The sequence below is a fragment of the Lissotriton vulgaris genome, chromosome 6 (assembly GCF_964263255.1).
Source record: "Lissotriton vulgaris chromosome 6, aLisVul1.2, whole genome shotgun sequence".
In the NCBI taxonomy this organism is placed as follows: Eukaryota; Metazoa; Chordata; class Amphibia; order Caudata; family Salamandridae; genus Lissotriton; species Lissotriton vulgaris.
Genome location: NC_141694.1, coordinates 435,863,478 through 436,788,434, shown reverse-complemented (window position 1 = coordinate 436,788,434; position 924,957 = coordinate 435,863,478). Strand labels below are relative to the sequence as shown.

The window sequence follows — 924,957 nt, the reverse complement described above, 5'->3', positions numbered from 1 at the left end:
CTTGGTGACCTTACCAAATCTAGAGGAGCCAAATAGTCAGGTAATACAGAACACCACTTACTAGAAGGTCCATGAGGGCGATAAATAAGAGCCCCCGAGAGGGTAAATTTATGAGAAAAGAAAGTAGAAAAGAGTAAAGCTTCACAATTAGGAATCTGTAGGTCCTTAATATTACATTTGTAATCCTTTTTTTATAAATAATAGCAATGCCTCCTCCTATTCTATGTGGTCTGTTTATCCCTAGAAGGGCAAAGTTGGAAGGAAGCACAGAAATTATTTCAGGCGAAGAGGTAGTAGTCAAAGTAGTGAATGAAAGTAAAATTGACTAGAGGAGATCAGTGTTGAGCCAGTTTAATAGGTGGATACCTCTGTCAAAGATAAAAAAGAATAGAACGCTTGGGCTGCTGAAGGGTTATAATGACCCTTGGAAGCCAGGAGTAGATATGTGTGGTATTAGTTTTATAATTATTGGGTCAACAGGTTTCGTGCCCCTGATGGTCTCAGGCCGAGATCCTAGTTGATTCTTCAGGACCAGAAAAGGAAATAGGTGAGTATAAATATATAGGGGGCCCTCCCTCTAGTAGAGTAGAGCCACCTGTCAGATCCTAACTTTAGTAATCCAACTTTGAACAATAAGAATAAATAGAAGAGGGGAGGTAGACAAAAAAAGAAAACAGAACAATGTTATGATGTTTCTGGAGTAGGATTTCCCTAATATCCAGAAGGTCCCAGAGTCGTAGACCACTTTGTTTGTCTGGCATTGGACTGGCCGGTAGACGTAACGGAGAAGATGTGGCGAGAAATGCATCATCATCACCCAATATAAATTACAAACGTGTCAAGGTTAAAAAAAGAAATGGTTAAGCATATGGATATTGAAGTGAGAAAATCTCACCATCTTAGGATGATGCAGTTTAGATGAAGATATTTTAGCAGTTAACATAGTTAGGTCGTCATAAAAAGTAGTGGGTATGAAGTAAGCATGATTATGTCACAGGCATACAGTATTCAGCTCAATAAGTAAGACACAAATGGCTACGTTCAGATAATAAGGATAACAGTGGAGGAAGGGTTGGCGTTTGTGGTATCGTTTAATCATGCCCCATAAATGGTAAACCTTGGTAGTTTTAAATGCCAAGTCAAAGTGTCAGTTAACTGCACACGCAGGTCCTGCATCTTGCAAGGGAGGCAATTTGTGCTTAAGAGGAGTAAAATACTCTTGACCCCCCCCCCTCACCTCTTAGACAAGAATTCACATTTGATTTGGCAACAAACACACCTGGTCTTTCTTCCAGACCTTACCATCGTTTAGGATGACAGCGCCTCCTTCACACTGATAACTTATTTAGGTGCACTAAAACGAGAAATGGGCTTTTCTTATGAGTCTACCTTCTTACGACCTACCGGTTCCTTTTTCATGCTTGGTCCAGCTACCCCTACTCTCAACAACATAAATGAAGAAACTGGTCACATGTGTTGTATTTTTAACAGCCCATAGCGTTTATTTCAATACTTTTTTCTTACTTAATCAATGCACCAATACTAACTGCAATTGGTCCTTAAGTATCCTACTAAGACATTCTACAAGACCATTTCTTCTCGAATGGTACAGCAAAGTATCGATATGTTTGACTCTGAATAATCTTCGGTGCTCCTTTATGCGGGAAGAGGTCAACTGCGTACCTCGGTTAGTGATCAGCTCTTCTAGATAGCCCTCCCTACCGAAGACAATCGTCAAGAATGCTATCTCTGTCCTCCTGTAGATTATCCAAAGGCATCTGGACAAATAATCAATCATCACCAATGTTCACTAGGGAGCCTGCCCTGAGACTCCAAAAGACGCTGAAATGCCCATGGCCAACTTGTTCCATGGCAGCATGGGCACTTCTACTGGCCTCATTGTTTGTTTTTTATATAAATCTTTTTATTTACAAAAGAAATAAACTAGGTGGTCATCACATACAGGGAGTACATTTGTCGAATAGTGGTCATTGGAAAATACAATTTATACAGATCTTGCCTGATACATCAGTTCTCTAAATGGTGTCAATGCTGCAGCAGTTCACAATGTAGTCAGCTCGTCAATGGGTGTAATTAGGGGGGGGTTTACATAGGTTACCACGATACTCATTCCAACTGGACCACACAGCCACCCACTTCTGGGGGCAGCCCCGGGCCACATAAACTGTCTTTTCTTGCATCATACACCAGTCCATATCCTTCTTCCAGGAACTGAGCGTTGGAGGTGTTACTGCCCCCCACAATCTTGCTATATTCCTTTTTGCGATTGCCAATATTAACGTTACCCATATTTTGCCCTTCGATGATAGGTTTGTGGGCTCCCAGATGTTCAGAAGGCACCTCTTAACTTCCAGACGCAATTCCACCCCCCCATACCTCTCGCATACAGTTGAGTACCCGTTTCCAGTAAGTTTACAGCACAGGGCACTCCCACAGTATGTGAAAGAAGGTTCCTACCTCCCCACATCTCCTCCTGCAGAGCCCATCTTCACTCCGGCCCATCAAAATCAGCCTATGTGCCAGAGATATAGACTTGCTGGAGGATTTTCAATTGGATCAGTCTCAGTTTGGCTGATATTGCTATTTACTTGGGGGATGCAAGTGCTTCTCTCCACTCGTCGTCGTCAATTTCGAGTCAGTCTGCCTCCCATTTTTCCCTAAGAGCTAGCAATGGGTCTGGAGTGTGGTTAATAAGCTTCTTGTATGTGAGGGAAATAGCTCGCTCTGGAAGGTGTCCATCCAGCAGCCTGTCTTCGAGAGGGGAGGACTCTGGGAGCTGAGTCCCTGGAGTGATGTTTGCCTGAAGGGAATGCCTAACCTGCAGGTATCGAAAGTGTTCTGTCTGCGCCAGGACATAGGTGTGTTGGAGCAAAGCAAATGGCACAACTCCGTCTGGGCCCCACAGGTCTTTGATCTGAGAGATCCCGATCAAGTCCCAATTGGGGACCCCTTTGGTGCAACTCAGTGTGCCCAATCTTTCCGAGACCCATAGTGGGATAGCCAGTGTAAGTTTGTCTGCCCATCCCAGTTTTCGGTGAACAATGTGCCATGGTTGGACAGAGTGTTTCGTAGGTCCTGTGAGGGGGTACCTGCCAGGCTTGGAGTAAAGTGCGGCCTCAAAGTTCCCGCCCAGGAGGAGCCATCTGTCCATCCCATATCCCGGGTCGTTTCCGTCACAGTAAGAGCCCTTATTTAAGGCAGAGAGATGCGCCGCCCAATAGTATTTCCGGATGTCTGGAAGCGCTATACCCCCCATCAAACCATCCTAATGTGAGTTTCTGTAGGGATATGCAGGGCATCCCGGTCCACAAAAGATCTCTGTGTGGCCTCGATGGCAGCCAAGTATTTCTGCGGAACTAAGTCTGGGTAGTTTTGGAGAGCGCAGAGAAACCGTGGCAGCGCCATCATTTTAAAGAGCGCTGCCCGACCCAGTAGGGACAGTGGGTACTGGCCTTATTGTTAATGGTTCAGAAAAGGGGGTGATTCAGAAAAGGGGGTGGTGATAGCCAAGTTCTGAGCTGGGATGGTGCAGTGAGCTAAAAAACGGTGATGGATCAAGCCCTGATCTTTGGACTGGGTAAGAGTGGTCTGCTTAATTCAGACACTCTGTTCATCACCACCCCCTTTTCTGAATCATTTTTGTCCACCATAAGCGTGGAAGGGTATACTCAGATGTGAGTCCCTGGCTCATTGCACCATCAGGATTCAAGCAAGCCGGGCCGAAGACGGCTGAAATGCCAGAAACCGGTCCCCGGTAGCTTGTTTCCTTCCCAGTATAAGAATTGGCTTGGTAGTTTGGTCTGCCCTGTTACCATGATGCACTGGGCCAGGGTCAGACTAATTTGCATATAGCCAAGTTCTGAGCTGGGATGGTACAGTGAGCTAAAAAACGGTGATGGATCAAGCCCTGATCTTTGGACTGGGTAAGAGTGGTCTGCTTAATTCAGACACTCTGTTCATCACCACCCCCTTTTCTGAATCATTTTTGTCCACCATAAGCGTGGAAGGGTATACTCAGATGTGAGTCCATGGCTCATTGCACCATCAGGATTCAAGCAAGCCGGGCCGAAGACGGCTGAAATGCCAGAAACCGGTCCCCGGTAGCTTGTTTCCTTCCCAGTATAAGAATTGGCTTGGTAGTTTGGTCTGCCCTGTTCCCATGATGCACTGGGCCAGGGTCAGACTAATTTGCATATAGCCAAGTTCTGAGCTGGGATGGTGCAGTGAGCTAAAAAACGGTGATGGATCAAGCCCTGATCTTTGGACTGGGTAAGAGTGGTCTGCTTAATTCAGACACGCTGTTCATCACCACCCCCTTTTCTGAATCATTTTTGTCCACCATAAGCGTGGAAGGGTATACTCAGATGTGAGTCCCTGGCTCATTGCACCATCAGGATTCAAGCAAGCCGGGCCGAAGACGGCTGAAATGCCAGAAACCGGTCCCCGGTAGCTTGTTTCCTTCCCAGTATAAGAATTGGCTTGGTAGTTTGGTCTGCCCTGTTCCCATGATGCACTGGGCCAGGGTCAGACTAATTTGCATATAGCCAAGTTCTGAGCTGGGATGGTGCAGTGAGCTAAAAAACAGTGATGGATCAAGCCCTGATCTTTGGACTGGGTAAGAGTGGTCTGCTTAATTCAGACACTCTGTTCATCACCACCCCCTTTTCTGAATCATTTTTGTCCACCATAAGCGTGGAAGGGTATACTCAGATGAGAGTCCCTGGCTCATTGCACCATCAGGATTCAAGCAAGCCGGGCCGAAGACGGCTGAAATGCCAGAAACCGGTCCCCGGTAGCTTGTTTCCTTCCCAGTATAAGAATTGGCTTGGTAGTTTGGTCTGCCCTGTTCCCATGATGCTCTGGGCCAGGGTCAGACTAATTTGCATATAGCCAAGTTTTGAGCTGGGATGGTGCAGTGAGCTAAAAAACGGTGATGGATCAAGCCCTGATCTTTGGACTGGGTAAGAGTGGTCTGCTTAATTCAGACACTCTGTTCATCACCACCCCCTTTTCTGAATCATTTTTGTTTACCATAAGCGTGGAAGGGTATACTCAGATGTGAGTCCCTGGCTCATTGCACCATCAGGATTCAAGCAAGCCGGGCCGAAGACGGCTGAAATGCCAGAAACCGGTCCCCGGTAGCTTGTTTCCTTCCCAGTATAAGAATTGGCTTGGTAGTTTGGTCTGCCCTGTTCCCATGATGCACTGGGCCAGGGTCAGACTAATTTGCATATAGCCAAGTTCTGAGCTGGGATGGTGCAGTGAACTAAAAAACGGTGATGGATCAAGCCCTGATCTTTAGACTGGGTAGGAGTGGTCTGCTTAATTCAGACACTGTGTTCATCACCACCCCCTTTTCTGAATCTTATTGTTAATGGAGCATTCTTCGTTGTGTTATAGATGTTGAAAGCAAAATTGCGTCAGTAGCATCCCTAAGCCATTGATGCACAACAATTTGATTAGCATGAAGATTGACACTTCGGGTCGGGATAGTGTTAAGGAGTCTATTATTGAGCTCAGGCATATCCAGTTTGGCCCAGTGTCTATTCATAAGTTGCGGTGACAGCCAAGTAGCTAGAAAGCGAGGGACCAGGAAAATAATTGGTACTGCATAACGATCAGTCCAACAAAGTTGGAGCGGGAGATCAACGAGAAGGTTGGAGAAGAAGGGGTCTAGGAGGTGGCCCGCAATGTGGGTGGCAGCAGAGCTAACAAGAAAAAGATTCAATGAGCTCAAATCATCTATGAAGGTCAAAGCTGGTTTATTCTTGGGATCCTCAAGATGTAGGTTAAGGTCACCAAGCAAGGTAAAATTGGCTGCCTGCGAAACAAGAGGAGCCAAATAGTCTGGTAATACAGAACACCACTTATAGATGGGGGGGAATCTGTAGGTGCTTAATATTACATTCGTAATCCTTTTTTATAAATAATAGCAATGCCTCCTCCTATTCTATGTGGTCTGTTTATCCCTATAAGGGCAGTGCATCCATAAGAGTTTAGAGCATCATCGGACATCATTCTCAATGGCAACTTATCTGAGATGCATCACTTGACCTCCAAAAAATCTATTCCATTATTCTTCACTCAAGCCCCACCGATAACATTATCAATCTGATTCACAGCACATTTCACTTCTTAAGCCTCAAAGTCATTATGTGTCTTCACATTGGCAAAAGGCATGTGAGACAATCTGCGGCAAAGTCCTCAAACTAGGAATGTACTCTATAGTAATACTCTTGGAACCTGCATTGCCACTTAGTTATATATAGCATGGCATGATCCCACCTTGTGTGATTAACAAATCCGCAAGTGGTTTGTTGTCAGTGCACATTGAAAACTCTACTCCCCATATGTAGGCCTTAAAATACTGTGTTTGACACTACATAGTTACGCTCCTTCCTGGTTGACCGCACCCAGGCCGTCCACCTGGCCGAATTCTCTGCCCCGCCTCGCAGGGTGCAATGCGGCGTCCCTCAGGGCTCTTCTCTCTCTCCCCTTTTATTTAACCTTTACATTTTCCCTCTTATTTTTGCATTGCAACAAATGGAGGTCACAGTTTACAACTATGCTGATGACGTCCAACTTATTTTTAATTTCTCCTCCCCCTCATTAGGTATCACTGCCTTCCAGTCTGTCATGCTGTTTATCCGGGATTGGATGAATGCGAACCACCTTAAACTCAACCCGGATAAAACAGAGCCGATTCTGACTGGTGGCAGTGGTAATCCTTGGTCTCCTTCATTTTGGCCCCCCTCTCTTGGTGCACCTCCCACTCCCTCTCATGCAGTTAAGACCCTCGGTATCACACTCAATCATCATTTGCCATTTCACTCCCACTTTAGTTCTGTTGTTTCTTCCTGTTTCTTTACCCTACGTATTATTAGGAAAGTATCCTGGTTTTTCTCTCCCTCTGCACTCAAACTGATTGTAATGGCCATGGTCTTATCTTAGATCGACTATGGGAACATTATTTATAATGGGGCTCCCGCCTATGCACTTCAACGCCTTCAGCTGGTACAGAACCAGGCAGCCCGATTGGTACATGGCCTATCTAAATTTCACCACTCGTCACCCCTCCTCATTGCTCTTCATTGGCTCCCCATCAAACAACGGGCCCTTTTCAAACTTGGTTGCCTTACTTTTCAAGCCCGGGCGGGCATGGCTCCTGCTTTTATCAACTCTGCCATTACCAACTACTGCCCTTCTAGAGATCTACGCTCATCCACTAAATCCCTATTAGTCATTCCCCGCTTCAAGAAACAAAGATCGGGAGGCCAGAAATTCTCGGCCCTTGCGCCCACCTTCTGGAACACTCTCCCGTCCCCTGTCAGACTCTCCCCCTCCTATATGGAGTTCCGTAGGGCCCTTAAGACTTTCTTGTTCCAGCAGGCTTTTAGTCTATAGTCCTCTGTATTCTCCCTTGCCCAGGAATCCCTCTAGCACCATGAAACTGCATAGTGAACGTGCGCTCTATAAATCTTTAAAAATTCAAATTCAAATACATAGCAAGTGCCTCTATTTAGAGGACAGAGTACAGGTACTATCAAACCCGGGATCAAGTTCTTGAGGCTGAATATAGAGCAAGCATTAACCATATGTACTTTAGTCTGGGAAAGAAGTATAAGTGGTGAGGAAGGAAAGCACGTCTGGAAAAAATACTAAAAATGCAAAAAGACCATTAGCCAGGAATAAAGAACACCTAGGATATTATCCAAGCATGATAGAGCTCTGCCTTTGCAGACCAGACAATGATATCTACCCCAGAAACACCCTAACATCCTCATCTATAAATGAGGAACCACAACAGAAGAAGACAGGTAGAAAAACCTAAAATGATAGGAAGACATCCTCAAGCGACCTCTGGATTCGAGATTTCCTGAAGGAACACATTTAAAATTCACCCTGGAGGCAAATAACCTTTTATTCCGGGTTCCCCAATGGGCATAGACAATTTCTGAAGCTTCAGCTTTCATCTGTGGGGTAGCACAGTAATCATGACGACCTTTGCTTGTGAGGACACCAACATAATCTAGGTATCCTTTTAAAAGCACAGTATTGCTTGCTGCTAATGTAACAGTAGTAGGGATGACTAAGCCTGCTGTAATTTGCATGCTTGGTGTTAACACACACACACAGTTCTGCCCCCCTCTCTGGCTGGTTCTTCAATATGGTGGATATCCACTGATGACCTATCCACTTGCATCTAAACTGAGATGGTTCTACACACACATGGGATCAAACACCTCTCTAAGGTAACAAACACAATTATACACCTTAGATGCACTAATATAACTCCTTCATGCAAACACCAAATCACCAAAAGTCATTCAGATGGCAATGTGTTGCTCTTCAAAAATACAAACTGCAGATTGTTCAGAGGTGTGCCATGCTACACATAAGAGCCCAGTAACCACTGTGATCTGAAAGTCAATGGATGTGCCCTCTATTGCTACATAACTATCATCAATATGTTACGTTGGCAACGTGTTGCTGCATCTACAGCACACGTTATTATTCACATAATCATCCACAGAAACAAAGGAACATATTATGCTGTCCACAGCACACATGAAACATAGTGCCAAAGCTGTACTATAACCGCACGTCGGTGGTCATCACATACAGAATTTAAACACTCTCCACAAAGGAACAAAACAAAGACATGACACTTCCAACCATACCCTACCTGTTGTAGCGTGCAATCGATGTAGCCAATAGCCTCAGTGCCCCACATAGGCATAGTAAGTGCTATGTAAATGTTACAACACCATACAGTTGCCAATGTGCGGTCTCACCAACAGCACATGTTTCTCACACATCTCACAACATCATTCTGTGACTAGGTAATAAGCAAACAATGCCATTCTACAGCACCAACACTGAAGGGGAGACGAGGGATACCCATTCAACCTCACAGCACAAATAAATGAGAAAATGCTACAGCACAAGCACTAATACAGACATTTAACTATCTATAAACACTACATCAAAAAAAGATCTTTTCAATGACAAAAAATACTTCATATTATTTTAACTCCATACAAGAATAGGGTGACAAATCATCCCTTTTTCTGAGGAATTATCCCGCTTTGTAGCTGTCTCATCCATGTCTCGTAGCCATTTATTGGGGGATACCAAATGTCCTGATTTCTGCTACACACTGTTGACAAAGAAGGATTTAGGAGCAGGGGGACAGGTTGTCGGGATTGGGGTGTGGGAAGCATCAAACAACCTGGATTGGTCTTCCCTTTGTGGTCTTTCAGTTCCAAACGCTCTAAATATGTAAAGAGGTGCCTTTCGTTATTCAGCATTATTTTTACGGGATGACTAGGATGAAGGAGTTGCAGCAGGGCGAGGTCTTGCACAAGTTTGATAAGGTGAAATGTGAACGCTTGCAGGAAAGTGGACCTGCACCATTGGGTACTGGAGGGTACAGTCTACACCGTTAAGGAAGCCAAAGCACTGAATTAGCCAGATTGAATTAATAGTCAGCCAGCCTCTGAAGATGAAATCCTGAGACCGCAGTCATAAGCAATGACTGACACATTTGACAGTATGTGGAAAAGAAAAATACACGTTTATGAGTTCATTTTTAACAAACAGTGCATTACAGGAGGAAAAAGTGACAAGCGTGCAGGTTACAAGAGAAAACAAAGTACAATTAGAGGTATAATACTGCAATATATGCTAGACACTCAGGCACAAGAACAAACGTTACGTAGACAATGGTGGCACTTGTGCAAGTATCAAAAGCAAAGTGTGAGAGGTAGCAAACAGTGTGTTACAAGAGAAAAGTGGCGTGTGCATGTTACAAAAGAGTACCAAACACAGGTACAAGTGTAACACTGCAATAAATGGCAAACACTCCAACCACAAGAACACACTGGGAAGGCACTTCCATAGTCATGGAGAATAGAATTTTCAGTAATGGGAAGTCTTCCTTCTGATAATGGAGAGGGTGTGAATTACTTTTGGAGGTGTCTTTGGAGGAGGAGAACTTTGAGAACCGTTTTGAAGGCCTGGGAGGAGGTGGTGGTCCGGAGCTGAGGCGGAAGGGAGTTCCAGATTCTCACTGCATTGCCTGAAAAGGATTGGGCAATCGATCTCTCCTTCTTAAAAGTGGGAGGTTCAAGCAGTAGATTTTCCGCATTACTTGACGGTATAGAGCCTCCAAAGAGTTTCAGTTTATTCGCCAGGTAGCGAGGAGAGGAGGAGTGCAAGGCTTTGTGGGTGATACAGGCAGTCTTGTAGATAGCTCTAGCCTCGATGGGAAGCCAGCGGAGGGTGGATAACATTGGTGTGATGTAGTTGCTTCTTTAGGCCCCATAAATGAAACGAGCTGCTGAATGCAGAACAGATTTAGGGGGGACAAGTGGGATTTGGGGAGGCCAGTAAGAAGAGAATTGCAGTAGTCCAGTCTGGAGAGGACCAGCGATTGCACCAGGGTTTTAAGGTCCTGCTCCGGGAAGAAGCGACAAATTCCCCAAAGAAGGCGCAGTTGGTATCGAGCAGACTTTGCAATGGAATTGCTGTGGGAGATTAGATTGAGTTTTTTGTCGAGTATGACACCAAGAGATTTTGCGCTGTCAACAATGATGGGTTTATTGTTAAGTAGACTGATCCATCCATGATTGAACCGGGGGAGGAGAGAGTGAGGAGGAGAGGAGGAGGAGGAGGAATTCCGTTTTGGAGGGATTCAGAATCCGACCCTCTGCCCGAATGGAAGGGCCATGGCTGGTCGTTATGGAATGAAATGCTAATTACGTACTCAAATCATTGTCCACCCTCGTCAAACATTTTATTCAGGTGTCCGTGCACCCCCGACAAGTGCAAAGTACTGCGAAACAATCTTGGAAAGTTTGCATTCATGACAATGCGATATCACACAAACAAGGATTGCATGCTCAGTTGTCACAAGTGCTACACCACGCCACAAACAGTTGAAAAGATCTATCCAGCCTACTGTAAACCTTGTCCACGTAGCAAGATTTCCTGTAATTGCAATTGTGCTGCAATCCTAATAAAAACAGCATATCCTTGATACAAGTACTAGGAGTTCACATTCAGGGGAAACAGGATATCCAAATTCAGTCCTTCAGATTTCAACTTTATATGCTTATGATTGAAGTAAGTAATAGCTATAATTCGCTCACAAAATAGCTCAGGAAAACGTACAGTTTAACCTATGTTCGGTCTGCTTGTATAGCTTTTTATTTGTAGGCCACTGAGAGTCCCAATCTGAAACTTTTCAAAATGTTTTTAGACTAAAACATAGCTAACTGGGCTTATCTGAGCCTGATGCAATCTTGGTCCGTTGCTTGGTTTTTACACAATTCGTGCAGCCTGACCTTCACACAAACAGAGCTCAGATTTCAGCCCTCTGCAAGTGTGGTTTTTGAGATAAGTGCAATACCGCCGGGATCTTTGGGGTTTAATTAAATCAAGTGGTTTTGCGATGACAGATGATAATGAAGCAGTTCACATTACACATGAAGCCATACAGAACAGTTTTCATAGTGCTGCGGTTAGTGGTATCAATTAGCGTGGGCCACATTCAGACTTCCCTCTCGGTGAGCTTTTGTGGAGGACACGGGAAAGGCACCTACAGTACAGTAAGAAGCTCCGATCTCCTCCAAAGAAACACCATAATGTAAAGGGATACCAAAGAATACAATTTATCGAGTGACTCCTCTTACCCTTTTCTCGTGGGAAACGTACTCAATCAAATACACATTATTTCTTCTGCAGTCTGACCTTCAGCGCATTGGAGTTTACAAAAAATTTAAATATTCAGTGGATTTGCTTTTTCCAAAATGGTGTTGTTCATAAAACATCTATAGTCTGCTAATCGCCAAAGAAAATGAAATATACAAAAATTGTTCAATAATTTTACTGATTCACTCCAGTGCAGTAAGATTTAAACTGCATTAAAGTACCTGGAACTCCCTCCCGACCGACCTGCGCCTGACCCAAGACCACCTCTCCTTCAGGAAGAAGCTGCAGACCTGGCTGTTCGAGCAGTAGCGGCACCCCCCCCCCACCCCCCCCCAGCGCCTTGAGACCCTACGGGTAGGTAGCGCGCTATATAAGTGTCACTGATTGATTGATTGATTATTGAAGTTCAAAATACCTGGAAGTTATCAAGAGTCCCTTGTGTTCCTGGAAGATACTCACCTATAGACAACAGCGATATTCGTTTTGAAGCCAGGGTAAATTAGCTACCAGTTTGTGCTGAATTCATTAAAATAGAGGGAAGTTGGCTTCCCTGGTCTTTTATCATTGAGCAGCCTACTGTATAACTAGAGTCTGCCATACTATGCTTCATAGATTTAACTATACTAAGACTTTGCAGGCTCTTTTCGGATGCATTCGACACACTCATTTCAATTCATTCAAAAGCTAAATAATGTGGTTGAACTTCGCAAACATGTTACTTATCTTTGGTAATTCTCTTTGTGGTGGGCAGGCTATCTGAAAGCATATTCCTCAACTTTACAATATTGCCCAGCCAGACGCCAGAGTGGATCTGGAAACTTTCCATAGCAGTGCTCCCATGCGTCGCTTAGTGGCACTTTGTTTTGTTTATTTTATTCCAACCCAGAAGTGATGGAGGGAAGCTGCATGTAAGTGCCATACCTGTACGTGGACATCACTTTCTTGCTTCCTTCTGAAGTGGTTTTATCGGAGTGCAGATACTCATCAATTCAGAACCACTAAAATGACTTGGGCCTCATCATTTCTGATCTTCAGAATACTGGGCAGGAGAGGCAGAATACTGGGCAGGAGCGACAGAAAGGCATACAGGAGTCCCGTGTTCCACTCCAGCCAAAATGCATCCCATAGCGAGGAACTTCCATGTGCAAATTTTTTGGACACTGCATTCAATGGTGGCGAAGAGTTCTACCGAGAGTTCTCTCCATTGTCAGAGGGGTGCTCTGAGCCACTTCAGGTGCAAATGCCATTTGTGATCTGCCAGGGCCACCAGATGAGCTATTCTGTCTTGTTCTTCAAGGATCCCACAAGGTAGTTTGTAATCAGGGAATGCCCTGACATTCCACCCACCTCCAAAGGCGAAGAGCCTCCAGGCACAGGACCCAGTATGTAAATGTGTAAATGTATTTGAGCTTATATAGCGCACAGCTACCCACAAAGGGTTTCCCGGCGCTTGCTTAGGGAACCCGTCCTGGTATTCCCCTGTGAGATAACCCCGGCAGGGTATCCACAAGGTGAAAGCCAGGCATCCCGCCGCGAGGGGCCGTTGTGGAGATTAAGCAAGCTATTGCCCAGAGTCGCAGAGTGTGAACCCGTGAGTTGAGAAGGTACCGGAGCGAGAATTATCGAGTCCATGGAATTTTTGAGCCCAAGACCCTCCGAGGCGGGGAATTGAACCCTGGTCCAGGGCCGATCTCAGCTTCCGGGTCTGCCGCCTCTAACCCCTGAGCCACACTTCTCCACCTCAGTCCTGCTTGTGCAGCACCACATGACAGTAGTGTTGTCAGTGAACCTGCACCAATCTCCCCTGGATGGAAGGAAGCTATTCAGCACCAGATGAATTGCCTGCAACCCAAAACACTAATATAAAGCCTGCTTTCAGAAGGAGACCAGAGTCCTCTGGGGACCACCTCTCCCTGATGGCCTTCACATCTCAACAGTGACACTCAAACCACTATTAGCTCTGGGTGGGGAAGGGAGAGGTGCCTGTGTCTGGTCAGATTGCGGTCGAGATGCCACCACTGCAGACCTTCTGCAGTCTTTCTAATCCTGGATTGCTGCTGATTGGTTTCTGTGGTCTCCAAGTGTGATCCACCCATGAGAATGTTGGGTTCATCACTAGAACCGTAGGGGGACCTATCAACAGCAGACAAAGAAGTGAGAACAGATCCTGTGCACACGCACGTATGGTTAATAGTCCCAGTATAGTGCCTGGGTTTTTTTCCTCATAAAGAGTGAAATGTTTCGAGGAAAGGAAGCGAGGAATGTCAATGATTCGTGTGAATAAAGTTTTTATAAGTCAAACAATGGACAGTACAGTAAGGTGGTAGCCAGCCGACACGTGTTACATCACACCGTGAAGGAGGTGTAACTCATCAGGGCTGTAGGGCTACAATGGGTGGAATTTAGTATATTGGACGCGGTGGAGAAACGACTGACCGCAAATGCTCAGGCGGTGAAACCGCCAAGGAGAGGTAGCTCGGGTCGGCAAGGGTAGCAGGGCCAGTGGCGTCCTGAAAACCGACTGGAAATGGAAGAGAGCGCACGCGATAAGTGCGACTGGCGGAGTGAGGAAAGGATTCACACGAATCATTGACATTCTCGCTTTCTTTTCTTGAAACATTTCACTCTTTATGAGGAAAAAACCCAGGCACTATACTGGGACTATTAACCATACGTGCATGTGCACAGGATCTGTTCTCACTCCAGTTGGTCTTGGCCTGCCTAGATCGTTTCAGGGGCCTTTTTCACGCAGGGTTTGTGTTCCCCTGTCCTGTTTTGCACCGCGTGCCTACTGCACAACGATCCTAACCACAACATCATACTGTGTAGAGTGCCACCACTTCCTACTCCTCAACATAAACCTATTCTCCTACCAGCAGACAAAGAAGCGTTGTGCTGGCTTTACCTCCGGGTGGGTGTTAATAAACACTATTTCTTCTACAAACCATGTGTCTACCTTATTTTATCTCTGGCAACGCGTTGAAGACATGGTTAGCACCCACCAGAGCAAGAAGCATGCTTATCACAATGGATATCACCCCAAGTAAGACAATCACAGGATTTATTAAGTGAGGTCAGTGTGGTCTTGTATTCAAAAGGATGCAAACAGATGACGTCTCAGTGTGAGTGAAGTTTGAGAGATACGCAGAGGAAAAGTGTGCAACTGTATGACGCTCAACGTGTGTGTATTTGAATATTTGACAAGTGCCGTTGGAAACATAACGGATAAGGCACGAGGCACAGCTCGTGCAAACCAGTCGACATGTTTTGTTTTAAGAGTTCCAGGAAGCGCATTCACGCCGACAATCGCGTGTGACCAGAGGCTACTATGCAGCCTGGTATCTTGGGAGTGACGTTGCATGACAATGTGATGGCTGCACAATAATGACTAGAGCGTTTTAGAATCACCACGGTTATATGGGAGATTAAACATTTCCTCAACGAACCAACATTATGGCATGATTTCCTGTATATTGTGTAAGTCCTGCGTTACGGGTGGAAGCCTTGATTTACCTGCATAATAATTTATTTTTAAAAGGGAATAATTGGAATTCACATACAGAGGTTGCGGATTACAAGAGTCACCGCAAAATTTTCCACGGTGACAGTTAGGACCAGCCGGAAAATCCCTTCTTGGAATCGTGGTTTTGTAAAATGCACAGCAGCAGCTGATGGTAACAGCCACAGCCCTGTGTGATAGGAAATCACAGTGAGGATTTATTTTAGTCCTTTATTTTAATCTTTTATGTTAGATTATTATTTTGTAGTTATTGTGTTAATCGATTTTACTAGCTTGTTTTGTTAGTTTGTGAAGTCAAATTTCATTACAGGATGTCGTCAAGTGGAATGAGTCAACCACCCCAATTTCTGTCAGAATGCGGTGAGCCAGCACTTCCATGGAAGAAATGGAAGCCCCTATTTGACTCTGATCTCATAGCAATGCGGGTGAAAAGTTCTCTGCGGCAAGGAATAAAGCAGTCTTGCTTCCCAATCTTGGTATTGAAGGGTGGAATATCTATGATAGTTTAGACCCCATACCAATTGGAAGAGATGTCGGTGAACCCAACGATGTTTATGAGATGTCGGTCCTACTTTTACAGACACATTTTGGTCCCCGTCTGAAAGTAGTGATGGAGAGGCACAAATTCTTTATGCGTGTGCAAGTCAATGGGGAGAGAGTTGGAAACTATGCGGCGGCTCTTAAATCTAGACATGTGTGGCACCGTTGCACAGCATGAAGGAATTGCAGCCTTAAAGAATAGTGAATTAGAAGGTCTCAAAAAAAATTCCCAGTCTACTACAATTCAAAAAGTTGCTTGCAAACAGGGAAAATCTGTTGGGAGAATTGACAAGCAGAAATAGAACAGCAATCGGGACACAACAGCGAGATGTTAAAGTGTGGGAGTCAGAACCACGGTCCTAACTATCCTAACTGTTTTGAACAAGGTGTGAGTTGCAGGATTTGTGGAAAGAAGGGACATTTTGTGCAGATGTGTAAAAATGCCAAGATAAATTTTGTGGATGAGGAGGTAACACACCCAACAGATTATCCTTCACCTAACAGAAACTCAGGAGAGTAGTGTGCAAGATGTAAAAGGTATAGACTCTGATGTTTTAACCATGACAATGTGTGATATCCTTATTGGAAGTAGATCATGTTTTATTTTAGCGCGCTCAGGATCCACATTCACCCCAATAAGTGAAAAGATTTAGGATGACATTTTTGGGAAAGAGAACTTTTCAATACAACCGCCCGATATTAATCCAGTGGGTTATGGAAGACAAAGCATTGACTTAGTAGTGTACACGGTTCAAACTATTACGTTGAAAGAAAGAGAAACTGTTGGGAAGGTATATGTAGCCAGGTCTCCTCAATGGTTTTAAAAATAGGATAATTTTAAAGGCACAAGCACAAGCGGTGGTGCAAAAGGTCAGAAAGGTGCAAGAACTCATGATAGGATCTCTTAAGGAGGAATTTAACAGATTAATAAAGTCCAGTGTACTTGAAGAAATAGAGTCATCCGAGTGACTGGCTCCGATTGTTTTGGCACCAAAGGACAAAGATCAGGATTTGTGAGGACTTAAAGAGCCTAAACCATTGGATTTGGGAGGACAGACAGCCACTACCCGATATTAACGAAGCATTGGCAAAACTGAGTAGGGCGTGTATGTTTAGCGTGATGGGCCTGACATAGGCCTATCACCAGGTCATGATTCACGAGGAATCCAGGGCCTTAACCTTATTTGTCACACTGTTGGCACCTTACAGGTTCATCCGGATGCCATTTGGTCTGGCATCTGCTGCTGAGTGCTTCCAGAGACTGATGAAAGAAGTTTTAGTGGGAATTGACTCAGTGTTGTTCTTGCAGGATGACATTCTGGTTTATGGAAAAGACAAATCCAGTCATAATGATGTGCTCAACAGTGTCCTCTCGAGGTTATAAGAACGCGCCTCACTCTCAAAAGTGAAAAGTGTCATTTTAGAGTAGGAGCCGTGTCTTACCTTGGACACACTATTCTGAGTGATGACATCAGTCCTAAGACTGATTTGGCAGAAGCGATCTTACAAGCACCAGCACCAGTTCACAAAGACCAAGTTAAATCTTTTCTTGCCTTATCCGAATATTATTCAAAGTTTGTTTGCAATTTTGCTAGTGTGTACAACCCTTAAGGTGACTAATAAAGAAGGAGGCACATTTTGTGTGGTCGGAAGACTGTGCAAATGCTTTTGACAGAGTCAAGTCTGAAATTGCTCGGATGCCAACCCTAGGACATTAAAAAAAAAAAATGTGCCCACAGGTGCAAGTATGAAAGGTCTGGGTGCAGTTCTTTCCCAAATGATTGTTGGGAAGGAGAGAGTAATTGGATTTGCCTCATGCTCACTCCGAGGAGATGAAGAGCATTACTGTGTGATAGAGCGTGAGGCACTAGCATGAATGTGGGGCATCAATCTTTTTAGATTTTATCTTTGGGTCTGCCATTCTTGGTCAGAACAGACCATAAACCGTTAGTTCATATATTTGCCTGTACAAATGCTGAAAGTATCACACCTAGGATCAAAAGGTGGATTGAGGAACTGTGGGAGTATAATTTAACTACAGAATACTTACCTGTACTGAAGAATGTTCCCACAGATTTTCTGTCAAGAATGCCTCTCTTTAAACCTGTAGGTTCATCTGTGTCTTGGGTCAAAGAAACTGCACTCAATAAACCTAATTTGGAGGCTAGTGCTACCAGGGATAGCACCAGAAAGACTGTAATGGCTATGGTAATCAAGAGTTGGCCTAATTTCGGTAAAGTTCTTCTGGATGCCAAAGGTTTTAGTAATGTAAGAGATGAGCTGTGCATTGTAGCAAACAAACTGTACAGAGGGGAAAGATTAGTTCCTCCTGATGAGATGCATGAAAAGGTCATCAATTTAGCCCGTGAATGCAATCTGGGGCGTAGTTTGACAAAGTCCAGAGTGAGAGAGTCCTATTGCTGGCCCAAAGTGGACCACCAAGTAGAAATGACAGTTAAATATTGTATTTGCTGTGCAGGGAATGACAAATACTGGAAGGTTAGGTCTGCCCCTTTATCACCAGTGGAACTACCTGAACAGCCTTGGTCCAAGCTAGCCATGGACATTGTAGGCCCATTTGATGTACTACCGTCCAATGAGAAGTTTGTGGTGGTTTTGGTGGATTGTACTTATAAACGGGTCTCTGCCTGTTGTATGGGTTCTTTTGTCGCAAGGAATATCACAGAGTTTATCAAAAATGTGTTTGCTTGGGAAGGCTTTCCTGATGTAATTGTTATGGATAATGGGGTGCAATTCACTTCACTAGGGATGGTAGAGTTTTTAAAGGATCGTTCAATAACTCGTCACCGTACTGCTCTTTATGCACCACAAGCCAATGGTTTAGTGGAAAGTATGAATAGATTGATTAGGGCTTGTGCACAAATGGCAGTGGATACAAAGTTGCATTTGAAAGGCATTTAGTGTGAAACGCTGTGGGCACACAGAAACATAGTAACTGGATCTTCTCAATTTAAGAGACTCATAGGAAGGTTGGGTGGTTCCAAGCTTACCCCATTGTGGTTAAGTGGGAAGAACAGAAGTACTTGTGGTGTTGATGCGTAAGTCTAGAGTTATCAAGAAAAGTACAAGCAGAGGTTTGATAATATGAAGGGTGTGTGGCGATGTGATTGGAAGATTGGTGACATGGTATTTACAAAAATGGAGGATGGTCTCCCAAAGGTGAAACAAAATTTATGGGACCCAAACGTATTGTGGAGGTCAAGAGGAAAGTGGTAGCGTTAAGTGATGGTGAAGGTTGGAGTATGTCTTGATTGGCCAGAGGTGTTGATGGGTGTGGCACCTGTTATGGTAGGCGAGGGATGATGGGAGTCAAAGTGATAAGCAATATTTTGACAGAAGAGTAAGGAGACCACCACTGTGCCTTCAGGATTATGTTTTGGAATAATCGCTTTGTTTTCTTTTCTTACCATTCTTACATTGGCAGTTTGGTGATGTTTTGTTTTCCTCATTTCGCTCTAGTTCTTTCTTACTTTTCCTTGTTCGTTCAATTCTTATATTTCTGCACAAAATGAGTAAGGGAGAGATGTGTTGTACCTTGTCTCCAAGTGTGATGCACTCATAAGAATGTTGGGTGCATCATGAGAACCAGAGGGGGACCTAGTAACAGCAGACGGAGAAGCACTGTACTGGCTGCTGGCTGTAGCTCCAGGTGGGTGCCAATAAACAACAGTTCTTCCACAAACCATGTGTCTTCCTTATTTTATCAGTTTCCTTGGTGCCCACAGACTTCAGATTCCTCGGCAGAACCTGCAAATTGCACCTAGGACAGCTGACAAAAGCCTCAGAGCTGCTCTGACTGAGATCCAGGACAGAGGCTGAAACGTCAGGATCATCACTTGACTCATTGCAACTGTGGGAAGGCCTTGTACTCTACTGTGTCTTAAGACAGCTGCTATATAAAGGAAGCCTCTGGGAAAAAGTCAGTTGTAATTTCAGCTGGTTGATCAAGGAACCCAAATATGTCAAGTTTGCCATTGTCTGACTGATTGTAGCAAGCCCACCTTCAACAGCCAGTCGGTGAGGTAGGGGGAAACCGGTATTCCCAACTTCCAAAGATGAGCGGTAACCAGTGTCATTACATTCGTGAACACTCAAGCGGTGCAGAGGAGGTAGACGGGGAGCACGGCAAACTGAACTGCAGGTAACATTTGTGGGACTGTAAGATGGGTATATGAAAAAACATCCAAGGCTACCATCCAGTCATCCAGATCCATGGCAGCTGGAACCTGGGTCAGCATGCGCATTTTCCACGTGTCATTTAACAGAAAGGCATTCTACGAGCATAAGACTAAAATAGGCTGACGACCTCCATCCTTCTTCAGCATGAGGAAAGAGTAACAACCCATCCCTATTTCAGACTCCTGAAATAGCCTCTGAATGGCCTTTTGAAAAGTAGAGCTTGCATCTCCGGCAGTAAGATGACCAGGTGCTCCGCTTAGAGCCACTTGGACATAAAAGAAAGCGCCACAGCCCAACTTTCCTGAAATCGTTCTGAGGACTCAGGTTTTTCAATGAATAGGCAGGATCCATCAAAAACAATGTCTGCAAACCTTTTAAGAAACATACATGGATCGCATCCACACATGGCAATGGAGTACCACACTATTGTTGACTTGACGTCCCAAGCAACCAGGAAAATCCAGGACAGCAAAAATCACTTTATCAGAATTAGACTGTATTGGAACCAGGTGCCCTGCCTGGACAGGAGACCGAGCATGAAATTTGTTGGGGTAGTCATAGATTTGGCTTGGGTTCAGACACTGGAATCTGCACTGGATCCCTCTCCGGTTCCAACAATGTCAGTACTGGTGTCGACAAAAGAGGGATTAGTACAGGTCTTGAAGCCGAAGTGGAACTTGACACCCGAGTCAGTTCTGAATCCAAGACTTGTTCCAAAGAGTCATACGGTGGCTCAGGACAGATTCACTGGCTATAACCCTACTTGAGGCTAGTGTGGTTCCTTGAATTCTAAAGCACATCAGAGGGAGATAGAAGAGTACCAAAAATACCCAGAATGGACTCCTTAACCCCTTCACTGCTGGCCAGTTTCCGCCCCTGTGCGGTAAACAAATGAACAGGGGCGGGCCATGACGAACCCCAGCCGTCATCAGCACACGAGCACCGTAGTGCATGACGGCTAGGGTTCGTCATTAGCATGCAAGGGGTTAAAAGGCTCCAACTACTGCAGAGCCGCCGATGGCCTAGAGGACTCGGTGCATCAAGATCAATAGCAGAAAGCAGCTACTCAATCAGGGATCAAGAGCAAAAATCAAGTTGCGCTTTTATACCCTTGCAACTTCATGTTAGACAGAGAGAGGTAGGCTGGCGTTGAGTCCCAATTCATCTTACTATGTTTCCGCTCCAATTTTCATTGCAAAGATTACTGGCTTTACTTGGGAGCGTGTTAGAGCCCTCGATTTGGAAGTGGACTTAAGTGAGATATGTGACTTTTTCCTATTTTCAGCGACAGACAGCTTGGCGTCATGGTCCTTTATCGCCTTCGGGCGCATAATGGTGTACTTGTATGAGTTTGAGTCATGCCCGAGCTCAAATACCAAAGACACACCTCTTGCAGGCCCATTTGTGTTTTCTACAGGCACTGTTTTAACTCTGTCGATTTCGCTGGAGACAAAACCGAAGAAAGACTAGTAGCTCTCCGGATCCGCAATCAAAGGAGTGGAAAGAAAGGAACTGGTGTCAGAACAGGGGTGGTGCATATACGCAATTCCGCTTCTAGGGCAGAATGATGCTAAAGTTAATCCAAATGGCGCTACCAAGTGGCGCACGAGACAAATGCTATAAAAAGTTTCTGCAACCAATCTGGAAAAGGGGGAATATTTTAAAAGTGAGGAATCTGGGATTAGAAGCATCCATTAGAAACATGTGCACTAGTGATGACAAACTTACAGGATTACCCTTGCTCCCTTTTGTCTGACACCAAAGCAGTAGTTTTAGTCTGATTACTTTTTTGCAACATATAGTTTTCCCCAATTGTAATGACCTAAATATGGAGGCACACATATGGGCTATATTGTGCATATACCTATAGCTTGTCAAAAGAATAAGTCTTAAGTCCAGTGCATAAATTTAAATTGAATATCAGCATTAATGCAAACTTTACACACTACATACGTTTCTATTTGTAATTAATTTGTACACTACACAGAGTGATCTGACAATTTCATACACCTCTTTATTTCAAAATATGTCAGCAAAGGATTGGGCAAGCTTTAAATACGTGAATCTACTCAAAATTATTCTAACAGTTTAGAGCCTCATTACAATGTCGGTCAGAGTTGCCTCCAACTGACACCACAATCACAACACAACACACATGGTGCGATTGCATACTCCCATTTCTCCATGGGGACGTGGGCTACGGCCGTAAACCGGCGCTAGCACAAGCTCCCATAGAGAAATAGGAAAATCTGTTCATCCCTGCACCGCGTGGCAGGCACCTCAAGGTGCCTGCCACGTGGTGCAGGGATTAACAGGGGGGAACCATAGGTACCCCCTTTGCCCCCAACCGGAGGCCGCAGGCCCCCAATGTCACTTTCCAAAAGGCTTTCCATGTCGGAAAGCCTGCCATGGAAAGCCTGTTGGAAACAGATATCGTAATTCCTACGGCAGAAATGCAGTCCATAGGGATTATGGGCAGGCGTCCGACTGGCCGACAGGCTCCTTGAGCCAGTCAGAATCCAGCCGGAATTACCAGCTGGTTTCACTTTTGACCACCTGCATGGTAATGCGGCGGTGGAAGGAGAAACCTGCGTTGAGACTCGGAAAGCCTCCGACTGGCGGTCGGAGGCTTTCCAAGTCTCGTAATTGAGGCCCTAATGTTCTCAATAGTGTGCTAAAAAAAATAAAAGGTTTTTCTTGGATTATCAGAACACACAGCTGGTTTGTTGAATCGATTCACATATAATCAATAAAAAAAATGATAAACATTTCATTAATAGCAGCACATAATGTAAACATTTACAGCTATAAAATTATCCAGTAGAAAAGAAATACCTACAACCAGTCAGCTAAAAAGTCGAGTTTCAAATTGAAGAATTAAGCAGCACATTTAAATTAAATCCATTTAATTACAGTATACGATTTAGCCATATAATTATTCATATGGCCAATAACAATTGAGCAATGCGCCAATTTATATGCAAAAAGTAAAAAGTTCAGAGCACTGCACTTTTTTGTCTCGATCTCCACATACCCAACATAAAATGAGAGACAGCAATTACAATCTGTTGTGCTGTATTAGATCTAAAGATTCTGGAGGCAATCATGAAATCTCTAACCCCCATATTTCGGTAAAGAGGCAATATCCATTTCTTCTTGAGGACATGATAGTTATGGTAAAAAAAAAACATGATCAATGCATTCCTTTACCTGGGGGCAAAAAGGGAAAGTCGTATCAGCATCCGTTGGGGATGGCTGCCATTTGGCAGTAAAGGTACTCAGTGGAAAAGTCCGAATATGAAATGTAATATACAAAGTTTTTGCTAGTGAGGGCTCAATAGCATCCATACATTTCTCTAGGTAGTAAACGTCTTTAAACTATAGGACAGCTAGAATCAGAGTGCCCACCCTCCTGCTCCTACACATTTCTCCACCTACATCTCTCCAATAGATCCCCATAAAAATAGTCGTTTTCACTCTGACAGCTGTTTCTGGTTTTGATTGTATAGTATGCATATGTTAAACAATGCCATGACCCTTGCAGATGTTCTGGTGAAAAGGTTAGGAATTTGGAACATTTTGCCCTATAGGAAAACTGCACTTCTCCATTCACCCCTCTTGAGAGCAAAAAAAATCTGAACTGGAGTTTCACATTCGAAAAATCATTTAAAAGGAATTTTTGAGTAGAGAGGGGTCGAATAATGAAAAAAGACTTCAGTTCTTTTAACCAACACAAAAAAACAATGCAGGAGTAAGAGCCTTGGTTCAAGAAGCATGGCTTGATAATTCCCAGGTACCAAAGCGTTTGAATATCCAGGAATTTTCCAGAGGATAGCAGAAAAGAAGATTGCAAAGGTAAAGGCTGATCCCTAATACACCAATCAGGAACACACAAGCCATATTGGTGTGTATCAAAGTGTGACGCTGAATAAAAACTCTTCTTGACATTGAAGACAAAGTTTACCTCTACAGATAATCAATTCTGCTGAGGCTAGGCCAGTAGCAAAGGCATTATTGGAGAACTTGTGGTTTTTCAGCCTCTAATAGCAGTTTATAAAGCCCAAGAACAGACCTCCTATCACAAGGAAAAGGCAACAACCTGAAACAGCTCTCCTGCCTTATTTTACCTAAAAATAACCAAAATACAGACACACTGAAAATCCATAAATGTAGGTCCCCTTTACAGAATCATAGCCCTACGCAAGATACATACAAAAGCAAGATTATCAGTCACTTCATTCAAGGTAGCCTTAAGACATGTCTATTCAAGTGCTTAAATATGGCATCTGCCCTCTCCTTTAGACCATTTACAAAATGATCACATCAGACCATCAAGTGTCGTTCAAGTCTACTAACTGGTGGTGTAATGAAACATCATAAATGCAAAGACCTAATTGGCATGGAGATTAATTAAGTAAAATTAAAATGAAAACAGAGATCATTTAACGGATCGGTTCTTATGCATTTTGCTGATTGTGCCTCACTGCAGGAACCACAGACCTTGGCCTAAGCTTTTTCTATGGCATCACAAAATAAAGAAACAAGTCTAACTCAAACAAATAAACTGTGAAATATTGTATTTAACCACACACCAAAAGTATACACAAAAAACAAAATTGTAATGGGAAGGTTGGAGCTTTTCTAAATGCAGTTTTATTTCTAAAAGATTAAGCGATGTGCTAGACTCGAGCACATTACTTCATATATTTTGCTCCTAGCATGCTCTCTTTGTCCGCACATACCAATGCTTCAATTAAGGTCACCAATCATCCTTGCCTGATTCCGTTTGCTGTACTTCCTCTATTCTCACAAATCAAGCAAAGGACAGCCACTTAATTTTTAAACTCCAATTTCAAATTCCTTAACATTTATAGAGCACTGTAAAATTGTCAATGTTATAGTGTGCATGTCATACATGCTTTATTATTCTGATAATTTACTTTTGTTTCTAAATAGATAAGGATCCCCTGATTAGGCACTGTGGACCCCCTGTGGTCTGTAGACAAAATGTTAAGAACCGCTGACGCGTGGCACCGAACCCTACTTCTCAGCTATCAATACAGGGCAGTTAATAGCAAACTTTTTAACTGCAGATGACCTCTAAATTGCTATACTGGATTTCCAGGCTTCCTTCAAGAGGCAGGCAAAAACATTTCTGTTGACTACAATAAAAAGATCAAATATTTGTACTCACATTGTGTATTAGCTCAAAGTACTTCTGGCAGGCAAGTTGGTAATGCATACCCTTAACCAGCTCCAAAATCTGGAAAAAGAAAGGAAAGGACTTACTGGTTATAACATCATTATATTAAATATAAAGCAACTTAAATGCTCAAACAGTACTTCAGATTGGGCTTCTCTGTGCTTCAATCAAGCTCAATGGTTTGATTATTTGTAGTCTATAAAAACTATGTGCCAAATGCATTTTTCTCAGACTCAACAAGTAAAGAGTGACATGCTTGCACCCCTTTTCACATACTTCTCTTAAAGTGAACATTTGGACAATACAAAATTATAACAATATTATGAGGAAGAGGATATTCCAGGTAGTAATTGAGCACAGGCATTGTTAATAACTTCTAAATGAGAACCCCTCCATAGTCCAACTTAGTACTACTACAATGCAGCCCTTATGTATTCTCCCCAGTGAGCAATTGCTTGGGAAATACAATGCCTGTCAAGTTCTTTCTCCAGCAATTTTTGGACCCATCAGACAAATTATTACTCCATGAGGGACTAAAAGAATATCTTGCAGGTATTATCAACAATTCTGCTCAAGCACAAATGGAGGCTCTAAAGTAAACTAGGATGACGCCACCTCTACTTATTTGTTAATAAGTAATTATCACAGTTACTTCACATAAATGGGAAAGAACTCACTGACATTTTACTTAAGTATTCATAATGTACTTAAACACAAAGGTAACGTCTATTGCTACCATCAAAAGGTTTATGTTGGTTAAAAGGCACAAACATACATAAAATATCCTACTACATCACATCCACGATAGTTCCAGGTAGTCTAAAATAATGCACAGTAGACCCAGACTGCTTTGTGCAAACTTTCCGAATCATCAGTTACAGAGCAAAAGCTGCAATCCTATTACTCAATTCAAGAGGGAAAATCATAACATACAAGTTAAAAGACTAAAACAAGGGCTTACATACACAATCACACTCTTTTGTAAATCTGCCTTTTCTGAATGGTCCTCCCAGTTTTGTTTTTGTCTTTTTCTAGTCTTTATTTTTGCTGGCTTTAGGACTGTGCACTTTACCACTGGTACACAGTAGTAACGTCATTGAGCTTCCTCTATAAATCATGCTGTACAGTGGAACTCTGTAGATGGACTATTTACCTATCCTATAAGTCCATTGAAAAGGGTGTGTAAAGTGCACCTATGCCATATGTAGGCTGCAGTGGGTAATTACACACCCACATATGACAAAAATATATTTATGCCAGGAACATGACCACTCTGTCTAGGCTGCAGTTTAAAAGCATGGGAAGGAAACTGCCTTTGGCATGTATGAAATCCTATTTTCATAAATGTAAAGGAGACCCCTAAAATTACCTTGTAAGCCCACATGGCAAGGTGATACAATGCAAAAACAGGACACACAGTGCCCTTACAATGCAATAAATACAAAATCTACTGTAGTAAGTATGGCAAGCTAGACATTTTGCTAACAGGCCAAGGTGGGCATACAATAATTATTTTCAGCTCAACTTAGGAAAAGGCTAGAATATTGCTTCAAAGTTATTTACTGCTCAGTGTTTAAAATGTGACTTATAAATAAGATTTTTGATTGTTTAAAAAGAATAATAACTTTTTTAAACTGTATTTTAGGCTGCCTGAACCAGATAGGGCTTAACAAGCAGTTCTACCGCCTATAACATTTGGCAGTGCTGGAATACACATCTTTGGCTGGGAGAGTTAACAACTCTGTCTCGTAGAACAATGGTTTGCCTCTGGGCCCTATAAAGGACAATGCATGTTAACCGCTGATTACTTAGCACTGATTAGCTACATGACAGTGGACAGGACCTGCTGGCAAAACAAAAGGCAGCTTTAGCACTATCTCTTTTACCTTGAAGAGACCAAGAAGGGCTTCTTCTATGTATTCCCAGGACCCTCAGACTGAAGCCACCACAGCAGCAGGGAAACCAGTTTTGACTCTGTCAAATAGTGGAGTGGTTGAGAAGCTCAAGACAGGCATGCCTGGTGGCAGCTGGTTCCTGGGTAATTTTACAGTAAGGCAAACATGAAGTGCTGCAAAATGAGATGGGGTACTGCAAGAAAATTGTAAGGATTGGGGGCAGGATTCCTCCAACTACTGGTTAGTACTAATTACTTGTTAGTGCACAGGATAAATAAGGCACCTCCACCACCACCTTCTCAAAACATTCCTAGTCCTGAGAAGATTCCGTCTGTAGAAGGCAGACCAGATGAAATAAGAAATCAGACTCCTGCTGGAAAAAGAGCAGTCACTCAAGGGCCCCTGAATCCTGATGGCACCCACAGACTGGAGCTGCTCTATAAGGACCAAGTGGTTTACCTCTTGGTTGCTTGCTTAAGGGACACAAAAAAGCAGAAGGACTCCTGACTCCAAAAGGGCAGAGCTAACTAAAGTGGACTATGATGGTTTAGAGCAGTGGTTCACAAACTTTAAAAAAAACATAGCCCACTTTTTAGAACAACAAACTTTTGCGAGCCACCTAGCTTTAAAGGACATGAGGTGAGGAGATTTATTATGTAACTAAATCATGTGTGGTAGTGTCATTTACAGACTGCGCATTTTCCACATTGAAATGGGCAATACATTTGCACAGACATACAGTTTCACTGATAAAACTATATAACACACAAATCATAATGTGTGGAAATCCGGTTTCTGAGAATATGTATCATTTGTGCAACACCAAGTAAGTGCCTTGATAATATTATAATCTCTTTCCAGCACTTCAGAATTACAAAAAAAATTCTTCCCTTTTGCTTTCCTCACTGTTGGATGCATACAGTTCATGTACTGGTATCTATATTGTGTTGTGTATTACAAAAAATAACTTCCAACATTGCGACACAACTCTTTTTAAAAATCCCTCTCACTTTGTAGTCTGAGAAAGCAAAGTAAACCCCAAGCTTCATGTTAAAAAAATAAAGCAGCCTGACATGACCTCTGACTTGAATCAGCAGCAAATGCCAGGAGTTAAACACAGAAATTAAAGGCATCTTTATTTATTATGATTTTTGCGACTCACCAAAAATCAGTTTGTAACCCACACTTTGGGAAACACTGCTTTAGAGACCTGATGTCTAGAGGACTAAGGCCTACCAGACTGACCAGTAGCTTTCCCAGTAGTTGGAGACTAAGTATTAAGGAAAAACCTTTAAATGAGTGAACCTTCTTGGTGCATTCGACCTACGCCTCATCTTGGTTAACATAAAATTGTGCAAACAGATGTATGAACAAATAGATGTGGGGTGAGGGTCTGAGGGACTAGTTTAACGACCAGCCTATGCTATTATCCCAAATAACATGTATCATAACAAAGTATAGCTAGGGGTCAGAACAAATGATGCATCCTGAGTGAAACCTCCTGTGGTGTGAGTGAAAAAGAGATGAAACTAAGCTAATCGTGTGTTGTGAGCAATCACACAACTAGTCCCACAATGCTGTGAGGAAAGTTCCCATCAGTCACCACACGGATCCGCCCTTCATCATCTGGGAGTCCCTACTCACAGGGATGATCGTGAGACCCGCTATGGATTGGCCAGATGTCTAAGCCTAATCCTATATGCCCCCCTCGCATCCTGAAAGAATGCTTCTCCGCCTATCCTACTCCTGTTCTTGCTATCCTTAATGACTCTCTATTGTCGGGCATAGTCCTGTCTGCTTTCAAAGAAGCAACGGTCATACCCCTATTGAAAAAACCTGGGGCTGACCGGGCATGTAAGGCAAACTACAGGGCCATCTCGTTGTTGCCTTACCTAGCAAAAATCTTAGAGGCACACGTGGCGAAAATCCTTTCCAACTTTTCGGAGGAGTCCTCCTGCTTTGACCCCCATCACACTGGATTTCGCCCTGCGCACTCTACGGAGGCAGTAATCACTGCCTTGTTGGACACTCTCCGAGACTGCGCAGACAGACGCTCTCCCCAGGCACTGGTGCTCCTAGATCTGTCGGCCGCGTTCGACACGGTCGACCACAATATCTTGATCGACCGTGTCGGACAGGCCGGCATACAGGGCACAGCGGCCTGCTGGTTGAGATCCTTCTTGGAGGACCGCTCACAAGCGGTACGCCTGGGGGATCTAACTGGCGTTAAACAGCTTACCTCATGCGGAGTGCCACAGGGTTCCTCCTTGTCACCTCACCTTTTCAATATATATATACTCCCCCTGATACAAACGCTGAAGGACAAACAGGTGAAAGTTTTTAACTACGCAGATGATCTGCAATTACTCTTCACCATTGATAACTCTGAAAAATCCGTCAGTCACTTCCAGTCAACCATGAGGTTCATTAAATCCTGGATGGACAAAAATCAATTGAAATTGAACCCGGGGAAAACAGAACTGGTATTGACTGGGGACAGCGCTAAGCACTGGGGCCCTCAATACTGGCCCTTAGACCTGGGTCAAGCTCCACAACCATCACCATCGGCTAAAACGCTGGGAGTCATCGTGGACAGTGACCTTTCATTAAAGGCACAAGTGGGCCAAGTGGTTTCTAAGTGTTTCTATCAGCTAAAAAAAATTAGGAAGGTTCGGCGATTATTAACGCTAGAGGCCACTACCCAGGTTGTGATCGCCACTGTTCTGTCCCATCTGGATTATGCGAACGCCATTTATTTGGGTCTTCCAGTCTTTCTACTCAAGCGTCTCCAGATGGTACAGAACTATGCTGCCAGGATGATACTGAAGCAACCAAGGTGGCAAGCAGCGACCCCCCTTCTTACTAAACTGCACTGGCTCCCGATTACACAACGCTGTGCCTTTAAGGCAGGCTGCATGATTTTTAAATCACTGCATGGCAAAAGCCCCAAGTTCATTAACCAAATAATCACCAGATATGTTCCCCCCCCGCAACCTTCGCTCACTCCATTTGGGCCTTCTCCAGATCCCCCCCGTTCAAGCTTAAACGTTCTGGTGGACGTAGGTTTGCAGCACTTGCCCCCCGCCTATGGAATACCTTGCCACTAGAAATTCGGCTCTGTCAAGATCTTCTACCTTTTCGGAAAGCACTGAAGACTTGGCTTTTCAGACAAGCTTTTTAAATCCTACTTTTTTACCTGTTGTGTTACTGTCAAATTCAGCGCCAAGAAACTAATCAGTGTTAGTGCGCTTAATAAATAATTTAATAACATAACATAACATATATGTGGTACTCACTGTGAGCGGAATACCAAATATGTATTGTAGTGACTGAAAAGCAGTGCTAAAAAGTGAAGTGCAAAGTGAATTAAGTGCAAACAGAGATATAAAATTAGGTAAAGAAGAGGGAACTACTTTATTCCAATCCTCTTCAGTCCTAAGAATAAGAGAGTGCGTAGTGGACTCAACAAATAACCACTATACTAGATGAAAGGTCGACATGTTTCTGCAAAATAGATCCACGTGGTATCCAGCTGCTTCGTCAGGACCATTATCGCTACTGCTTTTTATTAAAAAATGGTGAGTTCATAACAAAGGTGAAGGAATAAGATACCACCACAAACTTGGTGATTAAAGAATCTCTCCTACCAATTTGGCAGGAGAGAAAAACCCACCTCACCTGGCTACAGCGCAGGTAAAACAGGGCACCGCTCTATCCGTCAGTACCCTGCACATCCCTCTGGGCTGACGTGGGAGGTGCCAGAGGGACGCGCAGGGTACCGACGGATAGAACTCACCATTTTTTAATAAAAAGCAGTAGCGATAATGGTCCTGACGAAGCAGCTGGATACCACATGGATCTATTTTGCAGAAACATGTCGACCTTTCATCTAGTATAGTGGTTATTTGTTGAGTCCACTACGCACTCTCTTATTCTTAGGACTAAAGAGGATTGGAATAAAGTAGTTCCCTCTTCTTTACCTAATTTTATATCTCTGTTTGCACTTAATTCACTTTGCACTTCACTTTTTAGCACTGCTTTTCAGTCACTACAATACATATTTGGTATTCCGCTCACAGTGAGTACCACATATAGGATTAGGCTTAGACATCTGGCCAATCCATAGCGGGTCTCACGATCATCCCTGTGAGTAGGGACTCCCAGATGATGAAGGGCGGATCCGTGTGGTGACGGATGGGAACTTTCCTCACAGCATTGTGGGACTAGTTGTGTGATTGCTCACAACACACGATTAGCTTAGTTTCATCCCTTTTTCACTCACACCACAGGAGGTTTCACTCAGGATGCATCATTTGTTCTGACCCCTAGCTATACTTTGTTATGATGCAAACAAATGTATACCATCAAACTTTCCCACTCAATAACACCCACCGTGACACTTTTTGGGACAAATTTTATGCAGATTGGTCAAACAACGCCAAAGTTGTATCCAAGTAAAAAAAAAAAAAAAAATTCCTTGGAAACTAGGTCCTAACTAGAACTACTTACTGGTGACTGCCAATGGGATGGAGATATATATATATATATATATATATATATATATATACACATACATACATATATGCTGCAGAAGGTCCATTTGGAATCACCAATGTCTCGGCGATCACACACAGAAAGACCAACGAATCCCAAATGATGGCAAAAGGTAATTTATTTCCGTGAGAGGTACAGCAGCGTGGCAGACGACGCGTTTCGGGCAGTTGCCCTTGTTCACATCAGAAGTATTTCCCATAATGCCCTCTTTTTAACTGAATTTGTGTGCACCATGTGACAAATGAAAACAAACAAAATACTAGTAGGTCAGAGTCACAATGAAAACATCCGAGGTTATTGCTTGCCATTTCCTTCATATTTGTAAATACATTGTTCACATTTGTCTTGGATTGACAATAATTGTTTGATACCTGCATAAATGCATGCTTATATAGATTGTTCTGAATTAGTATCTGTAAAGTGCGTTCTGATTGTGCAATTGCGCATATGCAAAATACAAATAAATACATTGCAATTCCGAAGTTAAACCACCTTAAATATACACATAAATATAAAAAATTCAATAAATATGTATATAAAAAATCTCTCCAAATCAATTCTTGGTTAAAAAGTAATCATGTGCATACTTAAAAACCCCTATACAAGTATAAAATTATTTCATAAGATTTCATCATTGTGGTAATACCATTGTTAAGGTGCAATGCAATAATACTGTAAACCTCACTCTCAAAGGTGCAACATAGCGCAAACAATTATTAAAGTGCTTTCCAGAACCCAGTCTATAATTATAGCCCAAGCATTGTAATTTCATTTATTTACAAAATACCCAAAAATGGGGACATCTATTTTAATGGCAACGCCTTCTAAAATAACTGATGTGACCTACGAGTAGTGTATATTTAAAGTGCAACTAATATCATGCAGGAGAATCATCGATTCATCACTGCCCCAATGATTTAAAAAAAAAAAAAGAACAAAAAAAGATCAATTCTGGGTGTAGGACTGAGACCGATTATATATTCAGCAAATAAATGGAAGGCTTAAGTTAAAGCATTAAACCAAATTTTGCTTGCAGTCAGGAAAGTGCTTGCAAAAGACTAACTACGGTGCCTGTATTGAAAGAAAAATAATCGTTTTACAAAACATAATACAGGTCTTCCGTAGTATTCAGCCCATTAGGTACCTTGGAATCTAGTTCTAATATCATTTTAGATTCCAATTGCCGTAACATCCTGTCCCGGTCCCAAGCTTCATGTTCAAAAAATAAAGCAGCCTGACATATGACCTCTGACTTGAATCAGCAGCAAATGCCAGGAGTTAAACACAGAATTTAAAGGCATCTTTATTTATTATGATTTTTGCGACCCACCAAAAATCAGTTTGTGACCCACAGTTTGGGAAACACTGCTTTAGAGACCTGATGTCTAGAGGACTAAGGCCTACCAGACTGACCAGTAGCTTTCCCAGTAGTTGGAGATTAAGTATTAAGGAAAAACCTTTAAATGAGTGAACCTTCTTGGTGCATTCAAACTACGCCTCATCTTGGTTAACATAAAATTGTGCAAACAAATGTATACCTTCAAACTTTCCCACTCAATAACACCCACCGTGACATTTTTTGGGACAAATTTTATGCAGATTGGTCAAACAACGCCAAAGTTGTAGCCAAGTTAAAAAAAAAAAAAAAAAAACGAATTCCTTGGAAACTAGGTCCTAACTAGAACTACTCACTGGTGACTGCCAATGGGATATATATATATATATATATATATATATATATATATATATATATATATATATATATATATATATATATATATCCGTAACAATTCAGGTCAACAGCATAAAAAGACATGAAGGCAGACCCAGATATAATGCAGATAATGGGTTTATTCAGAGAATGCCCGCACCACCGCCATAACGCGTTTCAGCCTCCTCCGAGGCTTTGATCACATGATGCATTTCAGAAGCATTTTTTTAGTTTTTAAAGTGACAGTGCAATCAACGTACGTGGAAAGTGCAATAGACATAGAAGTTACACTGTGAGCTTGTGTGATGAACTCGATGATGTACAGCCTGTAATTAGTAGTACATGAGTGCAAAATACGCCATAAATATTCATGTAATCATAAATATTTAAAATATTCAAAACCATTCAAATACTTAAAACGTTCAAAAGATACAAAATATCTAAAATGTCTGAAGTATATAAAAATATTTTGAGGAACATTTAAAATCGGCATGACAACTTAAATATATTATTAAATAAGTTCAGGTTTTGTTATTCATGACAGTATAAAAAGATCTGTTATAGAATTGTTACACAATAAGTTATACAACAATATATACATGATCTCCTATTAATTAGTGGACAATGTATATCCTACTTAGGAGTCTGTCATAAAACCAGATGAATGACCATGTGGTACATCTAGTCATGCTGACACAAATTCTACTGAAAAAGGCTGAATTGCACACTAGCTCTGACAGTACTAGTTCATAGGTTCAAAAAGGATCCTGCCCAAGTGGGCCAATAATCAAGCGTAACATTTGAAAGTGCAAAGTGCTATTGCATAATGGAAATCGTGCTCTAACCATAATTGATTTACAGCCATAAATCAAAAAAAAGTAACTACATAAAAGAATAAAGATCCAATTTCATTACATTTAAATTCAATGAGGGTGCAGCTGATGCCAGCTAAAAAGGTACTGGGTGTGAGAACAGTGTAGTTTAAAGACAGGTGAAAAAGTCCTCACTGATATCAAGACCATGGGGTGTTTTACAGTTAGGCTCCAGGATTTATTTGGTTTCCAGTTTTCTAAGGAGGTACTCCCGATTGCCACCCCTTCTGAGCGGCAAGACAGTGTCCACAGCAAAATATTTCAAATGTTGTGTGTTGCTGTTGTGGTGTTTCTGGAAATGTCTTGCCACCTGATAATTGGCATCCTTGTTAGTGATAGCCCTCATGTGCTGGAGTACCCTTTTGTGGACCTGCAGCTTGGTCCTCCCCACCTAGCGCAGGACACTCGGGTACTCCTGCACATATACTGCAAACTCTATTTTGCAGTTTAGAGCCTTGGTGATTGCAACAGGTCTAGGTTTAGAGTGCGTGCTGTATGTATTAGTATTCACTCCCTGTTTACAGGCTTTACAAGTAGCACACTTGTAAAAACCTCTCCTGCTGCTGAGCCAATTTTTAGTCACTGACACCTCGGGGCTACTCTTTACCAAATCGCTGCTCATAGAGCGCGCTTTCCGGTAGGAAACACTTGGAGTTGCTGTCTAACACCTTCCTAACATTGGATCATAGAGTACCAGTGGCCAGTTTTTATTGACAATTTTACGAAGGGTTTTATGTTGACGATTAAATGATCACACTAGTCTAGTTTAGTCTTGTCCCGTACATATGATGGGAGCTTCTGGACATGTTCCTGAAGGAAAAAATCCACATACTTGGATGTATTTTCAAATTGACTACCCTGGGCCGATATAATTGGCCTCCCCGAAGGTTTATACATGCCTTTTGTGTTTCTTGGGGATGAAAAATATAGCTGATATAACCGGGTAGTCTACTTTCAAAACCTTGAATTCCTGTGCACTTATTAGGCCTGCAGATTTCCATTCCAAAAGTGTGTTATTAAAGTCACCCCATGCACATTTGACTGCTTGGATGGTACTACTTTTGTAACAATTTCTGTCGTTGAGATGCTACAGGGCCTCATCCATATCCACATTACCGCCTTTTTGTCAGACTCAGGGTCAAGCGACTCTTGACCCTGTCACCCGGCAGGAAGGTCGCTCCCCTCACCGCCACGCAGCCCCTGCGCCTGTGTGTGTCCTGATCCTCGCCGCTACTGTTGTCCCAACTGCCTAACCCGTGTGCCATTTATTTCTGTATCCCTGTGCCACTCTGTCTGTTCCCCCGCTCGCTCCTGGTCTCCCATTCTTGTTGTTCTGCTGTTAGCCCCGGTTCCTGACGCTTTCCCTTCCCGCCGCTGCGTCCCTGCGGCCCCGCCCCCACTTTTTCCATTGGCCACCGCGCTCCCACCTCCCAGCTGCTCCTCCCTCCCTTTGCCCTCATATGGAGGCCACACAGCAGACGCGCCGATTGTGCGCCAAAGGCACGACAAAGGCAAGCCCGTCCGCGCCCAGCGCCAGTACCCCTGGCCCCCGTTGTCGCCAAGCCACACGACGGACCTACGACGCCGCCACCCTCAACGCACTCAAACCCGACCGGAACCCAACTTGCTACCGAGCCACCCCGAAACGCACCCACGGACCCTTCACCTGCCAAGCCTGCAAGTACACCTGCCTCCGGACCTGCAACGAACCTGCCAAGCCAAGCACCAGCAAAAACCACCTCAAGTGCATCCTGCTCAACACCCGCTCCGTCCACAGACACGCCGTCGAACTCTGGAACCTGCTTGACACAACATCACCAGACGTCGCCTTTCTCACGGAAACCTGGATGAACGCCTCCTCAGCGCCAGATATCGCCATCGCCATCCCGGACGGATACAAGATCACCTGGAGGGACCGCGTCAACCAGACTGGAGGAGGCATCACCATCGTACACAAGAACAACATCCGCATCACGACCAACCCCGACGACACCTTCACCGCCGCCGAACACCTGCACTTCCAGATACACACTGACCCCAAGACCACACTCAGAGGCACCCTCATCTACAGACCCCCGGGACCACGCACTCAATTCAGCGAAGACATCGCAGACTTCAGCCCGCACGCCCTCCCCTCCGCTGACTACATACTCCATGGGGACCTCAACTTCCACCTGGAGAACAACAAGGACAGCAACACTACCACCCTGCTGGACAGCCTCGCCAACCTCGGACTCAAGCAACTGGTGAACACCCCCACCCACTACGCCGGCCACACGCTTGACCCAGTCTTCTCCTCCAGCAAGTACATCTCCTTTAGCCACTCCACCGGACTTCATTGGACCGACCACAGCTGCGTCCACTTCAGCTTCGGAAGAATCACGACCCACCACCACCCGCAACAGGCTCCTTGCAGGAGCTGGAACAAGATCACCGCCGACCAGCTCACCACCTCCCTCAGCCAGAACCCTCCCGCCAGCACAACGGACCCCAACGAAGCAGCCCGCAACCTCACACAGTGGATCACCAACTGCGCAGACTACCTCGCACCACTGAAGACCCCTCTCAGCAGACCCAGCAGCAAGAAAGCCTCCTGGTTCACCGACGAACTTAAGAACTCATAGAAGAACTGCTGCACCCTCGAGAAAGCCTGGCACACCAACCAGACCACAGACAACATGACTGCCCTCAAGCTCGCCACCCGCAAATACAACTAGCTGATCCGCACCACCAAGAAGACAGCATTCAAAGAACGACTGGACATCAACACCCACAACAGCAAGGAACTCTTCAGCATCGTCAAAGAGCTCTCCAACCCCAGCGCCGGAAACAACGACATCACTCCCTCGCAAGACCTCTGCGACTCACTCGCCTCGTTCTTCCACCGCAAGATCGCCAATATTCCGAACAGCTTCGGTGCACCCACCACGCACCCAACTACTGAACCAACGCACCCCACCACCATCCTCTGCACCTGGACCCCGGTCAGTACCGAAGACACCACCTGCACGATGAACACCATCCACTCCGGATCCCCAACCGACCCCTGCCCCCACCACGTCTATAACAAGGCTGACTCCATCATCACACCCGAACTCCGTGACATCATTAACACCTCGTTCAAAACCGCCACCTTCCCGGAGAGCTGGAAGCACGCCGAGCTCAGCGCACTCCTGAAGAAACCAACAGCGGACCCCACCGACCTCAAGAACTTCCGCCCCATCTCGCTCTTCCCTTTTCCTGCCAAAGTCATTGAGAAAACCGTCAACAGACAGCTTCCCGCCTTCCTCCAGACTAACGGATCCCTCGACCAGTCGCAGTCCGGTTTCCGAGCCAACCACAGCACCGAGACCGCCCTCATCGCAGCCACTGACGACATCAGATCCCTGCTCGAAAACGGGGAAACAGCGGCCCTCATCCTCCTGGACCTCTCCACAGCGTTCGACAGTGTCTGCCACCGCACCCTAGTGCAAAGCCTCAGCAACATCGGAATCCGAGAGAAGGCACTGTAGTGGATCATCTTGTGCTTTGCCGGAAGAACCCAGAGAGTCCGCCTCCCCCCGTTCAGCTCCGAGGCCACCGAAGTCATCTGCGGCGTACCACAAGGATCATCACTCAACCCCACCCTCTTCAACGTCTACATGAGCCCCCTCGCAGCCATCGCACGGCAACAAAACCTCAACATCATCTCCTATGCCGACGACACCCAGCCGATCCTCTCCCTCACCTACGACCTCGCCACGGCCAAAACCAGCCTTCACTAAGGGATGAAAGACGTCGCAGAGTGGATGAAGAACAGCTGCCTGAAACTGAACTCAGACAAGATGGAAGTCCTCATCCTGGGATCATCGCCCTCTGCCTGGGACGACTCCTGGTGGCCCCCTGCTCTGGGCACCACTCCCAAGCCAACGGACCACGCACGCAACCTGGGCTTCATCCTGGACTCCTCCCTCTCGATGACCAGACAAGTCAACGCAGTCTCATCATCATGCTTCAACACCCTGCGCATGCTCCGAAAGATCTTCCGATGGATCCCCACGAAACCAGGAAGACGGTCACCCAGGCACTAGTCACCAGCCGACTGGACTATGGAAACACCCTCTACGCCGGGACCACAGCAAAACTCCAGAAAAGACTCCAACGCATCCAGAACGCCTCCGCACAACTCTTCCTGGACATCCCCCGACACAGCCACATATCCTGACACCTGAGAAACCTACACTGGCTCCCCGTCAGCAAGAGGATCATGTTCAGACTCCTCACCCACGCACCCAAGGCTCTCCACGACCTGGGACCCAAGTACCTCAACAACCGCCTAACCTTCTACATGCCCACCCGCCAGCTACGATCGACCAGCCATGCCCTCGCCGCCGTTCCACGCATCCGCAGAACCACCACCGGAGGAAGATCCCTCTCCTACCTGGCTGCCAAGACATGGAACTCCCTCCCCATCCACCTTCGACTAACCCAGGACCATCTCTCCTTCAGGAAGCAACTCAAGACCTGGCTTTTCGAGCAGTAACGTACCGCCCTCCCCCAGCGCCTTGAGACCCTTCCGGGGGAGTAGCGCGCTATACAAATGCACTGATTGATTGATTGATTGAGACTGTCTGATTATAACATGGTCATCCCCTTGAAGTTTCTTAATCAGTGGGGAGTAGGTGTGGTCTTGTTTGGTGCATTTCTTTTGGACCGCATGCAGGAGCAATAAAGTTTTTTCAATTCATAGACCACTTTCATGGAAAATATCCACATTATCTCGGAGCAAAATTGGACAAAACGTAGATTTGGGTCTGAAATTAGTTCGTACAGTTGTCACACTTTGAAATTGAACCAGCTTGGTTTCATCCATTGATTGATCTGTGTATTGTTCATCAAGCAATAGTTGCAAGTCTCTCAACAAGGCTCCATCACCAACTGCGGTACAAAAGGGGGTGGTGATGGACGGAGCATCTGAATCAATCAAACACTCACACCAAGTCAAAAGATCTGGGTTTCATCCATCACCGTTCTTTAGCCCACTCTGCCACCCCAGTTCAGACATGGCTATATGCAAATCAGCCTGACCCTGTGCCTCATGGGAACAGTCCAGCCCGAACTGCCAAGCCAAGTCTTCCCTGGACCGGAAACAACTGACTTCGTCGGGCTAACATTGCCTGTATTTTGCATGTAATTTTCCACTACTCGGTTGTCTGTTCCTCGGGTCAAATGGTATTTCCTTAATTTGATTTTGCGCACAAATTTATATAAATCCACCCTGGTTTGTGCATAGTCCATGTCTCGTACAGGGCTGAAAGAAAGCCCCAATGCCAAGGTTCTTCTATCTTTTTCACTCAGCGACATGGTTGTTAAATTAATGACTGTGTTTGCATTCGTACAGTTATTTACCGTCTGTTCCATCTCCTGTTTGCCGTTTTTTTGTTGCCTGGCTTATTTCTGTTTTCTGTGCTGTCTTCTTGCCCATCTTTTTTGGTGGTTTCGTTTCTTTCTTTCAGGGCAGTGGCAGTCTGGCCTCGTGGGTGCAGAGTTTGTATCCTGTCCCTCCTGATGTAATCCATTTCTTGGCCCAATGAGGGTTTGGTAAACCCCAATCCCCTACTGGACGACATTGTCTGAGCTACTATCTATGGCTGAGCTCAGATCAGAGGCAGAAGTTGAAGCTGGCATGTCACAGATTGTACAGGGATGTGATATGCCCTGGGCCCCTACAGGTTTAGCCAGTTTCACAGCATCATATTTCTTGGCGAAAATATATACATTACCTACTGGCGGTCGCCACTAGGTAGTTATAGTTAGGACCTATTATCTATAGGAAATCCGCAACATTCCATTTGTAATAACTTTGGAGCCGGTTGACGAATCTACGCGAAATATTCAAAACTGGTGAGGCGTTAGGGTCCGCTCCTATCCTGAAAGTCTCGGGGTGATTAGTGGAGGGGGGCCGAGAAAAAAGGGGGGGTCCCAAAACGTGTTTTCCCCATGCAATTTTCCATAGGAACCGTTCATCGCGGCTACAGCCCGAACTGCTAAACGGAATTACACCAAAATTGGCAAAGAGGTAGTCCTTAGTTTAGACTTGTGCCTTTTGTTTAAATGGTGTAAATCCATTCAGTATTTTCTGAGCAACTCATAATTATAAGTACATATATATCTATGACCGTGCAGGATCCGCGCACCCTCCCGATCACAAGCTGCATGCTAATGGGCTGTCAACAATCCAAATCAGGAAGTTTTGGCAGCCATCTTGTGCCTCGGTAGGACCGAGGCACAAGAAACCTAAATTAAAAACGCGAAAAGGGGCAGGGTAAAAACACTCTGACCCCCTAGGCCGGCTCAGGGGGTACCACAAGGACCCCCAGGGCCCCAATTTTCTTTTTTTAAATGAACAAAATCCGGGGGCATGTTCATAAAAATAAAGTGTGGGGGGGACCCAATCCCCTCCACACTGCCCAGGGGACCGCCACCCCCGGGGCTAAAGCATGTATAATTGCGGGGGGCACACAGCCCCCCGCAGACCAGGGGACCGCCACCCCCGGGGCTTAATAGTATACTTTTGGGGGGTCTCTAAGGCCCCCTGAACCCCAGGGACCGCCAACCCCTGGGGCTCCACATAATTGAGGGGCTTACTATTATAATGTTGAGGGGGCCTCTCAGGACCCCCCGGGTACCGCCACCCCCGGGGCTGTGCAATAGGTGGGAGGGGGGCCGCGCAGCCCCCGTCCTGGAGCCCTTGATGGCTCTGGGGACAGCCACCCCTCAAGACCGGCTCCTGCAGTGTCTCTGGGTGCCCACCCCCGGGACACTGCTGTTTGCAATGACATGGCGGGAGCCTTGCGGCTCCCACCCTGTCATTGCAAACTGCTTTGCTTCATTGAAGCGAGAGCAGGTTTCCCTGCTCTCGCTTCAATAAAGCAAAGCAGATTGCTTTTCCACATGGGGAGCAGCATGTTAGCTACTCCCCATGTGGAAAAGCAATGCTGGCTCCCGCAGGAGGCGGGGAGACGGTGGGACCGTGGGGGGATTGGGGACCCCCCTGACGGTTCCCAACAAAGAGGGCCAGCCCCAGGAAATGGGGGTCTCCTGGGCTACAAGTGGCCCGGGAGGGGGCCATGCGGCCCCCCTCCCCAAATAATAAAAAAAAAGAGGCAGGCCGGTCCCAGGGGATGGGGTCCCTGGGGCCATAATAGGCCCCCCCCTCCAAAATGATTTATTAAAAAAGACAATGGCCAGGCCCGGGGTCCTCAGGGCCAGAAGTGGCCCAGGAGGGTTGGGGGCCCTCCCAAATTATAAAAAACAACATTTAAAAAAAAAAAGATAAAGGCCGGCCCGAGGGATGGGGTCCCCGGGCCATAAACTGCCGGAGGAGGGGGGCCACACAGCCCCCCTCCAAATTTGAGATTTGAAAAAAAAATTAGGGGGGGAAGGCCCTGGGGGATGGGGTCCCTAGGACCAAAAAATGAGAAAAATAAGGGGGGCTACACAGTCCCCCTTCTTAAAAAACCAAAAAGAAAAGACAGGCCACGTCCCCTCCTTTCATCACTCTGCAAACGCGCCCCCCTGGCATGTTTGCAGAGGGGGAACAAATTGCCCTTGAATACTGGGGGTCCCTGGGGGCCAACTAGCCCACCAGGAACCTCCAGGATGCGCCAGGGGGCTGCGTTGCAGAGAGCTGTTTTGAGGCCACGCCCCTTTTTACACTTCTCTGCAACACAGCTCTGTGGCGCTTACTGGGGGTAGCTGGTAGAATAGAATAGCAAGCCTCACCTTATCCCCCTGCGGGCAAAGGAAAAAGAACGGCAAATTAACCAACCAGCTCAGATAACTAAACTTGGACAGATATCTCACTTTACGAATAGAGTCCTCAAGGAGGCCTGGCCTACTTGAGTATCCGCCCTGGAATTGGATTCTAGACTATAATGCCTTGTGAAAGTGTGAACCGATCTCCAGGTTGATGCCTTGCAAATCTCTGCCATTGGAACATCATGCAAGAAAGCTATTGTGGCCGCCTTTGCCCAAGTGGTGTGTGCTTTAGGACACAACAAAAGGGGTTTATTTGCCAATTGGTAGGCCAATTTTATACAGGACACTATCCATCTTGAAATGGATCTCTTGGAGGCTGGAAAGCCTGTTCTCATGGCACCATAACTCAAAAACAATTGATCCCATTTCCTTATACCCTTTGTCCCCTCCAAATAGAATTTGAGCACTCTTTTTTTAAGGTCTAAGGAGTGGAGAGATATCTCTGCATGAGTTGCGGGACTGGGAAAAAAGGACTGTAGGGAGATTGACTGATTAATATGAAAATCAGATACAACCATTGGCAAAAAAGCAAGGTGAGCCCTTAACTCTACATTGTTGTGGTGAAACACAGTACATTCCTATTTAGCACACAGCGCTCTCACTTACTCTGCGTGCTGACGCTATTGCCACAAGGAAAGCGGTCTTCCATGTAAGGTGCTGCAATGTGGCTTTATGAATGGACTCAAAAGGAGGACCCATCAATCTAGACAGCAACAGATTCAATTACCAAGGAGGAGAAGGAGTTCGAACGGGGGATACACTTTCTTCAACCCCTGTAGGAAATCCTGAACCACCTGCAATTGGAACAAAGAAGGTTGGTTGAGGGATTTTCTGTACGTCGTAATGGCTGACAAGTGAACCCTGATCGAGGAATATTTTAAACCCGCTTTGGATAAATAAAGGAGGTAAGGAAGAATGACCTCCTCCTGACCTTTTGTAGGATCATAATGATTATGGCCACAGCATAGGTAGAATCTCTTCCACTTAAAAGCGTACAACGCTCTCGTGGAAGGCCTCTTTCAGGATGTGCATGCAGTCCTGCGGCAGATTCAAGTGTCCATATTGCAGGACCTCAGGAGCCATGCTGCCAAGTTCACTTAAGGAAGGCTGGGATGGAGATTCCTCCTGTCTATTTTGATCAGCAGGTCCGCTCTGTAAGGCAGTCTCTTGTGGGGGAGAACCGACAACTGTAGAAGGTCCGGGTACCACCACTGACGCGGCCAGTCTAGAGCTATCAGAATCATCTTCATGTTGGATCTGATGAGCTTGGACACCACCTTCGGGATCAGAGGCAGAGGAGGAAAGGCATATGCAAATGTCTCTGACCAATCCATCAAAAGTGCATTCCCCTTGTCCCCGTACGGTGGAATCGGGATGCAAAGGCGTGTCATTTTTTGGTTTGGCCGTTTGCAAATAAATCTATTGACGGATGACCCCACTGCTGGAAAATATCTGCCACCACCTCGTCGTGCAGCACCCAGTATGGCAGATCTTCGATGTGCCAACTGAGCGCGTCTGCTCGCAGGTTTTGCTCCCCTGAAAGGTGCACTGCCACAATGGAGAGGTTCAGAGCCAGAAGTCAGTGTTGCTTGAGCCTCCAAGGATAGAGGGCGAGGGCACATACCACCCTGTTTGTTTAGATAATACATGGTGGGCGTGTTGTCTGTTTGGATCAAGATCGAGTTGGAAGTGATCGATAGCCAAAAACCTTTCAGAGCAAGATGGACTGCTCGTAGCTCCAACATGTTTATATAGTAGGACTGCTCTTTGGTGGACCACCGGCCCTGCCTCTGAAGGGACCTGTGTGCCCACCATCCCTGCAGAGATGCATCTGTTATCAATGACTGCACGGGAACTGGTTGATGAAAAGGGACTCCCACCAATAGGTTCTGCGGCTGAGTCCACCATATGATGGACGACTTTGTTGCTTGGGAGAGCAGAATTCTGTCCTCCCAGCGACCCGTTGCTTGGCCCCACTTGTCCTCTAGATCTTGCTTCAACCGTCTTTTTCTCAGCCTGGCGTTGGGAATGACAAATATGCAAGAGGCAATTGATCCCAGCAGAGATGCCACTTGCCGGACTGCTAGGCGATTTGTCTGGAGCAGAGTTTTAGCACTTCTGTTGCATTGAAGAAAGTCTCTCCTCCGAAGGAAACGCTCTTCCTTTGTTTGAATCCAGAGTTGAGCCTAAATAATGGATTGTCTGGGTGGGCCGGTTAACCGATTTATCCATGTTCACATGAAGCCCTAGTCTGCAGAGCAGATTCAGACAAACTTGAAAATAGTTTCTTACTTTTTGAGGAGATGGCCCTTTGAGGAGCCAATCGTCTAAGTAAGGGTAGACAAACAGACCTTTTCTGTGTAGAGCCGCAGCCACCACTGCCATGCACTTGGTAAAGACTTGTGGAGCAGATTTCAGTCATAAGGGTAAGACTGAACTGATAATGCTTTCTGCAGACCACGACTCGAAGGTATTTGCGATGGCGTGGAATGATCGGTATATGGAAGTACGCATCTTGGAGGTCCACCGAACACATCCAATCCCCTGCTTGTAGATGTGGACATATTTGATGAAGGGCCAACATGCGAAACTTCTCCTTCACAATGACTTTGTTTAGCTAGCAAAGGTCCAGGATAGGTATGAATGTGTGCTCCTGATCTCTTTTGGGCACAAGAAAGTACCTGGAATAAACTTCCTTCCCTCGCTGCGCGGAAGGTACCACTTCTATGGCCTTTTTCGCAGAAGGGTTATCACTTCCTGCCGAAGCAACTTTAACTGGTGAGGACGAGTTCTTTTCGGAGCAATGTTCTTTGGAGGTACACAAAAACGTACTGCGTATCCATTGCGCAGTATACTGAGCACCCAACGATCATTTGTTATGCTGCACCACTCTTCCAGATGATGTGAAGCACTTCCTCCCACTGGAGTGGGCAACAGCGCCAGAGGAAGCTCCTGCTCATTGCTTCCCTGTTGATGTGGCCGTGTTAGAGGACTGTTGCTGATGACCTCCTCTAACTCTGTTGGACTCAGGGCCTTGATACTGTGATTTACCTTGGTTTTTGTTCTGGGACCATTGAGAGGTTTGAACCCTGTGTTTGTAGACCTTGCGTTGGTTGGGTCTGTATCGTCGTTTGAACTCTTTTTTCTTCTCCAATCCAACTTCTTAGAGGTTATCGAGCTCGGCTTTCATCCTACCCATTTCCTCATCTGTATGGGTGCCAAACAGGGAGGAGCTGGAAAAAGGTAGATTTAGGATCCTCTGTTGAGCTGAGGTAATTGAAATTTTTATGGTCAAGTATGTCCCCTAACGTGTACCCCAACGTTTCCATGTACGTGCTTAAAGTACATGTAATTTCCCTCCATGACCGAATATGAAGACGCAAATACATTTGCGTCCAACGTTAACATGTCCTCTACCAGATCCACCTTGAATGGATCGATAATTCAGTTTCTAAACATGCCATGCCAATGTCTTTACATGGTACACTTTTTGTTTTTCCTGGCTCTGCCGAGCTAGGCCCTGATTTCGGACTTCGAACCACTTCTGTCTCTGCTTCTGAAAGCTGCAGCATGGAGATGCATCCCTGACCTCTGCCTTACTTCCTGTCAGCGCAGCGGTGCCCGGCTCGGCCTGGACTGCCTGCCAAATTCATGTTTTGCCTTCAAATTATCTGTTCATCCTCCTCGAAAACACATTCCAGTCTAGTGAAATAGTTAAACATATTCCCGGCTGCAGAGCAAAGGGCCCGGCCTTTTCTGTCTTCCTCGCAAGTGATTTACTGGCTCTGTTACCATGGTAGGCCCATGGCTCCGCACGTTGCACCCAGAAACGTATGCACGCATTAGCTTTTAGTATGGGATGGCCCCTGCCCGAGAGACCTTTTACTTCAGACACTACATCCCCCAAACATAAGATACCAGATATGCTATAGGTACAGGTTGCCCTGACACTCCAGACACCAGTCTCCTCCACTAGTGCTAAAGTCAAAGCCCCCAGTTTCACGTCATGCTAGTTGCGCGCGCATCCGGGTTAAGGGTTTCTGCTGATTCTGCAACTTTTCTCTATGCACCCACCCACATGTGACGATTCTTGTGACGTTTCTCTGACATGAACAGTGCACGCCCATGTGTACGCCTCTTTTTCACGCCTCCTCTTACGCACATGTGTTCTTATCTCGCTCTTTTCACCTGTTACGCCTACTGTATTGGATTCAATTATGCTACTTTACTATATATAATGTGTAATGTTAATAAAACGTTGACTGTCCCTTCCCGAACCCTAGTGGTGACGGAACATGATATCCAACCTCGAGGTTCATTGTCCATTAAAGCCCGTATGACTCAGATACCACAGACTCTGCCTCTCATTTTAATGAGCTGTCTTGTAATGTTAATTATGCGGAAAAATGATTAGGTAAATTTATTTACCACATAATTTGGCGCCCGAATAGGAACCCCCCCCCCCCCCCCCCCCCCCCTTCCCCACTCGCCGGTGAAGTCACACGGCTTTCGACCCCTTCCACAACCCCCACGGAAACTGTGCACGTTTGCGGGGTTTCCCGCTATCTTCCCTCGGGTCCACGAGGGAGACGGAGACTGCGGTCCAGCGTCCAGACGAGGCGGTGAGGAATGCGGAGGATCCCGACCAGAGCCCTAGTCGAGAGAGCAAGGTCCGAGGTGTCCGGAGGCCCACCTGTTCCGAAGCTCCGAGGCGCATGCGTGGTAGCGTGATGTGTCCCAGTCCGATGTCGTAGCAGTCCAGTCCAGTCCAGTCCAGAGTCCAGTCCAGTTTCCGAGGCTTTCAGTTTCTTGCTTCCCGGTGAGTACCGTTGTTGGGGACGCATCTAGACAGGTTCATCAGTTTGTGCCTGGTAGAGACAGAGTTGGGTACACAATTCTGGTCCTGACGTGTTCACTTAGGTGGATACGGTCTGACGTGTCTCTTTATGAGACCGGTCTGTACTGTTTTAGCAGTGCATCTAGTTATTCAGTTTTAACTCGAGAGTTTTTCTGTGCTTTCTGTGTTCCAGGTAATTCCAGTCGTTTTAATGTGTTTTGATATTGTGGTATGAGTGATTGTTTACTGTTTATTACTGTGGTTATTGTATTCACGTCCGAATCATTCCAGAAATGCCGTTGTTTTCAAAGTTACGTCAGATAGGTACTAGGAAAGGGATACTTGAAGAAGCAGTTCCCGTCCCGCCTAGGGACACTCCAGGATATTTTATGTACCATAAACATGGCTTAGATGCTGTGTTGTATTTAGATTTATGGGTGGACTACACCAAGACACTGGAAGAGAAGTTTAGATGGCCTGCCTCAGGGACATGGGATGCCGAATGCATCATGAGAGTAGAAGATGCGTTATGGAAAAAGAAAGCCAGACAATCTCAAATGATGCCATAGAATTGTGGCGCAAAGAATCGCATAGAAGAACAGAAAAAGCAATCAGGAAAGCAGAGAAAAGCAGAGAAGAATCCGAAAAAGCCAAAGAAAAAGTTACTAGAAGAAGGAGAACAGGTCAGATCAGAACAATTAGACCGCCAAAGAAATGCACTCATTACAGGCATGTATCCAGTTCTTGCCGAGGGCCTGCCCAAGGCGACCCCGGAAGTACCCCGTAACTTGCCACCACCATTGGTTCCGACTAAACTCCATCATAAAAAGACCGCAGCAGATATTTTCCTTTCTTCCTATTTAGATGACGTAGCTCCCGCATATACCAATGTACTCGTACAACCTGCTAATAATAATTTGCCACAGCATATTCCGGCTGATCAAGCCACGACCCCTCCACGCCGAGATTCACTTCCCGCACCTGCTGTCACTTCCCCTTCTACTGCTGCCGCTACTGGTCCCCCTACTAACCCTTTTGCTACAGATGAGACTCAGAGTCAGTCGTCCCCGTTACATGTACCTTTCCCACACGCAACGACGTCAAGTCATGCTCATGGTTCTGCTTCAGGAGGTGCTTCAGGAGGTCACTCTCACACCCCGCCACAGTTACATCGAATGACAATGAGAGAATTAGCTACACAGCGCACTCCGAAAGCGATGTCCCATGAAAAACTTAAACAGTATCTTACGGATTGTAGATATGATCCAGTACCTGGCAAGACAGGAGACATGATGTTAGCCTCGTTGCGTCTACGACGTGTTACAGATTATCTGATGTTATTACCAGAAATGCCAGAACATCTAGACAACATATATCATTTTATTAGAACAGGGTAGAGGCCAGAATGTGTTCGTGAGGCCATGGCATATCAGAAAGTTGAGACACAAGGTTTACTATTACGATTCTTGATTAATTGTTTGATAAGGGAACAAGATCAGACAGGTGTTGTTAAGGAAGAGATGAATGTACTGACAAAATGGAGTCAAAATATTGCAGAAGGTAAACATGATAAACAGAATTGTATAGATGCTATGTCCAGAAAGATCCGTAAGGAAATAGTAGCGATACATACCAGACAGAAAGCCGAAAAGGAAGCCGAGTCAGACAAGAATGACTCCTCGGAGGAGGAGGAGGTAGAAGCAGAGACTACAGCAGAGATGGAGGATAGAATAGCGTACGTAGGTAGAGTAAAACTCCCTAAACAGTATTCTCTTGATAGACCTTTCGACAGACCCATTCGTCCAGAAAGCAAGAAACGTTACCTTTCCCCGATACCAGAGCAATGTTCCCTTGAACATATATTCCAAGTCACTGATAAAATACTGAAAGAAAGAATAGGTTATCATGAACTCACTACCTTACGTGATCAGGAACTAGCCCGGTCAGCAGTCCAATGGGCCGGGGATGACAGTATATATAAAGATGATTTAGTAGTACAAACGTTTTTAAGTCTTACTCCAGAAGAACAGCGATTAGCTGGTATATACATGACCCAACATCTCATTACACAGTATGAAAATCAACAATCTGATCCAGGTCCATTGTATAATCTATTGCAAGACTTACTCCTGAGAAGATGGAGAGGTCTAGGTACCGATTTAATTGACATCATTCTAGAACAGCGTCATAAATATAGAACTTTCCTGACTCCACGTCTTGTTTCCGTTCCACCCCCAGTAAGACAACCATATCACCTAGAAAGACAGAATCCCTTACGAGAAGTACATCCAATCCGAAAGCCAGATGATACGCTTGAACGTGTGTTTGTGTATACTCCTTTGACTAAAATGGAATTATTGGAAATGAAGAAAATTGTACCTTGTCATGGTAAAGATCCTGCAGGTTTCCACCGTGAATTAAAAGACATGTTACTTATGGGTGATTACACATATTCAGACATTCTTAAAATGCTAAAGGTATTGTTGCCAGCAGGGATTTACGAGAAACTGAAAGAAAAGGAATGGGAGGTGGGAGATAAAAAGATTATTTGGGCTGAATTAGAAGACTTAGAGAAGGGACGTACCCCAGGTTTAGGTCTTGGTGACAAAACTAAAGCGTTACCAGGATTATTAGTACAGGTTTTGCCTAGATTATTGACAGTTAAAAAGGAAGACTGGGATGCAATCTCAGCCTGCAAACAGAAACAAGACGAAGACAATAGTGATTTTTATTCAAGATTCGAGAAATGTTTTATTATTAATAGTGGCCTGAAAACAAGTAGCGAATCTTATCCACATCTTTTCGTGACCAAATTAGTATAGAATTCCTTACCCCAGGTTAAGAACCGAGTATTGAAAGTCGAAAGTACATGGCAAGCTAACACGCCTTCCCAAATGTTACAGTACCACCAGAATAGAATCAGAGAGGAACACGATCATGAACAGAGACGCATGAAAGACACTAAAATGAAAGTACTAGTTGCCCAGTCTGTTCCAGCAGATGGTCAGAAGAGGGGTAACACTCAGAACACACAGATTAGTCATCCTACAGGTCCTGTTAAAGGAAATTGCAATTATTGCAAGCAGCCAGGTCACTTTATAAGTGATTGTGCCGTTCTCAGACACAATATTGCTACAGGCAAAACGAAAGAAAGACCACGTCAGCCTAGACCAGAATATGTTCAACAGAATATTCAACAGAATCCGCAACCTCCTCCACAACATGCACAGCAACAGACAGTAGCTGTACCCCCAACCTCAACCCATTGCCGCAACACAACACGTCACACAACAGATGTATCAGTATGCACAATCCGAGTATCCAGATTATCAGCAGTACACATGAAACAGCCTAGAGAGGGAGGTTGGCTTGCCCCTTATCGAGGTTCCTGTAGATCAAGATGGTCCCTATGTACATAGTCAGGTGTTAGGGAAAGACAGAAAATTTTTGATTGACACAGGGGCGAGCAGAACTACCATCAGTCATGACGAGGTCCCAGGGGCACCCCTCTCAGGCTCACAGAATGTTTCCCTTGGTTTTTCGGGAAAGCCTATTGTTAACGAAGTATCACAGCCAGTTCCCCTTACAGTTGGTCCATTGTCCCGTACTACAGATTTATTGCTAACGAAATCATGTCCTGAAAACTTACTTGGTATTAAAACACTGAAAGCTCTAGGAGCTGTTATATGTTGTTCCCCGGAAGGAGTGAGATTGTTCCGTCGTGATTTCAAGGGCCATTATGTGTTGAGAGATTTTGATGTCAGATTGAAAGATGTTCCACAGCATTTATGGGCGCAAGGTCCAACTGATGTAGGTTGTATGCATATTACTCCCCATTGTGTCACACTCAAGCAAGGTGTTGTACTGCCCTGAATCCGACAATACAAATTGCCCCCCGAGGCTGTAGCAGCCTTATTGAAAATTATTGATGAACTAATTGTCCAAGGAGTAGTTGTAGAAACCGACTCCAATGTATGTAATTCTCCTATCATTCCGATTCTCAAACGAACTGACCAAAATGCCCCTCCAGTTTATCGTTTGGTGATCGATCTTCGAGAGCTCAATAAATGCATTGTACCACAGTATCCAGTGGTTCCAGACATTTCATCCCTATTGACTGCCATTGATTCCGAAGCAGCGTTCTTTACTGTAATTGACCTCAAGAACGCCTTCTTTAGCGTCCCCATTCATCCTGACAGCCAATACTTATTCGGATTCTGTTTAAATGGCCGAAGCTTTAAATTTGCACGTGCACCTCAAGGGTTCACGGAAAGCCCTAGCATTTACAGCCAAGCATTGAAAAGACAACTAGACAGTATTCACATGCCTACTGACACTGCTCTACTACAGTATGTCGATGATCTACTGATCACAGCATGGACCGAACGTGACTGCGAGCGCGCGTCACTGACTGTCTTGTATTTCCTTGCCGAAAAGGGGCACAAAGTATCCCCTTCGAAGCTCCAATTCTGTGCCCAGCAAGTGGTGTACCTTGGGCACTTGCTGTCCAAGAGGGGTAGACAGTTAACACCAGATCGTATTCAGTTAATTGCACATCTACCACAACCCAAGACTCAAAAGGAGGTACGGGCCTTTATTGGCCTCACTTCGTACTGCAGACAATGGATTCCCCAGTATGCATTGCTAGCCAAGCCACTCATACAGTTGACAACACAGGAGGCAGCGACTTCGACTGTCCTCCCTTGGACTCAGGAACATACACAAGCTTTTAATGACTTGAAGAAAGCATTATGCCAAGCACCAGTTTTAGCGACACCATGTTACGGCAAACCTTTTACACTTTTTGTCACTGAACGCGATGGCACAGCATTGTCCGTTCTCACACAAGATCAGGCAGGACACCACAAGCCTTGTGCTTATTTTTCTAGTACACTGGATCCAGTAGCCCAGGCTCTGCCTGCGTGCTTGAAATCAGTTGCAACAACAGCTCTAGCTATCAGACAAAGCGATTCAATAGTATTAGGACATCCTCTGACTGTACAGGTTCCACATTCTGTAGAAGTCCTTCTGAACCGTACACAGACTCAACACTTGACCATAGCACGACTGACAGGCTATGAATTGACACTGTTCCAGCCACACATTGAAATCAGACGCTGCAACATACTCAATCCTGCCACATTGTTACCCTCGGGTACCCCAGATCCAACACCACATGACTGTGTTGAAGTCATTAATACAGTGACGAAGCCCCGACAAGACTTGACAGACATTGCATTGACCGACCCAGACCTGACACTTTATGTGGATGGTTCATGTATGAGAACAAGTACAGGAGAGTTAGTGGCCGCCTATGCAGTGACCACTGAATCTGAAGTCATAGAGACACACCGTATTGACACACTATCTGCTCAAGCTGCAGAGCTCATTGCTCTGACCCAAGCCTGTATAATAGCCAAGAACAAGAAAGTTAACATATACACAGACTCACAGTATGCATTCGGAGTCGTTCACGACTTCGGAGTTCTTTGGGAAGAGAGAGGTTTCTTAACTTCTCACGGTACCAAGATCCAGCATGGTCCCCTTATTCAGGCTCTGCTAGAAGCCATACACTTGCCTACAGCCATCATGAAGTGCAAAGCACATACTAAAGTCACCGACACTATTTCCCAGGGTAACGACCTGGCAGATCGTACAGCCAAATACACTGCTCAGACAGATATTCCGACTGACATGACAAAGATTGATCCGACTACACTGACACATTGCCTGACAGTGAAAGATCCCATTCTAGATGTACTCGACATACAGACACATGCCACACCAGATGAAATTAAGAAATGGACTGAACAAGGAGGGATCCGAACAGATCAGGGATGGATGACGAAGGGACGAGCCACATGGTTCCTCCCCGACTCTATGGTTCAAGTCATAGTTAATACAGCACATAGTCCAGCACACTTAGAAGAGAAAGCGATGTTAGACAGTTTACAGAATCTTTGGTACAACAAACATTTACGAGAAGCCGCAAAACAGAAAGTGCGTACTTGCATGATCTGTTGTCAGTTCAATCCAGGAAAAGGTGTCCCCGTGGAACAGGGTGGATTTCATCCTCCTGACCATCCTTTTGAAGTCCTCCAGATGGATTATATCCAGATGGACAGATGTCGAGGATTTAAGTATGTCCTCGTAGTCGTATGTGCTCTTTCCCGATGGACAGAAGCATATCCAGTCCCCGATTACACTGCTGTAACCACTGCCAAACAGCTGGTACGTGAGTTTTTCCCGCGGTACGGTTTGCCCCGTGTCGTGTACTCTGATAATGGACAGCCATTCTCGTCCGAGCTCATGAAGCAGGTGTCACTCCTGTTAGGTTACCAGTGGAAGTTCCATTGTGTCCGACATCCTGAAGCCGCAGGTCTCGTAGAGAGACATAATCAGACCCTGAAAACACGCCTAGCCAAAATATGTGCCGAGAATGGTGTAGATTGGATAGTTGCCTTGCCAGTTGCACTCTCCTACATGCGAATGGTAGCTCATTCTAGGACAGGGCTATCCCCGTATGAGGTGGTCTTTGGAAGGCCTCCTAATATGTGGGGGACGCCTATGCCCCGTAAAATAACAGATGTCGACAGTACTATGCTGACAGATTACTTGGCTGCATTGATGTCTGCACTACAATCTTGTCGTTCACAGGTCGCGGCTGCCTTTCCGGACAACACCCAAGTAAAGCCACATGAAGTCCGCCCAGGAGACCTGATCCTCGTGAGGAATTTCGACCGGAAGAGTCCGCTGGAACCCAGATGGACGCAGCCGAAATTGGTTTTGTTATCTACAAGGACTGCAGTTAAAGTGGAGGGGAGGAAGGGATGGCTGCATTCGAGCCATGTTAAAAAAATTCACGGACTATTGCCAGACTCTCCCTTTAAGGACTGCCCACTTCCAGAGACTGATTCTAAACTCCCCCTGCTAGAGTTAACTCCGCAGCAAGAGTACAAGTTATAGTTGAGGTCTAGAAAGTCAGACAGTTTATTGTTTAAGTCCCCTCATGGGTGAAGCGGTTAGACAGGTTTCTGACATGTATAAGATAGACCCCACTAGTGAGAGAGATAGACAGGAGATCAAGAAACGAAAATATTGTAAGGATCTCCGAAGCCGTTATGTTCTGACATTACTTATTATGTTTTTTCTGAGTCTTACGATAATCTGCACGAGTTGGATGTTACATATGTTCTTTCCTATTGCACATTCTTCTTCTACTAATGACACTGCAGAGCACACGTTTAGTGAACTGCCCCCACATGAGCTTTCCTATCGTTTAGCGATGCGCAACAATACATTCATCCGTATGTTACATCATTCTCACCAGACCAGCAATGCCACTAATTGCTGGATATGTGGCCGACTCCCTCCCTATCAGAACTACAAGGGAGCTCTGCCTCTCTTTCCTTACCGTTCACACATAATGGTTCGTGTGGTGCATGGTTTACTTTGATGTCTTCCCTAGATAGTGTGTCCCAGGTTTCCCAAGGCAATTGGATATGGGGGAACATGAATTCAGTCATGAATAGAATATGTTTCCCAGACCAGGAAGGTCTTCCCCAAAGGACAGGGACCGATCTAGAAAATGAAGTGTATGGATTAGGTAATTTTACACTTAACCTCATGATCCTGAACGTGCAGTCTGAGACTAATTCGGACTTGCCGTCTATTACAGTTTTACCAGTAAAAGGTGAATTATGTGTCAGAAAGAATGGTTCAGTACATCTAGGACACAGTGATTGTGATACTGTTGTCGAATTCCCGCCTCACTCACGTTAGACAGAAGAGGGATCTCCCAATAGTCGATCAAACTGAAACCACATGGGAACAATACACGGACTTCAACAAGGGATTCTTCCCTTATTTAGGCACTGTCTCCAATAGTAAACTTATACGCAAATTGACCAGAATCCTTGAAGCAGTAGTGAACAAAACTACTTCTGCCCTAGGTAACTTAACAGAAGAGCAGTCTGCTATGAGACTTGTTGTTCTTCAGAACCGCCTTGTCCTTGACGTCATCCTGGCCGATAGGGGCAGGGGCTTGTAGAGTCATCGGATCCAGTTGTTGCGTGTTTATTCCAAATAACACGCCATCCGTGTATAAGGCCATAACTCGGCTTCATGAAATAGCTCACCTGATACACCAGAATCCAGGCTCCTGGACTTGGTCCGGTTGGTTCTGGAATGTAGTATCTGCCTGGGGATGGAAGTTATTGTCATTCCTAGGAATCGCACTGCTCATAGTATTCAGTTGTTGTCTTTGTCTGCAATGTGGGCCAGCGATTTGCGGTTTGTGCGCCACAGCTTGTATTCCCCATCCAAGTACACGTTCCTGTTCCTGAATAAAGAAAGATGAGCAGATGATGCTATATGAACAGATAGATGGTCTCATGAAGATAGATATATCCTGAAGGGAACGTAGGGGACAAGGAGGGAATGAGGTAATTGAAATTTTTATGGTCAAGTATGTCCCCTAACGTGTACCCCAACGTTTCCATGTACGTGCTTAAAGTACATGTAATTTCCCTCCATGACCGAATATGAAGAAGCAAATACATTTGCGTCCAACGTTAACATGTCCTCTACCAGATCCACCTTGAATGGATCGATAATTCAGTTTCTAAACATGCCATGCCAATGTCTTTACATGGTACACTTTTTGTTTTTCCTGGCTCTGCCGAGCTAGGCCCTGATTTCTGACTTCGAACCACTTCTGTCTCTGCTTCTGAAAGCTGCAGCATGGAGATGCATCCCTGACCTCTGCCTTACTTCCTGTCAGCGCAGCGGTGCCCGGCTCGGCCTGGACTGCCTGCCAAATTCATGTTTTGCCTTCAAATTATCTGTTCATCCTCCTCGAAAACACATTCCAGTCTAGTGAAATAGTTAAACATATTCCCGGCTGCAGAGCAAAGGGCCCGGCCTTTTCTGTCTTCCTCGCAAGTGATTTACTGGCTCTATTACCATGGTAGGCCCATGGCTCCGCACGTTGCACCCAGACACGTATGCACGCATTAGCTTTTAGTATGGGATGGCCCCTGCCCGAGAGACCTTTTACTTCAGACACTACATCCCCCAAACATAAGATACCAGATATGCTATAGGTACAGGTTGCCCTGACACTCCAGACACCAGTCTCCTCCACTAGTGCTAAAGTCAAAGCCCCCAGTTTCACGTCATGCTAGTTGCGCGCGCATCCGGGTTAAGGGTTTCTGCTGATTCTGCAACTTTTCTCTATGCACCCACCCACATGTGACGATTCTTGTGACGTTTCTCTGACATGAACAGTGCACGCCCATGTGTACGCCTCTTTTTCACGCCTCCTCTTACGCACATGTGTTCTTATCTCGCTCTTTTCACCTGTTACGCCTACTGTATTGGATTCAATTATGCTACTTTACTATATATAATGTGTAATGTTAATAAAACGTTGACTGTCCCTTCCCGAACCCTAGTGGTGACGGAACATGATATCCAACCTCGAGGTTCATTGTCCATTAAAGCCCGTATGACTCAGATACCACGGACTCTGCCTCTCATTTTAATGAGCTGTCTTGTAATGTTAATTATGCGGAAAAATGATTAGGTAAATTTATTTACCACAGAGCATCTGGCTTGAGATCTGTTAGTCTCAACCAGGAGGACCTCCTGGAACAAATCCCATGCGCATATGTGTGCGCCGACAGCGTGGCACCATCCACTACTGTGCTAATCACTTTGTTTGCAACAAGCGACCCTTCCTTGATGACCTCCTCAAAATCCCTTTGATCTTCCTTTGGCAATTTCTCCTTGAAGCGGTCTAAGGAGTCCCATAAGGCTCTGTCGTAGCGACCCAATGAGGCTGCTGCACTAGAGACTTTGAGCGAAGATACTGCAGACCCGCACACCTTCCGTCCCCAAGAGTCCTGGGACCTACTTTCTTTATCCGGCGGGACTGACGAAGACGCAGCTACTGCATGAGCTTTCCTCGCTGCCGCAGTTATAACAGAGTCCGCAGATGGATCTGATTTTAAGAAGGCACGGTCTATTCCTGCAGGTTTGTATTTCTTTTGAATCCTCTCCGGTGCAGCTTTAATCGCAGCTGGTGTGAGGAAAATGTCCATCACCGGTTCCAGAAGACCGGGAACCAGAGGAAGCAACGGATGAGATGATGCTCTCTGATGTAGAGTCTCAAAAATAACTGATGTTGCCACCTGAGTAGACATTTCGATGTTCAGCTTCTGAGCCCCTCTCTGAAGCACATCATGATAGGTGTTAATGTCATCTATCCGTGATACCCTCACCAACGGGTTATCTGATAGAGTAGGTGAACAGTCCCTCACGGAGGATCGGGTGGAAGAGTTAGACCACGTAGGTGACCTTCTCCTTTTGCGATGGAAACTAAGTCTGCGCTCCCATGACCTGCCCACATGTTCCCACGTCTGGGAGAGGGCGATCTATCCACTTCCTGCACCAAACTTTGCAGAGGTGACCTGTGAAGAGGACTGGTATATTCTTCCTCCCATCGGGATGCTCCTGTATCTTTATTCCAGTGATGGAGGGGAAGCAGCCATCTCGGTGACAAATGAACAGCAGGGGAAGCCTCCCTGTGATGTGAAGGAGACCTATGACGTGGTCTGTCCGAGTGCCTTTCTGGCGAGGCAGATGGTGAATGCTCTGTTGAAGGGTGTCTCGAGAAGTGAGACAAAGAATGTTGTGACGCTGATTCTGTCACTAGAACCACAGACCCTTCTCCAGACCTCACTGATGTGGGCCTCGACGTCGGGCGTGTGACCTGCTGTGACTGAGCCTTTCTCAACGTCGATCCGAACCTCCTTCTCGACGTCGATTTCCAGCCTGGTGTTGGAACAGGTCTCGACGTCACTCTCTGTTCCTCGACGTCGAGTGCCCAGACGAAGGCAGAGGAGTTCTGCTCCTCGACGCTGAACGTCTTCGTGTCGACGACGGCGGAGGGCTTCCAATCCTCGACGGGTTGACGATGGCAGAGGACTCCTGCCCCTCGACGCGATGGACCGACGACGACTGAGGGGTACCCGCCCTTGACACCAAACATTGAGCTGACAACGGCGTGGGACTTCTGCTCCTCGACGCCGATCGTCGCCGGGTTGACGACGGCTGAGGTCTTTTACTTCGACGCTGATCGTCGCCGAGTTGATGATAGCAGAGGGCTTCTGCTCCTCGATGCCGATCGTCGGCGGGTTGACTACTGCGGAGGATCACGATTCTTCGACGTCAACGGTGAAAGGAAAGACGTACCTGAATGACTGTGCTCTTTGACGGCGAGCCCGCCGTCAATGGTCTTTTCTTGGACAAATGGCCCACCAGGTGGTTGTTTTTTGGGCTCCAAGCCCGACGCTGAAGCATAAGAGCGAGGGACTTTGCTTCTGGATGCAGATCTCGCCCTCTAAGAGCCCTTCCTCACTGGTGACCTGCCTCTGGAAGATGCCTTTTCTGCCAGCCCATAAAGACGGATCCTTTCTATGTCTTTTAGAGTCTTTGTGGAATGAGGGCAAGTCTTGGGGACATGGTCCTTAGGCAAACAAAGAATACAGACCTCATGAGAGTCTGACCTGCCCTGTTTTTCCACAAGAAGGGCAGGGGTCAAAAAGAGATGGCCTGTTGAGTGGAAAAATTGCCCTAAACTGTCCAAAAAAATGACAGAACCTTACTTCAATAGATGAAAGACGTCGAAGCAAGTCAAAATTTTCCAAAAACCTGAATATATATATATATATATATATATTCAGGTCCACATCCTTCGCAACGCCAGGACACCAAGACAGCGGTGCAGTTCAGGGGCAAAGGTAACCCTGTGTAAATATTTTGGGTCCACAATGTGTAGCAACGCTACGCTTTTGCACTCTCCTCGAGAAACCAGGGATCACAATTCAATCCAAAGTGCGCTTTTCCAAATTAATTTATTCATTCAAATGCAGCATCGTGATGAAACCCGGAAAACAACCCAACGCGTTTCGGTGAGGAAACTCGCCTTGGTCACGGCGTTTCAATTCCCTTTTTTTGTTTCTCTCCCTATAAAAATACAAAAAAAATATAAAACTGTTTTGAAAAGCCAAAAAAAGTACAAAATGTTCAAAAAACACAAAAAAATATAAAACAACAAAAAGAAGAAAAAAAAAAGTTCTTTTTAGAACTACCTCCAATTTCTAAATAAAGGCTTCATTTTTTAAAAACTCTGTCATCTTTTTTCCTCATAGTACGCTCCCCGGGCCGCTCCCCGGTGCGTGTACCGGGCGCTCCCCCCGCGCAAAACGAAAAAAAAAATATTTTAAATGCCCCGCGGGGCCCTTTTATAGCCCCCACATCAAACCTAGGGGGTCAAAGGGGGTCTATCCCTGACACCTTATGGTCATTTCCCCCTTTGTTTTAGCCACCTCTTGTGTCTAGATTTGACCGAGACACAAGATGGCGGCCGCTCCGGACTGTTTCGAATGTTTACAGACACCCGAGAGCCAATCAGCTTTCCGTGCGCACCTCGCGTGGCACGCCCGGAGCGCTCCCCGGCTGCTATAGATATATATATTTTTTTGAACCTTAATTTCTCAAAATCCACTGGAACACATATCTTGAGACATAGCAAAGGCACATCGGGCTACCAGTCCCTACAATTTTGCCAAATTTGGTGGAAATCCATTCAGCCGTTCGGGCTAAAAGTGAAATCGACCGCCCTATGGAAATTAACATGGGGAAAATGCGTTTTGGGACCCCCGTTTTATCTCTGCCCCTGCGTGACGAATCCCCCCCAAACTTTCAGGGAAGGACCGGAGCACCGCGAGGCCATTTTGAGGAAATTTTCAGTCAGATTTATCAACCGGCGCCAAAGTTATTCCAAATAGAATTTTGAGATTTAACATTGAAAAAAATATCCTAACTATAACTACCTACTGGCGACCGCCAGTAGGATATATATATATATATATATATATATATATATATATATATATATATATATATATATATATATATTTATTCGACAATCCTCTACATGAAAGCACAGGAAGACAACGCCATGTTCTGCTTTTCAAAGATTTTATTACACAAGTCGGCTTCTGGGACGCGTTTCGCCTGTTCACCAGGCTTGTTCACCACAGTGGAAAAGTTTGCTGTATTTAAAGCCCATTAACGCTGAATCACGTGAGTGAAACTACAACAGCATTGCTATGGAAAATAGACTTGTAGTTTTCACGAGACGTAAATTAAGAAGCAGCTTTACATTCCTCATAAAATGCATTTTGGTCAACATTTTCAACATAATTCATCTTTGCCAACCAATTTGATTATTAAAAAATATATATCTTTTCTTAAATGCATTTCATTTTGAATAGCATCTAATAAAGTGACATAGTGCCATACATTTCATCATCTGAAGGCCTATTTTGAGCAAGTGCTCGTATAAACCATTACATTGCATTTTGTTGATTTTATGCCGCTGAATGTTTACGTATATAGCCCAAGTGGGCTTTTCCTTTAAGCAACATACATTTCATGTCTATCATTCTTTTCTGGACTTTAAACATTTAAACTAATGTGACCCTTCAAATGAGAAGAATATAAAATTATATTAAAAACATCTGCAAACATTGGAGAGTTGTTTTGCTGCTAAATAATTACAAATGTCTATGAAGATCTTCCATATTAAGACCTCCCGGGTACTTGCTGTTTAGTTTAATTATGTACATTGACTCCAGTTTACGCAACTTTTTTCATAGTTCCCACCTCTAACATTTTGCTTGACAGCATCTACCACAAAATAAGACAATCCTGCAATATTTCTTTCATGTTTTTTGTCAAAGTGTCTTGCGACAGGATATGCCTTATCTCAATTTTTTATGGCACAAAGATTCTCATGTGTACAGGGAGAGTAGTGCTGCCTACGTACTTCAAGCCACATGGACTTTGGAGCATGTAGACAGCATGGTCAATTTTGCAGTGGAAATGTCCTTTGATTTTGAATTTTCTACCTGAAAGGTTAGACGTGTAAGTTGAGGTGTTTGTGCCGTGGATGCACGCCTTACACTTCTGGCACTTAACAAAACCCTCTTTTTTAGTGAGCCACAATTTCGCTGGTATTTTAGGAAGAGGAGTTTTTAAGAGTATTGCTGACCATCATCTGCTTAAAGCACCTGGCTTTATGAAATGTTAATTGGGGTTTTTTGGTGACAATTTTGCCCAAAATAGGATCACTTCGTATTAGGTGCCAATGCTTGGTAAAATACCTCTGACCTGATTGTGTTGGGTATTATATGTGGTAATCATTCTGCAAAGACTTTTATTCTCATTCTCCTTTCTTTTCATACTATTACTTTTCCCAAAAAGAATTTCCTCTAGGTTTTTTCTTAGCTTTTGTGACTGCTGAGGTAACACACTCTGTGGTGTATCCTCTAGCTTTGAAACGTCTACTCAGGTAGTCAAGGGCATCATTGCATTTGTTTTTGTTACTGCAATTGCGTATGGTTCGTAAACCCTCCCCATAAGGGATACTGCGAATCAGGTTCTGTGGATGGAAACTTTTCGCGTGCAACAACGTGTTGCCAGCTGTTGGCTTCCGATAGAGTGATGTTTCTAGTTTACCATCTTGAATATAGACAGTTAGGTCCAAAAAATTTACCTCAGTTTTACTTATGTTACTGGTAAACTTTAGATTTAACTCATTGTGCTGCAGATCCTTAATGAAGTTGACCAATTGTATTTCTGTGCCTTTCCATACAATGAAGAGGTAATCAATAAACCTACTCCAATGCATGATGTTTGTCTGCCAAATGTCTGGGTATTGCTTCCGGACCACCTGATCCTCCCACCAGCCCATATGCAAATTAGCAAAGCTGGGGGCGAAGCAGGTGCCCATCGCAGTACCACAGACTTGATGGAATAGTTCCCCATTGAAAAGGAAGTAATTATTTTGTAAACATATCGTGGTCATTTCAACAAGCATTTGTGTGTGTGCCCAATATTTTACTGGTCTACTACCTAAGAAGTAACTAACCGCATTAAGACCATCTTGGTGTCTTATGCTTGTATACAAGCTAGTTACATAGATGGTTGCCAATAGGTAGTCCTCTTCCCATGGGAGATCATAAACTCTTTTTAAAAAATCCCCAGTATCTTGGATGTATGAGGGCAGGGATTTAGTGAGTGGGCATAGAAATGAATCGATATATTTCGACGTGTTAGAAAAAGCACTTTGTATCGCGGAGATCATTGGGTGACCAGGTGGATTATTTTTTATCTTTATGTACTTTCGGTATTAAGTACATTACTGGTGTGACAGGCTTGTCTATCTTGAGAAATGACATTTCATCTTTTTTCAGGAGGCCCTGCATATACCATTCTGATAGTTTACAATTGTATATCAAGTGACTGTTAATCATGACCGACTCTTCTATTTTTACATAGTTTTGTCGGTTATTCAATTGTTTATACGCTTCCGTAAGGTATTGTTGCCTTCCCCACAGTACTACGTTTCCACCCTTGTCAGCGTTACATACAATACAGTTAGAATTATTCGCTAACTTATTGACCAATGCATGATAGTCTTTTTGCTGCTGTGAAAATTTATTATTTTTAGAGTGAATTTTCGTGCACAAATCTTTCAAGTCATTTACCACCAATTCATTGTAAATATCAATCGAGTCTCTACTGGTGATTGGGGTGAATCTTGAGGTTGGTCTAAATGATGTAGGGTCATTACTCATGATGTTCAAGTTTTCTTCTGCTGCTATATTCGCTGCCTGTCAAATGTTCTCTCTCTGTGATACAATCTCATTTTGCGTGCCCTGTTGCATTTGGTAAACTTCCAGCATGAGATTCATGTCATCTACTCTCAGTTCATTGTCTTCCACAACCTCTGTAGGATTCCCAGTCAGATTGGTTGAATTGGCACTGTTTACAAAGTGTTTTTTTAGTTTCAAATTTCTTACAAATTTGAATGTATCAATTCTTGTGGAGACGTAAAGTTATCCTCAGGACAAAACGATAAGCCCAATTTAAGTATTGGGCTTATCGTTTTGTCCTGACCACACCGTCCACATGTTTCCCAAGGAATATGCTACTTACCAGTATGCATCTGTTCTTGGCATAGAGGGCTGCAGAGTGGTACATTATGAATAGATCGCCATCTGGTGTTGGGCTCGGATGATTGCACTTTGTTTTTCTCTTGGAGAGTCTTTTCTATGTTGGTGACTCCTCCCTTAGTTGGTAGTGCGCATGGGCATCTGCTCCATCCTTAGATTGTTTTGCCATAGTAGGGTTAGATGGAGTAGTATAGTAGAATACAGATAAGAGTGCCCATGTAAGTGTATCTAAATAAGATAATGTTGGAACAGACACAGGTTTCCGGGGAGGCTGGGAGGGCATGTACCACTCTGCAGCCCTCTATGCCAAGAACAGATGCATACTGGTAAGTAGCATATTCCGTTCGAGGCATATGGGCTGCAGATGGTACATTATGAATAGATCGCCATCTGGTGTTGGGCTCGGATGATTGCACTTTGTTTTTCTCTTGGAGAGTCTTTTGTATGTTGGTGACTCCTCCCTTAGTTGGTAGTGCGCATGGGCATCTGCTCCATCCTTAGATTGTTTTTTTCCGCCATCGGGTTCGGATGAAGATCGAGACGCTCCAGATCAACTTCAGAAGAAAGTGATTTTTCGGCGCGTATTCCCTTTCCAATTCGACGGTATTGTTAGCGAACGCGTTCTTTTCCATTCCGACGCGTTACAAATTCAAAATAGAAGAGAAAAACTTGGATCTACGTCGAGGAACAGGAGACCTTTCTCGACGCAGACAAGCCCGGAGTCCATGGAAAGGACTCCATTCAAAAAATGTCCATCGTGTGGTGCTAAGTTCCCACACAAGGACCTACACGAGGTGTGCAACCTCTGTCTATCGCCTGAACACGAATCCAGGGACTGCGAAGCCTGCGCAGCATTCTCCTCCAAGCTAACGATTAGAAATCGTCGAGCTCGAAGACACGAGGCTTCCAGAATGCAGGCGGAGGCAATCCCGGAGCTGTTCGGAGACGAACAAATCGAGGAAGAAGAGGACCAGTCGGGGTCGGAAGGGGACCAGTCGGAGGTTGAAGAACTCTTCGAGCAACAAACCGTGAGTGACGACGTCCCCTTACCGAAAAACCGACCCCGTGCGGTAACGACCCCGCCCTCGGGCCCGGTCAAACCGCTGAAAAAAGTTTCCGACGCCCCGCCTTCGGGCCCGGCAACGAAACCGAAACTGAAACCGAAACACTCGGAATCCCACCACGTCGGATCCGAGAAAAGGGCGTCATCGACTTCGACACCGAGGCTGCATACAAAGGAGAGCTCGGTATCGAAACATTCCATGTCGAAAAAGAAATATGATGTATCGCCCAAAAGACACTCGATACCCAAAAAGTCGGAATCGAGCAGACATTCGGTGTCGAAAACAGAAAGATCTGAAGATCGAAAACAAAAACAGCTCTCGGAACCAGGACCCTCGGTACCGATTCAAGAGCAACAAACAGATCCCAAGCAAAAGATCTTGTTTATTGACCCACAAACTGGGAAAGTGGTCACGAAGAAGAGAAAGAGTGAACAGTCAGAAGATAAACCTCTTCCTTCAAAAAAGAGAACAATGGGGACGAACATAACTCCTCCTGCTTCTCCTCGTCCTAGAGACACACCCTCTTCTCCTATTCCTCACAATAGGCCACATATTCCTACACCCTCCACACCAAGACCAGCTACACCTCAGTCAGATGTAGACAGTGATATAGGGGAGGGAGAACCTCAAGGGGATGACGAATCTATCCCAGATGAGGAAGATCCATGGGAAAATTACGATGTAGGGTCAGATGAGGACAACGACCCAGAGCTATACCCCTCAAAGCCTTCACCACCTGATGATAACACAGGTTTTGTGCAGCTCATTAATAGGGCAGCAAAATATCACAAACTAGATATGCACACAGAACCTCAGATAGAGGATTTCTTGTTAGAGACTCTACCTAGTGCACAGAGAACATCAGGTACTCTTCCTATGCTAAAGGGTCTTCTCAATCACACAGAAGAAATATTCGAAAACCCAGTGAGAGCCAGGGTGTTAAACCCAAGAATCGATAAAAAATACAAAGCGGCTCCAAAGGACCCAATATTTATTAGAGGGCATGTACCTCTAGACTCGCTGGTGGTCTCAAACGCTCGTAAAAGAGCAAACTCATTATCTACAGGAGAGGCTCCTCCACCAGATAAAGAGTCGAAGTTAATAGATGCATCAGGCAAGAGAGTAGCATCACAGGCAGCGAATAGCTGGCGTATAGCTAATACATAAGCACTACTAGCACGTTACGACAGGGCACATTACGATGAGTTAGAAAAACTTCTCACACATCTTCCAAAAGAACATCAGAAGAAGGCAGACCAATTAATACAGGAAGGTAAAATAATAACCAATACTTCCATTAAGTGTGCATTAGACGCAGCAGACACTGCAGCAAGGTCTATTAACACTAGTGTCATGCTAAGAAGGCACGCATGGCTCAGAATCTCAGGATTCAAACAAGAAGTTCAAACAGCCCTACTGAACAGACCATTTGATCAGAAGACATTGTTTGGTTCAAGTACAGACGAGACATTAGAAAAGATGAAGAAAGATACAGAAACGGCTAAGTCAATGGGAGCATTGCAACAGCCAACGCACAGAGGTTCCTTTCGTAGATCCACCTATAGAGGGGGCTCAAAAAACACAGGAACAAATCAGCAATCCACATCTTTCACACCAACATCACCCAGAGGTAATTCAAGAGGTAATTACAGAGGTAACAACAATAAGGGTGGAGGCCGCGGAAATAATAACAACCGCAACGCCTCAACACCAAAACAGTGACTTCATAGATCTCCCCCCAGACCACATAACACCGGTCGGGGGACGTCTATCACAGTTCCTACCTGTCTGGGAAAACATCACGTCAGACAAGTGGGTGAGACAAATTATCCAACATGGTTATTGCCTAGAACTCACAGCTACCCCACCAAACATCCCCCCCAAACAGCGCCCAATGAGTCAGGATCATCTGACATTGTTAAGAGAAGAAGTGCTAGCACTTCTACAAAAGCATGCAATAGAGAAGGTCCCAAAGGATCAACAAGGAACAGGAGTATACTCTCTATACTTCCTGATCCCCAAAAAGGACGGGTCCCTACGACCAATATTAGACCTCAGACCTCTCAATGCTTACATAAATTCGGAACACTTCCACATGGTCACGCTCCAACAAGTACTCCCTTTACTGAAGAAAGGGGACTTTCTTTCTACACTGGATCTAAAAGACGCTTACTTTCATATCCCAATTCACAAAGCCCACAGAAAATACCTAAGGTTTGTGTTAGAAGGACAACACTACCAGTTCAAGGTCCTTCCGTTCGGTGTCACAACAGCACCGAGAGTTTTCACAAAATGCCTAGCTGTGGTGGCAGCACACCTAAGAAGACAACAAATACATGTCTTCCCATACTTGGACGATTGGCTAATAAAGGCCAAATCAAAGGAAGAATGTCTTCACAACACACAGAAGACAATTCAACTGCTGCACCACCAAGGGTTTACGGTGAACTACAAAAAATCACACCTGCAACCAAACCAGATCCAGCAATACCTGGGGGCTACAGTAGACACAGAAAAGGCAATAGCATACCCCAACCCAATCAGAGTACAGACAATGGTCGGGTTAATACAAAGATTTCAACCACAACACTCACTACCAGCACGAGTGTTTATGCAACTATTAGGCATGATGTCCTCTTGCATACTGCTAATACCACATGCCAGACTACAAATGCGCCCACTACAAGAGTGTCTAGCGACACAGTGGAATCAGGCTCAAGGTCAGATTACAGATCTGGTGTTGGTAAACGACCGGACGTATCGCTCTCTGAAGTGGTGGAACACAGAAAACATTTCCAAAGGACGGTCGTTCCTAGAGCCAGTTCCACAAGTAATAATAACAGCGGACGCATCGCTCTCCGGATGGGGAGCGCATATGGACAAATACACAGTACAGGGGAAGTGGAGTGCGCAGCAAAAGAAACTGCACATCAACTACCTAGAACTATTAGCAATATTTCTAGCACTAAAAGCTTTCCAAATGCAAATAACAAACAAGGCAGTCCTGATCAGAACAGACATGACTGCAATGTATTATATTCAAAAACAGGGGGGGACACACTCTCTCCAACTGTCCAAACTAGCACAGGACATATGGAGATGGGCCATTCCTCAAAAAATCTACCTGTTAGCGGAACACCTACCAGGAATTCAAAATCAAATAGCAGACATCCTAAGCAGACAGTCAGAACAAGTTCACGAATGGGAACTGCACGACCAAATACTACAGCCATTCTTCCAAAAATGGGGGCAACCAGAGATAGATCTGTTTGCAAATCATCAGAACGCAAAATGCAAACAATTCGCATCCAGGTACCCACACCAAAGGTCCCAGGGCAATGCACTGTGGATAAATTGGTCCAACAAATTTGCTTACGCGTTCCCTCCTCTACCACTAATTCCATTACTGGTGAGGAAACTGCAGCAACACTCAATGACAATGATACTAGTGGCACCCACGGGGGCAAGACAGCCGTGGTTCACCACGCTGCTACAACTCTCACAAGTACCACATCAAAAGCTAAGGTTATTACCCATGCATCTTACACAGAACCATGGAGAAATAATGCACCCAGATCCCAAACAACTGAACCTAGCGATCTGGCTCCTGAGGTCATAGAGTTTGGGTATTTAGATTTACCACCAGAATGCATGGAAATCATTAAACAGGCAAGATGTCCTACCACCAGAGCATGCTATGCAGCAAAATGGAAGAGGTTTTCTATACACTGTAACAGTAAGCACATCAACCCTCTGGACGCATCCACTAAACAAATCATTTGCTATTTATTACACTTACAGCAATGTAATCTAGCATATACCTCTATTAGGGTTCATCTAGCAGCCATAGCGGCGTACCTACAAAACAGGCAACACCTGTCACTGTTTAAAGTACCAGCAATTAAAGCTTTCATGGAAGGACTCAAAAGAGTCATTCCACCAAGAAGACCACCTTCCCCAGTCTGGAATCTCAACATAGTGCTTACCAGACTAATGGGGCCACCCTTTGAACCTATGCATAGGTGTGAAATACAATTCCTCACATGGAAGGTGGCCTTCCTCATAGCTATCACGTCACTTAGAAGAGTAAGTGAACTGCAGGCTTTTACGATTCAAGAACCATTTATGCAGCTACACCAAAATAAAGTGGTTCTTAGAACAAACCCAAAATTCTTACCAAAGGTTATCTCAGCATTCCACATCAATCAGTCAGTGGAATTACCGGTTTTCTTTCCAAAACCACAAACAGTAGCGGAAAGAGCCCTACATACACTGGATGTTAGGAGGGCCATATTGTACTATATAGAGAGAACACAAACTTTCAGAAAGACAAAACAGCTATTTGTTGCGTTTTCTCCCACACATAAAGGCAATCCCATCTCCAAAGCGGGCATTGCCAGATGGATTGTAAAATGCATTCAAATATGCTACTTAAAGGCAAAGAGAACATTAACTGTTCCTCCTAGAGCTCACTCTACACGTAAACTAGGAGCATCTATGGCATTTCTGGGAAACATTCCACTAGATGACATATGCAAAGCGGCTACCTGGGTTACACCGCACACTTTCACAAAACACTATTGTGTAGATGTGCACACAACACAACAAGCTAGAGTGGGACAAGCAGTATTAAAAACATTGTTTCAGACAGTTGCAACAGACACGGGCGACCACCGCTAGGGAGAGAACTGCTGTATAGTCTATTCATAATGTACCATCTGCAGCCCATATGCCTCGAACGGAATATGCTACTTACCAGTATGCATCTGTTCTTGGCATAGAGGGCTGCAGAGTGGTACATGCCCTCCCAGCCTCCCCGGAAACCTGTGTCTGTTCCAACATTATCTTATTTAGATACACTTACATGGGCACTCTTATCTGTATTCTACTATACTACTCCATCTAACCCTACTATGGCAAAACAATCTAAGGATGGAGCAGATGCCCATGCGCACTACCAACTAAGGGAGGAGTCACCAACATACAAAAGACTCTCCAAGAGAAAAACAAAGTGCAATCATCCGAGCCCAACACCAGATGGCGATCTATTCATAATGTACCACTCTGCAGCCCTCTATGCCAAGAACAGATGCATACTGGAAGACTTCCCCCATCGAAGGGAAGATCCAAGATCTTATTCTGGACCTCCGGTCTATAGGCTGTTGCTCTCAGCCATCCTTGACAGCGCAACACCGCCGCCCCTCCAAGCAATCTGAAAGCTGTGGTAGCGATGTCCATCGTACAATCAATGACTTCAGCCGAAGCCCTTTCTCCCTCCTGAAGGATCTTTCTTACTTCCCGTCTACCGTCCTCAGATCTATATAAGGCGTCAGGTTACACCACATCTGCCTATCATATCTGCCCAGAATGGCAAGGGCATTTGCAGCTCTGACCAGAAGAGCTGACAAGGAAGAAAATCTTTTGCCTGCACTATCCAAGCGTCTACCCTCTCTGTCAGGAGGCGTTGTAATAGGAGCTGACGGATTTTTGGACTTCTGCTGAACAGCCTGGGAAATGACAGAGTCCGGTTTGGGATGGCCCACAAGACTAGCTGAAGCGTCCCCTAAAGCTTTATACTTCTTCTCCAGTCTGGCGAATACCGGTGTGATTGTCACAGGTGTCCTCATGACCTTAAGGCCTTCCTCCCAAACATAGCTAATGATAGGGATAGCTCTAACTGATTTCCTGTATGGCTCTTTGAAATCCTATAAGAAACACTCAATCTGGGTAGTTGACATCGGAAGTTCAAATCTCTTCGCTGCTCTTTCCATCAAATTATGGAATCCGCCTATGTCCTCTGGCGGTAAATCAATCGGCACTGGAGAGGGAGAAGAAGGTGAAGGAATACGGTAGTCATCCCACTCCTTGTTAGGGTCCGTTATCTCTCCCTCCTCTTGGTCATCATCCGTGGTGACTGGATCCTGTTGAGGCATTGGCTGAGGTGATCTTGGCAAGTGCTCTGGCAGTAATTCCCCGCTTCTAACTGGAGTAGCTGGAATGGAGTTTGGGCGCGGAGCAGCTAATGGCACCTCCTGAGATGCTAGAGTTGGTGGGAACCTTCTTCTGTAGTCCACCAGCATAAACTGCAGCTCCATCAATAAGGAAGATGGCCTGCCAACCATCTCTTCCTGGTAACCCTGGCGATATTGTTGTTGGGGAGGGTATTGATGCTCCCCGTATTCCTCCTCAAAGTCATCCTCCTGACACTTCACATGTAATTGTGAAGGGCTACTCGCATAGCCAAAAGGGCCCCCATCCAGCTCCTCTGAATCCTGCTCCTCCAGCAGGTGGGATTGCATAAGAGGTTTAACTTTGCTTGGTTCGGTGATTTCCGGTGTAATCCTCCTCTTCCTGGCCACTTCCAACTTCTCCAGTGATTTTTCCCTCGTCGACGAGCCCATCGACTAGATCAGACACCGTAGCCACCAACAGAAGTGCCTTATCCTTTATGTCTGTCATTCCTCTGAGATCCCCTTCTAGATTGTGAGAGCCTAGGTTTCTCTATCTCCTTCTCGCCGACCTATACCTTTTCAGGCATTTTGGTCTATAGGCCCCCTGGAGATCATCATGGCTTCTGTAATAACCTGGTGGATAAGATCATTCTTCCCATCAGTAGCCACTCTAATTACTCCATCTTGGGGGACCTCAATATACAGCTTGCCGACACAGAGACATCACCAGCGCAGTGTTTGCTGGACACTTTGAGGGTAGTACAACTGGAACAAATAGTGTCAGGCCCTACGCACATAGAGGGCCATCTACTATATCACTTTTTCACCAGTCTGGGTAATATTACTTGCAATCCACCCAGCTTTGTCCCCTGGTCAGACCATGCATTGCTCTCATTTGTCTGGTCCCCTCTGGATCAAAGCTATACAGTTAACCTCTCAAAGAAAGTTAGTCAGACATGGTCAAGGTTACCTGCGGAGGATTGGGAGGCCGCCTTGAGGAGGTCCCCTCTGGTTCATTATGACGATCCTGTACAGGCCAATGAGGCCTTTAACAAGTGGCTGGGCTCCACCCTAGACCCTATTCTTCTCCAAAAAGCTTTCTGCCATCGGTCCTGCCCGAATAAGAAACCCTGGTACACGGGGGATCTTAAAGAACTTAAACAACGTTGTAAACGGGCAGAAAGAAAATGGAGGAAAGATTTCTCCACCCCGGCTAAAGAGGAATATAGGGTATTGCTTAGATCTTACAAAAAACAGTTGAAATCGGCATACTTCCAGGATAAAATCTCGGAAGCGGCCAATAGGCCAAGAGAAAAATTTAAAATATTTCAAGAACTGGTTACCCCCCTCTGGCTACTAGAGCCCCTACCAATACTTTGAAACAATGTGAGGACTTTGCAACGTTTTTTGTAGCCACGGTTAATAACATCTATGCTGGTTTTACGCCAATAGACCAGTCCACCAGCATTAAGGAGAGCGAGGGTACATTGGAAGAGGTCAGTCCTGACCCCCACAGACTTCTTGAGGCGTTCCCGTTGCTGGATTTAGCCACAGTTGAACGACTCCTCAATAACCTTAAGTCAGGTTCCACTTGGATGTTGCACCACCATCCGCTCATAAACAGGTTTCGGGGACAGTGTGTCTGGCCATAATGCATGTCATCAATACCTCTTTGAAGACGGGAGTAGTGCCCCCCACCTGGAAGCTGGCTAAAGTCAAGGCCCTACTAAAAAAATCTAACCTGGACCCTGACGATCTAGCCAACTACAGGACTATCTCCTTGCTTCCGGGACTCAGTAAGATGGCTGAAAAACATGTGAATCATGTTCTATCCTCATTTATAGAGATCACTGGAGCTCTACAGACCTCCCAGACAAGATTTAGAGGCAAGCAGGGGACAGAGACTGCGTTAGTGGCAGTGGTGGAAGCGACTAGGAGTATTGCGGATGCCGGAGGCTGCGCTGCTGTGATCCTGTTGGTGCGCAGCCTTCGACACGGTCAACCATCCCCTCCTGCTTCACCGGCTCCGCCTCGCTGGGATCTCGGGAATGGCCTTCAAATGGCTTCATTCCTTCTTGTCGGAAAGATTTTTCTCAGTTTTTGTAGAGGAGGTATCATCGGACCAACTTCAACTGCATCACGGCGTCCCCCAGGGATCATCACTCAGCCCTACCATGTTTAACATCGACATGAGACCATTGACTGAAGTGGTGCTTCCCTGGGGAATCCAGCTCATCACCTACGCCGATGATACACAGTTGATCGTCTCCTTGGCAAGGGATGAGGCCATAGATCAAGCGATCGGTAACCTTACCACCTGTCTCACCAAGGTGATGGAGTGGATAACCTCCTCTTTCCTAAAACTCAACGGGTCGAAAACTGACATTATGCTTTTGGGCTATAAAGCCCCCCTCAACCTTGGTGGCCTAACTGTCTCGGCCCCCACCTCCCTAGAACCCAATTAAAGAGCTTAGGGGTGTGGCTTGATTCAACGCTGGGATTCCAAGTTCAGGCAAAGAAGTTGGCCGCGACCTGTTTTGAATTGATCAGGGTCCTCAGGAAGGTCTTGACCCTCCTCCCCTTTGAGGCTAGACGTATGCTGGTCCAGTCGTTGATTCTTTCACGGCTGGACCATGCAAATGCGGTCTACTTCGGGGCCCCAGCAAGCTCCATCCAAACTCTGCAGTCAGTGCAGAATTGTGCAGCTCAGCTGCTGATGAACATACCTAAACGCAGCTCGGCTAAAGCCTCAATGCGGCTTCTTCATTGGCTGATGATTCATGAGATTGTGACGTTTAAGGTCATGTGCATGGCACATAAGTTCATCTGGAATGGCGGTCCGACTATCCTACATCTCTTGTTTTGTCGTCATATACCCTGCAGATCTTTAAGATCCAATCAGCGAAATCTGCTGTTAATACCAAGGGTGAAGCGAGCCCGAATGGGAGGCCGCCAGCTCTCCTTCCTGGCAGCTAAGTGCTGGAACAACCTACCAGACAACATCAGGCTTGAAAGAGACCATCTCGCCTTTAGGAAGCAACTGAAGACACATTTATTCCATTGAGTGTCAAAGGGTACTCCACTGGTCTTATAGCGCTGGGATGCCTAAGGGTAGCCATGCCCTCTATAAAAGTGTATTCATTCATTATCCGTCGTTGACGACATAGTTACTGTCGTTATTGTAGTCGTTGATGATCCAGTTGACGGAGCAGACCTCGCCGTGGATAAAGTAGTTGTCGTTGAGGATACCGGTGTCAAAACCATTGTCGATAGTGGCATAGTCGACGGAGAACCATCAGTCACAGGCAGTGAAGGCTTCTTTGGGATCAACTTAACCTCAATCTTAGTCATCGTCGACGAAGTCCTCTTCGTCGACGATCCGTTGACGATGCAGATTTCGTTGATTTTACGTTAGGACGCATTAAGGAAGGCTTCTTGAAGGACTGTCTGACCTGAGGGATGATGTAGACGGCTCAGAACCCGTCTTTTTTTGTAGCCTTATCCCCCGAACCATGCCCCTTACTCTCCTTTTCTTTAGTCGGAGGAGATTTTGAGCAACTGTGCACAGAAGACCCATGAGTAGCCTTGTCGAGGGCCTTCTCAGGACGCTCCTCTGATTAATGAGTATGATGTAATTTCTTTCTTTTCTGAGACCTCCTAGATGAAGAAGATGATGCCTTATCACCATCACTGGAGATCACCTCCTTTCTGGCTTTAAGCTTTTGAAGCCATATCAAAAGGCCCCTTTCACAGTCCGTTATGGCTTTACTCGAAAAGTACGACATACCTTACAGTCTTTAGCTTGATGGTCCGGATAAAGACAGTAAATGCAATCAGAATGAGGGTCATCGGTGTAGAACCTCTTCTTGAAACAAATGGCACAGGCTCTAAACAAACTTTGTTTCTCCTTTTCAGACATTCTCAGGTAGAATTAATTAGTAGTCAGTAATAAAGATGAGAATAAAAAAAAAAAACAGCAGATGAAATTCACAGTAAAAACTAAAAATCTCAAGTAGCAAGAGAAAGTTTGAGCAGAGCTTAAAGGAGACTTCCTAGCACCACGTGCGGTAGAAAATCTTAAAGGCTAAGGTTCTCTCAGGAGTGTTCTAGAGGGTGAGAGGTCCTGATTGGTTCAGGGGAAAATGTAGGCTCTTTTACATAATGACTGTTATGGGCTACAAAACGGAAATGGGTCTAGACCTTTTTTCTGTTTTGTATTTATCTAAGCTTTGCTTTTTTATATACTGGGGACTCCCATCTCGACAATGGGGAATAATTCAAGCATGTGAATCTATGAAAGTTCCAATACTGGAGTAACGGTAGATACACATGTGAGAAAGGGTTGAGAGTGGTCCTGTCCCAGATTGACGGCAAGCAAAAGGAGGACATGGGTTTTGTGTCTCAAGTTCTCAGGTAAAAGGAGAAATCATACTTTGAGATTGAAAGATAACTTTAGGCTGTGCATGGGTTGTAAGAAAATGTTGTTCCTTTGTTAGGGCTCTGGAGTTTATTCTCCAAATGACAATCGTTCCCACGTGACTATTGTTCTTTGGTTAATTTTTAATTGGGCTAGCTAGGAACAAACCCTCAGAAACAATAAGCAGATTCTCCACAAAACATGAGACATACAGATTTAGATCCCGGAGGTAAGACATGTGAAGGCTGATTTCCTTTCAAGATCCTGTGTTACATTGTGAAGTATAGGAGGAGATTGAGAGAGATGAAAGCTGCATTGTTGCTGCTGTCGCTTTGTGTGAACATTTAAAAAATGGAAGTGTCTTGCATCCTGATTCAGGTGAAGTGCAGTGGCAGGGAACAAAGTATTGAAATCTGAGATCCAGTTTTGTTCAAGTGAATGGCCCAGAGGGAAGAGTCCGACTGATTTTATAGGTCCCTTTTTAAGGGAGAAGATTACTCCTTCTGTTACCATAGTACAAAATATCGTGAACATTGCTCACGCTGCCCACCTAAGTGCAATTATTAGTAAGTATAAATTTAGAAAGGGCTATTGCTGGCTGTCGACAGGTAGGGATGTCAATGTCAAACACAAACCTCACTTCCAGTGTCTTTTCCTTATAAACTGTGGTGCAGACAGTAAAGGGTCATTTCACATGTATCAATTTTCTTATACGCTTGTCAAAGGGTTAGAAGTTTAAATGTTATCAGCCCAACCCGTGCTGATTAAATGTAAAGCACAAGTTACTACTTGTGTAACGATATATCTGTAAGAGACATTAGTTAGTGATAGATTCCTTACCTTAGAATATCCCCAGGCGTCAGACTGGATCCGGAAAATTTTGCGTAGCAGTACCCTTGCGCGTCGGCAGGCGTCGTCTGCGGCTCCGCGTCCGTCGTAGGCGTCGTGGGCGCCGTGATGACGTCGTCGGAGTACTTAGACGCCACCTCCGCGTGCTGACGTCAGTTCTTAGCCACAGCTTTTCCGCGCCAGAAGCGCAGAGCCATGACAAAAACCGACACTGGTGCCAAGAAACTAGGGCCCTGAAAGGGGATGACCTTAACCCTAGATATCGGTTCGCAGAACGGGGAGGATGGGTGGGTCGGTAAGGAATCTATCACTAACTAATGTCTCTTACAGATATATCGTTACACAAGTAGTAACTTGTGCATCTGAAAGAGACACGTTAGTGATAGATTCCTTACCTTAGAATAGATACCCCAGCAATACCATCCCCGTGGTGGTGGGTCTGCGAACCAATATTTACACCAGAAAGTCCCGGAGAACGGAGCGGCCAAAGTAGCCGTCTCTCCGGACTGGACTGTCCAGGCAGTAGTGCCTAGCAAACGTGTGCAACGAGGCCCACGTAGCTACCTGCCAAATGTCCTGCAAGGGCACACCTCGGCCCAAGGAAGTTGTAGTGGCCGTGGCTCGAGTGGAATGAGCCCGTAGCCCAACAGGTGGTTCCTTCTTAGCCAAGGAGTAACACGCCTGAATGCACATGATAATCCATCGAGAGATGGTCCTCTTGTGCACCGCTTTCCCTTTCTTAGCGCCCGCGTACCCAACAAAGAGTTGATCATCCACCCGGAACTGGTGTGTGAGATCCACATAGAACGAGAGCGCACGTTTTGGGTCCAGACGGTGGAGCCTCTCCTCCTCTCTCGAGGGGTGCGGAGGCAGAAAGAAGGTGGGCAATGTGATGGACTGCCCAATGTGGAAGGCCGTGACCACCTTTGGCAAGAAGGAGGGCCTAGTCCTCAAAACAACCTTGTCCGGATGGACTGAAAGGAAAGGAGGCTTACAAGAGAGGGCCTGGAGCTCACTCACTCTCCTGGCAGAGGTGATGGCTACCAGGAAGGCAGTCTTCAAAGAAAGAAGGCGAAGTGGACAGTTGTGAAGTGGCTCAAAGGGAGCGCACATCAGAAATGTCAGAACCAGGTTCAAGTCCCACTGAGGCATCACGAAAGGAACAGGAGGAAAGGTATGAGTGATGCCTTTCAGAAATCTGTTTACAATAGGGGACTTGAACAAAGAAGGTTGGTCAGGCAGCCTCAGAAAGGCTGAAAGAGCCGAAAGATAGCCCTTGATAGTGCCCAGAGCAGAGCCCTGCTGGGCAAGAGAAAGAAAGAAGAGAAGAACCTGAGAGAGGGGCATTGAGGGGATCCACAGCCTTTGCTGTGCACCATGCCACAAATCTGTTCCACCTGCAGGCGTATACCGTTTTTGTGGAGGGACGCCTGGCTGCCAGAATGATGTTGCAAACTTCAGGAGGCAAGTCAAATGGCCTCAACTGTCGCCGCTCAATCTCCAAGCATTGAGGTGGAGACTGGACAGGTTCGGGTGGAGGACCGTCCCCTGCTGCTGCGACAGAAGGTCCTCCTGAAGAGGCAGACGAATCGGGGGCTGAGTAGCTCGGGATAAAAGTACCTTCGAGCCCAGTCCGGAGCCACTAGGATGACTTGTGCCCGGTCGTGCTTGATCTTCTTCAGCACTCTGGGAAGAAGAGGTATAGGCTGAAAGGCGTACAACAGACCGCAGCTCCACTCGCGGCGAAAAGCGTCGCCGAGCGAGTGCCGCCTTGGAAATTCCAACGCGCAGAACTGATGACATTGCGCGTTCTCTTTGGTGGCAAATAGATCTAACCAAGGCTCTCCCCATCGCAGAAAGAGGCCTTGCGCCACGTCCGAGTTCAGACGCCATTCGTGATCCATCGAGCACCGACGGCTGAGTTCGTCCGCCCTGGCGTTCAGGGAACCTGCCAGGTGTTGAACCACCAGAGTCACGCCCTGATGTTCCAGCCATTGCCAGAGATGCAGAGCCTCCTGGCAAAGGGTCCACGACCCCACTCCGCCTTGTTTGTTGCAGTACCACATGGCGGTGGTGTTGTCGGTGAACACCTGCACTGCACTCCCTCGGACAGACGGGAGGAATGCTTTCAGTGGCAGACGAATCGCCCGTAGCTCCAACAGGTTGATATGGAGCCGGGACTCCGCCGGAGACCAGAGTCCTCTGATCTCCGCCTCTCCCAAGTGGCCTTCCCAGCCCTGGAGGGACGCGTCCGTCACAAGTACGTGCTCCGGTTGGGGAAGGGAGAGGGATCTGCCGTTGACCCAATCGTGGTCCGTGAGCCACCACTGCAGCTGTCTCGCAGTGCCCTCCGAGATCAGGACATGGTCGGACAGGTTGCCCCAGTGCTGGGCCCACTGAAACTTCAGGTCCCACTGCAGAGCCCGCATCCGCCACAGTGCGTGATGCACCAGAAGGATGCAGGAGGCCATCAGCCCCAGAAGCCGCAGCCTCAACCTGACTGAAACCCGGGATAACGGCCGAAAGACCGGAATCAGAGCCTGTACATCCCGGACCCGCTGTTCGGGCGGGTAAACCCGAAACTGCGCCGAGTCGAGAACCGCTCCGATGAAAAGGAGCTTCTGAGAGGGGCACAGGTGTGACTTCGGCACATTGATGGAAAATCCCAGCTGGTGCAGGAGATCCGCCGTAGTCTGGAGGTGGCTGACGACTGCCTGGGGCGAGCCCGCCTTCAACAACCAGTCGTCTAGGTAGGGGAAGACTGAGACCCCCAACCTGAGCAGATGAGCTGCGACCACCGCCATCGCTTTTGTGAACACCCGTGGGGCGCTGGTAAGGCCGAAGGGGAGCACGGTAAACTGAAAGTGCTCGAGGCCTACCGTGAACCGCAGGTAACGCCGGTGGGCCAGCAGGACGGGGATGTGGAAATATGCGTCCTGCAAGTCCAACGGTACCATCCAGTCTCCTGGGTCTAGGGCAGCCAAGACCTGAGCCAGTGTCAGCATTTTGAACTTCTCCTTCCGGAGGAAGCCGTTGACGTTCCTCAGATCCAAGATAGGGCGTAGGCCCCCTTTGCCCTTCTTGGGTACCAGGAAGTAGTGGGAGTAGCAACCACGTCCTACTTCTGGCCCAGGAACGCGCTCGATGGCCCCCTTGGCCAAGAGGGCCGAAACCTCCTCCTGCAGGAGCCGCAAATGATCCCCCGATACGCGGTGGTGTTGCGGTGGCATGGCTTGAGGGGTCGTCTCGAAGGGGAGGGAGTAGCCCCTTCGGACGATCTGCAGCACCCACCTGTCCGAAGTGACTGTGCGCCAGTGAGAGTGGTGATGGCGAACCCTGCCTCCCACTGGCGTCACATGGGCCGAAAAGCACGGACTAGGAGGATTTAGAGGCGGATGCTGCGGGGGCAGGTGTGGACTGGCTCCGCTTGTTTCCCCGACCGCCTCCACAGCGGTTTCCACGGCCGCCGCCGCGCTGGACGATAGTTTGCGGCGAGTGGCTGGCGGCACGTGTGGGGACGCCCCTTCCTTGGCCACGAAAGGAGCGAAAGGCACCCACTTGCTGGCGCGGGCCGAGAGGCCCAAGGACTTGGCCGTAGCCCTTGAGTCCTTAAAGCGCTCAAGCGCGTGGTCTGCCTTGTCGCCAAAGAGGCGACGGCCATCGAACGGCATGTCCATGAGTGTATTCTGGACGTCTGCCGAGAAGTTGGCGGATCTCAGCCAGGCGTGGCGTCGTATCGCCACCGTCGTAGCCATCGCTCTGCCTAGCCAGTCAGTAGTATCCAGTCCGCACCTGATTGAATACTTTGCTGCGTCCCGGCCTTCCACTAGGGCTTGGCCGAGTTTGGCCCGTACCTCCAACGGGCACTCTGGCAGTACTTCCGCCACCGTATCCCATATAGAATGGGTGTAACGGCCCAAGAGGCATGCGGTGTTAGAAGACCGCAGTCCCAAGCTAAGGGACGAGAACACCTTCTTGCCAAAGGCCTCGTACCTCTTGGATTCCCGATCGGGGGGAGCCGACTGGAAGGTGGTCTGGGAGTTAGAGGCCTGGATAACCAGACTCTCGGGGTGGGGTGGGTGGACAGGAAACATGGGTCGCCCGGGGCCGGGCCGTGGCGTCTGGCCACGTTCCTATCTACAGGCGAACCTGTAGCAGGCCTGGACCAAGTGCCCAAGAGAACGTCCGTCAAGGCCTCATTAAACGGCAGCAGAGGCTCCATGGAGCATGACTGCGGCTTAAGGACCTCAGTGAGGAGGTTAGTCCTCACGGCCGCGACGGGGAGCTCAAGGCCCAAGGCCTTAGCAGCCCTCGTCAACACCACACCATATGTCGCGCCCTCCTCCGAAGCCACGGTAGGAGGAGAGACGAATCCAGTGTCCGGAGAGGTGTCCAGGCCACTGGCCTCCCCAAGGTCTCCTGTCCAGTCCATGTTAGACTGACAATCCCTTGTCAGAGGGTCCTCAGACCCCTCCCAATACTCCTCTTCCCCCATCTCCTGAGACTCAGGGTCATAAGCGAATGAGGACGGTTCATAGAGATGAAAATCTCCGACCGGCGTCGAGACCGGCGCCGATAGGCGTCGTCCCGACGTCAGAACCGACTGAGAGGAGGCATCGGGGGCGGCGCCGGCCGAGGCCGAAGGGGACACCACACGGACCGACGCCGGGGGGGTCGTAAGGTCCACCGGTGACGATCCATCGCCCGACGAGGGCCCAGCGGTGCCCTGCGGCGCCGGGCCCGAAGGCACCGACTATACTGGGGCCGCTGTACCCTGCGGCGCCGAGCCCGAGGGCAGCGGCGGCGTCGGGATCGTGGAGCCCTGCGGCGCCGGGCCCGAAGGCGCCGGCGGCGTCGAGGCCGAAGCACCCGACGGCGTCGGGGTCGTAGCCCCCGACCCACTAGGGCCCCCAGATGGGTTCACTGGGGCCGAAGGCGCCGCGGAACCCGTCGGAGGAGAAAGGGACCTCATGACCATGAGGAAGCGCTCGATCTCCTCCGGCGTCGCGTGCAGCCCAGGGACCGGGGGGTATGGGGCCGAACGCGGCGCCCGCGACTCACGAGGAGCCGCGTGGGCGGTGTCACCCGAACTCCCGGCCGCGTCGTGCGAGCGTCGGGGGGAGCCAGAAGAGCGATGATGTCTCTTTGACTTCTTATGCTTCTTACCTGACGACTTGGACCCGGAGGAGTGGTGCCGACTCCCGGAGCTGTGACGGCTCCATCCCCGCGACCTGTCCCTCGACCTCCCGTGGGACCGGGACCTCACACGGCGCGGGGCCGACTGGCCGATCTCGAGTCGCCTGCGGGACCGCTTCCGCCTGGCCTTCGAGAGGGCCCGACAGTCTGAGCAGGCCTCGTCGTCATGGTCGACGCCCAAACACATCAGTCACAAGCGGTGGGGATCCGTGACCGACATGGTACGGTCGCACTCGTCGCAATGCTTGAATCCGGGCATCCCTAACGGCACCGTCGGAGTCGTTAAGACTTCGAATGGATCAAAAAGATCAAAAAGGTTAGTCAAAAAGTGACTAGGGAACTGCTCTTTCCAGATCTGCGCTGGCTGGCGCGGAAAAAAGAAGAACGGACGTCAGCACGCGGAGGCGGCGTCTAAGTACTCCGACGACGTCATCACGGCGCCCACGACGGAAGCGGAGCTGCAGACGACGCCTGCCGACACGCAAGGGTACTGCTACGCAAAACTTTACGGATCCAGTCTGACGCCTGGGGATATTCTAAGGTAAGGAATCTATCACTAACGTGTCTCTTTCAGATATTATTTCTAGGGATATCCTTCTGGAAGGGATATCCTTCTGAACCAGTGCCAGATAGCAAGGTTTAGCTTACTTCGGATAATATGATGGTCCATCCCAAAAGTTATAGGATTAAACACAGACAAACTATCTTTTAGTCCAATGGGCTGTCAGAGAGGGTAAATAGATTAGTTTGTGTGCGTGTCATGGGGTTGCTGAGTGTAACCAGTACTTTCTACAGTCTGTGAAGTCCATGCAGTGGTCATATAAGAATACATCACATAGGGCCACAGGTTACTCACCTTCTTCATGCTGACAGGGACAAACGAGATTTCTGAATTATACCTTGCTTATTTGAGGTAGAGGACAATAGGGAGAATAAGGACTGAATAGCAGGGAATGTTAAAACCTTCAAGAACACTGTAAGGTTTTCAGATTATGACCACAGCTCATTTTGGCTCTCGTTGCTCAGAGCAGGGAGGGAGGGGGGGGGGGGGGGGCGGTTAATACTGGTGAATATTAAATGAGTTAAAACACGAAAAGTGCAAGAAGGAATGTCTAACTTCGGTTCCATTGGGCAAGTGAAAACATTGAATGGACAGGCTGTTAAAGGGGTGACAGATCAGCCTAATGATGCTTGCTCCTTCACTTTCTCCTGCAGGCTCTACATGTTCTAGTGCACCATTAGAAGGAGAAATGGACACTGCAGCTGCACATATGTCAAAGAGTGTGTGGAGGAGTGAAGGAGTGCACGCCGAAACAAACTTGCGTTATGTTAAATGTTAGTAGTTCAGAAATCTATGTGGATTATGATATTTGTGGAACAAATTTGGATGATGAACTATTTCAAATAATAACATTTTTCTAGGAAATTCATTATTTTTGTTTCCTTCATAGTTTCAATTTAGGCATGGTATCTTGTTATGTTATGCAGATTTGTAGAGCACATGATCACCCGGGAGGTTATGCTGGTGCTCATCAGATGTTACACTTTTTTTGCATGTTTGTCCTCGAATTTTCCTGCTTGTGTTTTAGGTTTTATTTGCTGTCATTTTTATCTATTGTTATGTATGAAAGAAGATTTGTTTTAACTTGCTACGTCATAACATGAGGCCACTGAAGAATGTTCGGCTTGTGCTGCAACTGGTGAATCAGCTATTTTTTGTGAAGAGCTGATGATGGCTAGAATCAGAATAAAGATCTCCAAATAGCTTATCTGCAATCTGTGTTCTTATTCTCGAGCCTGCAGCACAACAGGCAGTAGATTTGCATCAAACTCAAGATCTATGTTCATTACGATCACAGTTGTAGTAGCAGTTGTGCACAGCAAGTTCGCTTTTATCCAGGGGAACACATAATCCAGTCACAAAGAAATTATTTACTGGATTCGCTAGTAAACTTTCAAGGTGAAAATGGAGTTCAGTATTGTGGCCGTACATGTTGAAATTTACATGATACGGCTCCAGGGAGACTATCAAGAGGAGAGCACAGATATTGAAGAGGAGACATAAGATCCTTTGTTACATGTCACAGAGGTAGATAAATTTACTCATACAATTCTGACTCTTTGGCTGCAGCTGTGGACGAATGATTTGATCTTCTGCAACGTAACTCGGAATGAGCATGTCAAGAGCTTCATCCTCGGCCACAAACAAACTGAGGAGAATCAGTGTGGTTTTCTTAGCCTCATCCAAAGAGAGAAGAAGCTCACCCTCTATCTGGGCTTACGCCAATGAGAATGCTGACTGGTGGTAGTAGAGATGTTGCCTTAGTTCCACCTACTCTTGATGCTGCTTCGTCGTTATTTATGATCAGAGTGATATTCCACACATAAGCTATCAGAAATACACATTAGATCATCACCTCAATAATTGCAGATATCAATATGGCACCGTGAGGGGCTGAAGCAGGATGACTGGAGCCCTTTTACGTTTTTACTCCCTGTACTTACAAGATGGTACAGGAAATATGTGATCATCATGTCAATTTAATACAAGTCCCATAGCTCTACTCGCTAAAGGCATATGTTTTCGTCTTTGACATGTAGTTCTAGCTGCGTCTGATAGGAATAAGAAAGAAGAAAAACTTTTATTAGATACAGCTTGCTTAATACAAACTTTCTTCTAAGCATTGTAGGCCGCCATTAATGTGTCTTACAAAGGTGCATTGCTGTCTTAAGAGTGCACTGTGTGCTGCAGTTTAATCGCCTTTTCACCCCCTCTCAATCATCCAAACTGACTCCTCAACAGCCCATCAGCTGAGAGAAATTGCTGGAATGAAGAGATAACCTCCACAGGGGGACAATAGATTCTGCACATCTCTCCCTTAATTTGGGGGCATCAAAGGCTGGCCTTTATCTATCAAAGACAGCAAAGAACTTTGCCTTAAATCCCAGCAGTCCTGCTATTGAAAATACTGCCTTAGAGCTTCTGACAAATGTACAAAAACATTACATTTATAGAGTGGGTTAGATCACAAAACGTTACCAAGAAAAAGTGCTCAGCGACGCTTCATGCTGCTTCCCCCAGGGACTGGATTTCCACGCTTGGTGTTTTAAATGCCAGCCCTTAAACCAAGGGATCCACTACTGTGCATGTCTAGCCTGGCTTTGTTCAATACACTGGAAACCACGAGAACATAAAAACGTAATTCAAAGTCGCGAACAAGTAGGTGCAATTGTTTTCGAAGAGCTCCAAGCTACGTTTTCCCTTTTTCAACCAAAGCTTATTTTAGCAAAATAATACAAATAGTGCAGTATTTTGGCGCTCTAGGCAATGCACTTTGCAACCCCCCCCCCCCCCCATTCGATTCCATGTGCCAAAGCTTGCACTGCTAACGTCAATAAGCACCTCAGACCCGACAACTTAATAAAACACAGTTTGACTGGGAGGGAGGGATGCTGTTCATACCAAGAAAGGCACTTCTGACCGACTCCTCCTTCACAAAGCTTGCTGAGGCAGATGCCTAAATCCTCAGACACTGTCACACCTCTTAATGGACATCGGCCGCTTACTGCCTACAAGGACGAATCCGAGACTCCTTCAGTGCAGGAAGTTCCCAGCTTCCCTTTGCTGCCGGGTAACCATGTGCAGGGAGCCAATATCCTCGGACACACGGAGGCACCGCGTGAGTGCCTCCGCCCACGCCTCGTCAGGTGCAGATTGACGAGATACGATAGTTGTGGCTGCATGTGCTCATTTCAGGTAGTTCACGAAAACCTGGTAAACCGCGTTTGTATCTAATCTGAATCTGCACAACTACTACTGATCATCTTCAAGCATTTCTAACACAAACAGGCATCACAGTGCTCAGAAACAGAGCGAGATGAGAATCCAAGGGGAAGGGTTTTATTTGGTCAGGCCATTATAATCCATCGAATCCCGTGCAGCTCCACAGGACAGGTGACGTGTTTCGTAGTTTATCTATATGCAGCTCACCTGCCTTGGTATTCTCAGGTCAAATCAAAAGTGGCAAAGTGTTAAAGGTGGCTCAACTATCCGGACAGGCAGGATTTGACACTGTGGCATCTACAAAATGTCCACAAGCCCCACACTGCATATTCTATTGAGCTCAGAGGAGTAATTTCTGCTTAACAATGCCAGTCTATATCACACCTCTTCCCACTCTGAGCACAGGTTGGAGAGTTATTGAAAATTAGACCCCAGGAACTTCAGGCAGGGAAAATGCAACTTTTTATACACTTGTTTTTCTTAGTATTAAAAATATAACTTAATCATTGAAGTGCATTTTTAATAACTATAAAACAATGGTTTCATTATTTGTCTAGCTGACACCTTTTTATTGAGTTTTCAGTATTTCTTTTTTAACCTGCGCTCTGGAGAGGACAGCTAGGCTTGCCACAGTGAAATTAGCTTTTTGGCCTTGTCACTGTACAGACATGGTAGTATTAATTTTCTCGAAGTCCCACTTTCAAATACCAGGCACTCTGCTTTGAGGGCTATGAGGCCTACATAGGGATGATTTATTAATATTGGTAGGTAGTCCTTTGCCTGTCAAAAAAGTTATTTGGACAGATCGCACCGCAGTTTTACAACTAAGCAGCCAGGCTACACAGGACAGGACTGTTGCCATATTTGCAATGCCACTGTAGTGGACGGCACAATAGTTGCAGCAATATACAAGTGACATTTTTCTTTCCAGCCCTAGGTGCGCTTTCTACACCATATACTGATGATATTCAGGCAAGTTAAATGTGTCAATTATGAATAAGCCAATTTAATCATGTTTAAAGGGGGAACATAGGCACTCACTCCTGATTATCAGAGATAAAATGAACACATTTGTTAACCCAGTAAACAATAGGGTTCAGCAAAAGGCAAAACATCTGGGGTGACCAATCAGTAAAGGATGATTTCCTGCAGCTAAGTTCTGAAATTGTACAGGCAGGACACCATCTGAAACAAAAGTGTGTTAATGTAGAACATATATGATAATCAGACCTGCCCTCAGAAATGACGGATTTCGATGCAAACAGAGACTGCTAATGAGAATGAACGCTTAGGATGCAACAGAGGATCGCAGCCAGATTCTAAAGTTCTGCTGATAATCAATAGCTGCAAGCAGCCAGGAGCTAGGCATGAGTTAAAGTTGAATGATCCTGGCTGCATGGGCTGAACTTTGCCAGGCCGAGGATTTGCCAGCCCTGTGTGCATAACCTCCTCAACCTGGCAAAAGTGCCTCAGGCCCTCCCCTCATGACCAGGGGTGAGTCACTGATTGGCTTGGACCTGGGCATTTCAGTTTTAAGTCCTGAATGGCCCAGGGCTGAGTGTCAATCAGTGCCCCATTATCACAGAGCGGGGTGGGGTCAGCAGTCTCACTGACCCAGGTCCATTCTGTGACAAGTGAGGGACTGCTGACTTCCTACAATAAGGAAGGCTGCAGTCTGAACCCTCCTGGGACCTCTAAGGCTTTCCTCTTTACAGTGAAGCTAAGTTTGATTTTGTTTTTTTATGCTTGGTGCACGTGTACATGTATGTATGAATGCATGTGCATTTTGTTAGTGAGTGTTGTGAGTTGTGTGTGTGTGTGTGTGTGAATGTATGGGTGTGTGTGGCTCATCCCTAGTAAAATTACCAGCACCCACTGGTACAAGGGATATTGGGCCACATGTATGCAAGGTAAACAATAATGCCTTTGAATAAATGAGCTAAAATGTGTAACAGCATTTACTATCCAAGCTCGGTCAGTTAAGATGTTCACATATGAACCAACAAAAATATGGTAGAAGGCAGACAGAGAAAAATAACCCTCATCATAAAAGAAGAGGAGTGTGTATAATGGGGCTTGAGAAGCTAATTTCAAGTATTTACAAAAGCTGGAAAAACGAGGCAAGTCGGCGAAGGAAAACCGAAGTGGTGACCAGGAAACAAAATTGCGCTGTTTGTAGGTACAAATATCAAAAGCGTAATGAACGCCACGTTGTCAACTACAATTAGGAAAGGTTCAACTTGTAAATAATCACACTGAATAGCAAAGTGTTCCAAAATTAAAGTAAATAATCCATCTGATGAAACCTGGAACGTTAAGAATTATGATTAAAGTCTGCAGTTCTGAAATGTAAACAAAAATATGCTAACAACTTTGTAAAGCATTGTTTTGCCAGCAGCGATAATTTAATCTACACCAAAAGAAATTGCCGATTTAACTGCCAAATAAATAGTTATTTTCGGATACTTTCTACCAAAAACAACTTATTTACAGAACTCTACTTTGTCACTTTTCTGTGGTCTTCTGCAAGCTTTAAAGTTCTAAACCATAACCTACTTTTTAAAATTGAGATTACCATTTAATCCGTAGCCAGTTCAAATTTTCAAACATTTAAACAGGGAAAGCTTCGATTATAGTGTTACAATCCAGTTAGTGCAGTTGGAGCAGCAAAACGTACTTCTGTCCTCTGGATATTTTCGGTTTATTTTGTACAGTACTTGATGTCAGTTTTAAGGCCCCATAATATTGAGCAATGGTGACCAGAACAAAGCAACAATCCCTTTGCTCTTTACGGGCACTCGAAGAAGCGCAAAGCGTTAGATGTAAAGATATATATTTGTTTGGGACAGTAGACGTCCATGTAATAACCATCCATGTTGATTTAGTATAACAGCATGGCTTTTCCTGGGGCTAACTGAAGGAAAAATAATAATATTCCATCAGCTTTTATTTTCGTTCCTGTAATTATTCCCGCAGGAGGCTTTAATATTAAGATGCCCTTTGTTCACTTTCAAGTATGTTAAGGTAATTGTTCAGCCTTGGTTTAAGATTACTGGTAATGCCTTGCGAACTGTGCTGTTCATAACAAGCCTGGTGCTACTGCCATTAAAGGCCCTCTGGGGTGCACACATACGTCACATCTGTGGCCCCTTTTTCGTCACATCTTTATTTCTAATATTATATCTCATAAGAATATACAACAAAAACAAAATGATTTAAAAAATGACTGTGCCAAACACAGCTCCATGTTTTCTGTACCACATAAGTCCACTCCTTATTATCATTATCACTTGTATCCATGGTCCAGAAAGTATACATTTTTTGACCAACAGAAAAAAAAGCTTTTAGAAGCAGCACTAGAGAAGCTTAGGCTTGTCCGCATGTTGTTGTCCCCCTGTACTGGTTTTGACTTGGTAGGTGGGTGTTTCTACAGAAAACATTGTTTCTATTGCAATATGTTAGGCCAGGGATGGCTAAGGTGATAAGTCAATGATGAAGGCTGATGGCCTGATTGGTTCATCGGGAAAAGTTATGACATATGCCATAGGTCCGATCAGTATATTATGAAAATGTATGACAAAGGCAGTAGGCCTGAATAATTTATAGAAAAAAGCATATGTTCAATTTAATAAGCTTTTATAGCCCTTCTTGCCAAAAAAGTAGGTTTCATTGTGAACTCTGACAAAAACAAAAGGAGGAGGGCTTATATTGTGACCTCAGACAAAAGCAATCAGAAGGGGTTTTACATTATGGATTCATTTACCAAACACCAGAAGCTGGGGCTTATGTTATGCAACTTCTGACAATATGTAATTTCGCCTGAAACCTTTTAATCAGTTTTCATTTTGCTCATATTATGTAGTTGTGTGTACATTAGATTGAACAAAAAACACTGGTTGGAGTTTGATTTACTGACCATTAATGCAGTGTGTTGCTGTGGTCTGAGTTTCTAACCCAGAACACCTCCATGTCAGTCTAGCACTATTCTGCCTAGTTACCCTTGGAGATCAGAGTTTGAACCCCAGTTGGAGGGTTTGGGGTACAAAGACCCCAGGACACTAGAGGTGCAAAAAACCCATTTGACACAAATGGGATTTGTAACCTGAGGCGTTGCCTGGCTAACAGCCCCCAAGGTAGAGGAGCCAGAAGCCACGCAGGAGTGATGAGCCTCGAGGCCGAGCCTAGATGTAGGCAGGGCCAGAAGTCCACCTGGAGCAGTTTGGTGAAGTCGGGAGCCCATTGATAGCTCCGGACCCTGAGTGCCACGGCGCCAGGAGGAGTCCCCAATGGGAAGGCTCGTCAGGAGGCTTGATTTCTACAACGGAGCTGCCCGACGAGGAGGCGGCGGCGGCTACCAAGGAGAGAGGTGAGTCAATCCTTGCGGCTCCCGTGCATCGTAGAGGCTGGTCTGACTGTGAGCTCTCCTAGGCCCATGAAGATTTGCGGTGCCGTGGGGGTATTTCTTGGGGATTCAAATATCCCAGCCAGCAGCAGCTGCCAAGTGTGGGCAGCTGCCCTTGGTGCCAGTTGTGGATGCTGGGGACCACGCAAGGTCTTTCTGCCAACGGGCGGATCTGTGCCTTTAGAAATTACCTAGATTGCCCCTAACAGGAGTGTGGGGGTCCTGCACTCCTCATTTCCTGATGCTGGGAGCTCGCATTAGCAGATCATACTGCAGCAGCTGTACTGAGATTGAATCTGTGTCTACCTACTATGCAGCGAAATTTAGGCACAACAATGCATGCTTTGGGAGCACCAAGAGGTGCCTGTCATACATGCCTTAAGGGCACAGGGACCTATGCAATGTTTTGGGACAAGTGCCTAGTGGCATCGTGACTTATGTGATGGTGGCCTAAAATGTGCTTACAGATTACATGCAGGTGATCCTCATATTTCTGTGCCTGCTTGTGATTCATGTGTCAACTTTGCAGCTTTTGCCCTGATGTGAATATATATGCAGTGTTCTTTTGCTAGCAATGATTCTACTATGATGAGTGTACTCTGTAAGTATAAAACAAGTTACTTACCTGTGCACTGTGGTTCTCCAGTATTGATATCTTTTACACATTCACATGCTTGAATCATCCCTGTCGTCATGGTAGAAGTCCCACGGTAACAGTAAAATAGCAGTATAACAGCGTAAAGGATAATCTCCCTTGAAAGTCAATAGCATTTAGTAACCAGTTAACCTCATTAAAGAACATTCAAACTCCAGCGAATCACATCACAGACCCAGAGTATCTATCCCCTGCAGGGCCACCATACCTAATATTTCGAGCACAAGTGTAGTTAGTAAAAAAATAGAGGTATGTAAGGTACACCTGTAAGGGGAGGACGGAGGGCCGCATGAGATTCTATAAAAGATGTCACTACTGGAGAACCAGAGTGTACAGGTAAGTAACTTCTTTTTTTCCAGCATTGTATAAATTCACATGCTCGAATCATAATGGATAAAGGAGGTGGGAAAAACAGGTGAACCGTCCCACCATGCGACCATAGTATTATAACTGGAATCACAAACAAATAACTTAACCTCTGCATACATTATAATATATATATATTCACTGAAAAAACCATAGGTTTCACACCAGTTATAGTTAGGAATTAGCATTTAAAAAACCTATCAAAAAATGCGCCTCGTTGCGCTATATTTAAAAAGTGACGCATCTAGGTACATGGGTAACTTTTTAAAACCCTGCGCCACATTATATCTGCGTCAGGTATAATGTATGCAGAGGGGGCGTTCCCCCGCAAAAAGCTTGGTAATAACGACGCAGTGAAATCTATGAGATTTCACTGCGTCACTTTTAGGATGCTGTTGCGTCAAAATCTTGCACCTGCCTCACAGCAGGTGTAAGACTGACGCAAGACCTTTCACATGGTGCTTTCCCCATGTGAAAGGACGCATTACTGGAGTTGCGTCACTTTTGTGACGCACTCCAGCAACGCGTCACTTTTATGTTTACAGATATGTCAGAAATACTGACGTATCTGTAACTCCTTGCAACATGATTCGTCATACATTAAATATGACACATCTGGAATGTCGTAAGGAGTGCGCACAGAAAAGTGACGCATCGCACCAGCGGTGTAAAAAAATGCGCCTCGTTGCGCTATATTTAAAAAGTGACGCATCTAGGTAGATGCGTCACTTTTTAAATATAGCGTAACAAGGTGCATTTGTTTACACCGCTGGTGCGTCACAAAACTGGCAGCGCAAGGCCTTCATACATATGGTCCTGGATTTTCCCCATGCTTCGCTCCCCGGTGCGCTTCCCGGTGCGCGTACCGGGCGCTCCCCCCGCGCAAATCGATTTTTTTTTTAAATGCCCCGCAGGACCCTATTTTAGCCCCCACATTAAACCTAGGGAGTCAGGAGGGGGTCTACCCTGCCCCCTTATGGTCAATTCCCCCCTTTGTTTTTGCCACCTCTTGTGTCTCGATTTTACCGAGACACAAGATGGCGGCCGCTCCGGACTGTTTAGAATCTTTACCGACACCCAAGAGCCAATCAGCTTTCTGCGCGCAAGTCGCGTGGCGCGCTCCCCGAAGCGTACCGGGGCCCGCCTATAGATATATATATTTTTTTGAACCTAAATTACTCAAAATCCACTGGAGCACATATCTTGAGACATAGCAAAGGCACATCGGGCTACTAGTCCCTACATGAGTGATGTAATATGTGACGTCATCAGCAGTGCATTGCACGCGCAAGTTATAGTGAGTCCAACTAACAATAACGTGGGAATTTCAATGGTTTTATGCGAGTAAAATTTCCAGCTAACTATAACTGGTGTGAAACTTGTGGTTTTTTCAGTGTATTTAATAGGTTTTTTTAATGCGAATTCCTAACCATAACTGGTGTGAAACCTATGTTTTTTTCAGTGAATTTCAATGGTTTTTTAATAGCAAATATTTATAGGTATAAAAAGTGTAAAATTTTAAAACGAATTTTATATTGTATAAATGTTAATTTTAAAATTTTTTTTTTATTTTTGACCCCGAGGTGCTCCCGGGGCGTGTACCGGTGAACGCACCGGTAAGCGCAATGTTACGGCGCGCCCCGGGGCGCGTACCGGTGAGCGTCCGGATAGCGCTATTGCCGCGAACGGAAACCCGAGCGTATACGATCACGCAACATAAGTGCCCCGACGCGCTTACGCTACGCGACCCGGAACGCGCCCAAGGGCGCGTAGCGTAAGCGCGTCAAGCCATGTGACTTTAAAATATCACTTTTCATTGGTTCAGAACTTTTTTTTCCTCAAAATTTTGAGAAACCCACCCATTTCTCTCACTATTGATTTGCACTTGGAGAGAGCAAGAGGTGTTCTGTGTATTATCTTCTCATACTTTTCCTGATCTACAGCAATGGCTGCAAGGGAGTCATCCAGCAGTGATTCAGATGGTTTTTTGCCTGAGGACCCTCCTCTCCAGTAATAAAAAACGCCCACTTCATTTGGAACTTTTATGACATCCCTGAAGGACAAAAAAAAGTTAATGCTGGTAAAGTAACCTGCAAAATATGTGGCAGTATTTTATCCAGAGGCAATCCTAAAAAAATATATAGCTTTGTAAATGCCAATTTAATTAGGCATGTCAAAAGAAGACACCCAAAAAATTATTCCAGGGAGAGTGTTAGGGAGCTGGCACGGAATTTACCAAGAGATGGAGGCAGCACCTCCACTGGTGGAGCAACACCTTCAGTAACAACACGTGGAAGAATGGTCCCTAACGTGCAGCCGATCTTTGCAGGCATTAAATTTCTATGCGTGGACTGTGACGAACTGCTCTGTTATGGGGAGCAGAGCGTTGAACTCATTGCTATAAAGAGACAGGAACACCGCTGCTCTCCCAGTCCCTAAATTTTCTTGCTCCCGTTGAGCAGTTTTTGAATCCCTGTTTTTGTTTTTCCCCTGAAAAAAATCCCCCAAAATTACAAAATCGTTTTAAAAAGTATAAAAAAATATAAAACAAAAAAAACAAAAATAAAAGTTCTTTTCAGAACTACCTCCAATTTATAAAAAAATGCTATTTTTTTTTTAAAAAAGTGTAATTCTTTTTTCTCCATGGTACGCTCCCCGGTACGCGTACCGGGCGCTCCCCCCGCGAAAATCGAAATTTTTGTTTTTTATTTGTCCTACGGGACCCTTTTATGGCCCCCACATCAAACCTAGGGGGTCAGGGGGGGTGTACCCTGCCCCCTTTTTGGTCATTTTTCCCTTTGATTTTTGCCACCTCTTGTGTCTCAATCCTACCGAGACACAAGATGGCGGCCGCTCCGGACTGTTTCGAATGTTTACAGACACCCGTGAGCCAATCAGCTTTCCGCGCGCAAGTCCCGTGTCGCGCCCGGTGCGCGCACCGAAGCGCGCCTATAGATATATATATTTTTTTGAACCTAAATTACTCAAAATCCACTGGAGCACATATCTTGAGACATAGCAAAGGCACATCGGGCTACCAGTCCCTACAATTTTGCCAAATTTGGTGGAAATCCATTCAGCCCTTCGAGCTAAAAGTGAAATCGACCGCCCTATGGAAATTAACATGGGGAAAACGCGTTTTGGGACCCCCCTTTTATCTCGGCCCCCGCTTGACAAATCCCCCCCAAACTTTCAGGGAAGGACCGGAGCTCGACGAGGCCATTTTGAGGAAATTTTCAGGCAGATTCGTCAACCGGCGCCAAAGTTATTCCAAATAGAATTTTGAGATTTAACATTGAAAAAAATCCTAACTAGAACTACCTACTGGCTATATAGAAGTGTTGGTGAATGAGTGGATGTGTATATAAATGGTGGAATTACTGAATTGGTTGTTGTAACTGGTATAGGTATCTCCACTTTTTTGAAAATGTTAGTTTCTATTTTTCAATATGTGTTTCAAGGGTTACTTTACAGTGAAAGGAAGTCAGTCTCTCTGTCACAAGGATGGTGTCATGAGTGATGTCATGAGTGATGTCACTGACCATGTCATGAGTGATGTAATATGTGATGTCATCAGCAGTGCATTACACACGCAAGTTATAGTGAGTCCAACTAACTATAACGTGGGAATTTCAATGGTTTTATGTCAGTAAAATTTCCAGGTAACTATAACTGGTGTGAAACCTATGGTTTTTTCAGTGAATTTGATAGGAATTAGCATTTAAAAAACCTAACTATAACTGGAGTGAAAACCTATGGTTTTTTCAGTGAATATATATATATATATATATATATATATATATATATATATATATATATATATATATATATATTACCTACTGGCGGTCGCCAGTAGGTATATATAGTTAGGATTTTTTCCCTATGGGATTTCTGAAAATTCTATGTCTAATAACTTTGGCGTTTGTGGACGGAATCGGCTGAAATTTTCAGGAAAATGGCACATTTTGTTTCTGAGCAGCTCCTGGAAATTTGGGGGGGTTTCGTCAAGGGGGGGCTGAGAAAAAAGGGGGGTCCCAAAACGCGTTTTTAACATTGAGTTTTCCATTGGGCGGTTGGACTCACTTTTAGCTCGAACGGCTGAATGGATTTGCACGAAACTTGGCAAAATTGTAGGGACTGTTAGCCCGATGTGCCTTTGCTAGGTCTCAATATATGTGCTTCAGTGGATTTTGAGAAATTAACGTTTAAATCAAGATATATATCTGTAACAGCGCTCCGGGCAGCGATCCGGTTCGCGTACTTTTCGCTTATCGGAACTTTGCGAAGCGAAGCTGATTGGCTCTCCGGTGTCTGTCAACATTCTAAACAGTCCGGTGCGGCCGCCATCTTGTCTCTCGGTAGGATCGAGAGACAAGAGGAGGCCAAAACAAAGGAGGAAATGAAGGAAAGGGGGCAAGGTAGACCCCTTCTGACCCCCTAGGATTGATGAGGGGATATTATAGAGCCACGCTGGGCCCAAAAAAAAAAAAAAAAAAAAAATTCCGTTTTTTTCGCCGTAGAGACGCGTCTTGGTACGCGAACCGGGCAGCTAACCGGGAAGCTAACCGGCAGTGTAACGGGAGTCTGACGAGTAGCTGATTGGCTGTCAACATTGTAAACAGTTCGGAGCGGCCGCCATCTTGTCTCTCGGTAGGATCGAGAGACAAGAGGAAACCAAAACAAAGGGGGAAATGAAGGAAAGGGGCAAGGTAGACCCCTTCTGACCCCCTAGGATTGATGAGGGGATATTATAGAGCCACGCTGGGCCCAAAAAAAAAAAAAAAAATTCCGATTTTTTCGCCGTAGAGACGCGTCTTGGTACGCGAACCGGGCAGCTAACCGGCAGTGTAACGGGAGTCTGAGGAGAAGCTGATTGGCTGTTATCTTTGTAAACAGTCTGGAGCGGCCGCCATCTTGTCTCTCTGTGGGATCGAGAGACAAGAGGTGGAAAAAAGGTGTAAATGAATGAAAGGGGTAAGGCAGACCCCTCCTGAACCCCTAGGATTGATGAGGGGGCTATTAAAGTTCCCTGGGGGGTGAAAAAAAAAAATGCGATTTTTCGCGGTAAAGGTGCTTCCTGGTACGTTAACCGGGCAGCTAACCGGCAGCGTAACGGGAGTCCGACATATTGTGTTTTTTGAACGTTTGTGATATGTGCACGTGTGGATTTTGTCTAATTAAGGTTAAAAAAATATATATATATCTTTAAGCGTGTTTTGGCGCGCTTACGTTTTGGGTTTGGTTTGCGCTGCAGAGACGATACGTCACGGTTATGCGATGCATCATGAGGCGTCTCAGGGGATACGTCACTTAATAAAGAATATATTTTACAGCTATAGATATTAGCTTTTAAAAAACCAATGAAATTCACAGAAAAAACCATAGGTTATAGACCATATATAGTTAGGAATTTGCATTTACAAAACCTTGAAAATTCACTGAAAAAACCATAGGTTATAGACCATATATAGTTAGGGATTAGCATTTAAAAAACCTTATTTTATTTGCACAAAACCATTGAAATTCCATATATAGTTAGTTGCACTAACTATATATCGCGGACCCGCAATCCACTGCTAATGATGTCACATATTACATCATTCATGACATGGTCAGTGACATCACTGATGACATCACTGATGACATCTCAAATGACATCACTGATGACATCACTGATGAGATCTCAAATGACATCACTGATGACATCACTGACATCTCATTTGACATTACTGATTACATCACTGATGATATCATTTATGTGATAATACATCTTCAGACTCTAATATAACCTTAGATACACTCAGTGTAAACAGGCACTCACAGACTGTCACACATCCATGGAGTTACTCACACACCTAGTCAGTCATGCAAAGAATCAATCACACTCTCATATACTAACACATATTTACTCTCTTATACAATCACTGATACAAGTTCACAATGATTCATACAGCCACTCTCACATTCACTGGCTCTTATGTTCAGTTATTTATATATGTCAACTCTCACATGGAGTGTGTTTTACATATGTACTTACTTTGACATGTAGAACTGAGATATCCATTCACTCACCAATATACTCATGCACACAGTCAACTGTCCATACAGCTGTTTCTACATGCACTTTGAAGCCATACACCTAGGAAATCAACTGCTCACACATCTATGCACAGAGTTATACACCTCCCAGCCACCCACACACATACTCAGTCTCCCATACAAATACTTGGGCAACCATTCAATAACCCATATAGTTACTGATATAGCTACTGATTTAAACATGCAGCAGTTTACAGAAGAACATAAATAATGATTGCCAAATTAAGACACTTTAATCACTAACCCATGCACTCAGTGAGACACATTTAATCATTCTCTCATACAGTCAGTCATGCACCTACTAAATCCTTCATCCAGACACTTATACATCCACTCATTCTTCAATATGTAAGACATATTTTAACTTTACAGAAACATACAGTCACTGGGTGTTGTCATCAGTGATGTCATCAGTGATGTCATTTGAGATGTCATCAGTGATGTCATCAGTGATGTCACTGACCATGTCATGAATGATGTAATATGTGACATCATTAGCAGTGGATTGCGGGTCCGCGATATATAGTTAGTGCAACTAACTATATATGGAATTTCAATGGTTTTGTGCAAATAAAATAAGGTTTTTTAAATGCTAATCCCTAACTATATATGGTCTATAACTTATGGTTTTTTCAGTGAATATATATATATATATGTGCAGCGCAAGAAGACGGGTAACGAAGCATCAGCAGCAATTATCACAGCTGGACTACAAGTTCCATGAGGCATCAGTGCATCCAGTACCGCCCAACCAGGGGCGTGCCATATAAGTGGAACTGCTTCCGGCCTCCCTGTAATCTACTCGTCGTCCGCTGAGGAAGAGGGACTACACCCTCGAAACGCGTCAGGACTTTGACGAAACAGGACTCATCATTTCCCCGTCCTTGTACAGCTATCCAAGCACTCTGCTCATTAAAGCTACTCTGAACCATCCCCGCGAGTGTGCAGTGATCTTTTCACGTGAGCGCCATATGTTGAATGGTTCCATCACCATTCCATGCAGCACCCGCCGCAAGAGTGCAAACAGCGCTTTGATGGAACTTTGAGCCCCGCAGCAAAACTGCACGCGCTGAGCACCGCCACGCGGCAACTTGGGAGGAGTTAGCAAACATCCAGTTTGCTGGGTTCACGGACATTATTCCGTCCCCTGCCCCATCCCCGAGACGTCGCCTGGCTGGCGAGGGGATGCCCAGAGGATGCCCTTGATGTGCAGCGCAAGAAGACGGGTAACGAAGCATCAGCAGCAATTATCACAGCTGGACTACAAGTTCCATGAGGCATCAGTGCATCCAGTACCGCCCAACCAGGGGCGTGCCATATAAGTGGAACTGCTTCCGGCCTCCCTGTAATCTACTCGTCGTCCTCTGAGGAAGAGGGACTACACCCTCGAAACGCGTCAGGACTTTGACGAAACAGGACTCATCATTTCCCCGTCCTTGTACAGCTATCCAAGCACTCTGCTCATTAAAGCTACTCTGAACCATCCCCGCGAGTGTGCAGTGATCTTTTCACGTGAGCGGCATATGTTGAATGGTTCCATCACCATTCCATGCAGCACCCGCCGCAAGAGTGCAAACAGCGCTTTGATGGAACTTTGAGCCCCGCAGCAAAACTGCACGCGCTGAGCACCGCCACGCGGCAACTTGGGAGGAGTTAGCAAACATCCAGTTTGCTGGGTTCACGGACATTATTCCGTCCCCTGCCCCATCCCCGAGACGTCGCCTGGCTGGCGAGGGGATGCCCAGAGGATGCCCTTGATGTGCAGCGCAAGAAGACGGGTAACGAAGCATCAGCAGCAATTATCACAGCTGGACTACAAGTTCCATGAGGCATCAGTGCATCCAGTACCGCCCAACCAGGGGCGTGCCATATAAGTGGAACTGCTTCCGGCCTCCCTGTAATCTACTCGTCGTCCTCTGAGGAAGAGGGACTACACCCTCGAAACGCGTCAGGACTTTGACGAAACAGGACTCATCATTTCCCCGTCCTTGTACAGCTATCCAAGCACTCTGCTCATTAAAGCTACTCTGAACCATCCCCGCGAGTGTGCAGTGATCTTTTCACGTGAGCGGCATATATATATATATATATAAATATATATATAAAACATTTGTCAAAACCCCAAGAGAAGATCCAGGCAGTAGTGCCTTGTGAAGGTATGGACGTTCGTCCATGTTGCCACCCTGCAGATGTCGGGTAGACACACTCCAGAAGACTGGGCTGAGGACGTTGCCATCTTCCTAGTGGAATGAGCAGTTACTTTAGATGCTAGCGGGCGTCCCACTCTTTCAATACATTACACAAGTCAAAGCTAGGGCAGAGAAGGCGATGAGGTTTTGGGTAGATTTACGAAAAGGTCTCATCCTTTGAAGGTAAAACTTAACCCCTTCGATGCTCATGACGGAACGGTTCCGTCATGAGCGTCGGTTGGCCTGTGCTCATGACGGAACCGCTCCGTCATGAGCCCGTTGGCTCATTAGAACCTTCAGCACAGCGCGAAAATTCGCGCCGCGCTGAAGGTGTTAAAGCATCATTTGATGCCCAACGAATGGAGAGCGCTCTCTATGCCGGTGTAGACGGAGAAGGGAAAAAAAATGAAGGCAGTAGTACAGGTTAATTCAAGTGGAACGTGGTAGGTACCTTAGGGATGAACAAAATATTAGTGCGTAGCACCACCACTCTGTCCTGCTGAAATTGTAGGTAAGGTTCAGTTGACGTGAAAGCCTGAATTTCGCTAATACGTCTAGCAGATGCGATGGCTAAGAGAAAAGCCACCTTCCAAGAGAGGTATTTCAAAACACACTTTTGAATTGGTTTAAGAGGTGATTTCATGAGATGAGACAAAACAATGTTCAATTGCCAGAGCACTGGAGGAGGTCGAACTGGCCGATAGGCTCTAAAAAGACCTTTCATAAATTCTTTCACTAGACTGCAGGACCATAGGGACAACTGATTTGAACGTCTCCTAAAACTCGAAATTGCAGCAAAATGAACTTTCATCAAAGAGTGGGGAAGGCCAGCCTTGGCCAGAGATGAGAGATACGGCAAAACGTCCTCCTTCGGAGAGGAGAGTGGATGCCAACAGTGTTTTGCACACCTGGAGCAGTATATTTTCCATTTGGCTGAGTCGCACTTGACAGTGGAGGGAGCACAGGCCTTGTTAAGTATGTAACAGCACATCTCGGAGATAGCCAAGTCACTAAACTCAGCATGGTAAGGAGCCAGGCCGACAAGTAAAGAGAGTGAATCTGTGGATGAACCACTTGGCCTTGGTCTATGGAAAGCAGACGTTCCGAAGGATGAAGACATATTGGAGAAGCCTCTAATAGGCGAAACAGCTCTGTGAACCATAATTGCCTTGCCCACGCCGAATGATGTGGCAAGTCTCCTGTTTCATCTTCTGTAGAACTTTTGGTATTAGTGGGAATGGAGGGAACACGTAAGCAAGCGCCCCTTCCCAGGAAAAGTGGAAGGCGTTCCCCAGAGAACCTGGCTGAAGAAATCTGCTGCCATTTTTTGTTGAGTGATGTAGCGAACAGATCCAGGGCTGGAAATCCCCAACACTGAAATATTTTCCACAGCTGAACGGCATCCAACTCCCATTTCATGACACTGCTTGATGAGTCTCTGCTGAGCGCATCGGCCCATTTGTTTAACACCCCTGGAACGTGCTGGACTTATAACAAAATTTTGTGGTGAATTAGCTAGTTTCAAATTTGCTGCACCAGACTTGAGAGCCGGAGATCTCGTCCCCCCCTTGTTTCTGCAGATAGAACATGGTGGTTGTGTTGTCCATGCGGACGAGAATCGATTAACCCCTTATCCTTGGTAGGAAGGAATGGAGCCATAGGAAGACTGCTTTCAGCTCCAACAGGTTTATGTGGCATAAAGACCCCTGGTCCGACCACCACCCTTGGACCTGAAGTTCCTGGAGGTGAGCTCCCCCATCCTTCCATGGAAGCATCCGTTGTCATTATCATCAAAGGTTTCGCTGGGAGGAAGAATAGGCCTTGTGAGAGATTGCTTTTTAATGTCAACCCGGACTTCGCCCTGATCATCTCTGGCGAGATTGACACGGTGTCATCAAAGGAGCCTCGAGCTTGGATCCATTGGGAATCGAGCTGCTCCTAAAGAGATCTCATCCGCAATCGACAGTGAGAAATCAACGGGTGCAAGATGACATCATCCCCAACATTGATTTGTAAATCCTCACAGAAACAAAGTTCTTGAGGAAAGGGACTGAACCATCCTTTGAAGAAGAGAAATTCTTTCCTCTGTGGGAAAAGCTATTGAGCGGCTGGTATCTAACATTGCTCCAGAAACACCAGAAACTTGGAGGGGGGAAATGAAAATTTTCTCTGTTGAGATTAAGACCCAGAGAGTGAAAAAGGCAAAGACAGGCGCTCGTGGACGCCCTTGCACCCTGAAAGGATGGGACCATAACCAACCAGACATTCAGGTAGGGAAAAACCTGGTGGCTCGAATGCCGGAGATAGGCTGCCATTGGCGCCAAAACCCTGAGTGCTGACATTCGCCTGAAAGGTAGCACCGTGAACTGGTAGTGGCACCCTGCCACTTGGATCCTGAGGAAACAACAATGCTTTGGATGAATGGGAATATGGAAGTACGCGTCCAGAAGATCCAGGGAAGTCATGTAATCTCCCGTATCCAAGAGAAGGAGAATCTCCTGGAGCGACAACATCCCGAATGGCTGACTTTTCAACTTGTTCAACAACCTGAGGTCCATAACCTGCCTCCATTTTCCAGTCTTTTTCTTTATAAGAAAAAAAGTGAGAGTAGAAGTCTAGGTTGCGCTGACTGCGTGGCACTACTTCGATTGCCTGTTTGTCGAGAAGGAGCTTTATCTACTTTTTGAGAAGCGGCAGATGACAGTGAGCAATCTTTCTTGGGGGAAATTCAGAGGTTGTTGAAGAAATTCCAGGGTGTGACCATGGTTGAAAACGTCTTAACAACCGTCTGTCGTACGAAATGGAGCTCCATTGAACGAAGAATTTGGAGCACTTTTGAGCCAATTGGAGGGGGACTGGGGTGACGGGTGCCTGAAAATTCTCAATGCCTACAGCCTGTATCATGGGATTTTCCTCCAGATGTAGGGCGCCTTCGTGCCGGAGCCCTCCTGTAAGCTGGTGCGGACGTCTGACGAAAGGACTGTGCAGAATATGGAGTCTGGAATCGCTGTTGGTAGTAGGGCTAAAAACACAGCTGGAGCAGGGGCCGAGATGTAAATTGGCCCCCTCCCCTTCCTCGAAAAAAAGACAACTTTGTCTGTTGCAGATTGGCTAAACATTTCTCGTCAGATTTGATAGCTTGAAGTGCCTCATCCACATGTTTACCGAAAAGGTAATCCTTGTCGAATGGCATGTCAAGCACCTTAGCTTGGACTTCTGGGAGAAATGTCATCGCCTTCAGCCAACCCTGTCTGAGCAACACAGCAGCGCCTGCCATCTGCCTAAAGGCGGTAGAAGAGATGTCCGGCGCTACATCGATGTCTTCTGATACGGCTCTCTCTCCCTCCGAGTGTATTTCTTTTGCCTCTTGTCCTCAGGCAGGAATTCCAGAAAAGAAGCAATGTCCAGCCACATCTACCTATCGTACATCCCAAGGATGGCCATGGCATTGTAGGCTCTGATGGCCGTTGCCACCAGCGCGGAAGGTCTTTTCCCAATATTGTCTAACTTGCGTCCTTCCTTGTCTGATGGAGTGGTACATGGTGAAGCAGGGCTCTTAGATCAGCTTTGAGCAGCCTGCATCATTACAGAATCAGGCTTTGTCCTTAGGCGCCCAGTACATTTTGTCTGGTTGTGGAATAACTGCCTGCACAGAAGCTGGATTTTTAATTAACTTAATGCCTTCTAGCCACAAGAAGTCAACAATAGGGACTGCCCTAACAGAGCGCTGTGTGGCAGCCTTGAAATCTTACAAGAAGCATTTTACTTGCTTGACTGGCATGGGGAGGTCAAAGCGTGTTTACGCCCTCTCGAGAAGATCATGGAAGCCGCCGATATCTGCTGGAGGAGAAACAGCCACTGGCAGCCAGGGAGAAATCTGCCACATTCCATCCATTCATAATGGACATCAGAATACACTTGTAGCTCCCCTTCTTTCAATTGTTGGTCGCCACTGTCTGATGCTCGAGCAGGAATCTGCAGGGGAGGTAAGGACTTCTGTTTTGGTGGAGCAGGTGGGGTTTCCTGATCTGGTATAATGACAGGATCCTCCTGTCGAGGAACTGGCTTTTGAGCTACATTAGCATCAGGGAAACATTTATAGTAGTCGCTGAGTAGCATATGAAAGTCCATGACCAGTGACATCGGAATGTTAATGGAGGGTTCCTGTTGACAGCCCTCTTCTTCCTGCTCATAATAGAGGTAATGCTCTTGAAAAGTGTCCAAGCGCTGCTTGCCTGAACGTCTGTCTGAGAAGGAATATTCATCTTCCAAGTACGCAGAAGGGTCATCTGGTTGGTCTTCTTCCTCTGATTCCTGGCACTTTACTCTAAGTTGAGAGGGACTGTAAGCGGGGCCATGAGGACATTCTGCCTACGATTGCTGGAAAACCAGGAGGCAGAGCAGAAATATTGTAAAGGTTCTGCAACAATGAAGGAATTGTTTTAGAGACTGGCATGTCCATTTTCCTCGTCGACAGGATTGTCGGTGTGAAAATGTCCGTCTACGAGGCGGAGATTCTCGTAGACTACGCAGCTCCCAACTGAACCGTCGACGGCGAACTCCTCACAGAAGCCGCCATCACTACAGCCGTCGTCGCCTTGACCATCGATGTCGTAGATGTCGCTGAAGAAAAAGTCGACAGAGCCCTCGTTTCAACAGTCATAGGCGGAGAATGCCTAGTCGACGAGCCTGTCGACGGGAGCATTTTCTGAGAGGGAGTATGTGGCGCAGAAGGAGGAGCAGAACCAGATCTTTTTTGGGCTTGAGGAAAGCCAGGTTGCTCCTTTTTTCCACAGAAGAGTCCTTGCTCTGAGATCTGGACTTTTTAGGATCACTCTGGACAGGAGGATATTCTTCTTAGAGGAGTTATGAGGCCTCTCCTCACTCTGAGTCAGAATATTTAACAGATTTTCTCTTTTGAAGCCTTCCCTCACGATCCTTGAGGGTTTTTGAAGAAAAAGTCTGGTAGTGCTTACAGTCTCTAGGCTTGTGATCTGGATAAAGGCAGCATAAGCACTCTTTATGAGGATCTTCAGAGAAGAGCCTGGACTTTTCACAAATCTTGAAGGCCTAAACAACCTTTTTTAGACTGACATTCTGCAGAAAATACAGAAAGAAAATGATAAACTCACTTTCTAGCAGCACCTCAGTTGAAGAGAAGGTTAAGGAAAAGGAACTGCTAGCTCAAAGTTAAAATGCTCAAGGTAGAAACACTGTGACTGAGCAGAGCTCAGGGAGACTCCCATACACACAATGTAAGAAATCTGAGGTATGGAGGCCCTGCAGGGGATGGATACTCTGGGTCTGTGTTTGGCTGGGGTTTGGATGTTCTTTAATGAGGTTAACTGGTTACTAAATGCTATTGATTTTTAAGGGAGATTATCCTTTCAGCTGTTATACTACTATTTTACTGTTACTGTGGAACTCCCACCATGACGACGGGGAAGATTCAAGCATGTGAATCTATAACAGATACAATACTGGAGAATTACTGTAGTGCACTGATGGTGTGTTTATGACAGTGGCCCGATTGGCCAGTGATATATGTAAATCCCTTTGAAGTTATGACAAGTGCCTGGTAGCACAGTATAATACATGTGACTGTGATCTAAAGTGTTTTATGGATAATACAAAGGTTATTTTTCTATACCCTTGTGTGGAGTTTCTTTTGTGGTGTGCCTAGTGTGTCACTGATGTGTGAGTGTGCTGCGCAAACACTTTACACATTGACTCTGGGATAAGCCTGACTGCTCTGCCGAGCTACCAAAGGGGAAAGCCGGGGCTATCTTGGGTGTGTAACTCCCTTACCCTGACTAGAGTGGTGGGTTCGGCTTGGCTTAGGTGTATACCCTACATTGTGTATATTGCCATTAAGAAATAGGAAAACAAGGCGCAAAAGTGAATTAAATGCATAATATACTCAAGCTAAGGACCACAACGATAACCATTTTAACCTTTGTTTTTTAAACCACTAAGGGCCAGATGTACGACCCTTTCATTTAGCGCCTCGCAATTTGAGACACATTGCGGGTCGCAAATTGTGAGGTGCTAAATGAAATGTACAACAGTGTCTTTACACTGTTTTGCGATTCCCAATTGGGTGGCAAATTGAGAGGCTCATTAATATTAATTAGCCGCTAGCAATTTGCGAGCCCATTGTGAATGACAGCCCTCCCAGGCATGGTGGCCTGCTGGGCTCAGCAGACCACCACATCAGGGACTGCTTTTTAATAAAGCAGCTTTTTAAAATAAAAATGCAGCCCGTGAGGGGCGTGGCCACGATGGCTCCTCATAGGACCTGCCTTGCGATCGCTCCAGCCCGGCGAGAACTAAAGCCTTTTTATAATACACCATGAAGAGCTGTGGCGAGCGGCTAACCCTGGCTATGGCCGGCTAACCTGCGGTGGCTGCCGTTGGCGGATCAGGCTAGCTGCTACACTCCTGTTGTACGCTGTGAGGAGCAGCTGCGAACCTGTCGACCACGAGGTGCGGCCTAGAGACTATAGCCTCCCCGCTGAACATACTGGACTGTCGGCGTGCTTGCTGGCGGGTTCTCCGCCCTTCGTGGGCTCCAGGTACCTGCTGCTGCGCTGTCTCTCTGGGGCGCTCCCCCTGTGGCTTCCCTGCCGTTGCTTCCAGTCACCGCCACTTTGCTTCCACCGGGGGGCCTTGGATGCTCTCGAGCCCCACCGGGGTGGGGGAGACGCGGGCGGCTTTGGTGGCACCCAGATTGGAGCTGAGCCCCTCTGTCGTCCGGTGACTCTCCCGGCATGGGTCCGCAAAGGGGCGGGGATCGTCACCCACAGCCCGCGCCTCGCGTTTCACTGGGAGGCGGAAGTGCCCGCCATTTTGCAGCAGGTTTGCCCAGGGCTCATTCAGAGCCCACATTCAGAGCCCAGGCACATCTCTAGACGGCCCAACTCATCTGCCAAACCACCAGAAGCGCATTCTCCTTGGGGTGGGTCCACTTCGGGCCGGGATCCCGTGGACCTACAATATGTGAAGAAGTGGGGGCGCCCGCCTCCCATAGTGGTTTTGACTGGTGTGAGATGTGCTCCCAGGCCCCCCACTTGACGGCGGGGGCCTTCCCAATCTGGGGCTTTCCCTCTGGTGCATTGCTGTTGCCTCTGCCCTGAAATTGCTCCTGATTACGATTCAGTGCCTTTACTCTCCTGGCACCTCTGTGTCAGTGGCGGAGGGGACCCTAACAGCACCAGGAGGCTCTTTCTTTCAGCAGCTGTACAGGCGTTAATGTTACCAGCAGGGGGCGAGGCACATACTTATATGTCCCGTTTACCCAGTTAACGGCCGCTGCATACTCTTATTCTGGCACTGCTGCGCCTGGGCTTGTGCGGAGAACCGAGCCCCACCCTGAGGTACACCTGGCTGCTGGCCCTCCTGCAGGGATGAACCCAGCACCTGAGAACGCACTCTACCTACAGTGCAGGCACTGTCCAATCCATCCCGGTGCCTACCCCACCTGCGCCTGGTATCGGAGGACGGCCTGTTTCTCCACTCAGTGATAGAGTCCTCTTACTTCAGGCCTTATGGATTCCGACCTATAATGGCGTCGGGACGGCCTAGAAAGGATCGTTCGGTCAGAGAAATGCTACTACCCAGAGCTCAGAGCGGGCTACGAGGACAGTGGAGGGCGCGGATGCGCCAGCCACAAAAGCCTTTATGACCTCGCTCTTTTCAGCCCACAAGGAGGACCTCCAGGAGGTTAAAGACCAACTGGCGGTGGCTCTTCGCGAGGTCCGTCAAGACGTCTCTGAAATAGGTGATAAGAGTTGCGATCTTGAAGGAGCACGAAACCAGGCAGGATGAGGAACTGGAGTTGTTACAACAGGAAGTTATTCTCCTTAAAGGACAGCACGTTGAACTGCAGGGGCAGGCGGAGGACCTCGAGAACCGCTCCCGCCACAACAATGGTCGCATACGTGCAGTGAAACAGGGAGCGGAGGAAGGCGACATAGGTGGATTTGTGCAAGCCCTTTTTAGTCATATTTTAGGCCCGGAGCACACCACCGAGGTCCAGATTGACAGAGTGCATCGAGTGGGCCTCCCCTGCCGAGCTCCAGCACCACCTCCAGGCATACTGGCGTGTGTCCACAGATTCCAACTGAAGGAACTTATTCTCCGTAAAGCTAAAGACTCACACCCTCTGCAGTTCCGTGGCCTTGCTCCGACACTTTACCAGGACCTCACTGCGGTCACCTTGTTCAAACGGCGAGAATTCAAGCCCATAACACAACACCAGAGGGAGAAAGGGATCCCTTATGCCTGGGGTCATCCCTTCTGTATCATCTTTAAATTTGATGGGAAACTGCGCCAGCTGCGATGTCTTCAGGAAGCCTCAGAGCTTTTGGGTCTCCCACCTCCAGCCGCGTCTCGCTCACTAAAGTCTCCTACGCCCCGCGTCAACAGGCCGGATTGGTGGCACACCGTGGGCAAGCCTTCCTCACCGTCACATGGGCCAGAGGCAGCCACTCGAGCGAAAGAGAGGGAAAATGCTCTGGCCTCGTTGGCCAAAAGTGCGGCTGATATCTCCCCTGCCTGACTCTCTGATATAGCATGATGATGGGACTCTCCTCTCAACATAGCCGAAGGATCGGCTCCTGTCCCTTTACATGGACTTGGTTCGTCACCACACCCTCGAAATGTGCCCCTTTGATGGACATGAGTCAGCCACACACTGCTGAGGGTTTCTCCTTTCTCTACAGTGAGCGTCCGACCCAGGTGCGGCCGAATCCAGACGTTGATTTTACAGCTGTTTTGTTTTTGGTGTTGTGTTATTCATTTTGGGGCAGGGGGGTCGTCTCCTCGGTGAGTTACTTTGTCAACTATGCACAAGGTACCTGTGCACATGAGTGGGGAATTAGATCGTTCTGGTTCTCGATCGGGTGGAGCGAATGCCCTCTCGACAGTGGGCGGGGATTGGCTGCGCGACGCGGAGATTAGGGATGTTTGGCGCTGTTTGCACCCCGCTGAAAGGAACTTTTCTTACTATTCGGCTGCACACAAGACGTATGCTTGGCTGGACCATTTCCTAGTTACCCCAGCTGCTTGGCCCTTAGTTACGGGTTCCACTATCGTGGCACGGGCTCTATCAAAACACGCGCATATTACCCTATCCCTACAATTCCCTACTGTATGTTCTGCTACTGCACCGCGCTGGCACATGTGAGACTCACTGCTTAGATCTCCTGACGTAGTTGCCGACATTAGGCGATGCATCATAGACTATATAGCGATTAATGATCCAGAAGATACACCACTCTCCGCGGTTTGGAAGGCTTTTAAACTGGTGGCGCGAGGGGTTCTCATAGCCAAGGGAGCCTTTGAAAATAAAACCCGACAGACGAAACGCGCTGACCTAGAGGCATCAGTAAAGGAACTTGAGGCCATACACAAGTTAACGCCCCCCCGCCAGAGTCTGGCAGTAATTGGAGAAGGTGAGACTCCAGCTTTGATGCCTAGACCTCGACCGAGCAAAACATGCGGTAGTTCGCCTAAAGTACAAATACTTTGCGGGCTCCAACAAAGGTGACCGCATGCTAGCGCATTGCCTTCGTAGCCAGCAGGAGGCCCACTCGGTAACGACGCTTCACGACAGTTGTGGCCGATCTATCTCCGATAATGCCAACAGTCTGTACTTTCCGATCTTTTTATAGTTCCCTCTAAGTAGCTGATCCTTCTCTACGCCCTGATCTCTCTGTCTACCTTGTCAGTGCTGCGGTGATGCGTCTGCCGGTGGGCGAGTCCGATGCCCTGAACTCACCCATCCGCATAGAGGAAGTGATTTCTGCAATTGGGCAGCTGAAGTTGCAGAAGGCCCTAGGGCCTGTTGGCTTTAGTGCCCTTTTTATAAAACGTATTGCGTTGAACTCGCACTGTTGCTAACCCACTTGTTCAATTAGTTTGCGGACACCGGTTCCCTCACCCCATCCATGCTGCAAGCTTCTATTTCGGTCATGCTTAAACCGGGCAAAGATCCGGAACTTTGCAGTTCCTACCGCCCCATCTCATTATTAAATATAGATGCAAAACTTTTTTCTAGCAGTTTGGCGCACAGACTTAAACCCATATGCCGGGTCTTGTAGAACCGGACCAATCAGGTTTCATAATGGGACGGCAATGTGGGGACAATACCAAACGTATCTGTCACCTAATAGACAAAGTACACCTGTCAAAAGAAGAAGCCCTTCTGTTAGCAATTGACGCGGAGAAGGCATTTGACCGTGTGCATTGGCCGTATCTCTTCGCAACACTTGAGCACTTTGGCCTGGGACCACGGTTCTGGAAATGGATCATGAGTATCTATAGTGCGCCCCAGGCAACGGTGAGGGTCAATGGTGTTCTTTCTGACCATTTTGACGTAGGGCGCTGTACAAGAGAGGGGCGCCCCCTCTCTCCCCTACTTTTCGCCCTATATATGGAGCCATTAGACCAACGTCTTCGGGATTATCCCCTTGCACGTGGTATTCCCTTTGGCCTAGATCACCAGCTTATTAGCTTATACGTAGACAACCTAATTTTCTCGGTGGCACATCCTTTGACCTCTCTACCGGCAATAGTGGACGATCTTCAGACGTTTAGTCAGTTCTCCAGCATTAAAATCAACATGACAAAATCACAAGTACTTAATCTCACTGTCACTCCGCCGATGGAGAGAATACTCCCCAACAGCTTTCCCTTTGAGTGGGTGACAGAAGGCATTACATACCTGGGGCTGGTCCTCCATAGAAGCTTGGTGCAGACAGCAGAGCGGAATTCCTCGTCCCTCTTGAAACTGATCCATATAGATATGAATCGTTGGCGCTGCCTTCCTCTGACCTGGTTTGGGAGACTGTCTGCGGTTAAAATGAACTCATTGCCGCAGGTTTTGCATTTATGCAAAACACTTCTGTTAGAACCCCCTCCTGCATTCCCTCCAACAGATGCAATCAGCGATTGAGGGATTTGTCTGGGGCCCGACTGCATCACGCCTATTGAAAACTCAGCTTCAACGCCCTAAGAAATTTGGTGGGCGAACCTTTCCTAATTTTATGCAATATTTCCAAGCTTCGCAGCTATGTTTCTTGCTAGAGTGGAACCGTCCCATGACGGAGAAATATTTTGTCTTTATGGACCAGACGGTTGCGGCTCACCACATTTGGAGCGATGTATGGATGCAGAGACCGGATCGTGCCTGGGGCCTCTACTCCTCCCCGGGGCCTCTACTCCTCCCCAGTGACGAACCCCACATTGCTTGCTTGGGAGAACGTCGCCCGTAAGGCAAACTTGATCACATTTCCTTCTCCCATGACACCGCTTTTCATGAACCCTGCCTTTCAGCCGGGGTAAATATTGGCGCTGCTTTGCGTTGGATTGAGGGGGGCTGCAAACGGTTGGGACACCTTTTCGACCTCAAAGACCTTATTCCCTTCCGGGAACTTCAATCGGACTACAACTTGTCTTCGTCAGATCTGTATTTACACTCGCAGATGACTCACTGGATCTCTGGCTCCGCGACGTGCCCCTTAGCCTTTCGCCCGCTGTTACCATTTGAGAAGTGGCTAATGTCCAAGAAAGACGACAAGCACCTCATCTACGAAATGTACTTCTTCCTCTCCTCTGCCCTCCCTCGCCATTGCACTGTAGGTCAGAAACAATGGGAGGTAGAAGTCGGACGCGGGCTATCGGACAAGGAGTGGGAGGATGTTTTTTATCACGAGCACCACACTACGTTTTCCTCGAGCCACACGGAAACTGCCTTGAAGATCGCGACATATTGGTATTATCCCCTGATAGACTCTTTCCACTTCCTGCAGTGTTAGGCCTAGAACACCATCCAGTACCAAGCGTTGACAATTCCCCTTTCCCTTTTTGGTTAGCTCACTGAGGAGACGGGGTGGGGGGTGGGGTAGGGTTTCTATGTTTTTTTTGTTTTTTTCTATATAGTTTCCTTGTGTTATTTGTTCTGATTACAGTTTAAATGCAGCCCAATCCGAAGTGCATGCAATCCTTACCGGATTGCCTAGCAGCCCCAGAGCCGCCTTGTCTATCAACTGCTTTATAGTCAGCCATTTACATCGGTTTGTTTGATTGCTACATTCCACAGGCGCGGCTGGCCCTGTGGGGTTGTGGGCGGCTTGCTGTTTATAACATTCGGAATTCATATTCTCTTCATAACTTGATTTGTATATCCTGACTATGCTTGGCTTGCCCATTGGGTTGTATGTATGCACTTCAACTTTGTTCTTTGCATTATACGCAGTCAATAAAACGATTTAATGCTAAAAATGCAGCCTGTTTACCTTAAAGGAAAACGGGATGCAATTAAAAAAATTGAAAAATTAAACGTTTTCGGTTAATTTTTTAAGGGCGGGCAGTGGTCCCTGGGACCAATGCCTGCCCATAAAAAATTATTTTGCACGCATTTGCAAAGGGAAGGGGTCCCCTGGACTTGAAGTAGGTGGTAATTGAGCTTGTTTTGAGACCGCAAATGTGGTTGCTGATCATTAGTACATTGTTTTGAGACTCGCTATTTGGAAGGGAACGCAAAAAAGTTATGACTCGCTGAATACGAAATGTACGGGGTCCAATATGTTTTTGCATGCACAAACTGGTTTGCAAACCCGGTTGCACAAGCAAAAACGGGTCGTACATCTGGCCCTCGGTACTTAAACTCAATTTCTTTTTATGCTGGCACTTTTAAACTATTTGCAAATTATATGCGAAATTGTGTTTATCTTGTATATTGTACCAATAATTATAAGTTGATACAATAAAGATTACCTACCATTTGTATGTATCTGAATGTTAGTAGATGATGAAAAGTGACATCACCAAACTGTCAGCCTTCCACACCAGTAATCTGAGAAAAATCATGTGCATTTTCTGACAGCAAACCATCTTCAACAAACAACGGCTCACAAGATGCAAGCAAGAGAGCATGGACACAATCATTATGAGAAAAAGATGGAGATGACTAGGACACACCATCATAAGAGAACAAGACTATCACAAGAACAGTTCTCCATTGGACTCCAGAAGGCAAATTGAAGAGAGGCTGGCAAAACACCACCTGAAAGAAGTGAATGGAAACCCCCCCCCCCACAAAAAACAGGAAGACTAGGAACCACAGCCGCAATACCGTACAGAAACTTGCCTAAGACCGACAGAAGTGGAGGTCCTGAATTGCTGCCCTACATCCCGGTCATCATAACAGGTAGTAAGGTAGGTCTATAATGTTTTGCTTCAGGAAGGTGGAGGGAGGGCATCAGCAGTATACAAAGCAGGCTTTGAGTTTCCTTGACCGTTGGATTTCAAAGCACGGTCTAGACATAGTGCTACCTAATCCTCTGCTTCCAAAATATGTCAATTTTGATTGATATTACAATACCAATAGCTTCTGAAATTTTGGGCATATGAGGAATCTTACTTGTATTCAACAGGGTGACTTCTTTAAATATCTGAAAATGTCGGCACGTTTGTCTACATGCGGTAAACATTTGTACAAATACTTGCCCCATTTATACATGCTATTAGAATTTGGTTGACAACTCAAATGCAGACGTAAATAGTTAGGTGAGTTTCCATCTGATGTTAAATATAAAGCATATGCGTTGTACATTTCCTTTATTATCAATTATTTAAAACCAGAAAACATAGATTTGCAGCATTCCATTAACAATTTAAAGCTGTATCTTAATTCTGAAACATCTTGGTGTATCATGGGATACTAGGTGCTGATTGCTTAAGACCAATTTGGTTCAACAAGCTTTGCAGTCATATCAATAATAGTACCACCTGTCCGATCCGGCGTTGCCCCTGTAGAAGTTAATTCATATTATATTTTAGGATTTTTACCCTGGTAGTTGTTACTTTAACAATCAAGATTAGGATGCAAAATACTCCATCTACTTCAGACTGGACACGCTACAGTTCATGGCAGCAAAATAACTCAATACCAGACAAAATGAGAACCACTTGGTAATACCTATTCGACCAAGCGAACTGAGGGATGAGTAGGGGTTGTGTTCTACTCACCACAGACATGTGTGTTTCCCACACCAAGGAGAAGCATTTCTAAATCACTGGCGTTGCCTTTATTAAAGGCATCACTTGACACGTTTATAACATAATAGTTGGATCGAACCTGGAGGACTCGCGTACTGGGCACATTACAACTAGACGAAAGTCTGAAGTTGAAATGTACATTTTTGTAAAGGCTTTGGGTGTGCGCTGCAATTGCCTTGATGTAAACTTTTATGTCTCGCAATGAAGGACTGAAACTTCCAGAGATCATTGGAAGGGAACCTGCTCTACATCTTAATCCACAGCGAGCATTCCCATAAATGCATTTCCAGAAAGAGAACGACAACTCTTCTGTAACAAGGGCACATTTAAGTCAGTATTCATGTAAGTATTTCAAACCTACGGCAGTGCAAAGCAGTCTCTCGTATCAAGCTTTTATACAAGAGCCATTTAACTCCTAAGTCTCATCTTTAAATCTTGCTGATAACAGGTATTGTACAATAAAGAGATGCCACAGGGGAAATAATCTGTCAGCGAGAATGCCATCTACCTTCTTTATAAAGAAAAAGGTTCCGAGGTTTGTTGAGCAGCGATTACCATACAAAGAAGGGCAGGAGAAGGCAAGCACTGGCATCTCTAGTGCCCACTTACCATCGGAAAGTAAATAGTTACACAGAGCCTACCCCTTCACTAACCTGTCTAACATGTGGATGTGTCCAAAGATGCAATATTAACAGACACACTTAAGGGATCATCTGGAACAAAGGTCTTTCCTTCGACTGGATAGAAAAGTAGATGATCCTGGTGCTACAAAACACCCAGAATATAAATGCATGAACGTTAAACAGTTTAAATGTAACCACTTATCACGCACAGGTCACTAGCTGTGCATGACACACAGCGCCTCCAAAACTCCACAACCTCTTTAAAGTGAATGGAGTATGCATCACTTAAGAGCTTATGAATACGGACAGAAAGAGAGCTCTAGGGCTTCTGTGAAAGCTCCAAGAAGGTAGGACTACCAGCGCATGAGTAGCTGACTTTAGGAACCGTCTTAATCACTCTTTAGGTTAAGTGGATAATCTGGCAGTAAACAGCTACTTCATTTTGGGCTGCCCAGAGTAACAAAACCAGAAATGGGTAATGCACAGAACTGTAAAAACAAAATAAGCGAATGCTACCAAAGATAAGGTCCTGAATGACGCTATAAAGTGATCATATTTCCTGAAACCACTTACAAGTATTTTTGCCAAGTTTTGAAAGCTCTAAAGATTACTCTTCGAATTAGACAGGTTACCTTATCACCGTGAGTTGCTGTCAGAAAATGAGTTATTATTTTGGGAGGATGGGACCCCATCAACTCAATAAACCCCCTCTGGTTAGGTCAAACACAGTTCTGAGAGAATTTCAGGTCAACCCCTGGTAGCTATGGCCGAAGCAGCTGACAGTCCTCTGAGAAGTGCGTGCTAAAGTCAAGCAGTACCAATACTCCTAAAGTAAAGAACACAATAAAATGTCCAAGACAATTTAGAAAAAGGGAAGAAACATTTAATTAACAACAAGACACCAAAGTCATCAAAATACATAAAGGAGAACCAGAGACATGAACATTTAAAGTTATAGAACAAAAACAAACCTTGGAAAATCGAGCACTATGGAAAAACAATAGTTCCCAGTGGATAGGGACCTAGGCACAATTTCAGGTCGACTGCAATGGAGCAGAAATCGGATACACCAAGGGTGTTGTCCCGGTCAAAGGTTTGACCTTCAGTCTTAGTCTCCAACTGCAGGGAAAGCTTTTTCTGATCAGTCCTACAGCACTCTAACTCCTAACGTCAGGCATCTGACCACAAGGGCTTTCTCCAGCCAGGTCCCACATGGGGTATAGTCCTCTTTAGTCAGCTAGGCATTTTTGGAATCAGTAGTCCTTCTGTTTTCAGGAGGACAAGCACATGTCCCTTGGAGAGCTGTTCTAGACCACAGAAGACAGCAAGATTCAAAGAGTCATTGAGTACTTATGTGAGCCCTCTTTACCCACCAGGATTCACAGGTCAGGAATCGTCTTCCAATAGGGCCTTCTTTAGATGGATTCTTCCAAGAGCGAGGAATATTCTGTGAGCCAGTGATTGGGGAAACACTACCACCCAATACCAACTATTCTCTTAAAGTCTACCACCTCCTTTTGCAGCACTTCCTCTTTGCCTTACTGCCAAATTACCCAAGACCCCCTGTTTCCACATGGCAGGAGCCAGCTGCCACCAGGCAGGCCTGTCTATCTTCTTGACTACTCTCCTACCTGACAAGGTCAAAACTTTTTTCCCTCTGTGACTGGAGCGTGGCTGTCTGGGAGTGTCCTGTGCATGAACAAGAGAAGCCCCCCTGGGCATCTAGTCAAAAGAGCTAGTGCTAATACTACCTTATGTTCTGCCAACTGTTCTTGTGCCTCAGCTGTGTTAAAGTCAAAACATTTTCTTTTTCAAAACCACATTTTCAAAGTGGGAGTTTATTTTTGAAACACAAATAACTAATGACACCCACATCCTTGGAGTTATTTCCTTGGGTGTGAGGATTAACATTGTAATTCTTGTATTTATCACTACCAGATTTTCCTTGGTGGTAAGAGATAGGAAAAAACGTACATCAGACCATTAGCACTAAATAGGGCAGGTGGTATCATGCCCTTACTCCAAAAGTCAGCTCTGTCAGGCTCCTCCAGTAAGCTTTCCATCGCTAGGAGGGCGTGGCCCAGGACATGGCCAAAAACAAACTCTGAGCTCCGCTCCGGTAGCCTCTTCTCCCTAATCCTCTATAAGAAAACAAGTTACTTACCTGTAACTACAGTTATCCAGTATTGGTATCTTTCATAGATTCACATGCCTGAATCATTCCCCGTCGTCGAGGCGGGAGTCCCACGTTAAATTATATATATATATAGCAGTGCCTAAAAAACCATTAGTAGTAGGCTAGAAAAGGATATAGGCCCAACTAGGCCCAAAACTTAGCAGCCTATCTACCTCATTATGTAAAAAGAACTGAAAATGTAGCCTCAGCCAATCAGCTAACCTCACCCTCTAGAACCTTCCCAGCCCAGGCAGTTCTCCTCAGATTTTCCCAGCACAAGTGAGAAGTAGTATCCTATATAAGAACTGCCTAGCCGGGGAGGAGGGTGGGTGCATGTGAATCTATGAAAGATACCAATACTGGATAACTGTAGTTACAGGTAAGTAACTTGTTTTCTTATCCAGTATTGGGGTATCTTTCATAGATTCACATGCCTGAATCAGAGTAGCAAGCAGTAACAACCATAACTGTCGGTAGAGGAAGGTGGGAGACAATCCAAACCATATATCCCCACACAACCTGGAAGGTACTAGAGCAATAACATATCTCAATACATATGCAAAATCATGTTAATACCTTCATATAATATGTAACTATATATAGAACATTAAAAAAAGAAACAGTATATTAGTAAACATGTAGCAATAGAAAAAGAAAACCATAACAGTCTGACCTCAGTGAAGAAGATGCTGCAACACTGCTTCTCCCACTGACGTATCTCCATGTAGTACCGGCTGCAGGCAATAGTGCTTCGTAAAAGTATGCACACTTTTCCATGTAGCAGCACGGCAGATGTTTTCCAGGGACACCCCTGCAAATAGGGCTGTAGACGCTGACATCATCCTGGTGGAATGCGCCTTAACCGTTCTTGTCAGGGGCTTGTTCGCTTTCTCATGACAGAAGACGATGACAGAGGAAAGCCATCTGGCTATAGTTGCCTTCGTCACTGCCTGACCACGTGTAGCTTGTCCATAAGCCACAAACAGTTGGGTAGATTTGCGTAAATCTTTTGTCTTTTGTAAATAGAATTTGAGGCATCTTTGGACATCCAAGGAATGCAGCATCCTTTCAGCTGGAGTCTTGGGGTCTGGAAAAAAGGTCTTGAGTTTCACCGGTTGGTTGATGTGAAACTGGGTCGGAACTTTGGGAATAAACTTAGGATGAGTTCTAAGTGTCACACAATCTTTTGAAAAATGTAGGAAAGGTTCTGATATAGTGAACGCTTGTATCTCACTTACTCTCCGGGTTGAAGTGAGGGCTAACAGAATAGCCACTTTCCAAGTCAAGAATTTAAGTTCCGATTTATGAATTGGTTCAAAAGGCCTTTTCAGCAACTGAGATAACACAATATTGAGATCCCACTCAGGAGGAGGAGGCCGCACTGGAGGGAAAACTCGAAACAATCCTTTAAGGAACTGTTTGATTAAAGAAGAAGAGCACAAAGATGGTTTGTTGTAACTCTTCCTGAATCTGGATATGGCAGCAAGGTGAACTTTGATAGAAGAAAAAGCGAGACCTGATCTGGCTAGAGACAGCAGATAAGGCAGAATCTTCTCTGGAGGAGCCTGTAGTGGATGGAAGTCATGCTCTCCGCACCATAAACAGAATCTCTTCCATTTGAAGCGATAGGTTCTGATGGTAGACTGTGCACGAGCCTGAGATAGAACAGCTCTACAGTCTGGAGAAATCTCTAGGTCCTTAAACTCTAAGAAATCAGGAGCCAGGCGTGCAAGTGTAGCGACTGAGGATCTGGATGAAGTATTTGTCCTTCCTCCCTTGTCAGCATTGAAAGTGTCGGCTTGAGGCGCAGTGGAGGTTGATGGGAGAGTATCAGAAGCTCCTGGAACCAATACTGTCTCGGCCAGCGAGGAGCAATTAGGATTAGAGAGCAACGCTCTCTCTTCATTTTCTGTAGAACCTTTGGGATGAGAGGAATCGGCGGGAAGGCATATGCAAAGATTCCGGTCCACCTCATCAACAGGGCATTTCCTCTCGATCCTTGCCGGTGGAACCTGCTGGCAAAGTATATGCATTTGCTGTTCTGTTGCGTGGCAAACAGGTCCAGCGTTGGTGTGCCCCAGAGCTGGAAAATTGTTTCCACTTGGCGTTGTTCGAGTTCCCACTCGTGACATCCTGTGAACGATCTGCTGAGATCGTCGGCCAGAGAATTCTGAATTCCCTGAACATGTTCCGCTCTGAGGGAAATTTTGTGGTGGAGTAACCATTCCCACATTTCCTGCGCTTGAAGAGACAGGGCCAGAGATTTTGTGCCCCCTTGCTTGTTTACGTAAAACATGCTGGTGGTGTTGTCCGTGCGCACCAGTACTGCAGAGCCTGCAATTCTTGGCAGGAAGGCTCGCAAGGACAGGAAAATTGCCCTCAACTCGAGGCAGTTGATGTGTTTGTGCTTGTACTGATGGGACCACCTTCCCTGCACCTGAAGGTCCTGGAGATGACCTCCCCAACCCTCCATGGAGGCATCTGTCGTTAGAGTAAATTCCGGTAGAGTCTGAAGAAAAGTGAGCCCCGGAGACAAATTGTTCTTTGCCGCCCACCACAGAAGAGCTTGTTTTATCTTGGGCGTGACCTTGATACGGTCCTCGAAAGATCCGTCTATCTGCCGCCACTGTCGATGCAATTCCTCCTGGAGAGGCCTCATTCTGAGTCGAGCCAGTGGAACTAGATGGAGTGCGGAGGAACACATCCCTAGCAGGGAAACAAACTGTCGGACCGAAAGAGACTTTTTTGACCGTATTTGACTTGCCAGCTTTGTGATCTTGTCCTGACGAATTTGGGTTAAGAAGGCCTTGCACTGAGAAGTGTCTAGTACTGCTCCCAGGAACGTCAGAATTTGTTTGGGTTGAAGTTGAGATTTTTTGGCGTTGAGGGTCAAACCCAGATTCGAGAACATTGACAGAGCACTCTTGACCGATTGCCTTGTTGAAGCCCTCGTCGGACTCTTTATTAACCAATCGTCGAGGTACGGGAATACTTGGATTCCCTGTGACCTCAACGCAGCTGCAACTGGGACTAGAGTCTTGGTAAAGATTCTTGGTGCAGACTTCAGGCCGAAAAGGAAGCACCTTGAATTGAAAATGGACACCAGCCACTGTGAATCTCAGATACTTGCGGTGGTTTGGATGAATTGGAATGTGGAAGTAAGCGTCTTCCATATCCAGGGAAGCCATGAAATCTCCCTCCATGAGGCAATTGAGGACATCCGTGAGTGTCACCATGCGGAAACTCTGCTTTTTCAGATATGTGTTTAAGTTTCGTAGATCCAGAATTGGACGCCACTCTCCTGAAGCCTTTTCCACAAGGAAGAAGCGAGAATAAAACCCCTGATTTTTCTGGGATGTTGGGACTTTCTCTATCGCATTTTTGTGCAGCATTTTCATGGCTTCCATGTATAACAAATGAAGACGAGGAGGGGAGGGACCCCTGGGCGGTAATGTTGGAGGTTTCTGCAAGAACTCCAGAGTGTGTCCGTGTTTGACTATGTCCAGAACCCACTGATCTGAAGTTATCTTCCGCCACTGTTGATAAAAGGCGGAAATCTTGGCGCCCACGGGGAGGGAGGGAAGGGAGGATGGTGTCCGGCAAAACTCACTGGCGTTTATTTGAATCACGTCCCTGGTAGTTAGAACGTCGTTTCCCTCCTTGACGAGAGAAACCCGCTGACGATGACTGCCGATAGGACTGCTGGTAGTACGGTTTATTTTGAGGTTGATACTGGCGGTTTTGCTGATTTTGATAATGTCCTCTTGATGAAAAACCACGGCCTCTTGCTCCTCTGAAAAAACCTCGCTTATACTGTAGTGCACCAAGCGATTTGGCCGTATCAGTATCCGTTTTTATCGCAAGCAATGCTTCATCTATGTGCTTGCCAAACAATAACTCGCCATTATAGGCCATGTCCAGTATTTTGGTCTGGACCTCAGGTCTGAAAGAAGTCGCCTTGAGCCATCCTTGCCGTCTGAGAACTGCCGCTCCGGCCAATTGTCTAAAGGCTGTATTAGATACATCGAGGGCGCAATCGATAATTTCAGAAGCTGCCCGCTCGCCTTCCAAGACAACCTTCCTGACCTCTTCAACACGGTCATCGGGAACCAAATTGATGAACTCCGACAGATCTGACCACATTTGTCTGTCGTACCGTGCTAAAATTGCCAAAGAATTAGCAATCTTGACAGTAGCAGCGGCATTAGCCGAGAACTTCTTTCCAATTGCATCCAATCTCCTGCCCTCTTTGTCTGGAGGCGTTGAAAGAGGTGCAACCGGATTCTTGGATCGTTGTTGAGCCGCTTGTCAAATCACTGAGTCAGGACGCGGATGACCAAACATGAAGGAGTGTCCGGTGGTGCTCGGTACTTCTTGTCGACTCTTGGAAGAACCGCCGGGATGGAAGCTGGCGTCTTCATAATATCAATCCCTTCTTTCCAGATATAATCAATGATAGGGATAGATCTGGACACCCTTCTATACCCTTCTTTGAAATCATGAAGAAAACAGTCGGTTTGTTCAACCGAAACTGTGATTGCAAATCGAGCAGCTGCCCGGTGCATGATGTTATGAAAACCTCCTATGTCTTCTGGCGGAGAATCTGAAGGTTTTGGCAGATTAGGAGAGGGCATAGGAATGACGTAATCATTCCATGGTTCCGTAGGCGTGGAATCCGGAAGTTCCCCATCCTCCCTTTCATCCTCATCTGGAGATGAGATGTCAACATCCTGACCTCCAGTCCTGGGGTCAACATCCTGCCTTGGAGAGTGTGAAGGATGTGGCGGTGGATTTACTGGCATGTCCTCTGGCACAGTATTTGGAGTAGGCAGAGTTGGTGGAAACCTCTGACGATAATCGGCCAGCATGGCCTGCAAATCCTGTACTAGAACAGACGGAAGATGAGTCGTGTCTTCTGTGTGTTGTTGCTCCTGATGATAAGGAGTAGCTAAATTTTCCTGATAGTAATGAACCTCATCATCATCCTCATCCTCTTGATATTTTATGTGCAACTGGGAAGGGTGATGGGCCACTCCAAAAGGATCATCATCATCATCATCTTCTTCATTATCCGAATCTGCTTCCACGTAATTTTCCAAGATATGCGAAGGCAAGAGGGGAGACAAATGAGAGTAACTCTGTCTCTGAAAAGATTTCATCTGAAAATGGGTATACTGCACCCTAACCGGAGATGTGGGCAACAAATGCGTAGACGGCACATTCAAAGATGCCAGCGCTGCTGTCGATGGCAAAAGTGAAACAGATGTGTGAGTTGCCGATATTGTCGTCGACGGTATCGTCACAGGTACTGTAATCATGGATGAAGACTTCTTGGAAGGCGTCCTAGTAGACGGATCCGTCGACGGACTCCTCGTCGTCGAGCTAGTCGTCGACAGAGCTGAAACCTTCGTCGACGTGTTTGTCGTCGACGGGCCTGTCGTCGACGGGGTCTTCGTCGACGAGCCTTTCGTCGACGGGCCTTTCGTCAACGGGCCCTCCGTCGACGGGGTCTTCGTCGACGGGGTCTTCGTCGACGGGGTCTTCGTCGACGGGATCTTCGTCGACGGGATCTTCGTCGACTGGGTCTTCGTCGACGGGATAGTGGAAGTCTTCGTCGACGGGGGAGCCGTCGACGAGAGCGTCGACGGAAGCGATGACGAGCGCTTCAAAGATGGTGATTTGGTCGTCGACGGTAGACTCGTCGACGACGCGCTTTTCTTTGACGATCTTGTCTCAGAAGAAGAGGCCATGACGGACATCACAGGAGAAGTAACTGCTGAGGTGGTAACAGTATTTGAAGAAGTAGAAGACGTAGAATAGGTGGTAACAGTGAGAGAGGACACTAAAGTGACAGCTTTAGTGCGGACTGTACTCACAGTAGAAGACTCTGTTGACGCAGCACTCCTTGTGGATTCAGAGGGTTTATGAGAGAACTTAGATTTTTTCAATCTCTCAGGGGAACACCTCTCTTTGGAACTGGCTCTCTTACTTGAAGTAGAGGCTCTGTCCTCGTCATCTCTGACAGACGACTTCAACCACAAAAGAACTCTCGCCTCTCTATCCCTTTTGGTCTTAGGAGGGAAGGTTCGACATATCCTGCAATCCTTCACAACATGTGAAGGATGCAAACAATAAATACAGTCCGAGTGCTCGTCGTCCACGTGAACTCTCTTCTTGAAGCATGAAGCACAGGCCTTGAATAAAGCCTTCTTTTCCGACATCTTGAAAGAATTGAAGAAATTTCTGAAGAAAACTGAGTAGGCACTAGGGAGACTCCCTTACACACGAAGTGCGGTGAAAATCTGAGGAGAACTGCCTGGGCTGGGAAGGTTCTAGAGGGTGAGGTTAGCTGATTGGCTGAGGCTACATTTTCAGTTCTTTTTACATAATGAGGTAAATAGGCTGCTAAGTTTTGGGCCTAGTTGGGCCTATATCCTTTTCTAGCCTACTACTAATGGTTTTTTAGGCACTGCTATATATATATATAATTTACCGTGGGACTCCCGCCTCGACGACGGGGAATGATTCAGGCATGTGAATCTATGAAAGATACCCCAATACAGGATAACACTGAGTTTTCTGTGCTCCTAAAGCCCTTTTACCCCCTCCCAACACCAAGTCGAAGATGGTGAACACAGGCTAGTCGAGTGATTCTGAATGAAACGTTGAGTTGGGAGGAGCTGAGGCTGCAGACTCCACCGGCATGCAAAACGTTAAGATGGTGGCTCACACAGGCATTATCAGAGGTGTAATCGGCCCGTTCAGGCCTGCCTAGCCTGGTTCCCTTCTGTGGCACTGCACAGGTTCCTGTGATGCTACAGGGGGGCGCTTTGACCTTTGCTCTTCTTGGCAAGCACTCGGACCTCGAGGAGAGTGTGCTAGCTTTTAGTGGGTCCCACAGAGACCAGGTACATAGAGGACTATCAGAGAGACTGAGCATACTGGAGTGCTGCAGCAGAGCAGACTACTAGAGAGCAGCTTGACCTCTCATGCCTGCGACACACTCCCTGGCAGCCAGGGCTCCTAGGTGAGAAGTGTAGCTGCACTCCACTCTCATTGCCTGTGCTGGGGATCTGAGCCCTGCGACATCGGCTAATCAAGCCAACTAGCTGTGATCTCCTAGAGAGGTTGTGCATGTTAGAGCTACACAACTGCTTGTTGCCTGATGGCAGATCTGCCTCCCAGGATTGTAATACACTACCCAGAAGTTAAATACCCTGCAAACTCAGTAAAAATGTGGCACTGATGGGTGCTAATCCTCTTCTCCAGGCTGACGTGAGGCCTATATGTGGGCACACAAGAGATTTTTGTAAGTGATGGGGAATTACAGCCTAGATTGTGGCCTTCAATAGAGACATTGTGCGACCCCGTTGGACCTCGTCCTCCCTTCTCCTGGATAGTAATTGGCTCCACAGAGAGAATGGATTACTGCAACAGAGGAATCCCTCCTCCTATCCTTACACTGGTCTATTGATCATCCTAGTGTGGGGGTTAGTATTGAGGCGGGTTGGCTCATGACATTTTGGCACTGATTGTAGGGACCCGAATTTGCAATATAGACACTTGAGCGAGGTCTCCAATTTCTTCCCCCGTACACAGAATTCCCACTGGGAGGGCTAGGCTGATTAAAGCTGCATAGCATATCTATATGGAGTGTGGACCAGTACACTGGGGGTTCCAGAAGAGGGGAAATGAGAGAAAATGTGTAAAGTGGTCAGGAGATATCTGCCTTCTTGAAGCCCACAGGAGCACAGATTTTAGTAGCAATAGAATGGTCCAAGCTTACACTCAAGAACAAAATTGCCAACATAGCGCTAGAGATTAATTTGATGTGTGAGCTGATCTGAGTAAAGTAAATGAGAGATCGATAGCAGCAGAGAAAGACGTACACTGCCTGACAACTGAAGTGGCTGATCTGACGAAGATGACTCGCAATCGTACAGAGAGCACTACTACCTTGAGGACAAACTTGAAGACAGGGAGGGCAGACCACGAATGAGAACCTTCGCTTTGTGAGATTTCTGGAGCAATCGGAGGAGACGGCCCCAGAATTATTCCTGGAACTTTGGATCAGAGACACGGTTCAACCAGAAGGACTCTCCAGATCTGTGATAGAGTGAGCACATAGGACCCTAACCTTAATGCCGGCCCCCAAGGTGCTCCCCCCTACAGACCATTATTGCAAAAATCCAGAATTATAGGGACAGAGACAAGATCCTGTACATTGCCACGCTAAAGGTGACCAGCAATACAAGCAAGCATCACACACATTTTCTCATCTGGACTCCTTCTTGCTCAAATCGTTTGCATATGGAAAACCAGACCCAGCCGCCGAGCCTTCTCCTACATCACTCCTAACGCATGAAACGACCTGCCACTACACATAACAGCCTCCTAATCACTTCTCCTCAAGTAGGTGAGCCTAGGCTTACACCTACTCGGCAACAGGATAACCTCCTGGGTAATAGTGCACTCTACAACGATGCATAACATAACCTGAGACCCAAGAATGAAAGGAAAGAAGAGGGAGACCACCAGCATAGAATAAAAACAGAAACTAAACATTCCCAGCAGAGACAAATTGGCACTGCATAGCCAAGAGTGGTGCCACCAGATGATAATTAGAAAATGCATTTTTTGTGTGGTCATCCCCTCTTTTTACTGGATTTCTTTGTTAGCTTTCAGATTCTGCGCACGTGTGAACTGCAGCTCCGTGTATATGCACCAACCCCTAACCCTGATTAGCATAATTAACTCTCTATTAAGGCCGTAGCATGTTGTGTAGAAACTACACCCATGTCATAGGAAGTTAACTAGCACCTATGGACTTCATCACTTGTGCAATCCAGTAGTGTGCCAGGAGAAAACGTGCCTTCAGGTCTACCACTGTAGCCTTACTGTTGCAGATTAAACCAATAATCCAACCTCTTACAAAAGCCCTTTTTACAGGAGAAAACAACTTCTTTTACATATTTCAACTCCCCTTTGCAGGCATTTTATCCCACATGTATGGTGCATGATATTTAAAAGTAGGACATGTAGAAAGCTAAAGTTACCATATACCTTCTGTGAAAAGCCTCCCAAAAATATTTTCACTGGTGAGAAAACTAAAACTAAAGTGCAGATCAAAATATCAATTCTGCTGCATCAGGTTTGGGACCAGTTACAAAATATTATTCAAATACTATTTTTAATATTTACCAAAAATCTAATCTAATAGAATAAATATTTAGGAAACATAACCTTTAGAAATTTGCCTTTTTTCTGCCGGAAGTCTGTGGGATTGTTTGCATGCAGGAAAACAGGAACTCCTGAAAAAGTGTGTAGGAGTGCCCTTGCAGATTTTTACCCCACTGGTTGGAGAGGAGTCATACACACCCAATGGCTTGTGGCACCTCAAAACACCCTCCCCAGAACATTTTCATGACCTGTGGAATAACAGAAGAGGGACTACACATATTGTTTGAGACCAATGAGGAGACCTGAAGGGAGGAACTTGCTCCGACCTGTACCCGGGACACAGAAGAGGAATCCAAGGGTCTGCTGGCTGACCTCTTGTGTGGCTACAGAGACACAAGTGGAAGAGGTTTTTTTTTCCTGATGTGCTACCTGATTAGTTTCAACTGGGCATGGACTGGACCCTGCTAGTAACATTTCCTGGAGTAAATTCCGACCAGTAAGTGCTCCGCCAATGTCCTGGGTCCATTGACTGTGTCCAACTGGATGTCTACAATTTTTTAAAAGCTTTGGGACTTGAAAAAAAATATATATCTGACTTCCAACTGCTGGTGGTTCAGACCCCCTGTTCATCCTCCAAACTGACCCACCCAAGTTGCAACTTTGCTGGGCTGAAGAAACAGGTTTCTACTACATGGAGTAGCGTTGAACTGCCTGGAAGCGGTCGCAGAGTGGATGGATGCATCCCACCTGAAACTGAACGGGGGAAAAAATGAGCTGATGCTGCTTGGAAGGAAGGCCACTTTTAACAACATCTCAATGTGGCCTCCTTGCATGGGGCCGGGGCCCATCCCAAAATCTGAGATAAAAAGCCTCGGATTTTGGCTTGATATGGAACTGTCTTTCAAAATCCAGGCAAGAAAGACAGTGGCTACTTGCTTTGGTTTAATGAAAACAATCCGCAAAATTCTCCCCCAGCTACCTGAAACTGCTAGGAAAACCATAGTCCAGTCCCTCATCCTGTCAAGGCTGGACTATGGGAATGCACTCTACCTAGGAGCTCCCACTTCAGTCACCCGACAACTTCAGATTGCCCAAAATTCCGCAGCAAGGCTACTCACTGGTGCCAGCCATCGTACTTCAGCGGCACCTTCGTTAAGGACCCTGATCCAATAAAGGAGCGGATCCATTTCAAGACCCTCTGTTTGGTCCATAAAACTCTTTATGGGAATGGCCCTCCCATCTTAAACGATATGGTTAGACCATACAAACCATCTAGGGATCTTCGTTCAAAACAGCAAAACCTTCTCATAATCCCTAGGACCAACAGAGCTCGATCAGGGGACTGTCTCTTTTCGCGAAATGCGGCCAGGCTGTGGAATGCTCTCCCTCTTCCACTCCGTCAAGAACCCAGCCTGCCCGCATTCAGAAAAAAACTAAAAACAGCACTGTTCCCCAAGACATAGATAAGCTGGCTCCTATACATTAGCTTCCTTGCTAACTTCTTCTGTTTAATATCAAGCGCTGGGATGCTTCCGAGTAGCCATGCGCTATAGAAGAACCTTTTCAATTCAATGGAGCTTCTCCACAGCAGCAAAACTGTTTCAGTGAACACTCAAGCAAGAAGGTATCAAGCCTTAAGGAACTCCTCATTGGATACCGACTGTATGTAGCCTTGCCAAGCTGGAGGATTCGGAGGTCTGAAATAAAGATTAAGTCTAAACGAATATAGAAATCTTAATTGGGTGAAGGCACAAAAAGTATCTAGCTAATGAGAGAAATTCCTGGGAGCAAAATTTGAACTTTGCCAGCCCTGTGCTTTCCTTCCAAAAACAACACCTTCAGTAGGACCTCATTCAACAGTTATCTGGCTTCAAGAGAAACAGCCAGCAGTCTTGCCCACCTGGAGGATTTTGACTTCCATTTCAGAGACTAGGCACTATTGCAAAGTCTTTGGCATCTACAAACCTGCTTGGCATATCCGACCTATATTCCAGCACGTTCGGCTTGAAATCACACACAGGTCCCGGCCACTCGCGTGCAGGCAGTAAGGATTGGCGCTTCTTTTTTGGGCACTTTCTACTAAATCTTTTGTAATTCATCTCTCTGGCTGCCCTTATGGAATTTTTACTGTTTTGATGTCATTTTGATAATTAACTTTCACCCCATTTTTATAAATTGGGGAGGGATTTTTATTGTGCTTTGTTTTCAATGTTTTAACTGTTTTGTTACTTCTAATTCTTTACACATGTACACGTGTTTCTTTTTAAGTTAAGCCGGTCTGCTCTATCCCATAGCTATCAGAGGTAGAGCCAAGGTTTAAATTAATGAAACATTAGCCTGGGTCTAATAGGTTGGTTACTTGTGGGGTACTACCATCCACATCAACTGATAATTCACTTTCTTACATATGGTTTAAGGGACCATCCCTTTCCCCCTTGCAAGCAGCAAAAATAGCTCAAGTACACCCAATATCAGACATGTCACCTTAGAGATAAAGACAGTCAATCTGTGAGTGGGACAGAGTGCAAACCTCACAGGGATACACTAGTTAATTTACTGAATATTTATATGAATCTGGACATAATAACGTATTAATCCTCTCTTATAGTTTGTCGATCATGTAAATCATAGTAAATCAAATGTATTTATTTATAAACTTTTATATAGCGCGAACAAGATCCTGAGGGTATCAGAGCGCTTTACAGTAAGATGGGAGGAAGGACAAAATACAATATTCATATCAAATGCTTTGTTATGAAGATTTGTGAATAATTTGAGGTCTGTGGTAATTTACACTGCTCTTGAACTATGAAATCAAATAGATTTTTTCAAAAAAGGATAGTTTCAAACGAACCATAATTAAACGCCTAGATATCCCTGGAGATGCAATTCATATTCAGTTACTAAAGCAGTATTAACTGATTGAATATAGGTATTGGGATAAAAAAGGATTCATGACGAACACCACAAGAGTTATGACCAAGAAGGATAAAGAGAAAAATATCTTAGGTTTCATTTTCCAAAAAGTAGTATAACCATTCAAGGGTGGTTACCGAGACTCATGTGGAAGACTAAATGGTCACTCAAGATAGTAAGATCAACAACCACAAATGTAGCTGCAAGATTCTGAATCCTGGATGACCTCGCACTATTTAAGTCTATTTAAGTCCCTTAGTACAACTTGCAGATAAATCATTCCATCAGGCAAGCCAAGCACTAAGCCAACACCATGACTCTCCTATGCAACACTACAGACAAATGCAAACTTTCTCTATTTCAATAAAACAGAAAACTAAAGTTCCAAATGTACATTAACAACAACATTACGGCTACCACCCTATCGCCCTTCTATCCGTGCAGTATCCCAGAATGGTCATCTGTAAAACTCCGGTCTCTTGCAGACCTCTCTTACATCCTCAACTCCCTCAAAGCCACCTTTAATGCAGAGTATCTGTCCTTCCATGAAGCCCTCCGCAGAGAAGCATTCTCACCTCTACTCACCACTGTCAAAACCTCCAACACTCACACAAGGTATCTTCTAGGAAACTCGCAATACAGGCCAGATCCTTAAACTGTTGAAGAAACCTATACTAATCACTGAACTAACTACTGACCCATCATTCACCTGCCCGTAACCGGTAAAAGCATCTAAAAAGTAGTCAACGCTAATGTTTGCCCTTTATGTGATTTTGGACATGTCCTTTATGACCATCAATCTGGCTTCAGATAACGCTGTAACATGGAGAGAGCTACTTTATAAATTGTGGATTAAGCCGCCAGACTACAAATAAATATGATCCTCTGCCTCCTGTTATTCCTGGACATCTCAGCAACCTTCAACACTGTCTACCATACAACTCTCAACCAAACCCTAAAGTCTAGACTAGGATTCAGTGGCAACATCCTTCCCCGATTCTTCTCATGAGGGCAACTCAATGTCCCAAAAGCTCTCTTAGGGTTCTACCTTGTCCCCAGTCATCTTCAACCTCTACATGGAGCCCCTTGAAACTCCAAGCCACTGCAGCATCAACAAATATAAAAAATGAATCTCCAATGATACTAAATCTTACTTGAATATCTCCTCTGCTGCATTTAATGCCTCAAAAACTGTATTAATCTCACCTACACCTGGATGTAGAGCAACTACATGAACCTTAACCTCACCACACAGAACGCCTGCGATTTGCCAAGAACAACACAAAACTAGTCTCCACCTGCTTAACGACACGAGCCAGGACGGCTTTAAAGCACAACTCTCACCCAATGTAAAGTCACTTGGATTCCCCCTGGACATTGACCTACCTCACCTGTAAGATACGCATTTCCAAGAAAATAAAGATGGCCTGGTAGAAGCTCTCTCCAATAAAGAAAGTGAAATCCTTCTATACAAAAGCAACTTCCGATCTGCTGTGCAAGTCCTCCTATTGCTGCATTTGGATGGCGACAACAATGTACTCAATGTCTTCTCAGATTCCACATTGGCCCTATTTAAGGGAATCCACATGCCACAGCATCTTTCATCATTGCCTGAAGAAATACAACCAAATTACCCTCACCATGATGAACGCCAATAACACCCCTAGCTGGCCTGCGTCAATGTCAGAATCAGCTGCCTCCAATGCCAGCACCAGCATTTATTTGGGTGACTAGTTCATCATTTTTTGTGACTTTTGGCACACCCACAGCCAGGACTCAAAAACACTGGAAACAAAAAAATTGCAAGACAGAAAAAACAGGAAAACGATCCTCCATTTATACCCTGGGGTTCAGGAACAGCATTTCTGAACCATTTCTTCATATTTACCAGCCTGTTCAGATAAAAAAAAATGTTTCAAGCTGGTAGAATAACCGGTTTGACACAGTTTCCACTGCAAACGTAGTTGCTGCATGAAATAATGAGCTGGGCATAACATAATAGGATCACTAGGATCCACAAAAGGGTTCTTTTTTCATGGATGCACTGCAATCACATTTCATTGCCTGTGGGTGGGTGTTTTTTTTTTACTGAAAATACCACTGTTGGACTGTCAGCCAACTTTCATGTTACTTTCTCAAGGTTTTCTCGGTAAGTTCGAATTCATCACATCCGTAAGAAAGGCTAGGTGTGCTAGTAAAGGAAAATGGCAGGAATGCCCCTTCAGAACGTATGGATTTGGTGCCAAATTATGTCTATAGTGGGCCGTGAAATCCTTAATGTGGCTTTGCTTTTTCATAAGATTTTCAGACGTTTTTGCTCCACCACTTTCAAAGTTCATCAGCCACCAATGAGCGTCTGTGTGAGCACTACACATAAGGATCATATCTCGAAAGGCTTTAGGATGATCAATGTTATTCTCGAGATTACTTTAACTGCCTTTACTTTTGCTCCAAGTAAACAGTGGCGGATTCTCCATGGGGGCGTTTGGGCGCCGCCCTACTGCTTTCTCGCCGTGCGAGAAGGCAGAAACAAATAGTAGAATAACTACCATCTGTTTCTGCCTTCTCGCACGGCGAGAAAGCAGAAGTTCCTGTTTGGGAGAGTGGGTAGCGTTACTCGAGGGCAGGGGGAGTGGCTTTCCCACTGTTGTTAATACTGTCTGTTTGGGCAGCCTGAGAGGCTGCCAAACAGACAGTATTAACAACAGTAGGCAAGCCGCTCCCCCTGCCCTCGAGTAACACCTCCCACTCTCCCTGTTCTCTGTTTGCTGCAGCATACAGAGAAAATGACGTGGTTGGGGCAGCCGGCCGCACCAATCACAGCGCTGTGCTGTGGTGGAGGGGAGGATAGGGAGGCTGCCTGCAGCCTTCCTGCGTGACGACGAGTCGAGCACCATGGGAATTCAAACAGGAGGACGGCGCCGCGGGAGTCGGGACTTGAAGGCGGGAAGGTTAGTTAAGTTTGACTTTTATAGTTTTATTATTGTGATTCTTTCATGGCTGAATGTTTTTCTCACGATATTCTTTCACCTTGGCAGAACCTCCTGTTGCTAGTCTGCTTTCCTTCAAAGCCCCCCGAAAATACTCCATTATTAGAAGCAATTTGCTTTATCCAAAGTGCGCCACGCTGACCTGTTCTTTGTAAATGACTAAAATGCTCCCTTCATTGACGATAGCCTGCCAGGTAATGCCACCTATTTCGAGAAGTATGCTTTGAATGAATGCTTTCCATTTCTCTTTTTATTGATACGAATAAGATAATTAAATATAATTTTCCTATTCTTATTTCACAACGCAGACACAAAGTCTGCTCCCACAACTTGCTACAATCTCTTCCTTATTTACCTGTACCCAAATGTGGCGGTCATGCTCTGCTGTGCCGCTCATTTGCATTGATTTGTACTGCTGTGGGATGACGCAGGAAAATTAAAGCACGTGCCAGTATTAGGCAGGCGCCTGCTTTGCATGATAGAGGGAAGGCTGGAGTATGCCTTACAGATGTAACTGTGCATGCCAAAATAGCAATGAAATCATCTGTATCGGCTGGGTCTTGGATGTGTGTGCCAGGCAACGATACGTAAGCAGAGCACTCTAGTCCGATAAATGCAGTTTGTTTTCTTTAGTACTGACTCAACGTTTTTAAGCGTGTTAAAGTAGCTGAAACGTTAATCTGTTTAGGGGAAATATTTCTTTACTGTGTAATGGAGATATTTGTTGAGGTTGCCGTGGGGCTCCTTGTCGAGTAAACTTGACGAGCTAAAACTCCTCATATAAATGCACTGCCATCTCCTATCTGAATTCAAACCATGAGGGGTTAAGTATCATCAACCCCTGAATCTGGTGCTGCACGTCTTGAAATAGTTTTTGGGATTTAAATGTATAATAGTCCTGTCAAAGGCAATTGGAAAAGAATTGTCAAGCAACTAAACACTTGTTGGTTAGTGCTGTGCAAGAACCTGTACACCAAGAACTGCAAATTCTGATTTACGAGAAGCAATATATGTTAATTAATCAATTTTAAATTGTTCAACTACCGGTAATTACAGAATTAAGGGGATTGTGGAGTGCTTTAGGATTAGTGTGTTTTATATTGACATTTGTCTCCTTTGAGGAATTTTTTGTGGAATTTCCTCACCAAGAAGCATCCGCCCACCATAATTATATCTTCTTAACTGATCACTTTGACCTGCAAGCAGATTGCACTACTTGACACGTGTAAAATGTGGGCCAGTGTGCACCATAATACCCAGCTACAGATCTAGGTTTGTCAGATAAAAACATAGCTGATCATATTCTGTACTAAGAGCCTGCCCCTGCATAACTACCCCTGCATAACTCTGGAGTTTGGCTGGTTCACACGTTTTCATTCTGCCTACAGTTTCCACCCTACCATATATAAAATCCACCAGCCGCCACTGCAAGTAAATCGATGTTTTTATTATGATGTAGGCCAGAAGAATGGCTATTTGGTTTGCTTTGGGATTGCTGTGTCATATATATATATATATATATATATATATATATATATATATATATATATATATATATATATACATACACATATATATATATATATATATACATACACATATATATATATATATATATCACAGGTCCAAATGTTTAACCATTTCCAAAAATAGAACACTGATGGCTTGAGCTAGCTAACTTTGGAGAGTCGGGCGCACATAGAGCAGCTCTACCTTGGATCAAAGAACGCCAGTGTTAAATGACAGCCCCCTCAATAGATACCTAGCCAGTAACCAATGGATGTTACAGAACCCAAAGAAAAAAAAACTCACAGCATGTGCACTCTACTTTCAATTCAGCAAGATGCACTCCTTCAGATTCATTATGTTAAACCATTTACAAAGCATGCCATGATTCTTGCTTCTAAATACTAAATTACACTTAGATCCTATCTGTAGTAAACTGAATGGATCTGTATGGCATTAGATGTGCTTAATGTGTGATTCTCTTATCATGGGGAGCATAATTGCCTCTAAAATGCAAAATAGTAGTAAGCTGCTCTCTATCAAGTTTTACAGCAAAATCAAATACCAATCTATGCCTCCAGCATGTTATGCCGGAGGGGAGAAAGGGATGCGGTTTGTGCTGCAAATATACAATAGACTATAATAGGAAAAGGTCTTATGGTACATGTGGTGAATCGTAGGCGAAGTAGTTATAGGCATTTTTTTTTTTACAAATAGTCTCAGATTCCAGGTAGAATTAAATTGGGTTTTATCTTTAAACTGCTGTGATTCTCTCAATGACTTTTTCATTGAGAAAATCATAACTATCAAGGCCAATATACCTTCACCTTCCTCCACATTCTCCGATCCCCAACCTCCGCCCAATACTTTCCAACTGGATCGCATACCGCCTCTGACTAGCCAATCCCTCTCCCCCCTATTGGCCCGAGTGAAGTCAGGCTCCCCCTCTGACATTTGTCCCGCATATGTTCTAAGAGCGATCTTCTCTGCTTGTCCCCAGCCCCCTATACTTTTTTGAACGACTCTCTTAAATTGGGCCTTGTTCCCAACTTCCATAAGTCGGCAACAATAATCCCCATCCTAAAAAAGCCCAGCACTGATCCGTCCTCCCCCTCCAACTACCGCCCTATCTCCCTTGGTAAAGTCCTTGAGTCCCACGTCACCAAAGTCCTCAGCACATTTGTGGAAGAGAGCGGCTGCTTAGCCTCATGTCAGGCAGGCTTCCGCCCTTCACATTCCACCGAGAGGTTTGTCATTTCCGTCCTGGACAAGCTTAGAGAGGGGATGGACACCAACTTGCCCCAGGCCCTTGTCCTCCTTGATTTGTCCGTCGCCTTTGACACGGTCGATCATTCCATTCTTCTTACCCGTGTCAAGGCGGCGGGCATCGTGGGTCGGCCCTGTCCTGGTTTGACTCCTTTCTTAGCGATCGTACTCAGGTTGTCCATCTCGGTGACTTCTCTGCTCCCTCACGCAAGGTTCAGTGTGGTGTCCCTCAAGGTTCCTCCCTTTCCCCTCTTTTGTTTAACTTGTACATCTTCCCTCTGATTTTTGCTTTACAGCATATGGAGGTCATGGTCTTTAACTATGCTGATGACCTCCAACTTATTTTCAATCTTTCACACTCCCCTAGTTCTATTCACAATTTCCAATCAGTCATGACTTTCATCAGGGACTGGATGAACTACAACCATCTCAAAGTGAACCCGGATAAAACCGAGCTAGTACTCACCGGAGGTCATCGCTGTGCCTGGACCACCACCTTTTGGCCCCTTTCTCTTGGCTCCCCCCAGTCAACCTCCCTTTCAGCTAAGACATTAGGGATTACACTGAACCAACACCTCACACTGCACTCCCATATTAGCACTGTAGTTTCTTCTTGCTTTTTCACCCTACGTACTATTCGGAAGATCTCCCGGTTTTTTTCTTTCCCGCCCCTGAAACTCATTCTCATGCCGCTGGTTCTATCGCGCCTGGACTACGGCAACATCCTGTACAACGGCAGTCCTGCCTATGCCCTCCGACGACTCCAACTGGTCCAAAATCAGGCTGCCCGCCTTGTCTATGGTCTTCCCAAATCTCATCATGTGACCCCTCTGCTTAAGGCCCTGCACTGGCTTCCCATCAAGCGCCCTCTTTAAGTTGGGTTGCACCACCTTTCAAGCCCGTGATGGGACTGCCCCCACTTTTATTAATTCCGAAATCAAGGCGTATACTCCCTGCAGAGAGCTACGCTCATCTTCTCAGTCCCTTCTGTCTGTGCCACGGTTCAAGAAGAACAAACTGGGCGGGATGAAATTTGCTGTTCTTGCCCCTACCTTCTGGAACACCCCCCCCCCCCCCCCCCGAAGATCTGCAGTTTGCTATATCAAGTTCCGCAGGGAACTAAAAACTTATCTCTTCTTGCAAGCCTTCTCCCCTTAGCATCAGCTTCTCTGCTTCCCAGGGTCTGCGTCCTTCAGCGCCAAGAAACCGCCTGGTAATCGTGCGCTCTATAAATACTTTTAAATTCAAATTCAAATTCAAACCGACATTGGGAAGAAAGTATATCCTCACGAGGAAATTTCTACTACTCGTTTAGAAAGAGATAAATGAAAATATAGTTCCTCTCTTTGCCATTTATAGTTTATGCAACAGAACCTTGTCGGCCTGAAAGGGCGTGCATCACTTGCACAGGTGGGGTTTCAAAACAGGAAAATGCCAGTGTGGACTTAAGGGAGAGGTTCCTGGAAAAAGACCAAGATTTGAACCCGAGAAATTGCACAATATTTGTTTTGAATTCATTTTTAAAGTTGACACCATGTTGACTAATTTACTATCATTGATTTTTGCCCGTTCCATGTATGGTCTACACTCTCTCTAGTCCCTAACGGATTCAGCCTCACTTTCGTGCTTGACACTACTAAGTGATGATTAACATAAGACTAGACCAGCGGCCCCCCACCTCTGGGAGCGGTCTGGAATTGTAACCAAGGGATGGAACTTGAGGACACGCAATGGAAGAGGATGAATGCATTGGGGGAATCTGATTGCCAGGTTTAAACTTACTCATTTCCATTTCTTGCACCACATGTACATAATAGCTGTGTTGTTCCATAAAATAGATCAGAACTATTGTTCCCATTGCTAGCACCAGCTGGCCTCTTTTTTTGCATTTGGTGTGGGACTTTCCGCCAGTTCAGATGTTCTGGGCGAGTGCGATGGCTAGGGGGCCGGAGGTGTAATCCATCCTATGTTCGCTAGAGCCCATCATCTGTCTGTTGGACAACATTCGTAAGCCAAAAGGCAGAAAATGCCAGTCAAGTTTTTACATTTGCTGCTGCTGCAAGATAAGTCAAGTGTAGCAATCACATGGATGGGGCTGGAAGGTCCTAGTTAGGAGCGCTGGGTTGAGGATGTGGCTGATTAGGCGCATGTGGCAGAATAGGCGCATGTGGCGGAAGAGGTGCGGCTGAGAAAGTGCAGGCAGAATGATAAGGTGGGAGATGACCTTGGGGAATGGGGGGGGGGGGAGATTTCTGAGTTTTTAGACCCTGTGGGTCCCAGGTAGTCCTCTTCAGATAGGGAGGGGGACTCTTCCGATCCCAATGACGATTAAAAGTCTTACAGGGCCTAACCCTTCAGAGCTTGGAATAGTTGAGTTGACTGGGCTCATGTACCTGGGTATTGTTGATTAATGTCTTACCTGCATTATTCCTATGCAGATATGCTTGTGACTTAGATGCTTGATCTCTCTGTGGCGTGGTTACCGATGGCTGTTGTTGACGTATGTCTTGTTCTTAAGTCTCTTCATTACATCTACTCGATAAAGAATGTCTTAAAAAAAACACTCTGCAGGCGTTAAAACATCCCACATCTGCAACTACAACATACAATTCCACCAGGGCTGAAATGGTTCAGCTTTCCTGTGGATCCCTTATATTTGGAGTAGCTGAAGCTGGTTTACTATTTCTGTATTGCCCGAATTTAACTTCATCCGGTTTTCTTCTGTTCACAGAGCTATACCCGCCATACATGTCAGTGTAGACAGAATATGTGTCCCAGAAATGTTAGAAAGATCACCATAAACATAAGTGTGATGAAGATACTGTTCACACTGCGGCAAACCGTTGGGCCTTTCAGGAATTAAGTACACTGCAACCAATAAGGTCACTGCAGGGAGGAAAGTTTGTTCAATCCAAGAGGCATTGGAAATTGTGCCGCTTAGAGCACTGCCAACCCGTACGCACTTATTTAAAAGTCATTTTAAATGTACACTTTAAATGAAAGCTCCAGACTTTTTTTATGTTTAGAGTGCAAAGGTGCTTGTGCTGTCCATGGCAAAATACTGTAACCAATCCATCTGCACAGGAGCGGCGTCAGTCGTTGGATATGTGGTGGGTCATCGTCATTTAGGATCAGCCGCTTGGGCAGCATGTAGAGCGGGCAGGGGATCGGACCTCATCAGTCATTGACTCTTGCCAGCGTCAGTCATGACTCTGAAGCAGTCCAAAGGGAAGACATTGTGTTTCTCATACCGTGAGTGATGGCATTTTGCCTAATTACATGTGACTCAAAGCAGAAAGGAGTTCCACTTGGTGAAGCTCTACTGCTCGTGCATGTTACTACTACCTTGGCTTAGCTGCCTTACAGTGCGCGCTGTGTAGGACCAGCAAATTAGGAAAGTGCACAAGGGGGATTTGCAACATTCATTGTTCCTAAAGAAAGCCCGCTGCATTCTGCTATGTACTGTAGTAGCCGGTTTCTCCTTGTTCGCACTGTAGTGACGCTGTCTCCAGGCACATGCTCAATTGAGCAGTATCTACTCCAGGCGCCAGGAGAACAGACTCTTCAACACATCAGGTGCAGGGGCTTCGGAAATGTCCTTGTTCTGCATAAAGATGCTGTCGCAGGCTCCACCCAAGCACGTCATTGCTATTTAAAGCTTTCCCAATGAAAGTAACAGGGCTCTTTCAACTACCTCAGTGCAGATGAACCTCACTGATTATGTTCTTTCTTCTAGGTGCGTCATCATGCCTCATGATTAGGACCCTTCCTACTCCCTAGTGCTAGTTCTCCGCTTCCCGCCTTGGCCCATGAAGCCATGGTCCAGTTCACCTTGAGAGCTGTCCCTTTATCTCCCCCCAATCTGTATGTGGTGCCGCCCCTCCGCCTCCCCCCCCCCTCGTGCTCTGTTCCCTTTCATCTCGCACAGCTCTGATGCTGTGTGCTATTGGACGACCCATCAACGATCCTTGCACAGGTTTAGGCTCTACACAGAAGAGGCTTTAATACATCGGCTTAAAGAAAAGAATTTGTCACTTGTCCTCTTTTGTTGCTTTGTTATGCCAACAACCCCAGGACAATTTGGATTACAATAAAACATGTGCCACCTTAACATGTACGCCACTCATATTCATTTCATATTTCCCTATACGAATATCCTCACTAATCCTATTTGTGTTCTAGAGTAGCATGCTACCCGCCAAAAAGCGCTTCAACACCTAATCTGGTGTAGCAAGCGGTGTATACATGGGAAACCTTCCCTCCTCTATCTCTCTACTATCCTTTTCAATCCAAATATCAGACTAACATGTACACCGCTAAAAATGTATTTAATATTTTTAATACTAATTCACCACTAATCCTTTTTGGATTCCAGAGTATCATGCTACTCGCCGAAAAAGCACTTCGACGCATTGTGGGGGGTAGTTAGCGCTATATTAATGCACTTAAAATTAACGGTTCTCCCTCCGTGCTCTGAAAAAGGTCACAGGGCAACATAACTTGTCCACAATCAAGTTCACTTACCTCCTGTTTCTCTCGTTTTAACCGCACCCTTCCCCGCAGCGCTTTGAATGTGCTTCAGGCTGACATCATGACTCCAGGATCACATAACATGGCATATCTTTGATTTTATTAGTGCTCAGAACTTAATTCCCTCCCACTTAACTGAAAGAGCTTTCGGAGAGGTTCTATAATTGGTTTGTCACCGAGCTCTGGAGGCTCTGGCTCCCCCCACTTCCCCCTGTGATGCGGTACCCCTCGCTCTGTACACTGCTGTTCCCATTCATCGTGTGCTGTTCTGGCTGCGCATGCTCATCTGACCGACCGACAATCCCTGTAAACTTTAGCGTAGAGAGAAAGGAGTTACATTACATTCGTAACATAATTAGGCCCGATTACATGCAAAGCTAATTTTCAGCAAGAACCATAGTATTTTTTAAGGGGCATAACTAATTTGATATGCTTTGCCTACAAGTGGTGTTTAGTGTGTGTGTACGAGGTCATTTGAATCAATCCCCACACTATGCATTTTTATGCAACTGTATAGACCAGTCCTCTTGAATTCTGTGATGATGCTCTTCCGCTCTGATTTAAGACGTACTACTGCCCCAGAAGGAGGATAGCAAATCATTCAAACTCTGTGGATATAGTGTATTCTACTGTGCCCGGTTACTGCCTCGGACTATTCTAAACTGAATTTGGGAATCTAAAATAGAGGAAGTGTGAATGACTGTTATTTTTCTGAATTCGTGCGATATACCCGCATTATTAGGGCGCGAACTTGCAGTGAGACGCGCAACGATAAGGAATATGCTACTTACCAGTATGCATCTGTTCTTAGCATGTAGGGCCGCTAACATTCATATCTTGTGCATAGATCGCCGCCTTGTGTTGGGTCCAGATGATTGCACCTTGTTGTCCTGGAAGAGTCTTCGAAGTATCACGAGATAGGTGGCTCCTTCCCTGGACTACAGTGCGCATGGGCATCATCTCCATCCTCAGATTGTTTTTCGCCATTGTGGCAGAGATGGAGTCCAACAAGATACCTGATGACCATGCTAGAAATAATTCTGACTGCTTCAGCTGCGACAGGCACTGGGGAGGATGGGTGGGCGATATGAATGTTAGCGGCCCTACATGCCAAGAACAGATGCATACTGGTAAGTAGCATATTCCGTTCGAGGCATGTGGGCCGCTAAATTCATATCTTGTGCATAGACTAAATAGCAGTTTCTCCCTTAGCGGTGGTTGCCCGAGCCAGCTGCAGCAGCCTGAAAGAGGGACTTTAGAACAGCCTGACCTACAGCAGCCTGCTGCTTAGAATGTACATCAACACAGTAGTGTTTGGTGAATGTATGTATGTTATTCCATGTGGCTGCTCTACAAATGTCCTCCAATGGAATGTTACCCAAGAAAGCCATGGATGCCCCTAGCTTGCGTGTGGAATGCGCTCTTGGGGGGACCGTTAGTGTGCGTTTAGCCTTCTGATAACAAATCTGAATACACTTAACAATCCACCTGGCTATACCTGATTTTGAAATGGGTTTGCCTTTGTGCTGTGGTGAGAAAGCAACAAAGAGTTGTTTAGTCTTCCTGAAATTCTTTGTCCTGTCTATATCGTACAGGAGGGCTCTTTTGACGTCCAATGTGTGCAGTGACCTTTCTGCCACTGAGTCAGGATTAGGAAAGAAAACTGGCAGTTCAATAGTTTGATTAACGTGGAACTGAGAAACCACCTTGGGCATGAATTTAGGGTTAGTGCGTAGTACTACCCTATTTGCGTGGACCTGTATAAAAGGTTCTTGAATGGTTAGGGCTTGTAGCTCGCTAACCCGTCTCAGCGACGTGATCGCTACTAAGAAGGCGACCTTCCACGTTAGGATCTGTATCTCACATGAGTGGAGAGGCTCGAAAGGAGGTCCCATCAGTCGGGTCGAAACCACATTAAGATTCCAGACAGGTGAAGGTGGCCTTCTGGGTGGAATGACTCGTTTGAGTCCCTCCATAAAAGCTTTTATCGCTGGCACTCTGAACAGTGAAAGGCATTGCCTGTTCTGTAAGTAAGCCGCCATTGCCGCCAAATGAATACGTATAGAACTGTATGCCAGATTGCATTTGTATAAATGGAACAGGTAGCAAATAATGTCCTGTGTCGATGCATCTAGCGGGGTTATGTCACGGCTGGAACAGTAAATGACAAAACGCTTCCATTTGGCAGCATAGCAGGCCCTAGTGGTAGGCCGTCGTGCCTCCTTAATGATGTCCATACAATCAGGAGGCAGATTCAGATACCCAAATTCTATGACTTCAGGAGCCATATCGCAAGGTTTAACTGTTGCGGATCTGGGTGCTGAACGTCGCCATGGCTCTGAGTGAGAAGACTGGGTGTAAGGCGCAGTCTTTGATGAGGCACCACGTAAAGTTCTAGGAACGTGGTGTACCATGCTTGCCTCGCCCACATTGGAGCAACCAGGATGAGAGTCATCGAGTGCTGTCTGAGTTTCCATGCCACCAGAGGTATGAGTGGGGCTGGCGGAAAAGCGTACGCAAATCTGCCTGACCAGTTCATCCATATCGCATTGCCCTGAGACCGCGGGTGTGGGAACCTGGCGGCGAAGTTTGGGCATTTTGCGTTCTCGTTTGTGGCGAGCAGGTCAATGTCTGGATGCCCCCACTGCTGGAAGTACGGTTGCCCATCACCACCCCCTTTTCTGAATCGTTTTGTCCACTATAAGCGTGGAAGGGTATGCTCAGACATGAGTCCCTTGCTCACTGCACCATCAGGATTCAAGCAAGCCGGGCCGAAGACAGCTGTAATGCCAGAAACCGGTCCCCGGAAGCTTGTTTCCTTTCCAGTATAGGAATTGGCTTTGTAGTTTGGTCTGCCCTGTTCCCATGATGCACTGGGCCAGGGACAGACTAATTTGCATGTAGCCAGGTTCTGAGCTGGGATGGTGCAGTGAGCTAAAAAACGGTGATGGATCAAGCCCTGATCTGTTGACTGGGTAGGAGTGTTCTGCATAATTCAAATACTCTGTCCATCCCCACCCCCTTTTCTGCATCGGACGTACGGTTGCAGCACCGATGGATGAATCTCCCACTCGTGCACCTGATGACTGAGCAGATCCGCCATCTGGTTGTCCTGGCCCGGGAGGTGCTCCGCCATGAGGAAAATGTTCCCCTGAATGGCCCACTTCCACATACTCTGTGCCAAGTGGGACAACTGTGGAGAGTGAGTACCTCCCTGCTTCTGGATGTAATACATGGCCGTCATGTTGTCCGTCCGGATCAACAGGACCTTGTTTCACAGATGTATCTTGAAAGCCTTCATTGCCATGAAGATCGCCATCAATTCCAGCAGATTGATGTGCATCTTCTTCTGTTGATCTGACCATAGTCCCTGCACAGTGTAATGAAGGAGATGCGCCCCCCACCCCAGGAGGGATGCGTCCGTCGTGAGCACTATTTGTGGGACAGGCTCTTGGAAGGTCGTCCCTTGCAAAGGTTGCATGGATTCCACCAATGCAGAGATTTGTACGCACGACCGGTCACCAACACTAGGTCTTTCAATTGTCCTTGAGCCTGATTCCACTGTCGTGCCAAACATTCTTGGAGCGGACGCATGTGCAGTCTCGCATGCGGGACTATGAATATGCAGGAGGCCATCATGCCTATCAACTGCAGAAACACTTGCGCTTGTAGTGAGTGTTGTGGTCTGAATCTGCGAATCAGCAGCTGCATGCAGTCGATTTGCACAGAGTTTGGCTGGGCTGTGGCTGTCACAGTGTCCAACGTCGCTCCCAGGTACTGTTGTACCTGAGCGGGTTGAAGATGCGACTTGGGATAGTTCAGAGAGAATCCCAAACTGTGCAGGAGATGAATTGTGCGGGACACGTGGCTGGCGCACTGCTGGGCCGACTTTGCTTGCACAAGCCAGTCGTCCAGGTAGGGGTAGACATGAATGTGTTGTCTCTGAAGGTGTGCCGCCACTGTAGCCAAGCATTTGGTGAACACTCTGGGAGCGGTGGTCACCCCAAAAGGTAGCACCTTGAACTGGTAGTGCTTGTTTTGCATGGTATGGTGAACCTGAGGTATTTCCTGTGTGCCTGATGTATGGGTATATGGAAATAGGCATCCTTCAAATCCAGAGTTGCCAGAAAATCCCCCTGACTGAGCAATGGCAGGACCTGCTGCAGAGTCAGCATGTGGAAATGTTCTGAAAGGATGTATAGGTTCAAGGGCCTCAGATCTAGAATGGGTCTGAGAGACCCGTCCTTCTTTGGGACTAAGAAATAGAGAGAGTACACCCCTGTTCCGTGCTCCTCTAGAGGCACCAGTTCTATGGCCCCTTTTTGCAGCAAGCTGGCCACTTCCTGCTGCAATAAGTTTATGTGCTCTGCGGACATAGGACGGTGTCTTGGGGGTATGTCGGTGGAGTGGATGTCAGTTCTAAACAATACCCGTACTGGATAAGTTGCCTCACCCACCGGTCTGTGGTAATGCCTTCCCAGACCGGCAGGAACTGCTGGAGTCATCCCCCGACCGGTGTTACATGGTCCGGGGGCAGAGACAAGACGTCACTGTTTGGTATTTGCTGAGGACCTGGTGTTATTATTTCCACGTCCTCTGCCTTTGGCGCTGTTACCACGGTATCCACCTCTATTGTTCTTGTTAAAGGTGGTCTGCGCACCACCTTTATTGTATTGTGTTTGCTGGGATGCTTGCCCTCTTGACGGCCCTCTGCTACCTGAGCGACGAAAAGAACCCCCTCTGAACTGTTGAGACTGCAAGGCCCCCATGGATTTAGCCGTCTCGGTGTCTTTCTTGATCTTTTCAAGAATTGTGTCAACGTCAGGCCCAAACAAAAAATCAGGGTTAACGGGGTGATTGAGCAAACTTGTTTGTATTTCAGGCTTAAACCCTGAAATTCGTAACCATGCCTGCCTCCTTAGCATTACACTAGTGTTAATGGCCCTGAGTGCACACTTAATAGAAGCGTTTGATATCATTTTCCCCTCCTGAATCAACATGTTCGCCCCCTCTCTATATTAATTAGGCAGGTGTTGCAACAATTGCTCTAGGGTGTCGCAGTGAGCCCTATCGTATCTAGCCAGTAGAGCCTGTGTATTGGCTATTCTCCAAATATTCGCTGCCTGTGCAGCAACCCACTTCCCAGAAGCTTCTAACACTTTAGATTCTTTGTCTGGGGGAGGAGCATCACCACTTGTTTGTGAGTTCGCCCTCTTCCGGGCATTGGAGACCACCAAAGAGTCCAATGGCAATGGACCCCTTATATACGTAGGGTCCACAGGAGCAGGCCGGTATTTCTTCTCAATACGCTGGTTCACCACCCGTGCTCTGGTTGTGTCCTTGAAAATGTCATTGGCGTGTTTTAGGACACCCTTCAGCATCGGCAGCGTCTTCACTGACCTGTCCGACGTAGAGAAGGTATCAAACAGAAAGTCCTCCTCAACTGGTTCTGCATGCATGACCACATCGTGGTTCAACGCCGCCCTTTCAATCAGAGCGTTGAAGGCTGCGGTATCCTCTGCGGGGGCTGTCTTTACTTGGTAAGACTGGGTGTCCGCCGTGCCTTGATCGTCCAGCACATCCTGCGAATCGTCCTGGTTAGATGCATCAGGATAATTAAATTGTTTGTCATTGTGGTCATCCCACCCACCATCCTCAGTGCGTGTGGGTGAATGTGTAAATGCTTGTCCATAAGGCCTGATGGGCTCGAGAAGAACCGGCGAGGAAGCAGAGTCTCTTTTCCTTTCAAGTGGAATTTGATAGGATTCCATAGGATTCTCCGGCAAGATCTTCCGTTTGAAAAGGGTGAGTCTTCCGGTCGAAGTGTCAATGTACAACTTCTTTGATTTTTCAGAAGAAGGTGGAGTGGAACCGACGCCTTCAGGAGTGGCGGTCGTTCCCTTAATTTTTGACATCAGTTTCCCAGGGTCGGTGCCCTGTGCCGGCTTAGAAGTTTTAGGTCGTGCAGTCGGAGGCAGTCCAAAAACTATAGGGAGGTCCCGATGGCTGTTTGGCCTTTTTCTTGGCCATCGCCAACTTTGAGCGAGGACTTGCACTGGGATTCCCAAAATGGCCGCGGCTCGATGCGTCACGTTCCAAAGCGGCCATTTTGTGCTTGTCTTCGAGAACCTTCACCAGCATCAACTTGTATGAATTCAGGCTGAGGGGCGGCTGCGACTCAAGTCAGTCTTCATTGTCCACGCCCCCGAGGGCAGCCTTAGATGACGCCGTTCCGTCTTCTTGGGCCTTGGGCACCTTTTTGGATGTGCCCATCTTTGGGTTGGCACCCATTTGTGACCCCGAAGGGACGATAACACTCCGAGCCTTCCTATGATCCGATGGAGCAAGGCTTTGCGAAACGAATCCTGGTTTGACCAGTTTCAGTTTCGATTTGTCTTTAGTCAGTTTCGTTTTCGTTTTCGAAGGCGTACCCACCGAAGGCTCTGAAATATTCTTAGCCGGGCCAGTTTGCGGGGCTGTAGAATAAGCAGAAAGATCTTGGCTAAGGCCTTCCGGCGATGCTTCGACCTGAGCCTTTGACAAGACCGTGTCACTTTCGACCCCCGAGGGTTCGGCCGGGTCGTGCTCATCGCTGGAGCCGCCCTCTGCGGCTCCCATTACCATAACGTTGTCTCTTACCTCGACGGCCCCATCGTCTTTGATGCACTGATCGTCTACCTCTTCTCCGTAGTAAGATTCTTGACCGGAGGCCGGGTCGGAGAAGTGCTCCGGTTCCTCCTCTAGAAGGCCCTCGTCGTCCCCAGCATCGAAGATATCCTCGACATCCGACGTTCTCCGCGCCGGTAGCCTCGCCTCACGTCGAAGAGCGAGCGCCTCTTCCGACCTGAATCTCGAACAGGCCAAGCAACTCCCCTCGTCGTGGTCTGGAGACAGACATTTGTTGCACACTGGGTGCACGTCAGAGAGGATACTTCACGTTACAGACTGGGCAACGTTTAAACGGGGCCTGGAATTCCATCGTCTATGTCAATCTTCGAACGGGCCTAAAAAGCTGGGAGCACAAGTGCTCAAGTATCCGGGAACCAGATAAGTCAACTCAGAACCGAACGAAGTACAATACCGACGCTTAAAAAGGCCTTTTGGCCTGAAGAAAACAAGTTTTTCCTATAGGTTCCGAACTAGAGTCTCAGAACACATCCGAACCCAATGGCGGAAAAAAACAATCTGAGGATGGAGATGTTGCCCATGCGCACTGTAGTCCAGGGGAGGAGCCACCTATCTCGTGATACTTCGAAGACTCTTCCAGGACAACAAGGTGCAATCATCCGGACCCAACACTAGGCGGCGACCTATGCACAAGATATGAATTTAGCGGCCCACATGCCTCGAACCGGTTAGTTCTTTGTGTCAATGGATAGGTGTATTACTGCACCCATGTCGTAACATCAAGCGATCTTTAACATGGTACGTCATCGGTTCTACTACCCCTTACAGTGAGTGACTTGAAAATCAAGAGGTTGCCTGCAAAGCTTTCCAGTGTATCATGTGTCTGTGCCAGTCACAGCCTGGCTTATATTTCCGGAATTGTCTATTCTCTCTTTTCTGTTGTTCAACAAGTGTTTGAAAATGCACTTGTACAGTGTTTGCGCTTATTAGAAAATACTTCTTAGTAAGGATTTGAAAGTGCCTTAAATGAATTTGATAAATAGTCTAAGTATCTTGAACTTCCTATTATATTTATCTCTATTAATTCCGTGCAATTTACCTATGGAAACTAAGGTCAAGGGACCTGCTGTACACCAGGGTGCTTTCTGTTCCTAAAAGGTCCCAGTGGCACATTGAAATGTATCTATAATGTTACCTCAATACAGTTATGTCATATTAATGCGCGTTTCAACTCTGCACAAGTTTATTCCGCAAAGTACGTTGCCTCTATCCGCTAGGGAGCATCTAATGCCAACCTCTCCAATTCTGCATGATTTTTGTAGGGTTTACTTGTAAATACTTAGAGAGAGAGAGAATGAAGGACTAAAACCAACGCTTTCATGTGAGAACAATGAAAAGGAATATGCTACTTACCAGTATGCATCTGTTCTTGGCATGTAGGGCTGCTGACATTCATATCTGTGCATAGATCGCCGCCTAGTGTTGGGTCCGGATGATTGCACATTGTTGTCCTGGAAGAGTCTTCGAAGTATAACGAGATAGGTGGCTCCTTCCCCGGACTACAGTGCGCATGGGCATCCTCTCCATCCTCAGATTGTTTTTCGCCATTGTGGCAGGGATGGAGTATGATTCAGTAAGTGATGACCATGCTAAGAATAATTCTGAGTGCTACAGGTGCGACAGGCACAAGGGAGGAGGGAGGGTGATATGAATGTCAGCAGCCCTACATGCCAAGAACAGATGAATACTGGTAAGTAGCATATTCCGTTCGAGGCATGTGGGCTGCTGAATTCATATCTGTGCATAGAATGTATAGCATTCTCCCCTTAGCGGTGGTTGCCCGTGCCAGCTGCAGCAGCCTGAAAAAGAGTCCTGAGTACAGCCTGTCCTACAGCTGCTTGCTGTTTGGAGTGTACATCTACGCAGTAGTGTTTGGTAAATGTATGTATGGTAGTCCATGTGGCTGCTCTACATATGTCTTCTAGAGGAATGTTTCCCAGGAAAGCCATGGATGCCCCTAACTTGCGTGTGGAATGCGCTCTTGGGGAAACTGTTAACGTGCGTTTAGCTTTTTGATAACAAATTTGTATGCACTTAACAATCCATCTGGCTACACCTGATTTTGAAATGGGGTTGCCTTTATGCTGTGGTGAAAAGGCAACAAACAGTTGTTTAGTTTTTCTGAAAGGTTTTGTCCTGTCTATATAGTACAGGAGAGCTCTTTTAACGTCCAGTGTATGTAGAGCTCTTTCTGCCACTGAATCTGGATTTGGGAAGAACACTGGCAGTTTGATAGTTTGGTTAATCTGAAACTGGGATACCACATTTGGCATAAATTTAGGGTTTGTACGCAGTACTACTCTATTTGCATGAATTTGTATGAATGGCTCTTGAATAGTTAGGGCTTGTAGCTCACTAACCCTTCTAAGTGATGTAATCGCCACTAGAAAAGCCACTTTCCACATTAGGAACTGTATCTCGCACGAGTGTAGAGGTTCAAAGGTGGGACCCACCAGTCTGGTTAGAACACGTTCAGGTTCCAGACAGGTGAAGGTGGGTGTCTTGGAGGAATCACTCGTTTGAGTCCCTCCATAAAAGCTTTAATAGCAGGAACTCGAAAGAGTGAAAGGTGTTGCCTGTTCTGAAGATAAGCCGCCACCGCAGCTAAGTTTATACGTATGGAGCTATACGCTAGATTGCATCTATGTAAATGTAACAGGTAACATATGATGTTTTGAGTAGACGCATCTAACGGATTTATGTCATTATTGGTACAATAGATGACAAAACGTTTCCACTTCGCCGCATAGCCAGCTCTGGTTGTAGGTCTTCTTGCCTCCTTGATAATGTTCATACAGTCAGGAGACAGTTCAGGTAACCAAACTCAATGACTTCAGGAGCCAGATAGCAAGGTTCAACTGTTGCGGATCTGGGTGCTGAATGTCTCCATGGCTCTGCGTTAAAAGCCTGGGTGTTAAGCGCAGCCTTTGATGAGGCACCACAGAAAGTTCTAGGAACGTGGTGTACCACGGTTGCCTCGCCCACGTTGGAGCAACTAGGATGAGTGTCAAGGAGTGTTGTCGCAGTTTGCGTGCCACTAGTGGTATGAGCGGGGCTGGGGGAAAAGCGTACGCAAACGTGCCTGACCAGTTCATCCATATCGCATTGCCCTGAGACTGTGGATGTGGAAACCTGGCGGCGAAGCTTTGGCATTTTTCGTTTTCCCTTGTGGCGAACAGGTGTATCTCTGGGTGACCCCACTGCTAGAAGTACGGTTGTAGCACTGAGGGATGCATCACCCACTCGTGCATTTGGTGGCTGTGTCTGCTGAGCAGATCCGCCATCTGGTTGTCCCTGCCCGGAAGGTGTTCCGCCATGAGGCCATGAGGAAGATGTTCCTCTGAATGGCCCACTTCCACATGCTTTGCGCTAGATGTGACAACTGTAGAGAGTGTGTCCCTCCCTGCTTCTGTATGTAGTACATGGCAGTCATGTTGTCCGTCCGGATCAACACGACTTTGTTGCACAAATGTACCTTGAACGCCTTCATCGCCATAAAGATTGCCATCAGTTCCAGCAGTTTGATGTGCATCTTCTTTTGCTGTGTCGTCCATAGTCCCTGCACTGTGTAATGGAGGACATGCGCTCCGCATCCCAGGAGAGATGCGTCCGTTGTCAGCACGATTTGTGGTACAGGCTCTTGGAACGGTCGTCCCTTGCAAAGGTTTTGTGGGTTCCAGCAATGCAAAGAGTGGTATGCACGACCGGTCACCAACACTAGGTCTTTTAACTGTCCTTGAGCCTGGTTCCACTGCTGTGCTAAGCATTCTTGAAGCGGACGCATGTGTAACCCCGCGTGAGGGACTATGAAGATGCAGGAGGCCATCATGTCTATCAACTGCATAAACACCCGTGCTGGGAGCGAGTATTGGGGTCTGAATTTCTGAATCAGCAACTGAATACTGCTGATTCTTGCTGAGTTTGGCTGTGCTTTTGCTACCAGAGTGTCTATTGTCGCTCCTAGGTACTGTTGTACGTGAGCGGGTTGGAGATGAGACTTTGTGTAGTTTAATGAGAATCCGAGGCTGTGCAGGAGGTGAATAATGCGCGACATGTGGCTGGCACATTGCTGGACCGACTTTGCCTGGATGAGCCAGTCGTCCAGATAGGGGTAGACGTGGACATGGTTTCTCCTTAGGTGCGCCACTACTGTCGCTAGGCACTTGGTAAACACCCTGGGGGCTGTTGTCATCCCGAAAGTCAGTACTTTGAACTGGTAGTGCCGATTTTGTATGGTGAACCTGAGATACTTCCTGTGTGCAGGATGCATTGTCAAACAGGAAGTCCTCTTCAACTGGGTCAGCATGCATGTCCACATTATGATTTAGTGCTGCCCTTTCAAGTAAAGCATTGAACGCAGCTGATCTTCCGTTGGTGAAGTTTTCACAGGATAAGAGGGAGTATCAGGAATAGTCTGTGATTCCCCCTGGTCAGCAGGGTCTGTCCAGGCTTTAGTTTGGTCATCCTGATCATTGTCCATAGGGTAACTATATTGTTCCTCATCATCATACCCCATATACTCAGCAGTGGGTGTCGGTGAATATGCCGAAGTGTCCTGGCCATAGTACCTCACAGTCTCAAAAAGGACAGGTGATGTTGCAGAATCCTTTTTCTTTTTGAGTGGAATTTTGTATGATTCCAAAGTATTTTCTGATCTGATTTTTCTTCGATAAATAGTAAGTTTACCAGATTCTGAGTCAATATGCAACTTGGACTGGTCATCATATGAGGGCTCCTGGTACATAACGTCCTCTTCAAGAGAATGACTCCTTTTTCCCAATGACACCTGTTCGGGGGTTTCGACCCCACGTCTCGGATCGAGGGCCTTGGGGCGTGCAGTAGGTGGTAGTCCGAATTTTATCGGTGGCATAGTGTCTTTAGACAGACCGACCTTTTTCGGCGCCGACGTCGATGTAGGCCCGACCGACTTTGCCTTTTCGCCCATAACTTCTTGGGCGTGCGCTGACTTCGGTGCTTGTGGCGTCGGAGGCGCACTCTTCTGCCTCGACGGACTTCGAGGCGCTCTTGGCTTTCAACTTGAGGCCTTTGACAAGCTTTGGTCTGTCGACCTGACGCTTCGGATCGAGACCTTTGCGAGACTAGAGTCCCTTGTTTGTGTCGCTGTCCATCGACGTTTTCGGTTCGACGTGCTTGGCTTTAATGGCGGACTTTAGCGCCCCGATCTTCTGTTCGACACGCTTTACTTTCGACCCCGCAGGGTCGTCGACACCTGATGTCTTCTTCGACTCCGATGGGTTCGTGGTCTTCGACCCGAAGACTGTTTTCAACACTTTCGGTTTCGTTATGGACTCGATTGCTTTCGGTTTGAGTAGTGGAACCGATGGCTCATGTGATGTTTTCTTAGCCGGGCCTTGACACGGGGCTATAGAATGTTGTTCATGATCTCGGCAAAGGCCTTCTGGCGATGCCTCGACCGGAGCCTTGGAAAGTGTTTGAGTGTCCGTTTCGGGCCCTGTACCCATAATTGGGCCTGTTTCATCGCTCAAGTCGTCATCAACGGCTCCGATGGGGGTTACGTCGTCCCTTACCTCGAAGATGTTTTCATATTCGACGTTGTCTTAGTCTTCCTCATAATAGTCGGAGCCATGCTCCGAACCGGGATCCGACAGCTGTTCTGGATCCTCTGTGTAGACGACCTCATTGTCGTCTTCATTGAAGATGTTCACCGGGTCGGGCGATGGCTTCGACATAGTTTGCCTCGCTGCGCGTCGGAGTCTAAGCGTCTTCTTCGACCTGAATCGAGCACAAGCTAGACAGTTGTTCTCGTCGTGCTCCGGTGATAAGCACTTATTGCACACCGGGTGTACATCGATGCGCGGGTACTTAGAGTTACAAAGGGGGCATCGTTTGAACGGGCTCCGTTCCATCGACGATCAGGCCTCCGGTGTCGAGAAGGCCACGTGGCTCTCTTAGACGTCCTGCTCAAGAAAACTGGAACAAGAACTCGGCACCGATCGAAACAATACCGACGACCCAGAAGGCCTTTTGGCCTGTAGAAAGTTTCCGAACTTGAGTAAAGAAAAGTACATCCGAACCCAATGGCGGAAAAAACAATCTGATGATGGAGAGGATGCCCATGCGCATTGTAGTCCGGGGGAGGAGCCACCTATCTCATGATACTTCGAAGACTCTTCCAGGACAACAATGTGCAATCATCCGGATCCAACACTAGGCGGCGATCTATGCACAGATATGAATTCAGCAGCCCACATGCCTCTAACAGCAATTTAGCTTTAGCAGAAAGACTGGCTTGCCCAGCCCCCACAGCAAAACTACCCTGTGCGTCGTCACCCAGGGTCTCACATCCACCCTCCTTCCAACCTGTCATGTCCGTGGAATCTGCCAGCAGGGCCGGTTCTAGCATTTGTGGGGACCCGGGCGAAAGAGAATTTGCGAGCCCCCTCGAATTTGCAAAAGTGACACATTCAAGGCTCTAGAAGCTGCTTTGTGCAGACACCTCCTGGGACACAGCTCCTCCTCTCAGCCCCCTACAAGCACCTCTTTCGCAGGTCATATTGGGCTGAAGGTGTGAGATGTGGGCTGAGAGTTAAAACTATGGGGCATTAAAGTGCTGGACAATGGCAGTGCCTCTGAATGGGCAGCAGGGCAGGAAGCCTAATTGCAGCACAAACCTGCAAAATGTGTTTCGTTGCTTTCCCCTAGGCCTTCCCACACCATCCATGAGAGGACCAGGGAGGGGGGGGGGGGCCTCCAATGGATCCAATTTTTACAAGACACCTTTCTTTCAATTGAATAGGCCGGGGTACATGAGGACCAGTGGGGTGTTGCATTTGTGCGGTGCCCCATGCTGGTAGGCTGAATGCCAGGTCCTGGGCATCTGCCCTCACTGTCCATGCTTTGTGCCAGCCCTGGCTGCCAGCACTCTAGAGGTAGAGGCCGGTAGTTCACAGAACGTAAAGTCCCTATCAAAGGGGGCCCTTTCAAAACCACTTCGAACTGCATGTTCCCATACAGAAGCAGTGTTTTTAGCGAGGTATGACACATGGCTGACGTCTCGCCCCCCCACAGCCCCCGAGCATCAGTATCGGAGGGTGGGCAGTTACCAGTTGCGCCCCGCAACAGCCTTTTCTTCCAGATGACTCCCTCCATAAGTCAAAGTGCAGCGTGCTATATCTGGGAGGCCGGATAGTATTGTTCCAAGTTTAGGACTGCCGGTCCCCCTTCCTCCAGTGGCAGGAATAGAAAGTTCCTTACCACCCTACTTCGATCCCCTGCCCATATCAAGGAAGTAACGTAAATACTGCAATATTTCTGGTTCCTAGTTTAAGGAAGAAACAATTGTGATTTCAAATGATTCATTTAAAGAATCCCATCCGAAAAGCACAAGTTACTTACCTTCAGTAATGATATATCTGTAAGAAACATTAGTGGTTATAGATACTTTACCTTAGAATTACCCCCAGGCGTCAAGACTGGATCCGGAAAGTTTTTTCGTCAGCAGAACCTCTGCGCGTCGGAAGGTGGCGTTGGTCGGCTCCGCGTCTGTAATCTGCATCGTGGCCGCCAGGATGACGTCGCAGCAGTTACTTAGACGTCACCCTCGCGTGCCGGCGTCAGTTCTGTACATGACTTTCTGTGGCAGAAACGCAGGGCCATGCAAGACACTGACCATTGCTGCAGAAAACTAGGGCGCTGAAAGGATATCCTTAACCCTAGAAATCAGTTCGCAGAACGGGGAGAATGGGTGTGGCGGTAAGGAATCTTTAACTAACTAATGTTTCTTACAGATATATCGTTACTGAAGGGAAGTAACTTGTGCATCTGAAAGAAACATGTTAGTTATAGATTCCTTATCTTTAAATAGATACCCCAGCAATACCAACCCCGGTGGTGGGTCTGCGAATTAAGATCACACCAAAAACCCTGGAGAACAGAACGGCCAAAGAAGCGTTCTCTCCGAACTTGGATGTCCAGGTGGTAGTGTTTGGTGAATGTGTGCAGTGATGCCCACGTGGCTGCCTGACAGATGTCATTAGGAGGCACTCCTCTTCCCAAGGCAGTAGTGGCTGCAGTCGCCCTGGTAAGGTAAGTGCATAGCCTGACTGGAGGCTCCTTTTTAGCCAGAGAGTAACAAGCCTTAATACACAACACAACCCATCAAGAAATGGTGCGTTTGTGTACGGCCGACCTTTCTTTGCGCCCACGTAACAAACAAAAATTGATCATCCACCAGGAACTGCTTTGTGCAATCCATATGGAAGGAGAGCGCACCTTTTGGGTGCGGACAGTGGAACCTTTCTTCCTCCTTTGAAGGATGCGGAGGCGGAAATAAAGTGGGCAAAGTAATGATCAGCCCGATGTGGAAGGCAGCGACCACCTTAGGAAGGTAGGATGGACGGGTTCTGAGAACCACCTTGTACGGATGAACAGACAGGAAAGGAGGCTTTGAAGGAAGAGCCTGGAGCTCACTCACCCTTCTAGCAGAAGTGATGTCTACCAGGAAAGAAGTCTTAAGAGTTAAGAGAATTAAAGGACCGTTATGAAGCAGCTCAAAGGAAGCGCACATTAAATAAGTTAGGACGAGATTCAAGTCCCACTGAGGCATAACGAAGGGGACTGGAGTAAAAAGATGTGTTAAGCCTTTTAGGAAATGGATAACTACTTGGAACTTGAAAAGAGAAAGCTGAACTGGCAGCCGAAGGAAGGCAGGGATGGCTGAAAGATAGCCCTTGATAGTGCCCAGAGTAGAGCCCTGCTGGGCTAAAGATAGAAGGATCAAGAGTACTTCAGAAAGAGGGGCAGAAAGGGGATCCACAGCCTTTGCTGTGCACCATGCCACAAATTTGTTCCACCGGCAGGCGCATTGCGTCTTAGTGGAAGGACGCCTGGCTGCCAAGATTACGTCACAGACTTCAGGAGACAGGTCGAAAGACGTCAACGGCCACAGCTCAATCTCCACGCAAGGAGGTGGAGAGTGGACAGGTTCGGATGGAGGACCATCCCCTGCTGCTGCAACTTTAGATCCTCCCGAAGAGGCAGTCTGATCTGAGGATCAATGGTCATGTTGAGCAGCTAGGGATACCAGAGTCTTCATGCCAAATCCGGAGCAACAAGAATGACTTGGGTCCGGTCGCGCCTGATCTTCTTCAGCACTCTGGGCAGAAGTGGTATAGGCGGAAAGGTGTACAACAGACCGCAACTCCACTCGCGACAAAAAGCAGCGCAGAGTGAGGGCCGCTTTGGAAATTCCAATGCGCAGAATTGCTGGCATTGCGCGTTCTCTTCGGTGGCGAATAGATCTAACTAAGGCTCTCCCCACTGTTGAAAGAGACCTTGCACCACCTCAGAGTGAAGACGGCATTCGTGATCCATAATGCACCTGCTGCTGAGTTAGTCGGCCCTGGCGTCCAGGGAACCTGCCAGGTGTTGAACCACCAGGGAAATGCCCTGATGTTCCAGCCATGCCCAGAGGCGGTGAGCCTCCTAATATAGGGTCCACGACCCCACCTGCCCTGTTCATGCAGTACCACATGGCAGTGGTGTTGTCCGTAAACACCTGCACTACTCTTTCCCGGACAGAGGGAAGGAATGCCTTCAGTGCAAGACGAATAGCCCGCAGCTCCAGAAGGTTGATGTGAAGCCCAGACTCCACCCGAGACCAGAAGCTTCTGATCCCCGCTGCCCCATCCCAGAAGCAATGCATCTGTCACCACAGTGTGGTCTGGTTGGGGAAGGGAGAGGGATCTGCCATTGACCCAAGCCCGAGCCACAACTGCAGTTGTTGTGCAGTGCTCTCCGAGAGTTGGACGCAATCAGACAGGTTCCCCATATGCTGCACCCAATGGAACTTCAGGTCCCACTGCAGAGCCCGCATATGCCACCTGGCATGATCGACCCGCAGGATGCAGAAGGCCATGATGTCCAGCAGCCTCAGTGTCATTGTGACCGAAACCCGGGATAGAGGCTGAAAGATCGGAATCATAACCCGCATATCCCGGACCTGCGGTTCGGGAGAATAGACCCGAAACAGCGTCGTGTCCAGAACCGCTCCGATGAAGAGGAGCTTCAGAGAGGGAACCAGGTGTGACTTTGGCACGTTGATGGAGAACCCCTGCGAATGCAGGAGGTCGGCCGTAGTCTGGAGGTGGGAGACTACTGCATGGGGTGAGCCCGCTTTCAACAGCCAGTCATCGCGATAAGGGAAGACTGAAGCCCCTGATCTGCGCAGATGAGCTGTGACCACCGCCGTCACTATCGTGAACACCCGAGGGGCGCTGGTATGACCAAAGGGGAGAACGGTAAACTGAAAGTGCTTGTGGCCTACCGTGAACCGTAGGTAACTCCGGTGGGCCGACAGGACAGGGATGTGAAAATAAGCGTCCTGCAAGTCCTACTCTACAATCCAGTCTTGCGGGTCTAGGGCAGACAAGACCTGAGCAAGTGCCAGCATCTTTAACTTCTCCTTCCGGAGGTAGCGATTGACGTCCCTGAGTCCAAGATAGGATGTAGGCCCTTGTCCTTCTTGGGAGCTAGAAAGTCGTGGGAGTAACAACCACGACCTACTTCTGGGACAGGGACGCGCTCGATGACTCCCTTGGTCAAGAGAGCCGTAACTTCCTGCTGGAGAAGGGCCAGATGACCCGCCGACATGCGGTGGTATCGCGGTGGCATGGCTGGAGGGGTAGTCTTGAAGGGGAGGGAGTAGCCCCTTCAGACTATTTGCAAAACCCACCTGTCCGACGTGATGGTGTGCCAGTGGGGGAGGTGATGGCGAATTCTGCCGCCCACTGGCGTTTGATGGGCCTGAAAGGGCGGACTAGGAGGGTTTGGAGGCAACTGCAGAGGGGGGGTTGGTGGACTGGCCCCCCCGCTGGCCCTCGGAACCATGACTTTTGTTTCCACGTCTCGGCCACGCGAAGGTTGGGTAACTTGCTGCGGCCTATGGCCCTGGGTGGAACGCAGCGGGGCAAACCGTCCGAAAAGCAGACCAAGGACCTGGCTGTAGCCCGCGAGTCCTTGAAGCGCTCTAGGGCCTTGTCTGCTTTGTCGACAAAAAGGCGACGGCCATTAAAGGGCATGCCCATCAAGGTGTTCTGTACATCCCCTGAAAAGCCAGTGAACCTCATCCAGCAGTAGCGACAAAGCGCTACCTACGTTCAAATGGTCCTGCCCAGAGAGTCGGTGATGTCCAGCTCACAACGTATCATAAACTTTGCTGCATCTCTCCCGGCAGCAATAGCCTGGGAGAGCACTGTCCGGGCCTCCTCTGGACAGTGAGGCAGCACTTGTGCAACCGTATCCCACACTGTGAGCGAATAACTGCCCAAAAGACATGCAGTGTTTACGGATCGCAGTCCTAAGCTGGCGGCAGAATTTTTTTTCTTGCCAAGGTGGTCCAGCTTCTTGGATTCCCTTTTTGGTGGAGCGTTAAGGAAGGCGCTTTTGGAGGTGGAAGCTTGAACTAACAAGCTCTCAGGGGTGGGATGTTGAGAGAGGAAAGTGGGGTCGCCCAGAGCCGGGCGGTGGCGTCGGGCAATCATCCTGTCCACGGGAGCCCCTGTGTTGGGCCTAGACCACGTGCCCAAAAGGACATCTGTGAGGGCCTCATTGAACGGCAGCAGGGGCTCCGAAGAGCTCACAGCCGGTTAAAGCACATCAGTCAGGAAGTTAGTCCTGACCACCACTGTAGGAAGCTCGAGGTTGAGAGCCTTGGCTGCCCTACGTAACTCCACTGCGTATGACGCTCCCTCCTCCGTAGTCACAGTAGGAGACGGCAACATGCCAAAGTCGGGGAAGGTGTCCAAACCACTGGCATCCCCCAGTTCCTCTCTCCAGCCTGCTCAGTGTCCAAATGAGCAGTCGAAGGGTCACCTGACGCCTCGCAGTCCTCCTCATCATCCTCTGGGTGATATGGTTTTTGAAAAGGGACCCCAGGAGTGAACAGGGGCTCCGTGTACATGTCGGGATGGAGGCCAGGGATGACGCCGGCCGGGGAGCCGACCGGCGCTGAACGAGGTAGTGGTGCTGTGAGGAGCGGAGTCGGTGGAGGCGTAACCAGGTCAAGCGGCACCAATCTGGATCCAGACCCAACCGAGTCCACGGTGCCCGAAGGAGCGCCAGCGGGGTTGGTCCGCCCAAAGATGGCATGTATCGCCTCGTAGAACGTACAAAGCTGGGCGGGAGTCGCTCCGGGTCCCGGAAAGAGAGGAAGAGGGAAACTGAGTTGACCTTTAGGGCACCGCACACGGAGCCAAGGGAGTGGCACCACCCGCGTGCCTCGAGGGATCGGCCGACCGACGAGGAGAAGTCAAAAAGCAATGATGCTTCTTTGACTTCTTCTTATGCTTCGACTTACCCGACCCAGAGTGCGAACACTGAGCCGGAATAGTGGTGGCTCTGCGACCGGTCCCTCGACCTCCCTCTCGACCAGCACCTTGAATGGCACAGAGCCGAATGCCGGCGTTCAAGCAGCTTTCAGGACCGCTCCTGCAAAGCCTTTGGCGCCATCGACTGGCAGTCGGAGCATGACTTGGGTTTGTGGTCGCTCTCCAGGCAGAAGAGGCACACGCGGTGGGGATCCGTCACCGAGATCAGTCGGTTACAGGAACCGCAGGCTTTGAAACAACGGTACAAAAAGGGTTGGTGATGGACGGAGCATCTGAATCAATCAAACACTCACACCCAGTCAAAAGATCTGGGTTTAATCCATCACCGTTCTTTAGCCCACTCTGCCACCCCAGTTGAAACAAGGCATCCCTTGTGCACCTATTCGGAGTTCGAGACTCGAAACAAGAAGTAGACAAAATGTTGAGAAAAAGGTAGTCAAAAATTGATTGAGGTACCGCTCTTCCTGGATCTGCTCTGGCTAGCGCGTGCCTAATAACGACTATTATGGTTCTACATGAGCCATTTTTAATGTGGGAAAGCTTACAGCAAGGAATAAAAGTTATTTGACGCAAGTAAGCTTTACCAATTTTTAATTGGTGAGAATTAACCCTTTATATTCTAACGGGGTCCTGGTATATTGGCACTATTTTGGCATATTTTTAGAAAGTAGAATCACATCTTGGTTCTCTTTCACTGTTTTTCATTGGGTTGAGGTCTTGATTGGACGCCTACTTTTCTTTTCTTTTTGAAAAAAAGGTAACCTATGATGAGAAGTGGGGTTCACTGGCGAGTACCAGTCAGTTGTCCCCCCTTGGTGTTTCAACCGTGAGGTGCCTTTTTTCCTTTCCACACTTTTTCAGTTTATGGGTGGATGGTCGATGGTAGTTTTTAGGTTGAATTGAGATACACTATAGCGAGATAACCATATAACAATAATTGTAATTGTAGGTGAGGTCTGAAAAGATACAAACCTTCCTTACATCAAAAATTGAAGATTACTTTGTGTATCTGAGTAAGGACAGCCACTTACTGATTTGACACTTGTTGAGGGGTAGTAGCGGAAAAAGAAAGAACTGATGTCAGCGCCCGAGGGTGGCGTCTAAGTAGCTGCCTCAACGTCACCCAGGCGACCACGACGACTGACGCAGAGCCAACAGACGCCACTTTCCGACACGCAGAGGTACTGGTGATGAAAAAACTTTCTGGATCCAGTATGACCCCTGGGGTAATTCTAAGATAAGGAATCTACATCGAACGTGTTTCTTTCAGATTCGTGAAATAATTCAGTACCCTTAAGAAATTATCAAACTGAATACTTTTCATACGTAGAAAATTCAAATATACAGTAATACAGAAGGTGATCATAGGGTTAAACAAACATATGTCAATAACAAAGGACAAAGTAAAGTGTAAACATAAATAATAATAATAGCAAAAATGATTACTATAGTACAACATATCAAGGAAGTAAGCATGGAAGGAAACTGCCTAAACACTAACCCCGGGTGTAGTACTACACTACGCTGCAGATCATGCATAGTTTGTGCTACTACGAGCTACGCAAATTGTACGTAGCACTGTGCAAAAATGCGTAGTGTAGCGGGCATTTTTTACTTGCTCGCGGTCCTCAACGTCAAGTTGGCGACCGCGAGCGAGCAAAATCAACATCCCGGCAATACTTTTCCCTCATTCGCGATCAGCAACATCAAGTTGCCAATCGCGAGTGTGGAAAATAAACCTCCTGGTGAGATTCTCAACGCGGGGAGGTCAGGTTTCTCATTGCGAGTGGTCACGAATGCTCGCGACCGTTCGCAATGAGACACTACCTGTCCGCGTTGAGAAAGCTGCCGCTCGAGAACAAATCTACTCGAGCGGCAGAAAATGACCGCTTGCACTGTGCAAGATGACTTTTGCAATGATTGTACAGTGCGGACAAGCCTCCGGCACTGTGCAATCAGTGCAAACAGCATTTTCCCTATCCCACTACGCAGTTCGCGTAGCTATGCATAGTGCTACTACTCAAACTACGCCCAGGGTTACTGCCCAGCATTACTGCCAGAGGAAGACATTCAAATGAATTTTGGATGGATTAGAAACCAGCGTGGCCCGTGCAGGTAAGAGTGGTGGAGCAGGCTGGGTGGGGGCATTTTGACCGACGATGAGTGAAAATTAAATTAATAATTTTCCCTCGTCATCGTCCGTCAAAATCCCCCCTTCCCCACTGCTCTTACCTGCAGGGGCCACGGCAGTTAGAGACACTGGGGCAAAAAAAACATTTTCGAGATGGCCACACGTCCCTTGAGAGGAAGGGGAAGGGTATCAGGAATTTATTGTAAAACGGGAGTCCCTCAATGGCCCTGCTGATATTGTACTGTAGGCGCTTATGCCGCGTGCACGTCACCACCATTCCCAGGTAACAAAAGCCATCAGTTTCCCACCGGAGGGGCAATTTCAGTAGGGTCTTTGGGTCTCGAAGAGATGCGTCCCAAAGGGAAACACCAAAAGATTATTTGTAATTGATCCAGAGGCCAGACATCTCTACAAATGTATCAAGATGCCCCAGTGGAATTGAGCGTCTCAGAGCGATGTGACAAAAAAGGGTGTTGTCTGAACCCTGGTTAAGTGACAAACGTAGGCTTTCAAAGCAAGGCTGTCGTAGACAGGAAAGAAACTGGAGGAGAAGCTAAGATTGGATGGAGAAAGAGAAATATAAACAATGTCTTGCAGAATATAAAAACCTTTTTTGGTCTGAAAAATCTGCTTACTACACAGAACAAATTCAAGTAGCTAGTAATTCTAGTAGAGTACTGTTTCAATCAGTCGTGAGCTTACTGCACAGCAACGAGAAATACAATAGGAAGCAGTCAGGCTTTCTGCGATTCCCTCGTAAATTATTTTTAAGAGAAAGTCGAATCAATCTTTAGCAGATTTTCCTCTAGCAACCTGGTATCCAAGAATAACAATACTTTACCACTGCTGAATTTTGGAAGGACTGCATTCAGCTAATTCGATCACCTCACTGATAAATAAGTAAAACTGGCAATTTTGAATACTAAATCTGGATCACCAACTGATCTGTGCTTGCCTATTCATTGGCCATTCCCTTGACTAAAAGTTTTAATGCCATGTTTAGCTAAGGGTATTTTCCAAGACAGTGGAAATCAGCCACAGTTCTTCAAATGTTAAAGAAAACAAATCTAAATGAGCTGGATCCCAACAGCTACCAGCCTATTTCCAGGCTTCCCTTTCCTGCTAAGTTGGTGGGGAATTCTATGAATGTACAATTGGCCGCGTTTATAGAGAATAACCATCTTTTAGATGACACATGGTTTGGCTTCTGAAGTGGCCACAGCACTGAATCAGCACTAATTTTGTCCACTGAGGAAATCAGGGCTACTTTAGATAAGGGTGGTAATGCAGCCCTTATATTACTCAATTTGTCGCAGCATTTGATACGGTCAATTAGCACCTTTTGATTGACCAGTTATAGAGCTTAGGGAATGAAGGTCCAGCTTTATCCCAGCTGCTTTCATTTCTTGCAGACTGTGATCAATAGGTCTCCTTCAAAGGCTATACATCAAAGCCTTTTCCACAGGGTTGGTCATCTTGATGTTACACACTTGGCAAACCTGATTAAGGACTTTGAGATGTTGTTAGTATCTTATGCGGATGACAACCAGATTGTGGTTTCACTCTCGAATAATGGGCCCAACATGAGTGATACCTTAGAGAATTGTATGAGCGCAGTTAGTAAATGGTTGGACAACAATTAACTCAAATTGAGTTCTTGAAATACGGAAGTGATTTTATTTGGTTATAAGACCTCCTTCTAGATCCCTCTTGGTGGTCAGATGAGCTGGGGGCACCTCCAGCGCTTGTCAAGGTTATAAATCTTGGCGTCCTGGTTGACGACAGATTAAAACCTTGGTAAAACAAGTAAACCGGTCTTCTACATATTTTTATGCCCTTCGAAATCAACAGGAAAAGTGCTCAATTTCTATCATCCGATTTTGTTAAGACAGTTGCCGTTGCGTTGGTCTTATCTAGATTAGACTGTTGCAACAGGATATACCAAAACTTACCTTAAAGAGCCTTCCATAAGCTGCAAATGCTTTAAAACTCTGCAGCTTGGCGGCTGTTGAAGGTCTCCAGATTCCATTTGGCCTCTCAAGCCATCAACAGATAGACCCTACAATCAACCTACCCCTACCCTCGGTCTGTCTCTGAAGAACTTTCACTGCTTTCAGTGACCCACCAGCAACCAGGTGTGCAGGTCTCCGCCACAGTCAATGACGAGTCTTGGAGGCAGAGGCACGCCAACGGACCATGGAAGTCAGGAGTGAGGGGATGGGGGCCCGCAGATGGAAAACAGAGGGCAGGCACAGCAAGCTAACCATGCAGGCAGGAAGGATGGGCAATGGAAGTATAACACACCATTGCGGGCAACAGGGACACTATAATGTTATACACCAAGACCCCGGAGGGAAGGTGGGAGGAGGTCAGGGGCAGGAAGGTGGGAGGAGGTCAGGGGCAGCAAGCTGACCAATCAGAGAAGGTGTGATTGGCAGTACAAAAGACCATGCATTGCAAGCAGGAGGATTTATGGCAGTACAATGGTCACCTAGCGTAAGAGGGAAGGGACAGGGCCATGCACAAAGGACCATGGAGGGCAGAAGGGAGAGGGAGGAACTGGGCACACACAACATAGAGCCTAGTAAAGGGGCAGCGGTTTCACAACAGACCACGCAGGAAAGGAGGAGCAGTTGCAGCATAACAGAGTATGGAGGCCTGAAGGGGGTGGCAGCAAAATGGACCATGGATGACAGGAGGGAGGGAGGGGATAGGGCCAAGGAACTTTGACAATAGAAGGCAGGGTAGAGGGAACAGGTGGCAGTCATCTGACCATGCTGGACAAGGCAGGCTGGCCAGTGACAGCTCAACAGAACACTCAAAGTAGAGAGGGCGGCAGTGGCAGATCTATAGAACATCAGAGGGTAGGGGAAGGAGGGTAGGGGCAGCAAGCTAAGTATGATGGAGGATTTTTCTTTTTAGTATTTCTATTAATTGTCCACTGTCCTGATGATGGTCTTGAAGAGTCACCCATGAAGACCGAAACGTCGACTCCCAGCTTTATCCAAAAGAAAATTCTTTAACACCTTTATTTTGGATAGGCCACTCACAGGCTTTACAGAGATTCTTGATTTGTTTCGTGATATTTATCCTGTATTCCTGTTTTGCAGATTATCTATGCTTTGTATTTTTCCCTTCATGATTTAATTCTGATAAAATTTACTTTTTTGCCTATACACATGTCCATTTGTTTTTGTCTTAATGTTAATTATTGTTATGTTTAGTTAGGTATACCGGTATGTATGTTGAAGTTTTTATAATTAATTTTATGCAGGATAATTAAGTTGCCTGTACTCAATTCAGTTACATAACTAAGTTAACTTCTTTAGTACAACAAACTCCTTTGGAGGCAATCTTACCCATCCTACTACATATTTACCCAAGCCCCCAAAGGTTTACTGGGTTGCTCACTTTATCTACCATAACCGTATAAAAGGCAGCAGAGAGATCAAGCAGAATAAGGGCTGCTTCTTTTCCTTGATCTAAGGTCTGCATGTTCTCTTCGGTTGCCTGGATCAACGCTTTCTCAGTGCTATGGCCTTTCCGAAAGCCGAATTGAGTTGTGCCCAGCAATTTGTTTGACTCAATGAATGTTATCAGCTGATTATCCAGGAATTTTTCAGCTATTGTGGGAGGGAGTGGAAGACAGGAGGTTGGACGATAGTTTGTTGGATTGTTTTGGTCCAGTGAGGCTTTTTTTAGTAAGGGGATCAATACGGCTTTCTTCTAAATACTTGGGAAAATGCTTTTTTTTTGCACATGGCTTGAAATATAGGCGTTAGTTTGGGTACGGTGACTTGTGCTACCAATTTAAGTATATTAGGTGGGCAGCGGTCGTATGGGGATCCTGAGATAGCATTTTTCAGAATGGTTATTATATCCTCATTTCATGTAAATTCTGTAAGAATTTTAGTTGCCTCTAAAGGCTGACTGCTTATATTGCTAGGTGATATAATAGATAATAAATTTAGAGAATTTATTATAGATGGTTTCCCCCTTTTCAGAAAAGTGCTTTGCCAAATCATCACAAAGAGACTGATTGGCAGCCAAGGATTTTTTTTTGCCACGCTGGTTAATTCAGTGATTGTCCTAAAGAGCTCCTTCGTGGAGCCTTTAGCTTCCTCAATCTTAGTAAAATATAATGCCTTGGTTTTCAGAATAAGATCTTTGTAGGCGGCTATAGATTGTTTATATTTTGTCTTTTATACCTCTTTAAAGGCCGTTCTCCATTTTCTTTCTTGCTTTCTTCATTCTTGCTTACATTTCCCGAGTTCCCTTGAAAACCATGGGGACTTTGTTGTTTTATTTTAACTGTTTTGACAGGAGCTACTATAGTTGATGTGGTCTCCAACCATTTGTTATATTGTATAGCTGCTACCTCAGCATCTTTTGCAAAAACTGGAGATATATTCTCCAGTGCTTATTTAGGTGTTCAGGCTGGACATTTCGCCTAACTCTTGACAGAAAGGTAGATTACATTTTATTTACAATAGTGTTAATTTGTGAAAGGAGTAGTTATAAAAACTGCTAAATGATCAAACCATACAACTTGAGATCTCTTAATTATATCGGGATTATTAGAAAAAATCCCATCCAGAGTATGACCCGCCTGATGTGCTAGCTTTCGAACTATTTGATGCAATCCTAATGCCCAAAAAGATTGCAGTAGTACTGCTGTCTCAGGGTTCATAATCTCCTCTAGGTGTAGTTAAAATTGCCCAAACTGAGTAATTAGAATCTGAGATAAAATTCTCCAAGAAACTACTTAAGATAACTATAACTGGCGAATTTCTGTGGTTTTTAGAGTTTAAAATGTTAAGTTGTTACTGAACATTTCATCTAACTACAACATTACTATAACCTTAGTTTTTTTCTGTGATGTATAGGGGTGTATGCCTGCTACTAAAACTTTAAGGGTCATGCGTATATATGCATGTGTAAGTAAATGTTCGTTATTTGTAAAAAACATTTTCATACTTTACCACAAGTTGAATGTGTAATATTGCAACTTCTCTGTACATATGTGTGTATGTGTATACGTGTATGTTTGTGTGCATGTATGTGTGCATGTATATGTGTATGTGTATAAAAATACATAAATAAATAAAAAAACAAAGGTTACAGGGACGTAAGAGTTCGATTTAGATTTCACTCGTACAAAACCATTGAAATTTAATAGTTAGCTGAGCTAACTATAATTCGTGCCACTCGCAATGCACTGCTTATGTCCTTACATATTATATCACTCATGACATGGTTAGTGACATCACTGATGACATAACGTTCCTGTTCATTTGGCTTTTTCTGTGAAGTTCTAAAGTTTTTTAAATGCTAATTCCCAACTATGAAGTCCCTATAGCCTTTGTTTTTTTTGTGTGAATTTCTATGTTTTTTTAAGTAGTAGTCGCGTTTGCAGAGTGGTGGAGAAGGGAGCTGGGCCTCCGACCTGCTCTCAGGAATCCCACTGTGTATGATTTACAGGGGGTACCAGGAGTGCTTTTTAGCCCCCAAGGCCCCCCAGGAGTAAAGTGGAATTCATCGTCCAACCAGTAGTGGCCAGTAAGAGCATTTGCAGAGTGGTGGAGAAAGGGGGCGAGGCCTCCACAGACCTCTTAGCAATCACACTGTGTGGAACTTACTGGAGGTAACAGGATGTTTAAAAAAACAATTTAGGGATCGGGGCTGCGTAGCCCCAGTTTCCAGGGCTGATTTTTGCCCCAGGGTCCCCACCCCCCTGGGTCTGCCCAGTAAACATAATATAAAGTGCCCCGGGATATGGCGGTCCCCAGGGCTTTTTATAAGCCCTAGGAGGGGGACCTGTGCACCCCCTCCTATATTTAAGATCTGCCCCCGGGACCTGGCCCATCAAGGGGTTATTTAAAAGTAAGCACAGGAGCCTGAGCTTGGTGTTATTAAAAACAAATTTTGTTGCTAGTATCACAATTTTGCATCAATTATTTTCCCTAAAAAATGCTTTATGAAGTGGACGGGTACCAGGGGGAACCTAAGACCATGGCTTGATGGTCAGGGTATTACTACACTGCCCGCTTTTCTTTATTTTAACTTTTTTTTTCCTCTGGACTTGGTGAAGCGGAGTCCCAAGATGGCTGGCAACACTTCCTGGTTGAAATCTTGCCAGCCACTCAAAGCTGTGCATTTCTCTGCACAAGCTCTTCTTTTTTGCGAAATATCAGCAGCCAGAGTTATCACTAACTTTTTCTTCTTAAATTTCCTAACTACTGAAGGGAGTTGCACAAAAGGAATGATCTGCGTAACACCTACCTTCTGCACCATAATGGCCTTACTGAAACCTGGGAAGTTAGGTATCAAATGATGTCAGTGGGGGATTTAATGAAAAATGCACTCGGAGGGCATCTTAGAGAAGCCTCCTGAAAGATGACCTAACTCTAGTACCCTGGCTGTGTGGACGCTCGCCAGCTCACACCGAAAGACATGTTTCTGAACCCCTGGGTCGAGAGCCTGCCGCTCTCGGGCCTGAAACAAAGCACATTCTGGTGCAAGCCTCCTCCCCCAGGATGGTCAGCATCCACGACGGGGAAGCTCCAAAGGCTTGCCCCATTTGTGAGCTACCCCAGCAACTGGTGCCCACTGGTTCTGACCCCCAGTTTGGGGGGGAGAATCGGTGGGAAAACCAAGTGAGGAGAGGTGTGCCTACCTTTGCCAAACCCACCCCTCAGGTGGGAGAGGCGAGGTGAAGCACAACTCTGAGTCCCTGCCATCTTGCAGGGGGACCTAGCCAACCAGAGTGAAGTGTATTCCCCCCATCCACAGGAGAGTGGCATAATATGGGGTGTACCCACCCTAAAGACTCTGTCTCCCAGAGAACCGGACTTGCTCAAAACCAACCGACTCGGACTCCAGTCGATTCCATGAGTCTCCAACAATCTCCCAATAACCTCAGGAGGTCCCCCCCGGCGATCCTAGCCTGGATCCCAGTGTCCCCTGGACCGCTCCAAGACCAAATCAGCAGCAAAAAGTTGAAAGGTTCCCCTCTACCATAACTGAAGTCGACACCCTGACTGACTCTGTAACTAAAGCTGTCCAGAAAAACTACCCGCGACCATCTGACCGACTCCGAACACTTGCGGTCACAAAATGATGACTTCCAAAGACCCAATTCACCTCACCAGCCGCTGACCGACTATGAGGGATGCTCAACCGAATCTGCAGCTACAGCCAAGACCACATCCTACACCCGCCCACCTCTGTGCAGTTGCCGGTGTAGTTCTTGTGATGGTCATGGGGCCCTTCTGTGTTGACCTCGACCCCAGGAGCTTTTGTTCCCCAATCTGGTGACCTGCTTGCCGCAGTCCCCAAGCCCACAACTGTGCTCATCCCTGTGGCTAACATGTGGTCCCTGCACTCTGCAACCTCTGTGCCGCTGGTGGTGTGACTAGAGTGCCCATCTGACCAAATCCTACCCATAGACCCCTAAATCCAGCTCTGTCTTCTCAGGACTAAGTGTGTCTTGTGAGTAATACTGTAAACCGTACTGAATTTACAAAATGCATTATCTCCTTTTTCCTTTCCTCAGGAAATGCACCAGCCTAGCATCTAGAGATACCTGACTGTGTAGGAAATATAACTGAAAAGTAATTCTGACTATTTGCGAATACAAAGTAATCATTCTGTAACCAATTCACTGCATTCAAACTGTATATAAACAGCATATGATTGCAAAGTATTTTTATACTTGCATATACCAGGCCTGGGTTGGGTCTAGAAAATAAATAGAACTAAATTATATTTTTATACAAACAAATTGGTCAGAGTACAGTCCTTGAGTGTGTGAAATAATTTCTTGCCGGAGTGTGCACAAATTCTTAGCACTACCTTCTGAGAAGGCCTTACTCCTCGCCCACACTACCATAAACAGAGTGTAAGGTATTATCTACTTTAACCTCTGCCTACCTTTGGGGATCCAGTGGACTCTGTGCACACTATAACTCACTTTGGTATGATAAATTCAGAGCCACCTTCTTACACTTACTTCTTGCATTCACGGAGGGTGTGATGGAGAGGACAGTTTTCCGGAATACCAAGACACATTTCCAACATTTGAGGAGTAGGATTTAGTATAACAGAACACTCTGTAGATTTGTGGATATGGCATTGCGCCGGGCCAAAATACATCTTGCCATGCGTTTGAAGGAGTATAGTGGGCACTGTGGGCAGTGGGGAAAGGAACAAACTAAGGGGGCAGAGGAGGAGGGTGTGGGCCTGACCTCACTGAAAGAGAGAATAGGTGGATAGGTTATGGTTACTGGTTTACTTTACATACACTAAGACTAATGAACAAGTTACTTGCCTTCGGTAACGATATATCTTTAGGAAACATAGGTTAGTTATAGATTCCTTACCTTAGAATTACCCCAGGCGTCAGACTGGATCCGGAAAGTTTTTTCATCAGCAGTACCTCTGCATGTCAGAAGGTGGCGTTGGATTGCTCTGCGTCCGTCATTGGGTCGTGGTCCCCAGGATGACGTTGCGGCAGCTACTTAGACGCCGCCCTCGCGCACTGAAGTCAGTTCTGTACACGTCTTTCGGCGTCAGAAACGCAGAGTCTTGCAAGACACTAACCACTGATGCACAAAACCAGGGCCCTAAAAAGATATCCTTAACCCTATAAGTCATTTCGCAGAACGTGGAGGATGGGTGGGGCGGTAAGGAATCTATAACTAACCTATGTTTCTTACAGATATACCATTACAAAAGGTAAGTAACTTGTTCACTTGAAAGAAAGATGTTAGTTATAGATTCCTTATCTTAGAATAGATACCCCAGCAATACCAACCCTGGAGGTGGGTCTGCGAACCAAGATCACACCAGAAAGTCCTGGAGAACAGAACGGCCAAAGAAGCCATCTTTCTGGACCTGATTGTCAAAGCAGGAGTGTTTGGTAAAGGTGTGCAGCGAAGTCCACGTAGCTGCCTGACAAATGTCATTTAGATGAACTCCACATCCCAAAGCAGTAGTTGCTGCAGTCACCCTGGTGGAATGGGCGCGCAGCCCCACTGGAGGCTACTTCTTTGCCAGAGAATAACAGGCTTTAATACACAAAACGACCCATCAGAAGATAGTTCGCTTGTGTACGGCCCGACCTTTTTTGGCGCCCACGTAGCCAACAAAGAGCTGGTCATCCAACAGGAACTATTTTGTGCGATCCAGATAAAAGGAAAGCTCACGTTTTGGGTCCAGACGGTGGAGCCTCTCCTCCTCTTTCTAAGGATGCGGAGGCGGAAAGAAGGTGGGCAAAGTGATGGACTGCCCGATGTGAAAAGCAGTGACAACCTTGGGCAGGAAGGATGTACGAGTCCTGAGAACCACCTTATCCGGATGGACAGCCAGGAAAGGAGGCTTGGGGGAAAGGGCCTGGCGCTCACTCACCCATCTGGTAGATGTTATGGAAACCAGGAAAGAAGTTTTAAGGGTCAGAAGCCTTAAAGGACAGTTGTGAAGCGGCTCAAAGGGAGTGCACATTAAAAAGGTTAAAACTAGATTCAAGTCCACTGAGGCAAAACAAAGGAGATCGAGGGAAAGAAATTAGTTATGCCTTTCAAGAAACGATTAACAACCGGGGACTTGAAAAGAGAAGGCTGATCGGGTAGCTGAAGGAAGGCAGAGATAGCAGAAAGATAGCCTTTGTAAGTGCCCAGAGCAGAGCCTTGTTGGGCTAAATAAAGAAGGAACAAGAGAACTCCAGAGAGAGGGGCCTTTGATTTGCGCCATGCCACAAACTTGTTCTACCAGCAGGCATATACATTCTTAGTGGAGGGACACCTGGCTGCCAAGATTACATCACAGACTTCGGGAGGCAGGTCGAAAGACGTCAACTGCCACTGCTCAATCTCCACGCAAGGAGGTGGAGAGTAGACCGATTCGGGTGGAAGACCGTCCCCTGTTGCTGCGACAGAAGATTCTCCGAAGAGACAGACGTGTCGGAGGATAAATGGCCATGTTGAGCAGCTCGGGATACCAAATTCTTCGTGCACAATCCGGAGCCACAAGGATGACTTGGGCCCGGTTGCGTCTGATCATCTTCGGCACTCTGGGCAGAAGTAGTATAGGCGGAAAGGCATACAACAGACCACAACTCCACTTGCGACGAAAAGAGAGGCCTAGCGAGTGCAGAATTGCTGACATTGCGAATAGATCTAAGCAAGGCTCTCCCCACTGTCGGAAGAGACCTTGCGCCACCTCCAAGAAAAGACGCCATTCGTAATACATCGTGCACCTGCGGTTCAGTTCGTCCGCCCTGGTGTTCAGAGAACCTGCTAGGTGTTGAACCACCGGGGATATTCCCTGATGTTCCAGCCATGTCCAGAGGCAGAGGGCCCCCTGACATGGGGCCCCCGACTCCACCCTGCCCTGTTTGTTGCAGTACTACATGGCGGTGTTGTCCATGAAAACCTGTACTACTTTTCCTGGGACAGAGTAAAGGAATGCCTTGAGTTCAAGACGAATCACCCGATGCTCCAGAAGGTTGGTGTGGAGCCCAGACTCCGCCGGAGACAAGAGGGCTCTGTACTCCCCCATCCCAGAAGGGATGCAGCCGAAGGGTCACCCTGACCGAAACCCGGGAAAGAGGCTGAAAGATGGTTATCATAGCCGCAATGACCCGGACCCGCTGTTCGGGAAGATAAACACGAAACCGCGCAGAGTCCAGAACCGCTCCGATGAAAAGGAGCTTCTGCGAGGAAATCAGGTGCGACTTTGGCACATTGATGGAGAACACCAGCAAATGCAGGTGGTCGGCCGTAGTCTGGAGGTGGGAGACAACTGCCTGGGGTGAGCCCGCCTGCAACAGCCAGTCGTTGAGATAGGGGGAAGACAAACCCCTGATATGCGCAGATGAGCTGTGACCACCACCATCACTTTCGTGAACACCCGAGGGGCGCTGGTAAGGCCAAAGGGGAGCACAGAGGACTGAAAATGCTTTTGGCCTACCGTGAATCGCAGGTAGCATCTGTGGGCAGGCAGGACAGGGATATCGAAATAGGCATCCTGCAAGTACAACACCACCATCCAGTCTTGCGGGTCTAAGGTAGACAAGATCTGAGCAAGCGTGAGCATCTAGAACTTTTCCTTCCGGAGAAAGCAATTGACGTTCCTAAGGTCTAAGATAGGACCCAGACCCCTGTCCTTCTTTGGAACCAGAAAGTAGTGGGAATAACAACCACAACCTACTTCTGGCATTGGAACGCGCTTAATTGTGCTCTTGCCCAAGAGGGCCGCCACTTCCTGCTGGAGAAGCGCTAAGTGATCCCTCGACATGCTGTGGTACTGAGCTGGCATGGCTGAAGGGGTTGTCTCGAAGGGGAGGGAGTAGACCTTTCGGACAATTTGCAGCACCCACTTGTCCGAAGTGATGTTGCCCCAGTGGTGGAGACGATAGCGTATTCGTCAACCCACTGGCGTCTGATGGGCCTGAAAGGTCGTACTAGGAAGGCTTGGAAGCGGATGCTGTGGGAGTGGAGGTGGACTGGCCTGCCCGCTGGCCCCCTGAACCGCCTCAACGGTTCGCACGTCTGCGGCCACGCTGAGGTTGTTGCTGCTGTGGCCTGTGGCTTTGCTAACACTGTGGGGCACCCCTTCCGTGGCCAAGAAAGGAAGGAAACGCAGAAGGCGGAGGAGGCCGAGTGGCCGACAAGCCCAAGGACTTGGCCGTAGCCCTGGAGTCCTTGAAGCGCTTGTTGCCAGAAAAGCGAATTCCATCAAAGGGCATGTCCATCAAGGTGTTCTGGACAACCCCTCAGAAGCCAGTCTTCCTCAACCAGGCGTGGCGCTGAAGTGCCACCGTCGTGGAAATCGACCTGCCCAGTGAGTCGGCGGTATCCAGCCCACAATGTATGGTAAGCTTCGCTGCATCTCTCCCGGCCGCAATCGCCTGGGAGAGAACTGCCTGGGCCTCCTCCAGGCAGTTGGGCAGCACCTGCGCAACCGTGTCCCACAGAGAGTGGGCATGACGGCCCAAGAGGCATGCGGTGTTCACCGACTGCATCCCCAAGCTGGCAGATGAAAACAGCTTCTTGCCAAGCTGATCCACCCTCCCAGTCCTCCCCTTCCTCCCAAGTCTGTAAAAAAGGCTCAAAATAAGGAGGACGGACATAGGGCACAAAAGGCCCCATTGGCTTCGGGCAATGTTGATCCGGCACAGTGTCCGGGTCAGGGCTGAACCTACGTCGGAAGCGGTGCCGGGGAGATCGGCGTCAGTGGAGGTGTCACAAGGTTAACCGGCGTCGACTGGGGTCCAATCACGGATCCCTGGGGGGCCTGCGGCGTTGGGGCCGGAGCCGCCGGAGATGGTAAAGCAGGACCCCCCCCCACCCAGTCGGGCCCGCAAGCTCACCGGCGGGGCCAGACGGCCCAAAGAGGGCCATGGAAGCAAAAAAACTCTTGCACCTGAGCAGGCGTCGCCCCCGCACCCGGAAAGGGGGGGTAGACTGGAGGCGACTTCGCAGACTCCGCCAGAGCCGCGGGGTGGCACCGCCCACACCCTCAGCTGCGAGGGGCGAGGGACAGTCGAAGAGCGACAATGCTTCTTGGACTTCTTCTTGGAATTCTTGGACTTACCTGACCCAGAGTGAGAAGATTTAGATACAGAAGAATGGTGATAACGACTCTGCGACCGGTCCCTCGACCTCCCACGGGACCGGGACCAAGAGCGGCGCGGAGCAGACTGCTAGACTTCAATCAACTTTCGGGACCCCTCCCACAAAGACTTTGGCGCTATGGCGGGGCACGACTTGGGGTCGTGGTCGCGCCGCAGGCAGTAGAGACGCATGCGGTGGGGTCCGTCACCGACATCATGCGATGACAGTCCCCACAGTTCTTGAAACCGGGCATCCCTACGACACCAGGAGATGATCGACTCAAAAGGATGAGGTAAAAGGCCTTGAAAAAGTCAGTAAAAATTGACTGGGGGTACTTGTTCTTCCCGGCGCAGAAAAAGAAAGAACTGATGTCAGCGCGCGTCGGCGCATCTCAGTAGCTCCAACAACGTCATCCCGGCACCAACGACGCACGCGGAGCCGCACGACGACACCTACTGATGCGCAGGGGTACTGCTGATGAAAAACTTTCCGGATCCAGTCTGACGCCTGGGGGTAATTCTAAGGTAAGGAATCTATCACTATGTGTTTCTTTCAGATACCTTAATTATACATGTGACTTATTCCATCCCACCTATAGCTCCCATTAAAATAAACCCGGATTTTATAAAATACTATTTCTTAGTGTACTTAAAAAACATTCTTTTTTGGGCTTACACCCTATGTGCTCTGATTATTGCCACAGCCCCAAGCCTTTTAGTACACCATGCCTTTTTTGTAAGTTAATAATCTGAAAGAACCTACTACAAAATACAAACTAGCATTCATCATTGCGTCTTAAGGCGCGTTTATGTTCCAGCACTCTTTTCTTTACCTTGTAGCTCATACTAACAATTTAGTATTTCCCACAAGGGCAAATGAGACAGTAAACACATAAGTCCGTGTTACAGTCAAAGCTCCTTTTGATTTTAAATTTTCTATTGCTGTTGTGGACTTTGATTTTTGTGCAATGAGAGCAGTTTACATAAGCCTTGCATCTCATGTAACACGTGAGGCTCTTTCTGTCTGTGTTTGACTTTTCTCTAGCGATACCGAACGTAAACATGTCATGGCTCAGGTCATCCTTTAAGTATCTGCTCCTCCTGAAAGTTATCTGGTGTGCGTCATGTAATTACTTATTCAGGACCTGGCCAGTTCTTATTAAAGTACTTCTTGATTTTAAATGACGGGTTAGAGTATGTGGTAATGATACGAACATGGTCCTTCCCTTCAACCTCGCCGTTTTGCGCCTCTCTCCTAATACCGAACATGTCTACAGTCCTACGGTGATTGTAATGACAATGCTTATGTAAAAGAGTATTGTGGATCTTGCACCACACTGTAAACAAGGCGAAATCCGAAACGCATCGGTACGTGGCAACATTGCACGAATAAACCAATAATGAAGCATCTCGGAGTGCCCTGGTAAACTCTTGATTGTGGGAGTTGTTGGTGGATGTTTAGGGCTGCCGGAGCCCGACCAGGAACGCCATTAAGATCAGCCACGGTCTCCGGATCATGCTTGGGAGACATATGAGATGATCTGTATATAGAGATATGAATATCTTGCAGCCGAGTGGTTTCTGGTGCTTCATATAAATAACACTTAGAACTCTGAAGCAGTCAGAATTGTCAATTCAGTTAATGGTGAGGGAAGAACAGCTGACACGTCTCAATTCCATACTTATATGGTAAATGTTGCAGTCTAAGCCACCTAAATTCACTGATGGTTTGTTTTATTATTCAAGAAAGGTGAACAAATCCTACACATTTTCATTTCAATCAGTGACAATTGTTAGTTGTACTTTGAAGAAAACAGCTTTCTAAGAGAATGACACCAAAATAGATACAATAATGTAATACAAAAATTAGATAACTGGTACCATGCGTAATATGGTCCTCTATTGCCATAACTGAAAGAATTTATCAAGGAAAAATTAGACAAGGGAGGAAAAGCAGTTTTGATCCTACTCATTTTGTCGGCGGCCTTTGATATGGTCCCACGCGACAGACTTCTTGGTAGACTACTGAACATTGCATTGGGTGGGACCTCTCTAACTTGGATGTCCTCCTTTTTGGAAAACAGATCACAAGACATTTGTTTACCCACTTTTTCCTCTCCCATTCCCACTAAGAATGTGGGTGTCCCCCAGGGCTCTATCTTTACTACCACTCTTTTCAATATTTATCACCCCTTGCACCTTTGGTAGAGGTTGAAGGTGCCAAAATTGTCTCATATGCGGATGACACACAGCTGATTTTCACTTGTGACGAAGGAACTGACTTTGACTGAGCAAATATCAGATCTGGTCTCACAAAGGTATTCAATTGGCTCAAGATAAAATCAGTTGAAGTGTAATCCAGATAAAACAGAAGTCGTTTTTTTTTTTGGACAACCTGAAACTTATCATTGGAGCACTTGGTGGCCTAAGGATGTGTCACCTCGGCTCTCAGCAAAGGAGAAAATACAAAAAACTGAGCATTGTCATCAACAATGCTCTTTCCATACGTTCACAGAGCCAATCTTTAACAGGCACCTGTTTAGGCACACTCCGCATGCTAAAAAAATTGCGGCCAAAACTATAACTGGACAGTAGGAAGATTGTGGTCCAAGCCCTGGTGAAATCAAAACTAGACTATGTCAACAGCTTGTACCTTGGCTTGCCTGGCCATCTTGCCCAGTGCCTGCAAGTGGTGCAAAATACGGCAGCCAGAGAAATTGTGAGACCCAAACCCAGGCCTAATATGACCCCCATCTTAAGATCCTTGCACTGGCTGTGCATCAAGGAAAGGATGAAATTCAAAGCTATGGGGCTCCTTTTCAAAGCCTATCATGGCATAGGAGCCAGCTATCTAAACAAAAGAGTAATCCCCTATAATCTAACTAGATCCCCAAGATCTTCAAAAGCAAATCTTTCCCTCATACCCAAAAAAGGCTTAGCACATATAGGGGCGGGGGGGCGGAGGGGGGGGAGAGATCCTATGGCTTGCTGTGAGCAGGGATGTGGAACAGCCTGCAAGAAACTCTGAGAACAACTACAGACTTGCTAACTTTCAGGAAGAATCTTAAAACCTGGCTTTATACAAACTAGCTCTTCCTCAGCGATCCGCCATCTGCCTGCCTCTTAGCGCCAGGACACTCTAGTTTGAGTAGTTGTGCGCTATATCAAATGCGATCATTTCATTTCATTTAGGAGTTCCAGTGAGATACACAAACATGACCTTTGCTCTTGTGGGTTATGACGTTGCGAGAGCCCCTCAATGGCAACACTAGGCCACATAAGAGTGTAATGTGCTATTTAGTAAAAACCTACCTGCACCCTGTGATGGCTCCTCCATACCTTCAGGGCACCATGTGCTGGCACTGTTCGCTTGGGAGGCTCACTGATGTAGCAAGGGTGTTATGGGTCCTACTGCAGGCAATGAATATTTGACCACCATCCACAGGTTGGATAGCAAAAGACAGCCAGAGTTTGGGCACGGTTGGCTCCAAAGCCTCTTGGTCCTGGTGACACTGCAACTGCTGCACTATGGACTGCTACACCTTTGGAGGAGCTTCCTTCACTTCCACACCCACTGAGGATTTCCTGCACTGCAACCAAATCTTTCTTCCTGCTGAGAGTGAAATTAGAAAGAAGAAGTGAGGTGCAGTCTCACACTGTCCTTTTACTCGGGGACAACTTCAGCACAGTGCAGTCCAGCACGACACCGTTTCAGGTTGTTCTTTTACCGGATGCCCAGTCTAGTGTGACACAGTCTCAGGATGCCCCTTTCGTCAGAGGCTCTGTCCAGTGTGGGGCAGTCTCAGGCTGTCCTTTCGTCTGAGGCTCTGTCCGGCTAGGGCAGTTTCAGGCTGTCCTTTAACCAGATGCCCAGTCTAGTGTGTAACAATCTCAGTCTGTCCTTTAACCAGATGCCCAGTCTAGAATGGCACAGTCTCAGGCTGTCCTTTCGCCAGAGGCTCTGTTCGGTGTGGCACAGTCTCAGGTTGTCCTTTTGTCAGAGGCTCTGTCCGGTGTGGCACAGTCTCAGGCTGTCCTTTTGTCAGAGGCTCTGTCCGGTGTGGCACAGTCTCAGGCTGTCCTTCGGGTGCTCCACATATTAACTCTGATCCAGGCCACATTCATACCAGTCTGACAGCATAAATTGTGATGTATTGTAATTCTGAAACACAAATAAATAATTTCCCAAATTTGTCACTCCATGTTGTTACTTGTGTGTGACCAAATTAATTGCTTGCATCTCAAATGTAAAATAGAAATAATTATTATCCTGATGCTACCATGAACTAGACAAGGGGCGCCTCAGAACAACAAAGGAAGCCAGGGTGCTCTTCAGGCTTGTATTTTATCTTCAACAAAGGAAGCTAGAGGGGCCCGGACCCCTTTCCCACTAACTCATTAGCGCTGTCACTGTGCTCAAAGAGGTAGCGGAGGGACACTGTTTCTGGCTCAGAGTTTACAGTTATGCGTGTCATCTCTCTGGATTGGAATGTCAGAGGGATAAGGGCAAAAGTGGCTTTTCAGTGGGTAGCTCACAGAGGGGGTTATTCGATCACATCTTCTGTCTGTCTTTACATGTCTCCCATCCTCCCCCATGTTTGTTCCCTCTGTGTGGCGCATTAGGTCTTATAGCTTTTCACTGTAGGGTTGGAAGTTCTATAGTGAATTTAATTTTGAATTGTCAATGGCAGTATGTTTCCAGACAATGTACTAAGGAGGGATGATGCAGAGATTTCGGAAAGACATGGGCTTGTTGTCATTTTATGCTTTTTGTGTACTATATATAAACATGCTTTTTATGTGGTTTATTAGACCGGTTTTGAAGACGAAGAAAGTACAATTTGTCCTTTTTTTATATTTCAAAAGGATACTGTTGCAATATGTAAACAGAAGCTGATGCAAATCTCATCTATCTGTTACCCATTCACAACTGAACAGCTGAGTATCCTATGACACTGCAGCAAGACAAAACATGCAAGCTCTCAGAAGGTAATAGTTAAGAGTCACAGACAGTGAATGGGCACTGGGCAAACACAAGGAGAAGATGGACAGAGCTGAAACTTTTCAGACACTCAACCCAGTCACAGGTTTGGATTGAATCTATCATTGTTTGTTGGCTCACTTCGCCACCCCAGTTCAGACACAGCTATATGCAAATCAGTCTTGACCCTGTGCCTCTCCAAGCCACTGGAGTTAAGCTATCCTGGCTGATGAGGGCTGAAACCTCGAAACCGCTCCTAGGATGTTTGTTTCCAGTCCAGGGAAGACCTGGCCTGGCAGTTCGAGCAGGGACTGTTCCCATTGGGCACAGGGTCAACTGATTTGCATATGACTGGGTCCAAACTGGAATGGCATGGTGAGCAAAATAACTATGGATTTAGGCCCAGATCTCTGTACTGGAGTGAATGTAGGACATTGTTCTGCATTCTTTCCATCAATTGTTCTTTTAGTAAAAAGGAACTGGGCATGGTAAGCATTCATGCGCATTGCACCCAAGAAGAGTAACTATTTCTTTTTAGATCTGTCTTTATTAGGCAGATGTTGCTAGGGTCAAGATCTGTTCTCCCAAAACCCTCTGTTTATTTCAGCGCACTTCTACTATGCGCCTTCATGGCCCACCAAGGCGTTGTAATAGCTCTCCCAGATCAAGAATCCTAGAACAGGCTCAGATTCCAGTACATTATAACTCTAGACCTTATTGATGACCAATGCAGGAAGGGAATGTTGCATGCGGGTTGTGGACTGGTGACTAGACTCTGTAATGAACATGGCTTCTCACCAATAAGCCACACCCAACCCTGCACTCCCATCTGGGAGGCAAATATACCACTGCACCTTTAAATAATATACACTTTTGAGCATGTAATGACTGTCTTACCACCCCTGGCGCAACAAAGACTTCAACAAATAACAAACAGCACCTTTTGAAACGGGTTTTATTTAACAAAATGCAAGGACTCTCTCTCTTTTAGAATACGGATTTGGGTTTATTACATAATGCTCTCTAAACAAAGGCTGTCTCAGATGCCAAATGCAAAAGATTCAAATATATGTATCAAACTATGATCTAAATCCATGAACAATACTGATTAATACTCATCAAATCTATGAATAATACTGAGATAAGACTCAAGCAAATATACTGAATCTCTTGCAAGAGATCAGAAAGATATATACACACAGCAGAGGATTACTCTGGATGTGCACCCCCCACACCACAAAGAAAACACCTCAAATGATCAAAGCCACTGGCTAAACATCACAATGGCAATAACTACAAAACTCAATACATCTCCTGGTGCAAACACTACATCTGCATCTCAGCCCATTTCTGGCAGGGGGAGTCTTCACAGCCGGGGTTCAGAGCTCAGCAACCAGGGTCCACACTCCTAGATAGACGCGTCCGCCCTCGCTCGGATTCTAAACTCCCAGTTTCTCAGTCTGCAACCCTCAGCTTTAAACACACTAGAAGATTTGCGAAAGACCTCTTCTCAACGCCAGAGGAATTTTACCAGAACTGGCCATGTTCCAAGCAAGCATCCCCATGGCAGTAAGGAGCTTTCACGTCCCTTCCTCCATTCTCACATCTTCCAGCCTCTATCTTAACGAAGCTCCCACAAGGCCTTCCAGAGTACATTAAATAAAAGCAATCGCTAGAAAAACAGAAAGACCTTGAATGTGAATAACCCAACCAACTTGCAAGCACTGCTGTGCACGCAGCAGCAAGGCAGAGTCAGACAACGAGATGACATGAGGCCATGTCAAAGCCAATAGTAAAAACTTAATAATTCTCATCAATGCACAATACAATACACATTTCTGCACAACTGCTTATAGCATCACATACTTCATTCCTCAATGTACAACATAGAGAACATGTGTGCACCACCGCCCACAACACTGCTCTTCGAGACCAAAAAGTACATTCGACACCTGCCACGCCTTCAAATGCACATCCCACACGCTCTGCTCTTTGCAAGACTGTTCCACTACATGACAGCTCCCACTGAAAGACAGAAAGATTACAGAAGAGAAGCAGGCATATGCAGGACCGTCCTACATTAAGGCTAGGGTAAAATACCACACTAAAGTCAGTTAAAATGGTGGTGGTTGAGGGTCATCATAGGGTGCCAAAATCACAAGAGTTGCTCTTTTATTACAGACTTGCATACTATATGGTGGGCTTAAAGAGTGATGCATTAATTGCAGCTGATGTGAACCTATCCTCCTCCATGCATGGGCAGAACATAGTAACCAGTGTTTCGCAGGGGGCCTTGAGCTCCAAATGCAATGGAATGGAGGTGGCGGCCGGGCTTGCGCCTTAAAAAGAGATTAGGCACCTTGAGGAAGGTGAAGTACAGGCACTCGCCAGCCACTCCACTGTTTGTACAGGCATTTGTATAGAGGTTGCTGTTACTGTGCCGGCTCTGTGGTCCTGTTTAGGCCTTGTCCAATTAGGTGCATACCTCTGTTGCACGATAGGTTGTCATGGCCAGTACAATTCACATCAAGTGGCGTAGCTTCAGTTGGTACAGCAGTTGCAGTAGCATTGGGGCCCACTGAACACTAATTATTGGTGTATCATATAATTCAAACAGCAGTCGGGATGCCATGTCCTCGTTTGCACTAGGATCCAAGACACACTGGTTACACTATTGTTCAGACCACAGCTTGTGTGCGGCAGGTTGCTCTGGTCAAAGTCGGTGCAGCTGAAGCTGTTGATAAAGTGGGTGATGGTTGAAGTGTGTCCTGTGTGGGAAGTATTCGGTTTATGTGTAAGGCTCTGAGTGGAGCTCGAAACTTGCTACTCCGCTCTCACGCTGCATAAATGCATACTTGTGTCGCAGAAAGGAGCGGCGAGGATAGAACTGGGCTCTTCTTTGTTATAAACTTACATGGGACGTGGCACTGTGTAGCGCGAAAACCAACTAGATGCCCTCCACTCCCGTGCACTAACTAAAGGTGATTGTGTCATCATCAACTCTCTCAGTTCCATTTGTAAGAAGGCATACCCCTCCCACCCAAACCATTTCACTCGATGCTCTCTTTCAAACAAAACAACCCAAAAAAGAAAAAACAATACTGGCAAATAAATTAAATAGGTCTCGTATTCATGATCAGCCTTTTGGATTTGCCAATTGGAAGTGGGCAAGCCAACAAATTAACGGGGAGAGACGAGCCAATGGTCTAGGTTGGATCTTAAAGCCTGTGCACGAGCCGAGCCATGGAAATGTTTGCTGTGCAAACCATAGACCAAACCTCACTTAAAATATGCTCCACTGTGGAGCAGACGGAATGCTGACTTGTGGCCTATTTGACAAACTATGCTTCCACATACCTGATGGACTTACAATGGTAATTATTGTGTTGCTAATGAGAAATACGGAAAATAATATATTTAAAAATCCTCATTACCTTACTAAATATTTTAAAAATGACGGAGGAGCCTTTTTGCAGCAGGTGCTTAATGCACCACCATTTTAGTTTTTCGGGACTGCAGATGGGGACTTCTAGCTGGCCCCATTATTTCGTCATCAATTAAAGTCGATTCAAACTCGATCCAGATACATTTGAGGGGTGCTAGATTTCCTCCTCTATAATGACAAGTTTCTCTACACCTAGGCAAATGCCCACACCCCCATTAGCTGCCAAATTAGGGCTGTCACAATGAGCGCGTAAGCGTAGTTTCTTGATCAACGGGCTGAATCTATAGCATGCTCTTCTATCTTCATTTGAAGCGGGGCTTTCTCAGAGTCAAAATCAAGGGTTCTACCAAAATGCGTGTCACTAAATTTGATACATATTCTGCATTGATGTAAGACTGAAAAGCTACTAAATCATCTCCAGATGTTATTCAGAGCGAATAAGAGAAAGAATTAAAACCAGGATCACGAACAGAAGAAAGGCGAGGCGAAGCACCAGAGATGCCCTGCTTGCAGATGGAGGCATGGCCTGCCCCCACTGACAGTTCATTACTGTTAAAAAACCTAAATTGCTAGTTTGGATTTATACCAACATTCTGCAGTGTCACTTACATTCATCTTTGCCATAAAGTCTTCCTGACAGCGTGTTACATTTAAACTGTCCGCCTTGAAAGATTTGATCATTAGAAAGGCATTTACAGTTGTAAAGCATAATATGGGACAATAATTGCTGGAGGATTTCGGACAGTGAACAATGAGCTTAACACGTCTCCCGAGGAGCCCGAATGATCCGCAGTTTGTAGAGCGTGGAAGATAATGTTTTCAAATTCTTAAAGCTTGGTATTACTGTATGTAACAATGGTTTCTACTAACTTCGTCCAAGCCAAAATATTTCAAATCAAAATCTTAACCGACAACGTCCTCAAACTTTCTTAGCACTTCAGAATTCGGTTTAGCATAACTAAAGGCGTAACTAGAGCCAAATATCGGGGGGGGGGGGGGGGGGGGGGGGAGCAGAACCTTTAATCAGTAGGCAGAGTGGAGCCGAAGCGCCTCCAACAAGGGGTGAAACAACAGCAAGGCCTAATTAACATTCAAATGGTCTTTTAAAGACCCGTGAAACGTTCGGGTGCGGCTGTGTGTGCCCGGGATCTGTCTCATCCCGGACTGCCACAAACGACGGGGGGGGGGGGGGGGGGGGGGGGTAGGGGGTCGGGTCCAATGGGTGTTGCGCGCCTGAGCATAACCGTATCAAAACGGGGGGGGGGGGGGGGGGGGGGGGGGGGGTCGGGTCCAATGGGTGTTGCGCGCCTGAGCATAACCGTATCAAAAACGCAGGGTTCGCATAGCGTTTCCAAATACATGCATCGTGGGCGTGCTGCACTGGGAATGAGGTGCTCTTAAAGAGGTGTGTATCAAATCTTCATTAAATCGAAGAGGTCCTCATGGGTACGAGAATCTTTTTCCAGATCCTGGGTGCATAGAAAGCAAAGGCTTGCTTTTTTGTTTGTTTTGCTTTCTTGCACTTCTTAGTATCCAGTCTGATCGAGTCCTGGCTGCAGGTATGCATCTGAGCTTGACTGCACGGTAAGCAGGAGTGCCAATCATGATAGCTTCGAAAATGCGGAAACTAGTTTTAGAGAAGGCGCAGGACAATGGAGTCCCACCAGATTGGGGGAAATGTGCAGGGACTAAGGATTCGGGTGGCAGGTACATGGTGGCCGTCTGACGCCTGGTCGTGGAACAGTGCCAAGGAGGTAATGGGGAAATGACCGAACAAGAGCCCAACAGTGGAAAAGAGGGATATGTGTAGTATTGTGGAAATTGAGATTTTTTTTCTTTTAATTAAGGACAGCGGAGTATCTCTTATACCAATATGCAGACGCTTGCGAGGAATGTAGATTTACTGTCACACAGGAGCAGTGTGGCCTTCCTGCCAGGGAGATCTTTTACATGGATCAATGCCGGGCACTGGAGCGGCAGAGCCATCACAAGATGGGAGAAGGTGCTGTGTGCATACTAAGCAAAGACCTCAATTAATCTCTTCAGCACCTCCATCTGCCAAGTGAAATCTTGGGGCGGTCAGGGGTACAGAGCAGAATACGAAGCAGAGGTCCGAGAAGAGGTGTGTGGGGGGCCGTTCCATTTGTACGGATTCAGTGGACTCCTTTTGAGGGGGAAAGGAAGTCATAAAACTGAAGGTGGACAAAAGGGTTACTCCCTGCGATCTTGGGTTTCGGGGTACTCACCCTCAAACGACAAGTTAGGAGCCAGGCGAAAATAATTTATTAATTTATGTCTCACATTCTCGGGTGGAGGGTTCTAGACCTCCTGAGCAGCTGAAGTCCACTCTTGATTCTGAAGTTTCAGAAGCCCTTTCAAAAGAGGCCTAAAGAGGGTGTGGGGGAACCAGGGGCAAGAAGGATAAGTTACTTACCTGTAATCCTAGTTCAGTTCCAGGGGTTTAAACATTAAAGCCATAGGCACTGAATAGTCCCGCCAAAGCGCAGGGACCCCGGAGCATATACAAACATACCTGCACACACACACACACATATATATATATATATATATATATATATATATATATATATATATATATATACATACACACACACACACACACACACAAACACGCACATAAATGCATGTTTAACCAACAATTAAGGAATAGTGCTATAAAACATACGTCAATATATATTATACATATATACATATATAAATATATACACACACACATATATATATATATATATATATATATATATATATATATATATATATACACACACACATATATATACATATACACACACACACACACACACACACACACACACACACACACACACACACACACACATATGCAGCCCAAATATCAAATTAGGCTACAATATGCCAATATTGCATTGTATTGTATTTTTTCATTTAAAATAAAACATGTATTGCAACATTTCCAGGACAGAGAAATGTACTCTTAACATGTTTGAACACATCCTTTATTTTTCAGGAAAAAGGTTAGGTAACAGCAGGCAGATTGGTCCAGAAGGCTGCCTATAGACAACACCTAAAAAAACTGGTGCTGTATCTTTACCTTCAGGACCTCAAGGCTCCCATCATGCCCCACAGGTGACAGTTAGGTCAGATCTTTGAATGGCGTATTACATTGTATAGTGATCATCTGGAAATAGAGTGCCGCTATTACAATGTATTTGTCCGGGGAGGAAGTAGGTTTCTTATGACTTTGAGGAGTATACCCCTGGAAGATAACTTGGATTACAGGTAAGTAATTTATCCTTCTCTTCCAGGGGATACTCATCAATAGTCATAAGCACAGAAAAGAGTATCAAGCCCCCTAAATTGGGGGCTACAAGGAAAATTATAAAAAGGAATACAAAGCTGGCCTAGCACTATATAAACAACTACTTAAAAACACAAAACAAGTTGTTTAGCAACAAAATAAAATGAGCCAAACACTTCCCTTAAGAGCTTTTTAAAATAGTCAACTATTTAGCCCATCCTCACACTCCTCCCATGGTAGCCAGTCAAGAGCTTTGTAATAAAATTGCTCAATTTCTCTATGAAAAAGTTAATAGTATCAGTGAAGGGGTGCGGCACTGCGGCCAGGGGCTCATGGTTCGATCCCTGGCACAGGCACCAGGTCAGCCCAGCACCATGTGACTGGGCAATAGCTTGCTTAATCTTCCAGATGGCCTCCAGTGCCGGGATGCCTCCGGGTAGCTGTGCGCTTTACAAATACTGGATTTACATTTAACATTTTCAGACCCCTCTTCCCTCCATAATATCGGTTTGACAATGTCAGCAGGTAACTAAACCGGATACGCCGACTTTTCAATCTTTTTTCCAGCTTAAATGTATCTGATGCCCACAAACTATTGGAGAAAGTTAAATCAGGCTCTCCCACTGGCCCCTGTTCGTGCTCAATTTTAAAACTGGCAGCCGAGCCTGTCGCACAACAACTGACCTATATTATTAACAACATGTACCTAGAAGGATACTTCCTCAAAGAATGGAAACATGCCTCCATTTTGCCTCTTCTTAAAAAACCTAACCTAGATGCTAGTGATCCCAATAACTTTAGCCCTATTTCCAGGCTACCCCTCCCTGCCAAGCTCATAGAAAGTAATTTGAACTCCCAACTCAACAAATTTTTGCAGGACTCACAGGCCCTTGATCCAACTCAGTGTGGGTTTAGAGAGGCCCATAGCATAGAAGCGGCGCTACTAAAGTCCACAGAAGAAATTAGGACCATTCTGGATCAAGGGGGAAAGGCCGTACTGATTATGTTAGACCTATCTGCGGCCTTCGACAAGGTCCATCACGCTTTGTTGATGGACCGACTGGACGAGTTAGGGATCAAAGACACTGCGTGGAAGCTTCTCCAATCGTTCCTCACTGATAAAAGTCAAACAGTGACAGATGAATTTGAAGCCAAATCTTTCTCCCTGCCCTGTGGGGTACCGCAGGGTTCGTTGTTGAACCCAACATTGTTTAATGTTTACGTGTCATCACTAGCTCCCCTAATTCAGAGCTATGGGCTTACCCTAACGTCCTATGCTGATGACCCCCAAATTATGGTGACATTATTACCAGAGGATATAGAGGAAACTGCGATAAGGCTGCAGGATTGTATGAAAGCAGTGGGAGTCTGGTTGTCCCAGAACTGCTTAATTCCGGTAAAACCGAGGTAGTACTTTTTGGAAATAACCCCACTTTTTGGACCACTACCCCTAGTTGCTGGCCAGAAGTGATGGGATATTTACCCACGCCAAATAAGAAGGTCAAGAACCTAGGAGTCTTGATTGAAAACAAATTGAGTTTTAGGGACCAAGTTAACCATGTTGCCTCCATTACCTCATACATCTTTAAATCCTGCAAAAAAAGAATGCCCCTTCTGCCGAAAGAAGCACAACAAACCGTAGTCTTTGCCCTTATAATGTCTAGACTAGACAATTGTAATAGTCTTTATCTTACGATCCACAAAGGGTCGATGAAAAAACTACAAATGTTGCAGAATGCTGCAGCCAGACTTATAACAGCTACACCTAAATACAAGTCTATCTCAGCACAGCAAACATAAAAAAACTTCAATGGCTCACTGTCAGTAAACGTACTCAATTTAAGTCCCTATGTCTAGAATTTAAAGTCCTTCATAGTATTGGACCAGAATTTCTAAAAGGATCTTTTAACTGGTATCTGCCAAAGAGAGCATTACGGTCAGCCGACCAAAAACTCATCAACATCCCTTGGGTAAAATAAGCTCAAGGGGCGGCAGGAGTTTTTCGTTCAATGCGGCCAAGTCATTGAACGCTCTACCGTTAACCCGTAGAAATATACCAAACCTCTTGCCTTTTAGAAAGGCGTTAAAAACATGGCTTTTCGAAAATTAATTACATGTCTCTGCCTTCCAGCCTAAAGTAGGTCTTCTCACAGCACCAGGACACCTTCGGGTATCAGTTCGCGCTCTAAAAGTACAAGTAACATTGACATTAACATCCCCAGAATCCTGCGGATGAACACTAGTATAGCAGATATACTCTAAAACAATAGTTTTACCAAACAAATTCTTCAAGGAAGCTTGCCCAAACAGGGCGTCCGCCTGGGTATCCGAATCTAGGCAGTAATAGTGAGAAAAAGTGTGAACTTAACGCCATGTAGCCACTTCACATATCTCTGTAATGGGTACATTCCTGAGAAGGTGGCTTTACCTCTTTGGAATGAGCCTTCGGCTTGCCAGGGAGCTGTTTGTTAGCTAACTGATAAGAAATTGTGATACAAGATACTATCCATCTAGCGATGGACTGCTTAGAAGAATGGAAACCAGTGTGCATTGGACAACAGTTCACAAAGATACGGTCTAATTTTAGAACCCTTTTTAGATCAAGTGATTTTAACGACCTTTCAGGGGGAGTGGTAGGATTTGGAAAGAAAGTGAGTAGAGTGATTGACTGCTTGATATGAAAATCCGAGATCACCTTGGGTAGGAAACTCTGGTGTGTTCTCAGACCACTCGGTTAGCATGGAAAACGAGATAAGGTTCTGTAGAACATAGAGCCTGAATCTCGCTTACCTTGCGAGCAGAGGTAATTGACACCAGAAAAGCAGTCTTCCAAGAGAATTGCTGCAGAGATGCCTGGTGACTGGGTGGGGGGGGAAGAGGGGGGGGCTGGCATTAATTTTGAGATGACCACATTAAACTGCCAGGGAGGGGAAGGTGATCGAATTGGAGGGAATACCTTTCTTAGCCCTTACAGGAAGTCTTTAACAACTGGTATTTGAAAGACAAAAGCCAGAGTAGGCGGCCTTCTTGTTTCCTTTAAAATCTGCATACAGTCCTGCGGGAGGCCTAGATCACCATGTTGGAGGAACTCAGGAGCCAAGCTTTGAATCTCAGTGATGGAAGGTTGGGATGACAGACCTTCCCTCTGAACTTGGTTAACAAATCAGGATGGCATGGCAACCTCCTGTGTGGCATCTTGGAAAGGTGTAGCGATCCGGATATCACCAATGGCGAGGCCACTCTGGCACGATCAGGATTATCTTGGTCCTGGATCTGTAGAGTTTGTTGATCACCAGTGGTATGAGCGGGACTGGTGGAAAAAAGTAAAGTAATTTCTCTGACCAATCGATCAAAAGAGCATTCCCTCTGGAGCCTGGTTGAGGGTACCTGGATGCGCCCTTCTGAAGAAACCTACAGCGGACCCCACCGACCTCAAAAACATCCGCCCCATCTCGCTCCTCCCTTTTCCTGCTAAAGTCATCGAGAAGATCGTCAACAGACAGCTTACCACCTTCCTCAAGACAAACGGATCCCTCGACCCCTCGCAGTCCTGTTTCAGAGCCAACCACAGCACCGAGACCGCCGTCATCGCAGCCACCGACGACATCCGAGCCCTGCTCGACAACGGGGAAACAGCGGCACTCATCCTCCTGGACCTCTCTGCAGCGTTCGACACTGTCTGCCACCGCACCCTAGTTCAACGCCTCAAAAACATCGGCATCCAAGAGAAGGCACTGCAGTGGATCACATCGTTCCTCGACGGAAGAACACAGAATCCGCCTCCCCCCGTTTCGATCCGAGGCTACCGAAGTCATCTGCGGCGTTCCGCAAGGATCTTCACTCGGCTCCACCCTACTCAACGTCTACATGAGACCTCTTGCAGCCATCGCACGCCAACACAACCTCAACATCATCTCGTACGCCGACGACACCCAGCTGGTCCTCTCCCTCACCAGAGACCCCGACACCGCCAGAATCTGCCTACGCGAAGGGATGAAAGACGTCGCTGAGTGGATGAAGAACAGCCGCCTGAAACTGAACTCAGACAAGACGGAAGTCCTCATCCTGGGACCATCGCCCTCCGCCTGGGACGACTCCTGGTGGCCCCCGCCCTGGGCACCGCACCCAAACCAACCGACCACGCACGCAACCTGGGTTTCATCCTGGACTCCTCCCTCTCGATGACCAGACAAGTCAACGCCGTCTCCTCATCGTGCTTCAACACCCTGCGCATGCTCTGAAAGATCTTCCGATGGATCCCGACCGAAACCAGGAAGACGGTCACCCAAGCACTCGTCACCAGCCGACTAGACTACGGAAACACCCTCTACGCCGGAACCACAGCCAAGCTACAGAAAAAACTCCAACGCATCCAGAACGCCTCCGCACGACTCATCCTGGACATCCCCCGACGCAGCCACATCTCCGGCCACCTGAAAGACCTGCACTGGCTCCCCGTCAACAAAAGGATCACGTTCCGGCTCCTCACCCACGCACACAAGTCTCTCTGCGACCTGGGCCCCAAGTACCTCAACGACCGCCTGACCTTCTACACGCCCACCCGCCAGCTACTGTCCACTAGCCTCGCCCTTGCCGCCGTACCACACATCCGAAGAGCCACCGCCGGAGGAAGATCCTTCTCCTACCTGGCTGCCAAGACATGGAACTCCCTCCCCATCCACCTTCGGGTGACCCAGGACCATCTCGCCTTCAGGAGACAACTCAAGACCTGGTTGTTCGAGCAGTAGCATACCCCTTCCCCCAAGCACCTTGAGACCCTCCCGGATGAGTAGTGCGCTATACAAGTGCCATGATTGATTGATTGATTGATTGATTGATTGAAGGTGCAGCATTTTGCGTTTGCCACATCCGCAAATAGATCGATATCTGGGTAACCCCATCTCCGAAAAATGTTGTGTGTTACCTCATCTTTTAGAACCCAGTTGTGGCCTTCGACAAAGTTGCAGCTTAGATTGTCCGTGTGCACGTTGAAGGTACCTGTGAGGTGAACTGCTGATATGGACAGGTTCCTCACCAATAGCCCTTTCCAAATCGCTTGAGCCTCCAGGGATAGGGGTCTGGGTCTGGTCCCTCCCAGTTTGTTCAGGTAGTACATAGTTGTGGTATTATCAGTCTGAAACAACAGGGAATGTGACCATATGGAGGGAAAGAATGCTTTGAGAGCCAGATGTACAGCTCTTAGTTCCAACATGTTAATGTGGTATGTTTTCTCCTTTTATGACCTCAGCCCTTAAACTGCAAAGGTCCCATGTGACCTCCCCAGCCTTGGAGGGACGTATCTGTGACAAGTGTTTGTTTGGGGAGTTCCTGGTGGAACGGGACTCCTTTCAACAAAAGAGGACTCTGCATCCAACATCGTTGTTAGGCTTTGACTGTGTGAAGAATGATGGTGTCCTCCCAGCAGTTGGAGACTTGAGACCACTGATTCTCTAATGCCTGTTGTAACCGTCTCATCTGTAGTCTGGCATTGGGAACAATTAATATGCAAGACGCCATCGAGCCCAGCAGAGGGGATACCTGTCTGGTCGTAGGACGAAGTGTGTGGAGGAGAGTGCAACATTTGTGGAGAATTGAGGATAGTCTCTCCTCCGAAGGACACGCTCTTGCGGAGTCTAGGGTCACGCCCAAGTAGTGGATTCTCTCAGTTGGATTGAGGATAGACTTCTTGTAGTGGACCCACCTGGTTTAAAACTTGAATGCAGTATTGCAGATGTTCTTGCAGAAGATTGGGAGAGGCACTCTTGAGCAGCCAGTCGTCTAGATAAGGATAGACAAAAATCTTTTTTGTTTTCACATGAAAGCCGCTACATCTGCAATGCATTTTGAAAAGGTGCGGGGGCTGATTTGAGTCCAAAAGGAACGGCCTTGAACAGTAAGTGCTCTGACTCTATATTGAATCGTAGAAATGTCAGAGAAATTGGGATGTGAAAATAAGCGTCCTGAAGGTCCATGGAGCACATCCAGTCTCCTTGATGGATTTGTGGAACAATTTGGTGTAGTGCCAACATCCTGAATCTTTGCTTGAGAACCAATTTGCTTAAGAGTCTGAGATCGAACACAGACCTGTACTCCTTGTTTGGACCTTTCTTTGGAACCAAGAAGTAACCAGAATAAATCCCCTGTCGATGTTGTGGCCAGGGAAATTTTACGATGTCGTGTTTTTGTAACAAGATGGAGACCTCTGCTCGAAGCAGCTTCAGCTGATGTACTGAAGATCTCCAAGGGGGTATAACAGGTGGTGGGGATCTGAAACTGATTGAGTACCCATTCCTCACAATATTGACCACCCAATTGTCCTTTGTTATTTTGTGCCATTCGTCCAAGTGAAACATTATACTTCTGCCCACCGGAATGGGTAACAGAGTTGGGGGTAGCAAGCACTTACTGTTTCTGCTGCTGTTTAACCGAAGGGGTTGTTGGCCTGGAGGCCCCCCGCCCAAGTGGGCGCTGGTTGAATTTATGTTGCTGCGATGACCAGTGAGGTGCTTGAACCCTCTGTTGGTATTGGCGGCAATCATAAGGACGATATCGACGTCTGAAGCCCTTCCTTTTCTCCAGACATACTGCCTTCAAGTTGTCAAGTTCTGACTTCATTCTGGACATCTCATCGTCCGCATGAGTGCCAAAAAAAGAGAAGTTCAGTTGAAGGGAAGGTTGAGAAATCTTTGTTGGGCCTCCAGTTTTAGGCCCGTGAGCCTTAGCCGTGAAGATCGCTTAGCGCAAATGCCATGCGCATAGCCATGAGCTGATGAGCTGTCATATCTGATGCATCGCCTGCTGTGCTTATGATCTGATTTGCTATAAGCCCTCCTTCATGCAGGATCTCTTGAAAATCCTGCTGATTATCTTTTGGCAATTTGTCAGCAAACCTTGAGAGCAAGTCCCATAATGAACTGTAATATTATCCCAAGAGAGCGGAAGCGCTAGCAACTTTCAAGTAGGAGGCTGAGGTGTTACACATCCTCTTTCAGATAGAGTCCATGGATTTCCTGTCTTTATCAGGAGGGACTGTAGAGGAGGAAGCCCCTATGTGCGCTTTCCTTGCTGCTGATACTATGACCGAGTTCAGTGGAGGGTCGGACCTCAGGTACAGTGGATCCTGTTCTGGGGCTCTGTATTTCTTGATTATGCATGGCGGTGCTACTCCAATAGACGCAGGAGTGAGAAATGTGTGAAGCGCTGGTTCTAGCCGTCCAGGAACCAAAGGGAGCAGAGGTCTAGTGGACGACCTGTGATAGAGGATTTCGAATATAACAGAAGCGAGGGAGTCTTGGAAAGCATCTCAATGTTGAGTTTTGCAGCCCCCCTACAAAGGACCTCGTTGATCGTCATGATGTCATCCACTGGTGATACTTTGGTGGGAGGAATGGACAACAATGTACAAGAATAGTCTGCCACTGAAGATCTGGAGGAGTTAGTAGGACATGATGAGGAGACCTGCATCTACGCTACCGAAGTCTTAGTGAATGAGACTGTCGAGATCTAGACTGGGAGCGTCTAAGAAGAGATCGTGATCGATGTCCCCTTGTAGTTGGAGATTGTTGTCTCCGAGGAGACCTTGTGGCTGGTGTCGGTGGGCTCACTTCAGAAGTACGCGAGGGAGAATATATATTGAGAGTAGTCAGATTCTGGACTACGTCTTGGCACTCTCCATTCCTTCACACCCCTCAGCCATCTCTGGGATAGGTTGATTGGAGGTGAATGCTGCTCTCTAACCGGGGAACCCTCTGGCGTAATTTGAACAAGTCTAAGGGCCCCGGGAAGGGTGAAACACTTCTCGATGTCAACCTTTTTGACGTTGGATCCTGAGGTTCCATCTCCTGAATCTCTCTCAACGTCGGTACTGGTGATCGAGTCGTTCTCTGCCTATTAGCTGGTGGGGACGATTGGGAGGACAGAGGTCTCGACGTCGATCTTCTCAATGTCTATCTCGTTGGCGATGTCCTCGACAAACTCGCCCTGCCATGGTGCAGGTGAGCGTCGGAGGGCAAAACTTGCAGTCGACAGAGTTCTTTGACCTCGGAGCTGTCCTCTACGTTTAGGTGCCCACAAGGGACCTCAACGACGATCGCCCATGTCTGTATTGGCGGTGTGTCTTCGACATCAAGCGTCCCCGCACTGCCGTCGTAGGTGAAGTGGACCTAGACCGTCGACGAGGAAGAGACTACGTCGGCCAGTGAATAGCTTGAACCTGTCCAGGCTTACACTTACACTTACATGCCAATCCTGTAGTTGTGCACTTCAACAGCGATTGGTCTTTGGGCGTCGACTGTGATAAAGGTCTTCCTGTCGGAGGAAATGATACATTCGAGAATTTTTTGAGACTAAGCAAGGATTCCTTAAACAAGATTACATGTTGACCAAGGCCCACTTGGGCAGAATGGTTTGCGATTATATGGAATAGAGGATGATTCATTTTTGTATAAGGGGTGGTATACCTATTGTAGGAGTGAATGATGCATTAGTCACTTTTTTGAAAGAAGTGCACACATGTATGGTGTATCATTTTGAAGAAGTGCAATACCTCCAACAATTCATTTTGAATCTTGTGATGAATTGGACTATTATATAATTATCATCAATTCGAATTATGATGAATCATGGAATGTATTTTACATAAGGATAATTGACTGTTATATAAATCATGTTGTGCTTGTACAAAAAATTCGAAGATGATTGAATTTAATTTATTAAGTGTCCATCCGGTTCAGAAATATAATTATAATTATATATTATAATATTTGTTGTTCCAATACTTTTTGTCTCATTGTTAAGAAATGGTCTCAGACATGTGGAGTGTGATACCAAATAGTTCCATCTCAAGATGTCTGCCACACTGGAGAACACAAAGCTTTGTTTTGAAGTCTGTTTTTTATGTCATTGTTCACATACACTTAAATATGGCCAAATAGGTGGTTCTGTACCCGTGACCAAGGTATGTTGACGCCGAAACACGTTGGGTGTGTTGGCCATGAGAAATATTCACCACTAAAAGGAACTATGTTGCAGTAATTTATTTCTATCTGGATGGAGTGGGTGTTATGCGGTGTTCTGCAAACTGGTGAATTGGATAACGTGGTGGTTCCCCTCTAACCCCAACATGCACCGGGCTGCTGGTCGCCGGCGTATTTGAGGATGGTGAAACACATATATATATGATATATACAAGGTGAGTCCACTCGTGAACCCCTCCGCAGTATATACTGCTTCCTCCCTCCCCTTTGCAGAAAAATAAGCACTCTGTGGTTTTTGACTGCTAGGGGGTGCTCTGCGTAGTATTTTCGTACTCCACTCCAAGAAAAATTGCCATCTAACGCGGTGCAACTGAACGGAAGGGCGTACTGATAACAGTGATAGCGTACGGTTAAAACATCAAGTCCAATATATATTTGACAAATTTGTACAAAACTTTCATAAAATAATCTAATCCAATTTGTGTTCAGCATGGCAGGTTTTATGCAGATCTGCCAGGGTGAGGTGATGGGTGGGAAGTAATTAAAGGATAAAAAAAAAAAATTCTAAAAGTTCCGAGCTCTGCATTTGATGCATGAAGCGGCAAAGCAATATTTTGGGAGGCTCACCAGGAATGAAATTTCACATGGTTTTCAGTTTTATTTCTTTTTGTTCTGTTCATTTTAAGCCAGGGTGTCAACTGCATCTATGTCTTTATTTTAGTCTCAGTTTAATCAGAAAGAAATCGTAGTTACCGGAATGGCCCTCTTGGCTTGTTATCTGTATTGGTCCATAGAACTAATCATTTTCATCTGCAGACAAATATGGGGATGCAGAAATACTAAGAGATCCCACATCTTCAACAAATCTAACCATGATGCTCCCCCAACTATCCAAATCCTCTTTGACCCCTCAGCATTCAGATATTTTGATTTTGACCTCTCCAGCCAATGTTCATTCCATCGTATCCTTTACCCAAACATCAATATTCAGGCCTCTCGAGGCCATCCAGCTAACAGCTATGCGCCGTTTTGCAGATACTAATGCTAGATGTATAAATGTCATACGCAGACGTCCAATCTAATAAGCCTCTCCCATGTGACCTGTCACCCATGCCTGCCAGCTCTGCAACAAAAGACCATTTTTATCCCTTTCAACGCTCTATACATCCAAGGTCACAAGATGTCACCCATTTCCCAATTGTAATACAGCCTTGGAATGTTGGTGGATGTGGGAGCATCAGTTAAATCTATCAATTGTAAATGTAAATGTAAATGTAAAGGTATTTATATAGCGCAAATCACCAACCGGTCTCTAAGCGCTTGCTTTTGTTCTGTCTGTAGCGGCCTCTGTGTCATTATGGTTAGGTCAGAATTTCCATTGAAGCCATTTCAACTTTTAATATATTACAGTGTTACCACACACAAATCTTTCCAAAGAAATGGTCATCCAATTTAGGTTTGGCATGGCAAGATTCAATCAGATGAACAAGTTCGATACCTTTTGTAAAAACATTCTAGTGGATTCTGTATCTATCTGTTGATCCCTCACATTTTCAATAACCCCAATGCCAGGCTAGATCAAAAAAAATGCAATAGCTTTATTAAGCCAGTAGGTAGCATTTTAATCGATTTCAGCACCTCTAGTTGCAGATGGCATATGTGGTTGGCAAGGCGGCGCAAACTCAAACTGTCAACCCTAATATTAAGGAGCTTGCCAGATGTCTGGTAACTAGCCAGATGCCATAGGCCTGAACAAAATTCCACAGCCAGCACAGCAGGTGAGAGTCCACAGCTTGACAACAAATTGAGGGCCAAGGATACAGACTGCAGTTTGAGCAGGTTGATGTGAAAACCCTGCTCCCCTCAAAAACAAAGTCTTTTAATCTACAAATCCTTTTGATGCGCACACCCACAGCTTGTAGCTGGCAGAAGGGTGTTCCACAGCTGAAATGCCTCCCCACTGACCACCAGTTGCTATTTCAAGGTCAATATTGCTATCTGTCAGGCTCCCATGTTGGATCCAGTGCAGGCAAAGGCACTACTGGAGGCCCGCATGGGATTTGCAGCGCTTTACAAATCTTCGATTGATTGATTGATGTGCCTGCATTCTTGAGTGACCAGGGGAATACAGCAAACTAGTAGAGCTAGTTAAAGGACTGTCAGGGCTGGAATCGGAGATCCTTCCCAAAATGTCAGAGTGACAATCCGAATGTCCAGAAACCTATAAGGAGGAAGGAAGGGTTTTAGAGATGTATCCAACACTGCCTCCATTAACTGAAGGCGCTGAGGGCTCTAGGTGCAACCTGGATTCGTTGATGTAAAATCCAAAGCTGAACAGCAGGGATGATATGGCATTCAGATGGCTCAACACCAGCTGCAAAACAACAAAATAGTATCCCCCACGTTGCTCCGATATTATTTTCCTAACTACCAACTTCTTCAAACTACTAATCCACAAACTCCAATTCTGAACTCTACAACATGTGACCAAGTTAGCTGTGTTTATACTCCAAATCCACAGCACTATTCCTAAGTTTCCACAGAAAACTCTTTGCAGGAAACGGACCAGCCACAAGGAGAACCCTCAACAAATCAAACCAAAAGGGACAATCCTTTGTCATAACTGCAACAATTGCCATAACATCATTCAATGTTCCACTATGACAACCTAGAAAAGGCACCAAGAACAATTTGAAAGTTTCAGCAACTTGTGACACCATGAATGTGGTCTATCTGTTAAAATGCACGGGTGGCAAAGTATACTTCATAAAAACTAAGAGAAAAATTAAAACTAGGATCAGCGAACATTAAAGCAATATTAGAACCAAGAATATGAACTCTTTTGTAATCATCACTGTAGTGGGGCTTCATGTCGCCCCAGTCAATCGCACTGCTAAATATGCCAATTGCGCGATTGTAAGTTAATTATATTCAACGTTCATCCATGTATTCCATAGTCTTATAAGTTTATCATAGTTTTCCACCAACTTTAATATGAGTCCGCACGCTAAGTGTATATGCTGTTTCCGATTTTTTACTGCTCCAACCATGTCTATCCAGACCTTCAGTATGAACAGGACTGACTCATAAATTCATTTCAGGCAGCATTTATTTAAAAAAGTACCCAATGCATTTCGGGCTCAACGCCCTTCTTCGGGGGTCACTGTGAATGAATAATAAATCACAATCACTAATCATGTTCATCATTTAAATATAACATTTTACAGTTTTAACTCAATTGTCAATGTATTGAGCGAAACCAAAAACATTTTTCTCCCCCTTTAAAGCTTGAACTGAATATGTTACAAAGCTACCTAAATGCCAATCAACCGGACTACCACATTCCTACTTCATTGGTCTTTTTAAATTGACTTTAGGACATTTAAACCAGTGCCTTGCTCTGTGTCGTGCATGTGAGTTTCTGACACAACTTTCTACAACAGTTAGTCTAATACTCGTCTTTCATTTCTGAACCCCTCCGTATTCCCATCACACTGCAATCTCCTCTCTCCGAGTGGCAAGCAGCGCAAACACGCCGCGACCCTTTATCCCTGACACTTTCCCTACATTCGTTCTCAAGACCGTTTCTGTCTCCCTGTCTCTCCTCTCTCTATATAACCCCCTCCCCCTTTGGTATATTGCAGAGTAAACCGGACCCTTTCAATCCATTCTATTTAGCACGTACCTGCCGTGTGTTAATAAAAACAATCCTTCGTTCCTCCGTACTGCCTCCCATCAAGCTTACTCCAATGCACGCTCTCTTATTTAACCCTTAATCCTAACCAATTGGGCTCCGTGTTTCAAATCTCCCGCCTTCGTGGTTTTACATATTAGGTACTTCTTCGTGTTCACTACATCTCCCAACATTCAGTTCAAAACAAGTTAAAACAACCGGCTCATTCCGTAATTATGTAAATGAGTGACAAACAATGATAAATTGCGCATTACGAACAAGAGTGTGTATTCATACAATGTAATTTGCATTTAAACGAGAACTATTAGAGCGCCTCCAACACTGTCTTAAATGAACCACGTTGTTAATCCAGGTGTGCTGACTCGTGTTATGTGCAACAATTTAATCACTTTTCTTCTTTTTCATCTCTGGGTGCTATCCAGGTGTAGGGCATCTGTAATAAACTGCACTGTAAGGGGGGACCGGATGCACACCTCTTATTCTTAGTTTCTCGAACTTGTCTCCATTGTCTCTAAATGGTGCGTGCTGATTGGATCAAGTGCCAAAAAATCGGAAACAGCATATACACTTAGCGTGCGGACTCATATTAAAGTTGGTGGAAAACTATGATAAACTTATAAGACTATGGAATACATGGATGAACGTTGAATATAATTAACTTACAATCGCGCAATTGGCATATTTAGCAGTGCGATTGACTGGGGCGACATGAAGCCCTACTACAGTGATGTATACAATTGAAGTGCCGACAGGGCATGGCACTTGATCCAATCAGCACGCACCATTTAGAGACAATGGAGACAAGTTCGAGAAACTAAGAATAAGAGGTGTGCATCCGGTCCCCCCTTACAGTGCTCTTTTGTAATCAGCCATTTCCTTGAACAAAACCACAACATCAGCCTATGAAAATTTCTAGTCTTAGAAGTTGTAGCTAAAACTGAGGGTAGAGCCTATAAAAATTACCTATTACATAGAGAACTTTTGGATTAGACATCTTGACGCATTGAAACCACATGGAATGAATGACAGTATGGAATTTCAATGTTATTTGTGATATTTTATCTCTGTTGATTGATTGCTAACTTTTTGTTCCATTTGTCATTTATGTTCTCATTGTTATTTTCCCATTTCACTGGAACTCGTTTTGCTACTTCAAATCTGGTGATCTTGTTTGGATCACCACCCTTTCTAAGTTACTTTTCGTGTATTTTGGTGTTATTCAGGGGGTTTGTATTTGTTTATTTTCCCACAAGCCTCTGCATGTTTCTCATTTCCAGGCTTTCACTGAGTGTTTTCTCTACACTCCAAAATGGCCAACGTGAAAGGCACAAACCTAGAACCAACACGCAAGTCTTTCTTTCCCTTTTGTTCACATTGGTCTTAATAGTCCTCTTTCACTGGTTTTCTTTCTAATGGGCATACAGATCGCGCTCATCCAACCTCTGGTTCGTCTCTGCAGGGAGGAAGACACTACATGCACGCTTTACGAGGTGGTATTAAGCTTGCAAGCCTGTTTTAAATTGTGCTGGTTACTTTGCGTTTTAAATCGGTTACTGACCTTGGGGCTGACAGCGTTGCTAATCCACAGTAGGATGAAATCACATGCGTCATGACTAACATGAGCATTCACTTACGGTCACGTTTAAAAAAAAATGTTTTAAACACATCAGAAGGGTAACATTCTGTGTCACGACAGCCGTGTTGTGACCACCAAGGGAGCTTAATGGTTGTTTTAGCACATTTTATTTTATTTGCTGCATTTCTTGGAACCGCACACTTGCTCTTCTTGTGTTTTAGTTCAACCGCACTTTGAATAGCAGATTATCTTCATTTGTGGTCCACATTAAAGTATGATTGATGGAGTATCACGACAGCTGGTTCTTTTAGCCACGCTACACTAACGGATGTTTACCTTGCACAATACGGAATCATCACGCGGTATCTTTACATCAGGGATTGCGAGCAGGATGGTTTCCTCATTATTTTATATTCGAAGGGCTGAGTGCCGGAAATGCACTGGGATGGGCATGAATTGAGAGGCGGGTAATTGAGATGTACAACTGTTTATTTGAATTCATGGTTACCATTTCAATTATAAGAGCATATATAATTTCCTTCATGAATATTGGATAAACCCATTAAATATCCAACTATAAACTGTGGATGATCTTTTTTGTTGAAATACTAAGTGTTGAATATCCTTCACAGGGTTCCAGGTTGCGCCTAGGGTGACTAATCCTATTCAGGGTGCGATACCTCATGCTTTGAACATTTGACACTCTAGATCAGAGAGCGAAACCCCAGGAGCACACCGCAAATAAGAAAACCTGAGTTTTTATTTACCAGATACACAGGTTGTGCGTTTCATCATAATTCTTATATCAGTTTAAGGGCATTTGGCCACACTGTTCGCACGAATATGAATTGTGCTTAGGCCCCGTGCAACACTGACATACCTCATGAGGGTCCAAAAAAGACAATTGTCCATGGCAGGAATAACATGTTTTGAAGCCTGATGTTTTAGGTGGAGCCAACCTGCCTAGCACAGTAAAAGCTAACTTTCATAGAAATTGCTCCACAGAGAGCTGCTCTGTATACATATTGAGAGGCGTAGAAAATAGGGAACTGATGTGAAGGTGCTGCTATAGGGCTATGGTGATGTCATGTCTATGGTGGTACAAGACAGGCAAACGCCACCTACCGGCAAAGAAGAGTTACTGCAATTTTTCAGGACGAGTCATGCATATGGGAATATTAAAAAGGTTAGGAATCTCCAGGAAGACTTAGCCATCCGAATTGGTATATCTGGTGGGGGAAGGTGTTTTTAATCCTACACTAAACCACTGATGCAGCTATGGAAAGACACTGCTGATTAGAATTACACCAAACTTGACTAGAAAGAACTGTATTCAAGAAAATTCCATTGCCTGGTTTGGTGTAAACTCATTCAGTAGTTTAAGAAATTAGTGTTAGAAAATTGGTGTTTGCAGGACCCTACAACTGAGCCAACCAGTTGACTAAGACAGAGAAATCTGGACCGTTAATCTGTAGATGGTTCTCAAACACTAATAAATCATATTCAACAAGGTAGATTTTTCTCAAGTCATCCCTTCTGGTCCTGCATTCTATAAATGGAGGCCGCAGACCGCAACGCTCTTATATTTACTTACTATTACCACTGCAGAACGCGGGGCACGATTCCCACAAACTAAACATTTTTATGAAAGGCCAATAAGGGGCACCGTGAGGACACCCTAACTCTTTCTAAGTGAGGGAAGCCCCACATATGCTTTGAAAAAGTAAAAGTTCCAAGTCACGAGGTCCATGAAACTCAACAGGCTTGGACCTCCTTAGTCTACAAACTTGTCGCTGAGGCCATGGACAATGGCACCATCTTGGGATCTTAATGTGCAGTCTAGTTGTAGAGGACAATGGGTGCCATTTTAAAAGTACACAGTCCGCAGCCTTGATAATTAGGATGCGGAATATTGGCACTCTCGTATTATGAGCTGTGGCACATTGTTGAGCCTAAGAACTCAGCACATCCAAAATGGTACCGATATCTGGGCCCTCAGCTGCCAGACAACAGACACCTTTGAGGACTGTAAAAAAATTAATAAAACATACAATTTTTTCTATATATAAATACCCCCGTAGGTGTACACAGGCATCAGTTAGAATTTCAAAGGATTCTTTCAAACTGAAGGTAACTTTTTTTTCAGTACACCGAACCTGCGGCATCTCGTAAGACAGCTGGCTACCCAATATACTGTATATTTCGATGATTGCCACACACTGTTAGTAAGTGCCTAACAAGACCTGATGTCTATTATTTGATAGGAAGCTGTCAATTGCAACAAACTATGTCAATGTAAACATTAGTATGAGTAAGATAATGCTCATCTCTTCAATCGTATTCTACATTCACTCATGCATTTTCTATCTCGTGGTTAGGTAGAGCTGCCCAGTTTAACTTAAAGCTCGTGTTTGGGTCGTAGAACAGGCTCATGAGATACGATCATATTGCGCCTTTACAGCAGAAATGGAAAAAAAGAAGTGCAGGTACTCTGTACCAGAGTCCCTGCTTGTTTCTGAGAAGTGCCGGTACTCTCCAATTAAAAGTATTACATATCTCTTGAGAAGTACCGGTACTCTCCCTCTCAAAATAAAAGAGTGCCGGTAGTCAGTACCGGACTATTTAAAGCACTGTTTTACAGTATAGTAAATTCCCAGGACTCAAAGCATACACTAATTCTGCCACTGTTCACCGGTGAGTGTTGGGTAGAGTTCTTCCACTCAAAGAAATTCACCACAATAATGTAACATTACTGTAAAAGTTTCACAAAGTAGCACAGACACTTTCATCTGGAGTGGAAGAATAAAGTGCGGTGACAAGAGAATTACGAAAAAGGGTGCTATTTATCCCACATTAAGCAAATTGCTGCAGTGAAACGAACATCTTCAAGACACTGTTTTAGGGAACATGGATGATATTAAGGACAGGCAGCCTTGATTCAGCACAAATTAAGAAATGAATTCATCTCACCTGAGTTACCCCTGCTGATGGGATCTTGTAGGACTGCAGCTTCTGCTTCAGCAGTTCAGGATCGCTGTGGCGGAACGGGCAGCCTGAAAGCGAAAGGGAAACAGACAAGCAGGGTCATTAGATCACGTGGCCACCTGCTGAAGGGCATCGGTGTCCCTCTAGGACTGCGCTGGCCTGAGAGAAGCCACAATGTTATCATTTCTTCTTTCTCAAATGCTCAGAACATCTTCACTCGCAGCACCTCATAATTAGAGACTAAACTACTGTCGCCGAGAGAACACTTCTTACTGTACATACAGCTGAGAAATTATTTATTATTTTCAGTTCAAGCACTAACTGTTTTGCATATTGGGTAAATGAGCATGAAGTCCCTCTCAATGCCTGGTGAGTTTGGAGTTTTCATAATGTTTGTTTTTGACATGCCATCGCAACCTGCCGGATTACCCAAATAATGCCTGGCACAACCAAATAAGATTGGCTTTTTAGATCGCAGCACTTTCCATGCTGGGATTTTTACGTCCTTCCTGTATTTGTTCAAAACAGAGCCATCGGTCCAAATATGCAAAACGGAGATGGCTGAAAGTCGATGACTGACTGACGACATTGCGCATAACATAGGGCAATTGCGCATAACATAGGGCAATGTGTACTAAAATACTATATGAGTTTTCATAAAGTTGGAGATACCAAACCATTTCTCTCAAAGTGTTAGGATCAACTAACAGAAATGCTGGGTCATTTTAATGTTTCACTGAAATGAACTGCTCTGAATAACAACGAAGAATCTCTGTAGCTAAGATCTGTGCACTCTCAAGGTCACACGTTCCAACAGCAGTAAGAAAGAAGATTGTGTTTGGATGGGTTGAATGTATGTGTTTGAGCCTTAGGATGTCAGTGAAGTTTAATTAATACAGTATGCAAAATGCCAGTCTTCACAACTTTACACACCCCAGTGGATCAGTCCCGACTGCAAAGACCCCGAAGTAAGATAATTCGTCAATCGTGTAAACAACTACGAGAACGGCCAACCACCACAAAAGGAACGTACTTATCAATACCGCTACCTTACAGAACCCTGAAGAAAGTAGCCCAAACCAAGTTAGTAACTCATTAATCTAATGGTGGTCCTTATCTCTTCCAAGCACCAATCTGGACTGGCTACTGAAGACCATGAACAAATTATTTATCCAGTGGCCCAGACTTGTCAGCAATATGCCAGCAAAGAATGCTTTAAGATGTTACTTAAATGGTTGAAGTAGCAACAAGTCAACACTAAGATGAGTGGATGAAACCCTCAAAGAAAGCTGGAAAAATCTATGGGCACAGAGAACATACTCTAGTTCAAATTCCAAAAGTATGTAGATAATGATAAAATGCCAATCCTTCCACATGTATAATTGAGTTAAAAACCAAGAAAGGTTTTAAAAAATCTACTGCAAACTTACAAAGTTAGTCTCTTAAGAATAGATCTTGAACAAAAGTAAAATATTGGAAAGACCTACCCAGCTTCTTCAAATTAAAGCTAAAAAAGCCTCACTCAATGATTTAGCATTGCATTATCACTTAACCCAATTTGCTAGTTAAAATCCAGGTAGCAGCAGTCGCATTCCCTCCTAGGAGAACCAGTCAATGCTGCATAGGGTAAAACCTTAACATCTCATAAAAGGAAGAAAATGTCCAGGCCATGTCGCATCTGGGGTCTCAATCCCCTCCCCACTCCCAATCCAACACCCTACCCGGCTGGTGACCAGTGGAGTGGGACAGGGCTTTACAGCCTGGAGAAGCACTGCCTTGGCCTGTTGCTACTGCAAGGATAGGACAGCTTACTTGTATGCACGTGGTTGCCCCCAGACAACTGCCTGAGGACAAGTGAGCCTGAGGGGGAGTGATTAGCTGATCCACCTTCCAGATTCGGAGGCCCTACTGTTGGAGGGCCAAAATCTCGACTTGGGGTGACCCCCTGCACTGCAGACTTCAGGTGGGTCCTTGGTTGGTGTAGAGAGGAGGGCTCCCCCTTACTGCCTTGCCTTGGAGGTGCTTTTGAAAATCCCCAGGTGGGGGGCTCTTGGTGGCAGTCCGGATGGTATTGTTTGCGACAAACCCCCAGGGGCTTCACACAACCCTTACCCCCTGCACTCTTAACAGTTCATTGTCCAAAGAGTTTGGACTGATCAAGGCTGCTTGTGCTGCCCCCACCCCCTTCAGTCTGCAAAGGGGTGGGGTGCTATGTGGGACAGTGGGGTGTGCTTGAGAAAGTCTGTTGTGTGGCATTCCCCTCACCCTTGCCTTGGAGCTAGAGAATGTACTCCACTGCAACACTCTCGCCGGAAAGAACGTTCACACTGGGGGACCACTGACAGCTGTGGAATTCCAATACCAAGAACTAGTGCCCTTGGAAGCCATGGAAATAGACAAGTGTCCTAGGGCACAAACCAAGATGTACAAATACACAGGCCCATCCTCGGGAATGATGGGAACACTGCCACTAGTACAGAGCTCCACAGATTCTGGGAACCTGGCAACCCTCGTATAGGCCATCCAGATCTCACGAGAAGTGGTAAAGACCAAATCGGGGAAGTGCGAGTTGCTGCCTCTCTCCTACATCAAGATCTCTGCAGCACTGCAGCCAGAGTGTCCGAGGAGGAGGCCCAATTTTAGACTTTGGAAGATGAGTTTGTGGTCCTGAAAAATACGGAGTCCAAACTACCTTCTTCATCCATTACTACCCTTGGTGCCCGAGAATAAGATGTGGAGAACAGATCTCGGCGCAACAAACTTCCCTTCATTGGATTCAAGGAATCTTTTGAGGAATTTAAACAAACGCAGTGTGCTTTCTGGATATAGTCCTTGAATGCATGGGGTTTGGCTTGTAATTCTGTAATTATGTAGGGCTCCTTTACTCCCGACAGTCGGCATGCGTCCAGGTGATTGGTGTCCTCTCAGAATCCTTCCCCATTCAGAGAGGGACCCCATCAGCGCTGCCAGCTGTCTCTGCTCTGTTTTGTGCTGGCTATCAAACCCCTTGCTAGACCAGCGTGCTGTGACACGCATGTCTCTGGCTGGAGCTGGGATGGTGGAGTTGAAGACAAAATTGCACTCTACACAGATGATTTCCCCCTGTTCTTAACTAACCCGCAACTCTCTGGGCCAGGAGGCCTCTGTCATCTAGACCTATATGAAGGGGCCTCAGGGTGAACATATGCAAGACCCTGCAGGTCCATATACGAGGTGACTCCAAAACAACATTATGCCAGGGCACCATCCCCATTAGATGCCTCAGCTTCCAGTATCTGGACAATAATAAAGCCCTTGAGCCAGACGTCACACAGAACACCTTAATGTCAACCCACTCCTTTCTGAGACGAAAGGAACTCCTACAATGGACGCCTCTGTTGCTTAATTTCCTCAGCAGGATCACCCTTTTCAAAATGGCAATGCTTTCTCAAACACTTGCTTTACCAAACTTGCATCCATCATCCGTCCCTTCCTTTGGCCTATCAGAGTTCGCCATACCTCCACTGAGTACTACTATGACTAAATGCTGACTTCTGGTATATGATGGAAGAATGGAAATGGCCGAAGTACAACTATACTTTTGAGCCGCACATGTACTGGTCGTTAATGACTAGCAGTGTGGAGAATGGAACGACCTGGCATTCCGAGCCAAACTATCTCTACTTGATGATAATAATTTGATGGAACTGCTCTATGCAGACCCTATCCCTTAGACCTGAACTGGTGGGTGGCATTGTGCTCCAACAAGTGGGATGGTAAGTTGACCCAGCTGATGTCACTCTGGCATTACCATTATCTCCATCACACAGCAAGACTGGAATGTTGAGCCAAGTAGGCTAACTTTGGGATCACAACCTTGGGAGAGGTCTGGTTGGGTAGTTATTTATTTTCCTTTCAAGACCTGCAGTCGTACTTCCAGCTCCTCTGCAGCAAATTCTACAAATACCTACAGCTCAACATGCCCTCTCAGAGTACAAGACCAAGCTGGTTAATCTTCTTGAGCCCAACCTCCTCGTGGAAAGCATTGGAAAGAGGGGGATATCCCAATCGAATGCATGCTGGTGCTCCATGCACCTGACCTCCTCATACCCCTCAGGCAGAAATGGGGTGGTTATGTCAAGAATGTTGACTTGCATGATGCTTGCACGGCCCCCTAGAAACTGCCCAGATCCTCACACCTCCAGTTAGTCCAGTTGCACTATCTATAGGCAATGTACCTTACTCTCCGACACCTGTGGCAAGCTGGCTGGGCTCCGAACCCTGCAATCCAAAAGATTCCCAAAACCCGGGACCGGTGTTAGAAAATGTCTAGCAGGCATGCGACTTTAATCCACCTAAATTCTCAGGAAGTAGAATTTGGAAAAACACCCGGTATTGTTTCTACATTAAGGTGTTAATTGTCTCTAATGCCTTACCGTCCTGAAACAGACAATCTAGTCTGACGTTACCGCTAATTGTGGGGGGGTTCATAAATTTTCAACTCGGTGCAACCCAAAAAAATGTCAGCCCTGTTTAGGACCATACATAGAACCACACATATACCAAAATAATAAGTGAAAAAATATGTGGCGGAGAGGAAGGCACCTCACGGGCGAACACCCTCGGGGCTATCTGGTCAGATATTTACCAGAGACTTGGCCCCTTTCTCATCATAGGCGGCCTTCCTATTCCAGAGATTTGGTGAATAAGTGAAAGGAAGAAAAAGTGAGAAGGTGCATGTTAAGGAGGTTTAGAACGTGACTCCTTGAACAAACAAAACAGAGTGAAGAGTAAAATCAACAGCCACACCACTCGTACTGCTTTTATTTATGAATCGGGTGTGCGAAGTTGAAATAAAAAGGAGGGTAGCTTAAAATTGCATACCACTACCTGTGACCAACAGGTTTCACTGCCCAGAAACCTTTATGGCAGATTCATCAGGGTTAATACTCTGTTACTGCACCCTCTTCCAACATCTTTTAGACAGGAAGCTGCCGAGTTGAAAAGATAGACAGAAGAGAGAACTAAAATTACGACCTGTTTGTAGTCTAGACCAACCTAATGTTTGTGCTTTTCATAGTAAAGAATATACAATGTTAATTTACATTTTCAAACTCATTTACCCTTATTCAGCTATGCTCCCTCGTACCAGCTGAAAAAAGGGGACGGCACTCCGCCGGACAGTCGGTTGTCACATCAACCTGTAAGGTCTTTGTATGTAATCAGAATCACGAGTATATAATGGCCAGCTCTTAAAAATTGCCATTCAATGCATGGGCTGCCACCCCATTAGAGCAAGCAAGTCAGCCCACTGCATACATATACCCACCCCAATCAAGAGCATCCACAGAGAATGATGGAAAGCCTCTATATTTATTTATTTTACCATGACAATGCTGTCTTGCTAAATGCTGGCATTCATAGGTGTCTGTGCGCGAGATGACCGACTAACTGGGCTTTATTAAAGTTTGTTATTGTGTTTGCATAGGGTCAACACGTTGGTATTTGTATTTCTTATATTTTATGTTTTTCTGGCCCAGTATCAATACATGCAAGGCAAACAACTGGCTATTGCTAAAACGGTCCCACAGATCAAACTGCATATAACCTGTGGGGGGGGAAGTGGTAGAATAGCTACCCGCCTAAAAGACTCGCTCACGGCGTGTACAAGAAACCCTTGCCAAACATGAAGCAGTTGTGTGAGATAAGCCAAGATCTTCCTGGCGAGTCTTAAGGTACCTCCTTAATGCATGAAAAACGGGGCGCATACCTCGGGCTTGCAGCAGTGCCAGTGACCCAAAGCACTTTTCTTACCGTACAGACGCGGAACATGGGCGTTATCTCATCCCAGGAACACCTAGCGGGAGCCGAAGTGCGCTATTTAAACATCCCCGCCGGATAATGGCGCGTCGCGCACCACGGTCACGTGATCGGCGGATCCCCCCGTCACGTGATACGGGCTACCGAATGTGTAGGACATCAACACCAAAACGGGCGCCATAATAGAGAGGCCAAATGAAACGGAAAAGGTGAGATGGAGTCAGTGGGAGTTATCGAGAGACCTTCACAGAAACCTCGAGTAAGAGATGTGGTGGAGCTGAAAAGTATCCTCCTCATTTATCACGGAGTTCTCGCCCTCATACATCAATTCCCCTACGCTATATATATACTAATGAGGCTGAAGGGAAAAGCCATGAATACAATGGGCGCCATTGCAGAGTGGTCAACGAACATCATGAGGTTGTGTCTAACTAACCTGAGGACACCAAAAGAGTTGTTAATGCACTAGACAGGGGATAGGGGCACCAGTAATGTAGCATTGTATGTATATGAAGTATAGCGCAGGATTTGCTAATATCCAATAATGGCAGCTGTTAGTATACATGCAGAGCAGTTATATTATAAAAGCTGCACTGGCTATGGGGAGCCAAATCAGGACGTAGGAACATTATAGGTGGTAGGCCAGTTATTTAACCTTATTCCACTCTATAATCTCATTAAGGCCCTGTTTATCACTGCTCTCTCTGAAAATCCATTTCGCTTCTTTTGTGATCAGGATTGACTCAACATTAGTAGGATTACCCTTTACAGTCTCTAACACTGTCCATGTGAAGCTGTGTTTCTCTTTATAACAGTGTTGGACTAGTTTGGTGGTCAGCTTCCCAGCCCTGATGGTACTTAGGTGTTCCTGTATGCGTACTTTTACTTTCCTTGTGGTAAGTCCAATGTATTGTAAACCACAACTGCATGTCAGCCTATAAACCACATTGGTGGTGTTACAGTTGCTGAATTGGTTTAGGAACCATTCTCTTCCAGTGGATAGCATAACACTACTGCATTTGCTGGTAAGTGGACATACTGAACATGTACCACATGGGTAGTGTCCCTTAGGTATCGTCGTAGTATCACTTCTCAAAGGTACTCGGTCCCGAGTGTGGACAAGCCAGTCCTTTAGATTCCCTGACCTTTTGAAGGCAAATCTTGGGGGAGGGGGGGGGGGAGGGGGGGGGGGCATGGTAAACTCTTTATTACTCAACAGACCCCAGTGTTTTCGAATTGACTGCCTAATCTTCGTGGCCATAGGTTCGAAAGTCATAACCACCGGTAAGCAGTCTTTTCTCTCCCTGGTGTTATGCTCAAGTAAGGTATCCCTGGGGGTGTTGAGCGCCCTCTTTCTTGCATTATTCACAACCTTACGTGGATAGTTACGCTGTTCTAGTTTTTTCGTAAGGTCCATGGACTGTGCCACAAACGTTTTGGTCTCAGAACAATTTCTCCGATAACGAAGAAATTGGCCCACCGGAAGATTGTCACGTAGGGCCCTGGGATGGTATGAGTTATACAATAATAGGGAATTCCTATCCGTGAGTTTTTGGTGGACCTGAGTACTCAAAGTGCCGACCTCGTTGGCCTCAATGTCCAGGTCTAGATAGGTGGCCCTAGTATGACTGTATGACCAAGTAAATTTAAGGCTCTGGTCCTGTGAATTTAACCAAGTACAGAATTCAAGCAGCGACTCCTCTGAGCCGGACCAGATGCAGAGCACGTCGTCTATATATCTTTTCCAGAGGCAAATCTGCCTCTGGAAGGGGTTGGTATCCGGATAGACGACGTACTCCTCAAACTGGCCAACGTATATGCATGCCAGGCTGGGGGCCATAGTGGCCCCCATGGAGGTCCCAGAGGTCTGTAAGTACAGTTGGTTCTTGTACATGAAGTAGTTACGAGTCAGTGCCACTTCAACGCATTCCATGACAAATGATTGTGGGACATCATAGAACCACTCGAGGTCCCTCAGGGCGCGTGCTGCTGCCACCAGCGTGGCGTCCTGAGGGATACTCGTGTACAGAGATTCTACGTCGATGGTTACCAACCATTGTACGTCAGAGTCAAAGGGAACATTCTCCAAAATGTTCAGAATATCGGTGGTGTCTTTTATGAAGGAGGGTTGGTTCACCACTGCCTCCCGCAAAAAATAATCCGCATATTGTGAAAGGGGTTCAAGGATAGATTGTATCCCCGATACAATAGGCCTACCGGGGGGTGGGCGAATAGGTTTGTGTATCTTCGGTAAGATATATAGAGCTGGAGTCCTGGGAGTGTCATTAACTAGAAACTCCGCTTCTTTTACCGAGATCCATTTGTTGGTCTTAGCCCTACTCACCATTGTTTTAATCACTCCAGACAACTCCTCAACAGGGTCCTTATTAAGAGGACGGTAGTTGGTACGTACACTTAATAGACGTTGCACCTCTGCATCGTAATCTTTAGTATTTAGTACAACGACCGCACCACCCTTATCTGCTGATTTTATAGTCAGCAGACTATTCTGTTCAAGGGATCTGACTGCATTCCAATCATCTTTAGTCATGTTTGAATATCTAAAGTGTTCCTGGGATTTTTCAAAGTTTTCTATGTCCTGTAATACTCGTTCCTCGAAGACAGCCACCTCCGGACCCATGGTCACCATAGGAGGACAACAATTGGAAGGTTTTTTGAGAGTAGTCCCTCGAAATGAGTCAGTATCTTTTTCTCTATTGGCAATTCTCCTCATTGTTTCATGGAATTCAGTGCGGCATTTAAAGGGATCGTGTCTGGGTGTAGGAACAAACCCTAAACCTTTGTTCAAGTCTCTCTCTTCATCTGGTGTTAAAGTGTAGTCGGATAAATTCACAACAATGCTTGCTTCTAGTTCTGTGTGCGGCCTCTGCTGCGAGTTACCCTGGGTGAGTGAGAACTTTTTGCAGCAGACGCCATGATTCAACAGGAATTAAACAGATACAATCACTGGAAAAGAGTAGGCGGAAAACTAGCCTATTTTGGAAAGCCAGATTAAAGTGAAAGATCACACAAGAAGTCACAAAGAAAAATATAAAAATTAAGCAGTGAAACACATCTACAAGAACCAAAAATTATTATTGTTGTTTAGGGGGGCGTGGCAAGCAGCATGGTCGAGTAAGTCGCAAGTCGCCGCTGCTCCGGCGAGCCGACTTGATCAGTCGTATTTTACCCCATCCAGAGAACGATTACAGATCCTTACCACCTTGCGGAAGGTCCTGCAGCACGGGAGGAGGGTCTGGAGCTGAGGTGGACGAGCTGAAAGGTGCTGGAGCCGAGAAACACGACGAGCGCTTGGGAGACGGAGGCGGCCACAAGATGGCGGCGCCCTGATCCCCGAGGACATAGGAGCGAGTGAAGAGACCGCGGCTCGGTTGACGAGCTGGGAGGCATGGAGCAGCGAGACGACGCGGCGGAGAGCTGGTGAGGAGCCAGGAAATCGCCGGGACACCCCACGGGAGGTCGGCGGAGTAACGCTGATAGCAAGCGCCACAACGAGGATCTGGCCGCAAACCGAAGCCGAGGCCGCAAGGAGAGGCGACGCGGACGGCAACAGAAGCGCTTCGCCCCGCAACCCCCCCCCCCCCACAGAGAGACGGTACGCCCCGCCAGCCCCGGAGCACCCAGAGCAGTAAGGGGCAGAATCCAAGATCGAGAAGTCACCTCCACCGCCCCCCTCCCCCGCAGCACCCCATAAGCACTGAAGCTCACGCGGATACTCAGAGGTGACACGAAGAAGTAGACCTGGCCTTCCCCTAGCCCCGTAATTCAACTGAAGTTGGGGAAAGCTAAGCAACGGGCCGGGAGGCCTGAACACCGCAGGTGGCCAGAGAGAGGGTGCAAACCGGAGGAACACGGAGAGGGGCGAAGTGGCCAGAATGGATCTCCCAAGGATAATTGGCCGCACAGGCTACGGGCTCACGGCCTATAGCCGGATACTCACACCCCGAGACTACCCTCCACTGCTGTAGATAACAACATGCACATTGGCAGGCGCAAAAGGGACGAGTGGCATACGGCATGTATCTGGGATTGTTGACACTAAAGTACAGGAACGCATAAGAGGGACTGTAATTAGCCCTACCAACCGGACAGGGCCACCTGCACAGCTGAAAAGAAGAGGGAAGAAACAGATCAAGAAACGCACAACAGAAGGTGAGACCCCAATGGTCAGGCCAACTTTAGCCTCCAAGGGACTAGTACGACATGGGTAAAAAGGAAGCGGTCCCCAAGGCAAGGTACAATAGACAGATTTGTGACAGCGCCACAGGTAACCGAAGCGGAGGGCGAGCTCAGACACGGCTCTCCTGATGGGGGCTATACAGGCGTCCAGAGAAGACATTCAAGCCTCATGTGCGGCCCTGGAAGTCAAGATAGGGGAAATGGGTACGGAAGTCACGCTGCTGCACCAAGATTTCCGCAATCTCACAGAGAGGGTGACCACAGCAGAAACGAGACTGAGTGAAGCGGAAGATGTCATACACTCTCTCCAGAAGGACAAGAAAGAACTCAGGGACTAGCACAAGCAGCTGCTATGGAAGGTGGACAACGCAGAAAATAGGGCAAGACGCAATAACCTGCGCTTTGTTGGATTTAGAGAAGGAATTAAAGGGTCCAATATGGTGGAGATCCTGCGCACATGGATAATTAAAACACTGCCTCAGGCGGTATTCTCCAACTGCTTTGTTATAGAAAGAGCACACAGGGCACTCCTTGCAAAGCCGCTGGTGGGGGTACGAACCAGACCAGTCATTGCGCGATTTTTGAACTTTGCAGACCGAGACGTTATTCTACGCAAAGCCAGGAAGCTGGGGGAGATCCGGATGGAAAACTCACAGATAATGGTCTTCCCCGACTATAGCCAAGAGATACAGAAGATGAGACGCTCCTTCGATGCAGTGAAAGCGAAGTTGAGAGATCTAAAGATCCAATACATGCTGCTCTTTCCGGCTAAGCTTAAAGCTATCTATAAAGAACAAGCATTGGAAATGCAATAGGTCGCGCATCATTAGAGTTAGTGCTTTTAGAATTGTTTATGGTTTTTTTTTTTGTAAATCTTTAGCATTTTTGTTTCCTGTAGCCAATGCTAAAGAATTACAAATAAAATAAGTTCTATGGCACTTGAAGTACTTCTCTGTGTCTATTTCATTTCTACTGTTGTCGATTAAATTTGGGAACACCACTCGGGTTACTTTTATAAACAACATATTTACAGCCTTCCGTGGCTGATCTGGTCTACACAATACCGGATTCTACTGAAAAACGCAAAATAATCAGTATACGATCTCAATATTTATAGTTACAACACAAAATAAATAACGCAAAATGTGGTGCATGATCCAGTTGAAAAACGAACATCTTGAAGTAGTCAAATTTTAACTGTTTGCAACTGAGAGTATTCTGAAAATAAGTATTTAGTTTGGAATTCTAAAAATAAGGAGTTCTTAAAAGCGCTGAATGACGACCACATCGGCAATTCTAAACGAATGAAATATGCAACTTACCAGCTGGATATCTGAATGACGGAAAGGCACCACGATACGTGAGTGGGAAACTTTCAGTCTACTACCGCTGGGGTTGGTCATGGGGGAGAGGGTGCAAAGACTATACATTCGCCGCATGTACAGTCCATTTATAATTAAGTGGTACTCTCGGGTTATAATTTAACGCATTGTTGCAAAGGGAACCTATGGGATGCGAGTCTGAAACACAGGCAAAACAAACACGCCAATTTCATTTAAGAAAATGTAAACGTGGGCTCAAAAACTAAGCAAACTATTTGTAGTTGCCTCTGTCCGAATTGGCATAAAAGGTCCCACACACTGTGACTCCTTGGGACCTTGTGAATCTCACAGTCTACCAGTAGGCACAATATGATCCACAACCCCGCATCCACTTTAGGCAGACCATGTGTGTAGCAATTAGAAAACTTTCAAATGCAAATGATCCACGTATAGAGAACTACGAGGAGTTACCCGTTCAACGTGCCAAACGCTTGGTATCATCATCCAAAACTCGCCCCTCCAACTGAGCAGCTATAAAATAACAAGCTTCTGTGTTCTGCGACACGGCGGGCAGGGGAGGGGGCGGAGCGGGGAGAGGTGCGACACGGCAGGCAGGGGAGGAGAGTAGGAGGAGGAGGGGGGAGGAGAGTAGGAGGAGGAGGGGGGAGGAGAGTAGGGGAGGCACGGCCTAGCGGCCGTGCAACCAAGAAGTGAGGGGGCGGAGCTGGGGGAGGCTGTGAGAGAGAGAGTGGGCAAGGCAGGCGGCTGGGGGCATGTGCACGCGCTTTTAAGCTCAATGCGCATGCGCATTGAGCTTAAATTTCACGGGCACTGCAAGGAATCGCCACGGTTCCTTGCAAGTTGGTTAAAGAGTGTTTAAGCCCCCATAGTCTCGCAAGCTCGATGCGCATGCGCATCAACAGGCGAGACCTAAAAAACGTACTTCTTCACGTACCCCGAAGCATCCTGGACCAGGGGGGCTCGGCCACAATTCGGCTCCTGGATTTAAGTGCGCCGTTTGACACTGTAGACCACTGCATTCTGTTAAGAAGGCTCAGGGAAGTCGGGATTCAAGGCAAAGTCCTAGAGTGGCTCACCTCCGTTTTCATGGACAGATCGCTTCAGAGCATGGAAACTGTCCGTCTCCCTGACATTATGCCAACCAAATGTGGAGTCCCACAGGGCTCGTCTCTCAGTCCCACTTTGTTCAACGTGTAAATGCATCCACTGGCGAAAATGGGCTGCGGATGACACACAGCTGGTAGTCTCCTTTGTGAATTACCTGAACTCAAAATATCATCAATTAGTGCCCTGTCTGGATAAGGTATCGAATTGGATGGCCAACTGTTGCCAACAATTAAATGGCAATAAAACATAACTGATGATGCAGGGGAATAACCTTTGTCCCAGGCCTGTGATTAGCTGGCCTAAGTACATGGGACATCCTCTTATCCCCAAGTCCTCCAAAAATGACCTGGGTATGTGGCTGGACAAAGCACTAACAATGGACAATCAAGCTAGAAAACTAGTGGCAACATGCTTTGTTTTTTTTAGAATGATCTGGAAAATCATAGGACTAATTCTGGAACAACTAAAAAGAATGGTGATTCAATCCATGGTGGTGTCCGGCCTCGATTATGGCAATTCCCTCTATTTGGGCTCATCAAAATATGTTGCACAAAATGCGGCGGCCAGGTTACTGCTCAAACTCCCAAGACACAAATCAGTAAAAGTGTCCCTAAAACGGCTCCACTGGCTACCCATTGATGCTAGGATCAAGTTCAAATAACTTTGCCTGGCTGAAAACGCAATGAATGGCAGATGCCCTAAAAAAATCAGAGACCTCCTTTCCCCATATATACCGACAATATGTCTTAGGTCTGCACAAGACCGTCTTATTAGAACCTCAAGAACTAAGAGATCAAGATGGGGAGGCAGATCTTTTTCACTACTGGTCCCTAAGTTGTGCCCCAGGAGATCAGACTGCTCGAAGAGGAGCCCAGCTTCAGGAAGAAGCTTAAGGCTTGGCTGTTCCCATTGTAACCTCCGATTGCCCATCCTCTCTTATAGCACTCTCATCCAGGTCTAGGATTCCCTTGGGCAACCATGGGCTTTACAAAAAGCGAAACAAACTTCTTGTGGTTTCTGCGCTTACCCGATGACTTGGAGCGCGACGAAAGACTGACCTCTGAAGCGACTGAGATAGCTCCAGGAACGGGACAGAGGGCAAGATTTAGACACAGAGTGGGACGTGGAACTGTCCCCACCACTGAGTATTTTTATGCTTTGTGACATAGTTTCCCTTCTCCTTCCCTGATGGCCTTCGGCTTCATTTACACCCAGTCGCTGCCGGCTTTGGAGTTGTGGCTTGACTCCAGACAACAGGCACACCGGATAGGAAATAAGCCACACACACTTGTTTGCAACAGCCCCAACAGGGCTTAAAATATTTCATTTTAGGGGGCAACATCCCTTACAGACTGCACAATTTTGGCTGCCAAACATTTCGGTAAACGTCTCCGAGGGACCTCTGGATTAGAATCTGAAGGTGCAGATAGAAAAGAACAGATAGTACAGTACGCAGCAGTGGTGCCTATATAGGCCCTTCACATAATTTCTGAAATGGAATGAGTAAGAGCTGAGCACCAAGGAGCCACCTTCTGGCGCACAGAGGTACCGGTGAAAAGTTTTGAAATCCAGTCTAGTGCCTAGGAAATATAAAAAAAGGTGAGGAATCTACAACTAGAAGTCTCTATTAGAAGTGTATATACCTGGGGATCTTGTATCATAAGCATAAGATAGCTTCTTAACTTTTTCTCTAACACACTTAATCATTCACGAGAGTTAAATAGAGGACAGCCTCCCCCCCTCCCCCCATAACTACTATCTACTGTTTTCAATTCAGGTACCGGTGGACCTTTGCCATCAGAGATGACTTGCTCCCACAAGACTTATTACACCTTCCAAAGAGGATGTCGCAACTATTGACATCTTTGTCAACATTTAAATCTTAATGTCAGTTGTGGTGAAATTATGCAAACGGGCATTTTCGCCAAAGGTTTTTATTCAATGCCCTGAAATTGAGGAATACCTTTTGGCACCGATAGTCTAAAACCATTAAATACTAATTAAATCTCTCACCAAATGTACACTTCACTAAGCCTCTGATCTGATTTGGCAGTGCATTAGTGACTGGCTTTACAGTTTAGCATTGCATTGCCCAAACGTCGCGTTTGGGTTTGAAATCATTTTATTTTCAATTAAGAAAACTCTGACTGCTTCTAAAATCATTTTCCCTATTAGGCCACAGCACCTTAGTTGATTTTAGATTATCAGACTAACATTTGAAGTCTAAGTCTACTGCGTCCCCTTTGGTGGGTATATGCTCTAGGTTTCTTAATTAACCTACTCAATTTTTTCCTTCTAGTCCTCTTACCATCACCCAACCACGTCATTCAAAACCCTACGTTTAGCATGGTGATACTGCAGAAGCTGGGCTAATGATTTCATAATTGGTGAGTTGACCTAAAATGTACAAACCTGCATTTCTCTACTTTATTTTATAGTTGCAAAAACATATATTAGAGTTATTTCGCTAAGCAACCCTCTAATCTTCCAGGAAACAGAACGATGCAAATATACCACTTCACCAAGAACTCACCATGAAAGTCTCCCTGGCCTGGGGCGTTGGTGAGAATAATTTTCATACAGCTGTATGGTGTATAATCTGTCCTCTTGCCTTCCTTTCCGTAGTTGTGGCGAATAGAGTAGGAATAGGTTTTATCAAACTGAAAAAAATAGCAAAATGTAAAGTTAGTGCAACAAGGTCAAGATTGAAATTCACAAACGTGAAAAAATATTAAGACTTGCCTGGCTTCCTCAACGATTAAATAGAAGTGAAACAAAGGCAGATTTAGCAAACATTACTTTTAAACAAGTATACCCATTTTTACTTTACTTATACAATTAGTTACACTTAAATTAGTACTGTTGACAGTAACTCTGTAGTGGCTGCTCCTTCCATGCTAGTGGAGGTTGCACCTCGAAGACCATTAGTACACAATAGAAAATAACGACTTAGTAAACAATTCACATTTATATTTAACAACTGAAAATTAGATGTTCTACAAACAACGAGCACCGTATACAGTTTTTTCATTCATAAGTGTGAACTCAAGTTTAAATTAAGGTGTTAACAAACTTGCTCTATGCAACATAAAAATGCAAGTGCAAGAAACAGTCATCCGTGGATAGATAGTGAGTAAGATTAACTCTCAGCACATGCATGCTAGAATGCTCAAGGACATAAAATACTTCCAACTCAACAGCTAAAGCACCTGGACTCTGACCAATGAAAGTCTTTCCCTACCAAGTGCTGCCAATCCAGCCCTGGGCCCCTGGAAGTGGGCATAAAGTGCTGCAACTACCAAAATCCACACATTGCCATTGCTATGTGACTCAGACTTGGAGCATCTACCTCGTCGCCAAAGTATCACTGCTGCCGCAAGGACCGAAGACATCCCATCACTGAATGTGCAGCACATTTCTTCCAGTTCCTGACGCATCCTCGACTTGCAAGTGTCGATGACAACTCATCGCTTGCATTATGAGTTTCGACGACGACTCATTTCCGACTTGCGTGGTTCGGAACCAACGCATCGCCTACATCGTAAGGGATCAGCTACGAGGCATTGTGTCGTCTGCTCCACGCATCGGTTCTTTATCGATGACGCAATAAGGTGCTTTTCAGCGGGACAAGATTGGTCCTTGTATCCCACCTACGCTTCATCATGGTCAGCCTGAACTTTTGAATTTGACCCGGTCTAGCACGACCAGATTGTCCTGGTTGACACTGTATGCTTTTAAGCACTACATTTCAATTTAACCTTTATAAATTCACAACTACGATTATACTTATGGGATTTTCCTATTGTGGTCTTGTTTTGTTCATCAAATTGTGCTCTATTGTTATGGGTATCTTTTTAAGTGGTGTTTTTACTTTTTCGCAGTTTGAAATGATGCAAATGCTTTACACATTGCCTCTTAAATTAGGCCTGATTGCTCTGTGCCAAGTTACCAGAGGGATAATTTAGGGTGTGTATCTGTCTAACCCCGACTGCAATTGTAGTTCCAGCTTGGACAGGGTGCATAACTCTGCCCATCAGACACCCAATTCCTAACAGGTGACAATTACGGAAAACTACTGTCTACAGTGTATCACGGTTTTTCCATTCCAAGAAGGACAACACCTTGGTTCTAAACGTAGCAGCCACACTGGAAATTTAAAATAGACTATGTACACTACAGCTGCAAGACAGACACATGATGCTGTGTTTAGTTTCTTTATTGTGTGAATATGCCAAATAGCAGCAGGTTTTCTTGTTCTACTTGTATCCTTTTACTTTACCTTGCATATGTTGTTGAGTTTGTGGGCATTATACTGTGGTTATGTCAGAGGGTGAAGGCAAAAATGCTTAAGTGCACTGATTAATGAATGCATGAGTACAAGTTGTGTGAGAGTGCATGAATGACTACTTACTGAGTACTTAGGTACTTTCATTTATAAGCCAGACTTATTGGCATTACCAATGTTTGTTTATTTTGTGGTGTACGAGTTATCATACCAAAGGAAAACGTCAGTTTAATTATACTAAATATGAGACTGATACCAAAACATGAACTTTACAACTTTAATTAACTGTATGCCTCAATAAAACAATCATTTTTAAAACAAAAAACCTAGCCATCATTTAGAATGCTGCTTTTGCTTAGACAGACTCAGGCCATTCTATGATTTAAATGGTCTGTAGTTTTTAGGTCGAGGACCAAAGGCTGGCTTGCCAGCGGGAAGTCGGAGATTTAATGATCTTCAGTAGGGCAGTTTAACCCGCCTCTCTCCTCTGTCTCTCCTCCATTGGCTGGCTTCCTAAACGGAAGCCAGCTATTGGAGGAGAGGCGTCCCTCGAAAGAAGCTCAGTCTCTTTCGGATTCGGGGGTGTGTTGGTTCTGTTCTTGCCACTTTTAAGCCCCGCCCCTTTTGGGGACAGCAAAACACGGAGCTTTGCGCCGCCATTTCTGCCCGACCGCCTGACACAACAGACCGTTTCCCTGCCCCTGCTCTCTCCCTCTGTTGTTTAATCCTCGCTCTCTCTGCCTCCCTCCCCGCTCGAGTGGTGACGCGCCCCCTTTGCCTGCTCTGTCCCTGCTCCGGCTCAGTGTGCTCGGCTTGGGGTTTGGGCATCTCCCTGCTCTGTCGGGATCTCCGCTCCGAGCGTGCCTCCTCCCCAGAGCCTGGAGAGATGAGGCGCTGGAAGCCCCGTGCAGTGGCTGTCCATGTGAAAGCACGCAAATGAACGAGTGATTAACCCGTACTGGATCCCGGGCCGCAGCCTAGCCGACGAAGACTTGCCGGAAACATATAGAGCCGAAGGAGAGTGCAAAATAAAATAAAACTGTGATTGTTAGTTTGACAAACGCAGACCTTGTAGGCGTGTGCTGTGTGTATCAGATCGGATGAGCTTGCTGGAGGAGGGGCCAACAGGCAGGGACACAGATCGGCTGTTTGTTGGAGGGCGGTGATTCTAGGGTGGAGGGACGGGGCAAAGATGCAAGTTACAGAACATCCAGTGTTGTTTTCTTTTCAGTTCCGATCAGCTGAACTCTTGTACCGTAAGGTGCACCCCACTGACAGAGTAGGCAGTTCGGGCACATGAAAACGCCCATTCCGTACTGAAAGACCCATGATGCCTGTGACAGGCGGGATGATGCTGCTCCACGAGTGGTGAGACTGCACTCCTTCTGGCGGCCCCTGCTCTCCGCGGCTGCACCCATGCTTCTGGCCGGTTTCTCCGCTTGCGCGGCGGTGCTGCTGGCCCTGTACCTCGTGCTGCGGCTCTTCTTTTCTTACTTCGGGCTGGACCTGGGCTACTTGCTAAAGGTGCTCCACAGCGGGTTGCGCATGGAGCTCTACAAGCGCAGAGGTTGAGTGGAGACGGTCCGGACCGCTTTCTGACCGTGGCAGAGAGCGTGCCCGACAAGACGTTCCTGATTTTCGAAGGGCAAAGCCACACCTATCGACAAGTGGACTGCAGGAGCAGCCGGGTGGCCCAGGTCTTTCTCCGCCATGCATCGTTCAAGAAAGGGGAAACGGTGGCCCTGCTCATGAGCAATGAGCCCGACTTTGTGCACGTCTGGCTGGGGCTGGCCAAACTGGGCTGCCGGGTGGCCTTCCTCAATGTAAACGTTTGCTCCAGGTCACTGCTGCATTGTTTCAACAGCTGTGGTGCCTTTGCGCTTGTGGCGGGGGCAGGTACGTATGATGTAACTTCCGCAAGTGACTTCAAAGCGATAAAGCTAGTTTAAGAAATCTGAGGTTTCTTTATACAAAGTAATAGAGATGTTAAGTAACTTTAATGCCATGTGAAACCGTCAGTTAGCCCAGACGCTTTGGCAACACACTTCGCACCCCCCATTCCCTCCGCCCGCAGCTCTCCTTCGTCTCGCACCCCCTCACTCCGCCCGCAGCTCTCCTTCCCGCTCTCGCCCCATCTCCCGTCCCCCCTTCCCTCCGCCCGCAGCTCTCCTTCGTCTGTCTTCATCCCAACAAAAGCACATCTGTAAACACTGCCTTTCCTCTGATGCACCACGTGAAACTAGGCAACAACGACCACTCACCCCCAACTTTCGGGGCAGAGTCTACTTGGTTTTATTGTCCCCTAAAAATGTTCATCTGACCTGTACTTTCCTCTCAGCTAACTGTTTCACATCTCCCCCTTGGCACCGTACTCGCCCCCATCCTCTCCGGTTCCTCCCACCCCTCAGCTCTCGCTCCCCCTGGCTTCACTCCCTCTCCATGGCTCACTCGACGGATGCATATCTCTCCGCACGCGGACCCAGCAAACAACATCAGGAACTGGGGCTCACACAGTGTGGGGACCCATGCCTCGTGCCAACCAACACCAGTCACATGGGTGGGATGGGAGGGGAGCAGGGCGGGAAAGACAAGGGAACCACGGAGCCTGTGCCAGGAACCGTCACACAGTCAGTCAAATAGTTTATTGCGATAACTTAATATCATATAAAGACAATGGCAAAATACAGATTGTTTAAAATACATATACAATAAATACATACGTTAAAAACAGTTAAAATACAATAAGAATAAAAATCATACAGCATATCACATGTCATGTCGATATAAAGTGCAAGATGCAAAGTACTAAAAGCCCCAGAAAAACAGACATATCTGAAACCAGATATGTCCCTGTTTACAAGACCTATTATAATTACAAAGTGCCTTTTATAGTGCTCAATTTGTGCTACTAAGGGGGGATTGCCATATTTTTTTTATCTAATATTCCTGCTCCTAATAGCACTCACTAGGACACTAGCCACATGGAACATAATCCTAGGAGTCTGTAGCAGCTGTAAATAGATAAGAGCAGGTTTAACTTTAATAAATCCGGCCTCCTTAAGATTGGGCACAAGGAACTTCCTCCTTGCCTCTACGTAATGACCACAGAACATCACTAGATGCATAGTATTTTGTTCGGAGAAATGATCACAGGAACATGGTAACGCCTTTTCTGGGGTACTCCATACAGGATAAATACCAAGATTAAAATGTATCAAATTAAAACGAAAACGAGTTAAGATAAACCTGTAGTAAGGGCGAGTCACCTTGTTCAAGTAACTTTCTGGGCCGTCAGGTATAGATAATATTAGACTGGCCCTAACACTTGGTTTTTTCAACTCACACTCTTCTCTCTCCAAAGATAGGAGCTCTCTCATTGCACACTTTGTGAGCGCAATATCTTTGGGTGTTATAGACTCTATTGCAGAGTATAACTCTGGCCTCCCCAACTTGGAAAAGTTTTCCTTGATGTAAGTCAACCACTTAATGTTGTTAACTTTGTCCAAACACAGACAATCTCTCATGATGGTATGGTTTAAAGGAATTTCTTTATTAAGCCACATCCTCAGCCATGCTACTAAAGGTGCTGTTTTTATCAAGTCTGTGATGTAGCCTTCCCCAAGTTCCAAGTGAACTGTGTAGGACGGAGTCGATTGTGGGACACCAAGAACAGATCTAAAGAATTTATTTTCCATGATCTGTAGGGAATCCAGTCCCCTATAACCCCAAATTGAGCTGCCATAAGATGCAACTGAAATGCATTTACCCTTATAAATTTTCATTATGGCTGCAATTGGCCTGGCCCCCAGTTTCTTAGAGAACCCCTGGAGAGCTGAAGATGTTCTTGCTAACGAGGTTACTCTGTTCTTTACCTGGGGGCCCCAATTACCCTTTTCATCGAATGTGATCCCTAAATAGGGAAAGGAAGTTACTCGAGCAAGCTTCTCCTGTCCACAAAAAAGGTTTTGCGACAAATTTTCCTTGCTGCGCTGCCCATATGCATGATTTGGGATTTCTTCGCATTTATTTTTAGATCAAGTGAGCCCATTAAGGTTTCAAAGGCGTCTAGAAGGCGTTGGAGCCCCACCCCGGTACGTGTGAGGAGTACCGCGGCATCCGCGTAAAGGAGAACAGGGATCCCCTGCTCCCCTGCACGCGGAATGTCGAGGGTCACGTCCCTAAGGGCAGGTTCCAAAGCATTCACATATAATGTGAACAGTAGGGGTGCCAGAATGCACCCCTGTCTGAACCCTTTTTCTGAAGCAAAGACCTCCGTACACCTTCCACCCGTGGTAACTCTAATTTTAGCTGTAAGGCCCGAGTGTAAGTCAGCCAGTAGGTTAACTATTGTCCTATCCAAGCCCATTTCCAGCAATATTGACCAAAGCTTTGATCTGTTAACCAGGTCAAAAGCAGAGGAGAGGTCCATGAAACCGAGGTACATGGACCCCTCCTTGGCCTTGGTGTATTTCTCTAACAACAAGTGCAGATTTAGACATTGGTCCTGGGTACTTCTTTTGGGTCTAAATCCATATTGCACATTGGTCAGAATACTTTTCTCAGTTGCCCACTCATTTAATTTTGCTAGTATGACTCTTCCTAAAATCTTAACTGATGAGTCAATCAATGAGATTGGTCTATAACATGCAGGATCCTGCCTGTTTCCCTTTTTAAACACAGGGATGATTATTGAGGTTTTCCATGACTCTGGTATATTATCATGGCTTAATGCATTAAAGACCCTGCAAAGAAGTCTAGACCAAAAATTAGGGAAACATTTAAAGGCGTCTGCAGGGACACCATCAGGTCCTGGCGCCTTTTTCTTCAGAGTACAGTCTATTGCTTGTAAAACGTCTGTTACCTCAAAGTGCAATTGGTTTCCATTGGCTATACTGCCAACCTGACCCCCAGGGCCTCCACTACTGTGGTTCGAATAAATATCACTAAAGTGTTTTATCCAACCGTCATCAGATATGTTAGTTTTGAGGGGAGAATTCTCCTCTCCTGTAAATAAAGGTTGGTTAACAATCTTCCAAAATTCTCCACTATTTTTCAATATTGCTGGATCTGATAGCTTGGTCCAGGCTTCATCTTTAATCTCTTTTTTCCTATCTGCTATGGCTTTTTTATACCGGGCTCTACAAGTAGTGATAAGTGCAGGGACTTTCGGAACGGTCTTCAGGGCATTTAATAGTGCAGAGTGTGCTTTTGAGCATCTGCGATCAAACCATCTTTTGATGGGCAATGTCTTCAATTTAGGGCCAACAAGCAGTCTTTGATTAATCTTACTGCAGATGCTACGAAAGGCAAGTATCACTTCCCTATTGTGAGCCTCACTAGATAAGCACACACCAACCTCGTCCTCAGCATCGGAGAGTACCTCTTGTACAAAGGATTCTGGAGCTATGCTATCCCATTTCAATCTGCGACCCTGGTCCTTGACTTTAAGTGCTGACCTATTGTTGCAAGGACCATCTTTTCGCCCTATGAGATCAGTAATTACTAAATCCAAGGAGACAGGATTATGATCGCTAAAAAGAGAAACTACAGTTTTATACATTAAAACCTTACCTAATAAACACAATGAAATGAATATATAATCAATAATAGAGCCATTGTCTGTTCCCTTGAAACTAGGGACCCTATCCCCTCCCTCCCCGCACCCAGACTCATAAGTTCCATCTTGCTAAAAAGTTTCCTAAACATTCCCCCTGTTTATTATGTTCAAGGTGGATGGGCGAACAGTTAGGAGGGGATTCTTCTTCATCACAAACGCACATTAATGTACAGGGGTGGATATTGAAATCCCCCAAGAAAATGATTTCAAAAGAATTTACATTTTCACTGTAGACTGACAAAAACTGATCCTATCTGTCTAGACTATATAAAGTACAGTCAGATGCATTGGCATTGTAAAAATGTATAAATAAAATATTGGGATGTTCTACTGAGGAAAGTTCAACAATTAGACAGTGGTCGGAGCCAGAATCACATTTCTTCAGGCGACCTTTAATATCTAGTTTAAAAAGACTTAACAGACCTCCCTTGGCTCTTACTGCAACACTGGGCACTGCTGGGATACAAAAATGACTATAGCCATCCAATGAAAAACTATTTTTTTTGTCCCAAGTTTCTTGTAATGCAATAATGTCAAACTTACATATAAAATCTGACCATGCCGGGTTTCCTATTTTTGCCTTAATTCCTGCGATGTTCCAAGTAAGCATACTTAGTACAGGTACATATTTCCCTTCATGGCTATTTTGTTTGGGCAAAAGTCAATCATTTTGGTCCAGAAAGGATAAAGGAGTATAACGATTAGACAACAAAAGAGGTTGTGCAAAAGGATTTTGATAGACTGAATGAGCTGGATGATTTGCAATACTACAACTTCGGTCTTGGCCCCATCTGTTGTTCATGTCCCAATCATTGTCCCACCCGGGTGCAGGGGTCCTAGGGTAGGTGACATTCTGTTGTTCTCCATAGAAAAATTTTAGGGTTAATGGGACAACGGTACCCTGTCTACGTTGGGGCGCAAGTAAGTTAGTGAGGATGTTTGGCAGAACGCCCGGATGTGAAAAGCTCACTGCCACACAATCCCCTTTAAATTTTTTGGGACGATTTCCTAACCAAGGAACCCTTTTTGCAGTCTTGATCTCCCGAGCCAGTTACTGCCCCCCCCCCCCCCCCGGGGCTAACTTCATGTTGTTTGTGAGCCATTGTAATGCCTTATTTGACAAAGAGGTGGATGTTTCAACTATACCACCTTCTAGGGGGGGAACGTTGGCTAATACTAATACTACAGGTGAAGCTTCAACTATAAATTGTAAAGGGTCCGTTGTCTGGGCTTGTGCTGGGGGGATATTGACTGTTAATAAACCATCACCTTTACCAACTATCTGATTAGCATTCGTTACCGGTAACTGCACTGGGGGATTAGTGTGCAATAGTTCATCTGCTCCCTCACCAGCAGCATTGCCTCTAGTATTATTGCCCAAATTAGCAACCAACGTGGTAATATTTTCAACCCCTTCCACTACCTTATTCTGCTGTCCTCCCAGCTTTTTAACCTCAGCTTGTAGTTTATCTATTTTAGCTACTAGGGGTTTAATGATGGCTTTGATTTTACATTCAAACAACTCAGCAATTTTTAAAAACAAATCATCATCAGCAGTGTATTTTGCTTTACCCTCTCCATTGTCCTTTAGTTTTGCCTTTGGGGTAATTGCCCTCTTCCTCCTTGTCCCCGACCGCAACCCTCCCCGCTTTGGTTGATTTTTTACACTAGAACTTTCTGGCCGAAGGGCATGGTCTGAGGTGGGCTGATCTTCATCTGAAAGACACACCTGTACCTCCTGTTCAGAGTCAGTGTCTATATCATTCTCAGGGTCCGCAATAAGTACCTCGGGGGCAGGCACTACATTCTCAGATAAATCGCTCCTGCCGTGATTAGTAGGAAGGCCAGGACGGTCCTCAGAATCAGTCTCCAAAGGTGTAATATCATCAGTGAGAGAAAGTATAGTAGGGCTCAGGCATCGTAAGTCTGGAGATTGACTCAGCCCCAGAGATTCTCTCCTTTGTATATTTATTTTTTGCACAGTTTGGACCAAGAAATTTTCCATAGTGTTAGTTGTAGTAACAACGCCTTTTTTCGGCATCCTGCCACTATGCCCAGAAGACTACCACCTCAGATTAGGTATAAGAACTATATCAAAAAACAACAGTGTCTTACTTGGTTGTTAAGGCTTTTTTCGTATGTCCGGCAGCGTTTCTGGCCCTGTCCCTGTCGATTCCTGCCGATGAGGGCCGTAGAGGGCCCGCCCTTTGCCCGGGCTTAGCCCGCATGCGTCCCGCGGCGCGGACGAAGCCTTCGCCCTTTGAAGCGCCTCTGGGCGCGCTGGCAGGCGGAAGTGGGCGGAAGTGCTGGCCGAGCACTCTGGGAGCTGTAGTCTCCCCGCGGCGTCCACAGGCTTTACTGGACTACTGCGGCGGGAGAGAACTGCAGCGGGAGCACCCCAGAGGCAGCGAGGCAACAAGCTGGTAAGTGCCCCCAAAACTGGCGTTTGCTGTCCTGCTCCTGCTCCGTTTTTTAGAAAATGACCCCGCTCCTCCGATGGAGCCTTCGCCCTTTGAAGCGCCTCCGGGCGCGCTGGCAGGCGGAAGTGGGCGGAAGTGCTGGCCGAGCACTCTGGGAGCTGTAGTCTCCCCGCGGCGTCCACAGGCTTTACTGGACTACTGCGGCGGGAGAGAACTGCAGCGTGAGCACCCTAGAGGCGGCGAGGCAACGAGCTGGTAAGTGCCCCCAAAACCGGCGTTTGCTGTCCTGCTCCTGCTCCGTTTTTTAGAAAATGAACCGTCACACCTCAGGACAGGCAGGCTTGCGTCTCACGCGAGATGCGTGGGAGTTGGTAGGACCGTTGCCGATAGCCGTACAAAGGCGCTCCAGAGGGCTGTGCTTGCTCCCCTGCCCCCTGACTGTTTGCTCCCCTTCTCCCTGGCTGTGCTTGCTCTCCTGCCCCCTGGCTGTACTTGCTCCCCTGCCCCCTGGCTGTACTTGCTCCCCTGCCCCCTGGCTGTGCTTGCTCCCCTGCCCCCTGGCTGTGCTTGTTCCCCTGCCCGTGCTTGCTTCCCTCCCCCCTGGCTGTGCTTGCTTCCCTGCCCCCTGGCTGTGCTTGCTTCCCTGCCCCCTGGCTGTGCTTGCTTCCCTGCCCCCTGGCTGTGCTTGCTTCCCTGCCCCCTGGCTGTTCTTGCTTCCCTGCCCCCTGGCTGTGCTTGCTCTCCTGTGTGTGTATGTGGCTTTGGGCGTGTGTGTGTGTGGCTCTGGGCGTGTGTGTGTGGCTCTGGGTGTGTGTGTGTGTGTGGCTCTGGGTGTGTGTGTGTGGGGCTCTGGGTGTGTGTGTGGGGGGCTCTGGGTGTGTGTGGGGGGGGCTCTGGGGGAGTGTGTGGGGCTCTGGGGGAGTGTGTGGGGCTCTGGGGGAGTGTGTGGGGCTCTGGGGGTGTGTGTGTGTGGGGCTCTGGGGGTGTGTGTGTGTGGGGCTCTGGGGGTGTGTGTGGGGCTCTGGGGGTGTGTGTGGGGCTCTGGGGGTGTGTGTGGGGCTCTGGGGGTGTGTGGGGCTCTGGGAGGGTGTGGGGCTCTGGGGGTGTGTGGGGCTCTGGGGGTGTGTGTGGGGCTCTGGGGGTGTGTGTGGGGCTCTGGGTGTGTGTGTGTGGGGCTCTGGGGTGTGTGGCTCGGGGTGTGTGTGGCTCTGGGTGTGTGTGGCTCTGGGTGTGTGTGTGACTGTGTGTGGCTCTGGGTGTGTGTGTGACTGTGTGTGGCTCTGGGTGTGTGTGGCTCTGGGTGTGTGTGTGACTGTGTGTGGCTCTGGGTGTGTGTGTGGCTCTGGGTGTGTGTGTGGGAGTGTGTGTGTGTAGGTGTGTGGCTCTGGGTGGGTGTGTGTGTGTGTGTGGCTCTGGGTGGGTGGGTGTGTGTGTGTGTGTGGCTCTGGGTGGGTGTGTGCGTGGCTCTGGGTGGGTGTGTGCGTGGCTCTGGGTGGGTGTGTGCGTGGCTCTGGGTGGGTGTGTGCGTGGCTCTGGGTGGGTGTGTGCGTGGCTCTGGGTGGGTGTGTGCGTGGCTCTGGGTGGGTGTGTGCGTGGCTCTGGGTGGGTGTGTGCGTGGCTCTGGGTGGGTGTGTGCGTGGCTCTGGGTGGGTGTGTGCGTGGCTCTGGGTGGGTGTGTGCGTGGCTCTGGGTGGGTGTGTGCGTGGCTCTGGGTGTGTGTGTGCGTGGCTCTGGGTGTGTGTGTGCGTGGCTCTGGGTGTGTGTGTGCGTGGCTCTGGGTGGGTGTGTGCGTGGCTCTGGGTGTGTGTGTGCGTGGCTCTGGGTGTGTGTGTGCGTGGCTCTGGGTGTGTGTGTGCGTGGCTCTGGGTGTGTGTGTGCGTGGCTCTGGGTGTGTGTGTGCGTGGCTCTGGGTGTGTGTGTGCGTGGCTCTGGGTGTGTGTGTGCGTGGCTCTGGGTGTGTGTGTGCGTGGCTCTGGGTGTGTGTGTGCGTGGCTCTGGGTGTGTGTGTGCGTGGCTCTGGGTGTGTGTGTGCGTGGCTCTGGGTGTGTGTGCGTGGCTCTGGGTGTGTGTGTGCGTGGCTCTGGGTGTGTGTGTGCGTGGCTCTGGGTGGGTGTGTGCGTGGCTCTGGGTGGGTGTGTGTGTGTGTGGCTCTGGGTGTGTGTTTGCATGTGTGGCTCTGGGTGTGTGTGTGTCTGTGGCTCTGGGTGTGTGTGTGTGGCTCTGGGTGTGTGTGTGTGGCTCTGGGTGTGTGTGTGTGGCTCTGGGTGTGTGTGTGTGGCTCTGTATGTGTGTGTGTGGCTCTGGGTGTGTGTGTGTGGCTCTGTGTGTGTGTGGCTGTGTGTATGTGTGGCTCTGTGTGTATGTGTGGCTCTGTGTGTATGTGTGGCTCTGTGTGTGTGTGGGGCTGTGTGTGTGTGGGGCTGTGTGTGTGTGTGGGGCTGTGTGTGTGTGGGGCTGTGTGTGTGTGGGGCTGTGTGTGTGTGGGGCTGTGTGTGTGTGGGGCTGTGTGTGTGTGGGGCTGTGTGTGTGTGGGGCTGTGTGTGTGTGGGGCTGTGTGTGTGGGGCTCTGTGTGTGTGGGGCTCTGTGTGTGTGGGGCTCTGTGTGTGTGGGGCTGTGTGTGTGTGTGGGGCTGTGTGTGTGTGTGGGGCTCTGTGTGTGTGTGGGGCTCTGTGTGTGTGTGGGGCTCTGTGTGTGTGTGGGGCTCTGTGTGTGTGTGGGGCTCTGTGTGTGTGTGCGGCTCTGTGTGTGGGGCTCTGTGTGAGTGTGTGGCTGTGTGTGTGTGTGTGTGTGTGGCTCTGTGTGTGTGGCTCTGTGTGGGTGGCTCTGTATGTGTGTGGGTGGCTTTGTGTGTGTGGCTCTGTGTGGGTGGCTCTGTATGTGTGTGGGTGGCTTTGTGTGTGTGGCTCTGTGTGGGTGTAAATGCAATAGGTCATGCATTTGCGAGCTATTAAGCTATTGGCATTGTAAATGGCAATGCCATTTATTTAACTATTAAGCTATTGGCAATGTAAGTGACAATGCCATTTATTTATGATTTTAAAAAAAATGTCATGAGCAATGCCAATAGCTCTACCTTTAATAATGCCGAGACTATTGCATTGTAAATGCTTGTTTAACTTCTCATTAGATCTTTTAGATGTTTACATCTTCCTTTAAACATGTCATACTGAAAGACAGATCTCGGGCTTCCATTAATAAACATACATGTAAATCAAACTTTTACAAAAAACATAAAATTCACAATATAATACATATAATGCATAATGAAGGGGATTACAATCACAGTGAATCCAGTCAATATTAAAAAATAAACAGCAGCAGTTATCTTAATTGATTTGTCAGATAATCATTATTTTGTATACGAGGCTGATAGCCACAAGGGACACCTTTACCCCCCCATCGGGGAAGAATTTTGCACCAAACTAATGTGGCCCAGTTTGTGTGTTTCCCCTTTGGTAATTATTACTGATGCGTTTGGAGCCTCATGGCGATTATCGGGGTTCTCTTCAGAGCTTAGACTGGTTAAGATCTGCAATGAAAGGCCAAGAAATGTTTAAATGTTACTTTCTATCCTCTCCTAATTTGTTTTGTAAAGCTCTACAATATCTAATTCAGGGTATAGTAAATAGGGTACCTGTTGCGGTTTAGTATATGCCTTAGTGTCCTGTGTTTTTATAAGGAAAAGGGACTTTATAAATAAATAAATATTCCTTTAGTGTTCAGGGTCTCCATCTAAAAACAAGAAGGAAAAGGAATTTAATTTGAATTGCAAGGTTGGATGCTAATTGGACGGCATTGGATGTTGAAGTTTGCCGGTGCATGACTTACTTTCTCTTCTTTTGAAGTGTTGTCGACATTGTGACAAATGCTCGTTATCGTTAGTTGCACCATTTACATATGGGTTGCTGCTGTCTCCTTAATGGGCGTTGAACATCAATCCAAGCCAGACAGATTAAGGGGCACATATTTTTGTATAGGTTTCTGAAATGAATTGAGCACACAATATCTTTGTTTCAAAGTTCCACCATTGACTAAAACTATTCACACAGCACTCACTGTAAAGTTTCACCGCCCCGCCTCCCAGCTGAGCCGCCCTCCCACTACCAATATAGAGCGTCCCCTGACCTCGCAGCGCCGTGATCCACTCCTCGCTCCTGCCTTGAGTGGTCGCTCCCCTGCCTCAGCGCTGTAACGTTGTATCGTATTGGGAAACTGCACTGTGACAAAGTTTTGCTTTGCTTTTTATAGCGCCAGAATTACAATAGCGTTTACATTGCTTGGCTTGCTCTGTTATTGACCTGCGCATTGTTTCTGTGATATCCCCCGGCGCCCTGCTCTGCCCTCCCCTCCATTTTGATTCTGTTGTTGTTGTGCTCCGTTCCCTTGAGCCCGCCCCGCCTCCCAGCTGAGCCGCCCTCGCCCCTCCCCCTCCACTATCCATATATGACAGTTGTTCCCGCGCGCAGCGTTCACGCGCAGCGATCGCGCCCCAGTCGCGCCGAAGGTGCGCCAAAGGTAAGCCCGTCTACGCCCGTCCGCGCCTGGACCGCGCCCAGTGCCATACCCCCTGGCCCTCGCATTGCCCGGCCCTCCCGCACTACCTACGATGCCCCCACCCTCCTAGCCCTTAACCCCGGCCGCTCCCCCAACTGTGTCCAAGCCGCTCCTGGACACACCCATGGACCTTTCTCATGCTACTCCTGCAAATTCAGCGGCACCCACATCTACTCCGCTACGATCACCCCACAGACTCCCGATCCCAACAACCTACAATGCATCTTGCTCAACACCCGTTCGGTCCACAGGCACGCCATTGACCTATGGAATCTACTAGACACCATCTCTCCGGACGTCGCCTTCCTAACAGAAACATGGATGAACGCCTCTTCCGCCCCAGACATCACCATTGCCATCCCAGAAGACTATAAGATCATACGCAAGGACCGTACCGGCCACACAGGAGGAGGAATCGCTATCGTCCATAAGAAATCCATCCACATCTCAACCAGCTCTGACGTCAATCTCGCCAACTCTGAACACCTTCATTTCCAGATCCACACCGACCCCAAAACCACACTCAGAGGCACCCTCCTTTACAGACCTCCAGGACCCCGCGCACAATTCAGTGAGGACATCACGGATTTCATCACTCCACACGCCCTCCTATCCAAAGATTACATCCTTCTGGGAGACCTCAATTTTCACCTTGAAAAGAGCAACGACCATAACTCCACCACCCTTTTGGACAACCTCGCCAACCTCGGACTTAAACAACTGGTCACTTCCCCCACCCACATCGCAGGTCACACACTCGACCCTATCTTCACCTCCAGCAACCATGTCTCCTTCAGCCACACTACGGCTCTCCTCTGGACTGACCACAGCTGTGTCCACTTTACCTACAACAAGCCCAAACCAAACAACCACCCCCAACCAACTCTGCAAAGAAACTGGAACAAAATCACCATCGACCAGATCTCTTCATCGCTTCTTCAAAAGCCCCCCGCCCACTCCTCAAACTCCGACCAAGCCGCCACCAACCTCACCCTATGGTTATCCAACAGCGCCGACATCCTAGCACCACTGAAAAAACGACAAATCAAACTTGGCAGCAAGAAAGCCTCCTGGTTCAACGATGATCTTAAGAAATCCAAGAAACTCTGCCGTTCCCTGGAGAAGGCCTGGAAAAAAGACCCAACCACCAGCACCAAGGAAGCCTTCAAAAACGCCACTCGCACACACCACCAACTGATCCGAAAAGCCAAGAAAACCGCCTTCAAGGACCGACTAGATAGCAACGCCCACAACAGCAAGGAACTTTTCAACATCGTCAAGGAATTCACCAATCCCTCGGCCAACTCCAACGACATCATCCCCTCTCAAGCCCTCTGCGACTCCCTAGCCTCATTCTTCCACAACAAAATTGCAGACATCCACAACAGCTTCGACAACCAACCCGGAGACCAACCCACCCAACCATCTGCTGGACCTTCACCACCCTCGAACATCCTTAATGACTGGAACCCAATCTCCACTGAGGACACTATCCGCCTGATGAACTCCATTCACTCAGGATCCCCCACAGACCCATGCCCTCACCACATCTTCAACAAAGCAGACTCCATCATAGCACCGCACCTCAGAGACGTCATCAACTGCTCCCTCAACTCCGCCACCTTCCCGGAAAGCTGGAAACACGCAGAACTCAGCGCCCTTCTGAAAAAACCCACAGCGGACCCCACCGAACTCAAAAACTACCGTCCCATTTCGCTCCTTCCATTCCCGGCCAAAGTCATCGAGAAAGCTGTCAACAACCAGCTCGCCGCCTTCCTCGAAGCCAACAACTCCCTCGACTCCTCACAGTCCGGCTTCCGAGCCAAACACAGCACTGAAACCGCCCTCATCGCAGCAACAGACGACATTCGAACCCTACTGGACAATGGAGACACAGTCGCCCTCATCCTCCTCGACCTCTCCGCAGCCTTCGACACAGTCTGCCATAACACCCTTCTACAGCGCCTCAGAAACATTGGAATCCAAGGAAAAGCACTAGAATGGATCACCTCATTCCTCACCGGAAGAACCCAGAGAGTCCGCCTTCCACCATTCAAGTCAGAGGCCACTGAAGTCATCTGCGGCGTTCCACAAGGATCTTCACTCAGCCCCACCCTTTTCAACGTATACATGAGCCCCCTCGCGACCATCGCACGCCAACACAACCTCAACATCATCTCCTACGCGGATGACACTCAACTGATCCTATCACTCACCAATGACCCTCGCACCGCCAAAACTAACCTACACGAAGGAATGAAAGAAGTTGCCGAATGGATGAAACATAGCCGTCTGAAACTGAACTCTGATAAAACAGAAGTCCTTATCTTAGGTACCTCCCCCTCTGCATGGGACGATTCTTGGTGGCCAGAAGCCCTTGGAAAAGCACCCACCCCGACAGACCATGCACGGAACCTGGGCGTCATCCTGGATTCCTCACTTTCGATGTACAAACAAGTCAACGCCGTCTCTTCATCCTGCTTCAACAGTCTTCGCATGCTCAAAAAAACATTTCGTTGGATCCCCACCGAAACTAGGAAAACGGTCACCCACGCCCTGGTCACGAGCCGACTGGACTACGGAAACACCCTCTACGCCGGTACTACCGCTAAACTCCAGAAAAAACTCCAACGAATTCAAAACGCCTCAGCCAGGCTCATATTAGACATCCCGCGTAAAGAACATATCTCTGGTCACCTGAAAAACCTCCACTGGCTTCCCGTCAATAAGAGGATCACCTTCCGGCTCCTAACCCACGCACACAAAGCACTCTACGAAATCGGACCAGAACGCCTCAACACACGACTGTCCTTCTACTCCCCCTCCCGCCAGCTACGATCATCCAACCAAGCCCTTGCCACTGTACCTCGCATCAACAAAACCACCATGGGAGGTAGATCCTTCTCCTACCTGGCAGCTAAAACCTGGAACTCCCTTCCCACTCACCTTCGCCTTACTCAGAATCACCTAGCATTCAGAAAGCAACTTAAAACGTGGATATTTGACAAGTAATTCCCCTCCCCATCTCAAGCGCCTTGAGACCCTCTGGGTATGTAGAGCGCTATATAAATTCTTTGACTTGACTTGACTTGCTTTCTCGAGCTATTTCGCGACTCGTCGTGTTGGATACTTCCGAACCGCTGAATACAGGGTTCCCAGTTTCAGTTTAACTTGACCTCTAGTCTCCTTAATTTGTCTGCGAGTTGTGGTTTCCAGGATGTGAAGATTGATTTTTAGCCTTCTGCACAGTACAGCACGGTTGCTCGAGGTACAGTCTTTTGTGCTTTAGGGAAGTAGGGAACTACGTTATGCCTATTTCAGACATCTCGTTCAGGCCATTCACGATGCTGTCGAATTTGAGTATTAAACACGCTTCTTTCCTCAACAATGCTGTCTCAGTGACTCCTTCTCTTGGATTTGTTTTGATCTGACACACACCATTTAAAATCCTTTTCACTGTGATTCTTTTCGATGAAATGACTCACCATTGGGGAAGTGGCTACTTTTGTTTTTATCCTTGATCGATGTTGCACAAGTCGTGGTCTTATTTCTTGGTTTGTCTTCCCGATGTATATAACTGCATATATCAAAATTTTTGTTTTGCAATTCAAAAATTCTTCCTGCATCCACTTGAAGTTGTGGTGTACAAATTATGTGCCCTCTATCGTTGTGGGGTCCAAATGTGGAGACGTAAACCAATTTGTCATCCTGTTTGACTTTTTTTCCTCAGTTGGTATTCTCTGAATGTGTAACACCCTCTTTTCATTGCGTGTTTCAGCAACTTCCTCATGTATCCTCAATCTTTCAATGGGTCATGGAAGGCTCCTGCATGTATTGTGTAGTCTTCCTTCCGGGTACAGTTCCGTCTGATCCTAAGTAGTTATCCATGAGGTAGATTATCTTTGAGACTTCTAGGGTGAAATCTCCTATAGTGTAGTGAAGTGTTCCTGTCCGTGGTTTTCTTGTGCAAGTTAGTTATCAATTCCTTTTGGATCGGTTTTACTTCAACGTCAAGGAATGTTAAGCTGTTTTTGCTTTTAGTGACAGTGAATTGAATGTCAGAATGTCTGCAATTCATCCATTCGTAGAAGCTGTCCAAATCATTTGCTGTACCGTTCCAAATGCACCAGATGCCATCTATGTAACGGTACCACTGTTTCAAATGTTCTGAGTGGGGGTTGGTATTGAAAATGTATTTGTCTTCGAATTGTGCCATGTACAGTATGGCCATCTCTGGTGCGAAGGGACAACCAATCGCAGTCCTGTTTGTTTTTACATAAAAGGTTTATTCAAATTTGAAATAATTCTTCTGGAGTGCCACTGCTGCCAGTTTTAAAATGAACTCAGTAGGTACACGGTGGGGGCGAATTTTGGAATCCAAATAGTATTCCATTGCCTCTAGTGCTTCATCCTGTGGAATTTATTTGTACAGAGAAATCACATCCAGGGATACCAGCCATTGCTGTGAGTGATCAAAATGTGTTCTGTTTTGTTTATGAAGTCCACAGTGTCTCTCAAGTAAGATGGTACTTCCTGGAATGGTTTTAGGAAAGTATAAACATATTTCGAAATTAGCTCCATTAGTGAATCGCATCCAGATACAATTGGTCTTACCCGTAGCTCTTTAAGTTGTTTATGAATTTTAGGTAGGAATTAGATGATTGGAATTCTGGGGGGTTTTCTGGTTAAATATTCAAATTCCTTCTTACCAAGGATTCCTGATGCCAAACCGTCCTTCATGATTCCATTTAGTACTCTTTGAAATTCTGGTGTGGGATCTTCTTTGATTGGTCTATACCAAATGGGGTTGAGAACTTGCTTTCTGCCTTCTTTCAAATACATTTCTTTAGGCTAAATTACGACTGCTGTGCCTTTATCGGCCGCCTTGATGACTAAAGAATCATCTTTTCTGAGTTCTTGAATGGCCTTTTGTTGTCCCATGTGAGATTGTTTTTAATCTAGGGCTTTTCCTTCTCCAGTTATGAATGGATGTTAGTACCACTCAGTGCTTAATTTGTAAAATATGAAGTAAAGGTGCTCAAATTATTTTTAGGAGGCCACACCCACTACCCTAAGCTCCACCCACTTACTCTAATTGCGCCACCCACCTCCTCAACTGGCACTGCTGCCTACTTGGGAGGTAATTTTCTTCTCCGGATTATGGCATGGAAGGCCCAGGCTACTCTCTCCAGCTCCTCTTAACCCTTTTTTTTCCTTCAGATTATCATAACGGTTTACATGAGCACCAGTTACGTTACACTAGGACACATTCAATTGCTTGAGAGGCATAGGCGGATGACGTGATTTGCCCAGAATCACAGGATGTTGAGCCAACCCAGAGACTCGAAGCTGGACCTGCTTCCCACATTCCAAAGTGGGCAGATGTGACACTTAGCCAATTCCTCTTCCCTTGACATGGAATCCGCAATGCTCATTTCTGTCCCCCTGCACTACCAGTCTACATTACATGGCATTATACGTTTTGATCTCACCCTCTTCCCAGCTTCTGACTGGATGTCCCAGAGCCCTTCTCAGGTGCACTCGTCTCTCTCCATAATATAAGAAGCAACTAAAATCCTCAGGCAGGACTATTCTGCAAATACCACACTGGACAGTGTTAGGCCATAACCACGGCACACACCCTAAACAACAAATACCATAAAATGTATCAGAACTGCACAACAAAAACAGAAGTAGATGAAAAATGCCTCTCTGCCACTATTAAACATAGATGGGACACTGGCCCTTTCTAGCGTCCAGTTAATTAGAGATGCACTTGGGCAAATACCATGTCACAAACAAAACGTTCCTTACAGCTTGCCGGGTTTCATTTTGTAAGTTTTTTGTGCGTTTCCTATCATAACATTAATTGCTGTTTTTGAGTGCAAATTTTAGGCCAGTCACGCATTGCAATCCTAAGGCCAATCGATGCAAAAATGCAGAGCCAACCTTTTAGGGTGATTAAAGATATTTTTGCTGCACGAGGTTCTGCAGATGTTAAGCTTTTAAACATTTCTGCTGACAGGATTAACGTCGATCAAGATTATGTACCGCCTCACCTTGTCTGAAAAGTTAAAGTGGTTTCTCAAGGCAGACTCTTAAATTTAGATGGCACATGCAATATTTTAAGAATACCTGTTTTAAAGTCAGCTAGCAGTGTCAAAGGGCGGCAGTGGAGCAAAGGGCTCCATTATCTGTTCAGGTCTAATGTTTAAACTGTGTTAAACAATTAAGTAAATAAAACATATTCACAAGCAGCCTTGTAGGGTGGTGAGGACACAGAGGAAAATTCAACTAGGAAGCTAGATATGCTCTGCAATAAGTGTCGCCCAGGAGTTACCAGCCCATTCCAATACCACGCAGATCTTGCATACATTCTGACACTTTCCTAAGCTACCCAAGATGATCTGTGTTTGTCTCATACCAAACTGATCTGTTGTTTTTAATCCTTACTACTCCTTGGCCGTCTACTCTATGAACTTGTTCAGCATCTGTGCATCACCTAAAGATGAAAAACACTGTGCTATTGTCCAGTGCCCACTGGACACAATAATTAGGTAATATCTCCTCAAACAACAAGAGACGTGGAGCGGGAAAGTATCAAGCATGCTGCCATGGTAAGGGACAAACCCTCATGGGTCAGCTGAGTCAAGGGGTGTAATGTTGCCTTCTTTAGGAGAAGTGTTTTAAAAGAAGGATGCCCTCTATTCTCCCAGACCTATGCACAGTGCCTTTTACAGCATACATAGTGTGAGCAGCTATTGTCACATTCCGGCATTGACTTTCTTACTCATCTGTGTTCCATCCTTCAAGAGTTGAAATGCAGACCATTGGTAACATGCTGACGCCGACTAGGTTTAAATCACCTAGAAAATCATCCTTTAATGCTAGAAATTGCAGGAGTCTAAACCCTTTGCAGCTGCTATTCCGTTGAAGTTCATTGTTCGGCTTAAGAAAGTGGTACAATACTAGGATGTTTGGACAACAGTACTCCTATATGTTCTGAAATACGAGATACAGGCTTTAGTTATAATTGAGAACATTGGATTCGTACACATTATCTATGGGTTAGATAGCAGCATCTTGGCAGGCAGGTTAATTCACAAGTTTATGCCATGGTCTTGGAAAAAAAAGATAATTTTTTTTTAAATAGCTTAAGATAAAATTGTCGAATTTTTATTAGATACAGAGTGACCGGAAACTGATTTTCTACCTGCAGAAGAGATAGAAAGATGAACTGAATGAACAACTGAGACCTAATATCCTTAAAGTGTTGAATGTGACACCTTGCGTTCACCAATCATCTTGATTTGAACTATCTGAGTCTGTGCTGAAGTACAGCAATTTTAACAACATCAATAGTTTTTCAGTCTTCTCGATGCTCCATAACTAAAAGTGATATGGTCAACTACAGCTGCTTGAATATAATCCATACTTACTTATATTAATGACGTATAGTTATCAAGGACCCCCTGATTACATAGAGTTTGTGATTCCTAGGTCAGGGATAGATAAACAATTGGCAAGAAACAACCTAGGCAATCATAACTAGACTATAATAATAAACACGGAAATATTAAAGGAAAAAGAGCTACCAATAAAATCAGATTCTGATATTTATTAACACGTATATTAAAAAGGACATGAATTACATATGCATAAAAATCTCGTATCCCGCCTGCCGATTACAGCCGCCAGAACTTCGCTTCTCGCCGTCGGACCATCAGAGTTCTTCAGCGCAATGCTGGGAGGTACCTAAAAAAGAAGAAATTTCCCCACATCAGGAGGAATCTTCCTAGACCAGAGGATACATTTATATCCATGCAGTGATTTATTAGTCTTTCACCCAGAGAAATATCAGTCCTTCGGTAACGCAGACTGCGAGAAGTTTAAGCCCGTCTCATCTGTCATATCAGACCCGGCCTTTTTTAATCAAACATCACAGATCTATATATAACCCCGTGTACAAATCGAACTCTACACCATGTTTTGAGACCTGATAAGCTGTTCATCATTTGGGTGTTTCTTGTTAATTAGAAGAGAATTAAGAAGAAAGAAAGAATTGGAGCCATTCATGCTCCTACCTTAAACATATCATTTTTATATAAAACACGTGGCTCCTCCAGAAGAAGGCGCTAGTCGCCGAAACGCGCGTCGAGAATTATTGTGCCACCTCTTATTTATGAATTCTTTTCATGATTGGTTAATAATTGTGTATTGTACTGTTTTTTTTTTAAAAAAAATCTGTTTTATGTACAGTGATTAATTGTCTTGGATATTTTTTTATGCATATGTAATTCATGTCCTTTTTAATATACGTGTTAATAAATATCAGAATCTGATTTTATTGATAGCTCTTTTTCCTTTAATATTTCCGTGTTTATTATTATACTCTAGTTATGATTGCCTAGGTTGTTTCTTGCCAATTACTTATATTAATGACACATGGGGTATTTTTGATATAAGCAATTAAGGGGAGTGTCTGCCGAAATAACTGAAGAGACAATTCAATGTGTATTTCGTCTTATTATTAAAGAGTTCACTGATGAAAAACAGTTTTTTGAAACACGTGCGAAGAACATGTTATAAACCTCTGAAAAGCATGAAAGGACTACAAGAAATCAGCCTCACGTGGAAAGACAATACATAGAGCCGTCAAACCCAGGATCAAAGAACAGCAGACTTAAGAAGTCAGTTGTTAAAGGACATTTCTCCAAATTGGCAGCCAAATGGTGAGCTGCATTAAGGTGGATACACAAAGGTTATGAAGAATGGTAGCCTACAGGGACCAGTGGTGATCTCAGCTCCACACTATGTGGGCACAGCTTACCCTCAGGAGGCTATCTCATGTGCTGGCATGAGTTTAACAAACAAAAAGGATACGCTCAGCACTGGAATACCACAGTTTACCTCTATGGGCAAGTGTTCTTAGATTCGGGCTCATGAGAGACGTACAAGCATTTTTCACTATTTGTGGGAACCCAAAATCAAGACTTATGACCAGACCCTAAAAAGTAAAGGCTAATATTAAAACAGCATAATCGTGTCATTATACACAAACCTAGAAGAAAACAACATCTAGCTAGCTACATATTACAGGCATGCTTCATTAGGCTGCTCTGGCCGTGGTGTCAACTGAAGACATTATGGAAAATGTGGGGCTCACATCTAGAGGACCTGAAAGACAAGAGGCTTGGAGAATGTCATCCCTGTCAGTGTAAAAGATGTGACTCCAACCAGACCCACTGCAGATGTTAGTAACCAAGAGGTCCATTGGAAAGAACTACCATCACTTCTATGCACCTTGAGCATTAAGACAAATATCAATCATCACAGCGAAAACAGACAAATATCAATCATCACGGCGAAAATACCGACCAGAGCAGTGAAAGATTTTTAAACTAGATGCCATTATCTTAGCACAAGGAATTCAAATCACTATGCAATTTAACAATTGTCTCAGAGGTCACAAATTTGATGGCTTTTACATGGCATAGAAATCATACCTCCATGATGGCCTCAAGCCAATAGGACGGCAGAACGCTTTGTGCTCAGACTCAAAAAGGTGATACTACGGGATCACATGCAGCAGCCCTCAGTTCCACAGGTACTATGGCAAGCTCAATAGGCATACATGAATATATCCAATGCTCATACAGCAAAGTGATCAATCATAGTAATGTTGGGACGGCTAGTCCTCCCATGTCAACCCCAGTGGTATGCTGCCAGAGAGAGACAGAACTCAAGAGAAGAAGACCGCCACAGAAGCAAAGGGTGCTGGTGCAATGAAGAGGATGGGGTCCAAAAAAGATGTCAAAGTCACACAGTTTTAGACAAACAGTTGGAAGCTATGAAAACGTAGAAGCTCCCCCGGACACTGGACACCAGTTCCGGTCTCCTGGAAACACAGGTTATGGACATTGGAGAGATGATCAAATAACTTAGTGTATGGTCAGCATGCTGGGGAATGAGCTCCATCAGAAGCAGAATCAGAGAAAGAGTGTCTTTAAAAAACATAATTAAATTAGCATACCTGGAATTGTCCCTTCATTTACCTACCTCACAGCTTAAGGGTTTAGAAAAAATAGTCTATGTAGTTTTTTCCCCCTATACAATTCCAGCTATTACTTCTCTACTTTAAAGTCAGAGATTAAACCTGAAGCGGTAAACATCACAATGGAAGTACGAAGTGACAGCTCCAATTCAGAAGCCATGAATTTACACTTTTCAGAAAACAAGATTAGAATAATGTTTCTCAAAACCACCCAGAGAGCAGATCTAATGACCAATAAAGTAGAATAGTGTTCTGTAAGGTAGCAGTATGACAAATATGATGAAAAAGAAGTTTGAATGTCGGACATAAATCATACCATGTATAGGAGACTTCACCATTTTGGTATTGCAAAATGGTTAAACATCTTTGTCTTACGGATTTGACTAACCGATCGCTCCTGCTTTATAGTGCAGACATGCTGAAACCTCAGCGCTCACCATTGGTAGCCGCCCTCTCGCACCACAGGCTGCAGGGTAAGGAAGCAGCACCTGGCTTGGGGATGTTCAGCACAGAAGCCCGCCAGTGCCAGGAAGAGTAGTGGGAGCAATAAGTTACAGAGGATGCCAGCAATGAGCGATGTGGAGTGCTCCGTGGTGGGGCCATGATGCTCTCAGTGACGACACACAGAGCCCAGGGGCCCCTCAGTCACCAAGAAAAGCAGCCACGCCAACTGCTCTGCCTCAACCCTTGCTTATTACAGTGGTTGATTCAGGGGCTTGTAAAGGCCGTCCTGTGGCACCGTGGCAGGAGCAGTACGGAGCCACTGTATTTTTTATATTTTTCAAATGTTCCCTCCATAAAAGAAAATACACGCCGTTTGCCGCTATTGAAGTGACAAATGCAAAAACCACAGTTGATGGACAGGTTTTTGCATTTGTCACCCGAGTGGGATGGGTATGCTCAGATGTGAGTCCCATGCTCTCCACACCACTGGATTCAAGCAAGCCGGGCTGAAGATGGCTGGAATGCCAGAAACCGGTCCTCGAAGCTTGTTTCCGGGCAAGGGAAGGCATGGCTTGGCAGTTCGGGCTGGACTGTTCCCATGAGGCACAGGGTCAGACTGATTTGCATATGGCCATGTCTAAACTGGGGTGGTGTGGAGTGCAAAAAACGATGGAGTTGGGCCCAGATCTCTGTACTGGGATGAATGTATGACATTGTTCTGCATTCTGTCCATCAACTGTGGTTTTTGCTATTGAAGTGACGTCATAACAATGGCAGGGGCAGGAAGCGGAGAGGCGGGCGGAATTTAGAGAGTGGGGGAGGTGCAGTCTCGAGAAGGCTGATCTTCCCAGGAGGCTGTGTTGCTTCTTTTAGGAAGTAGGGACAGGACCTGATTACAGGCGGAGAAAACGGTGTATGTTGCCTTAGGCAGGAGCATGGGCTGGCACTGCTCCCCTGTGTGCTCTCGGGCAGTCCCTCCCCAGAGAGGCAGAATGTGCCTCATAATAAAGCATGCGTCCATACAGCATCCAATTTGAAATATTTTATGGCGTTCACTGGGAGGACCCGTGTGAACTTAAGTGAGTCAATATTGAGTGTAGACCCGGCCCTGAGAAATAAGTGCTGGTGCTAAGCACTGGAAAGCACCGACACAAATTAAGCACTGGTACCACTTGCTCAAATGATAGTATCTCTTTTGGAATCATATGTGACGGAGGAATGAATTGAAATTTGTTGCACACACCTGAAGGTTCTCTGGGCATACTTCTGTGGAAAGGAAAACTTTCAACATGATTTTTCGAAAAAATTTGATTGCTTCGATTTTTAATCTTGCAAAATCTGTCCGTTTGTTAGGTACAAATTTCAAACCTAATGCAAGTATTGACATCTCATCCAAAGTTAGAATTTTACTGGACACGTTGACAACTGATGACGAAGTTAAGTTTTGTAGAATTGGAGTTTCGTGCGTATTTCCCATGGTTGTGGCTTGAAGCGTACTTTGTTCTTCTGCTGGCCTTTCTCTATGAAGATGTTGTTTCCGCAAGCGTATTAGTTTCTCGGATTCATTTTGTTGCTTGGCTGTGGTACTCAAAGAAGTTGTAGAGAAAGGAGAGAGTGTGGAAATGTAATTCTGTACATGCTCCTCTGTGAAAGAGAGTGTGCCCTTCTCTGACATGATACTCAAGTGGTGACAGCTCCCTGTGGGCTGTGCCACGAGATTCAATAAATGCGTACATTTTAACAAATAATTAACTTAGTCAGAGCTCCCTCGTGAGTGGCTACCAGCTCTTAAATAATATTGGAAAATGGGGTATGGCAATCAGCATTATGAGACTAGTTGGCAAGGAAAAAACGAATCGGATTGATTTAATTTAAATAATGAACAGAAGAATAAAAAAATAGCCAAGGTTACTGAATATAATTAAAACATTCAAGAAATAATTTAAATTTAAAATAAAGTTTAAGTAATTCAACAGTGATGCCCCCAAAATTATCTCTTTGCTCTGGATTGTACAAAAGCATGAACCGTGGTGGCTGCACTGCCCAAATGACAATTCGACAGAAGTTGCTTTCAATTAGTCTACTAGATGGCTACCTGGCTAGGGATAAGGAAAGCATCGGGGGCTGTATTAGTCAATACACCCTGTTCTGGGGAAGCAACAATCGTGTGCACCCGCTTTGTGCGTCTCCACACTTTGGCTTTCCAGAAGGGGCCGCAGACAATTGTGCAGCCCCTTCTGTAACAAAAGCACTGGCACACATATACTCCAGTGCCATCTCAAGAGGGTGTTCTCTCATTTGCAAGGGGACGTGGCACCACACAAAAGAGGGAATCTCTTTGCCTCTGTGTTGTGCCGTATTATGCCACAGGTGTAAAGGCAAAGAAGCTGTCTGGAGGAGCATTCACCATGACAGGGCATACTTTCCCTGGTTCAGCCTGGTGCACCTTCACTAAGGTGTGCTGCGGCGCCAACAGAGAAAGTGCACCCGGTGAGTAACCCAGACCCTTGTCCTATAACTATTATTTCAAGAACTTCCAAATTTACTTAAACCTGTGGCGGTTTTCTTGTTCACCAGATTTATGTTGTGTAGACGGTTTCATAAGTTAAGGCTTGACCCTACAATTATTCACAATCGCCTACACAATAAATTCTAAATGACCAGGCCAACATCTCCTTTAGAAATAATTGGTATCTGGTCTAGTTTATCATTATTTAATAAATGTAAATGAAGTACGGAATGTAAATGTGAGATCTGTGTGTGTGGTAACACAAAGACTTTTAAGTCAGCCAAGTTTAGACCGAACACAGAAGGCCTTTTAACTGAAGTCATCTCATACTTTCAACACAGTGTGAGGGTTATGCAAATGACTTCAGAAATAGCTGCTTCCTAACATTAAAGTCCGATAACTTTTCTACTGCAGGCCAACCTTGTAAATGATAAAATGAAAAGGTAAATGTAAGCAAGGGACAACCTTTAACATCGAACATGCTGCAAGTATATGGAATGAATATAAATGTGCTGGGAGATTATCCTCGGAGCACGCGGCGATGTCATTTGCATTGCAGACACAGCTGGTGTGTGAAGATGTGCTTTCCACCTCAGCTCGGCTGCGCCGCCCGCCAGCATTAGTGATGCAGCAGCAGAAACAGAGGCGTTCTTGTCAGCACGCCAGCCGCGGCCAGCTCTGACCGCGGCATTATCCTCATGCCCGGGCCAGTGCACAGCCGCTGCACGCTCTGTTCAGACTGGAAGGGGCGGGACTGCTCCTTTGGGAGAACAAATGGGATCTCGCAAGTTTAACTTGGCAGTTAAATGATAGTGTTGGTATCTAAGGGGAGAACAGGGGTCCAAGAGGCGCCCTGCAAGCCTGTTGCGTATATCGCATCTCACACTTGTCACTATGTGCAAATACATCTATAAATCAACACCTCTGCTAAAGCTGTACTCCTCGCCACGTCATCATCTGTGTAGGCGGCCTAGTGTAAGTTATTATTTCTCGGACTTGCTAAACTAGTCTTTGTCAGCGTATAAAGTTAAGAGGCAGGCAGGCCAGTACCAGATTTGGCATAAAGGCTTCTAAGTATGCCACGAATCCGGAATCTATGGAAAGCACTTCAACGCCCCTTGAGATTTCTAGATACATTTCTACACCATGACAGACATATGTCTAGCAGGATAGCAACGGTATACCTTGCTTCACACTGTACACTGTTGGGCTGGAGAATTACAAATCAACCAAGGAAACAAAAAGTTGTGTGAGGAAATACTAATTAGAGATTGGTGCCTCCTCTAGGTTACTCATCGCATTGGTGTTCTTGTTACCATGCATTCTGTAGCCACACATCCAGGGTCAGTATGGCCTATAGAACAGTCAGGCAGTGGGCCGGTTTATGGTCTGCTGAGCCAGTTTTTACTGTTTATTTACCTGATATTAAAAAACATTGCCTGCAGCAAAGCTGAAATCCATGCACTATTCCATATCTTGCAAAACATTTATACAGGTTGACTTAAGAAGTTAAAAAATTTCCCAATCTGCAAATATGGGCCCCTTTTTTTGTTTTTTTGTAGATAGCTAATTCACTAATGGGGAGCATTTTTATGTTGGCGCCCAGGCCAGTCTTCTATCTCCGTCTGACCCTACACACATCTGAATTCCCACAGCCATACTTTTTTCGGGACTATTGATGATTTCTAGAACACTATTTACACAGTGCCATTGCAAAGGGCACAGTCCGGTATGCTAATTTGCACTCATATTTTGCCTTCTTTGATTAGTCATTAGACAGAAGAAGTTGACTCTTGGCATGCAGTCTATTGCTGTTAGTTCATGTCACAATTGTATCCCAGGTTCCTCAAAAACTGGTTCTTAGGGGAATGGAAGCAGGACGCCTCGTAAACATTGGCCCCTGATTCTAGGAAGAGGCTCCACCCGGAAGGATGAGACATGACCCAGGACACGAGTCGGGGGTGCACGCAGGTGGATGGCGTCGCCCCACTTCTTTTTTGATTTCAAAAGTTTTTATTGGTTGTTATAAAACATAACATACAGAAGTGGGACAGTAGAGAATATGTAAAATACAAAATCCATAATAAATGATATAAGTCATTGTAAAGACGGGTTGTTGCATAGAAGGGATAAATAAACAATAGATGAAGTAAGGGTAAAATAACAGGGAGATAGGGTGAAAGTGATGGGTAATCATTGCAGACCAGTATAATAAATAGACTTCATCCAGTGGCCACAGTGATTGATAGTGAGCACGTTTTACAGCCGTAACCAATGCATACTAAAGATGCAAATCCCTACAAGTAGAGTGGCCAGAGCTTAGAGAAGTATATAGGAGATGCTGGATTCAAGAGGGCGTATGTGCACTGAAGTAGTTATCGAGAGTAGCCCACATTTGTCTGTGGGGAGGGCGCCAGGGAGTGTTTTGAAGGGAGATATTATCAGCACCTCTTAAGTTGGTAAGCCAGTTTAACCAACATTTGAAAGAGACTTTCCTAGTGTCTTTCCAGTTGCATAGAACGGATTTTACGGCGGCCGTGAGTAATAAGTCTAAGAGGGCCTTGTTGTTGTCTGTGAGGGCAGGGTCTCTGAGGAAACCAAATGCTAAGGTGGATAGCTCTCTGGTGAGAGAGAGGTGGAAGAGTTTGGAAAGGAAGGTGAATATTTGATCCCAGAAGGGTACGACACACTCGCAATGTAATAAGAGGTGTTTGTCTCTGCAGTTCCAGCATGTAGCGTTGTCTCTAATATTATGTGAGAAGAGGCGCGCCGGGGTCCAAAAGGATTTGTGGAGAAGCCAAAATTTTGTCTGGGAGAGTGCAGAGCTTATTATGTGTCTCGTGGTTGATTCCCAGGTCTTGGACCAGTCCAGGTCTGAAATAGGCACAGAGGATCGAGAGACCCAAAATTGAGTGATGTGTTTAATAAGGGCCGAATGTTGTGGGCGAAGAGTCTTGTAGAGCCTGGAAACCTGGTGACCCAGTTTGTTTAGAGTCGCTAGGTATTTCGGAAAGGATGGGGATTTAGAGGATAACTTAGCCTTAGATATTTCTGCTTTGATACTTAGAAAGTTATAAAACTCCATTTGGTCAAGATTGTATTTGTTTTGTAACTCTTTGAACTTGAGGGGATACTTTTCGCCGAGGAGCTGGTAGGGGAAGAAGATGCCTTTTTTGATCCATGTTTCATTAGAAAGTGGTTTCCCTTTGCATAGCAGCGCGCAGTTTTACCATAGAAATCCCCATTGTGAATGTCTTATTCAATGATCTAGGGGCCTATCTATTTTGAGTAGTGCCATTCTTGTGTTTTGAAAAATGGGTTTCGAACAGGTGGTCGTATTAAGGATAGCCGCTAGCGCGGCTGCAGGAGTGAGATTTTTGAAGAGCGCCTTCTCAATGGCTAGCCGCACCGGGAAGTAATCAAGGGGGGGAGGGGGAGAGCCAGTATGAACCTTGTTTAGCAAGGAAGGCCGTCTGATAAGATTTAAAGTCCGCTAAATTGACTCCTCCAAGGGATCTATCGAGACGCAGCTTGTTCAGACTAATTCTAGCCCTCTTGCCTTTCCACAGGAATTTGTTCAGTAGCGCGTCTAGTTTGTGATGAAAGTCCTGGGAGAGGATGAGAGGGAGCCTAGTAATAAGATAATTTACAAGGGGGGAGATCATCATTTTTATGGTCTCGATCCTTCCCCACCAGGTAATAAAACGGGGGGACCATCCATCGAGCTGTGATTTATTTTTTTCTAAGGTGAGGGACTAGTTGCGTTGCAGTGTTTGTAGGAGGGTGCTTGCAAATTCATTGCCAAGGTACTTGATGAAACCGGTCTGCCATGACGGGCCAGAGTTACTGAGCATGTCTTTGGTGCCATGGATGTTTAGGGGTTTGACCTCCGACTTATCCCTATTTAATTTATAGCCAGAGTGTGTTGAATATTCCTCTATCGTGGACATGAGTGCCATGATTGATGTTTCAGGGTTTTCTGTGACCACCAGAATATCGTCGGCGTAAGCCGCCAACCTCACCTGTGTGTCCCCGAAGAGCACTCCTGTAATGGCTTTGTTTAGTTTAATGTCAGTTATGAGTGGTTCAAGAGCCAGGAGAAACAATGCTGGCGAGAGGGGGTATCCCAGTCTCGTACCCGGTTCTAGTCTGAACAAGTTTGACAGTGCACCATTTATGGAGATCCTGGCAGATGGGGCGGAGTATAGAGCCATGACCATGTCAATATAGGAATCACCCAGGTTGAAGGCTGACATGCAATGTCTTAAAAAGGACCAAAACACCCTATCGAACGCCTTTTCCGCTTTAAGGGTTATGGCAACAGTAGGGGTGGGATTAATCTTGGCTTTTTCTAGAATATGGCAGAGGAGTCTGGTATTGTCGTTGGACATACGGTATTTGAGAAATCCAACCTGAGAGTTGCTGATCAGTTTGGGGAGAATGTTATTGAGCCTGTTGGCCAAAATTTTCGCGTAGATTTTACAGTCCAGATTTATAAGCGAAATGGGGCGGTAGTTTTTTGTGAGGAGGGGATCTTTACCGTCTTTCGGGATAACTATGATGGTGGCTTCATCCATTGAGTCGGAAACGCTCCCAGTGGAGGTGAATGAGTTAAATAATTTCGGTAGAGTGGGGTTAAGAGCCGGGTCAAATGTCTTGTAGAAGCTTGTCGAGAAGCAGTCAGGCCCTGGAGCTTTGCCACATTTGAGAGCTTTGATGGAGACAGGGATTTATTTGGCAGTAAAGGACGAGCTTAGGGAGGAGCATTCCTCCTTAGAGAGTTTAGGGAGTCCAAATATTTAGTACAGACTGCCGGGTCACATGCTAGTTTGTTCTTGTATAGGGCTTCATAGAAGGACTGAAAGGAGGCCAGTATTTTGTCGTGTTTGGTGTGAATGTTATTAGCAGAGTCCCTAATCGCAGGAATGGCGAATTGTTTTTGCTTATGCTTGAGGTATGAAGCGAGCAGTTTCCCCGCCTTATTACCCTTGCATAACTTTAGAGCTTTAAATGTATTTATCCAGACACCAGCGCGCTTACTCACAATCTTTTTATATTCATATTTTTTATTGGTAAGTTGGTCTAGGAGGTGGTTACTATTTAAGTTAGCTGAAGGAGCGATTTCTAGGGCTTTAATCTCGGTCTCGAGTGTGACGAGATCTGCGTTTAGTTTTTTCATAGTGCGTGCCCTGATACCTATGATGACTCCTCTGATTGGGGCCTTGAGCGCGTCCCAAAGCACGGCCGTGTTTGTATCTGGGGCGTCTATTAGTGTGATGTATTCCCTGTTCGCTTCCTCAAACAGTCTTTTATTCTCAGGGTCGGATAACATTTCATCGTTAAAACGCCAGCGTTTGGGGGGGGGGGGTGGAGTATGGAGCGGGAGCCAGCGAGTTTAGTGCCAATGTCTGTCTCGACCATAAGATGAGTGAAGGGACTGGAAATTGGAATATATTAGATTCTGGAATATGAGTTGTGGTGCGCAGAGAAAAAAGTGTAGTCCCTCCCATCTGAGTTTTGGAGGCGCCAGGAATCTCTGAGGTGAAATTTGGTGCACAAGCGTTTAAGTGCCTCATGGGAACGGGATAGTTGGTAAGTGCATTTGGACTGTCTGTCAATAAAGGTGATCTAGCGGAAGGTTGAATTTGCCCCCGACTATTAAGAGTTCGTCCTGTGGTTTGGACCCCATAGAGGTTGCGATCGAGTCCCAGAAATCTGGTTCATCAGAGTTAGGACCGTATATATTCACGACATAGATGGGATCTTCTACTCTTAGGAAATGTGTAATAACTAATCTGCCCTCTGGATCATGAGTATGAGAGGTGACAGATATTTGATTTTTTCGAGATTATCACCCCTCTTTTCTTGTGGATGGCCGGGGAGCATAGAGTGTGTGAAGCCCAGTTGAGGTTTAAAAAGCTCAGGTCTTCCTCTGATAGTTTGGTTTCTAGGAGTAAGATGACATTACTTTTTGATTTCATGAGGTAGTCAAAGACAGTGACTTTGAGAATTTTAGATTCCGAAGAGGTCTTGTGATCCTATATGAGTCAATGATAAAGGCTTTAACTGCAAATTGCTAAACATTTAAGAAACAGTACAGTGGTTTCAAGCTGCATTGAAGGAGGAACATACATGCAGTGGTACAGCCATGGTAGGGCGGCTAAACAATGAACTCAATCGGAAATTGGACCATGGTTAGCAGAACATGCGTCTTACTAGGACACAGAAGTTCAAACACCTATCAGGAGATAAAACATTAGACAAGTAAACCAGGAGAGGGTCTATGATTAGCCCCTGCAAAGGCAAATAGTACCGAAAACAGGTGTTAGCTGGTATCAAAACCGACAACATAATCAATAAACAGAGCATATAACGGATCAGGCAATAGAGTAGAGCTAGGTCGCCATTGACAGTTACATGAAGAAATCAAGGACATGACCAGGTGGTGACGTGAACAGGTAACAACAGCATCCAACACTGGCGGCAGTACTAATTAGAGGTTCACCAACCGGTCAGGCGATATGGGAGTCCTGGATTTCAGTTTTTTCTCTTGTTAGATGAACCGCTGGACAGGTCCATACTTTGCAAGGGAGAGATTTCTAGATGATTTGCGAATTCTTGAGGGGAAGAGTAGATGCAAGGCCTGCCATTTTCGATGATTTTAAATTTCGAAGGACCTAAAAAGGAGAATTGAATACCTTTCGCCTTCAGTTTGTCTCTCAGGAGTAGGAAGCCTTTCCTCGTTTCGACCGTTTCCTTGGAGTAGTCTTGGATAAAAATGATACGTTGACCTTCCCATTTGACCTGGTGATTCTTCCTGGCAAATTGTAGAATTGCTTCTACATGTTGATATCGTAGAGGCTTGCAAATCAAGAAGCGAGGACCCCCTTCTCCCTTGGCTATTGAACGTAGGGATTCTGTGAGCTCTATCCAGCTCTAGACCATGTTGGAAGGTGATCCCTGTGATCATTGGAATCCACGCTTCGAGAAAGGCAACACATGAGCCCGCATCCTTCTCCGAGTTCTCTGGAACGCCAAAGATGCGTATGTTCCCTCTCCTGTTGCGGTCCTCCAATTTGGCATTTTGTTTTAGAAGGGCACTAGTAGTTGTTTGGAGACATTTTATGGACTTGGCAGATTGGGATGTTTAATCTTCCACATCACTTATGCGCTGTTCCGCATCGCTGATGCACTTGTTCATGGAGCTCATGTCTGCACAGATCGCTGTTAGTTCAAGCTGCATGGTGTCTGTGTTACTTTTGGTCGACTTAGCTAGGTCATGGACCTCCGCAAGCTTTTTCAAAATCATGTCCATAGTTCTCGTTAGGTCCGATTTGGCCTTTATCGGGGACTCTGACGGAAAGGGTTCCGGCCGAGCGTTTTTTTGTTGTTTGTCCTGCTCTCCCTGTCCGCCATGGTGGAATGGGATGAGAAGTCGTGCAGAGTGGTTGACCTTATTGAAATTGAACAGCGTAGGAAGCTGGGATGAGATCAACAACTATAAGGTTAGTGCCCAGTGTTTATCGAGTAACCGAGAACAGACATGGCAGGTTTGTCTTAAAGGTTGGAGGGCACTGTGGGCGCTGACTCATGGATAAGGAACGAATATTGAATTACCTTGCCGATTAGAAATAGATATGTTTGCCTTCAGATTGTTCCATTGTGAAATCCGATCGGTGACCTGGGTGTTGAGCCCCAGGGGGGTACGCTCAGCTTGCTTCCAGTTTGCACGCCTTGCTGGTATTCGGAAACAGCCTTGAAGTGACTCATTCCTGTGCAGCAGAGGCTTGGTTATGGGCTGAGAAAAGGATTGTGAGTGGGCACACTGGTGGAGGGGGTCCTCAGTGAGGATGTTTCCGGCACTGGGGATCAACAACAGGCAGGTCACGAAAAGCACCGCTGTTTGCCGCCATTTTGGAAGTGCACAGAGGAGCACCAGCAAAGAATGAGTCTTGGTCACGCTGGAAGTCGATATACAGACGGCTTAAACCAGGGGTACTGGGCGGGCCAACCAGGTCGAGATTTGAGGCGCTGAGCTGTTCTGACCGCAGGATGTGTGTTCCGGAAGTTCAGCAAGAGAATCAGATATGGGCCGCTGCAAGACTCAAGCCGCCATTTTGGGATTGTTAGTCACGGGGAATTTTCAGGTCTTGCTGATTATCCTAGAATTAGCTATGGTGCGAGAGGGGCAGGAATGACACCTTAAGCAGAGGAAGGTCAGCGTGGGCAACCGTTGATCGTATCACAGGCGGTGGGACAAGTGGAGTGAGACAGCATTAGGAATGTCCGCAAAGGTCTGCCATTTTGTAGTGAGGCAGCGTGGAACGGAGGCATAGAGTCCAGCGTTATTAATGATGGGCATCCACCTTCTGAGGCACCGGAGCACACCTCACCCCAATTTTGCGAGGATCGTTGTGTGTGCGACGAGCAGCGGTAAGCAGCGCCGCCACAGGGAGGGTACGGCTCACCTCGGTTCACCCCTCGTGTCTCGCCGCCATCTTGGGCTCTATGCCTCGGGTCCCAGGTTTGCGAAAAACAGCTCGCTAACTGCTATCTTGAGTCTCTCAGCCAGGGTTCATGGTGTCCTCATGGGCAGCTTGGTTAGCTGGAGCGATGCCCGATGGTTTTTGTGCCGATATGGCGCTTTTTCTCCCGAAAGCAGACTTAAACTCTCCCCTTTCTGCTGAGCGACGCGTTCAGGCAGCCATCCCCGCTGCTGTGCAAGCCACGCCCCCCGCGTCTCCCACTTCTTTCACAGGGTGTACGCCGTCCAGCCTCCCAAGAAGTTGGGCCCCACTCAAAAAGGATGCTGAATTTGTCCCGGTGCAATTTACAAACACCTGGACACATTCAGCAGCGCCTGCATGTTGTTGTCTGCTTTTGATCACAGCAACGTTAGGCGGGGACAGGGCTCTCCTATTTCTGACTCCTGCTGGGATACTCTGCCATAACAAAGGCCGAGTCTCAGGGGTCATCAGGCCCCTTTTTGCTGGAGTTTCATGGCTGGCAGCAGTCAGGAGCCTCACACCTGATGCAAATGCAGCAGAGGGTAAACAAAGGATCGCACCTGGCTAGCACTTCACACATACTCCGGAGAGGCAGCTTTTCACTTTGTTCAGGCGTTGTTTAGGAGATATACATGCACTGTTAGAAAGTCAGATGATTGATCTTTCCAAGTATTTGCACAAAATAAATTTCATTTATATACACTTATTACCCTTCTGGAGGCGTTGTAATAATTTAAATATCACTATTTCTTTTAAAGCACTATGGCTATAGAAAGCTTAATGCTGACAAAAGGTAATCTTGTTTTATATGTAGCGTACAAAAGTGTGAATCTTCTGCCTAAAACAGGAGGGTTTGCAAGTATACTCGAAATGTGCTCAAATGTAATCATGATTGACCTGCTAAACATATGTGAGGGCTTAAGATCTGATATCACTTCTTGTGATGCCAGTTCCTGTGATGTCATGCGCTGTGATGTCACACGCTGCGAGTCCACTTTCATACTGATTAACTAGGTTAGTCCCCCCACTTCTTTTTTTTAGGACTTGTGCCCTGACAAGACCCACTGAGTAATGGTAAGAGCTCCCTGTTACCGTAGTGTAGCAGCCAATAGAAGAAAGAGGAGAATTGAGAAACTACTGGATTTTTGTGCTCCTGGTTTTGAACGTGCAAGCCTCTGGACTCAATCCCTTGGGGCAGCAGTAGTAATTCTGTGGCTACATTGTAATGAGAATGTAAACCTTTCCTTTATAGGAGAGTTACTGGAAGCATTAAGAAGGCTACAAAATGTCTTATTGCACGTGTTGCCACCCTTCAGAAGCTCTCCCTGGTGAGGGGAACTGGGGCTGCGAGCTGCTGATGTTTTTAACGAACGTGATATTTTGAAACCTAATTTTAGCATTGTGATTGCTGCACTTGGAGCGTCATTTTAACCATTTCAGAAATCGCGTGATGTTCATCTTTGGGGGCTTTTAATATAAGGGGAATTGATATTTTAGGCATTCTGACACCTGAACACCTCCCATTCTCCTTCAATCCGCCCAGCCGCTTCTCAGCCGACACTCGGCGGCGGTGGGCGCCATCTTGAGTGAGGCAGGCGGGGAGAGCGCTCTAGTCGCGCCGTCCTCCCACCCTCTTATTGCCCTACTTAATGTGCAAAGCGGCCAGACGGCGCAGCGGGCTGGCGCAGCGGGCGCGCCGGATACGCGCCGAAGCCGCGCCTAAGCCAAGCCCGTCTGCGCCCGTCCGCGCTAAGACCGCGCCGAGCGCAGGGCACGCTGCCTATTCTCCTCCTACCATCAGGTATGACTTTGATGAGCTGCGTGCACTGCAAGGCGTAGCGGGAGTTCACCAATGTAAGGGCTGTGCCCCTACTGACCTCTTGTGGGGCCCATTCTCATGCCGACACTGTAAGTGGACGTCCTCGGACACCACCCCTGGAGTACCCAAATCATTGCCCACATCAAAGAATAAGCCCAAAACCTTTAAGGGAGGACTTATTAATGCCAGGTCCCTAGCGTGCCATGGTCAAGACATTCATGACCTAATTTTATACCATGGCTTGGATGCTCTTTTTATAACCGAAACCTGGCTCAATGATTCATCTAACCCAGACCTAGCAACTGCCCTCCCCCCAGACTTTACCATTTTCAGGCGGGATAGATCCATCGGGAGAGGAGGGGGGGTCGCTTTAGTTATTAAGAAATCTTTCACGTGCCATACTTTTGATCTAGGTCATCTTAAGGACAGTGAGGGCATGGGTTTTTCGATCAAAATTAATGCCTCCACCTCCTTTTCAGGGGGACTTATCTACCGCCCTCCGGGTAATGCCACCCCTTTCCTGGACTCCCTTGATGAGGCTCTTGGGTCATTTATGACTCACTATCCCACTTTTACTCTTCTAGGCGACATGAATCTCTATCTGGAATCCTGCACGGACCCCCATAATATTAGCTTTCAACAGTCGCTAAGCATCTTTGGTCTCTCCCAACTCGTTACTACCTCGACTCATCAGGCTGGCCATACACTAGACGGTATCTGCTCTAACTTGACAACTTTAATTACGTCCCCCCCGATCCCTCAAATTTGGACCGACCACTATTTCATCCCTTTTGACATAAAGGAAAAACCCTCCACGTCTTCTAGCGCCAAACACTCCCTCCCTTCTTTCTCCACCAATTGGAAGAAAGTGGCTGAACGTATCAAGTCAGACCCTCAGCCCCTGGCCCCGACCCCCACATTAGTCGGAGATGTAACGTCCGACTCCCGCAATTTCCACATCTGGATTGACCAAATTGTCTCTGACAACTCCGGTCCAAACGCCCATCATCCAGACCGCCTTCAAAGAAAGCCCAATGCTCCCTGGTACACCCAGTCCCTCACTGAAATCCATCTCCTTTGCAGAATTCAAGAAAGGAAATGGAGAAAAACCTATGATGAAGCCTCAAGACTACTTTACATACAGCAGAGGAAATCATACCTCTCTAGCATCAAGGCCGCCAAAAAGGAATACTTCACCAAAGCCATAGATGATGCCCAACGAAAACAGCAAACCGTCTTTTCCATAGTTAAGTCCTTTACCCATCCTAAAGCCCTCGTACCCGAAATTCCCCCTTCCCAAATCTTATGCAATCAAACTGCTGACTTTTTCATAGATAAAATTGCCAACATCCAGAAGGATTTCCCCCAACCTATAATCACTACCCATGAAGCCGTTACAAATCCATTCACCTTGGGTAGTTTTTCATAAGTCTCCCTTCAACAAGCTCAGAAGGCAATCCTTGCCTGTAAATCGGGAGCTCCCACGGACTCATGCCCCCCTAGCATTCTTCACCATCTCATCGAAGCTGTAAACCCCACAATTAATGCCATCATTAACGAATCTCTCGGCTCAGGTATTGTACCCGATGATTGGAAAAAGGCCATTGTAAAGCCCCTAATGAAGAAGCAGAACAAATCCCCCACTGATCTCACTAATATGCGCCCAATCTCGTTATTACCCGCCCTAGGTAAAATCACCGAGCAATTAGTGTACGGGGAGCTAAAAACCTTTGTAGAGAACAATCATATTCTGCACCCACAACAATCAGGTTTCCGCCCCGGCCACTCCACCGAGACTGCCCTGATAGAATTATCGGACTCCATTAAGTTCTTGCAGGATGAGGGTAGACAGGTTGTACTCATCCTGCTTGACCTAACAGCTGCATTCGACACCATCTCGCACGCCATTCTTATTAACAGAATGCGCGAGATCGGTGTGGCAGACACTGTGTTGGCATGGATAGTTTTGTTCTTATCCAACAGATCTCAAACGATATCATTAGGCCCTTACCTATCCAGCGAAAGATCTATCACATCAGGAGTCCCCCAGGGGTCCATACTTAGTCCTCTCTTTTTCAACATTTATATGGCCCCCCTCCTTGCAGTGATTGAATCTCACGGAATCCTCGTTACATCGTACGCTGACGACACTCAGCTGGTCGTCACCATTGATAAAAAATGTACTGATGCCGAACTTAGATTCCAGAATTGTCTCTCTGAGGTCTTTCTATGGCTGAACAAAAATCATCTCAGATGCAACAGTGCTAAGACTGAAATAATACCTCTAGGGAAAGACTTGTCCTTCTGCCCAAAAGACTGGTGGCCTAAAAATTCAGAAGCCCCCCCCCCCCAGCGCTGTCTCCTCTGCACGTAACCTTGGCATTCAATTTGACACATCCCTTTCCTTCGATGACCATGTCCGTATCACTGCCGGGTGCTGTTTTAGTCTCATTAGATCACTGAAGAAATTCTTTGACTTCCTCCCCATTGCAGCCAGAAAATCAGTCGCGGTTGCTTTAATTCTCTCCCGACTTGATTATTGCAATGGACTAATGGCAGGAGTAAAGAAGTCTACCCTAAGGAAACTCCAAAGCGCCAACACGCCGCGGCCAGACTCGTGCTTAAACTCCCCAGAAGGTCCTCTGCCTCAGCAGCCCTTAACGCCCTTCATTGGCTACCACTCCACAAAAGAATTTTGTTTAAACTTCTGCTCACTATATTCAAAGCCACTAGGAAAACAGGCCCCCTCTACTTCACCAAGCGTTTCACGTATTACAACCCTACACGCTGCTTAAGATCTTCAGGAACTAATCTTGTCATAATTCCAAGATTCAAGCTAAAAACCAGGGGGGGGGAAACCTTCTCCTTCCTAGCTGCCAGAGCCTGGAACAGCCTTCCTGTTAATCTCAGGCTAGTTGAAACTGAGTCCCATTTCAGGAAACTTCTGAAAACCTGGGTGTTCCAGCAATCTGATACCTTCGTCCTAGCAGCCATATGATCCTTCTTATCACCACGTTTCTACCCTCTGCACGCTCAGCGCCAAGATGCTCCTTCCGGAGCGATAGCCACGCTTTACAAATTTCCATAAATATCAAAAATATCAAAGGCGTGTCAACGTGACGGTGTGCTGGGGCTAGGCCAGCGTGTGGAATCTGAAGCGACCATCCTGCAGACCCTGTAGAGTGCTTGAGCCGGGGAAACCCAGAGGAGTCTGGTGACTTTAATCTGAGGTGGTCAAGCAGCAGGCACAGGTCATGGTTTTTACCATTCTGAGGATATCTGTTTGTCGGCTTTAGGGTGTGTGGTAGAACCGACTAATCAGATCTGTTGGAGAGAAAGTTAACATGGACTCTGTGAAATTGGTCAGTGAGGGGCCTTCAAGGCTAGACAAGCGTTGTGACAAGAAAAACAACAGATGGGAATATATTTAATATTCTACTTCAGCTGAATGTATGCATATTAACTAAGACCTAGGTCCTCAAATCCTAATTGCATAAGGGAGAGTCCGTTAATGTTTGGTAGGGGCATGTAGTGTGTACCATACTTAAATAGGCAAAGAACAAAACGAGTGCTAAAATATTATGGACCAAATGGGTTAATTATTTACCAATAAAACCACAACATTTTCTTTACACAAGTGGGATGGAAACAGTCATCAGGTTTCCTCCTTTGAGTCTCTAGTGGCAGAGTCCTAGTAGGCGGTAAAATTCTAGGCGATGAAGGGGCAACATCAACACTTGAAAAAAAAAACCTAAAGGGGCACGCCAAAGCAACCCGAGTAACACCTCTCAGAATATATGGAAATTATGCAATATCAGTAAGAGCATGTGACAAATTATTTTTGACTGTTTGAATTTAAGTGACATACATCGAATGTATGCTTTACATTCTGAATATTGTGTGAAATTATTTGGGCCCAGGTTCTAGTAAACAGTAGGGTTGTCCTTTTTATAGAAAACCGACTGTATGCTTAGGTTCTGATTCTGAAGTTAACTGAAATGATCATTTTGCTGAATTTGCAGAGTAGAACCCAAAGATTAGCATTATGCTTTTGTCTCTGGATCGGATTTGAGAGGAACCATGGTGTCTAACACCAAAAAGATGTAGAATGATGCTAATAATAATGTCAATTGTATTAGTTAAATTAATGATTGGCCTGTTAGTGGGTCTTAATTCTTTTGTTAAGCATGTTTTTACCTAATCCTAATTTAGCAAATGTAGAAGAGCAACAAAGATTTAACTTGAAGATATCGTATAGAGATGGGTCTGAGGAAATTGTGTTTTGAGAAAGTGTTCTTTCAGCTATTGAGTACTCAAATGCAAAGGGATTCTATATGTGAACCAATTTACCCGCCTTAACAGCTTCTCGTGTGACTCATCATTTGTCATTGACCTATGCTGTGACCTGCCCATATTAATGATTTTCTTCTATTGTCATGTGCACTTTGAGAATTATTTTTCAAACTATGATCTGGCTATAGATAATTTACCAATGATTAGGGGTTCAAACTGTCGAAAAGGAGCAGTCTGTGGTTCGAATGTTGCCTTACATGAAAACCAATCGCACAAACCTACTAACGCATCCAGTTCCCATGCTTCATGTAAATTGAGCAAGGATAAGAAGGATTTTATAGAAGAATTAAATAAGAGGAGAAAAAAGTTTAAAGAAAAAGGAATGGAGAAAAAAAAGGTTAGAAAAAGAAGCAAGTGGCTAATAAGAATGTAGGTGTACATCCAAAATGGAGTTTGAACTGGAAGAATAAACAAACATTTGTATTGTGAGAGAGAAAGATGAAGTTCAAATCCAGAATTTGCAGGATGGAGTGATTGTGCATAAATATAAGCCGAAGAGAGTTGAGCTTTTGATGGGAAAGGGGCTATTATTATAGGAGTTTATTAAGTATGCAGAAGGAAGAAATGCGTTACTTACCTGTAACAGCAGTTATCCAGTATTGGTGTCTTTCATAGATTCACATGCCTGAATCATTCCCCGTCGCCGAGACGGGAGCCTCCGGTACATAAAAAAGTAATGTCCTAAGGACATACATAGAGAATATAGGCCGAAGGGCCTCCCCTTTGGGGCCTTTCCACGTCCTTATGTAAAAAGGACCGAACTCTCATCGTTAGCCAATCAGCTCCGACCTCCCTCTAGAACCTTCCCGGGAGGAGCCTCAGTCCCTCAGATTTTCGTACGCACCCAGATAGGGTGTCGCAATGTAGACATAGAGGTACGTGAGTCCTTACCGGGGAGGCGGGAGGGTTGCATGTGAATCTATGAAAGACACCAATACTGGATAACTGCTGTTACAGGTAAGTAACGCATTTCTTATCCAGTATTTGGGTGTCTTTCATAGATTCACATGCCTGAATCAGAGTAGCCAGCAGTTATACATGCATAGTGGTAAAGCACATTCTCACAACCCGCAGGCCTGCATAAATTACAGACAACGTGAGAAAAACATGGCAATATACAGTCATGCATATAGCAGAAAAAACCCATGAAGAATGTGCATACCTGGATGGCGGGACGAGGTAAGGCTCACCTTATTGGAAGAGATGGCGCAGCACCGCTTGTCCCACTGCAGCGTCCTTCTGCAGTTCGATGTCCAGGCAGTAGTGCCTGGAAAAGGTGTGCGGGGACTTCCAGGTCGCCGCTCGGCAGATGTCCAGGATCGTCACTCCAGCGAAGAGCGCCGCTGACGTTGACATCGCTCTGGTAGAGTGGGCAGCCACTCGGTCCGTCAAAGGCCGTCCGGCCTGATCATGGCAGAAAGCAATCGCTGAAGAAATCCAGCGGGAGATGCTCTGTTTTGTCAAGGGCAAACCCCTGCGCGGGTTGCTGTAGGCTACAAAGAGTTGAGAAGACTTCCTGACCTCTTTGGTCCTGTCCAAGTAGAATTTGAGACACCTTTTAAGGTCCAAGGAATGCAGCGCCCTTTCTGCCGCTGTGGAAGGGTTCGCAAAAAATGACTTGAGTACAATTGGTTCGTTCAGATGAAAGTCTGACGGCACTTTAGGAATGAATTTAGGGTTGGGCCTGAGTACCACTCGGTCGTGCCTGAATTGGAGATACGGTTCCTGAATAGACAGCGCTTGAAGTTCGCTGACTCGTCTGGCCGACGTCAGGGCGAGCAGGAGTGCCGTCTTCCATGAGAGATGTTTGAGAGTGGCCCGGTGTATGGGCTCGAAAGGGTGTTTCATTAGTTGGTTGAGTACCAAGTTCAATTGCCAGGTCGGAGGGACTTTCCGAGGCCTCGGAAAGGATCTGTAGAGCCCTTTCAGAAATTGCTTTATCAGTCGACTGGACCATAGGGAAGGTCCAGATGAGGTCCTGGTGAATCTAGAAATCGCAGCCAGATGAACCTTAATGGAGGCGTGAGCCAGCCCCGATTGAGCCAGGTGGAGGAGGTATGGTAGCAGCTGTACTGGGGTGACCCGGAGAGGGTGTAAGCCTTGTTCCGAACACCACAAGCAGAACCTCTTCCACTTCAGCGAGTAGGTCTTGTTCGTGCTGCCCGCCCTCGCTTTGGCTAGTACGGCTCTGCAGTCCTGCGGGATCTCTAGGTCTCCGAACTCTCGGTGCTCAGGAGCCAGGCCGATAATTTGAGCGAACGGAGGTTCGGGTGGTGTACCTTGCCTCCGGACATCGTTAAGAGGTTCGGGTGTTGTCGCAGGTGAATCGGGGGCTTGATGGAAAGGCGAAGCAGGTCCGAGAACCAGTGTTGTCTCGGCCAGTACGGAGCAATCAGGATCAGGGTGCACGGCTCCGTCTTCATCTTCCGGAGGAGCCTCGGTATCATCGGGAACGGAGGAAAAGCGTACGCAAACACGCTGAACCAGCCGATGGAAAAAGCATTTCCCAGCGACCCCCGTTGGGGATGCCAGCTTGCGTAGCTTGGGCATTTGGCGTTCCCTGCCGTCGCGAAGAGATCGATCTTCGGGGTCCCCCATTGCGAGAAGACGTGGGCCACCGTGTCGCCGTTCAGCTCCCATTCGTGGGAGAGAGAGGTCTGTCTGCTGAGGGCGTCCGCGATAGTGTTGTCCTTCCCGGGAACGTACTCCGCTTTGAGGGAGAGCCCGTGTGCCACCAACCAGTTCCAGATTTTTTGCGATTCTCTTGAGAGAGAGAGAGATCGCGTTCCCCCCTGTTTGTTCAGGTAGTGCATCGTCGTGGTGTTGTCCGTTTTGACGAGCACCGGGGAAGTTCCGATACGTGGCAGGAATGCCTGCAGAGCCAGATACACTGCCCTCAGTTCCAAGAGGTTGATGTGTAGTTGTTTCTCTTGGGCGTCCCATTTGCCGCTGACTCGAAGGTCCAACAGAACCGCGCCCCAGCCTTCCAGTGAGGCATCTGTCGTGATGACCAGAGGTGCCGGCGGCAGGAGGAACTGCAAGCCGGCCGTCAGGTGTGTCCGGTTTCTCCACCACAGAAGGGCCTTTGTGATGGCCGGTGTGATTGTGATAATGTCCTCGAAGGAGCCGGAACTCTGTTTCCATTGTCTCGCCAGCGCCTCCTGCAGGGGACGCATGCGGAGCCTGCAGTGTGGTATGAGGAGAATGCAGGAGGACATCATCCCTAGCAAGGAGGTGAATGTCCGGACTTTGATGCGAGACTTCTTGGCCACAGCCGCGGCCAGAGACAGTATTTTGTTGGTCCTGTCCTCCGAGGGGAAAGCCTTTGCGCGCTTCGTGTCCAAGGTAGCCCCCAGGAAGGTGATCCTCGTTGATGGAGTAGTGCAGGATTTTTTGAGGTTGATCGTCAGACCCAGCTGTTGAAAAAGAGCGCTGCAGGCGTTGGAGGAAGCAGTCGCGCCCTCCGGGGAAGGCGCCTTCACCAGCCAGTCGTCCAGGTAGGGGAATACCTGGTGACCCCTTTGTCGCAGGAAGGCTGCCACCGGCGCCAAGCACTTCGTGAAGATACGTGGTGCAGATTTGAGGCCGAATGGCAAGACCTTGAACTGGTAATGTCTGCCTGCTATTTCGAACCGTAGGTACCTCCTGTGCCGTATGAGGATGGGGATATGGTAGTAGGCGTCCTGTAAGTCCAGGGAGACCATCGAGTCTCCTCTTTCCAGCGCCCCCAGGATCTCCTGGATTGTGACCATCCGGAAGGATTGACTCCGCAGGAAGGCGTTGAGCGCCCGGAGGTCTAAGATCGGCCTCCATTTGTCCCCTTTCTGTTGGACTAGGAAGAAGTGGGAATAAAAACCCTTCCCCTTCTGGGACTCTGGGACTCTTTCGATGGCTCCTTTGACCAACATGGCGGATACTTCCTTGAGAAGGAGGTGCAGGCGTTTGTGAGCACGCTTCAGCAGGGGAGTGTTGGGAGGGGTGTTGACCATTTCGAGGGAATGTCCAAATTGAATTATTTGCAGTACCCACCGATCCGTAGTGATTTTTCGCCAATTTTGGAGGAAGTGGGTCAGTTTTCCCCCAATTCGAAAGGATTGAGATGGTGGTGGGACTGGCTGGAGCAAATGGTCACTGGCGGCCGCCAGTGCCCTTCTTGGCGGATTTGCCTCTGAAGGACGACCTCCCATAGGACGACTGTCGGGTCTGTTGTTTGTGCTGGGGCTGGTTCCTGTTGCCGTAGGAGTAGGACGACCGATTTTGGTAGGAACCTCTGTAGGAGTACTGACCTCTGGAGCGGCCCCCCCGAAAGGACTGGTTCCGGGACTGGAGGGAGCCCAGAGCCCTTGCCGTATCGGTATCTTTCTTGATAGCCTGGAGTGCTTCGTCTATCTTCTCCCCAAAGAGAAATTGACCATCGAACGGCATGTCCAGCACCTTAGATTGGACCTCTTGTCGAAAGGACGTTGCTTTGAGCCAGCCTTGGCGGCGGAGCACGGCAGCCCCGGCCAACTGGCGGAATCCCGTCATGGCTGCGTCGATGGCGCAGTCGATGATTTCCGCCGCGGAGTTTTGTCCTTCCGCTAGGAGAGCTTTCACTTCGTCCTGGACCGTGGATGGCAGGCCTTGCAGATAGGGGGCTATGTCTTCCCATAGCTGGCGGTTGTAGCGCCCAAGTAGGGCGATGGAATTCGCCACTTTGATGGTCATGGCGGACGTGGTAGAGAACCGTTTGCCTATGGTGTCCAGTTTCCTTCCTTCCTTGTCTGGGGGTGCGGACAGCGGCGAGGAGGGGTTGCGGGATTGCTTTTGGGCCGCCTGAGTCACAACCGAGTCCGGTTTGGGGTGGCCGGTCAGGCAGGCTGGCGCGGTGATCGGGGCCTTATATTTTTTGTCTAGGCGCGGAACCACCGCAGGCACCGAGGCAGGCGTAAGCATCAGCTTCTTGCCCTGTTCCCACAGAAAGTCTATAAGTGGAATAGACTTGGCCAATTTCTGGCTGTGCTCCTTGAAATCATGGAGGAAGCATTCCGTTTCCGTGGATTCCACCGCCATGTGAAACCTCTTTGCTGCCCTGTCCACCAGTTTGTGGAAACCCCCAACGTCCGCCGTCTCAGATTGGCGCGGTCGCGGGGATGCCGGGGTAGACGAATGGTGTGATGACGCAGCATCGGCATCGTCGTCTCTGTGGTCCGAGTCAACGTCTTGCACTTCGCCTTCCTCCAAGTCCGTCTCCTCCTCCTCGCCTTCCGAGGAGTCCTCCACCTGAGGCTGGGGCCGAGTGCGAGGCTGGGGTTGGTTCCGAGGACGGGCCTGGAGAGCGGAAGGGCGCGAGGCCGACGGTTGCGCTTGGGTGATCGGCACCTGGGTTCCGCTGTCGGCATCCGGGAACCGTTGTTTATAGTCCTGCACCAGGGAGCGCAAATCGTTGACCAGAGACAGGGGCAAACAGATCATCGGGGTGTTCTCCGTGTTGACGTTTAAGGAGCGTTCCTGATACATAACTTCGTCCTGGTCCTCGTGAACGTCCTGGTTTTCCTCGTCGGACTCCTCACTCTGCAGTGTCACCTGCTCTTGCTCGGGTGCCAACTCTACCGTTGGGGGAACCGAGGAAGTTGGAATCGAGTGAATGGAGACTTCGACCAATCTAGATTCTTTCCAAGATGGCGCCGGGGTCTCTTCCGACGACGTGCGTGAAGATGGCGCGCCCGCCGTGTGTGTTGGTGACTTGAACGCCTCCGTTAGTGTCGATGGCATCAAATTCTGCGGGGATAAGTGAATCGCCGACTTACTGGTGGTAGAGCCTTCGACTTGAGATTTCTTGGGTGAAGGCGGACCCTTTGAACTTGACCTCGACCGTTTAGGTGACGATCCTTCGGTATGAGATGTCTTCGGCGAAGGCGTACCTTTAGATTTGGACCTCTTAGGTGACGATGACGCAGATAGTGGCGATGGTCCGGTATTAGTCTTGGACGAAGGCTTCGGAGGAATGGTCGAGGAGACCGGTGCGCCTGAGGACGCAGTGGTGGTCGTTGTGGCCGTCGCGGAGGGCGATGAGGCCGTAGTGGTCGACACAGTGGTCGAGACCGAGGTGGTCCGCTTAGTAGATGGAGCGGGTTTCTTGAACCTCTGGCCGTCCTTAACAGACACGGAGGAGGTGGTGGAACGTGCCTCCGAAGGTTTCCTGTGCGCCTTCTTAGGAGGAGTGTCTGTCTCTCCAGGGGACTGCACCCTGGGTCTCTTCTTGGAGACTTTGGAGGTCACGGAGACACTACCCTCGGAAGATTCCAGAGTGTCTCGGACCTTAAGCCTGTCGAGCCATTCGAGAAGGCGAGCCTCTCTTTCCTTAACAGTCTTCTTTGGGAAGGCTCTACACACCCTACACTTGTCAGAGACGTGGTCAGGGTACAGGCAATATAAGCACAGATCGTGCTTGTCCTCCGCTTGAATCCGCTGCTTGCCGCAGGAGGAACAGGCCCTGAGAAGGGCTTTCTTTTGCGAGTCCGCCATGGATGAAGCCTTCTTATTGGATTCCGACATGGGAGACAGTAGTCGAAGATAGGATATGTATTTTGTTTGTACAAAGTGTACTTCCAGCGAAGTTTGAGACTTCGAAGCAAGAAAAACCTGAAGAGCTCAGGTTGGAGACTCCCTAGCACAACGTGCGGTAGAAAATCTGAGGGACTGAGGCTCCTCCCGGGAAGGTTCTAGAGGGAGGTCGGAGCTGATTGGCTAACGATGAGAGTTCGGTCCTTTTTACATAAGGACGTGGAAAGGCCCCAAAGGGGAGGCCCTTCGGCCTATATTCTCTATGTATGTCCTTAGGACATTACTTTTTTATGTACCGGAGGCTCCCGTCTCGGCGACGGGGAATGATTCAGGCATGTGAATCTATGAAAGACACCCAAATACTGGATAATGCTTATTACTTCCTCGTCCCTCTTGCTTATCTCCATTACGCAATAAGGCCCTTGTGCCTTGCAGACACACACCCTACCAATATAAAAAAGCTCTGCCCCTCTCCACAACTCCTGTTCCTTTGTATATGTAGACACAGTGGGTTGAGTGTGGCGCGGCCGCTCAGTCGTGGATTTGTTTCTTTAGTTGGTCTCAGCGGCTTCCTTTTCGTCTTGTGGTGAGGCGTGGTGGTTCCTGATGCAGAGAGGGTTCTGTGATCCCTTAGTTTGTTTACCCACAAATTTTCACCAGGCTGGAGGTCACCGGTGCCTTCCTCCGGTCAGGGTGGGTGTGGCCTGTTGCCAGGGCTGGGTTCCACCAGCCAGAGGTTTGCTGTGCCTTTCTCCGGCTGGGGTGTGTGTATGGCTCTGTGGCAGCGGTACTCAGCTGGTCAGCAGTGGATGATTGAAGGCTCTACACTACGGAGCCTGCGGACCGGGTACTGTTTTCTCGTGCACCGGGTGTGCACTTGTTGCACTGCGGAGCCTCTGTTCTTGCTTACGGTGCAGCAGGGGAGGCTACACGGTCTTCACGTCTCCCGGGCTGCTGGACCCCTTTGGTGGGCGCGAATAGGGGGTGCCCATCTCCATTCTTTATGTAACCCAGAGCAAGGGGTGCTGTGGTACGTCTCATGTGACCCATGTGGAAAGCAGCATCTGCTCGCGGTGCGACAGACTTTTCTCTGCTTCTGTGCTGTTTTTTTTCTCCGTGCCAGAAGGCTGCAGTGCCAATCTCTGGCAGGGAGATGTTGCCAGGCTATCGGCTTCTGTTGGTTTTACACAGCTGGGCAGCTGTTTTTCCAGCGGGCATGGTGCCTGGTGTGTTTAGCTTGTTGGTGGGGCTCTTCTTGGTTGATCCGTGGTTTTCAGGAGAATGTTTATGGCTGGAGACGTCATGTTTCGGTTTGGTGCAGCCAGTGAGGGGTGCGTTTGTTTTGCTGCAAGCGGTGCAGCCGCCTTGTACATAGCTTCATTGTTCTGTTCACGACAAGCTGGAAGGCTGCAGTGCCTTCTCAGGCCAGAGTGCGCATTTGGGGGTCATTGTCTGGGTACTCTGGTTGTCGGTGCTTTTCTTGATGTACTATGGAGTGTGTCAAATGTGGGCCCGCAAGAGGCCACGGCTGTGACTCAGTGGTGCTGGCGCATATCTCTCGCTTTGTCATTGCATGGGTTTAGGCAGACTCGTTAATGAAGGGCTTTGTCGACCTCTGTTCTTTTGTGTCTGTGGCCTCTATGCGTGGGTGTCTAGCACCCCCTACGGTGGGGATTGCCTTACTGTGTCTGGCCTTTGGACTTGCAGGGTCGTCTTGGTCTGTGACATTTCACAAGCTGCCTGGCCCACAATTCATGGGTTTCTGCACATTCCTTCCTTGTGTGTGGCCAGGGCTGCGGAAGCTTCTCAGCGTCCTCGTGGGCCTGTCTGCACACGTCAGTGCGTTGCTTTGAATTACTAGCGGGAGCGGTTGCAGAGGTTCCTGAGATTGGGGGCATCCTTGACCTATGAAAATCCCTGGCCTTTTCGAGGAACTGCAGAGCTGTGTTCTGACCGTCACTGTGGCATCCCGAGGCAGGTGCTGCAGGCTTTTTGACCATTCAATCATGCATGCTTATGGGGGTGCTAGGCCTCACGGACTATGCGGAGGGTGACAGCCTGAGGGGGATAAAGTGCTCCTTAATGTTGGCCAAACAGTCACTATGGGTTGGACGTCCTTTTTCACAATATGTATCGCTGTGCTCTATTTTTTTTGTTGGGTTGAATTCTGATCTATGGCCTGTCCATTTTCTCCTTGTCTGTTGGTATTCCTCTTATTTCGGAGTCAGCGTCTGCACTGCTGTGATAGCAGGCCTGTGTGGAAATGTGCCTTTTAATGGGCACACCGGTTCAGGGTTCACCCTCATCTTGTCCACTGGCCCATAGACCAACAAAATAGAGATTGGCACTGAAGCTGGAATTCAAATAAGAAGTGTATTAATCACTCATGAGTTGGACTACGTCCATACAACACCCTCAAGTGTTCCAGGAGGTAGTACATTGAATACACAGGCCATGGTGCTTATATACAGACTTTGTTGCAGAGTAAGCATGTAGTTACAAATAGAAGGTACAAGCATACACATAAATAGTTACAGCCAGACATGAGCAGATGAGTAATCACTTAGTCAGCAAAGTGGGAGGGGGAACAGAACTACTTACAGCAGCCACAAATAGTAGACAGTTACATCTTTAACCAGGTGCATTTCAACAACTGCAGGACTTTGCTCAGCACAAACATTGCTTTGGCCCAGTACAGAAGGAGTAAAGTTGATGACTCAAGCAGAATAGAAGGGCAAGCAGCAGTGAAGACATAAGAAGTACATAGCTAACAAAATGGATGCCACAGACAAGATGGCTTCAGCCTATGCTAACAGAAATTATTTTCGATTTCCACACCTGGAGCGGTTTTTCTGGTGGTGTCCCCCGGGCTGCTGGGCGCCTGTGGCGTGTTGCTTTTGCGTAATTTGATCCTAAGCATCTGGCCTGCCCTGCCTTGAAACACATCTGCATTATTTTCTTCAGGTGTGTGAAGTGGTTTTTCTGACAAGGGGCTGTGTTTACTCAAGCCGGAGGTCTCCGGTGCCTTTTCTCCAGCCTGGGGTGTGTTCCTGGTTGGCAATGCATTCGGCTACTCTCCGTTCTTTGGGTGGAGGCTCTCTCTCTGCGAATTTCTTTTGTGTTCCTCTGGCTCTGAGAGTTATGGGCTGGACTCCTGGTGTTTCGCTCGTTGAGTGTGCTGTTCCTTTGTTGGAGTGTGTTGGTTCGGCCTTTGGGGGTCTGTAGTCGGCATTCTAAATGAGCTGTGAGCAGTTATCTTCTACTATTGGCCTGACTACTGGGGAATTCTTGGCCTGGGCTTGTTGGAGCTCTTTAGGGCAGTTCTCCAACAGTCAGTCTGGCAGGATGAGCATACTGCGATAGCGTGGAGCTGCACGTTTTCAGACATACATTTATGCGTGCTTTGTCCACGTGCTGGGCATCTCAGTAAATGCTGCTAGTAACAGCCTGAGGGGGATGCTCCTCTCTGATGGTGCAGGGTTCACAGTTGGTTTTTCCTGTAGGGGGCTTCCTTACACCTGGATGGTCTCCGGTGGATTGTGTGCTCTACCTCTCGCCATGTCTGGTTATGAACTTGGTGTGCAGTTTTTCGTGCCTTTCTATGGTTCAGTTTGAGCTTTACCCTCTTTCTGTTCCATGATGGGACGGTGGTCTCCATCTTCTGCTTCTCCGGTACCCTGGTGGTTGGGGTGGCGCTGTTGCCCATTTCATCTGCTAGGTTCCTTTTTGGCCGTCTTGTTGACGAAGCTTTATTTGGTCCTTGGGGATTGGGACTTTGTCTGGAGCCTGTGGGGGCATCCTTGCTGTCCTGGCATGGGGGTTCCTCTTGTTGCTGGTAGGCAGCTATGGCTGTCCCATATTCCTTTATTACTTCGCTGTTGGGGGTGCCTGTATGCTCAGTAAACGGTTGTTTGGTTTCCCGGGCTGTCTGACGTGGCTTGGTTGCAAGCGTGGTCCTGAAGGTCCTCTCCCAGTGCCTTTTCTCACTTGTCTGCCTGGGGCTTTCCCATGTGTGGTTCCCGGTTCTTCTTCCTTCTGTTGTGGTGGTTTTGCCCGGGTGGGGTTGGCGGTTGATTATCCTCCATGCTGCTGGTCCCTTATGCTGAGCTCCTGGCTAGGATTGTCCAGTGAGTGCATGTCCTGTGGATGGTAAATTGCTGTGTTTCTTCCTCAAGGGGTGCCTCCCTTTCAATCTGGTGGGTGTAGTGATCCGTTGGGAGCTACCTTTTTATCATCTTCCTTCCACATGTTACAGGGTGCCTTCCTGCTCCCATCCCATGGTGGGCTGCCCGGTTCTGCTGGTTTGGGTTGGAGGAGGGGTGTTTTGGTGTGCTGATGGGCTATGGGTGTTTCAGCCAGTGTTGGGCTGGTTGCTCCTCATATACTGGGAGACATTCATTCCATTCATCTGCTATCCTTCCGGATACTCCTTCCCCGGTTGTCTTTGCGGCTGCGTTCATTTTGCAGGTTGAGGTCCGGCACATCTATGTTTGTCCATGTCTTTGGCGGTTTCTGGGGTTCGGTGTGTTGTCTCTGCCTTTCCAGTTCCTGCTGTCTGGGCTGCAGACTACCTTCTGTGGTTGCCTGAGTATGGGTTACCCTTGTGGCTTGTCTGGCACCTCCATTACCCTATTCCCCGATTTTGTTTCCAGGGGAGGGGGTTTCAATTTGGGGGGAGGATGCCCTGTGGTTTCATCGACCTGCGGGCATGCTAGTTGCTTCCCTCTGTTTGCATTGTTCAAGGGTTTCTGGTTTGGCTTTGGTGAGGGGCTCTCCGGTTGTTCTGGTGACTCTGGAATGGCCTGTTGTGTGGGTTCCTCTGCTGTTGATGGTGGAGGGTCCGGAGTCATGGGATCCATTGGTATCATCTGCACTGTGGTACATGGTCTCCTAGTGCCCTCTCTGACATTTTCCAAGTTGGCATCTTGCTGATTGGGCAAGGTGGCTTCTTGCAAGTATGGTCTCTCAGCTTTTGTCTCCTTTTCTGTATAGGCGCTCAGTGGGGTGGGTCTGCCGGGTCTTCTTGTGCTCAGCATTGGCTGTAGTTTGGGTCTGGGTGTGCTTGTGCGCACCTGGTCCCATTTTCTGTTTCACTGCCTCGGTGTTGCTGGTCCTCCAGGATGGCATTTGGGGCTTTGCGATCCCCTTGATGGAGCCTAATGATCGGTCTGGGTCTGTCCTCCCGGTTCTTTGGGGTTCATCTATTTCCTCAGGGTGTGTGTCCCTCTTGGGGCGTTCCCTCTGGTTTTGAGAGCTCTCGAGTGTTCCCTGTTCGTCTCTTTCGTCTGGGGGGGCTTCAGCCCTCTGGCTCTGAAGGTATTGTCCCTGTTTTCTGGTTGGCAGTTGTCAGCTCGCTGGCTGGGGGGTCCATGGCTCATTGTCCTGTTGGTCTTTCCTGTGTTTGGGGACATGTTTGGCTCCGAGATTCTGTCCCGCTGTCTTGGGGCTGGACTGACTTTACAGTTGTTTGCCCTTCAATTAGGCATCTTGTTTGGGTGTTCTGGGCTGATGCTTGGACAGTTGGCCTGTTTATTTTGGCTTGGTATGTCTCCTTGGATAATGGAGATAAGCGAGAGGGACAAGAAGCTAATGTTTCTATTACTTGCCGGTGATCACATTACTCCAAGTCCTACTCTTGCTTATGTCCATTACTGCCCTCTCTCTCTCCAAGTTGCCCGGCCAACTGGGTCTAAGGTAGCTTGGTACATACAGGAGTTGAGGAGGGGGCGGAATCTTTTTATATTGGTAGGGGGTGTGTCTACGAGGCACAGGGGCCCCATTACATAATGGAGATAAGAGAGAGTAGGACTTGGAGTAGTGTGATTATCAGTAAGTAATAGAAACATTTCCAACGTCCTGTTAATTGGATTGGTAGTTTAATTTAGCTTTAGTGTTTCCTAAGGTGTTTCATGAAGATGAAACAGATAAGGGAATGCAGATTTATGGGATACAAGGATTACAAGTAGTAGGTGATTTTTTGGGTGCTATTATTCCTTCTATAGGTGTAGTTTTGAACGTCAAAGGTGAAAAAGCGGTCTACATTAGTTTACTACCTCGCTACTAACACCTGACGTATTCAACTGCTATTAACTCTGAGCTTGCAGCAATAAGAGCAATGGTTTTGCAGAATAGGCTTGCTTTAGATTTCTTCCATGCAAAAGAGGGTGGAGTCAGTTGCATGTTATATGTTCAGAAGTGGTACACTGCATATGTTTTTTTTTAAACAAGGATGACCCTATTACTTTAGAGAACTGGGGGGGTACAGCGTTTAAAGGCAACATTGGTTCACTAGGATATAAATCTTTTAACAAAGTGAAAGAGTATGCTGTGTTATGAAGACAGCAAAACTACTAACTTTTACCAATATACTTAAAAGGCCAAAAAAAGAGTGGAAATATAAACATTATATTGATCATATATTGATCATAAAAATGAGAGATCTGTTGCTCATGCTATAAGTAACATGAAAGGTGCAGTGCAGGGTGCTAGACGAAACATAATGCATATCACTATTAAAAAGACATATGACATATGACATATGATTCCTATCTGTACAATTATTTCATTATTATTTGAATCTATAGGAGTCTGGTGTCAACAGCGTTTTGACCTTTATAACGGTGAGGTCATCATCAGGATGGGAGCAAGAGCACCCACAATCTGGAAGTGAAAAAGAAAAAGCCTAAGTAAAAATATGGTCCAAAAAAAAAAAAAAGATGGCTCAACACCATCGGGGAAAGGGATCAACAATCAGAACAAGATAATTTTCTCCCCACAGACACTGATCTGCTCACTATCCACTACACATTCACACCATATTCATCCAGAACTCACTCTAAATCCAGTACGACAACACACTTAATCCAGGTGCGAAAACTTATTATACCATATTCAAAAAAATTATAGTATGTATGTACCCACAATAAAAATTATGATCACAAAGAGCATCTGATCCAAAAAGTTAACATATTATCAAAACATTTCAAACAATAGGTCTCGAATTTGCTGGAGTTGCAAGGTCTGTTGCAGAATCATCTACGGGACACTGTTTTGAACACATGTTGAGGGCACAGTCACCATGCACACGGAGCAGAGTCAGGAAACAATTAAAGCTTGCGCTGTGCTAAAATATAAAGCGTGGCGCCTGTGCCATGGTAATATAAAAAATAAAAACACACACAACACAAGGCAGAAAACAATTAAAATAAGCGGTGCCATGCTACAATGGCCCGTGAAGCTGGCGCCATGGTAATAAAAAGCACGGAACCGTGCACCATGGTAGGCGCCATGGTAGCACAATACAAAATATAAGAGGAAGTCCCTAAATGGAACAAATGAATACTTACAGCATAGCAAAACAGTAGTTGGTCAGTGCTCCCTGAGATGCAACGGAAGATATGTATTGGGAGCACTAACCAATAAGAAACCAGCAAAGAAGACTGATGCAGAAGTCAACCTTTGGTAAGGAGGAGGCAGGAATACACACCGTATACAGACAACAGGTTTTGCAGAAAGCGCATGCTCGCTAACGCTCGACCTAAAAATGGGTGATCCACAACTGCAGTCTTGGGTGGCCTGAACCCAAGATGTCTAGAAAATCTCAAAAAATAAATTTTAGACACGTTTTTTAGGCATTTAGACTGCAGCTGGCCAGGTCGGTAGACTTCAGTGGTGAGTATAGCTTAATCTTGAATGGTGTTCTGAAAGTAATTTTTTTTTATTCCAAGGAACGTGCTACTATGTACCAGTTTCAAGCAGTGTAAACTGTTTAGGGCACTTGTGGTATTAAGATTTTTTTTTAGAATCTGCTCTCAAAAATAGCGTTGCATAGCTTGCACATGATTTAGAAAAGGGGGTGCTGATGAACAGAGTGTCTGAGTTAAACAGACCACTCTTACCCAGTCCAAAGATCAGGGCTTGATCCATCACCGTTATTTATCTCACTGCCCCATCCCAGCTCAGAACCTGGCTATATGCAAATCAGTCTGTCCCTGGCCCAGTGCATCATGGGAACAGGGCAGACTAAACTGCCAAGCCAATTCTTCACCAGAAAGGAGACAAGCTACCGGGGACCGGTTTCTGGCATTTCAGCCTTCTTCGGCCCGGCTTGCTTGAATCCTGATGGAGCAGTGAGAAAGGGACTCATGTCTGAGTATACCCTGCCACACCTATAGTGGCCAAAAACGATTTAGAAAAGGGGGTGGTGATGAACAGAGTGTCTGAGTTAAACAGACCACTCTTACCCAGTCCAAAGATCAGGGCTTGATCCATCACCGTTATTGATCTCACTGCCCCATCCCATCCCTGATTCAAGCAAACCGGGCCGAAGACGGCTGTAATGCCAGAAACCGGTCCCCGGGAGCTTGTTTCCTTCCCAGTGTAAGAATTGGCTTTTGGAGTTTGGTTTGCCCTGTTCCCATCATGCACTGGGACAGGAACAGACTAATTTGCATACAGCCAGGTTCTGAAACTGGGATGGTGCAGTGAGCTAAAAAACGGTGTTGGATCTAGCCCTGATCTCTTGACTGGGTGAGAGCTTTCTGCTTAATTCAGAGACTCTGTCCCTCACCACCCCTTGTTGTAAATATGCATAGCTTGCACATAGCATATTGAATAGATTTTTTTGTTCAATTAATTGAGTTAAGTCTCCGGCTTATTGAAGCATCTGGTATTACAATTATCTACTTTGAAATTAATATCAACTCTTAAATAATCAATGAAATTCAGGTTTGTTCCTGGGTGGTCAGTGACTTAATGCAAAATGTTGCCGACCGCCACTGACCGTGAAGAGGGGCCTCTGAATATCCTTATTATACCACATGATTGGCATTGGGCTAGATGGGGGGAGAAGGCTTGAGCACACCACTCGCTGATGGGAGGGGGGTCCATGGCTGATAAGACTAACTTCGTACTGTGACCACGTAAATACAAGCACACACCCCTTCGGCCCCACTCCAATAATGCTTGTAACACAGGTGACCCCCCACCCACTGAGAAAGGAGACCTAGAAACCAATGTTTGATTTCTTTTTCCAACGTGTTTGTCTCTTCGTATTCTAATGCCAAACTCACAACATCACGTTCCAGTCTTTATTTACGTGCACTGGGCTGCAAAGCCAATAGTTCGGACTTTGAAAAGCTATTGCGCTGAGGCGTTGTTTTCGCTTGCAGCCAGACTCAGTGTCTTTGCAAATGGCAGGTATTCTGCTGGTGCACTACAAAACGCGCAAGGGAACTTAATATTAAGAAAAGCAAGCTGCAGGAAAGATATTGCCCAGTTCACGAAATGCAATGTACGGAGTATCATATCCCACAATGCCCAATATGCACATCCGGAGCCTGCCTCCAGAATTCCAAACTAAAGCCCCTAGGTGACTGGTTATTCAGTGGGCACCAGCCTGGCTGCAGGGCCTGGTAACAAATCATATTACCAAAGGTCCTCAGTATTGCCTTCTCCGACATGATCAACCTGGGACTTACCTTCCAGTGCTTAACACAGTATATCAGGAGATGTTCGTTTTAAAGTGTGCGCCACACAGACTCATTACCTAAACCCTGCCAATTCAGTTCTGGAACCAGAAATCCAACAAACACTTTCAATAAGTTTTTTATTTGCTCAGGTGGTTGCAGAGCCGGGCCGTATTTCACATCGACAATGTGCCCCAGAGCAAGAGAGAGAAAGTCAGAAAAGGGAAAATAACGAGGTGGAGAAACATACAGAAAAACTGTGACTCAAGCACCCAGGTGTTCGGCAACGCCTGAGCCTGGCTCCTTTCGAGAAACTTTTGACCCCTGGGCTTTTATGTAGTTATTTGCACATTGTTCCCTTGGACCTACTGCATGCACGCCAGCGTTAATCATTTGTATTGATTGAGAATGGTCAGGCATTGTCCATTTCGCAAGAGCATCCTCACATTAATTTTAACGGGGTGAAGAGAATGTGACAAACAGACTGGTGTTGCGGTCCATTTACAGCAGAAAATGAGCAAGAAAAGTGCTGAATGGGATGAAAAAAATAATTAGGAGAGCGCGATTCCTGCCTGCAATAGCAGGTATAACAAAGCTATTTGAGAAAAAAGTGCTCGGTGGCTGTAATTAAAGCCCACCCAGTAACAACACTCATAACAGGGAGTGTTGCCATGGGAGGTTACAAAATGAGACAAGGCAGTACTAAGGAGAGACTACTAAGCCTATTGACCAATGAACAGCCACAGTTTACAGTGGACAATGATACAAGCCAATGAAAAATGTGGGGAGAGAGTGGGCGGAGCTTCAAGTCCCAACCTCAATACAGCATGCCTCGCAGAGCAGCGCATGCGCTTCCCAGGATCGACCTAAAAATGAAGTTCCCCTTCACTATGAAGTGCAAACACATACATATATTCAACATCACAGTAAAAATCTTTTGGTTTTCTTAAACAAGTTAATAGTGTTATTCGGCTAACGCAGGATCTTATTGTTATATACTTATGTAATATTTACATACTGAACTCCTGCAATCATTTAGAAAGATTAGACTGCGCTTTTTTTCCTGGACAAAGAAAGCAGCGCCATACAAGACAACAGGTCTCCGTTCCAAATCCACTTCGCAACGACCCTCCCATTTGATGCCTCCAAAAATAATTACCTTTGAAAAATTGTTTTTTAAGGATTTTGAATCCCTCAAGAACAATTGTCATTTTGTCCCATGTACCATAACGTTTGAAAATACAAATCCTTTGGGCACTAAAAGTCAAGGACAATATAGTAATAAAACTATGTGATAAAGGCGGAGGATAGTAATCCAAGACAAACTGAAATTTAACAATGAGACCCTTCAACAGCTTAATAACAGTGGCCATTATGAAGTATTGAAACGCAGCCCTCTATTCGAGATACGGGCTGCAATCCAGACACTCACCCAAACAGCTAAAGAAGGGTTCCTAAGCCACAATGAAAACATATTTCTTAATAACCTAAACCCCATAACATATGCCCTGCAGGCGCTCCACAAAATACATAAAAACCTTGAGGCACCACTGGTAAGGCCCATACTGTCTGGATGTGGCTCTGTTCTGGAAGCTCTTTTGTATTTTATTATGTCGTCTTGGAACTATGTATTGCCTTAAGGTTACAGTAATTCAAAGACAATAGAACGTTTTCTTTCTGCCAATAATTAAAAGCATACGGCAGTCACCTTTTAGGTGGCAGTATTTTTTCAGTGTTTATGGCATATGCTTGCAATAAAATAATTTAAAAACAAACATCAAAGTAGCTTGCCAAAGCCAGATCAACTGCCTTTGCCAATTCTCTTTTTAAAAACAAATGTTTTTCTTTAATTCAAAATACATGAAAATCTTTCATTATAACACATGCCTAGAAACCACACATAAATGAGAAAATAGCAGTGACACCTAATAGAAACCCTTCCAAAGAAGGAAATTTAATTTATATAAGTTTTATATAGACTCGAAGGTGTCAGAGCACTTCACATGATTGTGATAGAATACAGTAAAACATTCACACAATAAACATACGAAGTGAGGGTTCGCTAGATAAATGGTACACATCCAGGTTGATAGTAGAGCAACCAACAACTAGAGACACCATTCGAGAGGATCTAATAAATAGCATAAACAGAAGCTACAGATTATAGTCGAGATATAATCCAACTTGAAAATAACTATTAATCTTCGAGGTTGTAACTAGTGTAGATGAATGACAGATGAAGAATGGCTAAAACTCCCTACTCTGTAGCACAACATCCCAAACATCTATCCGACCCTCGCGAAGCCGTCATTGGCTTTCCTCAGGATACTCCACTCCTTTTGCAAGTCTTGCAATAGCAGCGGCAGGAGGTTCATAATCTAATCTGCAATGCAGTAGAACTGCAGTTTTCAGAATATTCGTATTGCAGTGCAGACATCTGGCACAGCAAATTATACTACAGACATGCAGAATTTATGCAAATACATTCCTGATATGTTTTTTCACATGGTGTAAAACGTGCCTAATCCAGCTGTATCACTTCTGACGTTTTCATGACGCTAAGAATGTGATTTCTACTGGAACACACCCAAAAAACTGCTATTTTAGGGCCCATTTTACTATTACACATGCAATATACCAAGGGTGAATTTAAGCAACTGAGGATCACTTTTAAATCGGCTGCTCATTTGTTCTACCAAAATTGGTCCCCCAGTGAATAATTAACTCCGTCATTTCATAACAAGTGAATAATATATTAGCATTTGGGGGTAATTTAAAAACTAGAATCCTCATTTAATGCCTGACAACACATGCGTAGGTACAGCTCAAGGGCACGTGCAATAAGAAGGCTCGCGTTATAACGAAGCCGTGTCTTATTAGTGCTAGATCGGGTTATTCAGCAGTAAACGAACTGCACTTTTCACTTGTAGTTACTGCTTAACCATGCAACCAGGGACTGCTTTGTATTTTAACTGTAAAATAAAGGTTAGCAAAGGGAATGTCTTGGGGACATCATTACGGAGGTTTAAAGGAGTGATGTCGTTCTAATTATGCCCTGAAGCTAATGCGAATGTATATCAAAATCAATCATTCCTCGTAATTTCCCTTGAAACAATTCAAGTTCGAACATTTAAATTGCTCGTTAGCTCACCGATGCACCCGGGGTTATGCTAAACAGTTAAATGTTGCCAAATAAAGTGCCTCGGGCGTTAGTATCCTGGCACCATCTCGAAATTAGAGCCGCCAGTCAGAGGACTCTATGGTCTTTCTAAGGGTAGAGTGGATATGAACATTACCGCAAACTCTTCATCGCCTGGAGTGGTGATAATCATTAACTGCAAACTACAACAGCACACATGAAATAGGAACGCTAAGTTTAAGATTAAGCTTTTGCAGCGTAGTGTTTTGTGATAGGGTAGGATGAATAGGCATCGTAAATCTCTATTAACCATCTGACTCAGATGACTAGGTTTTAGTGTCGGCTTGTACTCCTCTGCTGCTTTGTTGGTTTATATTTACTACAAAAATCACTATAAACCGTAAAGCATAAACATATCTTACAAGAATACTTTTGCCAAAGCTGAGCACGTGACACGACCAGCTTAGCCAAAGCCTGGCCACCCCTGTTAAAAGTATAGCAAACAATGGAAAGGCCTATACTTTGAAGATGGTTGCTGTGATTCATAAATCAACATGCACTGCATCGCTACCTTTGCAGCTGTGACAACAACACACGTGTAATGAAATGCAGGGGCTATTTCAAAAGTATAAAAAACCCGGTTTTGAATACTTGTCACACAGCTAGTCACTGCTACTGGCTATGCCAATGATGATGGCGCTTGAAAGCCCCTAGCATTAGGAAAGCCAATAGCGGCTACCACCATAGAGAGGGGGCAGCACTGGAACAGCAACCAGAGCATCACCAAGACCACCATCTCGGGCACCACCAAGTTACACCGGGAGGAAGCGCACATAGCAATGCCACAAAAAAATGTGTGTGAAATTCAAATGTCACCTCCAAATTCCAAAGTCAATGTAGTAGGGGAGGAAACTACCAGCCAGCATGAACACATACCTAGCTTCGCTAAACTCAATTCTCTAAAAATATTTATTATCCCCTACTCATCAATGCGCACAGGATAGTTAATTATGAATATAGGTTTATTGGTACAGTTGCTATATAAATAACATATCGAGCAGTCGAGAGCAGAGCCCAACCAGCCAAACCACCTAAGCCGCCTGAAGCGCTGGACGATCACGGTGGGAACATCGCAACTTTCACAACCATCGCTGGGACTGCATGGGCATCCCTCCCTCCCCGCCCCCCCCCTTAGCCTCTACCCTCTCTCTGTCCTGTGAGCACAACAACCAGAATTCGATCGGAGTGGTCCAGATGGTGCCGTTGCAGTGGCACGTTCAGCAGATACTAACTGTATAGACAGAGTCTACTCCAGCAGCAACAACAGTGACAGTTACTCTGTGCCAGCCATGGGCTTGACTGAGTATTGCTACCCCTTACTACCATACAACAAAGGAGTGGTTAAAAAGAAGGACAAGGGCAAAAATCAAGGCAGAGGGGGGCCTAAACGCCAGTTGCTGTCGCTGTGTATGGCCAATCCACTGCTGCTGAAGGCAATCAGCTTGTGTCCCTGGGCTATGGCGACTCCACCGCCAGACTGTTCCCTTGCTCGCTTCTATTGCCACAAAGCCAAGTCATGGGGTAGCGAATCCTTGTTGCATGCAGCTGTGCTTTGGTCAGGTAAGGGTGGCTGTGGAGGTCTAACTCTAACCCCAGTGAAGGTGGTCCAGTGTAGGTTGCAGTCTTAACTCTGCAACCTATACTCTGCTTGCCAGCCCAGGAGATCCCTGAGGACACTGGAGTACATGAGCTTCATTTGTGGAAGCTATGAGCCATTGAAACCTGGTCAGGTCGAGATATTGTGGGAATGCAGCCTCTCCATTACCATAACACAATGTCAATTGAAAGTGTTTGGTCTGTGCTGTAGTGTCCAGCGCTGCTGTCTTTAAAAAGTTTACGAAGTTTGCATATAGAACCCGCAGTGTGTAAGAATTAACGCTGTGAATTATACGTGTGTTTTCAATTTTTGCACACCTTCGGGCAGCCCCACAATATCAACAGTTGGCCCTCTAGTAAATCCTGTCCATAGCTGACTTTGTAAAGAATAACTGTTTCTCAACTCTGTATTTTCACTGTGCTTCTTCGCAGGTCATTGCGGATTTATAGTGAACCGCTTAATATGCTAACCCAATTTACCGGTGCTTTGAGTGTAAGCAGAAGCTGAAGAATGGTGGAGTCAGTGGTGGGGAAGTCAGTGTAAAATGTGACAATAAAACAAAGCTGATAACTGATTTTTATGTAACTGGACACATAAATGAAACTACAGGCGCATCCACAGACACTATTAATAGTATAGAGGAACTTCAGAATGTTAAAAGCATCTTGGGGGTTTCATTTACCTCCCAAATAATAGTCTCATGTGGTAAAGCATGTCTAGAACAGTGAGACGGTACCACCATTATTGTTGAAAAACTCAATGCTAGGCTCTTACCCTATTGCAGACTTGCTGACCTTAGTCATGAAAGTCCTGGCTAATAGAGAGCCTCTGATGATTGATGTATCAACGTAGATTGACATTCATCTGAAACATCAAAAGAGTGATAAAGTAGGAGTAGCCATGAAGCTAACTAAATGTAGCCCCATTGCAAATGCAGCTATAGGGACTACTGAGGGTGGCGTTATTTTTTTTTTTAAAACCTTTATTTTTGGCAAAATAACAACAACACAGTCCCCCCCCCCCCCCCAGAATTGGCATTGGTAGAAAGGAAAATACACCTGTACACAGTTCGTTGCCCCATTACGGCCCAAGCAGGTGCAGACATCATAATAATAACAATGAACAAATCTCCGGGATGCAGAGCAAATCATAGATACCCACAGTATGGAACAATCGTGCATAGCCAGCAGGGCACTACTCCAACACCGTCCCTTCCTCCCCGCCCCCAGCATCCTCTCCCCCAGAACCCGACTCCCTGGGGGTGAACAATTCAGCACTGGTTGCATCCGAGTCACTGCAGAGCGACCCCTCAGCGCACATCATTCGCCAAGCAAGCAAGTCCTCCTGTAGCCTCCCATCCCTGCGTGTACATTGCATGTGTCTCTCCTCGGCCAGGGTCCACTCCCTAACATCCCTGAGTCACAGTGACATGACAGGGGCCCTTTGTCCCATCCAGGTAATAGCCACCCGTCGCCTTGCCAACACCAGGAGTAGCTACAACAGTTTATAAGACAAGTTCTTCTTTTTGGGTTTGGGGACTAAGGCCAGCAAACAATGAAGCGGGGTCAAGGCAATGTGGAGGCCCGTGACCATTCGAATGTGGTCCACCACCGCCTTACAGAATTCCCCGACCAGCGGGCACTCCCAGGCTAGATGGAGAAATCCGGCTCTGTCCGCACCACACCTAGGGCAGGCATCCGTCCTGCCCGCAGCAATGCGGTGCAAGGAAACCGGAGTCATGTAAGTGCGATGCACAAAATGAAAATGGATCAGCTTGAATCGTGCATTGCACAACACCTTACGAGTAAGGGTTCCTATTCGTTTGCGTTGGCCTGGGTCCAGGGCAACCCCCAGGTCTGCCTCCCAGGCCGCCCAAGATGGGGAGACCGGAGGGGCAGAGTCACTCCTCATGGCTGAATATAACAGCGTAATCAACAGTCGTCCCCTGCCACAGGACAGAAGGATGTTCAGAGTGTGGAGGGTGGCGTTATTGAAATCTATAGCAGCAATCAATCGATAGCAGCAATCAGAAAACAGCTAATGAGGTGAAGAAAAAAGTAAAGAGCCTGGAAGTTGCTGCTGTCACGGTGCCACTAATGGGGTGGATACTAATATGACAAGATATTGACAAGATATCATCTAACAATGCTTCCTCAATGCGCAAATTCCACCAAAAAGTAAGGAGGGAACTGCAGTCTATAAGCCTAAATAAAATGTGGCACCTATTGGAAATATATCCAGTTCGCCTGCAACAGCTAATGACCCATTGGGGAAGATTTGGAAAAAGGCACCACCTGGGAATGTAGCCAGTCAGTTTAAAACAAACGTTCTAATAACTCTCTCAATGATACACAGGACAAGACAGAAAAACAAAGAAATAGGGAAGCGAGAAATTGGATCAAGTAGAATACCTGTGCTACACGATTACCAGGTATAATGCCTGAGTAAACTTTTAAGGAACCTAGTGTCAGTGGCAAAGGTTCTCAGCAGATGTGCCCTATGTTTTTCACTAGGAATCGAAATGCCCTTGCCAACGTTGCACAACCAATGACCCAAGTGGAATAAGACTAGATCAATTGCAAAGCAAAAACAAAGCAGGGATGTAAAAGGGTTTATAAAACTTTAAGAACAATGAGTAGTACCCATGAGAGGGTAACCAATGATATCTAGGGAACCAAAAATTTACATAAGTGTTCGACCATGTCGCAAGTGATTCTGAGCATGCACAAGGCCTGAAAGCATTATCCTTATGTGTGATGCAACACATGGCAATTCTTCCAACAACTCGACAGAGCTAATAAATGACAGCTAAATCCTCCTGGCAGAGCCTTACCAAATGGAAACGGTGGCAAAAGTACAGAAAGGGTCAACTACCAGGAAAACGGCAGCCACTGACCAGCCACAACTAAACTATATAGATATTTCCCCTGATCTAATGAGTAAGGCCGAATACTTGATCTCGTTTGTATGATATCATCTCTAAGACTGATTACTTCACAAAACATAAAACTTTGTAACCCATGTAAATACCATAGGATGGAATTTAACAACAAGTTCCGAAAGCTCACAGTGGAGGTGGCGGTTTATGCCACTGTCACTCCTAATATCATAATGGAAAATGTAGCTCAGCTCCATATTATGTGCATTGATATGAACCACCTAATTTAAGTCCTCGAACAGCACTTGGATCAAGAATACTCTAATGAAAGAGAAATCACAACTGTACCTAAAAGCGCTAATGCCATGTCTAAAATAAAAGGGGTGTTTAGGATAGCTACTTTTATCAAAAACAAACATTGGCATAGCCAATGGGTCTCGCCTTTGGGACCTTATAAGTGTTTAGCTATGCAGCATATTATTCATGAGAGCTGTTCCACAAGAGATTGAAGAGCTATAGGAGAAAATCTAGTGAGCGAGAAAGAGCCAATTAATGGGGAGGGGAAGGCGAAGAAAGAGAGAAAGGGAGAGGAAAACAGAAATGAAGAGAAAGTTTGTGGGAGAAGGAAAGTGTTAGGTGGGACTGATGAGATGCAAAGATGATAAGTGTCTCGAATGCTCAACCTAAATGGATGTGATGGTGGTGGATGAGGTGGTGGTGGATGTGGTGATGAATGTGGTGTATGTGGTCGTGGATGTGGTGGATGTGGTTTGCTTTGTTCGCCCTATGTTGGCAGGTTGTACCCAGACATAGGTCCCTTGCTCACTTTGCCACTGGATTCAAGCTAGCCTGGCTTATGAAGGGTGCTACCCAGAAACCGGTCCCAGGATGCTTGTTTCCGATTCAGGGAAGACCTGGCTTGGTAGTTCGCGCTGGACTGTTCCCGTGAGGCACATGGTCAAGACAGATCTGCATATAGCTTGGTCTGAACTGAGGTGGCGAAGTGAGCTAAAGAATGATGACGGGCTCAACCCAGATCGGTGAGTGTCTGAAACGTTTCAGCGCTCCGTCCATCATCTCCTTGTGTTTATTCTTAAAACAACAACCAACACTATACTGGGGCACAAAGATAATATTGGCAGCTGTCCTTGAGTGCAACATTACTGATATAAAGGCAGAAAGCAGATGCAGCTACAATTTATGGAGCCGAACCGCGAAGGCTTTTCCCTCAATGGTGCTTCCCTTCCTTAGAGGGACAACAGGCTTCAGAGTCAAGAAACCGAGCAACAGCTCAAGCTTGTGCCTTTTCTTGTTTTCTATGTGATAGATTCCATCTTAGCCTGGAGTGTGTATCGTTTTATGACTCGGTATTTCTTAATATGACATCCACCACATACACCCCCTCATCCACCACCACATTCACCACCACATCCACCACCCCCATTACATCCACCACCACATCCCACACCCACCACATCCACATCCCACATCCACCACCACCACATCCAGCACCGACACCACATCCACATCCACCACATCCACATCCACCACATCCACCTCCACCATCACCACATCCACCTCCACCACCACACCCACCTCCACCACCACACCACATCCACCACACACACACCACCACACCACATCCACATCCACCACACACACACCACCACACCACATCCACCACACACACACCATCACACCACATCCACCACCACCAGACACACCACACCCACCACCACCACCACATCCACCACCACCAACACATCCACCACCACCACCACATCCACCACCACCACTACATCCACCACCACCACCACATCCACCACCACCACCACATCCACCACCACGACCACATCCACCACCACCACCACCACCACCACCACAGCCACATCCACCACAGCCACATCCACCACAGCCACATCCACCACAGCCACATCCACCACAGCCACATCCACCACAGCCACATCCACCACAGCCACATCCACCACAGCCACATCCACCACATCCACATCCACCACATCCACCTCACTTCCACCACCACACCACATCCACCTCCACCACCACCACACCACATCCACCACCACCACCACACACCACCACACCACATCCACATCCACCACACACACACACACACCATCACACCACATCCACCACCACCAGACACACCACACCCACCACCACATCCACCACCACCACCACCACCACATCCACATCCACCACCACCACCACATCCACATCCACATCTACCACCACCACATCCACCACCACCACCACATCCGCCACCACGACTACATCCACCACCACCACATCCACCACCGCCACATCCACCACAGCCACATCCACCACAGCCACATCCACCACAGCCACATCCACCACAGCCACATCCACCACAGCCACATCCACCACAGCCACATCCACCACAGCCACATCCACCACAGCCACATCCTCCACCACCACATCCTCCACCACCATATCCACCACCACCATATCCACCACCACCATATCCACCACCACCATATCCACCAGATCCACCATATCCACCAGATCCATGTGTGTGTGTGTGGCTCTCTCTGTGTGTGGGTGCTTATGCAATAGGTCTCGCATTTGCTAGAATTAAACTATTGGCATTGTAAATGACAATGCCATTTATTTATCTGTTTTCAAATCCAACACATTAATACAAAAATTGTCATTTACAATGCCAATAGCTCTAACTTTTGCAAAGGCGAGACCGTTACATTGTAAATGCTTGTTTTTTTAAGAACCCAAAAAGTAATGCACAGGCTTCTTGCTAGCTTAAAAAAATGCTGTGGGGCCAACGATCAACAAATCAATATTACAAAAACTAAGATCATGGCTCTGAAACCATCGCCCATAAGGAGGGTGCCTAAGATCAATAGGCAGACTCTTGAGAGCATACAATCATATGTGTACTTGGGTGTATGTTTCAATCAGAAATTGAACTGGCATGAACATATTGACAAGGCATCAGTCATTCTTAAAAGAACAAAGCAAACACAAGGAGCTGATGGGCGGAGCGCTGAAACTTTTAAGACACTCACCCCCTGACACAGATCTGGGTTGAATCCATCATCGTTCTTTAGGCCACTTTGCCACCCCAGTTCAGATACAGCTATATGCAAATCAGTCTTAACCCTGTGCCACATGGGAACAGTCCAGCCCGAACTGCCAAGCCATATCTTGCGTGGACCGGGAACAATCATCCTGGGACAGGTTTTGGGCTAACAGCCCTGATGAGCCAGGCTAGCTTGAATCCAGGCGCAAAGTGAGCAAGGGACCCACGTCTGGGCATACCCTGCCAACTTGGGGCGAACAAAGCAAACACAAGGAGATGATGGACGGAGCCCTAGGTTGGCAGGGTATGCCCAGACGTGGGTCCGTTGCTCACTTTGCCACTGGATTCAAGGGAGCCTGGCTAATGAAGGGTGTTACCCAGAAAATGGTCCCAGGATGCTTGTTTCCAGTTCAGGGAAGACCTCGTTTGGCAGTTCGGGCTGGACTGTTCCCATGAGGCACTGGGTCAAGGCTGATTTACATACAGCTAGGTCTGAACTGAGGTGGCGAAGTGAGCTAAAGAATGATGATGGATTCTTCGAGGCGGCTGAGAGTAATATACGTAATACAGCCACGGCCAGAAAAATAAAGGCCTCTGTTTCCTTGTTAACAAGAGCCGTTTTACTATCGCTCCAGAAATCATCACCGTCGAGGATAGGCTAATCTTTATGCCTAGCAGCCCCTCCAAAAATTTCTCAATCTCAGTTTTGATCAGACTGAGCTTCTCACAATAAAAAAACATATGTAAGAGATCTCCAGGACCTTCTGGCACCTGGGGCAGTTACTATCGATCCTCATACCCCAATCATATAGCTTAGATGGAGTGTAATATAGATTGAATAGTGTTTTGAAATGCTGGGCCTTCAGGTTTGAGGATCATAGTAAATGCTTATCCAACCCCAAAGCAGTATCAAGATCGGTGTCCGGATCTTGTAGTCTGTCTGCCCAGGCAGCCTCGTGCTTCTCAAGATCATCGGGTAGTCCTTTTGACTTTGCAGATTGAAGAAGGAGTTTTGGACTGCGAGCACGCTGGAGCTGCTCTTCCTTTAACCTCCATACTTCACTCCTCGCGGAACCCGCTCCGCGGGTCCCGCATCGCCCCTGGTCATCTCGGACTGCGCTGTTGGAAGTGCGCTGTGCCTGTAAGGAACATCTCTGACTGAGCTTCTGTGGCGGTGGTGAGTGCAGGGCTGCGAGCGTGGCCAGGCGAGGACTACCAGTCCCAGGAGCGCCTGACCCTCGGCATCATCAGCAGCTGACCCGCTCTCCCTGCTGGCTCCTCCCCCGCCTCAGCGCGGCTAAAACCAGCGCGTCAGTTTCCTTGTCGGATTGCTTCCTATTGACTTTGCAGATTGAAGGAGTTTTGGACTGCGAGCACGCTGGAGCTGCTCTTCCTTTAACCTCCATACTTCACTCCTCGCGGAACCCGCTCCGCGGGTCCCGCATCGCCCCAGGTCATCTCGGACTGCGCTGTTGGAAGTGCGCTGTGCCTGTAAGGAACATCTCTGACTGAGCTTCTGTGGCGGTGGTGAGTGCAGGGCTGCGAGCGTGGCCAGGCGAGGACTACCAGTCCCAGGAGCGCCTGACCCTCGGCATCATCAGCAGCTGACCCGCTCTCCCTGCTGGCTCCTCCCCCGCCTCAGCGCGGCTATAAATCTCCCTTGTGACACCGCATCGCGGGAGCGCGCCGGGAGAAGCCCGGGACAAGGGCGGGACCGTCTGAGGCCGTCAGAGGCTGAAGTAGGCTGGGCTGGGCCCCCTCCCTTTGATCTCCGGTATTAAATCTGTGTGACATTGCCTTTATAGGCTTGTATTGTATCTTAGGGCTTGGATTTATATTTCATAATTGTTATTATTCATTATTTTTTCCTTAATCCAGTCTCATGACGGCTAAAAAACTGCGTTCTGGACGCGTGCTAGTAGGGAGATCTGGGTCTAAAACGAAATCTAACCCCCTACGGAATAAAATTGCATCCTCCATGCAATTGAAAGGCCAATGTCAGCTTTTCAATTTATGGGACAAAGGGAAAGATAAATCAACTGATCTGCAATCCCCGAGTGAAATTCCAGGTTCTAACGGTTTGGAGCCTGCTAATAGGGTTATTAATGTTTCCTCTAGCCTGAGTTTGGTTGCTAGTCAATCCTTGCCTATAGCGGCCAGCCCCGAAGTAGTAAGGGGCTCGCCTTTGTCTTCAAACAACTCACAATTGAAACAGAATGCTCTCCTTGAGTCTTCGGGTAGTATGGTTTTAAAATCTGACAGAATTGACCTCCCCCAAGCAGCTCTTATGGAAGTCCCTAAAGTTATAGTGAATACTGACCTTTTGTCAGCTGTGTCAGTTAAATCGCCTGTACTAGGAAATGATTTTACTTTACCTGACATTGATTTAACAGCTCATAGGGTTCGGGTGGGATCCCTACAGGAGAATTCTAGGGGTATGCCTAATTTAGAGGAAGCAATAACCATTTCAAGTACCGGTCCTCTAAGTAGCACACCCTCTAATAAATTAGATTTTTCCCTTGCGTAATTAAATTTCACTTCTTGTTCTGGCCCTGTGTTGAACAATTTAGCTGAGGGTTCTCCAAATATTAATGGGAGGTTAATTTCCAATTCACTGTCCTCTTTGGAATCTATTTTATCTTCGATTTTGAGTTTACTTGAAAAATTTGTGGGTGGTTCTGAGTGTATTTTTGACACTGTAACGCAAATTTTGCAAGTTCTCTTGCTAAGTAAAAATGATCTAGTGTCAGATTGCCCCCCAAAATCGGCTACTCTGTTGGTGCCTCCAAAAATGAGCGCTCCTACTGCACCAGCAGTTTTGGATTCAGCTCAATCTCCTCCTTTGACAGAAGGTCAAAAAGCAAAGAATCCTGTAGTGCTCCAAGCTGTCCCTAATCTTTCCAAAGGGGTTTCGGCTGGTGCTAATTGCATAGCTCCCATCAGTGATAAGATAGAGGTAATATCAACATCCCCACTCATTCATAAAACTGAAACGCCCTCTCTCTTTCCTATATTTTCCTTGCCGTCAAACAAAGAAGAGGAGATTCCTAAAGTAAATCATGGAATGATGGAAAAATCGAGTCCCCTGAAAAACAAAAAGATCAGAATAAAGAAGAGAAAACCCATCCGAAGATTCTCTAAAAAAAGACCGAGAAAACTTCTTTTTGATAAGAGTGCGGAATCAATACTAGAAGATCCTCCTCAGGTGGAGCAGTCTCCTTCCTCTCAGGTAGAAGCCAGGATTGTTTCGCCTAAAGGGGACCTCCTGTCTACAGGTCTAGGTCCCATAAGTTTCACTAATCCTTTCCTCCCCAAGGTTTCCCAACCCTCTGTTAATCCTTTCCTTTCATATTGTAATCCTATAGCAGGACCTTGCCAAGTTGTTTCTAAGGTAACTTCTCCTTCTGTTAATCCGTCCCTTATCTCTCTCAATCCTTCAGCAAGACCCTTTCAGGTTCCCTCCTCAATTGCAGTTATTCCCCCAAAAGAAAAAATAAATGTAGACACTTTGTTTCTGGATTTTTCTCCCTTATTTGAACAAGATTTAATTCTAAATAGATCTGCCCTACTGATCTGTTTTAAAGAGATCGAAAGTTTAAAATTAATTCAAACGTCCGATTTGGACGTAGTATTTCTTCTTAACTCCTTGGTAGGGAGATCTACAAGATCCACAAGGGTGAAATTCCATTCGAAAGTTGTGTCAAATCTTATTCTACAGTGGGCGGAGGAATTACAAGTTAGAGGGATAGATGTTATGCCATACTTTGGGGAAAAACGAACTCAAAGTATTCTTGCCAATTTTTCACTATCACTTCCCTCCAATACGGGTGTGCTGTTGTCGGATTGGTCTAATCTTAGATCGGAGGACTTAAAAATATGTGTGGCTAGGAATGAAAGGCAAGTTTCATATAAAAATCCTCCTCTTAAACAAACGGTGAAGGATGATCAATCTAAATGGAGTTGGTTACATGGAGTTCTAGCGAGTAAATCTGCTCCCTGTTCCAAACCACATTCAAATTTTTAACAGAGAGCTGAAGTTTATCTCATGGAACACTGCTGGTTTTAAAGATTATAAGGAGAAATTATGCTTCTTGCATTCTCAAAAGGCAGATATAATCTGTTTGCAAGAAACATGGGTGGAAGGCAGATTAGCTTTGGAAAAAGATTACTTTGTTCTAGAAAATAGCGCAATCACCTCCAGAAGAGGCCATGCAAAGGGAGGAATAGCATGCCTGTTATCAAATAGATTACAATGGAATTATTCACATTATCTCGATCCAGGGAAACTGTTCCAAGCAATAACCTTAAAAGATGTATTTGAGGATTGCCCTAATAGATCGTTGATTGTGATAAATATCTACATTCCCCCCAATCGTTGCTTTAATGCTGGTCTAAAAACTTTGTTCACTTTTTTAACTAAAGCGTTGGACACTTCCCCGGCTCCTCATGTATTAATGTTTGGGGATCTGAATTGTAATATATCCAATTGTGGGTTGGAGTTGTTTAGAAATATTCAAAGGGAAGAGTCTCTGAATATACCATCAGCCCAGTTACCTACCAAAATTAAAACTAACAAAAGAGGTAAACTTGTTCTAGAAGGTTTACATAAAGTTGACTGCTTAATAGTAAATGGGAGGCTTCCGTCCGACACCCCGGCAGCCTATACGCATAAATCAAATAAGGGAAAATCTATTATTGACTTTGTTATGGTAGATTATGCTTGTTTTTCCCAATTGAAAGATATGAAAGTCATTGAGTCTAACCTTAGTGACCATAATGCGTTGATGCTTTCAGTCTTCGTTAGTCTCCCGAAAGTGGATTCATGGAGTTTGGATACAGATTTTGTGAATTTTGATTCCAACTCAGGGAAATGTTTTTGGAATTCTTGTTCCTTTAAAAATGTGGTGCCTCTTTTGCATTTCACTGTCGACAATTTACCTCTCTGGGAAGGGAGAGAGCTGTTGAGTTTTGTTAACTTTTTAGAATCTGTAACTTCCTTAGCGAAAAAGAAATTATGTGTGAAACAATCTTTCGTAGTCCCTCAACCCCTACGGGCTATAAATATAGAAATAAACAAAGTTATAAGGGGGCAATTTTTATTCTTTACCCAAGAAGCTAAGCACAAGTTGTCTATTTTAAAAAGAAGGAGAGTTAGGCTTAAGGCCCGTTTAAAACGCACCAAGGAAGATGCCCTCTGGATACAACTGAGGGAAGCTTCTTATAATGGCCAAGCCAAGACATTCTGGTCTTCAATTGGCAAGGGTTGTGGTACCAGAGTTAGTCCCACTCCTATCGCCATTGAGGAACAGGTATGGGTTCATTATATCTAGAAGTTGTACAGTAACAATAATTCTCAAGTATACAACGCTGAATTCAATAATGTCTCACGTGTATTTGATTGTCCAACGGAAAAGGAAATTGAACTTGCTATTAAGAATATGCGTTCCTCTGGTGCGATGGGTCCAGATAAAGTCCCAATTTTGGTTTTAAAACAACAGAGTGAACTCTGGAGCAAAATTCTCTTTCCAGTGTTTAAATTTTGCTTTTCCAGTGGAACAGTCCCCCCTTCCTGGAAAGGAAGTATCATTTTTCCTTTATATAAAAAAGGGGCAAGAGATCTGCCACAAAATTATCGTCAAATTGCTTTGCTTGATGCCATTGGTAAGGTTTTCGCAAAATGTGTTCTTATTTTAATGAACCAATGGGTATCTGAATTTAAAATCCTCCCCATGGAACAAACAGGTTTCAGACAAAATCACGGAACTCTAGATAACTTGACGGCATTGCAAGTTATCACAGAAAAATATGTGAAAGTCCGTGGTGGGCAGGTATATGGCGCTTTTATTGACTTCTCCACCGCTTTTGATAAAGTAGATAGAATATTGCTGTGGAGAAAGTTATTTGACTTAGGTATGCCCCCCTTTCTTATTAAGTTAATTCGCGCCCTCTATTCAGACACCTGGTGTAGAGTTCTACTTGGAGGTGAATGTGGTGTATCTAAAATAATTTCTACTTCCAATGGGTTGAAGCAAGGTTGCCTTCTGGCTCCCTTGCTATTTTCCCTATATACAGTTGACTTACCCGTCACCCTCTCAGCCTGCGCCGGAATTGCCCTGTCTTTGGGTGGAGTTCCAATTGCATGCCTTATGTATGCAGACGACATCTTGATTTTGGATCTCACCCCAAAGGGCTTGAATAATCGGTTGCAAGCACTTTCTGAATATGCTGAAAGCCATTACCTATCGATAAACACGGCAAAAAGTAAAGTGATTTGCTTCTCTGGTAGAAAGAAACCCAAATTCCCTAACTATCCTTGGGCCGTGGGGGGAAAAAAATTGGAAAGTGTGAAATCTTACACCTTCCTTGGCAAAATTGTCACAAATAATTTAAGTGACAAATTACATATTGACAATAACTCGCGGAAGGCTATTTCACAGGGAAAGAGTCTAGTTTCCCTGTATAAAGCCACAGGTAGAACGCATTTTTCTATTCTTTTAGATGTATTTAGAGCGAAAGTTCCTGCCTCCCTGTTATACGGAATAGAGTTAATTGATCTAAAAAAGTGGAGTTTTTTAAACTTAGCGGAAGGGAAAATTCTGCGTAGTTTAATGTCTGTTGGTACAGCAAATTCGACTGCTTCCCTGAGACAGGAACTTGGTATACGCAGTAGCTGGGTTCAAGGTTTGGCCAGTATTATACGTTGGGTAGTAGCCTTATCTAAAAGTGAGTCCAACACCTTAAGAGATCTTATAAAAAATGAATTATTAGGATCCTTTAATGACTTCTCCGTGATTGTAAAAAATTTCAGATTTGCCGTGGCACAATTGAAATTGGATGAAGAGATTCTATTTTCTTTATCCTCTTATCAATTAAAAACCATTCTGAAGTCAGCCTCATGGGAATTGGGGTTTTGTCAGGATAGAGATTTCCGTCTATCGAAAAAAGGTTGTACTCCTGTTATTGAGTCTTGTATTTTGCGGAAAGCTCAACCTTATATGTACTGGAACATCTCCCATGGCGTTAGACGCCTTATGTACTTATTAAGACAAAATTTGCTTCCGTTGAAAGTTCTACATGCCAGTTGGTATGGCCATTCGGCACTCTGTGATCTTTGTCAATTGTATGATCAGGACTTAGATCACGTTATGTTTGTTTGTCCTGCCCTGATGTCTTGCAGGCGTAGATGGTTAAGACCAATTTGCCTACAACTCAACATTTTATCTGCTTCTTCATTTAAGGCGGCCATGATTAACCCACCTAATGAAATGTTTTGTTTTAAACTGTACAACTTTTTCAAATGTTTTTTGGACCTTTACTAGGATGTTTCCTTTTATTGTGGTTGAATAATATCTTATGTATCTCTTGTTTTGTAAGTATATTTTGTTTTTATGTGGACCTCATAAAGAGTTCCATTATCATAATAAATAAAACTTGAAACTTGTCTGTCTATAAGAGCTTGATATATGTTCCTGATCCTATCACCGCCTCTTATCAAATATCCCAGCACAGGACAAGATGGGCCGGGAGCGATATCCGAGATAGCAGTTTTAAGTGTTTGCAAAACCTGCAGATACTTAAAAATGTGGCCGCTGGACAAACCGTACTTCTCCTGTAGCCAGTTAAAGCTCATAATGCTACCATTCGGCATCACATCTCCAACCGTCCGGATACAAATGCCCCAACTTTTCAAATGTGGCTGACCAGGCTTCTTGGTATCCATAATATCGAATCCACTTTATATCTCTATAAGGGTAAGAAAATGTGCGATTTTGGCAATAAGATGTGGGATTCCCTTAAAACGTGGAGAGATGGGCAGATATAACTAAATGGGGCTGGAGCCACTTATATTTATATTTATGTGTAGGTAAAAACATTTATTGTATGGATTTATTTATGTTGCATCTCTGCTCATCAAAGTATTTTACCATGTAACTGTATCTTCATTAGTATATTTGTATTTATTGTAAAAAAAAGGAAATCTCTTATGATGTATCTGTTTTGCATCAATGCATTCTCAATAAAAAAAAAAAGAATGATGGATTCAACCGAGATCTGTGATTGGAGGGGAGTGTCTGAAAAGTTTCAGCACTCCGTCCATCATTTCCTTGGGTTTGCTTTGTTCGCCCTAAGTTGGCAGGTTATACCCAGACATGGGTCCCTTGCTCACTTTGCCACGGGATTCAAGCTAGCCTGGCTTATGAAGGGTGCTACCCAGAGACCGGTCCCAGGATGCTTGTTTCCTGTTCAGTGAAGACCTGGCTTGGCAGTTCGGGCTGGACTGTTCCCGTCAGACACATGGTCAAGACAGATCTGCATATAGCTGGGTCTGAACTGAGGTGGCGAAGTGAGCTAAAGCATGATGATGGACTCAACCCAGATTGGTGAGTGTCTGAAACGTTCCCGCGCTCCGTCCATCATCTCCTTGTGTTTATTCTTAAAACAACTACCAACACTATACTGGGGCACAAAGATAAAATTGGCAGCTGTCCTTGAGTGCAACATTACTGATATAAAGGCAGAAAGCAGATGCAGCTGCAATTTATGGAGCCGAACGGTGAGGATATAGCAAAATCAAGGAATTGCAAATAGTACGAAACTTTGAGGGCACTGCTAGAATTGCATCCTGGAACATCAGTTGTCCTCGGTCTTGGAAACTGGCTTCAGACCTACCCCAGACATTACTGTGTTACGTTCCGTGATGTACTGTTTACGCCTGGATGAAAATCAACATGGGTAAGTATATTTAAGATCTATAACTAAGATATCTGAAGACGCCAAGCTATTTAGCAAACCACGGGCATCGTATGCTAAAAGGAAATTAGAAGAATTGTGTTATGTACATTCATGGACTGATCCTGCAACAATTAATCCAGAGGTTGTCGACAGGCCAAGGAAGCTTAAGGGGTCCCACCACGAATGTTATTTCCCTGTAAAGCAGATGCCTAGGACAGATAAATACCTAGATTGCATTTCGCTTGAGGCACGTCGTTCTTTGTACCTACAATTTAGACTTGGATTCTTGCTTATCAGAGTGTATCTGTGCTACAATGTAAATGTAAATGTAAATGTATTTGAGCTTATATAGCGCACAGCTACCCACAAAGGGTTTCCCGGCGCTTGCTTAGGGAACCCGTCCTGGTATTCCCCTGTGAGATAACCCCGGCAGGGTATCCACAAGGTGAAAGCCAGGCATCCCACCGCGAGGGGCCATTGTGGAGATTAAGCAAGCTATTGCCCAGAGTCGCAGAGTGTGAACCCGTGAGTCGAGAAGGCAAGGAGCGAGAATTATCGAGTCCGTGGAATTTTTGAGCCCAAGACCCGCCGAGGCGGGGAATTGAACCCTGGTCCAGGGCCGATCTCAGCTTCCGGGTCTGCCGCCTCTAACCCCTGAGCCACACTTCTCCACGCAATTGCCTAGTGTCATATTTTGAATTTTTTTATCTGTCCCTACGCGAACGGAGCACTTGCACTTTGTTAGAGAACTGAAACACCCTCAATCTTCATGTGTATTCAAAGCTATATTTGAGCCCCGTGGTTCACTGTGCGAAGATCGATGCTGGACTTTGATTCAGAGATATGAATGTGGGAAGTGTGCTACGTAATCCGCCTACTACACCGTACAATGGGCAAACCAGCATTGTTCGAGATTACTATTTTTATGTAAGCGTTTTGCTGCGTTATGCTTCGCAAAAGCACTTGCACTTTGTGACAGCAATGTCAATGATTTAAAGCTCAGGCCTATAACAAGACTGGAAATGTGATTTCTCCCTATTTCTCTCACTCCTTTCTTCCCCATGCTGTTTGATGCCTTTATTTATCATGCAATTTTTCATGTGTGTTTATTTGTTATGGCTTATTGCTGAAAACAATAAATGAGTGCAGAAATGAATGTGTTATGGGCCATATTTATTTACACTGTCATGGCATATATCCATTAGTAGGTTTGGTGCTTTTATTACGCAAGATGCAATGCTATAAAATCCATAAACCAAACGGAACAACAAAGTATAGAAAATATTTAAAGTCGCTTGAGGCATACACATTTCATGATCATAATGCCAGCCCTCAAACCACTCTGGAGAGCTTTAACATTTTCATGGCTTCTAAGATTAGATAGTACAGATGGCCAAATTACGCAGCAATGTTATCGAAATAACCCCAAAAATAACAATTTGTCACATTTTCATTGTCAATATCATGTTCATTCATTTAAGCTAGCAACTACAATTCTGGTGGATTCATTAAACTGTGGAAAATGCTGTAAATAACTAAACAGTGAAATACTGCTATCGCATCACCTAAATCCACTGACACCAGTGTCCACTGCCGATTGTTGCATAAACGATTTATTGATGAAAGTAAACAAAGTCTAAACATTCTGGATGTGACTGAGTGGAGCCACACAACCACAACCCTTGCACACCTTCAATTTCTTGTTTCTTAATCCTAATGAATCCTCAAACAGGGAGCACAGAACAAATTGTCCAAGAAAGTGCACGGATTCCTAATGTGGGACCTTTTTAAGCAGAATGGGGACGAGTAAGGGCATTGAATAATCTGTGGTTAGAAAGAGTATCTTTCAGCTTTCAGAAAGAGCACTATAGAAGGTAGGCAACTTGTTCTTCAGATGGATACTTCTAACTGCAGATTTCTCAACTTTAGATTAGATGCCATGGAAGTACCTCGCAGAGGTGAAGGGTCTGAGAACTGGATTCAAATCACAAAATCCTGCAGCATTTACTTTGTAAAGTGACCTTACTGGTAGATCCGACTGTCAAGGCAGTAGTGTTCTGTGAGCATATGTACAGAAATCCATGTCACAAGCTTTCAGATGTCCAGACCAGGCACCTCAAGTGCAAAATCCATAGTAGCAGCCTTGTCCCTGGTGGAATGAGTATGGAGTCCTCATGGGTTAATTCTTGGCCAGTGTATAACAAATGTTAATACAAAAGACTACCCGCCACGAGAGAGCCTTCTTTTGAACAGCCTTCCCATTCTGAGAAACCCATAAAGAGCAGATCATCCATGCAATTATTTTTGTGCAGTTGATCTACCTGTTTAAAACCTTCTTAGGGTCAAAGCTGATGGAGCTTCTGCTTCTCTTTCGAAGGAATAGGTAGATTAAAAAAAACACCGGTAGCCTATTCGATTGCCCAATTTGGAACTGAATCACAACCTTCAGAAGGAAGACTGCCCTTTTCCTCAGTACCAGTTGGTCTGGAAAGAAGGATGTTTCGGGAGGCTGGCTCAAGAGCACCTGCAGTTCACTCATGCAACATGTGATGTAACTGCATTGAATAAGATAGTTATCAGTGTCAAAATCTGCAAAGAACAGCTGTGCATCAGATCAAAGGGCATGCACAAGAGAATTGTCAAGAATAAGTTCAGGTCTCACTGAGGCATCAAAAATGCTTTTAGGAAAAACATGTGCCAAACACTTTATAAATATACAAAATACATTTAAAAAAAGCATCACCACGACTTAAAGACCGAATATTAGGGAAACACAGAGGTTGAAAGGGCTGATAAGTAACCTGTCACTGTGTCCGCAGCATGGTGTTACTGGGTTAACAAAAAAGAAACAAAGGAATATTAGTTTGGCTTGTAAGGGTCAGTATTTTAAGCACCACACCAAGCAACAAATTTGCCTCAGCACCAAACGTTAATTGACTTTGTGTAAAGGTTCCTGGCTACAAGGATGACCTCAACTTTGTCATCAGCAAGTCAAACGCATTCAGTTGCCGCTGTTAACTTTGCATGCGTGGAAGTGTACATTGTGGAGACTTGGATTCAAGATCCTGCCCTGCTGTTGAGATAGTAGGTCCTTCCAAAGTGAAAGCTTGATCGGAGGAGCTCTGGGTTACACACCCTCCTGACCTGAACCCATTCCGGATTGATATTCCTGTGAACCTAAGACAGGAGTTATAGGGGTGGAAATGCATACAGGACTTGGTTCTTCCCTTCAAGCCAGAATGCATCTCCTAACATGTGCCTTGGAGGAAACCAATTAACCACATTGTGGACATTGAGCATTCTAAGCATTGACGAGCAGATCTAGCCAGGGAGTGGCCTACTGAATAAAGACGCTCAGCCCCACCTTAGGATGGACTCTCCATTTGTGGTCTGCCAGACAAAACCTGCTCAGTTTGTCTGCTCCAGCTTTCATGGTTGGCAACTAGGAGGATGTTCTGCTGGTCTAGCCATCTGCAGAGGCGTAGTCCTTCATGGCACAGGGTCCAGGACCCAACTCCATTGTGCTCGTTGCAGTATCACATTGCAGTAGTATATCAGAGAGAAACTGCACTCTCCTCTTGTCGATGGACAGCAGAAAGTCTTTTAAGGCGTAATGGTTTGGCCAAATTTCCAATCTGATATGGAGCTCACTTTATGCCGTAGAGCAGAGGTCTTTGATCACAGTCTATCTCAAATGGCCGGTTCAACTCAGCAGTGATGTGTCTGTCACTACTGTGAACTCTGGGCGAGGGACAGTGAGGGTCCTGCTCCACATCAAGTAAGCATTCATCACTCTAGATCCTGTGCCTTTTTCCTTTGGAATGTGCATGGAGTTGGAGAGGCATCATTGATGTTGGGCTCACTGAAAGCTGAGGGTCCATTACAGGGCCTGCATGGCCACCTGGCATTCAGGATGAGGAGGATACACAAGGCCAGGAGACCAAGAGGCTTCAGAGCTATCTTCACCAAATCCCAGGATGATGTAGTGAATGTCCTAGAATTGTTGCAGCAGAGAAAAGGAATTGAATGTCGGAGTCCAGAAGCACCCCGATAATAGGACCATCTGCATAAGGCTCAAGTGGGATTTTGGCTTCTTTATGGTACAACCAAATGATGTCAGGCATTCGGTTATCGTCCATAGATTGTTAACAACGGACTGTGGTGAACACACCTTTAGCACCCAGTTATTGAGGTATGCAAATATGTATACTCCCAAACTGTGCAGAAGGGCAGCAACTACCGCCATCATTTTTGTGAATACTTTAAGCACCAAGGTAAAGCTGAAGGCAGGCACAGTAAATTGAATCTGTTCCTGGTCTACCTTGAATCACAGGTAACGCCTGTGGAACTGCACGTCAGGTATAAGAAAATACATGTCCTGCAAATTCAAGGATCCCATCCATTACCCAGCACCTAGAGTGGTCAAGATACACATTAAAGTGAGCATTTTGAATCTGCAGGAAAGGCGTTTAGCTGGTAGCTGTCCAAAATAGGCCTGAGGTCTCAGTATTTTTTTGGAACAAGGAAAAAACACATAGCATCTTTCCTCTTTCCTCTTTCCCCTTTATCAGGTTAGGCACCCTTTCAATGGCACTCCTGAGAAACAGAAAGTTGACTTCTTGCATGATGATTGCAGATACTTATCAAAGAGTCACTCCAGTGTGGAAGGAATGTAGCGAGGATACAAAGAGCAAAACATAGCTTTGGAGACACTGAAAGAAATGTCCATTGTGGATGCCTATACCTCTCCAGAATACCTGGTTGCTCCAATCCAGGTGTGTCTTCTGAATGAGTCAATAGTGCCAGTAACTCTGAGTATACAGTGTTTAGAGTCCAGGCCAACCCAGACCACATACTTGGCTGAGTCTTGACCATCCTGTATCTTTTGAGCCAATGAAGCAGAGGTAAGCCTGAAAGACCAGTAAGATGCTGCTGGCCTATCTCATAATGCACGGGTGTACCTAACCAAGAAACAGGAGGTGGTTGCAGCCCCTGGTCACCGTCTCACTGGCCCCTTTCACTTGGTGTCTCTCCACTCCCAGTTCCCAAAGTCAAAACTCTCGGTATCCTCCTCAGTCCCCTACTTTCTATCCACTCACAGGTCAGTTCTGTTTCCTCTTGTTTTTTCTCCCTCAGAACAATCAGGAAGATCTCCCGTTTTTTTCCCCTTCCTGCTCTAAAGATCATAGTGATGGCAATGGTGCTCTCGCGCCTTGATAATGGCAACATCATCTATAATGGCGCGCCGGCCTATGCTATTCACCGCCTGCAACTAGTGCAGAACCAGGCTGCCCGCCTGATCCATGGCCTGCCTAAATTCCATCGTGCCACTCCTCTATTGCAGGCACTAAACTGGCTGCATGTGAAAGAGCGAGCCTTGTCCAAGCTTGGTTGCCTTACTTTCCAGGCCAAAATGGGCACCGCTCCGGAGTTTATTTGCTCTGCCATTAAGCCTTACACATCGGGTAGAGAGCTTCGCTCCACCCACATGGCACTTCTGACCACCCCTCGATTTAAAAAGAAGAAGGCTGGTGGAACAAAATTCGCGGTTCTCGCTCCTGTGTTTTGGAACTCCCTCCCTGTCGCATCACATTCTCTTACACAGAGTTCCGAAAAAGCCTTAAAACCCTGCTCTTCTCCCGAGCCTTCGCTGTCTAACTTCCTCTGCTTCTGCTGTTACCTCGCAATCTGAAAAGCGCCATGAAACCGCGTGGTATAAGCGCGCTATACAAATGTTTTTAAATTCAAATACATACCATGTTTATAGGCCAAAGGGCTAGACCAACCGAAGAACCCATTTTCTTTCTGGTTTCCTAACTGGAGGATGTGTCAGGAAGGAATTTGGACTGAACTTACTTTTTTTTTTCTTTACAGATAGGGCGAACTTGACCCGAATCGGGTATCAGAGCGCTTTATATAGCACCAGCTGCATTACTTGTTGAAACTTGAATAATCGGGTTATCTGGTGAAGGATGCTTGGTCACCAAGAGACACACTATGTCACATAGCCAAAGGATGACTGACTGGTGGGCACGAGCATGGATTAGACCATGTAGACAGAAAAGTTTTAAGTAAGGGCTTCACGGAACAGCAATATTGGCTCAGATGAAGCTGGTCTGGTTAAAGAATCTCATTTGACACATCTGATTTTGTCTCACTAGTGGGCAACTGAAATTCTAGTGTCTGGGCTGACCTCCGGATCAGACTGTTGAACAAAGCCCTTATCTCAGTTAGGGGCTCAAGTGGCAGGTCAAGCTTCGTTTCTGGAGCTATGTATAGCCCACTAGCATTTTGTAAGTCAAGATACAATGCATCCTCAGCATAATGAGGAGGAAGCAATGCGTACCCTTTCACATCATCATCATTTGCAGCCTGCATTGGGTCTGAATCGAAGTCAAAAGAATGTAAATTCTCTGGTGTTATGGACATCAATGCAGAGGTCTTTTATTGGAATCCAGTCATAGAAGCACCAGTTGCGCATGCGTGATTTTTAGTGCAGGATATATGACTGGAGAAGGTAGACCCTGGTTGGGGGTCACAGACTGGTCTCTGTTTTAGATCATCAACCAGTGCCAACAGAGTTGTCGTCAGGACAGAAGGAATCAGCGTGGACATGGGTGCTGGAGTATAATATTAACAAGTACACTGAGACTAGATGGAAGAACTGGTGATAGACATTACCTCTTTTGTGGTATTCTGGATGGCATTCCAAAGAGAAGCCTGAAAGTGCAGCACTAATTTAAGAAGTAAAAGGCTCCTTTTTTAGGTCGAGGACTCCGTCGCACTGCTGTAAGCAGTAGGGGCGGAGCTCCGAAGAATTAATGTTTTTTAGTAAGGGGGCTTGAACCCGCCCCTCTTCTCCATTGGCTGGCTTCCTAAATGGAGGCCAGCCATTGGAGGAGAGGGGGGTCACTCGGTTCAAGCCCCTTCTTTTTCAGATTCGGGGCGTGTTTTTTAGGTTCTTTCTATCTGTGACGTAATCCGTCACTCACACCTAAAAAACACGCCCCCGAATCGAAAAATGACCGTGTGTTTCTACGAGGCATTTCTGCCTCGCCTCGGAGAAACGTTGTCATGTGGAGCTCTCCTCTCGTCTTCAAATTAAGCCCTGCTTGTTTGTAATATGTCAACGCTCTGCATTCTGGAACTTGTATTTGTCGTGAGTTTCCAGCCCTCTGCTCCCCCTCGGATTATCTTTCACCCTGTGTGTCCCCCGCTAATCCCGCTATTATTCAGTCCCTCCTCCCCTCTGCCCAACCTCTCTTGTTCTCCCCTCACCTTCACCCCTGCACCCCTCAACGGTGCCCACCCACCCGCTCCATCTGCACCACCCTCTTGACCCCTTCTCACTTCCTCCTCGGTTCTTCCTCATCTCAGCTCCTCGTCCTCCCCCCTTTTGCCCCCGCCTCCCATCACTGCGATGGTTAAATTACTTTCCAGCTCAGCTGGCACAGCGATCCCAGGCAGAGCAGTCAGATGAACGGGGAGGGGGGCAGAAAGCTATTCTCATGGGCACGTAGGTGGAGGAGGGGAGGGGGCACAGAAACTTCATTATTTGCCTCCTTCAGAAGCAGCAGAGGGCACGAGGAGCAGAGTGGCAACGTACATCCTGGGCGGGGGCACTTGGTGTGGGGGGTTGAGGGGAGGGTGCCTAGGGCGGGTCGCCTTTAAAGGATAATGGATTCACACAGCTCTAATGATGCACCTCAGGCACGGGCTGCCTGCAGTTATTATTCACACAGCTCTGATAATGCACCTCAGGCACGGGTCTGACAGTTATTATTCACACAGCTCTGATGATGCACCTCAGGCACGGGCTCACATCTGTTATTATTCACATAGCTCTGATGATGCACCTCAGGCACGGGGCTCACAGCTGTTATTCACACAGCTCTGATGATGCACCTCAGGCACGGGGCTGACGCTGTTTTTATTCACACAGCTCTAATGATGCACCTCAGGCACGGGCTCACAGCTGTTATTATTCACACAGCTCTGATGATGCACCTCAGGCACGGGGCTCACAGCTGTTATTATTCACACAGCTCTGATGATGCACATCAGGCACGGGCTGACGCAGTCATTCACACAGCTCTGATGATGCACCTCAGGCACGGGCTCACAACTGTTATTATTCACACAGCTCTGATGATGCACCTCAGGAACGGGGCTGACGCAGTTATTATTCACACAGCTCTGATGATTTACCTCAGGCACGGGCTCACAACTGTTATTATTGACACAGCTCTGATGATGCACCTCAGGCACGGGGATGCCTGCAGTTATTATTCACACAGCTCTGATGATGCACCTCAGGCACGGGCTCTGATGATGCACCTCAGGCACTGGGCTGACGCTGTTATTATTCACACAGCTCTGATGATGCACCTCAGGCACGGGGCTGGCGCAGTTATTATTCACACAGCTCTGATGATGCACCTCATGGCACGGGGCTGACTCTGTTATTATTCACACAGCTCTGATGTGGTGTGGGCAGAGTGTTGAGGGCAGAGGGCAGAGGGCAGAGGGCTGAGGGCAGAGGGCAGAGGGCAGAGGGCAGAGGGCAGAGTGCAGAGTGCAGAGTGCAGAGTGCAGAGTGCAGAGTGTTGAGTGGTGAGGGCAGAGGGCAGAGTGGTGAGGGCAGAGTGGTGAGGGCAGAGTGGTGAGGGCAGAGGGTTGAGGGCAGAGGGTTGAGGGCAGAGGGTTGAGGGCAGAGGGTTGAGGGCAGAGGGTTGAGGGCAGAGGGTTGAGGGCAGAGGGTTGAGGGCAGAGGGTTGAGGGCAGAGGGTTGAGGGCAGAGGGTTGAGGGCAGAGGGTTGAGGGCAGGGGGTTGAGGGCAGGGGGTTGAGGGCAGGGGGTTGAGGGCAGAGGGTTGAGGGCAGAGGGTTGAGGGCAGAGGGTTGAGGGCAGAGTGCAGAGTGCAGAGTGTTGAGTGGTGAGGGCAGAGGGCAGAGTGGTGAGGGCAGAGTGGTGAGGGCAGAGGGTTGAGGGCAGAGGGTTGAGGGCAGAGGGTTGAGGGTTGAGGGCAGGGGGTTGAGGGCAGGGGGTTGAGGGCAGAGGGTTGAGGGCAGGGGGTTGAGGGCAGGGGGTTGAGGGCAGGGGGTTGAGGGCAGAGGGTTGAGGGCAGAGGGTTGAGGGCAGAGGGTTGAGGGCAGAGTGCAGAGTGCAGAGTGTTGAGTGGTGAGGGCAGAGGGCAGAGTGGTGAGGGCAGAGTGGTGAGGGCAGAGGGTTGAGGGCAGAGTGGTGAGGGCAGAGGGTTGAGGGCAGAGGGTTGAGGGCAGAGGGTTGAGGGCAGAGGGTTGAGGGCAGAGGGTTGAGGGCAGAGGGTTGAGGGCAGAGGGTTGAGGGCAGAGGGTTGAGGGCAGAGGGTTGAGGGCAGAGGGTTGAGGGCAGAGGGTTGAGGGCAGAGGGTTGAGGGCAGAGGGTTGAGGGCAGAGGGTTGAGGGCAGAGGGCAGAGGGTTGACGGCAGAGGGCAGAGTGTTGAGGGCAGAGGGTTGAGGGCAGAGGGTTGAGGGCAGAGGGCAGAGTGTTGAGGGCAGAGTGCAGAGAGTTGAGGGCAGAGTGTTGAGGGCAGAGTGCAGAGTGTTGAGGGCAGAGTGTTGAGGGCAGAGTGCAGAGTGCAGAGTGTTGAGGGCAGAGGGTTGAGGGCAGAGTGTTGAGGGCAGAGTGTTGAGGGCAGAGTGTTGAGGGCAGAGTGTTGAGGGCAGAGTGTTGAGGGCAGAGTGTTGAGGGCAGAGTGTTGAGGGCAGAGTGTTGAGGGCAGAGTGTTGAGGGCAGAGTGTTGAGGGCAGTAAGTGCGTTGGTTTGTGAACATATATATTTTGAATATTTTACAGTATCCGGTTTCCACCAAATTTGTCAGGGCCAAAGTGCACGATTAAACAAATCTGTACATTTCCATTCAGGTGATCGTTTGCTAATGCCTGGTACTCATTTTAGGTTTCACCTGTATAGCACTTGCACTGTGCTTGAGAAAACGATTGTGTTTAATATAAACCTACAAGGGACTTGTATCCTGCCTCACTCTCTCACTATAGAATACTCACTCTTTCACTTTTTACTACTTGCTCTCTAATACTCTTTACTAATAACTCTCTCCTACTCACTATCAACTACTCACTCTACTACTTACTCTGTGTGTGGGCACTAATGCAATTGGTCTCACATATGCAAACGATTAAGCTATTGGCAATGTAAATGACAATGCCATTTATTTATGATTTAAATTAAAAAAAAATAAGGGGCAATGCCAATATCTCTACCTTTAATAATGCAGAGACCATTGCATTGTAAATGCTTGTTTATCTGGCTGGAGGGTATTTTGCATTACAAACTAATAGTTAATTTGGAAAGCAAAAGCTGTAAATGCAAATCATTAATAGGGAGTCTCTCTCTACTCCATTAACAAGGTTCCTAAAAGATGACATGCAAAGTTACAACTCATCATAAACAAAGCCCTTAATAAAATGATCAATTTGTCAACTTTAATGGTGTTAGGGAAAGTGGTAAATCACACTGATCATAAAAAAAATGGAAAATAGATCAGCAAAATTATAACATTAGATCTCAGAAACGTGCAACCCGGTTACTATGAACGAGACCTCCGGATGAGAAAGCTATACCTGAACAACTAAGTAACTGATGATACTATGTTATAATCAAAAAGATGCATAAAGGCAAGTAGAAATATCCATAATTTTGCTTGTACGCCCGCCCCGTGTTTTGGGTGTGGACTCTCAATATTTGGACTTTTGGGTAGTGAGAGGCTGCTGTGACTTACCTCTCACTGCATGTGTTCTCCCCTAAAACAAAACGCTAACAGACAAGGACCAAGGAGCAGGTTTGCTTTTTTAGGTTTCGCTGGGGAACGGAGCTGTAAGCTCCACCTCCAGAGAAATCTGTAGTTTCTAGTATGGGTGCCTTGAATACGCCCTCTGTCCCATTGGCTAGCTCCATAAATGGAGGCTAGCCATTGGAACAGAGAGGCGTCCGTCATGGCCGGACCAGATTCGGGGGCGTTCCCGAGAATTTTTGGCTTTTGGCTACGTCATGCTAAGTCAGCCAAAAGCCGGGACCGCCCCCGAATCTGGTCCGGCCGGGCCGTGCTTGCTGCTGTCCTGGGCATCGTGAGTGTTTTTCCCCGGCACGTTTCCCGCCTCCCTCCCGCCGTTCGTGTTCTCTCCCGCCCCCTCCCGCCGTCCGTGTCCTCTCCCACCCACCCCCCCCCCCCCCTGTCCTCGTAGGTGCTTGTCTTAAAGAAGCCGCACTGCACCCATCGGATAAGAAAAACATGTGAGCCGCACTTTTTCGCGTCACTAACTCTATTGCACAATGGCTTCATTACTTCACTGCGCGGCGGACTCCAACGTTCCGTGTTTGTTTACCATTGGCAATAGCGCTACCCTATCAGCCATGTCTTACTAAGCTCACGTTCTTCGGCACCGTCACTGGTTCATTTCTATGTTGTTTTCACTATTACCATTTCAGGGTGACATTATCATCACTATGCAGCGAACGTCTATGCATCGTTATTTTCAGTTTTCACTGTTCTACAATGGCTTCATGACTTCATGACGCGGCGGACTCCAACATTCCGTGTTTGTTTACCATTGACAATAGCACTAACCTATCAGCGCACGTCTTACTCAGCTCACGTATGTCCTTAGCCCCCCCCCCTGTCCTCGTAGGTGCTTGTTTATTTAGGCATGAATGGCCCCGCAGTCCGTGCACCAATGACACCCTTGCAGCGTGGGCAGTCCTACGGTCTGGTGATGTAAATGGGCCCCGCCGTCCGTGTCCTCTCCCGCCCTCTCCCGCCCCCCTCCCGCCGTTCGTGTCCTCTCCCGCCGTCCGTGTCCTCTTCCGCCCCCCCCCTGTCCTCGTAGGTGCTTGTTTTGACTCTCCTCTTCTCCCGCCCCCCGTCCGTGTCCTCTCCCGCCCCCTCCCGCCGTCCGTGTCCTCTTCCGCCCCCCTCCCCCGTTCGTGTCCTCTCCCGCCCCCTCCCGCCGTCCGTGTCCTCTTCCGCCCCACCCCCCCCCCTGTCCTCGTAGGTGCTTGTTTTGACTCTCCTCTTCTACCGCCCCCCGTCCGTGTCCTCTCCCGCCCCCTCCCGCCGTCCGTGTCCTCTTCCGCCCCCTCCCCCTGTCCTCGTAGGTGCTTGTTTCTTGTCTGAACTGTTTGAAGCATCCGGGAACCAACCGAAGCCGCTGAGGGGGGAGACCTGTTTGTCACCCAGCCCGCGAGCCCCCTACCCTCCCTCCCCGGACGTAAAAGCAGGGTTGATATCCGGACACCACGGGGAGGCCGGGCGGGCTCATCTGCCCGGAACCCCCAGGGTACAGTCTCCAAAAGAGGGCCGCGCCCCCCTACAACGGGGCCTTGGGCAAGAAATAGAATAGATCTTGGGATCTGACCGCGTAGAGGGTCCCGGCAAAAGGAGTAGCACAAGCCACCGGTGTCAGCGTTTCCAACCAGTTACCTGTCTGTTTCCACCACTCCGTAGGAACATGGCGAGCGCCTCTTACCATATCTCCAACCTGCTGGAGAAAATGACATCCAGCGACAAGGACTTCAGGTGAGTGTTGCGCCTCTTCTGTTTACTTGTCACTTGTATGGGCTGTAAAACACTATGACGAGAAGCTCCCTCACACTACCCGCCAGCTTCTCAAACTCAAGGGCTGGCACTCCTGATTAAATCTACCTCTTCGTATCTACAAGTGCCATAGAGTACTCCCTATTATTGTAGCCCTACAAATCCATTGCCCGGGCCTCACTCCATCTCACTACATTGCGCCGTGTTATGAGACGTCAAGAGATAATTGGTACCTTGGACAATGACCCAGTCTCCCTATTTTCAAGTCGCGTACTCCGAAGCACACCGCATCGTGTCTATCCCATACTATGGCAGATCCCACTAGAAACATAGTTCCTGAAACCTGCCACATTCGGGCATTGAACTTTCCTTTTATCTCCTAAACCAGAACCCCGCCCCACCTCCTGTTGGGGTTGATATATCATGGGATGGTTCAACCCCACTTAGCCGGCGCTCTTCTCCCCCTTCTATAAGGCAGCTTATATGACTTGCAAAAATACCCCGCTTATCTGTCCATCCCTGACACCTCCGCCCATAACCACTATGTACCCTAAATCATCACAAAAACTGTATTGTCGTCCTCTGTTTGCACCTGTAAGCACGAGGAATTTGCATCACAGTAGCCAATGCTACCCGGTCCCATGTATACAACTACTTTACAGAAGTGATGTACACTTAAAATCCTGGTCATGTAGATCGTCGCAACCCCTCCTTCCATCGACTTAATGTCTCTTGTCAAAGACATACCTCCAGCTCCACAGGCAGGTCCCATGGTGAGGGTGTGGCCTGCTTAGCTTCGAATCATGCCATAAGGGAAATTGTGACAAAGACGGTGCTCTGCCTGCCTCCACTTTAACAATTTTTTTCGTCGACGAGTGCAGCTCATGAGGCATGCATCTACTTTTTTTTTTTTTTTTTAAACTCGCCTATTTCCATAGTGAGTTGTTGTAACTTCATTCATTTCATTGAGTGTTACTTCAGTATTACTGGTAAAAGTCATCATCACGTCGATTATGTCAGGTTAAAGTAGATTAGCCTTGCCTTTTTATGCAATATTGGGCGCAAACTCTTAGTTAGCTTTTTTTATATCTACTATTTTTGGCAGCCTTGTCATTTGGAATAGAAATGCTTTGCAGGTGCGCATTAGCAGTATAGAGTAACTTGGATTTCTAAGGGCATTCAATGCAAATCATATCGTGAGATTGCAATGTCCGTCTGTCTGTGTGCCTGCGGTGATCGGCTGTCTGCCTGCCTGCAGTGTCCGTGGTCCGTCTGTCTGTCTGTGTGTGTGTGCCTGCAGTCTCTGTCTGTCTGTGTGCCTGCAGTGTCTAACGTCCGTCTTTCTGTGTGTGTGCTGCAATGTCAGCCTGTCTGTTCGTTCCCCCAGCAAAAAAAAAGTGAGCACCTACTGTCAAGGCAACCACAGTGTCATGGAGCAGCACCTCTCCTATCTGTTCCTTTCTTCAACAAATCTCGCACCGGGTGAAACGCCGAAGATGCGCCACTCCGTGCCAGCAGGAATAAGAAACAACCCTTGTGTCTAGGTTTACAATGTCAACCGGCCAGGATACGGTGCCTGTCTGTGTGCCTGTAGTGTCCATCTGTCTGTGTGCCTGTAGTGTCCGTCTGTCTGTGTGCCTGTAGTGTCCGTCTGTCTGTGTGCCTGTAGTGTCCGTCTGTCTGTGTGCCTGTAGTGTCCGTCTGTCTGTGTGCCTGTAGTGTCCGTCTGTCTGTGTGCCTGTAGTGTCCCGCTGTCTGTGCGCCTGCAGTGTCCATCTGTCTGATTGCAATGTCCGTCTATCTGTGTGCCTGCGGTGATCGGCTGTCTGCCTGCCTGCAGTGTTCGTGGTCCGTCTGTCTGTGTGTGTGCCTGCAGTGTCCGTCTGTCTGTGTGCGTGCAATGTCAGCCTGTCTGTGTGTCTGCAGTGTCCGAGGTCCGTCTGTCTGTCTGTGTGCCTCCAGTGTCCGCCTATCTGTGTGTCTGCAGTCTCTGTCTGTCTGTGTGCCTGCAGTGTCTAAGGTCCGTCTTTCTGTGTGCGTGCTGCAATGTCAGCCTGTCTGTTCGTTCCCCCAGCAAAAAAAAGTGAGCAACCACTGTCAAGGAAACCACAGTGTCATGGAGCAGCCCCTCTCCTATCTGTTCCTTCCTTCAACAAATCTCGCACAGGGTGAAACGCAGAAGATGCACCACTCCGTGCCAGCAGGAATAAGAGGACTTTGCAAACAGCAAAAAAAAATGGAGCACATTAAAACTTGGCTGCGCAGCCATGTAAGAGGCAGGGCATGTCTGCGCTTGTGCAAAGTAGTATATTATAACCAGCCACGTAAGAGGGCCGATCTGCGCTTGCGCAGAGTCCCCATCTCCAGACCTCACACGCGTCACCCAGCATCACAGGCACTGGTCACGCTCGAACCCACGCCATCTTAAACCTTTGCACCTAGGATCTCCGTGCAAACCAGAGCGCTCCACAGCCCGGGGATGAAGTGCTGTGTAAATGTCACAGTGCAGTACATGGTATAGGCCAATTCTACTACAGTACCTGCTTCAGTGCACACTTGCACTGAGAGCAACTGCTGTGCTGTGACAGCTGTGTGGGCGGATGGCTGTGAGAGCTGTGTGGGCTGTGAGAGCTGTGTGGGCTGTGAGAGCTGTGTGGGCTGTGAGAGCTGTGTGGGCTGTGAGAGCTGTGTGGGCTGTGAGAGCTGTGTGGGCTGTGAGAGCTGTGTGGGCTGTGAGAGCTGTGTGGGCTGTGAGAGCTGTGTGGGCTGTGAGAGCTGTGTGGGCTGTGAGGGCTGTGTGGGCTGTGAGGGCTGTGTGGGCTGTGAGGGCTGTGTGGGCTGTGAGGGCTGTGTGGGCTGAGAGAGCTGTGTGGGCTGAGAGAGCTGTGTGGGCTGTGTTGGGCTGAGAGCTGTGTGGGCTGTGTTGGGCTGAGAGCTGTGTGGGCTGTGTTGGGCTGAGAGCTGTGTGGGCTGTGTCGGCTGAGAGCTGTGTGGGCTGTGTGGGCTGTGTGGGCTGAGAGAGCTGTGTGGGCTGTGAGAGCTGTTGGCAATATAAATAACAATGCCATTTATTTATAAGTAAAAAAAAAAGAAATGTCATGAGCAATGCCAATAACTCTAACTTTTCCAAAGGCGAAACCATTGCATTGTAAATGCTTGTCTCTAAGCTTTTAACAACACATCAGAAGGTATCACAAGCAGCACTGTGGGACTACAGCTGAAGCTACAATGTGAACATGTCAGACTAAATTGTTTGGATAATTTAAAGCTTGCCTGTGGCATTACATAAGCTACCTGCAAGGTGAGTCTTGGAGGCCATATGGTCCAGTTACATACATAATTTTGAGACAAAGGTTCTGCTAACGTCCGTGTTTTTGCATTAAAAAATGGGATTTCATTATTTGACTAGGAAGAAGCTTTTTTTCTTGCGAGATTTTGCTGAAAGGAAAAACCTAACTTAGCCAAAAGTCTAGATTTTTAATACAAATAACAAAATCCTGTTTAGAACTGTTGCCATATGATGATTCCATGGGCTGAAGTGTAAAAACTACTTTCAGCAGCCCATGTTTTTCACGGAGTTAACAGAATTACCCAGAGAAGTGCCCAGAAAAGTGCGGGGTACTGTAATTAAGTGCCTACCTAGAGGTCAATTGCCCTTTTGGTACCCCTTTTGAGGGCGACATTAAGAGGGTAAGGAAATATAATTACAACAGGTAGTTGTGAGAGGAGAAGACATTTGGGCACAAAGAGATAATTCTGTAACTCATTCATATTACACAAGCAAGATGAAAAGGGAAACCTAAGGCTCGGCTATTAAAAGAAAAATAGACAAATAAAACGATATTAAACACTTTTATTAACATTTTACTTTGAAGGTTTGAGGCTGGTGGGGGGCACAACGCCCCTCTGCCATAGCAGATGAGCCGCCGCTGTCTAATTCCGAGATATTCTCTGATATAAGACACCATCTCAGCAAAAGAAATATACCACACTTGGGAAAGTGTGAGTTTGGTCATTTTAGGGAAAGCCAGAGCTCAGCCTAGGGATACTCAATAAATTGCGCACTAGCATTAGTATTTAATAAGTATGCATGGCTCCATGGATCTTACAACAAGCCAAAAAGGAAAGGAAGAGAGAAACTTCACTGATGGAGGTAAAGAATAAATCATGTTTAGAGGTCACCTCCAACTTTTGTCCCAACCACGTTCCTGAGTAAATAGACCATCAGGGATACTTGGTTCTTGTGAAACTACCACTACATCGATGTTTTACATCACAAGATGAACTATATATACACATTACTACATCAACGTTACATCACAAGCTAAAATTTTCCAAGTCGTGGGGAGATCATTAGAGTAATGCATGGTTTACCTCGGCACCCTGATGTCAGATCCCAGTCTATTTCTAAGTGTTCTTAGAGTCCGAGATAAGCAAAAGGCACCAATATACGTATTATTACAGAGACCTAAGATATGACCAGGGAGGAAGGCTCGATTAGTGAGAAATCCGCAAGATGATCGAGAATCCGCTAGAACAACCAAAGGCAAGTAATGTTTCTTCTAATGGATATTTCTACTTACAGATTCCGTACATGGTAACAGATTGCAAAGCACTTCCAATTTCCAGAGGTTGGTCTCAAGGAATGGCCAAAACAAAGTCTAGGAACACTGAACGTGCAAAACAGCCAACCCTTCTCAAGGCTCATTCTTAACAAATCTGCTTGGCAAAAGCGTGAAGGGATGCCCATGTTGCAGCTCAGTAGATCTCAACTACCTGGAATACGCCTGGCTAAATTAGAGGTGGAAGATCCTGCCTTGGTGGAATGGGTATGTAGTCCCTCAGGAGGCTTTTTATTTGCAAGGACGTCACACATTCTGATGCTCAAAATTATACAGCTGGACAAAGTCTTCTTCTTCAGAACTACCATGCTCTTCTTATTTCTGGAGTTTCCTACAATGAGCTGGTAGCCAGTACTTAATTATTTAGTGTGGTTGATTTAAAAGAAAGCATACTGTCCCAGGTGCATCACTGCAGCCACTCTTCCTCCTTAGTGGGATGAGGTGATAACAAAATGAAGAAAGAAAAATGGATTGTTCCAGATAGAAAGAGAACTCCATGGGATCACCCATCAAAAAAGTTAAAACCAATCCCACTGTATTGTGACAAGGGAAGTGGGTGGACACAGATTTACCAGTCCTTACAGAAATCTAACCACTGTTTGACCAACATGGCTACATCTACCCTGTGACAGTTCAGCCTTGCTGATCTTGCAACAGACCAAAATGGAGGACTTTAGATAGGCAAGCTTTCAAAGAGTCTAAGTCCTGCCAAGTACACTAAGTGTCAAACCTACTCCACCTCCCAGAACAGAGTTGGCATAAGAGCAACAAGCAGATAAGATCACATCAAACACTTCCAGCAACGACCTCAGATGTCCCCATTTGATCTCTAGCATGAAGAAAGAGGGCTCTGGAGGTTTGGAGCAAAACCTGCCCCTTTGCTAGGAGAGGTCTGCCTTGAGTGGACGACCAAGCTGGTGACATCAGGAAATGTACAGTAGGTCTGCGTAGCACATCTTTCTCAAACAACCCAGTGAAAAGAACATAACCTTTGGTTGATCTTGACGAATATGCTTCGGAATTTGAGGAACTCAAGGTATGGGAGGAAATGCATAGTAAAAATTCCACTTCAATTTAAACTTGTCCCCAAAGGATCCCTGTAATGGATTCTTGAGGACAAAAAACATAGGGCATTTCTACGTACGGCAAAAATATACTCAGGCTAAAAATATCCTATAACCCTTCGGGCAGAAGTTGATGCTAATGGTCTGCAAGATGACACTGACTGAGGCGGTCGGCCCTGGTGTTCAAAGAGCTGGACTGATGGTTGGCAAACCCCATGTTGGTGCACCTACGATCAGAACCTCATCACTTCCTAACAGAGAAGGCAAGACCCAACTCCTCCCTGCTTTTTGACATACTACATTGAGGTTGCATTATCCACCAAGATATGGATAGGCTGATTGCGGCACAAAGGGTGGAAGGAAGGCCTTGAGTGCCAGCCAAAGTGCCCTCAGTTCAAGCCAGTTCGGTGTAATACCTGGTCTCCAGAGGTCTTTGATCTCCAGCTTCTCCAGATGAGCACTCCACCAAAGGGTAAATGTCTCTGTAATCACCATTGCCAAGGCTGCTTGGGGCAGAACGACATCCCTTGGGACACGTGCTCCTCCACCTACTGCAAAGTCAGATCTGCTGCAGTGTCCTCAAAGATAAAATGGTGTCTGCCAAATCTCCATAGTGCTTTCTCCTTTGTCTGTGAACCACTGGCGAGCTATCATGTGCCAGGATGAGTGCATGACCAGGAGGATGCAAGAAGCTAGCAGACCATGCAGGAAAAGAATTGTCAGGACTAGATTCTGAGCCCCTCCTGAAACATCAGAATCATATTCCAAATGTCTTAGATTCTCTGGGTTGGAGGTAAAGCTCAAAGAGAGGTTGTGTCCAGTAATCCTGCTATGAGCAGGAGGTGCTGGTAGGGCTCTAGTTGAGACTTGGGCACGTTGTTGGAAAAGCACAAGTTGAGCAGTAGAGATGCTGCAGCCTGCAAGTGATGTGACACCATCTGAGGCAAACTTGTTTTGAGCAGCCAGCTATCCAGGTATGGCGTTAAGAGTAATCCCAAATCTCCTGAGAAGAGTTGTGATCAACACAGGACTGCAAACTGGTAGACAGTGGATTCTATCAGAAAGCTAGCACAGGTAACTCCTGTGGGACTGCAAGAGGAGTACATGAATATATGCATCCTGCAAGTCAAGGGACACAAACCAGTCTCCTGCTTCCATCAGACCCTGCGCCAGGGACACTTGGACTTTTCCTTTCAAAGGAAGAACTTAAAGATCCTAAGACCTAGAATAAGAAGATCATCCTCCTCCTTGGGAACTACAAACTACCAAAAGTACCACCACCTGCCCATTTTCCTGCTCTGGCACGAACTCCATGGCTCCCTTCTGCAGCAGGACAAAAAGCTCCAGATGCAGTATTCTCAAATGACTGAGGAGATCGTTGGGGTAGGAAGTAGGAAGGGTTTTGCTAGAAGGGGTACGATGTAATGATTTAACAGTGGCCTCGGAGGTTGTATCTGAATAACCTGCCTGACCGCACCCTTTGGTGTATGGAGAGTCGGGCAATAACTTTGAGACAAGATGGCCGTCACGCTATACGACGACACCACGTGACTCGGGAGATAGGCCATAGAGTTCGAATGAGACGCTAACCTGCACTCGACTGTTTGAAGCGAGTGGTGGACCGCGTCAGAGTTTTGTTTCTTTGACAGAAAGTTGATTCAAGTTCTGTTGAGTGTGGAATTCTGATGGACAGAGCGTTTTTAGGCCCTACTCTTGTGTTGAGTACGAACTAAGAGATTGGTGCTATTCTTGTATGTTATGCAGATTCCACGGTGGCTAATTGATTTTGCCTGAAGACACAGATTGAGATTCTGGATTCCCCTTCCTGGTTGTTAATAAGGACACAGGAGGTAAGGAAAAGGATTGATGAGTGTATTCTAGCCCGAGGTGATCAAGGGTTAGTAGTTACACTAAGCATTGGTACCCTTGTTTTTACATAACGTTATAAACGGTTACCCTGTGGATATATTGTAAGTATTGTATCTACGCGGTGACTTGATTTATTTGGAGTGGCTAATTTGGGAATTAGTCTTGGTGTTTGCACATGCTGCATTATTATGACTATATAATGGGCACGTGGTTCAGTGTACAGCTTCTTTGTATATAGACGCTATTTATAGATTTTTAGCATTTGGGCACCCCTTTTTGGTGTGGGCAGGCGGTACACATCATATATGCAGGAGATTATGGATTATATGTTATGTTGTTTTGACTGTAGATTCATGGTGCAACGGTTGTCCTGAGGATGGTCTCGATGAATTAATATATGTGAGACCGAAACGTCGACGAATTGACACTCTTTTTGCAAAAAACATCATTAAGCTATGTACTTGGAATATGTATATAGTTGTAAATAATGTACATATGGCATAAATTGTATATATTGTCCATATAATCTGCAAAAGTGTCAGTCTTTACTGTTGATATATAGTAAACTAAAGCAACAGTTTTTTTGTGTTAGTTGCCGTATATGAATTGCCATATGGATGTTCACCTATGCTGATCAAATAGGATATATAATTTTATGTATATATCTTATACCATTATATAAATAATACACAGATCAATTTACAATCTCCTGTTGTCGGAATGATGTTCATTTTTTTTTACGGTTATATAAATTGCTGAATAATTTGAAATAAGTCCTACAGGAACTTTTTGTTTTTTGCTATTGATGATACCCAGTTCCGTGGGAAGATTGGGTTGCCCTCTTTTGTATACGTAGGGATCCCAGCATAATCACCACCTCTGCACGCTGACGTCAGTTTGTTTCTGATACATGTCCGCACGGTCAAAAGCAGAGCCCTAGTGATCAGATTGTTCCAGTGTGCACATCTCGTTTTGGAGTCTTTTTATTAGGGACTAAATAAGTCCATTCCACAGAATGGAGAATGGGGGAGGACAGTGGATTGGAGAGTAATCTGCAAATAGATAGAGTATCCACCAGAAAGAGTTTCCGGAGATACACAACTTGTTCTTCTGATGGATATTTCTAACCACGGATTCATCAGCTTGTGAATCAAAGCAGTACCTCCTTAAGTAGTAGATCTGTGGAATGGCTCAAACCAAGAAATCCTGCAGGACTGAATGGGCAAAGTGTCCTTCCTGTTAGACTGGTTATTCAGGCAGTAGTGCTTTGTGAGCCGAGTACATATCACAGCCTGGAAGATATCCAAAACAGGCACTCCACGTGCCAGCGTGGTGGTAGTAGCTTTGACTCAAGTGGAATGAGCCTGCAAGGCCTTCCGACCAGACCGTAGAAGATCTTTACACAGACCACAATCCATCTGGAGATAGCCCCTTTCTGCACTGCTCAACTCTTCTTTGTCACAGAGAAGCCCACAAACAGATAATTGGTCTCCAGATAATCTTTGGTGCGATCGATGTAGAAACTCAGAGCTGTCTTTGGGCCTCGCCAATGAGGAGAGAAGAACGCAGGTAGGGTGATATACTACCCAATGTGGGAAGGTGTTACAACTTTCGAGAGAAATGCTGCTTTGGTCTTTAGAACCAATGTGTCCGTGAAGGTGGTGATGTGTGGTTGCTGGACAGAAAATGCTTGCAGCTCACTCACACCATGAGCTGACATGATCATAATGAGGAGCACTGTTTTCAATGTGAGCAATCTCAAGGGCCAGCCATGCTTGGGTTCCTAGTGAGTGGACATCAAGAATTTAAGACCCAAAACAACGCTCCACTGGGGCATCACAAAGGATTTATGGAGCAGTCCTTTCAAAAACCGCAAGACAACAGGTGACATACAAGATGGTTGAACAGGTAAACTGAGAACGGCTGATAAGCCAACAAGAAAATCTGTTGCTGGGCTAGAGACAAAGAAAAAATAAAGACGCCCATTCACTGGGTCTATAAGGGTTGGGTGTGCTAAGAAAAACGCCAAACTACTCAGATAGTTTAAGTGGAGGGACGCCTGGCTGCATAGTCATACTGAATCAAATCGAAGGACATCAACTGTCACCATTCAATCTCCAAGCATGGAGATGTAAGAGTGTAGGCTAGGGTGTAGAACAGTGCCCGTTTACTGGTAGAGTAGGCTCTTCTGAAAAGGTAGCATAATCAGAAGGACGGATGCTCATGTCCAGACATCCTGGGTACTACACTCTCCTGGCCCAATCTGAAGCCACTGGGAGGACTTCGGTATGATCATTCCTGATCTTCAGAACGTTGGGCAGGAGTGGTAGAGGCAAGAAGGTGTTCAGGGGTCTAGAGCTCCTGTCTAACTACAAGGCATCTCTGACTGCCATGGGAACTCTAATGTGCAAAAGGTGGGAGCTGTATGTTTTCAGCTGTGGTAAAAAGATCAAGCTGATTTGTCCCCATTGTTGGAAGAGGCCCTGTGCCACCTCAGTGCAGCCTCCAAATGTGATCCTCTAGGCAATACTGACTGAGGTAGTCTACCCTGGTGTCCAAAGATTCTGCCAGGTGTTGTATAACCAGGGACATGCTTTAAGGACATAGCCAGCTCTAGAGGCCACCTTGCACAGGATCCATGACCCCACTCTGCCGTGCTTCTTACAATATCAAATGGCGGTAGCGTTGTCCATGAGAATCTGCACCCTTTCTCCCAGGATGGACGGACTAAAGGCTTTCAGTGCCAAACTATTCACCACTCAAAGTTGATGTGGAGGCGGATGCCCTCAGAGACCACCTCTCCCAGGTGGCCTCCCTATTTTTCCTATGGAAAGGTTGCCCCACAGCGCAGTTTATATAAATGCTTTAGATAAACTTATGTGACACCTCAACCAACGCAACAACTAAATATATACAAATATGTAAATTAGGGTTTTCTCATGAAGGAAGCAGTTTACAGCTGTGCTCGCATCGTAGGCTGCCATGTGCAAAAAAACTGTCTTTTGGACAGCCGTAAAAATAATGAATTATTTAAATGCTGCAATTTCGCTAACAATTGTTTGGTTATCTACAAATAATCACTTAGCGCGCTACCAGAATCAGCACGTTTCGTTCGTTTGCTTTTACCCATTATGTGACTGGACAGCAAAAGCTCTGGGCTCAAACGGACAACTGGATAAAATAAGACCCGTCACCGTGATAAAACTAAGTACATGGGTACACAGTGTTAAAATGTAATGGGTCATCGAGTCTGAAATCACACAAGATATTTCCTGTTTGCATTTATTTATTACACACAGGGCCAACCTGTCGTCGCTTTATTGCTTCTAAAATTAACAGCGCAGAGCTTGCTGAAGAGCTCGCAAGTGATTTACTGGGGGTTTGTTAAATGCAGCTCTGCGCTGAGGTACAACCTTTCCATATGAAATATTCGGTCTCATAATGAGGTGACAGATAAATGTGGCAAATTTACCTTGTGAACGCAGGCTGTTAACCAAGGTATCCTATCGAGGACAAGGGTGAGACGAAATGGCACAGAAAAGAAAATCCTTACGAGCCAGAAATGATTCTGAATGAGAATGTCATCCGGAATCGTTAAAATGGTTCACTGTGTTCACGGCTTTTCCACATTGAATTAATCACCCGAGTAGTTGCTTGGGAGGGAGGGGTGAGGGGGGGTGAGCCGACACCAAACCAAATTGAGAGTGTGCAAAAGGCCGCTTTTATTGAAACAGGTGCATATTTACAACAATACAAACCTGGCAACCGCCTAACAAAACTAGTCCTCACTAAATAAGATGTTACCTTACAACCCCAAACGTCAGGCCCGCCCCTAACACGTCACAAACCCCGCCCCCACCCAGCACAACATAATTACAATTCAAACAATACCAAAACCTGATAATCATTTACATATCATCCCAACCCACCGCCAAACATCACATTGCAAAATTTACCCACCAACAACGTACATTGCCCAAAACCTTGTAACCACCCCACGAAACAACTATTTAAACTTTTCAGCCATAGCCCAACTTTATCAAAACCCAACAACCTTCATGTCCCAGCTGACCAAGAACGCCCAAATTCCGCACGGCACCTGTTCCAAGCGACAATGAACAACATTCTGAGTTACCCCATATCCACCTGTTCCGACAAAAGAACCCAAAAATTATGAATATAAATAAATAAATAACGCAAATGGATAAATAAATAAAAACCTGAAAGAATTAGAGAGCTAACCGATAAAAAAGGGGGGGGAGGGAGGGAAAATTTTCAATTAACTATGAGCTCCCGGCCACCAGGTCATTCAACCTAAAATGGTGGCCGGGAGGCGGAGCCAAGGGGTTATATAGCTGGGCTCCCTCAGTAGGAACCGAGGGAGCCCAAAACCAGCCCAAAACCAGCCCAAGGCTGGCGCTCTGGCAAAACCCCCCCCCCACTGGCCCCTCCCAATCAGCCCGGGGGTGGGGACCTCCCTGCGGTCGGCTGCCCCCCCCCAAGCCCCCCTTGGGAGGGAGGGGTGAGGGGGGGTGAGCCGACACCAAACCAAATTGAGAGTGTGCAAAAGGCCGCTTTTATTGAAACAGGTGCATATTTACAACAATACAAACCTGGCAACCGCCTAACAAAACTAGTCCTCACTAAATAAGATGTTACCTTACAACCCCAAACGTCAGGCCCGCCCCTAACACGTCACAAACCCCGCCCCCACCCAGCACAACATAATTACAATTCAAACAATACCAAAACCTGATAATCATTTACATATCATCCCAACCCACCGCCAAACATCACATTGCAAAATTTACCCACCAACAACGTACATTGCCCAAAACCTTGTAACCACCCCACGAAACAACTATTTAAACTTTTCAGCCATAGCCCAACTTTATCAAAACCCAACAACCTTCATGTCCCAGCTGACCAAGAACGCCCAAATTCCGCCACCCAGAAAAGAGGGGGAAAGTAATTACCCTCCTCTCTTTCTGCCCCCCAAAACCAACCAACCAACGAACCAGAACCTCAACCTAAGAAATTTTGAATCTTCAAACACCTGGAGAGCACCTCTCGCAATTCCAAAAGATATAAATCCATGCCTATACGAGATAAGTGAACACCATCACCGCGAAAGAATTCCACGTTGTCATACCGGATGTCCTTATGGGACACCCGCCCAAAACCCAAATCTCTACAAAACCGGGAAACCTCCAGATTCAACTTCCGACGCGCCTTATCAACCGCCCTAGGCTTGATCGCACCCCTCCAGGTTCTTCTAGGGACCAATTCTGTCCACAAAACATGGCAACCCGCCCATTGCTGACGAATAAGAGAAAGATCCCTCTTCATTGCTCGCAATAAAACCACTCCCTTTACTCCACAAAGGTCATTCTCCCCAAGGTGCAAGAGCAACACGTCAGGACAAACACCTCCCACCAACCAAGAATTCAAGGCTGGGATAAGCTCCCTCCAAATCATACCTCCCTTCCCCTTCCACACAACATTAAAAAGGCGAGCATTAAAACCAAGAGTGGAACCAAAGTAGCTTCTTATAGCTTGATCTTCCGCGCGCCTAATGAAGGAATGTCCCACTATCCAGATCGTCATGACAGTAGAACGGGGGCCGGCCACTGAACCTGAAAAAGAAAAGCAGCATCAAATTCAAGAAAAATTATCAACCGCAGGCGCCACAACAGGGTCAGTCCGCACATAGCGCCTAAAACAGTTGGAGGACCAACGCCCTAAAGACATAATGTCCTGCTGAGACCAACCCCTGTTATGAGCTTCTGTTGCTGCCCCAATCCTGAAGGAATGCGTACCATACTGTGTCTCATCCAACCCCAAGAATCGCAGCGCTTTACGCAAAACCATGCGCAGTTGGTACTCCGTCACCCTGGAACCATCCCTATGTCGGAAAACAAGGCCCTCCAAGGCGGCCCCCGAACAGTCCCTCAAACGCCTGGCCCACCTAAAAGGACACGTCTCAGAAGGGGAAGAAGCTTCCAGCCAAATGCCCCTCCCTTTGCTGTGTTGATCAGTTTTTGCCCGAGCCAGCCAGACGTGCAACCCCGACTCCGAAAATCGAACATCCTCCCACCCCACCCCAAGAGCAACTTTCGACCCCAGCAACTCAGAAACTCTGAAAGCCCCAAAAAACATCCAAACCATAAGAGTAGAAAACAGACAAACCTCAAACTCATTCAAACAAACTGAGGACAAAACCTGCAAAACTCGGGCTAACGTCTGCCAAGACAAAGGTCGGCGAACCATATGTTCCCTACCCCTCTCCCTAGACCAGCCTTCCAGCATGCGTTTACCCACCTCCCCAGCCGAAGGAGAATAGCCCCACAGTAATTTGCCCATGAACGCAATACCAGCCAGTTTTCCAGCAATCGTCACACGTGTCAGGCCCCTGTCAATCAAGCGAAGAATGAACTGTACCACATCTTCAGATCGTCTCCAGCCCGGGGCACGCCAGTCGGCCCCAGAGTCCAAAAACTCCTTCCATGCCAATTCATACGCTGTCCTAGTGGAAAGTGCGAGCGAACCTACCACCAACTGCAAAACCCTGTCTCGCCTACAGTCCACAGATGTTCTGGCATGCGGGTCGGCGTCCTGTCTGCATCCGAGGCTAGCCCATGGAATCTCTCCCACTGCGAACGAGACAAAGCATCCGCAATGTCATTGTCCACTCCAGGAATGTGTAAGGCCTTAAAACTGATGTCATACGTCAAGCACCCCAACACAAAGACTCGCAAAAGCTTCAAGATGTGAGCATCCCTGGCCGACTGCCGATTGATAACGTCCACTACAGCCTTGTTATCAATGCGAAACAGCACTTTTTTGTGAGCCAGCTCCTGACCCCACAGGGTCAACGCCACCACCACCGGGAAAAGCTCAAGGAAGGCAATACTCCTGCCTCCGTTCTTCCACGCAGCAGGCCACTGTTCAGCACACCATCTGCCCTGCCAGTAAAGACCGAAACCATCACTGCCTGCAGCATCCGAAAAAACCTGGACGTCCCAAATCCAATTCTCTTCTCTGTACAAAGGAATGCCATTGAAAGAGTGTAAAAAGGCTACCCACATCCGCAGATCTTCCTTAACACCTGCAGACAAGCGGACATGATGGTGAGGTAAAAACTGACCCGACAGAGCTCTACCCAAACGCCTGCAAAAAGTTCGACCCGCCCTGACCACCCTACAAGCAAAATTAAGATGGCCTAGCAGTACCTGAATTTCCTTCACTGTCACCTTTGCCTTGTTCAACATTACATGTAAGAGGTCCAACATTTTTGCTTTCTTATCCACCGGTAAGCGTGCCTCCATCATGTTAGAGTCAATTTCAATCCCCAAAAAGGACATGGTCGCGCAGGGGCCCATTGTCTTTTCGGGTGCTAAGGGCACACCTAAAAATTCCATCAGAGTTTGAAATGTACGCAAGGCATTCCGGCATGCTGAGGAGTTGGGAGCGCCTACAAAAAAGAAATCATCTAGGTAATGGGTCACAAGCTGGTGTCCTGACGTGTCCGTGAAAAACCATTGGAGAAATGTGCTAAAGGTCTCAAATAGCGCACAGGACATGGAACAACCCATTGGAAGAGCCTTATCAACATACCACTTGCCTTGAAATTGAATCCCCAAGAGATCCCAATCCTCAGGATGTACAGGCAATAAACGAAATGCAGATTTGATGTCACACTTTGCCATTGCCGCACCAGTGCCGGCAGATACAACCAAGGCCATGGCCACATCCACTGAAGAATAAGACACAGAAGCGGCCTCACCATCAATGAAATCGTTAACTGATGAGCCCTCCGGCCATGACAAATGTTGTATCAAACGAAACTGCCCAGGCTCTTTTTTAGGAACCACACCAATTGGGGAGACAATAAGATTTTCCAAGGGCCAGTCATCAAAAGGACCCGCCATCCGTCCCTCCTGCAATTCCTTATCCAATTTGGCTTGTACCACCTCCGGATGTTCACTTGCTGACAAAAGATTCTTTGACCACCTCCGCAACCGCGGCCCGGTGTAACCAAGACGAAAACCCTCCTGAAAACCACTCAACAACAACCTAGCAGCCTCAACATTCCCATAACCTTTCAGAGCCACAGCCAAGTGAAAAGGATTAACTGGCGTATGAGCCCTTAGGCCCAGTCCCAGAAGTGTTTTTCCCCCCCCTGTGAGGTTGAGGCTGCTGTGCAGGAGCAGGGGCATTGGCTGACTGATGTGACCACTGCCTGCCCCTTGTACCCCGAGGCCCCCAACACTTGGACAGTGGGTGCGTTCTACCACATTGGGAGCATTCGTGTCGAAATTTGCAGTACTCCCTCGGGCAATATCCTCTGTTAAAATCCCAACAGGTCCCATCGGCAGGTTGAACTGACGCAGCTGTACCCACCCCTCCCCGAGTGGGCTTACCCTGAAAGGGCCGTGTAGGTAATGGATAACCACTAGCTGTGAAAACAGTATTACCACCCGCTGATGCCCCCATAGTGTGTTGCCACAGGTCATTATCTAACTCCCCCCATTTTGCCTCAGGATCCCAAGCCATCCGAGCCCGGAATTCCTCATCGTACTGAGACCAGGCATAACCACTGCCAGTAATCTGTGCCTTTCTAATCACGTCCATATACTTAAACAGGGCCACACAGCGCTCCGGGAATTTCTCACAGTACACGCTAGCATATATAAGAAATGCCGCAGTCCAATTTTCGATATTCAGAGGAACCTTAGGGCGCTTGGCCAACTCGTACTCCTCCTCCTTAGACCCCTCCTTAGACCGAACTTCCCTATGTAAAAGCTTCAATAATTCCACGTACTCCCCTTTCCAAATCCTCTCCTTAGTGGACAGCATTAAATGAGCGCCCAACGGTTTTGTGACGCCCATGTAAGGCAATTTCTTTATTTTAAGCTCCTTGCTGTGTAGTGGATCCTTACCTACCTCCACGGGCTCTGTAACAGTCCCGGAATCCACCTTAGAGCCCTCACCCCCGTCACCCGTGCCCACCCCCTGATCCTTAACATATCGACCTTTATGGAGCTTAAGATCCACACCCTCTGCCGGAGGATCCCCCCCTGTGCCAACCGAGACCATCAATGGCCTGTCCTGTGGACCAGCAAGCTCACCTGGATTCAATAAAGGCAGTTGGGCCGGCCTCGCTCTCCATGCCATCTGTTCAACATCGCCGCCTGATCGAGGAACCCTCACCGCGGGGTCGCTCTCCCGGATCGATCTGGAGACTGTGGTTCTCGGACGCACCACAACCGGTGCCTGCAAAACATCATCAGAAGCGTGAAAAAGCCCCCCCCTTGCACCCTCAGCACGTATCTCGCCCTCCTCGGGGCTCTCCTCATCGTAATCTAAAACCAACGATTCCTCCATCCTAGGAGGGGCCAACACCTGTGGCGGACTTCTGAACCCAACCTGGGCCTTACCAGCCCGTACAGACACCTGAGGCGGGGGAGCCGACTGGACCCGTCTGTACTCCCCCGAACGTCGACCAGTTTTATGTACATTAACCAACGATGAATCCCTGTGTTGAAGAGAAGAAACATGTGGGGCCAGCGAGGACGCGCCTGTCCTGCTTCTGCCAACCCCGCCGATATCCAAAGAACCTGACAATGGGGCCAGCGAGGACGCGCCTGGTCCGCTTCTGCCAACCCCACTAATACCTGTAGCAAGAGAAGTTGGGGCCAGCGAGGCCGCGCCCGACCTGCTTCTGCTGACCCTGTCGAGATCCTGAAAGGAAGACGTTGGGGCCAACGAGGCCGCGCCCGACCTGCTTACGCTGACCGCGCCGGGGTCCCTCGCCGGTACGGGGTATGCCGCGCCAGGCTCCACCCTCCCTTCTCCTCGGTGTAACTGGGCCGCACTCCACCCTACCAAGTCTGCCTCACCACGACGCTCTCCGACCTGCAAAGAAAAAGGCTGAACTGATGTGCCGGGACCCTTACTACCAGAACGGACAAAACTGCCAACACCACTAGCCACACAAAAACCCGAATCCTGAAACTGCACCTGACCAACCTCCCGAGAAACAGACTCCTGTGAGCGAACCGACAGCCCCCCACGAGGAAGGGAAGGCTCCACGTCCTCCTCACCACTACTCCAATCCAACAAGTCCTGAACAATCCTAGACGCAGGCCCCAATGCCAGTCCACCCCGCCCCGACTGCTGGACATCAGAGCGGGGCTGGTCCATTCCCCCAAGCGATCTGCCCCTGACAGGCAACCCCGGAAAGCTCAAAGTGCCCCCAAAACCACTCAGCATATCAGTCCCCTGGAGGGGCTGAGCTCTACCAGCATCCCGAACCCCTTCTGCCCATGAAGGAAAAACATCCAAACCCTCCCAAGACCTAGCGCCCACCTGCTTGCCACCACTGCCAGGAACAGAAGAAAAAACCCCAACCCCCCCCGCAGGATCCCCAAACCCCCCACTCGACCCAGGGACAACTGCAGTACTAGACAACACACCACCACCAACCTCCTGACCATGCAACACAGACTTCTCCCCTCTCTCAACCTGTGCCCATTCCCCCTCCCCCACAGAACCACTGAGCACTGAATAAACCTCCCCACGAACGGAAACCGGGGGGGAAAACAACAGAGGACTATAAGGAACAAAAACCTCCCCCGTCCCCAACTGTCCAGGCTGAGCCTCAACACCCTTGGCCAAATGCGGACCCGAAACGTGAGCCGGCGTATACACTCCGTCCCTCACAAGCCCCCTGCCAGCCGCAGGCAAACCCGCCTCACGATTAATGCCAATTGCCCCCAAAACCGAACGTTCTAAAGGTACATCAGCCGGTAAAATATCCTGCAAATGGGCGCGCTGCGCACACGCGTCAAAACGCGCATGCGCGCCAACCGCCGCCACCGCATTCCCCAAATCCTCAGCCTGACCGGCGGAGACAGAAGCGGCACGCTTTCTGCCTCCCCGCTTGCCGGCCCGCTTGCCCCTGGCAGCGGGAACGGAAAGCGAACGTTGCGGCGGCACAGAAACCAACGAAGCCGACGCCTCACCACCTCCCAAACCCGCCTCGGTCAACAGAACCGCCTCCCCCTCCGCAAGCGACGCATTACCAGGGGCCGCTCTCCTAGAGCGCGGGCGGCCCCTTTCACTTACCGCTTCCTTGCGCGCTCTTTTCGGCGAAGCACACGCCGCCACCACCGCCGCCACACGCGCCGAGGCCTGTCGCCGAGGACGCGACGGCCCAGCCACGTCTCCCAACACCAGGTCCAGGCGACCCGCTTCGCTCAAGAGGCGGATCGCTTCTAACACGCGATAATCCTCACTAGCCATAACGAACAGTAAATCCACACAACACCAAAAATTTTCAATTAACTATGAGCTCCCGGCCACCAGGTCATTCAACCTAAAATGGTGGCCGGGAGGCGGAGCCAAGGGGTTATATAGCTGGGCTCCCTCAGTAGGAACCGAGGGAGCCCAAAACCAGCCCAAAACCAGCCCAAGGCTGGCGCTCTGGCAAAACCCCCCCCCCACTGGCCCCTCCCAATCAGCCCGGGGGTGGGGACCTCCCTGCGGTCGGCTGCCCCCCCCCAAGCCCCCCTTAGACAGACGTATCACACCTGGCACGGTAGACCAGTTGTTAGAGTTTTACAATTTTAAGCTTTACAAATCAGAATGAGACTCGTCCGCTAACCTCGTGAAAAATCTGATTTACAGGCGTTGAATTGCCTTTTTTGAGTGCACAACAGCCACGATCATTTAAATGAAATCCAGCTACACACTAGCAAAATCTACTCTTGTGGGCGATAGTGGAGGCTCCATGGCGACAGCAGCATAGCGTTTGTGAACACCATTAAACTACCTCTGAGTGCCCTCCCTTCACAAATCCTTGTCCGACCCTTCCGCGCCCGGAAACGGTATGGGATTTATTCCTGTTAGGAAAAGGAGTGGGCTTTGTAGGGAGGGAATGGGATTTCCGGTGAAAAGATTAATGGCGTGGGTTAAGGGAAAGGAAGTTCCCCTTTACAAAGAGCAATTTCTTGCTGTAGAAATGGAATATTGTACAGGGCTTAATTTAAGCCGCCGAGACCCAAAGACACTCATTTTAGGGATCAGACGCGTATGTTTTCGCATCAGATATTTACTAAGAGCAAGACCGGAACTACACAAACTAGAAAGATGGGAGATGAGGACGATAGAAAAAACGAAACAAAAAGAGCAAGCAGGAACCCGCAACAGTGAGATTAAAAGGGAAAGGAGTGCCTGGCTGGTACTGAATTTAAGAGGCATAAGTGGATTCTAGACTACGAAATCTTGGTACTGAGGTGCGCCTACATTTAATTGTACCGGCAGTGGCCTTTTGAGCAGAGCTTTGGTGACACGTTTAACAAGCATTTACAATGCAATGGTTTTGCCTTTGTTAAAGTTAGAGCTATTGGCATTGCTCTTGACATTTTTTTTATTTATGTTTTTTTCTAACATAAATAAATGGCATTGTCATTTACAATGCCAATAGCTTAATCTCTCGCAAATGCCACACACAAACACCCACAGAGAGCCCCCCCACACACACACACACACACACACAGAGCCCCCCCACACACACACACCCACACAGAGCCCCCCCCCACACACACAGAGCCTCACACACACACAGCCACAGAGCCCCCCGCACAGAGCCCCCCCCCCACACACTGCAAGCCCTCCCCACACACTGCGAGCCCCACACACTGCGATCCCCTCCCACACACTGCAAGACCCCCCCCCCCCCCACACACTGGGGATCAACATGAAAATAGGGCAATGACTGAGTTAGACCAAGAAGCAGGGGGTCAGTGTATTCTGCACTCCTCAATACGTTGAATAATAATGGGGATCACCAATCTATTGTCTTTGAATAAGTCAATAGGGACCCCATTTAGGCCCAGCACTTTGTTACCTCCCTTTAGGGTAATTTTGGGGAATCACTCTATTTATGCTTCCTGGCATACACCCACACAGAGCTCCCCACACACACACACACAGAGCCCCACACACACACACCCACACAGAGCCCCCCACACACACCCACACAGAGCCCCCCACACACACAGAGCCCCCCCCACACACTGCGAGCCCCCCCACACACTGCGAGCCCCACACACTGCGAGCCCCCCCCCACACACTGCGAGACCCCCCACAAACACTGGGGATCAACATGAAAATAGGGCAATGACTGAGTTAGACCAAGAAGCAGGGGGTCAGTGTATTCTGCACTCCTCAATACGTTGAATAATAGTGGGGCTCACCAATCTATTGTCTTTGAATAAGTCAATAGGGACCCCATTTAGGCCCAGCACTTTAATACCTCCCTTTAGGGTAATTTTGGGGAATCACTACTATTTATGCTTCCTGGCATATCTATTAAAGTGGCGATGTTGTAGTGCTTATAAAAAAGTGCCACACATTGATGCCGTGGAGTCATGGGGTCCATACACCTATCGGTCTCTTCAATCGGTGAATTTACAATTTTCCCAAAAAATTGAGAGTATTTTCTTTTATTGAAGGGAACGGGTGTGTTTGCTTAAAGGGCTTTCGTGACATCAAAGCTAGGATTAGAATTGATACCAAAAGCTAGACATTACCAGCCTGTATCAGCTTTACACAAAACAGAAGTTAACTTTTTTACAATGGGCTTTATTTGAAAAGTGCCCCGCCCATAGACCGCCCTTTTCCCCCGTAGTCAGAGCAGTTGTGCCTGCTTTCCTGCGACTGTTGTCGTTCTTCAGAGCAGTTGAATGGAAGCTCCATAAATCGTACTTTTAATACGCTGTACAATAAGTCTCAAAACGTGAATTCTGGATCAGGCCATCTAAACGTATAAAGTGTGAAAGTACACGTCTCCCACCGGAAACCGGATGCTTCCCTTGAATGGGGAGCGAGTTCCAGATGCGCAAAGAAGGTGCCATGACTCATCTGTCCTACAATAAAGTACACTATTACCCCACTAGCCACACCTAGCCAGCATCATGGAAATCAAGGTTCATTCACAAAACTCAGCTCACAGGAATTTCCTCCCCTTGCCTGACACCAGGCTGCTGTCAAGTCAGCTTTGCTCAAGGTGGCAAAAAGAGAAAGAAATGGAATGTGAATTATGTAGCAATCTTGCACATAGTGCGTGAAAGTGAAAGTAAAAGCTCCCATTTTTTGTAACACACAATAAAATGTAAATACCTCTAAATGCCAACTATGCATTCAGCAGTTAGTAAAGCAAAAATGAAGCACCTTTTTTGTAATTGTGAAGTGTGATGAGAGCACAGGTTTTAAAACTATCAAAACAAAATCAAGACACTTGGTGATGCCAAAATGATAACTATGCACAGTAACCAGATTTCTGCACATTATCACTTGAGTGCTATTTAGTTTACTCAATAAAGCTGAGCATCTGCACACATTTAGTGCCATTTTAATGGGAAATATGTTGGCTGTAAATGAAAGTGCGCTGCCACACAATGCTTTAGTTACATTAAAAAACACCCTACCTCATGTCCATTAAACCTAGGTGGGCCATGAAATGTTGTCCTTCTAAAAAGTGAGTCATAGCTCTAGAAAGTTTGGGAAGCAATGGACTAAAGGCATGGGGAGATTGTGAGGCCTAAAATTTGGTTTCAAGTTCTAATTCAATAACCAAGTTACCTCGTTCGTACACTTGACTCACCAAATGTAGCAATAGCAAGCAGAGAAGGCATACTCCAGGGTGCAGTAGAGGGACTCCAAGTCAGGTACAGCATAACACAGTATTGTCAAATATATGTCTCTTCTAGACACTAGGGCATCCACTTAGTACAGAATGAAACCCTCACAAGAACACCACGACTCATACAGTCCACACCACATACATGATTGCTCTCCCCACGCCAACGTTACATCTCCTACTTTACTCATTCCCACACCGCTGGTATTAATGCAATCCTTGGTCACACCACAGACCACACTTGTTTGGCCCCTGGGAAATGTTTCGGAGTACAAATTTCCTGGAGTGAAAAACAGAGCATTCCTCTGCAGGCCAGCCTCTTATACCAGGGACACTGGTCAGTGGCCTATGAGAGGAAGAGGAGGTCCTCAAATCTTCACTGGCATCATAAGAAAATACATATGTCTTTACCGACCACCCACATGGGACGCTTCCAAAAAGTATGAAAAAGCTGGTTGCCTTTGGGGAACAGGAACATTTTTTAAGAGGCTGCTGGCCTTATACGGAAAACAGATCATTTCTGCAAACAAAAGTCTACTACATGCATATGGAAAAATATTCCACAGGCTAACAACGTATGGAAAATGGGGATATTTTCAACAGGATTTAGAGGTTTTCTTTCTATGGCCGCAAGCCTTTTGAAAATGTATCAATAGGCAGATGTGTCATTTCTTAACAGCCTCGGGAACTCGCACAGGTGTTTTCACTTCAGAAAAGGAAAATACCCACCCTCAAGGCTCCAACGCCTGAAACTTGAACCTGGAAACCTACAAGCCAGGCACCTTAAAAAACACCCACAACTAAAAACGCAGCGGCAAAAGAGAGAGAGCATCTATTCTAAGCTTGTGAGGACATCTCAGAAAACAATTAGCAGCAATGGACTAGTAAAAAGGTGTGCGTAGTGAAAGCCGAATGATAACCAAGGAACTTTAGATTCACAATCATACATAATAAGCTGGGGCAAATCTGGAGACCAAACATGCTCCACCGCCTGAGGTCAACGACCCCACCAATAATGCAAATGACTGACAAAGGAGGGCACCGAGTAGGCAGGGGGGTTGATGGAGCACAAAGGCATGCCAGAGTCCGCGCTGTCAAAGACCTGGGAGGCCGGCGGAGACAGGAATGCGTGCAGAGAGGTAACGCTGGAAGCATAATGGGGTGGCAGGAATGGGCAGGCTGGCTAAAAAGTGGGCCAGCAGGGAGGCAGCAGCACTGAGCAGGCATGGGTAAGGCTGGAGACCGTGGAGAGTCGGGTAGATGTGGCGAGCCGGCAGCAGCCACAGGTGAGCAAGGCCCGAGCACAGGTTAAGGTGATAAACTACGCAGCCTCCATTTGCCATGATTTGGAGTTTTTAGACCCTGGGCTTCCTTGTACTCAGTGTGGGGGGGCACTATAACAGTGCGGAAAATGGCCCACCCCCTGCTATCGATTCACCCTCCCATAGACGCAGGAAGAACGCCTCCCATAACTTTTTACAAGCGTGTCCGGCTGCCAGCTGAGCTCAACCGCCCACCTCCAAAATTAGAAACACTGTACAGTACCTAAGCTCAAGGGCGAGCAGGGCAGGCGGGCATTATCCAGCAGAAAAGCATGACGGGGGTTACAGACAGGACTGGCACTGCAGGCAATTATCAGATAGGGAGAGCATCACCAGGCAGCACAGGGATTCCAGGACAGAACAAGCATAAATAACATGAATAAGGGCCAGCATTATCAGGCAGGAAGGACAGGCATTCACATGAAGGAAGGGCACCATCAGACGGGCATTAGCAGTAGAAGGGCCAAGTACCAGCAGGGCGGTCGGGTATAAGCAAGCAGGACTGGATCAACAAGAGGGACTGGCATCAGCAGGCACGACTGGCATCAGCAGGCTGGACAAGCAGCACCAGGGCCCACGGGCATCAGCGGGCAGGGCCGGCACGGGGCTCCTAGCTTCCCTCGTTCGTGCGTGAATACCGTGCACAGGCCAGGTATGCTTACACTCGCGGATGTGTATTCTTATTTATCTAACAAATTCAGGGATACAAATCTTAGAATGTAAGACAAACTCTAGACTGCAACAGCTGCTCAGGCATGGATCAGGGAATCTTGTGAGCTCTAGCCCGGGCATTAATAAGCACGATCAGCATTGACCGAACGACAGGCAGCAAAGTCAGCAGCAGCTGGTGGAGCGGGCATCAGCGGTCCTGTGGGCACTGACGAGAAGACCAGCCAGCACTTCTCCTCCGGGGCTCCATGCGTTCCCGGGCGGGGGCGGGACTTCCGGCCGGCCGCGCCAGGATTGGCCAGCCGGCCAACCACTTCCGAAATGACGGCGGCTGCAATGAGGGCGGGTGCACTCAATGCCGAAACAGATTCGGGGGCGTTCCCGAGAACAGGCTTTCGGCTGACGTAGCCAAAAGCCAAAAATTCTCGGGAACGCCCCCGAATCTGGTCCGAGATTGATGGACAGAGCCCTCTCCCAATGGCTAGCCTCCATTTATGGAGCTAGCCAATGGGAGGAGGGGGCGGATACCCGACCCCACACAGAAATCATAAGGTTTTTTGGCGCATGCGCACTACGTGCGTATCGCCAGTCAAAACTTAAAAACTGAGCGAAGTGTCCGGGTGCTTCTGTGTATCATCCGGTGAGGTACGTGTGCAGTGCCACAGTGTAATCTGGGCACAGGATCTCTGGGGTTCGGTGTGCACCGCCCTGATAGATTTCTCTGCAGTGTCCGGAGTGATCTGTGTGCAGTGTGATCTGTGTGCAGAAGTGCCCGAGCGTGATCTGTGTAGTGTCCGGTGTAACCTGTCTGCAGTGCCAGAGTGTGATTTGTGCACAGCATCCTGGCGGGTCTGTCTGCAGCGTCCGGTGTGACGTGTCCGATGTCAGAGGTGGGTCTGTGTGCAGTGTAAGAAAAACTGAGCGAGATGTCCGGGTGCTTCTGTGTGTATCATCCGGTGAGGTACGTGTGCAGTGCCACAGTGTAATCTGGGCACAGGATTTCTGGGGGTCGGTGTGCACCGCCCTGATAGATTTCTGTGCAGTGTCCGGTGTGGTCTGTGTGATCTGTGTGCAGTCACCGATGTAATCTCTGTGTGCATTGCCAGTGTGATCTGTGAAAGCGGTCTGGGTGGGTCTGTGTGTAGTGTCTGGTGAGATGTATCTGCAGTGTTCTGGTAGTTCAGTGTGCAGTGTCGGAATGTAATCTGTGCACAGGGCCATTATGGGGGTGGGGACTGGGGGTGGTGCAGTGCCCGGGCTGTCTGTGTGCAGTGCTCTGGTGGGTCTGTAGTCAGTGCCCTGGCGGATCTGTGTGCAGTGCTCTGGTGGGTCTGTGTGCAGTGCCCTGGTGGGTCTGTGTGCAGTGCCCTAGTGGGTCTGTGTGCAGTGCCCTGGTGGGTCTGTGTGCATTGCCCTGGTGTGTCTGTGTGCAGTGCCCTGGTGTGTCTGCGTGCAGTGCTCTGGTGAGTCTGTGTGCAGTGCCCTGGTTGGGGGTCTGCGTGCAGTGTCCTGGTGTGTCTGTGTGCAGTGCTCTGGTTGGTCTGTGTGCAGTGCCCGGTCGGTCGGTGTGCAGTGCCCTGATGGATCTGTGTGCAGTGCCCTGATGGATCTGTATGCAGTGCCCTGATGGATCTGTGTGCAGTGCCCTGGTGTGTCTGTGTGCAGTGCTCTGGTGTGTCTGTGTGCAGTGCTCTGGTGGGTCTGTGTGCAGTGCCCCGCTGGATCTGTGTGCAGTGCTCTGGTGGGTCTGTGTGCAGTGCTCTGGTGGGTCTGTGTGCAGTGCCCTAGTGGATCTGTGTGCAGTGCTCTGGCGGGTCTGTGTGCAGTGCTCTGGTGGGTCTGTGTGCACTGTGCCCTGGTGGGTCTGTGTGCACTGTGCCCTGGTGTGTCTGTGTGCAGTGCTCTGGTGGCTCTGTGTGCAGTGCCCTGGTGGGTCTGTGCAGTGCTCTGGTGGGTCTGTGTGCAGTGCTCTGGCGGGTCTGTGTGCAGTGCTCTGCTGGGTCTGTGTGCAGTGCTCTGCTGGGTCTGTGTGCAGTGCTCTGCTGGGCCTGTGTGCAGTGCTCTGGCGGGTATGTGTCCAGTGCCCTGGCGGATCTGTGTGCAGTGCCCTGGCGGGTCTGTGTGCAGTGCCCTGGCGGGTCTGTGTGCAGTGCCCCGGTGGGTCTGTGTGCAGTGCTCTGGTGGGTCTGTGTGCAGTGCTCTGGCGGGTCTGTGTGCAGTGCTCTGGCGGGTCTGTGTGCAGTGCTCTGGTGGGTCTGTGTGCACTGTGCCCTGGTGTGTCTGTGTGCAGTGCTCTGGTGGCTCTGTGTGCAGTGCCCTGGTGGGTCTGTACAGTGCTCTGGTGGGTCTGTGTGCAGTGCTCTGGCGGGTCTGTGTGCAGTGCTCTGGCGGGTCTGTGTGCAGTGCCCTGGCCGGTCTGTGTGCAGTGCTCTGCTGGGTCTGTGTGCAGTGCTCTGGTGGGTCTGTGTGCAGTGCCCTGGTGGGTCTGTGTGCAGTGCCCTAGTGGGTCTGTGTGCAGTGCCCTGGTGGGTCTGTGTGCAGTGCCCTGGTGTGTCTGTGTGCAGTGCCCTGGTGTGTCTGTGTGCAGTGCCCTGGTGTGTCTGCGTGCAGTGCTCTGGTGAGTCTGTGTGCAGTGCCCTGGTTGGGGGTCTGCGTGCAGTGTCCTGGTGTGTCTGTGTGCAGTGCTCTGGTTGGTCTGTGTGCAGTGCCCGGTCGGTCGGTGTGCAGTGCCCTGATGGATCTGTGTGCAGTGCCCTGATGGATCTGTGTGCAGTGCCCTGATGGATCTGTGTGCAGTGCCCTGGTGTGTCTGTGTGCAGTGCTCTGGTGGGTCTGTGTGCAGTGCCCCGGTGGATCTGTGTGCAGTGCTCTGGTGGGTCTGTGTGCAGTGCTCTGGTGGGTCTGTGTGCAGTGCCCTAGTGGATCTGTGTGCAGTGCTCTGGCGGGTCTGTGTGCAGTGCTCTGGTGGGTCTGTGTGCACTGTGCCCTGGTGTGTCTGTGTGCAGTGCTCTGGTGGCTCTGTGTGCAGTGCCCTGGTGGGTCTGTGCAGTGCTCTGGTGGGTCTGTGTGCAGTGCTCTGGCGGGTCTGTGTGCAGTGCTCTGCTGGGTCTGTGTGCAGTGCTCTGCTGGGTCTGTGTGCAGTGCTCTGCTGGGTCTGTGTGCAGTGCTCTGCTGGGCCTGTGTGCAGTGCTCTGGCGGGTATGTGTGCAGTGCTCTGGCGGGTATGTGTGCAGTGCTCTGGCGGGTCTGTGTCCAGTGCCCTGGCGGATCTGTGTGCAGTGCCCTGGCGGGTCTGTGTGCAGTGCCCCGGTGGGTCTGTGTGCAGTGCTCTGGTGGGTCTGTGTGCAGTGCCCTAGTGGATCTGTGTGCAGTGCTCTGGCGGGTCTGTGTGCAGTGCTCTGGTGGGTCTGTGTGCACTGTGCCCTGGTGTGTCTGTGTGCAGTGCTCTGGTGGCTCTGTGTGCAGTGCCCTGGTGGGTCTGTGCAGTGCTCTGGTGGGTCTGTGTGCAGTGCTCTGGCGGGTCTGTGTGCAGTGCCCTGGCCGGTCTGTGTGCAGTGCTCTGCTGGGTCTGTGTGCAGTGCTCTGCTGGGCCTGTGTGCAGTGCTCTGGCGGGTATGTGTGCAGTGCTCTGGCGGGTCTGTGTCCAGTGCCCTGGCGGATCTGTGTGCAGTGCCCTGGCGGGTCTGTGTGCAGTGCCCCGGTGGGTCTGTGTGCCGTGCCCCGGTGGGTCTGTGTGCCGTGCCCTGGTGGCTTTGTGTGCCGTGCCCTGGTGGCTCTGTGTGCCGTGCCCTGGTGGCTCTGTGTGCCGTGCCCTGGTGGCTCTGTGTGCCGTGCCCTGGTGGCTCTGTGTGCCGTGCCCTGCTGGGTCTGTGTGCAGTGCCCCGGTGGGTCTGTGTGCAGTGCCCCGGTGGGTCTGTGTGCAGTGCCCCGGTGGGTCTGTGTGCAGTGCCCCGGTGGGTCTGTGTGCAGTGCCCTGGTGGGTCTGTGTGCAGTGCCCTGGTGGGTCTGTGTGCAGTGCCCTGGTGGGTCTGTGTGCAGTGACGTGGACTCTGCACTGCTCGGGTGGCTCTGCAGTGTCCCTAGCCGGCACACCGTCATCTTTGGGTGTAACATACAGGGTCATCCAGGTGTGAGGGCTCTCCTGTCAGACGGGCAGATGTTCAGCTGTGCAAGGGGGGGCTCTCGCTGTCAGAGGGACAGATGTCCAGCTGTGCAGGGGGGGCTCTCGCTGTCAGAGGGGCAGATATCCAGCTGTGCAGGGGGGGGGGCTCTCGCTGTCAGAGGGGCAGATGTCCAGCTGTGCGGGGAGGCTCTCCTGTCAGAGGGGAAGATGTCTAGCTGTGCAGGGGAGGGGGGGATCGGTTTCAGAAAAACAATACAAGGATGAGCAGGGGGTGTCCCCTGACAGCATGGACCTCCAACACCAAGGCTGAGCTACCACCCTCTGCACTTACACTCTCTCCCTGCAAAGAGGGGGGGGGGGGGGGGGGGCTCGTCGTGTGGCACAGAGCGCAACATAAAGAGATGCCATTTTACACACCCTGCATTTACACCCTCTCCCTGCAAGGTGAGGCAGGTGTCATCATACGGAGGGGGGGGGGGGGGGGGGCATCCCGGGGCACAGAGGGCAACATGAAGAGGTGCCATTTTACACACCCTGCATTTACACCCTCTCCCTCCAAGGGGGGGGGCTGTTTTGGGGTACAGGAGCAACATGAAGAGATGTAGTTTTACACACTCTAATATAGAGGCAGACTCCCATATTAGAGAAGGGAGAGGTGTGTGTGTGGGGGGGGGGGGATGAGGGTGCAATGCCATTTTACACCCCTGACTTTCATAACCACCTACTTCTCCTCAAAATGTTTCCCAGACTTAATGACCAACCCGGGCCAAAAGCACATCCATCAATGGAAACTTTTGGGGCACCTGAGAGGCCCCGTGTGACTTCCATTTTTTTAAAAAAAACAATGACAATCAGCTCGCAGCCAATCAGTGGCTATCTATCCGGACACACGCCGGCTAGATTAGCACGCGGGCTAATGGCGCTGCTTAAAAGCACAATGGTCATCTGTTTAGAAACAGGGGTGATACAAGCTCTCCTGCCCCAGTCATCTGCACGTGCGCGCGCACACATCCAGAAATGCACGCGCACGGAAGCCACAAACAGAAGCACACAGATCCTCACACACAGACAAGCACACATAGAAACGCACACATTCGGAATCAAGCACACCTAATAACACAAATTGTATTCATGTGGCGCTTACAAACCGTTGAGGATGCGTTGAAACACACACACACACGGAATCGGGCACACTAAAACATACACATAGAATCACTCACGGAAACACACACCCACATAATCACAATCACGCACATACACAGATGCACACATACAGAGAATCACACACAGAAGTACCTATACACACTCACAGAAACACAGGCACACATAGAAGTACACACACCTACGCGCACACAGACAAAAACACACATTGTAAATTGTAATACACAAGCTTGTACACACAGAAACACACACACGAAACCACAAACACTGAAACACAAAAACTGCACCCACAAAAAAAAACAAAATCACGATTACGCACATACAGATAATCACACAGACAGAAACACACACAGAAGCACACATACAGAGAAAGTATCACACACACAGGCGTATATATGCTCAGACAAGCACGCATAAAAACACAACCACAGAAAGAAGCACACGCGCAAACACAAAACAAAGACAAAAAAACACACTCTGTACCACACTTGCTCGCACACACAGAAAACGCACAGGTAAAAATGTACCACTCCACAAGGTGTGTGCGACTTTATGTTTTAAAGAGTATTTACTTACATATTGCGTGCAAGTACATTCTGTGCAGCTGGCAGGAGTGCACAGAAGGATGAGTAAAGCTCTGCGAAGCAGCCGTGAGTGCGTTGTATTTTACGCATCCCTTTTATCGAGGACGTAAATGTGCTGCTGATTTACAAACATCACCACCTAAAAAAAATCTCATCTCCTTACAAATACTAATGTCGGAGCACGCAAAACTACAAATGTTTTTAAAACCCTACCCCAAACTCAGATCCTTCTCGAGTGCTGTGGCCACGAATTTTTGCAGAATTTCAGAAAATAAATGCTCAAATAAAAAAACACCTTCATACATTTTTATTTTACCGTATGCCACATAATCGATTGTGTGTTTGTTCGGAGACATCTACGTTTCTTTTGCCCCTGCTGTGCTTCGATTATTTGAAATATCGGCGGCGAGCTTTTTATTGCCTCCATCGGGGAACTGTCAGAGCGCTGCCTTCCAACGCATATTATTAATGCTGTCGATACTGTCAAACCTGTCAGCTTTATTGCCCCGGGTTTGCAATACTCCTCGGATCTGCTTAAAATGCCCACTGCACTTTTTGCCTTTCTGTCCAGTGTCTGTGAAAATCTATACGTCACTTTAATCAAGGGATGTGCGTCTCCTGACCAAGGCGAGGCGTGCACGGTGGCGCCCAGTGCACCGACGAAGACTGTTTCAGGCAGGCTTATGGCGGGTGTCCAATACCCCCCCCCCTTTAAAAAAACATGATTGGGAGGCTTTTCCAAAAGCTTATGTGCACACCTCAAAGAAGGCAGGCTGAGGAGGTGGGACATCCCTGTGCTCACTGTCACCAGTACAAGAGAAGTGAGTGCGTGCACGTGTGTTTGTGTGTGTGTGTGGGGGGGGGAGGGGGGTGGAGGGCGAGGGGGCGTTGTGACGTTCAGATAATTAATAGGGGGGTTCACTGACTGCTGATGCCAGCCTCCCAGCATGTGCTAAAAGGCCAGTTTCCAGGCTGCACTTCTCCTCCGGGGCTCCATGCGTCCCCCGGCGGGGGCGGGACTTCCGGCCGGCCGCGCCAGTATTGGCCAGCCGGCCAACCACTTCTGAAATGACGGCGGCTGCAATGAGGGCGGGTGCAGTCAATGCCGGACCAGATACGGGGGCGTTCCCGAGAACAGGCTTTCGGCTGACGTCGCCAAAAGCCAGAAATTCTCGGGAAAACCCCCGAATCTGGTCCGGCATTGACGGACAGGCCAGTCTTCCAATGGCTAGCCTCCATTTATGGAGCTAGCCAATGGAAGACGGGGCGGATTCCAAGCCCCATATACTATATCTCATTAGGTTTTTTCCTAGCACATGCGTACTTCGTACGCATTGGCTAGGGCAAAACCTAAAAATTAAGCACTGATACCGGTATATTTTTGTCTGCAAATTAGATATTTAAATGCAAATTAGATATTTAAAACCCTTTTCCAGTATAACATCTGGAAAGCTGCAACAGTTGCAGGTTTCCAGGCTTAACTTGAACTTTAGTAAATTCCAAACAGTTGGAAATCTGCACCCATGTATGGTCAGAAAAGGGTGCGCAGTGTTTTGACTTGTTTTAAAGAATCTGCGTAAATGAGTTAAGTATTTCACTTTACCCATGCTTTCTTGTGTCTGTAACTAACGTGTAACTGCTGTGGGTAAGATATTGTAATCCCTAAGCTTTAGCAACACCAATTATTTTGGCAAGGAGACCCCGGCGGTGTTGGTTCTCCACGATCTGTCGGCGGCCTTTGACACTATCTTTCATCGAATCCTTTTGGATAGGCTTCAAGAGAGTGGAGTCAGAGGCATGGCCTTTATTGGATTCAAAGCTTTCGGTCTGACAGAACACAGTGCGTCCAGTTGGACTACTTTGTGTCACAAATTACTCTGGTGGATAAGGGCGTCCCACAGGGATCCATCCTAAGTTCTACCTTTTTAAATGTATATGTGACCTCCTTGGCCTCAATTATTAGAAGCTGTGGGTTTGAGACCATATCGGACGCAGACGACACACAGGTGATAGTCCCTACAGAGGATGACCCTGCAGTGACCAAATTAAAGTTCAAAAACTGTATGTCTAATATAGCAAGATGGATGAGGAAGAACTTCCTTCAGCTCAATTCCATAAAAACAGAGATACTGCTGTTTGGTAAAGCTGAGGAATTGCGGACCCCAGATTGGTGGCCACCAGAATTAGGAGAGGCACCCTCTCCAAAAAGATGGTCTAAGAATGTAGGCATTAGAATAGATAATAAACTGTCTATGGAGGAACAGGTGAAGACGTTGTCAGGCACCTGCTTCGGAACAATGTGGATGCTTAGAAAGATCTTCCCTTGGATCCCACTCACGGCAAGAAAAACCCTTATTCAGTCGCTCTTGGTTAGTCGACTGGATTATGGCAACTCTTTGCTGGTTGGAATAAGGGAAGACCTATTATCAAAACTGCAGGTGGTTCAAAACACAGCAGCCCGCCTTGCCCTCAATAAACCGGCTTGCACCCCTTCTTTACCTCTCCTACATCAGCTACACTGGCTTACGATAAGAAAAAGAGCTATCTTCAAGCTTTTATGCACCTACTAAGTCTCTCCAGAGGACGGGCCCTGCTTATCTTAAGAAGAAACTTGAACTGCATCTACCTGTGCGTCAGCTGAGATCTAGCAATCACAATCTGCTCTGCACGCAAAGAATCAGGAAGGCCAAAATGGGCGGTTGGGCCTTCTCTCATCTAGCTCCCAGCTACTGGAACAGTCTCCCTGAGGAGATCTGTACCTCTTCCAATCTCTCTTGATTGAAGAAAATGCTTAAGTCCCGGCATTTCTAAGACTATACTGCTCATTGGGTGTCCGCTCCTCAGGCGCCGAGAGGTCCCCCCTGGGGATGATTCATCAGGCCATACAAATGAGTATTATAATAATAATATATATAAAAATATATATGTGTGTGTTTTTTGACTTGCCTATATCTTTGGTGCCATTTGATGAATCTTCATGAAATTTTCCCAAAAACGTGTGACAGTGATTCTTGTTGAGCATAAAAAGGTTGGGATGATCCGTCAAGTGTGGTGGGGGGGTGGGTGGGGGGGGGGGGGGGGGGGGTTGCTAGAAAAGGGAACTCTTGGTCCAGAAAGATCCGTTTCTGATATTTGGTGTAAATCCGTTCAGCAGTTTTTGACTTAAAAAAAAGTCCAAATCTGTATATATATATATAGGGACTCAGAGGATCAAGCAGTCCCTATGCTGAAATCTGATTGGCTGCCAACACTTCAATGAGGAAGTGTTGCCATCCATTTTGGGACTATACTTCAGCCAAATCCCACATAAAACTCAAAGAAAAAAAAGGTGGTTAGGTAGGAATGCCCGACCCCTTAGCGCTGGTCATGGGTTTAGAGCAAGACCATGCCAGGGCAAAAAAAGCATTTTAATAAAAAAAAAATTGGCTTGGTAGTTTGGTTTGCCCTGTTCCCATCATGCACTGGGACAGGAACAGACTAATTTGCATATAGCCAGGTTCTGAGCTGGGATGGTGCAGTGAGCTAAAAAACGGTGTTGGATCTAGCCCTGATCTCTTGACTGGGTGAGAGTATTCTGCTTAATTCAGAAACTCTGTCCATCTCCACCCCTTGTTGTTTAATTATTTTGTCCACCATAAGCGTGGAAGGGTATCCTCAGATGTGAGTCCCTTGCTCATTGCACCATCAGGATTCAAGCAAGCTGGGCCGAAGGCGGCTGTAATGCCAGAAACCGGTCCCCGGAAGCTTGTTTCCTTCCCAGTGAAAGAATTGGCTTGGTAGTTTGGTTTGCCCTGTTCCCATCATGCACTGGGACAGGAACAGACTAATTTGCATATAGCCAGGTTCTGAGCTGGGATGGTGCAGTGAGCTAAAAAACGGTGTTGGATCTAGCCCTGATCTCTTGACTGGGTGAGAGTATTCTGCTTAATTCAGAAACTCTGTCCATCACCACCCCTTGTTGTTTAATTATTTTGTCCACCATAAGCGTGGAAGGGTATACTCAGATGTGAGTCCCTTGCTCATTGCACCATCAGGATTCAAGCAAGCTGGGCCGAAGACGGCTGTAATGCCAGAAACCGGTCCCCGGAAGCTTGTTTCCTTCCCAGTGAAAGAATTGGCTTGGTAGTTTGGTTTGCCCTGTTCCCATCATGCACTGGGACAGGAACAGACTAATTTGCATATAGCCAGGTTCTGAGCTGGGATGGTGCAGTGAGCTAAAAAACGGTGTTGGATCTAGCCCTGATCTCTTGACTGGGTAGGAGTATTCTGCTTAATTCAGAAACTCTGTCCATCACCACCCCTTGTTGTTTAATTAGCCATCCATTTTAGGACTCTACTTCAGCCAAATCCCACATAAAATTCAAAGAAAAAAAAGGTGGTTAGGTAGGAATGCCCGACCCCTTAGCGCTGGTCATGGGTTCAGAGCAGGACCATGCCAGGGCAAAAAAAGCATTTTAATAAAAAAAAATTGCGGTGAAAAGAGACGACGTAAATCCATGGAACGAAAAAAAAACACACAATTGAAGGATCCCATGCTTCTTGTGAACAGAGCCTCCGGGTAGGAAAAGTCTCGGGCCATTTTATTATTATTTTTGAAGGAGGGGTGTGCACGACCCCCCCCCCTCCTAAGGCTCCTCTAGCTCCGGTGACCACAACCTCCCCAGGGCTTTGTTGCAAATAATGAAGGGGTGCAGCGCGGAGCCCCCTCCCCCTGGGCTTCTAAGAAGCCCCGGAGACCACCACCTCCCCAGGACTAAAGAAGCATTGATGGGGGGCTGTGTGGACTATGGTCCACAACATTCTCGGGGCTAAATAACACCTAATGGGGGGCCAGCGGATTCCCAGGCACCACTACCTTACCGGGGGCAAATATTTGTAAAAACAATGGGGCCAGCCCTGAAAAGTAATGAGCCGGATCGACTCCTGCTATGTCTCAGGATGCCCAGCCTCTGGACATAGCTGTTTGCTTTTGCTTGGCGGGAGAAGCAAAAGCAGATACTCTGGTGCCAGCGGGCAGGAGCTGTCAAAGGGCTCCCACCCCTTGGAAGCGGAGGTTTAATCTCTTTCCCTGCCCGCAGACATGTAGGAGGGAAAGAGATGAAACTATTGCTCCTACACGGAGGAAGCTGCCTTTCCACCAACTCCAATGCACGTAGGAGGCAGGGAGCCAGTTGGGACTGCCAGGGCCCTGCAGCTACCCCCTCGGCCCCTATTACTAACACTGGATGCCCAGAGGCACAAGGCTGGGCCCCATGGCATTGAGACCCTGAAGCTATCAGCCCAGGGATGAAGGCCGCACAGTCCCCCTCCCTTGTGCAGAGGACTGAGCTGAAAAACAAGCAGAAAAGGGAGGGCAGAAAAAAGAGCAGGAAAGGCAAAATAGAGGATAGAAAAATGAGGCCGAATAACATAACAGAGCAGAAGAGGATAAAACAGAGTGCAGAAAAACTAGCAGAAAAGGCAAAAATGAGGCAGAAAAACAAGCATGCCCCCATTTGCACCCCCACTGAGGTACTCATGCACTCATTGACAGAACCACTGGGACACTCATGCATCCACTCCCCCAACACTCATGCACTCACTTACAGACCCACTCAGACACTCATGCACCCACTCAGACCTACTCACACCCAATGACAGACCTACTGAGACCCTCATGCACTCACTCACATATGCTCACTATCAAAGGTTAGTGGCACTTTTAGGAAATAAAATTCTATAAACTTTAGAAATTCTCTTTAAAAAAAAGAAAATTTAAGGTTAGGAAAAAAGAATAAAATTCAAAAGTCACTGAAAAAAACAAAGGCTACAGGGGATGTTGCGGTTAGGAAATAGAATTTAAAAAACATTACAAATTCAAAGGAAAAAAAAATCAAAAGGTTACAGGGACATAGTTGGGCTCCGATTTCACTTGTACACAACCAGTGAAATTCAGCAGTTATAGTTAGTTGAGCTAACCATAAGTTATGCCCCCACAATGTACTGCTTATGACCTCACATATTACATCACTCATGCATTGTCGGAGATATCACTGATGACCTCACCGATGTCAACAAGTCCGGTATTCTCCATCTGGATGAAGAGCTGGCAGTCCGTCTGGGTTGCTCATACATAGACCCACCTCCTCTCGTCTGATAATAGCGGTTATGTGCATTGAAGATTTTACAACAGTTTTAATAGAGATTATCTCTCTAATTGGATTCCCTGTCTCCATTAAAGGCATCCCATGAAACAAAGCACCGGGACTGCATGGGCTGCTGGTCGAGTTTTTGACACATACTCAGGAATTAATTCCCAAATTAGAGGAGCTATACAATAGGGCATAGGAACCGGGGCACCTTCCACATACCACCATGCAGGCATTACTCGTCTCACTCCCCAAACCAGGAAGGGACACGTCAGACCTGGAGGGTTATCGCCCATTATTGCATCTCAATAAGATAATACATAGGGACCAATGTGGATTACTACCGGCGCGCAGCACGTCATTGAACATCAGACTGCTGCACCACGTAATGGCAACAACCCGCAGGAACTAAGTAATTGCCGGCTGTATTGCACTGGACCTCCGGCAGGCATTTGATACCATTACATGGAAATACATGTTTAAGGCCATAGAGAAGATTGGGTTGCCTCCTGAATACCTCCAATGGATTTGTCTACTATACGAGGCCCCTATTGCAAGAGCACGTACTGGAGAGCACATATCGTAAGAATATTTGGTATACAGAGGTACGAGGCAGGGATACCCCTTGTCCCCACTATTATTCGTGCTGGCGATAGAACCGCTGGCACTTAGATTGCACCAGGAGGCTGGCCAGCTGGGCATACCATTAGATAATATAACACACGTGATCTCAGCCTATGCAGACAACATAATTATTTATGCGCAGGACCTCAAAGGTGAATTGGAACCCCTCCCTTGTATCTCCTCCAGATATGAACATGTATTGGGGATAGCCATTTTTTTTTTTTTTTTTTTTTTTAATTAATGAGACATAATCGAATGCCTTCTTTTTTCAGGAAGATGCCAGCCCAGAATCGTATACACTAGCGGATATATTATATATCACTGAAAAAACAATAGGTTTCACACCAGTTATAGTTAGCTGAACATTTTACTCATACAAAACTATTGAAATTCCCACGTTATAGTTAATTGGACTCACTATAACTCGCGCACCTGCAATCCACTGCTGAGGATGTCATATTACATCATTCATGACATGGTCAGTGACATCACTGATGACATCACTGATTACATCATCCAGTGTCTGTGTGTTTCTGTAAAGTTTAAATATGTTTTACATATTGAAGAATGAGTGGATGTATAAGTGTCTGGATGAAGGATTTAGAAGGTGCGTTACTGACTGTATGTGTGAGTGATTAAATGGGTCTTACTGAATGCATGGGTAAGTGACTAAACTGTCTGAATGTGTGCATCATTAGGTCTGTTGTTGTGTAAGCTGCTGCATGTGTTGATCAGTAGCTATATGAGTGGCTATATGGGTTATTGATTGGTTGCCGTAGTATTTGTATGTGAGGCTGAGTGTGTGTGTGGGTGCCTGGGAGGTGTGTGACTCTGTGCATAGATGTGTGAGCAGTTGATTCACTTGTTGTAGGAGTTCAAGAGTGCATGTGGAAACAGCTGTATGGGCGGTTGACTGTGTGCATGGTTGTGTTGGTGAGTGAATGGATATCTCAGTGCTACATGTCCAAGTAAGTACATATGTAAAACATAGTGTTTGGGAGAGTTGGCATATGTAAATGACTATACATGGGAGCCTGTGATTGCGTAAGTGGCTGTATGGATCAATGTGTACTTGTATCAATGATTGTAAAAGAGTAAGAATGTGTTAGTATTTGTTTGAATAAGTAAGGTGTTGTGTGTATAACTGTATAGACGAGAAAATGGGAGTGTGATTGATTCTTTGTATGACTGACTAGGTGTGTGAGTAACTCCATGGATGCGTGGCAGTGTGTGAGTGTCTGTATAGGTGTATGAGTGCATATGATAGTGTTGTTTGGATGAGTGACTGTATGTATGAGTGATGTTATGGGCGGATGTGTGTGCAGACCTAGGAATCAGTTAGTGTGTATGTAGTAACTGGTATTGGTGCATCAATGGTTTCAAGAACAGTAGTTTGTATTTAACACTAGGTGTATCAAAGGTTAGATTAGAGTGTGAGGAGGTGCATCGTATTATCACATGGATGATGTCATCAGTGATGTCATCAGTGATGTCATTTGAGATGTCATCAGTGATGTCACTGACCATGTCATGAATGATGTAATATGTGACATCATCAGCAGTGGATTGCGGGCGCGGGAGTTATAGTGAGTCCAACTAACTATAACATGGGAATTTCAAAGGTTTTGTATGAGTAAAATGTTCAGCTAACTAGAACTGGTGTGAAACCTATGGTTTTTTCAGTGAATTTCAAAGTTTTTTTTAAATGCTAATTTCTAACTATAACGAGTGTGAAACCTATGGTTTTTTCAGTGAATTTCAAAGGTTTTTTAAAAGCTAATTCCTTACCATAATGAGTTTGTAACCTACGATTTTTTAAAGTGAATTATTAAGTTTTTTTAAAAGCTGTTTTTTATAACTATTATTATATTTTTTATATTTTTTTATATAATGTATATTTTTCTAAAATTAGTTTTTTAATGTATTTTTCCTGTGTTTTTTTTTTTAATCATTTTACCTCGGAGCGCTCAGGGTTCGCGCACCCGTAAACGCACCTGTACACTTAGCGAGAGCGCTATTTCCGCATGCGAAAAAATATATAAGTATGTATTTAAAGTAAATAATAATGCAAGACATTTAGTGGCATACTTATAAAAGTAGTATTTTTGATTTTAAATAACAGTATTTTAACTTTAAACGCATTTCCGAAAATCTAGCAAAACGTCATTCAGACGCGCCACGTAAGCACCCCCGGAAGCGCCTACATACGTGCCGCGTAAGCGCCCCCGGAAGCGCTCCGGAGTACGTAGCGTAAGCGAGTCAAGTCATGCGACCGTAAAATATCACTTTTCATTGGTTGTTAACAGTTTTTTTTACAACTAATGAAAACCCCACCCATTTCCTTCACTACCTCTTTCACTTTGGAGAGAGCAAGACCTGTTCCCTGCTTCTCCTTTTGAATTCTTTGAAAAGAATGGCTGGAAGAGCACCAAGCAGCAGTGACTCTGATGAGTTTCTACATGAGGACACTCCTCAGCCAAAAATTAAGGAGCACTTCATCTGGAGGTTTTTCACCATTCCAGAAGGTGAGAAGAAAGTCAATGCACCAAAGTTGGAATGCAAAATATGTCACACAATTCTATCACGTGGTGACCCAAGAAAGAAATACAGTTTTGGCAACTCCACTATGATTCGACATGTACAAAGAAGGCACCCCCAGAACTATGCCCGGGAGAGTGTCAGGGACCTGGCACGGAATCCCCCAAGAGATGGCAGCAGTACCTCAACTGGTGGTCCAACACCTTCTGGAAGTCAAGGTGCAAGATTAATACCTGTTGTGCAGCCGGACTTTACAGACCTGAAAATCGGGTGCAAGTACTGTGATGAATTGCTTTGTTATGGCGAGCAAAGCATAGAATTAATAATTTGGAAGAAAAAGGATCACCGCTGCGCCCCTCATCCCTAATTTTTCCCTTTTTTTTGCTCCTGTTGAGCAATTTTGCATTCCCTAGTTTTGTTTTTGTTCTGATAACAAAACACAAAAAAAATATAAAAACGTTCAGAAAATTTACACAAAAAAAAGAAAAAAAGAAAAAAAAGAATTCTTTTCAGAACTACCTCCAATTCTCCAAAAATACCTATATTCCTTACATATTGTGTCATTCTTTTTTTCAATGAATGTGTACTGCATAATTGTTTGGATGAAATGACTAAATGAAGAGGAGAAAGTGAGTCATGGAACAAATGATAGAAGGGGAGTGAGTAAAGGTGAGTTGATGATAGTGAGGAATGCAAGCGGAGTGAGGGTGAGTGAAGGGGGAGTGACAGAGTGAGGGGATGGCGAGAGTGAGGGTAAGACAGAGGGAGTGAGGGAAGGGGAGTGAGGAAGTGTGGCGCCTCCACCGGCGCCACACTATTTCAAAACCAAAGTAACATTTTAATTGGTTCTACATTTCAACACTTTCAAACTCACATAATATTCACCCATCCCCCAGTGCTCATTCACCCTGTTACCATGGTAACTCCCACCTAACTCAGCACATAGTTGAAAAGTTGATCATACTATGTTGCAAAAGAATCCAGCAAGGGTGTTTGACCTCTCAATGTAGTAGCTAATCATGTGCGATGTTTCTTTCAATGACTTTTTCTCAACCATTAGAATTACTTCTTTCTAAAAACAAAAGCATGCACCCTAATTTAAAGTGGAGAATTTTAATAAATCACCAATCATTTCTGCTTTTTCAAGACAGGGATGTTCTATCTCTCTTTAATTATTTTTATTTGGTAATTTACAATTAAATAGAGAAGTGTGGCTCACTGGTTAGAGAAGACATACCCTGAAGCTGAGGTCAGACCCGGGACCAGGGTTCGATTCCCGACGCGGCAGGGTCCTGAACTCAATTGTCCACGGACTCGATAATTCTCGTTTTGGTGCCCACTCTAAGCACGAGTTCACACTATGCAGCTCTGGGCAACAAGCTTGCTTAATCTCCACAACGGCCCCCCGCGGCGGGATGCCTGGCTTTCACCTTGGGGGATGCCCAGCACGGGTGATCTCACAGGGAAAAACCAGGACGGGTTCCCAAGGCAAGCGCCGAGATGCCCAAGGGTAACATCGAGCGCTATATAAGAACACACATACATACATACAATTGCAGATACAGACAAAGAGAAAAACAATGTTAAAAAAGGAATTCAGTAGATATAATAAACAGTCAAAATAAGCAGGTAAATTATCTTGAATGAAGCAGTAATACTAAGGATATAGCAGAAAAGGAAACTGTGACAGTTTTATCCTGATTACACTCATTTATCCACAATCTCTATTGTCATTTTTCCAATATGTTTCCAGATCTCAATACCACGTGCTCTCGACTTTGTTCCTTTACAGGCAAAAATCGCCTTCTCTTGGTTGTACATACCTAACAGCCGGGAGAGCCAAATCTGAAAGTTAGGGGGATCGGCATCCTTCCAGCGGGCTGTTAATGTTATTCTATACACTGCTGTACCCAGGAAGAGGGATACTTCTACCGCCTTAGTATGACTCAGAGTGTTATCGTAGCCCAAAATATAAAGTGTGGGAGATTCGGCTACTGGATGCCCAAACACTTCCTGCCAGAACCCAGCAATCATTGTTCTCAGTACTAGTAGTTTGTCACATTCATAGAGCATATGTAATAAATTTGCCGCGGTTTTACCACACCTTGGACACTCTGAAGTAGACCTTTTCCCCCAAGAGTAAAGTTTGGCGGGAGTAAAATATAAATCATAGATAGTTTTATAGAATTGAGCTTTCAAGTTAGAAGACATAAACAACTGTGTCGATAATATCAAAGAGATGTCGATATCCACATTAGGATTATTTAGTTTCCTCGACCAACCCACTTCAGTAGATTCTAAATCATCTTGTTGGTTTTCAATTAAGATGTCGTAGATAGTACCTATCCTAGTTGTGGGTCTAGACATACAATCAATTAAAGGGATATTATCCAGAGAGATAATAGCAACTTTTGGATTTAGAATTGTATTGATTTGTATAAATTTAAATACACTATTGTTTGGGATGGCAAATTTGGATTGAAGTTGTTGAAATTTATGGCCATAAGTGGGAAGTAAAAAATCTCCTATTGTTAATATTCCTAATGTTTCCCAGCGTCTAGAGATAGCGTCATACATTTGTGGTGGTAATATTGATGAATGCCATAGCGAAATATATCTATTGTATTTAGGGATTTTCATATATCTCGTAATTTTCCTCCACGTTACCCAGGCGCTTGATATAACCTTAAACTTTACTTTTTTATAGTATGAAGGTTCGACCTGTTTTAATAACAAACCATTAGCCCTATCACCAATGGACAATTCAAATATCGAAGGTATATGATTAACCCCCGCCTCATTTTCCAGTGGTTTAACATGAAATAGTAACATCATCTGTTGTAGAAGAGCAGCCCAGGAGTAAAATCCCAAATCAGGAATTGCCAGTCCGCCTCTAGTGATGGGTAGAGAGAGCTTCCGGGTAGATCTCCTTATCTTCCCGTATCCCCACACAAATTTACTCATATGGGATTCCAAGCCCTTTACAATGTCTTCCACTAGTAGAGGAATCGCTCGGAACAGGTATAGGACCCGGGGTAGAATATTCATTTTGAGGAAATTACCTCTTCCGATGATTGAGAGATGTAGTCCGTCAATCCTTTTGAGATCTTTCTTTACTTTTTGGAGCAGCGGTTCATAATTAATTTTCACAATCTCGTCTATTTTGGCAGATATTCAAACTCCCAGATATACAGCGGATTCTACCCTTCTAGGATCAATAAAGTAGGCATTATTGGTACAGATGACCATTGTTTTATCCCTATTTAGAGAGTATCCCGATATCTGGCCGAAGGCTTGAGTAATTTGTTCTATTTCTATTATAGCCTCAGTGGGTTGTGGTGTTATTACTGCCACATCATCGGCGTATGCTAATATTTTTGTATGGAAGGGGCCCAATGTAACTGGTTTAATTTCCTCAGCCTTTAGTAATTTTAAGATGAGAGGATTTATGTAAAGGGCAAAAAGGATCGGAGAGCATGGGCATCCCTGCCTAGTCCCCCGAGATATGTCAAAAAACCCAGATTCCTGGCCCATTACCAATACCCTAGCCTTCGGTGAGAAATACATTGCCTTGATAGATTTCATAAAACACGGTCCAACGTTAATTTGTTCTAGTATTGCCCACAAGAATGCCCATGAAACCCTGTCGAAGGCCTTCTCGGCATCCAGGAGGACCATCGACATCTGGCCCGCCGTAGCATTTACGGCATCAAACAGTGCAATAGCGCGTTGGGTATGATCCGTAGTACCCTTGCCCGGAATGAAGCCATGTTGCCAAGGGGAGACCAGATGTTCGATGATCCCCCTGAGCCGATTAGCCAAGATCTTAGAATAAAGTTTTGAGTCATAATTTATTAGGGATATAGGTCGATACGAAGAGGGCAGCTGAGGGGGGCTTATCTTTCTTTGGGAAAATTACAATATTGGTTTCTAGCCAAGACCTAGGAGGAATGCCACTAACTTGAATCCCAATAAATAAATCAAGAAGTAGAGGCGTTACGATATTACCCAGAATTTTATAAAACTCAAGTGGTATTTTATCGGGCCCTGCGGCTTTTCCCGAAGCTAGCTCTGTAAGAGCAATTTCCACTTCTGTTTGGGTTATGTCTCTTTCTAGATCCTGCCTGGTAACATTATCCATTCCTGATCCATCTTCGTGCTCGGTTGCCCATTTGGATAATGTTTCTTTAATTACGTTGGGATTCACAGAGTGCTCATTCTTATACAATTTCCCGCCTTCTAGAATAGTTTCAGGTGTTGTATATTCGAGTGGTATTTTATCGGGCCCTGCGGCTTTTCCCGAAGCTAGCTCTGCAAGAGCAATTTCCACTTCTGTTTGGGTTATATCTCTTTCTAGGTCCAGCCTAGTAACATTATCAATTCCTGATCCTTCTTCGTGCTCGGTTGCCCATTTGGATAGTGTTTCTTCGATTACGTTGGGATTTAGAGAGTCCTCATTCTTATACAGTTTCCCATAATAATTTTGAAAAACTTCTAGAATAGTTTCAGGTGTTGTATATTCTTGGCCTTCTGACTCGATACGCGTAATTGAGTTAAGAGATTGACTTTGGCGAGTTCGAAGTGCCAATTGCTTACCCACCCTATCTCCCATTTCATAAATCTTATTTCGGTGGGATTGGTATAGCTCAGCCGTCCTTTGGGTAAGTTTACTATTTATCTCCGCTTTTAGTATCGCCATGTCTCTTAAAACTGAGCCACCGTCCCTTTCTTGTGCAATTAGCCTAGTGTGTTTCTCTTCTAGTTCAGCTAGTTTTTGTAGCTGTAATTCGTTAAGCCTTGCCACCTCTTTCCTCTGTCTGGCCACATAGCTGATTGTCTCCCCACGGATTGCGGCCTTAAAGCAGTCCCAGACCATATTTCTAGATGTGCTGTATCGATTGTAATCGAAAAACCCCATGCGCCCAATTTTTCATATATTCTACGTATTCATTATTTACAAGTAGTTTTTTGTCAAAGGACCAACTTGAGCGGGATCTGGACATGTTGTTTATATAAAAAGTGAAAAATAAGGGATTATGGTCCGAAATAGTTTTTGGTAGTTTACTGATTTGTGCCGGATTAGCCCGATTATTTGACATTAAGATATAGTCGATGCGAACATATTTATTATGTGGGTGCGAGAAATATGTATACCCTGGGTCTTGAACCTGCTTTAAGTCCCATAGGTCAACCAGACCTAAACTTTCTTTTAATTGGGAGACAGCACTATAAACTTTCGGCTTGCGACCAACATATTTAAATTGCACTTGTTTCTGTAATGCACTAGCTCTGGGCAAAGAAATATTGAAGTCCCCACAGAAGATCAGCACCTGAGGCCAGGATGCTAGTTCTATCTCCAGATCATTAAAGATTGAGGGATCATCTTGATTAGGAGCGTAGATGGAGCATATTGTGATTCCGCTCTTGCGCTCCGCAATCACCCACCTGCCTAGAGGATCAGCCAACTTACGCGTAGCCTCCCCCAAAAAAGATCTTGCTAATATGGCGACCCCCCTTGTCCTTGTTGTTTGACTAGTACATACCAGTAGATTAAACCCCGGGATCTTCAGTACTTCCCGTTCTGCCCATGGAATGTGGGTCTCCTGGAGACATATTATATCGAATGCATTTATCCTTATTAGCCCCCACATTTGATCCCTTTTTCTCCTATCATTGAGCCCCGCCACATTCCAGGAACACAGTTTTATCCTAGCCATATTATTGTGTTATTATATTTTGATCCAAATCTATTGAAGAGAAAAAAGTAGAAAAAAACAAACAAGACCTTAGCACCATTAACATTAGTATCGCAATTTATATTCCTAAAAGCGCATCTGGAACTGCACTCACCATATTTCTGAGCTTTCCCCCCCCCCTCTCTGCCCCACCCCCTTACCCCCCCCCTCCTACCACCCTTTGAGGCAACCTGGGTTTTGACTCACCCAGTTGTTGATGGCTGTGTAGTCCGTACGCCTAAGCTTGCCCCTGGCCTGATATTTTTTCATCTTAGAAAATGTCAACCATATAACAGATAATAATAGTTTGTCAGCACCATCATTTTGTTTATACTTTAGTATTCATTGCCAAATATTCAAATCATATTCGATCAATATAGCGTTCATATCATTTTGTTTGGAAGTTTGTAGGTAATCGTATCATACCCAGTCCATCCGATGAATGGTGGCCGGTAGAACTGGGCCCAGTTCCAATTCCAAAGCAGACTGTGAAAAATTTGGGAGTACTATTTGACCAGGCGTTGACATTTAAACATCACGTCAACCAAGTCGCCGGCACTTGTTTCAGGGCTATTGGTCTGCTGAAAAGGGTATTCCCCTATCTACCCGACAACCATAGGAAGACACTAGTCCAGGCACTAGTGATCAGTAGATTGGACTACTGCAATGGCCTTCTTTTGTCAACTAATGAAGGCCAAATGAACAAACTGCAAGTAGTCCAAAATACTGCAGCGAGGCTAGTCCTTAATGCTCCATCTAGGACTCCCTCCCGACCCTTACTGGTGCAACTCCACTGGCTGCCAGTGCGGCAACGCACTAAGTTTAAAATTCTGTGCACCATTCATAAATGCCTGATAGGTAAGGGCCCCAAATATCTTACAACTGCCTTTCTACCCTATGTTCCAGCCCGCTCTCTACGGTCCAGTAATCTTCACCTATTACAGGTCCCTAAAATAAAAAGGTCCCGTCAGGGAGGGCGTGCTCTGGCATACACTGGACCCGCCCTCTGGAATTCTCTTCCCCCTACATTAAAAAGTATTACAAACCATTTAGCTTTCCGCAAAACTCTTAAAACTTACCTCTTCACCAGTGGCTAATCTTCCCCCGGCCTTGGTTACTACTGGAAAGACCTGGCACACCTGTATTTCTCCTTCAAATAGCAAAAGCGCGGAGATACCCCTTCGGGAGTCTATTCAGGCGCTATAGAAGCACATAAAATAAAATAAAATAAAATAGTTTTCCTCTTTCATTTATTTGCCATTACTTTGTTTCGCTTTCTCTGCAACCTCCTTAAGGTAGGCCTCTGCCTGGATTTCACTAATGAAGCTCCTCGTTGAGCCTTTGTACATTACTTTCAGACGTGCCGGATTTTGCAGAAAGACCGTCGCTCCCAGCTTTTCAAAGGGGGCGAAAAGTTGTCGCATTCGCCATCGTCGTTCTACAGTTGCATGCGCAAAATCCGGTCTTGCAAAGAACTTGAAGCCCTTGTATTCTCTTTTAGCCGTGGGTCTAGCCAAATCATATATGGTGTCACGTACTAGAAAATTCCCAAAATTGACTAAAAATGCTCTGGGGTATTGCGATGATTTATCCGAACGTTTTGGTAATGACAGAGGGAAACTGTGTGCTCGACAGACTTCTCTGTCCATTTCCCAGGAGTTGAGTTCCGGGAAGGATGATTTTAGAAGGTTGGACATGAAGCCTCTTGGGTCACTTCCTTCTGAGCCCTCGGGGATCCCAAGAAATCGAAGATTATTTGTTCTTGCTCGATTTTCTTGGTCTTCTACCTTTGTCATTAAATCCTTAATTATTCCTTCATGCTCCTTTGCCTGTATTTGTAACTTACTGACGATGATTCCAGGTTTTCTGCCCGGACTTCTACAGAGCACATTCTGTCGGAGATCTCCAAAGATGTACTCCCCACTTTGATAGCACCTTCCAGTTTTTGGATAGCAACAGGATTCCTTTCGCTATCTTTTTTAACGTCTTGATGGAAAGTTTTAATTGAATTAAGAACTTCACTTAGTGAGGGCTCTCTGTGCTTCATCTTCTCGTCTTCATCCGGGATGTCAGTAGCACTCTTGTTTCTTTCAGATTCCAAATTTGTTTTTCGGTGAGGGCTTTTGCGTGACAGTTTAGTTCTCCCTATGATATGTTCTGGGTTGCTCCCAGGATCTGTGGTTTCATCGTGGATTATTTTTGAGTGCCTCTTATGTCTGCTTCTTTTTTTCCCCAGTTTTTTTTATTGGTGTGCTGTCGTGTGTAAGGGCATTTTTAATTCCAATATCTGACGGATAGGATACCTTCGTGGGGTGTTCCTCCAGTCTGGGATCCTCACTCTGATCACTTTCTTCGCTGGCTTCGCTGGAAATTGATACTCCAGTCTCATAGATCTCGGACTCAGATCCATCCGAGACTTCAGCTGGAGCATGCCCTTCCGTCGCTGGGCTTATATTAGAGACTGAGTCCATGTTGGGGCCCGACTTGCTTTCTTCCCTCATATCCGCCCGCTCTAGGTGCGCTGTTGGGGGTGCTGCTTGAATTGCTTGAGCTGCAGCGGCGGTGGCGTCATTTTGCTCGCCTTGTTGATCCATCGTGGTTGGTACTGTTTCGTTGGGAGAGCTAGACTGTAGTCTATCTTTGATTGCTGGACTAAATATGTTTGAGATTCTTGGTTGGGAATCTATCGAATGACCAGTAATTTTAGCTGCAGCTTTTAAGTTCTTAATTGTTTGTAATCTTTTTGCCTTTTTTTCCAAGAGATCAAGATTCTCTCTGCTTATCGGTTCTTTTTCTGCTTCTTTCACTATCTCTTTTTCCTTTGGTTTCCTTTTCGATTTTTCGGTTTCCTTGTAGAGTTTCTGTTCATTCTCGATGGCTCTATCTCTCCCATCTGGTTTATTAGCTCTTATGTTGCCTTCATTATTTTCATCGTTGCTTTCCATTGCCTTGTAACCCCTGGTTTCGGGTCGTCTGTGTTTCTTTTGTTTTCTGAAGTCCTTGTAAATTATATGTCTCTTTGAGATTTCCTCTGCCATTCGAGCTCTCTATCCTCTCTTGGCTTTTTAGTTTCTCTTGATCTCCCTGAGACTGGGTTTTTGCTTTTGTATCAGTCTTTATCCGAGTTTGAGTTTGGGTTTGGGCTTGGTGTGCTATATATTGTAGTCCTGAAGAGTCCGATGCATCTAGAATACCTTTATCCATGACGGTGTTCAGTTCACCTGGCCCATCGGCGCCCCCAACCGCTTCATTTCCAACAGCTATTGGGCCGTTGCGACTTGTGGCTCCTGTCTTTGGTTTATTTCCAGCCATGTTTGATGTCAATATAGAGACTGCTATCTTTGGAAGTAACAATAGTTTTAAGGGTCGGATCTGTTTTGATGGTAGGGGTTGGTTAGGTTGTATCGTTTGACCCTTGTAGCCTTTAGCTCTTGAGTTTGCTCTAGCTGTGATTATGACCCATAAAGAAGGAGAACAGGTTGGGGAGCGGAGTGCAGTAGATGTTTTTTGTGAGACCGGGTCTCTATACTTATTTTGTTCGCTGTGGATATTGCTACAGATACTGCACTAGCAATATTAACTCTAGTTCCAGCCCTGGCCCAGGCTCCAGCTCCTCCGGTTCCTCTGGCAGCTATGAGTGACCACGAGGCCCCAGTAGCAGCTCTTTTTTTCCCCAGAAGTCTTGGCGCTTATAAATGTATCTTTTCTCGAGTGTGTGCCAAGGCAGTCCAGATAAGCTTTGCGAATTGCTGCCAGATGACCCATATATGGTTTCTTAATGATTTTTAACTCAAATATGAGTATTAAGCATTAAGTATTTGTATTAAATATTGCAGTGTTTCACGTTTGCTTTCACGTTTGCTTGGACTCTCACTGCGGAAAGCGTTTCAATTTTTAACCATTTTTTTTTTTTTTCTATCTCAAAGAAATCTATTGCTAGATAGTTTTATGTATTACTACTTGCCACCAGCTAGCAAATACAGCCTTTCAAGGCAAGCCGAAGACACACTTTACAAGAGCTGAAGCTGCATCTATCGTATCCCTGCCGCCCTATATGTTTGAACCCTAAGTTCTCAATTACTACTGAACAGATTTACAACAAGTCACATTCTGGACCTAAATGTAGCTTTCTGTCAAATTTGGTGTAATTCCGTTTTTTCGGGCAACGTGTTCTGGGCTCCTCTTTTTCCTTGCCTGCCTTCGGATGGATCACCCAGAAACTTTACAGGAAGGATCTTAAGTGGGTAAACGTTTTGGGGGGAATGTTTCGGCAAACAGTGCCAAAGTTATTAGCAAACAAAAAAAAAGTCCTATGAAACATGGCCCAAAATAACCACCACTGGGTAAAATATATCCATAAATTACATTTACAGCTTTCTTGCAGCAGTGTTAACTGCGTTGTACTACATCTAGACTCGCGCTGAGCCACCGCTCTTTATGCTAGGCTTGCTAACTCGTTCATTTGAAGCCAAAGAAATAAGTAGGCTTAGTGAGCTAAACTTTGAAGACCTAATACCTGAAGCAAGGATTGCTAGGGAAACCCACCATTCTCTTTCAAATTGCTTGAGATACCTGCGTGCTGCACAGAATCATCTAATTTACTCACACCTTGCAGACTACTGAGAAGAAACGGACTCAAATTAGAGAACAATTCAGCTGCAAGGCACTCAAAACGGTCTTCACACAGAACGTAATCTAATGCCTGAAGGTTGCGTAGAAAATAACCGGACATCATTTTCTATTGTACACATGGACTATTTTTGTTCTGACGACCACAATCAGTAAATGTAAATCACAGAGAAAAGCAGTAGTTTGCTGGAGGCAAGCATTCATTCATGTGTTCCGCAGGACGGCGAGCAAACAAATACATTGTTCGGTGTAGAGGTAGTTCCTTTGGTCTAAAAACCCGTATAGAAGACTGGGATAATAAATCCAGAATTGTTTGAGTAACATGCCTCAAAGTCCAAAGGCAATATTCCCAATGTCAGAGAAAATATACTAAGGGGGCGATATGTTACACCAGAAATCATGCGGTTACAGGAACGCTAAATATTTCTTACTTTATAAAATTATCATACACACAAGAGGAAATGCCAAATGAGTGTGTGTGTATTCGTGTAAGTCTTGGCCGACAACCTGACGTACATTGGACTGATTTTACATAACGTGCACATAAAAACAAGATGGCAAAGACGGGTAATCGCCTACAACATAACATTGTCATTATCGTCCATTTATTTCACCCTTCTTATGCAGACAAAGCAATAATTTTCCAAAGAAAGCTCCTTACCTTTTCAGCATCAACTTTCCCTTTAATGAATTCTAATTTCCAAAACTGCAGAGCCTGGTCCAGGGTTAGACCAATGCCCTTAAGAAACAATCCATACTGCATGCGGCCTCCATGACGAAGATGGTGGTTGTCGCGCAGGGATTTATGCAACTGACGCATACAGAGAGGAAACGATGCTGCAGAGAGCTGCAAGGGAGAAAAGGAATAAAGATTGTGTCTTTACGTATTTAATTAACCTAGAGTAAATAGGAAGGCGTGCACGTGGATTTTTTTATCAATTTATATTCACATTTAGTAAACATCACGGCAAACAACTACCATCAAATGCCGACAAAATCAATAATTATCCGGTCTCTGCACACGGGGTAAAGGCACGGCAACCACGCACAGAGTCCAGCAAAGGCTGATAACCATTTTCACAAAGTTCAACAGGCATATGGGCACTCGTGTACACAAGCCAGTAGAAAAGGGGCATGAGGTGGAATGCAGCAGCATTGCAAAGGTGATGTGCATCATGGTGGGACACGATGATATGCATTGGGAGGGTACATGCTGATGTATAGCAGAATAGCAAAGGCTGATGGGGGGGGGGGGGGGGAGATGAGATACAACATCGTTTCTTAGTGGAGAACTGTCATCAAGTCAGAAAGAAGAGTTGTGCATCAGATGAGCACTAGGTAAGTGCAGTTCAGGGTACAGACCTGTACGCATTAGTGAGCGGAGGGTGATGTGCATTCTGGGACCTGCAGTATTTTTCAAATCATAAACGTACGATTACGAATATCATAGAGAGAATAAAAAATAGTGGGACTGAATAAACTAGTAGTTGGCGTTTTGGGAAAAAAGGAGACATTCCAGCCTTTTCACTCGACTACACCTGAGCAATTTGTTGAAGGGGCGGGAAGCTATTTGTTCCAGTGAATTCTTTTGGTACAGGCACCATGTACACAGTTAACACACGGGGGAAATGCATATTTTGGTTAGGAGTGTCTGGAAGATTTTGAACTAATTTCTGTAAGGGAACAAACAAAGCTAGCAGCTCTAGGCTGTAATGTTCTTTTGTTACAAATTAAGAATTGGCTGACGGTGTCATATATGAGATGAACAACATGGCAGCTATACAGACAGAAAATAAAACATTAATTGTTTCTTTGTGATGTTCACAATTAGACATGGTTTTTAGGTCTCGGCCGGACGTAAGCAGCGCATGCACTGCTCTCGTCATACGAGGGCTTCTTGGAATCAATTTTGATTCCCAAAGCCGTGTCCCAGCTCCGCCTTCAGTTTTCATTTGTGTGCGTCGTTTGGCGTCACAAATTATGCCAAAGGCAGTGCAATTATTGCAATAAAGGCATGTCAATCCCTCCATGTTGCCACCCTGTCTCCTTTAGCCACCCCCAGCAGGATTGGATCTCTCACTTGCGCCGTTTTACGGTCTCCTTCATTAGCTGGGAGGCACGCTTTCTTTTTCATTGTGAGCGCGGGCCGCAGCATGAGCATGTGAGACACCTTCGGGTATAATTTCACTCTATTTTTCAGGACCGGACACACTCCTAGTGCCAACACACTCATTCCTCCTGGAGCCAAGCTATTTCCCTCCTTTGCAGAGCCCGACACTCTACCCAGGGCCCTGCAGTCTCCGTCAAGCGTTGCTGCTGCCCACATTATTGTGTGCCCCCGATCTATTCATTGGTCACTGTATGTGCCCTCTGATTGCCCCCTGTGTCCGCTCACCTCCCCCTGTCCCCCACATCTCATCCTGCACTATCTCAAGCAAGCAGCAGCCATACAGGGGGCCGAAGTGCGCTGCTGCATCAAGTACTCCCTCTTCGCCTTCAACAACATCTTCTGGGTGAGTGTCCCGTGTGCAGGGTTGTACTGGAGGAGGGGGTGGAGGGGTATGGCTGTAAGTAATGTGTTTGTTGGGCATTGTCTACTGTATGGCAAGTAGTTGCGTCCTTTGTGTGTGGGGGGGGGGGATTGGTAAGGAGAGTTTTGAGGGACATTGTTTTTGTGTGACCTCTTGTCACGTGTGCTATCTTTCCATTTCTATGCTTTGCAGCTAAAAGTGGGTTGCATGTCGGGACTTGCAGTTTCATCTTTAGGACGAACAAACATAAAAGGAGCGCCAGCATATAAAGTGGATTATAACATCAGCACTTGTAGGTGTCTCACACGACAATAGGCCAGCCATCTGTGAGCTGTGTGTGTTTTCGTGCGAGAGACATAGAATGCGTGGGCTCTGTGTGTGAATGGGGCAGGGGCGGCACCATGTGCTGTCTCTCTGGGAGCAATGTGTCTGTTGCAATCGAGGGACTGTGCGATGCAGGAGGATCAACCAGAGGTGTGAGTCTGTTTGATGTGTAGATGAGTTTATGGCTTGTGTGAGGAAACCGCTTTTTTTTTTACTGTCGTGTTCTCAGCCCCCACCCGACCTCCTGTTCAGCATCCCCATTCAATTAACAAACCAAACACCCGCCCACAGGCGAGACTTACTGGCTTTGCCAAGGCTTATATTTTCCATCAGTTCACCCTTATTTCTAGATCAGGCTTTGTGAAAAGAAACTTTAAAGTTCCAGCCCCACCCGCCCCTTGTTCAGCTTATGTCCTCCGGTGTCAATGAGCATTACCTCCTCTTCACAGTGAGTAAGTGTAAACCAGGGTTGGATTGGTAATGAAAATCGTCCCGGGCACGCAAAAAAAAAAAAAAAAAAAAAAAATCTGCCCACATTTGCATAATGCCATTCCTCAACTGACTGCTTCGGCGCAATCTTATAATAAAAAAAGGAGGGGGTTTAAATAATGCACACGTTAGTTTACACTGCTGAAACACACCTGGACACAAGTGAGGCCACTTCTACTCGGGCCCCTGCCCCCGCTCAATATGTGCACACGTTAATGGCCCGGCCAGCTAGACAAAGGGAGTGATACCTCTGCCTGTTGCTAAACAGGAGGAAATGAGCGCCCATCTGCCTCTAGAAAGGCCATTCATACACCAACTGGGCCGCAGGCTGTTCGAACAATAGAGACACCGACCAAATCGGTCCCCCAGACTGCTCAAAAAAGCAGCCCAAAACGGATTTCGGACACCGGCCCCTCGGGCATTGCCCGAATGCCCACATTACCAATCCGACGCTGGTGTAAACTGATGTTTCCCAAAGAGACAGGCGCCTTTGTCTGCATTTACACAATGCAGTAAGGGGCATGCTCCATCAGGTTAACGTAACTTGTGAACCGGTTTGGGAGAGGGGCACATTCCTAAATTCTTCAGTTGCAGGAGCCCTTTAATATTCGATTCAACGGCTGCTGCATTTTCCGCATAATTATGGATTTGCTGCACACGCCACATAATGAATCATCTTTTGAACAAGTTTCAGAGTTTAATTTAAAAAAAAAATAGTTTTGAGCTTATACGGATAAAAAGGTAATACAACTCTGCCACACATGTTGCTGCGCAGTGGTAGACCTTTTGGTAAAGTTAACTGGCCACCTTCCTTTTGCTCATTGCTGTATTTGGGAGTTAAACTGCCACTAATGAGGTGAAACCCTTCCCCAGATAGTGTTAACATGTGCAAACATGACAACGTGTTTCAGTAATGCTACAATGCCACAAATGGGCTGCTTAAACTGCATATTTAACCTTTTCTTGCTGCAGAATCCCATTGGCCCAGAGGGTATATCAAAAGGCTATGAGGAAGAATCGAAGATTTCAGTAACAACTTTGAGTAATGAGGCTAAAGGATGAGTTCCTTGTGGCGGCCACAGAACACAGAGGTCACAGATTTCAGCACAGCAGAGGCTATTTTTATCCTTTAAAATGCACAGCAACAACAGGGTTGGATTAGGATTCAAAATCGGCCCGGGCACGCTAAATAAAAGTGGCCAACATTTGCATATTGCCCTTCTGCAAAACACAGCTTCAGGTGAAGTTTTATTTTTAAAAAACAGGAGGGGGGTCTCTTTCAATGGTATGTTTTCTTAACTTTACTTATATTAACAAGCATAAAAATGCAATAGGTCTCGCCTTTAATTACGTTAAAGACATTTGCTTTGCTATACAATACCATTAACAAAGCAAATGGCTTTAGATTAATAAAAGGTGAGACCTATTGCATTTTCAATGCTTGTTATTTAGTCTTGCTCTGAAACGCTTGGATAGCCATGGTTTACGTTTCAGGAAACGGGTAGGAAGCATACACATGTATTGAGGTTTAAGGGCAATAAACGGGCATTAAGAAATACGGACACTATTGTCCTTATAAAGAAAGCTCTCCATAGAGCTTAGCATTACCAAAGCAATTTCAAAAGGATATTTTACAAATATGCAACCTGAACAACTTTATACCATGCAGCGTGTTTTATTGAAAAATATTTCATATTATCTGCATTAGAAACCGCTGTTAATGTGTAAAGTGCAACTGTGAGATGGAGAGGCACGCCAAGACGTGCCTTGAGGCAAGTCTCTGCCTTATGATTCATCATCAAGAAGGGTTCAATCTGCCCTTCATATAAACCTAGCATATGGATAATTTTGTACATAAAGAATAAAGCACTGTAAAACACTCATTTCAGTGTATTACGAAAATGGTTGGTGACCAGAAAACTTCAGCTGGCTTTCTGTAGACACAGGTGGACAGACAAGGGTACCTCATGAATCCTGATGTAAGAGCTGCTTCCGGTATCAGGAGTTGAGGCGTACACAAGGCCAGACACTGGGCAGGCTTTAAGACTTACCTTGGCGCATAGAATTATTAATTATTGGCAGATATCGCCAGTATAAATCTTTTGTTAGGAAAGCTCAATCCGAGAACTGGCCTAGACAGTTTAAAGAAGGATAAGGCAGCTGGGTTGGACTGCTTGTCTGTCAAAATCTAGAAACAACTGATTGAGCAGCTGCTTATGCACTAAAAGAAACGAGGACGCCTGAATTCTGGCTTCATGCTACCATTACCATAATACTGAAGCCCGATAAGGACCCTAAAATTTGGCACTCACATAGGCCCACATCAATGTTTAACTAGGAAGCTGTAGAGATTCAAATCATATTTTGAAATACTAATAAAAAACAGTATTGGCAAAGCTGATAAGTCTCCCATTGTTGACCTATTGCAATGCAAAAAAAAAAAAAGAAGATGGAAAGAAAAGGGCGCCGCGATGACGTAGACGCATTTAATTTTGTTTTTTAATTTATTGATCCAAAATACAGGACGCCAATTGTGTTGGCATAGATACAAAAAAATAAATTTCATGTCAGGACCCGGAGGCGCAGATTAGGCTTTTCTTACTTCTATATTTTAACCAGCAGCCATTCAAAACCAAACAGTAAACACCACAAAAGACTTCATTTCCCATGAAGCTTCGAGACTAAACCATCAAGTTCATGTTAGAGTCTATCAACCAATCAGGCGCTTCCTGGGACGATAACGGACAACGATCCTTGCTGGACTTCCTCTTTCTTCGCTGCTAGCAGCCTGCGTCAGTCAAGTGCTCTGCCCTCAGTATTTGCTGCTTGGGATTGTTCTTGTCAGTAGTTGTGTTATTGATTGTATTTGATCTACACTGGTTTTGTATGCCATATGTGTGACTAATTGGAGGCTCTGCTTCTCTTACGTGGCCGCGGGGACGCTCTGTAGCTCCTACGCGGCCGCAATCGATTGCCGATGGGGAGTGCGAGGCGGTCCACCGACTGCCAGAGGGCACGCCTCCCTCCTTTCCGGTCAGGCGCTTTCCCTTCAGTGAGATGCAGCCAGATCGCCGAGCGCCTCCGTCCGCGTCTTGCGCCAACTCCAACCAGGAGCGGAACACTCCACAGGAGTACGATCATAGACTTTTGCAGCCTATTAGTTTGCAGATGAGCCCAGGTTGCTTCCTCTTCCGGCCGGTGTCACATGAGGGCGTTTGTTAAGTCTGCATGTTTTAGTGACCTTTTTACCAGTGTGGGCAGGGTCTGAAATCCCCACTCTCTCCCCCACACCCACACCGCCTATCCTGATCCAGCACTAGTGCTGCAAGGGCGTTTACAGCCCCTTATGGGTTCAGGTCTAGCGGTGTAGGGCTTTGTGAGGGAGGGCCTGCCTGTACTTCAACCAAGTCTTTTCAGACCCTCGTCTTCTCCTGGGTTCACTTCCCTCTCTAGGGACTTCATTTTTGGACTCTGTCCCACCCTTTCAAAACCTCTCACTTGGTGGGTGGCCACCACGTTATTTACCCTACTTACCTCACACCTACCTCTGGTTCTCAGCTCCCCCAGATTCAGGCAAAGATAGAGGAGTTCGCGACTGCTACGAGGAGGAGGAATGCCAATATTTTCCACTCACGGACGAGTTTTGTGACGGGGTTGATGCCTCCATTGTCAGGGCGGTCTCAGGGGTGGTGGCCCCTTTGGAGAAGAGGTTAATAGACCTGGCACAGAAGTGCCTTCAACCCCTCCCTTCGAGGAAAGACTACGGGGCCTTCAACCCCCAAACCTCCAGGACCGGCCTCTGCTTCCCTACCCCAGATAAACCGCACAAACTCCCTCACCCCAACAGGGTAGACTTGGATGCGTTTGATAGGTTAAAGCAGGCGTTCTTGGAAACCAAGGCCCCCTCTACGCCAATAGGTTCGGCCCCACCAGACCCCCGCCTGCAGATGCTCAGAGCGCAGTGGTCTCCGCACAACCCTCCGATGATTCCCAGGTTGGATCTGACGGGGATTCAGATCATTGGAGGTCTTAGCGCCCCTCCCCCCCTCGGCCCCTGGACCCTCCCCAAGCCACAGAACCATGGGGCGATGTCCAGTCGGACCTCCTGGATCCGGAGGACCTCCTACATTCTCGCTCTTTGAAGGGGGTAACTTGCGAAAAGGTGGCCAAATAAGTGATGAGTCGTTTGCGAAAACCCCTAGACCAGGAGGTCAGCTCCCACCTTAGAACGGAATGCCCTCGCCTGTCTCTTGACGGCAAGGTGGCAGTGACCCCCCCCGAAATTGACGCAAGAATATCAACCTTCCTGACTAAATACATTAAGGATCCGAAGAAGGGCATCTACAGGTCCTGGCGCGCATGCCAGGAAAAATTGTTGGACATCCCAGGGCCTTTGGGCATGATATTTGACATGGCAGTGGACACCGAGGCGTAGGGAGCCTTAATCCCACAGGCTGTCCTCTCCAGTTGGGCCCAAAGGGCTATCATTTTCTAAGGGAAAGCAAACTGCACCACCTCCTCGGAGAGGCACAGGTCGCTTCTCATCAAACTGGACCCGAAGCTTGCGAACTGGCCACCTCAGAGGCTGGTCAGGTGACTCAGGGCGGCCTCTTTGGAGACCCATTTGTGAAGGAGCGGAGTGAATTTGTCTCCACGTTTAACTCATTAGACAAAGCGCAATCCACTGTGAAACGCATTTTAAATGCACAGGTTTTGGCGGGGCTGGCCGTGTTAGGGGGTGCTCGGCTGGCCACTCCTCACAGATAGCCTGCACAGAAGATAAAAGTTGCAGAGAGGACAGTACCAGGACTCCTTGCGCTTCGGTGGGTTCGATCCCACGAGGGATCGTTCCACTCGCCGAGGCCAACGCAACGGAGCACGCGGTGGAGGCGCCCCCCCCCCCCCCCCTCTCATAGTGAGTTCTTCTATTATCTCATGTCTTTGCTTAGGGGCAGACTGGCTCACTTAGAAGACAATAGGCAGGTCCTCACGAGCAACACTTGGGTGCTCCAAACCGTGCAGGGTTTCCACATAGTTTTATAGCTTCCCAGTTCAGGTTTCCCCACCGGAGCCAATTCCGCTTTTCCGGCAGGGAGGCATTACTGATACAAAAGGAGGTCCAGGAACTCCTGGACAAACAGACACTCTGTCGCGCCTCTCCCCACCCAAGGCCCTTCTTAAGTAATCTTTTCCTGGTACAGAAACAGGACGAGGTGCAGCGTTCGGTGATTAATCTCAGAGAGTTCAACGAGTGGCTGATTTACTGCCACTTCAAGACGGGGAGCATTCACCACTTTGAGCTGACTAGCTCGTGGAGAGGCACCTGCGCGCCTGGCGAGGTACTATGACCCGAGAAGACTTTGGCAGCCTGCTCAGCAACCCCAAATATTTTCATGCCTAATCTCTACTGATGACGGATAATAATCCAGAAACACGTGTTTAGAGATGGCCAGCATTGATCTGCACCAACCTGGTGAAACACTCGAAAGAACTTTTGTGCAAGTACACACGCTTGATGAACTGCATCCACCATAATGCTTAAGGGCGAACCCGCTGGGAGGTGAAGCAGTGTGATCCCACATTTGTTTCCTGTTTAAAAGGCTCCTTCAAGTCGCTTTGAGCTGACAAGCTCGTGGAGAGGCACCTGTGCGCCTGGAGAGGTACTGTGACCCGGGAAGACTTTGGCAGCCTGCTCAGCAACCCCAAATATTTTCATGCCTAATCTCTACTGATGACGGATAATAATCCAGAAACACGTGTTTAGAGATGGCCAGCATTGATCTGCACCAACCTGGTGAAACACTCGAAAGAACTTTTGTGCAAGTAACACGCTTGATGAACTGCATCCACCATAATGCTTAGGGGCGAAGCCGCTGGGAGGTGAAGCAGTGTGATCCCACATTTGTTTCCGGCATTCACCTTCTCCGGTACCTGTTGAGTCCCAACGACTGCATGGTCCGCTTGGACCTCAAGGATGCCTACCCAACCGTCCCCATTTTCCCTCCCTTAATAAAATTGAAACTTTCCGTTACGGAAGCTGGGAAATTTTTCCTTCTTAGCGCACAAGCACTTTTGTCAACACGGAGCGGCTCAACAGCAAACAGTAGCTGTCAAGCCCTCCCAAAAAAAACAGTGTGCGGGGGGTTGGGAGGGGGGAGGTGCAGGTGAGAATTGGGTCGGGGGGCGAAGGAGTGGAGGGGGGGTGAGGGGGGCAACAGGAAATTGTTGAAGCAAGAGAGCAACAGAAATGTGCAAAAGTACCCAGGACCAAATGGCTACTGCCAGACACTCCAAAAGTTAAAACAATAACGTTTTGTTTTTAAAGGACCGCAAGAGGTAAGGGAACAACGTATTAGCAGGTGGGGGTGGAGGAAGCAGAAAAAAACAGAGGGGAGAAGATTTGAGTGTAGGAGAAGCAACACAAGGCAAAGAACAAGAAAACAAATGCACGAGTGCTTACTGTATAAAGAAAAAAGTAGTTCACTAATGAAAACAGTGGAAGGATACAATTCAACCAATCAAAAGGGATGATAAATAAGGTATTGCTACAAGGGAAGACCAAACAAGAGGAGCAAGACAAACAATTGAATAAGAAGCAAGCAAATATGATTGAAAAAGCCAACCAAGGGTAAGTAATGGGTGGATTATTCTGTGTGAAAATGGGAGCCAGTGCAAAGCAGAGAGAAAGGCAAAGTTCAGACCACGGGGGATGAGTCCTGAAATCCAACCGACTGCAGAGCCCTGGACAAACAAACCTATGAAGAGATTTTTCTGCAGGGGCAAATAAAACAGCATTGCCATATCTCGGGGAGGATCAAAGAATAGGAAGATGCATTTGAGTCCTACAGAGGAGGATATGAGTGTTTAAAAACTTTAGTCAACTACATGTCTAAAGACACGCTGGTGTCAACATATGTGCTTTCAGTATGACCTGCTTTGGCAGAGAAAGGTCAAGGACTATTACCTCTGGCCATTTAGATGAATTCCAGATAGGAACGGATTATTGGGTCGGGTAAAGCTCAGTTTCCTGAAGAACGAGTTTTAGAAAGTCATTAGCCATCCACCAGTAAGGAAGTGTCAAACAATCTGGCAAGGTAGATGATTGAGGCAACGTGGGCAAATATAACTGGCTGAGAGGACCAAAGATTAATTGAGTGTCCATGTAACATATAAAACTTTGCCCCTGCTACTTAAAAAAAAATGCTAGGGAGCTCATGTACATATGGAATAAAAGAGGCAACAGAATAGTTTCTTGGGGAACAAGACACACAACTGTAATATGATCAGAATGGCATCAGGACAACAGTTTTCTTTCAATTCTAAAAAAAACAATATCCAATTAAAGTGTAAGACCTTGTTGAGCTTTGAAATTATCACGTTGTGATCGGCAATAGGTCTAACACCAGTCCACTGACTTCATGGTCAGCCACTATACTTCTAACAGGTTTGATGTTACTCTTAGACCAGAAGATAGTGTGAAAGTGACAATAATTCATTTTCTTCAATATGCTGCTGAGGTTGATCAAAGACGAGTTTTTTTTATCCAAGAGTGTTTTCACTAATTAGGGCAGCACAAAGATAGTATGACAGTTCTTGCAATCATCTGTACTCAGCATTTTTTTCTTTTGTTTTTACAATGTCTTGACTGGTGTAATATTGGTGTCAAATGGAAATATTCCCACCTGAAAATAACAGTTAAATAATAGTAGTACCTTTATTTTGATAAGGTGCCATTTGCTTCAGCTAACAAACCAGACATAGCTCTTCAGGTAAACCTAAGAGGCAGCTACATCTGAAAGTCACCTGTAGCTGATTGTCTGTGATTGGAGCAAAGGATCCAGAACGAAATGTGATGGAATGCACAGTGTGCAGAGACTAATGTTCCCCGTTTAGAACATGTTCCTGTTATATACGGGAATACAATTTGTTAAGCAAAGTCTTTAATATGTTCTAGTGAAGGATCTTTATAAGCCTGTCAAGTGGCAGGTCCTTGAAGCTATTTGGTGGTTCCAAAGAGTTGTTGGGAAAGTAATAGTACTTTTCATAGTCTATCTGAGAAGTAGGCTCTTATACCCACAACATCAGTTCCTTGTATTTCATAGCCTTTGCATTACTGGTATCTTTGAGGTTGGCAAATAAACTTCATTTTCTCTCTGCCAAACACATTTCTAGTTCATGCACAGTTCAGGCATCAACCAATAGTTCAATCTGGACTGGTTAGCAAGAGATGTTTTTCTTACTGTAAGAGGAAACAATCTTAGCAAGAACAGATGTTCTATGTTTTCAGATATGCCTAGAAAATTTCAGGATCAGTAATGCGAAAATTCATGTAGAAATCTGCAAACAACCATGTTGGTAAAGATATAATGTGGTTGTGACGGGGCGAGACGCCCTTGTGAGGATGAAGACTGTGAGAATACAATTTCCCGTGACTGGTGGTCAGCTGTTCCCTTATCGCCCCTTTCTCTTCCCATCCAGCAGCCTACTTCCCTTTCTACTGAGGAGTGGCCGCCCGCTACTGCTGACTCTGTGCATCATTGGGGATACGAAGGAGAAAAAGGACGCTACACCTTTAAACCTGACTGGAGTGAAGACGAGACTCCGCCCATCCAGAGCGTCATCGAGCCAAAAGGAGGAGGATCCTGGAAGACAGTGGACGGCGATTTCCCGGAGGATGAAGGCGTTGTGGATCGGAGAGGGAGTGCGGACCAAGGACACTATGGAGAAGACAAAGCCTGGACTAGCCCAGCTGAGACCAGCAAGCCAGGAGGCCAACGTTCCGGCGAAGCGCCCGCCACGCTCCCACGGGAGGAGTGTGGCTTACAAAGGTACAGGGCAAAGTTGCGGGTTGGGCGGGTTGGAGTGGCCAGTATACTGTGTAACTAATCCGCGTATTCGATTCCCTGTACCCTTACCTCACGAGCACTACCGACACGGCAGTATTTGTATTATACACTTCGCACGTGGTTCCCCTCACTCCCGGCCCTTAAGTAAAAGTGCTCCGGACGTCCCATTGATTGTTCTTTATCTTTCATTCCTTTTTGGTGTCAGCGTAACTACTGGACATCGTGTGGAGGCCGTTTGGAAATTACCATTCTGGCTGCAACACCTCCCTGTCAACGCCGCAACACCCTGGAACTCCCTGCTTTTCCTAAGGGCGTCAGAACGGAGCCTGACGAGTTCGCCCGGATAAGACTTTCAAGCAGGAGAAAGAAAGCTTATTTGAAAATAAAGCCCTCTTTAAAAGCGTTATTTCAGCCTTCTGACTCCGTTCCTTCCCCTCCAGACCCTACCCCAGTACAGTGGTCCATGTTCAGATGCCTCTAGTCTCGGTCTCGTGAATTTAAGGAAGTCATCTTAAGATAATTAATTTCAAATGGTCTCACCTTAGCAACACAGTAACCACTCAAGGTAAATAAGGCCGGGGGGTGGTAGTATTGCTTTTATATTTTGATTTAAAAGGATCATCGCTTTTCAAGCTTTAAAGCAGTGTCAATAAGTGGAATTTTAAACAATAGCATGTGTAGTGACTCAATATTTTCCATCCCGATCCAGGATTCTCATCACATAGTACTGAAAGGCTGCAGACAAACAATTTGGTAGAACAACAGTGAGGAAGACAAAAATGATTTGGTTACATTTAAGCCTTGGGATGGGATTCCATTCAGGGCAAGAGTTCAAGATTTAATTAAAGACCATCGCCTTAGCTTAAAACTACGTTGTCCACTCTACTGTACTTAATTCTGGTGTTATACAGTTTGCATTTACAGATGTAGCAAATTGTTGGCTGGAGTTTTAATTTAAAGAACAATCGTATGATTGTATGTGCAAGAAGGAATAAAGGGGACTTTCTAATTTTCAAAATAATTTTGGGCGCAAGCCATTAGCGAATTTCAAAGTGGATGGTTTCTGTAAAGTGCACGGTAGAATTTCAGCACACTTTAAATCAACCTGTTTACTAAACAACATCAATTTATAAGCTCTGTTTTATCAACAAAGGAAAGAAATAGTACATTTCCCATGATTAGACATCAGATAATCATTTTGCCAACTTGAAGCCAAACTGGGCATGACATACAGTAAAATAAATTGTTTTATTTGTATACCATTTGCACAGGAAAAAAATTATATATGGTAGGGTTTATTCCTTCAAATAAATATAACAATGATTAAAACATTTGAGAAAATTGATGCTTACCTAATTTGTTAAGGAAATTTGATTTATTTTGAGCAGTTTGATATATTACCTTGGAATAAGTTGGTTTAATATTCCTATGAGCAAAACATTTAGGCTCATTGGAGGAGGTAACACATTTTGCAGTTTATATATGAATTGATTCTGGCAATTGGAAAGGTCTTGTTTTAAGTGTTCAAATGTATACAGGGAAATTTCCATTGCCAACTAGTTAAGCCAATGTAATAACCATTTCAAAATTGTAGTCTGTTCCTATTATATGAGATCTGTCTAGGAATCAAGGGGCATATGAAAGTTTAAGATGTAAAGAGGGTCTTTCTTCTAAATAGGATCTCACAGTCAAGTTAATACAGTTGGTCTAAAATACATTAGCAACTTGTACACCAGGATACCTTATGAAATGCCACTCAAAATAGAAGGTTAATAATTTTTTTTTACGCACGATCCAAAGTTTTATTTATTGATTAGCACTGATAAAATACATTTCATCTAGAAAGCTGAAGGGAAATCGACTGAACATGGAAGGATTATTATGTCTCCTGTACTGATGTTATGGGTGATCCTGAATGTTCAGAGTGTGAAATTTGTAACAGAATGTGAATGTATGCAATGTTGGAAATAATTTTTTTGTACACATATTAAGTTGCACTTCTAGAAAAGTGAAATAAAAGACTTACAAAATAAATCAATCTGAATAATATATAGATGGAACTAATGCCCTCAATTGAGCTACAACAAAACCTTGAGTAAAACTAGGTACTCGTTAGGTACTCACTATGTAAAAAATATTCCTAATGGGAGGAGCAAAATGTCTCACCTTAACAACACATTAATTGAAAAAGGCATTAGCAAATGAATGCTAAAAACAGGATTGCAAATTTTAAAAGATTATGTTAACATCTCCACAGCAATACTGAAATATGTACAATTGTTTACAGGATGTATGTGTTATAACAATATCCAACCAAAATGCACGATAAGCTATGCCTAAGTAAGGCAAAATCCATAATAAAAAACATACTCTTAGATAAGGAATTCAACAAACCAAGACTCTTATGCTTTATATAAAGAACAAGAAACCAACAGTAACCCAGAAATTGAATGATGAATTACTTACCGAATCAATTTGTTCCAGGGAAATTGTTCCAGCATTTTTCTGGGCACTATAGTCTTTGCCAATATAGCAATGGCTGAAAAAAACATAACTTCATTAACATTTAACAATGTACAACTTAAAGAAAGCATTCTTAACTAAAATGTCTTTTGAAAATTAAATTAATATACATATACAATTTAGCATAAGAGTGTTTTTGTGCATAATGATGATAATATGTTCTTGAGACAGTTTCCAATAAGCTTTGATGCTGGCCAACTGTCTTGCTTTCATTAACATCCACCAATTAAGTAACTTTTGCTTTATTTTAGTTTTTGTTCTTTCAGCTGGTTGTTTTAGGTGCTAAATGTACAGAGACTACAAGTGGCACAAAGCTGAGAAGGAAGTAAAAAGATTTTTTTGTTTAACATACTGCAAATGGGCTCAGTGCACGCTCCACTTCAAATGTGGAGAGTAGAACTAAAAGTTGTCCTACCTTTAACAACTGTCACTTCAATAATGAATCCAGAAAGAGGTGAGGAAAACAGCACTTTAAGCGTGTGTGCAGTGCTTCAGCTTTTTCCCTAAGAAAATTAGGCCTTTCTAAATAGCGTACTATTTGATAAGCAATATGGATATGCGGGAGCATGCTTCCCAATGACACAATGTATGGACAATCACTACTAATCATTTAGCACAAAACAGGACCAGTTTTAGTAAGCTCTTACACTACTTGGCAAAGCCAACAAGAACTGCAGTTTTAGGTCTGGAATTTGCCAAGAACTTTAGAGGTTACTAAATTTATATATTTGTTACACTTACTTAAAGAGGCTTTCATCTAGCCCTCTTTATCCATTTGGTATGTTGTGTCACTCACATTTGCCTTCTATCCACTAAAGCATATGCCACAGGATAATGAGTTAGCCTGTTTAGCCAATGGCTAACATTACTGAATTACACCATTCAACTCTTTCACAAGGAGCACATCCAAACACTAAACAGTTTTCCTCCAGTTCTAAGGACATATATGACAATATGTGTTTTTGACCCCCAAAAATATTTCTGTTTTTAGCCAATGATATTTGTTTTATATTGAGGATGGCCAACTAGCAATCAACATTAACATGTTTAACACCTTCGATGCTCATGAGGTACACCTCTCGTACACTCATGACGAGCTGAGCTCGTCATGAACAATGGGGATCAGAATATTTCAGCACAGGAGGAGAATAGCATCAGCATCGATGGTGTTAAATAATCATGAAAAAAACAGCATTCAAAAAAATCTAGCAGCACTAACTGCCTTGCCAATACTTAAACAAGTTGGTTTAATTTGCACAGTCTCTGACGGCATGATTTTATTTTGAATTATAAATTAGGGAATAAGGATGACAATGGTGAAAAAAGAGGTTTAATATTATAGCACGTTTTATAGTTCGAAACAAATCCTAAGAGGCAACTAAGAAGAGCTTCCATTTACCATTAATCCACATAGGCACAGTTAAACTGGTAAATAAAGAGCAACCTAGAGATAAATTATTAAAATTCACATTATTCAGTACTCCACAGCCATAAGAATCTAACAGGTACCTGAGGACCCTCTAATTTCCCTCATCCCCATTATGGTATCATCAGCTTTGGGACCACCCAAATTCCGAATACAGGACAATGTCAATGAATTTGGAGCAATACCAACATGCAAATCACAGAGATGGTAATAAGGGATTATAAAGTTTCCATCTGAGAGCCCACTAGACGCTAGCGATTATGCTGGCTTTTTTATACGTAGGGGTGGGGGCTGCCAAAAAAGGGCAACCTAATGCCCCCCCCTCAAAATAGCCACAGTCTTCCTGCCACCGTTGGGGGCATATGGGGGCAATAGCCCCCGATTATCCCCTCCCAAGGACAGCAGAAAGCCCTCTAGGCACTGATGTTTTTTTGCAATATGCATACCTGTGTATTTTGGGTCCTAGAGCAGCCGGCACTTAGGGAAACATAGCAAACCTGCATATTTTTGAAAACTGGACACCAAGGGGAATCCAGGATGGGGTGACGTGTGTGCTTCTCACCATTTTCTGTTATCCAACATCCCTTGCAAATCTCAAACTTAGTTAAAAAAAAACATTTTACCCACATCTCTGTGATGGAAAGTTCTGCAGTCTAAGGGGAGCAACAAACTTCCACCAACCAAGCATTCCCCCAAGACTCCAGATAGCCAGCATTGGCATAACCAATAGGTCTCGCCTTCGGGACTTTATACGTTTTCAGCTAGAGCTATTGGCTTTGCCAATGTTTTTAAGCTATGTTGTAGGGAATTGTGGCTGCTGTGCAATATGTTGAAAAGCTATAATAAAAAAGTGTAATTAGCATTTTTGTTAATTTATGTATAATCAAGAAATTATGTACCACTAAACAACCCTATTAAAAAAACAATTAACATCAAACATGTCTTCTATTATATTTGACCTTGAAATGCTGCAACCTCTTCCTGTCAGTTCTAATGCTTGCTATAGGAAGGTAGAGATAGAAGAAAGGTACAATGAGGGAGAGATAGTGGGGACCAAGATTGGCAGTTTCCCGCGATAACAAAGCAAATAAGAAGAGAGACAGATGACATTAAGCTATTTAGAAAAGAAAAACAGACCGCAAAGGTGAAAGGTGCACGGGGAGTGAGGCCCTAACTAAATATACAGAATGGGGTGACATGAAGGAAGATGCACAGGCAGATAGGCAGGCAGGGAGGCAGTCATGCATACCTAGAGTGAGAGAAAGCCTGGGAGGCAGGTGAGGGAAGGACAGACAGAGGTGGGCCCAGCAGTCACAGAAAGAGCAGGGACAGATTATGGGAGAGGTGTGAGGGATGCCCTCAAGCGGGTCTGGGGTGGGGTCAGATTAAGTGAGGGAGTGAGCCAGAAGAGAAGAAAGGGAAGGGCATGCTTGTGGGAGGCAGAGATCGACCAGTAACACGCATAGATGAAATAGACAGGGACGGAGAGAAGTGAGCCCAGAGAGTGAGAGGAAGGGATTGGAGAGAGGCATGTAGCCATACAAAGACAAAGAGAAACAGGCTTAAAGTTAAAGAGAGGCACATGACTATAGCGAGGGGTTTATAAACGGGCAGAGTGCTAACAGGTAAAGAACAGAGAGGAACAGAGGAAAAGAAATACAGGCAGACAAATGCAGGGAATGGAGAGAGGTTTTGATGGGGAGACGGCACAGAAGAGGGACACTGGTGGACAAAACGGGGCAGAGAGGAGCAGAGGTTTCTGAAGAGGTTTGCTGTTCAATCCTTCCACATAAAGACTCTGAAAACATTCTAAAAATGTTCAGGGTATATAAAACAACCAATAAAAGGGTTAACATTTTAAGAAATAAGATGACTGCGGTAACATTATAGCACCTTAAAATGGGAATTAGGATGCTGCATCCCAAAAATAGATCGTAGACACATCCACTGCCTCCCTTTCATGACCAAAGATACAAGGAAAAATTATTAATTTAAATAAACTTTTCATTCAGGTCGTATCAGAGGAGGGGGTCGTTCCAGCAATAGATTGGGTGTGCATTTTTGAAAGGAAAACCATTGACAGATGGACAGACCCCTCTTTATTTCTGACATGCTTGCCTCAAACCCCTACAAGTGATGCATATTAAATACACATTGTTAATACGGTGTGCTCAGTTTACCCGACGAAATTTGAGAACAAAAGGTAGGTGGGGGGCGCACATTCAAATTCATGTGGCCATTGTCCTCTGTCAGATGGAATGCAAATTCTCCAGATGACGGGTGACAGGACAGATTAATAGCAGCAGAAGTGGATGAAATGAAGTCCAATTGTAATAAGATACAAGGAGATTGAGCAAGGTGCGATATAATTTGTTCAGGGCATGTGCCAGATGTAGTGAGACACCCGGCTACTGCAATACACTGTTGCAGCAGCAACTGTGCAGGGCTCGGACCGGGGAGTATAAATAAACGGTGAGCAGACCTCAGCACATGTGGATGACGCCGTGGAACTACATACTGTGGGCTGGTGTCCCCTTATTGTGGCGCATGCCAAGTTAGGCCTCATCGTGCTTGATCAGTCGGCTCTCACATGCAGCCGCATGCCCTTAGTCGTCTCCCCAGACACAGCCACCATCACACCATTGAGCAGCGCCTTGAGAGCAGTGGTTTCTATGACCGGACTGGACATGCTGGTGACACCAGGACATGGTGGCGCACCTTCGTACTCCATCCGCCCCAGCCAAAGGGGGTCAGCGAGCCAGAACTTACATGGGCGAGTTAATAGCTGTGGATTGAGAATATTCTGGTGAACTTCTGATCTTTCCCAAGAAATGATTCTGTCGAGATACAGAACATAATGCGCCCCAAGCACTGCCGTGGTTATTTTTTTATTCTACTGTAACAAACGCGCTTTTGTCTGGCTTGCACTTCTGAAGATGAAAGGGGCCAAGGGTCGGTGATGACATGCGTGCTTTGCAATCTGCTGCAGAACAATGAAAGTTTATTTCATGTCTACAAAATACCAGCGCCGAGGTACTGCACAAACACGTGTTTACCATGAAGACTGACTGCACTGAGATCAGGGACCATGCACAGAAGAAAAAAACATTGCAGGTTTTATAATCTTTTTTATCAAGCCAAGTGAAAACATTCTTTTAAGTCGTAGGAATGCAGTTCAGTTTCATACGTCTTTATTTCGAATTTTAGACCATGAAATACTTCATAAACAATACATACATAATTCATAAAATACAATACATTATAACATTTCGACATTATTCAATAAAACGTCATCAATCCATTAAAACTTAATTAAATTAACTTTAGAGACGTACAGAAATTCATTCGTAATGAAGATAAGAAGTATCACCTAATCATATAACTGATGGGTGCCTAGCTCTGATAACCCATACCCACCCTAAAAATTTTGCCACACCTATGGTCACACATTCAGAGGTGTTGGATCTTAAAACCCGAAGAGCTTCCATGCACCCCCGTGACTTTATCCTTTTGCAGATGAGTTTGAGCCATTTGCGCCGAGGAGCAATGTAAGCTGGACAGGCGAAAAAAATGTGACCTATGGATTCCTTTTGGCCATTACACCAAGGGCAGAACTCTGTTTGCTGTCCACGCCATTTGTATGTAAACGTCCTTACAGGTAATGAGCTAACTCTAAACTGATGATAGAGTTTTCTATCCAAACTTTTAGTAATGCTATCCCAATAGGTCTCTGTGCAGAAGTCTACCTTGTGGTTCAAAAACAAGCCTGTCAGGTTTGCAGACTGTGATAACATGACAAGTTGTTCTTTTACAGTTGCCCAATATAATAGTTTAAATTCTTGCTTTGACGGAAAAGCATTGTTTCCCGGATCTGACCACTGTAAACCTAAGCCCATATTTTGCAATGTGGACTTCACAACCCGGAACCACGGAAGGGTACCAGACTCCATAATTGATCTTTGATCTAAGATTTCGTTAGCAAATAAAACCAATTCTGGTGTGGACCATATGCGTCTCCACAGAGCTACCATCCTAAAACGAGCTAAATCTTTCATAGATTGACAGCCCATGTCTAAAGTAAGGGGTAGTATAGGGGTATATTGTGGGAGACTGACCAAGCTGTGCAAAAACTTGTTTTGAATTTTATCCTGCGGGGCAAGATCTACAAAACCCCATAGGTCTGCTCCATAAAGGATTGCAGATCTTATTTTTGCGTTGTATATTTTTATTGCTGGTAGTATCGTAGGAATGCATGAAATAGGATTATAGCCCTTAAATTTCAGTTTGTCACCAGTCATGCTCAGAATAAAAGGTCACTTGATCTACAATTAACAACATGATCTTTGTATAGGAAGTAGTTAAAAACAAGCCGAGTTTAATTAATTAAGTAACATAAATTTCCTTCATGCACAGGATCATAGACTTCAGGTCAAAATGGGGCCAGCAACTGCTTGCCATCTTACATGCAAGTGCTTATAGTGAACATTGTTGTTCCTTCCAAGAATGCTATGAAGCTAAGGTACCCCCTGATTATTTGAGGTCCAAGAGGAGAGGGATAAGGAAAATACAAACTGAAGCAACCTCTTGTCTGACCTATCTATTTTAACTATTGGCAATAGCTCTGCTTGTAATGATTTAGTATACAGCACAAAATGATATTGCTTTTTTTGTATATAAAAATAATAATGTTTTACGAGGATTTCCCAGAAGACTTGTACGACAATCTCTTAAACGAGCAAAATACTACAGCAGGGATGCATTGATCAACAATACCCCTAAACAAGCTTCAGATAAGCGGGTCTGTGTAGTATACCACTCCAGTATAAACTATAAAATCAGGCAAATACTGGATTAAAACAGGAAGATTCTTAACACTAATTAAGGAGAGGAAAACACTGCAGAAGCCTTTGGTAGCTTTTAGGAGAAACTCAAATTTAAGAGACAAATTGGTTCACAGCAGATCTAAAGCACACGCAGAGATCAGACAAACAACCATAGATGGGTTACTTCCGCCAGTAGGAAATTACAGATGTGGTAATTGCCATGCCTGTGATTTATTCATTACCACGCAGACAGACATATGGAGACAAATCAGGGGCTATGAAACATATGTCAAATTGCAGAAGTTCCAATGTCATCTACCTGATACTTTGCCCATGTGGGCTGGGATACATTGGGGAAACTTCAAGAGAGTTCCGTACTAGATTCTCGGAACACAAATCTGCAATAAAAACAAATAAACTACGAGAACCTACGGTAAGCCACGAACATAACCAACAACATACAGAAAATGACATGAGGTGGGTCATTTTAGAACATGTAAGAATGGCACCAGGAAAAGACCCCACCAAAACTAGAAAACAAAGAGAAACATACTGGATTTTCTCCTTGGAAACTGTCCGAAGGGGACTAAATGAAGAAATAGTGTGGGTGGTAACTACCTAACATATTCCAGGGGAAACTCACCGTGGGCTGTTGCTGTTGCTTTGCACCTCCAATTGCTATATCTGCTTCCAGGGAGGACAACGAGCCTGGGACCTTGGGTGCAACCGATTGAGACTGCCTAACGCTCACCGCCACAAGACCCCCGCGAGGACTACGTGTCCCAGCAGCCCTGTGCCTCTCACACCCGAGGCCCATTTGGCCCCTTCCCTTACTTGTACATAACTGTCTTTCATACCCGCTTTGTGGGACGCGCACGCCAACCCCCGCGAGGACTACGTGTCCCAGCAGCCCTGTGCCTCTCACACCCGAGGCCCATTTGGCCCCTTCCCTTACTTGTACATAACTGTCTTTCATACCCGCTTCGTGGGACGCGCGCCGGGCAAAGCCCGGCGCGCGGGCAGGCCCGTCTGTGGCCGTCAGGGGCTGAAGGAGGCTGGGCTGGGCCACCCCTTTTAGCCCTCCTGGAAGTGACCGCCACTGGCTTGGTATTTTCTTGTTGTGGTAACTTATTTATTTTATTGTTTATCCAATTAGTCAAAGCTTGCCCCTGTATGGTTTTGTTTTATGAGTAGCTTCGCTAGAGGGGCTGACTAGTATATTATCTTTTATCCTTTTGTATAAACGTGTAGTTTAATTTGTTCTTATGTCGTAATTTGACAAAAATCGGGTTAGCGTTTAGCTCAGCTACACAAATTTCTTCTTATCTTGACCACGTTTGCGGAGGCCATTTTGTATTGCTGGCTTCCATTTTCATGAACATGCTGCCTCGTGGTCAGCATGCCCTTTTGTCCTTCCTCTGTACCAATGACCATCTAACTTGCCCAGCAACAGGCTAATTTTAGTACTGGTCAAGCTTGCGCATGCGTAGTCAAACTCTCTGTATTAGTGGACGGTCATCGCTTAGGAATGTTCCCCAAACTGACCGGTGGTACTAAAACTCCTCCCATAAGTTGGCTGTGTTCCAGAAATGTCCTTATATGTACCTAAACTGAGCAAATGTATTCCGCCTACTCTTTTTATTACTGTAAAGTTGTATAAAAGAGGTCGCACACCGATGTTCGGTGTGATCCTTCTTGCATGGCCGAAGGGTGCTGTAGGATTGTACCACCACCCCATGGGGTCTTAATAAACTTGTCTTTTGCATTTCCAGTTTCAGTTCCAACTTCGATGTTACGGTGTCATGGAGTTTTTGCAGAGTATATAGATCTGAGAAAACCCAATACCACAATTGGCGACCACGAAGGGACTCATCGGAGACTCGGATGCCCGAAGGAGAGGTCGTGACGAAGGATTGGAAACTCGCCATGGACGCGTACACTGCCACTGAGTGACCCGAGTCTTGGCACCCACGGTGTTTTCTTCCTTTCCTTCTGATCTGACCTTTCAGGTGGCGCCAGTCCTCGACTGAGATCCTGATCGGTTGGGTTGTCGTACAGTGCCTGTTTGGCTGATTCGATTAAAGAACTTGGCAGCTGGAACCTGGATATTTGAGAATTTGGTAAGCTTTTGATTGGTAAGATAGTCTACTGACACTTACTGTGGCTTTTTGGATTGGTTTGAGTTAGCTAACATTTGGATCTATGATTTGAGTTATATGTGGAGTGCACCTCACATAGGCAGGCAGTGTAGAGATATTTCTCTGATTTTGTATTTGTTTGAACGGCGCACCATGTGTAAAGCATATTAAGTACCATTTTTATGTAATATTGCGTTTGTGATATTTTGACATGCCTGTTTTAAGCACACTTCGAGGAATGTGCTGTCTTGGAAAGGGTACCAATTATCGATTAAATGAATCTCAGCCGGGTCCCCCAGAGGGGACACCTAATCGTGAAATGTAGATCAAATTTGGCCTTCCCCCTATTATGTATAGTACATTGTGGCACAAATATACCAAGACTGACCGTGAATTGCAATGGCCACTACATGGGTCGTTTGATTTACGAAAGGTTCAATATGTGGAGCAATGTTTGTTTCAGCGCAGGTCTAGACAGGATATGTTTGATTGTGTACGTATGTGGGAGAAAGCGGTGCGTGAGCAAATGAAGCGTGAACAAGCCTTGGCGGACAAAGAGCAGCGAAAGGCTGCTCGTGATAAGGCTTTACAGCTGAAGGAAAAAGAATTGCAGGAAAAGAAAGAGAGGGAGACACGGGAACGTAATTTGAAAGTTAATAGTCAATTTCCTATTCGACGTCCTCTTTATCCTGTCCTTACTAATGAATTTGATGATTTTTCATTGCTAGACCGTTGCCCGCCTCCGTATGTTTCACCTACGGCTCCGAATGAGGAATTGGATGAAGACGATCAAGGGGATAGTCGTACCAGGCTAAGTGTTGATCGGGCTGCGGAATTGCGTGGGTTTGCTTGAAAACTTAATCTTAAATATATAACTATTCAGAGGTTGATGACCATATGCGTAAGTGGTCCGAGAGAGAACGGTTGTATTTTCTGAGTCATTTTGGAGACGAAGTTGTAGAACGGTTTAGAAAATATTCATCTGAGTTGGAACCAAAGGATGTATCAGTTGGTTGTGAGAATTTGCGTAAAGGTATTTTTGTTCTTACAGATGCGGATTCGTTTTTCCAACGGTTGGTCCATCTGCGAGATGAGGCGTTACAATTGCGGGCAGCGAAAAAGGCATCAGACTCGGCTGCGCCTGGATTGACGGAGATATCCAAAGAGTGGCCTATCTTTGGAGCAGATAAGAGTTCTACATGCCTATGCGAGAAGCTGCACCTTTATATGTCCCTCCTAAAGGGCAAGGTACAGATGATGATAAAACGTCTGTGAATGCAAAGGGTTATTTTATATATGATTGGGTTTACACGCCGTGGAATAGAACAGATGTTATGGCACTAGACTGCTCTGCCTGACCCTCGTAAAAATCCAGCAGCTTTCTATGAAGGAGTGGAAGGGGCTATTTCTTCGTGTGTTATGACATTAGTTGATATTGATCTTTTCTTTGGGTTAATATTGCCTCCTGATATGTGGAGAGCGATTCGTAAGTTCGATGATCGAGCGATTCTGGGTGCAGATTGGAAAGATCTAGCCCAAGCTGATTTGGATAGGAAGCCCACGTGTAAACCATGCCAATTAATATTAGATGGACACCCTGCAAAAACTATATGCCAAACACTTATTATTCCGGATCAATGACTGGCTGGAGGATTCAAAAATAATCTCTAAATTCCAAGCTGGGTTCAGGAGTAAGACCAGCACCATAGATCAAATATTTAGATTCTGTTGTTTGATCTGGAAGTACGTGCATATTAGGAAAGGTCATTTGTATGTAGCTTTCGTTGACCTAAGAGCTGCATTCGATCTTGTCCCTCGCAGCTTGCTCTGGAAAACCTTAAGTGAAGTAGGCTTACCAGGGTGCCTTTTGGCACAAATAGTTGAGCTGCATGCTGGAAACTATGCAAACATCAGGTGGGGTCCAAATGGTGAGCTGACGCGCAACATCCCTATTGAACGTGGGGTTCGCCAAGGGTGCGTCTTGGCCCCTACCTTGTTTTCTCTGTTTGTTAATGATGCTCCTGAATATTTGAATGGTGTATTAATGATTCCCCGCAGCTCAATGGAGAAAGGGTGCCTGCGTTGCTCTTTGCGGACGATACTATTCTTATATCTCAGACCAAGAAGGGACTCCAGGCACTCCTAAACTCCTTTAGCCAATACTGCATGACAAAGGGTTTGGAAATTAATGCAGATAAAACGAAGTGTATGGCATTAAATCCCAGCAAACCAGACAGAGGGTTTTTGACCTTGAATAGTCAGAAATTAGGAACTGTGGAAAACTTTTCTTATTTGGGTGTTGCACTTGATTCAAAACTAAGTTGGAAAGCCCAAATTGAGAAAAGTAAGATATCATATGCCCACAACGTTAAGCCAATCATATGTAGATTGAACGCTAGTACAAGTAAGAGTGTAACCCCTGTTTTAGAACTTTTTAAATTCAAAATCCAATCTGCTGTGTTGTATGGAGCGGAGATATGGGGACCTTGGGCAAGAGATAGCTTTCAGGGCTTGGACAACAAATTCATGCGAGCCATTGTAAGGGTCCCAAATAGTACACCCTTAATACCCCTCCAGCTTGATTTGAACTTTAAAAGAACAGACTATTTTGCCATTTTAAGACCATTAATGTTTTGGGTTAGGTTATGGACCACCCCAGAACTGGTAGAGTACAGAAATGGTCTACAAGAACTGCTGAACCTTGATTCTTTTAATTCCATCCAGTGGCTTGTACATATCAAAAAATGGTTTACGCTCCTGGGCCTGTACTCAATGTGGGAGAATCCTGATAATTTACCGGCCTCTTCTAAATTAATAGTTAAGCGTGCCTTCTGGTCTCACATGAGTGACAAGCTCGTACATGGAAGTAGAGTTGGGTCCGCAATTCAAGACTTTCTATCCTTTAAGGATGAATTTCGCTTTGAATCATTTTTGGATGAAATTGAGCCACCTATTGCAAAGTCCCTTTATTTGAAGTTCAGATATGGGATCCTTATGCTGAACTATAATACAGAACGATGGTCACAGAAAAGACTGGGAGAATTGAATGTCAAAAGCGGGTGTTGCCCCATGTGTTTAAACCCCTGTATGGAGAATGAGGTTCATATGCTGTTTATATGTAGTGCCTACATGAAGGCTCGAAAGAAATGGTTAAAACCCATGTGTACCCTTCTAGGAACCAGATCCTGTTCTATAGCCTATAGGATCATAAAAAGCAATACAACCCAGTTCATTGTATTTAGTATAAGCAGGTTCCTCTACTCTGTTTACATTACTCGCAGGAAAAATGGTCAGGTACTCTGAGCAGGACCTCTGCATATGTTTACAAAAGTTTACAGCCATAATGAAATATGTTTTAAACTGAGGTGGTAAAAATTAATTTTTGCAATATATTTTAAATTTACTGACTTGAAATGTTGTTGTATGTATGTTGCTATGATCCCTTGCTTTTTAATGTGTATATGTGTCTTTTATGGTCAAAACTGGCCGAAATAAAGAAATAAAATAAATAAATAAATAAAATATTAGATCTTCCGGGGGCTATTTTGAATAAATTGAAAACGCTTGTTCCCCCTAAGAAGATTGATTGGACTATGTTAGCTTCTTGCAAACAGAAGCCGGATGAATCTGTTTCTGACTTCTTTTCGCGTTTTGAGGAAGCATTCCATGACTATAGTGGGCAATTATTAACAGAGGACACGGGCAGGCATTTGTTCGTTGACAAGTACGTGGCTAATCTCCTACCGGAGATTGCAAAACGTTTGAAGACTAGTGAAAGTTCCTGGGCCACGGCAACCCCTGCTTCTTTATTGACTATGGCTCAGTATTATGAACAACAGAAATTGGAGGCTAAGGAAAGTAGTGATAAGTAAGCGAAGGAGTTAAAGACTAAGGTGATGTTGGCTCAGGTTTACGCTACACAGCTGAGAGGGAATGATAGGGGTAGACGTGGATCGTATGGTACGTCTTCTGTTCGTTACGATATTTCTGAGGACCAGTGTGCATACTGTAAACAGTTTGGACATTGGGCTTCAGACTGTCCGGTCCTTCGAGAACAGCGTAATCAGCGTGGTCGAGGAAGTGGAAGGACGCGGAATAGTTATTCAGGGTCAAGGGGTGGAGCGAATGATCGTGGTAGGTTTGAAGCGAGGGGTCGTGGTCAGGCTGATCATAATACTTTTGATCGACGGAATCAGTATCAGATAGCTGAGGGTGAGTTTACTGAGCACCAGGATTCTGTACATGCATAGGATTGCGTAGGATGGGGTGTGGAATCGGTTGAAGTACCAGTTGATCAAAGGGGTCCATATGTATCAGCGCATGTTTTGGGTTCTACTAATCAGTTTCTGGTCGATACAGGAGCTACTCGCAGTGCTCTGTCCAAACACTTGGTTCCAAGGGCTCCCCTGTCTGGCGAAATAATTTCATATAGGGTTCGATGGAACACCCTCTCGTAGCCCATTGTCACAACCCCTTACATTTCACATTGACAAAATTACTGCCCCATGTCTGTTTTTGTTGTAACCAAACACTCCAGATAATATCATGGGACTGGATATGCTTAAATATTTTCGGGCAACTATACGTTGTGCTCCTGAAGGGGTGCGGGTTTTTTTGAATGAGAATTACCCAGATGTAGTGAGATTGTGCCTCATGCAAGAGGCCGAGGCGTTAGCCTCTCTTCCAAAAATGTTATGGGCTACTTCGGACACAGATGATTATCCCTCCTACACGTATCACTGTAAAGGAGGGGGTGTCTTTGCCTCGTGTACCGCAGTATAAAATCTCCAGGGACGGTGAAGTTGCTTTAATGCATATTGTAGATGACTTGATTATTGCAGGCATGGTGGAAGAAGTCCCCTATAATGTCTGTTACAGCCCTATTCTTCCGATTTTAAAGAATGATACAGACACTAAAATCTATTGTTTCATTATTGATTTGAGGGAAATTAATAAGATAGTAGTGCCTCAGTACCCAGTGGTGTCTGATATTACCACCTTACTTACTTTGATTCCGCCCACAGCCACTACCTTCACTGTTATCGATTTGAAGAATGCTTTCTTTTCGATCCCCATCCATCCTGATAGCCGATATTTGTTTGGTTTCACATTAAATAACAAATCATATAGATTTTGTCGAGTTCCTCAAGGTTACACTGAAAGCCCTAGCATTTATAGCCAGGCTTTAAAAAGACAGCTTGATTCTTTTGATTTACAGTCTGGAGTGGCTCTCATTCAATATGTTGATGACATTTTACTTGCAGCAGACATGCAGGAACAATGTGAAGAGAGTAGTCTTTCCCTGCTTTCTTTTCTTGCCCAGAATAATCACAAGGCCTCTAGGAAAAAGCTACAATATTGTATACCAAAGGTGACCTACCTCGGTCATCTTTTGTCTAAGGAGGGACGTGCATTGACATCTGATCGAATCCAAGCAATCTTGGATACACCAGTCCCTCGCACTCAGAAAGAGGTTTGTGCTTTCATAGGTTTAACGTCTTTTTGTAGACAGTGGATAATGGGGTTCTCACACATTATAAAACCTTTGTTAGCATTGTTGTCCAAAACTACACCGATCCCCCTTGAATGGACAGATGAATGTCAGAATGCTTTTGAGCAATTGAGACAAGCCCTTTGTTCTGCACCAGTGCTAGGTACACCAGATTATACAAAGATCTTTACATTATATGTACACGAGAAAGATGGGTGTGCATTGTCAGTCTTAGCGCAGACACACGGGGATAAACAGAGACCTTGTGCGAAATTCTCAGCAGTACTTGATCCTGTAGCACGAGGATTACCTGGGTGTTTGAGCAGTTGCAGCAACAGCAGTGGCTATACGACAGAGTGAGGGAATAGTTTTGTCACACAAATTGTTGGTGTTAGTTCCACATGTGGTAGACGCTCTGCTAAACCAAACAAAAACCAAGTATCTAACTAGTGCACGTTTAACAGGATATGAGTTAACACTGTTGGCGCCACATATTACACTGAAGAGATGTGCCACTTTGCACCCTGCTACTTTATTGCCGTATCCAGTTGGTGAAACCCAGAAGGAAGAACACCATGATTGTGTTTTTCTGACTGAAGAACAAACAAAGGGTCGTATTGACTTACAGGATACGCCACTTCCAGATGTAGATGGGGAACTGTGGGTTGATGGATCGTGTTTAAGGTTGCCAGATGGTACAACTTCTGCAGCCTATGCGATCACGACACTTAAGACAGTGGTAGAAACAGCACGAATACCGCAAAAGCCGGCCCAAGCAGCTGAATTGATAGCCTTAACGAAAGCATGTGAATTAAGTGCTGGTTTATGTGTGAATATCTACACTGATAGCCGGTATGCCTTTGGAGTAGTGCATGATTTTGGCCTACTCTGGAGGGAACAAGGATTTTTGGCTTCACACGGAGTGCACATTATGCATGGAGAATTAGTACGTGACCTCCTGAATGCGCTATTATATCCAAAGAAAGTAGCGATAATCAAATGCAGTGCACATAAAAAAGTGACAGACAAAGTAGGGCAAGGAAACGCTTTTGCAGATCGCATAGCGAGGGAAACTGCTATGTTACAAAATGTCTCGCCGATGTATGTGGTGAAATCACAGGCTGAGCGATGGCATGATGCTAGAGAGGAGATCTTAGATATTCAGAAATCAGCATCTGAAGCAGAACTCGCAACCTGGGCAACGGAGGGAGTGTTGGATGATGAGGGTTGCTGGAGGAGCAAGGATATGGAGAGATGGAAATTGCCTGCCGCTTACTTGCAAGCAATGGTCAAATGACACATGGATTGGCACATGTTGGAGCTCTTGCAATTACTAAATTGCTTACACATGTTTGGGAGCATCCTGAGATTGCAAATACGGCCAAAAGAGTAGTGCAGACTTGTCTGATATGCTTACAGTACAATCCTGCTAAAGGGACTTGTACTCCGAAAGGAGGGTTTGTTCCACCTACTGCACCATTTGAAGTACTACAAATGGATTACATCCAGTTGAGCGTTGCAATAATCTTAAGTATGTTTTAGTGGTGGTGTGTGCTTTCAGTAAATGGATTGAGGCCTTCCCCACGAAGGATAATACAGCGTTAACAACAGCTAAGGTCTTGCTCAAAGAGTACTTCCCACGTTATGGTGTTTGTAAATTTTTGTGGAATGATAATGGTCCTCATTTTGTCGGTAAAATAGTGGAGTACGTCCTGAAAGGATTGGGGATTCAGCAAAAGTTTCACGCTGTATTCCACCCGCAGTCAGCAGGTCTGGTAGAAAGGTATAATGCTACTCTGAAGTTGAAGCTAGCAAAGATCGTGGCATCTACGTCTTTGAAATGGCCGGATGCTCTGCCTCTAGCATTGTTATCTATTAGATCAGTACCACATTCCCGAACTGGCCTCACACCTTATGAAGTGGTGTTTGGAAGGCCTATGAATATATGGGGAGTTCCTAAGCCTCGCTTGCTACATGATGTGCCTTGTATAATGATGACCGATTATTTGGCACGATTAACAAATGATTTACTCTCTTATTCATCAACAGGTTCGAGAAGCCCTCCCCGACAATTCCATTGTAGAGGCTCACAATCTTCGTCCTGGGGACTATGTCATGATTCGATCGTTTGAGAGATCCAGCAGCTTGGAGCCGAGGTGGCGTGGCCCTGAGGAGTTGTTGCTGGCAACTCGAACAGCTGAGCGAGTCACGAACAAGAAGCGGTGGGTGCACTCTACTCATTGTCGTCGTGTCTCTCCAGATCTGGTGAACACCACTGTGCTGTCTGATTATCGAGACATCTTGGACGCAGAGAAGAGCCCAGCTACTATGTCTACTGAATCGGAGGGAGCCTTCCCGGACCACACGATTTCTGGTGGAGAAAGATACAATCTACGGCCAAGGAGAGCAGTTGTTTAGTGCGAGACTGGTTTAGTTACCGCTCTGAGGTTTGTGAAAACGGAAGCCGAGAATATCAAGGGGGGGTGGGGGGGGATAGGGGATCAGTTCTGCCCAGTGTAGCGACACCCGTCTTGAATCTCGGAGAAGAAACCAGCGGCTACCTCAGGGCTCAGCACTCAAATTTTTATTTTGTATCAGTTTTGTTTTGAGACTTTTGTGCTTTGAACTATGGCACCTACTATGATGAGAAACAAGAGAATTCTTGGTGCTGTGCTTTTTGTTACGACCATAGTGGTAATAGCAGTAATAGCTTGGGTTGTAGAACGATTGGTTCCGGCGAGAGAATATTTATTGCCTACTACCCCAATCCCATCTGAACATTTTCATTTCACTTTGCCTTATCATGAAGAAAGACATAGACAGACTTATTTAAATAACAGTTTCATTCAAATTCTACATCACAACCATAATATGACGAACACCTCGAACTGTTGGGTATGTGGAATGTTGCCTGGACATCAAAAGAAAGGAGGCACTCGGCTTATTCCTCTTCCGTTCTCTCATAATGGTTCTTGTAACGCTTGGTACACTCTTCTGTTTACTTTGAGATGGCCGACAAAAGGTGGACTGCTTTTCCGGCTTAATAAAGTTTGCTATAATGACAGAGATGGTTACCCGCAAGCGGAAGGAACTAAATTCGAGTGGGAAGAATATCGACCAGATAACGTGTCGTTGCCTCTTGTTTACACTAATCAAAGACGTACAAATATGTCTAGTTTACATGTGATTACAGTTATTGACACCAAAGCTGATCTATGTGTCCGAAATAAAGGTACTATCCCGGTAGGGAGAAGTGAATGTAATACTACTCTCACCTTTGACACGCCAAATTGTATTGCCTTTGTAGCTTCACGAAATACTTACTTCATTTGTGGAAATAAAGGTTATCACCGTCTTCCTATTGGATGGTTAGGAACATGTTACATATCCTTTGTATTACCCCCTGTATTTATTGCCCCACCCATGTATCATAATGACTTTGTATTATATCGTGATTTTATATTAAACAGAGTGAAGAGAACATTAGTAATTGATGAGATTGACCAAACAGACACCTCCCTGCAGCAATATGTTGATTTTAATTTAGGCCTCTTTTCATTTGTTGGTGCTGCCTTAAATAGCAGAAAAATAAGACGGCTAACACGTGTTGTAGAAGCTGTTGCTAATGAAACAGTTTTTGCCTTAGGGAATTTGACTGAGGAACTTCAAATTACTAGAATTGTAACGCTCCAGAACCGTATGGTTCTAGATGTAGTGTTAGCTGATCGTGGGGGTGCATGCCGCATTATCGGTAGTAGTTGCTGTGTATATGTCCCTGATAATTCACCTTCTGTGTATGATGCTATTTCTAAATTGCATAAAATAGCTGCTGAAATACATCCCGAAAACGGTACATGGACATTCTCAAACTGGTTCTGGACTTTGCTCAGCACTTGGGGTTGGAAACTGTTAACTATTCTATGTATAATAATTGGGATACTCTTCTTCCTTCGCCTATGTATTCAATGTGGCCCTATGTTATGTTCTATGTGTATTACTGCTTGTATTCCATCCAAACGAGCCATTGCTAAGAATGAGCAAATGATTAATCGAGAAATAACGAATAATATGTTGATTTATACCGATGAGGAGTATCCTGATTACTTCCATTATGAGGTAGCTTCAGCTAAACGCTAAAAGGGTCGTCTGTCGTAATTTGACAAAAATCGGGTTAGCGTTTAGCTCAGCTACACAAATTTCTTCTTATCTTGACCACGTTTGCGGAGGACATTTTGTATTGCCGGCTTCCATTTTCATGAACATGCTGCCTCGTGGTCAGCATGCCCTTTTGTCCTTCCTCTGTACCAATGACCATCTAACTTGCCCAGCAACAGGCTATTTTTAGTACTGGTCAAGCTTGCGCATGCGTAGTCAAACTCTCTGTATTAGTGGACGGTCATCGCTTAGGAATGTTCCCCAAACTGATCGGTGGAACTAAAATTCCTCCCATAAGTTGGCTGTGTTCCAGAAATGTCCTTATATGTACCTAAACTGAGCAAATGTTTTCCGCCTACTCTTTTTATTACTGTAAAATTGTATAAAAGAGGTCGCACACCGATGTTCGGTGTGATACTTCTTGCATTGCCGAAGGGTGCTGTAGGATTGTACCACCACCCCATGAGGTCTTAATAAACTTGCCTTTTGCATTTCCAGTTTCCGTGCCAACTTCTATTTTACGGTGTCATGGAGTTTTTGCAGAGTATGTAGATCTGTGAAAACCCAAAACCACACTTATAAAACCCTGAACAGTGGGGAACTCGCCCTCTTAGCTTTTACAATGAGCAGTATAGGAAAAAACAACAAGCCCACCACCTCACGCCCTATGACTAGACAACTAGCAGCCACGACCCAACCACTTCCGAGCCTCACAGCCATCAATAAAATGCTCAAAAAAACAATAGGAGTAGCAGCAACGGCTATTGAAAACACTGAATGGGGACTCTGTCACTCCTGCTATGCCCCCTCTACAGTCAGTAGGGATTCTTCTGTAGCCACAGTTAACCCGTCCGAATTTACTTCATTCCTCGTCCTCTTTTTCGGAGCTACCCTGTGCTCAGATAGTACCGGAAGCGAATGTCTCCGTAGTGGTTTCCCCGTACCCTCCACACCCAGTAAGTACAAAGGTCCCTAAACCCCACCCCAGACGTAAAAAGTAAAAACCTGCAAGAAAACAAGCTAAAAGAATAGTATCTACACCTGGTTGTCCGCAGCACAAGCTTGGTCCTTCTCCCCCCCCCCCCCCCCCATTGGACCACCTGTGTGGGCGACTCACTTATTAATCGACCTCCAGGCCCACATGGAACAGCTTAATACCTCCCATTTTAAACCCTTGTCCCCCAGGATCGATAGATTAGCCTCATTCATCAACAACAAAGTGTAGGAGGGTGGATACCTGACTATGGGTTACCCCAGATTTTGTGCCTAGTGTTTAGCTGGTTTTCGACTTAGTTGAACTGGGATCCTGCTAATCAGGGTCCCAGGCTATCTGCTCTCTGCTCTCTCTGTAAAATGGACTCCATGCACCCTAGGTGCATAACCAAATTGGTACTGGACACCTTGTCAGCCCCTATACAGTGCACTATAGGTGCCCAGGGCATAGGTGCATCCAAGGCCTACCAGGGGCTGCAGCATATCTTTTGCCACCCCTGGCTGGTACTGAAATTGACACAACTGGCTGATCACTCAGCTGGGGCAAGGTGGTGTAATCACCCCTTGCTTAGATATAGTATACCTATATCTAAACCTATATCTGGACATATATATATACCTATAAGTCACTCCTATGGCAGACCTTAACAATCCAAGTCCAGATATCAAATTCAGTTTGGCTTATGATTGCAAAACTATGCCATTTTTGGATGTAGAGATCAAATCCACACCGGAAGGCCTCAAGTCGACTCTGTTCCAGAAAAAACTGATAAGAACAATTCCCTGCACTACAAAAGTTATCACCCGAAGAGCCTTAAGAACAATCTCCCCTATGGACAATTCCTTAGGGTGAGAAGGAATTGCTCAAGAACAGAAGACTTTGTCACTCATGGTGAAGCACTCACTAACAAATTGAAAGAGAGAGGATATCCAGCCAAGCTCTTGAAACACTCCATGAAGAGGGCAAGATGGACACCTCGGGAACATCTTCTACAGAAGAGAGTAAAACAACAAATGGAACGGATGGTTTGTGTATCCACGTTTGGACCCCACATGACCCTGGTGCAGAAAATTATCCGGAACAACTGGCACTTGGTTGAGGAAATCATTCCCGAGATCGGCAAACCACTGTTTGCGCTGAAGAAAAATCGCAGTATAGGACAGCAGATTTCCTCTACTCGAGCGATAACCAAAAGAGAAACACAGAGTACCCTCTTCAACATGGGCCCAGTGAAAGGACACCACAAGTGTGGCACATGCTCGGTTTGCAGCCTGACGATGGAAGGAACTAACTTTACTGATGGCAAAAAACATTGGCGGCACGAGGACTTCACGAACTGCAAAACAAAATATGCAGTGTACGCCATAACCTGCCCTTGCGGGAAAGTCTATATAGGCAAAACAACACAAGAAGTGCGCCAACGCATAATTCAACATAGATCACGGATAAATAAAGTACTGACAGCACCCCTTGTGTCCCACTTTTTGAAAAAAGAACATTCGGTCAATGATTTCAAATGGACGATTTTGGCAAGTATCAAAAACATTGCGGGTGCCGGTGGGGACCCGGATGTACGACTGGCACAAAAAGAGGCTTACCTCATTTTAAAATTCAATACTGCTATGTCAGGACTGAATGATCTGAATGAATTCAGCAATCTATAATGATTTGTATGTCTGCAACGCGAACCTGCTACTGCTTGCGGCAGCTCATGTGATCGAAGTGTACCAACTTTGAGATAATCACAGCGAAAAGATTATCCATCAGACCACGTTCTATTAGATCTATAGATGCCTGCACATTCTAACACGAGTCTCATGCTGCACATCACAGTTGTACCTTAATTTTCAAGATATGGTAGTTCAAACTACGTTTCCATGATACATCAGGACCGCAGTCGATTCAAATACAGGTAGACACGTGCCCTGGGCCAACAAGCTGTCTTCCAGAACTAGTCGGGTGCCGGACCGCAGCGTCTCCAAACTCCGTAGAGAAGTAAGTCACCCCGTAGGGACATATTCTATATCGAGTGAGTGGAAAATCACGTCTCCCTAAACGCCCGCTCTTTGTATCAACAGCTTACAAGCCCGTGCGGCGGCTGCCGCCTCCACACGCGTGCAGTTAGGACAAATTTGCCCCAAAACGAAGGTAGGACTTTTACAACTTTTCCGAACGTCCTAGCATTGCAGAGGTATAACGGGAGATACTAAGAGGTCCCTTTGCTTTCTCCAGATTACGTAGATCTGCACAATGAACAACTGACGTGTGCCGGCACCCCTCCTTTTTAGCCACAATCTTTGCGCACCCTTGAGGTATGTTTTGGTCTGATAAGTGTACAAGTGTAGCACAATAGAGACAGTGGAGCATCGTTTCGAACTGAGATCTTTACGCTATTTGTTCACAGGGAGTGATCCGAACCTCTCACAAATAAGGTACCTTTATTTTCAGAGTGTGTGAGTCTGAGCGAGGAGTTTGTGTAAGTTAGCCCCTTCACTGACACCGTTTTTTAATTATTTCACAGTGACAACGACCCCCCAGTCCATGTCCTGAGGAGAACCCGTTAAATGTGGTTGGGTTCGAAACGCGTCGACGTTCTTACCTCCAAGATACCAAATAACTAGGGCTTGCTAGGAATCAACTTAACACACTTGTAAATCGCTGATCAGTTCCCGTGTTATTCCTAGTCATAGCACTTTGTGACAAATTTATTGTGTATCTTGTGTAGGTGGTAGCAAGTAGGCTACTATTTCAATCTGTTAGTCCACTTGTTCAGTCTATATCCAGGATTGGTGCCTCAAAGATTGATTGGCCCGAGGCATATTACAGTTGTCCATGTTAATTATTTGTGACAATTTTCTTGTTTGAGTATTTTGTTTGATAGGTTCTTTTCAGTCTATTGAATGTATTTCTGTATCTCTGTAAATGTTGCATTGTATTTTTTTATGCCAAAAAATTTTTCAAAATATTTTATAAAACAAAAAAGTTATTCAATACAAATGGTTGTCCAACCTAGCAATTGATTATACTAGGCTGCGCACTACTGCATAGACTCAAGCTGCCCGGCTATTGTTTTGTTTACTTAACAATCCTGGAGGCAGAGTGCTTGGTTTTATGTGAGATGGTGCTCTAGCATGAGCGGAGCCTGTCTGCAGCTGTCGGGACCAACTCCCTTAGCTGTTCCGGGATATTGCCATACCATATACTCTTAAGTGCATTATAATTAGGGCTCCCGGTTTTCCGTATTTACGGATTTTTACATATAAATACAGACGGAAACGTTTTTTTCCTTTGTCTGTATTTATATGTAAAAGCGGAAAAATACTACGAGTAAACAAGTACATTTTGCCGCGCTGCTGCCTTTGTTCAGAGTTCCCGTGTCCTGATCAGACTGGGGATTCCTTCCAGTGACGTACTGTGGACCTATTGGCTCAGGGTCTTCAAGTGACCCTGAACCAATCACGGTTGTTTACAAGCAAGCATCACAGTGTGGGCGTGCTAATACCTCCAGCCCTGCCCCGGTAACATTTGTCCTATATTTTGGGGGCAAACCTGTGAGTTTTTCCTACTTCCTGCACTATGGACCACCACGTTAGAAGACGCCTCCAGGGATCCAGGACTCCGCCGCCGTTAGCCTGCGCCAGCTCCTTCCTATGTATGTGGACAGATCTGCCTCTCTCTGCCCCTCTGCAGCCTCAGGCTCCTGCCCTCCCGGCCCCACCCACGCAGCACCAGCTGTTCGCATCCCCGTGTTCATTTTTGGTTTTCTTGCGTTTGCATTTTTAATCTTAAAAGAGAGGACCCCAGCTGACTTTGTTACTTTTTCTAAGATTCAAAATGCAATCACAAGAAAAACAAAAATGAACACCGGGGATGCAAACAACTGGTGCTGCGTACGTGGGGTGGCAGGAGCCCGAGGCTGCAAAGGGACAGAGAGAGGCAGCTTAGAGAGGCCAGTGATTAAGCCCCCGATTTTGGTGCAGTCACAGTAGCAGACTTGTGCGCTTTACTTTCGGGACATCTAGTAAAGGCTTTTCTTTGTATTTCCATCTATTGCCTTCCGAAGCGTCATTTCTAATGGTCATACAATTGGAGCACACCTTCATGTGGCAAAATCGTAGATTGGCAGATGTACATTGAACTAATTTCCACAGTAATCATGTTGGACTCGTTATTGTGGGCAAGTGAATACTACCAGCATACTGCTGCAATGTCGGTAACTGGGAATGAATCTAAAAATGTAGGACGGAGCATGGTATGTTCGGGAGGTGGCGGCAGGAGGCTGAAACAACTGAGAGAGGAATACGTAACGTGTGCTTGTTGAGTTGAAGTCGCTAAATTTGGATGGGCATAAACTGTGGTCAGGTGTGTTAGCAGGGTGGGTAGGTGTGGGAGAGGGAGTGGGCCCCTCCAGGAGCTCTCACTGTAATCCAGCTCCTGGATTGCGGGAATTAGCGGGTCAGGCCAGGTTCCCAGGTGGGGAGTTCTCACCTGCATGCCAGGCGATGTGCAAGTGGGCGGCCTGCATAGTTCATGAGGAGAGGTCATTGTTTCCTACCCCTTTGAGGAATTGCGTAGAAGAGTAGCCCACTGGCTAGGAGTAAGTCACTTGTGTATGTGTCTGACATCCTTATACCAGAGGACCTCTTCATCTGCTCCCCCCCCCCACCTTTGCATAGCACAATTTCAAGCTGCTACTGGTGGAGCCGTCCGAGATTGCCATTAGAGTGTGAGCAAGCGTGTAGGTGCAGCAGAGCATCAGGGCCACAAGCTGGCACGCACTTATGTGGTTTCCTCTACTTAAAGATACCCAAGGCACACCCTTACCATGTGTGGATGTCGGTACTGCTTCTGGTAGAAGAGACAAATTAAATTAAAACCGCGACAGGGACAATTAATTGACGCGGATTAGTGTGAGACTGATTAGGAACACTGACACTGGAACCATCAAACTCGGTGATGTTAATGAGCTGGCGTGCATTGTTAATTTAAATAAATGCGGAAAAATACTAGCTGTAGTGGCGTCTTTTGCGTGTGGCAAAAATAAATGTGGATGAATACAGAAAAAATGCCCAAAAAATTAATATGGATAAATACAGACGGAAATGGTCAAATAATAACTACCATAAAACCGGGAGCCTTAATTATAATCCTCGCGGTTATGTGCTAACTTTGGTTTGGCTTTATCAAAACATGTTGTGTAAGGTGTCATACGATTTGGAATACTACCCCCTCGCCAGTCCTGGCGATGGGGGCAGCATTTCACCCTTCTAGAAGGAGAAGACATGTTACTTTGCTACAACGCTGTTAATCCTAACCAGAGCCTCAGCATCACAAAATGGATGCTGCTGCCACAGACCAGAGTCTGACCTCCTACTGCTGACCGAAACCTGGCAGGGGAGGCCTGGACAAAGGGTTTTCAGTCGCAGGGAGGTGCTACACCTCCCCAGACAGGAGGTAGTGTATTGGGGCAGGGTGGGTTGAAAGAAACTAGACACTGCATGGGGAGCACAAGGCTTCCCTAGCATAATCCGGTCAAACCAGTTCTGGGCCACACCAGCCCCAGTCCTGGCGCGAAACTGGTCAAAGGGAAAGGGGTGTAACCACCCCCTTCCCTGGTCCCACCCATAGGAGGGACCTTACAGGTGATCCAGCCCACAGATTTGGAATAAAGGTGGGAGCAGTGCTCACGCGCATTAGATTATCCTGACTGAAACTTTGATACAGAACTCTGGACCCTTCGACATCCCACTCGACGTGGAAGACTGAAGAATCTCCCTTGTGGTCAAGGAGTGACCACCCTGTGCAAACAGGCACCATCCAGCGCCTCACCGTTTGCTTTGTTGCAGTTCCCGCCAGAACTCGAGCGACAGAGATCGACAAGACCCAGCTTTCCCGCCTTCCAACAGCCCGATCCACAGTCCCAGCGAATCTGAGACCCGTGGAGGCGACCTGAAGCGTGGGGCCGGCCATCTTGGAAAAACCACGAAGTGCTGACCGTGCAGCTCCCGAGGCTCCCTCGATGCTGTGTATTGGGGTTTGAGAAGCCCCAGCCCCGAGCAGCTTTTGCACCAAAGCTACCCCCTCCACACTCACCTAATACTGCATGGGGCCCTTCTGCATTTTGCTGCTCGACGCATTGGTCCGGTCGCTTGCCCGTTGGCTAGTGGCCCCAGTACCGACGAACCTTTGAATTTGCTTTGCTAGTCTGGTTGCTCCAGATTGGCCCTTGCTCCCCTGAAAAGGAGCACCCTCTCTGACCTTGATGGTCCGAGTAAGAAGTGATCTTCGAATCCTGCGTGGGTTGCCTTTGCCAAGGCTTGTTAGCTCCAATCCGGAAGCCGACACCGCTGACAGCGAGAGCCTTCGTGGGACAGCGCGTGCTCCACTCCTGGACATCCTCGGTGCCCCAGAGTCCATGTGGCAGCGGTGACAAGCTTCTCGACAACCACCTGATTGCGCCCGACATTGCCTGGTTCCTTCCTGGTTCCACCCTGGTCACTGCTGAGTGACCCAGACTCTGTCCCCTCTGCTTTCAGGTACTCTACATCTTACATCCGCCCTTGGATTCAACCAGACTCTTCTCTTCAGGGCGCCTGCAGCATCTTCATCTCCAGGCACCATCAGACTGCGTGACGAAACCCGACACACTTTGGCACCTATGCACCCGCTTACTGTGGGTGAGGTAACTCGTGAATGCCGGTGCTCCTGCATTGGTATACATCTCTAGTGTCTAAGTCTAAAGTTTGGTAATTCTAGTCCAGTCGGAAGACTCCTAAAACAGTAACTTTGTAACTTTTACGCACCATTGACTTTGCATTGGTGCATGCGTGTGCCTTAAGCGCTGTACCAAAGTTCCGCAGGCTTTTCCCGACTTCACTACTGCTAGTCCCGAATCGCCCCAGCGATTCCCAAGGCCTCAGGCCTTACCACTGTTCTATTAGTGATACTTTTACCACTATTTTAGTATATGGTTTGAGTGGCCCCTGGGACTCATCCATAATTGTGCAACTTTCATATGTTTTACTGTGCTTTTGTTTAAACGCTTGTGCTTCTAGACTCATAAAAAGTATAGAGGATTATTCTGAGAATAAATACATATATTTTTATAATATATAACTTGTGTGGTGTCCTTTCATTTGATATTACAGGATTGTGATTGGTAAAATAGCTGGCTTCACATGCCCTCTTGAGTTTAGCCTGAAGGCTGCTTAGTCCATGCGACCCCCTAGGATAGCTTGTCTATAAGGTTGACTTACAACCACCACCATAAGGGATTGTTTGGACTGATACAAGGTGCCCCCAGAATTGGAGACATCATATCAGGCCAACTTCTCACACAAAGGATTAGGGGGAGTCCAGCCAACTAGCTTACTGGGTAACTCTGACATTAGAGTGGGTTCTGGTTCAATCTTGATTGCCCCCACAGGCTCGAAGTCAGGTGATAGTACCCGCCCTGTTAAATCCACACTTGTCCTGGCTCCTGCAACCCTGCAGAAACCTACCATAGCCTCAACTAGTTCTGGTCTTACTAATTGCCCTAATGAGTTGAGCTCCCAGCTGCATCTGGCCCGACATCGTGCGGTTCCCTCCCCTCCCCGATAATATCAGACTTGAGTAGACCTGAATTTATTTCACCACCTAAGCCTCACGTAACTGGTCCAAAAAATCCCTTCCCTGCCCCTAGCTTCCCCCAGAGGCATCGCTGTACGTGGTTGTGCTTACGGGAGTACCATCTCTGGCCAGTGCTCGTGGTGAAACCTTTTCCGAGCTAAAGAATACGTTTACCTGGGAGATATGCTGTGCGAGGCGTAAGTGCTGAGGTAGGGCTCACGGAACGGGTTCTCAGTCCAATGGTGTCCAGTACATCAACTTGCTTACCATCCCACAATTTTGGGCCTATAGGAGGTGGACGGGAGTTGGACACCAACACCTATACCCCTTGGCGCGTCGCAACCCATTGTGGTCCCTCCAGCGCGAGAGGCGCTCGAAGTTCACTGATTGGGTCTTGGAATGTAGCTGGGCTGGGGACGAAGTTGCATAGCCTGGAGTGGGGAGAGTTGATGGATGGATACGATCTTTGTCTGTTCCAAGAGGCTTGGCTCTTGTCTGTTCCTGTTAGGGTAGGATTTGCGTCCTATCACATACCAGCTGTGCAGAGACCTAGGGGAAGACCCTCGGGGGCTGAGTATTTGGGTGGCAGTGCACCTGGGGTGTTCAGTCAAGGTAATTAATTGACTCCCATTGCCCAGACATCCTTTGTATTATACTTACATTCAAGGATGGCATGATATTGGCAGTGATTAACATCTATCTACGCCCCAACCCCTACCAGTTGGGATTATCCATCCTAGAGGCTCTGGAGGCGCTCCTACTCTCCTTCCCCTCGTCTTATCACAAAATCATTGGCGCGGATCTTAATTGCCACTTCGACCCGCTCACGGGGATCCCTTATGTTACTTCGGAAGAGGATGACACTTGGTTTATCCCGGAATGTTCTATGTATCCGGAAAAGCGTTTACTGCCCTTGGCCCTCGCGATCAACAAGCTGGTTGTAACACACTGTCTATGGGCCTGTAATGGCAGACTCCTCCCAGACATCCCTGGTTCATGCACTTTCAATAGACCAGGGAAAAGTACGACAATCGATTATATTCTGGTCAATGTGGAATTCTGGGCCCGAGCAAAAGCCTTTTCTGTAATTTCAAGGGTCGATAGTGACAATAATCTATTGTCACTGGAATTAGTTAACTCTTTGGGTTATCAAAAAGAACAGGGAGGAGTGGCGACCTCCATTAACCCGAACCGGTTTCAAGCGGCGGGTGGCAGACGCATTAGGTGGGCGAAGGTCGCGCTAGCGCCGGACATGTTAGTAGAGATATACAATCATGTAGCAAGTGCCCTAGCAGTGGTAAGTGACCTCTTGAGCTGTAATTGTGAGCCCTCTTACCCCCTGGACTTGCAGCGTATTCATAACACGCTTCTTAGCTCACTGGCGATTACTTTTTTACCACTAAGACTGGCAGCCCTAGGGTAACCAAGCATGACCACTGGTTTAACAAAAACTGTAGGGTGGCAAACAATACCTTGATAAAGGAGGTGAAACTGGGGACCCGGTCGAGCATCAGAAACGCTAGACAAACCCATAAAAGATTGACTAGAGAGGCCAGGTTCGAGTGGGAGGCCGATAGATGGGAAAGAATTAGAGCGGCACTGGATGCCCGCGACTACAGGTGTTTCTGGAACCTGGTCCGTGGGGGATCGGCTGCAGGGACATCTGCTATTATCCCTAACCTCAGAGAAGAGGTCTGGCTTGCCCATTTTAAGCCCCTCTATTCACTTAGACCTTCGGATTCTCGTGTAGATATAGCCGTCCAAATAAGTATCCCTAACCTGTCCATCTGGAGGGTATGGATCATGACTGCTACCCCTGTACACTCTTGGAAATCAAGGCGGCACTTAGAAGCTTGACTCCGGGGAAAGCACCGAACCTAGATAGGATTCCTGGTGATCTTTACCGGAGCCAGCAGAGGGTGAGGGCCCCCTATATCTGAGTCTTCTTTAATGCCATCATACAGGGTTTGGATATTCCCCCGACCTGGCTGGGAGCAGAAATCATACCCATTTATAAGAAAGCTTCTCCCCTGGACCCGGCCAACTACCGTCCCATTAGTTTGATTGACGTCCTCCAGAAACTTTTTGCTCGTGTCCTCCTAACTAGTCTGCAGAGCTGGATGGACGATCATCACATCCTAGCCTCCCTTCAGGCAGGATTTCGGGCAAAGGTCTCCACGACAGACCAACCGTTTAGATTACAGCTGGTATACTGGAAGACTGTTACGTTAGGGGCTGGTAGTCTGTACTTGATCTTCGTGGACCTCCGGTCCGCATTTGACCTGGTACAGAGGGATAAGCTTTGGGCAATACTACTTGAGATGGGTGCCCGGCCTATCTGTGCGACTTATTTAAATGCATGCATCAGGGTACGTACGCTAGGGTAAGGTATGGGAGGGGAATTGTCGGCTCCGTTCCCGGTGGAAAAGGGAGTGAGGCAGGGGTGCGTATTAGCCCCCACGCTCTTCTCACACTTCCTTAATGGGCTAATTGCACACCTACTGGGAGCGAGAGACCTGGATTCTCCCAGTCTAGCTGGGCGGAAAATACGGGCCCTAATGTTCGCTGAGGACACCCTCCTATTGTCAAAGTCATCTGAGGGTATCCAGCGCACATTAGAGGCCTTCTGCCGCTTCTGCAGACTGAGGAACTTAGAGATTAACCTTTCTAAAACCAAGTACATGGTCTATAATACGAAACAATCTAATTTTCCCCACCCACACTTGGATGGAATGGCGCTGGACCGAGTGTCCACATTTGATTATCTGGGGGTTACCCTAAATGATAGAATGGACTGGGGTTCTCACATGGCTACGGCCAACTTGAAGTTGGCCCAATCCTCTGGCGACATCCTAAAGGTCTTTAACGAAACCTCTCTTAAATTGTTGGGACCACCCGTTAAAATCTACAAAGTCCAGGCGAGAGGGGGAGTGCTCTATGGTGGGGACCTATGGGGTCATGTTAGCGCTGGCCCGCTATCCCTCACCGAGAACAGCTTTATCAGGCGCCTTTTGAGACTTCCCCGGAGTACCCCCCTAACTCCCCTAAGGCTGGATCTAGGTCTGGTGTCCATCCAGGAGATTGTCTCGAATCGCCCGCTACTATACTGGAGACGACTCTGGTCCACTCCTGAGCTTGTGAGCTACAGGGAGGACCTGGGGGATCTCGTGTCCAGAGGGGGTGTGGGGAAGATCCAATGGTTAAAGCACATCAAGCACCTCTCCCAGGCTCTTGGCATGGGGGACTTGTGGTCGTACCCTGGGGTGGCCTGTGCCCTGATCTCCAAGAAATCTTTGAGTTTGGCATTAAAACGGTACCGTATGGTCCTCACACTTTCAAACTCCTCCACGGGCAGGTTGACTAACACCTTCTAAGATATTAAGGCCCATCCTAATTTCGAGAAATTTTTGGATGACATCCAGTCCCCCCTAGCTAAGAAACTATACATCCAGTTCAGGCACGGCTCATTGCCTCTTAGGGGTGTTACACATAGTGGTTAAATGCCCCACCCCCCCCAGTGAGTTCCTGGCCAGGGTGTACAGGTAGCAGAGAGACAGATCTGCATGTTCTTCTCTTCTGCCCCTCGTACTCAAGGGCAAGAGCCAAATGGATTATCCAACTCTGCAAGTCCAGGGGCTTAAAGGACTACAGGGAGGTTTTCAGAATTCTTAAATATGCTACCACCCCCCTAACAGTGTTTGCAACAGCAAGCTTCCTTTTGTCTATGTGGTATTCAAGGTGTGCAATATTAAAATCTGCGAAAGCAGTGAACTGTTCCTGCGATTGTATGATCAACCTAGTTTGGGAGGCTCTTCTTTAACAAACCGCCTGGGTTTCCCCCATTGTGAGTGCCATTGTACTGTATGTTGAGCCATTCATGTCTGTATCTTCTCATACCTTTAACTTTTGTATGAACTCAGTATCTTTTTAGGATTTTATAGTACTTGTAAATATTCTCATTTTTACTTGTAAATGTGTAAATATGTCTTTTTATGGTTATCAACCAATAATAAAAGCTTTTTGACTGACTGACTGACATATTCCAAGTAGTAGTATATCCACATGGGATGGATAGATAAGTTTTCTTCCACTTCGGTATAGACTCATCCTCCACCTTATATTCTCATTTCTGGTCTTGTATTTGAATATATTCCAGTAAGGGTGCCTTTACTAGGTCACATGCTTTGGACCCCCCTTATAGTTCAGGGTTTTCCTTCAATAACAGCCCCTATGTGTATTTTATTCAGCTTCTTGTTACAAATATAAACATTAGAGGGTAACAGGTTCAGGCCATCTCTCAGATATTACAATACTGAAAATTATATACACATGGCCGGCCCTTAGGTGAAGAAGTCTTCAGAGTGCCTTACAGAAATCCTACTAATTGGCACCTAGATTACTTACACAGTAGCAATGCTTTAGCTGTGCTAACTGCAACTTGTTCATATTGACCAAACCGGCAGTTCCTTTTCTATCTTTAGCTTTACTTTATTACACTTTACAATTTATGTTTTGTAATTCATTTTATCTTCTAGAATCGACATATGTATGAAATCATACCGTATATGTGCCTTCGGTGATCAGTAACGTTATGAAGATAACATCGTATTTTATATCGATGCCTGTTTCATTATGGCGTCCACACACTAGTCCCTCTTGGGACGATCGTCGCACTACTGCGGTATTGCCTACTTCCTTTGGAAATCTATAACGTCACTGTAACATCAGTATTTTGCACATTGTTGCCTGTTTCAATCTGGCGCTCTCGTATTAGTATTTTTCGTGATGCCTGTCAGTCTCTCGCAGTACTTTCCATCCTTCGCGCGAGAGCCACAGACATAAATCATCCCCTCCCCCACTATCAATTTCTTTGCCGAACTGGTCCTGTGGGAGACGGAAGCAACTATGAGAAGACGCTAGCATTTTTACCGGGTAAGATCAGTCGCGCCACTTTGTCTATTTATGTGGCTCTGTTTAGGGGAGTAGCATTCCTTTCAGTTATGACTTATATTAAACTGCGGGTGGAAGATAGGTCAATTTCCTTGACAGCGTTTCTATCGGAACTCTTGTTAATAATTACTGACGGCGCATGGGAGTGTTATTTTACTCCTTCATCGGTAATCAGTTTCTCTCATGGAAATGACCGAGAGATTTTAAACTATTTGTCTCCCTAACCAGTAATGCCAGGCACATCGCAACAGACGTCTCCTCAAACTACTGATGCACGGTATTCTTGATAAATGCAGCCTACATATCGCATGTCTATTCTTGATAGTAGTGTCACCAGGCACAGCGTAAGTGACGGCCCCTTAAACTACTGGTGCACATTGTATCAGATTAATACAGTTTGCACGGTGGTTGCCTTTCAGTAGATATATGACATCTTGCCTTAGGATAATATTAGACTTTATCGAGCCCCTACTTCTGTTCTAATCCTATGGGGTCAGGCTTTCAGCGCAGTCATAGTAGAACCATATAGTACTTAGCAGACTATCCAGTTACAGAGTTGATTCTTAGTGGGTCATCTTATTTGTAGTTACAGAGCTCCTTTATAGATCTATTTATTGAAATACAGTTAGCTAATCTTGGTGTGCCCGCATTTACATATGTTTTTAAAAAAGAGAAGTCACCTTGTCACACTACTACCGCTTTGATTAACCTCACATGTAACAGCACTTAATATTATTGTGTATACACAGGGCCTTTATTATACAATGGCCTATTCAGTATATTCGCCTACATAGTGGAGCTTCTCAGTCTTTCTAGTAACCCATTGCTACATTCGATATTCCTTGCACACTATTCTTATATGTTCTCTTGGCTTCACAGACTTACTGCTTAATATCAATATGTGCAGAACTGTGTTCAAAGAGAATGTTTGAATACTTTCACAGAATTTTAAACAATAAGTAAACCTGAAACTATAAATAGGTAAGACTCTGTTTAGAAGCATACACAGAATATGTCAGTATCATGAAGTCTGTATTGTACCTACTTGATTTATTAAGTAATCCCTACTTTGCAGGCCAATTTGGAATTCCTGACCAAGTACATACTGGATCGATTTAGTTAGAATTAAGTCTTCACACATTTTAAGACAAACACCATTTACATTCTGGGAAAAAAACTCTTCTCTGCCACATTTGTAAGTAGGCTCTTAATATAATATAATATTCCCATCGCAGTGTCACCTAGGGTGTTTTCATCTAACCGCTAGTCTTGTTCCTTTTCTGCAGTTATTGTAAATACGATGGCCAGTTACTGACCCAGTGCGGAATTAAACTACGCTTACCAAAAAATCTCCTTGTTCTAAACATGTAGGTTTTGGTTAGGTTCTTAATTCTTTCCCTGGTGTCGGCCTCTTTCCCTGGTGTCAGCCCTCTTTTCTATAAGTATCACGTATCTTGTTTGTGCACACTTTTTGGTGATACCTATAACTCCTCTGCTGAGACCTTGGACTTCATTGGCTCTTTCTCAATCTATTCACTGCAAATATCTGGCACACATTTCTTCTGATGAACTGTTATCTTAGTTGTAAGTTTCAGTGGTCACATTTTTACCTTTAAGCACAAAAATGTCTTTAGAATTATGAATTATGTCTTTGGTTAGATATACAGCACAGATACTTAACATTGTATTGTGTTATTGCAGATACTTAGAACCCCCACTTCTTCCTTGGATACTGTTTTTTCGGCCCTGATGAAGGTGATAACATCATGCTTTCACCGAAACATACGTCGGCCAGCTACACACATCTGAAAAGTTCAACTCCAGAATAATGCCAAAGAAAGGATTTTTTCGAAATTAAAAAGATGGACTGATGGCCTTTTTGAATGTACCTTTATAAGACAAATTGACTATTGTCTCAGATGTGTTTTTCTTGTGAACATTTTTGCACAGTCTGTGAGCTAGTATGTTTGAGAGGAATGAATGGTGAGAAAGGTTGCATGAGAGAATGAGTTTGATTTCACTTTTGTTGTGATTTTCTATTGTGGGGGTTAACTGATACAAATATTTATGAATGGAGAAATAATAGAATGTGATTTCTCGTCTATCTTTGTATGAAATATTTCTGTATGATGTCGCAAATAATCTTATGCCTTGTATTTTGTGAGAAAATATTTTTATATACAGAAAAATAATGTGCTTGGATAAATAAAACAAAATCCATTTGAAAGTCAATTCTTTCTCTCTTCTCTTGTATCTGTGCTGTATACTAAATCATTACAAGCAGAGTTATTGCCAATAGTTAAATTAGATAGGTCAGACAAGAGGTTGCTTCAGTTTGTATGTTTCTTCTAAGAATGTACAAAAGAATGTAGGCATTGCACCTTTTTATAAGTGAAAGTGAGTGGGCGATGCGATGGATGAATTGAGTGATTTAATATATGGGTGGTTGACCACTCTGGAGAGGCCTGTGCGAACGTCTGTCAATAGAAAAACTCAACAAGAGCGGCTGCGAAAGCAAGAAATGCTACGGGGCCATTCAGGCAAAAAACAAGCACTTTTCAAGCACTCACGGTGGCATTCACCTTGCTGCTCGCTCCCGCAAGGTGGATGCCGCCACAAGAAACTAGTGTGCCTGAAAAGGAGTAGACAGATTTCTAAAGGTCCCCTCCTATGCAGCGCATGCGTGCTGCCTAGGCGAGACCTAAAAATGGTACTACACTTGTGTGGGTAAGCCTAGTGCCAGCAACAAGAAACGGTCCAGAACGCAACATGGACATCACATCATTCCAGTAAAAACTGACCCTTTTTGGCAACGTGCCCAGCTGTGGATTTTGGACTCTAGCTCAGCTGGCACCTAAGGAAACCTAGCAACCAAATACATTTTTTAAAACTAGACACCCATGAGAATCTGGGATGTGGTGACTTGTGTGGCGCTCATTAGGTTCTGTTACTCAGAACCCCATACTTTGTAAAAAAAAAAAAAAAAAAACATTTTCCTCACATTTCTGTGATGGAAAGTTCTGCAATCTGCACGGATCCACAAATTTCTACCCACCCAGCATTCTCCCGATTAAAAACACTTGTTTGGCCAGGCCTACTACACGCAACAGGAAACGGCCCAAAACACTATGTGGACACACCACATTTTTACAGTGAAAACTGACCCTTTTTTTGCAAAGTGCCTAACTGTGGATTTTGAACCCTAGCTCTGCCGGCACCTAGGGAAACCTAACAAAAACTAGAAACCCGGGGAGTCCACAGAGGTATGGCTTGCATGGATCCCCTAATGTTTTCCTATCCAGATTTCCCTGAAACCTCAAATTTAGCTTAAAAAAATCGAATTTGTCTCAACTTTCTGGGTGGGAAAGTTGTGGGATCACCGGGCTGACACAAATTTGAGGTTTGCAAGGGATTCTGGGTCGGGAAACATTGGGGTATCCATGCATGCCATACCTCACTGGGCTCCCCAGGGTTTCTAGTTTTCTGAAATGTGTGAGTTTGGTATGTTTTCCTAGATCACCGCTAAGCCCGGGGCCAAAAAACAGCCCCCCACCCTCACCCTTGCAAAACATGCCGTTTCATGATAGGTAATTTTGATGTCTCCACAATATGTTTTGGGCCCTTGCCTGTCGCTGGTAATGGACTCACCCACACTAGCAAGTTACCATTTTTATAGGGAGACTTTGGAAAATGTGGGGTGGGTTGAAGTTTGTGGACCCAAGCAGTTTCAAGAACTTTCTTTTACAGAAACGTGGGGAAAATGTGTTTTTTTTTTGGTTTACCAAGTTTGAGGTTTGCACAGGATTCTGGGTAGGGAAACGTTGGGGGATCTATGCAAGCCTTACCTCACTGGGCTCCCCAGGGTTTCTAGTTTTCAGAAATGGGTCGGTTTGGTAGGTTTCTCTAGATGGCAGCTGAGCCGGGGGCCAAAAAAACAGGTGCCCCACCCTTGCAAAACCATGCCATTTCGTGATAGGTAATTTTGATGTCTCCACCATATGTTTTGGGCTCTTGCAAGTCGAGGGTACTTGACCCACTCACACTAGCAAGGTTCCATTATTATAGGGAGACTTTGGAAAATGCGGGAAGAGCTTTCCATCACAGAAATGTGGGGAAAACGTTTTCTTTTTTTTTTAAACCCAGTTTGTTTGCACAGGATTCTGGGTAACAGAACCTGGTGAGAGCCGTACAAGTCACCCCATTTTAGATTCCCCAGGGGGTCTAGTTTAAAAAATGTATAGGTTTGCTAGGTTTCCCTAGGTGCCAGCAGATCTAGGGTTCAAAATCTACAGCTAGGCACTTTGAGAAAAGAGGGCCAGTTTTCACTGTAAAAACGTGCTGTGCCCATGTTGCGTTTCGGGCCGTTTCCAGTCGCAAGCACTAGGCCTACCCACACACGTGAGGTACCATTTTTATCAGAAGGCTTTGGGGAAAGCAGGGAGGGTGGATATTTGTGGATCCACAAAGATTCCAGAACTTTCCATCACAGAAATGTGAGGAAAATGTGTTGTTTGACAAAGTTTGAGGTTTGCAAGGGATTCTGGGTAACAGAACCTGGTGAGATCCAGATAGGTCACCCCATCCTGGATTCCCCTGGGTCTCTAGTTTTCAAAAATATATACGTTTGCTAAGTTTCCCTAGGTGCTGGCAGAGCGAGGGTTCAAAATCTACAGCTAGGTACTTTGCAAAAAAGGGTCAGTTTTCACTGTAAAAATGTGGTTTGTCCACATTGTGTTTTGGGCCACTTCCTGTTGCAAGCACTAGGCCTACCCACACAAGTGAGGTACCATTTCTCTTGGAAGACTTTGGGGAATGCGGGGTGGGTGGAATTTTGTGGATCCAAGCAGATTCCTGAACTTTCCATCACAGAAATATGAGGATTATTCCGTTTATGGTAACCAGGTAAAGGTCAGGCGTAGACCTAAAATCAGGGTAATTTAAAGCAAAATCTAGTATGGTGAGTGCTCAAGGGAAATGGATAGGTTACCACTATCCAGCACGACCAAAAAGGGGAAATTTCTAAGTCTATAAGTTATAACATCAAATTATTTCCCCGAGTTCTACAACAATATAAATTACAGAAACATAGTTACACATTCACATTGTACACATAGGTGCAGGAGTAAGTAAATAATTTCTGTATTCAACGTTAAAAACAATGCGTGTGAATCAGTAGCTGTAGTACACAAATTCCAAATGTCCAATAAGTTGAGTCAATTCAAAATGCTTTATTGTAAATGTTCCAAACTTCTCGTAGCCAACACGTGTTTCGTCTGATGCTAATAAATGCATCCATGACTTCATCAGCGCTGCAACCCAGAAAGAATAAAATAGACATTGTCAATAAATAACCAATCTTGTTAATAAGAACTAATGAAGGTGACAGCCAAGAGAACCCTTCTTACCAAATGAAGTCTATAATTGGGATTGATCGGACAGATTAACGTGATTCTTCCTTAAAGTCGTAAAGGAAACATTCTGCCTCTGACTGGAAGCGGGAGCTCAAATCTCTTTGAGGTCATCTCCATGATATCATGGAATCCTCCATTATCTTGAGGAGGAGAAGTGGCTGGCGATGGAGATGGTGTAGCAGGGATAACATTCATCCCATTCAGTTCCAACTGGGCTATCTTGAAGCTCATCTTCCTCTGGTTGATCTCCATCACTTTCTATCAGATCATCTCTGATTGTAACAGGAGGGGAGCGTATTTTTTGAATGGGAGGAAGAGGTATAGGCTGAACCAGAACAGGACTTGTAACAGACTTTGAGGTGGAAGTGTTCGCCTCTAGGAAACGGCGATAGTAGTCATTAATCATATGGCGAAGGTCTGTTACTAGGGAAATTGGCATAGAGACAGTTTCCTCTCTCACCGCTTGTTGCACCTCCTCTTCTTCTTCATAGTCGTAAGACTGCTGAAAAGACTCAGATCTCTTTTCCTGCACTGGACGATCTTGGAAAGGAAAGACCTCCTGTACTTCCTGGTACTCCTCATCATCAGTGTTATGACTTTATCTGTAGCTGGGACGGAATATAAGCTACTCCAGATTCCTCATCCTCAGATTGCAACAGAGTTGAAGGTGGCAACAGTGAAACCTTGGTCCAACTGGTAAAGTCAGTAGAATTTTTCGTCATCGACGAGCCCGTCGACAGGTGGAAGGGCTTTAAAGTAATGGAGGATTTTGTCTTTGGAGACTTGAAATGCGCCGTCGACGAGTCTCCCGTTGACGAAGATCCCCTCGTCGTCGTAATTCGGATTATCGACGTCAATGGTGTTGTTGTCGCGGATGGCGTCGACAAGGTTTTTGTCGATGGCGCGGTCGTTGACGGTGTCGAAGCTGATCTTCCAGTCGACGAGATGGACGTAGAATATTTCGTCGACGGCGTGGTCTTCGTCGTCGACGAAGCTGTCATCGTCTAAATCGTAGTCGACAAAGCTGTAGTCATCATTTTGACAGAAATTACAGCTGGAGATGCTCCTACCTTGGATGAGGGAGCAGATGACACCTCCCTTGAAACAGAGGGTCGTTTCAACAGTGTTTGAGGCAAAGAAGATGAAGAAGCCTCTTTTTCTTAGTATTTTTGCTTTTTAGCAACCAATTTCTCTTCAGGAGCCGAAGACTTTCTTTTCTTGGGAGTCTGAGGATTAACTTCTTCTTCAGAGTTCGAATCTGTAGTGGACTTCTTCTTTTGAAGCCACAATAATAAGCGTGCCGCCCTGTCCCTCAAGGTTTTAGCCGAAAAAGTCCTACAATGCTTGCAGTCTTTAGGGACATGTTTAGGGTGGAGACAGTATAAGCAATCCTTATGTGGATCCTCAGAATAAAGTCTAGGTTTTTCACAGGATCTGCAGGGCCTGAAAAGCCTCTTTTTAGAGCTTTCAGCCATTGTAGTTAGAGGGAAAAAACAGTACCTCAATCCAGAAGCAAGAAAACCTTCAGTTGAGCAAGATGAAAAAGCAAGGTGAAAAATTCACAGGAAGTAAACTGATCAGAGCTCAGGGAGACTCCTCTTCACACGAAGGCGGTTGGAAATCTGAGGTATGATGGTTCTACTGGGGAGTGTGATGTCAGGGCTGGCAGCTGATTGGCTGAGTTTTGGTCCAAATAATGAGTTGGTTTGGCAACCAAATATAATGGTCCCCTATGGGACTTTCTATGCAGTGTCTTACTCTATGATACTGCTATAGTCATTCTGTTACCGTGAGACTCCCACCATGACGACGGGGAAGATACAAGCATGTGAATCAATGAAAGATTCAATACTGGAGAAATATTTGAGCCCTGACCCTAGAACTTTAAAACTCTTTTGGACAAAGGACCTGCAAAGAAAAAGAGCTGCCAAGAGGAGTATTGCCCCTTTGCTAGGTGTTGCTTTGTTGGGTTGACCTATATTTGCTGCTTCTGTCTTGAGCAGTGAAAGGACTGGACTGCACTTTCTGCAACTTATTTCCTGAATTTCTCTAAGGACTTGAGGTTGATCTTGCCCCCTGTTTAAGAAGTCTCTGGAACATCAAAGACTTCAGGTTCATCTGCCAACAGCACTGGGAGCTGTGTGTTCTGTGATGCAACAGATGAAAAACCAAACCAACACCATCAATGATGCCACTTCCAGCTCTGTGACATTAAGACAGCACAGAGAGCACCCATCCACCCAAATTCGCATTGCATCCCTGGGCTCACAGACTACGACACCCGACACCCCCACCGAGTTGCTGTTTGCACATGACCTGAGAGGACCACACTTCTCACAGCCTCACTTCACATCGCCTGCCTGGTATCCCCGACGACTCATCAGGTCGATATAAACGCTGCCGCCTGCAATGTGGCCTGAGGGTACGGCTCAAAGTTACTAGATGCACCACCTCATCCCACACTGGAGCCTTGGCCCACTAACGCGGGTGAGATCGACTCCAAATCAACAACTGACAACATTGTTTCAGCAACGACAACGCTGCTGCTTGCACCGTGACTGGTCAGCACCGCAGCAAGCACTGCCCCACTTCCTTATACACACACCTTACTTAATCGATTTCACCAGTGCCTCACCGGAAACCTTGGAATTCTCTTTATAAATCACCAACATGCCTAGAATCTTACCACCACCACAGCAGCCCTCTATCAAGTTTAAATATATGATAGTGTAATCCTGCGCCTCTCTCTGGCAGGATTTCCAACACGGTGCCCAAGATCGGACACCAGGATGAAGAAATTAGCAGTTCAGACCCGGCATGGGACGGAACGTAGGTCCGTCGAGAGGAGGGACGAGAAGAGGATGAAAGGAACGCCAAGGAGCACAAAGGCGCGATCATCGAGCCAGCTGAGGAAGACCCGGAGCCCTGAAATCCACTACGAGTCCCGGTGTTGCAAGGAGACGAGGAAATGGTGATGCAACGCTTGGAACCGCCCAGAGACAACGCCAGAAAGTCTAGTCATCCCAGTGAGGAGGAGGGTGGTGAGATTCCCCCTGCCGCAACCCAGGATGGCGGTGGCTTCCGGCAAGTACCCTTTCGTAGCTATTTCACCACGGGGTGGAGGCGGTTCGGGCAGTAATAGCACAAACCTGATTGTTGACACTGAGGCCCCTTTTCCTTTTAATCCCCCCCCCCCCTTAAACTTCCCGGTCGAAGGTGCCTGTAGGCATCCTGTCGTGGAAGGGGCATACCAACCTGATTACTGATAGTTTTCCTCTGAGGGTCACATCCATTCTCCCCCATCTTCCTGTGTCCTGGCAAAAACGAAGGAAAGAACCAAAGACGACGCCCACGGCGGTCCGAGAACCCAGAGAAAGAGAGAGAGCCACCCCAGCATACAGTGACTGAACTGACAAACAAAGCCCTCCAGTTTTTGTTCATTTTTGGCCTCAACCTGACCCAGACTCTTAATCTTCCTTTCTATATTTTCTGTTCAACCATTACAAACCCCACTCTTGTCTAGGTCTCTGATATGACCAGGTGTCCACAGACCAATCCACCCCTTCATTTAATTACACATAGCTTAAGGACAGATCAACTCACTGGTACTCTGTAAGCTAGACTACAATGATATTTCACTAGAGTGCCTCCACCAATACACTTTACATGCACTGGATCACATTCTCAACTTCTCTACAAGAACCCCATACAACCTTCCAAAGTAGACACCTAGCTTTGCTAAGAAACACATCAGATTGCTCTCTGCCAAAACAGAGCCCTCCAAAGACTGCTAATAATCCAAAGACAAGGGAATAATCACTTATCTCAACAGTACCTTTATAACTCAATAACACACTCCATTATGTAACTTGGTTCATCAAATCAAAATTGTCTAACTGCACCCATATTTCGTTGGACTAAATTAAGATCTGATCTGTTCCTCTTCCAGGACCACCTCCAACGGAACTCCCTTTCATGAGTAATCCAAGTGTTTGCCTAACTCCAGGACTTTAAAACAGTCTAAAAGAGTCATTTCATGACAGTTAAATAAAAAGCGTGATCATCAACGAATACTTTTATAATTTAAAACAAATGTATATTGCTACTGTTTTTACTAGTACATTCAGACATGTCCGTAAGTGGGCAGCGAAGGTAGACAATGGACATACAGCGGGAACTATATTCAAGGTTACTGTTAAAATGTGTTCTTTTTGTTTTAGATCATATCAGTCCATTCACATCTGTCCTTTATATTGCAAATATTCTCATGTACAGCACTTCTGAATGAATTTTCTTTTTGTTAATAAGTTTAGACCACATTCAACTATAACCAATGCTTTCATAACTCTTTCATTCTCCTCAAAAAAGTAGGTGACCTGTCAAACATCTCAAATCAGAACAGTAATAGTCTTACCTGAGGTGATTAAGAAGGGGCTGCAGTCTCTCATCTGACTGAACAGCAGGCAGTGCTCGAGCTGTCAGCTATGAAAAAAACAAAAATATATTAACAGACTCCTGATATGGTTTATTTTGTGAATATTTCCATTAGATTCGTTCAATTCTTTATATCAAATGGTTTCTCAATCACTTAAGAATATACAATTATTGTGCCATTTTCACAAAAAACTCGATTCACCTCATTCTGTTTTCATCCGAAAATTGCAAAATGAGTAACTTATTCACTCATACCTAATTGTTCAATCAAAGATGTTAGCTTCTTTCTTCTATTTCCTGGTGCTTGAGTAATACAGTGTACACATTTTGAAGTTTTACGAATAATTTACAAAAATATTATTTCGCTAAATGTAACCTTGCATATTATCTTAACGAACTGGGAAGTATGAAGATTTTCAAGTATTATGTATCCAGTAAAGCATGGCTAGAAGATTGGTATTTTGTACTTTCCGTATTTTTTCCCAATTGACTGAGCAACTCAGGTAGCATTCACAAAAGCCTCTAAAATTCTAATAATCGGTACTGGGTATTCAATTGGGTTTTAAATCCCTAAATCTTGAGTCAAAGAGACAGCTCAGGTTTCATTCTAGGGTTTACATATTCCGGACAGCCGTTATATTTTAAAAACGTGTTCCTGTCATTCCACCTCAACACTCATTGCATTTAATTATTTTTAATGGTTCGAATATGTATAATATAAACGAGATGTGTGGATGAAACCTTAATATCATGACATTTCCCAAGCAGTGTTCCGTTTACACACTCACTGTGGTTCATAAAATAATGTAATGATGGTTGAAGCTTAACATTACTCTGACTTTTGGTTTATCAATCTCCAGCCTCAACGCAAGCATAGTTATCCCTTGCAGCCTAGTGATTCTGCTACATAAGTCCCAATACATACATGGAAGCCTCAACTTACCGTGCCCGGGAGTGTTGCACAGCGCTAGGGAGCAGAAGGACCACACTCCCCAGCAGTCTAGTCCTGGGGATGCTGCCCTTAGGCGCCAGAGCGCCATGAACCCATTCCAGGCGTCCTGCAGTGCGGGAGCCTTGACTTACCTTGCCCAAGAGTGCTGCACAGTGCTGGGGAGCAGAAGGACCACACTCCCCAGCAGCCTTTGCCTGGGGATGCTGCCCTTAGGCGCCAGAGCGCTATGAGCCAAGATTTTAAAAGTGAAAACTGACCCTTTTTTTGCAAAGTGCCTAGCTGTGGATTTCGAACCCTAGCTCTGCTGGCACCTAGGTAAACCTACAAAACCTATACATTTTTTAAATCTAGACACCCAGAGGAGTCCAGGAGGGGGTGACTTGTGTAGCTCTAACCAGGTACTGTTACCAAGAATCCCTTGAATACCTCAAACTTTGTGAGAAAAAAAAAATTAAAAAAATCTTTTCCCAAAATTTCGGGGATGGAAAGTTTTAGAATCTGTGTGGATCCACAAAATGCCACGCACCCAGAATTTTCCAAAGTCTCCCGATAAAAATCAGACCTCACTTGTGTAGGTAGGCCAAGTGCCCGCTGCAGGCAAGGGCACAAAACATATTGAGTAGACTTCAACATTACCTATCACAAAACGCATTGGTTTTTCGGCACATGGGTTTTTGTCCCTGAGCCTGGCGGCCATCTAAGGAAATCTGCCAAACACACACATTTCTGAAAACTAGACACCCTAGGTCCTAGCAGGCTTTCTGCCCCCCACCGCTCTTGGAGGGGGCAGATTGGGGAATACTGTCCCATCTGTCCCCCCTTTCCAATGATACCTCTTCCATCTTTCTACAGGTTGGGGGGGCTGAGATAGCCCCCTGAGCACATAGAAAGGGAAACTGAAATGAGCCTAAAGGCTCATTTCAGTTTTGGTTTCTATTAAATTACATCAGAGCGACGGGTGCGCTGATATTCATTTAGCAGAATCCAGGGGGGAGAGCCTCAGGAGCTGGGGAAGCTCTTCCCCAGCTCCAGAGATTGCCGGTGCCATATGCGTGGACGTCCGGGAGCCGTCCTAAGCACACGAGCACTATGGCTCAGGATGGGTCCTGGCCATCCTGAGCACCAAAAGGGTTAAATGCCCTTACTAGCATGGTGAATCCAGCGATGATCGACCAGCGGTAATTCGAACCAACCCAGGGCAACAAGAGAGGGGCATAGAAATGAATCGGTACAACAACAGCAATCTCCGGTGCAAAAGTCCATTCAATTTCTAGCCCACCAAAGAAGAGAAGTACACAATCATGATAAGGGTGGTAACCACCCAGCCGCCCAGCACCCAGTTTTAACAGTCTCAATGGCAATTCAACCCTGATATCATAAACCAGGGATTCGCAATCACCACTAAATTTACACCCTATGGTCGCGTGTGGAAGTAGAATGCCCACAAGGGAGGAGGGAAGAAAATCCCAAGGGGGAGTGTGTAAGGGGACAGACACCATCTCTCCCGCCTGCAACTTGTCAATATGTGTTAATTTTGGTTAATGTACCAGTGCTAAGGACTGCACAGCAAGAAACTATTGAACAACTTGTGAACAAATCATGTCCCTGATTTTCAAAAACTTTGTAATTGGGCAGGCTGTTACACAATCATATTTTGATGGCAAGGAGGGTTTGTTGGGTAGGACAAGCTTTAAAAACCATTGATGGAGACTGCATTGTTCTAAATTGTGATTGCCCATGGATAATGAGGAACTTGTTGGGGAAATTACACAATATACAAATAGAGGGCTTGCAGATATATGCTCTACCTTTAGGTTATTTTTTTATAAACCCTTGGGATATGTTTCGAATTGTAGAAGGGGTGAATCACTTATCAGCGACTATGTGCCCACATCCCAACTCTGACCTTTAACACAATTCCCTTGAAGAAATTATAGATATGTCCACTCGGGAAAGGTATGCTCCGCTTCAAAGGTTGGATAGCTGTGATTGCCTGAGAGTGATGTTGCGGCGTCAGAAGAGGTACACCGCAAGGAGATAGTAGGGCAAGGAAATATTAAGCTAATAAGTTGGAACGTAGCTGGTCTCAACAGCAAGAGAGACGACAAACTGGATAAAGATGACGGCCAAATACGATATTATATGCCTACTGGAAACATGGGAGGTAACCCTAACCATCCTGGATGGGTACAGAGATTACTATACCTCAGTAGTGCTATCCAGAGCTGGAAGGGCAAGAGGAGGCGTTTTAACATTATTGGCAAATACATTTGCCAGTAATGTCTCAAAATGTCATAATGAGTCAACCTATTTCCACATTTTGGTATCTGAAGGGAGAGAGGACTGGGAATTATAATAATAATAATTTGGAGGGGGAAAGGGATTCTGTTTTAGATGATATGGAGCGGGATATCAATGAGGTTTATTCCCAACACAAACAAACGGTGAACTTTACTTTATTGGGAGATTTTAACGTTAGAAACTGCCCCATTTTAGGGAAAACAGTTTGTGGGTTTATGGATGGTGAAGGAGACCTGAATGCTCATTTTATTCATGGTATAAATGGAAATGCATTAAATGGAATCTTAACTATACTGGATCTGAGGCTCAGTAATAATATAAAGTCAATGACAGGTGTTATGGATAAAAAATGTTTGAGTGCTGGGAGGGTGACTAAAATCGATTTAATAATAAGTTCTGAAATTCTGACAGAGTTAGTAGCCCGCAGAAAAATGTTACAGAATTCAGAGATCATTGTTGTCTGGCGTTTTAGATTCCGAATGAATTTTCCAGATTCATGCCCTTAGATAGGTACAATCCATGTTGCCCTTCTATAGGCATAGAAATCAAGCCCTTATTTAGGCTTAGCCCATGCTACCCAAACACAGGCATGGCTACTTCCATCCGTTCTTCAACGTCGCAGCGATTTATAGGAAAACCAGACTCTTTAGCAGAAGGGACTTCCCCCTAGCCTGAATATTGATTTCTCCAAGACCTCAGTTACTAAACAATGAACAACTATTCCTTAGGGGTTCATTTACGACGTTCATATGCCCGACTTTACGTCAAACATGGCATTCCTAAACACCTTCAAGGTATAAATATACCTTACCTTGCTATAGCAAAGTACGGTGGTTCGGTGCAGTCGACGACCTACTTGCCCGACGCAGCTCGCTACAGCAAGTGCTGAAGGAAGCCGACTCTCAAGCTGACACACGGATGATGAAGCTGCTCTCCTCTGCTGAAAAATCCAGCTCTAGTGTATCTGACTCCCCTTGCGGGGTGTTGGGAAATCGAGTCCGAGACCGAGATACCAGACCTCCTTCATTATAAGGTATGGAGAGGAATAGAACCTAGAGAAATCTTTGGCAATTCTTGGCAGAACTAACACTTATGCTAAACAAAACTTACTTCTTCCCTCTTACTAGACCTAGTTTAGGTACATTGGGGTAGGCGTATTTTCAAAGCACCAGTTGAGTATTTTAGCCTGTGTTATTTATGTATGTATTTTTATATGGCTTAGAAACCATACAATGCTATTACAGAATTATTTTATAATACTATCCTCGCTGTACGCATTATACTTTGCATTTTGTCTAACGATTGTAGCAGTTCACCTCTCTTCCATGAGAAAGAAGACTGTTCAATAAACCTTTTATTGAAAACGCCCGCCTCACTATTTCTCTGCAACTCTGTAGAAACGAAGCATGCACGATTGACTGCGTGAAATACTTATCTATTGTTTCCACAACTCTGAAGGTATTTTCCAGACATAGGGAAACAAAGTTGTCATGTTTATGCGGTTGTCAGAAACTAATCCCTTCTTGTGATTTCGAGAAAGTTTCTAGTGACCTCTGAGCTAGCTGGCACTCACAATTAAGTTTAGTATATTCGAGAGAGACCTACTGACCTAAGTCCTACTTCTTATCTATAGGATATATTATTCCAATGCGCAAAGTCTATTTAGAATATAGGAACTACATTACATCATGCTTACATTGCTTGTAATCCAGACCAGGTGGACCTGGCCTGGCAGTTCAGGCTGGACTGTTCCCATCGGTAACAGGGTCAAGACTGATTTGCATACGGCTGGGTCCAAACTGGACCGGCATGGTGAGCAAAAAAACTATGAATTTATCCCCAGGTCTCTGTACTAGGGTGAATGTATGACATTGTTCTGCATTCGGTCCATCAATTGCTCTTTTTGCAATTGTCAATCCGAGTGGGACGGGTATGCTCAGACGGGAGTCCCGTGATCTCCATGAACTGGAGTCAAGCAGTCTTGGCTGATGAGGGCTGAAAGCCTGAAACCGTTCCTAGGATGCTTGTTTCCAGTCGAGGGGGGACCTGGACTAGCAGTTCGGGCTGGACTGTTCCCATTGGCACAGGGCCAAGACTGATTTGTATATGCCTGGGTCCAAACTGGAATGGCATGGTGAGTAAGAAAAAGATGGATTTAGGCGCAGATCTCTGTAATGGGGTGTATGTATGACATTTTTCAGCATTCTGTCCATCAATTGGTCTTTTTGCATGCTTTTCAAAAGCACATGGCACTAAAATAGCAATAATTAACTTTTCTGTGGAGAAATTACCAAGAGGCCCTATATACTAGGGGTAGGCGCGGCTGACCTCTACCTCCCCAAACGGCAGCGGTGGTTGGAGTGTGTAAACTGGCGAAAAAATTGCTAGGATGGGAGGCAAAGCTTACGGAACAGACTCCTCTGTGGGCCGGAACCTTCTTACCGGCAGTGGCGAAATTGCAGGATCTGCGTCAGTGGAGTCTAATTGTTATTGATGTGCTGGGGGCATTTGGAAACGGGGGAGATGGTGGGATTTGCAGACTTGCAGGCTGAATTCCAGATGGGGAATTCCTACATTACCAACAACTTAGTTAGGCCCTACACCGACACCTGACTCAAAGGTAGGAGGTTGCCTGAGTATGCTCCGCTGGAGGATAGACTACTACTGGACCCTACGATTGATAAAGCGATCTCCCTCACATACAGGAAGCTTATTAATAACATTGCAGACACGTTGGGGCCCCTGCGAGAAAAGTGGGAGTCAGATCTGGGGCTGTTGGAGGAGGATGATTGGGGGGAGGCCCTGCAGTGTACCTGAGAAGTGGCGATTCATGACAGGTTCAGGCTCGTCTAACTGCGCATCCTGCATAGGTCATACACCCCACGAACGACGCAATACCTAATAGGTTATGTAGACTCACGCTTTTGCTTACGGGGGTGTGGTGAGGAAGGGGCCTTCTTCCACATATTGTGGGATTGCGCCAGAATCAGGGCATATTGGTCCAGATTGGCAGGCATCATGTCGGAGGTGGTGGGAGCGGAAACTCCGCTGGAGGCCACATGGCAAGTCTTAGGGGTCACCAGTGGCATCATCTGGCCAAAATGGGACAAAGTGTGGTTAGCTCTAGAGAGTATGGTGGCCAAGAGAAATATCGTGAGGTTATGGGGAAGTGATCTTTTGCCTACGGTGGAGGAGTGGGAGCGAGATTTGGATTAGTGCCAGCGGGCTGAAAAGGTTATTTACAAAAGTCGAGGCTGCCCTAAGAAATGGGAGAAAATATGGGCGGCTTGGAGGCGGTATCAGGGAGAATGGATGAATTCACAGATGGGTGAAGTGCCGACCTGAGGGGGGTTCAGTGTGACATTTTTACTCTATGTCTGTGCACTTAACAATACGGTCCTATGGCACATGTCCTGCACTGGATTCCTTGGGTTGTGGCTGTACTAAGGAAGGGCGCTGTGTGGTACTGACGGGGAGAGGGGGGAGTGGGTTGGGGGTGGTGATTCTAATATGTTTGCAGTGATGAGTCAAGATTGGGGATCCAATGGGGCTATGTCAATGTTTGTTGGGAGGGTCTGTCGTGGTAGGTGGGTTTAATCCTTTTTAGTGAAGCTGTGGTTGATTTCATTAATAATTGTCAATGAACTTCCGTTGCTAACTGATGTGCAATGTTATGGAGCTGGTTATTCAAATAAAAATAATTTTAAAAAAAAGAAAAAAAAAATACGGCCCCAAGAAAGCCCTAGTTTCCTTTGAGGCATTCCGAGCAATGGTATATAAACTCTCTCTTTTCCTTCATGTACTTATACTTAATAGTAATGCAATAGTTGAGTGTGCGGTACCGGCTTCTAATCCCTACCTAGTTTTAGTCCGTCCTAAAGTCTATTTAAGGCCCATTTAGTACACTAGCCTAAGTCAAATAAGGTGAAGTAACTTTAGTGCAAGCCTTTCATTCTTTTGTGTATCCCTTCCATTTCGCCCATGCCCTGGCCATTCTACTTTTGTGCTTAACCGCGCGCATCCACTCTCTACCATGTTTATTTCTTTCATGTAGGTTCTGTTTTGTGAAGGCCAATAAGTGAGGGCATTGAACCTTATTGCAAGAAAAATTAACCTTATTGCAAGAAAAATGAAGTAATCCAATCCCACAAATATTTCATTGAGTTTTTTTATGCAATGTTTGTTCTATTATGGATTACCTCTTCCCATGTTTTTCTTTCTATGTACCATTAAACAATAACTACCAGAGAAATGAGATTACTAGATGCGGCACTCGTGTTAACAGAAGCATATTTGACATTTGTGGTCTGAATCACAGAAAAGCTGGAACACACAGGTAACACTATTATCCACTGTAATTACACATCTCCACTAAGTCAATTGTCTCCACTGCTAAGGAAATGACGGTCATACGGCACCTGGGACAGGTCAAGCGGGGGACGTTCATGTTATTTTTATCAGCGTCTGCTGAACATGGCTTACCAGCTGAACGAGAGCGAATACCCGCATCTCCATTGCGGCCTGCATCATTATTTCTTACAGTTACATTTTCGAGGCACAGAGCGCATAATGACCTTGCAGATTCCCTTCATTGAAATACAACAATTTAATTCTATTTCAGGCAGCCAGAGAACATGTACCTTGAGCAGATCATTAAAAGGTGTGAAATTGAAGCCAGCTGGCTGACAAATGAAGGATTCGTCTGGGACTATTAATGAGATGTGCAGCAGGACGCTTTGCGTGCTGAAGGCTTGGTTAGCAATGTGTATTTCCTTGAACGGAGAGGAACACTGGTTGCACACGGAGGCGCTACCTAACCCCCCCTCCCCCTCCCTCCTCTGAGATCAATCTTGCTGTTGATCCCCCAGTGTCACATTTTCCTCATGAGAGTTGCAACAAAGCCATCATGGTGCGGTTACTTTTTCAGCGCACCTTCGCTATTGGCGACGCTGAAAAGGTTGAAGCAAATAGTAGCCACCAGGGCTTAGAAAGGTGTTTAGGAACGCAATTATTTAACATTGTTTTTTTTGTGCAAAATCTGGTGTCGCAGCATTTAATCGAAACACAAAAAAAGGCCGAGGGAGTTTTAAAGACTAGTAGGAGTTGACTCTCCATTTCTACACTATATAACACACGTCTGAGTAAGATAGAGAATGAAAAAAAGAAACCAAATAACCCTGCTGAGGTGGGATATTCGTTTTAAAGGACGATTTCTCTCGCCCACCATATGTGGCCTGCTTCATCACCAGGAACCTCCTCGCACCCTGATGCCTAGTCACGTGCTCACTACCATCAGATCATTGCAGGGTATTCATTATCCCTCTGAAAACGCCCACTGTGCTCATCTCTCCTGATGATGAAGCATGCCACCCACATGAGTGAGGGAAATCGTCCTTTAAAAGGAAGCTCCCATCTCACCTGGGTTCTTTCTCTTCATGTTCTCGTTTCTCTATCTTACTCAGCCCCAGGCGTTCTATTGTGTTATTTAGTCACAGCATTTAAAGCCATGGTAGGCAATACATTCAAGAGATAACGGATTGTTTCGGTTGTGTTTTACCCATTGTAAGTTTAACAATTTCCTGCTGCAACTCGAGCAGGAAAATCGCTTGGACATCTTTGCTTAAAAGTATAAAAATATGAATACATTTTCAAGCCCTCTGCAATTACTTTATTTTGAAACTAAAACCATGGAGTGTTTGTTTACTGTAAAGCACAGATGTCTGATAACAGGGGATATCTCATGTATTGCAATCATTTTGTGAGTCCAATCTGCGTTTAAGAACTTGCAGCCACCGTTAGCAAACCTCACAGTTTGGTCCATGCATTAACATCCAGATATGTGTGCTACCTTCAGTCTACGGTTAGTCATGTTCACAAGTGTGGCACTCCAGGCTACGCAGCAGATTTTTCAGTTCATGCTATCATCATTGTGACTTAATTCAATATCGGAGTTTAAGCAAATTAGGATACTACACCTAACCTAACCTAATAGGGAGGGTTAACCAAATGCTTTGTGTGGATCAAGCATCAATAATCTAGCCACGGGTGTAATCATAATCACGTTTTATTAATAATAATAATAATAAAGAGTTTATAGAGCGCTCAGTAACGCCATTGCGGCGTGTCCCCGCGCTGACACTGTCCCTGGATCAGCAGACAAACTACCAGAATTTATGAAGAGTATAAATGAGTTTTAAGCAAAGCCCTAAACCGTGTTTCACAGCTCTCCAGTCTCAGTGCAGAGGGAAGTTTATTCCACTGTTGAGCTGCTTGGAGTGCAAAGGAGCGTCCACCCATTCTGGCCTTCTTTATCCTAGGGACTGTCAGCAGTCCAGCGCCCTCCGAGCGGAGGGTTCTAGTTGGTTCGTATCTGGTGACTAAATCCTTTAGGTAGGTCGGTGACCTGTCCCAGACGATACGGTGACAGAAGAGAAGGCACTTAAACCGCACACGCTTCTTCACAGGTAGCCAATGAAGCGCATCCAGCGCCATTTTCGAATTGGCTCTCCTGGGTCTTCTTAGCACCAGTCTGGCGGCTGAGTTCTGTATAACTTGTAGGCGACCTATGCTGCCATCGGTAGCCCCAAGGAATAAGATGTTGCCATAATCTAATCGCGAGGTCACCAGTGCCTGCGTTAGTGTCCTTCTGGCCGATAGGGGGAGGAGGTCTAAGGTCTTGTTTAGAGTCTTTAGTACTCCGAAACATTTGCCCACAAGACGCCTGATGTGGCCATCATATGAGAGAGTAGGATTCATCCAGATCCCTAAATTCTTAGCCTCCTGACATGGTATTGGGGTAGGGCCCAGAACATGAAGGCCACCACTCATCCGACCAGTTTTCACTTTTTCCCCCTACCACCAGCACCTCTGTTTTAGAGCCATTTAGTTTTAAACAGTGGGCATCCATCCATTCTGCTAGAGCCTGCATACAGGATTTAAAATTGTGAGGGGTGTTGGAGGTGTTCTGCGATAGGGAAATAAGCAGCTGGGTGTCGTCAGCGTACGACACCAATTCCACCCCATAGGAATGTACAACTTTTGCTAGTGAGGCCATGTATAGGTTAAAAAGAGTGGGACTCAGAGCAGAGCCCTGAGGCACTCCCTGGTCTAGTGACTTCTCCACTGAGCGGCAAGTCCCTTGCTGTACCTGGAAGCATCTTTCCGTCAAAAACGATTGCAGCCAGCAAAGCGCAGGACCAGCGACCCCGGCTTCTTGCAGACACCGTAGCAAGATGGAATGTGCTACGGTGTCAAAAGCCGCACTTAGGTCGAGCATAATCAAGGCCATGGTATGACCTGCATCTGCCCTTGCTCTTAAGGTCTCAGTAGCTCTTAGGAGGGCCGTCTCCGTGGAGTAGCCCGCCCTGAATCCTGATTGTGAGGGGTGGAGTACATTCCATTTTTCCAGGTGCTCTGTGAGCTGAGCATTAACCACCTTCTCAGCCACCTTCGCCACGTATGGCAAGAAGGAAATGGGTCTGAGGTTTTCCAGTACCTCCAGGCTTACGGTTGGTTTTTTCCTTATTGGCAGTACTATGGCCTTTTTCCACTCCATTGGGACCTGTTGAGTGGAAAAGGAGGTTTGTAGGACGTGTCTGATGTGAGGTTCCAGGGCTGTTAGACCCTCTGAGGATACCCAGGCCGGGGCCGGATCATTAGGTGACCCAGACTTCACACTTCGACAGATCTTTATTAGTTTGTCAGCTACAGGGACATCGAAATTTCGTAGTGAGGAATTAGGGGCTGTCATTGAACTGTCTGCTACAAAGTCTATACCCTTTTCTGGTTGTTGGGAGAAGGAGGCATAGATCTTATTGACTTTATTGGAAAAAAAGTCTGCGATTTTATTGCATCCTTCCATGGAGGTCTTAGTAGGAGTATTGGAGCTAGAAACAAGAGATATTTCTTTATAAATCCTAAACAGTTCTCGCGAGGAGCTCTCAGCATCCTCAATACGCGTCTGAAAGTATTTGGCTTTTGCTCTACGCACCGCGTACTGATCGCTCCGGTGAGCTGAGCTATAATTGTTTTTTGCTTGTACACTCGGGTTCCTTCTCCAGGTCCTTTCAAGCTTTTTGCAGTTCGATTTTATTTGCTGTAGTTCTGTAGTGAACCATGGAGCAGTGCGTTGTCTGCCCTCTTTATTTTTACCCTTGCACATGGGAGCTAGCTCATCTAAGGTGGCGGTTACAAGTAGATTAAAATCCTTGTTCGCCTGGTCACTATCCGTGGACCGAAGGGATTGTGCTTTCTGGATGGCGTTTATAAAGTTTTCTTTGGAGTATTGTCTCCATTTGCGTTTCATAGTGTTTCCTTTCTCATTATCAAGGGTCCTAGCAGTGTGGTAAAAGCACTGAAATGGGACCAGGAAGTGGTCAGTCCACGGGAGCTGACAAGGGGTGAGTACTTTTATCATATCCCAGCTTGCAAAAATGGGGTCCAAACAGTGACCTCTTTGATGTGTGGCTGCGACACTTAGCAGGTTAAGCTGTAGTTCTTGTAGGACCAGACGAACATCTTCTGCCTCCTTCTGTCCTTGATCCTCTAGGTGTAAGTTTAAGTCGCCCAGCACCAAAACTTTTTTGTGTTTGATAGCGGTCTGAGCAACCCCCTCTAGTAGGCTACTACGGAAGTTGCCCAGGGACCCAGGGGGTCTATATATTAGGAAACCCGAGATGTTCTCATGTTGAGTCATTTTAATGCTGAATTCGCCTGCTTCGCTGTCATCAATTTTTGCTAGCTTTAAGACACACTCGAACGGGTGTTTGACGATGATGGCGATACCGCCTCCCCTACCTTTTACCCTGTCAAGTCTGTGGAGGGTGTAGCCTGGTGGGATAGTGTTCACTATGTCTGGATCAGAGTGTTCTCCCAACCAGGTCTCCATTAAGAACAGTATCTGCAAGTCCTCCTCCAATATGAGATCCCATAGCTGAAGAGTGTGTTTGCTTATGGATCTACAAATTAGGAGACCCCCTTTAACAAGAGTCGCTTCAGGGTTAAGGGCAGGTGGCGCTAAGCATCTTCCTCTAAATGAACAATGAGGGCATGGACCTAGGTCTAGTGGCTCCATTGTATGATGACAGAGGGTAGGTATAACGGGACAGAGGTCTCTCAATTTACTACTTGTTTTTACTACTAATTGCGTTAGAACTACTCAAAAATAGTTAACAGCAACACACTTCCCAAAGTCTTATTACGAATTTCAGTGCATCCCCTTTTAGATGCATGTATTATGGCTGGTAGGGCTCTGTACAAGTAAAATACACAAATATGCTTTTATTCTCATACGGGAGACTGACGAGTCAGGTAGAAAGAGGACACCCAACTAGCCATATCTAAAGAGGAGTGTGTCGCCCATGGCTTAGAACAGAGGTAGCAGTCTTAACACTAAAGTGTTACACCGAGAAAATGTCCCAGTGGAGAACAATTATAACAGATAAATCAATGCAAGAATGAATCAGTTGTATCTAAACAATGTTAAGAACCACCATAAAGTCTTTCCAAAAATGGATGTGATTTTATTTCATCACGATTGAAATTAATCAATTTATAAAGTACAAAACAAATCCTAAATTAATATGTTTAGAAGAACAGGTGCACAGAGGGGTGAGGTGATAAGTGCATGGGAAGGATTGTGAGGAAGGACAGTAGTGCGCATAAATACACATCAGTAAATTAATAGCAAACAATCCCGACAGTTTCCTGCCAGATGCATTAATTATCAAATCATAACATAATTTCAGATATAAATTCTCTGTGATATATGTCTGACAAAATGATAAAGAAGTGTTGACGTTTCGACCCCTGGAAGGAACAGCCAATTTTGCGGCTTGGGAGCGGGGTCTTCATCAGGACCAAAGTGACGGGAGGGGAGAGGGCACCAGTAAAAACGGCTATATTTCTTCTGGCTGTGAATAGGAAAGCTGGGCTCTATAGGTTCTCAGATTTCTTAATAGATGATAGTAGTATTCAAAAAGAAAGAAGGGCCCAGGTTGATCAGTAACCTGTGGCTTCGGGCTGCTTGCATGACCGGTGACTCAGCTAGGTTAGCTGAGTCACCGTTCATGCCAGCTAGTTGAAAGCCAGATTTATAGTCAAGTAGTAGCAACTGGTGTCTTTCTATTCATGGAGTTTCATGGCGAAAATCACACCTAAGTCCAACGTTAAATTTAATCTGCGGCCAGAACAAATGGGGTTCACCTTCAGAGAGGTCTTTGCTAAACTAATTTGAAGACTGAAATCTCAAAACATTCAGAAAGGTTCAGTTGTCAGAACACAGCTCGATGTTTCAAACTACACTGCTTTCAAGTAGTTACCAAACACCACTTTTCTAAAGAAATGTAGGAGTACCAACTTGAAGATAATAACACACAAAAAGACCGTGCAAACTGAGTGACTGGTTGGCATGGAGTCAATGAATGGCCATGACAGCAACCTCCCAAACATAGAAATCATTGAAGTCCAGCAGCATCAGCATCTGCTGAACCACTTTAGCGTAAAACTGAAATACTCAGGAAAGGTATAGTCTGCATTTCCCGTAGCTAGTAGGCCAAAGAAGCCCTCCCCAGTGAAAAGAACTTGAACAAATGAGTAATCAACATTTTTCACGCAGAGTAGGGTTAAACTCTATTAGCACTACCCTCGCACCCTGCCCTTTGTCAATCGATGCATTTAAATTACCAACCTTCCAGCAGGACACTCTTATTTCTCACATGTAAACGGTGAAATCTGGATCAACTCTGGATCCCTGCATCCCTACCACAATGCGAGCTAGGTTTCTCATTACGGCTATCCCGCTGTAAGACCTTTTGGATAAGTCACTTGCTCAGTTCATTGTCCCTGACAGTTTCAAAGCTACAGTGATTTCTCCCTCGTTGAAAAAGCTGTGCGATGATACCACCCTGCTGGAAAAAATTTGCCCCAGCTCACTTCTCCTATGCAGCCAAAAATGTGAAAGCTTTGTTACTCAGGAGCGAAGCAGGTTCCTTTATTCTTCCAACTTTCTTCATCCATTGAAGGCTGGCTTCCGCCGAGCCCAGATTATACAGAAGATGTAAAGCCTTCCGTCCTTGATGACCTATGATGTGAGAGGCCTTTGTGACATGTGTATGCGTAAGTTCTCCTAACTCTATCGGCGCCTCAGCAGCGAGACTAATCTGAAAACTGCACAAACATGTGCATCTCTCTCTTGCCTTATTTAAGCTTCATTGATTCCCCGTCAAACAGAAAGCTTTTATTAACAAGCACTGGCATAGCCAATAGGTCTCGCTTTTGTGAACTTATAAGTATTTAGTTATGCAGCATAATATCCTTGGTGCAATAACATCACCTGTTGCATGGCTAAAAACGTATAAGGTCCCAAAGGCGAGACCTATTGGCTATGTGTAGGCAAGGAACGATAAATCAGCAAATGGCATGAGTAATATCCTGCCTTCAGTGTGCGTTGTGTGTCAGTAAGGTAAGAGAATGTGTACTATCTAGTGTTCAGTGTGTACATTGTATCAGTAATCAAAGGCAGCATGTAGTATCCTGTCTTCAGTGTGCACTGTGTGTTGGTATGTAAAGGGTATGTGCAGTATCCACTCTTCAAAGTGAACTATGTGTTGGTAATGAAAGGTCACATATAGTGTCCCGTCATCAGTGTGCACTGTGTAGGTAAGGAAAGGGTACAAGCAGTGTTGAGTGTCAGTAACTAAAGGGCGTTTTTAGTATTCGGTCTCTGATATGTGCTAGGTGTCAGTAAGTAATTATAGGCATGCATAGTATCCGGTCTTCAGAGTGCACTTTGTGTTGGTACTTGATAAGGCAATGGCATACGTAGTATCCGTCATCAGTGTACGCTGTGTCTCATAAGAGAAGGGCATAAGTAGTATCCGTGTTGGTAAGTAAAGGGCATGCGTAGTATGAGGTCTCCAGCGTGTGCCTGCAGTGTCGGCTTTGGCAGGATGCATGGTGAGGTGTGATAGGCCATGGTGATGAATGGAATGTTTAGTGAGCGGAGGAGGTGCGGGCACTGAGGCGCTACAGTGGGCGGGATGAGGGGTGGGGTGGAGACTTGACAAGGCCTGCACTCTTTAACTAACCTGACAGTTCATAAAGATGTCCCGGTGTGCCTCAGTGTGTCGTGGATTTACTACCGAGACCCCAAAGCTGTCACTACGGCGCCTCTCAGCGTTGCTCACTCCTGAGAGGGAAAGGTTACAAGTCTAGTCGTGCACGAAAGAAGCGATAAATCAAAACCAAAAAACTCTATCCCTATCAGGATTTCAGGGAAATCAGGGCGGGAAAAGTAGTGCATTTGTCAATCAGCAGAAAGAGTCCTCAGAGTTTAAGGAAGCAGGGAGACAAGTTAAACAAACCGGTAATGTTTGTGTAAACAAAATGTGGGGGCGCGAACGGAAGTTGTGTGCGCGCATGCAAAAGTGAAAGAGATCAGCAACACAACATTGGAGAGGCGGAGCGAGGCACACTCGCACTAGTGCGTGTAATAGCAAGCTGGTGGCCGGCAAAAGCCTTTGGTAGCACTTGAAAAACCCGCTTACTAAATATCTCGCCAGACCAGCGCATGCGCTGGCTTTAGCGAGACTTAGAAAGGCGTTTGTAGTTTTCAGAGAAGACATATCTCTAGCACACTTCTACTGAAAACACCTTTGAAAGTGAATGCAAATGTGACAAAAGTTCAGGAACAGAGCTCCAAATGCTCATCAATGGCCTAAAAAACAAAAAAAATATGTTTATGACGTCAGCACGCATGGGTGGCACCTATGTACAGCTAAATACTATTACTTCGAGAGAGGCAACAAGGTTGCCATGGAATCCAATGGTGTCACCTCTCGGCGCAACTATATATTATACAATTGACCTCAAACCATCATAGACCCCATTGGACATTATTTCTCCTACCACATACATTTCTGCTACAACTAAAGACTGGCTTTCCTACAGCCATGAAGACTGTTACTATAAAATAGTCCTCTCTGTGCTATTACAACTGATGGTATTAGTGCCACTAATAACCCACAATTTGAGCAGTGGTGCCCAATACACTACAGTCTGCTCTGATTCATGCTTTAATTTATTTTTGATTTCAAAATACTTTATTGATTTTCACATGGTATACAGAAAGCATATAGCAACCCATCCTACTTTCGGTGATTGTTTCCCTTGAACTATGTTGATTTCTGCTCTAAAGCATGTATAGTGCACCCTGCCCTAATTTGAGCAACAGAAGATCCCTCCAAGTACTGTGATATAAATGATGCTGGGATTTGATCAAGAAAGACAATATTGGAAGTGATAGTGTGGCCCAGTTAGAGCACAAGGTTATAATTGATCCCAGTTCTTAACATATATGTACCTGACCCAAGTCCTGAACAGTTCCTAATTAAGCTACTACAATTAGTTAGTAATCTTTTGAAGGTGGAAGTGAAAGCAGGAGGTGATAATAACCTGGAATGGAACAGTTCATTGAATAGCACTCAGGGTCAAAATAATAAGACAGCAAATCAAAAACAGAGGGACTTTATTGAGGATCTGGGAGTGGTAGATGCTTGGAAGTCACCCAACATCAGCAAAGAGCATTTCTTTACCACAAACAGAACCACCAGATCAGCTCATTGGATGTGTTGGAAAGATTTAGATGGGAGACAGAGCGCATTTGCATAACTCCTTAAGTTTGGAGTAATGTGTCGGTATGGTCCAATCTGCCATTACATGGGAGCAGTACTAGAGCAGCATGGGGAGATGTGAAGACTTAGACTACCCCCTTAGAGACCATGTTAAAATACAAAAACTTGAGGACCAAATAAATGAGTTCACAGAATGATCCCAGAATTATCCAACCTCATTAAAAATGAAGCAGTGTGCAATGAAGGCATTTCAGCGAGGAACACTAATAGTTTTAAAAGCCTGTAATATCACAGAGAGCAATTTAGAAACTGATAAAGAGTAGACCGCTCTAGATCATCTTAACTAAGAATGGACTACAGCATGGAGAGAACAGAAGATTAACACACTAAAAGGTCAATAGACAGTATTAGAGACCAACAGGGCAGAGGAGACTCTTAAAACTATAACATAAAATGTTTGTTAAAAACATAAAAACAAAGACTTGTAGCCCTATGCTAGAAATTGAGTTTCTGGTTGACTATGGTATGCACCTAAGCCAGGTAAAGCCCACCACACTCTTTTCAGGGCTAGAAAGTTGCACACTAAAGATAACCTGTGCTCACCCCTTGGTAGCTTGACAAGAGCAGTCAGGCATATCCCAGAGACAATGGACAATCAAACAAACACACACATAAACAAACACACACAACCCCCCCCCCTCCCGAAAGGACTCCCCACCAGTTTAGCAAAATAGCCAATGTTTATCTGAATAACCTCAGGATGGAACCATGTAGCCCGCATCCAGCCTTGCTGACAAAGGACAGATGCGCCAGCCAGGGAGTGGAAAGCAGTTGTTGCAATGTCCATTGCACAGTAAATGTCTTCCGCAGATGTCATCTCGCCCTCTTGGAGAATCTTTTTTTCTTCCTTCTTCTCCTCTTCCGGCAACTGGTCTAGATAGGGGGACAGGACGCACCACATTTGGCAATCGTAGCGACCAAGTATAGCCAAGGCGTTAGCAGCCCTGACCAACAGGCTGGACATGGATGAAAATCACTTGCCTGCATTATCAAGACGCCTGACCTCTTTATCCGGAGGAGTTGTGAGGGGGGCGAAGGATTTCTGGACTTGCTCAGGGCAGCTTGAGAGATGGCAGAGACCGGTTTAGGTTGGCTGATCAAACAGGCTGGGCTATCAATCAATCAAGACATTTGTAGAGCGCGCTACATACCCGTGAGGGTCTCAAGGCGCTGGAGGGGGGTAGTGGGGTGCTGCTAGTGATCGAAGAGCCAGGTCTTGAGGACCTTTCTGAAGGCCGGTAGGTCTTGGGTCTGCCTTAGGTTGGTGGGGAGGGTGTTCCAGGTCTTGGCGGCGAGGTGGGAGAAGGATCTGTCGCTGGCGGTCGTTTTCCGAATGCGGGGGACAGTGGCGAGGGCGGGGCCATCATCTGGAGAATCATACTTTTTCTCCAGGTGAGGTAGTACTGGAATGACCGTGGCTGGATTTTGCATCACCTTTAACCCCTCATCCCAGACATGACCAACAACAGGTATTGATCGGAACGACTTCTTGTAAGGCTCCTTAATGTCGTAAAGAAAGCATTCAGATTGCACCTTGGTCATGGGCAGTTCAAATCTTTTAGCGGTTCTTTCCATCAAGTTATGGAAACCCCCTATGTCTGCAGGGGTGGACTCAAAAGGTGCGGGCGCAAGAGAAGGCGGATCCAGAATGACCTTCATCCCACTCTGCATCCAGATCTGGAATCGTGACAGTGCCCAGGTCATCATCCGAGGTGTCATCCTGAAAGGGGGGCACGACAGGTGGCGCATGCTGCAAGCAAGCATTGGCTGATGCGGTGGCAATTGAGGGGTAACAGGACGAGCAGGAGGAACAGTATTAACTGGCACCACAACTGGAACAGGAGGCTGTGGACTATAGAATCTCCTCCTATAGTCCAAAAGCATAGCTTGCAAGTCTGTTAGTAAGGAGGAAGGCATAGAGACCATCTCCTGCGGGTAGTCCTCTGTGAGGGGACAATCATACTGCTCATAATCCACATATTCCCCCTCAGAATCTGTGTTCTGGCACTTGACGTGCAATTGAGAAGGGCTTTTAGCATAGGCAAACGATCCATCATCCTCTTCAGAACCCTCTTCTTCGAAGAGGAGTGCAGTTTGGCCCTGCTTGTCCTCCACATTAAAGCACAGGCTTCTTCTGCTTATCAGACATCCTGAAGTAGTTGATTAAAAAACTGGTGAAAAAACTGTAGAATTAAAGTTGACAGGTAAAAACTGAGCAGAGCTCAGTGGAGACTCCCTTGCACAATGTGCAGTAGAAAATCGGAGGTTAGGAGCTTTGCTCAGGAGGGTTCTATGGGGTGAGGCTTATCTGATTGGTTGTTCATTTTTTTTGGTCTCAATTACAAAAAGAGGTGGATAGGTTGCAAAAAAGAATGGGCCTAGGTTCTGATTTGGTAATTGTTTCTATTGCCATTTTATGTATACCTGGGACTCCCATTATGACGATGGGGAATAATACAAGCATGGGAATCTATGAAAGTTCCAATACTGGAGTAAGCACCATTTCACTTCGTGACAGGAGCCCAAGCACCAAAGACACAGGTCATGCAAGCATGTCACCAGACATGTGTTCCCTGCAGTCGCAGCAAATCTTGAACCCTGCTGTTTTTGAAGGAAACATCATCTGTAGCACACTGATGGAAATTGTGAGTCATCCAAAGATAGACAAGGTTGAGAGCGGAGTTCCAGATCCGCGTCAAAGGGGTGGAAAGAAAGGAATGACATCACAGGAACAGTGAAGACACAGACGTACCACCTATATGCATGCAGGAGGATTGCTGTATAATTTTCTGATCCAGTTTGGCATCTGGGAATATCCTAAAATTTAGGAATCTGTGGTTAGAAATATCCAACAGAAATTCGGATTGTGTAGTGTTTAATTCTGATGGGAGATTAAAGGTACTTTTTTTAATAGAAATTACCACTGAGCTGGACATTATTATTGTGTATGCTGTTTGTTTGTGTATATAAAGTACAGCTAATGCATGCTCAAACTGATGAAATGCATGGAAAGCCAGTCCAAGGGAGACATGTATAGTGTGAATAGGGAACAACGAAAGAGAGAGCAAAACTGGAGATATGCAGAACACAATGAGGATATAAAAAGAGTGACTGATATGTAAACAATGATACAAACAAAGGGAATAAAGAGATTGAGATTACGTGTAATAGGAGGTGAGCAGTGGCAAAGGGGCTCCGAGTACCAAATCAATTATGCCATTAGTACCATAGTATGTGGGGTATTCTTCAGTGGTGTCACCAGTATAAGGAATAACGCCTACAATATCATTATTTGCTTCAGAATTTAGTATAGATTTAACGGGAAGGACATACGAAGATATTCATTTAATGTGAGACTCAATTAATGAGCCTCAGCATGCAGAGTAATACCTTTGCATCAACATTAACAGTCTGGGGAGAAAGGGGAACTGTACAGTGTGATTTGCAAGACTAACCAAAATCAAAATGTGCACTCCAGTACCTTGAATTCTTTCATATCAGCCACAAGCTAGATTTTATACAGACTACTGAAGCAGTAGCTACGAGTGCCAGGGCTTTTTAGAGACAACTGAAGCTTCTATTGCTAGGATTGAGAAGGATTTCTTGTCAAAATTAAGTTTCAAAAACAGCATGGTTTGACACTACTGACCCTAACAACTGAAAATCCCCAAGACATTTTGAACGACGTTTCTGTTCATGATGGAATTTGATTCCAATTATAAATAACAAACTGTGTGTTCCCATTTTTCCGTTCCTCTTGCTTTTGACACCAATACTGGCCTCAGCTTGGTACTTCGCACTTTCTTGTGCTATAATAAATGTGTTTTATGTTCTACAAAGCCTGTATTCACACAAAGAAACAGCATGCTGTTCCTTCTGCCTTTGGTAAACATTTCATAGAACACCTTCACTGAAAGCAATGATAAGACTTGAAGTTCAACTCCAGGACGTTTAAAGCTTTTTAGGGATGCATGAATTTTCTACTCGCTTCTGAGTTATACTTATGGCTTTATTAAAATGTTTCAAGTCCTAATAATATTATGATTCATCGGCAGCTTTGTATTATGTGTACTGCAAGAAGCACATACAGATGAGCTTTGCTGCATTGTTGACACCAGTGATAACAGGCATGTTAGCACTTTTTTGTGTTGAGCTGGTTAAGCTCACTATTTTCAGAAGTGCTATCACGAGATTGAAACAGAATGAATAGTTATACAGAGGAATATTTCATCAATGTGACTTGCTTTTGACAAGTGAATCGAGAAACATGGTGATGCAGAAAGAATAGGAAGTGAAGGTAAGCAATTCTGATGTTCCACACTATTTCCTGTCAAATTTATCATAAAGCATTATTCCATCCATCACAAAGCAGTGTTAGGTAATTTTTGTGCCCCTCTTTTTTATGGTGTGTAGATTTAAGTGTGCATCAACAAATCTGACTCAGTTCATATGTCTTTAGTGGCAAAAATTCAAATAGGACGTGTAAAACTAATCCCCTTACGACAACAGGATCATGTGAAATTCTGCATCACTTTCAGAAAGTGAAGTGGTCTTAATTAGATGGGCGAAGACGATTGCATCCGATTTAGTTAGTTCTTCCTTAGATCGCACTAAATGGAATGCAGGACGGAAACAATGGAACAAATGACATCTTAAGACAAATCTCTATCGCAGAATGACATTTTCAGGGGAACTGAAATGGGCCATCCCCCATATAGCACTGCGCACTATATTATGAACAACAGGGGTCTTATGAAATTTATATTTCTAAGCAGCAGGATTCCAGGGAGTTCTAGGACTTTATAGATTAACCCTGCTGCTGAAGATACAATGAATTCAATCTTAGGAGATACTTGAGAGAAGCACAAAATAGAATTGTTTGTTGGTAGAAAACAGGTTCTGAAAATGCAAGGTCCTTTTTAGAGGCAGAATATTTATTGATAGAGCGGCCTGATAAACTAACCACGTTATCCTGCTAGTGGGAAACAAGCATTTAATTAAATAGTAATTTAGCATGGGATCTCCTGTGCCCAGTGGCATCTCACAATGTTCAAGAACCCTAATCTGAGCAATAGAAATTGAAGTGGATATCCCCTTTTTTTTTTTAATAGCCAATAATGAAGTGAAGTGAGCCCCTCATACTTTTGGGCCTCAGTACCACCGCACTTGATGAATTATTGATGGCAACCCTCCTGCCTGTGCCATATATAATTCAAATCCAACAATTTGGGCATCCTTTATGCATTCAATTTATAATGAATGATAGGTTTTCAATAGTATCTTGAATTTTTGGAAAGGTTCCATCTTCCATCCCAATCAAAACCAGCACTGGCAAAGCCAAAAGGATTTGCTTTTGTGACATTTTGGCTTTGCCAATGATTTTAGCCATGCTACACAGCATCTGTGACGCTTCGCAGCATGGCTCACTTTTAAAAAGAAAAAAAACCTTTGACGAGTGTGCCTGCAAAATGAAAAGTCCTTTTTTTTAATTTTTAAGTTACTGAGCCATGGTTGGTCAGTAACTAAAATGAAAACAAAATGTGCAAAAGTGTTTTTCCCCCTTTATGGCGGGAGAAGCGGACGCAATATGATGGCGGGAGAGAGAAGGTGAATGGCAAAACATGGAGTGTGAGAAGAAAATAGTGAAGCAACATGGGGACAGTGGGGGGCATTGAAGCAACATAGGAAGAGAAGCAAAAGAAACAGTTGATTGGGCAGAAGGTGACACCAAAGCGACAGGGTAGGTAGAGAGCAACACCGGGGTGGGGGAAAAAGCAATGGGAGGAAGAAACACAATGGGGGAGACCAAGAGGGAAGAAGGCGGGGAATGAATCCAGCAAAATAAGTGTGCTGAGGGAGAGAGAAACATGAGGGAGACGGCTCAAAACACACCCACTTTAATGGAGTGCTTCATACAAAGAAAAAAAAGTTGTGCTTGAAAAGCACTCGATGAAAGCAGCAATGCCAGCCAAACAGAGACTGTAATGAGGCACAGCTCCATGAAAGGAACAAACACAAGATTGACAAGCTGGGACACGAATAAGAAGCAGGCAGAGGAGAGTGACAAGTAAAGCCAACCAATAGTACGTAATGGGTGGGCTTAAAGGTCCTCCATGTTCTTGAAAAGCCACAATATATCTCACAACAGAATACACGTGCGGTCTAGCTGGTTCAACCTTAAAAAGGTAGTAAAAGTAACCCAGATAATTATATATTAATGGCCCTTTCTTTGACGTGGAAACACAAATCCATGCTTTGTATTGGATAACCTGTGAAAATTGGGTGAATTATTAAAAATAGATACCTGGGTTACAGATCAGATTTTGATGAATAGCAGTACAGCATCTCTCTGGTAGTTCTTTTATGTATAACATCTTACAGTAGTGCTTGATGGACTTTAAGAACATTTTTTACAGCATGGATAGGAATCGTGGGCAAATTAACATCCTGGGGATTTCCATTAATTCTGTTAAAAGTTATTCAAGACTTACACAACAATACATGAGACAAGCTTGAACGGGTGGAGGAGTATTCAATTAGTAGTTCAGGTCCACACAACTAAGGGTTTAAGACAGCGTACGTGCACCCATGTAGTTCAACTTCTATCTGTCAAAAATTGGAACCCGTGTGTGTTCAAGCAGGGCCTGCCCTACTAAACTGAGTGCCACTACTGGCAGCATAATTCAGTATGCAGATGACATTCGTCTTGGTGGTCCGCCAGTAGGGCTTCACTATACCTTCACCTCCATTGGCCACTGCGGCACTGAAAACAAAATTATGATCAACCAAAATATACTTTCATGGTCACTAAAGCTATAAAAAAAAAACTTTTAAATGGATGGTGAGAAAAAATTTCTGGCTTGTTCGTACAGATATTTGCCTGTGATCCTACATGATTAAACTCTGCATTTAATGAATATGTAGACCACGGTCTTGGACCTCAGATTTGGGTTAAACACATCTATAGACATTTTACAGCTCTTTCTATGAACATTAAATTGGAAGTGACACAAGCAAAGCTTTTTTCCTGCCCTAACCTATGAGTATAAGCATTTCCTGCCACTTGAGCTAAATGGTTAAATCTGGCCCAATGTAAGCTTTTTAGGGTACGTTTAATCCTCCCAAATGTAACTTGATAATCTCAAATACTACTAGAGTTCCACTTGTGAATACAAAAAACAGAACTGGAAACAAATTTACTTTGATACAGGTTCTGAGTCATGAAGACTGAGGGTGGTACTTTAAATGGAAAAGTATGGACTTGCGCACTTAACAGTTTTTCAATGCTCATTTAAAAAATAAGAAACACTCTGGATTCTTTCTTTGAAGTCTCTATTAATGATCCTGAATCTATTTGAATTCTGGGAAAGTAGATCTTCTGCTGAATAGGAGTTCGAAAACAAAAGACAAATGATATTGATCAACTCATCGTTGATTCCAGGAGGTATATTGTTATTGCTCCTGTGATTCAGCTAAAAATACAACAGCATCTGTACTTAGAAACCACAGTTTCTTGGCTTACTGGAATAGTATATTTGTGACTTTAATTTTCTTTAACAGATGAGATTATTGCCAGAACTGGAAAAGTAAAAATGTGAGCCAAATATTTTACATTTGGGAATACTACAAAGAGAACTTGTTGCATATTTTGTGAGTTCCTAATATAAAGAGACATTGGTATCTACTACCAAGTTTCCATTCCACTTTAAATTATTTTAATTGTTTTATGAACCAATAATTATTATTAGCTTCTGTAATTAAGGAAGGGTATTTTGTGGATATTTGTAAAAAGTACGTTGTTTTAATTAATGATTAACTTCAGAGCTAAATCAAAAGTCCTATACAAGTTCAAGGCTACAGCAACCTTGTCCCACTAGTTGGAAGGTATATACAGGTCCTTTAGAACACAACTTAGCATTTTACAGATTTTTGGTTTTGATTTTTAACTTGATAATGCACTTAGGATAATCCAAAGAAAGCCACCCCCATGGCAACAAACTATGGATACAATTTGTAATGCTGCAAACCACTCTCCTTTTTTTAATCCTTCCACCTCATATCATATTCCTATGTCTGTTTTCCTTGCTTGATCCTACTACGTAACATCATATTCCTATATCCTCTTTGTGGTAGTGTTAAGGTCAGAGACTGCAGATCAAACTGGAAATCAGGAGGCATACTAAAGCAGTATGGACTGACTCCCACAAGCAGTGTGGAGAAAGAAAAAACTAGGCACTGATGTGATCTCTATTTTAATGCAAACCGTTCCAACAAATATTAGGTCAAAGTCAAATGGCCAAAGAACTAAACGCTTCCGAAAATAGACCAAAGTAACCAACATTACATTTTTGTGATGCTTAGGCTTAACAAACAGAAAGTTGCAGGCTCTAATCGCAAATTAACCTAGGGGAGACGTATCCAATGCATACATTTCATACCTTTCTATCAATCACAAAGACCAAATATCACACGTGCAGACATTTATATTTTTTATTGTGGTATTTCAACTACAGCGGTGTATTCCTTCTTTAGTTAAACGTACACAGAGAGAAAAAGTCCGTTTTCATTTGGAGTCTCACCAAAAATGAGCAATCAAACCCAAAAGCTTGACATTTGCAGGAGACAAGGATGGACATCTGCTCCAATGTTTGCCAAGTAGTGTTGTGTGTTGATGGAGCGAGAGAGAAGTATCCCGCAAATATTCTTGATGGGGTCCCCACAATGATTCATTTATGCCATGGTTGCAAGTTTGTGGCAATGATATGTATATTTTTAGAGGTTACAAATGTAGGTGTATCAGAGGGTAGAGGCTGATTAACTGTAACTGGGCCCCACTTGCTCTACAACCTCGACCCCTCCAGTAAATCAATATTTGTGCAAAATCGCCCTTCAAAAGCACAGTGGATTTGACAGCAGTCATCTTCAATCCTCACAGCTCCTACCTTTATCCCCTCGTCTGAGGTGAATGGTAACACTTGCCTTCCTGGCTGCTTCTCCAAAATGTGCAGGGAGAAGCATGAAAAGAGCACATTTCTACTGTAGCTGCTAACTTGACCCTAATACGGTGTTAGGAGTTATTTGTTTTTTTTTTTGTTTGTTTTTCCCTTTTTTTTTTCTTTTTTCCCTTATTAATTTATTTATTGAAAGTTCATAGCAGCAAGGTATACATTAATATTATCAGTATATATAAATATATCCACATAAAATATAGACACATATAAATACACTTGATAATATGATAAATACAATAATATAATACAATAGATACAGCAATAACCAGAGACAATATTTAACAGGAGAGACTGAGATTAAAACGAGGTAAAACCAATCATATATAGCATGAATCATGACACCCCACAATATGATCTAGAGGACCCCACACCTTGACTTCCTCCACCTAGCCACTGGTGCCCATACCCGTAGCCCCATTTCTCTAGATTTAATTCCTTTGAGGGCATACAGTTCTGATTCAATGTTGTGAATCCCTAACAGCCTACACATCCACATTTGAAAAGTTGGAGGCTCCACATCTTTCCATGCAGCAGCAATTAATATCCTGAGAACAGCTGTTGATATAAAAACCAACGCCTCTATCTCTATGCTCAGACCTGACTTTGCATCACAACCGAATATTAAAAGAGTAGGGGATAGGTCTATTCTGACAGCTAGCAGCCCCTCTAAAAACTTTTCAATTTCATTTTTAATTGGTCCCAAGTTTACACAGCTACAGAACATATGCAATACATCTGCTGGCCCATTACCACACCTAGGACAATTATGGTCTAGTCTCTTGCCCCATTTAAACAATTTAGCTGGTGTATAGTATAAATTAAAAAGGGTCTTAAAGTGCTGTGCTCTTAAATTTGATGATCTTAGAAACCTTTTGTCCATTACCAATGCTCTGTCAAGATCAAGGTCTGGATCCTGCAATTTGGAGGCCCAACTCTCCTCCACCTTGATCAGATCATCAGAGAGACTCTCCATGAATATCCTGTACAGTTCCTTGATTCTATGACCTCCCCCTTTCAAATAGTCTAGTAGAGCACAGCCTTTAGATATATTCAGACCCGGTCTTTTTGATTTAATGATGTTAACCAGCTGCATATACTTAAATTCTTGAACACCTTGCAGTGAAAACCGTGTCCTCAACAATTCAAAAGGCCTGCAAACATCCTTAATCATCACTTGGCCTAATGTGGTAATCCCTTGTCTTTCCCAATATTTCCATGGGCCATCGTCACTTAGATGCGGGAATAGATCTGAGTTCCATAATAGGCTGTGCTGATTATATCTTGGGATGTTCTGATTTTTACATATGGAAGACCATATCCCCCAAATATCTTTAAGTATCTTATAGCCAGATGTTTTAAAGAAACGTTTGTCCTGTTTCCTCGACAATATCCCGTATACTTCCCCCCCCCCCAGTGCCAGGTGATATATAGTGGGGATGTCTTTCTGACTGTATCTAGCATCCTCTGGGAAGAAGAGCACAGACATCTCTGTAAGGAGGCAGGCCCAATTATAAAACCCGAGGTTGGGTATTCCCAGCCCCCCCTTTTCTTGGGGAAGGGACATAAGCCTATTAGATCTCCTGACCTTGCCATACTGCCATACAAAGTTCATGAAGATAGACTCCATTTCCTTTATCATTACATCTTCTATTCTGAAAGGGATGGACCTAAATTTATATAAGATCTTAGGGAAGATAGACATTTTTATGACATTAACCCTGCCTATAACTGATAAATGAAGTTTGTCTATTCTCCTTAGATCCTGTTTGATCTTAACCAGTAGTGGCTCAAAATTATCTTTGATGATGTCCCTTGGCTGTGCATTGATTACGATTCCTAAGTAGACTACTGAGTCCAGATATCTATTGTCCGTTTTAATTATATTACTGGTGCATAATACCTGTGTTTTGGCTACATTAAGACGGTATCCAGATAATCACCAAATTCTGAAGTAATTCTGACTATTTCATTCAGAGCACTATCAGGATCCGTAGTTAGAATAGCCACATCGTCCGCGTAGGCGAGAACCTTAGTGTGGAATCCATTGGTAATAACTGGCTTAATTTTGCTATTCATTAGTAGAGTTATTAAGGGATCTATATACAATGCAAAAAGAATAGGTGAGCACGGGCACCCTTGTTGCGTGCCCCTTGATATATGGATCTTCCCCGAATGCTCCCCCATAAGATGAATACTAGCCGTTGGGTTTGCGTACATAGCCTGGATTGCCTGTAGGAATCTGGGACCAAAACCTCTGTCTCCCATCACCCTCCACAAAAAGCTCTACCTGACGCGGTCAAAAGCTTTTTCCGCGTCAAGTAGGGTCATCGCGGCCCTCCCACCATCGGCAGCATGTATATCAAATAATTTGATGGCTCTTCTTATATGGTCAGTCGTGCCTCTACCTGGAATAAAGCCGTGCTGCCAGGGGGAGACCAGGGTCCCGATGATCCCACCCAGCCGTGTCGCCATGATTTTAGCATACTATTTATTGTCGCTATTTATTAGCGATATTGGTCTGTATGAACCTGGGCTCTCTTTCGGTTTCCCCTTCTTATGGAAGACCACAATGTTTGTTTCGGTCCAGGATTCCGGGATAACACCGGTATTAATAACCCCGTTGAATAGGTCCAATAGTAGGGGTGTTATTACTTCCCTTAAACTTTTATATACCTCTAAGGGTAAAGCATCAGGGCCTGCCGCCTAACCAGTTGCTAGATCCTGTAGCGCCTCGGATAATTCATCTATAGTTATACTCTGTTCCAATATTTCTCTCTGATTAAAGGTGAGTTTAGTACCCATTTCCGGCCAGATCATACCCGGATCATCATTTTCCAACTCTTCCTTATATAGATCTTGATAGAATCTTCTAAAGACATCAAGAATCTCATCTGACTTTTTATAAATTTGATCTCCTTCCTTTATTTCAGTTATGATGTTCCTTGATGCAGCCTGCCTTATCCGTAGAGCTAAAACTTTACCAGCACTTTCCCCTGTTTCATACATTCCAGCCCTATGTGTTTGATATACAGCTGCAGCTTTTTTTGCCAATTGTACCTGGAGTTCAGCCTTGATACTATTCAATCGTTCAAGACTTAAATTACCCTGAATCCCCTGACATACATCTTTCCTATGCTGTTCCTCTGCATCTGCCAATTTACCCAATAGACGTTCCCTCTCTGTCTTAGTTCTTGCCTTCCTGGCTGCTTCTCCAAAATGTGCAGGGAGAAGCATGAAAAGAGCACATTTCTACTGTAGCTGCTAACTTGACCCTAATACGGTGTTAGGAGTTATTTGTTATGTTTTTGATATTTTGATTCTCCTGGCTTCATTCCTGTGTACACCCCATCCCTCATAACATTTGCATCTAAATGACTACAGAGATTGTAACAAGTTACAAGCATTTCTGAATGGGTGCATTTATCATCAAGTAGTTTAACCCTGTTAATATGAAAGCATTAAGTGGCCGATGTGAAATTAACAGCATAGAAGCAATAACATACAGGCTAACATTTAACAATGGATTGTCAGCTCAGCTAACACAACTAGCCTCCAATACACTAATACCAAGATATACAAACCCTGACAAAATGTATACATGGAGTATAGCTTATTACCAATTATGATAGTAGCTAAAAATGCTTCCAACCAGGCATGCATAGATGATTAGAAAGAAACCTCTCACAAGCCAGATCAATGACCCACTACAAAAGAATGAAGAGCTTTCACACAGGACAGAGAACTACACACAGGACAACTAGACTAGCCAAGCCATTTGGATTGGAGTGGGCATGCACAAAGAGAACAGAGCAGCTAAACTGAACAGTAAGGGTTGATTCATACCAGATGAGGAGGACATACCTTCAGGGGATATGAAAATGAATTCACTATCTCCCACCTGTAACATGCTGGGGTAGAGAGACACACATTGATATTTAGTAAACAGTTGAAAAGTGCCCGTGAATTAATTGTGCTTTAAGGCAGCTAGCTCAGTCAATAGATAGGTTTCTACTATAGCACCAAAAGTATTTGGTATGTGCCTTTGATGCAGCACATTTCAGACAGGAAGTCGGAGACCAGCTGCACTCAGATCACAGTGGTCACACATCGGCAGTTACATATCGAAATTCAGGCAAAAGACTAAAGAGCAATTAAACACTGCAAACGCATCGTGCATACCTTGAAGCAGTCACACAAATCCTATTAGTTGCCCCTACACTTGCTTCTTCCATCAGCCCTTTGACATTTTAGTTTGGCTCCCACCTCAGATGCCAAGGACATCTACCTCTCTCCTATCAGATTTGTTTTTTCTGAAAGAATTTACTGTGGACTTCTTTCTCCCTTTTTTTGCATGCCCTGGCTGGTGTCACCCACGGTGTCATCTAAAACCCCCAAAAACACCAGAAACCATAACATACCCACCTGGACACTCTTTCTCCATTCATTGTATATGAGATGCCAGGATATGTCTATCACTCTACCCAAAACGTACCACAATTGCCACTTTGCTTTAAAAGCTTAACACCATCCGGATCCCTATCCATCTAGCCAATTGTCCCAATTATGCAATTAACTGGTAGTTATCTCGAGTTCCACTAGGGATAACATGTTTATCCAATCTGCAATTAACATTTAAATATCCTTTCTCTACAGCGAATAAGTGCACAATCAGCACTGAATTAGATTTCAAATTCAGTAGTATATTTTTTGGCAAAGACAATCGGTCTTGCCTATGTGACACTTATTGGATTTGCTAATCCTTTTTAGCTATCTTGCAAAAAGATGAAAGTAATGTAAAAAGCTGTATGACACAACCAACGTGGTCTGCGTTAGAAGGCTTTTAAAACAAGCATTTACAATGCAACGGTCTCGCCTTTGCAAAAGTTAGCGCTTTTGGCATTGTAAATGACAAATGTTTTATTTATGTGTTGGTTTTGGAAACAGATAAATAAATGGCATTGTCATGAGCAGTAGAGAGTGAGTAGTAGAGAGAGTAGTAGAGAGAGTAGTAGAGAGAGTAGTAGTGAGTAGTAGAGAGAGTAGTAGTGAGTAGTAGAGAGTGAGTAGAGAGTAGTAAGTGAGTAGTAGAGTGTGTAGTAGAGAGTAGTGAGTGTGTAGTAGAGAGTAGTGAGTGTGTAGTAGAGAGTAGTGAGTGTGTAGTAGAGAGTAGTGAGTGTGTAGTAGAGAGTAGTGAGTGTGTAGTAGAGAGTGTAGTAGAGAGTGTGTAGTAGAGAGTGTGTAGTAGAGTGTGTAGTAGAGAGTGTGTAGTAGAGAGTGAGCAGTAGAGACTAGTGAGTGTGTAGTAGAGTGGTGAGTGTGTAGTAGAGTGGTGAGTGTGTAGTAGAGTGTGTAGTAGAGTGTGTAGGAGAATGTGTAGTAGGGAGTGTAGTAGAGTGTGTAGTAGAGAGTGTGTAGTAGAGAGTAGTGAGTGTGTAGTAGAGAGTGTGTAATACAGAATGTGAAGTAGAGAGATTGAAGTAGAGAGATTGAAGTAGAGAGATTGAAGTAGAGAGATTGAATTAGAGAGATTGAAGTAGAGAGATTGAAGTAGAGAGATTGAAGTAGAGAGATTGAAGTAGAGAGATTGAAGTAGAGAGTGTGGAGTAGAGAGTGGAGAGTCTGTAGTAGAGTGTAGTAGAAAGTAGTGAGTGTGTAGTAGAGTAGTAGAGAATGTGTAGTAGAGTAGTAGAGGGTGTGTAGTAGAGTGTGTAGTAGAGCGTGTGTGTAGCAGAGTGTGTAGTAGAGTGTAGTAGAGTGTGTAGTGTAGAGTGTGTAGTAGAGAGTGTGTAGTAGAGAGTGTGTAATGTAGAGTGTGTAATGTAGAGTGTGTAATGTAGAGTGTGTAATGTAGAGTGTGTAATGTAGAGTGTGTAGTAGAGTGTGTAGTAGAGTGTGTAGTAGAGTGTGTAGTAGAGAGTGTAGTAGAGAGTGTAGTAAGTAGTGACTGTAGTAGATAGTGTGTAGTAGAGAGTGTCTAGTATAGAGTGTGTCGAAGAGAGTAGTGGCTGTAGTAGAGTGTGTAGTGAGTGTGTAGTAGAGTGTGTAGTAGAGAGTAGTGACTGTAGTAGAGAGTGTGTAGTAGTGTGTAGTAGAGAGTAGTGACTGTAGTAGAGTGTGTAGTACAGTGTGTAGTAGAGAGTAGTGACTGTAGTAGATAGTGTGTAGTAGAGAGTGTCTAGTATAGAGTGTGTCGAAGAGAGTAGTGGCTGTAGTAGTGAGTGTGTAGTGAGTGTGTAGTAGAGAGTAGTGACTGTAGTAGAGAGTGTGTAGTAGTGTGTAGTAGAGAGTAGTGACTGTAGTAGAGTGTGTAGTACAGTGTGTAGTAGAGAGTAGCGACTGAAGTAGAGAGTGTGTAGTAGAGTGTGTAGTAGAGAGTGTGTAGTAGAGTGTGTAGTAGAGAGTAGAGTGCGTAGCAGAGAGTAGTGACTGTAGTAGAGAGTGTGTAGTAGAGTGTGTAGTAGAGAGTGTGTAGTAGAGTGTAGTAGAGAGTAGAGTGTGTAGCAGAGAGTAGTGACTGTAGTAGAGAGTGTGTAGCAGAATGTGTAGTAGAGAGTAGTGACTGTAGTAGGGAGTGTGTAGTAGAGAGTAGTGACTGTAGTAGAGAGTGTGTAGTAGAGAGTGTGTAGTAGAGAGTGTGCAGTGATTTGAGTTTTACATCAAATTAAAAACGGGAACGGAACAAACTCATCCTATACATTATTGTGGTAGGTGCCCACGCATATAGGGTTAAATGATGCGTTAGATGCCACAGGTCCCACCAACACGCTTCCTTTATGATAGGAGAATGCCCAACATCGCGGAGATTTGCTCTCTGCTCTTCCCGGATATTTGTATTTTCAAATGTATAATGTTATCCTGCTAAACGAAGACGATGCTCAAACTATAAAAGAAGAGGGTTTCACAGATATGTTAGTCCTTCCGGGCAAACGAAATGACCCAAAGAAAGATCAAGTGACAGTTTAGAGCTCCAAGTGAGTCTTAATAAAATCAGTGTCTGGAACGCATAGCATCAAAAAACGAGCGGGGCATCAAACTGCAGTGTCATTCAATCAAAGCTTCAAGGCTTCTGAGCGCTAGCCGAGAATTATTTTTTGTGAAGCACTAATCACTGTGGAAGGTGCCCCTGCTATCCCAGATGTGAGAAGTCAGTCTGATATGAAAATAAGCAGTATTTGGAATGAATGTATTTGGCAGGGGGAAGGTGGGGCGGCGCAAGACCGTACTGACGAGTGAACAGGAGCCATTTTGTACCGAGTGATTATGCCTGTGTGCATGTAGACAAACCAGGCAGCAGCATGAGCATGTGATTCGGTAAAATAACAAGCATTTACAATGCAATGGTTTTGCCTTTGTTAAAGTTAGAGCTATTGGCATTGCTCTTGACACTCTGAAGCTCTAAAGCTCCACTCTGAAGCTCTAAAGCTCCACTCTGAAGCTCTAAAGCTCCACTCTGAATCTGCACTCTGAAGCTCCACTCTGAAGCTCTAAAGCTCCACTCTGAATCTGCACTCTGAAGCTCCACTCTGAAGCTCTAAAGCTCCACTCTGAATCTGCACTCTGAAGCTCCACTCTGAATCTGCGAAGCTCCACTCTGAAGCTCTAAAGCTCCACTCTGAATCTGCACTCTGAAGCTCCACTCTGAAGCTCTACTCTGAAGCTCTACTCTGAAGCTCTACTCTGAAGCTCTACTCTGAAGCTCTACTCTGAAGCTCTACTCTGAAGCTCTACTCTGAAGCTCTACTCTGAAGCTCTACTCTGAAGCTCTACTCTGAAGCTCTACTCTGAAGCTCTACTCTGAAGCTCTACTCTGAAGCTCTACTCTGAAGCTCCACTCTGAAGCTCTAAAGCTCCACTCTGAAGCTCCACTCTGAAGCTCTAAAGCTCCACTCTGAAGCTCCACTCTGAAGCTCCACTCTGAAGCTCCACTCTGAAGCTCCACTCTGAAGCTCCACTCTGAAGCTCTAAAGCTCCACTCTGAAGCTCCACTCTGAAGCTCTAAAGCTCCACTCTGAAGCTCCACTCTGAAGCTCTAAAGCTCCACTCTGAAGCTCCACTCTGAAGCTCCACTCTGAAGCTCCACTCTGAAGCTCCACTCTGAAGCTCCACTCTGAAGCTCCACTCTGAAGCTCCACTCTGAAGCTCCACTCTGAAGCTCCACTCTGAAGCTCCACTCTGAAGCTCCACTCTGAAGCTCCACTCTGAAGCTCTAAAGCTCCACTCTGAAGCTCCACTCTGAAGCTCTAAAGCTCCACTCTGAAGCTCCACTCTGAAGCTCTAAAGCTCCACTCTGAAGCTCCACTCTGAAGCTCTAAAGCTCCACTCTGAAGCTCCACTCTGAAGCTCTAAAGCTCCACTCTGAAGCTCCACTCTGAAGCTCCACTCTGAAGCTCCACTCTGAAGCTCCACTCTGAAGCTCCACTCTGAAGCTCCACTCTGAAGCTCTAAAGCTCCACTCTGAAGCTCTAAAGCTCCACTCTGAAGCTCTAAAGCTCCACTCTGAAGCTCTAAAGCTCCACTCTGAAGCTCTAAAGCTCCACTCTGAAGCTCTAAAGCTCCACTCTGAAGCTCCACTCTGAAGCTCCACTCTGAAGCTCTAAAGCTCCACTCTGAAGCTCCACTCTGAAGCTCTAAAGCTCCACTCTGAAGCTCCACTCTGAAGCTCTAAAGCTCCACTCTGAAGCTCTAAAGCTCCACTCTGAAGCTCTAAAGCTCCACTCTGAAGCTCTAAAGCTCCACTCTGAAGCTCTAAAGCTCCACTCTGAAGCTCTAAAGCTCCACTCTGAAGCGCTAAAGCTCCACTCTGAAGCTCTAAAGCTCCACTCTGAAGCTCTGAAGCTCCACTCTGAAGCTCCACTCTGAAGCTCCACTCTGAAGCTCCACTCTGAAGCTCCACTCTGAAGCTCCACTCTGAAGCTCCACTCTGAAGCTCCACTCTGAAGCTCCACTCTGAAGCTCCACTCTGAAGCTCTAAAGCTCCACTCTGAAGCTCTAAAGCTCCACTCTGAAGCTCCACTCTGAAGCTCTAAAGCTCCACTCTGAAGCTCTAAAGCTCCACTCTGAAGCTCCACTCTGAAGCTCTAAAGCTCCACTCTGAAGCTCCACTCTGAAGCTCCACTCTGAAGCTCTAAAGCTCCACTCTGAAGCTCCACTCTGAAGCTCTAAAGCTCCACTCTGAAGCTCCACTCTGAAGCTCCACTCTGAAGCTCCACTCTGAAGCTCCACTCTGAAGCTCCACTCTGAAGCTCCACTCTGAAGCTCCACTCTGAAGCTCCACTCTGAAGCTCCACTCTGAAGCTCTAAAGCTCCACTCTGAAGCTCTAAAGCTCCACTCTGAAGCTCCACTCTGAAGCTCTAAAGCTCCACTCTGAAGCTCTAAAGCTCCACTCTGAAGCTCCACTCTGAAGCTCCACTCTGAAGCTCTAAAGCTCCACTCTGAAGCTCCACTCTGAAGCTCTAAAGCTCCACTCTGAAGCTCCACTCTGAAGCTCCACTCTGAAGCTCCACTCTGAAGCTCTAAAGCTCCACTCTGAAGCTCTAAAGCTCCACTCTGAAGCTCTAAAGCTCCACTCTGAAGCTCTAAAGCTCCACTCTGAAGCTCTAAAGCTCCACTCTGAAGCTCTAAAGCTCCACTCTGAAGCTCTAAAGCTCCACTCTGAAGCTCCACTCTGAAGCTCTAAAGCTCCACTCTGAAGCTCCACTCTGAAGCTCTAAAGCTCCACTCTGAAGCTCCACTCTGAAGCTCCACTCTGAAGCTCTAAAGCTCCACTCTGAAGCTCCACTCTGAAGCTCTAAAGCTCCACTCTGAAGCTCCACTCTGAAGCTCTAAAGCTCCACTCTGAAGCTCCACTCTGAAGCTCTAAAGCTCCACTCTGAAGCTCCACTCTGAAGCTCTAAAGCTGCACTCTGAAGCTGCACTCTGAAGCTCCACTCTGAAGCTCCACTCTGAAGCTCCACTCTGAAGCTCCACTCTGAAGCTCCACTCTGAAGCTCCACTCTGAAGCTCCACTCTGAAGCTCCACTCTGAAGCTCCACTCTGAAGCTCCACTCTGAAGCTCCACTCTGAAGCTCCACTCTGAAGCTCCACTCTGAAGCTCCACTCTGAAGCTCCACTCTGAAGCTCCACTCTGAAGCTCCACTCTGCACTCTGAAGCTCCACTCTGAAGCTCCACTCTGCACTCTGAAGCTCCACTCTGAAGCTCCACTCTGCACTCTGAAGCTCCACTCTGAAGCTCCACTCTGCACTCTGAAGCTCCACTCTGAAGCTCCACTCTGCACTCTGAAGCTCCACTCTGAAGCTCCACTCTGCACTCTGAAGCTCCACTCTGAAGCTCCACTCTGCACTCTGAAGCTCCACTCTGAAGCTCCACTCTGCACTCTGAAGCTCCACTCTGAAGCTCCACTCTGCACTCTGAAGCTCCACTCTGAAGCTCCACTCTGCACTCTGAAGCTCCACTCTGAAGCTCCACTCTGCACTCTGAAGCTCCACTCTGCACTCTGAAGCTCCACTCTGAAGCTCCACTCTGCACTCTGAAGCTCCACTCTGAAGCTCCACTCTGCACTCTGAAGCTCCACTCTGAAGCTCCACTCTGCACTCTGAAGCTCCACTCTGAAGCTCCACTCTGCACTCTGAAGCTCCACTCTGAAGCTCCACTCTGCACTCTGAAGCTCCACTCTGAAGCTCCACTCTGAAGCTCCACTCTGAAGCTCCACTCTGAAGCTCCACTCTGAAGCTCCACTCTGAAGCTCCACTCTGAAGCTCCACTCTGAAGCTCCACTCTGAAGCTCCACTCTGAAGCTCCACTCTGAAGCTCCACTCTGAAGCTCCACTCTGCCCTCTGAAGCTCCACTCTGAAGCTCCACTCTGCACTCTGCAGCTCCACTCTGAAGCTCCACTCTGCACTCTGAAGCTCCACTCTGAAGCTCCACTCTGCACTCTGAAGCTCCACTCTGAAGCTCCACTCTGCACTCTGAAGCTCCACTCTGAAGCTCCACTCTGCAGCTCCACTCTGAAGCTCCACTCTGAAGCTCCACTCTGAAGCTCCACTCTGAAGCTCCACTCTGAAGCTCCACTCTGAAGCTCCACTCTGAAGCTCCACTCTGAAGCTCCACTCTGAAGCTCCACTCTGAAGCTCCACTCTGAAGCTCCACTCTGAAGCTCCACTCTGAAGCTCCACTCTGAAGCTCCACTCTGAAGCTCCACTCTGAAGCTCCACTCTGAAGCTCCACTCTGAAGCTCCACTCTGAAGCTCCACTCTGAAGCTCCACTCTGAAGCTCCACTCTGACTCTGCACTCTGACTCTGCACTCTGACTCTGCACTCTGACTCTGCACTCTGACTCTGCACTCTGACTCTGCACTCTGACTCTGCACTCTGACTCTGCACTCTGAAGCTCCACTCTGAAGCTCCACTCTGAAGCTCCACTCTGACTCTGCACTCTGAAGCTCCACTCTGAAGCTCCACTCTGAAGCTCCACTCTGAAGCTCCACTCTGAAGCTCCACTCTGAAGCTCCACTCTGAAGCTCCACTCTGAAGCTCCACTCTGAAGCTCCACTCTGAAGCTCCACTCTGAAGCTCCACTCTGCACTCTGAAGCTCCACTCTGCACTCTGAAGCTCCACTCTGGACTCTGAAGCTCCACTCTGGACTCTGAAGCTCCACTCTGAAGCTCCACTCTGAAGCTCCACTCTGAAGCTCCACTCTGAAGCTCCACTCTGAAGCTCCACTCTGGACTCTGAAGCTCCACTCTGAATCTCCACTCTGCACTCTGAAGCTCCACTCTGCACTCTGAATCTCCACTCTGCACTCTGAAGCTCCACTCTGCACTCTGAAGCTCCACTCTGCACTCTGAAGCTCCACTCTGCACTCTGAAGCTCCACTCTCCACTCTGCACTCTGAAGCTCCACTCGGAAGCTCCACTCGGAAGCTCCACTCTGAAGCTCCACTCTGAAGCTCCACTCTGAAGCTCCACTCTGCACTCGGAAGCTCCACTCTGAAGCTCCACTCTGAAGCTCCACTCTGAAGCTCCACTCTGAAGCTCCACTCTGAAGCTCCACTCTGAAGCTCCACTCTGAAGCTCCACTCTGAAGCTCCACTCTGAAGCTCCACTCTGAAGCTCCACTCTGAAGCTCCACTCTGAAGCTCCACTCTGAAGCTCCACTCTGAAGCTCCACTCTGAAGCTCCACTCTGAAGCTCTACTCTGAAGCTCTACTCTGAAGCTCCACTCTGCACTCTGAAGCTCCACTCTCCACTCTGAAGCTCCACTCTGCACTCTGAAGCTCCACTCGGAAGCTCCACTCGGAAGCTCCACTCTGAAGCTCCACTCTGAAGCTCCACTCTGAAGCTCCACTCTGAAGCTCCACTCTGAAGCTCCACTCTGAAGCTCCACTCTGAAGCTCCACTCTGCACTCGGAAGCTCCACTCTGAAGCTCCACTCTGAAGCTCCACTCTGAAGCTCCACTCTGAAGCTCCACTCTGAAGCTCCACTCTGAAGCTCCACTCTGAAGCTCCACTCTGAAGCTCCACTCTGAAGCTCCACTCTGAAGCTCCACTCTGAAGCTCCACTCTGAAGCTCCACTCTGAAGCTCCACTCTGAAGCTCCACTCTGAAGCTCCACTCTGAAGCTCTACTCTGAAGCTCTACTCTGAAGCTCCACTCTGCACTCTGAAGCTCCACTCTCCACTCTGAAGCTCCACTCTGAAGCTCCACTCTGCACTCTGAACGGTCAGACTCCAAAAATCGGCCCTAATCACAATAGTATTATTTCACCTGCGTGAATATAAGTCTTTGAAATTCTGGCCAGTGGTAATACACACAAGTAATATAAAATTGTTGTTCCAAAGAGCATTAAATGGAAATAAAACAAGTACCAGACCCATTGACGCCTGCACCTTAAAAGTGAAACTGACTGAAGCAAGCGCCAGGGCCACGTTGAAAAAAAAAGCCACACACATTAGATGCAGTCAAGGCGCGCTCACGAGGTCAGAAGGCACTCCACATGAACAACTACCAGACACATTGACGCCTGCACTTTCAAAGTGAAATGAAACAAAGTGAAACTGACTAAAAGAAGCGCACGGCCCATTAGATGCAGTCAAGGCGCGCTCACGAGGTTAAATCTCCAAAGGAGAAGCTCGTGACAGCCTGACTACAGCAGAAAAAGCTCGTAACAGTCTGATGTCCACAATATTCCCAGAAAAGTGGCAACATAAGTTGTCTCGCATAGACAGCAAAAGCTTCGCTTTTGCTTTCGTCTAGGCGAGACCTAAAAAGAAATCTGGTATGTTGCTCTGAAGCTAGCACTGCTGTATAATATGGTTAAAAGAAATTGTCAAAGCCAATAGATCTTGCATAGACACGACCTATTGGCTTTGCCAATGCTTGGTATGGAATGCTATATGGTAAGTTATTGGTATTTGTATGATGTTTACAATGTCTGAAGTGCTAATTTTACAGAACAGAGAATGCCCTTGCCAAGGTATGGAGCGAATGAAATCAAAAGCACTTTAGGACCATATACAATTTTTTGAAAATGTACCACATACATATGCTGAATGTAACATTTTGTAGGTTGGAAGAAAAGTCTATTCGGTTACAGCTTTTGTTACAGTGATGCTTTAAGCTATGTGTTACTTCGGGTTCAACGGTTACAAAAGAACCAAAAAAGCACACTGACTGCTTATTTAGAAGTAAAATATATAAAATATTTGGCTATCCGTGGGTTTCCTGGACCTTTTGGCCCCTGTGCCACTGCACCTGCTGCACCACTGAAATTATGGCCGTGACATCTGTAAAGTAATTGGACTGTGACTGCTTGTTTAGTAGTAAAATACAGTAATAATCTATGTTCAGTGGATTTCCTAGAGTATTTAGCCCCAGGGTCACTGCACCTGCTCCACCATAGAAATCATGACCCTAGTGCCTGCAAGGGAATTGCACTTGTGACTGCTTGTTTAGTAGTAAAACATAGCAATAATCGCCAATCAGGCTTCAAAGAGCTGTTGGCACCTGTGCACCTGCTGCACCATTTAAATCATGACCCTGATGGCTGTGAGAACAAACCAATAGTTAGCATCCAGTAATTTATGTGTTTCGAAAAAGACACTGTTGCAGATGGAAAATATAATTATTGTTTAGCTAAACAAACACAAACCTTTCAACAAATGTGCCTTTAAACTTATCTAATTATCCAAAACGAGTTGTCACAGAGGTCATAATTAAAGCTTTACACTTCAAAGTGAAAACCAAGCATTGCTAAATTGTGCTACTATGTGGCTGGCTATTTTCTGTGAAAAGATCCTATCCTCTGCTTGACAGTGAATGGGCCCTAAACAGTGGAAATTGCCCAAGATCACCATATGTTAGGCTGATGCCGAGACTGAAATGTGGTTTTGTACTTTGTTCCTAAAAAGGTAGTTTCACAAATTAAATGGACTCACCAAAAAAAAGGAATTTTGCAAACAAATGTGGAAATGATTTGTGCAGCTGAAGAAAGAGACAACTTTTGAGTTGTGTTCGAACTGGGGGTCTCTAGTTGGCAACGGTGTACACCTTTGACCAAATAGGGACTGTTAGATTTGGGGGTCTCTAGTTGGCAGAGGTAGGTACCTTTGACCAAATAGGGACCCTTGGTATAGTCAGGGTAAGGGGGTACACTCCTAAAACAACCCCTGCTCACTCCCTTGGTAGCTTGGCATGAGCAGACAAGCTTACCTCAGAGGCAGTGTTTAAAGCATTTGTGAACACAAACAGTAACCCAGTGACAACACTAAAGATGGACACCACACAAGTTGTAGTATAAAAAAAAGTATTATTCTATAGACTTAATACAAGATCATAAACGTCAAAAACCCAAAATACTGAACTTTAAAAATGGTAGAAATAGCTTAGTTCTCTTTAGATGTAAAATGTGATACTTTAAGTTCAATTTACCTTTGGATGCGTAACGCTATACAACGAAAGTGTTACAGCGAAGGGGATGCGTTGGTTCCTTACACGCAAGAACGCGGATGCGTCGGGTCCCTACTGATGCGTAGGAGATGAGTCCGTTCTTCTCCGCGTGGGGAGGTGATGCATCTGTTTTTTACTGCGCAACGTGGCGATGCGACCAGCAGTGCCATGATGCGAAGAAGTTTCGGTGCAATAAAACATGAAAAATTGCGTCTTCTCCTTGATGCAACACAATGTGTGCACGCCAGACGGCCGTGTGGCGACTCAACGATTCTTCTGAGCCGTGACAGGCCCTACGACACGCTACTCTGGCGATGCAATGGCATCTGATGCAACAGCGACACTCTTCTCCGGTGATGCGAGGCGCTTCGACGATGCAATGTGACAGCTGCAGCGGCAACACCCTTCTTCAGTGATGCGACTACAGCGACTACAGCGACTGCGGCGGCAACACGCTTCCCGATGATGCGACAGCTACACTCTCCTCCGGCGATGCGAAGCACTTCTGCGAGGCGAAGCGAAGCGACAGCGGCGACACCCTTCTCCAGTGATGCGGCGACAGTGGCGGCGACACGCTTCTTCTCCGTGAGTCGTGCTTCCAGCTCCTTGCGACATGCAGTCCCTCTGAAAGCCCAACACAACTGCAGGCACTTCCAAATAACTCTTGGGGAGCTGGTGGGTGAAGAGTGTTGTCTCCGAGACTTCAGCAGGAGGCAAGCTCTATCTCAAGCCCTTGGAGATCCTTCACAAGTTAACCCCTTCTGTGCTGCGCGGATTTTCCCCCGGTGCTGAACATTCCATTGGGCCTATGGAACCATGACGGAACGGTTCCGTCATATGCACAGGCCACCTTATGCTCATGACGGAACCGTTCCGTCATGAGCACGGAAGGGGTTAAATAAAAGTAGAACAAAGTCCTTTCTCCTTTCTTTGGAGGTCAGGCAACCACTGCAGGCCAATCCCCCAGACAGCATTCAGCTTAGGGATAGTCTCTTCCTCAGTTCCTCCGGTTCCTCTCCTCAGCAAAGGTTTCTTCTTGTTTCCCAAATTGATCTAAAGTTCTGGGGTTTGGGATCCCTCTTTTATACTAATTTTTCCTTTGTTTTTTGAAGGCAGAGAGACCGTTGCTTAGTCCAAACCAGTTCTGGTCAGTCCTGAAGCACTTTGTTGATAAGACTCCTTCTTTCCTTTCACAGTGTAGGCCAGGGAAATCAGACGCACCACAGGAGGTGGAGCCAGTATTGTGGAGGGAAGGCACAGCCCTATTCAGGTCCCAGGTGCAACTCCTCCCTCCCATCTGCATGCAGATCTCTCTATTCAGCCCTGTGCTGACTCATCCGGTCTCCTGGAATCCCCCAGCCCCTGTCACTCAACCTCAAGACAAGTAATAAACAACCTAGCAGAGGCAGGCTTTGATGGTTAGACAAGAAAATACCTCTAAAAGTGGTATTTTTTAAAACAATGTTAAAACCAACTTCACTAAAAGATGTATTTTATCATTCTGAGTTCAGGCATACCAAACTCGAATTTCTACCTAGTTCCCAGAGTCAGTCAGGATTATAAGAAGTAATAATCAAACTGATCATTCTGGCCTACGGGGAACAGGTGGCCACGCAATTGTGAAACACGAAAATGGCTGTAATTCACTATTAGGCCATGCCACACACATCAGGGTATGTCCTACCTTTTCCATACAATGCACCCTGCACCTGGGCCTACTATGGGGGTGACTAATATTAAAAAAAAGGGAATGTTTACGGACTAGCAAGTGGGTGCACTTGCCCAGTCATCATGGCAGTACCAGACTGCACACAGGCACTGCAGTGGCAGGCCTGATACACACTTTTAAAGGCTGCTTCTGTGGGTGGCACAACCAGTGCTGCAAGCCCACTAGCAGCATTTAGTTTACAAGCCCTGGGCACACTCAGTGAACTGTACTAGGGTCTAACAAGTAAACCAAACCAGCCAATCACTGATCCATACATCAATTTACCATAGGGAGCACTTGCACTGTGGCACTGAATATCAGTGGCACAGTGCCCAAAGCATCTATAACAAGCAAAAACACATGAGGCAACAGCAAAAAAATGGAAGGTAGACCCACGCCAAGGTGCCAGGTATAACAGGTACCCTTGCTTCTGAGTCAGGGAAAGGGGATGACAATCCTGGAAAACCCCTGCTCACTGCCTTGGTAGCTTGGAACGAGCAGACAGGCTTATCTCAGAGGCAGTGTGTTAAGCATTTGTGAACAAATACTGTAATACAGTGAAAACACTACAGATGGACACAGCACAGGTTTTATAAAAATGAGTATCCTTTATATAGACTTAACACAAGACCACAAACGACAAAGATCCACAGTACTGTACTCAAAATAGACTTAAATACGGTAGAAGTAACATTGATGATAAATGCAACACGTTTCTGACAAAAGATCCTGGATGCGTAACGCAAAATAAACAAAAGATTTGCAGGGAGGGAGATGTGTCAGTTCGTTGCTACGGGGGAGGCGATATGTCGCTCCTCAATGCTTGCGCTGAGTACGGGATGTGTCTTGTTACTTACCGGAGAGGAGGTGATGCATTGATTCTCGTACTGCCTTCCGGTTATGATGCGACAAGATGGCGCCACGATGCGACAATCCGGTGTGATGCGATAAGATGGCTGCCCTTGATGTGATGCGACGACGTGAAGACAATGCGTGCACGCCCGGCAGCCGTGCAGTGAACTCTGTAACTTGAGCTGCAACAGACCTTGCAACAAGGTTCTCCGGTGATGCAACGGCGACCCTCTTGGTGGCGACACGCTTCTCAGGTGATGCGTCAGTAAACAGCTGCGACGAACGCAAGCTTCTCTGGTGATGCGGCGGCGACCTCTTTGGCGGTGAAACGCTTCTCCGGCGATGCGGCGGCAACAGCTACGACTGTGACATGCTTCTTCTCGAGTCGCACTTTCAGCTCCCAGCGACACGCAGGCTTCTGCAGACAGAATTCCCAGCAAGGAAATTAAGAGGGGAGCTGGTAGTGAAGTCTTTTGTCCCTGAGACTTCAGCAGGAGGCAAGCACAAGTCCAAGCCCTTGGAGAAATATTCTGCAAGATTATGAAAGTTCTTTAAAAGTTCCTTCTCCTTTCCTTGGCAATGAAGACACCACTGCAGACCAACCCAGCAACAAAGCAGACTGGCATGGGGGCAGTCCAAACTCCTGCAGCTTCCTTGGTTCTTCTCCTTGGCAAAGATGTGTCTTGTTGTTCCAGAAGTGATCTAAAGTCTTCGGGACTGGGTCCCCATATTTATACTGAAAAATCCTTTGTCCTCTGAAGGCAGAGGGTCCAGTACCTAGTCCAAACCGGTTCCTGGCGCACTTAGTTTACATGACTCCTTCTTTCCTTTGGCAGGGTCGGCCAGGGTAATCAGACATGCCACAGGAGGTGGAACCGGCATTGTGGAAGCCGGCACAGTCCTATTCAGGCCCAGATGCTACTCCTCCCCACCACTCTCCATGCAGATAGGTATATTCAGCCCTGTGCTGGCTCACCCTGTCTCCTGGAGCCCCCCAGCTCCCGTCACTCACAAAACCAAACATACAATACACAGCCCTGTGCTGACTAACCCTGTCTCCAGGAACCCCCCAGCTCCCGTCACTCACAAAACCAGACATACAATACACAAGCTAGCAGAGGCAGGTTGGACGGTTAGGCAAGAAAATACCTACTTTCTAAAAGTGGTATTTTCAAACACAGAATGTTAAAACCAACTTCACTAAAAGATGTAATTTATCATTTTGAGGTCAGGCACACTAAACTCGAATTTCTACCATGTTCCCTGGGTCGGTTAGCATTATAAGATGGTATAATCAAACTGCCCATTCTGGCCTATAGGGACAGGTAGCCTTGCAATAGTGAAAAACAAAATAGGCTGTAATTCACTATCAGGTCATGCGACACACATTAGGGATTGACCTACCTTTTACATACAATGCACCCTGCCCTATGGCCTACCTTAGGGGTGTCTGATATGTAGAAAAGGGAAGGTTTAGGGACTGGCAAGTGGGTGCATTTGCAAAGTCGACATGGCAGTCACAGACTGCACACAGGCTCTGCAATTGCAGGCCTGAGACACACTTTACAAGCTGCTTCTGTTGGTAACACAATCAGTGCTACAAGCCCACCAGCAGCATTTGATATACATGCCTGGGCACACATGGTGCACTGTACTAGGGTCTGACAAGTTAACCAAATAATCCAAATCATGGAGTCACTAATCAATACATCAATTTAACATAGGGAGAGCTTGCACTGTGGCACTGAATAGCAGTGGCACAGTGCCCAAAGCATCTAAACCAGCAAACAGATCAAAAAACAGAGGAGGCAACCAGTAACAAATGGAAGGGAGACTCACGCCAATGGTACCAGGTCTAACACGTTCGCTATGTCTAAAATAAAATTTGAAAAAAAAGCAATAAGAAGGCTCCAGAGAGAAAGTTTGCTGCATTCCACTTTCCTATAAACGCTCTTACTTTGAAGTTAACCGAAAGCAAAATAAACACCTGACTCCCACAAAAATCCAGTTTAACTTTGACCTCGGTCTTGGATTGCCCAGCAATTGTGATGAGAAAACAACAAGATTTAAAGGCCGGTTTATTACAGAAAACGCATTCGTGGAAGAATTTTGAAAACACGGCTTTAGCATGGGGAGGTATGAATTCAAGCTGCACAACCTAAAGCAAATAAAACCAGCAAATGTTAAGCCAGAAAATGTGAGTTACAAACCACTACGCCAATAGCAAGCCACAGGTGGAATGAATGCCCAGGTCAACTTTCTGAAAGTCCCTAAAGCTAAGCAGCAATTGCAATTTGAATTGCTAAACAAAATGTATAGGGATACAACTGAAAGTAAAGTCAGTCAAATGAGAAAAAGTTAACATTAAACCAGTCAAATACATTGCTAACTCAAATCCTACCCAGTAATAAAATTTGATAAGTCACAATGGATTTTGGCAGCAATACATAGAAAATGTGATTGGATAAAGCAAGGTATGTAAAACGTATTTCCCTACTGCCGGATTTATTTGACAATCATGACTGATTTATTAAAGATTCTTTTTTTTATCTCAAGACGATTCTAGAAATCCCACTTTTCCCAATAAAATGCTCCCTTTCTAAATGGTGTCACTTTGATGTTATAATACACCTGCAGTTCAAATACAACACTGTGGGTATTACAGGAGACCGGCAGGGGAATGAGGGGGTTTCTATTGAAAGTTTTCTAAAAGAAATGATTAGCTCAAAAACCGGTGTTAAATTAAATAGGTTTTCCGGCAGCAGCGGTGTCAAAAGAAGACTTTCTCCCCACGGCACAGCCACACTCAATCGCCTGTCAGTCAAAAGATCTTAAAAAGCCAAAAGAATAATTTCATCCACAAAGCAAAAATCAGAACATAGGCTGAGAACAAGAGTACTCTTCCATGGAGTGGACATTTTAATAAGGAACGCACGCCTCCTCTGTAAGCCACTTACTTAACTTTACAAATTAATAATTTCCAACAGACTATTTGCTGAAATTGTTGAAACTATCCAGAATATTGCAGATCCTTTAGGAAATTGAAGTACCATCAGGCAGGGATGGGACTATTGGAGTCTCTTATAGGCTTTGTCTAAGGCTATTATAAAACCTGCACATGACAAGATTCTGAAATTCATACCTTCATAGGTTTTTTCAAGCATAGTATCCTAACAGAAAACAAAAGTAGATAGTTAATAAACCACGTAAATTGACAAAGCAGACTGACATGGTTCTGTCTCCAAAGAAAGTCCAAAAGATCATAGCTCACTGTTCTGTAGCTATAATTAAAATGAACAATCGGTTGGCTATCCCCTCCAAAGCATGTGTTTTAGAATGGTTCAAAAACAGAAAGAAGGCACACACATTCACAGCATGACATTAGGTAGAAGGCTGGGTTAAAAAGGTTTCATTCAGGACAACCAATAAGTCTAATAGTTGGTACTCCACAACTAGAAACGTCTAAAGCATCTCATTGGTTAAAGCTGTGCATATTTATTTAAAGAGATTAATTAATACATTCTGAAACATTGGAATACAATAGCTGCGTGTTCAACTACCAATAGAAATCAGTTAATTAACTTCGAACTTGTAAGCAAGGCATATTCTTCCCCCTTCCCTCTACAGAGTAGAATGAATTATTATTGCACATTTGTTTCACACATGGCCCATGCTGAAACTGTGTTTTCGTTGATGTTCTAAAAAAGACAGGTGCAAAGCTTGTACACCTAAAGTAAACATGCACTTCTCTATAGCATTTCATGAATGATTGCCAATGCAGCTTACTGTGGCCTAGTTATGCTAACTGTAGCATCTCCAAATTACTTATTTTCTAGCAAATTAAAACGATCCTACAATATAATCTCAGCACAGCAAACAAACCTTGCCAGTGATGATAACTTTCAGTTCAGCTGCACTTTGTATGGTATTTAACTTCGCCATGAACGGAAAATGCAACAACTTAAAGTTCGAGGTCAACTTAACTTTATTCACTGCCCATCATTATGTTATTCCTATTTTACTAATGAATCGTGTTCAACTGCTAAAACACATGGGGCCGTGTTAATGTGCCTAGTTACCTGCCCTTCGGTTCCTGTCTGCAGGTGTAGTATTTCATGTTCAGTATAGTAGTTTATGGTGGAGATGGTTGGTGCTGAGGACAGCTCCCTGTATTGTGAGTGGCGGCTGCTGATGGAACCGTCAATGAAATATTAGGTTCAGGTTACCTGAATGTGGGTCAGATTACATGCGGTGAAGGTCCACGGTGAGAAACGAAATGGCGACTGCTGTGTCATCTGAGAATTTACCATGTCTGAAAAATGGGATCATCTTAGTTGTACAAGTTATTCAGTAAAACACAGCCAAAAAGTGGGCAAAGAACATAGCCTTTCAGCCCTGTGGCCTGTAACTTAAGAGTACTTATGTGAATCTGTATTCGTCGGTTAGAAAGTGTATCATAAATATGAAATAATGAAGGATTTAAAGATGTCTGCCAAGCAGTCACAAATCTAGTTTTAGTTTCATGAATAGCAACAACATTGCCAGCCTCGTCTGACGGATACTATTTTGTGTAGAGGATGGAGTTCGAGTTGTCTAGTACTAACATAGGTTTCGTGTTGGTTCCAAAGAGGTTATGTGATGCTTAATGTTGCAGTGTGCTCTGATCATCATTAGGTGCTCATAATTTACAGCTGTGCGGCTAGCACTACTTATTATCTAAAGTATATTGATTTAGATTGTGCTACCTACTTCATAGGAGGCACACAGCTCCATGATTGGAGGTGGATTTTCCTTGCACTTATTATTTCTCTTTCCAGTTTTATTTCCATGCTTAAATAATGACTTGTTGATGAATATCTATGCTAAATGTTGAATGCAACGCAATAGTAGTGTTACCGTCTGAAAATATAGAAAACTAATTGATACATTCTCTTCAAGAAATATCTTGTGAATAATTTCTGGTTTGTAACAGAAATTCGCATGAAATGCTATGGTGGTCATTGTCAATGATTGGGTTGGCCGTGTAACCGTGACAAGCAACTGGCTTTTAATGCGAGAGGCTGTATTTGTTCCAGGCCCATTATGAGCGCAGTTTCACATTCACAAAGTTCATATCGCAGGTTCTCTGCAAGACTGCTACATCCAGTCCATTGGAAATGAATGCACGGCTGTCACTGCGCTGCATTCAATTATGTATTGTTAATAGCAGATTTTGCACATTATATGGGCAATGCCACAAGCAATAAAATAGCACTCAATTAAAACATGTCTTTGCACATTTTTCATAAAATGTATTTATTGGTTAAATAATTCTTGAAGTAGCACTTAGCAAGACTTGAACATCTGTTCCTTCCTTAAACTACAGACAGCACCACTGGAATTATGCAGCAGGATTGACTAAATCATGCAGCAATAAGAGCCAAGTTATGCAGCATGAGACGGCACATTTTGTGATAGTATTACTTCATTATTTTATCATGTTCACATCTGGTAACAGTGTCTGATAAAAGAGTGTAAACAAACAGGAGAGGGGAGGTAGAGTAGTTCAGAAGGATTCGTACTCCACAAGCTAATTCGTATAAACAAAAGGAATCCTCCTTGAAATGACAGGGAAGTGTTCACCACAGTGGTATGGGCGCACTTAGTGTTTCTTAAAATACCCCTCACACACCAAAAGGCCCCTTGGTGTCATGCTTCATCATAGGGGTCTTCGCACCCCTCTAGCGGGATGCGGCGTGCTGCGACCTACGACTACGCAGGAGCACTTTTAGTTTTTTGACTATATGTGGCGCATGTGAGTGGGTATGTTTATTATGTGAGTGGAAGGATTTAAGTGAAGTAGTTAAAAAGTACCTTGCTCGTGGGTGTAGTAGAATTTTTTTTTTTATTCATGGCCCCGGGCTGATACTATTAAAGGAAGTGAAGTGCGAGGTGTGTATTGTCGTGATTATGGACAACACCTTATGTGTGCGTCGACATGTTTCAGTGGCAAAGCTCCTTCTTCAGGACAGGGGCACAACTTCCCCACCTTACTCACGTTTCACTAATGGTTTACAGATGGATTAATGTGATTAAAAAAAGTGAAGATAAAAGTATAAATATGTGCGGGTATATATAGGCTATTATGTACCTACAGCGGTTCAGCTCAAGTAAATGCAAATTGCATGACCTGAGAAAAAAAAGGGAAAAGAAAATTATGGTCTCCCTTATCCAGGGTAGCTCAAACAGGTGCAGTCACCTGGAACAAACCATCCAGCTTAATTAGCCCTGTGGAAAAAAACACTTACAAGACATACAACATAGATAACATATAACACACTCTTAAAAAGTGCAGAGGTTTGAATCATACTTATGTAATTGTGCTTGCTTGCGTCATGAGCATTCAGAACGTCTGGGGGTTAACTGCTACTGTGCAGTCTAGATGGAAGACATGTAGGTTTCAAGGTGGTGCATTACTTACTTAGGCTGCCTCAATAATCATGTTGTTACACATCATACTCACGAACTCAGGAGTAGTTCTCCTCGGTCTAGCCCCACACGCTGCTCCGCTGGACTGGGCTTGCTGTATTTATACCCCGAGTGAACTGGTATTTGCTCGTTGAGAAATGCGTGTGAGCGGATGTCAATTCGTGCCCATATTTGGGTAACCCGGTGTTCATTGAGCGCCCCTGAGCTAATTGAATGATTACTGAGCCTTCTATGGTCTGTCCGGTCGAGGAACGGCCCTGTATTCCAGCGTCCTGGTTTCGCGAATGCGTGGAAAGGAGATAGGCTTTCTCCGCGCATGTGTGGAAGGAGAAATCAGTGCTGATGACTCTGCGGGATCCGTAATCCAAGCCTGTTGGTAGTATTAAAGAAAGAAGGCTCCGTTTGTAGTGATGCGAAGAGCACCTTAGATGGGAAAAGTTTTATGCTAGAAAAAGTTTATGCTAAAAGGCCCTGTTGCCCATTGGAAATGGTACAGATTGCATCTTGGGTGAAAGGTGGTTTCGATGCAAAAGGGAGTTTTGCACAGTGTAAGAAAAGCGTCTTGCTCCGGTTGCATATGGGCTGGACTTCTTGCAATAATGTGGCATTCCTGGTCAGTGCATATTGATGAACCAAGTGCTGGATACACAGGGGTGATGCCAATAGCACATGAAAATGGGACACAGTATTTAAATGAACTTGTGTGCAGTGCATACCGCTGTTCGCGAGCTTTTAAGCTAAGACCCAGTTACTTGTATAGGAGGGAATAAGCGTAAATCCCTTTCAGCAAACAGGGTTGCGATAGGAGTGAGCTTTATATGGACAGGTAACTCTAAGTTATGGCAAAAGGCATACCTAGTCCATTCCAAGGATGTCAAGGGAAGGTCCGATTTAATTAGACAATTGTCCCCAGGGTACATCTTCATTCAGTCCATTGTTTTGTGTACCAAGACGGAACACCCATCTCTGTTCCTTCTGAAAAAGGCCTGTTTCAGATGGCAATTGCTCGATCACAGTCCACTTTAAATCGTTTACGCAGTGTTGAGCATTCAGGTAGTGTGTTGCCATCTTTGTTACGCTTTTTTTTACAACGGACATTATTTTTATGCTCATTCATACATGTCTTGACCGCTCTAGTGGTCATCCCCACATATTCAAGGCCACACGGGCAGGTGATCAGGTAGACCACGTTTTTGCTATTGCAGTTCGTCATTCTGCGCTGCTACCAGGTTGTGCCATTCCTCAACGTTAGTCTAGTGCTTTTTTGCGTCAGGTGACAACTGCTGCAGTTCCCACAGGGGAAATGAACTTGGATACCTAAAGAGGGTTGTCTCGGCTCTTGGACTGCTTTGGGACGTGTGTGAACCAGAATGTCCTTCAAATTCCTGCTGCGGCGATGTGCGAACATTGGTTTCTCAAGTTCTAAAGCCCCACATGTTAGAATTCCCCAGTGCTTATTGACTATTTTCGAGACCTCATTGGACATGGTATTATATGTTGTGACACAGATTGGTCGTTTGACTTCCGATACCACTTGCTGTCTGTCCTCAAGTAGTGCCTCCCTGTTATTATTCTTAGCCCTCTTCATTGCTTGGTTGATTATCCGTACAGGGTACTGTCTCAATTTCAGTTTCTCTTTGAGATCAGAAGCTTGTGTTCTGAATTCTGTTACATCCGTGCAATTCCGTCTTGGGCAGAGAAACTGACCATAGGGTAAATTCTCCCTGAGGTGTCGGGGGTGGAAGCTGTCGAACCTTAGGAGACAGTTCCTCGCGGTTGGCTTAAAGTGTGTTGTCGTTTTTAGCCTTCCACCCTCAGCATAGATATTTAGGTCAAGAAAGACCAGTGACTCGTTAGATACGGAATGTGTGAATTTTAGATGGGCGTTCTGGTTGTTTAACCAAATCATAAATTTGTTCACAGACTGTAAATCGCCTTCCCAAATGACCAGCAAGTCATCTATATATCTTTTCCAGATTTTTATGTTTTGTCTGTAGGGGTTCTGGGTATGCAGAATTCTGTTTGCTTCCAGGTGGTGCACATATAGTCCAGCCAAACATGGAGCAAAAGTACTGCCCATACTCGTGCCGTGGCTTTGCAAGTAGATGGTTGATTTGTACTGGAAAAAGTGCCAGGGAGATGCACTCCAGAACTAGGCCGAAGGTGTTTGGTATTGCCATGGTGTTGTAAAAAGTACCTCTTCAATAATTCGGAGTGTCTCGTTATGTGGTAGGCTAGTGTATAAACTTTCTACATCCAGACCCAACAGTAGTTGGGTCGTGGGATCGAAAGTTATATCCTGGAGCAGTTAGAGGACCGATTTAGTGTCCTTCAGGTAGGTGTCAGTTGATTGTACCAAAGGGCGTAAGAATGCATCAGCGAATTTAGATAGGGGCTCCAAAATCGAGCCAATGCCCGATACTATTGGTCGTCCGGGCGGGTTAGTAATGTTCTTGTGGATTTTGGGGATGCAATAGATATAAGGGATACGTGGAGCGTTCTGTGCCAAGAATTAAGCTTCTTTCTTACTTAGCCAGTCATGCGCCAGGCCCTCTTCAATCATTCCTCCTATTCTGATACGGATGGTTTCTGTGGGATCTTCCAGAAGAACGGTATAGTTCCTTCTGTCTGCCAAAAGTCTCATGCATTCTGTGTCATATGCTTCCTCAGTTTGCAAGACTATGGCACCGCCTTTGTCTGTGGGTTTGATTAATATATCCTGGTTGTCAGCCAGTTCTTTTATGGCTTGCTGTTCCAGTCTACTGGTATTGTGGAAAGTGTTAGTGTTGGTCGGGTTTAGTTTATTCACTTCCGTCATTATGGCTTTCTCAAAAGTCAGTAGTTACATAGGTTACCCAGCTTCTGGGGGGGGTGAAAGTAGACTTAGGTCGGAGACCCGTGTCAGTGGGTGCAGTCGTAGGTGTTTTATCTTTGAAAAATACTTGCAATTTCAATTTCCTGATGAAGTCTTGTATTTCCATATTGAGTTTGAATATGTTGGGTTTGTGAGTAGGTAAAAAGCCCAAGCCCTTATTTAACACATTCTTCTGTGTATCCGTCAGTGGCTATGGGGTCAGATTGACCATTAGGTCCCTCTCTTGCTGGTTGAGGCTGTGGTTGAGCGTTGGTTCGGGAGGGATCCCGTCATGCTCCTGGTCATTCAGGAGTTGCCCTGATCCTGGTCTTCCTATGCAACATTGTTGCCCTTTCTGTTCCTTCCCCGTGATCCGGGGCGGGCACCTAAAAAAGGTTGTGGATGTAAAATCCCCCATCGTACTCTGGATTCCATTGTGGATAACCATGCCCAGTGGCTGATGGCCCATACTGGAAAGGTGTAAATGGTGGAGGTCCCATGTATTGCGGGTATTGGGGTGGGGCCTGATATCCTCTTCACCCACGTTGCCTAGGAAACTGCTGTCTCTTTTGTCTCCAGCCACCCCTTGAGGGTCTGTACCTTTGGTTACCGCTTGAGTTCGAGCCCGATGAGCCATTATCGGAACCATCAGTGTCAATATCACTATTCACATTTTTGGAAACATAGTCTGCCCTTGTGTATGGGTATGCCCCCTCTGGTGTGAATTTGTCCTTGTCTTTACGAAGTTTGTTGAACTTACTCTGTTTCAACGTAAACTCAAATTCTGTCATTTGCTGGTTTAGCTCATCCAGTCTTATTTTCAAATCTGCTGGGGTTATATAGGTGCTCAGTTGCACCTCTATTTTCTTGATTTCTAGCTTAGTTCCTGGGTAATCCTGGCCGCTGTCTTTACTATCAGGACTAGCCAATCCCTGGTGCAGTGCCATGAGATTAGGGACCACTCTTTTTTAAACTGCATGTCCGTCTGGAAAATAAACGGCTTGTTCTTTACAATCGGCCCCGGTGGCGCCATCCTGTTCCTTAAATATTCAGTCATCAGCAGACGAATTTATGATTTGGTTAAACAACCAGAACGCCTATCTAAAATTCACACATTCAGTATCTAATGAGTCACTGGTCTTTCTTGACCTAAATATCTATGCTGAGGGTGGAAGGCTAAAAACGACAACACACTTTAAGCCAACAGCGAGGAACTGTCTCCTAAGGTTCGACAGCTTCCACCCCCGACACCTCAGGGAGAATTTATCTATGGTCAGTTTCTCCGCCTAAGACGGAACTGCACGGATGTGACTGAATTCAGAACACAAGCTTCTGATCTCAAGGAGAAACTGAAATTGAGACAGTACCCTGTACGGATAATCAACCAAGCAATGAAGAGGGCTAAGAATAATAACAGGGAGGCACTACTTGAGGACAGACAGCAAGTGGTATCGGAAGTCAAACGACCAATCTGTATAATACCATGTCCAATGAGGTCTCGAAAATAGTCAATAAGCACTGGGGAATTTGAACATGTGGGGCTTTAGAACTTGAGAAACCAATGCTCGCACATCGCCGCAGCAGGAATTTGAAGGACATTCTGGTTCACACACATCCCAAAGCAGTCCAAGAGCCGAGACAACCCTCTTTAGGTATCCAAGGTCATTTCCCCTGTGGGAACTGCAGCAGTTGTCACCTGAGACAAAAAAGCACTAGACGAACGTTCAGGAATGGCACAACCCGGGAGCAGCGCAGAATGACGAACTGCAATAGCAAAAACGTGGTCTACCTGATCACCTGCCCGTGTGGCCTTGAATATGTGGGGATGACCACTAGAGCGGTCAAGACATGTATGAATGAGCATAAAAATAATGTCCGTTGTAAAAAAAGCACAACAAAGATGGCAACACACTACCTGAATGCTCAACACTGTGTAAACGATTTAAAGTGGACTGTGATCGAGCAATTGCCATCTGAAACAGGCCTTTTTCAGAAGGAACAGAAATGGGTGTTCCGTCTGGGTACACAAAACAATGGACTGAATGATGATGTACCCTGGGGACAATTGTCTAATTAAATCGGACCTTCCCTTGACATCCTTGGAATGGACTAGGTATGCCTTTTGCCATAACTTAGAGTTACCTGTCCATATAAAGCTCACTCCTATCGCAACCCTGTTTGCTGAAAGGGATTTACGCTTATTCCCTCCTATACAAGTAACTGGGTCTTAGCTTAAATGCTCACGAAAAGCGGTATGCACTGCACACAAGTTCATTTAAATACTGTGTTCCATTTTCATGTGCTATGGGCATCACCCCTGTGTATCCAGCACTTGGTTCATCAATATGCACTGACCAGGAATGCCACATTATTGCAAGAGGTCCAGCCCATATGCAACCGGAGCAAGACGCTTTTCTTACACTGTGCAAAACTCCCTTTTGCATCGAAACCACCTTTCACCCAAGATGCAATCTGTACCATTTCCAATGGGCAACAGGCCCTTTTAGCATAAAACTTTTTCTAGCATAAAACTTTTCCCATCTAAGGTGCTCTTCGCATCACTACAAACGGAGCCTTCTTTCTTTAATCCTACCAACAGGCTTGGATTACGGAGCCCGCAGAGTCATCAGCACTGATTTCTCCTTCCACACATGCACGGAGAAAGCCTATCTCCTTTCCACGCATGCGCAATGCGGTTAGCAACAAAAGCGCATGCGCGAAACCGGGATGCTGGAATACAGGGCCGTTCCCCGACCGGACAAACCATAGAAGGCTCAGTAATCATTCAATTAGCTCAGGGGCGCTCAATAAACACCGGGCTACCCAAATATGGGCACAAATTGGCATCCGCTCACACGCATTTCTCAACGAGCAATTACCAGTTCACTCGGGGTATAAATACCGCACGCCCTGGGCTCAAACCTCAGTCCAGCGGAGCAGCGTGTGGGGCTAGACCGAGGAGAACTACTCCTGAGTTCGTGAGTATGATGTGTAACAACATGATTATTGAGGCAGCCTAAGTAAGTAATGCACCACCTTGAAACCTACATGTCTTCCATCTAGACTGCACAGTAGCAGTTAACCCCCAGACGTTCTGAAGGCTCATGAAGCAAGCAAGCACAATTACATAAGTATGATTCAAACCTCTGCACTTTTTAAGAGTGTGTTATATGTTATCTATGTTGTATGTCTTGTAAGTGTTTTTTTCCCCACAGGGCTAATTAAGCTGGATGGTTTGTTCCAGGTGACTGCACCTGTTTGAGCTACCCTGGATAAGGGAGACCATAATTTTCCCTTCCCTTTTTTTTCTCAGGTCATGCAATTTGCATTTACTTGAGCTGAACCGCTGTAGGTACATAATAGCCTATATATACCCGCACATATTTATAGTTTTTTCTTTACTTTTGTTAATCACATTAATACATCTGTAAACCATTAGAGAAACGCGAGTAAGGTGGGGAAGTTATGCCCCTGTCCTGAAGAAGGAGCTTTGCCTCTGAAACATGTCGACGCACGCATGAGGTGTTGTCCATAATCACGACAATACACACCTCGCACTTCACTTCCTTTAATAGTACCAGTCCGGGGCCATGAAAAAAAAAAAAATCTACTACACCCATGAGCCAGGTACTTTTTAACTACTTCACTTAAATCCCACCACTCGCATAATAAACATACCCACTCACATGCACCACATATAGTCAAAAAACTAAAAGTGCTCCTGCGTAGTCGTAGGTCGTAGCACGCCGCATCCCGCTAGAGGGGTGCGAAGACCCCTATGATGAAGCATGACACCAAGGGCCTTTTGGTGTGTGAAGGGTATTTTAAGAAGCACTAAGTGCCCCCATACCACTGTGGTGAACACTTCCCCGATAAAAGAGTGCACCTTAATTAGTACCAATTAACACCCAAATACAGTAATAAGCAACTGAAAGATGACCGGCCAATATTTGTGAAAAGCTTTCTGGTGCGCCTAGTTCCCCCCAAAACCATTTGTTTTTATTAAAAACGGCAGATTATGCGCAGATGATGGATTATGTGGCAAATGGGTCAAACCCATAATCATGCGGAAATTGTCACGCCCGCAGAATCGCATTGTTCCAGTGGCCCTGACTATAGACAAACATCACTAAGCATGCAAAGGCTGGCCTGAACACTAAAAGCAGAAGAGGACTGAAAGAAAGTGTATACCTTGAATACCGGGAAAGAGGTGGCACTATGTAGTTTGTTTTTCCCCCCATCAGTTAAATTATGTTTTTTTGCGATGCCAGAAGAATAGCATACACTGATCAATAAATGGAAAGAGCAAGAGATATGGATGCCTGCGATTTTGACGAAAATCAAACACTGAGAAAATGGTTTGACAAATTTAGTTTGTAGACCCACTGCTGAAGTTTTCTTCTTTAATAACAGCTTTCACCAAATTGAATAAACCAACCTGCTGATAGTAATTTCTGAAGAAACTTTCCTCTCTTCATGTTTGATGTTCGTTTTGAGATCAAGTCAGTTATTTTTCGAGACATTCTACCTTTCCCCTTATGATACTGCACTCTTCCATTTCATTCAAGATTATTTTAACAAACCTTTTATGATCTCTTTCACTTAAGTCCGGAATTTATAAAAACCCTCCTACGCCTCCCAATTAAAGCTTTTTGCAAGCATTAGTCCCTTCTTGCTCGACTCACATTTTTGTTTTTTCAAACCCCTTACTCCCATTCCCGTTTTACTCCCATTTTTAAAAAACTTTTACTTTCCCTCCTATTTCAATTCCTTTTAATAAACCCCCTTACTCTCCGTCTAGTTGTATTCTTATATTTTATTTTACAAACCCTTACTCCCACTTCAAAATGTTCCCAATCCCTTAGAAAAAAGAAAATCCCACAAAGGAGCAATATCTATTTAGCAGGGTCCAGAAACAAAAATTCAATACAATACATGTGTTAAGTGAGATAAGCAGCAGGAGTGGGCAAAACAGAACATACCAGTTTAACAATACAAAGACAGTACAGAAAGCCAGTGTTTAGAAACTATTATTTGTTACAAATTACAATACATACATTAAGTGAAGTAAACAGCAGAAGTAGGTTAAACAGAACATGCTCATAATAACGTCAGAAGAAAAAGGTAGTGTCATGACACACACAAAATGTAGTGCAGAAGTGCCCAAAGAAATGTAAGTAATTACCACAACATACAGCGCGAGGGGAGTAGGATTGTTAGAGGGTTGACATGGCATTGTTATGTGACTCTTAACTATTTTTATTGTGCACTGGGCTGGCCAGCGTGAGTGAGGGGAATGAGTTCAGCTCTTAGTAACGCACATAGAACACAATCCCAAGTACGGATATGGGTTACTAGCCTAAAACATTACCAACAATGTACTAGCACTGCTGAGAGCTACAACAGTATCTTCGTGATTAGGTCAGGCAGATTAACGATTCTTTCCCTCTATTCCTCTACTTAGCGGTCTTCAGAGTAACATCACCTATTACTAGCACTTTAGATAGAAGGTGCTTAAAGTAGTTTCCTCCTTGTGACCCAACATACTTCTCTTACAAAGAGGTAACGAATGCCTCACTTTTCCAAGGATATCCTGAAGAATCAGAGGGCCAGGCTGTGCTTCTTAATATGATCCATGAATTACAATTTATACTGTCCTCAGTTGAAGATTTTCATATAAATCTACAAGAAGCAGCTCATTTCAAACTAGGTTTGAGTTTCTAAATCTTTAGCTCATATTTTGCATGGGTTCCGTGTCCATTAATGTGTTCGGTTAAGTTCGCTCCTTCAGCTTTCGAAACCGCAGAGCTCATAGGTGTCAACAGTAGCCAGCCTCAGAGGACAGTGGTGTTCAGCAATGGACTATCTCCAACAGCTCTTTCCAGAGGAATGGACTGCTTAAGTCTATAAAGAGTGCTGTTTTCCACTCCCCCTTGCGCCTTTCCAGCGGAGTCCCTGCACTCTGCCCTACTCTAGGCATAGCATAGTGGACAAGCAGGACTATTTAAAAAAAAAAATGTATCTGCTTCTTTTTGATCCAGGCGAAAATGATTCCTAATGTGGAAACTCTCTTAAGTTTTGTTAGGTCGAAATGATAAAATGTCAGATGCTTAGTGTAAAAGACTTGTGAAACGTATGGTTAGGAAGGTGCCAGTGTGGAATCCTCCTATGTACTTTTCAGCTGGGGTACATCTGAACGGTATCCGTACAAATCCTGACTGGCACAGTAGTGGAAGGAGGGACACTGGAACATGCACAAGAGAAAAAAGACAACAACAGACTAGCTAAAATGGCGACAGTCAATGCTTTATTGCACAATTAGTATTTTCCCAGCTGAACTGTATTAAGCATAAGCCTTATAAGGACTTGGAGCTCGAGGGAAACAAGGGGCAAGAGTGGATGGCACAGCAGATTCCGGCTCTGGGTATTGAACTTCTGTTGATAGGATGTGCACACGATTGTCCTCAGCCAGCTCTATCACGAGACTGAGCAAGGGTTTGATGAGACACTCGTCTGCTCTCAGCCAGGGTGCAAATCCTGGGTGGGATTTACATACATGGAAGGTATATGTGCGTGACCATGTGTGTGGGCGTGTCTGTGAACGCGCACGAGTGAAAGATGTCGACGCAAGACCTTGAAGTTAAGGCTATGGAAATAAGATACTGAAATCAGACCTTTAGCCATAAAATCCACACTGCTGTGAAAGGTCATTGGCTATGGCTTGAAAGCATCACTTGCACAGACGTCTATGCAGAGGGATCACCAGCACAAGAAATGCCTTAAAAGGCTTTGGCGTGGATTTGACAAATGGCTTTCCAATGCGCTTATTACATATTTTTCTGCACTCTGAGCCTGATCGGGTTTGATGTATAGTCAGGCAAGCAAAGGACAAGCCTGAACAACAACCATTTTTTATAGATGACATTGCCATGATTCATTCTGTATGACGCTGCAAAAGACAGACGTCCAGGCAACATAAAACTCCACACTAACCCCCATAGTATCACTCACACACATTATCAGCGAATACAGCGCGGAAATCTGCAGATCGGCACAAGTAACATGGTAATCATTTTTTTTTTTATTACTAAGAGATAAGAGGTCTTCTCTCTAGAGTGGCACTACCCCTCCCAGCCTGTATGCGAATGTAAACAACAGTAAAGCCCACCATCACCAAACCAAATGTACTAAGACACCACTGGGAAGAAGTAGAACTGAATGCAGAGCTGCCACCCAAGTTGCCACGCCAGCACATTCATTCCTCACTTACTTTTCTGTTATAATTCATCATCTGGTGCATTAGTCCAGACTCCCTAAAGAACAAGTTACTTACCTTTCATAACACTCTTTCTGGTAGATATGCTATCAAAGTGAAGATTCCTCTACTTAGAATATTCCCCCATGTCCCAGGCTGGACCTGGAAAACTTGTCAAGCAATGAACCGTGAGGCAGCGACATGCAGCTCAGCGTGGACTCCGTACCATCCGCGAATCAATGGAGCGGAAATGCATAAATTACCATCCCCGTGCACTGTTAGTTTCTTGCTGGACTCTTTCTTCACTCAGATGTGGAATGTTAGCAATTGGTAACTGGTGCACATTGCCAACTTTGCACCTTTTTAGATGTTAAAACGAGGCCTTTCCGCAGAATGGTGTGAAGGGAGGTCAGTGAGGACTCTGCACTAGAAAGAGAATTATCAAAGGTAACTTGTTCTTCTGATGGATACTTCTAACAGATTCCTCACTTTAGAATAAATACCAAAGCAGTACTCTGACAAAAAATCCTTGCTGCACCGAGCGAGCAAACTGTCCTTCATGCCAGAACTGGCTGTCAAGGCAGTAGTGCTTTCTGAACATATACACTGGCGCCCACTGGAGCCTGGCAGAGGTCAAGGACAGGCACTCTGCAAACCAATGCAGTGGTAGCAGCCTTAACGTGGTGGAATGGGCTCTTACAAGATACACTGGCTCCTCTTGGCCAGTATATATCAGATCTTTATGTAAAGGACTATTCACATTGACCAAGTCCTCTCCTGCTTAGCCTTTCCTTTTTTTTCGTCCCGGAGGCCCTGCGAAAAGCTAACAGACACAGTGTACCTTGGTATAATCAATATAAAAAGCTTAAAGGTCTTTTAGGGTCCAGCAGATTACGTCTATCTTCCCTCTTCCAAGGGAATGGAGAAGCAAAGAAAGTAGGCAGGGAGCTAGACTGCCTAATGTGGAAACGAATCACAACTTTTAAGAAGGCTACCAGAGTTTTCAGTAACAGTTTATCTGGAAAAAGGGAGTGTAGGACAGATGCATTGATAGTGCCTGATGCTCACTCATGCAAAGAGCTGAAGCAATCACAATGAGGAAAATAGTCGTCAAAGTCAAGTGCTGCATCAAGCAACTATGCATTGGGTCAAAGGACATGCACTTCAAACAAAAGCGGTCACCTGAAATTACATTCATGAACACAATCTTTAAACACAGCCATGAGGTACTTTCACACATCACTGCATGGGGCAGAAAGCATTTATTCTTTCAACGGCGATTTAATTTCTATCACTCTTGTTGACAAAAGTACCAGATTTAACAGACAGCCAAAATGGCATCAGAGCAAACCAAAGAACTGGCCTTTGCACGGTAGGTTATTTAGATTTAAGATTAAAAGGCCACATAGGAAGGCACATGGCTTTTACTTTCACATGGACTCGCATGAACAATATAATAACCAAGGGGTAGTGCTGAAGGTAACGCTTATAGCTCAAACTAATCAAGTGAAAGTGGAGCATGTATTGGACAAGCCAGTCGTAAAGGTGTCGGCCTAACATGAAAGCGTTAACCAAGTGGGGACCGGTCTCACTTCCATGTTGGCTATTTGGTACATTAGCTGTAGGCAAATGTACTCAATGTCACCTATTGTTCTATACCAGGGTTCTCCAAACCGGTTTGGAGACCCCTGTTCTATACGAATTTTTAAAACTGAAAATATGAATGACTATATATATATAATAGGCGTTTATCAAAATCCATTAAGAACCAGCACAGACATTGGCAGCAGCAGTGCAAGATTTCCTAGCAGAAAGAACTAAAGAAAAGCAGATAGCAGTGAATCAATCTCTCTCTATATATATATAATATAAAGATTGCTTTCCCACAAACAGCTAAAACATGTGGAGTCGTATCTCACTTATATATATATATATATATATATCAAACAAGTCCTTGAGAAGCAGCTTGCCAGGGCAAAATCTCCACCCAACGCTTCTTACCAGGAACGGACCACAACGAAAGGTAGTTTTTAAAGTGCAGTTTTTATTTCCACCAACATGACGCGTTTCGACTAGGTTACCCCAGTCTTGATCACATGAATATATATATATAATATAAAGATTGCTTTCCCACAAACAGCTAAAACATGTGGAGTCGTTTCTCACAAACACAAACCCGTAACTTAACAGTACGGCTAACTTTAACAGAAGATTCTCTTCCTCACACAACAGTTGATACACAGGCAGCTGCACAAGCTTCCCTGTTCCTTGACAATTCCTGAGCTCTTGTACTGACTGACCGCAAAGTGAGTAAAAATATAACAACATTGGTGGAGAGCAAAGAAAGGTAGGGGTAGAGGGAAAGAATCAAACCTTAAATTAAGATCTTTGATTTCCGCAATGCATGGTGGACACTAATAAGGCATCCTTTGAAGTAGTGTGTCCCATTCCGGAGACCTCATTTTTAATAGCGAATCCACACGTGCAAGCTGTCATATTATGTACCATTCTTTAAAAACTATCCGAAACAAGGTTTTCAATTGTGGAGGCCACATATGGGTGTTGTGTTTAGTTCTGAAGTGTTTTCCTGCTGTGTCAAGAGCTAGAAGCCACATGTTATGGGTCGAGTAGTTTTTTTAAGGATACTGTGGACTACTGAGTACTAGTATAGAAGCAGCATGTGCATCCTGGGTTACATTCAACAGAATCAGTGGAGTATTGTGTTTATTTCTGAAATCTTCCTCTGACGTATTGTTGAGGCCTGTTTGGGCGGCTTCATCAGACACTGTGTCAAGTAGTGAACCCAACCGTGTGCTTATTGTGTCCAGTTCATGAGGCCAACTATAGCATACGGTGTCCACTTCTGAAAGTCACAGTTAAGTGCACTGTACAGAGGAATGGCCAGAAGTAAAACACAGTTTGAGAAGTTTGAACTCTAGCTCTTTCGGACAGCAATGAAGTGGCATTCTCTCTGATTTAAGGATCACCAGGGAGTGAAAAATATGTATCAAACTGCATCACATTAACATACAGCGCACACTGTGGCAGATGCAGCGAGCTTCTACTGCAGAACTTATAAGAGGATTATGCTTTAATCTTCATAACACCAACCAATATAAAGCTCACCCACATTGACAGTATTTTAAACTATAATAAACGTAGTAGGAATTATTCAACAACTACATAGCACAGAACCCTTATCTGCCTTCATCGAATCTACCAAGAGGAACCACATCCTCTCCATAATCAAGTCTCCCGTTTCATACTCGGCCTCTTTTCTTACAGCTCTGCCCAAAGGTAAGTGCTCAATCTGCTATGATTTGCTTTGTGTGCCCCCGCTTTGTTTTCACCTTAAATCAGGATTCTCTTTTAGGTTTCCACAATTTGCAAAGCACAGTGCCTTCTCCCCAATGTCAGAAGACACAGTTCCTTTTAATTGTGGTGTGACTTTGCCAGACTTTGGCGTGGTCCTAGAGGAAGAGTGTGAGAAGGTCCTTTGGTCAACAAGGACCTAGAGGCTGATGCAAGTTTGAAAGCTTCAGCCTAGTCCGATGAGCCTGGTCCTAATCCATCATGGTAGGGGTCTGTTCCTATTAAAAGTCCCAAGTTGGCAGATCTGGTATTAGACCCTTCAAGGGATTCTGATATGCCTCAGCCAGAAGACTAGTCCTACTACAGGTCATTAGAAGAGACTCCCTTGGATAAGGTGTCCCATAGAATTCAAAAACTTCTTGATAAAGAGGTGAGTGGTTGCCTGAGAATCGAGTGCCCACTTCTCTCCTTAGAGAAGGAAGTCTCCTAGATACCGGAGGTTGATGGCAAAATGTCAACATACTTTGCCAAATACAAAATGGGCCACATAAAGGCCCTCCAAAGGCCTTTAAGAATAAACTCCTGGACCTTGAAGATCCACTTGCCAGAATACTGAAAATGGCAGAGGAGGCCAAGTCCCCTGGGAATTTGATTCCTTCAGATATTATTTGAAGAAGGGTGCAAAGAATGATTCGCTTCTTAGGCAATGCTAATTTTGCCCTATTGACCAAATGTACACATTTACTTTTTATCATGATCGACCTTAAGCAAATTGTTGACCTTACAAGTTGTGCTCGTTGAGGGAGGACGGCCTCTTCCGAGAGCCTTTCCTCAAGGAGTTGAGTAGGTCTGCCATAGCCTTGGTCACCCAGAAAAGGCGCAATATCCATTAAAAAGGTCTTTGAGCCCAAGATGCTTGGCTGAGGCGGTCGAGGCAGGTTATGCCTGCCTGGTCAGTCGCTTTCGCAAGACTTCAAGAGAAGTTTACTTCCCAGACGATCATGAGAGTTTCCGCTCCAGGATCAAGCCAAGTTTGGAATTTTCTTCCCTTCAGGGAGAGGTAGACAACACTCATCCAGTGGTACCCAAAGCCCGTCAATCCTGGATTAGAGGCAGCTCTGAAATGGACTACCAACATCTCTCCAGACTCAGAATAACACTTCTTTAGAAAGTAGTGCAAATCAAGTTTTTGTTGGACATCTCATCTAGCCATCTCCCTGTTGTCAGGTTCTTGTTCGCTAGCACTACATAAACGTTCAATCTATTAAAATGGATCAGTGTAATGGAGCAGTGGTATTAGGACACTCAGAGATATCTTAGTGTTTCCTCAGTTATAAAATTTAGAGTGCGTCAAGTAAATTCTAAAATCTATTTTGTTAAATATTTGTTACTAACGGTGTGAATGAGATATCTTGTAAAAAGTAGTATATGGAAAAAGGACTAAAATAATAAATATATATGCCTCAGAAATGATAAATACCAAGATATACTGAGCATTCAACATCCAACCACTCCGATATTGTATAAATGTGAGGGGAGAAGCCAATTTGGTAATTACTACAGCAGACTGGGGAAATGGTTAAATAGAACGGTGCATTAGGTGGCTTTAATAAGAAAAGAATTGTTATTCTGTACTTATCAAGCAAGTACACCACCACCCCCCACCACCCCCCTGGATTATAGTGGAAAGTATTTAAACTGAAGGGCTTTCTGGCAATACTGTCCTGTGGTCAAGTTGTTCAATGTTAACAGTATATGTTAACTGGCTGCAACAAAACTTTATTTTTCTCACAGTAGGGTTACTATGGCAATCATGGGTGGGGGACCACATTAATATTTCCCAGTGCTACTTATCTGTAAATTGATAGAAGCAGCAGCAGGAGGAGCAGCACACTAGTGCACCCCAATACCTCTTACGGAGTGTGTGCTAACTGCTATATTAATGTGCATTGGAAAAACCATTAAGTCAGGCATTGGCTGCATCCTTCTGGTAATTCTTGTTTTGCCATGGTTTTTGCAAAACCTTAATTTTTGCAGTATGCCGGCCCCTCATCACTTTAGACCAAAAATAATAATAATTTGCAACACGCAATTATCCTAAAAAAAAAAGAAAAAAAAACACCCACACATTACCATTGTTCTCCCAGGCACTGTAGAGAACTACTTAAAAAGTCAGTCTAGCATTCGTTGAGAAGGTAAGAAATGATAGAAGTTCGTAAAGAAAGAAGGAAAGAAAGGAGAGAAAGAAAAACTGTAAAAGAAGATAACTTAATACAAACAGTTTCCAATGGCTAGCTTCCAATCTGGCATGCTGTGAAATAGCAGTAAAAAAAGCAAAATACTACAAAAGGAATTTACAACTAGGATCTACTAAAGCTGGAATGTGCATAAGAAGGATCCTGCTATCACATTCTCTAAACACAAAAACACCACTAAGGTAATTATAAAGTATACACAATAACAGTGGGATTGAAGGGAACTAACGTGCGCAGATGTGCTCCATGTGAGAGCAAAATGCAGTCATTCAAGTCAAGTTAATCCGAGGCTTAAGTAGGCTGACCCATTGCCCCATTCTATGTGCTGTAGTGGGCAGATGCAAAATGTGGCTCCCACAACAGACCATTGGTTGAAGAGAGGTGGATGAAAGTCCCTATATGTAAGTATATTATACATATTTTATGTACAATCACAATGTCTTGGCTAACGCCAGACCTAACAAGGGAGTTGCTATGCATCTAGCAGTCAAAACCCAAGGTCTACTCCTTCAAAGACACATTTAGAAGAGCAATCTGTTGGTGCTGTGGGACCTGTGGGACCAGAAATGGGTTATGGGTCTTCTTTAGAACTGAGTTCCTTATGAGCAATACTTCGCAAGACAACTAACTAGAACTCACAAGACCACGTAAGCGCACTGTGAGAATCCATCAGAAGTGTGGAACAGGGCACGGAATCATGCTCAGCCAAGGTCCCTGTGCATTTATTGCAAAACTAGCAGTTTAATAGTAATCTTAACTACTATATGTACTTAATACGTCTTAAAAGCCACAATGTCTTCCAATCAAGACAGATTGCAACTTGTCGAGCTTCATGTCAAAATATAGCAACAGACAGTTGATTTGCTGATCACAAGAAAAAAGGTTAATATGGACTCATTTTGTCTGAGCTATTTTTCAAAGAAACATTTCAGCGTGCAGGGAAAACATGTTTGCTGTTCAATTAGGTACGACAGTTATAGCCATCCATCAAATACGCCCCATTTACACTCAGCTGACAAAATATTTACGTGCACACATCACATGTACATTTTATTTATTATAGAAGATTTCATCTCTTTTGACATCGCATAGCTGGTAGAATAAAATGAAATGTCACCTGAATATCAAGGAATCGCTGAGAAACAGAGTGGTATCTACCAAAACCAAGCAGTGGATTTGAAAGAAAAAGTACTTTATTAAAGAAGTATATGCTATGAGCAAGTACTGGCAAATGTAGAAGTAAAATGGGATACAATTGTGTGGCTCTAAATGAGTTTACTACAAAGCAGACAAGGATTAGAAACACCTGTCGCCCCAATGGATCTACAGCAGCATCTCTCCCACTAGACATACTCGACACCTGCTGCATCCCCCATGACAGTGTTCTAACAAGCATTTGCAATGCAATAGGTCTCGCAGCATTAAAGTTTGAGTTATTGGCATTGTATATGACAATGTGTTGCATGAATTTTTTTGCAAACTCTGTATTGGCGCATGAAGATGATTTGCAAGTGCCTATTTTGTTGTTTGTAAATAAATATGTAAAGATTGTATATTTGTTTGGTTAAATAACATAACATAAAATATAAAACGTGCTTCGTGACTGTCTCTCCATGCTTCTTGTATTTGCCCTCATGTCTCCTATTTGTAAAAGCGCGCGGGGTAATGTAAATGTGAAATGCACTGTTTCCAAACAAGTGAAATTAAATAACATTACATAAAATATAAAACGTGCTTCGTGACTGTCTCTCCATGCTTCTTGTATTTGCCCTCATGTCTCCTATTTGTAAAAGCGCGCGGGGTAATGTAAATGTGAAATGCACTGTTTCCAAACGAGTGAAATTAAATAACATTACATAAAATATAAAACGTGCTTTGTGACTGTCTCTCCATGCTTATTGTATTTGCCCTCATTTTTCCTATTTCTAAAAGCGTGCGGCCTAATGTAAATCTGAAATGCGCCGTTTCCCCACGAGTGACATTAAATAACATTATTAGGTTTTTTTTTGGTATAAGTAGAAAGAACTTACTGCTTTAAATAACATTAAATAAAATATAAAATGCGCTTCCTGACTGTCTCTGCATGCTTCTTGTATTTGCCCTCATGTCTCCTATTTGTAAAAGCACGCGCCCTAATGTAATTCTGAAATGCGCCGATTCCAAAATAGTGAAATTAAATAACATTACATAAAATATACAACGCGCTTCCTGACTGTCTCTCCATGCTTCTTGTATTTGCCCTCATGTTTCCTATTTCGAAAAGCGTGCGGTCTAATTTAAAAGAGAAATGCGCTGTTTCACAACAAGTGACATTGAATAACATTTTTTTTTGGGGGGGTATAAGTAGAAAGAACTTGCTGCCGACAGCGAGGCGCCACTTCATTGCAGCTCACGCCGTAAATCTTCGAAAGCCAGATGCACATGCATGAGAAAGAAACCGAAACCTAAAAGCTGTTAAAAACTAACGTGACCTGTTCACAAGGCACGCGTCGTGATCCGATTCTTTCTGCAAAGCTGGCTACGGCAGAAGCTCACGCGCGCGCGACCTAATCCCTGTACAATGCCTGCGCGTACCCATCTGTTGTCTCCACTCGTCGGATACATGAATACTATACTATTAGTATGGGTGGTCAAATGGAGATGGAAGTTTTGGCAAGGATTCAATTTTTACACCAAAAAGAACTGTTATGTTCTAGATCCTAATTGAATACATTGAATAAATTGTACATTTGCATATATCAGTTTTTTTTATTTGTCCCGGTGTATAGACCGCGTTTTCCTTCATTAAAAAGGGCAACTATCATATACTTTAAGGTGGCTCTTCTGAGCTCTAAATTCTTTTTAACACTTGAGAATTTCTTCTGTAATCAAACTTCTAGTTCTTTCTCACTATGACTGGCCCGACTTCATTCACCACTGCTCAGCTTTACCTAATCTTGCAAATGAAAATGTAGCACTCACTTTGCCAGAATATTCGTGGTGTGTGCTCAGTGAGTCAAACGTAGCAAGGCTGATTTCTAGTGTTTATCTGCAAGTCGCAACCCAAAGGTTTCAAGGCTGTGCCCTGAACACCGACTCATCCAGGGTGCATTGTGTTAATTGTTATAGAAGTAAAGTTCACTTGGTACCTATTAGTTTTTTGCGATGAGTGATAGGGGCTGTGGGTGGGGAAGAGGCTTCGGAGAGCAGGGCTTTCAGTGAGAAAAGAGAAGCTGGGGTGGGCTCTAAAATGAATCTTTAGAAAGAGATGTGGTCTAGGCGATTAAATGGTATGGCTTAAAATATGTACACCAAGCTCACATGCTTTGAACACAGTGCCATATGGCCAGTAATTGGGTTTTTATGAAAACATGCAGCCACACCATACAATGGAAGCATAATAGCTGTATGAAATGAATAAATATTCTAAAAAAAAATTTTTTATTTAAAGTGCTTAAACGAGTGTCTTTGACACTGCTGTTCTCCCACTCACACAACTTTCTTTAAACTTTAACTGTTGCAGGCTGCTCAAAGCCGGTGCAGTATGTGCTGTGGTGGTCTTTGCAGCAGGACGTAAGTTAGGATTTAAAGGGACAGTCACTGGGAGTGGGCCAGGAGGACAGCACACATGTTAAAGGGACAGTGAGCTGCTGGCAATAGGCACACAGCCGCCATTGTTAATGCGCAGCATGTCGCTTTGTCGAAAAATAAATAAGAATGTTTTAAAAGTTGAGTTAGGTGAGCTGCAAGGCACAAAAGAGAGGTGCAGTGTGGCGCATTCCAAAAAAAACTTAATATTTAAGGTTAAAGTGTGACGTCGCAGTGTGCATGTTTTGTAAATATAAAGTGGCCGCACAAGCACCCACATAAGTGCTCGCCTGTAGTAAATTGTGAACAAACGGCGCATTTAAAGATAAAGCATGACGTACTAAGCAGCTGTAGCCAAGGATGGGGAATGAGCATTAGCAAATATGAAGAGCAGCTGTTCAGGATAATGAGGAGAAGGCGCAAGCATGGGTGTGAGTAAGCTCCTGAGCCTAAATAGCAAAAACTAAAAAAAATAGGAGAAATGAGTGTCAGCGGGGACGTGCTGGTTTAAGGCAGAGAGTGAAATCGAAACTTTCCGTGGGGCGGGACTTCCGGCTTTGGAAGCCCGCGCACGCGCCACGGAGAGAAGCAGTGCTGGTGACGCGGGGCTCCCATGCCCTAGAGAGAGGAGCCCCGCGGTGGCGGCTGAAGTCCGGAGTGGCGGTAAGTGGGCGGGCGCGGGATGTGTGTATGTGTGTATGTGTGTATGTGTGTATGTGTGTGTGTGTGTGTGTGTGTGTGTGTGTGTGTGTGTGTGTGTGTGTGTGTGTGTGTGTGTGTGTGTGTGTGTGTGTGTGTGTGTGTGTGTGTGTGTGTGTGTGTGTGTGTGTGTGTGTGTGTGTGTGTGTGTGTGTGTGTGTGTGTGTGTGTGTGTGTGTGTGTGTGTGTGTGTGTGTGTGTGTGTGTGTGTGTGTGTGTGTGTGTGTGTGTGTGTGTGTGTGTGTGTGTGTGTGTGTGTGTGTGTGTGTGTGTGTGTGTGTGTGTGTGTGTGTGTGTGTGTGTGTGTGTGTGTGTGTGTGTGTGTGTGTGTGTGTGTGTGTGTGTGTGTGTGTGTGTGTGTGTGTGTGTGTGTGTGTGTGTGTGTGTTTCTGCGCATGCGTGTGTGGTGTTGGTGCTTCCCAGGAGACAGCAGCTGAGCGCGTTCGAGCGCGTGGCCCGCTGAAATTGCCTCCTTCAACAGGCAGTGCGCGCGGCCAGGTGCTGTCTCCTGTGAAGCACACTCAGTAACAAAAGATCTCCTGGCGGACACAGCGCTGATGCGCTGTTACGCCACGAGACCTAAAAAGGGGGAAGCAAACTAGTCTAGGTACTCACAGAACTGATGAGGAAGGGGTTAAACCGGCAGGGCTGGAACAGCTGATTTCACTTACCGTCCAGGTGTTGTACGTTCATTCTCAAATCAAATGTCTGTAGAATTCCCTTTCCCTTGTATGTGCAAAAATTACTCTTTAACATATTCTTTAGTAGCCTTTAATATCAGAAGAAAACCAATATTAAATCAGTGTGACCATTTCTTTAAAAAGTCTGAATATGGCTGATGAAGGAAGATGGTTGAACTACAGCAAGTTCCAAGCAATGCCTTACAGTCGGTTCTCCCGAATCCAAAGCGCCGCGTTTCCCTTTGGGCGCTTAAGTGAGATCGCAAAGTAGGTTCCCAACGAGATGGCCTACGTCGAGAAGATCTGAGCCGCTTATGCATTTTAGGTCTCGGGCTGATCCAGCGCATGCGCTGATCTGGCCGAGACATTTAGTAGCTGCTTTGAGAAGTGCTACTTTCCCGGCGCCCAGCTACATATCACGAGCACAAGAGCGCATGCACGTAATAGCAAGCTGGAGGACGGCATGGTAGCACTTGCGGTGACGCGCGTGCTCACCACTCTCCTTTTTTTTAAATTTCATTTCGTGGCCGCGCGGCCAATGCTTGTTTAACAGTTACCCAATCCCCACTCCCAACACACACATACTCTGTCTCTCTCTTTCGCTCTTTCTGATAGGCAGCTTTTATTGGAAAATTGAAGCTGCTACGCGTTTATAAATTGTTATAGGGCTAGACTCAACCAAAAACTGATTATTTTGCTCATATTTTCATTGTTGTAGTTGCAAATCTATCTTTGTATTCATGTCATCGGGAAATACTGCGGTTGAAACATGAAACAATATGCCAAACGTCACTTTGAACAAGGCCGCAAATTAACTTCTATTGTGAGAAAAATTGCATTTATTTTACCTTTGAGGAAATGTTTAAGTGATACAGGTTATGACACTATTTTGCTGATGTTTTAATGTTGTGTACTTATAAAAAAAAAATAAAAAAAATCTACTAACTACAAAATGTGAATTTTGTTTTAGGACCGTACCCTGCCACAAAAAATAAATTAAAAGCACCACTCGGAATATTATTTAGCCATGCAAAATGCCACTAAAACTAACGTTTTATCGGTTAGAGACGTCAAATTTGATTTGGTTTCGATAAGGTTTTCCTCGGGCACATATCCATTCCACCGGCAAGCATATTCGCGCCTGCTTCAAGTCAAATGCCACTAGAAGGCAATGTAGGTCTAGGTTTTGTGCGACGTCTGCCTTGGCTTTAGAAATTCAAGGGTGGTCTGTCAAATCTTACAAATAATGTAGTATAGTAACCAAGTTAAAAGTAAACGATGTACTCGCCGTATCCTTTCAGAAGAACACTTTTTAAAGTTCTGCTCATTTTTAGGTCTTTAAATTCCTAGCAAAAGAAACAAAATAATGTTACTCTCGTCCATGCATCCTATCTCATGAGTTATCGACCTGCGTGACATTTCAAAACATTTGATTGCGAAGCCTTATACCAGGTATTACGGTACAGAACATGGTACCTGTTTTTTAACACTTTTTTTTATCAATACTTAAAATTCTGATTCTACTCGTGCACCAGTATGTGACAGTCTGTTAACATGACAGCTAATCGCTATTAGGCCAAATAGCCGCATATATGAGGAGGAATCTTTCGCGGTAGGAGATGATATAGTTGATTAGTAATGTATACGTTTTTTTCGAGTTGACCCACATATGCAGCAATGTTTGCATGGTGCCATTAATAACGGGGACCAACCATTTACAAACCTATCTTTGGCAGCCCCTCTATGGGACAGTCCAATCCAAACTCGTTGATAATTCTGTCGAAGTCGTATGAAGTAGGGGACGTTTCTTACTTAACATTTGTTATGAAGTCCCGGGACAGTTTTTTTTTTATTCATGTGTTCTACTGAGCACTAGATGAAACGTGATGCATCAGTATACTTTTTGTAATTTTGGTGTTCAGTTTGTTGAATTACTCTTAGTGGATATAGTCTCAGCTTTCTAAATTATCTTTTGATTGGCTGTCCGTGTTCCTTTAATTTAAGAAGTGCTGCTTGCCGACAACACCCAGAGAGTGCGCGCATGCAAGTAGGTGTTACTACCAGAGCCCAACAACAGACAAACCCCGGCCTTCTATGAACCCAGCAGATGAGATTGTGTCTGTTCCTAAAACAAAGCTGTTTAAAATTTAAAATTCCGGAGTCTCCCGCCTGAATCGGGTCTATTCTCGATTGACATGTATGATTTAGCCGTGAGTCCCGACATTCGCCCCAAAGCTTTCAAATGTCACCAGACGCCACTTTATAAACTTCCCTTCATGCGGAACAAATACAAAGCTGTCGGCTGCAGAACAGTGGAGAAGGCCTGGGCACCGAAAGTACACATTTCACTTTCACTCATACACACAATAGGTTCATGCGACCGGCAGCAAGGCAGGACAGACACGCACACACACACACACACACACACACACTGAGCTTCCTTCTTGCACAAGCTTCCCTAATAAACAGCAAGTACAACATGGGGAGACGCCGTTCAAGCTTCTCCCACACACCCCGCACACACCCCGCACACACCCCGCACACACCCCGCACACACCACACACACACCACACACACACCACACACACACCACACACACACCACACACACACCACACACACACCACACACACACACACACACACGGTACAGCACAGGCAGCAACAGTACAAGCATCCTCCATGCATAAGCTTCTCTCGCACACAGCTGGTACATTAGGAGACTCCGAAAAAGCTTCTATTACACACAATCTCTCTCTCGCACACACACACATCCGATACAGCACAGGCACCAACAGTGCAAGCATCCTTCAAGCACAAGCTTCCCTCATACACACCAGGAACAACATTAGGAGATGCAGTGCAAGCTTCACACGCACGCACACACACACACGCACACACACGCACACACACGCACACACACACACACGCACACACACACGCACACACCCTTCCCCCCCCTCCCCCCAAGTACAGCACATGTAGCAAAAGTTCAAGTGTCCTTCATGCACAAGCTTCCCTCACAAACAGCAGGTACAGCATGAGGTGATGCAGTGCAAGCTTCTCTCAGATACATGGCGGTTCAAAGTTCTATCACACACAATCACACACGCAAACCAGATACAGCCGAGGCAGCAACAGTGCAAGCATCCTTCATGGACAAGCTTCCCTAATACACAGTAAGTACAACATGGGGAGACAAAATCGCGCACACACACCACGTACAGCAGCGTAGGAAAGTGGAGTATTATGTAGTGAAGCTGGTTAGGCTTCACCATGCAATACCTTCACGCCACCTCAAATAGGTCCTTTGTATTCACACGAAAAAATCTATAGCTCAGTCCGGTTAGTGTGACACAGAGCAGTCCGGCTTTCCTAGAAAAGCAGGTGTAAAGAATTTCAGAGTACCAACCTAGACAATAAATTGTTGACACAAGTCAAAAGAAATTCTACACCAATTCAGACAAGCATTGGCATAGCCAATAGGTCTCGCCTTTGGGACCTTATAAGTGTTTAGCCATGCAACAGTTGATGTTGTTGCACCAAGGATATTGTGCTGGATAACCAAACACTTATAAGGTCCCAAAGGCAAGACCTATTGGCTATGTCAATTCTTGTTAAAATTTACCTTTAAGCACAGCATCACAGTGATCGCCTAGGCCGTGGAGTGGATGTTCGAATGTGTACCACAAAAGGACTGCTTTTCTTTCGCATTACCAGACACACTAACATTGACGAACCAATAAACAATCACTTTCAGGTCATGAATTTTTCAGAGCGGTTACGCTAAACTCAACATTAATCTGGTAGAAAGTTAACTTGCATTGTTCTGATTACAAAATTGTTTTTTTTCTTTTAGATTAACCCTAGAATTTGATGTGCATTTCAACAAACCTGTCCAAACCTTCAATTTTTTCAGGCAAACACTTTTGCCTTGAGCGCTGAAAAGCCACTCGCACGCATCATCCTTAAGATCCCCAATTAATCTCTGACATTGTTCTATGTCATGAACTTCAGATCGTTCACCCATTCAAGTCTGAAGTCTTCATCGAACCAGATTTAGGCCAAGAACTCAATCACAGAGGATGCCCAACTATACTTGTTAAAAGTTTCCGCTCTTAACATCAACTAATTAAAGTCATCGCTGTTCCCAGTGAAAGTGCAGGATTTTCCACAGCCTTCCCTCCTTGCCACTAAACACTGCTGCTTCAGTCATGACTAGCAAGCCAAAATGCTTCTATTAAAATAAGGTACCCCCTGATGCTACTTTCGAGGTTTGGGAGAAGGACCACAAAAATGCAATAAGTGTCTCCCACTTGACCTATAATGTTTTAGATTTGGCTTGACACACTGCTAATGGGCATCTCATCCTAGGCATTTAAACGCATGGCCTTCCGCGTTCAGCCTCTCGGGGTTAGTGGTTTGCAGATATGCGGGAAGGGATACGGGGACCGCACAGCCTGAAAAAAGCAACCATGTGGTACTGACAGGCTCAGCTACTTGCAAAAGGAATGAGACCGATGTGGGCTAATGAGACCAGAATTAATAGCAGGAACGTTTTAAGCAGTAAATAAAGGAAAAACCGAATGACCCTGGCTTGGACTAGAGCTCGCCCTGAAAGCATAAATTCTGCGTCACTGTAGAGAACAGACGGTGCCTAAACCCAATGACAAAAAGAATTGAGGCAGCGCCACACAGCATAAAGACGGGGATCCAACTCTGTACATCCCTTTCTAAAACCAACTGATATTGCAGCACGCTGTAGTACTGAAAGGAACATCTACTAGGATACATAATTGTGGAGAGTAGAATACTCTAATCTACTCTATCGGATTCCCATCACACCTGTGTCATGGAAAAGACATTTAATATCAAATGGCCCTGAGGAAGGTGGACACCAATTTATTGAATCTACCGAAACGTACGTTGGAGTGATATATTCCCGGCTGGCGGCAATATTATGGACACTTGAAAAGGATCTCTACCATGTGTCTTATTAGTACACCTAGGTTTGTTGGGAAATTGATGTGGTTTGGAATGTGAGTTTGCATGTTTGGTTTAGGTGAGAATGAGATGGAATGAGAGGTGTGGTATGATGTGATAAGGTTTCTTTTTGCTTTTGATGGGGTTATGAAGAGTCATTAACCATTTATAGGAAGTGTATTTATATGTATTGTATTTTATAAATGTATTGTTTCATAGTTTGTGATGTCTTAAAAACATAGGTTTAAAAAAAGCTTTCCTTCAAAAAAATGTATTTGTAAACTATTTAAAAAGATTTGTGTGTCACTTTTGTATAAATGAATAATGAAATACAAACACTTATCAATTTAGGGGAAAAAACAAGAACTTTTTAATAAAATGTTGAAATGATTTTTTGCATAGTGCCTTGACTTATATAGGATGAGATGCCCATTAGAGCTGTGTCAAGCAAAATCTAAAACATTATAGGTCAAGTAGGAGACACTCATTGCATTTTTGTAGCAAGCCAAAATGCCTCTTACCTAAAATGACTCGGCCAAGAATCGTCAGTAAATATCTTCCAAGTTCTACTTTTCAGCTAAATGCTTATGATACAGCCTTAACGCTTCACTCAGCATGCCTTGTGCAGGGAAGCTCCTCAAGACTATCCCCTTTTAACTTCTTCACAAAATGGTGGCAACGTTCTCCTAACCACCATCCATAAAACAGCACGGACCAACTAATATATGTGCCTAACTTGCAGCTGGCCTCGAGCAAAAACTTCAATCCATTTACTCCCTGTCTTCCCACTCTCTCAATTGGTTTCTACTGAATGTTTAACGATCATCAGATCCCTACAGGTTTCAAACATATTCATGAAAATGGACATGTGAAAAGAGGTAGGGGTGCACTATCTCACACACAGCTCACCTGCGTGGAAATCTCTGCAGTAACTTGTTCTATTGAGTGCAGAGTCCATAGATACATATCAGACCTACACAGCTTCATCATGTCACAAGATTTCTAACAAATATGCTAGACATTTCTTTAGACATGCAGTATTTTGCAAATGTCTTGGTGACTGCTGACTTCAACATTTGGAAGGAGAGGCCTTACAACAAGGCAGCAGTCGAATTTATAGCAGACGAACCAACAAACCGATTCCGAGCACAATCACAAATCTGGTCATATGGAGCACCTTAACCCTCCTGCTCTCAAAACTTTCATTACAGCAGTTACATTTAAATGGAGACATGAAGCATCCCATGGGGAAAGTCTCTATAATAGGCCAATAAGAAAGGAGCATACAGCATGTTGAAAGTGATGCCTAGTTATGGTCAGTGAGTCCAATACTCCTCAACCAATCAGCGTGTGCGGTCGGAGCTCGAGTGAGGATGTCCTCAGCCTTTATTAAGAAGGCCAGTGCAAGGACATGTGCTGCTGGTGTGCCTATTGCAAGCCAATATGTGCATGTCTACGCTACGCCCGTGCTCAGAGCCGGCCATGCTGCTCAAACTCTATTTCAGCAGGGTTCATACATAAGCTAATCCTATAGGTAGATTCAGGCTTTAAATCCGGGTGTGCCAAGTACAGGTCGGTGTGATTGGTTTGACTTGTTTACTTCATCCAGGCCTGCGGTCTGCTCCTCCAGTTCTTTAAAGCTGCCTGGCTATCAAGAGCAGTGGTTTAGAGTAGAGAGCAGTGGTGCAGAGTAGATTAGAGTGGCTTAGAGTACATTGGCACAGAGTGAAGCAATGCACAGTAGAGTGGCAGAGAGTTTAGTAGCGGAGAGAGCAGTGTTGGGAAGCCATGCAGAGGCACAGAATGCAGGTTTGTAGAGTGCAGTCATGCAGAGTAGAATGCAGTGTCCTAGTGCAGTGTCCTAGAGAGGCGCAGTGTTGCGTGGTACAGAGTAGAATGGCACAGAGAGCAGTGATGTAGGGTACAGTGGTGCAGAGTAAAATAGAGTGGAATACAGTGCAGTGGCATAACGCGCAATCGTGTAGATTGACTTAGCGTGCAGTGGCATAGAATAGAATGTTATAGAGTATAGTGGTGTAAAGTGCAGTGGTGCAAAGTAATTGGCAAAGGTAGAGTGGTGTAGGGTGAATTGGTTTTGGGTAAAGTAGTTTAGAGTGAATTGGCGTAGAGTGCAGTGGTTTAGAGTAGAGTGAAGTGACGTAGAGTGGCGTGCAGTGGCATACAGTGGAGTGACGCGCAGAGTGCAGTGGCATAGAGTAGACTGTTTCAGAGTAGTGTGAAGTGGCATGGAGTGGTGCACGGTAGAGTATAGTGATGCAGGGTAGAGTGCAGTGGCATAGAGAAAGGGCGTAGAGTGCAGTGGCATAGAGAAAGGGCTTAGAGTGCAGTGGCATAGAGTGCAGTTGCAAAGAGTAGGGTGGAGTCGAGAGGTGCAGCGTTGACTGCAGTGGTGCAGAGTGGAGTGGTGCAGATTGGAGTAGAGTGGCGTAAAGTGCAGTGGCACAGAGTAGATTGTTTTAGAGTAGAGCGAGGTGGCAGGGAGTGGTGAAGGGTGGAGTTGAGTGGTATAGAGTAGTGGCGTAAAGTGCAGTGTTGCAGAGTGGTATGGAGTGGTAGAGAGTTCAGTGGTGCATGGACTAGGTGGGTGGGGTGTACTGGCAGAGTAGAGTGATGCACAGTAGTCAAATGGCGCAAAGTGCAGAAGAGTAGTGTGCACTGGCATAGAGTGCAGATGAGTGGCATACAGGGTATTGGCATAGAGTGCACAAAAGTGGGGTAGAGTGCAGTGGTGTAGGGCGGTGCAGGGGAGGGTGGCGTGGTGCATAGTAGAGGGGCAGAGTAGAATGTCACAGAGTGCATTGGTGTAGAGTGCAGTGGCATCCAGTGGTGGAGTAAAGTGACGTAGACTGGAATTATGTAGAGTAGAGTTCAGTTTCAAAAAGTAAAGTACAGTGACGTACAGTGGAGTGGTGCAAAGTAGATTGGCATACAGTGCAGTTGCATAGACTATCAATTTTGAGCAAAGTGGTGTAGAGTGCAGTGGCATGGTGTGGAGTTGCACTGTGTGCCGGCGAGTCCAACAGAGTTGCGTAGACTGCAGTGGCTGAGTAGATTGAAGTTGAGCGCAGTGGTGTACAGTAGAATGTTGCAGAGTGCAGTGGTGCAGAGTAAATTAGAGGGGCATAGAGTGCAGTGGCAGAGAGTGTAGTGTTATGGAGTATACTGTTGTACAGTGCAGTGGTGTAGAATACAGTGGCATTCATTGGCATAGAGTGCAGTGGCACAGACTGGAGTGGCCTAGAGAGCAGTGGCGCAAAGAAGAATAGAGTGGCGTAGAGTATAGTGGTGTAGAGTGATTTAGTGCAAAGAAGATTGGCATAGAGTGCTTTAGTTTTGAGTAAAGTGGTGTAGAGTGCATTAGCGTAGAGTGCAATGGCATACAGTGCAGTGTTGCAGAGAAGGGTGGCGAGGAGTTATGTAGAGTGCAGTGGTAAAGAGTACAGTGGTGTGTAGTAGAGTAGTGTAGGGTAGAGTCCATTGGTACAGAGTGGAGTGGTGCAGGTAGAGGGGTGCAGAGTAGAGTGCAATGGTGTGGAGTGGAGCACAATAGGGTGGAATGGGGTAAAGTGGAGTATGCATGGTGTTTAAAGACAGTTTACTGATAAAAGTATACAGCGCACAATGTGAGAAAATCTCATCACCCAATGTATGGATTTGAGTGTCAGCACAGTTCATTTACAGACATTTAAATTTTGTTGTGTGCTTAAAAAACACATCTGTTCAACTTTCCTCAAAGAGACCCCCACCAGTCAGCATGATTGTCACATGCCTGGAGGCGCCAACGATAAAAACTGCGACCAGAGGCACATAAGAGTGCTCAGGGATCCCGCAGCGCTGGAAGCACTGAAATTGAAAGAGGTTCAATTTGAGCATGGACTCGTTGCACTTTCTCTTAAAAGTAGGAAGAAAGACCATCTCCTCAGGATGATTGCAAAGTGCTAGTGGAGGCAGAAAATCCAGATCTATTATGTTAATCTGGGCGGTGACAACACAAACTGTTGCCAAAATCCACAGTATGACCCTTCAAATGAGAACTGATGTGCACCTATCGTCCTCGTCCCCAAACCTGATGGCTCCACAAGATTTTGCATAGACTTTCGAGAGGTCAATAAAGTCTCCAGTTTTGATACGTATACGCTACCAAGAGTAGACGAGATGATAGAACGTATAGGCAGAGCCAGCTACATTAGCACCTTGGATCTCTTCAAGGGATACTGGCAGATTCCCCTGAAAAGCGAAGATAAGAAGAAAACAGCGTTCTCCACGCCGGATGGCCTGTTCCAATTCAGAGTCATGCCCTTCGGGCTTCATGGGGCCCCTGCGACGTTCCAGCGGGCCATGAACATTGTCCTCCAACCCCATGCCCAATACGCGGGAGCCTACCTGGACGACATCGTCATTCATAGCCATGACTGGCAGGAGCACCTCTCCCACCTGAAACGTGTTATCACCTCCCTGGGGGAATACGGGTTCACTATCAATCCCGCTAAAACCACTCTAGCCGCTCAATCCGTAAAATATCTAGGGTACCTACTTGGGGAGGGCGTTATCAGACCTCAGGACAACAAAATAAAGGCCATCCAGACCATCCCCTTCCCCCAAACCAAAAAGGACCTCAGTGCCTTTCTTGGGCTGTTAGGGTACTATCGGAGGTTCATCCCCAACTTTTCCCAAACAGCAGTTCCCTTGACAGACCTACTGAAGAAAAACATCCGAACCGAGACCATATTACAACACCCCACTCCTCAGATGTGGCAGGCCTTTCACGACCTCAAGCGATCCCTAGTGTCAGAACCAGTCCTGATCAGCCCCGACTACACACAACCCTTTATCCTGCATACAGACGCCTCAGACCAGGGTTTGGGAGCCGTGCTATCCCAAAAAGACCAGACAGGGGTGGAGAGGCCTATCCTCTACCTCAGCAGAAAACTCTTCCCTCAGGAAATGAAGTACGCGGTAGTGGAGAAAGAAGCCCTGGCCATTAAGTGGGCAATAGAGCGCCTTCGATACTATCTAGATGGGCGGGAGTTTCTTCTATGTACAGATCACGCTCCTCTTGAGTGGATGGCAAGAAACCGGGGACACAATGACCGTGTGCTTCGGTGGTTCCAGCCCCTGCAACCATACCGGTTCAAGACATTACACTGAAAGGGGGTAGAACAGGGCAATGCTGACTATCTTTCCCGGTATCCCCACCTGCCTCCCCCACAAGAAAGACAGCTAGGGAAAGGGGATGTGGAAGGGGAGCGACCCTCACCTCGACCGGGCAGCGCCCGAGCAGCGACTTCCTGAACGCTAACCCTCCTGCGTCCCTGACGACCAGGACTTCTCCTTTCTTTTTCCCCCTGCAGGAAACTGACCGACCAGCGGGGTTGCGCACTGACCCGGAAGCAGCTTCCCGTGACCCCAGAGAACCCGGAAGTCCGGACCCGGAAGCAGCCTCCTGTGTACCCGGAAGTCCCGCCCCCAAGATCAGCCCGAGACACAGAAAAGCCGGCAACGAAGAGAGGAGACGCTCTCAGGCAGCAGACTCGTGGCAGGAGATAGCGCGTATAGAGCCGGAGACGGAGAGCAGAAGGAGTGCGAGGAGTGAAGACGAGGAAGCGGAGGACGTCTGGACCGAAGAGTGGTGGAGTCCTCAGGAGGTGGCTGGAGAGCGGCCGCGATTCGCTGGAGAGTTGCGGCGGGGCACGTGAGTACACTGTCACCTTTTCTCCGTGCCCCTCTGTAGATACCTGTAAATACTTGTATAGTAGTATAATTGCACTGATAGATCACTAAAGCACTGTAGTATATTTAATAGCGGCACTGCACCCCTCTCTGTACCATAGACCCTGTAACCCCTCACCCACCTGGGCACTTTCTCCCCATTCCCTTTACTTTCCCCTTTCCCCTGCCTCCGAATCTCCCTTACCGTCCCCGTCCTCACGTTCTGCGTTATCCCCTCACGACCCGGGTGTTGGTGTTAGTACTCTGACAGTCCATGCCAAAAGGACTAACTGCCCTGTCTCTCTGTTCCCTCCGAGGCTACACCGGATCCGCCTGGTGATCAGAAGACGCCCCGAAGACCCCACTGTCCGGCTGACGCTCGGGAGGGCTCTACAACTATCAGACTCCTACCCCCTTCACTGTCGGGATTAAGAACATTAATAATAAAAACAGCTACCATATCGAAATACATACGGCTTCCACGCCTATTATTCCAGTCCGCACCAAACCCCAGTCCACAGGGACGTACTGTATCTTGTGGATAAAAAGCACAATGTTAGAGGGTAGGCCAAGCCCAGCCTCCTTCGGCCCCTGACGGCCACAGACGGTCCCGCCCTTGTCCCGGGCTTCTCCCGGCGCGCTCCTGCGCGGCGGTAAACTGTTTTTGCTAAATAGGGTGTGGAGAGGGCAGGGGCGTGTCAGGCAGGGAGAGCGGACCAGGTGACTCGAATTGGTCTCCACAGGGACTCCTGGGATACGGAGTCCCTGTCAGCGCTCGCAGCCCTCCAACAGTCCTTGCCTCAGCCCTCGCACTCCACAAGTCCTGACAGTTCTTCTCCTCAGACGGCGAGCAGTTTACAGCGGCAACAGTGGCCCCGGTAACTCAGCAGGTAATACAGCAGTGGGCAGCAACTACAACGCCAAACGGACACAAAGGATTCCCGCAGTGGCTCCAGGTATCCCCGCCTTTCAGTGTTTGAGGGCGGGGGGTGTGTCAGGCAGGGAGAGCGGACCAGGTGACTCGAATTGGTCTCCACAGGGACTCCTGGGATACGGAGTCCCTGTTAACGCTCGCAGCCCTGCAACAGTCCTTGCCTCAGCCCTCGCACTCCACAAGTCCTGACAGTTCTTCTCCTCAGACCGCGAAGCGGGACGCGCGCAGCGTGTCTGGCGAGCGGTTAACAGCGGAAACAGTGGCCCCGGTAACTCGGCAGGTAATACAGCAGTGGGCAGCAACTACAACGCCAAACGGACACAAAGGATTGCCGCAGTGGCTCCAGGTATCCCCGCCTTTCAGTGTTCGAGGGCGGGGGGCGTGTCAGGCAGGGAGAGTGGACCAGGTGACTCGAATTGGTCTCCACAGGGACTCCTGGGATACGGAGTCCCTGTTAACGCTCGCAGCCCTGCAACACTCCTTGCCTCAGCCCTCGCACTCCACAAGTCCTGACAGTTCTTCTCCTCAGACCGCGAAGCGGGACCCGCGCAGCGGGTCCAGCGAGCGGTTAACAGCGGCAACAATGGCCCCAGTAACTCAGCAGGTAATACAGCAGTGGGCAGCAACTACAACGCCAAACGGACACAAAGGATTCCCTTTACTTTAATAGCATTACAATGTCGTGTGCGCCCCGGAAGATTCAAGCTCAGGCAACTAGATGAATAAACAAAATGATCACAGCTGTGTGGAGGGCAAGGACTTGTTTGTGAAAGCACACATCTTCTGCTCAATCAAAACATGTACTCTAGGCTCCCAACATGACGGCGGAGCAAACACCCCTCTCTATTGACGCTCACATAATTGTCTGGTGACAGCTGAGCTGTCAAGCAAGATCATAAAAAGCACAGTATAGGAGTAAAGTTCTAACTTCTGCCAAATATGATGTTTTTCTGTTCAGCCATTTTTTTCCTGTATCGCTTCCTAAAATTTCCTATGGGGTTACACGGTAAAATTATGTTTTTTCTCAGCTCTCGCTTGACGGATCACCTTGAAATGTTCCAGGAAGATGATAAATGTACTTTTTTTTGGATGTTCCAGGAAGATGATAAATGTATCCTTTTTTGGAAGGTTTTGTGAAGATTTGCAAATAGTTCCATGGTTATTAGCAAAACTAAAAAATGCTATTCCTATGGAAACTGTGTAATTGGAGGCCCAGTCTGTTTTATAAGTGCCACTTAGTGTGCCCGCCCTCCCCTAAAATGAAAGTCTAGAAATAATGCCTTTAGTTCCCCTTCTTTCAGACACCAAAATTCGGCCCAGAGGAAGATAGAGGTGTTGGTAAAGCTAACAATCTATGTTGACTGTACTGTACAGTCAAATCAGTGTATTGCATCTGTTGAGCCCTCATAAGTTCACAAAAATAACACCGGGCACAAGTGGTTTTTATATGATGTGAGGCAATAAGGACACACAATCCAAGTTTCTCTCTCAGATACCGACTCCTTCGTTAACTTAGTTGGAGGTAGACAGTAAACCTGAACTCAACAATAAAATTGTTTACGCAAAAGTGTGCTTTGTCCAATTGATATCATGACAAGGGAATGGCCCCCATCGGCAATTGTACCTCAAAAAACTGTCACAACCTAGTCCTTCTGTGACAAACTGAGGAGCGAACCTTCTTAGCATATCAAAAACAACTTGTGCATCTAAACTCTACAAGTAGCATTAATGGCAAACAAACCTATATATTTTTCACATCTGAAACGTTGTAAACTGGGTCACACCTACACGAAAGATTTCTCAGCACTTTCCTCTATCACTAGCAAGAAATCAGCGACCGATTTCCTCCAAGTTCGTAGTCTGACTGCCATGTTAGGGGCAAAATAAACGCCAGGTGACCGAGATAAAAAACAAATATCACACTAGATTTGATTGTGAATGATTTTTAGAAGCGATTACGAGACGCATATAAACCAAGGGCCCGATTCACAGAACTAACTTAAGACAAAATCCTAAACTTACTACCATTTGGTATTAACAGAAGACACTTACTCATTTTGGTATTCACAGAAGTTAGGAGTCCTAACTTTAGGACTCCTAAATGACTTCTGTGAATACCAAAAGTCTTAAAGTTAGGACTTTTCCCAGTTTAGGAGTAGTAAAGTTAGGAGACCTAACTTTACTAATCCTAAACTGAGAAAAATCCTAACTTTAAGACTTTTGGTATTCACAGAAGGCATTTAGGTGTCCTAAAGTTAGGAGTCCTATATTTACTACTCCTAAACTGACAAAAATCCTAACTGTGCAATAGTCGAAGGCCTGTATTCAAAATCGCACGGTCCAGCAATGCAGACTGACTTCAAAAACGAAGCCAAGGTGCAAATGTGGAGGGAAGAAGGAAGACCTAAACAGAAACACTTTCCTGCCCACGGCCTATCACTGACAAAAGAGGCTGCAGAGAGGGCTTTCATTTCCACTTCAGTTCTTCAGAAGACGGGCCTTTAAATAATTAAAGATTTGCATGCAGAATCCTTCAGAGAAGTGCAATGTAGCAACAATTAGAATGGTAAAATATTAATCTTGGTTTTTGTTTCTGCATAACCTTGACAAATGTGTCAATCAAAAAGTCAGCAACGAAACAAAAGAGACAAAATACAACAACCCCCAAAACGAATATCTGCCATGAACTGTGAGACCGCAGGCAATGGCAGACTAGACTACCAAAGGTTAGCCGACAAACGCGCAACCTTGTTAGCAATAGGCCCCTTAGAAGTATTCCCCTTCATATTGTAGGAACAGATTGGGTTTTAAAATGAAGTTTTAACACCATGCCAAGACTTTATAAGCACTAGCTTTAATGTCTGCATCCTTCGCTCTTCTAAACAAGTCCCAAAGAAACGCACATTTTAGGATTTCATTTATTGTCTAAATCCACAATGAGCAACTTTTGAGCTCTGCCCATTACAATTTTAACTCGATGGTTTGGGAAGTGGCCATGCCATTTGCCAGTGGCCGAGATTAATTTAATCATTTTACTAATCAATTTTGTTTTCTTCAGTGCATATAATCTGCATTTTTAACTCAATACTTTCTCTCTGCAGCCAATAATATCTTAACATGTGTTTGTGTAAAAGTTCCATAGCTTTGCATTTATGTTCCCCGGGTTAATATACCAAAAGCGATGAAGTGCTTTGCAAATACAGGTAATTACAGTTGAGACCCATCAGCAAAAGAAAATATTTTGAATCATAATATGGTGTTTTCGGGAAAAACACATTAATTCAGAATAAATAGAAACTGTTAATTTCCCCCCAAAAGGTATGTATTTAGTGCACTGGCATTTGAAGTTCGTCAGTTTTCCTCAACCAAAAAATGAGGGAGGGCATAGATATAACCGAGTTTAATGAGGAATCGTCAAATGTGCCCCAACAGAATACAATTATCAGTAACAACTGGGAAATTTGCAAAGCACAAGGTTCTCCATGAAAAATGTATACTTTGCTTTCGGAGACTTCTGCTTAAGCTATGAAAGTACAACTATTTCATGCGACGGCGGTGTTCTGAAATGCATACATTAATTTTAATTTTGTAACCACAATCTACATTAAACACAACTAAAATCCTGTTACCGACTTTAAATGACTTTACCTATCGCGAAACATAAAAAGGTTTTCAGCAATGCAGTACTTAATGACTCAAGCGTTCCGCATTTTATTGCGGCACTAGCAATATTTCTCGGCAGGGGATATTTAGAATAAAGAACCTATCAAACAGGAAAGGTTAAATGGTGAACGTCAGTGATGCGGGAAGATTAATTATAGATAAACCCATCAGTATAGTTTGAAAAACTAATTCACAGTAGCTTCATTTTCCAATAAAAGAAATCCTTGAAAATGAAAGGAGAGATCAGTGGAACACACCGCCCATCAAATTACCTGGAATGGTCTCTTCCTTCAATCAGATCGCTGAAATGCACTAAGGCAATGTAGCGTAAAGAAATGGAACTATTTCAATTTGCATGACATTAGTATGGAGCTTTCCGAACAATGGAACATCTACAAACATGGAATTGTCACTAAAGAGTCAACTCAATTTCAACAAGTTGGCTTTTACAGGCGTCAAAGTAATGAACGGTCAGCTTTGCTTGCCACCGACTCGTGTGGGCTGTAAATGCAAAGGTGTGTCTGTTCCCGAAAAATATATATTTACATCTAAAATATTTACGCTCTTTGCTTCACATCGGCCCCACTGCTGCCCTTCAGTTAATTTCAAACTTTGGACTATTGTTTGTTGCCAATATAAGTAAATGTTTTGTCCTGGCACACAATTGAAACCCTACTGGCCATTTAATCATCATTATCGGCTCTAATAAGACAGAAATTCTAAAATGGCATGCTTTCTTCAAAAAAGACCTAAAAAAAAAACAAATAAGACGCCTTTTTAACTAGGAAGAAACATTAAACGGCATTTCACAATGAGCATCGCTACACTTAGGTGTTTTAACACCCTGAGAAACAAAACAAAAGCAGACATTTAAAAACCTAGTAATGTGGAATGAAGAAGGTGGTGAGTCATTTTGGTCCAGTCTAGAGTCTCTACCCAGGATGCACACAGGGTAGCAAGAATATCAACAGTATAGTAATGAATATCAAACTTCTACCAAGCTCCACTGAAATCGACTTTTCACAAAATCAGATGCTTTTCCTATGTTCCGAAACCAGAAAAAATGAATTTTAAATGATCATGTTTAGTCTTCCATAACCTTTTTCTGAAAGTATCAAGCTATAATATTTTTAGAGGCCTGGCATTTGTGATCAGTAGAGGAATCTTGCTGGGTTTTGATGGATTTGGGTAAACCCCACGTAGACAATGAGTTAATGAACAATAGGTTACACTTATGAGTACATTGTGTAAGTAGGTTTCTCCAACTAATGAATGGTTACTAATTTTCTATGAAGGCCAGAGAACAGCTTACTAGAACGCACTTTCTTCCTAAGTTAATACATACATTTCTCAGTATACCATTTAATCAAAGAACCCACATTACGGGTTAAACAAATGGCATACCCCTTCACAAGCTTCCCATTGGTGTCGAAATCCCATTGAAATGACACATATGCACTGCATTTAGGGTTAGTATTAGAGAGCTGAACAATTTTCCAAGATCTTGGAAGCAAACAGAAGTAAGGCTATTTTTAAGAGAGAATTAACTTTTAGGAAGATCTGTCAAAAATGATATCTCTACCAGCTATGGATATACAGCTGCTTGTACAATTCTTTGGCAAGCATTGGCTTTCAACTCCACTAATATCTTTCCCATCATTGTCATCAAAGGGAATCTTCATAAAATCATAAACTGAGCATTCCGGCACATGCATAAGTTAGCAGAGCGTTTAACCTTTTATGTATGTAATATATATGTATATATTTGATTTTACATCTCTCTTCACCAATATATCTATGTTGATGGTCTGATAGCTTTACCTAGAGCTCTTAGTAAAAGACCTAATAAAATGCGTTTAGCCAAAGTTCTTACGAACTAATTTCCCTGTTCTGGATGTGCTACTCTACACCCACAAACAGAAAATCAAAATAGTCTTTTACAACAATCCAGCCTGTGCTCATCTGTAATTAAACTGGATTTTGTGTCATCCACCACCACGTTAAACTCAATAGAGGTAGCCAAGGGCTTGGGATAAAGCATGTGCAGTAATTAGGAAACCTGTAAAAACACCTACAGTAGCTTTTCCAACTATTACAAATGTGTGGTTATCCTTTTGCATTTCAGGTAGCAGAAATTAACAGTTTCTGTTATTCAGGTAATCACTTATATGGAACATCAAAAGAGAAAATCTCGCGTGTGGTTTTCCTTTGAAACCGATCTAAACAAACCATGCAAACATCATTTCCCATTTTAGCAACTTTTTAAAAGCAACAAAGTGTTTTCCAAAACCTTTAGTCCCTGCTCATTACAATACTCCCTAGTTACAAGCGTTAATTGTGAGAACTGAAATAAGGAAAGCTGTAAGAACTACAAGATTTCATTGCAGTGACGCAAAAACGTGCATCAGATGTTAATACCTTTTTTAAATAAACATAAGGCACAAGTTCTGTTAGTGAATGACCTTGGGGCATACGAGAATATCTTACTTGACAATAAACCTTTGTCATTTTAATGATCGAGTGCCATACGTTGCTTGCTGGGAGGTGTAGTCCCGATATGTCCTCAGATGGATGCACTCAAAATTACGCACAAAATCAAGGCTCTCCCTGAGCCCCCGGAAGCCTGACTGTTCTTATCCTTTTTGTCCTGTGTATTGCATGTAGAGCCCCGTGAATCGTGAACTCAGCAACCCTCACTTCAGAGAGGGGCGGGTTTAGCGGCAGGACAGCCACTTTAACATCACGCTCGCTGGGGAGGTCCAACTAGTAAGCAGCACTCTGACACACGACAGCTTTTTCCAAATCAGCTTTTATTTGGTATGAACAGCCATTCTTTCCAGCTCAATAGCAATGCGCCGCTGCCCTGAGCCCCTCAAGAAGAATTAGTACGTGATCAAGTTAGTTATAACAAACGAAACGCGCCAGTATTTTCTTTTGAACCAGAAGCCTTACTGCAAATAAAACGATTTAGAAAAAGGGTGGTGATGAACAGAGTGTCTGAGTTAAGCAGATCACTCTTACCCAGTCCAAAGATCAGGGCTTGATCCATCACCGTTATTTATCTCACTGCCCCATCCCAGCTCAGAACCTGGCTATATGCAAATCAGTCTGTCCCTGGCCCAGTGCATCATGGGAACAGGGCAGACTAAACTACCAAGCCAATTCTTCACCAGAAAGGAGACAAGCTACCGGGGCCCGGTTTCTGGCATTTCAGCCTTCTTCGGCCCGGCTTGCTTGAATCCTGATGGAGCAGTGAGAAAGGGACTCATGTCTGAGTATACCCTGCCACACCTATAGTGGCCAAAAACGATTTAGAAAAGGGGGTGGTGATGAACAGAGTGTCTGAGTTAAGCAGATCACTCTTACCCAGTCCAAAGATCAGGGCTTGATCCATCACCGTTATTTATCTCACTGCCCCATCCCAGCTCAGAACCTGGCTATATGCAAATCAGTCTGTCCCTGGCCCAGTGCATCATGGGAACAGGGCAGACTAAACTACCAAGCCAATTCTTCACCAGAAAGGAGACAAGCTACCGGGGACCGGTTTCTGGCATTTCAGCCTTCTTCGGCCCGGCTTGCTTGAATCCTGATGGAGCAGTGAGAAAGGGACTCATGTCTGAGTATACCCTGCCACACCTATAGTGGCCAAAAACGATTTAGAAAAGGGGGTGGTGATGAACAGAGTGTCTGAGTTAAGCAGATCACTCTTACCCAGTCCAAAGATCAGGGCTTGATCCATCACCGTTATTTATCTCACTGCCCCATCCCAGCTCAGAACCTGGCTATATGCAAATCAGTCTGTCCCTGGCCCAGTGCATCATGGGAACAGGGCAGACTAAACTACCAAGCCAATTCTTCACCAGAAAGGAGACAAGCTACCGGGGACCGGTTTCTGGCATTTCAGCCTTCTTCGGCCCGGCTTGCTTGAATCCTGATGGAGCAGTAAGAAAGGGACTCATGTCTGAGTATACCCTGCCACACCTATGGTGGCCAAAAACGATTTAGAAAAGGGGGTGGTGATGAACAGAGTGTCTGAGTTAAGCAGATCACTCTTACCCAGTCCAAAGATCAGGGCTTGATCCATCACCGTTATTTATCTCACTGCCCCATCCCAGCTCAGAACCTGGCTATATGCAAATCAGTCTGTCCCTGGCCCAGTGCATCATGGGAACAGGGCAGACTAAACTACCAAGCCAATTCTTCACCAGAAAGAGACCCTTGCTTATTGCACCATCAGGATTCAAGCAAACCGGGCCGAAGACGGCTGTAATGCCAGAAACCGGTCCCCGGGAGCTTGTTTCCTTCCCAGTGTAAGAATTGGCTTTTGTAGTTTGGTTTGCCCTGTTCCCATCATGCACTGGGACAGGAACAGACTAATTTGCATACAGCCAGGTTCTGAAACTGGGATGGTGCAGTGAGCTAAAAAACGGTGTTGGATCTAGCCCTGATCTCTTGACTGGGTGAGAGCTTTCTGCTTAATTCAGAGACTCTGTCCCTCACCACCCCTTGTTGTAAATATTACTGCAAATAGAGGAATTGTGGAAATATTGGACATTGTGAGTGCGTACTAATTCTTCTTGAGGAAAGAAGGCTGTGCAATATTTATCGACATGGCTCTGTCGACGAGTTATGCACCGGGAGTAGAACGCCAGAGGTCCGTTAACTGGAGCCGTGTTGAGATATATTGGAAAGGGGCGACCACTCGGTCCCCCCGAACGTATGGTAGGGGGCCCGGATCCCCCCGGGAAACCATTTTGGGCGGGGGGCGTGTCTCGGCTGGTATGCCCGAAGCGGCGTAGCCGGGGCGCACCTTTTCCCGCCCAAGAAGGGTTGTCCTAGACACCTACATCGTTGGCCACGCCCCATAGGCGTACCAGAGGAGGGTACACGCCCTCCCGAAGAGGAATAAAAAGAGCAACAATCCAAAGAAGCATCCTCTTGTTCCTGTGCTCGGAAGCTGCACCCTCTCGTTGCACGTGAGCCCTCGACGGAACAAGGAGCAATTTTGACCCACCCACCAGCCCCTTATGGCAACGTTAGTAGTACAATAAAATCGATTTACTTTGATAGTATCTTTTTCTCCAGGTTTTAGTGGTTAATAAAGATGTCAATGTTTATACTGCAATAAAATGATTTGCTTCATAACATTTTCTTCCCCAGTGGAGCGGAGTATCACAGTCTAATTGAAAGATGTGTTGAATGTGTAGATAAGGAGGAAGAATATTGCAATGTTAAGTTATTCGCTTTCTTCAATAGGTTCATAAAAACGTCGTATTTATTTTTGGTCTTGCGGTAAGGTCATGATCGGTGAGCAGTAATTTCAAGGTCCCTAGAGGAGGGGCGCCACCCATTATGGATGGGAGCGCCCGGGGGGAGGCGGCCATTGGCCCCTCACACGGGGAGGCGGCACCCACCAAGTATGGGGTCGCCTAAGGGAAGGCGGTCATAGGCCCCTCCCAGGGGAGGAGGCGGCTCGATGCCCCTCCTAGGAATTTCCCGGGGCCAGGATATCCGCGACGGCGGATGTGATGAACAGTGTGGGGTGGGAGGGGGGTCCACGCTACCTTCTAGACACCTCACACGAGTCCTCGGATGACCATTAAGATGGCGTCGAGTTAAATACGGGGCCCCCGCTAAGACAAGGGAAATTGGAAGTTGGCACAGAGGTACAGTCCTCTGTGTGCCCGCCCCTCACACCGTGAGGGGGGAGTTCTGGTAGTAGGGATCTGACACCGGTTACGACCTTGCCGTTGGCCCGTAATGTTAGGATGTACAATTTTTATTTAGAAAGTATGCATTTGCAGGATGTTTAGACTCGGATAGGAGAACCTTTGTATTAGAGATTGGTTAAGGTTAGCCAATAAACGTGTCTGCATCGTAATGTTATAAATGAAAAATTGTACATGATATGAAACTGTTATTATAATGTTTTAATTTTGTTTCATATTTTAATAAATACGGCCGGGAGGGTAACTCCCTCCCGCCTTCCAAAAGTTCAGAACTGCGTCCGTCTTCCCATCCTAGGGGATTGTGTTGGGAGGGGGTGACAGGCATCCCGGCCATAATATATATAGATATATAGATATATATATATATCCTCGCTCTCTGCCCCAAGGTACGAGGCACTCTTTTCGGCGGGTGCAGTCCAAGCGTGTCGGAGCCTCGCGCTCTCTATATTCAAGATCAATCCCTCCCGGTCCGGGGTGGGAAATAAAGACTGCACACACGGGAATCTTCAATTCAAAAAGCAACTTTACTCGCACAGACGCGTTTCGGAAGCCACGCTTCCTTCCTCAATGTTGTTACTTCGCAACGCGCGCCGAGGCGCCATTTTATTTCATTTCAAATGCACACACAGGTTAGTATGGGGCATAGAGAGAGGACAGGCACGTGAGCGCCATATTGCTAGTACATAATATATATTAATCGTTTTATGAAAAAGTGGTTAGACTACGTGCTTAACCGGCACTTAATTCTCAAAACCAGCGCTTGCGACAGCTGCCACAAGGTGGAGCGGTCTGGCTAATTTGGAGGTTACCACACACTAGGTAATTCTTCATTCAATAAACATTAAATTCACTATTACCTGCCACTCAAACCATTCTTATAGTTTTGAGGGCCTGAAATAGTCAGAATAGTCACACTTGTAAGAGTTTGATGATTAGTACTTGTGTTGTTTCTATCGTTGGCAGCATAGCAGGGGCTATGTGTGTTGCAAGCTGCAGTGGCCTCCTGACCAGAGCCCCAGCACTTATTATTTTATAAATTAGGCACTGCTAATGACCAAACGTCATTGTGGTACACTAGACATATCAGTACCCACTTTCAACTGGTCAACTTGAATTTCCTCAATAGAAATAAAAATGAGATATGTCGACATTTCTGGGGTGAGTGTTTGATTTGCTCAAACGCTCCGTCCATCATCCCCTTTGGTATCGCTTTGTTCGCCCTAAGTTGCCAGGGTATGCCCAGACATGGGTCCCTTGCTCACTTTGCCACTGGATTCAAGATAGCCTGGCTGATGAGGATTATGAATCCGAAACCGGTCCCAGGATGCTTGTTTCCGGTCCAGGGAAGACATGGCTTGGCAGTTCGGGCTGGACTGTTCCCATGAGGCACAGGGTCAGACTGATTTGCATATGGCCAGGTCTGAACTGGGGTGGCAGAGTGGGCTAAAGAACGGTGCTGGATTAAACCCAGATCAGTTGACTGGGGTGAGTGTTTGATTTGCTCAAACGCTCAGTCCATCATCCCCTTTGGTATCGACATTTCTGGGGTAGCAGAGTATTTCCGCTGATTTGTAAGAGTTATCATGTATGAAATTACAGTTTTAGAACTTTTATATCAAATGCAGGCCTAGCCTTGAACTATATGTCAAAATAAGTAAAAAATGTGGAGATGCCCAAAAGATGAAGGGCTGGGGTGTTTCCTCTTGGCCAGTTGCAAAAATAGGCAGCTAATTTGATTGCGGTAGAGGGCAAGAATACAAGGCCTCTCGGGGAACCCTGGTGGAAGGGGTGGGAGGGTCTGCCAAATGTCACTGTGATGCGAAGTCAGCGCTGCCTTCTTAGTAAAGAGGAACACATTTTCTCTGCAGGAAACAAACAGGCACTGTTGCCAGAATGGGGGCACCTGCATCCTGGGGCAGTAGCTGCGCATACCCGCAGCACTTTACGGGGAGGCACTGCGAACACGAAGAGCGAAAGAGGTACAGACATTCAGTGCGTGGCTCGGTCTACTTTAAATCTAGGTTTGACCAGTGTAATGTGGATTATTCTCTTCCTTCTGACTTCTCGGGTGTTTGGGGATAGCAAGAAAGAGATTGCGTGCTTCGCAAGAATTACATAATTCCGTGTTAAATTTCTATGCGATTTTTTTTAACTTTTGAATATAATTATGATTGTTTGGGTGACGTCAGAAGCAGGCATTAGCAGCTAACTTGTTTATGTGAAGGCCAGGGCGCGTGCCAACTACTGCGAGAGACTTTCCATCATTACTTGTTGCTCGTGGGGGGGGGGGGGTCATTCTGCGTAATTCTTAGTTTTTTCAGGCAGGTCACAAATTCTGTACGTTTTGTGCGTTTTCTTGCATAGATAGTTGTAAAGCCTTTCATCTTTGTCTTGCAGGACGTGTGGAGCCAAGATTGAGCATGGAGCTTGGCTGTCAGTGGTGTAGACGTGGCTATGGGAAGCTGCACTGCTTCACAGGAACGTCATGCGACAATTGTGGTAAGAAAGGTCTTCCCTGATTTTTTTCTAAGAGAGTTTTGTAGTTGCTATATAGCCATAATCAGGAAGACCCGTTTACTTACTAGTATAATTCGATCACTGATTCATGGCTTTATTGCTGGCAGTGTTTGGAAGCTTTTAAAACGTCCAAATTAAAGAATTCTCTGTTGCAAACGCCAAGTGGTGAAAATATGTTTTTGGTTCTTGATTGTCACATGAATACACTCTGTAAGAGAGGTTGCAGTAACAGAACAGAGAAAATAATGTAACCAAAGTGATGCAGTGTTTGCACTGTGTACCCCATTTCTGTGCCCCACAATGTAGAATCTTGAGCAGGATCTCCAGACCCAGATTCCAAAAATATAGATCTCACTTATGTGCGGTCACCCATGAAATATTTCCAATCCCTGAGTTAAAGGTAGAGGATGGTAACATTGTATAATACTTCCAAGGACCACCACATAGCCAGTTTCTTCCTGGATAACGATTCTGTGTCTCTGAAGTGTGTGTGATCACACCTCTCACATCACATATAATGGTACCAGTTTGGAAGGGTAAGATGCGATTTCAGAAGCTCAGCAACACAGCAATAGCATTCAAGAAGGCCCAACAACGAAGACTGTGGCACCCATCGTGGACATTATAGCTTTTTAAGATGATAGATTAAAAAAGTCATAGAATATTCAAAAGTTGGGGGCTTGAAAAAATGTGTGTCTGATCTTGCACCCTTCCACATGTGGGTTTGTGTTTCGATTGAGAGCCTTCTCCAGCCTTCGTTTTTCATAGTCCCTCACTTACTGACGTCAGAGCAGCTGCCCCTTGGAAGAGCATCTCTCGTAGTTGTGTTCGGTGGGATTGTGTGTTGATCAATGAATCATCTTGACAATAGGGAGCTGGTGGCGGGATTCAGGCAATATGAACATTACAGTAGTATTTCATGGTAACTGAAGGGAGAATTGTGGAATGTCCAAAGGTTTCAGAGGGTGAGCTTGAAGCTGCTGAGAGCTAAAGGGTTTTGTGGGAGTTACACCAGGGTTTATATTATGGAATATTTACAAACCTTCCATTCTTCTTGAAGCAACGAGGGGTGACAGGAGGAGGAAAGGTGACAAGTAACAGGGAAGCCGGAAAAGAAGAGAGTGAATGAGGGAATTTGAAATTGGGATGAGGGTATGCAATGCCATACTGATGTTTGTATGCAACTTTGACTACCTTCCTAAACACTGAAGTGAAAGAGATTGGGAGAAAAGGAGGGAACTAATGCAAAGAAAAGAGATGTTGGTGGAGAGGGAGGATGGTGATTAATTGTGGTGTTTGTGCGAGGCTTACAGTAGCACTAAGATGCTTAAAAGTGCCAAGAGAAACTGGAAGAAGCAGTCACGAAACGGGAAGAAGCAGTAAAGGTGACGATGGACTTATATTAGGTACTCAAGAAGGCATAAAGGTAGATATTACACGTGACATAGCAATGATTTAGGCCAACAAAATATATGACTATTAAACAAGCACTGGCATAGCAAATAGCTCTCTGCTTTGGGACCTTTTAAGTGTTTAGCCATGCAACAGTTGTTACACCAAGAATAGTGTGCTGCATAACGAAATACTTAGAAGGTGTCAAAAGTTGGGGGGGGGGGTATTTCTTTATTGACTTTTTAAAGATACAATAGGTAGACTGTACGTAGTAATAATATGCAGTAGTTAGTATGACATATCAACACCACGAACTGTTCCAAGTTTCATGAAAGTACAAAGGCATGTTAATCATGTTTACACCGGTCTGCCCTTCCTAACCTTGCATATGCATATTGCTATGAAACAAAATTATCCATCTATGTTAACGCGAATTACTATGCGTTAACAGTTAGAACAGCGGACGTGAAATGAATTTTAAGTGACAAGGGGCTCGTTAAACAACATTTTCAGCCATTAACACCACAACGTACTGCCTTCCACTTCGGTGTCTGTCTGGCAACGGAAGGGAGTCTGGGCCTTGGCGACAGTCACTTGTAGCACAGCTAGCACAGGGGCATTCACAGCAGGCACCCACGGCGGAAGAGCAGGCCCACCGTTGGTGCAGATAGAGCTCACTCACGCTGCTTTTGTAATACCGAAACCAGTCTGCTGCTCCCCACCCTCTGAACAACCCCTCCGTGGCTCCCGGGTCAAGGGGCCGATGCAATCGCTTCACTGGCTGAATGCTAAAAGTCACCGTAATTTTCTTGCTATAATCAAGGCACCCTTGAAGCAAACCCCGCCAAACACATGACCAAAGGGCAGGATCCGGCATTCGCCAGAATATTCGGTGCCAATCCTACGACGTGCCAGCACCCATTGATTTTCAGACTCGATGGAGGTGAACATTGGTTCGAGCCTCGGGGGTCGACTCCACATCCTGTGATTCTGGGCAAATCACAAACTCCTGTGCCTCCCCAAAAAACAATATGAATGTGTCCTTCAGTAACGTAATTGGTGCTCCTGTAAATAGCTCCAATACCTTCGGGTCGAGTTAGCACTATATAAATCTGCAAAAAAAAGTCCTGGCACTAGCCACAGGTTACATGGCATGTTTATCCGAGTCCGCTGGCTGCCTGTACAGAAGGCCGTGCTGCTAAACGCTCCTGCCTGCTTTGGTCTTTAGATGCATGCAAGGTCAGGCAAATAAAGGCTGGCAGCTTTCACGCCCTTGTGGCGAGCGATGGTAGAATTGCCTGCAGGCGCTGAAGGATGAGGAGACGGGCGTTCTCATTTACAAACGCAGAGGACGTGAGGTGCACCGGGCACGGCGAGCCATCGTCCTTTCACTGGCTGCAAAGAAAAGCGCGGCCTGGCAGGGCAAGTAACAAGCTATATAAAACGCACTTTGAGAAACAGGATTTACATGCGTGCTTCTGGAAGGTGGCAGAAGTGCGCAGCGAATTTAACCGGACATATCCCAAACATCTGTCACCGAAGCAGTCTGGCAGAAATGCAGAGCGAGGCCAAACTGACAGCAATCATCATTACGAGGAGGGGGTGGCGCGCGGAGTGTACCACCACTAAACAACACGTCTGTGGCGGGGAGATTCTCACATCCGCCACAACTTGGATGCCACTCGGGCAATGCTTATCAGGCGCTGGCAAGGTGGCGTCCGTGAGATGTCTTGACCTGTGTAGGTGGTGCCCAGGTATTAAAAACAACGCATGTGAATGCTACTGAAAACAAGCATTTGCAGAACCAACAGGTCTCGCCTTTGAGACTTACTTATTTTGCCAATGATGTTCAGCAATGCTGTACAATATCACACGATAAAAAAACATTTAACAGCTGTCTTTAACGGGCTAGCATGCTCCCAACACAAATGAAATGGAGAGAACAGAAATTCTCTTCTTTGGTAATATCCCTCTGGATTTCTGGGGACTTTCTGGCCTGATAATGCCTCTCTCCCAGTACTCCAGAGTGGCATAGCTAAATATCTGGTGTAAAATTTGACAACAACCTGTCCTTTAAGCCTGAAGTTAAAGTGTTGGTGGGGACCCGTTTCTGCAGCATGCAGTCCCTAAATAAAGGTCTTCCTTTTCTGTCATTTACAGCAAAAAAAAAAATAGTAACTCAGCCTTCGATTACTTCCAGAATCGACTAGGGCAACGTCTTGCACTTTGGGCTCCCAGAATAACTGCTGGACAGGCTCCAAGTGGTCTAAAACGCAGCTGCCCGCCCTTTGTTAAATTTCCCAGTGAGAATACTGATCACACCCTACCTGCGGTCCCTACACTGGCTGCCCATCAGGAAGAGAGTTCAATTTAAGTCTCTTGTGCTAGTGCATGGTGATCTGTATCAATCTGGAGCTTCTTACCTCTGAGCCAAATTTTGATCTACAATCCTCCCGGAAAGAAGAGATCTGCCAACAAACTTCTGGCAGCGGTCCCCAGAATTCAGTGATTAGGAACAGGTGGAATGTCCCTCACGTATCTGGACTCAATTGCTTGGGGATCAGCTACCTCTTGAGTTGCGCACAAGCGATGCCTCAACATTTAAGAAAAAGCTTGAAACTTGGCTTTTTGTGCAGGACTAACTTGGTTGTTGTTTTTCCAACCTACACTTATCGCACCAGGACCCTCCATGGAGTAGCCATGCGTGCTATAAATTGCGGTCATCATCATTATCACTTGGCTGAGGGCTTGGTGGAGCTCCAAGAAACACTTGTGGCCCTGAGTTCCAATACTGTGTCTGCCCCTTTTTCTTGACTTTGTCTAACTCGGACTGGATCTCATCCTGCTGTGCAGAGCCAAGCTCCAAGGTGCACAAATAAAGGTGCGGATGTCAGCACGAAGGTGTGGCACTTATATGGGGCTCCACTGCATCACGTCTGCAGCATTGCAGAGCCAATGCTATTCTGTAATGAGATACCTAGCAGCACTCAGGAATACTACTGGAAAAAGTTTCTAGATCCAGTATTGCACCTAGGGAGTATTCTGAGGTAAGGAATCTGCGGTTGAAAGTTATCTGTAAGAATTGCCCCAATTCCTTCCCTTGCATTACTTTAAAAAAAGGTCTGTGAAAAAGGTTTGTGAAATGTCAGCTGTTTTTTTCTAGTGACATTTTAATTTTCTAATATATTGTCAGGTTTTATTTACACAAATTCATGGAATTGGACAATTTGATTTGCTTTATAAGCTTCTACATTATTTTTGAGTCACTTGAAGATATATTGCATTTTTTAAGTAAGGTGGGGATGTAATACAAATGTCCATTTTGAAAGAAGTGCTCTGGGATCCCCAGGCTTGGGCAGGACTATTCAGTACTTAAGATTATCAATGGAAATTCCCTTAAGGAGAACTAGCAAAACATATACTTCAATTTTGCAAATCTAGTGTGTTGGATGTCAAGCACGATTACATTTTAAAATTACACTAACGTGTCTTCCATGTATATACATGTCCCGATAAGGTAAAAGATTCTCTCCAATCGTATCTAAATGAAACAACATTCACAGTACACTTAGTTATGATCATGGTGCTAAGGCAAAAAGTGCCATTGTGCTGCCCGGCTCCAAGAGCACACGTATTCGGACTTTAAATTTTCAGTATCTGAACACAGGGCTATAACTGGGATGAGAAACCTGGAGAGTACTTAAAGGGGTGTGGTCTATATAATTAAGGGTATGGCTTAATCAAGTAAACTAAATGTCACACACAATGCCACCCTACCAAACAACTGGAATGGCATACATGACCATTGCTCTGTGCGTTCTGCAGAGGTCATGGATTGGATGAGCTTGTATTCTGTATATCTTTTTGACCTACTGAGAGAAATTCACACTGCCTTCAGTCACAACTCAATTGTGGGCCGTTATAAACACCTGAAAACTACTTAGTTGAAAGCAGGGTTGGATTGGGATTAAAAACCAGCCCGGGCACGCAAAAAAAAAAAAAGTGTCTCACATTTGCATATTGCCGCCTTTCGGTAAAACACTGCTTTGACGAAATGTTATTAAAAAGAGGGGGGGAGGGGAATGCACGGATTAGTTTACACTGGTGAAACACACCTGAAAATAAGCGAGGCCCTGTTTGCTCAGGCCCCCTGCCCCCGCTCAATATGCATATATTAATGGGCCAGCCCAGCGAGAGAAAGGGAGTGACACCTCTGCAGTTCATAAAAAAGGAGGTAATGTATGATCATCTACCTCCAGAAAGGCCACTCAGGCACCCACTGGACCGCTGGCAGCATCGAACAATGCAGAAACCGCCCAAATCGGCCCCCAGGCTGCTGAAAAAAGCAGCCCACCAACAGGGGCGGCCTTAGGCATGTGAAAGCTGTGCACCTGCACAGGGCCACCAAATCCCAGGGGCCACCAAGCCAATATATATCCTTAATATAATAATCCTCTGAGGATGGATACATATTTGTGTGGCGGACCCTGGCAGGGATTTGGTGGCTCTGGCTCTGTTCCACTTCCAAACACCCTGACCCCCCCTCTTGACTGGCCTCTGTGCTCCGCTCCGCCCCTCTTCAGGGGTCCCCTACCTACGCTCCCTGCCCATGGCCACCATGAGCCTAGAGCCGCCCCTGCCACAACTGGAATTCGGATATCGGCCCCTCGGGCATTGCCCTAGTGCCCGCGGTACCATCTGACGCTGGTTCAATGTATGCTGCCTGAAAGAAAAAAAAATACCTTGCACAAAATCCTGGAAATATCGAACACTATCGGGGAATGTGAGAGTAAGAGAAGCAAGTGAAATATATACATGAATGACAGATTATTTAAACTTTTTTACACTCATTGTTCATCATTCGGTGGGTCTTTCTGCCTATAAAATAAGGACCTAAATACAGGGCCCCAAAAGGGACCCGTTTCAAAGTCCTGAGAAGAGAGCACTGTCCTTGATTTTCGCCCTGTATTTCAAAACAGCATTTTAACTCTAAAAATGCACCACTTAAAAAGCACTAAGGACCTTCATCTCTATAATGGTCGCTGCTCTCATGCCTTGCACTTGTCCTAGATTTCATCATAAGCAGCAGTGCACTACATTTTTGAAAATTTGATTTTATAAACCAGCACTTGCATCTTACATTTTCATAATGCACTGTCCTACATCGCTCAGTGAGTATCTGCACATCCATCTCTATAATGGTCTCCGTTTCCTCAGATTTTACCTTTCTTTTGATCATATAATAAGCACTCGCATTTTAAGCTGAGTAGGGTGCAGATCTCATAAGGGTGTATTCAATCTGCCCCCACCAGCCCTGTACTCGAAACGGAGCATCCGCACTTTAACTCTTAGCACACCGATGCACAGTCTGATGATGAAGAGGCTGCCGAGGCTGGAGGGAAGGCTTTAATTGAGTGTATTGCTGTGAATTTAAGGTGACGGTTCCATTGCATATATTATGGGTTTAAGTTGCTCATCATGTATTACACTGAAATGGTTTTTATTAATCAAGCATCAAAGAACTATATAATGGTCAAGTCCGTTTTTAATGACTACCGGGTGTGGCAATCGGACTACTTAAAGCCCTGGCTGTCTGAATGCACACAAAGAACCAGTAGCAAGTCAGGCGATGCAACAGTGCCGACATGGTAAAGGTTCGCTCCTGGAATCTACCAAGCAAACGATGCACGGAGACGTGCCGATAAAATGGAGTGATTTGGCACTTCGTGAAAGAGCGCATTTCCATCTTCTGTCCCGAGTTCTCAAAGAGTTCTGCCCAGAGGAGTGGATGTCTCGTCTTCTACACTGCCAGTGCAGTGCCCTATGCCATGCACCCTGCCACCGTCAGAACCAACTATCCATTAGCCACTGCAAGAACACTGGCCACCTTCGTTAACCCGCACAAAACTACATTTCAGCGAGTGGCTCTAAGCAAGGCGCAGTGTCAGTGTGACTCGCACCCTGTCTGATGCACTATATTAAAATAAAAGATGGAAGTTTCATTGTACTTATGCTTTACGTCTTTATTCAACAAAGCGCACAGTAGCCAACATGCTGAGAAAGCCGAAGGTTTGTAAGCTATAACTCCACTGACCTTGGCAATCGGAAGTTAAAGCGGCCTGCAGCCATAGCAGTGCTTGGGGTGGGGGTGGAGGGTGGGAGGGGGGTCGCCGAGGAACTTCCTGTGAATTGGGCAGGGCACAAGAACATTCGTCACCGTCTGGTATGATAACTGATTGAAAACAACTTCAGCAAATATACCCCAATACCCTCGGCGGGTTCTTGCTGATTGCAGGGCTTACTTCGGTTTGCACCAAGGGACACCTTTTTGGATCCTTTTCATCTTGCCATGGCAGGTATTTTAACTTACAGTACAATAATGTCTATAGAAGACAGTGTAACGCTGCGCACTGCCACTAGAACGGAATATTTAGATTGTTTTCAAATATGCTCCCAGTAGCTTTTCCTCCACACACACACACAGGTACACAAATGCGTGCCTTCCTTCATGTTTTATGCACAATAATGCTCCTTTAGCCTGACGAGGAAACCCAGATCGGCAAAGAGCAGCTTTCTAACTTGTGAATTTTAACACATCATCTCCATCCACTTGTGCAGACAAGAGAACACGGATAGTCACATGTGCCGTGTTTGATGGGATCTAAGGTTGCATTATTCATCTGGCTTTCTTTTATTCACACAGATTTTCCGCAGAGACGCGCTTTAAAAAGAAAAAAACACCTGTTTCGTACCATTCTAGAAATACAATTAGAAGCCGGAGGTGGCAAAGAGAAGACAGTTAAAATAGGCCATCACCTACGGTGTAATGTGCACATGTCCAAAAATCATATCATTTCATATGTAGACTTCAGTCCATATCAGGATGCACTGGGCTGTCAAATCTCGTGAATAAATGCCCGTGGCGCGGTAACAAGAACATATCTTAATCAATTCAATTTCAATTCAATTCAATTCAATGTTTCTTTATTCGGCATTTAAAAAATACCATAAAAGTCCATAAAAACAGTAAGAAATAGTCAAGGTACAATTCATTGACCCATGATTATACAAAATAAAAACAATACGTTCAACACCGCCCTCTCGAGTTCCTAAGCCTTACAGAGATTCTGATCAAATTAATTATACAGAACAGGGTATAGGGATCAGTTGCCCTTTGCAAAAACAGTAGTGCAACTTTAACATGTTTGAACTTTGCTTGTTTTAAAATACCAACTAAGAACTTACGCCTGGGTAAGGCATAATATGAACATAACAATACAAAATGAAGGGTATCCTGCGGAGACCTATTGTCACAGCCGCAGGTACCCTTCTGCTCAACCGGTGTAAAACCTGAAGGATCGGCTAATATGTGGTGTAAGAGGTTGAGCCTAAAACGGGTCATATAAAATCTGTCCTGCGCATTATGTGTCAGAGCAAGACAGGGTTCCATTCCTATCCCTGTTTTCAGGAGTCTGTAAGCACCCACTGTGGGTTTTCGTTCTTCGATGGCAGCCCTACATGCGGCAGCACGTTATCCAAATATTATTTTAACTCTCAATTTGTCGTGGGCGGTGATTTCCTCAGGGTTGGTAAAAAGGTTCATGCAGCCAATACCCTCAAATGTGCCCTTTACATATTTGAGCCAGGGAATACTCAGCCCTTTATCCCTTTTCAGGCAGTCTGTGATAATTTGTCTACTTAGATCTGCCTCGTTGTTGGTCCTGATCTTCAGCTAGGCTATGAGAGGTCTGACCTGTATTAGGTCTTCGATATACTTCCCCCCCCCCCCCCTCCAGTTCATCGTGTATAATGAGGGCAGAAACACTTTGTGGGGTTTTGAGTACCTTTCTAAAATATTTGTTTTCCACTGCCTGTAGCTGTTGGATGTTTGCGAAACCCCAAACTTCCGACCTGTAGGTCACTTTAGAGCAGCAAATTGATCTATATAGGTTCATGACTTGTTCAGGTGACCACCTTCCCAGCCTCCGACCATAGTTAATTATTGCCCCAGTAGAGGCCGCCAATTTGGAGCGTTGTTTTTCCACTAGAAGTTTGAAATATAGCAACCCATCAAAGAGCAAACCTAGATAGGAGAAGCACTGTACCAGCCCTAGTATATGAGTGCCTATCTTGAATGAAAAATTCTTACAGGGTTTGATCCCTGCCAGCATGACGTGGGATTTGTCCAAGTTTGCAGATAGATCTAGTGAATTCATAAAACTGACAAACCCATCAATTAACCTCTGGAGGCCTTTAGGGGTATGGGCCAGCAGTACCGCGTCGTACACGTACAACAATACGGGGACCTGGCGGGTGCCTACCTGGGGGGAATCTACTCCTAGTTTGCTTAATTCCATGTCTAAGTTATTAATGTATAGGGAGAACAGGAAGGGAGCTAAAATGCAGCCTTGCCTGACCCCACTATTGCATGGAAAAGGTGATGTAATACCTCCTGAGTAAAAACGCACTTTGGCAGGGGTATTCCAGTGCAACGCTTTCAATATGTTCACTAGGTCGGGTTCGACCCCTAGAGTCGTCATCAGGGCCCACAGCTTCTCTCTGTTGACATGGTCGAAAGCGGCGGAGAGATCCATGAACCCTAACTATACTGCCTCGTTGCTAGCTATGGTGTACTTGGCAACCAGGAGATAGAGGTTCAGGCATAGGTCCGTTGTAGCCTTTCCCTCCCTGAATCCATATTGTGTATCAGTGATGATGTTATATGTATCAGCCCATTCCATGAGGCCGTTAAGGACCACGGGACTATTATTGCTGTGGACCACAAGCGCAGAAGACCTGTTTCGGCCCCTGCATTCAAAACCATCGTCAAGATAGGTGCCCACAGCTCCACCTTGCTTAGGTAGAGGTCTGGTGGTATGCCATCTTGGCCTGGAGCTTTATTTTTGGATTGGCCTTTAATGGCCCCTACTACTTCTTTCAGTGTAAACTCAGGCTTGGCAACCCATCGGGGGCCTTGCCCGTCGCCATCATGATTTTCACCCATGTGATTGTATATGTCTTTAAAATGGGTGTGCCATTGCTCTGGGAGAATTGTATTACATATATCAGGGGCAAGTGCGTCCTGGAAACAAGGTTTATTTATAATTTTTCAAAACTCTGTCAGGTCCCTTCTCTCCGCAGCCTCCCTAAGATCCTCCCAGGCTTGAGATTGAAGAGATTGTTTCCTAGATTGTAAGGCCTTCTTGTATATAATGAATGTGGAAGGGTGCTGCACTCAGCTGAAAACTAATTTGAATCGTTAATCCGATATGTGTGCTGTACTAGATTAGTGTCTGCTAACTGGATTAAACAAATGTATATGGCCTGGTGCTGTAAGTCACCAGGACGCCAGTACGCATTACTAAAATACAAGTTCTCCTTTAGTACATTTTGTTTATTTTATCAAAACACAAAAAGTGCATCATTTTTTCACTTTACTTTTTTACATGATATCTTTTGATAACACCATTTATATCATCATGGTAACATCGTGAATACAAACAGATTTATTTGCTCATAGAAAATAATAGTTGATCAACACCCAATGCATTTCGGGGCTGAGGCCCCTTCGTCAGGGGTCTGCTTTTAAAAACCTGACGAAGGGGCCTCAGCCCCGAAATGCATTGGGTGTTGATCAACTATTATTTTCTATGAGCAAATAAATCTGTTTGTATTCACGATGTTACCATGATGATATAAATGGTGTTATCAAAAGATATCATGTAAAAAAGTAAAGTGAAAAAATGATGCACTTTTTGTGTTTTGATAAAATAAACAAAATGTACTAAAGGAGAACTTGTATTTTAGTAGTGCATACTGGAGTCCTGGTGACTCACAGCACCAGGCCATATACATTTCTTCTTGTATATAAGCCTACATTGGACAATGTATGACATATCACGTGGTAGGGTTTTCAAGCTGGCTATCAACTTCTTATGGGCCTGCGAGCAGGCTTTGTCAAACCATCTTGGGGTGATATCTAAACTCGCCTTCTTAAAGGTCGTTAAGAATCCGTCAATCAGATGCGCTATATCCTCGAATGGATTTACAACAGCAACACCCTCTAGGGAAAAGTCGAGACACACCTTAAAGGCATCTCCCCCTTTCTCCATTAAAGATTTATAAAAGGTGTCCCCGTCTATTTTGGCCCACCTGAGACGCCGCCCCTGCTCAGTTGCCCTCTAAATGTTGCCCCCACCTTGAATCATCCTTTTAGTGGGAGGAGTTTTTAACTCCAACACTAGGGGGTTGTGGTCACTGTGTATACTCCATTCAATCTCTGCCCCTTTCACCCAGACTTTAAGTAGACTAGAGTCCATGATGTAGTCAATAAAAGAGGGGCAGCCTCGGCCCTTAAAAGTGAGATGAATCTCGTCTCCCTCTTCCACTGCCACTAAGTCCATGGTATGCACCAGGTCATGGCCTTTCAACAGCCTATCCCATTCCATTCCCTCGGGTGAGTGCAGGAAGTGTGGGCCATCCTCCAACGTGCAACGGGACCAATCCTTATTGATGGGTCTACGGGTCGGACAAAGGTGGCAGTTAAAGTCGCCAGCAATAACCAATAGTGGCGCCACCGTCCTTTTCCCGGAGGCTGGCTCTGCATTAAGGCAGCTACCCAGTTCTTTTATTGTGCATCCCTTCCCATTTATTCCCACTGCATTATATAAGTTGATCATGGTGATATTTAACCCTTTTATATGTAATCCCCGGGCCTCTATGTTATGGGATGGCCAGTTGAAGTCAGTTCACACTCCTTCTACCCGTAAGTCCACAAATGTGATCAGTCCTCCCATGGCTCTCCCCGATGAGGACTTCTGGGCAGGGACTGAGAAGCACTTCTATCCCGGTAGAAAAAAAGGATTACAATCGATCGCCCAGGTTTCCTGTAAACAGATTACCTGGAACCTGATGATGTATTCCCTCCAGTCCTGGTAATTACATTTCGCTGCGAGTCTGGCTATGTTCCAAGATAACAGCTTTAGCCCCTCCTGCTTTTGGGTCATACTTAGAGATGCGATTAAATTATTGTTTTCTGTCCTGTCCCCAGTCAGGGCTTCCTTGAATTCTGCCAAGGTGTGCGAGTTCAGTTGCTGGGAACACAAGGCAATAATGTCAGACCCCATTATTTGAGTATCATCTACGAGACAATCTTGTGGGCTCTCTCTAATTCCGCCCACCAGATCAAAGGGAGTATCTAGTGAATCATTAGGTAAGGGGTACTGAGATAAAGTTGGGGACTGTACAACATGTATATAAGGACCATTTTCAAAACAGCCTCCCTTTTGGGGGGGGATCTGTCCTTCGCTAGTCAGTCTAATTCTTCCAGGGACATCAGTGGATCAAATCTGTTCATCAGGTGTATCGCTCCTTGGTTCCCGATAGGGGCTTGTAAAGATGGACCTCGAAACCCCACCCGGTTCCATTCACTTCTACTTTGTATGGCAAGGTCGTGGCCCGTGTTATACATACCCCTTAAATAGAAAAAGCCTAAAGGCATAGAACTAATATTGCTAGATTGAGTGAGCGGTCCCCACCTTACTATTTGATCAACAATGCGGGGGTTCCTGAAGTTTACCACCACACAATCCCCCCCCGATGTCCTTAGGCCTGTTCCCCACCCAGTTCACCCTGCGTACCAGCAACATTTCCCCTTGTTCGTTCCCTGCACGGAGTCTATGCTTGTTTAGCCAAAACATGACTTTGTTTTTTAGCTCATCGTGGGCCTCAATCTGACTGGCCTTAGTTCTGGGACCCCCGTTAAAATAATTACATATGGGGCTGCTTGTGGTGGTAAGTTAATACAGGGTAAAGTGTACGTGGGAGCCCTGAGGGGGGGGGGCCTTCTGCTTGGCGCCGTATCGGGGATGTTGGAGAAGGCTGTCTGAACTATAGCTTGGTGAGAAATGTTTGGCACAACTGAGTTTGCCTCACCCGTGATGGCGTTGTGACCCTTCGGAGCCTCAATTATATGTGGCCCTAAAGGGCCAGCAATTTGAGAGGGGCATATGACGGTGGTGATTTGTCCTATTACGGGATTACAACATGGTGCCATGGCCCGGTTTGTGGTGATTGACTCCCCTCTTATAATGCTACTTTGTGTGGGCAGGGTACTCCCACCACCCAACCCCTTTGTTTTTACCAAGGTGACTACTTTGTCCAGCCTACTAATGATTAATTTCATTTGGGTGTTAATAACATGTTCAAAGTGAGCCTGTAATTCAGTTATAATTTGAGTTACCCACATTGGGGGGGGCTTGTGTGTGTAACTCATCCTCACCCTGGGACGTGGCTGCAGTGCTAGGCTTTTTACTCACAACCACAACTGGTTTACCCCTCTTTTGCCTTGCTTTCTTAGAGCTTAGCTTCTTCTTATTCTTTCCCAATTGTGCCAACACTTCCCTTTTAGGTGTCTCTTGTACTTTCGAAATCTCCCCCTGATCACAGGGGATATCAGTTTGCTCGAAGTCTGGTGATGTATACATAGGGATTGGTGACACTTTTACCTCCCAATCCACTTGTGATGCCGTTAGATCTACTTGTGGTGTTAATGAGAGGCGCCTCTCTGTGCGCTCAATTTCGTCTGCCACTACCCCTATGGCTTTACGCAGCATTCTATCTATTGCTGTAAGTTTGTCGAGTGTGGGAGGGGGGGGGGGGGGGGGGGGATTCCCTTTGGTTTGCCGGCCGAGCAGATGTCAGGTGAAGTGCGTGAGGTGTACCTGGCCGACCTGGTGTGAACCGAACTAGCCATTCTATTGTCGGTCTGTTAATAAATAAGCTTATAGCAGTAGCTACCAGGTGAGCTTTGCTGAACCCTGATGCAAAGTAAGTGCCAGAGACCCCCTCGCTGGTTGTTCATACGCGCAAAATCTACTTCTGCCCTTGGCCCCAAACCCCAACACAAACTCAAGTAGTCCCTTATTGTTAGTCCACAGAATTGTCCCAATAAGTCACACAGTTTGTTCCCTTAATGTTCTTGAAAGGGATCAATAATACCTTTGAGTTTCGACTGGAATGTCAAAGGGGTAGCCCGGCCCGGCCTCCTTTGGCCCCGGACGGCCCGCCCTTTGCCCGGGCTTAACCCGCACGCGGTCCCGCGACGCGGGGGCTCTGGTCGGCTTTTAGCGCCTCCGGGCGTGGGATGATTGATGGCGGCTTCCTGCCGCAAAGGATCTCGGTAGGTGTAGTCGCCTCCCCCACACAGCGGCCGTGCTAGTGTGGAAAGAAGCTGCGGCGGCGGGAGGAAGGGAAACCTACACAGAGCCAGGAGTTGCGGCGGCAGGCAGGAGGGCAGCGCGGAGACAAGCGTTCACTCCCAAGGTCAGCAGAGCACCCCGCTCCACCCGAGGCTCTGGTCGGCTTTTAGCGCCTCCGGGCGTGGGATGATTGATGGCGGCTTCCTGCTGCAAAGGATCTCGGTAGGTGTAGTCCCCCCCCCTCACAGCGGCCTTGCTAGTGTGGAAAGAAGCTGCAGCGGCGGGAGGGAGGGAGACCTACACAGAGCCAGGAGCTGCGGCGGCAGGCAGGAGGGCAGCGCGGAGACAAGCGTTCACCCCCAAGGTCAGCAGAGCACCCCATATCTTAATCATTAAATCTACTGTCATTTACCAGATTTTTTTTTTTTTACATTATGACTAAAATTATATTACAAATTAACGTACATAGTGAAAGTAATATATTCTTGGGACTGCAGAGTGCTGGCCTAACCCCTCCTCAACATTCTCTCAAATAACACAATACACCCTTGACGCTAATGCTTGAAGCTGTTGCAACCAACAAAAGAATCAACTTCAAGCTCCTCACACATGCCTACAAAGTCCCACACGACACGGGAACTGCATACCTCAAACACCGCCTCATTCCACACACCCTCCTGAAGACCTGGCTTTTCGACTGAACCACAGCACCTTCGACAGATCGGGAGCCGCCCCCCCTCCCCTCTCCTCACAGCACCTTGAGAAGCTTACGGGTGAGTAGTTGTGCATTACAAGCTACCTGATTGACTGATTGAAACATATTGTGACTGCATATGGAGTTCTTGACTAAGGAGGTAACCTCTCTGCTCATCATGAATTAATTCCTGTAGTAGTAAATGAAAAACTTACATTTTGATTAGCTACTTTTGTATCGGTTGCTTTTTATCAAGTTTTTTTCTACACCGTACTTCACAACAAATTTGTTTGAAATTAAGGTAGTCTAAAATGTAAAATTCAGGCTTTGCCGACGTTGCTGTTTGTATAGTCGTTTTTTCCCATTTATCTGGTAATACGATTTTTAAAAAGTGCTAATTCTCTCGAATGAAACAGCCCAAAAAAAATGTGAGTGAATGTCCATTCACGGTTAAATAATTACATACACCGCACTTAATCATCCTGTAGCCGTGCTTGTATTCCCCCAGGCCCCACCGTGCAACATAACACAAAATTGGAAACTGTACAGGCCGTGCATCCTTCTTTGAAGTCACTGAATAAATTTTTTGCTATATAAAAGTGGAATTGTCAAAGAACTGAATTTACAAGTACAAAAAAAAGCTATTTCAGTATTCTGGTGTTTCCTAGCAACAAGGATCTGCGATTTTATTCCTGCAGATACAGGTAATGCTAACACTCTTCTGTTTGTCAATGAATGCAGTGCTATGTACGGTGCGTGGATTTCACACACACTTCCAAACAAAGCAAGTTTCCTTAAATTAACTACATAACGTGTATGTTTCATCTTAAGATGAGTGGGGTTTTCCATAAACAACATTTAAAGAATAAAACGAGACAACACATTTTCGAACACTGAAGAAATATCGACTATGTTCTCGCAACTTAAGAATGAAGAGAGCAACAGAGCACAAGTAGAACAGAAAAGTGGGTTCCTGAGGGAGCCCCCCACAAATCAAAACAGACCAAAGTGGCCCTCTCATATCTCTCATGCACAGGACCTTAGTACCACGGGACATCACACAATTAGTTTACATCCCAGTTTAGTTATAGTTATTTTAATATAGCAGACTGTAGAATTATATCAGAAACATAGTAAGAATCGACACTCCCTTGTACATGTAATATGGTTAAATGAATCAGATACCATAACACCTGTTGAAAGAGAAATATAGTGGTGGAACGGAGTACTGGAGAGGAATATAGTTCTGAAATGTTAAGACATATAGCATCTGCGCCATAAAAAAATAAACCAAATGCCTAATATGGACATGAAGATATACCCCAGGAAAATTAAGAAATATGTAATGTACTGTGTGACTGAGTACAAGTGCAAAATTGAAAATATAAATGCTAATAAAAATATATTTGACTATATTCTAGAAACTTACTTAGGAATTCCATAAGAGACGGATAAGCTGGAGACCTTTTCCCTTTCTTTATTAACAATAACCACCTGCAGGTGGATTTGGTCATTATCAATCCATAGCAATTATCAGGCACACAAGAAGGCAAGACGGTGGAATAGTCACACACATTAAGGGAAATTGGTGTTCTGATCCGAAATCTAAAACCTATGTAACTTCTGCAGGTGTGCTTAGCCACAGAACCACAACACTGCATGACCCCATGAATCATATCAATTGCATCTATCTGCAGAAACCAGTAGTTCCTCCGATGGACAAAAGCTCGCAGCGATCACAGGCTCTAGGAGCTGCAGTACAATTGATGCCTGGAGAATAAGATTGGAATTCCACTGCTAGTCAAGCTTTGTCCTCGCATCAAATAAAAAAAAAATTCATAACACATTTTCTTTACCACAAATAGATGATCAAATAGAGTCTGCATGAAAAATATGGCGTTAACTCTGTTGACATCTGAATGCCCTTGCAGAGATTACACAAACAAGAAAGGCACTCACATGTAACTCCTGTCTCTAGTTGTAAGCGTGCAGTAAAACTGTCAGCAAATAGACGTTTTCACAAATCTTCAATACAGAAGGGGGGGGGGGGTAGTTGACAGCAGTTTTACTTACAATGTATTTCCTGCTAGAAGCACCAGTCGTAAGAGTGCAGTAGCCTTTTAATGTTCTCACGCCCATAGATGGACATGGAAGGCAAAAATCAGAAAGAGACAGGAGAGTGAGAAAGACACCCACACAAAGAAAGTGACAGAAGACGAGCTGCGGACGTTGCACTGTCAATCAACAGATATAAAATCTTCTAAGATGTTTAATGTAATTGTAAGGCAAGGCTTCAGTACCAACAGCAGTATGTTTCGGTAGATTTTCCGTGTTACATTGAGAATTGCTTCCTGCCTAAAGCCCCCTGGGCATGCATTGCCTTTAACCACATGGCTGCTGGGCGTTTTCCCCCCCAGTGCTGGAAAATGCCATTTTAGTGGCACTATGACGAGCTCAGCTCGTCATCAGCACACGACACCCGTGGGTGATGACGAGCTGAGCTCGTCATCAGCATCGAAAGGGTTAAGAAAGACCTGCATGCTTTGGTCACAGGGAAAGGCTTTTGATCAGATCCTGTATCTTTCTCCCTGCACACTGAGCCTCCATAGCATGGCCTTTAGCTGTATCCAGAGGCCTTCAGTTGCAGGGTATGGTTTGTGCCATGCACTGGCCAGTCACTCGCCACAAGGAAACAGCATTGACCACCCAGCACCTTTAGCACGCAGTCTTTACCATGCAGATAACTACCACACCTTAAACCAGAAACATCCAAAAAGACCCCACGTCCCAGAATGTATTTAAAGAATCAGTAGATCATCAATCTACAGATATCATTTCATTTTTTCAAATATGATTCCATTAACACAATGTTTCCTCTGGTCACAGTAGTACATACCTTACATATGACACGCATCCTATATTGCAAAAATACAACATACAATGTCATCACTGCCTCCTTATATAGCACATAACCATCCCCTTGAAAAACCTGCGACACATTCATACCACATCCATTTGTATTCATACTATACCATAAAACACCCCCAGCCAATTATAGATCAACAGTGTCCAACAAGAAAAACTGCAACCAAATCATGAAATCATCATGTTTTTGTCCTACTTATTAGTCGTTTTTACCCACATATATGTCATGATGGTCTAATAAATCATACATTTATGTCTTCGATCTTCCTTTTCAATAATTTGTCTTTATTTTAGGCTGGATGTGATCTCCGGTTGATATCCTTTATTGGTTCTCGTAGCCATAAATGGATCATGCCAACGCGAGTTTCAAGAGACACACGGCCTGAGCCGCAGACCTTCCTCAGGGACCAAAACAACCACATTTTGTATGCAGATGATGGCTAGGACAGTGATAATAGTTACCAACTGCCAACACCAAGTTCCAATAGCATGTTATTATGCGGTCCGAAAATATTCTCACTAGGGTGCATGAGCTGAACCTGATCTATTTCCTTTTAGAATAAATACAACTTTAAATCTCATTGTATTTGGCGTACCTCCAACAGTACTTCCACCCGACAAGGTCCAGCCGGCAGTGGCAGCTGGTGACATCTGAAAGTGGTGCGGCGTAAAAGTTCATGCTGAGTGCACTGTGGCAAGCAAGCGTAGTGAGTGAGCCGGACTGTCATAACAAGGGTTCCAGGGATTTTCCCCGGGAACATTTTGTAAAAGGTGTGGGCAAATAGTCCATTTTCAAGCAAACTTTAGAAAGCAGGAAGGGTCATAAAGCAATTGTTGCTGGTAAATCGGAGTACTGCTATGCTAACTCACAGGCCCGTTCACGGGAGCACAGTGCATGCTTTCTTTTTCAAATTGACACTAGTGAGGCACAGGGTTGGAAAGCAAAGGAGAGGGAAGGTTAGGGCTCTGGCGCTGGCATGATACTGGCAGCAGTGCTTCCCTGTGCCTCAGCCACACCAAGGTCCATTTTAGCATCCAGTTTCGAGCCTCACTAAACATAAACACAAAACAACACAATCCTGCCTAGGTCAGTACTTGGTACAGTGCACACATAAATAAACTGGAAACCGAACATTCACACAAAAAGATAGACAAAAGCAAAATTGGCTTGCTTGCTGCTCAACCGTGTTTTCATAATCATGTGCACATTTTCTTTTCCTGACCGGAGGTTCGCTCCAAATAAATTAAATGAGCGATTGTCATGAAATTAGAACTCCAAAACGGTGAGCATACCCAGGAGATAGAACCGGCCGGCTGTACATGCCTTCAGGGTGCCCGCTTCTGCCCCAGTACCTGCCTTTACATGTGACCCATCCTGCCCTGTCTACGAGGAAGCAGGCTTACGGCAGAAGTTCCCCTTGCTGACGGCGGTCACACTCTTAGCAGCTGAGCTGATCTATTACAGCCTATTACTCAGTAAGTTAGGCCCGGGGTTCCTTTAAGCCCAGCATGGGACTCCAAGCTTTCAATGCAGCACATTTAGTATCAGCAATAAATAGATGGGGTATTCATTCGGGCCCCGGGGGCTATAGATGAGCAATGATTATTTAAGGCCACAGGGTGCTGAGGATATGAGTCTGCCCAGGACAGTGATACTGCCTACCGCGAGCCCTTGAGTGATGCACAAAATCAATAAATAAACCAAATAGCCTTCCTTTGAAGAAGGAAACGTATTTATGGCAAGCATTTAATTTCAGAATAAAGGTGTGGTTATGCCATTCTCCCCCCTGGGAGGATGATTGCCTTGGATCGCCTTGCTTTGCTTTCCTCTTCGAAAAACATCTTGCGCCCCACATACTCTTCCGGCTTCTGTGCGGCGCAAACCCATTCAGACTACCTCTCCTGGGTCAGCACTATGCCTGCTGTGCAAAACACTGAGCCACGCGCCACTGGTAAATACCGCAAGACACTGCTGCTGTCTCAAACAATGAAGCGCTACTGTCCAACAAACTGAGCAAAGCACTGTTGCCCACCACAAACCAACGACTTCTGTCCAACACCATTTGCTATACACTGGTGTCCGACTCCAAAACCTTAAATCAGGCGCTGCTCTCTAACATCATGAACAAATTCTGTCTAACACTATGAGCTATGCACTGGGGTCCAAAAACCACAAACCACTAACACCATGAATGAGGTGACCATAATTTGAGAACCAAAAACAGTGAAGTAGACATAGAAGTAGGGTGAAGCGTTAGTGGATTCTACACATACCAGAAGCCAGCTCAGAGGTTTTGCTGCAGAGATCAGAGGAGACTGCAGTAAAGTGCACCGGACCAAATCGCTACACAGACGTAATACATACTGCCAAAGTAAATGTTGAGAGTATTTTATACTTTAAAATGTCAGTCAGACGCAACTTCCTTTGTGTAGCTTATATATTGTTCTAATGCAAATTACTTACCGAATCTGGTGGTTTGTGCGACATTGCATTATTCATGATGTTTGTGCACAAGAGAACACAGCACAGAAGGTGTCAGCGCAGACATAGTTATCAGTTTGTTTTATATAAATACTTAGTTCCACAAAGACGGTTCCAGCCCAGAGAAAAAACGCTGCTCTCTGAGGCATGGTCAGTGACGGTGCGACGCTGCTCGGTGGGGTTAGAGATTCCACGCCACATGTGTTCGGAGAGGGTGGGTGTTAGTTTTGGGGGCCTCGAGTTGGCACAGGTAGGTACTTGTGACAAATAGGGACCCTTGCCTCTTGTCAAGGAAAGGGGTACTCTCCTAAAATAACCCCTGCTCACCCCTTGGTAGCTTGGCACGAGCAGACAGGCTTATCTCAAGGCAGTGTGTAAAGCATTTGTGACCACATAAAGTAACCCAGTGAGAACACTACAGATGGACACCACAAAGTTGTATATTAAAAATAAGTATTCTTTATATAGACTTAACACAAGACCACAAATGACAAAAATCCACAATACTATACTTAAGATGGTAGTTTTAGCTTAGTTCAGTTCAGATGCAACACTAAGTCAATGTACCTTTCGATGCAGGACGCTTCCACAACAAGCAATGTTGCAGCGATGGAAATGTAGCAAAGTTCAGGTGCAAAGAAATAAAGACGTGAAGATCTTCCAGATGTGGCATGCTTCTTTGATGATGCGAGTAGTCTCGGTTCGATGCTTCAGCTGCAGCGACGACACCCTTGTTCAGCGATGCGACGGCAACAGCCTTGGCTGCGGCACTCTTCTCCGACGTTGCGAGAGGCTTCCACACAATGTGACAACTACAGTGCCGAGATCTACGATGCGAGGGCAGCAGCTCCGACGGCGGCACGCTTTTCCGGGGATGCGAGGTGCTTTTCTCAATGCGGTGCAATACGACAGCTACAGTGCAGACATCCACGATGTGATGGTAGCAACAGCGACGGCGACACGCTTCTCCTTCGTTGCGAGACTTCTACTGATGCGGTGCAATACGACAGCTACAGCGCTGACATTCACGATGCAACGGCAGCAGCGGCGACACGCTTCCTCTTCGTTGCGAGACGCTTCTCTCGATGCAGTGCAATACGACAGCTACAGCGGCGACACCCTCCTTCAGAGTTGCGACGGCAGCAGCAGCAGCGACACGCTTCTTCCTCTTGAGTCGCGCTTCCAGCTCCTTGTAACACGCAGTCTCTTAGAAGGCCCAAAACAGCAGCAGGCACTTCCAAAGAACTCTGGGGAGCTGGTGGTTGAAGTCTGTTTTCCATGAGACTTCAGCGGAAGGCAAGCTCTGTTCCAAGCCCTTGGAGATACTTTACAAGTTGAAAGTAAAGTACACAAAGTTCCTTTCTCTTTCCTTTGGCAGTCAGGCAACCACTGCAGGTCAATCCCCCAAGCAGCCCTTCAGCTTAGGGATCTCTCCTCAGTTTCTTCAGGTTCCTCTCCTCAGCAAAGGTTTCTTCTTGTAGTCCAAAAATGATCTAATTTCTTGGGATCAGGGTCCCAATGTTTATACCCCACAATCCTTTGTTCTCTGAGGGGAGAGGGGCCTTTGCTCAGTCCAAACCAGTTATGGTGCACTATGTTTACATGACTCCTTTCCTCTCACAGTGCAGGGCACAGGAGGTGGAGCCAGCATTGTGGAGGGAAAGCACAGCCTTGGAGCACTTTGGGCCGGCACAGCCCTATTCAAGGTTCAGGTGTAACTCCTCCCTCCCGTCTAGATGCAGATCTCTCTATTCACCACTGGGCTGACTCATTCTGTCTCCTGAAATCCCCAGCCCTGTGACTCACAAACTCCAGACAAGGAATACACAACCTAGCAGAGGCAGGCTTGAAAGTTTAGGCAAGAAAATACCTACTTTCTAAACGTGATATTTTAAAACACAGAATGTTAAAACCAACTTCGCTAAAATATGTAATTTATCATTCTGAGTTCAGGCATACTAAACTCGAATTTCCACCATGTTCTCTGAGTCAGTTAGGATTATAACAATGTAATAATCTAACTGCCCATTCTGGTCTATGGAGAACCGGTTGCCTTGCCATAGTGAAAAACAAAAATGGCCGTAATTCACTATTAAGACAAGCCACGCACACCAGGACATGTCCTACCTTGTACTTACAATGCACCTGATATGAAGAAAAGGGAAGGTTTAGGGACTGGCAAGTGGGTGCACTTGGTCAGTCAACATGACAGTACCAAACTGCACACAGGCTCTGCAATGGCAAACCTTAGACACTTTTACAGGCTGCTTCTGTGGGTGGCACAACCAGTGCTGCAAGCCCACTAGCAGCATTTGGATTTACAAGCCCTGGGCACTCCTGGTGCACTGTACTAGGGTCTGACAAGTAAACCAAATAGTCAATCATGGAATCATCATTAATACATTCATTTACAGTAGGAAGCACTTGCACTGTGGCACTGGACAGCAGTGGCACAGTTCCCAAAGCATCTAACACCAGCAAAAACACATGAGGCAACAGCAAAAATGGAAGGGAGACCCACGCCAATGGTGCCAGGTCTAACAGTGGGGGGGTGACTTCCCTTTCCCTGATTGACATGCAGCCTCAGAACTTCAGGGATGAAGCCTGAAATGCCCAAGGCTGACTTTGGGAGAGACGTCATACGTGGAGGTCCTTCACCACTAAAAGTCAGGGCTATGATGAGCTGATGACCTCACAGGCCCCAGGGCTGAGGGATCATCGGCCCAGCAAAGTGTAGCTGAAGAGGCTGGCGCAAGCGCACTGGTGATTCAAATTTCTCATGCTGATACTGAGCTGTGACTGCTACCTGATGCACACTCCGAGTGAGGATCCCTTTAAATACCCAGCAGGCAGTTTAGTATCGGCATCTGTTTTATAGGTACTAAAGTAACTACAATAAAAATAGAGGCAGAAAACACAGAGGGCGCCGCCCCTACGCTCTATGGAAAGAACTGCCACTGCCAGCCGGCATTATCAATTCATTTTTTAATGTTTGTGCCTTTACGACACAATACTTTGAGACAGGTATGTTTTTGTAAATAACATACTTTTCATGTTTTTTTTTTTTTTTAAAGTGGTTCAAGTGTGGGTAGAGGTAAAGGGGGCTAGGTATGATTTTAGGGCTTAGGGATGGGCAGGGTTAAAGGGAGGTGAGAGATTTTAGGGATGGGAAGAGGTAGAGGGAGATAAGACCAAAAAAACAAATTGGGAAGGGTGGATTGTAGGTTTCCCCCAAAAGATATAGATCTATATTGGTTTCTCTTTCTTTTGCAATTTGATCCCTAACCTGCCCCCTTATAAGTTGTTTTATTTTAATATTCAGGAAACTGGGATCAAGTTCCAAAGACCTAAAATAGATGCTGTAGCATTTCTCTTTGTGTCGAGGCCAGTCAATTCCATGGGACCAGCCACTCAAAATGATTCATTTGTCTGGGGTTTTCTCCCCTTTGTAGTACCACAGCGCTAGATATCTATACATTTTAAAGCTTAATTTTTCTCAAACAGCTAAATAAGTTTTAGTCAAATCAAAAAAAGAAAGATTTCTGGATAAAGATCTAACTTTCTGCCAAATTTGGTGTAATTCAGTTCAGACATTTTGGCTGTAGTGTTGTGTAAAGTTCCTATGAGAAACAGAATGGGGAAAACACGTTTTGGGACCTCACGTTTTCTCCGCCACAGATGGATGCAACACCACAAAACTTTCACGGATGGAGTGTAGGTGTTATCTGGTATTTGGAGAAAAATAGCTCAATTAACAACATTTATTCAAATCAGATATTCGAGTGATAAATCATGTGGCACTGGGGAGATTTTCTACAAATGTTATCACCATGGTACCAGATACATTGATGCTATGGCTGGGATGTATTATCCATGTAGAAACATACCATACTGGCAAAGCATTCCTTACATTTTGGTTAGCAACCAACTGTTGGTAGTAATCTCGCATATGGTGACCATTCATGTCAGGTGTGGTCACTATTACAACACTACTAATAACAATAGCTCTTGATGAGTTTCATTGAAGAGAAGCAGCTCTATTTACAGAGAGGGTTGGGGATTCCTAGCTTATTGTGCAAGAGAATATCACTCCTTTGCCGAAGAGGCAGGCACTGAAAATTTAAGAGTGTAAGTGAGCTTCGGTTAAACTCTTCAAAAGCTTAAGTCATGCTCCTAGGTCCTAAGTATCTGCTCTAATGTCCTCAAACTCCGACAACCCTTTGTGGCAAAACCATCTTCAAGCCATTTATAGATTAGCACATTGTCTTCCTACATTTACTAACATGTACGAAGGTCGTGGATAGTGCATCATGTTGAATGCTATATCACGATCCGCTTCAATTTCCCCGAAATAATAGCCAGATACAGCAGAATGGTGACTCTGTGAAAGTTAGCAGCAAAAAGAGTACCTAAGGTGATATTTTTTGGCAAATATCGAACTAACCTAGATTTCCATGATGGCAGAGAAACCCATTCTTCCTGGTGCAGTCTGTTAATTAGTTCTCTATTGAATAGGGAAGGATGATGGCAAGAGTCCCTCAGGAACCCGCCTGGAATATGATACACCATTGTTTTGTTAAGCTTTAATCTGCCTCTTACAGACTCCTTAGTTAATCATGAGGCATCCTGTAAGGAAAATATTTGGGTGAAAACAGCAGTCTCATTTGAACCAAAGGTGAAAGCATTCCACGCTGGCTCGTCAGTCACCAGAATGTAGTAGCATATAACAAGGCCTACCTCAAGAAAAGATTTTAGCTGTACTTTGGTGCCACTTACAGCACTGTAGAGTGGCATTAAATACTAAAGCCTGGGCTGAAGAGGTTATATTTGTACGGTGACAAATAATTCAATTGCACAAACATGCCCTTTGCATGTTAAAAAAGCCTGCGTTGTAATTTTGGATTTTATTCCTGAAACTCAAGTCAGGGTTTGGGTAACTGTTGTGTTCTTTAGGTGCACTTAGTTATGGTATATCTGTTTGTATTGCGTACTAATCACACTTGGATATCCAGGTGCTTGAGCAGGTGTGTAGGCGAGTGTCCCTGAAGAGTAATTCGATGAGCCAGGTCTTCAGCTTATTGCTGAAGTCAAGAAGTGAGTAGGCGGCTCTGATGTGTTGTGGGAGGCGGTTCCATGATTTTTGGTGCGATGTATGAGACAGAATGATCTCCTGTTCTGCTCTTGTGCACGAGGGAGGGGGCCATGCGCGAGTGAGAGGGAGTCTGAGAATAGGTTGTCTGTTAGGGTGGTGACATTATATACAGTTGTTGAGGTATGCTGGACCTGTGTTCTTTAAGGCTTTGTATGTGTGTGTGTGTGTGTGTGTGTGTGAGATGAGTTTGAATCAGCTGAATTTGTGAATGGAGAGTCAGTGGAGCTCTGAGGTGGGGTGAGATGTGGGTTTGGCATGGAAGGTTAAGTAGGAGTCTTGTAGCAGCATACTGGATGGTCCGGAGTCTGCCCGGAAGCTGCTAGGACAGTGGTGCCTAAACTTTTTCGATCCGTGGCCCCCTTGACCTATTGGCCGTTGGCCACAGCTCCCCATTACGTTTGATTTTTTGGACGGGGGGCGGGGGGGGAGGGGGAGCAAGAGCAGCTGGTGTAAGCCTCAGGAGTACTTCAACTTTTCTCCCTGAAAATAATTGGGATGAAGCCAATGAAGGTATTATAAATCATAGATATCACAAAATAAAAATATAAAAGTTGTTTAATAAAAAAACTTTGATTGGTTAAGTCACAAACCATACTCTTCAGCACTGGGGTCTGCATATGGAATTTCTTAAAACAATTTTTTGAATTAAAGAATTGATGAAGCACAACCTTCTTCTAATAATGCACGGTTTTGTTCAATTACTGACAAAACCTCTATGGCACTCCTACATCATGCGCATGGTGGGCCTTGGTCATGTGATGTTTTCTCTCCACGGCAGAGGCCAAAACCCTTCCTAGTGAGAGTGCTCTGAAATAAGGTAGCCATTTACATTCATTAGTATCAATGTATGACATGCTCACGCAAATAAAACTCACACCATCCGTATTAAGACTTCAAAATCCCACCAAGGAATATTACACTTGTAAATTTAGCTATCTGAGCACCCACGTTTTATCTACGTGTGCAATCCTTTTCTCTATCTGGCCTTATGTAGGGAACCACATTTTGTTATATGAAAAACAAATAGTCTTTCAGTCAGTGTACAATATTTGGGAAAATACTATTCAAAAGTAACGGAATATTCTCTCTCACAAAAGCAGTGTCAAATGGTCCTAAAATAATACATGACAAATAAAGATTTGTCTAAAGTATTACACCCATTGCTGTCTATTCCAAAAGGAAAGCACACATAACATTGAACATCCCAAACACACAAAACGCACCAAACAGCTGAAAAGCACTATTCACACAGTTCACGTCTGTAATAAATGGGCCCCTTCTAGCTGTTCTTGAAGACAGCAGCGGCGGGTGCGAAGTGATGGCTATAAACGCACTTCGGCACGTGTAGAAAGGTTTACATGGGGCATCAGCAAACTAAACCTCCTAGGACTTGAACACGCCCATTTGTGCAGACAAAAACCCAGCAGTGGATATTAACTTAATCAAAAGAGTTTCTTGTCATGAGAAGAATATGATTTCCTTAGCAGAGTTGATTAACTGACTAACATAACTTGGAAATGTTAGGGTCAATGCATTCTCAGCATTAATTACATTATAATACATTTAGAACTACAATAACATTCTGACATCCAACTGGGGCATTTTCCTTCCAGCTGGCACGAATAAAAAAGTATTTTGCAACAAAAAAGTAAATGTGTGTTTTGAGAGTCCCCTCTTCTCTTTCTTAACAGCAGCAGAGCAAGAATGGTTTCAAACACACAAGTATTTTTTTCAAGCACTGTTAGTGGTGGAGCCGGGTGAATTACAGCAAGATTTATTGTCAAATCATTGAAGTCTAGATTTCCAGCAACTGCTGGTGAGTTCGAACAAAGGCACCATTAACACACAGAATCTTTTAAACGGCATCTTAGAGGCAGAATCGTGCTTCACTTGCTGGCAAAACCAAAAGGAAAAGCAAGGCAAACATTGCATTTTAAACTTTTCCCTGCAAGTCCGTGGCAATCCTTAAATATTATCACATACCCGTTTGTAAAAAACAGTAGAGTCAGAAAAATCTGCCTGCCCCTTTGACTCTAGGCGATTTGCAGTCTACTTAAACAGGGGCTGATGCTGATTGGCCGCTTTAGGTGTTTCTTTTAAAGCATTTATAAATCTACAGACTTAATTATTGACAACATTGACATGGATTGATAAAGAGAAGGAACAACTTAAGTGAACTCCAGCATGCATTATTTGTGTCTACGTGAGGTCATTCAGCATCAGTTTTATTTGCATGAAAATACCATCCCAAGTTCACAAATGTAAAACATCAATTCTGCGGCGCCCCTAGCTGGTTTTGACGGCGCACTGGGGTGCCGCAACACATAAATTGGGAACTGCTGTGCTAGGATATTCTGGCATAGTGTGTTGTCATATTAGGGCCTGCTAGGGAGGAGTGTTTGCATGATGGTACATCTGGTGTTCTGTGGCAGCCACTTGAAGCTTTTTCCTAGCACATGTAGGATATGGAAGCAGGAAGCGCTCACTGCATTATCTTGTGCTGTCGTGTTGACCTAGTCGTCCAGGTGGATCCCCAGATTCCTGGTGTGTTCAGTGGGTGTTGGCCCTAGCTTTTCAGCTACCAGGTGGCATCCCATGGGGTGGTCATGTTCCCGAAGACTATTACTTCCGTCTTGTCAAAGTTGAGCTTCAAGCAGTTGGTACTCATCCATTCTGCTCCCATGACCAAGCAGTTGGTTCTGGTGTTGGTTGTTGCCTTGTCTGTCAGTGACAGGATGAGTTAGGAGTCAACGGTGTAGGAAAGGAGGATGATGCCCTGGGATCAGACTATGTTAGCCAGTGGTGTTGTGTAGACGTTAAACAGGGTAGGGTAGGGTAGAGAGACTATCCGCGGGGGATGCAGATCAAGTTCCTGGTCTTTGATACAAGGATGCTCTAGCCTCCCTACTGAGCCCTTTGCCTCTGACCATAAAAACAGACGATGGCGCCGATGCACAGTGGGCGCTCGCAGCGGGCGCATTGCTGGCGCGCCAAATGCAAGCCCGTCTGCGCCCGTCCACATCTGGACCGCGCCCAGCGCCTGTCTCCTGGTTGTTTGTCCCAAGACACAGCAGGGATCTCAGGTAGCCTCGGAGGCTCTATTGGCACTGAGACCTTACGGTAAAGGTCCCCCTGGCATCAGTTTTAACATTCCCTTCAGGACCCCTCCTCAGCTTTCTGGCCCTAACCAAACTAGGTGCCCTAGGCCAAATTTTGCAAGTAACTCAGTCGATACTGGGGTACTTGACCAGCAAAATAGAAAAGTTGCGGCCCAAAACTCTCAAACATCTCAACATGTATGCTACTAAACACTAGGTCCCTAGTGAAACATCACCTAGAGTTCTCCGACCTAGTCCAAGCGCAGCATGCAGATGTTGGATTTGTAACGGAAACATGGACAGATTTTAGCTCTGGCCCAGAAATTGTCACGGCCAATTTCTTGGTGTTAGGTGATTTTAACTTCCATCTGGAAAATAAAACTGACCCAGATGCCCTAAAGCGAATTAATGCATTTGGACTATCTTTAATCTCCAGAGGTTCGACCTATAGGGCTGTACATGTGCTAGAGGGGATCTTCTCCAACTACCCAGCTATCAATCTACTACCATCTCTTTCTCTCACCTGGTCCGACCATTGGGCAATCAATTGGGAGATAAAGATTGAGAATATCACCATGTACAGAGATACACTTCAACAAACCACAAGTAGTGCCTGGCACAAAATATAGCTGGTCGAACTGAGAGACACCCTTTCCCATGTACCCTAGCAACCAGCTGGCAACCTGGAGCAGAGTCACAAATGTTTTGCTTTCGCTAAACTCTGCTCTAGACATTGTAGCAGTCGAGCTCGCACCACTACGCAACCCCGACAAACAACGCCCCAGGAAAGCCGCCTGGTTCACCGCTGATCTCCAAGAAGCCAGACGTACCTGCAGACGCCTGGAGAAAAACTGGAGAAACACCAAGACAACCAGCAACTACTCCACCTACAAGGATGCCAATGTTGGACTAACGCAACAAAATCAGAACCACCAAGAGGAACTTCATCCACAACAAAATCCTCGCCAACTCCACAGAACTCTTCAGTGTCATTCTCGAATTCACCAACCCATGCAGCGAAGTCACATACATCACCCCGTCCCAAGACCTCTGTGACACGCTTGGAACCTACTTTCACCTCAAGATCAAAAACCTCTATGACAACTTCGTTGCCCAGACATCACAGCCGTCTCCCTGCCCCCCCCCAAAGAGACCAGCCAGCCCACCATCTCCAACTGCACACCGATCAAGACCGAAGACACCACTTCGACCATGAAAGGCATCCACTCTGGGGCCCCCATCTCACATCAACCACAGAGCTGCGCCCGCCCTCGCACCTGAACTGCAACGCACTATGAGCACCGCCTTCAGAACGGGCACCTTCCCCAATTACTGGAAGTGCACAGAAGTAAGGCCCCTGCTCAAGAAGCCCACAGCTGACCCCACCGACCTCAAGAACTACCGGCCCATCTCGCTCCTCCCTTTCACAGCTTAAGTTGCAGAGAAAACAGTCAACTAAATGGACTTGATTCATCGAAGAGAACTCCTTCCTCGACCTGTCCCATTACGGATTCCGAAGCAACCACGGCACGAAGACCGCCCTACTCGCCACCACGGATGACATCCGCACCCTCCTGGACCGTGGCCACTCCACAGCCCTCATCGTACTCAACCTGTCAGCGGCCTTCGACACCGTCTCTGACCGCTCACTAATCGCCCGACTGCATGACGCCCGCATACAAGGAACAGCCCTAGACTGGATCCGATCATTCCTCATCGGAAGGAGCCAAAGAATCAGACTGCCACCCTTCCTCCCTGATCCCACGAAAATCCCCTGCTTTGTCCCACAGGGGTCACCACTGAGCCGGACCCTCTTCAACATCTACATGCCCCCCGCGCAGTCATTGTCCGACATCACAGTCAACATCGTATCCTACGCAGAGGACACTCAGCTCATCCTCTCCCTCACCAGAAATCCCACCACCGCCACACTCTAACTTCCAGAAAGGAATGCAAGACGTCGCAATCTGGATGACCAACAGCTGCCTGAAGCTCAATGCTGAGAAAACAGAAGTCCTCATCCTTGGAACCACCCCTCTGCATGGGACAACACCTGGTGCCTGACTGCCTTTGGAAGCCCATCCACCCCCTCAGGCCACGCCAATAACCGCAGCATCAAACTCGACGCATCACTCACCATGAACCGACAGATCAACGCCGTCACCTCTAGCTTCTTCAACACCCTCTGCCTCCTTCGCAAGACCTTCAAATGGATCCCCCGAAATCAAGGAAGACAGTCACCCACGCACTCATCACCAGCAGACTGGACTACGGAAACACACTTCCTCGGCATCAACAAGTCCCTACTCCACAAACTCCAGACAATACAGAACACCGCGGCCAAACACACCCTCGGCATCCTGCGGCACGAACACATCAGCCAACACCTACATAGACTCCCACTGGCTCCACGTGGAGAAAAGAGGCACCTTTAAAATCCTCACTCACGCCTTTAAATGCCTATACGACGACGGACCCAAATACCTCAACGACAGAATGAACTTCCACGTACCAAAAAGAAATCTCCGATCTGCCAACCTCTCACTGGGCGAAACCCCGCACATCCACAGAGCCGGAGCAGGCGGAAGATCCTTCTCTCAAATTGCAGCCAAGACCTGGAACGAGCTACCGGCACGGAGACTCTCAAGACCTGGTTCTTCGGCTAAACAGATCTGGGCACCACCCTCTTCCCCCTTCCGCAGAGCCTTGAGACCCTCACGGGTGAGTAGCGCGCTTACAATTCCCCTGATTGATTGCTCAAACCAAAAACCGCAGCTAAGAAAGTCTCCCAGCCACGGTACAATGAAAACCTTCGTACATCAAGACAGGACTGCCGTAGGCACGGACCAGAAATGGAGAAAAAATTATGAGGTTGAGGAGAACATTATCTACAAAAATAAATTAGCCGAACATAAGTAAGTTTCATAGCAGTGAAAACTTCCTATTACACTGAGCAGATAAAATCAGCCTGTGACGCAAACAAAACTTTTTCTAGTTATAAAAAACTGGTAGTACCAGCAAGGCCCAACACTGAAGTAATAAATCAAAATGTTTGTGATGCTTTGGCAAAGTTCTTTCAAGAAAAGGCTGCCAACATTGTTAACAAACTTACTGCAGGGAGGACAGCCTTTCAATGGGAAACGACCTTAACGCGGTCAAAACACCGCAATACATTTACATCACTGCTTTAACAAAACAAGTCGTTACCACGACTAAAGAATAGTGTGATTTACTATTCCAACACCTTCCCTTCTGTACGTAGGCTAGAGTTGGAATAGTAAATTAAACTATTCCTAGGTCAAACCAGATTCTCCAACTTTAAGGCCCCATTCAGAAGAACAACTTACAAAGTTAATTCCATCAGTTAAATCTGGCGCCCTGCAAGACCCCCGTCCTCCAAAAATAATGCACATGATTCCAGCACAAATGGCACAAAATTTGGGGCAAACTTTTAACAATATGTTTGCAGGGTTTTTTTTCACCAACATTGGAAACTTGTCTCTGTTCTGCCCCTGTTAAAAAAGGACATCTGAATGCTCTGGCCCTGAACAACTATCGCCCCATAACAAGACACCCCTTCGCCGCCAAGTTGGCGGAGAAAGTAATGAATGATCAAAGCAGAGAACATAAAGGAAAACTCTCTATTGGACGATACACAGCACAGGCTCAGGTAAAACCGGAGTACAGAATCTGCGCTGAAGTTAGCTGGGAAACGCTTGATAAAGAAGGGACGTCGGCTCTGATTTTGTTGGACCTCTCCATGGCATTTGATACGGTCAACCATGAGATTCTGGTTGACCGTATGCGGAGTCTGGGGATTGAGGCTACAGCACTAGATCTCCTCCAATCCTTCCTGGCCAACAGACCACACAGGGTTGCGTTGAGCAACTACACATCTAGGCCCTTCTCCCTGCCCTGTGGAGTCCCCCAGGGATTGGCACGGAGCCCAACACTGTTCAACCTTTGTCACGCCACTGGCGACAATTATCAAAAATCTGGGCTACTCCTTCGCATCATACGCTGACAACACTCAAACTATGGTGCCACTAGCAAAATCCGAAATAAATTCTGGCTCAGCATTTAGGACCTGCATGAGCAATGTGAGCAACTGGATGGACAACAATTGTATTCAACTGAATGCCGCTAAAACTGAGGTCATCATTTTTGGCAACAAGCCCTCATTTTGGACGCCAGAATGGTGGCTGCCTGAGTTGGGCCTACTTCCTGAACCTACAAACAAAGTGAAAAATCTTGGCTTTCTGTTAAATAAAGAGTTGAAGCTCAAGAACCAAGTAAACAAAATTACATCTGCCTCATTTTGTTCTTTGAGGCTCGTAAAAAAGATTGAAACATTTCTGCCTCCTGAGCTTTTGAAAACAGTGATCATTGCACTTGTACTCTCAAGGATCGATTACTGCAACAGCCTCTACCTTAACCTCGCATCAGGTCCCCCGAAAAGGCTTCAGACTCTGCAGAATGCAGCTGCTCTCTTCCTTTTCAAAATTCCTAAATCTGAATCTGCTAGAGGAGCCATCAGGAACATCCACTGACTACCAGTCCGACAACGCTGCAGGTGCAATCCTCTCTGTCTGGCCCATAAATCACTGCACGGACTGGGGCCTGTTAGACTTGGCATCTTTGGCGTGGTTTCCCCTGGCTTTTTGCCTCTACCTCCTGTATTTTTTTATGCTGTGCTGGATTTTGTTTTTGCTGGCTTGGATGCTTTGGGCACTTTGTCACTGCTGATCAGTGTCAAGGTGCAAGTGCTCCCTGTGTAAATTGTTATTATGATTGACTCCCTGATTGGCATAGTTGATTCACTATTAGGTCCCTAGTAAAGTGCCCTAAGTGTGCCAGGGGTGGTAAATCAAATGCTACTAGAGGGCCTGCAGCACTGATTGTGCCACCCACTTAATTCGCCCTGAAAAGATGTCTCGAACCTGCCACCGCAGTGCCTGTGCGTAGTTTGTTAACTGCCATGGCGACCTGGCAAGTGTACCCACTTGCCAGGCCCTAACCTTCCCTTTTCTTACAGGTCAGTCACCCCTAAGGTAGACCCAAGGTACCCCCTGTGGGCAGGGTGCGGTATGTGAAAGGTGGGACATGCCCTGGTGTGTGTGGCATGTCCTGATAGTTAAATACTGCCAAATTCGTTTTTCACTATTGCAAGGCTATCTGTTCCCATAGGATAAAATCGGGAGTTTGCTTATAACATTTTATAAACATAACTACCCCTGGGAACAAAATCGAAAAATAAAGTTTAGTATGCCTGAACTCAGAATGTTAAAATGCATCTTTGAGTGAGGGTAATATTTACATTCTGTGTTTGAAAATGCCACTTTTAGAAAGTAGGTCTTTTCTTGCTTTGCCATCTAGTGTGCCTCTGCTAATATGTGGATTGACTGTCGGGGTTTGGAGTGTATGGGGCTGAGGAGGAGCAGAGAGCCTGATGAGTCAGGGCTGGGCTGAATAGACCTGGGCTGCATTTAGTGTAGGGGGAGGAGATTTCCTTTCACCTGAATGGGCCTGGTCTACCTTCCACAATGCTGTCTCCACCTCCTGCCGGGCAGCTGTACCAGAGAGCACAGAACTGGTTTTGGCTCCGCACAGACACTCTCTGCATTCAGAGAACCAAGACATTTACTGTATAAAAAGAGGGGCTCAGACCCTGCTGTCAACTAACAGCGCTCTACCTATCCAGTCACTGTCCATGCATTTGTACAATGCTTCATGCATTCAGACACTCTGTTCATCACCACCCCCTTTTCTGAATCATTTTTGTCCACCATAAGCGTGGAAGGGTATACTCAGATGTGAGTCCCTTGCTCATTGCACCATCAGGATTCAAGCAAGCCGGGCCGAAGACGGCTGAAATGCCAGAAACCGGTCCCCGGTAGCTTGTTTCCTTCCCAGTATAAGAATTGGCTTGGTAGTTTGGTCTGCCCTGTTCCCATGATGCACTGGGCCAGGATCAGACTAATTTGCATATAGCCAATTTCTGAGCTGGGATGGTGCAGTGAGCTAAAAAACGGTGATGGATCAAGCCCTGATCTTTGGACTGGGTAAGAGTGGTCTGCTTAATTCAGACACTCTGTTCATCACCACCCCCTTTTCTGAATCATTTTTGTCCACCATAAGCGTGGAAGGGTATACTCAGATGTGAGTCCCTTGCTCATTGCACCATCAGGATTCAAGCAAGCCGGGCCGAAGACGGCTGAAATGCCAGAAACCGGTCCCCGGTAGCTTGTTTCCTTCCCAGTATAAGAATTGGCTTGGTAGTTTGGTCTGCCCTGTTCCCATGATGCACTGGGCCAGGGTCAGACTAATTTGCATATAGCCAATTTCTGAGCTGGGATGGTGCAGTGAGCTAAAAAACGGTGATGGATCAAGCCCTGATCTTTGGACTGGGTAAGAGTGGTCTGCTTAATTCAGACACTCTGTTCATCACCACCCCCTTTTCTGAATCATTTTTGTCCACCATAAGCGTGGAAGGGTATACTCAGATGTGAGTCCCTTGCTCATTGCACCATCAGGATTCAAGCAAGCCGGGCCGAAGACGGCTGAAATGCCAGAAACCGGTCCCCGGTAGCTTGTTTCCTTCCCAGTATAAGAATTGGCTTGGTAGTTTGGTCTGCCCTGTTCCCATGATGCACTGGGCCAGGGTCAGACTAATTTGCATATAGCCAATTTCTGAGCTGGGATGGTGCAGTGAGCTAAAAAACGGTGATGGATCAAGCCCTGATCTTTGGACTGGGTAAGAGTGGTCTGCTTAATTCAGACACTCTGTTCATCACCACCCCCTTTTCTGAATCATTTTTGTCCACCATAAGCGTGGAAGGGTATACTCAGATGTGAGTCCCTTGCTCATTGCACCATCAGGATTCAAGCAAGCCGGGCCGAAGACGGCTGAAATGCCAGAAACCGGTCCCCGGTAGCTTGTTTCCTTCCCAGTATAAGAATTGGCTTGGTAGTTTGGTCTGCCCTGTTCCCATGATGCACTGGGCCAGGGTCAGACTAATTTGCATATAGCCAATTTCTGAGCTGGGATGGTGCAGTGAGCTAAAAAACGGTGATGGATCAAGCCCTGATCTTTGGACTGGGTAAGAGTGGTCTGCTTAATTCAGACACTCTGTTCATCACCACCCCCTTTTCTGAATCATTTTTGTCCACCATAAGCGTGGAAGGGTATACTCAGATGTGAGTCCCTTGCTCATTGCACCATCAGGATTCAAGCAAGCCGGGCCGAAGACGGCTGAAATGCCAGAAACCGGTCCCCGGTAGCTTGTTTCCTTCCCAGTATAAGAATTGGCTTGGTAGTTTGGTCTGCCCTGTTCCCATGATGCACTGGGCCAGGGTCAGACTAATTTGCATATAGCCAATTTCTGAGCTGGGATGGTGCAGTGAGCTAAAAAACGGTGATGGATCAAGCCCTGATCTTTGGACTGGGTAAGAGTGGTCTGCTTAATTCAGACACTCTGTTCATCACCACCCCCTTTTCTGAATCATGCATTAAGAGACACAGTGGTACAGTTAAATGTGCACAATCTATGCGGTCCCTTAACCCCCTGCAGACTACTGATTCACTCCTACAAAAATCCAGGTAGTAGCCATGCAAGTTAGCAATCACAATTTCGCTCTCTGTCCATTCCTGCAATCATCCTAACAGAACCATGATCTTATCTAATCTCTGTGCTAAAACACAAACACTTATAAACTCACCCTGCTGTCAACTACCAGCACTGTACCTATCAAGTCACTGTGCACGCACTTGTACAATGACTCAATGACTGGCTTAACTTTGTGAAAGCTGCTCGTGCAATGCACAGCCCATCGACATGGCTCTGTCTACATAAAGTTGGCTCTGCAATAGTACTTCCTGCAACTGAACGGTATTGATTGAAATGTAGATTTAACATACGTCCGGGCCTACTCTTGCCATGCAGAACAACCTTAACCCTTGCCTTCTACTCTATCCCTTCGCTCACCCTACCACTATGCTTAACGACCAATACTACAGCTGACCATATAGCTTTTCTGTCCCCACCATCTCCAGTACTCCCCTCATCACCCTTGCCATCTACAAAAGAGTGCAGTGTCCTTGCCTTCTCATCCAGGGATGTTCTTGAGGAAGGAGGTGCCCTGTCCTTCTCCGCCATCTCTTGCTCCTACTAGACAGCCACACCTGACCGGATATCTTCATTGTAGGAGAGTAGGGTCTGCAATCCTATGATCACCCCAGATTTTTGCTTTTTGCTTCACTGGTTTACAACTTCTCTGGCTGTGGGCCTGCTAATCAGACCCACAGCCTTGCTGTTCTCTCACTAAATTGACACGTGTACCTTAGGTGCATTAACCAATTGGTACTGGGCCACCTTATCAGACCCTGTAACTCAGGGCATAGGTTTACCCAGGGCCTACCAGGGGCTGCAGCATGTATTATGCCACCCCTGGCTGGCCATCTAAATCTGACACAACTGGCTGCACGACAGCTGGGGCAAAGCGGTGTAATCACCCTTTGCTGTAGATATAGTATACCTATATCTAACCCTAAAATAGACACATGTATTCCTATCAGTCACTCCTATGGCAGGCCTTAACAATCCTGAAGGCAGAGTGCTTGGAATTATGTGAGATGGTGCTCTGGCATGAGCTGAGCCCGTCTGCAGCTTGCGGAACCAAGTCCTTATAGCTGTTCTATAATAACGCGTACCAAATACTCTTTAGTGCATTATAATCCTCGCGGTTATTTGCTATCTTTGGTATCGCTTTATCAAAACATGTCGAGTAAGGTGTCATACGAATTGGAATACTAACCCCTCGCCAATTCTGGCGACGGGGTTAGCATTCCACCCTTCTAGAGGGACACGACATGTATGTAACTGTGAACCCCGGTTAAAGTTAACTCGAGCCTCAGCATCACAAAAGTGATGCTGCCACCACAGACACAAGTCTGACCCCCTGCAGCTGGGAGTCCTTCCAGCGAGGGGAGCTTGGACAAAGGGTTTCCTGTCAGGGGCGGTGCTAGCACCATCCCAGACAGGGTTTTGTGTATCCTAGGTAGGCAGGGCTGAATAGGAAGGTGACTGCAAGTGGCACCCTGGTGCTCACTGTGCATCTGCCAGTTTGAACCAGTTCCAGGGGCACACCAGCCCCTGAGCTGGGGAAAGTCCGGCATGGGAGAGGGGTGTAACCACCCCCCTTCCTGGTCCCACCCATGGGCAGGACCTAGTCCCGTACCAGCCCCTTTCTTTAGTATAAAGGTGGGAGCGGGGACCCTTCCAAATTAGATCATCTTTGAATCCTGAAAATACTTTCTACGAAAGGAACTCAAGACTTCTTCCTAAGATTTCTCCCTTGTGACTAAGGAGTAGTCACCCTGCATCTGCGGGCACCAACTAAGTAACCTGCGGTTTGCTGCACGTCCTTCCTCCGGAACCAGACCGACCAGCACGACGAGACCCGGCTTCCCTGGCACCTAGGACCTCTACCTACATCATCAGCCCAGCTGAGATTCGTGGGTGTGACGAGACCTCGAGGGACCGGCCATCTTCAGAACTGCACTACGCTTATCCAGCACGACCGCCAAGGGATCCTCGAGTGAGTGCTTTGGGGTTTGAGAAGCCCTAACCCTGAGCCGCTCCAGCACCGAAGTCCAGCCCCCCAGCATCCACGAGATCTGCGTGGGGCCCTTCTGCTCTTTGCTGCTCACCGCGCTGTCCGGCCACTTGCCTGCTGGCTTGTAGCCCTCTTGACGACGAACTACGACACTTCCATCGCTGGTCTGGTTGCTCCAGACTGGCCCTTGCTCCCCTCCAACAGAGGAGCACCCCGGACCCTCCTGGTCCACTCCAGACGCCATTTTGAGTCCACCGCGTGGGCTTGCATTTGCCAAGAGTTGTTGCCCCAATCCTGGGTCCAGCATCGCCGACAGCAGAAACCTTCGTGGGACAGCTCGCACCTCCATCCTGGTCGCCGACAACGCCTCCTGGTCCGAGAGACTGCAGAGCCCAGCGTCGCCCACTCACCTGGTCGAGGTGACTTCATCCGGTGCCATCCTGGTGCCCATCTAATCACTGGCTAGTGATTCAGAACTTGGTCCCCTCTGCTTACAGGTACCCTCTTCAGCTGATCCAGTCCTTGGATCGGCCCGGAACATCTTCACTGGTCGCCTGCCAGCAACTTCCACTTCAGGCTCCTGGTTCGTCAACGAGGATTCCCGACGACACTTGAACCCTATGCAGCCGCAGCCCCTGGGCTAGGTAAACCGAGTACCCCGGTGCTCCAGCGTAGACCAACTCTCTAAGTGTCTAGATCCACTTTCGTTTTTGAACTACCTAGTCGGGTTCGCCCGAGAACACTAACTTTTGCATTTACTAGTATCCATAGACTTTGTCCCGCATTACGCGTGAGAGTTCCCACTCTGCACACGGCGTTCCTAGACCTCCTGCTTCTAATCTAAGGGTTCAGCATATTAGGCCTAGCGATTCCAAAGTCTTTGAGAGTAGTACTTACTTGCTAGTAATTTCGCATTCCACTTTTGTAGTATATGGTTTTCCGTGCCCCTCGGGCATTTGCGTAAATTGTGCGACTTTCAGTATTTCTTTAAGAGCTTTGTATCGTGCTTAGCGCCCTGTCCTCATAAAGAGTCCAGGGCTGTTGTGTTATAAATAAATATCCTTTTATTTTCATAACAACTTGTGTGGTGTCCTTTCACTTAGTGTTCAAGGGGTATATGTGATGGTATAACAGCTGGCTTAACACGCCCTCTAGAGTTTAGCCTAAAGACTGCTCTTGTCCATGCTACTAGGATAGCTGGTCTATAAGGTTGACTTACAACCAATCAATAAGGGTCGTTTGGACTGATACATAGTGATCACTAGAATAGTGAGCACTGCATATCAGGCCAACTTCTCACATTCATTGCTTGTGTTGGGCTACATGTGCCCTTCACACAAGAATTCTGAATTGCCTGTGTGCCTGGAGGCTCCCTTAGTCCTGGGCAGTGCATATGGGGGCTCCTGCCTCCACTACTCCCTTCTGCTCCTCTCAGTGGTTTCCACCATCCAACTGTGCCCTCCACAGGTCTGCGGTACAGATACACTCCCTCGGAGCACTCTGTTTCCTCAAAAAACAGTCCAGAGGTCCCTCTAAAGGTCCTTTAATGTCTGTGCTCATTCCCTCATGAGTTATGCCCCCTCCTGCCTCAGAAAGATTTACCTCATGAGCCTTCCACTTCCAATGCCCCCTTTTCCTGTCCTTCTCTGGCTGGTGCTGTTGTCCCACGCTGGCCGCAGTGTGCTCCACCTATCTGAGGGGGTGGCACCGTCTGAACTTTTTAGGGGGAAGTCCGCAATTACTGGACCTTACCATTTAAAGAGGCCTCCAGGGTGGCGCAACTGTGCCTCAATTGCCGACAGGTCTAGAGTGGGGCCCTCTTGTTCCCTGCCTGCAGACTCCTTACTGGCCTGCAGCATTCAAAGAAGGGGGTGGAGGAGAGGGAGGGGGGAGGGGGGATACCAGGATCATGGCTGCTATGCTCCTGGGGGATGAAACACAGGCACGGACTGTAACAAAAACACTAGATGAAGTAGCTCAGTCACAAAAACACTAGAATAAACAGCCCTCCCTCCTTGGCCAACCTGTAGGCTTCGGCTGCTCAGTTAAAAGGTGTCTCCCGCATGTTTCCCCCCCCACTTGCAGCGTTGCGAGGGTGGCCTCCATTACAGTAACAAGTAGAGCAGGTTTTGTTTGCAGCACTTAAGACCTGTTTATTGTCAGTTTTCTTGGTTTCCAGGTCTGAGCACTTTTTAAACTCCTCTTATAATAATCTGCAGCGTAATTCTGTAAATAACCACTTGAGGGCGATATACTACTAAGGAAACACTATCTATTATGGAAGGAAGACCAAGGGATTACAAACAAATTGTTTCCCCACATTTAAAATATCTGTGCCATCGAGAATGCAGAAATAAATCCCGGCATGGATCACATTTTTCAAATTTTGCGGGCCGTTTTGTAAAAATCGCGGCATTTTAATAAAACGGACGATTTCGCAATTTTTTTGCAAATCGCGAAATCCTGGAGGGTCTGAATAGAAGATGCTCTCCTAGACTGCTATAGGTCAGTGTGTTAAAATGTAAAATCTGATTCTCTTGTTTTTTGATTAAGCTATGCCTCATCCGTTTTTCACCCCTGCACTAATTCCAGCCCGGCTCTATCATTGATACAGCATCTGCATAAACATGAGTAAAAGAATCTAGATTGGGGCATTGTAAGCTTAGTATACATGCAGAGTCAGCGCAAAAGAACAGCGGGTATCTGCTCTGGGTTTTTCAGACGATGGTAAAGCCTCAAGCAAAGTTGACTCAGATAGCATATCTTGTTGTGCAGCCTTAAGACGCGACAATTGCACAAGACACCAAGGCTGTTGATTCTTACCGTTACCTAATGTGTGTGTTCTTCCCAAAGCTCTATTTACCTCTGGGCGTCCCTGGTTTGTGATGTTTTGCTATAAAAACCCATGTAACAACCGTTCAGTGTGCTTCCCCCTAGAGTATCTCTATGGTGCTTGTCGGATGAGGCCCCATTCATGAATGCTAATAAATTACCCTTGGTTTGTACTTCACTCCAGTGTCAATTCCTGCTTAATTGTTAAGAACCCGTGGACAAAGGGTGATCCCTGCACCAGTGGGTTTTAAATAATCCGCTTACACAAGTGAAGAGAGGTTGTGTGAGCTGTAGCAAAGAATGAATGTGAGATTATAGACTCTGTTGACTGCTGTGGATAGGACTTGAGTCTCTACACTGAGTACTGGTTGCTCAGGCCCTTTAAAGGTAATTGAAGGTCTGCACTTATGACTGTAGAATCAATATTGTTGCAGCAAGTACTCTAACATCACCTACTTTAGCATCTTTCAAAACAGACTATCACCTGCAAACTGTTGCTGGTGGTTTAATCACGAACGTAAAAGAAAGAATACAACAATTTCCCTCTTTACAAAGACTAAGGCAGACTGTAAATTCTAGGCTGGAAACCACCAAGTCTGATTACGAAGCAAAGTTTCTGCCTACTCACCTCAAAGATGTACGTGCTTAACTACTGGAAGATTCCTCCACTATAATGGTGGACTAAAGAGACGTGAACCATAGTCTGCCCCTAAACTGTGAAAGCAACCCCTGTTTATTACACCTGGTCACCTCCCACCATACTGCTATTCAAGTAAAGCTGCTAATACTTTCTTTTTCAGTTAATCGCCTTTTCCATTTTCTCGATTCTAATTGGAAAAAAAGCTCAAATAGGAAAGATTGTTTTGATAGTTCTAAAACCTATCCAACATGTCCCCCTTTACCCATCTTCTACCAATATTGTTCAAGTCGGCCAAGGGCATTTTCATTAACTTAGTCACCATTTAATCGCACTACTTCGATAGCATAACTGTTTTCACTCCCCCATTACATGTTCCTTACCAATATGTATATCTTTGTATTCTGGTCAACATCTTATTCCTCATACAGTGTTCTCCTTGCCCAAACCCGCCTTTCCTGCACTGTATGAATTAAAATAGTTGCACTTCTCAAAATTAGTCTGCTTTATAGATTAGGTTTCATCAGTGGTTAGCGAATAATGGTAAATTGTTTGCGTACAAACCATTACAATTCAAAATTATGTTAACTTAATAGTTTAGGATGCTTGTAGAGGAACCAAGATCTATATTTACAAAGTATTTGTTTTGTTTACAGTCGAATCTAAAATCTTAACACAATTACGCAATCAATCCTATGACTGTACTTTAAACATGACTGGATCAGCCTACATTCATCAACAGAGGTGCGATCAGAGAGAGTTCTTAGAAACCTCCCATGGAATAGAAATACTTCAGATTTCCATTTCCCCTTCAATTGTTGGCCTCTCACCACTTACAGCTGCTCGCACGAGAGAGCCACAAAAGGCATGTTTGCGGCACGCGCCGCGCTGCATATTCAATTTTCAGTGGGAGCTGCGCTCAAGAGCGGCGTCCTTTGTACAATATCCGTACAGGAGCCCGCCATGTTACACCATACCGCGAGATAAAGTGCTATTTAAAGTTAATCTCTACAGGCTTAGCCACGCGCCGCGGGAGGTTTCACGTTTCCTCTTCCGAGCTCTGCAAGTGGGTTTCCATTTCATTTTACGGAGATAACCAGGAAACGAGTCTCAGAACGGCGGCTTCACGAGATTGTGACTGGTAAATTAAAGAAAAAATACAGTTTAAATCGATATTTGGGGCAGGCAAAACGTGACGGGATGCACTTACCGCCAGTGCCTTTGAAAGCTTGGTTCTGAAGTCGTTTAGGACAATAGCAACAATATCCTGGTGCGGGACGTAGGCAAAGCCTTTCCGAAGGAAGACTTTTCTTGGGCGAACCAAATCGAGCGCATCCTGGAAAGGAACCTACAAAGAAAAAAAAGAATATTAGAAACGACTCAAACATGTCCTTTCCATCCGCTTCTGGTTCAGACAGAAGGTGGAATTTTTAAGCTTTTGTAAGAAACCCCTGCTACTTATTATTTGACAATATCGCACTGTCACAAAGCAGTATTCCATCTAAAACGTTTTAAATGTTAGGCTAGTCTTTGATGGCAAAATAAAAGCTCTTTCTGCAAGGACGGTCTACACGACAAGGAGAGATATCAATGTTATAGGGTAAACAAAATATAGAAACACTTCCCTAAGAAAAGAAGCGTTTCACAGTAGTACGGCGCTGTAAACGAGACCCATTCCTCTTGTTTTACTGTCAGAGCCTGAATAGCAAAATCAAAAAAACACTATGCACAGCGCCAAGGCAGAGAAGATGAGAACGCGTACTCCTGGCACACCACATGGATTTTGTATTTTTTAAAATGTATTATTATAACGCGCTGTCGTGCTATTATGTAACGGCCCATTGGAGAATTAACACACAGACGCCAATGTTTTTTGACTAGTCTGTTTATTAGTTAAATCCTTCTATCCCTGGCGTTCGTCCCCTTCTGGGGAGCTTGTCCCCTCCCATACGGTCGCTGCCTTTTCGCTTACCTGGGTTCCCCTGCTTCTGCCCACACTTCTTTCTTGTCCAGTCCCTGGGTAGGGAGTCGAGTTCAGTGATCTGGTGAGGATCCGGCTTGCTGGACCCGAATGTCTCCACGACAGGCTTGTCAGCCAACGTCTAACAATGTTACAAATGCTCGTATTTTATATGCTATTCGATCATTCACAGCCGCCTGTATGACATGTCTATTTCATACGACACTGAATAGGTTCACAACAGATACAGAGGAAAGCAGCCTTCACAAGAAACCCAGATCAAGTCGCGCATCAAACCCAGATCAAGTCGCGCATCAAAGTGGAAGACATGTGGCCTTCTGGCTAGAACTAATGGCTCCCGTGTTTGGAATTGGGGAGCGAGCTTGAATGCCGGCCTGGGCTCAGCATCCCGTGATTCTGGGCAAATCACTTACTCTTTCCGCGGCCAAAAAAAAAGAACAAAACGTGTAACATTTTCTGGTGCTAATGTGAAGCGCTCCAATGCCATTGAGCAAGATTCGCTACCTAAAGACACAGATAAAGAGCACACACTTCGGGGTCACCAGTCACCACATTAAGAAGGCTGCTGTGTTGGCACAACACCTGCTGCAGCAGCGTGATGGTGATAACGTGGCTTGTGTGCGCTGACTGTCCTCCACAACAGGCAGAACAGAACACATTGTGTGCCCCTTACAACAGACACGTAGCATGATAACAGAGCTCCCACTAGCGACAGCACCACACCGAGACGCCCCACTTCTGTTGCGCATTGGTTGCTACGCACGGAAGGGGAGAATAGTCTTTGCAGGGTTGCCTTCTTGGCAGCTTTTAATTAACAACACTGGGAAAGCCAATAGGCCTCGTCTATGGACGACCTATCGGCTTTGACAATCGGGTAGAGGTGGATAACGAAAGGGCAGGTGGTATTCAAGCAAAAAAAACAACCAACGCAGGTCACACACAGGAGTTGGGAGGGGAGGAAGCGCACGGGTGGGGGATGGGAGGGGAGGAAGCGGCACGGGTGGGGGATGGGAGGGGAGGAAGCAGCTCGGGTGGGAAGGAAGAAGCGGCACAGGTGGGAGTGGAAGAAGCACAGGTGGGAGTGGAAGAAGCAACACAGGTGGAGGAGGGGGAGTGGAAGAAGCGGCACAGGTGGGGGTGGGAGGGGAAGAAGCGGCACAGGTGGGAGGGGAAGAAGCGGCAGGGGTGGTGGTGGGAGAGGAAGCGGCACGGGTGGGGGTTGGGAGGGGAGGAAGCGGGACGGGTGGGGGATGGGAGAGGAAGAAGCGGCACTGGTGGGAGGGGAAGAAGCGGCTCGGGTAGGGGGTGGGAGGGGAAGAAGCGGCACGGGTGGGAGGGGAAGAAGCGGCTCGGGTAGGGGGTGAGAGGGGAAGAAGCGGCTCGGGTGGGAGGGGAAGAAGCGGCTCGGGTGGGGGGGTGGGAGGGAGGGGAAGAAGCGGCACAGGTGGGAGGGGAAGAAGCGGCAGGGGTGGGGGTGGGAGAGGAAGAAGCGGCACGGGTGGGGGTTGGGAGGAAGTGGGACGGGTGGGGGATGGGAGGGGAAGAAGCGGCACGGGTGGGAGGGGAAGAAGCGGCTTGGGTAGGGGGTGGGAGGGGAAGAAGCGTCTCGGTGGGTGGTGGGAGGGGAAGAAGCGGCTCGGGTGGGGGGTGGGAGGGGAAGAAGCAGCACGGGTGGGAGGGGAAGAAGCGGCACGGGTGGGGGAGTGGGAGGGGAACAAGCGGCACAGGTGGGTGGGAGGGGAAGAAGCAGCACAGGTGGGGGGGTGGGAGAGGAAGAAGCGGCACGGGTGGGGGGGTGGGAGAGGAAGAAGCGGCACGGGTGGGGGGGGGTGGGAGAGGAAGAAGCGGCACGGGTGGGGGGTGGGAGAGGAAGAAGCGGCACGGGCTGGGGGGTGGGAGAGGAAGAAGCGGCACGGGTGGGGGAGTGGGAGAGGAAGAAGCGGCACGGGTGGGGGGGTGGGAGAGGAAGAAGCGGCACGGGTGGGGGGGTGGGAGAGGAAGAAGCGGCACGGGGGTGGGAGAGGAAGAAGCGGCACGGGGGTGGGAGAGGAAGTAGCGGCACGGGTGGGGGGTGGGAGAGGAAGAAGCGGCACGGTTGGGGGAGGAAGAAGCAGCACAGGTGGAGGGGTGGGAGAGGAAGAAGCGGCACGGGTGGAGGGGTGGGAGAGGAAGAAGCGGCACGGGTGGGGAGGCGGGAAAGAAGAAGCGCATGAGGAAGAAGCGGCACGGGTGGAGAGCGGGAGAGGAAGAAGCGGCACAGGTGGGGGGTGGGAGAGGAAGAAGCGGCACGGGTGGGGGGTGGGAGAGGAAGAAGCGGCACGGGTGGGGGGTGGGAGAGGAAGAAGCTGCACAGTGGGGGGTGGGAGAGGAAGAAGTGGCACAGGTGGGGGGTGGGAGGGGAAGAATCAGCACAGGTGTGAGGAGAATAGGCGGCACGGGTGGGATGTGAATTAGCGACAGATGCAGGGGTGGGAGGGGAAGAAGCAACACAGATGCAGGGGTAGGAGGGGAAGAAGTGGAACGGAAGCAGGGGTGGGAGGGGAAGAAGTGGCACGGATGCAGGGGTGGGAGGGGAAGAAGCAATATATGGGGGTAGACTAAGAAGTCACACAGTCGGAGGTGGGGGGGGGAATAAGCAATACGGACAGGGGGATGGTAAGGGAAGAAGCAGAAGAAAAACTATGTACTTCAATCCCAGCGCCATCAGCAGAAGGACCCTATTGCAGATGAAGTAATCAGTACTTGGTCAATGCTCCAGCCAAATGAAGAGGAAGTAAAGAAAGCAGCAAATGAGTGTAACAATGAAGCACATGAAAGGTAAGCAACGGAAGGTCTCAAACCCCTAGAAGGACACAATATCCCTTCAAAGTGAGAGCACATGTAATGATGCAGACAAGTGAGACCTAAACTGGTGGGATATAAGATGGACTCTTGTAATGTACGGTAAAGTGGATTTATAGAGCTCTGCTTGTCACCCGTAAGAGTATCCAGATGCTGAATAGGTGAGAGAAAGTGTGTGGTGAGGCAGGGCTTGAGCACAGGCAGTGTCGATGGTCTTGAAAGAAAACTAATTGAAAAGCCAGGTCTTCAGCTTTTTACAAAATTCAAGAAGTTATTATGAGATGCAGATGTGTTGGGTGAGGTTGTTGCAGGATTTAGCAGCTTGGTAAGAGAATGATCAACCTCCTGTTCTGTTTCTGTGAAAACAGGCTGTGAGAGTGATGCTGAAAAAAGTTGTCTGGTGAGTTGGTGGAAGCAAAGCCAATGATTAAGGTATGTGGGTCTCGTGTTATGTAGTGACTTGAACATAGGTGTTAAGCTTGAACTGGCAGCACTTTTGGATGGGGAGCCACTGGAGCTCTCTGAAGAGTGGTGTGGAATTGGTGAGGGAGGTTGAGGACGGCAGCGTTTGGGATGGTTTGAAGTCTGTGAAGAAGATGGGTTGGGATGCAGATGTAGAGTGCTTGCCTCCTTCTAAAAAAGTCTCAGGGCCAGCGAATACTTCACCTAGCAGTGCCTGGGCTCTTCGGCTGAGAGTGTTGTCTTGCCAAGTGGTCCAAATCCAGCCCCTAAACCCTGGGCCCTTGGAAATTAAATCTGGTGAACTGAAGGAGAAAATCCACGCAGACTCCCAGAATCTGTTTTTATCAACGCATCGCTACAAACTTCAATGCAGCAACGCTGCAAGCACCGGAAAATGGTTCGCAATCATCGTATCAACCACTGCTTTCACCGCAGACCCCAGCTTTCCATCACAGCGCATCAGAAAAACCACTGCAGCTGAGTTTCAAGCACTGCATCACCAAAGTCTGTGATGCACCCCTCCAACTTTGACGCAGCGCCTGCTTCACAGCTGTGGGGTCGATGCAGCGTATCTAGATTTTTGACACATCGTTCTTGGGCACCGATTTCTTCATCAACATTGCCAAGCAATAAGGAACCAAGGCCACGTGTCCGGAGACCTATGCATAACATCACATCCCCTGGCAGTAAAGATCTGATGCATAGCCCTGCTTTACCGGCACCTCACTTCTCCGGTTTGGTCTTTGAATTTTCATACATCCAAGGTACTTTGTGCTAAAAGTGAGGCATCCATATATTTCTATGGACTGAACTAATTTAACCTCTGAAAAGTGATATCTGATGTGGACTTCTTTTGTAGCGTTTTCACTCTGTTACTGTGTGTGTGCATGTACAAATGCTTTACACATTTTTTGAGACATGTCTAACTGCTCGTGCCCAGCTACCAAAGGGTTGACCAGGGATTACCTTAAAGTGTTTAATCCCCTTACCCTGATTAGAGCAAGGGTCCCGACTTGTTCAGGATGCAAACCACTGCCAACTAGAGACCCTGTTTCTAACAGTGCGGTTTGTATCAAAGATGAGGCCTACGTTCCTAGCCTGGACAATTGGGGGTGGGTCTGGGTCGGAGTTCGGTGGGCCACCAGGAGACGTTCCAAAGATGAGTACTTATTCCTAAAGATCAGCACTTCAGTTTTGTTGGTGTGAAGCTTGAGACAGTTTTCTTTCGTCCAATTGGCCATGCTGATTATGCATTGTTTGAAGTTTATCTTGATGGGGATGGTGTCACCTGAGATGGAAAATATGAGCTGGGTGTCCTCAGCGTATGAGAGGATGTTGATTCAGTGAAATCCGATGATGTGATTTAGTGAAATCCGATGACGTTAGCCAGAGGAGTCATGTACATGTTGAAAAGTGTGGGGCTGAGTGATGATCCTTGTGGGACGCCGCAGATAAGGTCCTTGGGATCGGATGTGAATGATGTGAGCCTGACTCATTTTGTTCTTCTGGACCATTTGAATGATGTTCCTTCTATTCCCTCTGTGTGTATTCTGGCATTGAGTGTGTGGTAGGAGACCGTACCGAAGTCAGCAGAGAGGTTGAGGAGGAGGAGGGCGGTGGTCTGTCCACGGATGAGTATGTTATCCGTAGCAATGAGGAGGGTTGTTTCGGTTCTGTGGTAGTTTTGGAATGCTGACTGCGAGTTGTCCAGGAGTTTGTGGCATTCTAGGTGGTTAGAGTGTAGTGTTCTCAATAACTTTTTCTGGGAAGGAGATGGGTAGGTAGTTGCTGAGTACTTCAGGGTAAATGGAGGGTTTTTTGAGGAGTGCGGTGATTTTGGCGTGTTATCAACTATCTGGGAAGGTGGCTATTTTGTGGTAAGTGTTGATGATGGAAGTCAGTGCAACGCTGATCGTTGCTCTTCCCAGGCTATAGATATAGTGGAGGTAGGGAACTGTGAGCACCACTAAGTGGACTGTCTTGATTAATACTGCAGTGTCCTCTATGGATAAAAGGCTCAATGCTGTCCGTTGGTAGTGTTAGTAGTCTTTGGTTGATGAGGGTAGCAGACTGGGAAGGTGAATGGGGGATGGCTGGGGTTCTAAGTTGCTGTAGATCTTGATGATTTTTTCATGGACAAAGTCAGAGAAGTTTTTGCAGAGTTCCTGTGCAGGGATAATGGTGTTGGTTCTGGCTGTTGGGTTGGTGAATTCCTTTACAATGGTGAAAGGTTCCTTTATTCAATGGAGCTAGATTCGAATCTCAGTGTCAGAGCCTTTTTCTTGGTCTCTTTCACTTGATGGTGATAGTGTCTAAGTACGGCGTTGTAGGTGTTTCGTCAGGTGGTTCTCCATTTCCTTTCAAGTTGTTTGCAAACTCTCTTGGACTCTCTGAGGTCAGCGTTTAATCAGCTTGCTTAGTCATTGGATCTTTTGGGTCTAGTGTTTTTCAGAGACACCAGGGAATCGGGTCAGGTGGTGATTCAGTTGTTGAAGTTGTCTGAATCTATGAGGTCATTGGTGGGGTCTGAGTAGTGCGGTTGGAGGGCGCTGAACCATTCCTTTTTTTTAACTTTCTCCCAGCAGCGGCCTGGGGCGGGGCTAGACTCCGAAGAGGTGGTTGGTAGCCCTGTTATGTGGAAGTGGATGACAGAGTCATTCGTCCATGTGAGCAGAGTTATATGGTTGACTTTAACCTGGTCACTGGAGGAGAAGATGGGCTTGTGTGTGCTGGATGAGGCCAATGTTCTGTAGACTTTCAAGAATGTCTGTGGAGTTTTCAAGATCAAAGTTAAGATCGCCGATGAGTATGAAGTCTTTGGCGCCCATGGAGGGTGGTGCGGTGCGGAGGTTTCTGAAGGGGGCGCAAGGTCCTGGTGGCCGGTATGTGAGGGTACATTAGATAGTGGTTTTACTGTGTCTGAAGATAGAAACGCATGTGTTCCATAAAAGTGGCATCTGGGTCCGTGTAAGATGTACACTTGATGGTATCTCCTTCCCAAATATGGAAGGAAAGTGTTCATCACTCGCCATCCCAGACGCGTCAGATGACGAATAGTAGTGTTAAGGCCTGATACTGGAAAAAAGAAAACTCTGGCAGCGAAGCCAATGGGAAATGAGGACTGAACCACTTGACCACTCTATGCAAACTGTAAGCTGGTCCAACCTTTTAATGACAGCTAAACTGATCAACTGCGGAAGAAGGTTGTTACAAAGCCTATTTTGCCTTTTTTTTTCTATAAAGAAAACCGGAGGCTGGCAGACAGCTAAAGATATCTGTCTGTAAGTGAGTCTTAAAAAGTGCACAAAAACTCTTTTTCGGAAAATAAGTTTTCTGGTAGCAAATTGTATCTGCCAATCACAAATAAATGATAAGTAAACAGGATGGGGGAGGCGAGGACCAATCCAGCTCCCCTGGATGTGGCTTTCTGTCTGTTGTATTTCAATCATTATGGCCTCAGATATCCGCAAGTCTGTTTTTATTATTAGTACCATCCGTTTGCGTGTGCAATGCCACGCGATCTGGGCCCAATCGCGTCTAAAAATGGGGTCATTGAGAAATATTCTCGGTGCATTGGTTACCAAAAGTACCTTTGGAGCATGGTCAGTTGGAAACAAGGACTCACCAAAAACCTATTGCCAAAAACAATGCCCTTAGGTTTGAAAGTTTTCACCCTAGAGCATTGAAAGAGAACTTACCATCTGGGCAATTCCTGAGATTACGCAGGAATTGCAGTAAACTAAATGACTACCGCCAGCAAGCCAACGAACTTACTGAGAAATTCTCTGACAGAGGCAGGGGCGTAATGAACACCCCGCAGCCCCCGCGGTGCGGGGGGGGGCCCACTCTCTTCAGTACATGAAGGGGGCCCCCGGGCCCCTCAGCACTTCAGAGAGCTGTGAGAGAGGCTTGCGCTGAAGCAAGCCTCTCTCCCACTAAGCAGGTGCAGGCTGTCTGCAGCCTGCTCCGAGCCCCTCGCCCCCTCCCTCTGACTGAAGAGAAACAAGTTGCAATGTTTCTCTTCAGTTAGAGCTAGCAAGGCCCGGAAAGAGGATGGGGTGGGTAGGGGACCCGAGCAGGAGGCAGCACAGAGCAATTAGGACGCAGAACAAGTCATGAGGTCAGGTCTACCTAGTTGAGAGAGGGGAAATGGAGATGGTGTTCTTCCGACAGGTTTTGATGGCACATACCACACTCATGACAAGAGTATGGATGCAAATATGCATGTTATTCATGAACTGGTTGCCATTTCCCAAAGGAAGAATGGGGCTGTCCCACACACTTGCAAGACTATGTTTTGAATTAATGGTTTCAAGATCCTATCTTCTCAATGTTGTCAAATATTGTAGTACTATTTCACAACTTTGGTTGTCATGTAACACCACACCTTTAGCTGTAGCTCTCCACTGTGAAGTTTTTCAAACAATAGCTTGATTCCTATAGGAAATCTTTGGTTGGATATTTTCGAGCTTTCTGGTGAGGGTGGTGTGTAAAGGTTGTATTCATTAGTGAATTTGCCTCTATAACATCAGTATATTGTTTCTCTGAATTTAAACTGTGAGAAATGTGGAGTATGTCTTGAGTCGGTATACCCTTTGGGAGTGGGGGCCCTCAGAGTCAGACTGTCAGCATTCTCAAGGGCAAAGCTCATATGAGAAGGGATGAGGCAGCAAAATGGTGCCCTCAGGTAAGCACTCTTGTTAGAACGCACCATGTGGGCGTCCGCAGGGGGGTTCGTAAGGGGGGGCCGAGAAGGGTGCAAGGCAGAGGGGAGAAGGGTGCAAGGTAGAGACAAGATGAGTGCAAGGCAGAGAGGAGAAGGGTGCAAGGCAGAGAGGAGATGGGTTCCAGGTCTTGTGAGAAGGGTGCAAGGGGGAGGGGAGAAGGGTGCAAGGCAGAGAGGAGATGGGTGCAAGGCGGAGGGGAGAAGAGTGCAAGGGGGAGGGGAGTAGGGTGCAAGGTAGAGAGGAGAAGGGTGCAAGGCAGAGAGGAGATGGGTGCAAGGCGGAGGGGAGAAGGGTGCAAGGCGGAGGGGAGAAGGGTGCAAGGCGGAGGGGAGAAGGGTGCAAGGCGGAGGGGAGAAGGGTGCAAGGCGGAGGGGAGAAGGGTGCAAGGCGGAGGGGAGAAGGGTGCAAGGCGGAGGGGAGAAGGGTGCAGGGTAGAGAGGAGAAGGGTGCAAGGCAGAGGGGAGAAGAGTGCAAGGCGGAGAGGAGATTGGTGCAAGGTGGAGGGGAGATGGTGCAAGGCAGAGGGGAGAAGGGTGCAAGGTAGAGAGGAGAAGGGTGCAAGGCAGAGGGGAGAAGAGTGCAAGGGGGAGGGGAGAAGGGTTCAAGGCACAGGGGAGAAGGGTACAAGGCAGAGAGGACAAGGGTGCAAGGTGGAGGGGAGAAGGGTGCAAGGCAGAGGGGAGAAGGGTGCAAGGCAGAGGGGAGATGGGTGCAAGGTAGAGAGGAGATGGGTGCAAGGCAGAGGGGAGAAGGGTGCAAGGCAGAGAGGAGAAGGGTGCAAAGCAGAGGGGAGAAGGGGAGAAGGGTGCAAGGGGAAGGGGAGATGGGTGCAAGGCAGAGAGGAGAAGGGTGCAAGGTAGAGGGAAGAACGGTGTAAGGCAGAAGGGAGGTGGGTGCAAGGAGAGAAGATGGGTGCAAGGCAGAGGGGAGAAGGGTGTAAGGCAGAGAGGAGAAGGGTGAAAAGCGGAGGGGAGAAGGGTGCAAGGCAGAGAGGAGAAGGGTGCAAAGCAGAGGGGAGAAGGGGAGAAGGGTGCAAGGGGAAGGGGAGAAGGGTGCAAGGCACAGGGGAGATGGGTGCAAGGCAGAGGGGAGAAGGGTGCAAGGTAGAGGGAAGAACGGTGCAAGGCAGAGGGGAGGTGGGTGCAAGGTAGAGAGAAGATGGGTGCAAGGCAGAGGGGAGAAGGGTGTAAGGCAGAGAGGAGAAGGGTGCAAAGCGGAGGGGAGAAGGGTGCAAGGCGGAGGGGAGAAGGGTGCAAGGCGGAGGGGAGAAGGGGAGCAGGGTGCAAGGCAGAGGGAAGCAGGATGCAAGGCAGAGGGGAGCACGGTTCAAGGCAGAGGAGAGAAGGGTGCAAGGCAGAGGGGAGAAGGGCACAAGGTGGAGGGGAGAAGGGTGCAAGGCAGAGGAGAGAAGGGTGCAAGGTAGAGGAGAGAAGAGTGCAAGGGGGAGGGGAGAAGAGTGCAAGGGGGAGGGGAGAAGAGTGCAAGGGGGAGGGGAGAAGGGTGCAAGGCAGATGGGAGAAGGGTGCAAGGCAGATGGGAGAAGGGTGCAAGGTAGAGAGGAGAAGGGTGCAAGGCAGAGGGTAGAAGAGTGCAAGGGGAGGGGAGAAGGGTACAAGGCGGAGGGGAGAAGGGTGCATGGCAGAGGGGAGAATGGTGCAAGGCAGAGGGGAAATTGGTGCAAGGTAGAAAAGGGTTCAAGGCGGAGGGGGTGAAGGGTGCAAGGGGAAGGGGGAGAAGGGTGCAAGGGGAAGGGGGAGAAGGGTGCAAGGGGAAGGGGGAGAAGGGTGCAAGGGGAAGGGGGAGAAGGGTGCAAGGGGGAGGGCGAGAAGGGTGCAAGGGGGAGGGCGAGAAGGGTGCAAGGCAGAGGGGAGAAAGGTGCAAGGGGGATGGTGATGAAGTTAAAAATGTGCCCCCCCCCCCCTCGGAAATATTTCTGCGTACGCCCATGGCAACACACACTACTTTGTGAGAGAGAGAGTGGAGTGAGAGAGAGTGGAGTGAGAGAGAGTGGGAGAGAGAGTGGAGTGAGAGAGAGTTGAGTGAGAGAGAGTGGAGAGAGAGAGAGTGTGGAGAGAGAGAGTGTGGAGACAGTGGAGAGAGAGAGTAGAGAAAGAGGGTGGAGAGAGACAGTGGAGAGAGAGACAGTGGAGAGAGAGTGGAGAGAGAGAGTGTAGAGAGACAGTGGAGAGAGACAGTGGAGAGAGTGGAGAGGGAGAGAGTGGAAAGAGAGTAGAGAGACAGTGGAGAGAGTGGCGAGAGAGTAGAGAGAGTGGAGGGAGAGAGTGGAGAGAGTGTGGAGAGAGTAGAGAGACAGTGGAGAGAGAGAGTGGAGGGAGAGAGAGAGTGACTAGAGAGTGGAGAGATAGAGTGGAGGGAGACAGTGGAGAGAGAGTGGAGAGAGAGAGGGAGAGAGAGAGTGGAGAGAGAATAGAGAGAGAAAGTGGAGAGAGAGACAGTGGAGAGAGAGACAGTAGAGATAGAGTTGACAGAGTTGAGAGAGAGAATGTAGAGAGAGAGAGTGGAGAGAGAGTAGAGAGTGACTGACTCAGAGACTGAAGACTGACTGAGAGACTGACTGGCTGAGAGAGACTGACTGACTCACAGAGAGAGACTGTGATGGAATTGCGGTCACGGTGTGTATGAAGCTATGCAATGCCTCTTAAGATTGCTATTGTCTACTAATAAAAATTTATTATCAAAATTTGCTCTTTGTAGTTACATCTGCTTTTGAAATACTGCATTGTCGCATTGTCTAATGTTTTAAAACGGAAATGAAAAGGAGTAGTGGATGCACTTTAGTCAAAACTGAACGATGAGTGGGCCCGATGTTGTATATCATGACAGGAGTCTGCATCAGGAAACCCACCTAGAATTGGGCAAACTTCCCCGGCGTACTGATGGCAGGGACCCTGTAATGAATGACCCACCACCTATGATAGCCTGCTGGCAGACTAAGCCCAACCTTTGACTCCACCATCCAGTGTTACTTATAACGGCTGGATTAGTTACAGTGGTGTAACAATAGCCCCGCATCCCCGCACTATGGCGGGTCGCTGGCCTGAGAGCTCTAGACTGGCTCGGAGGATGGGAGGGGGGCCCCCTCCATGTAGTTTGCAGGGGGGGGGCCCTCAAGTTTCGTTACGCCACTGGACAGAGGTTACCCTGACAACATCCTGAGGAAATGCCAGAAACGGGCTAGGAACCAACCCAGAGATGTATTACTGGAAGACAAAGGGAGGATGGAGAGACTAAAATCCCATTAACTTGTGTTACTACATACAATACACTATCCAACCAGATGACGAAATCCATAACCAAGCATTGGAAAATCCTAAACACTGGAAATCTACACTGGAAAAAACCTCTGTTCTCTTTTAAAAGAGCGAGAAGCATAAGGGACACGCTAGTTAAATCACGTCCTAAACGCCGGGAATCCGATGAACCAACCACCGTACTAAGTGCCTGGGATTACCGAAAGTCACGGGACACCATCCGTGTGGGAACTGTAGCGTGTGCCATTTGACCACAAGCACAAAAACTCTAAATTTAGAAGAAGGAAAAGTCTGGACACAAAGGTCTCGTACGAACTGCAACAGCCAAAATGTGGTGTAACTAGTAACATGCCCATGCGGTCTACGTTATGTAGGCATGAGTGGAAGAAAGGTAAAGCAACGGATTTGTGAACACAGGAGCACAATAAGATGTAAAAAAACAACTACAAAACTGACGAAATACTTCCTCGCAATGAATCACACCACAAATGATATGCGCTGGACAGTAATCGAAGCAATAAAACCAGGAGATAAGACAATGCAGCATCTATTTGAAAAAGAGCAAGATGGATCTATACACTTTCCACAAACACCTCTGGACTTAATGATAATATACCGTGGTATACCGTGAAAGAAAGATAACAGGCTTCATTGTATGGTAATAGCCTTAATCGGAAAAATTTATAAAAGAATCCGCAAATAAATAAAAAACATCCATAAGTGTTCAAACAAAAAAGAACGGAAAAAAAGGGGCAATTAGCGAACTCTAGAACACCTGAAATATCAGTCTATGTTAAAAATGGCTGAAAATTAAAAATAAAGCTTAAGAAATTAAAAAAACTATAGTTTGGACTAGTTCCCTAAGAAATGTACTAAAAAACTAAATTTCAAGACGGTCCCTTATAAGAATGATGACACAACACATCACGTGATAGGGCTAGAAGCGCTGTGATTGGCTATTACCAACCAGGAAACCAAGCACTAATACACACACTCGAGAATCCCTCAGTATCCTCGGGACTCTTTGTGAAAGGTAATCAGGTTTCCTGCGGGCCATTATCACGAGAAAAGTAAGTGCTTCACCGCCTTTTAATACGAGTGGGCTCCGTTTTTGTCAGTGTCCAATAATTCCGATCCTCACGAACGGACATGATTCCGCATTGAGAAAAGACTGGCACAACAAAAAGAGAGCTAACAATAATCCCGTTCCACGTTCTTTCCATTTCTACAGATTATTCTCGTAGAAGGCCCTCCCACGAGATCCATGGGGCATGACTAAAATCTAGTTAAAAATAAGTTCTATGTTGAGTATAATATGTGCTTTTTGGAAAACAAAAAAACCCTCGGTCACCCTTGCTTGTTTTTAATTAATGTTCATGTGTGACACAAGGCTGAATCTGTTAGTGTTACACAAGTTTCCAAGCACTCCAACAAAATTAAAGAATGCAAAAAACATACCACTGAATCGAATACAGTAGGTATGACACCAAACACGTTTCTAACAGAACGAGTGCACCTGAGCGAGGTACTACTCACTGCATGCTATAGCAGTGATTATATATCGAAGCATGAGACTGAACATGCCATGGGAGAAAGGAGAAAATATGCAATTAATGTCTGAACTAATGAATTACGCACACTGTTTTTTTCAGATTTATTCTTGCACAGAACGCTGTAAGCTTGCCAAAACCGTGAGTATACGGTCTGGCCACACACTGAGCTTGGGACGGGTGCACCTTAGCAAGTGCAGACCTCTCAGCTCAGTACACACTGGACTTGACGAAAACTTACAAAACAATAGACAAAGGTTGAAACATGTTGACCATATTCACTTAAGCACTTGTACCTTCTGGCTACAATATACCAGGAGAGGTATGAAGTAAGCTTCCTTTTTTAACCTTGTCACATGACTCTAGAATAAATTAGATAGGAGTACATGCTGAACACCTTTGAACACCTTTTTAATTAATTAATCACTCACATTCACTTTTTGTCACAATTCACACAAAAAACCCAGCTCCGCTGCAGTTGCAGGCGTCGCAGCACACCGGAGTGGCACTCTGTCACTCTGGTGGGCCCCTTTGATGAAGCAGGTCACCAACCAGGTTGGTGAGTGAGGGGTTTTTATAAAGAAAGAGTTCTTTCTTTATCTGCTTTTTTCTCCCCTTATTATTTTTTACATCATTAGGACTTTGTGTCCTGGGGATGCCCCTCTTTTTTTTTTTTTTTTAATATATAGCCCTTGGGGATAAGGAGTATGACCCTACTCAAAATACCCTTCCTCTCTCTCTTGTTTATTATAAAACATAACAGGTATTTGACAGCTATCAAAGCTGTCTGTAGGAAGACTAAAAAAAAGACTTCTTGTGAAATGAGAATGGGCCAAAGTACAAACAAATGACCTGAACATATTTATCTCAAAATACTTTAGTGTGTACACTACCAGCAGAGTACAGAAACAAAAGTGGATTTACTGTCTGCAACTTAAGGATCATGCATTTGAAATATACTTCAAGGAAAAACTGCAACTCAGGCCATAGCTTAAGACTAAAACCGTTGTTGTCATACATATTGTGATTAAAGCTGGTTTGTTATGTGTCACAGGCTCATGGGTGCCTTATATCAAATCAGTGAGGTTCTGGAGTACACTTAGAAGCATGCAACATGCTAGGAGACCTAGGTTTCAAAATGGTAGCACACACAAACATGCCTCACACAGCAGCAGCATTCAAATATTGGGAAAAAGCTGGCGCTTGAACATACCTTGTAAAACTCTTGTTCTTCGATTTTCGGCATACTTAATCCAACAGATGATCGCATCAGTTTGTCCTTGTAAAGCTCCTTTTCTTCATTACTAATCTAAAAAAACATAAGGGCGGATAATCAGCAAATTTAAATCACTTAGTGCGCATCATGCTTAAAAAACAACCCCCTCCCCTTGCTGCGGGGGAGAATAAAACAGTTAAGCGGCAGAGGCAGGTTGAGGCAATGGGCAGAACAGGAAGGCCCCTCATACAGGCGTCCATGATTAAAAGTGAGCAGTGCATGCTTGTGCACACAACATAGACTTTAGCACCAGCATTCTTGGCACAGGGTATCCTTCCCACCACCCTCTCCCATTGCATTGGCAGCATTTTGATGCGTGAGGGCATACTATTGCCACATGTAAACATGAAGCTACCAGCATTGTTGCTGGATTTTGAACACATTTGCCTATCACTACATGAGAAATGAACAGAGCTTGCTTCCGAGATGGGAATTGAAATAGGGAGATCCAAAGTACTGCAGAAACCTTACAGGGCAGAATTTACTGACAAAGATTTTAAAAATATGAGTCAGGAAGAAAATTACAGATTAGAGGACTAATGACAATTTTACAAAAATGGGGAGAATTAGACCGGTGGAAAACAATGTGGATTAAGAAATAGGAGGAAGCTCAGGCAAACAAAACTACATCAGAATATTTATTAGGAGAACCTAAAAAGACAGAAAGATTATGTCCTATGAGGGAGGAGGAAATGTACATGTTCCATTGACTAGGCAAGATATTTGATCATTTACCAATGATTTACCAAAATTAAGAGAGAAGCCAGTTGAATGGTATAGACCGGTTGAAAGGTTTGTGAAGGTCTCTAAGGTTTGATTGAAGGATTTAGATGGTCTATTTGACATAGTGGTACCTTGTGGACAGAATGTAAAATCACAGTTGATTGGCCTAGTGATGAGTACCCAAGAGATGAGACAACAGGTGCACCTTCAGAAGAAGTAATGAAGAAATATAATCAGGTGATTACTTTCTTGAAAGGGAAATTTCCCCCAAAAGAGACAGATTAGATAAAATAGATCGAACTACACAAGAAATAAATGAGACTGTACATGCTTACAATGAGCGTCTGTTGGAGGTGTTCAAGTAGTATAGTGGATTTGAGAATATTGGTGACAAAAGGTATGGGACATTTTGTGTATCGATTTGTATCTGGATTAAGACCAGAGATTTGTCAGATGATCCAAACCCATATGTTGTGCTGGCAAGGGAAACCCATAAATGAAGTCTTAAAATACGCAAAATACTGCGGAGATGAAATGGAAAATAGATGGAAAAAGTTAGAAGAAAAAGTAATGTGGGCACAAGTAAAATTGGCAGAGCAACAAGAACTCAAATTAAATAACGAATAAAATAAAGGATAGGACAAAATGAAAATAATGGGGGAAAACCAAGAGGGAAAATGAGTAGAGGAGAAGCAAAGAAGAAGTGTCCTTGTCATGGGTGTGAAAAATTGGGGCATTGGAAAAACAAGTATAAAAATATTCAAACTAATAATGGCCCAAATCAAAATTTAAATCCACAGACACAGCACGAGGTGATATTGAGTAAACCGCAACTTGTTGTAAATCCACAGAGTCAGTTACCACCTGCCCCTAAGCAACATTTTGTGAACAGAGCAAAGTAGTGTGGACGCCGGACTTCAAGGAGAAAGTTGTAAGCTAAATTCAGTAACTTCACAATTTCTTTTACAGAACAGTGGTTCATCGGAGGATGAATTATGACGGTGCCCGAGGAGTGGGGAAGAGGAATGCTACTTGGCGCATCCTTGCAGGTAGATCAGTCAGGTCCATATATTGATGGAAAGGTAGAAGGAAAATATATTACTTTTTTGTTGGACCTGGTGATAGCCGTTCTACTGTGAACCCACCCCTCTCAAGAGAGGCAATCCAAGTAGTTGGTGTTTCCAATACACAGTTCAGAACTCCAGTCACAGACCGATGGAGGTGTGCATAGGCAATTTTAAAGAAATGCACACATTTGTAGTATGTGATTCCAGTCCCGTAAATATGTTAGGCAGAGAATTACTATGTAAGATGAACTGTACAATTTATTGTACAACGGATGGTGTGACAATTCAAACCCTGATGAAGATAGTATTTAAAAATTAATGCTAGCAAAACAAGGTACGGAGGTAGATGACATGTACTCAATGATGACAAAGGATGACCTACCTGATGAATTAAAACTGACAGTAAACCCAGAAGTGTGGGATTTCACTGGAAAAGAAGTAGGGTTAATGGCAGCTGTAGACCTAGTAAAGTTGACTGTAAAAGAAGGTGCTAATTTCCCAAACACAAGACAGTATAAAATGAGCCCAGAAATTAAATCAGGTGCATAGCAGAAATTGAACGAATGATTCAACAAGGCATTTCAAAGGAAATAATGAGCAGTCTTTGTAATTCACCCATAATTGGCATTAAGAAACCGGATGGAAAATATCAGATAGTGCAAGACCTGAGAAAAATAAATAAAATAGTTGTGCCTTGTTGTCCTATAGTGCAGAACCCAGCTGTAATTCTGTATCAAATACCATGGAATGCAGGATGGTACACAGTAATTGTTTTGTGTCATGCATTTTTCTCCATTCCGTTACACCCAGATAGTCAATATCTCTTTTCATTTAAATTTAAAAATCTTGTTTATGCGAGGAATCAGATCTTGTAAAGGTGTCTCGAAACATGAGTGACGCCCAGAAGTTCAGTTTGGTCCAATACATAGATGATTTATTAGTTGCCTCAAAAGCACAAGAAGACTGTGTCCTAGATTCTAGGTCAGGACCGGAGGTTTCGGATTATGCTTTTCTCTCTTCGCTGTTTATTCACATAAATCCACACAGCAGCCAGAAAAGCATCAAAACTTGAACATTTTCCATTTGTATTCCAAACACAGGAATAATCAGAAAAAACATCATTAGAACATCTTCTTAGAACCACAACTCCCATCAGTCCAACATTTGGTAGTCCTTTCTTAGTGTCCATAGAGCTGAAGATAGGGCGTCCATCTTGTGAACTCCTCCTCTTTGTTCGCTGCTTCGCAGCCAGTTAAGTGCTATTTCTCCCTCTCTCTCACAGATTTGTGTGTGGGGGTTTTTTTCTTGTGTGGTGTAAATCCTATATTTGTATAGATTGGTTATTTGTTATTTGGCGGGTTCTGTTGAGTTTTTTCCTTCTACAGAGCCCCTTCATCGCGGGGACGCCTTCGCCCCTTACGCGATGTCGCCGTGTGTACCGCGGTGCCTATATTACCGCTAGAGGGCGCCGTAGCGTCTCGTTCGCCCTAGCGCGGTTCCGTCTCGCTGACTGGGGCCGCGCTGGGGAGAAGGAGTCGCGCCGGAGCCCTGTTGCCGCCTAACCCCGACGCCCTTCTTGGGTTGTATTGTCCCGTGTCTGAATGCCCCGTTGGGGTCTGTATTGGTGGTTTCGACCACGCTGACGCCTACGGGCAGGTTTTGAGCACCTTCTGCAGCTTTGCTGCCGCTGGGGTGGTACCCGCTTAAGCGCGCTGGGAGGCGGTGTGACCCGGTCTCTGTGAGAGGGTCGGCGCGCTGTGAAGGCTGGTGCTGCCTTTGTGACTGCCAGGTTCCGCCGGCATACAAACGTTGCTAGCCTCCGGTTAGCCCATATTTTTGGCAGGTTCTACGGCAACGAAACCCTCAGTTTTCTGGTAATTGTAGCTGCGCATTAGGTGCGTCATGGCTGAGGGGTATTACGTCGAGGAGGAAGAATCTCATCAATACCTCCAAGACGATTAGTTTTATGCGGCTGTAGATCAGTCGATTTACCGTTGTGTACAGGAGATTGTAGGGCCCATGGAAGACAGGCTATCCGCCCGCATAGTGGAGGAGTGCGCTAAGTTGGCGCCAGGCCTTGCAGGGTCGCCCGTCGCTGACCCTGGACAGCCACCGGCGGCCAATAGGTTTGTAGGGACGCAGGCCCTGGAGGCACGCAGGGCGTGGACAAGGACGCCTTCGAGCGCCTACGGGACGCTTTTCTGGCTAAGGCGACCGTGCCTGCCCCTGTGTCGCTCCCGCCTCAGGCCCCCTCAACATCTGCTGGCACTGTCCCTCCCTCCCCGGGAGGACTCTCCCCTGCGGATACTGATGAGGAGGACGAAGATTCCGTGCGGTCTTGGCGACCGTCCACATCCACGGCGGAGTTACCCAAGGACACTTTGGGCATGCTCGACCCGGATGAGATCATTCATCCGAGGTCTGCTGCTTGGGCGCCTGGGGACAAGGTCGCGCAGTTTGTGGCGGGCCGGCTCCGCAAGCCCTTAGAAAAGGAGTCGCGCAGTTGCCAAAGAGGAGAGTGTCCCCGTCCTACTCTGGAGGGGAAGGTAGCTATGACACCAGAGTTAGACGGGAAGATGGCCACTTTCATGGCCAAGTTTGTTAAGGATCCCCGTAAAGGAATCAATCGTTCTTGGCATTCATGCCAAGACAAGCTTCTGGACGCCATAGGCCCACTCACGAAGATTCTTGATATGGCCGAGGAGGCCAAGGTGTCGGGCACCCCCATATGCCCGGAGGTGTTGTCTAACTGGGCGCAGAGGGCTGTCATATTTTTGGGAAACGCAAACTGCGCCCTCTCAACGGAACGGCGACGTTCTCTACTAATTAAGCTGGACCCCAAATTGGGAGATTTGGCCTCCTCGGAGGCAGGCGCTGTCGCGCAAGGGGGTCTCTTTGGAGAACCATTTATAAAGGAGCTGGGAAAATTCGTTTCTACGTTCACCTCATTAGACGAGGCCCAGTCCACTATCAAAAGGGTCTTCCACCAACGTTTTTCCGGTGGGGCTGGTCGTGGCAGGGGCCTCACGACCGGCCGTGGCGGTCAAAACCAATCCAATAAGGGGCAGGGCTCCGGCAGAGGAAACTACAACACCTCTGCGAACTACAACAATTTCTACCCGACAAGGGGTCAGCGCTTCCGAGGACGTGGAGGCTTCAGGAATGACTCCGGTGGCACCAATTCCCACGGTAAGTGTGATCCCTGCGGATCAAGTTGTGATTGGGGGAAGGTTGGCATGTTTCGCAGAGGCTTGGGCGGCTATTACGACGGATGCATGGGTCCTTCAGACCGTGCGGGGGTTCCGTATAGAGTTTTACGATCAGCCGCGCCAGCTACAGCCGCCTCGTCCCATAACTTTCTCTCAGCCAGACGTGCTGTTGATCGACGAGGAAGTCTCGGCGCTCTTGCAGAAAGGGGCTATTTGTCGAACAACGCGTCACCCCGGTGGTTTCCTAAGCAATATTTTTCTCGTGGAGAAAGTGGACGGAGGCAAGCGGCCAGTCATCAACCTCAAAGAGTCCAACGGCTGAGTAGTGTACAATCACTTCAAGATGGAGGGCATCCATCTGTTGAGAGACGTGCTGCTCCCAAACGATTGGATGGTTCGCCTAGACCTCAAGGATGCGTACTTGGTGGTCCCCATCCATCCGCCTCACCGCCGCTTCCTCCAGTTTTGCTGGAAGGACATGGTCTTCGAGTTCAAGGCCCTTCCATTCCGGCTTTCCTCGGCCCCTTGGTGTTTCTCCAAGCTCTTACACCCAGCGATAGAGGTCCTGCGGAGTCAGGGGATTCGGTTGATCGTCTATCTGGACGACATTTTGCTGATGGCCCAGGACCCGGGCAAGTTAACAGCTCATCTATCCCAGACAGTCTCCCTGTTGCAGGGTCTGGGGTTCATTATCAACGAAGACAAGTCGGTTGTCACGCCCGCCCAAACCATAGTGTTCTTGGGCTTCGTGGTGGATTCTTTACACACGACTCTCAGTCTTCCGTCCAGGAAGATGGCCAAAATCAAGCACGAACTGCGACAGACGATCTCCAAGTCGCACACCTCTCTCCGGCGGGTTGCCAGAGTGCTGGGACTCCTCTTGTCGTCCATTCAGGCAATTTTTCCGGGCCCTCTTCATTACCGGGCCCTCCAACGTCTCGAAGCGCATCATTTGCGAAGAGGGCTATCCTACGACCACCTAATACCTCCGTCAGTGGAAGTCAAGGAAGAGATGTCCTGGTGGCTCACCCACATGGAGGCGTGGAACGGCCGAGCAATCTTCGGGTCCGTTCCGGACTTGGTGATAGAGTCCGACGCCAGCAGGTCCGGTTGGGGCGCCTGCTGCGGGGATTTCTCCACAGGCGGCGCTTGGTCATCCGAAGAACAGCGGCTTCACATCAACTGCTTGGAACTTCTAGCAGGATCATTTGCCGTCCGTTGCTGGACCAGAGATTCGGTGAAGTCTTGTGTCCTTCTACGGATGGACAACATTTCGGCGGTTCGGTATGTGAAACATTTGGGGGGTCCGCGGTCATGGGCACTAGCGGATCTGGCGAAAGACTTTTGGGACTATTGTCTCGCCCATCAGATCTCGGTAACGGCAGAATACCTTCCGGGACAGGCCAACCAAGTTGCGGATTGGCATTCGCGCTATCTACGGGACTCCAGCCTGTGGAAGCTGGATGTTCAGGTGTTCCACTGGCTGGCAACGTGTTGGGGTCCATTCTCCATAGACCTGTTCGCGTCCCGTCTGGACTTCCAGCTGCCGAGATTTTCCAGCTGGAGACCGGATCCTCTGGGGGAAGCGACGGATGCGTTCCTCCAGGATTGGAGTCAGGAACGACCGTATGCCTTCCCGCCTTTCTCCATGGTAGTGCGGGCCGCGGCCCAGCTGCGCCGACAGATGGCGGAAGTGGTGATGGTGACGCCCGTGTGGAGGTCGCAAGTATGGTTTCCAGTTCTTCTGGAACTTTCCTGGGATTTTCCAATCCTACTCCCCCGGATCCCTCGTCTTCTCCTCAATCCGGACGGAGACCCTCACCATCTCCTCCAGGGTTCTCTCCGCCTCATGGCATGGAGGCTTTCCGGAGACGCTGGTCGCTCCCAGGCCTTTCGGACTCGGCTGAGCACCTTTTGTCCAAAGCCTGGGCAGGTAGCACTGCAAAAAGGTATAGATCGGCTTGGACCAGGTGGGTTCGTTGGTGTCTTCGACAGGACTTGGATCCCATGGTCGCAGGACTCGTTCCCATCCTGAATTTCCTGGCGGAATTAGCTACGGCCGGCTTAGCATACCGGACTATTAACACGATACGGTCTGCCATATCAGCAGCTCAAGGAAAGTTGGATGGAGTTGCGGTCGGGGAGCATCCCCTCGTCTGTCGACTCCTCAGGGGAGTGTGGCTTGCCTTACCGCCGGAACCACGATATTCTGTCCTCTGGGACGTTAATGTGGTATTAAACCTTTTCCTTTCTTGGCACCATAACAAGTATCTCTCATTAAAGGAATTGTCTGCCAAACTGGCTATGCTCCTCTGTTTGGTGTCGTGTCGCAGGGAGTCCGACATGCGCGCCTTGGACATCACGGCGAGAGTGTTTTCTCCAGATGGGCTTACCTTTACCGTGGGCCGCCGCACAAAGTCTGCTACAAGGTCTATTTCATACCCAGCCTTTGCGGACGTCCCTAAGTTGCGTGTGGTACAATGTTTAAAAACGTATGAGGATGTCACAACAGAACTTCGCCCTCCGGGCGAGCGGCAGCTCCTGATTGCGTTACGCAAACCTCACAAGGCGGTTTCTTCCCCCACTATAGCCCGTTGGGTGCGATGGGTGTTACAGGAAGCTGGTATTGATACAAAACAGTTCGGAGCTCACTCCGCAAGAGGGGCCATGGCCTCCAAAGATTTCGCCCTTGGGGCACGTTTAGAAGACCTAATGCGAGCTGCGGATTGGTCTTCGGATTCAACCTTCAAAAGGTTTTATTTCAAGCCAGTGGTGGATATTGCAAGTTTGGTGGTAAACAAGCTTTAAACAAGCATAATCCAAAGCCTCCGGTCCTGACATAGAATCGAAATTTGCCTAGCTTAGTAACGGTAAGTTTCAATTCTATTAAGGACACGGAGGCGAGGATTATCCCACCCATACCTCCTGCGGAGATCCCGCCCGTACTGGAGTAAGTAAACGTTTTCTGGATTACATTCAGGGTGTACTGTTTCTCTTTGGTTACATTTCAATGACTTGTGGTACTGCTTTGGATGATTTGCCTTCAGGCTTGGCGGGTATGGCAAAGCTCACACTCTTCTTTTTTCCGCCAGGTAATGATGGTGCGAAACAGGATCGTTGAGACTTTGGCTTGACTCGCGACGAAGAAAGAGGAGGAGTTCACAAGATGGACGCCCTATCTTCAGCTCTATGGACACTAAGAAAGGACTACCAAATGTTGGACTTATGGGAGTTGTGGTTCTAAGAAGATGTTATTATGATGTTTTTTCTGATTATTCCTGTGTTTGGAATACAAATGGAAAATTTTCAAGTTTTGATGCTTTTCTGGCTGCTGTGTGGTTTTATGTGAATAAACAGCGAAGAGAGAAAAGCATAATCCTCGCCTCCGTGTCCTTAATAGAATTGAAACTTACCGTTACTAAGCTAGGCAAATTTCGATTCTATTGCATTGTTAAATAATTTGGGCGATGGAGGGCATAAGGTGTCACCAGAAAAACAACAATTTTGTCAAACCAGAGTTAAATATTTGGGACATCAATTAGAAAGAGGAGTGAGGAAAGTAACACCTGAAAGGATTAAAATGATAAAACAGATGCAGTTACCTCAGACCCAGAAAGAAATCAGAATGTTTCTTGGTGTTGTAGGATATTGTAGACCGTGGATTGTAGGTTTTTCCTTACTGGCTAAACCACTGATACAAATGACAAGAAAACGAGCAAAAGACCCTGTAGAATGAGATAGTGAAAGCATGGGAGCTTTTGTAAAATGAAGAATTTTTCTTTGCTAAGCCCCTGCTTTTGGAATGCCAGATTACACTAAAGAGTTTGCATTATTTTGTTGTGAACGAGATAATTGCGCATTGTCAGTGTTGACCGAAGAATGGTCTGATGAGACGTCCAGTGGCATATTTCTCTGCTACATTGGATCCTGTAGCCTCTGCATTACCAGGTTGTTTAAAAGCAGTGGTTGTTGCTTGCACAAGTCTTGAACAAAGTGAATCTATTGTGATGGGACATCCTGTGAAGGTATATGTCCCTCATTCAGTTGAAATTCTTCCGACCAGAACCCGAACTCAGTACTTTACCCCAAGTCGAATGACAAAATATGAAAAAATTATTTAGGAGCAGAGAATGTAACAGTAATCAGGTGTACAGTTCTGAATCCAGCTCCTTTATTACCTGATGTGTATGGAGAAGAAGTGAGGGATGATGTGGAACAGGACTGCCTAGATGTTGCACAAGTTACTACTTGTGTAACGATATATCTGTAAGAGACATTAGTTAGTGATAGATTCCTTACCTTAGAATATCCCCAGGCGTCAGACTGGATCCGGAAAGTTTTGCGTAGCAGTACACTTGCGCGTCGGTAGGCGTCGTCTGCGGCTCCGCGTCCGTCGTCGGCGTCGTGGGCGCCGTGATGACGTCGTCGGAGTACTTAGACGCCGCCTCCGCGTGCTGACGTCAGTTCTTAGCCACAGCTTTTCCGCGCCAGAAGCGCAGAGCCATGACAAAAACCGACACTGGTGCCAAGAAACTAGGGCCCTGAAAGGGGATGACCTTAACCCTAGATATCGGTTCGCAGAACGGGGAGGATGGGTGGGTCGGTAAGGAATCTATCACTAACTAATGTCTCTTACAGATATATCGTTACACAAGTAGTAACTTGTGCATCTGAAAGAGACACGTTAGTGATAGATTCCTTACCTTAGAATAGATACCCCAGCAATACCATCCCCGTGGTGGTGGGTCTGCGAACCAATATTCACACCAGAAAGTCCTGGAGAACGGAACGGCCGAAGTAGCCATCCCTCCGGACTTGACTGTCCAGGCAGGAGTGCCTCGCAAACGTGTGCAACGAAGCCCACGTAGCAGCCTGGCAAATGTCCTGCAAGGGCACACCTCGGCCCAAGGCAGTTGTAGTGGCCGTGGCTCGAGTGGAATGAGCCCGCAGCCCAACAGGTGGTTCCTTCTTAGCCAAGGAGTAACACGCCTGGATGCACATGATAATCCATCGAGAAATGGTCCTCTTGTGCACCGCTTTCCCTTTCTTAGCACCCGCGTACCCAACAAAGAGTTGATCATCCACCCGGAACTGGCGTGTGCGATCCAGATAGAACGAGAGCGCACGTTTTGGGTCCAGACGGTGGAGCCTCTCCTCCTCTCTCGAGGGGTGCGGAGGCGGAAAGAAGGTGGGCAATGTGATGGACTGCCCCATGTGGAAGGCCGTGACCACCTTAGGCAAGAAGGAGGGCCTAGTCCTCAAAACAACCTTGTCCGGATGGACTGAAAGGAAAGGAGGCTTACAAGAGAGGGCCTGGAGCTCACTCACTCTCCTGGCAGAGGTGATGGCTACCAGGAAGGCAGTCTTCAAAGAAAGAAGGCGAAGTGGACAGTTATGAAGTGGCTCAAAGGGAGCGCACATCAGAAATGTTAGAACCAGGTTCAAGTCCCACTGAGGCATCACGAAAGGAACAGGAGGAAAGGTATGAGTGATGCCTTTCAGAAATCTGTTTACTATAGGGGACTTGAACAAAGAAGGTTGATCAGGCAGCCTCAGAAAGGCTGAAAGAGCCGAAAGATAGCCCTTGATAGTGCCCAGAGCAGAGCCCTGCTGGGCAAGAGAAAGAAGGAAGAGAAGAATCTCAGAGAGAGGGGCATTGAGAGGATCCACAGCCTTTGCTGTGCACCATGCCACAAATCTGTTCCACCTGCAGGCGTATACCGTTTTCGTGGAGGGACGCCTGGCTGCCAGAATGATGTTGCAAACTTCAGGAGGCAAGTCAAATGGCCTCAACTGTCGCCGCTCAATCTCCATGCATGGAGGTGGAGACTGGACAGGTTCGGGTGGAGGACCGTCCCCTGCTGCTGCGACAGAAGGTCCTCCTGAAGAGGCAGACGAACCGGGGGATCGACTGACATACTGAGTAGCTCGGGATACCAGTACCTTCGTGCCCAGTCCGGAGCCACAAGGATGACTTGTGCTCGGTCGCGCTTGATCTTCTTCAGCACTCTGGGCAGAAGAGGTATAGGCGGAAAGGCGTACAACAGACCGCAGCTCCACTCGCGACGAAAAGCGTCTCCGAGCGAGTGCCGCCTTGGAAATTCCAACGCGCAGAACTGATGACATTGCGCGTTCTCTTCGGTGGCGAATAGATCTAACCAAGGCTCTCCCCAACGCAGAAAGAGGCCTTGCGCCTCGTCCGAGTTCAGACGCCATTCGTGATCCATCGAGCACCGACGGCTGAGTTCGTCCGCCCTGGCGTTCAGAGAACCTGCCAGGTGTTGAACCACCAGAGTCACGCCCTGATGTTCCAGCCATTGCCAGAGGCGCAGAGCCTCCTGGCATAGGGTCCACGACCCCACACCGCTGTGTTTGTTGCAGTACCACATGGCGGTGGTGTTGTCCGTGAACACCTGCACTGCACTCCCTCGGACAGACGGGAGGAATGCTTTCAGTGCCAGACGAATCGCCCGCAGCTCCAACAGATTGATATGGAGCCGGGACTCCGCCGGAGAACAGAGTCCTCTGATCTCCGCCTCTCCCAAGTGGCCACCCCAGCCCTGGAGGGACGCGTCCGTCACAACTACGTGCTCCGGTTGGGGAAGGGAGAGGGATCTGCCGTTGACCCAATCGCGGTCCGTGAGCCACCACTGCAGCTGTCTCGCAGTGCCCTCCGAGATCAGGACATGGTCGGAAAGGTTGCCCCGGTGCTGGGCCCACTGAAACTTCAGGTCCCACTGCAGAGCCCGCATCCGCCACCGAGCGTGATGCACCAGAAGGATGCAGGAGGCCATCAGCCCCAGAAGCCGCAGCGTCAGCCTGACCGAAACCCGGGATAACGGCCCGAAGATCGGAATCGGGGCCTGAATATCCCGGACTCGCTGTTCGGGTGGGTAAACCCGAAACTGCGCCGAGTCGAGAACCGCTCCGATGAAAAGGAGCTTCTGAGAGGGGCACAGGTGTGACTTCGGCACATTGATGGAAAATCCCAGCCTGTGCAGGAGATCCGCCGTAGTCTGGAGGTGGTTGACGACTGCCTGGGGCGAGCCCGCCTTCAACAACCAGTCGTCTAGGTAGGGGAAGACTGAAACCCCTAACCTGCGCAGGTGAGCTGCGACCACCGCCATCACCTTCGTGAACACCCGTGGGGCGCTGGTAAGGCCGAAGCGGAGCACGGTAAACTGAAAGTGCTCGAGGCCTACCGTGAACCGCAGGTAACGCCGGCAGGACGGGGATGTGGAAATACGCATCCTGCAAGTCCAACGCTACCATCCAGTCTCCTGGGTCTAGGGCAGCCAAGACCTGAGCCAGTGTCAGCATTTTGAACTTCTCCTTCCGGAGGAAGCCGTTGACGTTCCTCAGATCCAAGATAGGGTGTAGGCCCCCTTTGCCCTTCTTGGGTACCAGGAAGTAGTGGGAGTAGCAACCATGACCTACTTCTGGCCCAGGAACGCGCTCGATGGTCCCCTTGGCCAAGAGGGCCGAAACTTCCTCCTGCAGGAGCCGCAAATGATCCCCCGATACGCGGTGGTGTTGCGGTGGCATGGCTTGAGGGGTCGTCTCGAAGGGGAGGGAGTAGCCCCTTCGGACGATTTGCAGCACCCACCTGTCCGAAGTGACTGTGCGCCAGTGAGAGTGGTGATGGAGAACCCTGCCCCCCACTGGCGTCACATGGGCCGAAAAGCACGGACTAGGAGGGTTTAGAGGCGGATGCTGCGGGGGTAGGTGTCAACTGGCTCCGCTTGCCTCCCCGACCGCCTCCACGGCGGTTTCCACGGCCGCCGCCGCGCTGGACGACAGTTTGCGGCGAGTGGCTGGCGGCACTCGTGGGGACGCCCCTTCTTTGGCCACGAAAGGAGCGAAAGGCACCCACTTGCTGGCGCGGGGCCGAGAGGCCCAAGGACTTGGCCGTAGCCCTGGAGTCCTTAAAGCGCTCGAGCGCGTGGTCTGCCTTGTCGCCAAAGAGGCGACGGCCATCGAACGGCATGTCCATGAGGGTATTCTGGACATCAGCCGAGAAGTTGGCGGATCTGAGCCAGGCGTGGCGTCGAATCGCCACCGTCGTAGCCATCGCTCTGCCCAGCGAGTCAGTGGTATCCAGTCCGCACCTGATCGAATACTTCGCTGCGTCCCGGCCCTCCACTAGGGCTTGGCCGAGTTTGGCCCGTACCTCCAACGGACACTCTGGCAGCAATTCCGCCACCGTTTCCCATATAGAATGGGTGTAACGGCCCAAGAGGCATGCGGTGTTGGAAGACCGCAGTCCTAAGCTAAGGGACGAGAATACCTTTTTGCCAAAGGCCTCGTACCTCTTGGATTCCCGGTCAGGGGGAGCCGACGGGAAGGCGGTCTGGGAGTTAGAGGCCTGGATAACCAGACTCTCGGGGGTGGGGTGGGTGGACAGGAAACATGGGTCGCCCGGAGCCGGGCGGTGGCGTCTGGCCACGTTCCTATCTACAGGCGAACCTGTAGCGGGCCTGGACCAAGTGCCCAAAAGAACGTCCGACAAGGCCTCATTAAACGGCAGCATAGGCTCCATGGAGCATGACTGCGGCTAAAGGACCTCAGTGAGGAGGTTAGTCCTCACGGCCGCGACGGGGAGCTCAAGGCCCAACTCCTTAGCAGCCCTCATCAACACCACACTATATGTCGCGCCCTCCTCCGAAGCCACGGAAGGAGGAGAGACTAATCCAGTGTCTGGAGAGGTGTCCAGGCCACTGGCCTCCCCAAGGTCTCCTGTCCAGTCCATGTTAGACTGACATTCCCTTGTCAGAGGGTCCTCAGACCCCTCCCAATCCTCCTCTTCCCCCATCTCCTGAGACTCAGGGTCGTAAGTGAATGAGGATGGGTCATAGGGATGGAAATCCCCGACCGGCGTCGAGATCGGCGCCGACAGGCCCCGTCCCGACGCCGGAACCCATACAGAGGAGGCATTGGGGACGGCGTCGGCTGAGGCTGACGCCGGAGGGGACACCACACGGACCGACCCCGGGGGGGTCGTAAGGTCCACCGGGGACGTTCCAGCGCCCGACGAGGGCCGAACGGCACCCTGCGGCGTCGGGCCCGAAGGCACCGACGACGCCGGGACCGCTGAACCCTGCGGCGCCGAGCCCGAGGGCAGCGGCGGCGTCGGGATCACGGAGCCCTGCGGCGCCGGCGCTGAAGACGCCGGCGGCGTCGAGGCCGAAGCACCCGACGGCGTCGTGGTCGCAGCCCCCGACCCACTAGGGCCCCCAGACGGGTTGGCTGGGCCCGAAGGCGTCGCGGAACCCGTCGGAGAAGAAAGGGACCTCATGGCCATGAGGAAGCGCTCTATCTCCTCCGGCGTCGCGTTCAGCCCAGGGACCGGGGGGTATGGAGCCGAACGCGGCGCCCGCGACTCCTGAGGAGCCGCGTGGGCGGTGTCACCCGAACCCCCGGCCGCATCGCGCGCGCGTTCGGGGGAGTCGGAAGAGCGATGATGTCTCTTCGACTTCTTATGCTTCTTACCTGACGACTTGGACCCGGAGGAGTGGCGCCGACTCCCGGAGCTGTGACGGCTCCGCACCCGCGACCTGTCCCTCGACCTCCCGTGGGACCGGGACCGGGACCTCACACGGCGCGGGCCGACTGGCGGATCTCGAGTCGTCTGCGGGACCGCTCCCGCCTGGCCTTCCTCGAGAGGGCCCGACAGTCGGAGCAGGCCTCGTCGTCATGGTCGACGCCCAAACACTTCAGGCACAGGCGGTGCGGATCCGTAATCGACATGAGGCGTTCGCACTCGTCGCAGTGCTTGAAGCCGGGCATCCCTAATGGCACCGTCGGAGTCGTGAAGACTTCGAAATAGATCAAAAGATCCAAAAAGTTAGTCAAAAAATGACTAGGGAACTGCTTTTCCAGATCTGCGCTGGCTGGCGCGGAAAAAAGAAGAACTGACGTCAGCACGCGGAGGCGGCGTCTAAGTACTCCGACGACGTCATCACGGCGCCCACGACGCCGGCGACGGACGTGGAGCCGCAGACGACGCCTACCGACGCGCAAGGGTACTGCTACGCAAAACTTTCCGGATCCAGTCTGACGCCTGGGGATATTCTAAGGTAAGGAATCTATCACTAACGTGTCTCTTTCAGATACTGAATATTGTACCAAACCTCGCCCAGACATACAAGAAGAGCCCCTGATCAATTGTAAAAATGAACTATTTGTAGATGGCTCATGCAGGAGGCACGAGGAAGGAGGGTTGAGTGCTGCTTATACTGTTTGTACATTGCCTGGAATAGTCGAAGCATCCTATTTACCTGGAATGAAGTCTGCACAAATAGCCAAATTGATTGCTTTAATTAAAGCATGCAAAATTGGGAAAAATTGGAGTGACCATTTACACCGATAGCCAGTATGTTAATGGAGTTGTGCATGACTTTGGCAACTTTGGATGCAAAGGGATTTCATTACTTCTTCAGGAACCCCTATCAAAAATGGACAATATGTGAAAGCTTTTAGAAGAAATACAATTGCCAAAGGAAGTTGCTGTGGTTAAATGTACTGCACATCAGTCAGGAAATGACTATGTGACTACTAGTAATCGTCATGCTGACCAAGTTGTCCTATATTGTGCCAAGACTAAAATGGCAGTGAACAAGAACACTGAAACAATAGGAATCAGATGCTAACTTATGCTTATCTCAGCCACAGGAACATGGGAAGAAGTAGGAGATTTACAAGATTAGGTAGAAGTAAGTGAAAAGGAAGTGTGGATCAAAATAGGATGTCCTAGAAGAGAGGAGGATGGTGTTTAGATTAATCCAGATAGCAGACCAGTCATGCCAGACTGTTTACTCTCACAGCTAGCAAGAATGTATCATGGAGATACTCACATAGGTAGAGATGCTATGATCAGACTCTTTAGACAGGATTGGGTCAACCCAAAGTTTAGGACTGTTGCAAAGAGCCTTTGCCAGAGGTGCCTAATTTGACAACAGAATAACCCAGGTAGGAAGACAGATGTCAGCTGGGGAAGAATTGGAAAGGCAGAGGACCATTTGTAAGGTTGCAAGTTGATTGCATCCAGTTACCACCATGTAGAGGGCTAAAGTACATTCTTGTCATACTGTGTTTGTTCTCGCGGTGGGTGGAGGCATATCAGACCAGGAGAAATGGCAGCATAACAATGGCCAAATTATTGTTGAGGGAACTTATACCAAGTTTTGGTTTTCCGGTAACTGTGGAATCGGATAGAGGATCTAATTTTAATAATGTAATAATTCAATTGATCTGTGAAGCATTCAAGATTGAACAAACAATTGCACAGAGCTTACCGCCCAGAGGCTTCTGGGGTGGTGGAACAACTGTATGGCACCATAAAATTAAGATTGGCAAAGGTGTGCACATCTACATCGCTGTATTGGCAACATGCATGGACTCTTGATCTGATGGGACTCAGAAACAATCTTGACAGAAATGGGTTGAGTCCCCATGAAGTACTCATGGGAATAACAATGAGATTAGCCTTCATACCTGGACACAGAATGCTAAGCATAACTGATGATCTGGTATTGGACTATTGTAAAAGATTGGCTGACCTAGTGCTTTCTGTCTCTCACCACGTTGGAGAAGATGCAGAGGCCAGGCAGCCGGATCAAGCGCATGATCTAAATCCAGGTGACTGGGTGGTGGTGAAGAATCACACCCGAGAGACGTGTCTGGCACCCAGGTGGAGCCCTCAAAGCCGGTCATACTGGTTACAACAGCAGTGAAATGTGCAGGATTGCCTAACTGGATACACGCCAGCCACATCAAATGCAAGCAAGCGTGCCACATGGACTCTCAGTGTGGCAAACTCTTCACGTCATATTCGTTTTGATACAGAACTACTCGCCGCCCGGAACCTAATACTCAGGTCCACTGAAGTCCGGACTTCACACTGAGTGCCAACCTGAGAGTCCATGTGGCACACTTGCTTTAAGATCCGAATTGTCTCCAGGCTAATTGCAGGAGAACTGGCTGCGGGTAAAACCGTGAGTTAATCAAGGAGAGAATCACATCCTGGTTTTTATACTTGTCCCCACGGAGTGGGCACGCCTTAGCGAGCGTGGACCCCCGGAGGACTATTTTCTTTATTTGCATTTGGTCCTGAAGAAAGCTGAGCACAACATGCATGAGACAGCAGAAACATGTTGACCACATACACCAGGTCACTGGGGTTCTAATACAAACCATCACGTGGCCTCACTGTTTTTAATGTTAACAACTGGTCCTTTAATAAAGTTGTTTGGGTCCAGCTGTGATCTTTTATCAATCACTTTATACCACTGATCACTCATATCACTTCACACTCTCGAAATACATGCTCCGCTAGAATTGCAAGCGTTGAAGCACACAGGGGGGATACTCGGTCCCTCCTGTGGGAACCCCATGATTAAGCATGTCACCACTAGGGTGAGTGAGGGTTCTTTTAGAAAATAGTTTTTTTTTCCTTTTCCCAGTTCTTTGACCGCACATGTTAGTTTAGTCTTTCCACACTGTGTTTTCTTTAAATTAGGGACAATGTCACTTGTGAATTCACAGCATTAGGCTCTTTTGTTGTTGTAAATTGTTATTCAGGGGTTGAAGAGTAGCCTTTTATACCCTTCCTCTCTGGTTGTTTATATACATCTGTCTGACTCCCTCAGGTGGTATCTCTGCATCCTAGCTGGTGTATAATATAGACTATGTAAGAATTAATAATGTATTATACGAAGTCTGCTACTAGATGACACCCTCTCAGTCTGCAAACAACAGTATTACCACTGATCATCCGTCAATTTGAAAACTAGCTCCTCCCCCCACCGTGCGCGAGCAGGCCCAGCCGGCAAACCGCTTTGTGTGTGAACTGACCAGTAGAGCATGGAGACAAGGCTTCTAGCCATTTCGTTCTAAAGCAACAGGTGCAGTGGTGCTAGATCCTGTGCCTCGTCTGGAAATGCTGGGGTAAGGGATTTGATGCCCTGTCGAAGTCGGATATATAAAAAAACATCCATCAGAGTCCGTTCCAGTTCCTGAAACACATGTTCCATTGTGCGGAACTGACCCTCTTGATATAAGTCTCCCCAAGTGCCGATATGCATGCGTTTCCTGAAATCAAGAAATAGCAATTCCTGGAGAAGAGGCATGTTCGGGTGGTATGTGAGAGGAAGATATGAGGAATACAGCTGGGGAGTCTGTAGCATGCGTCCCTTGCGATGCCACACCGCCACCGTGAATGTAATGGTAGTCGGCGTCTTTTCCCTAGGGCTGACTGGATCATGAATCACCCCATCCAATGGAAGGGGGTGCGCAAGCCAGTGCTCCACCGCAACCTGCGGCATATACTTCGGTTGCTTCACCCAGAACCACGCGTAGTGTGCCTGTGCACTGATGTAGTATAATTCAAAGTGCGGTATCCCAAACCCGCCCTGAGCATATGGCGTAGTAAGGATGTTCCATTGTAACCTCGGCTGTTTTCCTCCCCAGACTAGGCGTATCATTTCTGACCTGAGCGTCTTGAAAAAGAATTTTCCAGGTAAGTATGGAATATTTAATAACAAATAGAGCAGCCGTGGAAGGATCACCATTTTAATCAACGAGGCTCAGCTAGTCATGGACAAAGGCAGAGCAATACAGCGGGTCACGGAGTCCGCTATACATGTCATTACAGTGCCATAATTCAAGCCCATGAGTTCCTCTCTGTCTCCGGTTACTCTTATTCCTAAATAGCGCAGTTCGTCCTCACACCACTCCAAGGGGTAATCCAGCGGGGAATCTCCCCATTGACGCAGTCAATGGAAAAAAGCAAGACTTCCTCCAATTAATTTGAATTCCAGATAGCTTCCCAAAGACTATGAATTCACGAAGGACCGGGTAAAGTTTGACTTGCGGATCTAGGATATAGAGCCTGATATCATCCGCATAAAGGGACAGGGAAGTATCTGCCGCATATTGCACCTCAGGGCCTTGTCATTGTGGCGCTGTCGCAGCCTCGTTGCCAGGGGCTCGATACCACGGATCACCTTTAACGACCATGTAGACTACAACGGATTCAGAACTCGGCTGCCAGACTACTCTTGCATATCAAAGTGCGAGACCACATCTTACCTGCCTTGAAAGCCCTGCATTGGTTACTGGGTGCCAGAAGAGCCACGTTCAAGCTGCTTTGTATCACCTACAAAGCAATACATGGAATGGGACCGCTCTTCATCAGGAATAAAATCACCAAACACATTCAACAAAGGAACCTCCGCTCTAAAGGAGCATCTCGCCTCAAAATCACACCATACAAGATAGAAACCATGGGTGGCACATCCTTCTCTGTTCAAGCAACCAAACTATGGAACTCTTTACCCCCCCAACATAAGGTCCACCGACAACCACCTTATCTTCAGAAAACTACTCAAGATTTGGCTCTTCCCCACATAAGCACCATACGCTTTTTTTTCACTATAGATATGCACCTATCTTTGTGTATTATTTTGTATAAACATGTAAAATAATTATGTTGTTGAGAGAAAAAAATAATAATAAATAAATAAATTAACCGCTTCCGTGCGGCGCGAATTCCCCGCCCATGCTGACTCCGCCTTGCGCGGGCGGAGTCATGACGGAACGGTTCCATCATCCGCACAGCTCACCCGACGTGCATGACGGAACCGTTCTGTCAACAGCATCGAAGGGGTTAAAATCTTTGGTCTACAAGTACATACTTCCATTGTGCATCTATGTACCTTCCATGTACCTTCTATGTACTGTTACTTTCCTCCTGAAAAAGCATATCCAATGCTCTACCCTATTTCTCATCCTGTGCCTCTATCAATATATTCAATCTACATATACTTATCTCCTTTATGTATGTATATACTTTCAATGTAATTATGGATCCATATATTTATCACTTTCTTCTAATTTAGCATTTCCAATGCACTACCCTATTTCTCAGCCTATACTTTGCTCAATATATCTTCTAGCCCAACCTTCTGACTCATCTCAAACTTCTACTACTACTCTTTCCAATGCACTACCCTATCTCTCATCCTATACATCTATCAATATCCTTTTTGCATTATCTGACACCTCTTACTATACCTATCGCCTAAAATGTACCTTTCTAAACTCTTCCCTCGGACTCCTCCCCTTCAAAACTCCTTTTTACTCATCCAAACGCCTCCTCCAACTACTAAGACCTAAAAAAAAATCTTTCACTTTTATCCGACTAACATGTTCACTTCTCAAATTCCATATTAAAATAAATTAATATACTACCCAAATAACTGAATAACATATCCACTACCCAAATTTCTTCATTTTTTTTACTACACTTATTTTTCAACAGTAATCCTTTATGGGTTCCAGAGTGGCGTGCTACTCGACAGAAAAGCGCTTCAACATCCATTAGGGGTAACAAGTGCTATATGAATGCAAATCTTTCTTCCCCTTTTATCCCTCCGCCATCCTTTTCACTCCAAGTAACTGACTAATATCCACCACTGAAAATACTTCATATTTCACCATATTAATTCACCACTAATCCTTTGTAAGCTTCCTGAATAGCGTGCGTCAACAAGCGCTATATAAATACAAACCTTTGTCCTCCTCTATCCTTCTGCTAGCATTCCAAATCCAAATAACTGACTAACCTATCCACCACTTAAAATGTACTTGCATGTTTCACTATACTAAATCAACACTAATCCTCTATGGGTCCCGGAGTGGCGTGCTACTCACCGAAAAAGCGCTTCGACGCCTCATCAGGGGTAGTAAGCGCTATATAAATGCAATTACAATACAATACAATCATGGAGGATGGGGACCAGTCTACTCGCCCATTCACATCTAACAAGCCAAGCCATCAATTTCCCAGCTTCATCCCCCAGATCATAGATTCTACTGAGTTTCCCTCTCCCCAGCGTAATAGCTTTTTCGGTGACCAAGGCCCGATATTCATCCTGTTTAAGACGCAACAGGTGCAGCGATTCTGGAGATATTTCCATTTCCCTCTCTAGCCGATATATTTCGTCCTTGATGACAGTTGCCGTGGCTCGTTGCTCCCTCTTATGATCAATCAATGAATCAATCAATGCATTTTTAAAGCGCACTACATACCCGTGAGGGTCTCAAGGCGCTGGGGGAGGGTAGCTGCTACTGGTCGAAGAGCCAGGTCTTGAGGAGTCTTCTGAAGGCCAGGAGGTACTGGGTCTGTCGTAGGTTAGTAGGGAGGGTGTTCCATGTCTTGGCGGCGAGGTAGGAGAAGGATCTGCCACCGGCTGTGGTTTTCCGGATACGGGTAACTGTGGCGAGGTTGGCAGAGCTGAGGCAGCGGGTGGGGGTGTAGAAGCGGAGTTGGTTGTTGAGGTATGCTGGTGCGGCGTTGTGAAGGGTTTTGTGTGCGTGGAAGTGGAGTTTGAAGGTGATCCTCTTGTTGACTGGGAGCCAGTGCAGGCGTCTCAGGTGGGGTGTGATGTGGCTAAGTCGGGGGATGTCGAGGATCAGTTGTGCCGAGGCGTTCTGGATTCGTTGTACTCGTCTCAGGAGCTTGGTTGTTGTTCCTGAGTAGAGGGCGTTCCCTTAGTCGAGTCTGCTGGTGACGAGGTCCTGGGTGCCGGTTTTTCTCGTGTCAGGGGGGATCCTTTTGAAGATTCTGCAGAGCATTCAGAGGGTGTTTAAGCAGGACGCGGAGACGGCGTTGACTTGCTTTGTCATGGAGAGGGTCGAGTCGAGGATGACCCCCAGGTTGCGTGCGTGGTCGGTGGGTTCCGGGGTTGTGCCTAGCGATGTGGGCCACCAGGATTCGTCCCAGGTTGATGAGGTGGTCGGTGGGTTCCGGGGTTGTGCCTAGCGATGTGGGCCACCAGGATTCGTCCCAGGTTGATGCGGTGGGCCCAGGCTGGTGGGGTGGGCCCAAGGATGAGGACCTCCGTCTTGTCCGAGTTTAGCTTCAGTCTGCTGTCCTTCATCCATTCGACGATGGCCTTCATTCCTCTGTGGAGGTTGGCTTTGGTGGTGTGGGGGTCTTCGGTGAGGGAGATGATCAGCTGGGTGTCGTCGGCGTAGGAGATGATGTTGAGGTTATGTTGTCGTGCGACGTGGGCGAGGGGTGCCCTGTAGATATTGAACAGCGTCGGGCTGAGGGAGGATCCCTGTGGGATGCCGCAGATGATCTCGGTGGTTTTAGAGCGGAAGGGTGGGAGGCGGACGCTCTGGGTTCTGCCAGAGAGGAAGGTTGTGGTCCAGGCCAGGGCTTTTCCTTGGATTCCAGCGTCATGGAGGCGTGCTGATAGGATACGGGGGCAGACCGTGTCGAAGGCTGCTGATAGACAAAGGAGAAACAGCCGCCCTCCTCCTCCTGGACCTATCAGGATCCTGATATCGTCGGTGGCAGCGATGAGGGCGGTCTCTGTGCTGTGGTTGTTGCGGAAGCCAGATTGGGAGGGGTCCAGGATGTTGTTGTCTTCGAGGTAGCCGGTTAGCTGTTTGTTGACAATCTTCTCCATTACTTTCGCCGGGAACGGGAGCAGGGAGATGGGACGGAAGTTCTTGAGTTCCTTGGGGTTAGTCTTGGGTTTCTTTAGTAGGCCGTTGATCCCGACGTGCTTCCAGCTTTCCGGGAAGGTCGCTGTCTCGAAGGAGATGTTGATTGTTTTACAGAGGTGGGGCGCGATGGTTCACTGGAGAAGTGTGGAGAAGTGTGGCTCACTGGTTAGAGCGACAGACTCTGAAGCAGAGATCAGGCCTGGGACCAGGGTTCAAGTCCCGACGCGGCAGGGTCTTGAGCTCAATATGTCCACGGACTCGATAATTCTCGCCTCAGCGCCTACTCTAATCATGAGTCCCACGCTGCAACTCTGGGCAATAGCTTGCTTAATCTCCACAATGGCCCCTACAACACTGGGATGCCTGGCTTCACCTTGGGGGTGCCCAGGAGGGGCATCTCACAGGGAGAACCAGGAAGGGTTCCACAGCGTTATACAGCGCCGGGACGCCCCGTTGGGGCAGCTGTGCCCTTTACAAAATACACTACATTTACATGGGTGAGCTGGCTTTGTTGAACACTTGGTGAGGGCAGCAATCGGATGGGGATCCGGAGTGGATGGAGTTCATGGTTTTGATGGTGTCTTCGTCGCTGACGTTGGACCAGGTGGTCAGGCGACTGGTGCGGGTGGAGGTCGCAGGGGTGGTGGTCTTGCCGGTGGTTGCGGGGGTGTCGGAGTTGAAGCTGTCGTGGATGTCTGATCTTGTGGTGAAAGTAGGTGTGCAGTCGCACAGGTCTTGTGATGGTGGAATGTCGTTAGTGTTGGAGCTGGGGTTGGAGAGTTCTTTTACGATGCTGAAGAGCTCTTTGGTGTTGTGTGCGTTGTTGTCGAGGCGGTCCTTAAAGGCCGTCCTCTTGGCGGTCCTGATGAGTTGGTGGTGCCTGCGGGTGGCATTCTTGTGGGCTGTGTGGCTTTCTGGTGCTTGGTCGCGGAGCCACTTCTCAAGTTTGACAGGTGTGCTCGGAGGTTCAGAGGTTCGGAGGTCTTCGGTAAACCAGGCGGCTCTCTTGTTTGTGTGGTTGGTGGTGGAGGTCTTGAGAGAGGCGAGGGTGTTGGTGCAGTCGTTGATCCACTGTTTGAGGTTGGTAGCGGCGGTGTCAGGGTCGATGGGGTCGGCGGGTAGTCTCAGGGCGAGTGTGGTGGTCAGTTGCTCCTTGGTGACCTTGCCCCAGCAGCGGCGTGGCAGCTGTTGGGTGCAGTGGCGTGTGGTGGGTTTCCTGAAGGTGAAGTGGAGGCTTCTGCTGTCGGTCCAGTGGGGTTCGGTGGTGTGGTTGATGGAGACGTGGGGGCTTGCGGAGAAGATGGGGTCAAGTGTGTGTCCAGCGGCATGGGTGGGTGTCGTCACAAGCTGTTTGAGTCCGAGGTTGGCGAGGTTGGCGATCAGGGCGGTGGAGTTGGCGTTGTTGTTGTTCTCGAGGTGGAAGTTCAGGTCCCCGAGGAGGATGTAGTCTGTGGAGGCAAGGACGTGGTTGCTGACTAGGTCGGCGATGGTGTCGCTGAACTGTGGTGGGGGTCCGGGTGGTCTGTAGACGAGTGTTCCTCTGAGGGTCGTGTTGGGGTCGGTGTGGATCTGGAAGTGCATGTGCTCGGCGGTGGTGAGGGTTTTGTCGGTGTTGGTCGAGACTCTGAGGGTGTCTTTGTGGATGATGGGGATTCCCCCTTCGACTCCGTTGGTGCGGTCTTTGCGGGAGATCTTGTAGCCCTGTGGGATGGCTATGGCGAAGTCTGGTGCTGAGGTGGCGTTCAGCCAGGTTTCCGTCAGGAAGGCGACGTCGGGGGCGGTACAGTCGCGAGGTCCCAAAGTTCGATGGCGTGCTTGCAAGCGGAGCGGGTGTTGAGGAGGATACAACGGAGGATGTTGGGTTCTTTGGTTGGTGGTTTTGCAGGCTGGAGGATGGTGAAGCTGCAGTTCCGACAGGTGAAGGTCCCTTGGGTGTGCGTCGGGATGGCCTGGTAGCAGGGGTGGTCTCGTCCGGGTTTGAGTGCGTGTCGGGTGCTGGAGTCGTAGTGCAGTCTGGTGTTGTGGGGGCTTCGGGGACCAGGGGTTCTGGCGCTGGGCGCGGTCCAGGCGCGGACGGGCGCAGACAGGCTTGCCCGTGCAAGCAGCGCTTCCGCGCTACGTCCTTCATAAGAGGCGAAGTGGGAGGGAGGAGCAGCTGGGAGCGGGGCGGCCAATGGGGACGGGATACAGAAGCAAAGGGGCGGCAGGGGAGCAGCGGCGGGGAGGGGACAGAGGGCAAGGGACACAAAAGGGACTAAAATGAAATAAAAAACAGGAATACAGAATAATACAGGAATACAAATGCAATACAAGTGCAATTCAGAAGTACAGAAAATTAAAAAAAAACTACGACGTCACCAGACCGCGGGAGCACACCAACAGCGAGCTCCTGACAGCGGCAGCAGTGGGGCAGAGTCAGGGGTGCACAGGAGGAGCCGTGCGGAGCGACCTGACCCGAGATCAGGGTCAAGAGAAAGAGACAGACCAGATATAAGGGACAAAGCTTCTCCCTTGATCACAGTTTTAAAAGCTTCTCAGAGTGTCTGGGAGGGGTCCACTGTGCCTGCATTTTCCACAAAATAATTGTCCATAGAGGTGATGAGATCCGGACTGATTTTATGATTAAGGAGATGCAAAGAATTAATTAGGGCGACTCTACCCACCCGTACCTGGTCCAGGAGTATATGTAACCATAACAGTGAGTGGTCGGAAAAACCCCTAGCTAAGTGTCTGACTTTGTGTGTTTGCGAGATTTGAGAGCTAGGGACCAAAATATAATCCAACCTGGAAAGGCTATGGTGGGCCCAGAATGGAAGGTGTATTGTACTGTCTCTGTGTTGTATGTACGCCAGCAGTCCACAACCCCATGGTCTCGAGGAAGTCAAGCAGTCAACCGGCAGCTGGCCCTATGTCACACGGAGGTGGCGATCCAGTCTACCGGAGCCCACGGAGTTAAGGTCACCCCCCAGTAGCAACAATCCCTCCGGCAGCGAGAGGAGAGTAGTGCAGAGTTCTTGAAATGTGGTAGTTTGCAAGCAAGGTGAGATATAAATAGACCTGAATGTATAGTACGCCCTCCCAGGACCCAGCAACACCTACATAGCGACCCCTGTCATCAGCCAAAGTGGAATCTACACTGAGGGGAAATGTGTGTTTCACCGTAATACCCACACCTCTCGAACCGGTAGTGAACCCTGAATGCGTCCCAAGTTTATATCCCCATCAGCACAGTGCCTTACAAGAGTGTCCCATCAAGTGAGTCTCCTGGAGGAGGACGCCAATTGCGGGCCTGCTTCCTAATATATTAAAGAACTATACTGCGTTTAACCTTGTCCCCGAGCCCAATGGCATTCCAGCTGAGAACTTTGCCACTCTTATCCCACCACTTATGCATGAAAGGTAATGTAAAACCTCAGAACCGCAGTCATGCCAGTCGCGTTGCCCGTCTATGAAAAAAGTACAGCAAAATGCACATTGAAAGCAATGGGTAACTGCAAAGCCTTGATCACGCCCTTTACCTTATCTGTCGATGCAAAAACGAACAAAAAACAAACTCAATTCTCCTTCCCAACAACCCCCCACCCTGCTTCCCTGCCCTCTGGACTTAAAACTGCCCACACCAACTGGCAGAGTGCCTGTCGCCCAACTGTAATACTAGTTGAAGAAAAGTGGGATGCGTGGTACACCATCCCCCACCGACCCCCCACCCAGAAAGATTACAAGTTATGCATCTCTCAGAGGAAAAAGGGTGTTGTCAATAAATGTCCCGGCTTACTGCATACCAGTACCCCCATTACCAGTCTCATTGCGTTACATCTGACCGATCGGTGGACCATCCCTGGTCGGCTGCATCTCACTCAGGGGTCTGGTGTGGATCTGGTCGTGGCATGGCACCCCTACAGTGTAGGGACTCCCTTCTTCGATGCTGCCATCCGGACCTCATGCTTTGCGGGTCTCCAACCAGTTCGCTGCCACCTCTGGGTGATCAAAGAACCAAGCCTTTCTATCAGCTTCCACCCGGAGTTTGGCTGGAAAAAGCATAGCATACTTAAGGCCCTTATCCCTGACCAGTTTCTTGACACCCAGAAAGGATCTCCGCTGCTTCTGGACCATCTAGGTGAAGTCAGGGAAGAAAGTGTTAAAGTCTGAGTGGAGGACCCGCTCTGGCTCTCTTGAGTATGGCATTGCGGTTTCGGTAATTGGGGATACTGGCCAGGATCGGGCGTGGGGAGCACCCTGGTTTTGGGCGACCCCTGGGAACTCTGTGAGCTTTTTCAATGATAAAAAGGTTGCTAAGTCCCTTTGATTTGAGATGTTGAAGAATGAGCTCTTCCACGAATAAGTCTACAGAGCCCCACTCCATTTTCTCGGGAACCCCTAGTATGTGCACGTTGTTGTCCCTGAGGCGCCCTTCATAGGCGTCCATTTTAGTTTCTGCGAACTTCCGGAAAGACTGCAGTTCATTAATAACAGTTTGTAGTTGCGAGGCGTCCTCCACCAAGCTGTTAGTGTTGAGCTCCACCTGTTTCAAACGTTCATTGTTTTTGTTGAGATCGGCACGGATGGGGTTCACCTCAAGAGTTATGATGTCCATTTTGTGATCAAGAGAGGTTTTTATCTCAGTTCTAGCCGCCATAACATCCTTTAGGGTGGGTGCTTTACTCGGACTCCCCTGCTCTTCAGTGTTCTTTTGTTTGGGCGAAGGCTCCAGCCCACTCTCCTTCGAGAATGCGTATTTATCAAGTCTATTATATTGCACCGCCTTGGGACCCCATGTTTATAGTCTTTCAATGCCGCACCGCACTGCACTGCCCAGAGAGGCTTCTTATCAAATTGGGGAGGTACGTGTGCCGCCTTATGTCCCTGCTAGGGAACCACTGAGAGTTCTGCGTGACCGCGAGTGCAGTAATCGCCAGGCAACGGTGAGGGCTACCCAAGTTGTAGGCGATCTAGTAGCCACAATCAGTATTTGCGAGGCACCCCCTCCAGCGTGTAAAATATGGCTGGTCTTTCGCTGGGGGGCCCCAGTCAGCACAGGCAGTCCTGTGTCTCCACCCGCGCCTAAGGCACGATCCTGGAGTGTCTGCAAAGCGTCACCACCATCGGTCACCGGCGCGTCTGTTGCACAGCACCTGTAGTTGTAGGAGGGGGGGGTGAGGGGGCCCCCGCCGCGTCGCACCTGCCTCACTATCCATACCGCGCATGCCACTGATCGTAGCACCAGGCCCTCCACCCATTCACACAGGCTCACTGTCATCGCACAGAGGTCGTTGGATCCGTCCCTTCACTGGTGTCCTGCCGCCTCGCTGATGACCATCACTCACAATCGTCTCTGCGATTTATTGCCGCTTTTGAGGACGGTTCGGATCAGTCTACTCGGAGTCGGGTTTTGACTCCCGCCGACAGCGTCACCAAGCACGGCACGTCCACAGCACCCGGGGTCCTGGCTTTACAGGGTCGGCAGAGGAGGATAGCTACAGGTTCCGTTCTTTCAGCCTCCAACTCCGTGCTTCCTCTGATCTCCCATTCCCTCTACAGATGCACCTGATAAGTGGTCGGATATGTGGGTTAGTGCTAGGGTGACTAACCGTCCGTAAATTCGGCCCTCTGTCCGTTGTCCGTGAAGGATTCTTTAACGGACGCCATTTGTCCGTAATTTTAACTGGTCGCACAAACGGCAAACAGCACTGAATGAGTCTTGTATCTTCAATTGGAGTGAGACATTCCCTTTCTGCCCAGGGTTCCAAATATCCTAGAAACGGCCCTGATTACACCGAGGCAGCATGTGGTTCACTTCACAGAGCTAATGTCACTAAATTGTAAACAAACCTCGATTCTTCAAACATGCAGTCTATATTGTAATAAAATTAAGAAATGGCACAATCACACTCACACTGATTAACAAAGTATGGAGGACAATCAGTTATATCAGTTCTCTTGGAGTATCTCCTTTCAGTACTGTACATCAGTGGGGGGGGGGGGGGGGGGGGGGGGGCAAAACTAACATTTTGGAAACAGAGCCTGTCTTCTCGTTGTCTTGTCCAGGAGGGGGTAAGGAGCACTCCCCCACCCTGGAAGAGACCAAGATGGTACTAGAATACTGCATACCCACCCGTGTCCACCCTGGTGGATCCTGTTCGCCCTCCAGTGATGGCTCAGTCCCCTTATGTCAGAGGTCTTCAAACTTTTTGATGCCGAGACCCCCTTGTAAAACCTTTTTAGGCGTAAGGACCCCCTTCTGACAAAAGATTCTAGAAACTGGTACTCCTCATCATAAACAACTATCGACAACCATAAATGCGCCTGTTAGACCGCATCACATCCATCCATCCATCATTCATCCACCCACACTTCCACACATCCATCCATCCTTCATCCATCCACCCTTTCATCCTTCCATCCATACATCCATCCTTTACCTATCCACCCGTCCGTCCACACACCCACCTTTTCAAACATCCATCCATCCATCCATCATTCATCCATGCAACCTTTTATCCATCCATACATCCATCATCCATCCATCCTTTCATCCTTCCATCCATACATCCATCCATACATCCATCCTTTACCTATCCACCCGCCCATCCATCCATCCATCCATCATTCTTCCACCCACCTTTTCACACATCCATCCATCATTCATCCATGCAACCTTTTATCCATCCACCCATACATCCATCCTTCATCCATCCACCCTTTCATCCTTCCATCCATACATCCATCCTTCATCCATCCTCCCTTTCATTATTCCATCCATATATCCATCCACCCTTTCATCCATACATCCATCCTTCATCCACCCACCCTTTCATCCATCCATCCACCCACCCACCCACCCACCCTTCATCCCCCACCTTTTCACACATCCATCCATCCATCATTCATCCATGCAACCTTTTATCCATCCATACATCCATCATCCATCCACCCTTTCATCCGTCCATCTATACATCCATCCTTTACCTATCCACCCGTCCATTCATCCACCCATCATTCTTCCACCCACCTGTTCACACATCCATCCATCATTCATCCATGCAACCTTTTATACATCCATCCAGCCATATATCCATCCTTCATCCATCCACCCTTTCATCCATTCAGCCATCCTTCATCCATCCACCCTTTCATTATTCCATCCATATATTCATCCACCCGTTCATCCATTCAGCCATCCTTCATCCATCCACCCTTTCATTATTCCATCCATATATCCATCCACCCTTTCATCCATACTTCATCCACCCACCCTTCCATCCATCCATACATCCATACATCCATCCATCCATCCATCCATACATCCATCCACCCTTTCATCCTTCCATCCATACATACATACATACATACATCCAACCTTTCATTAATCCATCCACCTTTTCATTATTCCATCCACCATTTCATCTATACATCCATCCTTCCTCCACCCACCCTTTCATCCATCCATCCACCCACCCATCCATCCATCCATCATTCATCCCCCACCTTTTCACACATCCATCCATGCATCCATCATTCATCCATGCAACCTTTTATCCATCCATACATCCATCCTTCATCCATCCATCCACACTTTCATCCTTCCATCCATACATCCTTCATCCGTCTACCCTTTCATCCATCCATCCATCCACCCATCATTCTTTCACCCACCTTGTCTGTGCCTCTCTCATGGGGGGTCAGTATCTCTCTGCTTCGTTTTCCTCTCTCATGGGAGGGCATCTCTGTGCCTCCCTGCTTGGGGGGGGGGGGGGGGGGGGGGGGGGGACAGCCGGCTGTGAAAACATCTCAACCATAAAGAACAGACTCTCAGCCACATTTCTCCTGCACAGGCGCCAGGTATGAGGGCTCGTGGGACTTGAACCAATGATATGATTGTAATGTCCTCGGCTTGTCCTTCTGCTGTTTACTGTGTATTTATAAAGCGCTCTGATACCTACGGGTTAAACTAGCGCTATATAAAACGTTAAAAGTAATAATAAACTCACAGCTAAGTCCATTAAACTCAAAGGGCTACAGCCTCCCCCCCCCCCCCCGCCCCCCTCCTCAGCTCCTGTATGTCAGCCTGGCTGAAACAGCTTGGACACACACAAAGGCACACCAGAGTACTATCACAGGTCTTTAAAACACCTTTACTTGTTAACAAGGCTTTGATGTTTTTCACACCTCGGTGTGAATTAGGCGGCCTCCGCCTTGAGCACGCACCCTCGATCAGCCCGACGCCAGGAACTGCACTCTGGCAGAATCTGCGACCCCATTCCCAGGACTCCACGACCCCCCTGGGGGTCGCGCCCCACAGATTGAAGACCTCTGACTTATGTGGTGGCTCCTGTCCCCCCCCCCCCTCCCCGCCTGTGATTGCTCCTGTCCCCTCCTGTAGTGGATCCTGTCTCTGTCCTGAGTGGCTTCTGTCCCAGTCCTGGAATGTCTCCTGCAGCGAGGGTGAAGTTCTTGGTGGGCCTCTTCTCAAAAAGGCTCAGCTCAAAATTAATATGAAAAGGTGGGCGAGTGAGTAAGTGAAGGGATGGCTGGATGAATTAGTGAAAGGGTGAATGGATGAATGGAAGATTGAATAGATGGATAATGGGAGAGGATGGATGGATTGTTGAGTGAGTGGAAGGATGGAAGAGAGAAAACGGAAATAGCTGGATGTATGGGTGGAAGGGTAGCTGGATGGGTAAAAGGGTGGATGGATGAGTGAAAGGATGGATGAGTGAAAAGGTGGATGATGAGTGAGTGGATGGATGAGTGAAATGATGGATGGATTGATTGATGAATTGATAAGTGCAAGGGCGAATGGATGGACGGATGAGTGAAAGGGTGGATGTAAGGATGGATGAGTGAGTGAAAGGGTGGATGTAAGGATGGATGAGTGTGTGAAAGGGAAGGTAGATGGACAAAATAATGAATTGACCAGTGAAGGAGTGAAAGGATAAATGATGAGAGAAAGGATGAATGAGTGGTAGGGTCAATGGATGGATTCATGAGCGGATGAGTAGATGGATGGGTGGGTGGATGGATGGATGGATGGATGGAAGGAAGGAGGGTGGGTGGGTGGATGGATGGATGGAAGGATTGCTAAGTGAAAGAGTTGATGGAGAGAGACAGGGAGGATGATGGATGACTGAAAGGGTGGATGGGTGGAAGGATCAGTGACTGGGTGGATGGATGAGTAAGTGAAAGGATGGCTGGATGGGTGAAAGGGTAAATCGCTGGATGGATGAGTGAATTGATGGATGGGTGGGTAGAAGAGTGAATGGCTGAGTGTACAGATGGATAGGGTGAAAGGGCGGATGGATGGATAATGGATGGATGAGTGAGTGAAAGGATGGATGAAGGGATGGATGAGTGAAATGAAAGATGGAAGGATACATGATGGATAGGTTTGCAAATGGCTGAATATGTCTAGGCTTACTTATATACAATAGCGCGACCTCTGATGCGTCTGTAAAACTTATCCAATTGTACTGAAGTTTTGTCCTTAATTTTGACCTCCTTTCCTGAATTTGTGTCCTGAATTTTGACCCTTTGTCCTGAATTTTTACACTCACCGTCCTGAATTTGCACCAATGCCAGTTGGTCACCCTAGTTAGTGCGGGTCTACGGAGCTCTACCAAACAGCGGCCATTTCACTAGGCTGCGTAGCCGTGCACCCGACCATGCACTCTGAACATATGCCTCCCGTAAGGATGTGGGACTACCACATCTTGCAACCTTCATTGTCTTCTGAAAACACATTCTGCACTTTTATTACACACTTCTATGGTTTATTGTCAATGTATAATGTGTGCATGTGTTGTAAAGCACTCTGCCCAATTACATTGGAAGGAGTAGCACTATAAAATCATTAAATAAATAAAATACATCTGTAAGTTATATTTAGATTGTTCTTTGCATAACTACTCATTCAGACCAATACAGCTGACATTGTTGCAGGGTTGACAGTAGTCAAAAACCTGCCTTCAAATCATACTTTCTCTAAGTACCTCTGAAGCGATAACGAACTTTGTGCTTTTGTTTCCCTTCCATTACATGGGCATCTAGGTGATAGGCTTCAGTAGCTCCCAAACAGGATAATACTGGAATAAAAGGAAGACTGGTGGCCCCTTAAATTCGGCCTTTGTGTTGGCTCAACTGGAATAAAAAAATAAGAAAGCCCCTTCACCGCCTGCAGATTGTGGCTCTGAATGGAAAGCAGACAATGAGCAGGCACTGCTGAATGCGAACCAGTGTCAGAAAATTACACCTCGACAAATTCAGCACATTTCAATGTATCCAATGCAGATCCAGTCAATAATAGATGCTGGATCCAGGTTCTGACAGGAACCCCTCATTTCCTGCAATGGGCTCATTCAAATCCCTCACTGTTGGTACTGCTGCTGTTCATAAAGGTACTTGCGTATGACACAGATGCATTTAGCAATCGAAGTTAAAATCACAAGGCAGGGAAAAAGCAGGCTTGATCTGCAGCACCTCTTAGTATCACTGGACACAAGAACTGGAAAAGTCAAAAGATCTCCCCTCTGCAAGAGCTATTGGCTTTGATTCTATTGTTTAGCCCCGTTGTACAACAGCATGGCTGTGCAGCATGGCTAAAAGTTACAAAAAAAGCACTATTAGGTGTCCAGCTCTGGCTGTAAAATAGCATTTTTTTTGTTATGGTGGGTAGAAGGCTATGTGAGGGAGTGTGGGTGGGAAGAAGCAACCCTTACAAGAGTGTGTGGGAGGAAATATGCAACCAAAAAAGGGGAGAGAGTTCGGGAGGGAAGAAGCAACCCAGGCAAGAGGAGGGGGCGGGAGGGAAGAAGCAACCTAGGGAAGAGGAGGTGGCGGGAGGGAAGAAACAATCCAGGAAAGAGAACGGGCGGGAGGGAAGATGCAACCTAGGCAAGGTGAGGGGACAGGAGGGAGAGGTGAAGCAACCCAGGCAAGGGGAGAGAGAAAAAAAAAAGAATAGAAAAAGTGCAATTTCAAGGCCTATGCTGGCCGCATCATGGCTTTTTTCCTTTTGGTGTGGGGCGAGGCAACACAGACAATAGGAGGGGGAAGATCGGAAGCCACACAGACAACACAAGGGGGGAGGGAAGCAATATGGGGAAGACCAACGCAACATGGGAAAGACCGATGCAACACAGGGAAGAAAGAAAGAAAATAGTACCTCAATCACTGCGTGTGCAGCAGTTGTATACTTATCAAAAGTAATCAATCAGTTCTTGGTCCATGCTCCAAATGAAAGAAGAGGAACTGAAATAAGCACACGCTGGCCAATCAGGAGGCAGCAGTTAAGAGTGGCAATAAAAATACCAGGTGAGTGGGTGTCCCCCAAAAGTATTACAAGATATGGACTGAATGGAGCAATTACGGGGTAATCAGTATTCCTCTGCAGAATCCCAAGCAATGGCGGAAGGTGGAGGATGTGAGTACATGGGGGGTCTTTCAATGAGAGGTTGTGGGGGAATTATAGGACTTGATGATGTGTAGATATATGGTTTCTGATGTTGCACTTCTACTCATCGCTTATCATTGGTTATTGATATTATACTATTTGAAGATGCTGATTGAATTACACAGCAAGTGTCTTGTTTCAGGTTATATAATCAAAAGTTTCATTAAAAAATGTGCCACTGAACGGTAAGAAATTGCCAGGCTCCAAACACAATTTAGTAAACAAATTGTCTTACAAGTGACAGCGCATGCACTCTCGGGCGAGAACTAAAAAGGAAAGTGCTCAGCACCACTTGTTGCCTACAGTATTCGGCAGAGGTATCCCCAGTAGAGCGGCGGCGGGAAATAAGTGAACCGTGTTCGAGTTATTCTGTAATTTATCTGTAAACGGTAAAAAATAAATTTAAAAAAATTAGGGAAAAAAAGCCAAATATTGGCGGAGGGTCTTCTACGGAACGCTATGCTGGATTGAAGGCGGAAGCCTGCTGTATAAAGTATAATGGGCAGTAAAAGCTTCACTTTTGCAATAATCCACGTTTTGTCTTTGCTGCTGTCAAATTTTAAATGTCATGAATGTAATACGATATTTAACATGCCTTGCCTGTACACACTGTATGATGAGCATGGTTTCAATAAAAAAGAGTTTATTAAAAAAAAATATAAAAATAAGCCAACGATTGGTTTTACGAGTCCATATAATTAAGGAAAATGAAATAGATCTGCTTGGTGGCTATGAATCTTGTGAGCCTTAAAAAAGGGTGGACTTTAGTGGACCTCAAAGGCACTAGTTCCTCTGTCCTTATTGCACCAGTCAGTAGATGGAGATCACAGGTCAGTGGCGGGAAATGAGATGACAGTTTAAAGTATGCTTTATTGAATCAAGGGACTAACTACTACACTACTCTGTATCAAATATTGTCACTTATGTACCGCAGGTGTAACATTTCAAGCCATACACACATATTCCTTGCATGCCACCGTGTTACAGTCCGTAGGTTTAGGGAATAATGTTAATTTAGGCACTACAATGCGATTAACACATTTTTACTTGAAAAAACTAAACTCTACTTTTGAAAAACGAAAAACAGGAGTGCAGACGTCAGCATAGCCATTTACCAATACACCAAAAATATATTGCATAAACAACTTCACCAAAATACGTTTGGCTTAATAGAGTGATAGGTTTCCGCATTATAAATTCTCGCTCTCGAAGTGAATTTTACAAATATATTTTAAAAAGTTGATTTATCTTTTATGGCCGCGGATATGTGACATTGTTCTTCTACCTATTTTTTCTTTTTATTAAAGACTTGCCGATATCATGTCAGACTGCTCTTGTGCAAGTTGTTCCCCAGTAGGATTAGACTGCTACATAATCTATCTCTAAACGCGTACTAAACTGGAATTACGATATGCGCCCTTAATTTATTTGTATAGAGAAGCGTGCAGGTAGGCTAGTTGAACATTACCAGCTTCAGTTATTTTCTGAATAGTTCCTTTATCTACTGATGAACTTTAAAACACTCCAAAAGTTTTCTTCCCGCACACTTTGTCGGAGAGCCATAACAGAATACATTTCGCACAGTATTTTCCACTTAGAACTACGTCCAAAATCTGCTAAGAATTATAAGCAATTGCTGCCATCTACTGTCAGTTAAATGGAACAAGAGCGAGCTTTTTCCGTTTTCTATTTATCAAGTCCTGAGAGCTTCCCATTGTTAGAGAACGTTCTTATTATAGACCCTAAAAGCACCCCCTGTGAAATTACTAATAAATGTTTGAGTTTCATATGGGGGGCATGTGCCTCTCTACTGCAGTTACAGAGATTTGCGGATGGAAGAAATACAGCTGATAAATGGTGTGCGGCACACCCTGACATCTGACATCTCTGCCCCGTCCCATGAGCCTCTTTCTCATTCCTAGTCCGAAAAGGTATTTATTAACCACGCCTCCATTTTAGAACAATCTCCTACGAAGAACTCCTCCCAAGTTGCGGCTTCATAAAAACATGAATGCACTTTTTCAAGCTGGGGCATTTCCAACGCACCATACCTTGCTAGACGGAAGAACTTTCTTTGAAAGTCATCGCATTAGTTCACACTGTCTCCAAGGAAGCCAGCCATTTGTGTATCCGAGGCGAAAGGGTGTCCCGCAGCATACCCATAATGTATGCTCCATGGAAACGGCCAGGAACGAAACGAAAGCACGCATCCTAGCTCAAGAACAGTGAATAAGCAACGTATCCCTTTTGTGCAGCGCCAGCCCCCAAGCTTGCAACCCCTTTAACTCCAAAAACAGGGACCAAGTCCATGAAAAAATGGTTGGGGAATAATTAACCAAAGATATGCACATCAATGTCACTTCATCTTTGAGAGGGGCTCTCACACCTTTATAGAGCCCCCTATACAACCATAAACGATATATTACGTAGGCATGTGTATTACTTATCCAGGTAAATATATGATGTACAGAGCATATTTCCACATCCAGATCATATGCAGGAACATGCTCTGTTTTTTAGGTCTCACCTACGCAGCTCACATGCGCTGCATAGGAGGACTTTTAGCCGCCGCTCTGCTCTTTTTCAAGAACATACTTGTGCTCAAGTTCAAGTTCAAAAGACCTTTATTCGAATTTGATAAAATTCATAAAAGTACCGAACACACCAAAGCACATATATACATATAATACAAAACAGTTAAATAAAAAGAATTCCATAGTAACAAGACAATTCATACAGTGGTTAAGCAATAGATTTCATTATCTTATAAAGTTCTAGCAGTAGTATCTTTATGACTGATTCTGATTTCAGGGGCTTTCCATAGTCTTACGTGCACGTATGGCTAGTCTTAAAAAAGTGCTAGTGCGAAATGTCAGTTCATCAGTGTCCAAGGTGAGCAACAGCATATAGGATTCCTGAAGTGTAAGAGGTCTGAATTTTCTAAAATATGGGGTTAAAAGCCATTTGGTATATCTCACATAAAATTTACAGAAAAACAGAAAGTGCAAATCATCTTGAGTGCTTATACCGTCACAAGGGCAGGGGGTAAGATCTGTATGATGTTGATACCCCAGAGGAAAAGACAGCAAAAATTTCACAGTTCCTGCCCTTAGACGAAACAGTAGGGATCGCTCCCAATTTGACATAGGGAGTGAGAGGTAGGGTGGCATGATTTGCATACACAGACCATTACCAATGTATTTCTTGACCCCTGATTTCTGTGATTCAATTCCAAGCCGTTCATTGCGGTAAAGTGCATAAAGTGCCTTTTGGACCTCAAATTTGTCCTTTAATTCGATAGCCCTTGGCTCAGTAAACAAAATGCCTCTACCAATTTGGTTAAATGTTTTAAAAACTTCTTTAAACCAGGGGATCTGCATGACATTTTCACAATTAAGGCAGTCCTTAATGATGTTTTGCGTAAGGACAGCAGCCTCATTCCTCCAGATTCTGATCCAGAAGAGTGCTGGTCTTGCTTTAATGAAGTCATTTATGAAGGGGAGGTTGAGTTCGTTATGACAGATGAAATTAGAAGAGGAGATCGGTGCTCCCAGCAATTTTCTGCAAAAACGATTTTCCTCTCTTTGAATGCTAATGCTGCTGGCCGATCCCCAAACTTCGGCTCCATACGTGGCAACAGGGGAACACTGTAGTTTAAAAATTTTTACGATGGCTTTTGTGGCGCCGATTTTCTTTGGGCGGGGGAGACTCAGGACAGAATTGTTGGCTTTCGAGAACTTGCTCGTGGCGTGGGCCACATGCCCACTCCACGAGCCGTTCGCAGCGAAAACCAACCCCAGATAAGGGAACTTATGGACAGATTCTAATTTATCTGTTCCAATTCGAATTGTGCTGAGTTTCCTTTTGCCCGGCCCACAGGACATAATAAAAGACTTTTTAAAATTAACTTTCAGATCCAGTCCCTCCATAAAATTTACAAAACTATGAACAAGCAGACGAAGAGCGTTAGGTGTACGTGCCATAAGGACAGCGTCGTCTGCATATAAAAGCACGGGTAGGGGGTTACCTAAAATAGTTGAGACATCAGGGGTAGCTTTCTTTAAACAGTTGGACAAACCATTGATATAAATGATAAACAGCAGGGGTGCTAAAACGCACCCCTGTCTCACCCCCCTCCCTATCTTAATGGCTCCCGAAACCTCTCCGCCCATCCCAATACGTACCCGTGCTTTTAGGTCAGTATGGAGATAGGCTAAGAATCTAACAAGGGTGGCATCAAGACCATTGGACAGGAGAGTTAACCAAAGCTTAGATCTATTCACAAGATCGAATGCGGACGAAAGATCCATAAAAGCTAGGTAGGCGGGGGATGAGCGAGCAATGCAGTATTTGTCGATTATCAGTTTTAAATTTAAGCATTGCTCGACTGTTCCTACCCCGCTCCTGAACCCCATCTGGCAGGGATCTAAAAAGTCAGAATCAGACGCCCATTCCAGTACCCTGTTATAAATTATTCGTCCTAATATTTTTATAGTATTATCCAGGAGGGAAATGGGACGATAATTTGCTGGGTCTGATCTGTCTCCCTTTTTGTAAATGGGAACGATGATACTAGTAGCCCAGGTGGCAGGCATGGCTACATGTGGGAGACTGTTAAAGATGTTTAAGAGTATTGGCGTCCAAAGAGCAGCATTAAATTTAATAATATCAATAGGGAGGCCGTCCGGCCCGGGCGCCTTGTTACCTAGGCTCTCTTTAATGGCTTTTCTGACTTCTGGGTCCGAGATCTCTAAGCCTTCTGTTTGGTCCATGTTGGGGAGAGGTTGCTCATCAGAGGGGGCGGCATAAATATTAGAAAAATGGGTCTCCCAGGCTGCACTAGTTATATTGCAGCTAGTTTGTGTAAGCTCTTTGCCCATTTCCCTCATTCTCCTGACAGCCGACCAAAATGGGGCGCTGCCACCCAGATTGGCGCTAATGACCAGCTTATCCCAGTGGTCGGAAAGCAAATTTGCCTTCCTTATCGATATTTTGTCTTTGTAGTTTTTCCTGGCAGCTCGAACTACATCTTTACATCTGGGTTTAGCAGAGAGGGCCTTTCTTAACTCTCTATTGGCCACGGAGCAAGATGTATCAAACCACCGTGGCTCTTTATGTTCGGTAGGGAGTGGGACTGACAGGAGAATTTTTATATTTGAGCATAAAGCTTCAAAGTCTGTAATCAGTTTTTCATTGTTTGTGCTTGGGGAGGAGAGGCATTTCAGTAAATCGGGATGTGCCTCCTGAATCGTGTCTATAATGGCCCCACAGTCGATTCCCCTCCATTTACGGCGAAGGCCGTCAATTGAGGGTGTAATATCCCTTGCCCCATTTAAATTCATAAAAATCGGACTGGGTGCGACATTAAAAATAGCTAACAATGGATTGTGATCACAAAGACGTTTGCACCACAGAAGATTTGATTAAACGGTCCGTTAACAGAGGTGATGCAAATATGTAATCGATAATTGAACCGTTATCCCTGCCCTTAAACGTGGGGGCGTAGGGAAAATTCATATCATACCCTACACTCATTACATCAACAAGGTTAAAATCAGAAAGTATGCTGATCAGTTCCAAACCCCTGCGGTCATTACAGTGATCAAAATTAGTAGATCCATAGTTCTCTATAAGTTTCACATTAAAATCACCCCCGATCAGAATGCTAGTCTTAGTGTCTACTGACAGGGAACAATCAATCATGTTTAAAACCTTAGATAATGCAGCAAAGTTTTTGTTCGGTACACCATAAAAATCATTATTATAAAAATTAATTAAATAAATTGTGGTCTTTGATTTCAATTTATATTCCAAAATTTGAATATTGGGATTGGCAAGGTTATCTAGCTTCAGATCACTAATTGTACCGCCTGCCAAAATTCTGATCCCCATAAAGAGACCACCCACTGCTCGGCCAAAGCTAGGTTTTACTGATGTCAGGCTGAAGCAGTGGTAGCCTTCAATATACAGGTTATCGGCAGCCCAAGTTTCTTGGAACATAAGTATGTCTACATCATTGATTAATTCGATCCAAGCAGGGTCCGAGAGCTTAGATTCTAAACCTGCAACATTCCAGCTTAGAATTGATAGGCCATGTTTGAACCCATGTTTGATGGATGTGCTCCCAGTATTCCCATTATCATGGTTGGGTGATTCGTTAGAAATGGCCGGGATACTATCCAACAATATAATTTCTGTAACAGCAGTTTTGACGTGGTGCAATGCAGCTGGAGTTGTAGCACCCTCTAAGTTACAGGCTTTTGCATCGTTACACATTTCTTTATTGAGGGGTATACTCAGTCAATCCTGTTCGTCTAGAGATGATAAATAGTCGAACCGGTTGAAAGTAGGAATATTGTACATTGGCCTGACTTCAGTCATCTGTGCAAACTGGAACGGATTAGGGATTGGTTAAGGCCTATCCCTATAATTACTCTGATGCACTGTTGGGGCTTGAAAGTGATGCGGAGGGTTGGGGGTTAGAATTGGCATTGGGGGTTGTGGATGCCAGTTATGATTGTTGGAGTAGGCGGCATTTGGGTTCTGATTTGGGGTGATCTAATCCTAGCTCCAAAATTCGTATCCTGATGAAATTTAGTGGGGAAAGTGTTGGGGAAATTAGCAGTGGCTTGTTCCGGGGGTATCAGGTGTCGGTAGAAATATCCTAAAGGGAGCAGCGTGGTGTTGAATTCCCGGGGCGATGGTAGAGGGGCATTGGCTAGTGTTTTCTCTGCCCATTGTGGATTTCTAAAGCTTATGGTGACACAGTCGCCCTCAAATTTTTTCCTAAGTGGTCCAATCCAACCCACTCACTGTGTGTTAATAATCTCCCTTGCACCATCAATAGGGTAATTGCAATTAGCAATTAGCCAGTGCAGGGTTTTGTTTTTGAGTGATGTGGGATTTTCATCCTGATCCTTTCTTAGTTTGGTGACATTTACTAACACTAGTACATATGCACCGCATTCCGGTGGGAGGTTAATGCGGGCAGGAACTTGTCTGGGTGTTTTTGGAATGGGTTGGGTCGAGATAGGATTGCTTGTAGAAGTTGGAGGGAGACCTGTGGTGCTCACATTTGGAGGTTTAGTATTAGTGATGGTTTTGGTACCAGGGTCCTTCCTTTTATCTGTGGGTTCGCTATTAGTGTGCGATGTTACTGCTTTTTGTTTGGTAGTTGGGCCATTGGCCATTGGCCAGTGCGACAGGTGCAGCTTTGTGTGCGTTATTTGGGATAGTTGGAGGTGCTTGTGAAATATTTGTTTTGGAGCCTGCTATTTTGGTGGTGTTGCTGTTATTTGTACTTGTTGCAGGACCTTCCTTTAGGAAATTCTTAAGAGGGCTACTCAATTCAACTAGTTGTTTTTCTATTCGAGTAAGCCTATTTTCGATTGGGGATAGATAAATGCTTAATAGTTCCCCCAGTCTTTCCAGCAGGGGATCGTATGCCTTATCTGTGTTATCATTAGTATCCATTGTTCTACCCTGCTGGACCATTTCGCTTTCATCCCCCTGAGATATTACCGTAACCCTAGTCGTGTTGTGGTTAGGGACAGGGTTGGTATTTTTCCCAGATTTCCTTTGTGCCCGGCCATATTTCCTGACCATGGTGACCCGGGGCTTAGGTGCGTGTGACTTCAGTTTTTGAACTGCCCCCTCTCGCCTACCTCTCACTTGCCTGGTGTTATCAGCAGATTTTACTTTGGGAGAGAGGTTAATGGGTAGATCAGGGGTTTTTTCCAAGTCTGTGCTAGTATCAGTGTCTGAATCTAACAGGGGAATGGAGGCTGAAAGGTTAACCTCGCTGGGGATGGTGTGAATGTCAGCCCAAACGTCAAGTAGGGGTCTGATGTTATTAGGCATAGCTTGTGCAGGTGTAGTGGCGGTAGCAATAAGGCCAAGTGAGGAACGTTTGGCATGCGCCAGATCTTGTGATACCCTGCGTTCTAGAAGGCTAATGCCCTGATTGATGGAGTCATTGGCCTTCGTTATGAAAAGGTCGATGGGGCCAGTCACAGCGGCAGCTGTTCTGCTGAGAGTGCCCCTTGGTGACATGCTGGCAGTTGCTAGCCCTTGTTCTACAACATGGGCTGCTACGCGGAACAACAGACACAAATGTCGTTAACACCTAGCAAAAAGGCAGATAGTCCCAACAATGATTTCTGTAGCCACAGTTCCCGAATGAAGGCTGCCCAATGGGTCAATGAAAAGTACCTTAGAATAATGGCGAAATGGGGTGGCCCCGTCCCGTCCTCCTCGTGCCTCTGAGGGCCACAGAGGGCCCGCCCTTTGCCCGGGCTTAGCCCGCGCGCGTCCCGCGACGCGGGAACTCTGCGCCCTTTAAGATGCGCCGCCTGGCGCCAAATCGTGTGGTGGGCGGAGTTAGCCGCTGTGCCTGCTGGTTGTTGTGGTCTCCCCTCTCGGCCGCTGCGCACAGATGGGAAAGTGCATCGGCGGCGGGGGAGACCGGAGGAAGATTGCTGGCGAGATGGCGGGAAACAGTAAATCCGAGGTCCCAGGTAGGCGGACAGAAAGGTCCGAAAATGCTGCAGAGAGCACCCCCATACTTGTGCTTGTGGCGGCATCCACCTTGCGGGAGCGAGCAGCCGCGCGCATGCTAATTGGCTGTTGCTCGCTACGGGACAGCGGATGGTGCCACAAGCATGTGTGCTTCAAAACAGCTGCTGTGGGAGACTGCGTCGGGTACTTAGCGCGATCCTCCCTCGCAGTCACTCGGCCTCTCAGGGCTCAGTCTGCACTTTCACACAGCATAGCGAGAGCTAACAGGGCAGCTGCAGGAGACGCTGCTCCGTACTCTGTTGAATGGCACAGTTTGGGATTCCCGCTAACTCTTATTTCTGTGCATTTCAGTTAAATAAAAACAAAAGCGGCCATGGCTTACAACGTTGTGTGGCAATTCCTGTACTGTTTTGAAGTTCCTGCGATTTCATAATTGTTTTTAATTGATGCCTTTTATTAGCCATTCCCTTCCATAAAATAAATAACAGTTAGTTCAACGATGGCAACTGCGCGGAGTCCGTTCATGTACGTCCTCTTTCTATGGCCATACCAAGTGCTTCAACTACGCCCAAAAAAATTCCACTGTTTATCCTTATGTAGAGGTTGCATGTGCTTCCTGTCTAGTAGTATGGTGGTTAGTCAGTATATTTTGATGCACTGCGTACCTAGCATGTGTACCCGGGTTTCCCTTCTGCAAGCCGTAAGTTATTATCAGGAAGTTGCTTCTGTTTGAACATAAACGTGTATTTTGTATGCAAGTTAGATTTTTAGCGTGGTTGCAAGTTGTGCCACACTAGATGCGAGTGGTTCATGCAGTCCTGGTTATTACCCTTGTATTGTCGCACACGTTGTTTTGTTTTTCCACTATAAAATTAGAATTCTGTGTACTAAGATGCTATTTCAGCACCACAACGAGACGACACAATTTAAAGATTACCACAATTTAAAGATCCCTTGTTATCTATATTAAGAATTATGTCACTGGAATTATGTGGCAGGATTGAATAGTGTGTGATGCAAGTAAAAATTCATTTAGCCCATTATGTCATTAGAGCACAATTAAGCTGTATATTCATGGATATTATTACCTGGCTGTTTTAACATTCTGGCCAAATTGATACAAACGTGATCTCAACACTAAAGAATGTACATAGATTTCGCCAGAAATATGTATGCGTCATAGAAACTTATGTACAGAAAACACAGGACTGCATAGTATGAATGTTTCCCGTTTTAAATCATCTGTGTAAAGATATACAATACTTTTATAATAAGAAAGCAACTCTACCAATATGTATTTCTTGTAATAAGTGTGCCTCTTTTATTCCTCATTTCACATTTATGCTTAAATATTTCATACCGTTTCATGTTTTATGTAAGTGTTATTGTTATAAGAAGGCCCTTTAAAATGCAAGACCTTAAAAAGTGACTAACATGTACGAGATTCTTCTAAACTGTAAGTTTCCTCTTAATGTAACCGATGTGATATAAACATGAATATGGATGAACAATGGAAAAATGTACGATAAATAAGGAACGATTATTTTTCATATATTTGCAATTACTGCAAAATCCATAGCCAAGTGTGCAGTATTCCTTTATAGCTAACAACTTATCTAAATTATGCGGATATTGGTCCTGATCTGAATAGAAGAAAGCTCTTGGGTGTCTGAGTTTCTGGAACATATTTGAGATTTATGTATGCACAGAAGATTACCCATATACTGTTCAAACCATGGTTCAACTTCATTGGTGTATATGTTTGTGCCTCCACTTCGTTTGCCTGGTTCAGAATTATGAAGTGTTTTCAAGTTCTAACCTTGCTGTGTTCTGTAGGACACCGTTTTCCAAACTGTTGGTCGTCACTGGTGGGTCCTTACCTGATTTTTGGTGGGTTGGGAAAGTCGAGTAATAAATAAAGATGCCTTTGAATTCCCTGTTTATCTTGTCACGCTTTCCTCGAAGACAGATGTCAAATGTCAGGCTTTTTTGTTTAACAAATTGCTGCTTATTTTTTTAACATGGGTTTGGTGTTTATTTTTGTTCCTCTGACTGCAGATTGAGAGGAGATTTTTAAAGTGAATTATGTGACCATCTTTGCATTCAGCAGTTACGAAAGCAATAAATAAACACATTTGTTTTTGTAATTATTAAGTTTGGTGGACACAAAGATTTTAATTGGATCAAAACAAATCAAGACACTTTACTTTGTGATGCACAAATGATAAATATCACAGAAACCCGATTGTCACAGATCATATGTGTGCAGTATAGGTTTAATAGCAAAACTGTAAATATGTGTAAAATTAGTGGCCATTTCAATGGAAAATGTACTGTCTGTAAATGACAATGTGCTACCACATGATGCTTTAGTTGCATTAAAAAATCACCACTTGTCATGTCCATTAAAGGTAGGTGGGTCTGTAAAGTTTGTTGTTCTAAAAAGTGGGTTGTGTTTCTAAAAAGTTTGTGAACCACTGCTGTAGAAGCACACTGTGGCAATTTTTCCACAGTCCCAGGGCACCTGATGGTTACTGGGCTCAAATTGTAACAATAAGACCCTTTTACCTCTAGAGTTCCAGAGCTGATCCTATTGCTGGAGCCAAAACTGAGCACCTAGTATACTGGTCTATCCTTTGACCCTCATGAGAGCAAGGTAGAGCAGCCCAAGTCTTACTGAGACTCCAAATGTAATCAGGCAAATAACTGATAATAAATCAATGACCAGACAGTGCTTTTGCTTAGAACAAGTTGAAATCACAACACACACTAAATATTATACAGGAAATGTAAAGGCCAAAATTGCATTCACAGTTTTCAGAGGGCATTTTCATGGAGTCAAAGTTACCCAGTAACGACTGCAGTGCCACTCCTAGCTTCTTGCGAGGGGAATGACGAAAAAAGGTTAAACAAATGATGCCAGTGGGGGTGTAATCTCTGTCCATTTCACAAGATGAGTGAGTCGACATGACTATCATTGAAATGCAAGGGCGGTCTCCGAGTCGTTTATATACAAGCCTAGATAAATCATAGAAATGTTAATACACCTGCAGGTCTAGTGACCTGCATAATCGATTTGACCTATCTAGAATGTACTTGGCCCCTAATCTGGTCTCATCTTGTGGGATCCTAGCAAATATTTTATTTTACGGAACCCAGCTTTTTTTCATTATCACATATGAGAGCACCTTAAAAAATGCTAGTTCAGCATTTGTGCCGTACAAAAAAACTATTTTGTTTGATTTAATAAACTAAACTTTAGCTCCATATATAACTAGCATTAGCGTAGCCAATAGGTCCTGCCTTTGGGACCTTATAAGTGTTTAGTTATACAGCACAATATCCTTGGTTCAACAACATCAACTGTTGCACGGCTAAACACTTATATGGTCCCAATGGCGAGACCTATTGGCTAGGCCAATGCTTGTTATTGGCGCGTCGAAGAGATCGTTTGGCTTTTTGAACTTCTAAAAAGCAAACTAGAAGCGATCCTCGATAGAAATGCGAAACAAACCAACATTTAATCTATTGTAAGACAAATGCACATCCTCCACGTGTTGAGAAGTTAATCGTAAGAATGGGTCAAAGTGATTTAAAAAAATAATAATTTGAGTGCACTTGCTTTGTGCATTTAAAAAGAGCAGTTTTTCAACAAGTCTCTCTTAAATGCTTGAGTAAAAACTGGTCGGGGGGAGGGTAATAAAAAAAAATACTTACCTGAAGCTGCGTCGGTGTTTCTCTGCTTCTTGGTGCCAGTAGACACAGCATCAGAGACTCTCTGTGCAATCCCCGCGATGCTCTCATGCCATTATCAAAAGCATGAGAGCAGCACCGCTGATTGACCTGAGCGGTCTGGTTTAACACTAGCTCAGGCACAGGGAGTCTATGCTGTTTCTTCATCCTGGCTGTGCAATAGAGCTGGGTTGGAGAAACTTAACTGTGCATGTCGGTTTGGCTGGCCCAAAACAGCCTGCTAAACAGACATGAGCAACAAGAATTGCACATAGCACTTCATTCCTCCTCCCTCCCATGGCCTGGCCCCTCCCTACACGCACTGAGCCAGCCAGCAGCTGAAAAATCAAACAATAATAATATATCATTCTATTTTTCAGCTGCTGGCTCTGAGCCAGTGGTGCAACGCTCCTCTGCCATTGTGGAGGAGTTGACGCTGCTTCCTCAGTCACTTTTGAAATGCTGATCACTCTTTCATACCCTTTCTTTCAGAAAGAAGACTTCTGGCAATACAAGAGACTCGCATATGTCCAGCCAGTTAATGTTAAAGGTCCTGGCCTAACCCTTGGACTGTGATCATAAATTATTGGCAGTACCTTAGCCCCACAAGCCTTTTGGCTAGCTCCCTTAGTGCCCATTCTCAAGTTCATGCAGAATGTCACTGTGTCCTTGCTTTAACAGATGATACAGATAGACTATTGTGCCCTTCAGCGATAAGGACAGTATGCAGCCACCTTCATAAGCCAGTCATAACCAAGCAGGCAAGTCGCTACAACATAGATAAATACCACAAGTTATTTTATGGGTTTACAACAGGGTACTTTACCATACAGGTGAGTAATTGTTTAAATGATTTTAAGTGACATGTGTGTATGTGTATAATGTATGTATGTATGTATGTATATATATTATATACAGATTTAAACATGATTACTTCATGTTTAAATCTGTAAAGACCCTTGGAGAGAACACCATTCCAAGATGGCGCCCACAGGGGCTTAAGGGGTGTAGTCCTATGTCTATGACAATGCTTATGATTTGTTTGTTTATAACACTGATTGTTAGATGTGGACGAATGACACACTGACGAAGGCTCACGCCGAAACGCGTCTGTGCTTTTCTTTTTCCCTCTAATTAAACCCTGGTTTGACCTTGATCCGCGAGTGCTGCCTCTTTCTTTTGGATTTTGGGAGAGTCGAGCGTAATGTGAAGCGGTTTCCCCACGAGCCGCTAGCAGCACCCGTTCCTGAGTGCACAGTTTTCCGTGGGAAGTGAGCGTGTTCCGAGGAGGAGTGACGCTGTGCACCACTGCAGCTGCTGGACAACAACGTAAAGAGAACGCTAGAACCGGCGAGGATGCAGTGGCTGGGTAGCGCTGGACTGCTCCGGGGCTCCTGAGATCGACGAACCTGCCGGTGAGCTATCTGCTTTCTTTCCACTTATCACGCATGATGCCTAGCGTGTAGCAGCATTGAACAGTAGAACGTCAGCGGTATTGAGGTCAGCCAGGCGCGAGGGAAACAAGCACCGGGGTCGCTTAGCAACAGTCTGAGCAACACCCTTTGTTATTAGACACATCTACAGTCGAAAAACACGGAAGAATGTTTTCCGATTCCGAGCGCATGAATGCAGCGAAGGACATGTTTAAACGTAAGGGGGCTCCAGTACAGGCGGTGGATAAAACAACAGTCCCCGTCGAATCCACACAGGAGCGAAAATTAAAGGACATTTTCACTAAGTTGGAGAAATTACATGAGCGCGAAGTGCGCAAGTGGTGGGAGGAGACGAGCCTCACAAATTACATTGAGGAGAAAAGAGTACCAAGGGGGCTGAGAGTGCACACAGTACCCTCATATGAACATCCTGACCCCCAACTGCTAACCGACTGGTTCGACCATACAGCTTCCTATTGCGAAGGCACATTGAAAATTCTAGTTAAATATGCCTGGAGCGATAGGGGGAAAGTATTGGAGGAAATTGATGCTATCAATGAGGAGCTTGATGCAGAAACGGACACGGGGGTCAAAGCTACAATATCCCAGCACAGAGGCCAGATGAGAGGCAGGCTGGCAAAGTACGAGCAAAAAATCAGAATGCGCAAACAGGAAAAATATGAGCGCGATGCAAACGACTACGCAACTGGGAGCGTTCTAACGTACGCAAAAAAGTTTGATGCCCCCCGAAAAGCCCTCCAGAAGAGAACGTTGACAGCGTCGGCAGGCAGTAGGCCGGAAACCGAACCCGCCACATCAGAATCGGACCTGACGGAGAATGAGTCAGGAGACGAACAACAGAGGCAGAATGACCAGGATTCAGAAGGCAAAGCGCACAAGGAGCCCTACCTGAGATGACTCCTTTTCAGGAGGAATACGAGGTCATCAAGAGCACATGGCTAAGGGGCGGAAAAAACAAACCGCCCGACGTGGACGCAAATGCGGATGCAGATGCCAGTGCAACAGTAACATCAGCCAGAGGAGGAGGACGAGGAGGGCAGGCGGCAGGAAAAACAGGCAGAGGAAGCGCAAGAGCATCTCGTTGGACGAGCCGCCAAACAGCCAAAAAATAGGAACTATGAATCCACAAACTAATACCAACCAAACCAACCTAACTGTAGTGAATCTGACCAACAAACGATTGACGGAAGCTGAATTGGAAGTCTTGAGTCTGGGTCTCACGTTCAGTCCCTCAAATGACCTCGAGTACACACAAACCAGGATCGATTTATTTCGATTCACTAGGAAGCTGAAGCTACACAAACATTTCAAAATGCGCCCACACTTGAGAAGCACCAAGAGGGGCCCCAAAACTAATGAAATGGACATACTCAGTGCTAAAGATCTACCAGCTATCGAGGCACTAGAGGACTTACGATTGGAGCAGGATTTGCAACAAGAACAGACAAACCTGTCCACTGCCAACGGGCAGTTCTCCAAGGGGTCGAACAAGAAAGAGAGGAGAGCACTTTCACGCCTGCCTCGACCTTTGTGCCTCAAACACCTTGGGACGCAACAGACGTCTTCACGGAGGCAATGAAAAGAGACCTGACCGCCTACAGAAAATCTAAACCGTCAATCCTAACCAACAATATTACCGAGGATCAACGCCAAGCCTTGAAGGGGCTGATGAACGAAGAATCTATAGTCATCAAGCCCTCTGACAAGGGGGGCAACGTGGTTCTTATGAGTCGAGAACTATACCGAGCTGAAGCTTTGAGGCAACTTGCAGACAACAATTATTACAGGGAATGCACGAATGCAGTATATCAAACAAGCATAATGAGATATGATGCCTTAGTACAGAAATGGTACAACCAGAATATGCTCGGGAAGGATGAAAACCTCTTTCTCAGGAACCACACCCCCATGTTACCAACTTTTTATCATCTCGCGAAACTTCACAAAGACATGGAAAATCCTCCGGGACGACCGATAATATCATCAATTGGGAGTTTGACCGAGAACATGTCACGCTTCGTGGACAACATCTTGTTCCCCTTAGTAATAAAACTTGAATCCTACATAAGGGACACGAAAGACTTCCTGACTAAGATCCAGGAACTGACATGGACCTCTGGATACCTGCTCATGGTGCTGGATATAACCAGCCTCTATACTCGTATAGATCACAGGCAGGGTCTGGAAGCCATAAAGCATGCTCTAGGCCAACGTCCAATGAAATATGCATGCCACAACGAAATGATCTTGGAATTTACTGAGTTCTGCCTGACCAATAACATTTTCCTCTTTGAGGATCAGATGTATATCCAAACATCTGGGACGGCGATGGGTACCTGCTTCGCTCCCAGCTATGCAAACCTTTTCGTTGGCTGGTGGGAGGAGCAGGTACCCAGGAGCTGCACGGCAGGGACCGAGACAGGGCAGGTAAAAAGCTGGTATCGTTATATCGACAATCTGTTTATTGTTTGGGATGGAGGAATGGACTCGGCAGAGGAATTTATCAGGATCCTTAATAACAACGATCTCAATCTACACTTCTCGGGCTCGGTCATTCCGGTGAGAGCGGAGTACCTAGACCTGAGAGTGTACATTGAAGACAATCAGATGCATACCACCCTGCACAGAAAGGACACTGCTGGCAATTCTACACTCTTTGCCAGCAGTAGCCATCCTACCCCACTCAAGAACAGCATTCCCTACGGAGAGCTATTGAGGATCCGTAGGAACTGCTCTAAGGATTCCGATTTTGAGGCGGCTGCCTCGGAGTGCATAGAGAGATTTTCCATGAGGGGTTATGGCACCACCTTACTTACTAAGACCCTAAAGAAAGTAAGGAAGATGCAGAGATCACAACTCTTGGCCATTGAGACTCCTGTAGTTGGAAGGAACAGAAACTAACAAGAGTGAAGGTAAATTCAGACTCATCACTCCTTATTCTAAAGGAGCGGGGGATCTGAAAGCAATGTTAACCAAGAATTGGAACATTTTAAAAACCGACAGTGTTCTTGCAGATGACCTACCCGCCTACCCTTTAATCACTTTTAGTAGAGCTAGGTCACTCAGTGATATGCTTGTCTCAAGCCACCTTAAGAAACCAACACCAAAAGCAAACTCCTTGAAGCGGATGGCAGGCTTCTTTCCTTGCGGCCATTGCAAGGCTTGCAGTGGCAGCAAACGGGTGCTATCATTTGACATACCTGATACCGGGAAGAAAGTGCCTATCAAGCACTTCATTACATGCAGCTCCCAGTTTGTGGTTTATTGTTTGGTCTGCCCGTGTGGCTTGCGCTACATAGGCAGCACGATCAAGGAGCTCAAGCTGAGGATCCTGGAGCACCAACGGGCGATCGAGAAAGTTGACATCTCATATCCGGTCGCCAAGCACTTTGCAGAGGAGCATAGCAAAGATCGCAAGCAACTCCGATTCTTCGGATTGGACATGGTCCCACCGAATGTAAGAGGAGGCGATAGGCTGAGGCGACTCCGCAGATTAGAGTCCAGATATATTGTGGATTTATCTACTAAACAACCTGGTGGGCTCAACAGCGGGGAGGAATTAGCATATCACCTGGGCAAGTAACAGCATAGGAGAAGCTAAGTGTCCATTCCCATAGGAAGCTACATATACTTTAATGTAAATCCAACTAGAACAGGTATGCTCCATGGGACAATGTAAACGTGAACCCTGTAAGATCAGCAGTACTTCTCTTAATTTGCTCTGTCGGTAGTTTTCCAATTTTTGAGATCCATGAACCTGACCTACGAATTTCTGTATACCTTGCTAATTTGATTTTCGAACTAATATGTGAATAATGACACATATATACTTTTTGCCCCCTGACGGAAATGAGTACGGACTACCATAGAGGTGTTAATATACCCATAGACATTCAATCCCAACTGACATATACATACACTATACATGAAAAGTATGAGATTCTATCTGTATACGTACATGTGAATAATTGGATGGAGGGTATATTTTTGAATCATAGGTTTGTCTCCCTTGCTATGATTGATACTGCAGCACTAGGACAATCACGCAATTTTGTGACCTGAAAGTATCCATCTTGACAACCTACTATATTTTTCAACTTTTACACACACTTGGAAATGGTTTAGTCCAACTCTACTTCTGTAAATAGTGTAAATACACCTTTCCTTTGCGAGTTCCTTGAATCTAAAAGAGTACTTTCCTGTTATATATCCTGTAAATAGCATTACCTAGAAACCATGACAAATTATGACAGAATAATTGGTTCATTGGCTGTTATAGGACAGGTACTAAGTCTTTTTCGTTTCTTTCTTTCATGTGCTTGAGGATTTGTGCGACTTCTTATGTTTTTGTGCACTGTTGTGACTATGGTAGCATTGTACATATATGTCATAGGACACAAGCCGATCCACGGCTCTATTTTAACCATGATTACTTCATGTTTAAATCTGTACAAACCCTTGGAGAGAACACCATTCCAAGATGGCGCCCACAGGGGCTTAAGGGGTGTAGTCCTATGTCTATGACAATGCTTATGATTTGTTTGTTTATAACACGGATTGTTAGATGTGGACGAATGACACACTGACGAAGGCTCACGCCGAAACGCGTCTATGCTTTTCTTTTTCCCTCTAATTAAACCCTGGTTTGACCTTGATCCGCGAGTGCTGCCTTTTTCTTTTGGATTTTGGGAGAGTCGAGCGTAATATATTATATATATATATATATATATATATATATATATATATATATATATATATAACCTACTGGCGGTCGCCAGTAGGTATATATAGTTAGAATTTTCAAAAGTTCCATAGAGAGAAAATCCTATGTCTAATAACTTTGGCGTTTGTGGACGGAATCGGCTGAAATTTTTTGGAAAATGGCACATTTTGTTTCTGAGAAGCCCCTGAAAATTTGGGGGGGGGGTTCCGTCAAGGGGGGGCCGAGAAAAAAGGGGGGTCCCAAAACGCGTTTTTCCCATTCATTTTTCCATAGGGCCTTTGGCCTCACTTTTAGCTCGAACGGCTGAATGGATTTACACGAAACTTGGCAAAATTATAGGGACTGTTAGCCCAAAGTGCCTTTGCTGGGTCTCAATATATGTGCTCCAGTGGATTTTGAGAAATTAACGTTTAAAAAAACAGATATATCTGTGACAGCGTCCCAGATAGCGCTCCAGATCGCGTACTTTTCGCGTAACGGAGCTTTGCGTAGCGAAGCCGATTGGCTCTCCGGTGTCTGTCAACATTCTAAACAGTCCGGTGCGGCCGCCATCTTGTCTCTCGGTAGGATCGAGAGACAAGAGGAGGAGAAAAACGAAGGGGGAATTTAATGAAAGGGGGCAAGGTAGACCCCTCTTGAACCCCTAGGAAGGATGTTGGGGTTATTAAAGGGTCCCGTGGGGCAAATAATAAAAATTTGATTTTTCGCGGTAGAAGCGCTTCTCGGTTCGCGAACCGGGTCGCAAACTGGTAGCGAAACGTGAATTCGCCATTTTGTGTTTCGATTTAATTAAATTACTAGATGGAGGAAAAGCAATGTGAGTATTGGGTATAAGGGGGTATGGGAGACGTATCCTGACCCCCTATGTTTTCTGAGGGTGGTTGAGGAGGCTCATATATGTTGATACTTGTCTTCCAGCGGTAGCGCATGAGTTTTTTTTTTTTTTTGCCGCTTGACTTCTGTTAACGTTCGATTCGAAGGAAATTAGGAAGTGTTGATCGCCATTTTGACACTGCGAGTAAATATATTGTTAAAAATAATTGTTATAAATTAATCCGTATTGATAAACATTGTGCGCCCCATCTTGCTTTTTTTCCAATGCCACACTTTTGTCGTGCACGGCAGCCATTTTAGATGCCTTGACCAGACCCACTCTCTGCACGCCGCCGATCCTCAGCATGGTTCCCCACCCTCGCAAGCATCTACCTCACGCACTGGTCACCCCCGCTCTCTCTCTCATGCATGGGCCAGAAACCTCCTCCCATCTGCGCTGTTCTTCTCTGAGAATCACACCCTGTGCCCGCCCGACACCTCCCTTTCACCCTATTCACTACCGCACCCTCTGACACTCCTCTTCCTCTGTGTCCGATTGTCCAGGCCGGTCCCAGGCTATCACCTAGCCCTGCAGATGTAGTTTATGGCCCCAGCTGTAGAGAATCACCCCTCTTCAAAGGAGTTACAGTAGATCAAGGCCCCCACCCGATGAGATCCGTCACACCACACGCGTTCCTACTATCTGATAACCATCCTGTATTGTGCTTGGGGAGGGGATTCTCACTGTGAGGGTGTGTGGGTCCGAGCCTGAAGCTGAAGATTTCAGGGATGCCTCTTTGTACATCAAAGTTTTAACAATTATGTGTCACATTAAAAATATATAGCACTCCAACAAAGTAGTAGGATTATAACACTTTAATAACTTATAAATATATACAACGCAACAAAAACAGTAAATACATTTAAACATTTTTTTGAAAAAAGAAGCAACAATGGTCAGTAGCTGTGTTTTGTGCGAATAGTCCCAAGGCAGCACAATGTGCTGAGTTCTGGACGGCACCCAGGTGATGTTACCTGGGTGCCGCACTGGTTTTTGGTATCCTACAATGCAGCTCCGAAAAACGGCGTGGGGCGTCCCGGGGGGTGCGGGGGGAGGCCTCGTCAGTAGCGGTCTGTTGTGCGAATAGTCCCAAGGCAGCAGAACGCGCTGAGATGTGGATGGCACCCAGGTGATGTCCAGCAAGTTGCCGCACTGGTTTTGGTATCCTACAATGCTGCTCCGAAAAATGGCGTGGGGTGCCCCGGGGGGGGGGGGGGGGGGGGGGGGTGGAGGCGGCATGAACGGGCCTCCCCAGGTGGAGGCTCGTCTGCTGTAGTGGGGTGCCCCTTTACCGTTTCAGTTGCCATTCCGCCCGCTTTTGCTACACTGTGCCTCATCCGCCATTCAGCTGTTTATCGCCCGCTCTTGCGGCTACAGCGTCTCGCTCACCATGTAGTTGAGTTGCGCCCACTCTTGCGGTGCAGCGATAGGCGGCTGCCACAGGACTCTTAAAATGGCGGACGGCTCTTCGGATTTGGGCCTGGTCCACTAAAATGGGGCACCTTGGAACTCGGACGCTTGTCTGCTAGGTCTTGGACCCCATTCTCGAAAGCGTCCCCTGAGCCTTGAAGATTCTACAAAAGTCTTGGGGGCCCCCGACTCATGCAGGCTCCCGGTGGGTGAACGGCTGCCATGATTGCTCGCGGAATGACCACGACGGAGCCACGAGATGGTGGTGCTCTCATGCTGACGCCAGCTTCAGTCTGAAACATCCAGAAACAAGGTGGGGCTTTCATCGTTTGGGAAAAAAAAATTTTTAATCCAATGAAAAGTGTTATTTTTAGGTCATATGATCAAGCCTTCCATCATTAGGAAACCAAAAGTAAAATGAACCAATGAAAAGTTTTATAAACAAGTCACATGACCTGTTATGTGGCATAGGGCTATAAAAAGCGTAGAAAATCCGTTGGCACGTGAGGCGGCGTCAGTAGCGGACCGATGTGCGAATAGGCCGAAGGCAGCACAACGCGCCAAGATCCGGATGGCACCGAGGTGGTGTCCAGCAAGTTGCCACACTGGTGTGGCCATCCTACAATGCTGCGCCGAAAGTCGGCGTGGGGCGCCCCGTTGGCCTGTGAGGTCGCGTCAGTCAGTGGGGGCTGTTTGAGGATCTGACTGCATTGGAAAGCAATGTGATGCTGTGCGTCGCCCCCAAGATGGAGGCTCCTCGGCTGCAGTGGGGCGCCCCTTGGTGTTTCACTCGCTATCCAGCTGAGTTGCGTCCGCACTTGTGGCTACAGTAGGCCGAAGGAAGCACAACGTGCCGAGATCTGGATGGCACCGAGGTGGTGTGCGTCGCCCCCAAGATGGAGGCTCCTCGGCTGCAGTGGGGCGCCACTTGGTGTTTCACTCGCTATCCGGCTGAGTTGCTGCGTCCGCACTTGCGGCTACAGTAGGCCGAAGGCAGCACAACGCGCCGAGATCTGGATGGCACCGAGGTGGTGTCCAGCAAGTTGCCGCACTGGTGTGGCCATCCTACAATGCTGCGCCGAAAGTCGGCGTGGGGTGCCCCGTTGGCCTGTGAGGTGGTGTCAGTAGCGGACCGATGTGTGAATAGGCCGGAACCAGCACAAGGCGCCAAGATCCGGATGGCACCGAGGTGGTGTCATAGTTGAGAGTTCTGAGCAGCGCTTGTAACACTGTCTGAAGCTTATTTGCACCTGCTGCAGTTTCACTATTGCCCTGGTGTGGCCAAAGATCGCCCATGACATAGGCGGCCGGCTCCCGGGGTCCGGCGGAACTTTTTTCCTTTTTCTTTCTACATCTTGTCCCACAATCCGTTTGACCTGAAGACACGACCAGGTCCCTGAATGTGTGCAGGGGGACGCTATTGATTGAATCAAAATGGCGGCTTCACACAAAGCTGACTCAAGCGTTGCTGCTGATGCTATACAAACAAAAACTGGTTTTCAGTTTGTACATTCTTCAGGATTTTTCCATCCAAGGCTGGTTGAGAGTTTGTAGAACAATGGCTTCAGATCTTGCCCTCCCCTCTTTTGACTGATGGTTCTTGTTGCCTATCTCTTCTGTTGTCATTTAACTGAACCTTTTTTGACTGCCGAAAGGGGTTCTGGTCCGACCGCTGGTTGGTGGAGACATTTTGACTATATCCTGGACCTGCCCGGCCTCGCCCAAAATGGCGCCGGTATAAATGGGACTCGTAACTCCTTGTTGTGTACTGGTTGCACAACCTTGATATCACGAGATACGTATGCAGTTTTGAAGCACATGGCGGGCGGGGACGAGAATTGATTGAATAGTTCGACATCCCTATTGATATTAAGTTCTGATGTGTTATTGATTACTGTACTATTGAAAGTTCGAATTAACGTCACCCATGGTACTTGCCCGCAAATGTATATCTAGATAATTTTATTGTAAGTGGCCCTGTCGTATTTTAATTACAAAATGTACGTCCACCGATTCCGCAACTGTTAGACACCTTAGTTCTTGCAACCTAATGGCCCGCTCGTTACGTTCCTCTACAGTGTAAATGTCTCCTCATCATATACGTTTCCAGTTTGCTCCGTGGCCGGCCCACGTGGTTATAGGCCCATATTTGTATACTGACATTTTCACAATAAAGGTTTTTAAAACAAAACATGGTAGTAGTATTTACATTGGTAAAGTTTTTAATTTTAGTCACTGTTTTCGAATCAGTAAAAGGCAAGTGAAATAAAGCAGTCCAATTACATGACGGATAAAAGGTATAATACGCAGGAACGCAGTAAAGATAAATGGTCAAGGGCTGTTGTGTTTTCTACTCCTGCAACATAAAGTGATCGATATGAATCTGATATTCAGGCGTATCGGCGACTAAGACAGCAGGCCGAGCCTCTTTTGCTCAACGGCTCCGTCATGGGACGAAGAAACGCCCTTTTTCTAGAAAAAGGAATATATTTTACTTGCAGGACAGTTGTAAATTTTCCGGGAAAGTACATTAGCCTGGAACATTATAACATATATGTTTAAGAAAAAATAATGTTCGAAAGCAATAAAAAGCGTAATTTTTAGGTCATATGACCAAGCCTTTCATCATTAGAATAACAAAAGTAAAATGAACCAATGAAAAGTTTTAATAACAAGTCACATGACCTGTTATGCTTACGTTACGCGCTGCGCACCGGAGCACTTCCAGGTGCGCTAACGCGGCATGTCATATAACGCATTACGCGACAACGTAGGTCCAGAATATAGTCAAAATGTCTCCACCAACCAGCGGTCGGAACACAACCCCTTTCAGCAGTCTAAAAAGTTCTGTTAAATGACAACAGAAGGGACAGGCAACAAGAACCATCAGTCAAAGAGGGGAGGGCAAGTTCTTCTCTACCGGGTCACGTTGGGGCGCTACCGGAACTGATCGAATTGGTAGTCTACAGTGTTTCTGGATGTTTCAGACTGAAGCTGGCGACAGCATGAGAGCACCACCATCTCGTAGCTCAGTCGTGGCCATTCCACGAGCAATCATGGCAGCCGCTCCCCACCAGAAGCCTGCGGGAGTCGGGGGCCCCCCAAGACTTTTGTAGAATCTTCAAGGCTGAGGGGACGCTTTCGAGAATGGGGCCCAAGCCCTAGCAGACAAGCGTCCGAGTTCCAAGGTGTCCCAGGGCCATTTTAGTGGACCACGTCCAAATCCGAAGAGCCGGCCGCCATTTTGAGAGTCCTGTGGCAGCCGCCTATCGCTGTATCGCAAGAGCGGGAGCAACTCAACTACATGGTGAGCGAGACGTTGTAGTCGCAAGAGCGGGCGGTAAACAGCTGAATGGCGGAAGAGGTACAGTGTAGCAAAAGCAGGCGGAATGGCAACTGAAACGGTAAAGGGGCGCCCCACTACAGTGTGTCTTCAGGTCAAACGGATTGTGGGACAAGGTCCAGAATGGAAGAGTCATCAAAAGGCAAAATGTTCCGCCGGACCCCGGGAGCCGGCCGCCTATGTCGGGGGCGATCTTAGGCCACACCAGGGCAACACGACTTGGGGAGCAGGAGCCAAGCGCCCCCTCCCAGTCCGCGCCACCACACCGTATGTTGAAAATCTGAAGCCATCGTTCTACAAACTCTCAACCAGCCTTGGATGGAAAAATCTTGAAGAATGTACAAACTGAAAACCAGTTTTTGTCTGCATAGCATCAGCAGCAACGCTTGCTATCAGAGTGCATGAGTTTCATGCTCGATCGATTGAGCTAGCCGGATCAGGCAACAAAAAGTATAAAATAGTTATGTAAATAGTTATTTAATAAAATGTTTTACCCTGTTACTTTGCTGGTGTGTTGTATATATTTATAATATTTGCATAGAGTTTATTGTTATTTTGGGCGGGGTGGGTGGCGGAGCCGAGCTGTCTTGCAGCCATCATGGTGTGGAGCTCAGTTCATCTCACTAGTTTCGTATTTCTCATGAAGGGTTGTTCCTAATGTTTCTATTTTAGCGAGGTCAAAAAGAGATCCCATTAGTGGCCTACTGATTTTGCTCGATTACTTTTGTTTTTTTACACGATTTTTCACTATCTGCAAAGACTAAACAGAGTATTGCGACTCTGTGCTTGTTTGTAAATAGAGAATGAACCAAAGAGAATCAATTCTAAAACAGTAAATGCTTGGATAACAATCAATCAAATGGTGAGACAAGCAGGCACGACGGATTACAACGGGAGCAAAGGCCTGCGTTAACTACCCTTCACTATCTGCAAAGAGAGAGTACTACTAAGAGAAAAGAGGAGGGGGGGCAGCGTTCAAAGCACATCAGCGTGCATAAACACGAAAATGTTTTTACCTATCACGTACTTGACATTTGACAGCTTTTGATATTTGCTATTAAAAAACCATTGAAATTCACTGAAAAAACCATAGGTTATAGACCATATATAGTTAGGAATTAGCATTTACAAAACCTTGAAAATTCAATGAAAAAACCATAGGTTATAGACCATATATAGTTAGGAATTAGCATTTACAAAACCTTATTTTACTCGCACAAAACCATAGAAATTCGCATATATAGTTAGTTGCAATAACTATATATCGCGCACCCGCAATCCACTGCTGATGATGTCACATATTACATCATTCATGACATGGTCAGTGACATCACTGATGACATCACTGATGACATCTCAAATGACATCTCAAATGACATCTCAAATGACAACATCCAGTGACTGTATGTTTCTGTAAAATTAAAATATGTCTTACATATTGAAGAATGAGTAGATGTAGAAGTGTCTGGATGAAGGATTTAGTAGGTGCGTGACTGACTGAGTGAGTGAATAAATGTGTCTTACTGAATGCATGGATTAGTGACTAAACTGTCTGAAAGTGTGCATCAATATGTCTGTTGTTGTGCAAACTGCTGCATGGTTTGATCAGTAGCTATATGAGTGGCTATATGGGTTATTGATTGGTTGCCCAAGTATTTGTATGGAAGACTGAGTGTGTGTGTGGCTGGCTGGGAGGTGTGTGACTCTGCACACATCAATGTGTACTTGTATCAGTAATTGTATAAGAGAGTAAGTATGTGTTAGTATATGTTTGAATAAATAAGGTGTTCTGTGTTTAACTGTATAGATGAGGAAATCGAAGTGTGATTGATTATTTACAGGACTGACTAGGTGTGTGAGTAACTATGGATGAGTGGCAGTGTTTGAGTGTCTGCATAGGTGTATGAGTGCATATGATAGTGTTGTAATAATGAGTGACTGTATGTATGAGTGATTGTATGGGTGAATGAGTGAATGTGTGTGTAGACGTAGGAATCAGTGAGTGCGTATGTAGTAACTGGTATTGGTGCGTCAATGGTTCAAAAAATGAAACTCTGTATTTAAAATAACCTCTGTTACACCCAGTGTTAGAGTGTGAGGAGGTGCATTGTATTATCACATCAATTATATCATCAGTGACGTGATTATTGATGTCAAATGAGATGTCATCAGTGATGTGATCAGTGATGTCAATTGAGATACCATCAGTGATGTCATCAGTAATGTCATTTGAGATATCATCAGTGATGTCATTTGAGATGTCATCAGTGATGTCATCAGTGATGTCATTTGAGATGTCATCAGTGATGTCATCAGTGATGTCACTGACCATGTCATGAATGATGTAATATGTGACATCAGCAGTGGATTGCGGGTGCGCGATATATAGTTATTGCAACTAACTATATATGCAAATTTCTATGGTTTTGTGCGAGTAAAATAAGGTTTTGTAAATGCTAATTCCTAACTATATATGGTCTATAACCTATGGTTTTTTCATTGAATATATATATATATATTTGTTTACACTGTGTATATATATGTAATTGCACTTGCACTTTTTTGATACAGTACCCACCGTTACAACATGGCGTTAATTCAGGGATTATCCCGAGATGGGTTTAAATTCACAGTCTGTTGTCTGTATCTATGAGCATGAGCATCATGTGACCATAAACCTACCAATTGGAATGTATTCCCACTTAGCACTTGCACTTTAAAAATTGCCTTTTTCCCAGCGTGCGTCATGTGATCAAGGCCTCTGTGCAGGCCGAAACGTCATGCTGTGTGCCGCTTCCTCGAGGGTACAATAAAGAAAAGATTGCTCACTGCACCTGAGGTCTCCTTCCTTCTTCCTGCGCAGCGGTCTCCAGCATTGGGCTCCGGGCGAGAGGCAGCTGGGATTGTCGCATATTGCCAGACCGGCAGGGTGCTTCGCCGGTATTTGGATGACCCCTCCCCTTGCTCGGGCGGAACAACAGGAAGCCGAGACCTCTGCTAACCCGGAAGTCGTTTGTTTCTCCCGGTAGGGAGTAATTGTTCCTGCCCCCGGTTACTGCCAACGCTGCGCTGCTAGTGAACCCGACGCGGAGCCTGCCGAGCGTTCTGCTTTGGCTGAGATTCTTCGGCTGGGACCAGCGAAGTGGCGCAGAGAAGAAAACACCGGTAAGGAGAGAGTGTGCGCTACTGTACGGCGGCGTGCATTTTGTAGCGATCGCCAAAAACAGCTGTGAGAGCGCATCACGCGCAATAATTACTAAGAGGAAGCGGCATGTCGGCAGACGCACTGAGAGCGAGGGAACAGGCAGCGCTCAATGCGTTTGATGACTCCCCGGCCGGGGGGTCAGCTGAACCATCCAGCTCTAATACACCAGCAGTCGAAGTTGTTAGCGTTCGTGAACATTTTAAAAAACTGGAGAAGTTGATGAAAAGGGAACTCTCCAAGTGGTGGGAGCACCGTTCACTGAGTCGCTACCTGGAAGTAAAAAATAGGATACCACGTGGCCTGCGGGTCATGTTGGCCCCAAGTTATGAGGATCCAGATCCGGAAATGCTCCGTGAATGGGCTGATTGCAACTTAGAATCATCACGCAAACTAGTCCAAATACTGGTCCGCTATGCGGAGAGTGACCGGTTAAAAACACAGGCAAAGATTGAGGAGCTTAACCTGGTCATCGAAGCAGCCAGTGTAGACTGTCCTAATGAATGCAACAAACTCAGAGGCGACATGATGGCAAGGATTCAGAAGGAAGAAGAATCCATCAGCAAGAGGAAAGCCTGGAAATTCCAACGTGACAAGGCAGACTATGCTGAAGGTCGCATTTTCACCTTTGCGAAGAAGTATGATGCCATCAAAGCCTCACGGGGCCAAAAAATTGCAACCACCGCGGATCACTCAAACAAAGCTCAGGGAACAGTACAGCAGGATGACTCCTCGGAGTCCAACCTGAGTTCTAGCATGAACAGCGACTCAGACTCCAATTCTGCTCAATCAGGAAGGCAATTGGGGTTTACAAAGCTCACGCCAGCAGAGGAGCTGGACTGTGTGAGGAAAGACTGGCGAGGGACCCTACGCCCGAGAACGCAGTCGCGCTCAGGAACAAAAAAATCAACGCAAAACGCTACCAACGTCGCAAGGCCAGATCCAGAGCAAGAGCCAAATCAGCAGAAGAGGAAGAAAAAAAGTGCAAAAAGATGGAACAGGAAGTGAACTTATTATCTGGAGCGAAGGTCGTTGCCCCCTCCATTATCAACTTGACTGACATGGTCTTGTCCGATTCCGAGTCTAACATCCTTTCTAAAGGTCTTACATTTTGTCCGCCATGCGATCTGAATTATGCGGACACAAGGATTGATCTTTATAAATTTGTCCGCAAAATAAAGCTACAGAAACATTTTGCTGGAGGAAAAACCCGCAGCAGTGTCACAAGGGTTGAAGCGGGAGAAGAGGGATTACAGGCCTGTGATTTGCCAGGCTTGGAAGCCCTTGAGTCTCTCAGATCGGAGCAGTCATCTTCACAAGCTACATCTGGAGGTGAGCCAAGTAGGGTGGGGGGACTGACGTCCTTTAAACCGCGCTCAACGTTCACACCTGTTATGATCTATGATAATCTTGACATTTTTCACGATGCAGTGGTCAAAGACATTAAGTCACTACACTCCAAAGTGCTCAACTCTAAACGAAAAAGATTTTCACAAAATGATCAATACATGCGTCTTATCCGAAAAATTCAGGCCAATGAAAATGTCATTGTCAGACAGGCTGACAAGGGAGGGAATATAGTTTTGTGGCCACGAAAACTATACCTAGAAGAAGCCCTCTACCAATTGAATGATCTGAACTGTTATAGACATAGTGACATTTCATTGGTCAATAAAGCTCAGGAAGACTTCCATTCCTTGGTCATGGGGTGGAGGTCTTTTGGCCTACTGAGCATGGATGAGCTGAAATATCTTAAGAATAACCATCCAGTCATGCCAGTCCTATACCTAATCCCGAAGATCCACAAAAATCCAAACAAGCCCCCGGGAAGACCGATAATTGCAGCATGCGGGGGCTTATTAGAGAAGACAACTATATATGTGGACTCTTTCTTGCAGGAATTTGTTCAGGAGTTACCATCATATGTGCAAGATTCCAATGATTTTGTAAGAAAGATACAGGATATAGAGTGGGGTATGGATCTGTGGCTCATTACATTAGATGTCACGTCTTTATATACGAGCATTAATCATCAAGACGGACTTAGAGCCATAGAATTCTACCTAGGATTGAGACCTATTATCATGGCTGACCACAACCGCATGTTACTGTCAATGATCTCATTTTGTTTACACCATAATTTTTTTATGTTCAACAATAGATATTACCAGCAGGTCAGGGGTGTGGCTATGGGGGCCTGTTTCTCTCCCAGTTATGCCTGTCTTCATATGGGCTACTGGGAGAGGCAGGTTCTCCATGGCACGCACGCTGACATTTCCAGACAATCTATTGTTAGGTGGTATCGTTATATAGACGATGTGTTCCTAGTCTGGAAGGGCACTCGCCAGGAGGCTGAACACTTTGTTGACCTCATCAACAAGAATGATTACAATCTGCACTTCACCTCTAACATCAGCAGGGATCAGGTGCACTTTCTAGACATGACAGTTACACCAGGAGCAACAAGTCTAGAAACGAGGCTGTACCGCAAGGAGACGGCAGGAAACACGATCCTCCATGCCAGCAGCCATCACCCTGCTCACCTTATACGCAGTATTCCGTACGGAGAAATGCTGCGTATAAGACGGTTGAGCAGCACAGAAGCCCAGTGCCAACTGGCTCAGCAAGCCAGCAGGTCCAGATTCCTGGCTAGGGGGTATCAGGCTGCAACAGTGGACAAAGCCATAGCCAAAGCTAATGCCATCCCACGTAGCCAGGCCCTTGAACCTAAGGTCCATAAACAGTCCACCACCACTAATGATCAACCAGTCAGATTGATTTGGGCCTTTAACAGGCAACAGGCCGCGTTGAGGAAAATAATTTCCAAACATTGGAATCTAGTGAAATGTGACCCAGTGATAGGGGATAGAATACCCAGTACCCCATCCATCACATACAGGCGAGCGTATTCTATGCAGAATGCCCTAGTAAAATCTAGCCCAGAAGTTCTGACCAGTAAAAATTGGTTAGGGAAAAGTAAGGGCTTCAGGAAGTGTTCATCCTGCAAGGCTTGCCAGCATGGATTGAACAAAACAGAATATGGTATCCCATTCACTTCTGAGGCACGCAAGATAAAACAACAGCTTACATGTAAGAGTGAATATGTGGTGTATGTGCTGGAGTGTCCGTGTGCCCTCCGTTATGTTGGCAGCACCAAATTGCAGGTGCACAAGAGGATACTCCAGCACATTAGGGCCATCAAAACTAGTGATCCATCATATCCGGTGGCCCGTCACTTCAAGGAACACCATAACAATGATAGTTCCCTGTTGCGTTACTACGCTATTGACTGTGTTGGTCCTCTTAGGAGAGGAGGAGACAGGGACGGGGCCCTGAGGAAGTTGGAAACCAGGCATATACTGGAAATGGACTGTCGAGCTCCGGGGGGTTTGAATTCCACCGAAGATTTTTACACGTGTTTATGATAATATTATACTGCCGTGTACTGTCGTTAGCTTCCCCTGTTGAGCAGTCTGATGCTTCTGAATAGATAATGTTGGTGTACTTGTCTGTCTTCTAATTGAGATTGGTGTTCTTAACACTGTACAGATCAGAGGGTTGGATGGTTCTTAAGTGGTGTGCAGCCTAGGCTTAGGTTGCACAAAGATGTAATAAGAGCTTCTTTCACTTTTATAAGAACTAATCAGCGAGCTCTATTGAGAAAGAGTAGGAGAAAACAATGTCACAGAGTCACAAAAAAACTTGAAAATTATCACATAAAAAAAGTGCACATGTTTATCTTCTTTTTACTCACTATTCACAAAGGTACATCCGGTTCTAGGTATTGGTCCATTCAGGCAATTTATAAGCATAGTGGATGGTAGCGGGGCAGAGGTTGCGATGGTTTCCCCTCTCTTTTGTTTTGGGGGGGGTCAACATCTCCTCTGCCCGTGAACTTTCCAGCTTAGCGCATTTGTAAACAAATCTGTGCAATAATAATGGGATGCTGCGATCTGGGTATTAGAGCGAAAACATTTACGCTATAATATTATTCTCGTGTACGATAGATCTCATCCCGATTGAACGGTGTTGTGCTCATCTGTATATTTATCTGTATATTTATTTACAGCGCACTGTACAGTCATGGTTTTAACATATATATTTATATATTTATATGACTCATTAATTTATATATTTTTGCATATACTAGCTCATGAATTGAGTGTTATACATGACTTTTTGTACAGAGTATATATTGTATATAGTATAGATTTGTCAAGTATGATCTTCATACGGCACATTGCATTTTGCACATCGTTATAGGCTTGCACAATTGGATTTATCCAGTGATCTTTGTTTACACTGTGTATATATATGTAATTGCACTTGCACTTTATTAATACAGTACCCACCGTTACAACATGGCGTTAATTCAGGGATTATCCCGAGATGGGTTTAAATTCACAGTCTGTTGTCTGTATCTATGAGCATGAGCATCATGTGACCATAAACCTACCAATTGGAATGTATTCCCACTTAGCACTTGCACTTTAAAAATTGCCTTTTTCCCAGCGTGCGTCATGTGATCAAGGCCTCTGTGCAGGCCGAAACGTCATGCTGTGTGCCGCTTCCTCGAGGGTACAATAAAGAAAAGATTGCTCACTGCACCTGAGGTCTCCTTCCTTCTTCCTGCGCAGCGGTCTCCAGCATTGGGCTCCGGGCGAGAGGCAGCTGGGATTGTCGTATATATATATATATATATATATATATATATATATATATATATATATATATATTTCTAAAAAAAGGTTGCCGCCAAAAAGATGCCTCAGTGCCGTGAAGTACGGGCGCTCGTTGGAAAGGAGGGAGCCTTAGTCCCAGTTAGATATTGGCAAGTTTACATCATGAAGGCAGCGCTCTCACCTAACAAAGTATATACTTATACGGACCAAGGCTTGGTATCCACTTGGATAAAAGAACATTGAAGTCATAGGCTTGTATTTTGGACTATCAGTACCACAATGCCTGCCGCCATGTGGGCGGGACTTATTCCGAAATAATTTAACTGTTCTAACTCAGCCTGCCTTTGTGTCAGTTTGCCAGTGAACAAGAGCATGGAGACTGCTCGAAACGCGTATGGCCATTGGGAGGCTGGCTTTCTGGCGAAGTGCTTGCTGCCTGGGATGATTTGTGCTGCAACCCTTCTTGTGAGGCATCTTGGGGGCAACCTTATTTTGGAGAATATATATATATATATATATATATATATATATATATATATATATATATATATATATATATATATATATATATATCCGCCCTGCCAATAGAAATCAGTGGAAACCCCCTTCCGTGTGCCAGCCTCAAAGGGCCCTCTCAGCTGAGGAGAACGACGGACGTGGAACTTCGGAATCTCCGCCTGCTTGAGGTCACCGGATCTGCTGTTGCCGCCTCCAACCACAAGTAAGGGGGGGAATTGGGCTTGTAAGAAGCCAGACAGTGCTCTTGGGCTCCCGGTCGAGCCGAGTGGTGAACGTCCTTATTTCCCCCCCCCCCCCGGCTTAAATAGGAGGACTCACAGGAGAGCCGGGGAGAGAAACTAACTGAACTAAGAGTCCAGGAGCCATACCAAACGTTTTCGGCTAATTAGAGTCTGGTGTCCAAAAATACCCTTGAGGGGGGTGGGGGTTTGAGGCTTGTGCTGAGAGAAACGTGAAGCCTTTATTCAACGAGGAGACAAGCTCCCTTTCCCAGTGGTTGACTTAATTAAAGAACTGCCTCTTTCAAGTGGGTGAACCCCCTTTATGTTTAAATTGTGTTTATTGCGCTGCACATTCAGTCTGATATACCAACATGCTTTACATGTCAGGATGAAGCCTCACCGTACCTACCCAATTGTTAAGGAACTACATTTCCCATGAGCATCTGTTTCAGGAAGTATATGGGCGATGGAGACAGGAAGGAAGTTGCACGTAATTCAGAGTCTTTGCTTTGATTCTATCGAGATTGGAGAGGTTCCTGTATGCTGCAGCGTTTAGCTGTGGAAACCGGCTGGAACCAAGGACTCGACAACACTCGTTCTTGTGAGGTACTGGGGCGGGCATTACAGCCGCTGGGAGCTGCTCTGCTCGCGCGCTGTATTTCCTGTTTGCAATTATCCCCGTTTGTGTGCCGGAGGACACGCGTCAGCGGACACGTGCTGGTTCTGAAGGGGGAAACTGATTTTGTGGTTTCCGCTGAACTGAGCGGCGGGCGCTGCCAGTTGCCGTGACATTCGTTTGTTCTTGGATTGTGCCTTTTTCTTGGGTTTGAGACTGAAGCGGATAAGGTAGTGTTCCGTTTATGAACACCGAGGGTGTTTTTGGTCACGGTTTCGCTGGGGTAGTGTGGTGGTCACAACTACCTACCGCCAGTGCTTTTGGATACTAGGTGATAGTTGCTTGCAGCGGAACGTAGTGGTGGCCGCAACCACACGTTACCGTTCAGCAACGTGGACGTGTGAAGGGTGAACATTAATCTATTTGTTTCTCCGTCTATTGGTCCATTATTCTTTCCTTGCCCATTTTCAGTTATATGACCATAACATTTTTGAGTGATTATGGAGCTTCCTCTATTCAACACTATATGTTTTATGAACTACTGGGGAAGAGATCTCTACTGCATTGAATAAGTAGAGGACTACAAGTCTATGGGGTCATATGAACAGTCCTATTCCTCATGATATGGTGTGTATGGGTATTGGTGGTAAAGAGCTGGTATGGAGGTGTAGAGATTAGCAATTGGTGTAATAACAACTGTGTTCTGTTGCAGGAAGCTGGACTATATCTGTCTTATGATGGTTGGAGGAAAGTGTACAGCCTCATAAGGTATTCGGGTTCTAGAGAGAATTTATGAGAGTAGACTTCAACATAGATTTGTGCTATAATTCCTATGTTTTGTCATTTCAGATCCCTTGTCCCTGCTGACCCTTTCCCTTCCCCGGTCTCTTTTCATTATTTATCCCTCGCCTGATGGTTCGAACCCCCTGTGTTTTACATCCAGGGTGTTGGTAACATCGGGAGGTGGACCCCTTTGTTCATCGATCGTATCCTGCGGAGCGGGCCCTGACATTACAAGCTGGTTCGGGGTCAACATTCGGCCTATCCAGTGTTGATGCAGCTTTCAGTAACAAATCAAAACAGTAACAGTAAAGGATAGACTTGCATAGTTAAGTGCGTTTCTCAGACTCCGGTAGTTAGATCAAGTGCAGGGAGAAGGTCTCTTGAATACCGCTGGTGGTGGCTCAGAGTCGCTGGACACCATAACAAGGCAATGGCTATATCGACCGGGTCTGTATCAAGGCTTCATAGTAGTGTCTGAAAAATAGAACAACATCTAAACTTTATGTCCCCAACCCCGCCGCCCCCAGTCTACCAACCCCCCCACCCCTGTTCCAGGTCCAACTGTCTTCAGCATAGCAGTGATCATTCATTCCGTAGGTCCTCCGACATCGTACTGTGACAGTCGCAGCAGGCGCAGATATCTAGGACAAGTCACCTCCCTGAACTCAGTGGCCAAAAGCGTCAAGAAGGGTCGCCATAATTCTGGGTACTTGTCTCCCTCCCCCTTGGCAATTAGCGACCGTTTCTCCATCCCCAGGACGTTCCAAAGACGGTGCAACCAGCCCTGAAAAGTGGGGATGTGTGTAGTGCGCCAATAAGTGAGAATATTCTATAACGCAGATCCCAGGGCTATGGCTATCAGTCTACCTCGGTGGGAGCGCAGCGGGTAGGTAATGGGATTGGGTGAACCCAGCAGCACATATGCAGGGAATCTCGGGAGGGTAGTGTTTAAGTGTAGGTCTACCTCGTCTAGTACCCGTTTCCAGTAATCCTGTAGGTGAGAACAGTCCCACAGTATGTGTACTAGTGTACCTCTTGCCCCACATCCCCGCCAGCAGAGTGTGTCTCGTGTGTGGTCCATCTCATGTAGCTTTTCTGGGGTATAGTAACAATATGTGGTAATTTTAGTGAGGGTGTCCGTCAGGCCCATGTGATTAGCAGAATGACGGGCCCTATAACAAATGCCCTCCCATTCTTTATTACTTAGTGCGCGCCCTAGTTCCCTCTCCCATCTTGCTCTCCCTGCATTGTGGATATGCGTGTACCTACCCAACAACATGCGATAAATATCCAATATTAATTTGCGGTCAGATTTCCTCAAGAGTAGCCAATACTCGTACTCGCTGAGTCTGCGATCTGCCCCGTCTCTAGTGGTGGGGTGGAGTGCCCAGTGTCGTACCTGGAGGTAACGGAGGCGTTCCTCCTCAGGCAAGCCGTATTCACGGCGGAAGGCATCAAAGGGAATAGCCCCTTCCTCCGCGTATATGTGGGAGAGTACCCTACATCCCGACGGGCCCCATTTCGCGAATGCCGCCACGTCCATACCACGACCAAAGTCCAGATTGGTCAGCAAGGGCGTCAGTGGGGATGGGAAGGACGTCAGCTCGTGTGCTACATTCACCTGGTCCCATACCTCCAGAGGCGTTCTCGTGATAAATGAAGCATAGAGATTCGGTGGTCGGTGCTGCCGCCGCAGGAAAGGGACCTCCTGCAAAGTGCGGCCCGCCACTGCCTGGTCTTGGAAGAGCAAATGCTTCTCGGACTCCCATTTACTCCACTCCACTAGTATTCGTAGTTGCGCCGCTTGGTAGTATAATAACAGGTCTGGGAAGCCCAGTCCCCCGTTTTCAGGAGGCAACATTGCCAGGCGAAGTTTCATGCGTGGGCGTCGCCCGTTCCATATAAAGTGAGCTAATTCAGCTTGGGTCTGACGGATCCATCCCTCTGGGGGTCTCATAGGGATGGCACGGAATAAATCTAGGACCTGCGGTAGGATCGTCATTTTGATCGCCGCTACTTTGCCTAGCCACGATAACGGAAGGTGTCTCCATCTGCCCAGTTCCGACCGGATCATTTGCCGGAGTCTCGGGTAGTTAAGGCGTACCGTGCCCTGCAGAGTTGCTGCCAACTGAATACCCAAATAAGGGACAGCCTCAGACGCCCATGGGAAGAGTCTCTGTAAGTGTGCCCTCGTGGACGCTTCCAGGGAAAGGTCGAGTGCTCCTGTTTTGTTGAGGTTGACTTTAAAACCGGCCACCTCCGCGAAGGAATCCAGAATCGTCACACAGATTGGAGGCGACTCACCGGGGGAGGATAGTGACAGCAGAACATCGTCCGCATATAAACTTATGGTATGCTCGAAAGCCTTAATTTTGATTCCATGAATCCCTGGGGCGAGTCTCACCGCTTGTGCCAGGGGCTCCATATAGAGGGCAAATAACAAGGGAGAAAGTGGACATCCCTGCCTCGTGCCTCGCTCTATCGAGAAGCGGGGCGAGGAGCACCCATTGACACGAACCGTAGCAGAGGGCCTCGAGTAGCAGTTCAGGATCCAGGCGCGGAATCGGTCACCAAGACTTGCTCCAAATACGGCCAGTGGACGCGGTCGAACGCCTCTTCCGCATCGATTGAAAGTAGCATATATTTCCCTTCCGTACGTGTGGCTTTCTCTATAGGTGCAGTGCCCTTTTTGTGTTATCAACTGTTTGACGTTCCGAGATAAACCCCGTCTGATCTGGGACAATTAGTCCTAGCATTAGTGGACCGAGTCTCGCGGCAAGGATGCTTGTGTATAGCTTCAGATCTATATTAAGGAGCGAGATGGGCCGATATGCTTCGCACCTCAAGTGGTCTTTACCCGGTTTAGGGATCACGGAGATGGTGGCGTCCAGAAGGTCCTCCGAGATCGCGCCTGGCTCCGAAAGATGATTAAAGAGAGTGGTAAGCAGCGGCACCACCTGTGCACAAAACGTTTTATAAAATAGGGCCGTGAAGCCGTCCGGCCCCGGGGCCTTCCCCAGTTTGAGTCTGGAGATGGCCGAGATGACCTCCTCGGGTCTGATGTTGCATTCCAGGGCCGCAGCTTGATCCGCCGTGAGCGCTGGGAGCTGGGCAGAGTCAAGAAAAGCTTCACCCGCTGCCTGATCCAGCGTCGCCCCTGTATATAGGGAGGTGTAGAAATCGCCGAAGGCGGTCGCAATCTCATCATCTTCTGTAGCTAGGCTCCCCCCGGGCGATCTAATTTCCTTCACCGTTTGACGCTGACGCTTCTCTCTAAGCGCCCGTCCCAATAGTCGCCCGCATCTGTCTCCCCCCGTATAGTACATGTGGCGCACCCTCAATGCCGCGAATTCCGCTCTGTCTTGATCCAGCGCGCTCAATTGTTTTCCAACCAAAGTTAGATGCCTCCAGATCCTTGGGGCGCACGTCCTTTGGGCATGCCTTCCAGCTCTCTGACTTTCTGTGTCAGCTCGTCCCTTTTCTCTGCCCGCGCCCTGTTTTCCGCCGAGGATAGGGCTATGAATGAACCCCCTTTAGAAATTCTAAAGCCTGAATGTAAGGGGAATCTAATCTTTGACCTCAAACGAATGTGTAGTGATTGTACTAAGGAAACGTAATGATGTACTGTCTTTGTCTTTAATTAGCATACTAGGCAGTCATCTGATAAAATCCTTTTTCAGAGTATTATTGTGTCGAATTAACACCAGAGTCTAATTTCTTACTATTAGGAAATGTAATAAATTTAGGAATATATCCAATTCACATCATCATAATCTAAATGAAAAGGAAGAATCGTTCTTGAATTCTGTTCCTGTGCTTTAACATGTGTTCTCAAGTACAAGTGTAACTGGAAAGTAATCTAGATGCGGATTTAATAGAATACATGCAACGGCCAAACTAATTTAAGGAAAGATAAAGTTTTTCCTATTTTTCTAAATTGGTGTAGTGTCTTCTTTTGGAGGTGGATGGACGCTGGGTTACTTTTAGGGTGCGATGCAAGCTTAACACTTTGATCTTTAGGCTAGACCTTTCCATTCTGTACCAGGCTACCCTATGAGGCCTGGAGAACCCAGGTCCAACATAATTGGTGTGCAGGGGTGGGATGAGAACTGTGCTTGCGTCCACTCAATAGTAACGTAGTGTACTCCACAGACCTACACCTGGAGTTTTCTCCTAGCAGACTCCCTAATTATATTTTTGTTTTTCAAAATCTACTCCTGGTGGTGGGTGGAGGTAGCTTCTAATTACCCTCTAAACTAATTCCTTCCAAGTGGCTGTCCCGAACTCTCATTGGCAAAATGGAATTTGCTCTGGAAGAATTAGAGACCTATACTGTGGCTCAACTCCGAGAATTTTGTCAAAATATGGGAGTGTTCTTCAAGCGTGGTGCTAAAAAGGGGGAACTCCAAACCAGCTTGAGGGCGTGGGTGACAGCTCACCCAGATGGGAAGGAGGAGGAGGAGGAGGCAGACCGGGACACTGTCATCGGGGTAGATGTGTTGTACCAACCTGAGAGGGAGAACCTACTGACAGGTCCCAGAACACTCTCAAGGGAGGGCAGCAGTGTTTCCGTGAGAAGTTTGACTGAAGCTGAACTAGCGGACAGGAGGGAGGAGAGACAGTTAAAATGGGAGTTGGCGAAATTAGAGAAGGAAAGGGAGGAGAGTAGGCTAGCTCATGAGTTGAGTCTCAGAGAATTAGACTTTAAGGCCCTGCAAGTAGGGACTTCCAGTTCTCCAAATGGTGGCAGCGAATCTAAGGACTTAACCAGGGAACCCAGACCCTATTTACCAAAGGACGTAGTTGCCAGCTACAGCGCAGGGGATGACATCGCCAAGCGGCTGGCTGCCTATGAAGTCTCCTTAAGAGCCCATGGGATACTGGAGAAACACTGGGGGGGTGGCTTGTATAAATACATGCCTCCTGCAGGAAGGGATACACTTTTGGCCCTAGAGCAGGGAGAGCAGACCCACTACCCCACCATGAAAGTGGCGCTAATCAAGAAGTTTGGACTGACTCCAGAGAAGTATCAGCAGAAGTTTAGGGGTAGTCACAAACTAGGCACACAGAATTGGGTGGATTTCTTGGACTACGCAAAGAAGGCATTAGAGGGTTGGGTACAAGGCAGCGAGGTGAAGGACTATGAGGCGTTGTATGACCTTATTCTCAAGGAGCACCTACTCGAGAAATGTTTTCCCGAGCTGAGACAACACCCGTGGACAGCAAGCTGACAAGCCCCCGGAAGCTTGCTGAGGAGGCGGACATTCTGGGCTAGTACCCGGTGTCCTCAAAGGGGACTGGAGGGGATTCCCAAAGGACCGGACAGGGCGCCCCCCAGAAGAAAGAGGGGGGAGATAAAAAGAGGGAGTTCTCAAAAGGCCCCCAAAACAGTTTCCAGGGAAAGGGAACAGGATTCACCCCTAAGGCTAACCCGCCTAGAAACCCTCATCCTGGCCAAAGTCAGCAGCCAAGGGTTGTCCACTGCCTTGAGTGTGGTGGCGTCGGGCACTATAAGGGAGATGTCAAGTGCCCCAAGAGACCAGCCCCTCCCACTGGAGGGAAAGCTCCGGGAGTAGCTAGTGTAGTGCTCGGGGAGGAGTTGCCCTTATATAAGGGGGGGAGTGGGCAGGTGTCACTTTAGTGTCCCTGGGAGATCGGGAGATGGTTCCTAAGATCCAGGTGCCCTCAAATACTACCAAGTATGGGCAGTGGGTCACCATCAATGGCCAAAGAGGGGAGGCTCTGAGAGACACAGGAGCCAGTATGACTATGGTAAGGAGTCAACTGGTGTCTCCAGAGCAGGTGATTCCACATGTACTCCACCCCGCCGCGATGGCTGACGGCAGATTGGGCCACTAGCCTGTGGCCGAGGTTCCCTTTGAGTGGGAAGGGGTTGCAGGTTCACTTCGAGTTGCCGTAAGCCCTGCCGTGCCAGTTGATTGTCTGCTGGGGAATGATATGGAGCACAATGCTTGGAAGGAGGTGGAATACCGGACTCATTCTGAGATGCTGGGTACACCTGACTGGGCCTGTGCTAGCACAAGGTCCGCGACTACCCGGAGGGGGAGTTCACTTGGGCTGGAGCCTGGAACAAGGGCCCAGCCAGCTGCCAAAAAGGGAAAGAACCGAGGACAGGAGAAGCCTGCCTCGGCTTCCACGCCCCATGAGACAGATAGGCCACCTGCGGTGGTGGACCAGGAGTCCGTGGAGGGGGAAGTTGTCTCCCTGGAGGACTTACCTATCCCTGCTGAGTGGCATGTGGAAGGAGGGCCTACCAGGGAGGAGTTTTGTAAGGGCCAGAAGGAGTGCCCTATCCTTGAGGGACTGAGGCGACAGGCCGAAGCCCAGGCAGCAGGGAACGTTACTGGGAGTTACCATATTTACTGGGAGGATGGACTCCTCTACAGTGAACCCAAGGCACCCGTGCACGGTTCATCACGGGCCTTGGCTGTCCCTCAACGTTACCAAGCCTTTCTTTTAGAACTGGCTCATGAGATACCCTTGGCAGGACACGACAAGACCTTTGCCCGGCTTGTCCCCCACTTTTATTGGCCTCAGATGAGGGTGGCATACGACACGTACTGTCGGACATGTGTGTCTTGCCAAGCCAGTGGTAAAACAGGGGTGAAGCTGAAAGCTCCCCTGGAACCACTTCCTGTTGTTAGCACCCCCTTTGAAAGGGTGGGCATCGAAATTGTGGGGCCATTGGATCCACCAACTACAGCTGGTCACAGGTTTATCCTGGTTCTGGTGGATCACGCCACAGGGTACCCAGAGGCAATTCCTCTGAGGACCATTACTGCACCTGCAGTGGCTAGGGCCCTGATGGGAATCTTTACTCGAGTGGGTTTCCCCAAGGAGGTTGTGTCCGACAGGGGGACCAACTTCATGTCAGCATACATGCGGGCTATGTGGAAGGAGTGTGGAGTTACCTACCGGTTCACCACTCCTTATCACCCACAGACCAATGGTCTGGTGGAAAGGTTCAACAAGACCTTGAAAGGCATGATAAGAAGTCTGCCTGAGAGCCTGCGGAGGAAATGGGACGTCCTCCTACCTTGTCTGTTGTTTTCCTACAGGGAAGTTCCACAGAAGAGAGTGGGCTTTAGCCCCTTCGAGCTTCTGTATGGGCACCCTGTGCGTGGACCTCTCAGCCTGGTGAAAGACGGATGGGAAAAATCTCCCAGGAAACTTCCCCAGGATGTGGTGAGCTACATGCTGGCCTTCCGGAGCCAAATGGCTAAGTTGTGGATGCAAGCTTCAGACAACTTGGAAGCCAGCCAAGCAGTGATGAAGGAGTAGTATGACCACAATGCGCACCAGGTCAATTGGAGCCTGGCCAGAAAGTGTGGGTGATGGAACCTGAAGAGCTTAGTGCCCTCCAGGATCGCTGGACAGGCCCCTTTGCGGTGATGGAGAAGAAGGGTAAGGCCACTTACCTGGTGGACCTTAAGACCCCTCAACAGCTCTTACGGGTGCTTCATGCCAATCGTCTCAAACCCCACCATGAGAGGCCCGAGGTCATCTTAATGATTGTTAGACTTGGCTGTCTCTAGTTGGCAGAGGTATACACTTCTGATAAATAGGGACTCACCTCCTCTAGTCAGGGCAAGGGGATCACACACTTAGATAACCCCGCTCACCCCCTTGGTAGCTTGGCAAAGCAGACAGGCTTATCTCAGAGGCAGTGCGTTACGCATTTATGACCACATACAGTAATAAAGTGAATACACTACAAATGGACACGACACAGTAGTATTATAAAAATACGGATGTTTATATAAGGCTTAGCACAAGACCAAATAACGACAAAAATATACCACAAAAATATACCACTATCTTAATAAATACTCTTGGAAGGAAAAATAATAGTTCAAACGTAGTTTCTTCTTAGCACAAAATCTTTAGTAACAAAAGCAACTCTTCTTCTTTAGATCACAGTTCTAGGCAACAATGTAACCCACATGGGAGTCACACGACGTCGAGGCAAAGTTAATCCAACAGGTTCGGCGTCGACCGCGAGGAGCGCTACGTTGAGCCCGGAGTCACACGGACCCCCCACAACACAGTACCTTGGAAAAGCGAAGCACACAATGACCAGCGGCGTCGAGATGTCCGGCGTCGCGTCTTCGGCGTCGATCAGGCCTCGGAGTCTGGGCGATCTGCAGCGGCGTCGACAGATGTCAGGCAGGAGCAGCGCTCACGAGGTGAAGCAGGATACGGCGTCGATGTCGATGACTATGTTGCAAGAGTGAGCAGCGCTCACGGCGTCGAAAGGGCTCGGGGTCGAGGCGTCGGCAGCGGCTTTGCTACTAGCGTTGATCGGGCCCAGCGGCCGGCGTCGAAGATGCGGGACACGGGAGCTGCACTCACAATGTCGAGCTGGATTCGTCGGCGTCCGTCGGCGTCGGGATTGCTGGATTTCTTCAGAGGTGCTGGACTTTCGGGTTCCAGCAACAAGCACTTTTCAGCAAATGGTAAAGTCCTTTAGCCCTGTGACTTCAACAGGAGGCTGGCACTCTTCCAGCCCCTGGAGATTTCCTTGGCAAAGCTTGAGAGTACGCACTCAGTTCCTCTTTCCTGGTTCCTTGGCAAAAATAAAGAAGTGACTGCAGGATTCCCCCCAGCAAACAGCACTCTGGCAGAAGGGGTAGGCAAGTCCTTGGATCAGCAGGCTTCTTGTCCTTGGTTCAGGGTTCCTTGTCAGAATTGATCTAAAATCTTGGTTCAGGGGTCCTTCTCTTATACCCCTTTTTGGCTTTGATCCCTTTGTCCATGCAGGGTAACTCCCCTCATCCCAGGTATGTTGTGGGTGTAGCCAGGCAGAGGCACCTGGCCTATTAACTGTGCAGGGCTGGGTCCTCGGACGCCCAGCAGGAGGTGGAGCCAGTATTGTCACTGGCAGGAGCAGAGCTATCAGTTGCTCGGCAGGAGGTGGAGCCAGCATTGTGTCGGGCAGGGCCGGCTATCAGGAGCTACTCTTCCCCTACCCTCAATGCAAAAGCCCCACTCACCCCACACTGACTCATTCAGAACTCTGGAGCCACCCAGCCCCTGTCACACACACACCAAACCAGCAGAAACCAGTAATAGTTAGACAAGAAAATAGCCACTTTCTAAAAGTGCTATTTTCAAACCCAGAGTCCAAAACCCATCCACCCAAACGGATGCGTTATTAAACCCGGAGTTCAGGGATACCAAACTCGACATTGTACCATGCTCCCCAAGCTCGCTAGGATTATACCATTATTAATCCTGGCAGCCCATTCTAACTTACGGAGAGCAGGTAACCTTACAATAGTGAAGAACGAATATGGCTGTAATTCACTATTAGGACATACCAACTTTGTCAGGCTTGTCCTACCTTATGCTTACAATGCACCCTGCCCTCGGGCCTACCATAGGGGTGACTAACATGAAGGTAAGGGAAGGTTTGGGGACTGGCAAGTAGGTGTACTTGCGCAGTCCGAGTGACAGTACCAGACTGCACGTAGGTCTAGCAATGGCAGACCCTTCGACATACTTTTACTAGGCCGCTCTTGTGGGTGGCACAACGTGTGCTGCAATCCCACTAGCAGCATTTGTATTTACAAGCCCTGGCATTCCTCGTGCACTAGACTAGGGACTGACCGTAAACCAAGTAAGCCAAACATGGAATTCAATCAATACAGTAATTTAACATAGGGAGCACTTGCACTGCGGCACTGGTCAGCAGTGGCACAGGGCCCAAAGCAACAAACCAGCAAAAACATCGTAAACAGAGGAGGCAAACAGAAAAAATGGAGGAGAGACTCAGGCCAATGATGTCAGGTCTAACAATGATGGTGACTGATGGAGCAGAGGAAGCGGAAAGCGAGCCTCTCCCTGATCTCTTTTCGTCTCAGGAAAAGGATGGGTCGGTGGAGGGAGTGATTCTCTCACCATCCCTGACTCCTGAACAGCAGAGGGACTGCCGCCAGGTCCTGGAGCAATATTCCTCGCTGTTCTCCCTTGTCCCGGGAAGGACCCACCTGTGTACCTATGATGTGGACACAGGAGACAGCCCACCAGTGAAGTCTAAGACCTACCGGCTGCCTGACAAGGTGAAGGCCAGCATCCACAGTGAGGTCACAAAGATGCTGGAGCTAGGAGTAATTAAACCTTCTAGTAGCCCCTGGTCCAGTCCGGTGGTTCTGGTACCAAAAGCTGCCCCACCGGGCACCACTCCAGAACTAAGGTTCTGTGTGGATTACCGGGGACTGAATTCAGTAACCAAAACTGATGCACATCCGATCCCTAGTGCGGATGAACTTATTGACCGGCTGGGAGCTGCCCAATACTTGAGTACCTTTGACCTTACTTCAGGGTACTGGCAGATTTCCCTTACGGATGGAGCAAAGGAAAGGTCAGCCTTCTCCACACCTGAGGGCCACTACCAGTTCTGCGTAATGCCCTTTGGGCTCGAACGCCCCTGCCACTTTTCAGCGGCTGGTGAACCAGGTCCTCTCTGGAATGGAGGCTTTCTCCGCTGCTTATCTAGATGACATTGCCATCTTCAGCAGCAGTTGGGAGCTCCATTTGTGCCACTTACAAGCTGTTCTCCAGGCCCTGAAACAGGCTGGCTTGACAATCATGGCCAGTAAATGTCAGATTGGGCAGGGGTTGGTTGTGTACCTAGGCCACTTGGTGGGCAGGGGAACGGTGCAGCCACTCCAGGCAAAAATTGAGGCTATTATGGCCTGGGAGCCCCCCCAAGACCCAAACTGAGGTCCGAGCCTTCCTGGGCCTCACAGGTTACTACCCTCGCTTTGTGAAGGGGTATGGCACTATTGTGGCACCCCTAACTGAGCTCACATCCAAGAAGCAACCTCGACGGGTAGTCTGGACAGAGGCTTGCCAGCAAGCCTTTGTTAAGTTGAAGCAAGCAATGTGTGCAGCACCAGTCCTAAAGGCCCCAGATTTTTCCAAAGAATTAATTGTTCAGACAGATGCATCAGAGCATGGCATTGGGGCAGTGTTATCGCAACTCAATGAAGAGGGTCTGGATCAACCTGTTGTCTTCCTGTCTAGGAGACTGCTTCCCCGGGAACAGAAGTGGAGTGCAATAGAGCGGGAAGCCTTTGCGGTGGTATGGGCTCTGAAGAAGTTGCGGCCATACCTGTTTGGCTCGATCTTCCTGGTTCAGACTGACCACTGACCACCGACCCCTTCGTTGGCTGATGCAAATGAAGGGAGAGAATCCCAAGCTGTTGAGATGGTCCATCTACCTACAGGGAATGGACTTCCGGGTGGAACATCGGCCTGGAGTGGACCACGCAATGCAGACGGTCTCTCCAGGTATTTCCGCCTTAGTGATGAGAACTCCCAAGGGGTTGGGTAGCTCTCCCCACTTTCAGCTGGGGGGACGCGTGTTAGACCTGTCAGCCCTTTGGGTGGTCCCTCCTCTTTATTTATTTTTGTCCCCTTTCTGCCTCACAATTCCTTTCATTTTTTTATGTCCACTGGAATTTTTAGGTGTTGTCCCAGTGACCCTATAATTTTTCTTAGGCCTAGAAGCCCAACTGTTAACACGAAAATTTAGCTTCACAAAATGCTGGCTTATAACTGCCATAACTGTTACCTCAAGGAATGGACCCATAGGACAACACAGGAGAACTCCAGAACCTTCCAGCTGGTTCTGGAAGCCTGAGGTTAGCCTATAAAAGGGACAGTACTAGGGCGGCCATTTTGTGGGGAAGTGTTTAGAGTAAGAGTGCAGTGAGGAGTTTAGGCTATTGAGCAGGGAAGCTAGTGCATTGTGGGAGGGTTTGACTACCCCTTGGGGCTGCTAACCCCTACAACTGACATTATCCCCTGTCAGTGGATCTAGCCCTGCTGACCTCGACTGGAAGACAACGCATCTAACAACCTTTAATGCCCCTGAGGGAAAATCTGGACTGGTGTTAGGGTGTCAGGGCATACAAGGCATTAGAAGGGGAAGAGGACTATACTTCCTTCATCATCCCCTTGACTTTGTCGAATTGCCACAGGAGTCGTCGGAAATCCAGACTCCTTCATCCTGTCATCACTCCCCAGAACTTGCCCTCCAGCGCGGAGTTTCCCTCCCATCTGCCACAGCCCCAACTAGTGTATCTTGCGGTGTTGCTGCAGGCTTACTTTCGGCCCCTGTGGTGGGGTTGGTGCTGCCGAGTGCCGGACCCGCTGGAGTCTGGTTGACGGGTCTGGCAAGCGTGGAGAAAGGGCAGAGGGGAGAGGTGCCTCACTCTCCGTGAGGAAGTTGGTAGCGTAAGCGAGTGAAGTCCGCCCTGCCAATAGAAATCAGTGGAAACCCCCTTCCATGTGCCAGCCGCAAAGGGCCCTCTCAGCTGAGGAGAACGACGGACGTGGAACTTCGGAATGGCTGCCTGCTTGAGCTCACCCGATCTGTGGTTGCCGCCTCCAACAACAAGTAGGGTGGGGAATTGGGCTTGTAAGAAGCCAGACAGTGCTCTTGGGCTCCCGGTCGAGCCGAGTGGTGAACGGCCTTATTCTCCCACCCCCCCCCCCCCCCCCCCGGCTTAAATAGGAGGACTCACAGGAGAGCCGGGGAGAGAAACTAACGCCATACCAAAATTCTTGGGCTAACTTGAGTCTGGTGTCCAAAACGACCCTCGAGGGAGGGGGGTGAGGAAGGGGGGGGGGGGGGCAATGGGGGGGGGGGGGGGGTTGAGGCTTTCACTGAGAGAAACTTGAAGCCTTTATTCAACGAGGAGACAAGCTCTCTTTCTCAGTGGTTGGCTTAATTAATTAAATAATTGCCTCTTTCAAGTGGGTGAACCCCCTTTAGAAATTCTAAAGCCTGAATGTAAGGGGTATCTAATCTTTGACCTCAAACGAATGTGTAGTGATTGTACTGAGGAAACGTAATGATGTACTGTCTTTGTCTTTAATTAGCATACTAGGCAGTCAGCTGATAAAATCCTTTTTCAGAGTATTATTGTGTCGAATTAACACCAGAGTCTAATTTCTTCCTATTAGGAAATGTAATAAATTTAGGAATATATCCAATTCACATCATCATAATCTAAATGAAAAGGAAGAAACGTTCTTGAATTCTGTTCCTGTGCGTTAACATGTGTTCTCAAGTACAAGTGTAACTGGAAAGTAATCTAGATGCTGATTTAATAGAATGCATGCAACAGCCAAACTAATTTAAGGAAAGATAAAGTTTTTCCTATTTTTCTAAATTGGTGTAGTGTCTTCTTTTGGAGGTGGATGGACGCTGGGTTACTTTTAGGGTGCGATGCAAGCTTAACACTTTGACCTTTAGGCTAGACCTTTCCATTCTGTGCCAGGCTACCCTATGTGGTCTGGAGACCCCAGGTCCAACAAAGAGGAATTAGGAAACAGACATAAAGGTAGAAAAAAGGAGGAGGAACGCATATGAATGGAACAGATGACAAAGAACTGCCTGACCCACTGTTGCATCATTGCTGTCGAATCCAGACAGCAATGATGGGTAAATGTGTGTTTATTCTTCCATGTAGCTGCTCTGAAGAGGTCCGATAAGGTACCCAAGCAAACAGATCAGTGTAAGTGACCATGCCTCTTGTGGCATGTGCTCTATCCTTGCCAACCAGAGCGCATCTAGCTTCCTGATAGCAAAATACTATGCAGCTGAGACCCAGGGTGCAACACTATGCTTTGATAGTGCAGGATCATTCCTTGGTGTCTATTAGAAGTTCGTTGCCTTTCTGAATGTTTTAGCTCTGTCAATTTAAAACTTGAGGCATCATTTAACATACAAACTATGAAGTGCTCCTTCTACAGTATCAGTGGGATTCAGCAAAAAGTTTTTAAGAACTACTGGTTCATTAAGATGAAAATATGATGGGGGCGTGGCTTGCGCCCGAGGAAGATGGCGGCGACTCCCTAGCTCTCCTGTGTGGCAGAGACGGAGACCGGCCCGACGCGACTCTTCCCTTCATGACAGGTGGTTAAACTGCAGGACAAGCCGTAGGAGGGTCTGTGGCTTGAGCGGACTTCCTTTTGAAGGCTCTTGAAGGAGTTTTCCATCTCCTTTTTATACAAGTGAGTGTTGCATGGAGCGGCTGCGGCTTTGGCCGCCATTTCGAGACGAGCGCTGACGGAGCTTTGCTCCTAGCGGTATTCTACTTCTCACTCTCGCCGCAACTCACCCATGCCCAATGCCTTCTCTATTATGAAGCTGCACCCCCATTCCTTTATACTTCTTCGAGGAGCCTTCTTATATGGCAGTTTTTTCTCGCTATAACTTCATCTATGGATTGCCGCCATTTTGACTGCTGATGCTGCTGAAACCTCCGCTCTAACGCGGTAATTTACTTTCGAGTGTGTAGCACTGCTGTATTTTCTCCAATCATTTACACTCCATGCTGCCTCTCTTCCTGAATATGTTTGGTGGATTTCCTCAACTGATTTACACCTCCTTCATCACCTATCTGCTACATAGACTTTTTGCTCACATTGCAACGTGTTTCCAGCCCCTTTTCTCTCAACGACCCAATATCTCCTATTGAGCAGCATTCTACAAAGTGTTTGCATTTTACTTCATGGAACATGCCCTTGACTGACTGCTTATTTACTGCCCATATGCTTATTCATTTAATTGTATCTTTCAAATGCAATGTTAGGATGCGCTATCTTTTCTTTCTGAAGTGGCTTTTCTAACGTTTAAAGGACTGCTCTTTCATGTTATTTATGTTTACTTCGCTGAGTTTTATTGCATTAATGGGATTTACTATTTCCTGCTATTTGCGCATAAACTTCTTTGAACCCATTGCCTCTGTTTTTGAAACATTTCTGTCATATTGTTGATTTCTGACCCATTTTGCTCCTGCTGGATTAACATTTGATATACTATCATGGGTGTCTCTTCGTGCTTTCAGAATATTACGTTTTCACGTTACTATTTTCTTAGAAGGTAGCACTATTATCTACTTTTAGGTGATTTATGCTTTTTTGGCTCCTGGACTTAATTTTTTTTTTAAACACCTGTCTTTTGCATGGGGAGACTATCCAGAGACTTACACAAACCTTGCCCCTCTTCACGCAAATTTTTGTTTCACACAAGCTCTCGCTATCAGTGCTTATCAATGGAGGACCCACCTGACACACCATCATCTAAAGGTTCATCAACATCTTCCACTCCATCAACATCTGGTACCAATATGTCTCCACCCCTAGCCTTAAATTCACACTGAAGCTTATTCCTGCTTCCTCCCTTGTCACCTTTTATGAACTTCCTATTTGGCACAACAAACATAATATAATACACAACAAAACCTTCTTTTGGAAATCTTGGCATTCCCGAGGGATCATATGGGTTCATCAATTGTATCATCAGAATTTACTTATGTCTTTCGCACAAGCGAGTATTGTTTTAGATCTCCCTTTTTCCTTTCACGCTAAATACTCCATTTTACTACAAGCCATTCAATATGCCCATGCAAAATACACCACATCTCCTCCCCACACACCTCCCGCACCTACTGACCTAGTCAATTTACGCACTTTATTACTTCGTAGCTCTAGGGCCTCAACTATTTACAAATTTCCACATGCCCCCAGCTAATCCAAGAGACAAAACTAAGGTAGAGCTGTCTTGGGAAAAAGACCTAGACATTTCCTGGAATGTGGATTTCTGGAATAAAATATGGCTTAAACTTGGAAAATCATCTAGAGCGGCAAACACCACTCAAATTCTCTTTTTCATTTACAATAGACTTTTACTCACTCCATCCACCCTCCACACATTTTGCTCCACCACCCCCCATTTATGCTGGTCTTGCTCATCACCACATGCTGACTTGTTTCACATGTTGTTCTCTTGCAAGTTTTTCGTCCTTTTTTGGATCAGGTTTGGTCGCAAATTAATTCCATCTCTCACACCAAACACTTCTTCTCTTTCCTACATATTTTTCTGGGTAGTTTATCTCCTGTTTGGGAACATACTCACATGAACATTCAGATCATTGATTTATTATTAGCAGTGGCCTTTCAACAAATTACTAAAAATTGGAAAGACTTTGGCAAACTTTCATATCAAGCATGGTGGTATGCTATCTGCTATAATCATAGAGTAGACACTACCTTTGTATATCCACAACACCTAGCATCCAAACGCCTAGATTTATGGGAACCGGTTATCCTCTTCATTGACACTAGTGCCAGACGTCTTTCCTCAGCTCCCCCTATGCAACAAGAAGTATCTAAACCTCTATGACTTCTCTACTTTTGTTCATATATAACTTTCTTTATAATTTTTCATACGTTATATTGTTATAAATTATTATGTATTACTTTCATTTTCATTCACTCCTTTCATATGACTTTTGAGGAACTTATTTTTGCTGCTCCAGTTATTCTTCGAACAGTTTTATATCTTGTGTTTTATTTTCTAATCTAATTGATGTATTATCTCAATCCTCACTGCTTTTGCTGTTTTTATATAATTGCATGTCATGATGTTATTTCTTATTAATAAACATCTTTTTGAACTTAAAAGATGAAAATATGATGGTATTTGAAGAATACATTGAAGATTTTTAGTATGACTCCTCTCGGAATTACATAAAAGCTTCCTTAATAGTTAAAGCTTGGATTTCACCAACCATTCTTGCTGATGTTAAAGCTAGAAGTAAATCAGTCTGCCAAGAAAAGTATTTGAAAGACGCTGAATTCATAGGTTTGAACTGGCTCTTAGTGGACAGTGGCAGCTGATGCTTAACGGGGATGGCGGGGCAGGGGAAGAGGGAGTTAAAACATTTTTTAAAAAACACCCTTAACTGGGTCCTTGGAGCAGGAGGCAGGAAGCTCCCAGACTCGCCTAGCCAATCATGATTCTGCTGTCACCATGACAGCAGTGTTGTAATAGGTGGAACTGGGACCCTCTGCATGTTCTCCACCCAGGCTGTGCATTACAGCCCAGTGGAAAACATCCTAAGTGGCCATGACTGTTTGGCCGGCCAAAGACAGCCATCCAAACCGTCATGCACATTAAGAGAATGCCCGCCACTCCAGCTGTGACTGCTCTGCCCCACCCCAGCTGAGTTAGGGCGGAAAAACAAATTAAAATAACTGTCATTCTCGTTTTCTTTTTCCTTTTCGAACTGCTCACAGAGCAGCGGGGCAACGCTCCTCAGCTTTAGTGGAAGAGCAGCCCCGGTTATTTGAGAGGAACCTGTTTAATTGCCATGACATTAGTTGTCTCTTTACTGGCAACTAAGCTCAGAATAGTCCAGTGAGGAACTCTTTGACCGCTCTACAATACCATAGTGACAACTGATTAGGCAATGTCCTAGAACATGAAATTGGCCCCAGGTGGACTTTGACATTAGTGCGACAGAGACATGTTCCTACCAAATGTAACAAGTACAGAGGAACTTGTTCAGATAAAGAAGAAAGGAGGGTGGAAATTGTTTTTGGGACACTATATACAAACAAGCATTGGAAATGCAATAGGTCTCGCAGCATTAGAGTTAGTGCTTTTAGAATTGTTTATGGGTTTTTTTTGTAAATCTTTAGCATTTTTGTTTCCTGTAGCCAATGCTAAAGAATTACAAATAAAAAAAGCCATAAACAATTCTAAAAGCTCTAACTCAAATGCTCCGAGACCTATTGCACTGTGTGAGGGTGAGGGGTTGAGGGTGAGTGAGGCTGAGGGTGGGTGAGGGTGAGTGAGGGTGGGTGAGGGTGAGTGAGGGTGAGTGAGGGTGAGTGAGGGGTTGAGGGTGAGTGAGAGTGAGGGCGAGTGAGGGCGAGGGTGAGTGAGAGTGAGTGTGAGTTAGGGTGAGGGGTTGAGGGTGGGTGAGGGTGAGGGGTTGAGGGTGAGTGAGGATGAGTGAGGGTGAGTGAGGGGTTGAGGGTGAGTGAGGGTGAGTGAGGGTGAGTGAGGGTGAGTGAGGGTGAGTGAGGGTGAGTGAGGGTGAGTGAGGGTGAGGGGGTGAGTGCCTAGTACCAATATTCCGCCACAGTTTGCCCGAGGCATCGGCAGACGCTGTAGGTAATAATAATAAAATAGCCTGCTTTCGGGTGTTCAGAAAGGGGGGGGGGGGGGGATTTTGCAATCGGGTATAGCAAAGAGATGGCGGGGATGTAAAGGGCTTGACTGGAACTATGCCAATAGTATGCTACACGTTAAACGCGCTGCTGTCAGACGCTGAAGGTAACGAAAATAGGGTGCATTCAGGTGTTTAGGGGGGGTTGTGTAAATAGAGCATAGCAAAGCGGTGGCAGGGAAGGCAAAGATGGATATGTAGAAGAATCCTAGGACTACTGCAAGACAATCACTGGCAAAGCTAAACTGTCTCGGCTGCCAAATGCTCGAGTACAACTCGGAAATCAGTTTTTTTTTTTTAAACACATGCAGTGCCTGAGCGTGTCACCACTGAGGGTGCATGGGGAGGGGGGAGGAGGGAGGAGAAATGCGTCTCGGCCGGAGCAGGGGGCGTAGCAGGGAGAGCGGGCTGTGAAATGCACTTCACACGGCCGGCCGGTCGTGAAACTGAAAGCATGGCCGGCCGGCCGTGAAAGCCTTTGATGCCGCAGGGGGTGGAGCGGCACCAGCTGGGAGAGTAGGGGTGGGGGGAGGGGGGGGTTATTTTACCCAACATAAATCACTATCTGAGTGAATAATGCGTTTAAAAAATGTATAAACATACAACGTAAAATGGTTTAAGCATGGATACCTTTTCTCGAAGTTTACCAAAGCAATGCAAGTGAAAAAGCACAGTCTGAACCGGTGACTCCTCACATACTTTGTAAATAACCCTAGTGTGCTTTTTTAACGTGTCTAACATGCCTGCCACTTCTAGGTACATCTAGCAGTAGCCTTACGTCGCTTTCCGGCGGACATGACCTCTGAAGGAGTGTTCTTCGCTGGAGCCAAACACTTTACTTCCCGTAACCCACAGATCCCTGGGGAAATAATTGTCAGCGACGGAGAATGACGCTGGGCATTCTGCCATATGTCTGCTCTGCTGGTATCTCCCTTGGATCAAGGGTAAAGTGGAGAAAGCAAAGTACTTGGCTCGAAACACCAAGGGCGTCTCTCGCATACAAGGGTGTAGGCATGTCTCAGGACGAACTGACGAAGCATTTAGCATTAGTAATTTTACCAAGCCAATCACTCTCGAATGCACCACAAGTTCAGGCCAGAACCCCTTCACTGCTATGATGTGTAAACAAACCGTGGCTTTTAATGAACACTAAGCCCTTTCCAACTCACCGGCTCCTGGCGCTTTGTCTGGATGTCCACTACATACAGGCAGGTCAAAGTGCCGGCACTTATTTAATTTGGAAGGGAGAGTACTTGCACGTTTCATCACGGATGTAATACGTATAATGTTTAACTACTGTACAGAATTTAACGGCAAACCAGTCACAAAAGGTACAAAACAAAAACCTGCAAAGGTACAAAGCAGGTACCTACAAGAGCGAGAAAGCAGTGAACGTCTGGTAGTCGAGTTAAGACTACCAGCCTGTGTATGCGTCGACGTTTAAGTGCACCGGACGCCAACTTGTGACCACAGTTTCGGGCACCGGCACTCCCCCGTACACAAATTAAGCACTGCCAGTACTCAATAGCAGCCAGGGACAGTAAGAACCTGCAGTTTTATTGTTCAATTTCAATCACTGCGTATGGGTTAAGTAACGGGGTAGTTTTTTTTTTATCGCTGGGTGGTCCTTATACCGGGAAAGTACTCAATCTGCAGTGGGTAATACAGATCAGTAAGTATCAGTCCGTGGGCGACGCGTTGTGTACAGCCCGGCAGTAATATATGCAATGGGCTACACAGCCCAACAATCTCTATTGTTGACTAAATCAACTGGGCTGTAAAGTGTGTACGAAAGAGCAGGGAATATGTACATCAATCAGATACCAACAATCACAAATCTCTGATGCCGAGAAAAGTCTGTGGGTAATAATTGCATAAAGAAGGACATCGAGTATTCCCTTTCTGTAAAATACTCCAAGCACTGTCAGATCTAACTGCTGCTACATTGAGGAGAAGAACCGGTCTGCATCACATCGCCACTATCAAAACTCAAGAATATCTATCTTACGATGTCGTATTTCAGCGGGGGTAACAGTCTGCAGGCATCAAAGAATAACGAGGGGGGTGGGGACGAAGTTTCCCTGTTTTCGTCTTTCGCGTGTTGCAGCAAAGACAGGAAAGGCATCCAAACAGGAAAGGCATTTAACACCAGCGTGTCATGATCTGAAGTCTATAAGGGAGTATGGGTTATGCTGTGGACGGCAGGAAGGGCTGTGCCCGCGGCCAGCCACCGCCGCCTAGTATTCCCTGCCCAGTCTACCTCCTACGCTATGCGTAGAGCGATATCTCGCCTAAAATACTGGGGCAAGACAGGAGGTAATTAAGCTGCTCAGCGCGCTGAAATATGCAGTTTTACCAAGTCCTTCTGTGAATAAGCAGCCCTTTTCCTACATAGCGGCACCCTGGTTTCTCCGCAATATGCAGTAAGAAGGGTCGTTGTGGACGCAGATGTTTCTATAGCAATGCATTTATCAACCGCGGGGTAGAGATATGACCTGTCCGGAGCGGGGGAGAGGGTGTTAAGCAGCAGGGCTGCCTGATAGAGTGGAGAGCGGGCGGGCAGAGAGAGTGAGGGGGCGGAGCGGGGGTGTGGGAGGAGTGCGGGAACAGAGTAGAGTAGGAGGAGGAGTAGGGGAGGAGTAGGGGAGGCACGGCCTAGCGGCCGTGCAATCAAGAAGTGAGGGGGCGGGAGAGTAGGCAAGGCAGGCGGCTGGGGCTTGTGCAAGCGCTTTTAAGCTCAATGCGCATGCGCATTGAGCTTAAAAGTCACGGGCACTGCAAGGAATCGCCACGATTCCTTGCAAGTTGGATAAAGAGTCGATGAGCCCCTATAGTCTCGCTTGCTCGATGCGCATGCGCATCGACAGGCGAGACCTAAAAAACAGGTCAGTTCAACTTGCATGTTGTGTTTGTTGTTTCAGTTCCGGCTCTGGCTAACAACGCTTTGCAGTCTTCTGAAATATTCAAGAGATAAAACTACCTACATTCAGGAGCTAAGCCGATAAATTGAGAGATTTCGGGTTAGGATGAAGAACCTTGCATTTGTTCAGAGTTAGGTTGTTTACTTGTCTGAGCAGAATACAGTGCTGTTTTGATAGGAGCTCTGTGTTTCAAAACGGTCTGGGCCATGTTGGCTCAATGAGGATGAGACAGCACAGCTACCTTTTCATTTGGTTTCAAAAGCCTTGGTATCATGGAAACTGAAGAAAAGCATTGGATTTCACACCATGACCCCTTTCAGTGGCTACCTGCCGGCACATAAGGGACATCTGCTAATTAGATGCATCGCAAACAAGTCCACATTTGGTTCCCAGGCTTTGAAAGATGGAAGTCTGCGGTTGTTGGTCCAGTTCTCATTTGTAACATTCCTTCGATGTTCTGCTGAGAGTGTCAGCTCACTGATTGCTGACTCCAGGTACATGTTCCAGACAAAAATGTTGCCCTCTGTAACAGTGTAAGGCATTATATGCCAGACTACATATATCCTGTGCTTGCTTACGCTTCCTCCAGGTTGACAATGATATAACATGCACTTGTGATGGGCATTCATCTTGGGGCTTTAGATTATTATTGCCTTCCAGCTCATGGTACTCTTTATCTACCTCAGGAGGGTGAAAGGCTTAGTAGACAAGCAAGAATTTGAACCGGTGACCATTGGTCAAACACCGATCCCACCAGTGGATGCATCCGGTCACTGTGCAGTCCTCTCCCAGTGAAGCACAGGACTACTTCTTCCCCCATCCCTGAAGACTGGTCTCTTAGAAATGTTCCCAATGTTCACCGGGGCTGACAACTCTGCTCTGCAAAGAGTAAAAGTGGAGTATTTTAGCCCAGCTATGCAAAACACCAGGGCTATAAAGAATATTGTTCAAGCGACGTGCCAAGATTTGTAGTTCTGCACAACAAATGGAAAATAGCTTCAGCAGCGCAGCCAGTTTGCGCTGGGCTGGCTTACGCAGCTCCCATGGCTGCCTGTCCAGGGCCCACTGCAGCACTATGAAGAGCTGCTATGGACAGTTTCTGCTGGTCGATCACTTTGTTCCTTTGAAGTGGCTGGAAGCAGCTGCAGGTCCTGGACTTCAGGGCATGCATCTGAGGGTCTGACTGACCTGCAGATCTCAGCCATGCAGGTGCTGGTCATGGAGGTCCAGCACCGTACAATGACGTCATGCTGCAAGGTACGACTGACTGACAGACAACTATTTTTGTTCAGCTCAATTAACCTACTTAATCCTTCAGTAGTTCTCGTTGCATCACTAAACTGTGGAAATATTCCGACTTTACTATGGTAATGTATGTAGAAGCAAAAACCGAAGATCCAACTGGGCAGGTAGAGAACACTCTAGAACCTGGCTAGATTTTGTAACCATACCAGACTTGCCAGTCCAACGTAAAACCTCTCCAAGAGGGACAAACATCTAAGCCTCACAAATAGGCGTTCGCTAAATGCACATAGCATGAATTCAAATAACCTGGATAGTAATCAATTATTTACAGCGCTACAAAACAAAATGCACCATTACGCTCTATATAGGCAGGTTTAATCATTTTCAAAAATGTACTAAGGCGGGGTGTAAAATACATTAAATGTTAAAGCTAATTATACTTACAGCATCGTACTTCAATTTATTATACGCGAGAAAATCTTGAATTCCCGCTTTTGTCATCTCGTTGAATCGAAATCTGAAGAGGTCCATTTCTTGCTGAATAAACCACCGCCTGAGATCCTCTCTAAAAGCACAAAAAGTTATTTTCGTACACCTTTGAGCTCATTTTTGATTACAACAGAATGATCAGAAGCTGCATGTTTTCATGTTTTGAGAGGTGAAGCAATAAGACGCAAAGAGTCCTTTAAAGATACATGTTGGAAAGGACGGCGGGCCTTTGTGTTCCTTCCTGCCTGTGCAGGGCAATAATGAGGGGTTGATGGCCACATAATCCAAGTATAAGTAACTGCAGCAGCACTCAAATACTTCAAAACCAGCAGCGAAACATCTCGGCTTGCCAGTTTAGAACAAACTCTGCTCTTGTGAAATGAGAGCCGCCCAAAACTATCTGCACCATTTTTCTGTGTCTGTAATAGAGTGGCGCAGATGGTGTTTTCATAAAGTCAAACATCGGTGCTACAGATCTCGCTCTACTTCTATATCACTATCAAAGGAGAGAGAGAGGACTAGGTAGCTAGTCCGTATCCCCAGGGTTTTATATGTGAAATCAATAAGGACTAGCCTATTTGTGAATTTACATAGACTCAAGACTGTAAGACAGGGTACAAACCCTTTTGTTTGTTCATGAAGCCCTCACCCACCAACCTGGTTGGTGGCATGCTTCATCATCGGGCCCACCCAGTGACTCAGTGTGTCGGGTGTGCTTCGACGACTGAATACAGCGGAGCAGGTATGTTTCTTTGTGTGCAGTGTAGTGACGTGAAGGTAAAAGTTTAAAAGCTATACAGGGATCCCAGTACCCGAGGGTAAATTATATTTTACTAACTGGGTCACTGTTAGCATTAAAAAAGGCTGTTGGATGTTATAAGCGTGTTAATTAGGGTCTCCTACATCCAGGTGTGGTCTACATGTTTCAGCCAGGCCTTTATGTTTAAAACTGGCTTTCCTCAGGACCAAAGTGTGTAGGTGCAGATAACTTAATTTTAAGTGATTGTGTAATTTTGAAAATGTGTAGCACTCGCTAAGGTGCTTTACATGTGTGAGGGGGATTCCCTCTTCGAACATTAGTTGGTTTGTTGCCAAATTAGCCCCATGGAGTAGTCCAGCAGAGGAGTGGACCGAAACTTTCGGTCAGTGTCTGCGTTGAACCTCTTGTTGTCACTTCTTACGAGGCCGCAGAGACAAGAGGTTCAACGAGCTGAGCTCGTCATGAGCACCGATGTGGTTAATGAAACTTCCCAAAATGAACCATATTGATAGAAATGGATTCCACCACTAAAATAGTAGAACAGTTAACATTAGCATGCTCAAATAACATTTTAACTGTAGATATTAAATATGCAGGAAGTAAAAACTCCCATACTTCCTATATTTGCGTCAGCCTGCTTATGCAAATGTATTTTAAAACATAATGCTCGCAGTATCAAGCCTATGGAAAATACATAAAGAAAGTTGCAGTAAGGAATAAAGTAATCTGACTCCCGTGTACAATTAGGTTTCAATTAAATGACGCCCCATACATAGAAAAGTAAAACTACTGTCCCACAGAAAACAATAAATTAAAATAAATAAAGTAGACACCTTAGTCTGAAAACAGGTGAAGAATTGTGCACAGGAACAGAGGGCAGAACCAACTCCTTGTAAAATGACACCGGTATTTAATTGAAATTGAATCATGAACTGCAGCAATAATAGGCATGAAAATACGTTTAAGTACTTACAAGGCAAGATTTAGAAAAGACCAGAAAACAGGACTCAAACTTAAACTGCCAACAAGCATTAGAAATGCAATAGGTCTCGCAGCATTAGAGTTAGTGCTTTTAGAATTGTTTATGGGTTTTTTTGTAAATCTTTAGCATGAGGTTGAGGGTGAGTGAGGGTGAGTGAGGGTGAGGGGTTGAGGGTGAGTGAGGGTGAGGCTGAGGGGTTGAGGGTGAGTGAGGGTGAGTGAGGGGTTGAGGGTGAGGGGTTGAGGGTGAGTGAGGGTGAGGGGTTGAGGGTGGGTGAGGGGTTGAGGGTGGGTGAGGGTGAGGGGTTGAGGGTGAGTGAGGGTGAGGGTGAGTGAGGGTGAGTGAGGGTGAGGGTGAGTGAGGGTGAGTGAGGGTGAGTGAGGGTGAGGGTGAGTGAGTGTGGGTGAGTGTGGGTGAGTGTGGGTGAGTGTGGGTGAGTGTGGGTGAGGGATTGAGGGTGAGGGGTTGAGGGTGAGGGGTTGAGGGTGAGGGGTTGAGGGTGAGGGGTTGAGGGTGAGTGAGGGTGAGTGAGGGTGAGGGGTTGAGGGTGAGTGAGGGTGAGGGAGGGTGAGGGGTTGAGGGTGAGGGGTTGAGGGTGAGTGGGGGTGAGTGAGGGTGAGGGGTTGAGGGTGAGTGAGGGTGAAGGTGAGTGAGGGTGAGGGTGAGTGAGGGTGGGTGAGTGAGAGTGAGGGTGAGTGAGAGTGAGGGTGAGTGAGAGTGAGGGTGAGTGAGAGTGAGGGTGAGTGAGGGTGAGGGTGAGTGAGAGTGAGGGTGAGTGAGAGTGAGTGAGAGTGAGGGTGAGTGAGAGTGAGGGTGAGTGAGGGTGAGTGAGAGTGAGGGTGAGTGAGAGTGAGGGTGAGTGAGAGTGAGGGTGAGTGAGGGTGAGTGAGGGTGAGGGTGAGTGAGGGTGAGTGAGAGTGAGTGAGAGTGAGAGTAATGCTTAAAAAAACAGGCTTATACCCCGGAACAAATGGGGTGCTTAGTGCGAACACTCCAGCCCTGGCCAGGTCGCTGTGACAGAGGCCCCCTGTCTACCGGTAGCACAATTGTGTATCCCTCCAGGCGCCCGAAAGAAAGAGGCAGGGTCCTGGAACACTAACTAAATCAAGTTCACAATCTCATGGTCTAGGCCCCTCTCTTAGTAGCAGGGGCGGCTTGTAAGGAGAGCCTCGCTCTGTGTGTGTGTGTGGGGAGGGGGCACGGGGGGCAGGAGCTACGTCACCCAACCAGTTAGCTTCGGCTGGGTGCTGTTAACTACACCACATCCAACAACATTCAGCTGAGAGACTCCATTATTGTGTTTCATCTCGGCTCAGTGGCTCTCGGGGTGCTGGGGGAGGGGCGCGAAGACGGGTCGCGGGAGGGGTGGGGGCACTGCACACGCTTTGTAGACTTGAAAGCTGTCGGCTGTTTTGTTCTCTGCGCCAGCTCCGCACACAGTTTAAGGCGCGCGGGGCTTCCATGACAACACCCAACGATACCTTTTATACAACTCCACATACGTGGAGCCCCCTCCCCCGCCCCTTTGTTGTGAGCATCCATTGAACCCAGCTAGCTTCTGCAGGCCGGCGCGAGCGGGGTGGGGTGTAGACCCCCCCTAGCACCGAGCAGGAAACAGGGCCGGCCCTCACCGCACAACTGGGCCTCACAATACAGCGCTACACGAGGGTTTCACAGAGCTGCGGGAAGGATTTCCACCTTTGTGCATTGCGAGGTCTGGTGGGCGAGTGGTTTCAAACTTAAGGCCTAGAAACACGAGCAGCAATAACTCGTCAGAACAGCATTTATTTTAATGAACTCATAAAGTAACAAGACGATGTGGCGACGCGCAACAGCCAGCAAGGAAGAGTAAAGCGGAGACCAGAGGGCTCAGGCTGCACATAGGCGCCTCTGCACACAATTCATCGAAAACCCGTTGCCACTACTGTGGGCAAGGCGGGGCCACTACAACCTTTTACTAGGACAGGACAGGCTTACTACAACCGTTATAAGGGAATAGTTACAGTCACTAAAGGATGCCGAGACATGCGCGATCACTCGCTCCGGAAACTGAGCAGCCTTGGGTAAAGCAGATGCAGTGGTGGTCGAGGAGCGGGAGACGCCAGATGCTGCACGCTTTCGGGGTGCTGTGAATGACCTTTGACAATGTTGTTTTCTTTTCATATTTTTCAGCTGGGATTTGGCACCTGGTAAACATTGTACAGACAGGTAGAGTAAACGAAGCCCGAGGCTACCCAAAGGAGGTCACGGATAAGCTTGCTGCATTTCCAACGGCGCTTTGGCTTGGTTCCTCTGCGCCTTTCTACAAAAATGCGACACGGCGGGAGGGGGCGGGCAGGGGAGGGGGCGGAGAGGGGAGAGGTGCGACACGGCAGGAAGACGGAAGGAAGAGAGGGGAGGGGGAGGAGAAATGCGACACGGCGGGAGGGGGCGGAGGGGTAAACAAAGACGGACGTGCACGCGCACGCGCTTTTAAGGTCAATGCGCATGCGCATAAGCTCAATGCGCATGCGCATTGACCTTAAAAGTCACGGGCACTGCAAGGAATCGCCACGATTCCTTGCAGTGTGGATAAAGAGTAGATAACTCGCAATAGTCTCGCTTGCTCGATGCGCATGCGCATCGACAGGCGAGACCTAAAAATGAGGGAATGAATATAGCGTGCGCATCGCTGATTAACGAAATGCTGGACTTAAGTATTCATTTAGAGTGCGCGTCGCTGAGATGAGATGCGCTGGGCTTAATTAAACAATTATCCAACGAGCGCGCTGCCGAAATAGATAAATATCCGATGCCATCTAAATAAAATGACGATCGTATGTGTCGATGACTTCGATAACTCTGGGCTGCTCATAAAATAACATCCAGTAGGTGGCAGCAAACAACCACTTGTTTTCGCTGTGTCCTTTCTCTGGTTATGTCTCTCTGATGCAGATCAGGTAGGTATTTCTTATTACGGTTCTGATCTTCTTCCCTTGTTCTGGCTCTCTCAAGGCTGAAGGAAAGCAGCAAAGCATCAAGGCAGATCCAACAGAATTTTCCCGGATATATATATATAAAGGAGTATAGGTCGGGCAGGCAAGAGGCTCTGCGAGCAGGTAAAAATTGCAGTAGTCCCGGGCGCTCTTCCGCACTGAACAGGTAGAGCCCACAATGACAAGTAGAAGCAGGCAGGAAGAAGCGTGACGCTGTGAACAGGCAGGGACTGGCATACTTAAGTTGTATGCAGGCAGTAACTGGCACATCCAGAGTTGAGGGCGACAGGTGGAAGGTCACTGGTGGGGCTTGGTCGGGGTGCCAGTAAGCTTGAGTTGCTTTTGAAAAATTCTTTTAACTTGCTTGTAGATCTTGATCTTGAAGTTTTTTCAGGTTTCTTGAAGAGTAGGTTCAATCCAATCGTCGCCAAATGTAATAAGTATTGATGTAGGCGAAGAATGATGATTTAGTAGGTTTATTAGATCTTCAATACAGGATTACAGAAGGATCAGGTCTTAAGTACTGGAACATAGAAAGCCCCACCAGAAGCAGCTCCCTTGCTGCTCGGCCCAATCTCTCAACTGACATCCATCCACCAGGCATCCTCCACATTCTATCATTACATCACACATACCAACATTCCACTATTCATCCACACTGGCTGAGCAGCAAGACAGGTAAGCGAGGAAGATACATAGCAACTAAACCAAGATACCACAAGGCAACTTCTGCTCAGGCCCCCTGCCCCGCTCAGTATGCCTACATTAATGGGAGGCCCAGTGAGAGAAAAGGAGTGACACCTATGCCGTTGATAAATGGGAGGTAATGAGCTCCCATCTCCCTCCAGAAAGACCACTCAGACACCCACTGAGACGCTGGCGGTATTCGAACAACAGAGACACTGCCAAAATCGGTCCCCAGGCTGCTCATAAAAGCAGCCCACAGCTTGGACTTGAACCCCAGCCCCTCGGGCATTGCCGGAGTCTGAGTGCTCCTGTTACCAATCCGACGCTGGGCATAGCACACTACCCACTGCTTGTCAAGGTGAAGTATAATCTTTCGCTCGCTTAGCAAGGGGTGCCTCTCTCTGCCCAAGGGTGCTGGAAAATACAGTCTGAAAAAGCTAAACCCACCCCTGTCTGCAAATATATAAATACTTTGATAGCCGTTAAGACGCCCACAGAGGCATGCTGGTAAATGTAGATTTACAAAGCCCAGACTGACCGGAAACAGACATTTCGCACAATCCATTTCCTGGGACAGCCCCGGGTCCAGAGGTGCTGCTTACCCCTCCATGGCTGCCGTACCCCTCCATGGGCTGAGAACGTCTGTCTGTCTCTCCTTGCCTCCCTCCCTCCTGGATTCCTCTGCTCTCTCTCTGAGTCCAGTGGTTCCTGCTGCGGTCAGTGCCTACACTCTCAAGGCGCTGCCGATGCCCTCCATGGGCTCTGCCTCAAGGCGCTGCCCTCCGTCCCCACAGCACTGCCCTTCGTGTGAGAGGCAAGCATGGCCAATCAAATGCAAGAACGAATCGAGCGCTGCATTCAAGAAACGAGTGCTCCATGCAGTACGCATAGTTGTATCGTGCAACAATGAGTTTTATAACAAATACACAAAACTGAACGTGTTCTGTGCAACTTACTAGAGAGATACGTGGGTTTTAATGGATATTAAACAAAACAAAGCATTGTGTAGTCAGGCAGGTGCTGCTTGTGCGGTCTCTGCCTCCCGCCATGAATTAGGAACGCCACTGTTTCGTTGCGCATACGTACGATGCAAGGCATCACGCGCATGCAACACAAAGAGTGCAAATTAACCAACCAATCACTACGCAAACAAGCATTGAAAATGCAATAGGACTCGGATTTACTCGAGCCCTATTGCATTTTAAATGGAAGTGCCAGCACAAAAGAAGACACAAACGAGCGGGGGTGGAGGGGTGGTTGTGATACAAGAAGTTACAGACTGTGGGAGGGAACGGGGAGAGACAGGGAAACCAAACGTTTTTATAAGTAAAGGAGCTTATAGCCTCGGAAGTGCAAAAATGACATCATGGCAGTTAAGAGGCGGGACAAGACGCCAAAAACGCAGAATTTTTGATTGTAGCCAATCAAAGTTATGGCCGGAAAGTGGGCGGAGCTTCACCCGCTACACTGTATACAGTATCTCTCATCGAGACAGCGCATGCACTGCCTAGGCGAGACCTAAAAATACATCTGTGCGTACACAAGCGCGTGTCTACTTAAGTTAATCAGGATGCATGTTTGTGTGCCTGTGTCTGTATGTGCGGGCGGGTGTAATACGTTTTTTTGTCCATGTCCCATCCGTGACATGCTGGTGATGGAACAACCGTGTTATTCCCTGGCAAAATGCAGGCGCTGGCATCATGATGGTAATTCCTGGCAAAATGCAGCCTTGGCACAACAGTGGCAATCTCAAAAAAACAGGAGCCTAGGGGGAAACAGAGACAGGCCGCCCCCCACTCAAATATCTCTCATACAACAATGGCCTGCTCCTGAGCAGCTCAACGGTTAAAAAGGAAGAATTTACTCTTGTGGTAGAGAGAATATCTAGCTTCTATCCACAGTATTACACATCGTTGTAATTTTCAGTCTGGCAATATTGCCAAGATGTGTGTATGTATATCAGTGTCACCACCACGCTACATATATGTCCTCCCTTCCATACGTGAAAAAAGGGGAGGGGAGGTTGACAGTGCCTCACGGAAGCAACACCAAGGAGAGGATTGTATCAGACTGGTACTCGCCTGATTCCTCACTTCTCATCATCGGCTACTGTCAACCTTAAGGAAATGGGAGAAAACAAACATATTGAAAGTGCATATAGGTCAAACAACCGTGAGGTGTTGTGAGTGCTGAGGACCCAGTGTGATATTTCCGTGCCCAATTAAGTGAAAAAACCAAAATACCACTATAAAAAGAGTAAGACTAACTGGCAACTCTTGACTTTATTCTGTGCTGTTAGCTCACTCTGATTAAAAGTCAACCGACATGTTTCATCACTTTGTCTTACAGTGATTTCTTCAGGGTTTGTTGGTGGGTCAGCGTTTAGCATGCACCTTTCAAAGTCTTCCCTTATTGTACCTGTAGTGGGTGGTGGGACACAACAGACAAACACACACAAATGTTAAAAATGTTAAAAAGTCTCAGCAAGCAGCACCGTGCTCGGTGCTCACTGGCACATGACAAATTTCTGCTATATAGATTTACCAGGTGGCCTTCTGTGTTGAGCCTACCCGGCCCCCGTGGAAGACTGCGTCACGAGTATCGTTCCCTGTCTATGTACTGGGACGCTTTGAACCGCCAAACAGTCGGTATCTGTGGCAAAAGATGAAGGCGAGAAAGTTTAGTTGTAGTGCACCTCGCTTCGCTTATGCCCGTTAGATCACGGGCGGACGTGATTCAATCCGGTCCCTCTTTCCCTTTAGTTCCAGCCCCTGCTCCCTCTGTCCTTTAACAGCCTGGTTACAAAACTCCTTACCGCGCAAGTGTGCTGGTGTGGTCTCGGCTCACCCCTCGTGTGCTGTAGCGGTGCCGGCCGGCTGTTTACAAAGCCCGATTCCGGGTCACGTGGACCAGCGTGACGTACTACGTCACGTTAAACAGCGGGCGCCATCTTTGAACGGGCAAGTATCTCGAAGGGTGCGCTATTGTCGCCCCTGTGGGATACACTTTGCTTGATTTATCTAGTTGGATAATTTAGCGGAAACCAGCCCTAGGGACTCGTGGAACGCAAAACGTCTTTGCATTTTTTTAAAAGCCAGATAGTAAAAACTTGCTGGTGTTGTTAGCCTCTCAGCAGGACATACCGCCACGTTAATACAGCGGTTGCCATCTTAGAGTGGGACTCTAATATCCATTAGGTCCCAATCATTATGAAAAAGTGGGATATGACACGATGATTTTATAGGGATCCCACATCAAGGGCTTTTGTGATTGTTTGACATACAGGTACATGCTCCTGTTATCACCGTACCACAGTATTTATTATGTAGTAAAGATTGGTTTGACAGCAGGTGGTGTGAAAATACTACATAGGGTCCCCTATGGGTGCTACACCTTACAATATTCATACTCGATGGGGGGCCACTAGTCTCAGTGTTATGCTGTTTGTTCCTATGTAGATTCATCAGGGTGGCACTCTAGGTCATTGAGACCTTGTTCCACTCAATAATATCATTGAGGCCTTGGTCAGCTGTTAACTCTTCATAGATCCATCGTGCCTCTTTCTTTAATAGTCTACTGTTTATATTGTGTGTGTCACCTTGCACTCTCTCTAACACAGTCCAGCGGAGGTCTCTGGGTTTGTGTTTCAGGCTGTTGAAATGTTGTACCAGTTTGGTTGAGAGTTTTGCTGTCTTTAGGGTGCTGAGATGTTCCTGAATTCTCACCTTGATTTTTCTGGTGGTAAGCCCTATATAGTGCAATCCACATGGACAGGTTAGTCTGTATATCACGTTACACGTGTTACAGTTACTGAAGCTGTTTAAATGCCATGTGCTTCCATTCGTCCTGGTGATGGAGTTTGTTTTCACAGTAAGAGGACAGATGGTACACTCTCCGCATGGATAGTGGCCAGATGGAAGATTAGAGTGGGGCAGCTTAACTTGTGGTCTTGTATGGACCAGCCGGTCCTTTAAACTGGAAGATCGCTTGAAGGCGAATCTGGGTGGTGGCATTCGCATAGAGTTGGTGCTAAGGATATGCCAGTGTTTTCTCATTATTTGGCGGATTTTGGTGGAGTGGGGTCCAAAAGTAGTGATAACTGGAATGCAGTCTTCGGTCACCTTCGGTTGTCGCTCGAGTAGAGCTTCTCTTGGTGTATTCAGTGCTCGTTTCTTGGCCTGTTTTATCGTTTTGCACGGGTATGCTCTGGCGATAAGTTTATCAGCCAGTTCCTCTGATTGTTCCATGTAGCTGTTGGTAGTTGTGCAATTTCTCCGGTACCTCATGAATTGTCCCACAGGAAGGTTGTCTCGCAAAGCCCTGGGGTGGAATGATTTATAATGTAACAACGAGTTTTTGTCTGTGGGTTTTTGATGTACAGACGTTGCCAATTTGTTGTCTATGGCACTGATATCCAGGTCCAGATAGGTGGCTTTGTATCGGTCTATATTCCAGGTGAACCTGAGACATCTATCCATCTATCCAGCCATGTTAGAAAGCAATCCAATGTCTCAGGAGTTCCTCTCCAGATGCACAGAATGTCATCTATGTATCTCTTCCAGAGGACAATGTTCCCCTGGAAGAGATTGGTAGCGTGATAGATGTGATTGGCTTCAAATTGGCCGACATAGATACATGCCAGGCTGGGGGCAAAAGTAGCCCCCATTGAAGTCCCTGAGGTCTGCAGGAACAGTTGGTCTTTGTGTGCAAAGAAGTTGCGGGTCAAAGCTAATTCGATGCACTGCAGAACTAGAGTCTGTGCTGTGTCATAAAACCATTCTAGCTCCCCCAGGGAGCGGGCTGCTGCCACCAGCGTCGCCTCCTGGGGTATGCTAGTGTAGAGTGACTCAATATCAATTGTCACCAATAGATTTTCCTCAGGATTGTATGTGACCGTTTGGAGATGTCTCAGGATGTCTGTGGTGTCTTGCACATATGAGGGTTGTGTAATAACACACTCACGCAAGAAAAAATCCGCAAACTGGGAGAGCGGCTCAAGTACAGAATTTATACCTGAGACTATTGGCCTTCCAGGTGGTGGCCGTTGTGGCTTGTGAATTTTAGGCACAATATAGAATGCTGGTATTCTAGGGGATGGATTGATCAAGAAATCAGCCTCTTTTACTGTGATCCATTTCTTTTCTCGAGCAGCCGCCACCATAGTCTGTATAGTCGTTTGTAGGTCAGGTGTAGGGTCTCTAGCCAGAGGTTGGTAATGTTCCCTGACTCCTAGGAGTCTATTGCACTCGGCCTCATAGTCGGAGGTATTCATTACCACCACTGCCCCGCCCTTATCGGCCGGTTTAATGGTGATAAGATCATTGCTTTGCAGTGATTTAACTGCCAACCAATCAGTTTTTGACATGTTGCTTGGTTTGTTGGGGTATTGTTGTTTCTCCAAGTCCGCAATGTCCTGCAGGACTTTCTGCTCAAAAACTGTCACTTCGGGGCCCACTTGCTGATTCAAAGGTGGCAATGCCTGCTACATTATGGCCCTGGCACAATGGAAGTAATTCCTATGAACGTGCTTTCATGTCACAACGGGTGCAATGGCTGGGAAAATGACAATTTCTTGCAACTTGCTGCCCCTACAGAATAGCAATTCTTTGCAATACTGTAGCCCTGGCACTAATAGTGGTACAAGGCTTGTAACCCCTGGCAACATACTGGCCTTTGCACAGTGGTGTTAATGCCCGACATCACGCTGGCTCTGGTACAATGGTGGCAATTCACATTAAAATGTAAGCAATGGCACAATTATGGCAATCTCTGGAAGCATGGCCATGCCACAATGGTGGTAGTCTCTAGCATACTGTGGGCAGCCATGGTAGGATGGTGCGAGGGCACAAAGGTGAAACATAGTTAAGACATTAAGATTCAGGCAGCCACAGAGAAGAGAAACTACAAGTGAACATGAGTAACAGGTATGCGAATATACATACTTTAATAACCTCTCCAAAAGTTAAGATAATGTCCAGGCATTCAACAAGGAAACAACCTTAAATTGGTGTGTGTTTTTTTTTTAAATACTCAAATTTTATTTGCATGAATAATTACAAACATTACAAAATGAACATCATTGCGAGCAATACACTGTCGTAAAAATGGGCAATGCTGCTAAAACCTCCAAGGAGGGCTACCTCGAATACAACAAATAAAAGACTAATTAGCCACCACCCCCCCCCCCAGTTCCAAGCACACAGACCGGTTGCAATGGTTAAAAAAAACACTTTACCATAAAAACATACCTCACTACCACGGGCTGTGAAATTACAGCCCATCCCATGAAATGTCATTTGATTAACCTTCAATACCGGATTTAAAGAGTTTACAAACAATTGTATATCCTTTCACACTCAGCAGGACATTAGAGCTTGATCTAGCGATTTAACAATTACAAATATATGAGAAGAGATTTTTCCACAGAAACAACATTTGCTGTTCATATAACAAATGATCCTGTATGTAAAATGAAAAAAATGAAACTAAAATATAGCCTGAATAAGATGGGTCTAAAGATTTGCATGTTGTGTTGCCTAAAGCAAATGCAGTCACAAGAATGTCTTAGACCAACCAAATCAATTCAGTAGTAGCATGTCTTGTAAAATCCTTCCTATTTGTCTTATGATGCCATCTTGACAGACGTGTTCCCCTTGAGCTCCCGCCAATCTGAATTAAATTCTACAAAATCCTGTGGCATTGGATGCAGAAAAAAGCTGTCTTAGAACAAAAATCATTAAACGCACATTACTCTGGTGGATCCCAGCATTGTGAGCTGGGCATAAGTCCTAAAAAAATTTTAAAAAAAGAAGTGGGGGGGGGAAGCGGTTGTGAGAAGTTGGCCCGATATGCAACGTTCACTATTCTAGCGACCGCTATGTATCGTTCCAACGACCCTTATGGTGTTTGGTTGTAAGTCAACCTATAGACCAGCTATCCTAGTAGCGTGGATACGAGCAGTCTATGGCTAAAGACTCGAGAGGGCGCGTTAAGCCAGCTGTTTACCACACATGTACCCCTTGAACACCCAGTGAAAGGACACCACACAAGTGTTATGAAAATAAACAGGATATTTATTAAGATTCACAACAGCCCTGGACTCTTTATGAGGACAGGGTACTAAGCACAAACCAAATCTCTTAGGAAAATACTTCAAGTGCACAATTAAAACAAGTGTCCGAGGACACGGAAAGTTTAAGGTCTCGGGCGGACCCGATAAGGCAAGTCGGAAGCGAGGGACTCGGGACCCTAGAGTAAAGAGGCTATGCAGGCACCGAAATGCCGAGTTACCTAGCCACGAGGGCTGCGGCTGCACAAGTCTTACAGGCGTCGGGGTCTTCGCTGACGAGCCAGGAGCCAGAAGAAAAGGAGTTGCTGGCCGGCGACCAGTGATGAATAGTTCGTAGAGATCCAAGCCTGGATCAGAGATTGTTGATACCTGAAAGCAGAGGGGACCAAGTTCGTACTACTAGCCAGTAGTCAGAGGGTACCAGGATGGCACCGGTTGGCCATCACCTCGACCAGGTGAGTGGGCGACGCTAGGCTCTGCAGTCTCACGGACCAGGAGGCGTTGTCGGCGACCACGGCGGAGGTGCGAGCTGTCCCACGAAGGATGATGCTATCGGCGTCGCTGGGCCCAGGATGGGGCAACAAGCCTTGGCAGATCTCAGGGCCACGTGGTGGGCCTAAGATGGCGTCTTGAGTGGACCAGGAGGGTCCGGGGTGCTTCTCGCAAAGATGGAAGCAAGGGCCAGTCTGGAGCAACCAGACCAGCAGTGTTGATTGTCGGATGTTGTCACAGAAGGGCACAAGCCAGCGGCTAGTGACCAGACAACGTGCTGAGCAGCGAGCAGAAGGGCCCCACGCAGATCGTGGAGATGCTGGGAGACTGCACTTCGGTGCTGGAGCGGCTCAGGGTCGGGGCTTCTCGGACCCCAGAGCACTCACCAGGGAATCGCTTCGATGGTCGTGCTGGTTAAGAGCGTGCAGGTTCTGATGATGGCCGGTCCCTCGAGGTCTCGTCGCACCCACAGATCACAGCTGAGCTGATGACGCGGGTAGAGGTCAGAGGTGCCAGGGAAGCCGGTTCTCGTCGAGCTGGGCCGTCGGATCCTTGAGGAAGGACTTGCAGCAAACCGCAGAGTTCTTAGATGGTGCCCGCTGATGCAGGGTGACTTAGTCACAAGGGAGAAATCTTGAGAAGAGTCTTGAGTGTCCTTTCGTAGAAAGTAGTTCTTGATTCAAAGATGATCTAATTTGGAAGGGTCCCCGCTCCGGCCTTTATTCTAAAGAAAGGGGTGGGTACATGACTAGGTCCTGCCCCAAGGGTGGGACCAGGAAGGGAGGTAGTTACACCCCTCTCCCCTGCCGGACTTTCCCCAGGCCAGGGCTGGTGCCCCTGGAACTGGTTCTGACCGGCAGATGCGTAGTGAGCACCGGGGTGCCACTCCGCAGTCACCTTCTCGCAAAAGCCCTACCTACCCAGAATACACAAACCCTGTCTGGGACGGTGCGAACACCGCCCTCGACAGGAAACCCTTTGTCCAAGCTCTCCTCGCTGGAAGGACTCCCAGCAGCAGGAGGTCAGACTCGTGTCTGTGGTGGCAGCATCCATTTTGTGGAGCTGAGGCTTTAGTTAACTTTAACCGGGGTTCACAGTTACGTACATGTCGTGTCCCTCTAGAAGGGCGGAATGCTAACCTCGTCGCCAGAGTTGGTAAGAGGGCAGCATCCCGATTCGTATGACACCTTACTCGACATGTCTTGATAACGCGACACCGAAGTTACCGATGTGGTACGCGTTATCATGGAACAGCCATTGGGTCTTGATTCCGCAAGCTGCAACCGGGCTCGGCTCGGGCCAGAACCTAGTTCACACGAGCCCATGCACTCTGCCTTCAGGATTGTCAAGGCCTGCCATAGGAGTGACTGATAGGAACTCGAGTGTCCATTGTATGGTTAGATATAGGGCTACTATATCTAAAGCAAAGTGTGATTACACGACTTCGCCCCAGCTGTCATGCAGCCAGTTGTGTCAAATTTAGGAGGCCAGCCAGGGGTGGCATAATACATGCTGCAGCCCCTGACGGCCCTGGGTACACCTATGCCCTGAGTTACAGGGTCTGATAAGGTGGCCCAGTACCAATTGGTAAATGCACCTAGGGTACATATTGTAATTTAGAAAGAACAGCCAGGCTGTGGGTCTGATTAGCAGGCCCACAGCCAGAGAAAGTCGTAAACCAGTGAAACAAAAGCAAAAAATCTGGGTGATCATAGGATTGCAGACCCTACTCTCCTACAGCGGTCACCGGAAGTGACGTCACAACAGGAAGTGATGTCACGAAAGGTGGCTTGCACCATCATTAAAGTCAATGCGGAGAGTGATCGAGGCCTCTATAACGGACCTAGGAGAACACACATTGAGCTTCGGTTTCCGGTTTTCTGAAGACTGAAACTTTACACAGTACCAAAAGCTCAAAAAAAAGTAGTGGGAGAGAATGGTTTATTGACGTGACAGAACCAGTGTGGGGCTGGTTTGTGGTCACTGGCATGACACTACGAAACAAAAGGAGAGGCAGGGAGATTCAGGAACACTCTCTTAGTCCCCGGTTATTAGATACAGACACAAGAAGAGAGGTTACATGCGACTCAGTAGCCACAGAGACGGAGCCATGTACAGAACAAGTTTACATACCCAATTTGGATGGATAGGAAAGCCCTCACACACCGACCTAGTCAGTGTCATGCTTCATCATAGGGCCCCACCTCAGAGGCCGAGTGCCTCTTTGGTGTGCTACGACGCCAGAAGACTGCGGAGCTGGTTGTGTGATAGGGCGTGCAGTGAGGAATAACTATAAAAATGTCTAAAGGGTATCTGAATTTGTTTTTTTATTAATAGATCCCTACGAAACGGTTAAAATGGTAATATGTGTCTGAATTTACAGCCAAAGGTAATGGTTTGGTTTTAATTCAGAATTTAAGTCAGTCAACATGTTTCAGCCTTTTAAGTGGTCTTAATTACCTAGGCATTCGTCAGGACTAGTGTAAACCCCGGCGGTATGGACTCTCTAATCGTCCACCCTAACCTGGGGACGTGGAAGTGAAAAAGTAGTGAAAAAGTGCAAAAAGAAAAAAGGGGTAAAGAGCTAATAGCCCATTCCCTACATCTATGGGCAGTACATTTGCCCCAAGTGTAGCTGGACTCTATGTGGCAGACTTTGAGTCTAAACATATCTTACCTGCATCCACAGAATTCGCGGCTTCCATACTTTTATGGAAGCACTACATTGATGATATTTTGCTATTGTGGACAGGCAATGATGGAGACCTTCAATCCTTCTTAGTATGGATCAATACTCTTGATCACAACCTCAGGTTCACACATATCACCAGCAAAACTGAAATCATCTTCCTTGATGTAGTGATCTCTGTCTCCGGTACGAATTTAATCACGAAAACCCATTGCAAACCCACAGCTAAAAACAATTTACCAAGTTCACCAGTTTCCACCCCCGCCCTTTGAAGGAGAATCTTCCATACGGGCAATATCTAAGACTGAGAAGAAATTGTAGTACTCTAAAAGACTTCAAGGAGCAAGCCTCTGAGCTAACCGATAAACTGAAAGATAGAGGTTACCCAGCCTCAACTCTCAACAAGGGGTTCAAGAGAGCACGGAGTCAACCAAGATGTGCACTTTTGGAAGAAAAAATGAACACTCCAGATGAAATTCCACTCACATGTGTAACTACTTTCAATAGTCTGTCTAACTTCATGAAAAAGACAATAAACAAGCACTGGAACATCATTAAATCTACCAAAAAAGACTAGGAAAAGCCTCTTTTTTTGTTTAAGAAAGGACGGAGTCTCAAGGACGCCCTGGTCCACACTCGCCACAAAGAAAGGTTCCCCTCAAAGATCCCTTCAGTCACGGAGGCGTGGGGTTTACCTCAAGTCATCGGTCAGTACCCCTGTACAGATTGTAGTGTATGCCACTTGACAGAGGTTTCAAAAACACTCAACTTGGAGGAAGGGAAGATCTGGACTCAGATGTCACACACGAACTGCAACTCAATAAATGTTGTGTACCTGATCACCTGTCCTTGTGCTTTACGATATATAGGCATGGCTACTCGCAAAATTAAACAGCGTATTTGTGAGCACAGGAGCAATATTAGATGCAAAAAACCCACGACGAAACTGAGCCGTCACTTCCTGTCAAACAATCACACGGCCAATGACATCAGATGGACCATCATAGAGGTAATCACTGGTACCACTAACAACACAAGCAGGTTGTTTGAGAAAGAACAACAGTGGATTTATCACTTGGGAACTAATCTAGTGGGACTGAACGACGATATCCCATGGAATACAGTACTGAGATAATAAGTGGATTATACTATCCCTATACCTGAAACTGCAGAATCATTTCAAAGCCCTGTTTTTTCTGACAAATTAAATATAGCTCCCCCTTTTTTCCTCCTTTTTGTACCACCAACATAGCTATGTTTGGTGAAATCAGGGTGGAACTGCGATGATTTGGATCAGTCTCCTTTTTATTGGTTTTTACTAAAATGAGACCAAGCAACCATATTACTACCTGCCCCCTTCTCTTTTTTTCACTGTGTAGCACTTCCAGGCACTCTATTGTGGGGTCCTCAATCTGCAGCACGGCTTGTGTTTTTCGAAAGCGTTCTAATACAGCACTTGCTATGATGTCCGCAGAATGTTCATACCAGTCACCATAGCAACATTTGTCATCGTGCTCTAATTGGCTTTGGAAACCAAGCCTCAATGTCAGTACGAGCTACGCCCACCGGCGTCATGACCATTGCGCTCCAAGCCTCGTTTTCGGCACTACCACGCCCACACGGACGTGTCCGGAACTAGATGGAATCCCTAACACACCAACCGGCCCCGCTGCCTCTCGTCGGGGTCCGGTTTAGAGGAAAAGCTAGGTGTCGAAGCGGGTGGCGAGCGTCGAGGGCGCAAGTCTTCCACTTGATTCCATACTACGCGACCTATACTATCAAGCTAAGTATATTGATCGCAATTGTATTCAAATCTTTACCTTTCCTCCCACAGGATGTGCCAGGTACGCTCCTACCCCCCCCCCCCTCCCGAGACCCATGGTGCAGCTAGCGCCATAATTTAAAGTGAGATAACGTTTTGAGATTACGAACTATGTGGGGGGGGGGGGGGGGGTCACTGACCCTTTGGTCCATTGATCCTTCCTATGGAGTACTTTCACTTATATTTTAATTCCCCTCGAGCTACTTAGCATATTTTAATCACTCTTTTGACACTCCACTTCCCAGAGCTAGTGGTATCATCCTTACAGGGTTATATGGATGGTGTTAACCTTAGTGTTTACCTGCTGACACTAGTTTGCCACAGTTTGGAGCACTCTGGACAAACGATTGGACTTATACCTATCATTGATTACGTGTTTGTCTTTTTATGTTTGTCTGTGTTTCTTTCCTCAACAGGTGCAGAAACACTCCTAAATCAGGAGTGGTGGGAATGAGCTATTAGCTCTTTACCCCTTTTTTCTTTTTGCACTTTTTCACTACTTTTTCACTTTCACGTCCCCAGGTTAGGGTGGACGATTAGAGAGTCCATACCGCCGGGGTTTACACTAGTCCTGACGAATGCCTAGGTAATTAAGACCACTTAAAATGCTGAAACATGTTGACGGACTTAAATTCTGAATTAAAACCAAACCATTACCTTTGGCTGTAAATTCAGACATATATTACCATTCTGTTACGTCACAGCGCCACCCTGCACCACTGGTTAGATCTAGCACAATGCGTCTTTTTACTCCCATAATCCTCTCCTGATCTCGTGGCAGAGTGGGCGCCTTTATGTGGCCCTGGGGCCAAGCCCAGCTTTGAAGTGCCTTTGGAAGAACAACGTCGTCCCAGAGAGACCAAAAGGTGAAGTCCAGCTGTTTGGCAGGGGGGACAGCTTCCACCCGGTAAAATAAGTGTGGGGGGGGGGGCAAGAGGGGGGGGACAGTCCACCCGAGTGGTACCCCGACTCGAGCCCTGATTGTGAGTGAAGCTTAGACCGAGACGGGAGAGAAAGACTCACTGGGACGGAGCCAACAGAGTCTGGGCCTGCAGCGGCCTACGGGTTAGGCACTGTCAACGTGGAACCTAGCCACCGGAGACCCATTTGCGTCACCCTGGGAGTGTGAAGTGAGGCTAGGGCCCTAAGACGATCACCGGGGAAGGCAGCCCCTGATCGATGTGTGCTACCCCCTGAAAACACTGCCGGAGAACAAGTATGTGGAGAGGACCAGAACGGGCCAGACTCTCCAGAGGTGCAGTGCGGGGAGAACTGTTGTGTAGACCGGGGCAGGCATCATACCTCCACTGAAGAGTACAGTGTCGGGAGTCTCATCAAGCAGTGAACAGACACATTGTGGCCTGAGAGTGCAGCAGGACATCAGGTACTGGGCGGGGCTCCCAAAACGGCCGCAGAGAGAACGGAGCACCGGGTGGCGGCTGCAGAAGAGACTGCTGGGAGAACGATCAGCCACCTAGAGTCAAGAAGCCCGTGAGTATCGAGTACACTGTGCCTGGTAAGGTGCGGTGGAGGATTGCCACCCCCTCCCCGGGGAGGACCTGGAGTGATTGCCTTGGCTGGGGTGCACTGCATGACGATACCAAGGATCGAGCCGCACCCACCCTTTTTTTGGGTTGTTCGGATCAGCTGGTCGGAGGCCTAAAGTTAGCAGTCCGAGAGCAACAGGAAGGTGGAAGAAGAGAGGAAAAAGCAGCAAGTGTGGTCCCCTTATCGGGGACGGACCGCATTACAGGTGGATTGCTGAGGCAGCGTTCCTCGTGAGGGGTTGCGCTGTTCACCGCAGGATCGTAGAGAGCTACAATCTGGCGCACACAGAGTTTGGACCTGGTGCCAGCAGAGCGCAGTGAGGTCTGTGTAACTATGGCTAAAGATAAGGGAGCCACACTGGTACAAACCAACAAGATAGACAGCTACACAATTCTGATGCAGTAAAATGGCGCAGTGGGTGGTCAGTTGCCGCCTGTTGTAGAAGGGGAACAGATCCCACCCACTGTTGAAGAAATACTGGCTGAGATAAAGGGATCTAGGGAGACCACCCTTGCCAGGATAGACTCGAAGTGGGGCTCTTGCGCACCAATGTACGAAAAGTTCCGACACAGTAACAGAGAGAGAACAAGGGGTCAATTCCCTGCAGTCAGAGGTGGCTACCCTGTGGAAAGATATTGTGAAGTTTATCACATGTTTTCAAACAAAAATGATAAGATTGTCACCAGACGTATATGGCGACCACTTCACGCTCCGACTCAGTTTTGGCACACAGCCATAGCGGTTTCTACAGATGGCATTACCCGCCAGTCTCCCTCTTTGTACTTGGACTTACGAAGATTATCCTCCTGAAAAACGGCCATCTCGGTCTGTTTTATTACTTCACCCGACTTGGACCGGGTTGGAATCATCACCGGTCCTCCGATATCGTTTTTTCTCACAGGAGATCAGCCTTGAAGAGTCACGGTTAAATATCCGTTTACGAAACACGTGTCGGTTGGCCATTTTCCCTGGTGGATCTCCATTTTGATGGGAGCACCAGCAGTGAATAGAAATAAAAATCTTTGTGAAAAACTTTCTGGTGACAATCTTATCCTTTTTGTTTGAAAACATGTGATAAACTTCACAATATCTTACCCTTATTTGTGTGCTCTGGACTTGGCTTGATCAAATCGTAAGAGGGGGTCTCCGCCCACTCTTTCCTTCTCAGAGGTTGTGGTTTTCCTCTGACCAAGATGCACCAAAACTAAAACATTTCCAAACTAATATATGTCTCTCCTCTACATTACCGTAAACTGTTGAGCACCATCAATTTCTGAAAACTCCAAAAACCTCTTGCTGAACCCACATACCCTGTGGAAAGAGGTGACGGAGTTGCGGGCACAATCAGCACTGAAGGAGGTATGAATCGATGATACTGTGGGACGCTCCAGATAGAACAACATCTGCCTGGTGGGCTTTCTGGAAAGAGCGGAGGGCCAATCAATGGAGCTTTTCTTGGAGGACTGGATCATGTCCACACTGCGCCCAAAATGACCATCAAAATTTTTTACAACGGAGATGGAGTATAGAACGCTTGCCCCACCGCCCAAGCTGGGTGCACTGCTACACGTCAACATAGCGCGTCTGTTCAACTTTCGAGACTGGGATGTGATATTACAACACGCCAGAGCTTGCGGAGCGCCTACGTCCAATGGTCAAGCTATAATGATATTTCCTGATTACACCTGCAAAGTGCAAAATCTACTAAACTAGTACTGGGAGACAAAAAAGCACCTCAGATACAAGCATATTTTTCAAGACTCCATCAGAAGCTGAGGACTGGCTGGACTCCCTGAATGTGGCACAACATCGTACTCCTCAGAGTCGAACACAAAAGAATCTGGGGCTGCCTAGTCAAAGTGCAAGGAAGCGGAGACACTCCGTAGATTTCCTGCCAAACTCAAGCCCTGGCGGTACAGGTAAAATTCTTGTCTGCTCTGATGGCACACTGGCAGACTCTGACTGCATCACAGATTCGGAGGAACTTGTGCTGATCCGAATGAAGATTAAGGGACGAGGTAAAGGAGACACCGACTGAACTGAGTTTGACTGAAAACTAGGGACAAGGTCTCCCCTCGCCTAGTCAATGTACCAAAATTGATGATTCAACCGGTTTTGCTATACAGCTGTCACAAGATAATGTATGCAAAAATAGGAGTTAAATGTCAATGTCTGTTGGGGGGCTGAGAATGGAGGTAGGCCCTGGTTAGACCTGGCACCATTGGTGTGGGTCTCCCTTACATCTTCTGCTGTTGCTTCCTGCATTTTTGCTGGTGTAGTTGCTTTTGGCACTGTGCCACTGCTATTCAGAATCACAGTGCAAGTGCTCCCTATTGTAAAGTATTGTATTGGATTAGTGACTCCATGATTGGTTCATTTGACTTACTGGTCAGACCATAGTACAGTGCACCATGTGTCCCCAGGGCCTGTAAATCAAATGCTGCTGGTGGGCTTGCAGAACTGGTTGTGCCACCCACAGAAGCAGCTTGTAAAGTGTGTCTCAGGCCTGCCATTGCAGAGTCTGTGTGCAGTCTGGTACTGCCATGTTGACTGGGCAAGTGCACCCACTTGCCAGTCCCTGAACCTTCTCTTTTCTACATATTAGTCACCCCTAAGGCAGGCCCAAGGGTGGGGTGCATTGCATGTAAAATGTAGGACATGCCCTGATGTGTGTAGCATGTCTAATAGTGAATTACAACCAATTTCGTTTTTCACTATTGCATGGCTACCTGTACCCCATAGGCCAGAATGGGCAGTTTGATTAGAACATCTTATAATCCTAACTGACTCCGGGAACTAGGTAGAAATAAGAGTTTAGAATGCCTGAACTCAGAATGATAAAATGCATCTTTTAGTGAAGTTGGTTTGAACATTCTGTGTTTGAAAATACCACTTTTGGAAATTAGGTATTTTCTTGCCTAACTATCCAAGCCTGCCTCTGCTAGGTTGTGTATTCCTTGTCTGGTTTTTGAGTGATAGGGGATGGGAGGGGGGGGGGGGCGCTTCGGGAGACAGGGTGGGTCAGCACAGGACTGAGTAGAGCTATCTGCGTGTAGAGTGGTGAGAGGAGTTGCCCCTAGGACCGAATAGGGCTGTGCTTGCCTTCCACAATGCTGGCTCCACCACCTGTGGTGTGGTGTGGTGTGTCTGACTACCCTGGCCCATACTGTCATAGGGAAGAAGGAGTCCTGTAAACAAAGTGCTCCAGGACTGACCAAAACTGGTTTGGAATATGTACAGACACGCTCTGCCTTCAGAGACAAAGGATTTTGGTGTGAAGAATCTGGGATACAGGACTTCACCCCCAGCTCCCCTGAATTCCCTTGCTGTAGAATTCTGCCTGCAGAGAGGTGCCTGCTGTTGTTTGGGCCCTCTGAAGAGACTGCGAGTCACTGGGAACACGACACAGCGAGAAGCATGTCGCTGCCGCAGCAGTCGCATCGCAGAAGCGGGTCGCTGCTTCAGCTGTTCGCCGTCGCAGCATCGACGAAGCGCATCTCATCACCGGAGAAGCGTGTCGCCGCCGCAGAAGTCACTGTCGCATCACCAGAGAAGCTTGTCTCAGGGCCTGTTGCGGCTCGGGAGTTACTGAATTCGCCGCAAGACTGTCCACGCATCACATCCAATGTTGTCCCATCGCAACGCCATTTTCTCGCTTCGCACCGGATCGTCGCATCGAGGCGCATTTTGTCGCATTGCACTGGATCACAGTAAGAAACAAACACATCACCTCCACTCCGGTAAGGAACCAACATATCACCTCCCCTGCGCTGCAGTAAGGAACCAACACATCACCATCCCAGTAACCCTTTTGTTTGTATTGCATGACGCATCCAAGGTACTTTGAGAGTAAAGGGTTGCATTTACCATCTACATTGAACTAAGTTATTTCTACCATTTTAGAGACTATTTTTGGATTACAGTATTATGGAGTTTTGTTGTTTGGTCTTGTGTTAAGTCTAGTAAAAATTACTTATTTTTCTAAACTGGTGTGGTGTCCATTTGTAGTGTTTTCATTGTTTTACTGTATGTGTTCCCAAATGCTTTACACACCGCCTCTGAGATAAGCCTGTCTGTTCGTGCCAGGCTACCAAGGGGGTGAGCAGGGGTTACTTTAGAAGTGTACCCCCTTACCCGGACTAGAAGCAAGGGTCCCTATTTGGTCAAAGGTACCTACCTCTGCCAACTAGAGACCCCCAGTTCTAACATTCTAGTCAACTTGTTCAACCTTTGCTGCAAGTGTATGATAAGGCTTCTGAGGCTGGGGTATTGCCCCCGTCTATGTGCAAAGGGGAAATTGTTATGCTTCTCAAACAGAGTGGGAACGACCAGGACCCATCACCATACCTCCTCTTGACTATGATAAATTCAGATGTAAAAATTCTGTGCAACGTCCTGGCTGCTAGATTTCCCCCCCTCCCCACATGGTACACTTCGTTCACGAAGACCAATGTAATTTGATACCAACACATAATACTGGTATGAATATTAGGAGGCTCACACATATTTTGCATGAAGTACGGCATAGAACCGATGATCTGGATCTGGTCTCCATGGACTTCGAGAAGGCATTTGATTCTGTGGACTGGGGTACCTCTTGGAGGTGCTTAGGGTGGCTGGAATTGGCCCACGGTTCAGAAGGTGGGTACAGATATTATGTACAGCACCCAGTGCCCGGGTGGGGCACAGTAGGTCTAGCGAGTGGCTTCTTGGGAGGTGGACCCGCCAGGGCTGTCCCCTTTCTCCGCTGCTGTTTGCCCTGGCTATATAGCCCCTGGCAATAGGAGTGCGTAGAGATTTGGGCCCCTAGGGAATCAGGGTCGGCGAGACATCTCACATCATATTATTGTACACCGACGATGCTCTATTCTAGGTCTCTTTGCCACTGGAGGCTATACCGAGGCTACTACAGGTCTTGGATGAGTTTAATGGTGGCTCAGGGTTACGCCTAAACGAAACAAAATCATTGTTATTTCCCCTGGCTCATTTGGCGAGCTGTCCTGCGGATGAACTTCCTAGGGTGGGCCTGAGGTGGGAGACGGAGCATTTTAGGTATCTAGGTGTGCAGGAGAGGACTCCCGGATACTGCAGTACAATCCTCAAAAGTTGATAGATGCATTGAAGGGGTCGGTGGGCTTTTGGAGTACTCTCTCGCTCTCCTTATTGGGCAAGTTGGCTATAGCTAAGTTGGTGATCCTGCCCCTCTGCCTGTACATGCTACAGAATGCCCCCTGTCCTGTCCCCAGGCAGATTTTCCGGGCATTGTACTCTATATTGACAGAGCTGTATTGGGCAGGTCGACACAGTAGAGTGGCACTTTCCACACTAAATCGTACGTACGAAGGGGGGTGGCCTTGAGGCTCCCAGAATGGAGCGGTTTATTTTATTTTTTTTTAAAACAGACTTATTGGTTTTCAACAAGCATACATACAACCTTGCCGGCACCATGAGGAATTAGATGGGAAATCAATATGCATGACAATTTTACACAGTTGGAGTCTTAGCGACCTCCAAAGATGGACTGCACTCAAAGTGTTCGACCAAGAATCACAAAAGCGCAATACTAACTCTCCTCCATCCCCCCACACATAGCCCAAGATACAGGTCTATCAGTCTCGATACGTGGTCCAGGCCAATATTATGAATCAACATAAAGAACTCCCGAACCTCAACCCCCTCTCCCACTCCCTAAACACCCCAACAAACGCCCCCCCCACCCAATCCACCCACCCAAGCATGCCGCCAGCCACTAAAGTACTCAAGAGTCAATTAGAGTTCCCGTACCACCTAACCGAAACCCTACTTCACAGGTCGCAGCCTGTATTGGAAAGTCCCCATCAGGCTCTCAATCCCATCATACTCTTTACTCCCGCAGGCAGGGATGCTGCTCAGAGGGCCCGTGCATCCTCCTCCTCAAGTGCATTCTCGTCGCCCACAAACGGGCGTTTGGCCAGTTCCAAAAGCATCACCCATGCTTCCCTTCACTTTCTGCCCATTTCAGCAATTTCCTATTCCAGCGCGCTAGAGTAGGTCCCTGTCGCGCCTTCCAGTGGGAAGCAAGTTCTCTCTTTGCGGAGAGTATCATGAAACGCGCTCCATTCCATCGTGAGCTGTGTGGGACATTGCTCCTGGTAAAATCATGGTGTTCAATATGACAATCCGGGCTTGGCGGGAGTGGGGATGCTGTGTTCAAGCGGACCTGTACCCGGGAGAAAGCTTTATTACATTTGAACAAGCTTGTGACGTCTTTGACCTGGGGCATGAACAATACATACAGCACGCAGCCCTTGCCAACATATTTAAAGAAGTATGACCAACGTACCCAGTGATCCCACAGCTCACACAAAACCTAGACATTATACTTACGTGTGGTGCGGGCAGTCGCTCGTATCACTACTGTATAGGGCTAGGAGGGAGGATGCATGTGCCCCTTCGCCTAGGCCTTTGCCACTTGGAACGCAGACCTAGTGTTGTGTTCGATTTTAGATTATGTATGCATTTCCCGATACATGCACTTATATATGTATATTTCACATTTACCTTATATAGGCATAGATATCCAGTCCTTATTTAGGCATAGTCCATGCTACCCAAATACAGGCATGGCTACTTCCATCCATTCATCTAAGTCACAATGATTTCTTGGAAAACCAGACTTAAGCCGTTAGGGACTTCCCCTTGCTTGAATATTGATTTCTCCAAGAACTCATTATTATGCTTGAACATCTATTCCTAAGGGGTTCATTCATGACGTTCATATGCCCGACTTTACGTCAATACTGGCATTCCTAAACACCTTCAAGGTATAAATATACCTTCACTTGCTATGAAAAAGCACGGCGTGGTTCAGTGCAGTTAGACTACCTTCTTGCAAGCGCCGACAGCAAGTGCCGAAGGAAGCAAACTCTCCAACTGACGCACTGATCAGAAGCGGTCATCCTCCTACGAGAATCCAGCTCCAGTGTTTGACTCCCTTTGCGGGGTGTTGGGAAATCGAGTCCCGAGACAGAGATACCAACCTCTCTCATTCTAAGGTATGGAGCTGATTAGAACCTAGAGAAACCTTTGGCAATTCTTGGCAAAACTAAACCTATGCTAAAGACAAACACCTACTTCTTCCCTCGTACTAGACCTAGGTTAGGTACACTGGGTAGGCGTATTTTAGAAGCACCAGTTGAGTATTTTAGCCCGTGTTATTAATGTATGTATTTTTACCTGTCATAGCAACAGACAATGCTATTACAGTATTCTTTTATATTACTGTTTACGCTGTACACATCACACTTCGCATTCTGTCTAACAATTGTAGCAGTTCACCTCTCTTGCATGAGAAAGAAGACTGTTCAATAAACCCTTTTTATTGAAACGCCTGTCTCTCTATTTCTGTGCAAACTCGGTAGAAACGACGCATGCACAATTGACTGAGTGAGATAGTTATCTATTGTTTCCACAACTCTGAAGATATGTTTCTATTCTAGGGGAAACAAAGTTGTCATGTTTATGCGGTTGTTAGAGACTAATCCCTTCTTGTTTACTTGAGAAAGTTTCTAGTGACCTCGGAGTTAGCTGGCACACACAATTAAGTTTAGTATACTCGACAGAGACATACTAACCTCAGTCCTATGTCAAATTTATAGTGTATATTATTCCAATGTGCAGAGCCTATTGGGAATATAGGAATTACACTACACAAGAGGTACCTCTGGAGGATAAGGATTGGAGGGCAGTGGCTGCACTTACTCGTTCGGTCTCCTGTAAAACCAGATTCCGGTTAATCCACTGCAATCACTTACACCGTACATATATGACACTAGATAGACTACATTGCATGTCCTCCAACAGATCCGACCTATACTCTAGGTGTCGCAGGGAGGGGGCTAATTTTCTGCATCTGGCTTGGGAATGTCCTGAGTTTGTAAGCTTCTGGACGGAGGTGGTGGAGCGGATTCGGACTAGCGTGGATGGGAGATTACAATTGACATCTGCCCACTGCCATGAATACAAAAACCTAAAAGGCAAGACAGCATACAGACTCCAGCAATTGCTAATAGTGCTAGCCCAGTGCAGAATTGCTATTGTGTGGATGGGAACGCGGGCCCCTGAGGTTCTGAAACGGACGTGGGATGTGCGTTAACGGAACCTAGCTGAGGAAGTGCACATGAAGAAATGTCGTAATAATGAGAAATTGGAGAAAGACTTAAGGCTCTGGAGGGAACTCTGCCGAGACCTGTTGGCCTGCAGCGCTCAGTCAGTCCCAATGCTCATCATTTGCGAACAGCCGGGTAGGAGTCACTGAGGATGGGGATTAATGGTCTGTTTATTATGGCTTGTTTGTTATTTATTGTGGGGGGGGGTTCGGCAGCTGGGCTAGTCTCTTGAACTGTGCCACCTATTCTAAGATTACATGATGTTTATTTCTGCATAGGTTGCACACCTGTGGTTTGCTATTGTTTAAAATTAAAAATAAAGTTTAAAAAAAACATTAAAGGTAATTTATGTCTGAGAATTACTTCTTGTTTCTATTTCACGTTTTACAAAATCTTGCATTTGCAAAGAGTGTTCGCTATTTCCAGGATGTCATTTTTTTGTATTTTTTTCTGTGTAGCATATTACTCTTGTATAGAGCATACTCTGAACTAATTTGCCGCCAAAAATGTTTATTACGGGCCACGATTGAGAGCTCTGGAGTGGAGGATGAAGGCAGTGAAATTTTATCACAGTGCTTCTCTGTGAGTCAAAAGGAGTTAAGAATACACATTCATCCAACCCTTGGCTTCTCTGAAGTGTTCATAGAGCAACAGTTGCATATTCCATTTGCAAATGCGATTCTGTGCAAGTGTGTGCTGAGGAGGAATGCAGTTGAAAGAATGCTGGAAAGGTGAAAGTAGGAGAAAATGCAGTGCTTACAGGTGAGTGGGTGCATTGTGTGTTTGGGAGTGGTGAAGTGAAGGAGATGCGAGGACGTTCCTTCAGGAGAGCGAAAAGAGGATGCTGAATAAGAAAGATGAGGTGCGAGATATGCCAGCTGGGCATACTTTAAATATAATTTTTTCAATTTCCCCCAGAATTAAGTGTAAACCCCCTAGACAACTAAGCTGGTCAGACCATACAGCTATTGAATTCCATATACAGGACCTTATAGGGGAAAAAAGTCCCACTGTGACTACTTCCTATCTGTGTAGATACTGGAAGAAAGTCTCTGCAGAGAGGTTCCAAAATGCTTTTATAAATACTCACTTTTCTGAATCCGACGGCATTGAGGGACCACTATCTAAAAATAATTCAGCTATTAAAAGAGCTATCGATCATATTGCCCCTGTTAAACTCGGTGTGAGCCCACCCAATCGTCCACAGACAGTCTGGTTCACAGATGATCTACGAACTCAAAATACACATTTTAGAAAGATGGAAGGCGTACGACACACAAAGAAATAAATAAAAAATCAGTATTACTGTGTCCTGACTAGCTATCATAAAAACATTAAAATTGCATGTAAACTGCATATTGCATCTCAGCTAGCACAAGCTGGGAATTCTTCAAAGGTATTGTATAACATCCTTTAATCTTTTGTCAACCCAAAGGCATGTGAGAGTCTTGAGACTCCTTCTCAACAGCTGTGTGATGGCATTGCCGCGTATTTCTCGCAAAAGATCGAGCTTATTTATGGCAAAATCACGACAGCAGGCAATTTTCAGCAAAGGCATACACATTCTGACAACATTGAATTGGCTAACTCTACACTTCTCACTAAATTCCCAGCTATTTCTGTGACGGAGGTTGAGACCCTTATCCATCAGATAAAATCTGGATCTCCTTCTGATCTCATTCCTGCTAAGGTTATTCCATCTCTAACCAAACAGCTTGCCCCGGAGGTACAATCTCTTATCAATCTCTCTATTTCAGAGGGTAAAGTCCATCAGGAGTGGAAAATCGCTCAGGTTAGACCTATCTGCAAGAATGTTAAAACACCATGGACAGATCTCTCTAATCTTCGACCAATTTCGCTTCTTCCATTTCTGAGCAAACCTATAGAGAAACATGTTAACAACCAACTCTCCAACTTTGTCGAACAGGCCGGATGTTTAGATCAGTCCCAGTCTGGTTTCAGGCCCAGACACAGCACCGAATCTGCCCTACTGACTGTTACAGACAGTATTAGAATGACCCTGGATAAGGGCGATTTTATGATTCTGGTGCTGTTGGACCTATCTGCAGCGTTCAACACCATATCCCATGGTGTCTTGCTCAGAAGAATGGAAGAGGCAGGGCTAAGAGATCTGGCTCTGGCCTGGATGAGGAGCTTCCTGTCGGATCGGTTTCAGAACGTTAACCTGGGTGCGTTTCGTTCAGCTCCTCTGGAATGGACCAAGGGAGTACGCAGGGCTCATGTTTGAGCCCTACCTTGTTTAATATCTATGTTGCACCCTTGGCCAATCTCCTGAGGAAATATGGGTTTATCCCCGTATCATAGGCCGACGACACGCAGCTTCTCTTCCCATTTGAAAAATTTACAGCTGCAGTTCAGTTGGCCTTCTCTAATGGGATGAGAGCTGTATCCCATTGGGTGGTGGATAACTTTCTGCAGTGTAATGTGGAGAAGACAGAGGTAATGCTCTTTGGGGAAGACCCCCTGCTATGGACCCCTGATTGTGGCCATCTGAGTTGGGTCTATATCCTGCTCCTAAACTCATAGTAAAAAATCTTGTATCCGGCTGGACCGATCAGGTAATCTAAAAGAACATGTTGCCCAGACAATTGGCTTTTGTTTCATGTAATAGGTTTACTGCGTCAAGTTTTCCCTTTACTTCCTGATTCGATCCGCAGAACCTTGGTCCAAGCATTAGTATAAAGCTGCCTGGACTATTGCAATGGCCTGCTGATATTGGCCAATGAAAGCTCATTAAATAGACTACAGGTGATCCAGAATACTGCAGCACGGCTGGTCCTGAACGCCCCTCCTAGGACCCCTTCTTATCCCCTTCTGGTAAAGCTCCATTGGCTTCCGATTCATCAGCGAATCAAACCTGTTGTACTATTCATAAAGCACTATTCAATTTAGGCCCTCTATACCTTGCAGAGAAATTTATACCTTATGTTCCGTCTAGATCTCTCCGCTCTAGCAGTAACACCTCCTGGAAGTACCCTCTGTAAAAAAGCCAGGCTAGGAGAAAAAGACTTCTTCCATCTGGGCCCTCGCCTATGGAATGACCTTCCGATCTCCCTCAGGCAGTGCTCTAAACATCTTTAATTTAGAAAATCGCAAAACACTTTGTTTTGTGAGGTTTCATTTTTGCTAAAGAACTACTGCCTCCTTCTTAATCCGTTTAAGCGCAGAGATACCCCTTTGGGGGTCGATTCTAGCGCTATATAAACAAATAAATAAATAAATAAATAAATGTATGATATGTAGAGAGAAAAACGGCGTACATATCTAACAAACAAAATATAACAGGAGAGATTGAGACACTCTGAAGACCACTACTCCTTCCGCAGGCACCAGTAATGTTTAATTCGAACTCTCACAATTTCAGAATTGAAACATTTTCAAAATTAAGAATTAACAAAATCATTGTTACTCATTCAGCTTAACATCCAGTAGTCCTGGCTGGTTTGAGGTGTGTCAGTTGTTGTATTATTTTTGTGGAAGCAATAACAGAAAGCTCAGAGCCCTCAAAATATTGGTTGAGTGACATACTACGGGAATCACAGAAATTAAGTTTACATGTTTTAGCCATGCCCCTCAATTACATAGGCCACAACCCTTTTAGAGACTGCCTGCTCCCCTTTTTTTCATCTCACATAAAGTCAAGCCTCAGACAGAGCAGATCTAGAGGCACGAAATGGCCAGGAGGAAAAACAGCTGGGCACCCAAATAGAGGAATGTTGTTTCATTTAATTGGTGGTGCCATTTTCTTACAGCTGGTTGGGTGTTTTATGGTTGGATCCAGGGGAGTAGTTACCTTTTGTGCAGCAGGTGCAGTGGCCCCCAGGCCGACCGTGACCTACATAATCTTGACAACTGTATATATTTTACTACCTCAAAAGTGGTCGAAAAAGACTTTTGCCTTGTGTGCGCCAGGATCTATGGCATCCTTGGCACGGTTCTGTTTGGATTGAACATGCTCTGTAATCTAGAATTCAGGCTGACACATACTTATGAAGCGATTTCTGCTTCTTTTACATTCAGTCACTCAGAGACAAGGCTTGCAAAGCGGTCTTGAATATTCAATGAATGCACATGCGGGACAGGTCTGGAGACAAACTGGACCAGTAACTCAGGTAAAGCAGAGTGAGCATTCAGGACGAGCTGCCAGGAACGGGCCAGGCTCGGCTAGTTTTTAGCTAGAGTGTCAGAGGACGTTAAGGTGAGTTATAGCCCAGCATCAGGCTCAAACCTTCAAATAACCACGCTCCCCTGCGCCCGTAATCCTAAACAGTAGAGTGCAACCTCCAAACAAGCATTTGCAATGCAATAGGTCTCGCATTAGGAAAGTGTGAGCTATTGGTATTGTAAATGAAACATTTTTTTAATATGTGTTGGCTTTGAAAATATATAAATTAATAGCATTGTTATTCACAAAGCCAATAGCTTACACTTTTCTGATGCGAGTCCTATTGGCTATGGAAATGCTTGTTGGTAGCAAGCAAGGACGGTGCTGAGTGATGATGTGGTGGTACCCCTGAGTGATGTGGTGGTGCCCCTGGGTGGTACCCCCGAGTGATGTGGTGGTGCCCTGAGTGGTGCCCCCGTGTGATGTGGTGGTGCCCTGAGTGGTGCCCCCGTGTGATGTGGTGGTGCCCTGAGTGGTGCCCCCGTGTGATGTGGTGGTGCCCTGAGTGGTGCCCCCGAGTGATGTGGTGGTGCCCCCGAGTGATGTGGTGGTGCCCCCGAGTGATGTGGTGGTGCCCTGAGTGGTTCCCCTCAAGTGATGTGGTGGTGCCCTGAGTGGTTCCCCTCAAGTGATGTGGTGGTGCCCTGAGTGGTGCCCCCGAGTGGTGTGGTGGTGCCCCCGAGTGGTGTGGTGGTGCCCCCGAGTGGTGTGGTGGTGCCCCCGCGTGGTGTGGTGGTGCCCCCGCGTGGTGTGGTGGTGCCCCCGCGTGGTGTGGTGGTGCCCCTGGGTGGTACCCCCGAGTGATGTGGTGGTGCTCCTGGGTGGTACCCCCGAGTGATGTGGTGGTGCCCCTGGGTGGTACCCCCGAGTGATGTGGTGGTGCCCCTGGGTGGTACCCCCGAGTGATGTGGTGGTGCCCCCGAGTGATGTGGTGGTGCCCCCGAGTGATGTGGTGGTGCCCCCGAGTGATGTGGTGGTGCCCCCGAGTGATGTGGTGGTGCCCCCGAGTGATGTGTGGTGCCCCCGAGTGATGTGTGGTGCTGCCCCCGAGTGATGTGGTGCTGCCCCCGAGTGATGTGGTGCTGCCCCCGAGTGATGTGGTGCTGCCCCCGAGTGATGTGGTGCTGCCCCCGAGTGATGTGGTGCTGCCCCCGAGTGATGTGGTGCTGCCCCCGAATGATGTGGTGGTGCCCCAGAGTGATGTGGTGGTGCCCTGAGTGGTGCCCCCGAGTGATGTGGTGGTGCCCTGAGTGGTGCCCCCGAGTGATGTGGTGGTGCCCTGAGTGGTGCCCCCGAGTGATGTGGTGGTGCCCCCGAGTGGTGTAGTGGTGCCCCCGAGTGGTGTGGTGGTGCCCCCGAGTGATGTGGTGGTGCCCCCGAGTGGTGTAGTGGTGCCCCCGAGTGGTGTAGTGCTGCCCCCGAGTGGTGTGGTGCTGCCCCCGAGTGGTGTGGTGCTGCCCCCGAGTGGTGTGGTGCTGCCCCCGAGTGGTGTGGTGGTGGCCCCGAGTGGTGTCCCAGAGTGATATGGTGGTGCCCCCGAGTGGTGTGGTGGTGCCCCCGAGTGGTATGGTGGTGGCCCCGAGTGGTGTCCCAGAGTGATATGGTGGTGCCCCCGAGTGATGTGGTGGTGCCCCCGAGTGATGTGGTGGTGCCCCCGAGTGATGTGGTGGTGCCCCCGAGTGATGTGGTGGTGCCCCCGAGTGATGTGGTGGTGCCCCCGAGTGGTATGGTGGTGCCCCCGAGTGGAATGGTGGTGCCCCCGAGTGATGTGGTGGTGGCCCCGAGTGGTGCCCCCGAGTGATGTGGTGGTGGCCCCGAGTGGTGCCCCCCCCCCGAGTGATGTGGTGCTGCCCCCGAGTGATGTGGTGCTGCCCCCGAGTGATGTGGTGCTGCCCCCGAGTGATGTGGTGCTGCCCCCGAGTGATGTGGTGGTGGCCCCGAGTGGTGTCCCAGAGTGATGTGGTGGTGCCCCCGAGTGATGTGGTGGTGGCCCCGAGTGGTGTCCCAGAGTGATGTGGTGGTGCCCCCGAGTGATGTGGTGGTGCCCCCGAGTGATGTGGTGGTGCCCCCGAGTGATGTGGTGGTGCCCCAGAGTGATGTGGTGGTGCCCCAGAGTGATGTGGTGGTGCCCCCGAATGATGTGGTGGTGGCCCTGAGTGGTATCCCAGAGTGATGTGGTGGTGCCCCAGAGTGATGTGGTGGTGCCCCAGAGTGACGTGGTGGTGCCCCAGAGTGACGTGGTGGTGCCCCAGAGTGACGTGGTGGTGCCCCAGAGTGACGTGGTGGTGCCCCCGAGTGATGTGGTGCTGCCCCCGAGTGATGTGGTGCTGCCCCCGAGTGATGTGGTGCTGCCCCCGAGTGATGTGGTGCTGCCCCCGAGTGATGTGGTGCTGCCCCCGAATGATGTGGTGCTGCCCCCGAATGATGTGGTGCTGCCCCCGAATGATGTGGTGCTGCCCCCAAATGATGTGGTGCTGCCCCCAAATGATATGGTGCTGCCCCCAAATGATGTGGTGCTGCCCCCAAATGATGTGGTGGTGGCTCTGAGTGGTGTCCCAGAGTGATGTGGTGGTGCCCCCGAGTGATGTGGTGGTGCCCCCGAGTGATGTGGTGCTGCCCCCGAGTGATGTGGTGCTGCCCCCGAGTGATGTGGTGCTGCCCCCGAGTGATGTGGTGCTGGCCCCGAGTGGTGTCCCAGAGTGATGTGGTGGTGTCCCCGAGTGATGTGGTGGTGCCCCCGAGTGATGTGGTGGTGCCCCTGAGTGATGTGGTGGTGCCCCCGAGTGATGTGGTGGTGCCCCCGAGTCATGTGGTGGTGTCCCCGAGTCATGTGGTGGTGTCCCCGAGTCATGTGGTGGTGTCCCCGAGTCATGTGGTGGTGTCCCCGAGTCATGTGGTGGTGCTCCCGAGTGATGTGGTGGTGCCCCCGAGTGATAGGGTGTGTGAGGGTGGGTGAGGGAGGTGACGGGGATGGGGGTGGGGGTGTGATGGTGAGGGGGTGTGAGGGTGAGGGTCCGAAGTAAATGGTGGCAGGGCAGACATCATAAGACAGAGAAGAGACTGCATGGTGACTGCGTTGGTCAGTTTCAGAATCAGGAGGGGCAGAGTCAGCACAGTCTGCGAAGGATCAACGTGTCTAGAGGCAAAGCATAGCGGATGTAGCATTGCAGCTAGCAATTCGAGTGTTTAAGCTGAGTGTCCCTAGAGAGATGACAACACAGCAACAGCATTTGAGGAGCAAGGCTACTGTAAACAAGTACGGTAGGCTTTCACTTTCGTCCAGAAAGAAGCTCTCTGCATTGCTGTGGCGGGGGAGCAGCAGCCTTTGAAGTCTGATGCCGAGGCACAGACAAATGGTGGTGCCCAATGTGCACTCGGGGGGCGGGGGAGCGGCAGCCTTTGAAGTCTGATGCCGAGGCACAGACAAATGGTGGTGTATTATGTGACTGGCGATGGTGTGCACGCGCACAGATCACATGAACTGTATGCGATCCGCAGCCTTTTTGGAAGACTTTTCTTTTCCGCTTACTATAATCTCGCCAGAGCAATGCGCAAGCGCATTGGCTCAGGCGAGATCTAAAAACAACTGGTTAATTGAATCAAAATGGGCCAACTACTCTAGTGATGTTCTAGCTTACACTTTACTCCACCTTTTGCTTGTGTAGCACTTTTTGCCCTAAGTGGGATGGTTATGCCCAGACGTGGGTCCTGAGCTCACTGTGCCGCTGGATTCAAGCTAACCTGGCTGATATGGGGTGATGCTCTGAAACAGGTCCCAGGATGATTGTTTTCCGGTCAGGGAGGACCTGGCTTTGGCAGTTCGGGCTGGACTGTTCAAATGAGGAACACGAGCAAGACTGATTTGCATGTGTCTGGGTTTAAACTTGGGTGGCATAGGGCACAAAATAACGATGGATCTCTTGACTGGGGGTGAATGATGTATTCAGTATTCCGTCCATCATTTGTTGTTACACTTTACTCTGAAGCATCTCGAATTTTGAAAGTCCGTCTAATTCCAAGCACAGAAAGATCGCGTCTCAACCACTAGAGGTCAGTATTCATTCAATTAAGAAAATAAGAAGAAACAGATATATGCTTTACTGCATCTACACTTCATTTGACCTCACATTTATTGCTGGTGAGAGAACGAGGAAGAAAACGTAACTAATATGTATTTGGTGGTGTTGGCATTTTGCAGAATAACTGGGAGTCAGCAGTTGCCGGACGACGGATGATAGGCGAGAAGTGTTCGAGGGCTGCTCTTAAAATGTATTAGACTAATATCTCAGGGAACAAAAAGGATACAGACGCACGTCGTACCCCCATGTTCGTTTGGCTCCACTTGACGTGTGTTGGATAAAAAAAAAAAAAAAAAAAAAAAAAAAAGTGGCCAAAATAATGGACGATTTTATTGAGCTTATATTTAATATCGACCAGGGACATTGGAGCACTTTACAATAACAGACATGTATAAAACTGAGAGAAAGACAGCATGCAATAAACCAATAAAGCTAATAATTAAACGTAAATACTAAAATAATTTTAAAAACTGCAATTATGGGGAGGAGCCAAGATGGCCACCTGAGCAGTACTCTAGAAACCACCTCCTTACAACCTCGAAACTTCGGTGCACGATCAACGAAGGCATTGCAAAGACGAAACATTTTTTAAATGCTGATTTCTCAAAACTACTGAGCAGATTTGTACTCAACCAGCTAAAGGCACTTCCACGAATTAATTTCTGTTTACATGCCAAGTTTGGTGTAATTCTGTTAGTTTTTTCTGTATTGAAGAACATTTATTCTGTGGGAGTTAAGCTGGGAAATTGAACGTTTGGGACTCCCTAACCACCCTAAACAGCTATTTTTAGAGGCTCATGATGAATCTATGCAACTTGCCATGAATAACCCAAAATAAATGTACTTTTTTAAAAAGTTTTATTTAAATTGGTCAAATGTAGCCAGTTATTTAAAAAAAAAATTTAGTGGCTTTATGAAATATAGAATGGGACAATATTTTTTTAATACAGCCAGGAAAACAACTCCAGAGTTTCACAGCGAGGAAACTGACAGTGCACACCTAAAGCGAGCCACACCAGCACATGATACTGTGGACAAACTGAAGCAGTATCAGATTATTTTTGCTTGCTAAAAATTGATACTTCACTTCCAGGTCAGCTCTGGATCTACCCCCCCCCCCCCCTGACATCTTACTGTGCTATTCTACACTTTCTGCTTATCCTCTAGTTCACTCTGACTCATGCTGCAAGAAGAAAAGATGACCCATTTGCATCATTAAAAGCAGGTTACACTGGGAGTGCATATGAAACATTAAATAATGTATTAAACCTCTTGCATCCATACAAACTCGTCACAAAACACATGTAAAATATTGTGCTCCATGAGTATTTGTATGTATTATAAAAACTTTGGCCACAAAAATTCGCACAAATTCAGGCAACATCTTCACTCAGATGTACACCATAATACATATGGTTTCAATCAAAGTTTATTTTGACATAAGTCCTTAAAGCCGATACAAATCAACACCGCATTCGTAAATCACATGCATTCAAATATCTATTTAACTTCTTATGGGATTTATTTCAGATTTGTCCACATTTCTCGTAGAGCATAGAAAGCATCCTAAAATCACAATTTCTTTGGGAAAATAAACACTAGTTAAAACTATCAATGTACGAAAGAGCAAAACAAAATCCATTAAAATCATTAATTCATGATTATCCATTCTTCTCAACAATTTAAAAAAGCGCCCAAATCCACAATTACATTTAAAAAGTGAATACTCACTAAAACATCAATTGCAAGAAAGACAATGCACCATATTTTAAAAATAATGGTCTTAAAAATGTCCTGCGCTTATTTAAAGGAAGGGGGGCAATCAATCAGTACATGCATAGTAGTGCATTGTCTTTCTAAAGTGCATATCCAATATTCTTTTTTTTCCCTGATTTTTTTCTTTCAACCAAATTATAACAGAGCCTTGAAGGGATTAAGACCTATTCTGGATTCACAAGATGGAGGATCACACAAACAACGTATTGTCCTAACTTGTTATTCCAAATGTAATAAATGTAATAAAGTTCATTGAGTCACACAAAGCAACAGTTCTCGCTGTTGAGATACATAAAAGTTATCATCAATATATGGGACAACATGAATATCAATATGTCAATAAACCGAGGAGAGATTTTCCATGATTTCTTTTTCTTTCTTTTTATTTGTGTTGCAAGTGTGTAATCAAAAACGACTTGACACAAATCGTATAGAGCCTATGCGTTTCGCCCCTATTTCACAGGACTTCTTCAGGGCTGTTTAAAAAAACACATACAAAAAGCAATTTTAAAAACCAGTCAAGACGACCCAATGTGATTGAAGGTGCATTGGAACAGTATGATGTGGACAGTGTTGGGTTTTTATTAGGTTTAAGAATTAAGGAAGCTGTCTTCCTCTATAGCTGAGGTCACTTCTTTATACCTGATGTCGATATTGTGTTTATGTCCTTCCTTCCATCCTATTGTAAAGCGCTCTGATATCCCTCAGGATCTTGTTCGCGCTATATAAAACTTTATAAATAATCTTTATAAATAAATGGCCGAAGAGTGCAGCATTTAATGATGGGCCTCAGGCTGGAGATACAGAGCCACCCTCCAAGCTGGAACAGATACTGGAGCGAGGGCAATAGGGTGTTTACAGTAAAGATTGATGGTGTGGCAATTACTGCTGCGCTTAGACATGGACAAGATGAGAGACGGGGTCAAGGAGCTAAACACCAAAGGGGATGATACCGCTGAGACTCTGGGAACCCATTCCAGGCAACTGACAGACCAGGGGTGACAATTAGTGTCCGGCAGTGGGCGAAGTGCGGAAAAAAAGTAGGGGAACTGTGGGTGGAGAATCAGGGGGCGGGAATAACCAAAGATTGGATCAGTCAGGGGTGTGGCTAGAAAGAGCAAAATATATCAATTTTGAGTACGTTTAGCATTTCACTGACCAGTTACAGCTTAGAATGTTGTTTAATTCAAACAATGGATAAACATGTTTATTTGAAGTTTAATTCAGGAAAAAGCAAACACTGAAAGGGAATGCAGGTTTATGTAAAGCGTCCAAAATATAAGCAGGAACAACATGTTACCTTAATGCTTTTACTCTCATTGTTCAGAAATCCATGAGTATTTCTGGTCTGAAACATTGAGGACATGAATACAGGGCTCTTCCTGTACATATGTGTTAAGCAGGGCTCAGAAGAGAAAGGGACTCTTCGGGAGAATCTAGACGTGGAAACCCACAAAGGCTCTTTCATATTCATATCCGCCAGCTTGCTACTCCATCATAATATAGCAAAAAGAACAATTGGTGGACAGAATTCAGAACAATGTCATAAATTCACCCCAGTACAGAGATCTGGGCCTAAATCCAACGTTGTTTTGCTCACCATGCCATTCCAGTTCGGACCCAGCCATATGCGAATCAGTCTTGATCCTGCACCCAATGGGAACAGTCCAGCCCGAACTGCCAGGCCAGGTCCTCCCTGGACTAGAAACAAGAATCCTAGGACCGGTTTCGGGCTTTCAGACCTCATCAGCCAGGATAGCTTGATTCTAGTGGCATGGAGAGCACGGGGCCCATGTCTGGGCATACTCGTCCCACTTGGGGTGACAAAAGCAAAAAGAACAACAGATGGACAGAATGCAGAACAATGTCATACATTCATCCCAGTACAGAGATCTGGGCCTTAATCCTTTCTTTTTTCTGCTCACCATGCCATTCCAGTTTGGACCCTGACAGTTATCTTGGCACTTGTATTGTTGACTGAAACCTGGAGAATATACAAAGAAGTTTGCAGTGTTTTTAAAACTCCTGCACTTGTACAAAACCGGTCACCCCAAACTAAACTGGCCCCCTACCCTTACAGTCGCCCTGGGAAACGCCTGATGCCTGGAACAGCAAGTCCAGGCATCAGGGTCAAGGCTGATTTGCATATGGCCATGTCTGAACTGGGGTGGTGTGGAGTGCAAAAAAACGATGGATTTAGGCCCAGATCTTTGTACTGGGGTGGATGTATGACATTTTTCTGCATTCGGTCCTTCAACTGTTGTTTTTGGAACGGCCAGTCCGGCATGGTTACCTTTTCTCAATGCAATACTGCAGATATGTATGCTTATTAGATATAAACGTCATAGATCACGGTTAGTGTAAGATACAGATTCTTCCTGAATATCCTTTGAATTGAGTTCCTGCCTTAATGATACACATGAGCATATTTGGTAAACAAAAGAAGGCATCTGGGTAGACCTCTGAGGTAAGCACATTCATGTTTTTCATAAGGACCCTCACACAGGAGCACTTACCCTTTTAATCTTCCTGTACAATTTCTGCCTGTGCTTTACTATGCATAATCTTTTGGCAGATGTTTTAAAGTTTGCACCGTTAACATAATCGTTCTAACAAGCAATATAATAATGTTTTTAAGTTCTAGGCAATTTTTTTAATTTTTAAGGCCATGTCGTACAGAACAGAAGTAACGGCAGAATGCAGTCATCAGATCTGCAGTCCTGTGACTGAGTTGAAGGGAAGTTGTATTGCGCAGAGATGGGTTTGGGTCCAGGCCACGCTTGCCATAAGTGGATTGGAAGATTTGTGACCCAGACGGTGCTTTGTCAAGGCAGAGCATCACCCAGCTCTTCAGAGTAGGAGTTGTGTGTTCTGCCTCCTCATGGCCTTTCTACTAGTCCCAGATTCAGCAGCACTGTCTAATCCCAAGTCTCTTGTGTTATTCACTGTGTTCCAGTTTAGGGTGCACAGGTAGCCCGTTCAGTGTAATCAGTTTGTTAAAATAAAGTAGTTTGTGTGCCTCCGTGCACCACAGCATCCTCTACACAGAGGATTTTACACTCCTTGTTCTGGAATCTACTGCTAATCAAGGGCCGATATTGCATTATCAACAATCTGCTCAGCTCTTGTGTCACCAGTTAATTCACAGTTGTCTTCTGTTCGAACACACTCTTGTGCACAACACTCTGAGACCTGCTTGTGTGGAGTTTGAATTTTCTAAAACAATAAATGGATCTTGGGCGTGGCCAGGCGTGGCATCACGGCGTTTAAGAGCCATCGTTTGCACTAGCTCATAGAATTACAAGTCATCTACTGGCCGCTTCAGAGCACTGCAAGGAGACAGGAGTGGGCTGCATAGAGTTGGTGGCAGGAATGAGCTTTATGACTGGTTATGCCACTTTGAAGCACTGATGGAGAGGAGGAGAATTAAGTATAGGTATGCAAGAGAGAGAGAACATAAGCGAAGAGGGGTGAAGGGAAAGCAGAAGGAACACTGCTTCTATGTGTGCCACCCTTCACTATTCAGGCCTCCATTCACACATAGGAAGGACTCTTAACTGAGACTGAGGGCATCCAGGCAGCTGAGAATTGAGTGGGTAATGGTGGAGGGGGTCAATAGAATGGGCAAGACTGTTCCTTTCGGGGTGGTCTCAATGGACCCTCTCAGCGTTCTCAGCCAAAAGGGCCTCTTAAAATGAAGTTAACATTAGGCAGGTAGCTTCATCTCTCGTCTGCCTTCATCACATCCAGTCCTATAATTGTCCATATTTTAAGGGTAATAACCAGTTTCATGCCAAGTTTCAACCCACGCTTCCAAGCATTGTAAACAATATATGTTACTGTTACCCTGTGAAATTATATTTGATTTACCATCCTCTGAAGGATAGAGGTCTCAGTTAGCCTTTCTGTGGTTCCCACTAATGTCCCGCATATCTCAGGGGTGAGTGTTTAACTCATGGAACCACCCTGCCAAATATCTTGTTTTTTTTTTTTTTAAACCTTTATTGAAAGAGAAGTCAGGTAATAGCAGCGATGTACATTTAGATCTGGTACACGAGTAAAGCAGAAACAAATAAAAGTACATTTCAGCATTAGATATCAATAAGCATTGTTCCATGCCTCGTTCATAATACGTTACAGATGATGACAGTAGATCAAAATTGCGCCAGGGGGTAGCGTACAATAGAGTCATAGAGTTCAGTGAGGAGTCACAATACCGTGGACAGTAATCCCGCAGAATACAGTGCCAAAGAACCACATTGATGCAGTTAGCGCTTCCCCCTTACCTGTGGTATGCAGCTCTGAAGAACCCATATCACCCATGACACACCATTCATCAACCAACCTCCGCATCAGTGACATCTAGACAACCATGCCCAGCCAACCATCTTTCCAGCAGGGCACAGGGTCAGCACACCCCATAATGGTGTACGTATCGTAAAAGGTATGGCATGGTGTTCGTTAAGTGGTGCGCCTCTAACCCACTCCAACTCGACTTTCACTTTCTGAGTCAGTGTCTTGCACAACCCTGGTCAGCAAATAAACCTGCAGTGGACTCCAGAAATCTTTAGGCCTAGAGTGCACTGGCATCATGTCAGCATATATATTGTACTGATCCTGACAATATGTTACATCATCCAGCCACTCCTTGAATTTCGGCGCCCTGCCTCTTCCCCAACGACAGGCCACTCGCCGTTTCGCCAATAGTAAAGCCACATCTGTAAATCTACGATAAGGTGCCGGCACCTCCTTCGTGTACCCTAATAGCATCACTATGGGATCAAACTGCACCGCCTTCTCAGTCATGACCTGCAGGGCGTCGTGAACCAGTACCCAGTACTCATATATGGCACTGCACTCCCATGCCAAGTGGAGAAAATCAGCTCCCTCCGCCCGGCACCGAACACATCTATCGTCCTCTGCCAAGTGGAATCTGAGTTTCTTGGCCGGAGTATAGTAACAACGCTGTAAAATTTTATAGTGAATGATCTTCAGACGACAGCTAGAAGAGATATTGGCAGTCACGCCACAACAGTAAGCCCATTTCTCATCAGAAATTTCAACTCCAAGTTCAAGGTTCCATTGTTCCCGCACCCGACTAGCCGGTGCCCCCCTCTGTTTCCGAATGGTGCCGTACAGCTTGGAGACCAGATGACGTCCGTCCGACACTAGCATCGCGTGTAGCGGTAGAGGCACTCCCGGCTCCCTCGGGAACCCAGGTAACAGTGTTCGCAGGCCCTGTCGAAGTCAGACATAATAAAACACATCCAACGGAGAGGGTGCCGCTCCACCAAAAAATTGTTCACGGGTACGAAAACTGCCCTCACGAAACAGATCCCCCCCATGTAAGCGTACCAAGTCGTTTACACATGCGCTGAAACCCCATTTCCTGTAGCAAGGATAGTGCAGGATGATAGGCCAGAGGCAGTGCCGGCGAGTAAAGGAAAGTTAGGTCTAATGCCTTCGCAAGTCGTGCCCAGGCGTCTACCGTGCAAGTCACCGTGGTAGGCTGTGTATCCACATAACCGACGTTCCCCAGCACCATACCCTCCAGGGGGCGGGGATGCACAATCCATTGCTCAGCAGCTAATTGAGGCATAAATGGCGTGGGACGCATCCAGTTATAGGCATATTGCGCTTGTGCGCTCATATAATAGACTTCAAAATCCGGGATGTCAAACCACCCCTTATCGTAGGGCAGTATTAAAGTAGACCATGCCAACCTCAGTTGTTTACCTCCCCAGAACAGTCGGAGCAGTTCCGAACGGAGGCGCTTAAAAAAATAAGCGCCCGGGTGATAGGGAATATTCTGAAATAAGTATAAGAAGCGAGGTAATATCACCATTTTCACTAATGACGCTCTACCCGCCATAGACAAGGGCAAGGACATCCATCTGGTAACATTGTCCGTCAATTTGGTAATAGCGACGCCATAATTAAGCCTAACCGTTTCCTCCCTATCAAGGGACACCACTATGCCCAAATAGCGAAGATCCGAGTCGCACCACTCCAGGGGATAGTCCAGCAGAAATCTGTGAACCGCTGCAGTGAGAGGAAAAAATTGAGATTTTCGCCAATTAATATGTATGCCAGATATACCTCCGAATGCAACAAGCTCTCGCAGAAGCGCGTTGAGATTCGCCTGCGGATCCCTCACATACAGCGTGACATCATCCGCATATAGCGAAATCCCTGTTTGGCGCTGATAACAATTAAACGCGCTGTGTTTATGCAATTGCAGAATTCTACAGGCCAGTGGTTCTATGGCAATAGCAAATAACAAGGGGGAAAGAGGACAGTCCTGTCTGGTCCCTCTCGTTATTGAGAGCAGGGGGGAGAGGACACCATTCACAATCACCCTCGCCACAGGCTGAGTGTACAACTGTTTCACCCACGAAATAAAAATCCTGACGTCTATAAGGTAATTCCACTCCACCGAATCAAACGCCTTCGTAGCGTCTAGAAACATTGCGGCCACAAGGAGATCCGGGGCTATCGTTGGGATCAGAGAGAATAAAGTTCGAAGGTTATGCGAGGTCGCGCGACCCGGTATAAAACCGGACTGATCCGGTAGCACAATGGTGGGCATAAGCAATGAGAGTCGCGCTGCTAGGACTTTCGCCAATATTTTGACATCGCAGTTTAGCAGGGATAGGGGCCGGTAGGAGTCCACGTCCAGGGGACTCTTGCCAGGTTTAAGCAAAGAAGTGATTGCCACCTCCCTCATTGACCCCGGTAGTATCCCCACCTCCAGAGACTCCTCAAATACCTCCCTGAGAACTGGAGCCATAATATCCACATAGCATTTGTAAAACTCGGCCGGGAGTCCATCCAACCCTGTTGCCTTTCCATTATTCAAGGACATAATGGCGTCTCTGATTTCCTCCACCTCAAGGGGCCTACCAAGAAATGCCCTATGATCGTCCGACAGCCAACATAAAGCAAGATCATCTAGGAATCCTCCGTATCGAACCTTACCCGCTTGTTGTGTAGTGCATAACTGTGTATAGTGCTGCACAAATGCCTCCTGAATCTCCGCCGCGTTCCGACAACGCCTACCGTCCTGTAGGACCAATTCCAAGACATCTGTACTAAATCGGGGGTGCCCGTGAGCGCAGCAAGTACCTTCCCTGGTCTCTAACCCTCACAGTACTTCCTCGCAGTCCAGTATTTACCCCTGTGCTTCACCTCCCTGGCTGCCTCTTCCTCATAGTCTGATAGTTTGTCCCTAAACTGACGTCTAAGTTCCGGGTCAGCGCTGGTCAGCATTCTATTTTCTAGTTGCTTTAGATCGGCCTCTAAGCCTGAAATGGTACGAACTATAGCCTTGAGCACCCCACAACTCTTAGAGATTGTGACACCACGGATCGTTACCTTAAACGCCTCCCATATCACTTCCACACTATCCACTGACCCCCTATTCCTGGGGAAAAATGCCTTAATTTCCTCTCTAAGCGCCGCCTTAAATATGGGATCCAACAGGGCGGAAGGGAACAACCTCCAGGGGGGTCGCGGCCTATGGAGCCCTGGTATCGTCAGCGCAATCTTAACCGGGCTATGATCTGAGTACGTCCTGGGGAGATGTTCTACCTCATGTATCCCTACGACAAGCCCCCTGGATAGAAAAATATAGTCTAAACGCGCACAAGTGCGAGCATGTGTTGTGAATTGCGTGCCCTCTTTACCACCCAGATGAGCATATCTCCAGCTATCCACCAACCCTGCCTCCTCCACAATGCCCCGCAACACATCCCTAGCTTGAGTATTGTATTGGTGACTCCCATCAGATCTATCCTCCACCGCCCGCATCGCTAAGTTAAAATCACCACCCCACACAATATGCGAGGCCAAAACGTGACCCCAAAGCATAAGAAAAAAGGCAGGTGTATCAACATTTGGCGCGTAACAGTTCACAAACAGCACAGTATCCAACCCAAGCCTCCCCCACAGCATCACATATCTCCCATTCGGGTCCACCCGCACTCCCAACTCCCGAAAAGAAAGTGTTTTTTTAATCATAACAACAACACCACGTGCATATGAGGAGTATGATGAAAATGTCCTAACTGTGGCCCATTGCCTACCAAATGTGGGATCAGCTGTCTGTCGCAAATGTGTTTCTTGCAGGAGAGCAATCTGTATTGAATGTCTATCTAGATACTGTAGCACATTCCTACATTTCCTGGCATCATTAAGGCCACGTACATTCCAGGTCAATATAGATATCCTATCTAGTGCGGCATCTGGCATCACTCATGTACAATGAGTACGGCAACATAGTCATCCATTCGATAACCTTGCCTCCCCGGCAAGGAGCAACCTGATCCTAAACCAGTATATACTCCCACCCGCACCAGATCCACACCACATGCATCCCCGACTTCTTCCATCCCCTGAACCCGACAACCCCCACCCAACCCCAACCAATAACTCACACGAACCAAACGCGCGATCAGCACCAGTAACAATGCAAAGTCAATATATATCATCCAAAGATCATTGGCATTGTCCCCACCAATGGAACACTTACATTGCCCTCCTCCTCCCACATGGCAATACCAATAGTGATCAAAAGGCACGGGACCGCCCCGAGGCACGCCCAAATAGGCAAGACCCCGTGTGGACCCAAGACAGCCAATACTTTGGTCCAAAAAGTCATGCATATGAAAAGCATAACCACAAACATCAGTACTCCAGACCACAGACCCAAGTAGCCATCACACTGCAGAGGCAGTGCAACCACCCCCCTCCCACCTGACCAACCCCAACCTGCCAGGACCGCTAGCCCTCCCCCCGCCCATCCCCCCACCCACCAAAACATTTGCATTAGAAACATCCACAAGAGTGGGGTATACCCTCCGGGGTGTAGTCTAGAGGTGCACATGACCACCCCCTCACACCACGCCATGAGCCCCCTCGTAGATAGTGTGTATGGCCCAGGCATAGGGGGGGGTTGTGCCTGGAGCATATTACCATCGTCAGCCAACGTTCCTCCAACGACCCTCAGCAGCAACCAGTCGACTGAGTCCGCTATTCTGCACAGTAAGTTCCAATAGTACCAAGCCAAGAAACAAATAGTCAGTCGAGTTGGCCCTCGCAGTACCAGTACAAAAAGTACAAAGCCCAGCTAACAGCCATGCAGAGAGTAGGATCAAACAGCTTCATCCGCCGAATGTAAGTCCTCCTGTCCGTCCTCATCACGTCACCGATCCGCAGCACGTTCCCGTCTGAGGCGCTTCACGAAATCTTCCGCTTGTTGCGGATTTGTAAAGAAATGCTGCTTCGCCCGATGCGTCACTCTTAGCTTCGCGGGATATAACAGGGCATAGTCCACTTGCATCTCTCTAAGTTTCTTCTTGACAGCAAGAAATTTGCGCCGCTGCTCCTGTACCACCGGCGTGAAGTCCGGGTATATGGTGAAGTTGACCCCGTCATAGGAGAGTGTACAAGTAGTACGGGCTGCCCAAAGAGCCGCATCCCGGCCCGATAGTTCAGGAGGCGCGCAATGATAGGGCGCGGTGGGGTACCCGTGGCCGGCCTCAGCCCAAGGGAACGGTGCGCCCGCTCCACAATAAACTGGGTAGAGAACGCCTCCGCACCAATCGCACCAAGTAGGATTTTCTCCACATACGTCTCCATTTTCCCCACATTTGTCATCTCCGGTACACCCACCACGTGTATGTTGTTGCGCCGACTTCTGGCCTCAAACTCCTCATTCTTTGCAGCTATCACCCGGAGGATATTGTCCATTCTCGCCAGCTGAGTTGTGTGTGTAGCGGCAGTATCATCATGGTCCGAGATACGCTGCTCCGCCGCAGTTATGCGTTCCTCATGCACATCCAGTTTCTGCACCACTGCGTCCATCCGCGAAGATAGTTTATCCACTTTGTCCACGATGGTGGCAAACCCCTGCCTCATTTCCTGCATCATCTGTTGAAAGTCTGGGGTAACAGGTGGCGGAGCAGCATCCGTGACAGGCGGGGGGGATTTACAGCTCCCAGAATCCTGTGCAAGGCGTGCACCCCTCCTGGTCGCCAGCGAATCAAAGGACAATTTAGGTTGTTTATTGTCCGGCTTACCCATGGCACTGTGCCCGCGGTCCGTCCCAGCACCCACTGGGGGCAATAAGGAAATTCAAAGCAGTCACCAATCTCACCGCAACACTATCCACGAGCTGAGTCCTCAGTACCTCAGCCGGTGCGACACAGTTCACAGATGCTTCAGGGTAGGCCACAGCTCCCAGGCCCCAGCACCGCTCAGATGTGTCCCACAGGCAGCAGCACACTCCAGGACCACCAAGATCAGGCACAGCCCAAGGATCAGTGGGGGACATTCACGCCCGCACTACTTAAAGCGCAGTGCGGTATCACCAGCAACTTAGCTCCACAGGTAGATAGGCAGCACATCAATCCTTCTCCCCAGTCCGTGTCATATTCAACGTGCAGGACACAGCAGTGCCTTCAGCAGTGGCGCCCAGTCCCCCAATAACATATATAGGAAGGCGATCAGGCGGCAACAGGGGTCAATAATGTAAATGTAAAGGATAGTCACAGCGTAATGGCACAGCGATCAGAAATCCCCGCTGCACAAACCCAGATTAGCTCCAGCAATGGGACATGCAGCGTAGTCCACTTACCGCCGATGGCCGCCCCCACTTGCTCACGGGTCCGGTGTCACCAATGGCGCCAAAAGACACTGAGGCATTAAGTCAGCAATGCACCCGGAGGGCGCCCACAGCACAGCTCACCTCCGGTAGCACATAAATCAGGCGGGGAAGGCTTGCAAGCAGACGGGGGCACGAGCAGGTGGAAGAACCCCGCCACACCCGTCCTTGTGATGGCCGCCTCCAATCACGGCCGCCGGTCCAGTGGAAGCAATGCCTCCCTTCAGCCTAGGAGCACCACACACTCCGCCTCAAAGCCCCAACTGTACCTAGGCAGGATCGGAGCGCCGAGCCTAGTTTCCGGCAGCGGGTCCCGCAGCGGAGCAGCACACAAGGGAACCTCTCCGGGATACGTGAGTCTTGGCCTGCACACCACGTGTCACGCCGCGGGCTCAAGTAGGAGCGAGAGCCGGCCAGCAGTGCGAGCCACCTCCAGAGCGTCTCTCGGGGACAGCTTCAGTCACGCACAACTCCGGCCAGGAAGCTCCAAATCACACGAAACTCGGACCGAGTGCATATCGTGGCCTCACCTCCAAGGATCCAGGGCCAAAAGAGGAATAGGCGACGACAAAAGAGGATAAATGACCGGATCAACTCTCCAGGCTGCAGGAGCCTCACAGCAGTGCGGCCATGCTGCAAGTGCGCCCTCTAGTGCCCCGGCCCACCCTGCCAAATATCTGCACCTGCAACCACGGGCTCAAATTAAGCACTGGCTGCAGGCTTCATCATAAACTGAGCAGGGGCAGCGCAGTCACTTTACTGGCTGTCTTGAGTGCAGAGGCACAGGTGCGAAACACTATGGACCAGGCCTCGTGATCTGCACAAGTGGCATGTAGTTTTGCTGGGAATTTTTGTACAAATATTTGGACCCTACCACTGGTAGAAAGTAGAAAAATAAAATGGTATGTTTAGCTGATTTATCATTGCAAATTTGGATTTTTAACTGATCGTCCCTGCATCGTTCACTGTAAAAAGTTGTCAAAGCCTCTACACAATTGTACAGCAGATTAATTACACATGATTTGGTATTTGACCTGGTTCTCAATAAAGCTCAACCTCTGTGCCCCTCTCTATCTGAGTAAATGCGCTCTTCTGTATCTGTGCAACCCTTGTGGTAGGGTGTGCCACGCATGGCTTCCACCTTGTAACCAACACAAAGCGCACTGAAACAGCTAGCAGGTACTATGGACAGTATTTCTAAGGTGCCAACATACCTCAGTGAATTAATACTAGTCATTGACATCTCATGTGTATGGATCACGCTGGCAAAACCAATTAATCCTTCCCAGGTCGGTTAATTTGTTTATCGCTAGATTGGATACATAATGCTTAGAAACGGCAGAAGAGGTTTAAAGTGCTTTGCAACTAATATTTACTTGTATACGAGTCAAATTGAACTGATGTTGCAATTTGCCCATGAAGCACAGGCTGGTGCTGCAATGCTGACTTTGCAATAGCACAGCTCACATGCTTGGAACCTGATTCTTTTTGGTATTTACAGTATTGTGTCAGCCAGATGTCTGTCCGACCTCTACCCTGCTTCAGAGTGAACAAGGCTGCTACTGAGGAGCAACTCTAGATGTAGCCATTTTGGTGCCCTACAAGACTGAAGCTGGGGAACCAGGTTCAGGTCTGGCAGGAGGCTCAAGCCATCTATGATTCTGGGCAAATCACTTAGGGACCCATTATAATGGCGGGCGGACAGTAACGGTAAACTGGACCGACCGCCAGAGGTGCAGCGGTCCCACTATGCCAAGTAGGATGCGCCTACCACCCAGGTGGTCGCATCCTGCATATTATGCAATGTGGCGGGCGGTGCTGTCAGCAGCATCCGCCGCAATGCACAAAATGTATGTTGTGCATTGGCATGCACAACATGACAGGCACCACGTGCTGCCTGCCACCCTGTGTATGTCAATGAAGGGGGGTACCATAGGTACCCCCAAAAGTGCTCCCCCCACCCCACCAACACCCTGGGGCCGGCACCGGACCCCCAATGCCAAAGGTTTGCACGCCATGGAAAGGCCTTTTTCCGCATCCATCATAATATGGATAGCACCGCCACCGTATGATCTGCCTTTTCTGCCCGGCTGGCAATCCAACTGGCGGAAAAGTGGCCGAGGGTCTTTCCGTCTGCCGTGGTGCCACTCACCATACTAATATGGCGGGGGTGTCACACGGACATGTGGCGGGCGGATCGCCTCCGCCGGGCCGGCGGGGGCAATCCACCCGTTATCATAAGAAGCCCTTTAGTCTCCTCGGGTGCTTAAAAAAAGCAAGTATTTGCAATGCAATAGGCCTTCCATTATTGAAAGCTTGAGCTTTTGGTGTGCATTATTATTTGCAATGCCAATAGGTCAAACTTTCAGTAATGCTAGACCTATTGCATTGTAAATGCTTGTTTTAAACCACTAAATAGGCAAGGAACATAAGTACAAGTCTCTTCTCCTGCACGCTTATTTCTCCTACCCAGTCACCCCTCCTTGCCTATCACTGCCCCTGCCCAGTCACTTCTCCTGCCCCTGCCCAGTCACTTCTCCTGCCCCTCCCCAGTCACTTCTCCTGCTCCTGCCCAGTCACTGCCCCTGCCCAGTCACTGCCCCTGCCCAGTCACTGCCCCTGCCCAGTCACTGCTCCTGCCCAGTCACTGCTCCTGCCCAGTCACTGCTCCTGCCCAGTCACTGCTACTGCCCAGTCACTGCTACTGCCCCTGCCCCTGCCCAGTCACTGCCCCTGCCCAGTCACTGCTACTGCCCCTGCCCAGTCACTGCTCCTGCCCAGTCACTGCTACTGCCCCTGCCCAGTCACTGCCCCTGCCCAGTCACTGCCCCTGCCCAGTCACTGCTCCTGCTCCTGCCCAGTCACTGCTACTGCCCCTGCCCAGTCACTGCCCCTGCCCAGTCACTGCCCCTGCCCAGTCACTGCCCCTGCCCAGTCACTGCCCCTGCCCAGTCACTGCCCCTGCCCAGTCACTGCTACTGCCCATGCCCCTGCCCAGTCACTGCCCCTGCCTCTGCCCAGTCACTGCCCCTGCCCCTGCCCAGTCACTGCCCTGCCCCTGCCCAGTCACTGCCCTGCCCAGTCACTTCTCCTGCCCCTGCCCAGTCACTTCTCCTGCCCCAGTCACTTCTCCTGCCCCAGTCACTTCTCCTGCCCCAGTCACTTCTCCTGCCCCAGTCAGTACTCCTGCCCCAGTCAGTACTCCTGCCCCAGTCAGTACTCCTGCCCCAGTCAGTACTCCTGCCCCAGTCAGTACTCCTGCCCCAGTCAGTACTCCTGCCCCAGTCAGTACTCCTGCCCCAGTCATGCTCGATCACCGCTCCTGCCTCGTCAATTCCCCTGCCCCCTTCCTTCTCCTGGACCGTCACTTCTCCTGGACTGTCACTTCTCCTGGACCGTCACAGCCCCCAACTGCTCCTGCCCAGTTCACCGCTCCTGCTCATGCCAAATCACTGTACTGCCCCATCACCGCTCCTGCCCCGTTCACCGCTCCTGCCCCGTTCACCGCTCCTGCTCATACCAAAATCACCGTACTGCCCCATCATTGCTCCTGCCCTGTTCACCGCTCCTGCCCCGTTCACCGCTCCTGCCCCGTTCACCGCTCCTGCCCCGTTCACCGCTCCTGCCCCGTTCACAGCTCCTACCTAATCAGCGTACTACCCCATCACTTCTCCTGCTTTGTCACCTCTCCTGCCCAGTTCACTGCTCCTTGCCCCGTTCAATTCTCCTACCCAGTCACCTCTCCTGGCCAGTCACGTCTGCCCCGTTCACTTCTCCTGCTTTGTCACCTCTCCTGGCCAGTCACTTCTCCTGCTTTGTCACCTCTCCTGGCCAGTCACTTCTCCTGCTTTGTCACCTCTCCTGGCCCGTCACTTCTGCCACGTTCACTTCTCCTGCTTTGTCACCTCTCCTGCCCCATTCACTTCTCCTGCCCCATTCACTTCTCCTGCCCCATCACCTCTTCTGTCCTTTATCTGCTCCTGCCCAGTTCACTCTGTGTACAACACTGACAAATTACACAAGCTGGCAAGTTCCCCACAGTACTCTGTTTGGGGAAAGCTCCTCTGTAATCACTAACTCAGATCTCACTGGTACATGATATGCATTGAAGGCAGTGCAAGTGGACAGGGCTCGCAGGACACTGGGCAGAAAGCCTCTGCTCGGGTCACCGCTGGGGATGATAATGGCCAAAATGTTGAGATGTAAAGATAAACTGATAAACTTGACGACCGCCCGTCAACAGGGCTTAATTGTGTACAGTGGAAATATGATCTCCTTCTATCCAGACTATGGCATAACAACCAAAAACAAGAGAAAGACATTTAAGTGAATAAGAAATGCACGAATCACAACTGGGCTTATACGCGGCTGTCTCAGACGCGTTGAGGGTGGGCATACAAGGGTAGAAACATTTCTTTAATCACGCACAGGATGCTATGCAATGTGTGCAAAGCTTGCTACACAAACCACGCAGTGAGTGCTCCTGAACTATCGACAATAATAAGTAAATGGTCGGGCAGAAGGCGCCAATGGAATTTGGTAAAGACCCGAGGGTTGGGGGTGAATTACAGGAGGACTGTGAATATATAATACATCAGACTTGATGTGGAAGGTATCCATATAAAGTTATACAACCACATTTCCCTGTGTGTAGAAACTAGTGACTTTGGAGGCCGTGGTGATCCTTCACCGGGACCCACTGGAGCTGCCCACTATGGGGGCGGTATTATGCCATATTTGGTCGGGAAAGGGGAGGAGATGATACAGAATGTGTCAATTGTGAAGGCCAGGTTGGGGTTGGCCAAATGGGAGAGGGGAGGGGATAGGAGACCATTGGGGTTTAAGGAACAAACTCAAAGACTCAAAGCGAGACGGCCACAAGCGCATACAGGGCCATCCACACCATCTACAATCCTCCTGGAGAGAGTACCCTCTGCTCCAAAGAAATAACAGACCTAATAACACGTTTCTTCCTGACAGACACAAATGATGTGTTCCTGGGTGACCTCAATATCCACTGGAACGACCCAGAAGACTCCACTGTCCAGAACGAATCCAACCTACTTGAAATATACAACCTCAAACAATTCTGCAATAGACCAACTCACATCAAAGGTGTAACACTGGATGGGATCATAAACAATAATGAGCAATTTCTCCCCTTGACTGGTCAGACCACCACCTCATTCTGTTCAAGATTGACGCACTTGTCAGCCACCAACCTATTAGTGAGGATAAACCTAAGCAGTGAACCAGAACCATCAAAGAAGTCTCTTTACCCGAACACGAATCCAGGATTCATGCCCCTCTACAACTTCAACTCTACATCTGGACGGCCGATGACCTCAATACACACTTTAATTCAGCAATGACAGAGGTTTTAGACAAAGTAGCTCCACTCAAACTCAAACAAGTGAGGCAAACCAAATCTAAACCCTGGTTCAACGAGTATCTTAATAACGAAAGGGGTCAACTCGGACGAACAGAAAGGTCTTGGAGACTAAACCCTTTGACCGTACACCTATCGCAACTTAGACCTGCTCGGCTGACATACAAAAAACAAATGTTTTGTGAAAATACGTCTTTCTTCCACAACCAACTAGATCTGGTGAAAAACAGACCAAGAGAACTCTTCAACATTGTCAAAAGCCAAACAAACTGCACTCCCTCTCACAAAATCAAAGGCACCAAAGAGGGATGTGAAGAAATTGCCACCTTCTTCACTAATAAAGTCTCAAAAATTGACTAATCCTTCATCCAAACCTCAAATCCTCCTTCCCTCTTAACCTGCCCCCTTTAATCACCCTTGACCAATCAATCTCTTCATAGAGCCCCTCACAATCATCTTGAAAAAGCAGGAGTGAATTACCACCTTTACGTTGAGGACACCCAAATCTATTACAAAATCAAATCACCCAGCGACATCCGACACCTCAATGTCACTCTAACCGAGATCCAAACTTGGTTCAACGCTAACCACTTAAAGCTCCACCCAGATAGAACGGAACTAATCCTATGCTCTCCAAAAAGTAACCACCGTCTAATCCAAGAGTGGCTCAAGAATCTGGTTGCCCTAAACTGCCCCCTCGTCCTATCTGACTTAGTTAAGTTTCTAGGCATTACCGTGGACAAGAATTTATCAATGGAAGCCCACATCAAAAACTCTGCAAAAGGTGCGTTTTTCTCACTAAAACACCTCAAGAAGTTGAAACCTTTTCTTCCACATGATGACCAAAAGACAGTAGTTCACTCCCTAGTTCTCTCTAAAATCGACTATGGGAACGCCATCCTAACAGGGACTCCAAAAGCTAACCTAGCCACACTAAGGGCAGTGCTGAACATGGCTGATGGACTCATATCTGGAGTAAAAAGATTTGAACAAATCACTTCAGCTCTCAACTCCCTCAACCGCCTTCCCATGGAAGGGAGGTGTATTTACAAGCTGGACTGCATCACACACAAAACCCTTCACTTTCCGTCCCCCAAATACCTAAACAACAAACTGGTAAGAGCAGGACAATCCAGAACTCCGAGAAGCTCCTTCTTATCCCTCCGAAACTGAAAAAGAAAACCACTCAGTACTGATCATTTTCTGGCAATGCTCCCAGGATGTGGAACGTTCTCCCTAGCAACCCTTCCTCCTGTTTCAAAAGGGACCCGAAACTCCATCTCCTAAACAAATACTTTCCTGACCCACGTCAACGAACCTAGATTTCAATATCAGAGTGGACTCCTCTCTCTCTTGACATTCAAGGATAGTATTTTTTTTTTTTTTTGGAAAAACCTTTATTTTGTAAAAAGGGAATACAGTTATAGACCTACAACACGGAGGCTGGTCAGTTGTACGCAATCAGTAGCACAATAATCCACAGCTCATCAGCCGACAACCCGAGGGCCCGGCAGCGAAAAGGCATGATATAATGGAGAGCTTGTGGCAAGTAGATAAGTAATAGTTTCACATTTTATATTTTTTATAAATAACAAAAATTGAAACACAAAAAAAGAGTTGAGGCGGTACCATGCAATGTAATGACTGTCTCATACGGCAGGGGGAGACAAATGATTAATGAGTATTGCTATGAAGGAGGAAAGATCTTGGAGAGGGGGGGGCCGAGAGCAAAACAATACATCACATACAACTGGAAGCTGGAAAACCGAAACGCACAGTCAAGGGAATTGAAGAATGTCGGGAGCTTCACTAAAGGGGAGAGTGCAGATCTCTCCTCTGTATGAATTCCATTGACCCCATATCCTTCCCCATTTCTTGGGCCTACCACGGGAGACATATACGATTTTTTCTCTAAACATGCACCAGTCCATGTTTTCGTTCCAAGTTAAGACTGATGGTGCCCTCTGGGATCCCCACAATTGAGCAATGTCTCTTTTCGCAATCATGTTGCCCAGTGTGACCCATTGAGTCTGACCAACAGTTCAGTCATTCGGCTCCCAAATGTTCAACAGACAGCGTCTGGCCTCAGGCAATAACTCAACACCCGTCACTTCACCCATCACCGCATGCACTCGATTCCAGAAAACCACTACCTCCGGACATTCCCATATAATGTGAAGGAAGGTAGCATACCACAACCACGCCTACACAGCCCATCCGCAGAATAACCCATATGTATCAAACGTGGACCCGTGACATAGACACAGTGCAGAATCTTCAGTTGCACCAGTCGGAGACGTGCCGGAATCGCGGCCTCTTTAGGGGAGGATATCGCAACCTGCCAGTCTTCATCGTCCAATTCAAGTCCATCGCCAGTCCAGGCACCCCGAAGCTGTACAAGGAGGTCCGAACGGTCATTGATGAGTTTTTTTATAGATGAGAGAGATTGTGCTGTCAGGGACGTACCCGTCAAGCGCTCTATCTTCCAGGGGGGAAGACTCCGGGATCGTAGTTCCAGCTGTGAAAACCGATTCAAGTGCGTGGCGGACTAGGAGATATCGGAAATATTCCCTATCACTCAATTTATATTCCTGTTTAAGTTCATCAAAAGTCTTAACTCTGTTCTTGGCCCAGAGATCGCCCACTTTACTGATGCCAATAAGGATTCCATCTATCAAATCCCTTCGACGTCCATAGACCACCCAGTCTCTCCGCAGCATATAGGGGGGGGTCGCTCTAGTCAGCCTGTCCGTCCACCCCGTAGCCGTAGTTGCACTACCCCACACTCGTACCGCCACCCCAGTGGGGCCCGTCAGGATCTTCCTGGCGGCTCTAGAATAGAGCGCTCTATTATAGTCGCCCCCGGGCAGCTGCCACCTATCCATCTCGAATGCGGGATTCGGAACAGGACCGTACATGGCATGGTTAACAGCGCTCAGTTGGGATGCCCAGTAGTAGCGTTTAATATCAGGCAACGCTATACCACCGTCGTACCAGGGCAAAGTCAATTTTGCCAATGCTATGCGAGGTCGCCCGCCCCACACCAGCTTCCTCTGGAGGCCCTCAATTTCACGGAAATAGCTAGCCGGCACCAGATCAAGTGTGTTTTGGATGGCGTACAAGAATCGGGGGAGACACATCATCTTGAACAGGGCCGCTCTTCCCAAGGGGGACAAAGGAAAGCCACACCACGCCGCAACATCCGACCTAAGCCGGGCAAGCGGAGATAATAAATTCCGCTCATAGCGTACTGTGGGGTCCAATGAAATGTAGATCCCCAAGTACTTAAAGCCGACTCTAGAAACCGGTATCGGGCAAATGCGGGGCAGAGAAGGTAATTCTCCTGTGAGTGGGTAGATACAGGACTTGGCCCAATTGATAACTAAACCGGAATTCTTCCCAAAGGAACTCAAGACGTCAAATAGGACTCCCAGTGACTTACGGGGAGAGGTAAGGTACAACAATATGTCGTCGGCGTATAGCGATATACGATCCTCGAAGTCAGGGGACCACCGAATGCCCTTGAGCGAAGAATCCCTGCGGAGCCACGCGGCAAGGGGTTCAAGGGCAAGCGCAAAAAGGAGTGGCGACAAAGGGCACCCCTGCCTCGTGCCGCGTCCGAGAACAAAGGGTTCCAAGGCCCTGCCGTTGACCACCACCTGAGCCAGCGGTTGCTCATACAGAAGTCTGACCCACCCGATGAACTTGGGGCCAAAACCAAACTTAGCAAGGGCTGCCCACAAATATGGCCATTCCACCGTGTCTAAGGCCATCGAGGCATCAAGTGAAACCAAGATGGCCGGCTCATCAAGAGACCCCGCCCTTGCTAAGACGCCATGAAGACGGCGAAGATTGAGCGCGGTGTTTCAATGGGGGATGAAGCAAGATTGGTCCGGGTGTATCAAGTCACTGATCACCGTAATCAGCCGGTTTGCCAAAAGCGTCGCCAGGATCTTGGGTTCGACATTCAAAAGCGAGATCGGCCGATACGATGAACAGTGTTCACGGGGCTTGCCGTCTTTATGGGTGACCACAATGGACGCCAGTCTCTGATCCCGGGGAAGGAACCAGAGATCTCGCGATGCCGAAAACATCCGAAGATGCGGCGCCATTTTGTCAGGGCACAGCTTGTACAGTTCTACTGGTATACCATTCGGACCAGAGGCCTTCCCAGAGCGAAGTGAGCAGATAGCGAGCGCTACTTCATCGGTGGAAAATTCCGCCTCCATAAGCTCCTTGTCCGATTCCGACAGGCTAGGCAACGCGATATCCCGAAGCAACAAGTGCGAGTCTTCCTCCAGCCTATCTGAGACCGACGCACAAACCTTCCGAATATGCTGGGCAAAGACCTCAACTATCTCAACCGGGTCCACCACTCGCGTGCCATCCACTTTTTCAGCAACAGGCACCACCCGATTCAATCTATCTCTTTTGTCTAGCCAAGCAATCAACTTTCCCGCTTTGTCACCAACATCATACAAACGCCCCTGTTGCTCACGATTCATTGCCTTGGCCGCGTCAGTCACCAGAGCTCTATATTCAGACTGTTTAAGGGCCAAAGAATGTAGTCCCTCAGGTGTAGCCCCAGACTCCAACTGTTCCTCCAACCCAGTGATTTCATTTTCCAAGCCCACCACTTCTGCATTTTTGCGCTTCCTCTCGCTAGCAATCAAGGATAGAGTCTGACCACGGATCACAGTTTTATAAGCCTCCCACAAGGAGACAGGGGAGGACACCGACCCCTTATTCTCAGCAAAGTAGTAATCCATACACTTAACCACCTCCGTTCTAATTTTGGGGTTACGATGGTGCCAGGGGTTAATCGGGGCAATCCGACCCCCGGCCCCCAGCTGTACGTCAACAGTGAGCCAGAGTGGGGAGTGGTCTGAGATCCCCCTAGCTAAATGTCTGATTTCCCTTACAGAGACCATCTGCACCACTGGTACGAGGATATAATAGAGTCTTGAGAGACTCCCGAGTAGAAGGTATACTGAAGCTGCCCAGGGTGCAGTTGCCTCCAACAATCCGCTAGACCAAACATGTCCAAAAAATTCCCCAGCCATAGCTGCGATACGGGGAGGAGTCTGGGGGGGGCTACGATCTTCATCCCCACTGACAGCTGAATTAAAATCGCCACCCACAACCAACATGTCAGGGAACCCCAGGACCACCCTGCCCAAATCAGTAAATGTGGTGGACTGTAGACCGGGCGGGACATACACAGACAAAATGGAGATCGTCTTCCCCTCCCAAAGACCCGTAATAGCCGCATAGCGGCCTCTATCATCCAGCACCGTGTCATCTATCTCCAGGGGGAGGGAGTTCCTGACCAGGACGCCCGCCCCCCTCGACCCAGTGGTAAATCCAGAATGGGCCACCAGACGGTAGCCCCATCTATTCAATGAATGTCACGTATTTCCTACTAAATGTGTCTCCTGGAGTAAAACAATATCTGGGGAGCATCGCTTCAAATATTGCAAAACTATCCCCCGTTTTATCCTCTCACCAAGACCGTTGACGTTCCAGCTCAGCACCCTCAGCCCCCTACCCTCCATCCCAGAAATGAACACTCTGCCTCCCCCACCACGAAACAGGCACATAGGATAAAATATGGGACAAAGCGCAGCCTCGATACAAACAAGAAAGAAAAGACCCCCCCACCACCCCCAAAGAACCCTCAAAAACACACACCCCCCCACCCTGCACCCCTGCGGTAGACCAAAAAGCCACCCCAACTTGCAGTGTGCCCGTCGCCCCATTAAACTAACCTACAAGAGAGAAAAAAGTCCCCAGAGGAGAAAGAGTCCCGATTCCCCCCATCCCCGGGTACCCACACTGTATAGACATAACAGTCACAAAGCCACTGCCATAAGTCAATAAAATTGGCTCGCCGGCGCAGACTCACTACTCCTGTTCTTCCAAGCCGCCTTTGGCGCCCCTCGAACTCTGAGCGAATACGGTGTGTCGGCAAAGTGTCTAACCAGTCACTGGCCACCTCGGGGCGGTCAAAAAAGAGCGCACGTTCTTCATGTTCAATTCTCAGGCGGGCCGGAAAAAGCATGGCGTACTTCAGTCTCATGTCCCCGAGTCGCCTTTTCACCCCTGTAAAGCCCATACGTTGTTTCTGCACCGCCTGTATGAAGTCCGGATAAAAACTGATCTACGAATTCTCAAATTTAGTGGGACCATTGGTACGTGAGGCTTGCAGGATAGCGTCTCTGTCCCGGAAATTAAAAATCCTGGCTATTATAGGCCTCGGAGCGGCCCCCAGCTTGGGCTTTCCACCGGGGACTCTGAGCACGCTCCACCGTGAAAAATTTAGTGAGGCCCTTTGGTGCCAAGTGTTTTAAAACAAGGTCTTCCACCAGAAGGTCTGTAGACAAGTCAGCGGAGTTCTCCGGAACACCTACGATGCGGACGTTGTTGCGTCTGGCCCGGCTCTCGAAATCATCCAGCCGACGGGCAAACAAGTCATTGGACGTTCGGAGATTGCGGACTTCGGTCTGGAGATCCGTGACATCCGTGGTCAGGCTCGCGGTCTTGATGTCCAGGGACTTGACCCGCTCATTGGTTTTCCCCAAGTCCGTCCTGATAAGACTGACTTCGATCGCCACCGTGTCTATCTTAGCTGCCAGGGTTTCATACTGCTGGCCCATAGTTGTCCGAACACTTGCAATGGCGCCCATGATATCCTTCAAAGTCGGCTCCTCAGTTGCAGGAGGACCATCACCAGACTCCTCAAGGAGCTTGCTCGCACCGCCTGGGGATTCTTTCGGGTGAGTAAAGAGATCTATGGTCTGGGATTGGGCGACCCCTCCTCGATATGAGCCTCTGGTGGCACGCTTCTCGATATCCGCCTTGCCCCGCCATGATGGGCAACGAGCTCTGACGGAACCTTTGGGATCTGGTCAGAATGATTCCCCTCGAGGCAAGCCTGTAGATTCGAGAGGGCGATCAAAAGCAAGCGTAGGACTGGCAGCAAAATCAGGTCAGCCGTGCCGATCGGCAGCAAGTCGCCGTCAACAATGACCAAGAGCGAAACCGAAAGTACCACAGGGGCAGTGGACGTGTCACACCAGCCGTTGTTGTTCAATTGCCACCTGGGTACCTCGGGGACTCAAGCCAGTGGATGGTCTTCGGTATAGGCCGCAAGTTTCAAAGTGCAGCAAGTCCGGTTCCCGGTGGCCAAATCGATTTTTGAAAAAAGTTTTTGTATCAGCAGGGCATCAGCGAAAAGTATCCGTCGTCCAAATCATGATACTTTGCAGGATAGATGCGGGAGGCGGAAAGGGTCTCGGGAGCCCTGTGCTCACGCATCCATCTTGGATACGCGCGAAGCTACTCCCCCCCCACATTCAAGGATAGTTGATGACCGGACTGTGTTAGCCACCGTTTGTTTTCTCTCCCTCCCCTGCTTACCTATTTTTCAGGTTGTATTTTTTTTATCTGTTTTGCTTCCTTACTGCTTTCCTACTATGTAATGCAATTTTCTTCTGTTTTTACTGTGTGTATGTAAAGCGCTCCGATACCCACGGGTCAAGCTAGGGCTATATAAAACTTTTAAAATTAAATAAAATAAGAGCCCTGGATGACGCCGCCTGTTACACGTACAAATGAGAGTGAAAGCTTTACCTTTGAACCTTAAGGGAATTCATTACCATTAAATGCTAGAAAATCTGGTCCTATATAAAAAAAAACAGCAGAAACACACTGCAATGCTTCAGGAAGCACATTTACTACCCATGGAGCATGAGAAGCTACAAGGTGGAGGGGAACACTATGGCATGCCAGCTTCACATCATCTGCATGTGTTGTGCTCCTTTGAGGGGACGCCAGCATTCCCATTAAAATAGATGTATTGGAGGCGTGGCTAAGATGGCATCAGCGTAGCAGCTCATCTTCGGAACTCCGCTAGATGTGGCCGTTCCTGGCATCAATCCAGCTCCCCAGTGCCTTGACTGTCCTGACGGACTCTGTGAAACAGGGGAGCCAGGGGGCCAGATGCTGAAACGCGATTACCCTGCGGAAAGGCTGCCTCAGAGCTCTGCGAGACTCCGTACCATGACACTCAAGATGGCGGGAGGAGACCCGCCTGCAGGAGAAGAGAGCCCTCAGGAATATCAGGTAGATCCCTGGCACGGCAACAAGCAGACTCGTCTGAGAGCAGAAGAAGTAGGTGTCTCAGAGGGCTGACGCAGAGCCCCAGGGGTGTAGCTGCCAAGCTCAGATCAGGAAGCCACTAGGAGGCTGCATAGAGTCCCTGAAGGGGAGGAGGTCAGCGCTGGGGGACTCCATCAGCGTAGGAAATTCTCAGAGTGTTGAGGCCGCAACGGGGGTCGCCCATGAATCTCGTCTGGCCCCCTGTACAAGTAAGTGGCCCTACAACAGGCAGCGTTCTCCTGAGGCTCCCGAAGCGTAGGTGAGGCCCAGGTACTGGGCCAAGAATGCCTAGAGTCAGAGCAATCTATCAGCCAGCATTAGAGCAGCTAACTGGTGTGTGGGTGCATCGGCAATGGACTGAGGGACAACCCAGGAAACGTGCTGACCCCACCACACACACAGTTGAGCCGGAGGGGGTGTTTTTATTGAGAACAGCAGACGTCATCCGGGGAAGAGGAGAGCATATTTACCAAGGTCAAGCTTTGCCAATGAAGGACATCCCCGGGGAGCCCTACGCTGAGGAGCAGGCCTAAGTATAGGCCCCAATCGAGAGCAGCTCAGGCAACCAGAGGAGTCTATAGATACCACCCAACTTTGCAACTTCCATAAAGAGCTAAAGAGACTGGTATTGGCAGCTACCCTTCTGACTCTTTGATGACGGAGAGCAAGGTCTTAGAATCGGGTGAAGAAGGATGCGTCCATTAAACATCTTCTCCGGAAACCCAACATCAAAAAGAACAAAGCATGTGCGGACTCCCCGCCCAGAGCAGCTGGTGAGGTATCCCCAACTTTGGGCTCGGCTAACACCACAGAACCGGTTACTCGCCAGTTTTTTTAACAATTGTTCAGCACCCTGCGAGAATACTTCGAAGCCCTGAGCCAGGAAGTGGCGACAGACATTAAATCCCTCAAAACTGATCTAACAGAGCTAGAAGACAGGGTGAACGCCCTTGAAAGAACAGGGGACAGCAGGGAAGACAACCAGCGGGAATTATTGGAGCGGAGGGGCAAGAATGAGGCGTTAGGTTACCGCCTGGAGGATTTGGAAAACAGATCCATACACTCCAACATTCGGATTAAAAGGGGTCCACTCCAGGCAGATTCTGGGAAGCCAGAGGACTTGGTGGTACAGCCCTTTAAACAAGTGACACTGGAGCTCCGAGATAAGGACATTCATCTAGATAGCACACACAGAGTGGGGCGCCCAGCTGCAGAGGCGGGACAGCCACAGGTCATTTTCACTTGTCTCCACTCCTACACTCAAAAGGAGAAAATTATGGCAGTGGCACGAGACATGCAGGTCATATCCTTTGAAGGAATGCAGGTGGGAATCTTTCAGGACCTCTCCCCCTTACCCTCCAAAGACGAAGGGCGCTGCAACCGTCCACCACTTTTCTGAGGATAAAAGGAGTCCGCTATAAGTGGGGCCATAATTTTAGACTGTCCTTCATTTGGAAACAAGAAATGCACGTCGTTCGCATGTTGGAAGAAACGAGGTCTGTTTTGGGCCCAGACATAACTTCAGTTGGTGAGACTGATGGCACACAAAGGAAGCAGCAAACCCTGAACTGGGGCAGACCGTGTCTGTGGGTGGACCCTACTTTTTTCCCACCCCCCCTCCACCAGGGAATACTTTGTGCACCGGACACCTCTGCGGCCCCACACCCAGGAACTCTAACCAGGAAACGCTCACTGCCTCACGTACAGATCGGCAGCACCGACAGAAACATACAACCACATTCTTAAGATACTGAGCCTCAATGTCAGAGGCCTCAACACACCAGCGAAACCCCTAGCCCTGCTTACATTCCTCAGGGAAACAAAATGTGACATGCTTTCTGCAAGAAACACACCTAGTATGCCCTGACTGAATACGCCTTAAATCTCAATGGTTCGTCTTTCAATTGTTTTCCTCCACCGCAGGAAAACAGGCGGGGTGGCCATTTTGTTCGCAACACACTTCTCGGGGAGGGTTCTCTTGAAGCTAGGTGAGATCGCAGGCCACCTTTTATCTTTGTGTGTGGAAATCTGAGACAGCACTTACACCGTGACTTCCATATATGCTCTAACGACTCGCCGGAAACCTTCATTAGGAAGGCATTGGGTGAGTTCTTGGCTTTCCTGGACGAGGATTTAATAATAGGTGAGGAATACACTATAGTATATGACCCTCAGAAGGATAGATCAGCAATGAGGGCGGGAAAGCCAGGGGCGCTCTCTGAGGCCATGCATAATTAGTTGACGGAGGAAGGGCGGGTAGACATATGGCTCATACGCAACACCTCCGTCAGGGAGTACACCTTTTCCTCAGCAGTACACCAGACCTATGCACAGTCAGACCTCGTTCTGACCTCCCCTCGTATGACCACAACAGTGCTTCTAATGATACATTAGTTGCATCCCAAAAGGGCCCACTATAATCTCCTCTGATCGTGAAAAGAGGATTCCACTCGATATTTGTTCCGTTATTCAATTTCTTTTATTCATTGTATTCATGAATTGATATTAATCTTGTTTTTCTTGTTTCATCAGAAAGCTCACATTTATGTTGACATTCATTTAGACATCATTGCTATGGTCACTACTATGCATTTCGGGCATTAGGAAGCCCTTCCTCAGGGAGTAGCACTAAGAATTCAAAAAACATAAACTCAGTATAACATAGGTAGCATAATATATTGCAATGATACTGTGCAGCACGCAAAATGTGAATAGGTGTCAAAAGAGTGAAATGTGCTTCAATGTGTTGCGTTAAAAAGACCCGAAAGTAACCAGAATAACTTAAATGTGCGCTCACATGAATTCCCTGTTCGCCGTAAATCATCAACCTGCAGAACCAAAAATTAACCGAAAATTATAACGCAAACCTCAATCTAGTTGCTTCTCTAAAGCATAACGGTACAAAAGGGGGTGGTGATGGACGGAGCATCTGAATCAAACACTCACAACCAGTGGCGGCTGGTGACATTTGAAAGTGGTAGGGCGTAAAAGTTGGGGATGAAAGTTGCACAGAAGAGCGCGCAAAGCTCGAAAAAAGCCCGACCATCACAAGGAGGGTTCGAGGGTTCTGCCCCTGAAGAATTTTGAAAAAATAGTTAGCAAATAGTGCATTTTAAAGCAAATTTGAGAAAGCAAGGTTTATGAAGCACAGTGATACTGAGGACTCAAACTATTTAAACATGTTGCCCTTAACAATGCCAATAGTACATATATATTAATTTACATATCACATTTTTTTTTGCAAAGTCAAGCGCAACGCTGCAAACTGCACAAAAATTTGCAGGGCTTCCCAATTATAGGCAGGGTGGAAACAAACAAACGTGACAGCCCACACAGAATGGCAAACCTTCACTCTGCACAATACGTGTATTCCTCCAGATTATTAAATGCAGATGTAAACACTGAATATACTGTTATCAGCTGCCCTTTAAAGACAGAGCCGTGTGGCAGTGGAAGATGAAACCGGAGCATTGCCTCAGAACCAAGAGCGTCTGACCAGTAAAGACGAACGTTGGCAACTGTGAGTAGATATCACCGACGTTAACACTATTACCAACAAGTACTGGGGCCGCTTGTAGTGAAACATGAACATAGCTTCCCATCCTGGTGCATGTGAAAAACAATCTGCAAACAGAGTAAAAGGTACTACAGCAGCGCCTGGAGGCAGCAGAAGCAGACTAGGAGCTTAACGGGGCCTACAAAGACATTTATCTTTCATAGCACATGGTTAGTAACTTCAGGATATTACAAATAAGCCTAGGTCCCTACTAAACTCTGTTTGAAAGGGTGTAATAAATATGAATATTGTATATTTACATCGCTAAAATCCATGACTTTTTATACAATTTAAAACGTAAAGATGGCGTGCTACAGCCGCTTGTATTTCCCAACTGTTAAAAAGCCTGACATTTACATACTCCAGGCAATAAATCTGACGCTGAGTCTGTTTCTATATTTAATCATCAGGCCTCATGTGACAGGCAGTGTAAAGCATACAATGGCTTGTAACCAGGGGCGAGGAGCTGGTGAGTTACTTGGAGGTTCCTGGCCGTTATTGGCTGAGATTGTAAGACACTGCTCACGGACAGTAGCAGTTGGCAACTTTCATTCCACGAAATTCAGGGATTTTAGGCGGTAGGGTAGTTTGGTGGGGTTCTTCTCACCCCAAATTTTTTTGATAGAAAAAGAGTGTAAAATGACTCATTTTAACGCGAGTTTAAATAAAGAATTTTGTGAGAAACCGAGAAGTTTTATAAAACAGTTCTGAAAGCGAACAATGCAGTTGCACCCTAACTGATCAGCATGGTAAAAGAATGGCAAAAGTCTCCTTAAAGTGCTAAAACCTTTCTCTAAGCACATTTTGTCTGTATCTTTTACAATTTACACAGTGATTTATACGGAGGCACCAGTAAAAATACTCGCACTACGGCAACCTCAAACTGGGTGGACGAGCTGGGACCAGTGTACCCCAGCGCTCCTAAGGGGGCCCTGGGAAGTGTAATCAGTCACAAATACAGGGATTTAATTTGCAGCCAGTCAGCTTTATTGACGCCTTTGCATATTTACAGGGAAGCAGGTGCCAGGCAGTCTTGATCACTATTTTACAAGCATGCTTATTGCAGCGTGTTTAAACGAGCATGCCCATAAACCCGCTGCAGGCAAAAACATACCCCAATAGCTACGCTTTTAGTAAATGATTGAAGACAAGGTTAATTTTAAAATTAATTTAAACATAAAAAACTTACCTTGGCTTCCCGACTCTAGTCCCGAGACTGCTCCCGCCGTCCTGGACTTTGAATGCCGCCTGGCTCTTTCGTCACTGAAGGCTGCCTCCCTCCCCTCCATGGCAGCCGGCGCTGATTGGTTCGGCCGGCTGCCCTAAACACGTCATTTCTCCGAGTCTGCATCCTGCAGAACGGAGAGTGGGAGGAGGATTGGGGGAGCGGCTTGCCCACTGTTGCTAATACGGTCTGTTTGGACAGCCTCTCAGGCTGTCCAAACAGTCCGTATTCACAACAGTGGGCAAGCCACTCCCCCAAGCCACTCCCCCCTGCCCTAAGGCTCGACTCGAGTAACCAGGAAGCAGTTCTAATCTGTTGACTGCTTTCTCGCCGTGCGAGAAGGGCAGGCAGAAACAAATGATAGTTATAAATAAATAACTACCATTTGTTTCTGCCTTCTTCTCGCACGGCGAGAAAGCAGGGGGGGCGGCGCCCAAACGCCCCCATGTAGAAACCGCCACTGCTCACAACCAGTCAAAAGATCTGGGTTTAATCCATCACCGTTCTTTAGCCCACTCTGCCACCCCAGTTCAGTCATGGCTATATGCAAATCAGTCTGACCCTGTGCCTCATGGGAACAGTCCAGCCCGAACTGCCAAGCCATGTCTTCCCTGGACCGGAAACAAGCTTCCGAGGACCGGTTTCTGGCATTCTAGCAGTCTTCAGCCCGGCTTGCTTGAATCCAGTGGAAAAGTGAGCAAGGGACTCACGTCTGAGCATACCCTGCCACACTTATGGCGGCCAAAAGCGGTACAAAAGGGGGTGGTGATGGACGGAGCATCTGAATCAATCAAATACTCACAACCAGTCAAAAGATCTGGGTTTAATCCATCACCGTTCTTTAGCCCACTCTGCCACCCCAGTTCAAACATGGCTATATGCAAATCAGTCTGACCCTGTGCCTCATGGGAACAGTCCAGCCCGAACTGCCAAACCATGTCTTCCCTGGACCGGAAACAAGCTTCCGAGGACCGGTTTCTGGCATTCTAGCCGTCTTCAGCCCGGCTTGCTTGAATCCATTCCGGTCCAGGGAAGACATGGGAAGGTACTTGCTAGATTTGGACGTGGGGAGAGATTCAGATGGTGGGTTAGTTGTAACTACACCCTTCCAGAGGTCAAAGTCAGGGTAAACGAAGTCTCCTCTAACCCATTTAGAATATCTCAGGGAACTCGACAAGGGTGATCCCCTGCCATTTGCGGAGCACGTTCAACAATGTGCTGGTATGACTTGGATACATATGCGAGACAGGGAACATTAAGTATCACTATGTAGATGATGTGTTGTTAATTTTGACAGAACCATTCACATCCCTGCCCCCTCTCCCTGCGGGAAATACCAGACTTCGCCAGGGTGTCAGGCTTTAAGGTCAATCTACAAAAAAAAGTAGGCTCTTAGCCTGATGATCCCCAGAACAGACAGGCTGCGACTGTCGACCAGGTTACCCTTCGAATAGGCCTTAGACAGGTTGTCATACCTAGGCCATCAAATCTTCCCCACACCTAAATGCACAGCCCACAAAAATTATGACACCTTCTTGTCATGTCGAGATCGGAACCCTCACTTCTCACTGCAACCCTACATCATGCTAAAATGACCGGCGCAACGTAGATTGGAGAATGAATGCGAGCGTGAGTATTTTGTCAAGGAATGGCAAGATATCATACATAGAGCAAGGGCGACCTAATGTACTACCGCAGGGAAAGAAATGTTTATCAAAATTGTGCATTATTGGTACAATACCCTGGTGAGAATTGCACTGTGGAAGACAGGAGGGGACCATCGTGTTGGAGACAAAGTGGACAGGGAAGCACCTTAACACATCTATTGTAGGGTTGCCCCAAAATCCAACAGTTTTGGTCAGCTGTCCTTGCAGACATAAACAATGTTTAAGGGACGGAGATTCCTAGATTCCCAAGCTACATATTATTGGGCTTACCCAACATTCGGACCTTCCTTCTGTGATCCTGTCGGGGAAGAGCTATCGCTCTGGGCCTGGGAGCAGCCAAGCAGACCCTATTATCCAGATACAGAACTGGCGTAATGCTGACCCATTTGGATTAGATACATAAAATGTGGGAACTTGTGTGTATGGAGAGGTTGACAGCCAGAGCTGCAGGTACACTACCTGGCTTTGATAAAAAAAAAAAAAAAAGGGGTGCGACCGTTAAACATTTTTAGAAGGCAAATTTATTGAGCTGACATGCCCAGTATACCTATGTGTGCTCCGCCTCACTCAACCCGTACAAGAGGAAAGGTGATTCACAGGGCTAGATTGTGTGGGGCAGTCGCAACAGTGAAGCTTCTAGGAGCGGTGAATTATCACTGGCTGTCGAGATCCCCTTTCTAGTCTATAGTCTGTCGCCAACCCTTCTCTCCCACTCTCTCTTACCCCTGAAATAGTTATCATCCAACACCGGTTTATGGATGTAGGTGGTTGCTGCAGTTCTTTATCGGTTTAAAAAAGAAAAAGATTTATCCCATAAAATAGATGTATCGTTCGGAGACAATTAATGGCAGATATGTGGGAGCTGCAGGTTAGGTTTGTGTGAGCACCTCAGTGCTACTGAAAACCTATGGCCCAACAACAGTACTCCAGACCTCTTCGAGGCAATAGTGCAATTGATAACACCATATGCTTATTATAATATACTATGATGGGAGACTTTAATTTTGTTTTGTACAGAGCGCCTCACAGCTCCAGGGCTACAATCGGATCGTTGGGTAGAGCTTACCGGATGCTGTTGGATGGCATGGAGACACTGAGTTTAGTGGAGCTCTGCAGAACTCAGCATGGTCATAAAGGGGGATACTCCTTTTACTCGGCACCGCATACTACATTTTCTCGGTTTGACTATGCATTTATGCACCCGGAAAAAATAGCAAATGTTTAAGTGTTTCAATATCTGAATCGCACACTATCAATTAAGCAGGCATTGGAACTACTTGGGAACAAATATGTGGCCCGCTCCCAGATTGGTGCTTACAGACTCAGGCACTATATGAGCAAGTGTTCAGGAAAATCATTCGAGAGGCGATTAGGGAATACATAACCGTTAACAGAGGGTCAGTGGACTCGTCAGGGACGGAACAGAAGACATTTAAAGGTCCCCATACAGGGCAAATGCATGAGTATAGAGTTAAGGAAGTCCCTGGGGAACACGATAACTGGTCTGGAAAGAAGAATAGCGGAAATGGATGGAAATGCACTTCACACAGAAGATACTTGGGGTGCTAGGCAACAATTACTGGAGGACCTGGAACAAGCAAGTGAAAAACTAGGGAAACAGGATTAAAGGACTTACAATGAACTTATAAGGCTGGGGCGTTTATTAGCATGGCTAGTGAACAGGGAGAAAGGTGGTAGTCCAGCGGTGGCCCTCCAAAATGCGGAAGTGAAGGTCTTCACAATGCAGAGCAATATCCTGTGATGTTTCGGGGAGTTCTACTCTGCTCTATGCACAAAATTGGGGACCGGCAGAAGAGGCAGGCATCACAACTCTATTGGGGGAAGCAGGAATGCCCAGGGTGACTGCGGAGCTGCGGACTACTAAACACCCCAATTGATGTAACATATATTAAATGGGGAATTAAATACATGGCTACAGGGAAGGCGCCCGGGAGGGACGGGCTACAGATAGAATTCTACCAAACATATGTGGATCTTCTAAGCACTGCCTTACTGGCCATGTACAGGGAGGTAAAGGAGACAGGGATCCTTCCAGCTTCGTGTAGCACACATTGTGGTGTTGCCCAAGCCGGGGAAGGATCCCTTCAAATGTGAATCGTATCGGCCTCTGTCCATGATTAATGTTGACACTATGATACTGGGGAAGATTCTGGCTGGTGGTCTATTGAATGTGGCGGTGACAATTATACACACGGATCAGGCTTTTTTGTGGGAGAGTACACAACGTTCATGAGTATCCGAAAAGGCACTCCTTATTCTGGAACAGGCCACTGGGAGAGGTTAATAAGGTACACTTGCCAGCCTGGATATCCAGAAGGCCTTTGACACAGTGAACTGGACATTTATTAAGCAAACACTGCAGTCCTATGATTTAGGTCCAGACTTTTTGAGATGGGTGGACTTGCTATACACGTCAAAAAAGGGAGGGAGAAGGAGGAACTAGCTAGGTTCAACCTCCTATATTTTACAGTACAACACAAAAATCCATACGTGATGGATCATAGGAACCTAGCCAGGGAGAGATTGTAGGTCCACCCGATTTGGGTGTGCCTAAATAGAAAAGAGAAATGTATTTTCTTGAGTCCCCTCGTTCACCCAGGGTTGCCCCTAGGTGACATGCTTCATGATTGGGGCCATCCCAAGCATGTACTGCTTGGGGCGTGCTGCGACTTGTGAAGGATACGTAGGAGCATTGGATTGTGAATCTATGTGTAATGCAGTGTATGGGGGAGTGGTGTTTTGTGCTAGTTTAAAAATACCTAACCAGTAAGCCAAAGTTTTATTCCTGCGTCTAGTCAGTAGGATAAAAAGGGTGTAGATAAAAGGAAAAATAACTTATGTGGTTATAGTCCCTAATAATCCGTCGACATGTTTCAAGGTGTCCCCTACACCTTTTCTTCAGGACAAGAGGCCAGCCCCATGTGTACCACTCGGTGAACAAACCTAAATTAAGGTGAAAATCAGAAAAAATGCAGAAAGCACATCTAATAGAAATTCAACTGCAACAGGCAGAAGTTCAAAGCAGCCCAAGGAGACAACCAGCAAATTGATGCTGAGAGGAGAGTGAAAAAGTGGGATGGGTATTCTGGTGAGTTTTGAACTGATGTGATATTTGTGCCAATGTATGGCAGTGTTGCGCCACGCCAGTGGCCTTCTTATATGTGCATAAAAATGGATGCGAATTCTTCAATATAAAAAGGGGAGGGGGCATTTGCGGGTTTGTTATCAGTGTTCAAAACGTAATAAAGAAATGTTTTTAACAGTAAGAAAAACTGCGATTACAGGCAATAACTGAACCAAAATAGCATGCCAACAGGTTTTCACTGGGGCATAGTGATCATTAGTGCGGGAAGTAGCAGTAGCACCGGGGCTCAGTATTGCGCGGGCCCACTGCAGCCAAATGATGACTATTACTAGCCAACACGGTTGTGTGGGGGGGGGGGGAATGTGGGAAGTAAATCCTACTCTTATTACTGACCACGTAACCCTTGCTATGTCCTGGGCGTTTAACATTCCTGAAGCAAGTCAGTACCAGAGAAGAGAAAAGAACAGCACAAAGAATGTCGGCTAAGAAACGTAAACCGTCAATGCAGGGAATAACTGCAGCATTGTTTTGTTTAGCCCACCTTTTGCTGTTGGCACGTTTTGGAGCTGATAAGCTAGAAGAAGATCAAGTGGTCACACAAAAACGTAGGGTAGGCTATGTGGTTTTTAAGTGGATAAATGCTGTTCATGTAACACTTCTAAAGTTTGAAAGGTGTAAATCTTAAATCCCTCTTTAAAAGAAACACTATCAGCAAGGAAGACGCCAAGTCACTGAATGCATTTTTCAGAATATAATTTACAAGCTTAACGCATCAATTGTATGCCAACATTTAATAGTCAATTATACAATAACATACAATGGAGTCACGAAAACTTCATTAATAGCTCCATATATAACTAAAAACTCCTGACAAAAGCATACATCGACGCCCTTTTTATCAACTATACAGCATTCTGAAGTCACACCAGAAAGAATAATAAATGACTCACTCCTACTAAGGTTATATCCTCATATTCACCCAGTCCTCAACAGCAGGCTCCCCCTTGACCCTCCATACTTAGAACAATTGGTTTTGTCTCACAGGCTCTGTTAATCTATGAACGTTTAGCTGCAGACGTCCAACAATGCTGGCAAGTTTATAAACTGAATTAATTGCCAGTTCTTTCTATGACTACATCTGTAAGTACACGAGATCAAAAATATAATCTCAAACTTTTTCACCGGCAGCAATCACAAAGCATGCGTCTCCATGCTCCACGTTCCCAGCACTTGTTTAGCTGATGAATGGTCACTGGCGTCCAGTATAGACAGAATAGACTCAATTCATGTTTGGTTAAGATTAAATCTGTTTCTGGCGATATTGGTAATAGCAGCAGTCCAATCTCACCAAGTGACATCAAGAACCAGCTCGATCAATCGAATTGCAGTGTATACAAGTTATACATATCCAGATTGGTTTGCAAACCATTTGGTATCATATCCATCACCCAAGCAAACGGTTGCTTTATCTGTGTAGCAATCCCTATAGCACCCTCACTTTTTTTCTAAGCCAAAAAAGTCTTGATTTTTGCGTTCTCCTTTTTACAAGTTTCTGTACTTTAGATTAATTTAATAGACAAATACATTTACCCAATTTTATTTTTCGACGTCCCTCTCTTGCCCGTTTCCAAATGCGTTTAAAACCTTTTTTTCATAGATTCAGAGTGCTTAGACTGAAGCCCAGCTGCCTCTTTTTTGCACTTCTTGGTCTCCTTTCTGATGGAATTCCGGCTGTGGGTGTGCCAAGAGCCACCAGAGGTGATAAACTGCTCATCTAGATAGGCAGGTAGGCCAGCTGTGACTGCTTTGTAGAGGATGCAGCTGGTGCTGAAGATGTGGGCTGCAAGTCGAGTCAGTGGAGTCCCATCAGCATTAGGACGCTTATGACAGGGCTTTGGAGTCTGATAGACTATATAGCAGAACATACAACCACATGCAAGAGTACGAGGGAACTCTAAGAAGTCATGAAATCGCATTCTGCAAGAAGCTGGTGACAGCCATTCTTAGCGATGTGTTCCATGAGGGTGAGGTCAGCACAGCAGTTTAATATTTATAAAATATAAAAATAAAACGATGAATCCCGTGAATTTTCTTGAAAATAAAACGACAAGTCAAATGACAAAAAATACAGCCAGAGAGGGCATCTGAAATACCCTCTGTATCACTCAAAAAACTTTCCAGTTCTTTGCTCCGATGGGTGCCTTTCTTTAATTTTTCTGGATTATGAATGATTTGATGTTATTTCCATTTTTTAGGTCTCGCCTGTCGATGCGCATGCGCATCGAGCAAGGCGAGAGTATTGCGACTTATCCACTCTTTATCCACACTGCAAGGAATCGTGGCGATTCCTTGCAGTGCCCGTGACTTTTAAGGTCAATGCGCATGCGCATTGAGCTTATGTGCATGCGCATTGACCTTAAAAGCGTGTGCACGTCCGTCTTTGTTTACCCGCTCCGCCCCCTCCCCTTCCCGCCGTGTCGCATTTCTCCTCCCCCCTCCCCTCTCTTCCCTCCAGCTTGTTTTTTGTTTATTTGACCCGCTCCGCCCCCTCCCCTTCCCGCCGTGTCGCATTTCTCCTCCCCCCTCCCCTCTCTTCCCTCCGGCTTCTTTTTTCTTAACCTCCGAGTAGCGACTTTTTTTACCTCATATTTTGGATAAACAAATCATGTGAGTTACTGGCAGAGGATTGCTTCTAGAAAAAATGTATCTCGTTTTCCCGATTATGACAAGTTTTCAAAGTCATCATCGGCGTAGAGGGTCCACTTTCCTTCGTTGCATAATGGCCCACAACACTGTTGCTAAACCACTATCTGTCTTGTCTCACTCAGTCACCATTCCACAACGTTACTTACTAGCTTCCTTTCTTCTGACTACACCATATCATTCCTCGCACTAATGCCGCCAACTCATTATTTTACGTCCCCAAAGCCTCTTTCATTCCCGCTACACTATACATCAATTAGATGGACACCTTTTGCACTAACAGTCCCAGATGTACCACACATAGGACTCTGCAGAGAACCCCATACTTTGATTTTCAATAGCTACATGTATAACATCTCATGAACCATTTACCAATGCTGGTCAGCACACCCAGGCGTTCCCACCGATCTATACCTGACATTCCCCCAGCTCTGCGTCCGTCCATGGCTCCCTGTATCTTCTTTCCCCGCCGCTCTTTCCGCCACGATTCGAATCTGTTGATGTACACGCAATTCGCGCAACCAAACCTACTGTTAATGTTGCATGAGGCGAACGACAGTCTATGCAACCAACAAAACGCCGAGTTCGCACTACGACCTCTGCCGAACCAGATTTTAACCAATCAGAGATGTAATAGGACATGCCGGTTTGGAACAGTTTTTTTGTAAAGCTTGGTTGATAAAACAGGTTGTCACGGAAACGGCTTCTCTCGGTATTCCAATGGTTTGTTTCTGAGGTGGGTATAACCACGTGACACGCACAATGTATTTGTGCAATGAGCATCCAGAGGTTTTATGATTGACGCTTCACCTGCCGCCTGCGATTGGAGACCGCTGAAGGGGAGGATCATTGTGCTAGACTTCTTTGCAGTTGGGTTGGCGGGCTGAAGGGAGCGTCTGCCGTTGCCATGAGGATTGCGGTGTTAGCAGTTACAGTCTCAGAAAAAAACTTGTGAACATGCGCTTTGTTTTTAAACTCGTAAACCGTAGCCCCCACCCCCATTTCCCTGTTAAATGAGATCAACCCACCCCGTATTTGCCTCCAAAACGCCTTGCACCCTCACTCACCCTCACCCTCACTCACCCTCACCCTCACTCTCACCCTCACTCACCCTCACTCACCCTCACCATCACTCACCCTCACCATCACTCACCCTCACTCATCCTCACCCTCACTCACCCTCACTCACTCACCCTCACTCACTCACCCTCAACCCCTCACCCTCACTCACCCTCACTCACTCACCCTCACTCACTCACCCTCAACCCCTCACCCTCACTCACCCTCAACCCCTCACCCTCACTCACCCTCACTCACTCACCCTCAACCCCTCACTCACCCTCACTCACCCTCACTCACTCACCCTCAACCCCTCACCCTCACTCACCCTCACTCACCCTCACTCACTCACCCTCAACCCCTCACCCTCACTCACACTCAACCCCTCACCCTCACTCACACTCAACCCCTCACCCTCACTCACCCTCAACCCCTCACCCTCACCCTCACTCATCCTCAATCCCTCACTCACCCTCAACCCCTCACCCTCACTCACCCCCTCACCCTCACTCACCCTCAACCCCTCAGCATCACCCTCACTCACTCTCACTCACCCTCAACCCCTCACCTACCCTCACCCTCAACCCCTCACCCTCACCCTCACTCACCCTCAACCCCTCACCCTCACTCACCCTCACCCTCACTCATCCTCAATCCCTCACCCTCACTCACCCTCAACCCCTCACCCTCACTCACCCTCAACCCCTCACCCTCACTCACCCTCAACCCCTCACCCTCAACCCCTCACCCTCAACCCCTCAGCATCACCCTCACTCACCCTCAACCCCTCACCTACCCTCACCCTCAACCCCTCACCCTCACCCTCACTCACCCTCAACACCTCTCGCCCTCACCCTCAACCCCTCACCCTCACTCACCCTCACTCACTCACCCTCACCCACCCTCACTCTCAACCCCTCACCCTCACTCACCCTCAACCCCTCACCCTCACCCACCCTCAACCCCTCACCCTAACTCACACTCACCCTCACTCACACTCACCCTCACTCACACTCACCCTCACTCACCCTCACTCACCCTCACTCACTCTCACTCACTCTCACTCACCCTCACTCACCCTCACTCACCCTCACTCACTCTCCCTCAACCCCTCACTCACCCTCACTCACTCACCCTCACTCACCCTCACCCACCTTCACCCTCACTCACCCTCAACCCCTCACCCTCACACAGTGCAATAGGTCTCGGAGCATTTGAGTTAGAGCTTTTAGATTTGTTTATGGCTTTTTTATTTGTCATTCTTTAGCATTGGCTACAGGAAACAAAAATGCTAAAGATTTACAAAAAAAACCCATAAACAATTCTAAAAGCACTAACTCTAATGCTGCGAGACCTATTGCATTTCCAATGCTTGTTTAACTGTGCTTCCAATCAGGTTTGCGTACAGTAGTTTTGCTACCAGCTTTTACTTTCCTTTTCTTCGCTCATTTGGTCTATTCAGTGAGCACAGGCTTTGCAAGCACTGTCAAGTGATTGAGAGCAGGAGAACTTGATCACATTGTTTCAGGGCTCTTCGACTCTGTGGTTTTCTTTCTTCACAGGGTTGCAGTGTTCAAGCACTGTTCAGCGATGTGCTTGTAGAGCGAGTAAGCACCTTCCATACGTCCACATTGCCTTCATGGAGGTAGTGAGTGAGAAAAAAGAACTGAGCGCTATGGCTAGGCAGCTTTCACCCTTGCTGCTGAGGACCGACATTTCAGAATCAGCTTCGCTAAAATCAAGTGGCTCAATGGGACGCCTGCAGGCACTTGGTGAACCTTATTTCAATACTCGGGCCTCCTCCAAAACTGGTCCTCACACTTGATTTTTCTGGTTTCCTGGGTTGAGGACAAATCTATGGACAAAAATACATCACCAGGGAAAATTAGGACTTGCAGCCTTCAGGGGAGGGTTTTACATTTCGTTATGGATTCAAATGTAGCAGCAGACGACCCTCCACTTCAGAGACTAGTACCTGGGGTAAGAACAACCAATTGTATAGATAGGTCTGTGCTCACAAGCATGTTGTGACATTAGAGCATAAACCTTTGTGTGTGGAGAATAAAACAGAAGAGGCATAGCCAAAAGCACACACAGAAAGGCCCCTCCAGTATGGTCAATTCTCCAACTGGAGAATGAAAACAAAGAAGGATCTAGCCTCAGAAGAGTACCCGAGCAAGTTTTCCCTGAGTAAAGTTATACCTGAAGACAACAGACTTGTCAGGCAAAGCACTGAAGTCACAGACCCGGAGTTTCAACCTTAAAAACAAAACTCAGAAAAAGAGCACATGTGTGCCCAGTGTTGCATTTCTCTATGAATGTATAATATATAAACAGGTTAGTTACCTTTGTACGGTTCTTTTCGCGGATGCTCTAGCTTAGCGCAGATTCCTTAACTTCGAATACTCCTCAGGCACCAGAATGGATTCGGAAACTTTTCTCCAGATGGATACTTCCAACAGCAGATTCCTCCCCTTTAGAATAGATACCAAAGCTGTACCTCCCAAGGTAGATGATCTGTGAAAAGCTCTGCAGATGCGAATAGGCAAAATATCCTTCCTGTCAGACCTAGCTGCCAAGGTAGTTGTGCTTCATGAAGATAAGTGTTTGCGCCCACGTCACAGTCTTGCACATGTCAAGGACAGCCACTAAATGTACCCACGCAACGGTAGCAGACTTATTCCTATTGGAAAAGGGTCTCCAACACACCAGCGGCTCTAGCCCAGTTCATAGAAGATCTTAATGCAGAGGACCTTGAACCTCTAGAAGATAACTTTCTGCACAGTCTTCCCTTTTTTCACCCCAGAGAAAGCCACAAAAAGCACATCATCCACATGGTGGTATTTGGTACCATCACTATAAAACCATAAAGCAGTTTTAGGGACCAACCGATGTACCCTCCCTTCCTCTTTCATGGGGTGGAGTGGCAAAGAATGCTGGCAGCGTGAACGACTGCCGCACGTGACAAGGAGTCATGAATTTAGACAAGAAAGGCGCCAGAGGCCTCAGCACTAGTTTGTCTGGTAAAAAAGTCCAAAACCTGTATCCACTGGGATGACTTGGTTTCAGTTGTTCCCCATCTTTTTCAGAACTTGGAAAAAGCGGGGCAGAGACATACAGGAGTTATGTGTTCAGTTCCATCCAGAATGCATCTCCTAGCAAGTGTTCTTACGGAAATTAAAACACTCAAAAACCTTTGGCAGTGGGGAGAACGCTGGCCAGATATTTTTCCCGCCGTCAAAGTAGAGGTTCTGAGGATGCTCTACTCCTTCCCAGATTGTATACAGCAGTCGTTACCTGCTTAGTTTGTGTGGTCTGGCACCCAAGGATCCTACCAGGTGGTTCCTGATCATGGAAATACCCTGATGCGACAACGAACTAGAGACACACAGACTCCTGGCACAGGACCCTACTCCACCCTGCTTATTGCAATGCCACGAGGTAGTTGGGTGTTTTCCATGGGAATCTGCACCATCCTCCCTTTAACGTACGTCAGGAAAGGTTTTCAAGTTGGGCAAATGGCCTGCAACTCCATCTGACTGACACAGAGCCAGGCTTCAATCAGAGCCCAGAGTCCTCTGAACTCCACTTAGCTTGGATAAGCACCCCAAACCAGTAGTGATGCATCAGTCACCACCATCAGCTCTGATTGGGCGATAGGAGAGGGATGTTCTGACAGACCAACTGCAGATCATGAACTATCTCTTCTGAAATCTGGAGGGCATCCTTGATGCTGGGCCCACTGCAATTTCAGATTCCATTGCAGAGCCCGCATGTGCCACCTGATGTAAACAACAAAGAAGATGCAGAAGGCTAAGAGGGCAAGAAGCCTCACAAATGCTCTCACTAAGATCTAGGACAGAGGCTGAAACATCTGGATCATAGCCCTGAGGTCTTTTGTAACATAAGGAAGGCTGTAAAATACTAAAGAGTATTCCGAATGGCTCTTTTGAATGCCAGCTCCTGGGAACGAGTCAGATGAAACTTCAACTTGCTGACCGTGAACCCCAATGATGTCAGGAATTTCACAGTAGTCTGGAAGTGGTCTACGACTGACTGTGGTGAGCCCACCTTGAAAAGTCAATCATGGAGGTAAGGGAGAACTAGTATCCCCAAGCTCCATAAAGCAGGCAGTGACCTAAGAGGAGTGTGGCTAAGAAGCACAGTAGAACCGCAGTGGGACTACTAGAAGGGTATTATAAAAATCTGCATCTATCAAGTCCAAGAAGATCCAGTCCCCAAAGTACAGAGCAGACAAGACGTAGGCTAGCCTGAGCATTTTGAATTTGTCCTTTCACAAGAAGACACTTAGAAGTCAAAGGTCCAAAACATGCAAATCCCTCCATCCTTTTTCAGCACTAAGAAATATCAAGAGTGAAAAATCTATTCTCCTTCCGAGTTTTGAACTCTCTCAATAGCACCTTTGGAGAGCAACTCTTTGTACAGCTTGTAACAGAATGGACAGGTGATCATCTGAAACTCACTCTGGTGGCGGGGGGAAATTTGGCATGCATAAATAAAGGATAGGGCATAGCCATGCTGAATGATTTGTGGGACCCTTCTGTTGGATGTGAAGGATTGCCACCCTGGGAAGAAGTGCTGAAGTCAAACTCAATGCCAGGCTAGCCAAGGAGAACATTTATTTACAAAACACCTCAATTCTCTTCGACTCCGTGTCTGGATGAGTTTTGGGGAATAAACTGATGTTCATGGTGCTGGTTGAAGTCTGAGCCACCAGGGTTTCCTATGTAGGACATTTAGTGAGAAAATCTGAATCACCATGATCCAGCCTGTGATCACTGGCCACCTGCCTTTCCACCAGTAGGCATGAACAAGGCTCTGACAATTGCCCATCAAGGTACCAGTAAGGGCCATGTTGAAAAAGAGAAGTAAGGGCTAAGAGTGGTTGGTACAGGCGGCAAACTTTCCGTTAGGGCATTAGTTCTGGCCTTAAATGAAAGCAGCTGAAAATCCAGGACCTCAGCTGTCCATCAGACCCCTACTGCACTCTCTTTCATTGGTGGTGCAAGTGGCCAGTCAAACCCGGTTTTTGGGGAGGGATCAAGCCCACTAGCTTCTTGTAACTCCATTTAAAAGTGGACACCTGAATAGTGAGGGGGGCCAAAATCATCATTCTACACACCAACATCATCATCATATGGGGTGTACTCTTTTCAGAGTCAGAGTCAAACCATATAATGGAGCCTCTGCTGACTTGTACACCCCGATAGAGGCACTGGTTCAGAGTCACGCTGAATCACTACCAGCTAAGATTCTGTAATCTTGTAGCTCAACATGGTTAGGATCGGACTGAAGTTAGTTCAGAATCACACATTGGAACCTGCACTGGTTCCTCTTCTGGCACCAGTAGAGTTCGTACCAGAGTCAATGATTAAAGTCTGATGCAGGCCTTGGATCTAGAGTGGATGTCTCCGCTGGAGTCTATATCGGGCCCAGAGTGGATGTCAAGATGGTCAAAAGGCACAAGACAAATCTATCAGTAGGAACCAGGATGGAAACATTCGTAAGTCCCCTTGGGCCCAGAATTGCACCAGAGAGCCAGAAGAGCACCAAAAACCTGTAGTGTGGCCATCTTAAAAGCTTTTATCTGCTGCAGCACTGCAGAGGACCTGGAAAAGAGCAGCAAGGTTAAACGTAATCAGATGGGGGGGGCGGAAGGGGGAAATCGCCTGCGCAACCAGGAAGCAGAGAGGCAAGTGCCATTGTGACGCCCATCTACTTTCTCTTTGGATACAGCACATCAACGGCACATATTTTCTTTCATCAACACCACTCCGATAAAGAATAGCTGAAGCCACTTTTTCAAACGTATGATGTGCGATCCAGACTTAGATAGCTAGGATTGCTGTTTAATGCTTCTGCTAAGTTTAGAGTAGCACCTAGAAACAGCTTTTGGGTGTCCGGATAACAGAAACTCACTAAAATGTTTGAAACATTTATCCTGTTTTTCCTCAACATTAAATGTCTAAAAACTTTTATTGTTGCACACAGCGTGGTTACTGTTCACGTTTAATGCACTAGACAAAGATTTTAAAATAAATATGTTCAGTTACGTGTCTCTGTTTCTTAGTGTTATCTTTGATTGGGATATTTGTAAAATTGAGATTGCTGGGCTTAGCACTGTGTCCTTGAACACATCTAACAGGACTGATAGTAACCAGAAAACACCGTCTGTGCAGGATTGCTCCAGGGCTAGTATTAGCACGGCAGTCCAACCGGCTTTCTAATTCAATGTTATTATGAACGGTGTCCTTGCATCAGAGTGTTAGAAATCCAACCATGCAGCTCTGTGACCACCCCCACACTCCACCCCACAGATTTTGTCTTGCTTCGATGATCAAGGTGTAAACTTAATTGGGAATTCACGTATTAAAACATCTAGAGAATGGATGCTCTTTTATGTGCACTGTTTTTATTTAAATGATGACTGAAGGAGGATAGCTTCATTAATCATCTTGAGTTAGTCAGTTTCATTTGGCAACTTAAACAATCACTAAGTTGGGAGATCGGTAAATGGAGAAATAAAAGATGATGAATGTGAGAGCGGAATGTGGAACATATAGATCTAAATCCACACTAATTATTTGTGGGGAACCGAGGGATCAGCCAACTCTCCTGCAATGTTCAATAATTCAAGTTCCCAGTGTACCAGGTGAGCAGTGTTGTGTCCCCCAGTGCCAACTGGATACTGATCACAACTAGATTCTGCCCAATTTCCTTAGAGGAAATAAATAAGGTTCTTGTGATCTAATGGTGTGGTATGATGCAATCAAATACGTTGGATGCAGGATAACAAGATTTGCACCCACTGAAGTTCTAGCAGTTCTAAGATTTCATGGAAATACCCAATTAAGAAATTAACCAATCGCATTGGGAAAGGCTAGATATGGGTTTCAGCTTGAAAACATGTTATCTTTACACCACATCTCAAAGTTGTTTGCCATATGATGTTAAGTTAGTCTCACACCCAGCACTGAACTTTAAATCGAGGAAAGACTGTTAGTCTGAAAAATAATTGACATTGAAAATAATCATGACTTCCGATATACAGTGGAACTAGAGAGATATGACCATCTCTCTAAAGCTAAAAGAATTTTGTGCATTTAGGCCCCAGTTAACCAGACTTTCATCAAGGTTTAGGTACAAACGCATTTTGTGCTCTACCTCTCAGACTAAATAGGATTTGAAGATATAAAATGGGAAGAACAGAGAGGATATCGGATTCTAGACTTTAAATATTTGACAAAAAAACCACATTGATGGTCAAATTGTAAATTAAGGTCTTAAAACCCTTTTCTTTAAAATGCATCATCTTCAAGTCAGAATATTTGTTGTAAAAGAACAATGTACCTTGCATTGTATGTCCGTTACGCTGAAGTATCCCAATACATTGTATTCAGGTGCAAATTGTATTTATGAATTTGCTAGTTATTTTTTAATCAAGCATCTACAAACTACCACTGGTACTACTAAGCGATATATTTGAAAAACTAAAAACCATGAAAAGCAAGAATTTAGACTAGTGACAAAAATGGAGTACTAATTCTGGTATACTTACGACTGGCAGTAGGCGAGGCGAAGAATGAAGTGAGAAATGTGGTCCTTCCGCCTGTTGTCATATTCGTCATCAGTTATGACACCTACGAGTGGCTGAAAGATAAACCAGAGTACATAAATAACCATATGGCAAGCAGCACTACTGCTTCGACAACAGTATAGTGGTGAGTTCCCACTACATCAAAGGAGATGGTTCTTTCCTTAAGAATGTAAATTTCAGAGAGGTCAGGAAGAACCTCTCAGGCCTGAGACAGTCTAAATATAGAACTTGTGAAGCAATGTATTGTAAAGTGTGTTATCTCTGCTTGGTAACAATGTATGAAGCTCATGACAGCCAACGTACGGCTCCAATTTAGCCGTAGTCAGACGACTACAATTGGTCCAGAACTCCGCAGCCAGGCTGTTATGTAAGATCCCTAGGACAGCAAGGATTTCGAAGCACCTTAGAGACCTACACTGGTTGAAAGTTGAAAACCGGGTCCGGTTTAAGGCCTTGACCATTATGTTCAAGATCAGGGCAGGAACCGCACCACGGTACCTGCAGAATTTGGTCAGGCCCCATGTTCCTGTACGGAATCTTCGTTCCTTAAATGGAGCAACTTTCGTGGTTCCCAGATTCAAACTGGCCCGAATGGGAGGTAAATCTTTCTCCCACCTGGGACCAGCTCTTTGGAACTCTCTCCCTTTAGCTTTGCGCAAAGAGGGAAATTTTGCCAGTTTCAAGAAAAAAGTCAAAACCTGGCTGTTTAATAAATAATTGTGTTTACCAATGGTTGTTGATCTGTGACAGTATTTTGCCATTCAGTATCTTTTTCTCGTAGCCATGGCGCCGGGAAACCCTTTGTGGGTATCTGCGCGCATTATAAGTGTAAGAAATAAATAAATAAATAAATAAACGTTGTTGAGCCGTTGTTAATTCAAGAAATGTGAAAGTCAACTCATTTCCTCACAAATTCCCAGTGTCTAATAACATGCAAGATGTTCACTGTGACAAAGAGTTTGACAAACTGTAACCAACGTATTATATCCGCAAAAATGCAGTCCCCCTTACAACCGCCAACTCGTAATCCAGTTGCTACTACCACTGCGTCACACTTACCCTGTATGGAAACTTAAGCTTCCGCAGTTCAGCTTCGAGCTTCGTTTTGTACTGGTCTTGAGTTTTCACGTAGCTCACCCCAAGACTTTCAACTGCCTTCAGAACTAAATAATTCAAAAACAGGCACATTAGTCCAATAGGAAAACATTATTAGAAGGCCATATGCATGACAGATTCAAGGTAAAAAACATTGGTTTAGCAAAAGGGAACTTGTCAAACTGTGGTGAAACAAGTGGAAGCATAAAAAAACGACAAAAAGGTCTGGATAAACAACATCATGTTTTATCAGTGGATGTCGATACCACAAAACCAGTCAAAGTAACGATTGGAAACCGTGCCTCGAGAATGGCAATTTTTGGGTGCAGACATTATTATGTGTGCTCCTCTTTGGAAATCAGAACCTGCTTCAACATTTGGCAGAAGAGTTGAAGGTTAATTAAACATTTATGAAATGTAAATTCACATGAGGCCCTGCAAGAGTGTGATGGGATGATTAATACTAAAATGTTTAACTTAAATGGATTTTGTTTTTTTGCCCAGCAACTGACTTTGACAACAGTATTTGCAACAACACTTTGTTATACTTCTTTTCCATCAGTTAGCCTTTTCACCCACTAGAGCTTCAAAGTCAAATTTCGAATTCAAAGAAGCATATGTAAATTCAAATGCAACCCCCATTATTCATACACTCAAAAAAGAATGAGGATCTCGTACCTGAACTCTCCTTCAGTGATTGGTAATGTGACCGTGCTGCTGGGAGATAGCGAACTTCAGTCACCGATCTGCCTTGGATCACTATTCCTGGACTGAAAAATTTGCATTTATCTTCAGATGTTAAGCGAGAGTTCAGTTTAAAGTGGTGGAAGTGTGCAATGCGTATTGCAGGTGACATTGGTGCAAGATGAGAGAGTATAAATCCATGGAATGATGGTGCCATATTCTATACAATCATCAACCATGCACCTCAGCATATTTTGGGCATCCCCAGCAGGTGAAGGTGATTCAAGGACATGAAGCAGGAATCTAGTTGCATGTGGCAGTCGTACATATGATTGGTGGATAAAAATGTTTTGATATTTTCGCTCTTCCTGCAATTTAGTTGGAGGTCCCAGACCAATCAGATGATACCAGGCCCTAATCCTGTCAAATGGGGTCTTTCACCTCTGGTGTCCTGTACACCCATACATTTTGGTACATCAAGCTCGGATGGGAACAAAGTACCTTTTCAGCACTTGACTATCAAATTAGCGAGGTAGAGTAGTCAAGCATTTTCTAGCGATTGTTTACTTTCTTCTTTAAAGAGGAAACATGCTTAGAAAATGGTAGATGGAAAAACAAACTGGAACCGCTTGTAAAGAGATTTTTCAAACTACAAGTGATGCAAAACACATAATGGGGAAAATCACAGTGGAAAACAACTGCTAAATCCAAACTAGACCTCGGGGTTCGAAATGACCTTGTAACATTTGTACACCTGCAAGTGTATGTGTTCATAGTAGACCATAAATAGAAATACAATAATTACCGCTTCAATTCAGTGAACACGATATTCGTGTCAAGAGCACTTTCCGAAGTGTGATTTACGTGAGCATGATTTACATGGGATAAGAACTTGTGGGAAACTCCACTGCTTTAACTGGAGGCTTCACCAATAATAATAAATAAAAAAAAAAGATGCAAAATAGAATGCGTGTCAGTCCCACCAACATTAGTTTAACCAACGGCTGCAAGGGTCCAGATGCTAATGAAGGGTCCATGGGTTAAAGGCATTTTCTCTTCACCACTCCAGCTCCCCCTGAGGGAGTGGAGATGCCAGTTAACCATCACTGCAACAGTCAGTATACCCTTTCCAGCAATGTCTCTTCTAAAGAATTCCTGCCACGCTGTATTCCTGGGCAAGAAATCCACGCTAGGGATCAGAGAGATCTTCTTTTTTGGAAAAGTAGATGACCCCCGTGGTGCCAGCAAAAGGAAAACATGGCAGCCAATTTCTTTATGCCTCTCCTGTACCTATGGTTTTTTGCAGCCCTCCCCCCTAGCTCTCCTCCACCAGGCACGAAGTGTAATTTTTGGGAGGGGGAATTGTCCAACATTGCCAAGAGGCCAGCCCCCACGGGTCACGACATCAATCAGTTATTGTGTAATTCACATTATGCTTTCACCCACCACAGCATACATTGTGACGTACACCCTTTACTGTGACATTCACGTTTTGTTTCCACCTACCACATCATAGGACATCATCAAAGTGTTCAGTACACTTCAGCCATTAATCAGTTATTGTTACATTCACATTATGCATAAGGAAAATGGTCAGACTGCTTCAACCACTGATCTTTTATTGTGCGATTCACACTTTTCTAACACCCACCTTAGCATATATCCTGGGGTAAAGGGACAGCCCATTTCTGCTGTTGGCCAACTTCAGTGTTAGTGAAGGCATTCTGCCCTTTCACCAGGAGAACATTTTTTTGCACAAAGCGATTCCCGACAGTGCCTATGAGCAATGTGTTAGTATTTGCTTTTCTCTTCCTGCATGTGTTTCGAGTAATATTTTTTTCACTGTTCGCTTCTTCTTCGAAGCTCTCTGCATCACAGCCTTGACTTAGCTAAGTGCTTTTTAAGCAGAAGCTGTAAACCCCCTTCACAGAGGTCACAGGCTGGTATCTCAGAGCCAGCCAACCTACCTAATTGGTTTGGTGGGATACTATAGCTACTAAGCAGATACAGCTACAACCTCCTCATAGAACAACACTTTTGTTGACTAAATGAGGTATGCGGGTGGGAGGCCACAGTAGAAACTTTTACAGGGCTTTCTGGTGCATAGCTTCACTAGAGGCACGAAAGGATTGGATCATACAGACAGATTCCATCTTTTCAAGCAAGAGAATTCTAAATTACTGTTGCAATTATTTTTAACACTATGGTTTTATAGGTGCGACAAAACATTTTATACACTAGTATAGGAGGTTGGGTTTAATAAAATAATGACACATACCTTACAGTGCAATCCGATTGTTACCCAGAACACACCATCTTCTTGTGCTGCTTAGGTGGATCATGGGCTGCAATCCCCACCAGGTTTAATGGCTCTAGTTGGTATCGAGCGTGCATTTCCATCCAGAGGTTTTAGGAACCCTAAATTCCTATCCGTATTTTGAATGGCATTTCAAAAAATATATAATCTACTTGAAAGGTCAGAATAGAAAAATGGAACCAAGTGAAATGTAGATGAATGTTGTGGTGAATGATTGGCCCAGTGAAAACATGTCGCAATGGAAACTGTGCTGAAAAAGTTACCAATGGTCCCACACTTTTCCCACAATTATCTTGGAGCAAGTAAACCTGCTACACTTCTGAAGATCATCAGGCTTTGAGGGAATTCATGAAGAGTACTGGAACATTTCACAAGAAGCTTTTCACCGCCTATGATGCTTTAGCAAACGTGTGTAGAAAAAGTGCATCATTTAATCCTATGAAAAAATATATATAATGGGGCGGGGGTTGAGAACCCCTAAACCCACTTAGGACTGTGGAATGCACCAGCTTCACTATTGCCTCCAATTCGTAACAGGTACTATTCCTTACTACTTTCACCTGCCCTCCAACAACACCCCCCGGCAGCCATTCCATCCATGTCAGAGCCTTTTCTCTCTCACAGTGCCCCAAACATCTTCTCTACCAATGCACTCAACACTCCACCAGTTCCAGCTAGATGTGACATACGTCCAAGTCATATATTACATTTCAGCCCTCTCAGACCCCCTCCCCAGTAAATGTTAAAGTTGGCTCCTCTGTACACTTTTAGATCCCCATAGAGGTTTAAGATAGGTGAGGGTATTGTAGATGTAAGAAAAATAAAACTTTCTAACAGTGGAGTGCTTTTATTTTTACCAATTTTAAAATAGTTTGACTATCCCCTAGTGAAGTGGTCGCTAGTGTCTCGGCTATTTGGCGATTAGGAGTGTGTTATTTATAATTCACGTGTTTATGTCTGGGGTGCCCGCTTTATGCGGTTTCTCTTTCATCCTCAGAGGTTTCTAGATCTGGATATTCGAGGTCGTGTACTAAGGTCGCCCAGGACCTAGCTATCTCTATGCGCTTTAGTCCCCTCTTAGCCTCTTGCATTAGTATGCACCCCTCACATCCTGCCCATTTCAGGAGTTCTTTGCGTCCCCCCTTCAATTTCTAGTTCCTGGTTATTTTGCTAGTGACTTCGGTTTTTGCCGGATGGGAAAGCAGCCCAACAGACAATAAGCCAGCGAACGTGGCAATTCCATATCTATAACCATGCTCACCGTTTGTACAACGCCTTCCCAGAATTCATGTAGCTGGGGGCAGTCCCAGAACATATGTAGGATGGGGGCCTGGAGTGTGCCGCATCGTGGGCAAGCGAGTCTTCTATTTGGAAATATCTGCTTATGCGTTCAGGTATGCTCTATGCAAGACATAATAGTTTATCAGCTTGAATTGCGCATTTCTGGATACTCAGTGTCCCAGCTAGGATATTATCCTATTCTTTGGACAGGATTGGTATACCCAAATCCCACTCCCACTGGAGTTACACCTTCTCTAATAGACGTCAGCCATCTGCGTGGAGCGCTCTGTATAGGCAAGACACTGCTATAACAAATGCACGCGTTAGTTTACACTAGTGAAACAAGTGAGGCCACTTCTACTCAGGCCCCCTGTCCCCGCTCATTATGTGCAGCCCGAGAGACAAAGGGAGTGATACCTCTGCTAAACGGAGGTAATGAGCGCCCATCCACCTCTAGAAAGGCCACTCAGACTCCCACTGAGCCGCTGGCTGTATCGGAAGAGCAGAGACTGCGCCCAAATAGCCCCCCCAGACTGCTCAAAAAAGCAGCCCACAGCAGCCCTCGGTCACCGGCCCCTCGGGCATTGCCCGAATGCCCGCGTTACCAATCCGACGCTGCCCTGAGATAATCCAAACTCTGCCCGGAATGTTTCAAACTGCAGCATCTCGGAGTCCCTATAAAGGTCACCTACTTTTGTCGCCCCCGCTTCCGTTCAGTGCTCCAAAGCCCGCCAGTTCCCCTGTGTGGGAAAGCCTTTATTAAATCTAGAGGGACATCTGGCGAGTATGGGATCCGCACTCCTTTTCTCTGCAGTCCTCGGCTCCAGAATTTGGGTTGTAATTTAAGCTTGAGGGTCTCCTAAGGTCTGTCTGTTCACCCTGAGAAATACCCACAGTAAGTCAGTCAGCGATGGCCTAGCTTGTCTAGAAGAGTCTACCTGTAGCCACTCTGATTGAATGGCTAGTGCGCAATACAGCAACAATCAAAGCATTTATATAGCGCACTACTCACCCAGAGGGTCTTAAGGCGCTAGGGGGGGGGGTCCGCTACTGCTCGAACAGCCAGGTCTTGAGTTGCTTCCTGAAGGCGAGTGGTCCTGGGTCAGGCGGAGGTGGGTCGGGAGGGAGTTCCAGGTCTTGGCGGCCAGATAGGAGAAGGACCTTCCTCCTGTGGTGGCTCTTCGCATGCGGTGGACGGCGCGAGTGCGTGGCCGGTCGATCGAAGCTGGCGTGTGGGAGCGTAGAAGTTGAGGCGGCTGTTGAGGTATCCTGGGCCTTGGTTGTGTAGGACTTTGTGTGCGTGGGTGAGGAGACGGAAGGTGATTCTCTTGTTGACTGGGAGCCAGTGCAGGTCTCTCAGGTGTCCGGAGATGTGGCTGCGACGGGGGATGTCCAGGATGAGTCGTGCTGAGGCGTTCTGGATCCGCTGGAGTCTCTTCTGGAGTTTGGCGGTGGTTCCGGCGTAGAGGGAGTTGCCGTAGTCCAGACGGCTGGTGACGAGGGCCTGGGTGACAGTCTTCCTGGTCTGGGTGGGGATCCACCGGAAGATCTTACGTAGCATGCGCAGGATGTTGAAGCACGACAAAGAGAAGGCGTTGACTTGTCTGGTCATGGAGAGGGAGGAGTCCAGGATGAAGCCCAGGTTGCGTGCGTGGTCTGTTGGTTTGGGTGCGCTGCCTAGGGCGGGGGGCCACCAGGAGTCGTCCCAGGCAGAGGGTGAAGATCCCAGGATGAGGACTTCCGTCTTGTCCGAGTTCAGTTTCAGGCGGCTGTTCTTCATCCATTCGGCTACCTCTTTCATCCCTTCGTGAAGGTTGGCTCTGGCGGTGGCTGGGTCGTTGGTGAGGGAGAGGATCAGCTGGGTGTCGTCGGCGTAGGAGATGATGTTGAGGTTGTGCTGGCGTGCGATGTCTGCGAGGGGGCTCATGTAGACGTTGAAGAGGGTTGGACTAAGCGAGGAGCCTTGAGGAACGCCGCAGATGACTTCGGTGGCTTCTGATCTGAATGGGGGGAGGCGGACTCTGTGTCCTTCCGGCGAGGAATGAGATGATCCACTCCAGTGTCTTCTCCTGGATTCCGACGTTGCTGAGGCGCTGCACTAGTGTACGGAGGCAGACAGTGTCGAAGGCCGCGGAGAGGTCTAGGAGGATGAGGGCTGCTGTTTCTCTGTTGTCGAGCAGGGCTCGGATGTCATCGGTGGCTGCGATCAGGGCGGTCTCGGTGCTGTGGTTGGCCCGGAAGCCAGACTGCGAGAGGTAGAGGGATCCGTTTGTCTCCAGGAAGGCGGCCAGCTGCTTGTTGACGGTCTTCTCGATGACTTTTGCAGGGAACGGGAGGAGAGAGATGGGGCGGTAGTTCTTGAGGTCGGTGGGGGTCGGCTGATGGCTTCTTTAGTAGAGCACTGAGTTCGGCGTGCTTCCAGCTCTCCGGTAAGGTAGCGGTGTCGAAGGAGGTGTTGATGATGTCCCGCAGGTGGAGTGCGATGACAGCGTCGGCCTTGTTGAAGACGTGGTGAGGGCAGGGGTCGGTCAGAGATCCGGAGTGGATGGAGTTCATCGTGCGGACGGTGTCTTCGGTGCTGATCGGGGTCCAGGCGCGGAGGGTGGTGGTGGGGGGCGGTGGTTCGGTCGTGGCGTGCGTCAGTTGAGTGCTGAAGCTGTTGTGTATGTCCGCGATCTTGTTGTGGAAGAAGGAGGCGAGGGAGTTGCAGAGGTCTTGCGAAAGGGTGATGTCGTTTCCGGCGTTGGGGTTGGAGAGCTCTTTAACGATGTTGAAGAGTTCCTTGCTGTTGTGTGCGTTGTTGTCCAGTCGTTCCTTGAATGCCGTTTTCTTGGTGGCGTGGATCAGTTGGTGGTGTTTTCGGGTGGGAGCTTGAGGGCAGTCATGTTGTCCGGTGTTGGGTCTCTGCGCCAGGCTCTCTCGAGGGCTCGGCAGTTCTTCTTGGAGCTCTTGAGTTAGTCGGTGAACCATAGGGCTTTCTTGCTGCCGGGTCTGCTAGGCGGGGTCCTCAGGGGGGCGAGGTCGTCTGCGCAGTCGCTGATCCACTTCGTGAGGTTGGTGGCCGCTTGGCTGGGGTTCGTTGTGCTGGTGGATGGGTTCTTGCTCAGGGAAGTCGCGAGCTGGTCGGCTGTGATCTTGTTCCAGCTTCTGCGTGCAGCCTGTTGCTGGTGGTGGTGGATCGTGGTCCTTTTGAAGCTGAAGTGGACGCAGCTGTGGTCCGTCCAGTGGAGTCCGGTGGCGTGGCTGAAGGTGATGTCCTTGCTGGATGAGAAGACGGGGTCGAGTGTGTGTCCGGCGTAATGGGTGGGGGTGGTCACCAGCTGCTTGAGTCCGAGGTTTGCAAGGTTGTCCAGCAGGGTGGTGGTGTTGCGGTCGTTGTTGTTCTCCAGGTGGAAGTTGAGGTCCCCGAGGAGGATGTAGTCGGCGGAGGGGAGGGCGTGCGGGCTGACGAAGTCGGCAATGTCCTCGCTGAATTGTGTGCGTGGGCCCGGGGGTCTGTAGAGGAGGGTGCCTCTGAGGGTGGTCTTGGGGTTGATGTGGATCTGGAAGTGCAGGTGCTCGGCGGGTGCGAGGGTGTCGTCGGTGTTGGTCGTGTTGCGGATGGTGTTCTTGTGGATGATGGCGATGCCTCCTCCAGTCTGGTTGATGCGGTCCCACTGGATGATCTTGTAGCCGTCTGGGATGGCGATGGCGATGTCGGGCGCTGAAGAGGCGTTCAACCAGGTTTCCGTGAGAAAGGCGACGTCTGTGGCTGTGGTGTCGAGCAGGTTCCAGAGCTCGACGGCGTGTCTGTGGATGGAGCGGGTGTTGAGCAGGATGCATTTCAGGTAGCTGCTGCTGTTGCTCGTCTTGGTCTTGGTCGGTGCTGGCGAAGTGCAGGTCCAGATGCAGGTGAACTTGCAGGAGTGGCAGCAGAAGGGTCCATGGGTGCGTCTCGGGGTGGCTCGGTAGCAGCCCGGGATTCGGCCGGCGTTGAGTTCAGTGGCATCGCAGGTCCGGCGGGTGGGCTGGTGTCTGTGGGAGCCAGGGGTCCTGGCCCTGGGCGCGGTCCAGGCGCGGACGGGCGCAGACTGGCTTACCTTTGGCGCACCTTTGGCGCTCAATCGGTGCTCCCGCTGCGCGCGTCCGCTGCGCGGTCGCTCTGGGGGCGTCATAAGAAGGGAGCCGGGAGGGAGGGTCCGCTGGGAGGCGGGAGCGTGGTATCCAATCGGCTGGCGTGGGGGCGGGGCCGCAGGCAGGCAGCGGCGGGAAAAACGGGTGCAGGCTAGGCGGGCGGCCCTGCAGCGGCTGGGGCGCTGAAATCGGCGTCGGCGTTGAGCACAGGCAGCAGGAGGCTCAGGAAGCAGGAGAGGTGAGGAGCGTGGGGGCGACCAGGCCGAAGGCGCAGTGGTCTCTTCCGAGTGGCAGACTAGGTCCCCTTAAGAAGGGAGCCGGGAGGGAGGGTCTGCTGGGAGGCGGGAGCGTGGTATCCAATCGGCTGGCGTGGGGGCGGGGCCGCAGGCAGGCAGCGGCGGGAAAAACGGCTGCAGGCCAGGCGGGCAGCCCTGCGGCGGATGGGGCGCTGAAATCGTCATCGGTGCAGAGCGGCGTTGAGCACAGGCAGCAGGAGGCTCAGGAAGCAGGAGAGGTGAGGAGCGTGGGGGCGACCAGGCCGAAGGCGCAGTGGTCGCCCCCACTGCTATGTAGTAGGTTTCAAAGTTCGGAGTTGCAAGGCCGCCTTCAGTCATGGGTCTCTGCATTAGCGCAAGTGCAACTCTTCAGCTGCCAGTGCCCCAAATAAAGGTCCGAATCTGGTAACCGAGGTCTCTAAAGAATGCTGCCCTCATAGAGGTCTGACCAGTCATGGTAAATGTGGACCCCCAGATATGGGAAGCCCCAGTTGTGCCAGGTCAGTCGGGGTTGGCCCGTTCGTGCCACCAGGAATAGCTGGGATTTTCACCAGCTCACACTTTAAGTCCAGATATGGAGCCAAACATCTCCAGGAGGTCATGGGCTCCCATCAAGTTTTCGTCTGCTCCCCATAAAAACAGTAACCGGTCATCAGCATATAATGTTATATGATGATACTCCTGTTTGATTTTCAGACCCTTGTATGAATGCCCCGTTCTGGCTGCTATGGCAAGGGGCTCCACAGCAAATAATAGGGGGGGGGGGGATAATGGGTACCCTTGCCTAGTGCCGCATCCCACCGGCCAACTCTGCGACACTGTCCTTCCAGTGCGTATTCAGGTGATGGTTCTAGGTTATAAGATACTGGTCAATCTAATGAATCCCTCCCTTAACCCCATACTTCGCAGTACCCCATATAGATCGAGAAAGGTTTTGACAGCTTGGAATGGCCCTATGTCGATGTAAAAAATTGTGACATGTTCCTGGTTTTCCTCATTAGCCTCTAGTATGAATAGTGAGCGCCTAATGTTTCCTGCTGTACTGTGCGTCGGGATAAACCCAGCTTGGTCTTTGTGCACAAGAGTAGTCATGAGTGGCAGGAGGCGGGTGGCGAGGTTCCTGCTTAGAATCTTGTAGTCTATATATTCCAGGGTGTTGATACCCATGAGCTGATTGTTTTTAAACAAGTATAGACTTTTATCTAGTCTCTTCGAACCAACACATTTATGTCATTGTTCTGTCCCCACCTAGAACGACGTTCTTCTCAGCATTCTGCAGTGATTTTGTGTTCAGGACAGGCCCTGCCTAGCCCTATTTATCTACTTTGTGGGAGTAATTACTCACTTTCCGCCAAGTACAACAAGCTCCTTCGGTATGTCTTGTTGTCTTCACCCTTGATGTGCCTAATTGTTTATTTTATTTTATTTTTTTAAATCATGGATTGGCTCCTAATGAGTAATTCCTTTTGTACTCAATAGGTTGTGCCCATCTCCCCCGTATCTTCTCGTCCTGATGAAGACCCCAATGCAAGGGATCAACTTTTACCTGCCTTTACACTAGGGGTCGAAACGTCGACTGTTTTCTGTGTTTTTTCAGCTTCATTTCAGGAATAATGTTATTTAGCACGTTGATGACGCATGATATGTTATAAAAATGTTTTGGAACTTATGGTCACCCATAACTTGAATTAGCTTAATAATTTTCAATTGATTGCAGCCTTTGGCTCTGTTTTTTATGTCACTTACCCTCCCTACACTCACTGCACCATTCCCCTTTTCTCCCACCTTTACCAGGGCACTTTACAAAATTATAATGGTTACCCAAATTGCCTGAATAAGTGACTAAGCTACATTGGAAATAAATACAGTGTAAGCAAATCATTGTTAATTGATTTTTGTTTATTGATTGTGCATAATCTGTCTGCTTACTGGGACCCTCTTTCTCAGCACTATATTGAGCATGGAGTATGGTTGGTAGGCCGTTTTATCTGGAGGGACTTTATTTGGCTTTAAGATGGGAACTAGAACAGCTTTTCTCATAGTGTCTGGCAGGGAGCCTGTCTCAACAGCCGCTTCACAGAGAGCTAGGAGGCGGGGAGTTAGTTCCACTGAGTATGCAGCGTAGAATTCCACAGGAAGCCCGTCCGTACCGTGGAGTTTATTGCATGCCATGTGTTTAATAGCTTATTCAGAAAAGGGGGTGGTGATGAACAGAGTGTCTGAATTAAGCAGACCACTCTTACCCAGTCCAAAGATCAGGGCTTGATCCATCACCGTTTTTTAGCTCACTGCACCATCCCAGCTCAGAACTTGGCTATATGCAAATTAGTCTGACCCTGGCCCAGTGCATCATGGGAACAGGGCAGACCAAACTACCAAGCCAGTTCTTATACTGGGAAGGAAACAAGCTACCGGGGACCGGTTTCTGGCATTTCAGCCATCTTCGGCCCGGCTTGCTTGAATCCTGATGGTGCAATGAGCTAGGGACTCACATCTGAGTATACCCTTCCACGCTTATGGTGGACAAAAATTATTCAGAAAAGGGGGTGGTGATGAACAGAGTGTCTGAATTAAGCAGACTACTCTTACCCAGTCCAAAGATCAGGGCTTGATCCATCACCGTTTTTTAGCTCACTGCACCAACCCAGCTCAGAACTTGGCTATATGCAAATTAGTCTGACCCTGGCCCAGTGCATCATGGGAACAGGGCAGACCAAACTACCAAGCCAAATCTTATACTGGGAAGGAAACAAGCTACCGGGGACCGGTTTCTGGCATTTCAGCCGTCTTCGGCCCGGCTTGCTTGAATCCTGATGGTGCAATGAGCTAGGGACTCACATCTGAGTATACCCTTCCACGCTTATGGTGGACAAAAATTATTCAGAAAAGGGGGTGGTGATGAACAGAGTGTCTGAATTAAGCAGACCACTCTTACCCAGTCCAAAGATCAGGGCTTGATCCATCACCGTTTTTTAGCTCACTGCACCATCCCAGCTCAGAACTTGGCTATATGCAAATTAGTCTGACCCTGGCCCAGTGCATCATGTCCCTCACCACCCCTTGTTGTAAATATTTTTGTCCACCCTAAGCGTGGAAGGGTATACTCAGACATGAGTCCCTTGCTCATTGCACCATCAGGATTCAAGCAAACCGGGCCGAAGACGGCTGTAATGCCAGAAACCGGTCCCCGGGAGCTTGTTTCCTTCCCAGTGTAGGAATTGGCTTTTGTAGTTTGGTTTGCCCTGTTCCCATCATGCACTGGGACAGGAACAGACTAATTTGCATACAGCCAGGTTCTGAAACTGGGATGGTGCAGTGAGCTAAAAAACGGTGTTGGATCTAGCCCTGATCTCTTGACTGGGTGAGAGTTTTCTGCTTAATTCAGAGACTCTGTCCCTCACCACCCCTGGTTGTAAATATTTTTGTCCACCCTAAGCGTGGAAGGGTATACTCAGACATGAGTCCCTTGCTCATTGCACCATCAGGATTCAAGCAAACCGGGCCGAAGACGGCTGTAATGCCAGAAACCGGTCCCCGGGAGCTTGTTTCCTTCCCAGTGTAGGAATTGGCTTTTGTAGTTTGGTTTGCCCTGTTCCCATCATGCACTGGGACAGGAACAGACTAATTTGCATACAGCCAGGTTCTGAAACTGGGATGGTGCAGTGAGCTAAAAAACGGTGTTGGATCTAGCCCTGATCTCTTGACTGGGTGAGAGTTTTCTGCTTAATTCAGAGACTCTGTCCCTCACCACCCCTTGTTGTAAATATGTGTTTAATAGCAGCAGTGATCTCATGGGTAGTTATGTCCCCCCACCTCCCAAGGCCTCTGCTTCGTCTTCCGCGATCTAAAGTATTTGAAGGTCATCAGGAATGTTCGTGTTAGCTCGTGTGTGGTCGAGCTGGTGTACAGGGTAGAGTAATAATCTACAAACGCGTCATTGATTTCTTCAGGGGTGTGTATTCTCCCCCCCCACCACCCCCACCCCACCTCAATCTCCAATTCTAGGATGGGCAAGCCCAGTTTGTTGAGATTAGCCAGCCACGCAAGCAGAGAGCCCAATTTATCTCTTTCAACGTGGGTCATGTCAATAGCATTCTTATAGTCAAAGCATCTCAGTCTCTCCACCTCTGTCGCCACCTCCTCCCTGGTCGTTAAGAGCTCCAGCTGGAGCTCTTGGCCTCGGTCGCCTACCTACGCTCAAGGTCTCCCAGGCAGTCTTCTGCCCTCTCAACCTCAATCAAAGTCTGTCGGATCCCTTTTGATTTAGCCAAACAGTGCCTGCGTGTCATGGCCGAAAAGGCACACCACTCTATTTGGGGGTTAGACACGGTCCCCGTGTTTTTGGTAAAATATTGGGTGATCTTAGTTCTAATAGTTTCCCGGAAGACCTAGTTCACCAGCAGTTCTGGCTTTAGTTTCCATCTGGGTATGGAGGGCCAAGGGTGTGCCCACCATGAGTGTAGTAGCACAGGGTTGTGATCCGAGATAGTATGGGGTAGCTATTCAATTGCCCCAATGAGGCAGTGTATGTTAGGGTGAGAAAGGAACAAATCTATGCACACATGGACCTCGTGTAGGGCAGAAAAGAGGTAGTAGTAGTAGTAGTCTCAATCATATGGGTTTTGGTGTCTCAAGGAGTCTATCATGCTCCAATGGTGTTGCCAATCAGAAAAATTGAGACGTGCAGGTCGTTTGGGAGTCTTGTAGCGGGGGGTGCGATCGGTCCAGCTGGGTATCAGAGACACAATTAAAGTCCTCTCCGATCAGTGTTGACGTCGTGAGCCACGGGGCTAGTCGTCGTGATGGTGTCGCAAAGAAGGAACCCTGATCAATATTGGGGGCATATAGACTGATCAATGTTAAATCTATTCCCTCCAGACGGCCTCTTATGGCCACATATCTCCCCTCCATGTCAATTATAGTATCTGTGAGTAGGAATGGAACTCCTGCTCGTATCCATATAAGTACTCCTGTGGCATAGGCTGAGTATGTGGTATAGTATGCCTGTCCCCTCCATCGCCTCTTTATTGCTTGACCCTCTGCTTGGGTGAGGTGGGTCTCGTGCAGGAGCGCTATGTGTATTCCTCTTCTGTGCAGGTAATAGAATACCTTGCATCGTTTAGTCATTCTATGCAAATCCCTGACATTACATGTCAAACACTTGTATGTCAGGTTATTACCCATGTACATGTTTCACTAAGGGAGCAATGTCCTTTTTTACCAATCCTGCGCTTCCATCGTCCCTTTGCAGCATGCCTCAGCACAGTTTAGGCCATCCACTGGTATGGATCACTAATCGCCACCATTAAAAGTAACATCCAACTACCCCAACTCCCACTCCCCAGGACAAGTAGCAAAGCGCTATTCGTCCAAAACATAGTAGTGTTCCACTAAATAGTGAAAGTGTTCACAACGTTCTGGAGCTGAAGGGGGTAACTCATGATGTTCTCAGGCGGCTACGCCCTCATTCGGCATGCTTACTTGGGTATGGCACACTGCTCAGGATGTCTGCCCAGGGTGCTTTAAGAGTTCCGTACCTTGGTGGGGCAATGATGCATGAGGTCTCAGTTCATATGCAGTCAATGGAGAGTGTCTAAGGCTTCATATAATCTGGTCTGTCATGCCCGGGGTGACCAAGGGTAATTTCAGGCTGGTGTTCTCAGACGCGTTGGAGTATCCGTCTGACTCAGAGTCCGGAAGGAGGGACTCCTGGTCCACTGTCTCTTGGTCTGTCTGGTTCCCGTTCAGGCGAGTTACAGCTTCCACCACTCTTTGGCGTCCTAGTTGGGTTTCATCTTGGAAGGGTACGGCTGCACTCCGTAGAGGCCACAGTCCTCCATAGGTCTTGCGCTGTAGTTTGTCTCCTCGCCTCTGTAGTAGGTATCAGTCCATTCTGTGTTTCTAGCCAAACCCATGCTTCCTACAGGGTTTGAAAAAACAGTGCACCATCCGGGGCCACCACTCTCAGTTTGGCTGGAAAGATCATAGCATATTGAAAGTGTCTTCTGTCAGAGTGCTTTCTTGAGGTCTTGATAGATGCCCTCTGCCATCGGAACTCTCGGGAGAAGTCCGGAAAGATGTGCACCGTTGTAATACTGACCTTCAGTTCACTTCTCTTGCGCGCTTGATCTAAAATGAAGCCTTAGTCCTTATAGTGGAGGAGCCGCGCTATAATTGGGCGAGGAGGGGCCCCAGGTGGAGGAGGTCTGGCCGGTACCCGGTGTGCCCTTTCAAAGGCAAAGAATGGAGACAGACCCTCAGGGGCAACGCTAGTTCTTATCCATTGTTCGAAGTATTGCACTTTGTTTAGTCCCTCAATTTTCCCCGGCATGCCCACAATGCGAACATAATTGCAGCATGAGCGATTTTCGGCATCCTCTGCTGTTTTCTAATATTCTCACATTGAAGTCTAGGTCGTGGAGGCGTAGCTGCATCGCTGCCATAGCCGGGGATGTTTGAAGCAGTGCGCGTTCGTTATGAGCCATCTTCTCCGTCAGCTTCTTATGATCCTCTTTAAGCAGACTGAGGTCCGTGCCGATGGTGTCTATTTTGTGCTCTAACGCTTCCCTGGTTGCAGTGATAGCGTGCAGTACATCTTGGAGGGTAGGGCCTGTTGGTGTTGGTGGGGTGGCCATCTTGGCAGTATCCGGTGCATTTGACTCTTCTTGTTCAGGGTCCTTTCATCATTTTCCCATTTTTCTCTGTGTTGGTGGTAGTGTTTGTTTGGCTTGGGATATCCTAGGTGTCTTGGTGCCAGAGATTCTCCTCCCCGCTCTGCAGTGCTCTGGCCTCCTGGTCGGGTCAGCCATCTAGGCCCCTATCGGGTCCTCCTCAGCGGGTCCCGGTGGTGGGGTTAGTTCAGCAGTCAAGACGGCTTTCCATTTAGTGTAGATGGGTCTCGGAGCTTAGTATCGCTCACTGCTGAATCGCTCTCCGGTTCATTGACCCCAGTATGGCTAGGGACTAAATATCTTGGACTATGTGCTCCTGGGACAACAGGGCGATGTATTCACCCGTTCGGTGTCGTACCTCAGACCTCCATCCAGGTTTAGGAAGTCACAGTCACACCTATTCTGTGGTAAGTGAGTGCAGTTTTGTGGCAGTCAGCAGAATGCTGCCAAAGGGTTTGTGAGTGCGCAAAATGGGTCAGAGTCTGTGCACGCGGATGAAGCGTTGATTTACAGCTCCCCACGGCTTCTGTACGCTTCCGCATCCTGTCCGGTATTGTGCTCCCGTTCCCTCCAGCAGTAAGGTTGGGCCCCTCCTTAGGCTCGTTTTCAGGTCTCTCTCCTCATGCCCCTGAGGGCCGCCGCTGCGCTCAGATCCATCTCTCTTCTCGCCGCTGCCCCTTCAGTGCCTGCCGGGCTTTAGTCCGCCTCACCATCACCACAGTTGCTCTCAGGCTCAGTATTTGCCTCGCCCCCCCTCCCCAGCTGCTGCTGACCCGCGCAGTATGCCCCACCTCTTTGGCCAGTGTTACTCCTACCTCTGTGAATCCCGGGGGCAGCGCGGATCCAGAAAACCTTTTCCCCGCGCAACCTTGCCACGGTCCCAGACAGGGGAGCCGGGCAGCTCCAGACAGAGTCGGGGTCCTCACCTCCTCCGCAAATCTCGATTTCAGGTCGCTAGCTCCGCCGCCATTTTGATCTCGGTGGGATGACTGCGCCGGCCGAACCAGTTTTCAGCAATTAGTTAACATTGTGGGGGTCGCGGATCTCCCAAATATTACTGCTTGCCTCGTTTAACAGTGTTTGAGTAGGTAAGACATGGTTCCTGCAGGTGCATAGAGGGCAGGATGCTCACTCCATCGGCGCCAGGCCACAACCCCCCCAAAAAACAAGGTCATGATAGAGTTTGAGTAAAGCAAAACTTCTTTCTGATAGACTGACTTTTAGTACTGGTTTGTTTACTTGTTGGCTACCTCATAATGGATACAAATTTCAAATAATGAATATGCCACAAAAATCATTGAACTAACTTAGTAGAGGCCTGAAACGACATGCGATGTAATATTGCATATTTGCACATAATGACTGTTTGAAACATGTTGCATCTATGTGTATATATGTAATATATTGTTCATCTTATACAAATTATATTTAAAACACATACAAGGATGCTTGGAAAGTGATGGATGTCATCTTGAAAATCTTGTAATTAATTTATTTGCGAGCAAGTCACCTGCCCAATAGGAAATAGGAAAATGATTGGTTTGAAATTAGAATTTAATTTGCCAAAGTCAGTGTATCCCTTTTTCTTACTTTTACAGTTTTCAGTTATTCCCAAGTGGACTGGGGTGAAATTGGCAAACACTTTGTGTTTTAATGAGTACTTCTTGGGCACAGCACTACGTTTCAATTGAACATTGTCATCATGGGTTAATTCGCTGTGGGAGACGTTATGGTGGATGGTCAAAGGGATACAGCTAAACCAAGAAGGGAGATGACAGAAGTATTCTTGAAAGAACTCAAACACTCACTGAATAACCAAGTCTGCGAGATGTCTGGTGAGAGTCACATCCAAACACTAGAGATTAAATCCACTTCTCACTTGTTCATCTACCCTACTCTCGCTCCGATTTTAGATAAGTAAACAAATCTCTGGTACCCGATTGAAGAAGCAAACAAATCTCTGGAACCCGATTGAAGAAGCAAATGTTTATGTTATCGGAACTTATAGAGCGCAATGGTTACCCGGAGACGTCCTGGCGCTAGTTAATATCCCCTGGGTGAAGAAACTGTAAACTGCGAGTTACAGGTTAAAAAGCAAAGTCTTTAGACTCTTCCTAAATGTCAGGAGATCTGTGCTGTTTCTCAGGTAAAAGGGAAGATCATTCCAAGCTTTTGCAGTGTGCACGACAAAGCTTCTTCCACCCCACTTTTGTTTTGTTTTTAAATCAGTGATACTTTCGCCAGCTTGGCTTCCATGGAAAGCAGGGTTATTTTAAGCCAGTACCATTGTATATGCGGTTTCAGATACTGAGGGCCTATGCCTTGAAAAGCCTTCAAAACTGTAAACAGGGCTTTAAAGCGCACCAGTTTCCTGACTGGAAGCCAGTGAAGTTTTTTTAATTTCCTTTGAGATGGACACAAATTTCGGTATGCCTGAAAGCAACCTCGCTGCTGTGTTTTGCAGCAGTTGGGAGTTTGTTCATGAAGCGTTCCTGTAGGCTCAGATAGAGGCCATTACAATAATAGAGTCTAGACAGGATAAGCGCCATGACCACTGTCCGCTGGCTGTCAGCCGGTAGAAAGGGGAGAATTATTTTGATCATCCTAAGCACATGGAATGTGGCAGATGATATTGTATTAATCTGATCATCAAAATTAAGTTTTTCATCAACCATGATGCCTACGTTTTTTACCTTCCTTGAAGGTGTAGGGAGAGTGCCCAGTGTTGTTGGCCACAGGTTAGAGGTCCAAAAACTGGCATCATTCTCAAAAAGGATGACTTCTATCTTGCCTGAATTTAATTTTAGGCAGTTCTGTGTCATCCACCTCTCCACAGCTTCTATACAGTCGTGGAACTGATTAACTAGTTCAGATCCCTCACCAGGCCGCAGAGACACAACAATCTGTGTGTCATCAGCGTAGGACGTCAGATTAAAACCAAAGGAGCTGATCAGTGAGGCAAGGGATGAAACGTACACATTAAAAAGTAATGGGCTAAGCGAAGACCCCTGCGGCACTCCGCAAGGCAAGGTAAAAGGTTGAGAGTGAAATTTATCCAGTGCCACTATTTGTGAACACCCAGATAAAAAAAGCTTCCATGCTTTACCTTGAACCTTGCATGCCAACAAACAGTCTATCAGTAGATCATGATGGACCGTATCAAAGGCTGCAGACAGGTCGAGCAGGACCAGAGCGGCCTTAACTCTTTTGTCCAGGGCTTCCCTAATCTCTTCTGTGGATTTAATTAAGGCCGACTCTGTACTGTGACCTTCAGTAAAACAGTATTGTGTAGGGTCCAACACTTGGTTTTCACATAGGAAGGCACTGAGTTGCATATTCATTGCCTTCTCACTAATTATCGCAGGTAGCGGAAGGCGGGATATCGGTCAAAAGTTATTTGGATCCTTGGGATCAAGGCTCGGCTTCTTTAGCAGGGGTAGAACCGAAGCAAATTTCCACAGGTTAAGGAAATGCCCATTTTCAAAAATTGCAATAAAAAGGGAGATGAGTGAGTGCAGGGCTACGGGATTTGGGCGCATTTCATCACCGAGACCGGGCAGGGATCAAAGGGGAGCCTGATCTCGCTGCCATGAGGAGTTTCTATGTATCCGTTAATGATAAATCAGTAAATTTGTCAAAGACTTAGTTGGTCTTATTCTTTACAGCAGGACCTCAGGCTCTGCGGAGCTTGAGAGGTTAAATGCTGAAAAAATATGGTCTCAATAGCAGTTTTGGACCATGTTCCTGTGACAGCTGAACTGAACGCTTCACATTGGTCGTATGCACCAATCTCTGTTTGGAGGCCCAATTTTCAAAGAAGAAATAGAAGACAGAATCAGGAATAGTTCTTCCTAAATTAAAGCTCAAAGGTGGTGTACCCCCCTCCTCCCGCCACCCTTTTCTTATCACTCAAATTTGGAATGCCTTTAAGGCAGTGACAGGTTTCTCCATTAGCTGCAATACTTAGAACATCAGATATTAGAGAATTAAAAGAGCTGGGGAAGGAATACAGAGACTGATTTGACTCCGTGCGTTTTTCAATAATTTAAACCGGTTTATATCGCACTTAATGAAAGTGCCATGTTGTTAGTTACAGTCATTTTATATGGTTATGTTATATTAAGGCCTACACCGTGCTTGTGATGTATTCAGCCTCCTTTACATAGTGTCACTTGCAAGCAATGATTCACAAATGACTAGTTCAGCATCTGAGAATTTATATTTCAAAGGTCTTCTCTATAAAAAGGTGAAGTCTAAACAATTGTATTTCTTTGTTGCTATGTGGGCTTGTTAAACAGTTTTATAAGTGGTGCATCAGTCTTCCGGGTAGGAGACAACTATTCTGAAATGTTTGTGTAGATTTAAGGGGGGGGGGGGAACCGCTGTGTGTGTATTCCACAGCACAGAGTGAGCGGGCTCTAGAAAGGTGTGTAAAGGGGAATAGAGGCAGAAAAGCCAGTACTCTAGTACATGCCCTCTAAGCCCAAGGATAAAAAAGACACTGATCCAGCAGTCCCAACTTATCTGCTAGCACAGTGAGAATAGAAACAATTAACCATTTATCGGAAAACCTTGCTTGATAATACATACCTATGGCCAGTGGTATTCCACTAAGGTGTTTTTTTTACTAAATTTGGGATTTCAGTTTAAGGAGTGTGCTAGCTCGTAAGAAAGGAGTAAAGTCCTTGCAGTATGAGGGAGAAGCATGGAATCTCCAGGAGCGTGTTATAGTGTGCGTATAGTCAGTAAGAAGGAACAGGAGGTATGAGGGTTTGGGAGTTAAATGAGGATGCTTTAAAATGGAGATAAAAGGAGTAAGCAAGAGCTGGCTCTTTATTTAGCCCGCTGTAAATGTGTTCATTCTTGATTATGTCAACAGAACCCTGCAACTGGATCTCGGCAACGAGCAGGTAACGGAGCACCTGGGGTCTAGAGGAAAAGAAATAGTGTGATCACTTTCCTGTCAACAATATCGGTCTTTGGTAAAGGATCAAAGTGATATTTAATAACAAACCTTTGTAATAAACACGGGAGACAGTGTCCTTTATAGTAATAACATTTTTTTTTAAATCACAGAAACAATCCGCACATTTTCCCATGTAAAGAACTAACTGATGAACAAGCAACTCACGTTTAAGTCTTTCAATTGCAAATAATTCAAAATCAGCCAACGAAATGTTCTCAGTCGGGGGCTGCAGGTAGAACTGGAGACTGTGAGGGTAGAGATCTCCTCGCCTGTCACCAGACAGCTTGGCGTGCACTATCTTCCTGCGATTTTTGCGAAATTCCATGTTTTTTAATGTCACAGTAAACTACAGAAAGAAAGCAATAAATGTGTCATTTTATTTTGGGGAGTACCCAAAGCATGTTTAAAATAGCATTCTGCAAACAAGGTCTCACCCAGCGTGGTATGCTCATACGATGCGAGTCTGTGAAGGCTTCCTTCAAATTACAAAAGGACCATCTGAAGTACTCTGGGTACAGCAGAGGTAAACTCAGTACAGGCTTTGCGCTGTTTTTCCATCTATACAAAGCACAAACCTACTACCCTTGATAATTTATCATTGCCTTAACATTGAGAATGAGATTATTGTCTCTACTCACTGAAAGGAACACATCAAAACAGTCAAATGTAAATGTATACATAGGGAACCAACTTTGACTGCACATCGACACCTACTTCCTGTTGGTGTGGGCCTTGGTCCAGTTCCTCTTTTAAGATCTTTACTGCGTGACACATTAGTCTACCATCTGCGTTGCGTTGCGCACTCCATGTAGTCATACCAGACAACAGACGGAAAGGCCACATGATATAGCGTGTATAGAACTATCCTTGGAAATAATCATATAACCATCATAGTAGGATGATGTCAGTGTGAAGGAACAGAGAATGAGCTCAAGTTGGATTAGCAGTATGTTTAGTTACAGTAATAGCGCTGAAACTGCTGATTCTTTCAAGGTGAGTACGAGGTTATCGTGTCTTGTTATAACAAATGCCTTGACAAATGGAAGGGACTACTTACTCTTTTTTTATTTTTTTTTTAAATGCATTCATACTATCTGTTTCTTGGAGGGGGTGCAAACAAGTAAAGTTGGTTCAGTTATGCCTGGCCATGGAGTTAAGCTTAACCTGTAAAGTTTATCCATCTTGCCCATCGGCATTACCCTATAATCAGTGTATCTGCATGACATATCACTTAAGAAGGGATAAACAGACATTAGAAATAGCAAAGGAATATCACATTTTGCCTTACCGAGAGACAGTGAAGCACTCTTTATTTACAAAGACGGAGGGTGGATGCTCCAATACAAAGGATTAAAGCTAAATAAAATTAAAAATGTAAAAAACGTTTTTAAAATCTAAAGCACTCCTAGATGACAAAAACTGCTCAAATGTGAATTAAAAATGCAGTATCAGAACACATGTATGCAGCTACTTTTATGGCATTTGTTGATTTTTAAAAAACAAAATTAAAAACTCATGAGCATAACAGCTGCAAGAGCCTGTATTTAGGCTAAATAAGCAAGTAATGGCAATCAGTTCAATTACACGCAATTTACAAGTTAGACACAGGTTTGTATAAATAAATAAATCCAGTACTTGTATAGCGCACGAATCACCCCCGAAGGAGTATCTCCGCGCTGTAGGCCGTTGGGAAGATTAAGAGAGCTATTGCCCAGAGTCGCATGGTGCTGGGCAGACTCCTGCCGCCAGAGCCGGGGATCGAACTATGATCCCCAGCGTCCGTAGCCCTTTCCGCGACGGCTCACCACTCCCCTTATAGCCATAAAGATGTGTAAGCAGAGTTGGAATTAAAAAAACAAAAACTGAGTGAACAGTTTTCCATTGCTAAGTCACAACTCAAGAACTCTTCAGTCACTAGGCTATAAAGTTTATTGAACAAGACAGAAGCAGTGACACCTGCAACCCAGCAGCTACTCAAGGGCAAGTTTTAAGCGCACCCAAGAGCTGAAGTGGGAGGCCCCGTTGACTATTCAATTTTCGATCAGCCAACTTCATTTTTTGAACCTTACATGAGTAATATTTTTCCAGCCATGAAAAGGTCACTATTCATGAAATTTAGATTTTGGCATCCTACCGTCCTACCAAAAACGTCACAAAAAGCTGGTAAAAAACTAGCAACAAATCAGCCATATGTGACTGCAAGCAAGGCGGTAGACACATTCCAGCTTCATTGTATGCTGCTTTGCACAAAATCTTTGCCAGCCAACAAAGAGTACCTTAGTGAGTTATTTATCAAGTAGAACATACAGCACTACACTGAAGCCCCATCGGTCTGTCTCCACACTGAATCATAGGCCTTCTATAGGCCAGCAGTCTCATACATCTACAGCGCATACATCTACTGTGCATGGAGATAGACAAGGAGCATTATTTAGAAGCCGTACTCTTCTCAGGGCTAGTGTGGTGTTGCTGCTTGCATGCAGTGGAATGTAGATGGTGAGTTATGAGGAAATATAGTATATGAGAGATGTGAAGGTTCTGTTGGGTGGCGGTTGGTAGTTGAGGCGAACTAGAAACTGCATCCCTGCCGTGACAGATTTGAGAATAAGGGATCTTGAACACTACATGTAGTGTTTATCTTCTCTACACACGGCGACGAGCTCAACTCTGTGAGAACCATTGCGTGCAGAAGAAACTGGGGGCCACTGAATACGCAAAGTAAATTTGCCTGGAATGGACATGGATAACTGAAGCGGTGCAGAATTATGTGAGGATGTGACAGAACCTGTAAATCTAGGACTGGTGAGCACAGATGTATTATAGTTACTTTGGTCACGCGGGCCAGTCTCGAGAGGATCAACCGAAGTCAGAAGAGAAGAGGCAGGAGCCGGAGAGCGAGCTTCTACTCACCCCACTGAGCTGTGATGGGCAGCTGAGGAGTCAGGAGTTACGGTGAAGGAATCTTGGTGTTGGAGGTTCTGCGACTTGCACAGGGCTCATGTCGCAGCGTACACAATGTATTTGAAGATGCTGACGTCAAGCAGCCAATTTGGATTGATCAGTGGAAGCCCCGAAAAACAGCAGAGTGCACGTAGGTGCGATGTGCGTGCTGATATTGAGCGGACATTTTGGATTGGTCAGTGGAAGCTGTGAGGAACATGGACGAGCCAGGTATTCGGCGTGTCATTGCCAATTAGTGCAGTTTGCACTGACTAGTACACCTTCAGGCAAGCCAATTAAACGTTGAGTTTGCACGGAGTACTTCACCTAACATATATGTCGGCGTTGCCAGCGGTTATAGGCACACCAGGTGGTGATATTTCTTTAATCATGTGTGCTCAAATCAGTGATGGGCACACCATATGAAACAAGCAGATGAGTAAAGAGGGTGATACACACACCAGTAGATATTGTTACTGTGGGTGGGAAGTGCTACATCGGGGATACGCACACCGGATTTATGACTGACTAACAACAATGTTGTATTAGAGATCATAAAAGGCTATTATTATTCACAACTTTAGTGGGTTATTAGACTGTGTATGTTAGCACATTGTCGTTTAGCAAAACGGAAGGGTAGTTGGGGGTATAATGGTAGTACTTGTGCAAAAGTAAATGTTTTGATTAAGTAGAAATTATATGTAACCATGTGTGCAGCACACACATTTACATGAACTCCACCAAATCCAGTCCTGCCTTAACCTGGTAAGCCACGCAAGAAGTGGCTAGAATTGTAGGATTATTTTTCCAATTATATGGTCTACCAGAGATAATGAAACTTTAACGGCAAAAACGACAAGCATTTGCAATGCAATAGGTCTCGCATTTGTGAGAGTTAGAGTTATTGGCATTATCAATGATAATGCCTTTTTTATGTGTTTTGAAAGCCTGCAATGTAAACATACACTTTGTAGTTGTAGTAGTAGTTGCTTACGAGAAGCACGGCTGTTAGTAACTGTGTCTGTTTTACTGGCAGCTGTGCATTTTGTTAGTAAGGACTATAAGTACAAAGTGCATATTTATACGTGCTTGCATGCTTTTAATATACATATATATCATGCCTTGTTATGTACAATGCCAATAGGTCAATGTCTCACAAAAGCGAGACCTATTGCATTGAAATCGGTTTGGTTATGTGCACTTATCTAGATAGTGTATACACACGACCCATGATAGACGGGGACCGCTGACAGACATCTCTTTGTGTTGTGGGAAATGTTTGCTTCACTGTCTTTATGCATTTATGCTTGAAGGTTCCTATATTTGATCACACTCCGTACATTTTGATTTATTTTAAGGGCGAAACGTACATTACGTGACGGTTGTTGTATAAAACGTAAACAGTGGCAATTGTGGGAGAGGCCGGTGTGAGCTTGTGTGGTGTGTGTCTGTATATGTGTGCTTGTCTGTTAGGGGCATGGGAAAAAAATGTAAGCATGTGTGTGTGTGTAAGCGTGCGTGTGTTTTTGGGAATGTATCCAAGCGCGTGTTTATATGTGTGTGTGAGGGCCACGTGTGTACGTCTGTGTATTTGTAGGAACATCTGCGTTTGCGTGATTGTGTATCGTTATATGTGTGTGTCAGTGTGAGGATGTTTGTGCGTATCTCCGTGTAGTAGAGGGTAGGTGTATGTATTTGTGTGTGGGTGTGTGTGTCTGGGTACTTGTTTATGTGTATTTGTGTCTTTGTGGGCGTGAGTTCGTATATATGTGTGTATTCGTTTTTGTATATGTCTTGAGTGTGTGCCGGTGTAATAGTGTGTGTAATATCTGCGTTAGCTTTATTATGTACTAGTGTGTGTGTGTGTTTGTGAGAGAATATCAGAGTTTGATTGTGTGTTTGTGTATGTGAGAGAATATCAGCGTTTGTTTGATTGTGTGTGTATGTGAGAAAATATCAGCGTTTGTTTGATTGTGTACGTCTGTGTGTGTGTGTGTCTCTCCAAGTCCTTTCTGCACCGGTTTGCCTCGGCTGACTCCTCCTATGCAACAGCGATACATCAATAAAAGGCTGTGTGTTATATCAGCACTAGTGGTAAGGACTTACAGTGCGGGCGGGTGAAGGGGTGGGGGGGCAGCCAACAGCAGGCCGTGTACAGTGTGGCAAGTGTGGCGCTGCGCCTGCACCAGAGCGCGCCTCCTGCAAAGCAAGACCATGTTTGCAAGCCCTCGCCACCGATTTTGTAACCAAACAGCCCCCAAATAAGCCGCCATAGAAATATTCATAAAATGCAGCATCTCCGAGGGGCAGGAAGATGGTAGGAGTAGATTTCTACAAGTTCTGGCCCACGTGATTGGCGAAATAATTAATTCAGCATGTCCCTTAAGAAACACAGCGTCATCATTAATCTTCCAAGCAAAAAGGACTCTATCAGACTTGAGACCTGAGGAGATCCCAAGAATATAATATACAAAGGGTTAGCAGTATATTCGCAGCGCTCCTGCCTCTTTGGGAGCAGCATCTCTGTACGTAAAGATATTTTACTTTATTTCGCCAGTTCTATTCTTAATTAACTTAGCTGTCATATGCTTGATAAATCGCACCCTTTGCTTCCTGCTCTGCGGCCATACGCCAGCCAGGAGTCAGTATGGGTGATATACCGACCGTCTCGCTATACATGAAAAATTATGGGAGTGAGCGTGTGTGTGCTGCTATCGCAGTGGTATGCATGGAGGTGGCTGATGTTGGGGGTGGGGCTTTTGGGGTAATAGTCACTGTCAGAGCATCTGCCGTCTATTCTTGCAGCCGAGAAAGAGCCCGAGCTTTTTTTCATGCCAGGGTCGCAAATTTCGTCTCACTTCATAATAGAAAGGCTATAAAACAGGCTTGAAATTTTACCTAAGGCAGTCTTTAGGCAGCAGATAATGGGTTCCGAGCGCCCTTTCCCCCACTGGCTAATGTGACATGTACAATAGGAAGAAAGTGGTAACGATGGAGGGAGAAATGAAAAAAAAAACGATGAAAAGCAAAAGTACATTTCAGTGGCAGTTAATAGAGTAAGAAGCAATAGGAGCTCGATAACAACCGGGAAGGAGTGAGCGACTACTAGTTGGGCAAACGGGGCTAGGTCAACGCGTGCACACGTCCTTGGCTGGATGCGCTACTTAAACAAAACAAGTAAATCGAATACATAACAAGAAGTAACTATAAAACTACCTACGCTTTTGTGGCTAGGCACCGAAACATGGACCACAGGATAGGCGCGCGACAAACCCTAGCAACCGGAAGTTCGGCAGCGTGAAGCCGGTCGTGGGGCTGGACTACCGCCTTCTGCGTGAAGCCCGCATCCACGGAGTGTCAGAGAGCAGCATTGGTGACGCGGGCGGGGCTCCCATGCCTGAGGGAGAGCCCCGCGGTGGCTGCCGAAGTCAGGAGTGGCGGCGATGCGGTGAGTAGGGCTTAGTTGTAAGGGGGGCGGGGGTGTGTGTCTGTGTGTGTGTGGGGGGGGGTTTGGGGGCTGCAGCGGGTGTATGCGTGCGTGTGTATGCGTGCATGTCTGTGTGTGTGTGTGTGTGTGTGTGTGCAGGGGGGGCGGCAGCGTGTGTATGAGCGCGTGCGCCTGTGTGTGTGCAGGGGGTGGGGGCTGGCTGTGTGCGCCGTGTTTGCATGCAAGCCAAGCGAAAGCAGGGGCTGTGTGTGCGTGTCTGCGCAAGCGCGTCTGAGAGGCGCGCTCCCGCGGTGAAAACTGGAAAGGAAAAGCGCGTGGCACATTGCTGTCCACATTCCCAGATACGGGCAACATAAGGTCTCGAGCAGACTACGCTGCTCGACCTAATAAAAGGAATGGTATTGCATAGATTAGGTCCAGAGGGTATTAGGCAGTATAACTAAATGGATAAAAAACTGAGAAATGCAGAGTCTGAGGTCTAAGAAAATGCATTGGACGATTTAGAGAAGTATTATTCACCTACTATTTGTATAGAAATTGATAGATACAAGTTTATTCCCCGGAGCAGGAGACAATAGATTATTATGTATCAGCACCAAAAAAATGGTGATACAGTGCACATTTGGTCAGTTACAAAGAAAGTTGCTCAGGGATCAAATCATTATACATATGAACAACAAAAGGGTTCAGGAGAGGTTATGGGCCAGAGGAGATGCACTGGTGGTAGTGAGGAGGGCAGAAAATTCAAATAGATGTGCCACGGCTGCATTGGAGGATAGTGAAGAAAGCACAGAAGTGTGTGTGTTAAGTGGAAAGAAGAATGGAAAAACATTTAAGGAGTTTTCAGAAAGCTAGAAGAGTACAGCGAGTAAGGATTTGAAAGTTATAGATTCCTCTGCAAAGACCGTAAATAAGGAAGCTAGTCAGAGTACTTTGACATGTTATAGGTCTGTCAGGCATGAGCATTTGGCAAATAGTAAAAAATGTAGAGCAAGAGACCAGAAGTGCTGTAAATGTGGTCTGATAGGACATTATGCAAGAACATGAAGGGCTCGAAAAATCCTAAAGAAATTCAGTAGACCTGCAGTTCTAGTAACTTGATGTGAACTTAAGCAAGGATCCAGCGCCAGACTAGAACTGGTTTGGGTGTATGTTATTTCCTTATACACACGTTGCTTCAGAAAAGCCAGAGTTCAATAGTAGGATAAGGCATCTTATCCGGTCTTCAATCTTGGATTTCCAGATAAGTCTTCTCAGTTTTCCTCCGCCTTCTCTGCCCCAGGTTTCTTTCTCCCTCAAAACAAAAATAGAGAAGTTGGGGTAAGTGCTAGGCTAGGGCTCTCGCCAGGAGGAATGGCGTGAAGGATCATCCAGTGAAATGAAGTTGTCTTGTGACGTGAGGTAGTGCGGGGAGCGGGGTTTAAGGCAGGCAGGAGACGTGACGATTTTGTCCCTACTCGTCAGCCTTCCCCCTCCTCCCGACCCAGCCTAAAAATGGCGCCCATACCGGAGTGAGCCACGCTCCCCTAGGAGCATGGCTAGGCACAGCACAAGATCATTTGGCCCCTGGCTCTCTCGGTTATCCTGCTTCTGCGGTTCTCAGTGGTAGTAGCGGCATTCCCTCTTCAGGTGTCTTCTTCGTGGCGTGGGCGGCTGTTTCTCCTACGAATATTCGTGTTTTGGGCTCTTGCTCTCATCGTCCGGACTGCTCCCTTCTCCAATTGGCTTCGGGGACCGGGTAGTGACGGCAACTCCAAGGGCAGGGCTTCGGCGGGCATATCCCAGTTAAAAGGGACCTTGTTGAGAGAAAGGGGTTTTCCCAGTATACATGCCGCTTTGTGTTTCAGTCCAATCTGACAGTTCCTCCGGCTGCAACGTGAGGAGAGGATCCGTTTCATGAGGTACCCTCCACCAGTCCGCCGTACCATCAATTCCCTCCTGGGGTTCACTACTGGCTGAAGTTAGAGTCGTGGGAAGGAGTTTTCCTTGCACCTGTATAGGGCCTGTCTCTCTTGTATAGGACAGAACTGGTTCGGACTGGGCTCAGAGACCCTTGCACAAAGTGACCAAAGACATTTTGAGGTAGGAGTATTTCACCTGAAACCCCAGAAATGTAGTTTACTTCTTGACTCAAGAGGAACCTTTGCCAAGGAAAAGAGATGAAGAGCTGTGGGGAGTTGTCATGCCCCTCGCTGAGTGAGGCTTTCCTGGAGCTGCTGTTTCGGCCAAGGAAATGACCTTTTACTGCGGTTGTCACATAGTATGTGTTATTTACAGCCTGTGAGCACTATTTTCTTTAATGATCATAATAATCATACTGCAGGCACGACATGCTTTCCTGCAATGGCACCGGCCTTGCTTGCACCACTGGCAGGGTGGCGCTGCTTTCACAATGTCGTAAGCTTCTTATTATCTCTGTGATTTAATACCAGCAGCTAGCACGCTTTACTGAATTAGGTAACTATGCTCTCAGTAGGCTGAAATTATTTTGTCCAGAAGTGTCTGTTTCTCAGCACTTATATCCAGGAAGAATCGGGGTTTCTGTTGTTAACATTCAATTAGACGCTCCACCGGCTTTCTTTCGTCAAAGAGCAGGGAAAATACAATTCTGAAAAGAATTGCTGCCTCATAGACAAAAACATGTCAGTTTCTCGGTTGCAGAAAACCTGGGCTATACTTACGTCAATCAAAAAATTAAATAGAAAACCACAACCACCAATCAAAAAGTAGTGCTTTTATTTCGTTTTTTTATTTTTTATTAATGCATGTTGGATGTCAATATACAAAACAATTATAATTCACAGTCCGAGTGAAGTAGAGAAGAAAAAAAAAGCGCAAAGAAAATCAATAAAGTTAACCATTACTTTTTACATTTTTCTCCCCTTGGGCCCCACCCAATAGGGCTGGGTCACCTCCTCCTGCCCAAGCAGCACGCACCCAGCCCACCCCCGAGGTAGGCAACGAACGACCAGTTTTCCTTAGTTTATATTCGGTCTTCTTTCCCTTTTAATAATTTACCCATTTTCCTCAATCCATCTAGTCAGAAGTACCCAGATTTTTAGACCCTTTGTTCGAGAGCTTAGTCCCCTTCTTGCATATATAGCTTTTTCAAGATTATAATTTGCTAAAAAGCGAGATAGCCATTGCTAAAACGAGGGAGGGTTAGTATCGATATCAACCAAGTGGTGTTATGCTGTTCCTCAAACAGGGAGTAGAAAGGAATAAGTGGGGGGAGGCTGGGGAGTCAAAACGGAAGGCAAGGACCCACTTAGCTCAAGTAAATTCTATAGTTGAGAATCCATTTGTTGGGTTTTAATGCCCTCGCGCACCCTCTCATGTGTCATGCTTCATCATATGGGCTGCTCCTCGTTGGGTCGGCGGTGCAATACCGCACTAGCTCACCTAAAAAGGGGCACTTTATCGGAGATCTTTTATCCAACAGCCGTATGGTGAGGTGCGGGTGTGGGGCCAGAAGTGTAGGTGAATTAAGATAAGGCTGGGAGTACCTGGTGTTGATTATTTTATTCTGGGGGTCTACTGCCTGAATTAAAAACAGTGAGAACGGCACTCATTAAGATGTAATGTTTCCTATTAATGTGTCAGTTGCCAAGTAGTGGAGGTCCACATGTTTCTCGCGTTGTGTTGAGTAACTCGAGATTCTTCAGGACCAGGAAAAAGAAAAACAAGAACTATCTACACTATAAAATCGATGGTCTGACATCTAAGCCAAAGAGAATGCTCAATCCCTAGTGTGTGGATGTACCTGTGATAGTCTGGATCTACCTACATTTTAAATAATCCAGGCTTCATCAGTACCCGGTGATAAATACATAGGGCTTCGCTCCTATGTGTTAGGAGTTTAGCTGCCTTATGCGAGTCCTCACGACCTACCCTCTGCACCGGGTCCGGGTTAGGATCGAGCCATGCAGAAGCTAGACAAAACCAGAGTATCGCCATGCCAATAAACACCAGACTTCCCCGAGTAATCTGGGCTATCAAGAGTCCTATCAAGGTTGGAGAGAGGACACAGTCGACGCCTAGGGATACCTTAAAAAAGTTGGTAATATCTTGCTTAACTTTACAGAGGGCATCGCTAGAGGCAAAGACAGGCATCAAATCTGCCTGGGATAAGGCACACAGAGGGCAGAAGGTTCCTTTTCCCATTCCCCGTTTTGCAATCCTTTTAGGTGTGTAATACAGCGAGAAGCAAGTTTTGTAGTATTGGGCCTGAAGTTGGGCCGGAATCAAGGTGTTCTGTGCTAGTGGTACAGAGTGAAAAAATAGGTTATCAGAGGCCTCAGTTTCCACTCCCCACATACCACCCGAGCACCCATATCATCTGTCATTAGTGAGTTAAAAAAAAATGTGTAAACTACACAAATAAATGGGTCTGTGTTTCTTCTCACACGGTCGATTAAAACATTACTAGCAAAGGCGACTGGCCTTCCACTTTTCTTATTTAAAAAATCTCTAGTTTTAAGGGATTTATAAAAATCTCTCCGATCTAGTGCATACCATTCTTTAAGATTATCGAAGGAAGCCAGACAAGATGAGAAAAAAACAAAAAACTTCCAGCTTGGTCAGCCCTGCGTCGCACCATTTTTGGATGATTGGTCCTTTAAAAATCTCGGGTAAGATAGCGGCCTTCAAGATGACGTGTCTGCCCAGTCTGCTCTACATCATGCATATGCTCCCCCTATGTCCGCCTCCCACAATGCTGGCTGAAATGCAGCAACTTATCAACAGATTAATTTGGGGGAAAATAAACTGTGCGTGGCTTGTCACTTCACGTACCTGAGGCAGGACGAGAGAGGCCTCTGTAATCCGCATCTTGGGTGCTACTACGGCGCAATTGCGATGGATGATTGAATGGTACCAACTAGAATGGGGGCACGTGGTAGAGGCACCCCCATCCCCTCGCATTTCATTCCCCGGGCGTTGGCAGTGAGGTGTGGCCCGGGAGGACCCCAGTGTGGCAGCAGGCTATCCGAGGACAGAGAGGCGGCGGGGGGCACTGGAGATACTGGGGTCCCCACCTTCCTATATCCGGGGGTAGCATGAGACACGCCCCGTGAAGATTGCATTGGACGGTGACCTGCCAGTTGACCCCGCAGTGAGGTTTGTGGCTCCGGGGGTCCGTGATCGCTGGTGGGCCCCTCAGTGACCATTTGTGGGCCCGGAAGCACACCAAAACAGTGCGGCCTTCTAGGGAGCGCCACCACCAAGGGGATATTGTTGCGGCCCATGGCGGGCCCCGGATTTACTAAATTCAGGCTTCTCCTTGGGCACCGGGGGCTGCACTCTAAAGTATTGCCTGCGGGTTTACAGTGCCTCTGGACTGGGCTCACCTGGGCACGTTGAGGGGCAAATGGAACGGGGTGGATGGCTGGCGGGGTCGGCTCGGCCTGTAACCATCATCACACCCGCAGAAGGAAGGAGTCCTAACGCACTCGAGTTATAGAGTCTCTGATGGCGACCAAACCAGAGGTTGACAGACACCAGCCGCGAACCTCTAAAGTGGTAAGGCAGATCCAGACTAACAAATTGGACCGCTATACAATGCCTAGGGGCTCCCCTACAGACTCAAGACAGGCTCAGTCGGCAGGAGGAGACTCTTCGGTCCTACAGTCGAGCCAACTCTTTTGGATGTTATGGCAGCCATAGAGTGAATCAAGTCGTAACTGGGGCAGAAAATGGAATCGCTTGACAACAAATTGGACACAGTCACAATAGAGGTCACCCTCATCCGGGTAGACCTCAAGAAAGTAAACGAAAAAGTCAAGTCACTGGATATTGAGACTACCAGTTAACTGACGATGTGGCGTTGCTCCAACAAGAAGTGAGAGACCTCAAAGCCTCTCGTGACCTAGCTGAACGAAAGCTGGATGATTTCGAAGGGAGAACCCAGCACAACAACATACGCATTCTTGGGTTACCCGAGAAATCTAAAGGCCCTGCCCCGGACCTATTTGTGGCGGACCTCATCCTTAAACACCTTAAGCGACTAGGAATTTGTTTTACCACTGAGCGCGAACACAGGGTGCCGGGAGGGCGACCCAGGCCAGGATCGCCCCCGCGCCCGATGATTGCAAGGGTGTTGAACTTCAGGGACAGAGATGTGATCCTACAGGCGGCTCGCTCCGGGGCCCCCGTACGGTATGAAAACGCCACCCTCTCATTTTTCCCTGACTTCACGCAAACCATCCAGAAACAACACCGGAACTTCCTTGTTGTGAAGAAAATAACTTAGAGTCAAAGGGATGAAATATGCTATGATGTTTCCGGCACGACTGAGGGTGGAGGTCGAGGGGAGAGCCTGGTTTTTCGACAATCCGGCGGTTGCATCGGATTGGATTGACAGCCGTCTCCCTGGAAGCCCGGAGGGGCGAGATCGACACGGAGAAAGTGCACCGCAGGAGCAGGAATGAAGGAGGCCGCATGATTCACAAGACTATGGTGCTCTGTCAGGTAGTGGGGCTTGACCCACGGCTAATTTCCCTGTTTGAACTTGTAGACTACGTGACTTTCATGGGCTGAGGCGGCTGAGGGGCGACTGTCTGGATTTGGGCTGGGGCGTGGGGGGCACGGGACTTCGGCTTCCTTCTCATTACTACTTTTAATTAACTAGTTGTCTAGAGTGTGGGGCGATAGGCACACTGCCAGTTGGGGATGGGCGTAAGCCATGAGCAGGGGTGCAGGGAGGTGGGAGGGATGTGATGTTCGTGTTTATCCCCGTTTTCGGGGCGCACTGTTTGAGGGATTGTTGGTTGTTTTAGTTAGGTTTGCAACATCAAGTGACAGCAAAGTGTACATGTTATGTTATGTTATATTTGTCTTGTATAGCGCACGGCTACTCAAAGAGTGTCCCGGCGCTTTGATGCAAACCTGTATCACAACATAACAGAAAGAAAAAAGCCGATAAGTGGGGGGAAATCCTGACTAACCAAGAAAACTGATATCTAAGAAGTAAAAAGCCAGGTTTTGAGGCCCTTCCTGAACGCCAGTAAATTTGAAGTACTGCGCAATGTTACTGGCAAAGTGTTCCAGAGCTGCGGAGCCAGCAGTCTGAAAGATCGACCTCCTAAGCGTGCCCTTTTTATACGAGGGACCACGGCAAGAAACAAAGACCCGGACCTCAGGGACCTTGCAGGATGGTAGAAAGCTAGCCTTTTTGTAAATATTTTGCTCCTGAAGCATGAAGAGCTTTATGAGCCAAGGTCAGGGCCTTGAAAATTATCCGCTTCCGAATGGGGAGCCAATGAAGTGACTGCAGGAGGCCCGAGGTTCTAGCACGGCCAGGTAATCCGAAAATGGCCCGTGCTGCCGAGTTCTGGACCACCTGCAGTCGTTGCAGCAGATACTACGGCAGGCCGAGATAAAGAATGTTAGAGTAATCCATTCTCAAACCGATTATAGCCTGCACCGTTATCTTCCTGTGAGCCTCCGATAGTATGGGAAGAAACTTGCGTAGCATCCGGAGCAGACCGAAACAGGTGCCAGTAAGACCGATAATCTGGGTTCGCAATGTCAAGCCATTATCGATCTTAATCCCCAGGTTCTTGGCCACCTGGGAGGAACCTGCAGGAGGAAACATATTCGCCGGCCACCATTCCTGCCAGTCTGGATCCGATCTGCACCCGAAGAAGAGTACCTCCGATTTATCCGAGTTGCACTTGAGGCTGTTGAGTTGGAACCAATTAAAAAACAGCCCCAAGGCAACCCCGGATACTCTCTCCATCAAAATCCGCACCTTTCCCGCACGTAAAGAGGAGCTGGGTGTCATCGGCGTAGGAAACGATCTGGGCCCCGAAAGATTCCGCCAGTGCCGCCAGAGGGGTCATGAAGATGTTAAAAAGAGTCGGGCTCAGCACTGAGCCCTGAGGGACTCCGACACCCAATGAAGGCATCTCGGCGGAACTGGAGGAGGCCCTGACCGTTTGTCGACGGCCCGCCAAGAAAGATCGAAACCAGCTGAACACCGTCCCCCTCAGACCGATCTCATGAAGTCTGGCGAGGAGACCCTCGTGGGGGACGGTGTCAAAGGCCGCCGACAGATCGAGCATCACAAGCATCGCTTTGCCACCTGAATCCAGCACCTCCTTAATAGCCTCCGAGACTTCCAAAAGCGCTGTTTCGGTGCTTAAGTTGGTGCGGAAGCCGGATTGAGTGGAGTGCAGTAGATCATGCGATTCCAGATAATCGGAGAGCACCTTATGCGCATGCTTCGAGGATCTTGGCAAAGGCGGGCAAAAGCGAGATATGCCTATAATTAGCCAATACCTTAGAGTCCAGACCGGGCTTTTAAGCGAGGGATAATCATCGCCTGCTTCCAGATCTGGGGGACTACACCCTCACTAAGAGGGCGGTTCAAAAGGGGGTTCACGATGGGATTGATGACTTCGGCCATTTTAGCCAAAAATTTGGCAGGGCATGCGTCACGAGGTGATCCCGATTTGAGGGATCTATACCAGTTACATGATGAACGATAGAAAGGGATCGGGGATAAGAGTGCTGAGCTGGAATGTGAATGGATTGACCGACAAAACTAAGAGGGGAATGGGTAACTAGTTTATCAGACGTCATTCGCCAGACGTGGTACTTTTACAGGAGACACAACTTATTGGAAATAGGTGCATGGCCCTCCATAAAGGTGGTTACAAGCTGGTGGCGCATGCAGGTTTTACTACAGGGTCAAGGGGGTTGGCATACTGGTAAAAAACTCATTTCCCCTAACTATTCAGGCTACCTGGTCAGATCAAAGGGGTAGGTATATCTGGGCTTTGCAAAGGGAATCCGGCTACGTTTGTCTCCATTTACGTACCGCCTGGCCTACAGTCAGAGAAATTTCAGGACCTTGGCTCCATTTTCTTGACCCTGCCCTTGGGCATCCTGGTGCTGGGGGGGCGACTTTAACGCAGTAATGGATGTTGAGCTGGACCGGCACCCCTCTCGAACGCCGAGACTGGCGCAGAGGTGGCTCCCAGAGTTTCCGGATACAATGGGGCGGGTAGACTGCTGACGAGTGCGCAACCCAGGTACTGCACAGTATACGTATGTGTCGTGCGCACACCGTAGGCTGTGTAGAATAGATCACGTTCTGGTCCCGGCTGCCCAGGCACACCCCCTTCTGGAAGTGCGACACCTTAGGAGGGGCGTCTCGGATCACTCCCCGGTTTGGCTCCAAATGGAATCTGACCAGGTAAATGCAGGCAGAATAGCTCCTATCAGTCCGTGGCACCTGAGAGACCCTACCACAAAGAAAAGTATAGTTAAAGCCACGGATAGGTATTTCCAGGAGAATCAGGGCACGTGGACTCGGAGCAGACCTTGTGGGTGGCGTATAAGACTTATCCTGGGGAGGCTGTATCTCTGATTGCAGGGAAAAAGAGGGCATGGCAGGCGGATTTGAAAAAAGCTGAAGAGGAATTGATAAAGCTGGAAATGGAGGTAGCTTGTGCAGGGACCCTGGAGGGCCTTCACTGTTTGGAACTACGCCACAAGGAGTTTGGTAGTATTGCCAGAGACAGTGCTAGGGCACAGAACGGAGAGACTCAGAGTAGGGAGTATGAGCATGGTGACAAGGCTGGAAAACTGATTGCATGGTTGGAGAGGAAGGAATGGGCGTCGGGACTGGTACCAGAGTTACAGGGGGAAGATTCCAGTACTATTACAGACCCGCAAGCTATTGCCGACGCATTTGCAGACTATTATCGCGGGGTGTATAGTTTGGCGGGTGCATACACAGAAGCATACAATAGGGAAATGATCAGGGATATCCAAATGACCACTTTATCGAAGGACAATCTAGACTACCTGGAATCCCCGATCACGGATGACGAGTTAGCGCAGGCCATCAGAGGAGTGCACTCCGGGAAAGCCCCGGGGCCAAATTTTATCCCCATAGAGCTTTATAAACTAAGGTCTAGTAGACTTGCGCCATTTCTGCGCTCTATGTTTGTGGAAAGCAAGGAAGAGGGGCAACTTCCATATGATCAGCGAGTGGCTAATATAGTGGTCATCCACAAGCATGGCAAGCCTAAGGCAAGCTGCTGGTCATACAGGCCCATCTCGCTGGTAAACGTGGAACCGAAAGTCCTGGCGAAGCGGTTGGCACTGAGATTGACTAAAGACATTACCACCTTGATCCATCCGGACACTGTGTGCTCATTGGACGCCACCATGGAGAAGTGTGGCTCAATGATTAGAGCGGCAGACCCTGATGCAGAGCTCTAGCCCGGGACCAGAGTTCAATTCCCTGCCTCGGTGGGTCTTGGGCTCAAAGTTCCACGGACCTGATAATTCTCGCCTCGGTGCCTATTATAATCATGGAGTCCCACTCTGCAACTCTGGGCAATAGCTTGCTTAATCTCCACAACGGCCCTCACAACGCTAAGGATGCCTGGCCTCCACCTTGGTGGAGCCCAGGAGAGGACGCCTCACAGTGAGAGCCAGGATGGGTTCCACAGCGGTATTCGTACAAGCGCCTTGAGACCCCTGCGGGTGAGTAGTGCGCTATACAAGTATCAATTTAAATTTTTTACATATATGGCGTTCAACAGTTGAATGGCCCTATCTTTTCGCAGTACTGGACAAACTGGGTTTCGGCCGGAATTCACTAGCTGGGTACGCCTTCTGTATTCTGCTCCGATGGTCCGGTGGTGGTGAACAATCGCAGGTCCCCTGACTTCCATCGGAGTTGGGGCACCAGGCAGGGATGTCCCCTATCTCCGCTGCTTTTAGCCCTGGCCTTGGAGCCGTTGGCGGCATAGGTCCGCTAGGACTTTTCTCTACGTGGAATGCGATTGACATTGGAGTGAGAAGACAAAATTTCACTTCATGCAGATGATATTCTGCTCTACCTCACCAACCCGAGGGGGTCCCTGAGGTTTTTTTGGGATGTGTTGGCAATTTTCGGGAGGTACTCAGGCTTTGCGGTAAATTGGTGCTATATGTTCTTGGAGGTGACCAGCTGGTCATTCCAGACACTTGCCCAATACAAATTGCTCCTGACGGTTTTAAATACCTAGGCATTTACATTGCGATAGACTCGAGGCTCCGCTACACTAATAACCTGAGCCCCCCCTGTCGAGATTTATATGTGACGCGACGCGCTGGAAGGCTCTCCCAATCTCCTTGTGAGGTAGATCAGTACTTTTTAAAATTATGGCGTTGCCCCGTTTTTTTTTTGTTTTTTGTTTAATTTTTGAAAACCTTTATTGTGCATCAAAGAAGGACAAATACGGGCCTACAACCATCTGGCCGGCCACAAAACTTTTAAAGCACCAGTGCAAGCAATACGGCGACACAGTATTACCCCATCATCCTAGTCAAGCATTGAAGAGTTACACATTAATTGCTGTAATACCGTGTCCCAGAATCAGTGAAGGTTAATTTTAAGGTTTTTTATGAAGGATAGTTAGCATCAGGAGATCAAAAAACAACACATTGGTTCCGTTCTCATGAGACAGGAGTAGTCAGAATACTATGCAGAATATCGCCAGAACCACATCTAGTCGCAATTAGAACTCGCCATGGAAGGTGCACGGATCAGGAGTTACAGCGAACCACAAATAACACTCAGAAAATAATAGTCCACATTCAGGAGGCTAAAAATATGATCAGTCCGCATTGAGACACAGTGGATAAGACTTCCTGATCACGCGAAACCCACCCCACGAAGAAGGTATAGAAAAGAAAGAAAAGAGAGAGAGGAGAAAAAGACAGAGGGCCATAGAACTAAGATAACATAAAGCATTCCCACCCCCAAAACCCACCCTGCATACCAGCGGAAGGCCACGGCCCACCCCCCACCCCATAGGCATGCCTGTCGCCCCAAGAAGAACCCCAAAAGAGGGAAAGCGGAGGAGGGCCATAGCACCGGCCCCTTGTACACCCCCAGCTCAGAAGTAGAGGCCCACTCAAAAGGAACGTGGGCCTCAACCCACGGGCACCCCAGCCACAATCAGTCTCCAATATGAACAACATTCCGCTTCGGCACCAGAGTCACAAGAAATTGTCGCAGGTAATCAGGAATCAGCCCTGGCCAGTACGAAGAAAGGGCAGCAATCGATCCAACCGGCTTCCAGGCAGCAACAACAAGTCCGCAGAGGCAGGCTGGGCCATCCCGGGTCGAGACAAAGACCAGAGCGATGTTGCCGAAGCAGTGTCCCAGGGCACGTCCAAGTTCCACAAGGAGGCAAAACGACAATAGTACTGCAAACCAGCCGCCGGCAGGTAAGTAGTTTGGGGAGCAAAGTCGCAGTCTGTATCCACACGTTCCCCGGCCCCAGCTCCGAGCGTCCAGCGCACCGGGGTGCGACCACTGCTGCTATCGGGACAAAGGCAGAGGCTCGGTCTGGAGCGCACCCTGCTGCGTCATGGTATGCCTCGGCCAGGGAGGAGGTATGCTGTGAGATGGATGCAGTCGCCCTCAAACCCTGTATTTCAGCGCGCCAGTCTAGGAGAACCAGCCAGATGTCTTTAATTGTGGGCGCCATCTTCGCACTTTGCAGGACCTACGGACCCCGGGGCTCACACAGCGAGGAATCTATCGCGTCAGCTGTTCAGCGGCAGTAAGCAATGCGCGGCATAAGTCGGGTCCTGGAGGACACAGCACTTCACTCCTCTTACCGGATTGCGACCCAGTGTCTGCCGAGGCGAGCTGCACCTTTGTCCGAGCCCCTTTCCGAAATCGCGGGCGCCAGCAGGGTGTCGCGCCACAGAGATCGAGGTCCCACTGTAGCGAAGGATCCAGGGAAAATCGTCGGGTGCAGTTTCAGTTTCACTACACGGGCACCGGAACCTGGCAGCCGAGTGAAGCCGTTGTTGGTGCGTTGCTGGGCGGCTGTAGCGCTACCCGAGGTCCCGGCGTACCCAGACGGAAAGGCCAGAAACTTTCAGACGGCAGTGCGCGGCCGTCCGAAGCAGCAGGATCGTCGGAGGAACGCGGTCGGGGTCCACCGCGATTCCGCTACAAGAATCCGTGGCTGGGATACAGGATGAGTGCCAGGAGATCGCCGGAGCTGAGGGCGAGCTGCGGAGCCGGGCGTCTATGCGGCCATCTTGACCGCCGTCTTGGCTCCTCCGCCCCGGTTTTTGTACACTATTCAGAACGCGATGGATGTGGTTCCTGCGACCTACTTTAAAGAAATAGAGACTCTCCAAAGACAGCTACTCTGGGATGATAAACCCCGCATCGCCTTTTCTAAACATACCCTTCCCTGGTATGACGGGGTAATAGGGTTGCCGGACTTAAGGAAATATTACTGGGCCTCCCAGTTGGCGGCGGTGAATCGCGGGATAAACGGATACCCAGGTGATCCTGGATATGCCATGGACTGATGGCAGTTACCCGGGGAAGACTCTACCAGGGCGCTGTATGACGGGCCCGCATATTTCCACTCAAAGAACCTACGACGCATGCCTTCCATGTGTGGCATGCGGCTAACAGGCACCTCAAGTGAGAAGGTAAGTTCACACTGGCTAGCAAGCTTTGGAACTTGGAGAGCATGGGAAGTCTATAGAAGTCTAAGAGGTTTGACGAGTGGGACCTCATTGGGATCACATGCATCAAAGACATCGGGGGGTGGGTGGAACAGTACACACATTTGATGCTCTTAAGCGGTAGTACCAATTAAATGACAGTGCATACTTCCGCTACCTCCAGGTCCGACACGCACTGCTCACACACATCTCCAGAGGCACCACACTCCCAGATGCTTCGCCCCTTGAAGACAGAGTGCTGGATGGTCATCTTCCCGAAAAGACCATCTCGCTAATATATAAGAAGTTGATAAACAACATGGAAGACCTGTAAGTTACTGTCAGACGGCACTGGACTGAGGACGGCCTGGAGTTAGATGATGAGGACTAGCAGGAGGCAGTTTCTTCCCCACGGGTGGTGGCAATCCAAATGAGGCTAAGGCTGGTTCACCTTAAGATACTACACAGGTCGTATGTCAAGGTATGCAGGAGGGTGAAAATATAGCATTTTAAAAGCATGCAGATGTCCTTTTCCCATTCTGGCCCTCGCCACGGTCTCCCATAGAAAAAGCCAGGAGACCCTGTCAAAGGCCTTTTCTACATCTAATAAAATTAATGCCATTGAGTCACTGGAGATATTTGCAGCATCAAAGAAGGAGATAGTACGGCTTATATGGTCCGTTGTCCCCCACCCTGGTATGAACCCATATTGCCTGATTGAGATAACCTTATGGATACAGAGGCCAAATGAGTGGCAAGGATTTTAGAGTAAATCTTGCTATCGCTGTTGATTAAGGTTATAGGGCAGTATGAACCGGGTTCAGGTGGTATTTTTTTTAAACTTTTTTAAAGAAAGACTACAATTTTGGCCTGTGACCAGGAATCAGGTTGTCTGCCACCCTTGAATACTTGTATAAATAGCTGAGTCATGCAGTCTTTGAGCTGTGGGGATTTTTTTAATAGAATGCGAGAGGTATACTATCTAACCAAGTGGCCTTGTCATTAGGGAGTCTGTTGATACATAATATCTCGATCCATTGCATAAGTTCATCCAGCCACAGCTGGTCTTCCTGAGAGAATTATTCCAAAGGGATCGTGTTCAGATATGCACAAGTAGTGCATATATTTAGATAGAAAGAAGATAAGGTTTGCAAAAAAATAAATAACGCTCATCAGTAGAATAGTTTTGCGCACTTAACTACCAGCCCCGTGCAAATTAAGAACAGGATATGCATTTCCAAGTCGCCTCCAGAAAAAACTACACCGCACGGATATATATATATAAAAAAAAAAAAAAATAAGCATTTGCATTGCAATAGGTCTTGCAATTGCAAGAGTTTGAGCTATTGGCATTGTAAATGGCAATGCCTTTTATTTATGTGTTGGTTTTTAAAACATAAATAAAAAGGCATTGTCATTTACATCGCCAACAGCTCAAACTCTCACAAACACGAGACCTACTGCATTACAAATGCTTGTTTTAACAAGGAGAGAAGCCCTATTACGAAGTGTGCCAATGTCCAATTTAACCCCTTAGCTGCTGAAGCTTTTCCACACCAGGCCTTCGTCACTTTATTTCCAACAAAAAGATCACGGCCAAATTTGGGTGCGTTTTTCCAACATCTTCGGGATTCTACAGGTATCCATGGTTAGAAGATTCCCCTGGAGTACACTGTAAAAAAATAGCCAAAATATATATTATTTTGATGGAACAAAAAAAAAAAAAAAAAAAAAGGGAAGGTGATAAAACAGCTTTGCAAATATATTTTCCCCCCCTCAACAAAAATGGCGTCAACATAGGTTTGCTGTTTTAATCTCACCATCTTCCAGGAATATGCATATATTTTTGCAGTTCATGGTGGAAGTAGGTGTGAAACCCAATGATGAACCCAGAGAGCTATACATTTCTTAAAACTAGACAAAACTCTGCATTCAGCATTGGATCGTTTGTGGAGATTGCTCATTGTTCTCCCAAAACTAACCAATCATTGAAATAAAAAAATACGGAGGGAAAAGTAACAATTGGTGATAATATTTTCATCTGTAATTTTTTGCCACAATGGCCGATTTTCAAAAGCAACATTTAATTTCACCTGTCAGACTCTTTTGATCGCAGGGATAATTATTAAGCATCTTTATTCGATTCACAGCATCATCAAAGCAATAAAATTAAAAAAAACACATCACTTCCATTAAAATAGAGTACATAAATAGATTAAAAGGCAATATATAAAAAGTGCCATTTTTGGCAATGTAAACATTGGTTGATAAAGTGCAATTCCCTAACATTCATATACAGAAAACAGTGCAACTTCATTGATCCCGGCAGCAAAAAGAGGAGTATTTAAATAATCATACAGACTCTTGATGACTATATCAATTTAGGCCCTCAAAGTATTCTTCATTGTCAATGATAAATACACATAACAGAACTATGGATGTATAAAATACATAAGCCTTACAGCGTTTCATCGACTATGATTTTAGCCTTTAGCTATATGCTCTTTAGTGACAGAATGTACAAATACAAGTGAAAGAATAAAATTACAGTTCTCAGACAAAATACTAAGAGCATATTTTAACTTATTCGTTCTCTATTTAAAATTTTAAGCCTTGCTTTATTCTAATAAAATTGACAGACAGTAAAAATCTGCTTACTCCAAATAAACCAATCTAGAGGTATCAGTTTTCAAGATGCTCAACATTTCAATATACTGTCTAGTTAGTACCAAGAATCCTGCCCAAGGGTCGTATCCACCTTTTTCTTGGAATTTCGTAAAGGGTACAGAAGAATAAAACATGGGCAATGTCTTCTTCCCTCCTATAGGAACACTCCGTACAAATACAATCAGTATTCTCACTAGCCTTTTTACCCCACCCAGATGTAAGTTTCTTAATTAATAACGTACCATATCTAAATTTTAGGTAGAGTATTTTGGCTAGTAGGGGTTCGATCTCACCCAGAAGTGGTTCAAAGGCTAAAGGTCCTATAACCAATTTTAAAAAGAGGTTCCCTGGCCCATGATTCTTACAAAAGACAAATGTCAAAAAGATCAATATATGACTGCCAATCTGGTTCATGCATTTTCCTTAAAAGCTCGGCTATATCCCAGGATATCATCTTAAGACTACATTGGGATGAGCCTTGTGCTGGGGGATCAGAGCTAGGATAGTTAGTTGGGAGATCCCTACATTGTTCAAATAGGGAACAATTACTAATGGGGATTACTAACCCATACAAAGGTTTGCTACCGGCCATTGGATTATCATCTTTCCAATTATCTTCACGGGGTAGAGGCACTTCTGGATAATCAATAGGTAATGCTTTTAGGGGGGGGACTTAACTGTTTCATTCTCTTCAAATCGACTACTTGGGGCTTTAACTAGTCAATCTAATGCTTCTAGCTCACTATAGCACTGTCTGTTGATAAGTCGATTAGAATCAGTATTCCCCCTATTCTGCACTGTCTAATACTAATTGTTGCGTTAAAAAGAAGATGGGATCTTAGATTCATAATACTTAAGTTCTCAGGGATATCTTTTGACGAAAAAGATCCCATTAGGTCATCGAAATTGCCTGATTCCTGGGGGATCCTTGTCACATTTTTTATGTCTGATCTAATGACTAACCGGCATTGCCTATCCTTCCTAAACCAGTGCATAACTGTTCACAAGGGACTCCCTATCTTCTCTATAAGTAGGGCCCAACCTCGGTACATTAGTTAAGAAAACACAATTCGGTTTCAGCTCGGAATTATAGGAAGTGTGACTGATATGAATTACTCTTTGGTTTCCCTCGATAACTCTAGGATGTCTTCCCACAATAGGTGCCCCGATTCTTGATTGTAATGTATGCTGGGTATCCAGGTACCTATTTGCACGTCTATTTTGGTCCCCAGTAACTACTGGACTCATTAGGGTCGATCCTCTTGAGGAATGAAGGGGGTTCAGGAAATTTTGATCTTTCAAGAAGCCCCCCATTTTGCGGAGGTCTCATATGCTCCCAGGAGTCGAGTCCGTGGTACAATGAAGAACTCGCCTCCCTCAGAAAAAATTGTAAAATTGCTGAACGCAAATGGAGAAAGGCCTATGACCCCACGCTGAAGTCACAATATGTCAAGCTACAAAAAAACTATCATAGAACTATCTGCAGAACTCGAGCCTCGTATTATGCTAGGGAGATTAGTTGTAGCCAATGCCCCTCTAAAACTATTTTCAAAATATTAAAAGAGCTAAGTATTAAAAAAAACAGCAGAGGAACTAAATACTCCCCCGACACACTGTGAGAACCTGGCATCCTTCTTTATCGATAAGATTCAGAAGACATAATGTCTTTCCTGCCAGGCCATGTCTCAAAGCTTTAGCCACCAGGGCTACCCATAAACTCACTGAGATTCCTTCATTGAACCAAGAAGAGTTCCTCAAACTTTGTGACAAGATTAAAACAGGTTCACCTGCAGACCCCCTAAAACCTGAACTTTTTAGAGCAAAGGACTGGACTATACTCAGTCCTCTTCAAGACATTATAAATCTATCCTTTGCCCCTGCCATCATACTCACCAGATGGAAGCAGGCCTGGGTATCTCCAATCATTAAAAAACCCACATCAGACCCCTCTTTACCCGAGAACTTCAGACCCATCTCGCTGCTCCCCTGGCCAGCCAAAGTAGCCGAATCCCATGTCAACACCATTCTGACTAAATTCCTTATATCTAATTCCATCTTAGATAATTCCCAACATGGCTTCCGTGCAGGACATAGCACCGAGACGGCGCTCTTGAGTGTCACTGAACATCTCCGGTCCATTCTGGATTCTGGTACGACGGCAGCACTGATACTTTTAGATCTCAGTGCTGCCTTCGACACTGTATCTCACGAAGTGTTGCTATTCCGGCTGGAGGAGGCAGGAGTATCGGGACATGCCCTAAACTGGTTTAAGGCATTTCTATCAGACAGGTCATTTCGGGTTTCCACTCCCCCGTTCCTGTCGAAAGAGCGCCTTATCAGTCAAGGAGTACCGCAGAGGTCTGCACTCAGTCCGACCTTATTCAACGTTTATGTTCAACCATTGGCTGAGGTGGCTAGGAGATGGGGGTTGTCGTTAGTATCGTACGCTGACGACACCCAGCTAGTGGTAACATTGAGTAAGGATGATGGACTGAGTGCACAGAATTTTAAACAAGGCCTTACTGATATTACAAACTGGATGACCTCAAACTACTTACAGCTTAATGCTGGCAAAACTGAGGTCTTACTGGTGGGAAAAGAGACGGCGGCCTGGGATGACAGATGGTGGCCCGAGGCACTTGGTAATCTGCCGGAGCCTAAAAGCCAGGTGAAAAATCTGAGAGTCTGGATAGACTCTGCCCTTAACTTTACCCACCAGACAAAAAAGGTTGCAGCAACATGCTATGAGATCCTTCGGAACCTTAAGCCCATACTAAAGTTTTTCAACCCCCAGACACGTCAGCTAGTAGTGCGGTCAGCTATCCTCTCACGACTGGACTACGCAAACTCTGTACAAGTAGGGGCGAACCAGGCCGAAAAATCCAGACTTCAACGAGTCCAAAATGAAGAGGCTAGAGCCCTGACCGGCCTCCCTCGTTGCAAATCTGTGAGTAGCACGCTAATTAAACTTCACTGGCTCTCGGTGGAGAAGAGGATCCATTTTAAAACCCTATGCCTCGCATTCAAGGTCTTGAAAACTACCTCGACACCTATGCTGAACCCTCTTTTAACAGCATACTCACCCTGTCGTGCCCTCCGTTCGGAGGGCTAAAACTTGGCAGTTGTCCCCCGTTTCAAGCTGGCCCGAATGGGCGGTCGCTCCTTCCGGCACCTCGCAGCCAGGCTCTGGAATGCTCTACCTTCTCAAATTCGCGGGCTTACCGACCTGCTGTCGTTCAGAAAGGCCATAAAAACCCACCTTTTCTGCTAATTTTCTAGGTGTTTAATCCCTGATCACCATCTGCTGTTGCTTACTCTCCTTCTTTCTGTAAGCGCCGGGACGCCCCTTTGCTGGGGCAGCCGTGCGCTATATAAGTTCCCATAACATTAACATTAACATATGTGATCTTTGTATTAAATGAGAGCTACCATTAGCAATCTTGCTTGAATGATGGCGTTCAGTAATTCTAGCCGAAGGGTTAGGTACCCACCTCCCTATATTAGGGAGATCTGTTTTTTTCCCAATAAATATTTTTGCCCCACAATCAACAGGAGATATTACTTGGTCTGGTAATAAACGGCTTGCGAGTGCCTCAATCATTCTTTTGATTGCGGTGACCTAATCCTGGATAGTGTCAAGTCTTTCTAAAAGGGCCTGCACCAGTTTGTAGGTGGGATTTATGGCACTCTGCGAGTCTTCCTTTAAAGGAAGTAGACCTGCGGCACCAGTGGCAACTTTAATTACCGGCCAGTACACATGGGTTTCCCCCTCATCGACCTCTAGTGGAAGGTATCTGTTAGAACACTCTATAGTTATTACCTCATTGCCAGATAGGCTATTCCGACCCCTTCCCAAACTTTCACAATTGCTTATAGCCGGCGAAGGAGTTGTACCTGTACCCTGACCATTCTTTATTGGGGACGCATTTGAAGTCTGACTTAGCTCTTCCAACTAGGGTTGATGCACAATAACTGGTGGAGTAGTTGACTTCAACCTACCCACCTTTTCTTTCATATTATAATAAGAGGAGATGTTACCCTTTCCCTTATCATTATTCACTTTCCCTGATGTTAGCATGCTTTCTACCTCCTCAATTAATTCATCAATAGCATCAAGGGTGCAAATCTCAGCTGCTGATTTTGGTGGCTTTGATGTTTTTGCGATCTTTTTCCTCCCTGTAATCAATTAGGCTGCCTTCCTTTTCCCCATTTTCACCCTCTAAATATGAAAAGGAGGACAGGCTCAGCTATTTATATAAGATGGGGATATGGATAGAGATGCACTTAAAGTAGCAGCGTGCAGGGGAGAGTTACTCAAGTTATAAATGCTTCCTGTGTATAGGTACAGTGGTAATAACAAATGCTTCCCTCAAAATAGAATCAGATTGTGGGAGGGAAGTGCAAAATTTCACCAAAACAAACAAAAAGAGAATATAAAATAAAAAATATTCGATATTTAGCATTTGTTGGTTGTCCAAAAACATGCAATACCCAGAGCCAATAACTAAATTGCAGCTTATACTAATGTTCCTATGTGTACAGAAAACACAGCAATTCACATGATTAAACCTAATTAAGGAAAATGGGTATTAAGGAAATCTATGCATTTCTGAACTATGCACAAGATACAGAGTTTGGTAAAAGTGTGTATTTAAAACCCTCTGAACTTGGGGTTACCCATTCTATCAAGTGATTTAGAGGTCAATTTTCAAAATGTTACATTTTTGTACACTAGCTTACATTTGGAAGCCTATAATGGAGAGAAATCCAATTGATAATATCAAATGTTATATTATTCTGTGTTTCCACGCTTCTCTCAAGAGAAAAACTCAACCCCACTTATGTGGCTCGGCCTAGCACCCACAACACAAAAGTCCCCAAAATGCAACATGGACACACCAACATTTACCGTGAACTAACTAAATGGCCTGTTAAGTCCCAGAGGCAGCTGTAGTATTTGGGCCCAGGATCAGCCATGAAAACCTACCACCAAGACATTTTTAAAAAATAGACACTCGGGTGAGTGCTTGCCTGGATCGCACAATAATTTCTTACTCACAATGCCCTACAAGCTTTGAACTTTGATCAAAATCACATATTTTTCCCATATTTCAGCGACTGAAACCTTTCCAGTCTGCTGGAATCCGCAAAATTCCAACACTTCTACCAATAAAAACACCAAGGGGCAGATTTATGTTGGGAATGCATCACGTTTGCGTCAGGCAACTGCGGCGTAAACGTGGCGCATCCCTACAACCCATTTACAACGTGACGCATCTAGGCAGATGAGTCACGTTGTAAAGCCCTGCGCCAAATTGTGGGCGTTCCGGCGCAGGGTGGGCGTTCCGGGGCAGGTGCGCCTCGCAAAAGTGGCTGCGTGAAATCTATAAGATTGCACTCAGTCACTTTCAGGCCAATGCTGCGTCAAAACCCTGCGCCTGCTTGAAGCAGGCGTCGGTCTTGACACAGCATTGTAAAGATGGGGCACCCCGAGACTTGCTGGAGCTGTGTCACGCTTGCGACGCAACTCCAGCAATGCGCCACCTTCACGGCACAGATGCATCACGCATCTGTGCCGTTTTTGCCCCATGGTGCGCCGCATTGTAAATGCAGCGCACCATGGGTGGCGGAGCAGCGGCGCAAAATAACTGGCGCATCCCAGGGGATGCGCCATTTATCATAAATCTGCCCCCAAGTTCACAAGAATAATTTATTTTCCAGCTTGCTGGACAAACCATTTAAGTCTACAACACAGTTATGGTAGTGTGGTGGTCAACAGGTCACACACTTCACTAAAGTAGTTAAGGTATAGCTACAATGCTGAGAAGTCAATTCTGTCCCGTCCAAAAACTTGATGAGTAAGAAAAAGTCTGAATAAACCCCAGAGTATGTGTATATATATATATATATATATATATATATGGTTGCTTCTTGCCCTTCCTATCATCCTCTGCTTTACACTCGTTTAGAGGAGTAAAAAAGGAATTCGCACCTCATTTTATTCTGTCCTTTGCTGGTGCTGTTGAAATTTTCACAAAGAGAACAACTCCCCTCTAGATAAATAACCATACAAACGTAACATGCAAAACATCTGGCTACTCATGACGTCAAAGCAGATTTGTACATTCATGTTAAGCACACTCAAAACAACATCATCGCATTGTTTCAAAAGGAAACAGTGGAGTTTTAAAACAATAGTAAGTAGTTCCAAATGAATAAAGTTGATAATCAGAAGTACAATTTAACTGAGTTACAACTTAATCCCATGAACGCAATCTTCAGCTTCCTTTAGATGGTCTAAATAATTGACAAATGCAAAGAAAATGCCTAGCTTAGGAAAGGCGGGGTTTCAGTTGAGAGCTGAGCTATTGATGGTACTGTCTGAGCGCCGCTGGACCAGAAGCCGGTCCTGCAGTGTGTGACCCGCTTGCCAGAAGCAACAGCAGCGAGTTAAAAGACGCATGGTAAACACAACCCTCAAAACGAAAGCGAAACCGCTCTGATACACTACAAAGCACTCCGATACGCTGACAGTGCCGCTCTAAATGATCTAGCAGGGAAGCATGGTATGGTCACAATGTCCACATGAGACAGCCATGCTTGTTAAACTCACCGATCTCGAAGCGTGCGCTGGAAAAACACTGCAAGGCGCCGATCTGTCGGTCAGAGTCCCGTACACTCAGGCTTGAAAGAGTCACCGTATTTTGTACGGAACGGGGGCGTAACGTCTTTGGAAGAAGGTGGTTGATAAGAAAGAGAGCGCCACAGAAACTGCTGCGAGGGCGCGTTAGTATGGCCAAACTAAATGCACGCTAAAAGGGTAAACTCGCAAGCTCAGCTATCACTGCGATTCTCAAGCACTGGCGCCGGCTCATTGACAGGGAGACCACTGAGCCAATGAACAGTTGGCAAGAGTTTTCTGAGCCAATCATAATCCATTGTACAATCTCCGGGGCTCAACAGCCAATGAATAATAAGAACTCACTGAGCAAGTCTTGCTGTAAACAATTGCCTAAACCAATGTAAAGTCATCAGGTTTTCCCGCCACTAGCAGTGTCCGTTTCTTCCTAAGTGGTTGGATTGGAGCAGGTTGGTATCAAGGGGTAAGATTGTGCTAGGCATTTGCACGCTGTCGTCAGAAATACTTATTTTTTTACACTAAGGGATAATATACCTGTATGCATCTTTTATGTTATTCATGAACTCTGAAGTCCTTTCGTAATGTAACTCAGTGCTTTAAATGGGGAAAAATAAGTGCAGGTACTCATTAAAATAGGGTAGAGGTGTGCATAGTGGGCGGGGTTAGGGGCGGGGCTAGGGGCCAGACATAATGAAAAATTGTCTAGCAGACGCGACAAAGAATTTTCAATTCTATTAAGGACACGGAGGCGAGGATTATGCTTCTCTTCACTTTACTGACATAAACAGCAGCCAATAAAAAACTTTAAACTGGCATGACCCCGGAAGGACAACCCCCTCCAACAGTATGCACCAATCACTATCAAGTCCACTGTATATCTGTCCATGTTTATCAATACGACCTCCTCTTTCTTTGCGACACATCATCAGTCCAACAAGACCGGAGGCCAACGTGGCAACCATCGCATCCATCGTCGAGGAAGGCACGTCCTGCACCACGTCACAGATTTCCAGAGCATAGACTGTTCACCTCATGTCTGCTTGTGCTGATCTCCTGAAACAAGAACATAAGTCGTAATGGCCATTCCCAAACTTGGAAATACAACAAGCCAATAACAATCATTCGGGTGGGTACAAGAATTCATCAACCATATAACATTGCATGAAATACAATCCTGCAAGCCCGGGTGGGATAATCCTCGCCTCCGTGTCCTTAATAGAATTGAAAATTCTTTGTCGCGTCTGCTAGACAATTTTTCATTCTATGTCAGTCCACGGAGGCTCAGATTATGCTAGTTTAAAGTTTATCCACCACCACCGAGGCCACATCCACAATAGGCTTATGATAAAACACTTTAAAGGTGGAATCAGAAGACCAATCTGCCGCAGTCATGATATCTTGAAGCCGGGAGCCGGCACCAAAGGATTTTGAGGCCATAGCCCCTCTCACAGAATGAGCCCCAAATTTAGAGGTATCAATACCCGCCAGGCCCAACAACCAGGTAACCCACCTAGCCAGAGTTGCACTGGTGACTGGGCGGAAAGGTTTCTGTAATGAAATCAACAGTTGACCAACACCAGTTCTAAATTCCCTAGTACAATCCTCATATACCTTCAAACATTTGACCACACATAATTTACTGTGATGAGGAAATGCAGGATATGCAATACATTTTGTATGCGTTTTTGTACGCCTCGAGATCGTAAAAGAAACTCCCGTGGGAGTGAATACTCTACCTGATAAATCCAAGGCCCGAATATCCGACACTCGCCTGCATGAAACGAGGCAGAGGAGAAGTGTAAGTTTAGCTGAGAGCTGTTTGCGAGACAGACCCTCATTAGCCGGCCAGGCCGCCAAAAAACGTAGGACCACTGACACGTCCCAGAGTTCAGTATACCTGGGTTGAGGGGGCTTCACTAAGCGGACCCCCCTGACTACCCTGCACACCAAAGGGTGTTCCCCAACGGGCTTACCGTCAACATGCGGGTGCCCCGCGGAGATCGCCGATCGGAAGTTATTCACTGTGCGATAAGCCAGACCAGACCGCGCCAGTTCCGATAAGAAATTCGCTATGACAGTAATATCGGATCCCATCGGATCCCCCTGCCGTTCGTTACACCAACCAACCCATCGTCTCCAAGCTGACTCATATCGCTTGTGGGTGGAAGGTGCCCATGCCTGAGATAGGAAAAAGAGAGTGTCCTCTGAAACTCCCGGCACTTGCCAACGTCGCCGGAAAGTCTCCACGCCATGAGGGACAACTGATTCTGAAGGACCAGCGGGTGGGGAAGACCCACCGGGTCCGTGAGAAGATCCGGGAACGTCGAAATTTGCACCGGCGCTGCACAGGTGAGACTCATTGCCACAGGGACCACGCTTGTGCTTTCCAGCACGGTGAGACCAAGACCAATTCCGCTTTCTGCCTCCGAACCTGAGCCAGAACTCTCGGGATCATGATAAAAGGAGGAAACGCATACAGAATGCCCGTCGTCCACGATTGAAGGAAGGCGTCAGAGCTGATCGCCAAGGGATCCGGGCGCCAGCTGTAAAACTGGGGAAGTTGCCTGTTGAGCCGAGAGGCAAAAAGGTCTACCACACACGGACCCCATTTGTGGTTCAATGCCCCGAAGATTCGAGGGTGCAGTCTCCAATCGCTCGCATCTCTCAAGTATCGAGAGTTCCAATCCGCCGCTACGTTGGCAGACCCCGGAATATATTCCGCCGTCACCGAAATTTGATGGGCCAGGCAATAGTGCCAGAAATCCTTCGCTATCTCCGCCAGGAGGCGAGACCTGGTCCCTCCCAGGCGATTTATGTATCGCACCGCGGACACATTGTCCATGCGTAGGAGAATGCAGCATGACACTTTCTGAGGGGACAGGGTGCGAATCGCAAAGGAACCCGCCAGAAGTTCCAGGCAATTGATGTGGAGACTCAGCTCGTCGCTGGACCATCGGCCCCCCGTCTCCACCGAGCCGCAACGGGCTCCCCAGCCCCAGCGGCTGGCATCCGACTCTATCACCACTTCCGGGGTGGCCGCGAAAATGGCTCTGCCATTCCACGCATCCATATGCTCTAACCACCAGTTCATCTCCGTACGAGCCTCTGGCGAAAGGGAAACGTGTTGAGCGTAAGTCAGACCCTTGCGCAAGTGCAATGCCTTCAAACGCTGCAAGGCCCTGTAATGTAAAGGGCCCGGAAATATCGCCTGGATAGATGACGCTAGAAGTCCGACCAGACGCGCCAAAATCCTCAAGGAGATTGTCGGAGAGGCAAGCGCTCTCCTCAACTCCTTCCTGATAGCCACCCTCTTCTTGAGGGGCAAGAGTAGTTGAGCTTTCACAGAGTCGACCTGGAAACCCAGGAATTCCATCACCTGAGAAGGTTGCAAGATGGACTTCTGCAAATTCAGAAGGAAACCCAAGTCCTGAAGAAGTTGAATCGTCCAGGACAGATGGAGAGATACCATCTCCGGCGACCGACCTAAAATCAGTATGTCGTCGAGGTAAATGATGAGGCGAACGCCCCGTTCCCTCAAGTTCTGTACCACGGGTCTCATCAACTTGGTGAAACACCATGGGGCGGACGACAGCCCAAAGGGCATGGCCGAAAACTCGAACCACTGGTCGCGCCACTGAAACTGTAGAAAACGCCGGCGAGGGGGGTAAACGGACACCGCCAGGTAGGCATCTTTTAAGTCCAGGCGTACCATCCAATCTTGCTCTAGGAGGATGTCGCGTAGCAGGTGTATACCTTCCATTTTGAAGTGTCGATACACCACCCAGCAGTTGAATTCCCTGAGGTTCAACACTAGCCGATACCCCTGGTCCTTTTTGGGGACCACGAAGACAGTGCTCACGAAGCCCAGGTCGTGTGGAATGGTTTCCACAATCGCGCCCTTCTGGAGTAAGGAGCATATCTCTGCGTCGATGAAACTCTGCTCTGTCTGGGAAAAATGCAGGGCATTTGGTCTCTGCCGTTGGCTCGGGGAGGCATAGAACTCTATGTGAAACCCCTGTACTGTCTGCAACACCCAAGGGTCGCTCGTGAGCGTGCGCCACCTGTGGAGAAAAAGAGACAGTCTGCCTCCCACCATATGTTCCGACGGACACAAAAGTCGTACCTGAGTAGGAGTTGTCTCCAGAACCATTCTGCTGGCCACGATAGGATCCTCTCTGTCCTTTGCCCCTGCCTCCTCTATCGCGGGAGGGGTAGAAGTTGGAGCGTCTGTTGCCTCTGCCTCTCTGATCTGCTCCACGTGAGGTCTGTGCATAACCTCGGCCGGACCCTCGACCTCGTGGGCGTCCGGCCCTATCAAAAACACCAGTGTAGAAAACCTTCTTGATATTTGATTGCGCCCGGTCCAGCGCGGAGAAGGTGGCAACGTACTTGCCCATTTCTCTAACAAATTTGTCTCCAAAGAGCATACCATTGGCGAGGGAACCAGGTTCGGTAGGGGCCATTTCCGCCAGCTGGGAGTCGATTCTCATAAGAAAGGAGCGTCTCCGCTCCGTAGACAGGGCCACATTTGCGTTCCCTAAAAAGCACATGGCACGTTGTGCCCATTCAAGGATCTCTGACACATCCAGTGGCACCTTCCTATCCTTTGCCTTGACAGCTGCGTCCAGAATCTTTGTGAGGGGTCCAGCTACGTCCAACATTTTGTCCTGACACCCTCGCCAGGCCCTATCTAATCCTTTTTTCGGATCTTTCGCAAACTTTCTCATAAAGGCCGCCATTGTGGGGTCCAAGTCCGGCGTATCTGCCACCTTCCCTGTCAAGGATGGCCTGGGACATTCAGATCTGAGCGTGGCCCTGACACTATTGTCGAAACCCTGTCGCAGGTTATTACTCACATAATGCGCCACCTCCGGGCACGGCACCCATTCCGTGGACCTAGGGTGTACAATGTTGTTTGGATCAAACAGAAGATTCTTCGGCGCCTGACTATCATCAGCCTTATAGGCGGTGTGTTTCACCTTCTTCGATCTCTTCCTGGACATCACCGAGTCCACCTCAGAATCAGAAGTGACAGGTGGGGACGGGGACGAATCCCCAGACGTATCCATAACCATTGAGCCATGATCCTTCATCACATTCCTGGCCATCTGTGCTAACACCTGGGCCGAGGCTTGAGGAGAGGTATCACTCTGCCGGGCTGACTTAAACTTCCTCTTGCCATATTTCTGAAGGGTGTGAGTAAAAGGCTTGAGAGCCTTGATCAATGCCTTATTCACCGACCCCTGGACATGGGTATCCAGAGCCTCAACCAAATTTTCCTCCAATTGCTCTTCCTGTGGCTCATACTCATCGTATTCATTATAATCTGCCCATTGGGTATCCTCCTCGGCGTAGTACGCCATAGCGCTAAAGCAGGGAGGTGTGGAGGAACTTCAACAGGGGGGGAGCAGCCCAGGGGTGCCTCAAATACACACACACACACTGTAGTCCGAAATAATCACCACTCTGTGAGGCTAAGATCGAGGTGGAAGGAGACCCCTTTGTGCACACCAAGCTCCCCTAGAGCAGAGCTCTAATACGGATACGCTCCGTTTAGCGTTCTGATGAGGCCAGGACTTATGCAGTCTACAAACGCGCGCTGCGTGAGGAGCCGGTAATGTGAGGAAAACGAAAGCCGGCTCTTCGCGCATGCGCGTTGCGTGTGGGGCCGGGCTCGACTGCCTCCTGAGCGCGAGCGTCTCGCGTCTGCCTCCTCCTGCTCCACCGCCCCCTACCGAGCGCACAGCATGCCTCGGATCGCGCGCGGAAGACAGAAAACACCCGCACGGGCACAAACAATGCAACGGATCAAGCCCTGTAAAATAAGGCGCAATCACAAAATACACCAACAAAACAAATCACGAGCGAGGGTCCGCTCCGTATCAACAAATCACAGGCGCGCGCGCGCGCCGTCAACAATCACCGCCCCGACACACATTACCCCCAAGAAAAGAAGTAATATAGAAGGGCACTTAACTCGCTGCTGCAGCAGCAAAGAAAGAGGAGGTCGTATTGATAAACATGGACAGATATACAGTGGACTTGATAGTGATTGGTGCATACTGTTGGAGGGGGTTGTCCTTCCGGGGTCATGCCAGTTTAAAGTTTTTTATTGGCTGCTGTTTATGTCAGTAAAGTGAAGAGAAGCATAATCTGAGCCTCCGTGGACTGACATAGAATGATACTCGATGACTTCTATTGCCCTGCAAATTCTGCAAGGCAACGTTACACAAATGTATGTTAAAATATCATTTCTAAGCACCCATTTCAGAATTGAACAAATAGCTGGTATTTTATCAGAAAAAAGTGTCAAATCTAACTTCCGCTGTCAAACTTTTACATTCCTCCCTCCCTTCCTTCTATGTTTATCTCGTTTTCCCTCAACTAGATCCATTGCCAGTTGTCCTTCATGGGGTGCTGCAGGGGTCCCTGCTATTCTTTGCTCTTCGGGCAGGGCTGCCTTCACAATCACTGATCCCTCGCTGTTTTAATGTAAATGCAGCCATTAGTGCTGGAGAGGCACACAAAGGGAAGCAGCTCCTGTGCTAAAAAAATCATGAAAAGAAAACCAGCTTTGGTGAGGGTGTAGGGTTGTTAATCACTGCGTGATACAAGCCCTCTCCAACACCTGCAGTGTGGGGAAATTCAAAAGGGCACTGCTAATCCAGTAGCCTGTCTGCAAAAACGCCACTTCAAGAACTCTGGGTGATGTGCGACATTAGGAAGCAGAGCGGCATCTGTCCTGCATTGGAAGAGATTCCAAACCCGAGCCTGCCGTTCCATCTATCAGGGTACCGGTACTCTCCCTCACAAAAAAAAGTGCCGGTACTGGCGGCTAAACAATTTGGAAGTGCCGGTACTCAGTACCGGTGAGTACCGGCCCATTTAAAGCACTGATGTAACTGGTTCTATTGTAAAGCGCTCTGACACCTTTGGGTAAAGTTTGCGCTATATAAAAGCCCATAAATAATAAAGGGGCGTCAACCCTTCGGCTTGCTTACGTGTGACAAGCAAAACTATTTTTTTAATGTACTTCTTTGGATGGGAAAACGGCAAAAAGGAGTGTCACAAGAAGCGGCATCTGTGTCATCTTATGCCCAGTCTTATTTACAAGCCCTTTGCGCCGCCGGTGCCTTATCGGGAAAAAGTAACGTGCTGGTGGCGCAAGGGGCTTGTAAATAAGCCCCTATGTGTTTTCAAAACTAGGCCTTAATAGAAACTTGCAGCGTTAAATAGTGTGGCAGTAAAGCTGTCTTCGTTTAACTTTGTGATTGAGACTTCACTTTGATCATTGGGACCTGTTCTATGTGTAATTTAGCACGTTTTAGGTGCACTGATAACAAACCCAGGTGGTTAATACACCTGCTGGTGAGTTCAGTGGTTTATCTCTGGTCACAGATTTGAATGTTCTAAAGCAACTCTGACAAGTTTTTATTTTGTAATGGAGACATTTTCATGTTTGCATTGCTCTTAGGCAGTGCTTTAAATGGGCCGGTACTCACCGGTACTGAGTACCGGCACTTCTCATTTTTATCATGCTGAGTACCGGCACTTCTCCACTGCCAAGGAGAGTACCGCTACTCAAGGTCGAATTGATAAGGTGGGCACTGGCCAGTGCCGAGGGCCAGCTGTTTTCCTCCTGATTATTTTAGCAGTATGTTTGCCGTTTGTCTGTGTCATTCAGCTGTGACAAGCGGCACGATGGAACCTGAGCGGCCTGCCGGATGCCTGCTGCTGCGGCAAGAGAACCTCTGCTTCCTCCCTCCCCACCCGGATGGAAGTTCCCATTGTCCTCAACAGCCCCCTGCCTAGCCTCCCTGCTGGGACGTCTAGTTAGATGGTGTATGGGGCATTTTCTACCTGGGGCGCAGTGATGTGTGCAGACTGAATGTGTGTGGAGGGGAGGGCGGGGAGAACCTGCCCAGGAGTGGCCTCTAGGGGAACCCAGGTAACAAGGGCCAATTTCACCCCTTGGCCTCTCACTGGGGTCTGGCTGTCTTTCCCCTGACTCGCTTGCCCCTTCTAATCCACAACACCCCGCCCGCCCGCTGTGACATTGAGTGTATAATTGGCGGGGATGAGATGGTGGGGATTATCTACGCGACTCTCTCGTACCCAGGTGAGGTGAGAAGTGATCTACTGACCTTCCCATCAGAGGCCAGTATTGTCCCCTGACCTCTACCCTGCTGGACGCTGCACATGTTCACGAACCAGCAGTGCTCGCTGTCTGCCACGGAAAGCTTCCCGCCCGTGGGGCCTTCTGCCGATGGGAGAAGACAGATAATGGGGTGAGAGAAAGATGAAGAGTGAAGGGACAGATATAGAAGAAGCAGAGAAGAGTTTAAAGGGGAAAAAGATAGAAGAGGTAAGCACAGATAGAGATGGGAAAGCGATTGAGTAAGCTATGGAAACAGTAAGAGAAGCACGGAGAAATAGAGAGAGTGATGGTAGAGAATGATCGAATACAATTGGGGGGAAGAAAGAGGTACTGAGTTAGATACAAATGGGAGAGAAGTGAAGGGGGGATCGAGAGGTTAGAGATGTGAAGACTGGTAGAGAGTGTTTGTCTGCTTCTTTGTGCCTGAGAAAAATGAAATCAGAGTGGAAGAGAATCGGGTCACTCAGGAGGTATTTGAAAAGAAATCCGTGGAATACTTGTTTTGGTGTATGTTGTGCACTCTTGAATACAAAGGGATTGCGCCAAATGCAAGTAAGTAGGAACAGTATGACATTAAAAAGTTTCAACTATTATAAAACAAGGAAATATTAACATGTGGTGTTGACATTCATTTTGTATAATGAGTTAGCACATTTTATTTATTTTCAGACATTTCGCTCATGCAACTGGTGTAAATGCCCTTCTCTACACATATGAAAAGTTTGATGCAACTATTAAGGGCAAAATTAATACTCAACAGAAGTGTTTTTGTATCAACATGTCTCACCACGCCCCTAGCTCAATTTAATGAGTACCTGCACTTACTTTTTTCCATTTAAAGCACTGCTCTTAGGTGTGGCAATTCATTGCCTTATGTTTAACACTTTACTGCAAGTAGAGCAAAGCCATTATGCCCACCTAATGAGATTTATTATAGAAAGTATCCCCTTTTGTACAATGTAGCTGTATAGAAACAGCATCAAACAGTTGAAATACTAAAATAGGGGTAATAAATGATTGCTAAATTACCTACCTATCCCTGCATGTTAACCCAAGAATTTCCACCAACACAACTTCAGCTAAGAGTAATGTTGGCAGTATTGAAAACCATTTGCATTTATTCCCCCCATGCGGCACAAAAAGCCATGGACCTACTGTGCTACTTTGGAAAAATGCAAGGCTCCTTCCAAGTCCGGCCTAGTTTAATATTCAAATAGACTGGTTTCTAAAGTTTGCAGTTCCCACTGAACAACACGATTTATGGGATGAAGTCAAAGGAATAAAAATATCAGGACTCCCAGTTATGGGATCAGGTAGCGGTCGTCAATGTAATTCAAGTGACATTTATATTGTGGTTTAATTTTTCTGGCTTTACACCCAATTTGGCGTTTTGATGCTCTGCTGATCTGTGCCACAATATAAATGCCACTTTCGGCATTTTCAAAATGGCCGAAGTCTGCATCCACACAAAACTTGGGCTCTGATGGAGGGGTGTGTGTGTGGGGTGTACTAAGATATTAGTAGTGTCCACCCTCATTGAACACTAAAATCCAATATTAGGCAGTCCCTGTACCCCCAACAAACTCAGAGATAGATGTCAGGTAGGGCAAAAACTGAGCTTTCAGCAACCATGCAGTGGATACATACAAATTGTTTTGGCATTCTGTTTCCCTCCTTTTAGGTGCGCCACAAATGTCATAAGAAAAAACAATTGCCCATTCAAGTCAGCCTATTTGCTCCTGGGAGCAAGCTCACACCTCATTCACACACATGGAAATGCTAATTTCTGGCTGGCAGAGGGAAAGAGCAGAATGCAGATTTGGCTTCCGGAGGTATCCGGCAAGGCAAAAGGTAACTATATAAAAGTTACTTTTCTGTAATGTTCAGAACAAATCTGACTTCACCATTAAACTAGATATTTAACAACTATCAAAAATATTTATTTCATTATTTTTATAGCTAGTACTGAGCTCCTGAGATACAGGATTAGGAATGAATACTGTACCATCACTGTTTTCCTATGGAGCAACCAAACCTACTACTGTGAAAATACGTTTGAGGGCATTTTTACTGTAAGGACATGTTTAACATTATACTTTTGCAAGTCCTACTTTTAAATACCATGTTTCCTTCCTTTAATGGCGATATGGCCTACTTCGAGTGACTTGTAAATATTCAAAAGTAAGGTTTAGGCCTGCCAAAGGGATAATTTTTGACACTTTGAATTTGCAGTCAGAACCTGCACAGCCAGGCTACTGGTAGCAAGTCTGCAGTCATGTTTACATTGTCACTGTAGTAGTTGGCCCAATGGGTGTTGTCGTCCATTGGCAACATTTAACTTCAAGGCTCTGGGTACATCTTGCTACCATATACTCCGGGCTTATGGGTAAGTTAAATATACCCGTCAGGAGTATACCAATTTTAAAATGTTGAAATGTGTAGCAGATTTTCATTCAGATTGAGCTAGAAAATCTAAAAGGAAGGAAAGAGTTCCTTTATTGAGTCCCCTCACTCACCAGGATTCCTCCACTGTGACATTCTTCATCATAGGGGCCATCTCAACCTGCTATTGGTTGAGGCGTGCTACGACTTGCGATGAGACGTAGGAGCACAATATAGTGAGGAGCTATGTGTAGTGTAGTAGTGTGGTGGAGTGGAGTGTATTAAAAAGTACCTAACTAGTGGGCAGAAAAAACTTTTTTCTGGCTCGTAGTTGGTCTATTAAAAAAGGAGTGAGTCTCTAGTGGGCCTATCTAAATGCGTACGGAGTTCCTAGCAAATGTCAACATGTTTCGAGCTTCTCCAAAGCTCTTCTTCAGGACAACACAGGGTCTCGCCCTGTGTTTACCACTCCAAGGTGACCTACAGTAAGATAAGGTGAAAAACCAAACAGATACGCTGCAAGATAAGCAGACGTTAGTAATACATACTATGCAAATTAGTCACGTAGTATGGTACTCAATAGTCACTTAGTATTGTTTTAGAAGCAATAATGTGCCTCATGGTCTTTTAAGGGGTGAGAGGGTTCCGACTGGAACTTAGGATGTCTTCCCAACGGTCAGTAAATATGGATTCCGTCCCTCGAGACCGTATATTGTACAATATGCGGTCTCGAGGGACGGAATCCACTTGACTAATTTGCATCGTATGCCACCCATTGTCCCTGGAAATGGCAGACCCAGCCCCAACAAGAGGAAGGGATCAAGGGACGCCCCTGAAGGACTGGATTTTGTCATCCAGAGAACCCCCACCCTATGTCCCTGGGGCGAGTATTATGCCTCTGCAAGCCGCTCACTCCCCCCACACACTGGGGTGCTCCTAGGGGCATCCCTGGGCTTTATAAACTGGGCCCTCTAGACACATCCAGTGGTCAAGCCTCTCATGCCAGGAGTCCACTGAGAGGGCAAGAGTGTCCTTCTATTGATGGGTGATGTCATGCTTCATACAAAGTAAGGCTATCCTCATTAGACCCATCTAATATCCATTACTATCTAAGTCAATGTAAATATGCAGTATTTCCAGCTTGTGGTCCCATAGGCGGCTCCCACCCCAAAACACGTCCCAGGGTCAACAGAACCCCCTCCCAGAAGAAGAAACATCCATTAGAACGCAGGTATTATAGCACAATGCCTTTAAAATGCAGTCAATACAACACAAATTCCATTACAACTCATATCCCTCACTGACCAGCACCTTCCTTGACTGAGGTAGGCTCCCAGCAGTGTTAGAATATTAATTTACGTTGTAATAGAACATGCGTTGTAATGGCTTGCATTGTAATGGTATGTGTTGTAATGGAAGTTGCGTTGTAAAAACCGCGTTGTAAAGGTATGCGTTGTAATGTCACACATCCTCCCAGAAGGGCTGCAGCACCCCACTGCCCAAAACCGAGTGGTGCACTGTCCCCTCCGCGAGGCCGCAGCAGAGACATAGAGGGGACCTGATCAGGCCCCTTTTTCCAAAGTCTGGACCTAGTAAAGTAGGTCTGATGGAGATACTGGATCTGGTTAAGGCAGTATTGTGACACAATGGCCACCGTTCTAGGAGCCACCACCGCTTCCCACCAGTCCACATCCCCCAAAGGGGCCCACATCCACCTCCCAGTCACCTCGAACAAGAGTGAATGTGTCAGGGGTATTAACCACTAGGGATTTATAAAGCAGGGATAGTTTATGATCCAACAGTGCATCCATCAGCAGTTTTGCCTCAAGGGGACTATGGTCTGGAAAGTCTGCAAGACATGCATATAGGGCAAAAGAGCATGCTGCAACTACAAATAATGGAATAATTGAGTACAATGTAGGTCGAACTCTACCTGAAGAGGCCGAAGGACTTCTTACCCACTCCGCCCATCACATCTCCCAAGCGAGAGATGCGTATCAGATCCCAGAGGCAGAAGCCAAAGAGGGCAGACACCTGGGTAAGGGCCAATCCCGCTCACAGGAGCATCATGGGTGTAAGCCTACCCCCCCCCCCCCCTCATCCAGTATGCCTCGTAGCATCTCGCCACAGAGTAGGGACAGTCTTGGAAGCCACTAGAAGGGCAGCACATGTTGAGCCCCCATACAGCAGTTCGAGCAGCAAGAAAGTTCTCCCGCATCGCTCACTTCTCCAGCACATAAGTCTGGTCACACTCACAGTAATAGCACTATTCCAGAGACCACAACCAGATGGGCTGCACAGTAATAACTGTAAATATCCGGGTATTCCTCATCACACATGGATTTACAGCCGTACTGTAAGGATATGAAAACTGCTTCTCTGTCCTACAGAAACGTGCACGGTACCACATTAACTTTCTGGAAAAAGGATTTAGAGACAGGGAATGGGAGATTCTGCAGTGTATAGAGAGACCAGGCGTCACGGTCATCACGAGTAGGGTGCTCGGCATTTCACCCCAAAAGCAAACACGTACATTCCCTACACTAGCCCCGGTAACCTATGCACGTTTGAATAATGTGCGAATTCGGAATTATGTTATTTATTTATTTATTTAATGCGATTTTATATAGCGCAAACTTTACCCGAAGGTGTCAGAGCGCTTTACATAAGAACCAGTTGCAAAACATAAGGACTAAGGATTACATGCGTTACATAAAAGATACAAACAGAAAAATTGCAAATGTACAAGATGTAATGCCACACAAAGGAGAGACAAGTGATTAGAGTTATCACTAAATACATAGGGAAGGGATACGAATGGATATACTCTAAGAGTCACATAGGTATGGTAGATAGTACAAAGGTCTACAGCATATACTAGTGATTCGAGTGGTGAACAACCTTTACAACAAAACTTTTACAACGCACTACCATTACAACGCGGTCATTACAACGCAAACCATTACAACGCATTGCGCAGGGGGCGCTCTAGGATAGGGAATAAGTTTAATTTTCTATCCAACACCTTCCCTAGTGTCCACGGGGACTGGAGTTGGAATAGAAAATTAAACTTTTCACTATCCAGCACCTCTAAGCACTATGCGTTGTAAAGGTATGCGATGTAAAAACCGCATTGTAAAGGCAGGCGTTGTAATAGCCTGCGTTGTAACGTCATACATCCGATTCGAGATATCTCTATATACATAAGGAAGGGGTATGAATAGATATACTCTAAGAGTCGCATAGGAATGGTAGAGAGTACAAAGGTCTACTGCACATACAGTTAAGCCACTCCTGTCCAACAAACCGCTGCTTGTCAATCCGCCAAGACACCGTTCGAGAGCTGCTTGGAGCTTCTACAATGTAACCAATCAGCGTTTCCTAGCGGGAGAGGTGCCAGAACTATTCTCGCCTGACGCGCTCTCCAGACTTAAGCGTCAGCAGCGCCATGAGCCCAGCAGTATGGAAAGCGGAGCCCAGCAGTATTTAAAGTGGCACGCGCCTTCAGGAAAGCCTCTGCACCCACTCGCCGCCTCCCCCGTACCGCCTTCTGGACGTTTTAACAGCAGGGCAGGAGGAGCAGCTTAACTTTCGTGCCTAACGTTAGACCGCACTGATTGCTGCGGTGCTGACCATGCATCATCTTCACGTCATTGTAGCGATCGCACGCACGGAGTGCTGCGGTGCGAGCGGAACCACATTTACTTTCTTTATTTTGCACGACATTGTACCCGCACAGAGTGTGTGGTAAAATACAGCTACAAGCCCTAACCCCATAGCGTAAGCACGTACAGAAAGCAGCGATGCTAAAAGCGTACTGCCTTTAAAGAGTGCTGATAGCAAGAGAAGCGTTGAGGGACAGTACATAAAACAGTGCTGCATTGTTTCATCCCGCTTCTCTCATCTGTGGAGTATCAGGAGGACCAGAGACACAGCAGCGTCTAGTGCCAGCCCAGTTTATGTAGGGTGACCAACCATCCGTAAAAATTTCACGGACAGTCCGTAATTTCGGCCGTCTGTCCGTTGTCCGTGAAGGAGTCTCTAAAGGACGCAATTTGTCCGTAATTTTAACCTCTGGCACTGGTAGCACTACCCTAAAGCCGTTACAGCTTCCACCCTCCTCCCTTCTTGACTCGTATGCAAAGTTCACATACCCCGCAGCATTGGCGAGGCACAGCGGGATGGCAACCCTCACACCTCCAGCCCTTGATGAGCTGTTAAGAGGTGCTTCAAAGGTGACAGAGGGGAGGGGGGGGGGCGGCAGCTTCAGGAGCAGGGGCAGCTATTGAGATGCAAACAGCCCTGAATGCACCATGTCGCTGCGATTTAGGAGGGCTTCACACATTTAATTTCTGCCGAGGGTCCCAAACATCCTAGAGCCGGCCCTGATTACACTGAGCAGCACTGGTTCTCTTCACAGAACTTAAATACTGTCACTAAATTGTAAACAAACCTCGTTCTTCAATTAAATTTCAAATTCAAATTCAATTCAGTCTTAATGTAATAAAATTAAGAAATGACACAATCGCACACCCACACTGATTAACAAAGTATGGAGGACAATAGGTTAAATCAGTTCTCTCGGAGTAACTCCTTTCAGTACTGTACATCACAGCAGGGGGCTGGCAAAACTAATATTTTGAACTGAGAGCCTGTCTTCACGTTGTCTTGTCCAGGAGGGGGTGAGGAGCCCTACCCCACCCTGGAAGAGGCCAAGATGATACTAGAAAACTGCATGCCCACCCCTGTGCCCACCATGATGGCTCCTGCCCCGCCCCAGTGATAGCTCCTGTCCCCCCCCCACCTGCCCCCCGCTTGTGATGGCTCCTGTCCCCCATGTGGTGGATCTGTCTCTGCCCTGGGTGGGTTCTGCCCCAGTCCTGGAATGGCTCCTGCAGGGAGGGTGAAGTTCTTGATGGGCCTCTTGTCAAAAGGGCTCAGCTCAAAATTAATATGAAAAGGTGGGGGAGTGAGTAAGTGAAGGGATGAATGGATGGCTGGATGAATTAGTGAAAGGGTGAATGGATGAATGAAAGATTAAATAGATGGATAATGAGAGATGATGGATGGATTGATGAGTGAGTAAAAGGATGGAAGAGAGAAAAGGTAAATGGCTGGATGTATGGGTGGAAGGGTAGCTGGATGAGTAAACGGGTGGATGGATGAGTGGAAGGATAGATGAGTGAAAAGGTGGATGATGAGTGAGTGGGTGGGTGGATGGATAAGTGAAATGATGGATGGATTGATGAATTGATAAATGCAAGGTTGAATGGGTGGACGAATGAGTGAAAGGGTGGATGTAAGGAAGAATGAGTGAGTGAAAAGGATTGTAGATGAACAAAAGGATGAATAGATGAGTGAAGGAGTGAAAGGATAAATGGATGAGAGAAAGGATGGATGAGTGATAGGGTCAATGGATGGATTCATGAGTGGATTAGTAGATGGATGGGTGGGTGGATGGATGGAAGGAAGGATTGCTAAGTGAAAGGGTCGATGGAGAGAGAAAGGGAGGATGGATGACTGATAGAGTGGAAAGGTGGAAGGATGAGTGACTGGGTGGATGGATGAGTAAGTGAAAGGATGGCTGGATGGGTGAAAGGGCATATGGCTCGATGAGTGAATGGAGGGATGGGTAGAAGAGTGGATGGATGAGTGTACAGATGGATAGAGTGGATGGATGAGTGTACAGATGGATAGAGTGGATGGATGAGTGTACAGATGGATAGGGTGAAAGGGTGGATAGATGGATAATGGATGGATGAGTGAAAGGATGGATGAGTGAAATGATAGATGGAAGGATACATGATGGATAGGTTTGCAAATTGTTGAATATGTTTGGATATGGCTGGGCTTACTTCTATACTATTGCGCGACCTCTGATGTGTCTGTAAAACCTAACCAATTGTCCTGAAGTTTTGTCCTGAATTTTGACCTCCTGTCCTGAATTTGTGTCCTGAATTTCGACCCTTTGTCCTGAATTTTTACACTCCCCGTCCTGAATTTGAACCAATGCCAGTTGGTCACCCTAAGTTTATGCCAGTCTAGTGTTATAGCTTGCTCTCTCTTTAGTTGTGGCACGACATTTCTCTGGAGTAGTTGCTCCTTATTTGTCTACAGGAACTCTGAGTTCCTTGAGAGGAAGACCTATTCTGCTGGTATCCCTTCCCTCCTAGGCTCATGGGAGTGAAATATATGGTCTCCAACTAGAAGGTGTGCTTGATAGCAAGAAGTAGGAATCGGAGAAGCCTTCTAATGGCGTTCCACACGATGTATTGTTTTATCCATTTCCCTTGTGGGCGGCTTTGCAGGAGAGTTCTTATATCACCATTCTGTGAGTCAGCAATCAAATGCTTTGATTGATTGATTAACACACTTAAGAACTGAACTCTAGGCCAATTATTTTGTATAAAAAATATACTGTTGTTTTATTTCTAGAACCAAGCAAGCCTGGTGCAGGTAAGCATAAAAATACTAATTACTTGTATGAACATAGTTTAAAATAGCAGTGTAACTTGTACTGGTTTTGGTTACAGTTTTAAGAAAGCAGTTTGCAACACATTGCATGTATAGTACATTCAATTGAATGACCTTTTTAAGTAAAATGCAGTTAATTACTTTTCAGATTACCTATGCTAACACAGGACTGGATCCTGGATTCAGTTCTGGGACATTTCCTGAAAACAGGTGAGTAAATGCGTTTTGGTTAAAGGTACGATTTTTAAGGAATATTATTGTTTCTCAAAAGTTGACACTTGGAAACTTTTTCACATAGAATCACCAATGTTATCCTAGAGGAGGAAATTCACTTAGCAGGTAAGTTATGTTATTCTTACTCAGTGCTGGATCCTGGATTCAGCATTGGGACATTCCTGAAAACAGTTGAGAAAATGCGTTTTGGTTATTCGGCTGATTTTTAAGGAATATTTGCAGTTTTCAAAAGTTGACACTGTTAACCAGTGTTCCCCCTAACCCGCGCGCCTGGGCGCCCGCGCACGTTTAAGGCACTGAGCGCGCAGTGCCTCTTGTGAAGCGCGCACACGTTCTGGCCGCCGCCCGCTTTCATAACGCGAGCGGCGAAAAACGGCAATTTACTGGTTGCCTGAGGCCTTACAAATGCCCTCAATCAGCCCGCAGCCTCTCTCTATTCAGAAAAGCCACGCATCAATTCCAAAAGCATTACGTGTGCTTTACACGTCATGCTTTTGTACTTGCTGCATTTCTTTTCTAAATAGAGCGCAGCTGGGTGCTGATTGTGGCCCATTGTGAAAATATTGCTGTTAATGGCAGCACATGAGGGTGCTGCCATTAACAGCAATACTTTCACAACGGCCCGCAATCAGCACCTAGCCGTGGTCTATTAAGAAAAGGAATGCAGCAAGTCCAAAAGCATGACGTGTAAAGCACACGTAATGCTTTTGAACTTGATGCGTGGCTTTTCTGAATAGAGAGAGGCTGCGGGCTGATTGAGGGCATTTGTAAAGTAGGGGGGGGGGGGGGCACTTGAGGGCAGCAAGGCCCGGTTTACCGGCCTGGAGTACCACTGCACCCAAATACCTTAACTGTAAAGTAGTGTTTAGGGTGTTTAAATCTGTGACGCACACTTGCTCTAATGTATATGATTCCGAATTTAGCTTTAAAAGTTTAGCCACACGTCGTGTGTATGTATGATTGTGTGTGTATATCCATCTCCTACTGGCGGTCACAAATACGTTAACTGTGTAGCTTCTGTGCGCCGGACCATTACACTGTGGCAGCTCACTTTACGGGTGTGACATTTTAAAGTAATACAGCCTGCCTGGCTGTGATCGCTGTGTGTCTCACAGCCTCTCCCGAGGATTGCATAGAAATCAGGCTTCCATGCCACTACTAATTGCGGCGGCTAGAGTCCGAAAGTCAGCTGACTAATTAATTTATGGTATGGCCCGACGGACGCAGCTGAGCTCTGTGTTAGGGCCTCTCACATCCTGTTTTATAGTCAGTCCTGTGATTCTGCCGTCTGAACACAAGTCCTTGCTCTTTTTTTTTTTTTGCTGGTAATTCTTATAGGAGCCATGTGAGTCCTGCTTTCTATATGTCGGCTTTTAACTCTGTTATTCACCTCACTCCAAGTGACCTCGTCATGTACAACAATCACCACCCGGTAAACGTGATTTGTTTAATTCTCCTTGTTTCACATATGCTCCTTATCTTTTATTTTGGCATTTTTTCCACGTTTTTATCCTTATTCGCCAATACATTGTGCCATTCAAAATGTACACGTTTATTATATGATCAGCATTGTACAAGAGAAGCAATTAAATAGCAATAGAATAAAACACATACTTCCTATAACTTTTATGAAATATGTAAGTAAAGAAGACTTGGTGTCAAGAACAGGAGAATGGGCACGGCTTCAATGCTATGCATGTGAAGTGATGCCCACCCTCTTTCAAAGCAGCCAAGATTATGTGTGAAATTTTGATATTTTCATTATAATTATGAGTTACCCACGCAGGCGTTTGCAGCAGTTTTAAAATCTTCTTAGAGTTTCTCATTGCTCAAATAGGTCTAATTTCTGATATTTATACGTTTCCCTCGTCTTCATTGCTTGTTTTTTTTTCTCGCAAGAAAGTGTCACCCATAGTTGTTGAAATGTCACTCATAATTATCCTGAAATTGTGAAAATGTCACACATAGCAATCTGAAACCTTGGCAGCTATGTGGGGGAGAGAGGGGCTGAGGACCCCCGGTACCACAGCTGTGTTGAGGAGATGCATGGAGCAGTAACGCTACAGATCCCACACACACAACACACCCTACGGCTGGACGGGCTCCAGCTGCAGCCCTAACCCCCTTCTGACCACCCACACCCTTCCAAACTCGGGGACACCGGAGCAGCCTCGTCACACCCACTGGAACAAGCAGGAACAACCCCACCCCACGGTGCCACCCGTCGTCGCACCCGGGAACTGTTTGGATTGACACGCAAAACAAAGTGAAACAAGGCATGATGTGTAGGAATCTGCAGTCTGCCATCAGATGTCGGCGAGCATCCAGTACGGTTACAACAAGCGTACAAATATGAAAGCCCACACATGAGACTTCGAGGAGTTTGCAGAGAAGGACAACCATTGCACAAGATCTAGGATGACTCCTGTCTAAATCTCCAAACATGTCCAGCAATACATCGAACAACATGTGTACAGGACAGGTGATGCCAGGCCTTTCCTCGCACTTTGGAACGTGGCGCTTCAGCAACCATGAAGAAGTTAAAGAGACTTCTGGGCAGTACCAATTTACAAACCTAGCATGCACAGACAGGAGTGCAACATTTTAATCTATGCTAGATGAACACTTCTGAGTTCCCATGCTACCATTTTGTTTGCTGGAGGCTTTTCTCCAAAAGGGGATTGGGCATTGGGGAAGCCAAAATAACTCAGTTTTCTGCTGCAGCACACTAGCACCAAGCACGTTTTCACATCATGACCAGCCTAAAGCGGTCCCAGACTGATAGAGCAGTTGCTAGTGTGGCAAAGGCTATTGGTGCAGATGTATCTTCCAAAGCCCGCTCCGATGATTTTTATGAGACGTTTCAGGTCACAGAATGGCACTTTAGGGTCTTCAGCAATGTCTCCTGTTGGGCCGCCATGTAGTGAAAGTTCCCATCATATTTCTTCCACCCCCGGTGTTCCTAAGATGGGAGTTCGGGCCAGGATTGCTGACTGGCCACCTCGAAAGGATAAATAAGTAAATGCAAGCCGTAAGGCAGTCATTTGCAGAAATTTCTTTGTCATCCCCACGAAGGCTAAGAATCGTTCCGCCGTTAGACATGTTACCAAATTACACTGGCACAGAAGCTGTCCTTTCAAATTGAATTACTATCGGCAGTTTCCCTTTATGTGATATATTTTATTTGTACTGTATTGTTTTCTCTTGAAATATATTTCATCTCTTGGTATCAGAGTACTTAAGGAACATGTTTTATATTTATTTGTAAAAGACAGTATATCCCATTAACCAATTCTAGAGGCAAAGCTCATCGTACTCAAAGATAGCGGTATTTGTCATACTCCAAGTAATTCTAGTAATTATTTTGAAAGAAGATGCAGCAGTTATTATAAAAAATGTAACAAAAGTAGTCCAGGGTGAAACTTTATTGAGACCAGCCAAAATGTCTGAAGTTTTATCATCCAACATTGTGCAAAATTTACTAAAGTTTTCAAAGTGTTATATTATTCAAGTTTAGGTAAATTATGCATGCAGGGAGAAATCACTTGCGCTGTGCTCGCTGGTCTCTCACATAATTTGTTCATGCTAGTAAGCCCTCGAGTGAAAAAGTAATGATTGATACTTAGGAGTATATTTATGAAGGGGTTTTGGGTCTTGTTTGCACCACACAACATGGAGAAAAGAAATGCAGCAAGTTTTCATATAGTGCATACTCAACCGAAAAAGTATTGCAGCGCTTTACATGATTTATTATATATTTTTTTGTATGCATGGGGAGATTAATTGATTTGCCCAGAATCACAGGATTTTAGGCTGACCTGAGACTAAAAACCCATCTCCAAAATCGACAGCTCAAGCATTAAGCCACAACCCCAACCACAAGAGCGGAAGCATTTTCATTATTATATACAACTTGATTCAAAAAACAACTATTGATAAAGCCAATTGACTTGGCCAGGGCTCGAGTCGGGGTACCACGCGGGTGGACGGCGTCCCCCCACTTATTTTGCCGGGAGCTCGATAACTGGAGCAAATGGAGCCACACATTCACTCTTTGGCCTCTCTGGGGTGAGATCGGAGCCCATTCAGAACGCTGCTCACGCGCTGGCTTCTCTGATGCAATCGCATCCAAGGGGTGAGTGAGGGGAGGCAATGACAGAAGCAGCAAAATATCAGTAGGGTGGCACACTATATGATGCACTCATTTTTAGCTTAATTGCTTTGAAGCCACACCCTTAATTGCATTGGTTACGCCCCTTTGAAAGATCCCCGAGTATTTTCATTCACTCAAAGCTCTGGTCTACAAGCGCGGTCAGGTTCTTGGCGCACATAGCCTTGGCTGCAGCGCACAGAGATCTTACTCTGCCGCACACAGAGGAAAATAATTAGAGGGAACATTGCTGTTAACCCCTTCGATGCTCATGACGGAACGGTTCCGTCATGAGGCACAGTGGAGCTGTGCTGATGACGGAACCGTTCCGTCATGACCACACCCATTATAATTGTTCCTCAGCACCGGAGGGGAATATGTCCAGCAGCAATGAGGTTAACCTTTTTGTGAGAAAAAGTTTCAATGTTATCCTATGAGAAAAAATGAGTTATCGGTTTCAAGGTAAGTAATTGGTCTTTTGAGTTAGGGTTCTGTGGTTAGACTCTGGGGTCTCCCAGGGTCAGCGATGCACTGTTGTTGCACCCTCAGCGGCACTCCGGCGGCTGGGTGCAGAGTGTTGAGGCCCAATGTTATCCAATGGGGGATAGGGGGACTCCGGTTGGTGGCGGCTGGCAAGCAGGCCACAGGGTTGTGGGAGCCAAGCTCTTAGGGTTAAGCTCAGGGCACGTTGGGGACTAAGTTAGCACCAAAGGGGCACCCTCAGCAACGCTATGGCAGCCGGGTGCAGGGAGCTGTTTTGAGGTCGGGTGCCCTGTTGATTTCAACGGGAATTCTCCGGGACAAAGAAACACTGCAGGCTCGAGGACGAGGATCTTCCAGGAGTGACCACCACTTTGAGGGGTAAGTTGGGATGTAGAGGGATGGTTAGGCACCACTCACTGGGTTGGGCACACAAGGCCGTGGGGCGTCGGGTGTAGGGGTGCCTTTGGACGTCAGATTTTCTTACCCGCTCTGGTAGGGGTAGGGCCCTCTGGATTGAGGCTGCAGGCGTCGTCTGGAGGCTTGAGGCAGGTCAGGGGTTGCCGGATCTTGGGTCAGGATCGCCGCGGGGACCTCCCCGTAATCTTTGTTTACTCAAACATGGGCCGGGCTCGTGGGTGCAGAGTGTGCTGGATTCATGGTTTCTGGTTTGCACCAGAAGCTGCAGTTCAAACACGTCCGGTGTTCACGGGAGAAAACTTGGGAAGTGCATGCAGGCAGGTCCTCCGGGGTTTGTGAGGTTGCTGGCCGCTGGACATGCCGGGATTTTGCAGGAGCAGGTTCAAGGGTAGACAGGTCTGTAAGGCTGGTGCCAAGTCAGTGGGCGTCGTCCTCTTGTTAGCTCTGCACAGCTTCTCGTCCTTCTTCTTTTCTTGTTGTTGCTGGATCTGAGGAAGGACGGTTCAGGGTGCCCATAAATACTAAATTTAGGTAAAAGTCCGGGACCAATGGGTCCCTTCCCTGGGGTGGGTACACCCCCTATTCTGCCACCGTCCGGTGGGAGGGGGGCAGGAGCCTGTCCCTGGTTGACTGGGTCCCCCCATCCTCAAGATGGCCCGGAATCGGGGTTGTGCTTCACCTCGCCTCCCCCACCCTAGGGGTGGAGTTGGCAGAGATGGGCACAACTCTCTTCTTCACTTTGTTTTTCCCGCCCAAAGTGGGGAGTAGAACCAGTGGGGACCGGTTGCTGAGTACAGCAAGTGGTCTGGAGAGGCTCACAAAGGCGGTATGCCTTTGTAGCGTATCCTTCATGAACCCTGCCCATCCTGGGGGAGGAGGCTTGGCACCTCGTCCCAGGATGTGCATTGTTTCAGGCCCCCGATAGCGGCAAGAGCCCGACCCAGGGGTCCAGAAACATGTCTGGGGGTGACAGCCTCAACAGCCACTCAGTCAGGTCACTGGGAGTTGGTCGAATTTCAGGGGGCATCTCTAAGATGCCCTATGTCGTGCATTTTACATTAAATCCCACACTGGCATCAGTGTGGGTTTAATGTGCTGAGAAGTTTGAGACCAAACTTCTTAGTCTTGAGTGTAGTCATTATAGTGCTGTGGAGTTTGTAATGACAACCTCCCAGCACCATATACTCTTAATTGCAGCACTGCACTTACAGTGCCCAGGAATGATCCTGGGTACTGTAGGGGCACAGGGCTCATTCACATGTACCCTCACCACTGGCATAGGGCACCCGGCTAGAGGGGTGACTAATGTATGCCAGGGCAGTGTTTTGTGGGCATGGCACACGGATGTGTGCCATGTCGACACTTTGTTTTGTTCTGCACCAAGACACACAGCCTGCCAAGGCAGTGTGTGTGTGTGTGTGTGTGTGTGTGTCAGGGCCTAAGGGTGGCAATAAGTACTGCAGCCCTTAGGGGCTTTCTCTGGTCACAGTGCCCTGGATACCTAGGGTACCTTTTACCAGGGGCTGACATGCGGCCAGAGATGCCAATTGGGTTTAGGCTTCCATGCAGTTTTAGGGAAGGAACACAGGCCCTGGGTACCTGATTGGTCAGTCAAAGTACATCAGCAATTCAACAAAAAGTGGGGGCATACCATGCAAGAAAGAGGGCACTTTCTCACACCCATGCTCTCTGTGGATTGCGAGTGACATAAATGGCCAAATAATGAAACCTAGACAGAACGACTTGCATGTCTCTGTACCATGTGTCATCCGCTGTGGCCCCGCCCACAAAATAGAGAGTAGATTTGCATTTGTTGAGGTTGAGACAAGAGAGGTCTCTGAAAATGCTGAGGATCTGTTTCAACTGCGGTCTCGACTCGGCGAGATCATTGAGATAAATTAAAACATTGTCCACGGGCGTGGCCAGGACGTGAATGGAGTAAGACGCGTCTCTTCGGGTCTCCACTCCGCCGTGTCCCTTAATCGCTGTTGCTCCCTGCCGCCAGGTCTGGTAACCGGGGCAGGGTGCCTGGATGGACAGTGAGTCGGGGGTGCCCTGCAGATCAGTAGTGAGTGGCCCTACGAACCCTGGGCACTGAAACCCCCATACGACCTCCTGAGGACTCCCCTGGCCGTCATCTTGTGAGACGGTGTCAGCTGTGGCGTGGCTGCTGGATGCCAGCTCCGGCCCCGTAAGCAGAGTGCGACGTGATGACGCGAGGGAAATCCCCGTGTTGGCACTGGACCCCCGTGATAGGCACAACTCTAGATAGAGTGTAGGGATCCGTCGAGCTCCGGTGCCGCTTGGGAGAGGTTGACTGGAGGCCCGGCCACTTTGCCCAGTGAGCGGTGATGGGGTGTGCCATGCCGAAGACCCACAGCTGGTGCAGTGGTGTGTCTGCTTAATGACAGCTGCTGTGCCCAGAGAGGGAGACTGGGGCAGGACGCCCTACCTGTACCGACACTCTGCCGAGGCCAGTCGGCCTGAGAGAGATCGCCCTTCAGCGCCTGGATTCTCGGGGTCTCCGGTGTTTGCTCCAGAGGCCTTCCCAGCGGCCATCTTGAGCCCTGAGCCTTGCCTCAGCGTCTTCATGCCTGGTGATCATGCACTTGAAGAGACCTCCAAGAGGTGATCTTCATGCTGGTGCCTGCTCCCCTGGGCTCTGTCCGTCACCGGAGGGGGCCCCGGCCTGCACCTACATTGGATGCGCCCTGATTTGCGTGCCCAGACTAGAGTTGCCAGGCGGCAGAGGCTAGATGCGAAAGCCACAGTTAGTGGGGAAGAAGTGCTTTGCCTGCAAGGGCTCAGTGGGGAGGAGGAGAGACTTTGCTCCGCTCCAGGGCCTGCCGCGCTGTCTCCTGTTTGAAGCTTGCCTGCCGGCCAGAGATGCCTATAGTACACTGAACACTACTTTTACCCACAAGAAGGGAAGTCCCCCCTGGAGTCTGGCCTTCATCCTTCCTCCACATTTGATGTTCTGCAACCCACGTGTTGAGCACCTGGCGGATCGGGTGCCAGGCTTGTGGTCCTAGGGATGGACAGGTGAAAGGGGCACATTTGTACTGATCATCACCGTGTCGGGCTGTGGATACAGACGTGATCAATTGCTTTGCCCTGTTGTACATTGGGAGGAGACGTGAATCCGGCCTGAATGCAAGTACTCTTGAAAGTTCTATGTGCATGGTGAGTGCCCTCCATCTTCCATACACCATTGCGCCCTGCATAGTGGACTGCGTCAGGGGTGAACCCCCCCATCCACCCTTTTCTGGCGGAACCTGTGAGAGCATAAAGTGGCCCTGGTCAGAGCTTCTTTGTTATGGATCACTCCACCAGGGGGAGATCGCTGGACACCTTGGTCTATAATCCTTTGCCTCCCAGGCCAAGACCTAGATTGACTTGCATCTTTGGTGGGGTGACGGTCCCACTCGCCCACTCTGCCTCTGCTCTGGTGGGATATCTGGAGCCCCCTTGTTTGAACCAGCGCTGTCCTGAACACTTATGGAAAACAACACCAAAATCTCACTACCCACTACCCCGCCACTTCATCTGCAAGGGCTGACTTCTCTTCACCGCTGGGCCCATGGTTCTCACTGTACAAGCTGTCATGCCTCCTAAAAATAAAGCCAATAAAGACACTGACTCTGCCACCTCCTGTGACAACCATGACACATCCCTCTGGTCCAAAGCGAACTCTCAAATGCAGGAGGATCCTAAATCTTCAGCCACAGCATCAAGGAAATCCAGCTGAGAGGCGCCATTCACCCAGGCATTCATGGCATCTTTTCTGCAGGAAATTAAAGATGAGAACAGATCTCTCCGACAAGACTTTAAGGCCGGACTCCAAGACATATGTAGGAAGGTCACAGATATCAGTGGAAGGGTCGACAATCCTGAACGCACTATGGATACTAGGGCAGAAGACCATGAAAACCTTTGCAAAAGGATGACGGAAATAGAAGAGCAGAATATCACCCTACAATTGAAACAAGAAGACTTGGGATATCGCAGATGGGGAAACAATCTATGTATAAGGAGGGTTCCACTGGGAGCGGAAGGAAAAGACATTCTGGCGTACACAGCAGAACTCCTACAAGCCATCCGGGAGAATGAGGAGGCCTCACCACCTACGCTTGACAGAGCTCACCAGGTCTTCGGTCCACGCAATCAGCCTGACTTTATTCCAGACATCCTTACTAAAGTCCACTACTTTGCAGACAAGCAAGTCATCTTGAAAAAAGTGCAATGGATCAAGGCGGTCTGGTATAATGGCCTCTCAATACATATTTTCCAAGACTTGGCGCCAGCAACACTTCAACGGAGAAAAGATTTCAAGCCTGTCACAAATAAACTGAGAGACCTCAATATCCAGTACCAGTGGGGCAACCCCTTTACCCTGATGTTGACATGGGAGGGCAGATGGAGGGTCCTTCGCTCGCTGAGGGACACAAAACAGTTGCTACAGCTCCCTGTGGAGCCTGAAGGGGAAGATCTATCTTCATCAAGGGAAGTCGAGCTGGGCCTCTCCGCCCACTATGGTCCACTGTTATGCCTCCTAGATCCAAACGCCGCATGCAGGAACTTGAATCCTCCCAAACTATGCAAAACATCATTAGTCACATTCGCTCTTTAAGTGGCTCCTCTTCTCCCACTCAGTCGCCAAACCATTCAGATTAAAATACGCTGGATGTGTCCGCCCCTGGACTAGCCTTGAAATCCCTTGCACCTTGGAGTGTGGGCATGTTCAGTTATTTAATATAAGGCCTGAATTTTGTCAGATATTATCTCTGAGATAAATCCCCCCATACATCGGAAGGCATCATTTGACCCTCGAACTCGGTGTAACTATGCCGACAGGGGGCATCCTCATCAACATTGTAGCTGGTTCTCATGGGATGGCCCGGTGGCCGGAGCTACCATTGCTTTCCTCTAAATTTCCACGGGACGAAGGTGGCGGAGACCCCCGAACCTTTGTGCGTCTGCGCCCTCCCTCAGAGTCCCTTAGGGGAGTGACTTTTCCGGAATGGCCCGCCTGGCTTTTCCTGATAGACTCTGATATGTTTGACCCAGTTGGCCACCTGTTGTCTCATTCTTTATTTTTTTCTCTTCCTTCTTCACAGATTGTTTTTTTTTTCTCTTTGGATGCGCTGATTTTTGGGGCTGGGGAGATGAGAATAACCAAGGGTGATGTGAGCCACTCGAACATGCTCAGCTAGATGGGATACCTTTGATGGCTTTCCAGTCCTTCTACTGGGGATGAAGACCTTGGTGGTGGAACCGCTGGCTTGTGAAGGCTGCGGGGGACGCACATTCCTCTTTGAAGCACCATGACTAACCTTATTAAGTTTCTTTCCCTAATTGTAAAAGGGTTGAACCCCTAACAAGCAACGCCAGGTGTGGCGATATTTACTTCAACATGATCCTGATGCCGTATTTATTCAGGAGACTCACTTGCTTCCTACTGACACTCGCAGCATGTCACACCCCAAATACCCCACTCAATATTGGGCCTGGTCCTCTTCTAAAACGGGGGGGGGGGGGTTGCTATCTTTTGTAAAACAGATTGGCATGCGGTGATTCCCAAAGTTACATCAGACAAAGGTGAGAGGTTTATTATTGTCAACATGTACGCTCCTAATCAACAGCAGGATGTTTTTCTATGCTTTCCCCTTAGGGAACTCCGGCAGACATTCACAACTCCTATAGTCCTTGGGGGAGATTTTAATTTGATCTGGAACCCAGAATGGGATCGCACTGCTCAAGGGCACTAAAATGCTGGAGCGATGTCGGCTACACTGCGGAATGCCCTCACCGACTTAGGTTTAGTTGACGCCTTGAGACACCTACACCCAGATTCTAAAGACTACACTTTCTTTTCTCATGCGCATCGATCATATTCTCGTATAGACTATTACTTTCTTTCCCTCCCCCTGATACATGCGCTGTGTAGTGCAGAGATCTCCGATACATCCATATCAGACATGCGTATGTCCTGATCTCTCTCCAACCCCCTAATTCACGTAAGGAACCCTTACCTCAGAGGAGACTGCCCCCTCAGGTCCTCCGGGACCCCGTGGATGTGGCTGATATCCGAAAGGAGATTGAAGCCTTCTTTCTTGCTAATACCCTCACTGACACCTCTGAGGACATTAGATGGGACTTTTTCAAAGCTACTATCTGAGGAGTCATCTTGTCTATATCGATCGCCCCGATCCGAGAGGCTCAGCTGGTTGAAACCACCCTTTCTAAATATATTAACCCCTTCAGCGCGGCGCGAATTTTCGCGCTGGGCTGAAGGTTCTAATGAGCCTATCGGCTCATGACGGAACGGTTCCGTCATGAACACAGCTCAACCGACGCTCATGACGGAACCGTTCCGTCATGAGCATGGAAGGGGTTAAAACCTTAGAACCCACGGACCACTTGCAAACGTTCCTTCGCAATAAGCGGCACCTGGCTGAACTACGATGCCAATTGCACTTACACTGCACAAACAAGGCGTATTTACTCCTACTCACTCGCAAGCAGACATTTTACACAGGAGGACAAGGTTGGGGCATGTCTGGCACGGTGACTCCGAGCGCAGACTGCGCAAGCCCACATCGCTAAGCTTAAACATCCGGATGGCACTTGGGCCATTTCGGAGACGGATAAAAGCCTGGTTAGGTCTCGTGACATTGAACCGCGGTCTCGCCAGAGACCTATTTTAATGGAGTCTTCTTTCTAGGAGAGGGGACAGGAGCTGGCCGCGCGCTCGGAATTGAGCGGGCGACGCGCACGCGAACGCGCTCGCTGAGGCCAGCTCCTGTCTCCTCTCCTGGAAAGCTGCCACACAGCCACACCTCCCCCTGCACGCATGCGCACAAACAGAGACACACATACACACGAGCGCACCTACACACGCAGGCACACACACATACAGAGCCCCCCCGCCGCCGCTGCACACACACACACACAAGCGCACTCTCCCTACCCCCTCCCCCCTCCCCCCTCCACCCTCCAACTAAGCCCCACTTACCGGCTTTGTTGACTTCTGCAGACTCCGCGGGGCTCTCCCTCGGGCATGGGAGCCCAGCGTCACCAGCACTGCTTCTCTAGCCATCCGTGGGCTTGTGCGCGGGCTTCCGGAGTGCGAACTACAAACGTCTACGCTATGACGTCATTTTGTAGTTCATCACACGTCAGGACATTGCGGCGCATCTGGGGAGCATTCAGATTTTAAATCCCTACACTCGTTTGCGGAGGTGAGGTTTTGACTGACAGAGAGTTTTTGGGCTCAGGTTGTCTCCCCTTTTGAATTTTCCTAGATGCACATGCCGCACGTTGCTTCTGTACAAAGACTACAGACACCATATTGCTGACATCACTTTGTAGTTCTAAATACGGGCGCGGAGCGGTGGCTAGTACCAAGTGTTGCTCGTTTTTACACAGTAGACTGCTGTCCACTCCCTGGGGTGCTATCCTGTGATCTTGAACAGGCGTTTTGTGGTTGGCATGGGAATGTGCACATTTAAAAGGAACTTTCGGTTGCAATGTCCATGTTTTGATTGTCCACTGAGAACAGATACTTAGTGGGGCAAAGCAGGTAGTTGAAAGTCGAATTTTGAAAACGTATGGAGGCACTCCGAAGTGCTACACCTGAAAGTTTAAGTGTATATATTGACATCCGATGACACATTCCTTTGCATTTATTAGAAACTTTGTTTTTTTGTATTGGCAGATTTAATGCATCCCAGCGGTTCATAATTTGCACCGGTCTTTATACGCACCCTCCAGGTTTTGGTACCTTTTTATTTGATTAAAGAAAACTAGCATAGGGTGTATTTTATTTGGTTTTATTCGTACGGTAGTGTTCTAATATAGTGGTGCCTGACCTCGAAAGGGGAGTGAGTTTATTTCTTTTTCCATTGGTTTGTGCCTCTCTAACGTGAACTTCTGGAGTGTGTGTACTCCATGAAATACCTAGCCCATGAATTCCATTCCCCAAGCGCACACATCACATCTTCTGTAGAATTGACAGGTGTACTTTAACTAACAATGATTTTTTTTCTTTTCAGGCGGGGACATATTGTTTATGTTCTAGCATGTTGGCCGTGTGCCATGCCATTGAGTTTATTAGCGATGTGCACTAATCCTTTGTTTTTTACCAGTGTTGACTTGTGCGAGCTGTAGTACGTCCTCAGAGGTAGACTATAGGCCGCCCCTTTCGAGTGGCTTCTGTGCACATTTGACATTTCTAGAATACTTCTATTTGTACTTTATCAACTTATTTATCGAGCACAACATAGGTTTGCCCTTATATTTTGCTTTGGGTTTGCAAATCATTAACGTGATTGTTTGAATCAAATGCCTTCGGCTAGGCGTTTGTTTTTATACAGACGCCGGTTTATTTAATGTTTAACGTAGCTTCGTTTACAGTATTTACTGCCTGTTTTGGTGTATGGTAGGTGTCCCCTCATTTGTTAGTTTTTTTTTGTGTAGTACTCATTAGAAATGAGCAGGTGTACCCCGCGATTTCACCCATTTGTTAACTTCATTTTTCTGTTTTGACACTACTGAATACTGTGATCACGAGGCAGGGGCTTCATTCATGTCGGGTGCATTTTATAGATCCCTCTTTGGGAAGAGGTCCATGTCTGACATGAACCAGCTGGTTACTTCTTGTTGCCTGCCAACTGTTTTCTGAATGCGCCGGGCACATTTTCTACAGGCACACACACCACCAGCCATCAGTGCACGCATCAATTGTTAACACATCCACAATTAACTATTGTAGCAATCGCAGTATGGCACACTTTACTTTTAAACATGTCAGTGCACGCTTTTCCACCATGCACACACACCACCAGCCATCAGTGCACACTTTCAACCGGCACACACACACCACTAGCCATCAGTACACGCTTTCATCAGTCATACACACCACCGGCCGTCAGTGCACACTTTCAACAGGCACAAACACCATAAGTCATCAGTGCACGCTTTCACAGGGCACAAACACCACCAGCCGTCAGTGCACGCTTTCACCGGGCACAAACACCACCAGCCGCCAGTGCACCCTTTCGCCAGGCACACACCACCAGCCGTCAGTGCACACTTTCACCAGGCACAGACAACATAAGTTGTTAGTGCACGCTTTCACCGGGCACAAACACCACCATCCGTCAGTGCACGCTTTCACCCGGCACAAACACCACCAGCCAATCCACATTTTGCAAAAAAATTCATGCAACACATTGTCATATACAATGCCAATAACTCAAACTTGAATGCTGCGAGACCTATTGCATTGCAAATGCATGTTTCTATAGGGATCTCTACGCGAACTCTCCTGGAAAAAATAATTTTGGTTTCAGGGGAAAAAATAGTTCCAAATGTTTCGGTAGCTTTGTTTATCAAAACTGAAGGCCGAATTCAGAGTTCAGGGAACGCTGTGTGCTCATTGTTTTTTAAGAGTTATTCTCGTTGACTGGAGAGAACATCATATCAGACAGACTCGCAAAAAATTGGTCTACAACATCAGGTGAAAGTTCGACCAAGTTCGAAAAAGCTGTAACTGTACAGTTTGGAGCGTGATTGCTATCATCGATGTTTGGATCAGCAATGCTCACAGAAGGTTGTACCTGTTTGGTGCTGCTTTCCTCTCATACCTCACCGCCACCTACTCGTAGTGGTGAAGTCTCAACGAATGCAGTCATCAGAATAGGTAGCCGCTGGGGACAACATGATGCATGAGTCGTTACAGGACCTAGTAAAGTATCGATATCCATTGGTACTGCTGATGGTAGTGTAAGACAAACGTCCAACAAGCATTCTTCTCCACATAGCAGACATCGAAGCACAGGTAAGATGCAATCCTGCCAGATCGGTCTGAAAGAAAGAAACCAGGTTGTACTCAGATCTCTTAGCCGGGCCAATCCGAGGACCTTAGTGATACGGTCTCGGTATCGTATTGCTAGGATCGTTTCTTCCATTGTTGCTGGAGTCTTGTCTGTGGATTGGCTTGCCATATCGGAGCAGAAGGAACAAAAATAAAATTCCTGCCACGAGTCCCAAGATTAAGGGTAGGCCGCCAAAGACAGAATGGACAAAATTTGGGAAGATGCCCAGAACTGTTTCAAAGGGTGCTAACAGTCCCGGAAAAACTGTCTTAAATACATGTGCGATGCCACTGGTATCAGACATGTTTAAGATTTGGCTTAACATTTCTACGAAATGCACGGGGCAATTTGTCGATAAAAAGGAATGTATCTCTGCTGATGTCCTTGCCACTTGCAGATCATACGTTTCTTTGGATGACGTTAAAGGCACAGTTGTCTGTAAAAGAATAGACTTCATTCTGCTTAAAGTATCAATTCGAATAGAAGAGATATTCAAGGAAGGCCATAACGCAGCCCCCATATCTGGATTGCTGTGTGGATACAATACTTGCATACAGCAGGCGATTACCAGCAACAACAGACTGCGGCTACTTCATTATAAATTTCTTCACAGGCTCTATCACACTCCTGCCAAATTACACAAGTTTCACTTAAGAGACACTGACTGCTGTCTTTGATGCGGCACCGCTGGAGCCGATTTCATGCATTTAGCGTGGCTTTGCCCCCAATTTTGCTAGGTACTGGGATCAGGTATTTGCGGGACTCACGAGCATGCTCGGTGTGACAATCACCCCCTGCCCACTCATGGCACTGTTGGGACTAACGCAATCTGTAGTCACCATACACAAAACATTTCTAGCCATGGGCCTGCTGCTTGCTAAGCGCTTAATTGCGTGCCGCTGGGGCAGAGGCCGCGCCCCCAAGTTTAAATGTTGGATTTACTCCCTGTCCACATGGCAAGAGAGGTTACACAACTATGCTGAGCTCCTACCCCTCACCTGACATCCAAAAGACATATGGGCACCACTCACGGCATATCTTCTCAGGTTGAGTGCAGAGGAAGAAGAAATTCAGGCTGGGGAGGCTCTACCCACTGCAATGCTACACACTACACCATCCGAGTGAATCTTCATCCGCATACACTCCACTGCCACTCACATGCTATTAGTGTTGTATCTGTATTTGTTGTTTGCCCTGTCTGCATGCAGATCTAGGCCTAATCAAGATTTCTGTGTCGGGGTCATGGCCTGACTGTTATGTCTCCTTACTGGCAACTGGGAGGGCGGTTTAGAGGAGATGGACGACACCCTTACATTGATCTTTGTACATCTGCTATGCATAAAGACTGCTTCCGGACTACTATGGACATTTGCTTCCTACGAATTAATCCATGTTATGTAAAGGGGGGAGGGAGGGGTTAGGGTAACTGTTGATTATCCCTTCAATCTTAGGTTAATGACTAATACGACACAGCATGGGAAGATGGTTTAAATTTGCTTTATAATGCTCAGTGTCATTGTTCGAATTTCTTGCATTGATGTACCTTGCTTTATGAATCAATAAAGGTTTTTGAAAAAAAAAATAAAAAAATTAAAAAAAATACTTGCATACAACAAACGACCCTGGAAGTTACGGTCACGAGATAGGCTTTCCCTGGCACCATTCCACAACAGCTGTGGTCACTTATTAAAACTTAACTGCCGTTAGAAATTTGTCTAAAAAATGGCTCTATCTGTTTTGCAGGCGTGCCATGCAGGTGACATGAAAGGTTATTTGAAGACCCTTTGCAGGCTCCATGCAAGTTAATACCTTGACACAGAAGTGTACCGCTTAGTGATTTTTTACAATTGTTACCACTAAGGAATACCTCCTTTTTCCCTTCACTATAACATCTGTGTGTATAAGGTAAACCCCAGGTTGATTTGATGTATTCTTTACCCAACCTTTCATACTGGCCCGCAGGTATATACTCTTGGCAGTATTTAAACTGGAAAGTTATCGGAATTGTAATTGTTCCATGTATTATCCATTCAATGACAGGTCTCTCTGACATTGTCAATGGTAATCTCTCAAGTTTTTCAATGCTCAGAATCGTATAGTCTGCTCCTTTTTGTGCCAAACTGATTTGTTTATCAGTAAGGTTAAAAATACCGAATAATGACGTTGTGTTGATTAAACTCCATGGTACGTAGCCTGAACGCAGATTTTACAACGTCCAACCAAGCTGTACAATAGAACGTAATTGAGACTGACCATGTTGTAACATTAGTAAGTCCTGCTCTATTATATCAATAGCAGATGATACAATGCTGTCCAGTGAATATATTCTGGAGGACAGAGTCGTTAACCCATTGTCCACTACAGAAAGTGATTTTTTCAAATTTATACCATCAATTTCTCGTATTTTTTCTGCTGTTTCAATTTGCATTACTTTCCAAGCTTCGTTGTACGCAGCGTATATACCGGCCGCTATGAAACGTTTTTGACGCTGTTTGCGTGGTCCCAGTATGAAATCACGCAAGTCAGCACCGTCTTTAAGTGAAGTCAAGTGTTGCTTAATTTCAGCCAATGTGGATTTCTGTAGCCACTCAAGGCATAGTTTCCCTACACTGTATGTTGTAATTATCCCTGGATGTTGTCTCTAGGAGTATCTTGGATCTGGCCTGGTCATTTTGAACCCCTGTGTTTTTTTGTTCAGGCATCTATCTTGACAGTTATTTGTGTCTGTTGGCCAGATCAACCACTTTTTCCAGTCAGGATGTGTTCTGTTTTGGTGTAAAATATGGGATACGTCTATCTCCACATCTGTAGTGCTATCACTATCAGTTATGGGTTTTGGAATAGACTGTGTATTGAAGTCTTTTATCTTAGCTAGGCCAAGTCAAGTAGTTTGTTGAATTGTGTCATTCAAGAATATCATTTGATCTGGGATCATGCAGGCCCTAAATAATGCTTCTAGGCCTTGTATTTGCCAATCTTTGGTACCCCAGATCGTTTTTGTTTCAATGTTGTTTTTCCAAAATTTGAAACCAAATATAGACATTTTGTCATAAAAGTTTTCAGAATAAATCAATTTAGTATTTGTCAACATTGTTTTCATTCCTGTCCTAATTAACATTTTAAAATAAAACGTTTCTGGATCACTGTCAAACCCTGAGAAGTACTGGAATTTCTCATAAAATGTTTTCGAGCTGCCTTTTGGCGGAGTTGGACAGTGTTCCCATTGGTTATAAGATAAAACATTTCTAGGCTGAGCAGTTTTATGCAAATAGTGATCACCAAAATGATTATAACAGTATAACTCTTCATAATTCGATGAACCCTGTAAGTAATCATGTTCTGTAAATTTGGCTAACATTACTAAATGTGACATCATATTATTAATGTTTTCAAAGTCCCAATCGTCGGAGAAGGTACTTTGTGTCAACAAAGTCACTTAATGAAACCTTGAACTGGTGTGAATATTTCAGGAGCTCAACCGGGCCAAAAAATGTCATGATCAGTTCTGTCCCATGCTATCCTACCAGGGATTGGATTGGCTGAGATGTTTACTGTTTCGTCATAAATGGAGCGCACACAGCTAGCCCCTCCTCCGGATCGCCCCTCGGGACTCTGGTACTTGCAGTTCTTCAGTTGATCACCCAGGTGGGTGCAAGTCGGTACTTGTAGGACTGATGAATCTCTAGACCCGATACATGTCCCGGGTTTTAGGATATCGCCCGAGACATGTCTCGGGTTTCGGGATGACTTCCCTCATCAGTAGAGAAAGATTGTTTAGGGGTGGAAGAGAAGGCCGCCACACAACAGTCAAAGGCCTCGATGCCAGAACCGGCACGCAGGTGCGTCTTCCAAGAGCCCGTCGGCCCAAAGCTCAAGGGAGCCGTATTGTGTTTCGTCATAAATGGAGCGCACACCGCTAGCCCCTCCTCCGGATCGCCCCTCGGGACTCTGGTACTTGCAGTTCTTCAGTGGATCACCCAGGTGGGTGCAAGTCGGTACTTGTAGGACTGATGAATCTCTAGACCCGATACATGTCCCGGGTTTTAGGATATCGCCCGAGACATGTCTCGGGTTTCGGGATGACTTCCCTCATCAGTAGAGAAAGATTGTTTAGGGGTGGAAGAGAAAGCCGCCACACAACAGTCAAAGGCCTCGATGCCAGAACCGGCACGCAGGTGCGTCTTCCAAGAGCCCGTCGACCCAAAGCTCAAGGGAGCCGTATTGTGTTTCGTCATAAATGGAGCGCACACCGCTAGCCCCTCCTCCGGATCGCCCCTCGGGACTCTGGTACTTGCAGTTCTTCAGTGGATCACCCAGGTGGGTGCAAGTCGGTACTTGATCGATGAGATGTTTACTGATGACAGTTCCCTTTTTCTCAATGTGGGAGGATGTGTGAGGCTTTAGGACCAAGTTGATGTTCTGACTTGCTGTGTCCATTGTACTATATTTTCCATCAATGAATTTTCCCAAACATAGAACCATGATGAGCCAAAGCAGGAGAGTAAGTACACCTAACACAATCCAAAATTCAATCCATGGTGAAATCAGATATGTTTCTTTTAGTTGGTGAAAAAGTTCAATTACTTTGTCTTTGAAAGTTTTTGTTGCAGGCGTTTCTTCATGCTCGCTTGGATCTTCAGAAAAGTCGTCAAAATTGATGAAGTAGCCAGATGCAGTTCTGTCAATTGTTGGAATTATTTCCGGATTTTCATTTGCTTTTGCATTTTTCTTTGTTTTATTAGCATAGTCAGAGGCTACATCATTGTAGACTGGTGTTATTTGATGAACGGTTGCAATTTAGGTTTCAAGAGGCACAAGTTCCATGGCATTATTGCATAGTCCTTTGTTATTCACTGCAGGTCTATTAAATGTGATTAGTCTCTCAGTTTGAGCCTCTTGAATTGTAGCAAATTCCGGTATTCTGCTATTTCTTGGGAGTCTGGTGGGCCTACTACTTATTATTGGCCACATGATTGTGGTTTTACCAGGTCGATGGATACAACTCTGTTCTCCTTTTTACCAGCAAGGGGCGGTAGTACAACTGATCTTGTTCCGCTGACAGCTAAGACAGGTACTGCTTTTCTGTAAGAAGGCCCAAATTCCTTCTTCACCGCGATCTTCTCTCTGACCAGATCCCCAATCTTTGGAATCCAGACAGGTCTTGCTGGGACAGGTGGTTTTTCTTCAGTGGCTGTCGGCTGTTGTTTCAACTTTATGTTACTCAGGCGTTTTCTTGTTTCATTTAAATCCTGTAAAACAGCCAAACGGTCTTTGATATCAAAGGATTTTTCTTCTACCACTGAAGTGTGACAATCAAGATCCTGAATGTGCATTCTAGTACCGAACAATAGTTCGTATGGAGTGAGACCTTTTAGAGTATTTCTTGGCAGATTATTAAGACTACGTTGGACACTTGTTAAATGTTTGTCCCACCCATCACCCGAACCTAATACCCTCGCCGTTATAGTTTGCTTTATGTCCCGGTTTTTTCTTTCCACTACCGCATTTCCCTCAGGATGGAAGGGAGAAGAGTACCGCAATGCAATGCCCATGTTGTTCATGGCCTCTTTGTAAGCTCAAAAGCTAACCGCAGGACCCTGATCAGAATGTAGCATACCAATTGCGTATTTGCAGATAAAGACTCGCAAATCTTTCTATAACAGTTCTGGCGTCAGCCGGGTGCTGCTGGTCTACATTTTTAAGTTAATTTTGTCTTAATAATTATGGGGACGCATTTCTCCGGTTGGATTTCTGCATTATAGATAGCCTGATGCTTTCTAACAAAGATGTCCTGGCAATAGTCTGGTCCGGTTCACAACTGCGATCTCTGTTGCAGTCTGGACAGTCCATTGCTAATTTGTAAATTTGCACGCTCATTTCTGGCCACCAGTACTCTGATTGAAATTCTATTAAAGATTTCAAGATCTGTTGGTGCCTCGGACCCAGTCCCATGTGTGCGCTTTCAATCAAGAAAACTCTCCGGTTCGTGTTTGGAATTACTCTATCCCCCTCTCCAGGGATTTGAGCAAAAGGAATGGAGTTTGCATCAATTATGTATGTATTACTGAGTGGATAGTTGAGAGGTAATGCTGCATAATCGCCTTTTAATGAGGCTTTTACTGGCAGCATGGTTTCCCCATCTATGTGTTTTTCTGAACGCTTTTTAGCTGGTCGGAAGCCGGTTGAACCGCTTCCGCTGTGGCTGTGTTAGCTTGTTCCCAAAGCGTTTTATGCTTTATTGTGGCACCTGTGTCATCTTTAACCGTTTTTACTCCATGTCTGCATGTCACTGTTGTATGACTTGACGCAGAAATGCGAATCACACACTATTTGTGTGGGGAATTCGCGATCAGCATTTTCAAGCGCCATCTTTAAAGATCTTATTTCAGCTCGCTGAGCTGAACAGTTTTTGAGTACTTCAGTTTTGGTAATCATCGGTTTGAATTTACCAGAGCACCAGCGACCTTTAACAATCGCGCACGCTGCATTGTAGGATTTTTTATCTACATCGTAGTGTTGTGTGAATCTGTCCATATAGATTACGCATGTATATTGTTCCAGAGGCAGAATTTCGATTGGCAGAGGATATTCTTGTTCATATTCTAGATCATCTAGTTTTTTCAGTTTCGGGTCATAATAGTGTTTCACGTCTTCTGTAGCAAGAGAATTTTCCCATTGTATCCATTTTGCATCTAATGCCACTGTCTTCAGATTGCGTGGACTTGTTAATGCCTGAAGGGCTGATTCTGCTGTATAAACAGTTGTTCTCTTGCCTTGGGTTAGGGCTCTTTCTTTTGCTACAGCAGTTTGAACCGCAGTCAGAATTTTTTCTGCAGAACTAACTTTCATTTCAGCCTGAGTGTACAAATGTGATTTGTAAGCTATAGGTACCGTTTCTCCCTCATTAGAGCTCAAGTATGTGAATCCGCATCTTCCTGGGATGACTCGGATTACAAGATTGCGTATGTTTTTGCGAGTTTGTAATTTTGTTTTAGCTAACATGTCTGTTTGCAATGATCTCAAAATCTCTGTGTGTTTCTGAGTCCAATTGATTGGTTTGAAATCTGGTTTTATCAATTCATAGAGAGGTTTAACCCTCTCTGCATAATTTAGAATGTATGTTGTTCCGAAATTCAGGAAACCTAGTATTGATTGTAAATTCTTCAGCGTTTTTGGTGCTTGGAGTACAGCACATTTCTCTAAGAAATTGTCAGCTAGGCTCTTGCCTTCACTTGGTAATTCATATCCTAAAAACAGGACAGTTAGATGGGCAATTCGTGACTTTTTAAAGTTGAATTTGTAACCCTCTGATGCGAACCCAAGTATTATGGTGTTCACTCTTTTTAAGTGAGTCTCTAGGTCATCATCTGTGAGATAGATGTCATCGACATAGGATAATGCCTCATCATCATATATTTGTAGTTACTCTGTTACCCTTGCTGAGAATAATCCTGGGCTATTCTTGAATCCCTGTGGGAGTCAACAGAAGTGTTTTTGTGACCCCATTATTGAGAAAGCGGTCAAATACCTGCTTTCAGGTGCAATATTTTGACAGAAGAATCCATTAGAGATATCTAATGTCGTTTTATATTTCTGCGCACAATGTTATTCATTAGTGCTGCACTATGTGAGTTTTGTACTGCAAATGTTTTACAACAGGAGTTAAGGTGTCTGTAGTCTAAAACTAGACAATATGAATCGTCTGGCTTGGAGACAGGAGACAAAGGATTGTTCATTTGTGAGGTGCATGTTTCAATCACCCCTTGATATTCAAGTTGATCTAAGATCTCCCTGACTTGCTTTTTAGCTTCTTGTTTAACTGGGTACTGCCTTTGTGCAGTGGGCTGATTTTTTAACTGGATTTTGTGGTGAGGCGAATCTTCATCCCATCCTACATGATTTTTGTATAAAGCAGGAGCTTGGGCAACTGCCCGTTTTCTTGCCAATGTGTATTTTTTATGAATCGGAATATGATATGAGAAGGCAGGCATAATCATTTCTTCGCCATGAGGGCACTCCCTGACAAACTCTGGTGGCCAGTCATTTTCAGCTAACAGGATGTCATAGGCTTTAGATAGATTCTCCCAAAAGAGACCTTTTATTTTCCTAGTTTTATCTCCCTCTATACGTAATGTTATTTCATATAGTTTATGGGCCACGCTAATTCGCGTGTCGGCAGTTTCCACCTGAATGTATTCATTCGTGTCCACTTTCTCCAGAAGATTCATCAGGATCTTGCGAGGTATGGTCGCTTCTGCTGCGCTGTCTAGCATTGTCTGGGCCCACTCTCCGTTTTTCAGTTGTGTCCTCAGTATCCTCGGCATTTTTTATTTTAATACTAGCTACCTTCTTTCTTGGATATTGTAATTTTTTACTTTGATGAGCAGGTTCCTTGTCTTTGGACTTGACGTGCTCTTCTCTGTGTTCTGACCGTCCTCTTCTTTCCGATTTCTGTGAGGAAGTCTGAAAAGATCGAGAGGGACGTGTATCAACATCTTGATATCTATCAGGTTTTTTCAAATTATCCCTATTTCTAAGGTTGTATCTTTTCTCAGAGAGCTCCCTTTGGGGATACTTGTTTCCTCGGTCTGGAGAATTTTCTCTCCGTTGAGGAGACCTTCCTCTGGACTGGACTCGTTTTTCCCTGGAAGTGGATTGTTTATTACCCTCCCAACCCTTTTTTGGAGTATTTAAATTATTTTTAATAAATGTTTTTCAGGATTTTCAGTTAGTTGGATTTTTACTGGTTTCCCACCCAAACTATCTCTTCTTAGTTCTTCATAGGATTTTTCTATGATTCTGGCAAGTTCAAATGGTTGGTTTGCTATATCTGTTTCCTTCAATTTCTGGAGGTACTTTATATTGTCCCTTGCCAATTGAACTAATTCTCTATATGCCTTTGTTAATTCTTTTAGTTTAACTAGGAGATCTTCGCTTGACATTGTTTCAATGTCTGGGTGTGTTGCGTAGCTGGCTAGAACCGGCCACGTTGCTCCTGGTCTACCTAGTGGACCGTGCCTGGTGATGTGATTTTGATGTTTTAGGGCGCCATTAAACCAGAGCAGGTGCTCTTGGTAATTTAGTGGGATTTCAACGTCCTCGAAAGGAGTGTATATATCCGGAGGTTCCTCTATTTTGTAATAGTGGAATTTACTGCTGGAAAGTGTATCCATGAATAGAATACCTCTGTCTGCCGATATTCATGGGCCTCTACCACAAATATGACTGTACCACCTCGTGATGTCAGTCCATTTTCTATAAGTTTAAGAGTTATAGTTCTCCTTACGTTGACCGGAATGAGTATAGCACTGGGGTCATTTTCTTGGATGGTTGTGTCATCATCTATGAGTTGAGCTGCTATTCTAGCTTGCTCCCTTTCGTCTTCACTTTCTGACATTTTTATGGCCTGAACGTTTTTTGTTGCAGAGCGAGTTTCAAGGAAACAAAGATTAGGTGCACAATATTTTGGAACACTGTATCCTTCAACATTGACTAAACCAAAAACTAATACATAGGAATCTCTTTCTACTAAGTTCCGGCGGATATTAACCTTTCACCCACTCCAGACGTCTTTTGGAGTTTTACCCGAAAAGGGTTCTGTGTGAAAAAGCATGACTGAGTTACTCTAGTGTCTTGCGTTAGATTATCGCCTTACCAAACGTTGGGTGCCATGTAGTGTAGTTCCTATATTCCCAATAGGCTCTGTGCATTGGAATAATATAAACAGCAGTGTAGACGTAGGACCGAGGTCGACTAGGTCTCTACTGACTATATTAGACTTAATTAGTTTTGCCAGCTAGCTCAGAGGTCACTAGAAACTTTCTCAAATGTTCAGGAAGGAGTTAACTCTCCGGATTTAGACAAGAAGGGATTAGCTTCTGACAACCATACAAACATGACAACTTTGCTCCCTCAGAAAAGAGTGTATCTCTAGAGTCGTGTGAAAACAATAGGCAGCTATTTCACTCAGTCAACCGTGCATACTTAGTTTCACCAGAGTGCAGAGAAATAGAGAGACGGGCGTTTTCAATAAAAGGTGGTATTTATTGAGCAGTCTTCTTTCTCATGCAAGAGAAATAAAATTGTCACAATTGCAATACTCATCATAAAGTAAAGTGCGTACAGTAAAAGTAGTATTATGAAATAATACTGTAAAAGCATTGATATGGTTTCTTAGCCATATGGTACTTTAAAATGGATAAAATATATACATACATTAAAACATTGATTAACGTACTCAACTGGTGCTTCTAACTACACCTACCCCGGTGTACCTGACCTAAGCCTAATACTTGGGAAGGAGTAAGTAAGTAGCAGTTTAAGTTAAGTTGGTTAAGATTGTTTTGCCAAGAATCTGAATCAAGAATTCTCTTAAGGGTTTAGTCAGCTCCGTACCTTGGTAATAGAATGTGGGAGGTCTGTCATCTCTTTCTTCAGGACTCGATCTCCCAGCAACCTGCAAGGGTAGCTGGAAACACCGGAGCTAGATTTTCTCGGCTGGAGAAAAAGACAGCGTCTCTCTCAGTGTGTCAAACGGGAGGGGCAGCTTCCGCAGGCTCTCGCATCAGCTGGTCCCTCGGGCAAGTAGATAGCCACTCTGCTCCAAACCACCGTGTGTTTGCTTAAGGCAACTGTTGGTATATTTATACCTGAAAGGTGCCGAGTTTGACGTAAGGTTGGACGTCACTAAGAACTAACAGTTCTTTCTGGACTCCAGGAGTTCTTGTTCAAATCAAAACAAAAGCAGGGGGGATTTCCCGTGCTGCTGGAGGCTTGGTTTGTTTAAAGGACGCGTTGTGCTTTCTAGGAGTTGATGGGAGTAGCCGTGCTGTGCTTTGGACTTCATGGGCTATTACTGAATATGGATATGATTCTTATGCCTTTATAAGGATATTATTAATTATAACCACATAAGGGCATAAATCGGGAATATCAAATTAGGGTCCTAGATAGAAATACAACAGATCACCCTCACCAATGCAACACGTCTCTACCCAGAAACGTCAGTTCTCTATCCGCCTCGCTGGCAAATTCAGTCAGTTTCCAGCGTATCTGAGCAAGTGTATCAGCATGCGGGTTCTGGGAATGAGATGCATCCATCAATTTGATCTCCCTTTCAATTCTATCCAGAGTGCCGCGGATGGAGCGTAAAACACCAGATTGCTTGGAGAAGCATTCCCAAAGGATTACAGTCTTGAAACCCTCCCAAAGCATGGATGGGGAGTCCACTGAACCCTCGTTAAGCCAAAATAGTTTACAAATGCAGTCTGTATCTCGTCGCAGAAGACCGATGCGCCATGAGAAGGCGCAGCATGGAGAATGAGGAAGACTGAGGGATAAGCGAACGGGAGCGTGGTCAGCGAGAGTGCAGGCCATATGATTAACCGAAGTTAGTCAGACCAATGTGTCCGGAGTAGTGATCCATAAGTCAAGTCGGGACCAACAGCCACAAGAACCAGTGACACATGTTCCCTCACGCTTCATACAGAGAGTTGTCTAGGAAGATGGAGCTAAGGAGTGCGGTCACATGCATGTGGGAGACGTGGGAACCAGACCGGTCTAAAGTGGCGGACAGAGTCACATTAAAGCCACCCCCACTGAGGAGAGCAGTAGGGCTAAAGGATGAGATGTGGTGCCAAACTTGAGCAAAGAAGACTGGGTTGTCGCAAGTAGGTATAATCAAAAGGAGGGGGGAGTCAGAGTATGAATCCTTTCAGTCTCCGTTGTGATATCTCATAATCAAGAAGGGAAAAGGATCACTAGTCCCGCTTAACCAAAGGTTTTGCAGGTCGGTAGTAGGTATCTCCCAAAAATGACCCTCATACACGTGTATGTTGGAAGTATCTCATAGCGGTATATAATGTGTCCCCGCTTTAATTTACATGTGCGTGCGTAGTCATTGGGTCGTTTCTTGTGTGTGCACCCTCCACCAGGAGGTTTTACCTTCGGTTTAAGGCAGTAGTGATCATAGAACAGTGGTGAGATGGGTGGTGATTCCAAAAAAGTCCGGACAGCCAGAGAGGGAATTTTAATAATTCTGGATTCGGACAATAGTTAAAATTATGCGTGCAGCTTTAGAATGAGTTAGGAATTCGAGCGCACTTCATTTGTGAATTAAAAAAGGTCAACATGTTTCAGCCTTACGTTGCCAAAAGGTCAATAGGCTTTCGTCAGGACCATTAGGGGTGAAAACGTGAAAAAATTAAAGAAATTGTAAAGAATAAGTGAGTTTTAACCTGATTCTTCAGGAGGTAGAAGGCATCATTGTACCTGTAGAATAAAGATAAACAGACATACACACAACATACAGGGAGATGGGGTATGGAAAACATATGGTTATGTACAAAAGTACTTTTACGAAATCAGATGATTTCGAAAAGGAACTAGAAAATGGCAATGTTTTTCAATAAACCACACTCATTTCTGGCGTCAACTCTCCCATTGTCATGCTTCGGCGGGGGGAGGAGATTCAAGCTAAATCCTTTTTGTGAAGGAGCAACGTTGGGTCCATAGACTCAAAACAGATACCCTGGGCCTCAACGACTCCATTCCTTGGTTATCCCTAAACAGATAACCTCATCATAGAGTGGCCACTTCTCTAACTCAACCACTACTGAGAATATATATGTGCTCCAATCACTAATGAAATACAAATTATGATGGTCCAAGACATTAGGTTTATGCCCCCTGGAGAAGTTCCATCTTAAAGTTCTGCTAAATCTCTGAGCCCGCAAAAAACATCTTTAAAACTCGTAAGTCGACCGACTTTATGGAAGGAAATCAATAAGCGCGAAAAACACCTTTTCCAATTATTGCTGTGCAAATCTGCGCTATAGTATTTCATTCATGACCATGGGTCCGGAGTACAAATCAACCCGGAAATGGCCGTTCTTTGATTTCCGGGTGATGGAAGGCAGAGTCAGCACATGCTGCCGGGACGGAGTAGAAGGAACCCAGGTATCCGAGGAGACCGCGTCTTCTTTACACAACGGAACCGCAAGTAACAAACCCTTTTCTCAAAACCCTTTTCTTTTATAATTCCAACAGTGAGGCCTCTCGTCCTGCCCTATCCCCCGATGAAGCAATACCTCAATATAACAAAGGTACGCTTAAATACCACAGAGTCTGACATCCAAAAAGCGTACTCATTACGAGTACATCGCGAATCGAGTCATGTGTCTTATTTTTGAAAACCTAACCTAATATAAACCCGCATAGTAATACCACAGATTAGAATAATATCCAAGAATAGAAATGGTATTTATAGAAAAATGCCAATGCACAATAAGGAGCACAATTGTATAATGAAAACCGTTACAACAACACGCACGAACAGTGAATTAACACCTGAGCACTGGATGCATGCAGCGTTATAAACGCAATTCACGAGGCATTTTACCGAATACCACCACGTTATTCCACCCTAGACCACGCATCAAATGAAGTAAGTCACAGCGAATTTTAGAACTATGGGCACATCACTACAGTATAGCTTGAATCACTTCCCCCCGCCGAAGTATGACAATGGGAGAGTTGACGCCAGAAATGAGTGTGGTTTATTGAAAAACATTGCCATTTACTAGTTCCTTTTCGAAATCATCTGATTTCGTAAAAGTACTTTTGTACATAACTATATGTTTTCCATACCCCATCTCCCTGTATGTTGTGTGTATGTCTGTTTATCTTTATTCTACAGGTACAATGATGCCTTCTACCTCCTGAAGAATCAGATTAAAACTCACTTATTCTTTACAATTTCTTAAATTTTTTCACGTTTTCACCCCCAATGGTCCTGACGAAAGCCTATTGACCTTTTGGCAACGTAAGGCTGAAACATGTTGACCTTTTTAATTCACAAATGAAGTGCGCTCGAATTCCTAACTCATTCTAAAGCTGCACGCATAATTTTAACTATTGTCCGAATCCAGAATTATTAAAATTCCCTCTCTGGCTGTCCGGACTTTTTTTAGAATCACCACCCATCTCACCACTGTTCTATGATCACTACTGCCTTAAACCGAAGGTAAAACCTCCTGGTGGAGGGTGCACACACAAGAAACGACCCAATGATTACGCAAGCACGTGTAAATTAAAGCGGGGACACATTATATACCGCTATGAGATACTTCCAACATACACATGTATGAGGGTCATTTTTGGGAGATACCTACTACTGACCTGCAAAACCTTGGTTTAAGCGGGACTAGTGATCCTTTCCCCTTCTTGATTGTCGCAAGTAGGACCATATAGCGCAGCTGTTGTCAAGGGCTAGGCCCGCAGAGTGCCTTGTAGTAGTAGGAAGCGCCCGCCAGGGTCAGTGAGCACTTGGGAGATCTGCCATGGGAGCCCCTTGCACAGCAGTAAGGACCCCCCCCCCCAGAGTAGTTGGAGTATAAGGAGGAATGGATTTCGCCCCAATGCCGGGAGACGAGTCTAGAGGCAGTGGACGGCAGAAGATGGGTCTCTTGTAAAAAAAACAGATATCCACCTTGTGTCGAATGAGATGAGCATGAACCAGACGTGCCTTGCGATAGTCTTTGAGCCCACGGACATTCCAAGTCCAAAGTGTACAGCCAGTCATGGTGCTACAACAAGAGAGGGGGGCGTCCGATAGCAGTGGCATAGAGGACAGGAGCTGTGTGCATCTGTAAGAAGCGGTGCAATGTAAAATGAGAGAAGAGAGCGGTGCAAGAACCATGGGAACATCTCGGCATGATACAATCAGATATACTACAACAACCCCAGAATAGGCCAACAATCCAAGCAAGTAAAGCAGAAATTCTCTAGGAGCAACTATTTTAAAGAAACTTTCTACTCAGAACATCCACTCAAACATCCATATATAAGTATCTATCAGTCTTACATGTTCTGCATACGTTTATGTAAATGAATAAATAAACCCTGAAAAACAATTGTCGAGGTATGCAACCACACATATAGCTATTCTCTATGAAAATTATATGTATTAATATTCACAAAAGAGATTTTTTTCCTTTTGTAAAAAAGTGCAAAACAATATCACAAGCATGTGAACACAAAATGGCATTACAAATATAAACAATATGTTTAAATATTTTGAGAGACAAATGAGATGTGAAACATTAAAAACATTATAAAAACTGTTATCCCAATAAGAATGAATCAACCATGAGAAAGGATGTCCACCATTCAATAGTTAAGTGGGACCCCGAATATTCCTTGGGTATAAATCTCAACCAACAGGGCGTCGACTCGTTTTGGTGGTAATTAAACAGTTTATGCAACCAGTACAATTAATAAATGGTCTCTCTTATGGTTGTCATGAATTCATTACGCCTAGTTCAGAACTGATCAAAACCCCCAGATCTTCATAAGAAGTCGGATAAAATATACTTCATGGGCAGGACTACAATATTTCCATATATTCATTCATGGAGTCTTGGGTGAAAATCAATACTCCAATGTATAAAGTCCCCAGTTCTTCATTAAGGACTCGAATATTGTGCGCATCAAAAGGGGGAACATCATTATTTCCATTTGTTTAATCATGGAAATCCTTAAAAATATATGTAGGTATTTCTTCTAACTTCTATCGAGATGCATCTATTAGGCACTCTCCGATATTTGAGAGCGTCTCCTTATGAGGCCTCCTTATGATGCTCGAGTCACTCTATAATTTCGGCATTTTTCCTCACATAAATTTGTTTACGGGCTCTGAAATACCCCATATAGCCGCTCCACTTCTTCGATGAAAACAATACAATACAAGCAAAACAATCCCCTTAGAAGGAATCTGGTAAGCATGCGTGGTCAATCACTGTGCAAGTTGTCTTTGTACAAGATATGTACACCCAAAATCTGTGTGTGTCTTTCACAGGGTTAACCCATGTTCCCTTTATACTCCGCAACAGCAGCAAATAACAGCAAGTGTTAAAACTTTGAAATGTCCAAATGCAGATGACATGGTGATGGAACCTAAAACAGATTAAAAATAAAATAAATTAGCTGATTACTGTACTAAATTTTCACATAACAAATGAATAATTCTAAGGACACATTTTCTAAGAACAATCCAAGCTAAACAATGTAAACAAACCAATGCGAGCAAAACAATCCCCTTAGCAGGAATCTGGTAAGCATGTTTGGGGGGGTGAGGGGGGGGGGGGTGAGATCTGGTCACGAAAAGGCCCTGGTCAAAAGGCTGTGCAAGAAGGAACAACAAGGCCTCAAAAGGAGGCAGCGGACCCTAAACCTCAAACAACCAACCCCCTGAAGCCTCCCCCAAAACAAAAAAACCCCAGGAGAGCCCCCAACCCTGCACCCACACCAACCCCCCAATCAGGCTGAGGTACCACCCACCCCCACCCCTGGGACCCACAACTGGGAAGGGAAGAATCTGTGTCCGTGATGGGAATTATCCCGTGGGGGCATGGTGACACCCAGCATACACCCCTGCCAGGGTGGCCAGGCCGTTAGTGTCAGCAAACAGCAGGAATAGACAGCAAGGAATGAAGGAACTTCACGTCAATGGCAAAGAGGTAAAAGAAAATGACTTAGGAGGCAGTATAAACCCAAAGATCTCCATGTAAGTTACAGGCCTGAAGAACAAACAGTGCAAAGGATATGAAATCAAGGATTGGAGAACAGGTCAGTCATTTTTTACTGAGGTTATCATCAGCAGCTGCTTTGGAGTTGGCAGGCGAAGAACGGTGGAACCTGTCAAGTTTTTTACCGAACGCCAGTGCCTCTCTTGGATCCGGAAAGGTGAGAGTCTTGGGGCCCGATGTAGGTAGCCCTTTACCGATCCGAAACGGCCGAAAATACAGATTTTCGGCCGTTTCCGATCGGTAAAGGGCTACCGAGATGTAGGGGCACATTTTCGGTAATTTTACCGAATCGGTATCATTACCGAATCGGTATATTTACCGATTCGGTAATATGTACCGAATCGGTAAAATAATTACCGATTCGGTAATATTTACCGATTCGTTAAAATTACCGAAAATGCAATGTAGGTAGAACATTTACCTTTGGCACATGGCTTACAGAATCGGTATTTTACCATGGAATACAAATCCATGGTAAAATACCGATTCCTGTGTACATGCACATCTGTGCATGTACACATGTGCCATGTGACAGACAGACGTGCCCTTAGGGCATGTCTGTGTGCCACATTGCACACATGCCCGTTTTGGGGGTGCTAGAGGGTGTCAAAGTGACACCCCCTGCACCCTTGTGAATTCTTTAATTACCGATTCGGTAAATACCGAATCGGTAATGCCTAATCATTCCTATGGGCTTCAAAGCCCATAGGAATGAATGGGCATTACCGATTCGGTATTTACCGAATCGGTAATTAAAGAATTGTTAAGGATTCGGTAACGAATCCAGATGTTGGGACCTACATCCCATTTACCGATTTTGAAATACCGAATCGGTAAGATTCGGTATTTCTAAATCGGTAAATGGGATTTACCTACATCGGGCCCTAGGTGCCTTGTTTAACACGCAGTTTGGCCGGGTATGCCAGTGAATAGGAGATCTCGTGCTTCTGGAGGATCCATATGGCTGGTAGGAACTCACGACATGCCTCCTGAACCGTGATTGTGTCATCAGGGTAGAACAAGAGGGAGTTACCCTGGTGGCAAATTTCCCCTTTTTCCCTGGCCGCCCGGTGGATGGCATCACAGTCCCTGAAGTTCAAGATTTTGGCTACGATCGGGGCGGGCCTGCAGGCCGGCAGGCCAGGGCTATGACACAGGCTAAGAGAATGATGGGCTCCCTCAACAATATAAACAGATGAGAGAACGTCGCCAAAGAGTTCACAAGCCAGTTGCTCCACATAGTCCTCCATGCAAGTGATACTGGTAGTTTCGAGCACTCCCGTGATACGAAAGTTACCCCTAAGAGAGTGCGCTTCCAAATCTTTGCTCCTATCTCAGATAACAGCTAGTATCTTGTCTATCTTTAGCAGTTTCTGGTGGTCTTGAGTAGCGGCGTCCTCTGCGTCAGACACCCTAGTCTCAACATGAAGGAGTCGGGCATCGTGGGAGTCCACCCGAGCCTTCACCGTTTCCAAGCAGGCCAACAGTTGATCCAGCTGAGCCGCTATGTTGGTGACAGTGGATTTAACGTCCAGCATGATGGCCTTCAGATTGTCCTTGCAGGATTGCGCCATTACAGATGGAACCAGAGGTTCACTTCAGTCCGTGCCGGCACCCTCCTGACGCGTCTGGGGGCGCTGATCAAAGGTGATCTTGGGCTGCTTGAGGTTCGTTCTCCCCATGGCCAGAGGTCGCCGGCGAGAGCAACAGTCAAGCAGCAGGGAAGAGGACACAGGCAGGAAGAGGAGACCAAAGTACCTGAAGGGCGGCAGGCCTGCAGAGGAGAGGCGTAGGAACGGCCCCAGAGGGCAGCAGCAGCAGCGACGTTTGGAGCCAAAACACAGGTGGGCTGGTTGAAGGAGAGGCTTGAATCCTGTAGGCGATCAGTCCAGCACCAGTTGGCTGCAACAGATGGCCCGCTGACCTACCAAGCTGGGGGAGAGGCGGCAGGGTCCGGCTCCGGGTAGGCGGACCAGAACAATCCGCCACAGACCGCTGTGGTGGTGAGCAGGGTCGCCGGAGAAACAGAGCCAGCACAGGCGTGAGTGTGGCCAGAGGGACACAGTTCAATGGGAACAGCACAGTGGAGTCAGGAGGCACCATGTGGGGCTCGGGCAGCTAGGCCCACAGGAGGAGGGTAAACCAGTTAAGTCGGGCACTGGGCCGAAGAAGAAGCAGGGGTCAGCTCTGTGTGGATTCCACAAGCTGCGTGTGGACACGGCGGCAGAACCCAGCAGGGAGCAACCAAGGGGTGCAACACGATGGGCCGTTCCTTGGCCGGAATCAAAGGTAGGGCAGCCTGGTGCAGCAGGACTAGTGTTTCGGCTGGCTAAGGCCGAGGAGGAGGGGCCCACGATTCGCGGCGTCCGCCGACCACGGCATTAGATGGCAAGCAGATAGATGGCGATTGGGTGCTCAGCCTCTTGGGAAGCACCGCATCCGGTGTGTTTAGTCCGCTGCAAAGATGAGGCCCTGGGGCCTGTAGGGACGATTCAGAAGCTGCTGGACGCTGACCCCGGGGAGCCGGAGGCCGCAGCAGGAGGTGCAGCACACAACGGGGGAGGCAAGGAGAGCGCGCCGCCCGCTTCGCCAGGCCCGATGGGAGAGGCCTGGGCTGTGGGTGCCTGTGGGAGTAGGATGGCACCCGGCAGTGTGCAGGCCGGGCTGTATGACAAGCGTGCCCCCAGCCCTGCTGCAGTGCGCCCTGCAGCATCGGCACCTACCGGCTCCGATGTTCGTGGAGTGGAGGTGCTGTGTTGGGCAGATGTCGGGTCCCAGTTCAGGAGTGCGTGGTCGGCTCCAGAAAGGCAGGGACGGCTGTGCGTGCCGCGGAGCACAGGCCAGGGGCTCACCCAGCAGCGAGATACGGCCCAGCGGCAGCCCAGGCAGGTAGGAATGGGCTCAGAACTTGCCACAAGGTCAGGTGAGTGGAAATGGCACGGGTTCCGAATAGCGATGGGAGATATGTCTGCAGGATACTAAAGGATGTTAGGCTTGGCCGGCAGAGCCCACTCAAGGTGCGGCCATTTTGCAGCCGGCTAATCCACGCCCCCACACCTGATGTATCCTGGCTAATTGTGTTCACCTGCACATCACACTTTAAGACTTACTCCATTTCAGACCATTCTGAAACACAACTTTTTCAAGCAGAACGTTTGCCAGTTAAGTCAGGTTTATTTATTTATTTTTTTCTCTGTTTCTTGTCCTTAATTTCTTCTTTCATTCATTTTCTTGTGGGTCATAACATGTTTTTAATTTTTGTTTGTTTTATAATGGCAGGGAGGATAAAACCCCATTTTACAGAGGGAGAATTGTCAATCGTGGTGGATGAAATTAGCAGAGTAGAGCCACAGTTGTTTGGAGCCCAAGTAGAAAATACAACCATGCTTCAGAAAAGGCAAATGTGGGACAGAATAGTCAACAGAGTGAATGCTGTAGCAAACGACCTATGCACACAGGAGGAAATTAGGAAAAGTTGGAACAACCTGGAGGGGAAAGTGCATTCCCTGTCCTCCAAGCGTCATTCAGAAGCCCAGAGGACTGGTAGGGTTTCTCCCAGCCCCCCGTTAAACTTTTTCCCTGGGAGGAAAAGCTCTTGGAGATCCTACATCCTGAAGGCTTGATAGGAATTGCTGGTGGAGTGGACACTGGTAAGTTACACTTTTAAATGTGTCACTAAACCTAAATCCTGTTTTGATTTCCAGTTAGCTGCTGCTAATGCGTTTTTCACCTTTTGGTAACATACATGTCCATATTCATATCCTTTTTTTGTCTTATTTTTTTAATGTATTTTGTTGTATATAAGATTACAGGTTTCAAGCTCCATAACATTTCGCATGATGTAATGTTGCTTATAAGTGTTTTTACACAAAATAAAATATTACATATATATTTTTATATTGTAAATGTCTGTTCTTTTTAAAAGCATAATTTCACTAGGTATGTTTAGGTCACAAATCTGCAAGTGTTGCGAATGTTTAATTGAAATGACTACAACTACCATTTTGCTTGTTCTTGTTTTGTGAAACTAATATTGCAATGTTATCTTCCTCATTCTTTCTTTCCTGTCACATTTTCACATACGTCAGTGTTATGTATTGATCAATCTCTATTATTATGCTATGTTTTGAAATGTTTGTGTTTTAATTGTGTATGTTATACTATACCTGTCATTTGATTAAATTGATGTTATTTGTTTCACAAATCATAGTTTGTGTAAATATGCTCTGCAATGTTCAAATAATGACTAATGCTATATAGCCTTCTGAGTTGTTTAAATGTCAGAATATTACCCACTAGGCTTTGGAATATTTTAATTCACATTTTACTTCTCTACTGTGTTGTGTGAAATGTTTGGTATATTTAATGTATACTTTCTATTCATTTTATTGCATTTCAGGACTTCTTTTCACCTGCTTTTTGTAAGTGGTTTTGTGTTTAATTTAAACTGTTTGGGTGACTTATTATAGTACCACGGAAAGGTACAATAATTATAATCTCTTACTTTTTTCTTCTAGGTTGCTTCATATTTTTGCTTCAAAATATTTAGATGTATAATCCAGATTTTATTATTCTTTAATTCATAATGGGTCTAACAGCCAGAGTATGTGGACAACCATCTAACACTAAGGATACCTCCACTCCAGACCAAGATCAAGCCTTCAGTGAAAACTACTCATGCAAGTCCAGTTGACAAGGGGCAGCCTGGTCCATCTGGGCAGGCAGCTAAAATGAGTCTCACTTGGCCCACACTTACACCTCCCACCACAGCTGTCACCACACCTCAGCCTATTGATACCTCCAGGTCCTGTGTCCAAATCAACAACACACTAGTCTTTTGCCCCCCAGTTCAGCCTGCTGTTGATACACCACCACCAGTTCAGCCAGGACCCAGTGGGATGGGGAACACTGGGTCAAGAGCACAGCGTAGGAGTTGTGGGAGGGAATCTGTGAGCCAGCAAAGTGATGCCACTGGGATCACTGTCACCCAGGCCACCATGGACCAAGCCTAAGTCCCAAGACATGATGGGCCAGGTCCTGAGAGAGCTCCGAGCGATGAAGCAGTTGCAGAGGAAACACAGTGTAAAGTTGGAGAATATGAACTCCAGTTTCGGCTAACTGACTGGGGTGCTGCATGATATTTTCACCCATAAATGCAGGGCTTGTTTAGCAACATCTTCCCCTTTCTGCAGTCCAAATTCATCTGGCCCAACGGCATCTGCCTCAGCAAGGGAGGCCCTGCCATACAGATGTATCCACCTCAGTCCCTGCAACTGTGACGGTCAAGCAGACCACCAGGAGAGGATAGCAACACCTCTATCACCACCAGATAGACACGCAGAAACTAATTTCCTCCAGTGTGTGCCCAACATTTGCTCTATGAATTATTTTCTGGATACATTCAGCTTTCTGATGCCAATTGTATTTTGATGTACAAAATCAGGACCCCTTGCTACTTATGATTCCAAGGGCAGGGTAAATATATTTTACTCCACAACTAATGTTATCTATGCATAAATATGAAAGCCGCAGAAAACAATTTTTTTTTAAAAAGAAGAAAAACCTTTAATTGTGAAATATAGAATTAAATACAAAAGATAAATTTGATAAATGTAAGGACCCACTACTATCCTATGAATAATCTAAAGCAATATATCCATTATTAATTCATGGTCTAGTCATAAATGTATACCCAATGTCAAAAAGGGTTGTTTAAATTATTCATTAGATCATAGTTGATTCCTGGTAGGATCGAGTCTACACGTGTTTCGGCGACCCATGCGCCTTTATCAGAAAAGTCACAGATGGACCCAGGTGCTACCATTGGGATAAAGCAACTAACAAGTTGTATATGGTGACATGAGGGGCTTACATGGTTGTATTTTGGACTTCAAACAATTTTGTCTCTGACTGTTTTTTTTTCTATCCTGTATTTTATTGGGTTATGTTGAATAAAACAAAACTGACAAAAGTCAAAGGATGTTGTATTTCATTTCTCAACTGGTCCCTTTTTTAAATTTACATTATGCATTTCAAAATGTAAACATTAAAGTTTTTGTTTAGTTATAAATATTTTCCATGTAGGTAATGTGTCCCACATTTTTCAAAAATGAGCAAAAATCACAAATCAATAACTGGGAATTGAAAGGAATACATTTTTGTCATTTTTTCTACAGCATTACACCCTATGATTAAACCAAATACTTTGTGCCTTTTCCTCATTTACAGTTAGACCTTTCCATCATGGAAGAATAGAATATCAATACAGTAGACTAAATAGGCTATCTATTACTGATTTATATAATCAGTTAGATCCAGATCTCCTGGCCCACAATATGAGTCCCACATCAATAACTTGAATAGTCTAAATTATGGCAGTAATCCATTTAGTGGCCAATACAGGGTTACAGTATCTCACAAACAACTTATGTCAACAAACAAAGTATGTCACAAACAACTTTAAGTGTTGTGCTACAAAATATTTTTTACAGTGATAACACACATCAACAGCCTTAGTCACTTAACATAAAATGAGAATTTTGCAAATGTGAAGGGAGGTTAGTATGCTTTTTGTCAACTCTCCGCATGTGGTTAGAGCAGCTTAAGCAGCACATATTGGCATGGGGCCAACATTTCATAGAAAACAAGTTTAACTCAATCTTAAAAAACTTCAATTCAATCACTGTGCAAGTTGTCTTTGTACAAGATGTATACATCCAAAGTCTGTGTGTGTCTTTTCACAAGATTAACCAATGTTCCCTTTATACTCCGCAACAGCAGCAAATAACAGCAAATGTCACAACTTTGAAATGTCCAAATGAAGATGACATGGTGAAGGAACCTAAAACAGATTAAAAATAAAATAAATTAGCTGATTACTTTACAAAATTTTCACATAACAAATTAATAATTCTGAGATCACATTTTCTAAGAACAATCCAAGATAAACAATGTAAATCAAAATAGTTCTCAATGTTTCAAAACTTTGATTAACAAACAACTATACTTTGCATGTATTTTCTTTAACTTGGTCTTTCTTAAAAACAGTTCCAGCGCAGCCTGTCCTCCTTATTAGAATAAAAGTTGGTTTAACATTGAATGTAATTAACTGTAAATATGTAAATATATACTCACCCTCTTGTTAAGAATTTGTCAATAAAATCAAGTCAATTCTTTCCTCTTCACCACAATCATCTTCATTTTGCATTTCAACATCCTCACCCGGTGGCTCTTCATGGTCTCCAACCTCTACAATGTATGGGATGTTGCTTCTCAGGGCTATGTTGTGTAACATGCAACAGGCCATGGTGATTTGGCACACCTTATCAGGTAAGTAAAGGAGGGCTTGTAGTGTAGTTCCTATATTTCCAATTGGCTCTGCGCATTGGAATAACATAAACGGTAGTTTAGACGTAGGACTGAGGTCGACTAGGTCTCTACTGAATATGTTAGACTTAATTAGGTATGCCAGCTAGCTCAGAGGTCACTAGAAACTTTCTCGAATGAACAGGGAGGAGTTAACTTCCCTGATTAGACAAGAAGGGATTAGTTTCTGACAACCGCATAAACATGACAACTTTGCTCCCTCCAGAATAAGGAGTATATCTCCAGAGTCGTGTGAAAACAATAGATAGCTATTTCACTCAGTCAAGCGTGCATGCTTAGTTTCACCAGAGTGTATAGAAATAGAGAGACAGGCGTTTTCTATAAAAGTTGTTATTTATTGAGCAGTCTTCTTTCTCGTGCAAGAGAAATGAATTGCCACAATTGCAATACTTCATAAAGTAAAGTGCGTACAGTAAAAGGAGTATTATGAAATAATACTGTAAAAGCATTGATCTAGTTTCTGAGCCATATGATACTTAAAACGGATTAAATATATACAATGATAAAAGTTGACTAAACGTACTCAACTGGTGCTTCTAAAATACGCCTACCCTGGTGTACCTAACCTAAGCTTAGTACGTGGGAAGGAGTAAGTGAGCTACAGTGCAAGTTAAGTTAGTTTTGCCAAGAATCTGAATCAAGAATTCTCTAAGGATCTAATCCGCTCCGTACCTTGGTTTTAGAATGAAGGAGGTCTTGTATCTCGTTCTCAGGACTCGATCTCCCACCAACCCGCACGTGTGACTGGGAACACTGGAGCTGGATTTTCTCGGCAGGAGAAAAGACAGCGTCTCTCTCAGTGCGTCAAATGGGAGGGTCAGCTTCCTTCGGCACTTGCATCAGCTGGGCTTTGGGTAGGTAGACAGCCGCTCTGCTCCAAACCACCGTGTGTTTCTTAAGGCAAATGCTGGTATATTTATACCTGGAAGGTGCTGTGTTTGACGTAAGGTTGGACATAAGACGTCACTAAGAACTGGCAGTTCTTTCAGGACTCTCAGGAGTTCTAGGACAAATCAAAACAAAAGCAGGGGGAATTCCCGGGCTGCTGGAGGTTTGGTTTGTTTAAAGAACGCGTTGTACTTTCTAGGAGTCTAGGGAAGTAGCCTTGCCGTATTTGGACCGCATTGGCTAGGACTAAATATGGATATGATTCTTATGCCTTTATAAGGATATGATTTGTTATAACCACATAAGGGCATAAATCGGGAATATTTAATTAGGGTCCTAGACGTATAATGTCCATCATTACTAAATACTAAGCAATATATAAACATATAAGTATGCATGTGTTTTCCAGCCCACCCCAAAATACATCAAATGCATTTGAAATGATATAGATACACGAAAATGAGTATTATACTGTACGCTTTCAAGCAGTGGTATCATTCAGATACATTTTTGTTCATTTAGAATGTTGACTGAATGAATCACGAAAATTACATTCATGAAATGGCTCTTAATACAGAAGAAAAAGGTGGAGACCATTTCATCACATATTTGTACAAGATTGTACATGTGCTAGAGGCTGATTCAAAATATTGTCTCTAGAGTCTCTAAAAATAGAAGTTCTGTTCTCTAAGAATAGTTCTACTTTAAGCAGAGTATCATGTGCCAAAAAAAAGGTAAATATTTTAAAAATTGGGAATTCTTTTTCGCTTTCATGGGAAAAAATAGTTCCAAATGTTTTCAGTAGTGCTGTTTATCAAAACTGTAGGCCGAATTCAAAGTTCAGGGAACGCTGTGTGCTCGCTATTTCAAATATTATTCTCGTTGTTAGGAGAGAACATTACCTCAGATAGGCCAGCAAAAAACGCGTCTACCACAGTAGGTGAAAGTTGGGCCAACTCCGAAAAAGTTGAAATAGTGCATATATGCGATGCATTGCCATCATCCGTGTTTAGATCAGCAATGGTCACGGAAGGTTGTAACTGTGTGGTGCCGCTTTTATCTCGTACTTCACCGCCACCTAATCGTAATGGTGAAGTCTCAACGAATGCCGTCATCAGAATAGGTTATTCACAGAAGGCCATAATGCTGCCTCCATGTCTGGATTGTTGTTTGGATACAATACTTGCATACAACAAATGACCCTGGAAGTAACGCTCACGAGATAGGCTTTTCCTGGCATCATGCCACAACAGCTGTGGTCACTTATTATAACGTAGCTACCGTTGGAAAATTGTCTGAAAAAGGGCTCTATCTGTGTAGCAGGGGTGCCGTGCAGATGACATGAAAGGTTGTTTGATGAACCTTCGCAGGCTCCATGCAAGCGAATACCTTGACACAGAAGTGTACCACTTAGTGATTTTTTACAGTTGTTACCACTAAGAAATACTTCTCTTTTCCCCTCACTATAACATCTATGTGTATAAGGCAATTTCCAGGTCGACTTGATGTATCCTTTACCCAACCTTTCATACAGGCCTGGTGGTATATACTTTTGGCAGTATTGAAACTGAAAAGTTAATATCGGGATTGTAATGGTGCCATGTATTATCTATTCAATGACAGGTCTTTCTGACATTGTTAATGGTAATCTCTCTAGTTTTTCAATGCTCAGCACGGTATAGTCTGCTCCTCTTTGTGCCAACGAGATTTGTCTATCAGTAAGGTTAAAGATTGAAAATAATGACGTTGTGTTGATTAGATGCCATTGTACGTAGCCTGAACGGCGGTTTTGTAACGTCCAGCCTAGCTGTACAATAGAACGTAATTGGGATTGAGCATATTGTAACATTAGCATATCCTGTTCTATTATATCAATAGCAGACGATTCAATGCTGTCCAGTGAATAAATTCTGGAGGACAGAGTTGTTAACCCATTGTCCACTACAGAAAGTGATTTTTCCAAATGAATACGATCAATTTCTCGTATTTTTTCTGCAGTTTCAATTTGTGTTACTCTCCAAGCTTCATTGTAAGCTGCGTATATACCAGCTTATATGAAACGTTTTTGACGCTGTTTGGGAGGTCCCATTATGAAATCTCGCAAGTCAGCACCTTCTTTAAGTAAAGTTAAGTGTTGCTTAATTTCGGGAAGTGTGGATCTCTGTAGCCATTCGAGGCATAGTTTTCCTACACTATATGTTGTAACTATCCTTGGATGTTGTCTCTGGGAATATCTTGGGTCTGGCCTGTTCTGTTTGAACCCCTGTATTTTGTTCAGGAATCTATCTTGACAGTTATTAGTGTCTGTGGGCCAGATCAACCATTTGTTCCAATCAGGAATTGTTCAGTTTTGTTTTAAAATATGGGACAATTCTAACCCCTCATCTGTAGTGTTGTCAACATGTTTTTCACTCCTGTCTTATTCATAATTTTAAAATAAAACGTTTCTCGATTAGTGTAATTAAACCCTGAAAAGTATGGAAACTTCTCATAAAATGTTTTTGAACTGCCTTTTGGCGGAATTGGTCAATGTTCCCACTGATTATAACTGAAAACATTTCCAGGATTAGCATTTTATGCAGATAATGATGCCCAAAGTGATTGAAGCAATACATTTCTTCATAATTCGAAGAACCCTGTAAATAATCATGTTCTGTAAATTTTGCTGGCATTTCTAAATCTGACATCATATTATTAATATTTTCAAAGTCCCAATCATCAGAGAAAGTACTAGGTGATACAAAGTCACTTAAAGAGATCTTGAATTGGTGTGGATATTTCAAGAGCTCAACCGGGCCATAGATTTCATAGGCAGTTTTGTCCCTTGCTATACCACCAGGTATAGGGATGGCTGTGATGTTCACGGATGATAGTTCTCTTTTTTCGATGTGAGAGGATCTGTGTGGTTTCAGGACCAAGTTAATGTTCTGACTTGCTGTGTCCATTGTACTATATTTTCCATCAATAAATCTACCCAAACTTAAAACCAAGATGAGCCACTGAAGGAGGAAAAGTACATTTAACACAATCCATAATTTAATCCATGGTGAAATTAGATATGTTTCTCTCAGGTGATGAAAGAGCTCTGTAATTTTCTTTTTGAAAGTTTTTGTTGCTGGCGTTTCTTCGTGTTCACTTGTATCATCGGAAAAATCATCAAAGTTGATAAAGTAGCCAGATGCAGTTCTGTCAATTGGTGGAATTGCTTCAGGATTTCTATTAATCTTTGGATTTTCTTTTGTTACATTTGTATAGTCCGAGGCTACATCGTTGTAGACAGGTGTTTCTTGACGAACTGTTGCAATTTGGGTTTCAAGAGGCACAAGTTCCATGGCTGTGTTGCATAGTCCTTTTTTGTTCACTGCAGGTTTATCAAATGTGATTAGTCTCTCAGTTTGAACCTCTTGGATTGTAGCAAGATTTGGTCTTCTGCTATTTCTTGGGAGTCCACTGGGCCTACTACTTATTATTGGCCACATGGTTGTGGTTTCACCAGGTCGATTGATACAACTCGGTTCTCCTTTTTACCAGCAAGGGGCGGTAGTACTACTGATCTTGTTCCGCTGACAGCTAAGACAGGTACTGCTTTTCTGTAAGAAGGCCCAAATTCCTTCTTCACTGCGATCTTTTCTCTGACCAGATCCCCAATCTTTGGAATCCAGACAGGTCTTGCTGGGACAGGTGGTTTTTCTTCAGTGGTCATTGGCTTTAGCTTTTCGTTACTTAGACTTTTTCTTGTTTCATTTAAGTCCTGTAAAACAGCCAAACGATCTTTGATATCTAAGGTTTTTGTTTCACCACTGAAGTCTGACAATCCAGATCCTGGATGATCATTCTAGTACCAAACAAAAGTTCGTACGGACTGATACCTCCTAGAGAATTTCTTGGCATGTTATTAAGACTATGTTGGACAATTATTAGATGTTTGACCCACCCGTCACCCGAACCTAATACCCTCGCTGTTATAGATTGCTTTATGTCACAGTTTTTTCCCACCACTACCGCATTTCCCTCGGGATGGAATGGACTAGAGTATCGCAATGCCTATGCTGGCCATGGCCTCCAGTAAGCCCTGGAGCTAAACGCAGGACCCTGATCAGAATGTAGCATGCCAAGTGCGTATGTGCCGATAAAGACTCGCAAATCTTTTATAACCGTTCTGGCGTCAGCCGAGCGCTGGGGCCACATCCAAATGAATCTCGTCTTAATAATTATGGGATCGCATTCTTCCATCTGGATGTCTGCGTACAGATAGCCTGATGCTGTCTAATAGAGGTGTCTGGGCAGGTGTCTGGTCCGGTTCACAACTTTGATCTCTATCCCCCACTCCAGGGATTTAAGCAAACTGAACGGAGTTCGCATCAATTATGTATGTATTTCCGAGTGGATAGTTTAGAGGTAACGCCGCATAATTGCCTTCCATTGAGGCTTTTACTGCTAGTAGCGTTTCACTGTCTATTTGTTTTTTGGAACGCTTTTTTGTGGCTACGGAAGCCGGTTGACCAGCTGCCGCCGTGGCTCTGTCAGCCAATGAATTCCCTACAACGTGAACGCCATCCCGTTGAAGACTCTGGGTATGTATCACGTGAGTCTTTTGTAGTTCTTTCTATAAAAGAACTACTTGTTCCCATAGTTTTTTATGTTTTATTGTGGCACCTGTCTCATCTTTGTAACCGTTTTTTATCCAGCTCTGCATGGAATTATTGTAAGACCGGACGCAGTAATGCGAATCGCTCACTATTAGTGTCGGGAATTCGCGATAGGCATTTTCAAGCGCCATCTTTAAAGATCGTATTTCAGCTCGCTGAGCTGTACAGTTTCGGAGTGATTCAGTTTTAGTGACCATCGGCCTGAATTTACCTAAGCGCCTACGACCTTTAACAACCGCGCACACAGCATTGTAAATTTGTTTTTCCACAACGTAGTGTTGTGCAAATCTGTCCGTGTAGATTACACAGGTGTACTGTTCGAGAGGCAGAATTTCGATTGACAGAGGGCATTCATGTTCGTATTCCAGATCTTCTAGTTTTTTCATTTTCGGATCAAAAGCGTGTTTCACGTCTTCTGTAGCAAGCGAATTTCCCTATTGTATCCATTTTGGATCTAGAGCTATAGCATTTAGAATGCCTGGTCTTGTTACTGCCTCAAGGGCCGATACTGCTGTTAAAACCGATATCCTCTTCCCTTGGGCTAGGGCTCTTTCTTTTGCTACAGCAGTTTGAACCGCAGTTAGAATTTTTTCAGTTGAACTGAATTTCATTTCAGCTTGTGTGTACAAGTGTGATTTGTAAGCTATTGGTACCGTTTCTCCTTCATTAGAGGTCAGGTATGTGAATCTGCATCTTCCTGGGATGACTCGGTTTACAAGGTTGCGTTCGTTTGCGCGTGTTTGCAGTTTTGTTTTAGTTAACATGTCTGTCTGTAATGATCTTAAAATTTCTGTGTGAGTCCAATTAATTGGTTTAAAATCAGGTTTTATTAGTTCGTAGAGAGGTTTAGCCCTCTCTGCATAATGTAGAATGTATGTTCTTCCGAAATTCAGGAAACCTAGAATTGATTGTAGGTTTTTCTGCATTTTTTGAGCTTGGAGTACTGCACACTTCTCTAAGAAGTTGTCTGCTAGGCTTTTGCCTTCACTTGATAATTCATATCCTAAAAATAGGACAGTTAGATGGGCAATTCGTGATCTTTTAAAGTTGAATTTGTACCCTTCAGATGCGAACCCAAGTATGATGGTGTTCACTCTTTTCAAGTGAGTCTCCAGGTCATCGTCTGTAAGATCGATGTCATCGACACATGATAATGCCTCATCATCATATATTTGTAGTAACTCTGTTACCCTGGCTGCAAATAATCGTGGGCTGTTCTTGAATCCCTGTGGGAGACGACAAAATTGCTTTTGGGCCCCCATGCTGGAGAAAGCGGTCAAATGTCTGCTTTCAGGTGCTATGTTTTGACAGAAGAAACCATTTGAAATATCTAATGTTGTTTTATATTTCTTGCGCACAATGTTATTCATTAGTGCTGCACTGTGTGAGTTTTGTACTGCAAAGGTTTTACAGCAGGAGTTTAGGTGTCTGTAGTCCAAAACTAAACGATATCAATCGTCTGGCTTGGAGACAGGAAACAAAGGATTGTTCATTTGTGAGGTGCATGTTTCAATCACCCCCTGATATTCAAGTTGATCTAAAATTTCTCTTACTTGTTTTTTAGCTTCTTGCTTAACAGGATACTGCCTCTGTGCAGTAGGTTGATTTTTTTAACTGGATTTTATGGTGAGGAGAATCCTCATCCCATCCTACATGATTTTTATATAATGCAGGGGCTTGGACCACTGCCTATTTTCTAGCAAATGTGTATTTTTTATGAATTGGAATGTGATTTGAGAAGGCAGGCATAATCATTTCTTCGCCATGTGGGCACTCCCTGACAAACTCTGGTGGCCAGTCTTTCTCTGCTGGAAGGATATCATAGCCTTTAGATAGACTGTCCCAAAAGAGACCTTTTATTTTCCTAGTTTTATCTCCCTCTAAACGTAATGTTATTTCATATAGTGTATGGGGCACGCTAACTCGAGTGTCTGCAGTTTCCACTTGAATGTATTCATTTGTGTCCATGGTCTCCAGAAGATTCATCAGGATCTTGTGAGCTATGGTCACTTCCGCTGCGCTGTCTAGCATTGTCTGGGCCCACTCTCCTTTTTTCAGTTGTCTCAGAATTCTCGGCATGTTTTACTTTAATACTGGCTACCTTTCTGGGCAATTGTAATGTTTTTACTTTGATGAGCAGGTTCCTTGTCTTTGGACTTGACGTGCTCTTCTTTATGTTCTGACCGTCCTCTTCTTTCCGATTTCTTTGAGGACGTCTGAAAAGATTGAGAGGGACGTGTATCAATATCTTGATATCTGTCAGGTTTTCTCAAATTGTCCCTATTTCTAAGGTTGTATCTTTTTTCAGAGGGCTCCCGTTGTGGAGACTTGCCCCCCCCTTCCAGAGATCATTCTCTTCATTGGGGAGACCTTCCTCTGGACTGAAACTGTTTTTCTCTGGGAGAGGTTTGTTTATTACACTCCCACTTCTTCTTTTGAGAGTTGAGATTATTTTTAATGAAAGTCTTTTCAGGATTTTCAATTAGTTGGGGTTTTACTGGTTTACTACCCAAGCTATCTCTACCTAATTCTTCATAGGATTTTTCAATTATTCTAGCAAGTTCAAAAGGTTGTTCTGCTATATCCGTCTCTTTCAATTTTTGGCGGATCTCCACAGATGCTGCTTCTCCTTTTATGTTGGCTAATAATATAGCAGAGACCTGCTTAAAGTATTTCAGTAATTTCATACCTAGAGTTAAAGCAGGTTCTGGACCGTATTCATTTTGAATCTGTCTTAGTACGTCAGGTATAACCGCCATAATCGGAACACCATGTGTTTTTGTGTAGATAGAAGCAAAGACTGTGCCCCAAGTGTCACAGTCCTCCACATGTGGTGCGATCCCCCTTGGGAGACAGATAGTCAGAATTCTGTGTTTTTCGTGAGGGGTAGTATCAGGAAATACTGCCTCTATTTGAGTGATTTTTTGAGCTAACCAGAATGGAATTTGTTCCCGTTTTGTGGGTGTTTTACCAAGACATGATTGTATATTCTGTGGTGTAATTTTATTTGTGTTCCCCTGTTGAGGGGTGTTTTGTGGAATTTTAATTGCAGGTTGGACTGTTGAAGTCCGCATGACATATCGGACCAATTGTCTATGTATTTTAATTAGTTTTAACTGAACTAAAAGTTCTCTGTCTGACATTGTTTCAATGTCCGGATGTGGTGTGTAGCTGGGTAGAACTGGCCATGTGGCTCCTGGTCTACCTAGGGGACCGAGCCTGGTAATGTGATTTTGATGTTTTAGGGCGCCACTAAACCAGAGCAGGTGCTCTTGGTATGTTAGTGGAATTTCAACTTCCTCAAAAGGAGAGTATTCCTCTAGAGATTCCGCTATTTTGTAGTAGTGGAACTCGCGTGTCACAGCATGTGCTTCTGGAAAATGTATCCAGGAATGGAATACCTCTGTCTGCCGATATTCATGGGCCTCTACCACAAATACGACTGTACCACCTCTTGGTGATACTCCATTTTCTATAAGTTTTATAGTTATAGTTTTTCTTATATTGACCGGGATGATTATAACACCAGGGTCGTCATTTTGGACCGTTGTGTCATCCGCTAAGAGTTGAGCTGCTAGTCTAGCTCTTTCTCTTTCGTCCTCACTGTCTGACATTTTACTGACAAAGTTTGCAGAGAAAGTTTTCAAGGAAACAAAGATTAGGTGCACAATATTTTGGAACACTGTATCCTTCAACGTTGACTAAATCAAAAACTAATACATAGGAATCTCTTCCTACTAAGTTCTGGTGGATATTAACCTTTCACCCACTCCAGACGTCTATTGGAGTTTTTACGGGAAAAGGGGTCTGTGTGAAAAGCACGACTGAGTTACTCTAGTATCTTGCGTTAGATTATCGCCTTACCAAACGTTGGGCGCCATGTAGTGTAGTTCCTATATTCCCAATAGGTTCTGCGCATTGGAATAACATAAACGGTAGTTTAGACGTAGGACTGAGGTCGACTAGGTCTCTACTGAATATGTTAGACTTAATTAGGTATGCCAGCTAGCTCAGAGGTCACTAGAAACTTTCTCGAATGAACAGGGAGGAGTTAACTTCCCTGATTAGACAAGAAGGGATTAGTTTCTGACAACCGCATAAACATGACAACTTTGCTCCCTCCAGAATAAGGAGTATATCTCCAGAGTCGTGTGAAAACAATAGATTGCTATTTCACTTAGTCAATCGTGCATGCTTAGTTTCACCAGTGTGCAGAGAAATAGAGAGACAGGCGTTTTCAACAAAAGTTGTTATTTATTGAGCAGTCTTCTTTCTCATGCAAGAGAAATGAATTGCCACAATTGTAATACTTATGATAAAGTAAAGTGCGTACAGTAAAAGGAGTATTATGAAATAATACTGTAAAAGCATTGATATGGTTTCTGAGCCATATGATACTTAAAACAGATAAAATATATACAATACATACAATGATAAAAGTGGACTAAACGTACTCAACTGGTGCTTCTAAAATACGCCTACCCCGGTGTACCTAACCTAAGCCTAGTACGTGGGAAGGAGTAACTGAGCTGCAGTGTAATTTAAGTTAGTTTTGCCAAGAATCTGAATCAAGAATTCTCTAAGGATCTAATCAGCTCCGTACCTTGGTTTTAGAATGAAGGAGGTCTTGTATCTCGTTCTCAGGACTTGATCTCCCAGCAACCCGCAAGGGTGACTGGGACCACTGGAGCTGGATTTTCTTGGCAGGAGAAAAGACAGTGTCTCTCTCAGTGCGTCAAATGGGAGGGTCGGCTTCCTTCGGCACTCGCATCAGCGGGGCTTTGGGTAAGTAGACAGCCGCTCTGCTCCAAACCCCTGTGTGTTGCTTAAGGCAAATGCTGGTATATTTATACCTGGAAGGTGCTGTGTTTGACGTAAGGTTGGACATAAAACGTCACTAAGAACGGTTACTAAGAACTGGCAGTTCTTTCAGGACTCTCAGGAGTTCTAGGACAAATCAAAACAAAAGCAGGGGGAATTCCCGGGCTGCTGGAGGTTTGGTTTGTTTAAAGAACGCGTTGTACTTTCTAGGAGTCTAGGGAAGTAGCCTTGCCGTATTTGGACCGCATTGGCTAGGACTAAATATGGATATGATTCTTATGCCTTTATAAGGAAATGATTTGTTATAACCACATAAGGGCATAAATCGGGAATATTTAATTAGGGTCCTAGATACGTTCACAACAGGCTCCTGTATTCATAACTAGGCACCATAATCTGGCCTTTAGGAGCCCATAAGCTCACTCCACTGGTCTGTGTTCTTCCATGGGCCTAATCGAAGTGGACATCCTTTGGCATTGTTGGATTCTTTGGCGGTGACTAGAACCATGGTTGGTTAGGATAAGCTGAGTCTCCTATAAGGAAAAAAAAGAAACGTGCTAAAAAAATTTACAATATTTTAGATCATTAAACTGGAAATTAACCACACAATACATTGGCAGATTGTACTTACCAACAAGCCAGGCCCTCTCAGGTCAACATTTTGACATTTACAGGGGTATGCTGCTGTTTGGTAGTACAAAGGAATCATTGGATGTTCCAGGAAAACACACACATGCACGCTTGTGATGTGCAAATCTTGTAAGCAGACAACTTGCACATTGATTGAATGGAAGTTCTTTCAATTGCGGTAGACTTGTTCTCTACAGTGTGTGGTGTGCCATCAAATGCGCCAACCACCTATGGTAAGTGACTAAAAGCATTAAACTCTCCCTTCATTTTGGCAAAATCCTTGTTTTGTGGAAACTGGATGAAGCTGTTACATCAATGGGTGATGCTTATGATTCCCTAAGTTTATAACTAGGGACCTTGGTTTTTGAGGACAGACCATTCAAGGCTTCGAAGAACATGCTAGCCTGAGTAAGTGGCTGTGTGCCACACCAGGGTTTGGGGATCCTCCGTGACCAGAAATCTGATAGTAGGGGTCCAGCGTCAACCAAGAGGAAACCACTAAAGAGCTGTGACTGGTGAGCAGCAAGTATGTCCTCAGAGAGCAGCAGGTTAAGTACCAGGAGTGGAGTGTGAGCATAGGAAGAGTGGATGTGAGGATGTGGGGTGAGTGTGATGTGAGACAGTCTGTAGAGTTAAATGAACTATAAGCGAAAGGAATGAATGTGAATGGCCTATGAGTGAGAGCAATGTGAGTGAGAGAGGAGTGAAAGTCATAGTGTAGTTGCAGGATCGTGTGCTACTGCCTGACCAAATTAGGTTCTAAATGGGTCCATAAACCAGGTGTTTGCACACTGAGTGTCATTTCTTTTTTCTGGTCACCCTTTTACTGGTAGCCTCCCTGGGCACTCACTGTAGTGACTGGGTTGAAATGTAGCTCATCAGAAGTCTCAGACAGCAGCGGTCATTGGCACCTCTTCCAAGCAGGTTGATGCCTTACACTGGGTTTCGTTTCCTTAGCATATGCCAGGACAGATTAGACCGTACGGAAATGCGCTGGTCCATGTGTGGAAATCAGAGAAGAAAACCTCTACGAGAAGTCATAACAAAAATGTAAAAAGTAAAATACAGAAATAGGCTCTCAAAGTGGGATGGGATGGAATGGGGAGACCACTGAAAAGAACACTGAAAAAACGGCCAGTGAAGCTACAATATGGGCGTACATGCTTGAATGAAAACATGGATCAAAGAGATCCCAGAGACAAGGTAGAGGAAACCACCTAAACGGTTAACAAAAAGAAGGGACAAAGTAGCCACCCATAAAATCACCTTTCCCGGTGACCCGAAAGAAAGATGGATGTGAGGAAATGTGTAAATACGGCATGAGGGCTTGCAAAGCGGGATCGAGAAGAGAGGGTACAAACAGTTTAGCTGCCGGTCCATGGATGGGGCCTGAAAAAGAGTGAAGAACGAGCCCACTAAGTCCAAGAATTTGCCCCGGGGAAGCAGAAAACTTCAGAAAGAGACCGAATATAAATACAGGGAAGGGTGTGGCATGACCTGCTGGCAAGGAGAAGGAGAGATGACATAGGGGTAGGACTGATGCTACATGAGATAACTAAAGGACCATGGATGCCATATTGAGATGGAAACAGCCAGTGCTGGGCCAATGGGGCTGCAGTTCTTTGCTGTAGGTGCCGGATTTATGCTCTCTAATTCTGCCTCTCAATTCGCAACTTGTCTCCCCAACATATCCTAATCTACAGGGGCACAGAATAAGATGTTTAATGTAAGTTGTTCTGCAGTTTGTCATGTTTATCATGGTAATATTTCCCAACTCAATTGTGATGCGTTCAGATACAATGGCTCTTTCACATGCATGGCATGTGCACCTTCAATGGGGTTTGGTCCTGTAATGGATTTTTGACAGTAGCTATCCTTGTTCATAAACTTGAATTTGACCAAGATATTTTTGAAGTTTTGGTACCTTTTGAAAGTAAAAGTGGGACTGGGTAGCCTGTTTTCACCTGTGTCGATGTATAAGAGAAGCCATTGGGAGTTAACCACTTCCTTATCTTTTGGTCAAGATTGGAATGGCAAACAACACAGACCATATTTTCTTTGTGTTCTTATCTCCTATTCTCAAACATGCTGTCCCTGCTGTAGTACCTTGCTCTATTGATGGAGTCAAGGAACAGATGTCTGAGATAGCCACAATTAAGTAGCTTAGTTTTAGGGACACCCGCAACTTTTAGGAAGTTTTGGAGATTTGTACAATTTCTGCGCAGTCGCAAAGATTGTCTGAAAGGGATCCCATGCTTTTGACAGCGTGGATTGAAGCAGGCAAAATTTAGAAGGATGTTCCTAGCTGTTGGTTTAGTGTATAGGGATACCTGGAGTTGCTGGTTCTGGAGCTCAATCCATATATTGAGAAACTCAACTTGCTTTTTGCTTATATTGGCAGTGAATTTTAAGTTGCAGTCACAAAGGTTAATCAACAGACAAAATTCCTGCAGTTATTTCTCCGCACCCCTCTATATAAAGAAGATGCCGTCTATGTACCTAGATCACGACTGTAAATTCTCACGAAATGGTATAAGAATTGAACTTCTGACCCTAACAACTAAGTATACTTCTGGACCTGTGGATATTCTACCAGGAAGAAGAATGGCTGTGCTGCTGAAGGACTGCTACTCTGTTGGACTGCTGCTCTGGAAGTACTGCTTTTCTGCTGTGCTGATCTGCCTGCTGCCCTCCTTGTCTGGGTAAGAAGGACTGGACCTACCAGCACTTGAACCCGGAGTTGTTCAAAGGGCTTGTCTGCTTGCCTCCTGTTGGAAGTCTCGGGGACCCCAAAGACCTCAATCCACACTTCCACTGCACAGGACTCTGCCATCTGAGAGTCTTGCCCTGCCAATTAGTGCCAATCGAGTCCTTGGTTCTTGGAAATGGGAATAAGTGCTGCAACTTCTAAATCCCATGCTTTTCCACCATTGCACAGCTCTGAACCGGTGCATCTCCCTCAATGCTAACATATCGCTGCTGCTGAAGGATTGACAACATCACATCTTTAGTAGCACAGCTTGATAATGACTGATTGCCTACATCAAAGTGGTTCGACAAAGATGCATTTCTGACTTGCACATCTCGGAACTGATATATCACCTACATTCGAAGGATCAATGACAACTCATCCCTTTCAATGGCGTACTCGACACAACGCCAAGCCAAGTTACCATTTTTCCGGGGGGCAGATGGTCCCTGTATCCAACTTGCACTCCCTCAAGGTTGGCCTGAGCTTTTGGATTTGACCCAGTCTAGTGCGACTAGATAACCCAGTTGGCGCTTTATGTTTTTAAGCACTGTATTTCAAGATATTTTTTACAAATTCATATCTCAGGTTCTACTTATTTAATATTTGTTGTTTTGGTTTTGCTTCGTTCAATAGATTAAGCTCTATTTTCCTAACTAGGTGTGGTATCTTTTTGCCTGGTGTTTTGACTGTTTTACTGTTTGACGTGTTGCACAAATACTTTGCACATTGCCCTTTAAGTTATGCCTGCTTGTTCTGTGCCAAGCTACCAGAGGGTGAGCACAGGTTAATTTAGAGTGTGTATCTGACTTACCCTGACTAGGACTGTTGTTCCTGCTTGGATAGGGTGCATACCTCTGCCAACCAGAAACCCAATTTCTAACACCACTTTACACTGCTCCACTCTATAACTGTCTAATCTACTCTATAGAAGTCCCCTCTACAGCACGCTATGCCACTGTACAACACTCTACTCAACTGTATGTCAATCTATGACACTCTGCTCCCCTCTAAGACACTATGCAACTATTTCTACAACACTCCACTCCACTTTACTACACTGTTCTCCACTATTCCACTCTATACCACTCCACTTTATGCCACTTTGTCATTCAAGTCTACAGCACTCTTTACCACTACATTCTACCACATTCTATGACACTGTGCTGTACTCCACCACACTGTACTCCACTCTATGACCCTTTCCAACACTCTACGACATGCCAATCCACTCCACTCTATGACATTTTACTGCATGAATACTGTATGATACACCAGGCCGCTTTACTATATAATTTAATACTCCACTGTATTGCAGTCTATTCTACCCTATCCTACGTGACTCCACTCTACTTCACTGTACGATAGTTTACCCGTGTCTGTGCCACTGTTGGACACTCCACTCTATGTCACTCCACTATAAGTCACCCTACTGTACCCTATGCAACTCTGCTCTACAATACTGTATTACAATCTAGCATTGTATGACACTCTACTCCATTCTATAATCATCCACTGTACTACACTGTATGACACTCTACATCTTACTACTCCTCTCTATCTTCTCCTCTTTAACACACCATTCTTCTATATAGCACAGCACTCCCCTCTACGACACTCACCTCCACTGTACTGCACTGTATTAAGGTCCTTCATATGACACACCACTCTACCATACACTACTGTATGATACTCTCTGACACTCTTATGGACAACACTCCTCTCCATGATACTCCACTCCACAACACTGCAGTGGAACCCACTCCACTGTATGACACTCACCTGTACTGAACAAAACTCCACTCCACTAAACAACACACCACTCCTCTACATAACACGTAACTCAATTATACCCTACACCACTCTACTCCCTTTCACTATACAACACTACTCCATGACATTACCCAGTACAACTCTCCTCCACTATCCTCTACGAAACTCTACTTAACAACACTCAACTGAATGACACTTGACACTATGATCTGTAACATGTTTTTATTAAAAAATAAAAGACATTTAATTTCAATTATAAAAACAAAGGTTAAGGATAATGTTATAGACAGGAAGAGTTTATTAACTCCTTCTATACAACCTTAACTTAAGTTATACAAACATAAAAATTCTAAAGTGATAGTTGGAACTTAAATTGATAATTTACACACCACCTTCAATTTACTACAAGTTGCACACAGTCATACAGTCTTGTCACCTCACTCGCCACACTACATTAACTATAACACGTCCTTTCTCCATGCACTGCTTTTACACTTGTATATTACACAACGCATAGCAGTGCAATTAGAGCTTATGACATCTGAAGTGACATAACTTCTGAGAACACACTGCATGGTAAGTACTGTGTTGCCCATATGAAAGCATGCGTGACACAAGGGTAACACAGTAGAATAATACATCTGGCCCATTGTTATGTACTGGAGCACAGTACACCACTGTAACTTCCTGGTATTCTTTTGTATATGGCGTGGACAAGGTAGTATGTAATTGGTAAATGACTGAATTTACAATAATAAAAGGCAGCCATATTATTTTACTACACTTTGCTTGTGTTCTGGGTTAGAACCTTAAATATAGGCAAGTAGTAGGTTTTATTGTTCTTCTCTACCTATTTCCACTTTATTAATGTTTTTGGAGAGTTTTGTTAAGATTCGTCTAATAATGCCAAAGTTATTAGCAACAGAAAAAACTGTTTTCTTTATGGAAACATTTTACATAACTATAACTACCCATGTGGAGAGGTGTGGCTCACTGGTTAGAGGCGGCAGACCCGAGTGCAGAGAACGGCCCGGGACCAGGGTTCGATTCCCGACGCGGCAGGGTCTTGGACCAGGGTCAGCGGACTGATAATTCTCGCATCGGTGCCTACTCCGACCGGGGAGCACACTCGGCAACTCTGGGCATTAGCTTGCCTCATCTCTACAACGGCCCCCCACAGACGCCAGGGATGCCTGGTTTCACCCTGGAGATACCCAGAAAAGGGACCATCTCACAGGGAAAACCAGGACGGGTTCCCCAGCAGTCTACAGCGCCGGGACACTCGGGTAGAGTAACTGTGCGCTATACAAGTATCCCACATTTACATTTACATTTACATTTACAGTGGTGACCGCCACTGGGTGATATATATGCATACATACATACTTTAGCAATCTGAATTGCCTTTTCTCTCTCCTTGTTTTTTTTACCTCAGATAAGCCAAGCTTCAAGCAAAGTTTGGTATATAAAGTATCTGTGTCGCTATGTTGTACCAACACAACTCCTTATACAGTCATGCCGTATATTGATTGTTTTATCTCTGCTAAACAAGTAGTGTTTATTCTGCTAACCAGATAGTGTTTGTTCTACACTTGCAATGTTATGCTCTCTCTGCCTGCTATGCTACCTTTCTTTTCTTATAAAGAATTGAATACTCGCCCTTCACCGTGCCAACCTGACCCCAATAAGCACCCCCATGACTCCCACAGGCTATTAACTTCTTACAGACCCATCGCACCTCTGACCAGACTCATATGCAGCAAAGATCATAGTAAAAACTATATAAATACCTCACTAGTTGGCCCACCTCTGAGGAATAAGAGTAGGGATGGAGGTTGGGGCAGGAGTCAGGAAGAATATTGAGAGATGCACAACAGCGAACCTTCAAATAAAACCAAGATTATCGATATGCACTATGCTAGATATGGAAGAATAAGGGTGTGGTGGCAGAATTACTAACATTTGATGCAGTTCAACGCAGCACAACAACTTGCAGTGCTGCATCAAATGGTTAGGCCAGGAATTTTCCATATCTCTTAAGATATGGCACATTCCTACATTCTCTGTGTTGTTGGAGTACTAGTGGCTGCCAAACGCCAACACAGGCACCCTTGCACCATGGTGCAAGGGTGCCTACATTGCAGGCAAGAATGTTTTTGCACCGGAAGGGATGCCTTCCTGCACATAAACAATCCTCTGAGACTTTTTCCTCTTTCTATGTGTGCTGCAGAACGCACAGATAGAAAGAGGAAAATAACGAGGAGAAATAAACACATTTCTTCTGTTCATGCCAAACCTGAGGGGCATAGCATTTCAACACATTCCCAGTTTTGACATTGTTTGTAAATCTGGAATGCGCCAAAAACCATGAGTGGATGCATGTGAACACCCATGCTCCACTCATGGAATGCCTTCCAAGGCAGTTACTCCATATTACTGTTGCCGTGCAGAGCAACACAATGTGGCTCTGTGTGGCATTGTGAATCTCACTTAAGACCTTGCATTGCCATTGCATTTCCTTGTCTGATGCAAAGACTACTAAAGCCCTTAGTAAATCCATGCCTGGGCCTTTTTAAATGATAAAGGAGAACACACAGGCACATAGAAACACAGGAAAAAAGGTCCCACAATCAAGAAGAATTTTGTTCAGAACTCCGGAAAATTTTTCAGTACCTCGAGCTAGAAACCCCAAATAATACTCTATAAGAAAGAAATGAGGTCACACTCCAAATTTATCAGCTCTAGGCTCAGCCAAAGAACAGTAACATGAGGGCTATTAGCAAATTATACTAGCCTTTCCTCACCAACACAACTACTCAAGTGCACATAGGAGAGAGAGAAATCAGGTCCATGAAGTATGAGGTCTGGTAAGTCCCCAAGTGACTGACTATGCTGCCACAGATGACTAAGGTTTATGAAGAGGTTCAGACGGATCCCAGCCTGGCTGATATCAAAACAAACAGACAATCCCAAATCACATCAACTACACATAGGTGCTGATTGCAGGTCTTAAGACCCACCCACTAGTTCTTCACTCTGCAAGAAAAACATACATCCATTCATCACCATATGTACTCATTGGCCAGAGGGCGTACAGAAGCATCCCTCACGCTGCCCCATGGGCAAACCCAAAACGACAGATAAGCATTGCACATTTGCAGCTTGCTCTTTTGGAAAATGAGGTTGAACCATTCACATTCCTAGAGGGGACCCCTTCCAGTACCAAACCTGTGCTTGACAGAAGGCACACACTTTTGCACTGTAGTGAAGGATGTGTGCACTAGTACAAGGTAGCCTAAAGTTCATCAGGGCTGGAAGAGATGAAAAACTTGCCATATCTTAGTAGACGCATTGTGACGCAACGCTGCATAGCAACTTTTGTTGCTGCACTGTGTGCAAAGTTAGTAAATCTGCTCCGCTCCTTCATCTTTAGCTCCAATCTGGACCACAGTGACAAGCCCCGTTTTTTCCTGTAAAAAAATACCGAGAGCAATATGCCAGATTCTATGCAAAGAGCAGTAGTCCAGGCTTTGATTACCTCTTGCCTGGACTATGGCAACAGCCTCTTTTTGGGATCCAACAAGGATGTTATAAGCAAATTACAGGTACTACAGAACGCCTCTGCTCGCCTTCTATGCCGTATCCCCAGAACTACTTCTGCCTCTGGTTCTTTGTGTACACTCCACTGGCTTAAAGTGGAAAACCGCATCAAATTTAAAACTCTAACTATCATGTTCAAGATCAAAACTGGCAAGGCCCCGCAATAATTGAGGACCTTTACTCAGCCATATGTTACTTCCCGCCCCCTTCGCTCAGCGAATCAAACTAATTTTATGGTCCCTAGGCACAGACTGTCCTGGATGGGTGGTCGCTCTTTTTCCTGCTTGGGACCCACTCTGTGGCATTTCCTTCCTCTTGCACTTAGAACTGAGACCAGCTATACCCATTTCCGATGATCTCTGAAAACTTGGCTTTTGGATCGATAGGCTTTCCCTTCCTCTTTTTGGCAACCTGCAGGTAGCTGTGCGCCTTATAAAACCTAAATAAATAAAAAATAAAAATCATGGTAACAACTCAGTAAGAGACTGTACTTTAGGGTGTCTGCCAGAGACAGGCTTGGCTACGCTCGTCACACAAAGACCATAGACAAGAGTTACCCATAACTTCCAGAATCCACATTTCTTTCAATAACATCTACAAACACAAGAGATTGCTAGTGGAAAAAGATCCACTCGCCAAACGAAGAACTGTAAACATTCCTGTCTTTCAAATTCTATATATCTCCCCGCTATGCAGTGTTATACATCTCCATTCTCACCCCCTAGTTCCAAAATAGTGTCAATATTTAGCTTTTAGTTCTAACACAATTTTGATTGTATCAATGTTTTTTCATCAGTATATTACAAAACCTCAATAAAACATTATTATATTGCAATATTCACACTATATAGCCTAGTGATTAGACTATAAGGCCTACACTTTGTACTTCTTTATCCATACACCACTCACACTGTATTAAAAGGACAGTAGAGTGAGAAAAAGTGTAATACATTACTGCATGACTGTTGCCGATCGTCGGTTTTAAAACATGCAAATGTAATTGCTGATGACAGTGCTTTGGCTCTTTACCTGACCAATTATGGCATTAACATAGACTTTTTTCTTTTTGTAATGTATACTTCTTATATTGATAAAGAATGAACTACCTCTAGAGTTAAAGGGGACAGGGTGGAGAGGTGGGGGATTAAAAAGGGTTGCTTTTTACCAAACAATCATGAAAGTATACCAGTGAAGCAATATCTTAAAAACATGTCTCATAAAAAGGTGAACTATTTCATGTTGTACATTTACTTCCATATCCAAACAGTGTAAAGGATAAATGAAGCATATGGAACATTCTAACCCTCAGTTTCATTCTTGAAGCAATCAGATATTCACTTTCTTAATGATTTATAATATTATGTTATTGCTGATCCAAGTATGTTCTACAGATGTTACAGATCTAATTCATGTATTACCTCCAGTTAGATATATTGGATATGGCTCTTTATAGAGCATGCACGTCCCTACTTATTCATCGATAATTTTCATAGAAGTTGCACGTTTAACTTCCCTACCTTACACACACATTATTAATAGGGAAGGGTGATGTAGCCTTTTGCCTAATACATTTATTTTGATGGCAACTATAATTTTCATAAAGGAAAAAAAATCTAACAACTCTATTACTTGTACTTCTAAACAAAAAAAACAGTCCTGATTAAATTTTCAAGTTCACAACATTCACTCATACCACTATCCTATCTGTTGTGTTCCATGTTACCTCAGAACAGTTTCATAAAATCCCAACATAATCTACTGTACAACCATAATTTATAATGAGGTTGTCCTAAATCTTTTTGTTCTTAAAATGGAAATAAAATTGTTTTTTATTCACATTGCCATATATCTATCAGTACCCCTCTAATTATTCCTTGTAAATAAGCCCCTTGGTATCTCACTTTTTCAGGTTACAGCCGCCCTCACCCAGCTATTCCTCTACTCACTCTTATTCTCACCAAATCACACTTAGGCAGATTTCTTAAGCTTTCATGCAGCAAGCCACCTTGCTGCTCTGTGCTGAGTGAAAGGGGAAGGGCAGAAATGCAGTGTATTTAACCTTATACAGCTCCTTCCTGTCCTTTTCTTGTGCTGGAGCACAATGTGCCGCCTATCGTCAACAGTCACCCATGCGCTGTGGTGCAAGGGTGACTGCATTGCAGGAAGGAATGTTTTTGTGGAGGATGGGACACCTTCCTGCACAAAAACAATCATGAGAGAAATTTTACTGTTTTGCACCACTCTTTGCAGAATGCACCAGACGAGAAACAGGGAAAAACTAGAAGAAATAAAGACCATGCATAGTTTGTGGTTGGGTGAAGGACCTGGACCCAGGCCAACCAATGGCCAACTCCCTCAGCAGCGTTGGGATTAATATGAGGTGATTAAACATTACTTAGTGTTAAAAAAAACTAAAAATGTACTAAAAAAAATGTTACAAGGACCTTATAGTTAGGAAATACCATTAAAAACCGTAGAAATTCAATGCAAAAAAAAGGATACAGGCACATTTTAGTTGTGTATTGACATTTTAAAAACCTTATAAATTTACTGGAAAAACCAAAGGTTGCAGGCAAGTTATAGTTAGGTTCACATTTTATACCCACAAAACCATAGAAATTCAGCATTTATACTTAGAATTATCGCAAGTAAATATAACTTGTGCCCTAAAGTAACTATAACTCTCGCCCCCGCCATGCACAATTTTCTCATCAATAATTTCACAGCAAATGTTGCAGTAATATTATCAATGATGTCATAGAAGATGTTATGAGTGATGTAATATATGGGGTAATTAGCAGCGCATGGCAAGGGCGCAAGTTATATTTACCTTAGGGCACAAGTTATAGTTACTTGAGATCACTCTAACTATAACTGCTGAATTTCTATGGTTTGGTGGGTGTAAAATGTGAACCTAATTATAACGTCCCTATAAAGTTTTTTTTTAAAACTGAATATATATAAATGTATATGAATGTATGTATTACACAGTAGCAGTTGCAAATGTGTAGTTATGGTTCAACCACACTTTCCATTTGCCTATAATGTTTGACCCTGATGTTGAATTAGCATGAAAGTCAGCTAAGTTTTGGCATGTCAACTTTCATTAAGATCTGTCCACGAGAAAAAAAAGGTAAAAAATGGGGGGGAGGAATGCTTCCCATTTTGCTACCCATAGGAAATGTTGCCAAAACATGGAGCCAAAATCTGGATTTATACGAAGTGATTGGCTGGTATTGGGTGAAAATATCGGGCCTGATTCACAAAGGTAAATTGAGATGAAAGTCTAACTTTACGACTTTCTGTATTCACAAAGGATATTTACGAGTAGTAAAGTTAGATGTTTGTCTCAGTTTTGGCCTCAGTTAAACTTAAGACCAAAACTTAAGTTTAACTGAAACAAAAGTCTAACTTTACACTCGTAAATTTCCATTGTGAATACCGAAAGTCGTAAAGTAAGACTTTCATCTCAGTTTACCTTTGTGAATCGACCCCACCTTTTTTTGGCTATCTTGAAACTCCGGAGTCAGCTCTGACTCTAGAGTTTCATGGTGTGACAGAAAACATTCCACAGCTGTGGGAAGCCTACCCTAAAGTTGATCAACTCCAGAGGAGTGGTGAGAGATATCTAGATGTGTAAAATACAAAAAATGTGTTTTTTTCTCTCAGGAGTGTAAGTGATTCAAAGCCGACTCATAAGCTCACCAGTGCCCATTTTAGGCACTAGATTTGACCACCATTGTGTCCCAGACTCTCAAACAGAAGTGGACTGGCAAGTTTGACGTAGAGTAAAAAAACAAATCACAAGCCAAGTCAAACTTAAATCACAAGCCAAGTTATAATTGATATCTGGCTTTGCTTGGGAGGTAGGAGGAATGACCAACCTCTGCTGCACTTGCGCAGCAGGGATTGGGCAACCACACCAGGTAGTGTGCAGGGCCTAGCACTCAACATTACATACATAAATCAAAACCTTTTAAATTCACTGAGAAAAAACAGTTGAAAATGGTGTCACGGTTCAAATGGGTAAAACCAACTGAACTTGGCTTGCTATGATTATGAATGCACACAACACAATTCAAAGTGTCTGCCATTCACAAAACACCTTACAGGAGAACGTCATGGTGGACACTGTGAATTATGTTTGTGATAGGGCTGCATATATGTTTAAGAATATACATCAATGAATTATTTAAGTTTCTATAAGGCACCTAATAATAAAATACTGTAGACTGAGAGCAGATTGGCAATGGCTTATTTTAATTGCTCAGCTACCCGTTTGTTATAACAAATAAACCCTGCACACTCTAGATGAGTCAAAGGTTCAAAGTCGTGTCAAATCTCCGTGTTCTTTTCACAGGATTCATAAGATCATGTTCTCAGTGCACAAATTCATCACAGTTCTAGCCACCAACATGTGTTTCGTCGCTAGACACATTTCCCCTTGACTTCATCATGGCTTGAATAAATATAATAAGAGAATAAAAACACAACATAATACTACTGTTTTAAACATCTATCTAGGTTCTACCAACTGTGTTTAAGGAGAGGAACTGAAACCAATAAAGGACAAAATGCACCTAAACCAATGAAATTCTTGAACCAAATCCCATGTATCCATAATTCATACTCATTGATCCACCTAATGTGACACATCAGAAAGTTAAACTCCCAAATCCGCGGTGAAAATCAAAAGTATGCATGTAAGTGTATATCCTAAAAGTGTAAAGAATATATTAAATAAAAAAGCAAACTAAGAATAAACAGGAAGGCTCACCTGCTCCTGCTTTCAAAAATCCAGGTATTAAAGAGTACGGAAAACCAATACAGTCACTCATAACTAAACATGTACTCAGAAGCCCATGTGGTTAGAGCAAAGATACTATCCTAAGCCAAAGTGCAGAACTCTGGACGGCAGGTGCTATAGTCATGTGACAAAGGTATACTAAACTCCCTACTACTCAGTTACCAACAAACTCAAAGTGAGAGCACTCACCAGTCGTACGTCTAAAGTCTTAACATTTTATTTACCAACAAAGTGTGTACCAAAGAGATGAAGTGCACACATTCCGTAAAAATCATCTAATTAGAAGAATGGCAGTTCACAAAATGATAAGTAAATAAAATGTAATAGTTACACCAAGATTAAAAAGCGAGCAATGATTACTCATTCTACAAAATACCCATTTGAAAGTTATGATGCATATTACATGGGAGGAAGATATTCACTATTACACATGAAAGTCCATTCAACGTAACACCAATACCAAAAGTACCATAAGTGCAAATGGATATTAACTGTGGGATCCAAAAGTGCGTGAGACTTAAGCAAATATAAAATAAACATCGAAAATCAATTGCAATTAGTAATAAAAAGACTTACCAACGCACACAAAAGGACTTACGTCATCTGTCCTTCACAAAACACCTAACACGAGAACGTCATGGTGGACACATGAATTATGTTGCGTGATAGCGCTGCATATGTGTGGTGAGTTTAGTAGGCCCTATGCACACACTCTTCCATTTTACATGTTCATGTTTAAAGTTGACATCTTTTTAAACAGTGACTTTTAACATACATTTTCTTGCTCCTTGTATGAGATAGTGTACTCAGAAAAGGTTTGCTCTCAATTACATCTCCTCGTAGGCACATTAGCATAACGTAGCACATTATGTCCAAAGACTAGGGCGGATATTCTCAAGAATGTGTGATAATTACCGCAAAATTAGCTTAACGCAGCTCTTCACATTGCAGTCTATCGCAGGAAAATAATGCTGTGTTAACGTTGTATTCCCAACACGGCGGTACCATGCAATAGTCCCACACATGCATAATTAAGTAGAGCACATCTGCGGACAAACTATGCCCCAGACCCCCAACTCCCACCAAGAGACCAATGTACCCAAGTATGCAACATCTCTTCACTGTATAAGCACATAAGTCAGAGGCACACCGCATGAAAGGGATAAGGTGCTGCAAAATCAGAGCTGAAGAGGCGACTCCCCCAAAATGCGGCACACACACATAACATGCAGAGCACATCAACACTGACAACAATGTGGTATAAACCGCAACACGTCCACAACAGAACAGAGGACACAACCGGTGCCGCTTGTCTGTAGAAACTGGCCAATCACATTTGGCACTGCAGGGAAATGTGAGTTGAGAATGTACAAGTACAAGCACACATCTGTGATGTTGTTGAAATGTCCACCATCCTGCATCCGATAGGCAGCTCCTCCCACACAGTCACAATGTACTTTGTCATGCAGTCTGTATGTAAACTTGTCAAATGCGTCAAAATACATGTGAATACAATGTTAAAATGTATCTCCCCTTCACATTGCAGAGGGAAATCCAACACCTCCTGCAGACCAGCCCAAACCTCTCTTCTCTGATGACAAAGATGACCACCACACCTTCGACTCTGATGCCCTCCAACAGCTTGTGGAGAGCCTCCACACCCCACCACCAGGAGTAGGGCAGCCCAGCTGCTACGAGGAGACCCCCCGCACAGACCATACAGCAGGCAGCACCCAATACCCCGGCTGCCTCCCACGATGATCACATGGCCTTCCAACGCCGTGTGTTGGTGTACTAGAAGAAGATGACTGAACAGGTTTTAGGTGGGGTCCGACCCCTTGGCAGCCAAACTCTACGCCATACGTGGGTGTCTAAGTCCCATTAGGGACCACTCAAAGTTCCTAACGGACACCCACAGTCTGCCCCATGCTCTCCAATGAACCATGGCTGACCTCACTGGTGTCCTGGCTCAGAGACAAGAACTACTGTCTAGTCAGAGTGGCTCCAGCGATGTCACCTGTGAGTTGGGACACATGCGGAGGGTCATGGAGAACATGGTGCGGATACAGGCGGAAAGAGAGGCGGCCATGGCTGCACACCAGCAGGAGGTGGCTGGGTTCCTCAACACCCTAAAGACCCTCATAGCATTGCTGCCACAAGGCCTGGCGCTGATGCATGCTGCTGCTACCACTCCATCCAAATCTCCGCCCCCCTGAAGTATCAGTGCAGCAGACATTCCACCTCCAGCCCCTGGAGGTGTCACTGCCACATAGTGCTGGAGACAGAACACCAACATCCACATGTGAGGCACATGAAATAGCATTGAACGAAGATGCGGAAGAACCTGCCTTCGTGGTCGGAAGGACGCAGTAGCATTCATCTCCAACATATGGCCTGTTTCTGCTTGCTTCTGCCCTCTGCATCATCACCTTCCACTGTCCCCAGATACACTCTGCGACACTCACCTTGGACCTCGACATGGACTGCCATATTCAGTTTGGTCACCAATGTCACAGCAATCAGACTGCGGCCTGAGCTCTTTCCCTTCCGTTGCACTTGTCATTCCCTGAATGACTGGCTGGCACTCCATGGGCCAACAATGTAAAGTGGCATTTGCATGGCCCTGGTCTGCTCCAGCTACTACAACACTCCACTGAATGTGCATTAAACATTCATATTCACACAGATGTGTCATGTCTATGATCTTTCAAGTGTGGAAGTATGCATGAATGTAGGGTTAGTGATTCCTCCTTACGTCCATGTTGCTCATGTTGTGGGACTTGGGTCGCAGGGTGACACATGCTGATTGCGGTCCGGGTTGCGCCGGCACTACGACAGGGGCACAAATATTTGTTACTTCCTTGTCCAGCCAAGGATGGAACCATGCCCAGAGCCCCAGTGTCATTGTTCACACCCTTACGCTGGATTGGCATACGCCAGGCCAGCCCACTCCGCTTACGCTCACAGGGACGACGACAATGCTATATGTCCCAGGTCTTTCCTGTGGTGATCTGCCGATCACAGGTCTAGTTGTCAGCATGCCAAAGCCCCGCCCTCACAGCTGGTGTACACCCACACCACACCCATCCAGCACAGGTGTCACAGGTAGTGTGACGCTGCCAATAAAAAGGGACGGGCACACTTGCTAGATGCCATTTCCACCCTCTAACTGGGTGTATCCGTGTGATTAGCACTTATGTATGAGGGCCTAGGGCTCGCTACTTTACATTCCCCAGTGGTGTCCGCACCATGGGACTCAATCATAAAGGGTCAATGCTTTGCAGGGCAAAGACTTGATGCACTGCAGCTGGCACCAGCACATCCCCACGGGATGGTGACTTTCGGTGGACTGAAGTAGGGGCACCTTAAGTGCTAAACGAGTGTGCAGCCTGCGATGATGACCCGTCCAGGCGGTCAGGACTGATGAGGATTTATGTGAGCCCTGCTGGACCGCTGTGTGGGCCTGAGCCAGCGGACAGCACTGGCCTAACATCATTGCCTCGCGGTTCACAGAGTTAGTGGCACCTAAAGGGCTGAGCGGGTATGCAGCCTGCGATGATGCAGTGTGCACTGATATGATCCCTGTCATAGCAAAATCAAGACCCAGAATCAAGTGTGTGAGCTGGTGGCCCGCGGAGCAGGGCTGCATGATGTGGAGGGTGCCATGTTTGCGGGCCCATGGCTTGCACCAGGACGTGGTGGGCCCTCTTGGAGACACACCGGTGGCGGAAGGTGAGCAGTGAGGACTGGGTGGGCTGGGGCGGGCATGCTCCGCTGGGCGGTGGGAGGAGCTGGGGTGCAGCAGCCTGTGTGCGCAGGGGTGGGCAAGCGATGATGGCGTGTGCAATTGTATGGACTCTGCCATTCATAAATCTGGACTCTGTTTCAGATAAGGGACCTGGTGGACTGCAGTGTATACCGGCACGTGGTTGGGGACACACTGGTGGCAGCAGGTGAGCAGTGATGCCTGGGTCTGCAGTGTTGGCACTCTCTCTCCCCCTCCCTCTTTTCTATTCACTATCTCTCTCTCTCCCTCTTTCTCGCTCTCTCTCTCCCTCTCGCTCTCTCTTTCTCTCTCTTTCCCTCTTCCTCTCTCTCCCTCTCTGTCCCTCTTTCTCTCTCTCCCTCTCTTTCCCTCTTCCTCTCTCTCTCTCTCTCTCTCCCTCTACCTCTCTGTCCCTCACTCTCTCTCTCTCTTTCCCTCTTTCTCTCTCTCCCTCTCCATCTCTTTACCTTTCTCCCTCTCTCTCCCTCTCTTTCTCTCTCACTCTCCCTCTCACTCTCTTTCTATCTATCTCTATCTTTCGCTCACTCTCTCTGTTCTTTGATGAGAGCAGGGCACACATTCTTAACTAGTATTTTGTCTTGCAGGCTGTGACCTACAGATTGTCCTGAAAAGACCCGCCATGACTCTTCATAATAGTTGTTTTGAGTTCTTTTGAATAAAATGTTTTGTTTGGTAATTCAAATATTAATGAGTAATTCTCCTTTTTCTGAACACACACTTCCATGTTTATTGTTGTAATTGTGCGACGTCAGGCAAATTATTTTGTGCATGATTTCGTGAAGTTGATGTAATATATCTTTGTCCAGCGGGGGTAGGGGGTGCCTGTGGTAGGGCCCTGGGGGCGGGGGTGCCTGGGGGTGGTGGCGGTCGGTGTTGTGGCCCTCTTGGGGCTCCGGGCTACATGTTCAGTAGCTCCATGGCATCTGTTGCTCTTCAGCTGTGGCTCTGGGCTGGGCTCCCATTTCTGGTGCAGGTTGTCTTCCGACTTTACACCAGGTCAGAGCAGGTGGTAATTTCCTTCTGCTAACGCGCCTTATTGCTTGTTTTGGGATCTTATCGCCGATCGGGGTGGTCGTTGATAATGTTGTGGAGTTTTGTTATTGCGGCTTTTTGCACGAGAACGCCTACTCTGTATCTCATTAGCGATAGTTGCCAGGTCATCTGTGGCAATGTTTTTGGCGGCTGCTATCGCAGATAAACTGGTGATATGGGCTGTTAGCACATGCTTGTGAATGGGGTGATAAAATGATTGCCACTTTGGCTACGATAAAGTGCCGATAACTCGGCGATAAATCCTTGAGAATATGCCCCAAGGTACACTGCATAAATTTGCATTCTTATTGTTTGTACAGCGACAGCTGTGGGGGTTAGAATCAGCATCACAACCGGACCAGAACTCAGGCACTGTACGAATGGTTTCAGTTTTATTATATAAACTGCACCAAGCCTTTGTTTAGACAGAGTATCATTTAGATGGATTGTCGCAGTCGCCACGTGCCTGAATTCTAGCCCAGCTGAATTTCATCACTATTCCGAGAGGGACGTTGCTAATCTACACCAAGACTGGCTGCCAGATGACCCATGCACGCAGGTAAATGGGAAGTTAGACCACTCCAAGGTATTCTGGCAGACCCGCACACCCTATACTTTGTAGGATAGGTATTGCTAGGTAGGAGTATAGTTATATGTATTCATATACTCAATGCAAATGCACAATGGTTGAATAGTTTACCTTTTTTACCATTATCGTAATGATGGTTAATATGCTTTGCTTTATTCTACTCATTATTGCAGCACACATATTTTACCCAAAAACGTAATTGATTCAATAAATGTATCAAATGCAAATTTGTGTTTTACTTGTGTGTCCCATTGGGCATGCCTGAGTTAATAACGAAAGGGTTGATTTCCCTGGTTCCTTGGGGAAATCAGGACCGTTATGTTCTGAGGTTGCAGACACCATCCAGTACCTTGTAAGGTTCATAAGTCCCGATGGTGCACTATGAGCTAGCCAGGAACTAGGTCAACATATTCCGATGGTATGAGTGGGCTCCGTCTCCCATTGTTTTGACGCTTATGTTGCCCAAATGCAGTGTTACTGAATCAGTAGGAATCTTACAACATATGTTTATCAAAATACATTAATAAATTCATTTGAGTATCTATACGGCTCGTAATCATAACACCCTGTGGACTGAGATCTGATTGTAATGGTTTATTTTGTTTAATTGATCTGTTTATTATGCTCCCTTTGAATATAAAGGTCTGCTTTGTCCAATTTACTCCTCTAAAACTAAGAAGTGGACATGCAGAGTAGGACGTGTTACTCAAGCTAAAACAATGTACATTCCTGAGAAAGTCTGCAGTAGTACAGAACAATTCACAAAAAAGCTATGGAGCATATTAGCAAGAGCCTCGTTAAAATTAGCGCTGTTTTAGCGGTAGGAAACTGCTGCTAAAACGGCGATAATGGGCTTGCTAATATGCGTTAAAGAATTCCAATAGAAGCCCAGGTTAGATGTCCTTCACATCTAACCTGGGCTTCTATTGGAAATCTATAACGCATATAAGCAAGCCCATTATCACAGTTTTAGTGGCAGTTTTCTACCGCTAAAACAGCAATAATTTGAACGAGGTTCTTGCTAATATGCCCCACATGTTTCTTCAACCCTTGCATACCTCACAATTTCTACCCATGTCTTCTTTCAGAAGTTCATACTCCAGGCAGAACGAAGGAACCAGGAACCCAAATGAAGTATATGAAGGCACTGGAGTCACTAGGCATTTATCAACCGAAACTAGTTGTGATGTCAAAAGCACAAAACATTCAGAGCTGCTGCAGCTAACATCAGAAGACAGATTACTTTAATGGTATCCTTATTTTACCTGGTAGAAGGATTTCGAGTTAGTCCTTCATGAACCCAATGTAATCAGCTATTTTATTTTGCCATCATTTCTAATGCATTCCTGTGGAAATGCAAGAACGTTTACTTTTTGAAAGCGTGTGCTATTAAGATTTTCATATTCTACTTTACCCGATAATAGTGTTTACAGCTCCCTTTGTGGACTGGCTTCAGTGGTCCGCAGAAGGTCCACAATGTATTTCTGAATTTAGTAGCTTGAATGGCATTCTGAGACAATCGGAGTGTAGATCTGTTGTTTATTTCCTCTTGGAATCAGTAAATAATGGTAATCATTGATCCTCACTCACTGTGCACATGGACAAGAGCCACACACATGGGACCATAAGAAGGGTCAGGCAAATAACTAGTGTTACAGAGTGGGTCTAAAGTTAGGAATGCTATCAGCATATAAATGTGCCCTGCTTCCCTAACAAAATAAGACAGGCTAAATGTACAATAATACGAGGAATCTGCTAGGCAGTACCACGCTTAGCATCCAAATGAAGTTGATGAGGATTGCTGTGACATTCAGGGGGTGATTTACAAACCTTTTACGCTGGATAAGCATAACAAAAGTGAAGCTAACCAACGCAATTTGTTTTGCCATTTACTTGTCAGCACGAAACTTGTTTTGCTCTGGAAAGCACCCCAAAAAGCAGTGTTTCGTAACTTAGCGCCGAGGGAGCGTTAAATGGCCATTCTCAGGCAGCCACCTATGCCTTTTGACGCAAAACCATATTTACAAAGATTTGTTAGCATGGTTTTGCGCCAAAAGTTAATGCCCCTTCAAAGGAGGTGCTAACAGGAGAAATGCTTTAATTTCTCCGTGCCTTTCCGACTTTGCATATGTGCTGCACTGTGAAGCATGCATACAAAGTAGGAAAACATTCCATCATGTCTAGGCATAGTATTTTGTAGAAGAAGGGTATCCTTCCTGTACAAAACCTATGCTAGACTCATGCACTCATGCAAGGTGTGTGCATGGCTCACGGCTGCTGAAATCAGCACTGGCGCAAGGGAAAGGGGAGTAGAGCCATATCTTTGAAGAAATGGCGCTCTCCTTCTCCCTCCCTGTTGCGTAACACAGCGCAGCCTCGCAGGGGCTGCAATAAGTTGCGTGCCTTTTTTGTAAATCTCCTCCTCCGTATCTGAAACCTCTGACACTAAGCATCACTGTGACAACTGACTTTATCAGTTATATTTGAAGCTTGTTCAGTTTCCTCTTCCTGGTGTAATTTCATATCCATTCTGAGATCTACGGAATACATGTTATGTAGGCTGCTGCATCCTTTTTTTCTACTTTTTCTATGAGCAAACTTGATTCTCATTATAAATTGTGCCGCACATATGATTGATTCAATCAGTGGCTGTTTAGATCTCCTGCAAAATGTTCCAATTGTTAGATTTATCAATTAAATATGATATGAATCTTGTGACATACAGGAATGCTGAGCCTTCTCCAAGTGCAATAATAGCAGTGTTGATTGAGAACAAAAGTCTAATAACGCAATACTTATAAGCAGTATGCCATTTGTCTATCATGCGAACAGACAGAACCAGTTGCAGTCATGCTTGAGGAATTGTCCAGCGTTAGTTGATCCTCAGCACATGTGGACAAGTTATCTGCTTTAACAGTTGAGCAGGAGCTGTGACAGTGCTCAGAAAGGCAGGGAGAAGAGTTATAACAATTTGGAAAGCATTTGGGATACGCCTCAGTCAGGTGGATTTACCACTAGACGTTAACTCTGGTACTGAGGAATAGGGCACACTGAGAAGAGTTGAGATCCTAAAACTAATTCAACCTAGAGATTTGAAGACAAATTTAAATTCAGTTGTGGCACTTAGTTTTGACTGTAAGGCTTTCCTTGCAGTATAAATATTTAAGTGCTATCTTCCTGGAGCTATTAAACAGATAATTCCGAAAGCCTGTATATAGCTTTTTAGTTCAGATCAAGGTGAAAATACATTGTCTAAAATATCGAAATTACTTTCTATGCTTCAATCATGTTCTCTTTAGATCAGGGCTGGACTGTTCCTATGAGGCACAGGGTCAAGGCTGATTTACATATGGCCAAGTCTGAACTGGGTTGGTGTGGAGTGCAAAAAACCAGAGGGATTTAGGCCCAGATCTCTGTACTGGGGTGAATGTATGAAATTGTTCAGCATTCTGTCCATCAACTGTTGTTTTTTGCAGAGGCCGCCGCACCCCCCCGTAGGGGGTGGGGGGGGGGGGCTTGAAGGCCGGCGCCATAATCCTCGTGGTGCCACCAGTGGGGTAAACTGGTTGGGGGCGCCTTGATGCGCCCAGGAACCAGCGGAAGCGGGGTGCGCACCAGCCACCCGACCGGAAGTGACCTCTTGACCTGGGCGCCCCCAGAGGGCGCCCAATGGTCAACCTGGCGTTATTTGAACCCCCCAATCAGGGGGACTCACCTGAGGCCTTCATGGAGGGCCCAAGAGGATTTAAGCGCCGCCGCCCTCCCAGCAGAAGCACAACGCCTTCGAGGAGCTGGGAGAACGGCGCGACAGCAACAACGACTGAAGGGAAGGAGTCGACGCGGCGGAGGACGAAGCTGAAGAAGGCGAGGCCCTGTCAGAGATCCAGGTCATCGTCGCCGAGGACACCTCGTGGAGTACGGCGCGCCGTGCCAGCTCCCCCGAAGCAAAAATTAGCGCAAAGGTTTCGAAGGCGCCAGATCGCATCGGGTAAAGCGGCAGCAAACTCAGAGCCCGGGGCGAGCACACGCATTTGGCTGTGCCCCAGCCGACGGCCTGACGCAGACGCGAGAAACCAAGAAGCCACACAAAAGTGCGCAGAGGCTCACAACATGTCGGAAGGCCATCCAGACGAGATGGCAGAGGTACTGAAGAAGATCCGCGAATTATCGGCCATCCACGGTGACGACTGGCTCCACCCTCACTTGGGTAAAGGGAAGGAGAACAGACCAGTGGACCAGGCAGACGAAGAACCAGGGCCTTCCGCACCCAAGAAGCCCAAAAGCACGCCGATGAAAAGAACATCCAAGAGGAACCCTCCGAGGAAAGTACGTCAGAAACCTCTTCCGTCGAGACCGGAGGGCGGCGACCAGGGTGAGACGACCGGCAAAAAGAAAAAGGGTGAGCATATTAGCAACATCGTAAAAGAATGCTTGAAATCGCTGGCGCCGGGGTTACTTAATGGCACAGGGCAAGTATTAGCAGGGCCTAGGGAGCAGCGCGCAGAAGAAGCGGCAGGTCTGACTTGGCATATGGTCGACCCGGGGTGGGCCCGGCAGACAAGAGTGCAAGAGCAGGTAGGCTTGTCCGCCCAAGGTGAACAAATTTCCCCGCTACCCGGGTGGGGTTACGGCCCCGTGTCGGGAAGCCCACCTCCGGGCGGGCTAGTCAGCGACCCTTACATCAGGCCATCCCCTGGCTCGGCGTCCCTGACTACGAAAGCCACCGGCTTAGCATGTCTCATCCCCCTTGCGGTTAAAGAGAGGATATGGCGCAAGGAATTCATAGACATATTTTCGCTACTGGAAATACAGCTAGAGGGGCTCGATTTAACCACGTGCGACAGGAAGGATGAGGACAGGAGAGAAAGGCGCGGGGCCAGAAAGGAGCGCACCTTCGACAATTGGTTAGATGCATTCAGAATCATGGCATGCATTATAGTGGAAAGGTTCCCCCATTGCGCTGCTGATTTGTGGCTGTACGAGGCCAACATCCACCTAGCACAGAGGCAGTTCCCTGGGGATGCCTGGTTAGAGTACGATAAAGGGTTTAGATTAAAAATGCAGAGGCACCCCGAAATGGAGTGGAATGAGGAAGATGTCTCGGGGTTCATCCACAAGATGCTTACAGCCAAAGAGGTTAGGGCCTGGGCGGGCAAAAGCGACCAGCCCTTTCGGAGCTCGTACCAAAAGGGGAAGAATAGTACATATCAGAGGCGGTCTACCGGGAGATCTTACTCCCCAACCACAACTAAGGCGATCTGTTGGAGATACGAGGCGGGGGATTGCTCATGGGGCTCTTCTTGTAAGTTCCAACACGCATGCGCTTGCTGCGGGGGCAGGCACGCTACCGTTGCATGCAAAGGTTCCAAGCGCGATTCAAAAGGTGAAAAGAAAGAGAAGAGCAAGAAGCGTTAGCCCCAACGCAGGGAGAGGAGGGGATCTGGTGGATATTCGTAAGTGCCAGCTGGCCTTATTACGCAACAGCTGCGCAGATTGGCGAACAAATATCCGAACAGAGCAGATGCCAGGTTACTGGTGGAGGGCTTTGAGGAAGGCTTTGTTATCCCATTCCAGGGCCCTCTCCCCTTAGCGGGGGCGAGCAACTTGAAGTCGGCAAGGCAACACCCCGAGGTTGTTAGCGCTAAGATAGAGAAAGAATTGAACCTGGGTAGAGTTGAGGGCCCTCTCCCAAAGGAGTTGCACGGAGGCATAGTCGTCTTCCCGCTGGGCGTGGTCCCCAAGAAAGAAAAAGGGCAATTCAGGCTGGTACACCACCTATCATTTCCGGAAGGTTCCTCCGTGAACGACGGTATTGACTCCGAAGCTTGCTCAGTGGGCTACGCGTCAGTCGACGACGCAATTGAACTGGTGAAGGCGTCAGGCATAGGATCCCTCATGGCGAAAGCGGATATTGAATCAGCTTTCCGCCTATTGCCGGTCCACCCCTCCAGTTTTCACCTACTGGGTTTCCAATGGGGAGAGGATGTGTTTATTGACAAGACCATGCCCATGGGCTGCGCGATATCGTGCGCCTATTTTGAGCAGTTCGCCACTTTCTTAGAATGGGCGCTTCACGACCGGCACCAGGAAGGTGGAAAACTGCACTACCTAGACGATTTCCTGTTCACAGGCCCGGCAGGTTCCTCGGTGTGCGCTAGTACACTGGCAGCCTTCGAGGAATTAGCCAGGTCTCTAGGGGTCCCCCTCGCAAAGGAGAAAACGACAGGCCCGACCACGAGACTCACGTTCCTGGGCATAGAATTGGATTCTATAGCAGGAACGGCCAGGCTGCCTCCAGACAAAGTAAAGGAATTTCGCGAGGAAGTGTCGAAGCTACAGGGTCGGAAGAAAGCCACCCTGAGGGATATACAAGGAGTAATAGGTAGACTTAACTTCGCGGCTCGGGTAATCCCTCCCGCCAGGGTATTTTCTAGGCGCCTAACAAGGCTAACGGCCGGCGTCACCCACAAACACCACCACATCCGGCTGAGTGCAGGCGTGAAACAGGACCTGCAGGTGTGGTGCGAGTTCCTACAGGATTTCAATGGGGTGCGGATTTGGAGAGAGGGGTGGGTGACGGCTGAACAGATAGCTCTTTACACGGACGCAGCCGGAAGCCTGGGGTTCGGGGCGGTCCTGGGAAACAGTTGGTGCGCCAGCCAGTGGCCGGACAAGTGGCATGCGCAGGGGCTCACTAGGAACATCACGTTTCTCGAGCTGTTCCCGATAATTGTGGCACAGACCATCTGGAAGGAAAATATAAAAAATCTGAAACTCACGCTTTGGTCAGATAACATGGGAGTAGTGCAGGCCATTAACAGAGGCGCAGCGAGATGCCCTGACATGTTGAGGTTAATGCGGCGGTTAATTAAATTACAGCTGGAGGGGAATCTGGAGCTGAAGGCACGCCACGTGCCAGGGTCAGAGAACACGGCAGCAGATGCACTTTCCCGGTCCCAAATGAAGCGGTTCAGAGAACTGGTACCCGGGGCGGACAGGGAGATGACCCCCTTTCCACTGTGCCTGTGGGACCTGGGGGAGTAGACTTGTCCTGGCTAATAGGGCACTCACTTACCGCAGAGGCAAACAGAAGATACAGGACCTACGCGAGCACGGTAATGAGAGTTGGGGGCATAAAATCGCTGGAAGACAGGGCAGAAACTCGCACAGCAGTCGAGAAATTCGTACAATGGGCATTGAACTCGAAGAAAACGAGATCGTTGGCTCAGGCGCACTTGGCCGCCATCGCCCACTTTGCCAGACTTTACACAGGCGAGGACCCCACTACCTCGGCCTATCTAAAGACAGCCTTAAAAGGTTGGAGAAGGGTTGAGGGGAAAAAGAAGGACGACAGGCGTCCCATCGATTTCGCCAAGCTGGGGCAGCTCCTAGGAGCCCTCGCAGGCATAATATCAGATAAATACGAGCTGCTATTATTTAGGGCGCATTCACCACGGCCTTCTTCAGAGCATTCCGAATCAGCGAATTGGTAGCTCCCAACAAATCGGGCCCAGCGCAGCAATGCCTGCAGGCGAGGGACATCAAACCAATGGTGAAGGCTGTGGATTTAACACTGAGACAGTCCAAGACAGACAGGGCAAGGAGGGGGACGACGATACGTCTCCATTGCATCCCAGAGGCTGGGCTCTGCGCGGTAGGCTGGCTATTTAAGTACATGGGGGCTCGCCCGGCTGGCGAGGGCCCCCTCTTTATACATAAAGATGGAAGGAACCTGAGTAAGTTCCAGTTTACGGCCATAATGCGCCAAGGCCTTGGTAAAGCCGGGTATCGCGCGGCATCGTTTGCCTCTCACTCATTCAGGATCGGCGCAGCGACCGCGGCAGTGCAGCATGGCATGCCAGAGGACAGGATCCAGGCGGTGGGCAGATGGCGCTCCGGGGCGTACAAGTCATACATATGCCCTCACCTCGTATAAAAAAAAAAAGAAAAACCCAAGGGGGGAGAAGGGGAGGGAGTCACTTTGGGATGCCGCACGGCAGGGTGATAGCCCCCCTCAACCACACCCGGTGCGCAGAAGGCCACCTTAACAGAATGCTTTCTCTCGACAGGGGGACGCCCGAGGCTGGTCTGGGTGGTGGGACATTCATTCGTGTCCCGAATGGAGTCTTGGTGGCGGCAATTGGGTCACAGCACAAGCAGGCCCAAATCAACGTACATCCGCTGGATAGGGCAGCCAGGTATGAGATGGGAGCAGCTACTGCCGACGCTGGACGGCCTCATGGCAGATTCGGCCTGGCTGCCCGACGTCCTGATCATCCACCTTGGGGGCAACGACCTGACCCGGCTAGGGCGAAAAGCAGTCGGGCAGGCCATCCAAAAGGATCTCACCAAAGCAGCAGCGTGGCTGGGCCCCACAACGGTAGTCTGGTCCGAAATGATCAGCAGGAAACATTGGAGAGGTGCTGATTCCAACAAGGCCGTCGATAACGCAAGGAGTAAATTAAATATCGTGATGCACAAGTTTTGCTACGCCAATGGCCTGGAATCAATCCGGCACGGCCTCATCCACCCGGGCCGCCCGGAACTTTATGGGCAAGACGGGGTGCACCTCTCCGAAAAGGGGATGAAGGTGTTCTGGGATAACTTGTGGGGTGCAATGACACTCGCAGGTTGCAATTAAAAAAAATAAAAATAAAAAATAAGGTGGAAAAAGGTGGGAGCCACGAACCAGGTGCAGGGGGGGAGCCGCAGTAAGACGTGAGCCTCCCTGCGGCGTGGCGGAAATCCTACACTGGTTGGCTGTGTGTGGTGTGTAAGAGGATGGCCACTCACTTTTGAATGCCGCACGGCAGGGTGACGTGGCGACATAAAGGAGGGGAGTAACAGGAGGAGACGGCACTCGCGGCCCAGACCCGGCCGGACGGCAGGGCGCAAATGGTAGCGAGCTGGGGGCCTAACTCCTGACAGTTAAGCTCCCCTCCGCAACACGCAGAAGGCGTGGGCAACCAACCACTGGAGCACCTATAGACTGGCAACAAACTGGTTTGTGTACAAGTCCCATTTTCGAACTAAGGAGGGCACAAAAAGACTGACACCTGTTATCACAAGATGGTGTCATAATTTGTAATATGACATGTATGATTGATGATTACTGTTCGCAAAATGGAAGATTGCTTAAAACCAGTTTGTGTTATTAATATGTCTTTTGGTTATTAATAAACTGCGGCCAACAACGACCACCACTAATACCAGTATTGTTGGCTGACATTATTTCCCACCATTGGCAACAGCAGGATGCGGGGGCCGGTAAGTATGTATGCTTGGGTCTCCACGGAATAGGCACATGCGAGGGTTATGCATTTGTCACCCCGAGTGGGATGGGTATGCTCAGACGTGAGTCCCATGCTCTCCACACCACTGGAGTCAAGCTTTCCTGGCTGAAGACGGCTGATAGCCAGAAACCGGTCCGGGAAGCTTGATTCCGTTCCAGGAAAGACATAGATTGGCAGTTTGGGCTGGACTGTTCCTATGAGGCACAGGGTCAATATGATTTGCATATGGCCATGTCTGAACTGGGGTGGTATGGAGTGCAAAAAAACGATGGATTTAGGCCCAGATCTCTGTAATGGGGTGAATGTATGACTTTGTTCTGCATTCTGTCCATCAACTGTTGTTTTTGCATTTGATATTTTGTAGGGGCATGTTTTAGGTGTCCCTTCTAAATACTGAACCAGTATGGTATGTTACTGTTTTGCGACCGACTTTGCAAAACAGTAATACTTTACACCTTTTTAAAAGTGGTGATATCCCACTTGCAAATGGGAAGGAGTCCATGTGGGACACCTTCCCCTTTGAGAATGTTAAAAAAAGTATTTTTGGAGAACAGGCAGTGAGCCAAAGCCCACTGCCTATTCTTAAAAAAAATGAAACAAACACTTAATTTTCTTTTTTGAAACACATCTCGTGTTTCCTTTAAGGAAAACGGGCTGCATTTCAAAAGATAAAAAATGCTTCATTTAAAAGCAATCACAGACACGATGGTCTGCTGAATCCATCTGACCACCATCCCGTTAAAACCTGCAATTACTAATGAGTCGGAAACTGCGATCTATCTCATTATTATTCATGAGGTAGTTCGATTTGCGACCTACTAGGAATCGGAAATTACTTGGAAATAAAAAGGTTAGGAATACAGAATATAATCGCAATTAGGAAATCAGTATTCCTAATGTTGGTAAATCTGGCCCTAGGACTCTTTAGTTAGGACCCATGAATATATCCCTAAACCTGGCATCTTGGTACCTGGGGTGTATGTACTCAAGATCCAGACAGGCCCAAAGAGATAGAAATTATAATGTTTACATTAAGAAAATGCAAGGCCACAAAGGAAAACATATATTCCTTTAACAAAGATGTCTGCCCTTTGTCCTGGCCTGGCCTGACAGTACTATTAGATAGCATAGCGCCTGAAAGAAATGCACATTTTCTGCTGGTGCCAAGGGAGATTAGAAATACAGTATTCTGTTGTATGTGACATACTATAAAGGAAAAGTGTCACTGATTTTTGCACTTGCCTTGTTTCAAAGAATCACAAACCACTGCAAGTGAAATAACTGTCAGGAGTTCAGACACCATCATGATAAAATGGCTCATCAACGAAGTAAAAGGTGATCTGCTTCACTTTGCATAAACACCTTTCTTAACAATATTTTTATATATTAGGAACTATAGTGTTATATTGTATTAGAATGTACTATGCTGGGCTGATCACGTCACCTCTGATGTACTTAGTGTTTCATCGCTGAGGTCATTATCTAGTCGGACTGTGACAGTTTAACAAGCTGCGTCTGGTAGGGTTTGTTCAGGGTTCTCCTGGAATTAAACTTAAACCAAAGATAAAGCTTTGATTCAGAGTATTATATATACAACATTTTTTGGCCACATCCAGGCGTGGCAAGGAGCAGGAGCAGGAGATAGATTGACCCAGAACATAAAAACGGACCGAAACGTGTGAGCTGAAGTGTGGCAATAACTCAAGTTGCACAGAGAAGCGTGGCAACGGGAGTGCTGTGAGTAATTTCAATGTAATGCTTGTCCAAGGCAGTGACAAGTGAAAGGCTACAAAGGCTGCTGATTAAAACGGAACGACGCAGACAGATCACATTGTAAAAAAAGTAAGAGGCTCCTTTATATAAAAATAGTAATTTATTTCAAGTTGGATGGAAAGAAGCACAGCACATCCGTTAAGCAGAAGGTACAGGGAGATATAACAGTTGGGGCAGAATCTGGAACCAAGGATGTAAGATGCAGGCACGCATCATACATTCCAGGCTCCAGCACAATGGGGTAAAACACAGTAAATAAACAAGCACAGGAAAAGCAAGAATGCAACACATCTTACCCCAATAAAAGAAAAGTCAACACAGGAATGGATTGGCTTTTCTGAGAGGTGCCACGAATCAGGCGTTACAGTCCTCTACGTGGTGTCCATCCAATAAGAAATTATGGAAGTCGCTAGACAGTTCATCCCTCCATTTTGAGCCGCCTTGAAGCAATACGACCTTGTAATAGTATCATGGTTATATGGGTGTGATCCTAGTTAATATGTCAGAGCTATTCCCATTCATCCGCACGTCAAGTGTGTAACAACTTGATCAATAACCACGTGACAAGCAAGAGTGATTCTTCTCTTTATTTTTTATCATTTGTAGTTTCTGTATTAGTCTGACAACATCTGTAGTAATTCACTTTTGATGGAAGATTTAATGTAATGTCTTTTGCTTTGTTTTCTTACTTCAATAAAAACGATTTGAAATAAAAAAAATAAAAAAAAGAAAACTCTGGAGAGGTGCGTTAACTTGCACATGAGGAGAAGTATTTACCTGTGCACGAGAGGGCATATTGATCTGCACTCGTGATGGTGATAGAAGGGGTATATTGATCTGCGCTCGTGATGGTGATGGAAGAGAGTTAGGAGAAACAAGAGAATTGGAAAAGTTGGAGGAATTAGGACATCTGGCAACCCTACGAACATTCCAAACTCTCCCATCTTGTGTGGCAACACAGTTTTTGAACACTTTGACCACTTTAATAGGAGGTAAGAATTTGGAAAAACCTTTAACCAAAAATCCAGGTTTTTTTACTCTCACCCACTCACCTACAACGAAATCATGAAGCTTAACATTCATTTTTGAATCAAATGCAACTTTCATACACTGTTGTTTGTCTTCAACACGTTTAGCAACACTTTCAACATCAATTATAGAATTATTCCTGTTAAGTTTTTTAACCCACCAGGGGCAAATGATGGAAGAAGGTTCCCTACCCTTCAAGAGTTTGAAAGGACTCACACCAGTGACAGCGTGAGGTGTGATGCGGTAGACCCAAAGTCTTTTCCTGACCACCTCCAACCAATGCAATCCTTGAGGACACGATTAAAACGTTCCACCTGACCATTCTCCCTAGGCTCGTACAAAGAAACAGTATGATGTTTAATTCCACAGCCGTCAAGAAACTGTTTTACCTCAGAGGAAATCAGCTGTGTACCGTTATCAGTAACAAAGGTCTCAGGAAAGCCTTCCCTAGCAAAGGTCTCTTTCATAAAAAATAAAACAACCTGAGAAGAAACATTATTTACAAATTTAACTTCAGGCCATTTCGAATGGTAATCAACCAAAACAAGAGCAAAACGGGCATTAGAAGGCAAACGTTTAAAAGGGCCTGAGATGTCAAAAGCCACTTTTTGCCACGGAAATTTAGGCCAAGCTACAGGTTTAAGAGGAGCAGAAGACAAATGAAGCATTTTGTCGCTGCTAATGCACTGAGAACATTCCCTTACCATTCTATCAACCATTTTGTCAATACCAGGCCACCAGAAGTTTTCTCTAACCAGACGCTTCATGGATGACATACCAATATGACCTTGGTGAGCTAACAACAAGATCTTCTCTTGTAAAGAAGCAGGAGGAATCAACTTGCCAGTCTTGAACAGAAAACCACCCAACTCTTCAATTTCTGAAGCGACTTGGGAAAAGGAAGCTAAGTCAGAAGGAATAGACTTATTATTAGGCCATCCACCTTTTACAAAGTCCAAGATTTGTTGACATACAGAATCTTTTGCCATTTCTTTAAACCATTCCTCCTCAGTTAACGTTAAGAACTCCTGAGATATACAATCTTCAATGGAAGCAACTACATCCACATCCAGGTCAATGGTAGAAACCTTATCAACACTACATGGCAATCTGGACAAAAAATCTGCAGTGACATTGCTTTTTCCCGGAACGTACATGATCTCAAAGTCATATTCCTGAAGACGTGAGGACAAACGAGCAATCCTAGCAGTCGAGTTCCAACCACCACCAGGGGACAGAATTCCTACTAACGGTTTGTGGTCCGTTCTCAAAACAAACCTGTTCCCCCACACATAGTTTCTAAAATGTTCCACGGCCCAAATACATGCTAGTAGCTCCTTTTCGATAACAGAGTATCTTCTTTCAGTGGAAGATAAGGTTCTAGAAGCAAAAGCTATGCACCATTCATCCTTACCAGCAGTCTGACTCAACACAGCACCAATGCCATACAAACTAGCATCAACAGTGATGATACATTTCTTACTTATACAGAATGATTTGAGTGTAGGGGCATTAACAATCTCACTCTTAATTTGCTTGAAAGCAATATCTTGCTTGTCCGTCCAAACAAATGTGGCTGAACTTCTAGTCAACTCTCTTAAAGGTTCCATCTTGTTAGCGAAATTTTGAATGAATTTACTGTAATATTCGCACAACCCCGCAAAGGAGAGCAACTTCTCTTTACTATCAGGGGCTGGTGCATTCATAATGGCATCTACAAGGTTTTTCTTTGGTACCACACCATCCCCAGAGAGGGTATGTCCCAAATATTCAACCGATTTACAGAAAAATTTACACTTGCTGGCCTTAATGGTCAAACCAAACTGTTCTAACTTAGAACAGACCTCTTTAAGATGAGCATGATGTTCACAGTTATTCTTGGAAAAAACAAGAATATCGTCTTGAAAGCATTTGACGAATGACAGGTCTTTAAAAATGTGGTACATAGCTCTCTGAAACACTGAAGCAGCCGAAGCTAGACCGAATGGCATTCTCTTGAACTGAAATAACCCATGAGGGGTGATGAATGCAGTAAATTGTTTAGAGTCTTCAGTGAGTTTGATCTGGTGATATGCAGATCTAAGGTCTAATGTTGAAAACACGCTAGCCCCATCTAACATGCAAAGCATTTCATTAATGTTAGGAAGAGGGTGACAGTCTGTAACCAAGCTCTTATTAAGCGCCCTTAAATCAACACATAGCCTAATACTTTTATCAGGTTTAATGGCTAAAACAATGGGGGAAACCCATTCGGACGATTCCACTTCCTCAATTATACCATCTTTCACCATGGTGTCAAGCATATCTCTAAGTTCGTCCCTAATACTAATAGGCACTCCCCTTAATTTCTGTTTAACAGGGACAGAGTTAGGTTTGACTTTAATCTTATGGCTAAGCCCATTCAATTTGCCTAACTTGTCAGAAAACACTTTATGAAAGGCACAAGAAATCTCTGTGAATTCAGGTGATTCAGTAGAGTTTCCGTCAGATATAGCCAAAACTAACACAGGATCTTTAAGTCTAGGGTTTAAAGAAACACCAAGTCTCGCTTGGTCCCTCCACCCCAAGACATTCACTCCCTTCCATGCAATATAAAGTTTCACATTAGCAGAACTACTTTTGATTGTAAGCATAACTTCCTTAAAGCCAATAATATTGATCTTGGACCCATCAAAATTGTAACCACATATATCAGGCTTCGATAAGGAATTAATATCAATTAGATCCCCAAAAGACTTAATACAATACTCATGTGTGATAATGGTCCAAAGAGAACAGGAGTCCACCATAAGCTCTAACACTTTACCCAAAATGGTAACAGGACTCTTAGGAGAGGAAAGTGTGTCAGCTTGAGATAAGTCAATTGACTCCTGTACAGAAATGACAATACCAAATTCCTTAATATCTGGATCATTGCATGCTTCGTCATTGATATATGATACATTTCCAGAAGGACGTTTAGATGAAGAAAAAGAAGATCTTTTTGTGTCTTGGAACGGTCTTGCGGGAGTTTTACACATTTTGGAAAAATGTCCAGAGCGTCCACACTTATTACATTGTCTAGAAATGGCTGGACATTGTGGAAAAGAGCTATGTGGTCCGGATTACCACATCTAAAACAAAAGAATTGTCTAGCCTTCCCATCATTCTTGTTGGAAGGCACAACATTTCTTTGTTCCTGGGGTTTAACTACACTAACTTCGCTAGAAGAGGTAGAAACACTCGAAGAGGCGGAAGCAGTAGATGCTTTATCTAATGTTTTTGTCCATTTATCGGACTGTTCAAGAGCTTTAGCAGTACTGATCGCTATTTCCAAACTAGGATCACCTAAGATCCACAACTGCTCTTGAACTTCCTTACTTTTTACATGTACAATGATCTGATCTCTGATCATTTCGTCTGTCATAAGGCCAAAATTACAATGTAAAGATAACGCACGTAAAGCTGTAAGGAAATCATCAAAACATTCTTTTTCATCTTGAATTCTGGTATAAAACTTAAACCTATTCAGTGCGACACTAGTAATAGGTTTGAACCTCCCTTCAATTCTAGAAACCGCTTCGTCATAAACATTGCTATCACCCCCAGATCTTACAGGTGGTAAAGTTCTAAAAACTAATTGCCCTTCTGAGCCGAGGCAGTGTAGAAATATGTTCTTTTTTCTCTCCGCAGACATGCGTTCTCCATCCATGGCTTTGAGATATGTAAAAAATTCCTCTTTCCATCTTGTCCATGGAATAGGTGGATCACCCTTAGACTGTAAAAATTTTGATGGCGGATCAAATTGCATGTTAGAAAATAAATGTCAAAATAACTGCCTGAGAATAACACTAAAAGAAGTGAAATAAAAAATAGATACCAAAAATATCCAGTAGATGGCAGTCTAATAAAGGAGTACAAACTTCCACTGAAGATTTCCACAGAAAATTTCAAGATAAAACTTGGAACGTAGAAACAGTCTGGAGCCAAGTAATAATAAATAAGTCACTGAAATAATATTCCCAAAATAGTATTGTTAAGGAAAGTAACAAGTTCGTGTCCATAAAAATTATTCATAAAATAAATAAATATAGGAACACACGCAATAAGGAAGAGCGTGTAAAACAGTACCTTTATCTTTCCAGTTAAAGCGAAATGATTGAAATGCGCTTGCCCGGTGAAATTGAAGCAATCCTTCGTGTTACACACACTCGGTGATTTGGTTGCTATGGAAACGAACACGGCAGGCCTGCGTGATGCGCAATGGCTTGGGATGTAATGCGCGATCATACGCGATGACGCGCGATGACTCACAGAGGCTGGTTCCCAGTAGCCAATCAGGGGTAGCAAACACTGGAAGATGCTGATTGGATTAAACGTCGGTGTTTGCTGACGTAGGGCAGCTGCCGTTTTCACGAAGAAAAACAAGGAAAACACGAAGAAATCACTAATAAGCAGAATACTTAGCGCAGCTTCACCGGATTTGAAGGAAAATCAGTAGGGAATATTCCGCTTCACTCCTGAAGTAGACAAAACGACTTCTGAGGTTGATAACGTGGATTCTTTAAATTTCTGCTCCTGTGCTTCGAAGAGATGTGGCAGAAAATTGATGAGAGTCCCTCGTCGCCAGTGTAAAAAAAGTAAGAGGCTCCTTTATATAAAAATAGTAATTTATTTCAAGTTGGATGGAAAGAAGCCCAGCACATCCGTTAAGCAGAAGGTACAGGGAGATATAACAGTTGGGGCAGAATCTGGAACCAAGGATGTAAGATGCAGGCACGCATCATACATTCCAGGCTCCAGCACAATGGGGTAAAACACAGTAAATAAACAAGCACAGGAAAAGCAAGAATGCAACACACATTTAAAAACGTTATGCAGCCAAGAGACTTGCTAGTATATTAATAACAAGCTGCTAAAATTATAACATTAAATATAATGTAATGCGCAAAGACAAATAAATCAAGCGGAGTAGTTCAATGCGCGCCGTTTGAATTCGTCAACATTCCATAATGCGCAGGGAAGGAGCCGTAAACTGACAGATTACTGTAAAACTGCACGTTTGTAATAAAACAAACCTAATTAAGGTTGGGAGGTTCCCGTGTCAGCTGTAAGGGTAACCGATATTATCAAGTTCCAGTGCGGTGTCTAACGGCAGTTAAAGCAGTAATAAGCGCTGTCAGGGGGCAAAGGGCAAACGTCGAGTCAACAACAGAGCTGCGCGAAAGTTATCTGTGTCTGTTTTGTGTGTGTGTGCACAAGTTAAATATACGGAGTAATTTACGATTAAAACAACGTACAGCAGTGCATTGCATGAACAAGGATTTAAAAGTAAAAGAAACAACTGACGAAGTGCGTAGAGCATGTCTTTTGTCTATGGGATTAACTTCTGGTATAATGCTCAAACAAAGTGACATTTCATTGGTCGAGTAGAGCTGGAAAAAAAACGAACGTTCTAATTGGTGCAAGAAACACCGTGAAGCAGTAAAACATATTCTCGAGACAAGCTTTGTGTGGAGTACGCTGCCACCTGGTGGGAAAGTCGAGAAAAGAAAATTAAATCTATTTTTAATTTAGATTTTCAAGACAAGCTTTGTGTGGAATTTGCTGCCATCTGGTGGGAAAGTTAAGAATGGATGTCAGCAGTGCAATTGCTGTACCACCACCTTTTTTGATGGCACGTGGAGAGCCGTCCATTGAATGGGAGGAATGGATAGAGAGCTTTGAAAATTATTTAATAGCGTTGGATGGCACGAAGTTTCCTCCTGTAAGAAAGAAGGCTTTGCTCCTAGGGTCTTTTCAAAGCAGGTCAATGTGGTGATGAGGAGACACAAATTTTATACACAGCCACAACGTGCTAATGAATCTATTGATGATTTCATTGTGAGGTTAAGGGAGCTTTCAGCGAAGTGTGAGTTTGGACAGATGCAAGAAGAAATTATAATGGATCAATTAATTGTTGAATGTGCTTGCAAAAAGACTCAAGAAAGGCTCTGGGCTGCTAGCAATCCAACACTCAAGGACGCCATAGCCATTGCCAAGGTTGTGGAGGAGTCAGAAAAATGTATGAGAGAAATGAAGATCACCTTGAATAAAATGAAGGATGATGATGTGGCAGTCCTGGATGATGACAATGACGCAATTAATGCTGTAAAGAGTGAACATCATGCTGGTGCTGTTGCCAGTGGAAAGAATCGGTTTCAGAGACAATGGAGCAAAGTGCCTGCAAAGGTGTTGTATAGCAATGTACAAGATGTAGGAGTAGCTATCATCTAGCTGACTCGAAATTGTGCTTTGCAGTGGGAAAAGACTGTTTAAAGTGTGGGAAGAGAGGACATCTGGCTAGAATGTGTAAGCAGCAAGGAAGTAAAGTCAATGCTGTGGAAGAAGCACAAACTTCATATAGAGTTATAGTTGTCGATGGTGGAGAAGAAGTTGCAGGAGTTGTGAGAGATGAGCAGAGGAGGGTGTGTCCTAAAGCAGATTTTGAAATCAACAGCTAGAAAGTGTCGATGATGGTGGATACCGGATCACTCTACTCTATTGTTCCACAAGTTCTGTTTAAAGAGACTTGGCCGGAAACTACATTATATAGAACAGATGTTGCGTTGAAATCTTACCAAGGAAATGATATAAGTGTCTTAGGATGTTTGAACGCTGACATTTGTTTTCAAGGAAGAGCTAAACAAGGGAAGCTGTATGTGGCTGAGAAAGGTCCGCCTATATTGGGTTGGCCACATCAATTTGACCTGGGTATAAAAGTTGATCCAAGATCAGATTTTCCAGTGTTGGCTGTTGATAATCTGAGTTTGGATGCTATCTTGGAACAACATAAGAATGTTTTTGAACCCAGATTGGGTCAATTCAAAGGTTATGAACATGAGATAAAATTGAGGAAGAATTCTGTTCCAGTGAAACACGTGGCAAGAAGAGTTCCTATGGCGGCAAGAGAAAAGGTCAAAGAAATTATCCAACCGTTATTAGATGACAAAGTGATAGAACCGGTTGAGGCTACCGATTGGTTGTCTCCGGTGGTTATTACCAAGAAGGCAGATGGTTCACTAAGATTCTCTGTGGACTTAAGAAGTTTAAATGAGAATGTAATCATGGACAGATTTCCGTTGCCGAACATTAACGAGTTGGTGATGATGTTGAATGGTGCAAAGTTTTTTACAAAACTGGATATGCGAAGTGCATATCATCAAGTCACAGTCTAGGAACTTAACATCATTTATTACTGGCAAGGGTACATTCCAATTTTGTAGGCATCCGTTTGGCTTATGCTCAGCAGCGAGTGTATTTCAATGGTTGATGAACACAATTCTTGCTGGCGTGAAGAAAGCAGTTGTATTTCAAGATGACGTGTTGGTGTTTGGGGCGACTGAAGAGGAACATGATCTGTCCTTGGTGAAAATTCTAGGATGCATGGCTAAGGCGGGGTTGACTTTGCGTAGAGAGAAGTGTACATTTTTTACTAGAGAAGTTAAGTATCTAGGTCACTTGGTCACAAATGAAGGAATCAGACCAAATGAGAATTTGGTAAGTGCTATTGTCAATGCAAAAGCTCCACATGATAGAAATTCCTTAAGATCTTTTATGGGTCTTGTGGAATATTATGCCAAATTTGTGTTTGATTTTGCACAGAAGACTGAGCCATTGAAAGAGTTGTTGAGACGTGGGAAGAAGTTTGTTTGGGAGGAACAACAGCAAGAAGCTTTTGATTTGGTCAAACATGACATTACACATGCAGGAGTGTTAACTCCATTTAAGTCTGGCCTAGAGTGTGTTGTGACTGTGGATGCCAGTGCTGTTGGAATTGGAGCTGTTTTCGCACAAAGACATGGAAGAGAGGAAAAGACGGTTGCTTTTACATCTAGATCATTGACTGAGGTTGAAAGAAATGATGCAGTGATTGAAAGGGAGGCATTGGCGGCGGCATGGGCAACCAACTATTTTAGAGTGTTTTTGTGGGGCAGTCCATTCACACTGCGTGCAGATCATAAACCCTTGTTGAAAGTTATGGGTCCAGGTGGAATTATGAATTGTTGTAGGCGTTTAGCTCGGTTGGCAGTCAAGTTACAGGAGTTTGATTGTAAATTTGAGTATTTGCCTGGGTGGCGAAACCAGACAGAAATAGTAAGGTGGTGGATTTACAGATGGAGGAGGTTGTGGCGAATGTGGATGATGTTTTGGAGTCATGTGCAAATGCCATTCAAAGGAATATGTGGTATAAGCATATGCAGGAGGATGTTGTTTTGATTGGTATTGTGCGAATGATCAAGGATGGTTCAAGGAGAGAAGGTGTGTTACCAGTTGGAATAAGGCCATTTGTGAAAATTGTGGATGAGTTGTCTGTGACTACTGATGGTACCATCATGAGGAATGATAAGTTTGTTCCTCCATGCGGTTTGCGTTCAAGGTTAATTAGTTTGGCTCATGAAGGGCATCTAGGGCAAACTTTGACGATGAAAAGATTGAAGGTGAATTATTGGTGGCCGAACATGGATGCAGAAGTAAAGGAATGGGTGGAGCGGTGTTTGGCTTGTAAGGAGTCGGAGAAGAGGTTAAGGGTAGGTTTGGGTCTTTCTAAAGAGCCACAGCATATTACTTCGGCAGAGAGAGTTTGGGAAAAAGTCTGTTTGGACTTTATTGGTCCATTTAAATTTTTGCCGCAGTCTCATAAATTTGCGTTGGTGTTGGTGGACGTTAAGTCAAAGTGGATTGAAGTGGCTTTTATGAGTTCGGTTACTACTGCTGCTACTATTGGTGTTTTGACTGAGATTTTCAAAAGAGAGGGTTTTCCATCTGTTATTCTCTCTGATAATGGCACGCAGTTGACGTCTTATGAGATGGAAGAGTTCCTGAATTCTGTTGGTGTCAAACATTCATGTTGTTCAATATACAACCCACAAGGGAATGGGTTAGTAGAGCGTCTGAATAGAATGGTGAAGAGCACTATGCAGTTGGCATACAACTCTCATTTGAATGTGGTGGATTCTGTTACTGAGATGTTGTGGGCTTACAGGACAACTGTTAATAGTAGTTTGGGTGTAAGTCCTTTTGAGATGATACGTGGTAGAATAGCAGGGACGAAATTGCTTCCAGCTTGGATGCGCTTTAGTACTGTGTCTAAAAGCATACATAACTCACTGTCTGAAGAGAAAGCTAATAAGTTGTTCATCAATGTTGGTGATTGGGTTAAGGTTAAGCCTGGTCTTAACACAAATATTTTGAATAAGTTCCGAGGTCCGTTTAAAGTCAAAGCTGTTGGTGTAAATTGGGTCAAGTTGATGAATGGGCAGACGTGGAATTTGAGGCGAGTGGCTTTATATCAAAGGAAGAATGGAAAGTCAAAGGTGGATTTGCAGGTTGAGAATGAAAAGGAAGGGGCGTCGCCTTGGATGATGATGGCTGATGGTGAACTTAAGGAAAATGATGACGTAGGAGGTTACAGCAGGTATGTGTTTGATCGGGTGGTGAGTGAAGGTGGTGATGGAAGAGGAGGAGATGGGTTGTTGGGTTCTTCTCGTGTTTTGAGCGAGGCCGGGGAAAGAAGGGCACATGAGTATCTTAGAGATTATATTGTCTCTGTTTGAAATCTTTTAGATTTACTTTTAAAGTAGTTTGAAGAATTTATTCTTTTGTGTTATTGATTCTTTCGTTTGTTTTTTTAATTTTTTTTATTTTCTTTGTTTTCTTTCATTGTAGTGTAAGATGGGGAGATATGTGATATTGTATTAGAATGTACTATGCTGAGCTGGGTCACGTCACCTCTGATGTACTTAGTGTTCCATCCCTGAGGTCATTATCTAGTGGGACTGTGACAGTTTAACCAGCTGCGTCTGGTAGGGTTTGTTCATGGTTCTCCTGGAATTAAAGTTGAACCAAAGATAAAGCTTTTATTCAGCGTATTATATATACAACATATAGCGCTTATGCAACTCCTATATATCTCTTTGTATTCACATGCAAATCAATTAACATAAATTGGACTTTAAATGTAATGTGAGTTAAACCTCTTACTGGAGTACACATACACATTAAAAGATTCCAAGTAAAAGTTCGGAATAATGTCACAAATGATAGGCAGTCCCCCAAAGATGTTCAGTAATCACAGATGCAAGACTAAGCTAGGGCAACGTATTAAGGGGCACCTATACAATAACATGAAATACAGTAGAGGAAACCAGTGATACAACTACTTATGAGGAAATATTACCTATTTGAGATCCCCTACGTGATAGTGACACCGGTCTTGCTAGCAAAAGCCAAGGGTATCAGAGGGCTTTACATGTTTTGAGAATAAGTTTACAAAAAGTGCATGACGAACAGCAAGTGGAATTCACAAATAGTCATATAGAAAAATATAGGACAACAGAGCAGCAAAGTAGACCACTGTAATATTTGTCAATCAAGCAATAGGGTACTGGTGAAGAGAATAGAATTTGAGTCTGCCTAGTCAAATTGTCTGGGGACTTCCCTTCAGAAATTGTCAACGAAGGTTGGGTCTTTGGGAGACGTAATTCATCTCATAACTATGTGTTACAGAATATGTTAAAAGGGTATTTGGGGGAATGTTCCTTCCTAATTCATTTATTTGCAAAATATTAGACTTGAAAATTAAAATCAATGTTCCTTCTTTAGATGAGTGATCTCAACTTTGGGCATATTTGGGCTGGCAGGGGAGAGAATGGTTTGACAAAAAAAATCTTATTTGTATAGAGCTGCAGTCTAGGCATTACATGAATGATTTTCGTAATAGCTCCCCATTTCTTCCTGCTAGAAAGTTGTATCATTCTGGGAGTCTCCCTATGCCATGGCATTTGTAGCTGTGACAAACCCACAGAAACAGACTTTGTATACAAAACAAGAAGCTTGAAGTACAGACTAGCAACTTATCTTTTTTCTGGAACTCTGTAGCACCTTCCACTTAAAGAGACCCCAACACTTAACACCATTGCTGGGTATTTTACATTGTTGAAAAGTGCTTCTGCGAAGATTGGCTTGAAATATCCCAAATAATGGAGTAGGTCCTTAACATGATTTAGATATCTTAAGAGAACGTAATGATTTTATTCAGATTCTATTTACAGCATTCAAGGTACACACACAATAAAGAGTATGTGTTGTGCTCTGTACATGAAGACACTGGTAGCCAAGTTCTTAAGTCTTCATTATTAGTTCTAAGTCAAGTGGTAGCAATCAAGGGTCAGCCATGTACCAGCTCCTACTCCAGCCCCACCAGGAGCCGCCTGCTTAGCTTCTCAGCCCATCTCCAACTGTCACCACTCATCCACACAGGCACCCAGGCATTCCATACATCACAGTCACACCAACATTCCGTCACCATCTCTCACTCTGGCTGAACAGCTAGGAGGACCTAGGCTGATTTACATATACATGTAAACCTTAGGATATAACATTATCTCTTTCCTTTTCTTGTTTCAGGTCTATTTTTATTTTTCAAGCGTTAATACAGAAAACTGGTCCGGTTACACACAGCGTTAAGCCCACAACCCTATATAGGGCCGGCCGCGTAAGTGAGTGTTTCACTGGTGACACAAGGATCCACCACAAGGAGCAAATTTGAACACAGCGTTACGCCTATAACCCCTGAGGGGCCGGCTGTGTGACATGATGCATAGGTTTATACCAACTGGGCGTGGGATGAAGCGAGACCTCTGAAAATCCACAGCTGTATCGGACAGGCAACAGGCCCAAAGACAAAAGTCAGATCTAGACAGGCAGTAGAACAGTAAGAATGGAAAGAATAAGAAAAAAGATAAGACAGAACAGAAAAGAGAAGAGTGGTGTGTGCAGGCGGGTGGAGAGCGTATGCCACCACATATGCAGGCAAGGACCAGGTTCAAGGGGGTGCCTTAAGCAAGCAATCCATGTGACTACAGGAGCAATCTACCAGGTTCAGGCGGAACAATAGCAGCGTCCTATGTTTGGTAGGCATGTGACGCGCATGCTCAACTGCACAAAGATATTTAATCAGAGGTTAGCCAGACAGCCTTAAAACGAGTATTGCGTGCTTGCAGCAGCACTGTGAAGAGTTCCATAGCGATGACATGCCATAAACGCACAAACCAGGCAGCGACTGGGGGAGTCTCCGTTTTTTTCCAGTATAAGGCTATGAGCTGTTTAGCCGCCCCTAGCATGTGAAGCGCCAGAATCCAGTCACTCCGGGTGAGCACCTTCAGGCTAGCAGGTTTGCCCAATAGAATCATGCTTGTGGCCTCAGGCAGAGGGAACACCAATACCCCCTTAATGTGGCTAAGAAACTCCTTCCAGAACAGAGTCAACAATGAACATGCCCACCAAACATGAATGAAGTCCCCAGATGCAGTCAGACACCTCCAAGACAGGGGAGAGGACGCAGGAAGCATCCTATGCAAACGCAGGGGTGCATAATACCATTGAATCATAATTTTATATGCATTCTCCCGCTGCGGGATACTGCAATAGATTTTGGGGATATCCTGCCATAACCGGCACCACTGTGCAGGTGTCATTTCTGCATTGGACGTCGACTGCCATTGCCGTTGATACAGGTGGGAGGGCATTGCAGGTGGGTGCTGCAGGAACTGATAGATCCGAGATATCAGCCCCTTGGATTCGTCAAAAGAGTGGACCAGCCGCTCGAAGGGGGTGAAGGCGCGAGTAGCCGCCTGCTGCATCTCTCTCCTGGATACCCAGTGCCGTAGCTGGGCGTATTGTAATACCGCCTCCGGTGGGACCCAAAACTCCTCTTTACATTGGGCAAAAGCCTTGAGCGCACCCCCCTTATACAGCTCACAGATCACCCTGCATCCCCCTTGCGCCCAGTTAGCAAAGGCGCGCGTGCGATGGGCCGGCGAGAATAGCGGATTCCCCTCCAGAGGGGTATGTGGCGAGGGAAACGTAGTCAGACCTCTGCGCTCACTGACCTTATCCCATATATCCAGAACCATTCTAGTGGACAACGCTATATATGCACTCCTAGAGCGCGCCACCCGATGCAGCCATGTGAGATCCCAGATGGTTCGCCCAGTCACCACCCGGTCCATATGCAGCCACACCTTATCACTTTCCGTCGTCGTCCATTCCAACGCGAATCGGAGGTGGGAGGCTCAATAGTAATCCACAAGGTTGGGACAGGCCAGCCCCCCCCCCCTATCGCGCGGTGACATAAGAAGCTTTTGAGAAAAACATGGCCGATTACCGCCCCATATGAAGGCTGTGAGTTTGCATTGGAGGCCTTGTATATGATGCAATGGCATAGGAGTGGGGAGGTATTGAAATAAGCATAACATTTTAGGGAGGATCTACATCTTAATGGTATTGATTCTGCCCAACCATGATATCGTCATGGGCTTCCACCTCCGTAGCTCTTCTAGGACCGCCTTCCGACATTCTCGCTAGTTTACTTGCGTCCATGTGTCTAGAAAGGAAGTCAACTGGAGGCCGAGGTAGCGAATGTGGTTGGAGGCCCATTGATACGGCGTAAGCTTCTCAAGGACAGGAATCTCCTCCTTCGGAATGGTGAGATTAAGGGCCCAGGATTTGTCATTATTAATCTTAAGGCCGGAGGCCCACTCAAAAAGCTGCAGCAGAGAGTGCAGAGCTGGGAGGGACACCAGGGGGGTGTGTTAAAGTAAGGATAACATCATCCCCAAATAGCGCCACCTTGTTCTCATGTCCTCCAAGGGGCATACCATATATATCAGGCGCCTGCCGGATCAGCTCCGCTAGGGGCTCTACTACGAGAGCAAACAACAAGGGTGAGAGGTGTCACCCCTTCCTAGTACCCCTATGGATGGAGAAGGGTGCCATGAGCTGCCCATTGACCCTAATCCTGGCCTGCGGGCGAGGTATGGTGCCATGACCCTATTAACCATGTTCTGACCGAGCCCGATCTTTTGCAGAACCGCCTGAAGAAAAGCCCAGTCCACCCAGGACTTCTCCGCATCTAGCGACAGGAGGCAGGCCGGTATATTCCAGTGGTGTGCTTTTCCCACCAAGTGCGCAATTCTACGCACATTATCCGTCCCCTGCCGATTGCAGATGAAGGCAACTTGAGCCGGCTCTACTAGTCCCGGCATGTGGGGATCCAGGCATTTTGTCAAATTTTAAGGTCCATATTTAACAGGGCTATGGGTCGGTAGGATGCACAGAGTGTGGGGTCCTCCCCCGGCTTAGGAATGATCGCTATCTCCGCCATAGCTATGTCGGATGACGGTCCGTCAGTGTCAGAAAAGGAGTTATACAGCCGCAATAGATGAGGCCGAAGTTGTGTTTGGAACATGCGGTAGAAGGACAGTGGCAGGCCATCCGGACCCGGTGTCTTCCCAAGAGGGAGATCCCTTATGGCCGCTGTTAACTCCTCCTCGGCAAAAGGACACTCTGATGGGGGTGTATCGGCGACCACATATATCGATTCAGGACGTCTGCCACTAGATCCGGACACGGTGTCTCCGCCTTGTATAATGCAGTATAATAGGCTCGGGATGCCTCGCATTTATCCCACTCCAAGGTAACCCTCGTCCCATCCGGCAGCTGGATATTGGCTATATGGTCCCTGGCCGCTCACACCCTCAGTCGCCTCGACAGTAGCCTGCCTATCTCCCCCCTCGAAATATCGCTACTTCAGTGCCAACAAAGATTTTGCAGCTCTATTGGTACGCAGGAGTCTAAGCTGTCCCCGATGGTTAGCAAGCCGCCGCCTAGACGCCAGTGAAGAACGATCCTGATCCCACTTTTCGGCCTGCTTGATATCCTTTGAGAGGCTATTTTCCAGAATCCGAGTCTCTCACGCCCGCGCAATCGAGAGAGAGGTAATGTGGCCCCGAATCGTAGCCTTGAAGTCGTCCCACACCAGCGGGAAAGGCGTCTCCAGGAGATCGTTATTAGCAAAGTAAGAGTCAATGGCAGTCCGTATGCTTTCAACGTCTGCTGAGTCCTGGAGAATACTTGGCGGCAGGCGCCACGGGTAGGGCAAGCGGCCAGGTCCTGCAGGAGCCGCTCAACATCGGCGTGATCAGAGAGCAATATATCGGACATGGATGCCCCCAGCATGTCTCGTATCAGTGCATGGGAGATAAATAAATAATCGATATGGGAGTACGAGCGGTGGACATGGGAGTAGTACGAGTAATCTCTCAGCTTCAGGGAGTGATATCTCCACGTGTCCAACAGACCCAGGTCCATGATCTCCGTGCGTAGAGCTGATTACATAGTCTCCATCCCACTAAACGAGGTTTCACTGTGATCCATTTCAGGGTCCCATACTAGATTAAAATCCCCCCAGTATCAGTCAGGGCTCTCCATGCGACACGTGTTCCCTCAAGAGAGTCCGGAGGTATCTGTCTTGCATCTGGTTAGGCGCATAGACATTACACAGTGTAAAGAGGCGCCTTCCAATCCCCACACTGACTCTAAGAAAGCGCCCGTCCCCACTCCTAAAGGGTTTAGTTTCCCCCCACCTGATGCCATTCCTACACAGAATTGCCACACCCGCCGTTTTAGTATCCGCTACAGCCCAAAATTGGAGGGGGTACTTAGGGTGCGCCATGCGCCGCACATCAGCTTGCAGGAGGTGAGTTTCTTGGAGAAATATGATGTCAGGGCTATGCTGGAGAAGATAACGCCACGTTTGCCTCAGTTTGTTGGGGGAATTTAGGCTCTTGATGTTAAGCGTCAAGACTTTCAATGGACTAGGTAGATTCGCAGTCATGATTGAACCCAAGCTAGGCTGCTCAGTGGCCCCCCACTCCGCCTCAAGAAGAATACACAGATGCTGAGGAACCCATCCATCCCCACCAGCACAATTCACCCCAGCCGCAGGATCCCCCACCCGACACACCCAGGAGACAAGATGAAACAGGAAAAAGAAGCCAAAAAGATGGCAAAATACAGAGAGAGAAGAGACCCAAAAGTGGCCAACAGGGCCATACAATCCTGTTCTAGGATCTAGGTTCAGATAGTCCCCGAGATGCCACTCCCACAGGAACAGCCAAAGGAGGGCAGTACCCCTTAACCAGCACACTCAGGACAGGAGCTCCGCCCCCCCTCCCAAAAGTGCAACCAGGTGGCCAAAACAATGACTGGATAGGTAACTCATAAATCCCTCCCAACAGGGGAAGGAGACAGCCCCTGACTCCTAAAGTGAACATAATGCGGCTATGCGAGATTTGATCAAGGAGTCTTTGGTAGCTGCGTAGGTCCAGCTGTGTCTCCCTCTGGGCGTCTCCCTCTAGGGACCTGACATGTTCAATAATGTTTTGCTTGGCCTGTGATGCTACCTGCTCATCAATAGGCGGGGACCTTCGGCAATGGCGCACAGTGGACCAAGTCGGCTGAGCAGGAATCCTCGTCGCGAGTGCCTTGCGGGTCTGGTCGGCGGCGGGAGGCGAAGCAGCTGGGCCGCCTCCCTGTATGATCGTCCCACCCTGCGCTTGGATTCCCATGCAAAGATAAGACCAAACGGGTGTCCCTATTGATAAGGAATGTCCAGGCTTTGTAACCTGTCGGTGATTGGTTTAAAGGCTCGCCGTCGCCGCAGAGTATCGGGCGGCAAATCCTGAAAGATCTGGATCCTGTGGCCATCATATGTGAGGTCCTGCTTGGCACGCGCCGCCTTGAGGATGGTTTCCATCGCCACAGAAAAGTGGACTCTGATGAGGATGTCCCGCAGAACTCCTGGTCTTCCAGCAGGCCCCGACACCAAAGGGCCCGATCCAGGGTTGGCGGCGAGGCATCCTCATCTCCCCAGATCTCATGCAGAAGCTGAGCCACATATGTCAGGGCGTCCTTCCCCTCCGCTCCGAGAGGAACCCCCCGGAACCTGAGGTTATTCCGACGACTTCGGTTCTCCAGGTCTTCGTGCTTTAATTTCAGTTCGATATGCTGCTCTTCTAGGGTGGCCAGGCTCTGCTATATCTGCTCCTGGTCTTCCGTGCGGGCATCAACAGTCCTTTCTAAGCTATCGACTCGGTCACCTAAATCCGTCACTTCTTTTATCAGCTCCTTGACGCAAGAGTGCACCTCAGTGGGCAAGGAGCCAATTTCCATTTTTAATTCCGACATAAAAGAAGCCATACACGCTTGCGTGACTGGTGGCGAGTCCCCCCCCCCCGGCAGAGGGCCCGACCGGTGCAGGTGTACTCATCTTGCCCCACATGGCTACCACAGGGTTGTCCTTGGGAATCACCCCTGGAGCGTCCTTGCTTCCCTTAGAGCGTGTCATCGTTAGGCAGGAAAGTCTCCACAGCAGGCCAGCTGTCCGGAGCAGCAAAGGTACACCGCAGCGCTCACAAGGTCAGGCGGCAGAGAAAAGGGCTTATGTTATCAACCATAGGGTCCCCCGACCAGACAAACCTTCACCAGCCTGGGGCTGCAATTGCTAAACAGAGGCAGGTAGGGGACACCACCAGTCCAGCAGCCCCCGCCTTGGGGAGACACAAGCGGGTTTTCGGGGGGCCCTCCCCTCCCTCCTCTGGCCCCGCAGCCCCAGCTCCGGCCCCTACACACTTGGAGGGCCTCTTTCTAGGAACGCAACAGCAGCATGGTATGCGCCCAGCCAAGACCGAAGTGTGAGCTCATTAAGGGCCTCACAGCGCACTTCAAGCTGAGGAGCCGTGGGAGTGCGGTCTCCAAAGGGAAGCTATGCAGGCCCCAAATGGCAGGTGGGAAGTGAAGCAACGCAGCCAACCCCTCTCCAAGTGCAGCAACAGTCACAGGGGGCCCCAGCTCCTCACCTACCGCACCCAAGGAGTATACTTCAATCCACTCACAATAAGTACCTCCAGAGTGTCCGCGGATAGGAGTCCTCGTCGTGCAGCAGCCTCAGCCCAGGCCGCCAAGATGGCGGGTCGCCGCCACTCGGCAGGAAGAAACGGCGGGCGCGCCTACAGGCACCAAAGCTCTCCAGCTTGCCGGGCACGCGCAGGCTGATCACAGGCCCGCAACCGCTGCTCCCCCCGGCCTCTGACGCTAGCGTAAAAGTGGGCTGATCGTGGTAGCAGCCGGGTCCCCCAGCGCTCGCCCCCTCACCCCCGGCAGCACTGATCACCAGGTATATAGACCACTGTGGACGGCAGCCCCAGCTTCAACTGTGCAGCAGTCCCCTCACTCCGTGCTATGGGGCTATGCAGGCAAGGATCCCGCTCCCATCTCCAGCGCCCCTTCCAATCGAATGTCTAATGTGGGCCTACACATTCCGCCAAATGGCGGATGGGTGGCGAAGCAGCACCCGAAGCCCCAGTCCAATTTCGGCAACAGTCCCAGGGGGTTCCCAGCTCCCCACCTACCGCACAGAACAGGATATGTCTATCGGCCCTCAGCCGAGCTATGCCGCCTGTGTATCCCGGCCAGGAACCCCCGCTGTGGAGCAGCTGGTTCGTTGGGGATCAAAATGGCGGGCCTCTGCCGCGCCGCAGAAGAAAATGGCGGGTGCGCCTACGGGCCTCCAAGGCTCCCCAGCCCGCGTGGCACCCGCAAGCCGGACAGGAGCCCCCTGCCTACACCGCCGCTCCTTCCCACCTCCGGCAGACCTGGCTGGCTGACAATCAGGCTGTTCGCCACAGCGGCCGGGCACTCCAGCGCCCCGCCCAGTCATGGTTCCCGCTTTCTCCTGGCAGCACTGGTCACACAAGCCTCTAGGGATGGCAGTCCCAGCATCCGCGTTGCCGCAGCCCCTCACCGTCAATCTCGGGGCTGCCCAGCACCTCCGCCACTCCAGCACCGCCTCAAACACTCCACCTCTCCGCCCAGCTCATGGGCAGGGTCCAGGGGGCTCCGACTCGCACCGGACACAGGTAGGCCCTAGACCCACAATATGGTGACCGGGTCTCGCCGGGAGCATCCACTCGCCCACCAATAGCTTCACTTCCTCTCCAGTCCGGGGGCCGCTGTAGCTTACTGCAGACTCTGTGTGATGTCCGCCATGCAGGGGCCCGGTCTGTGCCCCCTCACTGCTGTTAGGCTGCTTAAATCACGCTTAAAACATTGGCATTAGTCCTGCAACACACGTCTCACTCCATTGCTGGTCAGGCCACGCCCCCATCCCTTTCCTTTTAAAATGAAAACAAAACATTTAATTGTAGAGAAAAGAACTATACACAAAAAGGCGATAATGTTCATAACCAAGTGATGAAAATGAATTCAAAACATCACCAGAGAATGAACAATGTAAACAAGAAAAGATGGGCAGAAAACGACATAATAGAAACATGCATCAAAATCCCCCATCCTTCCTCATGAAAATTATTAAAAATAATTAGATTTTAAACCATCAAACAATGTCAAATTGGGAAGAAAAAAACACTGTCAAGCACTATTACATTTCTAACTAGCAATAACCCCATCCATTCCCCCAAAAAGGAAAGAAAATATAGTAGTGAAGGTAGACACACACCCCACGACAAACACCTGATGCCAGAAACAGACAACCAGGGTGAACAAACACTACAAATACACGTGTACCACAATATGGACCACATAGAGTAGAGAGTACACACAGTGAGGCGCAGGGCGACTTACACATGACAACATCTGAAGCGCGAGGCGACTTACACAGTAGAAAATGTGACGCTCAGGCCGACTTACACACAACAACATCTGAAGCGCATGGCGACTTACACAGGGCAACATGTGAGGCGCAGGGCGACTTACACACATACAAACATATAAGACGTGCAGCGCAAGGCGACTTACCAACACAACAAAAGAAGATGGGAACCACCCACCAAGACCAGAACCACCCTCCAGCAGGAATAACAAGTGATATCATCCACCAGGAGACTATGACATCCCAACCATAAAACAGCGTAAAAAGTATGGCACCACATCATATTGAACGGTAACATAGAATTAACACTGACGCAAATCCAATAAAAGTAATAATTCTAACACAAATACAGCAGCACTAGAGCTAGTGAACTGTGCCCCACTCTGGTGAGCGACCTCTCACCCGAATATTCGCACTATTGCCACACACTTAACAAATTCACACCCAAACATGAATAACTTGTAAAAAACCTAGGAAAACTTGCATACATTATTGCACTTGCTGTAATGTAACATATGCAAGTCCACTAACAACACTTGCATTAGCTGCAGGAAAGCTACAGCGCTAGTGTCACCTTGAAGAACTCTGTGGCTGCTCCACAACTGTGTACTGAGAACCTTCATGCCTCTCAAAATTAACCAGGTACACATCACAGGCGAAAGGCACAACTCCACCTAACGTTCAATGTAGAAAAGATTACATTTATATGAAAAGGATGACTGCCTCACAACTGTGCCCAATGTTCAGTCTTAAGGACTCAAAATGAAAATGGTACCTGTGGTTTCACGTTGTTTCACTACCTTCCTCACCAAAAAAAAAAAAAAAAAGATGCATTCGATCTAGCCAAAACGAAGTCGCTCCCTGAAGAGCATCTTGTTGAAGAAACACTGCATTGTGCTTTCTGCCAGGAGACTATCTTTCACGTCCCACAAGAAACGAGGTTGGAAAGAAATCCAGAATGAACACGCTGGATCGTGCTAAAGACGTGGTTGACAAAACGGAGGTAATGAGCAAAAAAGGCAAAATGAGCCAGCCCCAAGATGGCGGCACGTTTTCTTGCGTCATCATGCCGGGTGGTTCACGGCACGCCGGAGCGTCAAAAGAAGATGGGTGTACCTTAGTGCAGAGTCTTCCTTGTACGTTACAGCTGAATATTCGAAGGTTGGGAAAAGGAGCGAGAACGTCACTCAAGAAACAATGCGTGGCCTCCATGTTGAAGGTAAGAGAGCACGTGCAAAAGATGACTCGTGCCTCAGTTTTGAACACATGCGCAACGGTTGAACTGCCAAATTAGCTTCATGCATGTAAACACGGCTGATAGTTGGTAGAAATAAAAAAACAGTGAAAGCATGAAATTGGCTCACCTCCAAAGACTTCATGAATCGTAATTTGGACACTTGCCTCCGCGTCCAGCAGCACAACATGTAATATGACAACACATGTTTCCGTACTCCCACTGGCATCATGAAGAAAAAAAAAGTACAAATCATGCCACACTGTACAATGTCTCACCATAGTACAATGTCTCACCATAGCATTAAGAAGACTCTTGCACACTTGAAGCGTGTGCTCAGCAGGGGCACAGAAAATTAAAACTGCAGCAGCTTGCCACAAAGTAAAGACCAATGCATCCTTTATACATCACCATGAAAGGACACATTTCCTCACGCTCCACATATATAGATGTGGAGGTAGGACAGCACAAAAACCAGACGTTTTGCTCCATTTGGTTGTGGCATTGTGGAGCTGTTGAAGCTCACTGTGAAACTGTGAAAATAAAGGGTAGATGACAACACTGAAATAAACAATTCGCTCTCAGCACACAAGTTTGCAAGGTTTATTGGGAACCCAATCAGAATGCAATCAGAATGCAAATATACGTGCGGCACGGAGACCTCAGCAAAGCTTACTGAGTGCCCAATTGGTATGACAGTACAGAGACATTTTATAGGTACAAGCCTCAGAGGGTGGGTCATAACAAAATTCGTAACACAGATCAGACTATGTCCTGCTGGACCAATCAGTAAGGGCCAACCCTGGTGTGATACCTTCTAAGGACCAAAAAAACACGCCTATGGTCTGGTGTTACTGCCTACGTGTCATCGGCAAAGGCAGACTTGTTTTTTTTTTCCATAAAGGTGAAATATGTGTTTCTCGTATACGTGGGTATGGCACGGACGTGACCGGTCAGGTCATGCTGACACTGATGGAAAATGAGAAATGTGAAGTTTTGCAATAGCTAGCTGGAAGCTGGCACGCTTATTCGCGGATAGCCTTGCGTTGCTTTGCACGTTGCAGCTGACTGACAGACAAAATGGAATCGTGCAACCATTTTGTGAATTCTTGCTGGTGTTAATTCTGAAGTAGCTCTTAGGTAGCTCAAAGAAAACTATAGAACTGGAAACAAATGTATTTGGTATCATAGAAATATCCACTTCATCATTCCCAAATCTGATACCAAATCATATGCCAATCAGAAACCATCTATGCTCATCATCTCTTGTCCCTAATCCTCATCCTTATGGGTGTGGTGTGGTGTGAATGCAAATATACGTGCGGCACGGAGACCTCAGCAAAGCTTACTGAGTGCCCAATTGGTATGACAGTACAGAGACATTTTATAGGTACAAGCCTCAGAGGGTGGGTCATAACAAAATACGTAACACAGATCCGACTATGTCCTGCTGGACCAATCAGTGAGGGCCAACCCTGGTGTGATACCTTCTAAGGACCAAAAAAACACGCCTATGGTCTGGTGTTACTGCCTACGTGTCATCGGCAAAGGCAGACTGTCATGCCCCGAGAATCGTCGTCTGTAGATTACACGTACTGACCCTTTAACAGACAAGCCCTATAAATCTGTCATGAGCCCAGGGAGCGACGCTTTACGTTCTTGCGTCTAAGCTCCGATTTCCTGTTCGTCCTGTTTCCTGTGCCTGACTTCCGGTTGTTCCGTTCCTTTCGTTTGGAGAGCTGCCGAGGGATTTTTGTCCTTCGTTTGGATACAGAAGTTTTGGTGGCTTCCGCTTTCATCTTTTCCTTAAGCCGCATTCACTGTCAGCCTCTCCCGCCTTGCTCCCCCCCGGCGGCCGGGTTTGCACTCCGCCGTCCGGTCGGGCACTTGTGTGCTCCGCTTCCTCTCCCGCACTGCTCCGCCCGATGGCCGGGTTTATACTCCGCCGTCCGGTCGGGCTCTGGTGTGCTCAGCTTCCTCTCCCGCACTGCTCCGCCCGACGGCCGGGCTTGGACTCCACCGTCCGGCCGGGCTACATTCCTTCCTTCGTACAACCACCCTTAGACCCAATTGTGGACTACTCCGCCTGGCGGCCGGGCTTGTTCCCCGTCATCCGGCCGGGTGGTCTAAGGGTCAACTCATTTAGGTATTTAGGTTATTCTTACACCTTGTATGCCCTTTGGTCAGGGTTTTTCTCGGTCATTTGGCAAGCCCACTTTCATTTTGCCCCTTCCATTCCTCCACTTGACTGCATTACTGCTGGCCCCTCATCCACCATCATCTGGGTCAACTATCCTCTGTACTTGGGGACACTTGCGTCGATTTAAGTGGAGGTGCAAGATAGAACAGACTCATCCAAGACTCACGGTAACAGCGCTGTGCGCTGCCTACTTATTTATTCCCAACTTTTGATGTGCTTTGGTTCTCATACATGTGTTTTGTTATTTAGATATTCACTGCCCAGTGTTGGTGTTGGCATTGAACGCTCGTCCAGGGTATTATTGAACATCACTTACGTGGGACAACCTTGTGCTTCAGAATAAGTGAGAGAGCCTTGTGTTTTAAGAGTTTTCAGTGTATGTTCCTGGTGGACCAGAGGGGTATCATTTAATCCTGTTCCATTACTTAGTTGTAGCTCAAGACGAAACCTCAACATCCCGTACATTGCTCCTGAACATCAGACAAAACATTGGGGGTATGTTAAACTGCTACAGTGAATATAGAGGTTCATGTATAGTAGACAACTGTTGTTAGAATTATATATTTGTCTTTCAGCCCAATGTCCTCCTGAATCCTGTACAACAAGGTGTTCTATCGTCACAGAAAATTACAGTCAAGTCTTCTTTTGTTCTTCCCCGCCTTTCCTTGTTTTGTCTCCCTGTTTTCCCCTGGCGAGCCTCTCGATACTCTAGTCTTTGATAGAGTCGGAAGGCCGTAGGGGAAGGCTGAGGAATTCTCATCGGATTCCTGACGCTCCTGCGGAACCTGTCTGGATACCATTACAGAACGTAAAGCCCATGTGGTTCGTTCTGCCCGAGCATCATGGATCTGGATGCAGTTTCCCTCTCTGATGTAGCTAATATGTTAGGGAACTTACAGGTGGAGACCCAGGCGTTGATCACTAGAGTAGGCACGTTACAAAGACAACAAACAGCTGGGGCCACGGGGGGAGGTTCGTCAGTAGTTCAGGTCACCACACCTCCTTCCATACCACTAGCACCCCGGAAAGATATGCAGGAGATGCAGCACGTTGTGCCGCGTTTCTTAGTCAGTGTCAGCTTCATTTTACCTGTAAAGCTAGTTGTTTTCCCTCCGAGCAGGCAAAGGTGGCCTTTGTGATTTCTTATCTCAGTGGGGCGGCTGCAGATTGGGCCATACCGTTGGTAGACCGAGATGATCCTCTGTTACATAGCTACGCAGCTTTCAGGAGGGAATTCCGTAAACTATTCGACAGACATGTGTACACCCATTCGTCAGATACGGAGTTATTGAATTTGAAACAAGGTAACCAAGACCTCGTAGCCTACATTACCTCCTTTCGTAGGTTAGTAGTAGAATCCAACTGGCCTGAAGAAAAACGCAGTACTATGTTTTATAAAGGCTTAAGAGATGATTTAAAGGATGCTCTCTCTCAAATAGTGGATGTACCTACGTCATGTACTGATTTGATTGACCTGGTGGTTAAGATTGATCACCGCATCCAGGAAATAAAGAAGGAGAGGGGTAAACATGAAGCAAGATATTTGCCTCTTAGGGAGAAGAAGAGTGTAGCAGAAAAACTTAGCGAAGAGAGCGAGCCAATGCAGATAGGCATAGTGAGGGGACCCCTTACACCAGAGGAAAGGCAGAGAAGACGAACACTCAGACTCTGTTTGTATTGTGGGAAAGCAGGTCATTTTTTGAGAGATTGTCCGGTAAAACCCGCAAATCCTAAGTATTCGGGAAACTAGGAAGCCTGGAATCCTGGAATCCTGTGAGACAAGGGTTCTGGGTAGATCCGGATTAGCAGTCTCTTCCTCTGATTACAAATGCTCTCCTACAAATCATCTCTATGTGTCAGCATTCTTGTCTCATGGTGAACTTGGATTACATGTGTTAGTTATGGTGGATTCCGGTGCATCAGGGAATTATATGGACGAGAAGTGGGCTAAAGAGAACATGATACCCTATACTAAGAAAGAGATAGCCAGTCATGTTACCACAATAGATGGCAGCTCACTTGTATCGGGTCCGGTAATACATCATACATCCTTACTACACATGAGTATTGAATCAGACCATCATGAAGAAATACGGTTCGATCTTATCTGTTCCCCGCAATTCCCGGTGCTCCTGGGGATTCCTTGGTTGAGATCTCAAAATCCTGATATAAACTGGGAGACATCTATGATAACCTTTCCTTACGATAAAGGGACGCAAGCTGTAAGGGCCTCAATGGGCAAGGCATCTGCCAACCCCGCTAATACGGAGGGTGATCCTGACCTACCACCTTGCTATCGCGACTTACAGGCAGTTTTTGATGTCAGAGAAGCCGACAGTCTCCCTCCACACAGGGTTTATGACTGTAGAATTGACCTAGAACCAGGGGCCAGAATTCCATGCAGTAGGGTGTACGCTCTCACAGAAAAAGAAAATGAGTATTTATGTGAATATTTAGACACCATGATGGAGAAGGGCTTCATTAGACCTTCCCGTTCCCCAGCCTCATCATCTCTTTTTTTTATCCCTAAGAGAGAAGGGGGTCTTTGCTGCTGTATTAATTACAGGAAGTTGAAAGACGTCACGATAAAGAATAGATACCCACTACCTCTGATCGCCTCTCTCCTTGACCGAATCCGCAATGCCCGATTCTTCACCAAGCTAGACTTACGTGGTGCGTACCATCTAGTGAGGGTCAAGGAGGGGGACGAATGGAAGACCGCTTTTTGTACTAAATTCGGTCTTTTTGAATATCTTGTGATGCCCTTTGGGCTATGCAATGCTCCTGCAGCATTTCAGTTTTTTATAAATGAAGTGCTGAAAGATATGCTGGAAATATATGTCATTGCTTACATAGATGATCTTTTGATTTTTTCTCCATCTATGGAAGAACATGTGCAGCATGTACGCAATGTGCTTGAAAGACTACTTGAAAATCGCTTGTATTGCAAGTTAGAGAAATGCACTTTCCACACACAGGAGGTTCCTTTTTTGGGGTATGTCATTTCTCCTTGGGGTCTCCGTATGGATTCCACTAAGGTAGACGCAGTGTTGGCATGGCCAGCTCCTCGTACGGTGAAAGATATTCAGAGTTTCTTGGGTCTGGCTAATTTCTATAGGCGGTTTATTCATAACTTTTCTACTCTTGTGGCGCCTATTACAGCCTTGTTGAAGAAAGGAGTCTCTTTTGTGTGGTCCCCTGAGGCTGAAAATTCTTTCCATCTTCTGAAGAAGGCCTTCACTTGTGCCCCTGTGCTGCGTCATCCAGATCCAGCCTGTCCCTTTGTGGTGGAGGTGGATGCTTCGCAGGTGGCTGTAGGAGGAGTACTGTCTCAAGTGGATACAACAACGGGCGAGTGTCATCCTGTGGCCTTCTATTCACATAAGTTCACCCCAGCAGAATACAACTATGCAGTGGGAGATAAGGAACTTCTCGCCATTAAAAAGGCATTTGAAGAATAGAGACAGTATTTGTTAGGAGCCAGATATCCAGCGGTGGTGTATACAGATCATCACAACTTGCAATACATTAAATCCGCCAAGTCCCGTTCCATGAGACAATTACGATGGTCACAATTTTTTAGTGAGTATGATTTCACCGTCCATTACAGACTGGGAAGAAAAATGGGAAGGCAGACGCTCTGTCTCGCTTAGGGTTTGATTCCCCCACGGAGGTTGTAGAGCCACCTTACATCATTCCCAGACCTAGTATCATCGGAGGAACATCAACTGAAGAGAATTTCCTAGCCCAAGTACAGAGCAGTCAGGCTGCAGTGGACGTTAAATCCTTGGTAGGATCCCGAGAGGTGTCTGTTAAGGAAGGATTGGTTTATGTCCAGGGGGAGAGTAGTTCTACCCTCCAGAGAGTTGAAGGAACAGGCTATGCAATGGTATCACTCCCATCCGGAAGCGGGCCATCCAGGGATAAAGAAGACTATCAAGTCTTTGAGAGATCAGTTTTGGTGGCCTGACATGCTCAGAGACATAGAATCCTATGTAAAGACCTGTCACGTTTGCGCTCAGACCAAGGTATCACGTCTCAATCCCATGGGTCTACTCATGCCGTTAGCATCTCCCCCAGGTCCGTGGCATACTGTGTCTCTCGATTTCATAGTAGAACTGCCCCTCACCAAGATGAAAAACAACACTTTGTTAGTAGTAGTCGATCTGTTCACTAAGATGGCTCATTTTGTACCGCTACCGTAGTTGCCTACAGCAAATGAATTGGCTTCTATATTTATGCAACACATAATTCGACTTCATGGGTTCCCTTCCGTCCTGGTTTCAGACAGGGGTGCCCAGTTTGTGTCACGTTTCTGGAAAGGTTTATGTTCATTGCTCCAGATAGAGGTTAGGTTATCCTCAAGTCATCACCCCCAGACAGACGGACAAACAGAAAGAGTTAATCAGTGTTTTGAGCAATACATACGTAACCAGTTCTTGCACTCCTTGAAGGATTGGGATGAGTTTGTATGGCTGGCAGAGATCTCGTACAATAACAGTCCACACTCATCCACCAACACCACCCCCTTCTTTTGTACCTATGGATTTCACCCCAAACTGTTGCCTACAGGATCCCCTATTGACTGTTCCAACCCTGCTGCATCAGACAGATTAGAAAGACTACATAAGGTACAGAAGGATGCATTGGAGAGTCTAGAGATGGCAAAGGTTAGGTATACAGAAGGGGAAAATATACACAGAAGATTAGAACCCATTAACACGCCAGGAGATGCAGTATGGCTTTCCACTAAATACATAGCTCTAGGAGGTCCACGCAAGTTTAACCCTAAGTACATTGGCCCGTATAAGGTGGTGAAAATGATCAATCCTGTGGCCATGCAACTGGAGCTACCCCCGTCATTCAAGATCCACCCTGTGTTCCATGTTTCACTGTTGAAGCCGGTTGAACCGGGTACACGATTGCCCCAAAGACCAGCTCCTGTGGTCCTTCAGGACTCGGAGGAGTATGAGGTTGAGGTGATTCTGGATTCCCGTCTTGTAGGAAGGAACCTTCAATATTTGATTCATTGGAAGGGTTATGGGATAGAAGAGCGGTCCTGGGAACCAGTATCAAATGTACATGCACCCCGATTGATACGGTTATTCCATCTGAAACACCCAGACAAACCCAAAGCAGGGAAGGGGAATTGTGGGGGGAGTGTGCTGTCATGCCCCGAGAATCGTGGTCTGTAGATTACACGTACTGCCCCTTTAACAGACAAGCCCTATAAATCTGTCATGAGCCCACGGAGCGACGCTTTACGTTCTTGCGTCTAAGCTCCGATTTCCTGTTTGTCCTGTTTCCTGTGCCTGACTTCCGGTTGTTCCGTTCCTTTCGTTTGGAGAGCTGCCGAGGGATATTTGTCCTTCGTTTGGATACAGAAGTTTTGGTGGCATCTGCTTTCATCTTTTCCTTAAGCTGCATTCACTGTCAGCCTCTCCCGCCTTGCTCCACCCGGCGGCCGGGTTTGCACTCCGCCGTCCGGTCGGGCACTTGTGTGCTCCGCTTCCTCTCCCGCACTGCTCCGCCCGACAGCCGGGTTTGTACTCCGCCGTCCGGCCGGGCTCTGGTGTGCTCAGCTTCCTCTCCCGCACTGCTCCGCCCGACGGCCGGGTTTGCACTCCGCCGTCCGGTCGGGCACTTGTGTGCTCCACTTCCTCTCCCGCACTGCTCCGCCCGACGGCCGGGTTTGTACTCCGCCGTCCGGCCGGGCTCTGGTGTGCTCAGCTTCCTCTCACGCACTGCTCCGCCCGACGGCCGGGCTTGGACTCCGCTGTCCGGCCGGGCTACATTCCTTCCTTCGTACAACCACCCTTAGACCCAATTGTGGACTACTCCGCCTGGTGGCCGGGCTTATTCCCCGTCATCCGGCCGGGTGGTCTAAGGGTCAACTCATTTAGGTATTTAGGTTATTCTTACACCTTGTATGCCCTTTGGCCAGGGTTTTTCTAGGTCATTTGGCAAGCCCACTTTCATTTTGCCCCTTCCATTCCTCCACTTGACTGCATTACTGCTGGCCCCTCATCCACCATCATCTGGGTCAACTATCCTCTGTACTTGGGGCCACTTGCGTGGATTTAAGTGGAGGTGCAAGATAGAACAGACTCATCCAAGACTCACGGTAACAGCGCTGTGCGCTGCCTACTTATTTATTCCCAACTTTTGATGTGCTTTGGTTCTCATACATGTGTTTTGTTATTTAGATATTCACTGCCCAATGTTGGTGTTGGCATTGAACGCTCGTCCAGGGTATTATTGAACATCACTTACGTGGGACAACCTTGTGCTTCAGAATAAGTGAGAGAGCCTTGTGTTTTAAGAGTTTTCAGTGTATGTTCCTGGTGGACCAGAGGGGTATCATTTAATCCTGTTCCATTACTTAGTTGTAGCTCAAGACGAAACCTCAACATCCCGTACATCGCTCCTGAACATCAGACAAAACATTGGGGGTATGTTAAACTGCTACAGTGAATATAGAGGTTCATGTATAGTAGACAACTGTTGTTAGAATTATATATTTGTCTTTCAGCCCAATGTCCTCCTCAATCCTGTACAACAAGGTGTTCTATCGTCACAGAAAATTACAGTCAAGTCTTCTTTTGTTCTTCCCCGCCTTTCCTTGTTTTGTCTCCCTGTTTTCCCCTGGCGAGCCTCTCGATACTCTAGTGTTTGATAGAGTCGGAAGGCCGTAGGGGAAGGCTGAGGAATTATCATCGGATTCCTGACGCTCCTGCGGAACCTGTCTGGATACCATTACACAGACCTGGGGTTTTTTCCATAAAGGTGAAATATGTGTTTCTCGTATACGTGGGCATGGCACGGACGTGACTGGTCAGGTCATGCTAACACTGATGGGAAATGTGAAATGGGAAGTTTTGCAATAGCTAGCTGGAAGCTGGCACGCTTGTTCTCGGAAAGCCTTGCGTTGCTTTGCACGTTGCAGCTGACTGACACACAAAATGGAATCGTGCAACTATTTCGAGAATTCTTGCTGGTGTTAATTCTGAAGTAGCTCTTAGGTAGCTCAAAGAAAACTATAGAACTGGAAACAAATGTATTTGGTATCATAGAAATATCTGCTTCATCATTCCCAAATCTAATACCAAATCATATGCCAATCAGAAACCATCTATGCTCATCATCTCTTGTCCCTCCTCCTCATCCTTATGGGTGTGGTGAGTCACCATTCCTGGATAGGCAGCGGGCACAGGAGCTGGAAATGACTTTACAACAAGCTGGGCATATTTTGATCAGGAGGCATAGTGTCAAAAAGGCTGCTACCACTATTATAATTGCCTTTAGTATCCAAGATATCCAGTCTGCGAACCAGTCCACCATGTCTTCCCATAGGCCTCCTGTGTGTATACCGTAGGCCTCATCTCGAATGTCTTTGATCTTTCTTATTGCCTTATTTATATTCCCACTGTTGTCCGGTATGAATACACAGCACTTGGGGGCCTAGGCCTGGGAAGATACTTGATGAAGGATGGAACAGACTCCTCCTTCTTTGGCCAGAATGATATCGAGGGCAATCCGGTTTTGGACCACGACCACCCTCATGGAGGTGAGTTCCTCTGTTATATTTCCTAAGGCATCAGCGGTAGAGTCCGCTAGATCCTCAATCATCCTGGATAACTGGTGTATCCTTACTGAGGAATAGACATTGCCAACTACTGGAATCATTGCCGCAAAACCTGTTAATATATTATCTACCCACTATGCTGTTCTCTTGCCCCTAACTAGTGTCAACACTTTCTTTTCTGCTGGCACTAATTTTGTGAAGTGGGTTATCTGTGGGATGATGGATGCTAGGTAGCAACTTCCATACCATCCTGGGGGCAGGTAGAAGTATGCCCATGGACCACAGACAAAGAAAAGGCCCTTGTAACCTACCAGACCTGGTGACGGCTCATCACGACTCCTAACTCGAGTTAGTCTTGTGGTGTGGTTACAGCTGCTCGTCCCCATGTATATCTGGGGAACTGTCTTTGGGGGTAGTATGCCTTTTATCCTGTTTATCCTGTCTTCACAGTCAAACCATCCCTGCTCCCCTTGAGCAACTTCTTCGAAGGTGCATCTAAATGAAATGCATTCTTTCCAGTTGTCTCTGGACAGCAGTTTTGAAAAACTGCATGCTCTGGCAGCTCCTTTTGGCAAAACCGGTATTCTCTTTTGTGTTATCTTTTCATCCCCGAAGATACAGGAAGGGGCTGAAACTTCCTCTACCCTGAACCTTGGCACTTTCATGCTGCCTGTCTGCCTTTCACCTATGTCCTCCCAGCCTGCTCGGCCTCTCCAATCCTCATTCCTAGAAGCCGTGTCAAATCCTTTTAACAGCTCTAGGTCTCCCTTAGTTGGCTGTGTATTCATACAAGGGACCCTCTTAGGTCTAGGAGGAGGGGCTGCTGTCTTCCTGCTATAACTATAACCAGTGCTACCGCTGGGATCAGCAGCCAGTGCTTCAGATGAAGTCACACCTGTTGTAACAGATACAGACATGCTGTGTTGATTTAGTAACATGTCACGCATCAGAACACAGCCTACATATTTGGATACTGGCGGTACATGGTACTTCAAACTATGTGTGGCATCTGTGGGCAGGTGTGTGCAAACATAGCAATCTGATATATTCAAAATTGTCACATATAGTTTCAGCATTTCAATATATTAGTTTCCTTCATATGTATCACATAACCTTCCTTGGTCCCCTTTATTCACAACCACCCCCATTTCAGTAATATTCATGGTCATATTCTGTTCATAGTCTTTTGGGGATTTTGTTGGCTCAGCTCCATCACTCCCATCCCCCACTCTTCCATTAAGATGCGGTATTTCAAGTTCTGCAGAATATACTATTATCATCGTTGTTACTAGTATTGCTGGTGCCGGTAACAATATTGCAAGGACCACTGCTTTCCAGTTACATGTGTGTCTTTCAGTGGACGGCATGATTCAGAACAAACCTGACCCTTCCCTATGCTATGCAATCTTCTTGTGAATAGACCCTAAGTTTATTCTTGGTCCACTCGGGCTTGTGAATAGGCTCTAATTTTATTCTTCTTCCTCTTGGCGCTACACTAACTGACCCTTAGAGCCAAGTATTTAACCACTGTTTTTCTCTTCTATTTAATGTCTCGAATAAGTCTAGGACCAGTGACCTCTATTGCAAAAACGGCACGATGGAGAATGTTCAAGGTTTTGAATAATGCTAGAACCAGTGCTTTCTATCGCAAAAATGGCACCATTGAAAATGTCAATACGTAGATCTGTTAATTCGTGCTCAGGGACTTGCTCTGGCCCCTTTGGAAAGGAAATCTCATTAAAAATTAGTCTTATTAGCTCACTGAGCAATAGTGGCCTTGGAATAAGTAATGTTAATGTTGCACTTGTGTCTCTCCCCGGACACAAAATGGTTAATTGTATCCTGGACCGTTGTCCGCAGGCTTGTATTGACACAGATCGAAGTCTATCAGTCCCGAGCCCTTGCATTTAGGCAGCAGTCCATTAATCATTAATCGATGTCTTCAGCTTTCTGTTTGTTGGAGCAAAGGTTATATTGTCAGCGAGGCCCTGCTGTTGGTACCAGCGTTGGTGGGATCCGTCCTTCGTTCTCAGGGGTCGCTTTTTTCGTGTGTGTCGCGTCAATCCACAAAGTTAGACCGTCACATTTCACTGCTGTAGCCGTCGTGAGAATGACCTGCATGGGCCCCCTCCATCTGGGCTGCAAGCAATTCCTCCGAGTGTGGGCCTTCAACCAAATCCAATCCCCTAGTAGTAGATCGTGGCCTGGTGGAGTTGTGGCTTCTGGAAGGGACTTCAGCACCTGACAATGCAGGTAACGTAAAATGTCCGTTAATTTCTTACAGTAACACAATAATAGGTTGTCAGTTACTGACAGTGGGGCTGTTGACATGTGTCCTGAAATGTGCATGGGTCTACCAAACACAATGTCGTGTGGGCTCAGCTTCGTTACTCTGTCTGGTGTACATCTCATTGTTAGTAGTGCTAAGGGCAGCACATCTACCCAGGAGAGGTCTGTTGACGCACAAATTTGAGCTATCTTGTTTTTCAACACCCCATTCGTCCTCTCAACAGCGCCTGCTGCTGGTGGATGATAAGCACAATGCAATTTCTTTGTTATTGCAAGCCACTTACATAGTCCCTTTATGACATTGGAAATAAATGCAGGCCCATTGTCAGACGCAAGGAGGGAGGGTACCCCAAACCTTGGCAGTTGTTCCTTCAGTAGACACTTGGCCACGCTCTGTGCATCACAATGTTTGGTGGGGTAGGCCTCTGTCCATTTGCTAAACATACAGACAATGACCAAAACATAACGGTATGTCTGAGTGGGGGGCATGTCTATAAAATCGAGCTGAAGGCTTTCAAATGGCCCGTGAGGAGGTGGGAAGTGGCCAGACGCAGTTTGTGTACCTTTTCCGGTGTTGTATTGGGCACAGACAGAACATTGCTTGCAACGCCTTTCTGCTGTCTGGCGAAATTTTGAGTTATACCAACATTGAGAAAACAGTCTGAACATACCATCACGTCCCACATGTGAAGGCCCATGGAACAGTCTGCTCATTGAAGGGAGCATGGTGGAAGGCAAACATATCCTGCCATTAGGCCCTACCCATAGTCCCTCCTTTGTTTGTGTGCAACCCTGTTGCGCCCACTCCTCCTTTTCCTGGTTGGCCGCACTCATCTGAATATGTATTGGGTCAAAATGTAATGAACCACTATCCTCTCTGGTTTCTGTTCTGCTGCCTACTAATTGTACCATTTGTAAGTGCTATTCTCTTAGCTTCTTGGTCAATGAAAGCATTGCATCTGGAAATTGGGTCTTTTGATGAGGTGTGGGCAGCACATTTTATGATAGCCACTTTGAGAGGTAGTAGCAGAGCTTGGAGAAGGTCACAAATCAATTGTGCATGCTGTATCTGCTGGCCTGATGATGTAAGAAACCCCCTCATTAACCTTAGCTGGCCAAAGTCATGGACCACCCCAAAGGTATACTGGCTGTCCGTGTATATATTAAATTTCTTCCCTTCAGCCCACGCACATGCCCTTGTGAGTGCCACGAGTTCGGCTGCCTGTGCACTCTTTGCTGCTGTCAGCCTTCCCCCTTCCAATAATTTAGTAGCTGTGCCCACCGCATAAGATGCTTGTAATACTCCTGTGTCATCCCTTAGGCATGGCCCATCTACAAACAAATCTCCTTGAGCATCTGGGAGTGGTGTATCTTTAAGGTCTGGGCGTATCTTAGTATGTCTATCCATGGCCAAGGCACAATCATGAAAGGAATCATCTGAATCAAAATCCTCCAGCTCATGTTCAGTTGGTAGCAAACATGCGGGGTTCAGAGTGGTACATCTCTTGATGATAATGTGTGGTGTCAAGAGTACCAACTCATACCTGGTGAGGCGTGCATTGGTGAGGTGCTGCGTCTTAGTTGATGTGAGAAGTGTGTCCACTGCATGTGGAACGTGTAGGACTAGTGTGTGTCCTAACACTAAGTTGTCTGACTGTTCCACGGCAAGTGCTGCAGCTGCCACTGCTTTCAGACATGGTGGGAGCCCTGAGGCCACTGGGTCTAGCGTGGCAGAGTAATAGGCCACTGGGCGGTAGAAGGTTCCATGTTTCTGAGCCAAGACCCCCATTGAGCAACCTCCCTTCTCGTGACAAAACATGTGAAAATCCTTCCTATATACCTAGTGCTGGTGCTTCCCTCAATCCTCTTTTCAGCTCATTGAAGGCTGTCTCACATTCTTGTGACCAGGGGACAGTGTCAGGTATGTCTTTGTGTGTGAGTGCCTGTAAGGGTTTCGCAATGAGAGAGAAATTCGGTATCCAGTGACGACAGTACCCTGCAACCCCTAGGAATGCCCTAACCTCCTTCTGAGTGCGGGGTCTGGGAAAATGGATGATTGTCGAAATTCTGTCTGGCAGCAATTTTCTTGTTCCTTCTGTTAACTCATGGCCTAGGTACTTCACAGAGGTGAGGCAAAACTGTAACTTCGTTGGGGATACTTTGTATCCATTTAGTGCTAAGTGGCACAGAACAGTGATGGTGTCTTTTACACAAGCTTCCCTCGAGGGCGAGGCCAATAGTAAATCGTCAATATACTGGATAAGCGTGGAGCCCTCCTTAAGTTCCAGGGAGTCTAAATCTGTTTTTAAGGCATGTGTGAAGATGGAAGGTGACTCTGTATAGCCCTGCACGAGCCTTGTCCAACAAAATCTCTTCTGTCTAAAGCTAAAGGAGAAGAAATGTTGGCTGTCCGGGTGCAAGGGGATGGTAAAGAAGGCGGAGCTAAGATCCATCACTGTGAAGGTGGTGGATGTCACTGGGATGTTAGATAATATTGTTGCTGGGTTTGGGACCACTGGGAAAGAGGGCAAAACTATTTTGTTCAATTCTCTCAGGTCTTGTGTGAATATATAGACGGGGCTCGTTCGGGCCCTTGGTGGCCTTCTTCACCGGGAGTATCGGTGTGTTACACTGACTGTATTGAATCTCTCTTAAAATTCCTTGCTTCAGGAGGTCCTGTATGACTGGTGCGATGCCTTCCTCCCCCTCTTTGGAGATGTTGTATTGTGGCACTCTTGGCAGAATCGCCCTTGGCTTTAGTTTTATCTGTACCGGTGGGTAGTTCAATACCTGCCCTACGTCATTGGCACTTGTTGTCCAGACTTCAGGCGGCACACAATGGCGTAGTTCTGGTGGTATTGTGGGGTCTGTGCATGTCATGAAGGCTTGTAACATTAGGCCATTTGCCTTTCTCTCTAGAAAGACCCCTGTTGGTGAGCAGTGTATGGTGCATTGCAATTTGCACAACAAATCTCTCCCCAGCAACTGCACGGGCAAAATCTGCTAAGAATAAACTGGTGGTGCACTGTTATTGTGCCTACTACAAACTGTAGTGGCTCAGTAAGGTATTCTGTAATCGGTTGGCCATTCATGCCTACTGCGGTTAGCGTAGTCCTAGAAAGTGGAGCCTCGGGCGTTGTTAGTGCCTTCAGCATTGATCTTTGAGCCCCTGTGTCAATTAGAAATTAAACAACCCTACCCAATATCTCTCCCTCTACATATGGTCCGGATGTATCTACTGCTATTGCGGGTGCTATCACGCAGTTTCCCACTTTCAGGCATCCCTAGAATGATGTTGGGGGCGGTGGTAGAGGCCAGTCATTGGTTACTGGTGTCCACCCTTCCCCCCCTGTCCATTGCTGCTGGGACTCATTTTCCTGTTGCGCATTGTCTCGGTACCCTGTGCGCCGAGTGTAGTTCGTGTGCTGGTGTCTGCCCTCTTGCCCGCTTTTCTGTTTGCACCTACTGTCCTCATTTCTTTTCTTTCATATTGGGCAATCTGCTTTCCAATGATTGGGGTCCTTACAATAGAAGCATGCTGTTCCTTGTGGTGGCAGGGAGGCTGATCTGCGGGGTAACTTAGGTGTCCTACCGGTCTGTTGTTTTCCTGCGCCTCGTGCCCCTCCTCTGCTCCTTTCCCTTCCCCTACTATTGCTGTAAAACCGTTCTTGTGCCACCATTAGCCTCACTTTTTCTTTCTTCAATTTTTCTATCTCCATCGCCTGCGTACTAGACTGGAAATCTGCGCAGTATTTTGCCGCTGACAGCACTTTTTCTATAGGTTCCTGCTGCCAGCAGACAAAAGAAGTTTGCAAGTGTGTTCTGATAGGTGGTGTGAGGCCTTGTACAAATGTAGTTACCAGGGCGGGCATTGCATCCCCCACACATCTGGACCTTGCAGCACACTGAGACTGCCCGGACTTCAGCTATTCCCAAGCAGCACAGAGGCCTCTCACCCAATTCCCGGCCATCCTTGTAGATGGCAAGACATCACGTCCCCCAGTCTCATTTTAATTAATTGTTCCTGGGCAGATGCCAAAGTAATACAGGCAGGCAAATGCTGTCAAACCTTAGTCCTGAAGATGGTCCAATTTAATTAGAGCAAAAAGGGATCGAAACTTCGACTTTTGTTAATGCTTGCACAGCCTAACCACTGTGTTTCAGCTTGTTGTGTCTAGCATTTCTTTGGCAATACTTTAAATTGTAACACTGAGTTAAAAGTGCCCAACATTGCTCAAATTTGCCTGTGAAACCCCTTTTCCTTGTATGTTGTTTGTATGTCTTAAGTACGGTACAGGATTGTGCCTTGTAAACAATTATCGTCTTCTTATCTTTTCAAATAAATACCCTGCCCGGCTGGGCAGTGGCAAATATAGTCTCCTATTATGGCCTATATTATCTTGTTCCTGTTGATTCTGATAAGCTAAGGACCCTTGTTTTTCAGAGCATACCTTCCCACGGTCCTCAGCAACTGTTTGGGTTCCCTTGTTATAACTAAACTGGCTCAGATGCAGGCAGCGGTGAATCGCATCCCAGGCATCCCAAGAGAATATCTTCTAGGAGTTGGTCCTCCACCCCTGCCCCACCTTCTACCTTCTTTTCTTCTTTAACTTGGACGCATGGGAATGCGCCTACTACGTCTAGCTGATGTTTTCTCCATTTGCCCTCCAGTTTTGCCTGTAATACTTTCTTTTTAATTTACATGATTTCACTGTGGACCTTTGATTTGACTGCGCTGGTTGAACGCATCTTACTTAACACACAGTCCCAACTATAGTAAGCCTCCCATTCCAGGCTTATAACCTTCTTTCCCTTTAAATTCAACATCTGGCGCAAATATGATAATTTTGCCATGTCATATGTGCCAGTACATGGGAACTGTAGATCCGGGTTTTTAGATGTGAGATCGTGCCACTTGTGTGTGTACATATTTTGCTTAAGCCTCTTTTTATACTCACTATATATGCAGGTGAGTTCTTGGATGGGGCTGGCTGAGCTGTATCTAAATTCTTTTTACTATTGCTGTTTCCCATGGTTGAGTTGTGTGTAGCAGCTAGTCCTAAACGCCTTACAAATAACTGTTCAAGTATACCAGACAGATGGGTTGCAGGGTGAACTTCAACACGGTAACATGTGATACAGTAGGTTGACAGAAATACTTCATATATATTTCAGCCACACAGTCTTTGAAAGAGGGTAACAAGAAAGCCATACATCAATCACCCCAACAGGTCATGTAGTGCCAATTCACCAAAGCTGTTTCACAAGGAAGAAAGAAGCCAGATCCCAGTTGTTTTGTTGAGCCTTGATGGCCTGTGAAAATATGTAAGATAGGAAAAGAGACCCTGTCTGTGGTTGTGCCACAGGGTCCCAACCCCCAAATAGTAGAGCAAGAGTGGTGAATTGCTTCGTGCAGTTCTGACAATCACATAAAACATCTAGGACAAATTCTGGGGATCCTATGCGGCAGCGCTGTAGAAAAAACCGTCTGTGCAGAGAACGTGTGTTGGTCTGCTGTACTTAAAGGAGTGAGGGGAATAACAGAAATTCTTTTAAGTTTTGGAAATTTAGAGAGGTGCACATTAATCGGTCTTTCCAGCCAGTCCCTTTCCGAGGCCAGAGAGTATTATGGACGGGAGTACTTATTTGGCACAGTTGGTAAATGGGTGTGTGAGGTGAAGGTCTTTTATCAGATCTCCGTCAAGTAACGTTCTACTACCCAGATTAAATGAATAACCTTGCAAAGAAAACCTAGAACCTGGCACCAAGCGAAAACACTCCACATACCTAGCAGTATTTGGCCACTAAATAAGCCAAGCACATCACAAGTACACAATAAAAAAATGCAATGAAACCTATAATGATTGAGAAAAGAAACACTGGTGTACCAAGCGTCACACCCCCGTCTTCATGCCAAGAAGAATCCCGAGGCACGAACCTGGAACCACTCTGGCGCCTAGATGGACGTCTCCAGGGGGAGGGTGGAGGCGGAAAGCAGGCAGGGCAACGGGCGTCAGCCAAAGAGCCAGGAGCGCCAGGAGTGTTCCTCATAAATGCCCAAATATTAGGCCAGCGGTGCGTGGGCGATAGTGCTGGACCCAGATCAGAGCTCATGAGAACAAACAAAAGTATAATCGACCAATACACAGTAGACAATAAAACCTGGCCGCTAATCCGGCCACCCGTATCGCGATACCTAACAGGCATACACGCTCGGTGCCAATCTGGGGAGCAAAACTGCCACGCCCTATAATGGCGTGCTACCTGCTACCACCCACAGGGGAGCAAAAACTGCCACAGCTCAACAACGAGGGGCCAACTGCTACAACCCAATACCGGAGGATGAAAATCCCCCCCCCCCAAGTGTACTCACCGGGCTCCACCCAGTCTGTCAGAGCATACCGACGTCCGCTACAACCAATGGGAATGGTCTGGCGAGGGTGTCCCGCACTCCCAGCGGCCAGTGACTCTCTGCGGCGGGGGAGGGGTGCAGAACTTCGCCCTCAATGGCAGGCCAAGGGCCTTCCGATACCGAAATCACCAAAGAGTTACTGCCGGCCAGGAATCCTGCAGAAACTTGCTGTCACCAGCCAGGGAACGCAGGAAACCAAGACCAGACCCTATAGGACAAAAAAATGTACGTGAGAAAAGGCAGAGGACTTCAGGTAGCAATGACAGAGGTGAACACACGCCCGGGGCACAGAAATGAAGAATAGGTCAATAGCGCAGAGAGCGAGAGAGAGAGAGAGAGCTAGACAGGAGTTACCTCCTGGGCAGCGTGTTGGCAGAAACAAAAATAAATCATCAGAGCCAATAACAGTAGTATGAAGAAAGCGATCAGAAAAGGGATCACGAAAGACATGGAGTATGGACAGGCAGTGTAAATATCCCCAGGACACAAGCACACTGGTCCAGACATAGAGAGCCAAAAACAAGAAGAGTCAGAAGAAGCAGAAACAACACAAGCGTGCTGAGAGTGAAAAGAGCAGGATTACACCAAAGACAACAGAGAGGCAACAATCAGACCATCCACCGGATCAGACCCTTCCAGCAACCAGAGAGATCGGGGAGAGATAAACAAACAGAACGTTATCACCTCAAATCCCGGCCCTCAGAAGGGTGCCAAAGGGTCCGATCACCAGTGTCCGTTCGGTCAATGGAGCCAGTCAGTTGTAATGGGTCCGCATTCTCCACCAAATGTTGAAGCTCACTGTGAAACTGTGAAAATAAAGGATAAATGACAACACTGAAATAAACAATTCGCTCTCAGCACACAAGTTTGCAAGGTTTATTGGGAACCCAATCAGAATGCAAATATACGTGCGGCAAAGAGACCTCAGCAAAGCTTACTGAGTGCCCAATTGGTATGACAGTACAGAGACATTTTATAGGTACAAGCCTCAGAGGGTGGGTCATAACAAAATACGTAACACAGATCAGACTATGTCCTGCTGGACCAATCAGTGAGGGCCAACCCTGGTGTGATACCTTCTAAGGACCAAAAACCACGCCTATGGTCTGGTGTTACTGCCTACATGTCATCGGCAAAGGCAGACTTGGGTTTTTTTCCATAAAGGTGAAATATGTGTTTCTCGTATACGTGGGCATGGCACGGACGTGACCGGTCAGGTCATACTGACACTGATGGGAAATGTGAAATGTGAAGTTTT

At 46.3% G+C, this 924,957-nt stretch overlaps 1 protein-coding gene across 1 annotated transcript; it reads right to left on the bottom strand.

The window, feature by feature from the left end:
* Window positions 1–25,172: 25,172 nt before the first annotated feature.
* On the bottom strand, window positions 25,173–787,121 carry PRIM2 (DNA primase subunit 2). Its single transcript, XM_086925646.1, has 13 exons — window positions 786,854–787,121; window positions 757,869–758,049; window positions 737,361–737,464; window positions 736,263–736,354; window positions 653,899–654,019; window positions 563,132–563,227; window positions 548,296–548,433; window positions 410,935–411,002; window positions 369,465–369,537; window positions 355,470–355,655; window positions 214,915–215,041; window positions 199,918–200,000; window positions 25,173–25,259 (listed from the first exon to the last, which is right to left on the bottom strand). Exons 2-13 carry the CDS (start codon window positions 758,026–758,028, stop codon window positions 25,173–25,175), a joined length of 1,335 nt encoding a protein of 444 aa, XP_086781772.1. The 5' UTR covers window positions 758,029–758,049; window positions 786,854–787,121.
* Window positions 787,122–924,957: the final 137,836 nt, after the last annotated feature.

Coding starts and splice junctions, on each gene's coding strand:
- PRIM2 (XM_086925646.1), bottom strand. CDS start 758,028: ATGGAATTTCGCAAAAATCGCAGGAAGATAGTGCACGCCAAGCTGTCT. Junction 737,465..757,868: donor TGCAATTGAAAGACTTAAAC/GTGAGTTGCTTG, acceptor TGAATTATTTAG/TTCTGAAGGCAGTTGAAAGT. Junction 736,355..737,360: donor AGCTTAAGTTTCCATACAGG/GTAAGTGTGACG, acceptor TTTATCTTTCAG/CCACTCGTAGGTGTCATAAC.